At 40.5% G+C, this 1,073,844-nt stretch overlaps 5 protein-coding genes and 1 pseudogene across 26 annotated transcripts; 2 read left to right on the top strand and 4 right to left on the bottom strand.

Moving 5' to 3' along the window:
- Window positions 1-246,829: 246,829 nt before the first annotated feature.
- LOC137166070 (transmembrane emp24 domain-containing protein 11-like) lies at window positions 246,830-252,438 on the bottom strand. Its single transcript, XM_067567637.1, has 5 exons — window positions 252,309-252,438; window positions 251,584-251,684; window positions 250,568-250,693; window positions 249,165-249,311; window positions 246,830-246,979 (listed from the first exon to the last, which is right to left on the bottom strand). The coding sequence occupies exons 1-5, from the start codon at window positions 252,436-252,438 to the stop codon at window positions 246,830-246,832; spliced, it is 654 nt and encodes a 217-aa protein (XP_067423738.1).
- A 3,325-nt stretch (window positions 252,439-255,763) lies between these two features.
- SPON2 (spondin 2) lies at window positions 255,764-263,318 on the bottom strand. The gene is made up of 6 exons (XM_067567631.1): window positions 263,298-263,318; window positions 262,901-263,126; window positions 262,343-262,566; window positions 261,816-262,007; window positions 260,456-260,630; window positions 255,764-256,837 (listed from the first exon to the last, which is right to left on the bottom strand). The coding sequence occupies exons 1-6, from the start codon at window positions 263,316-263,318 to the stop codon at window positions 256,659-256,661; spliced, it is 1,017 nt and encodes a 338-aa protein (XP_067423732.1). The 3' UTR covers window positions 255,764-256,658.
- Window positions 263,319-432,455: 169,137 nt separating this feature from the next.
- CTBP1 (C-terminal binding protein 1) lies at window positions 432,456-817,864 on the bottom strand. 20 transcript variants are annotated; one of them, XM_067567714.1, is made up of 12 exons: window positions 711,888-712,051; window positions 570,553-570,601; window positions 490,056-490,146; window positions 488,351-488,567; window positions 484,272-484,426; window positions 470,333-470,477; window positions 456,907-457,113; window positions 449,633-449,847; window positions 445,192-445,322; window positions 442,766-442,893; window positions 440,083-440,200; window positions 432,456-433,697 (listed from the first exon to the last, which is right to left on the bottom strand). In XM_067567714.1, the coding sequence occupies exons 4-12, from the start codon at window positions 488,355-488,357 to the stop codon at window positions 433,511-433,513; spliced, it is 1,293 nt and encodes a 430-aa protein (XP_067423815.1). In that variant the 5' UTR covers window positions 488,358-488,567; window positions 490,056-490,146; window positions 570,553-570,601; window positions 711,888-712,051; the 3' UTR covers window positions 432,456-433,510. The 20 variants fall into 20 exon arrangements, with proteins under 20 accessions (XP_067423815.1, XP_067423816.1, XP_067423812.1 ...); XM_067567715.1 differs by lacking the exons at window positions 570,553-570,601; window positions 711,888-712,051 and adding exons at window positions 516,462-516,547; window positions 517,771-517,808; XM_067567711.1 differs by lacking the exon at window positions 488,351-488,567.
- Window positions 606,456-610,873, bottom strand: LOC137166062 (uncharacterized; annotated as a pseudogene).
- A 337-nt stretch (window positions 817,865-818,201) lies between the features above and the next one.
- MAEA (macrophage erythroblast attacher, E3 ubiquitin ligase) lies at window positions 818,202-941,475 on the top strand. Of its 3 annotated transcripts, none has more exons than XM_067567651.1 (10): window positions 818,202-818,324; window positions 843,199-843,381; window positions 861,605-861,808; window positions 908,595-908,717; window positions 909,636-909,749; window positions 911,777-911,853; window positions 930,998-931,106; window positions 938,800-938,933; window positions 939,684-939,879; window positions 940,290-941,475. In XM_067567651.1, the coding sequence occupies exons 2-10, from the start codon at window positions 843,274-843,276 to the stop codon at window positions 940,383-940,385; spliced, it is 1,161 nt and encodes a 386-aa protein (XP_067423752.1). In that variant the 5' UTR covers window positions 818,202-818,324; window positions 843,199-843,273; the 3' UTR covers window positions 940,386-941,475. The 3 variants fall into 3 exon arrangements, with proteins under 3 accessions (XP_067423752.1, XP_067423750.1, XP_067423751.1); XM_067567649.1 differs by lacking the exon at window positions 818,202-818,324 and adding an exon at window positions 818,333-818,455; XM_067567650.1 differs by lacking the exons at window positions 818,202-818,324; window positions 909,636-909,749 and adding an exon at window positions 818,333-818,455.
- A 24,582-nt stretch (window positions 941,476-966,057) lies between these two features.
- On the top strand, window positions 966,058-1,073,580 carry UVSSA (UV stimulated scaffold protein A). The gene is made up of 14 exons (XM_067567636.1): window positions 966,058-966,451; window positions 967,805-967,902; window positions 968,316-968,646; window positions 975,196-975,316; window positions 976,575-977,009; window positions 978,060-978,172; window positions 979,087-979,212; window positions 1,016,904-1,017,012; window positions 1,038,598-1,038,775; window positions 1,040,313-1,040,462; window positions 1,045,601-1,045,784; window positions 1,046,980-1,047,091; window positions 1,060,412-1,060,601; window positions 1,072,931-1,073,580. Exons 2-14 carry the CDS (start codon window positions 967,805-967,807, stop codon window positions 1,073,022-1,073,024), a joined length of 2,241 nt encoding a protein of 746 aa, XP_067423737.1. The 5' UTR covers window positions 966,058-966,451; the 3' UTR covers window positions 1,073,025-1,073,580.
- The last annotated feature ends 264 nt before the right edge of the window (window positions 1,073,581-1,073,844 follow it).

Below are 1,073,844 nucleotides of genomic sequence, written 5' to 3'. Positions count from 1 at the left end.
CTCCATGTATGTGTAGGGTATGGAGGAGCATTTATGTGTCCATGCCTTTAAATATTGGAAGTCAATGAGAGTCCCACACATGGGCCCTGTTCCCACTCCCATTGACACCTGTAGAAAGCCTCCCATTAACTGTCACTGAGAGTTAAATGAGACATGGAGTGCTTGAATGAGTGGGCCATTAACTTCTGGCTGGCCCGTCAACAGAGGACACAACAAGAATCTGTGGCCAGAGGCTGAAGCCAGACAAATTCAAATTACAAACAAGGCACACATTATTAACCATGAGGGTGATAAATCTCTGGAACAAAACTACCAAGCGACGTGGTGGATTCTTCATCTTCACCTCAAGATGCCTTTCTGCAGGCTATGCTTTAGTAAAACACAAGTTACTTGATCCATTACAGGTGTAACTGGGTGAAATTCATTGGCCCTTGTTATACAGAGAGTCGGACTAGAAGATCTAATGGTCCTTTCTGGTCTTAAAAAATCTGTGAATCCACAGCTAAGGAGGCATCCAGGAAGGAAACTGTGACTCCAATTGCTATACAGTGTTTCTCACCTAATCACCACAGACAGTTTTGTGAGAGACCCTGGCTAGCCAGCATATGGGGGCAAAACAACACCCTAATGCACATACAAGCCAGGATTCGGTTCTCTGTATGAAGGATCTTTTTATGTGCCAGGCTCACCCACACTGTTCAGCTGCAATCACAGTATCTAGCCAGCAGGTGATGGAGCGAAACAGTGCAAAGAAAGACCAGGTGCTAGAGTACAACAAGAACCACCAGTACTGGTGTCACAGCCACTGGCAGAGTGAGGAGTGGAGCATGAGAAGAGTACTTACAGCAAGAAATGGGATTTACACCAAGCAGATGGAGGCGAGAGAGGTTTTGGTTACCTTCCTCCTTAGAGCATCAGAGCACGTTGAGATGAGCAACGTTTAGCGCACCTAGTCTAGAAAAGGCCACTAGTTCTCTATTCTGGGCATGATAGGCCACATTCAGATGACACACCTCAACCCCATTGGCCCCAACTGCACATGTTTAAGTGTAGCTGGAATGTGTGACATCAGCACTTTATAGGGCATTGTTAAAGTAATAGTATTATTCCAGGGGAAATAATTTAAATTGGTGTTTTCTGCCTATGTGTACTACACATGCATTCTGAATATAGCTATATATCCATGCCTGTAGATACACACACACATTATTGACCAACAATTTCAAACTGGAATGCCTAAAGCTCAGCACTTGAATCCATATTTCAGGACTTGGATCCAGCTTCTCACAGTTATTTAGGAGCTGAACTCTGAGGAGCTGGGCCTGAGGACCCTGTTCCGTAAAGCACTTGAACACATGCTTAAATTGTAAACACGAGTCATTCCACTGCTCACATGCTTAAAACTAAGTGCATGTTTAAGTGCTTTGTTGAATCGGGGCCTTAAACAAAAGAGGCCTACTTTTCAAAGGTGCCCAGCATGCACATTTCCCATTGATTTAAACAGCTGTTAAAGGCCCTTGTTCTTTAGGCACCTAAATAAGGCTTGTGGCAAATTTGAAAATGTTGGCTTGCACGTATAGGCTATATTTTGGCCCAGCTGAAGTCAATATAGTTGCACTGATTTGCAACAGGTGTGACTAGTATATTATATGGATAGAAAGCTACATACGCAGAGTATGTGTGTGCATCTTTATCTGTATGTGCATGTAAATGTTTCTGTGTATAATACTACTAATAGTTTGCGGTTATATAGCATTTTTTTATCTGAAGAGCTCAAAGAGTTTTACAAAGTAGGTCAGCATCATTATCCCCATTTTATAGGTCAGTAAACTGAGGCACGGAGAGGGGATCTGAGCAGCCCAAGGTCACCCAGTGGCAGAACCGGGAATAGAACCCAATCATCTGTTGAACTGATTGGGTCTATTAGAATACACAATGAATGCTATAGCTCATTTTGTTTGTAATACAGTGTTATCACCATGATATAGTGATGGCAGAAAATACAGTTATGCCAGCAGCCAAGAGCAGTTGATCTTTTGTACTGTCCCATTAACACGGTTTTCCCAGAAAGGATTAGACTCCCAGTTTCTTGGGTTGAGAATCTTATTTAATATTTTTTTTCTAAAAACTTTTTTTTTTTTTTTTTTTTTAAAGTATGTGTGATATTGAGAATGGAGAATAATGCCTGATAAAACTTGCCCTTTCACTGCAAAAACTCTATTGGTTGTTTTATAGAACGGTTTATTTAAATTTTTGTTTATGTAGCCAAGTGTACGTGAGGAAAAAATGACCATACTACGCTTTTATGGAAACTACGTGTGGTTGAATGAACTTTATTTGTGTTTCTTTTAGGTTTTACACATTCTTTTGGCCTTATTGCCATTCTCCTCTTTAATTAGAATTAAACAAATCTTTTTCATGTCTCGTAATATACATGGACATTAACAACGCTACGAATTCACTTTTTTTTTTTTTTTTTTTTTCCATTTTAACTAAACAAATCCAATTTGAAGGGCATTTGGTCACTGCTTAGTTCTGAGGCAATTTAAGCCCTAGAAAAAGGAGTAATATATAACACTTTAGAAAAAGGCTTCAAAATGTCCATTTTACTTGATCTGGGTAATTAAAAAATTGAACTGCTGTTCCTGCACTTACACACAGCAAAATTACATAAAAATCACTTTCTGATGGAATTATGTGAATTACACAATTCCTCATTCTTGTGCCATAAAACATTAGACTTTCTTGCTGGAAGTCAAATAATTAGATCTTAAATGTACATAGAGTCTCTTGAGCATGCAGCATTAACATTAATATGCTGGTTAGCAATTTGGATAAATGCAGCGTCGCCCATCATGCTCAAAAGTAATTTCATATTAATCAGATCGCTATTGATGTCCTTCTTAAGTTATTCTTTTTCAAAATTATTTAAATGTGCAGTGGAGTGAGGATAAGGTGAACAATTAATGTTAAGTAAAAATGGCATTTCTTTTAACATACAATTTTTTTAATTCATGGCAAGTTTTAGTAATAAAAAGCCAATGCTTCATGGTGATCCGTCATTTTGACATTTTTATAGTGTTTTTATTACCCCTGGCTCATTTCCATACTAAAGAGAACATTTGTAACAATACTTGCTTGCTCTGTTATGATTCGAATTCTGCTTTTGCCACGTTTTGCTCGTCTGTTGCTTTGCTCAGTAATACTTTTGGCACATGTCCGCTCAGAGCCTGCAGTGTGTTTATTCAAAAGTAAGGAAAAAGAGGTGTCTACTAAAACAATAGGCTACTACTGCTTGAGTTAACATGGCCATAACTTCCTTGTTCTGCAGACTATCAGTCAGCAAAGCTGTTAAGTAAACTTGCTCCTTCCCTGTTAAAAAAAATAAATATTTATGCAACTCACAGTGGCGTTTTCATGTGTTTTGTTTTCTCTGGTTTCAAATGCTGAAGGTTTTTAAAGCCAGTGACTTAATCACAGAGATAAGAATTGAGTATTTAGGTTGCATTAGTATTGATGTTTTAATTACTGCTGCAGAGGATACATTTGAAAAGAGATATTCAGGTATTAGAGTGATGAGGCCATATAAATAGATAGAGAGAAATGTATCATTTTTATGTAAAATTGAATCATTTAGCTAAATTGTCCTTATAGGGTCTGACTCTGAGATGTACTGAACACTTACTATCAGGCGCTGAGCATCTTCAACTTCCTCTGGAACGGGTGGGAACTTAGATTGCTGACCAGCTCACATAGTAGGTCCCAGTTCCAGAGTGCTTGGATGAACCTCACAATTCTCAGTTCTGCAGCCTGTCCCTATTGAACAAAGCATGTAAGCATGTCCTTATCCTGAAGCACACACACACAGGGTTATGTCTACACTGCTGCGGCGGCAGGGATCAATGTCGTGGCATCAATTGAGCGGGTCTGTGTAGATCAGAGAGAGCTCTCTGGTTGATTCAATTAGTCCACCTCCCCGAAAGGAGTAAGGCTGCCTTGACGGGAGGACATCTACTGTCAACACAGTGCTGTGAAGACGCTGCGGTACATCAACATAGAGGGGAGATACGCAAGCTATGCTATGTAGTTTGCATGTCTCCCATCGACCACCACCACCGGTGTAGATCAGCCCTCAGTCTCATTGACTTCAAAAAGTTAAGCATGTGCTTACGTGCTTTGCTGAATGGGGGCTGATGTTTGAGGCTTTGAGAACTAAACAAACTACATTATGAATTGCAAAATTATATCAAGTTCTCATGTAATTTAAACCCATTGTCCTCGTGATGGGGCATATGTCTCACGCTGATAATTAAAGGTTAGGAAGATTCTTTGGGCCTAATTAGACCAGCAGGTTATGTCTGGGGAAGATGGGATCAGCCCCAATTTAGTATCAAGCCCAGCTAAGGAAGGGGATGAGGCTCCTTAAACGCAGGTTCAAAGCAATATAAAAGGAAGACTCTGGAGTGAAGAGGCTGTTAGAGAAGCCACGCATCCTTCGGGTTTTGTGTGAGTACACGCAGTTCCTTCTGGACAGCCATGAGTCTCCTCCACTGGGTGTGTTGTACTTAAACATGTTTCTCTTGTCATCTCGCCCTGGATCTGCTGTGTCTGTTTTTTCACTGACACAATAAGAATGAGCAAACTCACTGGAAAAAATAAGAATTGCACTGAAGTCCTTCAAGTCCCTCCTTAAAACTCCCCATAGTTGTAATGCGCATAGAAAGCTGCCAGATGGTAATGGCTAGGCAGGAGTTGAGTTGTTAACACAGTACTGCTACTGATTGGCTAAGAATTGCAGAGACATCTAGTCTGTGCAAAAACATCCTGGGACAGATCCAGTAACTCCACTGTAGCTATGCCAATTTACACCAATTTCTACCAACTCAGGATCTGGTCTCCTTCCCCACGCCTTGTTGATATCGTTCATCTGTTATGCCTCATCTTTTGGGTGCCAGCCCTGTACTGTGATCCTTATTCAGCCCCCACCAACTGCAGTGGAGCTGTGCATGGGCACAACATGTGAATCACAAGGCAGGACTGAGGCTTTACATAGTTCTTTGGGGCAAGGACTGCTATCATTATGAGCAACATTTTCAAAAGCACCTAAGTAATATAGAAACCTAAATCTCATTTTCAAATGTGATTTAGGCACTGAGGATCCAAGGCTCCTAAATTGCATGGGTGCATTTGGAAATGGGACTTAGAGTCCTAAGTTACTTAAGTAGGTGCTTTTGGAATGTTTATCCTATATATTTGTACAGAACCTAGCACAATAAAGACCTGACTGGGTTAGGCCAGTAGGCACATGTTTAGTAATAATAATAACTTCTGCCCCAAACATCAAACTGTGCCTGAAGCAAACCTGTGAAGAAGTTCAAGAAGTTTTAGAGTAAAAATTTCAAAAGTGCCCAAGTTCAATTTTCAAAAGAGGCTTCGGCACTTAAAAGTCTAAATTTCCGTGAGCCAGCAGGGTGGGCCCGTCTTCAGCAAGAAGCTTACATCACATTTTGACTTCATGGATTGCTCAGAGAGGTGATATATGTTTGGCAGGACAAGCTACATCTCTGTAAGTGGGTGGGCACTTATGGAATATCCTTCCTGATCCTGAGAGCTATGTAACCTCATTCTCCTCCTTCCAACACTTACCTTAGCTCCACTCCTGTCCGCTTTCCCCTACAACTAATATGAAATATAAATGTATGGACACTAGAGGCACAACACAGAAAAACCTCCCAAGCAGTGAATGTTGCAGAAGAATATTGCATGATATTTTCTGTTGTACGTTTCATCCTAATTGACATGGCTATGCAGTCTGCTGTGTATTAGGTTTGATGCACTATTCTCAGGAGAACATAAGGTCTGACCTGCAGTGAACTGATGCTGCAGGAAGATTAATGTCAAAGTAGCTCTCTGTTAGGGTAACTGTCCATGGTAGGTCAGAAGCAGCATATGCAGCTGGCTCTTGATGTTAGAAGAGATGCACCCTGACATTTACGTGAAACTTTCCAAATCTGGTGCAAAATAGACACATGAGGACAAGTCTGACTAGATGCCAAAGTACGATGATAAAGTACTTCTCTGCAATGGTTGTGTGAGCTAGAGCCTGATTCTCATTTACACTAAGATCCCACTCCCGTTACATCAGTAAGGGGCTTTAAAGGGACCTTAAAGTGAACATAATTATGTTTACACTGACTTTCAGGCCCCTTGACACTGCTAGAGCATCATGAAGAAGCCCTTGTGTACCAGAGACTCAGGCCCCTGGAATTTAAAGTGTCAGATACAAGAGGTTTTGGAACAAACTGATAAATTAAACAGTAATAAGACCGGACAGTATTCACCCAAAGCGTAGCAAGGCTCTGTGGCCTTCCTCAGAGCCTGGGCCCGAGGAAGGGCCGTGATGTCCCTGCTCGGCAGATCTGGGCCCTGCAAGCCAAACACCCTGGGAGCAGAGGGGCAGGGCCAGGACAGGAAGAAGCAGCACAAAAGGCCGGCCTAGCAGCAAAGTTGGGGAGAAGCTGCTGCCAGAGAAGGACGGGCCTTCCCCAAGGCTGTGGTCTGGGCCTGATCCAGGCCCCGCAGCTGTGCAGAACGAACACCCCACCGACCGGAGCCTCTGAGGCCTGCCCGGGCCGCCGGGCCCTAGCGACTGGATAGGGCCGCCAGACCCTAGTGACTGCAAAGGGCCGCCAGGTCCTAGTAGCTGGGAAGAGCTGCAAGAGACCACTGACTGGGAGAAACCCCCTGAGGCCAGCCCTGACCTAGAGGAGCTGCCCGTCGCCGGGGGCCCGCTGGAGCTTCCTGAGCCCGGTGTACCGGAGAACCCACCGGCCCCTGTGTCCTGGAGGAGCTGCCATCCACTGACGGCCCCGAGGCGTTCCCAGACCTGTCACCGGCCGACGATGAGGGACTAGTGGGACTCCCGCTAGCTGTCTACCCCAGCGACTCGGAAGAAGACCGCTGGCTCCAGGTACCCGGGTTCAGGGTGGGAGGAAGTAGCCTAGGGACAGCTAACTATAGATTGTCTGAGTCTGTGGCTGCACCAGAGTCAGCGTGTTACGGCTGAAGCCCCACTGACACAGCAGCAGAACCTCTTTGCCGCTGATAGGGCTCTGTGCTGGGAGGCAGTAGAGTTGGGTGTGCCTGTGTCCCTCTCCCCCCTTCCCTCGCCACCCCAGGAGTGCTCGTCTCCTCTGACCTGTTGCCACAGTGAATATGGAGCCTTGGAACCACAGACTATTCACCAGCCCTGCCCTGCTTGAGGGCCAGGGGCTATAGACAACTTTACCTGCCCCGCCCGCCTATGGGCCGGGGGCTACAGACTGCATTGACAGCCTGCTCCGCTTGGGGACCGGGGCTAAGGGTTCATAACCCACTAGCTTTTTCCCATAGAGCAAGGCGCTGTGGCCTTCCTCGGAGCCTGGGTCCAAGGAAGGGTCGCGATGCCCCTGCTGGGCCGTGTCGCCAGCCTACACATGGTGGAGAATGCAGGCAGCTTCACTCCCTGACAAAAGTGGGGCTGCCCGCTAGGACGATCCATTGGCCGCTAGACGCCGGTGACAGACGGGACCATGGATTTCGAGACATTCATGAAATGGTGGGCCGACCACCGACAACAACAGCAAGTGGCCCAGCTACAACAACAGCTGCTACAAACGCTGGGCACGCAACAACAACAACTCATCCGGGACCTGGGGGTCCAGCAGCAGGAGCTGCAATGGCAGTATGTGCAGCAGCTGTGTGCCTTGCTGCCCAAACCAGCAGGGCCGGATGACCCCCCCATGGTCTCAGCCCCGCTACTGCTGCGCCTCACGAAGCTGCGGCCTGACGACGACCCCAAGGCCTTTCTGACGATGTTTGAATGCATGGCCTCCTCCGCAGGTTGGGCCCTGGATCAGTGGACCATCCTTTTCGCCCCTTATCTGACGGGGATTCCCCAGGCAGCCTACTGGGCCCTCGCAGAAGATGAGGGGCGGGACTATCGGGCCATGAAGACTGCTATCCTGGACACGCTAGACATCAACCCTGAAACCTTCCGGCGCCGGTTCCAGGGGAAGGCGTACGCCCTCGGGGGCAAAAAATTGCTTATCAGCACCACCTGCCTGAAGGCCGGGAGACACAGACTACTTTGCCTGCCCCGCCTATGGTTATAGACTGTGTTGACAGTCCGCCCCACCTGAGAGCCGGGGCTAAAGACTCATAACTCACTACCTTTTTCCTGTAGAGCAAGGTGCTGTGGCCTTCCTCGGAGCCTGGGCCCGAGGAAGGGTTGCGATGCCTCTGCTGGGCCATGTCACCAGCCTACACAAGGGTTCTGAAGGAACTCAAATGAAATTGCAGAACTACTAACTGTGGTATGCACCCTATTGCTTAAATCAGCATCTGTATAAGATGGTTGGAGGGTAACTAAAGTAACACTTATTTTTTAAAAAGGCTCCCAAGGTGATCCTGGCAATTACAGGTCGGTAAGCTTATCTTCAGTAACATGTAAATTGGATGAAACTATAGTAAAGAACAAAATTATTAGACACGACGTGTTGGAAAAGAGTCAACACAGCTTGGAAATCATGCCTCAGCAATCTATTATAATTATTTGAAGTAGTCAACAAGCACCTGGACAAGGGTGATACATTTGATATAGTGTATTTAGAGTTTCAGAAAGTCTTTAACAAAGTCCCTCACCAAGGGCTCTTAAGCAGACTAAGCAGCCATGGGATAAGAAGGAAGGTCCTCTCATGCATCAGTAACTGGTTAAAAGATAGGAAATAAAGGGTAGGAATAAATAGTCAGTTTTCACAATGGAGAGAGATAACTAGTGGGGTCCCTCAAGGATCTGTACTGGGCTCAGTGCTGTTCCACATATTCATAAGTGTTCTGGAAAAGTGGATTAAACAGAGAGGTGGCAAAATTTGCAGATGATATATTACTGAAGATAGTTGTCAAAAGCTGACTGTGAAGAGTTACAAAGAGATGTCAGTAAACAAGGTGAGTGTTTGACAAAATGGCAGATAAAATTTAATGTTAATAAATGGAAAGTAATGCACATTGGAAAAAAATAATCCCAACTATATAAACAAAAGAATGGGGTCTAAATGAGCTATTACCACTCAAAAAAGAGATCCCGGTGTCATTGTGGCTAGTTCCCTGAAAAAATTCACTCAATGAGCAGCAGCGGTAAAAAAACTAACACAATGTTAGGAACCATTAGGAAAGGGATAGATAATAAGACAGAAAATATTATAATGCCATTATATAAATCCATGGTACACCCACACCTTGAATACTGCATGCATATCAGGCTGCCTCATCTCAAAAAAGATATATTAGAATTGGAAAAGGTGCAGAAAAGGACAATGAAAATTATTAGTGGTATGAAATGGCTTCCATATAAAGAGAGATTAAAAAGACTGGGATTGTTCAATTTAGAAAAAATGTGAATAAGAGGGGCTATGACAGAGGTCTATAAAATCATGAATGGTGTGGAGAAATTGCATAGGGAAGTGTTATTTACCCCTTCAAATAACACAAGAACTAGGGTATCACCTGATGAAATTAATAGGCAGCAGATTTAAAACAGTTCCAGAGGGGTAGCCGTGTTAGTCTGTATACAGCAAAAACAACGAGAGTTCTGTAGCACTTTAAAGACTAACAAATTTAATTTCAGCAAGCATAAGCCCACGAAAGCTTATGCCTGCTGAAATTAAATTTGTTAGTCTTTAAAGTGCTACAGAACTCTCATTGTTTTTTTGGTTTTTTTTGGTTTGTTTTTTTAGATTTAAAACAAAAATAAGTACTTTGTCACACCATGCACAGTCAACCTATGGAACTTGTTGCTGGGGATGTGTGAAGGCCCGAAGTTTATCTGGGTTCAAAAAAAATTTAGATAAGTTCATGGAGGATTGGTCCATTGTCGGTTATTAGCTCAGATGGTCAGGGACACAACCCCATGCTCTGTGTGTCCCTAAACCCACAACTGCCAGAAGCTGTGACTGGATGACAGGGGATGGCTCACTCAAAATTACCCTGTTCTGTTCATTCCCTCTAAAGTACCTGTCACTGGCCACTGTCAGAGATCGAATACTGGGCTAGATGGACCATTGGTCTGATTGATGGCTGGTCTTATGTTCTCATGATTTCATAGCTAAAAGAATTCCACACTTACTATCTTTACAAGCTACTATCACACCCACAAAATACAGTCTGCAGAAGTGAGGGATTCCCTCCCCCATCTGAATAAACATATGTGTATGAGAGACAGAGAAGAAAGAAATAACACTGGATGATTTATACTATCCTGACAATTGCAATCGTGTTCTGTAAGCGTCTTTTCTAGCAGGCCAATGATATTGCATGAACCCTTGCATAGCAATAACTACGTAAAACTGTATGTGAATTCCAGATAACATATTGCCAGCATTTGAATGCTTTTATGAATGAGTTTACAAACTGATAAAACTTGGGAAAAAACCATGACAACTAACAATACACATTTTGAGAATCATGAACCCAAAACATTTGGAAGAAGATTAGAGTTGCATAAAATTAAGTTTAAAAAAACAAAGGTAAGGCCCTTCAGGAATGTCAGGCAACAAATGGTGGACAGTTTTTGGCAGTAAACTGGCTGCTTCCACAGCTGCGAATGATGAATATTTCCAAGAAGCATTTTTGGATTGTTAACCTTGATGGAGTTACCTTTGTTTGTTTTTTGTTTTGTTTTGTAGTTAAGATTTGTATTTGGAAGCTGTTGAGGTCATGCAATAGAAAGAAAACTATATATGGAAGATGGAAGTATTTTTATGAGGTTTGAAATTTTCTACCGATCCTTGTTAGATTTTGGATGTTCATAAGAAAATTAAAAGTCACATCAACAAAATGCAAACAAGTTGGGGGATGGGATAGGAGGGATTTCTTATTTTCTTTATTTTGCATCATGTAACAAGGTGGATAGGCTTAACTTTGACAGGGAGAGAGTGTAACTATGTTCAGTTCAATAATATTTTGTTATGACAAGCTATACACTGGATAAGTGCAAAAAAAACAAACAAACCCAAAAAACCCAGAACATTAAGGTGTCTGCCCAGGATACAGGCTGCATTGGTGTGGATTTACCAGGATCCCTGATCTGGGAACACCTTGCCACACAGAGTGGAGCTGTCACTGCATCTTTCTTTTCTCCCAGTGTTATGCACAGGTTTTACACATTGTCTTTTAACTGAAAGACTATCCCTGAACCAAAAATTGCCATAAGTGTCCAGTTTTACTGCAGGGATTGGCAAGGTTCCCAGCACTTTAGCCATTTAATTCAGTGGAGACAGAATTGCACTTTTGTTTCTTTGCCGAGCTTCTAGCTTACCTACAAAATGGGGCTCAGCTCCCCTGAAGCAAATTGTCTATTAAGGAGGAATACATGATAACAAAGCTGTTCAGACTCTTGCTCTCTGAGTTTCAGAAGTTCCAGAAACCAAACCTACCCTGGGAGAAGGAGAGGAAGCCAGCTTGTTAAAATTTCCTCTCTTCACTTATGGAACATGGGTTAAAGTAAGGCCATTTCAACTTGCCTGCATGAATCCAGATCTATTAGTCATTTTTCATTCACCCAGCCAGTTTATTTGACCTATCAGACTTTTGGTAAACTCTGGATTAGTATGATTATGGTTTAGTTCATCATTATGCTCTGTTTTAGATACCTTTTAAGGATCCCAGAGGCCTTTGAATAGTATGCCTATAGACAAAATTGTATTATTCTATTTTTTCACAGTTACTGTGAATGCTCTGTAAGCATTGATTATTTAGTATCTGTGTTACTAGTTTTGCATGTCATTAGAAAGCAGTTTTGCTTTAGTTTAGGACATTTTTTTTTAAATGATACATTATGGGTATGTGTTATATTTATGATACTATATTTTATATGACTACGTTAATCCACAATCAGTTGGGATTTAGCTCCTTATTTGTTTAAAAGATTGTGTGACTCAGGCATTGAAAAATCATCGGATGAGACTCTAAAGGGAACTGAGAAAACTCTTAAAACACTGAGAACTGGAACAATGTGGACCGTGTAGTGTCCTAATCTATCTTTAGGAAATTAAGGGCTCAGTTTGAAAAAACTGGGGAGAGCACAGGTGCAGGTGCACCTGCACAGCAGGTGACACTAGAGCTCCCCTACCACAATGAAGCCCTCCTGGGTCACACACAACTTGTAGCAAATATTATAGTGGTGATTTAGAGATGAAAAGCTCCATGCTTCAATAGCAATCTTCTGGGCTATCAGGCCTCCCAAAGTCATTTATACCAATATGGAAATGATGCCAGTGTGCTGAAAGGATGGGATAGAGATTAATTGAAAATCAATTGATCTTATGTATGCAGGCAAAATAAGTGCAGCGCAAGTTACAAGTGTGCATATTTGGAATACATTCCATACCCCGTGTTCTGCCATTATCTCGAGCCAAGAATTATAAGCATTATAACAAGGAATTATAGTTGAGAGTTGGGGATTACAGTTTTCTCAAGGACTGTTGTTCAAAACTCCATAGTGGGTAGAGCTTAACATAGTACATGATAATAACCAAGTATCCCGTTGCCCTAAGCATAAAAATGACAGATTCTGGAGCAGGTGGGCAGCTTTAATTATATGGGCTCCAAAGGGAATAAAAACTCTGTTGGGTTTTACTGTCTATCTGATGTGAATCAGTCCACAGTAAAATTACTTATGCAGAGTTGATGAGAATAAAGCATTTGGCCCATATTTATCACAATCTCTTTCTATCTGTCTGTGGCTGTGAGAACTGAGAAAACAAGATCTGTAGAAAGCACTGAGATGTAATCCTGTCAATGACTTTTGCACATGTCACAGACAAAAAGCCAGATCAGGGAAGTGCTTCAACAGCTGGGATTGCAACAGATGTTCTCCAGACAGCTCTGCTACATGAAGATGTAGTGCAGCACATAGGTCATGTTACAAAGACAGAAAATTAAAAAGAATGATATTACATGCATGGGCGCTGACTACAAATGGGAGCTGGCAACATGAGTGACACTGAACAGAACAGGCAGCTGGGTCCCTTTTGAAGAGATCTTTATGCCCATTTCCATTGGAACCTGTGTCTGTAATATACAGAGGACTAGTATATAGCGCTAATGACATGACCTGCAGTACTGCTAACAAAAACACAAACAGTCTGCAATGGGAAATCTTCCTATCTCTGGAATTTAGGGCCCTGACTCAGTTATTCCATAGTTGTGCTTGGGGTTTTAAGCTTCCTTTGTACCCCGCCTAATTTTGGAGTTGTATAGGTGCACAACCTGTTTCTGGTGTAAATTAGAGCAGCCTCTTATATTTCTCTTATATTCCACTTCCAATGCCCACCTATTGGTCTAAGAAGTGAGAATAACCATAGTTCAAGACACTCTGGCCTCAGCCTGCTATCAGGGTCAGTGTAGAGTCCTTACGCCAACATTACACCATTTGGAGAGATTTGCCAAGGTTGTATTTTCAGGGGGACATTTTCTGTTCACTTTAATTCCCCTTTGCACTACCAGAGTGACATAAAAGGGGCAGAGGAAAACTGAGACTGTAGTCTAGATCTGGAGGCTTTGGGGAGAGCTGCCTCCCAAAACAGATTGAGATGATCTTCAGGGAATTCCTCCTCTTTCCATCTATGAAGGTATCGAAGGGTAGCTCTGCTGATTCCTCCTCCCTTCCCTCCCAGTGGGAGCACTCAAGAGTCACTTGTGGCAGGAGAGAGGACACAACATTGCTTGTCAACTATGGGCCTGATCACCCGTTCCCAAAGGAGGGGATGAAGTGAGTGGAGACTCCTGTGAGGTCTCCCTCATAGAATTTCTTCCCAAAATATTCCAAGAATGGGGGAAGTGAAAGGGATTGGCAGAGCTGGTGCTAGGCATAAGCAGACTAAGCAATTGCTTAGGGCCCCAAGCAGCTCAATGGGGACCCCTATTTGCTTTTTATTATGTGTTGTGGGGGGCAAAATATTCCTTCTTAGGGCTCCCAGTGGGCTAGCACCACCTTGGGGACCCAGGCTACCAATACTTCCCCAGATAGCAGGTTCGCTGATGCTCTCTCTGTATGGAGGGATTCCAGCTGTGGAGGGCAAACTTCATTGGGAGATGAAGCCACATCTCTGAAATTTATTCAACACTCTGTAGGATAGGAACATAGGAATTGCCATATTGGATCAGACCCGAGGTCCACCTAGTCCAGTATGCTGTCTCTGACAGTGGCTTGCCCCAGAAAATTGAGAGGATGGTGCAGGAATCCTGCAGTAGGCAGTTGCTGAATAATCTGCTCTCCACCTAGATCTCATCCTGATCTCTAATAGTTAAATATTGGTTGAATCCCTGACGCACAAGGTTTAATATGTCTTCCAAAAATTGTAGTGTCATTAATAATAACTCTAGATAGTCTTGATATCCATGTAAATATCCAATCCCTTTTTCATTCTTGTTACGTTCGTGGCCGCAACAACTTCCTGTGGCAATGAATTCTACAGTTAAATCCTACATCATATGAAAAAGTATTTCTTTTTATCAGTTTTGAATGTTGCATCTTTTAATTTAATTGAATGTCCCCCCTTCTTGTGTTATAAAGCAGGAAGAACAGAAGCTCCTAATCTTCTCTTAACCACTCACTGATTTATGTACTTTATCTTGATGCCTCATATTTGTTCTCTTTTTAAGATGAACAATCCCAATCTTTTCAATTTCCCTCCATATGAGAATTTTTCCAGTCCTTTACTTCTCATTGCTTTACTCTGAACCCCCTCCAGTTCTGCAATACACTTTTCCAGACTGGATGACCTGTACCACACACACTATTCCAGGTGAGGTCACACCATTGATTTATATAAAGTTGTTATAGTACTTTGGGTATGATTCTCTCTCCCATTCCTTATGAATCCTGATATCTCGTTAGCTGGTTTGACCCCAGCTGAGTGTTGAGCAGAGGTTTACGCCGAACTGCCTCTAACGATCCCTTTCGGGGGTTGACACAGTTACTTTAGATTTGTCAGGATAGCCGGGGAGCCTGGCAGAGGCTGGAACAGGCTGGGGCAGTCTGTCAGAACTACCTGGCAGCTTGAAATTCTCCCGACAAGGCAGCAATGTTGAGCAGACTGGACTGGCTGCTTTCATTATGGGCCTATATAGCTGCCTACGGGCCACCTGGTGAGGTCTTTGCTTCTGGATTGGCTGGGCCCTGGTTAACTGGCATGGGCCTAACATAGGACTTGCAGGCACATACCTCAGAACTGTCACCAGCTGAGGCTCAGGGATGATGGTCACAAGAACCCTACTAGGTGTGAGTGGTTTAAATTTTTCCCTCCATTGTGCATGACTTTGCATCAGTCAACATTAAATTTCATTTACCATCATGTGGCCCCTTTTCCTGTTGAGGTCTCTCTGAGGTTCCTCATGGTCCTCTCTGGTCCTGACTAACCTCAGTAACTTTTTGTGTCATGTGCAGATATTGTTGCCTCACTACTCACCCTCCTTTCAAGATAATAAATAGTGAAATTATGTTGGCTGCTCAGTTGAGCACCCCAGACCCCTCAGGAACCAGTAGTGTGCCAGATGCACCACGACTCGGAGTTCTTCAGAATTCTTGGCTGTCCCATCTGGGTCTAGTGACTTACTGCATTTTGAAATATCAGTTCGCTGCAGCACTAAGTCTTCTTCTGCCACCTTTGCCTCTGAGAGGCCCTCATCTTTGTTACCAGGAAAGAGCTGTTCTGGAGCAGGAAGCTTGTTAACAGCTTCACTGGTGAAGACTGATGCAAAGAAATCATTTTGTGTCTCAGCAGTGTCCTCATCTTCCCCATTTCCTTCTTTTAACTCTTCGTTATCCAGCAACCTCACCTATTCTTTCTTAGGCTTCCTGCTTCTGATATCCTATGAAGAATCTCTTGGTTGTTTTTGCACCTTTAGCTATTTGATCTTTGAACTCCATCTCAGACCTTCTAATTTTCCTCTTACTTAATGCCTGCTGTAATTTATGCTCTTATTTATTAGTTTCACTAGGGTCAGATTCCTAATTTTGAAGGATTTTTGTTGTCTCATATAGCTTCTTGAACCTTGCATTTAGCCATAATGGTTTCCTCCTTTTCCTTCAGCAGTATTCGTCTTCTGAGATGCTACAATTGTTTTTCTTAGGAGTATCCAATCCACTTCTAAAGATTTTACTTCCTTTACTTTGAGCTGGCGGACCATTTTAAAAATTTTTTTTATACTAATCCTCTCATTTTATTGACGTCTCCTTTTCTAAAACTTAACATCACTACTTGAACTAGCAGATGTGTGCTACTAAAGAGCAAGTCAAGAATAGCTTCTCTTCTTGTGTGCTCTAAAACTAGCTGTTCCGAAAAGCAACCACTTAAAGTGTTGAGAAATTATTTATCTAAACTTTTATCTCCTTGCATCATTGGACCAGTTTGTATGTGGATAATTGAATTCCCCCATTATTATCATTCCATTGAATTTTGCTGCATCCTTGATTTCTCTCAACATTGTGCTCTCAATTTCCTTTTCTTGATCTGGTGGTCAGCAGAATAGCCCCAGGATAGGTGAGAAAAGATGGGTGCAGCACATTACCTACCTTATAATATCCATCCATTACATTCTGCTCCTGCTATGAATACCAGTCAAGCAGTCGCTGAGTCTCTTGGCTCTTTTCCTCCATGGTTCATAGAGTAATTCACTAGCCTGCCTGTTACTGGTTCCATTTTAGCATGTTTCAACAATTTCCCCCTGTATTTGTTTAGGTTTTTTAAAGTTAAATCACACTGCATATGAGATCAGCACTATTAGGCAGTGACAAGGCAGCGCATTGGCATCTTATGTACTATTGCCAGCCTGACAAAGTAAAAAAAACCAAAACCCCTTCACCCCCGCCCCCGCAGTAGTAAATGGAAATAGACTGCCTTGGCTATTTAAGTAAACACATTAAGTAAGCTTTAAAAAAAAGGGAATTCTGTTAACTTGATGAAATGAGGTTACAGGCACATATGGAGGCCATAACAGCATTTTCATTGCAAATGGACTCCTATACATATATTCCAAACATCCCCTCTAATATGAACGAAGTGTGAACTGCCATGTCTTTGCATGATATCACTCTTCTGCTAGCATTTAAATAATTAAACTACATCAAGAGGTGATTGGAGCTGGAGACATTAAGGTTCCTAAAATAAGGGCCACATTTTGTTGTGTCTCTTGGAGTACTTCAAGTTAAGTTACCATAGCAATTTACCATTACTGAACTAACTAATGCCTGGAGTCGGTCAAATCATGAAACAGGTTCACAAATATATTCACAACTATATGGCTTGACTTCACATGACCATTGACTATTTGTGAAAGTGTTTGCAGCTCCCAAGTGATTTATATATTTTAATAAGAATAATTATTCATCTATACATTAGCCAATTCCATACTTGCAGTACAAAGCACTTGTTTAAAAGATTTCAGTCATCCAGTCAGAACAGAAACATTACCATATGCCTTAGCTAACCAATCAGACACCACAAATAACAGGAGTGGCTGCCTGTTACTGGAAAATGACAGTGAGCAAACTAAGAGATTAGTTCAGAAACAAATAAATTTGCAAAAATCAGGATTGATTCATGAATCGAAAAGAGGACAAAATGTGTTTCTGCTTTAAATTGCACAACATTTCTAGTGACTAATTCTGTTGTCTCTAGTGATTACAGTGCATTGAAACTTTATTTTTAATTTCATATAAGTATTTTAAACTCAGGTCCTATGGTCTTGATTTTTCTTACATCTAAGTAGTAAGTAAAAGGTCCTGTGTTGACAGTTCTGAGGTGTGACTGAGGAAAGATTTTTCCTGAGGGCCTGAAGTAAAGAGTACAGAGTTGGAACAGCCAGCTGGACTTTAGGGGACTCCTTAAAAATATTTCCCAACTGCCTGGTGGAAATTCTCACTGAGGGCTTAGCTGCATCAAGCTAGCCCTGGAATTTTGTTACTATTTTAATTTTTGCTGAAACAAGCTAAGCATACATTTCCTTGGGACCTAGCTGTACCCCAAAAGGACATGGTTTATCCTCTTAATGGGAAAGAATTGTTGATGTAAACAGTCATCCACAGTGGAACTTCTGCAGTTGACAATGTACACTGAGACCATATACTTTACAGAAAATAATGCTCATCATATGACACTGACTTTCAGCCACTGCTGCCCTGGGTTTAATATCTTGGGGGCATCCAATGTGTACTCAGGCATATTTGCTGAAAGCTTCTGTGGTATATTGAAGATTGTGTTGGAACTGCAAGCTGTCACTTTAAGAGTGTTTGTGGGCAGTGAGGCAGGGTGAGTTTCTTGGTCTTGCTTGCAGGCTTGTGTGCTCTGTAGGGAAGTGTGTGATCAGAGTCAGTCTGAAGAAAGCCATCATAGAAAATGGTGGGGTTAGTTGTGCCTCACTGCTTTAGGGAGCAGCCTGCTTTGTCTCTCTCTGTTTTTTGGTTTATTATATCTTATCATTCTGAATTCTAAAAAATAAAATAGTGTTACGGGGCTGCCTTCCAGAATGAATATTATATGGTTATTTTAATCTAACTTTTCTCTGTGTATGCCATGAACAAAGCAACTTCTGTTAGTGCTATGGGAACTGGAGTCTATTTTGGCTCATGCATCATTGCCAGAACAGTCAATGGAGTTCTGTTTGCAGTATCCCCTGGGCTGGCAAGGCATATGCCAAGAAGAACCCATATTCCCAGTTGAATTCTCAGGACTGGTAGTTAGAAAAGATATCATGATACTTGGAATCTGAGTAGATGAGAACAGGAGTCACTGAGGGACAAGAAACATGGAACCTCACCATGCTACTGCTACAGAGCCCTTTCACTATAAACTGCACTCCAAGGAGTCTCAATAACTTGGAATGTAGGCAGGGTTGGGTCACACAAGTGACCTTGAGGTGAAAAGGTCTACCAGTCTCCTGATCCATCTAGGCCCTGCATTTAATTATTTGAGCCTAATTAATTTATTTTGTTTAATCCAACCAAATGATTTAATATGATGCCCAGGGAACTGCTCCCATCTGAGACAATCATAAGGAACTTTCTCTCCTCTGTTTTTGATGGGAGTCGGCAGCTGTACTTTTACGGTCCCTTTGCATTGGGCATGTTAGAGATGTTTCCATGCGAATGGAAGTGAATGGAGGGTTTTTTTCTCAGTAATCCATTAGTGAGTAAAACTTACTCAGAAATAAATCACTAGGCAAGTTACCAAACGTCCCACTTCTGGTTTGTGACAAGATGCCTAGGGAATTTCTCTCATGAAGCTAACAGAATTTTTGGGGCCAGGATCTCAATGATATCATACACAAATCATCATAAATGCTGCCAGATTTTTGGGAGGCATATCTGAACTGATCCCAAACCTCTTTGTGGTTCACTCATCCCTGTAACCATCAGCAGCAGTGACTGTGCTGCCAGTATATTAACAAGAGATTCCCACAACCTCCTTAATCCAACCCGCTGCAACCTGCAGTAAATTCTGTGGGTAAGCAGGCAAGGGCTTCCAGAGAGGAGCCCAAGGGACTCAGGAATCTATTCATGTTGGCTTTTTCCCATTGAAACCAAAGTGTTTTCTCACAACTGTCACCAAGGAGGGAGGCAGCATTGCTTGGCAAAAAAACCCCAACGCATATTAATGGAAATGTTTATACTCTATTCCTGTATAAATTATTGGGTGTATTGATGATATAGCACAAAGACCAAGCTGTGCCCTTTAAAGCAGGACATGGGAGGAGAAAGGAGGAGGAGAAACTACATGCAGCTTCCCCCAGGAGATTTTCTTAAAAAAACCCAAAAACCTTCTATTGGGGCAATCTGGGGCACTTCAGTTAGAAAAGCTGCACATGAGCCAGACCCGAGCTGCTGGTGCAGACACAAAGGTAGTGTGAGATATTTGTGAGTGAAGATCTAGGGATGATTGTGATGGAAGGCCAAGGAGTGTGATAAATATGACCAGTGAAGAGGCTGTGTGTGTATAAAAGGGAGGTGAAATCATGAAAGATAAATATGAAGGCGAAGGATCCTCAGCTGGTATAAAGTGGTGGGGATCTGACCTGAAGTTTCTAAGTCTAAGAAATATTAAACTAAAGGGGAGCCAAAGAAACACTACAAAACCAGTCATTTGGAAGGTGGGGGAGGGAAAATTTGGTCAATTTTAAGTGCTTCTGACTCAACCTATGCAACAGGCTTATTTAAAACTTTCATAAAAATCCATTCTGGATGCTTTATTAAGCGTGTGAAATTGAGGGAAATATTTTGTTTTCTAATCAACTCAATGGAAACAGTCTCCACTTTAACCTGAACTATGGGGGTGTGACTACTCCCCTTCCTGAATACTGCACCTCTGTCATCTCATACTCTCTTATTTTCTAAACAGAATAGCCCAAGTCATTTAACTCTCTCCTTGAGATCTTCCTTTGGAAGAGTGGGTGGGACAAGCTACAGCAGACCAGCACGTTTTTTATGCTACCTGACAAGATAAGAGAACCAAGGAAGAAAATACAATCTAATGGGTGGAGATAAATGGCAGGTGTTTTCAGTGGTAACTTCCAGGGAAGGTAGGTATATTTTACACATTTTTTATGATGGGGACAATTGTAATAAACAACTTTGTATCTAAAGGCCAAAGTGGGTGAACAAGGCAGTATCTAATGGACAGTATAGTGTATTGAAAGAGTAAAACATCAGGTGCAGTGGAGACTGGGATAGAGTCCAACTTGAAGTTAATAGCGCATGAAAAATAAGAATGAAAGAAACATTATAAGATCATTAGGCTATATTTCTTGTGTACAAGGAACAAGAAGTCATTGCAGGGGACAGTTAGGACTGTTTAAGGAGATGAGGGTAGCTTGTGACAGTAGACATGATTGATGATGCCAGAGAGATAGAATATATTTTGCCTCAGTTTATGAAGGATTAGGGACCAATACCATGAAGAGACTAGAACATAACAGCTGCCATACTGTGTTGGACCAATGGTCCAACTAGCCCAGTCTTTGACAGGGGCCAGTACCAGAGCTTCAGGGACAGTGTACAGGAGAGGGCAATTTTGGAGTGATCAGCCCCTGTCTGCCATGCCCAGCTTTTGGCAGCCAGAGGATTAGTGTTACCCAAAGCATGTGGTTGCATCTCTGACTATCTTGACTAATAGCCATGTGACATTCTGTACCTCAAAGTAGCAGCCTTGAACCCCCATATTCACCACCGTGATATGATTATGATATGTTTTGCACAATGCATGCCTTGTGAACATGTCTTGTGAAATATGCATCTGCTGAACATTAATATCCTGTTGGATTACATGTTCTATCATTGTATGTGAAGTTATGAAGTATTGCAATATATGTTACTGAAATACGTTGTGAGATTGGGAAACGCCCACAGCCAATCTTTCAGTGGCAAAAAAGGACCAGCCAGACATGTGCTGATGGCCCATTGAAAGATAATCCACTCTCCCACTGGCCATCCCAGAGACTTCTTAGAGAGAGCACGTAGGCAATGGAGACTGCCTGACCAAGGGGGCTGCCTAACCCCCACATCATAGCAAGGATCTTTCTAGAAAGCTAGAAGGAAGTTTAAAAAGTGAGACAGTGACACGATCACTTGGCATCTCCCATCGATCCCCATCTCAACATCCAGAAGCACGTCTGGAGGCAAAGACTTTGAACTGAAGGAGTTTTGTCCCAGGCTGGAGAAAGAGTCCAATCTGTGTAATGAGGAATTGTAGCCTGCTGGTACCATCTGTGAGGGTGAGACATGGCTTGATTCAAATCCTGTAGCTTGTAGAACTTATTTTCTTAAGGTAACTAACTCTGACCTTTATGCTTACCACTTATAATCACTTAAAATCTCTCTTTCTCTGGTTAATAAACGTATTTTATATTTTATCTCAAATATATGTTTTGGCTGAAGTGCTTGGGAAATCTTAAGCTCAGGTTACAAAGGCTAGGGTGTGTCCATTCCACACTGATAGAGGGGAGAACTAATGAACTTGCACTGCCCAGGGGTGCGTTGAACAGTGTAAGATGGTACAGTCCTGGGGTGGAGGGCTGGTGGTGAGGGGAATTGGTTGGTGCCTCTCTATCGATGGTACATGAGTGACTGGAAAATCATTCATGTAACTCAGTTGGGTGTGTCCCTGTCTGTGGATGTCTGTGTAAGTACAGTGCCTGTCAGAGGTTTATAGCTTGATATCAGCATCATAGTGTCAGACGCAGCCCAGATTGGTGCGTTTGGAGGGTTCAGCAGTCCCACAGTCCAGGTTATATCCCGGGAACCCTGTCACAAGCCATTGGTGGACCTATCATCCGTGAACTTATCTTGTTCTTTTTTTAACCGTTATACTTTTGGCCCTCACAGCATCCCATGGCAATGAGTTCCACAGGTTGTGTGTTGTTTGTAAAAGCATGTCATCTTGTTTGTAATGAACCCGTGGCCTATTAATTTCATTGGGTGCCCCCCCGGGTTTTGTATTATGAGAAAGTGTAAATAACATTTTTTATTCACTTTTCCCATGCTGTTCATGATTTTACAGATCTCTATCATATCCCCCTTAGTTATCTCTTTTATAAACTGAACAGCCCTAATATATTCAATATCTCCTCATATGGAAGCTGTTCCATACCCTTGATCATCTTTGTTTCCTTCTCTGAACCTTTCCCGGTTCCACTATCTCCTTTTTGAGATGGCAGGACCAGAGCTGGACACTGTCTTCAAGGTGTGGGTGAGCTATGAATTTACATAGTGGCATTATGATATTTTCTGTCTTATTTTCTATCTCTTTCTGAATAGTTACTAACATTCTGTTAGCCTTTTTGTCTGTTGCTGTGCATTAAGCTGAAATTTTCAAAGAATAATCCATGATGACTTTAAGATCTCTTTCCTGAATGGTAACAGCTAATTTAGAACCCATCATTATACATGTATAGTTGGGATGATCTGTTCTAATGTGCCTTACTTTGCACTTATCCATGATGAATATCATCTGCCATTTTGTTGCCCATTCACTCAGATTTGTGAAATCCCCTTGTAACTCTCTGCTATCAGCTTTGGATTTAACGATTTTGAGTAATTTTGTATCATCTGCAAACTTTGCCACTTCACTGTTCACCCCCTTTTCCAAAATATTAATGAAGATTTTGAACAGCACAGGTCCCAGTACAGATCCTTGGAGGATGCTGTTATTTATCTCCCTCCATTGTGAAAACCAGCCATTTATTCCCACCCTTTGTTTTCTTTTGAGCAGTAACTGATCCACGAGAGGACCTTCCCTCTTATCCCATGACTACTCAGTTTCCTTAAGAGCCTTTGATGAGGGACCTTATCAAAGGCTTTCTGAAACTAATACACTATATCGACTGGATTACCCTTATACACATGCTTGTTGACACCCTCAAACAACTCTAATAGATTGGTGAGGCATGATTTCAGTTTACAAAAGTTGTGTTGACTCTTTCCCAACAAATCGTGTTTAGCTATGTGTCTGATAATTCTGTTCTGTACTGTAGTTTCTAGTAGTTCGTCTGGTACTGAAGTTAAGCTTGCTGGCCTGTAATTGCCAGGATCTCCACTGGAGCCCTTTTAAAAAGACAGTGTTACATCAGATACCCTGCAGTCATCTGGTTCAGAGGCTGATTTCAGCAATAGGTGACAGTTAGCAGTTCTGCAATTTCCTATTTGAGAGCTCCTTCAGAGCTCTTGGGTGATTCCCATCTGGTCCTAGTGATTTATAATTGTTTAATGGATTGATCTGTTCTACAATCTCTTCTATTGACATATCAGTGTGGGACAGTTGCCCAAGAAGAATAGTTCTGATATGGGTATCTCCCCCACATCCTCTGCAGTGAAGAATGATGCAAGGAATTCATTAAATTATATCTTAATTAATCCCTTGATAGTAGCAGGTAATGGATATTAGTACAGACATTTTTGTGAAGCAGACTCTGCTGGCACTACAAGGTTTCCATCCACTAGAGCTGCCATGTCAGTGTTATTGTGTACTTGTGTGAATGTAGTGGCTCTCCAAATAAAGTTGTCACAAATGAACAATCTCCTGCACTGTGCTTCAGTTTTCCTTTGGCCTATGGAAGTAAGGGCTGAGTTGATGTACGGTATCAGAGTGCTGGCAATGGGACGTGCACCAAAAATTTTTAGTTTGTATTTTTTATGTAGAATCAAATCTGAATTAGCAAAACAAAATGATAACGGAACTTAACATGGAACTTTCTCCTTTTTCTCCCCACCCAACAGATTGATGTGGAGAAGTGAGATGCATCAGCAGAGAGTCCTTTCTGTGTGTAGCTCGTAAGGGACACAATCATGTCCAAGGTGAGGACTGGTTTTCTTTATAAAAGCTGGACTATTGTCTCAGTTTCCCACTAACTATGGAGAAATTTGGATTTAAATCTAGATCCAAATTCCTAGTCGAGGGCTATCTCTACCAATGATTTGGAAGAAGGAAGAGTGATGAGGTAGGATGAGATAGTGATGAGATAGGATTAAAAAAACCCTGAATGCAACAGAGGAGGATTGCAATATTCAGAATGATTTTGGCTGTGCTTGAAACTTAGGCAAGGTTGACAAACCAAAATTAAACTTTCTGAATTGGGAATGTCAGAATGTTTCCTTTTGGCTGAAAATGCCACAATATTTTGTTCCAATATTTCTGAATCAAACTTTTGGTTCCTCAAAAAGTTTAATCCTGAGCAGGGATGCAAACAAATGTTGAAATATCAGAATTTCACATTGGACAGAAATTCTGTTTTTCAACCAGCTGTATTAATCTTAGGTATTTGGAATCAACCAACTAAGCATAACAGTGGTTACATCTATGAAGTTCTCTACATCTATGAAGTGCAACTTGAATAACAGCATATACTCTTTGACACATTATCTCCAACGTTGCTACAGACCAGCAAATAACATCCAGTAACCAAAACTGCAACCAAAATAAACACCCACGTTCCTTAGACAGTGAGCTCTTTGGAGCAGAGACTGTTCTTCTTGAGTGTTTGGAAAATATTGTGCACATAGTGGGTACTGCTATAAATAAATGTAATAATAATAATATGGTTTCACAGGATTTTGTGAGTAACCCTTCGTGGGGTCTTCTGCAAAATTTATCTGAAACTTAATGTCCACAGAAAATGGTATTATGAAACGTGTCACCCAAATAACCAAAACCAAACTCTACAGATTATCTTCATAGCCTCCAAGGCCAGAATGGACCATTATGATAATCTAATCTGATCTCCTGTGTAGCACAGGCCATAGACTTTCACTCAGTAATTTCTGCATCAAGCCCATAATTTGTGGTTGAGCTACAGTATATTTTTCAGATGCATAACTAACCCCAGTGTTGTGCATCCATGATGATTTTGGTTAATGCTACACTGTTGTAGGTAGCATGCCAATAAAGAGATCCAGTAGAGAATGTTTGCTTTGGGGGCTGTCATTGCTTATTGTTGTTTAATATTTATTATAGCTAGTCGTAAACTGGAATTTCTCTTCTATAGGCAATTATGACATTTTGAAATTTGTTCTGGAATAAAAAGTTGAAATTTTGAATTTTTTTGTGGAATGGAAAATCTGGATAATTTTGATCTGGAACATTGAAACATTTCATTTTGAAAATATCAGATCTTTTCATTTTGCTAAAATAAAAATATTTCATTTTGATCATTTTGAAACATTATATTAAATATAATACACTATTACATACATTAATATAATATTAAAATTAATTTAATAATATAAGTCAAAATGAAATGAAACAATAAAGTCAAAATGAAACATTTAACCTCATCTAAATAAAATGTTTAAACATCAAAATAAAATAAGGTTAAATGATTTGTTTCTATACTTTGCTATCGAAAACCTCATGAAAACTGTTTTGCTTTCAGTGAAACTGAATTTCCGACAAAAATACTGTGTTTGGTCAAATATTTTTTTACCAGCTCCAATATTAATGTTGCAGAAGTGCCCTTTGCTCTATAAATGACTACATGAGGTATAAGGCAGGACTGTTATGTATCTTATGTATGGTGGTAATTCATATATTTATTTCTGTGCTGTGGTGGAAAATAAATAACTTTTATTGACTGGTGAGAATTTGAGTGACAAAATATAGTGATGTAGGACAGCTGGAGCAGGGGAACGCATGGATCTGTGATTCCTATTCAGGCTTCTAGGTCCAGAGCCTGCACATACACAGGAGAGTAGACCCATTGAGTTCAATGAGATTACTTGCATGAGTAAAGTTATTTAACTGTGTCTCATAGACTCATAAACTTTAAGGTCAGTAGAGACCATCATGATCATCTGGTCTGACCTCCTGCACAATGCAGGCCACAGAACCAAACCCACCCACTCCTCTAATAGACCCCTAACCTCCAGCTGAGTTACTGAAGTCCTCAACTCAAATCATGATTTATAGACATCAAATTACAGACAATTTGCCATTTACACTAGTTTAAATGTAGTGTTTGACGCGTCAGGGCCTTGCTGTTGTACACTACAGTCCTGCTTCTCCTCTCCGGTACATCATTTTCTAATCAGAAGTAACTCCATTGTCTTCGGTGTGTCCTCTTACTCCTGCTTTGAAACAGGCTAGGTCAGAGGAAAATCAGGTCTTAAAAGTATGTGAGTTTGGCAAAGTATATCAGGGTTGTGACATATCCATAGTAAAATGCTGCTGGGCTGTGTGGATTTCTCCTACAAGCCTTTCCTTTGATTAACCGTTGTATAGATGGGTTTTAACAGAATTTAATTATTACTATTTGTGGCAACTTAATAAAGTTAGAGAGTTGACTAGAGTGGGACCAAACGCTATTGCAGTATGCCAGTGGACACCTTCAGTTTAACACACACGCTCAGCTGGGACAACTTCTACTTCCTTCATGGACATTTGCACATTTACTCCTGATTTTGTGCCTTTAAATTATGGTCACTGGCATGGGCGGTGGGTATAAGAGGCTTGTGGGACTGCTGCTGTTGTGTGTGCTGCTGATGCTGGAGCAACTCAGCTAGGGCCAAACAGCTGCCAGCAGAAGCTCCCGTAAGGCCTCTGCTGCCATGGCCACAGCCCCACTGCTCCTCTTCCCCCAAGACTCCCTCCCGCCGGCCTGCTGTTTGCTCCTCTCAGTCCTTCCCCCCTCCGGTCGCTGGCCCTAGCTGAGTTGCTCCAGCATCAGCAGCACACATGACAGCAGCAGTCCCCGGCCAGTGCGAGACAGAAGTTCAGAAATGCTTTTAAAAGTGCTGGGGCCTTGGCCCCCTCGTTGGGACTTTAGCTGGAACTCCTCCTCCCGCTGGGCTGACGCTGGAGCAACTTAGCTAAGAGGGGCTGGAAGAGGGGGGGCCAGGGCCCTGCCCAGATGGACTCTTCTGAATCCTCCCATTTCTCAATCCTTTCTCTTCCTCTCAAATAAGATGCATGGCTGGTGGCATTTCTGCTCCACCTCAGTGCTCCATCCAGACTCCCTGGACTGTGGAGTTCCAGTCCCACAGACCCTGCCTTAATTCACCCCTGCGACTTTTAACGATCGCTGCCCGAGCCCACCTGTTCCTTACTCTGTCCCTCCTTCAAGTAGTGAAATGGCAGTTGTCTTGCTGATGAAATCCATGTTGTTGTGAAATGCTTCAGGCCTAATGACATGTGCTTCCAATCATCAGCAAAGGAAGCAGGGACTGATAGTTTCAAGCTGGATGAGCTAATTGTCCTAATCAATCTAATCAACAAGTCCTTAAATGTGAGAGAGGCAGCTGTTTGGTGGTAGTGTAACCCAGCCATCTCACAGGAGGACAGCAGTTAGCTCACAGGAAACAAAAAACAAGAGGGAAAGGAGCTAAAGCAATAAATGGAGCAACACTGATGGTTTAAAGGGAAAGGCTTCTAGAACGCAAGGGGAAGCCAGAGGGGACTAACTCTATTAGAATTATTCTGGAGTCACTGGTATGGTGTGGAAGTGTCTCCGACTTGGGGTGAAACCCTGGCTCAGTTGAACTCAATGGCAAAACTCCATTGATTTCACTCAGGCCAGGATTTCATTCCTAGACTCTAGTCTGAGATCTTCTGCTGGACCGTAAAGCTATATCATCGTCGGCTGTTAGCACAGAGCTCACATATTTAAACATATCAGGTTTATTAAGCAGCACTAAGAGAATGTTTATTGCTCATTAACTAGTCTCTCCTCGCTTCTTCATTCGTCTTTGTTGTTCTCCACATCACGTCTTCCCTGCTTGCCCCTGTGCCCAGAAATCTCATACCAAGCACCACTACCTGCTTCCTTTTAAACTCACTTCTTTGCTCATTACAATGTCTCAGTTGTTACCAAAGAAAAAGAATTGCTGTTTTAGAATCTTTTCTTGGGTGTTCCAATGCATTTTGAGCTGCCCAGCTATTTTATTGTCATTACATGAATCACAGTAAGGGCATAGAGCCTAAAGTAGTGACTCCGCTACATTAGGCTTGTAGCCGGGAGGTATGGCCTTCCTCTGAGATTGACAAACCCCCCCCTGGGGGTGGGAACCCAAAAGGACACCACCTGACCGGAAGCAAGCCAGCTTGCTCAGTCAGAGCCTAGCGGTCGAGGGAGAAGGACACCTCTCCCTTGGGGCTCAAGCCTAGGGCCGTCCCAGACGCCCACTTGGAAGAGAAGCTGCCGGATCTACCCACGGCCCTGTGGATCTGGAGATGCTGCCTGCTGCCCGGGACCCGGAGGGAGGCCTGCCTGAGCTGCCTGCTGCCAGAGACCTGGAGAACCTGTCGGCGCTGCCCACCGCCTGGGACCCGGAGAACCTGCCGGACCTGCCCACTGCCTGGGGGCCTGAGGACTTGGAGGAACTGTCCTCCGCAGAGGACCCCGCGCAGTTTCCAGAGCTACCACCGATTGACGGTGAGGGACTTGTGGGCCTCCCACCCCAGCAACCCAGAGGGAGACGACGGACCTCAGGTACTCTAGGGAGGGGGTGGGAGGAAGAAGCCCAGAGAAGCCGACTGTGGTGTGGCTGAGCTGACCCTCGGGGTGAGTCGGCGCGTTTCGGCTGGAGCCCCGCTGACACCCCGTCACTGACAGGGCCCTGGGCTGGGACACAGTGGAGACGGGTGGGCCTGCGTCCTCCTCCCCCCTTTCCTCCTCCTGACCTGGGGTGGATGCCAGCTGAGCGCCAGAACCTGTCCCTCACTGCCTGCCCTGTCCTACCTAAGGGCCGGGCCATAGACTGCTGCTCCCCCTGCTAAGGGCTCGAGCGTGTGTGTGTTCTTCGGCCTGCCCTACCGACAGGCCAGGCCATAGACTACTGACTTACCCAGCTAAGGACTAAAGACTTACCCTCTTGAAGGGCCAGGCCATAGACTGCTGCTCGCCTGACCCAGGGCTCAAGCCTGAGCGTGTTTGCTTACCTGTCCTCCCGAGGGCTAGACAAGAGATTGCTTCCTCGCCCGGTTTGAAGGCTCGAGACTGTTCACTGGCCTGCCCTCTAAGGAGGGGGCAAGGCGGTAGACCCCTTCCACGCCCGGCTGAGGGTTGTTTCCCGTTGCAGGCCCGTCCCTGCCTGAGGGCCAGGCCATAGATTGATAGCGCCCCCCGTGGGGCAAGAGACTAGTCCCCAAAAGGAGTGACCTGAGCCCAGGCTCGCCCTACTGAAGGCCGGAGGCAGCCCCCTAAGTCGGACTCCCCAAAGCCATAGGCGCCAGGAGGTGTGGCCTCCCTCTGAGATTGACTCAGAGGGGGAGTCCCCGGCGCCGCCCCTCCAGGGGACGCTCTACAAGGTTCTATGCACAACAAAAGAGATGCCTTGCCTGAAAACATTTAGAATCCACCTGCATGCATCACATTGCAAGACTGGAGCCTAATTTTGGACAAGACACACCAAAAAGGTGTAACAATTGAAGGGAGGACGAGGCTAACAGTAGCAGGAATGGATGAGCTCTGAGCACCGCTAGGTGGGTTTGTGCCATTTATAGTGTTTATTTTGGTTGGTTTGTTTTAATAACAAGACATAAATTCAGTTGAGGCCTAATGCTTAGAACAGGGGAGACTAAAGAGCAATACTGAGCATCTGCACAGGGCAGAATTAATTCCATTCTGGAGAGATGAGGTGGGGTTATGGTGGTACCAGTCTAAGACAGAGAGGAGAGTGATTACCAATAAGAATTCCATGGACTCATTTCACTTTCTTTCTCTCTCTGTTCTCCCCTCCTTCTACCCTATTGGAATCTGATATCTGACATCTGGCCAGTTCTGCTGGGAGTTGATCTTCAGTCCCAAAAACGAGACACCCACAGTCATTGGTCACTTTTGAACATCTCTACCGCAACAAATGGCCCCAAAATTACCCATGTTGTAGCCTGCTTGACTTCAATGGAAATACAGCAGGACTGAAATTGGCTCACTGCATGAGATACAAGACAAAGCGAGGAAGTTTCTATTTTCTCATCTAAATATTAAAATTGAAGGATACACATGCATTTTAAAAAACACCTCTTAAATCCTTGCAGCTGAACTGCTCTGCTCTTGCATTGCAGCTGAGAATTTAGAAAAAAATATTTGACATAGTGAAAGAGAGCTGCTTTGCATCATTAAGAAAAGTAGGGGGGAGAAAATGTGTGACCTCCAGAAAAAACAACCCACAATGAATGCATCAAACTGTAAAAAGTTGCCAAAAAAGGAATGAATTAAAACTCTTAAGCCACACTTGAAATCACATACACCTAAAAATACATAGGGAAATTCCTTCCTATTTTTTATATACATAATTAGTCTTCAGATATGCTTGCTGGAGTGAGCACATTTGTCCCAAGCTAAGGAAACAAATGGGATGATGTAATTGGTTTCTTTCAATTCCCACTTCACTGCAACTCTACAATACCCTTGGACTTCAGAGGATTAAGTTTCTTCCTTGGCAGTGGTCCACTTACTGGTCATTGCCATTTGTCGATTATCCCAGCATTCCAGAAAACATTTTATCCCCTTCATTAACTCACAATTGACCAATCACATAAATCAGGTTAAGGAATCCTGGGCCTGACTACAAAAAAGAGAGAGATTCAAAGAAAGGACAGATTAAAGAACAGGTTGATTTTGCTTTTTTTGAAGGTCTCTGCGCTTTAAATTGCAAATAATGACCCATGCAAAAAAAAAAAAGAACATTAATTAAACCTACCAGTCTTTTATTTACTTTTCAAAGGAAGCCAAAATCATTGTTTCTTCAGCAAAAGCACCTTCTTAAAGGCACACAGGATACAGTTCATTTACATTGCATTTACATTACCTTTGGAAAATAGTTTATTTACAAATGTCTAGGTAAATAACATAAAGTAAATGTCTGCTATGGTATTTTTATATGAATTATTACATTGCTATCTGGTGCATTATAGTATTGCTATGTACAGGTGTGATGGGGTGTTTACCTCTACACAGACCCTGAAGGGGTTAATATGGGCCGGAGGGGCCAATTAGGGTACCTGGCTACACCTGGAGGCAAGCCAAGCCTAATTGAACAAGAAACTGGAGAGGAGCATGCTGGACTATAAAACCAGGAAGTTTGCAGCAGAAATGGCTGTAGGGGGAGAGTCTGCAGTCTCTCTCTGGGAGCAGAGAGGAAAAGTGAAAACCCAAGAAGAAGCCCTAGGGTTCTGGCCCTGGAAGAAGGGTCAACACCAGAGAAGTTGAGGGAAAAGGAAGCCTGAGAGGATTAGGCAGAAAGAAGCCCAGAGATACAACAGCAACAGGTTAGGATGGTGCAGACCTTGGCTGCCTCTTAAAGTGTCACTGGGGTGGAACACAGTGTAGAGGGTGGGCCTGGGTTTCACTACCAGCCACAGGGAAGTGGCACAGGAGTGTTGGAGATGCCAACCTGACAGTTGGTCCAAAGAGACCTTGTTTCCCTGGAAGGGAGGGCTATATAGTGACCTGGTTAGAAGGCTGAGTCATGAAGTGACAGTACCCTGAGTCATGAAGGGGGGATGGGTCACAGCTTGAGTAACAGAGGAAAATGGGCTGATCCCCGTCTTCCCCCTGCAGAGTAGCCACAAGGAGGAGTCACCTGCCGGGAACAGGTGCATTGGTGCTGAGCTGTACTCAGATAGGGATGTAGGTGTTATTCACTACGAGCTAGATTCTGTGCCATTCGAGTCAATGGGAATCTTGTATTTAATTTCACTGGACAATCAGGCCCTATCTAAATAACAACTTGGCATCTTTCTGGTAACTTTCTTGAGTTTTAGCTCAAACCTGTGGTCATTTTTCCTTGAGTGTTGCAAATAGCTCATTAGCTAATGCCCTGTGCTTCTCCAACCAGACTTCGGTCTGATGATTTGAGCCACGATTCCATATCCTGTCTTTCTTACATACATTACTTTGTTTGACCGCATTGTAATAGAGGTTTCACTTTAGAGCCGTAATTGGGTGATGCTGGCCCTTGCTGTTGTTATTGGTATTCTGAATAAATATATTTCTTCGTTTGACTTGGAGAAATATCTCTAAGAATGGGAGCTGGGTTTTAAATTGTACAGTGTCCTTAAGTTTTCCTCTAAGTCTGTGTGTACACGTGATCAAAATGTTTGGATCTGTGGGCAGTCCCAGTAAATACTCTGTAAAGGTTGGGGGTGATTGTTGACCCATTTGCCCACACCCTTTCCGCCAAGGTTGGGGATTGTTGTTGATTACTAAGGCATGGAAGTGTATCATTACTTTCCTTTGACGGATATATTTTTTTTAACTAGATACATAGGCGGTTATGATGTTCAAAATCTGTTCTGTGTAAATGACTGAGGCCGTATGACAAGAAAGATGGTCTTGCCATAATGCTTTCTTTATCAAGAAAGAGAAAATTAGGATTGAGAATTAGCCTAAAATTCTTGGGATTTTACTTGTTCATTGCAGAGCAGGGGGAGGTGTGAAAAAGTGGTTCCCTGATGTTAAAGAAGCTGGTCTGATCCTCAGGCACAAATCTAAGCAGCCCTGTGTCTGCTCTAAGTTGTGTTGTCTGTCACTAGCCCCCAAGTGGCTGTGTTGGCAGCGGATTGCAGGAATATAAAGATGCCCCAAACATGCTCCTGTTTCCTCCAGCATACCCTGTGCACTGGAGTGGGATGAGAGCAGAGATAAAATAGAACAACTCTGCCAGCTGAACAACACTCCGGGATTCCCTGTATGTGATGGGAATCCTCAGAGGGGGTTGGTGAAGTTGGCTTTGTGCCTGCTTTGCACCACAGGAGCAGCAGTGATGGGGCTAAGAATTTGGCCTCTGTTTTATTAGATGAACATGCAAATGATCATTTCAACAAGATGGGAATTGACAGGGCCTCATTTGCTGTAGGTTATATGTATAGTTGGGATTGTTTTCCAATGTGCATTACTTTGCATTTATCAACATTGAATTTCATCTGCCATTTTGTTGCCCAGTCACCTAGTTTTGTGAGATCCCTTTGTAACTCATTGCAGGCTGCTTTGTACTTAACTATCTTGAGCAGTTTTGTATCATCTGCAATTTTTTCCACCTCACTGTTTACCCCTTTTACCAGATCATTTATGAATATGTTGAACAGTACTGGTCCCAATACAGATCCCAGGGAACCACTATTTACCTCTTTCCATTTTGGAAACTGACCATTTATTCCCAGCCTTTGTTTCCTATCTTCTTAACCAGTTACTGATCCATGAGAGGACCTTCCCTCTTATTCCATGACCACTTACTTTGTTTAAGAGCCGGTGGTGAGGGACCTTGTGAATAGCTTTCTGAAAAGCTAAGTACACTGTTTCCACTGAAAAACCCTTGTACACATGCTTATTGACCCTGCCAAAAAATTCTAGTAAAATGGTGAGGCATGATTTCCCTTTACAAAACCAACAAATCTTCCCCAACAAATCGTATTCCTCTGTGTCTGATAATTCTGTTCTTTACTATAGTTTCAACTAATTTGCCTGGTACTGAAGTTAGGCTTACCAGCCTGTAATTGTTGGGGTCGCCTCTGGAGCCTTTATTAAAAATTGGCATCACATTAGCTATTCTCCAGTCATCTGGTACAGAAGCTAATTTAAATGATAGGTTACACACCACAGTTAGGAGTTCTGCAATTTCACATCTGAGTTCCTTCAGAACTCTCAGGTGATACCAGCTGGTCTTGGTAACTTATTACTGTTAAATTTATTAATTTGTTCCAAAACATCCTATATTGACATCTCAATCTGAGACAGTTCCTCAGACTTGTCACCTACAAAGAATGGTTCAGGTGTGGCAATCTCCCTCACATCCCCGGCAGTGAAGACCAATGCAAAGAATTCATTTAGCTTCTCACTAGCAGCCTTGTCTTCTCTGAGTGCTCCTTTAGCACCTCGATTGTCCAGTGGCCCCCACTGATTTTTTGGCAGGCTTCCATCTTCTGAGGTATTTTAAAAATGCTGTTAGTTCTTGCTAGTTGCTCTTCAAATTATTTTTTGGCCCGCCTAATTATACTTTTACACTTGGCATGCCAGAGTTTATGCTCCTTCCTCTTTTCCTCAATAGGGTTTGACTTCCAATTTTTAGAAGATGTCTTTTTGTCTCTACAGCAGTTCCAGCGCAGCATTGAGGCTATGTCTACACTGCTTGTGGTGCATGTGTAGCTACATGATGCAGTGAAAAACAGGCTGCATTCACACTGCCATGTGTAGCTACATGTGCCAGTAAAAGGCTCTAGCAAGGTGAGGCAGAGCAGAGCTATCGGAGCCTTTCCCCTCTGCTGGACTCTTTCACTGTGGCAGGGGAAAGGCTCTGGCAGCTTCTCTCAGCTGCAGCCCAAAGGCTCTGGTGGCTCCTTGGTGCAGGAGTCTCCCTGTGGTGTAGAAAAACTTCAGCAGCAGGGGATACTACACAGCTGAAAATAGCACTGCGTGGGCAAGCAGAAAGCTGTCTAGAGCACTTCCTCACAGGGTTCAGGAATGTCCTCACTCTACTTGCCTAAGCTATTCCTCACCATCTACACTGCTATTTATACCCATGTCCGGGGGCATGTAGTATATCCAACAGGCTGCTGAAAGGAGCGTGCCATTTAGACATACTTTCAGATGGAGCAGTGCTATGTAGAGCCTTGATAGAGGACCCACGGCAAGAGATGCGCTCCCCACAGAAACGAAAAGTCTCTGCCTCAGCCTCCTTTTTCCTTCACCTCACTCCAGGCTCCCTTACCTAACTGTGCCTGACAGCAGGCTTGGCCAGGGTGACTATAGGCATATTTGCTGCCAATAGCTTGTCCTCGTATTTCCCAACAGAGTCAATTGCGTTTTATTGCCTCCAAACTCAAAAATGAGCCGAATTTTAACCAAAATGCCCTAAATCATCATATAAAACTGAAATGCAAATAAGGCCTAGTTCATTCAGTCAGTTCCAGTAGATGCCTGCAGAGAGCTCCCCCGCCAGTGGAGCCCTGGCCATCTGCAGTTCTTTAGCTTCTCTGGGCTGCTCGTCTCCCATATCAACAACAGGTGACAATAGTGAGCTCTCTTTCCTCTAAAGCTTCAGGCCTGAGGGCTTACACTGACTTTACACTAAGTACTGATTTATGTTTACTTAATCAAATTTACTGATCTATATGTTATGCCTTAATTCTTGGAACACCGTGATTCTTCCCAATGAATGAATGAAGGATTTGTGCTGGAAAACCCATAAAATGTTCCCTTTTTTCCACCTAATTTCATTTCACCTCCCATTGCCATTACCTTATTTCTGTTGGTGCATAGAATGAAAACCCTTGGCGAGTTTATGGGTGAATACATCCAAGAAGCTAGAAATTCTGGCCTTTCCTCTGAAAGGCATTATGCAAGGCAGACATCCGGGATACATGTCTGCTTTTCTTCCTTTCAGTCTGGTAATCAAAAGGCAGCTTCATTTTCAGATCCAGCTTCAAGTTGTGGGATAGAAAGGCCCCAAGTATATTAAATCATAGAGGCCCACCAAATTCTACATCAGTTCTCACAACTATGTTGCAAGGGAGACATTCACCCCAGTTCAGAGGCTTATGCACTACTTAAATCCTCAAGATATGGCTCAACTGGTGCATAGGTTTGTGCTGCTGTCACTGTGCCTGGTTTGGGTCACAGCTGAGAATGCCAAATTCAGGACAGATTGTAAGAAACAGGGCAGACACACCCCAAAACTGGTGGTTTATTCTATTCTATTCTATCATTAGATGTCACCAAGCCAGTAACAAGAGTGAACTCCTGTATGCTAGTTAACTATACTATACTAGTTAACAAGGAGTCAAAACAGTCCCCTATAAGCAATCCAGCCCTGTCACCACCAGGAAAACTGGCCTTTTGTGATATAAGGTTATTGAAACCAAAAGCACAACATGTAAGGGTTTTCTGAGTTTCAAAGAACCAGCCACATACGCCAAGTCAACACATAGGTCAGATCTTCTCCAAAAACCACACTTGTAGCCAATCCTTTAGTAACTAAAGGTTTATATATATATAAGGAAGAGTTATTAAAAGGTTAAAATGAATCTTACAAATTACTGTTGATTTCAGAGTTTGTAGATTAGGATAATAGAAGTGATATGAAATCTACTAGCTTGCAAAAAATCTGTCTGGATTACCCAAAAAGATTGGGGGTCAAGACTGGGAGCTTTCACCTGGTGCTAAGGTGAACTTCTACAACTTTCTGTCTGGAAAAGGCATGCTACTGGTTTCTTTTTTATGTCCATTTGTAATAATTTTCAAATACTGTATATTCTTAACCAAGAAGTGATTATTTAATGAATGAGCCAGTGTGTGTGTGTGTGTGTGTGTGCCCTCTATTGGATAGCGCCTACTGGTCAGAGATGACACAGGCCCTATGATTCTGCCCTTACTCAAGTAGTTGGGGGCATTTCCTTTTGAAGGGGAGAATCTGTGTTGTAGTCCTATGGTCATCTGGAACTATACAGCAACCAGGATGTGCATCATAGTGATAACTGTATGTTATGTTAATAACGAGAGAGGAGCTTAATTATACTGAAGAAATAGAATGACTAGGAAGAAAAATATACCGATTACTAGTAAGAGTTATCAAGCTACTTAAATGGAAATCTTGACATTTCCACCCATTTCGCTCATGTAATAACATAACAAGAACACCCTGTTTCTGTATTAAAAAGTCCCATATATAAGGTATAAATAAAGTTAACTCCTCTCCATTGACGTAAGGCTTAGTAAAGGTCTGCCTCATCTCAGAAGTAAGGGCACTCTTATGGATCCAGTAAGTGAAAATTCACTGTCTAGCAGGACAGAGCAAAAGCTGTAATACCTCTGATTAGGGGACGGCAGCCTAGATTAAAAGAAAGATGGGAGCTTGATGTGCATTGTGAAATTGAGTGTGCCAGACTTGATTACAGCAAGAGAAACTGAATACACCGTCCACCTCTGGGTTCTGTGGCTGATGCAAAATTGAAGATCTGTGTGTTGGTCCCCTTGTGTGGGGTCCCTTTTGGAGACCGAGGATCCAGAAAGAATGTTCCTTATTAGTGGCAGCTGAAAAAATGCTGATTCTTCCCTTAGCAAAAAGCAACACCATGAATGAAGAGCAAAGAATGACATGTTGCACCTATTTCATCAAAGATTCTCAACGAGCTTTCTAAACATTAAAGAATCACGCCTCTCAGACAGAGGTAGGATCCCAGCCAAAATCCCACAGCTAAACAGCCTCATAGTTTAGGGAAGTGGGATTTGGAACCCAACAGCTGCCATACTGGATAAGACCTGTGCTCCATCTAAGATACTTGGATTCTGTGGTAATGGGGGACATGCAAGTACCTCCTAATACTCTTCTGGGGTAGGGAATTACTGTTATCTCCATTTTAAGTGGAGATCTGAGGCATAGAGAGGCTAACAGACCTGCCCAACCTCACACAGGATGTCTTTGGCCGTGTGGTGAACTGAATCGGGGTTTCCTGAACCCCTGGGTAGCACTAGGCCAACCTTCCTCTCATGTCTAATATCCTGTTTCTTCCAGTGACCATTGTCATCCAGTCCAAAGTACTGTCTTCAAAAGTGGACAGTTCCAGCATCTTCAAATTTCTTCCTGACACCTAATGGTTGGAGTTTGGGTTATGTCCCAAAGTATGAAGGTTTATATGCCCATTCCAAATTCTGGAGTTTATTTTTCTTTGGCTTAATTGTTGTTTGGTAATAGCTCCCAACATAACACCAGCACAAGAAGTGTTGTTTTCCCTTGTACCCAGACTGATGATTCAAATAAATATGCTTTGAATCGAACACGGAGGTGGGTGCATGGCAGAGCGTTCCTAGAAGGAGGTTTGAGAGAGTTGGAGGAGATTTCTCCTTCCAATGCACTTCGTGGCTTAGGCAGTGCAAAAGGCTCTTACACCACACTGTATCCTTGACAAATACTTTTGTTGTACTAAGATAGGAAGGATGGTCTTGTAGTTAAGTCAGGGGTCTGGAGTTTGTGAGATTTACGGTCACTTCCTGGCTCTGCCAAAGACTTCCTGTATGACCATGGGCAAGTCACTTGATATGTCTGTGCCTCCGTTCCCCATATATAATTATTCAGGGTAATAATAGTTTTTCTATCCTTTTGTTTATTTTAGATTGTAAGCTTTCCAGTGCAGGAACTGTCTTTTACTCTGTATGTACGATGTATAGCACAGTGGGGCCTCTAGATACTGTAAGATAAATACATACTAATATGTACATCAACCTACATTAAACTGAGGACTATTTTGCCTATAGCTTCAAGGTCTTTGCTTCTCACAAAGACAGATTTGGGGTGGGGGAGGATTATCATTAAGTTCTTCCTTTGTGTTTTTTAAAGAGATGCTTTGTGCACATTTGTTCATGTCCATCTCTCATAAAAGAAAACACACATTTCTCTTCTTTAAAGAACAGATGAAAAATACCTTTCTTCCACCCTGCATAATCTGTTTGTTCTTTTGCTCTCGTACGAAAGGGTATCATGTACTCTGTTAACGGCTAGTTTGGTTTATGTCCCTTGGCTCCTCTTCTTGAGGCAAGTGGTGTCTTGGACTCAGCTATATTCACTCCTTTGAAATTTGATTTGTCCCCTGGTCCTGTTGCCTGTTAGATAGAATGGCTGTGAGCGGTACTTTAATGTTGATATCCTAATTGGTAATCACATGTATTTCAGGACTGCACTGTAATGCAACCTATTGTTGACAGCCAGAGGTTTCTATGAAGTCCATGGCTCTGTTTCCCTCTATTGTTTACTCCTTTTTAGTGGGACATGATTACAGACATGTGTGACCAAAGTGTAAAAAGGCATTGCTGTTCCCGTACTCCACTGTAGACACTGAGCAGAAGTGAGGGACTTCTTGAAGGAGCAATTCCTCTTGCTATTCTTTGCAGGCTGTCCTTATATATCCATTATTGCCTGGTGTATTACCCAAGGGCAAAGGTTTGACCAACTTCTAAGCAGGCAGAATGCCATCATAACAGATGGGCATAAATGGGGCAGCCAAGAAGCCATGTATGTGCAACAAGTATGTTTAAGGGCTGGATTCCCAGCCGGGAATGTCGGAGCAGCTGTCCATCCTTAGTTTATGTGCCTATAGTTTAGGGGGATCTGCTATTGCTAATCCAGCTTCAGAGCTGGTTTAATTTTCAAAAATTAAAAATAGCTTCCCCTGCCGTGGAAGGAGAGTTCAGTCTTGGCCCATTTAAGTCAAGGGAGTAGGGTGCACAGAGGGGGCAGGGGTTAGTGTAAAGGAGAGGTGTTAGAGAAAAGCATCAGCCTCCACCTGTGGTTTTGTGGCTGTTCACTGTGGAATTGCATGTGGGATCCTTATGTACCCTAACCAGCCTTTGTCAGGACGAATTAGGCTGGCTCGGGATCTACCATGAGACCTTACAGAAGCTTCCATTCCACTGTGTGTGTGATTTATGATGATTTCTGTGTGTGATTTAGGTTTCTGATGCTTAGGTAGAGATTCTGCCACCCTTACTCACGTTGAGCAGTCCCTACGCAGCCCCATTGAAATTAATGATGCTATTCATGGATTCAGGTACCAGTCCATGTACATGAGGATGCTTGAACCTGGATCTTAAATCTCAAAAGCCCCTCCCCCACCCTCCTTAATTAAAACTGTCTTGTTGCTCAGTTGAGCCTCTTCCTACAGCATTTTACCACATCTTTAAGATCTAAGCATAAGGTTTGACATACTTAGAACCCTAGGAATGAAAGGCTGACAAATTTTAGCTCAGCCCCTCATACTTCAAAGAGGAGTAGTAACACCTCAGTGGCTTTGTGTATAGTTTGCTTTTGGGAACCTTTACAGTCCTTAAAAGGAACTATACATGTCAAATAATACCCCTCATCTATAAAAAGTGAAGGTGGAATTTGTATGAAAGATGTGCTACAAAAATGAAATTGTGTTCTACCTTCATTCAAAGGCCCTGTCTACAATACAACTTTAGACTGTTACAGGCGTGCTTAGCTCTAAACACAATGTATCCGCACACAACACAGTAAGTTTAGTGACTTTAACAGGTAATTGTGTCAGCGGCCTAGCCTGGCATGAGATTTTCTTTCTTGCACAAGGTTTCAACGCTTTTAGTGTATGTAGCAAAATGTGTCTGTGTAACTGGGTTGGCTAGTTCTCCTCCTCCCATCTTTCTCTGGGGTTGGACAACCCACAGAGTATTGCACCACGTGCTGCTGATGCTCTGTGTACAAATCCTCTGTACACTTTGCCTTCCTGAGGCAGTAGGACAATCGCCCAGATTTTCCCAGAAGGCACCTGAGGCAGTGCTCACTCACCATTGGAGTGCCCCCTTGTGTTGGTACAGGAAGTTGTTGCTATCTTAGCAGCAGCACTTCCTCCAGGTTGCCTGCCTGCCTGCTTCTGGCACCAGGTCTTCAGTCACCTAAGTTCAGACCCCTTCCAGGGTATTATAAACAAGTCCAAACTAAGCTGAATAATTCTTCTGCCTCTCAGGTTACTGAGTCTTCTCTTTTCTACTTAAAACCCTATCTTAGGTTTCCCTCCCACAGGAGCTGACTCTGCTCCCTGTGAGTTCTCCTCCTGTCTTCTATGCATTCTTTTTCTAGATCTTGCCCCCTTTTTCTCCAGCCAATCCTGTCCCTATGGCTTTCCATTTTGTCATTTTAGCGCCTTGCTACACTCCTATCAATCTAAGCCAAATCTACTTTTCTGCCTGACTCACCATATTCCTCAATTAATCAGTGTTCCTTTTCATGCCCAACCACTACACACCCCATGCACACCCACATTGTATAACAACAAATATATAAAGCAATGTAGATGTTCTGGAATATAATTTCTGGAAGTACCTCATCTGACAGGGTCGTTATTATTGTACACTAATAATCAGCAATGAAAAAGGGGGATATAACATGACTAATAGGTTACTGGTAACGGCCAATTTATTGGAATCCCTACAAGGTGATCTTCAAAACCATCTGTCTTTGTTTGCAAAGTTGTGGACTTTACTACTATTAATTACTTCTATTGTGGTAGTGTTTACGGACCCTGAAGATGGATTAGGGTGGTATTTTGCTAGGCATTGTACACATAAGTAACACAAAGAGTTCCCTGCCTCAGAGAGCTTGCAATCTAGAAATAGGACAATCTACAACAGGTGAGTAAGCAGACAACTAAGGGAGAGGATGAAGTGCAGTGTTAACTCTTGTGATTTTTATTATGAGCCTAGGACTATTCAGTGTTTTTCTTAACTCCTTAGCTCCTGGAGTCCAGTGATTACATGAGAACCCCGTTTTTAATAATGAAAGCTAAGTCTCTAGCACTCATGATTATGGAGATAAGCTTGAAAATGTGACCCGAGTGTGACCTGACCCTAAACACTCAGAAACCAGAAAACAAATAGAAAGAACCCAACATGTATTACTTTTTGAAAAATCTTATGATTTCTGAGCCAACTTCATGATTTTTTGAGGATTGACTGATTCTTATGAATGTTAGAGGTTGGCAATATTAGGAGTGATGAGGTAAAAGCAAAAAAATCACAGGGTTTCGGTACCCATCGGCCATCACCAGTCTTGGCATTCTGGGTACTCTTTGACTTTAAAGTCAATATGATTTCTAACTTTGTGTCTGAGGGAAAGGTTTCTGTTGTGATAACACAAAGTACACCTTGGGTTTCAGGAACTTCCTTGCATTGTCCCATTTCACAGCAATCATAATGCTCCATTGAATAGCTTACAAGCTATGTTTTGCCCGGTTCTAGGAATCCATTAACCAAAATACATGTCATGTATTTGACCTCCTAGCATTCACTGACATTTACCTCATAGCTACTATTTTCCTAATAAAGTATTTTTAAGGTTTGGTTTTTGCACTCAGATGGAAAATCCCAAGTTGTGTCATGACAAGAGTAAATACTCCTACATGTTTAGCATCTTCTGTTTTCCACTGGTCTGCTGCCAGCGTCTGGGGGTGAAGAAAAGAAACCCAAACAAGTTGAGTATGTTGAGAATGGACTAGGATAGTACTGTAGCCAGCTTGCCATGGCCTGCTGCTATGTGTTGTTACATTTATTCAGCTGTTGTCCTCAATTTATATACAAAGAATAGAAAATCAAAGCTTTCACTTCGATCAATGAACACTATTATCTCTGCCCTGATGAGCTGCTTGAAGGCCTGTTATTTTAATGTTAGAAATGTAATTGGCTTGTACAGTGCCAGATATACCACATACAGTTTAAGATGGCTTTATATCCTGCACATCTGGATACTAAGTACTTCTGAAACAAAGTAAACATTGTGCTTAAAGAATATTAGTGATCATACATCAGAATTCCCTGTTTTATTAACCATTTGATTCTAGGCTTTCATAGATCTGAACTCAGATTTGTATCTAGAGAACAATGAAAGGCTTGGGAGAAAACTATTCTGATCTCAGAGCAGTGCAAATCTGTAGTAACCTCGTTGTAGAAAGATTCTGGATGTGTGCTGGTCTAATTTAAATCAGAGTACAACCTTAGGAGTGTTTTCACTGATCATATTTCTACATTCATTTACATTTGCTTTACAGCACGGTTACACCACTGACATCAGTAGTCACTCCTGATTTGCACCATAGCAAGAGGAGACTCAGACTGTCCACATTTGGTCCTCATTTGGGTTCTGCCCTATGAACTAGAATTGTAGTTCTCTGCTCCACCAGTGGTGTGGGTGTGCCATTCCATGCTTTTCTGGAACAGACTGCAAACATCCAAGCTTTTATAATAAACACAGAGGGTGAAATCTTGGCACCATTGAAGACTATGGCAAAACTCCCATTGATTTCAATGGGGCCAGGATTTTACCCAGGATAAATACCACCCAACACACATGTATGGAAATACTAACGTAGTCCAAAACACTGACGTAATCCACATATTCATGTGGAAATGAAAATCACTTTTTAAAATCATAAAGAAAACCAAGGAGACTTGAAAGATTTGGTCAATATTTTCAAATGTGATGAGTGATTTTGGGGCTTTGGGTACCTAAGTTGAGATACTGTAAAGGGGCCTGGTTTTTTTTTGTTGTTTTTTTTTGTGGGGGTGGGAGGAGGATGGATTCTCAGCACTTTATGAAAATTGGGAGGAGGGGGGGGACCTTTCAAGGTGTCAAGTAGGGCACCCAGAAATGGAGGTATACAAAATTACTAGACCCTTATGAAAATCTTGGCCCTTGTGTCTGCCTTGGTTGTTTGTTGAGAAAACTTTGCAGGTCAATCTCCAGTTCCCCCAAAGGACCTCCTAGCCAGACCATTAACCTTTCATTTGTCTTTTAGTCTCCTGCAACTGTAGTTGTGTTTTATGTGAATTACTTCTGCTAGGAGCTGGAATTTTGAAGTATGTTAGCAGCATACGCCCATATGCCTTTGCAACAATTTTGTATTTAAAAAGTTAACAAAAAAAGAGGAAAATAAAATAAAAAATGTTCTCTGCAGGCTGCTAAGGAAAGTGGTTTTATGGGATATTTTTACAGGAGAAACAATGAGGGAGGGGCAGAAGCTGAACTGAGAGGAAAGCTACGCCCCAATTACATCAAGAAGGTCTGAGAAAGGGCTGTCTTTCAAATGATGTACTATAAGGGAACTAATATAGCAAAAGCTAGGGATGGCGGGAGGCGATGCAGCCTATCCACCTATTATATCTGTCCACCATGTAATGTGTTTCCTTCCAAGGGCTAGTCTGACTCATATTTTAATAAGTTCATAGTTGCAGAATTTCTGCCTTTGGTTGTCTATTACATAAAGACATTTCTTCTAAATTCTTTACTTAGCTTCTATTCATGAGCTTCTGTAAACAGCGTAAATGAGTGTAGGCTGCTTGACCTTATAGGAAGGGACAAATCTGTTCTGCTGACTCACCCTCCTGGCCAGATCAGGATGGGCTCACTAGTTCCATTTAGGAATGTAAAAGACTAACGGCCAAATCCTGGCCCCATTGAAGTCAATGGGAATTTTGCCATTGGAGAGACAAAGAGAATAAGTGACTTTCCCAGTGTCACACAGTGAATCAGTGGCAGAGCCAGGAAGTCAATCCAGGTCCCCAGACTCCCAGCTCTGTGCCCTAGCCAATAAACCACACTGCCTCTCTCTGAGAATGCTTTGCAAAGCAGTCCCATTAGCAAAATGTATGTGCTTTCTCACTTGGCAAACCAGAGATAATGCAATGCATTGGGGAAGAGCTTATAAGAATATCTCTTATAAGGGAACATAGAAAATGATGACTACAATTGATGATGTGATGAAGGGATTACATTTTGAGGATAATCTATATATCACTATATGGAGACTTTGCTTCAATGGAAGCTGTAAAGAATTATTGAACCAAAGTTAATAAAGGCGGGGGGGGGGGGGGGAGGGAAGGGGCGGGAAGCAAAACAGACAAATAAGAAAGGAAGCCCATTTAATAAGACCAAGCCTCACTCCACATACACACACACATTTGCCACAAGGAATTTTAATTGATAAAGAGGCTTCCATTTTAAATTCCCCCCTCCCCCCCCACTGGTTAGTTTTTCAGGAAGCACATTCAGCAACATTCAAATCAAGTCTATTTCATTACAATGCCTTAGTCTAATTCTATCCCGAACAGAGCACCCTTGGACCGGACTAGCCAAAAGGGACAGTTTAAAAACTGGATTTTGAAAAATAGCATTTCCATTTCAGAGCACTATAAAAAACATAATGACACTGTTCAATCCCCAGCTAACAATAGCCAGAATGATGTGGAACAATCTCGGTTCCTCTCCTTTTTGGCTGAATGTACTTCCTGTTCCAACTGTTCAGTTTTAGTGCTCTTTCTTTCTCAGTCTCTCCATTGGTCTCAGAGGACAGCAGTTTACTACTTCCTCTAAAAGTGCCCAAAAGGAACTGTCCAATAGAACTGAATGAATTGTTTTATTAATGATAACATCTGGGATTCTCCAAACGTGTTCTAGTGATTTAGGCGCATAAGGGCCATGACCTGACACTCTCACACGATAATATGACACCGATAATATATTATTGTTTATATTGTTGTGATGCTCAGGGGCACCAGTCAGGACTGGTCGCAGAAGATACTGTGCAGACACAAAGACAGTTCCTAGGTCAAAAGACCTTACAATTCTAAAGCTCCAATCCTGCTCCAGGCCCCCTGCCCATGTGGAAGCATTCTTATTATACAGAATCTTAATTGCCAGTGATGAGTGAGCCAGAAGGCACCCAGCTTAATTTTCAGCTCCCTGGTTGAGTTTGCTGGGCTGGCAGAAAGGAAAGGTCTCTTTTGATTTGTAAACAGAGCAACTGTGATTTGAAAACAAATAAGAGAAAACAAGCGTGGATCCCCACATGTCACTTTTAGTCATTTTTCTAATTACAGTTGCACTAAGTAGCCCAAAATATCCTGCTTTTCTAGTTATTTGAGAACTGGGGGCATAACTAATGATTTTCAAGTGACTGACCTTTTTTGTACCTGACAGAACAGACTATAGCTGCAATTGGGGTGTGGCTCACAACTGAGGAATGTTAGCCCAGCATTGAAAATTTGTCATTAAAATGGCACTGTGAGGATTTTCCAAGGTGTTCTTCATTGGCCTAACTCTGCCCCACGCAAGTTAATGGTAACAACAGCCTTTGATTTCTATGGGACAGCATTAGGCCAAGGCTAAGCACTTTTGAAACCATTTATTTCAACATACTACTTTTGTTTATCAGGCAATGATGTTAAGACCGTAATCAATATGTTCTGTAAAGGGTTACGTAGGCCTTAGAAGGGGGGTGAATTTAACCCCATTTGAACTGGTATACAATAGGCATACGAATTGTGCTTGAAAACCTGACTAGGAGAGAGGACCTCTAGCAGTGAGGGTACTTCCAATTCCATGTCCGTTCAACCATTGAATGATCTGGTGAAACTTTCACAAATTATTTTCATGCCTCTGTGTGTGTTGGGGGTGTGTGTGGGGGGGAAATCATATATATTTGTTTCTTCACTAGAAATTGAACCAAAGCCAGTCAGTCATGTCATGTTCGCCTCTAAACAGCAATCACTTGGGAGCAAAGTTTTTATTGACCAGTTACCTAGCTGAATTTGAATCAGTGACTTAGTAGGGCCAGATTCTCAGCTACTGTAAATTGGTCCAGGTCCAGTGGATCTCATAACATATTCCAGGGGCCTTCTAATTCCCAGAACTTTGATTTGCAGTGAAAAAAGCATAATGGCACTCTCCATACTTGCTTTCTGTCTCAACCAAAGATTGATACTAATTCATAGCCTTAACCCGCATAAACATTTACATTTTTCTTTTAATGTCAACATAACTCCTTTTATCCAAAGATTAATTTTTAAAATCGTCTTCTGTTTTATGGATTACTCAATAACAGAAGAAAAATGTGAGGTAGTTTTTTATAATGTTTAGGCTAACTAACATTCACTTTGATTGTTAGCCCCACATTTGTCAGCCTTTGTGCCTTGTGGTAACAACAAAATGGTGTTTGACCAATATATTTTCCAGTGTATATTTTTTGGCAGGAATGTTAACTTGACTCTCTTGCTCTTCCCCCCCCCCTCCCCTTTTTCAAGAAAGCAGAGTTATTGGACATGGAAAGGAATGTATCTGGCGTCTTGAGTCAAGAGAAATGCAGAAGGAAATCAGTATTTGAGTGAATTTTGCAAGGAAGCCAACTCTGACTATTTGTGGCTAACCTTCCATTCCAAAATTGCTAATGGTGAACTGTCCAAAATATGTCACTTACCAAAGAATTTTGGCATTGGGAGAAAACAATGAGTTATCCTTCAGTAAAGAATAACCTTGCAATATTAATCCTTCAATCTACTCCTTTGTGTGACAAGTATATTCATTTATAAATCCATTTGAAAGAATCTCTGCGCTAAATTCATCCGTAGTATAACTCCATGGAAGCCATTGGTGTTACATCAGGAACAAAGTGAGCTATGTGTTTTTCTTTAAGTACAGCACCTGTTAATATAGTATTGTAGTTATTATATTGTAGTTATTATTTGTATTACAGGAGTGTCTACAGGCCCTGGCTGAGTTTGGGGCCCCATGATGCTAGACATTGTACATATACATAGTAAGAGACAGTCCCTGTTCCAAAGACTTTACAATCTAAATAGACAAAGGGGGAAAGAAAGGAAACACTATCCCCATATTATAGATGGGAAACGAAGGCTCAGAGTGATTATGGTCCAGATTCTCAAAGATATTTAGGTACCTAACTCCTATTGATTGCATAGAATCATAGAATATTAGGGTTGGGAGGGACCTCAGGAGGTCATTTAGTCCAACCCTCTGCTCAAAACAGGACCAACCCCAACTAAATCATCCCAGCCAGAGCTTTGTCAAGATGGACCTTAATCTGTAAGGATGGAGATTCCACCACCTCCCTAGGTAACCCATTCCAGTGCTTCACCACCCTCCTAGTGAAAAAGTTTTTCCTAATATCCAATCTAGACCTCCCGCCCTGCAACTTGAGACCATTGCTCCTTGTTCTGTCATCTGCTATCACTGAGAACAGCCTAGCTCCATCCTCCCTGGAGGCCCCCCTTCAGGTAGTTAAAGGCTGCTAACCAATCCCCCTCACTCTTCTCTTGTGCAGACTAAACAAGCACAGTTCCCTCAATTTCTCCTCATAAGTCATGTGCTCCAGCCCCCTAATCATTTTTGTTGCCCTCCGCTGGACTCTTGTCCACATCCTTCCTGTAGCGGAGGGCCCAAAACTGGACACAATACTCCAAATGTGGCCTCACCAGTGCCGAATAGAGAGGAATAATCATTTCCCTCCATCTGCTGGCAATGCTCCTCCTAATGCATCCCAATATGTTGTTTGCTTTCTTAGCAATAAGGGCACATTGTTGACTTATATCCAGCTTCTTCTCCACTGTAACCCCCAGATCCTTTTCTGCAGAACTGCTGCCTAGCCAGTCGATCCCCAGTCTGTAGCAGTGCATGGGATTCTTTCTTCCTAAGTGCAGGACTCTGCATTTGTCCTTGTTGAATCTCATTAGATTTCTTTCAGTGGGAATTAGGCAACTAATTTTCAGTGGGATTTAGGCATCTAAATACTTTTGAGAATCCGGGCCTAAAGGACTTATCCATGGCCTCACAGGGAGTCTGTGGTAGAGCTGAGAACTGAACCTATATCTGCTAACTTTCACTCCAGAGCCTTAGCTACACAACCATCCTTCATCTCCCTTTTTACAGCTCTATAACCGTTTAATTTCAATTATGTTATTACTTTAAGTGTCAGATTCTGCTCTCAGTTACTCCAGATTTATACGAGTCTATCCAAAGGCAGAATTTGGCCTTAAATACATACCCTATTCATCTGTTGAAAATGGCACACTTCTCAGAATAGCCTTGTATGTAATGCAGTATCAATAGCATCTTAGTTCTTACAAGTCACAGAAGATTTTTTTCTAGGTACAAAACTTGGATCTATCGTGTTTGCAACATAACTCCATAATAAAAGGACAGTAAATTAATGCTAATTGATTGTTGTAGACCAGTGTTTTTGAACCTGTGGTCTGCAGACCCCTGGGGATCTGCAGAGTATGTCTAAGGGGTCTGCAAAAGGTGGTTACCATAAAAAAGTAGTTTTTCAAAGTGTGGTCCATGGACCCTGTGGGTCTGCAGACTGTCTAAGGTTTCCTAAAGGGTCTGCACCTCCATTTGAAATTTTTTAGGGGTCTGCAAATGAAAAAAGTTTGAAAACCACTGTTAAGTAGATGATGTACCATGAACTTCTTACCATTCTATGCCTCCTGCATCATAGAATGTCTATGAATAAGAACAATAGGATTGGTCTAACTCAGTTTGGCCAATAGTCCATCTAGCCCAGTATCCTGTCTTCCATCAGTGACCGGTGCCAGGAGCTTCATAGAGAATGAATAGAACAGGGCAATTTATAAAGTGATTCATCCTCTCCCATCCAAGCCCAGTTTCTGTCAGTTTGTGGTTTAGGGAAACCTGGAGCATGGGGTTGTGTCCCTCACCATCTTGGCTAATAGCCCTTTATGGACCTATTCTCTATGAATTTATCTAATTCTGTTTTGAATCCAGTTATAATCTTGGCCTTCACACCATCCCAGGGCAAAGAGTTCCACAGGTTGGCTGGGCATTGTGTGAAGAAGTACTTCCTTGTTTGTTTTAAACCTGTTGCTTATTAATTTTATTGGGTGACCCCCCGTCACCTGGTTCTTGTGTTATGAGAAGGGGTAAATAATACTTCCTTATTCAATTTCTCCACACCACTTATGATTATATAGAGCTCTATCATATTCCTACCTCAGTAGCCTCTTTTCCAAGCTTTTTTTGACCAAAACTGCACAGAGTATTCCAGGTGTGGGTGTACCATGGATTTCTATAAGGACATTATATTTTCTGTTTTATCATCTATCCGTTTCCTAATGATTGTTAACATTGTTCGGTTTTTTAAAGTGCTGATGCACATTGAGCAGAGAACTCTCCATGATGACTCCAAGCTCTCTATCTTGAGTGGTAACAGCTAATTTTAGACCTCATCATTTTGTGTGTTTAGATGGGATTAAATTTTCCAGTGTGCTTTACTTCGCATTCATTGTCATTGAATTTCATCTGCCATTTTGTTGCCCAGTCACCCAATTCTGTAACTCTTCTCAGTCAGGATTCATCACACCTTCTTTCAATGGGGTAAGAAACAACTCCCCACAATGCAGCTCTCCATCTATAACCTAGTGCTGGGGGCAGAGAGTGTTGGAGGTGGAGGAGCATGACTATGCCCTTCTTTGCCCAGACATCATCCCTGTGAAGCAGTGTGTGCTGTCAACATCCCCTTGAACTCACAGGTAATGGATGTCAAATTATGGCTGTTATGGATGTTTCACTGAGTTGCCCAGCAGCCTCTCTCTGTCTAGCACACCAGTACTGGGCTGCAATATTAGCCCATTGTATTAGCCCATTGTATTAGCCCATTGTGGTTTAGATAGAGAAATATCTACTGTGACAATGTGATCAAGAAAATGTCAAGGAACTCAGGAGATAGACTTCATCCTAACCATATTAAAACTCCATCTGGCAATGTTTCTGGAAAGACAGGACCTGTTAAGCTCATTGTTGGTTGAACCAAATCAAAGAAGGCAGGTTTTCTAGGCACATATACTGCACTGTATCAGTGGAAATAACCCAAATGGGTGCTTCTCTTGTAACTTTTAAAAAATGAATTGGAATACTCGGTGGATTTCTTATGGCCTCTTCAAAATAGTAAGCAGGGGTGCTTGGCCAAATGATTTATTGAAAGTCAGTGCCGATGCTATATAAAAGGGAGAAAAGGATTGTACTAATTTTTTCATGGTATGAAAGATTTATTTCAGCTATTACTATCATTTGAATTACAAGTGCACCGACACGCCGCATTCTACAAGGCACTGTAGTATGTACACATAGTAAAGGACAGTCTTCACCCCCAAACAACTTATAATCTAAGTGAACAAGATAAACAAAGGGCAGGTGAAAGACAGTATTATTATTTATTTATCACATTTTACAGATGGGGAACTATAGCATAGAGATTGTGTCTTGGCTAAGGTCACAACAGATGTCTGCTGCAGAACTAGAAATTGAACCTAGATTTGAGGCCCAGGCCCATATTTAATGTGGTTACTGTTATGGTCTCTATGCCCAAAGAATGAGAGGGGGGAAAAAAGATATTTTTAAAAAGATATATGTTTAGAGTAACAGAACAACAAAACAAGAAAGACCACCACCTTAAACACCGGTTGTGAGCTGGGCAGAAAGTCTGATCACTGACTAAAAGAAGGCTTGCACAAGTCTAGGGCATCTGTATATCACTCCCCGATTCTGCAAAGATTTACTCACATGCTTAACTTTACGATGTGAATAGCTCCACTGAAGTCAATGAGAATGCTTGTGTGTTAAAGTTAAGCATAAGTGTAAGTCTTGACAGGATTAGAAGACCCAGGGACATCCTTAAATGTTGTACATACTTATATACAGATATACATTTGCATTTAAAAAACCTTTTAATTGGATTTTAAGACCAGAAAGGACCATTATGATCATCTACTCCTGCATAACACAAACCACAGAATTTCACCCAGTGACTCCTCCATCAAGCCTCATAACAATAGACAAAGAAGTGTCAATTATCAAATGCATTTAAAACACTTTTCATTGTGAAGTAAAGGATTTCATGATAATTTCCCATGACAAACAGAATATGAATTAAATGCCAGGGTATATTTTAAAAACTAAAATGATGACTTTTGCATATTTTTGCTGTGACAAAAGCATTACTTTTCCCCATTTTCTGCCATGACAACAAGCAGTGTTAACCCTTCCATTTCCCAGTGCCTTTTTCCAACTTAGGGGGATACATACCAAGGTGGAAAACAGGACTAAATTTCACTTCTCTCAGATCAGACAGCTAACACAGAGGCCAGCTTTGCCCTTTCACTGGTAGCAACAGCTTGTTCTTTTGCCCTTGGAACTACAGCATTGCACACTGTACTGCGTAAACTATGACCTTTTTTGTTCAGCTGGATGCAAAGAATGCAAACTTGTTCACTGTTTAATAAATACAGTAAGTGTTGTTTTTTTTATGGGCCTTTTCTTTTCTGTCCAATAGCTAGAAATGGCAAGTGCTCAGAAATAGACACAGAGTTGTAAGGGAGTCCAGTTCCCATGGGCAAGCTGTCGTACACATGTACAGGAAATTGAATGCAGAAATTATTGCATGCAAGGCTGTTAAAGAAGTGACAGGGTTATAAAACAGATCTTTCAACTGCCACCCATTCTGAACATTCCAATTGTAGAGGGTCACATTTTAATACTAATCTGCTGTTCCAAATTACATTTGTCTTTTCCCGTAAACTAGAAGCTGGCAAAGTTTTTACAAGAAGGTATTGTTTCCCCTTGCCATTTTAACTCCTGTAATACCTTTCTGTATTGAAAACAAAACAAAAACAAAAAAATAGAGAAAAAGAAAAACAAAACAGTGGCTTGGGAGATTTTATGAGCTCTTAATGTTGTATGAGTGATGGGGCTTGTTTTCTGAGTTGATGAAATATTTGTAGAATTTTTTTTAAAGCACGCTTTCCACCGTCCCCCGCTCCAAAAGTGGATAACATGGCACTGCATAAATAGAACACAGAATCTCATTAAGCTTAATGTGACTGATTTATGGTGTTACCTAGCAGCTCTGTGTTCTTGGGGAACCAGGGCGCAAAACCCCAACTCTCTCTCTCTCTGGCTCACCTGAATTACCCCCCCACCAGCCCATGCTTGAACCAGAAACCAAAGGCATTTCAATATGAAAAGGCAGGGGACACAACTGAAACCCTCCCATCAAGGGTGAGACAACTCCCCATGCCTCATAAGCATCTCCGTTAGCACATGAATGAAGAACAGAAGCCTCATCTACATCAAAGATGGAACACGCACTGAACTCTGGGATTGCTGAAGCAGGGAAGCACTGCATTTTGGGAAATCTCTGCTCTGGATGTAACTGAACTCACACCTGTGCACACCCAGCTCCGCAGTTATCAGACCATTCTAGTTATTGGTATGCAAAACACTGAAACCTGGTTGCATTGTGAGCTCTCTCTCAAGAAAGGACGCCCTTCCAGGAATGATCAGCTCCTTTTGTCCAGACATTGTTTATCCATAAACAAACCTGGCATCTACAAATCCCCTATCAAAGCTCAAACCTCTGTTCTGATGCTTGGATCCAAACTGCATCAGTTCCACTGTAACCTGTCTTCTCTTCCTGACTGATCGTGTTGGGGGCTCTGCCAGACTCAAAGCCCTTCCAGACCCTGAACTGACAAGCCTGTTCCTGGGAACCTCTGAACTGCATGGAGTGGTGAGATCAACCCCCTCCTCCTTCCCCCAACACAACTGATCTCTCTCTCTCTCTTAGTCCAGGTATAACTTTCTACTTTTGTAATCAAACCTGGGATAGCTTTCTCCAATACCCCAATTGTAATTGTGTAGTATTGTAAGTGTTTGATTGTTTTTCTCTCCTTGTATGGTATTACTATTAGTATCATAAGTTTTATATACCTAGCAATAAAATAACTGTTATAATCAAGCTGGTTGCCACTTTCTCTCTCTCTCTCTCTCCAAACTTTATGTTCTTCCTTTGTGTCCTTGGTCCCTATCTTGCTCTGTAGCAACGCTTCTCTTACCTAAGCCGAAGATCCTTGGAGTGCCCAAAAATCCTATGGGGTTTGCTCATCAAGGGGGTTATTGCTAGAACAATTGTGGTGTAAACGGGCATATGAAGGGGACAGCCAGGAAGTGCTACTCTGCCTAGCCTATGGGGTCCAGGGGCAAATGAGGGTGCAGCTCAAGTGCTGTTTGACCCAGCCTGATTGATTCCAAGGGGCAATTAAGGGGAGTAGCCAAAAAGGTGCTGTTTGGACCCAGCCTGCTCTATTCTGGTGTGTTGCACAGGGACATATAAGGGTAGCCACTGAGAGTGTGGTGTCACCCCGCCTGCTGAGTTCAGGGACATATAAGGGGTCAGCTGAGAGTGCTGATAGCCCGGTCTGCTAAGTTGAGCTGAACTGTGTATGTGTGTGTGTGCGTATCTGTGAGGGGGTTGTGCTGGAGGAACCCAGCCCTGAAAACCTCTTAGGTCCTGCAGGATACCTCCATTGGGAGGGGGCTTGTAGCCCTATGAACACACAAGTAACACAAGCAGTACATTAGTAGAATCACACCCCTAGAATCACACCCCCTTCCAGGAAGGTAACCCTAATAAATGAGCATACCCCAAGGAGAAGGGCAAATCTGGTAACAATGGTACATGTTTTTCCTCCCCTAATCTGATATTCCGCGCTCTGCTATGTGCGATGATAATGGCATACACTTAAGGTGAAATGACTCGTTTCTAAATAATTGTGACAACAAACCAGTTAGATGATCGGATTCTTAGTTACTACAAGGCATTTTTAATATGCTTTCCTTGCTCCCTCTCTGCTGCTGTTCTTATTTTCAAGGCAGCAGATGAAAAGATGTCTCAAGGCCATCTGTGGAATTAGATTTGAGATTACAGGCTAAGTAGGTAGGCAGAGTAACATTTAATTTAATTAGTTTTGAAATAGGTAAAGTGAAAACAAGCTCACAGCCTCATCAAAGAAATCGTATTTCAGAGGCATGTTAATTTCTGCAATCATCTTTCCAGAATACATCTAGCTTTTCCTATCAGCAAATCAAAAGCTCTTCTTCCAAACTTAACACCAGTTCAGATCTAAATCCCTTTTTTACTTTAAACTATAAATACTTAAAAAAAAAAAAAAAAAAAATACTGCAGCCTAATTTCTATACTGGTAGTTAGTGGTTTCATCTGAATATGGTGTCCTTGTTCATTTTTCTTTGAGACTCAGTAAATGCACAGGGCAAATGTAAGAGTTTTGTCTTTAAGCCAGCAAATTTAATTATTTCCACTGTTTCATATAGCATAGTTCATACAAACATTTGAGTCCATGTAAGAGGCAGGCACTACTAATTACAATTCATACATTGCAGAGGTTTTTTTATTTTATTTTGCAGAGTACTTTTGTGTAATCGTCAATTAGAATTATGACCAGAGATCCCTATCAGCAACTGATATTGAAATACATGACTGGTACACTTGAGATTTACATTTCATTCTTCCTGGCTAGGGAGCAGTTCTCTTATAACACCATTTTCAGAGAAGACACGCTGATTTCTTGACTACAAACAGTTTAGTCAACTGAATAATAACCAGGGAATTTCAACAAAGGTTTTTTAATCCTTCCATCTACTAGAGTAATAGGAAATTCTTCCTTGCTGAGTTCAATATGAGTTTCAACAATATTATATGGCAGCAGAAATAAACGTTGAAATAAACAGTCAATAAATGAAACCAAATTATTGCACTATTGCTGAAAAAAAAGTCTTCAGACTCTCAAATGCTGTAATCAGATAGTTTTGTACAGATATAATTTTTAAAAGAATATCAAATTATAACAAAATATGAGTCAGTTGCTACTTGTTTTAAATCCATACATCACATTGATAGCTGCAATTTTTAAAACACAGTAGCTAAAAGAATTTCATATGTTAGCATTATTTTACACTTATACCCATTCACTGTGCTCCTAAGATCACATTTCACTAAGACCATTTGTCAGTATAAAATACTTTTGCTATTACTGATGATGGATATTGAATGCAAATACATTCACCAGTGCTTACAATAGCAGTAATAGCTTTATTTATAGTTAATAGAGGCTGTCATTGCCTTTCAAATACTCAATATTGACAAATATTGAATAATCAACTGAAAGTTGATTGAAGTTGATTCTCTCTGGGTTACATGTTAATGATTCATCTTTATTGTAGTTTTAAATACACAAGAGTTTAATAGTTGAGGAGGCAGCATGATCTAAACAGTTTGAACATGGTACTCGAAGTCAGAAAAACTAGTTCTGATTTTGACTTTGGAAAAATCTCTTAACTGCTCTCTCTCTGTGCCTCAGTCTCCCCATCCATAAAGTAGGGATAATACCTAACTACCTCACAGGAGTGTTTGTGACAAATAAAATATGTGATGCACTTTTATGTCTTCATGTGGGAGGCAATATAGTAAGGGTATCATTACCAGGTATCATTTGTAATTGCAATTTTCATGTCTCTTGCATGAGCATAAAAATGTAGCATGATTAATTTGCATGCCAGAAATAGCCAAACATTTCAGGTTCATTTCAGCTATATGCACGTTTGGCCATTTATCTAAATACAGTGGCCACATTCTGCTCTGTTATGTTAAAGTAAAGCTGGCATAACAGAGACAGTGAATCTGGCCCAATGTCACTGGTATACAGGAAATCAGGCCGGAAATCTTTCAAGTCTGGCTTTTCTCATAAGACTCTTCAGGCTGGGGTACTGTGAGAATTGCCTTCTCTGGAGTATTTGGGCACTTCAGCTTCAGGTGCCCTGCAGAAACCAGGGTATGCAGTCCCATGAAAATGAGTAGGTCTCTCTGTCTCTCTTGTTGGAGCTATTCAACTTTGTATAAATAATTCAACATTAATTGGGAGAGAGAGATGCTATAGCCTGGTGATCAGGGGCACTCACCTGGGATATAGGGCAGGTTCAAGTCACTGCTCCAAGGACTAATTATTTATACAAAAAGGAACAGCTTTGACAGCAGAGGTTGAGAAAGACCCAGGCCAGAATACTCAATAACCTGCTGCTTAGAGTACTGATGTGGGAGAACTTGATTCAAGTCCTTGCTCCAAATCAGGAGGAAAATTGGGCCTGAAACGTAGCTCTCTCCCAGCCCAGCTGAGTGCCCTAATCACTGGGTGTTCTGGGATACACAGGTTGGCCCCAAGAATTCCCAACCGGCTCATCCCTGGCTGTCTTCTATGTGGGTCAGTTGTGCTTTGCTGTAGGGGATGGGCCCCTACAGGTGAGATAGGCAGGGGAGGGAATGCTGAGAATCCTGCCAGGGTTCAAGCATGAATGAAAGCTACTAATAGTGGTAAATATGCCCAATGGCCTGTGATGGGATGTTAGATGGGGTGGGTTCTGAGTCACTACAGAGAATTCTTTCCCAGGTGTCTGGCTGGTGAGTCTTGCCCACATGTTCAGGGTTTAGCTGATCGCCATATTTGGGGTCGGGAAGGAATTTTCCCCCAAGGGCAGATTGGCATAGGCCCTGGGGGTTTTTCGCCTTCCTCTTCAGCAAGGGGCATGGGTCACTTGCTGGTGGATTCTCTGTACCTTGAAGTCTTTAAACCATGATTTGAGGACTTCAATAACTCCGTCATAGATTAGGGGGCCGTTACAGTTATGCATATAAGAACCATTGTGAATCTATCCCATCAAGCCTATATGTTGCCTTGTCAAAGAGCTGTGTGCATGTCTGTGAGAACAGAGAGTGCTCATGAAAAATACCAGAGCTCCAGCTCTGGAGGGTGCATCAGTCAACTACAGACTAGGCACAGTTAAAGCAACGACAGTGCAAGCTTTGCTGCCAAGATGCCTCAACGGTACAGCATTCCCCTCCTTTTACTTTGCTCATCGCACAGCCGTTGGGCAATAACCACTTTTGGTCACTACTCGCCTGAACGGCCAATCAGGCGAGCCCTTTGGAGTCAAATCTGAAAACCCTCTGCTGGAGGTGTTTTATCAAATCTCTTCAAATGGAATCATTCAGCAGCCAACCTCGCGGGCTGGTGTGACTCCAGGGCCTTCAGAAGAGGGACACCAGTTGTGAAATTGGCCCACTCAGTTAGTACCCATTTATGGTTAGCACGTTTTTCAGAGACCACTGCCAAGGGTTAAAATGTTTACATGCCCCCTGAATTTAAATGGATTGGTTGCATGTCAAATGCCAGTGAGAGAGACAGCTGGAGTATCTAAACAGAGTGCTTTGATCTTACTATCTGTAAAAAGAGGTCATTTGGTTTCCCCAAGAAGCACAGACATTTAGAAGGTCCATGTACAACTCATGCAAGTATTTTATTAGCACAATTTTCTATTCACATTTAGATAGATTGTATATAATAGTTATTAAATACATCTATCTATAGCTATACGGGTGTGGTTATATGTATGTTTACTTATACAATGTATTTGTTTGTGTATATATAGAAACATAATCTGTTATGTTCATTTACCAAAAACATTTTACAGGGGATTGAAGCTTTAAGATTATTTTGAATTTTGTGTCAACAGCAATATTGTGAAGTCATCTCCTCTGACCATATGCAAATTCTTAGGTAACACTGTGATTGTAACATTTGGTGTACAACATTTTTAAGGAGATGCGCACACGAAAATACAGACTTCATTGTACTGTAATCAGGTCTGACACTGATTCAGAAGAAGAATTCTAAAATATGATACGGCACAGGGGAAATATTTCCATTCTTTCCAGGAGAGGATTTTGTGGTTAGTCTACAGCACAATTGAAATAGCCACCAGATGTTTGTGACTTCAGGCAGTTAACTTTACTCTTTCTGACCCACTATCCTTTGCTCATTGTGTCAGAATAAATAAATGTTTTTTGGTACTAGGGAGAAAACAGTTTACTTTAAACATATTAGAGAGTGATTGTATCTGGAAATAAACAATAGCCAGTGTTCACATAGTTGTGTGACAGGTTTATGAGGAATGCCAACATTATAGTTAATAATAATAATAACCTCCAAAATGAAATAAACAGACATTTAATTAAATGTGAGACGAAGTGTACAGGAATCTTAACATTAGCATAATGACTTTTCTGAGATGCGGTATTATAAAGGAATGTGGTATTTACAAAGGCTTTCATAAACATGGCAAGAGCCTCTCTTCTCAACTGAATGATAGGGTTCTTAACATGTAATATATCTCTTACAGTGACTCACTTAGAGAAAGCTTGTTATGATTCTGTTTTAGTAATTTTCCTTGGAGTTTATTTTTCATGTTAATTTAGAAACAATACATCTTTGATTATCAGACTCGGTGAATGATAATTTATGTTTCTGTAGTCCTGTTCTTCAGCACAAAGGACTCCAATGAATTTAGCCTCATGATCTCAGTGTGAGGTGGGCAAGTATTTCTAGCTTTACATTACAGATGGGGGAACTGAGGCACAGCAAAGTTAAAATGACCTTCTCAAGACCACATAGAAAACTGTAGCAATGCTAAGGAAAGAACCCAGCTCTTCTGACTCCCAGTGCTGTCTTTTATCACAAGATCATCCTTCAGCTAGGGTTGTTACAAAGAACTAAGCACTTAAACGTAAGCTTCCAAGAACATGTGAGAGTTTATCACAACCGTGTCAAGTAGTTAAATGCGTGCCTGGACTCTGCACACAAGACTTGGGCATAAAAATATTTAAAAATGAATGTGATCAGAGATGGAAGGAGGGCATAAAGGGAGACTCGCCAAAAACTGCATGTATCTATGGAACCTATAAAGGCCTCATTTAAAGCACAGAAACAGATATTTTCTTTTATAAAACTGGTAACTGTATGCATCCCTGCTAGTTTTGAGCTCCCAAATAAAGCTCATGCTTTTCAAAGGTAGCTAGTGATTTTGGGTACTTACTTCACAATATCTTAATTTAGGTCACCATTCAAATTTTTGTGTGTCTTCAGTGATGTGTGCATTTTGGTAGACTCCCGAGGCTGAGATTTTGAAAAGTGACCTGTGATTCTGGGTGACCAATATGCTACACTTTAAAGGACCCAGCAACTAAGAGGGGAAGTACTCAGCATCTTCTGAAAAATTAGGCACCTCAAGTTTCAGACCCCCCAAAACACTAGTCATTTTTAAAAATCTTGTCCACTGAGCTGGTGCATCCAATAGCTTCACTCCTTTGGCTGGTCATCAAAATATTGGCACTTAAACCTAAATCCTCAAAGATATTTATGAGCCTAAGTCCAATAAAAATCAATGGACATTAGATGCCTAAATCCTTTGAGGATCTAGGGTCTATGTCTTTGGTTTCAAAGGAAAGGCAAAGCAGTTATTCTAATGCCTATATTAATGCTCTGTGCTTCCACCAATGACAGTGCAGTGTGTTCTTCAGTAAAATACTTCCATACAAAGCAATGATCACTGGGAAAAGTACCATAACAGCTACTGCTGGCTAACATGATGTGACACATCAAAGGCTCAAAATAGTACTTCCAAAAACAAGTTATTCATGAAATCAGTAGTGCCTGTTATTACTGTAGTCATTTTTTCGGGGGGGGCAGGCGTGCAGAAAATAGTGTTTTTCAGTTTAAAATTGATGGTGGTTCTAGGATGTGGGGAAGGCTGGGGAATCTTTTTTTTTTTTTAGCTTGTGCCTGCTAAAGTGCCATAAGAAGGGCTGAGGGGTGAGACTGACTAACAGAACAAAGAGTTGAAGGTACTCCCCAAAGAACTGGGATCCTGTATTTTATAGGATATTAGTGAGTCACATTTACTCAAATCAGGGCAGTGTTGGCATGATGTCAAGGCTTGAGCCCTGTCAGGATGGGATGTCAGATGTAATGAAAATACTTTTTCCCCTTTGCCACTAGTTCTGGCAACTGAACTTGAACTCTGAGCTGCTGAATATTCATGAGAAAGGGCTGTATCACCACTGAGAACACCAGTCTTCAACAATACTATGCAGTTAAGGAGCAGGTATTTTTTAAACCACCCTGTATCAACTTAGTATTATCTGATTGATTGTATAGTGCCCCAAAGTGGTACTATGGGGTATTTAGTCAGATGGGTCCCTGCCTCAAAGAGCTCAAACCTAATAAGACAACATACGAACAAAGAAGGAATGGGGCAGAAGGATGCACCATTCTCGTCTTACCTAGCAGTCCCAGTTACACTGCTGCCAGTGTTGACAATATTTCATATTTTTAATCTGTAACATATATTGGCCCAGAACTTCAGCTGGTGTAAAGCAACTTAGCACCATTCTCCACTTTATACTGTCTGAGGATCTGACCCTTTATTATTGCTACTCTTTGCCTCCCTTTTGCTTGTTAAGCTAATACCTGTACCCTTTTCAAGTTGTTAAGAAGGGTGACCTCTATCTTCAGTCCATTGTCTTCTTATCAGTGCAACACATTTCAGATCTGTCTCAATGAAGTCTACAGAACGCCACCTCACCCCTAGCTTTATCAGTACATTTCACTTCTATAATTAGGCTTGATTAGTTACCTTTTCATTTCCCATTCAGTTGTTCCCTTTTTATTAACACACTATAAAACCATGAACAGGCTGTAGCAATTTCCATCCTGGTAGATCATGCCATGGCCCATCTAGTCTGGTATGCTGGTTTCCACAGTGGCTTGTACCAAATGCTTCAGAGAATGTGGCCAGAAACCCCATAACAGACAATTTTGAAATAACTTGCCCACATGGCAAAAATCTCTTATTACTTGGGTCAAGTACTGGTTGGTTTGTGCTCAGAAGCATGAGACGTGTATATCCTTTATTGATATTTTATCTCGTGTTTCATTGTTCAAAACAATGTTAAAGCCTTTTATAGGCTCTTCTGACCTCCCAGCATGAGTAGTTTCTTGTGGTAATGAGTTCCGTCAGTTCATTACATGTTTTGATTTTTAAAAAATAGTATTTCCTTCTATTGTTTAGATTTTTTTTTACTTTTCAGCATCATAGAAAGTTCCCAGTTCTTGTATTGAGAGGTTAAATAGCAGCACCTGCTTTAACTTCCCGATACTCTTCATTAATTTGTATACACTATCATTCCAGTTATCTGAATTCCTTTTATCCAAAAATTCTAGTTACCAGCATCCACAGTGTGAACCCTATGTTAGTTAATCACATCCTTTTTACTCAAATGCATGGTTATCCGAAATTTTCGGACACCCCCCTGGCCATTTGGATAAAAGAGAGTATACTGTATTTCCATCATGCCCCTCTTATTCATCTTCTCTCTAAACAAAGCAATTCTAAACTTTTCCATCTCCTGATTTAAGGTCTCAATCCTGACATCACTTAAGCATTGAGGACAATGGGACCACTCGCATGGAGTAACTCGATTACTAAAGTCTTTGCAGGGTTGGGACTTGAAGCAATGATAGTTGAATGTACTCCAATCTAGCGGGCTCTAGAAGAGATTATATTTGAACCAGAACGATTTCAACCTACTAAAATTCATAGAACTCAAAGGGGGGGGGGGAGGGGGGAATCGATTAGGAAATCATATTAACTATGCTTCATCTAGGAAAGATCTGAGAAGAGAAGGTTTACTGCTGTTCATAATTTAAGGAGGCATATTACGTTTTTCTAGAAGCATGGAAAATATAACGTATTTTAATGTAAAGTAATAAATTAGTGTGGGATTGACCCTCATTTCCTAAACCTTTTTAATAAAACACAGATGCTGTGTCAGGTTGTTTGCATGACAGCAGTCGTGTTGTCCAGACACAAAGCATCCATGAGGATGAAGCCTGAGGATTACACTCACACTCAGATCTGGTATATTTGACTTGGACATGCAGTAAAACTGACTTTTAAAAGTTATTTGAGCTTTGAGTCAATGATTCCCCTTCTACTTTTAAAGCCAGTGCCTTGAAATGGGACATTAAATGTTGTTAATGGGTCTGAGGAAGCTTTGTAGGGTCAAACTCCAAGAACGTATTTGCTCCAGCTTCCCTCCAGCCCCTCCCTGCCAGAGCCCTTGCCTGTTGCTTTTAAGAACTGTGCTTGCATTGAATCCCTTTCCCTTAGATCTCTAAATCTTATTCCTGGTCCCTTCCAGTAGCCAGTTACCATTTTCTCCCCTTGCTCCCATGCTGGCATAGCTCTGCTGGCTGGTGTGTTTGGGGTGTAGCGTTCTCAAGGCTTTGCTACTCCCTCCTCACTCCTTGCCTACTTTGTTGGGTGCAGTGAAGGGCAATATGATGCGTCATGCTTGTATAATTTGATTTATAACATAGCCTTATGTGATGTTGCACAGCTCACTTAATCTCACTGTGCCTCAGTTTCCCCATTGGTAAACTGGAGTTAATGATACAGGGGTGCTGTGAAGGTCAATTCATTAATGCTTGCGAAACACTCAGATGTTACAGTGATGCATGCTATAGACATGCTGCTGAACCAATCAGTATTCTTTCCTGTTCTTAAATTGCCACAAATCCTCCTGCCTCAATTACAAATTGAAATTGGTTGCTTTATCATTTCTTTATAACACGTTTAACAGTCTTATTACCCACGAATGGATGTTTTAGGGCAGCTCTCTCTCTCTCTCTCTCTCTCTCTGGGACCCCACGCACAAATTCCACAAAAGGGTCGGCACTCCTATTGATATATAGCTAGATACAATCTTAACAGCTTGCAAAACAGGGACAGGGGCAATTTTTTTTTCCATTTGCTGTTAAACCCTGTCTGAATCCTGGCTCTGATCCTGTTGAGACAGAAAGAAATGAAGTTAAGATCAGAATCTTTATAGCAGTGGCATGCTTACTGATTTACTTTATTTAGACTTATTAAGAATCCTAATGCAAGCACTAGGCGTCTGTTAAAGATAGAACCTAAGGATAACTCTGCTTAATACAAACAACATCACTGCTCAAAGCCACTTCACTGAATACTGCACTGATATCACAAATAACACTCTAACCCTCATAGCTATATTAACAACTGCTCGCCACCCCCATTTCCCCCAACCCACCTCTTGCCAGAAAGGCCTAGAAAATAGATGGGTCTTTCACAGCAAGCCCTAAAGGGCAAAAAATCTGGACTGCTTTGGACTACGAGTGGAGAACTGAGCTCAGAGCCAGAAAATGGTCTGCCAGCAGCTGTTAAACTAGGGGCTTCTGGCTGCAGTGCCTGCACTCAAGATGGTTGCTGCGGTATCACGTGGAAAGACGGGCAGTGAATCAACTAGTCAGCTTTACTGGTCAAAACCAACCCCAAGGGAGCATCGCTGATCGCACTGCTGGCCCTTGAAGCTACCCTTGTGGTGGGTTGCCAGTGGAGATGTCTGTCATATCCCTAGTGCAAATGGCGTTTTATTTCATGCCAAAAAATGTTTCACAGGGCGGGTCTGCAGCACAGTCAGGAGGTGTGAATGCAACACATGTAGACATCCCCAAGGGTAGCTTTGATCTAGCTAGATTCAAGTTAGTACCAGTGCCAACAGCAGTCTAGCATGGCAGCAGGGCCAGCGGCACAGGCTAGCCTTCTGAATATAACCCCGCCCAGGACCCTGGGTGCGACCCTGCTATTGTTACTTGAGCTGACTTTGATCTAGCTAGATCAAAGCTAGCATGGGTATGCCAAAACATGCTGCAGTCGCACCTTCTGTTTGCTGTGTAGACATATCCGTAGATTTAATGTTATCTCATGCCAAAGGATTTGAAATGGGCACAAGAGTTTTGATCCTGAGCCGTGCTGAATACCTGCTGCAAAATACTTCACTTTGGTGGGTGATCAATGTTACACAGAATTGAGCCCATTGAGCCACCATTCCTCCTGCCCAGCCCCTCCCGCCCATTGATAAAATGGTTCTTACTCACTACTACATATATAGTTTTTCTGATCTCTTCCCCAGACACAGTAGCATGGTCCAGTGGCCAGAACATGGGAATAAAGTCAGGAGCTCTGTGTTCTAGTCCCAGCTCTGTCACTGACCTGGGACAAGACACTTCATCTCTCTATGTCCCTTCCCTCTCTGTTTAAATGTAGGCTCTTGAGGGCAGAGACTGCTTGTTACCATGTGCTACAATGGGACCCTAAATCTTACTTTGGGCCTCTAGGTGCTACTATAACACAAATAATGCTCCAATATAATCTGTTCCTTTCGTTTGTATTGCACAAAGTTTCTGGTGCTGCCCCTATCTAACTCTTCTCATTCAAAGCCACTTGCAATGGTTTTCAACAGCCATCAGACCTGTTGGCTACATTTAAATGCATTTGAAAAAAGAGAATTCATATAAAGCAAAGCAAGATCACGTTGTGGTTTATTAGTGGTGCTAGTTACATAATTTATGTTGTACTGCACTTTATGCTTGCACTATATAGCCCAGGTAACTCTGCTGTCCCGACTTTTTTGCCTCGCTGCCCAGAAATAATGATCTCAGACACATGTATGTTCACTGTCAGCTGGGCTCTTTTTGGTTCACTTGACACAGTTTTGGCAGAAAAGACAGTTAATAAGCACCTACATCTGAGGTCATTGTTGCTATAAAAATCACACATTCTGAACAATATCCAGACCACATTTTAAAGCTTTTAAAATGTTCTGTCTCATTACTGTGCTACTGTAGGGTTCAGAATAAATCCTATTTAAGCAGAATTCAAATATCTAATTGACACAGGATTTCATGCTGTTAAAGAATATTTATCTCATGTTATGCAGTTGAAAAAATGAACGTTTCTTTTTGTAAAAATTAAGCATTGTGTGTGTGTGTGAGATCTGGGCTAGGTCTTGCAGTCTTACTCAGATGAGTAGTACATTGAAATCAAGGTATGGCCCACTCTATCTTTCATATATTAGTGTTAAAGCAGTTGCAATTCTGGGGTTTGATTCCGTTCTCAATAATATCAGTAGGAAAAGGAATCAACATTGTCAACTGTCAAGATTATTGTAAAGTATGATAGAATATAACAGCCCTTCTAAAAACTGTTTAGAAGAATATCCATTTTAAAACTACACACTTTTGCACTTTTCATTACCAGATAGAATTTGTGGGAGAGGGGAAGAAGGGAGAAGAAAAATAAATAATGGGAAAGAAATATTCTCATAAAAACAATCTTTTCTATTATAATTAACTTGTAGCATATTTTTAAATTACTCTTGGATTATGTGTGTTATTTTATTTTTGATTTAATGCTATTCCACCTGACCTGCATCCTGTGGAAATTTGAGATTTTGAATCTAATGTTTCACCCCACCTGGGTAAGAAAATCCAAAATTGTGAGAAGACTATTCATTTGGGGGTACTCAAAAATGGTCCATTTAATTTTTGACCATTTTTTGCATAAAATAAAGTAGATTTTGAAATAAAAGTAATTTCAGAATGAAAAATAGAAGCTTTCAATTCCTATTTTTGGAAACTATTTTTTCCATTTTTTGTTCCAAAATGAAATTTCGTCAAAAATGTTAGTTTAGTTGAAATGGCATTTCCTGATGGAAAATTCAACCATCTGTCTTCAGAAAAGTAATCCTTGCCTTCACAGATGGGAACAGAACCCAAGAGTAAAATCCTGGCCCTGCTAAATTCAATGGCAAAACTACCAATGATTTCAGAGGGGCCACAATTTCACCTCAAGAGTCATGATTCAACTTCTCCTCTCCCGCCTCGAGCCATATCTAAGAATGGACATTAAAAGTCTGGGTTTCTATTCCTGTGAATATGAATTATTTGCATGACTAAATATTTGCATGATTGGATCAGAATCCAGTTCAAGATATCTTTATTCTTAATGGCTCTCAGCTGGATCTATAACTTTTGAAATGTGTTTTTTAGGGAAAGAACATTGACTTTAAAATGTATATTAATAGGATGATGATAAATGGAGTAACTGGAACAGCAATCACAAAGACAGCATTCACTGGGAAATTTTTAAAGAATTATCTATTGCAGGAATTATAGACCTGCTTTTCTGTCAAGTGCTATCTTTATTTGCCATGAGTATAAAAATATCTCTGAAATTTCAAAATTCTCATAAAGACAACTTTTGATAAAAAAAAAAGTTAAAAGATCAATGGACAAAATTCATATAAACCAGTTGGATACTGAGCACTGGTATAGTCACCTTAAATATCATTGAAGACCCAATTTATTCTAATGCACCAGAAATGTTTATCAAAATCCATGTTAATTGCCAAAATAGTGAGGCTGCAAACTGAAAATCTTGATCATCCCTAACAGAGTTAACATATGGTGCCCACGTTTAACATGAACATGTGAGTGCTCCTATTGAACTTGTTAAGATCACTCATGTACTAAAAGTCTTTGCAGGATCAGAACCTTAGAGCTGAGAAAATTATTTTCCCTAATAATCCACACAAAGAGAATCCAGGATAGATGAGCCTTATTTTGAACAAGATTATTAACATATACCATGCGATAAAATGCTCAGATTGCTCATCTGTATAGTTTGTATTATATTACTTACCAGATCACTCTTATCGAATACACACACACACGCGTTCATAAATTGTACATCACACTCTTTTCTTAAACTTGTTTTACGGTAAGTTAGACACTAATTCCAGTAACTTTTTTCTTTACATTCTATGTTAAATGTTACATTTATTAAAAGTAGTTCTCTCAATTCCACCATACACAGAAGCAAACATACAATTAAATAATAAATAATAATAATAATAAATCAAGGAAAGATTCATTTAAAAATTGCAAGCATCATTCTCAGCTAGTCAGTTTTCTTTTAAATTGTCTATATTTTTCAAGAAAAATACAAACACTGAAATGGACATGATATTTAAATGAATATAACAATCACTTACATCCAGACAAAGGAATGCAATTATATAAATGGTTTATGCTTTTCATGTCTGATTTCTTTTTCCTTTTAAATTTTGACACAGGATCTCATCAAAGAAATTACTAAAATATTGAACTTGCCCTTCTAAAAAAAATTGATCTTTCACGATGGATATAAAACAAATATTGTCCTCTGACTACTCTTTGGCTTTTCTGATTGGCACAGACAACTAGTTTCATAAGTGTGAGTAGAATCTGAATAAGAAAAAAAAGCTATCAGCTTCTCAATGAATATTTCTAAATGTGAGTGATTATTTTGAAAGAAACTAAAATTGAAATCTTTATTAGAAATTAGCAAGTATATTTTTGGCATAATAATGCCTTTCTGGCTTATCAAGGAAAATATTTGTTTGTCTTTCTCCTCTTTCTTTCTCTCTAAGATCAGGCCCATAGGCGGGCTAATGTTTGTGTAGGCTGGATTATCTCCAATACTGGCGCTTTGGACCAATGTTTTAGAATTTTAATTTGGTATCATTTTAAGCATGACTGGTATAAGATAAAGATCAATGTAAACAAATTCAAGGGCAAAAGTATGGGGTAGCAACATGTCCGCAAAACAAAAAATAAGACTCTACAACAGCTGTGTGGTATCAGTTTTGCTCGATGCTGCAAAGACCTGGGGCATTACGCAAGCCGACAAGAAAAGATTTGATGCATTTGATAGCAGGTGTTTAGGAGGATCTGTAATGTCAAGTGGCATCACTATGTTCGGAACATTGAGTTTCACAAGAGAACAAAAAAGAAGCATATTATTTATCTCCTAACAAGGAAATGAGACTTTAACAGACTGACCATCTAGCGAGAATGGAACAAAGAATGGACAGTGACTTATAGAATGGACTCCCTTATCTAGGCTTCCAAGTATATTCTAGGGTTGATCCAATCTCATTAAAGTCAATGGAAAGCCTCCCTATCTTCTCTTTATCTATTTTCCTAGACTGTAAGCTCTTTGGGGCAGGGGCCATCTTGGTTTTGGTCCTGTACTGTGCTGAGTACACAGCTGGCACTTAAGAAATCATGACATGAGAATCATGAAAGAGGGAGGAAAAGAAACAATGAAAAAATGAAGCTCTGTGACCCAATCCTGCAAACTCTTGCTCACCAACAGGCATGTGCATAGTGGTTTAGTAGATCAGACCCCTGGAGTTTGGTAAACATGATGTGCAGGGAAAAAGGGTAGTTAATGTCACATTAAGAGCCAAAATCTGCTCTATTAAGCCCATGTGACTCCACTGACTTCACTGAGGCGCCACAGATGTCAGCAAGAGAAAGATCTCACCAAAGTAACAATACCCTATTGTTTACTTTATCAATGTCCTCCCAGATGCAGATTTTGTGCATGAAAGATGGGGAGCATCTTTTTGAAAATTTAGCCTGAAGAGTTCAAAGTAGAAGATAATTTAAAACAGATGGATGTGAGACTGTAGAACTAGGCAATATGGACAGAGTGGACTTGTCCTAAGGAAACTGTAGCAACTGGTATGACCCTTAAAGGTGAGAAAGAGGCTGTACTAACGTATGGGCTACCTGTATGTCACATTTTTTCATGATTAAATCAAGAAAAGGAAACTTACATCTTCCAAATAGTAAATTAGAACCACATTCAAAAAGGCCTCTGTTGATTTCCCTATATCAAATTATGTCAAAAATAGTTCCCTGACCAAACGAGGATTTTGCCTTTTCCTTTATTTATTTTTAAAAACTCTTATTTCAGTTTTTTTAAGTTGTCTAACATACCTCCAGCTGGTATAATCTGTTATTGTTCTTTTCGTTTAAAAACTGGTTAGGTTTTAGTACAAATATTCAGTTACTGCAGTAAGACTTTTAAGTGAAGCAATTGAACCTTTGTTAACCACCAATTTCAATTGCTATTTCCTAGCTGGCATCTTTTTCTTTATTTTTATATGCAGAGTGCAGGACAGGCTTCCAAAACCAGACTTTCTTTGTTAAACTTTTAGTAATAAAAATATTATTTGCCTGCTGTACTGTATAGTTTACTTTAAAAAAAAATCAGTGAAGGACAAATGTGCACAATTCATCAAATCATTAAACAGAAAGTACTATAAAAATAAGAACGCTTACCCCAAAACTGTTTTAAATTCAAATGTCCTCAGCTTCGAATGTGCTCCAGAATAAATGACAATAGTCACCAAGGCAATTCAACTGGCCCATCAAACATTCAGTATTTGAAGGAGTTGAGTTCTTAGGTGCTTGTCACAAAGGAAAGATTCGTACGTGTGCTAGAAAAGAGATAAAACAGGTTTAGCAGAGTCATTGTGTGCCCAGGACCTGCGTAGTACTCACACGAGTTAGATTATTATGACAAAATTGATAAGGACATAGGAAACTCCCTTTTTGACTTTAAAAAGGACCATGTGTAATGCTCATGTGCTGTGCCTGAGTATTTATTCACAAACATAGAACAGTTAAGAAAATCTAGCATAGGTAGCTATTTTATACTTAGCAAGTCTCGCATTAGGATGGAGTGGACAATTATCCGTCTTTCACAGCCGAGATGTTGGAATGAGTTTGGCGCAGGCTGGGGAATTGAATGGAGCAACAACTTCTGAATTGCATTCTGATTGGACTCTGACAAATAAAATATTTCACTTTTGTTCAGTTGGATTGGGTATATAATAGATGAGCATATGTAACCCTAGGTAAAAGGCATTGGAAGGAACTATGTAATGTGGTTTATAGCCTCTGATGTGATTTAGTACTATATTGTACCTTCCATGTGTACCTACAGTGGAATTGTCTCTCAAATAGAGAGGAGAAAACTAGAGCAGGGATTCTCAAACCTTTTTTGCTGGGACCCCTTTTGAAAATATTTCAGGCTGTGGCGATCCCCCTTCCCAAAATTGATGACCCCTCCCCTGTGCCATGCTATCCTTACACCAGCATGCATAGGGGCTGACTGCTTGTGACACCCCCCCCCCCCCCATAATAACCTCGCAACCCCCAGAGGGGTCACGACCCCCAGTTTGAGAATCTCTGAGCTCGAGGATCCGTGTTTTCATAAAGGAGAGGCCTGATTTTGCACCATAAAGTCATTGGGACCTTTGCCATTGACTTCAGTGGATGCAGGATCAAACTGTAACTGCATCAGTAAGGCATTCTGCTGGTTAACCACTATTTGACCAGAAATTGTGAAATGTTTAGTGCATGGATAATCTTGAAAATGAAGGCCAGGATTTTCTGCTGCAAAGAGGAGATTAGGAGGCTCTCAGGGAGCCAGTTACAGCTCCCCATTTCTCTCATCCAGTTCTACACTGGCCTGGGACTTTAGAGCTACTTGGGGAATGCTCTAAATTCTGAAGTAGCTAAAGGACTATCCACCAGATTAATGTAACTAGAGGACTGCCCATTCTGATCACACTCTTTCCATGCTCTTGACACTGGATCTGTAAGGGAAGAGGGTTGGCGTAGGAGATGTCTATCTCTGCTATACGCCCACTGGGGACTCCTCACATGCCAAAAGCAGGGGAGATTCAGTCAGTTTCCATTCCCTTTGTGCTGCCTCCACTGTGCAAATGTTGCATCGTATTCTAGAAAATCTGACCGAGAGCCTTCTGATCTATCTATCATTATTTAACTTATATAGTGTCTGTGCGATAGGTGCTTTTTGCATCTACCGAGTTTAGACTTTCATAGAATATATGCACCCAGTGCTTTACATCTGGAAAGTTTAGTAACTGTTTTCCTTACTCCAAAAATAGTGGTGCTAGTTGTATTATTGTTTATTTGTATTACTGTAGCACCTAGAAGCAGTAATGCCCCAGGACTAGATGTTGTGCAAACACAGAACAAAAAGAGGGTCTCTTCCCCAATGAGCTAACCATTCAAGTATAAGACAAGATACAACAGATAGGGGAGTACAAGAAAACAATGAGACATATTGGTAAGCATGACAGACAGTGGTCTCAGAGCATCTGCAGTCTCTATGTAAGACTGACTTAACATTTTGGTGCAGAAGGTTCCGAGGTCCATTTTTTTTGTTCCTGCGTGCTCTACTTTTTACGTCTCTTATTCAGCATACGAAGATACAGTCCTGACAAAAGATCTAATTGACTGTTTTTCGCCTATAGTTATCTGACCTGTACTGGCAGTGGACATGAATTACTGAATAGTGGTGTTAATGGGAAGTGTGTTATCATGACCAGTCTGCATGTTTGACAGGGAGATGTGTGCAAGGGTCTAATTTTTGAAATTTGAATAATAAAGAAAAGGGCAAAAAAGGCATGTTTCCACTAAAATACAATAGCATATCCTCCATTGCATTTAATGTTATTTTATATAATTGAAGATATTGAATGTAGATGATATTTTGCAACAATCTCAAAACACCTGTGTTTTTCCTGCCACTTTGCCAAACTTTCTCAAAGAAGCAGCAGCACCTATCTTGGGCAGACAGATAAGATCAATTTCTGGGAAATGTCCATTAATTACAGATAATTTTGTACAGAAAGAGCATTGCAAAAATATTGTTTAGAAGTTTTTCATGGTTGTCAGGCTAATAGGGTCAGCATGGCATAGAAGCATGGGATCGGAGGCCTAGTTTTCAAATATAGGGGCACAAATGTAGGTACCCAAGTGAGATCATTTTGGCCTTAAAAATACTTGTCTCCATTTACTATGCTGCAGCTACCCGGTCAGTGCAGAGTGAAATCTCCATGGCAGTGTATTGGATCTAGTAGGGCTACTCTGGCAAAAGCAACATCATTTAAGAATGCTTCATGGTAAGAATCCATAATTACACTCTGGAATTCATGACCACTCGGGCTCAGGCAAAGGGGTTGTTTTTTATTTGTGTTCAAACATTTGGGCTGCAGCCTGGGCTCTAGTCCCTGTGAAGTGGGAGGGTCCCAGAGCTCAGGCTGCAGCGCATTCACACTGCAGTTAAACAGCCCCTATGCCCGAGTCAACTGGTACAGGTCAGCCGCGGGAGTCTAATTGCAGTATAGACATACCCATTGAGGCCAAGAATCGAGCAGGATTCAAAGAAGGAATGGACTAGAGTTGGTCAAAAATTTGCCACCTGAATATTTTTGTGTCAAGAAAACACAGTTTCATCAAAATCAAAACTTTCCATGCGAATGTGTTAATTTAAGGGGAAAAAATGGGAATTTTTTTTTTGATAAGGGGCTAAACAATTTTTCATTTTGATAATTTTATTCTGTTATAAATTATAAAAGAAAAAAGTAAACAAAATCAGAACCAAGCATTTCTGATTCAATTGCAATGGAACAATTCTGATGGATCCAAAACAAGTGAATTATTGATTGACTGAATTTTTGTTTCATGGGAAATGTTTTGGTTTTGTTCTGACCTAAAATAAAAACAAATTTTGCAAGGTCATACTTTCTCATGGAAAGGAAATCCTGACTTTTGAACAGCACTTGCACAGACATTAATAAGGCTAATAAAGAATTTGCAGAGTTATCACAGTAAATACTAAAAGTAAAATTTAAACAGTTTTGCAAGGGATTAAATCCTCTTGCTTCAGGACGTCAGTCAATTTCTAACTCTGGGAGGTAAGGAGGAGACTAATTGCCTACCATAGACTGTCCTATACCTTCCTCTGAAACAGCGAGTGCTTGCCATGGTCACTGAGAGAAAGGGTGTATCCCAGTATCCTGCCTCAGATGCAGTATGGCAATTCCTATCCTCCTTTTAAGAGGGATATGAGGACTTAGTCAATGGGCTTGGTTCACCAGTGGAGATATCCCAGATTTTTCAGCAGGCACACAGTGGCTAGAAATCTGTCCAGAAATGACATGTAGCTGTTTCAATGACCTCCAAGCCTTGGTTCTGCCAGCATTCCTGCAAGCAGAGATTGGCAGTACTGACCATGGAGGGGTGAGACCAAGACAACCCAAGAAATGGGATGTCCAGTTTATTCCCAGGACTTCTTGGCCACTAGGGGCTCCTATTGAGAAGCATTCCCCAGTGCAAACTCTTGAGGAGACCAGTTGTGCAAACAGCACCTGCCCTTGCCGGGTAGGAATCCATGTTGCTGGCACAGAGGGTTTCTAGTAGCCCCTGCTGGCACAGACAGCTTGTCATTTGCATCCCCTAGAGTCAGTGGGGATAAGTCAAGCCCAGTGTTTGTACAGCACTTTGAAGGTGTAAAGGACCAAGAGCACAGCAGAACTAGAGTGAAACTATATATGCAAGTATCGTTAACATGCAAAATATTTTTGTGTGTGAGAATCCCATGAAAAATTCCAGAAATTCTAACAAATCTATTAGTGTGTATATTTCCATCCCTGCTATGCTAATGTGAATTGGGAGTTATCCCACTGCCATTAATAGTGTTGCACTGATGAGGGAATAGAATCAGGCACATAATTCACGCAAATCATGTCTCGATTACAAACGGCTGTTTTTTCCAGCGCTAGAGGCCATTTAGAAAGCTCTGAATAGGCAAGTATCTTTTGGCACAATAATGCTAGATCTGCATTATGATCATCATGAATTTCAACAGGTGAACAGTCACCGAGGGCTCCTCTTTAAACCTCACTGCCGCCACCCCCCAAGCCTGCATAGTGGGGCTTGGTACTGGAGGCTCCTGGCAGGGGCAGTGGAGTAGTATCCGAGCAGCAGGGGGGCTGCTGCCGCTGCATTCCTGAAGCTACATCACCCGCACCACTCTGCAGTGTCCAGGTGCCCCGCTTAACATCCTCTCAAAAGCCTCCCGGCTCTTTCCCTTATCCATGCTACAAAGGGATATGGGAGTTCCCTGTGGAGGACTGTGTTCTTCGCCTGCAGGAGGTACAGCCCCATCCATAGATGGGCTGCCAAACCAGCCTTGCTCCCATCACATGTACTATACCACATGGTTTCTGTTGCACCTGGAGCTCTCTCTGGCTGTAGACGAGGAATCGCCATTTGCCCCAGGCAGAGGAAGCTGTCCTATGGGAGGCTGAAGACTGGGCAAATTCTTTTAGTCTTAAAAATGCAGATGGGCTTCTCAAAAGTCTTTAGCAGTGGCTTAATTTTGCTCCCATTGAAAAGAATGCGAGTTTTAGCATTGAGCAGCTAGTCAACGCTGAACATGATTGAGAATTCCATCCTACAAGAATATACACTGCAGGCTTCTAAAAGGGAAACCAGCCTTATTTTTCTCTTCATGGAACAACTTAGTTATGTGTTTACTCCCACTGACATCGGTGCATGACTGAGAAAAGAGAGATTTGACATAACCATATTTTCCATTTTCACGCTTCATTTCATTGACACAAAGTGGGTATCTTTCATTCTATTCTACCATAGAGCTTCACTAACCCCGGTTACACCACCACAATGGGTTTTCTTTTTGTATCAGGAATATTGTGCATGGCATGAATCTTCATTTCTTATACACAAATATCTCCTCAGAGATAACCCCCAGTATGAAAACTAGAGTCCTATGGTACTTATGAGGCCCAATTAAAATGGTATCTGAGTGTCTCACAATCTTCACCTCACAACGTCTCTGTCAGCTAGCTATTATCTGATTTTGACTCAGATCCTTGGTGTGCCAGCTAGCGCTCACATTAAAGCACTGACCGTCTCAGAATCATTTTTCACATAAACCCCAGGTGGGGTATTGCAAATTTTAATCATAATGATGTTCCTTTATAGCCATGAGCTTATAATGCAAACTGATCAGTAATGTCGCCTAATTTATGATATGGTGCACAATTACTTCATCTTGTCAGAATTGCCTTACAATGCTTTCTTCTTATTTGTAAAGGAATTGGAAATTCTGCGGAGTTCTTCAATTTTTTTCTGTACTTAATGTAAGGCCTTGGTGATAAGGATGACAAGGCAATATTTCAGTTATGTTAATATTATGGAATTTCTTGACTGCTATGGCACATGGGGAACTAGACACACTTCCCAGTATTGTTGAGGAGGATGGTTTATTATTGTCCCCATTTGCAGTCTGGAAAATGTATCCCATGTATACCTACCATAAGACCTGGCCAAATTAATCTGAGAATGAAAAAAATGACTTTAATGAAGACTTTTTGTTTCCTTTGAATTTTTGTTATTAATCTAAGCAAAAACAAACAAAATTAATAGATTGCAAGACTAGAAGGGATCATCTAGTGTGGCGTCCTGTATAACAAAGGCCATAGACCTGCCTCAAAATAATTCCTGTTTGAACCACATCATAGCTTTTAGAAAGACATCCAAGCTTGATTTAAAGATTTCCGGTAGGGACAATCCACTATGACCCTTGGTAAATTGCTCCAATGGTTAATTACTTTCAGTATTAAAAATGTATGACTTATTTCTAGTCTGAAATTGTCTAGCTTCAACTTCCAGCCATTGGATCATGTTATACCGCTGAAGAGCCCATTAGCAAATATTTGTTACCCATGTAAGTGCGGACAGACTATAACCAAGTCACCCCTTTACCTTCTCTTTGTTAAGTTAAATAGACTCAAGGAGCTCAATCTAATATATAGAGCATGTTTTCTAAGCCTTTCATCATTTTCGTTGCTCTTCTCCAAACCCCCTCCAATTTATCAGCATCCTTCTTAAATTGTGGGTACCAACAGTCGTCACACCAGTGCTAAACATGGTAATATAACCTCTCTACTCCTACTCAAGAGTCCCCTGTTTATGTATCCAAGGACTGAATTAGATTTCTTGGCCACAGTGTTGCACTGGGAATAAATGTTCAGCTGATTATCCACTACCACCCAAAATTTTCTTCAGAGTAACTGCTTCCCAGGATAGAGTTCTCCATCATGTAAGTATTCTTTGTTCTACAGTCTTTGTTTCTAGATGTATATATTTACATTTAGCCATATTAAAATTCATATTGTTTTTTTGCACCTAGTTTACCAAGTGATTTAGACCGCTCTGTATCAATGACCTGTCCTCTTCATTATCTATCACTCCCACAATTTTTTATGTCATCTGCAAACTTTCTCAGTGATGTTTATATGTTTTCGTACAGGTCATTGAGAAAATTATTAAATAGCATACGGTCAAGGACCAATCCTTGGGGGATCACACTAGAAACAACTGCTTACTGATGATCCCCATTTACAATTACATTTTGAAACTTGATAGGTGAGGTAATATCTGTTATTGGACCAGCCTCTGTTGGTGGAAGGTATAAGCTTTGTGGTTCACAGAGCTTTTACTCTGTTTTCCTTCCCCAGACCTGAAGAAGAGCTCCGTGACGCTCAAAAGCTTGTACCTGCCACCAACAGAGATTGGTCCAATAAAAGATTTTACCTCACCTATCTTGTCTCTCTGATATCCTCGAACAAACATGGCTACAACACTGCAAACATTTTGAGACATATCAGCTTTTAAATAATTTAATGTGTGCCATGTACATTTTATATTGTTCTAGTTTTTTTAATCAAAATGTTGTGTGGTACCAAGGAAAACACCTGACAGAAGTCTAATTACATTACATCAACACTATTACCTTTATCAACCACATTTCTAACCATATCAAAAAAAGATACCAAGTTTCTTACAGCGTTTTAAGCTGCTTTGTCTGCCATTTTGTTCCCTGTTATCTCAATATGCACTAGGATCCAAGCTAATGCTATGTTGATTCATTGATTCACTTCTACATACTAAGACACCCTTTTATATTGCCATAAGACACCCCCTTCCTTGTAGCTTTCTTCCACCTTTCTACTGGAATCCCTGATTCCTTTCGGGTGGGAATCCTTTGCAATCAAGGTTGGTTTAGCCCCAGACTCTCCAGCCAAAGGGCAAACCACCCTGTTACAGCTCCATAATTCACAGAGTCTCATATTATATGCCAGATTCAACTACTGTTGATGTCAAAGTTGTTGGGAAGTTATATTGGGCTAAATCTCATGTCTTTTAAAAAAAACAGCCAGCATTAAAAATTGTAGACTACAAAGGGGATCTAAATCAACACCAAATGTTTGTGCAGAAACTGTTAGTTCAAAAATTAAGTTACTATGAATAATTCTGTATTTATTTGGTCTTTGAGTCCCCCTGCAGACCGGTCTCGTTGGACAGAGAGGCAGAGACTTGGAGACACACCTGGGTTCTCTTAGTATTATTTAGCTGAGTGTAGAGGTGTGTTGAGAATGAAAATTCTGTTTGGGGAAGGATTCTGAAAGTTGTTTTCACTTCAGTTAGGAATGAAACTTGAAAACTTCATAATTCACAGTGAAAGAAATTTTAAAAACATAATTTTGGGTCAGCCAAAATGTTTCTTTTTTGTTTTGACTATTTTATTTGATATTTTTTATAATTCAACATTTAAAAAATTCTAACCGAAAAGTCACATTAAAAGGGAAAAAAATCAAAAACGCTTCATTCCAACAGTGATGAAACAAGACTTTTGATTGGTTGGAACTTCTTCCCTTTTCCCCTCCAGAATGAAATTTGAGCCAAAGAGAACTGCAATTGCCTGACAGAAAATGGTTCCGTCGACATTTTACCTGACCATGTGTAGGTTTGGGACCTACCTCTCAGGTGCTGTGGTGGATGCGATCAAGCCAGTTCATTGCTGAGAGAGTCTTTCTAACATCTTTAAGGCTAATTTGCCATCAGCTGCCATTCTCTTCAGGAGGACCAGCCAGTTCCAGTAGAGGACTGGAAGGAAACAACCCACCACAGGTAAATATGACCTGATATTCTCATTAAAAAACTAGGGAAATGTGGTCTAGATGAAATTACTATAAGATGGGTGCAACACTGCTTGAAAGAGCGTATTCAAAGAGTAGTTGTCAGTGATTCACTATCAAACTGGGGGGACGTAGCTAGTGAGATCACAAAGGGGTCTGTCCTCAGTCCAGTATGATTCAATAGTTTCATTAATGAATTGAAAAGTGGAGTGGAAAGTATATTTGCAAAGTGTGTGGATGATATCAAACTGGGAGGGACTGCAAGCATTTGGGAGGACAAGATCAGAATTCAAAATGACCTTGAAAAAATTGGAGAATTGGTCTGAAATCAACCAGATGAAATTCAGTATAGACATGTTCAAAGTACTACACTTAGAAAAATCAAATGCACAAATACAACTATCTAGGCAGTAGTACTGTAGAAAAGGATTTGGGAGTTACAGTGAATCACAAACTGAATATGAGTCAGTGTGATGCAGTTGCAAAAAAGGCATGAGTGTAGCATGTAAGACAAAGGATATAATTGTCCTACTCTACCTAGCCCTGGGGAGGCCTCAGCTGGAATATTGTGTCCAGTTTCAGACGCCATGCTTTGGGTGCCACAAATCGGAGGGAGTCCAGAAGAGAACAGCTTAAATGATAAAAGCTTTAGAAAACTTGATCTATGAAGAAAGGTTAAAAAAAAACTGGTCATATTTAGCTTTGAGAATGAAGACTAAGCAGGAGGAGGGGGTTGGGGGAGACCTGACAATCTTCAAATATGTGAAAGGCTGTTATAAAGAGGATGGGGATCAATTGTTCTCCATGTCCACTGAAGGTAGGACAAAAAGTAATCAGCTCAATCTGCAGCAGGGAGATCTAGAAAGCGTTTACTAATATTTAACCTAACTATAAGGTTAGTTAAGCACTGGAATAAGCTTCCAAAGGAGGTTGTGGATTCCCTGTCATTGGGTTGAACGGGTTAGACAAACACATGTCACGGATGGTCTAGGTATACTTTATCCTGCCTCAGTTCAGGGAGGATGGACTAGCTAACCTCTCCAGGTGCCTTCTCGCCCTACATTTCTGCGATTCTATTTGTCTATGTATGAGAGAAAAAGGTCATGTTGGGCAATGTTTTTTGGAACTAGGAGTAGAAAAGCATGTAATAATGGGGATGGAAGTCTCCAGAGCATAATGGGAAGGAAATTACTAAGGCAGGGTTGGAGTGTCCTGAGATAATCCTGTGTCGGACAAGTGGATCATACTGCAGAAGGTAAATGGGACTTTTCTATCATCCAGTCCAGCTCTGTGCCAACTGCTCCCTACTGTACACGGATATGTAGTGCTTTGTCCAGGCTAGTTCTAAATGCCTAAGTGATGGGGTTCCCGCCGTTTCTGTTGGGTCACTACTCCAAAGTGTGATCATATATCAAGGAGGGATTAGCAGGAAGGAGTATTTCTGCACTGGAGGGAGGGAAAAAGTTAGTGGGCAAGGGGTTTCTGCCTGAGGAAGGAGGCAGTGGGAGGGAGCAGAGGTGGTGGTGGTGGTGGGGGCTTCACAGTGGGAAAGCTGCTTCTGATGTGAGGAGGGAAGGAGCAGAGCGTCCATACCTGGTGAGAAGGGAGCAGGTGGAGGGGTTCTGCTCTGGGAGAGAGGCAATGAAGGAGGGAACAGGTGGAATGGCTCTGCACCGAGTGGAAGGACAGAGGGACACGTGCACGAACAGGCCTCTGATCAAGTCTCTTGTCCACAGCGGTTACTCGACTGTACCCCTTGTTCCTACACCATCTCGCCCTACTGGCTTGAAACGAAGCTATGCCAATTGCCACCCGCTGTGGGTCTGGTTTATGGTCTGATCTGTGGCTGCCCAGTTAGTATCAGAGAGGGGAGAACGTCTTGCCTAGTTTTAAAATGCCGTGCTGAAACAGGAGTCGACACGCATGACAACAGTAAAATTACTTACTTCCTACTGAGGTTAAATGGCAGGTCAGGGCTTTCAGCACCTCCCAGGATCAGGCCCTGGAATAAGGCATTATGGAGCGCTGCATAATCAGATCAGAACAGGCATTGCAATGCTGTTGTTGTTTAAAAACAAAGGTTCTTGGAGCAACTCCTGTTTCCCCACCAGCTCACAAATATTTTGTTTAACCACAGAAATTCCCTGTGAGTGACAACCATGTTGGCAGGTCACAGGACCTGCTGCTGGGTTATATCACTGTTGTGAAATTCATGCTGCTAAGGAACTTTGAGTTGTACCCCATACTGGGAGAAGGCCAAATAATCTGTGACTCAAAACATCTCTCCTCATGGATCACTGAGAACACAAGAGATTTGAGCTGGCCTGGTGGACTAAACACAAACATGTCAAGATCTCACCAGCACCAAAACATTTGTTTAAAGTATCTTGGGAGAGGAATAAAGGCCAATGACCAACATCTAGTGGGTCGGCACATTGTTTCCCAGCTGTTTCATTTCCTAATTTTATTACTAATTGAATACAAATATGGATTGCAATTGAAAATAATGGGTATGGAGAACAGTGGGCCAGACTCCGATCTCAGTCACACCCATGTAAACCCAGAATTACTCCAGTGAAGACAGTTAAATTAGTCCAGATTTGCACAGGTGCAACTGAGAGCAGAGTCTGGCCCATAAACTCACGAGATGTTTGCCCAAACGCAGCACCAACAGACATTTTCAGCCTGAATGACAGATATTATGAGAACAAATCAGAAAAGAACAAAAGGAAAATCTCTTCTCTTGCAGCCTGCAGTGAACTCCTACAGAGAGGTGAAAATACAGTGCATGTCGTGTTTCCCATTCACTGCCCTCAGATATGTTAAGTAACTTTGTTCATACCCCTCCATCTGCTAAGGCCCAAATGTGGGACAAAGACCCAAAACGAGGGACAAAGATACTTTATTTCTACAGCAGTCACAGTGCTGTGTGAATTGATTCCTTTAGTGTAAGTTACCGTTTTAATAACTGCTGTCTCATGCTTATTTATTTCTGATGGAAATTATTATCAACCGTAAAACTGAGGGGGACATACCAAATTTGGGTGGAATGTAGGTAATATTGGGACTAAAATGAGTGTTTCCCCCCCTTGAAATAAGGGGCATTTGAGAAATATGCTAATAGAACTCTCTTACGCAAACACCTGGAGATAACAGAAGGCTACAACAGCAAAGTAAGCAATGTTGAGTTTTTTTCATGGAACCACAATTAATGTAATAATTGTATAAAAGAAATTGGATTATAAATAATGAGACGCAGAGCTCCAATAACAAATGTCTTGCCCTTCAGTGCTGCAATTAATTCGGTAAAGAAACATTGCTGGACAAAATGGACAGGGCGTAGAATCTGGTTGCAGAGGGCATTGTCTTGTTTGAGGGGAAGGTACTGAATATGTGAGAGACCCAAGACTGCATTTTTTATTCCTTTAAAACCATTATGCCTAAATTAAGCAAGCCGAGTTTGTATACACATGCACACACAAAGAGGGTACATTTTACTGTAAAATGTCAGTTACTTTTTTGTGGGGAAAGAATAACATCAATAGAGATGGGCCCAAACCAAAACCTCAGCTCCAAAAATCTTAAACTAGATGTGAATTCCATGGCTAGCCCCCTCTCTTTAAGGCATTGAACTGAATGCCTGGAGCAGCACTTTGTGGGATGTTTGGGGTCTGGAGCTAAACTGTAACTCAGATCCATCTTTTACATTTGTATTTATCCAAGAATTCTCCAAGTATAGTCAGAAATAAACCACATACTTCATAGATTACGATGTCTAACGCAACTGGCAGGTTTTATGTTCTCCTTTAAGCTAATCAGATTCTCAGCCTTTCAAGCAAAAAGGCTTTGCCGTAAGTGCTTGGTAAGATTTGCCTTTGTCACTGCTCATAATGTGGGTGTGATGTGGCTAAATGGTGGACTTCATCCTTATTTTCATTAATGACATGGATAATGGAGTAGAGAGTGTGCTTATGAAATGTGAGGATTACACCAAGATAGGAGGAGTTGCAAGTACTTTGGAGGACAGGATTAGAATTGAAAAGGACCTTGACAAATTAGAGAATTGGCCTGGAATCAACAAGATAAAATTCAATAAAGACAAGTGCAAAGTACTACACTGAGGAAGGAAAAAAAAATCAAATGTACAACTACAAAATGGGTAATAGCTGGCTAGGAGGTAGTACTGCAGTAAAGGATCTGGGAGTTATAGTGGATTGCAATTGAATATGAATAAACGATGTGATGCAGCTGGGAAAAAGGCTAATATTATGGGGCATATTAACAGAAGTGTTGTATGTAAGACACAGGAGGTAATTTTCCCACTCTACTCGGCCCTGCTGAGGCCTCAGTTGAAGTACTATGTCTAATTCTGTGTGCCACACTTTAGGAAAGATGTGGACAAATTGGAGAGAGTCCAGAGCAGCACTACAAAAATGACAAGTTTTAGAAAACCTGACCTATGAGAAAAAGTTAAAAAACCCAGGTATGTTTAGTGCTGATAAAAGAGGACTGGCGGTGGGATGGTGGGTCCTGATCACAGTCTTTAAACATGTTAAAGCCTGTGATAAAGAGGATGGTGATTAGTTGTTCTCCATTTCCACTGAAGGTAGGATAAGAAGTAATCAGCTTAATCTGCAACAAGGAAAGGTCTTTCTAACTATAATGATAATTAAATACTGGAGTAGGCTTCCAGGTGCGGTTGTGGAATCTCTATCATTGCAGGTTGTTAAGAATAGGTTAGACAAATACAGGTCAGGTATGGTTTAGGTTTACCTGGTCCTGCCTTGGTGCAGGGAGCTGGACTTGGTGACTTCTCGAGGTCCCTTCCAGCCCTATATATCATACATTACATTTCTATTATTCTATCTTATAAAAATGGACAAGTAATAAACTCTGACCAGATGTAGAGAGAGGATCCTTGGGCAGCCCGTTAAGAGTCTTTACATGTGGACACTGTTAGAACAACATATGGTGTCTGGTTCATTCGCAATGTTAAGTTATCCTAAAGTGGAGCAGGTCAAATAACTGATTCACAAATATTTTTGGCCCTGTTTAAGGAAATCACCTAATTAAATGTTTAATTCCATCCTGTTTCGAGGATGACACAAGCAAATGCTTGAGTTCTGTGCTGAATCAGGGTCTTTATGAATACAACTGCTGCATTTCATTCATTATTATTTTGATGGGTCATGTTATTTGTGATTATTCAGGCATGCCATGTTTGTGAAATGTTCTCAGATTTTAGCACTAACGATTATTTGTCCAAAAATATGTACCAGGAGGGGTTTTTTGTTTTTTTTAAATGCTTGCATCCATTAAGCCTCTCGTTTTAAATGTTTTCTTCATCCAATGAGAGAACAAAAGCAACGCCATATGAGTTAACCAGTGACTAACTACAAAGAACAAATAGCTGAAAATGATTTGTCCAAATTATTTGGCAAATACTTATGAACAACCCCTTCAGTGGAACAGTTCCTTTGAGTAAAGGCTCCTCCATGAGTAACAACATTAGGATCAGGCCCTTAGTTTCTCTCTTTTTGTGTAGCAATGATACAGTCATCACAATATAAACTGACAAAAAGCTTTCTCCAGTCAAACATAATCAATAGCAAAGGCAGGTATGCAGCCTTCCTCCACCATATTCACTTCCACTAAGGAATGCACTTCCAAAATTCATTAGGGCAGAATGCTACCAAATGTGTAACCACAGTAAGTAGACAGACAAGGTAAGTGAGGTAATATCTTTTATTGGACCAACTTTTGTTGGTCAGATAAGCACAGCTACAACAACACTGCATATAGCCACAGGTATGTCCTTTTTTCTTTTAAAAAAGCAATGACATTAAATGCCTGATGACTGTTAATTCAACCTTTTCTGGATAAGAACAATATAAATGCAAATCAAATATGTTACTGTAATGGTAAGATTTTGCAGGTAGATTCACACACACAAAAAGGACATAAAATGCTAAAGTTCAGGTTCTAACAGTACCATTAACTTGGCCCCATGGCACATGGGTATCTCCCATGCCTGTTTTTCTGGATAAAGTGTAGTACTGTTTCTACCGTACACTGTGTTCCATTATGTGTGGGATGTGCAACACAGCCAAGTTAGCACTGCTGCTGGAATCTTAACTTTGGTATTTATTGCCTTTTTCGGATTTCAGCTGCACAACCTTAAGAGTGCATTAATATAATTTTGGGCATTTGACAAAAAATTGCTAAGGGACTACATATTGCAACAGAGTAATTAAGACAATTATACAGTTAATTAGCATAAGCAAACAGTCAGTAGCCAAGGCCTTTGCCATAGGTCCAGAAACCTTAATATGGGGAGGTTTCACATACTGTGTGATAGCCTGCAGAGGTCCTCACAGCGGTGACTGCAAGTAAAGTTTGTAATTCCTAGCGGACACCACATCCACCCACCCTCCAGTCTCTATGGCCTGTTCTCTAGCACAGTGGTACGGTGTCAGTTCCACTGCCTTTTTGACCCCATGGGCCCTTGGACAGAGGAAAGGATGGATCTGAGCCTTGCTCCACAGGTTACCACAGTGGTACTTTACTTTCATTACTTCCAACGGTTGTTGCCTGAGCCTGTCGTGAGGGATCATGCAAGGAATATACTTAACACATTTCCATTGAACTTTAATCCTAAAGAACACAAGTAGTAGCACAAAATGTTTTCCAAACCATTTCCTTAACTTTCTAGATACCTTGCATGTGAAACTTTGAACTTCAGTTGTAACCTCTCCAGTTTCCCTTAATCATGCAGTATTTAATTTGGATGACATCTTTTATAGTATTTATTATTTTTTGCCTCATTCCAAAACTCTCGTGTTAATGCCACAAGAATATCAGTCTCCTGCATAACATTTCAGTCTTAGAAAATACATGCAAACCCACCCCAACCCCCCAATCGCCTTCTGTATCCACTTAAACTGCATTATGATAATGCTTGTAAAAAGATCTGATCAGCAGTTTTTCAGCCTGCTCCTATTTAATATGAAAGAAATTAGTGGAAAACCTAAAGCCCAGAAGGAAATTTTCACTGCTGTGCAAAACAAGACATGAAACCTTTAACATAATATTTACATATATTATGTTAACCTTGCAGAAAGTATTTAAGATTTAGCACTGCTTGCTTTTAGAGTCTCAAGACAGAAATTTTCTGGGATTTATTTACACTTAATAAACCTGACCTTGAGGGAAAAATAGGCTTTTGTTCTGTTTTTGTTCCTTTTATTTACTCATGTTTACAGACCAGCTATGAAATTTTTAAATGTGTTCATAAAAATCTTTAGGCTTTTCAACAAATATATGATGTAATTCATGCTACAATGTATAGTATTCTCCCCTCCCCACATTATATCAGTGATGGCCCAGAATAGTGGTGGCCCTGAAGTCCTGACAGCATCTCAACATGCCAGATTTATGACATTGTGTTTTGCAAGGAGCAATGGGGTGATCAGCCCTGAAGAGGTTAAGGTGCTCAGTAGGGGCCAATTAACATATAGGCCACACCTGGGGGAAAGCCAGGGACTGAAAAGGGCTAATTGAGGATGAAGCCAAGCTAGGCAGGGGCAGACGGTACTTGTATACAGCCAGCAAGGTGAGAGCAGGAGTGGGGGCAGCAGGGGGCGAGTCTGCAGTTGCTCTCTGGACACAGAGAGTGTGTAGGAGGAAGCCCAGGAGTGAACAAAAGCCCTAGGATTCCATCCCTGATGAAAGGGGTTTACCCAGAGGAGTTGTGGGGATGCAAACCTGTGGAAGGCAGACCTGGAAGAAGCCCAGGGAAAGAGTAGTGAGGGTTGAAACTGTGCAGACCTTGGCTGCTGATTATAGTATCCCAGAGCTGGAACCTGGAGTAGCTGGTAGGCCCAGGTTCCCCGGCCACCTAATGGGGAAGTAGCACAGACTGGGAATTGACCCAGAGGACTGCCTGGGACTGCGTATGGACGGCTGTTCCAGAAGGACTTTGATATCCCAGAAGGGGAAAACTATCCAGTGACTGGCCATGGGGCTGAGTCATGAAGAGAGAGCACTCTGAGTCCTGGAGACCAAGAGGAACTACTATTTGAGGCCAGGATGGGTGGGCGGGCGCAAGAATGGGAACAAAAAAGGTGTAAAATCTCTCTGATGAAGAAAAAGGAAATATTTTAAAAATGGATGAGCTTTTTAGATTCCTGGATTCCAAGGCCAGAAGGGGCCACTGTGATCATCTAGTCTGACATCATGTATACCACGGGCCGTAGGACTTTCCCAAAACAATTTCTTTTGAACTAGAGCATATATATATTTTAAATTCAATCTTGATTTAAAAATTTCCAGTGATGGAGAATCAGTCATGACCCTTGGTAAACTGTTCCAGTGGTTAATTATTGTAATTTATGCCTTATTTCCGGTCTGAATTTGTCTAGTTTCAGCTTCCAGCCATTGGACAGTGTTATCCCTCTTAAAAGCCAATTATCAAATACTTGTTGTCCATAGAGGTATATCTAAACTAATCAAGTCATCCTTTAACCTTCTCTTTTAAGCTAAATAGATTGAGTGCCATGATTCTATCACCATACGGCATGTTTATTAATCCTTTAATCATTGTGGCTCTTCTCTGAACCCTCTCCAATTTAGCAACATCCTTCCTGAATTGTGGCCAGCAGACCTGGACACAGTATCCCAGAAGCAGTTGTACCAGCACCAAATACAGAGGTAAAACAATCTCTCTACTGCTACTCAAGAATGATACCCTGTTTAAACCTCCAAGGATCACATTATCCCTTTTGGCTATCATGTTGCACTAGGTGCTCAGGTTCAGATGATTATCCACCATGACCTCCAAATCTTTTCCAGACTCACTGCTTCCCAGGGTAGGGGCAGAGCTCAATCATGTATTCATAGATTTTAAAGTCAGATTATGATCATCTAGTCCGGCCTCCTGTATAACAGAGGTCAGAGAATTTTACCCAGTGATTCCTAAATGAAGTCCAATAACTTGTTGCTGAACTAAAACATCTCTCATGGAAAGACATTCAGTCTTGATTTAAAGATTCACAAATGATGGAGAATCCTCCACATTCCTTGGCAATCTGTCCCAATAGTCAAGGATCCTGGTGTGAAATCTTGGCCCCAGTGACGTCAATGGGAGTTTTGCGATTGACTTCCATTGGGGCAGGATTTTATCCATAGTTAGTATCATAGAATCATAGAAGATTAGGGTTGGAAGGGACCTCACGAGGTCATCTAGTCCAACCCCCTACTCAAAGCAGGACCAACTCCAACTAAATCAACCCAGCCAGGGCTTTGTCAAGCCGCACCTTAAAAACCTCTAAGGATGGAGATTCCACCACCTCCCTAAGTAACCCATTCCAATGCTTCACCACCTCCTAATTCTTTATGGACTTCACTTGGAATATTTTGGGATTATATATATACAAACAAGGAGGTGGCTTAAAATCTCCAGAAATTTCCAGAGTGTAATAGGAAGTCATGTAAGCATTTTGGGAAAACATTCCATGGTTTTTACTGAAGTCTAACATTAGGGAAGAGTGTGTGAATACCCTGCAAAGAGCTGGAGATGGGATCACTTTGCGCCTGATTCTGCATTCCTTGTGCAGCCAAAAATCCCACCGCACGCTTGCAGCATTTTGTCTGAAATATGAGAACACAGCAGGATGTTATGGCCCTGTTCTTCTGCCATTGTTCCTTGTGCAGAGCTCCCCTTGATATCAGGGGAGAGTCTTTCACAAAGCTAGCATGTAGAACCATTCTAGTGCCCACAGACCTTCTGTTTGATCATTTTCAATAGTGAACTGATTAAATATAAGTTTACAAAAAACACCACATTTTTACTCACCAAGATGTGTACTCAAACTAACCAAATCATTGCACCATCTTACTTTGGTTGTGACCTAAAATGTATAGTGTCAATTAAGTGCAGTTGTGAATGGAAAAGTGACAATCTCTCTTCTGACATGCTGCTCTCCCCTTCTGTTCAGGGATGCAACCTGTACATACATACAAAGAGATCACTTTGTTACATTGACATGGCTCTGTTGTTGGATTTGCTACACTCAAAAGCAAAGACAAAGACAGTGAGCCATGATGATCTGTCCTATGAAAAGCAGCAGTGGTGCCTGGAGCTGTATGCACATTATCCACAGGTCGGGGTGAGAAGAGCAATTTGCCTGTCCCCTCTGACTGAGAGGGCCCCCAAGCATGAGTGGCCCTCTGATCCCTCATGCTGGGTCACAACACTACTCATTGAAACGTGGTCTGATGGCACCTCCATCACGACATTTTAAGTTAAAGTGAGAGTGGTTCGGATGTGCGTACCATGTGAAAAATTTCTGGGGGCATCCCTGAAAAGCAGACACACAAAAATGTAAACAAAATTTCTGTTTATTCTGCAACAAGAAATCATTCCAAGAGAAAAATGTAGGACCACATTTATTTTTACTTGTCTTAAAAAGTGTTGCCATTCCCAAAGCAACCCTGATACGTCTCCCTTCTCTAGAAAAGAGTTGGTTAGTTCTTTCTGCAAATGTATCTCATCAGTCTCAGTTAATTCATCATTGAGATTTGACAATAATCCCTGCCTTTCGTTCTAAAGATACTCCATGTTTAAAGGCTCTGTTATGTAATGTGCAGCAAGCCAGGAATATCTTGCAAACAGTTGGAAAGGTAGCGTAGCAATGTTCTGCCAGTTTTATCTCGGCATCTAAACACCATTTTTGAAATGCCAGAGTTCTTTCAATTACTAATATTTTACAAGCACTGAGCATCAGTGTAATTTATGCCCAAGAATGATCAGGGATGGGAAATTAGAAAAACTTGTCTATATTCCAGGGGATGTCAAGTATCACTAAAAAAAGAAAAAAGACTGAGGTTTAAACATGTCCAGGCTACTTGGGAAAGGTCTCATGTGAGCGAGTTCAGAACAAATTTCCATCTCAAGAGACTGCAAGGGAAGAAAGAGAGACAGTAAAAGCTCCATTCTCCCAACAGTTTCTGTAAATAAGCAGGAAATACCCCGTCTAAGGTATCTATTATTGTTATTCATTTGTGCAAGAATCACATGACATAGAAGATGACAGTCCCTGATTTACGGAGGTTACAGTCTAACCAAAAAGACAAAACCAAATCCTCTAGAAAATTCAGAGAGGGTCAATTTTACAGCATTCCCTTTTCTCCCCACCCACTTTAATAAAACAGATGGGTGGGTTAGTGTTCGTGGGGCTGAAAATACTGAGTTTTGAGGAGGAAGGTGGAGGGAGAGAGTGGACTTCTAGTTCACTGCAACGGTGCTCCAGGCATACATGGAAGAAGGTAAGAAGATAACAGCAAGAAAAGGAAGACAAAGGGAGATCTGAAGAGGGGTTCATTATGAGGGTGAGAGGGGCAAAGGGAAAGAGTTAAGAAATGAAAGCAGGGAGAGATGGGTGAGATCAGAGTTGTGCAGAAGTTTGAAGGCAAACATCAGTTTCTCTTCAGGAATCTAGGACAGCCTGTCTTCACTCTCCATAACCTGACTTGCTGGTTTTAAATCTGAGTACCAGGAGAAGCAGCCAGACTGGGTAGAGTTTTGAGGTGTTTGGTGAGAGAGAAGTTTTTCTGATCTCTCCTTCATATCTTCAGGGAAATAGCAGGAGGCCAAGAAACAAAATGAACATTAAGGTAGACAAAGTGAGTTCAGTACAGGAGTTCAGGGAAAAGGAGGCTTAACAAAGTCTCTAATCTGGCCTAGTAACAGAGGGGACGGGGGTAGGGGGGTGACAACAGAGCAGTTATTGCACAAGTTACAGGGCTCCATACAGAGGTAACAGGGTGAAAATGAATGGCTTGCAACATACAGGTGATCAGATGAGGTGAACTAACAGTCTCTTCTGGCTTTAACTCTATTAAAAGATATCTGCTCTAATGACAAGGGGCCCAGAGCATATCTTGAAGGGGTAACCGAACGTGAATAGTGCAACCACAGTATTAGCCAGACCCACCCAGAGTGCATAGACTCGTGCAGACAGACTGTGGATCAGCAGCCAATACTTGGCTGTTTGACCAACACCAGGATTGGCCTCCCAGGATTTCACCCCACTCCTAGGTTGTAATGCTTGGGATGGAAGGTCCCCATACACAGAGAGCCAAAGACATAGGCCAGAGGGGGGGTTGGAAGGTAGTTTAACACAGCTCGTCTCTCTGCTAGGTAGCGTTTAAGAGGTCACAGAGCCGGGAGCTTAGATTTCGAAGAAGCAAGCTGGATTGTTCAGGGACACACATTTCAGCCTGGGGGAAACCCTGTCTTCCTGGCTGCTTTCCCCACTTGTCCACCTCTTAGAGTAGAGCTGCTGAGGGAGGCAGGCTGAGTGCTCTCCCCTCAGCAACCCAACACCATTCTCGCAGCAAAGTAGGGAGGAGAAAGGAGCAGAAAGACACCAGCAGCTCGGGGTGGACCTGCTCCCTCCTCCCCTTCCCATGAGCAACAGGACTGGCTCCTCTGGTCCTCCCCTTTCTCCTCCCTGCAACACTCAGCCTGGGAAGTGGGAAGAAGGGGACCTGTTGCTGCCTCCCAGACCTGAGAGACAGGCATGAAGAACCTCAGGAGCCGCAGAGGTGAGGTTGGGCAGTGGCAGAACAGATGGGGTGGGGACAGGAAAGATTTGAGGGTTGGGAAAGAATTCATAGCTGGGTCAGGGAACAGACAAATGTGGGGGTGATGAGACCCCCGCCCCCACCAACACACACACTTGTTTCAGACCACTTGAATCACTGCTGCTAGGCCGGTGTCGAGGCATTGTTTTCTATCCAGTTGCAGTGCTGTGAGCCACGTCTGGGTGAGTGTTTCCTACTAACTCTTCCTAGTGTGTATGGAGTTTCACTGTTTGCCCGTTGCCCGATAAAACTGTTTGAACATTCTTTTTGGTAGTGTCATTTCTGGGTAATTTCAGGTCTCTCCCAAGTATATAAAATAGAACAAAGTGGGTTAAATAGAGAGGGGAGATATTTAGAGTTCAAACATCTCAATACCAGAAACCTAGGGACAGTTGGCAGCACACCGCTAATGGGACTCTACACAGAGCTTTAGCCTCCCCAACAGCACCGTGCAGAAATGTCATTATGGTGAGAAAGGGTTCGACAATTCCAAAGGTTGTGGTTTGTGTCCGCCAATTTTGGGACAAAGGACAATTGTGCACCTAATTATAAACCTTTGCCCCTGCCTGTTCCTTAATGTTTAGTTTATAATAACAATTTACACGTCTATGCTGATTTCCATCCAAGAATCTAAAAGTGCTTTGCAAACATAGATGCATTTAGTGTCACAGTGCATATGGAAGTAGGTGAACTTATCCCAGTTCTAGAGAATGGGAATGCAACAGAGAGGTTAAGTCACTGAGAGTCACACAGGAATTCTGCTGGAAAGTCTGGAGTAGAACTCCGATCACCTAAATCTCAATCACTTTTGTTGTTATACTGGGGTTGGGTAGTGCATCTGATCTATGCACAGTCCCAAACTTTATTGAAGCTGGTGGGCATGAGAGTTGTCTTTCATTCAGGAAAAATGAGGGAGCAGTTAAATGCCCCTTCATCTACTGATAGCTGAAACAATAGATGCCACTGCCCAAATAATAGATCACCATGGCAAGACTGGAGTGGGAGCTGAAAAGGTTTCCCTAGGTTTTTAGTGCAAATGCGGGAGCTGGGTATTGTTTGGTGGAGGCGTGTGTGTCTGTCTGAGTCAAGAGCAGCCAGAGGAATGCAGAAAGCAGCAAAATGCTAGGCGGCAAGAGAAGCAGCCTGAGAGAAAGTGAAGAGAGCTTTATGGACAGAGAGTTGGCTGAAAAGAAGCTGGGAAATGCGTGCATGAAAACTGCCTCCTGTTTGAGTCCTACTATGTTTAGGGAAACAGAACTTTGTGTACATTCTTTGTGAATTAAACAGGATTGCATCAAAGAAATACTTAACTTCATCATCAATTTCTCCCCCTAATAGAAACCATCAACAAAGCCCTGAATATTGGCTAAGCTAGCCTGGGCTAGTGCTATTTATATTACAATAGCACCTACAGGCTTCAACCAAGATCAGTGTCCCATTGTGCTAGGACCTGTGCAAACACACAGTAAGAAACTGTCCCTACCCCAAAGAGTCTAAGCAGAGAAGGCAGGTGCACAGTGGGAAGAGAAATAAAGGCACAGAGACAAAGTGGCTGCCTCTCAAGTCAATGGGAGTGCCAGAAGTAGGACCCAGGTTTTCTGAATCCCAGTCCAGTGTTTTATTTACTGGACTATGCTGCCTCTTGACCTCTCACCTCAATATTATCTTCTTATCTTATAGAAAATCGATGAAGTATATTAAAATTGTTTGCACATTTCTTTGTATTTTGCACACGATATTGACTGTGAAAATAATAATTAAGAGGGTCATACCCAAGCACATTTTGAACGTTACGTCCCTGCACTCATTCAGATAAAATAACAGGAATAATTTGTAGTGAATTTTGTAGTGCAAACTCAATAGGAAATGTGTCTCTATGCTGGAGACAATTTGACACATAATCCACTTACCATACATGCAGGTTCAAAAGAAATCTGTTCAGAATTGTGCCAAGTTCTGAAAATATTTTTGATCAAGGTTCTTTGGAATTCTAAACAACATTAATTCCATATCCTATTCTTCAAATAGTCTGCTTTAGACAATTTATGAGCATATTTGTCAGGATATATTTAAAACCCTTTGAGATTGCCAAGTACGGGAATAACACACAAATCACTACCACCTTCCTTAACATATTATGATATAAATCATGTGAGAGAGTCAGGGTTTTCTTAACTAAGGAAAACCATTGCATTTAAAAGAGCGTTAAGAACTTATTTATCAGTGTATAACTTCTCAAATTCCTTTCTGTCAAGAACAATTTAAAGGGGATTGTTCTGAGGGGTTGAGATTAATGCTCACTTAGCACTTGGACGTTAAGTCTACGTCTTTATTCTGTCTAGTTCTCATATGTAGCCTAAAAGGGTAGGGATCTCTTGGTGTCTTGTCCAAACTACATGTAAATGTCTTAGGGGAAAAAACTGGAAAAATGATCTGAATTTATCGGCTAGCTTCTTACCTTACTCAGACATCTGTGCAATGTAGGGTTACCTTAAGATGCTTAGCCCCAAGGTATCTCAATTTTATTGGAGATGCTTCTTCATGCCTCCTGAAATGCACAGTAATCCTGCAACAAATTTCAAGTTTTCCTGATTAGCCAGGGTAGACCAAACTGAAAGGAGGGTTGCCATATAAGGTGGATGCACAACTGCTTGATCATACGCAAAGCGTCATTATCCGTGGTTCACTGTCAAATGGGGAGACTGTACCTGGTGGGTGCCTGAGAAGGGGTTCACTCTCAGCAGGTGGCACCTCCTTGTGGCTGCTCTGGGGAATCAGCTCTTGCCCAGTCTGGCACCCTCTCCTGTTGGTTACTCAGGCTGTGACCTCTCCCTCTCCCTGACTCAGCCCTCTGGCCAGGTCACTATACAGTACTCCCCTTCCAGGGTAACAAAGTCTCTCCAGACCAGCTGTCCAGTTGGCATTTCCAGCCCTCCTGTGCCACTTCCCAGTGGGTGGTAGGGGAGCCCTGCCCCCCTCCATTCCCCTACACTGGGTTCCAGCCCAGGGACTTTATATCAGACAGCCAAGATCTGCACAGTCCTACCCCTTGCTGCTGTTTCCCTGGGCTTCTTCCTACTCAGCTATCTCAGGGTTCCTTTCCCCACAACTCCTCCGGGGTTGACCCTTCTTCCAGTACTGGAATCCTGGGGCTTATTCTCCCTTTTGTTTTTTTTCCTCCTCTCCTCTCTGCTCCCAGAGAGCAACTGCAGACTCACTCCCCACATCTCCTTTCTGCTGTAGACTTCCCGGCCTTATAGTCCAGCCTGCGCCTCTCCAGCTGGGCTTCTTGTTCAGTGAGGCTTGGCTTCCTTCCAAGTGCAGCCAAGCACCCTAATTGGCCTCTTGGGCCCACATTAATCCTTCAGGGTCTGTTTGGGGTGCACACCCCATCACAGTGTCCCACCGGAGTCAGTCCTAGGTCTGGTACAATTCAGTATTTTCATTGATGGCCTGGATAATGGAGTAGAGAGTATGAGGATGACACCAAGATGGGTGGAGCTGCAAGAACTTTGGAGGACAGGATTAGAATTAAAAATGACCTTGACAAATTGGAGAATTGGTCTGAAATCAACAAGGTGAAATTCAATAAAGCTAAGCGCAAAGTACTACATTGAGGAAGGAAAAGTCAAATGCACAACAACTAAATTGGGAATAACTAACTGGCTACGTGGTAGTATTGCTGAAGAGGATCTAGAGGTTCAGTGGATCACAAATTTTATGACTGAACAATGTGATGCAATTGCTAAAAAGGCAAATATTCTGGGGTGCTTTAACAGGAGTGTTAGATGTCAGACATTGGAGGCACTTGTTCCATTTTATGCAGCACTGTTGAGGCCTCATCTGGAACAGTGTATAATTCTGGGTTCCACACTTTAGGGAAGCTGTGGACAAATTGGAGCTAGTGCAGAAGAGAGGAGCATAAGTAATAAAAGGTTTAGAAAATCTGACCTATGAGGGCAAATTTAAAATAAACCTGGCTATGTTTTGTCTTGAGAAAAGACGACTGAGCCGGAACCTGATGTTAAGAGCGTTTAATACTAGGATGGTGATCAGTTGTTCTGCGGGTCCACCCTGAGGTAGGAGAAGAAGTAATGGACGTAATCCCCAGCATGGGAGATTTTGGTTAGTTTTCAGGGAAAACTTTCTAACTATAAAGGGTAAATAGGCTTCTAAGAGAGGCTATGGAATCCCCATCCGTGGAGATTTTTAAGACTATATTAGACAAATACTTGGTCAGGGAGGGGCTAGATTTATTTGGTCCTAACTCATTGCAGGTGAATGGACTTGATGACTTCTCAAGGTCCCTTCCAGCCCTACATTTCTATGATTCCACAGTGTTATGATCTTAAGAATTTGCCCTTTGAGATGCTGAGCTGGGAGACAATGGGAGTTAAGAACACAGCATCTGAAAGGATCGGGCCTTATTAACTTTTACACGTCATCTCCAATACACAGAAAAGGGCTTACCTGTATCATTCCTTTTTTAGCTCCTTCAGTAGGTGTCTAATAGTACCATTCATAAGCAGAATATTGCAGTGCACAGAAGATGAAAATTCCAAAACAATGGAAAAATGCACAGACAGTTTAGGTTAAAGTCTGCCTTTAGTTGTGATGGTGAAGCTCAATTGACTTCCTTATTATGTCATTGGGCCAGTCTGAAATCTGGTGTAAAGCAGGTGCAACTCCAACAGAATGGAATTTGCTTCATTATCTTCAAAAGTCAACAGAGTTCAGTTCTGTGGAGACTACGCTGACCATAGCTTGTAAGTCACTACATGCATTGAGGGTGCTACATAAATGATGACCATCCTGCGCACAGCTGTGACACTGAAAAGGCAGACAAGTTCCCTTGTGCAGTGCCAGAGACACTTTAGTAGCAGTGCAGCCCCGCTCAGAAGAGAAGATTGGGCAACTGCTGGGTAAGTAGCAAGCTGGCAGAAACCTGAAGTTTGCTTACAGGGCACCAGGTAGCGTTCAAAGGGTCTTTTATCAGCTTCCTGTGCCATGATGTTTCTGTGATCCTGTAGCTCAGTTTTCCCTTTCTTATTACTAAAGAGACGGCACATCCCTATAATGGGGAACACCCTGCTATGCAGAGTAGCTTTACTGCCATGCCCGTGTCATAGTTATTGTTATAACCTTAGTTATTAAGTTAGCCTGAGAGCGTTCATACACTGATTGACGCAGAGGATAAAAGGTTGATTGCTGTTTCTCTTTTGGCTAATCATTCAAACTGCACAATTCTGACTTCAATGTTGTCATAAAAAGGAATCTAAAAAAGTGACTATGATTTCCTGGACTAAATGATAAGTACCCCTATGTCACTCTATAAAACCGTATCCTCATTCAAATTGGTTTCCTCAGGCCTGACTCACTGCCATTTCCCCAAGCAACAGTCACAGCTGGAGCCCAGTGCAATACTTCATAGTAATAATGGCATTTATTCTATCTGTCAAGGCAACTCAATGGACTTTTTTTGGAAACCCACCCTATTACCTTTGGCAGCTTGCAAAAGGCAATTTTATTTATTGAAATTGCTTGTGTGCCTGCTCTCAAAGGCCCCAGACTTACATTTTTCACTGGAAATCGCACAGTAATGGGTTGCCTTTGTTCTTCGCATCCAGGAAACCCATTTCAGTATCTGCTGTTATAAAAAGCCCTACGATTACCTGCCAAGGGCTGCAGACGTAAATTATCTTCACTCAGGTATGCAGATTGCAGAGTGAATGGAAAGAAAGGCTCCAAGGGTGCAACGAATCCCTCCTAACACAAAGCTGTCCCTACATTCCTGTGGATTCTGTGCCTCCATAATGGGGAGGAGGGAACGCAAAGCTATGATCCTGCCCTCCTCTGCACTAGCCTTTAGGGCAGCACTGTTAAGTGGGAGGGGGAGCCGGCGACATGCTATTAACAGTGCAGTGCAGTAACAGGCACACACGTCCTGAATGCCTGTGAACCCCATCAGATGTGCACCCACCCTGACTGAGAACGCCTCCGAGTGCTCACCCGGTGGTTGGGTGGCTCCATGTTTTCTCTTACCATGGGCTGTTCCCAAAAGCACAATCCAGCCCTATGTGATGTTTTGATGTAGCACCCTTCATGCCTTCAAGAGGCGCAGTATCCCCATTTTAGAGGTCCCACCTAGGGACTCTTCCACTCAATCCCCAGAGAGACTGCCTCCCGATCCAACCTTCCTGCACACGCCTTCTGGACTCTTCCTCATACCCCTACCTCTCAGTCCTCAAGAGGCTGAGAAACGGCAGAGGAGGAAGGAAAGCGTACATCATCCCTGCCAACAATTGTGCTCTCTCCAACCTGTCCCATAGGTGGAAAAATCTGTATGGCATGAATTGGATTTCTCAGTCATCTTAAGTCTCATCAGTGACTTTCCCCCGGCAGACATCATCCTCTTATCGAGGGATAACTGATGATCTCTCAGTCCAGACAGACTCTTCCTTCTCTCCAAGCTTTCTCTCCACAACTTCAGTCTCTCAAGAGTCCTCCCCATATCCCATGTCTGCTCCGTTTCCCACCGCCCTTATCTTCTGAGCATCTCCTTCCCAGACTGCACCTCTGCTTGTCACCTCTCACCCTGGGTTTGGCCAGCAAGTCCCCTGTTTTTTACTACCCGTCATGTCCTCAGCTCAGCCACCCTTCCTTAGGCTCTTCGGTCTTGCAAGGCTTCCCTCTTCTAGCTTTGGTGTGTACTGGCTGTCTATGTTCTACATCTCCCTCCCCATCCAGCTTCAGCAATCCTTGCTCTCCTGTCTCTAAGGTCCCTGAGAGAGACAATAGATATTTGCAGGCATTCAGTAGAAGCTGGCAGCAGGAGACAGTGGGGGAGTAGCGAGGCTTCTGAAAGAAGGGGCTTTCTGTGTGCAAGACTGAACCAGGAGGGGACAAGATTCCCGGAGGGTTTTTGGCTTCCTCCACTGTGGAAGTTCAGGAAGGATTTTGCCGCACATTTTCAGAGGATGATTCAGAGCTCAGCACTGCTGCCAACTTCCATGAAGGGTTTTGCCCTTGGGGCAGGAAATGGGCCTGATGTGGTGCATACCAATGCACCTAGATTCAGTTTTAATCCATCATTGGGCCACAATCCTGGATCTCTATTTTTCGTACATTATTGTTACAGTGCTTATGTAACCCACTTGTTAGTATGTGTGTGACAGTACGCAGGACCCCTGGAGTGCTGCCTGGGAGCTGGGATACCACTGAGTCCTCTGTCTGAACAGCTCGGGCTCCCTCTCACACTGTGATGCTGTGACAGGCCACAAACCCCTGGCAGGTACTGCATTTACACAGCCCTCCACCGGTAGACACCACGCCCATCCTAGCTCAATGAATGCTTTCCAGACAATCACGAACGAACAAGAGAGAAATTCCAGCTGGCTCCTCAGACCAGGACCCCAGGACCACACCAGCACATTTTCCAATTTGCTTACCATGAAAATTATGTGTGTGATATTTTGTTGGGACACCCATAGATTATGGGCCTTCTGTACATTTTATCTACTACTTGCCCCATAGCTACCGTGCCAGCAAAATAGGTCTAGCTAACATGCTGAAGGTGAACTACAAAAGCACAAAGGAATGAAAAGCAGAGAGTGCCATGCTGGGTGAGTCTGCTAAGCGGAGAAGGGCCATGTGTACAAAATAAGCTCTGAATAAACTTTCAAAAATTCTTTCCTTCTTTGTGAAAAGTCCTTTCTATTGCTGCCATATCTTCTAAGCCATGGAAATTCATAGACAACATCCCATCATATTGCAAGTCATAAAGTCGTCTTTGCATGTGCAATCTATGGTTTTTCCAGTGTCACAGTAATAGTTTCAGTGAGAAAATATCAAAAGGAATTCACAGGAGGAAAGAATTTGAAGTTAATTTATATCTTTGCAGAACATCACCCTATACACAATCTGATCATTGGTGTGTTCAAACAGATTTCTGTGCTAGCTCAAAATCAAATATGAAAATTCAGTTTAACATTAATTGCCACTGCTTAGACACCGGGGAAAGATTGGTTAGACAAAAAAATAAGTAACAGAACTACTCCACTGAAAAAAATGTACATCTCTAAAGTTCATGGGGCTACAATTTATGACTCTATTGAGGAGATGGTTAACAGGAGAAACAGAACCTTTAATAAGATACAGAGGAAGATTACACATGACTTTTGACTCTTATTTGTAAAATAAATTTGATTTGGTAAACTGTACTGGTTTAAATGAGGGATTAGCTTCACTCCTGGAAATTTTTATTTTTAAAAGAACAGAAATATGGTAATCCACTGAGTCAATAAAGACATCTCAAGACTGAGAATTGGCAACTGGCAATGTTTTTCCCCTGTAAAACGTTGCTTGGGGGAATTTAAACTGCATAATTCAAAATGACATACCTCTACATCTCATTTTTTCTTAAAAGAGGAAAAGACATTATTTCCACAGTGTACATTTTTCCTCCCCTGAGTTGGCATAATCAGAAACAGAATTCCCTCAAAAAGAAAATATATCAAATTTTTAAGATAAATATGAAAAAAAAATTAAACGCGCCATATGCTCTCATGTAGCAGTCTATTATTAAGGAAGCTTCCTGCTTCCCCAAGAGATCTGCAGATACGGGGGAGAAATTAAGTGAAAACACACAGATAGTAGAAAATACTATTAAGTTTGCTACCAGGTTATCTTCCCAGGACCACAAACATTTATCTCTTTGTAGAGTAGTGCTGGGTTGCTCATTTTGCTTGAACTTGACCATTGCAAAATATTCCAAAGCTGCACTGTTGTTCCTCTCCTTTCTGTAGCTTTAATTATTAGTATTATGGCAGTGATGGTGCTTGAGACTTACAAGGTATAGGAGAAAAGTCCCTGTCCAGCAAAGCTTAAACTAGCCAAATGCTCTGTGACTGGTCAGTTAAATGTCACTTTCAGCTAAAGCAAGCAGATTGGAAGCAGACTTAGCAGAACACACCTAGAAAAGGGTCACTTCCCCAGATGTCCCCCACCCACAATCCAATGCAGAGATGCCCCTCTAGGAGGGCCGGGGGGAGAGAACCAGGCATAGAGCTGTTAGTGTACAATTATTCTCCTCTGTGGAGGCAGTGCATATCTTGGATTGGGTTGATTTTGATAGCAGCATTATCTTATGCCCTGAGCTTGTGTTCCCTTCAGTGAGGTGTGGGTGGCCAATGGCAGTGTAACACCTAAAGGAGCCAGGCTGAAAGGGAAGCCCTAGAAGAACAGCATAAAACAGAGCAGCCCTCTGAGTGGATGCTCCGGTTTGGCTGTGGTCTCCTTTCCCCACCAATACCCAGGACCTGTGCAGTTGGATGTGATACCCCCCCACCTCCCCTGTAACCAAGTTGCCCCCCACCATGAGAAGACAATTATTTGTCAACTGCAATGGTCATCTCAGTTGTTCCTGACTCCTCTCTCCCTTTCTGTTTTTCCACAGAGGGGACCAGGGAGAACAAAATGGCCCTAAATTTGAAATGAAGGAAAAGCGATGTTGCTGTTGGCTGGTCTCAGGAGAATTCCTTCATGTCACACCCATGACCCTAATACTTTACGACAGCCTGGTCTATCATCAGCCAGAATCCAAACATATCGTATGTTTATGCGGCTTTCATTTTTGCATGTTTCTGCTCTTTTGGAGTAGATTTATGCCTCGTGCCCATTGAGATTCGAGATTTGACCCTTTTTCTTTCTTAAGATTTGGGAATCCTTTTGTGTAAGATTATTAACTGATCCGATTTAACACAAGCAGTCGCAGATGTTGCTAACTCAAACTGCTGCTGGGAATGGGCAAGCTTTCTGAGATTTGTTTCCAATGGGACATAATGCTGGAAAAGTTTACCTAAAAATTCACCATTAAACTCAATCCTAGAAGTAAATAAAAGGCTGATGCTCTATTAAATACAGTTGAAGCTGAGAGGAAGTGAGGGGGTGGAATAGGCATTGAAGTATTTTGCCTTCACTAGCTAATGCCCTTCTGACTGTCATTCCAGCCGGAATGTTACCGGCACCATATCCTTCACAGGGACACAAAAAACAACATTTAAATTTTTTTTAAGGATAACCATGACTGAAAGTTAAAGCCTTTTGGGGGGAATAAAGAAAGGACTTCAAAGTAATATAAAATGCTAAATCTAGCTATTTGTTTTTCATGGAAGTAGAAACCTGTGTAGTTTTATATTCAAAAATGTAATAAGTAGAGTTTGGTTTCTACACATGGAATTGTGCCCCCAATTTAACAAATTCCAGATTAAATGCCTGTTCCACAACTGAAGAATGCTTTCTCCAGCTGTAAAATGATAAGAATACAATAGATGCCATTATACAGTCAACAGGTACTGTTGTGATAATTGGGCCAAAAGTTTGCCCTAAGTTCAGTTATAAAAAGTATATGATCTTATATATCATAAGATGTTACAATAACCTATTCCAACAAATGCTGATGGAAAGTAGGTCAAGTTGCTTTCAATAATGAATGTTCTAAAGAGGCACAAGACTGTTAGTCCAAAGAAAAATCAGGCCATGTTCATATGATTCAAGGACTATGTTGAAATCATGCTTGGTTTTTAAAAAAAAAAGTGGAATCGGAACTTAATGTACCGAAATAGGCGTGTTGGATATTAGGCCTAACTGGTGGACAAAATAATGAGGGAATGGGCTATTTCACCCATCACCCCCTATTTGGGTCCTAAAGGAACAAACTTTGGAAGGAAAAAACAGAAGAACGATGGCTACTGGAGAGTTTCACCATTATGGCTGCCACTCGCACCACCTCCTGAGATGCTGGACCTTCTTTGTCCTAATCCTGAGGGATGCCCTGACCAAACTGGGCCAGAGAAAAGGACCCAGAGGACATTACTACCTCTACCAGCTCTAGCTGAATCCCAACCACCACGTGGGAAGAAATGGGATCAGACTTCAACAACAGCAAAAGCTCCAGACCATCTCAACCAACTTCTTTTTTATCCAAAAGGAGAGTTATCACCATCTTTGATACCATCTAATAGACTGTCAAACAAGGGGGGAGGAGGGCTTCCTTCTAAAACTCTTTCTAGCTAAAGGGAAAGAGAACAAGGAATGTTAAAATGAAAGCCTTTTTTGATGCTTTACATTTCAGCTGCTTTAACTGTTTTTTCTTCTTTTCTGTATTGTTTATAAAAGGTGAAAGATTTTAATGGTGTGTTTGCCACCAGGCTGATAAGGAGGCTGAGGTGTCTCTATACCAAACATCAAACTATTTAACATTTATTTAACAACTATTTAATGCTCTTTAATGTTGGACAGTAAGTGAGTTATTTTAACACCTTTGGCTCATTTATTTCATCTAAATGAATACAATACCCACCGTTATTTTCTACTCTAGAATAGGAAAATGTGCTAATCTGGAAGATACAATATTTGTTAACTCATCAAACGGTAACCATTTTACCTACTGGTACTTAATCTTAACATCGCCTGTTAATATTCATGAAGAGCTTTGGAGAGGAAAGCTGTTATATAAAGGCTGATTTATAATTTGATCATTCAGCTAATGGCATCGCCTGACAAAAGAAAAGAGTCTTGTGTCATTATCAGATGGTTGTAAGAATGGGTCCAAGCCTGATCTCTGGTGGTAGCCTTCCACAGGACTAATTTTCCTTAAGATGCAGCTGCCGTGGAGAATGGAAGAGGTAGTTTTAGAAGGAGCTGTCATTGCACAAGCCAAAGAGGAGGGGGAGGTTGGCATATTGCCTATCTAAATCAGGGAGAAGAAACCTCCCACTCCTTCCGCTTTTAGTTTCAACAACCATTCTGCTAAATGGATCGGTACATTAAGGAATTTGAAGCTAATGACTGGACCCTTGAACTGAACTCCAGACTGATCTGCCACCAAAGCAAAGTGCAGAGTATTGGTGCTGCATAGTCTTGTTGGTCTGCTCCACTTAGCATAGGGGCTGCTCAAACTTCTAAACTCTGGGTGACATCAGGATGAGGCTAAAGTGGCAAGAGCATGGGTTAATGTGGTTAGGTCCATATCTGAGATGAGGAGGCATAATTTCTTGACCTTCTAAAATCATCTGCTACTACCTGGTCTTCTTTGAGTAGATAAAGAGTCTCTTAGGATTGCAAGGTTTCATAGTTGAAGGCAGAAATGCCTCAGAGGCCAACGTGACAATTCTTGCCTTTTTCTTCAGATGCTTCTCCCTTTTCCTGCCGCATTCCATCTGCCTTATCCAGATGGAGCTTGAAACAGAAATTTTCCATCTAGAGTGAAGTGTTCCTGTAGATCACGGAACAGCAGGGAGCCCACTCTAGAAAAGAAGATGTAGAGCAAAATAACCTTATTTAGCTCATGGAAGCAATTTAAATATTATAATCAATTTGTTCCTGTAGAATCTTGCAAAGTGATTAGGAAGCTTATGGGTTCTGAGTAGGGCTGGCCAGAAATTAAGTCTGTTTTGAAAAAAACAATGTTTAAAAATTTGTTCTGATGCAGAACAAAAACAAAAACTTTTGAAATGTCACAAAAAGGCACGAGAGAGCAACCCACTACAGAATTGCCAATAGCCAGGTGACTAGGGAACTCACCTGGGATGCAGGAGACCCACATTCAAGTCCCTGCTCCAAGTCAGGTAGATCAGGGACTTGAATCTGGTCTCCCAGATCCCCAGGTGAGTCGTCTAATCACTGGACTATCCATTATTCTGGGGTGGTGTGTGTCATTTTGACTAGAAATTCCATCCTGGGCCTGAGATGCTTTCAACAAGATTTTTGTGGAAATAGATACATTTTTGTGCAATACTTTGGTTTTGACAGTATATCATTTTGACAGAAAAAAAGTTTCACTCACATTTTTTGCTCAACTGCAGTTCCCACAGCCCTCCACTCCCACCAAATTCAGCATCTTGCAGGAGGGCTCAACATGTTGCTTGATTTAGCCTCCAACTCTTACCCTTTAATAAAGGACTATCAAAACTGCAGTAGCTGCCAGTTTTACTTCTCTTCTCTCATGGTAATGTTTGTCCTGCATTCTTAACATGAGCTCACAACCTTCTGAGATGAAGCTTTGAGCTTCATGTGGAATTTCAGGATTCACTCTCTCTCTTACATGACATGGAATTCTTTTCATGACAACTTTTGTCTCCCTTAAATTTTCCAGAAAAATATCCATGTATCCGTCAGTGCTCAAACAATGTGTATTTAAAATCCACCTTAATCTTTTTATGGCACTGATAAAAAAAACCAAGAGCTGCTGGAAAGTGGTGGGGTTTTGTAAGTTTGCCAAGTGCTAGCAACGTCTTTGTTGGCCCACATAATCTAGGCCCCCTCTTGCTTGCTCAAATGGTGGAAAAGAGACACATAATTATCCCAATCTTGTATGGTTTATTCATGGCCAATCCCTAATCTGATTTTGCTACCATTAGGCTGGGCTCCAGTCTGACTTGGCAGCTTCTCCTGGGGATAGCCTCTCCTAGTCTATGTCCTCTCAGTTAGCTTTTGTTTGTTTTCTCCTCTCTGCGGTGGCTTAAAGTGCTGATTACAAGGAAAGGGTATCTGCTTTTCTCATGGCAAGTACTCCAGAGAAGGGAGTTCCTTGTGCTGGTTTAGAGCTGAAAGACTTGAAGGGCTACAAGAACTCTAGGAGCTATAACAATTAGATTAAGCAACAACTAATTCACCCCCAAAAAGGACTTGTTTACAAATCATTACAGTTGCAATAACACTGCAACTAAGACAGCAATCACTCCAATGTCCCACGCATGAGAATTAGTATTTAACAGCCATTCTGCTAAGTCAATCAGTCCAGTACGGGCCCTGAAGATAAGGACTGGAACCTTGAATTGAACCCAAGATTGATCAGCAGCCAACGCAGAGTATTGGGTTTGCGTGGTCTTGTTGGTCTGCTCCACTCAGCCTAGGGGCTGTTGAAATGTCTATACTGCATTGATAACCTTTGATCATTCCATGAGGCTCCTCCTTTGCCAAGCAAAGCATGCCATCCTGGCCTTGATTAACACCCTTAGTCAAAAAACTGGAGCGGTCAGGCAGAATGATCCTAGCCATGGCCCAGGGTGTGCTGATGCTTCTGGGGAGAAGCCAGTGTGTTGGCCTATGAAACTGACTTCCCAGCACTGGCAACAGGGCAATTTGCACGATTGAAGGAAATGGAGGTTTCACTGAGCATTTGACCTTTTAGAACAGCTACATTGTTCCTTTTCAGGATTTCTTTACTTTACTCCCTCGCGCTGGACAGCCTCCAAAAACAACCCTCCTGCAATGCTCTCCCACGTAAAACACACAGAGCTCCTTTTACCAACCCGTTCGCTATGCCGTGCAGAGTACAAAGAAATTAAACTAACAATGCAGCTATGAACTAACCCGTTAGAAGTGAGCTTGGATGAAGGTTTTCTCGGATTCGATCTTCAAATCTGCCACTTCTCCGCTTGTGGAGCCTCCTGAGCGCATCCGTTTCTGACCACAGGTGATGTTGATTATGCCAGTCCTTGAAGCAAGTGTTAAGTGAGCTGCAGGCACCTAAGCACGCAGAAAATTAGCTCCCAGTGGTGCAGGTCTCGCTCAGAAAAGTAACTACATAAAAGTGGTGGCTGGAATTCTGTGGCATGCCTCCTGGATAAGGGAGACAGGAGGGATGCGGACAAAGATGGCTTAAAGCTAGTGGCTGTTCATGTCACTGTAATTTACATCCCCTCCCTCTCACGCACAGTTTATAGACTACTCTGCAGTCATTATAAAGTCATAGCCAGCACTGACCTGGTCTGGCACCAGATTATCCACTGCCTCCATTTTCCCTGTGAGAAGTCACCCACAGGCTTATAGGCTGCTATGGTGCTCTTATATAGGAGCTTCAGTGCTATCCCACCATGAAGTGACTTCTTCCACCAGCTAAGCCATAGAGCTCTGCTCTTCTGGAGTCAAGAGTTCAAAGGAAACACAGAAGCAGTGTAGCATACTGGACTCTTGCCAGGCAATACTTTTCCTCCAAGGGTCTGCCCTCTTCCACAATAGCCCAGCTCTTCCCTCGGGTACTAATCAATCCTTTCTTCACTTTGTTGACAGAGATGGCTGTACTACCCCTCAAGGTGGCAGCAATGGTGGGAAACCTGGGGCTCCCTGAACTACCCGGCCCATCCCTCAGGTGGCAGATGAGGGAACCCCATACATGATATGGGTTGCTTTAAATATACTGAACAAAGAGCTGTGCATCTACAGTTATCGTGGAGCAAAACACATGGCCCTGGTCAGACAGAGGTGGAAACACTGAGTTGCCTTGTGTGTCACAAAGCAGGAAAACATCTAATCTAAGTGAAATAAACCCATTCACTACTGCAGATTCCTAGGCCCTAACTAATTAGGCTGTCCTCATTGTAGACTTAACTGCCAAGACAATTCTTCCCAGGGCCCCTTCCTCTACACTCAGCCTAGGCACAGGGTGGGCCCTAGACCAAATGGCGTCCTGGGTGAGGTGTCTTCGGCGCACTCCCCACATTTGTTAAACTTTTGAATATCTTATTTTTATTGCATTTGTAGCCTATTTCATTACTTTGAAGCATGATTTGCATGCTTGATTTATCCCTGTCATATAAGACGATCAATTTGCACGCTAGAATATGTAAATCTGTATTTATTCATGCTATAGGGCTTCGATAGATATCTCTGGTGTCTCATTAAATATGTCCTTTATTAATCATTACTTACACTCTTCAAGTCTTAAAACACAAGTACACTTTCACAATTCCACAGTAAAACAAGGTTCACAATATCACAGCTGGGCTCTCATTTCACTTCGTTCTTATATCTCACTAACCGACTGGCGATGCCCCACCGCTTATATACCTGCAGGGGCATGGCTGACAACATTCTAGGAGGTTCGAGGAAAATGTAGTTCTCAGAAAGTCTGGAAGGTTCTACCAGATTCTACAAAGGTCCAGAACATTCTAGGAGGTTAGTGAAAAATGAATCCGCATACGGAATACCTGAAACATTTTACTTCAAACATTCTATTTTCTCTTTTGTCACTAACAACAAAAACAGCACCCCAAGCCTGGTGCCCTCCAAGCCCGGCACCCCAGGCAATCACCTGGGTCACCTGCCTCTAAATCCTGCCCTGCCTAGGCCCCCTCATTGGCACTTTCCTGGTTGCTCATCCACTCTTTCACACAGTTCCTGCTCTTCCCTCCTTAGAGTCCTCTCTGAGCCATGCACAGGCCAGTCTTATAAGCCCCCAGAAGGCCTGGCTCTTAGTCACATATTCACTCCATCACACGACCTATATACTCAGTCCCTTCACCTGGGAAGTTGGGCTAACTCTGGCACAGGTGAGGCTGAGTCCCAATTCCCTTAAAGGCACAGCTCACCCTGGGACCCATCAACATCTACTAACAGTAATTGCACTTCCTTGCTGATGTGAGCATGGTGGAAACTGCAAAGCTTCAGATACCAAACTGCCGTAACTGTGGGAAATGGTAACTTTTTGCAGCCAGCCCAATGTTACATTTTTGCAGAACACAGCTGTCACGTGCATGGGCTAAATCCTATTTTTCAGGGAAGAACATTTTAAAAAGAGGTCATATCCTAGCTGGACCTGCAATGAAGGAGGAGGCAGCTGGGTTGTTTGAGACTATCGATGATGTTGCTGTGCTTCTTTGAGAAAGCAGGCGGCAACATTTTGCAAATGCTGGGGTCTGGAAACATGAGGATGCTATTGAGAGCGTTGCATTAGGCTCATTAGCCCAGCAGAAAGGGATTTGGGACAGTGACGTACATTGGCATTACTATGGAGCTGGCAGTCGAAAGACAGAAAATGTAGAAAATGGAAGAGAAGCTGAGGATCAAGAATGACACCACAGTTGCTATGGAGGACAATGACAGCAACACCAATGGGGCATAAATTCTGTTAGTGTTTAAAAAGTACATGTGTACTGGCATGCACACCCTGCAAGTACAGCAGTTGCGTCTATCTCTACTTACCAACCCCCCGCAACATTATTACTTGGGCAAGACTGTCTGACCAGGGCCCAGCACCTCACACAGCTCCAAGGGCAGGTCTGCTCTGGGATACCGGGAAGTGCCTGCTCTGTACCATCCACTAGGATGCTGCAGTTTGCCTTCCTCAGCAATCTGCCTTCTTCACTGGGGATGGGGCAGGTACCAGCATCTTCCCTGCCCTTTTGAGGTAGCTTGTACCCTTGTGAGTACTTGGGGGAGTAGTTGCTGTGATCAACAAAGTGCAGGGAGTGCAAAGGGGTCGGGCGCCTGTGCTTTCCCCTCACTTGCATCCATGCAAGGCTAGGGCCTATCTTACCCTTAGGTCTGGTTGTCTTTATAAAGATAAGGTGAGTTCTACTGCATTGTAACAACCACCGAGCATTCATAACATAATAACATATATTAAATGTATGCACGGTGCTTAATTTCCCTTATGTCAAAATCCTTTAAAAGAATAAGGGAAACAAACTAGGAATCCATTTGTAATTTAACCACAAATTCATCCATTTTTATAATGGTGTCATGTGGGCACCAGCTGGGTTAGGAGCCCAATAACAGGTTTCCTTGATGATGGACAAGTAACACCCTTCAAAAAGACCTGTTAAATTAAAGCCTACTACTGTTTAAAGAGATCCTAGCTGGTTTGAAGTCTACAGATGTTCAAACCCCAATTCATTTTCCATTCACCTACCTAGATTGATTGAAATCTGCAGGTTTGTTAGTGTTTTGTGAAGTGCTCTGATGCTAACCAGAACAAGTGTTACAAAGTCACCCGTATGAAGTCTTGTTATTGGACAGCTAGAGACTGGAAAATAAGAGGGCACCTGCATTTTGTTCCTTTGCCAGTACTGTAAAAAATTATTTATAAAAATTGCTATTTTTTATTATTCTCAATGGGATCAAAACAAATTTTACATCAAGGTCTTAGGAACAAAGGAAAATAGGAAAAATATTAGTGACCCTTGCCCTCTTTGTGCTCTAATAAAATATTTACATAGATTATTTCTGGTGCACGTGAAACAGGGTTTCTGAAGAGTATGGCATTAACTACTGAGGGGAAATATCTAAAGAAAACAAAAGAAAAAAATCCCCAAACCTGCCAGCCCTTAAACAATTTTACTTTTAAGAAATAATTTCCAGTGCTGAACTGATTAAAACCAGGCTATATGGGTTTGGTGTGATCTGAACAAAGTTTGCACATTGCTAGACACAGTGAACTATTGGGTGGCAGCACTGAACTGACTAGTGTTTATAATAGAACTGTGCAGAGAAGGATGTTCTCAATCATGAAGGATTTTGAGATTTCGAAATCTGTCTTCATTCTGAATTGGAACAAAAACTGAGTATTTTGAAATTGGCTCTGAAGGAGATTTATGACAAAATTCACTTCAGGTGAATCCAAAACATTTTGTTTGGACAAAATCCTTTTGCTTCTATTTGACCCTTTTTATATTATAATATAAATGAAATAAAATATTTAGAAAGAAAAGTTGTTTAAAAAAAAAAAAAATCAAAATATTTTGTTCCAAAAATGTCACAATGAGATGTCTTGGTATTGACAGACCTTTTTTTTCTTGAATTATTTCCAAAATGAAATTCTGGCAAAATCGACCTGATTCTGTAAAGTATTTAGATTTCCACAGAACTGCATATTCCAGTATTCCATTGTAATTTCTCTGACCAGGCCCCTTTATAATAAAAGATTAAATTATACTGTGCTTGAGATCTTTGGATGGAAAATGCTTTAGCAATTCTATGTATTATTTTTGCTAGCAAATAATGATGCAATACTTAAGCTAATTAACAATGTGGATAAGGCCGCAGTTTAGTAAGATGCTTAAACACATGCCTAAGCCCCATCAACGTTAATGGACAAACAGGACTACTTTTGAGCTCAAAATTAGCTATGTGTTAAGAACTATCCTGACCTGGGGTCTATGGTACGTCTATGCAGGAAAAGGAAACCAAACCAACAAACAACCCCGCAGCATTAAGTCTCAGCGCCTGGGTCAACTGACTCAGGCTTATGCTGCCCTGCTAAAAATAGCAGTGTAGATGTTCAGGCTCAGGCTGGAGCCCAGACTCTAGGACCCAGCAAGATGGGAGGGTCTTGGAGCCTCTGCTCCAGCTTGAACCCAAATGTCTACACTGCTCTTTTTAGCCCTGCAGCTCAATCCCGAGTCAGTTGCCCCAGGCTCTGAGAGTCACTTCCACTAGGTTTATTTTTTGCTGTGGAGACATACCCTAAGACTTCAGACTCTGACTTGAGAGAGCTGGATTGTGTTCCTGGCTCTGACCCAGACTTCTTGTGTCACTTTCCAGGTACATAGATACTATGGTGATGAGAGACATGGACAAGCCTATACTTAAAAATAATAAAAATATTTAAAATTCATTGAAAAGTGATGATGTTTAGGGGTCTGAGCACACCTATCTGCATAGGCATGTAGGTAGCTAGATATACTATAACTTCAGATATCAAGACCTTGAATCAGTTTTATGTTATTTACTGTCCCTACTGACAAGTTAATGAAAACAGAACATACACCAGAACATTTTGAAGACCCAAACAACAACACTATTGCTAAACCCTGGTTTTCTTTGCTCAGAATATATTTTTACACTGAACCCTGATTCACATTTGTAATAAAAACATCTCTGAATTTCCATGGGATTCAGTCAGCTCAGACTGTGTGCCCATAGTTCTCTTCCTCTGCTTGAGTCACATCAATCCACATAGAATCAGTCCCCACACAGTTTACATACAGTTTTATATTACTGTATAAGAAGTCAGGGGGAGCACTGTGCTGGACTCTGTGGGTAGAATCTAGACCTTAATGTTGACACCCTTCCTGTATTTGCAGATGGTTATATCAATGCCATAATAATCCTTCAGTCAAGCTATACATACAGGACCACATTGGAAAAAGTGGTTCCCTCAAGCTACAAACATGGCTTTTAAGCTTGTGCAAAAAAAAAAAAAAAATCACATATGTAATGGGAATTTCCCTGTGTCAATCAGTTACTGTCCAGTTATCTTTCCACCTGATTTGCACACATTATGTTTGCCTGGAAAAAGTTATGTGCGTAAAATTGTAGGTGCAAATTTAGAAGCTGGGTTGAGACCACATTGCAAGTGTGGGTCGTGGTCCTGCACATTCACATATATGTAAATAGTTTCAATTACTTCAGTAGAATTTTTAATGACTGGTCATCTCAGTAAGGGTTTGCAGGATTGCCCTCTTGGGCCACAATAATTAGGGATTTTACCCTTTTTTGTAATCTTATTGTAGGGCAATCCACCAAACCCTAAATCCTCTGATGCTTCTCTCTAGATCTCCTCCAATCTTTGCTGTCAGATCAATACAGCTGAGCGACATGGGGAAATTGGGCTAGCTAGGTCTAAACTTCAGTACAGAAAGAATTGTCTTGTGGTTACAGAAGTGGACTGTGACTTTGCAAATTGGGTTAGTTTCCCAGCTCGGCTACAGACTTTGGGCAAGTCATTTCGCGCAGCTCCTCAAAGATATTTAGGCACCTTCGACAAATAGCTTTAAGGATCTGGCCCTTAAGCTCTCTTTGTCTCAGTTGCCCATCTTTAAAATAAGGATAATAATATTTCCTTTCTTCTACCCTTTGTTTTATCTATCTAAATGGCACACTCTTCAGAGTAGGGACTGTCTCACTATGTGGTTGTACAGTGCCTAGCACAATGGAGCCATTACCTTGTCTTGTACGTATCATCATAACACAAATACTAAATAATGATATTAATCCAAAGTAAGTAAGTTTTCTCTGCTAACATACTGGCATGGAAAATGCTAGACAGCAGTCTCTTGATTTTGCTTATTTTGTCCTTGAGGAAAGTTCTCTTTAATTATTTTTTCTTGCTGAAAGAAAGTCAAAATGGGCCAGTTTTTCAAACATTCCTTGCTTACTATTTGAAAATGTAACCCCCAGAAACATTGCATGCAGTGCATTCTCAGTCTCTTGTACATGACATTAGACACACACCATTTTTGAAAGAGAGAAAATTCTTAATAGTAACAGACTTTTCCAAAGTAACTAATTACCTCCTGGCTAATTTTGTTCAGTGGTGTCTGGTGTAGTTTACCATTATTCATATACAGCAATCAGATCAGTTTCAGATTTATTTCATTATTCAGCTGAGTTCTCTAGCAGCATGTGTCCAAAATACAGCACTGGTTAGAAGTTCTGTCAGTCTTTCAATAGACAACAAGGCTGGCTGCCCTCTGCCCCATCTTTGAATATTGGCACTTAAGGTGCATTAGCTGAAAACTTTCATGCTTTCCCTTCAATACGTCTACATACAGGAATTTTATGTTTCTGTATGCTAAGAGAAAGAAAATGCTGTTCTTTTATTAAATAGTCAATGTGGATTTCTTTCTTCCATTTGCATCAATCACTGTAGAGGTCTCTATACCCAGAACTATGAGCCTGGGATATAATCCTCTTTTTTCCCCTACTTCAGCGAAGAGATAACAAATTAAAAACAAGAGGCCTTGCCCTTCACTGCAGTTTATCTGAAAACTTTTTTTTTTTTTAATTTAATCTTCATTCCCCAGATAGAAAATTCTCCTCTTCCGTTTTATTTTATTGATCCTGAACTGAATACATTAGAATATCTGTGCAACTGTTCAAATACGTGCAAACAATTAGAGTCTGAATATGGAATCTGCATTACATTAGGCCAGCACTGGTGAGTGGAAGTCAGCATGCCATGAACTAAGAAAACTGTTTAAAGGAAAACAAATTCCCATTCGCTTTTCATTCACAGGTTTTAAGGCCAGAAAAGACATTAGATTATCAAGTCTCACTTACTTTATAACACAGACCATACCATTTCATGCAGTTACCCCTTTACTGAACCCGCTAACTTGTTTTTCAATAATTCATATCTTCCGGAAAGGCATCTAGATAGTCTTGATTTGAAGATTTAAGAGACATTGCTTCTTGTTATGCCTTTTTTTTCTAGACTGAAAAGCCTTTTAGTACCTGATATTTACTTCCTGTAAAGGTGCTTACACTAATCCAGTCATCTTCAATCCTCGTTTTGATACACTAAACCAGTGGTTCCCAGTCTTTTTGGCTCGAGAGCCACAGTTAGCATTTTTACCCCTGGAGGGTCACCAGCCTCTACCAGCAGCCCCCCTCACGCCCACTGCAGTCAGACGGAAGAAGTCCTCGCTGATCTCCCGTCCCCCAGGCTGCAGCAGGGAAACCACACACGTCCTGTAGTCCTGTGTGCTCCACCTGGGTCCCTAGGCAGTGGCTCCCTTCTGTAGCCAGGGGGATGGGAGATCAGTGATCCCCTCCCTCTGGCTCCCGCAGGGCCCCCAGCACCTAGAGACCCAGGTGGAGCACTTTAGCGTGTTCCCTGCTACAGCCGGGGGGAGAGGAGCACTGATCTCCCTTTCCTTTGGCTGCAGCAAGGAGCCTGCCCCGATCTTGCAGCCCCACAGCAAGGCTCTCTACTTGGGTCCTTTGGCAGCACCTCCCTTCTGCAGCCAGTGGGAGAGGAGTGGCAGGCCACTTTGAAAGATCCCGTGGGCCACTTTTGGCCCCCAGGCCATGGGTTAGGAACCACTGCACTAAAGAGACTGAGTTCTTTTGCCGCAAGGCATTGTCTCCAGTCCTCAAATCATTTTTGGTCTCTCTTTTCTGTTTATTAAACATTCTTCCTAAAACGTGGACACCGGCTGGCTGCAGCATTTTAGTATTTGTCTCACCAAAACTGTAAACGTGGGTAAAAAAATTACCTCCTTATGCCTACTCTCGTTCATACAGCCAAGGATCTCATTGGCCCTTTTTCCTGCAACGTCTCTCTGGGAGCTCATGTGAAGCTGCGGTCTCCTATACAGTGCGTAGCCATCAAGCTATAGGACTGGCAATGTGTTCCAGCATACAATATTGTAGTTATATCATAGTGAAGTTACATACATTATGAATAATTGCTGGTGTGTCAGTGAAGCGGTAGTTAGTGGCTTGTAGCTGTAGTTAAATCGTTGGAGAGGTCTCAGTGCCACTGTAGTCAAAGGCTTGTCAGTATTTCCATTATAAAGTCTGAGTCTCTGGGTGTTTCAGATTACATCAAGAAGAAAAATTTAGTACTTTATTTGTCAGCCAGGACGCAAATAGCTTTAGAGTTACTAAAGTAACCTTTTGAGCCATTTTTGAATGTAAGAAACAACATTTTCCCCAGTTACAGAAACGCTGGGAAGTTTCTGCGGAATTTGTCTTACTAAAGGCTAATTGATTCTGCTGAAAGGACAGGAAGATAAGGGATCTATAGCCTTTTTTATTACTTTGAGATGAGAAGAATATTTTTGTTGTCATTTTCCTGCTTGATCAAGAATGTGAGGTCTTCTCTTCCCAACTTTTGCTGGAGATCTCCTTGGAGTTCCAGAGACCTGTAGGAAGGAGCTGTCTCATCCCTTAATTGAAAGGCCAGGATGTAAAATTTTAACAATGAGACCTCTTCTCCCAACTGTTTAAAAGGTGTTTGAGTTAAATGATTGTTAACAAATGCAAACAAAACTAATTTAAGTAAATAGCTTAGGGGGGAAATAGTGAAAAAAGAGTAACTACATTCAAAATTGCAGGGAAACAGTGTCCAAAGTCTTCATATAAACTTTAGTAAGAAATAATTTTCATACCCTCTTTATAAAGTATACAAATCATAACACCCCTTATCTTTCACCCAGAAATGTTTTGTTTTGAGTGAAAGTTAAAGTTACTAAGCCACACTCTGATAGCAGTAAGCTTTCCCAGGATGTGCACTGTTAGGCAACAGGTTGCTTGCAAGTATGTAGTGTCTCAGCTTTGTCCCTAAGTCGCACCATGCACCCAGAATATGCTTGGACTGTTGTGGCTAGTGCTATATCATGTCTCTCTCTTTGCTTGTGGCGCCTTAAATACGTACTTCTCAAAATATCCAGGGGACAGCCACTGTTAAGAGCCACTGCTCTTATTTCAGAAATACCATCATTTAGAGTCAATACACGAGGAATCAGATAAAAATACAACAGTCTTCATCCATGGGTACAGAAGGGCCAAACAGATAGGAGAGCTGGTCAGGTCAGTTCAGATGCATTACTAGGTTAGTGCTACTGTAGCTCCAGTTCAAGGACAGGAGTTAGTATTACAAAGAGGAAAAAATAAATAAAAAACCCCTAACGGTAAAATTATGGTGAAAACCATCTAGCCACGCAGCTTCCATTAGCAATGGAAATCATATGGCTAAATCCTTGCCCACCACAGTCAGAAATAAGCCCATAAAAATCAAAGTATAGAATTAGCAAAGCAGCATCACCTGTAAGTGTTCCCTTAAGCACACGTTGGACCAGATTTTCCTCTGAGACCCAGAACTTTCGTGCAGCTCAAGGGGCGCAAAGGAGGCAGATTACGGCTGTAAATGGGCAGCTGAGAACTCCTCTTACAGTGCATGTTAGCTGAGAGTTTAAAGCTGCAGAAGCTGGCTCCTGTGACAACTGCATTCCCCCGCACCCTACCGTAGGCATTGAGGAGTGGAACGATGGACTCTGCTCGGCTTTGCCGGTCCTCACCTGGTGCATAATCCTTTAGGGATGATAGGCCACTAGTGTAAATTAGAGCGGTTCCTCTGCTGCTTTAGGTTATGCCAGAATCAGGGCCAAAAGAGACCGGCACACTGAATTGGGGACCATTAAACGGCTGCTTTACCTCCCACCCCTATCCACAGCAAACACACAGATGCTTCTGGGCTCAGATGCAGGAGAAATTCTGTTTCACAGTGTAGAGGTTGTTGTGTAAGCTATATCCATACCCTACAATACCGACCCACAACAGGAAATGTTAAGGACACTGTGCCTGCTTTAACTCAGACTTTTCGTCCAGCCTGACTTTGTGCCCAATTCTGTTATTCCAGTACACTTGTACGTGCACATGCATTTGCCTCTGTATATAGAAATACATTATATACACATCAATAGTAGAGAGCCAAATTTTCAAACCCTCATGTGCAAATGTATATACGCACATCTCCTGATGGTCTGAGGGATGGAAAAAATGCCTTGCAATGAGAGACTTCAGAAGCTCAATCCGTTTATCTTATCAAGAAGGAGATCAAGAGGATAGCTGATTATAGTGTGTAACTACCTTCACAAGGAGGAAAATAGCAGGTACTAAAGACTCTAGCAGAGAAAGGCCTAAGAATCAATGGCTGGAAGTTAAAGCTAGACAGACTCACTCTAGAAATAATGTACAATTAAAAAAAAGGGAGGGTAACTAACCATTGGAGAAAACTACCCACGGGAGTGGTGGATTCTCCATCTTACCGTATTCAAATCATGGGATGCCTTTCTGGAAGGTAAGTTTAGTCCAACACCAGTTGCTAAGCTCAGTACAGGAGTAACTGGATGAAATTCTGTGGCTTGTCATACAGAAGTTCAGACTAGATGCTCTAATGGTCCTTTCTGGCCTTCAGATTTATGCACCTGCCTCTCTCAGCTCCACTGCCTCTCTGTCTTTCTTTAAATCCCTCCTCAACATCCAATCAAGGAAACTGCTGAATAAACACGGATATATTGGTTAAAAATAAAAGTACAATAAAACAAATCTTTTTGGCATTTGCATTAGACACCTAAGTGACTGCATGATCTTGCCGTCTCCTCCCAACTTCAGTCCCTCTCCCTTGTGTTTTCCTCCTCTTGTTCCTGTCTTAGTTCAGGAAGCCCTGATCCAGCAAACACCTGTGTGAGTACAAACAAAGGACTACTCTCACATGGAAACATTCACTGGGTTGGGGCCTTGGATTATAAATTTTTCAGGGCAAGGCATAATCTGTATCCATATTTATAAAGTGCCAAGCACATCCATGATGCTATGCATGTAATAAAGAATAATCACATCTTTGTGTGTTTGAGTGCATCTTCATTTTAAATGATTGAAGACAGGATTTGAACCCATTTCCCCTAGCTGCTAAGACTCCCTTGACAGAGAGTTTAGTATCTGTTGTCCTTATAAGAATGCAGCAGGCTGGCCACATGCCACAGTTCCCACAAACTTCAAATCATCTTTCACATTCCCCTGTACGCCAAACTCCCAAGTGTTAGCATCCCTCCCACTATTGATTCAGGCTATAATTTGCTCTACCCCACACTCTGACTGTTATTATTTCTATTCTTGTAGGGCCCTGTCACAGGGCAAGTTCCCATTCCTGTCCTCTCCTCTGTCTACATAGACTACTCAGAAATCTCTGCTCATTAAACACCACCATGTAGTTTATTTACATTGCTCTACACACCCACCACCTTTCTGATCCATGCACCACATTTACACCATTCTTTTCTCCTCAGCCCTCTGCCAAGGAGAGAGACAAGATTTCTCCATCCAGAGACCCTTCTCGGTTCTGGTTCCCCTAGCCTGCCTCTGTTCTCCCAGCACTTCCTTCCTGTGCATTCTTCTGCCCTCTGCATTGTTGGGCTAATTAGCTTGTTAGTTCTCCCCAGCCCGTTCTAATCTGTTAATTAGGCACAGTTAGGTCAACCCTAGGTATGTGTGGGGAATTAACTAATGTTTAAGTGATCAGCTGTTGGCTGACCCTCACTCCTGATCCTGTTTGTCATTAGTTGTCCCCCAAATTCACTTGCACCCACCCACCTCTCGGAACTCAATAGGTGTTGGCACAGTGGGGGGGTGCTATCCACACACCCCCTCCATGACCCTTAAGAACTTTCAAGAAAAGACCCCAATCATGCACTGGGGCCCACTAACACAGACCTTTGCACCACTGTGAGGGCCTCTGAACTTCATGAACAGGCACAAGAACCCTTGCTAGCAAATTCCAATGAGGGATCCAGGCCTAAGGAAACAAACACCATACGAAGGGAATCAGTCAAACACATTTCAGTCAATGTTATGTAGACTGCAGGTTCAGACTTCCTCTCATACTCAGGGTTACCTACAGCACTTGATCTGAACGGACATTCCTATTTTACATGAATCAGGAAGCTCCAAGACCACTAACAATTAGACATGTCTGCAAAATTCCATCGTGCAAAATACCCGTTGTCACTAAATAGGAGCAGGGACTAACCCGCTAGTGGGATTTTCAAAAGTGCTCCCAGTCAGCCTGACTCTGCTTCCACAGGAGTTAATGAAAGTTTTACGGGGGCAGTGCTAGGGCAGTGCTGAGTGTTTTTGAAAAATCCCATGCTTCATATCTACCATACAATAGAGCCTAGTCAGCGTGTACCTTAAAGTAAGACATCTAAGCTGCCATGCTGTATCTGGATCAGAGGTGACAGACTATCATATTGCAGTGGTTAACATTTGCCGGTACCTGGCTTTGGGAAAGTTCATATACCATTATTAGAAACTTTCCTTTCTGGTTTTCATTTACAGCATTTCCCTCCCTTTCAGATCTGTTATATTTTATTGCTTCTATTTTAAGATGGTAATAGTTTGTGTATTCTGAGTCAAACTTTTAGGATATTCTCAACTGTATTAACTGTAGGTGGAAGTACGTACTTATTTAATAGAAGAGAAGCACTGCAATTATTGATTCGGTTACAACAGAGTAATCCACAAAAGTTTGGCCTTCTGGAGAATCTGCTGTATTTTAAAAGTTATTGTTCATTCACCGTGAAAGTACAAGATAGATAAAGATGTGACAGCAAGAATATATCATTAAATTCACCAAATCAGAAAATACATTTTAACTGGACTTTCACAATGGGAAACATGCTTCCCACGTTGTTTGTTTAAAGTAACTTTCCTTGTCTTTTGATTGATTCAGTTTAAACAAGTACTTTAAGCTACATTAGGTTCCCTCCCCTCCACCCCCCAATATCATAGTCCATCTGTTTCTCTTACCTTACCTTCGGATTCAATTTTATGGCCAAATTCACCATGGCGCTAACTTCACTGATTTCAGTGTTACAAAGGGCCAGAGTCATCCCTGGTGTAACAGACTAGGATGCCTACTGAGCTCCCCCTGTTGGCCAGAGTTGGCTTTGCAGCACCCTGGCTCACTTTCCCCTCTTAAAAAAAAAACGAGAGTCCTATAGCACCTTAACGACTAACAAATTTCTGCAGCATAAGCTACCCCTCTGGAACTTTTCCCCTCTTAGACTCCCCAGTCCCTCACAACTAGCTTTTCTCTCTGTTCCATATGATCCCTTCTCAGGGTCTGATTTCATTGGCATAAAGTTCAAAATAAGCTGGGCACAGCCCCTCCTCGTTGAGGTACAGTCTCAGGATCTTCCCTGCAAGAGTCTCACTCCCAGGCCTTCCTGCCTGGAAACCTGTCTGATGTCCTAGGGTCATCCTTGTTTTAGCAGACCATTCTCAGCCCTTCCTAGCTGGAGCTACTCCCCTGGCCCTCAAGGTCTTTGCTGCACAAGCCTCTCTCATTCTCTGCAGTCTCACTACAGCTTCCACTGGCTCTGGCTTCCAGGCCTGAAAACTCTTCCACCTGATCAAGGGTTTCCTGCAAGAGCCTCAACTCACTACAGCCTCCTCTGACTCTTTGTAGGTGCGTCTACACTGCAGCCTCTACATGTGTCCAGGCACACAGATGTGCCTCCTATTGTCCACACTCTAACTCCTGGAACATACCTCTCAGGGAAAGTAGACCCCAAGCTAGCTAGCTCATCTGAGCATGTAGGTATGCTCTTGTCTTGGGTGAGCTGCGACCCAGTCCTGTACCTGCCCACTTTGCAGTGTGGATGTAGCAAGCCCCCATCAAGAAGCTATTAATGAGGCACAGGTGGGCTAGACCAGTTTCCTCCTAAAGTGCCCAAGCCACTCTATGACGCCCTTTAATGATGAATTTCTGACCTCCTAGTCACACCACATATGCTTGTCAGCATTTATGATGTAATAGGCTATGACATCATAAACAGAGGGTTATAATTTCACTACAGGAGAAAGCAGGCGGATACAGCTGATTGGAATAGTTCAGGCTGAGTGAAATTTCCTCACAATAAGGTGTTTTGTTGAAGTCAAAATATTTGACAGAGATGTATCTGTTTTGACAAGATGCTGGTTGGAAGGTTTTCAGGTCTAGGGCTCTCAGGACACTTCTGACCAGAGTGTGAGAGAGAGAAAACCTGAGCTTTTCGATCTGAAAACAGACATTCTGACAATTCTCTTTCATTCAGACATTTGAAAGGTTGTGGTGTTGTTCCAATGCAGAATGAAAGCAAGTTTCAAAACCTCAAAAATTGTCACGAAACAAAATTGTCGTCCTCTGGGCAGCTCCAATAAAGGAAGCAGGTTCATGATGGAGGGCACATCTTCAGATCAGCTTGTCCCTCTAGTGAGAAGACCCATGGGAGGAATCTTGGAGGGGAGAAAACGCAGTGAGTTTTGCCCATTGGGGCACAACTCCCCTTTCCCCATTAGAAATAATCATTCCATCCCTGTGCCATGGGATATATGAATTATTTCATAGATTTCCCTTGGAACTTGGCAAGGATGGTGTGTTTCTTTTTGCACCATTGGTCACCCATGGATCCCTGACGCTGCAGGGAGCAACAGCTAAGAGCTGAAACTAGATAGAAATAAAGGCACAATTTTGTAGTAGTGACGGTATTAATGGGAACATAAGGTATCCGATTGATTTTCCATCACTTAGTCTTTAATTAAGAGTGGAGTCTAAAAAAAAATATGCTCTAGCTCACCCACTAGATACGGATTCAGGAACTACTGGGTGAAATTTATTCCCGCTGTTATGCAGGTCAGACAAGATGGTCATAAGGGTCCCTTCTGGCCTTACGTTCTATGAAGTTCAATAGGTCATGCTAAACATAATTTAGACCGTTTTCATAATTTTCAGAGGCAAAGTGTCATTTTGCTTTTGCATAACCAGGGTTTTCATTCAGTTTTAGGCATATTTACTACTTTCTATATATGGAGGCATTTAAAGACCAATACATTTGGACTTACTGCATATAGTTCTTTATAATACCAAGAGATCCATTGTTAAAGCACTTTCTGAAATATACTCAGTGCATTAATAAGCTTTTTGTTGCAAACTGTGTTAACTCTTGAAACACCAGGAAGAAAACAATGCAGTTTTCATTTTTTTATTTAAACGCTTAGAGTGAAAAATGTTGGTTTCCCACACGTTTTCCACAGAAATGTTTTCCAGAGAAAAAGAGCAATCCTCTACTGGGATAGTGCAGCTCTGCAACACGTTCAACACAGAGCTGAGTGCAAATCACACAGTTTGCCCAGCATGTCACACATTGTTCATAAATAAAAGTCTAACTGGGATCTTGTATGCATGTTTATCAAAGGGAAAGCATTTAAAAGAACATTACACCACACTACTACAACAAAAGCATTCCCAGTAAAGTATCTGGCACTGGTGAATTGTTACAATTCATGCAGATTTCTCAGAGTGCAAGTTACTGAAGAAAACATCTGAGAAGTGAAAACAAAACTTGAGTGCACCTGTGAAAAAACAGATTCCATTAGCAACTCCTTTATGAACTCCTGTTTTGCTGGTCTGAACTCCTGGCAGTGATATTTTCTGATGATATGAGTAATGAAATGACAAACAAACTAAACCAACAGGGTCTCCATTTCATTTACAAAGCTCCTTTTTCATTATTTACCATTGCAAAGGAAACGCAAGACCAAAACATCTGGTCCTGTAGATGGGCTTACAGCCAAAGCTTTAAAGTCTGCCACTGAGCTGAAACAACAGCAGCCTAATCTCAGTATTGTCCTTAGCCCTTTTAGTGCTCATCCTCCAAAACTAGATTGAAGAAAGAAAATGTCTCTCAATGTCTTTTCTGCAGGTGTGGTGCATGACACTGCAGCTGCATTCTGAGGAGGGGGCTGTGGTAGCTTGCTCACAAACCCCCACCACTTCCTAAAGGCAAAGAAGATTCAGTCTAGGGAAGAGGGAGCCCCCATATCATGCCTCCCCCCATGCGGCTTTTTAAACATATATAGCCCTGTGCTGGCACCACACCATGGAAGTCACAGGTGTGAGGTGACAATTGATTTTAGAACATCCAAAACATTGTGAATCCAGAGCAGAAATAGAATGTGGGAAAGCCCGGAGCTCTCCCCATTGACTTTCATTAAGTTATCACTAGACCTTAAAGCTTGGAAGCTTTTCTCTTAAAAATGGTACATCAAAGGCTATCAACACTTCTGTGTCAGGGTTTTAGCCAATCTCTGAGCTGGCTTTCGTGGATTGCAGTCGAAGGTGCCCATCTCTCCCCATTCATTGGACAGACAGCCTAGGCACCCAACTCCAGGCTTTGTTATTCCTGTGATTTTTCTCGGTGTCTGAAAGCTAGGTGTTGCAATGCTCAGCGTCACATTGCCTAAGTTCCTTTGTGAATCCAGCCTTTACAGTGTAAGGGTAAGATACCAGATAGGGGAAGCACAAGGTTACGATTACTGTAATAATCAGCAGTCACAGCACACCAGCTCCATAACTATTATTCAGTGCTCTGTAGTCATCACAGTTGATGTGGGGTTTAAGGATAGATTTGAAGGTGGATAACGTAGTGGTCTTGCAGACTTTTTTTTACTGGTAGCTTCTTCCATGCATAAGAGGTAGCATGGGTGAAAGCACAAAGGTGCTTGTTGGAAATTTGACAAATGGGTAGTCAAGGCTGTAATCACTGGCACTTGTACAGTCCCTTCAGCTCCGAGAAGTGACCCGGCAAGCTCTGTCTACTAGCTTGTGAGAGCTGAATGGTTTGTTGAGCAAGATGATTTGCTCTAGGATTTAGCTTTTTATACTCGAAGCGGTTTTCCTAACTGAGCATGCCCATATTTTTCCACTCTCCAGCTGCCACAGCACCTGGAGGAGAACAGAGCGGTGGTTCCTCTGAAAGTGACTCAGTGTTACACCTCGAATTTTCTGGTAAGAACTCACTGCCACACACAAGAAGGTCCTGCCATTCTTTTTCATGCACTGAGACCACACCTAGGGCCTCATAGTCAATTGTATCTCAGGCACCTTAGTTGACACCACAGTGAGCTGCTAACCTGATCCATAACAGCCTAAAATGGTGGGGGAAGAGAGATGGTTTCTTTTCATTAAAGAAAATACACAGCTCCCTGCGAGATACAAGGATAGCCACATAATTGCTGTTTAAGTGCCAGTAGCAATTACATTATTAAATAGTTTGTGTGTGACAGCTCTGAAAGGCATTTGTTTTGTTGCTGAACAAAAGAATGACATTCTGATTTCAACACTCTCTTTTAAACAGCTCTTCCCATTCTGAGTGCTGGGGAGTATTTCTTCAATTAGGCATGCCACAGCAGATGTGGTAATCTCAGCCTCAGCTATGCTCACCTGGAAGCCATTTTGTGTAACTTCTTAGCAGACAGTCGGAAGTGCCTTTGTCCCCCCAAGACTCAAAGCTGACAAATGAAGCTGAGCACCTTGATGAGCTCAACGAAAGCTCTTTTCTTCTTCAAATAGACAAATCCCAGGCCAGCCCTTTAAAAATATATAAATATATAAAAAAAACTTGGAATGGGAAATGCACATCATCGGCAGAAAATGCATTAAAGGCCTTTGTGTTTTTCTTTGGATGACAATGCTTAAAAAGCTAAACTTGGCCTTTTCAAGAGCAGCCCCAGACTGCCAGGTCTGTTGTAAATGAGCCACATTTACGAGGCCAGTATGTCTAAAAGAAACACTTCATAAAAGCAGAAAATGAGTAAGCCGGTTCCCAGCACAAAAAAAGAATATCTCTATTACAAAGCTACTAGTATTCAGCCCCTGTATAAACACCATTATCAAAGACATATTGGTTTAAAAAAATAGCATGAAAAGGCAATAATTTTAGCCAGTTATTTATACATGTTTCCATTCTTCCCAAAAGGGAAAACCACAAAGGCTCCCTTTGCTGGATGTGGAAAGGTATTTGATAAAGAGACGTTTGAGATGCTCAGCAGCAGAACGGACATGCAGTTACTATTAATTATTAGCTTACCAAAAAGGTATAATTTTTTCCAAAGACAGGTCTTATGTGTGTGTTCTTTTGCTTCCCTCTCATAAGGGGCAAACATGGAGACCTCCAGCCTACACTGTCTATACTGTGGTTTTCTTAATGCAGAGATTTAATTTGTTTGGCTTGGCCTCTTCCTTTCAGGATATAAATTCTAGTCCATCCTAAAGTTGCCTTAAGAAAAAAAATCATAATTGAAGGCTCGGGGCTGTATATGGGAAAAGAACTTGGCCAAGATTTTAACCTGCACATCACAAAGGCATCCTTTGCTATCAGGCTATTGTCAGTATAACTTTTAGAAACAGACAAAAAAAAAAAAACCCAGGAGGGAACGTGTTATTCTTTGTGGGAAGAAAGTCCAAATCCTGTCCAAACTCCTTTTGTTTTCATCAGCTATACAGTAACATTGCTGCCAAGGACTGCAGAGAAAAGATCCACGCAGTCAGGTTTTCTTGCATAGGAGTTTCACCTGTTTCCCCAGCACTATAAGTAATAATGTCGGGCACTCAGTTTGGCCAGCTAATCCCCAAAAGGCAAAACTCATGCTTCCTCCTTATGGGAGCTCTAAATTAGATACACTATTTTATCAAGCTTCTAATTCAACAGGCCTCTCAGGGTAGGTCTACGCTGGGATAAAAGACCCGTCCATGGCACAGCCACAGCTGGCCTGGGTCAGCTGTCTCGGGCTAGCAGGGCTCAGGCTGCTCGGCTATACAATGGCAGTGCAGATGTTTGGGCTCAGCGAGACCCTCCCCCCTTGCGGGGTCCCAGAGCCCAGGCTCCTGCTTGAGCACAAATGTCTTCACTGCAATTGTATAGCCATGCAGCCCAAGCCCGAGTCAGCTGACCAAAGGAGCTGCGGGTCTTTTATTGCAGTGTAGACATACCTTCCCTGTTTCCCACGTGGGAGAATTTACTCATGGTACCTTCTTATCCTTACCTTGCCCACACCACTAGTGTTCCGGCCTGGTGTAGTTCAATAAAAGCAACTCACTGAAACCCGAGATTCCCTGCTTCAGTAAGAACACTACAATGAGAGCTCCCAGGATGAAAGGTCTCTGAGCATGGCGAAAGGAAGAAAAGGAAGGCAAACTGGAAAGCCTCAGAATCCCTCCCCATCTATAAGGGCACCAAGTAGTGTCCACGTGGTGATGGTGGCTTTTGTGATGTGGCGTTGTAATCCCTAGGAACTTGACGGAGACGGCAAACTCATTATGTACATAGTGCCTGATCCAAAGCCTATTAAATCAATGGTAGTCTTTCCAGTGACTTCAAGGGACTTTGAATCAACTGGTTGTGGAGATAATCGCCAGAGTTCTGGTTAAAGGCAACAAGAAGGGAAATTCCATTTCTTTAATTTATGTGATACTTGCACATGGTTTGTGTGATATTATTTACACTATGCTACTGGTTACATTCTGCTTTTCTATAGGGGTAGCATTTCCATGTGCGTGTTCCCTGTAAATATGGACACTGAGTAGCTGTCAGAGTATCCGTTAACATTCAGAAACATCTGTCTTTTATGTTCTGTGTTTGTACAGCACCTAGCACAATGGGATCCTTGCCCATGACTGGGCTCCTAGGCTCTGTGATAATACTAAATAGGAGGATGCTATTTATTCATTAAGATTCAGAAACAGAACAAATAGCTGCACATTATCTCTGCTGGGAAAACTGGCCCACTGAAGGACCTGTTATATTGTTATCGTTATTTTACCCGGCAGCCACAGATCTCAGCACCAATACTGTTGCGGTAGAAAAAGAATTAGTGGGTGGAATTCACTTCAGTCTCATAAATCCAGCTGTATGAGAGAGTGTGTTACTGACAGGGCATTGAAACCTTCTCCTTCCTCCCTCTACCACTACTCCAGTCTATGGGCTGAAACAGTAGCTGCAGTCCCTCTTCAGTGCTTACCAGCTGGTGGTATTAGACCCCTTGGACCCATGTAATCCCAGATCCCCTTCCTGCCTCTGGTGCTACCTTCCAATCAAACTCATGTGAGATCAGTGCAGAGATCCCCTCCAAAGCATGCCAGGGATTTGGAGCCCACTTGTATGGCCATTTCCCTGCCATCCCCTATACTCACGGAGAAAGAGCCCAGCTTAATGTTTAAGTGGCCCAAAGGGTTTTGAGCAGGCCCTTCAGACCAGGCTATTATACTCAGATACTCTGGTGATGTAACATACATACCTAAATTGAGAGAGAAATAATGAATAAGGCCCTACTTAATTCACAATATTGTGGAAATTGTGGATCCCGCAATATTAGGTTTCCACCGCAGTTTCCAGGTGCGGGGTTGACAGTGGGAACCAGCTGCCCCAGGACTGAAAGCGGGAGCGGCCAACAGCGGGAGCCCTTGCTCTCACCCGGAGATGGAGCTGTCAGCCCCAGGTGGCCGACAGCAGAAAATCACAGAAAGGTAATAACAGACCTTATTACTGCCTGTCTCCAACTCAGCTGCAATTTTTGGACAATCATCCCACGAGTCAAGTAGGGCCTTAATGATGATAACAGAGACAGATTTACTTCCAACGGAGAAATCCTTTGCTATGGACATCGTCACACCACCAAATTACTTGTAGCATAATGACTGTCTAATTGCTGGAGTACCACTCCACGGTGATGATTACCCTTTAATCACATCGAGGTATCTCTTGGTGTGAATGTGTTTGAACACTCCAGGTCGGTATTATAAACAAGACAGGCACACAAGCAAACCCTCAGATTAAATCTGATCTCCAGGGCACGGCTACAATTATTAGTACTCCTGTTTATAAGCAGGCTGCTCTAATCTTTTCCTGACAACTTTTCTCCCCCATCTGTTATCCATCAAGGCAGGGAAGTTGGGAGAAACTATGCAGACAGCTATAGGGCAACCTACATTTTACACTAAGCAGTGTTCTAATCTGCTATATATTTTGTAGTGACATAACTGTTTCTTGCAGGGTGCATGCCTTTTCTAACCTGTTCTGTCTACTACTGAAAAGTGTAGGGGTTTCTGATCTGAAATCCACAAGACAGTATTTTTCTTTGCCTCCTCCCCTTAAATATGGGCTTCCTTGTGATGACAGAGGCAACATCTAGTTCTAGTGCCAGAAGATTAAGCTTTTGTCTTATGGGTTTGATACTTGGACAGAGTCACAAAAGGAAATGAGTGCTAAGTAGCCACTGCATGCCGGGCTATATTGAAACATCCTTCTGGTAACATATGCCAATACAGTAAACAAGGGGATATTTGGGGCTTTTGCAGAAGGGAGCAGTACATCTTCATAAAACAAAACTTCCTCAGCTGCACCATAAGGCCCGACTCTTTAGAGAACTGAGACAGTTCACTGCAATTTAAAAAACAAAAGACATATAGCATCCTTCTATTCAATGGGAAGGAAAAGACAGGCAAGCAATTGTGCAGAGGTGATATCAAATAGCTAAACTGATTTGTCTGCAATGCAGTTTGGCAGTACAAAAGGACAACACAATGTTGGGCTGCGCACACAAACAGATATATCACAAAACAGGGACATAATAGGACTGTACAAGATATTCACCTAGATTCTAGGAGTGAAATCCTGGCCGTTGAAGGCAATGAAATTTTGCCATTGACTTTAATGAGGACAGGATTTAGATGTCACCAGAAATTGGGGTTTGGTGTCCGTCATAATCAATGAACCACATCCCAGGCTTGGAAAAAAGATTCCAAACCTGTCCCAATAGTTTGGACAGCCCCCAGGTTTTCCCTTACCATTCATGATGCCAGCTTCCCCAACCACATGCCATCTGGGACTGACACTAGAAAATACATTGTAGTGAAAACATATCCTTGTGAAAAATCCTCAGAGATTTTAGATAGGGGGGTAGTGGAATCTCCATCCTTAGAGTTTTTTTAAGTTGTGGCTTGACAAAGCTCTGGCTGGGATGATTTAGCTGAGGTTGGTCCTGTTCTGAGCAGGGGGGTTGGACTAGATGACCTCCTGAGGTCCCTTCCAACCCTAATCGTCTATGATTCTATGATTGAATCCTGTGTAGGCTGGTAGATGGACTACATGGCCTCACAGAGAGCGCTAGCTGGAAAACAACAAACCTGTTTTCTCAAAAATGTCAGGGGTTTGACATTTGTTTTCAATCCAATGTAGCATGCAAATGACACCTTTCAAAGCATTCTATGAAATAGTTGATGATATAGTGCAGTACTGGGCCTTTGCCTAGCATATGGGAGACCAGGTTCATGTCTCTGCTTTGCCTGCTTCAGGTCAGGGACTTGAACTGTCCCCTGGGCTATTCTGCATAATCTCTGTCCAGCAGTTCCCACCCTGGACCTCAGAAACCTCCCCAGAGTTTTGTCAAAACATTTTGGTTTCAGTGGAAGAAAGTTTTGTCAGGGAGAGGCCTGTAGGAGTGAGGCACCAACTGGCCTGAAGCACTAGAATAGCACAAGAAAGCCCAGGCTCATGAGATTTCCAGCCCAATTTAGCAGCTCTTCCGATTCCAGTAAATGTCTGAACTGAAATCTGCAACGGGGCACTCACCTCAATAATCTCTATATTGTGAGATGTACGTGTCATTTGAACAAACTATGGAACAAAAGTCCAGTTACCTTATTACTGTAAAAGAAATAACCATCTGCCTTGCGTTAAAAAAAAATCTCTCTCCCTCACCTCTCTATTATAGGTATTTCTAAAGCATCTTCATATCTATGCACTAACTTGGAAAGCCACTGACTGGTAACCATGGGTATCTGTTTGATGGATGCTATAAGACAGATCTAAACCTCACCATATCAGTTTAACGTCTGTCTGATTGATCAGTGGAACAGCCAAAGTGCAAAGCACACAAGCCAGTGCAAGAGCACTTTGTGGTCCTGCTCACATTTAGCCAGTTAGATGAATGTACTGTCTTATTGCGGAGTGGGTAAAAATAGTGATACTGTAATTAAATGCTGTGGTGATTAGTATTTTCAAAGGCAAAGCACCATTGAAATTCATAAGAAACTCAGATGTTCCTGGAAGAATGCCTTGAGGTTTGCTCTGAAGTAGGGATGTAAATCCACATGCTTTTTGAAGTGCGCTTTGTAAACTGCATTCATTTTTTAGGGAGCCATTGTTATGCTCTGCATAGAAAGCAATGAGAATAAAGCCCTTGGTATTCCTTACGCCAAAGATTTTAACAGCACACTCCTTCAAACTAAATATTTGTAAATTATTCATTTAGTATCATTGGTGTGCATGATGCCATACAGGTACACAGACAAATTCTGTCCTTTAATTACACCCCAGCAATCTCATTGAAGTCAGGGCTCTACAAGTGTGACTGGGAGGAGGTTTTGACCTACACATTTTTATGCATGTACCCATGTTACGTATATTTCACTAATAAAGAGGGATATCTTTCCCCCAGTTTCTGAGAGGCCTAATAAGTTGAGTCAAGTCTTATTTGCAAAGGGTGGTCATTATTCAAATGTTATTCACTCATATGTTGTGATTTAAGATATCTATTGTAAGGAAAGAGAGGGGTTGTCTTGTGGTTTCAGTAGTGGATTGGGACAGAAAATCTGAAATTCCTGCTTCGGTTCCAAGTTTTCTGTGCAACCTTTAGCAAGTCCCTTCATTTCTCTTTGCTTCAGTTCTGCATCTGTAAAATAGGGTTAATATTACTTCCTTTGTCTTTTGTGTCTATATAGATTGCAGATTGTTCATTTAGATATTAAGATTCTCTCTTACTGTGAGTTTGTACAGTGCTGAGAACAAAGGGGTCTAGATTAGAAATGAATGAATAATGGATTTTTTTCAGTTTGGGGGCGAAACCGAGAAATCTGAAAAAAAAAATTCAGTTTGATTTGAACTGAAATTAGTTTTTTCAAATATTTTGAAAACACAAGGTTTTTCAGTTTGAGTTGGCCATTTTTGTGTGTTTTCAGCCTTTTAAAATTGACAAATATAAAAATAAAATGCCATTTCAAAATAAAATATTTCAAAATGAAAAAACTCAAAATAAAATGTTTTGAAATGATTGAAAGAAAATGTTTCAACTCTTTCAGTCATTTTTTGGTGTTGTTTTTTGGATAAAATATTCATTGAACTCAATCTAAGTTTTCAAAGAGTGTGCGAGCTCTGAAAAACTACATTTTTGGGGAAGAAAATACATGCTGAAAAATTTTACCCAGCTCTCATTCTGATCTCAGTTTGAGCTTCTATGCCCTACCCCAATGCAAATACTGAATAAATAATTGTATTGTTACCACTTTGTAGAATACAGTCTAATTTCTATTCCCAACCTCTAGCCTTAATGCATGGAATTTACACCGAGATGTGAACAGGCTCCAGTTCTCCATAAAGATTATTTTAGATGATCTAATTTTTAGCTTCCCTGCTAGAGAAGAAATTTCATCCTCTTTCTAATGGTGCAGCCTTTATCCACCAAAAAAATTAAGATCGCCAACGTGTGAACAGGTTTTTTCTTCTATTAAACAATACACTAAAACAGAATCATGACAACTAATCCCTAACATGCACAACTCTTAGTACAAGGAGTGTCAGAATCTGAGGACATTGAACAATTACAAAAAATTGTTGGCAACAACATTATTTGTTTTGAATGAGTGAAGGGAGATCCTGAGTGCTAAATCCTTGTAATAGAAATACCTGTCACTTGGGAATTAAATTCATGTTCTTCCTTTAAACATGTACTTATTTGGTAACATGGCAAACTTTATGGAAAATAGTATTTACATGTCTGGCAATTTAGCTGCAATATTAAAGATGTGGGGAGAGAGAGCATGAAATGGGGAGGAAAGGGGTGGAATGCAAGAGGCATCATTCTGACAAATTTTAAGAAGCTCAGCACAAAAGGCTGCTTACAGAACCATCTGCCAAACTGCTAAGTTCCTAAATGTAAATAGATTTTTTTAAACACTCCCTTTAAGTATGGAGAAGGCCATAGCGATCTAGCACTGGCACAGGAAATAGAGTGAAAGACTGATCTGATGCACTTTGTGCTGAGAATTCTGTGCCTTGCACCACATGTAGTCATTTGTTCCTGTGCAAAGTGCTTCTAAAGAGCTACCAAATCAGAAAGCCCATGATAGAAGCATACCGTCTCTGCACTCACTGGCTCCAGTATGCCGCCTCAGCTCGTCATTAAAAAGCTTTTTGATTCACGAGTGAGTGAGGTACCATTGTAGTGATTCTCTCTAAGGAAAACACATATAGAGGAGGCAGCAGCTCTTTTCGAAGCTTGGGACCACTACTCAAAAGAGATTTTTCTTCTTGTACATTCCCCCCATTTTATCATAAGGCCACATTTATCCTTCATATCCATTTTGATAAATTCTGTTTTAAAACTGCATGTTAGGCCCTTAAAGCCTGAGAACCAGGATATTACAGTTTCCACTCCAGTAAGATGTCCTTAGAAACCCTGCACAGCTTTGCTACTAAGAACACCATGTCTTAGGCCCCAATTCAGCAGCTACTTAGGTATGTACCTAACTTTAGCAATTGAGTGATCCTATTCAAGTTGAATTGGGGTCTTAAATTGAAGCTAAAGGTGTGTAGGAATCCTTGAGAAATGAAGAAGTGTTTTGCAGGGTATCCAAAATGTTTCCATTCCTAAATAAAGGACTCATTTACTCTGAGTTCAGCCTCCCACCAGAACACACATATTACACAAGGTGGGAGTGTTACTTGAAGAAAACCACGACTTTTTCTTTGAAACCTATTAATTGTTAGTGTTCAGTAGAAATATTTTAAACTAAAGAGAGAGAAAAAAGCGTTTAGCTGCTATAGAACTACTTGCAGGGATTCAAAACAAACCCGAACACCCCAAAAACCCATTAAATTAAATAGATAGTATGTTAAGATCTGAGATGCGATGTATTAATCAGGAAGTTAGGAGGGGGAGATTGAAATTTGCTCTTTCCCTAGACTATTAGAACACTGGATCAAGTGTTTACTAAATTGAAGGTATAGTTTGGAGATAATACTCCTGTACTGCGTGGGAGGACGTCTGTGGGTTTTCTTTAACCCAACAAAAACATAATCCTAGTGAAACTGTATGGGAATTTGCTTTCAGTTCATAGGAATTAATGACCAAACCAGCTAAGCATGACCCCAGTGGCATCCAGGAGCCTGAGAAAGGGTTGCAGAATTACTTGGTGACAGGTTTAAAGGAACCCAGTCTTTGACAGTAGCTGAGGGGAAATGAGAGTATGACCTTTTCCGAAGGTAAGCAGGAGACATTATGTAGGGAAGGGGAGAAAAGCTCAAAAGTGAATGTCTGGCTTTGATAATGGTTCATCTGAACCTGTGGCTGGTTATAAAATGGATGCATTTGGGAGTGGGAAAGATTTGTGAAATGAAAAAGCAAAGGACTAGGTGGGCTGTGATGAGGTAAATTTGAAGTGATGTTTGTCAAAAGTTAGTGGAGGAAATGAGAATGAAATCAAGATACAGAATGTTACCAAAATACTAATAAGGGCCACCTTCTCCGCTGATTTGCATTCCCAGGTTTCTTTCTCTTCTAACTGACACCCGTGTAAATCAGGTGTAACTCCACTGAAGTCAATGGGAAGATCAGGTCTCCAAGCTTGTACCCACTCTATGTATCTCTAATGCATTCTGCACTCGATCTGTGCATGGAACTTCCAGTTAGGGCCATGCTTGTTCTATACATAATAGAAGTGCAGAAAATACAGAAGACAGCTGCAATACAGATGATAGAGAATTTTACCCTAAAGATGTATATAGCCAGGCTGAGTCTTTCTTATGTTACTTATTCAATTTTTCTCATAACAGATGGTAAGTTAGGGCCAGATTTTTGAAGGTATTTAGGTGGCATAACTCCCCTCAGTACTAAATGTGATAGCAACTAGTGTTAGACCTAGTCTTATTAAATAGCTTCACAAATCAGCTGGAAGAAGACCTATGTAAATTTGCAGATCATATTAAACCAGGAGGAATTGCAAACATCAGGGAGGACAAAAAATAACTGAAAAGGACTTTGAGAAAGTAGAAACGTCAGCAAAGTTATAAGCTTCTACTTGGTGTAATGCAAGTTAGTAGATCTGGAAGAAAACAATCTCAGTGCCACCAGGACGCCCAGCACAGAAGGTGCAACCCAAGGGAAGAGCATAAGTGGCAGATTTGGGGCTGCTCCAGGGGCTAAAACAGCCACTCCCACAAATTAGAGCCACCCCAGGCTGCTTATGAACTATAACATAGTTCTGAATTGCCTTAGCTCCATGTACTCCAGGCCTGTGCCCCCAGCTCCACACCAGCACATCTCCTACTCGGGGGCTTATAAGCAGGGCAACATTGACCCAGGGAGGCTAAGTCGGGTAGATTCTCCCTCGGGTACTTGCAGCACGTTACAGTTATTGTATGCTGCCAGAGCAGTATATAGGGGCTGGAATGGGGGAAAGTCTGTCATCTAGAGGTAACAGAGACACAGATTTGCCTTGTGTGATGGGGACTAGAGAGATTGCTAATGAAGAGTAAAGCTAGATTGTCCCATGATTGCCAATCATTCTTTCTCTCCCTGATGACTATGGTTTGACCAAGCTCTGTCACAGGGCTGCATTTCAATGATTTCAGTTCCATCTGGAGCCTAGAAGAGTGGGGATTTGCAAAACTAAAATGTACCAGAGAGAGGAAAGTAAAAAAAAATACAATTTTGAGTATGTCACAACAAATACACAGAGCTCAGGGTTTCTGTAACCCTGGAGAAGAAGATATATAGCACAGTGGCGCCACAGGAAGAAAGCAGCCTAATCAGAGTGAGACATTAGAGAGAACAATAAAAAATGAGTTCACTAAGGCAGAGCTGTAGGACTGTCTCTGAAACTGGGAGAACCAGACAGCTCCCCCACCACCTATTGGCGCTCTGTCAGGGGATTCCCTAGACAGCAGAACACCACCTTTGCTGACCATTGGGCCCAGGGAATAGAAGTGACTAAAGGCCGCTCCCTAACTGCGGCAGAATCTACTGATCCAAGCAATGCATGGGCCAAACATGGAAATTAATATTTCATTGTTCACATCAGTGAACAAAATAAAATGTGATTTTTTTCCTTCCTCTGGAAGAAACTAAGAACATAAGAATGGCCATATTGGGGCAGACCTTCCTCCATGAATTTATCTAATTCTTTTTTGAATCCAGTTATACTTTTGGCCTTCACAATATCCCGTGGCAAAGAATTCCATAGATTGACAGTGTGTTGTGTGAAGTACTTTCTTGTGTTTGTTTTAAAACTGCTGCGTATAATTTCATTGGGGAACCCCTGATTCTTGCATTATGGGAAGGGGCAAATAACACTTCCTTATTCACTTTCTCTACATCATTCATAATTTTATAGACCTCTATCACATCCCCCATCAGTTGTCTCTTTTCTAAGATGAACAGTTGCAGTCTTTTTAATCTCTCCTCATATGGAAGCTGTTTCATACCTCTAATCATTTTTGTTGCCCTTCTCTGTATTCTCCCTATTCTAATATAACTTTTTCTGAGATGGGGCAACCAGAACTGTACCCACTGTCCAAGGTGTGAAAGTACCAGGGATGTATATAGTGGTATTATGAAATTTTCTGTTTTACCTATGTCTTTCCTAATGGTTCCTAATATTGTTAGATTTTGTGACTGCTGGTGTATGTTGAGCAGATGTTTTCAGAGAACTATCCACAATGACTCCAAGATCTTTTTCTTGTGTGGTAACAGCTAATTTAGACCCCCAACATTTTGTATGTACAGTTGGGATTATGCTTGCTAATGTGCATTACTTTTTTATTAAATCAGCATTGAATTTCATCTGCAATTTTCTTGCCCAGTCACTCAGTTTTGTCAGATTACTTTGTAACTCTTCAGTCAGCTTTGGAGTTAAATATTTTGAGGAATTTTGTATCATCTACAAACTTTGCCACCTCACTTTTTACCCGTTTTTCCAGATCATTTATGAATATGTTGAACAACAATGGTCACAGTACAGATCCTTGGGGGACACCATTTACCCTTCTTCACTGTGAAAACTGACCATATACTCCTACCCTTGTTTCCTGTTTTTTAACTAGTTACTGATCAATGGGAGGGCCTTCCCTCTTACCCCATTACTGCCTATTTTGCTTAAAAACTTTTGGTGCGGGACCTTTCTGAAAATTCAAGTACATTATATCCACTTGATCACCCTTGTTCACATGTTTGTTGACACCACTTAAAGAATTCTAGTGGATTGGTGAAGCATGATTTCCCTTTACAATAGCCACATTGACTCTTCCCCATCATCTTGTGTTCATCCATGTGTCTGATCATTCTGTTCTTTATTATAGTTTCAGCCAATTGGCCTGGTACTGAAGTTAGGCTTACCAGCCTGTAATTGCTAGGATCAGCTCTGCTGATTTTTTTAAAATCAGCTTTACATTTGCTATCTGCCACTCATCTGGTACAGAGGCTGATTTAAGCAACAGGTTACATACTACAGCTAATAGTTCTGCAAGTTCATATTTGAGTTTCTTCAGTACATTGGGTGAATGGCATCTGGTCCTGGAGACTTATTACTGTATAATTTATCATTTCAGTAAATTGGGGCCACTTAAACCAGCCAAAACAAACATCACATTCAAAAAGGCTTGTCTTGTCTTACAGGGTTTTAATTCTTTTCCCTAGGTTTTTTAGATAATTTGAAAGAGGAAAAACAAATGTTGCCTCTCTGTCCCAGGCTCTCCCACACACAATGGGAATGCTATTACAACTCTGACATACCCTGGAGGGAAGTATAAAAAGCTTCATTCTACTCTTTATCTCAGTGTAGGACATCATTATCCAGTGAAATACAATACCTCTACACTTACACCTGAAACACAATCTACCCCCTCCTCTCTCTCGCTCTCTTTTACTCGAGCTGCTACTTTCTTGCTCCTTTATGTAGGATATTACTTTCACCGTCTGCAGCAGGGAAGACATCAGTTGTTATCTTCCAGCTGATAAAGATCTTTATTTGCTCCTGATGGATTGGGATTGAAGAAAAGAGTTCCTTCTATGGAAGATATGAATAGCAGTGCAAGAACACTGTTAATACCCCCAATCTAGATCAAGCTATGTATCTCCACATTAGGAAACATGAGTGTGATAGCCTCTGAGATTTTTTGGTCACCTGTCAGGAGAAATATTATCTCCAAGCTTTGCTCCAGTGAAAATATGTAATTATCACCTGTGTCACATCTTTTCTGTTCTAAGATCTGGTATCACCATTAAGTGCAGGCTTTGGGCAGAACTGTGAATAATAAAGATGAAGATATATTAACTTTGAAAACCTAGCTGTATGCCATTGTGTTTTCTCTTATGAAAATTTTTCCCCCTCCTTTCAGTAGGCCCCATCTTGCAAGGTGTCCAATACCCCGGCACGATGCTCTGCCTCCCCACATTCCCCAATGTTGTTGGAAGTTACAGGAACTCACTCATCTCTCAGAAGGCGCGCAGCACCTTGCAGAATCAGGCCCTTTAATTGACCAAATCTGACTGGTTGCTAAGTACTATAGCTCCTCCTAGCTAAGTGCTCGGAGCTAGGGGCACTGAAGTGGTGGGAGTTATGGGTACTTGGCAGATGCTCAGCCTTATCCCCTGGGAATAAAGGGCCTAATTCTGGACCCCATTCAGGAAAGCACGTAAGTATATTCTTAACTTTAAGCATGTACTTAGGCCCCATTAATTTCACAATTATTATTTGTATTATAGTAGCGTCTGAGGGCTCCAGTCATGGAGCAGGATTGCACTGTGCTGGATCCTGAACCGAGGACAAAGACTAGCCCCGTGCACAAGAGTTTATATCTAAGTTATCATGATCTTTTTCAGTCAGGAGATACAATGCACAGATTTTGACCAAATAACCTTGCATCTAATTTTCCATGAACTACCCAAGTGTGTCAAGGGAAGCTGATGTCGCTCTCCTGTCTACACTGAGGGATGTGCCATTCCCATGCTTCACGGTTTAACGGTACAGCAGTGATGCTCAATCTACAACTCAGAAACTCTGGTAGCTCTTCATAGCCCTGCGTACAGTTTTCTCCCTGGATTTGAATGAGCCAGTGGTTCTCCTATTTTTCCATAACATAGTCCCCATTTTAGCATAAAGATTAGCTCATAGCCATCTACTTTCTCATGCAGACCCATCTTCACTCCCATCATATAACGTCTCTATGGCACAACATCATTTATGTATGTGGAAAAGTAACATTAGGAAATTATTTAATATTTTTTATCTGTTTTCCTATGTTATTTAGTAGCTGCACGTAAGGCTGAGAGTTAACTCCATGAGATCAGCCCTCTCTGAGGACCACCAGCAAGGACCAAGCTTTGGGAACCACTAGATAAGGCACTGCACTATTGTCCCAGCAGCTGTTGGGTAGACACACACAGACAGATGGACATATTCACTTTGGCAGCTCTGTGTGAATCCATTCAAACATGAAGCATCTCATCTGCTGATAAAGGCTGATGTCTACAGGGTTGGAATTTCAGGGGAGTTAGACCATAGCGAAGGGGCAATATTTCCCATGGAAACATTTTTGAAACAGTGGCTTCCGCCGGTGGCCTGGACACATGAGCTTAGTTCATGCAGGCTCAGCTGGCTGCACAAGCATCCATGCACGCAGAGCGCGCGTAGGTGTTTGTGAGCACACCGAGTCCAAGCAGAGACCTCTTGGAAAACTTGACTGCAAGGCAATAAAACACTTGCCAGCTGCAGCGTTCATCACTGCTGTACTGGGCAGCCTGTGTTGTTTTTCTAAAAGATCCTACTGAAAGCTAAGCAGGCCTCACTGCTGTCGCTTGGTTGGCTGTCATGGTCACTCTGGCTGATGTTCCTCACAGGGCAGCCCCCTTTTGCTGACAGTCTGTTGGCTGACTCTAGTTGCAGTGATGGGTGATGTTGAACATTGAGCCACCCCCACCGCTGCTGGTCTGTTAGCCATCACAGCTGCACTAGGTGACTTCAGCCTGTCACTGCCAGAGCAGCTGTAGGGATGAGAGCATATTATGATCTGGATTGCATTGTATTCGACTAAGGGCTATATTCCCCTGCAAAGCAGACAGCAACACACGGACAGCTGAGCAATTACTCCAGTGGTGATAGGCTGACAGCACCCAGAAAAACCAACAGCCAGAGCAGCAGTCACTACGCTGTCCAAGCTAAACACTCTTTGTGACAAGCATGACGACTAAAATGGAAGCACAGTCCCAAGCCAACGTCCAACCATCACTTTTAAAACAAAAAAAACCCAACCTCCCAATAAGGGCCTGATTTGCTGCCCTGAGCCTCCACTTGTGTGTCTGTGCATATGCACAAAATTGAACATACACGTATAAGCTTCCACAAGTTACAACATTACAGGTGCAAACAGCTGCATGCACATGAACAATTCCAGCCTCCACACAGAAACGTAGGAGTTGTCATTGTAATAGGGTTAGATATTTCTGAAGGTGCAAATGCTCCATGTAGTGGTCTATCTAGTCTGCTCTCCGGCCTGCCTCTGAAAGTGACCAGTCCCAGATGCTTTAGAGGAAGGGACAAGAAACCCTGATGTGAACAGCTGTGGAATAATCTCCTCCTAGAGGAAGTTTTGCCTCATTCCCAAGTCATTCAGTGCTTGATTTATTCCCTTATTTTTATTTCTCATATTATGGTAGGTAAGATTTTAAAATAACTGGGGCTGTTCTTACTACTGATTAAATGGATAATCCGTGTGGCAGTGAGTTCCAGAGGCTAATACTCCATCATGTAAACACTATTTTCCACGTATCAATTTGAAAAGGGCTGTCTTTCAGTTTCACTGAATGGCCCCTTGTTACTGTGTTATGCACACGTTAGAATTTGGACCCTCTAAACTCAGTTGTCCTAATGGTTACCGCTACACGTGCAAGTCTTACACCTGTGCATTCAGGCATAGGAACTGCTCAAGGAGCTTGGCTGAAAAATTGGCTCTACAACAATACAAGATTTGGCTCTTTCCACGATTTCTTTCTGTAGAATCACATACATTTTCCTCTGGTTCCTCTGTTGCTGTCCCTCTCCCTTTTTCTCCTTTCCTTTATCTTTTTCCCTTCCACGCCCTGCCCACCCCAGTCACACTTTGGCTGGCCCTCTAAAGGTAGTTGGGTTCAGCCATACCTGAGGCCAATCAGCTACAGGCCCCGTCCCACCCCACCCGCTTCTGAGCAGCTGTGTGATTTCTTTAGCAGGGCTGAGAAAACTCCGTTTGAGGTTGGAAGCAGAGGCAGGCTGGCCCACTCCTGTGAAAGGTCCTGAAGCAGGGTCAGGAAGGAGCTTGGGAGTCAGGGGTCTATCCCAGAGTCATGGGACTGAGACTCTTTGGAGGACTCAGGGGAAGCAGCCTACGAGTCAGTCTGTCCCAGAGTGGAGAGACTTACATGGAGCCCAGATAATGGGCTGAAGAGGGACCCAAGGGGGGGATGTGTAATAACTGGCGTATAAAATCACCCTAATTGTAAGCTGACCTGTAAGCAGTGAGTATAAATTGTTATAAGCTGTTACAATAAGCTATAACAAATGCTGATGGGAAAACTGTGTAAAAGTGAGACACACTGAATTAGTCTAAACAAGGCAGCCTACTGATATAACTCAAGGACTGTGTTCAGATCATTCCTGGTAAACAAAAAAAGTGCGGGACCAGAAATCAGTGAACCAAAGTTGGTGTGTTGGAAATTAGGCCTAACTGCCACACAAAATGAGGGGATGGGCTGTTCCACTCATCCCTCCCTTTCTTGGTCCTTAACAGAAAATACTTTTTTTCAGGGGGTAGGGGGTCAACAACCACTGCAGCGTGCTTTACCATCATCACACCATACCCCATCTCCTGGGACCTCAGCATCTACCCCAGGTAGGCCTTTGTTGTCCTCATCTGAGAGATGTCCTCACCAGATCAGGCCAGACAGAGAGCACAGATGACACCAATTATTTTGGCTAAATCCCAACCACCACCTGGGATGTGAGACTGTCACCCCCACCCCCATCTACCCCATATGTCCTTTTCCTTCCCCACTTTAGTTCTTCTCTTTCCTATCCCTCTATCTAATAAGAGTCTAGCTTAGCTGGCCAAGACTACATTTTGCAACACTGCTATAAGCCTGTGATGAGAGAGGCATCTAAAAAAAACAATGCTAAGTCTGACATTGCCCAATAGCACAGTTCACAATGCAATTTTAAAGCACGGGCATCTTAGTTAAATACATAGCATTTATAAAGCACTTTCCAACAGTAAGTATCATTATCCCAATTCTACAAATGGGGAAAGTGAGGCATGGAGAGGTTAAGTGACTGGTACAAGGATGCTCTGCAGGCCATGGCAGAGCCCTGTTCCCATAGTGTGTTTTGTGCTATTTCAAGGATAGCTATTTCTATTTGCCTCACACAATCACTGTATAATAAATCATGGGACTGGGATATAATGAGTTTAGAAAACAAAATCTGGAGGACCTGAAGGAGGAGATAAACTTGTAGTGGAGGAAGTCCACATGGTTACAGGATTTTCAACAACACAAAATGGGAGCAAAGGAGTTGGATGCTGGGAATTAATCGTGATTATGGGTTAGTGAAACAGGGAAGAAGGGGCAAAAGAGTAGAGGGTGGAGTCCAGGGAGTTGCCAACACGTCAGTAGAGGAGTGAGAGAAGGGGAGTGAGACTAGGAGAGAAATAATGAAAATCAATGGGTTGGAGGGCCAACAAGGTCCAGATGGAGGGACAGGTGGGTGGCAAGAGGCAGTGGGCTGCAGTGAAAGAAAGGTGGTCGTGGCTGGAGAGAGGGAACTCGGCCATAGCAAGATCAGAGAGGGAGCAATGTCTAGGGAGGACAATTTGAATGAGTAGCAGTCGATCGGAGATTGAAAGGCAGATACATAGGTTAACAGAGGGACTAAATGTGCTAACTAGGCAATAGTGTTTGGAAGAAATATTTGTATTTACGTAGGCGTGTGGGCCTGAAGTTGACGCAGGTTTTCTCTTGAACATGGAGCTAACAGAACCACTGCAATTTGCTCAGTTTTGGTGTTCGTAGACAGAACCATGGGATTCGGAGTGAGGGCTGCAGAGCAGTAACCCTGTACTGACTTTGTGGGCATTAAGCCCCACCATCTGTACTGAAGGTGAATCCATGACTCTGTCTCACATTGCCAGATGGGGTGTTTCTCCCACCCACATCCCAGCATAGAGAGTGGGATCTCGCCAACTGACTGGCACCAGAAGTGATGGAAGGAACCAAGTGACCCGTTGGCACTCCATACTTCTAAGTAGCACCCCGAAACCCCCATATTCGCCACTATCATATAATTACGATATGTTTTGTACAAAGTATGCCTTGTGAGGTATCATTTTAAAACTCTTGATCTGTTGAACATTGCTATCCTGTTGGAGTGCATGTGCTATCGTATGTGAACTTATGAAGCATTGCTATGTGTGTCACTGAAATAGGTTGTGAGATTAGGAACACCCACAACCAGCCTTTCATGGAGTAGCCATGGATAGCCAGACAGTGTTAATGGTTCATCAACACCCATCAAGGAAGAAATCTACTATATAGAGTCTTCTCAGGTCTTGTCTACACTAGAAAAATAAGGGCTTGTCTATACTTGCGCTTATGCCGGCAAAACTTTTGTCGCTCAGGGGTGTGAAAAAAACACCCACTAAACAATGTAAATTATGCTGGCATAAGCACAAGTGTAGCTGCGTTATGGAGGCAGGAGAGTTCTCTCCCGCCGACATAAAACCCCCCACCTAAACGAGGGGCGGGAGCTAAGTCAGCGGGAGCACTCTCCCACTGACATAGCGCTGTCTACACTCACGCTTTTGCTGGTAAAAAACTTATGTCACTCAGCAGGGTGTTTTTTCATACCCCTGAGCAACAAAAGTTGGGCCGGCATAAGTGCAAGTGTAGACAAGCCTAGAGTCGACTAACATAGGTCAGCTTACAGCCACTGCAGTAACTACAGTGGTGGCTGATGTCCACACTCCCCTCCTTGGGTCAGTCGAGTGCGTCCTCACCAGGAGCACTTCCATCGACCTAAGAGGGGCAGTGTGGGCAGCTGAGAGCCCGGTCTCTCAGTTCCCTACTGGGAGCCCTGCAGACTCCCAGTGGACTTCTCCCCTCCCTATTCCCAGGGGAAGCCACCTGGGGTTTCTCACCTCTGGGGCATGGGATCCAGTCACTTGGGTTTTTCGCCCCACTCCCAGTCAGGAGCAGAGACCAGATGTGCAGCACTCTGTGTGGCTTTCTTATCAATTTCACCATTGCAGAGGAGCGGTGCAATTGACAAGAATGACAGCCCCACAGCCCATGTAAGGTGATTTTATTATGTTAGCATTGCAGGGGAGTTACATCAGTGGGAGGAGCATTTAAGTCTGTACATCTCCACTGTTTTGTAGACAAAAGCTGACTTTTGTCAACAAAACTCTCTAGTGTAGACCAGCCTCAGAGAAAACGTGTGCAATGGAGATGACTTGACCAATGGGGACTGCCTGATCTTTCCATAAAGCTGGAAAAACAGCTAAAAGAGGGGAAGTGACATATTTGGAGGACAAAGACTTTGAACTCGGGAAGGCTGGTCCCAGGCTGGGAAAGAGTCCCAGTCTGTGTATTGAGGATCTGTAACCTGCTTGTACCATCTGTCAGAGTGAGACACTGCTTGATTCAAATCCTGCTTAGTCTGTAGAATTTAGATTGTGAATTTATTTTTATTTCTTAAGTAACCAACTCCAATCTCTATGCTTGCTACTTATAATCACTTAAAAATCTATCTTTCTGTAGTTAATAAATCTGCTTTATATTTTACTTTAAACAGTGTGTTTTGGTTGAAGTGCTTGGGAAATCTCAGCTCAGTTTACAAAGCCTATTGTGTGTCCATTCCACACTGAGGGAGTGGTGAACTTAATGAACTTACACTAGACAGACTTCTGACCAGTACAAGATGGTACAGTTCTGGAGTTCAAGACTGGGAAGCTGGGGAGAATTGACTGGAGCTTCCTTATTGACTGTTCATGAGTGGCTGGGAGAGCATTCAGGTAACTCACTTGGGTGTCCCTGTCTGTGGATTGCTGTGTAAGTGTAATAACTGCCAGAGGTTTGTAACTTGCCAACAGCATCACAGTGTGAGAGGCAGCCCAGGTTGGTGGGACAGAGGGCTCAGCAGTCCCACAGTCCAGGTTGCACCCTGGGGACCCCATCACACCCATCCTTGAGGAGCTGGCTGATGTAGTCCTTATCCCCGCAGAAATGTAATCACATGGAAGGGATTCACTATTGGCTGAATATTGACCATGTGCAATGGGGGTGTGGTCAGTAAACCAAACACCAGAGTTATGAATTTGGGATAAGAAAGGGCTTATAATAGCTGGAAAGTTTGGAAGAGACTTGGGGATTGGCAACAAAGCTGAAGCAGGAGGATGAAAGAATTCCATCCTCTATCTTAACAGTATTTAATCCAACCACCACCTCATGTGTGGATTTACCCAAGCTCTCTCAGATAAAACCGATTCATCCTGCATATAGATATAATTTTTCCCATTGACTTAATTGGGAGCTCAGGCAGGTTGCATGAGCCTTATTCTACATTCCTTATCCAGGCCAAATTCCCAGTGTAACTGGGAGTTTTGCCTGAGGAAGAACTACAGATCAGATGTTGAATGCAAAAACTGCTTGCTTCTGAGACCAGGGCCTAATCATTCAGCAATGCACCTCAATCATTCCACTTAAAGAAATTAGTCAAAATGAAGTAAGATTACCCCCAAAATAACAAATGTTCTCTTATAAAGATTTAATGAAAAACAAACCACAGAAAGGCTGATTTTTGTTGCACATGCTTTCTTGACCTGTCGTGAGTCATTGTAACACAAGTGTATTGTTGCTGTAGCTGCAATATAGCAGATTTCCATTTAAATCCCCCGTCATACAAATAACCCAATGAAATATTTCTCCCTTAACAATAGCACATTACAAATAACTAAAAGAGAGGCTAGAGCACTTGTGTTGGCTCTCTTAGGGCCTGTTGCAAAGCCACTTGAAGTCAAAAAGAGTTTTTCCATTGATTTTAAACAGGCTTTGGTTCAAGCCCTTAAACCAATTTCATACCAGAATCTAGTCATTGACTTCAGTGAAGTTACTCCTGATTTATAATGATGGAAGTGAAACCAGAATCAGGTCTTTCATGTCTTTAATGCTTGGCTAGAAGAGACTGATGATACAGTTAAAATATTGTTGTAAGATAGGTGTCACTTTAGGCAGTCAAAATGGATCCTAACATAAAATGATGTTCATTTGGCTTGTTTTTATTACATAGGAGTCTGCATTACAGCTTGGTGAGCCTGCCGGCTGGAAATCTGGCAAGAGTAACTAGCCAGAAATTAGTTTCATTGCACATGATCAATCAGTTGTGCATTTTTAACTCTGGGGCCACTAGCCGCAACTCTTTTTTCCATATTTATTTTGGAAGCTGTACAAATAATTGCTAAGAAAATTACAGGAACCACAGGTCATGGAAATGAAAATGGCACCTAATAGAGTATTCATGGTCAAAACCCGTCTCTCAGATCAACTTATAAAAAGGAATCTGCAAATTGTCTTGATCCCTGGGGCAATAGGACTTTTCACCACGAAAACAAGTTAGGTACTGAACCAAACTCTCACAAGTTGCATGTTTTCATAGACCTCCCAAGTCACTGTCAGGCACATTTCAAACATTCAACTAGGCATATCAGGGGAAAGCAGAGCAAGGAAATTCTGAATCATCTGCAAATGTTTATGACTCTGGAGCGGAGTTTCTACCCATGGAAAATGCTGTTGAAGTGCAGGAATTTTGTAAATGCGATGGAGCCTATTTGCAATACTGTGACGCGCCTTGGAGGAGCTGGGGCAAAGAGTTACCATGTTACAACCTGCCTCCAGGGTGAGGGGGTCTTGCTGTTCTGGCTGGGCACTAGGGAGCTAAAACATGCAGTCTGTCACTCTCAGACACTCAAGCACCATCCTCTGGGCCACACCAGCCCTGTCTTTGCCTGGCAGGTTCACGGTAGATGCATCCGAGCCCATCAGAGCCTCCCCCCCTGTGGTATGTAGCCCCCGATCACTGGACACCCACAGCAATCCCTCTGTTCCCAGAAGAACAATGTACCCCAGTTAACCTTAGACCACAGCTCCTGTTCTACACGCAGCATGAGTTCAGTTACCAAACAAAAAGGAAATTTAAGAAAGAGCAGAGATTCACATAAAAACCAGCCAGAGAGAGGAGAACAAGTGCTTACATCTAAAACAAAGCAATAACATGCATTCCAAAGCCTAAACATAACTGACAAGTTAGCCCTCTTTAGACAGGAAGATCTCTCACCAGAGGAGTGCACAAGGGGGGGCTAGCAGGGGCACAGGCCCCCATCCCCAGTAATCAGCGGGGGCACACAGCTCCTCTGGCCCCTGGGGCTGCGGGAGGAAAGTGGGCTCCTCCAGCCAACGGGGCTGCAGCAGGAGCTGACAGCTCCTCCAGCCCCCAGGTGCCATTTAGGGAGGGCGGGGGGCACCTGCCCCCCCTCCTGAGTTTTGTACCACCGGTCTGCACACTCAGGCAGAGCTCTTCACTGCAGCGCTGGGCAGCCAGAGTCCCTCCTCCAGGTGCCCCCACCCCGCCCCCTTCTCTGCCTCCACCAATCAGCAACTGAGATTATACAGAGTGAAAATCCTCCTAACCAATAGTAGAGGGGCAGTGAGCAGAGCTTCTGGGCAGGCAAGGAAGGGGTCAGTCAAAGGAGGAGCACAGGGTCGTCAGTGGGGCTCCAGGGGGAGAGTGAGCTTTCTGGCCCCATGGCTGCAGCAGGAGCACAGAATGTGCCCCTCCAAAAGGGGTCAAATTTTGACTCCTGCGCATGGCCTTGGGAGCTACTCATGTCGCTAACTGGGTAGAGGGTTCTTGTTTTGGAGCAGAGACCAATGCTCCAATGCTGCTGAATCCTTTTGATAGTGGATATTTTAAACAACCGTCAAAAAGAGTAAAAAAAGCTAACAGAACGATGGGAACCATTAGGAAAGGGATAGAGAATAAGACAGAAAATATCATATTGCCTCTTATAAATCCATGGTACGTCCACATCTTGACTTTTACGTGCAGATCTGGTCGCCCCATCTCAAAAAAGATGTATTAGAATTGGAAAAGGTACAGAAAAGCACAACTAAAATGATTAGGGGTATGGAAAATTTTTCATATGAGGAGAGATTAATAAGACTGGGACTTTTCAACTTGGAAAAGAGATGACTAAGGGGGGACAGGATAGAGGTCTATAAAATCATGACTGGTGTGGAGAAAGTTAAAAGGAAGTGCTATTTCCTCCTTCTCATAACACAAAGACTAGGTGTCACCAAGTGAAATAAATAGGCAGCAGGTTTAAAATGAACAAAAGGAAGTATTTCTTCACATAACACACAGTCAGCTTGTGGTACTCCTTGCCAAAGGACCTTATGAAAGCCAAGACTATAAAAGGGTTCAAAAAAGAACCCTAAGTTCATGGAGGATAGATCCATCAATGGCTATTAGCCAGGATAGGCAGGGATTGCTGTTTGCCAGAGACTGGGAATGGCCAACTGGATGGATCACTTGATGATTACCTATTCTATTCATTCCCTCTGAAGCAGCTGGCACTGGCCACTGTCGGAAGATAGGATACTGGGCTAGATGAACCATTGGTCTGATCTAGTATGGCAGTTCTTATATTAAAAGACTAATATTAACTGGATGTAGACAGACAGAGTACTCCCTGGGAGTTGTGTGGATCAATTCCCAAATATCAAAATAATATTATAAGGTCAAACCCTACAGCTCTTATTTAAAAAAACCCTAGTGAAGTCAGAGATTTTGCCTGAATATAAGGTAAGAATTATATAATTTGATTAATCTTTCAGTACGGGGTGTACAGATGTAGCAGAACACCAATACTAAAAGGACTGCATTCATGTGCTTACAGGAAATGTGAAATTTGCCTTATGTGTCCTAATTATTCAGTGTCCTTCTCTGTTCACCAATGTAGGTCAGTTCATCGCTGCTTATATAACTAGTTCTTAGGATGAATCATGAACAAACCAGCAGTCTCTCTAAAGATCCCATTTTTCCTCAGTTAAACCTAGTAAAACCTTTGGGTTTTTTTTGTGACTAGCCCAATAGACTGCTTATGTTAAGAGTGCCCGATGTGACCAAAAAAACTGAAGTACTGACAATTACAATATGAATCCCAAACAATCAGTACAAACAGATTTAAAGCAATACTATGAAAATCAAAATTACTTATTTCATTAACTTACACACTGTATGCCCTGATTCAAAGTCCACTGAAGTCAATGGAAAGCCACTTAATACCAATAAAGTACTTGGGCTGTGTACCAAAAAAAATAATTCAATAATTAATAACTCATGGACCAGTTCCAAGGACCCAGCTACAGGGCATACCCCATCCCCACCCATTACCCCTATCTGTGGAGGAGGGAAAAATTGATGGGGAAAAAAAAAGGTGGAAGGTTTATAAACGATCATAAATAAAATGTGCGAAATTGGAAAAAATTTCAGGCCTGGGCCTTAAATTTTCACCTATCCTGAGATATTTCCTGCCCTGCAAAGTGAATGCTGTTGAATAGCACTGATTTCCTGTAGAAAGACGCTGCCCTTCCTGCATCAGATGTGGAATTAAGACAAATAAACTGTACGATAAACAGCTTCCAACATTTCTGGGGACTTGGTGAGCATTTCAGCCCAGATCTGCAGAGATTTAGGTGTGGCAATGCTCAGCATCACAGTGCCTAACTTTTAGGCAACTAGAAACAATGCTGCACTCCACAAAGCCTGAGGTAGGCACCTCAGCTCCGTATATAACAAAAGGGCAGAGATAATGCCGTGGGTTACAATCCACAAAAGCCAACATGCGAGGCCGGGAACCACCTAAGGTAGTCAATAGGAGATGTGGGTGAGAGGGATGAGTCCTTCTAAGCCACACACCTCACATAAAGCTAGGTGCCTCCATCCAGGCTGCAGGGAGCCACCCCCTCTGCTAGCATTCCACAACTGGGACTAGCTCTCCTGAAAACAGGTATCTTAGGTACCTAAGTCATTTCTTGTGAGAATGAGTGATGCACCTGCCTTTCTCCACACAAAGTGCCCAGAAGAAAAGGAGGTAGGGGTACCACTTGTGGCAGACTGTAGCCCATGTACATCCTTAGAGTGTGATTTGTGTATCATTCATGTTCACCCTTTTAATATAACTGTGTATTGTTTAATGTAAAGTATATGTCACGTAAGGAGTTTCTGGAATACTCATGACACACTGAACATTATTGTTATGGTAGTATGCTTCTGCAATGTCACGTGCGCAGTTATGAAACTCTGCTATATAATATTCCCAAATGTGTCTCTCTCCTGGCTTGAATAGATCCAGGCAAACACAAAGCAGAGTGAGAGTTCATGCCTTGCTGAGGGATGCATACAGGAGCAATGGACTGGCCTGAGCACCTTGTAAGGTGATGCTCATTTGACTCAAGTGGAGGAAACCATGGGCTGGACATGGCCAATCACCTGACCCCAGGGGGTGACAAGGAAACAGGTTAAAGGTGGAGGCATTTTTGGTCTCTGGAGCTCTCTCTTTGCAGTCTACCTACAAGAAAACATCAAGACTACTGAGGTGTTAAGTTTAGTTTAGAAGGTGATTTGCTTTTTTTTCCTTCATGATCAAATGACTCATATTATTATGGCTTATAATCACTTAAAAATCTTTCTATACTTAATAAACTTAGTTGTTTGTTTCCTCTAAAGCAGTGCATGTGATTTCAGTGTGTACTGAGACTTCATTTAGAGTGACAGAGCTGGTGCCTATCAATTTCATTAATAAATTGACTAACCTATGAGCTTGCAGAGTCCAATAGGTATCATTGACTGTTCCTGATCGCCTTGCTCTCTTCCAAGTGCCTCAAAATGGATTTCTTGAGGACCTGTTCCATGATTTTTCCGGGGACTGAGGTGAGGCTAATGATCTGCAATTTCCCAGTTCCTCCTCCTTCCCTTTTTTTTGAAAATGGGCACTATATTTACCTTTTTCCAATATCCAGGACCTCCCCCAATCACCACAAGTTTTCAAAGATAATGGCCAATGGCTCTGCAATCACATCAGCCAACTCTCTCACCATCCCATGGACTTGTGCATGTCCAGCCTTTCTACATAGTCCTGAACCTGTTTTTTCAGCACTGAGGGCTGCTCACCTCCTCCCCATTCTGTGCTGCCCAGTGCAGTAGTCTGGGAGCTGACCTTGTCTGTGAAGACAGAGACAAAAAAAGCATTGAGTACTTCAGTTTTCTCTACATCATCTGTCACGAGGTTGCTTCCCCTATTCTGTAAAGGGCCCACACTTTCCCTGACTTTCTTCTTGTTGCTAACATACCTGTAGAAATACTTGTTACCCTTCCTGTACCTTAGTAATTGCAACTCCAATTGTGCTTTGGCCTTCCTGATTTTACTCCTGCATGCTCAAGCAGTATTTTTATACTCCTCCCTAGTCACCTGTCCAAGCTTCCACTTCTTGTAAGCTTCTTTTTTGTGTTTAGGCTCACTGAAGATTTCTTTGTTAAGCCAAGCTGGTTGCCTGCCATATTTGCTATTCTCTCTGCACATCGGGATGGTTTGTTCCTGCGCCCTCAATAAGGTTTATTTAAAATACAGTCGGCTCTCTTGGACTCCTTTCCCCCTCATATTAGCCTCCCAGGGGATCCTGCCCATCAGCTCCCAGAGGGAGTCAAAGTCTGCTTTTCTGAAGTCCAGGATCCATATCCTGCTGTTCTCCTTTCTTCCTTTTGTCAGGATCCTGAACTCTACCATCTTATGGTCACTGCTGCCCAGGTTACCACCCACTTCTGTTTCCCCTACCAATTCTTCCCGGTTTGTGAGCAGCAGGGAGAGGGACAAGAAATGGGTGGGGGGGCAGAGGAAGAAAGTTTAACCACTAGAACACACTTCCTACAGAACCAAGAATGTAACCCATTATTTCTCAACATTCCTTCACTGTCTAGCAAATAGCTGTGCAAGTCACTGGCAACACGTGTCTCCATCCCTCTCTAGTGGCAGGTTTGCATAGAAGAGAATATTCTACTGCTACCAGTTACTCTATTAGCGCAAGTGGTAGGGGACTATGCTGTGGAGCTAAAGATCCCAACCCTGGTAAGATCCACCTGGGGAGTCAATAGGAGTCCATATGATTAAATGATTTTTTTTCAAACACAAATGATACATCCAAAAAACTACATTAAAAGGAACTTACAGGTTGCAAATACTAGCACTCAAAAGTTTGGTTGTGCAACCTTCATTTGGCCCTTTTGTATATGCATTATGATGCTATGCGATTTTGTAAATAAAAATTAGTGTAGACCTGCCCTAAGCAATCAGTGTGATTAGCAAATTGTTTGTTAGATCTCTCTCCTTCTCTCTGCAAAGTAACTGGTTATTAATAAAAGGGGTGATGCCCCTCGGGGACTATCTTAGCAGGCAATGTTCGTGGACATGGTAAATTGATACCATGGTATATTAGATTTCAGTTTCACTTTGTAGCTGCTTGAGCTAGGGAGAGCAGATGGGGAAACAGACTGGGCTCAGGCCAAAATCCTGGGCGTGACCTGAACAACTTCAAATTCTGGATCTGGATCCAGCTTTGATCTTTGTGCTTAGCTCCATTCTGAGGCTTTAGAAAGCAAAAGGAGATAACTCTGATAAAGTAAATTCTTAAACGGGAAGAAACGGGTTGATTGATGTATGTGAGAGACAACAAACTGGAGAAATTTTTAAAAAGTACAGTAAGGAGAACCAGATCTCCCCTTCTCCCTCCCCTGCTGCTGCTAGGTACATATTGTATGTCCTGAATGGTTCCTGGTACTTTTGGTCAAGCAGCTGTGATGTTTGTCTGCCCTTTTATTTAACATGCTTATTCTATGAAATCAAAGCACCTGTCAGAGAAGTGGCTTGTTTTACAGAATCAAGGCCTATTGAAATATTTTTAAGGAAAAGATTTGTTTCCTTTTTAAAGATAAAGATCTTTTCTTGGGGGCGGAGGGGGCGGGGAGAGGGGAAGAGATGGGGGAAGCTTGAAGTATTGACTTCCAGATTGGAATGCAGAGAAAGGCTTGAAATACATCCACCCACATGAACAGATTTGATTAAGATATCATTTAAACCACTGCCTTCCTATTCCTTACTTATTTTTAACTGTAAAAGAAAGAAAAATGCCCTTATGTTTGCTGTTGAACAATTAGAAGAAAGAGCTTGGCTGCTTTCATCAAGTCTAGGTTGCTTTGATGGTTGCAGTGAGAACTTTTGATCTTTTGTTGATAAAACCAAGTTTTGAGGATGTACTAATGCATGTTTACATAATGTTGCATTGCTGAAAAGCTCAACTGCTGGTGAAAAGACACAGCTGGTTTGTAGAGCGATCCACAAACATAAGAAAAAAGACGACATACAATGAGTTGTGAGGTTTCGAAGGTCATGCCCAGGTTACAGAAGGTCATGACTGGGGTACATGAAGGTTGTACTAGGTTAGAAAAAAGAGCAAATACCAACTGTAAGCTGGTGGAGTCTCCTTGTATTACCAAACAAACTAAACCCTCATTGTAAAAAAGTCAGTCATCCCCCTGGGGGTTTGGTTTTATTAACAAAACAGTAATTCAGAAATAACATTACATAAACCTCAAGTTAATTCTTCTCCCAGGCTTGGTTGCTGCTAGCTCTACTTTCCCATTGGCCCCATCCCAGACTCTAGCATCTCTCCATGGGCTATTCCCGCCTTCTTAATATTCAGGCTGGAGTCTAATGAGCCACACATGCCCCAGTGAGTCAGTAGTAATTAACCTGCAGCTCTCTGCTTGATTCCAACCTCCGCTAATACATTTTTGCCCCCCTCTTGCCCCAACATATTGGGCTATGGAATGTGATATAGTAGTATACAGAGAGTTTCTGAAGAACAGCCCTCTCTAGAAAGAAATGAGAGTGGGAGACATTTTAAGTGAACTTAGTTATACTAAAGCTTTGCATACAGTGAAATGGAGTGAAAACTCTAAATTGTTTCAAAGTACTTCATTGGACTTTCACTCCACAAATAATGAAGACGTTTGACTCCATTATAAGGACGTAGCACAGTGCTAATGCTATTAGAATGTAACAATTACCACCGACACCACTGGTGTTAATGGGAATTGCATAGCCTAGGCAACTCCGAAAATTTCAGCCGTAGCTTTTACTGTAACTAATTTCAGTTTCATAACCTGAGGGCCTGGCTACACTACAAGCAGTGCTCCGGCGCTGCAGCCACGCTGTTGTAATGTAGACACTTACTAGCATGAGTGAAGGGGTACTGCTGTCCTGAAAGACAAAATGAATTGGACTAGGGAAGGGCCTTCTGAATAGTTGGGTTTGTTGAAGGTGCTTCCTGCCTGAGGATGACTTTCTGGTCTCTCTCTGTCTGTTTTTAGCACCTGAATGTTGTCTGTATGGCCTAGGGACTGAGGATTGGATGTCAGGGACTTCTTAGTTGTATAACTAATTCCCTCATTAATTCACTGAACAGGTCACTTCACCTTCTTGTACTTCCATCTGTAAGATGGATATGAAGGCTCAGATCCACAAAGGTAATTAGATACCCAAGTCCCAGTTCTAGACTCTAGCAAGATCCACAAAACTCCCGATGAATGCTGTAGGTGTCTTACCTCACTCAGTGCCTAAATTTTCAGGGTCAAAGTTGCCTTGGCACTTAAGTTACTGCCCCATGCTAAGCATCTGGACACCTGTCTCCTGCCTCAGTGCCAGAGTGAGCCATGAACAGGACATAGGCATTCTTAAAGATTCTTTTAGGGTCATTGAGCAAGAGAGACTCCAGCACAGTGGTTAGGGCACCAAGATGGGAGACCACAGGCCCACTCCCCGTGCTCCAATCATTCTCCCCTTATTCATCCAAACTGCAATAACTTAAACAGGAGAGCATGATGATTGGAAAAAAGGCAAATATAGTGCCCATCTTTAAGAAAGTGAAGAAAGAGGATCCAGGGAACTACCGACCATTCAGCCTCACCACAATCCCTGGAAAAATCATGGAGCAGGTCCTCAAGGACTCCATTTTAAGGTACTTGGAAGGGAGGAAGGTGATCAGGAACATTCAACATGGATTCATCAAGAGCATCATGCCTGACCAACCTGACTGCCTTCTATGAAGGGGTGACTGGCTCTGTGGATGTGAGGAAAGAGGTGGATGTGATATACCTGGACTTTAGGAAAGCTTTTGATACAGTCTCCCACAATATTCTTATCAGCAAGTTAAAGTAGTATAGGTTGGATGAATGGACTATAAGATGGATAGAAAGCTGGCTAGATCATCGGGCTCAAGGGGTAGTGATCAATGGCTCGATGTGTAGCTGGCAGCTACTCACAAACGGAGTGCCCCGGGGTCGGTCCTGGGGCCGGTTTTGTTCAACATCTTCATTAATGATCTGGAGGATGGGGTAGATTGCACCCTCAGCAAGTTTGCAAATGACACTAAGCTAGGGGGAGTGGTAGATACCCTGGAAGGTAGGGAAAGGATACAGAGTGACCTAGACAAATTGGAGGATTGGGCCAAAAGAAATCTGATGAGGTTCAACCAGGACAAGTGCAGAGTCCTGCACTTGGGACTGAAGAATCCCATGCACAGCTACAGACTGGGGACCGACGAGCTAGGCAGCAGTTCTAAAGAAAAGGACAATAAGCTGGATATGAGTTAACAGCGTGTCCTTATTGCCAAGGATGGAGCAAGGCTGTTCTCAGTGGTGGTAGATGACAACTAGGAGCAATGGTCTCAAGTTGCAGTGGGAGAGGTCTAGGCTGGATATTAGGAAAAGCTTTCTCACTAGGAAGGTGGTGAAGCACTGGAATGGGTTACCTAGGGAGGTGGTGGAATCTCCCTTCTTAGAGGTTTTTAAAGTGTGGCTTGACAAAGCCCTGGCTGGGATGATTTAGCTGAGGTGAGTCCTGCTTTGAGCAGGGGGTTGGACTAGATGACCTCCTGAGATCCCTTCCAACACTAATCTTCTATGATACTAAGTGCTGCACTGATGCAGCTGCATTGCCATAGCACGTCTGAAGATGCTGTATGCCAATGGGAGAGTGCCCTCCCTTCAGCATAATTATTCCACCTCCACGACAGGCAAAAGCTACATCAGTGGGAGAGCACCTGTGGACAACGCTTAGGTCACCATAACTTACATTGGCTCAGAAGGGTGATTTTTTTTAAGTTAGATCGACTTAAGTGGTAGTGTAGACCTGCCTTAGTTTAAATATTGCTTTCCTTTCCCCTCCCTTCTTGTAAGTCCTTTGAGGCTATCGTCCTATGTGTTTGTACAGCACCTAGTACACTTTGGGTGCTATAGTGATGTAAATAATATTATAAACAGGGATGCTAAGCAGACATTGATTTGCAATATTAGGGGGAAATCCTTCCCTATGATGCAGAGGGGTGGTACAGCAAAAATACATCATTGGACCCCTACAGCTTTCCACCAGTGCATCCTCGCAATAGCCAGGCACCACCATAGCACTCTAAATAAATAAAAAGGATCCTGCTAGCAAGTGATTCTCCCAAGATAATCTGGTTTGCTAGTTTGGGCTCTGAACAATTGAAGCCCACCCCATTGCAGATGCGGTCATACGTAGTACCTGCTCGCCAGAAGGGGGGACAGCTGCTTTTGTCCAACATGTTCCTTTTGGGCCCTTCCCTGAGTCCCCCGCCTCACGCCGGCAAGGTGATTTGGGAACTTCCATTCCAACTAGCACTGCTCCTCTGCGCAGCCACATTGCATCAAGGGCAATATTTGCCCTTAGAATGGTGTAGAGAGGGGGAAGAGCTCTTGATTGTGAAGTAGATGCCAGTCAGATCAGCTGACCTGAGTAACTGCAGCACACGGTGCGTCTGGGATCTTAAAACCAAGTCTCTGTTTGCATGGATTCAGAAAGCGTGTATTTTCAGCAAATGGCATCAGACTGCAGACATTCTCTCTACTTGGATTTTGGCATAAAGGTGGGTACAGCAAAAGAAAAAGCCAAGTGTCGAGAGATTTGTTTCCATTATTATAGTGCACTGGAGAAAGGTTAGAAAAATATTTGATGTCTATGAAATCTTGTAAAAAAACAGTTCAGTACAGTGAAACATTTTACATTCTACTTACATTTAACACCTTTAAACACATTTTTAACTGGATCTGCTTGTGTGCACCCTTTTAAATTACTTGCTTCTCTGCTTGTCGGTTATGGGCAACATTATTTCTGCTAGACACGAGCCTGATCCTGCATTCCTTGAGCACTTCAGTGGGAGTTTAGACTGCTGAAGAACATAAGGATCAAGCCCAGTGCGCACGTCACAGGGAGAGGAGCAATTAATATTGTCGCACATACTGTAAACCAAAAGTCATAGGCTAAATTAATTCCTGGTGTAACTCCATTGGAATTACGCCAGGAATTAGTTTGGACCACTACAGCTCCCCTTCAAAATTAGAAGTGTTATGCCAAAGACTCCCCTTTTGGTACATTCATAGAGTTGTCAGTGTTCTGTATACTCTCTCTCACTGCCAAAAGCACTCCTTTACAGAAGCATTTTACCATATATCCTGCAGAAAATATTTTTGCAGTGTTGTAATATGTAAAATATATGAAACACTCAATCTAGAAACAGTGGGATCTATCAAAGTCAGGTCAGACAGTGACTTGTTCATTCTGCAACACATGTGTGAGCCATTGCTTTAACACTGCACAGAACAAGTCACTTTCAACTCAGTCAGCTCACCAAAAAGACAGACAAAAGCTGTCCCAGGGCCGGAGCTGAAAGGATTGGCTACCCTGGGTTTAATTTACTTGCACATCGGACAAAATGAATTCTAGGCCAGCTGGAATTGCAGGGGAAGCAAGCTGTGTAACTTCAGGGGGTGGATGATGCTACTATTCTGAAGGGCATTTTGGGTGGTAGTTTTATACCTGCTCCAGATTTGTCCTTTATATAAATGGAAACTCTACGCTTCTCCATTCTCTTGTTCCATTCTCCACCTTCCTGTCTTCTTCCATGTCACCCATTGCATATGGAAAGCCTTGCCCATCCCAGTTCACTGAACTTCCTTCCTGTCCTCACTGAATTCCCACTAAAGACTTACTCCTTCCACAATGCCCACAAGAACCAAGCTAACAAAAAAAACACCAAGAGACTCCCTCCTTCAAGATTTCCAGTGCATCCTGTCTTACAGAATCATAGAAATGTGGGGTGGGAAGGGATCTCAGGAGGTCATCAAGTCCAGCCCTTCCCACTGAGGCAGGACCAAGTATAGCTAGACCATCCCTGACAGGTGTTTGTCTAACCTCGTCTTAAAAGCTTCCAGTGAGAGGGATTCCACAACCTCCATTGGGAGCCTATTCCAAAGCTTGACTATCCCGGTACTTAGAAAGGATTCCCTAGCATACAACCTAAAACTCTCTTGCTGCACATTAAGCCCATTAGTTCTTCTCCTATCTTCAGTGGACATGGAGAACAGTTGATCACCCTCTTCTGTACAACTGCCTGTAAGATATTTGAAGACTGTTATCAGCCTCAGCCTTCTTTGTTCAAGACTAAACATGCCCAGTTTTTTTATTTTTTCCTCATAGATTGGTTTTCTAAACAGTTTATCATTTTGTTACTTTCTTCTGGACTCTAATTTGTCCGCATTTTTCTTAAAGTGTATCACCTAAAACCAGACAATACTCCAGCTAAGGCCTCACCAGTGCCAAGTACAGTGGGACACTTATCTCCCACATTGTACATACAGCACTCCTGCTCCTGTCAATGTGCCCATGGAGGGGTGCACCTCCTTGTGGCCAGGTGTAGTGTAATGGCTGGTGCCCCGTGCTGATGGTTGCTCCATTGCTGCAGTGGTCTCTTCTTCCCTCAACTTGGCCCTCTGGCTAGGTGATGCTTTAGTCCACCCCTTCTGGGATATCAGAGTCTAACCAAAATGTAGTCCAATGACCCTAGAGCAGGTGTTTTATCTATCTCTGGGTTCTGTGGTCCTTATACTCCTTACCTTAGGGGCTTTCACCCTGCCTTCGTTGGTGGTTGGAGAGAAACTCTGACCCTCCCTCTACTCCGAATTTCAGTCCAGGGATCCTGTAGCTGGCTGCTTAGGTATACTCTCTGACTCCTTACTGCCTCCCTGGCCTCCTTCCTACCTCTTCTGTCCCCCAGAGACTGACTGAGACTCTCTGCCTATAGCCCCTTTGCTTTGTCTTTGTTTTTTGGCACAACAACCTCATCACACAGAGCTCTGACTGCTGCTTTCTTCATTCATTTTTAGCCCCATCCACCTTATTTTCCCCCAAAAAGCCTTTCACTCACATTACTATCCTTAAGGAAAGGCCCTTTCTGCTACAAACCTCCTGGCTTTATAATCATCACCCAGCCACTCCCCAGCTGGGCTTCTTCAACAATTAAATCTGGCTTTCATTCTCTCACAGGCCCATGCTAACCCCTACATGGCCTGTGTGGGGTACACACCCTACAACAATACCCCATGATGATATTAGCCTTTTTAGCAATCCCTTCATATTATTGATTCGTATTCACTTTGTGGTCCACTCTAACCGCCCCATTCTTTTCAGAAGTACTACTGTCCAGCCAGTTATTCCCCCATTCGGTAGTTCTGAGTTTGATTTTTTTCTTCCCAAGACTAGTACCTTGCACTTGTCTTTATTGAACTTGATCTTATGGATTTCAGACTAATTCACCAATTCGTCAAGCTCATTTTGAGTTCTAACCCCGTCCTCTGAAGTGCATGCAACCCCTCCCAGCTTAGTGTCATCCACAAGTTTTATTAGCCAACTCTCCACTACATTTTTCAAGTCATTAATGAAAATACTGACTAGTACCGGATCCAGGACTGACCCTGCAAGACCGCACAAGATATACCCTCCCATTTGACAGCAAACCATTGATGATTACTCTGAGTGTGATCTGTCCACCAGTTTTGCATCCACCCTACAGTAATTTCATCTAGACCCCACTTCCCTTGTTTGGTTATGAGAATGTCTCTCTAAACATATAGAATACAAGGTGGGTGAAGTTATATCTTTTACCAGACCCAGCTTCTACTGGTGAAAGAGACAAGCTTTCGAGTTACGCAGAGCTCTTCTTCAGGTCTGGAAAAGGTACAAAAAGCGTCACAGCTAAATACAAATCAAACAGGTTGTTTAGCATAAGTAGTTAGCACATATTCTAAGGGACCATTCAAGGTGAAGTAGCCCATTAACACGCCTGCAATCATGGACAAAAAGGGGGTTGGTGGGTTACAGATTGTTCTAATAAGTCATAAATCCCATGTCTTTATTAAAGCCATGATTTTTAATGTCTAGCAGAGTTATGAATTTAAGCTCTCAGGCTCGTCTTTCGAAAGTCTTGTGCAGGTTTTCTTTGAGGAGGAGGACAGACAGGTCAAATATACAGAGATGGCTTTATGAAGAGTGTTGACCCACAGGTGATACAGTGTTCTGTCTTACTTTCTTACGTGAGTTCATTTGAGAGTGTCTGTGACTGTCTCGTTTCACCCACATAGTTATTGGGGAATTTAGTTCACTGGGTGAGATATACATGCCTATCACAGTATGTGGTGTAAGATTACGGGATCTATGTGTTTAGTTTTTCAGGGCATGGGCTGGCTCATTGTGGTACCTGCACAATGCCAAACACATTTTTGGAACTCCATAAATAATTAGGAGAGACAATGTGGTCTAGAGGATAAGGCATTTGAGTGGGAAGCTGGAGATGTGGGCTCTACTCCTGGCTTTGCCATTGATCTGTTATATCACCTAGAGCAAGTCATGTCATGGCTGTGTGTTTATGTTTCCCCTCACATCCTTTGTCTTGTCTATATAAAGTATAAACTCTTGTATTCTCTTACTCTGTCTTTGTACAGCACAATGGAGCCCTGATCTCCAATGGGATATCTAAACACTGTAAATACAAGTTGTAAATAATGAAGTTTTTTTTTTTTAAATGGACCTGGAGAGACCAACTTATTATCTCCTTACAACTCAGCCAGAGACCTGATGAGAAAAAAAAATAGGGGAGAGGCTCATTTACATCTGTTGTCTGCACCCACAGCCTATGTGTTTGAGAAAAATGACATCACTTGTTACATCACTCTGAAATAAATGTTCAGCTACCTTTTGGAGAACATCTAGAAATTGGAAGAAACCACTGTGTGGTCCTGAAACTGGACTACATTGAAGGCTTCCTATGTATGCCCTCTTTCCACTTTCTCTTTCAGACTCTCTATGCTAAAGAGAAAACAGCCTGGTCAAGTTCTTTAGGACCACCACTACTTTTAAAGAAGTGGCTAGAGAAGTCCTTTAATTTCCCCAAATATAGGCGAGTTACCCATAAATCTGTGCTAGAAGATAATATCTAAATGGATTCTTCGTCCAAGTTTTGCTGGAACTCTCCATGCCTGTGAAGAATTCTGATCCTTTGAAGTACTTGTAGGAGCCGTATGCATAGCCCAACAACCAGAACCTTAGTCTAGACCCATCTCAAACATCCTGTGCACTATAACAACAGAAACTGAAAGTGCCTAGCTTCCTAAAATCTCAAGAAAACTATGCAGAGAAACAGATATTCACCACAGGAAGAAATAAATGCACAAGAGAATTCTCTCCATTCACATAGGGATCTGTCTTCTGAAAAGCAGCAGCTCAGTCCTCCACAAGCTGCTACAATTCCATGCTGTAACTTTGGCCTGCCAGGACTACTTCTAGGGACAAGAAGCTTGTCAATCTTAATAACTCTGCTGGGACTGCTAATAAGAGTGTCAGCTATGGGATGTGGACAACTGTTAACTGGGAACTGATTGAGGCAACTAAGCTTATTTGCTATAAGCTACTAACCAGCTGCCAGATAGTAACAACTTTCAGTTAGTATCAGCCTGGGTTGGATTTGATTATACCCATCTTTTGTGTTATACTTAGATTTGTAAACTCCATGAGGCAGGGACCACCTTTTAGATCTGTGTTTCTATAGCACCTTGTATAATACGATATTACACTATGACTAGGGATTCTATGTACTACAGTAATACTACTAAATAAATAATGAATAATAAAACATGCGGTAATCAGTCTCCTCCTCAAATAGGTTAGCTCAGGGAAGAGCTTACAGGACTTTTTCAAGGCATCACATCCAGCAAGCTCATGGCAGAGCTGGGTGAAAAAACTCGCACAACAATTCTGAGCTCACATCCCTGCTCAGATCACCTTTTTAAAAAGTACACCTCCAAGTTATGCAACAATCCATCATGCTGGAGATTCCTGTGCTTCAGGCAGGAGAAAATTAAGGGCCAAGTCTTGGAGTCAATGGAAGTTGTAGATACTCAGCAACACTCAAGATCTGGTTCAAGGTGCATCAAAACAAATGATATACCCAATCTTCCTTGAGATAGACCAGCCTTGACCTCCACAGTGTCCAGAAAGTCATGTTGGTTTACTCATGAAATGGCATCATGCCAGTCTTGGAGGTGCCAGTGAAACTCCAGTGATTATAGAAAGTCCTCTAGGAGTGAATAGGTATAAAACCAAAAAGGAATCTTTAGAAACTATTGTAAAAACCAAGAAGATTTAATATTGGGAGTGAAATCCGTTCTAAAGGAAGTTTTAAAAATTCTATAAAAAGGAGGTCATTCTTTAATGATTAAATCTTTTCTAGAATTTAACAGTGTTAAAGCCTAGCTATGGAATTCTATAGAAAGGTTACATTGCTTGCAATTAATTTCTGTAAGTCTAACCCGTTTTTCCTTTGTTTGACCAAACAGTTATGATGGAGGTCACTAGAGGAAAAAGATGTTTGTGAAAAAAGTTAGGAGGTGACTGTGGCAGTCTGTATCCCTTTGTTCACCCTTTGAACAAGAGTAGGATACACTTTGTAACAAGTATGCCTTCTGAGGTATCATTTGAAAACCCATAATTTGCTGATCATTATTGTCCTGGTAAAATATCTGTGGCAACACTGTATGTAAAGTTATAAGATTCTACTACAGAACATTACTGAGACAGGTTCCAAGTTTAGAAAAAGAGGCAGAAACCAGTTACTCAGAGACAACAGGCAAACTGTTGCCTCATCCAGATGTCTACAAAAAAAAAAAAAAATCAAATGGACTATCACCTTGTTAAGTGGCCATCCCTTGGCAGGAAAAAGGGTGTGAGCAAGAAATTTACATTTTAGCAACAAAAGAGCTGATAGAAGGTCTGTGGGGACAGGAACTGTTTCCTGTACCTGAGCTGGAGAGGATTTTCAAAAGAAAAGGGGAACTACAAGAATAGGGAACAGACATCCCAAAATACTGCTCCCTTTCTCTCTGCCCATGACATCAACAACACCTGAAGGACAAGGAAATTAAGAAGGAACTATGGGAGGGGTCCTGACTGACAGGAATCCAGTCAGTGAGACTGCTGATGAAGCATGTGGCAAGAGAAATCTTTTGCTTTAAATTCATTTAGCTTGCCACGTTAGGTGTGAGTTGCACTTTATCTTTTATCTTCTTATAACCAATTCTTACCTTTATTCCTCATTGCTTGTAATCACTTAAAATCTTTCTTTCTGTAATTTCTAAATGTGTTTTATTGTTTTATCTAAATCAAGGTGTTTGAACTAAAGTGTTTGGGCAATTCCATTTGAGATAATAGAAAATGATATGCAAAATCTTGTTAATGAAATTACGGACTTTATACGAGCTTGTATTGTCCAGGAGGGTGCTGGGCAGTACAAGACGCACATTTCTGGAGGAAGGTCTGGGACTGGGATGTTGTTGGTGTTGCCCTGCACTGTAATTCATGAGTGTCTGGCTATAGCACTTGCACAGTATAGCTGGGCGTGATTTAAATGCTGGAGGCTGTGTGAGAGCAGACCATGAGTGGTTGCTCTCACAGAGAAGCAGTGTAAGAGGAATCCCAGGTTGGAGTATTGAGAGGACACAGCTGTTCATCTGTCCAGATTGGACCCTGGGTAATGTCACGGTGACCACCCACATGAAGATTCATTTTAGGATGCTTTGTGTCTCTAATTAGCAAGAAGGGGGAAGAGGAGGCAGGGAGAGGAAGTAATACAGCTGGTGAGTATCACATTTCTTCATTAGAACTCAACAAACAGAATAAATGACAAGTTCAGCATGATGACTGGAAACACACTGGGCATTTTTTCTTGTCATGAGGCTCTCAGACTGTGTTGATTATCACCATGTACTAATATTATTTTCAGGTGCTCTCTTCATCTAGTCTAGTTTAAGGATTTATTACCATTTTGGAATGGGTCTCTAATCTCACATCAGCAGGACATGACCTTCTACTCCTGCACACAAGGAAAACCTTTGTCTATTATGCCTTTGTTCCTTGGTCAGAATGAGTGCACTTAGGGAAAGGTAATCAGAATATTCCTAGATGCCTTTAAATACTTTGACATGGTTTTGCTCTTTATGGTTGAAGAACAAGGAAAACAGAGAGACTAAGAAAAGGACAGTGCATGTTATGAAAGGCGCATATTAAGAACAAGGGTCAGTTTTCTTTGCTTATAGAGTGCACCGGGAAATTGATCCCCAAAGCGATCACTGAGCATGACACTGGAACTAGGTATATCTATATATTAATGGAACAGCAGCTGGTGGCCCCGTACGGAAGCAAGTGCTTTCAAACAGTCTCCAGATGGCACTGATGCACCCTCTGCCAAACACATGTTTTATCAATTGCCCCAAAGAAAGTAAACCTGTCATCATTCAAGTCATTCGTACAGGGTTTCTTTTCACTGTCCTGGAATCATATGACTTCGTTTCCAATGGGTAACAGTAAGAAAGCCACCATGCAAAGAGCAACTGATTTCTATCAGCCACAGTGGAACTCCTTTACTTCAGTTCTCTTGAAACAGTGGCAAAGTGAGTGAATGGAAGAGCTGGCAGTCTGCTCAGCGTAAAGTGAAAGGTAATTTGCTGTGTCTTGCCATTCAGATAAGAACATAAGAACGGCCATACTGAGTCAGACTAATGGTCCATCTAGCCCAGTATCCTGTCTTCCGACAGTGGCCAGATGCTTCAGAGGGAACAGAGAGGGCAGTTATCAAGATAAGGATAAAAGATGAAATTCAGTCCTGGTATAAGTGCGTACAACTTCCATTGATTTAGATAAATGCATGCAATTTGGGGAGAGGTGAGAGTGAGTGCGTATATGTGTGAGTGTTTCTGAGGACTTTGGCAATACACTGCACTAAGCAGATGCTAGAGAGGTAGTGAATGTGAGTGATGGTGCTTTCTGATTTGTGAAAAGAAAAGAGACGGTAGGATTGATGGGAGACTTGAGAGGAAAGGAAGGATAGGAAACATACAGTACAAAATTATAAAGGAGTCAAAACCATTTCACCCACTAGCCATGATCTCTCTTAAGCAAAAGGAAGATATTAGTGCACAGTTCAAACTAGTAAGTAGGTAAACATGCCCTTGAATTACACAAAAGAGAGGTTTCATTCTATTTTCTTACTGAAATAATATAAAATCTTGTAGAAAATAAGAAATTCATCAACCAAGTGGCCAAGACTCAACAGTTTAGAACAGTGATAGGCTTTGTAATGTGTATAGTGAAGGTCATGAGATAATGTCCCTAGTAATAGTACTAGTTATGATAGTCACATTATTAGGGATTATTTATTTGGCTTGGGTAACATAAAAATGTCCAGTGGCCCCAATCTTGGTCAGGGTTCCACTGTGCTGGGTTCTGTACAAACACATGGTAGGACGAGGTTCCGACAATCTTACAATCTAAATAGACAAGATGGACAAAAGGTTGGTTCAGGGATAAAGGCAAAGAAGGAACTGAGGTTAAGGAAGTGGCATCAGTGTGTAAACAGAATTTATCAAGGATGAAGATTAGGAATTGTGAGGAGTGGAAGAGGCAGAGCTAGAGGTTGAGAGCAGAAAGGCAGGAGCAAGGGGCTGGTAGATATCAGCTACAGGGAGCAGGAATGGAGAGGAAAGACAAAACGTTGCTTATAGGAAAAGAATAAAATGAAAAGAGTTTAAGGGAGCAGCTGGAAGTGGCAGGAGAGGAGAAGCCTGATGCCTAACCTTGTTTCCACTGGGGATTATTTGGTGGAGGAGGGGGTAGGGTGACAGCTGCAGAGACACAATCAAGAGGGGGAAGAGTCAGGTTTCAGTGAGAGTCAGTAGATGAAGAGAGTGAGACATGAAAAGGCTGAGGATGGAGCTGGAGCAAACATTAGAATCACAGAAGATTAGGGTTGGAAGGGACCTCAGGAGGTCATCTAGGCCAACCCGCTTCTCAAAGCAGGACCAACCTGAACTAAATCATCCCAGCCATTCCAGAGGAAGGAAGAGAAGAAGAGGGGGCTGATGGGAGTAAGGATGGGATTAGTGATGTTAAAGGAAAAAGCCATTGGGACAGATCTGGCAACATTCAGGGGCTTTCAGAAAGCGTAAACACATTTATGCTCATGTCAAGGTTCCCTTACACTGCCAGAGAAGCGTAAAGGGGCCTTGGTGTAAATGAGAATCAGAGTCATAGAGTTTAATATTTAAATTCTTTCAGAGTATCCAGAATTTCTTATCTTTGGATAATTCCTCACTTAGATGGATATGATGGAAGTCAAATTGAAAACATTTCTTCCTTTTTTTAAGATTCTACCCATCTGAACGAGACATGCCACTAGAACCGGTCATAGCTCTCCAAAAATAAATAAATTCACTAGTCAAATTCACCAGTATACTATCTGCCTTGTACTGCTACAGTGATGCCATGCAGCTGAACACTGGCTTAAAAATTAAGACCAGTCAATCTGGTCACTCAAATGCACCCACTGTAGCTGTGCTGTGAAAGCTACTTCAGACCAGCTGGAGTCTCCCTACATTAGACATTATTCTCTTCTTAAACCTGTTTTACGCTGGTGTAAGTCTATTCATTTCAATGGATTTATTCTCAGTTTACATTAGTGCAAGAGGAGTGCACTATAAAGAGTATTATAAAGTTCAACTATTATTCCCTGTAAAAATTATGTTTCCATCAGAACAGCAACCTGAATACTGCATAAAAAACCATGTTCACCAGGTTAAAGTGTGCAATATAGAATGCTATGCCTCTAAATTTGAAGGAAGTGAATTGTGTGGCTCACTAGTGACTCCAATGATTGATTAAGAAAGAGGGTTGATGATGTGAATCTGTCTGGATTACAGGTGACCATTTATAATATTATTTAATACCAATATGCAAAATTGCAATAAATATCACATAGCATAAGCCATGCAAGGTACCAATGGAAAAGTCATGATTCACTAAGAGTGATAAGCACGTTTATATGTATTATCAGTTTTGTATTATGAGTTCTAAATATGTGTGGTATATTTGTATTTCAAACTTGTGCTGTGTTTCTGGATGGCAGCAGCACGAAGCCTGCTTAATGACCCATGAAGGGAACTTAAATATAAAATGAATCCAGTGAAAGAACCTAGGGGCTACACCTTATGAGTCACCAGGACATGTAAGAACATGCTTATGGACAGGGGACTCTGAGGCATTTCCATACCATATGCTGTGTTTGGGACAAAGGAAGTACAAGCCTCATGGCAGAAACTATAAAATGCAGCTGCACCATCTCCATCTTGTCTTTGTTCCTGCTTCCATCCTCCCTCTGGATCAACTATTCTACACCTGAAGCTGTAAAACAAAGGACTGAGACCCATCCAGGTACTGGATATACTCCAGAGGTACTATACAAGCCTGCAAACTCCACAATTCTGCTGAGAATCTGATATATATGGACTTTGAATTCATTTGTATGTATCTGATTGCTTTGACCATTTAACATCTTTCTTCTTGTTTGTTTCTTTCCTTTTATAATACACCTTTAGTTTTAGTTACTAAAGGACTGGCTGGTAGTGTGGTATTTTGGGTAAGATCCAAACTTATATTGATCTGACAATGTGGATGACCCTTTGGGGATCAGGAGAATATTTTGGTAAATTGAATAATAGAGTTTTAAATAATTTACCTCTTTACACGACCTCGCTGCTGATTGGAAGCTAGAGACTGAAATGCAATAAAGGGGACTGTATATTTCTTGTTGTAGCCTCTTGATAACCAGCGTGGGAAATCAGAAGCACTGTTTGTGACTGTCTGGGGAATCTAACCTCAGTGTTACCTGCCAGTTCTGGGAGAATCTGCTCTCCTTTTGCAGCCTGCCTTGACCTTGGGATTTTTAGGTTGATACCCTAGGCATGGATAGGTCACAAATGGATATTGGAGTAACATCCAGTCCTCAGCCAGGGGAAAGGAAGGCCATGATGAGTGAGCTGGATATCTGAAGGAAAAACAGTCGGCACCTCCTTACATATGGATAGCAGTTCCCATCTTGCTAAAATTGTGATTTCAGCAGCACTGGAACCTAAAGTATGCATTCAATGTCTGTTTTGCTTTGATACGTGTTTCTTCAGTAAAATAACTTTGCTTAATAATTGTTAAATATTACATTACTGTTATGGGTGCAGGATTAGTTGCACCTCTGTCCCTTTTCTTGTCTCTCTGAGTCCACCCCTTCAGGTTTTAGGCCTTGGGCCCTTACACATCCTGAGGTGGAATTCCACAATTCTCCCACTCTTATGTAGCCGCATAAAAGTGCACTCACCTCTTGGCCACCTTTTCTTGTCCCTGGTACCCCCAGGAGATTGCTGGCTGACCATAGCAGGTCTTCAGTGACATGGTTCTCCAGCCAAGCCACAAAGTCCAAATTAACCCCTTATGGGGTATTAAAAAGTGCAATAAAAAGACAGTCTATTTTCCCTCAATAGGGTCTTCAGCCCCAGCCCTGGCCCTCTAATTTCAGCCATTTGTTCAGATTCCCAAATAAGCCCTGTCCCCTTCTTGTTGTTTACTCCACTTTACCTGTGGCCAGTAGGAACCCATCCACTACTCCAGGTTCCAACCAAGGGGCCCTATAAACAGCAGCCATGTACTGCTCAACTGCAGTGCTCTGCAGCTATTTCCCTGGGCCTCTCCCTGTCAGATCCTTTTATCTCCAGCCCTATCTCAGGTCCAACTTACTCAGGTCCTTCTCTCTCTGCAATCCCAGCTATGTAAGTTCAGCCAGCCATAAACTCTGTCTAATTGTTGGGCTCCTGTGACCAGCGAGAAGCACCCTTCTTCCCTCCTCTGGTCCCAGCCAGGAATTAAACTCCTATGGTAAAGAAGCTCCTTTTATCTGGGATAGCTCTTGCTAGCCCCTCTAGCCCTTGGAGGACCAGGTCTCTATGGTTTCCCAAAATGGCTGCTCCAGAAAGTCTTTTTCAGGCAGGCAGAGAGGACCCATATTCTCTGCTAATTTCCTCTCAACTCAGTGCTTCTTGGGGTGGAGCATTAGGCTTATGGGGCCCCTGGCAGACAGCTGCAAAGGCAGAATGCACCCCATCACAATCCACCATTCTTAACCTGGAGCTCCAACCAGTTCACCACGTTCAGTTCAACTCCAACAAGTTCAGGCAACTGTGATTTTTCCCTTGGGAAGTCTGAGCCCAGAGATATATAACAAGCAGCCTTCTTAAAACAAAATGTTGTTTATTAAGCCATAGGAACAAACTGTTAGTGAAAAAAGGATTTTAAAACAAAACAGACTACAAGCATGTCTATCTTACTTAGAGTCAGACCAAACCATAATGGTGACCTGTGCAGGCCTATCTTTGCCAGCCACCCCCAGTAGATTCCTGTGTCTAAGTCTTATTTTTCCCCCATTGACTCCCTCTCCTGCTGTGACAGTGTTGTTTAAAACCTGATATGTTCTTTGTTGTCCTGTATTTGGTTGGTCTGGCCATAACCAGTTTTGTAGGTAGGTCAGAGACAGAGGCAGAATCATCAAAGCTAACGGTTCTGGCATTGTCCCATAACAACTCCAGTGTTTGCTGATATGTGGCTATCTTGAGTCATTCTTCTCCTTCCTGCCTGTATTTCAGACAGATCCTTAATGAGTTAAACCAACATATTCATACGGTAAACATCCCAATAACCAGATCAACATATAGTATCAATATATTATCACAGGACAGCTCCAAATCCATCACAGTAACATTTCAATAGTCTTTGTAATGATATGTCTAGTAATGAAATAGTTTGTTTAAATATTAAAGCTTTGTACATTTTATTTATTTAGATTTCTAAGGATAGACAAAAAAGGGGCCCATCCTGGGCTCCGGATGGCTATTTAAATATACCATCAATAAAAACCTATAGACAAAAGCCAGTAGTAACCCCAACCATGCAGCACTAAGTAATCAAAGCTTACAGCAAAGGAGAAATGAGGAAGTATGGCCCATCCTCCTAACTATTGGCCCTAAAGCAATAACTGTTTTCCTGACCCTAAAATATAAGTTTTACAGCATGACCTGAAGATCAAGAAATATTTTCTCTCTTAGACCAAGGGAAGAAGGTCCCAAATCATTGGGCCCAGCCCCTTCTTCTTTTCTTATTATTTTTTATTTATTAGCAGATCTAATAAATTGTTACAAAAGAATTTTTATAAATCTAACTTTGCAATTCCACAAATAATAGGTCTGATGCCTATACAAGTTCCAAAACATAAACTGGTCTTCAGAAATCTGTATACTAGGATGGTGGCCAATTAGTAAGGTCGCAGTTTAACCCTGTCTCCCATCCTTAGTATTCAAAGAAACTTCTGTGTTTTTGTGGTGATGAATGATTTTTTCCCAGCAAATTCCAGGTTTCTAGATAAGTATCCTGTTTCCTTTGACATTTGCTAAACAAAACATTTCAAGTTTTTCATGCAAAAATGATTTTTCATTTTGAAATTTTCTTCAATTTTATTAAATTCAAAATAAAAAAAATGTTTAACATTTAAATGGAATGTTTTGTTTTGTTTTAGGTTGACTGTAAATTTTCATTTGATTCCCCCCAAAATTTCTTTTTACTTTTCAATTTGCCAAAAATATCATTTGCAGCTTGACACAAACGATGTTTTTATTTTACAGAATTGCCAACAAATTGAAAAATCCGTTATTCCCAGAGCTCTAAACATTAATGTTTGGTAGCAGCAGCCCCCCTTTTGACAAAGTCTTTGTGGCTTGCCCCTTTTTTTTTTCATTGAGGGAGCTCTAAACTGAATACTCTCTGCCTGCTAATCTCTGCTGTGGTAGTATGGAACAAGGAGAGAGGCAGTCTCTCCAGAAGGCACATCCAAGGTCATTTAGGGATTTTACAGATCAAAACCAGCCCCTTAAATTCCATCCACAATGCAGATCACAAAGGATTGGTTATAGTAAGTGCATGACAAGATGTCCCATTTAACAAGCAGGCTGCTGCATTCTGCACCAGCTTTAATTTCTGAATAGTTCACGAATGCAGCCTCAAGAATAGTTTGTTGAATAATCTAGTCTTGAAGTGACAAAGGTGTCACAGATTCACAGGGTCTGGTCTATGCACTAGCCTGTAACTAGTCCCTTGGGAGTGACCCTTTTAGTGTGCCAGACACCAAAGATCCACATAGTTCCACAGAGGCAACTCTGTGCCCTCCATGACTCTGAAACTAAGCCTTCGAGTGCTAGCAATCCCTGTCCCTCTCCATGATTCCCTGCAGCCAGTCCCGCCAAGACTACTCCTGTGGGAGAATGGTTCTAACTCTTCAGGATGCAGTGAGTATTTGCAGCAACACCAGGCAGCCTTTTCAACACAGAGTAGCAATTTATTAATCACCTGGCATACAGAACCTGAAAGTGTTAGGTTAGCATAAAGAAGCAGAGGATTAAACATAGGTCAGGCCGACTAAAGTTCTAGGAACCATTTTTGCTTCCTCTCTCTGTCTCTGTCCCTTTTTCTGTCAGTCCCTGGCTGGTGAGCCCTGTGTCTCAGAGCTTTGCCCTCTGTCCTCCAGCCCTGGGTCTTTTATCCTGCTTCCTTGCAGAGAGGTGGGGGAAAATCTCCTCTGGGCTGTGGGTCTCCACATGTGAATGTCCCAGCAATACAGGTTTTCATTGTCTTTTCTGGAGCCTCCGTTTACATGTATGGACTTTATACAGTGTGTTAATGACTCTGGTCTCTGTGAGTCTAACAAACCCATTATTCCTTCCCTTTACGCTCAGTGCATAGCAAAGCAAAGCCCAGAGGGAAACTGAGGCATGCATAAGAATCATAAAAACATTACCATATTTCCTACATTTGTGACAAAAGGCATGAATCTCTCATGACTGAGGTTCTCATCAGAGAGAAAAGACTGCAGTCTCCTGGCATGATGACAATGAAAAGTTCTGAAAATTGACCATAATTGGGAATTAAAAAAGAATGAATGAATCTCTATAATATCTGTATCACATCTGTGGGCGTATTTGTTTTAGAAAGCGAATCTTGTATGTCATAGATACATTAAATAAAAATATCTAGTGAGCCAATTCAATGTTTTTGGTTAAGTGACAGGCTGTAATGTTCTTTCTGTGAAAACCAAGAGGCCTTTTCTGAGGATGGCATAATCCTTTCATGAACTCAGTGTCCAAAATAAAGTGTTTTCATTGTACTGAATAGCAAATTTCACCCTGAATCACATGTATAAATACATGGAAATGTATTTTTCACTTGCAAATACTCATAATGTGGTAACTTTGCACGGCTCTGCTGAGTTCCTTTCCTTTATTCTCTCGGTAACAGCTGAAATAATAATCTTGTGGAACTGGGTATAATTAACACGTCATAAAGATAATTTAAATGTGTTTCTCGCATCACCTTTTAAGACTGGAGGTGTCTGCCTATAAGTAATGATTTTGTATTTTTTACCAAGTACAGGGCTGTGCAAATGTGTTTGTACGGTAGCTACTGGACCAGTGCTGCTTTTAGCAGTGCTATGAGTCCCTTTCTCATTATTACTATATTCACCCACAAAGTCTAAAAGGCAGTAAAGTATAAAGTTCCCAGGCATACACATCATCTCAAACTAAACTCTTGACCAAGGTCAGGCATCAGGATTGGGCCCCAAATCATTATGGGACTGCTCCTGCTCCCACTGACTTCAAAGAGAGAAGGATTATGCCCCATAGGCTTGTTTTCATTGCTCCCGCCAGGGCCCCCACATGAGGGGAAAATGGGTACACTTTACCGTGGCCCGGTCGCCCTGGGGGGCCCAGCCCAGGCTGCAATCCCCATGGGTATGTGTGTGGAATGGGGCCTGCGTTACAAGTTTGTACTGGGCCCGAAAAAATTATGCTTGGGCCCTGGCCTCAGCATAAACACTAGAGACAGAGTCCTTTACATTTATAGCTTTTTATTTCTAGCTTTACTGCTGGGCTTTTATTTTTCTACATGTTGCTACAAACATTATTTTTGTGCAAGACCAAGAAAGAAATAACAGTTGAGAGCTGCTAATTCAGGAGCAGTTTGTAATCTCTAATTGTAAAACAGTCTGTCTTTTTTTCCTGGCAATAGAAAGTGTTTTGTAGTGTTGTGTGATTTTACATATCTTTGAAATATCCCAAACATATGCACAGAAGCACATCTTGTTCCATGATCCACTTTCAAATTGAGATTTCCCATAAATGTGAAGTAAACTGTTCCACACAAGCGAATAAAGCAAAAACACAATTGCAGCAATGTGTTTCTTACATTTTTTTGGCAAATTATAGAAGTCTGGTTATCAAATTTATGATGTTCTACTCCTGTAATAAATAATTCGTGAAGCCATTAAAACTCTGTTTCTCATATGTCATTTACTATGCACAGACAACACATGTGCAAACATAATCTTCTTCACAGATACAGTAGATCAAACTGCACAGCTTTAATTGTTATCTGTTTATAATATTCACCGAACCCAGGGAATTCAACAGTTTGATACATATTTGAGATTTTGAAAAAAAATTGGGTCCTCCAAGTTGATACAGTTCACCAAGTGCAAATAAGTTATCCTTTAAGCAGATTCATCTGAATTTTAACACAATACCTCTTCCCATCAGATCTGCACTTGGAGCCTGCATACCTGCTAACTAACGCCTTGTCACAAAAACAAAGAAACAAATACACACACACTAGATTTTTAATTTGCATAAAATTATATACATTTGCATAAAATGCTTCCCGTTGGTGAGGGGGCTTCCATTTTCTCCCTAAATGCCAAATAATTCGGTGCCCATCTCTCATATAAGCCCATCCCCTAACCCCACACCAGTTAATTATGCACCTCTGGCACCCTGACATCAGTGAATTAAGTACTCCTGTCACGTAACCAATTTTATATCATCTAGCTCTCACATTAACTGTGCACCCCTGTAAATAAATGAGAGAGACAAAGGATGAAAAAAAATGAGGCACAGAGAGATTAAGTGACTTTCCCAAGATTACATTGCAAGCCTGTGGTAGAGCTAGCAGTTGAAGCCAGATTGTTTGACTCCCAGTGCAGTACATAAACCATAAGACCATCCTTCTGCTCTGCAATAAATACTGATGCTTTTGCAAATATTCATTAATTCATCCAACAAGAATGTTGCTCGTTTTGCCAGCAAACACCATGTCTCGCAGCAAAAAACAGTAAAATTGCACTCTGACCAAAAATTGGCCATTTTGTCCATGCCGTATTGCTGTGTCTCTCTCTTGAAAGCTGCACTTCATCTTCAAAAAAAAAAATGTATCTTCTTCTCTTGGTCACATTACATTGTACATTTTCACTGATGAGAATATTTTTACCCAGCTCTATTTTTGATCAAGGTAGGAAGAAAGTTCTGTGGTATAAAAGCCTTCTAAAAAGCATAATGCTCACTAACTAATCCCTTGCTACATCACTCCAACTATTTTCCTTGGAGAGAAACAAACATTCTTGCAAGTACAACAGATGACATATGAAATGATAAAAGTGCCCATTGGGTAAATGAAAGATCTCCTTTCTTCAGCTTTACAACATGCAGCTTTACAAATCTAATGTGAAGCTCCGTACTATGCCAGATACATTTGGAAAACATCCCAAGTATCATTTTGAAATTCTGCCTATTTAAAAGTTTTGGCATCTTTAATAATTGATACAAAAGCTTGAGCAAAATTCCCATTTTCATGTGGCTTGCTCTGCCAGGCATTGACAAAGGCAGCCCTTTCTTTCAGTTTACATCCTCCTGTATTTAATTTAATAATATGAGCTAAATTTACAGTAATCAATATTGTTTTACCAGTATCATTATCCAATCTAAAAATAAGCAGTAGATCACTCCTGGGGTAACTCTATTGAAATCAAAAGAGTTACATCTAGTGTAAATTTGACCCAATGCCTTTTGCCCATGAAAGAAGAGAGGAAAAATCCATTCCATATACAATTAATGCAACTAACTTATGGCAAAGCTTATGAGTTTTCCAAACATATATTAAAGCTAACTGACAACTAACTACAGTTGTGGAACACGGTGAAGATAACAGGATCAAATGTTTGGGATAAGCCCAATTAATAAAAAGATCATCTGTGCTCATATCATGTTCCTACTGAATGACCCCAATATATAACAGCTAAAACAAATCAAATCAAGTCAGGGATTAAAGGCTTCCTTTCCTTAGCATCCAAAGTAAATTTAAAAGCTTTCCTCATATTTCCCCCAAAGTAAAAACTTATATCCACTGTGCAGGTACAATACAGATATGGGTCTTACAAGCTTCCTCATGTTCCCTCCTCCCCATTTGCCCCCACATGCTCCAACCCTGGTTTGTAGGGACTAACTGAAAAGTTTCATTCTCCAAGCATGTTGATTGCTGAGAATGCCAGCAAAGATGCCAGCTGTGGTGATGGCTTCTGGGGTGTATCTGTCTACCCATTAAGAACTGGACTGAGGCCACTAAAGCTATATCTACACAGGGTTAAAAAACCTGTGGCTGGCTCGGGTCAGCTGACTTGGGCTCACGAGGCAAAAAAAATCAGCCCACATTCTGTGACCCATTGAGGGGAGAGAGTCCCAGAGCTCGGACTTCAGCCCAAGCCGGAATGTCTACATAGTGGTTTTTCAGCCCCAGAAATTGTGCCCCACGAGTCTGAGTCAGCTGACCCAGGCCAGCCGCAGCTGGGCCACGGGTTTTTTATCCCCATGTAAATGTACCCTAAGTCTCTTCTCATGGGCCCAAAACAGCAACCCTTTGATCACTGTCAACCTATGACACACTGACAACAGTATTCTAGAAGTGAAAGACTTCATTTCCGGAAGCATAGCCTCTGAAACATCCTGCTACTAGGTTTTATTTTTTTTAAGTTCCTGATCCAAGGCTGCTTGTAGTGACAATTCATTCAGATAGCTTAAGTAATGATATAGTCCAGTTCAGAAACCTATTTTCAAAGCCACCTTACAAAAAAAGAGGAAAAGATAACTCCACAGCAATTAATTTCCCCCCCCATCTAAGATTCAGTCAAGGTTTTCAAGTACGGGTTGTGTGAATTTGCATAGAACAAACACCATTATCTTCCTCGACAAGGAGGTATCATAGTCAGAGTGCATGCCAGAATATTTAGGCCCAGGTGCAGTCAGTGATACAGCTGTGAAATGTTTAGGGTGTGTGGAACCACAGAAGAGTAACAGAGCTGCAGATTAAGGCAAATAATGCACGATATTTAGCAGGTGATAATGCAAACCACAGTACAGAAGAGGGGAAAATAAATTCTGTAAGATTTTATTGAACACATGTAACATTTGGAAACAGATCATTTCTGGGGGGTAGCGAGGTAAATTTCTATGGTTTCTCTTCAAACAGATAAATCATTCTCCACATTTTGAGAGTGAAATATATGTGTACAATTGATATTCCTCAACATTCAAAGACATTTTTGGCTTCACTGGTTGACTGCAGAAGTTTCTCTTTAGACATGACAGTACTTGGCTAAGAAACATATTTCAATAACATGTTAGCCCTCAGAGCAGAGTGCCTTCCAAACTCTCCTGCTTTTTACAGTTTCATATACTACTTGCTCAGAAGCGAGTTGTGATCATTTATATCTGTCTTATTGTGATCGATAGGACAGTGGGTTAACGCAATAATTTTCCATCTATGGGAACATGAGTTACGTTATTAATGTCTTAAAGCTTGTACGTATCACTAAACTGACAGAATTTTGCACAATTGATTATGACTGGCTATCTGTTATGCAAGGCCCAGAAGCAATAAGCGGGGCTGTACAGGGTTGCACAGCTAGTTTGTTTTACGACTATGGACTATCATATTAATGAATATCCTCCCAACCCAAACTCATACATTGGACCAGATTCTGTTTTATCTCTCTGCTGTAATTCTAGAGTAATTCTATGGATTTAACTGGAGTTAGTTACTCTGGATTTAGACCTTTGCTCAATGTGTAAAACAGAGCAGAATCTGCCCTACTATCTAACTCTGCCTATTTTTAATTAGACATATCTCAGCCTCTCTATATTACAAAAATATACTGTGCTTTTTGATCAAACTCTTAGAATGTCTTACTTTTTTAAAACAAGACATTCTTTCCTCGCATGCTTGATTTTTAATTGCCAGTATGTAACTAAGCTTGGATATTAATAAATGTTGCCAGTATTTTCTCCCCATTTATTGCCCAGATGCAGAAAGAGATTTAATTTGCCTTGCTTAGTTCATATTGCATTTTAACCAGTTCCATCAATGCATCACGTTCCAAGCTTAAAGAAGGTTTAGGGTTTAAATTTAAAATGCGAATGAGCACCAGAAATCACAACTTTCAATCTCAGACTTAGGCTATGTCTACACTACTGCTTATGTTGGCAAAACTTTTATTGCTCAGGGGAGTGGATATTCCACCCCCCTGAGTGACATGAGTTACACCGACATAAGCACTAGTGTGCCCAGCGCTGTGTCGGCAGGAGAGCTTCTGCCACCGACATAGCTTATGCCGTTGGCGGAGGTGGTTCTTTTATGCTGATGGGAGAACTCTTTCCCGTCAGCATAGAGTCTCTCTACCAGATGTGCTGCAGCAGTGCAACTGTTTCTGTGTATATGCGCCATTGCAGTGCTGTACGTGTAGACATGGCCTAAGATTGGTCCAAATTTTCCAGGACAACGAATATAGGAACATGGCAACTGCCATACTCCTGGCCAGAACTACTGTGATCCATCTAGTTCTGCATCCTGCCTATGATATTAGTAAACACCACCTGCTTTAGAGGAACGTGCAAGAAAACCTGCAGTAGAAGTTATGCGATAACATGTTCCAAGGGAAAGTTTCTTCCTAACCCCCAATTAATTAGCGGTTAGTTTATGCTCCAAAGTATGAATATTTATATCCTCACTGTTATAACTTGGATATTCATGTTATCCTTTTCCCTCAGGTGGTGATCTCCAGGCTCTCTGTTTTTCATATCTCCCTGAGTATTAACTGGAAGGACAAGGTGCAGCACTAGAGAGACAAGGTGGACCATTAAAAGATATTATCTCACCCACCTTGTTTCTCTAATATCCTGGGACCGACAGCATTGCATACTACAACATACAACATGCATACAGTAAGTCAGTACAATCATGTTCTTCCTCCTTGCATTGAGACAACAATTGGTCCATCTCCTGATGATCTTCTGGCACTTTTTAATTGCGTCTAATTGTACTTGTCTCTTTATTCTATTTTCCTCCAACAGACCTTGATACAGAACTTTAGTGTCTAGGCCCATCACCTTTTTTAAATGACCACACCTCAGTGACTGGGAGGGTGACTGTCAGCAGTGGCAAAGAATGGGGTCTTGTCTACACTACAAAGAGAAGTCGACCTATGCTAGGTCAACTTACAGCCATTGAATTAATTACTGTGGTGGCTGATGTCCACACTGCCCTCCTTGGGTCAGTGGAGTGCGTCCTCACCAGGAGCACTTCCACCGACCTAAGAGGGGCAGTGTGTGGAGCTTTCAGCTCTCACTTTGCTGTCAGTTCCCTGCTGGAAGCCTAGTTACCCCACAGGCGTCTGGGCTCCTGGCAGGTTTATCTCCTCCCCATTCCCCACTGGGAGCCGGGGAAAGCCTCCTGGGGCTTCTCCCCTCCCTGTTCTCCACCAGGAGCAGGGTCCAGCTGCCCAGAGCTTCTCCCCTCTCTGCCCAGGGCTTCTCAGGGTCCATCCGCTCTAGCTTCCCAGCTCTCTTGTCAATCTCACGGCTCCAGTGGCTGTAGAACTTTCGAATGCGCAAAGCCACCTTCACGGAACTGTGTGCAGAGCTGGTCCCTGCCCTGCGGCGCAAGGACACCACAATGAGAGCTGCCCTCTCAAGGGAGAAGTGCATGGCCATTGCCATGTGGAACCTTGCAAATCCAGACTGCGACCAGTCGGTTGCTAATCAATTTGGGGTGGGGAAGTCCATGTTGGCATTGTGTTATCGCAGGTATGCAGGGCCATTAATTGCATCTTGCTACGAAAGACTGTGACTCTGGGAAATGTTTGTGAAAGAGTGGATGGATTTCTGGCGATGGGATTCTCTAACTATGGCAGGGTGATAGATGGATCTAACTGGGGAGAGGTTCTGGATGGGTGGTTGCTTGGTGCATAAATGCAGGTACATAGGGACAAAATTTCAAATTGTGCCACCATTCTCCACAGGCGGGGGCTATAGAAGCCGATAGCTCACTCCTGAAACAAAACAGGGATGTTAGGGTGCATCTCCTCCATGCGAGCAGCTTCAAACTGGGTCCCTATGCTGCTTGCATATGTGCCGCTTTGGTGCCTGCACAAATTATTTCAAATTGGCATGAGAAAGTGTCCTACAATGGGGAAGAAACAGAGCCGCTCTGCCAAGGAATCTGAGGCAGAGGATTAGTGAGTACCTCCAGGAAAATTTCCTAGAGATCTCTGTGGAGGATTCCTGTGAAATCTTGGCGTACATTAACATGATTCTCAGCTGCTCTGCCTAGCTGCGCAAGGGAATGGGAAGCATAGGGAAACACAGCTACTTTTGTGCATTTCTATCTCTTGAACTACCGCTATCATTTACCAAAGCAAAGGACCTCTGTGCCTCCTGTTAACAAGCAGCATCAGCCCCAAAAAACACTTACCAGAGCTCCCCTCTCCTGCATCTTGCATGCCAGAGCTACAGGGCTGGGACTGGCTAGAACCCTCCGGGGTCGCAAAGAGATACTCACTCCCCATGTTACCAAATGACCCAGTCCACGGCTCCAGTTCCTCATCCAACTCCACCTCTTCATCAACTACTTCTTCATCAGGGTCAAGTCCGGTGTCTGCTGCCCTCGGACATGCGGAGGTATCCACAGGTGTCTTGGAGGTGGATGTGGGGTCACCACTGAAGATGGCTTCCAGCTCCTTATAGACGTGGCAGGTCTCTGGCTCTGCATCAGAGTGATGGTTTGCCTCCCTGGCCTTCTAGTAGCCCTGCCGCAGTTCCTTGATTTTTGCTTAGCACTGCAGCGTGTCCTGTTCATAACCCTTCCCTGCCATGGCACAAGACATCTAAGATAGGAATTTAGGTTCCTTCAGCTAGAGCGGAGATGGGATTGCATGGCCGACTCTCCCCAAATGCCGATGAGATCCAGAAGCTCCACTGTGCTCCAAGCAGGAAAGCGTTTGGTGCATGGAGCTGCCATGGCCAGCTGGAAAGAAGAAATGGAAGCTCTCTACACCGATCAAACAGGAAATGAAATTTTAAAAATCCCTAGGACTTTAAAGGGGGAAGGGCAGGTGGCAGTAGAGCAGCAGAGTTCAAACTGATGTCCAGTGTGGTCAGGATGGGCATTGTGGGACAGTTCCAGAGGCTGTTTACCACAACATAACTAACCATGGTGTCTAGACTGATGCTTTGTTGATTTAAGTTGGGTGAAAAAAGCTCTACCCCTCTCATCGAGGTGGTTTTATTTGGTCGAAAAAACAGGGCAGTTTTGTCAGCAGAGGGGTGGTGGTGGTGGTGCTTTCAGTGTGTACACCATTTATGTTTTGGTCGACAAAACTCTCCAGTGTAGACCAGGCCTAATACTTAAAAAAGGAAATGCATGGTACTGATAATATTGATAATAAACACTTCTCTTTGTATATAGTAATGCAAAGGTCTATTAAAATCCATTCTTCTTAATACCCTTGACACAGCTACCAAACCTATCATTTCTAACATCCACAAACAAGTAAACCTATATAGAATGAGCCTGACACAGCCTTATAATACAAAATGAGGTTTAAGCCACAGCAAGTTTGATTTAAAATACCAGTGGAAAAAACTGCTGCAATTACAGTTTGTTTAATATAGGTTATTTATTTATGTTCATTAGTTAGATCCTAACCAACATCCATATTTATCAAGCAGAGAATGACAGCTTGAACTTTAATGAACTTTCTGGGTCTGACTGGGATTTAGCCCAGTGTTAAATTGGAGTAACACAGCAGTGAATCAGCCATCATTCCATATTATGGGCCAGGCGCACAGCTTGTGTAAATCAGAGTAGCTCCAGAGACTTCACTGTAGCTATACTGATTTATGCCAGCTGAGCGCCTGGCCCTTTAGCTTTTGCTTAAATAAAGTAGACATCAGACATTGTCCCAAAGTGGACTCTGCGGTGTGATTCTTTGCTAAACGAAGGTCTAAAGGTCTTTAATTTTCAACTGGTGTTCAGTTACTCACATGCCTGATAAGCACTGGGAACTATTTCACAATAATTAAACAGCTTTTGTCCAAGAATGCAAAGTCTCCCTCACATTACGATAAGAGTACGCCTACTACAGCAAATGACATTTAATATCTCAAATGACACAGCCGTGAATACAGGGAATATAGTACATACCACATGGCTAAAGTGTGCTACTGACATGAAATTGGCCATATGTGCCAGCTTTGCAAAAAAGAACACTTTGTTTTTCCTTGGCCTTGGCACACTTTTAACCCTGGCTAATTTAACATTGAAGCTACACTGGTTGTCTCAGTTCCACATTGTTAAAGCCAGCTGGAATGCCAAAAACTGCAAAGGGAGAAAGTTTTTGCCTAAACAAATAATACTGTCACTTTACATAAGGACTTAATTTTGTTAATGAGCTTTGCTCTTGCAAGAGCTCTGCAATCTGGATAGTTAATTGAATTGCTTTGAAATTTGGTGTGCTTCAAGGGGGTGCAAGGCTGCATTTTTGACTCAAATTTGCCATCATTTGAGTAAGGAGTACCTGAGTTACAAGCTCTGCACCTCCTTCCCCCAAATGGTTTTCTTCTACTGCTTTTTATTGTCAAATTGAGAAGTGCTGGATGAATCTTGATTGCTGTAAACTCACCCTTCAATTAACATAACCAAGGAGAAATAAATCGCACAACCCCATCTAAGAGAAAAGGAGTTTTGGGCTGAGGCTATGGCTACACTACAGCATAAATCGACATAAATTATGTTGCTCAGGAGTGTGAATTAGCCACCTTCCAGAGCCGATTTAAGCATCGGTGTGGACAGCGTTATGTCAGAGGGAGAACTTCTCCCACAGACATATCTACCGCTGCTTGCAGAGGCTGGAGTAATTAAGCTAACAAGAGAGCTTTCTCCCACCAGCTTAAAGCAGCTACACTAGAGAGCTTACAGCAGCTTAGCTGCATCGGATGTTGCTACAATTCGAGAGTCATTGGTGACAATTTTATTTTGATTCAAATGTAATCGTTGTCTTTAGTGGAAAATAATTAGAGACGTGAATGCTTCCTGGGAGGACAGGAGAGAAGATGAGAGGGATATCTTAGAGGGTGGAGGTTTGGAAGGGTTTGGGGCTACAGTGAGGGGAGGCGGATGAATGGGAATGGATATAGAGGAGGTGAGCGAGGCTAGGGGCTCAGATAAGGGAGGCATGGCACACCTCAGCTCTGCCAATGCGCCCCATTCTCCAGTTCTGCCAATGCACCCCACCACCAGCATTGCCAGTGTATCCCAACAACTCTGCACCGCAACTTGCCTGCACCTCCGGGTCTGCAAGTGTACCCCAGCCTTCCTGCACCTCACCCACCCAACAGCCTCAGCTCTGCCAGTGTACCCCAACCTGCCTGTACCCCACAGCTCTGCCAGTGCATCCCAACCCCACAGCAGTTAATGCAAAATTAAGGCTGCTTGAGTTTTAACAAAACCCAAACTTCTGAAAGTCAGGAGAGGCAGAGTTCAAGTTGCCCTGACACCCTGATCTCTGCCCTCTTGTGGCAATGCCCAATACACCCCGTTAACACACTCTGCCAATCCCATAGTTGCTGAAATGCACAAGCTCTTTACCTCCTTTTACTGTGCATTCACGGTTACATACAGGATTCCATCTAATACTATTAAATTACACAAAGGGAAAAATAAAGCTTCCCTCTGTTCCCCTGGAGCTGAGAGTAGCCCATGAGACTACTTGGATACACTCCAGGTGCAGTCAGCATTAGGGATACCTACACTAAATGGTGAAGGCAGCAGTTGGGTCTGCTTGCTAAATGTGTTTGTGATATGAGAATGTGTGGATTACTTTGGGATGTGTGATAGCTATCATTATGATATAAGGAGATCTATGTTTTGCACCCTCTGAGCAAAGGAAAGACCTGAGTGTCGACCTTCAGGCTCCAATATGCAGCATTTAAAGGTGGAATTGTGCACGTTATATAATTATCAGGGCACTATGGTTTTTCAACAATGGTGCGTTAACCTGGGTATTTTTTGCCATTTCAGCTATAGTAGAGATGCATCAAGGAAACACTGGTCCAGTTTATAACAGGATTTGTTGTTTGGGTGAACCAGAACTCGGGTTCAGGCTCCATGACAACAAAATCTTGTAATCTATTCTAATGAGATTTCAACTTAAATGGTTGAAATCTTGCAAAATGAGCTGAGTTTATATGCTTTCTGCCACTTAGAACACTGCAAATCTCACAGGATCATCAGTTCTTGTATGATTTCTTCTACAGTGGGCTTCTATTGAACTGGATCTGAAAAATCATAGTCCTTATGGTTTTGGGTTTGGCCTGGATCCAGAACTGTAGTGATGAGTTAAGATGTATGGATTCAAATCCAACACTTCCTGTACAAAAGGGAAATTCTGCAAAACACAGTTTGTGGAAAAGCTCTGCTCCATCTTATTTTTAAATAGGAGACATTATGTAAAACTATCATTGAAAATGAGGTACAGAAGGTAAGTGACATTATTTCAGCTTCTTAGATCCCAATTTATACTAGCATAGCAACACAGTTTTAACCTAGACAGGTTCAATGTAGGCCCTGGTCTACACTTACCTGGTGATTCGGTGGCAGTCGACGGGAGTTACGCAAGCTACACAGAGTAGCTTGTGTAACTCCTGTCAGCTGCTGTACTTCCCTTCTGTGCGGTGTCTTCACTGCACTGCGCCAACGGGAACTGTGTTCCTGTTGACGCAGCGCAACGCCACTTGATGGGATGGTTTTACAGCGTCGACTTCTGGATCGATTGAGCGGGGGTCTTCACTGACCGCTCAATCGATCCAGAAAGGTCGATCTGACAGCAGCGACTTTGCCGCTGTCAGTGTCGATGTACCCTAGGAAACTTACTACAGAAAAGCTACTTGTTTTAATAGTATATTATTTTTTATTATTTGTATAGTACCAGCAATATTATACCTGCATACAACCTTCAAAAGATGAACCTGGGAGCTTAAATTCATAATCTTTAGTGGACTGAAAAGACACACTGGTTTTATGTCTCATTATAACAACCTGTAAGCCACTAAGCCTCCTTTGTCCTATAATTGCAGAGATGATAATTGCCCACTTCGTTTGCAATGGTCTCTTGCAAGTTGTGTTAACTCCTTATGATTAATAATCTGTTCCACCTTGTATTTAGCTGGGGCCCTCTGATTACCTTTTCCAGATCTGAAAAAGAGCTCCGTGGGACTCAAAAGCTTGTCTCTTTCACCAACAGAAGTTGGTCCAATAAAAGACGCTATCTCATCCACCTTGTCTCTTACAGACATATAAGAAGACATGGTCATATTCATTCATTTCTCTTGGATGCACATGGCCAAATTCTGCTCTTTATTTTGCTCCTTTTGAAGCCACATTCCACAACACATTTTGCCTGTCTAAGGGCTAGTCTACACTGAAAACTTACAGCGGCACAGCTGTATCAGTACAGCTGTGCCACTGTAAGAGTGCTTGTGTAGCCATGTTATGTCGATGGGAGAGAGCTCTCCCACTGACATAATAAAACCACCTAAATGAGCAGCGGTAGCTATGTCAACGGGAGACACTGTCCTGCCAAGATATCACTGTACACACAAGCACTTATGCCAGCAAAACTTTTGTCGCTCAGGGGGGTGTTTATTCAAACCCCTGAGCGAGAAAAGTTTTGCCGGCATACGTGCTAGTGTAGACAAGGTCTAAATTTCCCTCACTTTTTGGGTGAGGGATGGAAAAGAAGCGATAGAGTACGTGTGAAAGAGGTATCCACAGAGGAGAAGCGGACTTGAGGCACCCAGACTACAATTTCTGTCAGTCACCTCTCCAAATAAAATGTTTCAGTCTTAGCAAAAAAAAATTTTAAAAAGTAGCTAAAAACCAATAACTTTCTGGTTTGGGGATATTCTGTTTTTCTGGCAAAAAATAATAAAAAAAAAATCCACCAAAAACAGCCACTTTCCCCCCAAAAGTTCATTTACTCAAAAAAAGAGCACAGTTTCTGTTGAAAAACAGTTTCACCTTGCTTCCTTAGGGCACCTTTTAAATCCCTGCTCTAATTAACTTTTTTAAAGCACTACAGTTCATTTTTAAAGTAATTACTAACAACAGCCATTAAAAAAAAAAAAAAAGGAATAGTGTTATGTGGGATGTAAATATTATGACATAACAGTGTCCTAAGTAGTGTAGATAGCTGACACCCCAGGAAAGGATGTTCCACTGCTACACCTTAATCTAATTTTCTTCTAGCCTTTCTAAATCATTTTGTCAAAGTTACAGTAGGTCACTCCTTCCCCAAGTAATCAGCACCAGATTCTAAAGATATACCCAATATTACGAAAATAATATCAGACTTTTTAGAAAGCTTTCAAATGTAAGCTCCATTAGCTACCAACTCAGAAATGTTATGTTTTCTCTCTTGTTATAAGAACCCAGTTGCCAGAAAATTGGTTAATTATAAAATTATCTGGCAAGATGTATACATATATATCTTGCTAGATGCTAAATTTCACAGTGTTCTTAGATGTAACTAACACTGACTGCCATGGTTCACCCAAAAGTGACTCTACAGAATTAATGTTTTGATATTATAAAACATTTTTGTTGTTCTTTAATAAAAATAATTGTTAGAAGGAAAACATATACCCCAAGTATCTCTGCCCAAAGAGTTCACATTGAGTAAAATTCACCCTTTGCAGAAAGCCAGTATAAAGTCTATGCAGAGAGCCAGCACAAGGCCCATGCACTCTGTCCCACTTAGGGTATATCTACACTGTGCAGTGAAGTCGATTTAATTTCAGTCGACTTTCACCCGCTGAACTTATGAAGTCGGATGTGCGTGATCACACCACGCGCATTGCGTCGGGGGGTTGCATTCCCACCAGCTGCGCGTGCATCGATAATGAGAGCAGTGCACCGTAGGTAGCTATGCCACAGTGCAACTACACGCTGTGCCTTTTTGGAAGGTTGTCATCCTCCCATGATGCAACGTGTTCCCTCTCCCCGCCTCTTGTCCAAAACAGAGAGACGAACATTTTTCGTGCCATTTTTCCAAACCCATCTCTGCCGCATGCACGCCATTGCTGGAAAGGCATGGAGCCCGCTCAACTGTGCACTATCATTGTGAGCATCACAAACACCTCACAACTTATCCTGCAGTATTTTCAAGGCCGAGACAGGAGCCGCGGCGTGGAAAATTGCGATGTTACTGAAGCCTCGCTATACAAGTCATAGAACAAAACAATTCCTGTTTGCTGCTGGCTGTCAATTAACATCTTCAGTCCATGGAGCGCCGATTCTGGTCCCAGGAAACAAGCACAGACTGGTAGGATTGCATCGTTATGAAGGTGTGGGATGATGATCAGTGACTGCAGAACTTTCATATGCGAAAGGCCACTTTCATTGAACTTTGTGCAGACCTGTCCCCAGCCCTGAAGCGCATGAATACTTGCTTGAGATCTGCTCTGACAGTGGGGAAGAGAGTGGCCATCGCTCTGTGGAAGCTAGCAATCCCAGACTGCTACTGGTCACTTGGGAATTAATTCGGAGTCCACTGTGGGAGCTGCTGTGATGCAAGTGTGCTGGGCCATTAATAGACTTCTGCTAAGAAGGGTAGTAACTTTGGGAAATGTGCAGGACACAGTGGACGGGTTTGCCACAATGGGGTTCCCTGTCTTAGCATTGGACTGCCTTGCCACAGAGTACATAAACCGAAAGTGATACTTCTCAATGGTGTTGCAGGCCCTTGTGGATCACAGGGACGTTTCACCAACATCAATGTGGGGTGGTCTGGAAAGGTGCATGATGCATGAATTTTTAGGAACTTAGGTCTGTTAAAAAAGATGCAGGCGGGCACTTTCTTCCCTGACCAAAAATAAATATTGGCAATATTGAAATGCCAATAGTGATCTTGGGGGATCCTGCCTTACACCTTACTACCCCCGCTAATGCAGCCCTACACTGGGCACCTGGACAGCGAGAAGGAGCACTTCAATAATAGACTCAGCAAGTGCAGAATGGTGTTGGAACGTGCATTTGGCCTCTTAAAGGCAAGATGGTGCAGTTTTCTCACTAGGTTAGAGCTCAGTGAACGCAACATTCCCACTGTTATCTCTGCTTTCTGTGTGCTCCATAATGTGTGTGAAAAAAAGGGGGAAAATTTCCCGCAGGGTTGGGTCATGGAGGCTGATAGGCTGGCCGCCAATTTTGAGCAGCCAGATTCCAGTGCTAGGCTGAGAGTCAACTCTGGAGCGTTGCGCCTCAGGGAAGCATTGAAAACCCATTTTTGCAGTGAACCACAGTAATGTACATCTCTGTCAGTACTGTGCCTTCCCTTCCCATCCCCCCACCCACACACCATCAGTCCCCTACCCTTCTTTCCCTGCCGCCAAACCCCCAGCACCCCAAGACTGAAGAATAATGTTTTTTAAAGCAGTACAGTTGTATTGGTGACCTGTTATAGTGTGGGGAAAGGAAGATAATTTAACATTCTCATCAGGCTGCTTGGCCATGCAGAGCAAAGTGCAACTGTGCAAATGGCAAAGCACACACATTCCCAGTTCTTAAAGCGGCCGTTGCCTCCTTCTGCTCCCCTCCACCAACGTGGAGTGGAGCACGTACTGCACCCTGCTCAACCTACTCCTAGAGCACTTAGAGGTCGGCGCTGGTACGAAACAGCTTGTTGTTTGAGCATATTGGAGGGGCTGCAGATGGAATCTGTCCTGATGCTGCTCTTTCTGGAGCTCTACCAGATGCCTCAGCCTGTCAGACTGATCCCTCATAATACTCAACATCTTCTGTTGTGTTGCGTGCTCCTGCTCCTGTGCTGATTTTCAGTTTTCCATGTCCATGTTCAGTTTCTCTGACAATGACATCCTCCAGGCTAAAAGCTCTGTGTCAGCAACCACGGAGGCATTCATTAGTTCATTTAAAATGTCATCCCAAATTGGTTTTTTTGCCTTCTAATCTGGGAAAGGAACTCTGCAGGAGTAGAAGCTGGGGTGAAGGCTGAGCTGTCCAGTGTAAGGCAAGCAAAGCACAAAGTTGCCATTGTTTGCAGAAATGTTGCATTGTTAAAAGAATTGAACTGTTAGCATTGTTGAATTGTTAGCATTGTTAAAAGAAATGTTTTAATGTTAAAAGAACTCCCTTTCATATTCACAAGGCAAAGCCAGACCCACATACCAATCAGTACCTATTGCACGTATCGGCGTGGCGTTCCAGCCATGGTAAGTAAGGGGCCCTTGCATCCATTATAGGGAAGTCTCTGTAGCACTAAATTCCCCAATGCACACTTAATCAAGGAGAAAGATTATTAGGCGCCCCTTTACCATCCAAAAGACCGGTTTGGGAGGAGGTGGTGAGAAGGGATTGGAAGACGGTGTGGGTGAAGTGTCGCTGGAGAAAACATAGGGACACCCATTCCCAGACCCCTAACACTCATGCCAACAATATTATGGCTAGGAATTGTCTGTGTTGAGGCCCAGGAGACCGTTCACGGCAGGGGAATAACACGCAATGAATATACTGGTTGGGTACTATAAACTTGCACCATCTTCCCTAGGTGACCATGTGTGATATCAGTCTCCTGAGGGTAACACAGGTGGAAAGAGAAGATTTGCTATAAGCATTGGGGTACAGGCCTGGCCCTTATGTTGCTACGTTGTGTTCCACAATGATGCCTGATCATTTAATAGCAGAGTTGTGGGGAAAAGTCTCCTACCGTGGCAGAAGAAATAAGGCTGCCTCCTCCAGAAACCTTCTTCAAAGGATTGCAGAGTACCTATATGAAATTTTCCTGGAGATATCAACCAAGGATTCTTGCAGCATCCCTGTGCACATAAATAGTCTGTTCTGGAGGTAACCCTCTACTGCAGTGGACCAACACCCAGGAAGCCCATCCCCACAAAAACACAAACTCCTTTTTTCCCCACAGATAAGAAGCAGGACTGGGGACATAACCCCAGAAATGTGATTTGTTATACACACTCACCGGATGTGCCTTCCCTGGCATCTTGGTCAGTAACGCTGTCTTGTGTCTGGCTGGGCTGCTCTGGGGTAACAAACAGTTCCTGGCTCTCAGGGAGAATGGATACCCCACTCTCCTGCCCCCTTTTCTCCTCCTCTTCCTCATCCACAGAGTCCTCCTCTTTCATCCTGGACTGGGATTCTTTGGAGGTATCAATGCTGCATGGTGGCACAGTGGTGGAGTCACCGCCGAGAATCGCATGCAGCTCCTCATAAAAGCAGCATGTCTTTGGTGACAAGCCAGAACGACTGTTCGCCTCCCTAGTTTTCTGATATGCCTGCCTCAGCTCTTTGATTTTAACACGGCACTGCTGCGTGTCCCTGTCGTCGCCCTTCTCCACCATACCATGAGATATCTTCTCGTAGATATCTAAATTTCTTCTGCTGGTTCAGAGCTGAGCAGAACAGACTCTTTGCCCCACAGGCTGATGAGATCCAAGATCGCAGGTCGACTCCATGCTGTAGTGCATTTGGGGCATGCAGTCACCATCAGCAGTTCAGCTACAAAGCTCTCTCCATGCTGACCAAACAAGAAATGGAAATTCAAAATTTCCCGGGGCTTCAGGGGAGGGGCTGTTTCCTGTACACATGGCTTTGGTGCAGCAGACTGTGACTGTCCAGAGCGGTCACAACAGAGCATTATGGGATACCTCCCGGAGGCCAATGACGTTGATTTACGTTGCGCTCTGCCTACACTGACGCTCATTCAACCCATAGAATTCAACTTCAGCACTACGCCTCTTGTGGAGGTGGTTTTATTAAGTCAAATTTTACCATGATTTAGGTTGGTGGAACTGATATAACAGTGGAGACACATACTTTATGTGGTTGACATAAGCTGCATTATGTCGACCTACATTTTCAGTGTAGACCAGGCCTTAATCTCTATTTTGAGGCTTGCATGGGAATTAAGTGGTGCATATGCCTTTTGCTGGCATTTTTGCTGCCTTTTTGCTGGCCTTTTGCTGAGTAAATTTCATTCTCTAGGTGCCAGATCCTCACCTGGTATTAATTAACAAATCTCCATTGACTTTAATTCAGCTATACTAATTCACACCATCTGAGGATCTGGCTCTTAGTGTTTAATAGCACAATTTAAGTGGCTGGTCTTGTATTCTTTGCTCAGCCAAAATGTTCACTCTCTAGGGCACATGAAAAATGCAAGCCTGAGTTCTATGTAAAACTGGACAAAACACAAAAAAAATCGCAAATGATCAGTGGAGGGAAAATATATAACTAGTATGGTGATGTTTCATTAGAAGTGATCAAAGCAGTAAAATGATGTTATACATGGCATATTTAGTCAATTGAATACTGTTAAGTAATAATTTAGGTGAAGTGGAAGAATACTCATTAGTATTTCATGAAAAAAACTCAAAGTATTCTACTTAAACTTGTTTTTTATTCATGATCTTAATTAAACTTCTTGGAAATAGGCTGTATTTATGATTTTTGGAAACTAAATGAAACACAGCAGGGATCCCAGTTTATTGCCTACAAAACTATTACTCTTTTAAATGTTCTGACAGGCACAAAAATGTCTTATAAAAGCTATTTCTCTCCCTCACCACCTTTCAAACCTTCTGTTCCCATTTTAACAACCAATTTAGAAGACTTGCAATTACCTCAACAACACATTTTTAGAAGGCCAATTTTCTGACTGATTTTCCTTCAATTTATTTTCAAGAAAATAGTTACTGTGTGACTTACAGTTACAATTGGCAGACAAGTTTTCATCCTATATATTTGTACTGTTTACTTTACAGCTTACAAGTTGATGAATAATGTTAGTAAGACTGTCATCAACTATTGCGATAAGATTTTTAAGGAAAGAAATATTTTAGAAAAGAAAATTGACAAAGAGTGGCTGTGTTGTAATTTAGTGAAATGTTTGTGCATATGAGCACTAGTTATGAAGCCATCCTTTGGTCTGGTTCACAGAACATGAATGCTTAAGTGTTTTCACTACTTAAATGCTACAACAATTAGAGCTTAGAAAGCTGATTTTGAATATTGTGGAAAGAGGAGCAAAGAAGCTTTAGGCACCACGACACAGGAATGCAAAAGAGGCACCTCAGGCATGGAAATGGCATTTTGCCTTGCACACAAATCTCTGTAAAGATTGCAAAACAGCTGGTTTCCCACTGGCAAGACTGTGAACTCCTTACTCAGTAAAACCAATGGGTCTATTTGAGTCAGTAATTGCTCATCAGTATGAGGAAAGCGTTCATAGTTTGGCTCCATATTAGTATTCTAAACGGTTTGTGGCATGAGCAGAGGGTGATTGTGATCATGGGCATATCTCCTTGGCTCCTCACCCTGGAATGTAATCTCAGGTGTGCAGCAGCCATGTTGTTCGAATACTTACTCCAGAACACTTGCAGGAGCAAGTGAAGATATACACCTGCAGTGGCCGCTAATGAACAGGATGGGGATGATGAATGCCAGTTGTTCAGGAGTTTGTCTTACACAAGCATGTTCTCATATTTATCACTGAAACTGAAAATTCATGAAATATTTGAAAAACAACATTTAATTTTACTGTGCTTCTTTTTAATTCCACCTTTAATATCAATCCCTGGAAAAATCTTGGAGCAGGTCCTCAAGGAATCCATTTAAAGGCACTCAGAAGAGAGGAAGGTGATCAGGAACAGTCAACATGGATTCACCAAGGGCAAGTCATGCCTGACCAACTTGATTGCCTTCTATGAAGAGGTGATTGGCTCTGTGGATGTGGGAAAAGCAGTGGACATGATATACCTTGACTTCAGCAAAGCTTTTGATACCGTCTCCCACAGTATTCTTATCAGCAAGTTAAAAAAGTATGGGTTGGATGAGTGGACAATAAAATGGACAGAGAGCTGGCTAGATCATCAGGCTCAATAGGTAGTGATCAATGGCTCGATGTCTAGCTGGCAGCCAGTAACAAGCGGACTGCCCCAGGGGTTGGTCCTGGGGCCGGTTTTGTTCAACATCTTCATTAATGATCTGGAGGATGGGGTAGATTGCACCCTCAGCAAGTTTGCAGATGACACTAAGCTAGGGGGAGTGGTAGATACCCTGGAAGGTAGGGATAGGATACAGAAGGACCTAAACAAATTAGAGGATTGGGCCAAAAGAAATCTGATGAGGTTCAACAAGGACAAGTGCAGAGTCCTGCACTTAGGATGGAAGAATCCCATGCACCGCTACAGACTGGGGACCGACGAGCTAGGCAGCAGTTCTGCAGAAAAGGACCTGGGGGTTATAGCGGAAAGAAGCTGGATATGAGTCAGCAGTGTGCCCTGGTTGCCAAGAAGGCTAATAGCATATTGGGCTGCATTAGTAGGAGCATTGCCAACAGATCGCGGGAAGTGATTATTCCCCTCTATTCGGCATTGATGAGGCCGCATTTGGAGTATTGTGTCCAGTTTTGGGCCCCCCTCTACAACAAGGATGTGGACAAGTTGGAGAAAGTCCAGCGGAGGGCAACAAAAATGATTACGGGGCTTGAGCACAAAACTTATGAGGAGAGGCTGAGGGAACTAGGCTTGTTTAGTCTGCAGAAGAGAAGAATGAGAGGGGATTTGATAGCAGCCTTTCACTACCTAAAAGGGGGTTCTAGGGAGGATGGAGCTAGGCTGTTCTCAATGGTAGTAGATGACAGAACAAGGAGCAATGGTCTCAAGTTGCAATGAGGGAGGTCTAGGTTGGATATTAGGAAAAAGATTTTCACTAGGAGGGTGGTGAAATACTGGAATGGGTTATTTAGGGAGGTGGTGGAATCTCCATCTTTAGAGGTTTTTAAGCTGCGGCTTGACAAAGCCCTGGCTGGGATGATTTAGCTGAGGTTAGTCCTGCTTTGAGCAGGGGGTTGGACTAGATGACCTCCTGAGGTGCCTTCCAACTCTAATCTTCTATGATTCGATGATTCGATGATCAAATGTGAGGACTGCACATTATTATTTCATGTCACATTCACTGATGTGAGAATAAAAATGAGATGATAAAAGGAATAACATTAAGTATGCATGGGTCCATGTAAAAGATTTCCCTACATTTCATTCACATACTTCCTACAACAGCGCTAGAAAAAAATGAAAGCTGATAAGAGCAATTAAAATGTATATTCCATTAAAATAGATTCTCATGTTTTCTTTAAATAATTTCAGTCCAAGAGTGCTGTGCCAAAGAACGTTCATTGTTATACACTAGTAATTTAACACTGAGAATATAGTCTGAGGATTCAATATAATGTATTAGATCCATTTATCCATTTTAATTTAAAATTGCAGTTGTACCAAAAGCAGCGGATATGAAGGAAGCATACAACTGGCAGAATTGTCCCCTCCCCAAAACACACAGATAAGAAGAGAGCCTGTATCTATGAAAAATATCCAAACCAAAGCACAGGATTAAAGGCTAGAACCTTGCTAATTCACACTTTACTAACCTGCACACTGTGTAATTCACACAGACACAAAACTCATGTTGTTTTCCCACATCTCAACAAAAAATTATAAGCGTTCTGTAGTATCATATCATTACTAAGGTTTTGTTGCTTTTACAAAATATATGCATAACATTCATTAGCATGAAAGATTACCATAAATAATGAAAACTAAACTACAATTGTGAAAAAAAAATTCTACATATATTAAGAGTCATTACCCTTGCTTTTAACTCTGTCCATTTACTCAAAAATTTGCAAAATTCAGTACTTTGCAATAGGTCTTCTGGTCATTCATATTAATTAGAGAGGCTCTCCTGTTCAGGGGTATCTGGGATGATAGGGATAAGTATTCCATAACTCAAGTGACATTAGAAAGTTTGGTGTTTTCATGTAAAACTCTCTTTGAGCTACAAAAACCCAATTACATCTGCACTTGCATGAGTGCAATTCCAACTGATGTCACTTGGAGCTGCACTCAAGTAACTGAGGGCAGATTGGGTCCAGAAGTGTTCTTGTTAACATAGATCCATGACAGGACACAGGCAAACTGAAAATATCAAATAAAATAAATACTGTAGTCATCATTAAAAAGTCAACATTGCTACATATAATGGGAAATAACCACAATATCTGATACCACAGTGTGGCAACTGTTGATTTTTAAATTACAATCATAGTAAGCCTGAATGGGAAGAATTGGTACTACTGCCCTGATAAAGAGCTGGTGTGAAACCACAGAAAAATCTCTTTTCTGTGGGATGGATGAACAGTCCCACACATGGGCAGAAGAAGGGATTCAAAAATCAATGTTGTAATCCCAAAGCACATAAAAACAAAGTTCTTGGCCTATGTGGATGGCCTCCAACTCATCCCTGAATCACTGAAACCAACTTTCTTTCACCATGGGACCTAAAGGGGCCTACCATAGTCAGACAAATGTTCTATTGGATTTAGGAGTCCCTTGGAACCATAGTACTCCAGGGATGATGAGACCAAGAAGGTTGAAAGTAACCAAAGTAGAGTAAAAAATGTCACTGTCCTGAATATTATCAGCCAATATCTAGTATTCTCCTGTTGCCAAGAGGATTAAGGAAAGCCAAAATTATTTCCTGGCCTTGGACAGGGTGAATGGTGGGAGGGGATTTATTAGGACACAGCTTCTGTTTAAGTCTCTACAGGAATATGAGGCCAGGGCCAGAGGCACATAATGCTGATTTGCAGGTAGGATACTTTCAGCCCTTTTTAACTTTTATTTTATCCATGTTGGTCTGGGAAAGAAACAAAAGAGTTCTGTCACAGAAATCATGGAAAGAGTGAACTACTGAACTGCACTTCTTCAGATCAGAGGCAGATTAAATATTAGCTGAGAAAGGGAGAGTTATAGATGAATGGTGCCAAAAACTGCTGCATCCTGTTTCGTTACCCTCTCTTGTCAATCTTGTAAAGAGTTCTGACTGGCAGAACCTGAGGGTACAGAAATAAGCAGTGGCAATTTGGCATCTTAATCAGCTTGATTGTACAAAATGCTTCTTGGCAAGTGTTAGCTACTGGGTCTCTCAGACTAAACATTTGTCTGCTGCAGACTTCCCCCATATTACAAAGTAATAAATAATTGAGAAGCTGCCTTATATGGTAGGGTGTCAATTTGTGAGAAAGATAAGTGAGAAAACTACAAGGGAAACTGAAGTAACTTGTTGGCACAAGCACTGCTAACAAGAGGACACCTGTGCCACAAGCAGTAACCCCAATGACATATTAACTCATGATATGCCACTCTAGTTTGATATAAAAATAATACTTATTCTTTTGTTTACATGTATTTAAAATACCCTTGGTATATTGGAACTTTCCACCAAATGCCAATGGATAAGCACCCTCCTATTCCCTCCCAAGTGAATGGGTAAAAGGGGAGACAAACTCCATAACCTTCTTGCAGCATTTACTCCCCCATTTTTTCTGTTGGGGGAACATGGATCCGCTAGGATCACTGGGAGGTCTGGTTCCAGTCTGGCTCTGGGTCACCCCCGGTCCCACTCCCTAACAGTGCAGCTCCAATTCTGACAAGTCTCAGGCAGTTGGTCGTTGCTCCTGGGAACTGGAATCACCCTGAAAGGAAGATTCCCCAGTATAGAAGGCATGGAAAGATAACACAGCTAGCCCAGGGGCCCTATTCTTTTTGTGTGTGTCATTCTGTGGGATTGATGGGGACAGCCCAGCCTGGCCACACCCCCACCATAAATAGACTGCTATAGAAAAGAATTCTATGGATCTCTGGGTCACTAGGCCCTAAATTTGGTTTTGCTCTGAAAAGTGACCCTCTAAAACTGGCATTGTGCAGTTCTACATTTTATTGTCCGTCAGCAAGCTCCAGGTCAAATTTTCTCAGTTAACAAGTAAAAAAGATGCTTTTTCTAACAGTCAACCTTGCAAACTGTACCTGGGATCTAAAACTCAAGCAGTATTCATTTTCTGGCTTCCACATCCTCTACAGTAGTAAAAGTTCTGCACCTTGAATTTAGTTAACAATTCTACTGATGATATGGAAGGCAGAATAGATTCAAGCTCTTGTAGCTGCATGTCTAACAAGGAGAAAATGGTAAAACTATAGATTTGTCAGTAAAGAAGCAGATACAGAGTTCAGATCTGTTGATTAAGAAAAATAGGTGAGTCACCTGTAACAAGTTTTTTCAGATAAATGCTTGTACAAATCCACTTGGGTATACATGCGTTCTCCACACATTGCCAGGATTCTTCAGTAAGCTTTGGCCGTTGGGGCTGCATATATGCTTCCTCCTATGTATTATCAAATATTTGTGCCACCATTTGTTTGGATCTGAGAGTGTATAAAGAGGTGTGTCACTGTCCTGTTCCTCAGTTCCTTCCACTACCTGAAAGTTCATTGCCTAGACTGGGGGTGGAGGACAGGGAGAGGTCATGGGCTCTGCACATGAAATCAACTAAAAACCTTGAGTATTGCCTGCACATATCCCTATTTCTTTCTTTGTTTCATCCACGTTACATCTTGTCTTAAGCTAAAGGCCAGCTTTTTAAAAGTATTAAGGCCCCTAGAGAGGCATATGGATACCTAGTAGGATTTTCAACTGCACTTAGAGCCAGGTTCTCTTGAAATCAGTGGAAGTTAGGCTCCTAGGGCCAGATTTCTAGGCATCTAGCCACCATTGATTTCAATAGGACTTAGGCAACTAGGCGCTATTCAAAATCTCACTTGGTGCCTACTGCATCTTAGGTACCTAAATACCTTTAAAAAGTCTGGCCCTCAGATCTTAAACTCTTTGGGGCAGGGACTGTCTTTTACTATGCCTGTACAGTGCCTAATATAATGGGGCTATTGGTGTAACTGTACAAATAAATACAAATAATAAATATTATGCCAAGGGCACCATTTGAAGCTTTTTACCTTACTGGATCATTCCACCCTTCAAGTTTTGAAGGGAAGTGCTTGTGGCATCATCAGAGTAGAAACAGAGTAAAACACAACCAGTGGTTCAACTTTACACTCTACCCTAAACTATACCACAGTAAATATAGACAAGAAAATAAACACAGTAAGATGCGTGATTGAGAGGAAGCAGGAAGAAGCAGCTAGGCAGCTGGGGAGGTTCTGATCAGATACTCCTGCCTCTCAAAGGGACTGAAGAACAAGTTAGGGTTGTTACTTTTGAGATCCACTTGATTTACGCCTTTGTTTGAATACCTCAAATAAATATGTGAGACTTCAGGGCAATGCTCATGCAAGTCAAGCTCTTTCTTTCTTTTGAGCACTTTTTCAGGAAGAAGCTAAAATCCTAAGTGCAAGGCACAGGGAAGTGTTGGTGCCAATAGCAACACTATACAATGGTGGGTGTAAAAGAGCTTTTTTTGCAGCTAATTTATTGTTTGGCTGAGTTAATTTGCTCTTGTTTAAGCATTTGTTTTTTAAATGTTGCTGGGTATATTGTGATGTAAGCTTTACTTACATCAAAATAAATACACGCCCAAAAGGAGTTGGAGTGAGGATGGGGCCATGGCTCAGATACCTCATCCTGTATTTAGTATCAAAGGAAAGCCAGCACTGGGAGAAGTCACACCCATTTTTAAAAGAAGTAGTAGTGCCACTTCATAGTGCTCACAACTGCTGCTGGAGGTAACTGTGGCTAGTACTGTACATTTTCACACACACGCACGAAAGCACCTGACAACTGAAGCTCAAAAAGACACAATTCAGCCCTTCTGTACAATTTCTATTTACATTTTCTGTAAGTAAGGCATAAAGAGCTGAAATTCATAGAACTGTAGATAGGAAGGCCAGAAAAGAACTCTTGGGTCATTCCATTCAGTCTGACCCCCTGCATTTTTCAAGACTATACATACCACATCATTCCCACCAACATCTTATCTCATGTATTCTTGAATATCCATGGTGATGGTGCCTTGACCCTGTCCCCTCGGACTTTACTCCATTGCCAAATTACTCAAGAATGTTTCCTTATATCTAGCATAAATATTTTTCTCCTTCAAGTCACTGCTCCTTGCCCTATCAGTGTCAATAATTCTCTGCTTCCATTACTATTGTTACCTTTAAGGTATTTGTAGACTATAGATCATGCTCTCTCACAGTATTTTTTCTGAATTTAAATTTAGTTCCTTCAGGCTCTTCTTGTATGTTTTATCTTCAAAGCCTTGTGTCACGCTGGCTGAATTAGGGGGGCCATTTATTATATTTTTTAACATCAGTACGTCAAAATCATAATAATTCATATGATATATGCCATATCAGGTACCGTTAAAAAGGCTATAATGTGCTAAGTAAGACGATAATGTTTATGTTCACGTGTTATATGTGTAATGGAAGTTATGGATACGTTTGTATCTATATTTCAATTTGTACTGTGTTTCTGGGCGACACCCCAGACAGGATGGCTGCAGCACTAGCCTGCTTAATGGCCCATTAAGGAAATTCACAGGTACAATGGGCCCGGGGGAGAAGCCCCTGTAAATTTCCACAAGCAGCATGGCAAGGCCAAAGGACATAAAAGGCAGCTGCACAACATCCATTTTGTCTTCAGTCTTCAGCCTACCTCTGGATCAACTCATCTACAACTGAACTGAAGCTGTGAAACAAGGGACTGAGACCCATCCAGGTATTGGATGTATACCAGAGGGACTGTACAAGCCTGCAAACTCCACAATTCTATTAGAAATGTGATATATGGACTTTCAAATCAATTGTATGTATCTGATTGCTTTAATCCTTTAACATTTCTCTTATAGTTTGTTTCTTTCTTTTTATAATAAACTTTTAGTTTTATTTACTAAAGGATTGGCTGGTAGCGTGGTATTTTGGGTAAGATCTAAACTTATATTGATTGGTACTGTGGCTGACCCTTTGGGGTCAGGAGAAACCTTTTTGGTAAAGAGCATAGAGTTTTAAATAACTGATCTCTTTACTGGACCTAGTGGCTGACTGGGAGCCAGAGACTGAAATGCAGTAAAGGGGGCTGTGTGTATTTTTATTTTGGCTTCTTGATAACCAGTGTGGGGAATCAGAAGCGCTGTTTGTGGCTGGTTGGGAAGTCTGACTTCAGTGTCACTCACCAGTGCTGGGAGAATCTGCTCTCCTTTTACAGCCTGCCCTGACCTTGGCATTTTCAGGTGGATACCCTAGGCACAGACGGGTCACACCTTGTATCATTTTGTATAATCTTTTTTGTATGATCTCTAAACCCTGAACTGTGGGGTGCAGAACACTTCACGGCTTTTATACTAGCAAGCCATGAATTGCCTACAAACATCTGATGACTGAAGTTATTTTATTTAAAGGTAATTTAGCACCCTCTGGTGTATTGTTCCTCTATTGCAAATTTCATTTTAGACAAAGGAGAGTACAATACCATATGTTTCCATGTGAATGTTTGTGAATACAATAGTTATGGGTTATTCAGCAATTTTATTATTTACGTTTCTGCTCAGGAGCTTATGGCTCATTGGAAAATTGCTCAGGACTGCAGCATGTGGCCAAATTCTACATTCATTTACACGAGTGAAACTTCTGTTGACTTCAATAGAAGAGTGTCGTGGGGTAGACATACCCACCATAGAGTATCAGGTTGTGAGTGACAAATAAGGGGTTACAACTTAAGTGCCTCGAGTAGATAGTTTTGTCCACACCTATAAGGCCGGGCAGTGTGGTCCAGGGGCCGGAGCCCTTGGGGTTGGGTCTCACTCTCAGGGCAGCACGGCCTAAGAGCCCGAATCCTTGGAGCTGTCCTGGCTCTCAGGGAAGCACAGCCATGTGGCTCGAATCCTTGGAGCTGTCCTTGCTCTCAGGGCAGCGTAGCCTAGAGGCCAAAATTTTGGAACTATCCTTGCTCTCATGGCAGCGTGCCCTAATGGCCAAAGTCCTTAGGGCTGTGCCTCCCCCCTGCAGTGGGTGTGGGGCAGGGTAGGGGGAGCCGGAACACCCTTCTCCACTGAGTCCCAACCCAGGGCCCTGTGAAACTGGTCCACAGCTCAGCTTGGTTTCCTACTTTACCAGTCATGTTCCCTGTGTTGCTTCATACCCTGCATTCCTGCTCTGACAGTTTTCCTGGGGATGTCGGTCTTCCAGCTCACCCCCCCCTTCCGGGGCCAGCAAGTGTTTTGTCGTCGATCTCCCTGGCTCGCCTTCCGCAGTCTGTAGTTCTGGCAACTCCCTGGCAGGAGCGTGCAGCTCACATCTGCTTTCCTCCTCTGCCAGTCGAAACGGAGTTAAGCCGCTCCCTTTTATATCCTGTCTCCAGGTTGAGCATGCCCATCAGCAGCAGAGAGATGTGGCTTCCTTGGCCCAGAGAGTGCACTTAACCCCAGACAAGTCAGTGCAAGGTATGTCCACCCCATCACGGAGATGCTTAAAAATGACAGCAGTGTTTGGAGCTTCGTGTTCAGTGTATTACAAGACCTTCCTGTCTTTTTTTTTTTCTTTAAAGAAATTCCCTTTTAAATATTTTGATTGTTTTTGTGTTGTACAATTCTAAAAAAAAACCACAAATAAAAAACAACAACACGGAAGTTAACCAATTTAAGATACTTTTTTTTCCTTTGCTTAAGTCACACATGGTTTCCATTTAAAAAAATAATTTTTGCAAGCAATTAGTCTGTATTATAAAGTAGATCCACTATGTTGTTGTTGTTTTAAATTTCACATGACCTAGTCATAAGCTCTTAAGTAATGCATATACACAGTTTAAGTTCTTACCATTCTTGAGCCCATGGGCACCTATTAAGAATATTTTCCAAAATTTGCATACTCTCTGTCAATGCCATTTATTACTTTTGAATCCAACTGGATTTCCCTTTCCTCTCTCTCTAAACTCATTACGACTGCTGTAGATTTCAGGGTTGGACTGGCAGCCACCAAATGGACTAGATGATAGCTTTTGACCAAATTACAATAGTCAGTAATTTGCAGCACAACCATAAATAATATGAGCACCCCATTCTAGTCATAAACCCCTATCAACCTCAATGTTAAAAAAAAAAACAAAAAAACCCCCCCTAAAACCTTACCCCAATCAGTATTTTGATTTTGAAAAGGGAGACATGCCAGGAACTCCATGAAATCCAATACAGACTTAGCTATTGCTATTGATTTTACGTGGAAGGCACCAAGATACTTCAGGGATGGGCAGCAATATAAAACCCTAAGATAGCTACTACCTTAGTAAGGGACCCCAGGAATATTTTCTGAAAATATCCTATCCTTGCCATTTGGTGCAATATGGCATATTTCATTAAGTAAATTACTCTTCAGAAGTATTGCTAAGATCGAGGGATAAATTCAAACTCTCTGGGTGAGCATCCCCACAGAAGTTATGCTGCTGTCTGGGAAAAGGAGTGAGGGAAGAGAGGATCTCAGGCTGTCTCCTGCAGGCTGTGTGTGTTTTGGAAAGGGGAACTTCATGTTGAGCACAAAAAGTTTTGCTGCTGCCTGAGGGGAAGAGAAGGGTTACAGGACTTCCTCACCACGCAGGTATCCTGCCATACCACGCAGGCCTAAGTGGGGGCCTAAGAACTGCCCCCAGAACTGCCTTAAGGATTCACTAAAGAAAACCAGTAGGGCTGCTCCCACCCAAAAGATAGCCTAGATAACAGGGAGCCACTGGGTCGAGGCACAGTTTAGTTAGTTTACTTTTATAATGAAAAATGACTATGTAAATATACCTTCCTACTCACACAGTTTGTTCCCTGTATGTATTCAGAGTGTCACCTGCTCATTTTAATGACAGAAGTACATTTTTACTACTTTTAATTACTGTCAGCTCTGCAGAGTCGACAGTTCTAAGACTGAACTGGATTCTTTCCCGGTGTGTTCAACATCAACAAAGCTGTTAAGTTCCATTTGAAGAGCTGACTGTTCAATGCATTGTGTTCCATTCTGCCTTCAGTTAAACCCGTGCAATTCCACAGAAAGTAATAAAGTTCAACAGTTATAACAAAGGGCAGAATTTGGCTTTCAGAAGCCAGAAAGAACAGAGCTTGTCTTTCAGATCCTAGGATGAGTTTGCAGAGAGATGAGATGGTGGGTCAGAAAAACATCTTTTACTTGTGAGCTGAACAAATCTGATATGGAAATCACTGAGACTTATTTAGTATGGAAGCTTGAAATGCCATTTTTATAAACTTCACCTCTCAGAGCTATTCTAAGCAGAGTGGAAGTATGTAAATTAATTTTCATTGCAATCCTCTGTTTTTATGTTAATATCTTTCTAAATCATTCATCTTGTGGTTAAAATTCTGCCTGAAGGTGAATTATTTGGGAATCTTTTCTGCCATTTGAGTTAGAGGAATGTGGGGACAAAAAACTTTTTCTACTGTAAAATAAAATAAATAAAATAACGTAATGTTAACCACACATTTCTGAAGAGATCTGCAATAAAAACATCTCAAATGTGTAGATTGAAACTTGTTATGGACATAATCCTCAATGAAGCCTTTACTTGGCTTGAAAAATGTTTTTTTAATTGATCAGTTATGAACAGTTGAAAATTGTGTATTGAATAGAAATGGGCTGACCCAAATGTGCCTAGAGTTGGATGTTGTCAAAGTTGGAATTGAGATTTTTATTCCACCAAGGGTCACAGTTTGAATCCAGTTTTAGACTGAGCATCTGAACCAAAATGGTGGAAATCTCATAAGAACAGCTGTTCTCACAAGACCTCTATCACCCAGGCACCCTGCTGGTTTCCAGAGCCCCCATTCATTATGGCTGCATTCTATCAGGGTAGCAGACAGACCTGTAGTCTCTTCATAGGAGTGCCTGTTGGTCTTCCCCTACTTTACTGTCTAGATGGGAAGTGGGGCGTGCCAATCAAATCCAGTGGTGGACTTTGTGGAGTGTTGGATCTCTTACTTCTTCATACGCATGGACACAGCACTGCCAGCTAGAATTTAAAATCCCAGAAAACTTGTCCATTTTTCTAGTGGAAGCCAACAATGGTCTTTTGAATAGGAATCAAGATCTGGTATCTTGGATTTATATACCACCAAAGATCAAAAAGTTAGGATTTGGAGTTTTGATTTGGGACCATCTCTAATATGGAGTATGCACAGTAGTGTAGACACGCACAACCATTTAAACACATATGCACTTTGCAGCTATTCACATACATGGCTAGTTTGGCAATTCAGAGAATTTATAAGCTCTTACCAAAAGAAGAGTATTTTAAAGAAGTGCTTATTGAATATGCTGTCATGTTTAGTCTTGATGCCTGGTTACCAAAGCCTGAATATTTATGCCATAAATTTTGGTCAAAGATTTTAAGAACAGTAAAGCTTTTTTCCATTTACATTTAAAATAACTGTGGATGTTAATTAGCAATATTATTTAAGAGCACTTTCTCCAAGGTGATTATTTTGTTGTTTTATTCCAATATGACATTTTATAGAAATTACATTTACTCTCCAATAACACAAGCTAGTGGAGGGTTTTCTTCAGATGCTTATTGAACAATACAGATTGCAGACATTTGCTTATCTTTCTACTGAATGTCCTCCAAGATTAGTAGAGCCTATAATAAGTAAGATTTAAAAATACAAAGATATAAATATTTTACATAAAGCTAAAGAATTATTGCATTCACTTGTACATTTGGAAATTTATTTTGTAAGAAAAATAAGAATAAATGAACAAAAATGAAAAACCATCATAAATATTAATATAAAAAACAAAGGAAAACATGTTGCTGTGAATTTTTGGAAAGCTGTTTCTATGTATGCAAGTGCAAATATGGTAAGTGATTTTACAGGAAACATGACAATGAGTGTCTGTGTACTTGAGAGCAGGATTGAGCCCCATAGTTAGAATTAGGCTTTTAATTGTGTAAAAGAAGGTAAGGCAAGGCTCTGATCTCCGTTATACTGGTGTAAATTGAGAGCTACATTTAAGTTTCTGGATTTATACCAGTAACTGAGATCAGATCCTTGTTCCTGTAGTTGAAGCTCAAGATATCTTCCCATTATTATAAGTCCAGTTTTCTACCCAATTTTCTATCCCCCCATTTTTTCCCAAATCCATATGTCATTTCACAAGCCAGATCATAGCCCATGGCAGACATTTCTGGGGCAAATTTCATAATGCTTTTGGAAGATATGGAGGTCCAAAAATTAAGGTCAATTTAATTTCTTGGACATTTTCTTTTCTTTCTTTTTCAACTTGTCATATCTCCTAAACTGCTTGGTTTATAAATTCAAATATTTTAGTCTGTTGGTCTTGGGACAGAATGGTGCTTCTTACTAGCTTTGGGAAGGAAGATTGCACAGAGGTTTACATAAGAATGGCAGTTTGAATATATTAAAGTTTTCATGGGAGATGTGCACTTTCATGTATGAAGAATTAATCTGAGGTCCCCATGGAACTCCTATCGTGGCTAGCTTCTATGCAGCTACTCCAGCTAGCTTTATGATGTACCCAGTAGTTATTATACTAAAGTGATTCTCAGTTCCTGCTGTCACTGCTGAGTGTTTATGTGGGTGATGATGAGTGTTGGGCCCACAGGGTGTTTGAAGTTGAGGCAGGAATTCTGGCAAATGAGGATACAGTGCTGTGATAGAAATACTTGGGGAAAGTAGCAATCAAGACAACTGCTATTAAACTGTAGATTCCACAGTAAATGGCCAGGAATGTTAATATACCATAAACACACATAACTGCTATCTGTTCCTGTAGAGGGGGGTGTGGCCTCCCTCAGAGATGAACAGGGAGAAACCCTCGCCCACCCCCTCGTAGGCAGAGCCAGGACACCCACTCCTGCCCTGCTGGCAGCAGAAGGGCGGGACAGGAAGGGGAAGTATAAAAGGCACTGATGTCCAAGCCCAACTGCTGCAGTGACGAGGACTCAGAGGAGCTGCCAGAGCTGTCTGCCACCTGGGATACTGAGAAGGTGTTGGGATTGCCATTCGCTGTCTACCCTGGGGAGACAGACAATAACCCCAAAGTCCAGGTACCCCAGGGAAGAATGTAGGAGGTAGCCCAGGGAAACCAGACAGTAGTCCGGTTGTACTGTGGCCAATCATCATGCTTCGGTTGGGACCCTGCTGACCTAGAAGCAGAACCCTCCACCACTGCTATATCCTTGAGCTGAGACCGGTAGTGTAGTGTGGGCTTGGGTCCCCCTCACTCCTCCTCTGCTGCCAACTCCGTCTCTGGGGTGGCATCTACCTATTCATAGGCCAGGAGGCCTGATTGCCGGCTCTGCCCCCTGCCTGCGAGGCCCTACCCCTAGACTGGTTGGTGCTCTGTCCCCTGCCTGAAAGGCCAGAGGCCCTGGACTGCTTGCCTGCTCTGCCCTCTGCCGCAAGATCCTGAGACCACAGACTGCTGTCCCGCTCTGCCCCTGCCTGAGGGGCCAAAGCCCCTAAATGCTAATCCCCACCCCCCAGAGCTTTTATCCCCACAGAAGCACAGTAGTGAGGAGGTGTGGCGTCCCTCTCAGATGGACAGGGAGGGGCAGCCCACAAGCCTAACTTATGGATATACAGGATATGTAATTAAAATGCAATAAAATACACATTTTGTATATATAAATATAAAAAATAAAATTTGCTAATGTAGAATTTGTGTCTTTTCTTGCATCTTCTCTTCCACTTCTTTCTCTCTGTTTGGTTTCAGTCTATCCCTCATATCTGTCAGAGCTTCTTCTCTCTATTTCCTCTCTTTTCGTTCTTTGAAAAAAGCATTTCCTTTCCTCTCATTCTGTCTTTTCCTTCAGTTGCCTGTTTTGCTCAAATGATCTGTTACATTGTTCACTCCCCTTTAATTCCTTTCATCTGTTCTCTCTGTCCCCCTTACTTATTGTTTTGTACCACCTTTACTATTTTTCCACTTCTTTCTCTTCAATCCCCCCTTCTCTCCGTATTTTCTTTTTCCCCTTAATGTATTCACTTTCTCTCTCCCACCTCTGGACTCCTTTATTCCTTCTTTCTCTTACCTGCTAATTATTCTACACTATCTTTTCTGAATTCTTTCCAGTTCTCCATACTCAGTCCCAGGAGCTCCCATTCACCAGCTACTCCACTAGTTCCCCCCAGTTCCTATCCAGACCGCTACCAGTTCATTTTTTCCTCAGTCTCTTTTCCATACAGTCCTCTTCCTCCTCAGGATCTCTCTCAACCCTCTCTCTCCAGCAACATCCCATCCATCCCTCCAACTACTGCCTACAGCCCCTTCAGTTCATTACACATGCTCCCTTCAGTTTATCCCCTCCACTATTGTTCATCCATACACTAAGAGAATCTCTCTATCTAAGCCAGACATTCCTAAATTCATTGCTCCAGGTTCCCAGCGGAAACCCTCCTCTTTCTTTTCAGAGTTCCCATTCATCCTAAAATTTAATATTTTTGTCCTCCCAGATCCTCTAGCTCATCTCTTCAGATCACTCCTTCTGCCACATTTGTACCTCCACTTCACCTGGTTCATTCCTCTTCCCCACATCCTATAGAACTACTTCCAGGATACCCCCTCATGTGCTCTGTTTTCTTTCCCTACCCCTTACCACAACTGAAGCTTTGGAGGAAGGGAGGTTTCGTTGTTGCCACTGGTGATGTTGGGGAAGGGGTTGGTGAAGTTAATGGAAATGCCAGAGCACCTGCTTCTCCTTGCTGCTAGCTGGGTGCAAGCTGCTGAAGGACCAAATATAGCCCCATGTTGTCCAGCATCTGAAGCCCCAGGATCCCTAGAGGCCACGTTCATGCTGTTTATGAAAACTAAACTGCAACCAACTAGAACCACTCACTTTTGACCGTTTTTATCATCTGCATCTGCAGTTTATTGCAGAAGGCAAGGCCACCACTGCTGTGGATTTCAAGAATTTCAGTGTATGACTATACAGGAATTAAACACCTGCAGCTGACCCATGTCAGCTGACTTGGATTGTGGGGTTCAGGCTATGGGGCTGTAAAGTTGAGGTGTAGATGTTTGGGTTTGGGCTTAAGGTCAAGCTCTGGGACCCCATGACCAGGAAGGGCCCTGAATCCCAGACTCTAGCCCAAGCTCAAATGTCTATACTGCAATTTTATAACACCACAGCCCAAGCCCCATGAGCCTAAGTTAGTTGACACGGGCCAGCCACCGGTGTTTAATTTCAGGGTAGACATACATTCAAAGAACATTACATTTTTAAAAACCTCTGAGGGTATTTGCCAAACAGGTCAGTGGCATGTAATTTCTTAAAGCTTTTGCCTGGGAATAATTACAAATGTCAAGGTATTAACTAAGGAAAAAGAAGTACATTAAAGTTTCTGTAACAATAGCTTTTATCAAATTATATGGATTGCATTTTTCAGAACTGTGATTTTGCTTAAAAACAAGTGTTCAGATTACTAGATTTAAGTTTCTCTATATCTTTATTATAATATCATAAGAATTAAAACAAAAGTTATATTCTCAACTACTCTAAATATTGTATGGAAGGCTTCACATTTTGTTGATATAATACCTCAAATTTTCCAAAATTATATCTTGTGCATTGCATAATCAAGCATTTATAGTCTACCTTGAAGACTTTTCAAGACAAATAATTTAATTTTGATATTTATAGAATTTACTTGCCTACATGTTGCCTCTGTAGAAGACTGGACAGGGTGATTGGATGTCTCATTACAGATGACTGTGAGGAAGGTGGTGTACGTGCATACAACTGAGGAGTTCTGAAACCAGAAGTATCCCATATGCCTATTCTAGTACTTTGTGATCCAGATGATGAAGTGAACAAACGTTCGTTATGTGGCATTCTTAGGGGTGTTGACCTGTTAATGCAATAAGTACATTGAAAAAATCTGAGCCATTTTCTTACTTCAATAGATTAAAAAAATTCTTAAAGAAATTCTCAAAGTTAATATTCTAAAGGAAAATTGTAATATCAGTTATTGCACACTACACATATATTATTTATCAAAATGTTAGACTGTTAGGTGACATTTTTCAAACAACTGAAAGACAAGGCAAAGAGGAATACAGGGAGAAAGTGATGAAACAGAAAAAATGTCTTCTTTATATTTGTATTATGTATTTTAATATCAATCTGAAAAAGTATAACACTATTAAATTAATAGGCAGCAGGTTTAAAACAATCATAAGGAAGTAATTCCTCACACAACACACAGTCAACCTGTGGAACTCGTTGCCCAGGGTGTTGTGACGGCCAAAAGTATAACTGGGTTAAAAAAAGAATTAGATAAGTTCATGGAGGATAGGTCCATCAATGGCTAATAGCCAAGATAGTCAAGGATGCAACTCCATGCTCTAGGTGTCCCCAAGCCTCTGACCACCAGAATCTAGACTGGATGACAGGGAACAGATCACTTGATAATTGCCCTGTTCTGTTCATTTCCTATGAAGCTGGCACTAGCTATTGTTGCAAGACAAGATACTGGGCTAGATACTGGACCATTGGTCTGATCCAGGATGGCCATTCTTATGTTCTTATGATTCATAATTGTAGATGCAATTCATTTGCATTGTCTGGAGCCATATCACATTGTTCTGTAATTTCCATAGTTCATTTAAGTTAAAAAGTGAGACTTATCAATACTTGGATGAGAAACTTCTAAGCAAGACATAGGTGCTACAGGAAGCGGTTCAGGTGATTCAGTGGGTAGCGCTGTTCTCTCTGAGTAATTATGCAAACCATATCCCAAGTATAATGAATGTGATATTGTGCTGGTGGAGATGCTGGCTTTCAGATGAAACTTAAAACAAAAATTTTGGCTACTTTGTTCACATTAGAGACAGATTTTTGTGTGCAAATATCATGATTGCAGGTGAAAACAGCCATATTCGTTTAACTGCCTGTGCAAATTTTGGAATCCATAGTTTCAAAATCAAGCCCTCCTACAAGAATAAAAACATGTAAATTACTGTTAACTTGCACAATATATTTTCTTCTTTGGGAAGACAAAATACACAATACAGCCTTTACACTGCATAGATTTATTATGAGGAAAGGTAGGATTTAATTTCATATTCTTTACAAAAGCTGTAACATCTTGAAAGGCATGAGCTGTATCTAGTTACCTTAGAGATTCTGCTATGCTATTCTGACTTGCTGTTAGTCCCAATGATTGACAACCTTTATAAGAAACACTACCTAAAACAAACAAGAGGTTTAAAAAAAATATTAAAAATGAAGTACCTTTAGTAAAGAACATATCATTTTTGGAGACAAAGGTAAGAATCTTAGTTTACAACACTATGGACCAAATTCATGACAGGTTTATGCCAGAATAAACAATGCTGGAGAGTGCTGATGACAAAAAGTGAAGGATAGATGTAGGGAGGGTGTGGCTGCTGAAAATGACCACAACTAGTATGTGTATGAGGAAGGAACATAGCCTTAAAATTGTGTAGAACTGTGTGAATAACTGATTTTTCAGTTCACTAACCATACCAAAAAACCAAAACAAAAATTAATTTCAGTTGACCCAAAACAATTTAATTTTTTTTTCAACAAACAACTAAAAAACAAGGTCTTTGAAGGATTTTTCAACTGAAATAATTTGACAAATTTCAATCAATTTGTGAAATGTCTTAGTCAACCCAAACCTACATTTTTTGGCAAAAAGAGATTTTAGCTGAAAGTTTTGTGTTTCTTTTTCCTGCTTTTGTTTATTAAAATAGCATCCACCGAGCTGCTTCAATTCTCCAATTATTGTTTCTCTCTTTCACCCATCCTTTCTTAATAAGCTTTCCTTAATTTACCAAGAAATAACTTTCTGTATTAATATTCAACTTTGCAAGTACTATGCCTATTGTACCACTTTGTTCTGAACTTCTCATCGAACTTTGTCCACGGCAAGCCTTTGTTTTCTTTGTGCTGGATCCTGCAAAGTGCTAAGCATTTAATTTTATTTATGTCAGAGATGGTGCTAAACCATTGGGTGCTTTAAGCAGGAATATATTGCCCCCCCAACACATAATAAAAAGCTAATGGGGGGCCCTTTGGGCTGCTCAGGGTCCTAAGAAATTGCTTAGTGTGCTTCTGCCTAGTGTCGGCCCTGATTTACGTTTTATGCTCATTATTTAATTAATTTCATGCATTTATTTATATTTAAACATCACAACAAAATGTTTATTCAAGGCTCTCGGCATCCAGACAGCTTGAAAGGAAAAAAAAATGTAGCTTGGGAAGATCTGAACATTTAAATAAGATGTGAAATAGATGATAAAATCATTATTGGTTACTGAAAAGTAGAAAGAGAAGTACGTGTATTATAATTACAAAAGTATGTGTACTGTACACAAACTAAGGACTCAATCTGGCAAAGTGCTGAACAGTCTAGCCCTGATCCTGTGAAGCACTTAAGCATGTGCAGAACTTCAACATCTGAGGAATACCATTGCAGCACTCTGGGTCTTCGTCTTTACTCCATCTTTTTTTACATCCTGAAAATGGCTACAACAGCATAAAGGAGCCCTAAAAGTTCCATATGCAACTGGTGGAGGATTACCCCAGTTGAGGAATTGCAAAAGCTAGCAAAAAGGCTGCCTCCTGAGGACTCCCTCACAAGCTGGGGTATAAGGAAGCATGTCGGGAGTAAGGCTGAAGATGAGAGGGGTATGTTGGAGACAGGTCCACAGGAGACAACATTATGGAAGATCTGGGAAACATTGTGGCACACAGTACATTCCAGAAAGGTTGCCATAACATAGACATGCCTCCAGAGTTGTTAATTTACCTCAGGGACTACCCCAACCCCAGAACAGCCCAGTATTGGGAAAGTGCAAAGGTGACATAAAGCCACCATAGCCATTCCCCTACCTTCAAGCTATGAGAAATCAACTCTGATGAAGCTTCCAATTTGGACTGCCTTACTTTCATTACCAAGTTTCATTTTTTCCTTTTCACATCAAATGTTTACACTAAGACAATTTTCATATGTAATAACTAATAAGCCAGTATACTAATCAAGGCTGTCTAGCATGCATCACAAGTAAATCACATTTGTTTCTGAGCATGACATTAATTGTTCTGCAACTGTTAACAATAGTTGTTCAGCAAACAGCACTTTTAGTTTAAAGGAAGCCACCCAGTACCCAGTTGTTATGTTAAATCCTTGGCAAGTACTTGTATTCAGAGAGAAATCAGCACGGAACACAGAGAGATGCAAACCCATGAAAAGTCTTTATTGAATTAACACTAAAACCAGCCAGGACTGGCTGAGCTATCCCCTAATAGTCTAACTCTATTGCTATGGCAACAAGCTAAGCTCTGTTGCTATGGCAACCTCTGCAATTAGGCAAGACACAAAATACACAACACCAGTAAAGTTAAATACTGAGCAGACTAGTTCCCCACTGTTTCTTAACTACCTCCTTCTTACTCGACTGATCTCCACAATACCTTCCTTACAGCTCAGAGGAATCAATTCAGCAATCCGTCCCTATTAAACAAATCTCTCAAGCATGTATTTAACTTTACACATATGCTTAAAATTAAGCATTATAGATATATAATAAATTATGTTTAGTAGGTTACTTTAAAAAAAATCTTACCCATACGTCCATCACGAGGTGGGCTTATCAATGACAGTCTTGTTGCACCAGTCATTGTCTCAGGCTAAGAGCATGGAACGGAATTAATAATAGGGTAATACATGTGCTATTTATTAATGCACTGTAACAATTAAGGTAAAACATTTTAAATACTTTGATATTTGCTCAAATGTGAAACTACTCTTCATGCATAGTAACTTCATGCATAATGGTATGTGTATGCAACATTCATGCAGTATGAATGTAGTGCAGCACATATATATGCTGCCTTTATTTTCAAAAGGGTGTCCATACATAGTGATTTCTATTTCTCCTCCATGCCTCATTTCTATACTCGGTAGCCTCTCAGAACCTTATTCCTAGCAACCAGTACTTACAGTAATTCAAAAAAATAACTCTTTTCAACTGAGCATCAGATATTTTCATTTAACATATATGGCTGTAAAGCAAAAACTCTCAGACAAAATACTGCATTAAAATAGAGGTAGGGTTGATAGCGTATATTAGTAACTTAAGGGTAAAATAATTACAAGACTGTTCAGACCCATTGTAAAATGAGAACAAAGAAAGATTAGAGGCTAGTTCCATTAAAGCACAAAGTTAAGGTTGTCTGAGTGCTTTAACTGTGCATTTGCATCCCTGAAGATGTTGAGATGTCTTTTAAGTTTAACCTTAACTCTGAATTTCCAGCATAAGTAATGTTTATTTTGAGGTGTAGCTCGATCTATAGATTATGTATTAATTATATTGATTGCTTAAGATTTCCCAGTTATCACTTTGAGAATAGTCAGATTCTTGTCCCAAGATCAAGTCCAGTATCATTCAAATTACTATTTAGTTGGGAACCCCGATGTACACAGCCGCAACACTCACACCATAGGAACTCCTCTATACACACAAATAGTTTATTAATACATTTAGCAAAGTCACAAACACTCAGTAAGATAAATAGAGAGACTACAGAACATACATCTGAACATCCATATATTCACATCATCCATTGCAGAACAACTGGAAAAGCTAGCCATTGTCTTCCTCATCACCTTCCTCATCATCTCCAGTGGCCATCATTCCGACACCTCCCCAGGGTTATATCTCTCTTTCCTACGGCCCACAGGCGGGATGCATCTTTTATAGTATGTTACACTGACACCACTATAGCTAATACATATTCAGTGGGGGGTTTTCTCCTTTTTCTTACTTGTATTTCTTCATCCTACTAATGTTGGGGTGTTCTTCTTCTATAGGTAAGTATATTAATAAGTGTAACTACCATTTCAGCTCATGATCATATCTGACACCTCTTGCTTAAGTGGATTTGCAGTTATTGCTTCCATGTTCCTTGCGGCAGTACTTACTGGAACATTCTAACACCTACCATTGAGCAAGCTCTTCTTAGTTCCCAAAATCTAAAGGTAACTGTTAATCTATGCCAAGGGTTACAGCCTACTTAACCACATTTATGCTAATTTATGCCTCAGCTAATATCTTACAGGATACAGGCCTGTAGGTTTTCTTGCATTATGGCTGAATATAATGAAAGCAGCTGAATATAATGAAGTCAAGGCAGTGAATATAGTAAAGGCATACTAGCCCTATGAGCTACAGAGGATGATTACAACATTCTTGTAATGTTAACATGCTTGGATTCATTTCAGAACAGATTTCAAGGATTTTGCTATATGACTTGGCATGATGTGGCTACATCCCTATTTACTGAATTCAAAGGATGGTCTATTTAAAACTAACTGCTAGAATTTACCAACTAGTGCTTCAGAAAATCATCTTTGTTCAGAAAATCATATAAGCACTTAAATATGCTTAAAAATAAGCATGTACTAAGATGTTTCCTGAACCAGCGTCCATGAGTCTAATAAGAGTTGCTTTTTACAATGATTAACAGAATATAGGAAAACCCAGATTTATATACATAGAAATGAACTCACTTTTCTCATTGGGGAAGGTACAGGGTCAACCTCCATTGACTCTATCCTACTAATACAAAATAAATGTACATGTCATAATAAATGACAAATCTATTCTAATTAAAATAATATTATTGAAAATTATATGTTATAGCCTCACATTAAATTTTACTTCATGAATGACAAATAATATATTATTGCAGTATTTGTTGTACTATTTTAGTTAATATAAATAAGTTCATTTAGAGCAGCTTCATTTCTATAGACAATAATATTATTTTGAAATATGAATAACTTATTGTTTTAAACTGTATCAGTTATAAAATATGGGGGAGTTATGGCTGGGATTTTGAAAGAAGCCTAAAGGAATGAGGTGCCAAATCTCTTTGAAATTTAATAGGAATTGGGCATCTAACTCCCGTAAACTCCTTTGAAAATCCCAGTTTATATGTATAAATGAGAGGAAAGCAGATTAAAAACAGCATTAGAAACAGATATGAAAAAGATGTCCAATATTTTAAAAAGTGATTAATAATTTGGGGTTCTTAACTTCAGACACCTTAAGGGAGTCCTAATTAATTTCAGAAAGTGTTGGTCTCCCACAATCTGAAAATCAGATCTCTTTAAATCACCTCAAATGGAGCTCCAAAAATTGAATCTCTCAAAAACAAGTGACTAGACTTTTGAAAATCTTGACATGCTCTTAAAGAAATTAATGTTCATTGTATTGTCATGTACAACTTAAATATTAGAAATGAAGATACTGACATGATAGTGGTCTCTCTTGGACAAAGTTCTGCTCTGATTTATAATCTGTACAATTCCATTGAAGGCAGTGTGGGGTTTTTGCAAAAGTAAATCCATGAGGAATTTGGCCTTAAATTATTGTAGAGATTGAAATGAAAATATAGGTAGGAATTATGGTCCAAGTTTGGTACAATTTAAGTACATGCCTAACTTTAAAGATGTGAGTAGTTCCACTGAAATCAATGGAACTACTCACATGCTTAATGTTGGGCATGTGCTTTATTAAATTGCTGAACTAAGGTTTATACCAGTAATACAACAATATGTAGTGCTTAGCAGACTAAATTAATTGCCTCCTGAATTCATTGACCACTGCAAAAGGTCTGATTTCCTCTCCATAAATAGCTACCATTATCATCAACTCATTAGTCTTACCATGAGGAGAGACTAGATACTAAAATTTAAAAATATATTAATATTTGGGCTCATAGCCAACAGGACACACACTCTGCTAAAATAATGGCACAATATAAATGTACGAGATTTTGGACAAATAATAATTTTAAACTTCTCATTTTTCCTAAGGTTTTCAGTAATAATTAATGGATCTGTACCTACATTTCTGAAGTTGATGGGCGGTTGGGATGAAGTGAGTATGGAGAATATCCATTCTGTTTTGCTGAAGGAACTAAAATAATTAAACTGAATGTTAGAGTATTGTTACAATCAATGGTACATATTTCATAGTTAATGTTTTAAATTAGTACTTCTCTTACTGGAAATAGAATTTCTAACCATAGCAGAAACTGGTGGCCGAGTAGTTTGTTGGGGAGGTCTCATGCTAAATGCAAAACAAAAGGAACAATAGACATAAATTAAACAAAGAATGTGCTTGAGTTATATAATTACCACCTATTGCTCTTTTAACATGCCAAAGTTGTTCATAAAAATAAAAAACAATGCATATGATTACCTATAAAGTCTATCATATGTGTATTATGTTGTCCACACCAATCCCTCTATGCATAGCAATATCTACTTATGGTAACATCTGGCAGACTATCTTATTAAAAGGCCCAATATTAATGTACAAGTAATTGTAATTAACCCTGCAACGTTAGGTATATGAATTCCCTTAGCTTTTTTAAATAAAGTTGTCAAGAAAAAATATTGACATATGCATGTTTATTTACAATTAATTAACATATCATCATCCCTATGGGAAGCAGGAGGCTCTATTGTTTGTTTTTCAGAACTTCTAACATCCACTGGAATTTTGGTTGAACGCAGAAGTTTATGCAGAAAATGATAAGTCACTTGACAAACTTGCCAGGCCCATCAGACATTTTGCAAACATTGGTAGTTAACAAGGTGAAATTTAAAAAATTGACTTTAAAACTCCACAACATACAAAAGGTATCATTCTGATATTCCTAAATTTCCCAGTGAATTACTTCCCATAAATACCACCTATATTTGGACATGGCAAGAAGCACTAGTTTCCTGCAAAACCTTCCCAACAAACAAAACTTGAATTTTCTAAGCCTAACTATTTTTGATATATAGCTTGATTTAAAAGATAGAGAGACAAATTTTACAAAGGGACAAAACTCCTAGCAATCAAACTCTCTGGTACTTCTCAAAATTCTTGTCACTAAGATAGCTATATCTCAGGATTGGCTTGGCCAATTTCCGTGAAATTAGTGCAAAATATTATAATATACTCCCTTCCCTTATGTACTAATTTGTATTTTTTAACAAAAATCCTCCCCCTTATTTTTTAGAAAAAAGTCAGAAATTCAGTTTATAACAGAAACATGATTTCCATTATATGGAGAGATTATACACAAAAACATCAACTCTGACTTTAAAAATCTCATGCGCAGAGTCAGGACACTTCCTTTCCCTTCACTGAACCCTCAGTGTACAAGGAACTTATGACATCTTGAGATGGAGTTCAAAAAGAATTGTTGTCAAATGATCAGAATAGGAACTTTTGTTCCCAGCTCAGGAAAGGAGAATGATCTGGTGGTTACAGTATAGAACTCACCCTCATGTCAAAGGGACAGAAAAGAGAAATGGAGAAAGAAAAATAATTAACAGCAACTAAACCCCTAATTTAACTTACACTTTTTTCTGGCCCTTTGACACACACATTATATCAAATTAGACTCTCTTATACTCACTAAAAAAGTCTAAATTTGAGTATAAATGAGTCAAAGTTACTGTAAGGAAATCTATCATACAGTATGCCATTTTATACACACCCTCCTCATCTCCATTTCAGTTAGGCTGCATCCCCATTTACCACAACTTGGAAGACCTTTCCTAATTACAGATTGTCCCAGATTTCTACTAACCAGAGCAGTTCAGAGATCCTCCATACCTGGATGCAATGTTAGAGTCTGTGTATAGCTTGAGCCCAGAGAGACTGAACAATCCAAACAGCTGTTCTCACCAGGAGAATACTCTTGTGATCAATGGGGCAGCTACTGTAACACAGGCCTTATTGATACCTCCTGGTTTTAGAAAATCTTCTCTGTCATTTCCACAATATCCTGCTTCCTGTCATGGGTTAGGAAAATTTTGAATTGATCCATGACTGTATCCATGCACTCCAGTTGTCTCTGTTTGACTTAAAGAAGTTTATCTTGATCCACTGTAACTCCAGACCTGGACGGACTGTGGCATGGACTAATATTTTGATCCCTTTCAAGATGCTACCTTTGATCAGTCTACCATTCAGATAGGGAAACACAAGTACTCTCCCCTTGTGTAGTTACAGTACTTGGCCACAACCACCAAAAATTTTCTAAAGCTCTGTAAAGACAATGATAGCCCAAAAGGCAGTCACTGGAATTAGTATTGTTCTCCCTCTATTACAACCTTCCTGTTGTGGGGCCAATGGTCCTTCAGGAGAATTAGGGCCTCATTGGCCCATGATAACCCTGTGGCCTACTCCTGGGAGCAATCAGGTGCTCGATGTTGTATTCCTTAAACTAATTAGGATTAGAACAGCTGAGCTAGAAAGAGATTGCTATGACAGCATCAGAAAAAGTTGCTTAGAAGAAAGGAGGAGAAAAAATAAGAGCTCTCTCTAGCAAAATTCTACAGTTTCTGCAGGCTGGAAGGGGTCCACAGTGGGCAAAGTAGGCCTCTGTGGGGGCAAGTCCTGAATGAGGGCTTGGAGTTGATGGTGACAGCCCTAAGATAATTGCCAGCATGTTTATGCAGCATTTTGAAGTGAGCCTCCCAGGTTGAGTTGACAGACTTAAGCTAGCAGGGCTCATGGTAGTGCTCCAAAACTAGCTGTATACATAGCACTTTGAAGTTGCAGCTTTGGCTGGAGATTAGGTTCCAGCCCCAACCCCTTCTCTAGGGTTCAGTGCTCAAGCTCCACCCCAAGCAATAGTATGAGACCTGCTAACCTAACCCAGGCTGGGAGGCTTACTCCAAAATGCTGTGTAGACATACCCCTGGGTCCTTGGGGAAGGAAATAGTGCCAGAGTTTCTCTCATTATGCTGTGGGAAGAGAGCTTCCATAGGCCTCCAGACCAGAGAGTCCTACAGAAGTTGAAACTGGCTCCTGGGTAAGGAGTAAGAGAGAGAGAGATCTGGTAGAAGAAATCCATGGGGAGTACAGAAGACCCCCATGGGGGAGCCTTAAGTTAAAGCCTTCAATGGATAGAAGAAATTCATGGAGCATAAAGTAGATTTCTTTGAGGGTGAGCCCTGAGTTAGAACCTACAATGGATAGACAAAACCCATGGGGAGCAGGTTAGGCTCCCATGGGAGAAGTTCTGGGAGAGGGGTATAAGTAAGCAGGCCATTTGTCCATTTTTTAACTAGACAGTCCTGCTTTTCTAAGGTTTGTCCCCTGTGCAGTACTGAGACAAAACCAAACACGGTTTTGTCTGATAGTGGATGTGGGATGTTATTTTGAAGAGCACAGTGTTTCACTCCTGCCAGCATGACCTTTCACCCATCATGCATGCAAGGTCACACTGGCAGGGGTGTGGTGATGTACTCTTTAGAATGCTAGCTCCATGTGACATGAGTTCACACATACCATGTATATGAGGTCACGCTGGCAGAGACAGCAGTGCAGTCATGTAGGTGTGTGCAGGCCCACTCTGTTCCTGGAACTACCAGCATGTCCAATATTCTGGGAATGTGTGAGTGGCTATCCTATCTATAAGTGGGAGGAGGGATACTGCAGAGGTAAACTGCCAGAATCCCTGGGAGAGGGAGATAACATAAGGAAACCTTCTGGAGAAGAAATAATTAGTTAGGCCCAAGAGAGGCTGAAGGAGAATCATTCCTTTGGATATGTTAGGACTTTCATTTGGACTTTTTTGTTACCCTAGAAGGGGGTTTGGATTTTATGTGACTTGGCTGGAGAGCTGAGCCATAGAAGATCCACCAAGAGGCAGATGGCCAGCAAGAGGCACTACGGATGGTTAGTACCCCTCATGCACCCAGCAGGGGATGAGGACCCCTTCCAGCATCACAGGATGAGATAAGGGGGTGCTACAGACAGTGAGTACACCACCTTAGACTTCCCCTGAACATAGGACTGCAATTCTGCCGAGATGGTACATGGGCCACGAAAGGAAGCTGGGGTGGCTACTTACTTCCTCCCCTTCTCTATAGGTAGAATAGGTAGAATCTAAGCCATAAAAATTGCCTGTCACTTCTAGATGGGAAGAATACATGATTACATCAAATCCAACAAATCTGCCAGTGGTACATACACTGAGAGAGGCCTAATTTAAAAGACCATTGTTTTAATACTTTCCACAATGTTGAAAAATGCTTGTCTCCTACTACAGTAAGTAATTTTCAAACATACATCCATTCAGATCTGAGTAATTATGCGGAACAAACATAAAATATGCAGAGCAAAAAATGTTAACTTCCTAGAATACTTATTGATTTCAATGTTAAATAAAAAGCTTGTTTTCTGTCATATTATATTCATATATGAGTAGGAAGAGGTAGGATAACAGAAAACATCATTCATTCATTTCTATAAAGCTTAAATAATAAATTCATCTACTCACACAAGTATGCACCATAGAAGAGAGAGGCAAATAAGCATGATTCTTTTTTGTATTTTAATGTATATTACTTTTTGTGAAACCTGGGTATTCCAAATAGAAAGAATACTTCAAACTTATCTTTACTGTGCTAAGCCTCTTACCTTTGAATCTGATGTATCTGTTGTGTTGCCTTCTTAAGAGATTCTTCCAACTTTGCAATCTATATGATATAATCAAAAATTTAAACAAATTCTATTTGTGTGAGATAGTTTGATTGTCAAACACATAATTTTATAAAGAGTTTACTGATTGCATCACATCTATTCTTAGATATTATTGCCATGCCAAGCTATATTACTACATAGAAAGAGTCAGCATAGTAGTAGGTATTTGGCTTACAGCCAATTTTATTGTCTGTGGCTAACGGAACTTGCCAGAAACCACTTGAGGCATCCAGCCTGGAGAATACAGTAGGAAGGAAATCTTCTAGTGTTTGGAGAATACAGTAGGGAGGAAATCTTCTAGTGCTGGGAGGATATATTTTTCTCTCACTACAGCTTCATAAAGTCTTTTAAGATCCACACATATTTGTATTTTCCCATTTTTCTTTATAACAGATACTATTGGTATGCACCATGTAATTGACTCAGAGATTCTTCTCAATTATGCCATTCCTTTCCATTCTCTAACTCAGTCTCAATAAAGTAAGGGGATGGAAATTCTGTGGGGTGTATGTCTGCAGTATGGTTCAAAATTATCTCTTAAAATTATTTTTAACTACATCTCCTTTTAAAAATCCAACATCAGCAAATACTCCATCAGATTTTTCCACCTTTCTCACTAGACCCATTGTGGCAACCACACTGCGACTGAAGAGTTTTTCAGCCTCTAATCATATACACATTAAAATTAAAACTTTCATCCTTGAATGTTGTTTCTGTGCAAAATTGTCCAGTCCAGTTCAAAATACCTCCGGGATTATTTAAGACACTATCTGATGGTTTCAGCTCTGGGAAAGGTTGAAGTTGATTATAAGTCCCTTCTGATATGCCTGTTACATCTGCACCTGAATTTATTTTAAAATTAACAGTCTGTCCACAAATATTCATTTCCACCCTCCAGGCTTGCTGTGTCATTACACATGATTGATCCCAGAAAAAAAGGGATCTTGACTCTCAGTGGGCTTTTCCTGTAGTGCCTTTGAACAGCAGACCACAGCAAAATGTCCATTTTTTGTGCATTTACAGCATTTGGCTCATCTAGCTAGGCAATCATCCCTTGGACTGTAATCTCTTCTACATCTTGTGCATCTAGTCTGAAAAGTGTTATTTTGCCAGGGGCTTCTCTCACATTTCCTTTGAGGATTTATTACAATTGCTTTTTGCAGCTGTGCTATATCATCTGTCATGAGTCTGTTTGTAAGTTACTTCCTCTAGGTTTCTTTCTGGTGGCCACAGGTCTCTAATTTGACTTTTAAACATTTGCAATTGTCTTGTTATTTCTATTACTGTGTGAATGGTTAAATCTCTTTTCATTTGCAATTTCTCTAACAGTCCCTTGTCTAACGCCTGATCTACACAAGAGAGTTTGGTCGACCAAAGTCAATTTTAATTGACAAAACACTGCTGGTGTACACATTGCACTCACTGCCTCATTGATGCAATCCCCCTATTTTTTCAACAAAAATAAAACCACCTTGACAAGAAGTCTAGAGCTTTTATCGACAAATGTTTATTGACAAAGTGCCTGTGTAGACACCGCGCCAGGAAGTGTCCCACAATGCCCACTCTGACCATCAGTTTGAACTCATTTGCCTTCAGCCTCCCACCACTCCCCTTTTAAAGTTCTGGGAATTTTTGAAATTCTACTTTCTGCTTGGTTGGTGTGGAGAACTCACATCGCATCTTCCCAGCTGACCGTGGCAGCCTCACATACTAAATACTCTCCCACTTGGACCACACCAGAGCTGCTGGATCTGATTGGCTTTTGGGGAGAGTTGGCTGGGCAGGGCCAGCTCCCCTCTAGCCATAGGAACTATGATACCTACAGCCAGATTTTTTGAGCCATGGCGGAGAAGGGCTATAAATGGGACACAATGTAGTGTTGAACAAAAAGCAAGTAGCTGAGGCAGAGCTACCAGAAGGCCGGGGAGACAAACTGTTGCTCTTGTGCAGAATCAAAGAGCTGCCGCTTGTATGAGGAGCTGGAAGACATCCTAAGCAGTGATACCATCTCCACCCACAAGACACCTGTGGATACCTCTTTGGCCCTGGGGTCAATGGACACCAGAATCAACCACGATGAATAAGTGATTGACGAGAAGGTGGATTTGCAGGATATCCCGGAGACAGGGACCAGTTCGTTTGGTGAAGTGGGAAGTCAGAAGCTCTTCCTGACCCCAAAGGGTTGCAGCCAGTCCCAGACCTTCAGCTCTGGCGTGCCGGATGCAGGAAAGGAGTGCTCAGGTAAGTGGGTTTTTTTAATCAGATGCTGCTTGTGTATGTGAGATAAAACTGACCTTTGGTTTTTTTGTGTTATACAGGTGGTTCAAGGGATAGAAATGTACAACAGTAGATCCATTTGCAGTGTGGTGGAGAAGCATGTTAATGCACACTAAGATTTTGTGGAAATCCTCCAGAGAGATCTCAAGAAAACTTTCCTGGAGGTAATCCCAAATTCGCAGCTGAAGGTTCCTTGGCAGAGCAGTTTTGTTCCTTCTGCCATTGAAGGAAACTTTGCCGCACCCATTGGAAACCATTTGTGCAGGGACCAAAGCACCACACAGGCAAGCGGCACAGGGTCCCAATTTGAAGCTGCTCACATGGAGGAGATGCACCTTAGCATCCCTGCTTACTATGAGGAGTGAGATATCAGCTTCTGCCTGTGGAAAATGGTGGCACAATTTACAATTTTGTCCCTCTTGACCTGCATCGAGACCCCAAATAACCTTCCACCTGTAACCTCTTCCCCAGGTTTATGGCCCCCTCCTATCCCCCAGGAAAAACTTACCATGCCCTGCTTCATCGTGGAGCTGTGCACTTGCCAGGGGACAGTGAGGGACAGGTATATTTAATGGTAATGCATCAATGCTGTTATTGCACTCATAGTAATGCTACTGTTCATTTTGTGCTTCTACAGATGTGGCCTTGGCAGTCAAACATCCAACAACCGCCAAACTGCTGTAGCTGATAAGAAAAAGACCTTGGAGGAGCAAAGAGAAGATGTTCCAAGAATTCCTCCACTCCTTGGAGGCAGACAAGAAAGAAAAAAGGGCGTGGAGACACATGGATTGCCAGGACCGAAAGGAAAACCAGGAACGAGTGATGGCAGGTCATGAGTGCATGATAAAAGCCATGGAGGCGCAAACGGAGCTGCTAAAGTTACTAATCACAATGCAGACTGAAATCATGTGTGCTTACCCCTCCCTTGCAGCCAATATATAACTGCCATCCGTGCCTTCCACGGACTTTACCCACATGCCTGCCAAAGTCCTGGCCCATCTTGGTACCCCTTTCACTCCACCTCTTCAGACAACTTCCAAAATGTTAGCTTGACTTACACCCAATTGTGATAGCTTACACTGTCCCTCACCACTTTCTCCCCTCCAGCCCCATTTTTGTGTTTGTTGTTGGTTACTGTTATTTAATAAAGACGTAACATTTGAAGAATAAGCACTCTTCATTTATCTCTCGCACACGCTGGTTGCACCTCTCCTAGCACGCTCTTCAAAATGCCCCCCCTCATCCAAAACAGGACAACAACTTTATTGTAAAAAAGCTATGTAGATCATCTCCAGAATCTAGCACTCAGTGAAGCTGTACTGCAATACTCTTCAAACAGCACCATCTAGTGACTAAACATTAGAATGCAATTTAAGCTTTCCATCACTATCATGTCATTAAAGATTCTGTCAGAGTGCATGCATATGCATAAATGGGATGAATTAAGACTGTACAAACAAGTCTGGAGTATTTGACTTGCAACCCTAATAATGTTCTTATAACATAGTTTTTTTGTGTATAATTTCCCAGGCTTCTATGAAAGCAAACTGAAACAATCTCTGCCACTTGAGCTAATGGAGTAACTGGTAGCAATAGTAGGTTATCCTCTGTGACACCCTGTACCCCATGTGACAACCTGTACACCTTTTATATGGTTATGATATGTTTGTACAAAGTATGCCTTGTGAGGTATTGTTTGAAAACTACTAATCTGCTGAACATGATTGTCCTATTAAGATCACGTCATATAAAACATCACGTCATATGAGATATTGCTATCTGATTGTTACTGAAATATGTTGTAATTCTGGGTGATGCCCACAAACCATTTTCTTAGAGACAGAGGCACATTGGCATGCTAGCAAGGTGCTAAAGAGCCATTGCCTTTTTAATCAGACATTCACCAGCAAGAGGAGAGGTGTGACCAGAAATTTACAACTCATCTGGAAGACATCATGGAGCTAACATACACAATGGAACTGCCTGTCCCATGACCCAGCAAGGATTTTTCCAGCACAAAAGGGTTGGAGTATAAGAAGGGGGAAAATTCCTCTAGCCTCCTCTTCTCTCCACCTTATATCACTTTGATCTAACATCAATGAATATCCAAAGAACACTGAACTAAAGGGAATGGTCCTGGGCTAAAAGGAAATCCAGCTTGTGAACGGTGAACTGAGAATTGCCTACAGCATCTGATGTGATGAGAATTATGTTAGCTTCAAATTATATTTAGCTTGGTAAAGTTTAGAAAGCAGCTTGTGGATTCATTTTTTATTTCTTTTGTAACCAATTCTGACTTTTATGCCTTACCACTTAAAATCTATCCCCAAGATGCTCATCCAATCTACCTCCCCAATCTGTCTCACTATGGTGCCTTGTCCAAGTCTTTTTACCCAGCCAGTCCCACTTCTTATCTCGTGCCCATGCTCCTTTCCAGATCTACCTTTCTTTCCCCCATCTCCCATCACTTGTTGCTAGTACCTTGTAGGAAGACGCTGTGGCCTCCCACGGAGCCAGAGCCTGAGGAAGGACACCAGCACTCTGATTGGCTCAACTCATGCCCTGCCCTGGAGTCTGCCCGGCAACAAGGGACCCGGGCCATGATAGGACCACCCAGCCAGGCCAATTGGCTGCTGCGGGGCGGAGCCCCAACAGGAAGAGGAAGTACAAAAGCCTGGCCCCTGAGCTCAGTAGGGCCCAGACTGCTGCCCCCACCAGCAGAGGCCTAGGACAGAACCCAGCCGCCGACAACGAACCCTGGCCCCACCTGGGCCCGGGGATTGGATAGGGCCCTCGAGAAGCTGGACTAGGCAACCCGGCCAGGACGACTGGGCCAAGTTACCCCCACCCCGAGACCGTGCTCTGGAACCGCCGGGCTGGGCCGAGACCCCAGAGCAGCCCGAGTGGCGGGCACCCCCGGAGGCCGGGCGGGATTTGGAGGAACTGCCGGCCGCCGAGCCCCTCCCTGCAGCGGGGCAGGACTTGGAGGAGCTGCCCGAGGCCGAGCCGCTCCCAACATACAACGACCTGGAGGAGCTACCCCCTGAAGAGGAGCTTCCTGCCTTACCTCCGGTTGATGAGGAAGGACTAACAGCGCTACCCCAGGTAGACTATCTTCGTGGCACGGAGGAGGCAGGTACTAGAGTCAGTGGGGAGGAAGTAGCTCAGGGACAGCCACAGCCTGTGGCTGAAGCCGCCTTATAGTCGGTGTGTTGCGGCGGGAGCCCCGCCGACACAGTGGCAGCCGCTTCTGCCACTGTTAGGGCCCTGGGCTGGGACGCAGTGGAGACGGGTGGGCCTGCGTCCCCCTCTCCTTCCCCCTTGTCCCTAGCCACCCCAGGAGAATTGCTCTTTTGACCCCGCCTGAAGCCGTTGCCACCTCCGCTCACCCTGCCTAGGGGTTGGAGCAATAGACTCCTGTTCACTCGCCCTGCCTGAGGGCCTGAGCGATCTGCTCACCCGGCCTAGGGGTTGGAGCAATAGACTCCTTGTTCACTCGCCCCGACTGGGGGCCTGAGCGGTAGACTGAGTGCTCACCCTACATACGGGTGACTTGCCGACACTGATCACTCGCCAAACGCGAGCTATTCCCCTGTCCGTAGGAAGCCACTGTGGCCTCCCGCGGAGCCACAATGCTTACATACCTGTATCATTATCCAGCCAGTATGTCTCCCCGTAGCCTCCTCATCCAACCTCAGTGTTGTCATCAACAGACTCACAATCCCCCCATTTCTCTCATCAGCTCCCAATCCCAATTTCCTTGACCAACAGTCAAAAAGTGCCTTCCCACACCTTGGCTCCCAAACTCCTTTCCTAGCCAGTCCCAATCTCCCCAACGCCAACTCTCAGGTACAGTTTCTCTCTCTCCTGCCCTCCAGTCCCAGGCTCCTTGTCCCAGTCAACTCCTTTTCTTGTTCCTTATTCCAGCTTTTGTCTCCTCTATATTCAAATCAGATAGCTTACTTCCTGCTTGAATGCCAGCAAAAGAGTCCCTGCTTCTGATGCCTGATACCACCCTGGCCTGGAACAGATGGAAGCAGCAGTTATAGGGAAAGTCCTTCTGATTGCCCATAGCCCTAAACGCAGTCACTTTGTGGAGTTAAATGCATTCTCAGGGTATGTCTACACTGCCAAGTGAAGTCGACTTACTTAAAGTCAACTTTCAGCAGCCAATTTTTAGAAGTTGCAGCAGCATGTACACACCACGCTGTTTGCACAGGTCTCGTGCGTCCACACTAACCACACTTATTTCGACTTTCAAAGTAGTGCACTGTGGGTTGCTATCCCACAGTGCAACTAGCTGTGGTGGCTGTTGGGATGAGTGTCATCATGATGCAATGCTGCTTCCCCCTCCCTTCTTCCCCCAAACAAACAGGAAAAGTATTCTCGCACTGTTTTATTACTCTGCGCGCTCCCCATTGCTGCGTAGATATGGAGCCAGCTCAGCTCTGCACTATTATGGTGAGCATCACAAATACATCGCAGCTTATCATTGAGTATTTTCGAAGTAGAGCAAGTGAAGGGTGAGAGGTTTCCCCAGGGTTGGACTGTGGAGGCAGAAAGACTGGCTGCCAATTATGAGCAGCCAGATGCCAGCAGTACGCTGAGAGCTAACCGCGGAGCACTTTGCATTAGGGACGCTTTGAAAACCAGGTTCTGCAATGAGATGCAGGACTGATTTCTGTTTCTGTATGTTGTTTGCCTTTGCTGAACCTCCCCCCCTCCCCATCGATATCTGTACCCTCCAAATCCCTCCAGAACAAGATATGATTTAATAAAGAAACGTGTTGAAATGATGCAAACTTTTATTTATGAACATTCAAGTCATGGGGGAAGAGGGGAAGTTTTCATTCACTGTCTCAAGGGGTAGTGTGGTAACTTGCTGACCAGCTGTCAGCGTGTCTGCCACTGCTTTCTGTTCACCTCCACCAGAGTGGAGGCAAGCACATACTGCAGCCTGGCCAATCTCCTCTGAGACCTCTTGGGGGCAGGGGAGGTGCAGGGCAGCAAAGACCTCGGTTGAGGAGCATTATGGAGGGGCTGCAGTGGAACTCTATATTGCCTCCGCTCCTCCTGAAGCTCCACAAGCCGCTGGGCATGTCTGCCTGGATTCGCAGCATCTCCTGCGTGGTACTGCGATCATGCTCCCGCATTTCTCTGCGACTCTCCTTGTCCATGTCCATATTCTGGGACAAGGTCAGCCATCACTCTCTGAGCTCTGTCTCTGCGGCCACTGAGGTGTTCATGATCTCGCCAAACATGTCATCTCTTGGGGTTTTTTTTCCTCTTGCTAATCTGCGATAGTCTTTCCGCAGCATTTCTTGAGGGTGGAGCCAAGGCCGAGGTGTCTATAGAAGGAAAAAAAATTCACAAGATAGTCATTGTTAGCAGAGTGAAGAAAATGATACAACTGCAACAATGTAGACAATACTCCCCATGCAGTGCACAGGGCAAACACAGACCCTCATTCCATTCTTGACATCCCAGAAGGGTCGGCTTGCTGTGCCCTTACAGAGATGGTAAGCCAGGGGATCCGTGGACAGCGTGGGAGGGGGGCGTATATAGTCTCTGCTTAAACCAACTAAAAGTAATCAAAGTGACTTGGTAGGACAGTACAATGAGGAATACAAAGGTACAGGGCATCTGCTGTATAGCTCTGGTATTTTAAACATGCGCTGTCTTCCCTAGGTGACCATGAGCGATGTCAGTCTCCCAAGGGTCACAAGGAAAGGGAAGATTTGCTGGGCGCAGCGGGGTACCAGCTGTCTTCCACCATGACGCAGGCTCCTTTGATTGCAGTGTGGCACGGCAAAGTATCCTACTGTGGAGGGAGGAACAATGCAGCCCTCCCCAGAAAACTTTTGCAAAGGATAACAGATTACCTACATGAAAATTTCCGTGAGATATCAACTGATGATTATCAGAGCATATCTCATCACATAAATAAACTGTTCCCTTGGTAACCCCCCAGTACAGTCACCTAAATGCCTGAAATCCCCTTCCTGCCCTCTTCCCCCCCAATGTAAAAGGACAGAACTGCTAAGAAGAAAAATAACTCACCAGATGTGCCTTCCCTGGGATCATTAGTGCTGTCCTGTGTGCTGCTGGACTGCTCTGGGGTCAGGAATATGTCCTCACTTTCTGAGAGAACGGACACCCCGATCTCCTGCACCCTGCTCTCCTCAGCCTCCTCCTCCTTATCCACAGAGTTCTCATCATTGTCCATGGATTGTGACCTAGTGGAGATATCGATGCTGCGGGGCGGCACCGTGGTGGGATCGCCACCGAGAATTGCATGCACCTCATCGTAGAAGTGGTGTGTTTTGGGCGAGGAGCCAGAATGGCTGTTAGCTTCCCTGGCTTTCTGATATGACTGAAACAGTTCCTTGATCTTCATGCGGCACTGCTGTGTCCCCCTCTTGTGTCCCTTCTCCAGCATGCCCTGGGATATCTTCCCATAAATGTCCAGATTCAGTTTGCTGACTCTGAGCTGAGCCAGAACAGACTCCTCACACCACAGACTGATGAGATCTAAGACCTCTGGTCAACTCCATGCTGGAGCGCTTTTCGGCTTTGCAGTAGCCATGAGGAGTACAGCGACAAAGCTCTCTCCATGCTGGTAGCACAGGAAATGAAAATTCAAATGTTCCCGGTGCTTGAGGGGAGGGGACATTTCCAGGTAGCGTGACCACAGTACAGCACAGCGCGAATGTCCAGAGCGGTCACATGGGGGCATTGTGGGATACCTCCCAGAGGCCAATAAAGTCAATTTAAGTGAAGTTGTGTCTGCACTAACACTAAATTGAACCAATAAATTTGAATTAGGCGCTACGCCACTTGCAGAGGTCGTCTTATTAAGTCGACTTTTGCCGTGACTTAAGTTGACTTAACTGTAGTGCCAGTGTAGACGCAGGTGTTCGGAGATCGATGTAAGTGACTTTACATCGACCTCCGTCACCAGTGTAGACCAGTCTTCAGCCTTGTCACATGTGGGAGCTGTGAAGGGCTGAAGCATGTTCAGTCACACTGTGGGAATGGGGCATGTGCAATCTGGTCAGCAGTAGGAGCTGTGAGAGACTCAACCTTGCTCAGTGAGGATGGAATCTTCAGAGATTTAAACTGCTAGTAAGTGTCTAATGAGCATGTGAACACTGAGATTTTTCAAAGCCTTATAACTTGGCCAAATTTGGGCAGATTTTCAGGAGAATGACAAAATGCACATCCATGACATAAAGGGGTGTCCCCTGCCAAATTTCTAAACCCTGCTCCAAAACAAGAGGGCACTAGAGCACTTAAAAGAAAAGGTCTCAAGAATTTCTTAACAGGGAGAAAACAATGTTTTTTCTTTTAGCCTTATTCTTGGAAATTGCTGAACCATTCCAGCTGCAGTTTTTCAGAACAATTCAGTGTGAGGCAGGCACATGGCAAGGAAAATACCAGCCCATATGATTAAAGTTTCATGAAGTGATAAGCAACTGAAAGCCGAGTCTTATAATGGGAAGTGTCAGGCAACTTTAATGATAGGTAGTGCTGTGATGCTGAAAGGCCAGGTGCAAGCCCATGCAAAAGCCCCAGGCCTCACTGAATGCTTACAAATGCATAACTGAGAGTCAGGACAATTCACTTGTGTATTAGTATAGATCAGGGGTGACCAAACTGTGATTCATAACGTTCTTTTACAGTTAAAGTGCAGCTCATAGAGTCCTCTATGCACCCCCATTCTCCACCTACCAGAATGGGGTGGGGAGCTCAGAACTTCTGCCCTACAGCATGGTGGTGGGGCTAGAGGATTCTGCCCAGCGGGGAAAGAAATTTTGGGGAGTCAGTAAGTTTGGCCAACCCTAGTATAGATCAAAGTGATTGTTAAATGTATAAGAGTGTATTTTGTGTTTAAACCTCATGAAAACAAACAGGATGCTACATGCATTGTTTTTACTTATCTGTATCCTGTTATAATATAGTAGCAAGCATTTACATTGTTTATATCCCTGTAACTAAATAACTCATCAAACGAGAAAGAAGCCTTGTGGAATTCAAACGAAGAACTCTAACAGAAAAGTGTTAATTTCCAAGCAAGTGGTCATTGTGTGTGATGATCGGCGGTCAAAGACTCTAAATGCATTCCTCACTCTCCGTCATCAAAGGAAGAGCCCACATGGGTAATAACCCAATTAGCTTATTTTTTGTAAGAAGAAACTATAAGTATGGATTCAGAGAAAGATCATTCATTGGACTGTTTGGATTCTAACATGGCGGAATACCTGAACCAGAAGACAGAGGTCCCAAAAGTTATTCTGGATAGCCCTGAGAGACTTTTGGGAAACTGGCAGATTACTACATCTCTGCTATGATTTGGAATCATAGACTGCGACTCACCTGTACATATATTTCACCTGCTTTAATCTCTCAACAACACTCATTTCCTTTTCTTAGCTAGTAAACCTTTAGTTAGTTTACTATAGAATTGGATACCGGAGTTGTCTTTGATGTAAGATCTAGGGTACCAACTGATCTGGGGTAAGTGACTGGCCTCTTGGGACTGGAAGCAACCTGAATGTGGTGTGATTTCTGGTGTAAGTAACCATTTCATTAAAATGTCCAGTTTGTCTGGGTGGCAAGATAGACTAGAGAATCTAAGGGGACTGTCTATGATTCCATAGTAAGACTGGTATAATGATCCAGGAGTTCACATTTGTTACTAGCTTGGTGAAATCTAATTATAGAACATACCACCAGTTTGGGGTGCCCTGATTTCTGACAGTCTGCCCTGAGGTAGGCACTCATGGTTGTGAGCCACTCTGGACAGTGTGACAGGTGCTAACAACTCCCTTTTAATAAGGAAAGTCCAATAAAAATTGTTTTCTAAATATAAACCAAAGTAATAAAGCATACAAAGCAATCCTCCTCCCCACCCAAAGTCCAGTTTAGTTACCTTTCCTTTGTAGTAAGTTAATAAGCGTCTTCTGTGTTTTTCTTGAAATTCTGAAATCTAAAAATAAAACTTGTGTAGTAGTAATGGACAAGTTGAAATCACTTCTGCTATAGTACTTTCTACGACATCAAGGAAAAAGAAACTGAAGTGTAATGCTTAATGCAATCCCAGTTTTTTCTTTATTTTTATAAGTATTTTTTATATCATTTAGGTTCAGATCCAGTAAAAATACTGGCCAGTTACACCATGGCGGCAACTAAATTCTTGTAAAATCTATATATTATAATCTGGTGTGGCCTGTCTGGGAGCTGATGGAGTTATTTTACTGTCTGTTTTTAAGACCATGTTCAATGGGAAATGTAGTTTTCCTACACTGTTTGAAAGCCCCAAATTTATGCAGTATAGCGTTAAACACACACACAAATACAATGGCAATATAAAACGTATTATGTCTTATTGGCCTTCATTACTTGTCTTGTAAAAACATATTCTGTTCAGTACAAAAAACGTGATACATCCTGCTTAGTTGTGAGTAAAGTTTTGACTACTACTCAGTAGTGACTCAGTAGTGACTCTTGCTGAACTCTAAGAATAATTTCCAGCTACTTGGAAACAGGCATATTGTGGCAAATCTCACTAATCTGAAATAGCAGAGTATAAATTTACACACAATAGTATCAGTTTTAGTTTTACAGTGGAGTTAAACACATAATGCATTTTTCCAGGAACTGGAAAACTAGGCCACGTCTGCAATGATTTCATACTGCCTGGTATACATTGTTTTTGCTCTCAGAACTCCTTAAAAGGCAGTAAAAACCCAGCAGTGAATTTCACATTTTTTTAAATTAAAATAACATTTTATTTGGGGCTTGACAAATACAATTGTCGAATTACTAATGTGGCTAGGATGTGATCTGTAATGGTCAGTGCAGACAGCACTTCTGCTTTTAGGTAGAAATATGTCTTTATCTTAGTTTTAAGTGCTGTCTTATTTTTATATTATTTTGTTGTCATAGCTGGGGGGGGGGTCGGATAGGAGGAAGTTCAGTCATGTCTATGTGTGCTAGAATTGTTATTAGCAGTGTGCCAATAAATCATTTAGTTTCTATAAGCAGATATTACAACACTTAGTCTGCAGGGTCAAGTTCATGGTGGGAGTGTAAGAGAAACTGTTAACCATACATTTCAGCTGGGCTGGAAGAGAAATGAGTGACCCTCTATATGCTAGTTTCTTATCACTGTGTCAAAATGGCATGAGGTGTTTTGAGAGAAAAGTGCCAGGCACAGGAAAAAACAAAGGCCTCGGTGCTTGATCAAGAGGCTGAGAGTATAAAATAGAGGAGGAGCAAGAATAACCAGCCTCCGGGTGCCCCTTACAGGAGAAAAAGAAATATATTGTACAATAAAAAACAGAATTCTAATATCATCCAGATATGGGATTCCGTATCCAGGCCATGTGCCATGTCCTAATTAAGTAACAATAATCAAACAAGACTTAACACTTGATTTTCTCTTGTATGTATTTATTTAATCATGAAACTTGGATTTTGTTACATGAAACTGTTCATTTTTTGGGAAATTAAGAAAGCTAAGAGTTCATTGGAAACTATTCAACAGACCTCTGAATAATTATCTTTTGATTCTGACTGTAGTCTTGAAAATTTCTGAATGGGTTCTGATTTGTGCACATTGAAACATTTTCCATAGACCACTCATCTATACAATATCCAAATGCTCATGTGACTATATTTTATTCCCCCTCTCTGAATCATTTTTTTTGTCATAACATATGGTGACAACAGTGATTTAAAAGTCCTTGTTTAATTTCTGTTATAACTAATATTTGATAAGGTACTTTCTTTTTTGCATTGCACACATTTATGCATCACACGTAGCAGTGATAACTATTAGGAGTTTAAAAAACAAACAGTAGCCCTGATGCTTTCTTAATCACCTTGGAATTGTGGACTGAAGAAAGCAAAAGTGGAAGTTGAACTATTCATACAATTTTGCCCTTTACATTGAAGTCAATGGAAACTACTAAACCCTAAGCACTTTGAAAATCAGGCTACGAGTTGCTCAGTCCAAGAATGCCAAAAAACACAAAACAGAACAAAAACCAACCAACTAAACAAAAAACCTTCTAAGAGAAAAAGAAATTAGGAAAACTGGAACTGCTGGACCTACAACTATACTGACAAAGGAAAAGATTTGTTGGGAATGAAGATGTCAGTTTCTAAAAGAGAAGAAAAAGCACAAAAGCATCTGGATTCTGACGGACAGATGGCTATCAAATCTTGCAAGACAAGTTTCATAGGACTCACCTGTGTGATTTCTCCTGAATATTTTTTGCATAACATATCTATTCCCATAAACAGTGATTGAATTTCAGGATTTGTCTGCAGAGAAAGAGAAACTAAATGTTACCAAAATTAATATCTACAATATGGCATTGTAATTTTTAAAAAGATTACAAAATTAGTGACTGAAGAGATTAGAGTGGATATCATACTTGGGGTAAAATTTTCAAAAGTGCCTTTATGATTCAGGGACCTTACATTCCATTTTCAAAAGTGACATGCATTTAGGAGTCTAAATTACATTGATTTTTAATAGGGTACCTTTGAAAATTTTAACGTTGGTATTTAGAAAAGCTTCAAAATACAGCATTACATTAAATGTTCCATAAACTGATTGATTGAAGAGTTGTACATGAATAATAAATGCTAATGCAACAGGTTGTAGGGTGGTATCCAGTGGGAAGATACAGGCATTGAGGTTAAGTCTGGTTTCATTCAATATCTTTTTAATAATCTGGAAGTTTTAAAAAAAATGTATTTAAACACTATAGATAATATATTAAACACATGTGCTTCATACAGCTAAGGAGATTGAATATTTAAAAGTGAATATTCAGGAAATTAATATCTGAAGTGACAGTTTTCTTATACTGGTATTTTATAAGTGAGGCCCCTAATATAACACAATGATGTGCTGTTAATGTCTACATAATGGTGAAATTATTAAATATGCTGCATAATTGTGTTCCACATTGTAAGCTCTCATTCAAAAAGTAAATACCTCCTTATAGTGGCAAAGAAAAACCTTCCAAATTGGAAACTGAGTTTAAAACTTAAAAGCCTAAAACAAGAATTCTGAGGGAAGTGTGAGCTATTTTCATTCATCTGTAAAGGGTGCTGACTGAAGCCTAAGGACAAACTAATGGTCTACATAGCCATATGAATTACTGCAAAGTTGAGCATTTCAGCAGAAATTGCAATGTGACTATCTACTGTTGTTGGATTCAGTAGCATATGTTAAACATTTTGTAGTGGGACAGTTACTTGTGGAGTAACTTCTCCCCCAAATTTTAAGTCAGCTCTACCCAAAAGAAGTAGGAAAATTAGAGTTGCATCCATTCCCCAGTAAGAAAAGTCTCAGCTATCTCCTGAATACCAAAAGAAAAAAAGCCAACTCTCATAGTTACTTTGATGCCTAAATTCTCAGCTGTTCCCTACTCCATTATCAAACTTCCAGAGTTTTACCAAAAAAACTTCTACAGTGCAGTTAACTATTTTCTCTTAAGAAAATGTGGAGCATTTTAATATTTGGGGGGCAGGGGAGGTAATGTATATTAAACTGAATCTAATTTCAAAATAAATACCACAATATATGATGATCGCTTTCTCTTAAATGTTTCTGGTTCTGTGTTCAGAGACAACTAGACAGGATTTCAATTCATGGATGAATAGATGATATAAAGAAGTGGGGCTTTAAATGTATTAGCTGTTTTAACTTTTAGGAGAGGGACGAGCCTGTACAGAAACATAGTGGAATGACAAATATCAGTAGGGTAATGTAACACTTGGCTATCAAATATAAAGGAAAGACAGATTAGACTGTAGAGGCAGGTAAGTAGTGCTATTCAAGAAAGATTTAATAGGCTCAGATGAAATTTCTTTGATAACATTTTCTTTCCTGAAGCTTATGCTGTGGCAGTGCCTCTCCACATTGCCTACTAACATAATGACATAATTGACCCCACTAGTGTTTTACCATGTAAATTAGGAAGCAGTTATTTAGTTCCCAGATACCACACTGAGTGGACAGTTTGTAGACCTATATAAATATAAACTAATCCATTCTAATCCATCTTTTATTCACCAATATAAGAAAATACAATTTCATCCAGTCAGCAGCCATCATATTCATACAAGTACAGTATGCATATTTAAAATGTATTTTTATGGACAAGCTATAAAATCTATTTAAGGTTCTAGCAAAGAGAGAGGCCCTGAATTGAATTAATACTAGAAATCTATTAAAAGCAAATTAAGAACTCCACTAGGAAGAGATTTACAAATCATCAAAAAATAAGAGTTTGTAACAAATGTTTAGATTATTAATTATTGTATAAAGCTATATTGGATGTTTTTATAATATTCCAAAATAATAAACATTGAGACCTTGATTCAGCAAAGTACGTAAGCATATTCTGAATTAATGACCTGTTTGGTGACTGAAGTACAACAATAAAAGAAATGTAAAGGTGACAATCATGCACTAATTGAAAAACGTGACCCTTCAACTACTCAAATAAACAAGGTAATGAGTAGTTTTAGCACATTTATAGGGTCCTATCCTGCTTTCACAGAAGTCAGTTGGGAGTTTTGCCTTTAGTGTCAATAGGGTCAGAATCAAACCCATAAAACTCAGTAGCCATTTTTCCTCTCAGGTCTCTAAATTATAGAGCTCCATTATTTCTTTTGTAGATCCTTAATTATCATTCCTATTGATTTATCTATTAGTTAAGCAAGGCTTACTGATCACCACTAGTACCTTTTTAAATGTTACAGAAATTTGTTACCTTTCAGTCCTCCAATATAGTGGCAGATTTTAATGAAAGAGTTAACCCTTTTGTTAACAGCTCAGTCACTACATTCTTGATGTCGTCCATCCAGTCCTGGAGACGTGTTCCAATTTAAGATTAAAATCCTGGCCCTACTGACGTCAACGGCAAAACTCCCATTTATTTCAAAGGAGCCAAAATTCACCATAATTTATCAATTTGTTGACATCTCAATCTTTGACAGTGATCTACTGATGTTACCTGAAAATAGGGGGTATGGACCAGGGCATGTAACTCCCAACATCCTTTGTGGTGAAAACTGATGAAAAGAAATAATCAAACTTCTCTGAAATGATCTGTCCACTTAATTGCTCATTTACTCCCTGGTAGTCCAGCAGAACCACTGATTCTCTTGCAGGCTTCCTCCTTATGATATTTTTTTAAAATTCTTATTATTTGTTCTTATGTTTTGGATATTTGCTGTTCAAATTTTATGCTTCTTAATCTCCATTTTACGTATTACCTGCCAGAGTCTGTCTGCTTCTGCTGGTTTCAGTTGGGCTGGATTTCCATTTTTGAAAGATAACTGTTTGATTCTAATAACTTCATAGACTAGAAGGTCAGAAAGGACCATTATGATCATCTACTCTGACCTCCTGCACAATGCAGGCCACAGAACTTCACTCACCCAACTCCTGTAATAGACCCCCCACCTAAGACTGAGTTACTGAAGTTCGTAAATAATGATTTAAAGACTTCAAGGTACAGAGAATCCATCAGCAAGTGACCCATGCCCAATGCTACAGAGGAAAGCGAAAACCCCCCATGACCTATGCCAATCTGCCCTGGTGGAAAATTCCTTCCCGATCCCAAATATGGCGATCATCTAAACCCTGAGCATGTGGGCAAGACTTACCAGCCAGACACCTAGAAATAATTCTCTGCAATGACTCAGAACCCACCCCATCTAACACCCCATCACAGGCCTTTGAGCATATTTATGGCTAGAAGTCAAAGATCAGTCAATTGCCATATTAGACTATCCCGTCATACCATCTCCTCCATAAACGTATCAAGCTCATTCTTGAAGCCAGCTAGGCTTCTTGCCCCAACTGCTGCCCTTGGAAGGCTGTTCCAAAACTTCATTCTTCTGATGGTTAGAAACCTTCATTTAATTTCAAGTCTAAACCTCCTGATGACCAGTTTATATCCATTTGTTCTTGTATCCACATTGGTGCTCAACTTAAACAACTGCTCTCCCTCCTGGTATTTATCCCTGTGATGTATTTATGCAGAGCAATCATATCCCCTCAGCCTTCATTTGATTAGGCTAAACAAGCCAAGCTCTTTGAGTCTCTTCTCATAAGGCAGGCTCTCCATTGCTCAGATCATCCTTGTAGCCTCTCTCTGCACCTCTTCCAGTTTGAATTTATCTTTCTTAAACATGGGAGACCAGAACTGCAAACAGTATTCCAGATGAAGTGTGACCAACGCCTTGTATAATGGTACTAACACCTCTCTCTCTCTACTGGAAATGCCTCGCCTGATGCATCTTAGGATCGCATTAACTTTTTTCATGGCCACATAACATTGGCGGATCATAGTCGTCCTGTGATCAATATACCCAGGTCCTTCTCTTCCTCTGTCACTTCCAACTGATGCGTCCCCAGTTTATAGCCAAAGTTCTTGTGCATGATCTTGCATTTTCCATTATTAAATTTCATCCGATTTTTATTTATCCAGTTTACAAGATCATCCAGATCTTGTTGTATGGTATCGTGATCTTTCTCTATATTAGCAATACCTCCCAACTTTGTGTCATCAGCAAACTTTATTAGCACACTTCCACTTTTTGTGCCAAGGTGAGTAATAAAAAGGTTAAATAGGATTGGTCCCAAGACTGATCCTTGAGGAACTCCACTAGTAACCTCCCTCCAGCCTGACAGTTCACCTTTCAGTATGATCCATTGTAGTCTCCCCTTTAACCACTTCCTTATCCACCATTTTTGTATTAATCCCAATCTTTTCCAATTTAACTAATAATTCTCCAGGTAGAACTGTATCAAATGCCTTACTGAAATCTAGGTAAATTAGATCCAATTCATTCCCTTTGTCTAAAAATTGCTTATCTTCTCAAAAAAGGAGATCAGGTTGGTTTGGCACAATCTACCTTTTGTAAAACCATGTTGTATTTTGTCCCAATTATTGTTAACATCGATGTCCTTACCTACTTTCTCTATCAAAATGTTTTCCAACACTTTGCATACTACTGAGGTCAAACTAACAGGCCTGTAATTACCCATATCACTTTTTTCCCTTTCTTAAAAATAGGAACTATGTTAGCAATTCTCCAGTCATACGGTACAACCCCTGAGTTTACATATTAATTAAAAATCCTTGCTAATGGGCTTGCAATTTCACATGCCAGTTCCTTTAATATTCTTGGATGGAGGTTATCTGAGTCCACCGATTTAGTCTCATTAAGCAATTTGAGTTTGGCTTCTACCTCAGATGTGGTCATTTCTACCTCCATATCCTCAATCCCATTTTCTCTCCTGTCACTGTCTCTAAGATCTTTATTAGCCTCATTAAAAACCGAGGTAAAATATTTGTTTAGATATTGGGCCATGCCTAGATTATCCTTAACCTCCATCCCATCCTCAGTGCTTTTAGCAGTCCCACTTCTTTCTTTATTTTCTTCCTATTTATATGTCTATAGAACTTTTTACTACTGGTTTTAATTCCCTTTGCAAGATCCAACTCTACTTGGCTTTTGGCCTTTCTCTCTACATGTTCTGACCTCCAAGAGGTAGCTTTTCTTGCTGATCCCTCCCATCTTCCATTCCTCGTAGACTTTCTGCTTTCTCTTAAATCTGAGATGTCTGAGATGCGTGCTCATCCAGCTTGGTTTACAACTCTTGCCTATGAATTTTTTCCCCTTTTTTGGGATACGGGCTTCAGATCATTCATGCAACTTTGACTTCAAGTAATTCCAAGCCTCCTCCACCTTTAGATCCAGTCCACTTTCCTAAGTCCCTTAATTTTTTAAAGTTAGCCCTTTTGAAATCAAAGACCTTAGTCACAGATCTATTTTTGTTTATCCTTCCATTTATTTTTAACTGAATTAGCTCATGGTTGCTTAAACCAAGGTTGTCCGCTACAACTAGTTCTTCTACGAGGTGCTCACTACTCACCAATACCAAAATCCAAACTGGCATCCCCTCTTGTTGGGTTCAGCAACCACCCAGTGAAGGAATCTGTCAGCTATCACATCCAGGAAAATCTGGGCCCTATTATTATTACTAGCAGTAGTCTTCCAGTCTATATTTGGGAAATTAAAGTCTCCCATAATCACATGGTTCTCCGTAGTATTTACTTAATTAAAAACATTAAGGAGGTCTCTGTCCATATCCAAGTCAGCTCCCTGTGGTCTGTAGAACACCCCACACACTATCCAAGGGGAAGCTCTAGTAGCTTTCTTCCCCAATTTGATTTCTGCCCAGACAGAATTTGTCTTATCCATTGCATCACTTCTAATTTCTTTACTGTCTACTTCATCCTTGATATACAATGCTACTCCACCATCTTTGCTTTTATTTCTGTCTTTCCTAAACAGTACATAGCCTTCCATACCTGTACTCCTGTCATGACTACTATTCTGCCATGTTTCTGTCATCCCTGTAATATCTGGTTTCAATTCCTGCACCAGTAGCTCTAGTTCCTCCATTTTGATACCCAGGCTCCACGCATTGGTGTACAAACATCTTAATTTTTGCTGTTTGGCTTCCCTCACATTCCTTACACGATTCAGCACAGTCATTCTACTGCCAGTATCATCTAGTAGACCGGTATCTATACCACTCTTCCTCTTAATGACCATTCTCCTACGCACTGCTTATCCTTTCTTATTTCATTTTCCTCCTTCTCAATCTTAAAATCAGGCGTGGAGATTACCCAAGCATCTCCCAACCGTCTCCCACAAACTCCTACTTTAAAACTCTCTTAATCAGTTGTGCCATCTAATCATACTTTCTTTTTTTTTTTTTTTTGGTCTGTGTATGCATGCCTACTCTAATTCTATTTTGGTATGCTTAAATAGTGAACATGCGAAATCTAAGGATTTTCGTTTTTGTCTTGAGGGTCTTTCTGATTAGCTTCCTCAGTTAAACCCATTTGAAAGTTTAGTATCATGATGCTGAACTTAATTATATTGCGATCAGCTATTGTAATGAGCCTTAGTGATTCATCTATAGTTATTCCTTGGGCTGATTCTTGTGTGTTGCTTATGAATATGTCAAGAAAAGCCTCTTCTCCTGTTCTAGAGGACAGTGGTAAATCTATTATCATATATTTACATTATTTTGACTTGAATTGTATATTCATACATATTCTACTGTAGAACACTCAACACTAATACATTTTAGTTCATTAGATTTAATATTATTTTAGTTATAATGGTACTTCTCCAGCTCTACAACCTCATCTGTCCTCATTGTATGACTTATACCTTGATAATAAAGTATTCCATAGACTCTCTTTTGTTATTTCACCATGTTTCAGAAATGCCTAGGCCATAAAGATCTTCTTCACTTACCAGACAATCTAGTTTACTATTATTTGCCTTTAAGCTTTACACATTGATGTTGATATAGATATATACACTCATTTAGGGTGGGGTTTTCAAAAGCACTTAGTGTTGGCCTAATTCTGACCCACTGAAGTTAATGGGAGTTTTAGCATTGACTTCATTAGGAGGGAAGGTAGGCCAACACTGAGTATTTCTGAAAATCACACCCTTAGACTTCTTTTATTCTGGCCATGTGCCAGACTCCTTTATCTGACACCCTATTACTTTTCTGTAATGTGCTCTGTGGTTTCATCCTGTCCTTCCTCCAGTTCAGCAGTAATTTTCACCCTACACTTTACTTATAAATACAGAGTTACTTTTGTATTATTGACATACTTAGCAGATGTATGGGAACCTGTTTTTAAATACTTCTAGGAATACTACACCCTGCTTCAAGGTAATGTAACACTGATTTCTGCCCAAGTCTGCCTCTGTTCCAGGGGCAAGAATGCCATATGGGCTTGTAGGAATGATGTTTTGGACTCATTGAGTATGCTCACTGTGCCCCCCTTTTCCTCATAAGAAAGATGTGCCCATTATCTGGCTGGTAGTTAACAAGGGACAAAATATAAAGTGCCTTCACAACCCAAATATGAATTTAATTAAGGCGAAGAAGGTGCTTAGGCAGGAAGAGGAAGGATTAACTCTTCAACCCCAGCTCAGCAAAAATGGAAAATGGGGGCTGTACAGTCCTCAGGTGAGTGAGGGCAAGGACCCCCATAAATACTCCACTTCAGCTCTACCCCCACAATGGAAGGTAATACATAGGGGAGTGGATTATTAAAAAAGGGAAGGTTAGACCTAGTACCCATATGTCTAAACACTGCTGGGACTTACATGAGTTTTCCTCCAATACAAGAGCCTGAATAACTGGCGCAGGCTGCGTACCTTTTGTGGAGGGCATAAAGTTTGCACTCAGTATAGTGAACTGTAATACACAGGAGGACAGTGTTCATTTCCCTGAAGTCTGATAATGATATGGAACTTTCTAGTTTCTGACAATCACCTTCAACCTTTTACATTAGTCACCAACCTGTTTCTTGAAGAAGTTGGACTGATTTTCTGTTGACTTCTGGGCTGTACAAAGTCCAGGCTATATACAGTTGTGTCTGAAGAAATCCATAAATGTATACCCTATATATTAACAGAGCATCTATGCCTACTGTCAGAACATTAGTAAATATCCATGGTGCAGCTGACAGACAAAAGGAAAGTATATTGTAATGAAAATAACTCTACTATTAAGTGAACTATAAATTAGTATAATACAAATACTAGGAAAGCCTTAACTTACCTTTTTAGAAAGAAATATTGTACGGCAAGGAGCTCTACAAATCAAACATTCATCTTTTTTGCCTGTAAAATTAAAATGAATGTCATGAGTGTACATCATACTGTACATGCATTGTAGAACTTGATTTGATGCTTTGACCTTGTTTGTATCAAGAATCAGAGGGCTGTACAAAATTGCAAATAAAAACATATAAAGGGCTTGATTTTTCAAAGATTAAACCCACACCACAGAAGGGATACACAGATGCACAGGACAAAAATTGCAATGACTCCCATGCCTGAAGACACTTATGCATGCTCAAGAGTAGTCTCACTGAACTCAGTTTTTAATTACTTCTGTTGACTTCAATGAGACTACTCACATACTTAAATTTAAGTTCATGCTTAAACGATTTGAGGGACCAGACCTGGGTATTTAAGATATTAAGATATTTTGGGCCCAATCGTGCTCCCACTGAAGTCTTGACTTCAATAGAGCCAGAATCTCACCCTGTATGTTTTTTGTCAGTGACTTCAATAGAAGCAAGATCAGACTTAGCATAAATAATCCTGAGCATAAAAGTCATCTTTTTCTAAAATATGTCTTTATTATTTGAAAACACAATTAACTATTTTAAATAGATACACTTAATACACTTGTTATCTTCCTTGATAGTTGACTAGATATGTCTTGTGTATTAAACAATAGCTATTTGCTTATTGCCTAGTATGTTGAGTGTGAATGTTTATAATGAGATGAAGAACACTGAAAAATGTGGTATTATAACTGGTAGAAATGGTGTTTGAATCCACACCAATAAAAAACTACAGTCTATCAATTTTCTTCCCACTCACACTTTATTAAGAAAGGACATATGTGGGACATATTTTAGAGTTCTGCAAGTTATGTTCAGATACTTTGGGAACCTTCCTCTTAAACAAAGCCATTGATTGCGCTAGTTACTTCAAGAATTTTATAAATTTTTAAAACATGAATTGTTGTTTTTTCATACACCCTCAGGAAAACCAGAACTGTTGGAATGACATCACATTCTGACAAGGAAAGAGAAGGAATGCCATATTTTGTGTCTGTTTGATAATCAGTAGGGGTGGTATCCACAAAGATACTTAGGTGTCTAATGCCAGCCTTTGGTGCCTAAATCCCAATTTTGGATTCTCTATGATCCATAGGTACCGAAACTCCCTCAATACCAAAGTTTTCCAGAGTAAATGTTCTCTAGGCACCTATGTTTTAGACTGTGGACATATGCACCAGTGCCTCACTCTATCTGTCTGGCTGCCTATGTACTGCCTAAGCCCCAGAGCAATTCACTAAGCAAGGGAAAACATGGATTTAATGCCTATCTCCAAGAGAGGAGCAGGGCTTAGCACACACTCTGATTGGCATCCTCCATTGCCTAACTTAGGCAGCTCCTTGCTTCCAGTGCTGGCCTTTGTGAATCCTGTTCTGAAGTGCCTCGCTCGCCGCATGTATTGTAGAAGGAGCCTAAGCACCTAATTCAACTTTGTGGATTGCAGAGGTGCTCCTATGATTTTCTAGACACCTACACATTAGCTGCTATGACACTGAGCGTTGCAACGCCTGAATCTTTTTGTAAATCTCAATTTAGGAGCATGATATTTCCAAGAGAAATCTGCCCCCCCCATACTTCTGCCACAGCTTCTAAACATATATTGTAGGGCTTCCAAAATGTGGCTTGATAGGCCAGATGCATAATATGGTGGTCTAAAAATGTTGTCTGCACTCCCCTTTTTTTAAAAGGTCCTGCAGCTCTCAAAGAGGTACGACTTAAATGGGGAAAACTTCGTAACAATAATAGTGAGGTTTAAAATGTCTGAAACAACTAGCAAAACCTGTCTTTTGTAAATCCTATCCGTTGAAAATTCTTCTAAAATTAAAGCAAAATGAAATTGCGCTTCAGAGTGAGTGAGACAGTGCATGATATATATAGAGCAGTGCATGTGGGGGCCATATCTGTCTTGCCTCAGACTTTTTACTAAAGCCTCAGGTTTTGAGGTGCATAAGGCATATTTCCAAAGTATCAAGATTTTGAGTAATGCTATAGTCAGGCATAAGGTGTTTTTAATTACATTTTATGAAATTTTAATTTAGAAAACCTTTGTTCATATTGGTTTTAATTAATTAATTAATTAAACCTAGGGTAGGAAAGTTATGTTAGGTGATTTTTTTAAAAAAAGGAAATTGTCAGACTTTTCAATTTCAGTGGACAAATATCATGTGGCCCTATGATCATATCAAGGAGCGGCGGGAGGGGCGGGGGCACATTCTCCTCATAAAAAGGCCCAGTGGCCCTGCTGTATTTCACACTGATTAAGCTCACGATGCCCTTCAGCCACAAGTCGATTTGCCCGTGTGGCCAGTGGAAAACATTGCCCAGCTCTCGACGTGACGAAACACCACCAGACCTGATAGCAGCCCTCTGCCACCCTCTGCCCCGCCCTGAGCCCTCAGGCCAGGGACGGGCGTGGTCTGGGACAGGGCAGAGCAGGGCCCGTCTCCCCCTCGAGGCAGGCCGTTACCTTTCTGAAGACACGGCTCACAGATCACGTGGCCGCAGTTGGTGAGGCCGAACCTCGGCGTGGCCGTTCGGGGCTGGCGGAAGCACACGTTGCAGAACACTGAGGCAGCCATCTTCATGGGGAAGCTGGGGAGCGACCGTGCCCGGAGAGCCCAAGCACGATGGAGGCTGCCTCACCTCCTGGCCCTCCAGCCACTGCAGGCAGCGCTGGGCGGCTGCACCCAGCGCCCCAGTCGCCACACCTGTTCCTCCTGCCCAGGGCGGTGGCAGTTCGGGGCTGGAGCTGACTCAGCTGAGGGGCAGTTATGAGGGGAGGGAATTCCAGCTGCCAGTCACCCACCCCTCCCCCCACAGGGTGCTGACAGCCTGTGAGGGGGAGATTTCTCCCACCCCTCCCCCTCAAGAGGATGGTGAGCCTGTGAGGAGGGCTTCACCTGCTCTTCCCCTCCCCCCCCCCGCCAAGGTGGTGAGCATGTGAGGGGGGAGGAGTCACCTGCCCCACCCTTGCAAGAGGGCAGTGAGCGTGCGGGGGAGGGGAGGGATTCACCTAGCCCTTCCCCCCCCCCCCCAAAGGGCAGTGAGCATGTGTGGGGGGGATTCACCCACCCCTCGACCGTAGGAAGGTGGTGAGCGTATGAGGGGGAGGAGTCACTGGCCCCACCCTCGCAAGAGGACGGTGAGCATGTGTGGGGTTCACCCATCCCTGATCCCCAAGAGGATGGTGAGTGGGGGGGGCAAGTGGGGGCAAGGATTCACCTCCCCTCACTCCAAGATTGCAGTGAGCATGATAGAGGGGTTTTCCCTCCCTCCCAATGAGGCTGTGAGCAAATGGGGGGATTTAACTGATCTTGCCACTGAGGTGATGAGTGGGGGCAAGACAGAGATTTTCCTATTCTGCTCCAAGCCCTTCAACAGAGCAGTGAGAAGGTGAAAGGGGCAGAATTTATCCTCCCCTCTCCCCTAATAGGGCAGCGAGGGGGGACAGATTTACCTGACTCTGACTGCCTGCCAGGGTGTGTGCATAACAAGGGTGGTTTATATAGAAATATTGCCATCTGGTGGCATATCAGAACAATAGCATCCCTGATATCATTCATAATTTTGTGGATTCACTGTAAGATTGTTAATACAATTAGAATTTGGCTAAATACCTTAATACTGAAACCAAATTATTATCTAATGTTTGAAACACAACCTCAGAGCCAATTATAAAACCTCCTTCTTAGCCTTCAATTCGTAACCCTTCCTCGTCCAACCAAGTATTATAATATACACTTTAACAGTACACTTTAGAATAAACTAAAGTTTAACAATTCATGTTTAACAGCAATTACAGCTGACAATCCTAAAGTCTCTAGAATTTTAAATATAGAACACATTTCAACACTTCTCTTTATAAGACAATATTTAGAATTGTTTAACCTGGAGAATTTTTCTTTCTAGCACCTTCCTCATGTAGGCTTTATGAGTACTCACAGACACACAGCTCAGCAAATAATAGATTCTTTTGGATGGTGAGTGTGGCAGAGTAGAGGGTGACAAGCCCCTCAGTACCTCTGCCACCCCCAACCCAGCTGCCTGGGCTGGGGCAAAGTGGGTCAGTGGGGCCCTAGACTGCAAAGGAGAAAGCAACAGTTGAATGTGCTGATTAGAGCAAGCCAGAACCTTGCTCTAATGAGGAAGAGGGAACAGCTGTCTCCCTATCTGGAGGGGATATATAAACCACCTAGAGCAGAACCAAAGAGAAGCATGGCCAGTGAGGAGGACAGGAGCCCTGCTACCCGGTTTGCCTCCTGGCCAAGGAAGGGCAAGCAGCCCAAAGCCTCGGCACCCAGTGGGCCTGGTTTGGGAGTGGGGTTTGCATCCGTATGCTGCAAATAAATGAGCAGGGGTGATTGCACCAGGTGAAGCCTGAGAGTCCTTTTGTTCTGGAGGGGGAGAGACCACTCAGAGGACCCAGAAGGGCAGGGGGGCCCGTGGCAACCCGCCACAGGGAGCTGAACCGAAAGTCTGAAAAAAATGCCCCAAAACAGATTTGACTTGAACCAAAACAATTTTTCATTTATTTTCATTGAAGCAAAACACAGAAAAAATTCATTTAGAATTAACCAAAATGTTTCAAGTTACCCCAAAACAAATTTTGTTTTGTTTTTTTGTTTGTTTCAAGTTGACTGAAACATTTGGTTTACTCAATATGATTTATTTTCCCCATGTTTTTCATTTTGATTTGGCTTCTCAGGTGTTTTTTACTTCTTTGTGTGGATGTGTTGTTTTAAAACTGGCCAAATTGAAAACTAAAATGCCATTTTGAATAAAAGATTTAAAACAAAATTGACTCATTAATTGCAACTATTAATGGAATTTGACCCAAATTAATTTAAGATGGCCTTCCCAACCCAAAATGCATTTTTTTGGTGAACAATAATTCAACAAAATTTGCCCAACTTTACCCACACATGCATGCACACAACCACACTTTCATTTTCACATGCTAAAAATAAAGGATGGAACATCTCCCAGCTAATAAAACAAAACACTAAACAGAAAAACATTAAATATGATACTTAAAATTATAGAGGGGTTATAAAAACTACAGCTCTCATCGTCTTCTGGACTTTTATCATGTAGGAGCTGGAACTGCAGACAAGTTGCCAAATGGTGATATTCTACTGACAGAGTACTTCTCACAAGAAGACCAAAGGCAACAGTAGCCTGTTTATTGATGTCATAACTTCCTTTCTCTAAGCTGATCAATTTTGGAGATTCTGGCACGGGAGTCTTTCCTCAGATAGTTTGTTGATCTGAAAGTCAAGGCTTCTTGGCCAAACCTTTGATTCTTATGGTTTATAAATTTAATTCACTCACTTTTCAGTACCTCCCTTCAAGGTATGGACAAATCAAGTGTAAGGCCTACCTGGGAATCATGCAACTTGGTCCTATCAAGTCTGAATTAGGTAACAATTAGCAAACATCAACTTACCAAAGTCCTGCTTAAATCAGCAGTTTTAAAAATAGTCAGTATTTTCCATATCCCAGAGACTTAGTCTGGGCCCCTCCCAAAACATGTAAAAACATTAAGACATATAGACTGTTTATCCAGGACAACTGTCTTTAAAAGATTATATGGGACAGATTTTTAAAGGTATTTAGGCACCTAAAGATGCAGATAGTGGGATTTTCAAAAGTACCAGGGCCCCTAATTCCCACTGATTTCAGAAGGTAAAACTGTCTGACCTATAACCATTGATTTCAATGGGAGTTAGGTTATTGTGAATTAGGTTCCTTTTAGTTTATGTCAGTAAATTCTACTCTACAGCAGATACATTGAATGCTGCAGTTCACACCCCCATAGTTCACACTGCGGGGCTACGTGCACAAACCCAAAAGCGGGGTAGAGAAAAATTACTTTACAGCTGATCAGGATAAAACCCATTTGAAATCTATAACTTTAAATTTGATATATGGTCTATATGTCCTTACAAGCTATTTTCTTCACAGAAAGGAATAAGAAATAAGTTAGTAAGTAAATTGCTAGGTATTTGCTGTGATAGGAGATACATACCATCCCTCTTCTGCTCTTAAATCAAGTTCTCCATAAACTATAACTAAATAAAACCTGTCAAATTATAGAAGCAACTCTCTCAACCCATCTGTTAATTTGTTTGGAGGGAAGCTACATGATTAAGTCATATACTGCAAAGCTCCTGCTAAATCCCCTATTATCAGTACTCAAAAAGTAACATCTGTGGCCTCTTAATTATAATAAAAATAGCTTTCCAACAAAGAAACATACTGAAGAAATGAAACTGTCAGAATAATCTTACATATAACGTTGATAGTCACAAACCCAGGGATTGCCAGGAAATCTATAATCCAGTCAAATTGAGTTTATGATACTTCTCACATATGATAATTTACATAACTATTCAGGATTATTTGGGGTGGGTATGCAAAACTGCCAAAAGGCAGGATGTCCTGCCAATTGTAGGTCATTTTAATATATACATGTATGGTGCTGTTCAGATCACGATATAAAATAGGTCTTTAGGGGGAAGTAGGGGAACTATGGTTGGAATTCTGCAGAAGGAAATGGGAGGGGAGACCCAGAGTGTGAATTTGATAGGGGAGCAGGAGATGGGAGTGGTAATTATTGAGAGTGGGGACATGAGTGATGCTTGAAAAGAATATATTGCCAATTCCCCCCCTCTCCACCACCACAATTCGTGTACTTACTATATTTTCTTTTAATATTTTTCTTACCAGAGCATACTATTCAGCTACTTGAAAAATAGTTTAATTTCACCTTTTTATGTAAATAAGACATCAGAAATAATGTATGTTTCTCTATGTTGTGTTTTATTAACTTAGACATTATGCATTATATGTTGTATAATTTAGAAGTGTATTCACTTCTATCCATCTTAAACAAGCTTTTTAGCTATAAAGAAATCTTTAAGACATTTGATTTGCCAGACTCCAACTAAGATAAGGATTAATGTTTGTGCAATAGCCCACCACAGGATATTACTGTTGGTTTCTTCGCTTGTCAATCGAAAGTACTCCTCACGTTCCTGTTGAAAAGAGGGAAAAGGCATAATTATCTGATTAAAAAGAAATCTAAGTACTTGATGCTGCTACCTGCTATCAAGGCATGTGGTCTCTATCCACATACTGGAGAGAATGAACAATCATTCTATATGATGATCTTTTCTTAACTATTATCAATTTGATGAAAATAAGAGTTTGAACTTCTTATCCATATGACTACCAGAGTTGCAAAATCACAATTTGAGCACTGAACAACAGGATATGTAAGGTTGGATTTTGTGTTGCAATGAAAGTGAAAGCAAAGGTTTCATATGGTTACAGCTTGGCCTAAGAATTAGGTATAGTCCTTTTAAGCACACGAATAAGCCTGTTGAAGTCAATGGGACTAAAGCACATTCATAATGTTAAGTATATGCTTAAGTGCTGTCCTGAACAGGGATGGACTTAAGCACAGACTATTTTCCTGAATTGGAGCCACAATTAGGCACTTCGGACTGATATTTAAAGGTATTTAGGCACCTAAAGAATCAAATAGGTGTCAGGAACTAGATTCACAAGGGGGACTTTGGTGTTGCAAGACTGCAATCTGACCCTTCACTCCAAATTTCCTCCTCTGGGGCCTGCTCCTGTTGAAGATAATGACAAAACTCTCATTGATTTCAATGGCACTGGATCATACCCCAGGCCTTATTCCTGGTACTAGGTTGGAGTAACTTGCATACACCTCCACTCTCATGATTGTAGGACTGAGTTCCTCTTTCCATCCTAACAGACTGCTTTTTACCTTGTATGTACATATGCAATATTCTGCATATGTCTCACGGTGCTTCTTTAATTACTTTCTCTTCTAACTTACAGAGAATTGTTCTAGGGAGAAAAATTGGAACAAACTGCAAAAATCCAGTGCTGTTATGCTTAATGAGCTTATAGCTGGCACAGGCACAAAGATTTCAATAATATATTCAATAATATGCAATATATAGAAATAATGTTCATAATAGAATTCATTCCTCCATTGCAATCTCTGTCCAAAGAACATTTCTGCATTTAAAACATTCTTCATAGATACTGATCTGTGATCCTACAAATAGTTCATGTGTGCACAATCACACACATCTGTGTTCTTAGGATTTGGGCTTATGATGCTAAGCACCACAGTTAGTATTGTAGTTCCTATTATTAGCAAAAATTATGACTATGCATGCTAAAAACAGTATTTTTAACAGTGCAATGCACATTTATTTATTTCATTATTTTATTTATATATAACTAGATCTTGTAACTGTCCTCCTATTCCATACTATGCAGCCATATTAGGACAGTTCAAACCATGGTTCAGACATGGGCAAGGGACAACAGCTGCTCTCCTGAAACTTTCTCCCTTGCAAGCAACTGGTCCGAGAAGATGTAGAGAGAAATGGATGGGGAAGCAAGATCTCTCCACGGAGCAGGAGATAAGCAGGGGATAAAGCGACTCTCTGAATTACAGTTCTTTCATGGAGCTCTTCATGGTTCGGAAATATACCATCCCATACAAAAGGTATAATTCTTATTATCTAACCCTTATTTATTTAATTTTTGTGAAAATAATGAGAGGTCCTAGTCCTCTGTGAAGAGGAGAGAAACTAAAATTACCATTCCAGGGTTCTTTTAACCAAAAAGTATCTACAAATTACTGTTGCAGATGGAAGGATTTTACTCAGTCCTTCAAAAACAAATGTATTATTTGGTTGAGATTAAGTATTGAGAATCTCAGCCAAAATAATAATTTAGCACAAAGCTATGAGCATGTAAAAGTAGAGTTTTAATGAAAATCTGATGCACATGCAACCTTAATTATACCAGTTGTGACCAGCAAAACTAAAATTAACCAGTGATTGAAATAAGTGGAAATTACTATAGAGTAAAACTGATAATAACATAAAGATTAATTAATAATTAATTCTTACCTTTTATACTCAATGTTGCTTTACAGCTTCAAAGTGTTTTACAAACCTTAATTAATATGTATTGTTCAGTTCTAATTAATATCTTACATGCTGTGGGCCACTTTGGTTAAATACTAATAAGTACCTTTAATAACATTTAATTAATAATAATACTACAACTATTACAACAATTGTAATATATCACCCCAATATTTTACTTTACAGATCAAGAAGCTTTTGTGCTTTATTCTTTCACATTTCTATTAAGGAACAAACATACTCTGTGATAGTTTTGTTCTTTGGATATGTGATGAATTTGCTCAATTAGATGTCCGAGTCTAAAGTTAACTTCATTAACTTTGTCCTTGGCTTGAGTAATAACTTCATCAAGAAAATGCTCTCCAACTCTAATGTCCAAGTAGATACGCTGTGAACACAATAATAACAAATATTATTTCCATGGATTTATGGTGTGGGTTTAAAAAAAAATGTCTTTAGGAACAAACTGAGGCAAAAATAATATAGGCTTCCTTTTAGCCTTCTTATGGGAATGGTATTTAGCTTATATTCAGGTGTCCTTACTAAGGAGATAAGACAATTAAAATAAAAATATTTCATGTTTTTAATCTTTAATTACACAAATTTAGTCTTTGTTATTAGTATTGTATTTTATACTAATGTTATTGATTTAACCAGTATAAACATTTATTATACTGTGTGCAACAAAGGGTAAAAAATGAACATTGTTAGGGCTACCCACTCTAATTAAATATTGATACTGTTATCAACCCTTTTTTGATACTCTTTCTACCTATTCAGGTGGTAGCGGTAGCAAGGTCAGAAACTGAGATAATGTGAATCAGTCCAGTCTTCCACCTGACATAGTAGAGCACTTCCAGTAAGATATTAAATATGATTCTAAAGGCAATTTCCTCAAGTAACTTCCAAAATTTATCTTATTTTATAAAATGATATAAAGAACAATAAAAATATAATTCATTTGTGGATCTCTTCTACAGATTTTAACTCTTTAAAGTTTATAGAATTATTGTTCTAAGACACTGGAGCCACAGAAATGTAATAGCTTTCAGATAAGTAATCTTTTGCACCCATATTGTTGATCAACCCTTTCCCTTATAACATTTTGTACCAAATAGGTTGTTCATCCTATTAATCGGGACTTTGAAGCTTTACATAATCAAGGTGCTATAAAAACATTAATTAATCTGCACTGTATTAGACTGATTTATGCCTTGACTCCTTGGACATGAAAGAACAGTGTTTCATCTCTACATCTTCTGAGCTCCAGCATTATCTTTTTCAGTCACTAGGAAATGTCATACATTGGCTAAAGAGTCATCTGCTACCTCTGAGATAATTAATCAAAGCAAGATTCTTCTGGTTTCAAGCACTGGCCACAACCAAAATAATGCAAAATGTTCTGCATGGGTGGAGTTCCATTGAATTCAGGAGGTCCAAGGATCTACCTATGTGGAATTGCTTTGAAAGATCAAAAATCAACATTGAACTCATGGATCCATGAGATATTTTCATAATCCCTTCACTCTTCTTGTTAGTTATGCTCCTAGAGCTCTATACTGTATGTCCATTTGTCTTCCAAAGCCTGTGGTTTAGATAGGACAGATGTCATAGTTAAAAACAATATTCAAGAAATACTCTTACCAATTTACTTCCTCCAAATGAGATAAGCCTTGTGGAGTTAGACTGCAAACAGATATTATGCTCCCCGGGTATGTGTGATGTAAAAGAAAATGTTCCTTGTGAACCATACAATTTTGACAACAGTAGCTGTAATGTAAGTGTTAAGTATACTGGTTTTTATTTATGAACTATAGATATTAACATAAAAATTAAATGCTATGTACTATACCCCAAAATATATTTAACAGTTTAAACTTAATATAAATCATATATATATATATATATATATATACACACACACACACATACACACACAATTAACCTGAGTTTCACATTTTATTTAGGGAATAAAAACTAGAAAATACATGGTCTACACTGAAGACTAAAAACTTGCAGAGACACTAAACTAAAGCCAAAATTCTCAAAAATGGGTGTTTAAGTGTAGTTCCTAAGTCCTTACTTACTTCAACACATAAATTAGTAGCCTGACTTTCAAAAGCGTTGAACACTCAGTGAGAATGAAGGCAGATGCTGAGGATTACTTGTATATATATCCAGGTGGTTAAACTAATATTTTTGGTTTAATTTATCATCTCCTTCCTTTCTCCATATACAGCTACTGACTTTACTATGTCACTTCCGTAGTCAATACGAAATCACTTGGTTTTGTAAAATATCATTTTTTTCAACTGTATCTTCTTTGATGGCAAGCTTTTCCAATTCCAGCATTAATACAAAAAGCATTAGCCAAGATTTTAAAAAACAGATGACTAACCTCAAGGTCCTAAACCCATATTTAGATACATGAATAAATAGCCTTGTTTTCAAAAGTACTGAGCACTCTCTTGCACTTATTGACTTTAATGACAACCAATATGTGCGCTGCACTTTTGAAAAATCAGACCATTTATTCAACTTCTAAATATGGATTTAGGCACCTATTTTTTAAAATATTGTCCATTCCCCTTAGATAGTATGACCTTTCAGTGACAAGAGTCAGTACAAATGCCTACAAAAATTTGAATAATACATTTTACCTCATTAGTAGGAGTAGTAATGGTCACAAATATTCCTAAACCAGGAGCTGATTCAAGAAACACTTGTTCCTGTGTGTCCCATTGCTGTACCTTGTAATTCCCTGAGAAGACAATAGATACAAATCTGTTAATTACAACAAGTTAGTATATTAAATATCTTTCACTTTTTCATTTCACATCAAGTCACTATAAAAACCAAATCAACAACAAGATAACTTACATTTTAATAGAATTATGATTCTTTTCCAGTTCACCACATAATTAGATTATGGTGTTTTGCACCACAATGGCATGAGCAATAAGTTACAAAACAGTGACAGCAAGTAATTGTTTATGATCATTGCCTTGAGTGCTCTGGCTTGATTAGCAAGCCATGGCACATGGCAGATATTACCAAAAGTTTAGTTATCCATTAGTCAAATTACTTTTATATGATTGTCTTTCATGCAGGCCCCAGCACTTGTGAACAACAAACTATCAGCTCTTTGATGGTCCCCTTTCAGTCGTGCTTTTTTTCTACTCCATAAGGGCTTTTTAATTCCTTGCTATCTGGAAAGATTTTCATGACCCTTGTTTTGGGAGTAAAGAAGGGCTCTTTGTGCTCTCCTTACCATCACCACCACTCATTCACAGGGCTTTGGCATTATATATCAGGCTGTCAGTATTATAACTTCATAGATTAAAATATTAAACACATTGAGCATCATATACCAAAATCTACCTACCAGTAATCAAGGTATCACTTGGAATGTCTTCTATTATGCATTTCTCCTCTCTTTCCGCTGAATGAAAATATAAAGTAGGTGAGACAACAACCCAGAAGCTTAAAAGAAATCCTATTAAATGGTTCTTCATGATTTTTGTGTATTCTAATTGTACTATTTTTGGAAATGATTAGTTAGAAATGAACAGAGCTCTGTGCTCACTCCTTGTTTGCTGTTTATCAGTGTGTTTGGTGGGAACGTGAGAAAAGACATCTGGTTGTTACTTCAGTTATTTATATATGTGTATGTTCCACAGAATGAGATAGATAACAAGAAAAAGATAATTTGTAAAGTCTTTCCTAGCATGAAAGGAGCAAAATTTTGTTTTGTAGCTCAGATATATGAAGTGTTAAGTTATAATTCTTTGTGTGTGTCTGTGTGCACTGGTGTATAATGTATATGAACTACATTAGGACTGAAATTGACACATACGGAAAATGCAACACTTCATGTTTTTCTGAGTTATATGTTTTTACTGTTTGTCAGTTTTGACAGCTACTGCTGGGTTTCTGGTGCTATGCTATGGGTGTCCAACAGGTCGGCTGAGTATTCTCTGTGTGTCTGTTTAAAAATAAAATCCAGCACAAGTGCTATCATAGTCAATAAGATGGCCAGGATCACTAAGCAGTGGAATGTCCCTATCAATGGATGTTGTCATGAGAAATCAAAATTGTAGAGAGAAGGGTGGAGATAAGAAATTAAATTTCTCTCTTGCTCCTAATTTCAACAAACGAAAGAAAAATTAAAATTAAAATAAACTATTCTCTGCTTCCAATTCCAGCATCACTGCACTGTCTGGGATAGTTTCTATCTATTGAGTTGCCTTCAACATCTCAAAGTTTTGCCATGTTCTTATTTCTGTTCATATGTCAAAAGGGATCTCTGTTGTGTACGTACTATTGCATAGTGACCAAAAATGCCTTTTTCAAGGAAAGGTCTTCCTTTATGGTGCAGGATCATTCAAGAGAAATAGTATTTTCTGTGGATTATTTTGCAGTGTAATGCAGCTTTGCCTTTCTCTGGGGCCTTTCCCAGCCCAAGACAAGGCAGACATTTTTTGACAGTCCTCTTTCCCTGACTGTATGTCTCTGTGCTCATCTGAGGTCTCAGCCACCACAGGGCTCAACTCTGCCTCTGCTTCCTCAGTATGAATAGGCAGAGAGCTGGCTGCCTCGGTCACAGCTTCAGGCAGCTTGAATCAATGAGGATAGCTATTTTAGGGTTCAATTCAAAGTCCATTGAAATCAATGGAAATATTCCCATTGGTTTCAGTGGGCACTGGATTGGACCATTGAGGTCCAGAGACAGCCTGGCAGGCAAGGTATTGCTAGACAGTATGGACTAATTTAGAAGATTCCTCCCACATTCAGACACTCCAGATGTCTTCTTTTTGGTTTGTTTTCATTGTCTGGGAAGAGAACAGATTCTTGCACTGAGGGCCTCTATTCTATTCAGATTCTTATATAACATTCATCATCATAATACAAGAGCCCCTTCCAGTAGCGCATTAAGCAATGTGACTAAAATGTGTCTTGTATTTAGAGTGGAAGGTGGTGAGGTTTGTGATGGCCCTCTGTTCCTATGGGAGTTCATTCCATAGTCTTTGACCAGCCCTGGAAAGCTCTGTCTCCTGCACAGATGAGCTCTATCTTTATTGTAGAAAATTCCATTGTTCCAGAAGAGTGAAATTGTCAGCTACATTCTTGTCCCGGAGCTTTAGTCAATCTTTTAGTTACTCTGGATCCAGACAATTGAGTGCCTTGAAGTTAAAGACTGAGACCTTGTACTAAATGTGATATTCTATGATAAGACAATGTAAGGAGTGGAGGACGGGACTGATGTGTTCACAGTAGGTAGTGTTGCTAAGCAGACGTGCGCAATGTTCTGTGACTATTGCAGTTTCCTATGTGCTGAAGGCTTCATGCCCAGATATATCACATTGCTGTAGTCTAGCCAAGAGGTGACAAACATGTGAATAAATGTGGTTAGGTCATTGTTCGCCAGAATGGGACAGAACCTTCTACCCAACCAGAGATGGTACAAAGCATCACTCATGGATGCTGCTATGTGAGATCTTGAATCCAGGAACATTCCTAAGATACGGACTAAATTGGCCGATAGTGAGGGAGCACCATCAACCAAAGGAGATGCTCCACTGTGGCTGCAAACCTTTTAAAAAATGCTTTCCTCTGCCAATTAACAAAACCTCTGTCTTGCTTAGGTTCAGCTTCAACCTGTTGTTCTTTTTCCATGAGCTGATGTCGTTCAAACAGTGGGCCATCTTGGTGGTGGTGGTATCATATATTGTGAAGGACATGTGCAGCAGTGTATCATCTGCATATTGCTGGCACTTGGCATTTAACCAATTCACACTGTGCCTGCATGTAGCTTTTGAATAGGATCAAAGAGCAAGTTGATTCTTTTGGGACTCCACAAGTGAGTGGTCTAATAGTGGAGGTGCAGTTTCTTTTCACTGCTTACTGGATGTGTCCCTCCAGGAAGGACTCAAACCATTTTAGCTCGTTACCTTGGTCCTCTGCTACCTCCCTTAGATAATACAGCAGTATATTATGCCTGACAGTGTTCAAAACTGCAAAGAAGTTCAGGAGGATGAGAATGGATGTCTGTCCTCTGTGCATTGACTGCAGGAGATCATTCATCAGATCCACTGGCCTGAATCTAGATTGTGCCATAAGGTGAGGTGAGGAAAGAATAACCACTAGATATACTGTAAGCCCAGAGGAGTTTTCAGAGGCATAGGGAGTTTCCTTCCTTCATTGTTCCAGCCCTTAATCTCCAGGAAAGGACACCTATCCATAGAATTTTTGCAGTCTCTGTCACAATCTGCAGGTGACACATGTGGATGTCTTTGTGATGCCCTAGTATCACAGTGCCCTCTCCAGCTTCCACAGTCCAACTCTTCCATCTGAGTCCTATAAAAACGTGTCAGTGTTCAAGTTTTCCTGCACTTAAAGATAATGCAGTGTGCTGTGTCCCTCTCTGTGCACAATAATGGTTTTCATAGATGGCATGTTTCAAAATAAACTTGCCCCCATCCAAGATCTTTCTTGTTTTTGTATATTTTCTAGCACAGTAGTGTGCTATACAGTAGATCTATAGCCACCCAACTAGCTTTAAAGTTTTCTGTTGAACTCTTATATTTTAAAAATCCTTTCCTATGTTGTAAAAATTCTGCATAACCCATGTGCTATCTTTTTTCCAACCAATTAGCTATTTGAGTAACAACACTCACAGTCTGGAGCAGGTTTTTGATATATTATGCTTTGTGAAATCCATACATAATTCTGCTTTGAGTTATTTAAAAACACATCTATAATTTCTCATTTATGCCTCCAAAATTTGTGATTACACATAATAAATCATATTCACATATTCTTTTAAAGAAACATCGACACATTTATTTCATATATGTAGAAAATGGTATAATTTATATCTCGCTGAACAGACTTTACAATTTTTTTTTACCAGTTATTTCCCAGTCAGTTTGCTTGTGAGGGACCCACACCAAAGATCAGTCAGTTTTTAAATCTGAAAAGAGATTCAACTCAACCGAGTTCAGGAACTCTCCATTAGTAGCCAAACTTTTGAGTGCTTATATGAAGCTTGTGGTCTGAGTAGTTTTGTAGTTGGCATTTTTCCTATATTTGAGGAAAACAAACCTATTCTGCATGCACAGGATTCAAGACAAGTTACTCAGTTATTTTATTGTTCTAACCAAGTTACAATATCTGGTCACTCTGATTTATGTAAGTGTTTTCAAAAGAAGTGTACTCAATTAAACATGATTAAAAGAAGTCAACATATATGCCAATAAATTATAATAAAACATAATTTACAGCAACATAATTATCTTTATAGGTATAAATAAATAATTTTAAATCTACAAATTCTAATATTTAAGAATGTATGTGATAATCTAAATTGTATTCAAAAGATTTGTTGATATAAATGAACTGCGCAGTATGAATGAAAATTTTCTTTTCTGCCACTAGATGGTACTGCAAGAACTTACACAATATTTATAGGAAGGAATGGGTTCAGTGGATTTTGTTTTGTTTTTCCTGTAAATGATCAAGAACTGTTGTACTAAAATTAAGTAACTTAACAAAAAAAATATTGATATCAAATAATAGAATCAGCATTCAGTCTAATTAAACGTTTTCAATAAAGCATTATAACATACCTGAATTATAAGGAATAGTGACTGACATGGAGTATAGATTCAACTAAATCTAACCATTTAAATTATCTGAATTATTGTCTATTCTATATTCCACTGGAAAATAGAGTTCAGACACAATTGTCTGGTTCACATTCTGTTTCTTCATCCAGGTTTGGACAAGGAGTTCCATTATTGGCAGGTTGGAGGCGTACATAACGAGTTCTGGTTTTGGTCCCTAGCTTTCCACAGGTACCTCTGCAAAGACCCCAAGAAGACCACAGTGAAATCTCACAGTCCAATGGTGTTTCTGTAATATATATAAGAGGTGATGTGACAAAAATATGTACTTGAGACAAACAGAGTTGGCAAAACATACAAAGCTATTATCAAATTATCCTGGCTTATACAAATTTAAGGCTGATGTTTGTTTTGCTACATGAAGAATTTACTACCTGTTACATTACTGATGACATTAAAAATGATCTACTTAAATATACAGAATTAACATGATTTGAATTTTACATTCCTTTAATAAAAGCCATATGTTATCTAATTAATAAAGACATCTCCTGGAAAGGTAGATATTTTTATACTGTGAAGTAGAGGTTGTTTGAGGTACTGCATTGGGTATGGTATAATACTTATTTAGTTGAGAATTAAAAATGTTCCTATCATGGAAAACTGTTTAAAATGAGCATGCTCTGAAAATAGAATTGTATTTTACTGTTATCTCACAACTAATAACTCATTTGCTCTTCCATGACTTGCTGGATAATACCAGAATTAAGATTTTTATCAAGCTTAATTATATACTCTGGCAATATTGTTCCTATTCATTTCATTTTCCATTTAATTCCTGTTCCATTCTTCCTCATGAGTAAATAAAATATTAATTCTTTTTTGCCTAAATCGTCTTGTAGTTAGTGTTGGCAAGAAAAGATAAAGTACCTTTTACACACTAAGTCTACCCTTAGCCAATAAAATATATTGTATAACTAAAAGCTTTTTAATACCAATGTACTTCTAATTTACTACAACCAAAAAAGCCAGAAATTCTGTAAAGTAATATATATAACAGAAATGTAAGTTATAAAATCCTCAAAGAAAAAAATACTCTCTCCCCTGCGGTTGGGAGGAAATATGGCTGTGGGGCAAATCTTGTCTGAGCAAACTGATTGAGTAACGGTGTAGTGCAGAGTTCAATGGGATATCAGGGAGAAAAGGCTTGTTAGGGAATCCATGGACACTTGGTGCAGCTCTGTGGTGTGCATATGTGTGGACTTCTTGTGTAAGGTGCTGGCATCCTGCTCCCTCTTACAGTGGAACTGCACCAGTTTTGCTGTAGTCGTGGATCTCCATGGACCTGGAGTGGATGGGGAACGTAGTCTGACCTTTGGTAATCCAATCTTTCCTTATGCCTCTGGGGTAAGCTTTTTATATGGATTAAGTTACTGGTATATATACAAAGTGGGGACTTCTGACTAGGAATGGCTAATAAATGCTTTACTTAGAATTATATTGCTCTGATTCCGTGTCTGTTGCTCTTATTTTACAATATCTCCCGAATTTTACCAATATTTTGAATAGAGTGGAGACATGGACTTGTGTAGAAAGCTTAAAAGAACTAAAAGTGTACTTTGGCTAAACAATTACTATTATCTCATCAAATGTATTACAAATGTGCTACATGACCTAATGTAGTTTGTTACTATTTGCAGTATCTACTATGGGGGTGCCCAGTACTGGAACACTTGGGGAGCAGGTGAGGAGGGTTTAACCTAGATGGAACACATTAATTAACTTTGTGGGGAAATTAATATAGCATGTTGGTCTAGCTAGCACTTCCAGTTACTTACATTTATGGGGAAAAGTATATTAAATAAAAATTCTCTAAAAGTACCATATTGGCTGGCTCCTTACTCTTGGATCTTAAGCTTTCAGGACAAGACAGACGCATCTGTTTTAGGCTAGGAGCGGAGACCCAAGAGTGAGAATCCTGCATGATATCTTCAAAGTAGCATACTAAGGACCTAGTTCAGGAAGCACTTAAGCATGTTTTAAAGACCATCCTTAGTAAGGAAAGCACTTAAGTACATACTTAAGATCCTTTCCTGAGTTGGGGCCAGAGTAAGTAGTAATCACTTGTCAAACATTGTGGAGGAAAGGATATTATTCTACATGTAATTTGCGTCACCCAATTTGAATGATGGATGATCAGCTCTTGTTTACTGAGAAAATTTTTTTTTAAATTGCTATAAGCCAGTTAGAAATCTGCTCGTTTATAAATGTACAAGCCAGGTCTTACTAACCATATGGAAGGTAAGTTTTTTTATTTATTAATTGTGAGGAAATTTGTGAAGCCCACCTTATGGTCCAAACTCCTGGCACAGAGCCGAGAAATAGATTCTTCAGTCCCAATCTGAAGCAGCTGGTGTGCCCTTGGGCCATGTCTACTATTACAGGACATGCAGGGAATGTGTCCCATAGATTTCTCCTGTGCAGGATATGGGTTTCTGCATTCCTCTCTTAACAGTCCTCCCCATTCCTCTTTTCACATTCCTCTACAGAAAGCCACCAGAGGAATGCACAGAGTAAAGTTGTCTAGGACTCTCTGCCATCTGTCCTCTTTCCTCCACTCAGAGGGGATGTAGTATTTATGCTTTGAAGGTTTGAAGGTTAGAATTTGTCAGAAAGACTGGGTCAAATCAGTGCTGTGAACCTTCACTTAGGCCTGGTCTACACTAGCCACAGATTTCAGCGGCAGTCAACGGGAGATACGCAAGTTACTGTACTTAGCTTGCGTATCTCCAATCGACTTCCTAATGTCTACTTACTGCAGTGTCTCCACTGTGCTGTGCAAATGGGAAATGCCCTCCCATTGATGTGGCACTACGCTACTTGCCGGGGTGGATTTACAGAGTCGACTTCCGGGTTCGATTGAGCGAATCTTTACTGCCGCTCAGTTGAACCCGCAAAATCAAGCCTGCACTGCCGGCAGTGTTGTAGACATAGGCTCACATGAGCACTAACATTCACTGCCAGTTTAAATAAAAGAATGCAGTGATGGGATAAATATATTACTGTTTGGAATTAAATCTTGGCTTCACTTAAGCATTTCAATAAAAATGTAAAACTTTCCTCAGGTATCTTGTTCTGTTGTTATCATAATTCTATTCAAGTCAGTGCATTTTGTTTTCTTATTTCTTATCACTTACAAAATACTTCTTACCAAGGAGAATATAGTAAGTATGGTGCCTTTGCTCCATTATGTAAAAATTCAAAGGACGGAAGTACTTTCTTCAGTATTTACATAGGATTTCGGGAGATGAGAGTCTGACAGAGCATCCCTTTCACACAGGACTGGTGGCTCTGTGGAAGTTCTATGGCTTGAATAAGCCATGCTGTGGATCTAACCCAAACCTGTGGATCCCTGGCCAGACACAAAGGCTTTTTCTCCATATTTCTTTCAGTACCCTCTTATGGCATTTGGACTGATTTATTTCCTATTCTGTTGGTGTGGTCTCTGTTCTCTGTCACATAGGGCCTAATTCTGATCTCACCTACTCTTTGTTTACACTTGTGTAACTCCACTGGCTTTGGTAGAATGCCTCCCAATTTATACAGGTATAAACTATATTAGAATTGGACCCAGAGTACAGAGGAATAGCTAATGCTGTTTCACATAGAAAAGTGTTACAGAGAATTATATTGATCAGGTGTTATTTGACTGGTCATGCCCCTTTTTCTTCGCAGCACTTTTGTAAAGGGAAAAGTTGCTGCTGCCAGTAGACGGAATATTCTGCATAACCACATTTCTCTTCACATGGCCTGCCAGATTTGAAGATGTCTGAAATTTTGCTTTTCTCCTTGCTGCTCAGTGAATGGGAAGAATAGGATCTAGTTGATCAAAGTACTAACCACTTACCTGATACAGAGTCATCTATTTCATTGCCTATAGCAGTTAGGTTAGGCTGAGGACCAAGACGACCCAGTTGGCTTCTTTTAAGTTTTACAATGGTTACTCGAGCAATAGGTGGCAAACTTTTTAGCTTGGGATAATAAAATGAGTTTGCTGGGTGACTTGGAGAGGAACAAGTAATCTAGGAATTAAAAATAAAAGTTTATAGAAATAGTATTGCCATGTTAGGAAGGATAGAAATTTTAAGCACATTATCATGTCTCAATTATGCTTCTGAACAAGTAAAATTCATATGAATTGGGGATACACTGGCTTTATTCACACAAACCCCACAAAAAAAGTTGTGATTTCTTGTCATGAAGATAATCCCATTAACGCTGGTGGAAAGGATTCTGGGACTGAGATCACACAAGAAATTGTGGCTATTTCTGGGTGGAGATACTGGATGGAAGGTAGTGAGGGTGCACAATAATGCTTGGAGCAGGCTGATGTAGGAGACAAGAACTACTAGGGAGGGCATGCTAGTGGTGGCAAGGTTATTGACTGGGGCATGATGAGTGCTGTAGTAGTAGATGTGGCACTGCTATAGGGGGTCACAGAGGGGTGTGCTTCAGCTTCTCTATTCTGCTCTACGAACCTGAGAAGGAGTTGGGCTTAGTGCTGAAGTATTAAGGGATGTAGAGAGTCAAGGTACTCTGTTTCTCTCCACCTTTAAATTAACAGTTTCCTGAACCAGAGTATGGGGTAGACCAAGCATGGAATGGGCAGACAAGACTTATAGCAGGGGAAGGGCAGTAGCAGTAGAAAAATGTTTGAGTGAAGCTGCCTCTTCCTTTCCATTAGCTCATTTCCTTTAGATGTTAGCAGCTGCCAGGTTTTGACAATTCCCTCAGAAAACTTCCCCTCCCCACGCAGCCCACATGGTGGTTGCAATGCCCAGAAATTCCCGAATACAGATAAATATCTAGCCCAGACCAACTGAACATTATCTTTTCTGCATTATTTTAGTTTTATAAATTCATCTAGTTATTTAAAAAACATGAAAATCTAAAAAGAATGCATTCATGTTTTACAAAATTTTAGATGACAATACAAAATAAAAGTTTTATGATCCTAGATATAATAAACACATTTAAGCCAAATGGATTGCAAACACAGAAAATAAACTGACAGCCAAACAAATGCTAAGTGCTATTACTGTGGAGTTACCAGCTAAGTCATAAATCCAGATACTGGTCAAGATACTAAAATCATTTTGCAAAGAAAAAATGTTCATGTTGCAATTCCATAACAGTTATTTTTTAAAGAAAAATCATAATATACTGGTATGACATAACATGCATGCATACGACATACAGACACTTACTTCTGTAACAGTGTCCTGTGGAATAGTGGCAAAGTTTGGTGAGGAAAATGTGAAACCACTGTCTGTTCCAGCATCATATGGAAAAAGTTCTATTATTTCTTGTTCTTTCCAATGATCTCCTTCACATAGATTTAGGCTGTCAACACCAACAAACCAATCAGGGCTGGGCACAATTCGTACAACAAAAGAAACCTAGGAGTAAAAGAAAAACATAAACATTGACGGTTGCCTGCCAGTCTCTACAGGCTTGGGTAACAGGAACATCAGGGTCTGATTTCTAGTCTGGCAATGGGTCAATCATATTTATGATCATTTTATTTTAGAGTTTCTAAATGAACATATTCCAGTGTGCTTTTTTACTTGAGATTATGTTCATAAAGCTCTTTAAAACTGGATTATCTTAGCAATTCCTTGCATTATATTGATAGTTATCAGTGGCATTTCAAATATTATCTCCTGTTGCCTCCTGCTGGTATAAAACTAGTAAGCGACCCTTAAAATGAAAATGTAAATGTAAATGTACATACTAAAGAGTGTCTTGAATGTGCTTCTAATTCCGCGAAGGTTTGTCCTGTACCACTGGAAATGGCAGGAGCTGAGAAGATTCCATGCACACTTTGAATTTTTTCTCCAGCTGCTTCGATTTCCTTCATTAATGTCCATGCTTCGCCCTTTTCAGCAAAATCACGCACACCATTGCTGGCATATTCATCCTTTTTCCACATGTTATAGTCAGAACTATGGGTAACACCTATTTAAGGGAACACATTGCTCAATATAAAAGTCTGCTTTGGATTATCTTAAATGTCTGCACTCTCTCGGTTTTATTTCTGATGTGGAACAATTTGGGTATTAACATTTAGGATATTCTAAAACATTCAACTGATCTCTGTTTACTTCAGCTGTAGCCAATTGAAAACAGTTGCAGTATCCAAAGTACTTACAGAGTCTGCAAGTTCTATATGTCACTGTCTATCTGTCAAGATACATTTTACGAAAGCGAATTATTAATAAATTCAAATTAGAACAAAAAAAATCACTACAATAAAGAATTTTATCTTTGACACTGTGCACATTTCACTTACCTAGCAATGACGACCACTGTGCTGGAGGTCTATAAAGAGGATACTGCTTAGGGAAAGCAGCCTGACTCCATTTCCCTACAAAGACCATGCTGTACTTAGCAACTTCCTCTGCTGTGCAAACAGAATCATTACCCACAGGCAGACAGCTTGAATACCCTAAAGTTGTTATAAGCAGAGTCCAGATGACTTTACAGGAGCTGTAGCCAAAAATCAGGTTTTCCATTTTCTTACATATGGAAAGAAAAAAAAAGTGTCCATATTAGCCTTATTAGTCACTGTAGATTCAAAACAGAATAACTGTAACCCAATGAAATTTAATATAGTGTAAGTTTTGAACAAAAAGAAAATACACATTCAAAGCATTGAAAAACTTAATGCATCTAAGAACATATAGGACTTCCAGAGTGGAAGTTTCCATGCAGTATGTTACAAATCTGTAACTCTATCTAGGACAAGTGTTGCTAATGGAAAATAAAAAATATCTTAAACTTGTTCATGGTAATGAGTTTGAGGAAATATGTATATGATTTTCTTTTAAAATCTTATTAGAATCACATCTTGAATAAATTAGACCTACTAAATGTTTCTGTATAAAACATTAATGGAATATTTATTTTAAAGATAAATTATATGTTACTTTGCCATGCTTTATTTAATTAAAAAGTTCAAGCAGAATTTTTAGAACACAGATTTAATGTCAAATACAGTACAATTTAAATACATTACTTTGCTATCATATGTACTATGAATTTTTTTTTTAATTAACATAATTGCAAACATCCTTGCATCAGACTGAAAGTTGATTGTTTAAAATTCTACTTTTTAAATACTTTTGTCCTTATAAAAAGCTGCATAAACATAATAGAACCACTAATAGTTGTAATACATTAATTCATTAAAACAGTTTTGAGTACTCACTTAATATTTCCTCTGGAGCCCAGATACGGTGAGAGCACCTGCTTTTGCTGGCAGCTGAGCTGTTCTGCAAGAGAGGACAATAGGAGTCTTGCTATTTATGCCTGAAGAGAGCCCCTTTGGTCCAACAGTTACTGTAACCTTGAAACTTTCCAGTTTAACAAAATGAATTCAATACTGTTGCTTGATTTTTTTTATGTACTACCAGAATCTCTTGTATGCTAGTCGGTTCAGGTTTCTATTGGAAAACTGTGATGCTGACTAGATACAGAATATTTCTTAAAGGTACCTTAAATTATTACTAACAGCTCAGGTTTTCTGGTGACTGTGTAGTTTTCTGTACAGCTTATTAATGCTTCTAAGCTATAAAAATGAACTGATTCCAAAACTAAAACAGTTCTGGTGGAAATGATTTAAATGAGAAGCATATTTTCTTCTAAATTTTATTGTCTGACAGATGCTCCTGCCAAACATTTACGAGAGCTCTCTCACTCTCACATACCATATGTACATGTTCAAATAAGAAGGTGAAAACAGCTAAACAAATCTAGAGAAAGAAATTTACGTTATTTTATATAGTCACGCATATCCACACTGCAAACATGAATTAATTTAAAATAGTATATGTAGTGTGAGTATATATATATATCTTTGTGGTCAACATTACTATACACTGATGAAAGAGCTCTATAATATTGTGGTTTATTTGGAAGGAATGGTTTTTGGAAGCTTCCTCAGACTTTTCTTAGCTGTCTACTCTTTAAAGTAAAAATTCTAGATAACAAACTTAGTAGTAGTTAAATCATATGTATTCTGTAGTGAAGTACATAGAGTCTCATCAATAAACATATTTGTTTTATATGCAAAAAGCTATAAATACCATGTGCAATTAAATGAAACATTTAATACTCGTTTTTAATTCTTTCCCCACAGCCTTTCCAAATGCCCTTAGGGGAAGAAGGGGTTGGTAGAATCACTGGAAGGTTAACAAATCCTACTGTGACTGATCAACAAGAGAAGTAAGTGCAACAGACAGTCAAGTACACAGCATGAAAAATGCCTTTCCATGAGACCTTGCCACTGAAATTGTGGGGTATCTAGCTTGAGCATTTCCATTGATCACAAGTGTTGTAACATGGGGCAGAGGCAATCAATTTCTCAGGTAGCAAAAACTTGTGTTATGATGAGTTTATAATGTTAAACCCTGAATCTTATTGTCTGCTAGCCTCCTTGCAGATTGTCAGTTTTAGTTTAATGGCACTATTAAAACTTGGGAAAATTGTCCCTGCCATGGAAAACCCATGGGAAGTAGGGAAAACAGATTTGTGTCAAGAAGTTTGCCTAGATTATTCTGCCTGGGGAGTGTAAGTTTGTCTGCCTGGGAGTTTGTAAGGAGGTGGAGGTGTCAGCCACCAGTACACACAATTCCTGAATATATGGATAGATTTCATGAAATTCACTGGAGGCTAGGGCCATCTGTGCATGGTGTAATTCAAGGACCTCTTGATGCCAACTAGCAGAGGGCACAGAGGTGCATAAGGATTACAAGGATTCCCTGAATCTGCTATTTACATTCTAGTTCATCCAAAGGTGTCCTGTAAGTTTCTTTGAGTGACTGCAAATGTGTATTCCACCAAGGTATGCACATGCCCTGTGGACCAAAAGCCAGCGAACTTAGTTTTGCAGTACCTGTTGGGGCAGCGCACGTGTCCTTTGAACCTCATAGCCCTTCCCATGGCTACTTAAGGGCCACACCACCCCAAGGCCCCTTAGTTCTTTCTCACCACCTGTGGCTTGAGTTGAAGCATTCCATGTGGTATCTTAGCTCATGCTTTGCTATCACAGTACTTTTCCTGTGAATGCAGGTACAAGGTTAGAGTAGTACCCTTAGTATTTAGTTAGTAGTAATTTAATTAAGTAGGATTTAGCTTGGTGCAATGCCCACACCAGGTTTTAAACACTGCTTGTTGTGTGGGGTGACTATCCCTAAACACTAGGTACTTATTGTGCCTTGGAGAAGGGCACATCAAAGAAAAGTGCTCCATCTGTAGGTCATTGTAGGACCTGTGCTTGAAGCAACGCCTTATGGAGCAGGCCAGGAGGCCCACTTTGGCGCCGGGGTCTCCACAGATCATCTGGCCACTCAGAGAACTTCAGAACCAGCATGGGCTGTTGTTCCATAGCCAGAATCTGATTCCTCTTCGAGGAGAAAAAGAACTTATTTTCCATCACTGGGCCCTCCAAGGAAAAGGACTCACAAACACTCCACAGCTCATAGAGATTCCTTCTCCTGTTCTAAGAGGAGTGCAGGCTGGCACCAGGATTCCTCTGATACGTAGGACAGGGCTGAGTCATCTACGTGCTCTCTGATACCAAGACCAGAGCAATTGGACTCCATACCATCATTCTGGTATCATCTGTGGAGTGTCCATTGAGTCCAGCACTGACAACATCAGTGTCTGGTCGGCATCGAACATTTTAACTTCACAGGTGTATCAAGCAGCATCACACTTGCTCTATTTCTGATTCTCCATTAATTCAAGAGCACTCAGTCCTGGTGGTCTCTCCTGCAGCCTCAGCACCCCCTGGACTAGTTGTAGAGTATATGCTGTTGCCAGCATCATCTTTGGCACCGTGTAAATGTCAGGGAGCAGAGCTGAGATCAGCCTCTTTATTGGTGCCCAGGGGCTCATTGGGGCAGATACTGTCTTTGATAAAAACAACAATTTTGGAGTCTGCAGGATTGGTACCAGCCTTAACTTCAGTTCCGACATCTGTTTTGGTGCCAATTGTTAGTGCAACTTCCCTACTAGTACTCAAGGCTCAGGTTACCTTACCATCATCAATCCCAGCACAGCATGTCTACTGGACTTCAGATGAGTCTGGATGTTTGCATGCTCCACTAGGGATGGTTCCTTTGTTGCCATCAGACTACTTGGAATGTTCTTCACACTCAAGCTCATCTTCTGCCTCTCCATCTCTTTCCCAAGTACCATTCTCGAAAGCTTTTGAGACTTATGGGGGATCAGCATCAATACTGGGATTGGCACAGCTCTCAGAGTGAGACTTCCTACTTCCTAGCCCACTTCCTACTAGCCATCAATGCTGTAACATCTTCCTCAATGGCCTCCATGGAACTCTTGTGATGTTCCTTTATCTGCAAGGTCACAAACCTCTGCTCTGTCCAGAGCAAAAATCAATGAACCTTTCAGTAATCTTGCCTCCCAAGCCGCCCAGGCTGAAGAGACAGACTGATGTTGCTCCCTCTGAACTGGTTCAGCCTGAACCATCATTACAGGAGCAGGTATTAATGCAGGAGATCCCACTGGCTCCATACCCTTCCCCTTGCTGGATGATTCCACAGTGCTGGATTTGTCTTCTCCTGTGCCTGAGGATTTTAGGTGTTGTCATGATCTCCTGAGGCAAATGGTTACGGCCTTGGGCATTCAGGCTGAGTTTCTTCAGTAAAATAGCCATAAACTGATGTACATTATTCAACTATCAGCATCAAGGTAGCTCTCCCTATTAAAAAACCTATTTTGGAACATATAAAGACCTCGGGGCACACCCAAACTTCCTTATCTCCCATAGTGAAGCATACCGATAAGTCGTACTCATACCTCATGCAGCGGTATGATTGTTTTTAGTCCCATCTGGTCCCTAACTCTCTTGTTGTAACAGCAGCAAATGAGAGGTTGTGACTTTGTAAACTGGGATACTTTGTCCAAATTTACAGATAAATTGCCAGAATTCTCCAGGGAAGAGCTTAAGGCTTTCATTGTGGAAGATCATCAAGTTGCTAAGACCTCACTGCAATCAGCACTGGATGTGGTTGACACTTCCTACAGAATTATGGCCTCCCCAGTAACAGAGAGAAGAACTTCTTGGTTACAGAACTCTGGCATAGCTGAATTTCTTTAAGGACTCTTGAGCCACTTTATGTTCACTGGGGATTTATACCAGAAGTTAAGAGTCGTCATTATGGAGTTGAGCAAGAGCTGCAGCAATTCAATTATTCCCAGCAGTATTTAAGGCAGATGGCTTATCCTGCTAGACAGCTAAATTTCTCCATGAGGAGACACAGGTCACAAAGGAGAAGGCTCTCTGGTTCCAATTTAAACCAACCAACAGCTCATCCTCCATCAGCTTTAGATAAACTGCCAATTTGACTCTCCTCTCAAGGGCAGCATACCAGTTGTCAACTTCCTGACCATATCTCCTCCATTTGAGGACAGGCTGTCCCACTTCTACCACAGTCAAATGCATCCTAAGCACTGTGGAATCAGGTGATACCATCCAATTCCTGTCCATCCCCTCCTCTATCCCGCCCCTTTTCAGGGACCCCTTTCACAAGTCACTGCTTCATTAGCATATTAAGACTCTGCAAGATTCAGGAGCCACAGAAGAAGTTCTCCTTCAGTTTTGGGAAAAGGGATTCTACTCATATTATTCCTAATTCCCAAATCCAAGAGAGGGTTGAGGCTTATTCTCGACCACTGAGGTATCAACAAGTACAACAATAAGAAATTCTGTATGGTAACACTAGCTACAATCCTGCCTGCATTGGATCAAAATGATTTGTTTGCCAACCTCAATCTCGAGGATGCCTACTTCCACATGGTGACTTTCCCAAGCAACATGAAATTTCTTGAAGTGACAGATCAACATTATCAATACGCAGTACTCCCCTTTGGCTTGTCCTTAGCCCTGTGCATATTTACCAAGTGCATGAATGTAATGAGAGACTATCTCAGGAGAATAAGAATTCATGTCTTCCCATACTTGATTCATTATGGGTTAGTGAGGGAAAGTTTGAATACCAAGTTCTCAAACTTCAGTTCATGATGAAACTCATCAATTCGTCAGGACTTATTTTGAACAGGGGAAAGTCAACAGAAAAAATTGAGTTCATTGGGTCCCTACTAGACTCAACGAGTTTGAACGATTCAGAACAATTCATCGCTTGTGTCTGTCCCTCCAATCTCACCATTCAACTATAGCCTGTGTACATTTATTTAGCACAACCTAAAATATTGCACTTCTGTCCATTTCAAAGATGGTAGAAAATAGTCTATCTTTGGAGTTCTCAGTCATTGGATAGCTTTGTCTAGGTGCCAACAGTGATCATGGAGTCCCTAGAGTGGTGGACAGATCAAAGCAATGTATGATAGGATGTACCCTTCGCTCATCCTACACCGATCAAGTCTACAGTTATTGAGGACTCCACAATAGGTTGGGGAGTGCATCTAGAGACTTTGAAAGCCCACTCAATGCAGCTTTGTCAAGAAGCAATAAAGTTGTGGCTTTTTCAAATCAAGAAATGCATTATTCTTAGAGCCGCCCACTTACCAGGGCCCAGGATCAGTTGGCTGATTACCTCAGCAGGAATTTCTCCCAGTATCATGAGTAGCCCCTGAAGTGCAGTGTTTTGATGCCCATCTTCAGAGAATGGGGCATTCCATCTGTTGACCTGCTTGCAATAAAAAACAAGAAGTGCCATCAAAGTTTTGCTCACAAACAGGTCTCAGTCCAGGCTCTTTAACCAATACCTTTTATCTGAATAGGAGATCAGCATTGATGTATGTCTTCCCCCACAATCCACTCATACTGCAGGTTATTCTCAAACTGAAGTGAATCATTCCAAACTGATACTCATTGCGCCACCTTGGCAAAGACAATGTTGGTTCTCCGACAGCCACAGACTCTCTTCCCCTCCTTCCTGTCTCCACACCATGGTCGGACATCCAGCACTTGCGGCCTGGAATCTGCATGGTTAGATGAGGAGGAAGGTTGATATTCAGAAGCGGTTCAATGAGTCCAACTTAACCATAGAAAACTCACTACTATATCTCCCTATTCTTCCAAGTGGAAACATATTTTGGTTTGGTTTCAATCTCAGGGAATTTGGCCAATGCTAGTCTGCATTCAGAACATTTTGGATTACCAGTTGCATCTTAAATCTGCAAATCTCTCTCTCAGTTTGTTGGGGGTCCACTTAGCAGCCATCTCGGCATTCCATCCTCCGATCCAAGGAGAGTCAATTTCTTTTAACTCCTTGGCAATCCAAGTTCTAAAAAGGTATTGTCTGTCTCTTTCCACCTGTGAAAGAAGCAGTCCCTTTGTGGGACCTTAACACTGTATTAGCTGCCCTCACTGGACTTCCATTTGGGCCTCTAAAAACTTGTTCTGTCCCTCCTTTACCAAAAGTCAGCTTTTCTTATTACCATAATAGCCACAAGAAGAGTAAAGGAATGGCAAGTTCTAACAGCAGAGTCTCCATATATGCAGTTTTTTAGAAGCAAAGTGACCTTAAGGCTGCATGCAAAACTTTTATCTGAAGTGGTTCCACAGCTTCACCTTAACCAATCATTCTTACAATAAATATACGTACCTGTAGTCTTTCCTAAGCCACACTCAAATGCAGATGAACAGCGCCTTCATATATTAGATGTGTTACTATGTTTGGTATTCTGTCTGGAAAGGACTAAACCATTTTATTCACTGCCTTACCTTTTCATCTCCTCTGTAGATTGGATGAAGGATCAGGTGGTCTCTGAACAGATGATTTCCAGAAGGACCACTTCCTGTATCATGGTGGCATATGGGGTAACTTAGACCACACCTCCACAGAGATTAGTGGCTCATTCAACAAGGGCCCAATTGGCTTCCATTGCATTTCTCAGTGGTGTTTCTATACTGGACATTTGCAGGGCCACTATCTGGTCTTCTGTGCAAACTTTTACCAAACACTAGGTTATTACAACTGTACCTAAGACAGATGCAAACTTTGGAAACCAATTCCTCAATCACTGTTTAAGTAGATACCAAGCCCCACCTCCTTCTGCTACTGCTTGTGTCTCACCTAAGTGGAATGTGTGTCTGCAGTCACTTGATGAAGAAAAATCTGTTACTTATCTGATGACCTGCTCTCTCTTCCTTCTGTGTTGGAATCTCCAATTTTCACTTTTGGTGCAAAAAAATTGAGAGGGGTCAGGGTAGCATTGCCCTTAAATAGCCATTGGAGGGACTACAAGGGGCCAGAGGGTGTGAGAGTCATCCTGATGGGTACTGATAAGCAAAGTTATCTGCTTTCAGTGGGCTGGGCGTGTACACACCTGATTGGTATACACTTCTGCATTTACATCTTTAAGAACAACAGATACAGTACAAAAGTAAGTTGCTGTTTTTTCTACTGAAAGTCTATATCACTCTGGTTAATGTAATCTTTGCGACATGTATGTGCAGATAATGTGTAAGGAGATATGTATGTATATTGCAAATTATGATCTTAAGGCCTTGTAGTTAAAGGCAGGTCACCCATAAATAGCATGCCTTTAGACAAATTCCACCACACAGCATTTCCCTAGCTGACCACTGTGTATTGGGTGTCTTACAATAGAAGTCTATTAGCATATTAAATCAAATGCTAATAAAGAGATTGTAAGGATTACAGAAGGAAAAACTAATAGGAAGAGGTGAACAGCAGGAGAGATGGGAGGAACCCTGTTTTACAGGTGAAAAATAAAGGACTGGTCTAATACATGGACCCCCAGGGATCTGCAGACTATGTCTAAGATTCCCAAAGGGGTCTGCACTTCCATTAAAAAATTTTTAGATGCCCAAAAATGAAAAAAGGTTGAAAATCACTTTCAACCAGAGTGCAGAAAGATGCCCAGATGTTCTTCGTCTGAGGAGAAGAGTTGCTGATGAGCTTGTTCTCATGAAAGGAGGGTCTCAGCCATGCTGGTTGAAAACATTGTGAGAAGGACTTTGGGTAAGCAGTACCTTATTAGACAAGAGGACACCATGTTAGTTAAATTTAGTGTCTAGAACCCATTATGATATTATTTTATACGTAACCCTTTGTTTCCAATATTTCTGTTTGCTATTTGAAACTCTGTTCTTTGTTAATTAAACTTATACTTGCTTTCTCTATAAACAAATCCAAGAGCTGTGTGTGAAGCAGAGCTGTGTTCTAAGGTGTAACTAGTAAGCTGTGGTGTACTGTTCCTTTGGGAACAGCAGGTCTGGTAATTCTGTGAATGTCCAGTGGTTAAGTGGCTGCACGCCATATCAAGATACATGGAGGACTCAGGGGCTGGACTATGCTTATTGCTAGCCTACATGAGGGACAGTGGAGCCTACATGGGCTAAGAGGGGAGTGTTTGCATTGCCTGCAGCTGGGAGAGTCAGAGATCTGACCCTGGCTGGAACAGACAAGGTTTCCTCACACTAAGGACAGGTGGTAGTGAAGTGTCTCAAAATGCTGGGCAAATTAAAGGATGCAAGTTCTACTTTGATCAAAGGAAGCTGAACCTATGAAATGGAGGGCATAGTTGGACCCCTATATAATAAGGAACAGGATGACTGACTTAAGTAGTGATGATGACTCTTATTATATGATGAAAATAAGGAAAGGAGGATTAAATTAGATCTGCCATTTCTTAGGTTTGTTTGCTTGCTGATATCCAAATCAATAGAACGAGAAATCCACTTGTGATTTTTATCCACATTCCTGAACTATTGTCATATATTAAGGATTTACAACAATATCCATTTTGCTGCTAAAGAATGTGTGTGCATCCCTGAATATGCACAAGCAGTTTTAATAAACCTATAAATATCTCATGTTTCTCTTGTCTTCCAACAGAAACATAAATCTGTATTACTTAAGAGCACTTTTACACCTATACCTTCTCTTGTAGTTACCATGGATACACATACTATTACGGATACTCAACAATGCCAAAAGGTTTACATTCAATCTGAGTCTTTCAGTCGGAGCTAAGCAATAAAACCTCAATAGAAGTGAAATAAGCTGCAGAATATTTTTGTATGATAAATAGTGGTGTCACACTGGAGCCTTCTAAGAAGCACATCAGGTGAAAAGAAGATCTTGCATTATGTTGTGATGAGGGTGCCCCTTCAAGTTATGAATTCCAAACTCTTACCCCTTTCCTTGGGGTGGACAACCTTTCAACAGACTTTGGGTAGGCAGGATTAACACAGAAATCATGCCAACACTATTCTCAGCAACAAGCACTCAGCTTTATCAGCAACAATCTCCTTTGTCAATCACAAAGAGCCCCTGTGCCCCTCTAGCATCAGCCCCTTGGTCACTAATCAGGAGCCAGCTTCCCATTTGGCTCCAGCTGATCCTTACATGCAATGCTGAGCAAGCTCACCAGGACCACATTTAGGCTGCTTCCTGGGCCTATTTGCCAACCTGGATCTCAGATTTTTAGCCTTCTACATCCCCGGTAACAATAGCAATAGCAGCAGCCACTGCCACCACTACCCACACCACCCTTTCTTCCCAGGAGAGCTTACAACAGGAAGTAAGGGAGGGATTTCCTTCCATCTCTCTCCTACCAGAGCTCAGTGGGTGAGTGGAGAGGTCAGTTTCTCCCATTTGCTCATTGCGCTGCCAATCCAGGATTTATGGGCAGGCCATTTATCATAGTACTGCTGCTAATCTGTGGAGTGACTGTTCCACAGCGTTGATTCAATGAACTATAGAAAAAGAATGATCCCGCAGAACTCCAAAATAAAATGAATATTTAGATGGTTCCAAAGATGAAGGTTAAAGCTTACAGAGCTGAGTCAAGCACCTATGGGATACTATCTCTATATTTTTTAATTTGCTGTGTTTGAATGACTAGAAGAAGAGATGTGTTCTGCACAGTTCATTGAAAAAAGATTTGGACAGAATTCAGAGTGTATTGCACTGAAACCTCATTAAAGTAACTGGACAGAATACTCTCAAAATAACATACATCCACATAATGTAAAAATGTTCTAAAGATGAATACATTATTTCATGCACATTATTTCTAGGTTGGACTTGGCAAACCGCATGGTAGAAGGAAAACATATACCCATACCAATATAGTAGCTTTCTCATTCATTGAGCCAGTTAAAGAGGATATATTGTTTGGCTTTTCATCATTTTTTAAAAATTTAGTTATTTTCCTTGTTCAGTTTTTTCCCTCCACTCCCTTCTCACATTCTCATCTTGCTAATGGATTTTCCTTCTTTCTAAACCTCATATGTGGGTAAATTCACTAGCTGAATTTAAGGGCAGGAATGTCATTTCATGAGATGCATCAGAGAAAATACAAAATAATCTGGGAAAAAATGATAATTCAAAATGAGTTTGTGGTGTGAGATAACGGAAGAAAACAAGAGTAAGATTATTCATATAGAGAAAAGTTGCAGAAGTTAAGAAAACTTTTGCTTCATCTTCCAAAAACTTCTTTGTTGAAGTGGAATAAACCCCTGGTGTTAGATTTTGTACCTCCCTTTTGCTAGTAAACCTTTACTGCAGAGATAAGTAGGCATTAGATAATACTACTTATACACTAAATATGCTATTTAGTAAAAGATGCCAGTCCTTTTTTTCTTTGGCACCAGTCCACAAGACTATCAAACCTAATCTTTATTGCTAATCCACTCATTACCACAACATATTTCACGTTAGAATATCTCTTGCTGTACAGGCTAATAAAGGTTGTTACCATCACTTTTTAAAGCCAATCTTAAATAGTCTTATAGAAGAGAGAGATCAGTATTAAAAAATAAAAAATCAAATCTGAGTCTCAGAAGTCAAATAATAATACACTGTGGAAAATTAATTGACTGATTCATAGGCTCAGGTCATGCCCTCCAAGATCTGGATACAGATCTAACCCAAGCACAGAAGGAGTTATTCACCACTGAACACTGACCCTCCTGTCCCCCCCTCCAGGAATCAGGATCAATGCAGAATAAAGTGAAACTGGAGTAAGGAAGGTTAGGCTGGTAACAGGGGGAATCACACATTTTTCCCTGCTAGCTCCATGGAGATTATTCAGAAAAGGTAGTTCAGCTGTAGTTTATATTGCATTTCTCTTAAGCCCTCTCCACCCTAGGGAATGCCCCTTCAAGAGAGAGTATGGGAGTTGTCATTACCAGAGGATGGCTTGCAAGAGGGGGGTCCTGACTTAAAGAGATCAGAATATCTAAGAGACACATAAGTCTCTAGTATTATGCTTCTGGAGGATCTCAGAATCTATTTTGTCCTTGTGTGGGGGAAACCACTGCCCATTCTGTGGATATATAAATTCCATCCCCTTAGAATGGTTTGTGAGAAACCTCAGAAGGAAATCCTTGTGGAATTATCTTCACACCAGCACTCTCCCATAGGTGTTTTCATGGGAAGGGATGACCAGGGCATCTTATCAGCTTCTTTTATATTTATACTCATAAAAATTGAGAGTACCAGTAACAGTATCCTACTAGATTTTTTAGAATGGAATAGTTTGCCTGTGGAAGTCCCATCATATAAGACATTAAAACTGGACTAAACAAAGTACTAGAGCATATACTGTTATTAAAGAAAAAAGAAAAGAACAGAACCTCAGGCATCAGGCAAAGTCCAGAAATTTTGTATTTGGGAGGTTCTTGTTGGGAGTTTAGATCTGGATACTGTGTAGAAATGTTTTTGTCATCACTGCTTAACTTGGATATAAAAATGATCCAATATACATTGAGAAAAGTTAGAGCATTTGTTAACTCTGAACAGAAAAATCAGTTGAATAAGACAGTGGTGGAATTGTGTTATGTCATTATATATTCAAAAGTATAAGAAGGTCTTAGAAGTGGGTAAAAAACAGAAGCAACTACAGTATTTTGAAACAGAATATAAATATTTTTCTGACCTTAGTCCAACACCTCAAGCCTAAAACAAACAACTTGCACTTCTTCAAAAAAAATTATTGGAGAAAATGTTCCAGCTGCCCTTTGGTTCCCATCAAAACTCAGGGGACTGTTAAAGGACAAGTCATATTTTCTAGGTCATTACTTCTGCCAGGTATTTATTTATTTATTTAGATATATTTTATTGCAAAAAAAATCTGAACAATGTATCTTTCTGAAATGGAAGAAAAAGTGGACTATACGTTAAAATGATGAGCTGCATAATTCTTTGTAACTATTATTATACTATGTTCACACTGTTGTAGCTGTTCCAGAGGGGTAGCCATGTTAGTCTGTATACAGCAAAGACAACAAGAGTTCTGTGGCACTTTAAAGACTAACAGATTTAATATTTGGAGACATAAGCTTTCGAGAGGCTAGCTCTCTTCTTCAGATGCAGTAATACAAAAATAGGTAACACAGAGGTATCATATAGGAATCCATGTGCATTGAGAACAATGGGGGAGGTGGAGTCCGGTACTTAAGACCTAACGACGACCATTGAGTAGGAGGTGAGAATGGGTGGGCAAAGTAATTTACCTTCGGTAGTGAGACAGCCATTCCAAGTCTCTGTTTAAACCCAGTTTGAATGTGTCAAGTTTGCAGACCATTTCTAATTCAGCAGTTTCTCTTTGAAGTCTGTTTTTGGAGTTTTTTTGGAGAAATACAGCAACTTTCAGGTCAGAGACAGAATGCCCTGGGGAATTAAAGTGTTCTCCCATTGGTTTACGGATGTTATTATTTTTTATGTCTGATTTGTGTCCATTTATCCTTGTGCGTAGTGATAGTCCAGTTTGGCCAATGTACATGGCAGAGGGGCATTGCTAGCACATGATGGCATATATAACATTAGTGGATATGCAGGTGAATGAGCCCCTTATGGTGTGATTGATGTGGTTAGGACCAGTGATGATGTCATTAGAGACGATGTGTGGGCAGAGATGACAATGGGGTTTGTTGCAGGGATAGGTCCCTGGGTAGGATTTTTTGTAGGTTTTATGGTTGCTGGTGAGTATTTGCTTCACGTTGGGGAGGCTGTCTGTAAGCCAGGATGGGTCTGCCGCCCACTGCCTGAGTGAGAGATGGATCATCTGCTAGGATAGGTTGTAGATCTTTAATGATGTGTTGGAGAGATTTTAGCTGGGGACTGTAGGCCAGTGGGGTTCTGTTTTTTTTTTTTTGTTGGGTCTGTCCTGTAGTAGGTGACTTCTGGGTACCCATCTGGCTCTGTCAATTTGTTTCTTTACTTTTCCAGGTGGGTATTGTAGTTTTAGGAATGTTTCATAGAGATCCTGTAGGTGTTTGTCTCTGTCTAAGGGATCAGAGCAAATCAGGTTGTATCTTAAGGCTTGGCTGTAGACAATGGATCATGTAATGTGTTCAGGGTGGAAGCTGGAGGCATGAAGATATGCATTGCGGTCAGTTGGTTTTCGGTATAGGGTGGTATTAATGTGCCCATCCTTTATTTTTATTGTAGTGTCCAGGAAGTGGATTTCTTGTGTGGATTGGTCCAGGCTGAGGTTGATAGTGGGATGAAAATTATTAAAAACCTGGTGGAAATCTTCGAGGGACTCTTTCCCGTGGGTCCAGATGATGAAAATGTCATCAATGTAGCATAGGTAAAGAAGAGGTGTTAAGGGACGAGTTTTGAGGAAGCGTTGTTCTAGGTCAGTCATAAAAATGTTGGCATACTGTGGGGCCATGCGGGTGCCCATAGCTGTGCCACTGACTTGGAGGTATAGATTGGTTCCAAATCTGAAGTAGTTGTGGGTCAGGACAAAGTCAAAGTTCAGCTGTAAGGTGTGACATATGATCATCTGGGAGAGTGTTTTTGATGGCTTGAAGTCCATCTTCATGTGGAATGTTAGTATAAAGAGCTTCTACATCCATAGTGGCTAGGATGGTATTTTCTGGGAGATCACTGATGGGTTGTAGTTTTCTCAGGAAGTCAGTGGTATCACGAAGATAGCTAGGAGTGCTGGGGGCATAGGGCCTGAGGAGAGAGTCCATGTAGCCCAATAGACCTGTGGTGAGAGTGCCAATGCCTGAGATGATAGGGCGTCCAGGATTCCCAGGTTTGTGGATCTTGGGTAGCGGATAGAATAACCCTGGTTGGGGCTCGGGGTGTGTGTCTGTGTAGATTTGTTCCTGTGTTTCTTTAGGGAGTTTATTAAGTAGATGTTTTAGTTTCTTTTGGTATTCTTCAGTGGGATCGGACAGTAGTGGCTTGTAGAATGTGGTGTTTGAGAGTTGTTTGGCAGCCTCCTATTCATAATCCAGTCTACAATGGCACCTCCTTTGCTGTAGCTGTATTAGTCCAAGGATATGAGGTACACAGAGTAGGTAAGGTAATATCTTTTACTGGACCAGGTTATCTTTCCACCAAGAGAAGCTGATCCAGTAAAAGATATTACCTGGCCTACCTTATCTCGCTCATTATTGTATTATTACATATTTCTTAAGCACTAAATCTTAAATACTGACTCAATTCTCACTGATTTTAAGATGACATTGCCTGTAACAGTGAGGAAAACTGATTTTACCCAAATGGTTTATGATTAATTGTATTTTTGTCTGTGAATTATATATATTGCAAGTAGAAACTGAAGTTAATTTAAATTCCAAATTAAACTCAGAGTGCTGCAGGAATTAGTTCTGATACCTTACCAAGTGGTTCTTACTTCTGAGTCATTTCTGAATCAATATCCCAGCTGGTGCTGGGCTAGATTCTTTATTCAGTGACACTGATAAATATAGACTTACTTCAGAAGAGGTGCCCAAGGATTACACCAACGTAACTGGTGAATAGAATCTGGCTTGCTGTCTTTCATATGATATGTAAAACGAAGATCCTGACTTCTTTTGTCAGTAAAGATCCCATATCACTTTTCTGCACAGTAGACATGTTATAAATGTGTTGTCCTGGCCCCATTGTAACTTAGATAATAACATTCTACCTCTCTGAAGTCCTCCTGCAGATCAATTAAAGAGGATATTCTTCTTGACTTCCTGACTTAACCTGTTGTGTAACGTTGCTGGACACACTGTGAAACTACTATTGCATTTCACTCTAGAGGCGGCTGCAGTTCAATTGTTGGGCAACATAGTCACTACCACTTATGTCCCTAACATGCATGTTATGAAACTTAACTAACAAATGTTTGGAATGTAGCTGTAGCTGTGTCAGTACCGGGATATTAGAGAGACAAGGTGCGGGAGGTAATATCTTTTTTTGGATCAACTTCTGTTGGTGAGAGAGAGAAACTTTCAAACCACAAAGAGCTCTTCTTCAGGTCTGGGAAAGGTACTCCAAGTGTCACAACTAAATGCAAGATAGAACAGATTGTTTAGCTTAAGTAGATAGCACCTAACTCTGCTAGACACTAAAAATCATGGACTGAATAGACACACTGGATTTATGGCTTATTACAACAATCTGTAACCCACTAATCTTCCTTTCTGTCCTATAACTGCAGAGGTGTTAATGGGCCACTCTACCTTGAATGGTCCCTTAGATTCGAATACACACTAACTACTTTTGCTAAACAACCTATTCCATCTTGCATTTAGCTGTGATGCACAGAATCTCTTTCCCAGACCTGAAGAAGAGCTGTGTGTGGCTGGAAAGCTTGTCTCTCTCACCAACAGACGTTGGTAAAAGATATCTCACCCACTTTGTCTTCCTAAATGTTTGTAAAGTACTTTGAGATCCTTGAATGAAAAGGATAACTAGAAGCAAAAAGTAAAGTGTTAATATTTAATAACTGCTACTGTTGGATAGGCACAAAGGCTGGATAAAGAGACTTCAGTGATGATTCACATTGCCGTCTTCTTCAACCTCGTCCCTAGTTAGCTGTGTGGACTATAACAGACATCAAAATCTCGTGCATGTAATTGGCATACCTGTAATACTCAGATTAATGTACAGAGGTATCAGAATGCCAGCATGCTCAGACTTGAGTGCCTAGAAGACCTGAAGTTAGTCAACTAAATAAATGGCTTAATTTTCAGGGATAGTGAGCACTCAAAACTCTAACTGAAATAAATCTGGGTTTTGTGTATACATGGAACGTAAGACCAGGCACTTTGCTTTTTTTAAAAAAAAACCACTACATACAAGTAACCTAAATGGTAAATGCAATTTTCTATTTCTTAAATTGTGTAGGAGAAAACCTTCTAATTAAAAAATAAATAAACAGGAAAATTAGCTTATCTATGACACAATGTAATGTGACATGATGTGAAATTTTTTTTCCCTCTTTTTCAAGAATTCTTGAAGGCTCCTGTCTCCTTATAACGGGCCTTACTAGTCACTACCAATTGAACTGATAGTCTTCTCTCAGCATGTCCTACTTTTCACTTTGGCCATGTAGAAAACTGGGTCAAGCATTTTCTTTCGTTGTTGTTCTAATGCAGAGGTAGTCTTTAAACTATCTTAAAACAAACTTTGCCAGTTCTTGTGGCTAAAAAGCTTTCAGAGGATTAGACTAAGTCTAGAAGCACCCTGACTTTTTGCCTATTACTCTCCGAGGGAAGTGTTAGAAATACAAGGACACAAACAGTGGAATAATTTCAAAATGTATTGATTTTCCAAGCTGAACAGCATCCCCAGCAGCAACATTAATATTTCTGCACTAATAGATATTCCAGATGTTATAGAAGTAGAAGTATGTAAAAACCACGCATTTCCTTGTCTGTCAGAAGAGACCATTATGATCATCTAATCTGACCTCCTGCACAACGCAGGCCACAGAACCTCACCCATCCACTCCTGTAACAGACCCCTAAACTATGACTGAGTTATTGAAGTCCTCAAATCATGGTTTAAAGACTTCAAGGTACAGAGAATCCAACAGCAAGTGACCCATGCCCCAGCCTGCAGAGGAAGGCGAAAAACCCCCAGGGTCTCTGCCAATCCAGTAGCCCTTCCATGGTCATCAAGCACAGGAAGCTGCTTTCAATGCTACTTATAGGGAAGTGGCTGTGTTTGAGCTGATTTTTGTCACCAAAATAAAGTTAATTAACATGCCACTTATGTCTATGAAAATAATAATGTGTTAAATCCACTTGCAACTCTGCAAAGTAATTTGTGGATAAAAGTAGGTATGTTTTGCCACTAAAAGGAGTCCAATGTCACAGATGTAACTGCATAGTATTGAATTATGTACATGCTTGCTTTGTCAGGCACCTTGGCAACTCCATCAGTTTTTGGGAGTCAGACTGCCAGGGTGAATCTGAATAAACCACTCATTACCAACCATTCTGTGGGTATCAAGCCACTTCCCATCATCTCAAAACACTTGGGACCTAGCTTGAACTGGGATAAGCAGAAGGAAAGTGTTAGACATCTTTGCAGTCTCCAAAATAGCTGGCAAAGAATTTGAAGTACCAATATGGTATATCAGCATACAAGGGATCCATCAAATATAATGATTCTACAGAGCAGAAAATTGTGGCATGTTTATGGGAGCCAGGAATCTGGAACTGCATCCTCTTTTTTTGACTGTGTGAAGTCAGGCTGTCATCCATTTAAAGTTGGTGGGGAGAGAGATTGTTAGGCTCTGCATCTGTGGCTACCCAAAGACAAGGGGGCAATGTTTATATTGATGCACTGGTCCTGTAACTCATGCCTTTACTTTGGTGAAATTTTAGAAGAATTCCATGTGGGGCCTAGGGTAGCAGAGGATTTGGCCCATTACATGGCTGGAAGTCTGCATGTGGATTTGTAATGTAGAACCACTATAAACTAGTTAGGTGATGAATAGAGTGAAAGATACAATTTGTTATTTGTCTGTGGTTTTGCCTATTATGTACTAGGTTCCTTCCAGACAGGCAAAAAGGTTAAAAGTCCCTACCCCAAAAAGCTAACATTCTAAAGGAAACAAGTAGACAGAAGTTAGGGGAAATGGGAAACAACATAAGAGTATGCTATTAAATCTCGGTCTCTGTAAGGTATCATTGCTAGACAGAACAACTTGTAGAATTTACCCAGCAAAATGTCTTTTCCAGCATCCCTTACCTATTGTAACAGCTGTCCATCTCCTGCTATGGAACCCAGTGCAGGCCAAGACTGACCAAACCGGTTACAGCAAGAAGTATTTATTGGTATTCGTTACCTTTATTTTTGCAGTGGTTTAGATGTACATGGTACTTTCTAAATACATGGTCTCTTCCCCAAAAGAGCTCATAATTTAATTTGTAAGGTGTAAGGCACCTTCAAGCTCTATTGAAGGCTGAGTTCAGGGCACACAGACCCACCCAGGATTAGGGTCTGTGTTAGCCAACATACAAAATAATGGATGGATAGATGAAACAAAGTCATTTTAATATCTGTTGTTGAGGTTTGGTACACTTCTTGTAGTCACTTCTTACAGGATTTTATAAAATAATTCTCTGTCTAGTTTCAAACCTCAGTGTCCAAAGCTATACTATCTGAGTGCCTCCCACCAGGCACTCCCATAAAGGCAAAGTTGATCTCTCCTCATCTATGCAGATAAATAATTTTTTAAAATATAAAATGTGCGAGTGAGCTGGTACATGTACTATTGGAGGAAAACTCAAAGAGTTGGGTCTGAAATTTAGTTCTTAATGCAGTAGAGGTGGAGAAATAGTTTGCTCATTACAACTCTCTGGGTTAAGTCTGAGAGAAGAACCCGAGCCATTTAAGAGCATTTCTGTTCACCCTTGCAGCCTCTTCAAGGCAGAACAGGTATTTGATGAGTTCCATTGAATGAGACAGACAGTTCGAGGAGGTTGAGCTTTCATTGTGGACACAAAAGAAACAGGTGCCCTCTCTGTACTTTGCCCTGGTCTGAAACCTGATTTAGGAGAGATCCAGGATGTTGGATGCAGACGATGGTGTTGAAGAGTATTTTTAGCTAGATTTTCATTTAAATTTGCTGAGATGGTTGGAAACTGAGTGGTAGTTTGCAAGGTTGCTGGTATCAAGTGGCGATTTCTTTAATATAGGTCAGATTATTGCATGTTTTAAAATTAGAGTTAGATTTCCCTCTTCAAATGAGGTGTATGGTACAAAGGTTTGATTGTCATGAGTATGGGATGGCCACATTATTTACAAATGGCAAAGCAATAGTAAACAGCTAACCTTGGAAATTCAAGGTTTCAACTATTTTTCTCCCTTTGCAGGAGAGGGCCATCTTGCCCCATGCTAGGAAGAGAATGACAGCAAGGTTAATATAGTCCCCATATCTGGAAGCCTTCAAAAACGTAATGAAAGGATTTGTTTTAAAACATGGAAAAAATTAGATCTGCCAAACTGATTAATATTTAGGAAACGTTAGAAGATTAAACAAAGTAAAATATGAGTTTAATTATCAATTATAAAGAACGAACATGTATTTTTTTACTTTAAATAAATTTTTTATGAGATGGGACTAATGTGGAATAGCGGCTCTGAATCTTGTAAATCACATGCCAGGCTACACTAATAAGGCAGATGGAAGGTATATTAACTACTGTACTTATCCTAAAAGAATGGGTTAGGTGTTCTGTAACTTTCAGAGAATATACAACACTAAGGGGAAACAAGAATAGAATAATTTTGAAATCCCATCTCTAATTTATCTATTCAGACTAGCAGGCATTGGAAAGACTTATAATGATATCAGAAATCATTGTGGCAGTAACATCTGCATCGAGAGATTTTCCAGATTAATTTTCTGGAGTTGATGTAAACCTATCTCCCATGTTAGCCATGCCTTTTGTGCAAGTCATTATTATACTTATTCTCTCTAGAAACTGTATATTAAAATATTGGTACAGTGCCAGTAGTTTATGTTTAGCAAAAAGAAAAGTAGAAAAAGCTGTCACAGTTAAAAAAAATCTTTGCATGAAGAAACATAGCAAGATAATGCAAACTCCTAGTAATAGTTATTGGGATCATAACTGAGGGCTTTGAAATAAAAACAAGAGAAATTTGATATAAAAAGATAGAAATTATTTTTTACTTCTAAAATCCCTATAGATATTTGTATTCATATGCTGAAGACCTACACTGCATTTTCTTTTAAGTACTTCAAGCATCTGCTGTTTGTCTCCTGTATGTCTAAAATCTTGGCATGATATTCTGGTGCATGAAAAGTTTATTAGGGCACTGGTGTAAACTCTATGTTGTTTTCAGCTATACATTCTTCTGCTGAGGTCTCATGGGTAAATGCTGACACACATACATTATTTCAATATTAACCAATATGACTGAGGAAGTGGGGAATAAAAACAAAAAACTTACTGGCATTCATACAGCTGCATCAAATAGCTCAGAAGCAGATGCTTGATTTTGTCTTTACAATGTTGAGTTCATTTCATACATACAATATTATGTCTATAGATTCTGAAACAGATAAGGTGATGGTGTGATGCAACACGAGCCATTATTTAGGTTAGAAATTCTCTTCTGCTGACACAGTAACTCACATCAATGTGAGACATACCTCTTGCAAGTTGTCATTAAATTAGAATGTTGACATGAGTTAATTTGATAACATGAAATAATAATTATTTGAGGTCCTTAAGGTACTTACCCCTTTTTTTTCTGAGACAGTTTTCCTCTTTATCATCTCTGTATCTTTCAACTCATTGCATATAAGTAAGTTTGCATTTAATTTAACCTGATTCATATAAATTCCAAAACAGAACAAGAAAATATTTTAGTTTTCATTTTCTCATCAAATAAAAAACTATTTAAAAAGCAAGAGTATGAGGCAAAAATGTGGATTGAAAGCAAAAAAGTCAGAATCACTTGTTTCTCTCAAATCTGGTTCCTAGAAAACCAGAATATTTGCTATAAGACTCATTCAGTAGGACCAGATTTTCAAAGTTGGACATGTGTTTACTATTTTTGTGTTCTTTAAAGCAGACTAACATTTCTACGGAATCTGACAAATCCATTATTAAGTTAGAATGTTAAGCCTTCTCCTTTCCAGGTGTTTGGGGAGATATAGTCAACCCGTCCATATATTTCAGACCAAAAACAAAACAAAATAAAACATTGCCAGACCTTGTAAGGTGATGAGTCATCCTCAAACTCGAGCCTGATTAAGCCAGCATGAGTAATATTGATGAATCATTCATAAATTAGGCTGTAGCCAATCCACAAATCAGGAGCTGATCTGGTGACTCTCAAGGCAGGTATAAAAGCCTCACAGGAGAAACAGCAGTTCAGTATCACTCCCTGACCTGGAATCTTCCCTTCTCTGATGGTGGTAATAGTTTCCTTAGCCGGCTCCAGCATTGCTTTTGCTCCAGTCCTGGTCCAACCCTTTTCCAAACCCATACTGGGCTTCTGCTTCTGGTTCTGACCCCCCCTTGCTCCAACTACAAGACCTAACCATCCCCATCATGGTTTCTAAGAGATGTAGCTTTGTAGGCAAGGAAATGAGAACCCTTTTCCTTCTTGGAGAGTAATCCAATGTTTTAAAGAGTGGCAGAGAGGAAGGATGATTCAATAATTAGTGTTTCAGCCTCAGACTTGGGAGACTGTGGTTTGATTCTCTGTTCTATCACAAATTTAGAGCCAGATTCTCAAGGTATTTAGGCACCTAAAGATGTAGCTAGGTTCCGAGTGAAATTTTGATAAGTGCCTAAGCAGGTTGATTTAATTGATTTTAATGAGAGATGGACATTTAACCTGCTTAAATGCTTTTGAAAGTCCCATTAGGTGCCTAAATATCTTTGAGAATCTACCCCTTAAGCATTTTGGGCCTCAATTCTACACCTGTAAAATGGAGATATTATTTCCCTATTGCAGAAGCATATTGTAAGGATAAATGCATTAGAATATGAGGCTCTCAGATACCACAGTAATGAGGGACATATAAGTACCAAAGAGACAGATTATGCTTTAATAAATCATGATTAAATAAGTCCAAAGCTTAAACTCGCATGCATGATTTACTAAAGCAGTTATAATTGTTTGTGCTAATTAAGTGACCAATTGCATGTCTTTTGATAATAAATTCTGTGTCTTGCTAATCAATGGTACATCAGGTAATAAAGCCTAGAATTTCTGATTTACAGACCCTGCTAGACCAAACAGCTTCCAAAGTGTGACTGTACATTGCAAAGGACTGTCCCCTGGCTTAGATATGTATTGTCTGAACTTCTTTTTACAGATTCACAGATTTAAGGCCATAAGGGTCCAGTATGCTTAATTTAATCTAGCTCTACATAACTCCGGCCATAGAATTTCACCCAGAAATTCCTGCATTAGAGGGAATTTTTCTTCTCTGTTCCATAAGAGAATACTATCACAGTCAATTACTTCTGGTTGAGCTACAGATTAAATCAAGATTAGATGTCTTTTGAAAAGTTAAAGACTCCAAGCGATGATGAATTTGCCACTTTGTTTGGTAAGCAGTTTCAGTTATAAATTACCCTCACTGACATACATTCACAGAATCATAGCAATGGAGGGGAGAGAGGGAACATTAGAGTTCCTCTAGTCCATCCCCCTGCACTGAGGCAGGGTGAAGTGCCCCTAGACCATCCTTGATAGCTGTTTCTCTAACCTATTCTTTAAACCCCCTATGACGGGGATTCCACAACCTCCCTTGGAAGCTTATTCCAGTGCTTAACTATCTTTATAGTAGAAAGTTTTCCCTAATATCTAACCTAATTCTCCTTTCGCAGATTAAGCTGATGACTTCTTGTCCAACTGTCAGTCGAAATGGAGAACAATTGATCGTTTTCCTCTTTATAATGGTCTTTAACAGATTTAAAGACTTATCAGGTCCCTCCACAGTCTTCTTTCCTTAAGACTAAACATGCCCAGATTTTTTAGTCTTTCCTCGTAGGTCAGGTTTTCTAAAATTATCATGTGTGTTGCTCTTTCGAATTTGTCTACATCTTCCCTAAAGTGTAGCACCTAGAACTGAACACATTACTCCAGCTGAGCCCTCACCAGTGCCAGGTAAAGCAGGACAATTACCTCTCTTGTCTTATGACTCCCATTAACACACCCCACAATGTTATCATATTGTTGATTTGTATTCAATTTATGATCCACACTTATCCCAAGATCTTTTTTCAGCAGTCTACTGCCTAGCCAGTTATTCCCTATTTTGTAGTTGTGAATTTGATTTTTTCCATCCCGAAGTGTAGTACTTTGCACTTGTCTTTATTGAGTTTCATCTTGTTGATTTCAGACCTATTTTCCAATTGGTCAGGGTTATTTTGAATTCAAATTCTGTCCTCCAAAGTGCTTGCAAGACCTCTCAGCTTCGTATCATCCAGAGATTTTATAAGCATACTCTCAACTGCATCATCTTAGTCATAAAAATATTAAATACCAGACCCTGGACAGACCCCCTTTGAGATCCCACTTCATATGCCCTCATAGTTTGAAATTCCATACTAAAAAAGAGTAGTTATGTCAATCAGTTGTGTGCACCACTGTGACACATTGCACTCCCATGTGCACCCTTATGGTTTGACTGTGTATCATTCACGTTCACTCTTATAGTGTAATTGTGTACTGTTTAATGCAAAGTATGTCATGTGAGATGTTTTTGGAATGCTCATGACATGCTGAACATTATTGTTGTAATAGTATGTTTGTTGCAATGACGTGTATGGTTATGAGGCTTCATTATGTAATATTCCCAAATGTGTCTCATGGCTTGAGGCAGATTCAGGCAAACCTCTACAGAGGTGGAGGGCCATTCACACCTCACTAAGACTTGTACAGAACAACCTAGCTCAGCATTCCAAGAACAAAGGACCAGTCCAGACATTAACAAGCAAACCCACAAAGAACTTCAGTATCTCAGGAGCTGAAGAAAACCATGCAAGGACATTGTCACCTGACCCTGAAAGAGGGGGGCGAGGCCCCAGAGGTGGGGGATGAAGGAACATGTAGAAAAAGGGAGACATTTTACAATCTCCCTTTCTCTCTCTTCTTCTCCCATCTACGAACAACATCAAGCAATTGAAGTGTTGACCACAGGGGGAGGGCCTGGTTAGAAGGAGATCAGTCAACCTGTGCTGAGAATCATCTAAGACTGTAAGGTTGCTGAAAGTGTTAAGCTTAGTTTAGAATGTGATTTGCCTTTTATTTACCTTTGATCAAATATGAACGTATTTGTTTGTTTTATCTAAAACAGTGCATTTTGTTCAAGGTGTGTTAGAGACTCCATTTAAAGTGACAAAGCTGGCGCATATCAATTTCTTTGTTAAATTGACGAACTGATTATGAGCTTGCAGTGTTCAGTGGGCAACTCTGAACATTGTAAGATGGAAGTTCCTAGGGTTGCATCTGGGACTGGGGGTGTTTGCTGGGGTCATTCTATTACATAATGCCATGAGTGGCTGGCCAGAAGCACTCACTCACTGAGTCCGGGGGGTGGGGCAACTTGCTTGCTGGTGGCTGTGCGTGAGCTGCCCAGGAGTGGGGGTTCACATAGCAGAATATAGTGAGAGACTGGCTCCAAGAGTGAGGGATTGGGGTGACACAGCAATACACCAGTCCAGACTGCAGAGAGGAATGTCACACCCCACCTCATAGTAATTTCATCTAGACCACATTTCCCTAGTTTGCTTATGAAAATGTCATATGGGACAGTGTCAAAAGCCTAACTAAAATCAAAATATCACCTCTTCCGCTTTCCCCTATCCACTAGGCCAGTGACCCTGTCAAAGAAGGAAATTAGGTTGGCTTGGCATGATTTTTCTTGACAAATTCATGTTAACTATTCCTTATTATTCTCTAGGAGCTTACAAACTGATCATTTAATAATTTGTTCCAGTATCTTTCCAGATATCAACTGATCTATAATTCTTCAGATGCTTTGCATTCCCCTTTCTGAAGATAAGTACAATGTTTACCATTCTCCAATCCTCTAGGACCTCACCCATCCTCCATGAGTTCTCAAAGATAATAGTTAACGATTCTGAGATTGTTTCAGCTGTTTCTTTAAGTATCACAGGGTGCACTTTAATAGTCCATACCTACTTGAATATATCTAAATTATCTAAATATTCTTTAACCTTTTCTTTCCCTATTTTGGCTTGATTATTGTTAATATTAATTGTATTGAGTATTGGTCACAATTTATCTTTTTAGTGAAGTCTAAAGCAAAATAGGCATTAAACACCTCAGCCTCTTGAAGTTGGATAAAGACATCAGATTAACACTATTAAAGAAGTTGCATCTTGCATTTCTATTCCGATTGTTTCTAACTGCATCTTCCAGCCACTTGCTCTTGTTATGCCTTTGCCTGCAAGATTAAAAATGCCTAATATTAGAATTTAGCTTTGAGGAATAGGGGAAGGATGTGAGAGAGAATGATCACAGATGTTAGCTTAATGCTGTAGTGGGAGGTGCTCAGATAATATGATGAGGGATATATAAGAAACTATAAAGAATAGACTATCATCTTAGGTTTACCTAGTTCACTCCATTTAGCTGCATTATAGACAGAAACATTAAGTCAATTATAGTACAAGAGAAATTTAAAAATAGAAGGTTTCATAACAAAACTCAAGAATGTGCTTGCAAATATGTTCTTTTAAGTGAATTCTTCTGTGTTCTAATAAACATCACTGAAAAAATGCAAATAAATATAAATTTCATCCTGAAAACAAAGTGTGTGGTTGTCAGCTGCTTGTCTGGTTTTTGCTAACACATCATAAACTCATTCTAACAACTGGGATTCCCAGCAATTAGCCTACTGGAGTAAATACAGCTGCCAAAGCAAAATGATGTCTTGCATAGAATTCCATATACAAGAAATTAACCCATCAATGGGTGATGTGTTCGAATTAAACAAACCGTAGAAAATTAACTACATTTTTATCACAAAGCTGACTCTGAAGTAATATAAAGAATTTAAACTGTTTTCTGACAAATCCACTTACTAAAACATTTATAATTTGTATAAAAAGATGGTTTGTATAGAATATCTACTGTTTTAAAAAAATATTTCTATTTCACTGGAGGTCTGGAGATTGAACACACAGAATAGACCAAATAAGTTATTTTTCTACAGACATGTCTCAACATACAAACAACATGTGTCAGGCATAGTCCAACATTTCCTGCTCCCCCTCCAAATTGTCATTTAGGATTTAAGGATACATTCTTTTATGCAAATGAAAGAAGATTTCAGTAGATTGTGGCCTAACCCTGATTTGGTGTCTATTTTTTGTGTAGAGCGCAAGTTTACCCTAAGGGAGATAAACAGCAAGATGTTTCTTATTAGAAAAAACAGATGGTTGCTGCCACAGCTGCAACTCTGGTTTCACTCCAGAGCTACAACTCTCAAGGGGAACACTACAGAATAGTTTTAGCCAGTATGGCCCAAATCTTATCACCTCCTAAATATAAAATGCAAAATCTACACAGGAAGAAAAAGAAGTTTGATTTCTCCACTAGAAGAGAACCTTCACTTCAGCAAAATAAACAATGTTGTATAGTTGAACCACTGTTAAATAAACCAAGTTTAAAAAAAAAAAAGAAAAGAAAAGAACTTCAATATTTTGAAAATTTCTGATTTTTTCCATTCATTCCAATTGGGGGATGCATTTCCTATGTCAATCTACTTCCAAACAGGAGACCCAAGCTGATTCTGTACTATATCAGCAAAATGTTAGCTACCATTAAGAGACAGTTACAACTGTTTAATTCTTTTTAATATATAACCCATAGATAAAAAGCCCATGTATATAAACACACACACACCCCCATGGATGTGTGTACAAACACACACAGGTGATATCAATGATCCAATGATAAATACAGTTTATTATGAACTTTTAACCACCTCATTTGCACTCTGCCCACTAATCCATCTCTCCTCAGACTGCTAACAATCCAAACCTTTGAACACTTAAAGCAGCCGGGCAGCCTCCACTGGTAGGAGTCTGTGGGACCCAGACTGAAACATAAAGCTGATTTGCAGAATGATTTGTATAATTGGCTTGGGAGGTTTTGTTTTGATTTTTGAGAGGGAGGTGTTCTTCTGTTATAATAAAGAAGCCCTAAAAGGTTTCTGAAAAAACATTTCTATTTGGTTATTTTTATCTGAGAAGTTCATGTCTTATCTTTCTTGTTCTATCTGTTCTGGGATGAAGACCATAGCTGACAATGCCACTCCTCTGGCACAATTGAATTTTTTCCCATTAAGGGTAAAGTTTGTCTGTGCAGGAGATGGAGCCTCCTAAAACCATCAGAAGAGCGCTCCCATGCAAATGGTTGATGTAATGCTATAATAGACTGAAAAAGGTGGTATTAAATCTGTTATGACTAAGCACTTAGGCAGAATTTGACAGCAGGCCAGACTGTTTGTACAGCACCTAGCACAATGGAGTCCTAATTTATGAGTAGGGCTCCTAGGCTCTACAATAATAATACATTTGGATCTTTGTTTCACCTGACTTCAGTCAATCAATATACTCTGAAGTAACGCAGTTCATAATCTGGCCCAATCTTTTTGGGTGGAAAAAAGAGAATCTTCATGGAAAGTAGAACATCTGATCTTAGACTGGTTCTAATGATGCTCTCCTGGTCAAATATAATTGTGAAGTTAGTTCCAGATAGATCTGCTGTACCTTACTGCTGTAGGTGTTACATTTATTTTGAACTCAAAAACCACAGCAAAGATATCTTGAATAGCTATTTAAATATTGAAACAATATTTTAAAAGCCTGGAAAGGAAGAAACGGTGGAAAGAGAATGGAAGGGAATGGACTTGCTTGTCATATCTGTCAAAACTTTACCCTAATTGCATTCTTTAATGATGCCACTGGATTATTTTCGTTCATTTAATTGCTGCTCTACCAGTCTGTACAGCAATTTACCAGTGCATGACTTTGCAGGAAGAAATCACTGATTTCCCTCTAAATAACTACCAGCAGGTCCTTTTTCTGTAAATCCTGGTGAGCCTCCTTATGATGGCATAACTGTTAAGAGCTTTAGAAAGAGATATCAAATAGCTCTATTTTCCTGGAATATTAAAATCATGGTTGTCAGTTTTTTAATGCCTCTGATATCTTTTAATCCCCTACATGTTGTAGAAGGAGCTACGCTTTGCTTCCAGGATCCCAGCAGGATGCTCTGATACAAAGACATACATCCAATAAAACTGAGAAAAAAACGCATTAAGACATCATAACAACTCCACATTTATTGTGTCAGAAATTAACCCTTCTCCTTCATATATGCCCAGATCAAAGAGAAAACGTCACCATTACCATATAGGTTACACTGTCTGAACAAACATTTATAATCCATACTGTGTGCTTCAACCATTTATGTCAATTTTTTAAACTGATGTAATTGTAAAATATGTTCCTTTTGCAGTCTTAAATGAGAATGAAACAGATGGTGAAAGCTTAATCGAGGAGTAATTTGTCCATTAAAATGGGCTATGTTGCCAATGATTCCTCATTGTAATAGTATCTCATTACAAGGTACTTGTGATTTGGCAGAATAGAATGAAAGATAGTAGACCTTGAGGAAAAGTTTATGATCTTCCGGAATTCACTATGGAAAAGTTCAACATAGTAGGGGCCCCTCTATATTAGATTTCTGAGAAACGAAGAAAATCAAGAGAGAATTATGCTAAGATTTCTGCCTTTTCTAATTTCCCAGAGTTTCTAGACAATATTCATATACAAACAATATACACATCACACACAATAATGAATATAAAAGTGTAACTCTTTGGACAATAATCTCTGTCAACTTCTCAAATTCACTGACCCGTAACTGTTTTTCATTGGGTGATGATGGCTTTTAAAAAACCAAAACAAAAAACAAACCTTATACAGGTTTTATAAGTTACTTGTGAAAAGTGTGTTTTCTAAGAAGTGTATAAAAGTATTTTGGTTTTAGCTTTTGTATCATTCTATATTCTTAGACGTTTCAGTAAGTTTGAGCATATCTTCAACAAACGTATGGAAGTCTTCTAGTGATATAACAATGGAGATGCAAATTCTCTTTGTGTAAATATAGCCTGCAGTCCCAAACGATCTATACTTGGATTAATGTTAAAATATTCTTCATGAACTGGGGAAAAGGGATAAGCAAGGAGGAGGCAAAATGTGCAGATCACAGAACTAAAATTAAAGACTGGTGAGGAACTGCAAAAGAAATCCAGCAGAACTAGCACAATGGCAGATGAAATTCACTGCTGACAAAGGTAAAGTAATACACAATGAAAGGAATAATTTGACTTACTCATAACCTTACTGAGTTCTAAATTAAGGGTTTCAGTTCAGAGAAAAGGATTTTCATGTTATGTGGCTAGCTAAATAAACTTATGCTCAATGCAGAGTGGTAATTTAAAAAAAAAAAATCAAACCAAATATTAGGATGCCTAAAGAATGGTATAGAAAACAAGACCATTAACGACAATATATACATTTATAATATCCCCTCACCTGAAATACTGTGTTCAGATCTGATCACCACATCTCAGAATAGGAATGCCAGCCATAGGCAGGCAGTGAAAATGATAAGAAGCATGAAGACTACTGTATGATGAGAGATTAAAAGCATGAAGATTATTTCATTTGGAGAGTAGACATGATAAAACCTTGTTAAATAATTAGAGTCTAGAGTAGGTAAAACTGGTGCTCCTATTTATTGTTTCATTAATACAACAACAAGGAGGCATCCAATGAAACTGAAAGGCAGTAACTGATAAAAGCAGATACTGGAGTACTGAGTAAAAAAGTATGAAACTGGAGAAAAGCCTGTTGAGAGTTACTGGGTCAAGTTTAGAGGCGAGAGCAACTAGGGTCATGTTGTGGTGGGCATCTGCTATAGAACACCAGACCAGGAGATAGAGAGATGAGGCTTTCTTCAGACAACTAATGGAAGTTTCCAGATCACAGGCCCTGGTTCTCATGGGGACTTCAATCACCTTTATCTGCTGGGGGAGCTGTACAGCAGAGCACAGACAATCCAGGAAGATTTTGGAGAGTGGTGGGGATCACCGGGGCAGCTGTGCTCCTCTTGACCTGCTGCTCACAAACAGGGAAGAAATGGTAGGGGAAGTAGAAGTGGGTGGCAACCTGGGCAGCAGTGACCATGAGATGGTTGAGTTCAGGATCCTGACAAAAGGAAGAAAGGAGAGTAGCAGAATACGGATCCTGGATTTCAGAAAAGCAAATTTTGACTCCCTCAGGGAAGTGATGGGCAGGATCCCCTGGGAGGCTAATATGAGGGGGAAAGGAGTCCTGGAGAGCTGGCTGTGTTTTAAAGAAACCTTATTGAAGGCACAGGAATAAGCCATCCTGATGTGCAGAAAGAATAGCAAATATGGTAGGCACCCAGCTTGGCTTAACAGAGAAATCTTCAGTGAGCTTAAACACAAAAAGGAAGCTTACAAGAAATGAAGCTTGGACAGATGACTAGGGATGAGTATAAAAATATTGCTCAAGCATGCAGGGGTGAAATCAGGAAGGTCAAAGCACAACTAGAGGTGCAGCTAGCAAGGCATGTGAAGGGGAACAAGAAGGGTTTCTACAGGTATGTTGGCAACAAGGTGGTGGTCAGGGATAATGTGGGCACCTTACTGAATGTGGGAGGCAACCTAGTGACAGATGAGGTGGAGAAAGCTGAAGTACTCAGTTTTTTTTTTTTTTTTTTTTTTTTTTTTTTGCGCCTCTGTCTTCTCAGACAAGATCAGCTGCCAGACTATTGTACTGGGCAGCACAGTATGGGGAGGAGGTGAGCAGCCCTCAGTGGTGAAAGAACAGGTTCAGAGCTATTTGGAAAAGCTGGACATCCACAAGTCCATGGGGCTGGATGCAAGGCATCCGAACATACTGAGGGAGTTGGCTGATGTGATTGCAGAGACATTGGCCATTATCTTTGAAAACTCATGATGACTGGGGGAGCTCTCAGATGATTGGAAAAAGGCAAATATAGTGCCCATCTTCCAAAAAAGGGAAGAATGGGGAGCCAGCGAACTAGAGATCAGTCAGTTTCACTCCAGTTCCTGGAAAAATCATGAAGCAGGTCCTCAAGGAATCCATTTTGAAGCACTTGAAAGAGAGGAAGGTGATCAAGAACAGTCAGCAGGGAATCACCAAGAGCAAGTCATGCCTGAGCAACCTGATTGCCTTCTATGATGAGATGATGGGCTCTGTGGATGTGGGGAAAGCAGTGGATGTGATATATCTTGACTTTAGCAAAGCTTTTGTTACAGTCTCCCACAGTATTCTTATCAGCAAGTTAAAGAAGTATGGGTTGGACAAATGGACTATAAGATGGATAGAAAGCTGGCTAGATCATCAGGCTCAATGGGTAGTGATCAATGGCTCAATGTCTAGTTGGCAGCTGGTATCAAGTGAAGTACCTCAGGGATTGGTCCTGGGGCTCATTTTGTTCAACATCTTCATTAATGATCTGGAGGATGGGGTAGATTGCACCCTCAGCAAGTTTGCGGATGACACTAAGCTGGGAGGAGTGGTAGATACGCTGTAGGGTAGGGAGAGGATACAGAGTAACCTAGACAAATTGGAGGATTGGGCCAAAATAAATTTGATGAGGTTCAACAAGGACAAGTGCCGAGTCCCATGCACTGCTACAGACTGGGGATCGACTAGCTAATCAGCAGTTCCGCAGAAAAGTTACAGTGGACAAGAAGCTGGATACAAGTCAGCAGTGTGCCTTGTTGCTAAGAAGGCAAACAGTATACTGGGCTGCATTAGTAGAAGCATTGCCAGCAGATTGAGGGAAGTGATTATTCCCCTCTATTCAACCCTGGTGAGGCCATATCTGGAGTAGAATGTCCATGTTGGGGCTGCCACTACAGAAAAGATGTGGACAACTTGGAGAGAATCCAGCAGAGAGCAACAAAAATGCTTAGGGGGCTGGGGCACATGATTTAAGAGGAGAGGCTGAGAAAATAGGCTTGTTTAGTCTGCGGAAGACAAGAGTGAGCGGAGATTTAATAGCAGCCTTCGACTACTGAAGGGGGGTTCTCAAAAAGAATGGAGCTAGGCTTTTCTCAGTGGTGGCAGGTAATAGAACAACGAGCAATGGTCTCAAGTTGCAGTGGGGGAAGTCTAGATTGGATATTAGGAAAATATTTTTCACTAACAGAGTGGTGAAGCACTGGAATGGGTTACCTAGGGAGGTGGTAGAATAGCCATCCTTTGAAGTTTTTAAGGCCTGGCTTGACAAACCCCTGGCTGAGATGATTTAGTTGGGGTTGGTCCTGCTTTGAGCAGGGGGTTGGACTAGATGGCTTCCTGAGGTCCCTTCCAACCCTAATCTTCTATGATCCTACATTAATCTGCAGAATTCACTGCCACAAGATATCATAGAGGTTAAGTATTTAGCAAGATTCAGAAGAGAAGTTCCAGAGGGGTAGCCGTGTTAGTCTGTATACAGCAAAAACAACGAGAGTCCTGTAGCACCTTAAAAACTAAGAAATTTCTGCAGGCATACGCTTTCGTGGGCTGCAATTGCAGAAATTTGTTAGTCTTTAAGATGCTACAGGACTCTCATTTTTATTCAGAAGAGAATTAGACATTTATAAAAATAATGAGAGACTATCCACAATTACTTTATGTAGGGTGATATATATAAGGGCTATAAATCCTCACAACATAGGCCAGGCCCTAATTATGGAGGTTAGAGATATATTCCTCGTGCATAGGTTATTCCATAGTTGCTTATCACAGAGATCCTAGCACATTTCTCTGAAAACTGGTACGCTCTTCTGAGTCTTACCTACTTTGTCACCATTGACCATTCCACCAACCTCCCTGTCACTCCAGCCTATAATCTGGGCACCATCTCTGCCCCATTTTTGTCTCTTGACCCACATATCTAATCCAAGCTTTACTGCCCACTTCCCACCTGTTGGCACATATTACTTTTATAATGTAGACCACAGAAAAAGTACATGTATGATAGAAAAAGCTGCCAAGAAGAGATAATGAAAATTATCAAATTTATTTCAGGAGCACTGTAGACTATGAAATTCAATCTAGGCTGGACCTACTTATACAATTAAGCTACCAAATATTACTAATATGAAACAGATTGCAAAAGAACAGTGGTGGCTGGAATTCCTTTTTGAAAAGAAGTGATTGCGTCTGATTACATCACACGTTTTCTTTTTTAAGAATATCTGCTATTTCATCAGGGTAATTGCCTTTCCTATGATTAATGGCTCCTGTTGACTGACCAGCCTCCCTAATGAAATTATCTTCTATGATTAGCTTATCTATACCTCAGTAGCTCTTTATTTCTCAAGGATACCTTATGATCCTATCTTCTGATGGGTACCACCTCAGGTATTATTCAATTTTCATCTCAGCAAACCCCAACCTTCTTTTGTTAGGAAAGGGTAGAACTTTGTGACAAACAAGTGCTGGATTTTTGTTAGTACGTGCCCTCCCTATTGTTGTTTCTTACCCTTGGATGTATATATATATACCCCTATCTGTGATTTCCATTTCATGCATCTGACGAAGTGGGTTGCAGCCCACGAAAGCTATCTCCACAGGAATTTGTTAGTCTTATGGTGCTACAGGACTCTTGTAAATGCTGGATTGTTGACTTAACAAAATCCAGAAGGCGAATACCTTTTGAACTGAGCAAAAACATAGATCTTTCTCCTGTTTTTGTCTGGATCTCCTTTGTTCTCTCATGTAATTACCAAAAATCCTTTGAAAACACTGAACTTAAGAGTCTAAAGTGGGAGCAATCCCACTTGCAAATGCACTTCAATGCTGAGAAATCATTTCAGATACAGAATTGTCATCTCGCCCAGCTTTCTTCTGAGACTACAGATCCAACCTCACAGAGAAGCTGTCAAAAATTGAAACCATCGCCTCTTGTCTGCATTGGCGAGGAAAATTACTTTTGCAGCTAATATATATTAGGCTTCTGGTTTGGGGACTCATTTTAAAAGTGTAGTAATTAAAACCTGTGTGTCATTATTGAATGAGGGTTGTGTCAATTCCTGAATGCAGTAATAGCAGATCCCAGTTGGTCAGGTAACAAGCACCTGGTAACAATCTCCAAAGATAGGCCTGTCTTGTCTGAATGTTTTCAAAGAGGACGCCACTGTTCTAAGATACAACATATCTGACACTAAGAAATTTCCAAACTTCTAACTTCTTAAGGTTGCAACCCTACCTCATGCTCTTTATGTGAAGAAAAAAAGAAACTATTTAAAATGTTCCAAGATTCTCTACTCCTTCACTTTCTTTTTCTCCCTGTGAAGTTCTCCCCTTTTGCTCTGAATATTGAAAAGCTCTACTGATTTGTTCATGCATTTTTTGATAGATTAGATCATCCAGTTTGAAAATTAAAATGATACCAAATCACTACACAAATTGTATGAATGGTCACTGAAGGGAACTACAAATATTAAATATCTGAATGAATAGACTGAACAACTCACAAGTAACCTATAGGCTTATACCTATTTGCACAAAATACCTGTCAAGCAGTTAGGAATAGCAAACAGTTCTCTGATAATTCATGCAGCTGTAAACATGGTACAGTATGGGCAAGAGTGGTCTAGTGCCAAATTTACCAAGATATTTAAGCACCTAAAGATGCAACTAGGTGCTTACTGGAGTTTACAAAAATCCCCAAGCAGGTTAGGTGCCTAACTCTCATGGACTTGAGAATTGAGCACCTAACCTGCTCAGGAGTTTTTGTAAATGTAGGCATCTTCAGGTACCTAAAATAACTTTGTAAATTTGGCCCCTAGTGATTAAAGCAAGGGCCTAGGAGTCAGGACTCCTGATTCACTGTGTGATTATGAACAAGTCATTTAATATCTTGGTGCTTACAATTTACTCATCTCCTCAATGGGGATAGCTTTTAAGGCTGAAAGGAACCCCTATGATCATCTAGTCTGACCTCCTGCATAATACCGGGCATAGAATTCCACCCAGTGATACTTGCATCTAGCCCAATAACCTGTGGTAGAACTAGGACATATCTTTTAGAATACATCCAATCAGGGCCAGATTTACACCTTACGCGCCCCTAGGCATAGCATCTTCAGCGCTTCCTCTACCCCGTCTACAGCTGACCTTAGTATTTTCTGCATGGGAAGGGTGGGAATAGGGGAGAGGGGGGCTGGCCAGGCCCGCTCCGCACGGGGAGGAGGATGGGGGGGAAGGGGCTGGGATGACCTGCTTGGCCAGCTCCAGGGGCGGGGGGGGCAAGGAGGGGAACATTCTCACCCCTGGGTTCTGGCTTCTGACCTGGACAGGGGGTGGGGCCTCACAGGGAAGGAGGAGGAGCAGGGCGGCAGCGCTCTGGGAGAGAGGAGAAGCAGCAAGGGTTGGGGCCAGAGTTCCAGCGCTCATATTGGGCCCCATATTGGCTGGGGCCCCGGCACACGGACCCCATTGACCCCTGCAGAAATCCACTGTTTTGGTGCCCCTAGAATGCCAGCACCCATAGGCACATGCCCACTGTGCCTAATTGGAAATCCAGCCCTGTATCCAATCTTGATGCAAGAACTCCAAGTACTGGAGAATTTACACACACCTCTAATCACCTCCATTATCACTCCTAAACACTTGTTTTTTTATCTTTAGTTTGAACGTTGCTGCCATCAACTTCCAGCCATTGGATCTTGTTATGCCATTATCTCCTCAATTGAAAAATCCTCAATCACGTTTTCTCCCTGTGTAGTTGCTTATATACCAAGATCAATTTTTTGAAGAGAAAATTAAGAGACAACTTGAATGGATTGAGCTGTAAGGCCTTGTTTCCAGACTATGAATCATGTTTGTAGCTCTTCTCCTAATCCTCTCCAGTTTTTCAACATCTTTTCTTAACAGGGTGTATACCAGAAATGGACACATTATTCCAGTATTGGTATCACCAATACCATATAGAGAAATATCATCTCTCTACTTCTACTTTATAGTCCTCTGTTTATAGCTCAAAAGATCACACTGGCTGTTTTAGTACAGCACTGAACTGGGCATTGTTACATCGATTTAGATGGAATACATGGGCCCAAAGACTCAAAAGGTGTTGACATAATCCATTCATTGTCCACCATCAAACAGTTTTTAATAAGATTTGGTACAGAAACTACAGCCTGCTTAGTACCATGGCAAACACACCACTAGAAGTTCTTCTTAATCTTGTATTAAAGATACAGAAGAGAAAGAAAAACAGTTAAAACATTTAAAATGTAAAATATTAAGTAAGGCTTTCATTTTATAAGCATCAGGTTGTTTAGGGCATTGCTTTTAGTTGCCTCTGGTCGCACGCTTATAGCAGTGTTCTAAAATATGTAGATTTGGCCAGCTAAGACAGGCTCTTCCTCATTATTTTGTTCACCAGTTAGGCCTAATATGGGACATAATTTTGGCTATTTATTTTCAGTCCTCAACTCTTCTTGTTTACCGGGCATTACACAATACTTGAGTAATATCAGTAGGTCTTTTCATTTGGACTAATTCAGTTTGAGACCCTGTTATGCCTTTTCCTATCAACATTTGCTATTATAGGGCGTTGTGACACCTTATAAACTTTCACTTAATCATAGAATCATAAAATATTAGAGTTGGAAGGGACCTCAGGAGGTCATCTAGTCCAACCCCCTGCTCAAAGCAGGACTAACCTCAGCTACACCATCCCAGCCAGGGCTTTGTCAAGCCTCAGCTTAAAAACCTCTAAGGATGGAGATTCCACCACCTCCCTAGGTAACCCATTCCAGTGCTTCACCACCCTCCTAGTGAAAAACTTTTTCCTAATGTCCAACCTAGACCTCCCGCCCTGCAACTTGAGACCGTTGCTCCTTGTTCTGTCATCCGCCACCACCGAGAACAGCCTAGCCCCATCCTCCCTGGAACCCCCTTTCAGGTAGTTAAAGGCCGCTATCAAATCCCCCCTCATTCTTCTCTTTTGCAGACTAAACAAGCCCAGTTCCCTCAGCCTCTCATCATAAGTCCTGTGCTCCAGCCCCTTAATCATTTTTGTTGCCCTCCGCTGGACTCTCTCCAACTTGTCCACATCCTTTTTGTAGTGGGGGGCCCAAAACTGGACACAATACTCTAAATGCGGCCTCACCAATGCCGAATAGAGGGGAATAATCACTTCCCGTGACCTGCTGGCAATGCCCCTCCTAATGCAGCCCAATATGCCATTAGCCTTCTTGACAACCAGGGCACACTGCTGACTCATATCCAGCTTTTTATCCACTGTTACCCTCAGGTCCTTTTCTGCAGAGCTGCTGCCCAGCTCGTCGGTCCCCAGTCTATAGCTGTGCATGGGATTCTTCCTTCCTAAGTGGAGGACTCTGCACTTGTTCAACCTCATCAGATTTCTTTTGGCCCAATCCTCCAGTTTGTTTAGGTCACTCTGTATCCTATCCCTACCTCGCAGGGTATCTACCACTCCCCCCAGCTTAGTGTCATCCGCAAACTTGCTGAGGGTGCAATCTACCCCATCCTCCAGATCATTAATAAAGATGTTGAACAAAACCGGCCCCAGGACCGACCCTTGGGGAACTCCACTTGTGACCGGTTGCCAGCTAGACATGGAGCCATTGATCACTACTCGTTGAGCCCTATGCTCTAGCCAGTTCTCTATTCATTTTATAGTCCATTCGTCCAACCCATACTTCTTTAACTTGCTGATAAGAATACCGTGAGAGACAGTATCAAAAGTAACTTACTTGTTATATTTGAGCTCACGATTAGAGTAAATTTGTAGGCCCAATTATTATAACAGCACTCGTGTTCAATTGATTATTGCCAATGAACTCTATGTCTGCTTTTCCAGAATACAGTTCTGATTTCTGTAAGTATAACCAGTTTTAAATACGAATAGACTGGATAATTACAGACAGGTTATCCTGACAGATCCCAGGCAAAATAATGGAGCGGCTGATATGAGACTTAAGAATTAAAGACTGAAAATATAGTTAATAGCACTCAACAAGTCTCCTCAAACAAACATGTAGCATTCTTTAACACAATTGTATGTGTAGTCAGTAAAATTAACTGTTGGTGTAATATACTTAGATTTACTTCACATGGTTGTTGTGAAACTTGCTATATTAATGTCTACAAGGCACTATGAGAATCTCAGGTGAAAAGGTATCATATGCCGTAAGTACAAAGTGTTATCAGCACCGTCATCTAGCACTTTCAAAATATCCAAAGGTAATCTAATCCTCCAGCAGCCAAAACCTTGTTGTCTGATTTATTGTATTGTGTCAGAGATATCAGCCTAGATCCTTTGCTGTGGCTAAAGAGAGCTCAGCATAGTTGGTGGATAGCTGAAAAGGTGGCCTTTGAGTTCCATTGATCACAAACCCGCTCGGCCAGGCCACAAATCATTCTAAATTTCGTTGCCAGCACCCCAATTTAGTAGACACAGCAGGTGGGATCAGCAGTATGCAAGGCAATCTTACAACCTAGTTCCAGCCTTAACTATGAAAGGACTAGCACCACTCCATAATGTTGAGAAATGATGAAATAAACTGATGTTTAAAACCAAAGCTTGTTTTTCCTTGTATGAAATATTCCTGACTGCGGAACATAGCACATCAGGTCCTTCTGCTTTCTGGGGATATTTGAACATAAATCCAAGACAAGGTAGGTTCTGAAGGATGAACTGGACATACCTTCCTTTTTAATCTGTCTTGGTCTTTTCTGAAGGAGCCATGAATCTTACCTACGAGGTACTCAGCACATCTCCCACTGACCTTGGGATAGATTCATTTAATTTCAGACTTGTGTAATTTATATGTAAATTACATGCTCTGCTCTTTTCTGCATAGAGCATATAAAGGTGACATTAATGTAGTCTAATGGTGACATAGAAATGTACCATAAATGTTTTATGGAAAAAATAATGGATATCTTATAACTTTAATTGAAGTTCACTTTTCTGTACCTTACCAGGATGATTCAATGAAAACTGCCTTTCAATATTCAGAAATCTTTTACTAACTGAGAACTTTTTATCTGAAAAAAAGTTTTGTCTAGTTAAAAAGGCAGAAGCTTTTGTTTGAATATTAAAAACATAATTGTCTTTCAAAATATACGAGAAAACATCCAGGCTAATTATGACAAGTCTTTGAATGAATGACTAACTAAGCTTAGTTTAGAGTGAAAAGGTGGCTGAGGTATTAAGAGACATCTTTTTTTTACCTCAGCCACGTTGTGTCTCTAATATCCTGGGACCAACATGGCTACAACAACACTGTAAACAACATAAGCTTAGTTTAGTTACCTGATATAATTTTTTAAACCCAGAGGAACATTCCAAAGCCAAGGTTTTTCTTACCAAACTAGCCCACAGATGATACCTTAACGCATTCCACTTAAAAAAAAATGTCTTTCATTAAAACGGATGTTATAAAGATTTATGGCAATGCACAACTTGTCTAATGGAGGGAGAATTTTTGAAGAATGTACATTATGAAAGAATAAAAAGAACTAAAGTATTTCTAGAAATGTAAGGCTTTAACTAAGTGTTGGAACCTGATTGGAAAGTTTATTTTGTATTTCAGAATTCCTTTAATTCATTTCCGACCTAACCAGAAGATACTCAAAGTTTTGACATAAGGCACCAAAAGTGTAATTGTCAACACTAAAATACTCAGACCAAACCTGCCAATCACCCTGTAATTAAATATCACCACAGATGAATTAATAAACAAGTTTATATAGAACAATGAAATGGGCTTTCAAAATCTTTGTTCCAGAATTTATAGGCTATAGCTCTGCGTCCTTGACTAAAAGACTAGTTGCTAATTCCAAATGTTTAAAAAATATCTATTTTACCCATAATTTCTCATGTGGGCTTCAAGACATCAGCAGTTATTACTTTATGACCATTCCTGTTGCTGTGAAACATACATTGCTTCCAAAAAAAAAAAAAAAAATTACATAAGGTAGCCGATTGCCCCATGCTGGTCAGGAAAGAGGAAGAAAATAGAGTAAATCAATACAAACAATGCACAGAGCAGTATTCCACCAGTACTGTTTACACTAAGTGACTATGTGCAGAATATGCTCCACAAATATTTATGTAAGAAAACAATTTTCAGTTACCAGGGGCATCAAATACACCACAGGAAATTTCAATTTCTGATTGGAAACTTGACAAATATCATTAGAAAACAAAAAACATGCACATGTAATCAAGATACTTTGCATTAAACTTTGAGAGACTCGTTTGAGTTCAGATATCATCAGAAATTCTTGATTAATTTCCCAGAAAAAGGTAGCTTTTGTTCTTCAGCATACTTAGCAAAGACCTTGGAAGTCATAAAATAGTTTATTACTGAACAAGCAGAACAGTTACTGGGTTCACATTCTTTCAGTTATATTAATCTTGTGAAGGGATAATGTATTGACATCTATAGTAACGCATATTAACCACCACCAGTGTCACTTTTTTTCTTTTTGCTGCTAGATGAAGTGGCCCCCAGCACAGCATAAACCTAATAGTCACCCAGACAAAACTCTTCAATATCTTATTCTGTAGGCAGAGTGTGACCACCCACTGCACATTATTAAAGCAAAAGACAAGATGCAAGAGCCTGTATTCTATTTGCATAGGACAGGCACAATCATAGTCCTTGTGCTCACCTGCACAAAAAGACTGAGTTGGGCTAGAAGGGCCTCACCCCTTTGCAGGGAAGCCACTCAGACCTTGCCCAAACAAAAAAAAAAAAAAGGGAATTTTTAAGAGCAGGTGTGTTAGCTGGTCATATTGGCCCAGATCCGCAAACGCACTTAGACGTTGCAACAGTCAGCATTGTGGCAACTAACTTTTAGGCATCTAGAAAAATCACAGGAACAAAGACTGTAATCCACAAAGCCCGAGTTAGGTACCTAGGCTCGCTATACAATGAATAGGGAAGAGATAGGAACCTCAGAATGTGATCCACAAAAGTGCATGCACTATGTGGGAAACCATCTAAGCTAGCCAAAGGGACATGCTGATAAGAGAGGTGTTTGCTAATCCCTGCCCCTCTCTTTGTGATAACAGCCTATGTCCAGACTGCCAGGAAGCATCTATTTCTGCTTAGCAATCCACGAATAGGAACCCGGCACCTGCCTGGCTCCCCACAAAATGTCCAGAGAAGGAGTAGGTGGTGGCGGTACCTACCTTATAAAACTTTTAGTCCACTGGTTGGAGCACTCGCCTGGGATGTTCAATTCCCCACTCTGCTGGACAGGGGGGATAGGGCAGATAAACCCCACACTGACAATGAGAGGGTAAAGGAAAGCCCGTAGACCCACCTGGCCCTACCCTGCTGCACCTGCATCCAATGTCAGGCATGGAGCAGGGAGTTAAAAGGAAAAGACCTAGCCCAATTCAAGAAAGGAGAGACCTCTGGTTGCTGTCCAGAGACTGAGCTAGCTTACCAGTCAGCTAAGCCCCTGCCAGAAGGGACGACCAAGCCCTGATAGTTTGGCAGAAGCACAGTCTGTTTTGGACAACCTTGTTTTGAATTGTGAGGGTTATTTTGGTGCCAAATAATTATCCGTGGGCCTGGGCCTGGAGTCACCTCTACTTGAAAATCTAAGAGGTGACTGCCAAACAACGAGGCTTGGAATCAGCAGGCAAGAGAGGTGTCCCCCATAAAAGGGAGTTCAGTCAGGAGCAGGATGTGGGTGGTTTGATCTAGTGGTTGAAGCAGGGGTGGTAAGGCCTAGTGGTCAGAACCCAAGTCCAAGCTAGGAGTGTATGTTTCCTGGAGCAGAAAGTATATGGATGCAACACTTATAGGGAGTCATGCTTCTGGGAAAGCGTTGCCCCAATCACCTTGTTGGAAGTGTCTGCTTCAATGGTGAAGGCTTGGTGTGGGATTGGTGTGGACCTGTGCAGGGGTACAAGTGAACACGAGTTTTAGCAGTTTAATGGCCTGTTGAGCTTTGGGGGCTCAGTAGAACTTGCAGAGTCGCGAAATGAGGGGGCGACTCATTCCAAGAGCAATGAGATGAACCCATGATAGAAGTTAGCAAATCCCAGGAAATGCTGCAGGTCACGAGTGTTTGAGGCATTGCCCAATTGAGGATTGCCTTCACTTTGCGGGGGTCCATCTTAAAACTCTCTGGTGAAGAACACTTTTCCAGCTGGTGTAGAGGCCCTGCTGGCATAGCCTACTGAGGATGGCATAGACATGTATGATGTGCTGCTCTGTGTCAGTGAAAATCAGTATGTCATCTAGATTTATCACCACATAATTGATGAAATGCTGGAAATTAACAGGTGTGTTTGTCAAGTCAAATGGCATTACAAGATGCCCAGAGTAACCATACAGGTTTTAACAAAACAAAACAAAAAAGCCCAGTTTTTCCACTCATACCCCACTCTAATGACTACCAGGTTGTACAGCCCTTAGAGGTCCATCTTGTGTATACCCAGGCAGTCCTCAAACGGTCCAAGCTTGGGGATGCATGGCAGTGGAGAGCAATCCCCGATAGTGATTTGGTGCAAAGCCCAGTAACACATACACACTTCCTTCCTTCCTTTTCACGAGAAGTATTGGAATCACAGCAGATAAGTCCTTGGACAGGTTTTCATGAAGGTAAGCCCACAGGGCAGCTAGCCCAGGCTCCCACATGGCATCAATAGTGCCAAACAATCTTCATACCTAGTTGCAATTCTATGTGGCAGTCGTACTTCAAATGTGGTAGTAGAGAGTCTGCATTAAAAAAAAAAATGCAGCTTAGTTGCTGTACCGGGAAGAGAGTCAAGATTTGGGATCAATGGGCAATCTGACTAGGCTTGTGGTCCCCGGGATACAGTTGCATGCTTCCCAGTCGCAGGGGTCTGGCAGAACTCTGAGGGGAAGCTGACCTTCAGCTCATGCCACTGGATGTTTGGGTTATGGCAGACCAACCAGGAGATACCCAGGAAAGTGTGGGGAGCAGAAAATATTGAATTTCATTGTCTCATGCTACCCTAGTACAGTGCTCACTTTATATTATTTTTATTACAAATATTTGCACTGCAAAAATAAAAAAGTGTTTTTCAATTCTCCTCATACAAGTCCACTCAGTTCTACTTCTTGTTCAGCCAATTGCTATGACAAACAAGTTTACATTTACAGGAGATAATGCAGCCCACTTCTTATTTACAATGTCACCTGAAAGTGAGAACAGAAGTTCATGTGGCACTGTTGTAGCCGGTGTTGTAAGGTATTTATGTGCCAGATAAGCGAAACATTCATATGCCCCCTCATGCTTGAACTTGTAGGCTCTAAAGTTTTACATTGTTTTGTTTTTAAGTGCAGTTATGTAAAAAAATATAATTCTACGTTTGTAAATTGCCCTTTCACGATAAAGAGATTGCACTACAGTATTTGTATTCTGGCATCTCAACGCCATCTGTCTCCCCCTAACAGCAGTCTCAGTAATACTGAACTATTTGCTAGCCCTGACACAATCTAGACTTTCCAACCAGTTCAATAAGGGTCTATCTAGCAGCTGTATCTCCACATCACCCTCCCCAATTATTGGCCAAACTGTGTTTTCCCACCCTGTGATTGGAAGATTCCTAAAGGGCCTCATGCAAGTTTCTCCCTCACCCACAAATTGAGAAATCTCCTACCTTGCTTGAGACCTCAATATAGTATTAGCAGTTGAAGGATTCCCCCCTTTAGCCCCAGAGCAACCTGTTCCCTATGATATCTGTGTGGTGACCATTATATCTACTTGGGCATTTGGGGAGATTCAGGCACCCCATGACAGATTCTCCGTATCCAATGTTTTGTAAGGGAAGGATCGCTCTTAGCTTTCACCCCAAGTTTCTACCCAAAATTGTTTGAGTTCCATATAAATTAATCCATTCACCTCCCAGTTTTCTTTAATAAGCCTCATGCAACCCTGGGGGAAGCTAGGCTTGATGTAGCAAGGGCACTGTAATTTTACTTAGAACAAAAAAATTCAGGAATTTGCCCAGGCTACTCATGGCATATGCTGAAAGCGTTAAGGGCAACCTATATCAACCCCAAGGTTATCCAAATGGGTCTCTGGGTCAAAAAGTTCACATTTCCATTCTGCGTGAAATTCCAAAATTGTGGGAAAACATTCCATTTCGGAATGCAAAGCAGAAATTTTGAAATTTCCCATGAAATTTCCCAGGAGAAAAAAAAATCAGAAAATGATTTGTTACAAAATAACTGAAATGAAACATTTCAAAATGAAATGGAGACTGGAAGACAAAAGGTTCTGAGGCTTTTGGCTCAACCATGGCTCCACTTCAGACCTAACAGACTGACAGGGAACCTGGCATCCTTGGTGTGCTACAGCTCAGCCATGAGCTTTGGAGCTGGCAGCTCTGCGGCAGGGAGCCTGGAAGCCATGGGGACCCTGATCCAGGGACCATCCACATGGCAAGCTGCCTTGGAGTCCTGGACTCCGGCAGCTGCATTCCCTAGTAGCTTGCCATACAATCTGGCAGGAAACCAGCCAGGGTTCCATCAGAAGGTCATTGAAAATGACAGGTCTTCAAAAACAAAATTTCTGTTTAGACAAATAGACATTTCCTGAGAAAAAAAACCGCAACAATTTTCCTGGAAAAACTCCTGACCAGCTCTAGTCTCCAGCTGTATAAGGACATGCTGGGAATTATCCAGGGTATATACACCTAGCCATATTACTGCCCATTCCACTAGCGCTCAGGCAGCCCCCACTGCCTGTGTGAGGAATACGCCTATATGTGAAATTTGTAGAGCAGCTACATGGAGTCAATCCACAAATTTACAAGACACTGTTCCTAAGTAGTTTCCAAATGAGAGGGATGTCCTGCCATCATTATTTAGGTAGGATTCCTATTATTAACCTCTAAGCAATCAGACAACTGCTTAGTCATCACGTGGAATCTGTGTGGACAAACAACTGAAGAACAGAGAAAGTTATTATTCTATAGTAACTGGGGTTCTTCGAGATGTAGCTCATCTTGAAAGAGATCATGCATTATTGGCTCTGTTCTTTTTCTGTTTGAAGATTATCCCATGCATTTTCAAAGAAACAATAATAAACACACATTTCTAAATAACTGAAGATAAGTTGCAGGTATACCTTGAATCCATGCACACACTGATGCAAATATTTATCACAGGAAGGATAGTCTTATTCACACAACAGACCATGTTGTTGTCCTCTCTTTTTCCCACCTTGTCAGCTCAGTAATAAATGTTTCTCTCACTATTCCCCATAAAGTAGAAAGCAATTTGTGTCACTTAAGAATAACCCCTTCTGCTCATAAAGAAGCAGGGTTGACAGGCTTCGGGTGTGTGAGGGGACTTCTTCCCAAAATGATGGTAAATACAACTTAGGGGCTAAAAGGTATAAAAGCAGGGAACATTGGACTCTTCAAAGGCTCAGTATAGAGATTCAAAAAACCCAGTGGAAAAAATTAGACCATAAAGTATGCAACATTAATAAGGAATGTATTAAAATGTACACGTTGATCAATACACATGGATTTATATTCTGGTGGACAAACTTTTTAAAGGATAAGGTCCTAACAATTTAGATGCTTATTTAAGGTTATAGAAATTTATCACGAATTTGTAGATTATATAGAAAAAAGCACAACTGTGCAGAAGAGAAACAGTGATTGTAAATTAGCTCTCCCATTTCTGACATGAGGCAGGGTCTAGTTGAGGTCTGAGCTTTCTGTTATTTTGTCCTTTTTACCCCTTCCTTCATGCAGAAGTTGGCTGAGCAAGATCATTTTGGCTTATGGATACTTTTTCAGAATGCATTCACTTGGTGACAATGGAAAGATTTCAAGCTACGAAAAGTTTTCCAGTGTTTAGCAGAATGAGTCACGGAATCCAATAAATTAGAGATGGAAAAGATCTTAGTTTATCTGTTCCATCCCTTTTGGCTGCAGGATTTCTCCTTGCAATGTATGGTCAGAACCTCAGGTACTCTGTGGCTGCTTCACCCCACCAGCAACATCTGGTGACAGCACCATGATAAAAGGGGGCCAAGGATCTTCTCTTATTCCCTCTCCTAACGGCTTTGTTCAGTCAAATGTCCTATGAAGGCCAATGAGAGTTTTGCTGGAGCGATGTGAGAGAAACAACATATGTTAGAAAGTATTGTGACTTTTATTTTTTTTACCTTTCTTTTTTGCAGATCTTTACTGAACTGGGGCCAATATTAGCCAATTGTCTGCCTAACATTCAAAGAGTTCAGGAGTAAAAAATGAAAATAAAAAGCTTTTTAAAAATCCCTTTTTGTAGGATTTGAGGGAAAGCTCTCAAATGTTGTTCTTTCAATGCTGCTCTGCAGCTGTGTTCCATTTCAAACTTTGTCTACAAACATTTATTTATCTAAATTGATGTTTTTACCTAACTGGCTTGTGCTTAAAGCCACTGCAAAATAAATATTTAAAAAAACACTTAGGAAAGATATTATGAATCATTTTCATTTTTGCTAGTTCCAAAGTGTGCCATAATTTCTTTAACAGTGCAAGAATCTCTGAATTGCATCCAGATTTTTTCATATTAATATCCATGGAATCATCTGGAGTTCATCACAAATGGGTCTGTTTCTAGTATTAATGGTAACTTTCAAAACATGCTTAATACACGATCTGTGGATGCTTGATTGGAGCATTCTGTTTCTGAGCTCAGCCTCATTATCTAAACAGAACTAAATCCTAAGGGCTCCACAGTTTCCTTTAAGTCTGGTATATCCATGCAAAGTTGACCATTAACAAATATACAGTTACAGTCTTTGTACATATGAAGTGGCAGTAATATTTCATTTCTTGTGATACAGTGCTCTGCAAAAAAAGCTACTATTATCAGTGAAAAGCTAACAATAGAATGTTTGCCTCAGTGCTAGTTGGACGATTTTGTTCCGGTAATCTTACAATAAAAATGTATACAAAATATTTTGAGCCAAATCATAGCCTTGTGTGTAAAAATCCACCGTGGGGGGCAAACATTAGCATAGCATCCATGGCATCAAGGCCACTGAAGTTCCTCCTACTAATTTCATCTGTTTAGGTGGTTTAGTTGGGAAAGTGACTCTCCTAGCCTGTGGATGTCCCAGGATTAATGGGCAATTCTGCACATTTCAGGGTATCAGAAGAAGACTAGTCCATGCCTCTGTACAACTCATTCCTCTTAACAGCATGACTCCCTCTGAAGTTATGCTCCCATTGGGTCCCATGTCTAGCACAATCTCTGCTTCAGGGGACAGTTTGAGAGCATAAGACAAGAGTCCACAGAAGTTGAAGCTGATAGTATCAATATGATCTCACATAGGTTTGATGACATGATGACGACAACAATCTCACATAATCTGTCTGGGTTTGGAAAAGGAAGATGTCATAGAAAGCAGTTTTCTTGCTCAACACCAATTAAGGGAGCTTTCCCTCTTCGATTGCCAATCTGTAGCAAGGGGTTCCCATCACTGTTGTGTGATGCAGGTCTATTGAAACAGTGTTCTTAGCTCCTCCTTCAACCAGCACCATGAGAGAATCTGCCCGGAAGGTCTCTTCTCCATGTGTGGGTGACATCTTTAAGATCTTTTCTTGGCTAGCTCTAAGTGTGACCCTGTAAGACGTTCCCATGCCTTGGACACTGAAGGAAACATTCAGGGATGTTGGATGCCTTCCTTAATGTCATTTCCAAGGGTTGGATGGAACAAAATTGGACTTCACCCCAGGCAAGCAGAAAGGAGGAGCATACCAGTGGCCATATAAGCTTTACACATTACAAGTTCGAACTTCCTTCTCAAAGCAGGAAGCTGCTTCTGGGGCTGCAGATCAAAAGGTAACAAAACCCCTATGGGGTAGCACTTGCAAAAGCATCTGTGGGCTCACAGGAGCAGAATGGAATTAAAACTGTGCTTACTTAACAAGCAGCAGTGTCTGAACACATTCTTCAATAGACATCCAGTGAAAACTGCCTTCCAGGCTTTTAAGAAGCAACAGCGGTTTGCTTCAACCCACCTCAGAGACCTGGACTTTCTCTACTCCCCTTTCTGCTCATCGACTTTCATCTTCACACAGTCTGAACACTGTTAGTATGAGAGCCTTCACAGTTTTAGCCCAATTGTAACCAAACATTTTGATTTTTTGGACTAGATTCACATGGGGATTTAGGCGCCATTCACAAAACCAAGCAGCAGGTAATGTTAGTGCCTTCTTACACCAATATGGTGTAACATAGGTTAGGGAACACATACAGGGTGTGGGAGACCTAGATTCAAATCCCTGCTCTTCTCTCTCCCAGGTGAGTGTCCTAACCACCAGGTTACTGGCTATTTTAAGGTAGGTCTCTCTCTCTCTCCGGTTGAAGCAATTCCACTTTATATAACAGTCTTTCTCAGGCCCACTGACTGTTCAAGTATGACTCTACAGTTGGTGGCTAGGGGACTCACCTGTGAGGGAATACACCTGGGTTCCAGCCCCTGCGCCAGAGTGGGGATTTAAACCTGGGTCTCCAACGTCCCTGGTGAATGGTCTAAACACAGGGCTGTTGGCACTCCAAAATAGAGAAAAAGACACCCTGATGCCCAATTAAATCCCCATATGAATTTAGTCTGAATGGTTTTGTTTTGAAAGTTTCCAAATGACTAGTTCAAAACTAAAACAGAACACATTTCTGAAAGGTCAAAATGAATCATTTCAACATTTCTGATTTTTTTTTCCAGCTGAAACAATTCAACAAAATCAACACAAATTCACAAAAATTTTTGGTCAACCAAAATATGCAATTTTTGGTGAAAAAAAGGGTTGGTCAACATATTTTACCCAGCTCTACTCATAAACCTCCTGGAAGTATAATTATCTCCATTTTACATAGAGTTTATGTAACTTGCTCAAACAAGACAAGTACAAACCACAGATCTCCTAACCCTGCTTGCCAATATCCTTTGTGGGATATTCTCAAACAAAGGTACCTGCTAATCTGGATATTATTCACAGATTGGATTTTACAAACTGGAACCAGAATGTTCAGCAACATGCATATAATACATTGGAGCTGGTAAACATAATTAAAATCTCAGAAACCTTTTATAGCGCTAGCATACAAGAGGATTTGGAGGACTTGTTCAGTTTATGCCTACAGCTCAGTCTCAACCTTCTTCAAACGTTTATTGCAGGCATCCTCTAATTTCCACATGACTAGGTTCCATAAGGTATCAATCTAAATTATGTAAAGGGTCAATCCTCTGCCCCAAGATTTCTGGTAATAACCTTCTCCTTCTCCCTCTCATTTCTCCTTCATAGCTGTCACTGGGAATATCTCTTTTGTGAAATCTGGTTCTCAAAGCCTCCTTTTTAATTTTCTGCTGGAGACCTCATCATACCTGGCATGTCTCCTTCCTTACAGAAATTTCTTCAATGAGCAAATTGGGAGCTCTGTCAATGAAAGAATTATCTTCAGTTTGTCTTTCAGAAGATGGTATTTAGTTAAGCTCCTGATTTTATATACAGCCAGAAGATGAAGAGTTCCACTTGAAACAATTGCTTTTGCTCCCTTATATTTGTTTTAAGACAAAATATTGTTAGATAAAACATCCTCATATTTTGGATGTGAAAAGAGTTTTATCGTCTATCTACACTGGATCACGTAATGGAGAACATTAGATAAACATTTTTGGGACTGTTGAAGGTATGAGTGTGGTAGCACTAGTAGTAACACTGTCAATGGATCATATGAAACATACGGCAACCGTTCAAAGCATCTTTACTCATCTCGCATGTATAGAAAAACAGAATTACAACACAACTGGCACCTCCTTGCAGATACAACAAAGGAAAGCCAAGGAGTTTAATCTGGTTTAATTCACATTTGTCATCAATGGATCGGTATTTGAAAGTATGCATTAAAGAGCACCATTTACAAATGAGACCAGTATAGCTCAAATCCTACAGCAAAGGACACAGTCAGTCCAAAGAGGGCTTGAAAAGTTTGTTTCCTTCTTATTTAACTATCACCTCGTATAAACTAAACTGATTTGTGACTCAAATTTATGCTAAGAGCCATTGATTAAGAATCAGATTTGCCCAACACAGAATTCAGACAACATATTTTTCAAACATGTAACATATTTCCTTAACTTAAATGTCTGGTCATAAACCACAACTTGGCATCACTAGCTTACCATAGGCTTTGTTACCTTTTATCTCTAATTCATATTTTAAATATGAAAGATAAATCTATGAACAAAATCTCCATTGCACTTTTACTCTGACTCAATAAAAAAAATTGGAATCGACTGATTAAAGATGGAAACAGATATTCTGACCTTGAGATAATTAAAACACCCTGGAGGTTATACAGTGCAAGACTTGTTGGCTCTAGCCAGTCCTTATTAAACATATTCTGTTTTCCATAAAACTATAACTTAATTCTCTGCCTATGGTTTCAATTTGTTCAACAGTCAGTATCCATTACCAGCATTATTTTTCATTTTACATGAGGAAAATATCGTTGAATTTCATGTCATGCAAAATCATCTTTTTTTTAATTCCTTTAAATCCTTTACCCCACACTTTTTCCTTTCATGGTGCCAAGTTAGTGCCACTCCAAATACAGGCTTCTTTTTGTTACTGCTTTTATGTGCAATAGTGTCTCCTTGGCACAGCAATCCCCCCCGGCGCCATATACAAACCTTGCCCCAACGGAGAAGACATTTTAGGATTATACTTCTGCAATCTCACATGAAATCCAAGACTATAACAAAGATCAGCAGCTCTCTGGGGTCACCAGAACAAGCCATTGACTCTCCTCTTCTAAATCTCTTGATCCTGTATGGTGCCCAGCACTCTGGCCCTGAACCAGCAAAACCCTTGAGTAATTCTATTAGAGTAAACGGGACTACCCAGCTGCTGAAAATTAAGCATATGTTTAAGTGCTTTGGTGGATTATAGCCAGAGTACTCAGCACTGTACAGGATTGAGACCTGGATGATTTCCTGCTTTCCTCTATAGCAGGACTGCTGACAAGTTCCCACAAGTTCTGAAACAAAATTGGCATGAGAGGCAGGATCTCCTACCTAAAGCAGCAAATCAAGTTGAAAATATGGTCAGAGGAAATATGATCTATTTTAAAAAGTTAAATATTAAAGAAAACAACGCTGGGTGATCTTTTACTGGGTGATCTTTATCTAACTAGGGATAGGCCCACCCCACACCATTCAGGTTTAAATCCAAACTATCTCAAAATTCAAGGCGTTTAGATCTGGGCTTGGGTTTAGCCCATTTTAGGAATTAATACCAACTAGGATGTGAAAGTTCCCAAAGAATGGGGTTTGATTTGGACCCCTCAGTGTGTCTAACCCTATCATTATTTAAAAAGTTACAAATCTGGATTCCGAGTAAACACACCCTGCCTTTCCCCCAGTCAACAATCTGATTGTTCATTGTCACTGAGCTGGTTGTGAATGTGTCACCCTGTAATTTGGGGGTATATTTTCAAGGCAAGATACTAGAGGTACAAATTTAAAGCCCATTTCCCAGCAGTTGAAAAATATGTCATTTGGCCTATATATAATTAGTGATCTGAAGGAATTAACACAAGGTGAGGAAACAAACTCCTGAGTTCTAACTGACTGATATTAACTTGCTGTGTGGTTCGTCACTTTGTTTCAGTTCTCCCATCTGAGCATGGGACAAGGTCTACTTTAAAGAAACTTAATTCATTGACAAATATGGCAAGAAAATTTTTGACATACAAGTGAAAAGGCCTGATTCCACCAACATGTAGGTCCTGATTTTCCATTTCTTGCCATCTTATGTTAGCACACCTATGCAAAGTTGGTGCACTTATATTGGTTGCATTTAACACTCACTCTGCACAGATGTAAATGACCACACCAGGTGCAAGGCAGTGGAGAATCAGGTAGTATAGTTCTAGGTTTATACTTTAAGTTTGATATAAAGCATTTGAAAGTTTCCCCCATTACACTGTGAGAAACCACTTTAATGACTGAATCCGTGCTTCAGTTCTGGAATTCAGCAAAACCTTTCTGAGTTCAGAAGAAGTGGAAGAAAATTTTTAAAAGCTTAAATAGCCCCTGATGGAATGAGCACCCCTGAGAGATGTCCAGACCAGTAAATGTCCATCACTATGAAAAATATTGAATAGGTGATTCCCCCCTTCCCTTGTTTACTCACACACACCATCATCACCACCACCACTACACGGGGGAATCTGGTTTTCTAATTTTCTAGTTCTTTCTCACTATTATGCTGAGCTGTCATGCCTAACAGCATCACTTGGCAGGGACTGGATCCTATAAGGGGATGGAAAGCTAAGTCATATTTTCCAACACATTTCCAGGCTCCTGCTTTTAGAAAACTATTGAAATAGTGTGAAAAGTTGAAGCTGCTGTTTCTACAACTGGATTTGCCATTAACAGCTAACATTCACCACAAGCAGATGAATTGCCTTTCTTGGTTTTTTTTTTTTGTTTTTTTTTTGTTTTTTAAAGAAGGTAAACTGATCTTTACATAGCTCAGAGTAAGAGATTCAGAATATAATGGGACAAAAAAGTTAAAATATTCCATCTGGGGAAATTTCCTGAAACATTCTGGGCCCGACTCTCTTTTGCCTTGCACCTTGTGTAGTCACTTACACCTGTGCAAAGTGAGTTAAAATGCTACCACCATTGTTACTGGTACTTCACTGGCACTGCATTTCACTGTGATTTCCTCAGCAGTCTGACTGGGATCTGGCACCTGTGATTACCTTTCTCCAGGGCTACAACAGTCTATATCCATCACCAATCAGCCTTCACAAAGCAAAGTATATTTATATTTAGGGCAAAAACATCACAGAGTAAACATGTAAAACAATAAGCAGACCTACATACATACTAAAAACTAACTACAGGTCACCCCAACTCCAACATAGGACTCTAGTAGGTGTCAACCTTATAAACCGCTCAACCAGGTTTGCTTTTTTGATTACAAATTCATGTCAGGTTTGAGATTAAGAACAAGTATGGGGCAGTGTGATGAGGTTGCTCTACTCACCACTGGGCGGTGCCATCTCCTGGCTGTTCTAGGGATTAGCTCGGTCCAGCAGTTACAGCCTGTCAGTTTCTTCTCTGCAGGCCCTCTCTCACTCCAGGAACCACAGCATCCTCTTAGTCACCTACCCAGAAGACTGAGGCACAATTGTGGTGTCCCCTTCCAGGGAGAAGTGTATCAAGGTTCTCATTCTCCAGCAGTCTCAGGCAAAATTCCACTTCATGGCCTCACAGTACCACTTCCGTAGTGGCTAGCAGGGGCATACGGGGCCACCCCCTATTCCTGGTTCCAGCTCAGGGACCCTCTACACAGCAGCCAAAGTCCATTCCCTACACCTTGCTGCCTTTCCCTGAACCACTTTCATACCTCCTGGCCTCCCCACTCCTCTGGGTTTTCCAATCTCCTAACTCCCCCCTTGTAGGGAATAACTATAGGCTACCTGTCCCCAGAGCCTCCAAACACATCTCCTTTCTCCCAGTGAGTGACTGCAGACCAGCCCAGCTCCTTCTCCTCAGCTGGGCTCCCTCACTCAGTCAGGGGGTTACTTAGCCACCTGATTCCTCTCAGCTGTGGCCCATTAGGTTAATTAGGCCCCTTCTTAGTCTTCCTTAACCCTGTCAGGGCAAGTGTGGGGTGAACACACCGTCTCAAGCAGCTCAGCTGTTTCTTTCTCAAGTTTGGGTCTTTGATCTCTAGCCTCCTGTAACACGTAACTTAGTCAATGGCTCTTCTTCTTAGGGGTTGAACCTTCAAAAGCTGGGCTGCATAATCATTTCTGGGAAATTTGCATTAATCCTTTCCCCTCCACCCAGACTTCCCCAGGAGAGAAGTTCAGCAAACCAGGATCCTGAAAACACACATTTATTGTCACAAAAGTCCAGGATTGTCTAGTACATTTCAATCTAATAGTCTTTTGAAGACCTCACACATGCCTGCTACCACATCTCCTACAAATCACATTTTTGGCTTTGAGAAGGAGGGAAAGAAAGACATTATGAATTATGGGGGAGATTTTCAAAAGCATGAAAGGGCACTTGAATGTTCAACTTTCATTAAATATCAATAAGAATTGGGCATCTATCTCCCATTTGTGCTTTTGAAAATCTTCCCCTATCCTTAGTGGATTTACTATAAATCTTCAAATATCTAAATGGATAGTTGATCTATATGAATCAAAATCTGCTTGATTAGAATGCAAAGTGCCATATGATCTTTAATGATCAATATCGATCAAGTCAGTCTTACTCTCACTTGAAAGATAGCACTGTGACACCGTCTGGATTGGGGGACCATTTATGATATAATTTTTAACAGCCGTATTTCAAGATTTACAATAATTCATACGAGATGTGCACGGGCGAATTGGCCGTCTGGGCAGTTCTGGCAAATGCCGGAAGGGCCGGTGCACTCAAGGGCTGGCTGGCCCACCATGGAAACCTTTCATCAGGCCCTCCAGCTGGGCTTTTGCGAGTACAGTAGCCACACTTCCCCCCGGTCCTTCCCCCCACCCCTCTCCCACCACGTGGGCTCAGCAGTGCCCTGGCTAGTGAGCTTTGAATGCCAGGGCCGATTTTTAGTGATGTGCCATGTCAGGTACTGTTAGAAAAGTTATAGTTTGCTAAGTATGATGATATTGTTTATGTGCACGTGTCGTATTTGTATTGGAAGTTATGGATATGTTAGTTGTATCTGTATTTCAACTTGTGCTATGTTTTCTAAGTGACACCCCAGATAGGGTGGTAGCAGCACTAGCCTGCTTAGTAACCCATTAAGAAAACTCCCAGGTACGATGGGCCCAGGGAGAGAAGCCAGGGCTACCCCGATGAGTCACCAGGCCATACTCATGTGACCCTGGACTCCATCTTATTTCTGTAAATTTCCACAAGCAGCATGGCAAAGGAACATAAAAGGCAGTTGCACCACATCCATCTTCTCATCTCACCTTCTTATCAACTGTTGTGAATGGCCTCATCCACCCTGATTGAATTTACCTCGTTAACACTTGCCCTCCTCGCTGTGATGTAACTCACCCATCCTTGCATGTGTATATATGCTTACAATCTGAAGTTTCCACTTCGTGCACCGACAAAGTGGGTCTCTGCCCATGAAAACTTATGCCCAAATAAATTTGTTAGTCTTTAAGGTGCCACAGGACTCCCGCTGTTTTGCTAAAAACAGACTAACATGGCTACCCCTCTGAACCACATCCATAGTGTCTTTGGTCTTCAGTCAGTCGTCATTCATAACTGCTTCCTACCTCTGGATAGAACATGTACAACTGAAGCTGTGAAAATAAAGGACTGAGACCCATCCAGGTACTGGTTGTATACCAGAGGAACTATACAAGCCTGCAAATTCCACAATTCTATGGGAAACCTGATATATAAGGACTTTCAAATAATTTGTATGAATCCAATTGCTTTAATCATTTAACATTTCTCTTATAGTTTGTTTCTTTTTTTTATAATAAACCTTTAGTTTTCATTTCTAAAGGATTGGCTGACAGAGTGGTATTTTGAGTAAGATCCAAACATATTGATCTGGTAATGTGGCTGACCCTTTGGGGATCAGGAGAACCTTTTTGATAAAGTACATAGAGTTCTAAAAAAACTTCTCTCTTTACTGGACTTAGTGGCTGATTGGGAGCCTGAGACTGAAATTCAATAAGGGGGCTATGTACTTTCTGTTTTAGTTTCTTGAACAACCAGTGTGGGGAATCAGAAGCATTGTTTTGTGGCTGGGTGAGAAGTCTAACTTAAGTGTTACCTACCAGTGCTGGGATAATCCGATCTCCTTTTGCAGCCTGCCATGACCTTGGCATTTTCAGGTGGTCTAGCCTAGGCACGGACAGGTCACAGGCACTTTTAACAACAAAATGCCTCTGGCATCTAGACAGGGCATCCAAACAGATTAACCTCTGTCATTGAACAATACTGTAGAGGGAACCCTTGTTGTTATAGAAAAGGGGAACACTTAAAAGTAAAAAACCAATATCCATAAATTAGACATAATGGGCCAAATTCATCTTTTAGTGTAACTCCACTGAAATTAGAGATGAATTTGATCCAGTGTTATCGTCTTCAAGGAACTAGATAGGTGGAAAAAAAGCAATGCCAATCCTGTTGTTAACTAAACATCTATCTGTGCCTAATAATTTCTAGATATTGTTCAAAACAGTTTATCCTTGAGAATATATTCCCCCAGTAATGCTGCCAAGAACTTCCAGAGCATGGATTATCTTCTATAGATGTGGGTATAATTTATGCACCTGGAGACCCATTCCTGTACCTCCTGAGGTCAAGGGGAATTTTGTCATCGATTTTAATGAAAGTACAAGCAGGCCACATGCTTCTGTGAAGATGTATTTGGTGTATAAATTGATATTCTACAGTTATGCCAGGTGGCTTCTGTTCTTTCCCCACAGAACTGTCCCCTTTTCAAATGGCTATTACAGCCTTCAGCCATATGCTGGACAAGATTCCTACAGTGTATTAAACCAACTATATGTTCATTACTTTCATTTTCACACTGGTTGCACATGGGAGATATATAATGCATTTTCCCATTCAGTTTACAACTTGTTAATGTCCAGATCCTGTATAGAACTTTGTAAACACAAAAAATGAATGTTATTCAAATTTTGTCACTAATGACTTTCCCATCTGTTGGCTGCTGGTCAAGTGCAGCTTGAATAGTACTTTGCACAATATGTGAAGACCACAAACAACACCCATTTACTGTCTTTTGTGACTCAGACATTATATTTTTGTCAATATCTATAACCCTTCCAAAAAAGCCAGCATCTTGTGTTATCTTGTCTTTCACTGTATGTAAACAGCAAGGATTTACATGAGAATGTCTCAAAAGAAATTTAAAGAATCAAGAGCAGTTTGAAATCTTTTATGGCTCACAGATTCCACTGCATAGTAATGTATTTGTGAAACTCCCACAGAAATTACTCAAATATGACAACTGAGGTAAACGGTGTGTCACAAAATATTGAGCACAAAATTCCACAAGCCAAGGAATTTTTTTTTAGGATTTGAGCCTGCAAAATACTGAGCACCCTTGCACCAATCTAGTAAAGAACGCTCTTAGCTTTAAACAAGAGTAGTCTCGTTGATGACTACCCATGTGCTTAAAGTTAGGCACATGCTTAGGTGATTTGTTGGATTGGGTCCAGAGTGCTCAATATCTTGCAGGACCAAGTCCATAGAGGGAAACGACCAGATAAAGTCCCTGACTGGGAAGTTATTGACTATCCAGAGCCAAGAACAGATGGCTTAATGAAGTTTCCTTTTCTTCCCCTCCTACTAATCAATCACTGTGTGATATGTTTTCTATACACAATGCAAGACAGGTACATTTTGTCTTTTAAATTGCACCATCCCCACCTCCTCTTAAAGTGTTGAATATTTGACAAAACATTTTAACTTTGTACCATCCATGTGAAACACACTTCTCCCACACAGCAATGAACACGATCTCAAGGGAACAGGCCTGGAAATGTTTGTTTTGTTTTTAAGGGGGGTTTTTTTGGAGGGGGGGAGGAGGTGGGAGTTAATTAAATAGATTTTGCACCACAGGAAGCACCAAGTGGGTGAGTATATGGGTTAGCAAAGTAAAACCTGGTTTGTTTGCTTTTAGCCAATACTGAAATTGTGAATCCAGATTGTTGGTTTTTTCCTGAAACTCCGACAAGTTACAACTCATCCATGTGGCACTATGACTTTTTAAAAAAATGTTTGCTTTGACCTGAAAAGATCACTGTTTGATGGTCAGAGAGAGAAGTCAGCAGAGTTGGATTAAAGCTAAAACACCACAGATAGAAACTATATGGGATATAACCACGCCATAGTCAATGCATTCAGGTTCTTATCCAAAGCTCATTGAAGTCTATGGTCAGGTGTGGTGGCTGAGGAATGCAAGGTGATATTTTCCACTCCATAGGGGAGTTGTGTGTGTGTGTGCACTCAGAGATGTTTAGTACATACTCCCTTGTTTAGAAAGAAAATGCTGTTAGATCTACTATATGAAATGCAAGTATAAATATTTCTACCTTTTGGGTATAAATGTCAAAAATTTTAACTTCAGGAGCAAATAGAGCTGGGCCAAAAGAAGAAACCATACAAGAAACAAAGGCAAAAAATAACTTAGATAATAAAAAAGAGAGCGCAAAATATAAATATTTCAGTGTGCAAAGGAAGGAGGGAACCGTGGCATGTTTAGGTCTTGAAGGAACCTCGATAGGTTCGTCTAGTCCAGTTCCCTCCACTGAGGCAGGACTAAGTAATATCTAGAGTCTAGACCTTCCTGACAGGTGTTTGTCTAACTTGTTCTTAAAAACCTCCAATAATGGAAATGCCACAACCTCCCTAGGTAATTTGTTATAGTGCTTAACTACCCTTATAGTTAGGAAGTTTTTCCTAATGTCTAACCTAAATCTCCCTTGCTGCGATTTAAGCCTATTATTTCTTATCCTGTCCTCAGTCAATAAGGAGAATAATTTATCACTCTCCTCTTTAAAACAGCCTTTTACATACTTGAAGACTGCTATCATGTGCCCCCTCAGTCTTCTCTTCTCCAGACTAAACAAACCCAATTTTTTCAATTTTTCCTCATAGGTCATGTTTTCTAGACCTTTGATCATTTTGTTGCTCACCACTTGCCTTTCTCCAATTTGTCCACGTCTTTCCCAATATGTGGTGCTTAGAACAGGACACCAGTTGAGGCTTTACCAGTGCTGAATAGAATGGAAGAATTATTTCTTGTGTCATGCTTACAACACTCCTGCTAATACATCCCAGAATGAAGTTGGGTTTGTTTGTTTTTTGCAACAGTATTACATTGTTGACTCATATTTAGTTTGTGAGCCACTATAACCCCCAGATCCTTTCCTACAGTGCCCCATTACCATAATATCCCAAGAAATAATAAACAAAATCAAAATAAGCCAACAGTCTCCACTGTCTGTTTTCCCTCACTACTACCTCTGAAGCAGGCAAGGACCTTCGCTTTCTTCTGCTGTTGCTCTGGAAATTCCCATTTCAGTAAAAGTTTCAACAGAGATGTGTACAGTAGCTTAGATCAAGTTTGTTCAGATAAAAGCATATCATTCTAGCAGGGCTAAGCTTTAAAACACTTTTGTCTTCTCACCGCAGTCTACTTCTCCTAATGGATTAGCCAGGTTACAATCATACTTCATCTCTAGTCCTGATAGCCCACACTATTCCCGAGAATGGACCCACACTTTCTTGTAACTTTCAATCTAGATCTTTTTCCTTCTCCAAATATTACAAATACAAAATGAGCTCAAGCCATAAAACTTGGAGCATCCCTGAGTTCAGAGGTTTTCAAAGCTGCTCAGGTACCGTGGTAATACCATAGATACAAACAAATGTAGTTTTTTGTTGAGCACATCTCTAATGGGAGATACTCCGTACAACAGCATCAGTTCAACCTGAGTGACAGTCAAGCTGGAAGTGTCGGATATGGAATGCAAGTTAGTGTCAGTTCACAGTTAAGGGGTTTCCATACTTTCTGTTGCCCTTTTAATTGGTGTTCTTTTTCTGGAACTTTTGGAGACTCAATTCATGACTTTCTACAGTCAGTTTCTTTAAATGTAACACCCTTGCATAATAAGCTCTTTTTATTTTTTATTACGCTGTTTTATTTGCATCTCATGGGAAAATGCCATTTAATATTTTTAAACCACCGCTGGGAAGAGAATCTAGTGCCCGCAAAGCACCTCATTGGAGTTTGGAAGGAGAACCCAAAAGTTCCAACCCCACTCCCAGTACAACACAAAGCACTTTCTTTTATGGGGGTCCACATTGCAAAACACACACCAGGTCTGTTTGCTGGTACATTTTTAATTATCCTTTTTCTATTTTTGAGGTGTTTGTGTTGCTATTTTGCCTCTGACACCACTCTGAGGTTTCTCCATTAAAATCCAGAGGCAAAGTGGGAAGCAGGCTGGATCCATAAATATTGCAGGATTAGCTTATCCAGCACTAGCAAGCTCTTGAAACCTCACAAAGCAGTCTTCTTTTAGACAACTGTTTTTCTTTTTTTCCAGTTCTTACAGCGGCGGTCCCCAAACTTGTTAGGTTGTGCCCCACCTTACTCGTAATGGACTGTGTCCATGTCCCCCTCCCCCAGAGCCGCGAGCCGCAGCTGGAGCTGCAGTTGGGGCCGCAGCCAGGAGTGGGACTGTGGTCACGGCCAGGGCCACAATTGCAGCTGGGGGTCAAAGCTGTATCCAGAGCTGTGGCTAGGACTGGGGTCAGGGATAGGGCCGGAGCAGAGCTGAGGGCAGAATGGGGCTGGGTGGCACTCCTTCCCTGGCCCCCGTGGGGGCTGGCCCTGGCCCTACCACACCCCCCTGAATGTTTCTCCGTGCCCTTTTAGGGGGGCATGCCCCACAGTTTGGGGACCACTGTCTTCCAGTAATGGTATGTGTTTAGCATCCTACTGTCACAGTTCACTTCTCTGTGCCTGTTTCCTGTCTTATCCTTTTCCCGATTTGTCTAAATAGACTGTAAATCGTGTGTTTGTACAGAACCTAGCATAGTGGGGTCTTGATCTTGACTGGACCTTGAAGTGCTACCATAATGCAAATAATAAACAATAATGTTGCAAATTAAAGTACGTGTTCTCTTTACGAACTGACAATTTGCTGCCTGCACAAGATACTTCTGGGCCATGTGGCTCAATTTTTATTCCTATTTGTAAATTCTCCTATTAATATGGATTCATGGGAAGAAAGCTTAGACAGGGTAGCAAATACTTCACACTGTCTTCATCCAGAGAGCTGTGCTTGCAGATCCTCCTTCCCTTACCTGCATTCTTGCTGAGACCCAAGTTTAGCACAGACATGTTTGATTTGTGTGCAATAGCAGTCTGGAGAGGTGTGGTTGTGAGGATCTTTTCTTCTTTTTTTTTTTTTTAAATAAAGTCAGTAAACACCAAGTGCAGGTCCCATCACACATACAAGAAATGTAAACTCGACTAACTGGAAAATATGATTCCCACTGTATTTAAAACAGGGAAAAAATCATGTCACGATGATTCATTGCTACATGCTGACTTGACGTGAATAAACTGAGAATATGCAAATAAAAGTAATGTATCATCGATATATCACACCTGCTAAGAGCTTGCAGGTAGCATGTGCCATTCAGACGCAGCTTCTATATGCCATGCTGGCACAGGGAGGTATTCTATCCATACAGAACCTGTCTATCTTCTATTACACCCGTTGTGGGATGCAGCATTTCCCCACCCCGTCCCGTCCCGTCTGTACCTCTAGACAGCCATTTGACTAGCTTTGCTGGTCCGTGTGTAGTGGGATGAAGCCATGACCAAGTATCTCCTGGCCCCTTTGGGGCACCAAATCTCCCCAGAGAGTGAGAAGAGACTAGCCCTGTAGCCTTCCAGAGCTCAGGGCCAGGGGCACCCCCTGTGGCAGCGCTGAGGGACTGATACACCGGCCAGATGAAGCTGTTGGGCAGCCTGGCTGGCGGTTACGCAACTGTGCAAATGACAGTTGAAACCTCCTGGGTGAGGGTTCAACACACAAACAGGCAGCCTATAGCTCCGACCTGCTGGCCGAGGGCTGCGCAGTCAAACCGTCTGTGGCTCTGGCCTTCTCCGTGGGACCTGGGTGATTAAATAGTCTCTCTCTCAGACCTCCTAGCTGGAATAAACAACTATGGTCTATGGCTCCATCCTCTGGGTAGAGAGCTGGACAGTTAAACAGTCTATAGCACAAACCTCTGAGGAAAGGGTAGATTCACTCAAGTGAGCCTCAGGCAGGGTCTGACCCACAGTTGAGATTCAGATTCTTTTTTATTCATCTTTTAATTTTAAGTGAACTTTCAGTTCATGAAAAGTGCCGACTGGCAGCCATGGAGGCTTTAGGCTTGTCTACATTTGAGCTGGGAATTGTATTTCCCAATCCACCTAGAAGTAGCCATGAAAGCACTGCTTGAATTAGCACCTAAAAATAGCTGGAGTAAATGACATCAGAATCTGGCTCTAAAGATAAAAAGCTATATAATGAATCCCATTACTAACTGTCCAGAGCCAATCGGTTCTCTATTTTTCCTGCTCTTTATGATAGATGAATTTTCCTTGTTTATTTTACTTTTCAAGAAACAAATGGAGAAAACATTCTGAAACTCTTTCAAAATCTATGACAAATGAAGAGATTCATATTTAACCCTACAAAAATGGAAATAATGATGCTTTTCCTTCACTTCAGATATAAAGTTCTACATAACTACTAACCGTGGTATGCAACCTATAATTTAAAACAGCTTCTGTACCAGATGCCTGGAGGATAGCTAATGTGATGCCAATTTTTTTAAAAAGGCTCCAGAGGCAATCCCGGCAATTACAGGCCAACAAGCCTACCTTCAGTACCAGGCAAATTGGTTGAAACTATAGTAAAGAACAGAATTATCAGACACATAGATGAACACAATTTGTTGGGGAAAAGTCAACATGATTTTTGTAAAAGGAAATCATATCTCACCAGTCTACTAGAATTCTTTGAGGGGGTTAACAAGCATGTGGACAAGGGTGATCCAGTGGATATAGTGTAGTTAGATTTTCAGAAAGCCTTTGACAAGGTCCCTCACCCAAGGTTCTTAAGCAAAGTAAGTGGTCATGGGATAAGAGGGAAATTCCTCTCCTGGATCAGTAACTGGTTAAAAGGTAGGAAATGAACAGTAGGAATAAATGGTCAGTTTTCAGAATAGAGAGAGGTAAATAGCGGTGTCCTCTAGAGGTCTGTATTGGGGACAGTACTGTTCAACATATTCATAAATGATCTGGAAAAAGGGGTAAACAGTGTGGTGGCAAAATTTGCCAATGATACAAAACTACTCAAAATAGTTAAGTCCAAAGCAGACTGAGAAGAGTTACAAAGGGAGCTTACAAAACTTGGTGATTGGGCAAGAAATTGGCAGATGAAATTCAATGTTGATAAATGCAAAGTAATGCACATTGGAAAACATAAGCCCATCTATACATATAAAATCCTGGGTTCTAAATTAGCTGTTATCATCCAAGAAAGAGGTCTTGGAGTCATTGTGGATAGTTCTCTGAAAACATACATTCAATGTGCAGCAAAAGCTAACAGAATGTTGGGAATCACTAAAAGGGGATATATAAGAAGACAGAAAATATCATATTGCCTCTTTATATATCCATGGTTTGCCCACATTTTGAATACTGCGTGCATATCTAGTCTCCCTATCTGAAAAAACATATATCAGAAATGGGAAAGGTACAGAAAAGGGCAACAAAAATGATGAGGGGTATAAAAAAGTTTCCATGTGAGCAGAGATTAATAAGACTGGGACTTTTCATCTTGGAAAAGAGACTATTAAGGGGGGATATGATAGAGGTCTATAAAATCATGACTGGTTTGGAGAAAGTAAATAAGGAAGTGTTAGGGTCACCAAATGAAATTAATAAGTAGCAGGTTTAAAACAAACAAAAACGTATTTCTACACACAATGCACAGTCAACCTGTGGAACTCCTTGCTAGAGAATGTTGTGAAGGCCAAGACTATAATGGGGTTTTAAAAAGAACTAGATAAGTTCCTGGAGGACAGGTCCATCAATGACTGTTAGCCAGGATGGGCAGGGATTGCTGTTTGCCAGAAGCTGGGAATGGGTGACAGGCTAGATCACTTAACGATTACCTATTCTGTTCATTCACTGTGGAGTGCCTGGCATTGGGCACTGGCAGAAGACAGGATACAGGGCTAGATAGACCATTGGTCTGACTCAGTATGGCCGTTCTTGTGTTCTATGTTATTATAAAAAGTATAATCATTGTTATGAATCAACTACAGGGATAACACAATAAAATGAATGCATCTTATCTCTGTAATAACCATAGGTTCTAGAAATGTTTCTGTGTAATTACTGCATAGTTAACCACCAAACTCCAAGTTAGGTGTCCATCTCCCACTGAAAAAATAAATATATGAGAATAGGGTGCCTAACTCCTTTAGGCATGTCTGAAAATCACACCTTTTATATGGTATTACATAAAAGTACTGTGTAATGGACATGGTTGTGGGAGGAATAGAACTTCTCTCAATACAATAGCACACAAGAAAAATTGGTGAGAGTGCCTCACTGTCCAGATTGTGTGGTATTGGATGAAAGATTCCATATCATCAACAAATGGATTATTGAAGAATACACTTTCTGGTATTCTGCTGGAATGTATCACCTATGATACCAGCCACAGACACATCCACAGTGATCCTCACATTTGACACATCACCTCCAAGCTTGTTATTTGCAACTCTAACCCCAAAAACCTCCGAGTGGATTTAAAAAAAAAAAAAAGCAGTCTCCCATCTGTTTCAGCAACACAAGTTATGGTAAGCATCACCTCGGTGCTTCACTCTCTACACCAGCTGATCACTGAATACAGGGGCCTGGATTAAAGCCCCTGCCTTGATATTCAAGGCTGTTCTTAGATTTTACCCTAGCTACCTGAGATATCAGCTCTCCTTCCATGACCAATGCTTTCAAAGGACAGCTACATTCCATTGGAACCATGAAGCTATCAGCCACTAAGTTGAATTTCAAAGCAGAACCAGAACTTTCACAGGGACTGAACCAATCCTATGGACTGACTCCCAAAAGAGATAAGAAAGTGAATCTCACCACATTGAGAATATGCACAAACACCACTATTCAATAATGAAGCCATGTCTCCTAGAGATTGTGACAGAAGGAAGAAACTAAGCAAATAACTATGTCCATTTTTAAACACTTGGCAGGTAGTCAGTTACTATGGTGACTAAGGATATCTAGGTAGACATATAAGGCCACAATTTTCTTCTTCTGCTCAGATGTAGTAGGTGCAGGAATAAGGAGGTAGCAAAGATAGCTTTTAGACACTTGTTATGCCAGGCACCGCTGATCACAGCTGCCTGCAGGTTCTGGATACCAGGTGACGAATAAAAACACGCTGACGCCAGTTAGGTACACTTATCTTTAATCACGGCTTACGCTCCAAACAGCAGAGGGAGACCCTAACAAGCGGCTCTGCGAAGTGGGATGCAGGGGATCGGTGCCACGCAATCCAAGTGGATTCATGGCCGAGTCTCGTTGCGCAGTTTGCATTTCAAGCTTTTATACAGCATTCTCTAGGGAACAGCATGCATTGGCTAATTTACAGCACCTGACCTTGCTTATTCACTTTCCTCCCTTTTTGGCACAGAAAGCAAGCTACACAGTGGGTTGCGAAACCGGCTCTGCACCTTGTTTTCCGAACTAGGCAGCGCCCCTTATCAAACCAGTTCTGACCAGACCCGTCAAGCCCCTATCTCTATCCAACGCGTCACAAATATCTTCCGCGGCCTACAACACTTATGTTAGGCTATATTAGCACATATGTGACTAAAGTTCTAGTCATTCCCAGGGCACCAGTCTAATCTGGGGGCATTCCCCAGGGGCCAGTTTACCCATTTTAAGGCCCATTTACACCTCTAAGCATAATGAAGGGAACAGGACAGACTGAAGACTCAAACCCCACAATATCAACTTAGATGATAGCTAAAAGCATCTTAGAATACATGAATTCCTTTTATCAGCCTGTACTTAGATGGTCCATAACAAAGCTGAGCCATACTCCTTGATGTGAATTCAAAAGTTATAAAAATAGAAATCTATCATAAAAATGTCCTCTCTTCTGATTCATCTTTTTATCCTACTGTGCTGGGATTGTTTAACAATCCTTTGTGTTCAATTTGTTGCAGGCTAGTGGGCTGACAAGAACTGTGCCCCATTTATGTGAGGAAACAGCTGGCTGCAATAGATATTTCATAGGAAACTTTGTAAGCTTTCTGCCTCATAGCTTCCCCTGTCCTCACTTTCTTCTGAGGGCAGCTCTTCAGCATATTAAGCAAACACCGCAATTTGCACTAAGAGTAACTGAAAAATCTAACAGTGACTGGTAATGGGCAATGCTTCACGAAGGTCAGAAGCTTGGGGGTTTTTTTTATTAGAGTTGATTTGCATTTAATTATTCTTTTACTGTGCTGCTTAGTTGTTTTGCTTTACTTTTTCCTCTTCTGTGGTTTTGACTGTTTTTGTTGAAGCAAGAGTTTCCTTCTCTTTTCCTGTCTTCAGGATGCTGAGATGGAAGTGGTCTGATTCCAGAGAGAAGAATCCTGCATCTCCATGAGGGGCAGACAGTTTTCGGTTAAAAAAAAAAAAAAAAAAGTGTATTGGAGAGCCCCAGTTCTGACATTTGTAGTAGAAAAAGAATCTTACATTCTCAAAAAGTCAAGGGAAAAATATAAATGCCATTTTATTTGTAAAAGGATTATACTTTGTAATAGGAATAAATGCTTTAGTTAAGATGAGGGAGTGTGCAATTGTAAGTCAAAGTCAAGGCCAGCTGAGTTCTGTTTCAGCTGCTCACAGGCTTGCATAGAACAAGGGCTGGGCTGGGCTGGGTTGGGAAGTGCAGTCACTCAGCAAGTGGGCATAGTGCCAGGATCAGCTGCGCTGCTGCTGCTGCAGCGCTTGCATTTCTTTTCTACACTGCATTAATACAATGAGAGTGGGCAGAAAAGCATTGCTTAGCCTTGCTCAGAGCAAAAGCAACCCCAACACATGTGAATTGCTGCAAGAAGTTGTGTGTAGACGTGATATGTTGCAGGTTTACTAGGAGGTTAGAACAGTGCTGGAAACACCAAAATACTCTCATGTAGACAAGGCTTCACAAAACAAACTCCACTTCTGTCCAGCAGAAGAATTAAAATGGAAATCTGAGAATACTAACTCATGACTTTTTCAGTCCTTTTCATGGGTCATCTCTGCATGGGGGAATCTGGGACCCTTAAGGGACCCCCCAGAGTAAGCATCATGAAAATATTTCCAGGAGAGACCTCTGGGATAACAAAGCAGAATCTTTCTGTTGAACTACCAAGTAAAACTAAAAATTTTAACAGGAATATTTGAGAATCATAAGGAATCTCAAAACACTGTCTACATCTTATTTTAACTGTAATTTAGCATCATCTACTAATACTCGTCAACTGCAGGAGCAACTGACAATCATTTTCCAGAAGTTTAACGATCTGCAGTTTTTTCAGTTTTTAATTCAAAATATTGGCATATTTCCATTTAAGAAATATTGGCAACTGCTACAGAGGTGTGAAAGACTACACACTAGTATCTGAGATTTTAAATCTTGTAGTAACTTGACTTTGGCATTTAAAAAAAATTGTTTATGTGGTTTACTACTCCAACTAAACAACGTGGTAAAAGGTTCATACAAGTAACAGAATTTATATAATCTTATTCATCTTATTTTAGTGTTCATTTATATGATGTTCCCTTTTGTTTTTATTCAGTTGGAGTAGATGCTTTATCATCTTCAGGTTTGGTACAGAACTAAGGGGGAAATGTAAAATAATACACTTTCCAGTTGCTTCAGTATGATTTATTTTCCTTAACACAGGATAAGTTTCAAAGCATCCAAGAATTTTATTTGTTACATTATACCCCTCAAGGGTCATAACCTCTCCTTTCCTTCCACACTTCTAGCACTTCAGACAGCCTAGATGGTCTAGTGGAATGAGCACAGGACTGAAAACCAGGAAATCCTGTTTATAATCCTGCAGCTGCCTGGGACATGCTTTGTGACGTTAGATAAGTAACATTGGGCCCAGTACTGTGAGGTGTTGAAGTCCTCAGCTCCTACTGAAGAAAATGGAAACTGGTGCTCAGCAAGTTGCAGAATCAAGCCCTCAAGCTTCCCCTGTCTCAGTTTCTTCAGCTGTAAAATGGCAATAATTATACTGATTGCCTTGAAAAGCGCTTTGGGATTTATTGATGAAAATATATAGGAATAAAGTTTTATGAGTTATTAGTATCTATGAAGCGTTTTGAAGCTGTAAATGACTCATTATAATTGGCATTATAAAAATGTATTAATTAAACATCTTTAAAATGTCCCTCAGAGATGCACAGATGTTGAGAACTCTACACACATAGATTTCTCCACTCCCACACAGGAAGAAGGCTCAGTCATTGCCACAGCACCTTCCCTTCCCCGTCTGACCCTCTGGTACCTATGCTGTGAGGATTACACCCATAATCCCTTCTGCTGCCCCTGTGGAACTGAATCAGAAAAGATAATATGGCTTCAGGCTGTATCACGTCCATGGGGCTGTACCTCCCATCCCAGGGCAGCAGCTGCCAAGAAGAGTCCCTTGAAGCATGGCTCCTACCAGGGAAGGTGAGGTGTAGGGGAGTTATTGAAGGCCAGAAACGGTATGGATACACAGGCATACCATCTGGATGACCCTGGCCACCTACATATATATCTTGGGAGCTACAAGGTTTGGGGACAGAGTCTGTGGCATTTTCCACAATGAGGTAAATCCCATCCCCTGACAAGATGAAGATTTAGGGGATGCTCATAGATATTTCCTTTTCCGGAACCTCCTCAACCCCCATGGTTTTTGTTGTGGAAGGGGATGAGCTGGCCCATTCATACTAGGCCAATGTTAAAAATTCACAATGAAATTCAAAAGACTCAAAATCTGAGCTTTTTTCCACCCCTGTGCTGCTCTGCACATTTGTGGATAGGATATATTAGCCCTTGATGAAGATATACCACATCTCCACATAGGCCCTGATTTTGCAAACTTAACTTTATGCACTGTTACAAGTTCCCGATGGAACTCCTCACGGTGCATAAAGTTAAGCACGTGCATAAGTCTTTGCAAGATCACAGCACTAGTATTTAACCTTCTTGGTGTCGATACTTGACATTGGCTTGCTGTTGTGCTGGGTAGAAACTGCTGTGCAAAGACTTGCAGGGTCGGGTCTTAATTGTTATCATGAGAAAAATGTGTATCTTTTTAGTTTGTGTTATTTATTGTTAGATACAATACTGTATCTTGGAGGTAGAATATTTATTTTCTGGTTAGCCCCTTCTGGATTTGCTTGATAGATAGGGCAAGTGGTTACATAACCACTCATTGGTCTGGATCACTCCCCAGAATATGATATGTACTTTACTTTGTATTCTTTATTCAGTTTCCTACAGGGTGGATTTAACACACACAGTACCTTTTCATTGGTGCATCTTGTTCTTTTCATGAAGACAATGCAAGTCATAATCTCTGTGTTTGCATTCACTGCTGCCTATCTACTGTTAGCTGTGGACTGCATTGCGCCACTTAAGTAAATTAGTTTTCCTGAGATGGACCTTACTACAAGTCCCTTTTCCAGCTGGACACAGTAATTAGGTTGACTTACACTACCCAACAAGAAGTTTAATCCTCAATTTCTACATCTTCCATAAATCTGTTTACAGAGAGCCACTGCTAGAAATTCTTTGTAGTTTAGGTAATATCTTATAAAATCTATTGAGCCTGCCTCTAGTGTGTAACTGCTTTGACTTTTCCTAAGAACAGAGACTCTCTTGAGGGAAAATTTGAACCTTAGCATTTATCTTTCCATGCATTCAGATAGGCACTTGGGAAAGCATCTCTCACGGGAATATAATTCCAATGAGACATATTTGCTTCCTCTGGACTGACAAATATGGTAGTCAAAATATTAATGAAAACCTGCAGTGTTAGTCAGCTGGAAGGCCGTCTGCAAAAAAAGTGACAGGGCCCGGTCCTAAAGCCCTTACTCAGGCAACTGTGCCACTGAAGTAAATGTGAGGCTTGCCAGAACAGAAAAAAAGATGGGCAGCAACAAGGTGGGTGAGGTATGTATTTTATTGGACCAGTTTCTGCTTGTGAAAGAGACAAGCTTCTGAATTCCACATCAGGCCTGGGAAAGGTAACCAGAATGACAGAGCTAAATACAAGGTTGAAAAGATTAAGCATAATGAGTTACCACAGTTTGCAAGAAACCATTCAAAATGAAGTGGACAGTTAACACATCTGCAGTCATAGGACAAAGGAAAGTTAGTGCATTCCGGAATGTTGTAATGAGACATAAAACCAGTGCCTTTACTATGTTGATGATATTTGGTATCTAACAGAGTTACGAATTTAAGTTCCCAAACTCGTCTTTCGAAGGTGTTGTGCAGGTTTCCTTTGAGGATGTGGACTGACAGATCAGATATGGAGTGATCGTTCTGTGAAAAGTGTTTTCCCATGGGTGGTGGGGTGTTTGTCTGTTATTCTTCTGAGTGAGTTCATTGAAGAGCGTAATTATTGTCTAACTTCACCCATATAGTTGTTGTTGGTGCATTTGATGCACTGGATGAGGTACACCACGTTGGATCTTAAAAGGTGTCTTGTGAGGGATATTCATCATCATAGCAGTGGAGCTATTGCTTCAGGTTTTGCAGTTGTTGTTGTGGTAGGGTCTGATGCCACTTTGAGTTGGTTTGTCCTGTTCTATATTGAAACTGGTTCTCTCGGGGTATCTGGGTAGCCCGTTCCATCATGCAAACTACTTCTCTGGTGGCGTGTCCTGTTTGGTGAAAGGCAGTGTTAAGTGTGTTAAGGTGTGTGTCCTGGACTTTCTCCTTGGAGTATATCCTGTGGTATCTGAGCTCCTGGCTGTAGACAGCAGATTTCTTGCAGTGCCTGGGGTGGCTGCTGGATCTGTGAGGTAAGTGTAGTGATTAGTGGGGTTTTTGTATATGGTAATCTGTAAGATTATATTGTTGAAGCTGATCATGGTATTCTGGAAGCTGATGCTGTGTGTGAGTATCCTAGAGAATTTGATGGATGGGTGGTGATTTCTGAAATTGTGTTGGAAATCTATGAGGCTGCTTACACTGTCTGTCCAGAGGATGAAAATATCAATCTATCTCAGGCATATCACTGGTTTTGTGTTTCATTTTTCCAGAATTTATTCCTCAAGGAGGCCCATGAAGAGGTTGGCATATTCATTCTGAATGGTTTCTTGCAAAATGCGTTAATTCCTCATGCTTAGCAATCTGTTCTGTTGTGTATTTAGCTGTGACACTGATTACCTTTCCCAAAGCTGAAAAAAAAGCTCAGTGGAGCTCAAAAGCGTGTTTCTTTCACCAACCCAATAAGAGATTATCTCACCCCTCTTGTCTCTTTCACATCATGGGACCAACACAGCTACAACAACACTGCAAAAAAAGGATGAGCAGAGGAGACAACCGGTGGGATTTTCAAAAGTGCTTATGAGTACAAGTGCCATTGAAAGTCCCATTGGAAACTTCTTGTTCCGGGTCACTTAAGCACTTTGAATCCAATCTAGATCCAGACAATGGAAAAGATTTTCAATTTCAGACTAGAATTCAGAGTCAAGGGCCAAAAATGAATCAGGTGTAGGGTTCAGGCTTCCATTCAACTGCCCTGAAATCTTGCAAACTGCCACTGTAAACATTTGGCTCAAAGTGACAAAAATCTTAGGAGATCAGATGTTTTGGCACTATTTCAGCCATTTTGAGAGGGGGCTGTTCTTGTCTGCATCCAGAAAGATAGACGTGATCTCTTCTGGTTCTGTGCATATGATGGATCCAAAATCATAGGGAAAGGAGGGGTTGTTTTTTGCCAGGAAGGAGAGCGAACCAGGGGTTTAAATCCAGACCTCCCTGAAAATTGATGGATTTAATGAGATTCAAGTTACTGACCCATCTCAAGTGAATAATGATTGCAGGGTTAGATGCAGGCATTTTAGAAGGTCTGTCCCAAAACTTTAACGTTAGTTTAGCCTGAGAAAGGAATGAGTAAGAACTTTGGGATTTGGCCCTTGAAGTTCATCAATAAACAATTCTAAAGGTATTTGTGCTTAAAATGCATTAAAAGGCAAATAATGCATAAGTGCACTGACCTTTTTTGATAATCCTGAGTACACACACAGGCACAAATCAATAATTCAGCACAAAAATAATCAAAGAAAGATAACAAGGAGAATTCCCAAGGTGGGGTGGGAGTGCAGAACCCAGCCACGCAAGACTTTATCATCACCTCACAACGTACGTAAATTAAGCAACTGAGCTACAGGCTTTAAAAAATATGCAGTTTCTTTTAGAACTAAAACTTAAAAGGGCAAAACAAAAACATCATGACCTTAGTAGATAATCCCTATTCAGACTGGATCTTTCCCTTCATTCTATTAGATGGTATTGATTTCTCTAGTTCTGGTTTAGATATTTGGGTCTTTTCCAAACAGCTTTCCTTCTTATATTTTTTAATTTTACCTGCCACTGGCATTTTTTTCTTGTTAACATCAATGTTTGTATTTAAATAGGAAAATATATTGTCAAATTCATCTGAAAAATAGAACACTGTGAATCACAAAAATCGCTATAAAATATGATACCATTATTTACTCTTCAAACAGAATTCAACCTTGTTAAATAGATGCTACAAATCACCTCTTCAGATTAAAAAATAAGGTTGTTCTTCCCATAAAAAAAATGAAGCCTGATCAGGGCTACTGCATTGCACCAGGGGCCAGGTTATTTTAATTAGCAGCTCTGTTGGAAGATAGACGCTTCTTTAATCATTCCTTTAGATCTAGCATGCCTTATGGATGGATTAGTTGAATTAATTGTTCTGAAGAGAGGTTGATCGGAGCATGGCTATTTTCTCCCTCTCTGTCAATAAGAATGCAAGCCAATGCCCACTGAAATCGTTGAGAGTCTTTCCATGGATTTCAATGGGCTCTGGATTAGGCCGTAAATCAGCAGCACATATGAGTGCTGCATTTATCTGAAAGGAAGTGGATCCTAGCTATAGAGGTTGCACGTTACATTAGCTCAGGAAAAGCTCTGGAGTTCAGGGGTGCACAGTTCAGTCACCGACAGAAGTAAAAGGAAGAAGAGATCCCTCCCTTGCTTGGGTAGTCATCTATTAGCTCTTAGATATCCTATCCTATGTGCTTATATGGTCCCCATTACCACTGTATCTGAACACCTCACAACCTTTTAGCATACTTACCCTCATAACACTCCTGTGAGGTAGATTGTCCCCATTTAGCAATGGAGGAACTAAGGAAGAAAGAAAGAGACTAAAGGTCAGATTTTTAGGATGTATTTAGGCACCTAAAGAAGCAGCTAGGTGCCCAGTGGAATTTTCAGGCCCTAAGGGCCTAGCCGTATCTTTAGGTGCCTAGATATCTTTAAAAATCTGTTTTAAGTGATTTGCCCAAGGTAACATGAGTCTTCCGTGTCAGAGCAGGGTATCCCAAGTACTAGGGTAGCACCCTAACCACTGACCCAGACTCCCTTTCATGGCAATAGGAACCTTAAAACCCCATGTAGATACTTCAGTGGAAACCTATATTCAGTGGAATATATATAGGATACTTCAGTGGAACCCTATATAGTAGATACTTAAGTGGAACCCTATATTCTACTCAGCAGCCTGAAAAGGAAGAAAGGAGAGGGATTAGCTCTCAAGATGTTCTAAATCTGAAGAAGGTAGGGAACAGAACCAGTTGGGTATTCTCTCTCTGCCTCATGCCTTGTGACCACCCTGCAAAACTACAATGAATGGAGCTAGGGAGCAGCTGCGGTCCACAACAGGCACTTTTCAAGATTCCAGGGATTCCCCTCCCTGCCCCCCGAAATCCATGCAGGAAAAATCCACTCCACTGCTTCTAATTCTCATACACAGGGGATATGGGTCATCAAATCACAGCACCACCTCTGAGGGGAGGCCTAGAAACCAGCACTGTGAGGTATTTGTTAGGATAGTCTTATGGATATTGGGACACTGCGTAGCATGGGAAGATGTCCACAAGGCTGACAACCCCTTGCTCTAGGGGTTCTCTACAGATATCCATCATGCCAGTACCACAGACACTTCATTTAGTTTTTCCATTCCCATGAGGTCTTCCACAAGAAGGTCACGTAGGACCAGCCATCCATCTCACCCTGGGTACAGAAGTATTTGTTCTAATATACTGTCTAAGGCTTTGTACAGTCTGCTTTTAAATGACTCATGCAGAAGGATTACATTGTTGATAGTATCATTAAATAAATGTTCCCAGTATTCAGCTTACATTTTCCTGTTTAATTTTATTACTCTTATTTCCATTATTGCCTTTTACCAATCTAACCCTTGGTGCATACTTGTAGAATATTATGTCCTCCCACCTCATTCTTAGTTGCCATTTAGCCAAGTGTTTTTAGGCTGAGTGTACTTCTGCCAAGGGCAAGATAAGACTGGGTTGATCAACCTTTCATGCATTACTTCCTGGGACCGGCAATTATGTGAAAGTTACTTTTTTGTGAAGAGAGGCCTTGTTTAAAACTTTTAAAGAGACAGCAGATGTTCACTGAACCAGCATACTTATGCTAATGACTTTACCAAGTTGTGGTTGAATTAAGAATCCTTTTTTTTTTTTAAATGAATTCACAAGTGTCTTTTTGGAGATGGTACCTGATGACACCCACCCACAAAGAGACTGTTAGGCCATGTAACTAAATATAAAGCTTATTCATGCATTGAATGTGCTAGACACAATATTAAAAAGAGAGGTCACATATTTCCATCAGCTACTGACTCTCTTCATTGTTTTGAGTACAGGCAAGTTAAGTCAGTCAATATGGTCACCATTAGAATACAGAACGCCAGCCATCTCCAGCATTTATCATTTTAATAAATTGAATAGATAACGGTCCAAATATAAAAGTTAAATTAATAAATACTTAGGCAGCTAACTCCATACTCACAGTAGGCACCTAAATTCTGTCAAAGTGGATTGATTTTTCAAGGTGCCGAGCACTTGCAACTCCCATGGACTTCTGAAGTTCAAGTCACCTTTATTTAGGTGCATAGTTTTAGACATCCAAGAGTGAAATTTTTTATCTAATCATCCATTGCTTTAGAATATGAAGCACATGTCAGTCTCTGGCAGTACCACAGCGGTTGCAAATCTAGTCTTGATCTGCAATAAATCTGGAAGTCCAGGTATACAATTGTCCTGTTCACAGATTTAGGGTTCAATTTTCAAAAAAGACAGGCATTCAGGCACTTCGGTCCCATTGTGTTTTAATGTGACTAGGGTTCTTAAGTCTCTTTTGAAATTGGACTGAAGCACTTCCAAAAGTACATAAGAGCTTAGGTGCTGATGAAATTTTACTCCATATCTCTAGTCAGTTGTTAGGGCTAATGTTGTGTTACATATTTCATTGTGAATTGCACAGCTGGGGGCAAGAGGGTTATTGTACAGATATAATTTTTAACCATTTTTCCCCAACTGACTTTTATATCGTTTACCATGACAAACCATTTCCCAAGTTAGAATACTACTGCTCTTGGAAACTAGGGGTAATATCTGTTATGCAGATGTCCTTGCATAATCACACAGTTAAAGTTAACCAGTTTAATGCATTTATGACTGAAATTACAGTATAGTAGCCTAATACCAGATTCTAAAAGCTGAGATACCACGCTACCATATTCCGTGGAGTTCAGGGCATAATCGAATTCCCACTGAAATTATTGGAAATTTGATTTCAATAGGAATTGGATCAAGCCCTAACTGAATAAATCAACATCTCTTTACATACATTCAGTTATTTGTTTTAGCCACTCTTGATTAGAGGATTGTACTACACATCATTTACTAAGGCAATTAGACACTCTAATTGCTGTCAGCAGCAGAAATTATTAGCAGAAGCCTAATTAGAACTAGTTCTTAGCATGAAATTGTAGGCAATTTGGTCCTGATTTTTAAGCTAGAGTACAATTGAAATGAAATATGGGGGCAAAACTTCTGGTGCAATTATTTACATGCACAATTGGATGCATTTAGATGTTCAGCAGTTTGATTTGCACATGTAAATACACGGCAGTAGCCCTGATTCCAGACCATACTTTGTAACCTACAAGGAACATGGCCAAGGAGATGGTAATGATTTGTTTGTTAAAAGATGCTATTCCTTCTCTTGTCAAGGCAGTAAAGCTTCTTAAAAAGCTAAATCTGGATTTTAAGAATCAGGGGGCAAGTATGCTGTAATTTATCCAGCCAAAATGAAGATTGAGGAAGTCTTTACATTGATTTGAATGAGAAATGGATCAAGCCATAAATACAACACATACCTTCACACCGCGAATGATGAGGAGATGAAAGAATTTTTGTAACCTTAAAGAAAGCCATGCTTGATGATGCTGTGGAGCCAATTGCCTAATGAACTGAAGTCCGTACCAGGCTGAATGTTTCTATGAAACCTCTCTTTTTTAGACTATACTGTGCTTTCTGATACAGGACACATCCTTTGGAAGTGTTGATTTGTGTGTTATGTATGTTTTGCTCTCATTTTTCTTGCAACTCGGTTCAGAAACAAGAATCTTAACATTCTCTCTTTTTTAAAAAACTTTTGTTTCTCTGTTTTTAAAATGACTACTGCTTTGGGGGACATTGGAGGCTTAGAATTGGTACTTCTTGTGAAATGATGTATTGCTATTTTTGTTCCTTATTTCCTGCTGTGCTGGAGAACTTGTTTATGTACGATGATTTGTTCCTGGGCACTGGATGGGGATTTAGTCTATTGAAGGAATATTTCTCTGGAGTTGAGTGATGTTGGGAAAAGATTTTCATTTAGCCCTATCATGCTCCAGATTTCAAACTTCTGTTTTTTTACATAACTGACAGCTTTTTCAAATCTAGCTGTTGTTGATAAATGTACTATAATGTTTTATGATGCATCTTTGCTCTGCCTGATTCCCTTGTGATATGAATCTTTTATGTGCTTCCCCTTGTATCCAGGCAGGGCAGAACATTGACAAAAAGGTAAGTGGGTCTTTTGTAATACTTTATTGATTTATAGTTAGTGAGAATATAAAAATATATTCTTATAGCTGAAGACTCTGTTTTTGTCAGATACTTGCATACAAACTCACAAAATGGCAATTTACACATGCCGAGGATCTGCTCCAGGCTTTTTTTAAAGTATATGCACTAAGGATTATGCTTATTCACTATCTGACAACATGGTGTATGCATTTTAAACACATAAATAAAAACCATGGCTATGGACAAATACTAGAAAAAAATTCAAAAGCAGATAGATTAATTTTTTAAATGGCTGCTTGGCATTTTAAAACTATTTAATTATTCATTGCCTGTAGCAAAGATTTAAAAAAGGAAAAGGTATGGATGAAACTGGCTGAAAAGGTGTTGCATCATGGACTCACCATGAGTAACAGAAATACAAAAAAAGTCGGTATCTCTCTTCAATTTAACAAAACATCAAATACCTAAGTGTGAAGTAAGGACTTGTGAACAGTTCTTGCAAAAACAAAATACATAAAATTATCCTTTTCAGAAAACAAAGAATAATAATAGACATATGGACTTGGCCAGACTTTTTTAGAAGCATTATTTTAACTCTATGGTGTCCTTAGCAAAGTCAACTAATATGATCAACTGGGATACCTAATACATCCTCTGTCCAGTCCTAAATCTGATCTAGCATGAGCATAGAGAAGATGATCTAATGGGTCTTTTTCTCCTCTCTAAATACAATCATTATTATGTGAATATACTTTAAACTGTGTGTGTACATATGTGCGCAAGAGCGCATACACACATATACACACACACACTTCACTTTATTTTGTGAAGGAACTAACGTTTGGCCAGTTTTATAGACTCATAGACTTTAAGGTCAAAAGGGACCAATATAACCATCTAGTCTGACCTCCTGCACAATAGCACATATCGGAAATATCCCAAACACGTCGAACTGTGAGCTGAAGCAGGTAATGACTGAAAGATAAGGCATGCAGAGCATAGAAATGAACTAAACAAAAAGGTTATGTATGGATCTAAGCATCATTATTCTTTTTTCCCCCGACCTTTAAATAGAGTCACTAAATGATACTTCCAAATTTAGTTATATTTACAAATGACTAAAGTGCACAATTACAGAGGACGCTGGCTAGGAATGAGGGGAGAAGCACATAATTTAAACTCATATTGGTGCCAGCACAGAGAAAATTAGCTCAGCGTTCAAAATTTATTACTAGGGTGTTTTTGGTCTAGGGGAATTTTTTTCTTTCCTTAAGAGACAAGCCCATTGAAAGCATACTTTAATAACGTCCTCCAATTCTGGCATTCAAACTTTCTATAAGCAGTCAGGACAAGTAGTCCTTTCTTTTTAACATGCTAGGAAATAAGTATGCAGCTGAGTTTTGCTGGAAACTCATTTTCAAGATAGTTTGTATGGACACCTCAACTTTTAAAAACAATTAAAAAAAGAATTAGTAGGTGTGCCCTGCTAGACTCCTTAACAAAAACATCTTACGGTATGAAAAAGTTCATAATGAGGTTGTCAGTTTTTATAACTAAAATCAGGAGGAGCATTCTGTTGTTCTAGAGGTCAGGTGTCCTATTACTCTCGAAAGAGTCCTCTCATCCTGGGATTTCCAGGTTGCTTTCCGTCATCTTCAAAGTACATTGCTGTACAGCATCTGTCACATTGCATCCATCCCCCTGTATCTGGTTAGTGAACCATTGTACAACTTCGAATCTGAAAAGGCATGCCACGAAGTAGATAACCCCAAGAAAATCAGTTGGATGATTATGGTTTATGAAAACTAAAGAATTATTTTTCGCAGAAGCAAACCGAAGCCTGTGTAAAACTGATCTATGCAGTTTCAGAGAGTAACATCAGTCCAGAGAGTCATGGATGGCTTAAGACAAGCTACTGGCCTAGCAAGATTTTGATAAGAAAAAACAAAAAAAAACAGCCAGGAAGTATTGTAGATGTTGCTAGATTCTTAAAATGGATAGAGAACTGGCTAGAGCATAGGGCTCAACGAGTAGTGATAAATGGCTCCATGTCTAGCTGGCAGCTGGTCACAAGCGGAGTGCCCCAAGGGTCGGTCCTGGGACTGGTTTTGTTCAACATCTTCATTAATGATCTGGAAGATGGGGTAGATTGCACCCTCAGCAAGTTTTCAGATGACACTAAACTAGGGGGAGTGGTAAATACCTTGGAAGTTAGGGATAGGATACAGAAGGACCTAAACAAACTTGAGGATTGGGCCAAAAGAAATATGATGAGGTTCAACAAAGATAAGTGCAGAGTCCTGCACCTAGGATGGAAGAATCCGATGCACAGCTACAGATTAGGGACCGACGAGCTAGGCAGCAGTTCTGCAGAAAAGGACCTGAGGGTAACAGTGGATAAGAAGCTGGATATGAGTCAGCAGTGTGCACTGGTTGCCAAGAAGGCTAATAGCATATTGGGCTGCATTAGTAGGAGCATTGCCAGCAGTTCAAGGGAAGTGATCATTCCCCTCTATTCGGCATTGGTGAGGCCACATTTGGAGTATTGTGTCCAGTTTTGGGCCCCCCCACTACAACAAGGATGTGGAGAAGTTAGAGAGAGTCCAGCGGAGGGCAACAAAAATGATTAGGGGGCTGGAGCACAAGACTTATGAGGAGAGGCTGAAGGAACTAGGCTTATTCAGTCTACAGAAGAGGAGAATGAGAGGGGATTTGATAGCAGCCTTTAACTACCTGAAAGGGGGTTCCAGGGAGGATGGAGCTAGGCTGTTCTCAGTGGTGGCAGATGACAGAACCAAGAGCAATGGTCTCAAGTTGCAGTGGGGGAGGTCTAGGTTGGACATTAGGAAAAAGTTTTTCACTAGGAGGGTGGTGAAGCACTGGAATGGGTTACCTAAGGACGTGGTGGAATCTCCATCGTTAGAGGTTTTTAAGCTGTGGCTTGACAAAACCCTCGCTGGGATTATTTAGCTGAGGTTAGTCCTGCTCGGAGCAGGATTGGACTAGATGACCTCCTGAGGTCCCTTCCAACTCTATGATTCTATGATTCATAGGTCTGATTCTCAGTTACACTAAGGGTTTGTCTACACTGCAGTTTGGAGGTGCAATTCCAGCACATATGGGCATACCCAAGCCAGCTTTCATTGAGCTAGATAACTGAAAATAGCCATGTAGCTGTGACATCATGCATGGTGGTATGGGCAACTGTCCAAGTACAATCCTCCTACTCACGCAGCTAACCGAGGCCGCTGCCCATGCTGCCACACTGCTATTTTTAGTGAGCTAGCTCAATCAAAGCTACACATGCTGCACTCACCCCTCCCGCCTGCAGCATAGTGTTTTTTGGAATCGCATCATTTCTATGAAAAAGCTTATAGAATTCAAGTCAAACAAGTCAGAATCAAAAAGGTCAATCTGGAGGCTTGTGTGTACCTGTCATTTCTTGGTCTTTGCTTAGGAGGAAAATTCCCTACCAAATAACCTTTGGGCTCCAAAGCAGCATAGTTAGCTTAACTTTTAATGTATTTAAGGGCTAAAATAGAGGACGGAGAATCGGAATGCCTGGGTTCTTTTCTAAAGGCCGTATGTGCCCTTGGGAAAGTCACTTAAGCCAAAATATTAAATCTCAGGAGTCTGATGCTAGGGCTCTAAATCCATATTTTGGGGATTAAATAAGGGTCCTGCATTTTTCAAAGGCGCTGAGCACTCACATCTCCTATTGAAGCAACTGATGGTCTCTGATAAAATCTGCTGGAGATGTGGATGCTCAAAATCTCTAAAAATAAAGAACCCTTATGTAGGTGCCTGACTTTAGTCCCCAGTGGTTTTCTTTCTTTGGGCCTCTATTTGTATCTATAAAATGGAAATAAAACTTTAAAACTAAGTGAGGATCTACTAAGAGACAAATGTTAGGGACCTAAACCTGGGGGGGGAAAAGGCAGGGGGAAGTAAGGTGTGGAAATGCACCCAGACTTTAACTCTGCCCTGTAGGGACACCAGAGGAGGGAAATGTATGAGAGGGAGGGGAAGGCTAGTGTGTCTTTAAAAATGAGTGATATAATCTGGGACCACACACACTAAAATTTCTTAATCATAATTGTATGATTATTGCATAGTGTCACTATAGGGCAGAGTCAAGGTTGTTTGGGTGCCTTAGATGAAATTCTGACCACATGGAAGTCAGAGAGAGTTTTCAGTCAGGTCAGCATTTCACACATACATACTTTAACATGTTTGGATTTTTTTTTAAATGCAAACTTAACGCTCAATTTCCTGGGTTTGTACTACTCAGTTTGTGTATAGTTACAATGTCCCTGTAATTTCTTTAACCTGAAGTTACCGATACATACTCTAAAAATTAACTCCATTTTAAAGTTTTTTTTTTCTCTTGGATATGTGTGTATATGTATGCAAATTTCTTGATCCTGAGGGCTTAGAAATGTGTTGATTAAATGTAATCTATTTCATTTGCACATTAAAATATGGTACGTGTGAAACTTTGCTGACTGGTTAGCAGCTATCTGTCTCTTGTTTCCAGTCTTGCTTTTGTCACTATATTTCCTATATTGAGAGTTGCATATGTTTTCTTTCAACAGTTCTCTATATCTCATTATGCAGGTTGTTTTCTCCAAGATCATGAATAACTAGAAATATGATAGATGTTTTGTAACCAGTAATCAGAACTAAAAGTCACAGTGATGTCATTTGCACTATTATAGTTCAAGATTGTATCAGTGTCTCCAGTTTAAATCTCTGCTTTTAAGGATCTGTAACTCGGACACTGATTTTACATTGGTGGCAAATATTTCTGCAATTTTTCAACAAGAAAAAATATTTAATTTTTAAAGTTGAAACAGTTTCATGATTTCAGAAAAAGTCTCCCCTGTAACAAAAAATATCCCTGATTTTACACCTCTTACTGCATAATCATCCTCAGCCCAGGAAGATTAGATGAGATTCCTTTCAAAGCCCTGTAGTGCTGGTCTTATGGTAGATGAAGGAATTAACTAGAGACTGACTGAAAGCACTTCCTTTTCCCAGGAGTATAATGTGTTGCCTCCCAATAGCTCCAAGGCTTTTCCTGCTCTGAGGAACAAGAGAATCAAACCCAGATCTTTCATATTGAAGGGCATTAATGTTGGAGCCACTATTTCACATACACTGTCATCTGAAATGTACAGACCGTGGGCCAGATTCATGCCAGGGTCTTCTCCCTGCACAGATTATGGCAGAAGGCCCCAGTAGCAGAGAGCCCTCTGTTAGGAGAGACATTGGCAGTGCAGCAAAATGCCCAGCCCACTGCCAGTAACTGGAATACCAATGATCATAATTGTTGCCAAAAGCAGCTAAGCTAGTAGGCCTTCATAGCAGCCTTAGCATAACTAGACAAGCCAGGAAGAGAGGGGCTGTCCAAGAGATGTGAGCATGATCACGCTGCCTTTCTTGTTAAAGCTTTCTTTGAAACTGCTGAAGTATATCTTCGGACTGTTATTGTGTGAAAATAGAGCTGCAAGACTAATGGCTTAAAAGTGCTTACTTAATGGTTTTCCTTTGACTGACATGTTGATGTAATTGTAGCAGTCACTAACATACAAAAGTGGTAGACAGGTCTGAGAAATTTGGATTTAACCTTCTGGACATCTCTTGGCATCCCCAACAACAGGCAGATAGCTGGCCACTTGAACCTTGTTGTTTGACCACTTGAGACCCCTCCAGATCATGGGTAACTATTGTTTGGGGACACTGTAACCTTTTGCATATCTGTATGTGCTCAGATACGACATGCTGCGGCCTCCTTTGATTTGTTGCTGACTCCACCTCGCAGAGTACAGATACCCCAAGCTTTGGGTTGAGAGAACCTCAGGTAACACTCCAGGTGAGCAGGTTGCATGGGTGAAAAGCAGCAACAACTGCCATCCGCTGGGGTTTGAGCGCTAAGGGAATGGCAAGGCCTAAAAAGAAAACCTGGTAGGGTGTCTAGGAGATGTGCTGATGAAGGGCTACCCTTCAACATCTTCCACTGCAGGGATGTCTATGTAACCTAGATTGTAAATCAAAGTTGCCCTCCCAGCAAACCATCAACCAGAAAATGTTCGAATCAACATTGTCTGCCTTCCTTTGTTCCTTCTATGCCTTTAACAGGATAGATCCATGATAATTTCACTAAAAGTGGGCCTCCAAACTCCCAAGCCTTTTGTCATTTGCCTAGTAGGCTTTTTCAAATTCAGCCCGAAAGCAGCTAGACCACAGACAAAGACTAGCTTCTACCCATTCAGCTAACCCTCTCACTCTGCAATGTTGCTGGTATTTATGATCTCACCACTTAGTCTTCAGCTATTCTTAGGATGACCAGATGTCCCAATTTATAGGGACAGTCCTGATATTCAGGGCTTTTTCTTATATAGGTGCCTATTACCCCCCACTCTCATCCCGTTTTTTCACACTTGCGATCTGGTCACCCTAGCTATGCTCAACCTTTCAAAATGTCTGCTCTGCTTGGTTTTAGGCCATCCTAATTAGTTTAAAGCATCCAAAAGTTAAAATGGTTAGTAGGGCACCAGCCTGGGACTCTGGATGCATCGCTTCAATTTCCTGTTCCACCACAGACTTCCTGTAAAATGCAGATAATAGCACTGCCCTACCTCACCAGAGTGTTGTGAGGATTAAATACATTAGATTATGAGACTCTCAAATACTACTGCAATGGGGGCCATATACACATGATAGATGTAGCTCTCATCTGAAGCTTCACCCAAAACTGCATGAGCCTCTTGGGTTTGTAAAATTAGTCAGAAACCTTGTGAGAATAGGCTGTCTCCTGAGATTTCCAGCATTTGCACTTCCAGTACGAAATGTAAATACAACAACAAGACAGACTCTTGATATTTTGGCCCTTTTAGTTGTGGTCCCGTCTGGACAGGGGGTATGGGCGTACTTGTTTTTTTCCAGTCAGTTTGACCATCTCTCCCCACCACTTTAAGGAAATACTTTGTCCATAAAGCTCATATGCTTTTTATAATGGAAGTAATGATGCTGCTATGTAACATGTTAGTTTGCCAATTGAGAGTCATATTCTCTGTCAGGTTTTTTATGCACATTCCCACTGAATGCAATGACAGTTACAGCACAAATTGATCAATAGCAGAATACTGAAAATATAGATTTTCTCCAACTCTCTTTATAGCACCACTGAAGTTAACATACAGGGAACATCTACTGTGTTTTAAGTGGATGCTTCAGAACTATGTTCTCTAGAAATGCAGACACACAGAACTCAATGTGAATGGGAGTTGCAAGTATGGAATGAAAGCAGTCTATAGCCCGACAGTTGTAACATTATTAAGGTAACTGATCATTTAGAGCACTAACAAAGATGACTGATCAATGCAACTCATTTTTCTTTGCAAACTTCACATGTGAAACCCTTGTGAATGTGACCCAATCAAAACAGAGAGTTCATAAACATTTGGGGGTAGCAGATTCTATATTTTCCCTGTAGTTTATTGGTGAATTAATTGTAATGTATTCAAATTACATCATGAAGAGCGAAGACCTGATGAACAGCAGTAATTCGGAGAGGAACTGCGTGGCCCATCTCCTACTTATTTGGAAACATTATTGTTAGTTAAAAACCCTTAAACAGATTAAAGATTTTTGAGCCATAAAAATAAGTAATTTGAAGATTTTTATTATTTTCTTACAATACACATTGATTTAAAAATGTTTTAAGCTAAAGTGGATCATTTACTACCAACAGTGCTTCAGGCACATCACTGATTAATCCAAGTGTGATAAAACAACCTTATTTTTATTATTCTCTTAAAGTCTGAGTAAAATCTGCATACTTGGAAACACTGAAGCTATATCTTGGTCCAGAGCTATCTGAATATGAATTATTCAAGTCTAGTTTATTTTTTTCTTTCAAATTCTAGAATCCCCAGAATGCTTTTGTAAAATATATTATTGCAAGCTGTGTTTCTAATTATTGAAGAGGAAAAAAATCAGACGGCACTGTCTATGTGAAGGAGGTCAATGTTTTATTTGTCTTCTTTTGAGAAGAAGTATGAATCTCCTTGGAAGTCAGTTATTCAATATTTGCAGTATATTTAAAAAGTTGTGGTCAACTGAGAGAGTACAGTTTTCATAGCAGTATTCCTCAGTTCAAATCAGTTTTGAAAATAAAACTCTTCTTACATCCTGTTAGGGTGGAAATACCCAAGATATACCCATTCATGAGCAGCACTGGCCACTTACCCGAAGCCTGTGAGCCACAACTCATTTTGAAGAAATGGAGCCAACTGTCAGAGTAGAAATATTGTGTGTATGTGTTCTCTAGAACAGGGTTCATGCAGCTGAGTTAAATTAAATGCTTAACTTGATCACACAAACATTTGTAAACAGGTCCATTTCCTTAACTGTTGCAAAATGGCATAGGAATGCAATAGATGTACTTTGTATAACAGGTCAAAAAACAAACACACCCAACAATCAATTTACTCCTGGATCCTATTATTTGTACTTAATGCCTTTTCCAGCAATATCTATGTAACTTAGTGGTGCTCTCTGTCAACCCCGGGGACTGAACTGAGAAAACATGATTCAGTGGGTACAGCACTGGAAATTCAGAAAACCTGGCTTCTATTTCTGGCTTTGCCACTGAACTGCTGTGGGACTCTGGGCAAATCACTGCCTGTATTGTACTTCTGATTCCCTTTCAACCTCCTGTCTATTTAGATTGTAAGATTCTTCAAGGCAAACAATGTTTTTTACTATGTGATTGTTCTAGGCACTATGCAAGCAGACCTTACTCTTGGGTGGGATTCCACTGTAATAACAAAGATCAAATTTTTAAAAATTCATCCCTTTTGCCTGTAACCATTTCACTTCTTGCCTTTTCACTCCTTAGAGTACCCTTGTTTTCCTTCCCAATAATTTAGCACTTAATACAAGAGTGCCAAGCATTTAGTTAGAATGCTTCTAAATACATGGGGCTATGATCATACATATCAGTAAAAATATGCCACCTCTTCTGTAATAAAGGGGAAAAACATAATACGAGTTAATACTTACCAAATAGTAGACAGGGAGATGTAGAGAGCAGCAATCAATTACAAAATGGCTACTTTAGGGCTTCAGCTTCTTGCTTCTGTCAGATTTAAAGGGGCAGCCCCAGAAAGACATGCTGGAGAAAAGGCTCCTGTAAGGTGACAACTAACAGAGAAGAGCTGGTAGGGACCTGGGCACTGTAACACCTAACTTTTAGATGCCCTGAAAAATCACTGGAATCCACAAACCTTGGGTTCAGTATTTAGGCTCCTGGTACAATGCATGGAAAGAGATAGACACCTAAGAATGGGATCCACAAAAGCCAGGGCAGTAGGTGAGGAGTCACCTAAGATAGCAAATATCAACCACCACCAAAGAGGAATGTGTCCTAAGCCCAGAGGCATACATAGGGGAGAGCAAGCAGGGGCACAGGCCACCCCCCAGCCACCCCAAAAAATATCTATGTGTCCCTGCAGCCTGGGGGTAGGGTTGCCAACTTCCTAATTGCTGAAAACTAGATACTCTTGCCCCACTCCTTCCTCCCAAGGCCCCACCCCAGGTCTGCCTCTTCCCCCAGACTCCGCCCCCAGTAACTTCTCTCCCCTTCTCTCTGTCACTCTTCTCCTCACATCCCACCCCTGTGTCACTCACTCCCCCATTCCAGGACTCACCTGCCACCTGCAGAGCCAGGCTAGGAGGAGCTAACATGAAGCCTGCCTATCTTCCCAATCGGGGCATAGCAGGGCAGAGGGGAGGTTGGTCCCCAAAGCCAGGGGCTGGGGCAATCGGGGCATAGCAGGGCAGAGAGGGTTGGTCCCTGGAGAGAGGGGCTGGGGAAATTTGGGCAGAGGGGTGTGGGGTCTGTCTCCAGAGCAAGGGGCTGGGGGCAATTGGGGCACAGCAGGGCAGGGAGAAGGTCAGGCCCTGGAATGAGGAGCCAGTGAGGGGATGGGTCTGTTCCCAGAGTGAGGGGCCCAGGCAGGGAAATAGGAGCACAGCAGGGCAGAGGGGGGGTGGAGAGGATTCCTGGTCCGCTGGCACCAGTACCGACTTCTTTGCAGAGAGGCTGGAGCTGGTTCTTTCAGTCAGCAGCTAAGCAGAGCAACTCCAACAGCAGCTGCTGCTCTTCCTGCCCCCCCACACATTGCCTCTGCCTCCACCCCATGACTCACCTCAGTGGGTGCAAAGCAGGCAGCAGAACTAGGACTCCAGCAGCCTGGAAGGAGAAGCAGCAGTCTGCAGCCACAGGGGTGGCTAGAGGAGGATTTCAGCCGGCAGCTCTGCCGCTTCCTCCCTCCCCGGGCTGCAGGGACAGAGAGAGTGAGTGCTGCTGGGCATGGCCAACAGAGACAACCCAGGAAATCTGGGGGAGAAAGGAGGGTGTCACGTGAACCTTTCATTTGTCTGTGTTTAACATGCCTCTCCAAAAGCATTCAAATTTAAATTCCCAACGCACGCCCCTGCCTAAGCCCCATTCCTCTCAGCATTAGGCCAAGTCTACACTAAAAAGTTACATCGACTCAGCTACAGCACTCAGGGGTGTGAAAACATCCAACCCCCTGAGCAATATGGTTACGCCAGAGGTCCTCAAACTGTGGGGAGGAACATTAGGAGGGATGTGATGTAAGGCCTGGATGATCAAAGGACTGTACTGAACAATAGGTTAGACGAGAATGGACTCTGGGGACAATATGTGTGAAGCGGATTTCCTGTGAAGTATTGAGAAGGAGGTGAATGCAAATCCCCCTCCTGTTATGCAAAACGCAGCTTGCTGAGGCTACATGACGAGGAGTGGGTCTTCATCTGCGGATTACCTCTTACAAAAGGCCAAGCTCAAAGGCCCAACCTGTATAAAGGAAAAACTGAACTATTCAGGGTTGTTCTGGTTCTGAATCTGAGAGAGAAAGGAACTTGTAACTATGGGGAAAATGCAGTGGTGGGTTTTGAAGGATTGATACCTACCAGAGCCCTTGCTGTAGTCCGGTGGTAATCTCTCGTAAACTTTTGGGAAGATGTTTAAGTTCTTTATATTTTTAAAAATTTATTTTCCCTGTCATGCTTTTACCTTTAAAAGCAAACACATTTATTACTAAGAGCTTCGTGATTGGTGACTGCTGGCAATTACAGCTGTTCATAGCCTTTGAAGAGAAAGCGAAGCACAGGTGCTGGCCTGTTTAGGTAGTCTGGCTTGCTAGGGATATACCAGGGAATTGTGCAGCTTGGGAAAAATCCAGGTCAGGAGGGAGAGAGACACATATCTCTGACCAAAAGAAGTGATAGCTGAAGAGCCGGCAGCCGAGAGTGGGTGCCCTAGAGCAGTGTTTCTCAACCTTTTTGATATCAGGGACCAGCTTGCTGCCTTCCTAAACTGTGTCAGAGAGAGATCTCAGGGACTGGCGCCAGTCCACAGACCAGCTGCTAAAACTATGCCAATTTCCACCTACAAACTCACTTTGCCAAAACCCATTAACCTGAAATTTCACATGGGTGAACATCTCTAGGGTGTGATGTTTTGTAACACACACACGCAAAAAAAGTTTGAGATAAATCAGACCATGTGTTTGGATGATGTGGGAAGTGAGGGGGAGGGGAATCAAACAACTGAGGTTTCTCACTTCATAGACGTTTTCCAACAAAATGGCAGATGAAATTCAGTATTGATAAATGCAAAATAATGCACATTGGAAAATATAATCCCAACTATACATATGAAATGATGGGGTCTAAATTAGCTATTAATGAGATTTTGGAATCATTGTGGATAGTTCTCTGAAAAAACATTCACAGGAGCCAATGTGCAGCAGGAATAAAAAAATCTAACAGAATGCTGGGAATCATTAGGAAAGGGATAGATAATAAGACAGAAAATAATCATATTGCCTTTTTATAAATCCATGGTACACCCACATCTTGAAAACTGCATGCAGATCTGGTCACCTGCTCTCAAAGATATATTGAAATTGGAAAAGATACAGAAAATGGCAACTAAAATGATGAGGGGTATGGCAAAGCTTCTGTATGAGGAGAGATTAATAAAACTGGGACTTTTCAGTTTGGAAAAGAGATGATTAAGTGGGGGTAGGATAGAGGTCTATAAAATCATGACTGGTGTGGAGAAAGTAAATAAGGCAATGTTATTTATTCCTTCTCATAACACAGAAACCAAATGAGATTAATAGGCAGCAGGTTTAAAATGAACAAAAGGAAATATTTCTTCACACAACGCATGGTCATCCTGTGGAATTGCTTGCCAGAGGATGTTGTGAAGGCCAACACTATAACAGAGTTTAAAAAAGAACTAGATAAGTTCATGGAGGATAGGTCCACCAATGGCTATAAACCAGGGTAGGCAGGGATTGTGATTGGCAGAGGCTGGGAATAGCCAACAGGATGGATCACTTGATGATTACCTGTTTTATTCATTTGCTCTGAAGCACCTGGCACTGGCTACTGTCAGAAGACAGGATACTGGGCTAGATGGACCATTGTTCTGACTCAGTATGACCGTTCTTATGTACTTTTACTTAACTCATGAAAAATCCAAAATGGCTGGATCTAGAAAGTGCAAAAATATTGTAATCTGTTAGCGCCTTTGACTAGTATTTTGGAGCATCAGGGGAGAGTGATTTGTCATTAACAGCAGTTTCATGTATTCAATGAATTTTGCATGGTCAATTTTCACCTCATGAAGTAGGACACTGCACTTTGGCAAGGGCATGATGTGGACTTTATGACGTGCTAAATGTTGCTATCTTGTTATATTATAATAGTTTGTTAAGTTATTCTTATATTCAAATATCCAGTGGCTTAAATATATTACACAGCTCAGAATGCAATGGAGGATATGAAAGGCACCAGAGGGAAAAAACCAATCATCTGAGTATTTACAGTTATGTTCCAACACGCAGTAATATTCAGGGGTCTGAAGACCATTTTCAAGCACTTTTGTGTTTTGATGGGATTGAGTATATGATGTAAATTCAGTTTTCCTGTTGGACTACCTAAACTTCATATACAAGGGCAAAGACAAGCAAAACAAAGGCCCAACTTTTATGACCGTTCCATAGCATCTTGGGGTTAGAGTGTTTCTTCCTCTGCTTTGGGCAGTATTAAGGCAAGGACTTTTCCAGAGGATGGAATGTGAAACCATGGCTCTGAGGCATCATATGCCACTGCAATCCTTGGCCCTGCTGAACCTCTTGGCTGGAGCAACATAGAATAATGTGGGGCGAATATCCAAGGTGGAGCCAAGGGCAAGAAATGGGACACAGCAGAGGACACGCTGCTCTCTGAATTATCATTCCTGGATGACCTAATGAACATCCATCTCTGCATAATAAGCTACAGGATATGAGTCAGCCTCTGGCTATTGGGAGCTAGCAGGAAACATTACCTGGGAGCAGGATTTCCTAGTGCTGTCTATTGCAGAGTTCATTCCTTTGACTCCAAAGGAAACGGTCACTCCTGAAGACAGGACAGTGGGCTAGATGGACTATTTGTCTGCCCCTGTACAGCAGTTCCTATTTTCCGGTAATATTTGCACTTCTGTAGCATCTTTCATCCCTGGGTCTCAAAGTCTTACTTATTAAGGACAGGATTCACAGAGGTACTTAAGTGCTTAAATACCGCTTTTAGGCACCACTGAGATTCACAAAACCCCTACTCAGCTTCTGTCTATCCCTGTCAGCGCCTAAATTCACTCGGTGCCTAAGGGCCTGTGATTTTGCCTCTGGTCATGTGCGCTGCTGCCTCTCTCTAGGCATCTGGAGGTCTATCTCCCACCTAAGCCCCAGAATGAGTCACAAACCAGGGAAAGATAGGCACTAATCTTTAGATAGGCCACCTAATTCACAGGCCAGGCCCCATCTGGTAGTCATACTCAAAGTCATACCAGATTTACACGGGGTGGGGTGCAGAGGACCACTTCCTGCACAATGTTTAGCTCACTGGTTGGAGCTCCCATCCAAGATGTGAGAGACCTCCAGTTCAAGTCCCCTCTCTGCCTGATATGGAGAAGGGATTTGAAGAGGGATCTGCCATCTCTTTGGAGAATGCTCTAACTACCTGGCTATGCAGGGATGTGGCTCCTTCAATCTCTCCCACTGGAGTTGTTACACTTTAATTAACCATTAACTGGGGAAGAGAGTGAGAAAATGAGAAACTTGACAGCCCAGTGTTTAGGGCCCACATCTGAGAGGTAGCAGATCCCTGCACCTCATCAAGCAAAATGGGGGGACTTGAACCACATCCCAGCTGAGTGCTCTAATCAGTAGGCTAAAGGTTATGAGGGAGGTTCTTTTCCTCTACTCTCTTCCCTTCTGCCCACAAGTGTTTTGGATGGATGAAGCGTGCCTCTGACCACAGGCCTCAGGCCCTACAACCCAGTTAGGAGGAGCAGCACTCCATTCATGGATTGCCAAGCGGAGATAGACACCTCCCTGGAGCCCAGATATCAGCGCGTAGGTCCAAGAGAGAGGCAGGGCTTATGACACTCCCTCTCATTGGCATCTCCCAGTGGCTAACTTAAGCGACTTCCCACCTAGCATGCTGCTTTGTGGATCCCATTCTTATGCCCCTCTCTCTCCCCAGTCATTGTTCAGAGAGCCTGGGCACTTAATGCAGGCTTTGTGAATCTCAGGGCTTGTCCACACTTACCTCGGAGATTCATCGGCAGTCGACCGGAGTTACTCAAACTACGCAAAAAACTTGCATAACTCTCGTCAACTTCTGTGCTTCTTTTCTGTGCTCCATCTTCACTGCACTGCGCCACTTGAGAAGGTGGTCTTAATACGTCGATTTCTGGATCAACTGAGCGGGTCTTCACTGACCGCTCAGTTGATCCAGATAAGTCGATCTGATGGTGGCGAATTTGTGAAGACATAGCCTCAGTGTTGATCCTGTGATTTTCTAGGCACCAAAAACTTAGGCGTTATGCTCAGCGTCACACTGCCAAGTCCCTTTGTGAATCCAGCCCTACCTGTAAAGTTATTTTAGTGTTCTGTTCCAATTACTATTTCAAACAATTATTTTCTCTGATGGGTAGTGAAGCACTACAGTTTCTGAATATGTTATTATTAAACAGCAGCAAGAGACTGAATGCTGCCTGCGCCTAAGGTATATACTGAGCAGGAGCTGAAGACAGATATCCTATCGATGGATCCCATCTATACCCATCACAATGGTATGGGAATGCTGTTATCCTATGACAATGTTCTCTTCACTTATCTCGCTTCAATACTAATTCTGCTGCCCTTACTCACATTTAGTACTCAGGAAGAAGCCCTGTTGTGTAAGGGTGTCAGACTCAGACCCCTAATAAAAGGGAATATTGTCAGAAGATAATAGGACTCAGATAGAGGATAAGCCTGTTACTGTACTATGTGGGCTTTATAAAAAGATGTAAGACCTAGGAACCCTGCCATTGACTTCAATGGGTGCAGAATATGGCTCTTAATGATATGCGCTAATTTCCACAGTCCTTAACTGAGCACAACTTCCATTAAATTCAAGGGAATGTTGCTTGATTAAGGACTGCAGAAATTAACCCTGGGATCTTAAGCCAGTGCAGCCTTCTAATAAAGCAGGATATTCCCTAATACCATCTTCATTTGTTGAAACTTCATGTTATCAACTATTTTGTACAATACTTTAAAAATAATCCATATTGCTCTTGACTTAAACTGAAGATAGAGAAACCTCCATTTGTTTATTTTGTCAGTGCTTGGGTGGCCTACCAGTATATAGAAAGCAGATGGTTGATTTAAAAATAAAAATAAAAAGCAGTCCTAAGCCTGACATGGAATTGTCCCCCCCTTATTACATTAATGATTAGACCATCTCAGCTCAATTCAGAGAAGGAAGACAATTGACCATTCAGAGCCACCTCTTGATTAATCCTTTCACAAAAATCATTTAACTTTACAAATTACTAGCACTTTAACTTGTAGTCTTGAAAGGTCTCATGCAAAAATTCGGTAGCTGTTGGGTTACAAAGATTATAACTACAGGAAAGTTACTCCAGCAAGAAGGATTTTTTAATTGGAAGTGATTTAAATATAGCATTACAATCCAGGGCTACATAATCTTTCCAGCTACCATATATGAGCTAACATGACTGACTTTATCAAGTTTAAATCAGTATGACATTGATTAAGTGACCTGGCAAATTTTGTTGCTCAGCTTGAGAGAAGAAATGCTCAGTGCAATGTTTCAACAGCTGTTTTGTTGCTTGTCCATTACTTAACAAATAAACTACAGCAGTTTTTATGGTTAGGCACGATACTGTGGTAAATAGGCTTTGACTAAGGATATGAAAACAAACATTATTTTTCTCTGTAGAAGTGTTTAAGTGTTTTTGATTGGCTAGATAGTTGATTATTGTCCCCAATGAACCATGCATAAATTGGCCTGTCAACCATACAGTTAACAGCTGAAAGACAGATGTCATAAAAATGAGAGAGAAGCATAGTAGTGGATTGACAAGTTACTTAGGCTATGTTTTTCAGAGGTGATAAGCACCCACAACTACAATTGACTTCAGGCACATAGTTGACAGCTCAGAAACTCTGAAATTCAGGTCCTTAACTTCTCTGTTTGTTTCTCTATCTGTAAAATGGGGGATAAGAATTAGTAATTCATGGGGGTTTTGTGAAGATTAATTAATGTTTGTACATTCAGCTGGTTCTGCTAGCTTTGATAGTCTATTGTCTAACCATACTACTATAAAACCAGGGATCTGGTTCAGTTTCCCAATTTTCAGAGGTTTATAATTCTGGAATTAATATACTAATTCCAATGTATTTAAAGTGAACTGTTCTCATGAGAGGTATTGAATCCCCTAACTCAACAATCTGTGCAAGGCCAAACTTTCAAATGCTGATGACAAAGTTGTGATCACAAGTGCAAAATAAGAAGTTGTTTGTGCAGTCACCCATGTCAGCACATAAAGGTTGTACATATACATACATAATTATCCCAATATGTAAATAGGAAAGATGATATCACCATGTGGTGAACACTGGCAAATCTTTACTAGTTAATGATGGCTCTGAATGAGTGCACACTGAAAATTAGGCCAATGTAGGGTAGAACTAGGAGGAAATATTTTAATCAACTATGTGGAAATATGTTTAAGGGGAACATGGGGGGGTGGGAGAAGGAATCAGATTTAAGATCTTTACTCTCCTAAAATGCATTGTAATAGATTTAAAAGACAAATATTACATTAAGTTGGCTGACATTTTGAAAGCTGCCCACTCAGCACACTGCCTCAAATTTCCTGCTGAATTTAGCACTTTTTTATTCTTTGAAACACATCTATGATTCAGTGCAATAGATTTTAATACAGAGACAACACAGCAAGATGTTTCAGGGGGAAAAAACAATTCAGCAGTATGAATAATTGCTGCTTGATAGTTCTAGAACACACACTTTTTACATTATAATGAACAATAGATTTCACTCCAGATCCCTACCATCTATTCAGAATATTTCTTAATAAATACATGGAGGCAACAGAGCCTACAAAGAGCTTTCCCCCCATAACGGAGTAGCATTTTAGACTGAAATTTTGACTTACTGTAACAAAACAAAATTTCAGTCAGTGGGGGGAATTTTTGGTCACTTTAATGAGTTAAATAGAATTGGAAAAAATATATAACTTTTAGTTAGCCTGTGTTGAGATAGACACATCACATTCTGCAGAAACATCTCATTTTATTGGCTCAGTCTGGTTTGTCTGTCATAGTCTCATTCACTGAGAATAAATAATAAACTAGTTCAGTGAATAGGAAGACAATGCTACCTCCACTCTTACATAGGGCCTGGTTTGTGTCTTTATTAAATTTTCCAGAGGGATTCTCCTTTTATGTGTGTGAGTTTTTTAAATACACAAACACATGTGAATACATGCAATGAGTTGCTCTTTGTGACAGGTGTTGTGTCTCCCCTCTGCATGTGTACAGCACCTAACACAATGGGGCCACAATCCTGACATGGAGACTATTGGTGCTTCCACAGTTTAGTGATTAAATAAATAATAGGAAAGCACCTTTGGGTGATGTCATCCTTGGATATAGAAAGGCACCGAACCAGGAACTCTTTATACAACCTCTTCTCCAAATGCTGGTGGAAAGGGAGCTTTGATGAAATGGGACCCCATGTCTGAACCAACCCGCAGTTCTTGGATTTTCAAACCAAAAAAACCACAACTATCAAGAATTTCATATTTTTTTTTAAAACTACCAAGCAGCCAGTTCTTTCCACATGTTTCATGCAGGATTGTATGTAGTATGGGTCCAGTCTTGCTAACACCTCATGCAATTGCTTTGATTTCAATAGGCTTGCAACGTGTATGAGAGCAGAACTGATCCCCAAAATTGGTAACTTTTATAATGTAGTTTCGTAAATGGTGCCCAATTCATTGACAGCTCAGGCACCGGTAACAAAGTTCTGAGCTTCTTCCTCTAGTTAGTTACAAAAGAACAGCATACATATAGGTTGATCAGATATTCAGTAATCACACTCCTTTACTGGATTCACTTCTTAAGGTGGATACTGACACTCAAAAGCAATGTGAGCATGTGTAAATAATTGGAACGAGGAACGGATCCAAATAAGAGATACAAGAAACTTCACAGCTGTTTAAATGCCAAGGGCCAGCTGTGCATCACCACACCCAGGGAAGGTTCTCCTGGCCTCAGGAGAGAAACGGCTCCTCTCCAGCATCTCCCAGAGACCCAATTAGCCTTTTATCACTCTGATATATTGGGAATGTTGTATAGAAGACAGGGTAGAGAGTGGATATAGGCATTCATGGCCAAATACATTAGAATGCACAGAAGTATCTGCAGAACTCCCAGCAAACCATGACCAGTACTGCCAATTGTTCCATGCAAGCAGGCCCCTATGTTTGCAAAGAGTCCCACTGACTACAAGATTCAGAATCAGAAATAAAGATCAGCTGCAGGGAGCAGTCAAACATTCCAGGTTATATCCCTGCTCTCTGGAGAGAATCATTCACACAGAGAAGATTAGTCAAAAGGATTAGCATGTAGCAGGATTATCCACACACAGTTTAGTCAACTAATAAAACAGTATCTTCATGTGTTTGCTGCCTCTCAGTCTGTAGGTTTCTGGAATCCTGGTATTTATCCCTTTAAACACCACCACACTTTAGATTGCAGAATACACAAATGACAGAGATACATTTGCAGCTGATCGCTCACATTTGTGTCATCTCCAATCAGCCACAAGATGTCAGTGTTGCAGAACATTAGTCTTACCTGTGAAGGAGCACCTGTCTATGTTGCTGTGGGGGGGCTGTTGCTATTGGGTGGTATTTATAAGGGTCAGTGAGTATACACAGGCCATAACAGTTTGGGATAGTAAACAAGATTGTGCTGCTCAATGCAGTTTATTATTGTTCACTCATGTTAATTAAAACTTTGTATTATATTTTTAATAATGCAGCACATTGCAGCATTCTCCTAGAGGGAAGCAAAAGCTATTCTAGTCACTTTCACAACTCCTAAAACTACTCAAGGAAAACTTGAACTAGGCAGACACCTAGTGTGTAAAAACACACTGCTAAGTACGCATCAGCAGAACTTCCTAAATTACACAGGAGACCATTTATGATCAAGAAATTAGAAGATCCAAAGAAAGAAGCCATTCTGGAGCTACTGCTTCTCAGCTAATTAGCCAATACCCACAAGTTACTAGAGTTCAGCAGTAGCCACACCAAACATTAAATACCTACTTACGTATTATAGTGTCACACTGTGGAGCTCCGGTGCCCAGGGACCAAGCCTGCATTTGTGCCCCCCTCCACGCAGGACAGGAGAGGTCCTGGCACCACCCATCACCCCCCAGCTGCCCCAGAAGAAGGGGTCTGTACTTGCAGGGGGGAGGGCATGAGGCTGCGGGGGGGCACAAATGAAGGCCGGCGCCACCGCCGCCCCTCCCCCGCACTTACTTGCCACACAGAGCCCGCCTCTCATACTGGATCAGTCTGGCCGCCAGCTGCACCTCAGAGCTTCCTGCATCCCCCACCCTCTGCGCATCATGAAGGGCTGGCCCGGCGCATACCCCCACCAGCATGTTGCCTGGGGCCTGGCCCTCCTCACGGTATGCCGCTGGTGTCACATCAGGTTCTGAATATCGACTGGTTAACCTGTATGTCTGCCTACTACTTGTTTACAAATAGATTTCCATCACCAAATACCGACTTCCAGTTACCGTGTAACCATGCACTTTTACATCACTTTAGTAATTCCTGTTTGCCTGTGTAACTTCACAGATGTTCTGCATACATTTTAATATAATTTACATGTATAATTTTAGGGATATTATCTCTGCCTTCCGCTAACAAATTCATTGGAATCAAAAGTAAATGGCTGAATACGTTTTTTTTTTTTAAACGTTTTTCACAGAATGCAGCAGTACAAGATATGAGAGACTGAGAAAACAAAGTTTGGAGAATTAAGAAATCTAAATGCAGTTTGTGTGTGGCAAGGCTGGTGGAAACAATGAAATCCACAGATGGAGAAATTGACTGGAGAGTCGTAGAGGCATAACAGACCAAAACTCCATCAGTAATGAAGAATGCACGGAACTAGAATCAGTCACTTTGGTCTACCAAGGCCTGAAAAAGATGTTAAGTTTATAACTCACCGTGCATTATTGTTTGATTCCTACTCTCTATTTTAAGTTCCAATATAAGCTGAATATATGGAGCATAAGAACAGCCATACTGGGTGAGACCAATGATCCATCTAGACCAATATCCTCTCTTCCGACAGTGGCTGACGCCAGGTGCTTCAGAGAAAATGATCAGAACAAACAGAGACTAAGGACACTTCAGAGCATGGTTTTGCATTGCTGCCCATCCTGACTAATAGTCATTGAGGGACCTATCCTCCATAAACTTATCTTGTTCTATTTTTACCCCTGTTATGAACCCTGACGGTTACAATATCCTCTGGCAAAGAGTTCCACAGGTTGATTGTGTATTGTGTGAAGAAATAATTCCTTTTGTTTGTTTTAAACCTGCTGTCTATTAATTTCATTGGTGAACCCTAGTTCTTGTATTATGAGAATGTGTAAATAATGCTTCCTTATTTACTTTCTCCACACCAATCATGATTTTATATACCTCTATCATATCCCCCCTTAGTCATCTCTTTTCCAAGATGGAAAATCCCAGTTTTATTAATCTCTCCTCATATGAAAGCTATTCCATACCCCTAATTCATTTTTGTTGCCCTTTTCTTTACCTCTTCCAATTTCAGTATATCTTTGAGATGAGGAGACCAGATCTGCATGCAGTACTGAAGATGTGGGCATACCATGGATTTATAAAGAGGCAATACGATATTTTCTGTCTTATTATCTATTCCTTTCCTAATGATATTCAACATTCTGTTAGCTTTTTTGACTGCTGCTGCACATTGAGTGAATGTTTTCAGAGAACTATCCACAATGACTCCAAGGTCTTTTTTTTGAGTAGTAACAGCTAATTTAGACCCCATCGTTTTATATGTATAGTTGGAATTATGTTTTTCAATGTGCATTACTTTGCATTTATTAAGATAAATATAGATACAGATATAAACATAGACAGAGGCAATTATAAAAGTACACATACTTGTACTCACAGGGAGATGCATTGAATACATTTAATAGATCTTTTCAATCACTAACTTCTAGGAATTGATTAGAAAATAATAACCTTCTTATATTTTAGCCCATGTCAGGATCCTAACAAGGACAGTCATGACCAAGGGTCAGAACAAGGTCAAACCTGAGGCTAGGACTAGCAGAGGACTTCATAATCAGATTCCAGGCCAGGGTCAATACCAATGCTCAGAGTCCAAGTCTGGTTTCAAGATCTGTGGCAGGAGGCAAAGTCCAAATCAAACTGAGATGAAAGCCAGGAGTTCAAGAACAGGAATGGCCATAGCAGCTACAGGAAATCCACACTGTTGTCTGGATGTTTCCCAGAAAGCCCCTAGTTTTTATATAGGGCAGGGAGTCAATCAGAAGCCATGAGACTGCTGCCTGTCAAATCCCTTGAGGCAGAAATTCCCATAGTTTGTGCCCACAGCAGATCATGGAAAATAGAGCATAAACTGGTTCCGGTTGGCAGCCTGGTGATGCCAGCTGCTTGATGGCTCTGTAGGCCTGGGTTCTAGACCTGCCAGGCCTTGTAGCCCAGTGTTTCTCAATCTTTCAGGTTGGTAACCCCTGATTTAAAATAAAATTTTTTTCACAACATCCTGGTGCTACCGCCCTACGCCCCAAAAGAGAATCAGAAAGCCTGTTGAACTAAAAAAAACCAGTGAGAGTCCTGTAGCACCTTAAAGACTAACAAATTTTTGTGGGCAGGTGAGGGAGTGAACAGGGATTATTTGGTCCAGATTATGTATACATGGATGGCAAATATCAGTTTAAGAATGCATTGTCCTGTGAATGAATGGAGCTGATTCAGAAGCGATTTGAGAGAAGGGTAGCCAGGGATGGAGGGGAAAAGGATCTAGTTGTTTTGGAAAATGACTAGGACATGGATAGGATACAGATTAGGAGCACAAAACCTTAGAAGCCAGTAGAGGCCAGACATTGACCTGAGTTATACCAATGTAAAAATGAAGCAGCCCCATTAAAGTTATTATTGGTGTAACTGAGTTCAGAATCTGGCACCCAGTATTTTTCTATTTCTTAGGTCTGGACACCGTTTGGTGAGCGCTATCTTTTATTGCCCTATGGTGGGTGGTAGAAAAAGAAAAAAATCTAGTTTAGATTTTAAATTATAAAAGGGCAAACTGACTGCTTAATTCAGTTTCACATGTAATAACCTTTCAAATAGTACTTGAAAATCAAGGCAAATTTCAATATAAATGATATTGCTGGGTTAATGTTCATGTGTGAGACACTGCACTATATGTTTCACCATCATTCCCTTGATGGTGTTGAACAGTAATTTTAATAGAGTCATAAAAATCTTCAATTTCCTCTTTGTAGACTTAACCAAGGCCAAGTGCAGTACAAGAGGCATGCTTATGTCTCACTTACATGGCCTGTGATTATTTCAACATCTCACTTCTTGAAGCTCTTGTATATGCAAATTATAGGACTGTAGTGCATTGGTGGTCGTCCCTCCCCCAAGCTAGTAAATCAGAGCTCTGGCCCCCTGGGCGGGGCAGAGACAAACACAGGCCGTTCGGTCGAAAGTAAATAGGCTCCCATTCATGGCGGGGGGTGGAAGAGAGGAGTTGGCAGGAGGGGGTAAGGGGACTCAGGCCCACCCTACTCCACCGAGTCCCAGCCCAGGGCCCTGACAGTGGTGGAAGGTTCCGCCACTGGATCAGCGGGGATCCCATTGAAACATGTTGACTCATGCTCTGACAGTAAAACCAGACTAAAGTCTGGCTTCTCTGGGCTACTTCCTACCACAGTCCAGTGATAGGGCTCCATAGTCCAAGGGCCTCCGTCCCTTCAGGGTACTCAGAAGCTAAAGTCCTAGCAGCTCCCCAGGGTGTTTCTCTGGGGAGCAGGGGTCAGCGCAGCTCAGTCCCTGGTCTAGGGGCCAAGAGCAAAGCAGAGGCGTTTGACTGCTTCCCTGGCCCTGGCCCAGCTGAACTGGAGGTCCCGCCCCTTATACTTCCTATCCAACCTCTCAACTTGCAGTGCAAGGGGCAGGCCTGGCCTGGCTCCACCCATCAGGGGGCCCCTCCCCCTCAGTCTCAGAGGGCGAATCACTACAAGGACTGTTAAATGTTTTTTCAGAAATAGCTTTACTTAAATACTGCCTAAATGAGTTTTTCCTTGCTTATTTATTCAAATAAATATATCAGAATTAGGAACCATAGGTGAAAGAGAGGGGTTCTGGCAAAGATATACGTAATAATTTGACTTTAAATGAACATTTAGTGCCATGAATTAAACTAGGACCTTGGAAAGCTATTTTAATTCTTATCAGTTTGTGACACAAACTCGCCTTTGGAGAGACTTAAGTCCCAAAAGACTTTTTTGAGGAAAGCTATTAATGACTGAAAATAGGGGTTAAAGTGTGTGACGTTGGCCTCCAGGGGAGCCATGTTGAGATAGCTTAAATAGGGCAAACTTCAAAGAATGGGGTAGGCAAAGCCCTAAAAACTGGTGGTGTTTCTTCCATAAAATATGCCAAGCCAGCAACAAACAGGTTCTGATGATCTCACTGGTCATTCAGTAGACAAAACACAGTTCCCTTAAAACCATCCAGCCCCTTGACAGCCAAGTCAAATATGATGAGGATTACTGAAAATCTTTATCCATCATGTGTAAAAAAGTTCTACCAATCCCAAAGGATCGGACATATTACCAAACAGGTCAATGAATAGTTCAGATCTTACCCAAATACACACTTAAATCCAATGCTTATTAATTTAACTAACATTTATTTTAAAAAAGGAAAGAGTAATGGTTAAAAGGTCAGTATACGCACACAGATGAAAATAAAGCTGTTAGGTTAGTTTCAAAGTAGAAATGATAACTGAATTGCAAAGTTCTTAAATTGTAGTGTCTCTGAAATTAGCCAAACAGCTTGGGGTCATCAGTCCTTGTTTAGAGCTTCGTTGTCAGAAATCCAGTCCAGAGAAATGAAGATTAAATAGTCCATGTGCAGAGTTTGTTCAAATTCTCCCATGAGAATTAGCAGGATGATTCCAGGCTGGTGATGGGATCTCAGTCTTGCGATCCAAACTTTCCCTGATGAGCTTAGATAGATTTGAGATAAAAAGGATCAGTCCACTAGAGTCTTTTATAGATCCATACAGGTTGACCGATATTTTCTTGACAGCAGGTACCTCCTTGAACAATTAATAGATGTTTACTTGGGACTCTGAAGTATCATCTCCTATGTCCTGTGCACACCGGTAACTAGTTACATTAGCACAAGATAAATGGCCGTTTACAGGTGTTTACTACTTAAATTTCAAAGAGAAATAAAAACAATAGTATTGTTTCTTTCAAAGTTCCATCTAAATGTTCATATGTTCCTTTTGAACTCTTAATCAATAGAACAGTGATAGACAGGAAAGTAGTTTATCTACACTCCTAACCTCTAACAAGAGAGATGTAAACAACATCAAATAACTACCAAGAATACACTTGCATATCAAAGCTCTAGTCTACTTATGAGGAATGACCCTCACTACCATTGTATTTTCCTATAATATATCTTTAAAGGTCAGATTTGGGGCATGCAATTTGTAAAGTTGCTTGGCTTTTTCGGGCCTAGTGTCACAGTGTGAAAGTGCCATCTCAGCCTTAACCATAGTGTCACCATTTTGATGTATCAATAAAGAAAGGAATACTCTGGAACCACAATGAAGGGCAAAATGAGATGCAGAAAAGCTGGTGGAAACTAGTATCACTGGAAGGGAAATCCAAACTCAGTTAAGCAGTCTCAGTGCCAGTGGGCCTGATTCTTCGTTACCCTGCACCTTGTGTAGTTCTTTACTCCTGGGCAGAGTGTGAGTAACACTGCCATTCTGATGTGGTAGCATTTTACAGCCTCTTTGCACTCACTTTGCCCTGATGTAAATGACTACATGAGGTACAGGGCGATGGAAATCAGGCCCAAGACTTTCCCAGTTGGATGATGAGGTGGTCCCTACTCATCATACAGCAACCACTTTGACCAATTAACAAGCAGTATTGATAAGTGCTGAAGGGAATCTGTCTTACGCCAAAAATCACGAGTCTTCACTGTCTTCAGATCAAACCATAAACCGCACAAAAACACAAACTGTTCTGTAGCCCAGAGACTGAGTTTCAAAGGCATTGACATACCAGTATATTGCCATGTAAATTCTGATCCATCTGAGTGCTCAGGCTAGCTTTGGAGATAGGAGCAGGTTTCTAACTTCCTTCCTGAGCTTTCGTTTCTCACTTAAAAAAATAATTTGCAGTGACTGAAATATTTCTATGGGTGATGCATTTATTTTGTAAAAAATGGGATTTCCATTTTCTACACCTTTTTAAAATTATTCTTTGTTCCATGTACAAGCAGAGATAGTTCTACCTAGGCAGAATTGTTTTATTAAATGATTCACAAACAATTGGATTAATTTTAAAACAGCTTTCTTGTCCTAAATATATTACTGCGACATTTCTTGCCATCTGGGCAACTGTTTGGGGTATTAAATCAGCAACAAGAAATTTAGATGTTATATAGACATATGAGCCATATGCTACCCTCTGATACACATGCATAACTCCCACTGGCCTTAGTGAGAGTTAGATGAGTGCATATTTGAATTGCATATTTGGCAGAATTGAATCCGGAAACAAGCCACACCAGTTTTTAATCGCTTTATTGTGCCACACAAATACTCAACCCTTCACTGATTCCATAGATACTGCATACATTACATAGATAGTATACATTGTCCTCAAGTTGGGCCTGTGGTTTCCAAATGCCTCCTGAGGCTCCTACTTCCCTCACAAGCTTGAAGGATGAACCTCCACGCTGTCATCTCCCTGATCTTTCAGCTATTGCTTGCTCAACTACACATACCTGTTCCTGTCCCACCAACATAAGTCAACGCACCTCACTAAAAGGAGTAGCAGAGCTTAGCCTTCTTAAAAAGCATGATAACTTTACTAAGGGAAAAGAGCCATCACACTGATTGGTTGCTATTCTCCATGAAATTCAGTCTTTTTAATTCTCTGTACTGTTGCAACACCAGAGTTAAGGTTGATTTCTGAAGACAGTTAAAAGGTCTGTTTTATACACAGTGTAGATCGCTATACTTATTGTTAAAATTGCTCATTTTAGATCCTGTTTTCAGTTCCTTATAACTGCCAAATTTTAATTCTTGGAGATGAAATTTTCCATGCCAGGTGTGTGCCTCGAACTGATTTCCCTCCATCCCCAACCCCACCCTAAAAAAGCAAAAACAGTTGAGCTGTTTCCAAGAACACACCTTAGGAGAAAATATGTTGGTTTGCCCATGTTAAAAATACTCTTCCAATCATTTAACTGAGAAGCTTTATCAACTCTATGCTTTGGAGCAGGAAGTTGACATTTGGTAGGAGTGTGGCCATGGTCTGGTCAAGGATGTGCCTTTTGCTGTCCCTGTGAAAATCCACCCAAAATTTGGCCAAGTTATGAGTCTCTGAAAAATCTCAGCTTGCACACTGTCATTGGAGACATGTTAGACAGCTAAACTGTCCAGAAATTCTGCAGACACTGAGCATGTTCCAGCCTTAATCTTGGATGAATACCTTCTTGCAATCACAGTAATTATGTGACAACCATTTGTAATTTCATATATTTCTATTAGGTAATTTCAGAGATTCTCTGGTGAGTTAGAATGAGATTGGCATCTCTTTCGCTTTTCTTCAGAATAACTATTCTGAAAAGCTGAAATCCTCCTGGTGGCCCTAGGTAATTTGTTCAGTTACAAATATACCTCTTCTATAAAGAGGTGACCAAACTGAACACATAGTTCTATAATGAGGTCTAACTAGCCAATTCTTCATATACACAAGTAACAAAATTGGTTCTTCAGATTTTTATTCTGTCCCTCTTTTAGTTCATACCAGTAGTCTGTCTGCCTTCTTTATTGCAACCAAACAAGGGATGCATAGCTTTAAGGATCCTTCTACAATAACCATTACATCTCTTTCCAGGGAATTCTCTGTTTAATGTTTATTCTCTATTTTAGTTCATTGCACCTCAGTCTAATTATTTTAGTTTCTACATTCCACTGCAATTTTTGGTTTTTTTTACTTAATCTTGTGAAGGAACCACTATAGCATGCTACTCCCATTTGACATCTTACAAAACAAAGTGAAACGTAAGAGCAGACTTTGGTCATTTGGTGCGATAGTTCAGTTGACTATCTAAGTGGTTTGTGTCTTATGAAATGCCCATGTTTGCCACAGCCTCAATTAAATATTAAAATGTGGCTGGTTGTAGCAGCCAAACACCAATTTCTCCTTCACAATAAGGTTCGCTCTACAATTGGAGCCAGGGGTGGGATTCTCAGCTCACGTAGACAGTCATGCTAGCTCTAGTGCTAGTGCTCTAAAAATAGTAGGGAAGCTGCAGTAGCCGGGGCATGGGATGGCCAGCCATCCTGAGCACACACCTGCCCAGACTCCTTGGGTACATACATGGGACAGTTAGCCCATGATGCTGCCCCGGCTCATGCTTCCACAGTTATGCCATTATTTTTAGCATGCTAGCTGAAGCAGAGCTAGCGTGGGTAATTCTAAGTAGGCAGGGACTCACCCCCTCCCACCTCCAAATGTCGACACAGGCTAAGTCAGAAATATCAAGTTTCTCAAAAGTGGCTAGTGATTTGGGGTGCCTCAGTGTTTGGGTGCTCAACCTCAGGCACCTTAGAAGGTTTCCAGAAAGTGGTAAGCATCCAGCCTCTGAAAATCATGCCTCTTTAAAGTATCCCAAGTTGGGCACGCACAAGGACTAATCACTTTTGAAAACATCGGCAAAGTACACAGGAAAAAGAAATTTAGGTTGACCACCTGGCAGGGGTGGTCAAAAAAGCAAACAAGACCTTTGATTATATTAAGAAAGGTATAATAGATAATATAATGTCATTTTATTTATTACTGGCATGCCCTCACCTGGAACACTTTTTCAGCACTGGTTCTCGTCTCTCAAAAAAGGATACAGTAAAACTTGGAAGATCCAGGTAAAAGGGCATGGAAAATCAATAGCAGCCTGGAAAGTCTTCCATAGGAAGAAATATTTACCAAAAAAAAAAAAATAGGGCTTAAGTTAGGAAGGAGAAAAAGAAGTAGTGACAGGATAGAAGTATATAAAACAATGAACAGTTTAGAGAAGTTAGATTGGAATCTGCTGTTTATTTCTACAGTACAAGGGCAAAAGGACCCCAGTTAAATTAAAATGAAATAAAAAATGAGCTTCATAAATACTTTATACAATGTGTAATTAACTTGTGGAACTTGGGGCTATGAGATGTCATGAAGGCTGTAGGAAGTTGCAGTGGCCTTCCTCTGAGACAGGGCCCGAAGAAGGGTCACACCTGCAGGGTTGGCCAGAAAAAGGGCTGGCCGCCCAGTCTGCCCAGCAACCGGGAGGCCAGCTAGTGTCCCCTGCAGAGGAGCTCCCTGCCTTCCCCCTGTGGACACGGAGGAACTGGCGAGCCTGCTGAGGGCTGTCTACCCCAGTGACACTGAGGATCCCATCGATACAGGTACCTGGGGATACAGGGAGGAAGTGGCCCAGGGACAGCCATAACTGTGGCTGAGACAGAGTCAAGCCCCGTCGGCGTGTTGTGGCCACTGCTAGGGCCCTGGGCTGTGACACAGTGGAGTTGTGTGGGCCTGCGCCCTCCTCCTCTCCCCCTTATCCGTGCCACCCAGAGAGTGAGTACCATCCCCTGCTCTTCAATCCCACTGAAAGGAATGGAGAATTGAAGCCATTTTAAATGGGAGCAAGAATTCATGAGTTTGGTGCCAGGATTTATGTGATGAAGAGAAACTTTTTAAAAGTCAGCATGGCAAATGCTGTCTTGGATGAAACTGTGTATTACACTGGGGACCTCCAGAGCTAAAAGTCTGAGAGAGAGAGATGTAACACACTGACTTGGTGATTGGCTACTTCCTGTAAGCGGAGGAAACTTGTTCCAAGCTTCTGAGGTCCAAACCAGTTTGAATCCTGGACAAGCCCCCACTTCCATGACAGCCAACTTCTTACCTAAAACACCAGGGATTGAACCAAAAACATTTAGAGCCTCATACTGAACGTTATGAGAAGCATTATGAATGTGAATGGACTATGGTCTTCATACAATGGAAGGAGGCATTATGGAGCATAGTGAGCACCATGAAAAAGTTGGCATTTCCCACACTGCAATATTTGCCTACCATGTTATTTGCAATATTCCCTGTATTTAAAATGGGAAATGCTGCACATAATTTGGTAAATGTGAACTACTACAGGTGGTAAATTACAGTTTTCATTGATTCCACTGAATATGTACAAACGCACACAAAAATCACCTGGCATATAACTGGAAGTCTGGAAAAACCTAGAGTTCCATGGGTTAATCATTCATACTGTGGGGGTAGCAGAGAGGTATTTTTAAGATTGCCACAGCATATGGGAATTTCCCATGTGCATTTCCTGCAGGTTTCCAAGAAATAGCCTCTCTGTTTGGCTCAGATGATTTTGCAATTGTTTACATAAATCCCACATGAACTATCAAGGTCACATTTTTCAGCAAAGTCAAAGAATATAATTTGTCATTCTGCAGTCTGAACAAACATCAGTACAATTCCAGCATTAGCCAACTTGCTTTACTTTTTGTTTTGTTGGATATTGTAGTATATGGCAAAAAAAAATGCTAGAAACTTTGCTTGGTTAAATCCATGTGCAATTTCTTGTAGCCAACAGCCTAATACAGTGTGTCTAAGGCATGAAATACAACAGTTAACTTCATAACTTGTAAGCAGGGATTGTTTTCTACATTTTAAATTTATTTTTCTGTTATTCATATAGAATACAGCATACCCATTGAGAATTCAAGGAACCATTGCATCTGCTGTATTTATTTCTTTAACTCCATTTGCAACTTGTAATTAAAATAGCCTTTTTTTGGGAGGTGGCTTATCTCCCACTGAAGTCAATAGTGGGAGATTGTGACCAACAACAGAGTCAGTAGAAATCGAGTCCATCGTCCCATAGCCTTAAGATTCCTTAAAGGACAGATTAGTGTCTGCCAGGTAGACAGCCTGTCTTAGCAGGGAATCTCAGCCTGGTGTTGACATGTTTGAGGGACTTGCCTTCTGAGCCTGTTAATAAAATGGCATTTTACATTATGGTAACATCTGCAAGAAGGGTGAGTTCGCTGCCCATTTAATAACTGATCCTCCTTTCTCTATACTTCACTGGAGCATAGTTGTCCTGCATCTTATCCCAAATGTACATCAAAGTACTGTCTGAACTCCTCCTAAATCAGACCATTAATCTCCTGGTATTTCAGTATTTTTTCTGAAAGCTCTTTCTGACCAGGAAGATGCCAGGGCTCAGATGGCAAAAGGGCTTTGAATTTTTATTTGGATGGGACTAAATTACTGAGAAAGCTATCTTAGCTATTTAGTAGCGTTCGGAGGGACGTGTAAACTGAATGCCATTTCCACCCTGCACCCTCCAATGTAGTAGAACAGTCATACATAAATTTAATACAATAGTCCCTAAAGATGGTGTTGCACTCAAGAATTTTATTATAATAAGATTGCCACCCTTCTCTGAAAAGAATATACCTACACCACAAGTGCATACTTATCTCCATTTCTAGGGATTTGGCTCTCTTGGTAACTTTCTCCCCAAGCTTGGGAGTTCCTTAGGTTTCCCTTACATGACCTGTCTGTCCCAGATGATCGTTGTCTCTGCCCCGGAAACAGGCCCTATTCCCTCTAAGAGTTAATGAATGATTATGTCTCAGTAATATTTACACTGCACCTTCACTGCAGGTTTGAGCTCCTAATAATAGAGTGACTCAGAGGAACCCATAATCAAATGTTTAAATAATACTCTTGGAAAATTATTTTCCCTCCTCCACATTTCTCTTTCTATTGCTGTGATTTTAAAGATATTTTTACGGTTTGGAGTCTGTCCTACAATAGGTCCCCATATTACTTCAAAACCCTACCTCACCCAATATTCAGCCATTGATTTAACACTTTGTCAAATGTATTTTTCAGGCGGCAATATTCTTCTAAAAATACCTGAGATATTAATGCTGTTGTTTGTTCGGAACGCTATTAAATATTAATCCTTTTGTATCAAGTCTTGCAGACTTGAAACTGTTTGGACACATGAGCATATCAAGCACACTGCCATCATTTATAAGCCTTTTGAAGATCAAAGAGTCATTTCTAGCCTTTGAAGCTTGCCACTTTAAAACCTACCTTCAAAATTATTGAATAAGTCTTTCAAAATCTATGGTTTCCTATCAAACCTTTGTGAACCTTTCTCCCTACCCCCACAAGCCTAGTTCCTACTTTGGTGTGGCCACTCCATTTAAATGCAGTGGTTCATAGGCTTTATGGTAGATGTCTTTCTGCTCAGTCCTAGTGATCAGCCAGAGATGCTGGATACCATGGAACTGTACGGGCGCATAGCAGAGGAGGAGCCAGGAAAGGGCACGCAACACAAGGCTCCGTATGGACTGCCTTAGTATACACCTGACACAGGGCGCTGGGTGGCACCACCATCTGGTGATTCTGGGCATTAACTCCACCCAGTTCAGCCTCCCCTTTCTTCTCTTTCACCGTTGCCACTCTCTTCTCGCTCATGGAATCACTGTACGGCCATTTTGCGACTCAGCACTCCAGCCAAGTTACTCTGTGTTTCCCCCTTCCAGGGGAGTCTGTCCAAGTCCCTCTGCACCAGCAGCGCAGGATCGTCCTCATACCTGCTGCCCTGACTGTGTCACTCCTGTAGTGACTCAGGCAGTCTTCCTGTTCACTGCCCCTAGCAATACCACTCTGCAGTGGCTGGTAGGAGGGGGCTCAGGCCTGCCTTCTGCTCCAGGTTCCCTACAATGAGTAAGGACCCTACAATGAGTACTTATGGTCTGTTGCTACCCCAACCTTACTGCTTTCACCCTGCATGACTTTCTACCGTGCTTCTTCAAGCTTTTGACTTCCTAGTCAGACACCTCTCTCTTAGGCCTATTAGGTGAACCCTTCCTCAGGGAGTTCCTATCCCTCTTCCTTCTCCCTTACCTCAGGGAGAGAGACTGTAGGCTAGTTTCCCCCTGCTGCCTCCAACCCTGTTGCCAACATCCTGGCTCCATCTGTTCCCCCACAGGGGAGCTTCCTTCTAATTAGCACCTCTACACAGCCTAAATCTCCCTCATGTGCAGCATAATTGGCTACTGGATGTGCCTCGTCTAATTCAACGCTCTCAGGGCTGGTGTAGAGAGCACACCCCATCACAGTGCCTTATAGGCCCCAGTCAAAAAGGAATTGCAAGGGGATCAAAGGGTGGCGGAAGGTCTCAACACAGTTTTTAGGGAGATGTTCATTATCATTTTGGAGAGACAGCATTATACAGCCTGAAAAGGCAGTTTTTCTCCCTGCTTTTCTGCTCTATATTTAAGTCCAAATATGAATCTGATCTGAAGTTTGGTTTCCAACACTTTGGGAAATAAACCGGTCTCAGGTAGATTGATATTTGGACCCTAATACAAAGCATGGTCCTAAGTAACAGTCCTTCTCAGGCAGCAGGGAATGGTACACAATGATACAGACACACATTTAGCATTCTGCAGCTTCAGGAAATGCCAAGCCCTGGGAATCCAAAAAGTGAATTGCAATTTAAACAATAAGAAATCATAACCACAAAGTAATGACCGAAAAATACAAAACTAATGAAAAATACATTCCCCTCATATCTCATTAACTCTGCAGTGAAAAGTGCTATTAGACAATAATCCTAATTACATGTACAAACTTCTCTTTCCTTGGAACAGCACAGGGAATTCAAACCAATTTAACAATATGCCTGACAGCATGAACAAGAGAATAGTCCCATCTATTTAGATCTTGTATAAAACAGAGCTGTGCTTTACAACAGTGTTTTTGTCAGTGCCTGAACAACCGGTAAACTCTCCAGGGCTGCTTCCTTAGGAAAAGTCAGATGTATATAAATTCATCAGGGCAGACAAGCCAATAGCCAGCTAATGCAACAGCAGCACTATTATCTGTTTTCAAAAGAAGCCTTTTTTTATTCATATGATTCCATTATTAAAAAACAACTGAAAAGGCACGTGTGGCTCAGTATTATCCCATTGAGAAAACACTCGCTTATACAGAAACCCACTGCAAGGGCAAAATTCTCTCAAGCTCAGCTACAAAAGACATAGATATACAGTGACTGGATAAGCTCTTCCTCAGAACAATTAAACAACAAAGCCAGCTGTGAATAGCTCTGGGAGTCTGAGACCCCTGTTCCCATCCTTCATGGTAAATAAAGGGTAAGTAATTACCTTAGCATAAAGACAACATTACACACTACATCACAGGCTGTAAATAGGAATTATACAAACCTCTCGCTCACGGATCCACATTACAGTGCTGTACCTATGTGAGTCTGAAGGATTAAGAGAGAATAATTATTCTCTGTGATAGTTTCTCTCTGGGTTGCTTTGCTTTACGAATGATATAAGAACTGCTTGTCTCTTGATACCTGAAGTAAACTACTTGCCGCAGCCTACAATCCATTTAATCAAATAGTACAGGGCAACCAAAGAATTAAGCACTAGAGGAGGTCTTACTATGACAACAGATAATTGCTGAGCCAGGCACAACTACTGAACAGCTTTAAATGGTGCAGAGGAATTGCTTAATTTTGATTCCCCCTTCCCCTGCCACCCACGGGGATGTGGGAACAGGGTTTATGTCCCTGATGATACCTTGAGACTCAAGCCTTGTCTACACTACAAAGATAAGACCACCTATATTAGGTTGACTTGCAGCCATCACGTTAATTACCGCAGTGACTGATGTTCACACTACCCTCCTGTCACACTGTCTGAATGCGGGGGGGACCTTGGGGTGTATTCAGGAGCTCCAATTGCTCCCTTCTACACCAGTCTCGCATTGGGGGTGTTGTGCTGGTTAGATTGGTGGGGGCATTTAACATATGGGTTAACATCAATATGTCAAAATCATAATAATTCATGTGAGATATGCCATGTCAGGTACTGTTAGAAAGGTTGTAATATGCTAAATAAGATGATAATACTTATGTTCATGTGTGATATGTGAAATGGAAGTTATAGATATATTTGATATATCTATATTTCAAATGGTGCTGTCTAGGTAACGACTCAGACAGGATGGCTGCAGAACAATAGCCTGCTTAATGGCCCATTAGGATATCCTCAGGTGCAAGGGGCCCAGGGAAAGAAGCCCGAGATATGCCTGATGAGGCACCAGGATTTGCCCATGTGACTCTGAACTCCATTTTGGTTCCTGTACAACTCCATGAGCAGCATGCCTGATGAGGCACCAGGACTGGCCCATGTGGCTCTGGACTCCATTTTAGTTCCTGTAAAACTCTACAAACCGCATGGCCAGGGCCAGAGGGTATATAAGGCAGAGGCCTTGGGAATCCATTTGGTCTTCAGTCACCAGTTTTCAGCCAGGACTCAGCTTCAGGTACCAACTTACCTCTGGATCAACACATCTACAACTGAACTGAAGCTGTGAAACAAAGGACTGAGACCCACCCAGAGACTGGGTGCACACCAGAGGAACTATACAAGCCTGCAACTCCACAATTCTTCTAGAAACCTGATGTATATGGACTTTCAATCATTTGTATGTATCTGATTGCTCTAATCCTTTAACATTTCTCTTGTGGTTTATTTCTTTCTTTTTACAATAAACCTTTAGTTTTAGTTACTAAAGGATTGGCTGGCAGCATGGTATTTTAGGTAAGATACAAACTTATATTGAACTGGTACTGTGGCTGACCCTTTGGGGTCAGAGGGAACCTTTTTAGTAAAGAGCATAGAGCTTAAATAACTGGTCTCTTTACTGGACCTAGTGGCTGACTGGCAGCCAGAGGCTGAAATGCAGTAAAGGGGGCTGTGTGCATTTATATACTGGCTTCCGTAGGGATTCAGAAGTGCAGTTTGTGGCTGGTTGGGAAGTCTGGCTTTAGTGCCACCCACCAGTGCAGGGAGAATCTGCTCTCTGTTTGCAGCCTGCCCTGACCTTGGCATTCTCAAGTGGCTGCCCTGGGCATGGGACGGGTCACACCTCCTTAGGTTGGTGGAGTGTGTCCTCACCAGGAGCACTTCCTCTGACCTAAGAGGGGCAGTGTGGGGAGCTGAGAGACTGGTCTCTGAGCTCCGCTGGAGCTCCCTGCCAGGAGCCCAGATGCCCCATAGGCTACTGGGCTCCTGGTGGGCTGCCCCCCCCCCACTCCCTATTCCCCACCAGGAGCCGGGGGAAGCAGCCCAAGGCTTCTTGAACCTGGGGAGCAGGCTCCAGCTGCCCCGGCTTCTCACCCCCTGTGCCCGCTCTGCACCAGGAGCCAGGGAAAACCACCTGGGGTTTCCTGCCTCATGCCTGCTCCCTGCCCGGAGCCGGGGGAAGCTGCCCAGGGCTTCTCTCCCCTCCCCGTTCCCCGCCGGGAGCCTAGGGAAGCCTCCTGGAGCTTCTCCCCTCCCCGTTCTCAGCTAGGAGTGGGGTCCAGCTGCCCGGAGTTTCTCGTCCTGCTCCCGGCTGCGCCACTAGCAGAGCTATGAATTTGACAAGAATGGCAGCCAACAGCCGACGTGAGGAACACAGTATCAACACTGACACTGCTACGCCCTAACTACACCGACATAATAAAACCACCTCAACAAGAGGTGTAGGGCTTATGTTGGCACAGCAGGGGAGTTACATCGGTGGGAGGAGCATTTCAGTGTGTACACCTCCACTGTTTTGTCGACAGAACTCTGTAGTGTAGACCTGCCCTCAAACTCATAGACTTTAAGGCCAGAAGGGACCATCGTGATTATCTAGTCTGACCTCTCTGACTTTACCCGCATCCTTTTTAATAACCCATCCCCGAGAACGCACATCACAGCTACAATCATGTGAGACAAGAAGGACCAGCTGGCACTTCCTTTGGGGACCATTAGAATTGTCCCATTAATGGCAGGTGAGGTCATGGGTCATTATGGGCCTGAATCTTGCAATTTATTACACATATGAATAGCCCCATTGAAATCAATGCCTAGCCAGATTTGCGGCCTGTCAATTTCCGTTTCTGTGAGTTGGGGAAGCTTATGCAATCAGGGTTCCCCTCTCCTGCTTGTCCTGCGGCCCATCCCTCCAAGGCCTGCTGATATCAGAGAAAAAATCCCCTTGTGGCAATAGACTGGAATGCTAAATGGCGCTTCTGCAGCTTGTGCTATGACCATTCTCTTTAAAACACCCACTGCTGGACACTGGAGCTGGTTTGATATGTGGAACAGAAGGTGTCCCTGCACTTTCTTCTTGCTATAGGGATGCATCAGAATTGCAGATTTATTCTTTTTTCACTCCTCTGGAGTTTATTTTCCCTGACTCAGAACACAGATTGTAGAAAGTATATGGGGACTTTATTTTGTTATACATAGAGGCCTGGTCTACACTACAGGGTTAGGTCAATGAAAGCTGCCTTTCTAGCTGTGGAAGTATCTTCGCTTAAATTTGACTGTCGCTGACATAAGTGCCTCTACCCCGATTTAGAAACACCACTTCCCCGAGCGGCGTAGAGTCGAGGTCACTGTAGTTAGATTGACACAGCCTCAGTGTAGAGACTGCGTTGCTTACAGTGACTGTTACTGGCTTTTGGGAGCTATGCCCACAGTGTCCCACACTGACAATACAATCAATACAAACGCTCCTGGTGAGGACACACACCACTGACACAAGAAGCCAAGTATGTACACACAAGCAATTTAGGAAATGCAATGGTTGTAAGTTAGGTCAACTTAATTTTGTAGTGTAGACATGGCCTTAAATACTACAATAAAGGTGGTATCTGGGGAGGTTGGCAAAGGGATTACCAAGATGACTTGTGCCTTGGAAGGGTAGCTTTTGAAATATCTTAAATTAATGTGCTGAGACTCTTTAGGATGGACTAGTTTTTCTTTCTAAGATTCTAACTTAGAAAGTTACAGGGGGAGAACAAAAAGTTTAAAAAATATTTTAAAGAACTTACCTTAGAGCCACAGAAGAGTATAATCTACCAATATATTGTCAAAATACCTATCTAAAGTTCTTATGTGGCCCCTATTACTGTAGTAGCTAAACACCGAAGAATCTTTAATGTATTCATCCTCACAAACCCCCGTGAGGGAGGGCAGTACTATTATCCCTATTATACAGATAGTGTTTCTGTGCCTCAGTTCCCCAATGGTAGGTCTTCACTGCACCGTTAGCCTAGGCTTATTTACTTGGGTATTGTCTCAAGCCGGGGCCTCCTTCCATCCACACACTAAAACTTCTCACGAAAGCTTTCACACTGGGCTATCAGGCCTGGTGGGGGAGTGGATTAAAGCCTGGCTGGTAGTCTGCCCATGTTGCAGTGTTGCAGGCCAAATCACTCAAGTGCTAATACTCCTCCAGTGCCTCCCCATAATTCCCTTCCTGTGCCCAGATGGATACATAAATTCTCCCATAATTCACCGGGAAAGAATCGTACAGCAACTCAACTGACTGCAGCACAAAGAGCCATGGGATATGCCCCAGAAGTCTTAGTAACACAACAGGTGAATGCAGCACCAGTGAGGCTGCAATACCTCAGGTAGAGGTTTGCAGTGTAGTTTCTCATACTGGGGCAGGCTAACCCAGATGCCAATCACCTGGGCTACCTCTGCAAAGAAGACATATCTTAAATGACTTGTCCAAGGTCACACAGAAAGCCTGTGTCAAATCAGGGAACTAAAGCTGGCTCCATCAAGCCCTAGGTGAGTGGCATAATTTTCCCTTTAATTATAAGTATTTTATGACTTAAACCAGCATCAGAAATCTCTCATGAAAACTAATCAGCCTGGGTACAAAAATCTACTCACCCATTCTTAAAATGATAATAACGATAATTGCTGATGGTTCAGATGATTGGTCAAGAGGACAAATGGAACTGTGGAATGCTGATTTAAATGATTTTTTTTTTTAAATGATCGGGGAAGTTCGTCAGTGTTTGTCTAGGGATATTTTAGTTTTCTGCCTCTTGGAGACAATAATTCCTGTAAAGAGAATCACCTCAAGATAAGGCATATTCAGGTCTGCTTTCAACACTGACCTCTGTACACTCCTTCATGCACCTGTGGCACTTAATAAGTGCTAGACATTTGGTGATAAACGAGAATGTTTCTGATTTGGAAAGGAAGTCTTCATGGGTACTGCTAAAACTCTGAAGACTTCTCTTGAGACTAATTCAAGTACTTGGAATGATGTATTATTGTTATTTGCTACCAGTTGCTAGGCTAGAGACTGAAGTTGGATACTGACTCAAATATAATATGGGTCCTGGTTCAGGTGGATACTTAAGCACATGCCTAACTTTAAGATGTGAGCAGCCACAAAGATTTCAGTGGGTCTACTCAACTGATTAAATTTAGGCCCATGCTTAGGTTTCTTTCTAATTGGGGGCCACAGAGAGAAATATGTGGTTCACATTTTGGAATTGCTTACCGCTAAGCCCTGTGAACATAAATTGATGATTGTACCCTGGTTCTATAGCTTTCTATAAAACAGCAGTGACAAACATCAGGAGTTAGAATGACTAAGGAGTGAAATAAAAGTAACAGCCTTTCAGTACTAATGGCAAAATCCCAGCTATATGTTAAGAAAACATTTTTAAATTTAGTGTACTAGGATGATTTTTACCTAGAGAAGTAATCAAAGCTCCATCACTAGATATGGTAAAGAAAATGTTAGGTGTAACACTCAGGTAGATCTGTAATTCTCAGCATGTCCTCTGGACAGATAACCTAAACAGATGAGCTAAACAGATTTCCACCACTACTTCAACCACTACCGCCCACCCATCAAATTTTCTTTCTTATCAGCTTCCTGGACACCACAATTAGCTTCAACAATGGATCCCTACGGACAACTGTATACAAGAAACCTATGGATCAACACACTTACTTCCACAGATTCAATAACCACCCCAGACACACCAAGAAATCTGTTACTTACAACCAGGCACTCATGCTCTGAGAACAAAGTCTGGAATGCACACCTAACCACACTTAAAACTGTCTTCACCAAACAAGGACACTCCTCCAGAGAAGTAGATCATATAATGGAATGGGCCACCCAAAGAACCTGAAACAACCTGCTTCAAAACAGGAAAAAAAAAAAAGGACACCAACCACGCACTCTTAGTTGTCACTTACCACCCCACATAGGAACCCATACAAGGTATTATCAAACAATTCAAATCCCACATTCTGAACCTACTCTTCAAGCCTTCAAACAACCCCCAACCTTGCCAAGCCAATCATCAGAAGTAAGCACCCCACTGACCAGGACACACCAACTTAAAGCGCAGCCAGACCCTGCCAGAACAGCAAATACAAAACCTACAGGCACAGCTTCATGGCTATGATGGCAATGTCCCCCACAATACACCTTTCAAGATTCATGGATACTATATATGCCTATGACAACGTGACGTACCCCACCCAGAGCATCAAATGCCCCAACGACGACGATGTGGGTGAAATTAGACAGTAACTAAACTCTCAAATGGACTCAGAGAGAAAAATGATAACAGACAAAAACACTCTATTTCACATGGACAAACATGTTTCACAAACCTGTAATTCTATATCTGACTTGTGAGTCCTCGTCCTCAAAGGAAACCTGCACAAATCCTTAAACAGACAAGCCGTGGAATTTAAAATCTTAAGTCTGCTAGACACTAAATATCATGGTCTCAACAAAGACAAATTTTATGGCTCATTACAACTATGTATAACCTACTAACCCTCCTTCGTCCTATGACTTCAGAGGTGTTAATTGCCCACTTGATTTTAAGTGGTTTCTTGCAACATGAATTAACCACTGGTATGTTTAACAATCCCACCTTGTATTTAGCTGTGACACTGATTTCCTTTTACACACCTGAAGAGCTTTGTGTACCTCCAAAAAGGCTTTTTTCTTCCACCAACAGAAGTTGGTTCAATAAAAGATATTACCTCACCCACCTTGTCTCATTAAAATCAGTCAAAGTTAGGTACTTCATCTCTTTAAAAGAAAATCCCACTGGGTATCTATCTGCAGCTTGAAGTGCCTAAACACCTTTGGAAACCAGACGCTAAATCTTGATTTTATGCTCCTTGAAATCCCTGGAAAAGCACACACTGACTTTAAATGGTGCAGGATCAGGGCCTAAGATTCTGACCTTACAGATTGCTCTCTGTGGGCAGATCTTTGCGCTTACATGGAGCATCTTACAGGCTCTATGCCTAAGGCCTTATATGACTGGAATTCTCTGCCTCCTATTCAGCTGTGCTTGCTTTAATCAGGCATGGAGGTTGGGCTGCCCTATACTCCATTCTTGAGACCTTGTGTATCTGTGTGTTTATCTTCAAGCATCACGTTGTTTTTTTAAATGATTGCATTGGTTTGCATTAGAAGATGGAGGATTAATAGCTGTTCTTCAAAGCTATAAACCGGGTGGTGTATTTTCTCAGACTTTGAGCCATGAGTTACTGCTGTAATTAGAGCTAGAAGGAGAGAACATAATAACATTGTGACTTGATTTCCACTGGCAGAGCATTGATTAAAAGAGCTACATAATAAATGAAAGGCATTTTTTCAGAATTGCACTGTTGATAACTGTAATTTTTTTTATAATTAGAAAAGCCTACCAAAATTGTATATTATAATTACATGCATTATTAATCCTACTCTGTTATAATAAGAATTATTATAAGATTACAGGTTGCAGAGAGGTTTTCTGTAATTTTTTTTAAAAGGCACTGCTGTTTGGATTACAATACAAAGACTTTTTTATAGAGCAGAGAAATTGGGCCATATTTTTTTCAAACTAATGCAAACCAAAGGATCTATAAGTTGAAGATAGGAAAATTCAAAGAGGAACAAACAACGGAGGGATAATGTTTTTGCCTGGTAAATGTCTGCAGTGTAAGGAAAAGAACATTCAATTAGCCATCTTTAATATGTTGCTTCTGAACAAAAGTCTTAAATACCTAGTAGTGGAAGAAGGTAAATAAGGCATTTAATGAATTTTTTTTAAAATTTATTTTATGGTTATCTTCTTTTCAGTAAAATCACCTACGTGCATGATTTTATTCCTGAAAAAAATTCTATTATACTTGTGAGTTTAATGAATATACAATGTATTTTTTCAGCCCAATTCACTATAATCATGTATTTAGTTTAGAATATACAAAGATTCTTAGATTATTTACTGACAAAACATCCAAGAACACACATTAACTGTGATTTTTTATTAGGCCCATGTTTTCCAGGGACCATAGCAAACCTCAGGGTAAATTACAAGTTATTCGAACCACTTACTCACATTAATGGCCCGTTACTTACTCAAGTAGTCCCATTGGTGTCAATAGAATTGATTACTCTTGTGAGTAACTGGTCACCAGTGTGAACAAAGGGGTTGCAATCTGGCTTTAAGTGCTTTATCTCAGTTCTGATTTATTGCTGCTCTAATTCACTGTGGCTTGATAGAGAATATAAGAGCCAGGTTCCATCATTTTCCCCCCAATTCTCTGTCCCTGCAGTTTTAGATGAAGGGGGTCTTCTAAGTAAAATTTTAGGGGAACACTTTCAGAAGAGCTGATGCTCAGTTTTTCTTTTGCTGACACCAAAATATTTATAACAGTAAAATTAAATGCAAATGTCAGTACTTGCATCTTTAAGTACCTGAGTTTTTTTTTACCCACTCTTGAATATCAGGAACAAAAAGTTGATGGTACAAATTGCACTGGAAAAACCTTAAAAACTAGAGACTTGGTGCAGTACCTCTGCTCGAGAGGTTATATACATTTGTGAGAATTCAGGAGGATCTCACGTACTACTTTTCGTAGAATTATTATGTGAAGCCCATTTGGGTGGATTTTACTGCCTTCACTAAAGGATGATTCAGGTTTGTACTAAATGGGTAGATCAGGTTGGGACTAAGTACATAAATAGACTTGGACATGGAAATAGAGAGATTTGCGGTGTCAAAAGCACCTTGAACCCACCCAAGTGGCACCCACAAACTTCTCTCTACCACCTCCACCCCTAAATTAAATCATCAAAACCAAGCAAGAAAACACCTACTCAATCAGAGCCCCAGAGCAAAGTACCTTAATCAGGTCTAACAAAGGCAAAGCGACATTTGTTAATAGCCACAAACCCATCCAGATTTGTTAGTTATGAGAACATGAGGGTGTAGAAAGCCTGGAGGAGGAAAGGACAATCAAATGCAAACCTATAATTTTCTCATCCTATGCTATCATGCATCATAAGAATCTAGCCTCACTGGGAATGTCAATAGTGCACTAGAAACCACAGCATTAGTTCTTCCCAAAACTAACACCAACCACCCAAAACTAACTATTACCAGGAAAGCTCCAGTTTGGCTCATGCAAGTAAAACAAGGTTTATGCCTGGTAAAGATCATTCAGAGAATTGATAACAATGGCTTTTGGTAGTTCTCAATTTGTTCCAGACAGCGTGTGTTGATTCTGGCAGGAATTGACTGAGTGATGCTTGGTTCCATGCTGAGTCTATGCCTTGCAATTTGGGGTTTTGTTCCAGCTGGCTACAGATGATTTTGAATGGATACCAGCTGGTTAATGGTTTTTCTGCCTTGGTTACATTTGGATAAAGATGTTTACATCTTGGTTACAGCTAATGGAAAGTGTTTTTCTCAACACACACTAGACTGGATCATGTGTTTTCATCTTGAGAGACAAGGAATTCTGGCAAACTATAGGAGGGTTTCATAAGTTAATTGGCCATTTCCATTCTGACTCAACTCTTTACTCAACCCTATTAAAACAGATGTAAATGCCCAAGCTGGGTATACCACACTCATCTGTTGATTGCATTCTTCACCATCCCCTCCCCTGCACAGTCAGTGAACACGTTTTAAAAAAAAAAGTTTGTTTGATGCAGTTTTGTCAAACAAATTTCCTTTCTGGGACAGACCTCTCACAGTCCACAACATTTGGCCTTCACTTCTGTTCCTCTCATGTGCCTTCACCACAGCAGGTCACAAATTTTGCAATGACAAGGAAACTACTATTTCATCAAAATCAAAATTTTTTGTGGGAAAGGATGAGTTTTGAAGAAACTTTTGCTGGGAAGGCTTCTTGGTTCCAGGATGAAATTTCTGGTCAAAACCAGAGAGAGAATAAGAGAAAGCTCCAAACAGGCAACAGCTTGGTGGTTAGAGTACTTGCTGGGTCCGATTTGGAGTGGAGATTTGAACCTGGGTGTCCCACATCCCACTTGAGCACCTTAACACCAGTCTATTATCTGTTCTGGGGTGAGTGGGGCTCTGTTTTTTCATGAAAAAATTTAAAAGGTCTCAGTTTTGTCCTGATGCAGAACAGGATTTTTTTTTAAATCTCAAATATTTTCATGGGACGGGAAAACCAATTCCCACCCAGCTCTATTCTTCACTCCTAGGTGGACAATCTTCTAATCGGGGTAAGGGAACTCATTTTTAAGGTCCTGATCCGAACCTCATTGAAGTTTATGGAACGACTCCCAGTGATGTCTGTGCGCGGACTGGAATAGTCTTTAAGGTGATCATGAATCAAACATGGAGAGGGTTCTCTGGGTCTCTTCGTGTCAACTCCTTCTGATGAGTATATCTCTGTGTTCACTTTGGAGACAGAGGACAGACTGAAAGGTAATATTTTGTAATAGAAGTCAGTATATGCAAACCAAAGAAATTACAGGTGAAAAGGCCTGGTGGGAATCTTCTGCCAACTAATTCAGCATTAGAGGGTCTCTTGCAGAGACTGCAGTGCCAGTAGATGCTAATGTATCCACCTGAATTTCATCTTTTTTATTGACTTTTTCAGACTCTTGAGATCCAAGACAGCTTCACCGGACATTCCTGACAGTTTTCCTTGCTATGGAGTACAGTCCTGAGCACATTTCACCTGGAGGAAAATATTCCAGTGTCCTGAGCTCTTGCAGGTGAGAGATTCCCTTCAAAACAGTTTGATGATTCTTGTCATCCCTGAACGTTAGAAAAGGGCTGAAGAAACAATGTGCAGGAGATATCCTGTTCCCTAGGTCTAATTCTGGACTGGAAGATGGGGGTTGCATCCTTTTCTGATTTGGGTTTCTGTAGCGAAGCGGTGTGGTCTCCTCCCGAGGCCGATACCAAGGGGCCGATGCATGCCACCTGGTGGGAAGGCCAGGGTACCACACCACTTGCAAACCAGAAGTGCAGGGGCAGGACAGGAAGTATAAAAGCCAAGCCCTGCAGCTCACTCATGGGGAAGTTGCTGGAGGAGAAAAAGGTCTCCTTTACCCTCTGCCCCCCCTCCCCCTCCAGGCTGGGACTTGAGCCCAACCCCATTAAAGGGCCACTCGAGCTACCTACTGGCTGGAGCTTAGAGGGCCTGCCAGAGCCACTGGGCCCCCGTAACTGGGAAGAGCTGCTTGCTGCCTCCGATTTGCTGGAGCAGCCTGCCACCAATGACCCGGAGGAGCTATCAGATGCTAGCAACCCCAAGGGCCTGCTGGGACTGCCTCTGGCAATCCACCTGAGGAAATAGACTACGACCTGGACCACGGGCACAGGGGTGGAGGAAGTAGCCCGGGGATAGCTTGCCACAGGCCAGCTGTGTTCAAACCCAGAATTATGAAGTGTGTTTTGACTGGAACCCCGCTGATGCAGTGGCAGGATGCCCTGCCACTCTTTGGGCCCAGGGCTGGGATGCAATGGAGTCGGGTGGGCCTGTGTCCCCCTCTCCCCTTTTGCCACCCTCCTCTGGTGTGGTAACCTCACCCCGCCCTGACCGAGGGCATGGTAGACTGACTCTTTGCCTGCCTGTACTGAAGCAGCGTGCCCTCCATCCAAGGCCAATACCCTGGGTCAACCCTGATCTGTTAACAATTTCCCTTTGATTTTTCACCTCCAGGTCTTTCCCCTTGAATAAACTGAGCCTCTTCTCTGGTATCTTTATTGTCAGAAGGAATGTAAAGCACTTCTGACCTTGTCTGAGGGCCAGTAGCCCTTCCAGTACATTGCTGGAATGGGGAGTGAATTTTTTGGTTTGTCTGTGTTATCAGTCCCCACTTCACCAAGCTCCCAGAACAGGACTCCAGTGGAGAATTTTGAGGCACAGAAGATTTGCATTGCATAATTATCCAACGTTCACTTGGTTTGTACATTTGAAACTATATTCTCTACTAATGTTCCTATTGTGAAGAAGGAGACCAGGGTCACACTACACCAGAGAACGCCATCGGATCATTTCTGATTTGATATTATCCCAGGGCTTAGAGGTGTTTTAATGAAGGCCCTTGTGTGGCTTAATGGGGTGAGCTTCCAGAGTCCGGAAAGCATGCTTGGCTGATATGCTCCTGGGCATGGAAGGGCAGCCTGAATTATTTACATGTGCTTTTCCTGATAACTCGTATCTCTACTGCAGTTTGAGCCCTAAAGAATTCTCTCATTCTTAAAGTCAGGCTGTGTCTCAATTTGGACCTACAGGTGTGATTCCCAGCTAGCACAGACACACACCTGTGCTAGCTCGGCTTTAGCGAGCACACTAAAGACAGCAGTGTAGCTGCAGTAGCATCGGCAGTGGCGAGCAGCAACACAGGTTTGCTGCCCCGAGTACAAACCTGCCTGGACTCCAATGGGTATGTACTCGGCCCTGATAGCCTGTGCCACTGCCATGCTACTGCAGCTACACCATTTTTAGCACACTAGCGCAATCATGGGCAGTGGGAGTATGTCTAAATGAGCTGGAAACTGCTCTCCTACAAGAATAGGCATAGCCTTTAAATATGGTAGCAGAAGGATGTAGCTTTTGCCAGCATGCACACAAAATGGGTGAATCCACTAACAGATGATTTGCATCTTTATGGAACCCATATTACACGCCATTATAGGAGGATGTCCAATGAGATGCTCAAGACCAGGTTCTGGAGTACATAGTTCTGGTTCCAGCCATAACTAATTTGATCAAAAGCTGTACTTATTACTAGTCTGCTAGAGCAGTGCCTAAAGTGATTCATGTGACTGCAGATTGTGCAGGCAGTAAATTCATTAACACTGCAGGTGGGCAAAGGGATGGCAGATGAATTCATGTGTCTAGTGAATGCTGTGACGAGCAGCACCCACTCTAAACAAAGTCATTGTGGACCTAGCCTCTCTGTAGAAGCCAGTGTGGACGACAGGACATTTCAGCAAGCATGCCACAGTCTTCACTCCAGAGAACAGATTTGTCAAGACACTTTTCCGAACGCGCCTGTCTTGAGTGTGGATTATTTCAGTACTACCTCACACCATTAATAAACTGTTTTGCTCCTATATGCGGACATTTGTACCCTGGGGAACATGTTCCACTCTACTCACACTAGATATTAGTCAAGCTATGACAATTCTGCCTGAATTGCTTACCTAAAATGGCTTATATCATTTCTAAGATGTGCACACTGATCCATCCTAGAGCATAGCTAATAATATCCGAACTACCTTGGGAAAGGATCCTTGTGCTTAAGACACTGATGATTGTATGATATTTGCTGTATATCTGCAAATTTATGGTGAAAGCCAACATCCCTGTTCTTTGAATGAATTTTTTTCATTGCTTTAAGCCTTCAGGTTGCTAATGACTGTGGTTCTTCCACACCTGCCCCTACTATTTAAACCCCTTTCCTACTGTGACAAGCTGCGCTGAGCCTGACATATTGGGCTGTGCATCTCCATCATACAGATGGTAAAATTAAGTAGGAATCTAGATCTTCTTACTGCAGAAGCTCAGACATTTTCCTTTGTCTGTGACGTGTCCTAAATGCTACAAACCAGATAAAAGTGAACAGGAAACACATGTCGTCAGATAAATATACACAGAATTCAAGAAGGTTCTTTTGTAAGAATTTGTAAAAAGAGAATTATCAAAGGAAAAAAGGTCAAGTTAAATGTAGTGATCAGTTCAGAATGTGGGGTGGAAAGGCCTATTGCACATCAGAACGTGAAAATAGAGAATACCTTGCACCTCTACATTAGGAACAGGGCATCCATTTGCTTGAGGGACTGGACTGTGATGCTTAAAGGTTGTCCTGTCCAGTACTATACATTAGAACGGAAAAACACATCAAGAGACAGTGAATGCATATGTATTACTATATTAATATTGGACTAAATCTAGCTTGTCTTAACAGAAGACATCCCATTGACTTGTTTGAGTAAGGCAAGCAATATTTGGCCCACTCTTTGCTGTGTTGTGATGCTTTAATATATTTACAGTCTATAAGCATCTATATGGGGAAGAGACTTCAGATCATATCAGGCTCTTTAATTCAGCAAAAAAAGGCATAAAAAGAACCAAATAGTGAAGTTAGACCAATTCAGATCAGAAATAAAGCACAAATTTTTCACAGTGAGCGTAATTAATCCTTGGAATAACTTTCCAACTGGCTTAGTGAGTTCTACATCACTTGACATCCATAGATCAAGATATCACATCTTTCTCAAATATGTATTATATCTCCAACAGAAGTTACGGGCTTAATGCAGAAATGACTGGGTGAGATCTGTATTCTGTGTTATGCAGAAAGTGAGACTAGATGAGCACAATGGTTCCTTCTTGCCTTAAAAATCCATAAATCTATGAAATTACTGACCATTAGAAACTATAATTTTGGTTAATTCATACCTAGAATCATAGAATATTAGAGTTGGAAGGGACCTCAGGAGGTCATCTAGTCCAACCCCCTGCTCAAAGCAGAACTGACCTCAGCAAAATCATCCCAGCTAGGGCTTTGTCAAGCCACTGCTTAAAAACCTCTAAAGATGGAGATTCCACCACCTCCCTAGGTAACCCATTCCAGTGCTTCACCACCCTCCTAGTGAAAATGGTTTTCCTAATATCCAACCTAGACCTCCCCCACTGCAACTTGAGACCATTGCTCCTTGTTCTGTCATCTGCTACCATTAAGAACAGCCTAGCTCCATCCTCCCTGGAACTCCTCTCAGGTAGTGAAAGGCTGCAATCAAATCCCCTCTTGTTCTTCTCTTTTGCAGACTAAACAAGCCTAGTTCCCTCAGCCTCTCCTCATAAGTCTCGTGCTCCAGTCCCCTCATCATTTTTCTTGCCTTCCACCGGACTCTCTCCAACTTGTCCACATCCTTTTTGTAGTGGGGGGCCCAAAACTGGACACAATACTCCAAATGCGGCCTCACCAATGCCAAATAGAGGGGAATAATCACTTCCCTCGATCTGCTGGCAATGCCCCTACTAATGCCGCCCAATATTTTATTAGCCTTCTTGGCAATAGGGGCACACTGTTGACTCATATCCAGCTTCTTATCCACTGTAACCCCCTAGGTCCTTTTCTGCAGAACTGCTGCCTAGCTCGTCAGTCCCCAGTCTGTAACTGTGCATGGGATTCTTCCGTCCTAAGTGCAGGACTCTGCACTTGTCCTGGTTGAACCTCATCAGATTTCTTTTGGACCAATCCTCCAATTTGTCTAGGTCACTCTGTATCCTATCCCTACATTCCAGAGTATCTACTACTCCCCCTAGCTTAGTGTTATCTGCAAACTTGCTGAGGGTGCAATCTACCCCATCCTCCAGATCATTAATGAAGATGTTGAAAAAAACCAGCCCCAGGACCGATCCCTGGGGCACTCCGCTTGTGAGCAGCTGCCAGCTAGACATGGAGCCATTGATTACTGCACATTGAGTCCGATGATTTAGCCAGCTTTCTACCCATTTTATAGTCCATTCATCCAACCCATACTTCTTTAACTTGCTGATAAGAATACTATGGGAGACTATATCAAAAGCTTTGCTGAAGTCCAGGTATATCACGTCCACTGCTTTCCCCACATCCACAGAGCCAGTCACCTCTTCATAGAAGGCAGTCAGGTTGGTCAGGCATGACTTGCCCATAGTGAATCCATATCATACCTATACACACAGAAACGGTGCTAGCCTATTGCAATCCCTAAACAATTGTTTAGTCTGCTTATGTCTAGAGCTATCACTGCCTATACTGATTATATGATACTGACACCTGTAAACAATTCAACAGGGCTATCACACAATTCTTTTATTTCTGCTAAGAGAAGTTCATCATTTCATAGGGAGAAATAAGTGGTTCAATTTACCTTGCGGGTTACTACAACTTAACTCTGCTTGCAGATGAATGTATGTTTGTGTTGCCATGCTAATGAGATTATGGACTGCAAATCCTGTGATTCGCTAGAAATTCCTGGAATAAAGTGATTATTTTAGCTGAATGGTCGTGCTCTTTCCTGGTTATTGAACATAACTTCTGCATTGCTTTCTGACTAAAATGATCCCATTATGAACCTGGAGACCAGGGAAGGAGGAAAAAGAGAAACTATTGGCTTATTTAATTAGGCAGCCTGATCCCAATAATTTTACTCCAGGGCTCAGAGTTGGTATGTTAATCAAGAACCCAATGTAAATTAATTCTCCATTCAAACATTCCTATCAGAAATGATATAGACAAAGTTCCCTGAAAATCATCAGCAACAGGAGAATCTGTATAGAGATTCACAGCTCCCGAGGTTTTCTCAGATAGACACTATTTATTGAGAGAAACCCACAGCAAGCAAAGGAGTGAATGTGGCTGCTAACATCCCCAGATTACACAGGGTGCCCTTAGCAGAAATAATATTGTCAAAGAAATATAGACAGCGGCTTTCTTCTCCCATAACCTAGTCTCCAATAAGAGTCTAAAGTCTACTAATCTCCTGCCTCTCTTGGAAGTCTAGAGTATTTTAGTGGTACACAGACAAGGTTGATGAAACACCAGTTGGTAGGAGGAAGGGAGCGGAGTTCCATCGGCATGTTCTGTTGTGGATATACATAACATGCCAATATGGGCCACAATCTCAACAATGGGTTGGAGTGCCTTTTTCATCCACGGCTGGTGAGAAGGCTGTGACTGTTTCTCTGGGGTGCAGTTCCCTGCTACAACGACCCACATCATTGTCATCTCTGGGCTATAAAATGCTCTTATTGTGTGTGCCTTGGGGACAAAACATCTAGCAGCTGATGCAGAATACAAGGCCAATTTTTGATACAATACCAGTGTCGTATGCTCTGCACTGATGACCAGCTTACTTCTGGATGAAGTTCAAGGTGTTAACCATAGGCACCTTTGAAGCTCTAAGTGTTTTGGGATACAGTTATCGGACATAGCTCTTCTCCCACTATGTTCCACCACAGAAGCGGAGATCTACTGGGTCTCTCCTACACATTCTTCAGGAGCGGCCACAGGAGATTCTAAACCCTCCCATATGGAACCACCTTCCCCAAATAGCCCATTAGACCCTGATTCCAATGAGCATCAAGGCACAATTCAAGGGTTATCTGTTAAAATAAACTTTTCAGGGCTTGGCATTTATCACCAACCAGTTCAGTGTCTTTTTGTACATTGTGTACTTTTATTTTTTTGTAATAGCACCTCTCTGGTCACCAGAGGTTAAAACAATCAAGCAACAAATGTCAATACTCTCTTTGCATTGCAGAGTTCAATATACCCATCTTTATAGCTTTGCCACCAGTATATGTGGTCTTTGTCTGACTAATCCTGTCCACCCTTACTATTTGAAGTGAGAATGTAATGGAGTACAATGCTTTCACAAGCAAAGGGGTCAACCCTGGCAACCTGATACTTACAGGAGTAAAGGCTACTCACATGAGAAAACAACTACAGGGGCATGTCCTTACTTTATTCCTTTTGAACTTCTTATCGTTCAGTTACAGAAAGAAAGAGAGGAAAAAATAACAAGACAAATAAATATAGATCTACAGGCCAGTGTTCACATTCTCTTTCCTTTAATGAAGTTTACTTTCTTTTCCTAATTCAATAGTCTCTGTGGCCAGTTCCCCACTTAGTTAACTCAGCAATGGTCTGTAAATCAGATGAAAAGAAAATGATTTTTCTACATCAAACACCGGGAGGCTGATATGATTATATTTGAGCAAATATTTGTTCCTATTGTTATAGGAGGCCCAGGTATATTTCACAGAACAAAGTCTTTATGGGATGAGAAAATGCAATTCACTGAAATTTACTGGCCGTCTCCTGTGCACACCACTTTCCCTGTACTATGGAATCAGACCTGCTTGAGCATTTATGATTGTCTTGCCCTCTGGTGGTCAGTGAATCCTTATACTACTACAGTGAATGGTGTCTTCTTTAGTTCAGGTGGTAGATGCCTGACTTTTGTGGGGGGAAGAAGATCCAGAATTCTGATCTCAATATTGGGCATGGTGCGGTGTGGCTAATGTCAATAAGGTCTGATCATTTTTGCACACATGGATCACTGAATTGCATACCATATGGGATAGCACATTTAAGACATGTTTATCTAGGTACTTCTATGGCCTTCATTGCCATAGTGCCAGAATGACTGGCTTAGGTCTTTCTCTTGCAGCACATCACTTACACAATTTGAGGAAATGGACAAAACCGAGGAAATGTATTGTTTGGGACCAACTTTGAGCAGTACAGGTAAACGTCTCAAAACCACTGAATTTGGAACAACTGAGCTGCATTATCCTCATATACATCAATATGCCTATAAGAAAACAACAGGAAAAATTTCATGTTTTAAGTTTAACCTTAGTGAAACATTTAACTACGTAGACCTTGGACATGCTAGTGAGTACAGCATGCAGTACTGTGCCTGCTGTTTGGAACAGGTCCCTGGAAGCATATTGGTCCACAAACCGAGTGAGTTTTGGTGCCTACGCAGTGCCTAAACTCACTCAGGGCCTATGTTTTCAAGGTAAAAATCCCTTAGGTGCCTAAGTTTTTGCCTTTGGGCATGGGCCCTGTGACCACCCTCTAGGCATCCAGGTGTCTAAGCTACAGGAGGAAGACGGGCATTCACCAGCCTGCCTCGTGCTAGGCCTGATCCAGTAGACATGTTGAGTGGCTGCCTCTCAGACACGGTCCCATTCAAAATCTGGCAGGAGGAGGAAATGTCACAGCTGATGCCCAGCTACCTTACTTTTAAGCCAGTGGTTAGAACACTCAGCTGGAACATGGGAGATGCAGGTTCAATTTTCCCCTCTGCTTGAGAGGGAGAGAGGATTTGAACAGGGGTCTCCCCACACCTCGCAGGAGGGTGCTCTAACCATTGAGCAATGGGATATTCTGATGTGGGGACTAAAACGTCACTGGAGCAGGAGAACTGGACCCTGGGGGTCTGCCAACTCCCATGTGGGGGCCTGAATCACCAGGCTATAGAGTCACTCTCGGTCTTCGACCCAATGATTCTTTATTTATTCATAGTGGAACAGCTTCAACAGGAGAGACAGAAGGAGCTCCACATCAGAATCTCTCACGGCTCAGTGGTTAGAAACATGCTCCCCCCCTTCCTCTCAGGCAGTCTCCCATCCAGGTAAGTGCTCTAACTACTGGGCTAAAAGTTATAAGGTCACAACCACACCCCATCTTGTGTGGCATGAAGTAGGAGCCTATCTCATTCTCACAAGAAAAAGCTTAGGCGTCTAATCCATCTGACTCCAGCACAGGGATTCCCATTCATGGATTGCTAAACAGAGATAGGTGCCTATCTCTGGGAGGGGACAGGGCTTAGGAAAACACCTCTCTCAGCAATATATCCCACTGGCTAACTTTGGCAGCTGCCTAGCTACCATGCTGGCTTTTGTGGAACACATTGAAAGGCGCCTATCTCTCCCCATTAACCGTATCAAACTCAGGCTTTATGGATCGTAGCACTGGAACATCTAACTTTTAGGCACTTAACTTTTAAGTGTTGCAATACTCAGAGTTACAACATCTGAGCCCATCTGTGGATCCAACTCATTGTACCTAAGCTCAGTGATCTGCATTGGTTTCCCACTGGGCACAATTCAAGGGGTTGGTTTTGATCTCTGAAGCCTTGTATGGTTTGGGAGATGGTTAACCTGAGAAACCACCTTACTCCCGGAATAGCTAAAATCATCTAAAGTGCTCTTGCCGACAGTACAGATTTTAATGTTTGAGGCTGGGAGGTAGGATGTTCTCAATGGAAAATCTCCAGGTATGGAAATCACTGGGTCAGGCAATCTTCCAGAGCCCCGTTTGTTGGACTCCAGTCCACAGCGTGAGGCTCATCAGTTCAGCCAAGAATTTCCTCTACTGAACTAAAGTAAGTAGTGTATGATTTTTTTCCATTGGCATGGACAGTGAACAGGGTGATGAAATCTACTGCAGCCCATGGTGAGCAAATGTAGATGGATATTCTGTATCTAAAGCACCACGGCCACTATGTGACCACAGATGAATTGTGTAATTTCTCTGTGCATCAGTTCACATATCTCTAAAATTGGAATGAAAATACTTCTCCTCCCTCTCAGGGATGTTGAGAGGCTCACATTGTTAATATCTATAAAACGCTATGAGATCATTTGTTAGAAGGTGCTAGAAATGCAAAATGATGAGGATGGTAATAATAATAATAAATAGTGCAGTCAAGAATATCAAGGAAATACACATCTGAAAGCTAACAATCCATAGGATTTGGCTTTATCATGACTGCTTCCTAGATAAAGATTTACTTTATTCATTTCCCACACTGTTGAGTCAATAGTGCAGGAACTCAAGAAGCTGAAAGCACACGTTTCAAACAAAAAGACACACTAAAAGAATTAAAGTACCTGAAAGTCAAGAAAGAACAGGGAAGATTAAAGAAAAAACAACGAGAGTCCTGTAGCACCTTAAAACCTAACACATTTCTGCAGGCATAAGATTCCATGGGCTGCTTATGCCTGCAGAAATTTGTTAGTCTTTAAGGTGCTACAGAACTCTTGTTGTTTTTGCTGTATACAGACTAACACGGCTACCCCTCTGGAACTTTTCAACAGGGAAGATTATTTCCATGAATTGATGTTATTTTAAAACACTGTTTTACTGAATAAAGTTAAATTATTCTTCTTTTTCTTCTTTTCCTTTATGCCACTTTTCCTGGTGAGAGTCATGGTGGAGCATGGAGAGTAGGGAAGACATGACCTCCCTTTCTTCCACAGCAGATTCTGGCTCCTCCTGGAATTCAGCGTTCCCAGGCCAGCCAGGAGATACAATCTCTCCAGCATGTCCTGTCTTGGCCTCAGGGCATTTTCCCAGTGGGATGTGCCGGTAGAGTTCCAAAGGACGCCACAAAGGGGCATCCTTATCAGGTGCCCAAACCATCTCAGTTTACTCCTCTCGATCTGGAGGAATAATGGTTCTACTCCAAGGCTATCCTGAATAGCCGAGCCCCTCACCCTATCTCGGAGAGTCAGCCCAGCCACCTTGCATAGAAACCTCATTTCTACCGCTTGTACCTGTGACCTCGTCCTTTTGGTCATTACTCAAAGTTCATGGCCATAGGTGAGGATGTGGACATAGATTGACCTGTAAACCGAGAGCTTCATCTGAAAATTTAGCTTCTGCTTCACCACCACGGATCGGTACAGCACCCGCATACCTGCTGCTGCTACACCAATCTGCCAGTCAATCTCACACTTTCACCTACCATCACTCTTGCACAAAACCCCTACATACTTAAACTCTTCCACTAAGGGCAGCTGCTCCCCCTTCACCTGGACAGAACACTCCACTTTCTTCCAGGAAAGAACCATAACCTCTGATTTGGACATGCTGAGTCTTATCCCCGCAGCTTCACACTCGGCAGCGAAATGTTCGAGTGCACATTGGAGATCAGAGTCTGAAGAAGCAAGAAGGACATCATCATCTGCAAACAGCAGAGATTCCACCTCCAAGTCCCTATACTGGATACACTCCCCAACTCAGCTGCACCTTGATATCCTGTACCATGAACAGGAATGGAGATAGGACACACCCTTGGTGGAGTCCAACACTCAGGTTGAACGAACTCGACTTAATGCCGAGAATGTGAACAGAACTCTCACTCTGGGAATAGAGGGACTGGGTAGCATGCAGCAGCGGCATCAGCACCTCATATTCCTGAAGCATTTCCCACAGGACATCTTGGGGAATGTGGTACTAAGCCTTCTCCAGGTCTACAACACAAAGGTAGACCGAGTTAGCAAACTCTCAGGACTTCTCGAGTATCTGTGAGAGAGCAAAGAGCTGGTCCATTGTTCCATGTCCAGGATGGAAACTACATTGTTCTTCCTGAATCCAAGGTTCAACTAATGTGAGTAGCTTCTTCTCCAACACCTTGGCATAGGCTTTGCCAGGCAGTCTGAGAAGTGTGATCGTCCTGTAGTTGGAATAAATCCTCTGGTCTCCTTTCTTAAAGATCAAGACCACCACCCCAGTTTACCAATCCTGAAGTACTGCACCTGCCTTCCCTGAAACATTGAAGAGGCGCGTTAATCATGACACCCCAACTTTTGTCCAGTGATTTCAACATCTCCAGACAAATCTCATCCACCCTTGCTGCCTTACCACCACAAAGGCACTGTACCGCCACAGCAACCTCATCAATAGAAATAGATCTGAAGCCACTGGGGGTTTCCAGCACTGCCTCCTCAAAGTGTTCATTCTACTTCTCAACAATCTTCTCAGCTGTGGTCAGCATTTCACCATCCACAGCCTATGCAATGATCTGCTGAACCTTCCTGGCAAACCATTCATGGCCTCAGAACACTTTTGAGGCTGTCCAGTATTTATTCTCCATGGTCTCTTCAAACTGCTCCCCAGCCCGGGCTTTCACTTCAATGACCACCACATCAAACTTTGCAGACCAAATGCTCTAAGCTCCAATTCAGGTCTATTGAGCCAAATGCAGAAAGATGGCAAGACTGGGCTAAAATTGTGTAACAATTAACTACTGTAACAAATCTATGGCCACTGAGGAGCTGATGGTTATGACAGAACTACATGACCACAGTCAATCTGGAGTTTCATAATGACAGCAAGGATAGAGGATCTCAGTTCTGACTCAGAAAGCCAGGCCCCTACCATTAGGGATGAAAGAGAATTTCCTTCAGCTTTTAGCGGTATGGAAACTATGACACAATGGAGCAGTTCTGAGTCTGTCCTCTAAAAGGAAGTAGCAAACAACCATACATATTAGCCACTTCATCAGACTTTTAATGATAAAATTCCAAAATATTAAACTAAATGAATGGCAAAGAAATTACAATGTAACTATGGCCTGTTTTTAATACCGCACTCACCTTTAATACAAGCTCTTGGCCCAATACTGCAAACACCTGAGCATGTACTCTGCGTTAATCATGAGTAGTGCCACTGAAGTCAGATCGTCCACTCAGGTGAGCAAAGTTAAACATGTGCATTAGCATCTGCTTGAATGGAGGCTTAAACACTGATCCTGCTATTGGATCTGAATGGGCAGACCTGTGGGGCTCTGCCTTGGTGCAAATGTCCATCTACCTGAATTTGATTGTAGGATTTGTTATAATAGTTAATATTTGTAAGACAGCAATGCGAAAAATAGATTAAAAAATTATTTGTTAACATTCCGAAAACCAGCTTTAATGGAAGCTGCAAGTAAGGACATTTTCCTTGAATTTTCTTTTTTTTTTTTTGGTCTGTCTCTCTTCAGCACAACGATTTATTATAAAGGAGATTTGGTTTAGTATGCATCTGTTGCAGAGATGGTTTTAATTAACTGCCTAGCTGCAGTATTTACATCCTTTACATACAGCCATGCTGTAGACAAGGCAGGGTTCCTGGGGACTTGGCAGGAATGAGTGACTGGGGCTCTGTGAAAACTTCCTCTTCTCATTATTCAGACCTTTCAAGGCTAGTTCTCAAGCTGTTACATTTTAACCAGTGAAACAGAAGTTTCAAAAATTAATACACAGCTTTAATATTTAATTGCTAGGTCGATGGATAGATAGAGGATAATCAAAAAGTAGGATACAACAGTTTAGGGATAGAACAAGGCTATTAGATCATCCAGTCCATGCACCTACCAGTGCCGCCTACCATTCAGTACATTTTCTAGACATACTTCCAGACACCTCTCCACATTGGAGAAGTTCAGATCCAGATCTGCATTTTGCATTGCGGTAAGAGGCCAAAACCCCTGTGAGTTTTCAGAAAGTACACATCAGCATCTGGATCTAAACTATGCAGTTGAAGCTCATCACTAATATTTTCTACTGTTTTGCCCATCCTAGTTGTAAACACCTGGGGCTTCTCCTATTTCCCTTCGGAGACTCTCTCACAGTCTTTTTGATACCAGAGATCAGCTTGCTGCCTTCCTAAACTGTCAAGGAGATCGCAATGACTGGTGCCGGTCCACAGACTGGTCGCTGAGAAACACTGTTCTAGGTCATACCACATGCAAGTTTTCATTAGCAGTTAATTCGGTTTCATCACTGCTTCAGGGCAACCATCTCCGCAGGTACAACTATCTGTGCCTGCAGGGTGGAATCAGGCTCCATGTTGCTAATAAACTGTGTAGACAATTTCTGATCCATTAAAGTCAATTATGTTGTTTCTCATTCCCTGCAATGGGTGGAGACTTTTAAAAAAAAATACTATTTTAAAGTAAATTAAAGCTATAATAATGATGCATTCAAATGACATTGGGGGTCTGCCTTTCAACACCCAAAAGCATGGAAATTTAGAATCAAGACCGAATCTCTGTTCTCAATGGCCTAGGTATTGAAGGGGTTTAACCAGTGACAGAGGCTGTCTATGGAACACGACAAGTTAGAGAGAGAATTTCAATCTTATCTTAATTTTCCTTAAAATTATTTTAGTTTTAGTCTGATCTTTAATGTTATTTGAAAACAATTTAATGGTTTAATTATATGTAGCTATAATTAACCACGTGAATAGCTAGTCTCACATTTTCTGCTCTCAAGACTGGAAAGTTACAGTTACAGTCTGGGGACCAACCAGGTAGGCAGCAGTTCTGCAGAAAAAGACCTGGGGTTTACAGTGGACAAGAAGCTGGATATGAGTCAACAGTGTGCCCCTATTGCCAAGAAGGCTAATGGCATATTCGGCTGCATTAGTAGGAGCATTGTCAGCAGATCGAGGGAAGTGATTATTCCCCTCTATTCAGCACTGGTGAGGCCTCATTTGGAGTATTGTGTCCAGTTTTGGGTCCCCCACTACAGAAAGGATGTGGACAAATTGGAGAGAGTCCAAAGGAGGACAACAAAAAAGATTAGGGAGCTGTGGCACCTGACTTATGAAGAGAGACTGAGGGAACTAGACTTGTTTAGTCTACAGAAGAGAAGAATGAATGGAGATTTGATAACAGCCTTTTATTACCTGAAAGGGAGTTACAGGGAGGATGAAACTACGTTGTTTTCAGTGGGGGTAGATGACAGAACAAAGAGCAATGGTCTCAAGTTGCAGTAGGGGAGGTCTAAGTTGGATATTAGGAACCACTTTTTCAATAGGAGGGTAGTGAAGGACTGGAATAGGTTACCTAAGGAGATGATGGAATTTCCATCCTTACAGGTTTTTAAGGTGCAGCTTGACAAAACCTGGCTGGGATGATTTAGTTGGGGTTGATTCTGCTTTGAGCAGGGGGTTGGACTAGATGACCTCCTGAGGTCCCTTCCAACCCTAATTGTCTATGATTCTATGATATAGCATTTATTCAATGGCAGAGCTAGGACTGTATCTACACTTTTGAAAAAGCTATTCAAGGCTGAAAGTTAGCATATGCTTCCAAGCATACAAATCTGCCAAATGTCTGTATACCTGGTAAATACCTTGAGATATTTCCATTCTAAAGTTTTAAAATCTTTTTTTTTCTTCTCTAAAATCACATCTAGCCGCCATCAATTAGATAGTTTAAATATTTTTCCTTGTCTGCCAAGATTGCATTAATTTGCATGGGTTGTTATGATTTAGTCTGCACCTTACTGATAATGCCACATAATATTTTGAATTTACATACAAATAATACAAGTGTCAAAGGTTATCCAGGAGTTTGAAACATCTGAAATGATCACAGTGCACTGAGTAAGATCATGTGAATATTTCAGGAGCGCCAACATCATAGTCATGGGTGCCTCTAAGATCTAGAATTGTAAGTTAAAATAAAAAATACCCTGTACGGCACCAGATTTAAAGCACCTGGAGGCTGTTGTCTGGTAAGTTTGTTTAATTTATGTGCATATAGTCTTGCTTTTCCTCTCAGCTGTTCCGAAGAACTGTTGGGTCTAAGCATATATAGGTCATACTAAAACCACAGCTTTTGGTAAACAAATAAAATGTGATAACTACTTAAATAACATTTTCCCCAAAAAATCTGTAATCATGTGAGGGGAAAATGCAACATTTACACACACACACACACACACACACACACACACACCACACACACACACACAAATATTAACAATGTTTCATCAAAATTTTTATTTTTTGAAAAAAAGTCCATTTTTCAACAATACCAAAACCTTTTCATTTAAAATATGTTAACGAGCTCTATTATTAGCCCCACTTAATGTGGATTCAGGGTAGAGCACAATCCATGGCCCCAACTGCCTATCAGAGGCCACACTCTGCCTAGTATAAATTCTGGCCTCCAAAATTTCTCATCAGTTCTCTCTTGAATGCATAAGATGCAGGAGCTATGCCACATTGGCTATCTTTCCAATTCTTCTCTGATATTCATCAGGTACCTTTTCATACTCACAACCCTGCCTTCCAATGAGGTCCTGTTCAGTGCCCTATAAAGTTTCAGAGGGCTTTGCCTTGAGTACTTGGATGCATTAAGTGCCCTGAGATCTGTATTTCTAAATGCTTTAAATCTCCATTTTCTCCGTACTTTGGTGCCTATTTTCTCAGCAGTTCAGCACCTTGCCTTGGTTTTCTAGCTCCCCTTTTCTTGGTGTTTTTGCAACCCACTGGTGAATGTATGTGACAGGTCCCCCTCTGTGCTCATCAACGAACGACACAAGTTACCCAGATACCAAAACTTGATTCTTTAGCACAAGCTATAGCGGCTTATGCTTTTAGCTCTGGAAGTCCCTAGTTCATTGCCCAGTGCGTGAGCCGTGAGGGTGGCTGTCCCACTTAAATGCCTAGTATTTCAGCAACTGTTTTTGTTTGGGCTGTACTGAGCAACAAGCTATATATTTAGAGACAGGCCCAAACTGCAACATTCAGATCCAGGTCTCACACTAGAAAATTGGGGAGATTTGGATCCAGAGTATTGATTGAGCCCCATCTCTAAATATTTTTATTATAACAGATACAGCAGGATCTTGTTTGAATAGACAGGAAATTGAGAGTTAAGGCTGAAACTCTAGTCCTTGGGTAAGCATGATTAAAAGAAAACAGGTGGAGTGGTGAAAGAAAGAGAATTTCAGTCCTGATGTAGCAACGTCTTTCAAATGCTTCTTTACATCAGACATTTAAAATTATTTCTATGCAGAATTTAGACATTAATTTCCTTCATTTAAAGAAAAAAAAATCATTCACAAATGATTATAAAATATCTACATTATTGAACAGACAGATTGTAATTACTCATTCCGAACACACCATTATAGCCATACATATAGATATTAAATGGCTGAGACAAATTGTGGCTTGGGGGTTTACAAAGGTATTCTGTCAGCAATAGCAGCAGATTACAAAATTCATCCTTTTGACATCAAACACCCAATTGCCAACATCATCATCATCAGTCATGCTTTGAACAACAAAGGCGGAGTTGCTGTACATCATTTTTCATTCCTTGATAGATGGAGAATGATATGGTAATGCATGTTGCAACCAAATTCATCCTTAGCATATTCGCAATGTGCCTCAGGTGGCACGTGACCAGGACTCATCACCGAATTTGGTCCAGTCATTCATAAACAAAACATCATGTTAAACAATGAGCCTGGCAGTTGGAGTGCGAGAGCAGGGAGCTCACAAAATCTTTGCATGCAGGCACGTTATTGGTCTTTGCATGTGTGTGTGCATGCACATGCCTGGATACAGAGCATGTGATATAGGGTGTGTTTATGCAGCAAGAGTGCATGTAATATCCCCATGATAAAGCCATATTTTTGAACACTTCACAAAGTGTTGGTGGAATGGCAGACACCACTCAGTTGAAATTAACCAGATCTTACAGTCCTAGCTCTGTCTTCACTCAGGTAATTGAGTATTTTAGCAAAAGTTAACATATTGAGCAAAGCCGACTAATACAGTAATTTAAATTGAAAAAGTTAAAAGCAGCATGGGGAAGAGCGGGGAGAGAAGATTTAACAACAAAATGAAGAAAATAACCAAAATTGTCAAGGGCAGGGAATATCTTTTTTTCTGTGTTTGTACAGCACCTAGCACAACAGGGGCTAGGTCCACGCCTGGAGTTCCTAGGCACTACGGTAATACAAATAATAAAGGCCTAAACTGTAGCTATGACACAAGTACTGAGCAAGGAGCAGTGTCTAGCAGCACTGTCCCAGGAGCAGACCAGAGTGGTGAGTAAATAGCCCGGCAGAAGCTGCTGTTCTCCCTTTCTCCCTGCTACCTAGAAGATGTCAGCCTAAAGCGGTGATAGGGCACCTGGCACCAACTTGAATTCCCTGTGCAAGTGCGTTAGCTGGGCCTCAATCTGCTCCAACATGGCAGACGTTTACAACAGATTCAGAATAATGAAAACACAAAAGGAAGCAAAACAAAACATAAAAGCGGCAAATGCAGCATCAGTGCATGATAGACCCAAACATGAATTAATAGGTTAAATGAACAAAAAAGTAACAATTTAAGGATTTAAAGCCATCCACTACATAAAAAAAGACCCCAAAGCAGAGGAATTTTCATAACTGAAAACTTAAAATAATTGTGATAAGCTTTACCTCCCTGGAACATATTACATTTTCTAATTTTTTAAAAAAATAAAATGTATTTTTTACATTTACATTTATTTTAGAAATTAACTGATGATAAAAGAGAGCAGGCAGTTAAACAGTAGCAATAATTTAACGTAAACTGGCCATCAGGTAGTTTAGACTTGAAATTAGATGCAGGTTTCTAATCATCAGAGGAGTGAAGTTCTGGAACAGGCTTCCAAGGGGAGCAGTGGGGACAAAAAAACCTAGCTGGCTTCAAAACTGAGTTTGATAAATTTATGGAGGGGATGGTATGATGGGACAGCCTAGTTTGACAATTGACTGAACTTTGACTACTGGTGGTAGATATGCCAGTGGCCTGAGATGGGATGTTAGATGGGGTGGGTTCTGCGTTATTACAGGGAATTCTTTCTTGGGTGTCTGGCTGATGAGTCTTATCCACATGCTCAGAGTTTAACTGATCACCATATTTGGGGTCGGGAAGGAATTTTTCCCGAGGGCAGATTGGCAAAGGCTTTGGGGTATTTTTGCCTTACTCTGTAGCATGGGGCATGGCTCACTTGCTGGTGGATTCTCTGTACCTTAAAGTCTTTAAACCATGACCTGAGGACTTTAATAACTCAGTCATAGGTTAGGGGTCTATTACAGGAGTGGGTGGGTGAGGTTCTGAGGCCTGCATTATCCAAGAGGTCAAACTAAATGATCATATCGGTCCCTTCTGACCTGAGAGTCTATGAGTCTATAAAGGTGGGTTGCCCCCACCCCCAAGGTCAATCCCATTGCATGTGTTTAATTTATTGCAATGGAACAAAAACTGGATTAATGTGGTTCATTTTAAACAGTATTAGGTAAGATCCCCTCAGACCTGATACTGCCTATAAAAGCCCCGTCTCTGTAACTGGATTGTCTATTTGGACCCCCACACCAGTACGAAGCCCCAGTGACTCCAATGGGATTATATACAGATAGAGGGATTTGCCAACATTGATCTGATAGCATGGTTAAGACCAAAAATGGCTGAGATAAGCAGACATCTTAGTGGCTCATGAGTTAATTATTTAAAAGTTCCAATTTGGTAACAGAAAACCAAGAAATATCACAAGCTTTCATTATGAATGCACAATTTAACAACTCCAACAGCACTTTGGTTAGCTGGAAGACACCAGCAACTGTGTTGACAGTTTCCCACCATGCGTCAGATACTCATAAATGTTTCATGTAAATTACCACTCTCAGATGGTCTCTGCCCCCAAAGTGTTTACAATCTTAGATAGTAACAGCCATAACAAGCAGGTGAAAAACAGATGGCAGGGAGGAGAGGAGGGAAGCAATAATCTGAGTATATTTTTCATAATCTGCCTCAGATTGCCTTCTGCCTAGCTAGCATCAACTGAAAATAATCTGTAGGCATCACAGCATCAGTGACCTGTAAAGAAGGTATTTGTAGAACAGACGAGGGGATTTATGGATTTTTGGGGTGCAGCATGGAAAAAAAAAGGACAAAGTTGCTTGTAGGAGAAATGGACATGTGGGACATTGAGGCTCACGTCAATTGTGGAGCAAAGCAGGCTGCTGACTTGCAATAAATTAACAAAGTGGCTGGGTAGGATGGCACATATACTAGAATGCCAGACAGAGCACTTAACAGCATTGCCCTGTTTCCCATTACCTAGTCCAAACCTTGCTAACTGACGATCAAAATGAACTTTAGGTGGTTACAAAGACAGCTGAAAACTCCTTTTACTTCCGAGTGCCTATATAGAGAGATATAGATAATTCAACCTAAGTGATCATATTCCATCTCTGCATAACTGCAAGGGTCACCAAAGATACAAGATATTATGTGCTGATTCTACCACCCTTACACTGAGAAATACCTTATTCACAGTGAAACATGGCAGAATCAGGCACTTATAGATTACAGAATGCCTGTAAATTACAGAAGACAGCTACATAGGGCAAATGACATAGAATCCTAGAATTGCAGGACTAGAATGAACCTCGAGAGATCATTTAGTCCAGTCCCCTGCACTTATGGCAGGATTAAGTGTTGGTCACACCTGACAGGTGTTGGTCTAAACTGCTCTTAAAAATCTCCACTGATGGAAATTCCACAACCTCCCTACACAATTTATTTCAGTGCTTAACTACCCTGAGAGTTAGGAAGTTTTTTCTAATGTCCAACTTAAACCGCCCTTGCTGCAATTTAAGTCCATTGTTTATTGTCCTATCCTCAGAGATTAAGGAGAACAATTTTTCTGCCTCCTCCTTGTATTTGAAAACTGTTATGTCCGCCTTCAATCTTCTCTTCTCCAGACTACACAATTCCAATTATTTCAATCTTCCCTCATAGGTCATGTTTTCTAGATCTTTAATAGTTTTTGTTGCTCTTCTCTGGACTTTCTCCAATTTGTCCACGTCTTTCCTGAAGTGTGGCTCCCAGAAATGGACACAATACTCTAGTTGAGGCCTAGTCAGTACAGAGTAGAGCAGAAGAATTACTTCTCATGGCTTGTTTTAAACATTCCTACTAATATAACCCAGAATGATGTTTGCTTTTTTTGCAACAGTGTTACACTGTTGACTGTTTTTTGCTCATAAGTGAGGAAACACGCTTCATCTGAATAATGATTAAAAATAAACATGCTTCATCTGAATAATGATTAAAACAATATTGCAGGTTTATCTCATTAGCATGTAGCTTCTAATTCTCTGACACTTTTACACGAGAGTTGGGATGTTTCTGAGAGGGATGGGCCCAGTTTTGCCAGATGAGTAGTGATGTTGAAGGCCCTCATTTTTCGGTGTCAAACTTGACATAACTTTAAAATGGTCTAATCCTCAAGAGGGCTTGTGCTCAGCTCTTTTGGAAATTCAAACCCCTTTAAAGTATGTCAACGGGGGCACCCAAAATCACCAGTCACTTTTAAAAGTCTTGGCCATGGCTTGTACCTTCTACGTTAGCTTATGAGCTATAGTTAAGAAAACAAACATGTAGGTCACAAAAATTCAGACATGGCCGTGACTGCGCAGCAGCATGAGCAATGCTCAGTATGTATTCCAGTATATGCAGGGAAAATGGCATGCAAAGTAACAATGTGCAAACTGAGGTCACATTCTTGACAAACATTGGCATCTGGATTTTAAACTGTGCAATTGGAAAGGTAGCCGGGTCAAAGTTTCAAACGAGAAAGTCTGTACCCTCTGAACAATTGTGGGTGTGAAAGTTCCAGGTTAAAACTGGACTTTTCTGAACTTCCGTCTGAATTCTCCCAGAGGAAAGGGGGAATGGACAAGAAGATAACTGCGGCATCCTGACACTGCTCTGCTTGGCCTCAATGCAAATTAAGGTTGATGAGGGCAACTTTAACTTACACCATTAGCCGAATGTCCCTAATGTTTCTCTAGGTCAGATCTAAGCACTGTGGAGCACCTCGTCCACCACACCCCCTGCCTTTGACATGCACCACCCACATCTCCCTGGACCCACCCACTGTCACTCCTCTCTGCCGCTGCCACACCCCCTTATGCTGGGCAGCGCAGCTCAAGTGGCAGACGCAGGTGGGTGGCGGCACAGGCGCAGAAGACGGCAAAGCTGCTTTCTTCTGCACGAGGTGAAATGAGCAGGCCCAAGAAGCCAGCCCTTTGTGTTATATACATCCTGCCTCTTTTAGAATGGCTGGAGGTGTCAGGAGGAGGGGAAATGACTGTGTGAAAAGTGAGCCACCAGACCTACTTCCCCCCAACCCAGGTTTGCCAGGAAACATTTATATTCACACCAATAGTTCAACAAGAATACCACACCCCTGTGCAGGGGCAGGGATATGTATTGACTGCAGGTAACTTTCTTGTGAGGGAAGAAATAGAAGGAAGTCACTGGTTATGTGACTGATGTGAATGCTACAAGGGCTGTACGTACTTACCTACTTCAACACCACAAAAACAGAGAGCTTAGCTATAGTAAGAAAAAGAATGCCATGTAAATAGCAACACGATTATGCAGAAAACCTACAAATTCTTTCCTACAATGCCTTGCTGGCAGATACCTTTAATCCACCAGCACTGTCAGATTCCCCACACAGGCATGTAATCAGGGTGAGGCAGGCCGCATCACAGAAGAAAGCGTGTTTTATAAACTACAGATAAAGACCATGACTGAAAGGTTTAGATGATAGGAATAGGTGTGAGAGGTGTGAAAATTATCTCAGTTTCAAAGTATAACCCTAAAGGAGGGTTCATCTGTCTACCTGCGTTGGCTGCACACTGCCAGCTGTGGGGGTAGACATACTCTCACTTTGGACAGATTGCAGACCAGGAGTAAAATTTTCAAGCGCATCTAAGTGATTTAGGAACCTAAGTCCCAGTCTCTAAGTGACTTAGGAACTTTGGAGCCCAAATCCCGAGAGACCTAAGTAACTTATGAAAAAAGCAACTAAGGTCCTTAGGCGCGTGGGGTGGAGTGTGCATAAACTGTGATAACATGATCCAAAGGAAGAAACTTCAGGATACACAGCAGGACTGGTTCTGCCAGGCTCAGAAACATGCAGGAATGAGGGCAACGGGAATCTCTCCTTTCAGTGCTGTGATGCTGAGTCGGGAAGCTGAGCTGTACATGACCTTAGGGGCACTGAAGAAACCAGGACTGCTCCACAGCCACCAAGCCAGTCAAGACCTTTGAGAGCTGTTTCAGGGTTTATTGTGACACCCAGTATTACACTTTGTGTTGGATGGTAGGGGCAGAGTCATCTCCTCTCGGCTTTCTTTGTGGCTACAGTATATATGATTCCTCCAGGGCTATTCAGCAACCTTTGCCTGGATGCAGCTACAGCTGTGGGCTTCATTTCCCCCCCCCCGGGGATGGATTATATGTGTTGCTCCTAATTATGCAGCTTGGAATTCAGCTAACTGGCCAGCCCAGTTTGAAATGGCTCCAAAGGTTCACACACCTTTATTTTACATTTTCTATTCATGTGTTACAGTTTTTGAGCTGTAGTTTTCTATGCTGGGAAATCTTAAGGGGTTTTCCACTGGAGTACAGTTTCTCGCTCAGACCCCTCGGAAACTACCCTTTTGCATGACAGCGCAAAGTGTGCATTAGAACATGTGGCCATTCTTTATCCTGGCAAACTAAGGAGGTCAGCAGAGGTCATTCACAAACCAGGTCACTGCTGCAGCACACCTGCTAGCCAGCTGCAGCTTCTCTTTCTGAAGTGTCACGCACTGAACATGTCTCCTGAGTGCAAAGGGAAATATCCCACACTCAATACAACCGCAAAATCCATATAAAAAACCCAAACACGTACTTAATTCCATTCCCCTCCATTCCCACAGACTCACCCATGAAATTCATTTATTTTGACTGATTATTTTAATCTTATGCTTGAAGTGTAAGTGGCAGGATGCTGTGGTGGAAGTTTACACTAGAGATGCCTATAATATGAAGAGTGGGTTTCATTTTCACCGTTTTCTCTGCAGAGAGCACCTTTTGACTAATCCCAGTGCTACGGCGTATCAATATTTCATTGTTGCTGTAGCCTACTCCTCAGTGTGTATTATGCAGCCACTGCCTGTGCCTGATCCAAGAGGCGATCCCTCTGCTATAACTCCCAGAAAAGGGATTTAGCTTTGGCTCCAGAGGCTCAAACTTAAGCTCTGAAGTTGCCCAGGTTCAGTTCCCAGGGATGGCCAGCATGGCAGCTGTTATGCTTTTAATCCAGACACGTGAGCATTAAAGAGCAAAACAAAACAACCCCATGTCATTTTTTTTTAAGTGACCAAATAATGTTCTGAAGTGACGCATCCCTACAGTACCAATCAGCAGACTGAAATACTGACCCATCAGCACTTCCAGAGCCCAGGGCAGAACAGTCCCGTCCCGCCTCTTCCACCTGTGGCCCCACCCACAATCTACCCTCAGTCTGCTGCAGGACCGGCCCCTGCTCCACCCCACATCTCGCCCTCTCCCCTGCTCACAGCCGCATCCCTCCATCCCTCCTGCTTGGTCCTCCTCCTTTCTCCCTCACTCCCCCTTCCCTCAGGCGGCAAGTGACAGCTGGCGGAACTGAGCAGGGAGGAGAGGGGTGTGACGCAGCAGCATGGGGAGGGTGAGCAGGGGAGAAGGGGTGGGACTCAAGCAGCGAGTGATGGCAGAGAGGCTGAGCGGGGGAAGAGGGAAGGAGCAGCAGGGCAGGGCAGGGCCTGGGCTAGAGCAGGGGGTGGAGTGTGGGCAGAGCCACAGGCAGCAGAGGCCTGCTGAAAGCCGTAGCCCTGCGAGTCCAAGTCAGCTGACCAAGCCAGCCATGGCCATGCTGCAGGTCTTTTATCCCTGTGTAGACGAGTCCAAAGGCTCCACTATCAGGATACCCTGATGCAGGCCTGCGGCAATGTGTCTAGCACCACCACTGAATGAGCCTTCCAACTCTTGGGGCCAAATAGATGCTTGTACAGAAAGAGGAGGGATGGTACAATAGTCAGGATGCTAGCCTAGGACTTGGGAAAACGAGTTCATGTCCTTGCTCTGTGACAGATTTTGTATGTGACCTTGGGCAAGTCATTTAGTATCACTTTATCTCAGTTCCCCATCTGTAAAACGAGTGTAATAGCATTTCCCTCTCTCACAGGAGTGCTGTGAAGATAAATACATTAAAAGAATAGTGAGGTGCTCAGATACTATGGAGGGCACATAAATACCTAAGAGAGATAGACACAATATTTCCTCCCACTTAACTGTGATATATTGTATTTATCTGCATTTGATATAGAGAAATTCTAGACTTATTTCCATTAGGGAGGCTCAGAAACCCCAGCATCTGTGAATCAGGGAATTCTGGTTTCAGGACTAGTGAAATTTGGGGTATTTTTAAATTCAGGTTAGGTAAAAGGCAGAGCATTGAAGACAATGAAATGCAGATGATAACACTTACTTGACATTCAACATTCTGTATGAACATTAGCTAATTAATCAGATAGTTAATCAGTCATGCAAATATAATGCAAAGCTGGGTATAATAGTTTGAGGGACCTCCAGTGAGGTGAGGCATCAGAAAAATGATAGTCAGAGCAGGAACTTTAGGCTACTTATACCTTGAACCTGCAATTGGCTCTGTGGGCTTCACATGAACCCCTGGGTGTGCACAGATCCAATTAGAAGAATGAGGGCTAGCACTTCACTGCCTTGAAGACTGTGTTTGTTATAAAACATGTGTTAAAGGGTGTCAGCAGGGCCCCTAGGACAGAGCATCAGCCTGAGACCAGAAACCTGGGTTTGATTCCTGGCATCAGTACTGCCTTCTTGGATGACATTAGGCAAATCTTTTAGCATCTGTGTCATCAGTGAAATGGGTAAGCGTAATTAGCCCAATCTTCGTAAAGCACTTTGAGATCTGCAGATGAAATGTGATTATACACATTAAATGTTATATCTAGAAATCCTGTGTGAGGAAAAATTCTGAATATATGCAAAAAGGGAGAAATTCTAAGACTCCAAATGCATAGCGGACAATTGGAACTTACCTCTTGAGAACATTTCCGGCAAATGCAGAGGAACAATTCTGCAATGCTTTTTTTAGCCAGGGTGGTTGCCCCACAGGTATCAGTGTGTGGACTTCATATGGAAACACAACTGAGAGGTGTACTGAGCAGAATCAGTGTTTAATTGTACTTGGTAATGCCATGAAAAATCTAGACAAAAACCAAAGTTGATAGATTTCAAAACATTTTAAACAGCAAAACTCCTCGGTTCTAGACAACTAAGAAACTCATTAAGGCATTATTTGAGAAAACAAATTACCAATACAGTTTGCAAGCTGGGAAAACTTAATTGACAGGTGATAATGCTCCTTTTTGGAAAAAGCAAGGGAATATAGAACATATGAATTTCTGTAACCTTGCTGGGTGACAAGAAATCAAATAAAGACCCTATGACTGTTATGGGAGTTTGAGAGAACAGTACACCTTTTTGTAAGGCCTTTTAACTCTGACTGAAGGGAAACAAAACAGCCACAAAACAGAGCTGATACATGCCAGAGTGAGCTCTGGCATTATCAATTCTAAGCCATAGCAGAAGAAAGTCATAAAGATCAATGGGCTTAAAGATACATTACTTAGGTTGAGTTACCAGTGTCAGCATGTTATTTTCATAAATTAAATTGCACAAACAACCCACCCAGCAGTAGATTTTAGATTTGAAGTGCTAATTTGTAGAGCTGGTTGAAAAAAAAAATCAGAATGTCCATCCCATTCCAGTGGGGAATTCCAATATATCAAAATTTATTTTCATCATCAGGATGGAAAGTTCCAAAAATTTTGACTTGGAAATGTTGAAATGTTTTGTTTTGCTTGATTCAGCATTTATCTGTGGCTCCCTGAGTTACTGTGCTATGCCCTCATTCTTCTATAAGGGCCAGGTTCCCTGGTTGGACTACATCTCCTATGTACTATTGTGGTTCAAGTAGAAGGGAGATTGTGGTGCATCCTGGGAGATGTAGTCCAGGCAAGGAACTTGCCCATAAAGGAGAAAAGGGCATCAGGCACTGGAACAGCATCTCCCATGAGGCACTGCAGCAGTTCAGGAAGAAACAGATTAAGGCAAAACTGACCCAAAACAAAATGTTGCAATTCAGCTGACAAAAAATATTGTCTCAATTCAGGTCAACCGAAACAAAATATTTTGTTTTGATTTTCCTGATAGAAAATTGAATTTTTTTGGCAAAAATCACAATTTTTCAGCAGAAAAATTTGATTTTATAGAAATGGCATTTTCCAGTCAAAATGTATCTCAGCAGTAAATTCCTGAGAACTCTGCTAATTTATTTTATGTTATTCCTGTATGTATTAGCTTTGGTTTCAGGATATAAGCCATTTATTCTCTTGGGTCCAGACTAACACTCAGAAGATATACAATCCAATTTATCTCCAATATTTCTCCACTAATATTTCTATTGAATTCTGAGGTTATAGGTGTGCCAGTAGATAATGAACTGCTCAAACATACTTCCAGGACCTCCATTAATGTGCTCATAGGAATCGAGTTAGATATCAGGTGAACAAGAGGTACTGCATATTTGTAAGGCAAGTATGATCTGTAAACATTATATGCCCCAATTGAATTAAATTGGCTAAGTATTTAGATCTTTTTAAAAAATAAATATTTAGTTTAATATCTCACCTGTTTTGGTGGCATGTTATCTAATGTGACTGGAATGGGAAAGTGTCGAACCAGAATGTAGAAGAGCACTGAGTTCCTCTGCTGTTTGCTCTTCTGAGACTATTCAATTAAGATGATTTAAAAAAACCCTTTCTGAATGACATATTCCCTCTAATTATTTTGTAATATATTCTCAGTCCTTTACCCCTTGTTTGCACCTTTCTGTGTGAATTTAAATATGCAAATACATGGAAAAATCAATGACTAGTTATTGTGTTGTATTGGACTCTTACAGCTGTATTCCATTGTTAGATTAAACAACAAAGAAAGAATTGGAATAAATTAGATAATGAAATTTTAAACAGATCCACTATAACTCACAGGACATATTTGTATGAAGGATTTCTCTGTTTCAACACAACAGTGCATGCATGTGACAAAACCTTGTGCAGATGTCACATCATAACGCTTAGGCCATTCATCCCTCACCAGCTCTAATAGGACACTGTTTTGGAAGAGGTCTGTAGCACCTTCAGCATACCTATGATCTAGCAGGCAGAGTTACCCTCACCACTTGCTTTGATTCATCAAGGACTAAGCTCAGTTTCTCTCTGAATACACTAGCCAGTAACTAACCTCAGATACCAAATGCCAGGTTCTCAGTTCAGTTTCACTTAAACAGGAGTGACTATTGCCAATGTTGTAGAACTAAAGTGTACAATTAGGTAGCTAAACAGCATCTTACCATCCCAAGAATACCACTGCAGAAAGCATCACAACAGGCTGCTGTTCCATTAGCAATATGTGACGCAGCAGGCAAACAGAGATGAAGGAATCAGAACTTGATTAAACATGCTGGGAGGCCAGTACTACATGCTGAGACTCTAGTGATGGTGTAGTAATGGCCTGGCCCCAGTTTACATTCCTCAGCCCATGGAGCCTTACCAAACTAGGGCCTTCCCTGAAACCTGACCTTCTTTCTCCATTTCCACTCATCATATCACAGCTAACATTGTGCTTAAAGCTACAGAATGATGCAACGTTACGTACATGTACAAACTGGTGGAGGCTGGTTTCTCTGACTCCAGTCAGAGCAGGGCGACCAGTCCCTTTCAAACAACTAGATTGGTCCCCACTCTATGTTTATAGACCACTTCCCCCATTTACAAACAGTTGTCTGCCTTTACACAATGGTGGCTATTGTCTTGGTGTAAGGTCCAATGTATTCAGTTTCTGACATTCCTCTGTATCGTTTACAAGTCAAAACAGCCTCCTGAGTCAGGCTGTCTGTACTTAGCCTGTTAACCAGGCAGTTCAGGGTGGACGCCACCTTAAGCACAAACACCAATGGTACATTACTTATCCCAATGAACGTGCCAGGAGAATTCAAACGTGCACTAGCTGTGCAGGCACCGCACGGTCCCAGTACCATCACTGGCACCACTCTTGAACGCTGTCGGTGCCACCTGTGTCCATTACAGGTGTTTATCACATTCATTCTGTGTTCTGCAATGGAAGACTATGAATTAACGTGAACCCTGCTGCCTGCACTCACAAACACAGCTTCGGTACTCACCGGGGTCTCACTTCGGACTTTGAGTGTAGGTGTCTGGCAGGCTCACTGTGCTGTGCATGTGACAGAATGGCACTTGCACCATTCACTGTTGTCTGCAGAGGAAACTTTTTTTAATACCAACAAAAATTTGCTGCTGCCAATTAGCCAGTCATCTCAGCCACTGTGCACTCTTACCATCAGGCCGAGCACCCTGCAGGAACCTGGTCTCTTCCCAGGCCGAATGGCATGTACTAGGACCTTTCCAGCATTGTGTATGGAGGGGAAACCACTCTCTTCACCCAGGACAGGTGCTAAAACAGTTACCTCAGTATCCTTCAGAGTGAGAATTCAGATTCCTTCCTGCCAAAGTCCTTGCTAAAATCGGTAACCCCAGCTTAACAATTCCCCAAAACCAAGCAGAGATCTTTGCACCTTGGGACATTCCCATCAGAACTGTAGAATGTTCTCTGACTTTCTCTGTCCTGAGCAGATTGGCTGTTTGCTCTAACCCTCCCCCTCTCCCTCAGTCTCTTCACCCCAGCTTCCCTCCACACCTGCCCCTCTTTATCACCCTCTCTGCTGTCCTAACCGCCTCACCCCCTTCCCTTCCCTTTCTGTTTAGTGATCCCCGCCTAAGTAACCCCCCCCCCTCCCCCCCCCCACACACACAAAAAAGCTGTGGAACTACCATGCCATTTGCTGCCAGTCCATTGTTCATTCTGCTTGCATTTTCTACCCTTTCCCTTCTCCTCTCCCGTCATTTAGACAATACTGTCTCATTGTTTCCTTGTCCTCTCCCATCTATCTATAACCATCTGTTTGTTCTTGTCTTATACTTAGATTGTAAGTGTTTGGGGTCAGGGACTGTCTTTGTGTTCTGTGTTTGTACAGCTCGTACCACAACAGGGTCCCGGTCCATGACTCTTAGGTGCTATGATACCACAAATAATAGTAATAAAACAAAAATCCATTCATCTTAATTAAAAGTAGAGTTCTGGCATGTGACAGAAAAGAAAAAAGAAAAATCACAACACAAGTGATATTTATAAATACATCTGATCACTTACTATTACCAAAATGCACTAGACAGGCAGAAAATGTAGTTTACAAAGTACAACAATGTTACTTACAACGTTACTAAACTACAGCTGAACAAAGCTAGTGTGTCTCAGTCTAAATCCTGTCAGGGCTTCTTTCTGATGGTCTCAGACTTTCAGAATCTCTCTGTAAATTAAAATAGTTTTCCTTCGATGTGATGATAAAAAGGTCAGTGGTATTTCATTGTGGTATGACATCATTGTTCTCAATTAACAGTAACACAAAGCTTTTCTTCTTGTTGCCTCACTAAATTTAACTTTCCATGTAACACAAGCCCCAATCCTCCAAAGCTTTACACACATGCTTAAATTTATGCATGTCAGGAGTCCCCCAGACGTCAGCAGGGCTTCTCAAGTGCGTGAAGACAAGCACCGGCATTAGTCATGGCAGCATCTGGGCCTTATTGTTTTTGGCTGGCTTCTTTCTTCTTTTCCTGTTTCCGTTTTTTCCAAGAATATCAATTTGCATTTAGTAAAAATATTTTCCCCAAACCCACCAAAGAATCCCAACCTAAGAAAAGCCACCAGTTGTCATAAAATCATACTGAGAGACAAGGTGGGTGAGGTGATATCTTTTATTGGACTATCTTCTGTTGGTGAGAGAGATGAGCTTCAGCTCTGAAGAAGAGCTCTGTGTAAGCTCGAAAGCTTGTCTCACTCACCAACAGAAGTTCATCCAATAAAAGATATTACCTCACCCACCTTGTCTCTCTAATATCCTGGGACCAACTACAACAGCAGCTACAACAACACTGCGTTCATGAAATCACACTAATTTTGCTGATTGCCTCCAAAAGCATTTCTGAGGTAACGCTCCCTTATCATAACATAGGGCAGTACTATTCTTTAATGGGTTCACTCTTTCATCAGCAATTCCTCGATTTGAGGATGATCTCTACTATAGATTTATGTATGGGTCCTGAGGTGACTCAGGAGTTCAATCCTGGAACCACAGATCCGCCTGCAATAGGTGCAGCCATTTCCTAGAGGGTCAGCTGCCTTCTGGTAGAAAGCTCTTTCTTTTTCCTTCCTTCTCTCTCTCTTTGCAGCTTCGAGAGCAAGATGCTTGTCGTCAAAGTGGGCCACTGCCTGATGAAGGATATGGTGCCTTTGAGGCCCATTGGTGACTTGCTCCTCCCAACTTATGATGTCCACATCAGTTTTCTTAAGATATGCTTTCAGAATATCTTTGTAGTGTTCCCTCTGGCCCTCCACAAAATCTCTGACTATAGGTGAGCTGAGAGTAGACAGCTTGTTTTGGGAGGTGAAAATCTGGCATCCACACACAATGTCCAAACCAGCATAGCTGGTGCATAGGGATCATTCCTTCAATGTTGGTGACATTGGCATCAGTGAGGATGCTGGTATTAGTGTGGTGATCTTCTCACTTGATATGAAGGATCTTCCGGAGGTACCGTTAGGAATACCTGTCCAAACTCTTAAAGGGTTGTCATCAGTAGGTTATTCAGGTTTTGCATGCATAAAGGAGTGTAGGGATGACAACTGTCATATAGATCTGAATCTTGATGTCCTTCTGTAGGTCACTATCTGTGAAAACACATCAGAGCAGTTTCCCAAAGGAAGCACTTGCACACTGGATCTTGTGCTGAATGTTACTGTCAATTTTTGCATTTTGAGAGAGTTGGCTACCAAGGCAGCAACAATGCTCAACTGTCTCCAAAGTCTGTCCCTTGACAGTAATTTATGGTGGATCATGTGCAAGATCTGAGGCAGGCTGATAAAGCACTTTAAATCTTCTCGATATTAAGTGAAAGTCTTAGGCTTTGGTAGGTTTGTGCAAAAAAATCCAACGAGGACTGAAGGTCATTCTCAGCATGCGCAATGATAGCAAAATCATCAGCATACTGAAGATCAATAATGGATACCCTGAGGATTTTAGACTTCACGCAGAGGCATCAAAGATTAAAAAGCTTTTTATCCATTCTATGTCAACTCCAGTCGAGACTATCTTTAACGAGGACCTGAATGACTGCTAAATAGATGGAAAATAGGGATGGGGCAATAACACAACCTTGCTTAACCCCAGTTTTGATGACAAAAGGGTCTGTCTCCAAGCCATTACAAAAAACGGTAGCAGTCATCTGATCATGAAGACCTTAATACATTTTGGAGGACAACCGAATCTGGCCAGCACTTTCTACAAGGTTCAACGATTGACAGAGTTGAAGGCCTTCATTATATATATATAGGTCCTGATTTTGGTCCTGAGTCTTTTCCTGGATTTGGCAGGCACTGAAGATCATGTTGGTTGTCCCGTGAGATGGTCTGAAACTGCACTGAAATTCCGGTAATATTTCCTCAGGTAGGCTAGCTGTTATAGAGCATAATTTATAGACTATTATGTATTCAGCCCAGAGAGATTTCTATACCAAGTCAAATTCTCCTATCCCAGGGCCCAAGGTGAACTTCCCTCTTTATCTATTAGGGCTGATATAGTATGAGCATAACAATGTGATTGTAATGGGGGATAAAAAAAAATAATTCTACCAATTAAACATTTGGATAAACAAGGGCTGGGAATCTGGAGAGTTTATGCAAAGGAAATCTCCCCCCCCGAAGAGTATGTAAATTATGCAGACATAAGCTCTGATGAAATTCAGTGCATAATATTATTTTCACAGATAAATTGATGCACTCTAGTTAAATGCAAGGGGCCAGATAAAACTTTCACCAAACCAAGAGTTTTGATTCACTAGGTCTGGATAAACATAATTCCCTTGCACTGGTGTGGTTGTTGCCTATCTGAATTAGGGTAGCTTTCTAGCTCCCTCTCCCTACCTTATCTACACTACAAATGAAGATTATTCTTGAAAATATCCACAGGAAGTACTTTTCTGAGGGCCAAACAGCTCCGCATTAGAATACTGATTCAAATCCAAAACGTCACCCAAAATTGGAAGATTCAGTGTCAGCCCTGGATGTCTGAAATGTAGGAATTGGGTTTACATTCACCTTGAATTTTAAAGAACAACAAAACAGTCAAGCAAATTAATGCATTTCCAGCTAACCACAAGTTATTGGGTACAATGCAGGAGCTGCAGTGTGACATCCTATGTCCTGCATTATGCAGGAAGTCATAATGGCCTCTTCTGGCCTTAAAACAAAAACCAAAAAATATCTATGAATCTATGAGTACCAAGGAGACACAGGATGAAAGTTAAACACCCAGCAGACTATTCCATATAACATTTACAGTATGTTGCTGTTCAAACAAGTCAAAACACACAAAGAATTACAGGAGCACTACTGTATAAAGGAGACAGCATTAGACATTGCTGAAAATAAAACATCAAATCTGTGAGCTCTGTAGCTAAGGGAGTAAGTAAATGGAACACATGAGATGTAAGGCTGTGTCCAGACTTCTTCGCAAACAGGCTGGGAATCCCACAGTGTGAGTTCCAGATAAATGAGTGGTTTTATCGTATTTGGATCTGACAAGTGCCGTTAACTTGTGACGCCTCACTTCCAGACTATTTTAGGTACGCCTTGTGGAACCAAAGGCGCATGCAGATTGCTAGGTGCTCTGATTTTAAGCATTTTGTCAACCAATAGTGTTGCGTAGGCTGAGTTGTTACAGAAAGCCAATATACTGTGGTACAGTAATGAAAACAACTGGTGCAATAGGTGTTTTAAATTAGGTTCTCAATGTCTATTCATTAGATGTATCTCAAATATAGCAACATTTTTCAAAGACATGTCATGCTGGTCATTAAATTATATTTACTAAAGGTCAGTATGACACCAGGCCAGATGGACTTCATCTTAGACTTTTGATAGAGGTAACAGAGGATGTAGAGGAACCTTTAACAAAAGAGACTTGTCAGATCTGGCCTCTGGAAAATCCTGTTGCAAACTGGGATGCTAGAGCTTCAGCATCCTCCCTCACATAGCAAACTATTCAGAAAACAAGTATGGTATTTTCACCTGAGTTAGAGATGTGAATACTAGATTCTCCACTAGCTGATGCTTCCTGGCGGACTTCAAAGGGAGTCCAACTCATTACAGTGGCCCAGTTGTGATCTTCATCTGTCCGCGAACCTCAGCAAAAGGCAAGACTCAGGAGCTGAGATGATGCACTCCTAGAAAAGGCAGTTCCATTAATAGTCACAGACACAACTCAGGCTCTTTCAGTCCCCAATCTGACTGCACAAGGTCCCCTTAGCAGGATCCTGGAGAACACGAGGGTACAGGAAACAAAGGTGAGGACTACATCTGACTGTAACTACTCTTGGGTGAATTCTGCCCCCCCCCCCAAAAAAAAATTAAAAATTCTGTGCACAATATTTTAAAATTCTGCAAAGTTCTGCATATTTTGTTTGTCAAAATAGCACAATAGGATCACGTCTGTTTCAATGATTTTGGAAATGTATTTCAAAATACCTGTCAGCAAGTATGTCTGTAACAATAGAGACGACAAAAAGATGCAGGAAATCTTGTTATTTTGACAACCGGATTCCTTGCTAGACATACAAATACAGAACTTTGAGTAACAATTCATTTAAACTATGACACAAAAACGTATTTTCCGCACCCCTCAGAAGCAGTGCAAAGGCTTGGGGAAGTCAGGGAGAATGGAGGCGCTGAGGGAGAGGGAAGGAATTGCTGGGAAGAAGCCTGGGAGTGAACCTGGAGGGCTGTTGGGTGTGGATGGAACAGGTTTTTGGGGTGGGGGAAGGGATTGTTAGGGCCTCCCCCAGGCAGAGTCGGGCTGACCCCTAGCCTCTCTCATTCAGTCAGGCTCATCTGCCCCTGTCTCCCTGCACGCCCCACTCAGCCACCTCCTGCCCCCATCCCCATGTGTCCCTGCAGCCCCACTCAGCCACCTCCTGCCCCCGTCCCCATGTGTCCCTGCAGCCCCACTCAGCCACCTCCTGCCCCCGTCCCCATGTGTCCCTGCAGCCCCACTCAGGTATCCTTCTTCCCCTGTCCCCACTTATCCCTGCACCCACACTCAGCCACCACCTCCCATCTCCATGTGTCCCTGCACCCCACTCAGCCACCACCTCCCATCTCCATGTGTCCCTGCACCGTCAGTCAGCCACCCCTTCTCCCCGTCCCCATGTGTCCCTGAACCCCCACTAAGCCACCCACTCCTGCCATCCCCATGTGGCCCTGCACCCCATTCCCATTCAGCCCTCATCCCAGTGTGCCCCCCACTAGCCCTTCTGAACTCCAGTCTTTGATCCCCAGCAGCCCCATATGCCCCATGCTCCATCCTCCCCTCCCCCATACTTCCTCATCTGGCCCCATGGCCAGGGTACTGTGAGGAATGCAGCCTCTTTTCTTCCCTATCTGCAGAGGGCTGATCTCACCCAGGAGTGGCTGCCTTCCATTCTGGAGCCACAGCAGCAGGGCGTAACTGCAGTGCCTCTCTGGCAGAATGTATTTTCTGCGGAGAAAAAAATTTCTGCGGGGGGGACATGAATTCTGTGTGTGCGCAGCAGTGCAGAATTCCCCCAGGAGTACTGTAACCCACTGGCTACAGGTGGATGGAAGAGAAGCTTCGGGCAACTGGGAGGAGAGTGGTCTAGCCTGGTGGTCAGAGCAGGCATTGGGTCCAGTGGTTGGAGAAGGCATCAGGAAGCATGTGTTGGAACCAGGGACTAGGGTCAGAGCCAGAGTGGTAATTCAAGGTTGAAACAGATATCCGCCATCTGTAAACATCTCATACTGCTGCTACTCTGAATTTTGGGGTGTGTGCGCGCAACTGTCTTGTTTTATTCTCAAGTAACTACAGTACATTTGATATATCTTTATATGTCAACACACAACTATATTTCTTTCTTTCTTTCAAAATTCTTTACCTTTGAAATACACTTTCTTGTGGTATTTGGAACAGCATCTGATGCCAGTAAAAAGGCTACAATGTGAAACGTCTATGGACTTGCCAAGTCTGAACTAACTTCCTGCCAGGAAAGGTTCTAGGAAAGTAAATTTTATACAATGTGATCAGCTGCTGCCAAAATTCAGTTCTAATATTTCTGTCAAGAGCAATATGTTTATGTTAATTTTACTATGTCATGTCAGATTTACGTGCCCTGCCCACTACATCCTTCCTTTGGAGAATCTTGCATGATACTGACTTATTTTAACTTCTGGTCTGTGGCATATTTTTATTTCTATATTTGGCATGTTTGTAAAGAGAAAGACCTGTCTATGGCTTATGGGCATGGAGCACCCAATAAAATATTTATTTGAAAAGTTATAATGTGTATTTTATCAGTCTGTTTAATTAAGTGTCAAATACCATGTTTTCCTCCTTGTAGGCATATTTTTTTGCCTAGTTTAAAAAAAAATCATTTACATTCATCTTTACCAATTCCACTGTTATTTTTCCTTCCTCAGTAAAGTGTATATTACAAACTGTTTAACTGTGTATTTGATCTGTACTATTTAACCAGATCTATTTATCATTACAATGCATCACTATATTATAAAGCATTCAGACACATTTATCAACATGACAAAGCTTCTACCCTGTCAGTTTCCTCAATGGAAATAAAGCAACAACAAATACTTTAACGCAGCTCACTTAACAGTGCAAATATTTATAATTACAAAATCCTTAAGTGTGCTTCTTCCATAAGTGGCACGTTTTACATAAAATTGCTTTCACAATGTTTTCAGTACTTCAAATTAATTATAAAAAGGGTATATTTATAAACAGTTTATATAGAGTTAATAGATAATGAACAGCTGTTATAAACATGTTAAAGGCATGCGTAATAGTATAGATGGCTATAAGCACATCAGAAGAAAGCGTTAGAGATGGTTATAAGCAACCTATTGGACTCTAACAACCTACAACTGATTCCCCCTTTATGAACGTATAAAGTTTACACCCTTATACTGTGCCCTTCATATAAAGTATGACCACTAGTTCATGATGGTACAGTACTATTTATATTTCCCATACTGTACTGATCTTTGAAAGAAAGAAAAATGAGATATTCCATTGTCACTTCTGCAATAGCCTTTTTAATATGTTTTTAAATCCTTGGACAATCTATTGCAATCTCAGTAGTAACTTGCATTTCTATTATTACACCAACATCGAGCAATGGCTGATTTTGGAGCCTTGTGGCAGAACAATTTTCACTGTTGGAGACAAACTGATGTCATAGAAGATGGATGGGTGTAATTTATTTCCTCCATGTATGTCTTCTTATCTCTACTATGTACATGAGTCCCGTTACTCTTACACCAAGATAGACCCACTGCAGAACGGCAACTTTAGCTCAAACATTCTTAGCAACTCTCAGGAACAGCTACTTCCTTTGCTGTTCCCCAGATCTCTAATCATCCTTCCAACTGCCACGCAACCTTCCCCCTTCTTCCTGAGTTATCACTCTCTAGTCAGGAGTGGACTGGCCATGAATCCACACCATGTTCAGAATGGAATGTGACACTTACCTCTTTGGCTTCGTGCCACAATTTATAAAGAAAGATATTCCTGCAGGTCAATGGAAGAAAAGGAAACAGGGATCTTTACAGGTAGAACTGGTACAATTTTTTGTGAACTGGCCAGACCACTAGAAAATATCTGGTAGTGAACAATCTCACACCATCAAGGGAATGGGCTGGATAAACTATATGTAGTCTTATAAAAAACTGTATTCACCCACTTGCTCAGGACAAGAGATTTCTTCCATTTCATTTGGTTTTTAATTTGGTTTTGCAGATAGGGGACTGGACTAGCACTCAGGAGACCAAGATTCTATTCTGGATCTGCACTACACTGCTTTCTCATGCTGGGCTGGTCATTACCCCGCTCTGTGCCTCAGTTTCCCTCAGGCTATTAATCTGTTTTGTCATCTTAAACTGTGATATGCTCAGAGCAGGGCCCATCTCTCACTATTTATTGTACAGCGCTTAGCACAATCTTGGTTGGGGTCCCATAAACACTACTATAATACAAATAAATAACAATAAACGATCACTATGGTAAAGAGCTACCAAGTAAACTTTGTGACTGGGCTGGTAAATTTTAATGACAATCTCTCCCTAATAAATCTAAATAAATAAATCAATCTAATCTAAATAAATCTAAGAAATCTATTCTCTCTCTAACATCTCTCTGTCCCTTTACACAAAGAAGCTGAATTCCCTTGCTGAAATAATATTAGCAAGATTTTAACTCCAAGACGTGAAAGACTAGTATGTAATTAGAAATGAGAACATTTACATATATTTTAAAGGCATACACTTTGCATGCAGTACCTAAACATGCCACGGCATCTTGTAAAAATACTATTTATGGGGTAGCACAGAGTTATAGACACATCACTGCTAAATGATTGTAACGTGAGTTATAGTTTTACTACACAAAGTGCCTCTTTTGCCACCTAGTGGTTGCTATTGAGAAATCCATTTTTTTTTTCATATCTCCATCATTCTACTTCTGGACACAGATGAACACAGATAACCTGCTAAATCTGTAAGATCTTGGAGATAAGTAAAACATGAAACAGCAGTACAGCTAATGAGCAGCACAGCTAATGAGCAGCAATTAGAGAAGAGTAACAGTTAAGCTAATTGTAAAATTTAACATATACAGCACTTAAACACAGCACAGAAGTCCCTATAGAAGCATTTGCATCCTTTCCAGTGTTAGTAGTTCAGAGCCTGCATACAGCCACAAGTGAAAACAGTGGCTCATCTCTAAAGTGGGAATTCTAGAAAGCAAGGATTCTGAATTTGTACCTGTTCTAACTAGCAAAGAGCTGCCTGAAACAGAATTTAGATCATTCATCATAGTGATGCCAAAGGTTTGGTGCTGCATGCAGCCGTGGTTCAACAGGTTCAGATTTAAGGGTCTGGTTTTCATGAACACTAGCATGCATAGCCTGCTGCACCAAGAGCAAGAAACCCACCGTAACTTTCTATTTTTTGTTACTTTTTAGCACATTTAGGGTGTCAGATTTACAGCCCTGTTGACTGACATGTCCTGTCCATAGAACAGGTACAGCAAGTGCAGCAGAAACATACACTTTCCTTCCTACCACTGCCCTCAACATTGAGAGATGGGGGCCCACTTGTGGTGACGTGGACACCTGTCCACTGAGAGATGGACACAAATTAGTTCCCCATCAGCAAGTGGTTCAGAGATGTTGCATTAGGATTTCTCAAGGGCACAGCTTCATAAACACTGTCACTTTAAACCTGAACACAGCCAGCTGAGAAGCAGCTAGTCCAAACCCTTCCCCAGGGTAACAAAATGTTCAGGTATAGTCCAAAATCCTAAAGAATCAACTTATTCTCTGGGCTCTGGGTTCAACCCTTTCCTGGCATTTCACCCTGCCTTTCCCCATCTCTCGTATCAAGCACTCTCCTGCCAAACAGTTCGCCTGAGGCCTCTGGCCTCCAACCGTCTGGCGCTTCAGGTCAGCTCCCAGACTACTGCACTGTGCAGCACAGAATGGGGAGGAGGTGAACATCCCTCAGTGCTGAAAGAACAGGTTTAGGACTATTTAGAAAGATTGGACATACACAAGTCCATGGGGCCGGATGCAATGCATCCGAGGGTGCTGAGGGAGTTGGCTGATGTGATTTCAGAGCCATTGGCTATTATCTTTGAAAGCTCGTGGCAATTGGGGGAGGTCCCTGATGATTGGAAAAAGGCAAAATATAGTGCCCATCTTCAAAAGAGGGAAGAAAGAGGATCCAGGGAACTACAGACCAGTCAGCCTCACCTCAGTCTGGCTGCCTATAAGACCACTGGAGTTGGCCCAACCAAATGTCAGCAGTCCTGGCTCTGGCTTGAAGAGAATATCGCTCTGCCTCTTCTCAGGCCCAGTCAAAGTCTCTCTGCTGTGCCCCTTCCTTTACAAGCCCTGCCCCAGACCACTTTCACTGCAGGCCCACCTCAGGCACCTCAGGCAGCTCCAGTCCCTGCCCTGGCTTGGGCTATGCCACCAACCGCCGAAGCTGGCGGCTCAATCAAAACTCCAGCAGGCTCTCAGCAGCTGCTTTGGGACCCCCAGCAGCAGTCAGCAGCAGCTTCCAGCCTCGGCCACCCCACAAAAAAATGGAGTCCACACGTGCCTTTTTTTTCTGAACTCCCATGAAGAGGAAGAGTCTTTCTCCCTTTTCCCAAGGCATCATGGGAGTTTTTGTCTCCCAGAATCTTCTCAACTGAGGGTGCAATCTACCCCATCCTCCAGACCATTAATGAAGGTGTTGAACAAAACCAGCCACAGCACCGACCTCTGAGGCACACCACTTGTTATCGTCTACCAACTAGACACTGAGCCGTCGATCACTACCCGTTAAGTCCAATGATCTAGCCAGCTTTCTATCCATCCGACAGTCCATTCATCCAACTCATACTTCTTTAACTTGGTGAAAAGAATACTGTGGGAGACCATATCAAAAGCTTTGCTAAAATCAAGGTATATCACATCCACCACTTTCCCCACATCCAAAGAGGCAGTCATCTCATCATAGAAGGCAATCAGGTTGGACAGGCATGACTTGCCCTTGGTGAATCCATGATGACTGTTCCTGATCACCTTCCTCTCTTCCAAGTGCCTCAAAATGGATTCCTCAAAGACCTGCTCCATTTTTTTTCTGGGGACTGAGATGAGAATGACTTGTCTGTAGTTCCCCAGATCCTCCTCCTTCTCTTTTTTGAAGATGGGCACTATATTTGCCTTTTTCCAATTATCCAGGACCTCCCCCAATCGCCACAGGTTTTCAAAGATAATAGCCAATGGTTCTGAAATCACATCAGCCAACTCCCTCAGTACCCTCAGATGCACTGCATCTGGCCCCATGGACTTGTGCATATCCAGCCTTCCTAAATACTCCCAAACCTGTTCTTTCAGCACTGAGGGCTGCTCACCTCCTCTCATTCTGTGCTACACAGTGCAGTAATCTGGGAGCTGACCTTGTCTGTGAAGACAGAGGCAAAAAAAAGCATTGAATACTTCAGTTTTTTCCACATCATCTTTCACTAGGTTGCCTCACCCATTCTGTAAGGGTCCCAAAAATATGGTTCCTTAACATGTCTTCATTTAACAAGTCTTCATTTAAAAAGAATGATTGTACTGGCATTATAAACTAATTCTATTTCAGGTACCATATTAAAACTCAAAACGTAGGATGCAGGCAGCAAACCAAAGTGGACACAATAGGTCTCTCTGATAGAATTTCCTTATTTTTCTGTGCGGCTGTGCTCCTACTTAACACATTAGTTACTTGCCACAAAGCTGTGCCTTTATATATTGGATTTACAAGGGGTGAAATAGCCTGAAAGCCAAACGGTGTGGATCCACGTCTCTTTTCTTTTTATATCCCTGTACTCCCTCAGCCTACATTTCCTACAGCCTGTGTGGGATTCAGTGACCAACATGATTGTTCTGTAGAAAAGAGACAACTTCCCAAAACTTGAATGCTGAATTTCTCTGTTGTTTAGTTACCTTTAAATCTATTCTACTCTAGATACATTTAAAAATACACAATTTTTGCAGTTTACCTGTCTTGATTTCTTGAGCTGAGATTGTCTGACAGAATTTGAAAGAATAGGACAGATAAGTAGTTAAAGATTTTGTAAGTACCATACATTTTCAAGGGCTTGGCCTGCTCAGAAAATAATCTATATTGTCTTGGAAGTGTACCTGTACCGGTTAGTGATTCATGTATGTCAAAGCCACACTTGGAGTTTTACAAAGATTCTTCCTGAACATGAACTATTAGATGCTAAAACCAACACCCGACCTGCATCACAAGGCCTTGTGTGATTTTCTGCACATTCTTGGCCAGGAGACTAGTTGGAATTGTCTATGCTGCAGTAACATAGTATTACTTCTGTGCTTTCTTGTAAAGGGGTGGAAATGAGCTTGTATTACCACTGTAAACAGTCTCAATGAAATCCTGGCCCCACTGAATTCAAAAGCAAAACTTCCATTGACTTCACTAGGGCCAGGATTTCACATTCTGACTTTTGATTTTCTCTAATCGATATGTTTGCAGGGAATAAGGCTCCATAAATAAAACATATATGGCTTAGAAAGGTTACTTTTAAGATTTGTTTTCCAGCATTCGTGCTTCCTACAGTAGCTAAAAACAAAAAAGAATGGTTACTTACCTCGGAACTGTTGTTCTTAGAGATGTGTTGGGTCATGTCCACTCAGAATGCCGGAAATTTTTCTCCTAATGGTATCTGTAGGGCCAGCTCTAGCGCCCTCTGCAGTGGCGCGCATATGTGCTCATATATAGGGTGCTGCCAGCCCCCCTCCATCTCAGTTCCTTCTTGCCGGAACTCCGACAGAGAGGAGGAGTGTGCGTTGTGGAATGGACATGAGCAACACGTCTTGAAGAACAATAGTTACAAGGTAAATAACCATTCTTTCTTCTTCAAGTGCTTGTTCATGTCCATTCAGAATTAGGTGACTTACCAGCAGTGCCTCTGGAGGCGGGGAGGAGTTCATAGACGTGATGATTGCAGCACTGCTCTGCCAAATCCAGTGTCGTACCGCGCTTGCTGCGTGATGGCATAGTGGGACATAAATGTGTGTATGGAGGACCACGAAGCAGCTCTACACGTCTTGAATGGGCACATGTGCCAGGAAGGCCGCTGAAGACGTCTATGACCTTGTGGAATGGGAGGACAGGGAAGCTGGGGGAGTGACTCCCGCTTGCTCATAGCAGGTCTGAATACAGGCCGTAATCCAGAAGGCGATCCACTGAGACAACACCAGACATCCCTTCATCCGTTCAGCGATCGCAATGAAGAGCTGCGTGGAGCGAGGGAAGGGCCTGGTCCTGTCGATGTAAAAAGCCAAATGCTCTTCTCACATCGAGAGAGTGAAGACGCATCTCCTCATTGGATTTGTGGGGATTCAGAAAGAACACTGGCAGGAATATGTCCTGATTGACATGGAAATGGGAAATGACCTTCAGCAGAAAGGATGGGTGAGGATGAAGCTGCACCTTGTCCTTGAAAAAAACCGTGGAGGTGGCTCTGAAGTCAGGGCTTTTAACTCCAAGACCTTCCGGGGCTGAGGTGATTGCCACCAGGAATGTCACTTTCCAGGATAGATGCGCGAGGGAAAAAGAAGCCAATGGCTCAAATGGCTGTGCCATCAGTCTTGAGAGGGCGAGGTTTAGATCCCACTGAGGGACCATGTCTCGTATTGGTGGAAAAAGTCCCTCCAGGACTTTGAGGAATCCGGATGCCATCTCGTGGGAGAAAACCAACCTGCCTTGGATTGGAGGGTAAAAGCCCAAAATTGCCACCAGGTGCACCTTAATAGACGAGAAGGCCAAGCCCTCCCACTTCAGATGAAGCAGCTAGTCCAGGATTATCTGAATAGGGGATTCCATTGGAGAAATGTTTTGAGCCATCGCCCAGCAGGTAAAGCATTTCCATTTGGCTTAATAAGATGCCCTCGAAGATGGCTTCCTGCTCTCCAACAGGATCCTCTGAACTTGGGCCGAGCAGTAGCGCTCATCCCTGCTCAACCACAAAGTGGTCAGATCCGGTGCAGTAGCCGACCTCAGTCTTGAGAGAGAAGGTGTGGTCTCAGCGGAAGTGACCATGGCCTGGCCATCAAGAGCTCTGACAGCATCCCAAACCAGTGTTGCCTGGGCCATGCCAGGGCTATCAGGATGACCTGTGCTCTGTCCCGCTTGATCTTCATGAGGATTCTGTGTGTGTGTGAGAGATATCAGGGGAAAAGTATAAAACAGACCCCTTGTTCATGACCAGAGAAACGTGTCCAACAGGGAGACATCCTTTGATCCTAGGAGGGAGCAGTATTGGGCACATTTCCTGTACTCCCTGGTAGCAAATAGGTCTACTTGAGGAGTTCCCCACGTCTGGAAAATGCTGTTGGCTACCTCCTAGTGGAGGGACCACTCGTGGTGAGAGCAAAAGGTCTTGCTCAGACAATCCACCAGAGTATTTTTCAGACCAGGTAGGTGCACCACTTCCAGATGGATGTTGTGGCTCACGCAGAACCCCCAGAGATGCAAGGCCTTGCGAAAGAGTGCTGAAGATCTGGCTCCCCCCTTGCCTGTTGATATAGTACACGGTAGAAGTGTTGTACATCAGGACTCTCACCACTTTTTTGAGAGAGGTGCAGTAGGAATATCTTGCAGGCCAGGCGAGACGCCCTGAGCTCCCTGACGTTGATGTGGAGAGACGACTTCCCTGGACCAAAGACCCTGAGTTTTTAGGGCACCAAGGTGGGCACCCCAGCCCACATCTGAAGCGTCTGATACTAATAACAGGGTTGGTCTGGGGGCCACAAAAGGTAGCCCTGCCATTACATGCCGAGGTTCCAGCCACCATGACAGGGAGGTAAGTACATGGGGGGGATTGTGAGTATTCTGTCCAAAGAGTGCCTGGTTGGGAAGTAAATGGTGGCAAGCCACAATTGGAGTGGCCAAAGTCGCATCCTGGCGTGCCGGACGATGTACGTACACACTGCCATGTGCCCAAGAGACTGAGACATACTTTTACTGTGATGAGGGGGTGAACCATCAGTTAGACTCTGAGCCTTGACATTGCTAAGAATCTGTCTTTGGGCAAGAGCGCTCTGGCTTGTGTAGAGTCCAGGACTGTGCCTATGAACTCGATCTTTTGAACTGGTGTAAGTATCTATTTTTGCTCGTTTATTAGCAGGCCAGTGACCAGCAGGTGTCTCTCACAATCTCGATGTTGCGTTGGACCTGTCCCTGTGACTGACCCCAGATCAGCCAGTCGCCCAGGTAAGGAAAAACCTGCTCTCTCCTGCGCCTGAGGTGGGCCGCTACTACTGCCATGCATTTGGTGAATACACGTGGTGCAGTGGCGTGCCAAACAGGAGGACTGCAAACTGGTAGTGCTAGGTGCCCACAGTAAATCACAGGAAGATTGCTATATGAAAATAGGCGTTCTTTAAATCGAGAGCAGCGTACCAGTCCAGGATCCAGGGAGGGAATGATAGCTGCCAGGATGACCATGCGGAATTTCAGTTTTTGAGGAATTTGTTCAAAGTACGCAGGTCTAGAATGGGCTTCAGCCCTCCTTTGGCTTTTGGGATCAGAAAGCATCGGGAGTAAAAACCCCTTCCTTTCAATGCTTGAGGGACCTCTTCGACTGCTCCACATACAGCAGGGCCTCTACCTCCTCAACGAGGAGTTGCTTGTGAGAGGGGTCCCTGAAGAGGGATGGGGAGCGAAGGTGGGAAGGCAGGAGCAAAAGAAACTGGAGGGTATAGCCAAAGGCCACTGTGTTTAGTACCCAGTGATCCTACAAGCGGAGAGGAAAGATGCTAGGCGGGAAGAAAATAATCAGGAATTTGGATCCTTAATGAAGTCCGGTAGGCCGTTCTCGGGCACATCTTCAATAACCTCGCTTTCCCTTTGAGGGATGACGGCTTGGCCCTGATCTCGAGGTCAAGGCTGGTGAATTGCCCCGACCGCTTATAGTTTTTGTGCCTCCTGTAGGGAGGGCCACTCGGGCCTGACTCCTGAAGCGCTGATATTGAGAATGCCTGAAGTGCCACCATGACTAGCGAACCCAGGGATGGGTGCGTATATAAGTATTCAAACCCCTTGGCGGACACTTAATATTTCTTCTCTGACTGCTTAGATGTGGGGGGCAGGGAGTCTGCCACAATGCTTTGGTGAGCTTCAGCACCACATCGTGCACCAGGAGGGCTACACTGGACGGCATCGCAGATGGCATGACTCCAAAGAGTTCACCCACTGGCTCAGAAAGTTCCTCTATTTTGAGGCCCAAGTTAGCTGCTACCCACTTTAACAGGTCTTGGTACGCCCGGGGGTTGGGGGGGGGAGGGGGCAGGGCGTGAGAGGGGCCTGCCCCAGCCTCATCTGGCAAGGAGGCAGGAATCTGAGGGGGAGCTGGATATTTCTCCCTGGTCGGGGAAGATACTGAGGGGCTGGCTGAAAGATAGTATTCCCGATCTGACTCGATAGTCGCCTCCAGTGCCGCGGCTAGGCCCTTATATGACTGTAGTACCGAGGCGCTCGCAGACAATTGAGTGCATGGCATCGCGGCCTGAGGGAACCCACATGGGTTCCAATATTGCCATAGACCTGGCCATTGTCCTTGCGACCAACCTCCGATCTGCAGCAGCATGGGAAACCCAGTGGGTTGCTTGGGGGCTTGCCCCTTTGAGGATACAAGCACTTCTTCTTCTGACTCTAAGGAGCTAAAAACTGGTGACCAAGGGGGTGCCGAAGCCGCGTGCTTCTCTGCTCCGCTTCTTAAGTATTTGAGCTCCGGTGATGGGGGGAGGTGCTGAGAGCCCGAGCGCTGTTCATGCCTTGACCACATCTTATCCTTAAGACTTCTTATAGGGACTTTCGTGGTGCCAGGACTCCAGAGATTCCCCGCAAGGGCTTGCGAAGTGGTGCCAGGGCTTGGGGAGTGACGGCATTCTGGAGATCAGCGCCGGCATTCTTCGAATTGGTAACGATGTTCTGGTGACCGGCGCCTGACCTCCTATGACCAAAGACTTGACCCCGACCCATGTCGATGAGGCACCAGGAAGCAGTGCTGAGATTCTGGCGACATCTGTGAAACTGGCAAGGAAGAGAGAGGGTGGGGTGGAACCAGAGATGGCTTCCCTTTCAACTGGCCTCCGGCCTGGCTATCTGAGCTTCAGTACCCTGCCCCTCCTGTGGTGTAGGCGGCACCAGGAGGGCCAACAGGTCCTTCATTGCCTGAAAGGCCTCAGGTGTAGAAGGTACCAGTAGATGGCGTGGGCCTCTGCCACTCCCAAGAGTAGGCAGTGGTACCAGATTCAGGCTTAACACCCTTGCAGGTGGAGGTGTTCTCGGGGCCGAATCAGCTTTCCCTGCAGTGCCCAAGCTCTTCTGAGCCAAGTTCAGCTCCTTCTTGGCATGCGCCTTTCTCTTTTTTGGTGCCGGCAATGTTGAACGGTGCTGGTCTAAGGGCCGACTCCATGAGAAGGGCCTTGAGCCTAATGTCCCAGTCCTTCTTGGGTTGAGGGCAAAACCCTTTGCAGATCTTGCACTTCTCGCAAAGGTGGGCTTCCCCCAGGCACTTCAAACAGCTCTGGTGCAGGTTGCTCAACCTTGCTTCTTGCACAAAGCACAGAGTTTAAAACCCGGGGACTGGGGCATGCCCCAACCCTGGGTAAACTACTAACTAATCAACCACTAACTACCAGATAATAAACTCTGAAACAACAACTATGTACGCTATATAAAACAAAGAAGCACTAGGAATGCTGTAGCTGGCAGGAGCAAGAGAGTGTTCCAGCACTGTCATGGGCGGTAAGAAGGAACTGAGAGGGAGGGGGACCGGCAGTGCCCTATATACAAGCGTATATGCATGCCACTGCAGAGGGTGCTAGAGCCGGCCCTACGGATACCACTAGGGGAAGAATTTCTGGCCCAGGTGCATACGGCACGCACACACCTAATTCTGAATGGACATGAGCAAGCACTAAAAGAAGAATATACAAGGTAAGAGGACACCTGAAAACAGTATCAAAATAAATGCCAAGTGGCTTCACCCAAAATCTAACATACCTTAAAATGGCTCTGCAGTTTTGAGGGAAGAATTGTCAGGGTATTAAATCATGTCACACCATTTCATGATTACAGAGTAAAATAAATCAAACCACACAGACACTGTTTATGTAGAACTTCCACAAAAGAAGTTTATTTTGTTGCTGTTGTGCCCCCTCTGCTGTCTCAGCAGCATAATAAATATTGTTACCATACTGTAGTTGATGATGCTGGTGCACAAAACAAAGTAGTAACTCAAAAGCTATCTTAAATTTCAAACTTCATTAGAAACACAGGAAAAAGATCAATTTTATGAAATAGAAAGGGGAAAAATGGCATGGAAAGGATTTTTATTTTTGAAGCTTCCAAGAGGATATTACAAACAATGGAGAGCAAAGTAAAGCTAGAAATGAAATACTTGACAGCATCCTTTTAAAAATTACATCTAAGAAACCTAATAAAAGCTGAATAAACAGTTACTAGAAATAAAAATTTTTACACATCTGATATTTGTCTGGGATTTTTATTTCTTTAAAATAATTCATACAAATGGTTACAGTCACAAACATGATTTTAACCAAAAATATTGCTAGCCTACCACATTACCAGGAAGGAATCAATGTAGGCAATGAAATGCTGCTACTTTTCAGTAGGCTAGTGCCTTTTTCGCAAACCACCAATAATATATACTTTAACTGGTGACAAAAAGCACGATGCTTGTTTATACAAAACTTTTTTTTCCCCTCAAAATCTCTTTGCAATGTTTTCTTCATTTTGAAATAAGGGAATTCATGCCAAAATAAGGAGAAACTGTTTTTTCTTTTGTTTACTAAATTATTCTAAAAAATAAGACAAGCAGGTAGAAAAAACAATGCACTGTGTGGCGTAGAAAGAAAAATGGGAAAAATTCATTGTCCTGAGAAGTTTGCCGACTGCCTCATTTTTGGGCATGTTTTAACACATAAAAGAAAGGATTTTAATCTCAAAACTGGTTTGTTGAATGCCTCCCTTATGTGTTTTTTCCTTGTTGACAGCTAAGCAAAACAAACCCTTTTTAATGTTCTAAAAACTGTACACAGACAAGTACATTCATGATATAATTAACTACTAACTTCTCTTGCTTAACAAAGAACCCATAGGACACAGAAACAGTGAATCAGTCCACTGGACAGGGACAAACTACAATTTATACGGAGGAAAAAAAGTTTCCAAATCTTCTTTTTTTCATCTCCCACCTTTTCCTTTTATACTGTATATTGGACCAGTTTCTAAAACAATTATTGTCTCCTCCTGTAAGTTCATGGTTTTGCCTTTATTCAAAATCCAGATTTTTTCCACACGCTCTCTGAAGTTGAAATCTCCAATGTCGGGAATGCTGTTTTCTTAGGCTACAATTGGTCACTTGGGTGGTCTCTATCAGCTTCTGGTTTGACTGTTTGACCGGGGGAAGGAGCATGTGGTGGGTGGGCCACAGCAGGGAGGCCGTGTGATAGGGACATGGGATTGGGAACTATTCCTTCGACTGCCGTAGGTATGCCTGCTGGAGCCACGCTTACAACACCTGGGGGATACCTGCTAAGAGAGGAAAATAAGAATAATTAAAACCCAGAGATGGGTGATGGGAAAGCGTACCTGGCCTAGGAACTGTACTCATCTTCAGGGAGGACGGCAATGCTTTTTGTAATGCTCAGGATGACACAGTGCATCATATACAGGTCTTGTTAATTAAGGCAATCAATGCTTTACTTTAACCAAATTAGAAATGGGAATTTGCTAATTCCTTCAGATTCCTGGCTTGTTGGTTCATCTGACAGCATGAGTGACAACATATGTAACAACGATATTAACTGAAAGAGCCCTTTTGCTCTAAAGTTATGATCCTGACCCTTCATTGTCACTGGGAGTCTTACCATTGACTCCACTGGGTGAAGGGTTGGACCTTAATGCCCTATTTTCCTTCCCTTGTGGCTTTTCTGAATTTTCTGAATTTTGGGACTGAAACATACCAAAGCGTTATTTTGTAAAGTTTTGAATTAAGTTGAGTTGGTTTCAAGATACTGCGAGTCTGGAAAAATGTCCTTTCTTTTAAAATAAACTTACAACCTTAGCCAGATAGGGCCCAGTTATAAAACACAGTGGAACCATATCTTAATCCATGAATAGTCTCATTTAAACCAACAGATGGCAACAGAGGCATGCACCGGGGGAGGGGGGGGGGGGCGGCCAACCAGGGGCATGGGCCCCCCTAATAATCATCAGGAGCAGAGAACTCCTCCAGCCCCGGCGGCAGGGGAAAGCAAGCTCTTCCCAGCCGCAGTGGTGGTGGGTGGAGAGCAAGATCCTCCTGGCCCCAGGAGAGATCGTGAACTCCTGCCAGAGCCAAGATGGGGGAAGGAGAGCGAGCTCCTGCCATGGCCGGGGGGAGAGAGGGAAGAGCAAGCTGCTCCTGGGGGTGGCACAGAACATGCCCCTCCCCCCCCCCAAAAAAAAGGGGTCAAAGTTAAATTTCTGTGCACGCCCCTGGGTGGCAAAATCAGACCCTAAAATCTTGAGTTGATTTTTAAATTTCAAACTTGCTCTGGACCTAGTTCTTCAGGAGGACCAGTGCCCTTGGCATGTGGGAAGGAACGGAGGGTCACAAATAAATAACTGCATCGTTCTTCAGTTTTGTTACCTTTTTTTGGAGAAGCATCAAGGTCTACGTATTGTCAGGGTTTGGAAGGGAATAACACTTTCAATCTGGTTTTACGGAGGCGGGGATATTACCAGGGCACAGAAAATGGCAAAGCTGCTACATTCTGAGGGAGCTAATTCACACAGATATGTTATGCTGCTGCTATTTTAAACAACAGCTTCATATGTCTATCCTCTTTTGTGATGTTATCAAAAAAACTTAATTGTCAGCAAAATGGCTGCAATTCACCTTTCAGGGTTATCTCATACCAGCCACATATTTTATTCTTTAACTCTCTCCTCCACTCCACCATAGAAACGTGCACTTGCCTTTTGCTGTCTTGAACTGGTGTTTTGCTTACCCAAAGCCCTTAACAAAGTGTTTATTTAAAAAGCCTTACACTGCTCTTCACAATAGCAGTGTAATCTGCTGCCCTATTACTCACTTAGATTTAAAAGGCAGGAATTACAACTGCAGCCTATTGAAACTTTTCTAAACATCACTGAAAATTCTGCAGTTGATGTCCCAGTCATTACAGATTTCCAAACCAAATGCCGTTGAGCATTTCATGGCGCCTCTGTGTCGGACAGCTTTTCTGACATCAAACACTTTTGTGTTACTTTCCCTGAAGACTCCCTCACATGGAAAGAAAATCAGGTTGGAAACCGGCTCCCACAATCAGCAAACTCATAGAGGGAGAGAAGCAGAAGGGAAGCAGCTTTCCTACTTTATCACTTGAATCCCATGGAAGATCTCCTTCACAAACACCATGCAACTAGAGCTCTGTATAGCTTTTAGGGAGGACATGACAGGCCAGGAAGAAAACTGTTGGCCTGCTCACTCTAGTGGAGACTCCCATTGATGATACTGCTGCTCCTCGTGTTGGTATATCTGTTGATTTGAAGGATCCTGCCATCTGCAGGCCAATTAATTTAATTCCTCATCCCTCACCAACCCTCAATGGGGTATCTCCCATGGAATTTGCAAGTGTTAATTTACAGTTTCTTGTGTAACTCTGCCCCTCCAGAGAGTGTTTTTCCAGAATTAATTGGCAATTGCAAATGAAATTAGTTCCTACTTTCAGAACATCAATTTGAATCTTATTAATCAATGCCTATGAATATTTTGCAACTGGGTATTGTTTTATTTATTCAAATTTAATTTTGAAGAGGACTTCTTTGTTGTTTCGTGCAAAAATTAAAATACATGTCATGAGAGGACAATAATTCTGAAATTAAAAGACACACCCAACATAGCAGTCCTTGCAACAAAGATTCTCTAGCTTCCAACCATCAACCCCTCACAATCCGCCCATTCCTCAAATGCTCATGGAAATACCTTGTCAATGTGCCCACAGGATCAATTAATTTGGGCTCTGACAAAATAGGGAAGGAGCAAATTCCAAAGTTGTGTTTTTCTCATCAAGAATTTCCTTCCATAAAGTCTCTCCAATTTAAACGATAGAGGTTCTAAGTCAGGAGTGTCTACGAATCACAACTATGGTCTGAACTGGGGCTGTTTCAAACTCTGTGGAGAAAATTGTGCATTGCCCGCAGGATATCACCTTTAATGTTTGCACAGTAATCCCCATTAATACTAGTAATGATCTTTCTTGTAGTCCAAATTCTGACCTTTCTTCAACCCCTCTTACCAGAAAAATGTTGCCTATAAATCTACAGCAACATCCAAGTGTCATACAATTACTTTTTTGTCCTGAATCTAAATTGTGTTACACCAGCCAAAATACTGATATTATGTCTCTCTGTTGATGCCGTATCTTGCCTCACTAATACTGCTCCTGTATCCCCAATTTATTTTGCCATGATCTTTTGGTAAATTCTGTCTCGTTACTTTATTTTCCTGATTCAACTATATCAGTGTTATTCCAACTTTTTAATTAATCTTATCTTTAAACATATGCCATATAAAATTTAGCAGTCATTATATGTATACTTCTGGCATTTGCCTCCCTCTTCGCTTCACTGTTTCATTCTCTCTTACACTGTTAATCAGCAGATGCATTCCCTCCAGAACCTTTCAGTCCATCTCCCAACCCTTCACCTCTGGTATCAATAATCCAAAAACAAGCCAGGTAATTGTGTCATAAACTAATCTAATTGCCCAAGCAGAACCAAGATGTAGCTGATCTCACTTTTGTCATTCTGCTTCCCCACATATAGCACTTTATAAAAAAATCTCTATTCTTCTGACCTGGGATTAACAGTCAACTGTTTATCCCTTTTCAGTTTAATCCACTTTATCATTATTTACATTGCAGTAGCACCAAGAGGCCCCAGCCCCATTGTGCTAGGTGCTGTACAAACACATGACAAGACAATGTCACTGTCCCAAAGAGTTTACAATCTAAGTAAAAAAGTCTCTTCCAGGCAGTGTGTGAATCACTCTTTAAATATTCTTTAACATGCTATTCGTTGTATAATTTATTCCAGCATAGGTAGCAACAATAATATCTAAAGTGTGGCTATGCTATTCTTGTCTATATCTGTTTGAAGGCAGAAGGTATTTCAACATCTGTAAATTGCATGATCTCCATATCTACTGTGGGTTATGTCATCATGTCTATGTATCTGGCCATATCTTGCATTCTCAGTGTCACAGTAAGTAGGGATGTATTATTTAATAAGTAGTCCAATAATGACTACACAACAAAAGCACATGAGCAGTTTATGCATCTACTTTACCTAAGAATTCAGACTATTACAAATAGGTTCCTTCCCATTTCCTTTGCATAATTCATCAAACTTCTCAGGAACATCATTAATTTTTGCTGCTGGAAGAGTAACCACAGCCCTGTTTGCATGACCTTCTTAACAGACTGGATATCCATGTTTAGCATACAGTAAATGAGAGATTTCTTTTCTGCAGGATATTATGATTTTCAAAAGGCATTTGATCTGGATAATGTTCAGCTGGTGATTGCTGAATGTTCTTTGCTTGAGATAACAACATATTTGATTCACTTAGGAGCTCTATTCCTTATCACAATTCAAATAATGATATTTCCAGGATTAAATGTTCTTGTTAGTCTTAGTTCACAAAAGGCCTATTTGCATTTTCTACATATAAATGATCATCCAAATTCTTATCTTCTGATACAATTACATGAAGATGATATGGCTAGAAGAACATCTGAAAAATCATGCTCTTAGTGAAAGACTGCACAACTTAACTGGCTGAATGAAAGTCTCATACTGGAAACAGAAGATAAGATGGAAATATTTGTTTCAAACAATCCATTCAACTTTTGTGCTAAAGGCAGAATGGAATTTAATATTAGCAAGTACTGTTATTGAAATTAATTCTTTCATAAATCCTCCGCTTCAAATTCATATGATTTTGAATCACCACAACCAATATGGCAATGGTTCCCATTGACCTTTCTTAAAGAATATCCTACGTTGGTTTGTACAGATACAATTTATCAAGTTCTTTCAGAAATCTTCAGAAAGTTATTTCAGAAATCAAATTAAGAAATTGCACAATACTTTCTTCTCATCAATCACTCAGTAGAGTATTGCTCTCTCTACTGAATTTAGCAAATCTTAACTAAATGCAAAAGCTGTTGTATTTATGGAAATATTACAAATTTTCTTTTGAAACTGGCAAATGCAGTTATAAAAAATTTTACATTTTTACTGTGCTTTTGAACTCTCATGAACTCTCAATTTTCCGATTCCTAAAAATATTCTTGGTACAATCCGTTTTGATTACACTGAAACAAACTGTAAAAAGACATTTTGTCCTGTGCTTATATTGCTCCAATTAAATACATATTAAGGCTCTGATCCTGTAAAGTCTTATGCACATGCTTAACTATCCACTGATGCATATGGAACTACTTCGTACATAAAGTTACACCTATGCTTAACTTTCTGTTGAAGCAAGTAAAAAATAGCTTTATTCTTTGGTACGTTTTGTTCTTGTACTTCAAGCAATGGATAGGCACATTTAACGAAAATAAATAAATTATAAATTGTTCTGATCAGTGTGAATACATCAAGATTTAGAATAAGACAAGTTAACATCTTCCTTGAAGCACAGTATGCTTGCCAATATATAGATGATGGTGCCGGACCTTGAGGCCCGGATCCTGAAAGGTATTTAGGCCCAAAGCTACATTCTGATTGGTCAGTTGAATCTTTTTGCTGATGCTACAACTTTGTGCTTCACCTCATAGCAGAGGCTCATCACAGACAAACACACTCATACACACACAACATCCCTTAACTCATAATACATGAGGGGCAATGCTGATAGGGAGAACAAAGAAAATAAATAGCCCTTGGAGCACGTGTGAGGAAAGGAAGCTGGGGAAGATAAGGAAAAAAGTGAACCGAAGGAAGGAGAATCATGACAGTTTTGAAGTGTCCCTTCCCTCAAGACATTGACTTTCAGCAGCAGTTTGTGGTCTTGTAAACTACTTTTAACCCAATGTATAGTGTAAAATCTAAACTGGGAGCTGCCAGATCAGGCATCTGCTTTTGTAAAATTAAATGGCTTGAAGTTGGTTGCTGAGCCACAAACAGCCACTGGTAAAGCATGTGTGGATAGAGAGATGGAAAAAACAATCAAAACAGTCTCAGGAACTTATAAAGGAGATAAAATGACCAAACAATAGATATAATCAAAATAGCAGTGAAACGTTATTTATCAACTTCTGCCTATTTTATCTTATCGATGTACTATGAACTACTACTTTCAGTGGGAGGATATACTGACTAGTGCAAAAAAAAACGCTTTGTAAAGAACATTTTAAAAAAAAGAAAAAGAAATGTACAATTAAGATGACACTTTCCAGATTCATTTATAATAGCAATGAGCTACTCCAGAAAGTGCATTAGTGGGCTTTTTGTACACATCTTAGGTGACTGAAGGCAATGGAGAAGTGTACCAATAGCTTATTAATGTAACCCTGACATGGCTTCCAGCCATATTATTACTTTCAGCAAAATGAACATTAGCTTCCACTGAACTGATTGCTGTCAGTCAGGATTGCTTCACTTGCACATAAAATCTGCATTGTTCCAAACATTGGCATTGTTGCCCTCAGAAGGGGTAAAGAACAGAAACACACATGAAATCAGCGGTGTAATGAGTCAGTATGTAGTAATTATATAGTAATAAAGACCTATATACACAGGACTAATCCAACAACAATTTCACAAAAACCGTTTATTAAATGGAGGTTCTTTCTTTTTTTCTTTAAGCCAGAATAGTTGTCTCTGAGTTAAGGAGCTATTTCTTTTTCTACTTATGTATCCTTACCTGTATGCAGCACCATTAAGCTCTGGATGAACAACTCCTGGATCCATGCTGGCCCAGTGCGTAGCTGAAGTCAAATGATCTTTGTTAACACAGTTTTTCAGGCTGTCTGGAATACGACCTAGTGAGTGAGTAGGATATACAAAATGATATAAAACATGGATATATCATGTATACTAAATAATAAAATATAAGTATGCTGTACAGTATAAATAAAAATACATATCTAAAGATCTGTGTCATTTTTTATTACTCTCCCACATCCAGCCTCTTGCTAAATCCTGTCACTGTTTTATCTGGGTCATACTCTGGCTTTCCTTCAACTTCAATACTGCAGCCTCCTTCTCTCGGCTTCTGATCTCTTCTTCTTGCATTCTGCCCCAGTAATAGCAAATAAACACTTCTGAAAATCTGGGGTGAAATCATACTTCCTTCGCAGTCAATGGGAGTTTTGCCATGGATTTGAATGGGACCAGAATTTCACACTGACCTCTTCTTTACCCTCTTTCTTATTCAAATTCCTCCTTAACTATACATCTCTCAGTCCTCAATACACATTTTCATCTCTCAGTCCTCAAGTACTTTCAGATTTCTAAAGGAAAATTTGAATACCCGATTGCTTTCTCTCTAACTAGTATATTTGATTAGATTTCATGCAGCCTTCAAGTTACAACTGTTCGTCAGCTTTTAGAGCCGGTTGCAATGTTTACCGAGGACAATGAAAAAACTCCCAAATTATTTCAATACATGCTGTATCAGATTCTTGATCATGAGTTTTTGGGATGATCTTGGCTCCCTACTGTACCGCTATCCTCACACCTGTAAAATATATTATTCTAATCCCTCTCCCATTGAAGCAAATGGGAGTATTTCCATGGACTTTAATGAGATCTGGACTAGATCCCGTGTCCTTTTTTGGGTACCAATCCTGCGCACATCCTTCTTTTTGGGAAATCTGAGACAAAGGATTCATTTAATTTTATATATTGATCTTCTCAATCAGTACATTAGACTTGCCATTGCTTAGACATCCCACTAGCCATTTATTTATTTTTCACTTTTATTTATTTTATTTTATTTATTTTAAATGTATTTTGCAATCTCCTTTCAACTTGGGACTTTTATTCTTCTGTCTCACACTCCCTTTTTTCTACACTCATGTTTTGTATGCTTCAGGTTTTTTCCTTACCCTGGCTATTTATTTGTACTTCATTCTACAGCACAACCACACTTGGTTTTTTTATTTTATTTCTTTTTTAATCATAATGTGTTTATCTTCAGATGGCATATATATTATTGAGATGTCTTTTTCCAATTATTCACTCTCTCTTTCTCCTATGACTTTCATCTACTCGATTTCACCTCACTCTTTCTGTATCTTTTCCTACACTTGTTCCGGTGAAATTCAGTGTTTTCTAACACCATAATGTTGCCTTCACTTTAGTCTTACTACAAATCATGTGCCAAAGGTTGAAGTGACAACAGCTTCAATATAAATCAATGCTTTCTAACTCTGATATTACAACCACCCCCTCCAGAGAAAATAAGTAATTCTTATTGTGGCAGAGTCTTTCCTGTGCACGTGTGTGTGTGGGCTATTGCAGAACCTTTAATATATGACCACCTGTTCCTCTGTTCAGCTAACTGATTCACATCCCTATCCCAGGCCTAAGAACAACTCCCACCACCAATGCTATCTCACAGATGAGCCATCCTAAAAATCTAAGGTAGTTTGCACATCCTATACCAGAGATCAAGAATGTAACTCTGATGCAAAAAAAAAAACCCAACCTCCATTAATTTATGAAGCTAGAATCCCTGCCAGCAGAGTTTCCTGAATGGTACAGCAATGTGTTGGCACTCAACCACTGTGCAAGTGAAGTAGATGGGTTTTAATGTCTGCAGAGCACTCAATCTGTACTGCACAGAGACAAAAAAATACCACATTCTAAAGAACTGATTAGTGAAACATTTTCCAGCACACAGAATGCCTCCTTTTATATTGGACTCTATGGGATCCAAATCAAAGCCAAGTTGCCCTACATTTCTCCTTACTTTATCAGTATTTTGTCTTGAAGACTTGACAGATTTTTCCAATATAAACAGTTAACATTTACATGGTTTACTGTGATATTGGAGTTGTTAGGAACTCAGAGTTGAAGTGATTTTTAATCCTTGAAAATTCTCTCTTCAGATATTGAGATCCAAGACTCATTTAAATACAGACTTGGATGAACTTTGGAAGATAGAGAGGAGGCGAGAGAGAATAGAAAAAACGAAACAGCACCAATGATGGTGAGTCTCAGAGGACATCTAAGAAAGGCTACAAAAACTATCAAGGATGGCTTCAGATTTGAAGCTAAAACCATGGAAAAGGTCAGTAGATACCTCCCGCAAGAAACAAAGGGGGTGATTTCAGTCACAGTGGTACACTCGAAGTCATTTGGAAAAATAATTATTTCCTGCCTCATGACTTCTGTTTATGACTACGATGAACCAAAACAATTAGTAGCAGTGGGTAGAGTTGGTGGATATCTGCTGGTCTATTAACTCCCCCTCCTTGAAGAAGTACAGAAAACCCAATTTGGCCCATCTCAACTTCTAATTCTCCAACAAAGAAAAGAATCAATATATTTGTTAAATCAAGAAAACGTTCAGTGAAGGAACAAGTCTGAGAAGTTAGTACCTGTGATAGCCCTACGGATCTCTCGTGCTGCTTCCTCCCGCATCTCAATTGAAGCCTGTTCACTGTACCAGGCTGCATGGGGGGTACAGATCAGGTTTGGTGCATCCTTCAATGGACCCTGACTAAAGCTAAATGAAATTTTAAAACAAGATCAAATGACAAAAAAAATACCTGGGGGGGGGGGGATGGGGAATGAGGGGATTTTTGCATATCTTAGAATAAACATCTATAGCCACAAAATGAACTGTACCAATATTTCTTTGCTGGGTTTGTTTTTAATTTTACAGTTAATTTAATGTATTTCTAGTTGTGTAAATAAGTAACAATTATTCTCCTTGGACTCAAGGGGTGGAATAAAGTAGAAAGCAGCTCTAGGTTCTGTCCAGTGCATCTGTTTCTAGTCACTCCCACTCATACTCAGACAGAGAAAATGATAGGTGAGCCCAGTCCCAACGTCTGCTCAAGAAACCACTCCATTTGGGTCCATTATGACAAAATTTATCATAACTTTTACATCCCTAGCCAAAAAAGCTCTGTTTCTTTAAAGAGACACTGTTAGGCTGAAATCTAGTCAATTAAAAAAAAAAAAAGAAAGGAGTTAAAATTAGTTCCACATAATACACTTGCCTGCATCCCCCTGACAATTTTTCCTGTTTCAAATTTTCCTCTTTTAATTAGTTTCTCTCTCCTTTCGCAGTGTTAAAAACCCACATAACAATAGGAGAGATGGACTAACTGACTGACTGACTATCCAGGGGAAGTAGTGAAACTGACTATATACAAAGTGCTGTCAAACGTACAAACTAAAACTGAGAAAATAGTGACACTTTCCCCCTTCAATCTCTTCCAGTTATAATAATCTTAAAGTGTTACTTGAAACAAGAGGAGAGAAAATATTTTTAGACAGAAGTTTGCTCTCAGAGTTGGCAGCAATTCTTAAAGTGATAGACTTCATCTCTAGTTTAATAAACTTAGAATACCTGCCAAAACTTTCTCAAATACAATATTTGCACAACAGTGGTTAGTCCCTAGGGACTAAATGCTGTCTTTAGACACACACTGAAGCCCAAGGAAACTATGGCCCTTATCTTGCAATTAAATTGATGTAGATGGACCCTTGAACCTACAGGGACTTGCACTGTAGTCAATGGGGCTTCTTGTTCGGTGCAAGGATTTACTTGTGCAGACCTGATGGCAGGAGCGGGGATATTTGAAAGCAGAATTTTGCCCCATGGATATTAGACTGTGGTTTTGCTCACAGTATTGCTCTGTTGTAATGGTTACACTTAGAAGTAAACAAATGCAGGGCCATAATAAGGGGTGTTTTTTTCGGCATGGCATCCTGTGTACTACAGATGCAAAAACTCCACATAGAAGGACACTTTATTACTATTTTTAAAAGGATAATCTCAGATGATGTCTCAGACATCTGATGAGAGGAAAATCACTAATCAGATGCCTCTATGACCTGTCCTCAAGTCCTGAATCTGCTCCTCTTCAAAGAGTTATGAGAACTACGGCAGTGTAAACCATCTAATATGAAATGCAGGCTCCTTCCTGCCCGCACCCAGAAAATATACAATGATTGTCAATCCCTAGGTTTAATCCATAGCAAACCACTCTCAAACTCAGAGGTCAGGCTCAGGATTCAAGGAAAGGCTGTAATGGTATTTTCTGTGTTTAAATCATACCACCAAAGCTACTAAGTGGAGACAGTGGTACATCTGTGGCTGCAACTGTGGACTTCCTGGTGGTATTCAGCAAACTAAATATAGTGTCTCCAGCTCTACTAAGGGCAGCAAAAACATCTGAGCTCTGGTCACCCTTCTCAATTCCACAAGCTTGCCTGCTTATAATTCTCAGGTTCCCAGTGGAGAGAATCTGGGTGATGCATATGCAATCAAAGCAGTGAGGTGTCAAAGCCATGCCCATATACCTTCAAAAAAGGATCATTTTTTTCCAGAAAATCTCAGCTCCTCCCACCTTACTGAAGAGTACTTATGCCACCACTAACTTTCCTCTGGCAGGGAGAGCTGACCAGGACTTTCTCTTACAAATGACAGGAGATGAGAATGTTCCTTTCCAGGCCATGAGGTAGAAGGCCATGTCCAGTATTTGAACTCAGGTCCTTGGTGGAGGACAGTGCATTTAACTACTGGATTATCCCTATTACATTGGTTTTTAATCTTGTATTTAAACTTTGTTTTCCTGCTCCTTCCTGACTCTGTACAAAAGCTCCATCTGCATTTGCATTAATCCAGAGCTGCACAGAAGCATACTGCTTTACTAAGGAGGATTCAACTACTAGATGGAGGGAACACTTCTTTGCTTCATTGCTGTTGGATGCATCATGCACTAATACTTAAAAATAAGAAAGTGAACAAAATATAAAAAAAAAGAAAAAAAAAAAAAAAAAGGAAAAGCACCTGAATGGTTCTGACTCATGTACATCTAAGGCTGCCCCTCGTATCCTTCCTTCCTTCAGGGCCTGTGCAAGTGCTTTTTCGTCTACTAACCCACCTCGAGCTGTGTTGACCAGGAAAGCCCCTTGTCTCATCTAGGGAAAGTTAAAAACAAGGATGATGAAATAAAAATAAATGAAATAAAATCGTTGTGGCATTATTATTTACTCAAAGGAAGCATCCATTACAACAAAGGCTATTCAACAGAATTAACCTATCACCAGTTGTCTTCCCTTTCCGTTGGAAAGTACCACAAAATTTGATGCTTCAAATGTAAAATAATATTTCACAGCACTTATAACTTTTTGTTTCTTATCAGTAGGGCATCTTGTATCAGAACCAATGCTTTACATACTGTGCAGTACATGATCAGAAGATATAAGCATGCATATGAAGCTGACAGATATTGTTTTATTCCAGTTTTTTATTTCACTGTGAAATCTCATGAGACGGAAGCTACTGCACATTGCTAAACAAAATCACATTGTGTGGTTTTTAAACTTTTACACAAATGAAAGGTTAAATTAATCTTTGGAAATACAAAAGCATTGAGTTTTCTGAAAGACTTTTCTTTCTTTGACAAGAGGTAGTAGATTTATACTTTATTTACTGCTGTTACTTAAACTCATTTCCCCCTCCCCAGAAGCCTTTTCAAATCGAGATCCAGGAAATTCTTGTTTTATTCAATTAAAAGGCATTGGAATGGTGTTGGCTGGGAATGTTGTGTCTTGGACAGAGGCTGTGCACTGTGTAGGTCAGATTAGCATTATAGTCCTCCATACTCATTCGCAGCTACAAGACTTCATGCCATAATATAAGCGCAACATGAACACAAAGTGAAATGAAGGTGGGAATAAAGAACTCAGGGTCTCACTTCACTCAACACCAGTACTTAAGCATCCATAGCATGTGTCCCATACATAGGCCCCGACCCTACAAACATTCCCATGCATCACACTGAGTACCTGTAGAAATGTTTGCAGGATAGGGGTCATAAGTGAGGATGGATGCCCAACTCCCCATCTTGATTTGATCCCATCACCACAAAAACAACAACAAAAAGAAGATTTTTTTTTTGAGTAGCGAATTAACTTTAACAACTTATTCTAAATGGGCAAAGGATTTTTGCAGTATCAGCAGTTGCTCTTTTGCAACTAAACCCTGGGCTCTGAAATGCAAACTGATGCATAGTAGGGGTGTTTAAAGGAAAAGGAGCAAGGAAAGGAATCTCCTCCAAGTCTTTCGGTAGGATGGTTGGAAACAAAACAACTAAGATTTACATGTATCTGGTAAGATCATAACAGAATTAATGTACTATACTGGCCAACCCGCTCGCTTTAACCATGGTCTGACCCCTCTCTTAGCCCTGCTGGAGGACATTTATGGATTCTGGGGAAGCATACATATGCATTGCCCACTTCAGCACTCACATAAGTGACAGGAAGCATTTGGCCTTAAGTATAGTGTAGAACATTTATATATCCTCTAAAGAGCTTGGAAATGTTAATCATAGTGGACACTACTCAAATCCCTTTTCCATCTGTAATAACCCTCCTTGACTTTTCATCTCCAGTGCTATTTATAAAGCTAGTAGTAAGACAAACCAAAACAAAAGAGAATGTGGATGTATAATTGTATTCTAAAGGGAGTGAGTTACGTGAGTCACAGTAAACTGCAAGGGTAGTTGCAGATTAGGAATGATTCTTTCTGCTATTTTAATTCACCTAAATTAATCCTGTGTAATTGCTATTATTATACAAGATACATTTTATTTAACTATAATATCTCCTTTATCAATTTGTAATGTGATGAACAAGTAAAGATGATTTCTGCTTCAGGAAAAGAGTACTGAGCACTGACTGCCCTGGACTCAGTACAGCAATGATTTTTACTGTCTACCTGAGCTCCATAGGAGGTGGAAGGCCAAATGTGCTGGCTGGACAATACAACAATTGAGAGGATAAGTCAGCTTGACATGAAAAGAGAGGCTCCTTCCCCAAACTTTTCAAAGAGGTTTCAAGGATATTGAATTTAAAACATCCATTAAGTTCAGGTTGAGACCTTCCCCTTTGCACATATATAAATGAGACCTTTCCATTACATGAAGACATAATACTGGACAAAGTGGCACACTTTATCATTCAAGACATACAGGCCAACTATGGCATATGTAGGCATAAAAATGTTGGCTAATTTGATCATTTTGTCACAATAAAACCAGATAGTAGTATTGTAACTACGTAAATATTAACGGTATTGCCATAGGATTACACTAATGGAAATATTATTTTAAACAGTCATCAAATGTTAATGAAAACATAACAAAAATGTATGAAAAACATATTGTTTTATGCCTGTGTTAGTACCAGGATATTACAAAGACAAAAAGGGTAAGATAATATCTTTTATTGGACCAACTTCTGTTAGAGAGAGAAACACAAAGCTGTTATTCATGTCTAAGAAAAAGCTCATCATGTGAATGTGGGGTGTATGTCCAGTGCAGACACTCTATAAGCTCGAAAGTTTGTCTCTCTCACCAACAGAATTTGGTCCAATAAAAGATATTATCTCACTCATCTTGCCTCTCAAAAACATATTGTCTAAAATATGATAGGGACTGGAGTTCTTGTGAATTTGCAATATGAATGACTGCTATATTTAATATCAATATTATATAGTTACAGTGCATTTTATATGTTATGAATATTTTGTTTTTCAATTTATATAACACTTTTATGAATTTATACCACATCAGCTGTTAAAACAAGACTGTATAACATAACATATTCATACTCTTTACCCAACTTCCATTTTATTTGAAGCAACACATATCTAACATTTTATTTCAATTTCTATATTCTCAGAATAGAGTAATAATATAAATGCATTAGACAAAATGCCCTTTAAATTACCCATTTTCTTTTTTAATTTTAAATTTTAAATATCCTTCAGCTTAAATTTATGCTTATGTCTTTTGGTTCTGTACATAACAGACTATGCACATCTTCAAAGTAAATCCTACTTCTGTGTCTCAACACAAATGAGTCTTATTTATAAAATACGTAGGTTGGACCCAATCTCACAATTCACTGCAATGCTGGAACAGTGGTGAGCGCATGTGGCATCCAAGTGACTTTAATGGAGCTCCATGTGGGTGCAGGGTTTTGTCCACACAGCACTTCTTAACATATTAGGACCTTCCTGTCCTGTGTTATACGATTATGTAATGAAAGAATAATCATAATATATGAGTGTGGTATAAGAACCTATACTGAACAGAACAAAAGACTAGAACGTGGACGTGACAGAAGACAGATTTATTTGCTCCCTTCACACTGAATTTCCTAGCTTTCAAGAATTTTAAACCCAGACGATCTTGTACTTGGATTTTTCTACTCAGACCCAATCGTCCAATCAAGATATCTATTTTTACATCTCATTAACATTAGGGCATGATCCTATGAGATGTTGAGCATCCCCAACTCGTACTGAAGTCCCAATGAAGTCCATGGGAATAGCAGGCACTTAGTATTTCTCAGAAACCAATCAATCATCATTTTAATTCAGTAGAGATATACTTCATATAACTTTTATGTGTTGTCAAATAAATGCATACAATAAATGTATAAAGACCATCAACAATGTATAATGAATGTACATTATTTCAGAGTTCAAATTACCATTTTTACTTATATAATTGCCACACTTGTACATTTCAGAAAGCTACATCTTTTTAATATATATTCTATATACCAAAATTTGAGTTAGAAAACAGATATTTGATGCAAAAACAAAATGTTTACCTTCTGAATTTCTCAAAAATGGAACAATTGCTGCAGTTCTACATTTTGATACAGTTTGTGTTTTGTAATTTTAGAATGCTTCATCCATATGCCAAATCCATTTATATACTATTTTCCCCAAACAACCTACTACTACAGTGTGAGCAATTATCAGGGGAACATTCTGTAACCATTAGGAATGAACACAAGGGGTCGCCAGTTAGTCATGATCCCTAAATTAGACCGAAACTCAAACTGTAACTGAAGTATGAAAGCGAAGTGCTACTTTTGTAACTAATATAAAGAGGCTGTATGCACCTGAAGATACAAGTGCCTTTAAATAAATGTCAACGAATCAAGCAACTACATCTGAATAGTGTTTAGCATAACAACTATTTCCACAAAAGAGATATTAGCAAATAAAATGAATGAAAAATAACAACACTTTATAAGATATCATCTATTTCCTGACCAAATGTAAACCTTCTTAACAAACAGTGAAAAAGCAGATGGAAGAAAAAATTAATACGGATCTGAATTTGCATGTTTACATGGAGAAACTCTACAGAAAGTCAGTAATTATAAAACCAAACCTAACCTGTAGGGCGCATTTGGATAGTTACCTGTTTAATGGTGAAGTCATTAATAAGATGATGATTGTGTTCATTCAAGTTGCAGTGCAGGGTTACACAGTCACTGTGAAATAGCAGGTCCTGTAAAGTGCTCACCCGCTGCAGTCCGAGAGCACGCTCAATGCCATCTGAGAGGTACGGGTCATAAAATATAACACTAAAGCCAAAGGCTTTTGCACGTAGTGCCACGGCTTGCCCAACACGTCCTAGAATGATACAGACACACAAACAAAAGGGAATGTTGCTGGTATATTCTTTGTCTAATTAATATTACAAAACATTCATGTGGTGCATGGGATTTTTACAGAACATAAAAGGAGACACCCCAGGTCCCACTAGAAATTCTCATTACATAGCTTTATATTTAAGGGTTGTTCGTTCCATCCCCGGCCAAAACAAAACAACATGACTGCTCTATAAAAAATAAACCAAATGGAAAGTTGCAATGCCAAAAGGTGGAATGGGGTATATGGTAACCTGGATCAATTTAACAGGTGGCAAGGTTTGCTGGCCATGCTGATGACAAAGCACTGATGTTCCTGATTGTTCCCTGCAAAGTACGCACTGTAGTTGTAGCCACGTCAGTCCCAGGATATTAGAGAGACAAGGTGGGTGAGGTAATACCTGAAGAAGAGCTCTGTGGGGCTCAAAAGGCTCTCTCTCTCTCACCAACAGTTCATCCAATAAAAGATATTGCCTTACCCACCTTAACCCTGAAAGTACTCATTTTTGTCAATGTCTGACCAGCTGGCTCGAATAAAAAGTTGTGACATGAACGTTTGTCATTTGAATTAATAGGAAATAATTTCTTTAAAGTTCCCTCTCTACCTGAATTTATGACACACCACACAGCAAGCTGTGACAACATAATTGTTTCAAAAACAGTTCAACACTGAAAACATTCACATTCTTATGATCGCTGTTAGCAGATCAGTCTACACTTCCACCTTGTTTTCCGTTTCATCCAGCCTTTACAATTCTTTCAGCTCACCTGCCCCCATATGTGGAATGCACGTTCTGAGATGGTACTCTTCCCACTTTTAAATCCCTCTTGAGGATGGACCTATTCTATAGTGCCTACAAGAAACCTGCAACGGGTCTTCTATTTGTTCATTATCCATATCGCTAATACATAAACATATGGGCTCCATCATACCATGTACTAGCCCTGCTGAGTAATCGCAGCAATAATCTTGTTTAATATTTGTACTGCATAGTGCTCAGCAGACCCACTGTGATAGGCACTGTACACCCAGATATAATGAAAAGACACTCAGTCTCTGGCCTAAAAAGCCCATAATCTAACATATTGCCTTTGTTCTTCCTCATTTACCTTTTCTTACACTTTTATTACTTCATTATTAAGTCATGTTTTAAATTGGTTTGGGGAAGGGATCCCACCTTGCACATGTATCGGGAGAAGCTTATCTCACTTTTTGGCACTATTAATATAACACATAGATAAATAAGTAATACTAAATCAAGGACACGGAATTGGCACATGTTGTGTGAAGAGAGTTTGGGAATATGAATGTTCTGAAGAAATACAACTATTTGTACCGTACTGCTCTTTATATTCAGCTATCAGGCTTGTTGAGAATTTTAGACATAAGGATATTTCAAAGTACCAGAATCACTAGAGTCACCAGGAAAGGCCTGGCTCAGCTTTAAAAATATCAACTGAAAGTTTTCTTTTTTAACATTTGTGTTTATTTAAAATGCAACATAGTAAGATAGGGACATCTCATGTCTTTCAAACTCTGTTCTAAGGGATTTCTCAGAGTTCCTCAGTTCTTTTTTGAATAAACACAAGAAGACACAAAAATAGGTCTCTTCTTGATCATTTAACCTGAACACAGTAATTCTGGGGTGCCTGGTGATGGGTACACTCAGAATATGGAACAGTCAGTCAATGCAAGTGGGATTGTTTGCTTTTCCCTGGGGACATCTACTTAAGACTAAGTCTATAAAGCGTATTGAAATAAAAGACTATGTACCAGTTATTTGCTTTTGAGAATTTGTTTTTATTTTTTTATAAATGCTTAATATGCAGTAAGGGAGATTTAGGTTGGATATTAGGAAAAGAACTTTCTAATGATAAAGGTAGTTAAGCTCTGGAATAGGCTTCCAATGGGAGGTCATGGAATCAAAACCATTGGAGGATTTTCAGAACAGATTGGACAAACACCTGTCAGGGATGATCTTGTTACTGCCACAGCACAGAGGGCTGGACTTGATGACTTCTTGAGGTCCCTTCCAGCTTTACATTTCTATGACTCTATGAAAATCAGAAATCACTAGGAGCCAGAAATCACTGGGAACTCTGAAGGAAGAAACTGGCCAACAATGACTTAATGGGAGAAAAGTTTGTTTTGATGGTCCAGATTTAACCATAATTCCTGTACACAAGGAGTAGATAGCATCATGAATCTGCTATGAGTTTAAGAACATAAGAACAACCATAATGGGTCAGACCAAAGGTCCATCTAGTCCAGCATCCTATCTTCCAACAGTGGCCACTGCCAAATGCTTTAGAGAAAATTTATAAAACGGGAATTATCAAGTGATCCATCCCCTCCCATCCAATCCTAACTTCTGGCAGTCAAGGTTTAGAGACACCCAGAGCATGGGGTTGTGTCCTGACCATCTTGACTAATAGTGATTCATGGACCTATTCTCCATGAACTTATCTAATCCTTTTTTGAACCAACTTATAATTTTGGCCTTCACAAACATTCCTTGGAAATGAGTTCCACAGGCTGACTGTGCTTGTGTGAAGTACTTCCTTATGTTTGTTTTAAACCTGCTGCCTATTAATTTCCTTAGCTTTACTTTTCTAATTACTGTCAAACAACACAACATATCTCTATAACTTGTGACAGCTTTCCTTCCTATCCTGAAAACGTTTCTAATAAATAAATCTAATTTAGGGAAGGTTCCAAAAGTGTTAGTTCAAGCCTATGTCAACATTTCATTAGTAACAAAATGACAGTATGAACAGCATCACATTTACAGAGTGTAGTGTACACTGACATATATATGTAATTCCTATGACTAATAAGGGAACTTACGTGTTTGCAACAAAAGAAATGTCACATAGTCAATGTTAAAATGATCTTCCTGATTATGAAAATAAGGGAAATACACAGAGAATGAATATACAGCAAATGAATGTTTCATGCAACTGTGGAAACATGGAACAAGTTAACAAAAACTTCTTTTAGAAATTATATAAAGCTGGCACTTGAACAGAGATCTGGCAAACCCATTCCACTTCAGTACTCCCAGAGGAGTGGGAGGGGAGGCTATAAACCAGGGTTCCCTTCCTCAAGCACCTGGGGCTATTCTTTCAGTCCCATTCATCCCCTCCTCAGATGGTTTTATTACTATTTTTGTGGTCTAATTATTTGTGGTCTCATACCAGTGGAGAAGGAGGAGACCTAGTAGAGGCTCACACTGGATAATGGATTTGATCTTCTCAGTTAAGTAATGTTACCTGCTGTTTTATTTGCATTTTTAACACTTTCTTTTACTTAATTCAATGGAACTCTCTCAGTATTTAAATGCTTCTGATCTCCTTGTCCCTTGTCAGTCTGGGTATGGACCTGGCTCTGGTGCAGAGACTATACTGGTTATGTTGGTCAATGATCTTCTCTTGGCCATGGATGAAGATCAGGTGTCTGGTATCATTTTTATCAGATGCCTTCGGTATCATAGATCATGTGGCTGGTTCGCCTGAGGACCTGGGTGAAAACGGATGGGGTTGCCCTTTAGTGGCTTCATTATTTCTGCCGACAGACCAATGGCAATGGCTAACAATGGGCAATTACTCTTCTTCTTGAAGGGCTCTCAAGTGTGGTGCTGCAGGGTGCCATTCTGTCACCTCCCTTATTCATCTCTCTTGAGTATATGGGGTGAGTAGGATTGTTATTAAGGGGCGTGGTGTTTTCAGTATGTAGATAATGCTAACTGTATATTTACACCTTGTCTGACTTGACAGTGCAGCTCAGCACCTCAACCAGCATCCGGTGCACTGATGAAAGCACGTTGTCTGAAGCCGACAAGATTGAGATGATGATGATGACGATGATGATGGTAATGATGGAAAGGAGGAAACAGCCACAGGTAATATGATTCGCTTTGACTGAGAGAGTGCATCTGTTATTGATAATCAGGGTTTGCAACTTAGGGGTGATTTCAGATCTCCAGTTACTGTTAAATGATAAATATAGCAGTAACCAGACTGGCTTTCTATTAATCCAAGTACCTATATGCCTTCTTCAGGAATATCTAAATGTTTTTACAATCTGCATCTGGCCAGGCGGTGTGACCTGTTCTTTCAGATACACACCTGGCTACTATTATCATGCTTTTGTCACTTCAAGATTAGACTATTTTAATATATTCTATATGCAGCTACATCTTAACATCATTCAGAGACTGAAGCTAGTGCAGAACGCAGCAGCTCTCTTACTAAGTGGGATATCGTGTGTGTGTGTGCACCTACACGATATATTATATGACAATAAACACTAACACTTTGTCTGTTGGTCTCTACCTAAAGAAACAAGGCAACAGAGAAAGCTTGAAATAATGTGATATTATTTATGTAGCACTCAAAGGATGCTACACACTTTCTAAAGATACAAAGAAACAAAAACCCAGCCCGAAGAAACGTACAGTATAAAAAAGCAACAAGCAGATGAGGGATGGGATACAAGAGAGGTGATTGAGCAAAGCCGTGTTGCTCGGTACACTTTCTGCTTGTTTTACTTCTCTCGTTTTCATTATCGCTACAAGCTGAGGGTGGGTGGAGACTGGTTAATAGGCCTTGTGGAAGAAGTGAGTTTAAAAGAGGGATATGAAGGATGAGCAGCAGGAGGCTTAGCAGACCAAGTAAGGGGGGAGGTGCCAGAAGTAGGGGGTTTGTATGAAAGAAGGCACAGAGAAAAGAGTGGGTGAAGAAAATGAAAAAGCCAATGAGTCATGCAGCTTGACCAGACCAGCGGGTGTGGAAGTGAATGATTAGGGCTTTGAAAGGACTACGTGGAGAGCCAAAAGGTAGGCAGGAGCTAGTCTTAGAGTTCTTTGGAAGTGAGAATAAGGAAGGGAATTTCTTGTGAAGAAAGCAAGAAGAAGTCAGTAAAAGGATGTTAAGAGATGCTGGACATGGTTAATGTGGCAGATAAGTTCTATTATCCATACAGGAAAACTTTGGAAGGATTGAAGGTTGAGATATGATGATGATGGTGGAAATATATAGCAGTGGTTCAGGCCACGGATGAACATGGGACAAAAGTGGCACTGACATTTTGGAGCTGTAGAGAGAAAATTCAGCAGGATTTGGCAATGACATCAGTGAGGCATGGAAGTAGGGAAGCTGGTACTAATTTATTTTATATGTGCAGCATTTTTTTATAGCTGCCTTTTCATGATTCAGCAATTGTGATGTCAACACATTTCAGTAATAAACTGAGACAAAACCAGCCAGGATTGCAACTGTCGGCCATGGTAAGTGGCATATTCTGCAGAACACAGGGTACCCTAATGCCAATATGCTGGAGTACAAGATTGAAAATATATTTTAGTCTAAAACTAGTGATAAACCCTCTCATAGAATCATAGAAATACAAGGCTGGAAAGGACCTTGACAGGTCATCAAAGCCAGGCTTCTGCGCTGAGGCAGGACCAAGTAAACTTAAACCATCCTTGGCAGGTGTTTGTCGAACCGTTTGGTTTTTTTAACCCCAATTATGAGGATTCCACAACCTCACTTGGAAGCCTATTCCAGAACTTAACTCTCCTTATAGTTAGAAAGCTTTTCCTAATATCCAACCTGAATCTACTTTGCTACAGATTAAGCCCATTATTTCTTGTCCTACCTTCGGTAGACATGGAGAAAAATTGATCCTCTTTATAAAAGACATATTCAACATATTTGAAGGCTAAACATACCCAGTTGATTGTTTTTTTTAAACACTTCCTTGCAGATCAGACTTCCTAAACTTTTTATCATTTTTGTTGCTCTCCTCTGGACTTTTTTCAGTTTGTCCACTTCCTTCCTGAAGTGTGGTGCCCAGAACTGGACACAGCACTCCAGCTGAGACCTCACCAGTGTCAAGTAGAGCAGGATAATTCTTCTCACGGCTTACATATGATGCTTCTGTTAATACACCTTAATAATATTAACCTTTGTTGAAACTGCATCACATTGTTGACTCATATTCAATTTGTGATCCACTATAACCCCAGATCCTTTTCAGCAGTACTATAACAGTTATTTCTCATTTTGTAGTTTTGTATTTAATTTTTCCTTTCTCAGTGTAGTACTTCGCATTTGTCTTTAATGAATTTTATCTTGTTGATTTCAGAGCAATTTTCTAATTTGTCAAGGTCATTTTGAATTCTAATCCAGTCCACCAAAGAGCTTGCAACCCCTCCCAGCTTCATGTTATCTGATCATTTTATAAGCATACTCTGCATTTCATTATCCAATTCATTAATGAAAATATTTAATAGTACCACATCCAGGACTGAATCCTGTGGGACCCTTTCTGGTATGTTAAAGACAATATTGGAAGGGGTAAATACGAAAAAGTTGTTATGCTGAAATAGGCTCAAATGAAGTATTCTTCAGCAAGTTAAATAGGATTATGCAATGTAATATGACACCAAATAAAACTAATCTGATATTGGGTTAATTAGGCAGGGGCCTCATGATGAAACAGGGAAGTAATACTCCGTCTTTATGAGATTCTGCAGCATCTGTGTGTCTGAGTCTCAGATAGATGTAGACAAACAGAGAAATTCAGGGTAGAACAACAACAAAATTAGATAGGTTGTTGGATGGACTATGTGGAAATATTAATGAAGGGGAACAAGATAACCATCTATAAATACCTGTTAAAAATACCAAGGATGGAGAGATACTATTTACCATGATACAATGGAGTGTAGTTAGAAGTAATGGGATGAAATTAAGAAAAGAAAAATTGAAACTGAGTATCAAGAGAAAACGTTATTAGATTTTGAAACAGTTTTCTAAGGTAAATGAAGGAAGCCCCGTGACTTGGGGACATTATTTTTATTTAGCATAGGCATTACCTATTCAGCATACAAGCTTGGACAAAGCGAATATGATGCAAGAAACAATTCTGCACCGAAGGGAATGGATTATATAACTCATCTTTATCATCTTCAGTTTCCATAATTCTATCACACGGGGGAAAAACTGAAAACCAACTGTCTGCTCAGAGTCAACATACCTAATCCAATAATGCCCAAGGTCTCCCCTCTAATCCTGGCAGCTCCAGAAGCAACTTCCCGAATCTGCTCAACACTCTGTACTCGCGTGCCTTCTCGCAAGGCCTGGTGAAGCCAGGTGGTTCGCCTGTAAAGGTTCAAGATGTGGCACATTGTAGAATCTGCTGTCTCTTCCACTGATGCAGCTGGCACATTACATACTGCAATTCCTGAAAGTAAAAGAAGGATATACATTTGTTGAATATGTCACACTCTCTTTTTCCTTACTCAAAAGTCATCCCAGAGCTTGAGGGGTAAATTACTCTAGAGTCAAGGATATTGTAGATTTAATTTTACAATCCACAGATAATTTTCACATCCTGTGTGTCTGAACATCAAAAAGAATTCATGGCTTGAATGATAGTGGCAAGGTTTGTCAAAATACATAATTAAAGTATGCAAATAGCAGTTATTGGAATTCATCATTATTTAATATATTTTAACTTCGCAGGAGTAGTGAGTGAACAGATGCACTAAAAAAAAAATCCAAGAGGAAAATTACAAAAGGGATTTTGTCTGGCAGTTCAGTCCCCAAAACCACTATTAACAGAAACATATATATGACATTTCAAAAGTTTTCACAAAAACAAAATTTAATTTAACTTTGAATTTAAACATCTCTGTGCAAACATTGCAGCATCTGGCTGATGCATGACAGCTATGTAATCTATTTCCATTATCAAACCTAGTAAGAAGGACCAAAAAAGTGCAACATGGGTAACCAACAAAGTAAAAGAGGAGGTTAAAGGCAAAAAGGCATCCTTTAAAAATTGGAAGTTTTCCAATCCTACTGAGGAAAATAGAAAGGTGCATAAACTCTGGCAAGACAAGTGTAAAGAATGATTAGGCAGGCCAAAAAAGAATTTGAAGAGCAGCTAGCCAAAGACTCAAAAACAAATAGTAAAAAAAAAAAGTTAAGTACATCAGAAGCAGGAAACCTGCTAAACAATCAGTGGGGCTACTGGACAATCAAGGTGCTAAAGGAGAACTCAAGGAAAACATGGCCATTGCGGAGAAGCTAAATGAATTATTTGAATCAGTCTTCACTATAGAGGATGTGAGGGAGATTCCCACACCTGAGCCATTCTTTTTAGGTGACAAATCTGAGGAACTGATCCAGATTAAGATGTCGTTAGATGAGTTTTTGGAACAGTTTAATAAATTAAACAGTAATAAGTCACTAGGGTGACGATATTAACCCAAGAGTCCTGAAGGAACTCAAATATGAAACTGCAGAACTACTAACTGTGGTATATAACCTATCATTTCAATCAGCTTCTGTACCAGATGACTCGAGGATAGCTAATGTGACACCAACTTTTAAAAAAGGTTCCAGGGTCGATCCTGGCAATTACAGTCTGGTAAACTTAACTTCAGTACCAGGCAAATTGGCTGAAACTATAATAAAGAACAGAATTATCAGACACATAAATTAATACAATTTGTTGGGGCAGAGTCAACATGGCTTTTGTAAAGGGAAATCACACCTCACCAATATACAGCAGAACCTCAGAGTTATGATCACCATGGGAATGGAGGTTGTTTTTAACTCTGAAATGTTTGTAATTGAACAAAACATTTACGGTTCTTCTTTCAAAAGTTTACATGTAAACATTGACTTAGTACACTTTTGAAACTTTAGTATGCAGAAGAAGAATGCTGCTTTCCCTTTATTTTTTTAGTAGTTTACCTTAAACATATATTTAACACAGTAGTGTACTGTATTTGCTTTTTTATTTTTATTTCTTTTGGTCTCTGCTGCTGCCCAGTTGTGTACTTCTGGTTCCAAATCAGGTGTGTGGTTGACCTGTCAGTTCATAACACTGAGGTTCTACTGTATCAGATTTCTTTGAGGGGAGGTCAACAAACATGTGGACAAGGATGACTCAGTGGATTTACTGTACTTGGACTTTCAGAAAGCTTTTGACAAGGTCCCTCACCAAAGGCTCTTAAACAAAGTAGGCAGTCATGGGATAAGAGGGAAGGTCTTCTCATGGATCAGTAACTTGTTAAAAGGTAGGAAACAAAGGGTAGGAATACATGGCCAGTTTTCAGAGGAGAGAGGTAAATAGTGGTGTCCCCCAGGAATCTGTACTGGGATCAGTGCTGTTCAACATATTAATCAATGATCTAAAAAAAGGAGTAAAACAGTGGAGATGGCAAAATTTGCAGACAATACAGACAAAATTACTCAAGATAGTTAAGTCCAAAGCAGACTGCGAAGAGTTACAAAGAAGTCTCACAAAACTGGATGACTGGGCAACAAAATGGCAGATGAAATTCACTTTTGATAATTGTGAAGTAATGCACACTAGAAAACAATCCCAACTATACATACAAAGCGATGGGGTTTAACTTAACCGTTAACACTCAAGAAAGAGTTTTTAGAGTCACTGTGGATAGTTCTCTGAAAAAATCAGCTCATCGGGCAGCGGCAGTCAAAAAAAGCTAACAGAATGTCAGGAACCATTAGGAAAAAAATGGATTATAAAACAGAAAATGTCACAATGACACTATATAAAAGACGGTTACTAACCTTCTGTAACTGTTGTTTTTCAAGATGTGTTGCTCATGTTCATTCCATACTAGGTGTGTGTGTGTGCCATATGCAACAGTGCCGGAGAACTTTCTCCCTCAGTGATATCCTTAAGGGCCAGCTGTAGCGCCCTCTGCCGTGATGCTCAAATGCGCTGGTATATAGGGTGCCACCGGTCCCTCCTCCCTGTCAGTTCCTTCTTGCCAGAACTCCATCCGCGGGAAGGAGGATGGGTTGTGGAATGGACATGAGCAATGCATCTCGAAGAACAACAGTTACAGAAGTTTAGTAACGATCTTTTCTTTTTCGAGTGCTTGCTCATGTCCATTCCACACTTGGTGATTAGCTAGCAGTAGCCCCTGGAGGTGGGCCAAGAGTTCATGGATGTACTGATTGCAAGACTGCTTTGCCAAAACTTGCATCGTCCCGAGTCTGCTGTACAATCACATAGTGCGATGCGAAGGTGTGTACAGAGGACCAAGTTGCAGCCTTACAGATATCCTGAATTGGCACCTCAGCCAAGAAGGCCACTGAGGAGGCCTGGGCTCTCATTGAACACACTGTCAGAGAAGTTGGGGGCACGACCTTAGCCTGTTCATAACACATACGTATGCAGGAGATGATCCAAGATGAGATCCTCTGAGACAACACCAGCTGGCCTTTCATGTGATCAGCCACCGCCACAAAGAGCTGAGTAGACTTCCTGATGCGTTTTGTCCTTTACAGATAGAAAGCCAATGCTTGCCTTACATCATGAGTGTGCAGGAACCGCTCCTCCTGGGAGCCATGAAGCTTAGGAAAAAATACTGGAAGAAAAATGTCTTGGTTGACATGGAACTGTGAAATGACTTTAGGCAGGAACGCTAGATGGGGCCTCAATTTGTCCTTATCCTTATAAAAAACCATGTAAGGAGTCTCAGAGGTTAGAGCCTTGATCTCCGAGACTCATCTCACTGACATAATCGCCATCAGAAACGTGACCTTCCAGGACAAGTGAAGGAGGGAGCAGGAGGCCATGGGTTCAAAGGGCGGCCCCGTAAGCTTGGAGAGGACCAAATTAAGGTCACACAGGGGAACCGGGTCTCTAACATATGGGAAGAGCTTTTCTAGGCCCTTTAAGAATCTAGTTGTCATTTCGTGGGAGAAGACCTGGCTGCCTTGAACCCTTTCATGGAAAGCCAAGATCGCTGCTAAGTGCACCTTGATGGACAACAATGCCAGGCCTTGCTGTTTCAAGTCAAGTAAGTAGTCCAGGACAGCTGGCAATGGGCCCCGAGACAGGGAGAGCTCACATTCCTGCGCCTAGATGGAGAACCGCCTCTATTTTGCCAAGTAAGTGACCCTAGTAGAAGGCTTCCTACTCTGAATCCTCTGGAGCAAGATCGTTCCTCCCGGCTTAACCATGCAGCATTCACACTGTCAAGTGCAGGGAGCTTAGGTTCGGGTGCAGCAGCCGACCGTGGTCCTGAGAGATTAAGTCCGGACAGGCCGGGAGTGTTCAGGGAGAGGTCACCGACAGGCTCATGAGCATGCCAAACCAGTGCTGACGTGGCCATGCAGGAGCAATCATTATGACATGTGCTTTGTCCCTTTTGATCTTTACCAGGACTTGATGTATGAGAGGAATTGGGGAAAGAGCGCATAGGACCCCCCGACCACTGTAGAAGGAAGGTGTCGGATAGGGAATCGCTGTCTCGTTGCCTCAGGGAACAGAAGAGCAGGCACTTCCTGTTCCGCCTGGTCGCAAATAGGTTGTGAACTTGGGGAGTTCCCCACCTTTGGAAGATAGCCCTCACCACGTCTGGGTGCAGAGGCCATTCGTGGTGATAGAAGAAAGACCTGCTGAGGTGATCTGCAAGAGAGTTCTTGGTCCTTGGTAGGTGAACAGCTTCCAGAGTGATCATATTCTCTATGCAGAAACTCCACAAGCTGAATGCCTCCTGGCACAGAGCCGAAAAACATGCCCCTCCTTGCTTGTTGATGTAGCACTTTGCCGATGTGTTGTCCGTCAGCACACGTATTACCTTTCCTGCCATCTGGGGAAGGAACACCTCACAGGCGAGGCGAATTGTTCTGGGCTCCCTGATGTTCATGTGCAGATGGATTCTTTGCGGACCAGAGGCCCTGAGTTCTGTGATGGCCGAGTGAGCCTCCCAACTCAGGTCTGAAGCGTCCGATACTAAGGTAAGTGAGGGGCGAGGTGCCGCGAATAGGATCCCTTCAGTCACATTCGATGGAAGTCTCCACCAGGCTAGGAAGGTAAGTACCAGGGGTGGAAGTGTGAGGACCATGTCTATGTTGTGTCTCGATGGGAAGTAAATCAATGCCAGGTTTGAGGGGTCTGAGGCAGAGTCGAGCATGCTGCACCATATACATGCATGCGACCATATGACCCGGTTGCCTGAGGCACACCCACACCATAGTAGGCCATGACTTGGTGAACCAGGTCTGATAAGGCCTGAAATCTGGCCTTGGGTAGGAATGCTCTGACCTTTGCAGCGCTGAGGAGCGCTCCAATGAATTCTATTTTCTGCATAGGGACTAATGTGGACTTTTGTTCATTCACTAATAGACACAGATCTCTGCAGGTCACCAATAACACTGTGATGTCGTGCCAGACCCTTGATGAGCCAGTCATCGAGATATGGGAAAATCTGGATTGTAAATACTCTTGAAGCAGTTGAAAGCCCAAAGGGGAGGGCTGCAAACTGGTAGTGGCCGTTTCCCACCATGAACCTCAGGAAGCGCCTGTGGCCCTTGAAGATAGAAATATGGAAGTATGCGTCCTTTAGGTCCAGGGTGGCGTACCAATGTCCTGGATCCTGGGAGGGGATGATGGAGGCCAGGGAGACCATACGGAACTTCACTTTCTTGAGGTACCTGTTGAGGCATCTCAAGTCCAGTATGGGTCTCAAGTCTCCCTTAGCTTTTGGAACCAGAAAGTAGCGTGAGAGAACCCCTTTCCCCTCCAGTGCTGGGAAACTTCCTCCACGGCCCCTATTCACACCAGAGCTTGTACTTCCTGAAAGAGAAGTTGCTCATGAGAAGAGTCCCTGAAGAGGGACAGGACAGAGGGTTGGGAAGGAGAGATAGAAGTACACTGGTATACTCGTCACGATGGTACTTAAGACCCACTTGTCCGACATTACGGCTGATCATGCAGGCAGGAAGAAGGAAAGGCGGTTTGAAAAGAGGAGTTGTGGATCCTTTCTTGAGACTGCTACTCCGCTCCTGGGTGCACCCTCAAAAGTTTTGCCTTCCCCCTAGCAGATAGCGACTTGAGGATGAGTGAGGGACCGATGAAGACTAGCCTTGATGGTGTCTGTAATTTCTGTTTCTCTTTTTGTAGGGCTTGCTCCTGGAATAGCCTGAGAAATGGTGATGATGCTGTGGCCAGAAGTGTTTCCTGGATGCCTGAGGGGTGTACAGACCCAGGGAGCGTAATATGACCCTGGAATCCTTGAGCCCATGTAACTTGGCATCCATTTGGTCCGAGAATAAAGACGTGCCATTAAATGGGAGGTCCTGTATAGACTGCTGGACCTCAGACAACAGACTGGACTATTGGAGCCAGGACGCCCTTCTCATAGATACAGCCAACACCATTGTTCTGGCTGCTGAGTCCACAGTGTCGGAGGCTGCCTGGAAAGAGGCCCTCACTATCGTTTCCCCTTCTTCCAGGATGGCCTGAAACTCTGACCTTGACTCCTGAGGCAGGAAGTTTGCGAACGTCAACACTGAATGCCAGATATGAAACGCTTATCTCCCCAGCAGTGCCTGTTGGTTCAAAATGCAGAGCTGCAAGCATGCCATTGAATAAATCTTTCGCCCAAAGAGGTCCAGTTTCTTTGCCTCTTTATTTTTTGGGCTTGAGCCTGATTGTCCCTGCCTGTCATGCTCATTGGCAGTGGACACTACCAACAATCCAGGAGAAGGGTGGGAGTATAAGTATTCAAATCCCTTTGCCAGGACATAATACTTTTTCTCTGCCCGTTTAGAGGTTGGGAGCAGAGAGGACCTTCACCAGCTTTATGACTCCTTTATGGACAGGGAGCGCCACCCTAGAGGGGGCTATCACCGCCAAGATGTTAAACAGCGAGTCAGTAGGGTCTTTCATTTCCTCCACCTCTAGACCCAGGTTGGCTGCCACCTATTTAAGAAGTTCCTGGTGGCCCTGAAGTCGTCTTGTGGCACTGCGCTAGATGGGCTCATCACAGCCTCATCTGGAGATGAGGAGGAGGATGCTAGTAGACGGGGTTGCGGTCACTCCTCAGTGGCTTGTGCTTCTTCCAGCAAGGACCTTGGTGTCCCCTTAGTCTGGGATTCTCATCAGAATCTGAGAAAGGTTGTGCTGTTATGAGGGAGTGACACTCTGATGCCCTGGAGACCAACTAGTGCCGGGACGCAGGAGCAGTGGGAAACAGCCACAGTCCTGGCCACTGCATGGTCAGCCAGGTACCTGGTGGAACGGTGGGAGGGAACCCCGTCGTCGCAGCTGAATGCCTGCAAGTCCATGAGAAGGACCTTCCTCTGAGACCAATTCCGAAGCAGACGATCATGGCGGTGCTGTCCTCGCTTCCAGTTACTTTTGGCTCTGGGGGCGATGCTCCGGTGGTGGGGAGCAGTACTGAGGTACTGGCAAACGGGCTGCTACTCCCCAGGACAGTGCCGTGGTTTCCTATATTCCCGATCCCTTGAGTGGGACCTCGAGATTGGGGAACGGTGCTGGGAACCCGATGTTCCATGCCAACGCTCTGCCAAGCGGTGCCGTAGAGCTGGTGAGCTGCCCTCCGAGCTCTGCGCCGTGAGGGTCTCGGTGCCGTTGGTGACTGGTGCCGATGCATCTGCTACTGCACCGTGAGGGTCTCGGTGCCGTTGGTGACTGGTGCCGATGCATCGATGGGCACCATGGTGATGAGCCATATAACAGCACCAGTGACTCAACAAGGACCCCGACCAAGGGTTTTCCCCTTGAGCTGTCTCTGACCACCAGCATCTCGGCGACTGGGTCTGCCTTCTCAGGAGGTGGGCGGCACCAGAGACACAGTAGGTCTGCGGCTGCCTGGAAGGCCTCAGGTGTGGACGGGACTACTAGTTGCCAGGACCCTCTTCTACTGCCTGGTGCAGGTGAGGGATCCTGGGAAGGACTAGGGGTTCTAGGGGGTGATGCCACCACCACCCCAACTACGGAGAATACAAGCAGCCTGCCTCGGGTCTCACCTCATTGTTTGCCCCTTATCACTATGGATCATCCTGTGCTGCTTCTTTGGAGCCGGTGACGGGGAACGATGCTGGGATGAACCCGCTGCAGATGCCGGTGCCAGGGATGCATTTCTTGATGACGATGCCGTGGTCAGTGACGAGCCTGAGTGACTGGGGTCAGTCTAAGTGCTGATTCCATGAGAAGGGCCCTTAATCTGATATCTTGGTCCTTTTTAGTGCAGGGTTTGAAGTTCCTACAAATACTGAACTTTTCTTTTATATGCTCCTCATCCAGACACTTGAAGCAACTCTGGTGAGGGTCGCTCACGGGCCTCGGCTTCTTGCAGACTTCGCAAGGCTTGAAGCCTGGGGAGTGGGGCATGTCCCGACTCCCTGGCTGTCCCAAGTAAACGGACAGTCCTTAAGGGTTAAGAGTCACTAAAAACTACTAAAATTCAATAAAACTGGTAAACTTCAACTGCAGAACTATATACAATATAAAGGAGAGAAAAAACACTGAGGAGCTGCTTGCCAAGGCAAGGACGCTCCAGCACTGTCACAGGTGGTAAGGAGGAACTGAAAGGAAGTGGGGGGCCAGCGGTGCCCTATACACTGGCACATTTGAGCACCACTGCAGAGGTGCCAGAGCTGGCCCCTCTAGATACTACTGAGGGAAAAAGTTCTCTGGCACCGGTGCATGTGGCATGCACACTCACCTGGCGTGGAATGGACATGAGCAAGCACTCAAAGAAGAAATCCATGGTATGCCCACACCTGGAATACTGCATGCAGTTCGGATCACTCCATCTCAGAAAAGATATATTAGAATTGGAAATGGCACAGAGAAGGGCAACATAAACAATTAAGGGCATGGAACAGCTTGGACAAGAGACAACTAAGATGGGATATAATAGAGGTCTATAAAGTTGCAAATGATGAGGAGAAAGTGAATAACGAAGTGTTATTTATTCCTTCACATAACACAAGAATGAGGGGTCACCCAATGAAATTAATAGGCAGCAGGTTTAAAATAACCATAGGAAGTGCTTCTTCACACAGTGCACAGTCAACCTGTGGAACTTCTTGCTATTGGATCCTGTGAAGGCCAAAACTATAATGGAGTTCAAAAAATAATTAGATAAGTTCATGGAGAATAGGTCCATCTATTAGCCAGGATGGTCAGGCATGTAACCCCATGGTCTGGTATCCTTAGCCTCTAATTGCCAAAAGCTGGGAATGGATGACAGGGGATGGATCACTTGATGATTGCCTGTTCTGTGCATTCCCTTTGAAGCACCTGGCATTGGCCACTGTCAGAAGACAAAGATACTGGGCTAGCTGGACCATTGGTCTGTCCCCTTATGGCAGTTCTTATGTTCTTTTCATAATGAGAAATTTATATTAAGGCCCTGATCTTACAAACAGTTATGCCCATTGAACTCAATGGGACTAACTCATGTCTAAGTGTATACAGGACCAGGACCATATATTGATTTATGGCTTCTCACTATATTTTTGCTGGAGATATTTTATTAGCTATATTATATGCACATCATGCTGTGTGTTGATATTAGCCAACGCAATGTAAAGAAGTGCGCCCTGTATTAGTAACAAAAGAAGTGAGGTTTGTGCTGATTCTTAAACTGGATTAGTTTATCATACTTTCTTGGGCCAACCTCCAAGAAACCTGTGTTTATATAAACTAATGAAGATCTCAAACTGTTTTGCAAATACTAGTGAAAGCTCACTATACTCCGCTGGGCCAGATATGATTTTGTCCACTTTATACATGAGTAAAATAAGACACAGGAAAGAAGAATGACTTGCTCAAGGTCACACAACTAGTCAGTGGAATTGCTGTAAATACAAACAGGAGTCCTGACGCTCAAGTCCCCAAGCTAACCAGTAAAGACACATCCTACCTAAATCTTCATATAGAGGTGCTAAGTCTACTTCTACAAGGTGTTTGAAGATAATAGGAGCTTATGGCGCTAAGGATCTGGCAATAACTGGCCTGTAGTGAGCAGGACATGGGGGCAAAAAGGTGTGAGAAATTAACAGAGACACTCCTACTGACTTCAGCAGAAGTTGGATTGGGCACCAGAGATTGAATCCAAAACCCTCTGTAGTCAATGGAAGTTGCTTCCAAAAATGGAATAGAACCCAAGTGTGTTGGTTTTGCCCCCATTGGACGTTGGCCACCTTGTTATAGTTTTCTGGACAACAATTTCCTTGCAGTACTGAATGTACAGATTATAGTTAAGAAAACCTTTTTTTCTGCAATAATCCTAACAAATGTTGTTGTTTACTTTAAAAAGCTTTTGTCCTGCTTGAATGTTGCCTCTTCTCAGCTGCTTCCATGCATTGTATGCTCCCTCTCTATTTACCAGTTCTGATTCCTGACAAAGTTTGTGTTCAGACTGCTGATGATTCCTGTCACACAGAGCACACTGGATTATGTCAATGGAGACGCAAAAGAACTTTTTTCTTCAACAAACTACTAGGGCATTTTCATTGCAGATATTCGTACACAAATAAAAATTAAACAAGTCGCCTCAGCTAAAAAAGGAGGCAGCTGACAATCCATTTTGGCCTCAGGGAATAACCACAATTTAGCTTTAATATTATGAACGTCACATCTTATGAGGCAAGAGAGACAGAACAGTATTCTCTTCCATAATAGGAACAATGTCAGTAATTTGATAAATTATCATCTCAATCCTGATATATCAACAGTTTGAATCCAAATTTCTTTATTCTACTGGTTTGTACCTTTACTGCCTTTTGAGATCAATACAAAAATATGGGGAGGCTGCATAACTATTTTTCCTTTCAGTGCTGTGCAGAATCATTGTCTGCTGAGTCACTGCTTTTAGATTTACTAAAATAAAACAGCTTCCTTTGCTGGTATATCATTCTTGGCATCCAACTAACATGCACTGAAAATATGAATACCAACATTGTAAAAGGAAAAGGAAAAAGAAAAAGAAGGAAAATTAGCATCCTTGTTTGACTGGAGGGTAAAATGATGTTAAATGTATCATTTTAAATGGCTGTACTTGGTTATACAAGAAAAAAGTGCTCTTTTCATGGAACAAAATTACAGATTGCATGGGACAGTATTAAATTTCATAAACACCTATTTCAATGTCCAGCATCAACCAAACACTGCTTTATTCGGTTAGAAATGTTTCCTTATGAGTCTGGAGAAAGAAACAAGGAATTTCCACTCACCTTTCAGCTTGTTGGAGCTTTTCTTGCTCATCATACATTTGTCCCTAGAAGGCTGTGGGGAAAAGGGTCAGGTAACCTTTCTCCTAAATTCTAGAGTTTTTTTTCCCCCCCTTCTCCCATCTCTAAATAGTTTACTACATACAGGCAGCTGAAATAAGGAACCTGACCTGCAAAGTTATTACTTGCAACAGCAGGAGGAGGACAAGAGGAATGAGGAAGTGGAGAAGCACAAGACTTACCCACTTGCTAAGAAAACAGTACTATATTATTATATTATTATTATTTTGGGGGGAAATGGCTTCTGTATTTCTTCTAAGCACCTTTCCCCCGCACTGATCTCAGTGGTCTGGTCTACACACACACATCTTAGAGAGCCCAAGACCAGCTACTTCAGCCAAAACCCCAACCCTATTTGCCTTCTGTAGGCTTATTCCTACTCCCTGATTACATCCTCCTCTCTCAGGTTTTTCTTAGCATATAAGCAGTAACTCAGAAGCTGGCGGAAAACGTCAGATTTTCAAGTTTTTCCATGGGAAACTCTCAGTTCCATCTTTTTTGTGAAATACACATCAACCAAAAATGACAGCATGAAAATAATGGTACTGTAATCATATCTACCAAAATATTTTCTTCTAAAGTGAAAAAATTCTTATGTGATCTCCATTAAGTAGGCTTCTGTTAAAATACCTGGCATTTAGAAGAGAGTCTTCTGAATATTGTTGCTACTATCAGAAGACCTACTTCCACAGCACATTTCATCAGCAGATGAAAGTGTTTTACAAAGAGTAATTAACTCTCACATCACCTCTAAGAGGTCTGTATTATTTATACCAGTTCTGCAGAGGGGAAACTGAGTGAAAGGTAGGTTAAGTGATTTTGCAAGTAATGGTCAGTCAGTAGTTGAATGCTAATCCCTACCTCTGGCCACATGGAGTTTAAAGTCAGACTTCCAACTTTTATCCAGATTTTACAGATTAAAAAGTAAAACAGTCACTTCATTGGGAGTAGACAATTTTATTCATTAAAGATAGGAATGAACCAATACCCTGGATCCTAATTTCATAGCTTAAATGAGTCTAATCAAAGCCTCAGAAATGGTCAGAAATGGTCAGAAATGGTGCAATTTAGCATTTAGATCTAAATCAGAACATTCCCAGAGTCTGGGATGTCCAGGTTTGGACAGTTTGAGTTGTGAATGTGCAGTCTAGCAAGGATACCAGCCTGCATGCATGGGTTATGTTCTTGCCTGGAGTCCCATTTGCTTCAGTGGGACTCTTCACAAGTGGAACCTTTTGCAGGACTGGGGTCTTAGTTCTGAACCCAGACTTAGGGTTTGGAACTATTATTTGGCTTCAGGCCCACCTTTCTTATGTAAGCTTATGAACAAACGTGTCCGTGTTCATCACAATGCATGCGTCTAATCTTGTTAATGTTAATTGCAGTTCAAGGTAGGCATTAAAGGGAGAACAGCCCCCTAAACTTCTTCAGATCTAAACCTGCTCCTGATGCATTTGTCATACTAAAAAAAAGGCTATTGTAACTTTTGCCTGCAGTGTAAAATATAGAGGTTAAGGAAACTGGTGTTTGTTGGCTCCCCTTTATTTACTAATAAACAACTTAGTACTGCAGTCACTTATTATTTCAGCGGGACTATGCACTGCAATAAGCACTACACTCGGTAGTAAATGTTTGCAGGGCCTAGCCAAAACAGGCAGGAAAAAGAATCTTCAGATAATTTGTTCCCAGTTTATTCAGAAAAAATGAAGAAATAAGTTGGAAACTTGTACTTTGAGAATATAGCTTTGTTCCTGACTGTACTGAAGCAAATAACAGTTCAAATCAGATTGCAGCTTTTGAATAATGGGAGAGTGAAGATCTTCTGCCCAAAATTCTCCAGTGGTTTAGTTTATTTTTCATGTAATTACAATTGATTCTCTGATAAAACTGATGCGCCTGATTTGTGTACCAGGAAAAACTTCTGAACTAGATCTTACAGTCCAAACACAGGTACTAGATAACAGATAATGGTTTCATTTTAGTTTAATCAAATAAAATACTTTGCCATATTGCTGACAGAATTATACATTGTGACTGGATTACAGTGTGCAGCAGTTTAAATAAACAGACAGAAAGTCTTCTGTTTACTGTTTTTAAAAAAGGCATGCTCTTAGTCTTGAAATTTGTCTTGAATCGGCAGACTGCCATCCTGTCACAAATCCATTAATATTATCAGTTATTAACTAATTCTAATATCACCATAATGATTTTTAAACACTTTGATGACAAAAATTATATAATTTATATGTCATGTTAGGACAAATTATACAGCAAATGTTGATGCAAAGACTTAAATGCTATCACATTTCTGAAGGCAACTATAACATGTTCAAATAAAACAGTGTCTTTAATATTCATACCTAAATCCCCAGCAGATTTGATGTCAATGTTATCAAAACCACTGCCAATTCGGACAATTATTCGAAGTGCTTTGAATTTCTCCAGGTCTTCTCGTGTTAAAGTGATAGTGTGATACATCAGTGCACCCACTGCTTCATTTAGTACCTAGAATTTAAAAAAAAATAAAAAAAGAACAACAAACCTTGCTTTATGTAATCTGATTTTTTTCCCCCTTTTCATTGCATTTGGGTTTCATCATGTATTAAAATTATGCAGGTCTGTAGGACTCTGTAATAATTACAAAAATCAGTTTTATTTTTAAAAAACTCTACTTTCAAGCATTTTGGTAGACAAGTCTTTTTCACCCAGTATGTCCACTAAAGCACACTGAGCCAACCACGTAAAAGGCTTTGTGTCCTTCATTCCCATTAACTTTAATGGGAATGGAAGGAGCTTGTTACTTCACAGGAGATGCTCAATAATCTGCAAATTGGGCCTCCTGCTATTAGAGTAAAGTCATGGTTATGACTGTGTGTATAGGCACCTTAAAAGATAGCTGTAGTCATGGGAATAATCATTCATTACTAACAGCATAGTATTTTTATTTGTGTGCCAGCGGCTGTTCCAATAGCATCCAATTTTGAATGGACCAACAGAGCAATATCTCCCTCACCCCCAGTGGTACAGACATTCACTACACTGGATAAACCACTTAAACACCTGAACAGAAAACATTCTATGTATGCCACCTGTCATCAAGGAAACTAAAACCTGCCAATGAAAACTATGCATGTAAATGTCTTAGCCCTAATTTACTCATGATTCTCTACAGCACCCACTGCTGACCAGCTGGAGTGTCGTACCAATGTGAAACAATCATTTCATTAGACTGATACAACTACCCAGAATGCCAGATACTCTAAAAAAAGCAATTATGCAAAGAAAAAACAACTACAAGGAAGGACTGGTTAAAAAAAAGGGAGGCCAAATCAGTCAAAGATAAAATGACCTGAACGTAAAGTCTAAAGAAAGGAAGAATTAAGTATCTTTTTTAAAAAGAATTTTGAAGGAACAGTGTACCACTGTACCTCAACCAGGCAGCAGAAAGACTGGGGAAATGGGAGAAAAGGTGGGACACTGAGCCCTGCAGTGTCCAAATCTCTGTTGCCATGAAAATGTTGCCTCTACTTGCCGCGTATCTAGACTGGTGAATCTCAGAAAGCAGAAATCATATTTTTGCATTTCGCTTCCCTTGTTATTGATTAGTAGGGGAATTTTCAGGCAAAAGGGATTTTTTCTTCTTAGGAATTCATCTCCTGTTGCTGATCCTCACCCAACTCCCCACATAATGGCTTAATCCTTTAAAAAAAAAAAAAAAAAAAAAAAAGCCACAAGAATTATTTAAACTTCAATGCCAGATATATGTCTGCTAGTAACACTGACACTCCAATAACGCACATAATATGATAGTTCTTTTGAGGCTGCCCTAAATTCATTTTCAAGAGGCTCTGTGGTCTGGCATATGTTCAGTCTCTGTCATATGAACAATTTCTGCTTATCTGAGTGTTTCCAAGATATTGTAAGATTGCCTTTTATTTGTTTTTCTGTTTTACCTTAAAGTCAATCAATATCAATAGATTTAAACGAACTGTTTCAACGAAATGTGATCTCACAAACAAAGGATTATGAATTTATGTTAGGGATTAACACTGGAAGCAGGAAATATATATTTTTAATTAATGTGCAAATTTAGAAAAAGAATCAGGGAAGTAGAATGCAAACAAAAAATATAGCACAGAAGCAAAATCGCTTATTTGAATAATTTACAAAATATCCCTTAATATTTCAGCAGTTTTTCTTAACTCTAGTTTTATTGTGACTGCTAATGGCCTGGTGCCTGAAGCAGGATCTCAGTTAGCTGATAAAAGGAAAGAACTACTGGAATTTTAGACATTATTTAGGATTACAAAACTTGTTGCTATAAAATGGAGAGCATAAACACAGACCTGACCCTGCAAAGGGATATGCTCATTAGGAGTCCCAGTGACTTTGATGGTACAGACAGGTACTTTCAGGATCACACACCAACACAAGCACAGAATTTAAAGCCTCAAAGACCACAGGTTGGACAGCACTGTTTGGACCTGTTCAGGCTACTGTGTGGCATTAGGAAGAGATTGGCTGGGGGGCTGGGAAACAGTTTGAGACATTCTTTATGGAACATGTGACCTTATGCTTAAACCAGTGAGCTCTCTCTGTGTTTTTATTTACTGGCCATGTGGTGGTAGCATCAATGTAACAAACAGGCATGCAAGTGACCAATCTTTTTGTATTTTATTTTTAAAGTTCAGAGCTCTCCTAGAGCTATGGACAACTTGTCAGGAAAACACAGTTAGATGGTGATCTCCAGTTACTGTGCATTATTTCACACTAACTTACTTTCTTGATGATGTTAGCACTCTTTGCACCAAGTATGCCAGAAGATTAAAATAAACCATTAAAATATTCTGATTAAGGAGGAAAATACTGAACTTTCAAAAAACAAAGTAGAGAACTCTGAATTTAGACAAACTACTCCCGGGCTAATGTTAATTTTTAAAACTATTCCTGAACATTGGATTTCACCTGAATAAAGCTTATTTGAAGTGGATTACAAATAGTGCTGTTACTAATGGAAAAAGACTAGTTACTAATGGAGGCTTTATTCTTTAAAAAAAAATGTAGAAAATATATTTAATGAAGGAGCTCACCCATTAGTGAAGTTACTTAAATGCATAGAAAGATGGCTAAATGGTTGCAAATTACACTAAGAACAAGACATGTTTTTCTATTTTTGTATAGAAAAACCTGAAATTATAATACAAAATAATAGAAGGCTTTAACAAAAAATAACCAAACACAACCTTCAGAAAAATCAGCCATGCATAGAGTGGACTAATTTACTGGAGCATGTATGCTAACATATATCTGTAAAGTACCATTGGGACCATGGCAATGGGTGTATTAGAAATAAATTAGTATAGTGGAGCACACTGTAGTATAAAGTATATTTTTTTACTGTTTTTCAGCATTTCCTGTAAAGGAGTTCTTGTATGCTGTAATGTTCAGCTAAACAACATGAAGCTTATTCTAGCTACTGTAACATGCAGCACTAACAAAGACAAGATGATGTAATTTTATTACAAAAACATCAGCTAGTGTCAATTTTAGTAAGATATATACAATAGAAAGCTGGAATTTCACATCAGCTCAAATGTGGCAGGCAGAGTATTTTCTCTCTCTTGCTTTCTAACGGGCTTTTTTTTTTACTTCTTAATCTAAAAATGTGTAAAAATAGCATGGCTCCAGAAATGAAGTGGATATAAAAAAAAATGAAATGACCCAAATGGTACCAATTAGTTATATGTCCATTTGCAGTCATTCTTGCTTCCATCAGCTATTTTATCCTGCCACTGTGCTTTTCAGATAGAAAGGGTCTGTTATAAAAGATCAGGTATAGGACCTTCTGTTACCTGCCCTTCATTATAGGTCAATATTTATTTATTTGTTTGTTTATTTCCCTTTGGTGGCTGACACACCAATTTTCCTCTATTAGAAGCTATAGCAAACTGCCTGCTTCAAAGCCATCATGACATTCCTCTCTGGACTGGCTCATATGGTTTGCAATCAGAAATGGGCAACCAGGTCTTTCTGCTCCTCCTCCTCTCCAGAATGACTGCACCAGTTTCAAAATGCGCTAAATAAATCTCCGCAGGCCTTAACTGAATCTGTGCCACAGGTGTGCCGGACGTTTCTGTTTCAAAGAGCTTTCCAAATACTGTTTTGAGTGCTCACTACTTAGGGCTACAATTCCTCTTAGTTTTCCTAATTATTTGTAATTATATTTCAGCACTGAACTATCACAGCCATTCCGGGTAACATCAGCTGTTCGCCACCATAAGAGCTTTCCCTTGTAATTTTTTGGAGGGAGGTAATTCTTAATGCCTTCCATTTATGCAAAAATCAAACAGCCTTAGCATAATGAGCTAAAAGCCTCAAATAACCAGGTTGGGAGCAGCATTCAGGACATAATGTAAATCTCAGCCCTTGTTTTTCTTTTTCGGGTCCTCATATATTGCTGGATTCTGCTGAGTGGCCTGATTCAGAACCCATTATAGTCAGCAGAAAGATTCCAATTGGCTCCAGTGGACTTTGGATCAGACCCAGCATACAGAGTAAGAATACAATAAGCCAGGGATCATCAGATGACCCAGGACTTCATTTGAGCCATATTACAGAGATAAGACAAATACTGTTCTTTTCTTCTTCTTTTTTTAATGTACAGTATGCAATTTTGCAAAGTTTTTTCAAATTATTTTTTATACTCTTTGGGATATAAACTAATATTAAACATACTGTTAAAACATTACTAGGTCACAAAACTGTTAAAACATCACAATGCATTTCACTTGGCCCTATAGGCAGTGACCATGCTAAAGAAGCATTCCAAACTGATGTGATGTTCCCAGTATAGCTTTCGGTAGACATCAGGGGTTTTACATTGAAAAAAAATAGAAGAAGATTTACATTTTTAATGTGCAGAGTTCTCCAGATCTTGCCATTGTTCATTGTGGCACTCAGTATATTTATATGAAAGTTATTTGAGTTGGGTATTTGCTATTGGTATTGGCATTTAACTCAAAACTTGTAATCAGCAATCTGTAACACACAGCAAGACTGTAACAAACTTCTTGTTGCTGTATAAAAAAACCGTAATGGCCAACAGAGTGACCTCACCACCCATTAAGTGTGGGGGCTGTTTTCTGGCTTGCTGGAAAAGGTGTGTGCCTCTTTAAGAGCTAGAGAGGCAGGGAGTTACTTTCTGCTGCAGTTGCTGACCAGGTCGGTGTGGGGACACTGCAACTGCATTGACCTAGAGTCTCTCCCCCAGTGACCAGAAGAAAAGGGGTACTATATAGGTTCATGCAGCTGCAGGAAAAGCCCTCTTTTACCTGGACCAGGAAGAGCAGCATCCACCCTCCCACCCACGGAAGTAGTGAAATACCAGGTTTGGTCAAATACCAAATTTGATCCATTGTGGGCAATGTGCTAGTCGTTCCTTTCTCGGGGGCAGGAAGAAATTTTCCCCTCACCCACCAGATTGGCCAAGGAGTGGTGTGGGGGGAGGAGGGGTTTGCCTTCCCCACAGCGGGTGCGGGGGAGGGAGGCTTAGTTGGGCGAATATGAAACTGGAGTGAAGCTATGATGTCACAACTCGTTATGTAAATGTGGGACAGATGTCCAGTGCAGATACTCCATAGGGACGGGATACAGTGACGAGATAAAGTGAACTAGTAAAAGATTTAGAGGAGGTATCCTTTAAAGTAATAGAAATGGGGGGGAGGGGAGGGAGAGAGTCAGGGCTTCTATGACTGGTACAACAGGGAGCCAAACTCCCCCTCAACCCTCACTGCCCTTAACTGGGCTCGGGGTGGCGGAGGGAGAAGGGGATGATGAGGTCCCAGAGGCAGGCTGGCTGGGGACCAGAATGAGTACGGGGGAGGGCTGACACAAGCCCCCCAGATGTATATTGAAATGATTACGGAATTACCTGCACTGTACACTTTTATCTGCCAGGTACCCCAAGATATTTAAGAATAAAGTTTTGCCCTAATTAAACACATCCAGTGTCTCCTGCCCTTCTTCTAGCATAGCTGGACAATGGTGCAATAGCTCTAAATAAAACTAACATTACAAAAATTATGAAGAAGCCAGAAACCTGTTAGTTCGTGTTGCCTTTTTATGGTTGCAGTTTCCCTATAAAAAAATCAACATCTGAATGTTGATCTCAAATATAGGTCTCTGTAGTGTGTTTCACTGCCAGTAATCCACTTGCCCAATGACATAACATTATGCTGTAAGAACCCAAACTAATCCTCACCGACTTCTGTTGATTAGTGGCACTACCTTCAGCCCTAAAAACTGCTACAGTTAATTTAAACTATATGCATGTATATACCCCCACACAACATGCACTATATTATATATAACATTAAAAGAAAAACTGCCTTTATGCTCTCATGTTTACAATACAGTAAAGATTCAAACTTTCTATTTCTAAAATCCATGCACATTCTGTGGCAGCTTTTTTGGTTTTTTTAAAAAAAGTTTGCCTATAACTAAATCACTCTTACAATCCCAGTGCTAATTGACAGTACATGCTACTGCTTTATTACTGTACTCAATCAGTCTCTCAGTACACTCTTTCCTTAGTACACTTCCTCTAGTGTTTAAAATTAAAAAAAAAACTCAGTTTTTAAGGAAAGGTCTTTTCTGATTTCTATGTACAGATTCACTTTTGTTTTCTATTACTAAATCTAGAATTACTTAACATTAAAACTCAATCTATTAGAAATGCAAGATGAATTGAAACCATCTTCACTGGAAGATTCGCCATGAATGTCATTGACAATAACGTATTAACACAATGAGCATTGTCTTAAAAAATAAAAAATAAATAAATAAACGTAGAGATAAAGAAAAGAGAAACTATAATAATAATCACCAGCATTTTTTAAGCACTAGTGTGATCCATCGCTAGGCATGGTATTGAAAGGAGCCCTGAGATGCCTGCTGATAACCAACTACATTACAGAGTCTAAGCTGTCTGCATGGTTGATATACTGCTTCTTGGGCATGGCAGCACTTTAAGAGATTTTGCTTTTAACAGCATGCAGATTCTGAGGAGACACTGGCAGTCTGCCCTAGTGCACAGTGTTTCACAAGATCAGCAAAGTTATCACATGCAAATGTGACTGTGGCTGGAATCTAAGGGTCACATGCTGTTGGGATGTACCGCATAACACCTGTTTATGTAATGTGATGGCTAAGTGTTAACTATTTTACAATCATAAGACTTACTGAACTTTTTTTTACTGTTAAAAATCTTTCATTAGTGGCCTGATCCAAAGCCCACTGAAGTTAATTCAAAGGCTCCCATGAACTCCAGTGGGCTTTGGATCAGGCCCAAGATGAAAATTCACCCAGCAATATAGGTCATGAAAGATCCCCAACACAGCAAAATCAGAGGTTCAGATATGGAGACTTTGGTACAGATATGGAGACTGACTGCAAGCCCTCCCTCTGGATTGGAGGGTGGTTTTCAACTCTCTAAGCTCTTGTCTCACTCTTAAGGTGCCAAAGGGCTGAATTTCCCCTTTAAAGAGGGATTCTAACACAAAATTTTTATATATGTCAGATTTCAAAATAAATTCACTCATTCCTCTCCATTTAAAAAAAATCATTATACTTTCTTTGTTTGTTAATTTCTAAAGTATTTATGGCTTGATGAAGGGCCAACTACCACTCAGCTCATATTCTTCTAGTAGTTAATCTTGCAGTAAAATTATACTACAGAATCTGTGTCATCAAGGTAAACAACAGTGATGTTACAAATGCAAGATTATGGCCTCAGTGTAGAATCAAAGAGAAGAAGCTGAAACTGGAGTAAAATGTTTTATTCATACATAAATATAAGGGCAAATCAAAGACACAGTAGAACAATACTAGCAACATCGATATTTTGTATACTTTTAAAATGTTTGCTCCATTATGAAAGCTCTCTTTTAAGGTAATTTTAGTACAACTCATAATAAGAAACTTTGTTTTTTAAAATTTCTATATTGCAAACAATCATTATGTATCTCTGAGTCCTATAAAAATGTTACTCTTTTAAGCTTCTTGAGCTTTTAACTTAAACCAAAAATATGGAAACGTAACATTCCTATAGCTGTGATTTTATTTTGTGCTTTTTGACAGGAGCGGTGAGATTTAACAGTTGCTTTGTAACTGAATTCAGTAAGATTTTGATATTTGGATTGTATTCTATGTGCATAAATAAAAGTCACCTTTTCAAAGCAGCACTCCAGGGAGTCTTATTAACTTTACTGCAAATTAAGGCATATATTAGAAGGAAAACCAGGGGTGGATTATTTGATTTTCAGCATTATCCAGTGAGTCAAAAAATCCAAAATGTAGTGGCCTATCTACATAATAAGGCATATGATACTGCATAGTTAAGAGAAAGTGAGGAAGTCTATGCAATATGAACTGAACCCTGAACCCCAGTCCAGAATATAAACTTTGTTCTGAGGATCAGGTAAATCAATTTTTACTGCTGCTGTCCCACCCTCCCTTCTGTGGCCTGAAAATTTGTGAGAATAACTTAATTTCCTTCTCTTTTTGTTTGGTCTAGATTGTTTTTCTAGTTTCAAATCTCACATGCTCCAAAGGCTTCCCTTTGGCACTACAAAATGCATTCTGAGCTATAAAATATACTACAGTGGTTGGGAAGCCCAAGAATAGTAAGAAAGTTGAACTCAGGGAGTCCTAGGCACCACAAAAGCATCAGGGATCTGTTTGACTCTTTCTTTTAACAGGTATAAAAGAGAAACAGTGGAAGTGGATAGTAAGAGAGCGATCAGAAGTGTCCTGTAGGACAGAAAATGAGTATTAATGGCAAACAGAACTGAATGGGAAAGGGGATCTTGGAATTGGGAGAGAGGGGACAGGGTTGTCAGCCTACAGAACAGGTTGGAAGAAGTGTGTACTGCAACCGTGAAGGAAGAGGATAATGCATGAGCTTGGAACATAAGAGGGCAACCAACATAGCCTGTTGTGTATGGAAGAAGAGAGGGAACACAGGGAAGACCCCAGGGACTGAGAAAAATTGGTACGTCATAGAGATTGTGGTTGAATACAGGAGAAGCAGCATTATACTTTGTAACTTTGGGAACACTTTGGGATGATTGCATGAGAGCAGAGACTACCTAATAGACATATTTTACTGTATAAAGAAATGGAGGGAAATTAAACAATTAGTCATTGTGAATAAAAGTAATGCAAGTTCTGTTACAGATTCATTTAATAAGCAATAGCTTAAAATCATTTTACATTTGAGTGTGACTGAATTGAGTTTCCCTAATTGGATGCAGGGAATCTAGGTCCCAATTATAACACATTCCATATTACTTAGTTTGAAAAACACACTGCCTTTGGCAAAAACATGCTGCTTAACTTCACACAACCATTGTTTAGACATGACTTTGTTCTCTGTACTGGTGAGAAAACTCAACATTTACAATAAAATGCAACTCAGAAATCAATGTTTAAACATGCTGACTGCCAGTCTTCCCAACAGCAGAGATCCATGATGCTTAGTGAAAATGAGATAAAAAACTGAAACAGAAAATTCCAGTGAGCTGTTCTGCCGTATATATTAACACCCTCTGAAGAAACTTACTGAGTTTTCTAACCTCACATTGTAGTTGGTGCTGTAAAAAAGCCTTGGGACACTGTCAGTAGGCATCGCTACCTGTGGCATATTTTTTAGGAGGTGCGAAGCCCACTTCTTCACTATCCTACCTGTCCTCCAAACTAGCAACCTGAGGTTTGGTAGGCCAGCGTTTTGAACGTGAAATGAAGTACCAGGAATGCAGAGTTCTAATACTAGCTCATACACGTCTGTGGTCTTGAACAAGTCACTTAAATTCTGTACATTACTTTTGTTATCTGTAAAATGGGAATGAAAATACTTACCAACATTAGACTATGTAAAGTGATCTGTCCAAGAGAATCACTATAGAATTATTTTCAATCATCACATTTGAAAATTATTAGATCTGAAACGCTCCCTGGTTTTTCCTATATTAGTATACAGGGAGTTAGTATAAGAAGAATGAGTAAAAACTGGTAATGTTTGCCCACTGTTTATCATTAACATCCTGCTTTCCCCACATACAGGTTCTCCTCCAATCCTGTTGCTTCTCCCACACTATCTGCTCTAAAATCTTCCTCTCACACTGTTACACCACTAATCTTCATCCTGGAGTAATCTACTCCTGTTCTCCTAGCAAACCCTGTATCTCTTTTAAAAAACATGAAATATATGAAACAGAAATGTTCTGTATTTATTGAGAAAAATGCTCTTTTAAGATCAGTAAATTACTGCCTTTTCTCTGGATTTCTATCATCTCTCCCTCTTACTTCATTTCCTCTATATCCTAAAAAGGTAAATACTTAGTCAGATGACAGAAGTGAAAAATACATATTTTGAATGATACAATAATCTAGTGGTGCAGAGTGACAGTTGTAAGTATGGACAGAAATCTGCATTTAAAGAATAAAATAATTATTGAAATGTTTAGCAAATATTCATCTTGTAATTCTCTTTATTGTAAGACTGTTTTTTTAAATGGAAATACTGAAATACTGTGTTACATTTAAAATATAAACTTCATAAGCAACATTTACTCCATCCTAATATTGTGTGTTGTGTGTGAATTTAATTTTTAAACATTGTGAGACAGAAATATTTGTTGTTTGTAAAGTATCATGCACAAATAGGGTGCTATGTAAATAATAATAGTAATAATACGGATACTTTTAGTGCACGACCCTGAGGGGTTCTGAGCCCCCTCTTGTCCCACTGAAGACAATGGAAGTAAAAGACACTCAACACCTCACGCTACTGGGCTCTTCGTAAGTGAAACAATTAATTTCAGTGTTCCTATGGAGCTAGAAATTGAGATTGGTTACATAAATTCATTCAGTGACAGAGTAAATGAAAACTCAAAATGTGAACTTTGACCTTTCTATCACAGGTCACCAAAAGGTCGACATTCTTCATCAGATTTCAGTCATTCAAGTGGCTTTTTCAAGTTTTAATTTGAAACAAGTACCCCTTTCAGCTACAATTTTGAACTTCTGAATGCTCATTCCTTCTGGACCACTGATTAAAGCAAACATTTGATAGTTCTATAAAAGGTCATCAGTCTAACCATTTATATAAATTATATTAATTTCTTTTGCGGGGTGTTTTTGTTGGGTAGGAGACTTCCAATTTGGAGAAATTAAGGGCATTAGAGTTCAACAATTCTATTGATTGGATTTTAGTTAAAAAAACACTTGAAGGTATGAGTGTTGCTGGTGCCAACATAAGTAGCCACGTCCACCTGAAAGGTGGAATGCTGTTATCTAGAAATAAATCAAATCTAAAGAATATTTATGTTCTTTGCCCATCTCATCTCCTCCTAGCTCCTTATAAACTGAATCCAGCTTACCCATATTAACATTCTTCTTATGAAGATGGTTTGATGTAGGACACAAAAATGAGGAGCTTAACACAACTTTTTAAGGACAATTTAAAATAAATTTAAAGCAATATTCATTTCATTGTGCTTTAAATATGGATGTCAGGTTAAAATATTTTTTTAAATTAAGAAATAAGACGTGGCCTTATGTATATTACAATTGATATCTTAGATCCTTAAAAGTGAAATAAAAATTTAAATGAGTTTAACATTTATGATGATGTTTTATTTTCTGCATTTCTCTTAAATCATCCAAAGAAGATAGAATGGTAAATCTCACATTTGTTTCTAATAGTTTCCAATCAATTACACTTTTACGTTTTCATGCACCAGCACAATGTTGAAGCGTCTGAACTGCAAACACTACATGGAAATATTTATTTGTTTCAACTGGAATTAAAAAGAATCAAGACATTTCTGTTTGTCTTAGGTTTTTGTAAAATCTGATTATTTTTACAAAACCAAAGCTTATTACAAAACCTAAATTTTGGGACACAGTAAGGTTATTTTCCCTTAAATCACCGAGAGATTTCTTTCAAAACATCATTGATTCTGCATAAATGTAGAGAAAGAGTACTAAGGGCCTAATCCAATGACCACACAAGTAAACAGAAAAACTCCCATTGACCTTAATGGGCATTGGCTCAGGATTAAAATTTCACTAATTCTGACCTTAAATTTATCATTTATATCTTTTATTAAAAAGAAGGTCCTCCAGAAGTGTAACTTTTTAGAGAGGCTTCTACTCTGTGGGAAGAAAGGACATGCAGAAAAGTGAAATAGGGTCTACTTTCTAGAGTGAGGAATACATTTCTCTGCCTCTTTCTCTCTACATTAAGATTATTTTATATCTCAAAATAAATAAACAAAAATAAATAAATCAATGGAAACTGAGTTAGAGGAACTAAGGCAACACTGATAGTGCAAGATAACTCTTGATAATGGTTCTGACAACAATGAAGTATGGTACAATTACTTTGAAAAGCAAGACAGGAAGTCCGAGAATCGACACAGAGATATCCACAGAGGAACTATGTGCAGCCATTCTTCTGTTGAACTTTTCAATAAGGAAAAAAAGAACATTTCCCCTAAACATGATAAGAATGAGGAATACAAGTCTGCACTGTTGATAAAACAACAAAAAATCCTTTAGACATCTCTTTATATAGTAGCAAAACTGCTAGTACCACTATGTTTAAGGGTATTATCAAGCTTTCCTTTATAAATTCTAATTTTCAAGAGTTTGCAACAACAAATCATTTTTAGGATAGACATCTTGTTGCTAAAGAAATAATGAGCTCAACAGATGGTTGATTTGATTATACCAGAAAGGCACTGCATAAAATAAGAGTCATTCACTTAATAACTGAAAGGAAATGATAATTATTTGTACTTTCAAGAAGCTATCTTTAATATACAGCCATCTGAGGAAGAATTAGGTCTTTTGACATATAAAAATGCTAGCCTTTAAAAGATTTAACAGTGCTATATTTTGTAAGAATGTAGAGTAAATAAAGTTAGTAGTTCAGTTATGGTTTCAGTTTCTGTACAGCATTTGAAAAAGGATCCATTAACTGTCAGATGCCTAAATGTTACAATAATTAGAGAGGGACAAGCCCAATAACATATTTGCAGAGGATCAAGAATATTATCTCAATTCAGTACGTAGAATAAATACCCAACTTTTGGGCTATATTCAGCCACGCATAACTCCATCTGCCTCAGGAAGCAGAGCTCACTGCAGCAGACACACAGATGCTTATTTAGCTATACCTACCTGGCCTGTCCATCAAGTCAGCATGTGAGCCTGTACTAGCCTGCCACTATACCACCCCTTCTGACCTTCAGGGGGAAGGAGGGAAGACAACCTTCTGGGGTGGATCCCTAACTTCCCTCCATCTGGTTCTCCTCTGCTACCGTGCTCATTGTACACTGCACTGATTTATTGTAGCTGGAAGGCAATGTTTCCTTAGTTCCAAAGCTAGGCAATATTGGGCATTTGAGGCCCTGTTCTGTTAGTGAGCAGCAACAGTAGCAGAGTTTTTCCCATCTTGTTGCTCCTGAAATATGGAAGTGAGTTGCTGTGCTCCCCCAAAAATGCCAGGGACCTGGGGTAGGGCGCAGACCTTAGCATAACATCAGTCCCCCAAGACAGAATACAGGAACACAAGCCATCTGGCTATCCTACATAACACAGGGGAAAGGGCTATTCATCTGTCTCTTAACAAACCTGGAAGGACTCCCCTCCAAACTGAAGGGATCCAGGACTGTTTGACAGGTTCCTGAACTTTTGGGGGAGGCCAGTTACGTGGCTGATAGGGATACATGAATCAGAATAGCAGCTTATTCTCCCACACCTCATACTAACGAACCTTTTGCTAAAATTTGTTTCAGCTATTCTCTATTGCAGTGGAAGTTCTCAGTGCATGGGGCACCCACCCAAAGATTGAGGGACCCATGGCTGTGATGAGAATCTTTATTGGTTTGTAAGTTTTCAGTGTATATGCTATAATACTAATACTTCCTATATACATACTATTTCTCAGCTACTATAATTCTCCCTATGAATGAAATTCTGCTATATGTAGTAGATGAGAGCACAAAGCCAATGTCCCATCTAAGGCACAGTGGACTATATTTTACTGTGTTTGAATAATGCTATTTTTTCTCTCTGTTTGCCATCCCCATGAAGTTTGCCTAATTCCTGACCAAGCTGGGTATCTTTTCCACTGTTAACCAAAATACTGTGACTTACGTGATATGTTCTCTTGTAACTGTAAAAACACTTACATTATATTTGCCAACCAGGAGTGGGATTGAAATGTTTTACCTTTTCATGGATTTCTTGTGTGGACTGAGCATCACAAAATGCCACTGTGGCTACATCCTTCAGAATAGGCATTTCTACTGTACAATCCCTGCCATCCAGCAAAGCTACCAAAGGGCGCGGATGCATGGGCCCATTCATGATCGGGGGTCGAATGCCTACAATGAAATAGAGAAATATTATATATACTCGAGAAAATGCATTTATCAAAAAAAATTCAAGTTAATCTCTATATTTGTATGATGGCAAATAGAGATTTCAAGAGGTAAAAGCCTGTGAAGTAGAAACATATTCTCAGCAGCAAACAATAAAATAAAGAAAACAAGAAAGCGCTGGGAAGGAGTCACTGGATAGGTTTGTGTTGCTACGTTCTGAGGCCATCTAGGAAATAAAAATAATAGAGCAGGCTCAAGATCCTAGGCCCTGAACTGCAAAAGGCTGAAAACAACAAGGAAATAGTACTGTCATTTGCTAAAGGAGGCATCACTGCACTACCAAGTAGCATCTGTGACATTTTACCCAAGGTTTGTACTCTGATAGGATTCCACTACTTTGCAATCTCGAGATAGCGTGACAAAAATATTCTCCAGGCCTATGACAGTGAAGCTTATGGAATAATGTAACATAGGTCACTGAGCATTCAGTTTACATGTATACAGATAATGATGATTTGCTGAGACTAAAATCACACTGAGAAATGATTAATGCAATCGTGTGTGATTTGCTGGAGATCCATGACTCCAAAATAGTTCTTTTTTAAATTTACAAATTCCATAAAAGTCTTCTGTGAGATTTATCAAAATAAATACATTAGTACTTGTTTTTTTTCCTAAAACGAAACCAGTAGCTGCAATCAGGAACAACAACAGTATGATAACAAAGAAATACACATATTGAGTGGTGGGGGAAATAATGAGTTAAGGTTCATTTTCAAGATGCCAAGGTGCTATAAGCAATATTGAGAAAAAATATTTAAGGAACATAATGAAAATACTTTGAGAATCTTTTTAATGGCATAGAAATTATAAGTATGCAAACCTAATTGAAGGAATATTCCTATAACCTTCAATAATATTAAACCATTATATTTATAGGAAAATGACTCTCAAAGAGACAAGGAAAAATGAAGACAAGAGGAAGGGAATACTGTAGTGTTTCCCCTACAGTACATGCAGTTTGAACTACTGCAAATAGAAGCAGTCTTGAAATTCCTAAAACTTCTGATATAGTATGAATTTAATTTATGCATTTGCTAAACAATTTGCCTAAAAATTACTGCAAGAGAGCGAAGGGGCATGCAGGTCTCCGGCCCCTCCAATGTTTGCACAGGTTACTTGCTTCACAGGGCAGACTATGGGGGACAGAGCAGCCTCTGTGGGGCTGCTACTCTGTCTACCGTACAAGCGGGCAGAGCACAGGTGGAACCCTGGCTATCATCCCCCCTCCCGCCCCCCCAAAAAAAAAAAAAAAAAAAAAAGTGCTGACAAAAAACTGAGCTGCCATGGAGGGGAATCTACCATTGGCCCATACCAGTAGCAGATTACTTCCCCACTAGAGCTGAAGTGGGGAACAAGAGTGGGGGGAGCCAGTAAACAAACTATGACTCAAAGTCACAGTTCATTCTCTGGTCTGTTCTTGGGGCAGTGCTGCTATTTGTTGCCCCTTACTCCGGGCAGACTGAAAACATGCAGTCTAGTCCTATGGTAAATTAAGCCATTTACTTACTCAAACAGTTTTACTTTTGAAAGAAAAAAAGGATTAAAACAAAATCAGCAAAATTTAAATCCACTTAATACTCTTTCCAATTATTTCTCTAGTCATGCTTTTTTTTAGATGACATGTAATTCCTTGAGAGGCATCTAGAAATAACTCTTGGCTTCAATTTAAATTTAAATGCGACTAAATATTTTTGTCCCCCTTTCAATAGCAAACAGCAGCAGGATCTCTCAAATTTAGAACAGAAGTGCAATGGATTTTTACTAACCCTTTCATATCTGGTCACCACCTAAATCTGTTTGGTCCCAATGCCTTCTCAGCAAATTGGTCATGCCAATGTAGTAGCACTGTATTATTCACAGAACACGAGAGATGGTAAGGTATCTACCAGCAATGCTGCTCTGTGGATGAGATGCTCATGAAAACCCTTCTCTCTCAAGAAAGGAACAAGCATGTCAATTTTCATTATGTATTACAGTGGTAAGACAGCAGGGTTCTATTTAGTGACATTTCTGGCACATACCACCAAGAATTTCAGTGCTCATTTCAATATACAAATATTTCGAGCAGCTACAAAAATTAAGTATGATTAAAACAAAAATGTGGACCTTTTCTTTTTGGCTTTTTTTGAATCATGTATCTAGGAGAGCTTAACATAGTCATTTGCCCCATACACAAAGGACCATGTATTATCCTTGATATTAGTAGTATTTTCTTATAAGTACATCATATGCTAGTGCATGACACAATACGTGACTACCACAACGAATATATAACTTAATATTTTCACTACCCTGACAATTACTGATCCTTTTCAATGGAAACTTCCACTGTAAAGCCCCTGTTGTAAATTCACCTGGAACTCTGGCATGCCCTCAAAGTAAAGTTACTTACAGAATCACTCCTGGTATACTGATATGTAACCCTCAGTGCAATAAAGTACAATTACACTTTGAAAAGGAACCGTAAAAATAATAATTGTGGGATTCCAGGTTTATTGCCTTGCTTATCAACTGTGCTTACTTCACAAGCAAAAGATGTTTTTTCAGTCGAGCAAACCTAGTCTGAGTCTGAGAGAGAAATTGGATTCTTTTTGGCTCATGCTTCATCACCGGTAATAAAGATACTGCAACTGGAACTTTGGCACCAAAGCTACTATGATGAACCAATATATGATACAACTCAGAAGAGCTCTGTGACAGCTCGAAAGCTTGTTTCTTTCACCAAGAGAAGTAAAAGTTATTACCTCACCCACCTTGCCTCTCTAGTAGCTTTGCAACACTAATATGAAAGTAATAAAATTTATTTTTCTCATTAGAACAGCAGACATGACTCTGAATAAACACATAGAGCAAAATGGTTGAGTAAGAAAAAGCCATTTTTACAGTCACTTTCCAGACAAAACCAATCCTGGAGTTCACAAAATACTGACCTGCTAATGCAACAGAATAGCACTTCTTAAAACAAGAATTCCTCCAAAAGAGGATCATTACAAAATACACATGGGCCCTGGTCCTGCTTTCATTTATGCCAGTGTAACTCCATGGATTGTGAGTGAGGTACCCCTGTTTAACATTGGCATAAGTGATATACCAGACTCAGATCCATGATATAAAAGGAAAAGTAACACAAATAACTTGAAGTACATTTCTACTCTACAAAACTTCAAACTGGATGTAGCCAATAAAGCCCTCAGAATTTAAGTCTAACCAATTACCTTGACCAGGAAAACACAGCTAATCCTTTGTTTGCCAAAACCCACCCTAAACTTCAGGCTAAACTTCCTGTTGCACAACTTTTCAGCATGAATACCATACCACTGAACTACAGACAATAACTCAATACTTAAATGAATTTACAGTAATTTAATCTGAGTGGCAATAACTATTTAAAGTTTACATATGGAAAAACACAGTTTCACTATGAATCAGAATCTTATGAACAAAAAACCATTTCTTCCACCATTTGTTTGTACCCAAATAGATTCTGTCTATTTCTTAACTAGAAATGTTATGGTGTACCATGTTTCTGGTCTCTCTCTGCAGCAAACCCCTCCAAGTGGCAGGATAAAGCAATGTGTATTCAAGGGCAATATTTTCCATGCGTGTATTAAAATAAAACATGCAGCCCAATGCCGAAAAAGAATAACTGTAATGTGGATAAAATGGGATTCTTGAACTACAAATTCTAAACTCAGCCAATTTTGCTTGGTTGGCTTTTCCAGGTACATGGTATATCATAATACACAATAAAGGCAGAAGAACTTTAAAACCATCTATCCCCCAATCCCAGCAGCTTCACAATGCATGATTAAAAAACAAATCTCAGTTTATCCTAACTCCAAACTTTCAGGAACCCCTACCAACCTGACATTTCTTAATCTGAGCCTGATTTCCAGAGTCATGAATTCGATTTCTCAATGCTTTACAATCTTCAGTATTCTCAGGCAAAATAGCATCCTGTCACTTGATCCTCATTTCCATGTCTTTAACTTTTCTTGCAGTCTCCTGTAATCTTGAACCAAAGCTTTTAAACTTCTTATCCACTGCAACCTCTGTAGCCTGGATCGTGTTCAAATTTTTACTAAAAATTAAACACAAAAAATACATTAAAACAACATTAAGAGTCTGACTGAGACTCACCAAAGCCAGGAAATTCAAAGTTGAAGCTTCTCACTGCATCCTTACTCTTCCCCTTTTTACTGCTAGTTTTCCACCATACCTGCTGTGCATTGCTATCATCCATTAACATTCCACTGAAATCAATGGAATGTTAAGACATACATGGAACATTCACCAGCACAGCAGGTGCATTGTAAATGGACATACCTGGAATGTTCAGGGCAGTCATGTGGTAAACTTTTTGCCTAGGTGTTTTTGGTTTCTGAGGACAGTTTGTCATCTCCCAGTACCATATGGTGCTGGAAAAGCCAGGCACAGTGATGTGCATTTAAGATGGAGTGAGAAGCCTTAACTCTGAATTTGCTGGTTTTGGTGGGTATAAGACAGGCCCTTAATGTTATTTAAATGTATTTAAGAAAAAAATCCTCTGCTAGCAGCTCAAAATTCAATAGGCCTCAATCCAGCAATCACAGACACAAGTCTGTCTTGCCCATACAAAAAACCATTGAGGCTAAAGTTTCCTCACCACAACAAAGCGATTGTGTCAACAACTGTTCATATCTTACCAAAATAAAAGATCAATACTACTACAATACAATACACATACCCATGCACAGTAGCGACACACATGCAGAGTAGCTGTTACATATAGGCATATAATAGTGCCTTTGAGAACTGAATATTGGGATGGTTATTTAAAAAAAAAAAACAACGGCATATTCTAATCTAGTGTGAAGCCAGTTTTCAGTTATAGTATCTGACAAGAGAGTCAATAATGACCTGATCATCACCCACTCTGACACCAGTTTGGAGGGGAAGTCAACTTATGCCCAATTCTCTTCATTCCCCTGGTAGTTGTGCCCTACAAATCATCCGTCCGGTCCTGACATGAATCCACAGCATTTATTTTTCTTATTCTCTGGTAGCTTAACAAATGGATAAGCCACCCAACATTTGTTAAACAAAAACCTCAATACGCACACACACACAACCACCATCATTCCTGAACTAAGATTCTGTACACCAAGTTTCAGCTAAGGTCTTTTGGTGAAATAAAATGAAAGGTTGATGTAAACACTGAAGGATGCTAAAACGCAGCATTCTCTGGGTCCTTAGCAGACCCATCTGTATTTTAGTCACTGATCCTTCACTTTAAGCACTTTCTCAGCAACTAACATATTTTTAAAAAACTGTAAGTAAAGTAGTCTGATTCCACAAATAAAGGGAGAAAATGTCTAATCAGGCTGTCATTAGCAGCCATTCATTGGCATTTTAAAACACCATACCTAAATGGAAGAAAATCAGCTATTAAGATAAACAATATTATTTTTACATCTGTCTGCCATTGCTTAATGTAATACTATAAGAATCATTAACTTTTGTCAAATAAAGCATTAATGTTAAAATGAAAGGGACACTGTCAGATTTGTAGGCCCAAAATTTGACCTACCTTTCATTTTCTTATATCTGTTTGCAAAGTCCATGTAATTCTTTAAATGTGTTTTTCTTTTTTCAAAACAAATGCTTCAATTCTCTTTTTTCTGAAAAATATATCAATGCCAAAAAGCACAACACTCATGAGTAACCCTAGAATAACAAACCATTATGCAAGTGAAAAGGAGGGGGGACCCTAGGTAGGAGAGTTTTCATTTTCAAGCTTTTAAGATTATGAACAAGTATGTAAAACAATTATTTTATTATGAAAACTCCCTTGACTATGTCCTTTTAAAAGAATGTTTCCTATGACACTTCTCTTTTAAAATGTCAAATTGGTTTTAATTTTAAACAATAAAACACAAATTATTGAACCCCCTCCACCCATTAATTTAACATTTAAAAAACACCACACTATCAAGACATGCTGGATAGTCAGGTAACTCATGAGCTTGTATCTATAACACGTGCAGATAGTTCCCTGTTCCCTTTTGTTTCATCTCACTTTTCTTCATCTAAATTGTAAATTCTTAAAGGTAGGAAATGTGTCTCTTATTTTTCTGTGAAGCATCTAGAAGACTTTGGGGCATTATAATAATAAAACCCTTGGTGTCGTCATTCCTTTTCTTAATTAATCTAAAACAAGCAAACAAAAAATACATCTTATAATATGACTACAAATTTGTCATAAATTAGGTTTGCTAATACGCCACTAGTCTTAAAATTAGTAGAAAAAATACCATATTTTACAGAACTCATATGTGGTCTGGCAAGACTAACTTGTAGGAAAATTAGAAATTATGGAATTTATTTTAGGTCCACATCAGTATGTATTTGTTGGATGTGTCCTTACATGATCCTGTTGCATTCTGGTAGACCAAATTCTAACCAAGAGGTAAATGGTGATGTACTTACAAATTACACATTGACTGTAAACTGGTCAGAAAACTGGCTGTAAGTCAGAAAGAGGAAAAGTAGACTACCATGCACCATGTTAACATTCAGTGGATATGTAAAGTGAAGGTAATTTACATACCATGAAATCCTGGCCCAGTTGAAGTTAATGGCAAAACACCCATTGATTTCAGAGGGGATAGGATTTCACCCTAAGGGGCTAAAGAGGAGGTTTATCAAGGAAAGTAGCAACTAGAAATATGTAAGGGAAGACCATAGTGAGCCCTGCAATATCCACTAGCTGACAGATGAACTCTTCATTTCATTTTACTAAAAGTTCACAGATGTTATTAGTATATAGGGAGGTAAGGACCAGATACAAATCTTACTGAAATTGACAAAAAATAATTCTATTCACTTTCGTGGGGTTTGGGTCTGGCCCTAGGGATGCGGATGTAGCAAAGTACTTAAGTACTTGCTTCACTTGAGTAGTCCCCCTGAAGTCAATCGGGCTACTCACATGCTAACTGTTAAACACATGCTGAAGTGCTTTGATGGAGTAGCACCTAGGTCACGAGTAACAGTGATCTATGGGTATGAATGCACTCTGCTTTCTATTTACCAAATTTGGGGAAAATCAAATAATTTTTTTTTAAACGTAACAGACCAAAAAGTTGTGGTTTCTGGATCAGCGCCCACCTGATGATGTGCAAAGTAGTCACACACACTTGTCTTACATCCTCTCGTTAATGGTTTTGCCTGATACACATCACATTCCTTCTCCTTGGCATGTATGTTACATTCATTTTTCACACCCAGTGAATGTTACAATGGTGCAAATTACCTTATTTTACCACTTACATTCAATATACAATCAATGCCACCAAAATTTGTGTCATTGCAATATTTGGCCCAGTGATTTCCATAGGATTGGGATCCACATACACCACAGCTGGATTTTGCCCAGTCTGAGGAAGTCCCACAGCACTCAATCAGGCAATGTTATACCGTGAAGATACAAAAATCTAATGATAAGACACTATGTGACTATATGATACATTTTTCCTGTTGGACAAATCCAAACAACATGATTCAGTGGTCCTTTTTAAATAGACTACAGTTCCACACAGTTACCAGAAAACAGTAGCTGTGTCACTATGGACACAAAATCTTCAGTCAAACTTAGTCACAGGGTATATAAAAAAATTAACTCCCTCGACTGTTCAACGTATTTTGCAACCCATAAGCAGAAGTAATGGTTATGTAAATAGGAACAAAATAATGGCCTGACAAAATATTCTATTCATTAAACATTTACTTCAAACAGACACATGAAATCTGGCTGGCACCACCTGCACATCTGTCACAAAAATCACACGTTAAACGTCTCTGTGCTGTGTACACTATAATGATATGCCTAATATTAACTAGAGCTTTTCAAAACAAACCTTGAAACAATATGAATCACACTTTTGTGATGTCAAATTAATGAATGGCAATAACACAATGTGTGACTGTAGAGAATGTTTTAATTGTATATCAAGGTGAAATAACCCAACATGCTCAGAAACAATTACATGAAAGATGCCGTATCAAAAATACTAATAAAAGCTCAGTAAATCAGCTAACTACAGTGTATGCTAAGTGCCAGCATTTTAGAGTTGTCATTTTAAGATGACAGGAACTTAAGAGCAGCCTTCACAAAAACAAAACTATTTCGAAGATAGAGCTTTTCAATGGACATGTGGGTTTCAATGCCAACTCACAGTAAGAACTTTGTTAGGTTTTATTATTAAAGCAAAAAGAGAAAGTGGGAAGAGAAGGACATTAGAAACTTTTGATATTTGTTATTTTGAGAAGTTGGATATTTCCGATCATGGTAAGAAGAAGGTACTCAATTCATGAAACTGAAGCTTTCTACATTTATGGCCAGTGTCTCACTAACTACAGATTCATAGACTCCAAGGCCATAAGGGACCATTGTGATCATCTAGTCCAGTAGCTTTCCACCTTTCCAGGCTACTGTACCACTTTCAGGAGTCTGATTTGTCTGGCGTACCCCCACATTTCACCTCACTTAAAAACAACTTGCTTACAAAAATCAGACATAAAAATACAAGTATCAGAGCACACTATTACAGAAAAATTGCTTACTTTCTCATTTTTACCATATAATTATAAAGTAAATCAATTGGAATATAAATACAGTACTCATATTTCGGTGTATATTATATACAGCCGTACAAACAAGTCATTGTTTGTATGAAATTTTAGCTTGTATTGACTTTGCTAGTGCTTTTTATGCAGCCTGTAAAAGTAGGCAAATATCTAGATGAGTTGATGTGCCCCCTGGAAGATCTCTGCATACCCCTGGTTGAGAACCACTGATCTAGTCTGAGCTTCTTTGTAACACAGGCAACAGAACTTCCCCTAGATTCTAAAACTAGCAACATAAGCTACTCTACAACTGGAGGCTTTACTTCTTTAAACCCCCAAAACTTTCCAATCAACCTGATGGAAAAGCTAGAGACTTATGAAAGCACTTCCTGTTCCAGAGTCACACTAAATTTCCTCTGTATATTAAATGAATCCCACCTTCTTTCTCCCATCATGCTTTGACTTAATAAACCATTAGGATCAATAAAAAGATAGAAAACCAACTTATCTGTTCATTTTAATAATAATTATTATTATTTAGTGTTTGTTAATTGCTGACAGAGTGCTCAATTCTGTGCAAGTACCAAATATCAAGACAGAAGAACCTATCCCAGGGAGCAGATGTCAAGGGAGCTATGATAATTTACATCAGCTGAGGATCTGCTACCAAAAGGCAAGATGCACTGGAAGGCCCAAAGAAAGAGATCACTTCTGATTAGTTGTTGTCCCTACATCAGCCTAGTTGTCTTTTCATTTCTTAAGTTTCTGGGTCTGGTGGAAGAAGTGGGTCTTTGTGGCAAAGTCAGGCGGTGAAACTAGTTTTACACACTATTCCAGGATGATGTCAGATTGGCCCTAAAATTAAGAACAGCATAAAGGAGGAAAACAGACTGGAGCTGAACATGCACTGCTGTACATAGAATGGGAGAGGCAGAAGAGTACCAGGAACCCTCCACTTGCACCCCTATGCAGGGACCACTACAGTTCCTTGGAGAGCAACTACTAGCCATCTCAAAACGTGAAGTCTAGCGAGAGCAGGATCATGTCTCTGACTGACCAGAAGAAGCTGTCTGGGTACATGTGGAAGGAGGGAATGCATATTACTTCCTACCTAAAGGTGGTGGAGCTAGTTGGCGGAGCATACTCCCAGGGAATTCTAGGAGGAATTCTGGCTAAAATCTGCCAGATTTCTTACCTGGGAAACAAGCTGCAGGGTGGCTCTGCAAGACCGCCTCCTGCAAAGGTTGTGGCTTAAGTCACAATCTAATTTACAAGTAGCAGAAAACAGGGCTCAAACACATATGCAAAGTAATGAAATATAGTGCAAAATACATAGCTTAACAGTCAAAGGACTTTACATTTTGTCTTTATTTTCCTCTGTAGTCACGGTCACTTTCTAATCACTGATGACTTAAAGTGTTCCAAAATACAGAATTCAATAGTTAAATGCAAGAACATCCTGCCACATGCTGCCACGTGATCCAGAGACAGCCCTGAGAAGCACCAAATGTAAGCACTATATATCCCTTATATGAACTATTGCCACTTTCCTGTAAGATTAATACCTATGCAGTAGGCTCAGAAATGACAGTTAAATATTTTTTTAAAAATAACCCTTTATTTTAAAATATAATGTTGTTTATAGAGTACATGGTGGGAAGTGCACTTTCAGATGGTGGCACTAAGGGAAGTGGGTGTAACTTTCTTTTTAAAAGGTTAGACAACTCCTACTGACATGAAAAAGGAAAACAATCTGCTTCAACAATTGTACTAAGAGCAAAATGATTAACTCTCCTAGTCATTCCAACAACAATCTATATTATGCCAAGGTATATCAAGGCACTTTACAAAAGGAGTACTGGATGCTTCTGGGGACTTGAGACTCGAGATACGGAACATTTCAGCTCTAGGTATGTGGCTCAAACCAGATTGATGAAGCATGGCTGTGTTTCTCTATAACATCTCAGTAAAGCTCTTAGTGGCACCTGCCCATATCACAAAACAAAGAAAGTAGCACTGTTCTCTATCACACCATCACAACTGGCACCCATTGCTGACAATTCATAAAGATTGGATAGTCATGTAAAGTGAATTTAGGATGTAATGTACTCAAAGATCTTGTCTCTTGATTTGCCCAAATAAGCTTGGGCAACTGTGCAAATAAATAGTAAGTAATAAACCTCTCTCTCCCTCTAAAGGTCCTCTCCTCCAGAAAAGGAGTCAGAAACATTATGGGGGCAACATAGAGAATTTCCATTACCACTGCCTGTGCTGTAGGTATTTTGTGGCTAGAAGATGATAACTTAAAGGGCTGTCTACCAAGCAGCTTTCAAGAGAACTAATTACACGTAACATTTTAAAGACACCACTGAAGATGTACGACAACATTTCACAATCCAGTCTGTAATGATGATTATTCTCCTTTGTGCTTCTCTCATTGTATATTAGGTATTGGACAAAGATGCTGTATCAGACAGGGTAATCAAGGTGGGGCCAAACATCAAAGGCTACTCCACCTCTCATCCCAAACACTAAAAGCAATTTCTACAGCAGCACACCTGTACTTTGACCTAGAATGTTAAACTTACTTGAGGCACTCCTGTTTTTCTTATCAAAATGGTAAGGATAAACAAATATGGAGCTTCAGCAAATCAAATCAGTTTTTACAAGGTGGGAGATTAGGTTTGCTGAATACACTCACAAGACTGAAAAATAATACTGAACCGAATAATTTTGAACACTTAACTCTCTTCAATTTCTTTAATGCGTCACTTCTTAAGATTTTGTTTTTAGAAAAGCTTTTGTTGTGATTCATCTCCCCTTCAGCTAAATTCATACAGCTATTTGTGGCAATAATCCCTTCAGTGAAAAAACAATATGACTCTTGTTTGGGGATAGGGAGAAGGGAGAAAAAACAAAATCTTTCCCCAAACATTTGCAACTGAAACTTTGAAAAATCCCCAGGCATTTAAAAAGATGACTATCATTAGAAACCTCCACTCAATACAGTTTTAAGGTTTCTGTAAATGAAGACAATAAACTCTCTCAAATTACGCTGCATTATGCTTTTATGCATACCTAAACAACTCGGTCAACACTGATCCACTGCAAGGGGTTCTAATCTTTTTTAGATCCTTTAATTTTTTTCCCCTGAAGACAGTGACCTCTTTGCTCTTCTCTGTCAACATTAGGAAAACGGTTCATGATGATCACAAACCAGAGGATAGCTCAGTCTTAAAAAAAAAGAAAGAAAGAAAAAAAGAAAGAAAGAATCTGAAGGATAAAGGAATCAAAGACTCATCTTCCATCCAATATATTCCGTAGGCTAACTCATGCTAGCTGAGCCAAATCTTCAGTAAACAGGATTTTTAAAAGATATTCATTCTGAAGGTAAGCAAACAGGATGTATAAAAATGACTAGTTCACTGAAACTGGGCCAGCAACAACAGTATAACAGCCAAATAAAACATGCAGTTTAAGGCAACAGCTTGGTTTAGATTATCATGTTACATTTAATCACAATATAATAAAATCATATGATGTGAGATAACTGATCTAGTGAGTTTTTCTTCACATGCAGTTTAGCGTTTCAGTTATGAAACCGCTGGTCCCAGCATCACAGTTCAAGTTGTGCTGAAAAATACAGTTAAAATGGGGACTTATTCCCATGATTTGATAAGAGAAGCCAAATATTTCCTTCTCACACATACCACTTACTAAAGGGTTCTGGATACTATTTTTGTGCGTGTTTTAAGTGTTTCCATTGAATTGGTTAAAAGTCAGAAGCATTTAAAAATAACCTATTTTTAAATGTTTTTACTGGCTTTTTGATGTTTCTTTAGGTCCCTGTAGTTAAAAATGGTTAAAACTTAAAACCCTCCCTAATGGAACTAGTCCCATATAAAATTACTTTGACTGTATGATGGGGCCTTATAGCATAAGCATTTTAGGCATACAGATCATGTATTTACTTGTTTTTGTGAAGGGCCTAGGACATTTCTTGGTGCCAAAAAACAACAACAGTCTGGGAAAAACATGTAAAATGCGTTACAGACGGCTTGTCTACACAGTGGGGTAATGCACTCTACTGGGGAGTGAGTTCGAAAAAGCATCAGTGTGTTTCACATCACTTGGTCTATGCAGAACCTGCTGGTGCGCGCTAAAGGTCCTAGGGTGCTTTAACATAGCACTGTTTCACACAGCACTACATTAAAGTGCACCTGCAGGGTTTACATAGACCAATTAATGTGCATTACCCCATCATGTAGACAAGCCCTGAATCTACTATAAACAATTACAATCAAAGATCCATTTCTGGACAACAGGAACAATAAGCCTTTTCTATTTCTATAACCTGCATTGCTCGGTAAGTTAAAATTATAGCTATAATACTGTATATTCTTGGTGTTGAGCCAGAAATTGGTTGTATTTTAACCCTGCTGGAACATAAAAACTATCTAATTTTATTCAGGAACAATTTTGAAAGATGAATAGAAGATTACAATCCCTAACAAATGGAAGCTAAACTGTCAGCCTGTGGTATTATTCTGACACCTTCCAGTCATTTTTTATCTTAAAAAAATAAACTTATTATAGCCTCTGTGTCCACCAATCTGCAGACAAACACTTAGGAAATCTGCCCACAGCATTCATGTGCGTCATTTAAATGTCATCTCCCCCTCTCTAATTGAAATTTCTTCATCCTCGGTGACAGCCTAATACTTCTGCAGCATTAGAAAGCTTATGAAAAATGGAAGGCAAACAAAAAATGACCTTAGTAACCTCCCTTCAAAACAAAGAAGATTGGGTAGTAACTAGGTAAGATGCTAGATTGATATTATTAGTATCTTCCAAGTAATTGCAATAAAAGTAGTTTCCAAAGTAAGAAATTGTAACTTTTCTTCTGACATGTTGCTTTGAAGCCAAGAACAAAATGTGGATAGCAGGAAAAATAACAAGTACTCCAAAAGTTGTACACAAAAAATAAATAAATGAATTGGCTGTTGCATTTCTGAAAAACAAATTGCTAGAGCATGTACTCAAAAAAGTTTGGAATCTTTTGATTATCTTCCAAAAGTGACCAAATACCACCAATTTAATGCAAATAAAATAAAATCAGACTATATATATATATATATATATATTAGTGTTCAAAAAGAGCCACAGCATCAAGGAAGATTTTGGACAGCAAAATCCCTCCCATTGTAATTTCAGGAAAAAAGGGAAGGGGGAAAAAAGGCCTCCTGTTTGGCCAATACAAGTGAGTAAGTGTCAGATAATTCCCAGATACCAAGAAAGTATTATTACCGTCTTCCATAATAAACAAGAAGATGGTGAGGATAACCCTGTTGTTGAGGGCTAGGAGGAAGAACAATTTTCCACATCACGTTGGAAGTTCATCCTATGATTAAGTCTGTGAGAACAACTGAAAAGTGAAGTGAACTGGCTCAGGTGTTTCCCTGGTGGCATCTTACAAAACGGAGAGGAGAAAAAAAGCTTGAAATTCAGTTAGTACAGCAGCTTTCTAGCATTAGCTGCATGCAACAGTTTTACAAATGAGACTATCTAAGGAATCTGGAACACTTTTCTCAGAGAAATTTTTACATCTGTAAAGTAGCTTGCAGGAGAAGAGGCTCAAGGACTGCAGAAAAGGAACTGAGATGGGACACACAGAATTTACAAGGGAAAACCCTGCTAATGTGGTGGCACTGTCAAGTTGCTAAGTGCTTCCGGCAGCATATTTCACTTCACTGTTCTTACATCTTTGAAGCACCAGTTAATCTTTCCCCAGAATTAGCATTTTTGGTTGTGATAATGGATATAATGTAGTGTGAATACTGATTCTTTTTTGGCCTCCTCTCCACTGAGCTATTCCTCATTGCTAGAGTAGCAATCACTTTGTAATGGAGGGCTTTCACTAATATTCCATTTACCAAATGCACTTTCAAGTCCTGGAAGCTCACTATTATAAAAAATGATATCTTTTATGCAAATTCTAACAGGGCAACTCATTCAATTTATACAGCACTTGTGCCTAAAGACCAACCAGGTCAGAACCCCATTCTGCTAGGTACTTTACAAACATATAGAAAATGACAGTCTTGTCCCCAAAGAGCTTACAATCTAAAATATTTGGAAATATGCAAAACTTACATAAAAGACAGTAGACTTTACTAATTTGCCCCCTTAATAGAAAAATCTCTCGTCTGATAACTTTAATATTGCTTTTTATATTTATGTTTTTACACGTCTGTTCTCTGGGCAGCCTCCAGAGTTATAAACCATGCTATGTAATGTGAATCTTTTACCACATTATTATATTTAACTTACTTAAATTAAAAAGATTAAAAAATGGAACTGGGGAATAACAAGAGCAATTTTTTTTGTCAAAAGGTACTGGAGGACAAGGTGGTTAATGGCTTAGTACTTTTGGGCTTGATCCTGTATTCACTGCAGTCAATGGGAACCTTGTTATGGAATACAAGATCAGAACCTCTCTTTCAGATCTAGATCTACTTGGGTTCAAGTAAGTAACATGTTAACATTAATTTGGAGATTTTATCCTAATCTTTGGTGGACAGAAGCCCACATCATAAAATTACAACAGACTTGACATGACTGGCAGCTGCTGCTCAAAAGGAGCCCAGAAATATAAGGTGCATTTCTCATCAGACCTGAAGTGCATTGGGAGAGTTTTCTGGATAAAACATATACAGATCTTGCTTGAACCATGTATATAGATAGTGCTATCATTCCTTCCCCTTCATAAGCATTAAATCCACTGAATATAATTTTTAATTTTTTAAAATAAATATATTTAAATACATATTTTAAATATATAAAACATACAGCACATACTCCTGGATTTAGAATCTGGTGACACATTCATGGAATCTGCTTTTGTAAATAGGTGTTCAGTGCCATTCAAATATGGTCTCATCCATGCAAAAGATACACTATACGACTATGACTTCAAGATTCCTTCACCACTTCAAATTCACACCTTCACATTTTACCCCCAAAGAAGTGAAAGCTCCACCACTACAGCAACTTAAATATAAAGGAATTAAGAGAAAATGTATGGTATTGTTATTTGGTGAATGCTGACACTGTATTTTGTTCTAGACAGAACATAAAGGAAGACACAGTTCCTCTCAGGGAGTTTACAATCCTGCACGAAGATAGGAAGAGACTACACAATATGATAGATCTTTTCCATCTCTACTTTCTAAGAGTTAGAACTAGATAGAGGTTCAGGCCCAGTGCAAGATACTTCTGAGGTGGAAGGAGGGAAGTAATTTACAGCAACCAAGAAAGGGGTGCATCTTACCTGCCCCCTATACCCAGCTAGCTCCACTGCCCAATGGATTGCCAGGAAAAGGATGGAGCCATGTCCCTGACTGCTTCTCATTCTTTTCTGCTTGTCCACCTCTAACACGGGGGGGGGGGGGGAAGAGGAAGAAGAGGGGAGCAGTGGTTTGCTCTGCCTGTCTCCTGAGACACAGTCAGTCACACAGGATGTTGCAGGATCTAACTTTTTTTCACAGCCACATTAGCACTAGTGAAAATCTACATTGTAAAATGCCGTGAGAAAAAAGGGGAGGAAAAGGGGGGGGGGCGTGGTTTCTTCTGTGATTTCTGTCTTTAGCGCTAGCAAAGCCAGTTTCAAAGAACCTAGTGGAAACTCAGAAAGGCCTCAGATGAATGGTCTAGTATGAAAAAAACTCCTGTTTTTGTTCGGATGCTACTGGGTCCTAAATATTCCATATTCCTTTCAAGTTATTTAAATACAACATTAAAAACAGGTAAATTGGGGATTTGTTTTCCTCTATAGTTTTTCTGCCCCGTGGTAAGTGTAATGGTCTGACTGGAGGGGGATACGGCTAGGCAGAAATGAACCCCATGGTTGTAGTGTAATACCATGAAATTAGTAAAAACTAAATAGGGGTATAAATAATTAGTAATAATCATACATAGTGAAAACTTACAGTACTTTTATTGCAATCTGCCAAAATTCTAGATAGACATATCATGCATTAACTACTTGTGCTGAGTGGCATGAAATGCAATTTATACTAATCAGCCAGAGAGGAGGAGAGAATGAAATAAATGTGACATATACATTTTATTTTATAGTACAATAATGCTACTAAATCAGATCACCTGATCAGTTATTAAATGTGCAAATCTGAGTGGAATATCTGTATTATCCACCAAATTCCTTCATTTTCTGATCAGGATCTTTTTATGATCAGGACCTTTATGAACCTGTTACTCAAAGAATTCACTTGAAAGTTGAAATGGAGTGAGCCAGCGTGAATTCTTATTCCTATTCCAAGAAGTTAATGCAGTTCTTCAACCAGTGTCTGTGGCTTGCTCATACATTAGAATGAGGCTAAATTTAGCCACAGGGAAAGTATGTTTAACTCCACTGAAGGCAATGGAGCTGCACCTGCTTTTACTATGGCTGAATTTGTCTTTAGAAGTTTATATGATCTACTTCTAAAACAATGCCAATTCAAACAAAATGCATGAATGGCTTTTTGTCCATCTTAATCTTAATAATCTATAGATGTGAACAAATATCACTGATGTATCAATTTCTGCAGACAAATTACACCAAAAATACCGTTCCAGGCAAATTAAAGTTAAGTGGAAGGAAGTAAACTGGGTCCCACCCACTGTGGGAAGCAATGTAAATAGCTGGACTTGATTTCGGGAAATAGCTATCATCGTTATATTTGCGAGAGGAATAATCTGTTCCATATTTTCTCTGGTACTATGATTGTCTGATGGGGGAAATCTATTTGTTTTTTCTGAGAAGCAGTCACTGAAGTGTTCCACAGTCAAGTCAGAAAAGACATTGCTGCTTTAATCATCACAAAAAGGCTTTAACACAAGTTTGCTAATGGCCATAAATAAGACATTATTAGGAATACCCTTTGATTTTGCCAAGAACCTAGAATCCTATTTGGTAAAAACAACCAATAGTGATCACGATAACATACCACCTCAATAAAGTGTCTCTGAGTGGGACTCAGTAAGTCTTTGCTAGACAGGTAAATGCAGCATGGAAGTTTTTAAACCAAAAAAGTAGGAATGGTTAACATCAATAAATATACTAATAGTAATGAATTTAATTTACTATGTACTAATTTTCAGTGCAGTAGCTCTGCATAACTAGGAAGCGCCACATGCTTTCTGGGTTTAAACTAACTAAAGGAAACAAAAACCTACTCATACATCCTTCCAGTTAGTTATTCATATTAATTGTTTTTACACTGTACATTGTCTAATTAGTATAGTGATTAGTCTCTAATATTTTTGTCTTTTAAAACAAATACCATATTTTTCAAAGGTAATTTTAGATAGCACTAGAGAGCATGCGTGCATTAACAATGGGAATATGATGAATATAAATGGCTTCCATTTTCACATTCAAAAAATAACAAGTTACTACATTCATGGTAAAATGAACTCGCCTATAAAACAGCACCACAAACGAACTGTTTCCATGCCAACGGAGCACAGAAATGTATAAAAATCAACAAAAATAACTTGGAAGAACATATATATACACATTTATACACTTTTATACATTTCTATATATAAAGAAAACAACACACTGGTAATCAAAATGCTCATGATTCATAAGTATTTTACAAGAACAGTAGAGGACCTGACTACAATGCAATTTAAGGCATGAGTGGTATATGACTAATGGCACTTCCAAAGTACTTTTAAAAGTTGCCGTTCTCTAGTACAAAGGAAAATATTATATTGAACAGCTAAGCTAAAAAAAGCACAGAAGATTAATACGGACTGGACTAATTCTTACTGAGAATTTTTACTTGCTAGACACATAAGAATAAAGTTGTTACTCAATTCCCACAAAAATACCACACCCTGCATGTATTATTCATTGAAATTTTATTTTTCTACCTTACATATGGCCTTATTTCCCCCCTTATTTATGTTGAGAAGTACCTTACTCTGCAATTAGTCAATAGGGTAACTTGCTGAGTAACTGGGAAGTATTGAGGAAGTGTGGCAAAATTAGGCCTGCACAGTAAGTTGTCTAAAAACTATTAAATGACAAAACTGTACCATTTCAAAACCATAGCTTTTCTCTTTTACCCAAGGTAAGGTAAGGAAGGGAGAATGTTAAAGAATTATAACTAAAATGTGGAATTATAAAATTATTTTACATAGGTAGATGTTTTCAGTTTGCATGTCGGTAAAAATGCACTACCACTTGGTGTGTTACAAGGAAAAAATTATAATCTAAAAGTTCACTCAATTTAGAAGCACAGCACAGCGTATATAAAATAACTATAGTTATTTTGAACAATGTTAAATGGAAATGAATGTCAAAGACCTAAGAGTAGCAAATTTCATGCTAATATTGACATTTATAAGCAATACAGCCAGAAGATTCAAATGTTTGGTCTTTACAGCCCAGAGAAACAACTAAATAAAACACCACGTAAAAGATCCATAAAACTCGTATTATAAATGAACACAAAGTAAAGACAGAACATTAAATTTCTGTCTCTTATTGCCCTCTTAATTTCTTTTATCAAGTAAACAGCATAATAGCTACTTTTTTCTTTCTATTTACTTCTTGAGAACATTAAAAGACATTACATTGAAAACTGGAGAAAAATTACAGTCGTGGAACTGGCAGCTGGGATTTCCCGACATTCACCACTAATGCATTTTGCATGTATTTGTGTTTTATTTTTATGTCTGCATTTTCCATGAACATTAAATGTCAGAAAATTCCAAATGCCAGCACTAATTCAAAGTAGGTTACTATAAACACACACATGACCATACAAATACCTAGTGTGTATAAGTGTGTGTATGCACATTAAAATATACACATACACTCATATATTGCAGACGAGAATTCAAAGTTTATATAAAATGCATTTTTACATCTATTTACTACTTCAATTGGTGCACATCTATGGATAAAAGGCAGTAATTACAGTACAGAGTCCTGTCCTACCCCAAAATGTATACTTAATGAAAGATCGGGGGAGGGATTACAAATGACTTGTTTCCCCTGGCAATTTAGAATGTTGTACAACCGTGTTAGCTAGGGATGTCAACTTCGTGATATTTAAAAACCAGACGCTCCAGTAGGAGTGCCGGAACCTCTCCCACCCTGCCTCTCCCACAAGTTCCTGCTGTGCCCTTCCTTTTCCCTCCAAAGCCCTGTCCCTCCCCCGAGGGCCGGCCCCTGCCTCTCCCCCCCCCCCCAAGGCCCAGCCCTGCGTTCACTCCTCTTCCCCCATGTGCCCCATCACTTGCTGCTTTTCTCCTCTCCCCCGTCTCCCCTCTGCCTGGGTTGGGAGGGATTCACCTGTTGAGCAGAGGCTGGGAGCTGCGGCTGCCTGACGCAGGTAGGAGGCGGCTCCAGCTGAGTAAGGGGTGGCGCGGGTGATGACCCAGCTTCTTCCCGCCGCCCCATCCATAGCAACTGGATTTTGCGTGTCCAGTCAGTAGATCTGACTGGACACAGTCAGGTCCCCTTTTTGACTAGACTTTCCAGTTAGCCAATGACATTTCCTTATTTTCCCCTTACGAGCAACAGCTCTATAAAAATATTTTCATGGAAAGCGTTTGTCCATTTATGCCAACATTTCTATGTGCCAAAGACCTGATCCCCTACTGAAGTCACTAGGGGGTCTTTCCATCAACTTCAGTGGGCTCTGGATGAGGCCCCAGGTGAGTGATACATACTGTAGGTTCACGACTTGGTGTGTTTCAATGTAAGCCTTCCCCTCCCCCCTCATATTCAACTGTAAGGACAGTCCATAACCAAGTAATCAAACTCCACTGAAGGATTTGTAGCACCTGCAAAATGACAACTCAATTTGGGAAGTCACATCACCACTACTGCCTGGTTCTATAATTATGAAAACTACTAATGTGAGGTGGTACAAAGCCACTCCCTATACAATCAACAATTTGCTATCTAGGGCCCTGATCTTGCAAAGACCTCCATACGTACTGAACTGTATGCATTCTGACCAGTCCTACTGAAGTGAATGGTACTACTCACGTGGGTAAAGTTAAGCATTTGCCTAAATCTTTGCAAAATCAGGGCCTAAAATTGTAGTTCATTTGTGCAGGATTCCAAGAGTTCAATGTGAAAGGGAAAAAGGAACAACGTCATTTCTGATTTCCTATTAAACATATGAATATTTATTAAAGTGAATCTAATACTTGATATAGCTATGGAAACTCATTATTTAGTACAGAACAGGGACAGCACGGGCAGCAACTAAATAAGCCTCCACATGCTTCCTTGCCAATATGTCTCCACTGTGTTCTGAAAGGACCACCGGAAGCAGGTGAGTGAGGTGTAAAGGTAGTTCAGCTTCTCAGCAACCTCTTTCCTGAGATTGTCAACAAAGGAATCTACTGTTGTAAAGACATCTATCTACCTGGCTTTTGGCTGCCAGCACTACCAATTCATTGTACTTCAAACGCTCAGCAGATTATATTGATTTTTCACTCAGTAGCACCTTAGGCAGGATCTGAACTATTGACAGATATAAAAAGTTCCATAATATTTACATATAAATACCACATACCAAAGAAATAAGAAACAACATCAACTGTGCATTAACTTGGAAGACAAACAGCACAGTTATACGTTCAGCAATAGTTCTCAAACAACCTTTGATAGTACTATCTATTTATATAACTGAAAGAAAGAACATGGGCCAGAATATGGACGTTATCACATAGAAAAGATATTGTGGAAGCTCTCACTTCAACTGGCCAATCTCCAGATGCAGAAAGATAGAACTTTAGGTCCAATATTTTAGCCAAATGACAAATCTTCTGAGTTTTTGGTATTTTCCCATTATTTGCACTATAATTTCAGCATTAGCTATACACTAAGGACTTGATTTGGGACTTGAACCATTTGCTTCTGGCACACAAGTAACAGCATAACCAAGTGTGCTGTACTAAAATGAATTAAATGGTCTCAACCTATTACCAAAAAGACTTTATCTTTCTTCACAAAACAATTATAGCTTCTGAAAAAAACTAGTACTGGATTGGCAGTGATGATTCTGCCAGTGAAAGCAACACGTACTAGACAATCTGAGTAGTAAACAACACTCAGAGAGCCTTCCTCTTGATTTCAGCTAGCAGATACCTGTGCCATGACATGGATCTGATAAAGGGTGTGACAGAAAAGCTCCTGTTGGAAGCCTGATGTTTTGCTCTGTGTTCTGTCATGCGATCAATCAGGGGGAAGCGTGTCCTGTTATGGATCCAATTCCTAAATTGGCTTTCATGTGCCCTTCTTTAGAAAGCAAAGCACAGGAGGAAGCCAGATGCAGCAACTGTGTGAAGTGGAGATCTTAAAACTATGTCCTCCTCCCCATTTTAGACAGAAGCTATGTCTCCTGCCATTTTCCATCTGGAACTGATACAGTTGCTGTCTTTACTTAACAGTCATCTCAAAGTCTTGAATGCTCATACAATGTGCAAACTCACACTACAAGAAATTATGTTCCCTACTTCCTTTCCAGAGTTCAACTGTTAAGTAAAATTAGCTTGCAATCATGTCTCCAATTTTCTGCAACTCAGCAGGATTAAGAGTACTCAGTATTAGCAAAACATGGTTCAGCACAAGGCATATGAGCTACAGTCTGATAACATTACCATTAGTTTGTTGCTTTCCTCCCTTGCATATTTGTCTTGGCAGCTTAATTGATGAGGTACCATTTCCTGGTTTACCAAAATTTAAAGAGACGGTACTATAATGGTGCACATTTTCAATTTGCCTTTACGTACGTACGTGTGTGTGTGTGTTAATTAGAACAGAATGGTCTGTCTAGGGCATAACTTAGGTCAGATCATAGCCTCACTTTTTCCAAACTGTATGTTATACTAATTTAGATTTAAAAACAGTCATATGTAGGCTCTGAGCACCAAAACCAGATATAAATGGCAATTAGTTCACCCCCTTCTACTAAGCAGAAGTTCTAAATACAATCACCAGTCCGATTTGTTTGCCAACACAACACTCATTTTTTTGGCCAGGCCAAAAAGAAAAAAAATGTCACATTATCCACCTTCAAATCCTTCCTCAAAACTCTCTTTGGCTGTGATACCTACAAAAATCTTGACAATGGTTAGGCTGCCGGCGCACTGTGGCCACTGCCTATTGTCTCAATTTTCCTTGTACTCCTCCGTCTCCCTATATCCATCTGCTGTTTCTTGTCTCGCATTCAACTGTAAGCTCATTGGAGCACATTTGTCTTTTTGTTCAGTGTTTGTAAGCTCCTAGCACAATACCATCTGGTCCATGACTAGGGCTTCTTCTAGGTGTTATGGTAATACAAATAAATAAATAATTCCCTGAAAGTCAGCAAATGTGGCTATTTCAGACCAGGTGCAAGAGGCATTCCAGAACCCCAGAGCTCACACAGAGAACACCTTGCTAGCTCTGTACTATAGCTAGGGGAATCTACCAACACCCACTGATGTCAATTGTAGCAACATATCCACAGGGATTGAAGCTATGCTCATCTTCCCACAGTTAGACTGAGCTGGTCACATGTTGTGGCTGTTGCTGTATGGTGAACTGAAAGTGGGCAACTGTATATGAGACAGCTAAAAGAAGTGCGTCAGGGGCACACTGAAACAAAACTTGAAGCAGTGCAACATTGATGACAACAACTGGGAGTCGTGAGGACCAAACCGATCACGCTGGTGAGAAACAGTCAACAGTGGGATTATTCAGTTCAAGATTAATCACCACATGGATCTTGAGACTCAGTAAGCACAGGCTGTAATCCCTTTCTCGATACCAAGCTACGCATGCACTTAATGTGGAAAGGACTGCCACTCGTGCATGGGCCTACTTACACACAATCATACCCACAAGGCATAATATCGTCATCAGCGTCATCTTCAGTCACGAAGGACAACAACAATATCACAGAGAAAGAGGTGGTCTCAAGTAGCCCAGCCCCAGGAAACTGAAGGCCTGATTTTGGTTGAGGGGACCATAAGGTATTCAAATAAAAAAAAAGTAAAGAAATTATCACCTTAGGTCTTGCCTACACAAGAAAGATGCACCAGTTAAACTTAAAATGTGTTTTAAAACTTATTTTAGTTAGGCTAATGCAACCCCGTGTGGGTATACTTATTTTGGTTTAGCTTAGACTGATTCTTAATCAATTTAAGACAAAGTGATTTAAATCTGGTCTAAACTGAAATAAGAGAATCTACACAGGGGTTTACACTGGTTTAACTGTATCAGTTTAAAAAGCATACCTTTAATGAAATCAGTGCAATTTTCTCATGCACACAAAGCCTTAGACACAACACCTGAACACAGCTACTCACTCACTGATCACAGAAAAATAATCAGGATTTAATATTGCATTTGAAAATACTTTCTAAATGTACATTTGAGAAGAAATCAATTAGTCTAGCTTTCCTTATTTCTGTAGGAAAAAATTCATCCCAAAGGATCCAAAGTATATTTAAAACTTTACCACTACCTGTATTAGTATTGCTTAACTGTAAAAATGTTTACATTATCCACAATACAGGCAAAAGCTTTCTTTCTTGCTTCTTTCCAGTTAGTGAACAAAAGGCAGTATTGTCCCCCCCTCCAACACACAAAACACCACTTTTCCTAGCACAGCCATACAACTCAGTGTTTTCAGAAACAAACAGATTAAGAAGCTTAAAGCAGGCCAAGAGAGATGACACTCACAACATTATTAAACCAAAAGTGAAGCAGTATGATGTTTACGGTATTTTAGGCACTAATCCTTTCCAGCTGCCCATATACAATGCACAGTAATATTTACATTATTTATTCATGTCTATAAGAAAGCCAGACCAGTGGCTTAGGAGTCTCTTTATCATCCCAAATTCTATACCTGAATGAGGAAGCCAATTCCTCAGTCTACATGTAGTGGGCCAAATTCAACGCTGGTGTAATTTCAACAAAGTCAATGGAGTTACACCAGGGATAACTTTGACGTAGTGTGTCTGATCATGTGCGGAGCTGGGTGTCCTCAATTCTCAGTGACTTCATTGGGCGTTGGAGGCACTCAGCATCTCGCAGGATCAGGCTCAAAGTCTACTAGGAAAGGTGAAGAAGTGACTGCTCTTCACTACCTCACAAAGGCCAAGACCCAGGTTCGTAAAGCAGCTCTGTCAACTGAATGGACAGAGTGAGCAGCTAGGTTTACCTCTTGGATGGATGCAATGGGTTAAAAATGGTAGTGTGTGTGTGGCTGGTTTAGAAGAAGTAAATAAAATATTTGGGGTTGAAAGGAACTCCCTCTGGATATATGGGGCTCAAACATGCACCCCTTGAACAAAGAAATGGTGAGAGAAAGTCTGATCAGAGGACTGATAAGGATAAACAACATTCACCCCCAGCAGTGAATAGCAATCTATTGTGAAAGTTTAAAAAATCTTCCAATACTGTGGGAAACTAAAACTCCCCTGCAATACCCTCGTCATAGCTAATTTGTGATTTCCTGTACTCACAGTACTAACAGCACAATAGAGCCTCTATTGTGAACCTCCGCCCGCAAGCATTTAAAAAAGCAACACATTCTTTTTATCTAGACAGTGGAGTCGCAAATACATTCTGCTCTACCCCAGCTAAAAAGTTATTTTCTTAGCTGTCGTTTTTGCTCATAATAAAATCTGTCATCTAATTGCATCGTGTTCAAAGACCGCACAGGACAAGCAGCAATGCTTGTGTTTGGAGAGCCAAACTGCTGACTAGGAAGCTCAGCAAGAATAGGCTTAAAAAGCTACTTAAGTATTAGGGAAACAACAGGAAAGAGCTCTAACTGGAAAACAGTCCCAAAATTTGACACACTGAGATGAACTTCAAAACAGCAAAGCCGCTGAGGGGGGTAAAGAATAAGTGAGAGTCCTCTCATGGAACAAATGTTACAGTAATGTTAATTACGTACGTGCACAGAGGAGAGAATATGCCCTTTAGCACAGTTACTGAAAGTATCAAGATATTAGGCTTTGGGCCATTAATGTTTGTAAAATTATTTTGAATACATATGAAATATTTTTAAAAAAAATATTAGATTACAAAATAATATTTTAAGTTTCTGAAGGATCCCAAAGTACATTACAATCAAACATACAAACACAAAATTATTTCACACACCACCATCATAGCTATGGCAGTGGAACAGAGCTCACTATAAAACAGTTTAGGACAGACAGTGAAGACTACTTCAAGGGGTAATTTTAGATTGGCAGAATATAACTGCCTGAGTTAGAATTTGGCCAGGACTATAGGGCTAACAGTCCAAAATTAAACAAAAAATGCCATAGGATCTTTGGCCAAGACCTTAAAATTTCTCATCCAAAAGGCATTTTGGTAAGAGGGAGCATGATGCAGCTAGCATATTCCAACCAGTACAGGAATGCACACATGCAACATCAAACTGCTGTCAACCAGTGAAACAATTTCTTTCAATCCTGCTCATTTTATGAACAGGAAAATCAACACGAAAAAAGCTGTGATACACATTAATGCTATTCAGCAAAGTACAAGCAGCATATTAAGATGTTCAGTAGACCACAAATATGAAAATGCTCATTATCTGGGTGAAAATGAACAGTTTAACATATCTCGTACAACACATTAAAGAGAAAAAAACATTTAAGTATCAGTTTAAGAGTTTGGTGACTGACTTGTACGTATCTGTACCAAACAGCTTTGTCCTGCATGACTCTGCAAAGATTAATGCTACGTACTCAACAAGGGGCATTCATCTAATGAAACATGACTCATTTGGGAAATCTGACGAAGTGCTGCACACCAGTTTCAGGTGGGAGCCATTTTCTTTTTCATTTTGAGACTGTGGCTCTGTGAACGTATAAAGACACACAGGTATTTTTGTACCACTCATATGAAAAATATTGGGCCAATTCTGAAAGTTCGTATTCAGGTAAGACTCCGATGGAAGCCAATAGGAATTTTCCAATAGGTAACAGTGTGATTTTCAAACTAAGTAAGGACATTTGGATTTGGACAAATAGGAATGCTGCCACTGGCTGCCGCCCCTAGCTGCACCCTGTGACTCTAACAGGAGTCACAGAAAGTGCAGTCAAAGTAAACGCTACCTCAGGCAGCATTCACTTTCAACACATTCTTCTGTGGATCAGCCACAATCTGGCTGGAGAACATACTTTTTAGTGGTTCTTTTGTCCAAACTCTGGCTCAGCCATGGGCCACAGAGACATTTTGCAGAGTGAGGAAAAGAGGCAACGTGTAGCAGGGGATAGAAACATCCTACCCAGCTGCTTCTCTCCTGGGCCTGGCCCCACACTGGCTTCTTTTTTTTTAATATTATCTCCCCTGCGTGCCAGACAATGTGTGCGGTGGTTACCAAATGGGGCACCGTTTGGTTGGCTGGTTGTTGTTGTTCCCTCCCCCCCTCCCCCCTCCAATTATAAGACAAGATTGTGCACAGCCTCTGCACAAGTGTGCAATATGGGGAAGAGATTGCAAGCACCCTGGCTCCTTTGTGCCTGCTTCATATGGTGAGGCAGACTAGTGCTTACATTTAGGGATCCCATGCAGTATTAGCATAACTGTTGACACTAACCTCTTCTAAAAGAGGGGACATGTCTGAGTTGGCCTAGTGCAGAGGGTAATGGAAGGTGCACCCCCCTTCAAGGCAAGGGCAGAACAGCGATCATGCACATGTGGCCATATCCTGAATTAGGCACAATGCCTCCAGGTGTTCCTTACAGGATGGTGTACCACTCTGCACCACCACACAACAGGGCTAGCTCCAAATGCTACCATTTGCCCATAATCTTTAAATAAATATTTAGGCTCTGTTACTGTACGTCCCACAATAACAAAAACTGGATTATGAATAGGTACTTGGAATCCTGACTCGGTCAAGCAAGGAATTTTATTTCTTGCATTTCATATTTTGACACCAGAACTTCCACATAAAATATATGAAAAATTACTAATAAGTGACTATTCTCACAATAAATTCTGTGAGAGGCCCAGAGTCAGAAAGCGTGAACAACCTTCATTCCACACTTATGCAACTTTGCCAGTGGTGATATAACAAGCTGAAAATTATTTGGGTATTGAGAAGGGACACCCACTGACCTGTGCATATGGCTATTTTAAAATAATACAATCCACACCATAAAATATCTAAAACCAAGCACAATTAAAGAATCATATGACTTAACTTATACTTAAACACTAAAAAAACCATCCCTATGCCCCCTGTATTACAGAAATAAAAGTTTCCTTTGAGAAAATTCAAGTTTAAAACCATTGTAAATGTCAATGCTCTCAACCCTGAAGAGGTTTCTTGTGCTGTTCTTCAGTAAACCTTTTCTGGCTGAAACTACATTGATGGGTTCATTTAATGGAAGTTCACCAGGAGCTGGAACCGTTGAGGAAGGGAAGACTGACAAAAGGGAAAGATAGGGATCCCTGAGAATTCCCCCAAAAAAATACAAACCACTTGCAAATGGTGAAATTATGTTTGTTTAAAGAAAAATCAAACAATGCAGACACAATCTTTGCTGATTTCTTTTTTTTTTAAACCAAAAGCATTTAGACTAAGTACTGAACCCTTAATTTGTTGGGGGGGGGTTTCTGTTTTGTTTTTTTTAAGATTTCCCCTATGACTCACATCCCTAGTAATCTTGCCATTTCACAAACTTCTGAGCTTGATGCCTCACATCATAGTCACTGTCTTCCTAGATTAGGATGACTAGGTTAAGACTCCAAAGTCTATGGAGGAGAGGAGTCACAAGAGAACAAATTAGAAAATTCCACCTCCCCTGGAAGAGGCCTCACTGAATATCTTTTATTTTATGCTATAGGTTGCTCAAGGCAATAAAATTTTCCTTGTTAAGTGTCACTAATGTACATCAAAATATGGAAAGTGTTATATACAAAATTAGAACAACCAATTATATCTATTAGATGCTAACTAGATAATTAGCAAATGGAATTATACAGGAAACATGATGGTTTCAGGTAAGATACTAAAAATGTTTTATAAGGGAGACAAACGAGTTTATAGTTTGCCTCAAAAATAAATTATTGCTCTAGTAAGCAAACAAATGTATGTTTCACATACCAAAAATAATTAAACCTTTTCATTTTACATCAATTTTATTTCTTGGGAAAATGTTGTAGGTTTCTTATAAAAAGAGACTTATTTTTACATGGATTTTCATTTCTTTACCTTAGTAGCTATAGTATTTCTTTACAAGAACAGTCACCTTTTCTGCAGATGCGCCTGTTGTTGCAAAGACTTCATCACCTAGGGAAAGGTCTTGATTCAGACTCCTTATTGGTCTAGTGGCACAAAGAGGGCTGGCTCCGCCCCTTCAGAATACTCCATTTACAAGGGCTAATTTAACTGTTCAGTGCAAATTCCCACCCGGTCCATGATATATAGGGTGAGCAGGGGCAGGAAGGACTATGACCAAAGTACATTGCACTCCAGGTATTCTCTGCCAGTGTAATAGCTCATAGAGGACAGTTACAAGCCAGTGCAAATTAGAATAGCTCTGGGGCTGTTTTAAATTGTGCCGAGGATTGTGCAGTCCTCTGGCCAGGACCAGAATTAGGGAGACTCAAAAGTGGTTTAACCAAATTAAGTGCAGTGAAGTAGTGACAAAGACTCTACCCCCAAAGCTTTACAATCCCCTAAGCAAACTGGTAAACTTAAGGCTCCCTCAGAACGAGCTCTAGTCTCCAACCTGCTCGCAATCTGAGATTTCCTTAGCTTTGCTCCCACCAGATGCTGTCTTCACAGTGCTGTACATCACTTTGAGCCAGCAGACACTCAGATGGTCATGGACTCCTAATCCACTCCCTGTACATTAGTCACTCAAGAGTGTGGGAAGAGAACAGTTTGGAATGAAAACAAAATTCAGTTGAAAATGTTACTTCTAGAATTTAAAAAAAAAAAAAACAACAAAACAAAACACACAAGCAACCTAGAGTGCCCTAATGCTACTTTAAGTTGCTAATTATGTTAACAGGATATTGTTTATATTTTTATGTTTTGGCAATCTGAAAATGGCTGGTTTTCTAATGACATGTAAAGAATTTCTGCTATACTTTCCCAGTGGTATGACATACAAAAACCAGATTTTAAACTGCCATCTCTGTTTCTGAGTTTGTAAGAGAGGGGAGGATTGTGAAAGTAACCATGAGTTTTCTCATACCTCTCAATTATATATGCTCCAGACACTCTCATCTCTAAAGTATGGATTTAGTTAATTGACTCTCTGTGTGTGCGTATGGCAGGGGGGCTAAGGGCAAAGAGATCTGTCCTATAATTTTTATCCTAACCTTACATTTTAGGCCACCTTTTACTCTATGTCTCTCCGTCCCTACTTTCTCATTAAATAAATAATTACAGGGGTCTGGTTGTTAGGTAGCCTTAGATGAAACTGCAGTGTTGCTATGGGATTTGAAAGCCTGACACATGCTGTAGCCCAGAGACTCACCTCATCAATGTTCCCAGCTGGCCTGAGAAGCAAGAGTCCTAATATTACTCTTGAATCTGGGTCTCTAATATACAAGTGGCAATATACAAGCCAATCAGATTTCCTTAGAGAAACACAGCTATTACAAATTAACAGTGGGTAAGAAAGACAAAATGGAAACTAACAACTGTAGCCCAAAATAGTCAGGTGGCTTTGAATGAAAAGGGAACACTAGTATTTCATAGAAGTCAATTTAAATAAATAAATAAGTCACACCAATCCTTGTGTATATTTTCTTAAACACAACTATAGTCAATTTCTTACCATCTGCTCACTGGTCATTCGAAATATCTAATTAACAACCTAATAATATTTCATTCCCTTAACAGCCATATAAATACACATTTTAATAAAACACTGAAGTTTTCCCAAAGGGCACCATCCTGGCAAATTATCTAATTGCTGTAGATGTTCTTATCTGACAGAGATGGTTTGAAACCATGCTTAAGAAGGCTGGAATGCATTGTACAGTATCCATATGATAACACATTATGGTGTACAGCCCAATTCTAATCTCTTTTAATGAGATTTCTGAGCTAAATGCTGTGACACACTCATTCACATTGTAAATAAAATTACAACTCTAAGAAATGCAGAGATTAGTATGTTAAAGCATCAGGCATTCTGAACAGGGAGAAGCTACAATTACTCTTTGATGGTGCAAAGACCAAAGTTAAAAAAAAGGGGAGGGGGGAGAGGAAAAGAGTCAAACAAAATGACATAGGTAAGGACATTCTGAGTTTAATTTGTCACATTCCCCTTAACTCAGGTATCATAGCACATGTGACATGGAACATCTCCAACAGTTCTAAGGCTCCCTGTAAGAAACACATTTGCATACACACTGAATATTTGCATGCTGCAGTTACATATCGCAAGACTGAATTTAAAAATCCATAAAACAAAATTTATTTCAAAATAGTAAGGTCAGTAACTGAACTGCGCTAGAAGGTGTGACTATATTTTTAGGTTTAATTTTTTATCTGCTAATTCATTTATTCCAACACACATCACCTAGGCTATAGAAAAGAGTCACAGGATTTAATTAAAAGAGCTACAGACAACAGACTCCCCATACATTGGGCCAAATTATGTTTTCCATTCCACCAGTGAAAATGCAGTATAATTCTATCAGTTTTATTGGAGTGACTCCAGATTTACACCAGTATAAATTAGAGAATGTTCTGGCACTCTGATTTTATTTCTAGTATTTGTATATGGATTTTAACTTCTGCATAAATATTAGTTTGTTACTCAGAACTGGAAAAATTAGGAAAGTCTTTTTATTTTTTTAATACAGGATTAACTGCAAAGATGTAGCTTCTGGTCAAAGTAACAAATTATATAATATTTAGATTATTTTTTTAAAACATCAAGAAAATACAAATAGCTAAGTTAGCAGTTGGTGTTGCTAATTTTATGTAGATACTATGGGGAGATTTATGTTAAAGCACAAATATGCCACTGCATTAGACCAAAAAAAAAAAAAAAACAACAACAAGCAGGTATATTGTGAAAATATTCTCTCCACTGGTGTAACTTTCTCCGTATTAAGTTTATTTTACTCTGCTTTTATTATTTACTAAGTAAGCTAAGGTATTCAGCAGACTCATTTAACAAGCTGATCTTTCAATCTACAGCAGTAATTATTTACATATGACTTTTATTTTTATTAGTGTTTTCTTGTTCCTTTTCTGCAGGAATATAATAATGAGATTGAAAATATTTTAATACATTGGACCTGACTGCTTGCTAGAATGCTAGAATGCTAAATAAATATACTTACATTTTCTGAGATCCAGGGAAAGGAATCTCTGTGATGCATTAGAATCACACACATACATCCCAAATACTGTAATTCCTTTTAATTCACTGAAAAAAAAGTACACATTCACTATAGTCCTATTAAGCCCCATTAATTTAAATGAGGCTAAAAGGCTGATTACCTCGTGGCTGTTCCACCAAGGACTAAAAGCAAACATTCTGCTTAATAAGGGCAAGAGTTGTTAAAATGTACAGTGAAGTTCAATTATTTAATTTAAGCCACAACAGGTGAAATTTTTAAAAGTACTACTGGAATGTCTAAGTCTACATACAGTCTGCTTCACTATCAAGAGTACAAAGGTAGCCATCTATTTTTAAAAAATGTTTAAAATAAAGAAACACAATAGGCAATCATCTACACAGCAAATGAAGTTATTATTTGGTTCTGTAGCTCTCTCTTTGGGAATTCTGTATTAGATTCCGTATTTTGGGAATTCTGTGTTAGATTCTGTATTTTGTTGTTGCTGATTTAAGCAGCATGTAACAATTTTCAGATTAAAAAGAAGAATTTTAAGCAGGCAATTTGAGGCAAAGACTGTAACATCACCTCATGCATATTATCTGCCGTTTTACCTTCAACAGCAGCAGCAATCCATAAATGCATTTGCTAGCATTTTTTTTTAAAAGGAATTCAAATTTGCGGAGAATAGCCTTCCCTTTCAAATAAACAGTCTGCCCCAGACTTAGCAAAGTCATCTCAACATTCAGGCCTTAAACAGTTTTTACAGTAATAAAATGCTTTTAACTTCCTGTTTATTGAAAAATTGGCAGAGTTTCTTCTACATGGCATTTTATCTGCATTTTACTGCAGTTAAAAGCCAAGACATTGTTTCATCCCTGAGCCTGAGTATGGAGGAAAAAAGAATTAAAATCCTGGGCATACATTTCAGGTTATTTTAGTGCAGACTTTTTTAAAGGATGAAATATACCAGCCGCAGCCAAGTTCGAGTCCCTTCACTAGGCTTCACCGAGTCTGTTTAGATTTCTTTCTTTCTTTTTTTTTTTTAAATCTCTCTATTCCAGCAGTTCCTAGGCCAAGTTGCTCTAAAGACAATGTCTGGCCATCATTCAGCCCCTCTCCTTACAAATAACCGCATATTCGCTAACAAGTCTAGCTTACAGAAAAGCACTCACACACACAAAGCCAGCAGGCAGCGACGGGAGGGGAGGGGGAGAAGCAGAGCGAGCCTTTCTGTGCACACAGACATCGAGGTCTCTTTACAGCAGTCTCAAAGAGGAAATCGGAACAAAATAGACAGTGAAATCGTTACCTAGAGGCAAGCCCTTGTTTAGCAAATGAGAACTTCCCATTGAAATAGCTGTCCAGGCTCTCTACAGTGAGAACTCCAGTCCAATATTACCACACCAAAAAAATCCTAAGCATATGGCGGCTACTTCTATTTTTCCCCGAAGTAACACACACACACACACACACAGAGCCACACATACACACACACACAGCCCCAGCGCTGCTGTCTCTGAAAGTGGGAGAGGCACAGCAGGCGGAGCTTAGGGCAGACAAAACGAATCTCTTGTTTCCAAGCCTGGAAGTGCAGTAAAAAGGAAACGGGAGGGAGAAAGAAAAAAGAAAAAAAAAGAGCTCCCTGTCCATTTCTAAACGCAGCGATTGGGGAAGTTAACAAATCATTGCTGTGTGTTAGTAACAAAGAAAAAACACCTATTGGAAACTTGTACAGCTATAGCAAAACTGAGTTATTTTTTAGCAACTGAGCTGTTAGAAGTTTCCCAGTGTAACTGTAGGATGTGTTCTCCCTTTAGATCCACAGAACATGTTCTGATCAATGCCTTTTTATATTCTTATATTTTATGATGCAATTCAGCTGAGGATTTTTCCCCCCTTTATACCCAAAGGACAATTTTAAAATGAATCCTTTCGTATTTTCTAAGGGCCCCCCCAAAACTAATCGCAAATAAGAATAAATGTATCTTAGTTTATAGACCCCCTTTCAGTGACTCTCACTGGAAATAGTTGGGACCCAATTCTGCCTGCAGTTACATTGGGGGATGTTGACTGACTGAAATGGGAATTGCACAGTGTAACTGAGGGCAGATTTAGGACAAAACGTTTCCTGCCAAATTCTGCCATTCTTCACTGTCAAACATACTCCCATTGATTTCCATTAATTCTAAAATGGCCACTCCGTCACTGTGCTTTGCATGTTTCCCTTCTGTGCCTAATCCACACAGAAAATGGGTCTGTTACAGCTGCCATCTGGAGATCCTGGCTCTTCAGCTCAAACTGGAGAGACTCAGGCTTTATCTCCAAAAGTTCCTGGGTTAGTCACTAATGTATCAGCCAAGATGACAGCTATCACACACTGGGTCTAAACTTGCCTCACTATCACTGAATCAACTAACCTTGAAATCCATGAGAGTGGTAACCATGTTAGGGGAGGGCAGAAACGGTCCAACTGACTTCAGTGAGAATTTTGACTGAGGGCCTGATCCAAAGCTCAGTTAACACAAAAGAGGCCTTTTTTATTCCAACGGGTTATGGATCAGACCCTAATTAACTATAGACCGGATTTTACTCAAGAAGCTGGGAGCAGTTTTTGATAGCTCATTTCTTTAGTGATTCTTTGCCCTTTATAATTTTGTCACATCAAGCACTGACCTAACAAAAAACAGTTTAATCATGATATTCCCCCTCCCCTTCTCTTTCTGCAGTCCCCTGGACTGCACTCACTACACCCTTCCAGATTCCACAACAAATGAGACAGGGGTCTGACAGATAACAAGCACCTTTCCTACACAACACTGATTCAATCCAAGAGCACGGGCTTCCTGAGAAATGAATGTGGCAGGGGTCCTGTGGAAAAAATACTATGTGATCCTGTAATTAAAGACTCTATTATAATGCATATGCATATAGGGCTGCATTACGACTGCCCAGGGAATTTATTTGTTAAAATCTAAGATGACTCTACTGACCGTGTATGAAGTGCTGACACAAAGGCCATCCCCCTGACAAATGTCCTGCTACAAGGCACAGCAATGCGAGAGCTTTCCAAATAAAGGTTGTCAGAATTTTTTAACAGGGAAATATTTTGCCCTACTCTTGTGCTCAGAACCATTTTGGCTGATTTTATTTTTCTTTCAAAAAAAAAAAAAAATGCCTGAGGCAAACCCCCGGCATGTAAAATTTCAGCCCAAGTAAGTGGTTAAAGATTGGCAAAGTTGTAAACAACTGAAAACAGCGTCTTATAATGGAAAGTGTCCAGTGACTTTAATAATAATAGGTGGTGCTAGCAGCCCTGCCTTTAATAATAATGATGATAGAAGTTAGTGGGGGTTATGGGGCAGTGCAGAGGCAAAGAGTTTCTGGAAAGATTCTGGAGTATGCATAACTTGGGGGAGTCGAATGCATTGCCCAGGCCACCCCACATACACAATGAAATAATCAAGCAGAAACTTTGGTAGCTGGAACGAGCAGAATTCCAATCCCCAAATAAAGAAAGAACCCACCCGTCCATCCATGGTGAATTTGACCAATGCCCTATACATGACATCTATTACGACAACATAAAATTATGTAATATTGTCTCCAATATTTTGGATCATAAATCAATCTGATGTATGCATTTTAAATTTTCTTCCATTGTTAATTAAATATTAAAGTTTCAAGAAAATGTAAAGAACTTGCAGATACAATAATAAACTCAAAATTAAAACTGTCCAAAATATACATCATCTTCTTTACCATACAGTTGCAATCAGGCAGATTTCATAATTAAATATACCTAAAAGAGGAAAATGTCACCAACTAAGCATTATTTTCCTCTGAAAGAAGCTTAGGAGGAGGACGGAAAACTGAAGATTTTGTAAAGATCTACTGCCTGGCTGGGTCAGCTGACTTGCATAATGCAGTACACACACTAAACTGTATGTGGAAGGGATCTATGAAGAATACAATTAACTGGCATAATGGCCGTGCACTTGCAGGCCTAATCATTTACTTGGACCGGAGCTGTAACCATGGATCTATCTGAATCATAAATAGCTGCTACCTTTTTTGGAATCCTTTTAGTTTTTCTGCATACAAGTCAGAGAGTAAAGTCTATTATTTAATCATTTTACAAACTTTAATTACATTATCAATTTAGCTCAGATTTCTAAATGTTTAATGTTTCAGCCAGGAACCAATGCTAGAAACGGAAAGATTTCCTTTTAACGGAGAAGTCGAACAAATGAAAAGTGACCATGGTATCACTTTCCAAAAATAAACTACTAGGTTTGTATCTGCAGTACACAGCACTGAAAACAGGCTTGAGAAACCAGTTTCCGGAGTACTGTATTTTTTCCCTCTGACAAGTTTGCACGCACACACAAAACAGGTTGCAGATTTTACCAATTTAAGGTAACAAACTACATTTTAAGGATATGGAAGGGAAGAGGAAAGCATGACAGGATTTGACTGGATTAAAACATTGTAAGTTTACTTCTAGTGTGTGTATGTGTGCGCGCACACCCACACACGCATTTGCAATTTAGGGTCTGATACTGCTCCCACTGAAGTCAATTGCTAAATTTCCATTGGCTTCAATGGAAACAGGATCAGATCCTCAATTATCCAGGAATGTTCAACTCAGACACCGTCTTTGGGTTTCGGTGAGGAAAATTCATTCATTTAGAGGAAGTGAGTTTGTTGTACATTTATCTCTGCCTGCTGTGTTATTCCATCTCAGATGAATTAATCAAAGTTACACCATCTCCTTCGCTGTGATTTAATATTTTTGTGTGATGATCCAAGATCATTATGATTACTGCACCTTTACACCTTAGGCTCCTGTGTGATTTAAAAATGCCACTGGGAAGGGGGCAGACAATAAGATGACAGCCCTGTATGACCACCTTCAAAGCTTTGTAGTGGTTGCACTGCACTTAGATACCATGGCAATATGTATATTGGAACAACCTGAAACAAAAAGTCAGAAGTACCTATTAGATAGTTGTCGCTAGTAATTTTACTGTGGTTTTGTAATAATGGCACAACAAACCTGATGTCCAGATCAGCATTTCTCAAATGCAGCCACCATGGCCACATGAGGCTACTTTTGTGCTCCCCTTCCCCTGCGTGAGGGGCTTTTCTTGCAGCTATAGCCTCCTGGGTGATGAGGAGGAGGAGGAGGGAGGAGAAGGGGGTGGTGGAGTAAAGCAGCAGCCCCTCCCCCATGGCCACCAGCAGGAGTTGGGCCCTGCCCCCTTCTGGAGCCACAAATACTGGAGGCGCAGACTGCCCGTGTGAGTTCCCCACCTTCCTGGGGGCAGTGGGGCTCAGGTTTCTGGCTTCAGCCCTGGGATGGTGGGTCGCAGGCTCCGTCCCCTGGTCACGGGACTTCAGGCTCCAACCTGGGCTCACCCCCCATCACCTCTGACCCCCACTGCCTCCTCTAGCCCCAGGCTCCAGCTGCGTGGCAGCCGACTCTGGCCACAGGGTCACGGGCACCAGTCCCTGCACCCATACCTACATCCCCCCCATCGCTCCTGGCTCCTGCTGTGGCCTGGCTTCAGCTGCGTGCTCCATCACCTGGCCATTTGATGGCAGACACCAGGCCCCAGCTGTGGAATCCCGAGATCCGGCCGCTGGGCTAAGGACTCCAGCCCCAGGCTCACTCCCCATCACCCCTGGCCCTTGCTGACTCCCTACCCACCTCCCCATCCAGGGCTTAATTTGTTCTCTGGCTTGCCAATGCTGAGTAACTCTGCTTCAAAGTGATATTTGTATGTTTGTTAATATCACTTTTCACTGCCTCCCAGCTAGCTAGCAAGTCTGCTGCTGTGAAAAATGATATTAGAAACATACAAATATCACTTTTTCCAAAAGCAGACTTCCTAGCTAGCAAGTCTAAAAAAAATAGCAACCAAAAAAACCAAAAGAGACAACAAAGAAAGACAATAATATGCAAAGCACCTTATTTGTGCTTGTATTCTGATTAGGTCCAGTAAAGAACAGAGATAACTATACATTATTTTTATTACTGAGTCTGCAAAAAAAAAAACCCTCTACATAAATAAATTACAATGGACATGCATATATGCATATTTATTTGTTTTTTCTAAAGTTAATTAAATATTTTAGGAAAAATTGTCACAAGAGTTGGTGGCTGCACTCTGAGGCCACCAAAATTTTGTTGTGAAAACCTTTGGTCTAGATCATGCAGTCAGGGGGTTGGAAACTTTGTAAGGTTCCTTCCACAGAATTCCTTCTGCATTCTCTTGTCCCCATGGAAAACAGTGAGCGTCCAGCCTCCTAGTACTTTGGATCTCAGGAAACTTGGAAACACAAGTGAAGCACCTGGGCTTCTATAGCAGGCCTTTGTATCTCAGCCCCAACCCCCTGGTAGTTTGGCTCTGCTCAGCTTCCTCCAGGTGGCTCCTGTCTTAGGGCCTTCTCCACTAAGGAGATGAGCTCTACTAACTTTCCTCCTGCATGAGCGCTGGGCACCTGTGAAAGCTGGGCTGAAATGGCTGACATGCAGTCTCACAGCCAGGCCTACCCCCACTACTTCCCACTTTTCTATCACTAGAGCACAATGTGGGCCTGAGTTATTCCTATGGGTCTTGAAAAATCTATTTTTAGGGGTTAGCTGTTTTATTGACATTTGTGGATGTTAATAAATGGCAGAATAATGAAAATACTGAAGCAAATAAGCAAATATATATCAATTCACAGCTATAATAAATTACAAGGAAAAATATATATTATTGTTGCAACACTAAAATTACAGCATGATTAAGTAAGTACTATGCAGAAATACAAGCAGGTGTTGCCAGGCAGGTGTATTTATCAGTTACAGGTGTCTCTATGATTGTAATATGGGTATGACAAGAACTCGAGGAATGATTAATAGCACAATCAACATCAGAAATAGAATTAGAATTCAATAATATTTTTACCAGGGAAACATGAGGAAGAGATACAGCCAAGTCCATTTTCTCAGTGGGGATGCACAACTGGGCAAATGTTGTGCTAAAGTGGAACTGTTGTTTCAGGGAGAGAGGGGAGTGCGGTACACAATATTATGACAAGGGGAGTGCTCTAAGTGAGGATAAGTTGGCACGAGGAACAGATGGAGTATTCAATAACAGGAGGTTATTAATACTGCAGTTTGGTATTCTCTACACTACCTTATGAAGGGACTCATATGCTTTCTCTTTTTGTTTGTAGGCAGGCTAACAAATTGTATGGATTATAAGTAATGCTTAAGTAATTTTTCCCACAGAAAAAATGTGTCTTTTTATTTCATAGAGGAAAATGTCAGATTTCATGGGAAGACACTGAGCTGATCCTCAGCTGGGTTAAACCAACATAAATTGACTGGTTTCAATAAAGCTATGCTGATTTACACCTTTTGAGAACTGGAACCTAAATTTTGTAGACACATTTTAATGGCCAGCATTAAATAAAGAATAAGGTACTAGAAAAGCATCACGTCATATATGAAAAGAAAAACAAAGACACCTCACTCACCTTTTAAATTATTAGAGCTTTATTTTATTAATATTCATGTTTTCTCTGAGGGCTTGTGGGGAGGGAAGATCAGACGATACTTTTTTTTTTTTCTTTTTTTTTTTTTGCGCAGCTGAAACAAGAAGTCTGTCCTGCATACTAGGCCACTGAGATCAGCAGGAGAGAAGGAAAAAGACACCAGAAAATATTCAGAGAAAGGGATTTGCACAAATAGTGCAGTTTTGTTTGGGAAGGGACAAGTTCTCTTTCTCCTAGACTTCAGTGTTTCCTTTTCCCTTCTCCCTTATACTGCTCTCAGTGGTCTGGTTGCAGGCTCACTATAAGCGAACCTAAGAGCAGAGGAGCTGATTCTAACCCATGCTCTACACCTCTTACCTCCTGCACTCTCATTGATCCTTCAATCACAGCCGCATCTCTCAGACTATGATCTGCACATGCACAATATCTGAGAAACTGCCACAAAATTTAACATTTTCTGTGAAATCTTTCATGACTATGGAAATAATACTTTGCGGGAGTGCATTCTGATATGGTAATCCTATGACATTTTATTTAACAAGATTTAACACTATTTAACAAGATATTTAACTATTTTTCAACATTGAGTGGTTTTGTTTTTTCCAGGTAACCAAAATAAGTTTCTTTGCTGCTTAAAAGTGAGCTGTTCTTGCATGGTGCGTGCATGTGCTGTAGGGAGATAGTATATTGTTTAAGAGAAGTATATCTGTTAAGAGTTGTATGTTTCAATTAAGCACTTGACATTGCACAGGAATAAATCTAATCACAAGGGCATGACCTTGGGGCATTCACAAATTAGATGTATTAAGGTATTGTTTCTTTAGCAACTGTGATTTTTCAGAAGGTAGCTGAAGGAGGAATTCTATGTACTGTATTTTATCAGTGATCTAACATATTCTGTGACTAATTTTAAAATGAAGAATGGGATTCTACAAGGTTCTTAGTTTTTGTGATTGGATTTACTTCAGATATTCCTGCCGTATGTTGCACTAACATACAACTTGCCTTATTCTACTGTGGGTATCAGGGCTGCGTTTTTCACATGGGCCTCACTATAAAACTTGCACTTTCCAATGAATATTAATGTTTCAGTAATTCTAAGACCTTCACAAAATTTTGAAATCATAAAGTTTATAATTAATATTTTAATGAGATATCATAACTTTATAGGTAATAAATCATGGCAATGCCATGAGGATATCTCGTATGCAGTTCCTCCAGAAACAGAATACTGTTGGGTAAACCAGGGCTCAGATATAGACGTGTAAACTAACTAACTTAATAAATGGCTAGAAAACATAATATTAATAGAAATGATTTAAGGAGATTTTAATACATTTATTTCAAGGAATTTTAATTCAAACAGTTCCCTAACATTTAATCCCAACATTGGAAAAACTGTGCTAATGCATAAAAACAGGTTATTAATAAAAGTGAAACTGATTGGTTTATTTTCATTGTTCAATCTCAGTGAAATGCAAAAAGTAAAGTAATAGTATAAATGGTGAAAGTTAAAAATGTAATTTCAATAATCAAAGATACTATATATGCAATACAAGTAGGACAATTTTTTTTAAATTGTGTGATTTTAATATGGCCATGTCTCTTTAAAAATTACATTTTCCCTGACTAAAAAAAAGATAAAACTCTGTTTTCTTGAGATTCCCTGATCTCTAACCTAACCAATGGAATTTAATGGCTTTCAAGACCCTTCTTATTAAACCCAAAGGAAGTTAGAAGCTGTCACATGTAGGTAATGTGTGCTAACTCTAGTGACACCTAAAGAATAGAGGATAACTTCCTTTGAGGGGGGATGGTTTCAAACAGAAGGAAGTTACAATTTTCTGGTTCACATGAAAGGCGAAGGGCCACTTGGGGAAGAAACTCTGGAATGGTTCTGAGGATGAATTTGAATGGGAAAATATGAAGGAAGGATAAATTACACAAGAAGGCCACTGACTCTTAAAAAAAGATGGTGGCAATAAGAAAAAGTCAATGTAGGGGTCAGATAATATAGAGGGACATTGTAAAACAGACGATCTTTGTTATGATGTACTCCATTTGCTCTGAAATAGTAAAATGACAAAGGCACAATAAAAATTTGAACCCATTTGAAGGGACTAAAGAAATCCAGCAGGTTTGTAGATGGGCTACAATAATTCTAGACCCCTCTACCTGTTTGAATTCAGTTCAAGTTGGTAGTAGCAGAGAGAGTTACAATTTAATGGCTGTTCAGGGGCCTATGTGAAATGGGTAAGTGGCTCAATGAAGTTCCTGTTGGGGTGTGTCTACAGCTTTGTTGGTAGACTCAGCAGAAGCTGAGGATTCAGTGGACATGGTGGGCCAAATTCAGAAATGATATGTAAATGGTGTAACTTAGCTTTTCTTACATTAACACACTCAGACCTACTTATATCCACTAATGCTCTTAAGAGAGACTAGTATGGTCTATTCATGTGCCAAGGAGCCAGAAGAAGGTAAACGTTATAGCAGAGTACCAAATATATCCAACTGAAACTTCAGTTAGACTTTGAGAAGGCAGAATGTAAATCTACAATATGGAATATACATATATATGCCACTGGAGCTAACACTTCTACCCTGGTGAAAAGTACTTGGGATTCTTACTAACTACATATGATCTCCTCTGGAAGATAGCTTCTCCAACAAAATGGTGCCCTTATGACTGACAGCTTTTCCAGCACTACAGTGGTCACTGACACTAAATGGGTGCTAGCTACTGAATCACTGCATCACTTCCTGAAATACCTTGGGGGTTTTTTGGTATGCACCTTTTGAAGCACTGACTGCTCAAGCCCGACCCAGAACTGAAATGATGATTAGATCACAGAAATGATGATCAGATCAAAGCCTAAGTCTTTATGGATGCAGAATATGTCTATGACTTCACAGCTACTGTTTATTAACGCAAATATTACAGCAGACATACCAATATATGTAATTGCAGATAAGTAATATATTTGACACAGTGACATCAAAGTGTTTGGTTATTTAAAATGACAATGAAACCCCTCTAGAGATAATTACATAATTATTTAAAGTATTCGGTGAGCTACAATAGAAATGAGTACTGAAATCTGACAACACAGAAGTGCTTTCCTAATTCATATAATTTTTCTTACCTCTTTTTAAAAAACTATTTATAAAGCATTATACACAAGAGAGACCATAATATATGATAAATAAGTGAACATTCTCAATTGTCCCCAACCCCGGGCCAAAATAAATAAATAGGAAAAACACCGTGAGGCAAAAATAATTGCAAAAAGAGGCATATGATAGAAGTCAAGTCTACAGTTATAACAGAAGAGAAGAGGTTTCATATTTCACAGATATGAATATACAACTACTATTGTCTGTATACACACACATTATATAATATAACACATTATATAATGTGTGTATAGATATACCACCATAACATAAATATACAACAATATCATACACACACTCTTCCCCCCACCCCAGGTATTTATTTAGCAAGTAGTCAAGCATTCCAATGGCAGATATTTTCTTGGGTAATCCATCTTTCCTTTCCTTTTCTTTCTTTTCTAAAAACAGGAATAAATGAAAGTAGAATCTTGTGTGACTTTTTACCCACCAATCAGCACTGATTGCTGAAAAGGAAGCTAAGGGATCCTTATTGCTATGCAATGCTCCTAAGAAACAATTAAAAACTAAAAGAAAATAAATTCATACAATCATTTACAAGATGGTACTGTAACTTTGTGTCCTCCACACGTTGAAAAAGTTAGCTTTAAGTTTTTGAATAATATAATGAAAGTGTTAAATAGGCTGCTGTCCATACAAAAACAGGGCCTGACCTTGTCATTCTTATTTAGGTCAAGTAATATCTTATTATGAAAGTAGTTCCATTGCAATAGGTGATTACTGATAACAATTCATTTACTAGTAGTATTTATTGCTAAATATTCTATAGTACTTTGCGTTACACAATAAGTCAGTGCATGAAGAATATCACTGCTGTATGTTAAGATAAAAAAGTGTTACTTAATCTAAACTTTATTATTGCAAAAACTCTCTAGGGGCCTGTCTTCACAAAGCACAGAAACAGCTGCAGGGATACTTATTTCATGAAGTGATTTACTGAGTGGCTGTCCTTGCAGTGAATAGCTCATCTACACAGCAATGCCATATTTGACAGAACTGTTTTGCTGCATTCATAGACCCTGTGCCTTATAAGCGTTATTGTTCAAGTGCCTTCTGGACTTATGAAGCTGCTGTCTCATAATGCCCAGTACTGTTGGGGGGTAACAGGAACTTTGGGGCAATTTTCAAAAATTAGGCACTGCAATGTGGGATGGATTTTGAAGGGTTTGTGGAACTGGAGCAGCTATAACACTTGTTTCCTATACAATGGGGAGGGAGGGGGTAGAGAAACACTGTAGAGTGCACCACTCAGCAAGACCTAAGCTAAAGACTAGATTCCATGTGTTGCAAAACCAACATTGCAAACTGCCTGAAACAGCTATTGTTTGTGGATGCGAGGTTTTGTACAAGTGATGCAAGCTGAAAGTGTTCCAAACAATGATTTCTTATAAGTTTTCAGCTTAGTGTAGAAAGCTCTCAATAGAAATTTAACACCAGGGTTGAAATCTATTATCCAAAACATACCAAATGTCTGGCCTGCTGTAAACAAAAAGCTGTAAAATGAATACCAAAAATATTAATATAGCTTTTAAAATTAACTTAAAATCAAAGAATGGTCTTAGCTTCTAAATGCTATTTACCACTTACATTTTCTACATTTACTTCATCACAATAGACCTGATTTATTTTATCATACATGTTGTATAAAGCAATACAGTATATATTACTTTTCTGTTCCCTCACTATATGGGTGTATCCATTTGAAATGTTGCATTCCAGGTCACAAAAATACGTTATTAAAACAATTAAAATCAGTAACACTAATGCAACCTGACACAGTAGTGGGCAAGTCAGTATTTGAAAGATTTTACTTTAAACAACTTGTTCTACGGAACATCTTAGAGCTCATTAGCCTTTACCTCAATACTATTCCTGTTCTTCCTCAAATTCTGATGGCCTTATGTACTCCTCCTAAGTCCAGAAAAACTGAATATCTATTGATTTGAGAATCAATTTGTTAATTTGTATTAGTTTGTACATCAAATTGCAGGATCACAGTAAATATTTGTACAGCACCAGGGGAGCAGCAAAGTTCAGGCAACCCGACATGCATGCATAAAAAGGAAATACTAGCTTGTCTCTGTGTACAAGTTTGTAATGTTTTTTAATTTAAATGATTTGATATGCATCTTACACACTGTGAACAGTACAAGTTACATTAGAGATATAATAGTTACCTTATGGATAAGTGTAATTTGGACAATACAATCTACTGAATCATAATAATAAATAAATGTATGTAACAAACATATAAATGACAACATTAGTTCTTTCTGCAGTGCAGTAGGAGACTTGGAAACAAGTGGGAACAGTTTGAATATGGTTGTACTGTGCTGATCTCTAACTAAAGTGGCTTCTGAGACCCATGACCCAGAAAGGTTAAAGTTTATGTCTTTCCCAGAGGCTGCACCTACATGATTAACATGAGCAACCTACATCAGAAAGAACTATAACAAGAGAAGACTAAGCAATAATTCATGGAAATAAATGGTTTGTATAAGAAAAAACGATTCAGTTCAAATAGAGTAATTTGATCAATTTACCTTTTATGTTTCCTCCTCAACTCCCTTCTCAATTTTTTTAGTGGTTTGAAAAGAAAAAGGAGGATTTTTGTGTGTGTGTGTGTGCTCTTAAAATCAAAACCAGAGCTAAGCACTCTCAATCTACTCCTGAACCTCTCCTGAAAAGAGATTTCCAATTGTGCTGAAATCTATGGAGGTTTTGTAATGTGGACAGATGTCTACCAGGCACTAGGTTGAGGTCATCTAACTCATCTCATTTATGACCCAAGTCTGATTTGAGTCTAGTCTCTAGACTCAAAAGGTCTGTGCAATTACCCTCTGCATCACCTAGCTCCTTAATTTCTTTCTCTTAAAAAAAATTGGAAGGGGAAAAATACATGTAAATCATTTGCTTCATACAAAATTACCCAGAACATTTTCTAATCGACACGCACTTCTGCAACACAAGGTTAACATGATGCTTATAGAGCAGAGATATTTCTGGTCATTCATCAGAAATATTTCTCGCAATATAATTATTCTCTCTGGGCTATCCATGTAATCTGACACTTAAAAGGTAATTGTCTATTATTTTCCAAACATCTAACCACAAAGATATCAAGTATTCATACATAAAACACATTCCAAAAGCAGTTTTACTATACTAATTGGGTTAAACTGCTGAAAGTTGTACATATTTTATATAAAACCATATCCTCAATGAATATTTTTCAATTACTTATTTCTTTAATCATCCAAAGTTAGATGCCATACTGATCTGATATCATTTATACTGCTAGAGGGAAAGATAAAATTGGGTCTAACAAAGCTGGAGGCAAAATACTACAATGGATGACAAATATTCTTGGTGTATAAATGAATGGAACAACTGACTCCTAAGGGCACTGACTACACACTGCTGGGCACATAATGGCTTCAGAGGAGACTCCCTATTCCTTTGTTAGAATCAGTGCATGTAAGATCTACATTCAACCAGCACATTTTACTACCATAACTATCTGCCCTATTTTCTCCTCCCCACTTCCCTACAAAATAAAACCTGCCAAATAAGCATGAGTGAATGTTGATGTGTGTTCCACAATGTAGCTCTGTTTTTTAAAAATAGCGGATGAATCTGCTGTATTGATGTTAATACTACATTTCCTGAATCTTTTCCTTTTTGGTGTGCTGCAGGGTAGTGTAAATTTCTACATATAATCCCAATCCATTGTTATGATCAGCAATGTTTCTTTTCACCTCTAAAAAAGGATTTTGGACAGAAGCATTAGTAGCTTCCATTTGCCCTTTGGCAAATGGGGAAAATATGTCAATGTGAATTATTGTATTGTCTTCATAGATCAAGATTTCTCTTAGTACTTTTTAAAAATTCTACTAACGGGAACAATTGCTTTGAGCAGTTGCTAGTTTCTCTGGTACACTGTAAGCAACTAGGACACTAGAATGAACTAATGTTAACATGCTGTATTTCACATTAGCTTTTTTCTTACTGTGACTGGGGAAAAAAACGCACCAACAATTTTAAAGAATAAAATTACATATTACACATACATAGTATATAGATAACACTACCAGGAATCGTAAAATGTAAGGATATGCAAGCATCAAGAGATTTAGTTATCATCAAGGTAACTACAAAAAGGAATTACAAGTGGTTCATGCTATCTGAAGTCTAAAATAGAGCTTTATATTACAGTTCTGCATGGTATTTTTACACACTGAATAAGAATAAACTACAATTCTATATTCAGTTTACTGTATATACAATAGTTTACTTCCACTGTAGAAGGACTGCCTCTGCTTCACATAGGAAATAACTGCAATCACAATTTAGAATACTTCTTTTTTGAGAAAGAGAGAGTGTGTGTGTGTGGGGGGGGGGGGGGGGTGCACACAAAACACTACCAGGTAGAATTAGGAATAAACTTTCTGCATGGGCTGGTTATTCTTTAATTGCCCACTAAACTCTTTCTTGCACCTACCTCTAAAATATCCGATACTGGTCAATGTCAAAGACATAATGCTGACATAGTTGGGCCACTGGTCAGATGTGGTGTTCAAATTCCTGGTTCCCAAATTCCTTCCCTTGTAGATAAATGAAATGTAGAAATTTTTCTACATGTAGATATGTAGAAATGTAGAAAGTTGGCCTTTGTGTTCTGGTTCTGCATGAGTCCAAACAAACCCAAATATATTTTAGTATTTCATTTGTGTTTATATCTTTCAAGGACTTTTGTTGCTTCAGGAACCACTTATGGAGGTCAAAATAACATGAGAACTGATATTTGGTATTCCCACCAACAGTATTTTGAAGTAGTCAAGCCAAGAAATTATCAATGAGTGGATCACCATAGCCTGGTCTGCCTATTGGCAAGCCTCAGGTGGAAGTTCTGGTACCCATTTCATATGGATCTGTAGAAAATGAAATGGGTCCAGAAGGAATTTAGGGCCACATACTATCTTGCCATTTGGGGCACAGATGGTTCCAGTTCAGGGTGATGTTACGCTGTTAGTTAATCCTTCAAACGCCAGTATCATTGCCATTTTGTCGGGCTTTAGCTCAGCCATCTTTCTTTCATTCAGATTATCCTCCAATTTATGCACTAGGAAACACCTGGGAGCTTGTGCAACTTTTATTTGATGTTTAGAGATAGGTATTTTCCAACAATTACTGTCATTTAATTTCTGACATTGAAATTAATGGCATCTCATGACCTCTTCCTCAGGATTTGCATAAGGGTTGAATAGGACTGGGGAGATGCTGGAGCCTTGGAAAACTTTACTAGTGAAAGCTCTTGTGATGGAGATAAGATTGCTCATCAAATAGGAGGGAAAGGTAATATTATGGAATTCAGGAGATCTGTGTTCAGTTCCTGGCTTAGCCAGAGTTTTCACTGTGACTTTAGGTAAGTCATGTGAACTGTGTGCCTTGGTTCCCCACCTGTAAAATGAGAATAATATTTCCTGACCTCAAAGGGGTGTTTGTTGAGAGGATAAATCCATAGAATACTTGGGAGATGATCAGATAGGACAGTGATACAGCTCATAATACCTATATAGATTACCACTATGCTCTAGGAACTGTCTGAAAGGAAGGACTGAAGCCAGTTCAGTACACTTCTATTCATCACTGCTAGGTAGCATAGGTGAGTCAGCAGCACTTCATCACTCCTTTTTTGAAAAATGCATGCAAAGCTTGGATCTAAAGAACAGCACCTCTCCCTGGAAATAAATCTTCTACGGGTATTTGGGAGGAGCAGATTATGTAACTTGGATTGGGTTTCCTTCTTCTTCCTCCCTGTCTGGTGAATCCTTGGTAGTCCAGCAGGTCTCCCATTTATTCCATGTCTTTTATTACTGTGACGGCCCATAGATTTGCAAGCATACAGGACTACAACTGCCTTAATGGAATTCCTGTGTTTTGGAAACATCAGCTAGAGCAGCCTCATGTATCCAAAAAGTTATGGCTCTTGTAGCATACTGACTGATGAGTTCCGCATGGGTAAAATAATCTGTTTTTGTATTACAAGAATTAGTAGGTAAATCTGGGGGTAAGGGAAGCAATGTCTAAAGATGTCTAGATTTAGGACCTAAAACTTATTTTTATTGTGCCATACAAATGCTGTGGGAGGAAGAGCTTGGAAAACAAACTGAAGAGGAAACTAAATTCCTCCATGTTTGACCAGCCCCTAAAAGATTATGGAACTAATAATGTAATCATTTTGAAGCACCGGAGTGTTGAAGGTAGGTGGTAAGATCAATAGAAAATGGATTTTCCTATTAACCAGTTGCTTTATTCCCCAGAGCTAAAAAGTAAGCATGACCAATATTTGAGGATCACTTTTCAATCCAAAGAGCAAGAGTTTTCCAATATAAGCCCAAAACTCCAGGTAACTTTTATTTCCTTTCTCTGCATGTATGTATACACATATTTGCTGTATAAACAGCAAGTGCTCATGAGAACAAGGGATGTAAGGCAATGTAACACTATTTTCATGAAATGGAAATCACTAAATATGTCAGCTCCCTCTTTCTTCTCACCTTCAATGCTCTGCATAACTTCACCTCAGTTACCTCACTACTCTCACACCATAGTACACACCTCATCTTGATCCCTCCATTCCTCTGCATTCTCTTCTCACTGTGCACTTTGGCTGAGATCCTGCAAATACTTGACTTTATGCACTGTAAATGGTCTCATTGCAGTCAAGTATCGAGCCCTGTCTTTCTTCCTACTATTCTTGGGATTTTGCCACTTCATAAACTTTAAAAAGCACCCACGATTAGTACACCATGTCCCATCTCTCAGCCTCCTACAAAAACATTCCTTTCATGAATACTTATGCTGAACTGAACTCTAAAAAGGCGTCCCCACCTCAACTTCTCACAGTTGAACTGTTATTCTTCCGAATTGAATATTGGAATTTGATGATTACTTCCTGGGAGTAAGGAACTTATGTTTTTGTGATCTGCAAAGTGCTGTGTTCACTAACAGCACTGTATAATTAATGTTGTAGTTACGAGACACAGAGCAAGGCACAAGTGACAGGTTTCACAATCAATTTTATTTATTATGAAAACAGCAGTTTTCTGTGTTCTGTATTTTAGTAGGGTGTATTTTGGTAGGTTAGAGAATAAATATTTATCCTTTAAAGATCAAACTCTGAGCCCACTGCATTCAATAGTTTTGCCACTGACGACAGTGCGATCAGGGTTTGGCCTTGACACATACACTGAAAATCTACTGTGAAATTTTGAAAATACTTACTGTTTAAAATAATAATTCAAGCTAACTTCAGCTCCTCAGACCCAATTAAAAAAAATGTAAGACCGGCCTACAGAAAATAAACAAAAATCATTATTATCCAGACAGGTTTTTTTCAGTCTGCAAAAATTGAGAGACTAGAGTGATGTTAATTAAGCATCTAACAAATAGGAGTGGATAACATAAGTCTGTGTGAAGTTTAATTCATAGTTGCATTGGAAGATTGAAAGGTTTTCAGTAATAAAAATCCATATTTTATTAACATGCTTGCTATAACTCAAGGAATAAAATATAACCAATGAAAATGAAGTTTTAAATCAATGCACTGTACATTTGCTTGGTTGCTGGACTATTTTAAAATGAACAATTGCAGATAATTGCAACAATCTGATGTCATACATTGTCCAGGCTAAATTATCCCACTACAATTTAGCTCCTTGTAGGGGCAATGCAGAGGCACAGCACCTCAGCAGATGCTCCTAGGGCACAATGCTTCTAGGAGCAGTGGCAGCTGTGCATACCAAAGATTGGGAGTAGCGGACATGCAGCTTCACAGACCAGCCTAGAGGGAGGATAGAATCATAGTTCTGACCCTTTCTTATCCTCCCGGAGAAAACCACCACTAGCATAAAGAAGTCCTTTTGCTCAGGAAGTGTAATGACCCTGTGCATGGGTTTGCAATAAGGAATGGAGGCTCCTTGCACTTCTCCTACTTTGTCACGGTGGCTGAGCACAGTCAGGCCTCTTAGACTTGTTTTACATTTTACCAATTAAAATTAACCAAAAACTAGTTAAATTCACCGACTGTTAAAGAAGCTTCTAACGGAAACAATCTCAGCAGATTGATTTGGCTAATAAGTCCTTCACTGGCTGTGTTTACTCCCCATCCCACAACACATTCAGATTCCGGAGTTACTTTTAACAGTTATCCATGCTTAATACTTCAGAGATGCAAGGTTAACCACTTCTCATTATCACAAAGGTGGTACAGATGCTTTCTTGGTCTTCTCTTGACTGGAGATTGATCTAGAGATCTAACTAATATAGGATCAAACTCAAATGCGATGTACAAATTCAGTGTCTCAAAAGGAATTTGGAATGACTCAGAAGTATAGGTGTTGTACAGCACAAAGAAATCTTAAAGCTACTGTTTATTAGTGCATAATTAGATTTCTGTGCTGAATATCACTGAGTAATTACTTATGCTTTAATTTCTTAGTGATAATTAAATTGGTAGCATATTAAAACCATCTATTCTGATTTTACCATATTTATTGATGTATTGCATCTTTCTAAATATCACTTTTGTAATGAATGCTATTACTTACATTATGGACCAGATCCTAAGCGGGTGTAAATAGGAATAGCTCCATTGGAATCAATGTATTGTGTCTATTTACACTAGCTGCAGAGTTAGCCCTGTGTATTTGCATATAAGTCAAAATTGATGCCAAAGCTTCAAGGCAACTTTGGGTGGAAGTATGAAAAAGATCCCGCTCTATGCAAGTCAAAGAGAAGACCATCATCCTACTCCAGCTCATGGAACAAGTTTTCAAGACAATCCCTATAGTGGTAAAAGGAGAGACTTCCCCAAGTGAACATCTGGCAAATTGTATATGGACTGGGAGTGTGGATTTTATCTGAGGCATGATCTGGGGGGCCTACTTCAATCTCGAGCTGGTGAGTGAAGAAGACAGGAGTGGTTGAAAAGGGCAGCCTATATGCAGGTCATTGTTTTTATGAAGTGCTTATATTAGAATTAGTGTCGACGATTTACATGCCATTGATACAAGAGTACATACAGTAATCAGTAATATGCTGTGTAGTGATGCCTTAAATATATATGATTTTCAAGCCATGTTTTTCAATAAATAATCCACTATTTTTTACAAAATGTGTAATGTAACTTGTTTCCTGGATTTATATATCAGATTAAATATTATACCAAATATTTTATATCCAATTATACCAAAAATTGATTGGCCATGTGCCTAGTTCTGTCAATCACAATGAAAACTCATTTTGTTTTACTTCTTTTATTGTTAACCTCCATACATCATACCCTTTCATTTACTAAAGACCAAGTAACAATAATTTAAAAATTAGATGCTCACAGACTTTTTCACAAGCTCTGTATATCTAGCCGATTAGAAAACATGGGAAATTTTAGTCTAGTGATCTATTTCCAGATTTCATTCAGAAAATGAAAAATTTGTCACTCTAACACAGTGGTCCCCAAACTTTTCCACTCATGGCCCCCCTTTACCAATAACAGAATATGTCTGTATCTCCCTGGCCAGGAGCAGAGGCAAGGAATGGAGCATGGCCACAGCTGGGGACTGGGAGCCGCAGAGCTGAGGGCAGAGCAGGGCTGGGTGGTACTCCCTCTCTGCCCCCTTGTGGGTACTAGTCCAGGACCTATTATGCCCCCTCTTTGCCCCTTCATGGGGTCTGGTCCAGGCTCTGCCATGCCCCCCTAGGGGGGCCCACCCCACAGTTTGGAGATTACTGCTCTAACAATTTAAACATAGTTTAAACCATTCAATAGTCCTCTAAAATATAGATCAGTTTAAATTACATTAATAATCATTGATAGTAACATAGTTAACATGTTAATAGAAACCAATTTTAATCAGGTTAAATAAGAATGTAAATCATGTATTGCATTTTATTTGGCATGAAATAAAAACTGAAAACTACTACAAATGAAAAATGTGGCTGTGTGATTATCAAATGTTTTCACACAAACAATGTCTGGAAGTGTTAAAGTAGAGATAGTTAGAACTGTGATGGCACTTTCATCTAATCCCTATTTTTAGATACATTATAACTATCGTAAAAATAATGCTTTTGTATTAAGTGTGTTTGCATTTTATTATCTCAGCCCCCACAGATCAAATTGCAGTACTGTAGCCTAGAAGAGAGGATCTAGGTAGGTTCCAGTACAGAGTTCTCAATGGAACAAAGACCAGAATGGCACTAAGTCTACAACATTTTTAAATTTGCAATTAGCAGATCTATAATTTGTCAGGATGGACGGCTTTTTTATTTAAGCTTCTGCCTATTTTACATGAAGGGGATAAAAGTGCCATTTAAAATTGTAATGAAGTGCTTTTAAAGGTGTTACCTACAATCATTAGGAAAGCAAAAATGGATGCTAAAAGATATGCATGCATGATCTTTGGTTTTTCCATCCTGAACCACAATAATAAAATGATTCATTCGAAGTGGGCACCAAGATTGATATAACTTTGGAAAGATAAAATTTTACCATAAACCAATAGAAGAAAAAATATATAATTATGTTAACTTTCCACAGGACGAAGACAATAACTATCTTTAATAATAACTTTAATAATAACTTTGGGAACTTATTTTATATGTCGTTCCAAAAATAATAAGATGATCCCCGGATATACATTTAAAGTAACTTCAAAGGATAAAAATGGATTAATCAAATGCTAATATGTACTTTGACACTTATTATGAAAAGATGCACCTGGGGGAGACAAAAACATCTTCCTACTTCAAGGAACATGTCCCTCGGTTGCACTTCCGATAGGCAGGAGATGCAAGAAATCAGCTTAAATGATGGTGTTAATCAGGTAACTTTTTTATTTGAACTGTTTTTCTTTGTAATAAGCCTCAGAGTCAGCTTTGAGGGTCTTATTGTGTTAAAATACGTATGTTTCTAACTATATATTATGCTTTCTCTCCATTCTGCCATTTGCCAGTATCTCTTATTTCTTTATTTACAGCACCTGCATGTAGGTCAAAGCATTGTTACACAATTAAAACAAACACAAATCTACATAAAAACTCTACAAACTAAGGGTTAATGCACCATGCATAATGGTCTATCCATCCTCAATGTTTTATAAATATAAAACAAAAAATGTAGCACAAAACAACAATAAACCCCTCCATTCCTTTTCTAAAAGCTCAAGAAAAGAATGAGATTTAAAGCATACTCTAAAGGTTAACATGTCCAGGTTTTGTCAGACCAGGGAAAGGAACAAGTTCCAAACTCCAGGGCAGTGCCCTGTTGCTAGCTAGCTCTTTCCCCTTTCAGACCAGAGGTCTATTAGCTCACGTGGTTACAACTGCAGATATCACCAGGAAAGACAGGTAGCCCCTCATGGAAATATATCCCAAACAATTTAGGGCTTTACAGGTTAACACATATACTATTATATTTAAGATAACTGAAATAATCACTTAGGAAACCCAACTCTGCATTTCCATGCTTTCTCCTGTTCCTTTTTTAAATGTAACCTTAACTTTGAAGTGTTATCCTCAAGTGGAGAAGGCTTTAGATACATAAGCATACTCATCAAATCCACATAATCTACTGAGGACTGTTGTGCCAGCCAGAGTGACCATGGTTGATGGCATCACACCAGACATTGTAGAGTGAAGTTCCCATATCTGGCTCAATCCTGCGAATCCATAAGTAATATCAGGCAGGGTCAAAAACCGATAGGAATGAGATCGGCCTGTGGTTGCCACACTCAATGCGAGATCCTTAACCTTTGTACAGGAACACCGGTGCCATCTTTCCATGCTGTTGGTACTCTTCCTGATGCCCACACTTTTAAAAACAGTTAATGCAGGCCAATGCTCACTGGTTCCAAGGCACCCTTGAGCAGCTCAGGTGCAATGCCATCAGGTCCAGCAGCATGTTCATTTAGTATCCTTTGGATGGCCTTTCATATTTTCTCGAGTGACAGAGGCTCAGTGACTGTCCTGGGCCTGCAGCCGTACAGTTTGCCAGGTCATGTAGCTCTGGACAGTCATCAGTAGACACCTGGATCAGCAAGCTTTCATAATGTGTTTTCCATCTGTCCAGGACCTCATCCATTGATGAGCAGTGAGAGCCATCTGGTTTCACGATGGGTTCCATGATGGGAATGTTAGAAAGCTGTTTATGGCTGCCAAAGAGGCATGTGATAGCTCTGAAGGCAAGATACAGATTGTTGTGCTTTAGGCTATCCTCTGCTTTGATAGCCAGGGAATTTATGTAAATCTCATGGTCATATTTTTGCCAGCCCCAGAAAATGTCTTTCAACCATTTATGTTCTTGGACATTTTCTGCTTGCATGCTTCTGCCTTCTTTGCTAATATAGCAAAGGCCTCTTTAGAAAGTCAAGTTTTCTTGCATGACCATCTGAAGCCAATTGGTTCAACAGCAGCGTGTGATGTAGCATTACATATGCCACTCCAAGCGATCTCCGCATCATCTGACAGGGTACTGAGAGTACATATGTACTCTTTGATGACCTGTGAGTATTTCACAGCTTCAACAGGATCCTTGGAAAGATGTTGGACATTTTACTGTTGGTGGACATTTGGCTTGCAAGGAGTTGGAAGATGCAATAAGTGCTGAGTGACAATTAGTCTATGGTCTGAGTTTATTGGTGCTTCTGTGCTGCCAAAGACACAATGAGATTTCACTATGCAATGATTTCTGATGAGAATGTGGTCAATTTCTTTCCTAGCATGTCCACTGTTTGAAATCCAGGTCGACTGATGGTTATTGAGGTATCTAAACCAGGATCCTATGATAGACAAACCCTCTGCACAAGGTCAGAAATCAAGTGTCATTGTCATTTGGAGAATGCAAACCAAGGGGACTTATCATGGTTTCATACCTCACTAGATCACAGCCAGCCGCAGCATTGAAACCTCAGAGCTCTAGCAGAGTGTCATGTGGCACTGACTGGATTTTTGCTGGTAGCCGGTGATTGAATACATCCTTTTTCGCAGATGATGGATCTTGTGTCGGTGCATAGGCCACAACGACAGAGGAGTGTCTATGGCAGTGTGAAAGCTGAGCATAAAGTAAGCATGAGGAAATGGGGTTTCACGTGGTTAAGGCTTGTGCAACCGATTGTCTAATAACCAGTGCAACACCTTGAATAAGGTCTGGACCACCAGTATGGAGGAATGTTGTTCCTTCCACAGTGACTTGATCTGTGATGCTAACAGTTACCATCTTGTAGCGGGTGAGTTCTTTGACAAGGGCTGTCTTGTACCCAGAGCCATTCAGTAGTAACACATTCCACACAACACGTTCCTGAGGTCTGGTTTGGACTTCCGGTATCTTGGGCCCATCAAAGCTGTACCTTCCCTGCATGGGTTTTGTGTCATGACTATCATATGCCACTCTTAAAGCAAAATTCTCTCTCAAGCCTAGGATTACAAAAACAGAGGCACGAGTTTTATGCAAACACAAAGCCATATGAAAAAATATATCCTTAGATATCCAAGAAGACCTGGTAAGAGGTCTGATTTTGAACCAAGAAATTTCTTCATACATATGCCCATTTCATGTTGAAATTGAAGCAATCTTTGTGTTACTAATAAGAAATTAATCTCATTCAGTAAGAAGCTACTATTTACTTTTGCTTGTGGCTAAAAAATATAAGGAATGCAGATCTCCAGGAAGTAAAGGTTTTGCCTTTTATTGATCTTAGAGATTAGATTTTAAAACTTCTGACAGTCTTTTTCCGATATTACGCTATTGCTATATTATCATCAATTCATTTGTATTGCAGTCAGGCCTCAAGCCCCAATTATGGTCAAACCCATTGTTCCAGTAGTGTGATCAAACACATAAGAGGATATTGGCCCTCCCTGTCTCAAAGAAGTCACAGTTTAAAAAGCCAAAATACACACAGAGAGAGAGAGAGAGAGAGAGAGAGAGAGAGAGAGAAGACAAAACATACAAGCTAAGTGATAATCTGATAATAGACATATCTAACTAGTTCCATGGTATGGGTTTTTTAGTTTTATCATTTGTTTTATCGTAACCACTCCTTAGCTTTCTCTTCTCAGCCATTACTAGTTCCTCTTTCATTTTAAAAAAAAATACTCAGTCCCGTCTCCCTTCCCTTTTTCAAATGATCTGTCTCTTCAAGGGTATCCTAAGAAAAAGTTCCTTCTAACTTCACATCCCCTCAGCCCTTCCCTCCCGACAAACAACTGAGCGAAAAACATCCAACCTATCAAAATAATTGAAGCAAAAACTGACAGTAAAGACCTCTAGGCTTCTGCAAGTCCCACTTTAACAGGTTTCCTTGGAGAGGGTACACTAAACCCATCAACCTCCGCAGCTACTGTGTTCCCCTACGAAGTGCAGCTCCAGCATGTCCCAGGCAGTCACCCTGTCCTCCCAATGTCTTAGGAAGTATGCTGCCACAACATTACCCCCGTGGTGATGAAGGGCTACTCCATGATCCTTAGAGTCTTCATGACAACCTCTTCCATTATCCTAGATCACCTGATTCTGCTATCACATTTTCCAGGCCAAACTACCCCCACAATATCCCACATAGAATAATGCATATTAACATTATCTAAGTATTATTATTAACATTGGCTAAGTATTTGAGCTATTTATATACTTTACAGGGTTCTAAATTAACTGCAACAACTCAGGAAAGGAACTTGGGTGTTATTGTAGCCAGCTCAATTAATACTTCTGCTAAATATGCAACTATGGTCAAAAAAGCAAACATGTTAGGATTTATAAGGAATAGGATAAAGAATAATACAGAAAATATTATACAAGTTAATGGTACACGCTAATCTGGAATAAATGTGCTGTAGTGTGATCACCCCATATCAAAAAGGATATTGCAGAATTTGTAGGGGATCAGAGTTGAGTAAAAGAATGATTAGGGAAGTGGAAAAAAATCTCATATGAAGAGAAACTGAAAAGCTTGGGAATGTTTACCTTAGAAAGGTATAAGAGGGCACATGATAAAAGTATGTAAAATAATGAATGATATAAAGAAGGTAGATAGGGAGTTTCTGTTCTCCATGTCTCACAACACTAAAACGAGGACATTTGATTAAACTGAAAGGTAGTAAATTCAAAACTGATCAAAGGCAATAATTTTTCATTCAGTGCATACTCCTAGACTGTAGAACCCATCGCCACAGGATATTGTTGGGACAGATAACTTAGTAAGATTCAAAGAGCAATTAGATATTTATACAGATAACAAGAATGTCCAGAGATGTAACAGTTCATTGATTATTATTATTACTATTATTATTATTTGTATTGTGGGAGCACCTAGAAGTCGCAGTCATGAACCAGTACCCCACTGTGATAGGAGCTGTACAATCACAGCCAAAAAATAGTCCCTACCTCAAAAAATTTACAAAATAAATAGTTAGTGCATAAATAAATAAATAAATAAATAAAATTAAATAAATAGTTTTTTATGGGATAAAAACCTCATGCTTCAACCAATCTCTAGGGATTAGGATGAGACCTTCATGGGGCAGATTATTCTACATTTGCCTAATGCAGGATTTTCTGCAACTTCCTTTGAAGCAGCTGGTACTATCCACTATCGGACACTGGATACTAGATCAAATGGATCATGATTGATCCAGTCTGGCAATATCTTTGTTCCTATGTCAGCAAAAACATCTACATGCCATAGAGCATGCTTTGTGGAATAGAGAGATGCAGAACAGACATACCAATCCTGAAATTATCATTCCAAATGGAAATAACACTGCATGGGGGATAAAGTGAGATAGAAATCTACTTTTAAATAAATACAATGCATAGGTAAAAAAAAAATACAAATTCAGTGAATGCAGAGTGGCTCATCAATATCGATATTTATCATTGGCAGAGGAAGCAAAAGTATAATATTTTAATTGCTAACTATAAGCAGATAAAGCACTTTTTCTAATAACTGAAAGCACAAATGTAATGATTAAAATATACGTAATCTCACTAAGGACCAAATGCATTCAAATATACTAAAATAATTTTTATTTCTAAACTATTTACTAAAGATATTTGTAGAGGGCGGTATCTGATAATCCACACTTTAAGAATGAGAACACAACCTACAGCATACTGTATCAAAGAATAAACTAGGGAAGTAAATTGGTAAGATATACAACACGATTCTTTCTAAACAGAAATCTTCCCCTCCCCCCTCCCCCCCCCCCACACACACTTATTTCCCTTTTAATGTTACCAAAGCAAAGATTATGTTTGTTTAAAACTTCCACCAAATACAGGTACACCCTTCCAAAGATAAAATATCTAAAATCCTATAGTCATGGATAGCAGTACTTTGGTATGTCACTTGTGAGAACAACAAATACTCCATTTCTCTAAATGCTTTTGTTGAATTTTGCAGCATGACATAGACATATTCTATGACCTATGGCAGATCATAAGAACAGATGTATTGGAAGAGACCAATCGTCCGTCTAGTCCAGTATCCTGTCTTCTGAATGTGTCCAGATGCTTCAGAGGGAATGAACAGAACAGGGCAATTTTAAGTGAACCATCCCTTGTTGTCCAGTCCCAGCTTCCGGCAGTTGCAGATTAGGGACCAAGAGCAGGTTGCATCCCTGACCATTTTGGCAAAGAGCCATTTTGGAAAAGAGTCATTGATGGACTTATCCTCTTGGAACTTATCTAACTCTTTTTTGAAGCCAGTTATACTTTTGGCTTTCACAACATCCCATGGCAACAAGTTCCATAGGTTGACTGTGCACTGTGTGAAGTAGTACTTCCTTGATGGTTTTAAACCTGCTGCTTATTAATTTCATTGGGTGTCCCCTAGTTTTTGTGTTACATGAAGGGGTAAATAACAATTCCCTATTCATTTTCTTCACAGTATTCATGATTTTATAGACCTCTACCATATCCCCTCTTGGTTGGTTATTTTCTAAATTGACCAGTCCCAGTCATTTTAATCTTTCCTCATATGGAAGCTCTTCCATATCCCTAATCATTTTTGTTGTTCTTCTCTGCATCTTTCCCAATTCTAATATACCCTTTTTGAGATGGGGCAACCAGAACAGCATGCAGTATTTAAGGTATGGGTGTACCATGGATTTATATAATGGCATTATATTTTCTGTTTTATTATCTATCCTTTTCCTAATGGTTGCAAACATTCTATTAGTTTTTTTGACTGCTGGTGCAAATTGAGAATGCGTTTTCAGAGAAATATCCATGACGACTCCAGGATCTCTTTCTTGAGCAGTAACAGCTAATTTAGACCCCATCATTTTGTATATGGAGTTGGGATTATGTTTCCAATGTGCATTACTTTGTACGTATCAACACTGAACATCATATTTAAATACATTTTATACTGAAGTAAATAGATATTACATTGAAATATAATCACTGCTACTGACTAACACAAAATGCAGGTGGACAGATGAAATGTAGTTCAACTGCTTGGATACAACATAAAATATTTTAAAAGAAATTCAGAACCTCAGTCCAGACTAGCCTATATGTAGTTCCCAGTTTGTATCATTTCAAAGTAAGCTACAATAAACTTCATATTTAAACCGAGGTTGATCTAATTTTAGTCTTGAGGGTAAAGTCATTTTCTGAACCACAGAAAAAACAGTAATACAGTTATAATTAGAATACAATCAGAGTAAATCTTTTCAGAAACCAAACTACTAACTTCAGTCTGTTTTTAAAAACAAATGACCAGGATGCATATGAAACAGTAACAGATGAAACACTTCCCCTAAAATCAAATGAGGATCGAGAAGAGTTCCTAGTTCCATATCTAATCCTTGTGTGCTACCCAAATCTACAAAAATAGAGGTCACTCATCTTGTGCAGTAATTAGAGTTCTTCAAGATGCGTGTCCCAAGAGGTGCTCCAACCAGATGCATCTGCATGCTGCACCTTTGATCGGAGATATTCGGTAGCACTTCCCATTCAGCCTGTGCATGTGCTCCACACATCCCATGCCCTGCACCAAGGTTATGTGGGGCTGCATGGAAAACCACCCTCAATTCCTTCTCCATCACAAAGACCCATAAAGGAAACTCTGAAGCAAAGGGAAAGGAAGCACCCAGAGGGACACATATCTCTAAGATCTCCACTTACTGCACAAGGTGGGTAGCATCTCTGTTGGTGCTCCACTTCAAGTGACTCATGAGCAATACCCCCATTAAGGAGGTGGGAGGTTTGCAGCACAGTCCAATAGAGAATAGAAAACTGCATTGCCTACAGAAGCATTTGATCTTGCCAAAGGTACAAAAGCATAATGATTAGAAAAAGTATGAATAGATGACCAAGTTGCCGTTCTATAGATGTCTGCAATTGGTACATCCCTAAGCAAGGCTATACAAGTAGATAATGCTCTTGTGGAATGTGCTTTTACTCTTGGAGGGGGCTGAACATGGGTTTTGTCATAACCAATCTTAATACAACCAGATAACCTCTGTTTTGAAATTACTAAACCCTTGTTTCTCTTCACAATGGATACAAACAGTATCCGTTGAGTCCATAAAGAGCTTGCAACCATCAAATGGAAGGTTTTTGACTGTACTCTGAACCTCTCTTGGAAAGCCCAGTGGCTGTGACCATGATGCTCTTCTCATGATCACTGCAATAGAGACAGACAATGCTGCAGTGTCTGCTGCATCCACGGAGGCCAGAAGCAGTGTCTTTGCCAGGATCTGATTCTCTTGCATAATGAACTTAAACTGGTCCTGATGTTCTTCTGGTAAATGCTCAATAAAATAATTAAATCTGTTATAATTTAAATAATGGTATTTGGCAATGACCACCTGCTGGCTTACTAACATGAACTGAATTGTAGCTGAAGCATAGGATTTACACCAAAAAGATGGATTCTCTTTTGGTCCTTAAAATATGGGGATAGACTTTGAGTAATGTTGTCTGCCTCATTCACTAACAGCTCCCACTATTAGGGAATTCAGATCTGGGTGAGAAAATAGAAAGTCTGATTCCATAGCTGGAACATAATACTTTTAATCTGCCCTCTTGCCGTAGAAGGTGATGGAGGCATGACAGCTTCATCAGGAGAGGAGGAGGAAATATTAGTAAGAGGAACCACCTCATTACAGGCCCTTGCCTCTTGCTTCTCAAAGGCCTCTTCCTCTGGTATAGGTCATGGTAAAGGACATTGAGGAGAATGGGGTCTTCCTGTTCCCTCCAGAGTTGCAAGGATCTTGATATAAATTGTTGGCAATAGAATGCCTATAGAGCCCAGCAAGGCCACTAAAGAGATCCAAATGACGTAGGTGGAGGCAGCCATCTATGTTCCTGCCATGTGGATGCCATCTGAGATCTATGCTCCTATAATAAGTGAGTATAGGAAATATTGTGTCCTAGAGTAGGTAGGGAAACCCTGCCCTGAAATTTGAGAGTCCTCTGAGTATATGAAGACAAGTCTGCAGCTCTGAGTATCTGAACTTAATACCAAGTCTGTCTTAGATGACTGACTCCTCTTAATCTTTGCAGTACCAGCCTCACTTGAAGCCTGCATTGAACTACCCTTGGAACCTGAGGCCACTGTAGCCTTATTCTGAGACAGCGATCAAGAGCTTCTTGGAGATTTACTCCTTACCTCCTTCTGCTGAAAGGCAGATGTAGATGAAGACTTCAGTACCACAGAATACTCAGTACCACCCACTGTGATACAAAAGGGTATTTGAGGGCAGGCATGTCAGCCCTAGAATGTTAAAGGCCCTTTTCCCTTCAGGCAATTAGAGGCACCTGTGCCCAGTTAAAGGCTACTCCAGGCCTACTAAAACCCCATCTCTGCTAGAGAGGGCGGAGAGAGACACAAGCTGCCAAAAGGCTAGTGGCAGTAGGAGGAGAGACTCCCCCAACATAGGTGATAGCGCTTCTCCCCACAAGGGAAGCAGCAAAAGGAAAAACCTAGGCACCAGCGTGGGGAAGGGCTGATACCACGCTGACCCCCAGGCTGACACTACCACGATTACAGCCTCACCAAAGGAGCCAGGGAAAGGTACTCTCCCCGGGGTCAGGGCATTACAGACTTCCAGACTCATCTCACCCCCGTTGGACAGAGGGGCATTCCCTAGGCCCAAACCAAGGCCCACCCCAAACATTCCAGCAGAGAGGTGCTGAGGGGAGAAATAAAGGACTCGTCCAAGGTGGGGCAGATTTACCCCAGGCTCATCCCGCCAGAGGAGATAGCCGTTACCCAGCAAGACTGAAGGGGTGCTTTGCCACACCACCTCTCTACCAGTGTTCAGTAACTGAGATGTTTGAGATGTTGATGTGGACAGGACACTAGCTAAACTGGGAGCTCTGTGCACAGAAGGGTCCTCTGCTCCTCCATCCAAAATTGGACATAAAGCTTGCTCCGTCATTAGGAGTTTAAACTTAATTTCTCTATTTTGGGGGGGATCTATATTTGAGGGAAGGGCAGATCTTGCATATATGGGATTATGAGTATCACCCAGACGGCAGAGGCACTGGGAGTGTCTGTCACTTATTGGATAGCCTCATGATTGGAGAGGCATTTCTTGAATCCTGTGAAGCCTTGTACTCCCAAGTAAAACTAATGAAAATTTAACACCTACAAGGGGAAATCTCCTAACTACTTAACTATCTGTATGAATAAAAAGTGGTGTCAGGGGCTGTTTGTTTTTTTAAGAAAGAAAAAACAAAAGGAACAATTGTTTCAACAACTATAAGGCTATAAAGTAAGTAACTATAAGGTAACTATCTGAGAAAAAAAAGTGAACTATTAGAGAATAAGCACATAGTTGGCTCCATCTTGGACCCAGGGAAGTTTGAGAAGGAATTCAGAGCGACTCTCCTACACAGTCCCATACATTCTCAGCGTAGGGACATGAGGATGTGTGGGGCACATGCACAGGCTAGACAGGCACTGCTACCAAATGTCTTTGATCAAAGGCGCAGGCGCATCTAAAGTGGAGCTCCCACAGGGAAACTACTCAAAGAAGAACCTTTGGTATCAACTTTGTTTCTGTTATACATCTTCAGCACTACTTTTACTATTTGACTTTTAATTCATTTTAATGGTCTTTGCTGTAAGTAATCAATATACCACTAGAAGAAGTAAAATACAGCATTTCAAAGGAAAGCAGCAATCTGATTGACATCATCAACATGAGGATGAAATTTTAACAATTTAAAAAAAGGTGAGAGAGGGTGTAAGAGTGGAAAACAAGTAAAAACTAAGGGAAAGGAGAAGTAATGTCAAGAGAACGTGTAAAAAAGTGTACAAATAATGTGAGAATACAAGCTTGACTTATAAATGATTTCAAAGGCCCTCTATTAGAGAACAGAACAACATAATTCAAAGTTATAACAACATCTGCACAGTTACACCAGGTTCCTGATTGTTTTGAGATAAAGTAGCTATATGTGAAAGGAAACGATACTTCACCTGATAACAACAAGTAGGCTAGTTTATGATTTCTTTACTGTATGTAAAAACCTTCATAAGGCTTTCATGTGATGTATATTATTAATAAGTTTTCACTCTACTACTTTGTAAACAACATGTCAGAGAACAACAATTGGTCCTAGATAGCTCCAACTCAGATATCTCTTCCTAATTTGGTCCTGAAAGAAGTCTAAGGACCAATGAAGGACAAATGCTGTACCGTAACAAGCTTACAAAACTTTTTCGGGTCAAATAGATTAGCCTTCCTTGAGGTTGCTATTTTGAGGATTCATAAACAAGTATTATGTCCATCCTAGAAAATGGAGCTACAACTATGGTTTGAATACTGTAGTACAACTGAACATCCATGAGGTTCTTCCTCAAAGTTTCTGTGCTGGTACAGAAAAAAAAATCATTACGATTGCAGTACAATAATTTCGGCTGAAAGAAACATCAACATTGGGGAAAAAAACTAATGCACTATTGTAATGGGAAAATTTCCCAGAAAGTTTTGGGGTATAAGAGTCTCTGAGCAGGCAGCGTGCACCTCTTCACTTTAATTGCCCTGAAACAAGAAGAATAGTCATAAAGGAGTGACTTTGATTAATTGAAAATTAAAGATGACATCTGCTTAAAGTTTCAAAGTAATGAACTGAAAGGTGACCATCAACATGCCCTCTGCAAGCAATATCTTCATATGCGCTAACTACTTATAGCACATCACCCTCACCCTCTTTGAGGGCTGTTCCTTCTAACAATCATAGGAGATATCCTGTATTCAATAATTTTTTTTTAAATAAAAACTTAGCAAGACTGGCTATTGCCATTCTTCTTCAGGGTTTCATGGCCCATTTGACACAAGCAGGAATGGCTGTGCTGCTGAACTCCAACGTAAGTGACTTTTAAACCAAATATAAAGCTATAAAATTAAAAGAGAATAAGGACTAAGGAGCTGGACTCCTCCTCACTTGTAAAACAAAACAGATCAGCAGCTGGCGCTTAGCCACTCTCTGATGCCAGTTCTGGGGAACCCACAAAGCTAATCTTATTTATTTGTTAACATCGGCAATTACATGAACCAGTGAAACTAAATGTCCTCAACAACAAACTGAAACACAAATACTTCCAAAACACGGTTTTGACAGGTTTTTTTTTTTTACTTCCACCATCACTCTATAGTCTGTCTGTAACAATGTTTCTTTCTGTCTGATCCAGGACAATTTAGTGCAGAGATTTGCTTATCTGAGGTAAGAGATGACGAACACTTTGGACATCCTGAGCAATGAGATAATGGTCTGGGCATTAATAGTTGATTTTGTACCTGGCAAGTGTACTGGGCAAGGAGATACTATTGCTGCTATTCCATATTTTTGCCTTTTTTTTTTCCCCCCTCATCAGAAAGAACTCTAAAGAAGCTACTCTATTCTATTCACCCACTTGGCTTAGTATGACAGTTAACAAGTTCACATGGTTAGAATTGCTTCAAAGTATGCATGACCAGACCAGGAGGATGAGGTAGATGAGGCTTTCTTTACTCAACTGGGGAAAGTTTCCAGTTCACAGGGCCTGATTCTCATGGGAGACTTCAATCACCCTGATATCTGCTGGAAGAGCAATACAGCAGAGCACAAACAATCCAGGAAGTTTTTGGAGAGTGTCGCTGACAATTTCCTGGTGCAAGTGCTGGAGCAACCAACTAGGGGCCGTGCTTCTCTTGACCTGCTGCTCACAAACAGGGAAGATTTGGTAGGGGAAGTAGAAGTGGGTGGCAACCTAGGCAGCAGTGACCATGAGATGGTCGAGTTCAGGATCCTGATGAAAGGAAGAAAGGGGAACAGCAGGATACGGACCATGGACTTCAGAAAAGCGGACTTTGATTCCCTCAGGGAACTGATGGGCAGGATTCCCTGGGAGGCTAATATGAGGGGGAAAGGAACCCAAGAGAGCTGGCTGTATTTTAAGGAGACCTTATTGAGGGCACAAGAGCAAACCATCCCGATGTGCAGAAAGAATAGCAAATATGGTAGGCGTCCAGCTTGGCTTAACAAAGAAGTCTTTGGCGAACTTAAACGCAAAAAAGAAGCTTACAAGAAGTGGAAGCTTGGTCAGATGACTAGGGAGGATTATATAAACACTGCTCGAACGTGCAGGAATGAAATGAGGAAGGCCAAAGCACAATTGGAGTTGCAGCTAGCAAGGGACGTGAAGGGGAACAAAAAGGGTTTCTACAGGCATGTTGCCAACAAGAGGAAGATTCGGGAAAGTGTAGGCCCCTTAAAGAAAGAGGGAGGCGACCTAGTGACGGAGGATGTGGAGAAAGCTGAGGTACTCAATGCCTTTTTTGCCTCTGTCTTCACAGACAAGATCAGCTCCCAGACTGCTGTACTGGGTGGCACAGAATGGGAAGGAGGCGAACGTCCCGCAGTGCTGAAGGAACAGGTTCAAGACTATTTAGAAGGATTGGACATTCACAAGTCCATGGGGCCGGATGCAATGCACCCGAGGGTGCTGAGGGAGTTGGCTGAGGTGATTTCAGAGCCATTGGCTATTATCTTTGAAAGCTCGTGGCAACAGGGGAGGTCCCTGAGGACTGGAAAAAAGCAAATATAGTGCCCATCTTCAAAAAAGGGAGGAAAGAGGATCCGGGGAACTACAGACCGGTCAGCCTCACCTCAATCCCTGGAAAGATCATGGAGCAGGTCCTTAAGGAATCCATTTTAAGGCACTTGGAAGAGAGGAAGGTGATCAGGAACAGTCAACACGGATTCACCAAGGGAAAGTCATGCCTGACCAACCTGATTGCTTTCTATGATGAGGTGACTGGCTCTGTGGATGTAGGGAAGGCGGTGGATGTGATATACCTTGACTTTAGCAAAGCTTTTGATACGGTTTCTCACAGTATTCTTATCAGCAAGTTAAAGAAGTATGGGTTGGATGAAAGGACTATAAAATGGATAGTGAACTGGCTAGAGCATAGGGCTCAACGAGTAGTGATCAATGGCTCCATGTCTAGCTGGCAACCGGTCACAAGCGGAGTTCCCCAGGGGTCGGTCCTGGGGCCGGTTTTGTTCAACATCTTTATTAATGATCTGGAGGATGGGGTAGATTGCACCCTCAGCAAGCTGGGGGGAGTGGTAGATACCCTGCAAGGTAGGGATAGGATACAGAGTGACCTAAACAAACTGGAGGATTGGGCCAAAAGAAATCTAATGAGGTTCAACAAAGAAAAGTGCAGAGTCCTCCACTTAGGAAGAAAGAATCCCATGCACAGTTATAGACTGGGGACCGACGAGCTGGGCAGCAGCTCTGCAGAAAAGGACCTGGGGGTAACAGTGGATAAAAAGCTGGATATGAGTCAGCAGTGTGCCCTGGTTGGCAAGAAGGCCAATGGCATATTGGGCTGCATTAGGAGGGGCATTGCTAGCAGGTCACGGGAAGTGATTATTCCCCTCTATTCGGCATTGGTGAGGCCGCATTTAGAATATTGTGTCCAGTTTTGGGCCCCTCACTACAAAAAGGATGTGGACAAGTTGGAGAGAGTCCAGCGGAGGGCAACAAAAATGATTAGGGGGCTGGAGCACAGGACTTATGAGGAGAGGCTGAGGGAACTGGGCTTGTTTAGTCTGCAAAAGAGAAGAGTGAGGGGGGATTTGATAGCGGCCTTTAACTACCTGAAAGGGGGTTCTAGGGAGGATGGGGCTAGGCTGTTCTCGGTGGTGGCAGATGACAGAACAAGGAGCAACGGTCTCAAGTTGCAGGGAGGGAGGTCTAGGTTGGACATTAGGAAAAAGTTTTTTACTAGGAGGGTGGTGAAGCACTAGAATGGGTTACCTAGGGAGGTGGTGGAATCTCCATCCTTAGAGGTTTTTAAGCTGCGGCTTGACAAAGCCCTGGTTGGGATGATATAGCAGAGGTTAGTCCTGCTTTGAGCAGGGGGTTGGACTAGATGACCTCCTGAGGTCCCTTCCAACTCTAATATTCTATGATTCTATGATTCTATGTACTGTGAACTGTATTTGAAAATACGGTTTAACACTAATATTGATATTTCTGAGCCTCTTCTGGTAGAGGGCCATTCTGTTGAAAAATGGTATTTATGACACTAACAATATGAGTTAATTCAGCATAAATGGCTGTAGATCAATTTTTAGCCTCTTTCAATACTGTCTTAAAACAATCAGAAGGGTCATTTAAAAAGTTAGTGTGTCAAAATTTTGTTTATGTTATTCTGCTTTAAAGTCAGAATTAAAGCAGGGTGACAACTGGCTAACTATGTTTTTTGGGACAACAAACATATTTATCATTTTGGCAAATATTTTTAATAGTGCTCAGTGAAAAGTAAACAACATGTTAGAGAGAAGACATAGAATAACTACTATATTTACTATTTGTAAAAAACACAACACATCCCAGAACCTCTCTTTTCTAAGGAGGATTGCAAGACAAATCATTATCAAGATGGGTGCTTTACTAGGCAAACAGATTTTATCTCCATTTCAGCAGGATTGTGTATCACTACATTGATAAAAGGAGAAATTTATATTTTACTAGTGAGCCACAGACTAACCAGCAGTTAAACCAACATTGCTGAGGCAAGTAGATTGAAATAAGATCTACTCATTTTGTGGCTGTGGATATGTGTATCATGCAGTTTATTTTGAGCATCTGAAAGTTACTGGAATGTAAGATTCCTATGTGCAAACACAGGCTTCTCAGGTTTATATACTGTAATGTTTCACAGGAATGGAGCTTCCATGTAGTAAGAGTACTATATAAAGGTGCTTATGTCATATTCATACCTTCAAGTCAAAACAAACTTGGCAATCTGGATGTATTGCTGGCAAGTTGCCCAGCTGAGAAATAATATGTTTTAAACATTCTCCAAACAGTCTATTATTATTATTATTATTATTTGTATTTAGCAGTGACTAGAAGTTCTAGCTGTCATCAGAGCCCCACTGTGCTATACACTACAAAACACATTGTAAGCAGAAACTTCACTAATAAAATACATAAGAAAGGAAGAGGAAAGATGCACAGAGAGGTGAAGTGACTTGACTAAAATCACACAGCTGGTCAGTGGTCAAATTGAAAACAGAAGCCAGGTCTCCAGAATCCCAAACCAGTGACCAATCCACTAGACCACTCTTCCTCCGCAATCAGTGATGCTGAATGGGAATCTTGGACTCTCAGATTACAAGTCTGATGCACTAGCAGTTGAACTATCCAGGCCTTACTCTTGAACATCTGAAGTACCCTTTATCCCCCCACTTCCTGATCCTGGGAAAGATGTATTATTATAATGAAAGAGAAAGCATTAAGTGCCCGTTTAGACAGTTTAAATCATTAGTAATGGTACACAGTTCCAACAGAAAACTTTGATTAATGATAAAACAAAACCATGTTTTCCTTGGGATAAAATTCGAGGAGAAAATGCTTGTTTTGTATTTTTTGTATGTAATGTAAATGTAAAGGCCAGGTGTTTTGGGATTTTCTTCAAGGATAGAATTTTTCAAACATATTTGGAAATTACTTCTATTCCATCAGATGAAGAGCAATAACGTTTCTTTTTAATTTCTTATTCTTTACTTTTAACCACCCATGAAAATCTTTACACAATAGTTTGCAACAGTCACCCAGTCAAATGTCTGGGACATTCTGAATTGGGAGTGAGAAATACCAGAGAGAAACGTCAGACAGTTTGGGTTGGGTGTTTTAGCTAATTTTAGTTTATTGTGCTCATGAGTGGACAGTTTGGGTTTAATAGCCTTCATCTGAGAAGCACTGATTGCTGTGAGCTCAGCTCATTATATTTACAGGGCCTTTTGAGACCACATCACTGAAGTTACTGGACCTCATCTTGGAGAAGATTTGGAACTCTGCATAGCATTTAGCTGTGGAAAAGGTATTGGGATCAAAAGAGAAAATATTGTTGGCTGTGACACTGAAGTTCTTAATACCAGCTTGAAAGGTGGAGAATTTGGAACAGCATTTGCATAAGAAGCCAGCTCAGTTGACTTTCAAAGGATCTCTGCAAGTACACCTCAGAGACACTTCTGCTCAGTCCAAAAGCGTCTTTCTGCAATTCAGCACCATTCCTCTGCCTGATGGGACAATAAGTACCAATGCACGGCATATTGATGTTATTTCATAGGTACCAGGGTTCATACTTGTGGGAAGAAATAAACACTTAACTTAGTACCTTTAAAAATATACTAATGTAAAGGAGAAAAAGAGGAAGCAATGACCATTGCTTTAATCAAATACCACTAATTAAACAGCCTGACTCATACAAAATGTAAAAAAAGGATATTGGGGTATAGAAATACACAGTATATATTTAGGATATTTTTTCCTTTTATGCACCTTTTATGCCCAAACATCAGAGAAATCAGACTGTCCAGCAGCAGAGCAACTAAGAAAACTGATTGCCTTGGAAAAAGAGCCATATGACGGTAACCCTGTTTTTGCTTTTGTAATTTATGAAAGCACACACCAGCTGATGGAAAATTATAATAGCTCTGAGGAGAGCAGCAAATCTCAGCAGTGTAAGAGACCAAGGAAATCAGGTTTCATAATTTTGAACAAAAACAAGAATAGGTATACACAAATGGGAGAAAATCTATTGACTTCTGATGTGATCTCAAATATATGATAGATTTTTTTCACCCACTACATTGAACTTTCTCCATGTCATTTCCAGACAATCTACACTGGTCACCTTCATCAGTTGTTTTTCATTTTTGACATAAAAGAACATATTCATTATGTGCACGTGAGAAAAACAGAGCGAGCATCGAAGGTTGGTGAGATACTTTAAAAATGTATTAATAATCATTAATTGCTCTTAATTTATCCTATTTAATCTCATCAGAAACAAGCTCCTTTTAAAAAAAATAAAAATACTTACTGGACTCTATACAAAATGGCTCACATAAAACAGTAAATCTGCTCATAAAAACATCTAACTCACATGACTGACTCATGCAATGACTCTATGGAATAGTTACAGAATTACACTGCAAGTTTTAACACCTTTTAATTAATGGTCAAATATGTAGCAAGGGAAGGATGAAAATTAATATTCTATGTTAAGAAAAGGACATTTATAGTATATGTACACACACAGAACTAGCAAGATCTAAAAAGTAATGTGTTAAAATGACACATACACTAAATAACTGCCAATAAAGTATATACTTTGGAGTGCTTTTAAATAGTATTTCCTCGCCTGTATTTGAATGCTCTGCAAAGAACAGAAATGGACACCAGTATTGGAAAGTAGGATCTATTCTGACTAGGTAATTCTGACAACTGTATATGCCCCCTTTCTTGACTCCCTCAAATCAACCATCTCCTACAATTGTTGTGATATAGCTGGTTGGCATGCACTGTGATTAATTTAGTGGTCCACCTGACTTTTCAGCCACTCATCATAGTGGTTAGAGTCCCCTACAGGCCCTTCAAGCGCATTTTACAGCTTTCTTTGTTTGTTTGTTTGGCCAGTGACTCCCTTTTTCACCATCACCAATGATAATTCAGAGTCATGAAAAAAAGGATTAGGGTCCATCTACTATGTTCAAAGACTAAAAACAGTTATTTAATTCTTCAAACAAACTTTCAGTAAGAATTTGACCATCTAGGACTAGTATGAACTGGTTAGTGGTGGAAGCTCAGGGGGCTAAGTCATATAATAAAAAAGTAAAGCATTAACTTGGGAATCTGACAGGTTGGGGGGCATGTTTTAACTGCAAAGATGGAGTGTATTTGAGGCCAAGAAATCAAGTTGAGACCTTTTTTAAAAAGGTTAATTGTTTATCTCTTAAGACTCCCCCAAAAAGACAGCTTACAACTTTTCTTTTTATTGTTACATGTCTGAACAATAGGTTGAATAACAGTAACATTAATTAAACTTAATAAAAACAATTTTCTAGATTATAGTTGTAAGCAGATAAAAATCATACAACCTGAAAGAACTATAATAATGTTCTCTACTTGAGTTTAAAGTAGGGAAAGAACTATATCACAGGACAAAATTATCTTTACCTAGCAGAATCTGAACAGAAAAACAGATGGCATTCCCGTTTGTGTCATAGTAAGTGTGCAAAGAGAAAAAAAAATATCTGCCTTCAGATTCCTTTTTAATCAGATTGCATAGTTTCTGGTTTCATCTGAAGGGTGTGAAAGGATTTCAGATTTGACAATGTCTAGGCATGGGTGTGTTTTAAACAAAGTGTGTCAGATCTGTCCAGAGGGACTAAAACCACCTTCTGCCTTACCACTAAAACTGAGCCCTGCCTGCAGCTCTTACTAACTCCCTGCATACTGTCTCCTAATCAAGCAAAAAAGAAGATAGATTATTCAAAGGTCCCCCAGCTCTGGAAGGTGACCTGTCCAAGACAACTGTTTAAACACTCAGTGTTAATATGTCATAAAAGTTCTCAGAGGCCAGGCCATTAATGTCAAAAAGAGATTTTAAAGAGAAAATGTTTGGAGGTTAATTTTCTGAGACATTTCGATTTAATGGCAAGGATGCCTCTGAGATAAAATAGAGAGGTGACTGGGGAGAAGGTTGAAATCTTTAGATGAATTTCTGATGCATTTGAAAGGTCACATCAATGGTACTAGAACAATATTTTTAATATAATGCAAGTAAACATGGGCAAACTTATATCGTACAAAAAGTACAGTATGAAAAAACAATACCCTGAAGGACTGGATGGGTCAGTGTACCGGAAACTATATTGGTTACAGAGCCAAAGTCTGCAGTGCAAATCTGATGTAGGCAGTAGTGTACTGAAGTCATTACATTACTACAGAGGAGGGATGTTGAAGGGCCTGCATTGAATCAGCGGTTTGTATTTTTGTGGTCTCAGTTCAGTTCCTAGTTGACTGATGTCTGCATCTCTGTGTCACCATCTGCCCTGGTGTGCAGCCTTTGTGGTGTGCAGCTTTGGTTCAGAGCTCACAGCACCAGAGAATCATCCTGGCTTCCTCCAGCCTTGGTTACTTCTTGCAAGGTGACCCCAACACCCCCCAGTCCTGAATTTTCCCCAAACTGTCCTCCCTGTAGAGTCCAGCCCTCTCTTGGCACACTCACTGAAATTACGTTTGCTGCTCCTTTAAAGAGACAGTAAATAGCCGCTCATTAATTTAAATCAGCAGTTCCCAAACTCTGCCACGTTGTGCACCACCCACATAAGATGACACCACCTGTAGTGCCACCATCAATCTTTTATAAACAGATTATGAATGAAAGACGGTGGGGGCGGCTGCTGTGCTGCTTGGGGTAGGTGCGACTCCTGGCCAAGGCACTGGACCCACGGGAGAGAGGGGTGGAGGGAAGGGGTGAGCCTGGGAGCAGCCGCCATGCAACTTGGGGTTGGGGCTGGCACCGGAGCGGCTCCTGGCCAGTCGCTGTGAGTGTGTCTGCGGGGAAGGAGGGCAGAACAGCCGAGCCGCCCCAGGCACCACTGCGCTCTGCCCCTGCACAGCCGAGCACCACTAGAGGCTCCACAGCCGGTCCCCCAGCAACAGGTAGACGTGTACCATTGGGAGGTGGCCTGCGTACCACTGGTGGTACACGTGCCACAGTTTGGGAACCGCTGAAATGAAGTTTGACAAACACTCTCATTACAATCACAGAACTGTGTGGGATTATATTAAAAGTAAAGCAAGTTTATTACTGAAGAAGGCATAGATTTATGTGATACCAACTGTAAAGCATATAGAAAGGGTTACAAGAAAGTAAAACCAAAAATATGCTCCCTAAGATTAAAACCCGATTTAACAAACTGTTCTCTCTTGTTCAAAAAAGCAGTGTTTCTCTCCAAATCTCTTTTCCAGGAATGGCTGATCAGCCTTTCTGGCTAGGAAACTTTACAGAGTCCAAAGTGCTCAGTTTCTTTGTCTCTTCAGGTAAAAGGATAACTTAAGGGCTCACTCCCCTCTCTTCACAGACCAGTAAACTTTGAAATGTATTCTCGGACAAAGTTCCTTTTCTCTTGCTGACAAGAGATGCCATGCGGTCTGGTGAAGACTTGGTACTGGTTCCTCCCCCCACTGGTGATAGTTGAGTGGTTAGTTCCTTCCCTTGTTAGTTTGATGGCTTTGTTCACCTTGTATGAAAATCAGAGTGCCGCAAACTGTGGGGTATGCTCTCCTGAGCGGAGGGGCGCAGCAGGACCTGGGCCAGCTTCCACGGGGGTGGAGAGAAAGCACTAACCATCTCCGCTACAGCCCAGCCTCAGCTCCTGGCTGCAGCCCAGGGCCTCACATCCCACTCCTGGCCACAGCCTGCGCCCAGGCCCCATGTGCCGCCTCTGGCCAGTCTCGGCTCTGTTCATGGCCTTGGTTCCCAGCCCTGTGCCCTGCCGCTGCAGCTCCTGCCCCTACCTCGACCCCAGATGCAGCGTGGGCCCCGGTTCACAGCCCAACTCACAGCTTGTGACCACGGCTTTGGCCCCGCTCCTAGCCCCGGTTCCCAACTACAGCTCTTGAGGGGGCACAGACCAGGTAAGGGGGGAGCTCAACCCCAAAAGTTTGGGGACCACTGATGTAAATACATTTCCAATGTCTCTCCATTTAGCTTGGAGACACAATCAAGCAGACAAAACCATATTCCTTTCTCTAGTATGGGGTATCTTATGTCCTGGCTGGCACCACTTTAAGAACATGTCAGCATGTTTGTAATTTTGCATATTTTACCTGTACATAAACCACACACTAATATTCATGTTCAGAGAGTTACGAGTTTTCCAGTGAAACATTACATGCCACATTTTGGGTAAATATCACAACAGAGTGCAAATTGGCATTTGGAGTGCTCCGAGGGTCAGAGGGACAAAAATCACCAGCACAATTGGCTCTGTGCACCAGCTGGCAGGCTCTACAGCACTGAATGAGAATGGACACTCAACTGTCTTTCACTCTCAGTGGTCCTGGCAGATCAGGATTGAGGTGCAAGGGAGGGCAGGGGAAGTAGCTTGCATTGTTCTGTCTTGGACTGCATGTACTCCGTGGATAAGGTAAAGATTCCAGGCACTAGAGCTGGCAATCCTCAGCACTAAAGTCAATGTTCATTTTTATCAAACAATCTACCCCACACTAAGTGTTCATATCAACCCTGCTGCTGCACACTGAAAGTTCCCTCGTGCACTTTAATCTACTCCCATTTCAAAACAGGGTAGGTCAAAGTGCAGTAGGGAGCTTTCAGTGCACAGCAACAGGCTCTGCATAGACATTTAGTGTGCAGCAGACTGGTGTGGAGTAGATTTACACCCCGGCTTGCTGAGAACTAAGTGCTCATGTAGACAAGCCCTTTTTATTAAATAAAATAGTTGTCCATAGACATAAGTATTAAAAGAGAGAACAAGAAATGTGATGATCCTCAAATACCAGAGCAGCCTACCTCAGCAATGAGTCAGGAGAATACAGGTAAACAAGTGAAGGACCAGTACAGAGAAAGATCATGAATTCAAGTTACAGGTTGTTGTTATATGAAATGGTGAATTCAGGTGAGAGAAGGAAAGGACAGAGAAAATCCTGCCCACAAAAGGAGACGCAGTAGAGCTCTCCTTGCAACATTCTTCAGTCTTCTTCATGTGATTGGAGATGTTCCTTGGCTTTGCCAGACCCCTGTATCTGTTGGCCAGTTCAATACTAATGCAAAAGACATGGTAAGAATGAGCTGTTTCTGAGGGCAGAGCCACATTGGCCTTTTTGTCTGTGATGGACCACTATGTCGCAAATAAAAAATAATCCATTCCTCTATACTGGTAGTCATGGAGCACGGAAAGTATTGCAGACTTCTTTTTATTTTCTACTTTTTTTTTCTTAAAATTATCCCATTTTGGAAAAAGTGGACAGTTAATTTGGGGAAGAATGAGAAATGGGGAGAACACAGGACTATTGGTAAGTAACTGCTGTGTCACCATTTAACTAAATAATTATTTTTTTGTGAGACAGCACAAAAATAACTTTGAATATGAGGCCACATACCTACATTTTATTTGCAAATACATTTTTATTCTCAAATTCCGTGCATGTGAAATATCACTTGTGCTCCCAATAATAACGGTTATGTAGGTGATGTACATTCTTTCCAGCTTGTTTGAACCTATCAGGCTTATCATGGATGTCAGCAGTGCCACATTGGTTGACCTTTTTAAACACATATGAAAATCTTGAGAGGGGTCAGGCACTAGTGCCACTGATGTGCTGATGAAATCCTCTTCTATAACTTTTTCTCAGAGGACACAACCAAACACTGTTATGGAAATGCCCTGCCCAACGATGTATTTACTGAAGCCACTAAACGGCTCTACACTAGTGGCATATAAATCCACAGATGTTCACATTTCAAATGTTAAATATGATACGATTTGGCTTGTATATATATACCATAAATATATTACAACTTTTCCCACAAAGGTCTAACCTTAATACATGTGTCTCTAATACTTTATTTCTTTTAATTAGGGTAAGTATATCTTCCAAGTAGAGGGTCTGGGGAGACAGGCTTTCTTTTTTGTTTGTTTTTAACTAAACTACCCTCTCCACATTTTGTTTCGTGCAAAAAGAATTTCTGATCAAATATGAGAATTTTGTGGGGTAAAGGATGGTTTGTGTGGGGGTGTGTTTTCACACATTTCCCAAAATATCTGTTGATTCATTGCTTCCTGAAGCACATTGTTTAATAAATACACCTCAGACTTTTTCATATCCCTAAATAGTGTATTACAAACAGTTTTGAACTTTAAATTTAGCAACCAAGTACAGCACAGTCAACTATTTTTAAAAGTTGAAATATTTCATATTGGGGTGTTCTACTACATTAAAAAAAATAAAAGCTATGAAACTAATTATCTACAGAGGTAACAAAACTGTTAAACTGCACACAGATGTTGAGCCGCACTAAAAGGACAGTTATTTTGCCCAAAATCACTGCCAAATTAAAGTTCCTATTTGGAAACTTTCACACCCTTGTGTCTGGTGCAGCTGCAGCTGTTTAATTGCACATAAATTTTGTTTTCCCCTTTCTGATTGTTATTCAAATGACATTAAAAGCAATTACAGCACAATGACAATAACTGGCCTACTAAAAGTTCAAATTGCGAAAAAATTGTTTTAATTTAATTCAATAAAGTATTAAATGATAAAAAGTTGTATCTGTATACACAAAAATGTTCTGTCTCATTATACACATATATGTAGAGCCCTACAAATCCACAGATAACTGCTTTATTTCATGAATATCCACGGATGCGGATATCCATGGACCATTTTTGCAGATGGTGGATCTGATGCGGATCTCAAAGGTGGGGAAGCAGCTGTCTGTAGTTCATAGCATTTGAGACTGCTTCCCCACCTTTGAGATCTTGGAGTGGGGACTGGCTGCCAATCAGCTGTTCGGCGCCCACACCCCACAGGCCGGCAATCAGCTGTTCAGTGTCCCCCATAAGCAGCCAATCAGCTGTTTGGCGGGGCTCCCTCTTTTGGTCGCTGATCAGATATTCCATGGAGCCCCATCAATCAACTGTTTGGCAGCTGCCCGGAGGGGCTGGCCCCCAAACATCTGATGAGTGGCTGCGGGTGCAGTGGGGCTGGCCTCCAAACAGTTGATTGGGGGGCCCAGAGCTGCGGGTGCCAGGTGGGTGCGGATGCCATAGAAGAGATAGACTGCAGATGGCAGGTCAGATGTAAATTGATTCTCACATATGCGGATCGGATGCAGATCCACATTTTTATATCGGCGCAGGACTCTACATATATGTATGCACAGTACAATATACCTACTACATATACATTGGGGACAATTTACAAATTTTGATGACTAAATTTAGACATCTAAAAAAGGCTCTGATTTTCCAAGATGTTGATCAGACACTGATCCCACTGAGTAAATGGCAAATGCAGATGTGCAGCACCGTACCTCTGAAAACCAGGCCAATTTGATTTGCCTCACTTTAGAAACCTAATCACTCAGTCCTGCAAAGACTTAAGCATCTGAGTAATTTTACACACATAACTAGTCCTACTGGACTTGATACCCTCTTACGAAAAGGCTCCTTTACACTGCTATGGCAGTGTAAATATGTAAATTATACCAAAAATATATTGCTGTGTAAATGAGAGACAGGCCCATTGACTTCAATGGAAATACTCACAAGTGTACAATCACTCATGTCCTTAAATGTTAAGTTTAAAAATGTTGTCCTGTGCTCTCTAAACAAGTTAAAATAGTACTATAGATCATAAAACTAACGGATGTATAAGACTTTCAGCCATGTGCTGATATCAACATAAGAATATTTCAATAGAATTTTTAACACTTTGAAACGATGACATATTCATCTTTACTATATACATTTTTCACATTTATGTTTTCAGCTTTGGTTACTGGAAGTGGAACACTCATGAATGATTTCAGTATTAAAAACGATGATCATGTTATGCTTTAAAACTGTAACGTCTCACTATACAAAAAATGGAAAAGCAAGAGATATGTAATTACCTATATTCTTGAATTTAGGAAGTAAAATGATTTCTTTAAAAGAAGATTTGTTTCTAGGGACAATAATTTTAAAGCAATTACATAAGAGACGGAAGAAGGGGTTTTAAGTTCAAATTCAAGTACCAATACAACAAGTGCAAAAATTTGGGTTTATTTAATTTTAGTCGATTCTGCTATTTTCAGTATTTTATATGCAACAAGCCCAGAAGAGAGAGAGACAGTGCTGTTGCATCCGCGGGATACCCACGCATTCCCACCTTATTTGCAAGATTTTCTAAGATTACCCAGGCATTTATTATTAGTTACAAGCAGAGGACCCAATCATGCAAATGCTTACACACGAGTTGACGCATTGAACTCAAGAGGGCTGCTCCTTTGCACATATATAAGCATCAGGACTATAGTCTGAAGCATACCAAACCAACCCCCTTCCCCACCCATCCCTACTAACAAGTTTTCTAGCTCATCCACCTATATTTTCAAATACTGTAACCCTAAGCAGATATTTCTTATTTTCTTTACAGTGCAAAGTGGGGATTCCACTACATCAACTCTTTTATGGCAGAGCTACAAGCTATAACTCATTGCATATTTCCATTCCTATGGTTCTGCTTCCCAACTTCAGTTGAGACACGATATCCTTAGCCTTAAAGCTTTTACAACATAAAAAAACCACATTATTTTAGAAGTCAGCTTGGTTTGGACATCTTTCCAGTCCCTTCAGTACACAAGATTAGCCAGAGATCAGATCACAAACACAGTAAAACATAGGATCAGAGAATCTGTCATATTAGATCAGAACTTTGGTCAGTCTAGTCCACATCCTGACTCTGGAAGTGGCCAAACACATGATGTTTCAGAGGCAAGGGAATTCTAATATTCTCCAAGGAAGAAAAAAAATCACTCCTGACCCACAGGGTCAGGCTCACCCTCATGAAGCCTGAGGTTATTGATTACTTCTATTATATTAGTTTGTATAGTTATTATGTTAGTAGTCCTTAAACTATCCAGCTCTTTTTATCTGGGCACCTGTGAAGCAGTCAGATTGTAATTACAATGTACGTAGGCCCCTATTTCAAGGCCAATGTTAATGCTTCTTGGTTGAATTGGATACATACCTTACAGCAACTGGCTGTTCTAGAGGTGTTGTCCATATATATATTCCACTCTGGGTGTGTATGCGCCCTATGTGCACAAGCTCAGATTATTTTGACCTGCAGTGTCTGTTGGAGCCATATTTGCACCCAGAATGTCCTCAGGCCTCCCTCTCAAGTGCGTAAGTGGTGGGGCAATCCCAAACATCCCTCAGTTCCTTCACCAATACAGAATCCAGGTACGAAAGGACTCCATAGTAGTGGGAAAGGAGGGTGGGTCATGGACTATATATATGGACAAACCATCTTGAAGAAACACAGTTACGACAAGATAAGCAGTTGTTTCTTTGAGTGCTTGCTTATATTCACACACCACTCTTGGTGACTCATAAGCAGTAACATAGATCACAGCAGGTGAGTACTATGATTGTAAGACAGCTTTGCCAAAATGAACATCAGATCTTGCTGCCTCTACTATAGCATTGGGTAAAACTATGTATTGAATCCCATGTGCTGCCCAATACATTTCTAAGATTCAAACACTTCTCACAGAACCTTTAGAAGTTGCTTGGTGGAGTGGCCCGTAACTTGCAATGGTGGGTCTAAGCTAACTATCTCATAGTATAATTTAATGCAAATAATATATAGCTTTAGAATGACCCTTTACCCAATCTGCATGTCCTACAAATAACATAGGGGACACCCAGAAAGGCTCAGTTCTATCTAAATAGAAGGATAGCACCCTAAACACATCAAAGAGAAGAAATGTAGCTTCCCCTCTGTTGGAGTTTTGTTTGGGAAAGAAGACAGGCAAGTGTATTATTTGACTGAGTTGCAAACTAGAATCTACTTTTGGCAACAGCTTAGGGTGAGGATTCAAGGCCACACTATTTCTACGAAGTACAGTTTATGGAGCTCCCAACACGAGTGCTTGTATTTTTCTCATCTTTCTAGCAGACGTTATTGCTACTTAAAAGGCTGTTTTGATGGATAGGTGGACATTGCAGGAAGGGGGAGGTTTTCTGATTGGAGGATACACCTGCATAAGGCCTTTCAGAGTTCTAGCTACCATAGGGTGTGTGATCCTGAATTCTTGAAGGACAAGTAGTTGTCAGTATATCAGATATCTAAAGCTCAGTTGGAGATAATTGATGTTGCTGGGTCCACTTCGTAAATCTCTTCAACTTGTTAGCAAATATATGTCTAGTAGAGTCCCTTCTAATGAAGATAAACATATTCTTCACCTCTGAAGACTACATGTTGATGGATAAGAAATCAGATTGAATGTCAGTATCCCTTTCGGAACTCTGAGGCCTAGGGTAGTAACAGTGTGCCCTAGACTTCCTTTCAGAAAGATAGAAATCAAATTACCTAGACTCTGGGGAATGTGTTGTTGACATGTCACTTCCCTGCTGCTATCTAAGCCCTAGGAAAAGAAAGAATACTCCTCCTCTCCTGGTGGAGCAGTTCTAGTTGGAGTGCCATGTAAAAGCTCACAGTGAGCTCTAGCTGATACCACTGATGAACTTGGTACTGAGCTGGTGGTAACTGTAAATACAATAGAAAATTTTACCACCAGTAACAGAGGTTACTTTGGTACCACGCAGTGAAATATACCAGCACCATACCATTCTCTTGGTACCAAGAATGTTGGAACCGTGGGCAGTTCATGGAAGGCATTGGTACTGAAGACACTGGTCCTGGGATCTTCTGTACTGAAGTGTTGGCTCTGGATGATACATGAAGCTCTGAATGAGTTAATACTGGGGCATGGTGACTGGTTCCTGTGTGGGTGCCAGAAGGACCCTTGTTGGGCCTTGAGCTACCCTTTTCTGCGGCAGGGGGACAGAGTTTGTCTCTTAGAGTTAGGACCCAAGCGAGAGTGACCTGGATCCACCTGCCTGAGAGGAGCAGTGCTAGTTGTACTGGCTGAAGAGGAGGATTTCTCAAGTATATTATCCTCAGATCTACAGAAAGCTTTTTTGAAGGATCTGAAGAAGGAAATATTGATGTCTCCAGCAAAAATAACTTTAAGGGAGTGTCTCTTGTTTTTTGTGTTCTCTTTGAGAACAACTTGCAAATGGCACATTCTCACAGGAATGAGCCCCTCGCTAAGGCACAATAAACACCAGATGTGTGGGCATCATCCAGAGGCATTTCTCCTCACAAGGAGGACAGTTTTTAAATCCTGCAGACTTGTGTTTTGCGATAAGATTTCAATCTGCTACCAGGAAAGTCTCACCTACATAAATAAATAAATAAATAAATAAATAAGGAAATACTGTGAAATACACTGTGACTAAAGCCTAATTAGTAATTAAGCTACTATCAAAAGCTATTTACTACTATTTGCACAAAAAAGGAGATTGCACAGTGAGCAAGAAACTCAGACACTGCCTATGTTCTGACTGTGTGAAATGAGCAATTAGAAGGAACTAAAGGAAGGTTGGGATGACCCTGCCCTCTGTGCCCTTGGGTGGGAGACTCATGGACACCAGGGTGCAGGAGTGGCCCTAATGTATACTACTGGCCATAAGAGTCTGAACTTCAGTGCAAGGGGTACATTTGCACTAAAAGTGGAATATCTATAGATAAGCACTTGAAGAAGCATACAATTTTGAGGCTCAAATACATATTAAAATGTGACAGTACAATATACTCTGACCCATATAGAAAAATCTCATTTTGCTAAAAATATATGTTAAAATAACAATAAAATTGAGAGGTCGGGGAAGAGCTTAAGGGAAAAACAACAGAGAGCAGTGAATAGAATGGATATGGTTTTCTGGGAACTGAGTAATTTCTTGATTAAACAAGTTTTCTCATATTTCTGCAGCTTTGAGATAGTGAGTACAGAAAATACTGACAAAAGTCTGAGTAACTATGCAGGGCTACATAACTGACTGCCTAGATCTGTGGGACCTCTTCTGAAAACCTTACTGAATAGCACAAATGATCCTCTCTCTTTTGTAACATCCCAACGAGTATACACATTATGAATGCAATGGATACAATTTTCAAAAACACAAAATGGTTTGGAACTGAAGTCTCATTTTCAAAAGTGACTTAGGCACTTACGAGCATAGTCTCACAGATAGTCAGTGGAACTTTTTAGGAACTTTTGAAAATTTTACTCACTATTTACTACTATCACAAAGGTCAATTTCTTTCGGGCTCTTTTTATTATCTATCTTGGACCACAAACAAAGCTACATGCTAAAAAAACCCAACCAAGACATGTCAGAATTTCAATTACTTTTTAAAAGCCTGGTACCAGAACACTGATGGAATACATGAAGATAGAACCGAAAATAAATGTAAATCTAGGATACTATACACAATAGTAAAACTAAATTATACTAAAGTAAGATTACGCTTAAAACTGAGAAAAGGAAGAAAATTCAGAGATTTACCAGTCTATTTCAAATGTACTTTGCTGCACTGTGCTGCCAGAGTTTCATATCAATATTGTATGGTAAAGGACACCGTGGGTGAAATCCTGGCCCCTTTGGAGTCCATGGGAGCTTTGCCATTGATTTCAATTAAGCCAGAATTTCACCCTATGTAAATACTTTGTGTTCAGGAAAAGCTCTTAATTTTCCTGTTTCTTAGTAACAACCCTAAAGAATCTGTTTGTGTTCTGCTGTGGCATAAAAATACATAATCTCAACCAAAAAGGCTCAAATAAAGTTAAAATTTGCTTCCATTCCATTTTATCTAGATCTTTGCCGTGGTATTTGGAGGCGAGTGGGGCACAATGATTTTCACAAATTGCCACATTCCTTCAGATCAGTGGGTTAGTGCATCAGCCTTTCACCTACAGAGGTCACAGTCCAAAATCCTGAATTACATACAGAAATAAATGAGGTATGGACCTACTTCACTGCTGATTTATGCCCACCCCATGGAGGAGTGTGACAAGCATTTTTATAACCTTGTTGCTAAGGCAATGGATTAAGTTTAATTCCCATCTGTGCCACAGATTTCCTCTGTAACTTTTGGAAAGTCACTGAGGCCTTGTCTCTCACAAGTTTAACTGCACTGGTTTAACTAAAATTGGCTAGTTATTGAAATAATCTTCAACAATATAAACCAGATGTAAATTGATCTAAAGTGTGTCTACACATGGTTTTGAACTGGTTTAATTAAATGGATTTAAAAAATGACAGCACTTAAAATCGGGGCAAATTTTCTGTATAGACAATGACTTTGGGCCTTATTTTTTTCCCACTGAAGTCAATGGCAAAACTCGCACTGACTTCCGGGTATGCAATTAAACATCTGCAGCTGGCCCGTGACAGTGGGCTTGGGCTCGCTGGGCTCCGGCTCCAGGCTCCAGCACTGGCCTAAACAGCTACACTGCAATTAACAGCCCCGTAACCCAAGTCCTGCGAGCCAAAGTCAGCTGACACGGGTCAGCCACGGGTGTTTAACTGCGGTGTAGACATACCCTATGTGTCTTCACTGACGGCGGCAAATTCGCCACCGTCAGATCTACTTTTCTGGATCGACTGAGCAGTCAGTGAAGACCCGCTCAGTCGATCCAGAAATTGACATATTAAGACCACCTCCTCAAGTAGCATAACACTATGTTGACGGGAACACTGCAGTGCAGTGAAAACGGCATACAGAAGAGAAGCAGAGAAGTTGACGGGAGTTTACACAAGTTTTTTGCGTAGCTTGCGTAGCTCCGGTCGACTGCTGCCGAATCTCAGAGGTAAGTGAACACAAGCCCTATGTCTCTGTGACTCAGCTCTCACCTGTAAAATGGGGACTATAATATTTTCCCATCTCACAGTGGGTGTTCTGAGGGTAAAGTCACAAATATTAGGGATACAGAAGTCACATACATATACATACAGACTGTCTCTTTCGTTTCCTTTTTATACATCACTATGAGACATCCACATTGGTTTTATCCTCATTTTGGGGAAAATGGAGAAGGGGAAAACTGGTCAGCCTAAAATCAGTTTTTACAATTTAGTCATCAAATGGTGACAAACAGGGTTTATAATGGAACTATTGAGAGAAACTTATAACAAATGCAGCATTGTTAGTGAGCAACAGTATAACGGGTTTATCCAGTAATTATTCTGCTTAAGGATATACTGTAAGTTATCACAGCTTTTAACTCCAGATTTCTTCACAAATTATACATACTGTACAGCACAACGTTCAATGTGATCTTTATAACTAGTAAGTTTAAGGTATTTATAGTACCATAACATCTACCCTTCATTAAAATGGATGAATTTTTAACTTTCTATTTGTGACAAATTTTTAAGATTTTAGAACTCTAGGCAGGATATATTGGTCCTTAAAAGAAAGGAAAAAGCCTCTAAAAACAAGCACACCAACAGATAATTGCCCATTTTAATACAACTAAAGGGCATGTTAATTCTTTTACTGTAATAGGGATTATAAAAATACTATTCTATGCATTTTAATGCTACTGTTGCTGCAGCAGAACAGCACTTTCCCAGTGTTGCTCTGTATTGTTGTTTCAACCTCAGAAGACAGATGAAAAGTACTGAATCTTAGCCAAAAGCTGAATACGCCATTATCTCCTTTTGCACAGCTGCACAGACATAGCCTAGTGGTGCTTTCTACCATTTTGTTTAGGGCTACAAAAAATATCCTAAAGGCACACACAACCTGGAACTTTGCTCAAAGATGCATGAAACTAAATTCCTTTGCAAGACATATGACTACTTTATAATGCCACATTACCATACTTGTAGTTAGTAATGGATGGCTGAACTCTGAAATATTGTTGCTAGTTTTTGTTCTCTGCTTATTCCAGTCAGTTTAGCCAATACCTGAAATTGTTAATCTTCAATTTTAATTTTTTTCAAACAAAAGAAATAGATGAATAAAAATGGACATAAATTCAGGCTAAATTTGTAATGTAATTCATAGTTTTCTGCATAACTGTCTACATAATGTCATAATGAATATTATTACCATAATGGAACTAATAATCTACTACTGTACTCACTACAGTATTGGTCAGTATCAGACATTTTCAAATTGAAATAATATTAAAATATTCAGTGTATAGTTAATAAGTAACAAAATTGTCACTAGTTAAACCATCTACTTTTATTCACCAAACACTGTATTATCCTGAGTTTTTAATAGTTTATTCTTCCTGGTGTTTTTAATGTAAATAGGTTTAGTGGACTAGGCATAGGACAGGGAGTTGGGAGATATGGCTTCTATTCCCAACTATGTTTCTGACTCACTGTGTTGCCTTGGGCAAGTCCATTAACCAGTCTGTTTCAGTTTCCCCATCTGTAAAATAAGGCAATAATAGTTATCTACCTACTTCACAGGGTGGTTAATTACTTAGCATTTGTAAAGTGCTATGTGAATGCTATGTACTGTTATTAAAAAGGAGAGAAGAAATTAATATACAGTGGATGCTGATTATTAGAAATCCTCATCATCAACATTTTCCCAAGAACCAATCCCATCCCAATGACTTTTATGTTAACAGAATTTGGATATTAGCAACTGGCATGCCACTTATTTACAACTTTATTAGAAGAGAGGTTCCACTTGTAATAAAATTGCTGGCTCTGAATCCAAGGCAGGATATGAATATGCATGCACATCTCCAGGATTACAGTGCACAGACTACTGCTGTACATGCTCTATGCTTTACAGCAGTAAGAAAAGCTAACAGGAATGTTAAGAACTATTAGGAAAGGGATAACTTATAAGACAGAAAATATAATACTGCTATAGGAATCCGTGGTATACCCACAAAGACTGGGACTGCTCATCTTAGAAAAGAGACAACAAAGGGGGGATATGATAGAGGTCTATAAAATCATGACTGGTGTGGAGAAAGTGAATAGGGAAGTGTTATTTACCTCTTCACATAACACAAAAACCAAGCATCAACCAATTAAATTAATAGGCATTAGGTTTCAAACAAAAGAAAGTATTTCTCACAACACACAGTCAACCCATGGAACACATTGCCAGGGGATATTGTGAAGGCCAAAAGTATAACTGGGTTCAAAAAAGATTTAGATAAATTAATGGAGAATAAGATGGTCAGGGATGCAACCCCATGCTCTGGGTGTCCCCTAAGCCACTGTCTGCCAGAAGCAGGGACTGGATGACACAGTATCACTTGTTATTTGATCACTTGATGATTACTTGATAATTGCCCTGTTCTGTTCATTCCCTCTGAAGCATCTGGTAGTATGCCCATTTTTGTGTTCTAATGCATGTGCTTCATGTTGCATTCATAACACACTGAAGACTGTGCTTCAGCATCTTTCCTGTATGATGTGCCTTCCAAACATGTGGACCTGTCTCTTGCCAATAAAATTCGGGTTCTGGTCCCTATGTGAGCCTGGCATTAAATACAAATAGCTGAGAACTTTGGTGTCTCAAAATCTGTTGTTTTGCACAGTCTAAAGAATAGCGATGATATTCTGAAGGAGTACAAGATCAACACAAATGGAGGCTGCAAGCATCAACATGATTACAAGGAGATGGACACTGGTGAAGCCCTGTGGCTCTGGTTTCAGTATAAACTTGGCCAAAGTGGTCTTTTCTCTAGGCCTATGTTGAAACAAAAAGTGACTCATAGCTGGCAGTAGAGCAGTAGAAGAAGTTCAACCCTTCAGACACTGGCTCAGTCAACGGAAAGCCTGACCCAACACGGTTCAGCATATGGAACACAGTGGGAAACAAGATGCTGATCTTCCGACAGACTGAATGGAAGGTGGATACCCTACCTAGCAGTTCTGGATGAGTTCCATATGTGTGACATCTTCAGTGCTGACAAGACTGCTCGCACCTATTAGGGCTTTCTGGACAGAGGCCTTGGTACGCTGAGGGAAGAGTCTGCAGGAGGCAAAAAAGCTATGGACCACATTACATTGCTGTATTGTGCAAAAATGGATGGATGGAGAAATGGCTTCTTATAGTTATCTGAAAGAGCAAGAGCCCTTACTCTTTCCCTAAAGAGCACTCAAAACTGCCTGTGATCTATAGGAACTCTGCTAATACCTGGATGACTAATCATTGTTTCAAGAATGGCAGAAGAATTGGAACAGGAAGTTAAACCTACTTATTGTGCTCATCTGAATGTCTGTATCATTGCCTTTCTCGATGCTGAGCACTGGGTGTTGCAAAAATCACAACACTCCTTGATGCACTTCATCTTGCTAAGAAGTTTTGGGGCACTGTTCTCCCCCCCAGCTGTAAACAACTGCTTCAGAAAGGGAGAGTTTATTCTACCACAGACCATGCTGGGCTGGTGGATAATCCTGATAATCTGACAGCAGAGGGATTTGAGGTCATTGTTGAGTTTGATGATCATGTGGAGCTCACTGATGTGAAACTTTGAGATAGTCACAGTGGCTGATCACCCACAGGTCGAAGAGCCAGATGAGTATAGTGCTTCAGCTGAGGAACCCCAAAGTGTCTTTGCTTCAAGAACAGTTTCATGCTATCAACATTTTCTGCAAGATATACCAGAATTGTGGCTTTGAAATTGGCTACAAAACTGTGTGAAAAATTGATAGGGATTTACAGCTGGAGGTGCTCTGCTCGTTGTAAGATCAACTACAGTATATCATTGCATAATTGTAGTACTATAAAGTGTGTGTATATATATATATATATATATATATACTTCCTTTTCATTTTACACACGTCATAGAAGCAGCTGACAGGGAGGGAGAATAAGGTCGAATTTACCATATTTCAGCAATTACACAGGGTAAATTTACAATATTAAAGGAAACTAATTATTGGATGTTTGGATTTTTTGTGTTTATTTTTTAATACTGTAACAAAAATGTAATACAAACATATTTCTATGCCATGCTTCCAAAACGACAGTATATTGTTGTTCCACACTGGTACACATATACATACACTCAAAAACAGGGGCCTTTCACTTATTGGCAACTTTTGGATAATGGCAATATTTTGCTGGGAATCAAGAAGCTGCTAATAATTGGCATCCACTGTATAATGTTGTATCTGGATAAGTCAAAGAGTATCTGCTTAGATTATTGTTAAATTGTTAGAAGAAGGCCATTATATTTTAAAGATAAGGATGGAAGAAGAAAACTACAATGAGATAAAAAGAAGATGCTGTACAGTAATTTTTAACTTTTACATGTGAAGTCCTTATTCCAAGTGCTAACAGTTTACACTTCCATGGCATAGTAACTTTTGTAGGAGAGTCTCAAAGCACTTTAATAAAATCAATGAAGTAATCCTCACAAAACTCATGTGAGGTGCATATAATTTTATACTTTTTAATAGATGGGTAAACTGATGCATAGATACCTAATTTGGTGCAGCTCTTATATGGTATTTCATGGTAGCTTTAATGAGCTAATCTGTGTATTTACCAATAATTTGTACATACTCTAAACTTCAGTTAAAAATATGTTGAATTCATGCTAGTGAAAGGCAGAGGCTTGACAGTCCAGGTGAATGAAGTCCTCTGTTCATCTACAGGGTGGTAGCAGGGCAACTTTCCCACACACATGTACTGTTGGCATGTCTTACCCTGAGCTTAGGGAGGGGTGGGTGGGAAGGTCTACCTTTAAGAGAAATAGGGCTAAACTCAATCTTCCTGTCCCATACTGTCCTTAAGTCCCTTTGCAGAATCTGCCAATTTGCTCAGAGCCCATGGTGAGTTTGTGATATAGGAGCCGGAAATGAGAACCACTCAGCTCATCTCATACAGAGACCATTAAACATCCATTAGATGGGGACAACTTTTAATCCCTAATGAGGTGGGCTGGGTTCAAAATGGTGAAAGACTTTGTAACGCATTAGAAATGTTGTAAGGCAATCGGTTTCCAAATAAATATCAGATATTAGGGGGTTCTGTGTATATTACACTTGTGGCAAGTCCAAGAATAGAACCCAGGATCTCAGATCCTGTTTCTAACCACTTGATTGTACTCATGCGCTATATTTATTATGTTAAAAATACACAGATTGTTTCATTTTACAGGAGAGAATGATAAAGGGGCTTTAATGATCACAAATACTTTTTTATTTAATTTAACACATTTTTGCTCCACCTCTAACAAGGAAAAATTCCCCATAAGAGGTGCCATAGATATTTATATGCCTGTGTATGTGGCACAATCATCATAAGACACAGTGTAATGGTGGTTGACCCACTAAGTACTGGTTTTATTCATGTTTTAAATATTTTGTGGATTGTTTATTATATACCTATCACGAGCAATACTTGAGCACATTTTAAATAATGTATTATGCATGTAATATGTACTAAAATATTACCCACTTCAGTACCCATGCTTCACCAAAACTCTCCAATTAAATAACCACAAATTCCCATGCCCCAAGGACAACACATTCACCTTTCAAGATTAAATAGACTGGCTTTGCACATCAAGTTGAAGGTAACCATACTATGGGCTTTGGTAAACCACAAAAGGAAGAAAATTCCAAAGCAATTCCTAATATATTTACTTATATCTCTATGAAAAAAATTGACTCAGTACCTGCAAATTGATCATAACTAGTTTATATAAAAATGTGTTACTGTTACCCTTGTATTCCTTCTCATCCTCTCTATTTTATTTAACACTCATTGCCTCTGGTCTTAAACTAAAGCCCCAACTCTTCAAACCCTTATGATACGCTTAAGTTTACACATGAGTAGTTCAATGGAAATTAGTGGGACTATTCATCTACATCAAGTTCAGCAAGAGCAAGGTGCAATGATTTAAATCACAGCAATTTAAAATCACCCATTTTAATCATGATTTAAATCAGCAGTTTTAAGCATTTGTACTTTTCGGTTATTTTCCTAAAGAAAGACTGATTCTCATTGGTTGGGAACCATTAAAACATGGTTAAAACTAAATATAATCCTCACACTAAATTTGATGCTTCTTTTTGCTAACCAGGAGGATACACTATATCTGTACACCTTTATTTAAGGAATTGTATCGCTTAATTTAAATTTATTCAGATTCTTACATTTTTACATTTTTTATGATGTTAGAAAATGGTGAATGATGCAGTTTTTATTTACAAGATTATTACTTTTTGAGTCCCAATTTATACCAAGCTGTATCTGGATGGAAATTAAATTCAACTTAAAATGCACAAAACCAGCATTTTTATTTTATCTTATTAAATAGAAACTACTTTAAGTCTGCTAGACACGTAAGCAAAAAAAGTTTAACAAGTTTATCAAAACTTGTTTTGAATTTAAAATTAACTGACTTATTAAACAAAGGAAGTATTAACAGTAGTTAGTGAATTGAACTGATTGTTTCTGATCATTACGTCCTTCAGGATTTTAGAACTGGTAAATCTCATCCTCTGACACCATCTATTTATTCATAGTTTGGAAGAGGAAAGCAAGCTTTCTTGCTTTTTCAGCTCCCAATTGGTTTCTTAACTTTCAATGAAATAGACAGACATTGAACTGAATTAGATGAATAAACTGAAATGAAGAAAATATTCTCTGCACCTGCAGAAGAAGCTACTACAGTCAAAAGCTCATTTAGCACTTCAACGAACTGTGGCTCCAGGTGCTTAGCTAATGACTCGAGCCATTGAACTGGTGGAACTTTCTTTAAAACCTGGCAACAAACATAAAATGATTAGTATATTTTTTTTTATTTAATTTTAATAAATAAGAAGTTTGGATCTTAACATAGGTTCACAACATAGGTATTCGTAAGAAAAATCTCTTACTACTATAAATGTATTATATTAATATTCTTTATCATGTTGATATTCTCCTCTTTAGTACAGATTTTTCTACACTATACAGTACAAGAGTGAAAAACAAACTCAGGTTCATAGAGGAAAGCACTGGTTTCCACAGTGAAATAATTCTGTTTATTGTCAGGTTTTACCAACGAACAGGCCTCCAGTTATTCATGTTCAAATATACCTGCATTCAGTGGATTACATCAAAATTTCCATTCAGATATCTACAGAATAGGTTCATGGGTTATTTGAAACAATATTCCATCCATTTAAGTGGTCCCTGATGTGCTTTTACAGCTGTAGGCTAAAACAGATATTAACGTTAAACAACTGGTTCAAATTACAAAAGGAAACTTAAATAAACCCTCCCACACCTTTGTTCTCACTTCTGAGGGTAGGCTGGCTTTTATTCTAATACATGTTCTCTTTTCTGGTTATCCCCTCTGATTTGATTGAAAATGATATCACTCCATTTTAGTTAGAGAGTTTTTGTGTGTATGGTTGAAAATCTGCTGCAAAATCTATCAGTTGCCAGAAAACGGTAAGCCTTCCCTTAAGACAAAATTAGGTTTCTAACCCTAAAGTCATAAATTTTAACTATTTTGCTGCTGATCTTTTTAGCAACAACTTACGGGCTGATTTGAGACGCTTATCTGAAACCTTAAAACCTTCAATATCTTTGGCCTAGCTCCATCAGAGACCAACTCTCTATTCATGACCAATGAAGACGACAGCACTCCTCAGAGACAATATAGCTAGCGTTACTTAGGCCAAAGGTTGCAAGAGCCCAAGATATGACATTCTTGGTCAATGATCCTGGTCTATGGGAAAGGCTGACTAGAAGAGATAAGAATGACCCCAAGTCAAAACTGTTTTGGGAGCATGTTATAATACTGACCTTTATGCAGAAATCTACCTGAAATAAAGATAAGCAATTACACTAAGAGAGAGGGAGAGAGGAAGAAAAGTCTAAGCAAAAAGAGAGAAGAGCAGAGACTACTAATCTTAGTTACTGTATTGGAAGCTCAGGCATTAATGTGATCTGTGTCTCAGAAATTCCTCAGATAGAATCGATCCATGACTATCAAGGTACACTAGAAGCAGGCCAGACAACAGGGTTGAGACCTGGGCTGAAGCTAGCTGGCCGTGCTTGATGCACAGGTCTCACTGAGATATCAGTGAGAGGTTATTGTCCAAAGGGAGAACTAGGTTACATAGTCCAAGGTGCAGGCAGGTTCAGCAACTGGGTGTCAGTCTGGTGGAAGGCAATGGCAGATAAGGCACATGGACAGGCAGGTCAACATAGATAGTGGGCAGACCAAGCAACAGGCTTGACTAGACACGGTTCAGGCAGATCAGAAGACTGACTTGGGTGAGCAACAGTTTGGTCCCAAGGAGGCGGGGGGCCTAGACAGCCACAAGCCTAAGACTAGCTGCTCAGACACATAGAGTTGCAAAAAGAAAATAAAAATTATACTAAGATGTATCCAATTGGCAGTCTGTTGCTACTCAGCTGATCCTGCTGAGTCAACAGGTGTAGACCCTGTTTGCAGGGCATAAGCTGCAGTTTACAGATTTGAGCTTCCAACATGATGGCACAGAGAGTACGGCTCTCGCTTCACAATCCTATAGACCTGGACTTGAAATTCATGGCACCTGACAATTTTGGTTCAGTCCATTATACATAATGGTCCGTCTTGGGAATTCAGATCTCAGTTCTGTCTCTAATCACCCATGGCAGCTAGTATCTTCATTTACACCTATGCAAAGTATATCTAGAATAAAACTCTTCTGAGCTGGTTAGATATTACACCCATTCTGCACAGGTATGAATTACCACACAAATTGCAAGATAGTGAGAAATACCCCTGTGTTATTCTGTTTTAGTTCAGGCTCATTTCTAGTAATTTCCTCTGCCTTGCTCTCACTTTTAAAAAGAAAAATGAAGCAAAACAGTAATATACTTAAGTGGACAGGACCAGAGCAGAGATTTAAAAATAGGTCCATGTCTGACTTTACAGAAATGTTTACCAGAACTGAAAGATTTCCAGATGAAGCAACCATTTATCTGGAAGAAGATTATATGCTGAATCTGACCACAAATTTTTTTCCTGGCAGGTGGGATGGTCTGAGAGACTCAGGTTGTTTTCTGTGCAGGTTATCAGCAAGTCTTTAACCAAAGAGTGGACCTATTTTCAAACCCCTTCTCTATTTCTGAGAGCAATAATGAAGGAACTTTCTGACTTTACAAAGTGCCTTGGCCTTTCAACTAATTTCCAGAATGTTTACAGGCCACAGGGGTTCCAACCTCAATCAAATATCCTGTGCTCAGACTGATACCTTTTAGGAATATCTGTTTTGTTCTTATAATCAAATCCCTTTAAGAGATTACTGTCCTGAATACATCAACTGAGGGATTTTGGTATCTAAAGGACATTTGTATTTCTTGATTAGCTGAAAAGTAAGCTGTTGTTGAAGGAGGAAATAAATCAGACCTTTGGCGCAGAGCCTGTCCTACGATATAATATGCAGGCATAAAATTAATAGACAGTGTAGTGCTTAGGGTCATCTCAGAGTGAAATTCAGTCCTGTACGAACGACGAACACAAGCCCTATACACTTCTTAAATACCCTTAAGACATACTTTTGAGGGCTTAAGTGGTACATTTGTACTTACCCTCTCCATAGAGGAGGTTACTGTCAACCTCAGAGAGCACTTTCTAGTGGACAGAGCACACACACACAGAGGCCTCAATCTTGCAAACATTTACACGTGCATAATTTAAGTGAGAATGGCATTGATGACCCAGTGAGAATGGCATTCAGTGAGAATGGCATTGATGACCCAGACCCCTTCTACAGCAGAATTTCCCACACTTTCTGTTAACAGCTATTGCAAGGATGTCCACCTCTGGAACCTCCAGGTTAGGAAGCTATGCTGGAGAGTCCAAGATTGGAGTGCCTGCTTGTAATCTTGGGACAAATACCTTCTCAGATTGCCAGTCATGGTGGTTAGTATGCCTGTGAGGTCAGAAGCTGAACACAGATGTTCCTCACTGCTCTTTTTTCCAGGAAGCTGATGTGAAAGTGAGATTCTTGGGCAGACCATTTGCCCTGAGTGGTGCATTTCCGTAGATGAGCTCCCTACACTACAAGAGATACACCTGAAGTTATGGTGACAGCAGGAGGAATTGTGTGAAGGGGACTCCTGCACATACTTTGGACTAGTCCTTCCACCAGCTGAGTGACTCCAATACTCAAAGAGGGATCGATACCATTGTGACGGTTCTCAGGGTACCCAAGACAGAGTCACCTTGTTACACCCCCTGCCTCCAGCATGAGGGAGACTTGCTTGTTCTTAACTGAGTTTCAGCCCTTGACACAACCGGCTTGCGAGTCACCCAAGCATTCTCCTGTGGGCAATACCAGCCCTTTCTTTGCTTTGCAGGTTAACAATAGGTGCACTCCAGCCCCCAAGTCCCTCTGAAGTGTTCCCTTGTGATATCCAGCCCCTGATATTGGCTACCCATAGAATTACCAAGTTTGTTGTCCCCAAGAGACTAGTGTACACACCAGCTTGCATGATTCAACTCAGGATCAGAACCTTGCTTAACATGACAGCACTTATATATAGTGAAAAGAAGGATACATTTATTACCAAAGATTCAAGATGTAGTGAGTAAGGATGATGGAAACAAAAGATTAATACTAACATGTTTTCTAGAGATGAAACTTAACTGTTAGGTTAATCTCCTGTTTTATAAAGCTTATCTCATCCAAAGCCTTTTGCACTGTCTTCAACCAAGGCTAATTGTGACCCCACTTTAATGATTGTAAACACACTGCCTGTTTGCTTCTTAGGTGCAGGATAAAGGGGTGTCTTCTTTGCCTTCTACTTATATCCCCAAAGGTAACAGTTGGTTTTTAGAGTCGGGATAACCATCCAGGGTTTATTTTTCCTGTCTACTGACTCCCTGTTGATTTCACATCTCTTTGTTAAATTTGTATCTAAATGTCTATCCATTGTGTTAGCTTACAATGCTTAATTTACATCTCAACAGGGAGACAGGTAAATAAACATCTCATCTGATAGAAAACCTTTTTGTCAACCATGTCTTGATACAGACTTTAAAACACATTTTCAAAATATATACATAACTACTTACAGACTATCTGTACATACGTTTCACAACATTATTAAGGACTAGTGCGACCTTAGCTTTCATTTAAAATGACTTTCTCTGGTGAATCAGAATGCACATACCAGAATCAAGATATTCTAGTAGCCTGCTTCCCAGTTGGCATTAAAGATTTTTGGGTTAAAACCACCTTGTCTAAACTGTGTTTGTTCAGAGTATAAACATTCTGAGCCATTCCTGGAAGCAGTGAGGCTGACATGTTGTGTTACAAAGGTACAACTGTAAGCTTAACAGGTAGGGTAATAATCAATGGTTTGATGTCTAGCTGGCAACCGGTAACAAGCGGAGTGCCCCAGCTTTATCCAGTTTTGTTCAACATCTTCATTAATGATCTGGAGAATAGGGTGGATTGCACCCTCAGCAAGTTTGCAGATGACACTAAGATGGGGGGAGTGCTAGATACGCTGGAGGGCAGGGATAGGATACAGAGTGACCTAGACAAATTAGAGGATTGGGCAAAAAAAAGTCTGATGAGGTTCAACAAGAACAAATGAGAGTCCTGCACTTAGGATGGAAGAATCCCATGCACTGCTACAGACTGGGGACCAACTAACTGGGCAGCAGGTCGGCAGAAAAGGACCTGGGGTGTTACAGTGGACAAGAAACTGGATGAGATTCAATAGTGTGCCCTTATTGCCATGAAGGCTAATAGCATATTGGGCTGCATTAGTAGGAGCATTGCCAGCAGATGGAGAGAAGTGATTATTCCCTTCTATTCAGCACTGATGAAGCCACAGCTGGAGTATTGTGCCCAGTTTTCGGCCCCCCACTACAGAAAGGATGTGGACAAACTGGAGAGAGTCCAGCAGAAGGCAACAAAAATGATGAGGGGCCTGGAGCACGTCTTATGAAGTGAGGCTGAGGGAACTAGGCTTGTTTAGCCTGCAGAAGAGAAGAACAAGGGGGGATTTGATAGCAGCCTTTCACTACCTGAAAGGGGGTTCCAGGGAGGATGAAACTAAGCTGTTTTCAGTGGGGGTAGATGACAGAACAAGGAGCAATGGTCTCAAGTTGGAGTGGGGGAAGTCTAGGTTGGGTATTAGGAAAAACTTTTTTACTATGAAGCACTGGAATGGGTTACCTTGGGAGGTGGTGGAATCTCCATCCTTAGAGGATTTTAAGGTGTGGCTTGACAAAGACCTGGCTGGGATGATCTAGTCTGAGTAGGGGGTTGGACTAGATAACCTCCTGAGGTCCCTTCCAACAACAAGGTCACTTACCGGTAACTGATGTTCTTCGAGATGTGTTGCTCATGTCCATTCCACTATAGGTGTGTGTACACCTCCGTGCACAGCTATTGGAACTTTTTTCCCCTTAGCAGATCCCGTAAGACCGCCTCTGGCGCCCCCTGGAGTCCTTCACACATGCTGCGGTATATGAGGCGCTGCCGGCCCTATGCCCCCTCAGTCCCTTCTTTCTGCCAACTCCGGCGGCGGGGACAGGGGGTGGGTTGTGGAATGGACATGAGCAACACATCTCGAAGAACATCAGTTACTGGTAAGTAACCTTGTTTTCTTCTTCGAGTGCTTGCTCATGTCCATTCTACTATAGGTGACTAACAAGCAGTACCTTGAAGGTGGGCCGGAGTTAGCGGTGAGCTGCCTTCTCTGCTGAAGCCCACTCCTTCCTGCGCCTTGGACAGGGGTGTGGTGGGACGTGAAGATATGTACCGCCATCTTGGCAGCTGCTTTGCAGATGCCCTGCCCTCGCACTTTCGTCAGGAAGGCTGTAGATGGAGCTTGAGCTCTGTTGGGTGAGCTATGGCGTCTGGAGGTGGCACCTTCACCTGCTCGTGGCCAAACGTGATGCAGGAAATTATTCACAAGGAAATTGCACAGGGTGGGGACCGGTGAACCTTTCATCCGGTCAGATGCTGCAAGGAAGAATTGCGTCGCTCTTCAGAACGGCCTCGTACATCTGATGTAGAAGCCAGGGTCCCACTCGCGTTTTAACGAGTGCTGCCTTCTTCTCTCCTCTGAACCATGTGGTTCAGGGAAACCTTGGGAGAATATATGATTGGTCCAATGAGACTGGGCAACCACCTTGGGCCGGAAGGCCTGGTGTAGTCTCAACTGAACCTTATCTTATAGACTACAGTATAAGGAAGGAGCTCTGAGCTTGGAGACCTTCCTTGCCGAGGTAAATACCCCCAGGAAGACCACCTTCCTGGTTGAGATCCCTGGGAGGCACAGGGACCGAACTGCCAACTGACGGGAGGACCGCAATCCCCCTTCCAGCAGCTGATATGGCTGCTAGGTGGGCCTTCAGGGAGGCCACAGTCAGTCCCTGGAGCTTTAGCTGAGGCAAGTATTTCCCGGATCGCCTATACTGGCGAGAGGCCGGGCAGAGTATCTCAGGACTGCTCCCGGCAGGCAACAACCACTTCCACTTAACTTGGTACATGACCTGCGTGGAGGGCTTCCTGCTACCCATCGGTACTCACTGGGCTTGTTCTGAGAAGCTCGCTCATTGGTGACCGAGAGGCAATCTATCACTCCCTTAGGTGCCAAAGGTCCAGGTCTGGGCACCACAGGTGACCGTGATCCTTGGAGCTGGGATCGTGCTGGCTCGGAAGCTCCCGAGGCGGGCAATCGAGAAATCCAGCAGCATGCTGAACCCGTGCTGGTGTGGCCAAGCCGGAACAATCAAGATGGCGTCTGTTTAGCCCCGCCTTGTTTTGAGCAGGACTGTATGCAGGAGAGAAAAGGTGGGAAAGTGAATGTGAGGGTCTCTGACCACTACAGACGAATGGCGCTGGCGAGCGCCCCCGCCCCTTGACCATGGAGAGAGCAGCACTACGGACACCTTGTGCTGCAATTTGATACAGATGGATTCCCTTTGGGGAAAACCCCCCTCCAGACTGTCATAGATGCCCTTAGTGGGCACAGCGACCCCTCATGGTGAGGAAGAGTGACCCCTTGATGCAGGTCCGCCTTGCCGTTCCTCAGCCCCGGGAGGTGATTACCACCAGGTCCTAAGGTTACCCAAAGGTAAGCTGTCTTTATTGCAGAGAGAACTTTGTTGTAAGAGTGGCTTTTGAACAGCCAGTCACTGAGATATGGAACAACAATCATGCCCACTTGATGAAGGGGTTAATTTAAAAGGTTGATGTGCTGCCATGCTCACCAAGGAATTATGTGAAGGAGTTGCAAATAATTTAGTGTTCTTAGCTGGAACATAATACTTTTGATTGGCATATTTACATATCGATGGTACTGTCGCCAGGGACTGCTAGATGGTCTTGGCAAGTTCCATTGGAGCCTTGTTCACTGGCAAGGCCACATGAGCAAAGGTTATTGTACGTAGAGTGTCTAAGAGCTTATGATATGATTCTTGGACCTCCTTTAGGGGGATCTGGAATGAGTCAGCAATTTATTTCATTGTCTCCTGAAACTGTTTAAAGTCACCAGCCAGAGAAGGCAGTAATGCTTCCAGTCGTTGAAGTTGTTGACAAGGGAAATATTGAGCAGGAGACTATCACTTTAATGATGCCCACAAGAAAGGCTAGGAACTCTTGAAAATTGTTGATGCCAGGCAGCCAGTTGGTCCTAATATGGCCAGTGATGAGAGCTATAAGTTAGAGGAGGTGCCATCCAATGCTTCACATGCCAACAGGAAGGGGCTCGGACTTCTCACCCTTGGATCTTCTCTCTCCATAAAGGGATCAGGGGAGATGTTGCTATGTTGGTAGGTAGGACAACCTTGCACAGAGATTAGGGACCTGAAGAAAGATCCTCATCATAGCCTAAAGGAGAAGTTCTGCATGGCTAAGAAGGTACGAGAGAAGTAAATGGTTCCACGAAGAGATCCAGTTAGATTATCTTGGTACCAACAGCCATTTGGTACCCATTAACAAGGGAGATTCTGGCTAATCTGAGATAAACAAATCTCTCAAGAATCTAAATTATTGTGGCAGTGGATACATTCATCCTGAGAAAGAGCAAAGTTCTGTGGTCAGTACTGAGGGATGGCACTTGTTTTAATAGTTCCTGTCTGGTAGATGTTGTTAGTACTGAGGATGTCAATTGCTTCAGAGGTACTGAAATAGTGAGACACAGCTGTTTAGACTTTTAGTGGTACCAATATAGTTTGAGATGCTTGTTTAGGTGCCAGAGGTAATATAAAAGTTCCACAGATGGTACAGTCTTCCTTAAAGCAGAGTGGTTAGAGTCTCTGTTGCTGCAGTTGTTTCTAGACAATACTGAGGACAAACTTGGGTACTTAGGTATGCTTGGTGACCTTGGCTCCTCGAAGTTTTAGAAGCACTCTTGGCACCAGAGAAGCCAGTACCCTGTCTGGGACATAAGGTCACAAGTGCAGTTGATTTCTGAGAAGACTGAGGCTTTAGAATCATAGAATCATAGAATTCTAGTCCAATCCCCTGCACCCAAGGCAGGACTAAGTACTATCTAGACTACCCCTGACAGGTGATTGTCTAAACTGCTCTTAAAAAACTCCAATGTTGGAGATTCCACAACCTCCCTAGGCAATTTATTCCAGTGCTTAACTACCCTGACAGTTAGGAAGTATTCCTAACGTCCAACCTAAACTGCCCTTGCTGAAATTAAGCCCATTGTTTCTTATCCTATCCCCAGAGGTTAAGGAGAACAATATTTCTCCCTCCTCCTTGTAACAACCTTTTATGTACTTGTAAACTGTTATGTTTCCATAGTCTCCTCTTCTCCAGACTAAACAAACCCAGTTTTCTCAGTCTTTCCACATAGGTCATGTTTTCTAGATCTTTAATCATTTTTGTTGCTCTCCTCTGGACTTTCTCAAATTTCTCCACATCTTTCCTGAACTGCGGCACTCAGAACTGGACACAAATACTCCAGTTAAGGCCATAACAGCTCAGAGTACAGTGGAAGAATTACTTCTTGTGTCTTGCTTACAACACTCCTGCTAATATATCCCAGAATGATGTTTACTTTTTTTGCAACAGCATTACATTGTTGACTCATATTTAGCTTGTGATCCACTATGACCCCCAAATCCCTTTCTGCAGTCATTTCCCATTTTGTATGTGTGCAATTAATTATTCTTTCCTAGGTGAAGTACTTTGCATTTGTCCGTATTGAATTTCATCCTATTTACTTCAGACCTTTTCTCCAGTTTTTCTGATCATTTTGAATTTTAACTCTATCCTCCAAAGCACTTGCAACTCCTCCCAGCTTGGTATCATCCACAACATTTATAAGTTTACTCTCTGTGCCTTTATCCAAATAATTGATGAAGATATTGAACAGAACTGGCCCCAGGACTGATCCCTGCGGGACCCCACTCGATATACCCTTCCAGCTTGACTGTGAACCACTGATGATTACTTTCTGGGAACAGTTTTCCAACTAGTTATGCACCCACCTATAGTAGCTCCATCTAGGTTGTATTTCCCTAGTTTGTTTATGAGAAGGTCATTCGAGACAGTCTCAAAAGTCTTACTGAAGTCAAGATATACCACTTACCCCCATCCACAAGGCTTGTTACCCTGTTAAAGAAAGCTATTAGGTTGATTTGACATGATTTGTTCTGGACAAATCCATGCTGACTGTTACTTATCACATTATCTTCGAGATGTTTGCCAATTGATTGCTTAATTATTTGCTCCATTATCTTTGCAGGTACTGAAGTTAAGATGACTGGTCTGTAATTCCACAGATTGTCCCTTGTTATAGATTGGCACTATATTTGCCCTTTTCCAGTCCTCTGGAATTTCTCCCATCTTCAATTATATCTTTATTTCAAAGATAATCAGTCAGTTCCTTGAGTATTCTAGGATGTATTTCATCAGGCCCTGGTGACTTGAAGACATCTAAATTGTCTAAGTTATTTTTAACTCCTTCTTTCTCAATTTTAGCATCAGAGCCTACCTCATTTTCACTGGCATTCACCATGTTAGATGTCCAATCTCTACTAAACTTTTTTGGTGAAAACAAACAAAAAAGTCATTTTGCATTTCTGCCATTGCCACATTTTCTGTGGTTTTTCTCATTTCATTGAGTAATGGGCCTACCCTGTCCGTCTTCCTCTTGCTTCTAGTGTATTAGTAGAATGTTTTCTTATTACCCTTTATGTCTCTAGCTAGTTTAATCTCATTTTGTGTGTTGGCCTTTCTAATTTTATCCTTACATACTTATGTTGTTTGTTTATATTTATCCTTTGTAATTTGACCTAGTTTCCACTTTTTGTACGACTCTCTTGAGTTTCAGTTCATTGAAGATCTCCTGCTGAAGCCAGGGTGGAAACCTCCTATATTTCTTATCTTTCCTACACAGTGTGATAGTTAGTTTGCTCTTGTGCCCTTAACTTGAAAAATTGCCAACTCTCTTGAACTGTTTTTCTCCTTTAGACTTCCTTCCCATGGGATCTTATGTACTAAAGTCCCCGAGTTTTCTAAAGTCTGTTTTTTCATAATCCATTACCTCTATTGTGCTGTTTTTCCTCCTGCCATTCCTTAGACTCATGAACTCTGTCATTTCAAGATCACTTTCACCCAAGGTATCTTCGACTTTCAAATTCTCAACCAGTTCCTCCCTATTTGTCAAAATCAAATCTAGAACAGCCTCTTCTCTAGTAGCTTTTTTCACCTTCTGAAATAAAAACTTTTCTCCAATACATTCCAAGAATTTGTTGGATATCTGTGCCCTGCTGTGTTATTTTCTTAACAGATGTCTGGGGAATTGAAGTCTCCCATCACCATCAAGTCCTGTGCTTTGGATGTTTTTGTTGCTTAAAAGAAGCCTCATCCACCTCTACTTCCTGGTTAAGTGATCTGTAGTAGAATCATATCATGATATCACCCTTGTTTTCTATCCCTTTTATTCTTACCCAGAGACGTTCAACAAGTCTGTCTTCTATTTCCATCTCAACCTCAGTCCAAGTATATACATGTTTGATATATAAGGCAACAAAACACTCCCTTTTTTCCCTGCCTGTCCTTCCTGAGCAAGCTGTACCCTTCTACACCAATATTCTAGTCGTGTATTATCCCACGAAGTCTCTTTGATGCCAACTATGTCACAACTGTGTTTATTAACTAGCATTTCTAATTCTTCCTGCTTATTCCCCATTCTTCTCACATTAGTATATAGACAGCTAAGATTCTGAGATATTGAAGCAGGCTCCTCATGAACAGAACTCAACTTCTCTTCTTGGGAGCCTTCCTGGTCTCTCTGAAGTATTTTATCATGAAAACCTGGGCAAATGCAGTGTAGAGATTGACTGGTTACTGTGGTCACTTGGAGGCCAATGTACAGGGGTGGATCTTGACCTGGATCCAAGGCTGGGTGAAGGGAGCGCTCCATCCTAAGGAACCTAAATCTAAAATCCCATTTTTTCTAGCTCTGTTTTTGAAGGCTGAGCAGATGTTGCATTTGGATGTCGCATGCTTCCTCCAGACAGTGAATGTACTGGGAATGTTGTCACTGATCAGGATAGATTCCTAGAGAGGCAAGGTGGGTGAGGTAATATCTTTTTATTAGATGAACTTCTGTTGGTGAGAGAGACAACAGAAGTTGGTCCAATAAAAGATATTACTTCACCTATTTTGTCTCGCTAATATCCTGGGACTAACATGGCTGCAACTACATTGCATACAGATGAGGCAAATGAGACAGCACTTGAATCCTGGGAATCCTGGCATACCATGGTGATGCTGAGGATGTCCTCTGAGGAGAACCCCTCAAGCACGCAGGGTGGTGGAAGAAGGGTTAATAAAATCCCTTCAAACAAAAGTAAAGAAACTATAAAAATATATATAATTAAAGGAGGAAAGCTAAATAATTGCACTAAACTAAAATTAAGGAACCCTAAGGCTAAGCAACAAGCAATGCTAGAAGCAGGCATGCCATATCAGACAGAGACAGTTCAGAAAGAGCTGGGGTGGCTCTCCTGCAAAGCTCTATGTATCCTTGTTATAGGCCATGAGTAGTTCTGGAGCACATGCATGGGCCGAAAATTTCCGATCAAAACTATATGGGGACATTGAGAACCCAAAGTGGAGCACCCACAGGGATGCTAGTTGAAGAACAAACCAAATTTCTAATTTCAGCAACAAAAACATAGGCTTCAAGAAGTTTACTATTATTTGATGGTATTATTTCTCACTTTCAGTGTTTCAAGGAAGTTAATATTCTAGAATACTGTAGAATAATATAAAACTTTTCAATATCTCAACTTGGATATCCAAACTTTTCTAACTGATTTAATAATTTATATTATGTGAATTAATTGATTAGGTTATCAGACAAACAGGCTGCTGGGATACAAGCTTTGGGTATGGATATATTCCTAATTCTTCTTTTTGAAAGGGGTAACAAATACTGGTCTACCAGATTTAGAATTAACTTAGCCTTAGCTTTGTTATTCAGTTCACCCATGTCCACCAATTTTATGCAGATCATAACAACACACATAGACACATACAATATAAAGAAATCAGAATTAAACATTAATTTTAGTCTTAAATGCATCCATTTCTAAATGGTCAGTAAAACTAATGGTTGACTTTCTTTTTAAGAGCAAAATAAGCCAGTTTCTGGAAACATATTGCCCAATCTTCATATACTAAATTTACAGATTTTTTCATAACGTGTATAATTTTACACTTTGATTACCCTTACTTACATTATTCATTTTCTACTTTTAGACCACGCAAACACATTAAACAGAACAGTGTTCTAGGAAAGTGTATAAAAAAACCAGTCAAAATTAGGTTATTTAGTAAGAATACAGAATGCAGCATGTAACAGGATAACAACACAATTAGTCCTTCTTTTTCTGCAGCTTTTTTTAAAGATAGAAAGTAGGCTTGATTTAGAAGAGCATTACGATAATGCATCATACTGCATGTACAGTTTTTCTGAACACTAATTGTAAATAATGAGGAAGGCATCTATAATGAACCAAGTCTATGTGTTTTGTTTTCCCCTACACTTCTTTTATACTCACAAATGAATGTGTTGGGGGGAGGGGGTATGGAGAAGAGTAAAGAGTGGATGGATGCATACTGAAAACATTTTTATTTATTCAAAGACAAAAGTTAAATGACAATGCCAGCTTAGGTATTTTGAACTTGCCCTTAGATATAACTCATGTAATTATGATGACACTCTTTTCAAGCTTGGTTTATTTACAATGATTATACAGTTGGTGAAAAATGTTCATGGTATCTTTAACACATTTTTATAAAGAAAAAAAACCCCTACGTCTGACTTTCCAATTAACTGATATTTTTTCATTTTCACACATTCTTAAAATGTTTCCCTTGAGTTTTGGTTTTTGCTATTTGGACTTTTTTTATTTGAGAGCTCAGAGAAATGGCAATTTGCTTCAGATCTAAATGAATAATAATGCACTTAGATTCCAGGTATGAATGACAATTCATTTCTTCAAGTAAAAACAGGATATTTTCCTGGCCCCACTTCTAACCTCTGCAAATAGTTTTTCACTCCTTTAAATCATATACACAGCTGAGTATATGACTAGAGACTCAGGTTAAAACCATAAGATCTACCTTGCTTAGAGTACAAAACACTTTCATCTGAATTTTTGCCGTAACAAAATCTAAGATACGTTTAAAGGAAAATGGACAAAGTGAAGTTGTGAAGCAAGATTTTTTCTCCTGAGCTGCACTATTAATTGCTTTTGGATTTTGTAAGATGACTGAAATGGCAGAATACTAAAGATTCTTTTCTCAGTGTAATTCATGAGAAAAAATATTGTTTATTCTGACCATAGCTGTAAATGCTTTTAAACACAACGTCATCAAAAGATTCTCTGAGCAGCTCAGAAGAAATCACTTCAAACAGAACTACTACTTTTTAATATATATATCCATCCAAAACCCTGTAGGCATACCAGAGCAGTATGCTAGTCTGCTTTGACACCACAGGGCTTTTAAACATTTAAAAAAAAATTGAAAACATGGAACTTAAGCAAACTTACATTGCCTTATAGACTAAATAATCCCTTTTTTATATGAGGAGCTTGCTCATGTCAGCTTTAACAGTACTCTTACCTTTTGGTTTGGCAATGACTGCTAATGTGAAAAGTTTTTTCTATTTATATCTAACATCCATGTGCTAGATCTCCTCTCCATAAAACACTCATTTGGCTTAAACTACAGATGAAAAATTGCAATAATTGGCACTTACCAGAAAAAGCCAACTGATCCCCCAAACATTTCCATGAGTGTATAGATTTGTTACACATATGTAAGTTTATTCATGTGAAGTGTTGCCAGGATCAGATCCTTGGCTTATTCATAAGAATGGCTTAGGCAGCAATATCACAAGATTCCCTTGTGTTAAAGAGAACTCACCTTCCTTTAGAATTCAGTTGATGCTGGTGTCTGAACAGGTGACAGTGTAAACCAACATAAAGCAACCTAGCCACCCTCTTCTAGGGGGCTACAACACACTGGGCCTGACTGACTCTCAGCTGATGTAAATTTTCCAAACTTCATTAACTTCAATAGAACTAAGCTAAATTTACATCTCCTGAGGATTTTCTCTATTGCATCTTCCACAGCTTAAGAAATATCATACCTGATCAGATCAATGGACTATCTAGTCCAATATCCTGTCCCTGACAGTGGCCAGTTGCTTCAGAGGAAAGCGCACTTAGCCTCATAGTGGACTAGAATGAGCTACCCATTCAGATAGAATTTGGCTTATGGCTAGAAACATGAGGTTTTATATCTCTCTTCTCATCAAGTGAGAGATTGAGATCTGGATCTGATGTTTCACCTTCTAGAACAAAGAGCAGGCTCTAGGACACCAGGATTGCCAACCTTTCATTAGTTTTAAATTCTTTCATACATGACAGTAATCAGTTCTATTCCCATACTACATATAAGGAATGAATGTGCTACAATGTATGCATTGTAAAAATGTAATAATAAAATGCTAGAGTACAGTGTTCTCCTCTAACTGAAGAAAGGATATAATCTAACTGGTATAAGCCTTATTATAGTTTTCATTTGAAAATCTGTACTAAAAGAGTACACAAAGCACAGTGTAGTAGATGTGGTAGTAGTCTTCAGACTCAACCTGACTTGACCCCAACACTTCCCCCCAAACCTTGGTCATTGCTGCCTCATCATTGGGTCTCAGCCTGACAGGTATTTCCCACTTTCTGTGGCCACAATCAGTCTCTGGCTGCCTCCTGCCTGAGTGGTTGATGCGGCGATGGCTGTATGCCCCATTCCTGCAGGCTGCCATCTTGATGTACTACAGAGTGAGCTTTTTGATGAGACACACTACCTCTCAAACTGCTGCATACAGAACAATGAGGCAGCAGCCGGCAGGCACAGGGCGTACAGCCCCCATTGTGCTGATCCCATGGGCAGAAGGAGGTGATCAGAGACTACCCAACCCAACCTAACCCTGCGAGTATTGGGTTGTTTTCAGACCCAACTCGAACTCAACACTTATGGTTGGGTCCCCTCAGATTCAGGTCAGATTACAAGGCTCTAGTTAAGGTAACAGTATTTCAAAGATAACATACAGATAAGATAACATGACCTACTATAGGGAGCAGCATAGGGAACAAACATAGAAAATTATTAGCAGGTATGTGTTTGTACAGCACCTAGCACACTGGGGTATTTGTTATAATATTAAATAATAAAAACACTGATTTCAATAGAGTCAGGATTTCACCTTCAATGTGAGTGTTCTTGGTAACTTCAATAGGGTCAGGATTACACCCTGAATATATACTGGTAATATATACTGGTCTTTTTTTCTCTCCATTCTTAATTGAAGATGCATAATTGTTAAAATTAAGGCCTGCCCACTTAGCAATTTAGGTGGATTTCGGTGTCTGTCTACTATCACTGTTGTATCTGAACACCTGGTGATCTATAATGTATTTACAATCATAACACTCCTCTGAAGTAGGAAAGTGTTATTATCCCCATTTTACAGATAGGGAATGAAGGCAAAGAGAAACTCAGTGACTTGGCCCAACGTCACATAGGAAGTCTGTGACAGAGCAGGGAATCAAACCTGGAGTCTCAGAAGTTCCAGACAAGTGCCCTAACCACTGGACCATTCTTCCTCTCAATAAAGTGAGTGAAACAGAAAATAATAAGGGAAAAAACACATTCCAAAAGCAGCAACTGGACAAAGAAGAATCAACTGGCTAAGTAGTCACGCAAACAGAAACAAAATTAAGTGTGTCATTGGGTCATCTATAGACTAATGACCATTCATTAGTGCTCTGGGTACAAAAGCAGGCACACTCAAGATCCAGTAAGAAAATTTTCCATGCAAGAAGCAAAACCTAGTGATGAGTATAACGAGTGATAAATCCATTCCTATACTACTTATTGTGCATTAGGGTCTTTCTGTTACTGACTTGCTGCAATGCTATTGCACTTCACAGTTGGAATGATCATCTTAACACACTCTTTTACCTTAATTACTTTATGCTTCAGTTTATCAAATATACTTTGGGTTTCACTTTTGCAGTCTATTCATCAGAGCCATCTAGCATACTTCAGAGTGCAGTTTCTGGTGTAGACTTCAACAATGGACATGCAGGAAAAAATGGTAGTTTTATTCAACTAATAAGCAATTAAAGTGCTTATTTTTTGCATTTTTATTTAATTCCAATTCCGATACAAGTGCAGCTTGACACAAATCATGAGTAAAGGTTAACTATTATCTAGTAAATAAGAAATACATCATTCACCGTTTTCTAAAACATGTAGGAATTAAGAATTTGAATAAAATATACATTAAGGATAAATAAATAATAAATTGCATAAATGAGTGTGTATAGATACAGTGCATCCTTGTGGTTGGTGAAAAGAAGTGCAAATTATTTACTACTAACTTTTACAGTAATCAAATCAACATGTTCTAAGGGTTACACCAACCAATGGAAATTAACCTGTCTTTGAGAAAATAACCAAAACAGTACAAACAGAAAATATAATTAAAATTATTTAAACCCAGATTTCCTGCTTGCTGATTTCAATTAATCCATGCTGATTTCATCAGATAAAAAGTATGTTTTCTAGCACTAATCATGTAATGTAAATGTCTGGGTTTGTACCAAGAATAAAACACTGCAATAGTGTCTCTTAAAATAAGCTTTGTTTTACTTTTCATACTGCCATCCTTTATTTTTAAACGTAAGTGGCCATCCTCGCTATGTATGTGCAGAAGGAAATGATGAAATAGAGAGTTACTAGCTGTGCTTACGAAGCTATGAACTTAGGTGGGTAAATTTGCACAAAGTACTTAAGGCACCTATATGATAGGAAGAACAATACGAGTGAAGAATTAAGGCCAGCTTTCTCAAGTCCAGTTGCAGAGTTCAAGGGAGTGAATGCCAGCTTGCACAAAAAGGAGATTTTAGTATGCCTTAGGTACATGGATGGACAAGTCTATGTAGTAACATGACTACATTCACATTTTTGTTTGTGAAAAAGTGACTAGTGATTTTGAGTGCCCAACTTGAGAGATCTTAAAAGGCCTGTTTATCAGAAAGTGCTGAGTACCCATCTTCTGAAAATCACATCCCTTTAAATGGTCTCAAATTGCACGCCCAGAAGTGGAGGATTACCATTTTTCTTTAAAAATCTTGGCCCAGATGTAAATAATGCTGTTGGACTGAGTTAATAGACCATTTACTATAAAGTTATTGTAAAGAAATATTTATCATTCCACATTGATTAGTACTTTTAATGAATATTTAAAAAAAACATTTTTCTATCCTTGCAATATTTCAGTAGAGATTTTTGAAGTCACTTTATTTTATTCCAACTGACAGTAAATCTGTTGTCTCCCAACTCAAATGATTTCTACAACAAACAAACCTCTTGTCCACAATTCAGTTACAAGACACGTTCAATAAACAATTTGAAATAGCTCATTCTAGAAAAAAAACTTAATTTCTACTTAGTATAAATACTCATTTCTTATTTCAGAAAGAAGACAGGTATATAATTTAGCAAAAAATCACCACTGATTGTAAATATTGTTTCTTTCTCCTTCAAAATAATCTTGGCATTCTGAGCTACAGAGGCCGATGATTTGTCTAGTTCTAACACCTGTCATTTCAAGAAAATGAGTCTTTCTAGTAAAATAAACTTCTCCACACATATTCTACCTGATGTACAGTAGGTGTTTTTCAGGATAATCAATTCACAAGAATATATGTGTGTCCCTATTTATGCAAATTAGAAGCAAATTAGACAGAGAGAGCTAAACACACACAAAAACATTTACAAAACAGTACATTATCATTTAGATGTGCAAGCACCAGTATCTTCAATGGGAATGTGAAGCCAAATCAATAGGCACCACTTGGAAAATATAACTCACTAAGAAGCTTGAGTTATACAACTATCATATTACCTAACTGTATTTTAGATCTTTTATTTCCACATAAACTACAAAGACAAATCCTGATTATATGTGGGACTATACACTGATTATTTATTAGAACTCTGCCTCACCCTATATGAGTCGATTAGATCCCCTATTAGGTTTTATTCCTATTAGGCAAAATTAATGTATTTGGTGTAAGCCAAATAGAAAAAAATGAGACCATTTTAAAATTGCCTAAGGTCACTTCATGGGCAAAACAATGTATTTAAACTGAAGAGATGACAACATGTTTAATATGACTCTATAGAAATTGCTTCCCTGATGACAATACATTAAAATCCTCATTGAATATTCATAGAATTTTTGACAAGACTGAGTGACATATAATCCCAGCCTCGGCAAGCACTGACTTGATATTCTAACTGTTTTAGAGTAGCTGCCACACTAACCAGGTCATCTCTGCATTTCTTACAAAGCCAGCAACAACTGTACAAAACATTTCAATTTCCAGTTTTTAATATCATGTCAAGTTGACACAAACAGAATAGGAGGAAGAAAAAACACATTCAAAACTTCACTATGTATGTGGGAAGAGGGGACAGAAGGAACACATTATTTATCATAACTGTAAAATGACTGACCAGAATAGTAATAATTTATTTATAGTAGAGCAACAGATAATTAGAAAAATAGCAAAAGGATCCTTGAAATGACTTTCACTTATTGAAGTATGACCTATGCATGATAAATAGGTAAGCAGAGTTTAAATGATGTGAAATGTGTCAATTCAGAATGCATTAGGATGCCATTAAGAGACAGGAACTTAGACATAGGAAAAATATTAAGATGGATAGATCACTTAGCAAGAATAGGACAGAGAAGAATTTAGTGAAGTTACTAAAAAAACAATTGAATACTGATACCCCTGCAGATCTTGTGTGATTTTTCATTCAAGTAGAAGTCTTAGTTATTTCTTTGTCTACTTTGAGATCTATTGACTTCTCTAATTTATAATTATGTAGCTGCTTCTGACAGAAACCAATCACCTTTCTCGAGACATATTTTCCTATTATACACAATTGAAGTAAAAATCTTGTTTGATAAGCAAATAAGAAAATTAATTGCTGAGATGTCTACCTATGGTATTGTCAGAGTCTAATGTATACTCTATGCGTCAGTCACATCATACAAATTGTGTTTTGCAATTGGTGATTTTATAATATTGCAAATAGTGATTTCTAATATAGGCTTTATGTTTTCATTCCAATGTCACACAAAATGTATAATATAATTTAACAGATTTTTGGATCACCTAGGGCCATAGGAGCAAAACACTTACGTGTAAAATGACATTCTGTGCTACCCTTATTCATGCTGAGTCGTACCTTATTCCATGGATAGTCCCACTGAAATAAATAGCACAAACTTGTTCAGTAAGGCACTACGAACTGTGAATAAGGATGGCAGAATCTGACACCAAGTCTCCAAAACAACAATACATTACATAAAACCACTCATGATGGGTAGCATTTAAAATATACTGGCCTTTTGTCAAGCCTAGAAACAAACAAAATTTCAAAATAACTGAAAAAAAAAAATAAGATGGCATTACAGAATAACATATATAGGCCCAAACATCGTTGGACATTAAGTGGAAAAGAGGCAAGGTTCAAAATATCAAATTTATCTCATTATTTTGCGTGGAAGCCTTGCACTAGCATCTGATTAACAACTCTTCCCAATTTTCTCAGCCCCGTGTTTAAAGATAGACAACCGAGGACTTCTGTCAAAACTATCTATATTCTAGGACCTACTATTTACCTTATATTTTACACTGCAGCCTACTCACATCTGTTTGCCATCAAGGCACCTTATCTATGGCTACCATGCAGGAAGCTAGTAATAATCCAAAACAGCCTGGCAGAACGTATGCCAAGAGACTAGCGTGGCTAGAAATTCTCCTCAAATCCATCATTTATACAAAGCCTTGAAACATGACAGGCAACAGTCTAGAGATTATTCTTGAATCTGGGCCTCCAAGGTGCCAGCCTGCTTCAATGCCAAAGAAGCCTGCCGATCAAGAAGTATACTTAATAGTTTTCCTCATCTGAACGTCTTACAATAGAAATGTTCATTCCTTCTGAATATGGAAGTGTTTTAATCTAAACTGAAGAAACATTTGACGTTAGAGGGAATTTTGTGAAGCTAGTGCTGTGCCCCACGCATGTAGGTAATATAGTTTTGTCAAAATAGTAAAACCCCAAAAGTAACATTTAAAAAATTAATCAAGTGAGTCTTCTGGGACCAGTAAATGTCTCTGTAAAAGCTATGTATCATTTCAACATGCAAATCTGAAATGGTTCAGCATCAGAAAAATTATGGGCCAGATCAACCGGTGGTGTAGGATTGCTATCACTCCAATATGATTGACATCTGACAAAGTGGGTTACAGCCCACGAAAGCTTATGCCTGCAGAAATTAAATTTGTTAGTCTTTAAAATGCTACAGGACTCTCGTTGTTTTTACTCCAATATGAGAGACTTGACAGATAGAGCATCCTTAAAAATGACAAATGCCTATATGTATATAAATTGTATAGATTTGATTGTTTCACCCTCCCTCACTATTTGTGTGTCATTTATTCTTTCAGACAGTAAGCCCTGAGGCATGTGATTGTACTGTTCATATATCATTTGGCCCTGATCCTGATCGGTGCCCAGAGAATACTGTTATATAAACATTAAGTAAGATCAATAATAATCACTCACATAAAATATGGCACTTTAAAAATTTAAAGCACTAAACAATGCAAAGCAGCTATAACTTTGCCTCTATAATAAGTACACAGTACACTGCATTATAAATATTACCACCTTCATTACTATAATAATTCATGTCTATTCCACCCAAGTATGGTAGTCTCTGTATACAGGTTCTTATACTACACCCATCATAATTATATTTCAGCATCTGAGTGCTAAGAGCAGTTGGTTTTTTAAATATATATTTCACTATTTGCTTTTGGTATATTTTGGAAATACAAATAGGTTCATCAAATACGTAAATATCAGCCGTTAGTTTAGAATATAAAGATATTTTTTAAAAGCACTGACTAACTCTTGTATTTTACACCATCTTAAATAGCTGATATCTTTTGACCTGTCCTTGGTTAGGCTGACCTACATGAAATTTGATTCTAACAATGCATTAACATCCTGCTGAACACAGCATTGCTTTCAATAGGGAAAATCTATTTAATAAATGGACACTGACAACTCTGCTTTAGGCTTAGAACAGTTTTTAAATTAACTATGGAATTTAAATTCCAACTTGACAAGAGAAAAGACTGATTTTAATCCAATTTTGGTTTTAGAATGGATAAGTATTATTCTGTTTGGTAGAACGCACTAAAAAAACAAACCAACCTACATTTTCCTCAAACCAATAAATTGAACATTTTTTAAACATTAATTAATTCTTTTTGTAAAGCAAGCAATCCCTGCTGTCACATTACTTGTTACTTGTAAAGTTACTCATAATAATAGTTTTTGTGGCAGTGGAAGCAATAGTTAAGGCTGAGTTCCATTCTATATTATAAACTTCTATAATTCCTGGGGTTGAAATTGACCCATGATTTTATAATCAGCTGGATTCTTCCTGTTGATAAAACTTATTTTGTATTACAGGAAATGGGGAATTAATGAAGAATTTTATCACTCTAAAATTAAGACACACTGAATGAGTATGGCTTTCTGGCTATTTATGTGCTATTTATGCTAAACAATCTGTTCCACCTTCATTTTGCTGTGATGCTGAGAGTACCTTTCCCAGACCTGTGTGGCTCAAAAACTTGTCTCTCTCACCAACAGAAGTTTGTCCAATAAAAGATATTACCTACCCATTTGCTTCTCTAATATCCTGGGACTTACATGGCTGCAACTACACTCCATACTTCAAAGAAAGACAGTTGATGACCTCTTGGGGAGATGGTTCTATTAACATGCAAATTCACTTTATTCTGACCCAGGGGAATGCAAAGAAAGCTGACACCTGGGCAGGTTCAAAGAGTTTTTGAAATGCTGAAAAGAAATTGAGAAAAAAAAATCTTGATTGGATGGTGCATGTAAATATGTTTTATATTATACATATTATACAATGTCTCCCATATTGGGAAAGGGACAGAGATTGCATATTGCTTCTACATAAACAGAGTGTTATGACTAGAATATATGACTCCATAGAAAACATACAGCTATTATGGTAATGTAAGGGTCATATATATCACTTCAAAGTAACTTTAAAGATTGTTAGGAGTATAAATCAGACATGAGAGAAAAGAGGATGACACAGAAGTGGGCACATTGATTAGAGATGGGCTCTTGAGAGGCTGTGATGCTAACAGAAGGTGAATGGGAACCAACCTGAGCTTGAGGATGTAATAGTTAACATAAAAATGGCCATACTGGTTCAGACCAATGGTCCATCTAGCCCAGTATCCTGTGTTCCAACAGTGGCCAATGTCAGATGCTTCAGAGGGAACGAACAGAAGAGGTAATCATCAAGTGATCCATCCCGTCGTCTGTTTCCAGCTTCTGGCAAGTTACTAGCTAAATCTTGCCAAGGATACACATAGGTAGTTAAACCTGTAACTGCAAGACTGTACCTAATTTGGCCACACTGTTGCCCAGAGTTAGATTAGATATAATTGTATATGGTGTATTTTTTATTTAATCTGTTTTTCTCTATATTGTCTAATAAACTTTTCTTAAAGAACTGTTTGGCCTTGGATTGTTATAACGATAATTCACTGTGGTTCATCCTAATGAGAGGTAGAGGGAACTCTGAACCTAAGCAACAAGCTTGGCTTCTCAAAGGCACAGACCAGGCTCCTACTCCATAAAACGTGCTCTGGCTCCAGCTCTGGCTTCAGTCAGCCCAAAGCACAGAAAAAGCCTACAGAAGCCTATGAGAGGTGAGCTTGAGGGGCTATGGTGACAGCTTGTTCTCAACCACAAAGGTTTTTGGAAAGTGAGTAGAATCTGAAATTTTTAGTTATATGATTGAAAATAAAATGTAATACATTCTACCTAAAATTCTGTTTACCCAACTAAAAATGGCTCATCTCACAAACCTTACACTTGACCTGTTTTGTAGAACTTGCTAAAGAAGGAACGACTAGTCTAGTTTAATCTTTAGAAAACAGGGCTGAGATTTTTAAAATAATGAACATTTTCTATTTAGCCTTTCACAGGAGCTGTAACGTAGAGAATTTGGAACACACTGCACAGTCTTTAACACACAGTGAATACTTAGATGTCTATTTTCCATTATTTGCACCTGACTGTGGTTTAGTGGGTCACAGAATGCAAACAAACATACTCACTCCAAATTTAGAGCCTTTCCAACACATCTTCACTGACACATTTTTAAATTGTGAATTATATGTACCATTCTAGGCTCTTATTTATTTTTAATAAACATTAACACAATTACCTGAGACACTCGCTGATGATCCCTGCAAATCTACATTCTGTACTACAAAATAAAACTATTTTTCAAATATAAGATTGGGATTCTAATTCATAAACTGAATGAATTTAAATTCATAACTAATTAAGTGAAATTTAATTCATGATTCATTTCATTTTAATTTACAGATTCTCATTCAGAAAGAGAAAATGTGCACCTGACTCCCATATTGCAAGTTAATATTGTTAATCCCTCAGGAAATCACCACTGAAAACCTTTTCTATGCTTCAGGGACTACAGCAGCACAGCTATGGTGCCGCAGCTATGGTGCACTAACCCCATTGTGAAGACGCAGCTTACAGCAACAAAAGGAGTCTTTTTCCCCCATCACTGTAGGTAATCCACCTATCAGAGCCACGGTAGTTAGGTCGATGGAATCATTCTTCCATCGACCTAACTGCGTCTACACCGAATTAGGCTGGCATAGCTATGTCGTGCCTGTGCAATGTAGCTATGTCGATCTAAATTTTAAGCATAGAGCAGGCCTTACAGTAAAAATGTCTACACAGATTTTAGGAGTAACATTTAGGAGTAAGAGCTATGCATGTTTCCAAACGGTTGTCAATGTGCTAATTTCTTAAGAACTAAAGGAAACTGATATTCAGGAAGTTTAGTTAGTTATGCTTTTTAATGTTTCTAGCAGTAATTCCAAAGTTGTGAACTTGAAAATTTGAAACATGTAAAAAGAGACAGAAGCTGTTAAGAAAATCAGGTTTGATCCTGACTAACAAGTCTTATATCTAAAACAAGGTGGCAGATGTGTGTGTATGCAGGTGAGATGGATTTCCTTCCTTCTTCATGAATGACCTGATAAGCCATTCAAACCCTCCACTGAATGAACAGCGGTCTCAAGTAATCAGATTTGAGTTATTATAAATGGGCATTGTATGTTGTATAGACAAAATCATTTTTGCAGATTCTTATATTTAGAATACTGTCAGTAAATATTTAAAAGAAGGTTTTGGCAGCTTGTATATTCAATTATGTTATCTTGGAGAAACATTTATAATAAACTTCCCTTAAAACCATGATATTACCAGTTTCATCATACTATTCCCAAACCACGCTATACAATCAGGAAGTGGAAGCTGGGCTAGGAAAATATTTTCCAGCGATAAATCCTATGAAAACTATAATTAATTAATAATCTTTTTCACTTCTATGTCATGCACACTTTGTAAGACCATGTGAGGTACAGAAGTATTACAATTTTAATTCTAGAGATGGGGAAATTGATAATTTGAATTGCTCACAATCACAGAGGAAGTCTGTGGCAAAGCTAGGAACATAACTCAGATCTTTTGATCCACTGTTGTGCATTTTAACCAATAGATCATTTTCTCTTTCATCTCTGGCAGGAAATTAAGAAGTGACCGAGTCTGTAATTCCTATTTCCATTTTGGTTGTTCTGCCATTTCTCCCCAGGCACAAGATTGTAGAGGGAGCTGACTGGCTCTGCTCCATTTCCCCATGTCTCCAACTCACCAGGTATAGTGGCATGGGAATTCCTTTTTTTATTTTGAGATTGTACTTTATAAATATATAAAAAATCTCCACATATTTGGCACAACTTCACAAGACTGGCAGTTTCTTCTCAAGAAAGTTCTGAAACTAAGAATAGTTATTTTAGCTTCAGGCTATTATCCACAGATGAGCAGAGTGAAGAAGGTTGGACAGCATCTGCCTCGATTATACACTGATTTGAGCACAATGCCATCAAAGCAGCTCACTTTCTTCATTACCAAACCCTGAATAAAATATTTTATACAATGTTTTTACATTTGGAGAGAGTAAGCCTTGTGATTGTTTCAGAGAAGAGGGCCGGCAGCTAAGGAGACAAGATCTGCTATAACAAGATACATCGAAAAAATATTTAAACACAGACTAGCATGTCTGTTTAAAATTATTTTTGATTATTTATGAACCCACTATTGCATAGTGAAATATTTTGCTAAGTATGACAGGATTTTTTTAAATAAGATGCTCAATCTAAAAATTACAGCATTACAGGGCATTTTAGAACTTCAATAACTGAAAGTAGTGATCATTAAAGATAAAATCTCCATGCAAATAATATACCAGCAACTGTATTTCTTTCTAATTGATTAAATTTGAAAATATGGTGTCTAGAGATATCAATGCAAGTATACAAATATGTTGAAGTAGAATGTACATCATATTCACATATGCTGTTATTTTACATTTTTTGACAGATTACCATCATTTTTAAATTTCTTTAAAAGTAGGTGTTTCTTTTGATGTATTTTATGCTGCTTGATGTAGAATTATTCTGAATTTCACATATTTGGGGAGAGGAGAAATAGACAAGCTGCTATTTTTAAAATGTAGTGTATGTTCTTTGTTGTATGTAAGTTCTTTGGGAGCATGGTCTCACCTCCCTCCCCCCCAACATATACTATATATATATACACATACATACATACACACACACACACACAAAATCTTGGTTGCTCAGGCACCCCTGGTTTGAGTGAAGACTGACCATATTCACAGTACTGCCTCTGGAATCTGGAACTATGGTGCTGACGTTATTTTGGTCATACTTGTCGGTCCCAAAGAAGTTACACTACAGCTCCAGCTGCTGGGGGCAGTACCATGAATGTGGTCAGTCTTTCCTCAGCCCAAGGCTGCCTGAGCCACCCAGTTCTGATCAAAGTGTGAGAGCCACTGGCATACTTGACGAGCATGTTTTTCTTATCCACTGTCTTCTAGACACAGCGAGATGTGTGAGGGGTTTCCACCACTTCTTCATCAGCTGGTCCAAATTAGATTGCAAGAGCACAGCAATTGGGCAGCAAAAGGTATTGTCCTATAGTGGCCCTTGAAAGAACGTCATACTTCTGGGAGACGGAAGAGGCTAGCAGTGGAAAGAAAATATATGGAACTCAGTTGTGTTACTCTTTGAGAAAGGAAACTGCTCATTCTGCAACAGGTTGTTGTTATTACAGTAAATTGTTCCCCTATGATGTTTTTAAATTTTGCCTGGACAGCCTCACTACTTCTGAACTGAAGCTGAACAAGCAAACTGCCAAACCATAAAAACATATCTGATAAAGAGGCTTTGTAAATCCAGTTTTGCTTTGTTTTGTTTGGATTACACCTACATTTCATGGTTAAACTGAGAGTGCATTATGTTCATTTAAACAATCATATTCTTTCTGATGTTAGAAGCCCTCTCCATACTATACAACACGCACATAATGTTAAAAAAAGAACAATGACTGATCACCCACCAACTGACAAGTATTTTAGTTCTTCTGAGTTAAAATGAGAATGTGTGTTTCAGGCCTGTTTGCTTGATCATAATTTAAGTTGTACAACAATTTTTACCACTGCGATTCTCACCTAGGGTACAAAGAATATCCTGCTAAGTAATGTGAAATGTGTAATTACCATGAGTTAATGTTGATCTAACTTCTATTTTAATGTTCAAAGCCCCAGATTAAGTGATCTGGAAAAATAAAAAAAATAAAAAACTTCAGTGATTTGTTTCTTATTAATGGAGGAAAATTGCAACAATTCTTCACGAGTCCTTAAGCAGCTAGTAATGACTCAGTTAACTACAGCATAACATAGATGGCAAACATGGGTTGAAAAGTAATATTTCCAAATATACAATATTTGGGAAGGCTGACAGGCAAAGAAATCGCCAACACACTTTAGGAAATCTGAATCCAAGAAGGAAAAATTGAGGCATTACCTCAGTCCAGAGAACATTCTTCCCTGGAGTCTTTGTAGGGATATGCTTTCACTAGGTGAGCCGGAGCACCAAAAGAAAAACAGACTCTAAGGCCTGGTCTATACTGACAATGGAGGTCGACGTAATGCGGCTAACGTCAACCACATAAAGTATGCATCTCCACTGCCATGTCAGTTCTGCCAACCTAACTCACAGTAAAATCGACTTAATAAAACCACCTCCGCGAGTGGCGTAGCTCTAAAGTCAAATTATATGGCTCGAATGAGCATCAGTGTAGGCAGAGTGCAACATAAATCGACGCCATTGGCCTCCCAGAATGCTCTGTTGTGACCTCCCTGGACATTTGCATTCTGCTGCACCACAGCCACATGAACAGGAAAAAGCCCATCCCCCCCAAGCCCTGGGAAATTTTGAATTCTCATTTCCTGTTTGGTCAGCATCGAGAGAGCTTTGTAGCTGAACTGCTCATAGCGACTGCACGCCCCAAACGCACTCCAGCATGGAGTCGACCTGAGGTTTTCGATCTCATCAGCCTGTGGGGCGAAGAGTCTGTTCTGGCCCAGCTCTAAGCCAGCAAAAGAAATTTGAATATCTACGAGAAGATATTGCATAGTATGGTGGAGAAGGCCACAACAGCGATGTGCAGCAGTGCTGCATTAAAATTAAAGAGCTGAGGCAGGCATATCAGAAAACTAGGGAGGCGAACAGTTATTCCATGTCATCACCAAAGACATGCCGCTTTTATGAGGAGCTGCATGCAATTCTCAGCGGTGACCCCACCACTGTACCACCACGCAGCATAGATACCTCCATAGAATCCCAGTCCAGGATGAATGAGGAAGGCTCTGTGGAGGAGGAGGAGGAGGAGGAGGAGAACAGGGGGCACGCAAGCGGGGTATCCATTCTCCCTGAGAGCCAGGACCCGTTTGTTACCCCAGAGCAGCCCAGCTGGATGCAGGACAAAGTGACTGACCGAGATGCCGGGGAAGGCACATCTGGTGAGTGTGTATAGCAAACTGTATGTCTGTGGTTATAGCCCCAGTCCAGCTTCTTATTTCTGTGAAAAAAGGACTCTTTGTGTTTGTGGGGATGGGCTTCCTGGGTGCTGGTCTACTTAAGCAGAGGGTTACGCCCGGAACAGACTATGTGCACAGGGATGCTCCAAGAATCCTCGGTGGATATCTCAAGGAAACTTTCATGTACTTACTCTGCAATTCTTTGCAGAAGACTTCTGGGGAAAGCAGCTTTATTTCTTCTGCCACATTAGGACACTTTCCCCCACTACTAAATGAGCAGGCATCATTGTGGGACACAGCATAGCAGCATAAGGGCCAGGTACCAAGATGCTTGCAGCAAATATTCCCTTTCCACCTGTTTTACCCTCAGGAAACTGATATCACACATGATCACCTAGGGAAGATGGCGCAAGTTCACAGTACCCGACTAATATAGTCACTGCGTGTTATTCCCCTGGACCTCAACACTCACAATTCCTAGCCATGACATTGTTGTCCTGGGTGTTAGGAGTCCGGGAACGGGTGCCCCTATGTTTTCTCCAGTGACACTTCATCCACACCCTCCTCCAATCCCTTTGACCACCTCCTCCCAAACCAGTCTTTGGGATGGTAAAGGGGAGCCCAATGATCCTGCTCCTTCGTTAAGTGTGGATTGAGGAATTTAGTGCTATAGAGACTTCCCTATAATGGATGCAATGGCCCCTTACTTATCATGGCTGGAACGCCACTCCAACCCATGCATTACGTACAGATTGGTATGCAGATCTGGCGTTGCCTTGTGAATATGAATGGGGGTTCTTTTTACATTGTAACATTTCTTTTCATCCATGGGACCAGCTAACAATGGAAACGTTTTGCTTTGCTTGGCTTACAGTGGACGGATCAGCCTTCACCCCTGCTTCTACTCCTGCAGAGCGCCTTTCCCAGATTAGAAGGTGAAAAAAAATCCTCGGGATGACATGTTCAACGAACTAATGAATGCCTCCATGGCTGCTGACACAGAGCTCAGAGCCTGGAGGATGTCATTGTCAGAGAAACTGAACATGGACATGGAAAACAGAAAATCAGCCCAGGAGCAGGAGCATGCAACACAAGAGGAGATGTTGCGTATTATGAAGGATCAGTCTGACATGCTGAGGAGTCTGGTAGAGCTCCAGGAAGAGCAGCAGCAGGACAGACTCCCCCTTCAGACCCTGCAAAACGCTCAGCTAACAAGCTGTTTCCTAGGCTCTGCCCCCAAGTGTTCTACGAGGAGGTTGAGTAGGGTGCAGTACATGCTCCACTCCATGCCGGTGGAGGGGAGTGGAAAGAGGAGACAGCCCCTTTAAGAACTGGGAACGTGTGTGCTTTGCTGTTTGCAGTCACACTTTGCTCTGGCTGGCCAAACAGCCTTATGAGAATGTTAAATTATCTTACTTTCCCCCCACTGTAACGGATCACCAATAAAATTGTACTGCTTTAAAAAGCATTACTCTTTATTCATTGAGAGCGCGGGGATTGTCGGCAGGAGAAGAGGGGGCAGGGAACGATGGTGTGAGGGTGGGGTATGGGAAGGGAAGGGACAGCAGTAACAGAGACGTACAGTACTGAGGTTCATTGCAAAAATGGGTTTTCAATGCTTCCCTGAGGCGCAGTGCCAATATTTATTTTTTGGTCAGGAAAGAAAGTGCTCTCCTGCATCTTTTTAAACAGATCTGAGTTTCTAAAGATGTGCGCATCATGCACCTTTCCAGACCACCCCACACTGATGTCGGTGAAGCATCCTCTATGATCCACAAGGACCTACAACACCATTGAGAAGTATCCCTTTCGGTTTATGTATTCTGTGGCAAGGTGGTCCGGTGCTGAGATAGGGATGTGTGTGCCATCTATGGCCCCACCACAGTTTGGGAACCCCACTGTGGCAAACCTCTCCACTATGTCCTGTATGTTTCCCAAAGTCACTACCCTTCTTACCAGAAGTCTATTAATGGCCCTGCACACTTGTATCGCAGCAGCTCCCACAATTGATTTAGTGACTCCAAACTGATTCCCAACTGACCGGTAGCAGTCTGGGGTTGCTAGCTTCCACAGAGCGATGGCCACTCAGTTCTCCACTGTCACAGCTGCTCTCAAGCGAGTATTCATGCGTTTCAGGGCTGGGGACAGCTCTGCACAAACTTCAAGGAAAGTGGCCTTTCGCATACGAAAGATCTGCAGCCACTGCTCATCATCCCACACCTTCATAATGATACGATCCCACCAGTCAGTGCTTGTTTCCCGGGACCAGAAGCAGCGCTCCACCGATTGAAGATGGTACATGGCAGCATTCAGCAAACTGGAATTGTTTTGTTCTATGGCTTCTAGCAAGGTGGTTTCAGTAACATCGTAATTCTCTGCGCTGCGGCTCCTGTCTCGGCCTTGAAAATACTGCAGGATAAGTCATGAGGTATTTGTGATACTCACAATTATTGTGCCCAGCTGAGTGGGCTCCATGCCTCTCCGGCAATGGCGTGCATACAGCAGAAATGGGTTTGTAAAAATGGCACAAAAAAATGTTTGTCTGTTTGTTTTGGACAACAACCTTCCCAAATGGCACTGTGGGATAGCTACCCATGGTGCACTGCTTTGATTATTGAGGCAAACACGGCTCGTGGTGACGCAAACCCCTGATGCAATGCATGTGGTATGATCCCACTCCTCTGACTTCTTAAGTTTGGTGGGTGAAAGTCGACTGAAATTAAATAGGGTATGTCTACACTGCAGAGTGAAGTCTAACAGAAAAGACTGTAAATTCCAAACGTTCCAAATGGAAGGAAGGCTCATAAAAAATAAGTTTCCTTTGGATTTTATTTCAAGTGTGTTGCTGGTTGGTTTTGTTTTTGTTTGTTTTTTGGGGGTTGTATTTTTTTGCTTCTCTAACAATCGCTATTTGCCGGCCCAATGCTACGATTTCACAAGCTGTTGTAATGATTGAAGAGCAGCGTTTCGGAAGAAAAGGCTACTAGCAATAGTTGGTCATATCTCATGGACAAAGCAAAATCTGTAGCTGCAGGATATGTAGAAAGTGATCATAGAATCATAGAAGATTAGAGTTGGAAGGGACCTCAGGAGGTCATCTAGTCCAACTGCCTGCTCAAAGCAGGACTAACCTCAGCTAAATCATTCCAGCCAGGGCTTCGTCAAGCTGCAGCTTAAAAACCTCTAAAGATGGAGATTCCACCACCTCCCTAGGAAACCCATTCCAGTGCTTCACCACCCTCCTAGTGAAAAACTTTTTCCTAAATCCAACCTAGACCTCCCCCACTGCAATTTAAGACCATTGCTCCTTGTTCTGTTATCTACTACCATTGAAAACAGCCTACCTCCATCCTCTCTGGAACCCCCTTTCAGGTAGTTAAAGTCTGCTACCAAATCCTCCCTCATTCTTCTCCAATGCAGACTAAACAAGCCTAGTTCCCTCAGTCTCTCCTCATAAGTCTTGTGCTCCAGCCCCCTAATCATTTTTGTTGTCCTCCGTTGCACTCTCTCCAACTTGTCCACATCCTTTTTGTAGTGGGGGCCCAAAACTGGACACAATACTCCAAATGCAGCCTCACCAATGCCAAATGGAGGGAAATAACCACTTCCCTCGATCTGCTGGCAATGCTCCTACCAATGAAGTAAGTAAAGAGTTGTGAAGGAATGTCAAAGATTAAACCTGCACAATTAGTAACAAAGAGGGGTAACTGAAGGCCCAAAAACTTTTTTAAAACCCATGCAGAGCTTTCCATCATCTCTCAGGAGATAATTTAGTCATGAAGACTAGCTTTTCCCACTGCACTCAAGGAATAGCATTAGCATGCCTTTGCATAACAGACCCTTATTCAAGGCACAGAAGGAAAGTCAAGAACAGCTTATATACATAAAAATGTCATACTAAAACGTCTTTCTTGAAACATATGAAAGAATTATAGTGTAACAGCTGTCTCCTTCCAAAATACGAGAATTCATCAGACAGTTCATTCAACCAGCTGAAATGGAGAAATTATCCCGTGTCAACCCTCAGGGTTTCTCAGTGCACTGTATACTATAGAAACATTTGTACTGACTGAAATCTCCAGTCAGGTTTAATATTTCAGTGACAAAAGCCATCAAGATGGGAAATTCACCAACATTCAGTCATCAACCAGACACTGAAAATAATAGAATTTTTTATTTGCTTAAACCATTATATTCTATATAACAAATTATATGATTAAAGGTCAGAACATTTTTAAGATAGCTGGTGTAGCGGCCAGGGGAAGGGAGGGGAATTCTAAGAATGCTAATGGTTGCATTTCCAACCTTTAAATCATAGAACCACAGAGAACAAATGGCGAAGATTACTGATAAGGTAAGATAAAAACACCGATTAAGTTTACCATATATTGCAAACCACAATAAAAGTAGAAACAGACAAGACTGTTGATTAATTTCTTGCTTGTACTGATTCATGTTGTGTGGATATGATTTTTCATTTCCTTTATTACAATAATCTCTCTCTCGCTATGTATATGTACCTAGTCAGCAATGCCAACCCAACTCACCACTGTTTTCTTCTGTCCACAGGTGTTTCTTTTCTAGTAACAATCCTATCCTATGAGTGACTGAAATACAATTCTTAAATTAAACAGGATACCTGCAGCAAAGAAGGTCTCCCTTCCCATCTACAAGGATATTTTTTGGAGTCAAGGACTGAGCATGCCATAACGTGATGCACATAATGAAATAAAGTGTTTATAATAGTGTCTCAATTACAGCATAGCTGCATTTCTCCCCCCTTTCTGATCTTGCCCTTACCTGTCGCAGTGTGGAATTTCATGATTCTTCCATTCTTAGACTGTGCCCTAGATACACTACCTCATTCAAACCAACTACTTATCGACCTATGGGACCAACTGGATTTAGGGCATCTATGCTTCTTCCCTTCAGAAACCTGAGGTCAGTGATAAATGACCAACAGCTTTCTTTAAAAAAATAGTTTTATTTAATAGTTGGAACAAAGCACTAGAGAAAAAGGAATTTTAAGACAACAGACAACATGTGTATTTAATTCATAGACTTTAGGGCCAGAAGGGACCGTTAGATCACCTAGTCTGACCTCCCATATATCTCAGGCTATTAAATTTCACCCAGTTACTCCTGTACTGAGCCCAATACTTTGCATTTGACTAAGGTATAACTTGTGTTTGTCAAAAGTATATCTGCCAGAAAGACATCCAGTCTTGATCTAAAGACATCAAGAGTTAGAGAATCTACCACTTCCCTTAGTAGTTTTTTCCATCAGCTAATCAGCCTCACTATTAAATATTTGTACCTAATTTCTAATTTGAATTTGTCTGGCTCAATTGGTTCTAGTTATTCCACTCTGTGCTAGATTAGAGAGTACTTTATTAAAGTAACTGGTATTCTCTACCTAAAGAACCACAGTCACCAAAAGTTTTGATAGTGTGATAAGATTACCAATGATGGACATGGACTGAACATCCAGCTAGACCATCTTAAGGAACTAGCCAGAGGTTGATTGGTGTGGTGCTCAATCTGCAAGGAAGCTATGTCCCTTTGGGATTTTCCTTTTTGATGATGAGGATGATGACGACGACGACGATGGACAACGATGATGATTTTCTCCTCATGAAGATACTTATACACTGTAATCAAGTAACTTTTCAATCTTCTTTTTGATAAACTATAACAGATGGAGCTCTTTAAGTCTCTCATTGTAAAACATTTTCTTCAGCTCTCCAATCACTTGGCTCTGTTCTGCATGTTTTCCAATTCTTCAATTTCCTTTTTAATAAGTGGAAAACAGAACTGTATGCAGTATTCCTGTACCTCACCGGTGCTGCATAGAGAGGTAAAATCATCTCCCTCCTCCTATTTACTACTCCTCCGTTTATGCATCTGAGGATCACATTGGCCCTTTTTGCCACATCATCACACTGGAAGATCATGTTCAGTTGCTTGTCCACTGTGGCCCCTAAATCCTTTCCAGGATACAAGTCCACCATTCTGTAGGTATCACCTATATTCCTTGTTCTTAGACATAATTTCATTTAATCCTACACTTTCCTACAAAGTGAATTAGATAATTAAGTTACAGGAACAGAACCAACATTCTCCTAGCAAGCCCAGATCCTCCTGTGTGTGTATTTGTGGACCTCTAAGTCTGGTTCCTTTTTGTTCAAACTGGTTTGGGCCCTCCCTATGAGAGTGGATTAGAGGCATTAAGTCTACTCGCTCTGTCACGGTCTCTTAATGACTTTTAAATGTAAAATGTTAGGTGACCATTAGAAAGAGCCATTTGTCTCTTTCCCAGGGTGGATAGGCTCTGATACCCTGACAGATCCCTAAAATGAAATATCCATGCCATTTATAGTACAAACACACCATATTAGTGACAGATCCAAGTACGATATTACTAATTATTAAAGAACACCCCAACATTAGTCATAAATAGATAACCATTTTGTTCCGAACTAGAGTGCAGTCATTTTATATATGGAAGACTGCAGCTTGAAGCCTCTTAATTGACATGGTTAATTATAAAATATCACCCTATGATTAGCAAGGTTTTTTTCCAGTTAATATTTCTTTTGCCATCTCAAGGTACATTAACTGGAAAACTGGCATCATTTATTATCATTCTAACTACAGAAAATGTGCAAAGTTTAGGATATGGGTTTTCCTGGACATATATCGTCATTGACTCAGTCTACTTTTCTGCTACATGTTCAGTCTTTACAAAAAAATTCATAACTTTGAATTTTCATGCTGTTCGCAAAGACAATACAAGGAGTAAATTATTACCCACTTCTTCTATTTGAACAGAAGTGTTCCAAACAACAAACAAAATGCATGAAGATAAAACTCAGTAGACAAACAGATTTTGCAATAAGTTATATGACATCTAGCAAGTTATGATACTGCAAATGTCATCTGTCATTGGAACAAAAGTATAAAGCTGTAAGTGACTACTTCCAATTATAAAATTACAAATTTCAAAATACAGTTTGTATCATATGACTGAAGTACAACATTCATCAAAATTCTGATAATAGACAAACATCTTAGCAATTATTTTTCTTGTGTGTTTAACAAAGAAGACATTTACTTTAATAAGTGTGTATAATACAAAAGTATTTGAAAATCATTTACTTTAAAGTCAATAGCAGGGGTAGGTCAAGGGTGATTATGGAGCATTGTTTCTGCTACTGGGCCTTTTATTAAGTTTAAAAGTTTGATGGTATTTCAATACTGAAAATTTTATTGTATTTATATAGTATTGTCTAATACATTAAGGTGCCTGTGAATGGCATTGACCTGCATTTCTAGATAAATTCCCCGTGTTATATAATTTACCTATATAAAACTGAAAACCCTATAGTAGTGCACAGTACAATTTAATTTTTAAATTGACTGCTGAATTCAGGATTCTGTACTATCCCTTTGATACTGTTTGTAATCTTAGTGGACTAGAATTCAACAAAATAAGGTATGTTGGTCTGAGCTTGTACATTGTGGAACACGGTACATGGTCATGAACCCAGAAAAACTGACTTCACATACCTTCAATGGGCTTCCTTGATGCCGAAGCCAGATTAGATCACAGAATCATAGAAGATTAAGATTGGAAGGGACCTCAGGAGGTCATCTAATCCAACCCCCCTGCTCAAAGCAGAACCAACCCCAACTAAATCATCCCAGCGGCACTTGTCAAGCCAGGCATTAAAAACCTCTAAGGATGGAGATTCCACCATTTCCCTAGGTAACCTATTCCAGTGCTTCACCACCCTCCTAGTGAAATTTTTTTTCCTAATATCCAACCTAGATCTCCCCCACTGCAACTTGAGACCATTGCTCCTTGTTCTGTCATCTACCACCAATAAAAAAGCCTAGTTCCATCGTCCTAGGAACCCCCTCTAAAGGCTGCTATCAAATCCCCCTCATTCTTCTCCAATGCAGACTAAACAAGCCTAGTTCCCTCAGCCTCTCCTCATAAGTCATGTGCTCCAGCCCCCTAATCACTTGTGTTGCCCTCTACTGGACTCTCTCCAATTTGTCCACATCCTTTTTGTAGTGGGGGGTCCAAAACTAGGCACAATACTCCAGATGTGGCCTCACCAGTGTCAAATAGAGGGGAATAATCACTTCCATTGATCTGCTGGCACTGCTCCTACTAATGCAGCCCAATATACCATTATCATTCTTTGCAGCCAGGGCATAGTATTGATACATCCAGCTTCTTGTCCACTGTAACCCCCGAAGTCCTTTTCTGCAGAACTGCTGCCTAGCCAGTTGGTCCCCAGTCTGTAGCAGTGCATGGGATTCTTTCGTCTTAAGTGCTGGACTCTGCACTTATCCCTATTGAACCACATCAGATTTCTTTTGGCCCAATCCTCTCATTTGCTTAGGTCACTCTGAATCCTATCACTACCCTCCAACCCATACTTCTTTAACTTGCTGGCAAGAATACTGTGGGAGACTATATCAAAAGCTTTGCTATAATCAAGGTATATCATGTCCACCGCTTTCCCCATATTCACAGATCCAGTCATCTCATCATAGAGGGCAATCGGGTTGGTCAGGCATGACTTGCCCTTGGTGAATCCATTCTGACTGTTCCTGATCACCTTCCTCTCTTCCAAGATGTAAAAGTATCTCCTTTCCTTGTGTAAATAGCTATCTCAGAGTCATTTGTAGTTCACTGGGTAAAATCAGTTCACTGAAATGTCATGTATATTTATTTCTATACACCTAGGTGTTTTCACTTTGCCATTTCAGCAACAATGTCCAAAGCAATCACTAATGACGAGACTGCAAAACACTCCTGCGTCTGCTGCTGAATCTCTCTCAGATAATGGTAAATAGCAACAAAGCTGAAACTAATTTATATTGATTTTTGCTGCAGTAATTTTAATGTCTATATATTTTCTACAAATAAAAAAAATATTTTGCCAATATTTGATTTTAAAAAGGTAGACTAAGAAGGTCACATGGCTAAGATTTTTAAAATATATAACTGAAAATGTTTATTATTTTGAATAAATTATCTCTAATTAAAGAAATCCTGGGAATTGATAATATTAAATGAAATGAATCAGAAATGCTTGCTGATTAACCATCATAATTTGCAGTGATATCAAGGGAGACTTTTGCGCAGAGCTCCACTTATATTTAAGTCTTTTACAAATAAATAAGTAATTACTTGCTCAACTCTTATCGTGACCCAAGAATCCCTTAATACCAAACAGCAATTGGGTGACAGGAATGTCCTGATTCTGAACTACATTCTGGTTTAACAAAAAATGTCATGTGACATTTTAAATGAAAGCCAGGGTCACACTAATCATTAATATTGTTGTGAAATGTATGTACAGATATTGTAAGGAATTATGTATATATACTGAAAACACGTTCTTAGTGTCTACATCAAGCTATGAGTCACCAGCAGAGGTGAAGTAACAGGTGTTCTGTCAGACAAGATATGTTTATTCACCTGTCTCTGTTGGGATGTAAATTAAGCATTTTAAGCTAATACAATAAATGCCCAATTACAAATGAATACAATGAAGAGATGTGAAGTCAACAGGCAAGCAGCACACAGAAAAATCAAGGCCCGGGTGATTACGGTGTCTTTGAATGCAGACTATGAACTCTGGGGATATAAGTAGAAGCCAAAGATGACACCCCTACCCCCATCTTGCACCTAAAAAGTAAACAAGCAGTGCATGAACATTTGTGAAAATGGAATCTCAGCCAACTTTGACTGAAAAGCTGCAAAAGATGTTGAGTGAGATACACTTCTTTATACAGGAGGTTAACCTGTTAGTTAAGTTTATTCTCTAGAAAACATGTTATGATTTTGTTTTATATGTGACCTTTTGTCTCCAGTATCCTTATTCCCTATCAGCTGAATTTTTGATGATAAATGCATTCTTGTTTTCACTATAAATATATCTAAGTGCTATAATATTATGCAAAGTGCTGATCCAGAGCTGAATCTTGCATGCTGGTTTCTTTGGGGTATAGCAGACCCGCCATTTCTGAGAGTCGTCAGTGGATAAGACGCTGGACACTACAAGGGAACACTTCAGAAGGACTCAGGGACAGCGGTACACCTACTATTAACCTGCAAGGTAAAATAAGGGCTGGTATAGCCCAAAGGAGAGTGCTTGAGTGATCACAAAACAGACGGTGTTAAGAAGCTGACACCCAGATTAGCACAAGGAAGATTCCATCAGGATGAAGGTAGGGGGTAACAAAGTGACTCACTAGATCCACTCTCAGAAAACTTTAACAAAAGAAGTTGAGAACAACCACTGTGCCTGAGCTGGCTTAAAAAAAATAATCCCATAATATACTAGCAGAACATCTGTAGCTCATTTAGACACTGGTTTAGCAGTTGATTTTTATTCAACAAAGCATTTCAGCACTTGTTTAAGTCCTACTGAAATTAAGCATGTGCTCAAGTGGTCTTGCTGAATTATGGCCTTAGAGAATACTTCGTTTTAGGATTACCATGTATTTACATTCACTGCTCAAACATAAATAGTCACCTCTGATTAAACTATATTAATAACAGCTATATAATACACAATATTCTAAGACCTGCACACAGTTTAGCACTAACATTACTTGGTTTTCCTACCAAAAATCCCTGGTTACATTTGAATTTTAAAAATAGCATAATTTTCTGTACAGAAGTCAACTACTACACTAGGAAACAATCAGATTTAAAAAAGGAAACAAGACAAGCATGCAACAAGGTAAAGCCAGTACCTCAAGCAACTCTTTTTTATTGCAATTTAGCTGTTTGCTGTCACTACAGTCCCTAATGCCCATGGAAAGTGACAAGTACCACTTTCAAACCTTAAGGGGAATAAAAAAGAAAGCTTTCTCTTACTAGCCTTCCAAAAATGTAAATACTCTACTGTACTGCAAATAATTCTTCTCTGTGTGTATAGTTTAAACTGCATGAATACAGAAATGGTATTAAAATACAGAAATGCTACCAGGAGTCAATAAAGCTAAAGTATTTTCTTTCCCAATTCCTTTAAATTAAAACTTCTAAATGCCTCAACATTTTGTAGGAGATTTCCTTATACTCATTGGGTAGCTTTTATGTTTTTACCTTCATGTGTTACTAATTAAAGATTACAATATGATTAAGGCCGATGAAAATAGAGAAAAAGCATTATCTTTTTATTGAATATACAATTTATAAACCATAAATGCATTTACTGAATGAAGTTTAAATTTTGTGGAGAGCTATTATCCCTTAGGTTCAAAAAGTGAGCAACAACAGACTAATGACAAAAGCCACTATGAGAGACTATCACCACCCATCACAGGTAACTTTCAGTTCTAGTCAGTATCTTGTTTCCAGTTCAATTTAAATACCTATAAACTGTGATTGAAATTACCTGTTTGATGATGCTCAAAAGAGAAAAAAATCAACTTGTTGCGGCAGGTCTAAAATTCCTTAGAAGCCTAGCTTAGTACATTTCAATAATTGTGCACATTAGTGTAGCACGATTTCACATCATAACTTTACAGAACAATTTAATACCAGAAGAAGAATACATTAAAATATCCAATAAATATTGAGAAAAGCTATCAACCTGCACTCACATATTTAACAGCTGAACAAGTGCAATTATTGTATTACTATTAACCCCAAATGAAAGAAGAATGAAAAACAAGTTCAAAATCCAACACTGAGCAATGCCCCTCTTCAGCAATATAGTGACCATCTACAGTCTCAAAAATAAACATATTAATTAATTAAAATTTTCATGTGAAACAATCTCAATTTTATATCTCAGTTAGATACACTGAACTTCTCACCATGGGAGTTTTCAAAAATCAGCACTGAGCAGACTGTGAATGCAGCTTTAAAATAAAGGATGGTGGGTAGTAAGAGACTGAATAACCCATTGGGAAAAGTGTGTGTTACAAGCTCCCCACTGTGCTGATCCAGAGAGGATAGGAGTTATTACAATCCCCAGCCTCAGAGCCATGGCTCTTTAGCTCAAAGTGTAGCCACTCATGCTTTTACTTCTCGAGGTTCCTGGTTGAATCCTGGGGTGTTGACGAAGATGGCGTCCATCACATTTGCATCCTTTTACTTCTTTATGATGTATAAAGAAGGCCTGAAAACTTTTGTTTTCAATCTATTTTTTTCTTTTTGTTAATATCAGCTGTGTCTTACTTATTCTTTCCTGTTTTTGGCAGGAAAAATTCCTGGATAACTTAGATATATGGATTGGGAACTTCCTCATCCTTTAAAAGAAGGAGCTGGGATACTGAATATTTAACAAAGATTGTTTTTCCCCCTAACCAGTTGAGTTAAATAAAAATTTCAACAAAAACAAGGAAATAGCTTTGAACATTCTTACTAAAATTGACTTTCTTTGAACTAATCACGTTTCACTTGCAAGGTGTCTCTGTTGTCATAAACCTACTACTCCTTTGGTTATCCATAAAGTCTTCCAGGAAAACAGGACAAACAAAATATCAATTTCACGTATAAAAAAAGCAAACAGAATTCTTTCTTAAAACAAACGAAAACATCCAGACCACCTTTACAACCTGAAGAAAAAAAGGGCATAAACCCACTTTTTTCTCCTTTGCAGATGAACTTTTTAAAACAGACAGTCACCTCATGACAGAAAGCGTATTCTGCATAAGAATGGAATCAGCAACCTTGATTCAGCTACTTTGTGCCCACACATGATACTCTAATTTGAGGATCTAAGAACACAGTCGGCTAGCTACACAGTAACTGGACACATTTGGTTGGTACTAAGATTCTAATCTAATTACAAAGTCAAAACACCCAGGCTACATACACAATATCATACCCAGCATTGGTGGGTATCTTCTAGACAGCTATATGTGCATCAGTTTTTACTCTCATGGGGTATGGCCGCTTCATAGTGCTCTCTTGCTGGCTGAGTGTGGCTCTGCCAGCACTCCCTGCCTCGGTTTCTTCCCTGAGGTGGGTCTCCTTAGTTATTCACACACCTATCTGTGCTGAGACATGGCTTAGCCCTCTGGAGAACTCATAAACAAACCTAACCCCTTCCAGGATAGCAAAAGTCCAAAGTCACAACAAATAGAAAGGTTGCCTCTGCCCTTTGGGTTTTCTTTTAAGTTCGTCCTCTGAGCCTCACCCCTTTCTGTTGTACTTGCAAAAGTCTTTCTGTCTATGGTATGGAGCACTGGGCCACAAGGCTGGTTCCCTTGGGGTATCATTCTTTATCCCTGCTGGGCTCTGTTCCTTATCTCAATCGCTGCTCTTGTATAGAGCACTGTATCCTTAGGCTGGTTCTCCATAAGTACCCAGTCCCTCCAGACCCTGGCTCAGGGCCTTGCTTCCACAGGAGCAGACCTGCTCCCTGTGGTACTACTGGCAAACTGATTTCTCTCAACCTTATTATAAGCCCCAGTAGCTAGTAAGCTATCACCTGACTCTCTTGGCCCTGCCCCCTCAGGCTGGAAAGCGGTTAGTTATAGCATTAGTTTGATTGACCCCATCGTCCCTTAAAGGGGCCAATCACCCTATAACACATACAACATGGCTGACCTGAGAAACTGGAAGGGTCACAACTCAGTGTTCTCAGTTCACACCTCAACATTAATATTATTAGAGATACTATTGCCTGTGCTTAATTATTTTTATATACAAGGGAGATCAAGGCTGAATAAAACACAAAGATAGAAAAATTATACTGTAGCGGCCCTAGAGATGGTGGACTTCATTACTATTAATAATTACTATATAGCACCAAAAAGCGTGTTTGGTGCTTAATGTATATCAAACACAAGAATTTAGATAATTATTTTTACATATGTCCTTGAACTTTTATTCCATTTTTTTAAATGTCATATTTTGTAAATCTTGTCTCAATAGTGGTTAATAAATATATTTAATCCCAAATGCAGTTTTGCATATTGGTTTATGATTTCTTTGAAACTACATTTGATTCCATTTTAAATTTGCTCCTCCTTCCTAATCTCCAATTTTTATACAACTATACCCATGTGATTAGTATGCAGCCCAATATTCCATTAGCCTTCTTGATGCAGTAGCTAAGGTTACATACGCATTGTCTTTGCATATACCTTCTTTCAGGGGCCTGCAATTCAGGCTCACATTATTTGTTCTGGTTTGAAATTTAGCATGCAAGATCCCATCTTGAAAACCGTTTTCTTTTAGTTTTTCCTTCAAAATCAGGTTAGCTCACTTTTAAATTATAGCAGTGAAATGAGAAATGTAGCTCAGTTTAGAATGTATTTACATTATATTATGAAAAAAAGCTTTTATTAGAAAAAAACAAAAAGTGGCAATTAAATCTATTAAATGTTTCAACAACTTTGGTATTATAGGACAAAAAAGGGAAAGGTTAAGGTATTAAACTTTAAATAGTGGAAAGACAGCAACAAGGACTTTACTACCTATTTACACAATAGATAGGAGATGGCACCTTAGAAACTGGTGTATTTTATCATATTAAAATATATTTTTCAATAAAATGTGTAAACATGGACAGTATGTCCAAGGCAGATATACTAACATTTCTTGGCACCACTGAAAATATATCAGACCACCTCAATTTACTTGCATTTCCACATTTCCTCCTGTCTCTGTGCTTCCCACCATATGGACTCCTTGAACTTGCTCTTCCAGCTTCTCAGATGAAGTCTTGGTTTCTCACTAATTCACTGCTACATTGGGCCCCCTCAGATCCCTCAGGTCCCAATACTAAGATCTTCGCTTTATTCTCTATTCCATGTATTTTCATGGAATAGATTTAGTCAGATACAACATACATATATTTAAAAAAAAAACCTGCCTAAACCAAATCCTGGCCATTTAAAATTTCTTTTGCAGTGCAGAAAGGGTCTTTTTTCCCACAGGAGCTCAGTGCTTATTAAATAGAATTCACTCTGCAGGACAAGAGGAACTTTTAAGGGATTAGGAACATTAAGGAAAAAAAGTAAAGGAACTGATAACAACCATCAGTTCCACATTTTATAACAAATGAAGTATGAACTCTCTCAAGATATAAAAAAAATGTACATTTCACACTAAAGAGTTTTACCAACAGCCCAATATTAGAGCTCTGTGAGCAGACCCTTGAATTGGTGCAGAGACCCACTATAGACAGTGGAGCTTGGCATAGGTGAAAGATCCACTGTGACCCTAAGCACCCTTGTATTCATACCCCCCACACTACTGCAACTGTATTTGTACAAACTAACCCTTGTGAGGTATCATTTGGAAACTAGTAACACACTGGTCAATAAGATCATTGTGGAAAATGTAGCTTGTAGAGTTATGTATGCCCTGAGATATTATGTCTTAAAGTCTGTATTTGAACAAGTAGAAACAGGTCTGCCCAGGTTTTGAATATAAATGAAGCATGGTGACCAGTGACAATGGAATTACAATTTACATACGCAGTAAACAGAATTATCAAAGCTTACGTGGTGGGTGTGGAATCAGCATGCCTGGATCATAAAGAATTGTGTATTTGCTTGTCTACTAGCCTGGTCATCAGGCAGAGACAATGTAGGGAAATTTACATAACAGGTAAACAAAGCCATCAAGCTATTAAGGGAAGGAGGTAACTGCTCAAGTATCAGTGCGGGATGGGGATTCCTCACCCACAGGAAATCCTCCTGCTTCTTGAAGCAGGGACAAGGAACTTCAAGAGATATGCTTTTCAAAGGTTTCCTGGACTATAAAGAGAGGTGCAGTGACCCCTAAATTATGTTTCACCTAAGACGACAAGGGAAACCAACACCTTATACTTCTGTAGAAGGTCCTGACTGAGAGAAAGTCAACGATGCACAAAGAGTAATTGGTGAGCGAAACCATCTTAAACAAAGACTGTGCCTTGCTAGATTAAGTTTTAGTCTTTTAGATGCATTTTCAATTTTATCTGCTTGTAACCTTCTCTACTTTTATTTCTTTTACTTGGCATCATTTAACCTATATCCCGTTGTTAATAAAATTTTTTTATTTTAAACTAAATCAAACCAGTCCTGTGTGTGAATTGAAGTAATTGGTTAACTCCAATTAATTTGGCAAGCTGCTCGGTATTGCCTTTTTAAAGGAGAAAAGGAACCTTATTACAGCAGCAAAGCATTTTAAAGCATTCAGAGTTCAGTTTCAGGACAGGCGGTGACACAACCTTTCACTAATCTGGACTGCACCCCAAAACATGATATCCACTCTTGTGGATTCAACCGCTCGGCTGTGGCCTTATAAATATAGAAACAGTATATACTGGACACACAAATGGAATCACTTCACTCACCACTGAAGTGCTGCTACCTCAGTTCATAACAATATAAAAATCCACAATGAGACAGAAACATAGGCATAGACTGACGTCTATATTTGCTCCAGCCAGGCCAATGGGGCCATGCGTGGGGGGGAAATTCCATGCCTGTCCAAGGCTTGCCAATGCCCTCCACAAACTATACCCATGGAGAGAACACAGAAAACAATAGCCAGTATTTGACAAAAATCGGTACATTCAATTTAAAGCTTTTCTTCATCGGTTAACTAAAGGGCATAAATGGATGCATGGAGGATGCATGGAATATGGAGCATTCACTGTGATACTTCTGTCTTCTCTTTGTGTCATAAATGCAATGTTACCAATATGTATTCTTTTGTATTTGATAATAAATATTTTAAAGTTTGACTGAAATGGGGGGGAAACTGTTTAAGGGGGAGGAGGTTTGAGTTTTCCAGTTACTTAGTTTACAGCTAATCTCACATTATACTGCTGCATTTAGAATTTATTTTAAAGCTAGCGTCAATGGTGCCTAGAATATTTCTATAAATCTAAATTTTAAAAATAAGCATACGTATACAGTAAATAAAACAAAGAAGTCGACAGACAACAGTTACCATATAGTGGTATCAGGGACTGGAATATGTAGTTCTTACCTGTCAATTTATTTTCTGTAAGATCAGGAAAGGAGCGCTGGACTTTGCTCTGGAGAGAAATGACAGTCTCTCTCTATCAGGAAATAACTATGATATATCCAATGCCACAGCAAGGTGACACTGGCAAATGTTGATTTTTAATGGTAACCACTGTAACTTTTTAGTTAATGAAAATATTAAGCCACTGACTTGTGACTGCATGCCTCAGTTTCATTTGCCTTCATATTTTCTCAACTCCTGAACCTAAAATCAGAGGAGAGTAAGAGGAGTTTCATATTAGCAATGATATATACTACTCCAATCTTGCCTTTTTTGTGTCATGGAAAGTCTGTGAAGAGCTTTACTTCAGGATCTGCTTTCCTATAACACACCATTGATAAATTAATGGTTAATAGAAATCGTCTGATTCAACTTTCCCCAAGATTGTTTTAAAGAGCCATGTACAGATAGACAGTGACAAGCGTGCTAATGCAGAATGCATCTGCTTATCCAAACACCAAACTTAATAGCCACTTTGCAATTCTCAACTGGCATTTACAGATCATTCTTGTTTTATAAACACAAGACACAAAATACAATTAGGGATAGAAAAAAATCTGTCTAAAAAAATCTGGGTTTTTTTTCCGTTTTACAGCAAGTTTCCATATCTGAGTACAGTTTCTCCCTACACATGTAGCAATAGTACGGGTAACAAGATGGTCACTACTGCCCCACTTTGAAAACATAATTTAAAAAAATCCCGAATGGGGTCTCTGCCAAAGAGAAGAGAGAGGCAAAGTGCATAAAATAGCACTGCTGTATTGACTGGCGGTGAAAATGAAATAGCATCACCATAGCAACTCATTTACTACCTCCTTTCTCAAGACAACAAAAAATAGCTCACATGAGATATTTTAGGGAATCTATAAAAAGAGGAAATTGTGTTCTGTACTTTCCAGTTATTTAAAATGTGTCAGCAAAGTATGTTTTCAGGAAATGTGTGGATATCAGTTTCTTTCACAAAGTGAAAAATTATTTTATCACAATACCATACAGACTTCTGGTGAATGTCTGACATCAATCATTGTTCTGAAGTTTTAACTTCATACTTTGAAATTAGTCTTAACTACTCTCTAATACTGCTCTAGAAAATAGTAAGTTTCTGAAATTTCTGAAACCTTTTTTTAATGAGACAAAGATGACCCACTTAAAGGGATACTAAAAAATTAAAATAAAATCTATTTAAAAAAATGTGTTCTAAAGGTTCAGGTGTTATACCTGTTCCTTAGTCCCCTGACCAATTTGTGTGGTGTTTCCATATTTTCCCTTGCTGCTCTGTGTCAAACCCACACAAATAAAAGGGGAACCTGATTGTACAGAGGCAGCAGGGAAACTGACTTAACATAAAGTACGCAAACTGGGAAAAAAATAGAGATTTTAGCCAGGGTAACCCTAAATGTTTTTTTGCAAAAAGTAGTATATGTAACATCTTCAGAAATAAGTTGGGGGTTGTTGAAGTAGACCCTTTAACTAAAAATAACTAGATTTCCATTTTCAGTGGAGATTACATGTTTACACTTAAACCTCTTTTCAGGAATAGATTAAATATGAAGCTATTGAAACTGTAATGCATATTATTTTCAATGAGTTAAGGTTTCAGAATTAAAATTGCTTATTAGTTAATCCATTTATTAGAGCAAACAGAAATTCCTGTAGAAAACCTCAAAAACTATTAAACTTATTTGATTTTCATAACATCACCTCAAATCAGCTAGGAACATAACCTAAACCAGTTCCAGCTGCTTTCTGTACACTTGAATAATTATTGAAAGTTATATTTTTGACGCACCCTTGAAGGGTTCCAGTTGTATTGTAATTGTTTTTATTTTGGTTAGCAGAAGTCACTTCGCACTCACTAATTTAGTATCAGACTTTAATAATAATAAAAATAAACTCGCTAGCACATCAAACAACTCATATTGTTACATATCCCCAAGAAAGGCAATAGCTGTGGGAATCCAGTTCATCAGTTACCATCTCATGTTTTCTTCACTCTTGTCAAATTAGGGGACTGCAGTAAGAAAGCATTCTCAGCACTAACACCCATGCACCTGAAATGGGACCATTTTCCACTATTAAATATCACAGTGATTTCCTGGAATAGTAGTCAGAAGTGAACAATCACTATTCACTGTAAAAAAATGGTTAAACTATTTAGGTATAAATTCCGAAGAGAACAAACATTTTCAGGATTGATGATGAAGCTTCTTAACATTGGATACAGTAGGTTATGGAAAGAGACACCATATGTGGTGTTTGGCTACTCATTTTTCTTTTTACATCCCAAAGTTGAATATTTATTTTCACAAAACAGCCTGGTTACCTTTCACCACTCAGTGGGTATGTACGTCTTATAAGTACTAGAGAATCTCAATCTTTTATTTATTTTTATGATGTGGACACCTTTCTAGTGGTGAAATTGTCTCCAGAGCTCCTCCATTTCCTTTCATGATCGCACAGTGCACCTCCCCTCCCAACTTCCCATGATCCCATTTATATATACACATAATCTCTGTTTCCTCCGCAGACCCCCACTGGCCATGTTTCCTCTCCAGCAAAGGAGCTCTGTAGCACTGGGCAGCACTGTAGAATTTATGAGATTCCTGTATTCAAGCTCCTTTCTCTCCGCTATTCAGAAATCTTCTGACCACTTCCCACTCACCAAACACTCTCTCTCAGCTTCCTCCTCCCATTGCTCAAAACCCTTCCCCCAGCCAAGCTCCCTGCATCTGCTGCCCCAGAGACTCCTTTCTTTTCTTCTGCAGGTTGCCTAGCTCTCCTCCTCCATCATGCTCCCCTGACATGCTTCCTAGCTTCAAGTTTCCTCACCCCTCCTCGTCCCCCACTCCAAGCATCAATGACTTGACTTCTCCCACTCCCTTACTGCAAGTCACAGCCTCTGCTACCATCTTTACTATTCTCCAGCCCTTAGCCCCAGTTCTAAATACCAGATAGATGGTGGTCTCCATCCAGCTCCACCTCACCAATATCATCCAGGTTACCTTCTTTTCCCGATTTCAGCTGCCTTGCTCCAAAGCCAGACTCATTTGGCTTCTGCACACTCCCCTGCAAGGCTAGTGCTTACAGCAGGTGAGCAGGGAGCATGAAACCAGTGGGCCAGGCCACAAGGAGAAACTGGCTTTGGACAGGAACTGGATAAGGATAAAGGCGGTGAAGGATGGTTCAGAGTTATGGAGCGGGCACTGCAGAAAAGTACATTGCTGAAGTGAGGGCATAAGCTTTTGTTTGATATGGAACAAAACCCAAAACTTTCAAAATTCTCTGCAAAACAGAAATTTGAAAAAATATCAGTTTGAAAAATCAAAACATTTTGTTTTGAAAATTTCAGAACAAAGCCTTGCCAGGTGGACTCACAGGGAGCTGGGAGCGTAAAAACCTTGGCTGAGCCGGGTTGTTGGCACCACATCAATAGTACTGGGATCTCGAAGCAAAACTAGGCCAACCCAGAGAGACTGGGGACCTTGGTGCTACAATAACAATGCCAGGAGCTCAGTGCTAAATTAAATTAGCCTGGAGGGATCCAGGGATCTTGGCGTTAGGTCAACAGCACTAGGATCTCAGTGCTGGGCTCAGCCAGATAAGACCAGGGACATAGATGTTGCTTAAACCAGGCACAGATCCACTTAGACTGAAAGATATCCAAAGTTGATGCTGGATTTACACGTTGCCAGGCTTAGCAGACTGGGCCTGAAGAGACTTCCCCCGTCAGTAGGGGTGTGTGAAGCGGCCAACCTGTTTCTGTGGTCCGTCCAGACAACACCTACGTCTGATGGGTACTATTTCTTCTTTGGTCGTCTACCTAAGAAACTCTGCACTAACTGTCAATCTAACTAAAACAAAAATAGCTCCTGAAAGGGCAGAGGAAAAGGAAAAAAACAAATGAGGGAAATGTCAAGTACACTGTGAGAGATCCAAGCTCACTGTATCTTTGGCGATTATAAAGGAACTGAAGGGAAGTGGGATAACTCCCCTTTTATGTTCTTGGAATCCTTTACAAGGGGAGGAGGTGATCCCAACGGATGCTGCTTTGATTCTGCAGCTCAATACTAGGAAGCACTGATCTAGAAGTCAGACTACACAAAGGCCACATGAACAACAGGCAGGTAATATGTATTACCTAACAATATATTGAAAAAATGGCTTTTTGCAATTTTGCAAAAGACAACATTTAAGGAGATATTTTCCCCACAACACAGAATACTTTTTTTCTAAATAGGTCCATCCGGAGATTATTATCCAGAAATTTTAAATGTAACATCTGAGTGTTTTCTGTGTACATCTCCTTGTATCAAACACAAATAGTATCTTCTCCCAGCTGTCTATGCCTACTCAAAGTGAGTATCTGGATGAAGAAAAGCTGGCTAAAGCTGATCCTTGCAAGACTAAAATAATACTGGTAGGAACAAAGAAGGATTTTGAAATTTGCCTTATTTACAACAACTCCAAAGTCATCTGCCCTCAGATTGTTAAATAGGTCACACAAAACTCCAAGATTATCACAGTGGTTTGCCTTAATCTGGTATATCAATTTACTACATTTCTTTCATCAATTAGTAATACAGCAATTGACCTTTTTGAATCTGGGCCCAATTGCTTTGGGACTTGTCAGAGGCTGATGATTTAATGGACAAGGTGAGTCCCTTCCCCTCAGACCTATCAGATCATGCTGGGAGTGGAACTCAAGACAGGAGCCATCTAGTCAGGACTGGTCTGGTGCTAGGGGAGTAGGGGAAGTTCCTGAGATCTGGCTAGTGGAAGGAAAGGCCTGAGTGTGGAGTCTTTCACCTGGAAGACAGAAAGGCTCTGGATGAAGAGATTACAGAAGACCCAGTACACAATGATAAGGGTGAATGCAAGATTGACTTTATTTCCTGTTTACACAGACTCTCACCTCCTTGATCTATGCACACAAGTGATCCCTCTAAACATTCACATAACACGATATTGGGGATCCAAGCCAGGGAAGGTGAAGCCTGTGGTAGGCTGTAAGGAGTAGGGTGACCAGATAGCAAGTGTGAAAAATCAGGAGGGGGGCAGGCAGGCGAATAGGCGCCTATATAAGAAAAAGCTCTGAATATCGGGACTGTCCCTATAAAATTGGGACATCTGGTCACCCTAGTAAGGAATCAGGTAAAAAGGGCCAAAAGAAGCAGCATGAAAAGGAAGTGCAGACTAGGAATCTCAGTGGAACCCTGTTAACAACCAGAGGTAGCCAGGTCATGGTTCAACCAGGCTTGGGCCCCAGAAGTAAGCCTTCATCCATAGGAGTGTAGAAAGCACTGGCTCCAATACTGCCAATTCCAAGTGCTCAAAAATCATGAGAGTCAGGCCACCCAAAATCATGAGATCTTTTAAAAAATAAATGTTTATAACCCTTTAGGGTGAACTTGGGTCCCACAGTCAAGGTTTTCTCTACAACTATGAGAGCTAGAAACTTATTTTAACCCTCCCCCTGAGATTCTCACATAATCAGATGATTCCAGGAGCTGAGGGTTTAAGAAAAACACCATATAATTTGAAGCTTGAGATAACAATCACAAATTGGCAACCTTGAAGAGTGGGAAGCCTGGGGCATAGTTATAATTTTGTTAATAGTGCTATTCTCTAATAATATTATCTATGTGTTTTCACTTGTGTTTAATGTAATCCCTTTTATTGAATTACCCAGCATTCCCAGTAGCCCTGGCCTGATCATCTCTCTGCCAGATAGGAAGTAAAGTTCCTTGTTTGTTTTGTGACCCCTGCATGTGAATCTGATTCCTGTGTGAACCCACTGAGTGTTAGATACTCACATGGCTCTAGTAGTTGGTGCACCTTCAGTGCTTGTTTCTAGGGTTCGTGGTACTATAGATCATGGCTACTGACTCAAACCAATTTTATGTGCACCACTGTTCATGAAGGTTGCAGCTTAGGCCTATCCAAGATAAGAGGGGGTCAGTTACAGTACTTTCTGATGTTCATCATCCAGGACTTAAGAGACATCCATCAACTGGTACAGTTTACTAATTTCAGGTTTCCATTTCCAATCCGACCAATTCTCACCACTGAATGCACTCACTACTGCCTGTACTAACAGCCTGCCATAGTAAAACCTTCACTATTTAAACTGGCATCAGGTAAATAAATCATACTTGTAGAAATACTGATCTAAAAAAGTTCTTAACTTGGATTTAAAATTGTATTCAATAAAAACTAATGAAAATAAAGTGTTCCTTGCTAACTAAATGGTTTGCTGCCACTGTTTTCTTTTAAGAACATCTTGCACATTTGTTTTTCCTCCATTTGCTCCTGTTTTCTAGAGTATCCTTTCGGACTATGACCCCTGACAGCAATTCTTTGACTCCAGATTCCAATTCTTTTCCCTTCTCTGTCTGGATCAGTGAGGATAATGATTTTCTTTTCCTATCCTCAGGTTATATCAGTCCCCTTCTGATAGTAACGCTTCCTTGTCTATTTTTGTTTCCCTAGTTAGACCCAGGTCCTCTCTGAAACAATTGGCCTCCTGCTTCCAAAACAGTAGTTGAAAATCTTAGGGCAGCTGTCCCCTAGCACCAACTACTCAAAAATTCCACCCTTCTCTCTTACTCAAATGCTGCCTTTTTGAGTAACAGAAAAAGCACTAGACCAGCACACAGAATGGCCTGGAATCTCTTTCTCTCTCCATATTCATTCTGTGGTTTTTCCTTCAGGAGAGATGAAGAAGAAAACTTCCAAGGTGCCAGTCTGCCTGAGCTTGTTCCCCCTTCTTCCCTATGGAAAGTCTGCTTTTTTAAAAGGACCTTGATCCAATTCTCTGGGTGGCTACGACACTATTCACAAAGCTGTACTGACATAATCAATGGTACTGGTGCATAAACAAAGCTGTTTTGTCATTATATGGCACTGTATAAAATGAAACCATAATTGGTAAAGACAAGCATGTTAATTTCTGCTTCCTTCAAAACAGAAGGGGGGAAAAATCAATGTTTGGCAATTGCAAGAACACAAAGTTAGCCAATGAAATAACATTTTTTCAACCTTCTAAACCAGCATTACAAACAATGGGGAATAAAACTTAACTACTTAAAAAAACATTTTAGTGTTCTTTTAAGTGCTCAATTTAGACAGAATATTCAATCTAAATAATATTTAATATTATTATAATGCTCCATTGCCCTCAAAATGTATTAAGAATATTAAATATGTATGTGAAGCAGTAGCTCATGCTGGTGTGTATCCAGCATGAACTTTTTAAAATGTACTTCAATCTTTTCTACTTTAAAGAACAAACATATTAAATAAGTAGGTCAAATTTACAATCACCAACAATCATGAGAAATGCTGCAATAATTTGTTTTAACTATTTTTAAAAATAGCTTACTATTAACTTTGCCATAAAAGGTTTTCCACCTTTATAAGGAACATGTGTATGATAAAAAAATATTCCAGTGCACTGGGAGTGAGCACACAAAAAAATCAGCTAGTCGTTTGAAATACCAGCTTTCTTCCTATTCTTGGCATGCATCAGTGCTCCAACAATGCAAATACTGCCCCATAAAGGTGCCTCAAAATTATACAGCACCTGCAGAGCAGCCCAATACCCTAAAACAGAATTTAGAGAAAATCTGCCACTTCCATTTTCATGAATAATTAAGTATAAAAGTTAGACATCAAACTTTGATTGCCTACAGATAAGAGTGAAAAAAGCACACATGCCATTTCAGAATTGGGACCCATTTCAGTGTTACTATTTACTATTTGCATTTTATCACTTTTATTTAGTTTCCGTCAGAAACTATGGTCAGATAGTCCTTGAAAATTAAATGAATAGGATTATGTAATTTCTTGTCCCCTATCTATCCTTTATCAAAGGATTCCCAAAGACCACTGATGTCTCAAAGACCCCTGCTCACCTAGCCACCTAAGAAGTTAATAGGCTGGTTGTAATAGGATGTACATATTAAAGGGTGAAATCTTGTGCCTCAAAATTGAGTCAGCCCATGATCAGTTCTCCATGAATCCATTATGCTCAACTTGTTTTTCTTCATAGGATATAAATTAATCCCACTTTCTAACTACATGTAAATTGGGAACCCCAACCCTTATTAATGACCCACATTTTGACTACTTTATTTAACCCCCAGTTGTCCTTGCAAAAAAAACCAACCAACCAAACCACACCACAAAAAAACTTGCCACTACAGATTGCTGGCAAATTCCTTAGATAGCAGAATCTAGAAAAAATGAATGGATATACCGAACTGACAATGCACAGAATTAGACGGAAAGCCTCAATAACTACAAGTATAAATTCCATACTCCACTTCTCTGAAAAACTTTGAAAGCAAGACTTAAGAGAAAATGTTTGTAGCTATTTTCCGCCTTCCACAAAATTCAGGTGAGAAGCAAATGTCTGACTAGGAAAATTATAAAATGTGTTTTGATTTGTTAAGGCTTGGAGTAAGAGACAGAGAAAGTTAGGTCAAATCTTAGATAAAATCTCACAGACAAACTGCTGTTCCAAATGGGGACCTAAATGAGATCAATGACTCTAAAAAAGAACAAAAAATGTGAAGACGCACATTTGCCTTACCATGTTTAATAGAGCTTTTAACTGAGAGAACTAAAATGTTTTTAGTACTGTGACAAGCTTCTGACAGAACCCTTCTTAAAAATATGAAATAAAATCTAAAGGCAAATCGAAAAATAAAACCTTTCTTTCTTCAAGAGCACCAAAGATAAAAGACTTGAGTAAATATTGCAATAGATCTACATCAAAGTTCTCTTTACATGGTTTAACAGTGAGCGCTACTCTGTAGGAAAAAAGTGTTAGAAGTTGGGAATGTTCATTATATTCATTTATTTTAGATCGGAGTAACGGTTATGCCTTTAGGACAGAAACACACCAAATGGAAAAGGAGAAAATGGAATAACATATAGGGATTAAAATGTGCTTTGGTGCCTTAATCAATTGACTCCTGTAGGAATCTTTTCAGACTTTGAGAAAGTACAAAGCAGTCCTCTGTATCACACTTACCAAAATAACCTGTTCCTAGTAAACTCTAATAGGATTAAGTTACGTTGAGAAGTATTTTGCCACAACTTTAGTTTCCCTAGGGAAGACTGTAGTCTGATTAAGACACCAATAGTTATGACAACATGATTATATGAAAAATAATAAAAGTGCTTTGCATTTATTTAGTGCTTTACATTTTCAAAGACGGGAAACTGAGGCAGAGTGTGGTTTGTTGATTTACAAAAAGCTGCACTGTGAATCAGTGGCAGAGTAAGGTTAGAAGTCAGACATTCTTGTCTGCCAGCCCCTTACCCCATTCCCCAGACCACACTCCTTTTCAAATATACAGTAGAACTTCAGAGTTACGAACACGTCGAGAATGGAGATTGTTCGTAACTCTAAAATGTTTGTAACTCTGAACAAAATGTTATGGTTGTTTTTTCAAAAGTTTACAACTAAATATTGACTTAATACAGCTTTGAAACTTTACTATTCAGAAGAAAAACGCTGCTTTCCCCCTTTTTTTTTTTAGTAGTTTACCTTTTAACACAGTACTGTACCATATTTGCTTTTTCCCCCTCTTTAATCTCTTCTGAGTGTACTTCTGGTTCCAAACGAGGTGTGTGGTTGACTGGTCAGTTCGTAACTCTGAGGTTCTACTATATAAAAAGATTTTTATTGCAGCCTATCCAAAGTTTCTTGGATATCTGTTGAGTCAATGTCTGTTTCCTGTACTCTGTTGGATGTTTATATAAGAGACTATTGCGTTTCATCTTTATATATTTGCTTTATACGTGCCTTAAAAACATTATGAAAACTAACATTTTTCCTCACAAAATGAAACTTGGCTTATGTTGCTGATTTGTAGGTCTGTGTTACTGCAACAGAAAGGGTGGCAAAACATCATTCTTAAAGGCATAACTCTGTCCATTTAGATTCTTTAAAATCAACATAGGGATTTTGAAATTTCAGTTATCCAAAACATAACATAAATTTGTCCTTTTTGTCTTAAGCTACAAAGTTGGGAAGCAGGGTGAAAGGCATAAATTGGTAATGAAAATGTAGTAGTCCATTACAATAAGGTACAAGGAAACATTCATGCTACTGGAGTCCTAGAATAAGGAAGAACTGGTGCCTTCTAAGACCATGAAAAAATCCCTTCGCTGAAAAGATCAGGTTTTTAGTTTCCATTTTTAAATACTGAGAAACGTCTTTTGTTTTTTCTCAGTGTCAGAAATTGAACTGAAACAAAAAAACATCTTTATCTGTTAATATTATGAATCTTTCCCTTAAAGTATAAATTGCAATTCTTTTTATTGTTGTATGTAGTGTTGTTCTTGGCCAAAAGGAAATGGAAAATAATAACCAATATTCCCCAATCTTTCTTCCCCTATAGGTTCAAAGGTCTCAAAACTCTGAAAAACAACAGACTGAAATATACACCTCCAGTTTGGTTTCCTCCATCTCCACTCCACTGAAACTGCTCTCAAAATATTAAATGACCTCTTGACCTAGTGCCGGTACTACATCTTCATCCTCAAACTTTCAGTGGCTTTTGAGACCACTGACCACTCTCTACTTCTTGAAATATAGATCAACGTTCACTGTGAGCAGCTGACCACCCCTGAAAGTTTCCTACTTGGTGGGATAAATCATTCTGTGTCTCTTTGTTGTCATAATGGGCCAGGATATGCTGCTCCAACAGACTGAGCTTCCAAGAAGGATGGGCCAAATGAATCACTAGAAATTTCAAAAAGGCTTTTCTTTCTTAGAGCATGCAAGCCTTTCTCATAGTGTGTCTTCCAACAGAAAAACAGAACAGAAAATTTTGGTGGTAGTATAAGCAGCTGATGTTGGGTTATAAAATCACTGTACAGAGCATATCAAAATCCTGGATCCAGCAATTCAACACAGGACAATATGCGCCAGTAATTATGAAAGAAGAACTGCAGATATCTAGGTGCATGCTGAATCACAGCACCAGTTCAGTCCACAAAGTATCCCGACATCCTCATGATCATCTGAGACTAATCCCGCGGCTCCATTGGGGAAAAAGGCAGTAAAACCAAAAAACAAGAAAACGATCTTAGGAGAGCTTATTTAGACAACAGAATGGGTCCCTGTGGAGCTTCCTATCACTGCTATTCTTACTTTTACTGCTTATGATCCAGTGCAGTAAGTTTTGGAGAATGAGCTTTGTATACACAGAGCTTTGTGAAAATAAATGGAGGCCCTTAAAGCAGACATTCTTAAACAGTCCCTGTGGACAGTAGCCACGTCACAAGATGCTGTCTCGTCATCCTTATTTCCAGATATTAAAAATTAATTAGTACACAGGCAAAAATTCATTAAGTACTTTCCTCATAATGTACATATTAATATTCCTTGTTACCAATGTTGACATAAGGATGTTATGGGATCACCAATACAAAAGATGGTCTGCATGTTCACAAATGGGAGAGCAAGTGGACCATAAGATATTCTCTTTCATATGGACTCATGAGCCACAGAGTACAGTTAGGACAAGGGGGGGGAGCCATGTTGATTCTCAATGGCGGGAAAGATGGTCGGGATACATCAAACGACCTACCATCCACCATTAGGTTGATAGTGGGTAGTCACGTATCAGGAAAATAAGATACAATTCTCTCAAATCATAACAATACTGGTGGGACCAGAAGGGGGCAGTCAAGACATGCCCCTTGGGGTCTAATAAAACTCCCGTGGCAAGAGCGAACGGTGCTTCAGATGACCCAGACGTCGAATGTCCCTGATAGCCCACCGAAGCTTGTTAGACCGGCTTATGCTGCATGTTAGCGCGGTGATTGGGTGAGTCGTCTCTAGACGCGGTTGTTATTCCCCTTTTCCCAAAATAAAGGTTTTCTTTCTTGCATAAGTCTTTCCTGTTGAATTCCATCCTCCGGACCACAACTCACCACTACAAAAAAAGGAGGGGAACCCTTACCATAAGAAATCTGATCTCAGTCTGCCACAGCCTTGGGCAGGGTACATCACAAGTTGCTGGCCTAGTCCTGTTCAACAGAAAATCTTGTTCCACCATTCCTCTATCCATTCTAACAAAAACATAGACACAGTGCACTGGATTAGTTCTGCAATTCTAAATATATTATCTGTTCCTTTATACTCTTGTATTTCCATTTCCACTCCACTCCGACCTGGTTGGAATGGGCTAGGCCGAAGACACCATTGCGCACTCAATCTTGGCAGTCAGCAGGGGGCTCCCAATTAAACTGGCCTTCATTATTGTGCTCATCCCCAAAGCAACCAGGTTAAATTTCTGTTGTCCATCAGCCTGATCCATTATACTGAAACAGCAGGATCTGAGATAGACTAAGAAGAGGAGGGAACCTGCATGCTTTGCTCCTGGGTATTTCCTCTATCCTGATTCTCTCCACTATTTTTCTCTTTCTTTCCTTTCTTCTGTATTCTTCTCTTCTTTCTTTCTACAAAAAGAGTGATCAGATCAGGAAAACGGAGAGCTGGAAAAGGCTGAGCTGAATAGCTCCATGCTTCGACAAGTGAGGAGATAAAAAGATTGGGAATAAGGGTGGGAAGCCCTATGGTTTTTCTTTTCCATAGGTAACTGTCAGCCTTTTTTTCCCACTTGAATCATGATAAGGGACATAACTTAGAGTAAGAACTTCTGTAGGATTTGGGTAAGGCTGAAAAGGGAGTTGCATGCATCAATAATTTTTTGAAGACTGAGAAGCAAATTCTAAAAATAAATCCAAAAAACCCAACCAATGTAGACTATGGACTCTTCCCAGAAGTGAATTGTTTTATTTGAACAGACTGCATTAAATCTGCTATTTATTTTTTCACATATTAGTCAGTGTAGGGATTCCATGTGAAATTCATAAATAAAAATGTCATATATACAGTGGTGCATACCAGCTCACAGATAGGTTAGAGTATGTGATTTTATTATAAAGGGAAAAGCATTTAGCTCTGCCTCCTGAAGCATGAAAGAGAATCTGAAAGGAATAAAAGCATGACCTTAATACTCTAACTTACTGTGTTATGGATGCTCTTCTCTAAAAACGCATAGATATTCCCACTTTAAAATAAAATTAAATCAGTATTTAAATGCCAAAAAATGGACAAAATTGTGAAAAATGGACTAAGTTCTGCCATGTGTTTCAGAATTGTGTCCTCATCTGGTTCAACTAAGAAAGGCTCTTAGTAACGTATTAGGTGTGCCTTCCAATGTAGATATAGAGCTTAGGGTCTCAGATAGAGTTCTTCTTGATGCAGTGTTGGAAGCCATTTCCCTGGTATTCACACAGAAAGCACGGTGGAAGAGATTGCCAAAAACAAAACAAAAAAAAACCCTCACCACTGTTTGTAACATGTCTAGTAACCTTTTCACCTATCATTCTTGTAAAAAGCAATTCTGAAATCTGAATTGTTTAACCATCAAATTATGGCTCCTGAGATGTAACATTGCAACAGTACAAAAATGTGAATATGTTTTTAAAATAAGGTCTTCATTTTTTTCTGTTTGTTGTGACCTTGAGCAGTCAAGGCCTACATTTATTAAAAGCCTTAATTGCTGCTAACCCACAGAAGCTAAATAGGTCACATACGTGAACTTCTAACTTTCACCTTTCCCACTACCAACCAAACCTAGTAGTACATGCTTTTTAATAGTTTGTAAACTGTTACCATTTTTTGAAGGACTCTGAATTTTAAAGTCTTTCCATCCCACTAGGCTTTCAAGAGGAGCAGGGATCACTTTTATATATATATTTGATGATATGCTGAGAAAGCCATGGAAAATAAGCAGCGTATAAATAAAATTATTACTATTTGCCTGAGGTCCCTGCTTCCTAGTCAGTTGCTCCACTTTCTGTCTCCTGACAGGTTGTTGGGATTTTTAATGGATTTCCACAGTACAGTGACCTTTTTTCTGAATACACAGGCCTTCCAAGGAGCTATGATCCTGAACTTTTGGGATTGCAGTGACCAAGATGGCCATGGAAGAATCTGTACAAAATTGAGTCCTATATGTTCGGTTCAGAAAATGAATAGTGCTTTAAATAGGATAATTTAGAAAGACTGAGGAATTTTAAAATTAGTCTCTGAAAAATCTTAACGTTGGTCAGCTGGTTAAGAAAACAAAATCCCCACGCCCAACTTGTTCCATTTCAAAACATAGGTCAAGATCCTGTGTTTACAAATTAAATCTCTTAGCCAGGATATGCCACAAAGGAAATCAGGCACTTCACACCCATATGTAATACTACATTTTCTTCATTAAAAGGAAATATATGTACATATTACACACCACACACAATCTGAGAAATGAAAGGAATGCAAGCAGCCATGACAAACTGAAAATTGCTGTAATAGAAGCAAATTCTAGTGTTCCCACCAGGACAGAGACTAAACTAAGAACATAATAGACACAGAAGAACAAACCCCAATCCTCTGAATTTCAACTCTGGAGACAGACGCTGAGGAAAATACAAACAAAATGTAAGATACCAATAAAGAACCAAACTAACCTGGGTGCTAATCCAAAAAAGGAATAAAACGGTTTGAAATAAACTATAAAGTTAATCTTTGAATCAATCTTCTACTACTTTGTGAAGAGGGGAAAACAGAAGGAGTGGAAAGAACAGCAAAATGAGCAGTGATTGAGTTGAATTTATCAAACTTTTGCAATGAACTCTATTGAAGCTTTATGGCAGTGTTTCTTAACCTGGGGTTTTAGAGGGGTCGCAAGTGCAGAGCTGGTATTGGGGGTGGCAAGAAAGGCAATTGCCTGGAGCCACAGGGGCGCCATGGAACTAAGTTACATGCCTCAGCCCCATGGGGGTGGGACTCAGGCTTCAGGGGTACAGTAGTTTGGAAAGGTTAAGAACCACTGCTTTATGGGAAGCAAAATAACATTTCCATAAATCTAAACTGGGCTCTTTTATTTACAAAATTAGCTTCAAAATTATCTACAAGCCTAATTCAGCATGTTATTTCTTTAAAATCACTACAAGAAGACTCACCGCCTCCACAGTCTTTCAAAGGAGTGGAGAATTTTATATGGAAGAAAAACATTTCTAAAATTATAAAGCGAAACAACAGTTGCTAGTTAGTTGCTGTGATTCTCATAAACATGTTAAATTCTCTGATGTTCTGAAATTTGACACTTTGTAGCACTAAAAATTTATGTAAGCAAACTTTAAAAGAATATTATTGAAACAAGAAGTTATTTGCCATCTCTTCTCATTATGCAACATTAGAAGTTGGGTAGTATAGAAGATTTAACTGTATTATATACAAAAGCAGTGGCACACCAGTGAGCACTTCATTAATTAAAAGCCAGAAAAGGAAGTTTGCTAAACGAAGCAAATGTTCTTATCGCTTCTATCTATATTCATTAAAACTGACAGGAAACCAAATATCACCATCTGTCTACTTGCAATAAAGACACTAAAAACAGCTCCAGGCTAGCAGAATAACATAAAACAAAGTATAAAACTGCAGACTTTAAAGTTTCATTTGTAAATGGATAAGAGAGAAACTGACTTTGCATTGAAAAGGAGAATGAGGGGGCAAAGAGGGATTTTGTACAACACTGATAAAGGATTCAGTATTTTAGAATATGTTCCACTGCTAGTCTGAAGCTCTGCTAGGTCAAGTATGAACTAATACTTGTTTGATATTTGTCATTGAGATCAATGGTTCGGCAGAAAGACAAGCATTATATATTAGCTCATCTGCCCATTTAGAAACAACCTCTAGCAAAAACAAAAATTAAATTAGGCTATATGAACTGTAAAATTTCTCCTATCTGAATGCTAGAACAGACCTAGATAATGCAGTTTTTGTAATTTTGTTAGGTACTCACACCTTGTGTTTACAGTTACAAGGTGAGAAGGCACAATTTATGAAATTATTCATAGGTTTTTGATATCGTTGTGATTCAGCACCTCAGGAAAGAAACTGAAATATGATTTTATGTAAACAAAAGAGGATCACAAAGGTAGTGACTTAGATGAGAGAAAAATAATATGGCTCACACCAGCAGTCACAGAGGTCAACAGAAGGTCATTGTTTTAAGGTAGTTTACAGCAGTTCTACACTTCCTACATTCTAGTAATTGCCTTTTTTGGCACGTAGGAGAGGAAAGGAAAAATAAATAGATGGTAATAAGATATTTAATGAGGGAAATGAAAATAAACTACTGCTAGTATTTTAAACACTTGTGCTTCAAATACCATAGCTACATATTGTTAATTCTGACAATATCCTATCTGCATTTTCCATAGCAATGAAAATTACTTTCATTCCATCACAAATCTGCATTAAATATTATCTCTATGTACACATTTTAAATAGTAAAAATGGTTAAGGTAATGTAAAGTTGATGCATACAAAAAATGCAGGGAAATTCATTTTTAAGATTGTCATTCAGTCTTCAACTCAGCCCGTTGTGCCTAGGTATTGAAGCACATATGGTACATAGCATCACATTGTGCTCAGATTTCTGCAGTACCTACAGTTGACATAACGGACTAGGCTGGGAAAGGAAGAGTAATGGAATAAAGAGTTTTACTATTGTGTCTATCAACCCTATTATTATTTTTAATTATTTTTGCGGTTTAATTTTCTCTTACTTAACAATTAAAAAAAAAAAAAAAAAAAAAAAAGAAGAAGAAAAGGCCTTCATTAATATCCTATGAGACCAAAGGATACTTTTTAATACAATTTCAGTGGAATAATTACAATTCTTCCACTGATATTTTAACAGCACTATTAGAGCTATTAAAAGCTCAATGGAAGTATGAGGGACATTTCAAGGTGTCAGAAGTGTAATATTATGCATGTTTAGTAAAGAAACCACTAAGAAATGATAAATCATAATAAAGTCTGGGTCTATTAGCAGTAGGAACAGTAAAATTATTTCAGTGAGATTGTAACAGAGTAGGTGTACATAGGAGAATACTTTCATGTTAAGAATAGAATGTACAGACATAATACATTTATTAAGGCAGTGCCAATTAAACCATATTGGCTATTTAAAAGGAATATTTTAGTGTGGTAGGCCAACACTGGAATTTTAATCTTCAATCACAGGCACTCATACACAGAATCACTCTTGAAAAGATTCTCTACATGCTTTAAAAATGCATCCACTTTAATTATTTATTCTTTTTAAAAGGTTGAAGCTGGTGGATGTTTGTCAATTTGAAGATTCTAGAGAAGATTCCAATAAACAGAAAGGAATATTGTTATTGTAATACAAAAAAAACCAAGTATAGTGTTTTCAGTGAACTGGTTCTATCCACTTATGGCTAAGAATTTACGCAGTAAAAATAATGAACACATATTCCAGAACACTATCCCTTGAAATATTTTATTTTACTGTAATACACTTCTTTAGAGCTCAGATATTTTTAATAATTTTAATGTGAGAGAGTTGTTGTGGAAGCTGTTTTACAGAAACTCTTATTTAATCACTGCCAGAAGCCACCCATATCTCAAAAGCATTTGCAATCATGCAGTGGGAAGATTCAGGTTCTTCAGAGATGTGCAAATGCAGTGGTAAAGCTCAACTTTGTCAGATGTTAAAAACTTTCACCTTCAAGCTCAACTTTGTCAGATGCTAAAAACTTTCACCTTGAAGAAAAACTTTCACCTTGAAGAAAATTAATTTCTAGAAATTATGAGCCTAATTCATCTGCCAGCATAAAGCTACCTCAAAAGCCAGCATAGCCTGCTACAATAGGAATTCCCCACCACAGAAGAATTTTGGGGGTCATAGCCAGAGAAAAGGAGTAGGAGGAGTAAAAGAGACTAGGATTGCATAGGCCTATTCCAAACTGTCATACTGGCTCATGGGACTATTAGCAGCTGGTGTAAATTAAAGCAGCTTTTGCACTGCTCTAATTTATACTGGAAACCAGACAGAAACCAGGCAACCCCCAGATCAGAGAGCCTAAAAGTGTCTTAAAGCTACTTTTGTTCTCTCCTTTCCTACGCTGTATTGAGAATGCCTTGTCACAGCCAAGGATCAGGCCCACTGTGCTGTGGAAAGCACAATTTAATGTAATATTAACTAAGTCCCTAATCTATGTAGAGCCATGCATAGGGCAGAACCTCTGCAAGTAGAACCCAAAATGAAGGGGAATGCTCAGCTCCCTGTACACCTGTATAGAACTACCCCTCTGCCCTTGGATCCCACAGAGGATACAATTTATCTTTTATGTATGGGAAGGATTGGTGACTGTGTGGGCCAGAAGGAAGATGGACTGTCCATGGGAGGAGGGGGAATCTACATTGCTTCTCCTTTAGCCCCAGAGGTTAAGCAGAAGGGGCTGTATTGTCTATTCGCTGATTCCCCTTGCCCCTTCATGTTGTTCAGGGCCCTCAATTGCATATGGACGCATTTGGTAGTCTGGCTCCATTGGGATCCACGTGGAGCTGATGGGTGGCCAGAGAGGTGGAGGCATGGGACTTTTGGGTGACTCTAACCTGTTACAGATCCTGAGTGATCCACCAGCTTTGTAGCAGGCCCTGCAGCTTACTCCATGGAAATTCCAGGCAAAACCCTTTCCCACTTAGCCTGACGGGACATTGTGGGAAGGATCTCCCCAAGGAAACCCCTCTAGGAATCTTTGCCTCAAGGCTCCTTCCGTACCATGAGAGAGGATAATCTGAGCCTAATTTTTTCAATTAGCGAAGGCTAATTTGTAGGGGAGTAAAGTTGTCCCATAAAGTGCTTGTATTTAGTTATTTTTGTTAAGGACAGCAAATGAATGAAAAACTTCAGGAAGTCTCATGAATGTTCCTGCTGCTGCTGTCTATTAACTATTCTAAGATAGAAATGATACTGAGAATAGCAAACAAACAATGGCAAAAGACAAAAATGATCAGCTCTTCAGTATTTCAAGACATGTTAATAATACTCTTTGTCCAAGAATAATTTTACAAACATTCATCATACCCTTAGAACATATAGCAGTGTGGTCACAGTCTAGAAACATCCTCAACCAGATGCTGTTTATCTATATAATATCCTGTTGGAATAGCTACACCTCAGTTTGCTGGCTAAAATTATAATGTGTAGCTTTCATTTTCACAAGTATTTTATATATCAGAGTGGGCAAAGGAAAGTTTTGTTTTCCACACTCTTGGCATCCCACAGCAAGATATTCATATAACACTTCAGAAATCCTGCCAAGCAGTCCTGTGTTTATTTACAGCTATGATGTTGTTGTCAAAGCCTTGATCTGTAAAATAATATATTAGTAAAAAGAGAAATAATAAAATGCAGGGTGGATTGATTTAAATCAAAATAATTTAAAACATCATTATTTTAAATCAGCAAGCAGGAAACCTTAATTTAAGTTATCATTTTTAATTGTGTTTTGCATTTGTAGTTTTTAGTTATTTTCCCCAAAAAAAGGTTGATTCTCAGTGGTTGGTATAATTTGGTACTTCTTTTTGCTAACCAGAAGGCTACAGTATAGATACATAAATTTATTTAAGCAATTATATATCTTAGCATACATTTAGTCAGACGCTTGATTTTTTACATTTTTATGATGTTAGGAAATAGTGAATAACATTTCTTATCTACTAGATGATAATTAATTTTTTTACTCATGATTTGTGTCAAGCTAAGTTTGGCTGGTCACTGAAATTCACTTAAAATGCACAAAAACAGCATTTTAAAATTGTTTTTATTAGTTGGCTAAAATTACTTTAGCTTGCTGGTTACTTAAGAAAAATAAGTAATTTTATCAAAATATTTTGCATTTACAGTTAAATCATTTATTAAACAAAGCAAATATTATCTGTAGTTAGTGAAATGAACTAATTGCTTCTCGTCACTATGTCCTTCAATATTTTAGAACTAATAGATCTCATCCTCAACTCGCAATCAGTTTCTCAACTTTGAATGAACTAGTCATTGAACTGAACGAGTTGAATTAACTGAACTGAAGAAAATATTTTCTCTGCACCTACAAAAAAGGCTGCTGCTGTCAAAGCTGATTCAAGCCTTTAACAAATTCTGGTTCCAGGTACTTAGCCAATAACTTTCTCTAACATTTTGGCAGCAAATATGTACTGCTTGAATCCTTTTTTCCCCACTTAATTACAAAGTTAATAGAGTATAGTTAGTACAGAGGTTAACCCAGGTTGTCATCATTTCAAATTTAATTTTAAAATAGGTTTATTTTTAAAAAGAAAAATGTATTTGAATACAAAAAGTCCTGTTTAAATAAAAAATTCTTTTTTTTAAATTCTTTTAAAAAATTCATCAATTTTTTTCACCGTTACAAAATGATTCAGAAAAGGTTGCTTAGTAAAAAGAGTTATCCCAGTTGAAAAGTAGCATTTTGGCATTTTTTAGTGATTTAGATATTATTGTGACTTCAAAAATAAACAGGGCTAACAGTTTCACAGCCCAATAGAGAATCCTCTCATTAACAATTACATAGCACTTCACAGCTAAGGATCTCAAAGTATATCAGACACATCAAATAAGACTTATAATACTGTTTTGTACTATAATTAGTCTCATGCTAGAAATGGGTAAATTGATGCAGAGGGAGGTTAAATGACTTGCCGAAAGTCACACAGCAAGTCAATGACAGAGCTGGAATTAAACTCAAAAGTTTTTCCTTTTTTCTCGTGTTTTAGTCGCCAGACAAAACTGCCTACATATAACATACGATGATACTTCACTATTATGATGACTACATGTTGTACATAATTTTTAAGTTCGACACATCAATTAACAATAATTTGCAAATATCAATAGGAAAACTATTAGCAATAAAGCCTGCCTGTCAATTGTCAGTGGGATACTAGACTCAATATCTGAAAAGGTACATATATTTTTCCCTACATCCTTTCATCATAATATAGTGAATATGATGTTAATTTTATATCAGCTTCTAAAATCCCAAAGAAAAGATAACACATAGAGCCAAATAGTCCCATCCTTTCACTAGAGAGAACCTTGTTCTGTGAGTATCCTCCTTAATAGCACTATGAGTAAAGGTGACAAACTGTCACACAGTAACCAGTAGTAAGCACCTAGATCGAACAAAAGAAGCTAATCTGGGAAACTCTCCTCAGCGTTCAAACTGGTACCTCTCCTTCAGCTTTCCTATGCTTATTTATTATGAAAATCAGTTGCCTGTTGCTTAGGTACTATAACAGCAGCAGCAAGCGAGAGAACATAAATGAAAACAATAAGTCAATAACCATGTGTTATAAGATGTTCTGGGTTTGAGCAAAATGTTTAATTCATTATGGAATATTCACTAAAAATAATACAATATTTACTTGGATGTTTAAGCAGTCTAAAGTCAGGAAATAAAGTTAAGCCTTAATAAAGTTAAGGGGTGCAACACCACCCCTTCTGTGTATATAACATCACCTGTAATTTCATGATCACATAATATTTTTTTCAAATTACACAATGTATTGTACATATTTTTCATTCTTGAATAGTTACCTAGTATATGGACAATGTACATCAATTTAGGTTGCTTGTGCATAGCAGCAATTTTTAAATATAACCGTATATTATATTATTTAATCTGTGCTACTATTTACCATGTATAAATCACATAAATGACTTTCACGTATAGAGTAGTGCATAGTCCTACAAGATGTTACACACATTATTTTAAATATGTATGTTGCAACTGCATCCAGAGGCTTCAGTCAGGCTAAGGTTCCATGCACTATACAAACATATATGAAGAAACCATATATGGTGCCTGTCCCAAAGAGTTTACAATCTAAGACAAGTGACATATGAAGGGTGGGAGTAGAGGGATACAATCAAATATATACAATTTGTTATACATATGCACATTTACAATTTTGTAAATTATTATAAATATGTAAAATGCCAACTGCCCCATCTGCCTTAAAGCCTCGCAATCATTAAGTGGATGATTGATGATAGACACCATGCAAAAGTATGATTCTATTATCTGAATCAGGAGATGGTAATGGTCATACAGGCAGTTCCAAAGTGTGAAATTTATCTAGTTTGATGTCATTGGAACACCTGACCTTGAACAGTTTAGGAGGTCCTTAGCAGAGGTGATGTGGGGTAAGGGGCATGTGGAGTCACGTGCCCCAGCAGATTTGTTGCTTGGTTTGTACTGAGCATGCCTTCACTGAGTATGTCCTTGTACTGAGCATGTCCTTGTACTGAGCATGCCCTCACTCTGCCCTCTCACTATCAGCAGGCATGGGTCATCTCTGGTCCCTAGGAAGAAGACCTACTTCTCAGAACTCAAGGATCTGCACAATGTCAGAACAGGGCCCCTGTTCCACTGGAACTTATAGATGCAGACCTGCTAAAAGAATGTGGGAACAGGACTTCCTGCACTCCTTAGCAGGTCAGCAACTATGAGGAGAGGGCATGGGTAGGGGGAAGACGCAAGGTCAAGAGCGAGTCAGGGATCTTCTGGGGCCTGAATTTGAAACTACATTCATATTGAAAAATATATACATCCATTGCAAGAATTTGAAAATCTTTATGCATAAGATGAATAAAATTTTTCCTGCAACTTGGTTTTAATTTCGTTGGCTCCCCAAACTTCAAATCACCTCCATATATGCCAAGATATAGAGTCCTGCCATAATGCTTTTGCCATAATGCTTCTGCTTTGCAAACTAAGCAGTCACAGAGAAAAACATCCGTCCCAAAAATGTGACTCATAAATTATGACAAGAGGACTGTAAAAAATCCTTATACTCTCAGACTATATCTTTACTTACAACAAACCAAGCAGCAGAAAATTCTGCACACTGCACTTCATAATAAACTGGCAGCAAGCGACATAGGGGTTAGTGACAGCACTGATACAGTTTTACGAAATGAAATGTGAAAATCACAGATCTTTAAAAATTCTTCATCACCCTCATTTTCTGTGATCACTGAAAGTGTGTATTTAAAACAACTGCAGAAGCAACCACCGAATTAGATGACTACTTCAATGGCAAGGGTACTGTATGCTAACATTATAACCTCATATTTAAACATCTTTTTAAATTAACATTGTAACTAAGGATTAAGTTATCAATATGTGGCACAATATTACAGACAAAAACAAGTATCTCATAGAAATCGGTTAACTCCTTCCGGTCTACAGCAAGAAAACACTATATGACATGGTTTGAATTTACACACACACACACACACACACACACACACACACACACACACACACACACACACACACACACACACACACACACACACACACAATTAAGGCCTTGATCCTGCAAATACTTAAACCTGATGTGGGTAACCTGAATCATATAAGTAGTTCAGTTAGACTATTTGTAATTAAAGTTATGGATGCACTTAGGCCCTGACTGCAAGAACCTCAAAATGAGCAGACCGCTGCACCTGCATGCAACTCTTTGAAAAACCTGCTATTATCATGCTATTATACTGAAGAAAAATTACTAAAATTGTAAAATTGACTGGAATCATCATTACTTGTAATCTGTGGAAAACAAAACAAAACAAAAAACAAAAAATCCAACCACAGCAATGACCAAAAATCTTTATTCTCATGTTTGATCATTTGAAGAACTAGTTTTCAATTAATTTTTCCCTTTAGTTACTTTATACAATGAGGGGAAAAATTCCATCTCATTTGGAAAATAAAGGAAATAGTTCACTTTTAACAACAATTATAAATAAATAGATGGTTCAATAGTGGGTTGTAAGAGATCTCAGGCTGCTGCTCTTCCCCGGATCATCCAGTTCCCCTGCTGTAAATTGCACAGGGTCTACACCTAGTGCAACACATGCCAGCAGGTATGTTGTGGGAGGGAGCAAGACTCTGTCTCTTCCACTCAACTGTACTGAGGGGAAATATCATCTCTGCAGAGCCTGCATCCCTTTCCTGTGCTGCTGCCCATGATGTGGGTAACTAGTGTGTGCTGCCATAATAACCTGGTCAGTCTGGCCTAAAATGATTAGAATTCTGTCATTTTCTATAAGCATTCAAAGACCCTCAACACAGACATATAATTCCATCTAGTATTCTTCTTGCTGTTCTTCGAAGAAATTCTGAAAGGTTTACTTTATATAATTATAAAGTCAAAATCAATGCCATGTATATTAAAAATCAGTGAAAAGATTATATTTAATCTACACAGAGGTGGCCAAACTGTGGCTCATCAGCCGCATGCAGCTCTTTGACAGTTAAATTGTAGCTCACGGAGCCCCATATGCCTCCCCAGATTCATCACCTACCAACTGGGGTGGGGAGTTTGGAGCTTCTGCCCTACGGCAGAGTGGTGGGGCTAGAGGATTCTACCCAGCAGGGAGGGGAATCTGCGGGGAGGTCAGTAAGTTTGGCCACCCCTGGTCTATATAATCTTTTTAACATTTTAACTAATGAAACACAACTATATATTCTTTGAAAACATGCGATATATGCATAAATACCCAAAAGAAATGAGCGGTTCTATTAAATAAAACATTTAATTCAGAATAAAAGAGAGACTTTATATGAAACCAGCTGAATTGCAAATGTTCATGATCAGTTAGATATAATAGTCTATTAACATTTCCACTTGTGTATAAATTCAATTGGAAATAAGTAATTTCAAGCAAAATAACTGAACTTACATTATATTCACTGATGAAAGGATATTGCCCTTTCCTTTGCAGGTGTGGACAGCCCTCTTGCAGTGGAATGGGTGCACTCTGTGTTATTTATTAACAAGATTTTGAAGCCCCATACAGGAAATATGCACATTCTGGCACTGGTGTAGCAGTGCACAGCTGAGATTGGGTGATAGGCTAAGAACAGTGGATTTGCAGCAGTGCAGCAGATCCTCTGGCTATTTCCCACACGTGACTCATGGCAGGGAGCAGAAATGTGGATTCTGCTCCAGCTCTGAGGCTGGACTAACAGCCATAGAGTGGCTCCATTATTGTTCCACTGCCTTGGTGGGAGAGGAAGATGAATCCTTCCTTCCCAGCACCAGAGAAACTTTCTAGCATTCAGCCCAGGATATGGGCCAATCTCAGGTTTTAGGCCAAGAAGAAACGCTAAATAACTAAGGGTGAAATTTTCGCTACAGTGAAATCAAATGGCAAATCTCCCATTGACTTTAGTGGAGCCAGGATTGTACTCTAGATACCAGATATAACATGGACACATTAAAGGCCTGATTTTCCTGATTTCAGTGGAAGTTTTGCCTGAGAAAGATGTTCAAGCTCTGGCTCTTAGCCTGGTAAAATTAGACAATATGGTGGCTTAACATTTGCTATGATTTACCTGTGTCATATTTAAGTCAATTTGTGAATGTAATGGAACTTCACCTATTACCTAGTGCTTGGGAATCCTACTGAGTGTAGGAGTTTTGCCTGAATAAGGAATGCAGAACTGAGACTACATTTACTGAACAGAATACATTTTGAGGATACTCAGTTAGCTTACTGCAAGCTTTCACACTCTCCCAATCATGCAAGATAAAACTAAAATGCTGAAGAAATTACTATGCCATAAAATATTTGGGAGCTTGTCCATTCCTAAAAACTACCAAGATCAGAAGTAACCTCCCTAAAACGAGACATATTAGAAAGCTTAAAGGTTAAAACTTTCAATGAAAGAACATATTTATTCATCTGCAATGCATGCGGAAAACACACTATAAACAAATGCTTGCCAGTTTACCAAGCAATTCCCCGGAAAGGAATGACAAAATCAGAGACATGGTACAAAAGAAAATAAATGCAATAATTTTCCTCAAACTATGAACAAGAGTATTTGCAACAGGTCAGGAAAAAATTAGCAAACAAATATAAAAAATAACCCTACTCTCTTTTAACTTCATTTTTGTTATTTGTTTTAAATTTAAATAAAAGGTAAAGTAAAATATGTTCAGATGACAAAACACAAACAAGTTCATTACTATCCAACTATAAGTTGCTGTCTGATGTTGCAGAAGAGGTATGAAATTGTTAAACCAATTTTTAACAGTTAATGGATTTTGGTTTTCCAGGAAATAATCTGATGATGATCTAATTGATTCTAATTTATTATCTTTAAATTAAATATGCAAACCACAGTTTTTAAATGATTGGATAAATGCACAGCACTGATTAACTCAGCCTTCATAAAGTTTATTTTGGTCAATTTTCTACCACTTAATTCTATGGTAGGTATCAATAATATATAATGAGGAATATTCATAAAATTAAAATCTCACATGCAATCTCTCCACAGGACAGTAGTACAAAGCTGAACCGAATCAACTGAAAATAGTGACAATTGCAACCCAAATAAAAACAGCTTAATCAAAGCCCTGTTGCTGGCATTTCACATTTTAAGAATGTGTGCTCTGAACAAGGAGGAAGAAATCAGTTCCTCTAAAAATGATAACATAGGGCTGTCCCAGTCCTGCCCCCGAGGCAAGCTCTCTGCACAAACTTCTGCTGAACAATAGCCTTTGTATATCCTCATATGGACATTTACATAAAGGGTTTCTATTCATACAACAAAGAATCCTTTAAAAAAATCAATGCATTTCCAAACATATGAAAAATATTTATGAACTCTGATTCACAACAATGGAATAAATCAGGATGTGTCATTTTATGCTGATAAACCTGTGCCTCAGAGTTTAGAAAAGCAGAAAATAACAGCTCAATCCCAGCACAGCTTGTGCTTATTAAATATACAAGCCACCCCCTTTTCATCCTCTTATAACACACTCGCAGCAGAACTGCCCAGCGTGGGATTAGAGGCACCCCACCCAAAGCTTTTCACATCATAAAAACGAATCCAGCCTCATTATGACAGTCAAGGGAGACTATTTAATATTTGCTGCTGATTATGTAGATGAAAGAATGAAAGGAAAATGAAAGATGATACAAACCTTGCATCCCCACCTTCAGTTTTTCAACCAGAATATGCTAGTGCTTGTGAAAATATGAAGCAAAGAGGCTCAAAACCAATCAGTGTATACAGGCATTCCAAGTTAGCCAATCACAAACACCTACCATTGGATGCTAGCCAACCATATCATAGCTCATTACTCAGTCAGACAGCAAAAGGCTGGGGGAGGGGAAATAATAATAATGAAAAAACCCTTTTCAGGGATGGCTAATATATATAAACTAGTCAAGATTAAGCAATACAGGTTTGTCATTATGTTATACAGTAAGATTCCTTTTTGTCTGAGAGAAGCAGTCAGAATGCAATTTTGCATTTTCTAAAATTTAAATTATAAATTAAAACTTTAATAGGCCCTGCTGCAATTTCATTACCTCTGAACAGAAAGGGACTGATAATGAACACTGATTTCCATTTAGTGTCAGAAAAGGCAAATATATACGAGTCCAAAATGTTAGTCCAAATTTAAAAATAAAGCTTCATCCAAATAAAATACAGGATTAGAAAATAGAATAGAGTGGCTGTTTACCAACAATTTTTTCATATATCAAAATGTATATCATGCATACAGATTCTAACATCATGCATTTATATTGTGAACCCAACTTGGCCTTTTTGAAAAAAAAATTTCTAAACCACACAACTACATTTTGGCACGTTAAGATTTACATTACCTTACTATGTGGAAAATTACCTTATTTATGTGGAAAATTCTAAAGCAAATGTAAATTATCATCTTAATCCAACAACGTTAGCAAAAATAACTGCATTATCCCATCAATTCTCCTTTTCATTTTTATAAATTAGACACTAAACATTCAACATTAGATCCTTTCTCTTTAAAGCCTCATTTGCTAATATCTAGTTCTAAAAATAAACTATAGAGTACACACAGCTCACCATTGGTAAGTGTTAAAACCAGAAAGCTAGCTATCATAGAAGGATGAATAGAAAAGCTCATAATGTTTCTTTGTGCGTCACAGTCTAATGAACACAAACTTTCAGAGGTTTGGAATTAATAAAGAATGAGAAAACTGGAGTTTGTCCTTTATGATGCAACACTCTTTTCTATCTCCTCCCCCCAAAAAATCAAAATCACATTTGTTGCAAACTCTTGCTTAAACAGGCCATGTTATTCATTTGTTCATAGTGTTTTCTAAATACTGTATAATTTATGCCATTAAATGATAGAGTTGATATTAGCAGAAGTCTTGATGACAATCTACAGTAGAAAGCTTTTCTTTTGCAAATCAAGAGAGACATATTTTTAAGGTGCTCCAAAAGCCAAGAACACAGTGGTGCTAGTAACTGCTGACAGGCAACCAATAACAGTGACAAATTATACATTCATGGCATCTGCAACAATCGATAAACTGACTCACCAAATTAATAAAATATAGATCACAAAGCATACATTTTTATTAAAGAATAATTTCATGATAACCAAGTAACGTGGATGCTTCCAAGCATAAGATTTAATTACATGCTGAGCAAATCTGGCATTTTGTGATAAACTGCAAAAATAGTCTTTGCAACAGCAACTGGGAAAGAACATTGCTGACATAGTCTATAAACATGTTTTATAAAGCACAAACCAATATAAAAAAAAAAAAAAATCACTGAATGGTGGTTACAGAATCCACTACCATATCCACAACAACAATTACTTTTTAGAGTTCCCTTGTTATATAATTTCTTTATTTTTTTGCTTACATCTTGTTGATTTTTGTGTTTAAAATAATTTTTAAAATTATTACATACCTAGGGGCATTATTAGACTCCAGATAAATTCTTAACGAATCAGACTTCTTAACGGGGATCATTACTGGGACATACACTTTCTTTAGTCTAATTATAATGAGAATGCATATTTAATAAATTCATAGACTTCAAGGCCTGAAGGGACTATTGTGATCAACCAGTCTCACCTCCTTCATAACACAGGCCATAGAACTTCCTGCAAAATAATTACTACAGCATATCTCTTAGAAAAACATCTGCTCCCAGAGCACTCTAGCTCTTTCTAGAAAACTGTTGCTAGTTCCAGAAAAATGCTGGTTTTAAAGTCCAAAACACACAGCTTTGGGGCATATTAAATCTACACAAGTGAATTTGCTTCTTATCTCAACTGGCCTGCTGTCTTATATCTCTGGAGTTGCGTAGATGTTTCCCCAATCCTCATGAGATTACTGTAATTATGAAGTTAAAGAATTTCATAGAGTCCACAGACCAGAATGGACCTTTGTGATCATCTAATCTGATTTCCTATACAACACAGACCATAGCATTTGCCCCAAAATAATTCCTACAGCATATCTCTTAGAAAAACATTCAATCCTGTTTTTAAAATAGTAAGTGATGGAGAATACACCATGACCCTTGGTAAATTGCTTCAATGGTTAATTACTCTCACCATTAAAAATGTATGCCTTATTTCCAGTCTGAATTTGACTAACTTCCAGCCATTGGATCATACTAGATTAAAGAGCCCATTATTAAATATTTGTTCCCCATGTAGATACCTATTGACCAGTGGTTCTCAACCTATTTATCATTGTGGGCCACACATGCAGCTTTCTATGTGTTACGTGGACTGCAGCCACACAATATATAATAAATACTACCTGTACATCACTTAACATCACTATAAGTCTCTTAAAAACTAGCCCAATCTATTTATTGAAATAAAAGGTTTTTTTCTAACACACTGGTCTATACAGGTGTGGCTGAGTGGATGTGCATGAGTATGAGAATGAGCAGTGTGTGTAGATGAAAGTTGTGTGAAACAGACGGGAAGGTGTATGTGTGAGAGAGAGCCAGGGTGTGTGAGTCATAGGAGACAGATGGCAGAAGTGCCCATGATATATAATACTTGGGGATGGGATGAATCACTGAGGCGCTGTCAAGGCCAGAGAGGGTCACTGCTGTGGAGGGCATTAGAGACCTGTAGGAGAGATTGCATGGAGGGGGAGAGGGCTCCTCCACACTCTGCCTCCTGTGGCTGCTCAGGTGGGGCACATGTCCCTCAAAGCCTGGTCCCAGACAGTCAGGGGTAGGGGTGATCCCACCCATGGAGCCATGAGACACCCTAGCTGGGAAGCCGTCCACAGAACAAAATTTCCACCCTGCACCAGCTTTCCCCCCCAAGGGAGGCGCCTGTATGCTGTAGGCAGCCCAGGAGGACACGCTGCAGCCTGGAGCATGCTCATCCCCCCCAGAGGTGACACTTAGCTGTGGCTAGTGGGGGGGACATGTGCTCCCTCCCATTTCCCCTTAACCTTCTCTCTGTTAAACTAAATAGATTTGAGTCTCACTCTAAGGCATGTTTTCCAATCTTTCAATCATTCTTATGGCTCTTCTGTGAACCCTCTCCAAATTATCAGTGGCCTTCTTAAATTGCAGGTACCAGAACTGAACACAGAATTCCTGCAGCAGTCAACCCAGTGACAAATACAAAGCTAAAAGAACTTCTCTACTCCTTCTCAAGGGTTACTAGTTATACTTCTCAGAATTGCTTCAGCCATTTTGGCCACAGCATCACATTGGGAGTTCATGCTCAGCTGATTATCCACCACAATCCCCAAATCTTTTTCAGAGCCACTGCTTCCAAGGATAGAGTCTCTCATCCTGTAAATGTGGTCTACATTCTTTTTCCCTAGAAGTACAGATTTATATTTAGCTGTATTAAAATTCATATTGTTTGTTTGAGACCAGTTTACCAAGTGATCCAGATCTCTGCATCAGCAACTGTCCTCTTCATTATTTACCACTTCCTCAATTTTTGGGTCATCTATCAGTGATGATTTTATGTTTTCTTCCAGGTCATTCAGAAAAGTATTAAATAGCATAGGGCCGAGAACCAATTCCTGCAAGACCCCACTAAAAACACAACTGTTCGATGATGATTCCCTGTTTAAAATTACAGTTGGAGACCTATCAGTTAGCCAGTTTTTAATCCATTTAACATGGGCCATGTGAAGTTTATATCATTCTAGATTTTTAATCAAAATATTGTGCAGAACCAAGTAAAACACCCTACAAAAGTCTAAATATATGACATCAGCACTATTAGCTTTATCACCAAATGGTGGGATTACAAGTTAGTTTGACAGGATCTATTTTCCAAAAACCCATTTTGATTTGCATGAATTACATTTTAATTCTTTATTAATCAAGTCCTGTATCAACTGTTCCATTATCTTGCCCAAGATCGATGTCAGGCTGACGGGCCTATAATTACCCTTTTTAAAAATTGGCACATCATTAGCTTTCTTCCAGTCTTCTGGAACTTCCCCAGTGCTCCAAGACTTATTGAAGATCAACATTAGTGGTTGAGTTCCTCAGCCAGCTTTTTTAAAACTCTTGGATGCGAGTTATCTGGACCTGTTGATTTAAAAATGTGTAACTTTATAGCTTCTTTTAATATCCTCCAGAGAGATCAGTGGAACAGAAAATATGTTATCATCATCTGATGAGACTATATCATCTTTTTTTCCCCTCCATATACCAGAACAGCAATACTTACTGAACACTTCTGCCTTTTCTAAATTATTATTGATAATTCTATCATTTCCACCTAGTAATGAACCAATACAATTGTAACGATTTTTTTTTTTTGTTCTTCATATATTTTTTTAAATCCTTTTTTCTTAGCTGCCGGCCACAGGTTTCTTCTTATGTTCCTTTGCTTCCCTTATCAATTTTCTACAATTCCTAACTTCTGATTTCTATTCATTACTAGCAAAGTCAGTTCCGCTTTCTTTCTTCCACTTGCTACATATCATTCTTTATAGCTGCCTTCATTTCCCATTTAAACCAGATCAGTTTTTTAAACTTTTTCCTCGATTGTGGGATTGATCTAGTAACATATTCTTAAATTATTCCCAAATAACATTTTTTCTAATTAAAATCTTCCTTCCAGCTGATTTGCCTGAGAAGTGTTTTCAGCTTTGTGAAATTGGCCCTGTTGAGGCACAGAATAATTTTAGCCACTGAAATTCAACATGTAGCAACACTACCTAGTTTGGATTAGGAAACAAAGATGACAATAGCTTCAGCATCACATCTGTATGACGACAGCTATTTTGTCATCATAAACCCCCATTCACACACTCAAATAAGCAGTTATTTAATGTCTAAAATGTCTACAATGCAGACTGAAGTCTGTGAGATTTTCCAGCTACTATAATTCCTCAATATAGGCTCCGATACAGTGAACACCTATGTGTGTGTTTAATTTTAAACACATGAATAGTTCCATTAAAGTCACAATTGGGTCCTTAAACAGACTTCATCTGAAGTTAGAAATCCTCTTCTGACTTCAAATCCAAAGCAAGGAAAGTTTTTAATGCTACTGCTTATAAATATCTGAAGATTACACCCTGGGTCTGGGTGTGACAAATGGATTTTTTGTTATTGTAATACATACTATGGCCAACCAAACCGATGGTACGTCTCTTCATTAAAGGTGAAATGACCATATTTTCATAGACTTAAGTCCAGAAGGGACGCCTCTGGTCTGACCTCACATAACACAAGTCTTAGAATTTCACTTAGTAATTCCTGCATCAAGCCCACAACCTATAATGTGTACTCCAAATGTAATGGAACTCTGAAAATCCTAGTTGTCCCCTCTTAGCAACAGTATGTCACAAGTAATAAAACATTTAAAATGTTGGAACTCTTGTGGTGTGAGCATTACCAAATAAATTTACCACTTGATCTTATTGTTGTTACTCTTATTCTCTCTTCCCTAAGCCAATGTTAAAAATCAATCTACAAGTTATGCCTTTGCCTCTGATCCTGCAATGGATAGACCTCCAAATCTGCAGAGAGCCTCACTGACTTTAATAAAGCTGTGTGTGCGCATGGGTGCAGGGGTACCACATATAAAATAACTTCCAGGACTATACCCTTAAGAAATGCATACTTTGTACCCAGGCATGTATATTATGCTCATTATTGTCAGAGTTGATAAATTTATGGCAGAAACCCTGTATTTAATCATCATTAAAGCAGAATATTTATAGTGCTTTATAAGTAACAAAGTAACTCAGATGACTTTGTAAACAAAATCTAGAGTAGTGCAAACTATTTTTTCTTCTTATTTGTTTTGTGATAATGCCTAGAAACTACAATCAAGGAGTGGCACAATCGTGCTATGTTCTACATGTATATGTAACAAAAATACTGTTCCCTTTCCCCAAAGGGTCCACAGTCTAATTTTAAGGCAAAAAATTGCAGGTGGCTACAACAAATTGATGTGGGGGAGAGGAGAACAAGGTAACAGTGAGACAATCATGAGTAATGTAAGCAGCAGCAGTTATAGTCTTAATAAGCAGGGCACATGATCCCTGCTTTACAGTACTTTGAGATTGACTGCACCACACATTAAGTAGGGGGGCCATTGTCTACCTTGCTGGGGGAAGGTGTGTACCTCTCTAAGCACCAAGAGACATGGAGTGAATTTTCAGCAGCTGCAGAGTAGGTCAGCTGTGGGCACACTGACCCATCCCCCCAGGTGACCAAAAGAGAAGGGAGGTTATAAATGCTGGGCAGAAGAAGCCCTCTTTTACCTAGACCATGCAGAGCATCACCTACCCTCCCACTCATGGAATTGGTGAAATATTAGTTTGGTCAGGATCTACTGTAATACACTAGTTGCTCCTTTCCCGGGGGTCTGGGAAGGAATATTTCCCTCACAACCAGGTTAGCCAAAGCAAAGTGGGTGGGTTTTGACCCTTCCCACAGCAGGTTCAGGAGGGCTTAGCTGGGGCAAACGTGGAACTATTATATCATTATATTGACGTGGGGCAGATGTCCAGTGCAGGTACTCTGTAGGAAGGGATACAGTGAACAGATAAATGGATTGGTAAAGGATGTAAAGGAGGCATTTGTTAAAGAAGTGGAAAAAGGGGGGGTCCAAGGCTTATCGGACTGGCACAGCAGGGAGCCAACTCCTCACTCCTTTATAGCCCACCTTAACCCTCACTCGAGGGGCAGGATGGGTAAGGTCTGAGCAGTGGGTGGGCTGGGGACCACAAAGGGAAAGAGGGAGGGCTGATGTAAGCCCCCAGGTATATATTGAAATGATTATGGAATTTCCTGCACTGTACACTTATCTGCCAGGTACTCCAAGATATTTAAGAATAAAGATATGGCCTAATTAAACCACATCCAGTGTCTCCTGTCCTTTTTCTGGCATAGCCAGTCAATGAAAACATAATTGTTAAGAGAGAAAATATACTAATGTCTCTCCACTGAGATTTTAAATGGTGATAGACTTCATCGCCATACTAAATAGTCTCAAAGCCTTCTGTTTTCTCATGGGCCTGGGATCACTGTTCATAAAGTCAAAATCTATTGTAATAGGCTTTTGGATGGAAGAGGAAAAAAGATTCAAAGTGCAAGTTTTGGGTAGAGTATACTCATATATACACATCATTTTGCCAACACCAATGACATTCCTTCTCCTAGTGCCATAATCTTAAACAAAATCTGAAAATATGCAAGGTTAACATAACAGATATTTCAGGGGTACCATTTTCATATCAGGTGGGAAAAAAGACTCTCAGTAGAAATCTATCAATAAGAAAACTACTGATGTTATACTAAAGTTTAAGAAACCAGAAGTTTCATTAGAACAAGCAATTGATAAACAGAGTAACATTCTAGAAATAACAGGGGAGATATTGCTTATCTACTACTGTCTATATTTCCCTCTCTTTTCTTTCAAAAAGACATTTGTGCATTAGTTATGTTCCAATTTAAAGGTATACAATCTCATTGGGAAACAGATAGAGCCTGGTCGACAACTAGGACTCCTAGGAGCTATGATAATACCAATATTATCAGACAACTCAAATTGCACTGGGCCTCCAACAATGATGTCATTTATTTTTTCCCCCAGGACACAAGAGACAAGATGGCGGATATACAAAGGCTAGTCTATGGCATTTGGTTTTAACCCCTATTTCCGGCTAATGCCCGGAAGAAGAAAAAAAAAATAGATGTCTGCATTTTGCTTGTAACTGAAGGTAAAGACTTTTTCCCAGAGTGATACAGAAGTAAATAAATCATCATGAGATAAATTGTAAGATAAACATATGTAGCTCATAATGCCAGCAACAACAGCTTTGAATAATCTTACTTAAGCAGAAGAGCAAAAATATATATGTCCAAATTCAGCCCTATTACAAATGGGTGCAGTTCTCACAGAAGTCAATGGGAATTGCACCCAGGAACACTAAGGCTGAATTTGGCCCCTTACTTATAAAATCATGGAGCATTCCAACCCAGATCATCATAAATAACGTATTGTTAAGGTCTTTGTATTATTTTCAACTTCTGACTTTGCTGCATGGGCTCATTAATTTTCAAAGACAAGCAGTACACTATACCTCAGTTTGCTTCGGCACTTCTCTTTGATTGCTTCCTGTAGTTTATAAAGCAGATGCCTGTAATTCTCTCCAGCAGTATACAATACCTTTTAGGAAGCCTGACTTAACTCATATTTAACTCCTTAGCATTCCAGAAAATTGACAACACTTGTATCTGCTGACAGCTATCTGTAGTTTTTTTGGAACTGGATAATCTTTGTATTTCAAAGCACCAACTTGATTTAAGTAATCAGGACTTCAGTGATGAAGGTGGAAAAGGCTTAGTACTGTATACAGCACATCTGTCTTTGACACTTTATATTCCTTGAAATTCCTAAAAACCAGTTCTGTTAAAAAAAGTAAACTGGTTAAAGCATTCTTCAAAGCATTGCCTATATGAAGGCTTTAGCCATAGTGTTCTGCCTGTACCTGTCTCTCTCTTCGTAGAATGATCAAGCAGAATCTCTTTAAAGCAGTTCAAGAGAGCCCTTGAGGTTCAGGATCTAAGAACAGCAGTTCTGAGGGCAATTACAACACACTCAGTGAAAAGCATGCCTCAAGGGACAGCTCCTGGGTTTGAGTAGTCCGGTGTGGACATGTACTTATTGCCAAAAATATGGGTTTTCTAGGTAAGGATGACCAGTGACCTCAGGGTCCATGTTTAGGTCTGTCCTATAATATACTACATTTTAATTTAGAAACAATTATTGTATGGAGCGTGAATTTTAGTTCTGAAGAGTTTTGCAGGCACTAGTCTGACAGGCATAATTCAAGCCTCTCTAATGGCAAAATTAATCAATCTTCAGATTGCAGTTTTGCTCTCAAGCTGGCTGCAGAAGGGCAAGAAATTACAGTCCAAACAAAACAAACAATAAATTTTGATACTACCCAACAGAACCTGTTTGATGTACTAATATTTGTGAACTTTGTATAGTTTTGTATGTGTTGAAGTTGGAAAAGTGAAAAGACTACTGGCTAATGAAATAACTCATCAGCAAATCAGATGGCATTAGAAGCACACACATATGAAATTTTCTATCTATCTTAAAATATAAAAGAAATTATATTCAGAGTTAAAGATGTTTCATTTTCAGTTCTTGTTATGCCTAGGCAAGGAACTACCTGATACAAACAGTGGATGATATTAAACATCACTACATCAAGTACAAAACACCTGAATTCCGAATTTCTTCATTTACACCCATAAAGGTCAATACTCAACTTTCTTTTATTTATTTGTATACAGTAATGCTGAGCTACTACAATGATGCACATAGTTTAAAAACTTGAATAGAAAATAAAACATTTGAATGTTGAGGTCCTCACAAGATGCAAATAACATTATTTGTACTCAAAGTATTTTTAAATATAAATGAAAACATGTTTATTTTCTTTCCTATAAAAAGTTCTAATGAAATTAATAGACTGGGAGATCAAACCACTGCAATTAATGGCTGTGTAGTAAAGTTAATCCCAGTATGGAGAAGGGTCATGTATGCTGAGTGAGATAACACACCTAAGGTATGAGCAAACCCAGTCTGTTTCCTCTGTTACATAAGAACATAACATAGGAATGGCTATACTGGCTCAGGCCAATGGGCCTACTAGATTAGTATCCTATCTTCTGATAGTGAACAATGCCAGATGCTTCAAACGGAATGAACAGAACAAGGCAATCATCAAGTGATCCACATCCTGTAGTTCAGTCTCAGCATCTGCCAGTCAGAGGCCTAGGGACATCCAGAGTATGGGGTTGCATCCCTGACCATCTTGGCTAATAGCCATTGATGGTCCTATCGTCCATGAACTTATCTAATTCTCTTTTTTGAATCCAGTTATAGTTTTGGCCTTCACAACATCCTCTGGCAACGAATTCCACAGGTTGACTGTGCATTTCTCCAACTTCATGTTCTCCAACTGCCTGCCCAATTTGGTTCATTTCAGCCTCTGAGGATTTTAAAAGATACCTTTGCCTTTTGTTGATGATATGAGGCATTTAATCAAAGCGGTTGCATGAAGGGTCATTTTGCCTTCCTCCTCCTTCAGCCCCTTGGACATAGCTTTTAGCTTACAACTAGAATCATAGAATCAGAGTTGGAAGGGACCTCAGAAGGACATGTAGTCCAACCCCCTGCTCAAAGCAGGACTAACCTCAGCTAAATCATCCCAGCCTGGACTTTCTCAAGCCGCAGCATAAAAACCTCTAAAGATGGAGATTCCACCACCTTCCTAGGTAACCCATCCCAGTGCTTCACCACCCTTCTAATGAAAAACTTTTTCCTAATATCAAATCTAGACCTTCCCCACTGCAACTTGAGACCATTGCTCCTTGTTCTATCATCTACTACCATTGAGAACAGCCTAGCTCCATCCTCCCTGGAACCCCCTTTGAGGTAGTTAAAAGTTGCTATCAAATCCCCCCCTCATTCTTCTCTTCTGCAGACTAAACAAGCCTAGTTCCCTCAGTCTCTCCTCATAAGTCTTGTGCTCCAGCCCCCTAATCATTTTTGTTGCCCACCACCGGACTCTCTCCAACTTGTCCACATCCTTTTTGTAGTGGAGGGATCCAAAACTGGACACAATACTCCAAATGCGGCCTCACCAATGCCGAATAGAGGGGAATAATCACTTTCCTCGATCTGCTGGCAATGCTCCTACTAATGCAGCTCAATATGCTATTAGCCTTCTTGGCCACCAGGGTACACTGCTGACTCATATCCAGCTTCTTATCCACTGTAACCCCCAGGTCCTTTTCTGCAGAACTCCTGCCTAGCTCATCGGTCTGCAGTCTGTAGCTGTGCATGGGATTCTTCTGTCCTAAGTGCAGGATTCTGCACTTGTTCTTGTTGAACCTCATCAGATTTCTTTTGACGCAATCCTCCAATTTGCGTAGGTCACTCTGTATCCTATCCCTACCTTCCAGGGTATCTTAGGTATCACCAAGATATCTAAAGTATTACCAAGAGACAGTTATCATAGATTCCAAGGCAGCAGGGTCTCTGCAATCATCTGACCTCCTGCATAACACAGGTCATAAAATTTCCCTTAAATAAAACAAGGTTACTTACCAGTAACTGCTGTTCTTCAAGATGTGTTGCTCATGTCCATTCCATGACCCATCCCCCCGTCCGCGCTGCCAGAGCTGGCAGAAAGAAGGGACTGAGGGGGCGTAGGGCTGGCAGTGCCTCATATACTGCGGCATGTGCGCGGGGCTCCAGGGGGCATCGGAGTCAGCCCTATGGGATCTGCTAACAGGAAAAAAGTTCTGGTAACCATGCACAGAGGCGTGCACACACCTGCAATGGAATGGACATGAGCAACACATCTCAAAGAACAGCAGTTACTGGTAAGTAACCATGTTTTCTTCTTTGAGTGCTTGCTCATGTCCATTCCATTATAGGTGACTAACAAGCAATATCTTGGAGGTGGGCTGGAGTTAGCGATGAGCTGCCTGCAGCACAGCTCTGCCGAAGCCCACGTCTTCCTGCACCTGCTGGACAATAACATAGTGGGACGTAAAGGCATGTACTGACGACCAGGCAGCAGCTCCGCAGATATCATGCACTAGCACTCTCGCTAGAAAGGCTGTAGACGAGGCTCAACCTCTGTTTGAGTGCACTGTGATGGTTCCTGGAAGCGGTACCTTCCCCTGCTCGAAGTAGAACTTGATGCAGGAGATCATCCACGAGGGGATGCGCTGGGTGGAGACACTGGTCGGCCACTGTGATGAAGAGCTGCATTGATTTCCGGAACGGTCTCATGCGCTCGATGTAGAAAGCCAGGGCCAGTCTTATGTCTAGCGAGTGCCACCTTCTCTCCTCCTCCAAACTGTGTGGTTTGAGGAAAAACATGGGGAGGAAAATATCTTGGTTATAATGAAATTGGGCAGGAAGGCCGGGTGCAGCCTCGACTTAAACTTACCTTTATAGTACACAGTATAGGGGGATCCAAGCTCAGCCCCCTAATCTCAGAAACCATGGCCACCAGGAAAGCCACCTTCCAGGAAAGTAGGAGCAGAGGGCATGAAGTCATGGACTCAAAGGGGGGCCCCGTGAGGCATGAGAGGACCAGGTTGAGATCCCAGGGAGGCACCGAATCATGGATCTTCAGATAGAGCCTCTCCACCCCCTTCAGGAACTTAATTGTCATCGGGTGGGAGAAAGCGATTCCTCTCCAGCAGCTGATGGAAGGCTGATATAGCTGCTAGGTGGACCTTTAGGGAGGCCACATCCAGTCCCTGGAGCTTTAGCTGTAGCAAGTACTCCAGGATCACCTGTATTGGTGAGAGACTGGGCGGGATACCTCGGGACTCCGCCCAGCAGATAAAACTGCTTCCACTTGGCCCAGTACACGACCTGCGTGGAGGGCTTCCTGCTACCCAGCAGGACTCGTTGGACTTGTGCTGAACAGGCTCGCTTGAGGTCGCTCAGCCACAAAGTCTCCAAGCTGTGAGGTGTAAAGTCCAGGCCCCCAGTGTAGGGCGAACTCGGTGCCGAGTCTGTCTCTGGTGACTGGGTTCGGCACCGCCTCTGCGAACTCCTCGGTGCCATGACCGGGTTTGGCGCCGCCTTGATGCGGGCGAACCCTTCGGTGCCAGAGAGTGGGAACGGTGAGTTCTGTTTGGGGAACGGCGCCTATGGCTGACAGCGATTGGTGCAGCCTCCTGGAGTGACTTCTCCTGGTGCCAGGGATCGAGACCAGTGTCGGGAGAGTGACTTCGCTCCATGCCTCAATGCAGGTTGGTCCGGTGACCGTGACTTGGAACGACTTCTAAGCAGTGCTGCTCCACACTAGATAACCGGCCTGCCTGAGATCTTCCTCCCCATACCGGGGATCTCCTGAGCCATTCAGGGGGTCCCAACACGGGCTTCTCCTGTGACACCAGCACCTTCTCTCTTGGTAGAGGTAGGGATGGAGGTGGCATAGGCAAGGCCAGCAAGGCTCTCGCCGCCTGAAAGGCCTCCAGTGTCGATGGCACTGGTAGGTGCCCAGGGGCTCCCCCATTCCCAAGAGCTGGGGGTGGCTCCTGTGAGCGGGTCTCCGTGGTCCAACCTCGGAGTGGTTTGGCTCAACCTTGCCTGCTTATATGGTGCAGGGGAGTGTCCGCGCTCCAAGGACTTCTTCCGTCTCTTCTTCTGCACCGGAGATGTAGCGCGGTGCCAAGTCAGGGTTGGTGCCAACGGTGCACCCTGTACCAATGCCACGCTGGGTACCGAGGTAGAGTGTGTTGACTCAGAGTCAGTCAAAGTGCTGCCTCCATAAACAAGGCTTTCAGGTGGCTCTCTCTTTCTGAACTGAGGTTTGAAAGCCTTGTGGATCTTGCACTTCTCCTTACAATAGGCTTCCCCCAAGCGCTTCAGGCAGCCATTGTGGGGGTCACTTAGCAGGAAAGCCTTCCCACAAGAGGCACATGGTTTGAAGCCCGGTGACTGGGGCATATCCCACTCTCAGCAAAGTCCCAGCCGGGACTATCCTAAGCATCTAACTACCACTAATAACAGTTACTTAAGCTAACTAACTAACTAACTAACGCAAAGAACTATGCTTAAAGTTCAAAACAAGGGGAATTAAGCACTTGTGATGCAAGGACAGGCAGTTCCAGCAACCATCACAGGCAGAAAGAAGGAACTGAGGGGGCGTAGGGCCGGCAGCACCTCATATACCAGGCATGTGCGTAGGGCTCCAGGGGGCGCCAGAGCCGGCCCTACAGGATATGCTAAGGGGAAAAAAGTTCCGGTAACTGTGCACGGAGACGTGCACACACCTATAATGGAATGGGCATAAGCAAGCACTCGAAGAAGAATTTCTGTTTGTGCTGGAGCATATCTTTAAGAAAAACATCCAATTTTGATTTAAAAATTGCCAATTATGGAGAATCCTCCACGACCTTGGTAAGTTGTTCCAATGGTTAATTACCCTCACTGTTAAAAATGTACACCTTATTTCCAGCCTGAATTTGTCTAAGTTCAACTTCCACCCATTAGATCTATATCTTTCTCTGCTAGATTTATGAGCCCATTATCAAATATTTGTTCCCCACGTAGTTGCCTATAGACTGTAATCAAGTCTCCCCTTAACCTTTTCTTTGTTATGCTAAATAGATTGAGCTCCTTGAATCTGTCACCATGAGGCCTGTTTTCCATTCCTTTAATTATTCTTGTAGCTCTTCTCTAACCCTCTCCAATTTATCAACATCCTTCTTGAATTGCAGGCACCAGAATTGGAAACAGTATTCCAGTAGCAGTCACATCAGTGCCAATTACAGAAGTAAAATAACCTCCCTAGTCCTATTCAAGATTCTTGTTTATGTATTCAAGGAATGCATTAGCCTTCGGGGCCACAGTGTTGTGCTGGGAGTTTATGTTCAGCTAATTATCCATCAGGTACCCCAAGTCTTTTTCAGTGTCATTGCTTCCTAAGATAGAGTCCCTCATCCTATATTGCCTACTTTTTTTATTTTAATTCTGCTGAACCCACACCAGAGGTTTCACTAGAGCTGCTTCTATTCTTTTTCTTTTTAGATTGTAAGCTCTTTGAGACAGGCAATGTATCTTCAATACCTATATAGAACCTGGCATGTTGTGGATTCTACTTACATGTATAATGCGTAATAACTGCAGAACCTATTGAAGAGTTGGCCTGTGAGAAATGTTAGTATTTGTAAGTTAGAAAAACATCTTAGGACCATCAATTAAAAGTTTCATAGTTTTTAGCATTATGGATCCTCAATGCTCCCTATTTAATCTTGAGCAAAAAAAGGCGAAAAAAAGGGGGAGAGGGTTTTGCAATGAAATCAGGTAGGAGATGCAATAATTACTACCCATTGTACTTTGTCGGAAATCAGCAAGTCTGACCAGAAGCCTTCATATAGTGAGACTTATTTTATTACATTGAGACTTTTTGACAGGATTAATAAAATGTAGGCTAGTTCCTATGGATGCCTAGGAAATTGCAATTTAAAATTAGAATATGTTTTAAGATATCTGAAGTTTCTGTGTTCCTTTGGGGGACCACATCTGCCTGTGTCTGCAGACTCCTTAATTCTAAAAGGCCAGTGGCTCAGACATTGGCGTAGAAAAGGAGAGAAGAGCTCTTTGTGATACTATGAAGCTTCCATTCCCTTAATTGATACTTCTCTAGTTTATTATACTATTTTGGTGAAAGTAGGTTAATTTTTTAATATGTACATGTAGGGTCCAGGAATTTATTTGCTGATCCACAATCAATATATTCAATACTTCGGTTTGGTTTCTATCTGATAATTGTCCAGTGAATGTAATTTGTAGAAGCATTTGATACATGTCATGTTTCCAGCTTTTAGAAGTTGATGTTGTTAATGCTAAGTGAACTTTTATATTTATGGCAGGGTCACAGGGTGGTAGCCCTGAAGCCTAGCTGCATCTTGCATATTGGCTATGGCTGTAAAGTACCTAGCACGGTACTATTTACCTGTAAATAACATGACATTGAAATGGAGGCTTTTAGTGGAAGCAACTTTTTGTTTATTTTATGCCTATTGTCTCAATGTATAATCAGCAAAACAAAACATGTGAGTTACCAAAGGTCTACACTGCTATGTTTGTAAATAAAGTGGCTATAACTATTAGACTTTATAACTGACTTCCCCAGGGACCCTAGGGAATTTCCCCTTTTCAATCCAATAGTACAGAGCATTAGCTCTTTTGCTGCCAGATGAGAGCTAATACATTTTGTCTTGATTAAAATATTACATAATACACTATCTTCAATGTTTTAAAATTCTGTAGAGAGATCATCTATTTAAATAATTGGTGTATTAGCAACCATTATACAGTTTTGGACAAATTAAAAAATTGTACTAATATACACTAAGATCTTTAAAAATCAAATATCTGATTAACTTTAGAAAAACAGTAGGAACTATATATCTGCTACTTAGAAATAAATTTAAACAATACAGTATGAGAGGAATATAATACACACATTTGTTTATTTTTGTATTTAATTAAATTTTAAAAGTCCACTTTCTAATGTACAAGTCTAAAATGAGAATTAAAAACAAAAACAAAGAACACCTCTATAGATGTTTTGGTTACCTCACTTTCATAACAGGATAAATGGTAACAAATATTTTCAAGGCCTCTGCTCTACTCATGCTCCATTCATTTCACTCCCTCCAGTGGTGACTACTGTTACATTTTGTTCTTCCTACCAGACAAAGCACTAGAGAAAAGCATTAGTTTGATGTTTCTGTTTAAGTGATCCCCAGTTAAATACTTATGTTGATATTTACATTGTTATCATTTGGTTTCAATGTTAACAACCACTGGGATGAATAAGAACAGTTCACTTTATCTATTTGCTCAGTAAAATACCATATAAGTGTAATTCAAAAGGTTTTTTGTGTGTGTGACACTGGGTTGGAGATGTACAGTCAGAAGGGTTAGAAACCTACTTTGTAACATATACACAAAAGTTTAAATTTCTGCACACATTTTTGGGGCCAACAGGGAAGTGCTGAAATATTGTTGTGGCCCACCTCAAGTCCTCAATATTTGTACAATAGTGACAAGACACTACAAAAAATTTCCAGGATTTTGAGGACATATTTTAAAGGCCTTTAGGATAAAAGATTTCTAAATGCAATAATCCAAAAGTGTTGTTCCAAAGTCACCTTTTAGATAGCTGCCTACACACCACTCCCACTGGTTCCTACACACTTCTCTTCTCCTCTACCTGGTGAATGAAAGATCAGTGAATGAGTAAGAGCAGCCTGCACTGTCTAAAGATTCTCACAGCACTTAGAGTACTTGGATTATTTTAACAGTATGGTTAATTTTTATTTAACACGGAAGATAGGGTTGCCAATTTTGGTTGGACATATTCCTGGAGATTTCATCACGACAACCTTTAATTAAACATTAATCTTTAATTCCTGGAGATTCCAGGACAATCCTGGAGAGTTGGCAACCCTAACAGTCAACTGAGTTTAAGAAACAGTTAAGCAGTCTAACAAGCAAGAAATGATTTCTCTAGTTCTCCGAATAGATAAACAGATATCTTACAGACAATCAAACTATTTTAAAGAAATGGTCATTTCCAGATTAAACCAGTTCTAAGTAGTTTAAACTAGAGTCTCAAGGTGCAAAGTAAGTAAACAACTTTGCCCTTTCAATAACCTAGCACTTCTAGCCAAAGTAATAGAACAAACGCATTCCATTCAATACATTTCTGCAGCATCTTATGTCTGACAAGCTCAAAAGAGCTATACAAACAATTATATTTGTGACCTAAGAAACTATTTTTATTCCTATTTTACAGGTGAGGAAACTAAGGCACAGAACGATTGAATTGCCTATGGTAACACAGAAAGGTAGTGTCAGAGCCAGGATTAGAACCCAAATCTCCTGATTCTAAATCACATATATTCCATAACTAATATTATGAAGAGCACATATCTAACATCTTCCAATGACCATTTCAACACAGTAAGCTAACCACAAGTTGGAACAAGAGACAGCAAGATAAACAAGATAACCAGATAAACATAGGATTTAAAAATAAAAGGAAGAGGAAAAAAGTTAAAAGTTAGTGAAAGAAAAGGAAAGGAGGGAAAAGGGACAAGAGTAGAAATTATATGAAAGAAAAAAAATGCAAATTAACCCATAGTTGACATTACTATAGTTTTCTTTAACACCAACGAGCTACTGGTACATCAGCCAGCCTACAACTGGATGTGCTCAAGAAAGGTGGTTCTATCTCAGTCTCTTCTCTAAAGCATATAACTTATATAACTGATTTATTACTGTAATATACATTAAAAGTAGTTGAACATTACATAATTTCCATATGTAACACTGTGATATTGTCATGGGTGATTCTAGGACAGTTTATAACATAGAATTACTTTTTATTTTATTATTATGAAATGGATTTATGCAGTTATATGATATTATTGTGACATATTTTCCAAGAAAAATTTACAAGGCTAACAAAATGAAAGTAATTTAAAAAAAGGGAGGAGGAAAAAATTAAAAAATACTGCATATGCCAAGATGACTGTGCTATGAGATTTTATGGCATCATAATGCAGAAAATTTTGGTGATTAAGGAATTCTCATGAATTTTTCTGTATACTCTGAAATTAAAGCTTTGATTTCAAAAACATGTTTCCAGCCCTTCTGTTTGCAAAACTAGATTTCACGACATATATTGATGCACTCCTGTCTTGAAACTAAAGCCAAAAGACTGAGACAATAATACATCAGAGATGTAAACTTCCTGTGTTCATTAACCACTTTTCTACTAGATAGATTTGAAAATATAAAATTCCCCTTCTACATACTACTACTACTTTTGGGGGGTTTTATGGGTGTGGGAGTTGCTAGAGTTTCTTGAATGCACAATAACATTAATCAAAGGCAATAGAGAAAAAAAATTTCAAAAGCTTGAAGATTTAAATAAAGTGACTTACCGAGTGTGTACATTTTATAAAAATGGGACAGCACAGCTGAAAGTGGAACTTCCAACATTGGAGAATCAGCTGGAAGTGATGGAAAACACAGATAGAAACAAGGAGCAAGAGAACAGACAGACATAAAATACTGATGTGGAGATTTTTGAAAACGAGAGAGTGATTTTGAATTAGTTTTCTGGTACAGTTGCAATACTTGTACTATCTATTGAGAAATCATATTTAATTCACATTAATATTATTAAGAAATAGGGAATTATTGAAAAATATAATCACTGTATAATTAATGCAGGGAGTAGAAAAGAGATGGATGGATAACCTTATTGCTGATGTTTCAGGAAAAGAAACCACATGTAATATGCAAGCAAACTTCATTGTGACCTTGGTGTATGAAAAAAAAAATGGTAAATGTAGATGTAACAGATTTAACTGACTTTTGAAATGCTAAGCGACACAAGAGAAAGTTGGAAACATACTAAACTAGCGAGTTTTTTTCCAGTGTTCAAGTCCTAAAAAAAGAAGTGCTGGAAAGCACTTTCAATACTATCATAAATACAGTACTGGAAGTACCTTATTCCAGTTCCCCCCCAAAAAAAGTGCTGGAATGACAAGCTAGTCCCTCCCAAAAGTGCCAGAATTGCATTCCAGAGCATTCCAGCATGACTCAAGCCCTAGATTTTTTCCTCCCTATTAATATAACATACCATTAGCTATTGTACTTGGAAAGGGGACAGACATTGATTCACTTCTTAAGACAAAATGCAAATATTAATGATGTCTTTTTGACTACTATGGTAATGAACAAGTAGACACTCAGCCACGGAGAAGCCAGAGGGCATAACTGAGGCCTGGTCTACACTGGCAATGGAGGTTGACATAACGCCGCTTATGTCGAAACCCCTAAAGTATGCGTCTCCACTGGCATATAAGTTCCGCCAATCTAAATCATGATAAAAGTCGACCTAATAAAACCACCTCCACAAGTGGCATAGCACTGAAGTAAAATTCCATGGGTCACATTTGCATCAGTGTAGGCAAGCCTTTAGCCACTGGCCTCCGGGAGGTATCCCAGCATGCTCTGTTGCGACATTTGCGCTCTGCTGTAATGTGCCATTTAAACAGGAAATAGCTTCTCCCTTCAAGCCCCAGGAAATTTTGAATAACAATTTCAGGTTTGGACAACGTGGAGAGAGCTTTGTAGCTGAACTGCTCATGGCGACTGCATGGCCCAAACGCGCTCCAGCATGGAGTCAACCAGAGGTCTTGGATCTCATCAGTCTGTGGGGCAAAGAGTCTGGTTCTGGCTCAGCTCAGAGCCAGCAAAGAAATTTAGATATCTACGAGAAGATATCTCGTGGCATATTGAAGAAGGGGCACAACAGGGACGCGCAACACTGCCGCATTAAGATCAGAGAGCTGAGACAGACTTATCAGAAAACTAGGGAAGCTAACAGCCATTCTGTCTCTTTGCCCAAAACAGGCTGCTTTTATGAGGAGTTGCATGTGATTCTCGGCGGTGACGCACCTCTGCGCCACCACACAGGATCAATACCCCTGCAGAATCCCAGTCAAGAATGAATGAGGAGGACTCTGTGGATGATGAGGAGAACAGGGTGGGGGGTGTCCATTCTCCCTGAGAGCCAGGACCTGTTCATTACCCCAGAGCAGCCCTGCCACACACAGGACTGCGGCATTGATTGAGATGCCGGGGAAGGCACATCATTTGCCTGTGTGGCAAATCTAATTTTTGCAATTTTTGCTTCTTTAAAGGAGTTTGAGTTTTTGAGGGAATGGGCTTTGGTGTTGCCAAATTTCAGTGGAGGGTTACTCCTGGAACAGACTATTTATGTGCAAAGGTATGCTCCGAGAATCCTCTATGGATATCTCAAGGAAACTTTCATGTATGTAATCTGAAATCCTTTGCAGAAGGTTTCTGGGGCGGGCAGCCTTATTTCTTCTGCCACAGTAGGAGACTTTACCCAGCCACTCTGCTATTAAATGAGCAGGCATCATCACAGAACACAACATAGCAGCATAAGAGCCAGGCCTGTACCCCAATGCTTGCAGCAAATCTTCCCTTTCCACCTGCGTTAGCCTCAGGAGACTGATATCGCACATGATCACCTAGGGAAGATGGCACAAGTTTAAAATACCTAACCAATACAGTCACTCTGTTTTATTCCTCTGCCATGGCTGATGTTCCCTGTCGCCCCCCCAAGACAATTCCTAGTACTGGTATTGTTGCTATGGCCATTATGGGTCAGGACACTGGTTGCCCTATGTTTTCTGCTACTAGACTTCACCTGCAGTGCCCTCTAATCTGTTTTGCCCACCTCCTCCCAAACCAGTCCTTGGCATGTTACAGGGGAGCCCTGTGATCCCTCTCCTTGCTCAAGTGTGGATTGTGGATTTTAGTGCTAATTAAACCTCTCCCTAATAGATGCAAGGGCTCTTTGCTTACCACATCTGGAACAAGGGCCTGCAACACCATTGAGAAGTATCCCTTCCGATTTACGTACTCTGTGGCAAGGTGGTCAGGTGCTAAGATAGGGATATGCGTATTATCTATTGCCCCCCCACAGTTTGGGAACCCCATTGAGCAAACCTGTTCACTATGTCCTGCATGTTTCCCAAAGTCACTACCCTTCATAGCAGAAGTCTATTAATGGCCCTGCACACTTGCATCACAGCAGCTCCAACAGTGGATTTACCAACTCCGAATTGATTCCCAACTAACTGGAAGCTGTCTGGGGTTGCCAGCTTCCACCGAGCAATGGCCATTCTCTTCTCCACCGTCAGAGCTAGTCTCAAGCAAGTATTCACGTACTTCAGGCCATTACTTTGGATGGGTCGCGCCACCATGAGAGGGAAGTAACCACTGTGCATGGAAGAGTGATTTGTTTGTTTAGGTGGTCCCTCTGTGGGTCCTACAGGAGGCACAGCCACAATTGCAGGCATCACATATGAAGTTGTGCATGTGGGGTGAGGGCAGTGCATGCTGTCATGCGTCCCAGGAATGAAAGGGACTATCTGACATGTATGTGGAGACAGTGCTTCCCAGAGTGCAGAGAAACGTCTGTGAATGTGAGCTCTCTTGTAGGGATGGGAGTGGACTTCTCAGTGATACAGATGCCCAGACTGGCGAGAAGTTATTGTAAGGTTCGGATAGTGTGGAGGTGGTGTTAATGGGATGATGCAACCAGGATCAAATCATCTAGATATGGGAAGAGCAAGTGACCCAGATGTCGCACGTAGGCTGCGACCACTGCAAAAACCTTTGTGAAGACATGGGTGCAGTGGGTATGACGAACAGGAGGATCCAGAATTGGTAATGGGTATGCCCTATTGTGAAACTGAGAAACTTGCAGTGGGTGGGGTGAATCTCCACATGTAAATATGCATCCTTCATATCGAGAGCCACGGACCAGGCCCCAAGGAAAAGGGAGAGGATGATTCATTGAAGGGTGACCATCCAGAAGTGGAATTTTCAGATATATCTATTCAAGACCCTTAGATCCAAGATGGGGCAAAGGTCACCATTTTGTTTTGGTATAAGGAGATAAGGGGAGTAGAATCCTTGGCACTGAATGGTGCAGGACCTTTTCTCTGGCTCCTTTTGTGAGGAATGCATTTGTTTCCTTCTGTAGAGGATTCACTTGGTACAGATCCATAGATCTGTATCGGTGGAGGTGGCGGTGAGGGAAAGTGTGGAACTCTATGAGGTATCCATAGTGTATGATGTCTAATACCCATGACTGGTAATAATCTTGCTCCAATTGTGGGCAAATTGAGCAAGACAGCCTCCGAATGGTGTTGGGAAGGCCGAGGAAGGTGGGAGGTGAGGTTCGCAGTTCTCTGTTAAGGAGTCAAAAGGGCTGTCTTTGGGGTCATTGGTGGAAGATGGAGATGGTGGAGGAAGAGGCAGCAGAGAACTTGGGTCTCTGGGAGTGTTGGTGGTGGTGAGGTCGTTCTTGTTGTCGCGGGGGGTACAGCTGGTAGGAGGCTTGGGCAGGATATCGAGGCCTGAAAGCCTGTCCGTTTTGATATCAGTGTGATATCAAGGTCTGAAATCCGGTGTGTAAAGGTCCAGTGATCAGAGTGTGGCTCTTGAGTCCTTCAGTGAATGCAGGCTTTCATCTGTCTTGTCACTGAACTGCTAATTGTCAAAATACAAGTCCTCTAAGGTTGTTTAGACTTCCTTGGGGAACTCAGCTGTCAAGAGCCTCAAGTCTCTCCGGAGTACCACTGCTGAAGCGAGGGAGTGCACTACTGTATCTGCAGAATCCATCACTGCTTTGAGACAGACTTTAGGCACCAATTTGCCCTCTGCCTCACTACGCTGACCCTATACTCTACTTCCGACCATTGGCTGCCAATTCCAGTTCTGACCTTGGCAGGTTTCCAGGCTAATGATGCCAACTTGACTTTTGACCACTAGGCCTGACCCCCATTGCTCTGATCACTAGGCATGACTGTCTATGTCTCAGTTTCTAACTCTTTGTGACCTTTATTCTTTCACTCAGCTTCCTTTACATACAGCTCTCCTGATAATCACCTCCCTCCCTCCCTTGCAGTACCCAGCCACCCTTTGCCCTGCAAAAATGAACATCTGTCCATGAAAGAGGGACTCTGCTGACTCAAGTGGAGTCTATATGCATATTGGGCTGCATTAGTAGGAGCATTTCCAGCAGATTGAGAGAAGTGATTATTCCCCTCTATTCGGCACTGGTGAGGACTCATTTGGAATACTCTGTCCAGTGTTGGGCCCCCCAATACAAAAAGGATGTGGACAAACTGGAAATAGTCCAGAGGAGGGTAACAAAAATGATTAGGTAGTTGGAGCACATGACTTATGAGGGGAGGCTGAGGGAACTAGGCTTGTTTAGCCTGCAAAAGAGAAGAATGAGGGGTGATCTGATAGCAGCTTTCAACTACTTGAAGGGGGTTCCAGGGAGGATGGAGCTAGGCTGTTCTCAGTGGTGGCAGATGACAGAACTAGGAACAATGGTCTCACGTTGCAGGGCGGGAGGTCTAATTGTATATTAGGAAAAACTTTTTCACTAAGAGGGTGGTGAAGCACTGGGATGGGTTACCTAGGGATGTGATGGAATCTCCATCTTTAGAGGTTTTTAAGGTGAGGCTTGACAAAGCCCTCGTTGGGATGATTTAGTTGGGGTTGTTCCTGCTTTGAGCAGGGGGTTGGACCAGATGACCTCCTGAGGTCCCTTCCAACCCTAATGATTCTATGATTCCTGAGGCTGAGACATAAAGTTATCATGTTGTTCCTTCTGCCATTACCAGTTTCATCCTCCTAGGAATAGCAGGGATCTTTTCATAGGCTTCCTCTAGGAGGCTGGTGCTGGCTCCTGACACCTGTGGTGCTGAGGAATTGGGGGATCTTCGGACTCAATGTTCCAGCTAAATCTGGGCCCAGTGGAAGGGTTGGCTGACTTGTTCTACCACTGCTTGTTTCTTTTGATTCCTATCATCTCATTATTAAATCTTGAATCAACTGTTAACTCTTTAAAGATGCTTGCTAGTTTACTGAGCAATCTAGGAGACCTTTTAGATTTGGAAATATCCTTTTATTTCACATTAACTCTGATACCAAATCCTATATATTCCATTTTGAATTCAAAATTATATAATTATTTGACTACAACTGAAACTACAATTTTGGTTCATGCTTCAGCCATTTCCCATCTTGATTACTGCAATGGACTTCTTATGAGGCACATACGATCTATGAAAAAGTCCATCTTATTTTATTACTCTCCTGAAACATACATTCGCCTACTATTTATTCAATTGCACTGGTTTTCATTTAAACCAAGAATTAATTTTAATACATTATTGCCAACTTCATGTTTTAAACGCTTGAAACTTTGACACCTCTCATAATTTACATGCAGTCTCCTGCCTCTATGTTCTCCATCTTTGTCATCAGATTTCCGCTCACCAGGCACTCATCTTGTGGCCTTACTCTGTGATTTTCATTAAGCTTATACAATAAAAAAGAAAGATTACTTACCTTACAGTAGTTTTGATTCTTTGAGATGTGATGTCCACATAGATACCACTACCAATGTGCATGTAGCCCATAAGTCAGAGATCAGATTCTTTTGGTCAGCAATGTTCATTAGGACTATGTCTGCACTGTAGTGATTGCCTTGTTAGAAGAAGTGGAAGAAATTGCCATTAGAATCAGTTGACAATCCATCTCTTCCTGCTGTTCTTCTTCACTGTCACATTCCTGTTGGTGCCGATTGTGGGATTACGACAGTTGACCCTCTGGAATTTGCTTCGGCTTCTAGGGGAGGGAGATCTAACACTGATGGAGGGAGGAGTACAGGAAGGTTTCCTAGATGGTTACATACCCAAGGGAGACCAAATTGGTCAGAGTCTGGAAACTATGGGGATAGAAACCAAGAAAAATGTTTCCCACAAGATCCCTGAGGTCTGTGCCCATAAGTGCAATCCTGGAAATATTCTCCTCTAAGAGATGAGCTACCATGTCAGATGTCTTAGGGCTCTCTCAAACTCATAACTTTAATAGGAGAGCTTATCAATATCACTGTAATAGTACTAGTAATTAGTAGAGAGACAGAAATACTTAGAATGGCAGATAAAGAGAATAAATCCCTGTATGATGCGTGAGAGATTATTTGGTACAGAGAGTGTCTTGGGCACCAAGAAAGTTGGTGTCATAAACATCTGGACCACTAAGGTTGACATCGGATGAGTCAGTGAGGTTATCGGTATCTGGTGTGCCAGCGCCAACTTTGGTACGGAGGAGCAGGTACTAGGGGAAGTGTTTATGTGGATTCAGGTGGTACTGTGGGTATTCTGTGACCAGCCAGAAGAATCCCAAGGCATCAGAAGAATCCCATCTAGGCCTTTCAGCTGAGGGGCACAAGCTGATACAGAGACATGAGGGGGCTTGTATCTCATCTGACTAGACATCAGAGAGGGTGACCTTTTTCTATGATCACTCTGCGAACGATGCTTCTGTGACAAATATGGCAATTTCCTGTAATATCATTGGGAAACCTTAATGAATTAACTTTAAGTATATTTGGAGTCCATTGTATTATGTATTATTGTGGGCAGGGATTGTATGCAAACTCTCTCTAGGTAAGGAGATGGGATCTGAACTCCAGGAAGTGTTATGAACTTCAAAGGACTATACTGAACAATGTGCCAGACAAGAGTGGACTTTTGGGACAAACAATGTCAAGTGGTTTGCCTGGGGAATCTCTAAGGGTAGGTGAATGCAAATTCCTCAGCTCCTGTTATGTTAAAGCCCAGCCTTTTGAAGCTATGCCCTGAGGAAGGGACCATTGTTTGCTGACTACCTGTTCCCAGAATCTACAGATCAAAGGCACAAGCTACATAAAGGAAAAACTGAACTAGTCATGCTTGTTCTGGTTCTGAACTAAGACTGTTACGTACTCGTAACCATGGAAAGAATTTCTCAGTGGGATTTGAAGGACTGACTTCTACTGGAACCTTTCTTGGAGTTGGAGGGTGATTTCTGATAATCTTATTATAATGCATGTACATTCTTTTATTGTGTTAATGTTTCTCTGTAACGCTTTCTCCTTAAAAATAAATGTGCTTGTTTAAAAAGTGCTGTTGCGTAACTTAACGGCAGGCAAGTATGCTGTTTATCGCCTTCAAAGAGAAAGCAAAGCATAGATGCTGACCTGTTTAAATAGTCTGGCTTACTGAAAATATCACAGTGCAGGCAGGAAACTATGCAGTGTAGAAAATCCCATACCAAAGAGAGAGAGAGATGTGGTTCTTTATCCAAGAGAGGTGATGGCTGAGTGAGTGCCCTCCAGGAACCTCCAACGGGGACTACCATTGCCCAGTGCTGTGACAGCTCCTTCCTAAGCCTTTCTGATGACAGCTAGGTGTTGCAGATCTTGACTGTTCTGCTTGGCTCAGTAATCGAGGGATTCAATCTTTTTGATGAAAAATGAGCCTGGGATGTCACTGTATAGCTGCAGTTCACACAAACACAAGCTGAAAATGACTGAGCAGGCTTGGCAGTATTTTTAGCTTTGGACTCTAAAGAGACACTCACTGAGTACTATTCTTTTAAAAAAAAAAAAAAAAAAAAAAAAAAAAAAAAAAAAAAAAAAAAAAAAAGCTTGAAATGGGCTCCCCTGGCTTTTGAACATCTGTCTGAGATGTGATCCTCACTGAGGCAGAGGAGGTACCTAAAGTGTCCATTTATTGAGCAGTATAGCAACCTTGCAAGAGGGACAAATTTTAAATCCTGGGGATTTAGTCTCAGCCACAGAATCTAAGGGAAAACTTTTAATCTAATATATAAAATCCTAATCTATTATTATTAGCTAACAGGCATAAAAAACTACTAACCACAATAATTACCTAATAAACTAGACTAACTACTAATCACAGTAAACATTCACTGCAGGGGTTCTGTCTTGCTGCCACAGGTAGTAAAAAAGAACTAAGGGAAGTTTAGGCCTGCTCTGCCCTTTATGTCATAGTTGAAGGAGTAGGTGGTGAGGGCCTCTAGGGTGGGGTGGCAGCTGTAAGTGATACTCGGGACCAAGAGAGTCTGATCTCATGCTCCCGGGGCATATACACACCAGAGGTGGTATGCATGTGGAGACATCACTCACAGAACCTGTAAATTCTAAACTTAAAAATTCTTTGAGGCAGTCAAAATTCTTTGGGCGGAGGGGGTGTCAACAAACATGTGGACAAGGATGATACAGTCAATGTAGTGTACTTAGATTTCCAGAAAGTGGAGTCAAGTGATCAGGTTCCGGTATGTTTCAAACCATACAAGAACACTTCTAAGGCATATGCGCACTAAACAGCTTGCTTGCTACACCCTAATGGATGATAGAAGCCAATAGTTTTCTTGGTGCTGCAACAGAATAGGTTTCAGGAATAAAGCACTGGGGTTGGCATCCAATCAGACAAGAGACTTTTAGTGCTGAGGTAGTCTGGTGTCAGAAGTGGCTGTCATTTTTTTTTTTTTTTAACTGTTGTTCCCTGAAGCTCAGGGGATGTCAATGTGTAGTTGACTGCGCACAGATAGAAGTCTGGAGATCCAATGATCCAGCATTGGCAGATGATAGTGGAGCAGAATCCCAAAAACCATTTTATGGTTTGTCTTCATAAACAAGGCGTTAACCAGTCTTAAGGGAAGAGTAGCCTTGGATGATTTCAAAGTCAATAAGTGGTGTAGCACTGAATGAGACTCATTACATTCCAGGGCTTTGTTAATCTGCACTTGGGAATACAATTCCAAGATTCAGGGTTAAGGATGTCTCAGCACGCAAGAGCACGTAGGTTAAGGAATCTGGCTGAAGGATTTCAGGGCCAGCAAAGGCCATTCTAAGTTCATACGAAGAATCCCAGAATGGAAAAAAGTGACCAATTCTACTGATTTTGTCCAGTAGATGCCAATAAAATCAGCACTAAATCCAATACAACCCCATGGGACTTGGAAGGCTCAGCTTGCATTCAATGATGCCGGAATTTCAGGGACAAATTAGGTTGACCTGGAGGATCCGGAGACTTCAACACTGAATAGGTCAACTGAAAGAGACACAGAGACCTCAGAACTGCACTGATGAGGCCAGGACCTCTGCACCAAATTTAGGTCTATCTGGGGGAAGTGCTGGAACTTTAGTGCTAAATAAATCCAACTTGAAGACCCTGGTTCTACTTGAATAATGCTGGGACCTTGGCATCAAATTTAGATCTACCCAGGGGGATCCCAGGGACCTCGGTGTCAAATTTTGCCAATCCAGGGGCCTCAGCAGTTGTGCTTCAACAATGCTGAATTTGGCCAAATCACAGACTTCAGTGCAGCTTTGATGGTGCCAGGACCTAGGTACCCATGGGAAAACAAAAACCCTGACAGCCAAATTACGTGAAACTGAGGGGAACCGAAAGCCCTGAATGCTGAATTAGGCACATGTAGGGGAACTGAAAGTCCTACATCCTGGACTGACCTCAATAGAATTGAGCATCTGAATGTTACTTAAGCTGGGCACAGAGACACTAAGACTACCAGGTGTCCAAAATACTAGACTTACAGATTGCCAGACTGAGTTGACTAGGTCTTCAGAGCCGCCTCCATCAGCAGAGATATATGAGTAGCCATCCCACTCCTGTGGGTCATCAAGATGATACCCAGGCCTGATGGATACCATCTCTTTTTTATTTTTGTGACTGAAGAAAGCCTGTGCTGTTTAACTAAATAGAAAAAAAATAAGCCTAAAACAACAAAATAAAAAGAAAGAAGCCAATGAGGAAAGCAGTGTGGTCACTGTGTGTGATTCAAGCTTGCTGCGCCTTCAGTGGTTAAAAAGGTGATTCGAGCCACTCCTCCCTTTTATACCATCAAAATCCTCCTTGTGTAGGGGAGAACCAAATGCCAAAAAATGACACTGCTCAGTAGAAAGGTCCTCAGCTCAACACTGTAGGCACCATATTCTCCAGGTGGGAATGTGCAGAAGCCACTCAAATACAGCTTCCCTTATATCTATCCACTATGTATGTAGGTCTCATCAGTGTAATATCTGAGTGTCATCAAGTCTGCTTTCTTCTTTATTTAAGGAACTTACTGTCACAAGTGAGACAACATCAGAATTGTAGGTTGGCCTGTAATTTCCCATTAGTTAAACATTGGTGCATGTTTCCCACTGCTTCTTATGGTAAAACAGTATTTGCTTTTTAGTGGTTAACTGGTTCTTTACTCTAGGATTACTCTGTTTACATTCTGAAATTAATCTTCCAGTGAATATTTATAAAATCTTATCATTAACTGTCATATCACATTAAAAGAAGACCCTATTATCAAAATGTGAAACTCCTCTGATCCTGCACATGTACCAGAATTAACCATTTGCATAACAAAGGTTAACATTAAATTTTCTGTTTTAAACAAATTGAGATATGCAAATTATAAAACAAAACTATGCAAAGGTGAAAAATCTGAAATTTGCATTAAATCATTGGTAAGAAATTATATTAATTTCCCATATGCACAAGACTATTATAAAGAGGTAATAACCATTCTACATCTTTTATACGGTTCTTAGAATGCTTCTCAGTACCAAATATTTTCTGAAATTAAATGATCATCAACTTTCCAAGTGGGATAGCAGCAAAAACAGAATCTTAATAAACTCCGGTCTCAAACTCTTTGGAGAACGAGCTTCTCATTCTCAATGAAAAATGAGCATGTCAGTGTTCAGCACTGCTGTTAGTCTCTATAGAGGGATGGAGACTGCTCACCACATTATCGCATAAGCCTGGCTGTCCCTCTTCTGTGGCTGAAAACAACTGATTAGGGAGTTTGCATGTTCCGTTCTTCCTGATGCAACTGAATGCAGACTGGTGACATTGTAGCATGGGGAGGAGTCCAATGTGGGGAAACTTGTTAGTGATGACTAACAGGATGGGTTCTGATGTCAAAGGACAGGGAAAGAGGGCCACCAGTAAACGAAAATTAGAAAAATAAGAATAGTTCTGATGTCAGATAGCTTATTCTGAAAGAAAAAAGGGGGTGGAGCAGAAACCACAAAAAGCTACTCAGCATATAGTATATGCTACTATATGCTGAGCATAGCATAGCATAGTATGGTATATGCTACTCAGCATATAGTATATGTAAAAAAAGTATATATTTCAGAAATGCAAATATTTTAATATTTCAGGAAGGCAGTTCTGAAAATTGAAAGGACTAACTGAAATATACAACTGTGAACCACAAAAAATTACTGAGCTCAAAAAATAGTTAAATGGTTACAATCACCAAATGAAGTTTCAATTTAACTGTCATGCAGTTCAACTGCTCAATATTAAGGTGTCAAACCAGTAAAAAATTATTTTTAATCAGGGATGCATTTCTATGCTGTGGATACCAAGGCAAAACAAAAGAGTCAAGTTGAATCTATTCCACATCTCATCACCAGCCAGAGACTCCAACGGGTAGGAGCAGCTAAGAAGCAACCAAAGCAGGGACTGCTGTGCTGGAGAGGAAGGAGTAAAATGGAGTCCAGCCAGAGCTACCCATTGGATATACAACTGTGTAGGGGACACACTCCATACACATTCTGGGGAAGCTAGGACCCAAGTGGTATCCCCTCCTCCACTGCCCCCAATGTAGTCTTGGTGAAAAGTGCAGAGAGGAACCAGACAGAGATTCCAGTCCGGATTTGGCATTTCCAGTTCCGGTTTCCAGAACAAAATGGAAGATTTGGCATTTCCAGCCCCAGTCTGGCGTTGCGCCAGAAAGCACATGGAAGCGACTAATCCAAAAAGAAGTGGAAGTGGGTGCAACCAGGTGGGGAAAAAAAACGACTACCAGAATTGGGCTTGTTTCATCTCTGAGTGGCTTGTTTCCTGCAAAAGTCACAGGTCATGGGATTTGGACTTGCTTGCGGCTTCTGGCGCTGCTTTTTTTTGGCTGGTTGGCCGTTTGCTCCAATCCTCCATTTTGTTCCAGAACCAGAAATGCCAAATATGCCATCTTTGTTGCGGGTTCTAAATTGGGCTTGTTTAGGTCACATTTCCACTTTTTTCCCCAACATCATTTCTGCTTTTTTTTTTTTCCCCCCCCCGCGGGAGATGGCTTCACTTCACACCTGCCCTTCTTGTACTCTTTTCCCCTGCCATCTCCCCCTCACCCCTTTCCCTTGAATGTCCCCACTTCCCTTTGCTTTCCTTTCCATTTACCTTATGCCCTCCTAAATAAATCTACCCAGATAAATCAATATTGTGGAATTTATGTTCAGAGAAATCAGATTTTAAAAAATCCCAAAATACTCTAACAAGAATTTTATTTCTTAGAATTCCAAATGATGACACACAAAGACAAAAACGGAGAGAGATAAAGAAGGCTACTCCCTAAAACAAAGAGGTACAGCTATTACCCTACCTTATTCTAGGTGGCTGTCTACAGAGTGACTGCTGCTTGGCCCAGATTGCACACTTCCCTAAGGAGTCCCCTAGCCAGCAAGCAGGATCAGGAAAACTCTTGAAATTTATCAGTACCAGCTTGTAGTTTTTACACAGTTTCCAATATGCCACAAAACTAACACAACATCTGCTATCATCACATTGTTCACTCTGCTTGTGTATTATCCTTTTCCCTCACTCTTGCATCTATCCTGGCTATTTAGATTGTAAGCTCTTAATGGCAGGGACTATATACTACTCTGTGTTTGTACAGTGCCTGACACAATGCAGCCCCACTCTTGGTTGGTCCTTAGGCACTACAATAGTAACTGTGCTTAATAATAACCATCACAACTCTCTGTAGTCCCGCCATTATATCACAGAACAACATATTAAATCTTTTTAGGTCCCTAAAGTCACTTAACTTACCAGGTGTTTCTCCAGTACTCATTCTCCTAACTGTTCTTCAGCTTATCAGTGCAGTAGAAAAGGTTTAGGATTTAAAACACAAACAAAGCAAAGAAACAACCTATAACTGTAATGTGTTTACTTTATTTATATATATATATATATAAAGTAATGTGTCTATACCTTCATATAGACATTCAAAAAATCTGCACTCAGAGCATTCAAGCATATGTGAGGGCATACACACAACTTTGCACAGAGACAGGGTTTACAAAAAAAATATTGAGAAATAAGTGATTTTGAGGAATGGGGAATGTTTAAAAGGTTAACAATAGCCTTTTAACTTCCAGTTTTTATAGATCCATTTGTCTGCCCAAATTTTCCTATGCTCTCACGAATGTCTTCTCCCTGCAATATGATCCCCGGTTCAATACGGTACATCACCAATTACAGTATTTTAAACCTTTCCCATAGGCAACTCCACACTAATGAAACTACTGCATTGACTGTCCTGGGTTTGCAACAGTACCTCCCTTACCTGTCATCCAAATCTGCAGATATCCAGTTTAGGGATGATTTCATATGAAACATCAATTTCCAGTGTCTTAATGAAAGTATCATCACAGGAGAAATTAACTCCATCTACTAATCCCCCAATGTTAAAAAATGTGCAATCTTAGAGTGTCCTAGTAATATGGTTCATATAACCATATTAGAAAAGCATTAAAATCAACAGGGTGATATTACTATTTGTTTAGTAACAGCACTTATTTTACATCTACAGAACATTGTTACAACAAATTAAAAGCCACTTATTTCAACTTTGATTACTACTGCCTTAAAAAAGGCTTCAATGGTAAAACTGCTGTGAGAAGAAATAGTCGTGCTGCATCTTTTTATTGATGCAGTTTATAATCATCATCACAGTTAGAAACTTAGTGGTTCTATATTTAAATAAAAGGAAGGATGATATTATATAGTAATATAACCAACCCACTGTCCAAGAGAGCTGTTTAAATTACTGTACACTGACAGCATATTTGAAGTCACAGTCAGAAATGTAACAGTAATATCCTGTAGCAAACTCTCAGGGATAAAAGAATCCATGTCCTTTATGCATGATAAAATCTAGTGACACAGCAAAATATTGCTACTGCAGTGTCCTCAAGGTATGTCCTTTGAAGAGTCCTATACTGCTTGTTCACAAGTGCTGCAATAATCCATTAAGTAAAAATCATTTACATGCACAAAACAGCCTAACTGCTGAATCATGAAGCAAGCATACAATAATTACATTTTATAGCATTTTAGCATAACTGGCATTATTTTCTTTCAAATTTTCTATGTTTCATTTATTCCTTAAAACAGCAACTAGTTTCAATAGTCCCTTGAATAACCAACTATTAATTCTAAATGTTCAATAATAATTATAGCAACAGCAGCAATTATATTTTGTATATCCCTAGCACTTGTCATCCTTTTCTAAAATCATTTTATAAGCATTAATTAATTAAGTCTCAAGGTAGGAAACTATTTTCCTCATTTTATATCTGGGTCTGTAAGCACAATCAATTAATCGTGTCCAAATCTCTTGAATCCCAGTCCTATGCTCTAACCGTAGGACCATCCTTCCCCTCTATATCAGATCAGTATGGATGTGTTAACAAATACACTCACTTTCTGGGCTTCAGAGCCAGAGCTCTAGCCCGATCCCAAATGTCCACACTTGTTCTTAGTGCTGTAGCATTAGCCCTGCCATGCTGAGTCTGTAGACCCAGGCTCTGAGACTCACTGCCAAGGGTTTTAAAACAGAGTGTAGATGTACCCTTAGAAAGACAGAGCTTCGCTAGTGATGAAATATGATTGATAGTCCTTGTAGTTTTCAGATATGATTGCCATTAATCTAAAAGTGTCTAATGATTTTTCACTACCTACTAAGCTATTTGTTTACATAATATCTTGATGCAGTGAGTTCCACAAGTTAGAGGATTTAACATAAAATAATTTTAATCATCTCAAATATATTTTGCCTTTTAATATCTCCAAATGTCCCTTTGCTCTTGTATCCTGGGGGGCAGGACAGATAGGAATGCGTGACCGGTTCCCTTTGTAAAACCAGTTCTCCTTTTCAAACCATATGAGTCCTTTTCTCTTGTTTAGATTTTCTATCCATTCCCATAATTCTAATAAGGTTTAATGCCATTTCCCCTGATTTTGTTTATAGTGAACTCTCCAGAGGCCAGGATGCTGATGGACAAAAATTCTAAGTTTAATCTCCTATTATTTAATACAAGATTAATGATCTATAAAATACCAACAGTCCACAATTCAATTCAGGACAAAGCCACTAATCTTGCACATATCACTGAAACCAACCCTAAAATTTATTCACATCCTTAGTCTGAATCAGCCTGAATCTGATTACCTGCAGGGTACACTGCAAAGCTTCTCTTTTCCCCCAAGGAATATGAAAATTGGAGGTTAGAGGGAAAAGAAGGGATTTAATGGCAACATCTCAAGGAAGATTTGAGTTTTCAAATTGTCTGGCCTACAGGTGGTGGGTTATCTCGCTTGATATTGCAACACCTAGAATGTCTTTTTAAATTATCTCAAGGGTGTCTAGAATAAATGGATGGGTGCCCCTTTTAGCAAGTTCATAAATTTAAATAAATAAATAAATAAATAAATGTATGATGGCCTTCTTTGGATGTTTTCCATTTCAATCACCTTTAAATGAGCTTGCCAATAGTGAATGTGATATTATGCTGGATGACTTTTATATAATACCACTATAACATTTTTTATCCTATTTTTAATTCCGTCTAAAATTGTTCTCCATTTTACTACTACTGCATATTGAGCAGAATTCTTCATTAAGCTTACAGAAACTATGTATGACTGTACAAGCAGATGAAAATATTCCTTCCACTGTGCATTGAGTTGCATCTCTTTGGGCAGAATTTAGTTTTAAGAAGAATTTTATGCAGTACCAACTGTGTTAATGAAGCCTCTTCAGATGGCTTACAGATCTTAAAAATATCTATACCAATTGCTAAGGACATAATTTTGCCAATATCCACAGCTGCTTCCGTACATATTTTCCCCATATTACTAGCAGCCACTTAGATCCCTCAATTGTTAATATTTCTTAAGTTAACAGGGTCCTATACAAAACCAGCACCAGACAACTATAACTTCCTTATAACCTCTGTGAAGATCAAATTAGAACCATTTTGAAATATGTTGGGTGGAAATACTAACATTAAAATATAAATGATTCAATGGCTCCAATTTTGACTTAATATTAAAATACCCTCATTAGATCTTTACTGATACATACAACACATTTAAAAATATTTATATTGTAGGACCGCTACAAAACATACAGAGTTAGAAATGCTAACAAAGATGTATATTTGATGTGTCTGATACAAGGGGACTCTTTGTGCATATTCTTGGAAGTACCTGGGTTAACATCCTCGCCCTATTGAAGTCAACAGCAGAACACTCAATGGGGCCAAGATTTAATGCATGGTCTTAACAGGTTCAGGATAAATGTACATGCTACAAGTAATACTACCATTTGAGTGAGTATTCCATTTACACCAACTCCAGTTTCATTAGAAAAAAATCCCTAATGTTTGAAACTATTAGAAGTGCCTACAAACTTGATTGACTGATAAAAAAATGGAATGGTCATTACTGAAAAGCACCAAAAGCTTGATGCACAGAGTAGTAGAGAGAATAATATGCAACTAATGCCAAGAACATGTCAATGTTTTGAACTCACTCTCCTACATTGTTCTGCATTATCCTTTCTTTCCTGGCACTCTTGCGCTCACGCTCTCTCTCTCTCTCTCTCCCCCTCTCCCACCCCCCTGCCCCCAGACTTCTGTGGAGTCACTTTCCCCAAAATGTGCTATGTAATCCTGGTTTTTTAAATAAATCATTTATTTTGAAATCTGCAGTGCAAACAACTATGCAGTTTTTCATGGGTTTTGTGGGGACTATCATGTAACAAAAATAAAGATGCCAAATTGCGCAGTTAATCCAAGTGTGAATTTGCTTCCTTTTCTAACCCCCTCAAACCTCTACACACACTATTCAATGAGGTGTTCTCTTCAAAGTCAGTTTGGGACCATATAAATGCTGACATTATTAAGAATGGGCTTTGTAAGTTACTATCTACAGCAGACTCTGAACTATGTTTAAAATCTATAAAACACTAAAAGAACAAGCACTGTGGGCCTTTTATGCCATAAAAAGCCTCTGGATGCCTATAACTTCCCAATTAGACTACTGCTGAAACTATTTGATAGTGCAAAGCAAGCTCTCTTATGATATAAGATCTATGTGCAACACAAATCTAACTGCAAAAATTATACTGAATAGGACAAATGCCCAACAGAAACCCTATAACCACAGTTCTGTACACAAGTTCTGCTAAATCATTTATTTACCTATTCCACTTATCTGATGAGTGAATTACAGATCCATATGGAGGAAGACAAACATTTTTCTGGGCAGGGAGGGGACAGTATAAGGACACTGGAACTGAACTGGGTTGAACCGGAGATGGAGGGTAGGTGAGGGGAATTTAATGTGTTTAATCTAAATGAATGAATGAATGAATGAATAAAGACATGAACTATGATCACACTGATTTACTTTGCTTTAATGTTAAAGCAAAGTGATCAGTGTCTCTTTCCCCTAACTTTCACCTGCATTTGTCTTTTTAGTGAACTACCTTTACACAATAAACTGTACAAAATACCGACTCTCTTACCAAAGATAAAATTGGTGATAAAAAATTAGAAATAGAACAGAGTTACCAACGACATGAGAAACTCTGAGAGGAACAGCTATGCAATCAGTGTGACAAAAGAGATTGAAGTAGAGACATTTTCTACTCCAACATACATAGGAGTGTGAGAAAGTCTTCCTAACTCCAGGAAGAAGGAGGGGGTGGTAAAATTAGCATCAAGATATGTAGAGAATTGCCAATAAATCAGAAAAAGACTGAAGGATAGTCTAAAGGATGAATCAAACATATACAGTGAAGCTTAACTAAGGCAATTACTTCATATAATGTATCATCCTTTAACATCTGCTCTAAGAAACACCTTTTAATCTCTGCCAACACTCATATAGATTGTCATGTCACAGTTTTGAATTTTAAAACAGAATTTGTACTCTATTTAGATACAGCTTAAGCTAAACTGATTTCAGACATGTTTTGGCTGATCACTGCAGCCAGAGCCAAACGGTTTTAAAACTATTTAAAAAACGACCTTTGAGTAACACATGAAGTATAAGTATAACATAAGTATAATAATTTACACTTACATTGTATCAAGGGATTCCCAAGATCACAACAAACTACATAGTCCTAGTATAAGACCAAACCTCAGTAATGGAGGGCCTAGAGCAGATATAAGCTGTGTTTAAGGTATCATCAGAAATACATACACACTGACAGATAAATGTATGTACTTCATGTATTTACTTTTGAAAGGTGAAGAACTGAGGTAACCTTACCAATGTTTGAACCTCTGGTTCCAGGTATTCCAAAATTGATGTTTAGAAAGCTATATTATAGCCTCAGACTACCATATGGTATATTTTCACATCTAACTGTGATTTATTAAATATATATCACAATAGGATTTAACTCATACTTTCACTGGGTAAAAATGGATATTTGTCTGGTAATCTTCAAGTTATGATAAAAAGTCTTCAAAATTTGATTTGAAATGCAGAAAACAAATTTTAACACTTGATTGCATGTTTAAAAAGCAGCTTTCTTAAATAAGTATCTTTTTCATTTTTTATGTACAGCTCCTACTAGTAAATTTTGAAAGCATTTTAAAAAAGTGCAATTTATTTGTTCAAACTTCTAAAATGAGGTTTATTACGTGTGTATTTACACACACAAATCCTCATCTGGGTGTAACCCTTCTGCCAGCCGGAGTTGGCAGCAACAAGGGCTGGATTCAATATCTAGGAGTTCCTTTCAACAATACAACACAAAATCTGCTCGAGTCCCCACCCCAGTAACCTGGGACAATTACACACCACCCATTGGGTACCTCTAGAGGCAATACTTCTCCTCTCACAAACATAGAGACTGAGTGTAGAAAAGAGACTTTTAATAAAAAGGGGAAAAGTAACCCGGCATTAACATGGGAAAAAGCCGCAAGCAGGATTTACACACACAAAACCATGAAGAAAACACTCACCTCGGAGTATGTGAGGCAGTTTCCTTTTGCCTCAGGTACTTAAGTCCAGCAACAAGAAGTTCCTTTAATGTGCCCCTCCCTTCATACCACCCCACTCATAGGTGCTATCCTTTGTCAGGGCAGACCCAGAGTCTAGAGGTACAGCTAAGGAGTTCACCTCCCACCCTGGTTGGGGAGAGGTGGAAAAAAGGCAACTTGCTCGCTCCGCTGTCTGGCCACTATGCTGGCCACTTGCTGCCCGGACATCACTCTGCTGGCTGCCCTGCTGGCCACTCATGGCTCTGCAGGCCACTCTGCCAGTCACCCGCTAGCCACCCTGCCAGCAGCCTGCTAGCTGCCCTTCACCAACCGATCTGCCAGCCACTCTGCTGAACCCCATCACCGTCTGCTACCACCTGCTTCTCCACTATGACCTCTGTGGGTCGGTCTCTAGAGGTTCCACCCAGCTCTCAGTGACTGTCAGCTCTTGTGGGTGAACCTCAATGCTGAAGCTGGGCAGAAGCACACACTGTCCCACAGTAGATGAGTTCAGGTCTAGTGAGCACTTAACAAAACAAAAGACTGTTAACGGAACCTTAATTTGCTCTATCTTTGAACAGTGGGAAAAAAAGATTACACCATGCCTGAGGCTCTTCGGCAGAGCCCACACTTCCAAGCAGGAATACCTGTCCCACCCCCTATCAATCTTCACAGGGCTCTAGCATGAGAACCCCTTGCTTAGCCAGTTTGGTTCAGATGATAGTGACCCTTCAATCAGAATAACCTAAACACCGGTCTGCTGCCCTTTGCTCATACAATAAGGGGAACAACATTTCATTACATCTGCATTTAACACTAAAGTGATTTGTAACCCAATATCAGCCAAAGAGATCATTTGGACAAAACAGTCCCATCATGCTGAGCACCTAAGCTGGGTGGGTGTGTTTATGCAAATACCAGCTCGTCAGGGGAGAGTCCATTCAGATCCTGCTTACATGGGAATAGAGTTGTGTGTCTGTTTTAAGGCAAAAAGTTGAAAGACATCCAGTACCTGGAAAAATAAACATCACAGCCTGGAGTGCATCATTGTATGATAGCGTGTGTAGAGTGGTTGCACTTAAAATGTTCCTTCTGTTTTGAGTGATAATCATGCCTCCAGCGGTATTCCCATTTCAAGGAAAGAATCATTCTCAAACCAGTAAAATCTTATACTTTCACACACTTATTTTTTAAAAAGTACAATGAATTTTTAGGGAACAAGATTCTACTCTTATCAACATGCCAAGCTAAATCTGAAATAAAAAAATTAAACAGAAAACCAATGTTTAATGTAGTTATAATCTATTTACTAAGCAAGATTTTGTTATGCTAGGTGTTCTCTGTTCCTAGGCCTTTGTCTGGCTAACCAGATTTCCTGACAAAGGAGGGCAGAACACAGTCCCTTCCATAGCTAATCAATGACTGAGGATGCTCAACTGTCATGAAATATGGCCACTCTTGCTCCACCCAGTATCTAATTCAGATACCCTACACTGTGTTGTTAATAGGCTATAAGCCATTTCAGGAATTTTTATGCCTTTTTTTTTTTTTTTGCAGTGACTAAGAACAGAACATGTTTAAAAATGACATGACTAACAGCAGAAACTGGTGACATCTGAAAGCGGGTAGGCTTATTCAGAGGCTTGTACAGACTACTGAAGCACAAGGCAGACATTGCCTATCCTGCCTGCTCTAGATAAGCATTCTCTGTTATTCAGAAATTAGAAAGTATGAATCTTAAAAAGCAGAATGGGCTAGCGATATTGGGGACATTTCCAAGAACAGCAGCATTTTCCAAAAGGAGGTTCAAGCTTTTGTTGCTGCTTTTTTCACATCACAGTGTAATTCTAAAGCGTTTCTCCACTCTCCACTTATGCAGCTCTTACAAATTTTCTGATAATTCCTAATCCAAGTCTTTGTAGCAATAGTTATGTCATTTTGCAAGGAGGTGAAGAGTCCAGCATGCTGTCAGGCAGGCTGCACTATTTGCATTGGGACTGGGACTGAACCTACTGAAAGACGAGCACCAGAAACAAGGGTACATACAATAAACCAGGAAAGAGTGGTAAAGTGTTTGTACATAAATTACAGGCAAAGGGAAAATTACATTTACTGTGAGGTAACAGACAGATTCAGTTTGGGTTCACACATAGAGAGAACCACAGATAGGACAGTCCACAAAGTTAGGTGTTTGCCTCTTGATCTCGCTACCCCATATCCTGCACAGGTCAGTCCTTCCCACTGGCAGCATGTGGAACCACAGGCTGATCTGAACATAGGCCTGCATCAGTATTACTTTCATGGCATTAGTGTTTGCCCTTTTCCCAGCTAGAAGTTTATAGGACCATCGGTTTGCAAAGCACTTTGTGATCTTTTACTGAAAAGGGCTACATATATGTTAGTTAGTATAAAAACCAAAATTTGTAGTAAAATTAATGCAAAAAAAAGTAGCGTGTGATACTAAAAACACCGCTTTTTAAGAAACACATTAACCAGTGTGGGGATAAGATCATTTTTTGGTTCAGAAGAGAATAATTAGATGAAAGTGAACAAAACAAAATTTAGGCAGGATATTAGAAAAAAATCAACAGTGATAGTCAACTAGACTATGAAACAGTCATACAAGGGGAAGTGGTAGAAGCCCCGTTTGTCCATCATCAAAGAAAAATGCACAAAGCAATCAGAAACATTCCCTAGGGAATAACCCCAAAATGGCAGGGGGAAGGAGTAGAAGGCAAGAATCATAAAATATTAGAGTTGGAAGGGACCTCAGGAGGTCATCTAGGTCAACCCCCTACTCAAAGCAGGACCAACCCCAACTAAATCATCCCAGCCAGGGCTTTGTCAAGCTGAGCCTTAAAAACCTGTAAGGATTGAGACTCTACCACCTCCCTACGTAACCCATTCCAGTGCTTCACCATCCCCCAATGAAAAGGTTTTTCCTAAAATCCAAGCTAGACCTCCCCCACTACAACTTGAGACCATTGCTCTTAGTTCTGTCATCTACCACCACTGAGAACATCCTAGCTCCATCCTCCCTGGAACCCCCTTTCAGGTAGTTAAAAGCTGCTATCAAATCCACGCTCATTCTTCTCTTCTGCAGACTAAACAAGCCTAGTTCCCTCAGTCTCTCCTCATAAGTCATGTGCTCTAGCCCCCTAATCATTTTTGTTACCCTCTGCTGGACTCTTTCCAATTTGTCCACATCTTTTCTGTAGTGGGCGGCCCAAAACTGGACACAGTACACCAAATGAGGCTTCACCAGTGCCACATAGAGGGGAATAATCACTTCCCTTGATCTGCTGGCAATGCTCCTACTAATGCAGCCTAATATACCGTTAACCTTCTTGTCGACTGTAACCCCCAGGTCCTCTTCTGCAGAACTGCTGCCTAGCCAGTTGGTCCCCAGTCTGTAGCAGTGCTCGGGATTCTTCCATCCTAAGCGCAGGACTCTGCACTTGTACTTGTTGAACCTCATCAGATTTCTTTTGGACCAATCCTCTAATTTGCATAAGTCACTCTGTGTCCTATCCCTGCCCTCCAGTGTATCTACCACTGTCCCCAGCTTAGTGTCATTTGCAAACTTGCTGAGGGTGCAATCTACCCCATACTCCAGATCATTAATGAAGATGTTGAATAAAACCGACCCCTGGGACACTCCACTTGTGAGCGGCTGCAAGCTACGCATCAAGCCATTGATCACTACCCGTTGAGCCCGATGATCTAGCCAGCTCTCTATCCATTTTATAGTCCATTCATCCAACCTATACTACTTTAACTTGCTGATAAGAATATTGTGGGAGACCATATCAAAAGCTTTGCTAAAGACAAGGTATATCACATCCACCACTTTCCCCACATCCACAGAGCCAGTCACCTCTTCATAGAAGGCAATCAGGTTGAATGTCAGTTTCTATTAGTATAACACCAAAACATGACTCAGAATAAAAGATCAACTAGCAGACATAGCCAAAAAAGCTATTTTTCCATATACATTTGGCTAGAAGAGCGTGGCCATTTCTTTCTGATGGATGTTACTACCATATTCATGTCATTGTGACCTTGCTGTAATGAGCTCAGCACAGGGTGCACAAGTGTATCATTCAGGAACTCAACTATTGCAGAATACTACTGCCTGCTTGTTGATTAGCATATCAGTCAGGGAGCATATAACACAAATTGGTGCTCCCTTAATACAAATGAGAGGGAGAGGCTGGCAGGAAATCTTCGATGAGGGGGCCTCAGCTATGTCTTTTCTTACAGGCATTTTGGGGAGGATGGAGATCTATAGAACGAGGGGCTGAGACTGAAGCATGATGTGGCTGGGGATGTCTTGAGAGATTGCTGTGTATTATTATTATTTCTCTTACACTAGTACCCAGCTGATCTAATTAAGGATCAGGACCTATTATGGGAGGCACTATCATCGACACTGAACAAACTAGTAATAAGAAGAGAGTCCCTGCTCCACAGAGCTCACAATCTAGATTTATAAAAAGATGTAATAAGTGGATGAAATAGAAAAATGGAATAGGAGGTGAAGCTGAGAAGACCAGGCAATGGTAAAGCAATCATATATTGTATAATTCTGGGATGTATTAGCAGGAATGTTGTAAGGAAGACAAAAGATGTAATTCTTCCGCTCTACTCCACGTTGATTAGTCCTCAACTGGAATTTTGTATCCAGTTCTGGGTGCTACATTTCAGGAAATATGTGGACAACTGGAGAAAGTCCGGAGAAGAGCAACAAAAATGATTAACATGACCTGTGAGGGAAGCTTGAAAAAATTGGGTTAGTTTAGTCTGGAGAAGAGAAGACTGAGAAGGGACATGATAACAATTTTCAAGTAAATAAAAGGCTGTTACAAGGAAGAGGGTGAAAAATTGTTCTCCTTAACCTCTGAGGATAGGACAAGAAGCAGTGGGCTTAAATTGCAGCAAGGGCAGTTTGGGTTGGACATTAGGAAAAACTTCCTGTCAGGGTAGTTAAGCACTGGAATAAATTGCCTAGGAGCCTTGTGGAACCTCTGTCATTGGAGATTTTTAAGAGCAGGTTAGACAAACACCTGTCAGGGATGATCTAGATCAGTGGTTCTCAACTAGGGGCATGCATACCATTGGGGGTATGCAGAAGTCTTCCAGGGGGCACATCAACTCACCTAGATATTTGCCTAGTTTTACAACATGCTACATAAAAAGCACTAGCAAAGACAGTACAAACTAAAATTTCATATAACTTGTTTATATTGCTCTATATACTGAAATGTAAATACAATATTTATATTCCAATTGATTTATTTTATAATGATATGGCAAAAATTAGAAAGTAAGCAGTTTTCCAATAATAGTGTGCTGTGACACTTTTGTATTTTTATGTCTGATTTTGTAAGGAAGTAGTTTTTAAGTGAGGTGAAATTTGGGGTATGCAAGACAAATCAGACTCCTGAAAGGGGTACAGTAGTCTGGAAAGGTTGAAAGCCACTGGTCTAGATTATACTTAGTCCTGCCGTAAGTGCACAGGACTGGACTAGATGACCTCTCAAGGTCCCTTCCAGTCCTATAATTTTCTGATTCTATGTGCAATGACCTCAGGTAACCCTCCATTCTCAGGCAGCATGTTCTGTAGGCATCATAGAAGAGTTTAGAAGGTTTCTGTTTTTTTCTATTGTGAGTCTACAAATTGGTATATGTACAAGTCGAAGTTTGTATCAAAATAATTTAGCAATACATTTAAGATTTTTATTAATGTTTTTTAATGTTGGGAAGTGCCTACAGCTGTGGAGATGTGCCAGACCAACAGAATAAAATGAATAAATAAATAAAAATCCCAGCCTATCTTAAATTGACTGAATTTATAGCAGCCAATTTTGTACCATCTCCAGGAAATATCTGGAAAATTGTTTAACATACAAGTTAATAACATATCAAAATCATAAAGACTTTCCCAGAATACAGATGCTGCTAACACCTTTCACAAATTTTTCTGGGTTAGTAGATGTAAGTGAAAAATATATATGCACTTTTTTTATTTACTTTTGGGAAATTTCCACTGAAAATTGAGATAACTCCTCGAATGACAATTCAGAGGATGCAGGATTCCCATTCACAGAGGAACAATGGCAAGGTTATAGGTTTAAGTAGGATATACAAGGTGGTCTGCTATTCAATGCAGTATGCACACATCATCTTTATGTGAGCTTCTGTGATCATCTTAGAAACTCAGAGATGCCAAATAAATAAAGTAGAAAGGAAGAGGGAGAAAACAGATCATCACCTCTATAATCCAAAAACAGTAATCTATGAAAATATGCCATTTAAGTGTAAGCACTAAGTGGGTTGCTAGGTTGCCAAGAACTGCCAAGCAACAAATCACAGCATGTACAGTTTAAGTCAGTCTTACAACAGAGTGTGCTAGGCATGTTTTATTGTTAAGAAATAATCTAAATTGCCATAATCAAGTGCAAAATATAATCATATTTTCCCTGGGGGAAAAAAAAGTAGTAAATCATTATTAGTGCATTTTCAAAGTAAAATTCATACTTATTCTTCAATATGCTATAAAATCAAATGAATTGCAATATTAATGAACAAAGCCACTCACACTGCACAACATGTAATTAAAATTCCTACTACTTCTATTCGAGCTCCCGCTATTCACTGCCCCACCAAATTATTAAAACAAAGCAGTTACTATGGTAACTAATTCATTCTTTGCATTATTATACTGTTTCTAAACCTCACAGCCTCGCCATTCTGACTTACATGCCCTAAATTCCAGTTTGATATTGTGAACTTTTGTGGTGCTTGTCAGAAAAGCCTTTTAGAATCTATGCATTCATGCAGATAAGGACAGCTCGAGTGCAGCTGCTTTTGTTTATTGCAAGCAGAAATAACTGTTACTAAATTATTTGAGTTTGATAAATTGATCATGCTCACATGCAAATGCTGAACACCACTTAGGGAACAACCATGGGAGTTTGCATAGCACTAAACCAAAAGAGGCAAACATGACCATCTGCAGGTTAGATACATTGGGGGGCAGGGGGGGAGCGCAGCTGGCAGATGTTGTGGAAACTAAATAACACCTGCCTAAGTGATATTTGATATCCAGAAAACACATGGGTATGATTGATTCAATCTTCACACAAAGAGAGAGAGAGAGAGAGAGAGAGAGTCAATGGAGAATGAGAAACAGTAATAAAATTTCAGGGTAAAATATTTTATTGGTATTTTAATAAATTCCTTTATTTAAACGTATGTAAGTGGCTAAAACTAAAGATATTGATTGTCTGGCATTTTGATCAATCATGCTTACATTTATTCTTTTAAATTCATGTTAAGTGCAGTGCTGGTTTATTTGTCTTTCTATTCTCTGATCAAATATTTAAAATGTCTGCCTGAAAATATCTGGTAGATTTAGAGGAAATCAGTCTTTCCCTTTCTTCCCTCTTCTATCCACATCTGTACTATTTTGGTTGTTTAATGTGGTTAGTTAGCATGTCTCCAAGTATTCACAGAGTTACCAGTTTAACAGTCTCCAGTACTAAGGCCGCCTTTGCTGCTGTTGTAACCCATCTAAATCAGGTACTTTTGAAAAACATGCTTATGTGAAGCAGTAGCAATCACGAAATAGGGCAATTTATCTGAGCTTACTAGAAAATTTCATTTCTTCTGATAAGAAGGCCTACAATGGGTGTTCAATCTGCCTAGAACTTTGTAGCCAGAATCAGATCTATTAGTCATGAGAGAAACGGAATAACTCCTTGAGATATATAGAGAATAGGAGCTCCCCCTTTGAAGACAGTTACCGAGATGTTTCCATTTTCAGGTTCAGTGTTCTGAACAATTATTTTTAATTGTTTTTTTTAATTGTGTATATATCTACCCAACTGAAGTTTCCACTTCATGCATCTGACGAAGTAGGTTTCTGCCCACGAAAGCTTATACCCAAATAAATTTGTTAGTCTTTAAGGTGCCACAGACCTCTAATTATTTTTAAGAATTTCCTAAATAGTCCTCTCCTGTCCTTTTTTCTTGGGAACCAAAAAGACTATGGAGTACAGACCTTGTCCTACCTCTGATGGAGGGACTTTTCTACTGCCCTCTCTGCAGATGATGCTTGATAAGCCATTCTTATAAAGAGAAATAAAATGAACAGACAGCTGCTGTTTGAGGGAGAAATTTTAAAACGCTTAAAAAGTTCATTTAATTGGGTAATAAATATAAAATCTAGCTAGTCCTCTAATTACATCATAGCTGACAAAAGTTTCCCCTTTACCTACTACAAACTGGATTTTTTCCTTTAAAATAGTTAATATATTATATAATTACATAATATATACTGATAGATACACATACACATTAATTACTGTTCGTTTTTTCTTTAAAACGTTTGTAACTTAATCCAACAATCTGAATGTTTTAGTAAAAGAGAAATCTTCTCAGAATATGCAGTGTTCATTTAGTTTTTTTCCTTTAATGTTTTTCTATGTTTTCTTGTTAAAACAATACTTTTCTTTCCATTAAGGGATGCTGTTCAGCATCATTTAGGGCAAAATGGCCATTTAAGCCAATTTTCTTTTCATACTAGTAGCAGTGCAACTTGAAATAAGTTAGCAACATCGTAATAGCTTAACTATTTGCACATTCTAAATCTCTCTTTAGGTGGCACTTAATGAAGATTCAAATTACAAAACTGATTTACAGAGGCAATCTTAATTCAAAAGGATGAAGAAACCAACTTTCTCTGTGAAATCTGACTAGATACTGTAAATTAAGAACACAATAGAAGATCATGTGCTCAGGCACATAAACAGTACCATTATATTGCCTATAAAAGAGGGTGTTTTGACTGGGGAGAAAGAAAAGCGAGAGGGAAGGTAAATGCTCACTAATGAACAAACTAAAACTATGTTACCATTTTGGTCTCAGCCTACTCATTCTAATAGCATACTCATTATACTAACAATTCCAAGATAAGCTTTACCTGAGTTTACTGCTCTTTGCTGCAATCCCATTCAACTGTGCATTTTATGATTTACTTATTTTGTCTAAGTTTAATGACAGAATATTTACAGATTCTTATGAGGGAAATAAATCTAGGAAAACAGTTGGAATTGCTCCAAAGTGCTCTTAAAAGAGTGTGACATCAGAATGGAAAAAAATTTGTATTTTGAAAGTTATTCTTTTAGAATAACTTGATAACTTAACTCGAAACTGAGTTATTCATTGAAAATTCAGATTGGTTTATCTACAGAAAATTCAGATTGCCTCAAACATCTTCATTAGTTGCAGTCGAAAGATTTGATGGCTATTCTACAGGGAGAGATTTCTGCAGCTTTTACTGTGTGATTTCCAATTTAATTTGTATTGGGTTGCTGGGAGAAATGGGAATTTTTCCAGTTCAGAATTTTTACTTATTTATTAACTAAAGGCATTTAAGTTTACAGGATGACATTTTTGTGTAGGTTAATTAGTACTTCTCATGGAGGAGCAACTTTCAGTTGGAAAAAGCAAAGAGATTAGGGATCTTCTAGCTCCCTCTGCTGCCCTAATCTTTCAATAAACCTTCCCCAGTAATATCGCACAACCCAATAATTTCAGGAAAATGACATTTACTAAATATGTAATGCAAATGTGTTAAATTCACAAGACTAATATCTATAAATGTGTAATACCCTAATCTCTTTCTAGTATGAAGTTTTAATCTAACTTGAAAATTATCTACACATTTTGTTTTTCCTTTTCTTATATAATAATCTACGTGAATTTACAAACTAAAAACCTAGTCAGTAGACACATTAAATAACTATCTTGTTTTCTGTAAAACCTATTTGTGTTACACAGAATATAAAAATGTTAAAGTGATGAAAATTGATTGAAGAAAAGGTTGAAAAGGAAATGAAATAAATTATATAGTGTACTTCCTTTTTCAAAAATTTTAATGTATTTATTTTGGTATCTTACTGTACAAATTTTAACAATTCTGCTTTGCTTTGAGGTGGAGCATTTAGAAAAGGAACCCCTAAGAAATATATCTGCAGATGGACCATTATTCTTTCATTAATACATATTAATTTACACTCATTTAAGATTGGATGCTTTCTCAGATATCCACATAAATAAAGTAATTGCCATAAGCAAACATTTTCAAATTTGGATGCTCAAACTTTAGCTATTAGGTGCATAGTGGGTAAGAAAAGGTTATTCACCTTGTGCAGTAACTGAGGTTCTTTGAGATGTGTCTCCTGTAGGTGCTCCACTCCAGGTGTCTGGCATGTCCCCGAATCCCATATCAGAGATACCTGTCAGCAGTGCCCATCCAGATCACGCATGCGCAGCTTCTCTCGCGACGCCGTTGGTGCCTCAAGCTGTGCACACATGATCCCCTCTGTTCCTTCTCAACCATGAAGTAATACTGATAGACTCCAAAGTAGAGGGGAGGAAAGTGGGGTAGTGGATCACCCCAGGGGGACACATCTCAAGGAACCTCAGTTACTGCACAAGCTGAGTAACCTTCTCCTCTTCTTTGAGTGGTGCCCCTGTGGGTGCTCCACTTCAGGTGACTCTGGAGAAGTGCCCCTCATTTGGCGGAGGGGACTTCAGAGTTGTTATGATCAATGGATGACTGTACTATCAGACCTATAGCAGCATCTGATTTACAAGCCTGGTTCATGGCATAATGTTTGGTTAAGATATGTGCCGAGGACAGGTAGCTGCTCTGCATATGTCTGCTATGGGAATGTTATTAAAGAAAGCTGTGAATGTGGACATTGCTCTGGTGGAGTGTGTTTTGACCTTGAGGAGGCTGTATGTTCTTTACGTCTAACATCTAATGTGTGCAGTATTAGTAATTTTGTGCATTACTGTGTGGCTTCAGGTAGAAAATAGGTAAGTTGTTAGTTTTCTACTGTTTGGTAGTATGTTTCTGACTTGTTCTGAACATTCTAATTCTTCTTGTTGGAACCATGCAGGAGCCACGCTGTCAGGTGGAGCTTTTCCAGATGTGGGTGTAGGGTCTGGCCATTGTCCTGGTATAGGAGATCCTTGCATAGTTGGAGAGTTATTGGTGTGCACATGGAGCAGGTAAGAATACCAAATTTTCTCAGCCATATGTGTGCTATTACTCTCGCCCTGTCTGTGCGTATTTTGTGGATGACACTGAGTATCATCAGAATGGGGGGAAACGCATAGTGGAGATCTCTGTTCCAGTTGAGGAGGAACGTGTATCCCATTGATTGGGTCCCCACACCTGCTCTGGAGCAGAACTGGGAACATTCTCGGTTTTGTGGTGTCACAGAGGTTGATGGTTGGGTGATATCATAGTCAGAAAATGTCTTGCAGCACTGCGTTGTTCAATTCCCACTTGTGCTTTTGTCCAAAGTGTCTGCTGAGAGCATCTGCAGTTATGTTCTAGCATCCCAGTGGGTACGTGGCTGATACATTGATGATGTGATGGATGCACCATTTCCCAAATCTCATCATTTCTTTGCACAGAGCTTGGGATTTAAATCCTCCTTGTTGGTTTATACAGAACATGCATGTGATATTGTCTGTCATGATCTTTATCGTTTTGTTCTTTATGAGCAGGAAGAAGTGTGAGCATGCATTGTGTACCGTGTTGGGTTTCAGCAAGTTTATATGTAGACATGCTTCGGTTGGTGACCATCTGCCCTGTATAGCATGGTCTACTGGGTAGCGTGTATGGCTTGTATTTGACTGTTTGCTTTTATTAAGCAGTCGTCTAAATAGGGGAATATTATTATTCCTTGTCTGCGAAGATATGCCGTTACCTCAGCAAGTATCTTTGAGGAGACCCTTGGTGCCATGGAGAGACCGAAAGGGAGTACTCTGTATTGGTAATGATTGTCTCCAAGGATGAATCTGAGAAACTGTCTGTGTGCTGTATGGGGACATGAAAGTAGGCATCTTGCAGGTCGAGGGCTGAAAACCAGTTCCCTTGTTCCGGTGCTGGTATTATTCCAGTTAGTGTGACCATCTTGAATCTTTGTCCTTTTACAAACTTGTTCAGTCTTCTGAGATCCAAAATGAGTCTCCATACACCATTTTTCTTCTGGGTTAAAAGGTATCAGGAGTAGAAATCCTTCCCTCTGTGTCATTTTGGCACCTGTTCTACTGCGCATACAAGTAATAGATGATCTACTTCTTGCTGTAGCAGGTGCTCATGAGATGGGTCCCTGAAGAGGGATGGGGAAGAGGGTTGGGTGGTAGGTATTGTAATAAAGAGGATGGAGCATCCTGATCATATGATCTCTAAAACCCATCTGTCTGATGTAATAGATGTCCAGATGGTTTGGAATGGGCATAGATGATGGCCAAATTGGGTGGCAGGTGTTGTTAGCACTGGGTGGTGAGGGAGATGGTTCAGACCCTTGATCAAATTTTCATAATTGTTGTTTAGATGACAACGGTTGTGATGTTGACTGATGTTGCTGATTTTGTCATCTTCTCTGTGGTCTCTGTCTGTTTTGCTGTGTGTCATATTGCCTTCGCCTTTGTGAGTATTGTGGATATCTTCATTGGTATGGTTGATATCTGAATGGTCTCTTCTTGTTGCAGGAGTATATATGCCGAGTGGTCATAAGGTGGCTTGTGAGTCCTTCATTGTATGAAGAACCTCATCAGTCTTTTCCGCAAATAACTTGGCCTTGTTGAATGAAATCTTCAATTGTAGACTGAAGTTCCCTTCGTAAGACAGTTGAGTGGAGTCAGGATGCCCTTCATATTACAATTGCCACAGCCATCATTCTGGCGGCTGTATCCACTACATCAAGTGTAGCCTGCAGGGTAATTCTCTAGATGAACTGACCCTCGGTCACGAGGGATCGGAATTGTTCTTGTCTTTACTCCAGGATTCCATCAATAAAATCCATAAGTTTTGTATAATTGTTGTAGTCATAATTGGATAGAAGTGGGGTGTAGTTATAATGTGGCCAAGAAATATACCTTGCAGCTGAACAAATCCATCCTTTTCCAATCTTTGTCTTGGGGTGTGGATTTGTGATGGGATTATTTGCCCCTTTGATGAGTTGCCTCTATGACAAGGGAATTAGGAGGAGGGTGGGTAAAGAGAAACTCCATTCCCTTAGAAGAGGCATAGTATTTCTTGTCCTTTTATACATCAGTGGAATGGTGGCCCAAGTTTGCCAGATGTTATTGGCAGGCTCTATTAGCGCTTCATCCATTGGTAGAGCTATTTTGGGTGAAGTTGCGGTGTGTAAGATCTTAAGGAGCTTATGATGAGTCTCGGATACCTCCTCAAGTGGGATATCAAGGTCTTGTGCCACTCTCTTAAACAGGTCTTGGAACTGCCTGAAGTCATCCGTGGTTGTGGGTGGGGGTGGTATTATGGCTTCGCCAGCGATCAAGAGAAAGTATGTGGTGTTGGTGAAGCCTCCTGTTCTATTGTGTCTTCCACCTCTTCTGTGGATTTGGGGGGAGGTTCCAGAACTAATTGCGTTGAACAAGATGGGGAGATGGTTCTGTCTCTGTGAGAACTTGGGGGTCTGCTGTAGCCCCTTACATAGGGTGACCATGTGTCCCAATTATGGCAAGGTACCGCGTATAGCCTGGATGGTCCAAACCATGGGGGTGCATACTATGGTTATTTGTAGTGTCTGCTGTGTTCCCTACATTTTGAAGTTGTGAAAGTGAGCCTATGAGGTGAGGTGTGTTGGGGAGAGAATTCATTATCCTCATCTCCATAAGATAATGGTATTGGAGACATGGTCTCATGTGGAGGTGGAGATGTGTCTGTCCCAAATAGTGATGACTGAGGTGTAGAAATCATCCCTGTATCTTCCTGGTGGCAATGATGTGTCTTTCCTTTATGCGTTTTCCCCGGCACCGGTCTCAGTGCTGTGGAGTTACTTGGTGGCATCAGCTGGGTCACCTTGATGAAATGGTTGGCTCCAATATTGTTGGTGCAGAGGTGGGAGGGTCGGTGCCACATACGCGATCGGCGCCATTTTCACGGTCGGCACCGTGATTGTTGGTGCCAAAATTTGTCTTGTTGGTGCTATGTTGGAGAAGATCATTTTCATTTTGGACCTCAACTCTGCACCGGGTCTTTGAGTATCCTTTGGTGCCATTAATGCAGTGGTACCTGAAGGGTTTGGTGTGACCGTTGATCTAGTCGGTACACTCCTATTTTTGGTGGGATTTTGGGCAAAGTTGAAACCCTTTTCCTTGACTCTTTTTCCCTTGGTAGGGGTGAAGATTCACAGCCAGGGTCAAAGGCGGGTCTCAAAGATTTCTCCATTTAAATCAATTTGATTCTGAGGTCCCTGTCTCTCCTGGCCTTTGCCTTTAGATTTTTATGGTGGGGAGATTTTTGAGTGATATGTCCCTCACTGAGGCACCGGATACATTGGGCATGTCTATCTGATGGCAGCATGGCGCCCCTACAGGACATGCATCTTTTGAAGCCCGGGCAGCTAGGCATGGCAGTAGTCCCCTGAGGAGAACTATTCTACTTTATGGGGTCAGGGGGAAAGGCTAAATTCTGTTTTGTTTTTTTTAAAACAAGGGAGAGAGCAAATAAGTAATATAACTGACTAAACTAATACAAACTAATGCTAAATCTATACTATCTGTACACTAAAAAGAACAGCTACTTACTTGTAATTGTTGTTCTTTGAGATGTGTTCCTCATGTCCATTCCCAGAGTAGGTGTGTGTGTATGCATGCCACATGCACCTGTGCCAGACAACTTTTCCCCTCAGTAGTACCCATAGGAGCCAACGCTAGCGCCCCCTGCAACGGCGCACCTATGCACCCACATATAGGCGCTGTCGGATACCCCTCCCTCTCAGTTCCTTCTTGCTAGAACTCTGACTGAGGGGAAGATGGGCGGGTGTGGAATGAACATGAGCAACACATCTTGAACAACAACAGTTACAAGTAAGTAACCGTTCTTTCTTCGAGTGCTTGCTCATGTCCATTCCCAAAGTAGGTGACTCACCAGCAGTATCTCCAGAGGCAGGCAGGAGTTCATGGACGTGACACTTGGAGCACCACTTTACCAAAGCCAGCATCATCCCAAGCTTGTTGCGTCAAGGCATAGTGGGACACGAAGATATGTACACCGATGACCAGGTAGCTGCCCTGCAGATGTCCTTGATGGGCACATGAGCATGGAAGGCCGCAGATGAGGCTTGCACTCTCATTGAATGGGCCATCAAGGACCCTGGAGGCATGACGCCGGCCTCCTCATAACAGGTTTGGATGCAGGTCATAATCCATTTTGAGATACTCTGCGAAGAAATCAGCAGTCCCTTCATCTGGTCTGCAACAACTACAAAGAGTTGCATCGAACGATAAAAGGGTTTGGTCTTGTCAATGTAAAACGCCAGGGCCCATCTCACATCGAGAGTGTTCAGGTGTCTCTCTTTATTGAAGCTGTGAGGTTTAGGACAAAAGACAGATAGAAATATATCCTGGTTGAAGTGAAAGTGAGAAACTACCTTAGGCAAAAAGGCCAAGTGCAGGTGTAGTTGAACCTTGACCTTATAGAACACTGTGTAGGGTGGCTCTGATGTCAATGCCCTGATCTCTGAAACTCATCTGGCAGATGCAATAGTCATCAGTAAGGCGATCTTCCAGGACAAATGCATAAAGGAGCACGAGGCCATAGGTTTGAAGCGAGGATCAGTGAGTCTAGAAAGGACCAAGTTCAGGTCCCACTGGAGAGAAGGCTCCCATATTGATGGGAACAGCCTATAATCCCTTAAGGAACCCGGCCATCATTTCATATGAAAAGACTGTTCTACCTTCCACTAAGGGGTGGAAAGTAGATATGGCTGCTACATGGACCTTAACAGATGAGAAGGCCAATCCTCCCTGCTTTAGGTGGAGCAGATGTTCTAAAATTGTTGGGATTGACGCCTCTGTCAGGGACACACCGTGTTTGTCACCCATCAGGTGAAGTGCTTCCACTTAGCCCTATAGGCTGATCTAGTCGACTGTTTCCTGCTTTCTAGGATTACGCATTGGACTTGGGCTGAGCAGGCCTGCTCATCCTGACACAGCCATGGAGCATCCATGCTGTCAGATGCAGGGAGCTCAGCCCCAGGTAGAGCAGGCGACCTTGATCCTGAGACAGGAGATTTGGCCACAGTGGCAGGGTCCAATGCCTGGGTCCTGCCAATTCAGAAGCATCCCGAATCAATGTTGCCAGGGCCACGTTGGAGCTATGAGAATGACCTGTGCTCTGTCCCTCTTCACCTTCAGGAGAACTTTGTAGATCAGAGTTATTGGCGGGAAGGCATACAGGAGGTTCCCCCACCCAGGAGAGGAGAAAAGCCTGGTGGGATAGAGCCCGCACTGAGACCTTGATGGGAGCAAAAGCAAGGGCACTTCTTCTTGTCCTTGGTGGCAAAGAGGTCCACTTGGAGAGAGCCCAACCTTCAAAAGATGTGGGACTCTACCTCTGGATGGAGGGACCACTCGTGGCGAGAGCAGAAGGACCTACTGAGTCGGTCCGCCAAAGAGTTCTTGACCCCTGGGAGATGTATCGTGATTGGGTGAATGTTGTGAGTGATACATAAATCCCAGAAACTCACAGCCTCCTTGCACGGAGCCTGGGATTGGCCCTCCTCCCCTTGTCCGTTGATATAATATACGGAGGCCGTATTGTGCATGAGTATCTGCACCACCTTGTTGGCAAGATGTGGTAGGAAGACTGTACAAGTTAGATGAATTCCCTGAGCTCCCTGATATTGATATGTAGCCGTAGTTCCCCTGAGGTCCACATGCCCTGGTCTTTAGGGAACCCACGTGAGCTCACCATCCCCTGTACGAAGCATTGGAAATCAGCATTACTGACAACTAGGGCATCTCGAAAAGTATTCCAGAGAGCACCCGACACGGATCTGTCCACCACACCAGGGAGGTAAGCATTTCTGGAGGAACCATAAGTAACCTGTCCAGGTGGTGCCTAACTGGAGAATACACTGATGCCACCCACATCTGGAGGGGTATGAGGTGCAGTCTGGCATGGGGGACCACACAGGTGCAGGCTGCCATGTGGCCTAAGAGGCTGAGGCAGACCCTCACCGTTGTGAGCGGGGTGGGACGAAACGTGGGTTATAATGTCAGTCATAATCAGAAACCTTTCCTCTGGAAGGAATGCTCTGGCTTTGGATGAGTCCAGCATTGCCCCGATGAACTCTATCCTCTGTACAGGGACTAATGTCGATTTTTGCTCATTTATTAGGAGGCCTAGTGCCTGGCAGACATTTCAGGTTATTGTGATGCCAGCCTGGATCTTGACCTGTTCCTGATGAGCCAATCATCCAGGTAAGAGAACACTTGCACTCCCCTCCTTCACCACTACCAACATGCACTTGGTAAAGACTCTTGGCGCGGTTGAAAGACCAAAGGCGAGCACTGCAAACTGGTAATGGTGGTTCCCTACTGTAAACCATAAGAATCTCCTGTGGCCAGGGAAGAGTGCGATGAAAATAAGCGTCCTTTAAGTCAAGAGCAGCATACTAATTGCCGGGATCCAGAGAAGGAATGATGGTGGCTCAGGAGACCATATGGATCTTTAACTTTTTGAGGTATTTGTTGAGGCGTCTTAAGTCCAGGATAGGCCTCAGTCCTCCTTTTGCCTTTTGAATCAGGAAATAATAGGAGTAAAATCCTCGAACCTGTAGGTCCTGGGGAACCTCCTCTACTGCCCCCACCTGCACGAGGGCTCACACCTCCTGCTTGAGAAGTTGCTCGTGAGAGGGGTCCCTGAAGAGGGACATGGAGGAAGGATGGGAGGAAGGAAGTGAGGCAAACTGGAGGGTATAGTCAAGCATCACCGTACTGAGCACCCAACGGTCTGACGTAATGGTGGCCTAGACTGGGAAGAAGCGGGCCAAATGAAAAGAAAACATAAAGGGAGTTGGATTTATGGGTAAAACTGGTAGGTCACCCTCTGGTCCCCTTTCACTTTTTCCACAGGGGAGCGTCCCTACTCTGTGCAAATCTTCTTCTGCTGGCACCCGGTGCATGTGGCGCACACACACACCTACTGGACGTGCATCTACCTGGACCTGGACTGGCACTGCTGACAGAAATCTCCAATCTGGGACAAGGGGATGTGCCAGACACCAGGAGTGGAAAACCCACACAGACACCACTCGAAAAAGAACCTAAATGTGTGGTCTGTTTTTCAAAAGTGCTGACCATCTGCAGCTTCTGTAGAAGTGAGTAAGAGGTGTGAACCTCTGTAAAATCATCCCACTCTTATTAATGTACCTAATTATGTACTTAGGTGCCTAATTTTAAACTATATAGCCAATCTGAATTTTGATCATCATAGGGGCATCTCTCTGTCATTAATGTGGATAAAGATACTCGCCTAGATCCTACTTACATCTCCAGGGGTTGATTCCATTTAAACAGCTCAAATAGGCTCCATTAGTGGTCAGTTTTTAAGAGCACAATATTTGCTATTTGGCATGTTTGATGTTTATTACTCATAAGGAAGGTGCTACAGACTGTTTCTATAGACGCACAAGAAAAAAGCCTGGATAGGGAATGTCCTTAAACTTCAGGTCACTTTATATTTTAAAATTTCTTTACAAGTTGGGTAAGCGACATAAAGAGCATAATAAATAAATATACAGATATATATATATATATAAATATAAATATAAATAAAAATAAAGATTTTTAATAATAAAAACACCAATTAATGTACCCCATCTCTTACGTTTTCACTCGTCATGGAACCATGGAGGTACTGCTATCAGTGAAGATACTGGGATTCTTATAATTAAAAATAATTTATATAGCACCCTAAATTAACATGATGGTTATAAACATAGATGAAGGATGTTTTCTATCTCTCACTTCTTTAGGGGCAATACATAAATAAATTTATAAAGCACAAAATATTAATCTATTCAGAAAATTTATGCCTTTATTTATCATATACTGTAACATAAAAGTATCAAAATATACTGCCCTGTTTAGTGGAATGTGGCTACTCATCTGGCTTTAAAATTAACCTTGATAAATAATATATCATTTATTTGGTTGCATTGGCAGTAACTTTTCAAAAGGAAAGTTCCCTTTTATTAGGTCACAAGTTAGTTATTTTTATCTGAGATTTAAGATACTGATTCCATTAATTAGCACTTTCTTTTGTAATTTATGCTCCTGGTCAAATCTTCCATTAGTTTACATCAGTGGTTCTCAACCTGCAGCCCAATCAGCACACAGCTGCGGCCCAGGTGACATCCTCAGGGCCATACTGGTAGTATATACAGAAAGAGAGTTGCATAGTGGCCCACAATGGTAAATAGGTTGAGAACCACTGGTTTAAATGATAACGTAGCCCTGGATTTTTAAAAAAAAGTTCCTCCTCACAAATTTTTGTTTTTGCCATAAGTGTTGCCTCTTCTTTCACAAAACTTCATACAGTGGATCTGCAACATGTATCTCAATTTTTCTTAAAGAGGGCATAGGCCTGGAATGTAGTTTGAGAAGCTGTGCTAGATGCAAGGCAAATTTTTCTTCTTCACCATTAAAGTGTAGAACTGGGCAAACAGATATGGGGCAACTAAAGCTGACATAAAAAGAGCCTAACTTTATTTTAGGTTTAAATCTGACAAATGCTATGCCTTGTCTCTCTAATATCCCAGAATCAACACAGTTACAACAACACTATGTAAAGATTGCACAGATCACATTCTAGAGGGTGACACACCTATCCCTTAATGGATTGTGGACATAATTATGCTGAGGTCCTATATTAATAAAAACTGTGATTCCGTCCTGACAAAGAGAAACTAAAGCATATGCAGGGCAATGCAGACTTCCCTCCAGAATTATATACCCCAATATTGATCCCACTGGGACAAAACATTCTCTTGTTGGAATTACATATTCAGTACTCATTCCTAATAGTCAATAACAAACAAGATATCCCAAAGAGAAACTTTTTTGTCCCTTGCAATGACAGCACTGAATAAAGCCACATGTAAAATTTTGCTAAAGTGAAGTAAGATTTCATATATCAGTTTTTACTAGTAGTGGGTTTTAAAAAAAAGATAAAAACACAAGAAAAGTCCGTGGGAAAGGGAGATGCATCCTTCCTCCTCCCCACAAAGCCGTTGCCCTCTCCAGCTCTCCCCACTAAACCCACAGACGTTTTACGGTCTGCAGGAGCAGGGATTGGATGACAGGAGGGTTGCTGTGGGCAGCATACCTGGGAACTACTCCTTCCATCACGCTCACCAAAACAAACATAACAAGAATCCTAAGAGGGGTATTAGTCCATTACTAGATGTAAATGGTAGAATTATAAATAATAATGAAGAAAAGACAGAAGTGTTCAATAAATATTTCTGTTCTTTATTTGGGGGAAAGAAATAGATGATATAGACACATCATATGATAACACTCTTTCCATTCTACTCGTTATTCAGGAGGATGTTACACAGGAACTACTAAAGTTAGAAATATTTAAATCAGGAGGTCTGGATAACTTGAATCCAAGAGTTTTAAAAGAGCTGGATGAGGAGCTCACTGGACCATTAATGTTGATTTTCAATAAGTCTTGGAACACCAGGAAAATTCCAGAAGACTGGAAGAAAACTAATGCTGTTCCTATATCTTAAAATAATAAATGGGTTGACCCAGGTAATTATAGCCCTGTCAGTCTGACTTCGAATGTGGGCAAGATAATGGAAAGGCTGATACGTGACTCAATAAACAACAAATTAAAGGACAGTATATAATTAATGCCAGTCATCATGGGTTTATTGAAAATAAATCCTGTAAAAGTAACTTGATATCTTTTTTAGATGTGATTACAAGTTTGGTTGATAAAGGTAATAGTGTAGATGTAATACACCTTCACTTGATGGTGATACACATGGTACCACATGATATTTTGATTACAAACTAACAAGATATAAAATTAACATGGCACATACTAAATGGATTAAAAGCTGGCTAACTGAGAGGTCCCAACATGTATGCTGTGTAGCTGTAGCTGTATCGGTCCCAGGATATTAGAGAGACAAAGTGGGTGAGGTAATATCTTTTACTGAACCAACTTCCCTCACCTATCTTTTCTCTCTAGCAACCACCATTACAACTACACTGGAAGCTATCGAATTTAGCTGTCTGAAATGGAAACTCCACAACTTGAAGAAAAAGGAAGCAAAACTCAACCATGACATCTATTTCATGGGCAAATACAAGTAACAAATCATCATTCCCAGAAGTCTCATCACCTATTACCCTCAGACCACAAACCAACAGAAGCTGGTCCAATAAAAGGTATTACCTCCCCCACCAGGTCTCAACACGTAATTATAAATGGGGACTCATCACTGAATAGGTGTATTTCTACTGGGGTCCCATAAGGATCAGTTCTTGTCCTCACATTATTTAACACATTTACTAATGACCTGAAAGAAAACATAAAATCATCACTGACACAGTTTGCAAACACCACAAAAATTGGTGGAATGGTAAATAATGAAGAAGACAGGTCACTCATACACAGTGATCTGGATCTCTTCATAAAATGGGTGCAAGTGAAACAATATGCACTGTACTCTGGCTAATTATAAGCATATAAAGGTAGGAACAAAAAAAATGTAGCCATACTTACAGGATGGGGGTCTTGACCCTAGGAAGCAGTGACTTTGAAGAGAATTTGGAGGCAAAATGCATAATCTGGTGAACACAAGCTCCCAGTGAGACCATGTGACCAAAACAACTAGTGCAATTCTTGCATCTATAAACAGGAATCTCACGTAGGAGTAGAGAGGTTATTTTACCTTTGTATTTGGCTGAAATATTGTGTCCAATTCACGTGCCCACAATTCAAGAAGGATATTGATAAATTGCAGAGGGTTCAAAGAAGAGCCACAAGAATGATTAAAGGAGTGGAAAACATGCCTTTTGGTTACAGAATCAAGGAGCTCAATCTATTTAGCACAACAAAGAGAAGATTAAGGGGAGACTTGATTACAGTCTATGGGTAACTCCATGGGGAACAAATATTTAATAAAAGGGCTCTTCAATCTAGCAGAGAAAGGTATAATATGATCTAGAGGCTGGAAGATGAAATTAGACAAATTCAGACTGGAAATAAGACAAATTTCTAACAGTGAGAGTACTGAACCACTGAAACAACTTATCAAGAGTTGTGGTGGATTCTCCATCACTGACCATCTTTTAATCACGATTGGATGTTTTTCTAAAAATTATGTTCTAGGAATTGTTTTGGGGAAGTTCTGTGGCCTGTATTATACAGACTAGATGATCACAACGGTCCCTTCTTGGAATCTATCAATCTATGAACCAGGCTCCATGCAGGAGACCCAGGGACTATGGAACCCTTCTCCCAGACCCAGTCACCTGCAGTTGCCTCCCAGCATGGTGTGCAGAGTTCCCAGCAAGCTAATCATAACTTGCCAAAGCTGACATGCCATGGTGACACTCCAGCAATGGACAGTAAACTACAAAGACGATTTAGAATGTAAGCAAATATACTGCACTGTTTACAGTGTTGTTACAATATGCAGTGCAATAATAGCCTAATTAGAGCTAACTAATCTTCAAGAAGCCAAGAAACATCTTCGGATTTTCCAAATTACACAAAAATGAACATATTTTATTTTTGCACTGTGACACTCTTCCAACTGTTTTGCCAAATATATATTATTTTCAACTATTCTTTGCAGACACCAGTTTCGCAGGAGATGGGTCAAAGGACAATATAATCGGTAATCACATTCCTAAATACCCATTTATTTTCTGCGAAGAAATCACAAAATGTTACCTCACAATTTTGTAAAGTGAGTCAACATCTAAAGGTTTCCAAAAGAGGCTACTCAGACTGCACACAATTATACATGTACTGTATGTCTAAATGTCATTCATAATTACAATGCAGTAGGTGAAAGGCCAGAGTTTAACTTTAATTCTTTGGCTTTTCCCAGCTGTAGTGTTCCAGTTCTGTCATTTAGAGATATATCAATAATCTATAAAACAGCATATACATTGGAATGACCAGGTACATATTAATGCCATCACTGTTTTGAGAAGTTATTCAAGGGAACACGGCATGCCATCTTACAAATTGCGAGCATCTAATTTTGAAAATCTGGCCCACAAAATTCAATGCATTGTTGGCCCTTACCCAAAACTGAACTATTTATTGTCACAGACAACTCTACAACTAGAATACTACCATTATATCATTTTAGAGAACATTTCTTCTGTAAGTACCAGCTGACACTGATACAAAGGTACATTAAAATTGGCATCTTACAAAAACAACTTTTGAAATGCCATTAAGGTACAACAGCAATAACTGGAGACATCAACCTGCACTTAAATGGATTTGACAGTGAAAAATAAATGAGAGTTTTAAAAAAATAATGTGAAAATATCAGACATTTAGAAATAAATATAATAAAGAAAACAAATAAGCATGCTGGAACTGATAAGGAAGAAAGAGAACAGTGAAGATGAACCATCTTTAAATAGCTGCATAACTCAACAGTTTCTTTAACTCTGTAAAACATCTTACACATCTTTGCAAAATGTTAAATATTTCATTAGTTCTATAGAATGCCAGTATGTCCCTAACAAAAATGTATGTGCATGTAGCTACTAAATCTAAAACGGGCCACATATTCTTTTTCTTCTATCCCACTATTCACTATATTTAACAAAATTGCATGGATAGCAAGCAGCACATAGAACATTCAACTTGCAGAAATGATCCATTGACAAACCCCAAGGATCCATGCAGTACCTCAAGTTTTCAGAATACAACTCTGATGTTTTGAAAAGGAAAACTGGATTTCTGTAACCATAAAGCTATGGAAAACTACTTGTGCCTCTAAAAGAAGTTAGCATTTTTAATATCAAAATTCAAGCATCCCTAATCATTTTGGATTTTTCTTTGTTGATAGATATTTCATATAAAAACACAGCACAAATTTTTCTCCCAACCCATTTTGATGTGAATAAAAAAAACCACAAAACACCAATGTAGTCTCAGACATTATACAAAAATAAATTATTTGTGGCATGAGATAGACTGACTGACCCAATTTATTAAATCCTTCAAAATAACAGGCTAGCTGTTTTTTCTAGTACCCACCATTTTAAATATATTTTACATCCTGTGCTATTTGAAGAATCAGACAGTTTCTTGAATCTACTTTGGAGATTCTACTTTACAAAGAAACCTCCCTTTTAACAAGCATGTCTTAGCACACTTAAGTAAGAACTTCCTTGTAATTCACATTATAAGATCTATCCTTTTGCAAGGTTTTTTCAGAATTTACTAAAATATCAAGCTGGGCATGGACTGCCTTTAATGCACAACAATAACATTGGACCTCAAGCACTAGATTTGTCTTATATGGCTAGATCTGTTCTCATCTCAAAAGAAGAGATGTGCACAGTTATGATCTCAGCCAGTCAGTCAGTGATTGTGAGTCTATCATGAAAAGCCCTAACTCAATTAAAAAGAAATTTAATTACTTTCAGAAACACAGTTTCAACCCCCAGTAAGATAATTAATTCATAAAATTGGTTAATGCAGTCACGTTATAGATTACAGTATCTAACCTTCAAATATACGATCCAGGCGTTGCCGCTTCACTTTGTGTTTGTCCATAAGAGACATGAGAGTTGAAGTTCAGAGAACGTTCCCACGCAATTTGCTGCCAAACTCTTCAAGAATCCGCCACAAATAAAATTATTGCTGTATGTTTTTCAAAATGTCTATTCACCTGAAAAGAAAAAAGACAAACATCTGAAATTACAAAAGGCAGGTTAACATATTCAGATTTTTCATCTTATTTCAAAATTGATGACCTAAATATAAATTTAGACAGGTGAGAAAACATACTTAGATTCTTAACATACCAAGATTCTTAAAACATATTAGATAACAATATTTAAAAATAAACTCACTTTTGAAAAATGTAAAAGATTGTTAAGTGTACAAATAAAAGCTTAAAAACTCAGGCTAGGAAGGGTTCACAGAAAGACAACTCCTCTTTTCCTCACCCACCTAACACACACTTTCTGTACACATCTAGGCTACATAAATTATTTTAAAGCATTTACAGGTCACTCTAGTCAGTCAGAGGAACATATTTCCCAAACAATTAAAGAAATTACTATTTTCAATGCCCATTCCCAATACTGAAGATAGGCATTCCATGTAATAACATTTATAACAAGTGAGGACATGAACCTCTCTTGCTCTTATCTTTTAAATTTTATAATGAAAGCGTAAATCAGAGTACAATAAGTAGAGACTTAAACCAATTTTAGGGCATATTAAATAAGAGGAAATGCAGCACAATGACAATGCAGAATGCTAACTTCTGTATCAACTCAAATGGCCATTAAGTGCCAACTTTATGCATAATCAGGTAACTTGTTTGGCAGCTAGCATAACTATCCACTTTTAAAATTCTGTGTAACTGAATAAGACGTGCAAATAAGAACAACAATGTTCAGATATTTGCAGTGTTGTTGTAGCTGTATTGGTCTCAAGATATGAGAGAGACAATGAAGGTGAGGCATTATCTTTTATTGAACTAACATCTGTGTGTGGAAGGTACAAGCTTCTGAGCTACACAGAGCTCTTCTTCAGGTCTGGGGAAGGAAATTAGAGATCTCAGACATCTCTGATTTCCTTCCTCAGGCCTGAAGAAGAGCTCCGTGAAGCTCAAAAGCTTTATATCTTTCACCAGCAGAAGTTAGTCCAATAAAAGACATTACCTTACCTACCCTGTCCATCTCAATACTGAAGTAACTACATATTTCTGATTCTGAGAAATTACAACAACAATCTGCATCTTAAGCCAAATCACTCAGAACAGAAAAGACAACAGGAAAAATATCTTAACAAAATGTAATCAACATGCTACATTGCATGAAATTCATATGAATAAACAGAAAAAAAAAAAAAAAAAGCACGAGAGGCTGACTATACACAGCATGCGAACGCTATCACTTCGATTCCATTTTCAAATCCTAAAGCACACATCAAGTGCCAAGCTTCCAGAACATTGTGTCAAGAGCATAACACAGCCAATTAGTTAATGATTAGACTTTTTCCTGCTTCTTTATATTACTTACCCAACAGCTTTGAACACTGTTGGATAGCATTACAGTCATCTTGGAAATGAATGATTCTAGAAATAAATCTATCTGCTCACTGCTTTCTAAAGGTAAAACTTATTTTTAAAAGCATAAAATAATTGTGCATATTTCATCAATTCATCAATTGTATGAAGAGTTCATGAAACTGGAGACAAGGAATAAAATAAAGTGAATTACTTTAAAAGTAAGAAATTACAGTTATTTGCGTTAAAACAAGGATAGGCATTTATCCAAGATGTTCTACTGAGTACAGACTGTAACAAACCTACTTTTTTATTACTATTTTCAGTGCTTTGTTTTCACATAAAACAATTTCATGAATAAATGTGCCTATCATCTTCCTTGATCAGTTTCTATCCCCTTCTTCACATTCCTTCAGTGGTTTCCTCTTAACATTAGATTCATGTTCCTTTTCCTCTTTTGTACATATGCATAACACATTCCAATTCCAACCTGATGTGAAGTCCCATCACGTATATTATGGGTGATGTAATGTCCATGAAAAATGTTTTAGCCCAACTATAAGAATAAGTCAAGTTTTATTTCCAACATTATCCAGTGTTTTGGAAAGATATTTTTTATTTTCATTTTATATACCAAATGGAATAGAATAATATTGATTATTGCTCTTATGTACAGGATTCAGCATTCTTAAATAACAGGTATGAATGTACTAGCAGACTGCATGTCCGGGCATTATACCAAATCCGACTGAGGCTTTGAAAGAAGCAACAGCAAGAAAAGCAGCTGACATTACTCTTCTGATTAAATATTTATTTGGGCCATCAAGCACAAAATACTAAACTTTTTGGGGAAAAAATGTAGATCATATCTGATGTCAATCAATTACAGACATTTAGAAAAAACATTGAATTGTAATTGATCTCTAGGCCCAGATTCTATTCTGCAGACATTTTGTATCCCAGTGCCTGCAGAAGCAATCATAAAGCCAATATAACTGACTACGAGAGGCTCTCTCCCATGTAGAAGGATCCTCTGGTGGTGCAAAATTAGCATAAAGGCTTTTATGCCAATCCCCTTTTTCCTTCTGGCAGAAGAGACATGCCTGGGAGTTCCCTACACTCTCTGAATCCTGAGCTGCTGCATTGGTTCACTAGGGCTGTTAGTAGCTGGTGTAATTTGGCACAATTCTTAGGCTGCTATAATTTATACCAGGGTAACAAACTGACACTGCTGGGGGAGTGCAGCAGCCATCTTTGAACCCTGCCCTAAACTGAGCTGTATGCTCCACATCCTGAGATAGGGATCTAGGACACAAACTCTAAGCTTAATAAATCCACTGTAGTATCATATCCACATATACTGTGTGCATAGGATATGGAACCTGGATTTCACATGTAAAATGTGGAGTAAATAAGATATGAAACTTGAGAAAAACAAACTTTTATTATTAAAACCACTTCAACACATCTTAAAGCTTAAGGAAGATGAAACCCTAAATGAGAAAGATCGAAACATAAATGAGCTAGTATCAAAGTGTTAAGCAACGCAAAACAATCAGACTTACAAGAATTCTGTGTCTAAAGGTTTCATAGTAGGGGTTTGGAAACCTGACCCCAGCTTTGCCAGAGCTAACAGGAGCCAGGTATGCCAACCTGTAGCCAAAGCTGTGGAATATTGTGGCTGAAAGTAAGGTTGAGTTCTATTACCTGCTCCACACACCCACTCTAGGGGCACCAGTCTCCTTCCCCAAATCCTCCCCTTAGCCAAATGTGCTGTGAGAAGCAAAGAAGAAACTCCTCAGGGCAGATCCAACCCATAGGAACAGCCAGGCCTTCCCTAGGGGCAGAGAGTCAGGAAACACCTAGCTAGGTAAACTATTAACAAGAAGAAATACAATAAAGATGCAATTTTTTAACAATAAGGGTAATTAAGCATTGGAACAGTTACCAAGATAAGTGATAAATTCTCCATAACTTGGAGTTTTTAAATAAAAATTGGATGTCTTTCTAAAATATATATGCTTTGGTTCAACCACAAGTTTCTATGCTAGACAAAAATCATTGGGTGAAATTCTATGGACTGTTTTATGCAAGAGGTCAGATTAGATATCATAATGGTCCCTTCTAGACTAAAAAAAAAATCTTAGAATCTGTTTATTTTGTGAACATGTGTGCCTCTCTCACTGATCACTTTGCTTCTATGTTGTATCCCTTTCCCTTGGGCTTTGTCTTTCTTATCTATTTAGACTCTACAATCTTTGGTGCAAAGATGGAGCTCTCTTTTGTGTGTATAGTCCTAGTCTGTAATTTATTTAACTTCCTACCTTGAGCATGCATATATCCCTAGTCCGCACTGTACTCTTTGTTTTGCTTAGCTATCCACCAAAAGGTTTTTCTTCTGTAATCACTCTATGTAAGAAGTTGAATGATAATAGTAAAAACAGACATCTGTAACCAGTCATCTGCAGTTGATGATGGCTGAATGTGTTACCCATAGCTGTTTTCTGTCTTGCAGCAGTTAAAAAAAAAATGTAAGTATAAATCATCATGTTAATACTAGTACTTTTTCTTCCAAATGTAATTAAAACATACTGGCTCATTTGTTTTTACAGGTAACAAGTTGTCACAAGTTTTTAAAAAACTTTTTGATTAAAATTAAATGCTCACGTTAACAACATAGTTTTAATTCTAAACCACTGCCAGAGAATGTAAAGCATAATGAAACTAACACAGAGAGAACATGATATGGGAAACATCTGCAGGCAAAACAAAAAGTCTTATAATTAAGAAAGCATCAGTTACTGCAATTACTAAACCACAACATAAACAACTGATTTTGAGAAATTAACAAAAAAGGCAAGCCACACGGTCTACTGAATTAAGGTTCATACCACAAAACACTAAATGGTATTTAATAGTACATAGCTGTACTTCAGTATTACAAGACAAAGAGTGGATTTCAAATGACTCTGTTTACAATGAAACTGGAGGTGTAATTTCCAGCTTTGTTAGACGTACCTATATTAGCTCTCATACAGCTAGTGTACTAAAATGAAAGTGTAGACATAGCAGCATGAGCTGTGAGATGGGCTAGCCACTCCGAATACATGCCTAGGGTCTTGGATAGGATTGAACCCAGGGCAGCTAGCCCATCCCACTGCTCCTGAACAAAATGTATCAGGGTAGCTATGGAAATGCTCACTCGATCAGAGCTAGCATGGGTTTGTCTACTGGAGCTCAAAATTACACCTCCAGCTCCAGTGCAAATACACTGCAGGAAGTACATTTACAGGATTTGATACAGCAAGACATTTAGGGTTTGAGCAGGAGTGCTACAAAAAAAATTAGCCTATTTTTAATTTGCTAAATATTTCTGGAGGTTTCAAATGTGCAATGTTGAAAAACAACATTAAGAAGTTTTTCTCTCTCTCTCAGTTTAAGGAGTGATTTTGGTTTTTTAAAAATATTTTTCTAATACAGGGCACTAGGAAACACAACCTAGTGTGTCTGACAAATGACCCTCATGCTTAGACAAGGGTGTAACAACAAACCTCTGAAATCCAGAGTGTTCCTAAACCGTGCACCTTGAGTTTGGAGGAAAAAGTAAAGATTCTGAGCATGGAATCTAGCCTAATAAGGATCCGAAGTAGAGGAGAAGAACTCCAGCTACTGAACAAGGTAAGTAAGTAACCAGACCTCCTTCTTCGAGTGATGGTCCCTATGCGTATTTCACTCAAGGTGACACACAGACAGTATTCATTAAGGAAGAGGGCACAAAAAACCATGCTGCACCACAAATTAAAGGATCAGTCTGCCAATCCAAGGGAATGGAGAGATGTATGGGACACACCTGTGGATGTCAGCTCGGCTCAACTTGTAAGAAAATTAAGCTTGCCAAAGAGCTCTCCAATCACCCAAGGAACACAGACGATCTTTGTTGGAGATTCAGTATTCAGAAGCATTGAAAAAATATTCTGCAACGGACAGGTGGGCAACAGGAGAGTGTGCTGCCTTCCTGGAGCCAAGACATGAGACGTACCTCTAAGATTGGATAGGCTTCTGCAGTCAAAAGGGAAGGGTGCATAGACGATGATTCGTACTGGCACTAATGACACTGTGTAATTGGGTCTCCGACAGATAATAGATACCTTAAGGGAACTTGGAAGCGTGTTGAAGAAGAATGTCCAAGTGAATTTCTCTGAAATCCTTCTTGTCCAATGAGTGAAAGAAGACAGAAGTTTCTGGAAGAGAACCACTTGTTAGGTTGGTGGTGTAGGGGTTTAGTTTTGGGGAACACTGGTCCACCTTTTATGGAGAGACGGAGCTGGACAGTCTGGATAGGCTCCGCATCAGTAGAATGCGAACCAACCTTCTCAGGGACAGGCTGGTCAAAAGTAGTTAGGAGGGCATTAAACGAATAATAAAAAGGGAGGATGAAAAGAGGGAAGATATGCACACTCATTTACCAAAAAAACAGAGATTATGAGAACAAGCTTAATCAAGGAACCAAAGGACACGAAGAGAAGAAATTCTTGAATGACCTATACACTGAAGCTAGCAGCGCAGATAACAAACAAAAGGAACTCAATTGATCATTTATGAGCATAATTTCAATCTAGTTGGTATTACTGAAACTTTGGTAGGAAGAGTCACATGAGTGGAATGTTAAAATCAATGTTTATAACCTATTTAGGAAAGACAGAGTGTGAAAAGGGAGAGGAGGAGTGGCACGCTATGTCAATAATGGTATTACCTATTTCCGAATCACTGATAACTCAGAAGAAAATTATCCTGAATGCTTATGGATCAAGATAAAGCACAAGATGGGGTATTATTTGGTATTTGATACAGACCACCAAATTGCACTAGGAAACATGATGATTGGCACCTTACACACCAATGCAGGGATGAAAAGCTGCATGAACATGGGAGACTTCAATTTGAGTGATATATGCCAGAGGTTTCATGCTACCAGTACTAAAATATCTTTGGACTTTCTAAATATTATAGATGACCATTTCCTACCCCCAACAAAGTGTTGCAGATCTATATTAGATCTCACCATGTCAAATAAAGAAGAACTGATCACAGAACTTAAAATTAATGGTAGCTTAGGTAAAAGTGACCATGACCTGATCACATTTATAATATGCAAACAGAATAAAGTCCATGTGAGTAAACTATACACTTGGTGCTTAAAAAGGGCCAATTTCAGAAAGCTGAAGACAATTATGAGCCAATTCAGCTGGAAGGAAGAATTTAAATCGGAAAAATGTGAATAATTGGGAAATGTTTAAGAACATTATTCTATATGTCCATAAAGATACAATCTCACAGTCGAGGAAGGCAGCCATATTGGTTAAAAATGTGCTGGGAAGTGAGGCAGCTATAAAAATAATATATATAACAAATGGAAAAAGGGGAAATGGGTAGTAATGAATATAAATCAGAAGCTGGGAATTGTAGAAAATTGATAATGGATGCAAAAGGACACAAGGAGAAGTCTATGGCCAACAAAATAAAAACTCATTTTTGTTGTCTTTAAGTATATTAAGAACAAAAAGAATCCTCAGAATGGTACTGGTCCATTATTAAATAGAAATGGTAGAATTATCAATAATAATGCAGAAAAGGCAGAACTGTTTAATATATATTTCTATTCTGTATTTGGAGAGAACGGGAACATAATGTAGTCATATCAGATAACATTCTTTCCATTTCACTCGTATCTCAGGAGGATGACAAACAGCAGCTACTAATGTTAGAAATGTTTAAATCATTAGGTCCAAATAACTTGCATTCAAGAGTTTAAAAGAGCTGGCCGAGGGGCTCACTGGACCATTACTATTGATTTTCAATAACTCTTGGAACACTTGGAACACTAGTAGCTCCAGAAGACTGTAAAAAAGCTAATGTTCTGCCAATATTTTAAAAGGGTAAATAGGACCTGGTTAATTATATAGGCCTTTCATCCTGAAATTGATCCCAGGCAAGATAATGGAGCTGCTGATATGGGAATTGATTAAATAAGAATTAAAGAAAGATAATATAATTAATGCCAATCAACAAACATTTATGGAAAACAGATCCTGTCAAATTATCTTGATGTATTTTTGATGATATTACAAGTTTTGTTAATATTTCTGTAAGGCATTTGACTTGGTACTACACAACCTTTGATTAAAAAACTAAAATGATATAAAATTAACATGGCATACATTACATGGATTAAAAGATGGCTAACAGCTAGGTCTCAAATGTAATTGTAAAACGGGAATCCTCATTGAATGGGTGTGTTTCTAGCGGGGTACTGCGGAAATCAGTTCTTGGCCCTATGCCATTTAACATTTTTATCAATGACCTGGAAAAATGAAAATATAAAATCAACACTGATAAAGTTTGCAGATGACAAAATAGGAACAATAATAAATAATGAAGAGATGAGGTCCTTATACAAAGCGAACTGGATTACTTGGTAAACTGGACAAGCAAAACAAAATGAGTTTTATTATAGCTAAATGTAAAAGTATACATAAAGGAACAAAGAACGAAGGCCAACACTTATCATAGGAAGCACTGCCTCTGAAAAAGATTTAGAAGGTGCTGGGAAACCATCTGCTGAACATGAGCTCCCAGTGTAATGCTGTGCCCAAAATGGGCTAATGCAACGCTTTGCTTGTAAAAACAGGGGAATCACAAGTAGAAGTAGAGGGGATATATTTCTTCTGTATTTGGCACCAATGCAACTACTGCTAGATAGCTGTGATGTCCACAATTCAGGAAGGATGTTGATAAATTGGAGAGAGTTCAGAGAAGAGACGCAGGGGAATTTTGTGCAATATCTTGGACAAACTTTATTGAAGTAAATTTATGAATCATTGTGGGCTAGAGGAGAAGGATCACAGCCCTGGAAGACCTAAGAACTGTGGGGGGTACTTACGCAAATTCACTCAGATTGTAACACCCCCAGAAAGTTACCACCACCTGAAGGGAGGCTCACATATACCGGTTCAAACTGGACTCTCGATGGACCAGAGAGGAAAAAAAGGACTTTGGTTAAATAGCCTGAGTTAAAACTGATTCAGGACCTTTGTTCTGATCCAGCGATCCAAGGGGAGGGCTCCAATCCTTAGCGAAGGGTTGAAAGGACTGCACCAATCCATGCCCTTGCAAAGATGGGGCGGAGGACATAATCTCTGGTAGTTTTATTAGTATGCATATAGATTCTTTTATTGTTTCAAAATATGTTTTCTGTGTAATGCTTTTATCTTAAGAATAAATGTGCTTGCTTAGAAAGAGTTATGTGGTAGCATTACTGTGGGTAATTACACTGTTTATAGTCTCTGACGCAAAAAGCAGAGCAGGCCTACTTAGGCAGTCTGACTTTGCTGGGGAATTCACAGTGCAGCCAGGCAGCTGTGCAGCCTGGAAATACCCCAATCAGGAGGGAGTGATTTTGGGGTAGATTTCAGCACTAGAGGAAATGTTCTGATAAGCTCCTTCAGAAACCTTACTGTAGTTGGATAGACAAAAACTTGGCCACCAGAAAAGGAAAGGTGCTAATAGCTACCAAGTGCACTCACAAGGAACTGAGAGACACAAACATTTTCAGAGAGAGGAGTAGCCCAGAATAATAGGGATCTCAGAACCCTATTGGGGTAGTCGATGATGCTGACACCATATACAATAACTCTTCAATTTTGCTGTATAGCATTTTCTTAAGGAGTTTTTTCATTGTTGCTAAGGATGGACTATACAGCTTCTGAGCATAATTATGCTAAGCTTGTCATCCATCCAAATAGCAAGCTCCTAGATGCAAAGGATTTTGCCTCAATCCTGGGTCAATAGGTCTGGTAAGAGCTGAATTCGGACGCATGGGCGCAAGGCCATCTGGAGAATACCAATATACCAAAACTGCCTCGGCCACATGGCAGCCATGAGGACCACTGATGCTTTGCTTTGTCTGATTTTTCTCAGGATCTGTGGTAAGAGAGGAATGGGAAGGAATGTGTACATTAGTGATTCTGATCACTGTATTAGAAACTTATCCCCTCTGGAATTGCGGCCCCAAGCTGCACGGGAGCAGTAAATCAGATGTTTCTTGTTCTGGTGAGGCTCAAAGAGATCCCATGACAGGAATCCCAGTTGTTGAAACATGCACCGTACCACCAAGTTGAGCAGTTCCCACTCATGGTCTCTGAAGAAATGCCTGCTGAGGCTATCTGCCAGTCTTCTGCACTCCTGGAAGGTTTACTGCAGACAAAATAACTTGGTGGTGGATGCACCAATTGCAGAGATTGACAGCCTCTATGCAAAGCAGGGTGGACTCTGCCCCCAAAATCCCTCTTGGCTGATATATTAAACTGTTCTCATGTTGTCTGGCAGGACTTGAACATGCAGAGTTCAGATAAACAGCAGGAACCATTTGCAAGCTTCGGGCACTGCATGCAGTTCTAGCAGGTTTATGTGTAACTTTGATTCTGGTGGGGTCCAAGTACCCTGTGCTATGTGTTCAGCCAGATGGGCTCCCCAACCTGGCAGCAAGGCAACTGTAATCAATCTTTTCATGGGTGGGCAGGGGATGAAGGTAACACCTACACACACTGCCTTTATGACTTCCCACTAGATGAGTAAAATCAGAACTGTGGCTGAGGAAGACCTGCTTGTTCAGACTGGGCTAGCTTGGCATGCAGACTGACCGCAACCACACCTGTAAACTTCGTGGATGAAATCTTGCAAATCTAGGAACACGAGGCTGTCTGCTGTCTAAGGGATATCTATGTAGAAATAAGCATTCTTCAAATCGAGAATTATAAACCACTCGTTTTTGTTTAGTGAGAGAATTAGAGAGGCCAGAGTGATCATTCTGAACCTCAGGCGGCAGAAGAAGCCATTCAGTTTCTGAGATCTAGTATGGGCTTCCAGCCTCCTTTCTTCTTGGCAATGAGGAAGTATCTTGAGTAAAATCTTTTCTCCCTGTGCTGGAGTGGTACCAACTCTATGGCTCCCAGATGAGGCAGGGTGTCTATTTCCTGTCTGAGCATCCTCTCATGAGAGGGGTCCCTGAAGAAGGAGGGGAGATGGAGAAGAACTCCATTGTATAACTGGTGGTGATGTTTTCCAAACCCATCTATCTGATGTTGTAAGGTGCCATGCCAAAAAAAAAAAAATAAAATAAAAAAATATTTAGCTGGGTGGCCACCAAAAGGGGTATGGGAATCTGGTCTGGGTGGATTTGACAGCAGGACTGGTTTGTGGCATTCAAAGGTCCCATCAAAAGGATTCTTGGTGGGAGGCTGGGGCTGGAAGGAGAACAAAGGAGGAACGTTCTGATTACTATGTTGAATTCTTTGGCATTTTCTCGAAAGCTGAAAGGATTCAGGAGCTGGTACGAGCCAGTATGACAGACTCATGTTATTTTCCCCAAGAATGGAGTGTTGCCATCAAATCTTTGAGGGTATGTAATGATTCATCTGTTTTCTCACTCAATAGGTTATTTCCTTTGAAGGGAAGATCCTCCACTGTTACTTGACTTCTTTGGGAAATCTGGAGGATTGGAGTCACAGAGCCCTTCTCATGACTACAGAAATTGCCATCAAGGGGGAAGCTGCATCCTCTGCATCTACCAAAGCCTGGAGGGCAGACCTGGATAGAAGTTTATCTTCTTCAGTGATTGCTTGCAATTGAAGTCTGTGTTCTTGGGGCAGCTTTTTGATGAATTTAGAAAACTTGTTGTTAATAAAATCATACTTTGACATTACAGCCTGACAGTTTACTGTGCAGAACAGTAAATATGCAGATGTGAAGTTCTCTCTTTCTCAAAGAGACTGAGACAACTGGACTTCTTTTCTGTGAGTTGTAGATCTTTTTCCTTTCAGTGACAGCCTGCACCACTAAAGAGCTTGGAGCAAGATGTGAGAATAAGTATTCCACTCCATTAGATGGTACAAAATATTTCTTCTCCATTCCTTTTGAAGTGGGAGCACAAGTGGCTATTCCAGATGTCTTGGCTGGTTCTATGTTTACACTACAGCTGCTAGTGTAGATGCTTTCTACATCAACATAAGGTTGAATAGCGATAGAGATTAACATTACTGTTAAGTCATCAGTTTTATAATACTCTTCAACATCAGTTAAAAACACACCTAACACCAACTGAAAAATGAGAGGAAAACTAAACCACAAATAAATCCAACAAGTGGAAGAAAATAAGATGAAATAAATATGTTTTTTAAAAGCAGAGGAAAAAACCACAGATTTTATTGCTATGAAGCCTGACATGCTCCGATATGTCATAATGCCATTATATAAGTCCATGGTGCACCCATACCTTGAGTACTGGTCACCCCATATAAAAAAAAGGACATAGTGGAACTGGAAAAGGTTGAGAGAAGAACAAAAAAGATGATCAAGAATATGGAATGGCTTCCCTATCAGGAGAGACTAAAATAACTAGGGCTGTTCAGCTTAGCAAAGAGACGACTAAGGAAGGATATGACAGAGGTCTATAAAATCATGAATGGTGAGGAAAAAGTGAATAGAGAAGTGTTATTTACCCTTTCCTACAATACAAAATGAAATTAATAAGTAACAGGCTTAATACAAACAAGAAGATGTACTTTTTCACACAATGCACAATTAACCTGTGGAACTCATTGCCATAGGATGTTGTAATGGCCAAAGTTATAACTGGGTTAAAAAAGGAACTAGATAAGTTCATGGTCCATCAATGGTTATTACCCACAATGATCACGGATGCAACTGCATCTGTGGGGCGACCCTACACCTCTGACTGCCAGAAGCCAGAAGGCGATGACAGGAGTGGATCGCTTCAACTGCCCTGTTCTGTACTCTCCCTCTGAAGCTCTGGTGCTGACCACTGTCAGAGACAAAATACTAGGCTATATAGACTATTAGCCTGAGCCAATATGGTAGTTCTTATGTTTTCCTTATGTTCTTATACTAAGAGATGTCAACCTGGTGAAGCCAAAACATGTAACATGGTATTTTAAAGGTGTGAGAAAGGCAAAAATAAGATAAATAATCAGAGAATGTTTCAAAGGCCTCTATATCAGCGGTTCCCAACCTTCTCAAGTGTGCAGACCCCTTTTCAACCACCAAACATTTTGCAAACCACCACATGCTACTAGTTTTATTTGAAATTGTACATTTCCTTGGTGAGGATGTTATTATTTTTCTTTTCCACAGACCCCCTGTAGTAGCCTTGCAGACCACCAGGTGTCCACGGGCTACAGATTGGGAACCGCTGCTCTATGATAAAAATAGCTCAACAACTGTAGTTTCAAGATTCAGCATTTCGGATGTCAATAGTGGACAGTAAAACAACAGTTGTACAATATGAAATTTGTATGGAATAAAAGAACTTTGGTCTGAATGAGCAATGATGTCTCATAATGAGAGAATTCAGAGGTGTCCCTCCATAGGTCACTGAAATTATACCTGATGCATTACATTCAACAAATGTAATAGCAATCTAATATTAAAAGTAATATATTCAAATTGAAATTAATATTAAATATTGCTTTTAATATTAAAACTAACTTAATATTTTGGTGCCTGAAATATTATTTCTTAATTCTGAACATTCATGCATTTACTATAGTGTTTATTATTAGGGGTTCCAAAAGTAACAATTTTTTTAAAATCTGGTAAAACATCTCAAAATATAGGAAAACAAGGAATGTTTGTGCCATCTAAAAGCAAACAGAATTTTACTAACGTATTTCTCAAAAATGTTGTGATCCCAAAACTACTAAAACAATTTTACATTAAATATTTTGTTCTTAAATTTTCCATAAGGATCCATTTCATTACTGTAGTTTGTTTTGGAGACACCATAGTCTGTTTTCCATAGAATCAAAACAAGCCACAGTATAAAATTATCACACCGCTTATGATGTACTGAAAATTTTTCATGTAAACTTTCTGTTTTTTGAATATTTTACTTGAAAGTAAGGCATAGTGAACAGAATAAGCAACTGGTATCTGCTACCAAAGAGGAAATGTTCAAACCACACTTTTTGTAAGAAACAGCAAGGGACAAAAATATCACAATGTTGCCTTGGCCTAGAAAGCATACTGTTGGCAACACAAAATGTGTGTGTATCAAGCAGCAAAAGACATTGTAGTTAAGCAACTTTACCTTACCATTAGATGTCACTACAGTCAAAGAGAAGCTATGCAAAAGTTTCAGTAAACTTCAGGCTCAATACATTAGTTACAAACAAAATTAAAAACTACTGATATGCAGAACTGTAATATCGAAGTAGATATGTGCACATATATGGACCAAGATGTCATACCTTATAATGAGATCGTATAAACAACTACTACAATTAAGGCACAAAATAATGATCAGTGTAAACTTCCATTTTATGGTGACCACAAGCCTTTGTTTCCATGATGGATAGTAAAATGGCATTAACAACTCCAGGTTTGTCATGAGCATGATGCCATTATCTGCAACAATGAAGAAGATAGTAGTGGCAAAATGATCATGCAAAATCTAAGGGCCTTACTTAAGGCTCTTTTTCATATGAACAGTGTTAATTCTGGATTACAGGACAACACTCATCCCCTAATGTAAATTTATGGCTATAAAGACATCATACAGACAAAGCGATAGGGAAATACCAATAACTGAAACATCTAGATCACTTGGGCAAAACAACCATTTGGCCAGTTTACACATTGTTAAGTTTAAAAAGATATAGTATATATGGCAGAGAAATACTCCAGATATTCTTACCTTCACAATAAGTATTTCAGTAAATTATCTACTAGATACTGCACAACCAGTTCCAAGCAAATGGAAGGGTGAGTTGTTCCATCCTTACTGCCCCACAGACTGGATAGAACCTAAAATTTTAGGATTGAAGAAGCTAAGCCCAAGTGTTCTATTCCCAGCTCTGCAAATCACTTGCTGTTAGACCTTGGACAAGATACCCAATCCTTCCTTTTCTCATTTTATGCTCTGGTAAAAAAAAAAAAAATATGTACAATTTTGATCTATCACAAACTGATATTGTGATGGTTAATTAATGTTGTGTAAAGCACTTGAAGAGTCACAGATGAAAATCATAAAAAATGTGATAAGTGCATTACAAGAGTAGCAGCAAGAGAAGCTGAGCAAAGTGTTAACGAAATCACTTCTATATTTTTAAAGTTTGAAATACAAGAAAATGAAATTGAAATGCTGAGACCATTCTCCTTCCAATTGTTCCTGAAAATATTGAAGGAAAAAAAATGATGTTCCATCACCTCTGTAAAATTAGATCAAAATGGAAGACAGTAACTCTGTAAATGTTCTGTCATAACTGAAATCTTGGTGATCCTGGAATAAGATCCCAGAAGATAGCATTGAAATGAAACTCTCTGTTCAAAACTTCATTGAGAGAGTACGTCTGCAAGACTTGGATGATATAAATCATGAAGTTAATAGAAAAATAGATGAAAAAATTCAGAAAATATAAATGGTAACAGAAAACATTGGGAGAGCATGCTGGAGTAGACAGACTGTGTCCCTGGTTTTGGCAGGGAAAAGGTTAATGCCTTAGCTGTGAAGGACCACAACTGCTTAAACTGTTTACAGAAATACTCAGAAGGGAGTGAGACCAGAAAGAAGAAAGGGAAGATCTTCCTTAACTCTGTCTAAAGAGAACAGTTGCAAAGAAAAGTGGGAGGAAGGGAGAGAGGAAGGAGATATGTACTGGGGGAATATCCTTCTTCCTCCCAGCTGTTCTCAGTCCTTCCTCAGTATTTTTGTAAATAGTGCAAGCCGTTATGGCCCTAAGCCTAGAAAGTCCTTTTATGTTTGATGGCTTCGGGGTCCACAAAGGGCCTGGTAGTTGCCCAGGTCCCTGCCCACATGTGCCACAAGTAGGATTTAATCAATGGGTTTCCTTCATCCAAGATATTTATTCTATTCTATAGAAGTCCTTATACTGCCCTCATCACCATAGTATCTGTGCATCTTCCAGTAGTGCATTAGTGATGTGACAGACATTTGTAACATGTGGTTTGGTCTTCCTCTCAGAGTGCTCTCCCCAGGAAGAGCACTCTATGTGCAGTATAGTGTTTTGTTTATATATAGTTTTGGCTTTAATTTTATGTATTTATGTTGGCAAAGTAGACAGATTGGAGAAGTATACCTTGCACTGGGAGTGGAAGGTGTGAGGTTTGTGACGGTTCTTAATTCATGTGGGAGTTAATTTCACAGTCTTAGTCCGGCCCCTGAGAAAGCACTATCTCTCCTGCACCGATGAGCTTACCCTTTCTGCCACCAAGTTTCATTGTGCCTGATGAGTGGAGTTGATGACCATGGTCTTCATCTCAGAGCTGTAGGCAATCTTTTAGATATCTTGGGCCCAGGCAACTGAGCATCTGGAAGATAAGGACAGAGACCTTTAACTTGACAAGATGTTCTATAGGAAGCCAGTGTAGAGTGCAGAGGACAGATATGATGTGCTTGCAATAGCCTGTGTTGCTGAGGAATTGCACTGCAGCATTCTGCACTAGTTACCAGGAACTGATGGCTTCATGCCCAGGTGTAGTGAATTACTGTCGTCCAGATAGGAGGTGTGAAGGCATGTATAACTGAGGGTCTGGTCATCATCTGCCAGTATAGGACAGAATTGCCTGACCAGCCAAAGATGGAAGAAAGCATTGCTCCTGGAAGCTGGTACACGGGGGCTTTGTGACAGAGGAAACCAGGAACACTCCTAAACTATAGACTAAATGGACCAATTATGGGTGTGTGACTTGAAGGAAACCACATTATGGCTGCAATCTCTTCAAAACGCTTTTCTATTCCCACAAGTATAACCTCATCTTGCTCAGGTTCAGCTTCAACCAGCTGTTCTTCATCCGTGAGCTGAACTCATATAAGCACTGGTCCACCTTGATAGTAATGATATGGTCGTATGCGGTAAAGAATAGAACTGTGTGCCATCTGCATAGTGTAAGCATTTTAGTTCATGTCATTTCACCAACTCACCTAATTACTGCAAGTAGTTGTTGAATAGAACCAGAGATAAAATTGATCCTTGTGGGACTCCACAAATGAGGGGTCTCATGTTGGAGATGCAGTTTCTCATCACTACTTGTTGGATTCGATCCTTCAGGAAGGCTTGAAACCATTTTAATCCATTACCCCGGACACCACCACCTCTCAGACGAGACAGTGGTATTTCATGTTCAACAGTGCCAAATGCTGTAGAGGTCCAGGAGAATGAGAATGAATATCTGCCTACTAACCACTGACAAAAGATCATCCGTCAGCACCACTTAAGTTGTTTCTGTCCCATGTGCTGGCCTGAATCCTGATTGCGCTAGGTCTTAGACATTAGCTTCAATTGGATGAGCTTTTAGTTGGTCTTTGACTAGCTTCTCTACGAACTTGCTCAGCAACAGGAGATTTCATATTGGGTGGTAGTTATCTTGAACCAACATATCCAGGGTGGTTTTCTTAAATGTTGGTCAGACTATACCATGTTTGAAGGAGGATGGGAAGGTTTCTCCCATGAATGAAGAATTGGCTACATTGGTCATAAATAGCACCAGTTGCTCATGAGACTTATTCACAGTCCAGAAATAATATGGGTCAGATTCACAGGTCTTGGGTTGAAACTTTGAAGCTATTCGGTACATTGGGAAGTGAATTGGGGATGCAGATGGTCTGTTTGTTGCTTGGTAAAGGGTGAGAAGATCCATACTGCTTGAGAAGTATTCCTGAATATCCGTGATCTTTTCAGCAAAGTAGTATGATAGTTCTTGGCAGCACTTGGAGCTGGGTTCTGTTGTGGACTATAGGCACTCAGGATTCATGAAGCAGTTTACCAACCTGGATAGCAACTTATGGTGGAATCTGTTTTAAGGGATGCTGATAAGAAAGTTCTCCAGAGATGGGGTGCCAGAAGAAGGACCTGTAAAATAAAATTGTTGCTATCGGGGAAGAATCTGCTTCAGTCCACAGGCTGCCATCCTTTTCTCTTTTCTTAGAAAGAGCCACCACGCTGAAAAATAATATTGCGAGCAGAAGCAAGAACTGTCTCTGGTGAGTGGGCTGCTGAAGGGAATGCCAAAATCCTGCCAAGCACATTGGCCAAATTACTTGACTGAGCAGAGGGAATAAGCAGCAGCCCATTAGTTCCAGATGAAGCAGAAAGTAAACCATTTGAATGATACACAGCAGAATAATTAAATTTGTATGGTATTTTAAGTCCATATCTTCCAAGATTTATCCAAGTATTACTACAATGCTTCCTAGTGGGACAAGTTAATGTATTTGTTGCATAAAGGTCAGATTTTATAAAAAATGTAGCAGTTTAAATTATTAGCTCAACTGGAAGGTTAGGCTACAGTAAGAGGAAGCTAAAAATGCAGTTTTTTGGACAGATTTAATTTATTTGTTTATTCTTTGGTGGTATAACAAGCTTAGATTTAAAACTTTTTGAAGATATCATCAGACATTTTGTTTTAAGTACAAGGTACGTGTTCTCCTAGGTCACGGTTTCCCTATCACAATCACCCATAAGACTGTCAAAATACATGTGACCTCTTTATCGCTCTTATATTTTTTTATAACGATAAACTTCAAAACTACAGGTCAAATTCACAAACTAACTAAAATCAACTGCCCCAGGAGAGAGATTCTTCTCTCTACAGGGCATCCTCAATTCTTTTTGTTTTTCTTTTCCAACTGCTCTGAATATTTAGTTATTATTTTGTTGCTATCTGTAATAACGACGTGATTGGTACTTTCTACTACTAAAAAAATAAACACAATAAAAAGAAATCACCTTACTCCCTTTACTGTCTCCAGTCAGCATAAAGCAATAGTAAACAATACTATCCACCATTGAAAAAATTGGAGAAGACAGAAGAAAAGAGAAGAAAAAGAAAAGGCACTGGAATGTGCAGTTTCCTATTCATCTCAAAGGAAGAAGACTAAAGTGCTGCATTTCTGCTACTATGTGGACCCTCTGCACTTCCAAATTCCTTCAAATGATTCCAAAATGGCATCACCAAAATGTGAGCCAGTATTGCCAGTTTCTCTTGGGTCCCCTAGAGATCTGGATTGAAGAGTACAGAACACTGGAGACAATTCCATCTTTAGGAAGAGTGAAAGTATCCATATTTCTGTTTCTGCAGTGTAATGGATAAAAAGAAAGGAGCTGGTTGACCTTTCTCCCTCTTTTTGTACACATGCTAGCCTCAATGGAAGGTGTCTGATTATAATTATAAATATGGCTTCAGGTTTGTCCCGGCTGGAAAAAAAGAAGTCAAGGATAGCATGATTTTCCAATTTGTCCATGACTCACCCCATCGTGGTGGCTCTTATCCCACAGGGCTGGGCCCAGCTCCGCACTCTAAGCCTGACATGTGGAGTTGCATCGCCACTCAAGTTTGACCCAGCTCTGTCAGCCACTTAACCCCAGGGACCAGCCCTGTGGGACACAGGAGCTGCTCTGGGTGAGTGCGGGGAAGACTCTCTCTCACCCCTAGGGCCCAGCCTCAAGGGACACAGAAGCTGCTAATACCCAAGGTGAATGCAGGGTGGCCTCGCTTTCCAGCCATACCTGACTCTTCCTCCCCAAGCAGGCTAAGATTAGGGTTGCAGTGCCAGGATGGAGGGTGCTGCTGTGGGTGGTCGGTGCCCCCTCATTCGTCTGGGCTTTTTTTTTTAAATCTATATTATAGATAGATAGATATAAAACAAACAAGGAGCAGTCACTAAACCCGTGACTTTTATTAAATTTACCATGACTGCTCTGTGATTTTTTATTAAAAAGAATGTCATGACAAATCTGCAGTCCTCATTCCAAACCTTCTGAGTTAACCCCTTCAATGGCTCTCCACTTACTTGCTCACTGAATAAACATCTCCAACAAAATAATAATAGAGACTGGTCTGTTCCAGGACTGTATAAATCTTGAACAGACTGACATAAATGGAAGCTGAATAGTCTAACAGTACCCTCCCTCAGAAAACATAGGCGATCCTCCAGAGATGGCTCACCCAATATCAGAGTTCAAACTGAGAGCTTGTGGTGTATGGGGCTGCTCAACATCTGTCTCGGTTTTGTCTGCACTGATTATCCAGGAATGTACATGCAGCTTTAATAGACGTGCAAAACCAGTCTAAATACTGTATACCTTAAGGAAAACAATCCTACTGTTCCCCCTGAAAATGGAACTGGAAAGATCCAAGAGCTGCAGATTACACGATAACTTCTCCATATTTAACTCTCCTCTTTGTACAGTAGGCCACTGCCATACTACATGGAGAGAAAACGAGCCTGTCACACTGTGGAAACACATTTCACTTCAAATGAACTAGTTAGCCATTTTGTTCAGGAGAACAGAACCACAATCGCTCTTCAAAATACCATTGTTGTCTAACCTCTACAAAACCATGAACTGTCTGGCTCACTTACTGTATTCTCTGTTGTCTAGAGTTACCTGAGTGACCAGCAAATACATAAGGTCAATAGGGCCAAATGTGAACAGCATTATATCAGAACCCAGTGGCTGGCAAGCAGGCTGCAGCAGCTTTACTGAACTACACTTTCTGTGTGCAGTGCAATGAGAAGTGCAGGCTTGCAAGCAAGCCAAAACACCTTTGATGAGATTGTGAATTGAAACATGTGTAAAATAAATTCATTAGTACCATACAACGTGCAGAGTGAAAAAAGATCTAACTCAGACCTCAAAACCTGTCACCATTACAGCCAAGAAGAAGCAGCTGCTTCTACCTGTGGCAGACAGGAAACAATTTAGCAACAAGTCAGTAAGCCCCTAATATGTTGAGAATAATGTCATCAACATTTACTTTATACTCCCTTTTCCATCTGCTGCAAGAGAGGCTCAAACCAGCTTGTCCAGGCTGGCATAATGGGACATTGAAGAAACTCTCTCTCCTAATGTTCACACTTTATCTTTCACTGGCATTGAAAGGTAACATTGTAGGACCCTTAACTTTACACACTAGACAATAGGCATAAAACTCTAACCAACACAAAAGCTTTTGCAGTAACAATTAACTGAGCTGCTGAAAACTAATGTAATCAGATTTTTTTTGTGGGGCAAAATTGTGAGTGTATAACGTGTCACTCAACTAATATCTATTGGTTTTAATCCTGGGATTGTGAATTTGTCCCAACACTATTTTAGGTGTAATTCTATGCACTCTAAAAATAATTTGGTTTAATCAAATTGCATTTCACATTTGCTACTTCAATTGATATCGTAAGGATAATTGTTACACTTACATTTTTCAGTGTGAGTGCTCATATTTGAGCTTACATTCTGAAGGAGTTTTATCCTGTGTTTGCAATCCATCTGATCAAAAGTCATGTTGTAGGAGTAACATATAGGTCAAAAGAATCAAGATTTCATAGAGAGAATGTCTACATCATTGCCCTATACTGAAAAAAATTACTACAATCTCCATTTTAAAGATATAAATTAATAGTATATTATAAACCAGAATATGCTATCTTGAAAATAAACTAACTAAAGAGTTATAAAAACTGGGTGTCCCAGAAAAATATGGAAATTAAGACATTAGTGGATGTTTATACTAATTGGAAGTGTTACTGGACTTTTTTTTGCCTGATCATTGTACTTCTCCAACAATAGCTCAGAGAGTGTCCATAAAGAATAAAAACCCTGGAACCTTTCCCCAGACAGTTCTAATATTGTCTGAGAACAGCCTTCTCTATATAGAATAAATTTTGAAATAAACAAGATTAGGAGTTCGGTGTTCCAAGATTGGTGTAGACCCACTGATACCCTTATAATTCTAAAACAAAGGAAAAGTTTTGCTTAGGATTAATGAAGTCTTAAAACATCTGCTGTTTTTCATCTGGTAACGTTTTACCTGGTTTGAGGTAGTCAATCAGTTTATTTTAAGGTCCAAAGAATTAGCCTTAGATAGGGAGTAAAATACAGAATTCTCAGATAATTCAAAATTCAACACCAGATGGCCCAAAATTTTAGTGATTCAGTTATTTGATGGCATTTGGTCAGTTCTTCGCTTATTAAGGACTTTTAATTCTGACAATTTTCTTAGTAAAATTGTAGAGTCCTATTGGTACAGGAATTAGAAAATACATGGATATATAGGGTTTTATTTCATTACATGCATTCCATTTATCTGTGTAAGACTTTGAGAAGAGACTGCCAGGCTGAGAGTGTTTGTCATTCTCCTGTAGGCCCCAGTCCTAATCCCACTGATTTCAACAGAGGTAGGATGAGGCCTTTATTAAGTCAGTGCTTAATGGTGGTATGTTAGGGAGTTGAAAAAAATTCACAGGCTAAGACCTCAAAAGACATATGGGATATGATTGGGCTTTATGCCAGCAGACTGAGGCACTGCAATAAACCTGCAGGTGAAAAAAAAAAACAAACCCTGAGAATTAGCTCTTTTTGGTGTAATATTAATAGCATTTTATATTCAATCTGTATTCATTATGTCCAAGGCTACCCTAAAAGCTGGAAAGTCAACTGGAAAACAGCATTTACAATATGACAAGAGTTCTTTATTTCCTTTTTTCCCCCCTCATGTATTCTGTATGAGACAGAAAATCAACTTTTTTTTTTTAGAATTAGTGCTTTTTAAAGAAACACTTCTGTTCATGTTTCAATTTGATTTTTAATTCTGCAATAGAGAACCATCACTAGTACATTATGTAAGACAGCTGAGAAATATATTGGTCAGACCCATGATAATGTAAACTACTTTTCTTACACTTCTTCTCCCAAACTGTTGTGTAGAATAACTGCCACTTTTTGCCCCACTCTGCACTTTGGTGGCTGCACTTCAGTAACGGGACAAATGACACCCATATTATAGTAGAGCAATTGCTACAGTTTTTAAAGCTGCATAATCATTCCCATTTTACCCGTTTTCAGTTATTCAAAACTTTCTGAAAGTGACCAGTGATTTGTACCATTATTTTATTGGGTACCCAATTTAAGACAATTACAGGTACCTGATTTCCAGAAAGTACTAAGCATCCATCCTCTAAATACCTGACCTTAGTGTCTCGAGTTAGGCATATCACTGGTCACTTTTGAAAATTTAGGTCATTGAAGTCTGCCACAAAATGAATATTATGGAAAGTTTGAGCAACAAAGAAAAGGGAAAATATGCACTTTTCTTGTTATAAATCTTTTTGCAACCTCTTTTTAAAAATGTGTTCAGCTGAAATGGCTGGGTTTAGCAAGTTTTTGTTTGGTAAGAAAACAGTTCTGTTTGGGGGGCTGTGCCTATGACTGCTCTGGTAAAAATTGGCTTTGATTTAATTTAGTTATGACATGTTGAAAATCACACCTTTTGCATAAGAAGTTTACTTTAAATGAGGATTTCTCAATACGGTTGCAAAGGACATATCTGAAAAGAGCCAGACTATATGCATATCCATAGCTTATTTAATTGTGTATTGAAAACAGACAAGATGGACAATGACTGAAGGAGCCTTTGTAAAAGTATCTATGGGCATTCCACTGATGTGCTGCCAAATAATTCCAGATTATGCAATTTCTTTTTCCATTTTTACAAACTTTAACTCTGACCCTCTGGGCATATGCTTTATAATATAGTCTTTAATATGGTCTTTAATTACATGAGCATGTATTTCTCAAATACTGTTCCTAAATAATTTTTCTTACAACCTTACATACATTTAGAGCACTTTTTTTTTAAAAAATCATCATCAAGCTACTAGTGAATGGGGGAAGCAGTAGATGTGATATATCTTGATTTTGGTAAGGCTTTTGACAATCTTCTGTGACATTCTCATAAGCAAACTAGAGAAATATGCTCTAGATGAAATTATTAAATGTGGGTGCGGAAGTGGTGGAAAGACTGTACTCAAAGAGTAGTTATCAGTGAGTTCTCTGACAAGCAGGGGTCAGCCCTGGGTCTGTTACTATTCAATATGTTCATTAATGACTTGGATAATGGAGTGGAAAGTATGCTTATAAAATTTGAGGATGACCTCAAGCTGTGAGAGATTGCAAGAACTCTGGAGAACAGGATTGGAATTCAAAGTGACCTTGACAAACTACAGAATTTATCTGACATCAACAAGATGAAATTCAATAAAGGCAAGCACATAGGAAGGAAAAGTCAAATACACAACTACGAAATGGAAAATAACTGTCGAGGTGGCCATACTGTTGAAAAGGAATTGAGGAACATAGCGGATCAAAATTGAATATGAGTCAATAATGTGATACATTTGCAAAAAAAAGGTTAATATTCTAAGGTGTTTTAACAGGATCATCGTATGTAAGACATAAGATGTAATTGTTCCACCCTATTTGGCACTGGTGAGGCCCTAGGTGGAGTAATGTGTCCAGTTCTGGGCACCACACCTTAGGAAAGACATGAACAAATTGGAGTCTAGTGGAGAGCAACAAAATTTATTAAAGGTTTAGAAAACCTGACATATAAGGAAAGGTTAAAAAATTGGCATGTTTAATCTTGAAAAAAGAAGATTGAATGGGGACCTGATAACAGTCTTCCAGTATGCTAAAGGCTGTTATAAAAAGGACAATGATCAATTGTTCTCCATGTCCACTAAAAGTAGGACAAGAAGTAATGGGCTTAATCTGCAGCAAGGAAGATTTAGATTAGAAATTAGAAAGTTTTCCTTAACTGTAAGGGTAGTTAAGATCTGGAATAGGCTTTCAAGTGAGATTGTGGAATCGCCATCATTGATGGTTTCTAAGCACAGGTCATACAAACACTTGTCAGGGATGGCCTATGTCTATTTGGTCCTGCCTCAGCACAGGGGGCTGGACTTGATGGCCTCTCCAGGTTCCTTCTAGCCCTAATCTTCTATGATTTTTATTATTAATTTTGGAGACTTGCACTATTTTCATTCCCCTAATGATTTTAAACTTTTTAATAGTATGTTCTTTTCTTGCCTATGTATTTAAATAATTTAGTCAGTAACATGTATTATATACCCTTTAATATACAACCAGTCTTACTTAGATGTATTTCAAGAAAAGAAGCAGTTAACAATGAAGCTAACGCAACTGCAAACCTACATGTATACGTACAGCATCAAATTATTACTACTCTTCTATACTGTTATACAAAATCAGTAGTATGATGATTACTTACGGTTTGCTATTTATTTTTCATATAAATTACTTTGATGTATTCTGTCTGGCCTGCACAGAGTAGAGCACAGTACAACATATGCAAATCCATGCAAAAAGATTGTAGAAGAATACTACATGCAGTGTTGTTGTAGCCATGTTGGTCCCAGAATATGAGAGAGACAAGATAGATAAAGTAATATCTTTTATTCGACCAACTTCTGTTGGTGAGAAAGACAAGGCTCGAAATTAAGAAAGATGTTATGACATTGTTATTTGAAAAACAATATTTGGTCATGTAATTAAATACTACATAATAATACATATACAGAAGAATAATAATCAAGAAAATAAAACTACCAGAGTTAAACATATGTTTGGTTTCTTTCTCACAAAAACTTATAAAAATACACACTTTTGCAAACAAAATAGCTAGCAAATTTGATAATATGAAAGTAAAGAAAAAAAGAATAGGAATAGGATAGACAGTATATGTGCTAATAAATGGATGCATATAAACCTTATATGCAACTCTCAATTATGTAATCTAGGACATACTTTTCACTGCATATCCTAATGACTGAAATAGCTGTGGCATGAATTAATAATAGAAGTCTATAAAGGTTGAATTGATACTGACATCTGGCTATTACTACTGTAAATGACAGATTAATGGACAAAGGCATGAGATCCCCAAAGTCTTTTTAGATATTTAATTACAAAAGGAAGTAACTTCAATTACCAATAATCATATTAATTAGCACAGTTAAAAATCCCATAGAGCAGTAAATGATTTCACAGGAAATTTTGGCTATAACAATGACAAGTTAAGTAATAACTTACACCGCTGCTAGCATAGAATAAGTGATTTAATGATCCACAAAGAAAGTTTTATTGTACTGAGATCAATATCTGACCCTTATTATAGACTAAAAGCCATGCCTAAAACCAATTATAAGAACCATTGTTGGGAGTCTCCATTACATAGAAACTTCCTCCTAAATTGTCACTCAGTAACAATTAAATAGATAATGTAAAAAAAGTTTATTCTTTCAGTCTCCTAAGAGCATTACGACTGTTGATATTTAACATTGTTTAAATCAACAGCAAACCTTTGGTACTTGACTTTTGGGGTGATGGAGAAGAAGACCAGGCATTCTCTGGTAGAATTTCTTTCCACATTTCCTTAAAATCGTTAATATGCATACTCACTGAATCAACAATATGCGACTTCCTTTAAAATAAACATGATAATTCAACAAAAAATGTCATGAAGATATAAAACTTCTTTCCAAGCTATCTACTTCCAAAAGAGAAAGCACCTCCCCGTTTTGAAACAAACTCCACCTAATTCCATATATACACTGAAATGCAAATCAGCTAGAAGACAAAGTAGTGGTTTAATTTCCCCATTACCATTTCTCTCAAACAGCAACATTAACAGAAGTAGTAATCTAGCACTTCCAATAATCTAGCACTTCTCATCTTCCTCCAAAATTCTTGCAAAACTAGGAGTTATTACTCAAAAAGGCAGGAAGAGGAGAAAAAAATAAATCCAATCCCAACTGCAGAGGCAATTAGATGGGCCCCAGGGTGGGGAATCTGTCACAAAAATCTGACTACACATGCACCAACAAGATTGTGTGAGCTGTGTACAATGGTACCATTTCCATCATCAACAAACAAAACAGAAAGAAAGGGGGGTGGTATTGGTTATTCACCTTTTCATAACTGGTATTCTTTCAGATGGATTGTGTGTGTCCATTTATGCTGTAGGGGTAGGCATGTCATGCACTCCAGTGCCAGAGAGTTTCCCTAATGGTATCCACAGAGATGGCCCCACCCACTGCCAAGCTTCTTCTGCTCACAACTGAGGGTAGAAAGGACAGAGTCCCTCTGTCTCACCTTGAATTTCTTTGCACCACAATGAATGGTAGACTCCAATGCATCAAGGAAGAGGTGTGAGTTATGCAACACATCTCAAATAGTAGTTATGAGACGGTGAGTAACCATTTCTCTTCAAGTGCTTGCATATGCCCATTACAATACAGGTGACACACAAACTGTTACTCCAGGAGGTGGGGCATGGAGTCTTATCAGAGGAGATACTGTAGGACTGCCTTCCCTACATTTGCATCCTCTCTCAGTGCAGTGGACAGTATGTAATGTCTGGTGAATGTATGAATCGAAGACCATGTTGCTGCTCTACAGATGGCCATAATTGGGACACATGCCACAAATGATGTTGAATGTGCTTTGGTCAAGTGCACTGTAAATTTGTCTGGAGCTGTTACTCCTTTGGCAGTATAAAACATTGCAACGCAGATAATGATGCATTTTGAGAGCCTCTGCATTGTGATCATGTGGCCTCTCATATGTTCTGTATAAAAAACAGAGAGCCCAGAAGCCACCCAAAAAGGCTTTGTCTTATCCAGATAAAACGCTAATGCTTGACGAATGTCTAAGGTGTGGAGCTTCTGCTTGGGCAGATGCAGTTTTGGGAAGAAAACTGGTAGGTGGATAGACTGATTCAAGTGGAAATCAGAAACCACCTTTGAGGGGAATTTGTGGTATGGTTTCATCTGAACCTTGTCCTTATAGAGAGAACTGTGTATGGTGGATGAGTGTCCAATGCATTCAGTTCTCCCACCCTCCTGGAAAAGGTGAAGTCCACTAAGGTGGTTACCTTTTTCTGACAGGTGTATAAATGAGCACAATGCTAAAGGCTCAAAAGGAGGGGCAATAAGCGCAGACGATGCCAAACTGACAGGCAGAAAATATCTATCAAGACCTTTCTGAAACCTGGTCATGATCAGGTGAATGAAAAGAAGTCATACCATTTATGTGCGGATGAGACAGACTCCAGTCTGCCTGAAGACAGAGACCAGCGGTCCAGGGAAGGGATGGGCCCACTTTGCCCAAAGAGGTGTGGTGATTGGCCCCCATAGCCCAGAAGATAATGGCAGGGGTCACCTATATGAAGTATCATCACAAGCAGGGGTGGAGCCACAGTGTGAGGAATGGGTCACCGTGTAGTAAGAGGGTCATTCAGGGACCCCATTTGGGGTGTATGGAGGGCCCTAGATTGCCTTCGGCCAGTCCTGATGACTAGTACTGTTTATTAGAATAAATAAAGGAAGATGTAAATTGCATATTAATTTAATTAACAGATTATGCCAAATTAGGAATTACTGTAAACAATGGAGGACAGTGAAATATTCCAGAATTATCTATAGCATTTAAAGAACCAAGAAAATGTTAGTACAGAACATTGCTATGCTAATGAAGGATGATGTGCCAGAGGACCAAGAGGCTATTTTCAACCATATCATCCGGCCGTTAATGTATTTTGACAGAAGAATAGCCAGATTAGAAAGGTCCAAAGAGTGTATGCAAACAAATAAAGAAGCTGGTAGCAAAGTGGATATGGTATTTCATAGTGATTCCTCTAATTCAAAGACATAGTTCTCCCAACTGGGGTGGTAAATAAATTCATACAAGTAGCTGCAACTAGATTAATGTTAGGAATTACTCATGGAAGTCTTGATCCTTTCACAGAGAAAGGCAAAGTTGAAGACACACAAAAAATAAGGCAAATAAGATATATATCAATATCAAGTGATAAATAAAGGGGATTCTCATTTTGTTTGTGTATTTTTAACATCAGAACTGGTCATTTCCCCAGATCTGTAAATAAAGGGAATACTCAGTACACTGCTATCCTTTAGCTTATACAGAAGAGGGTTGGCCAGTTGCATTCTTGAGAGTATACCCTTCCCAATATCTATGGGACCCCAAATCTGCATATGGAGAGGAATGAGGGCAGGGCTATGGGAAAGAGCATCAGTATCTCAGAAACTTGTGCGGAACAGGCACAAATGGTAATCAAGCCCCAAGCTTTATTTACTTTTGAGTGGAGTCACTCTTTGCAGAAGATCACCTTCCTACTTTAAAAGGAAAATCTGGAGACAGTCACTGCCAGGAGAGCAGTGGCAACAAAGTTAGCAAAACCTCACTTCCCCGATGGAAGAATTAAGAAACCCCCATGAGAAAAAAAAATTGATTAATTCTATCCCTCTAGGTCCATTTCTACAGATTTTCTATGAAGTGGAGCACCTCCTCCTTTCCCCACCCACCCAAGCCATCCAGAAAACTCTATGCAAGAAAACTATTAATATGATATTAATGTTCTACAGTTAAGCAGCTAAAAGTCAGACAATATGAAAAATAAGGCTTTCCCCTTTTGGGTATACACATTGCGTTAGTTACATGATCACAGTTTACAATGGTGGCTTTGTTATTGGCCCCAAGGTGCCAGCCTTCCCCTAAACAGGTAGTCAGTTAGGTCCTGTCCCATGTAGGAAGGAGAGCAGGGTCCCAATCTGGAAAAGCCTTTCTCCCTACAGCCAATTGTTTCTTTTTCTCCTCTCTCACCAAAGGAGGGTTTGGTTTTTTTAAAAAAAGGTCTCAGGCAGCACTTATTTGGACTCAGGTGTCCCTAGTTGACCTGAGGTAACCGCTTTTCAGTTTATAGGGGAAAGGGTCTTTAATCATTTTATGGCTAATATACCTGCCTTCCACTACTCTGTCACAACTGTCCAGCCTGACTTTGCCACATCAGAAAATAGACAAGATAAGATTTAATTTCTCCATTCACATATATTCATTCAAAGAGGTGGAGGGGATGGAAGACAAGAAGGATGAGAAACCAAATCCTCTCTCTTGCATGAGATATAAATTTGGGCATTATTTTGTACATCTCAGCAAGATGTGATGCTCTGTGTAAAACTTTCAGATAATTTTTAAGCTATACTTCAAAAACAGAATTGATTCTTGGTAGTGGTTTAGAAAATTACAATCAAAACCATATGCTGAAACGTAGTCTTTTCAAGCATGTTATTAACATTAAACATGATAAACTTGATTAAGAAATATTAAAGGTAACTTTCACATTTGGAAGAGGTTAGAAATAATGAATATTACTGAAAATAAGGGTTAACCATGAAAATATAGTTACAGCACCTTAAAGAGAAACTGATACCTCACTGAAAATCTGAAAAAGTCTCCTGGAAAGCATAAGTGCTGGAACTAGCAGTGCTGGGGCTGCTGCACCCTCTGGCTTGAAGTGGTTTCCATTATATACAGGGTTTACAGTTTAGTTCAATGGCTCTCAGCAACCCCATGATAAAAATTGTTTCTGCATCCTTGTTGGAAAGGAGTCTGCATGTTTATAATTTCAGGCGAATGAGAGGAAAGCTTTCCATTTTAAAAAAATACATGCATGAAAGAAAGCCCTCTGTTGATTCTAAACTCATCATTCTTGTTGTTTATTCCAAACCTGAAATTATAATGCAGTTTGTGACTTTAAAATAACCTCTGAAGCAGCTAATTGTGAAGTTACACACAGAACATTTTGGCATCAAATTTAGCATAAAAATTAGGAGCAGGTGAATCCTTAAAGGATGAAGACATTTTCATGCAAAATTTTCCTCGTTATAAAAACAGCAGAAGAGATTTAAAATATATATATATTTAAAAGGTATATAGGATATATCAGGTACCTACCAAAATATGTAGAGCATATGTTATATATATTCATTGCTTAAGTTATAGTTAAAATTCTAAACATACACACACATTTCAATAAATTTATATTCATGACTCCTATGCAACTAGACAGTGGGCCCCCATGCACATATGTAATATTTTGTTGATGATGCTCACAAATATGTAATATATGTAATAATGTAATATATGCCATCTTGTGCCAGCAATGCCCCTCTACCATGTACATTGGCCAAACCAGACTGTCACTACGCAAAAGAACAAATCAGCGAAAAAATGAACCTCACAGCCAACAAATGAACCTTGTGCTCATCTGTGTACGTGTGGCTTTGAGAAGAACATTGGCAAATAAATTGCCTGGTTCATATGAAAATTGGAAACCACCTTTGTCAAGAATTTCTGGTGAGGAAGTAGGTGAAATTTATCCTTATGGAAAACCATGTACAAAGGTTCTTAGACAAAAACTCTCAGTCCACCAACTTTCGTTGCTGAGGTTACTGCAACCAGAAATGCAACTTTCATAGACAGGTGGGAAGGGAGCAAGTCACAAGAGGTTCAAAAGGAGGCCCCATTAACTTTGTTAGCATGAAGTTGGATCCCATGGGGGAACAGGTTGTTGATCCGGAGGGTATAATCTGTGCAGCTCTCTGTTACCCAGTGGAGGGCGGACTGATGAAATAGCTGTTAACTGTACTTTAATGGAACTAACTGTCAGGCTTTGATGCTTTAAGTGCAACAAATAATCCAAAACATAACAATGGAAGTCTGCCTTGGAGAGAAACCTCTCTGCTGAGACCAGATAGAAAAAAGTGTTTCAATTTGGCCAAGTCAGTCCACGTAGTTGAAGGTTTTCTACTATTCAAAAGCACCTCCTGAATGTTTTTTGAGCAAGTCATTTTGAGTGGTTAGCCATGAAGCATCCATGCTGTCAAGTGGAGGACCTATAGGTTAGGATGGGTGGCTGTGGTCCTGAGAAATTATGTTTGAACCTAATGAGAGAGGTAAAGGAGGCTTCACCAACAATGATAAACAGGTCAAGAATCAATGCTGGTGAGGCCATGCTTGTGCTATTAGTATGAAGCAAGCCTGATCCTGCTTGGCTTGAATAAACCTCTGGGTAGTAATGGTATTGGAGGAAATCCATACTGCAGGGAGCTTTGTCCATGACAGTAGGTGGCATTTTCTGTTGGTCTTTTTTGCAAATAGATCCACTTGGGGAATTCCCCACAGCTGGAAGATGGACTTGGCCAGGTCTGGATGCAGTGACCACTCATCATGAGCAGAGAAAGACCTGCTTATGGAATCTGCCAACATGTTCTGCTCTCCCAGGAAGTATGACATTTTGGGGTATATTGAGTTGGTTATGCAGACTCCCAGAGTAGAATTGCCTTTGGCACAACTGGAAATAAACACACTACTCCCCTGTTTATGTAAAACATAATGTTAATGGACATTACAACAACAAATGGAATTTTTTCACAGAATATGTAGGTGCAAGACCCAACAGGTTACACAGATAACACATAGTTTCCTGACATTAATATGAATCCTCAGATCCTGTGAGAATCACAGACCTTGGGTTTGTAGAGTTCCAATATATGCCGCTCAACCCAGAGATGAAACATCCATAATCAACATGTATCGGTTGCGAAGAAATGAAGAGGATTCCCACACAAACGTTCTGAGGATATGTCCACCAATCCAAGAAGGAAAAAACTACCTCTGGAATGTGAATCACTTTGTCTAGATGATGTTGGCAGGGGGCATGAGCTGACACTAGTCGTCTTTGAAGTGTCCTGAGGTGAAGTCTGGCATGCTGCAGCACATAAGTACATACTGCATTGTGTCCCAGAAGTCTGAGGCAAGTGTGCACTGCAGTGATTGGATGTGCTTTTAGATACAATAATAGGTCTCAGAGCTTTTGGAATCTTGACTAGAGCAGAAATGCTGTGGCTTGTGTAACATTCAGAAGTTCTCTGATCAATTCTAGAATTGATGCAAAGAATAGAGTTTATTTGTCTTGAGTAATAACTCCACACTGGACAGAACTTGAGACTGGGAGCAGCCCCTCACTAACCAGTCATCCAGGGCGGGGAAGACATAGATTTCCAATCTCTTTAGCTACAACTGCCATGCATTTCATGAAGACATAAGGGGCTGTTGATAGGCAGAATGGAAGTACAGTGAATTGATAATGAGTTACATTCACTATGAAACTGAGGAACTTGCAGTGGTCTGGATGGATCACTTTTGCCATAAGCTGGGAATGCACGACAAGGGATGAATCACTTGATGATTACTTGTTCTGTTCATTCCCTCTGAAGCACCTAGCATTGGCCACTGTCTGAAGACAGGATACTGGGTTAGATGGACCATTGGTCTGACCCAGTATAGCCATTCTTATGTTCTTATGTAAGTATGGATCCTTTAAGTAGAGGACAGCATACTAGTCACCCTGTTTCAGAGAAGGAATGATGGAAGCTAGGGTACCATACAGAACTTTATTTTATTCAGGTATTTGATTACCTCTCTTAGATCTAAAATAGGTTTGAGACCACCTTTTTCTTTGGGAGTAAGGAAATAATGGTAATAAAAGCTCTTCCCCCTGAGGAACAGAGAAACTTCCTCTATTGGCCCTGCTAAAAGGAGAGATTGCATATCTCCTTGAAGAAGAGTCTTGTTAGAGTAGTCTCTGGAGAGGGATGGGGAAGGGGAGTGGAAGGGGGGGCAGTATAGAAACAAATTGAAGAGAATATCCCAAATCCACCATGTTCAGGACTCAGCGATCTGATGTGATACGAGTCCAACCATGGAGGAAGTGGGATAGATGATTGGCAAAAGATATGGGTAGGAACAGACTGTTCCAGACTGCAAGTACTGGTATGCCGCCCTTGACAAGTCTGCCAAAATGTATATTTAGACTGAGATGTTGGTCAAGAACAACATGCTGCTACAGATGAGAGGAGTGGAGGTCACCTCCTGTAACTCCTGCCCCCTTTTTTGGCAGGTCATGGGGCTGAGGTACAAAAACGCTAATATCTGTGAGCCTGCTAGGGTCAGAATTGCTTCTTCTTCCTTGCCAGTGTGTAGATTTCAAGCAATTTCAGCATTGCCCTGGAATCTTTTAGAATATGCTGCCTATTATCCGTGTTTCTGAAAAAAGTGATGGGCCCTCAAGTGGTACATTCTGGATGGTCTGCTGTACTTCAACAGGGAGACCAGAAGACTGTAGTCATGAACAACTCCTCAGAGATATGGCATATGTCATGCAACAAGCTGCTGAGTCCATTGCATCTAAATGGTCATTAACAGCTGTCCTTGCCAGCAACTTATCCTCTTCTACCATGAAAAACAACTTCTCCCTAGAGTCCATCAGTAGCTGGTCCGTAAACTTCATGATGTTTTCCCACAGTGTGAAGTCATAGCAATTATAAGTGGTAGGCTTCCTGTCAAATAAAGTTTATAACCAAAAAAATCCAGCCTTTTTGATTCCCTTATTCTTCAGTATTGATGCTTCATGCCCCTGCCTCTCCTCTCCCTCTCATTAGTTGATGTCACCACCAAAGAGCATGGGGCAGGTGGGGGCAGAGGTTTTTTAAGCCCTTAGAAGGGACATAGTATCTCCTCTCTGCCCATTTTGCTTTAGGCGGGAGGGAAGAAGGGATCTGCTAAAGCATTGTAAGAATTTCCCCAGTTGCTTCTTTAACTGGAAGTGTTATTCTGGAGGTGCCACAGATGTAAAGACATCCACTACCTTGTGAGATTTCTCATGGACCTCTTCCACTTGAATATCTAAAACCAAGGCCACCCTTTTTAGGAATTCTTGGTGAGCTTTGTAATCCTCTGGCAGTGGAAAATCATTAACCATCTCTACAGAATCATCTGGTGATAAGGAAAAAGAAACACCAGGATGCTGAGGCAATGGCTGGTCTGTCTCTAGTGGAGGAGGAGCTGTCTGAGCAATTTCCAGTTGCTTGGTCCCAGTACTATGTATCAAGGAATGTTGTGTGTGGTACCGATGACCCTGGTGCCTACTCGAAGAAACCAACTCAGACAGATGAGGAGAGATCATAGTAGGGGGAGGGACACTCTGCCGTGTCCAGAATGGCCAGTGATATGGTAGTGCTGAACCCCATGGTTGTGCAGGCCATTGCCCATAACAATGTGTCCACTGCTGGAGCTATTGAGACATCCATGGACCCCATGGCTCAGATGGAGGATAAGCTTCCTATCTGGTATGGGACACAAAAGACCCAACTTTGGCATCTGATGAAGATGACTGAGTCCTGTGACAATGGTGGAGCACAACCCGTGGGAACAGGACACAGATAAGTCATACACAGAGATGGCAGTACTGGGGTTGTTAATGGTGGCTTGCCCCTGGAAAGTACCAGCCTCCTAGGCACTAGAAGTGGCATCGGTACTGCATGTTCCTGTGGGGCTGGTGTAGGGACTACAGTTGCTGCTGCAGATGAAACTCTTCCTGCACTGCCGGGGCACCAGTACAAAAAGGTTGAGTAGATCTCTGGCAGAAACGTAGGCATCTGGTGTCATCAGTACTGGAACTGGATCCTGAGTTTGGTGGATAGAAACTTCAGGGTTTGGCCTCAACATACCTGGCACAGGTTCCAGAGTCAAAAAACCCCACTTTGCTGCAGAGGAGAGCTCCAGGGAATGCTTTCCCTCAGGGGCCTTGCTTTCAGCTGGCCTTAGTACCGAATGTCTTGCTAGGTGAGATACCATGTCTTTGGCCCATCTGTGTCTCTTTTTCGGTACCATAGACGTCAAACATTGAGCCAAAGAAATCTCAGGAGGTGTATTCTGCACTGATGGTGCCCACACAGAGTGTGCTCTGAACCAAAAGCTCCAGTGGATAAGGCTTGCTGCAAGTGTTACAAGCATGTTGAGGCAATGCAGGCAATCCCATTTTCCCCAGGGCCCATGAAAGAATGGAATAAACCAGGGGGATCCATAAACCCACAGACCCCAAGGACAGAAGAGGCCACTGCAACCATCCAACCCAACCACCTACACATAGGCTGCAGAAACTCTCCCTGAAGTTGGAACAAGGAATATTATTTAGGAGGATATTTGGCCTTGTTTATCAGTCTGGTTGAACATTTTCTATTTTGTAGCAAGATGTCTTGAACTGCAGCAGCACACCTCCTTCTTGTATCTGTCATCCAGTAAGCATCCATGCTGTCAGGTGCAAGGACATAAGATTTGGGTGCAGGATCCAGCCACCATCCTGAGAGACTAGGTTGGGCAGAATGGGAAATGTGTTTGGTCTCTTTACCAACAGATTCTGTAGATCTGTCTGGCCCATGATGGTACTATCATGATGATGCAGTTGGCATCTTGCCTCAGTTTCCTCAGCACCTTGAATATAGGTGGAAAGGCACATAGAGTGGGAGCCCATAGAGTGGTGAAAATCTCAGAGAGCCCAGATTTAGCCTCTTTTGGAGAAAAAGCTCTGGCAATTTTTATAGTGACATGTCACAAACAAGTCCACTTGTGGAAACCCCTATCTGCAAAAGATGCTGTGGTGGACTGGTCTTCAGGGACCATCAGATAAGTATCTGCTGAGTCAGTCTATGAAAGTATTCTTTAGGCCAAGAAGGTGAAGGGCACCTGGTGTGACCTGATAAGAGATGACAACAATGACTCATGTTGATGTCATAAGTACATGACATATATGCAAGGTCAGACCAATGTGAGAACCACAGACATGGCTACAAGATTGCACGCTGTTGTATCCTTGCTTTGCGCTGTTCACATTTTTCATATAAGATGTTAATGTGCTTTGCTTCAAAGTGATTAAAGGCAACAAGACAAATCTGCTGCCACTGTGCTTTGCCATGGGTTGTTACTTCCCAGTTGCTAGGGTCAACCTGACATGCTTTCAAGTTTGACTTCAGCATGTCTTTATCTTGTTTGTACTGGCTATGATGAGAATGGGTGCCTTGCTTTATCTGACTATAAAATATGACCTTGGAAAGCCTCAAGTTGGCCATACGAATAAGACACCCACACCAATGCAACTGAGCTTTTATAAACTGGATTTGAATGCCAGACATCCAACAACAATTAAGATTTTTTGATATTAGGAATCTTGTTCTATCATTTGACTCTGCAAACACACTGAAGACAGTGCATATGAAACTGATCAAGTTTCCTAATATGGCAAAGATATGTTGTCTCACAACCAGATGGAAGCATTATAAGCATGACTGTCAGATAGACATTTAGCTTAGTGCTTATATTGATTTCCCTATCGTTCCACAAGTGGTATGATGGAACTCCAAAAGCAGAACAGGCCTTCACTATGTGATGAGCAATCTCTCCATCAGTTATGGCATTCTGTGACAGCATACTCCCTAGGTAGCAAAACTTCTTGAACTTGAGAGGAGTGTTGTTGATCTTAATAATTTGGCAGACTTCCACATCCCCTGGCACAGGTTGGTACAGTACTTCAGTTTTCTTTAGGCTAATCATGAAACCAAAATGACTGACTACATAAACAAAGTAATCAGTTATAAATTAAATGTCATCAAGTGAGTGAGCAACCAGTGGACAGTCATCTTCAAATAAAAGCTTCTCAATAAGTAAATCTGCCATTTTCATGTGAGCACAGAAGTACTGCAGAATGAACAACTTCTCATCTGTATGAAACTGAATACTCTGCTAGTGTCATGAAATGCATTCCTAAGTATAGCTGAAGAAAGGATGGGAAAAGGAGTATAGAAGCCAGCATGCAACCTTGTTTGGTGCCACTGGTGAGCCAAAGGGAGAAAAACTTTGCAGGACATCCAAAGATGAACAAAAGTTTCCAGAGTCTCTCACGATTTACAAAAGCAAAAGCTTTAGCTAAGTCAACAAACACCATATAAAGACCACAGTTTTGCTCCCAGCACTTTTCCTGAATCTCTAGTGCCTCATGCAGACCAAAATCCACATTGAAACTCAAGGAGAATGGTTTCAGTGGAAAGTCTATTCAATATGGCCCGTATCAGGATATTGCAACCAGCCACAGAGAGTAGGGAAATGCCGCAGTTTCCCCTATAACCCTTATGTTTATAAAGGTGGACAATGATGGCATTCTTGAAATCCTGTGGCATTGATTCTTGCTCCCAGATAATGAGGAAGAGCCATGTAAGGTGCTCTGCAGAGTGGTAGAAACCCTGCTTACAGATCTCTTCTGGAATGCCATCTGGTCCAAGTGCTTTCTCTTGACATCTGCTTAATTGCTGTTACAGTCTCATATAGGATAAGGGCTAATGAAAGTTCTATTTGTAATGGGTGTTGTGGAACAGCTTTAATTGCTTCCTCAGAAGGGTGATTAGGACGCGAACTGAAATGTTCTGCCCATCAGCCAACTATTTCTTTTTTGTCACTTAAGAGTCGATTGCCGTTCAGTGTGCATACGTGAGTTATCCTGTTGCACCTGGGGTCATACACAGCACAAGGACCAGCGAAAAAAGCTTTTGCTGTTTTGCGGTCTACTGCCAGTTGTAACTCCGCCGCTTTCCTTTCCTTCCACTGCTTTTACTTTTACCAAAGTCTCGTCTGAATCATCTGTTTTGCTTGATGATAATACAGCCCTCATAGCTGCTGAATCCTTGTCTGCGATGTAGGCTTGATGCATCGCACACAGTGATTTCAACAGCCGACATATTTTGGGATCATTCTCATCAAACCAACCCTAATGTTTTCTCTTAACAAAGCCAAGAACTTTAGCAGCCATATCATGTCATGTCTGAAAAGTGCTTCCAAGCGGTCTCAACATCCACTGAGGCTTCTGTAACTGAGGGAAATTCTTTCATGAGTTTTATTGTAATTCAGACTGTTTGTCAGTTTTCCAAGCTTGAAATATTGATTTTCTTCACTGGCTTAAGCTGCTGTTTATGTTGCCTGAGAGCAATACAGAGGGACATTTGATTTATCACAGATCTTTGATCTGACAGCAGACCCTCATGATGCGAGTCTAACATCCCTGAGATTTCTTCGCCATACAATAACATAATTTGCCTGTTTTTAATGCGGGTATAACCAGGTTGTCTTATATAGGTTGGACTGTTGAAACACTATGTTGGTGATGGCTAGGTTGTACTCGGTGCATTTGAAAATTAATAGCAATCTGTTTGAATTTGCATTACCAAATTATCACATTGCCCTACAGTGCACAGTCATGACCAATCCTGGCTTTGAAATCACCGAAAGTAATCAGGTTATCATTACATAAGACTGACCTGATAACGCTATCAAAGGGTTTGATAGAAGCCCTCCTTATCTTCATCTGGATGGATCATTCTGCACATGCTCTGATGGCAGAAGCAAAAGGATCTTTAACAAGGACGATATGGAAAAGCATAAGCCTGTTGTGACCCACGTTCGTGGGCAATTGAGGAGAAGAAAACCCCACACCAGAGCATCTGTGTTAATCCTCAGATTTGCCAGTCAGTAAAAGGTATAACCATAATCCACTTCTTCTAGCTGCAACTAGCCAGCAAGTCTTGTCTCACTGAGTGCAGCAATGTCTACACTGTACCATGCCAATATAGCAGTTCTGCATTCAGGTCCATTGCTTCTATCAAGGAGTGTGCAAACATTCCAAGTTGCAAAATGTATTTGGTTCTTCTTTATATTTAGACCACTAAAAAAGCTGGATGACCATTCAAGTGCAGCACTCTGACAGGTCTGGGTGGAGCAAGCTTTATTTAGGGATTTTTTTCCACCCCCTACCCAGTTTGAGGAGAGCAGAGCTGTCCTTATATAGGGCTGCTCTGATACCTAGTAAGGATATGAACATTGCATCTGCTCTGGCCTACTATGACTGACCATCACTCTCAAGCTGCCTCTGTGCAGATTCTAACTAAAGACTTCCAGCAGCAACCTCTGTCTGTCCCCTTTCACCACAGGACTTGAATTAAGAGGTTGCAGAGCCAGTGTTGTGTTGCTGAATCACCTGCACTGTGCCTGGATTATAGTGATAACACATACACCAATCAAAAAGATGTATGGCTTCCTGGTAGAATGGGGAGAACCTGGATCCCCCTCACCTGTTCATGCAGTGCATCACTGAGGTGCTATCTATAAGCACTTTTATTGTCAGATCCTGAATGAGGAGAAAAGTCCCACATGCCAGCCAAATAGCTCTGATTTCCAGCACATTTATGGATATTATGGTCTTCTGGGGGAACCTTTTCCCTTTAATTCCCAAGTAGTTAAAACACATTCCCCAGAGCTGCATGGAAGTGTCCATTACTAGAGTCCTTGTGTACCAGTATGTATAAACCCTCCACTGGTGACAAAAGTTAAAGATGTTGGCAGGGCTGGCTCTGTCCCTCCAGCCTTGTCAATCATGTCAGGGGTGGAGTAAGGGTGTAAAAGCAGGAAGTTCCAGAGAGTTGCTGGGCAGATCTGGGAGAAAGTGGACAGCAACTCTATAGCTCCCAAGAGAGACTCCAGGAACACTTCAGGGAAACTGCCCTCAAGAAAGTCACATGCTGATGCTACAAGAAGATAGCAGACTCCAGTATACCAGCTGGTAGGTTTGGCAAGCTCCAAGGCAAGCCATTAAGTGGTCAGTATTGCTATCCTCAGCCCATCCCAGAGTTAGGGAATCTAGATTACATTGAAAGGACTTGAGGAGTGACACCCAATAGCCCCATCCCCTTCAAACACAGTTAGACTATTCCGCTCAATTTATGCAGACTGAGGCACCTTACAAGTTTCGCAGCACTCAGACTGCAGGAGGTGCCCATCTGTAACCCAAGAACTGTGACAAATGGTGGAGAATGCAGACAAAGGATCACCCCCCCCTGAGGTAATGGGAGGTGGTGTTTTTGGGGAGGAGGGGGTTAAGTTACACTCATGGCCTAAACAAAATGGACTTGGACAAGTTAATGACTGATAGAAAGTTAACAGCAGCAAGCCACACAACAACAGTAGTTGCTACAATAATTAGCTACACAGCAGCAGCAATAGGTGGTGAAGCAGCAACAGCAACAGTTGCTAAAGGAACTAACTACATGGCAGCAGGACCAACAACAGTTTGTTCACAAATTATATTTTTTCAAGCTGGCTGAGGTGGGTGTGGGGGCACCAACAAGACTGACAAGTCTGACAATGGAAGCCCCGCCCATAGCGGGGAAGTTAATGAAAAAAGGACCTGGACAATGACCGAGTCCTTACTCATTACATTCAAACAAGTGGCTCAGGCAGCCCAGTGGCCTGCAGAATATTGGGCCCTTTTCCTCACCTGACCAGCCCAGGTGATGTACCAAGAAGTGGATGTGACGGTCACAGAGGACTACCCCAAAAGTCAAAATGGACCTACTGTTATTTAGATATTATAGAGGAAACCCACTATTAGTACTTCTGAGAGAAGTATCCCCCAGGAGCACAACCATGAGTGTTGGTTCAGGGCTTGAGAAATCATTGCTGGCATTGGTTAAAGCCAGAAGCCAGGATGGGGTACAAATAGCTGCAAGTATTGTGATGCTCACAGCCCAGGGGCCAGCTTATGCTAAAGACTCAGGCCAAGTCACTTGTAGTTAATTGTCTAAGACTGTATTTGGTCTTTAAACATCATGAAAACTATGGGATGTTACATGCATTGTTTTAACGTATCTGTATTCTGTTATAATGTAATAGCAAACATTTACTTTCTATATCCCTATGTAACTAAATAACCCACCTATAATAACCCATCAAATGAGAAAGAAACCTGGTGTCATACAAATGAAGAACTTTAGCATGAAAGTACTAATTTGTGTGCTTTTGAAGGCAAGTGGTCATTGTGTGTGATGATCTCTCTCCACCAATCAAAGAAAGAGCCCACCTGGTTGGTAACCGTGTCAGATTATTTTCTGTGACAAGAATCTATAAATATGGGTTCAGGGAAAGATCCTGCATCTCTGGACTGTTCGGACCCTTACAGCAAAGGGTACCAGATCCAAAGAGGAGCTCTCCAAAGATAATCTGGGGTACTTTGAGAAGACTTTTCGGAAACTGGCAATTTATTACTTCTCTGCCATCATTTGGAATTATAGACGGAGACTCACCTGTACGTATATTTTACCTGCTTTAACCTCTCAATAACTCATTTCCTTTTCTTAGCCAATAAACCTATAGTTGATTTACTACAGAGTTGACTAAAAGTGTTGTCTGTAGTGTGAGATCTAGAATGCAACTCAACCTGGGTGAGTGACTGGTTTCTTGGGATTGGGAGTAACCTGGAATGTTTGTTCATTTTTTGTATAAATGACTATTTAACACTAAGTGCAATTTGTCTGGGTGACAAGATAGACTGGAGAGTCTAAGGGGACTGTCTAACTCCATGGTAAGTTATGATCCAGGGGTTCACAATTGGTACTAGCTTGGTGAAATCTAATTATAGAACACACCACCAGTTTGGGGTGTCAACCCTGCTTCTGACAATCTGCCCTGAGTAGGCACTCGTGGTTGTGAGCCACTTTAGACAGTGTGACGCGTGTTGGTGGAACAGTTCAAGCACAACCTACCGCTAGGGAAAGGACCTGGATGTTAAAAAAATTTCCCAGAGATGTTAGTGGAGGGCGTCCACCTCGTGGAAAATAATACGGCTGCAGATAGCCTACTGGCGGCATCATGGAGCAAGATATAGAAAACCACAGGAGCTGAATGAACAGAACCTGGGACTGATAGGGGAGACACACCAGCTTGGCGTAGGCCCCTAGAAAAAGACTTGGTGTTGGTGAGAAACATGAGTCAATGATCTAGGATGTGGTCCAAGGTCTCCAGGAAATTACATCTAGAATGGGACTGTCTCATGCAAAACCAGTGGTCTAACAGACAAAACAGGAAGACCAACAGGAGGCTCCTAAAGGACTTCTCCAGCAAGAATTACAAACTCCTAAAACAGAGACTGGTGCCTCTGCAGCCCCAGGGGTATTCTTTTCATGTGGGTGGCTGAGACACTTCTGCCAAGGCTGCCCCTATATGGAGAGTAATTATGGGCAAATATGAACAGCCAAGGCTCAAGCTAGGAAGAAGGAGCCAGCCATGCTAGTGGTGCCCATAGACGTCAACAGGAAAAGGGTCAGTGGTCTAGTAGAAGCTGGCTGTAGGCAGATTCTGGTATGGGAATAATTAGTCAGACAGGAAGGTGAGGCTAAGTTGACAGTCATTCTCCAGTGTGTACATGGAGATGTGAAGCCCTACCTGACACAAAAATATACGACTAATATTTGGGAGTCATACAGCAAAACTTCTTGGCAGGTTAGCCCCCTCTTTGGCATCCTAGTTATATTACAGAGATTGGCAGTATTTTCAAGAAACTAGATGAGTGCGGGAGACAGCCCTGTGAGAAGACCAGTCCCTCCAGGAAGTTGGAGACAAAGACCAGGAAAGAAGAACTGCTTGGGGTAGGCAAACAACCTGGGAAAAACAGAAGCCTTACGGTCCCACTTGATCCGATATGTCCTCCAGTTATGGATACAACTTAAAGAACTGGGGGGGGGGGCGTTCGCCATAGAAAACTTGCAGGCCCAACGCAAACAAGAAACACCCTAAACTGCAGAGCTCAGTCACAAGAAATTAAGCCAGGGGATTACTGCTACCTAGCTTGGAGTCTAAATTGTTAGCCTCCTGGCAAGGGCCCTCTGAAGTCATTAGAAAGGCTGGCCTGTTGATTATGAAATCTAGCAACCAGAGAAAAGGAAAGAAATCCAAATTTATCATGTAAATCTTCTCAGGCCTGGAAGGCCAGAGCAGGACTTTTTTTCTACCCCTGCCCCCATCTGCCAAAGTAATGTTTTTTTTAAATTCTGAATATTATTATATTCAGCAGTTTCTAAATACATTTCACTATATACTGACTGTATTGTATATATACACACACAAAACAATTTGTAACTCTTCTCCTCAAGAGATCATTATACTCAGCTTGTAATTTCTGAAGTGAAATGGCAAGATATCTGGTTGTATCCCTGCAGAACGAGTTTTAGTTGTTAATTAACAGCATGATTACACAGAAAATATGCTAATGCAGTTACATCACTAGCCTTTCTGTAAAGCCAATCTTTTAAGTCCCAGGAATAAGGCTGGTTCTGTGTCAGCATGTGGGTTTCCACAATAAAATATAAAACACAAAGCCAAATAACAGTGTTAAAACAAATATTAGAAGAAATTAGTTGAAAGATTATGTTTCATCCATAAGACCTTAGTTAAAATTGCAGGGACTGGTACAGGGCGGTGTACGGTGAGTAGCTGAGCCTTATTAGGGGCGGGGCTTCCCTGATAAGGGGGCAGCTACTCAATCAGGCAGTTGCAGAGGAGCTAGCAAACAGAGCTCTAAACAGGGGAGTTGGAGTGGGAGTTAGGGGAGGGAGCGTGTGGTGTTCTGGTATTGCTGTGGTGCTCATTGGGGGGTTGTTTTGGTGGGGTGTTTGTTTTTTTTCTCTCACTGACAGGAAGTAGGTGGGAAAGCTATGACAGATACAGATGCAGCAGTGGTAGTGACCCAAGCTGTGGAAGAGACAATGAAGATGACTGGATGTGAAAGCTGTCAGATGTACATGATTCTGGGGGGGACACCTCAAAAGAGTTTCATTTGTATGAAGTGCTGCCTGATGAAAGAGCTGATGGAAGAGAAGATCCAAGGCTTGGAGATGCAGGTGGAAACTCTAATTGAGTTTAGAAGGGGGTTTGAGCAGATGATGGAGCAAAGACATGAGAAGGCTGAAGGGAAAAACCCAGATTTGCAAATGGAAGCAGGACCAAAGAAGTCTAAGGGAAGACTTTTGTGAGGAAAGTGGCCAGTGGAAGCATGGGACTACGAGAACCAAGCAGAGAAAAACACAGATGAGTGAAGGAGAAATAGAGCTCAAGAACAGATTTGTGGAGATGGAAAATGAAGAAAGAGCACAGCAGGTGGTAACTGAAGGTGGGAGGGCGAGGAAGAAGAAAAGGGCGGCTAGTCCTATACAAAGAGTGGATGAGCCAATGGAGATACCACCAAATAAAAGCCCTAGGGGGATACAGGATGGATTCTAGATGATTGTAAGGGAAAACAGAAGATGAGAGGATTTGCAGCCAGAAAGGACAGGAGAGGCCGGAGAATCGCATCATCACCAGGAAACGGCAGGTCTACGTGTCTAGAGACTCCCTACTGAGAAGAACAGACAGGCCTGTAACCGGAGCTGATCCGGAGAACAGAAGGGTGTGCTGTCTGCCAGGTGCTAAGATATGAGATGTGGACCTGAGGCTGAAGAGGATCCAGCAGGAGTGGGAAAGAATCCAGTGATTGTCCTTCATGTATGTACAAATTATATAGCTAGATTCTCACTGGAACATGTCAAGGGAGACTATGCCAGGTTGGGGAAGACTCTTAAGGAAATCAAGGCTCAGGTGATCTTCAGTGGGATTCTGCCTGTCCCTAGAGTAGGACAACAAAGACGTGACAACATGATGATCAACAGATGGCTCAGGCAGTGGTGCTATAAGGAGGGGTTTGGGATGTATGGCCACTGGGAGGCATTCATGGACAGAGGACTGTCCTCCTGGGATGGACTTCATCTGAGTAGGGAGGGAAATTGACTTCTAAAATGGAGGTTGGCACAACTGATTGAGAGCTTTAAACTAGCAATTTGGGGGAGATGGTTGGGAGATGCCTGGGTAATCTCCACACTTGATTTTAACATTGAGAGGGAGGAAAATGAAGAAAGGACACAGTAGTGGGAAGCAGAATAGACATTAGGAGGAAGGGTAATGTAGACACCAGTCTAACAGGGTATATTGGCAGTAGAATGACTGCCAAAGCGGCTAAGGAATGTGAGTGAAGCCAAATTGCAAAAATTAAGATGTTTATTCACCAATATGAGGAGCCTGGGTAACAAAATGGAGGAATTAGAGCTACTGGTGTAGAAAGTGAAAACATGTTATAGGGATAACAGAAACATGGTGGAATAGTAATCATGACTGGAGTACAGGTATTGAAGGGTATGTGCTGTTTAGGAAGGACAGAAATAAAGGCAAAGGTGGTAGAATAGCATTGTATATCAATAATGAGGTAGACTGTAAAGAAATTAGAAGTGATGCAATGGATAAGACAGAGTCTGCCTTGGCAAAAATCACATTGGGGAAGAAAGCTACCAAAGCTTCCCCTGGGAAAGTGCTTGGGGTGTGCTACAGACCACAGGGATCTGACTTGGATGTGGATAGAGACCTCTTTAATGTTTTTAATGAAGTAAATACTCCTGGGAATTGTGGGATTATGAGAGACTTTAACTTTCCAGATATAGACAGGAGGACAAGTGCTAGTAATAATTATAGGGCCCAGATTTTCCTGGACGTGATAGCTGACTGATTCCTTCACCAAATACTTGCTGAACCAGCTAGAGGCGATGCCATTTTAGATTTGGTATTGATGAATAGTGAGGACCTCATAGAAGAACTGGTTGTAGGGGACAACTGTGGTTTGAGTGACTTGAGCTAGTCAGTTCAAACTAAGTGGAAGGATAAATAAAAATAGATCTGTGACTAAGGTATTTGATTTGAAAAGGGGCTAACTTTAAAAAATTAAGGAAATTAGTTAGGGAAGTGGACTGGACTGAAGAACTCATGAATCTAAAAGTGGAGGAGGTGTGGAATTACTTGAAGTCAAAGCAGAAGAAACTTTCTGAAGCCTGCATCCCAAGGAAGGGGAAAATATTCATAGGCAAGAGTTGTAGACCAAGTTGGATGAGTAAGCACCTCAGACAGGTGATTAAGAGAAAGCAGAAAGCCTACAAGGAATGGAAGCTGGGAGGGATCAGCAAGGAAAGCTACCTCCTGTAAATCAGAACATGTAGGGATAAAGTGAGAAATTCCAAAAGCCAAGTAGAGTTGGACCTTGCAAAGGGAATTAAAACCAGTAGTAAAAGGTTCTATAGCCATATAAATAGGAAGAAAACAAAGAAAGAAGTGGGACCGCTAAGTACTTACGATGCAGTGGAGGTTAAAGATAATCTAGGCATGGCCCAATATCTAAACAAATACTTTGCCTCCATTTTTAAAGAGGCTAATGAAGAGTTTAGGGATAATGGCAGGGTGGCTAATGGGAATGAGGCTAGGGAAGTAGAAATTACCACATCTGAGGTAGAAGCCAAAGAACAGGTAATGGGACTAAATCGGATAATCTCCATCCAAAGATTATTAAAGGAACTGCTACATGAAATTGCAAACCCATTAGCAAGGATTTTTAATGAATCTGTAAACTCAGGGGTTGTACCGTATGACTGGAGAATTGCTAACATAGTTCCTATTTTTAAGAAAGGGGGGAAATGTAATATGGGTAATTACAGGCCTGTTAGTTTGACCTCAGTAGTATGCAAGGTCTTGGAAAATGTTTTGAAAAAGGAAGTAGTTAAGGACATCGAGGTTAACGGTAATTGGGACAAAATACAACATGGTTTTATAAAAGGTAGATCGTGCCAGACCAGCCTAATCTCCTTCTTTCAGAAGATAACAGATTTCTTAGACAAAGAGAATGCAGTGGATCTAATTTACCTAGATTTCAGTAAGGCATTTGATATGATTCCACATGGGGAATTAGTTAAATTGGAAAAGATGTGGATTAATATGAACACTGAAAGGTGGATAAGGAACTGGTTAAAGGGGAGACTACAACAGGTCACATTGAAAGGTGAACTGTCAGGCAGGAGGGAGGTTACTAGTGGGGTTCCTCTGGGATCGGTCTTGGGACCTATCTTATTTAACCTTTTTATTATTGACATTGGCAAAAAAAAGTGGGAATGTGCTAATAAAGTTTGCAGATGACACAAAGTTGGGAGGTATTGCTAATACAGAGAAGGACCAGGATATCATACAAGAAGACCTGGATGACCTTGTAAAATGGAGTAATAGAAATAGGATGAAATTTAATAATGGAAAGTGCAAGATCATGCATTTAGGGACTAATAACAAAAAATTTTGCTATAAACTGAGGACCCATCAGTTGGAAGTGACAAAGGAGGATAAGGACCTGGGCGTATTGGTTGATCACAGGACTAATATGAGCTGCCAGTGTGATGTGGCCATGAAAAAAAGCGGTCCTAGGATGCATCAGGCGAGGTATTTCCAGTACAGATAGGGAGGTGTTAGTACCATTATACAAGGCACTGGTGAGACCTCATCTGGAATACTGTGTGCAGTTCTGGTCCCCCATGTTTAAGAAAGATTAATTCAAACTGGAACAAGTGCAGAGAAGGACTACTAGGATGGTCCGAGGAATGGAAAATCTGTCTTATGAGAGGAGACTCAAAGAGCTTGACTTGTTTAGCTTAACGAAAAGCAGGTGGAGGGGAGCTATGATTGCTCTCTATAAATACATCAGATAAATACCAGGGAGGGAGAGAAATTATTTAAGTTCAGCACCAATATGGACACAAGAACAAATGGATATAAACTGGCCATCAGGAAGTATAGACTTGAAATTAGATAAAGGTTTCTAACTGTCAGAGGAGTGAAGTTCTGGAACAGCCTTCCAAGGGGAGCAGTGGGGCAAAAATCTAGCTGGCTTCAAGACTGAGCTTGATAAATTTATGGAGGGGATAGAATGTTGGGACAGCCTAATTTGGCAATTAACTGATCTTTGACTACTGGTGGTAAATATGCCCAGTGGCCTGTGATGGGATGTTAGATGGGTTGGGTTCTGAGTTACTACAGATAATTCTTTCTTGAGTGTCTGGCTGATAAGTCTTGCCCACATGCTCAGGGATTAGCTGATCGCCAAATTTGGGGTCAGAAAGAAATCTTCCCCCAGGGCAGATTGGCATAGGCCCTAGTGTTTTTTTGCCTTCCTCTGCAGCATGCGGCATGGGTCACTTGTGTGGGAAACAGCCTGCTTCACCCGAGTGGGTCTCGCGCTTTTGCCTCTTGTAGTGGGCCACGGAGTCGCCAGTTACCCCATCTCCCCAGGGAGAGGGGTAGGGACCCGGGCCCACCCGCTCCTCTGGGTCCCAGCCCAGGGGCCTTATGAGTAGCAACTATGTGCTGCTGGCACCGTGTTCACAGCTGCAGTCTTTTCCCCTGGGCTAGTTTCCCCCCTCTGTCCTTCTGGCTTCTTGAGCCAGCTACCTTCCTCCGCACTCCTGTCTGCTCCTCCACACAACTCTGCATTCCTGCACACAGCATGGCACTCATACTCCTCCATACTCTGTCTGTCTGGAGCAGAGGGTTTTTATGAAGCACCTGACTGGTCCTTAATTGGCCTCAGCTGCTCCTAATTGCCCCCAATGACTCTGGCTAGTCTACAGGGAATAAAGCCCAGATCATTCTGGAGCTTACATGCCTCCCTTCTACCACTCTCCTACTGCCCCCTGCCCTTGCTATATCACACTTGCTTCTATTCTATAAGTCTTTAAGCCATTATTTGAGGACTTCAGTAACTCAATCATAGGTTAGGGGTCTATTACAGGAGTGGGTGGGTGTGGTTCTGTGGCCTGTGTTGTGCAGGAAGTAAGACGAGATAATCATAATGGTCCCTTCCAAACTTAAAGTTTATGAGTCTATAAACTGGAAAAATTTCAAGACTAGCTTTAAAAAAGAAAAGTTGGACATTAAAGGAAAAAAATAAGTAAACGAAGGGAGAATGGGAAAATAAAAATAAGGTGGGAGGATAGTGTAGTGGAAGGGCAAGATAACTAAATGGATCTCAGGGTAAAGTACTCAAAGGCCAAAAAAAAAAAAAGCACACCTCAAAGATGAAAGGCATGATTTTGAGAAAATAGTGGTGTGGTAATTGTACGAGGTTTAGATGAAGCAAACCAAGAACACTGGAGGAGAAAAAAGTAGAGTAACATAAAACTCCAAATATGTAAAATACATAGACACACACAGACACCCACAAAGAAAACCCCCAATAAGTAAAACATGAGAATATCTACTCTGTAGTCTATCATTTAATATGATTACTAACCTGTTTATATAATGTAGCACTAATCAAAAGTATCAAACTGACCAAATTATCACAAGAGAGCAATAAAACAAACCAAATTAATTTTAAAAATAAGTATTAAAGAAGAAAGTTTTCAAATATGTTTTAAAACTATCACAAAAACATTACAAATAATGCTGGGTAAAAAGTTACATCAAGCTGGCTAAAGAACCCAGTCTTGCAATTCTTATTCAGGCAAGATACACAGTGACATCATACTAATGACTACAGATTCAGGTCATAGTGTGCACAGGTGCTGTATGTAGAAAGTGCATGTAGGACATAAAATATGAGAAAGATTTTATATCTGAACCAAATCCTGCCAAAAATAATAAAATTACTTTACTAATAAAAAAAGGAAAACACAAATGCAAGTTGGAGATCTGGTTAATATGTTTTCTTGCCTCCTTAAACTCAGTAAATATTAATCTGAGATTTTGATATAAAGTATTCTTCCAATTTTGTATGCTACACACTCACACAATGCAAAAGCATTTTGTTGAGTACTTTAAAACACTAAATTTAAATGTTGATAAAAATAAAGTTAGCAATGTAGCAATAATACTTCTAATGTACGTAACAGAGGAGCAGAATCACCACCAATTTAGAAGGCAAACAAAGAGATCCCACTGGATACAGTTTGTTGTAGATTGAAAGGACAATAGAGAGACTGATCTCATTTGGAAACTGGTGTTTTCAACACCTGAAAATATTTAGCACTGTCCTGAAAGTTACAGTCAACTAACATTGATGATACGTATGGCTTTGAGAACCAAAGCTAGCAAAAAAACGTAACTCATCAAAAAGCCAAAGCAACTCTCAAAGAACCAACAGCATCAATCATTATGTAAAAATCAGTTCTTCGAGCACATACTTGCAGTTAAATTATTACAAATTATATAAAAGTTTTCTTTTTAACGTTAAATTAGAGGAAAAAAAAACTGACACACATTCCACATAAAACAGACTCTAAAGGCCTACCAACTTAAACTGTAAAAGCTTCATGACTGAGACCACTCTATGTTCGCACATCACCCTGCATAATGGGACCTGGAACCAAAACCACCACCAATTCTCATCTCCTTTTTAGTCTTGACTTCTCCCCATGTGTCTGTCCTCTACAGACTTGGGTAACAGTTTTCTGGGGAGAGAAGACACCTTTCCCATGCTCTTTGACCAACACTCTGGGAGGGGGGGGGAGGGCAAAGAAAGGGGTATCTTCCAGAAACTCTTTATCCTTCATCACCTTTCCTTAGCGGTTATGGGGCTTTCCTCCCCTTGGGGATGTCTGCACGAAATTACTCATGCAACCATAATCTTAACAAAAAAGATTTACTAAAACAAAGATAAAATGGAATTATGAGAAAAGAAACAGTTTGCTTAACTAATCTAGACTAATACTTCGCATAAACTAAACTAGATAAAAGTATTCTTCTTAACTGAGTTGCAGAGACAAAACAGAAATGTGACTAGATAACCTCCCTTGCAAGCAATTCCCTCTGACTACTCTGTTTGTCAGCCTGTCAGCATAACTTAGTGTCCAGAGAGCAACTCTCTTGCTGTGTCCTGGATCCAATTTGAAGCCCCTGTGACTGGGACATCTCACATGTTCAGACATACAATTCCTGGCCAACCATGCATGCCTCATATGATAGAATCCATTAACAAGTCAGGACAAGGTTTGATTAAAATTTACACACAGGATCTTTTCTGGTTTAGGAGAAAAGCCACATGATTAGCATCTCCTAATAGCCCAGCCTTTCTGTCTCTGAGGCTAGTATGTCAAAAGACCTAGTGATTTCCATTTGTTTTGATTAAATATGGTGATCAACTTTTGATATGTACCATTATTCCTTTCTATAGGAGTTAGCTCAAACGGTCAAGCTGAATACACTCGGTCTCCATCTCTGCTGAACAGAGATAACTTTGAAGTGATCCTTTTTAAATTAATTTTCTTAATTTATCTTACCATAAAATATAAATTATTGACAAACTTTAGATCCTCTTGTCAAAGGCACCACTCCTAATTATGGCTTTTGGCATTATTACAATGACAATAGTCATTACTACTACCTGTACATTAAAGATCCCATAGCACTATTTATTTGACAACAGATTACGGCATGTCTACACTACAAACTTAAATTGACTTAAGTTATGTCGACATACAGCCACCACGGTAATTAAATCAGTGCTGTATGTCCACACTAGCTACTTCTGTTGGCGGTGCATTTCCTCACCAGGAATGCTTGCACCGGCTGTTACTGTGGGGCTAGGTGGGGCACTGACAACCAGAGTCCCATGGGTTGATAAGTGCTGCGCCTCTCATGGAGGTGGAGTTATTAAGTCAGTGTAATGGGAGCAACATTGTAGTGTAGACGCTTACAGAGTTAGATTGATGTAAGCTGTCTTACGTTGATCTAACTCTGTAGTGTAGACCAGGCCTGAGTCCTGATTTCCTTACTAAAATTTTCTATCTTGCTCCTACATTGAATGCAGTGTGATGTACATTGGCTAACAAAGTGTCTCAAAACCTCTGCTCCAAAGGAAGCTTCTGTACTGGTGGCCTGTGCACCTGAAGCAACTATCACTGTAATATCTAAGAACCAAAAGCCAAGTGAAGCAAGACCCAGGAGCCAGCAATAGAAAAGCAGCAGCCATATCAACAGTAGCATACTTTCACAGCCTCCTAGAAAACTAGTGATGTTGACAGATTCTGACTTGTTAAGTTTCAACCCTGGACTCTATTTTCTGTTTACTGATTGGCTATTTGTTATTACCTCCTCCCATCCTATAAATCCTAGCCCTCTTCTCTCTGCCTACCAAGGTCTTCACTAATCCTTCCCCCACTGGAACATGAATAGTTTTAACTTAAGATCCAATATATAATATAGATTGTAGAGCATTTTTGGAATCTTTGAGAAAGTAAGGTACCATATAAAATAAAATTATGTAATAATATAAAATCTGTTCTTTACCTCATAAAATTTCAGATATGACTTGCCTATGTTAATCACTCATGTAATTCCCCCAACTCTTCTGATTTTTAAATGTTTACTCTCTTTCTCCTTACCATCTCACATGGTAGCAATAGGAAAAAAACAAAAACAAAAAAAACAAACAAACTGTGAGATGCACATATACACTTCAATTTCTGTTGCCCAACTGCAATTAACTAAAACTTGTATTATCCGCCCTTGGGTCAGAATCACTCATGCTGGCCAAGAAAGAGAGGGGTCCTTCCCCAGGAGGGCAGAAGGTAGTGTTGCTGCTACTTTCTCAAGACTTCCACAGGGTTCAGGGGAGCAGCTTTAAGTTCTTCCAGGGTCTTCACAGGAGCTCCACTAAGAGAGAATGCTCAGGTGATATGCAGAACCAGTATATCCCATGGCTACCCTGGCCACTTTTAGGACTGAACTGGACCTTTGCACCTCCGCACAGCACCCATAATCTTGCCCAGTGAACTTTCCACACTGAAGGCACTGCAGAAGCTCTTGTATCCGAGGTCAAATCTGGCCCTGCTTAAAAGGACTGAGAGTATGTTAAGTCAATGCAAATATACTGAATGAATTTCTACTAGGATAGAAATGTTTCCATGTGCATACATCAAAAACAACAACTTAGGCTGAACATGCACCTCGATGTTTTCACCCCCTTTTTTATTAATGTATTGGCAAAAGAAGCATGAAGAAATTGATAATATCATACTATGTTTAAAATATGTATTATAAATAAATTTAAATGTCACTACAATATATTTTTAGAAAAACAAAATGTGCTTCTCTGCAGTTGGCAAGTATAAAAACATCCTTAATAAAAAGTAGTATTTATGGTTAGATCTTGCAGTCTTTAGTCTTGCACAACTCACACTGAAGGTAAGTAAGTTCTAGCTCAATAAAGACTCATGATCAGACCCTTCATCTGACCATTTGGACTCCAAGTTTGCCACATTTACATTTACTTATGGAATAAAGTATTAGTCATGACACTTATTTCAACGGGACTTTGCATAGGACTTTGATGTGAGTGGGAGTGGCAGATCTGGACCATTATTATTTGATAACTCTCTAACAGTTGTTCCCAAGAGATATAGCATTTAACAGAGATATTGTCTCATGGTCACCTCCCTTCTTATTGGCAATCATGCAAACTATGTCCTCTCCCAATTGTAATCATGTAACCTCCTTATATCCGCTACAGCTATTTCTTACATAGAAGAGTAATTGGAGGGAAGTATTTTTATAACTTTAGTGATAAGTGTTTTCTCTTTTTTGATAAAAGTTAACCACACATTACTGCTTTTCATTACAATCTCCCCTTCCCCTCTATTCTGTTTTTACCAGGTGGAAACAAAGCAGAGATCCAGCACCATGTGATAGCCAGCTGTCTGCAGACCAGTTAGGAATGGCTGTGATACAGTGTTTTTATTTCTTCTGGTCATAAACTATTGTGTAGAATTGCTGGGCACTGTTAAACAACTACTGCATTTCTCTCCAGAAATGCCTGTAGTTCAGTTCTGGAAAAGTGATTCATTTTTCTGGAGGGATGGATGGAGTTAACTCAACCTTGCAAAATAGTCATGAAAATGTATTAGCTCAAACATAAAATCTACTTGGCCTCCCCTACCATGGTGAAAAAACAAAATAATCATTTATTCTCCCTCATGAAAATACAACTATTCGCCCTAAGCAAGCAGAATTTTGTAAGATCAGCCTAGAAGTATCTGATACTTATAGGTCTCCAAGAGTGATGTTTATCTATTATGGTTAGTTCCATTAACATCAATCTTATTCACATAAGTAATGCTCACACATCTGAATCAATGTTGCAGAATCAGGGGTATAGTTTATATACACTTTGTACAACGTTTGAGAATAAATTCAGATTTTGTGGAATGACATAATTAGGATCCAAGTGATTTTAGCTATAATTCACAAGAGACCTATGTTTTTCAATTGTAGCTCCAGGTTATTGATAAAAACATAATGGCCAAAAATTATGACCCGAATCTTCAAAAGCACATATGCCTAAAATGAACTCAACCTTTGACTCACATAAGCAAGAAATACATTTTGTAGTCCACATCTGCATGTATGCATATGAAACGTGCAAGCAATTACGAAGATTCAGCCCATTTCACCTATACATTTATCTTATTGGCATCAGTTACATCAGTGTTTCCTTGAATCTTTCCAAATATATTTCCATCTCTCTGTCGCAAATTACTTTGCGCTATATTATTTACTTTAAAAGGAAAAAACTACCAAAGATATGTCAAACAACATTTGTGCTGAGAAATTTTGTCTGATTTTAGGCTAGTCCCTATCATACATGTCAGAGATAAAAAAAGACCTACTAGGTCATCCTAATACAGGACTGTTCCCTAGAGTGTATTGAGTTGTGATTCATTCCATTGTATCTGGTTTCTGGATGTAATAAAAGGGTTGTAAGCACAAGCTGCAAATATGCAATATAGCATACAAAATATATTTTGGAATTATTGGATCAAAATGTTAAGTAATGCGGTACCACAACCAGAATGCAATATAAAGTGGAGCAAAAACCTGTATATTTTTTACTCTTAGAATATACATTAAGTATACCTTTTCCCATCTTTCTTGAAGAAGTCTTTATGGATTAAATGCTAGATTTATTTCCAACATATAGCTTTATACTTGGTACTCCACAGTTACACCTCATGATCGTGTTTGTCCCACTGTGGCCAATTCTTATTTAAATTTTATATGTGGATTACCATAGTCAATATTGTAATAAAGACTATTTAAACTTATAATTCACGTGCACAAGTTTTGGTTACTGACTTTATTATTACATTTTTGTATATTAAATTACATAAATTCAGAACCTAGCACACATTTGGAGCTATATCAATAAATAACTTGTCTGCATCTACATATAAAAATATTCTGGTATTTATAAGGTGAAATCAATGTGTTTAGCAACGTATAATAGTGTTTCTAGAAAACATCAGGTGCATAATTTTTCTACAGAAAATGACAAATGTTAAAATTTACAGTTAAGTTTCTTTATTAGGAGAAAACCTAAATTTATAAAATGAAGGTGCACACAGAATATGCTGCTCTCGTACTTAAATGTATTGAAAATCTCACCATTAAAGGAAGTTAGGTGCTCAACTCTCACTAAAAGTTGATGGGACTCTACCTTATTCTCTTAGGTGCTTTTGAAAATCTTACCTAAAATTGTATTAGTAATACAAGTTTTAATATTTAGCTACATAAAAGGTGAAGGCACTCCCTCATACGTTTCTTCCTTCTCCTTCTATTAAGTTACTAAACTAAATAAACTGTGTTTGTCAAAAAAAAAAAACACAGAACAGAGGGGAGTATCATAAACCATAGTAATGGACAACCAAAGCCCACCTGTAAAAATACAGTATGGAAATATAGTATGAGAGGGTAACCAAGAACAGGATTTACATTTCTGTGCTTTGCAGTGTCTCTAAGTCCCAATATAACTGCAGTCATCACTAAACTTGCTTGGGGTTTCCTGAATAAAGTCAGTAAGAACTTTCATAACTATAAGATCAACTTCCTCCACATTCAATGGTTAGCAGTATTCTCTAAGTCCACAATTTTATTCTCTTACAGGCAGTAAACAGAACAAATACAAGTTAAATTTTATCCTGCTTTATCATCACCAAGTTTATTTGATGTAAAATGGCAAAATTGCATATTTGAAAAACAAATCATTAAGAACCTATTGTGCTGTTAAATCATTTTCTGTTTTTATGTCCTCATTGTTTATTGCTAGGCACATTAGATTATGTCATCACAAAAGGCTGTAACTTAAAGTGGAACATAATATAGCAGGTAAAAATGAATACAAGAAACAAGATAATTCTGCTTCCATGAACATATTGATAGTATGAAAAAAATGGGAAGAAAAATGCAGAAGGTATATAAGCAGACCTCCGTATATTTAGTAAATTGTCCGTGAGGCATCATTAGCTGTTTAAAGAATAAGCTATCAAAGTTTAGAAAAAAGGTCAGAAATGATAAACATTTTTCAGTTCATATTGCTGGCCCCATTTACTTTGTGCACACATTTTGTTTATCTATATTGGTTCTCAGCTGTAATCATATTATCCCCAGTCATACTGAGACACTAAATTTCTGGGCACTGCAGAAAAACATAAGACAGATAAACAAACTAGGAGAATCTAACTATTTTTGCTACTTGTGTTATTTCTGCTAGACTAGCATAGTGGATGGATTATTCAGCAGGAAATCAGTTAACAGTGTTAACTCCATAAGCATGACTTCAATGGGCTTTGGATCTTGCTCTATGGAAATATTTGTCCTGGTGTTCTTGTTAGTGTCTACAACCTCTATGAGACAGCAAAAACTACAACAACTAAACTAAACTAAACTAAACCAAACCAACCAAAAAATTGAAACATGCAATAGTTGCCATTAAAAATTAGTTATCTGCAAATGGCTATCACACAGTAGTATCTGAGATTACCAAAGTTTTCCCTTATACTTAAAAAAGAAAAGTATGTGTGGTAACTGTGCAGCAGTAATTAGCAAAGGCAGACTTTTAAAAATTGATTCTGTTTTGTTTGTTCATACATATTAAAGAGATAAGGTGGATGAGATAATATCTTTTATTGGATCAACTTCCTTTGGTGAAAGAGACAAGCTTTCGATCTTAAACAGAGCTCTGAAGAAGGTGTCAATTTTCATGAAAGCTCTGAGGACAGTAACTAACTAAAAATGGCCCTGCACACACTACAAGAGATCAAGTTGGTCCTGAGAATTTTTTTCTGCCTTTTATGTACCTGTAGCAGAAGACATGTTTAGATGGATCCTAAGCATGAAGGATGGAACCAGAGTCCTAATTAAAATAAGTGGTTTTAGTTTCTAAAACCAGTTGTGATTTTTTTTTTTTTTTTTTTTTTTTTTTTAAACTTTTACATAAAGATCACTTCCCCAAAAATTCTTATTTTACCTAAGCTTGGATTACTTGTGTGTGTAAGAAATAACATCTCAGATAAACACTTTATACTCAAATTTACCTCTGCTCTATTTAAACCCGGTCATCTTATTTTTACTTTTTTGGAATTGTATATTATTTACACATGTACATCAAGACCAAAACATTTTTAAATTTGATCACAGAGCTTACTCAAGATATTAATCCCATATAATTAAGGATTTCAGCAATATTCTAATTCCTCATTTGGAGTCTTTTTCACATTAGAGCCTCAGCAGTTTCAAAGGTATGATGAGCTTTAGTGTCAAAGGCCAGAGATTGTTTGGATTTAGAAACTGGGGAATGGTATTTCTGCCACACTATGACTTTCACTGGAGGCATTCACAAACTATCTTGTTGAACTTTTACATCATAGGTTTTAAGGGTGACCCTGAATCTTTAGAACTGTTTAGTTTTGATTTGGCTTATTTGAGTTTGACTCATCTCAGTCCTACTGCTTGTATTAAACAGCCCCCTTCCCAGTTGTGATCCAGTTTTTAATATTTTCAGGTCTGCATAACAAAGTGCTGACTACAGATGTTTAGGGCTTGATTTTCAAAACTGGACTTCCATTTTTGCAGGCAATGAATTGTCAGGAAAAAGCATGAATGAACTGCAGACAGTATTCACTAAAAGTAGTAAAACTGAAGCTGCAGTATGAAAAAAATCAAACCCATTGTGGGAAGAAGAGGGAAAAAGTTATTTTATACTAGAATCTAGAAAAGGCTGTTAAAACTTCGCAAAAGTGTTGCTAAATGGTAAAAGTTTAAGTTAATATTTCTTTCTAAATTCCTGTTTCAGGGATCCATAACTCATCTCTTAAATCACAATGGACAAAAATGTGGCAAAATGGACAGTTGATTCCAACTTGATTTTTCCAAGATGTTCAATAGCTCACTGAAAACCTCTTTTCAGGTCTCAAGCAAAAAAAATAATTGTGGGGTTTCAGATTTAAAGAGTTGATTTAAAAACTATTATTTTAGATACTTATTTAGATACTAATATTTTAGATACTTTTAGATACTTTTCATAAATGGATGTGTAAAATTAGACTGGCCACCTCCCGAAGACCTCTCTTTAGCTAGTTCATCACCAACAGCAAGTGGCAAAGAAATACCAGTTTACTAAGTAGAACTCATTAGCAATGGAATTACATTGAAAGATGTGATAGTCTTGTTTAATACTAAATTCATAATTAACGCAAACTGCTTGAAGACCATCAATAAGTCCATGACTGATATTCTTATAGTTAGTTGGGCCTATCCCCTATAAAGTAGCCCTGTCTCCTCAAAATAATGTTTCAGTGAAATTATGTCAATATCATTTAATATTTAATGGCCATAAGAACATGCTAGATTGTTTAAATGACTGGAAAATGTTACAGAGTTTTCTGTCTTCTCTGGGAGAATTGCTATTACAGATCCTTCTTTTTGATTCTTTACCTTATCTGGATAGCAAGGTTCACTTAAATATTACATGCCAGGGTGTGGATACTGGGATTGCAAAGTGGCTGCCACCTCTGTACTCCACTGCTGCCAATCCTCACACCAAAATGCAAATAAGACCACTATGTAAAAGCAGGCTCTAAACTCAGATTGATTTTCTTTAAGCAAGTGAAGAAAGCATCCCGGCCATGGTAAGAGTCACCCAGGGAGTCCAGGCTGCTGTGAGGAGCCTCAGACCCTCCACCTGCCCTGGGCGGCACACTGCTGAGGGTGGGGATACAAGCTGGGGACTGCTCTCGGGAACACCAGTCTACTGCCAAGGGCAGTTGGAGAGTCCAGAGCTCTCCACAGCAACCCGGGCTCCCGGGGCAGCTCTTACCACAGCCCAGCTCTGGCTTCTGGCATAGCCAGGGGGTGGGGTCTCAGGGGGAGAAGAGGAGTAGGGGGTGGGGCCCCATGGTAAAGGGCAGCTAAGGCCCACCTCAGTCTCCCCCCCACACTGAGAAGAGGTTGGCGCCACTAGCAGGGGCTCCGCTTCACAGCGGGTGAGCTGATCTCGCCGCAAAGCCCAGCCCCTACCGCCACTGCTCCATGCCTGCTTGAGTTCACTATGCCCATGTTAAAAAGTGGACAGGCATGACCTGCCTGCTTCTGATACCCCTGAATCCTGGGGGCCCCAATATTCTGTGTGTCCAGGGCCCCAATACATCTTAATCCACCACTGCTTCAGAGAGTTATGGAGGACAGATCCACTCAATTTTGATCTAACCTGATACAAAGATCTAATTTCCTAAAAATAAAATAAAATAAAGTGAGTCTATGATCTTCACATACATCCAGTGCTAGAATCTTCCTAAAAGTCTTTACTATAGGTCCTCCCCACTAGCTGGGGTGTCAGCTATTTTGAAAGATTCTCTTGAAGAAAAGTTGAACTATGCTATGTTGAACTATGAGGTAAAACAGGAGGAGAACAATGTCTAGGGAGCCAAGGTACATGACTAAAGTGGTAATGTACCCTACGATACAGGGCTGCTAATTATCACTGATTAAAGAGATTGATCATTCATGCTGGCATAATGTAAGGAAGTTTAATGCCTATCTGAATGTCCAAAAGCTCTTATGTATTTTGAAAAGAAATGTGTACACTTACAGCACACTATCAATAATGCTACTACTAAAGGTTTGTCCACACAGAGACTTAGTGTGCATCAAGCCAGGGTGTAAATATACAAACACTCTAGCCTACCACATACTAAGCCACCATGTGGACCCTGTTATTGCATAGGAGGGAACTTTTAGTGTGCAGTAGCAGAGTCCACATGGCCAGGTAGTGCACAGTGGATTACAGCATTATAGATTTACATTCTGGCTTGCTGCACTCTAGCTGCCTGTGTAGACAAGCCCTAATAAAGGAGGTGTGCTTCCAATACTTGCATAGCAAGTAGTAGAAGAATTGCAAATTAGTAAGCAGACTACTTATGTTTAAGTTCTGAAATTGATGTCTCTCAAACAAAAAGTAGTCAAACAAAAAACTGTACACAAAGGAAAAAACTGAATAAATAGCAAATATGAAAATTATTTTGCCTAGCCAGCATTAATATATTTTCCATTTATGTTTAAATTTACTATTTTTTCTACATATTTCTACTTGATACCACATTTATGTTATCAAACAGTATATAACAGTATTTTATAACAGTATTTTAAACCTTCTTAAAAAATCAAAAATAGTTTCATGTTAGTAAAACTCATATTACTTAAATCAACTTGCCAGCATTCATGACATACATTTTACTCTAACTATGCAACCCTTATTTGACACTGGGTAGCTCAATTACATAAGAACAGCTATACTGGTTCAGGCCAACGGTCCATCTAGCCCAGTATCCTCTTTTCCAACAGTGGCCAGTGCCAGGTGCTTCAGAGGGAATTAACAGAACAGGCAATCATCGAATGATTGATCCCTGTCATCCACTCCCAGCTTCCAGCAAACAGAGGCTAGGGACACCTGGAGCATGGTGTTGCATCCCTGACCATCCTGGCTAATAGCCATTAATTAACCTATCTTCTATGAACTTATCTAGTTCTTCTTTTACAGTTGTAACCTTCACAACATCCCCTGGCAACTAGTTCCACAGGTTGACTGTTCATTATGTGAAGAAGTTCTTCCGTTAGTTTGTTTTAAACCTACTGCCTATTTAATTCATGGGGTGACCCATAGTTCTTATGTTATGTGAAGGAGTAAGTAATATTTCATTATTCACTTTCTCCACACCAGTTAAGATTTTATAGAATTCTGTCATATCCCTTCTTAGCCATCTGTTTTCCAAGTTAAAGTCCCAGCCTTTTTAATCTCTCCTCATACAGAAGCTGTTCCATACCCTTAATCATTTTTGTCGCCCCCTTTGTACCTTTTCCAATTCTAATATATCTTTTTTGAGATGGGATGACCAGAACTGCATGCAGTATTCAAGATGTGGGCGTACCACGGACTCATATATAGGCATTATGATATTTGTGTCTTATTATCTATCCCTTTCCTAATGATTCCTAACACTCTGTTGGCTTTTTTGACTGCCACTGCACATGGAGCAGTGTTTTCTGAGAACTATTCACAATGACTCCAAGATCTCTTTCTTGAGTGGTAACAGCTAATTTAGACCCCATCATTTTGTATGTATAGTTAGTATTATAATTTTCCAATGTGCATTACTTTGCATTTATCAACATTGAATTTCATCTTCCATTTTGTTGCTCATACTTAGTAATACCACATATCACAGTTAGTAGTTCTGCAATTTCATATTTGAGTTCCTTCAGAACTTTTGGGTGAATAACATCTGGTCCTGCTGATTTATTACGGATTAATTTATCAGTTTGTTCCAAAACCACCTCTACTGACACCTCAATCTGGGACAGGTCCTCAGACTTGTCACCTAAAAAGATTGGCTCAGGTGTGGGAATCTCCTTCACTGCCTCTGCAGTGAAGACTGATGCAAAGAATTCATTTAGTTTTTCCGCAATGGCCTTATCTTCCTTGAATGCTTCGTTAGTACCTCGATCATCCAGTGGCCCCACTGATTGTTTAGCAGACATCCTGCTTCGGATATACTTTTTTTAAAAATTGCTGTTCATTTTGGAGTCTTTGGCTAGTTGCTCTTCAAATGCTTTTTTGGCCTGCCTAATTATGCTTTTACATTGACTTGCCAGAGTTTTCGGTCCTTTCTATTTTCCTCAATAGGATTTAACTTTCAATTTTTAAAACAATGCTTATTTGCCTCTAACTGCTTCTTTTGCTTTGTTGGTTAACCATGCTGGCACTTTTTTGGTCCTCTTACTATGCTTTTAAATTTGGGGTATACATTTAATTTGAGCCTCTATTATGGTGTTTTTAAAAAGTTTCCATGTAGCTTGCAGGCATTTCATTTTTGGGACTGTACCTTTTAATTTGTTTAACTAGCTTCCTCATTTTTGTGTAGTTCCCATTTCTGAAGTTAAATCTATTGTGGTGGGCTTCTTTGGTATCTTTCTCCCTCCACCAACTGGGATGATAAATTTAATTATATGATGGTCAGTATTACCAAGCAGTTCAGCTATGTTCACCTCTTGGACCAGATCCTGTGCTCCACGTAGGACTAACTCAAGAATTGCTTCTCCTCTTGTGGTTCCAGGACTAGCTGCCCCAAAAAGCAGTCATTTATGGTGTCTTGAAACAGTATCTCTGTATCCCATTCTTAGGGGACATGTACCCAGTCAATAAGGGGATAGTTGAAATCACCCATTATTACTGAGTTTTCTATTTTTTATAGCCTCCCTGATCATTTCACAGTTGCTATCACCTTCCTGATCAGGTGGTCGGTAATATATCCTTATTGCTATATTCTTATTCAAGCATGGAATTTCTATCCATAGAGATTCTATGTTACAGTTTGGTTCGTTAAAGATTTCTTACTATATTTGACTCAGCTTTTTTTCACATATAGTGCCACTCTCCCACCAGCATAACTTTTTAAAACTCTCATTTTTTAAAAAAACAATTGCTAATGTGGAAAACAAAAGATTACAGCTGATTACTGAGATAAATGAATCAATGAACATATGTCACACAACCAGTTTGAAAGAACTGGTAGCAGGCTACTTCTTGACTGCCTCGCTTCTATTTAAAAAAATTTATTTAATTTATTAACAAACAATATTTTTAATCTAATTCGGTTTGTAAGTGCATGACAACCTCTATTTCAAGGGGAAAGAAGTTTTAGCATGTTGTATCAAATATAGGTTTTATTGCATAGAAAACTTGTATTATATTACACACAAAACTAAATTAAAAGAACATTATTGTTCAAAGTCAAACACTCAAAAGCCAGGAAATAGCAAAATTAAGGTTGCCTGTGCAATCTTAATTTGGCACCCTTGTGTATATACATTATGATACATAATTAATTACATAATCACACACCATTTTTTCACAGGACCCCTGTATCAGTCAGGGTACAGGATGGATGGTACTCAGCTAAGGAACAGCTGTTCAATATTCTATATTATTCTCATTGTTCAATGTATGGCCTAGGTCTTATTTACTGCACACTATTCAAACCCTGCCTTGAAGACAGATTTATTAATATCTTATCTTTTTTATGGCACAGATCTCTATTAATATCTAAGTGCTTCACAAAATTAATTTATCTTCACAAAATCCCTGTGAGATGAGGAGGTGGTACTATCTCCCATTTTACAGATGGGGAGCTGAGGCACAGAAATTAAGGTAAAAATGATCCACTAATTGGGAGGTGCCCAATTTGAGATGCCTAGGACCCGATTTTTCCAATTACTTAATAACACTTTATATAGTCAAGCACAACTCCGACTGATTTCAGTTGCAGTTGTGAGTGCTCAACACTTCCAGAAATCAGACACCAACGTCTCAAGTTGGGCACTCAGAAAAAACGTAACACACAATTAGTGACCACCTCTAAAAAATTTGAAGTGACTTGTTTAGCATCACACCAGAATTCTGTGGCAGAGTCAGGGATAGAATCCAATTCTCCAGGACAAAATTCAAATGTCTTAACAAGGAGACCCTCCTTTCTCTTTCTTCAGTCCCCTGCCTCATTTGCTAAACAGCTTATGACTTCTGCAACAAATGAGGCAGGGGTCCAATAGACATAAGCTTCATTTACCACTCAGCTCTGATTCAGCCCCAGAGCATGTCCATCCTTATTCCGACAGAAAAAAATAGTATACAAACATGTAACTAAAGATTGTATCATAATGTATACACACAAGGTGGCTGAATTAAGGTTGCACAGGCAGTGACAAGGAGCCTTGTAAAATTTATGACAACATTTAAAAACTTAAGATTTAAACTTAATTTAAAAGTACTTACAATGTCATTGGAATGGACTATTTCCACATCTCAATTTAATTTCATGATTAAATTTTTAAACTAATTTTTTAAAAATCTCAATATATGTCTTTGAACCAACCAGAAAGAGGAGTAACCTGAGCATTTTTCATTTGTGACAGGGATGGTTCAACAGGAGGAAGGACTTAGACCACCACCATACTGACTTTAAAAATGAATCTATAAATACATTATAAAACCCAATAATTTTTTTTAAACCCACATAATTGTATGGGCAGGGAGCAGCAATGTTTCTTCATATATGAAGCAATATCCTGTGTCTGCCCCATTGTCAATAATGAGAGGAAGAATGTTCTTGTGGATATGGAACTGGAATAGGATTCAGAAAGTCTGGATTTAGAAAGCCTGGATTCTAGTCCTAGCTATGCTACAGATTTTCTATTGAACCTGGGCAAGTTACTTAATTTCTCTTTGCACAACAGCAGAATACGGATCAGAATATTTCTCTATATCTTGGCTTAGCAGAATCTGATTTGTACTTTTAGAATAATTTTCATGGATAATATCAAATGTTTATTTTTAAGCACTTTTCTTATTTTTATCTATTTAAATGGTCGGCTGTGGGAAATTATAGTGGGGGCAGACGATTATTTAATGACAGTAGATGCTGAGATTCAAAAAGTTCAAGCTTTATAACTGTTAAAACACAAACTGTGAATATCACATATTAAAACATACAGAATAAATATTCTTAAATCAAATTCCAGTAAGTAAAGCAGCATTTTTCTAACTTTGCGTATCTGTAAATTTGATTATCGATGGAATTATTTTTCATTGATTTAGGTGCGTACAGTGAAATTGACATTTTCTGATAAAAATCAAATTCTTCCAAACCTATCACCGAGATACCTAAATTGATTAATGTATACAAGATGCTAGGATACCAGAGTGATGAACACAATACAAAAGCCTAAAAATAATAGTGTCTCAACACTGACTTCAGCAGGGGCATCTGCAGGTCCATTGAGAATAATTCCTTATGAAAGTTTAAATACCTATGTAAAACATACTGAATTTAGGGAAATAAGGCGCAGTATTAGAAATCATAAACGATGGTTATTTACCTTGTAACTATTGTTTTTCAAGATGTGTTGCTCATGTTCATTCCATTCTAGGTGTGTGCGTGCCTCTGTGCATGGTTACCAGAATTTTTTTCACCTTAGCAGTATCTGTAGGGCCAGTTCTGGCACCCCTTGGCATCCCACACACATGCTGTGATGTATGAGGCGCCGCTGGCCCTACGCCCCCTCAGTTCCTTCTTGCCGACAACAACAACAGTGGGGACAGGGGCTGGGTCATTGAATGGATATGAGCAACACATCTTGAAGAACAACAGTTACAAGGTAAGTAACCGTTTTTTCTTCTTCGAGGGCTTGCTCATGTCAATTCCATTCTAGGTGATTCCCAAGTAATACCTTGGAGGTGGAATTGGAGTTAATCAGTGAGCCGTCTGCAGCACTGCCCTGTAGACACTGGTGTCATCACGTGCTTGCTGAACGATGGCGTAATGGGAGGTGAAGGTGTACACGGAGTACCCGGTAGCATCTTTGCATATGTCCTGAATGGGCACCTGTGCCAGAAATGCCACCGCTGAAGGCTGCGCCCAGATGGAATGGGATGGAATCTGTGTCTCGATGGCGGGGACCTTCTCCTCGGTGACCTGTCTTGAGGCGACACCCTCCGGGTCTCAGGAGACCAGTGCAGCCAGTGAGGGGGTCCCCACTGCACGCTTCCCCTTTGAAACTGGCACCTTAGCTATCCCTGTCGCCCACTCCTAAGCCTTCTCTGATGCTGGGGAGAGACATCAAATCCCTCACTGCATGAAGCGCCTCTGGCGTTGACGGCACCGTGAGCTGGAGGGATCCCCTTCCACTCTCTGGTGTCGAGGGTGGCTCCCTTGGAGTGCTTGGAGCCCTAAAGGGCGAGCCCTCTCTGAATGCCCCAGCACAGGTGGCTGGAATGATGCAGTGCCCTCACTCAACCCTGCATCTCTGCTCTTCTTTGGTTCAGGGGAGCGATCCTTGTCCAAGCGCTGTTTCTTCTGTCTCTTTCATGGAGGAGAAGAAGGCTGGTGCCGCGATTCTTCCGGTGCTGGCGGGTTGCTCTGCACTGATGACGTGCTCAGCACCAAGGTGGAATATGGCGTTTCTGAGGCCAGTCAATGCTGTCTCCACGAGAAGGGCTTTCAGGCGGATATCCCTTTCTTTCTGAATCCTCGGCATGAAGCCCTTGCAGATCTTACACTTTTCCTTTCAGTGTGACTCTCCCAAGCACTTCAGACAGCTCTTGGGGGGGTTGCTGAGCAGGAAGGGTTTGCCGCAAACTGTGCAGGGCTTGAAGCCTGGAGAGCGGGGCATGCCCCACTCCCAAATCGAAGTCCCTAACGGGACTAACACTTAATACTAACTAACTAACAACAGCATTTAACTAACAAAGAACTACTTAATAACCTAATTACTAATTACAATAGACATAGGGAACTGAAGTACTTGCAATCGCAAGCAAAGCAAGGTTCCAGCAACCGTCAGTGGCGGAAAGAAGGAACTGAGGGGGTGTATGGCTGGTGGCATCTCATATATCGCAGCATGTTCGCGGGCCTCCAGGGGGCACCAGAGATGGCCCTACGGGTACTGCTAAGGGAAAAAATTCAGGTAACCGTGTACAGAGGCCCACACACACACCTAGAATGGAATTGACATGAGCAAGCACTCAAAGAAGAATCTATTTTATGGTGATATAATGGACAGACGCAAATTTAAAAAAATGGAACAGAGTAAACAGACCAGCAAACAATCTATCCATGATGCATTTGACTGACTGCAAACTGCCTTTTTCCAGCAACTAATGCCTGTAAACTCCAGTATCTAAGAAGCCACTTAAAAGTGATCACAAGTGGTCTCCTGGTGGTGCCGCATACAGGGGAATGAAAAGATTTTCACTCTGCAAGCAGAGTCAGTAGGAAAGAACTTCTGCTCAGGAGTTTCACAACAATCAAAGTATTGTGAAACTACCAGCCAATTTAAAAGAACAATTCAAAAAGAGGAGACAGAGTTTAGAAACTAATAATTCCTCATCAATGTGCAGTAAGTGTGGGAGACACAAACTATAACATAAAATGAGTGCCCAAAATATAATGTTCTCCCTCTAATGGAAAATAATCACTAATTCAAGAAAAGCAATCCTGGAAAGAAAGAAAATTGTGGAGTCAATAATTGAAAAGTAAACTGAAGGCAAACATGGAAATAAATGTATGCACACCAAAGTAAAATATACTTCAAGAAAAAGCTGCTGATCCATTCAAACTAAGAATTGTATACAAAAAAGCATTCAACAGTAAGAGGTACGTGTAAGTTCAAAACATTTAACAGAAAGACAAACAGGACAGATTAAAAAATATGGGCAGCATAAAAACCAAAAAGGCCAATTTTGCTGCTGCTTCTTGTGAGAAATTCCCAATGTCACATTCCCCAGGGGTACTCAAGGTTGTGAGGCACCTCACCACTCCCTGCCATTAATGTGATGCAATCTTGTGTTGTGCCTGCAGTGAATCAGTTCCCTGAAGCTACCAGCCCCTGGCAGCAGAAGCACTACCTTCCAGGCCTCCACAAGTCTCACTCTCTCTGTACAGGTAGTGACAGGCATACACCAATCTCCAAACACTCCACACGCTCCCTGTAGTAGCCAGCCCTTATCAACTGACCACTTACATAATTACCAGGGCTGCTATTCCCAAGGGTATAGTACAAACCAGCTTGTAAGCTTCAACTCAGGACCATCATTTTGCTGACCACCACAGCACTGATATCTATTCATAGTGAAAATAAATTATCAAAGACTCAATAGTGAGTAACAATATTGAAAACAAATAGTTACATATAAAATAAAATCATAACAAGCTTTCTGAAGACTAAACTTTAACTAACAAGCTACTCTCATAAAGAGGAGCTTATCTCTTAGTTTTTAGCTTAGTTCTTTCCAGCGTTTTCAACCAGGCATGGCTGAGATCCCTTTTTCAATGAAACAAAATTGCTGCCTTTTTACTTCTTCAGTGAAGGGTGTCTTCTCTATTACCCAAATATAGTAACACAAATCTCTCAAGTGCACCTCAAGATAAGGTTCTGTCCCGCTACTGTGTTACTCTTCCTGCTGATTTCTTGCTAAAGTTTTTTCTTACAATCTCATTTGCATTCAGTTCAGACTGATAATAGGAAACCCACAGTGAATGAAACAATACTTAATTTACATGTAAACAGACATCTAAACATCTGGTTTGACAAAAAACCTGGTTTTCACCTTTGCTGGTGATCAGCCCCCATACATAGTGTGGAATCAAAGAAATAAGCATTACATTTATTAATAGAATTCTTGGCCTGAAACTGGTCATGGAAGGCCTGGCCTGAAGTTGTAGCCTGAAACTGAAATAGAAGCCCCAGGCTAAACCATTAACAGAATGCCTCAACTGAAATTAGGATAAAGATGTTAAAGTCCCACAAGAGGTCTCTGAACCACACCCGAGAGGCAAGTTCTCTGTTGAGCCTTAAGTCTTATTGAAGTCTGTGAACAGACTTCACCTGTTTGATAAGTACCAATACTTGTCCCTTTGTCTTACCGGCCCCACAGAGACTCACATCATTGTATACTCAAGTGACTCATTGGGCGTCTCTGGGAGGGCGTCTGGTGTGCCCACTATGCATTGTGATTGTCCACTTTTTTAAGTATAAACTGTTAATCCAATCCCACTATACGATCAACATGTAAATGAACCTAAGCAACCCCTATATAAGTCTTTTGTATCTGTTAACCAGTTGAAGTTCATTTGCCCAGCATCCAGACATGCTGCTTGACTTCCCTATAGCCACCTGGGTTTTCCCTATGGCTATAGTATTCCCCATAGCTATGGTTATGTGATTGTGTGTGTCACAATTAAAGCTGCACCCGATCCAACTCTAAAATGTAGCAGTGTGATTCTTTTCCACGACAATAGTCTTTAAGAACATATTTTTAGTATACATAACTCCTTACATAGTGTCTGTACATACATTTCACAATGATACCGATTAGCAATGTGATGCTGGCTTTCATTTAAGACCTCACATGACATTCTTTGGTGAACCAGAATGCACATACCAGAATCAGGAGATTCCTGTAACCCCTCTGCACCTCCTTGCCAGTTTGCATCGAGAGTTTCTTGGATCACACCCAAATACTTTAAATGATATTTTTACCCAAGAAGAAGCTGCAGAATCATCCCATAAGAAAAAAAATCAAAGTCAGAGACCAAAACAAAGACCTTATCAAAGATTATTTTAAATAAGATGGGATGTTATAACTAAAATAGAAAAGAGAGGCTATATATAATGGTAAGAGTAATGTGACAGGAGACACCTGTTTTTAAAAACAGTTAATTCTTTTTACCTCTATTTGGGAGAAGGGAGAATTTAAGGCAACCTCCATCATGGAGGAATGAAAGGTAAAAAAACAAACAAACAAACAAAAACAGGCTTTCAATGAGAGGAATGGTAAGGTTCTGGTAGAATGCAAGTATACAACAGCTATGTAGAACTAGATACTATTTATCCAGAAAAGTTGTATTTTTAAGGCAGAACAGCCATGATGGTTCTAGATCCCTGTGGGCACTGTGGCTCTTGAATATATGTCTGCAACCCAAGTAGTGTTAGCAGAAGCAGAGTGTATTAGAGCAGCAGAGGTCAGAATTTAATATTCAAAACTGGATTCAAAGAGAGTTAATGCCACAAAGCAAGTTCCTGACAAAGCTGAGGGAATACAGGCTTAGATTGTTTGGGCATGAGAAAAGAACATATAGGAAACTGGGTGTTAAAGAAGTGGAGGACAAGAGAAGGGTTGGAAGAATCAAAACTGGATGGATGGATGTTATACTAAAGAATGTGATTAGCTAGAGGGTTTCTGATGAACTGCTTCAAGACAGACTGAAATGCAGAAGAATTCAAAGAGCTGACCCATATCGATGGGACTAAGGCAATGAGAAGGTGATGAAAAGCAAATTTCTGAAAAGATTATAAAGTCAAGGTTGTGATATTCCCCGGCCTGAGTTTTTTGGGGTTTTTTTCAAATAGGGTTTTTTTTTTTAAAAATTACATATTCATGAATTTTATTAAAAGGAAACACAAAACAAAGTGATTTATATCATAATCATATTTATTCCTTCAACATAAAAACACACATCTAAAATAAAGCACTTGCAACTTTTGTGTAAAACTTTACACAAGAATGTAAACTCTTCTGTATCTGTCCTCAAAAATCAATATACTTATTAACTTATTTGCATTTTCAACACCTCGCCTATTATGAAGTCTTGAACAAACCAATCCAATTTACTAAAAACATGATTGATCAACACTGAGCTAGCTGGATAGGTTTTCAAGAAATCTTAATACATATAGCCTGCATTTTATGCTTTTATAATTTTGATACAACTAACTGCAACACAAAACCCTTCAATAAACTGGGATTTGGGGTGGAAACAGGATCTTCAATTTTAAATAGTAGAAGAGAAAAGGAACTCAGGATTATGTTTCATCAGTCATATCTCAGCCTCTTCTTCCTGTTCTGGGCTCAACATCTGACCTTTGTATTTGGAATTAGTCAAGTTGGTTAAGTAATGGAAAGGTCCCATAGTTTCTATAAATCGATTTTCAATTTGTCCTTGTGTGATTCCAATTCTTTGTTGTTAATTAGATCAACACTATTTCCATTGCTACTTTGACAGTGGCGTTACCAATTTGTAATCTGTCAAAATACCCAAAACCTCACTGAATGGCTTAAGTTTAGTACTTCTTCTTATGTTTTTGATCAAAGTCCTCCTTGTGATCAGAAAAAATTTCAATAAATGTCACGTAACTAGATGTAAATATAGAGACAATCTTCTCTAAGTGCAACTGGGAACCTGGGGCATCAATCCTTCCTTTTCAGTCAGCCAACCATGAGGCTGATAGCAGTTGTAGAGGCATTTTTGAACTTCTACAATATGCTTTAGGATTCTGTTTGATATTATTTCTTTCTCAATGAAGTTTTAATAGCATGCTCAACATCCATACTTCAGAAGTTTAGGATGAATGCATCTGAGAAGTTCCGCCATAGTGTTCCCTGAATTCTTATAATGGCACCTTCAGTAGTTTGGACATAATATTCTGTATTTTTCTTTTTCAGTGTAGAAACACTAGCATTAAATAAGGGCACATTTTCCCCCATAGGGAGGCTTGCAGACATTTTTCAATTTTTCCTTTAATTTTCTTCCATTTCTTCACTTGTGGCACCTAGTAGTCGAACTGTGAGTTTAAGCCCATCTGTAGGGGTATATCTGGGACAAAGTGCTTCCATCATTTCTTTAAATTGCTCCTTTTGTGCAATATTTTACATGATGTTAGCATAAAAGAGGTTACAACTTTCTTTTCAAATTAAAGTCTTTGCCTTTCAAGTTTTTTTAATGGCAAAATTACTGATTGATATTTACTGTTTTTTGAGTGTCGGAAAAGAAAAGAGATTGCTTCTGAATAAAGTAAATGTTGAAGAGAAACTGGAAGGCATCCAATAGGGACTTAAATTATCATGACTATGTTTTGAAAATGTCTCATTTGCACAATCAAACTCACCAATGTACTGTTCTTCCACTTTCATAGACAAAGTTTCATTCAATGGAACATTTAATCTTGAAGAATGAAAAGAAACCATTTGTGTACTTATTGAGATGAGCACATCTCTTTTCAATCTTGTTACTTAACAACTCCAGATAATGTTTACATTCTTCTTTAGTTGAATTATCTATTTTCTTTACTTTAGTACATTCAAGCACTTGTTTCCTACCACTTCATTCAACTTTCGGTATGTTAACTCAGATGAATTCATACTCTAGTGTTTGGCATTCAGTAAACACTATCGAAAAATTTGCAGTATTGACGAGCAGTTTTCAGTTGTACTATGAAGAATGAAAAACAATCACCTAGTGAATTAAATGCTGTGAAAGATGCATTATTAAGTTTTATACAGAACCACATTACTGGATGACCTTACACTTTAAAGAAGCATCTATATTCTAGCAAACCAATCCACAAACAATTCACAACTTCATCCACTCCCTTCTTCAGTACTGAACAACACTCTCTCCAATCACTGGCTTCATCCATTCCTTTCCGCTTCAGGCTTGGAGACAGTTTTATAATATTTTTATTGTCTCCTAAAAGACATAACTCATTACTTCCATAATAATATTTTAGAATTGTTATAATTATTTTAGAAACTAAATTTAGAGTCTAATGTTTCTAATATTAAAAAACTTTCAAATATACTGTGTTCATGTAAATACTTCAAAGTGACATAAAAGTTAAAAAATGAAACACGCATTTAATTGTCCTCCTCCCCCCACTTACAAAATAAATAAGTAATAGAATATAAACCAAAAAAAAAAAAAAAAAACCACCACAAACTATAACATACCACCACCATACTTGGTTTTTATAATCCTGGAGGAAGATTTAAGTACAACTGTAATTTTTTACAAGTCCAAAAGTAACAAGTTTCTAATCCTTAAAATAACAACAGAATACTAAAAGAATAGAATATTAAGCCCGGGACTTTGTATATTTTACTTTACAAGAAAAAGCTGTATTTTAGTAAGCACTTTAAGAATTTACAATGAATTCAAAAATTTTTAGGAGTGAGAGATTTTAGCTGTAGAAAGGAGAATACAATTAATACATTTGCAATGTAAGATTTAAGGTTCTGTAGTTTCCCTATAGCCATTTCCATACTGGGAATACAAACCGGTTAGGAGTCAAATTCATGAGTAATTCCAGTACTACAATGAGATTAACATCATTTTCAATTGCAACATGCAGACATTTTAAAAAATACCCACAATTCAAGAAGATTCTCTGTTCCAGCTCCCTTAAAACATTTTGTAGAGGGCACTGGCAAGACAATACAAGCTGTAATTTAAGACTCATTAAGTAACTGCACACTGGTGCTTTTATACACTGTACCAAGTTTCAATTCCAGCACAAGAATGGTAACAAAAAATGCTATGGAAGAGAAAACAATGAGATTTTCCTACCTGTAATTTAGTTTTGTTTGAAGTCACTTTATGTCAGAATGGATCAATGTGCTCTCTGGCATCTCCTTGATTCATCTATCTGCCTGGCCACCAACAGTCAAAACTCTTTCTGCAAAGTAGCACTAAGTGGATATTGTGTAAGACGGTCTCCAGACAACTTCTTCAATATATTAATTTGTTAATGAATACTGCAATGTTTGCAATTGCTAAAAACTGAAGTATTTTTCTGTGCCAAACCTCAGAGCAATGCAGATTACTATATGGCAGGGATGCCCAACCTACAGCATCTCATAAGGCCCACAGCCTGCTTCAACACAATATGCGAACGGCCAATTCATTAGCATTTTGTAATCATGTTTACATCATTTTTAGATTATACAAATGTGTAAATAGAAAATACTGTATATAGAAACAACTTATCTAAATACATACCAAACAAAAAAGCTGAACTTAAAATATAAATCAATACAAGTGACTTTAAATCTTATTAAAATATTTAGAATCATTTTGTCCACACAAGGTTGTGCTTAAATTTATGTGGCCCTCCTGTGTAATAAGGTTGGACACCACAGGTGTACGGTGTCAGAGTCCAATGCCGGAAGAGACCAATGTGAATATCAACTCACCTCCCATAAAACACAGGCCACAGAACTTCCCCAAAATAATTCCATATCTTTTAGAAAAACACCCAATCTTTATTTAAAATTTGCCAGTGATGGAGAATCTACCACAACCCTTGGTAAATTGTTCCAGTGGTCAATTAGTCTCGCTCTTCAAATATTATGCCTTATTTTCACTCTGAATTTGTCTAGCTTCAACTTCCAGCCATTGGATTGTATTGTACCTTCCTCTCCTAGACTAAAGGGCCCATTACCAAATATTTTTCCCCAGGTAGATATTTATACACTGTAATCAAGCTTAACCATCTCTTTGTTAAGCTAAATAGATTGAGCTTCTTCACTCTCTCACAATACAAGACAGGTTTTCTAACCCTTTAATCATTCTCATAGCTCCGTTCTGAACACTCTAATTTATCAACATCCTTATTGGAAGGGGCTGTGTGTGAAGTGGCTCAGGGAATAGCAGCAGCAATGGAGTTAAAGGAAGCATCATGGGGTTGCTATTTGTACGGTCCCTGGGTTGGGACCCAGAGTAGGGGGTGGGCCTGGTTCCCCCCACTGGCAAAGTGACCAAAGCCCCAAGAAGCGGACAAGTTTTGATGGGGCTGAAGACCCTGCAAAGGGACAACCATTTGTTTAACTTTGTTACCCCGGGAAGGGGACCGAATTTGAAGGAATAACCTGACTGGAGAGCTGGAGATGAGAACAACTGATAAGGCATAGAGTCTCCAGGGAGAAAGCCCTGGGGGCACTGCTCCCTACCAGGGCAGGGACAGACTTAAAGCTAACCCAGAAGGGTCTGAGAACTGAGCCCAGAGATAAGGCTGCAGATACTAACCAAGGCATAGTGATAGGCCCTGTTGGACTTTTGTTACCCCAGAAGAGGTTCATCTTTCTTAGACTATAATTGACTTAGCTGGGGGGCTGAGCCACTGAAGACCCAGCTGATGAGGGCAACATCCAACAGGGGGCACTGCAAACAGAGAGAGAGAGAAAATGCATGTGCAGGTTCACATTCAGCCAACAGGAAGTGCTCATGAGAAGTCACAATACCCTTATCATTTTTGTTGCCTTTTCCAATTCTAATATAGCATTTTTTATCTTGGATGACCAGGACTGCACACAGTATTCTAGGTGTGGGTTTACCATGAATTTATATAGTGGAATTATGATATTTTCAGTCTTTATTTATCCCTTTTCTAATGGCTCCTAACATTCTGTTAGCTTTTTTGATTGCCACTGCACATTGAACTGATGGTTTCAGAGAACTATCCACAACTCCATGATTTCTTTCTTGAGTAGTAACAGCTAATTTAGACCCCAACATTTTGTATGTATAGTTGAGATTATGTTTTCCAACGTGCATTACTTTGCATTTATCAACATTGAATTTCATCTGCCATTTTGGCCCAGTTAACCCAGTGCTAAGAGATTTCTTTGTAATGCTTCACTGTCTGCTTTGGACTTAACTATATTGAGTAATGTTGCATTGTCTGCAAATTTTGCTACCTCATTGTTTACCCCTTTTTCCAGATCATTTATGGATATGTTGAACAGCACTGGTCTTAGTACATATCCCTGAGAGACATTGCTATTTACCTCTCTCCATTCTGAAAACTGACCATGTATTCCTACCCTTTGTTTTCTGTCTTCTAGCCAGTTACTGATCCCTGAGAGTACCTTCCCTCTTATCCCACAACTGCTAACTTTGCTTAAGATGGTTTTATTCTGTTTAAAAGTACATCTTGAAATCTCTTCGAACAAACCTCTTCTCAAGGTGTTCGCCTTGGAGCATCCAGGTTGTCAGGTGGAGGGCCTTCAAGTTGGGATGGAAGAGGCAGCTGTCATCCTGAAAGATCAGGTCTTGGTCCGGTGGTAGTGTCAACAGAGCTCCATCTGAAAGGGTCATTGAGCAGAAAACCTATATTTGCTGAGGTCACGCTGGAGCTATGAGAGTGACTCAAGCATGGTGCTGCCTGATTTTCTACGAATCCTCTGGATAGGAGTAAAACTGGAGGAAGTGCATACAGAAGTCTGTCTCTCTAGGGTAACAGAAAACTCTCTGTTAGAGATCCTGGCAAAAATAAAACTGATGACACTTCCCATTGACTTCTGCTGCAAAACAGGTCTATGTAGGGGGGGGGTCCCCCACAGTTGGAAAATGAAGTTGGCTATGTCTGGGCAGAGAGAGAGACCACTTGTGATGACTAGTGAAAGATCTGTGTTACTAGTCTGCCAGATTGTTCTGAACACCAGCAGGTGAGAGGCTTTGAGGTGGATTGGGTTGGCAATACAAAATTCCCATTGCCTCCTGGCACAGCCTAGTCAATTGGGCCCCTCCTTGCCGGTTCACATAGAATGTGGTGGCTATATTGTTTGTAAGTATGAGCAGATTTCTTTCCTTGATATAGGGAAGGAAGGTCTAAACTATCTAGCCAGATGGTCCTCAATTCTGACATTTCTATGCAGAGTGAAATCCTGGACAGACCATAAAGCCTTATGTATGCAGGGTATCCAGGTGAGTGCCCCCCTCCCCCAACCTAGAGAAGTTGCATCCATAACTAGGCCAAAACTGGCTGAGGAGGAGCAAACATACCCCCTTCTCCTTACCACACAAGGTCTGTCCATCCAGTCCAGAAAAGCCAAGATCTGAGTGGGCACCCAAACCACCATGTCTAGAGGATGACGAATCAGTGAGTAAACAGATGCTAGCCACACTAGCAGTCTCCTGAGATGGAACCTGGCATGAGGAACTATGTAAGTGTAAGAGGACCTATGCCCCAGAAGCTTGAGGCAAGTTCGTACTGTCAAGCTAGGATGGGCCTTCATATCTAAAGCAATGCCAGCATTGTCTGGAATCTTATCTATGGAAGGAAGGCCTTAACTTTGGAAGAATCCAAGACCACTCCTTTTAAACCCTATCTTTCGTACAGATGACAGGACTGACTTCTCTGTGTTGATGAGTAATCCTATTGTATTGAAAGTAGACTAGATAGCACTTGAGCCTTGGACCAACCTCTAACCAACTAGTCAGCCAGGTAGGGAACACAAACTACTGATTTCTTCAGCAATATTGCCACCACTGCCATGCACTTTGTGAACAAAAGTGAGGCTGTGAACAGGCCAAATGGTAGTAATGCAAACCAGTAGTGAGATTGGTTGAAGAATTTTTTGTTGCTCTGATGTATTGCCACAGGGAAATATGCATCCTTTAAACTGAGGGCAGCATACCAGTCTCCAGAATCCAGGGAAGGGATAACAGAAGCAAGAGTAACCATGAAAACTTAATTTTCTTCAGGTATTTGTTGAGTTTTCATAGGTCTAGCATAGGTCTAAGACCTTTTTTTGATTCTGAGATTTGAAAGTAGCAAGACTAGAATTCTTTCCCCCTGAGCAATGGAGAATATCCTCTATGACTCCCAACCAGAGAAAAGATTGCACCTCATGAAAGAGAACATCCTCATGAGATTTATCCCTGAAAAGGGATAGGGAAGGAAGGTGGAATAGGGGGTAGATATAAACTGGAGGGATATCCCAATTCCATCTTGCTTAAGAACCATTGGTCTGTAGTGATGTGGGAACAAGCACTTAGCTAGTGGGATACCTGTTGGCAAACAGAGGGATAGGAGAAACTGGAACTCTGGAAATTAGTAGTCCTTGATCAACACATCAAAATATTTGCTTAAAACTCCCAAGCTGTCTGGATAAACTAGGTACTGCTGCAGAAGAAGGTGGAAATGGTCTTCTCCTCTAACTTCTGCCCTTTTTCCAATCTAGGTCCCAGTGGCGAGGTGTGAATGATGGATAGCGGTGTGGCTGTTGACGACAGAACTGCTTCTTCCGTGAGGCAGGTGTACAAATGCCCAAAGGACCTGAGAGTAGCCCTGGAGTCCTTCAAGCTATTCACCTTGTCATCTGTCTGCTCAGAGAAAATGATGACCCCTGAAAAGAAAGGTTCTGGATGATTTACTGGACTTTTTGAGGAAGAGCCAATGAATGAAGCCACAAACATCTGCATATCATTATGGCCAATGCCATTGCTCTAGCTCCAGTCTGAGCAGAATACAAACATGCTTGAAGCAAGGGTCTGGCCACTAACTTTCTCTTTTCCACCATAGCAATGAAGTCTTGCCTTGCATCCTCTCGCAATCTGTCCTAAAACTTTGAGATACTGTCCCAGAGGTTAAAATCATAGCATTCCAGAAATGTTCACTGGTTGGCAAGTCTGACTGTTGTCCAGCTGTTGAATAACGTTTTCTGCCATAGAGGAGATGAATCTTCTTTGCATCTTTTGCTTTCAGGTAGATGCTTGTTGACATTGGCACTCTCTCTCATTGTCAGCTCATAACACCAGCAACCCCAAAGCAGGGAGGGTATACAAATGTTCAAACCCCTGAGAGGGCATATAGTATCTGCACTCAGCACTTTTTGCTGTGGGAGGAAGGGAAGATCAAGGTGCTGTAGCAAACTGCGAGGGCTCCAGGATAGCACCATTAATTGGGAGCATCACTTGAGAAGATTCTACAGAAGTTAAATTTACAATCAGTCACACCTCTCTCGAACCTCTTCCACCCAAATATCCAAGGTGGAAGCAACCCTTTTAAAAAGGTCCTGATGGCTTTATAATCATCAGACGGATGTGAGGAACCTTTTAACACCACTTCCTCATCCGGTGACGAAGATATATATGTCACATATATGTCACATAAGCCAACCTCGGAGTCAGAAGATTAATCAGCTTCCTCCAACCAAAGGGGGGACGGGACTGTTCCCATCAGTGCCAGGGATCGATGTTGGAATTCTAGAGAAGACAGTATCAGAGAGAGAGTCACCAATTTGTCTGGAAGGCTATGCACTACAGGATGCATTACTCAAGTGTCCGGAGGCACCCATGATGTTGCATGCTGAGATAAAGCAGTTGGCAAGTTTTTAGGAGCAGCTGATGGTACTGGGATCTGAAACTTTTACAGATAGACTCAGCAGATCCCTCACTTGAGTGTCTGGAGGGATCCACAGTGCCTGGTGGTGTCCACAGAGCTGCATGCTGAGATGAAGCAGTGGACAAAGTTTTAACAGCTGACAGTACCTGGGCAATAGGACTCAGACTGCCAACAAAACCAGTGCCGATTCAGCCAATTCATCACTGCAGCATATGTTTCAGGAATTCATGGCACTGGGACAGCCTTTTGTTGCTGAGACAAGGAGAACTGCACAGTTCAACTAGATGGTGCCATGTCAGGGGCTAGTCTCAGTGAAGCCGGTGCCAGGGCCAGCGTCTGAGTAGATGACCGCATTGGGGAGTGAGGCTGTCTCAAGTACATTCCTCTCTCTTTCTCAGCATGTGTGGTGGAATTCAGTGCCAGGAATCTCCATCTCATAGATACTGAGTCCTTCAAACCCATCTACTGTCGCCTCTTCTTCAGGATTCACCAAAACAAGGGGTGTGTTCCTGATTGAGGCAGATGTGCTCAGTACGTACTCCAAGGGGAGGCTCTGAGGGTGTACGCAAGACTGCCTCCATCAGAAGAATTTAAGTCTGGCTTCCCTGTCTTTTTTGGCCCTTGGATCAATGTCCCTGCAAATTTGGCATTGATCCCTAAGGTGAGTCTCCCTGAGCATTTCAGGCAACTGGAATGCAGGTCACTCAACAGCACTGGTTTTGCAGGAATGACGGGGCTTGAACCCAGTGACCGAAGCAAGCCCCAGCAATGGTATGGTACCAACAATGGAAACTGTAGTATATATAAAAAACACTTTAAAAAAATTACTAAAACTACCTAATGCTAAAACTATGACTCAAAGAAAATGAGTACTAACTAAATACAAATAGAGAGTGAGGAAAACTTGTGATAGCAAGATAATACCTGAAACAGTTGTTGGAGCATGTTAAGAACAACCTGAGAGAGGTTGCGGGCATCTCAGCCTTTTATACCATTGCACAGCAGTGCAAGACAACAGAGAGTGCATGTGCTACCCTGATTAGTACTGCTGAGGGAAAAATCTTCAACAACAGTGAACTGTGAGCACACTCACCTGAAGTGGAATGGACATCTGTGATCATTTGAAGAAGAATGATATATGATGCTGAATCAAAATATAGCCAACCTAGAATTATTTAAATTACATAATTGTGATGGGGTCCCCAGAATGCAATCTGGGCTGTGGGACCGTGCAGTTCTTCAAATGCACCAGCCTGACACTGTGATGCTGATGTCAAGCTACAAATCTCTGGCAGGCACTGCTCTTACATAGACATCCACAGGCAGGGACACACCCAAATGAGTTACATGAATGATTTCCCAGTCACTCATACACCATCAACAGAGAGGCTCCAGCCAATTCCCCCCCAGCTCTCCAGCCTTGCACCCCAGAACTGTACTGTCTTGCACTGGTCAGAAGCCTGGCCAGTGTAAGCTCACTACCTAATTCACCATTCTGATAAAAGAGTAGTGGACATGCAATAGCCCTTGTTAACCTGAGCTGAGATTTCCTAAGGACTTCAACCAAAACACACTGTTTTAGGTAAAATATTAAACCAGTTTATTAACTAAAGATAGATTTTAAGTGATTATAAGTGATAGCCACAAAAATCAGGAATAGTTACCTTAAGAAAATAAAAGGTAAACACACATTCTAAATCCTAAACTTTTAGTTTAAACAAAAAGTTGAATCAAACAATGTCTCACCCTGACAGATGGTACAAACAGGTTACAGGTCCTCAATACACAGGCTGGGATTACCTTCCAACCTGGGACCACCATTCCCCGCTTCAAAGTCTTTGTCTTCCAGATGTTCTTCCAGGTGTTGAGATGGGGGAGCAGGAGAGGAAAAGTGATTATGTCACTGTCTCTCTTTATACTTTCTTCCAGCTTGCTAGAAAGATCATTGCTGTGCTGTGGGAGTTAGGCAGTCCCCATTTATCAGGCAGTCTCCATTGCCTATGTGCTCTCTCTGAGAAGTCTCTGGGATGGTTGTTGGGACAGTGGATTTCCTTTAATGGGTCATCAGCACACGTCTGGCTGGTCCTTTGTTGCAATTGAAAGGTTGGCTCTGGGCATCTTCCAACCTCACGACATATTTCAGTAACACATATTGCAATATTTCATACCTTCACATATAATGATAGCACCTACAATCCAACAGGATATGAATGTTCAGCAGATCAAGACTTTTTAAAGTGTTAAAGGTGTTTATTTTGAGGTACAGAGTGTCACAATAATACTGTAGATTTGATATCCAGCTGGCTTTGAAAATGAATAGTGAAATATAAAAGAACTAAATACGACTAAAATGAAACAGCACTGTATAGTTTCAGAACAGACAATTCAATTCCATTCACATGAAAGCATGAACTCCAGAGTTAGACACCTACTATTTAGAGGCTACAAAAGATTGAGCCCTTGAGCATGGTACTGGGGAAGTACACTGCTAGGAATTCAAATATCAACTGCTGGGAACTTGGCTTTGCACCTGGATGCTTTACTTAGTAATGGGATTCTTTATTTTAGTTTTCTTCTGGTTAATAGATGTCTGGTAAATTTTTGAAGCCCTGTATACGACGTGGTAGATGGGAGAGCGTTGATGGAAGAATGAGTTGGGGGAAAGGCTGGTGGGGATATTTTATAAGAGAGAAATGGAGTATTGAGATTTGGGGGAGGAGGGGAATGGTATGGAAATTGAAAATGACAAAACAGAGTAGGGGTGGCCAACCTGTGGCTCTTTTACAGTTAAAGTGCGGCTTGCAGAGCATTCTATACCTACCCCCGCAGTCATTCTCTGGCTACCAAACTGAGGCGAGGAGCTCAGAGCTTCTGCCCTGCATCAGGGTAGTGGGGCTAGAGGATTCTGCCCAGCAGGGAGGGGAATCTCGGGAGTCAATAAGTTTGGCCACCCCTGACAGAGCAAATTACTATATATGAGGAAACATAAGTAGGTAGGTAGAAAGTGGCATAACTTGATTAGTTTATAAGTACCTATATTGGGAACAAATACTTCATAATGGGCTTTTCTATTTAGTAGTGAAAGGTATAACATGATCCAATGGCTGGAAGTTGAAGCTAGAACAATATCTTATTTCCAGTCAGAATTTTAACAGTGAGGGAAATTAACCATTAGATTTACCAAGGGTTATGGTGGATTCTAGACCACTGGCAATTTTTAAATCAAGATCGGATGTTTTTCTAAAAGATATGCTCTAGGAATTATTTTGGGGAAGATCTATGGCCTGTGCTGTACAGGAAGTCAGACTAGATTATCACAAAGATCCCTTCTGGCCTCTGGACTCTATGAAATTCTTTAACTTCATAATTACAATAAACTCGTGAGGACTGAGGAAACATCTGCACAACTCTCTCTATATATATGAAAGCAGGCCAGTCGAAATAAGCAGCAAATGCACTAGTGTAGATTTAGCATACCCAAAAGCTGTGTTTTGGACCTTAAAACAAGCATCTCCCAAAATCTCCCATGGCGGGGAGATTTTGTAAAGCACATAAAGCATTTAAGAGCACGAATCACACTGACCTATCTACTGGTGATCCTAAATAACTTAGGTGCTTTTGAAACTCTTCCCCTACACAACTGCATACAAATATCCATGCACAGGTTTAGAAAGCAAAGACCAAGCTGAAGTGAGCATAAAAAAAAACCCATTTGATTCTTGGCAACTGACGGACCCGACTTGACAATTTACAGCTTCATGACTTTAAAGTAGTGGAATATGCAAAATGATTGTTGGCATGATAACTGCCCAAAAATACAACATATAAATACCAAGAAAGAACAACTTTGGCTAAAATGTACATCTCTGTCATTACAGGTTACAATGGAGATCACCAAGAGAATGGACATTCTTTTATACCTGGCCTACACTATGGATGACAACTGGGGCATTTTATACCATACTATTTGCAATGAAAATGGAAATCCAGGGAAAAATGACCAAGGACCAAAACAATGGAACACCAGTACATATAATGAAGAAGAAAGGCATAGAACAATATAGTGTCATAAACCAACTTTGAAGGAACATTCGGGGGATTGGCTGAAACTGTTTGTTGTTTAGACAAAAAACTTCTATCTCAAATTAAAACTCATGGATGAAAATATTAGCTAATATATTATTCTAAAGTTCTTAAAAGAGTGAAGAAATGCTTTAATTGGATGAGATCAGCAATGGCATTGCTAAAGATTTTCATCTAGGACAGCCAGGTATAAACCAGATGCTGCCCCCTCCCTCCTGAAATTATTCCAATAATCCTGCCAAACTCCATCATAAATTATTTCTTTGTGTACCATTCCCAATCTTAAAATAGTCATAATAATAGACAAAATTGAATAGAGATACAAGGTGGATGAGGTTATATCTTTTATTAGGCCAATGTCTATTGGTGAGAGAGGCAAGCTTCCAAGCCACACAGAGCTCTTCTTCAGTGGGAAAGATACTCACATTTAGCCTCACAGTTAAATGGAAGGTGAAACAGATTGCTTTGCATAAGTAGTTAGCACATATTTTAAGGGACCACTCAAGGCAGAATGGCCCGTTAACAACTCTGCTCATAGGACAAAAAGAGGGGGTTAATGGGTTACAGTTGGTTGTTGTAATAAGCAATAAATCCAGTGTCTCTGTTTAATCCAGGATTTTTAGTGTCTAGCAGAGTTATGAATTTAAATTATGAAATGAACTCACACAGAAAGATGATAAAAGACCAAAACACCCTATCACCTGTTGGTGAACACTTTTCACAAAGCCATCACTCTATAACTGATCTATCAGTCCTCATCTTCAAAGGAAACCTGCACAACACTTTCAAAAGATGAGACTAGGACCTAAAATTCATAACTCTGCTAGACACCAAAAATCATTGACTAAACAGAGACACCGGATTTATGGCTTATTACAACAATCTGTAACCCACTAACCCCCTATTTTTGTCCTATGACTGCCCAAGTGTTAACGGGCCACACTACCTTGAATGGTACCTTAGAATACATGCTAACTACTTATTAAACAATCTGTTCCATCTTGCATTTACTTTGATGCTCAGAGTGTTTTTCCCAGTCCTGAAGAAAAGCTCTGCGTGGCTCAAAAGCTTGTTTCTCTCACCAACAGAAGTTGGTCCAATGAAAGACATTACCTCACCCACTTTGTCTCTCTAATATCCTGGGAACAACACACAGCTACAACTATCCTGCATACAATCTATGAATGCTCAGTTAAAAGGGGAAGATATAGACTTAGTACTTAAACTGATTAAATCTGCTAACCAGGTATACCTAGGAGTTCACATTTCATTCTTAGCAAACATATTAACCAGAACCATTTAATAGAAAGGCATTTCTTCAATATACATTTAATTAATCTTCATTTAATTTCTCTTATGTCCACATATATTAATTATTTATATTACAGTAGGACTCAGAAGCACCTATCAAATAAAAGTTTAAAGCAGAAATATTTTTTAAAGAAACCTTTTGGTACTTATCCATCATAGACAGAAAAATAAGCACAAGTTTAATTTAAATTAAAATCAAAAACAAAAATTTACAGGTAGTTTCTAATCTGGATTAGCCAAGTTAAATGATTCTCAGCATGTCTCAACATAAAGACCCACTGCCCCCAGTTACTGTTGAAGTAAGCTGTTGTCTTTGGGCCTTTCCACCCCTCAAACAGTTATACTGTGCATCACGAACATCCTAAACAGCAAATTACTTTTTGCCTATGAGAAAACAACTCTATAGTACAGAGACCATATAATTCAGTGTAATAGCTCTGATGAAGGTCATTACTGAAAATGCATTATAGACCAAACTGCAGAAGTCACGACTATGTTGCCAAACCCACAAAATCAAGACAGTTCAGAGAGAAGACAGCTATATTGTGCCTAGGCACTCACATACAAAAGTGGCTATGGATCAAAGAAATCCACAGCACTTAAGCATTGTTTTATTTAAAATAATTGTAAACTGTAGCCAAAATGAGAATCTGTCAGAGTTTTGCTACATGTTTTTGTAAGGCAAATTTAAACCCTAGAAATCTGGATTCATGAAATAGCAGCCACACTAACTATAGCCCAACAGTCCTTTAAAGAGGATTTTTAAGTTCTCAAATATCCAAAAATATTACTGATTCATCTTAAAACAGGGATTATTCTGCTTTAAAAACCCTGACTAAAACCAGATTCTGAGATTCTCCACGATAGAGATTTCATAGTAAAAGCGCTTTGCTCACTTCTTTACCAGATCATCTGAAGAGTTATAAAGCTTACAATAGCCACATTTTTAAATCTAGACAAGGAATTGAAACTTTAATTTATTGGGTGTTTTTGAGTTATCTACATGGCATAACCCTCAACTTCAAAACCAAAAACCCCTTTTTTCCCTTCTAGGACTGGTTTCTACAAGAAAACTTAATGACTACATGCTTACATGCAAACAATTATTTTGCTTAAAAACAATTTGAGTGCCATTTGTATGACTCTCAATTTAAGTTCAGACAGCTGTAAAATTGTATAAGATGATCTATACTGAAAGCACCAACAGAAACTGAAGTGACATTGCCTCCCTTTTTGATAATTTTGCTTTCATCTTGCTTCCGGATATAAAAAGTATTGCTACAGAGCCCGTGATTAATATGGGTGAAAAATTATGTATCCCTTATATCTCCAAATGTCTAGTGAAGAGATTGGGAAGAATAGTTCAAGACCATTTATTTGGTCTCAAACCACCCAGTGGTCATCCATTGGTCTACTATGGAAAATAGTTTGGACCCTCTTATGTTTAATTAAATCTTCATGCTTGTTGGTTTGACAACACATCCCCAAGAATCAGGATCATAAGCTCTTTTATGGCTTATCTTTGCCTTTTGAGTACTAATATCAGTGATTAACAGACAATTTAAACCCACTTACATCTTCTTATGAAAGTAGAATCCCCTGCTCTGGAGAAGCAACTATTGGGAAACATGCCCACTTTCACCATAGAAGCAGCCACTGGATAACTCCTCCTCTAGAAGCCTGAACATTGCATCACAGTACCAGATAAGCAACTTCCAAAGCTAAAAGACCCACTATAAACTAGACAAGAAATAACTCAAAACATTAATATACAGGAGCAGGTAATGCCCCAGATCAAAGAATTCTATTGTTATGAGAAAATACATTAATGGTCATTTCACATTGTTTATTCTCACATAAAGTGAATCCTCTGGTCCGGGGGGGAATAGTTATTAGGCCTCAGCAAGCAGACTACCAAAGAAAGAAGTGGTAAAGAAGACCTGAAGCACATGAGGAGGCAGTCAAGGAAGACAGGCAAACTAGAGAATCCTACAGCCAAATGCAGCATCTCAAGAAGGTGTCACATACACCATGCAGTGTTAGGTGAAGGAGTATATAGATTATTAGGTGGCCACTCCGCAGATCTTTCTACAGAATGCTCTATTCATTTCTGCTTAAGAGAAATAGACAAATCTTGTTGAATGTGCACTGAAAGAAGGATAAGGCTTTCCAGTCTTCCCGTAAGACTCCAGATGGCAGACCAGACTCATCTAGGAAGTGAAGATATTGGAGGCTTAGAGAAACTTGTTTTTACCAGCAAGGAAAACAAACAAGGCAACTGATTGCCTAAAGAACTTTGCCCTATCTTTGAGAATTTGATTGTTCTGCAGGTATCCAAATGATGATGTCTGAACTTTTCAAGGTTAAGTGAAACTATTTTAGGAAGGAACTCTGAAGTCATTTCAGGTACTACCTTTTGTGGAAAAGACTACCGGAATGGGATTTTGATGTACAAAGACATTCAGGTCAGTAACTTTCCTGGCTGAAAGAAAGCAATCAAAAGAGACAATTTTAACAGAGAAAATATGAGGATGAAGTAGCTATTTGCTGAAATAGCTCATCCATCCAATGGCCAGGCACAAGGTTAAACATCACTCTGCAACAGGAATTCTAATAAGAGAAGAGTTTGTTAACTGTTAATAGGGATTAACATAAAACACTGCATTCCTTTTCTAGAAATGACTATGGAAGATCTCAAAGCTGGTCTTTGACCTTGAAGAGTAATAGAGGCTCGGTTCTTGCTGATTCTGACAAACAAAAATCAGAGATAAAATTTAGTGGAGATAGAATGTATCCTCGATCTAATCAATTTCCTCAACTTAGAAAACCATCCCAATGCAATAACAAGAACTTTTTCTGCATTGCAGCAGGACCTTCAGCAAGTAAGACAATCCAAACTATTGGTGATCTATCCTCTCACAGTTCAAGTCTTTGGGGGAATGTGTCTGGGTCTTGGCTTTGGTGTTACTATGAGCCCTGCACTAGAAGAACTGAAAGGAAATTCCTCCTTTGTAGTCAAGGGCCAGAAGAAGGCTATCAAAAACACACTCACTATCTTACAATTCACCTGATGGCTCTCAAAATATGAAGCTGCAGAGGAAAGACATACATCAGACAGGCTGATCAATCAATTTGAGTACTGATGTGACAGAGAAGGAATTTCTGTTATATTTTGTATGAATATTGTGTGAGCCTCAATTTCTTCTATATGCTGCATTGTTATCTAAGTAAAGGGAAAAGATTGTTTACTCTCTGCAGAGACACAGAGATGCAGATGTGACAGACACCTTGCTGTCTGGAGCCTGGGCTTCATGTCCATGGGGAGTCCGAGAAGACAGCAACCCCTCCAATTGCCCAGACATTTGGTACCTAGCAACTAATGACCATGCTAGCCCACCTCTCCACAGAAGCCAGCGGTGTTTGCCTGGGAACAAGAACAAAGGACTGAGGAGGGGCCAGGTGAAGAGTTGTTAGGAGTGAGCTGCTGGAAGCTTGAGAGTCTCCTGAACTGGGATAAAGAGGAGTCAGAGGGCTCTGGGCTGACCAAGATGGACCATGCTATAACTTCCTGTTCTTTATGCTAACCAAGGACTGTCTACTCTGTGTTCCAGACATCTAATAAACCCTACTGCTTTTACACTGCTGGCTGAGAGTCATTACAGATACTGAAAGTGGGGGTGCATTGCTCCCTTTGGGTGTACAAGCCTCTCTAAGATATCCAACTCACGTGCACTCACTGAAAGGAGCTCATGGCGTGAATCAGGGGTAATGAAAGCTACAAGGTTCAGTCTAAGGAGGCGGTGAAGCCAAGGGGCTTACCCTAGTGAAAGAGTGAGACTCTAAGGGACGGGGTCTGGCACACTGAAGGGGTCCTCCCAGCTACTGTTCCAGAGTTGTTTCGGAGCACTGGCCCTGTGGATCTGTTTCTACCAGTGCAAAAATTTTTGGCTTATAATAAGCATGTCTATTTAGAGAGTGACAACAGGGAAGGACCTTGGGTGACCATTATGGCCATTTCCTGCAATATCCTGGACAAACCTTATTGAATTAAGTTTAAGTATTTTAGGAGTTCATTGTATTAAAAATGTAAATGTTTATGTTTTATTGTGGAATATTATGTAATGTTTCTACGGAGAGAGACCCAACTAATGTAAACCTTGGGAAGTGTTCTGAACTTTAAAAAGATATTATATGCCCTGTCACATGAAAACTAAGGGTCAGAGGCCAAAAATTTCCCTCTGTGAGATGGCTGCATGCACTGATCACAGAACCAGCAAATTGGAGGAGGCTGGAGTGTGCCAAATCTTTATCAGTGGCTGTTTTGGTGGTGACAGTGGTCATGATTACCCAACAGTTGTTTCCGTAAACCAGCTGATTCACTGTGAGATCAACACTATTAATATGAATATAGTATCTAAATTTTCTATCACTGAAAGTACTGAAATCTTAAATCCTTTCTTGTCAGGTTAATAATAAGCATAACAGTAGACTAATGAATAGCCTTCTGACACTGACTTTTCGAGTTATCTTTATGAATTGGATTTTTCCCCAATTATACATATATATCACATACAAAGAATATTAAAATATAAAGGTTGCAAAATCAGGCACTCAGGAGTTAGGAAATGCCAAAATTGCAATCTTTATTTGTGTGTATGTTATTATGATATTGTCTTTAATTGCTTTAAATAATCCCAAACTATTTTTTCCACAAGACCCTTGACTCCAGCTACCAGTTCCACCTATAACTACTGGTGACATTGTGACACAAAGACCCATTGGTGCCAATTGGCAAAAGGTTCACTGTTCTTTACAAGCAACTCCAGTCAAACTCATTACACCTAACACACTGCTTTCAGGGTATTTAGCCATAAAGTGTAGTATGTTAGGTCTCTACTGAAAGTTTGTAACTTATCAATACCAATCATTCCAAGATGTGTATACAGGTGATATTTAAGGAATAATGTAACTATATTGAAAATTATGCCCTTGTGGTCTTGAAGTGAATGAGAGTCACCAGGAAATAATATGTCTCGTAATTGTCCAGTCAAGATGGTGGGAGTTATAACCCCTTTGTGGCTAGCTGATTATGTAATGTATTGTTCAATTGTCTACCTCTGCACCAACTCAGAAAAGTCAATGGAAAACCATCAAAGACAAACTATAAACATTGAAACCTCTTGGAAGTGAAAAGGAATTATAAAAAAACTGATCCAGATATCACAGTGTAGAAAGAAACACACTGGATCCATTCACTGAGGAGGTACCTTGATGAGTGGGATGCTTAGGAAAGATGGAGTCTTAGCAAGTGCTGTGAAAGAGTGAACTTTGGGATCAGAATCCATGTTTTTAAGATAGGAAAGGTAATTATCAATAAGTGTAAGCCCTTGCTCACGTTTTATAATTTTGCTTTATTGTAACCATTGGTTTCTATCAGTCACACTTGCTTCTACTGAATCTCTAGGCTTTCTTAAATAAATTTCCTTTTGTTTTTCTATAATTGAACTCAAGTGCTGTGTGTGATACGAGAGCAGTGGTAAGGCAAAACTGATACACTGGGGTACACTGTTCTTTTGGGAACAGTGAATCTGGAATCTCTGTGGGTATCCAGTGATCGGGGGCTAGATACCACAGTGGGATACTTACAAGGGATTTAGAATCTGGGGTGCATCCAGTATCTATTGACTACCGGCAGGGCAAAGGCAGGACTGGTATAGCCCAGAGGAGAGTGGCTTGAGTGGCTGACAGGTTGGTTGTGTTACAGAGATAACACCCAGCTGGCACATGCAAGACTTCTTCATGCTGGAAGCAGGTGGCAAAAATGTGACTCACAGTCCTGGGTACCCCAAGAAATGTGACATATCTAAAGTATTACTCAAATGCAAAGAAGTGTCTGCTGAACAGAATCACTGTTAAACTTTAGAGGCTGGTTTCAATATATGAAATGCTTAGGTACCTTCTATATTACATACTATTGCTACTACTATCAATATTGTATGCCATAGGGTTTTTCACTTTCCAAGAACCTGTATCTCCATGTATTATTTATTCTGTACCTATTACCTAATCTTTCATTTTTGCAAAATCTTTTATAAATCTTTTTTTTACCTTTTTCTCATACAAAGGCTGGCATATGCTATACCAGCAGTAAAATTCCCCACTTTTGTACAATGAAAGTAGGGCATCAGGATGCTCACTTAGTCATGTAGCCAGATGCAACATCCATTTCAAAATTAGGATTTTGCAGTAGGAAGCTGGTGAAATATATGATGTAGTTTAGAAATTTGGCTTATCTGGGCTTCAGCAAAGGGCAGAACTCTGCATCTCTCTTTTTTAAGAAGAATCAGATTAAAATTAGTTGACATTATAATATATATTTTCATTGTGCCTTTCAGTCCAAGATCCTACTTCTAATGACTGAAGGAAAAAAAAAATCAAGGGAAAATATTTTACTACATTAGAAGATGCATTCCATATTGTGTGCTAACTACTCCGGCTGATGAGTGCAAAAATAATATTCACTTTAAATATTTTACTGCATTTTGCAGTTTTATGACATGCTTTGAGTGTGCTATAAAAATGGTAAGAGTGTACATATAGATAGTGGTTGCCATTAAAGAGTCAATAGTTATCAACAGTTACTATGTAGCAGTATCCAAGAAACCACCATACTTACTCTTCTCTTCCTAGAATAGGAACTGTGCTATCTGAGATACCATTATATGCCCCTTCTTTCCAGACTAGAAGACCTTTGTGTAGCTTGAAAGTTTGTCTTTTTCACCAACAGAAGTTGGTCCAGTAAAAAGATATTACCTCACCCACCTTCTCTCAAATATCCTGGGACCAACATGGCTTCAACAACAACACTGCAAATACCACCATATAGTAACTTTGGTAGCCATAAAAAATGCACCTATTATATATGTAAAATAAATTCTTGTAGTTCTGGGTGAAATTAACTATTGCAATGGAAGGTGACAGCCATTTAACATCCACTTTTTATACATCAATCATCAATTCAGGAGAGACCATTGAAACTACACAATGAAATTATAAGTACAATAGGCAGTACGTTATTATCCAATTGGAATATGGCAAAATATGTACTCTTGAGGGGGAAAAAAGTGCTGAGATCTTCAATTACTCCCGTTACATTGAGATGATAAATGTGTGCAATTATGTGTAAATAAATGTGAAGCAATTAAAGACTAAGCAAAAGATGTGAGATATAGCATCTATCCCAATATGATTCTGATTTGAGGATTATGATTAGACAGTTTACTAGAGAAAAATACTATTTAAAAGAAATTACAAAGCCATAGGGCTGCATACTATTATCTAGGGGTGAATCCTCCTGAAGTGTACAATAGTTTGGAAGCAATAATATCAAGAAATCAATACTGCATACTACCAAATCTAAACTACCACTCCATCTCCAACCTTTTTCACTAAATCAATAAGAAGCAATGATTAGACTCAATGGCACCTCACTTCCTACAGTAAATTGGGACCTCCATACTCAGTATTCAGACCAGGCAATAGCATGGAGATGGCTTTAATATCACAGATGGCAGTGATGGGTCCTAAAACTGTGGAACAATCTGCCAAACAAAATGATAGTGAGCCCTAATCTAATACTTTACAGAGCCCAATGAAAAACAAAATCATCAGCAGAACACTATTGGGCAATAACAGACAGTGAAGGTGAGGGAGAGAAAGGAAACAGAAAGAGTTAATAAAGAAGCGATCAAATACAAGAAATACAAGAATAATCCCAAAACAAGTTTCAGCAGCCAAATCCTAGGAAGGTATAAACAGACCATTTCAAAATGTTATGCTTTTCTTAATTTTTATGTCTATCAGCTAAATACCATAGTATTTATAGTACTATAGTATATTATAGTATTTAGAGGCCTCAAAATACTTAAGATAGATATGAATGTATGCAAGAAAATCTTTAAGCATTGTCCAACAAGTTTTTCTATACAATTGTTGATTTGGTTCCATGAATGAGGACTGTGCAGTATTCTTTTTTTCAGTCAGTCACATAGGTAGCATATGACATTTTCCACACCACATAGCGTTAGCATGTCCCCAGTTGAATTTCTCCCTTTGGTCTGAAAAAAACAAAAAACAAACCAAAACCCACAACTAAGGTTAAAAAGTTTGACACACCTATGATGTTTTGAACAAACCAAATCAAAATCTTCTCCAAACAATATTCCTGGACAGGCATTTGTAATGATAGAATGAAGAAGCAGAACACAATTAGCAGGGTAAGAGAAAATGTTTCTGAAACTAATCGCCAACAGGGCAAAAGTGGTGCTCCCCAAATCTCACTACTGGGAAACAGACAAATGAACACAAAGAAGAGAGCATGACAAACAAGGAAGATGAATAGCTAGCATATTATGGCCCTAAGCACATTACAGCTAAATGCTGTGCCCGTCAATGCAATATTTATCCTACAATCTATAGCAAAAGTGTTCAAAAAGTGCTATGCACCAATCTTCTGCAGTAGCCTCTTCCCTCTCAGCCCTGGAAGTAACAAGGCCCAAGTGGTGTGTGCTCATAGATGTCTATGGGCGAAGAATTTCTGGGTATCCTATAAGCTTCCTTAATGCATTAATAAGTTACACTGTCCATCACACTAATTGGTCCTTCTATTTTAGCAGATGACGAAAGTGTTAGTTTTTCTATATTTATAAAATTCTATAATCTATTCAATAATTCAGTCAAACATTTGATAGCCTATTCAGTAATTCATACATTCATTTATTCAGAAAGAATATAACTCCTTTTACAGACTCAGTGCTCTGCAATCACAGCTAACTGATAGATAGTTGCCCTCTTACAGTTTGTTGAGTAGAATCTTAAGCCACAACCTTAGTAAATAGGTTTATGATGTTAGGGGTGAGGCTGTTATTTACAAAGTTCCTGTAAGCTCACCACATTTCTTTTGGCTGCTCTGGCCAGACAGGAGGAAGGGATGGGGAAAGGGCACTTAGCACTGTTTATTGTAAATAGCACTTCATCTGATACACACTAAGTCTGTTTTGTAGTTATTGACATAAGACTTCCAGAAGGGGCTTCTCTAACCACGAAAAGAGAGCTAAAACTGATTGCATACCCTTCCTGATTTCTCTGAAAACTGAAAAGATTTGTACTTCTATACTGCAAAATTGAGGGGTTCAAGCAATCTGATAGAAAAATTAGGCTTGTGACTCTTACTGCAGGAACATATCTATTATGCAAATGTTGACCACTTCATCTGTAAGTCTGGTGCAGAGATAAATAGCCTTGCATTCTTGAGGGCATAGCCCAACACAACCATCCATGTGTCTGGATACTATAAAGGGAAGAACCATTATTCTTAATTTAAATAAAAAATACTACCATCATCATCCTGCTGCAAATGTATCAGTGGTCAGAGCCACAAAGCCAAGCAGATCCAGTCAGAACTTCTCCAAAATAGTTACTGAGATTGAAGGAATCCTGATCCCTATTATTTAAATTACTAAAGAGGGAAATAATATTTATAGTTTTCTTTAGATAAATTTAGATACTTTCTCCACAAGTTTCTACCTCTTTGAATGTGTCATCCATTAGATGACAGCAAAAGACTCATAAGAACAAGAGTTAATATATGAGGTGTAAAAATATGTCGCACTGAGAAAGCTTTCAATTATTTTTCAAATTGATTGGATAGATATAATCAAAGGATCACAAAACAAAGTCTCTTGAGTTCTGAATTTTAAGTAAATTGCTAATATTGGGTCTGTGTAAGGAAAGATAAGAGCTTTCTAAATTTATTAGGAAGAAAAAAAAAAGTCTCAGTGTTCCTTTTTACTGAACAACTGTTTTGAATGTGAAACCTTGCACACCAATTCCATTGTATTTTGTACAATGAATTAGACAGGGAGAAACACTTTTGTTCTGTTTCCCAAAGAAAAGGGGGAACCATCCTTCCTTTACTCCTTTTTGGGGCTGGACTGGAAAGATGATGGTAATTTGGGGAGTTATAAAAGGTTAGAGAGAAACTCATTTGATTCACTTTTGAGATTCTGAAACAATCTTCACTATCTGCAATGTAACTTCCTAAGAAGTGAAATTGTCTGCAAAATCAAACTTTTTCCTATTATTAAGGGGAGTGGTAAGAAATCAAGAAAAGTTTCTAAAGACAATTTTGAATAGACGCTCTGGCACTGGAGGAAGACTAGATGGGTTTTTCCTTAGAACCTTTTGTGACGTGATTTATTTTGGGGATTGCATTGACCAATGCACTCCAATATAAACACAACACAGCCATGTGATCACTTTTCAGTGATCAGAAATTCCCTTAACCTCTTTCTTTTCTTATTTCACATTAAGAGAGATCTTTGTTCTTGCTCTCCATTTCTGTTTCTTGCAGAGGGCCTGATGAATGAGAAACTAACTGTATTAGATTAAATCCATCCCACTTAGGTTCAAGATATGGATAACCGGAACTGTCTATATGACTGATATGACTGCTGATTCCTTCTTCCCTCACTCCAGCAGTGGGAAGAGCAAGAAGAGTAGTTATTCAGAAAAGGATCAGGCAATGAAAAAGATTAGAATAATATATTGCTGTTCTGTGAGCTTCTGTTTTTCCACTCTGCTGCAGTGTAAGTATATATATATATTCATGCAATATAAAAAAAGTCTCACACAAGGAACTTTCATGCCATGTGGTTTCTTGAGTAGAAGCAGTAAACAAACTAGTAAAACAATGAAAGAAGAGATGGTGCTAACAAAAAGGCACCCAAAAAGTCATTAGCTTTCTTTTTTGTTTTTAAATTGATTTATTTTGCCACATGTTGACAACAGCAGAAGGTAGGAACACACTCGAACCTGCAACAACAACAGTCAGATCACAACATAGTGATTTATCATGACTCCATTACTTCAATGAAGAAGAAACTTTAGATGGGTTTCTTGTCTGCCAAGAGGGCAATAGAAAAGGCTATCTTAAAAAGGCAGACAAATTAATTAAGAATACAGCAGAAGTTACAAGGATTCTCAACTTGCAAGAAAATTAAGATAAACTTTACTGTCAAATAATTTAGGCTCTGAGTTTTACCCATGTAACAAAAGCTATAATACTAGGTACAAAGTGTGATCTGGATGTGAATTTTTAAAGCTAAAAGAACTCCATCACTTTCTTACTGAGAAACTTAAACAACAGCCAGTACTTATACAGAACAAATAATGCTTTTCATATTGCTGCTCAACTCAGATCAATTCCATGAGTTGTGCAGACATAACTAATATTGTTGTAAAAAAAAAAATTAACAAAATTTAGCCATGTTGGCTTGCTTGCCATAAGAAAAAAAGCTTGTCAAATGGAAAATTAGAGAGAGAAAATTATTTTCAAGCTTTTAAAAGGGTTTTTATAAACAAGTTCAGACATATATAAAAACAAAGTTACTTATAGCCTCGATTTAAATTATTTCCAATTGTTGCAAACTAACAGTGTTGCAATGATAGAAGTTTCCACCAGGGACCAAAGACTGTTTCTGCCAACAAAGATCAAGATAGTTTTGACAGATATTTGAAGCAAAGTGACACAAAAAGGAAGGAAACTATGGAATCTTTAAAAAATGTATTAAGTCTTTCAAACCATGATTTCTTAATATTTTACCATTTAGTTCTTATGTTCAACTGCTTCAGTCTGGCAAAGGGCATGTTGATTAAAATGATCAGTCCTAGGCAAGTCATAAAGAATGAGCACTGTAAACTATGGTAAATGACCATATATTAGTTTAAAACTGTACAGGCTGAGAAACCAATCTAATGCTTTTTAAGCTGTTTGGTGAATACTCTTTGAAAATAAAATTATCCTGTATACTTTTATATCCTGTCTAAGATCAATTTACATAGGACTGTATGATGTACAAAGATATATGGATGAGCACCATCCCTCTTTCTTCCCTCATTGTACTGAATCATAGATTTAAAGTGCACCTAACCTAAGGGACAGCTTTAACACTTTAGAACTTCAGTTCAGTTTGTCCGCCATACCCATTCCGTATGATCAAGTAACAGAAGGTACCAAAGAACATGCTTAAGTGTTTGCAAGTCTGAACTATAAGCATTTGAGCATACACATTGACTTTAAAGTGTTAACTATTTAAAATTAAATACATGCATAACTATTTGTGAAATCAGGGCCAAGAATCAGTAATCCAGTGTAATCAATGAGCAAAAATTGAGAATGCCAGAAGTTGTGAAATTTACAAATTTAGTTCAGGTGGTGGGGAGAGTGTTTGAGGGGGGAGAGGAGAAGGGGTTGGTTTTTTTTCCTCCTTTCTTTCTCTCTCTCTCTCTCTTTTTTTTTTATAGCCTGCAACAAATTTACTAGAGCAAGGAGCCTCAGCCAACTAATCTGAACAAATGAACTAAAAAAAATACACAAGTTTTAAATTAAAAAAAAAAAAAGAGAGAAGGCTTTATTATTACAGAGCTATTTGGAATTGAGGAATTACCCCATTTGTGCATGTTATAACTTTATTTTAAAAGCAGATTTCCAAGCACTGACTAATTATTGGATTTTTAGAGAAACTTCCAAATCCCAACCTCACAATTTCTCTCGCAAATCCAAATTTCAAAGTTAGGATTAAAAATCCTGATTGTATATACACCATCATTTTACCTGGGCTGCTTACTGATGTGTCATTAAACCACTAATGATTGGAAATTTAAATTTTGGATGCCATACCAGTTGCAAATAAAAAAAACTTTCAGATGAACCATGAACATGAAGTCACAAGAGCTCACACTAGTGAGATGCCACCAGAGCCTTTTCACCCAGTGTTGTCAATAAATAATTATAATACCTCAAAAACACATTACAAAAACACATTACAAAGTATAATTCAGGTGTGCTGGAACAATTTGTGTAGTGAGAGTACTGAGAGCCATTGAACCAAACTGTAAATCCTGTATATGATAGAAACCACCTCAAGCCAAGGGATGCAATAGCACCCCCCAGATCCAGCACCAATGGTATCATTATCCCCATTTTCAGAAACAAAAACTGAGGCACAGATACGTGATGAGATTTACCCAAGGTCACTCAACAGGCCAATGCCAGAGCAAGGAAGAGAATTCTTGCCTCCTCAATCCCAGTCTATTGCTCTGTCTACTAGGATGTACTGCCTCCCATACTTGACATATGTCAGATATGTACTTAGTATTGTAAAAAAAATAGCCTCTACACTGAACACAGCAATATAATTAAATGTGAATTGAAGGTACAAATAATTACGTATGTCGACTCATTTGTATTTGAAATTCATTTAACTCCTGGAACAAATAATCAACTTCTACATAAAATTAGCATCTTTTATGTAAAATAAAAAATGCTGTCTACAGTAAATAAATAGGACATTAAATTTAAAAATAGTACAATAGTAATGATACTATATCACCCAGGGTTCTTTTTGGTTTTGGTTTTACTCCCACCCCTCAAAAAAAAAACAAACAAACAAACAAACAAAAACAAAAAAAACACCTACAAGTTGAAAAATACTGGTTCCTAAAAACAAAGCATGTAGAGCATAATGCAACTAATGGTATTTCTTAAATATTTTCTGTGCAACTGCGTAACTGTTAAGTGTTATTTTTGTATTGTAATACATAGTTTCGGTAATGTAATGCCACTAATTTGTAAATATATTTTAATAATTCTGACACTAAATCTAAATAACTTTCCAATCTAAGAAGTTCAATTTCATGCATTTTCACTTAATGCTGTTTCATCAAAATAAAGCAGGGCTTTCTAACCACAGATTTCATAACAGATACCAGGAGCTGGGAGGGGAAAGAGTGGGATTATGTCCTGATATAGGAGACTGAGAGAGTCCCATTAATAACATTTAAGGTGCTTATAAGGGTTGCTATAGACAAAAGTCCAGGATGGACTATGCTGAACAACTAGTTCTACTGTGTACTTTAAAAAGTCAAATCTTCATTAAAAAGTATACATCTATTTTTACAAAAAATATTTGTATTTGTAGTAGTAATACTTTCCCCAAACTTTATCACAATAGCTTTAAATTTTTCTTTTAAATGTTAATACAACTCATAAGGTTTTCCCCTTAGACATCTCTTTGTGATTTTTACAGCCACAGTAGGGCTATGTGATGCCATTTAACCATAATAGAAACTAAGCCTGGCCTCCTCCTTTCTTTGCTCTCTTTCCATATTTCACATAGCTAATCAGTACCCAGTATCTCCATTTAGGCTCTCTTTTTTGTCCCATTTCTTCCAAGAGTCAGTAACTTTTCTCCAAATAAATAAGGATGATGTTCCTGTCCATATCACCCTATGACATGATCAACTTCATCAACTGAAACATTTTTCCAAAAATTTTAACATAGCACTTTAACTTCTTCTGAGTTAACGCAGGACTAGGAATATGGTCAAAATCTGTCAGGCTGTAGTCTTAATTCCCACAATAATGACTGGCCAGAATATTAAATTTCTGGTTTTATTTAAACTTCTTTCTCCAAGTAGGCCATTTTCCATTTGATATGGTTAAAATTAAAGAAAGCAATCAAAAATGTTTATAAAAGTATCATATTCATGTTTTAAAATAGGCAAGCTGTTCAAAGCTTTATTTTCAGACAAGAAAGAAAAAGTGCTTTATTTCAGAAAAAACTAACATAAAAGGTGAATGGAATGCATAGAATGACAGGCTTTACCCATGTTGTCACTTGGTAGCATTAAAAAAAAAATCTATGCCAGGTTTTTTATTTGTTTTGCTTTTGTGGGGGGAGAAAGATTCTTCATTATTATTTAACACGTAAAAGATTGATTCCATTCACTTATGTGAACACACAAAAATTAGCTGGTGATCATTTAAAACCTACAGGAAAGATCCATTTCTAGAACAACTATACACTATAACAGAACGTTTACCTCAATGGTGCCCCTACTCTAAAAAAATCTCTTCAGTGTTATTTTCCAGAGTAAGGCTACAGGTCTGCTCAAAAATTCTCAAGATTTTGTAATCCTTTTCTCTTTAATCTCCAGTCTATGAAGAGAGATGATGAGATCCACATAAGCATGGTATGCTAGGATTTAAGTAACTTTACATCCCCCATAGTTACCACATCTGATTTAGACCGTGGCTCCAGACACTGAATCATTTTGTCCTGTAAGATTTAAGATTTTATATTTGTATGTCTTGATACATTCAACAAGCTTGCAATCTTATAAGCAAATTGTTTTAATGTGGTTAATAGATAAATTACATATCAATGTAATATATGTGACATTAAGATGACATATCATCCATCTCTGCCGGTTATTTCAGGGGAGGGGGAGGAGAGAGAGAGTGTGTTTTCCAGGTTCATCAGAGGCTAAAATGTTTAAATGTGTTAATATTAATTTTGTATAAAAGATTTTTCCTACTACCACCATTCTATGAGTATTTCTAAAGCAATTCCTTGTTACTGTTTTCATTAGTCTGTTTAAACTATTCTATTATACTTTTCATGGTAACCAATTTTATTTGACTTAACAGAAGCTGTTCAAATATTTAAAGGCACTCCGTGATGGCAGGAGTTTATCTCGGAGCATACATGTTGTGTCACATATATTCCTTTCCTCGCTCTTATTTTTATCTTTTCCCCCAGAAATAGTAATAAACAAAAAGGATACTAACTGAACATATTGTATCAGGAACATGTTCGCTTCATCTGCTTATGTTAATATTCAAGTTACAATGGGCACATTTAGAAATTACAAGCTCGGTAGTTAAAACAGATGCTTCTGACGTTCCTTCATATGTACTGTGTCCCTCTGCCAATACCGTCAAGCGCAACGCAAGAACTAAAGTATAAACATCTGCAACACCTCTCTGTTTTGTTAACATTCTTTCACACATTTTACTGCTAACTCCAAAAAAGGCGGATCGACGATGTAAAAACAGTGAAATTGGAAACATCTGTGAGATAGCTACGGAAAACGGAATGAAACATAAATAAACAAAAACATGGCGAAAGTGGCCTGGGGTTGTTACACTGTCAGATCATTTTTCCAAGCCCAACATCAAGGCTTTTGTTACAACCAAAGCGGTCATTTGCATGGAGAACCAACAGGGTTTCTTCTTCTTCAGCGTTTCCCAGATCGTAACACACACTCTCTCTTTTCCATACACACACAGGCAAATCTTCCCCATTGCAAACAAACAATACAGCTAAACACACACATTTTCGCAACAGCGGAATCTAGGGATTACCAACAACACTCTGCATACTTAATAGTTGGGTGCTGAGACGTAATTTAGCTATAAAAATAACAGACAAACCTTTGGAGCGCTGCCCCAGGCGGAGTTCCTCTCCCTCTCCCTCTGCTCTGCTGTTACTGACAAGATCAGGCTGAGATTAACAAGTCCATGCTACTCCAACAACCTTACTCCTCAGGTTATTCCACGCACTTTATGTGCTTTAAATAATATAAAACTTTTCAGAAAGTTAAAAAATATTTAATTCAAAAGAAACAGAGCACAGTAATAGGAAAGCAGAAAACATTGTCCTGGTAATTATTACAGAAGCACGAAGGGCACTGCTCTATAGTTTAGCCATGTCAGCACTTTCATTCTAAACCCCTATTTTCAGGGGGTTAAAAACTAACGACAGTAAAATATTGCTCCTAGCTAAAATAGGTGATTTCTTCCTCTTTTTTTTAATATTATTAAAACATCCATTTAGACTATTCAAAAAGTTTTAGGGGCACAAAAGTACACCCATTTTAACAGCTCAGGAAGCCTTATTTGCACTTTCCCTATATATATATATATATATATATATATATATATATATATATAAAAAACATTCATTTTACAAATAAAATTTCACAGACCTTTGTTTGACAAAGTGAACCTGGCCCTTTACTTTTTATTAAAAAAGTTAATATTTGTTAATATTTGAAAATGGGTAGTCTGAATACATAGAAACTTTTAAATAACTTTTAAATGAATTTATTGCTCTTGCTGGTACTATATGGATAGTCCTGGATATATTAAATTGTCTAGTCAAAGAGCTGGTCAGCACAGACAGTGGCCCTTGCCAATGTGTGTCAACTCTAATCCTCTAAGGCAGCTTTGTAAAATTCTTCACACCACTTGCTGGAAGCAAATAATTTTTCTGACAGGCAAATAAAATGTCCTCATCATCATGGTAAGGTAGCTGAACATAATTTTTGTTTGCTCTGCAATGGCTACTTTATAATGCTGCTGTATGGGGTGACAAAGCAAGCCAGTCTGTATTCTTATTCAATTTTTGACCAATCAGAATCAGCAACTTAACTGGTGTTGGTTTTTATGGTGTGGATAATTGACTCATAATAATTGGACTAAGATGGACAACTTATTTCACATAGATGACTAAATAGCCAGCACATAGTTGCAACTGTATAGCTTTTGCTTTTAATATATATCTTTATTAGGATTCTCCATCCTATATACACACATAACCAAAGAACAACAGTAATTTCATAGTTACAAGTCAACTGCTAGCATATCAAAGCATTTAATTCTATTCAGATACTAGAACATTTTTTGTAAAACTTATACATTTATAGATTGACAGGTCAAAGTAAAAAACCATGTCAAGGAAACCAAAGTGTACACTCCATTATCCTTCAATTCAATGGAATGCATATAGACCAGTACAGCCCTCAGCTCACAAATGCAGAAACTTAGAATTTGAATGGCTTAGTGATATTCTATCTTAGTGCTTTCTACCAGCCCCTTATTTAGAAGCATTACTTTTCATTTTAGAATCCCCTTCATATCAGAAGATACATTACAGAAATAAGTATATGGCCAAAGGCTGCCAGTCCATTCCATGGGGCTCTATTCTCCTATTAATATGCAGAGTCAGTGAACTCAAATCTATTCAAACACCACTTTTAGAAGTCCAAGGAGAAGTAGGAGGGTCATTTTTTCTCCCAAATATTATTCCTCCCAACTTCCCAAAAACATAATGATTGTTTGAATATACACCAAGAAATATTTGAGATCCATGTAGTCCATCCTGCCTCTCCTCCATCACACAGAAACACTCTCTCACCACATAATTGTTGTATATAGCAAGCCACTCTAATATGGACCATGTCTCCATGTTATGTATAACACTGTTATTATTAAATTTCCACCCTAGAAAAAATAGATCTCCCATTCAGCAGAGATTAAACCAACGGGGTGGTCATAAATACACATTTAAAAGCATATAATTATTTGTAAACAGAGTAAAAGTGATGCTTCTGTTTTAGTCTACTAAGTAATGTAGGGTATTTACTCTTTTAAAATGTATAGTCAAAGTGATTAAATAGTTGGATGTGACGCTCACTAATTACAACTAATTGTTCATTCCTATTAATAAACTATTTTAAAAGAATGAATATTAATAGGCTGTGACTCAAAACCTGGAAATACAAAATATAAATTCAAAATAAAAAATTGAATCTGATATTTCTCCTTCTTTATTTCACCCAGCTGGGCGACAGGGAGAAAGAAACAATACGGGGTATATACACCCTTCTTAATACATCCCAAATTTACACTTCCTAGCTTTTGTAAGAATTAAACAACAATGATACTACTTAAGAGCTACCCATTGTATAAACAATTAGGTTTGTTTTGCATTAAGCACAACTCCCTTAAAATTAAACTTGGGCTCCATAATTTTGGAAGGGGGGGTGTTAACCAGAGGAAACTTGAAAATAAAGATTATTAATTTATCATTAAAACCAAGGGCCTATTTCTGTATATGAATTATTACGACAATATAATTGTTTTTAATTTCATCAGGAAGTTACTAACCACTCCATTTTCTTTAACATAATAGACTAAATATTTGAGAGACTAAATGATTAGTTTAGCTCTAGTCCAGACACCTTTTATACCACCATTTACACAATAAACTAATAGTTGTAAGAACCTTAAATTGAAAACATGCCAACAATGAACATATAGGCTATATAAATATTTACACATGCCACCTAGAACGTAAATTAGTTGGCATTCAACAATTAAAGCTGCCTCTCTGAAGTTGCAATATTTAAAGGTTAAAGATTAGACATGCTCCCTCTTGTGTTAAACTAAGAATGCATGCTGTTTTCTGTGACATGATGGTGGCTCAGCCATCTGTTCCCATTGAGCAAACCCCTTCAACTTCAGCTACTAATTTCTGACAAACATTCACCAATAGTTCTACAGTACAAAGGTTGACTCACTTTGCACACAACCAAATCCATACGATTACTTTACATTTATGATAATATAATTTTGAATATTGTTAAAGATCACTACTAAGCATAAAATCACATATAAAAATGATACAATTAAGATTAATTGACATTAAATATACATAGCAAAATAATTACATGTAAAGTTATATATATATATATATATCTAGTGTTCAGTAATGATATATTTCACACATGGGCCCAATAATTTACAACAAAATATCCATCCTTTTCTAATTTTTCTTTCCATGTCTTTAGTACTAATTAATGAACTACTGGACTCACAAAGTGTGGCATAAAAGTTTCTGTTTAAAGACTCTTTAAAAAATAATGTGCATGTATTTCATATCTATGTGAAGATTATAGGAAGAACATGATATTGCTATGTAAGTGTGTATGTGCATGTATGTATGTACTCACGCACTCTATGTACACACAAAGACACCAATCTTTCATCTTGACCCAGTGAAACCCCTATACCTGCATGGAGCCTCTATAAAATCAATCAAGGTCCATCCACGCAGGTCCAGTTGCAGGATACAGCCCATAGGGTATGTTTCCATTGGTAGGCAGACAATATAAATTACAGGTGTAACTAGCTAATACATTTTAACTGACATGATTTTAAACAAGATTTTGCAGCTAGTGGAGACAGGGAAATCACGTTTAAAATCCCGTTCGTTGTGGTCAATCCTAGGCTCCATCATAAGTTTAACCACAACCAGTCACACCTTTTTAATCGTCACTTGCCTTGTCTACACTAGATACAAGGTCTTGTTTAAAATCTTGTTTGTTGTGATTTATTAAGTAACATTCTAAAACATGCTGTATTTTCTAACCTTTATTGAGCAGTACTTTGAAACTAACAGTATGAAAGTAAACTGTTATTTTTCTTGTAATATTTGAGTTTTTCATTAAATACAATCCTCAAACATTTAACAGAAATAATGCAACCACAAAGCCTTAAGTAGGAAGGGTAGCAAAGTCACTGTCACTATTCATGGACATTTCATACATAGACGTCTAAACCTTGGACCCTCATATTATCAATAAGCTGCACTTCTCAAAATATAAGGATCATACAAGACCGCTTCCTGCACCATTTAAGTCAATGGGAAGTTTTGCCATTGACTTCAGTGGAGTAAGAAGCAGCTAATAATGCCTTTCCCTTCACATCCAACTTTTGGATGAGTGGTGCTATCCTCTTTTTTTCGTTCTGCAGACTAATTCTTGAGCGGAAGATTTTCTCAAGGACTCATGGGGCATCTCCCAACCCCCTAAAGTGCTCGGATACCAGTGATCAGTGTTGTGTAGGATCCTAAAAAGAATAGGCTCAGAATGTTTCATTGTGCAGAACGGTTCTCTGCTACTCCCCAGATCGCAGCTGGAGAACCACCGGTTCAGATCCTGATCCTGCAAAAAACTCCTGTGTGTGTCGGTCTACTCCCACAGGAAATCAACGGGACTAACCACAAGAAAACCTGCAGGATCCGGCCCTTTAACAGACAGGTGCTGAGAGGGGTGGGACACGGAACTATTATTCCTGGTCTAAACGAACAAGCCCATTTCCAGTCCCCGGCTGGGGCATGAGGAGGGCAGAATCTCCCTCTCTCCGGGCTTAGTGCTCCAGGCAGCTCGGAGGGGTGCGTCTCTCCCTGCCAGGCGGCCGAAGGGCTCTGCTGGCTGCGCACCCGTCTCAGCGCGGCTGCCGGCGGGAGGTTTCCGGGGCATGGAGTTGGTTAGCGTCTTTGACGACACCCCGCCAGCGCGCAGCAGGCGGCTCCCCCACAGCATTGTCCCAGCAGCCGGACGGAGGGAACGAGCGAGGACAGCCCTGCCGGCCCCTGCCACCAGCGGGGCAAGGGAGGCGAATCAGGCCTCCCGAGGGAGCTCCTCTCTCCCCCTCCCGGGCCGGCGCTCCGGCACTGAGACTTACGCAGCCCGCAGGCAGGGCGGTGCGACCGGTCCAGCCGGCTGGGGGCGGGGGAGGGGAGACAACACACACGCAGAGCGAGAACCGCCTCCCTCCCGCGTGCCAGGGCACCACACCCCCGCCCCGGACAAACAGCCGCCAACGGCTGCCCCGCCAAGGGGATGGGGACGGGTGGGGGAGGGGGTAGAGAAGGTGGGGGAGGAGGGTAGAGAAGGGGGGGGGGGGTCTGTGGAAGCTAACGAGGGTCCCCGCCGGGCTGCGGTGCCCCCCAGCGACGAGGGTAAGGCGGCAGGGGAGGAGGGAGTCCCGCTCTGGGATGCGCTAAAGGGACGAGGTCGGACTCACTTTGTCTCCGCTATTTAAACCTCTTCCCGCTGACTCCGCCTCACTCCCTCGCCTTTCCCCACTACGGAACTTACTAGCAAACTCGCCCCCCTCCCACTCTGGTCCCCACAAGCTCTGATCAGAACCGCGGCACTTCACAAGAACAACCCGCCCTTACCAGCCAGCCTCGCTTCCCATTCGCTCACCGCTCTGTCCGTCCACGGTATCTGCTGCGTGCATTGGCCCCTCTCACTGCCAATCAAAGCGCTCACACGTTTCTGCTCGGCTCTAGACTCCACTTGCGGTGCCCCCCTCCTCAGCGGACACCTTGGGGGGTAGTTAAAACCTTCGCTTTAACTCGCCATAAAAATGTACTTTTACGTCCCGCCCACCTAAACAGAAAGGAGATTCTGATTGGGCCGAATGAAAGTCTGGATGGCTTGATTGGAAAATAAATCTGTCAATCGTTAATGTAGTCCCCGCCTCCGGGAATGCGTAGCTCTCCCTGATTTGCCTCTGTCGTCAGTCGCCCGGTCTCATGTATCATCCAATCAAACACGCTTTCACAAGTTAAAGGGCGGGGCAAAGGATATAAGTGATAGATGCGAAAGGTACGCGGTGATTGGATGAATGCGCTCTCCCTCTTTCTCTTCCACCACCACTGTCCCGTGGCTCATACTACCCGGCTTTGAGAGGGGGAGAGGTATCTGTTGGTTCAGCCCGTCTTCATCAGGGACGAGAGGGGCGGGGGAAAGGAAGGAGGAGGAAGTCCTTTATTGCCCACCATGCAACGCGCGCTGTAGGTAGCTCCTTTGGGCTCTGCGCGGGGAGGGGGTGGAGGAGGTTGGTGCCCAATCCAAGATGGCGGTGCAGGAATCAGCTGCTCAGCTCTCAATGACTTTGAAGGTGCAGGAGTATCCCACTCTCAAGGTGGGTCTAGGCATCCTGGGTGCCTGTGGGGAGGGGAGGGCCAGGCAGGGGTTAGGCGAGGTTGTTAAAGCCCCGGCAGGGTAGGGCTAAAGGCAGCTGGGGTCTTGGCAAACTGGGGTCCCCCACCTCCTGCATTATAAAGCCCTCGGGTCCTAAGGTGTATAATGGGTAGGACCCCAGTTCACCAGACCCTTTTCTGCCTCCCCCCTCATCTGCTCTGACCTATACCAATAAGGGTTATTTTCTTTCTTTTGATGTGGAGGAACGTGCCTGGAATATGATGCCTTCCCTTTGCTCCATACCCTGAAGATGAAGGTGGGGTGGAGTCCCCCGAGCAACAACAAAAATGATTAAGGGAATGGAGGAGCTGATTTAGGAGAAAGAAAGAGCTGAATATGCCATGGCTAAGATGTGACTGAAGGGTGCTGTGTGGGGAGGGGTGTGACGGGAACAGACTGGAGGGTGCAGAGCAGTGAAAATGATTTAAAGGGGCTGAGAGGATTGATTATTTAGAAGGAATGTTTAAAGCTACATATCATTGTTAAGAGGTAAAGCGGGGGAGGAATGATGTAATATGGTCCCTTGGCATCTTGGTTCCCCAAAGATGGAGATGAACTACAGGGTGTCAGGGATGAAAATGATTAAAGGGCTGGAAAGCTTATAAGGAGGAAAGAGTTACATCTCTATAGTGTGATTGGATACAACTAAAGGGTGGCTGATGTATTAACTGAGTGTATTTGAAGGGTGTTAATTCCCGAAACTGGAGGTGAATTACATAGGCTGATCCATGGTGGTATAACCAGACATCACAAAAAGAGCAAAGGAAAATCTAGACTGAACATGAAGGGTAAATATTGCTGACAATAAGATCTGTTGAACTGGGGGATAGTCTCCCAGAGGAAGTGGTGGAAGGTTCATCATTTAGAATATTATTTATATGTATTAGAGGACCAATTCAACTGCAGTTGAATTTACTGTAGAGAACTAATCCTGCACTGGCTAAGTGGGGTTGAGGAGAAATGAGCCGGACTGTTTAATAGGCCTTTTCCATCCCCTCTTACATCTGATTTAACTAAAATATGTTTTTTCATATAGTGTATATGAAAAACACTATATAAAGTGAACTTTTGTGCTTAAATCATGTTTTGCTTTCATATACAGAGTGTTGTGTGATTTGGTTTGGGTTTTTTGTTTGTTTTTGTTGTAGGTTTCTGCCCATGTTCATCCTATCTATCTCTTGCTATTCCTTTCCTCCTCATTTTCCCTTCACCCTTGGGACTATCTTGACTCTCACTTTATATATGAAGATTTTTTTTCTCTGTCATCCTGAAATATTTAAGGCTTGACAGGATCTGGGTTAAATTTTAAGTTCCCTTAAAAAGGTACTGTTGGTACTTTCCTCAGCCACTAACAGTGTTAAGAAATTCATAGATAAAGAAGCCTGGTTTAATGGTTTATTTATTGACATGTCCAAATGGTATTTAGACAATCTCTCTCATATTTCTCAGTATTTACTTCTAGTTGGAGTCAATGGTTTGCTTTTTTTCCTATAATACCATTTAAGGCTATCTACTAAGTGTCACCCATTTGAAGAAGAAGGTTGTTGTCATTTTGAACTAATCTTCAGGCATTTTTAAAGTACACTATTCACTTTTGATAAAGGGATTTTTGCAACATTTTAATGAGAATGAAATAATCCTGGTAATGTCATGAAATATCATTTAAACTAAACTGCTTGAGTGAACAGCCTTGTATTAACAGTGTTAAATGTGTCATGAGGGTGATTTTTAGATGGCACTTAAAATTCTGTTTGCCTATTTTTCCCCAGTGTTCCAGAAGCTTCCTTTCTGTTTAATATTAGTACTTATTACAAAAAATCTTCAAAATAGTCACTATTTAATTACTACTTGCATTTATCTCCTTAAATTTCCTTGACTGTGGAGATTTCAAACCACCATCTATGCTAGAGAAATCAATTTTCTGGCAGAGGTGAAAAGGATAGAGTGAATTTTCATCTCTAGTTGGTTCTTAAACACTTAAAACAGTCTATGAAATACATGCATATGATTTTATTATGATCACTGTGGTGGCAGCTCAAATATTTTCTTACAGATTTGTAGACATTGGCAATTTTCTCTAACTGATGCAAGTAGACTATAAAGGAGGTCAGAACTATATTTATATCCTTCCTGTTTCCTCCCTTTAACTTGCTCATGCTCAAGTCACTAGATAATAGTAGTTGTGTAATAGCTCTACATTACAGTTTGTTCCATAAGAGTGCCTTTCATACGAAGGAGTGCTTAAGACTCTATATAGGGAAAATCCCTCTTATTGCTGAATTGTGGTAGTTTCTAGAGTGGAAGTGCATCACCATTCTGCTTCAGCAATTCTGCATGGTATTATTTTTCAAGAGAAAGTAAAGTGACTTACTCAGCTGAATCTACAGGAATAATTTAAGTGTACAGAATTTAACTACTTATGCTGTTTTCTTCCTCAGGGACATGAGGGTTACTTGCTGACTTTCCCAAAAAAGTCTCTAACTTCCACTCATAAAGAATTTTGCTTTACATCTCATTGGCATGTACAATACATGAAGCCTCCAATAGGCATTGAAAAAAGAAATTAGTGTGTTAACACTCTTAGCATGGTTCAGAGTGGATGTATTAATAAACAAGTGACATCAGAAAATAACAGTTCATTTGTGTCTATGGAAATGTAAATAACTTTTAAAAAAATGAATTATCAAGCTGAATGGAATGAGAAGAGAACCAGAAACTGATAGAGAGAAGACCTGAAAGCAGCATGATTAAAAGTCAAAATATTTTTACCTGGGCTGCTCAGTGATGAGAGGTTGGGACTCTGAGCTGTAGCTGTTAGTAAGTATCAATGAAAGTAGCTTTGTTTAGTCTGAAGGGGAGGCAGGAGCAGTGTTGGGAGGGTTTAGCCCCTTTTGAAGGCCACTAGTCAACTTCTGGCATAAGTCCCTGTCGAAAAGTAGTGGAGCTGGACGTAATGTAGCCTTCTGTGATGGAAAGTTTACCAGAGTACCTAAAGTGGGACAAAATGCATAGATATTATTACTGTATGTTGTCCCCATCTGCACTCAGACCAACTTTGACTTTCGAACAAAACCCTGTAAATAAATTAAGGCTATAATTTGGAGTTGTTGAAATGTTCAAGAGCAATATTCAAGTGACTTATGATGTTATCGGAAACTTTTGAGGGAATAGCAGCATTTTTTCAGTTGGAGGGATTTGGGGAGGGGAGAAGGAGAACAGAAGAGGCAAGGCTACCTAATCTTTAACATGTTTTTGAGATAGCATAGACAGTACAAAAACAGAGAGGATTTCCAGAGTAGGAGTATGATCCCGCTGCTATCTGCAGGTAACCCCATCCCATTTTACTAAATAGACTGTATGCTTCTCTGCACATATTTTATCATGCTACTGCTGTTTCTCTGCAGTTGACCCCTGTACAAGCATTCTCTAAATTCTGCTATAGCAACCCTTTTAAATAACTTTGATGTTGAAGAACCATTAGGCTTTGGATTCAGTAGGACCCAGTCCTTTACCACAGCAATAAAGTATATTTGTTGGAGTATAACCAAAGTAGGACAATCTACTAATGAGCACCAACATGCATAATTTTTATAAACAAGTATTAGTGTAGCTATGGACTGGAGCTTTCATTTTCTGATTTCCTGTAAACTGTTCCCTTGCAGAAAATTACTTTAAGCATGGAATTTCCAAGATACTTTGAGGATGAGGGACTCTTATTAGCATTTGCTTCAAGGACAGGGTACTAATGATGCAGTTACACTTGTAGTGTATTTGCTTGTAGCCCTCTCTCCTCCTCAGCAACACTTTGTATCACTTCTGTTTTCAGATTATTAACTCTGGCTTCCAATGTTTGTACAGTGCCTAACACATTGGGGTCTCAAGGCACTACTGTAATACTATTATATAATTGTAAAACCTTTGACTCTCAGAATTAGTGAAAGCTGCTAGAAAATAGAAGTAAATAAAACTTATCAAATTCTCTTCATTCTTGCTAAATCATGAATGAAGAGTGTTTCTGAGCTTAAGTGTCATGAGACACAGTATAAAAATACAGGCAAGCTTGCTTTGTCCTGCATTCGCTAATCAGTTTTTGTTCCCTCTCTCTACCTCATTTTCTTTTAAACCACTCCTCACAATCCTTTGCTATAATAATCCATGTATTAATCAGTATGACCCCTTATCTTTGGACCTATACGTTAGGCCAACAACTGTTTTGGCAGCCATATATTTACTGGCAGGGCATGCTAGCAAAATAATTTGATCCCTGTAAAAATAAGATGTTGCCTTCATGATATGCTTGGCCTTTCTTACCCTAGGGCCTGAAGAAATGTAGAAATACTGTATCGCATATGAATTAGTGTAGCATATTTCACAATCTGTTATTCCTTTTTGCTTAAATAAAGCAAGATGCAGGTGGCTGCTAGGATACCTGAGTGCTATTCTGAGGTCAGATGGCTTTAACTGGTCCAGACACCATGAGATAACTGCTGCATAACCTCACTACTTCAGTTATCTTACTAACTTTCAAAAACATAACCCATCTATAGAGTAGAACTTTGGTTTTTCACATATCCCAATATGAATTCCTATCACAAATATGTATAAATTACTTATTTTGTGTGAAATGCTGTTCCTTGAACTATGATAGAGTTGAAGAATCTTGTAGGATCCAATAGGAGTTGTGGCATTATTTGTTTTGTGACAAAGTCAGCCCGGATGGCTACAAGAGGGTGCTGGAAGGCCAATATGTCAGTCCTAGAATGGTAAAAGCCTTTTTCTTACAAGCTAGTAGGGGGTTACTCCAATTAGAGACACCTGAGCCCAATCAAGGACAGCTTGAGACTAGTTAAAACCCCCACTTCTGGGGGAGCATAGGGGGAGAGACTCAAGCTGTTGCAAGGTGTGTGACAGCAGGGAAGCAAACTTCTCCAACCCAGGAGACTGTGCTTCTCCCCACAAGGGAAACAACCAAACCTGGGTACTAGCTTGGGGGAAGGATTGACATCCCCCAGAGCTGCACCACTATGACTGCAGCCCCACCGAGGGGGCTAGGGAAAGATATTCCCCCTGGGGTCTGGGTGTTATAGACTTAAACTCATAGGAGCACTCCTCGGGCCCAAACCAAAGCCCACCCCGAACGCCCTAAGCCTGAGGTGCCAAGGGGAGAAGCTAAAAGAATCATCCAGGGTGAGGCAGATTTACCCCAAACCCATTTCACAAGAGGAGGGAGCCCTATCCTGGCAAGAATGAGGAAGTGCCTTGCCATAGTTTATATTACAGTAGTACCTACAAGGCTCTAACCAAGACTGTGACTCCATTGTGTTAGGCACTGTCCAAACACATATTGAAGATGGTCTCTTTCTCTGTGGAGTTTATAATCAAACTATACAAGACAGACAAAGAATTGGAGAGGGAACAGACACAGATGAAGTGACTTGGGCTTTCTCAACTATGGGATGCTGTTCCAGGAAGAGGACTGCTGGGAATAGATGGGGTCCATATGATCAAGAGGGGGAAGAGCATCTTTGGACACACTCCTCAACCTAATGAGGAGGGCATTAAACTAGGTAAAAAGGGGACAAGTGAAAATAGCCCACAGGTAGTTATTTTCTTAAAACAAAACTAAAAGATTCTTAACAGAGGGCTAGATGTTGGGTGATGGAGGAGGGTGGGAAATGGAAAGTTACATTAGGGTCATAGGAGTAATAAGAGGGAGAACAGTGGGAGACACTACATAACATCTTGATGTCTGTACACAAATATAAAGAGGTAGGGGAAATGAAGAGGAAGAACTGGAAATATTAGTATATGAGTTAAGTTATGACTTGATGTGACAAAGTGGGAACTTTCTCTAATATTTTTATGAATTATGTACATGGCAGCGACTTACTTGACTTGAGGTTAACTAGTTGATGCAGAAGGGTTAACATGACCTTGGGGCATTGTAAGTTGTTCCTCAGTGAGTGTCTGAGGTGCTATGAATGGGTCATTAAGGACTGGCTGAAACTGGCCCATATCAATAGAATATCCGGAAAGACAATGGGAACCCCAAAGACTGAGCAGTGATATCTATCCGTGGGGAAACTCAGGCAGACAGAACATGTGAACTCAGCCTGGGTCTGTAAGAGGAGCACAATGGACCACGAGGTTACATGCTTTTGTAGCAGCTCTCACCTGAGACTGACAGATCAAGATAGAGGGAGACAGACAAAATGGAATCTACAGCAGCGTGACTGGGTAGAGTCCTGAGGTTGGACAATCTGAAACCTCCATCTTTGCTTCTCTGTGCTAACCTAAGGACTTCCCAGTACTGTGTTCCAGTTGACTAATAAACCCTGTTTTGAAAAGGCTACCTGGTGTCAATGCAAATAGATGTGGAGGGCTGTTGATTCCTGAAGAGGGCAAAATGTCTGAGTGGGAGTCGATCTCCGTTGGACTGGCTGGGCAGAGCTCACTTTGTGAAATTGAAGTACTGGAAGCTAGAGGCTCAGTCTAGGTGGCATTGAGGCTGTATGGCCCACCTTTAAGAGAGTGGGATCCTGGAGGTCTGACTGATGGAGTACCTCCAAAGAATTGTTTAAAAGCTGGGGCATAGATATTGGGTACTGATCCTGTGGAACTGGCATCACTGTTGTCATGAATGAAATATTGGTATAGAGGGGAATAGCTTGTTCAAGAAAAAGGGGAGGAGGTCTTGCATTATACATCAAGAATGTATACATTTGTTCTTAGGTGAGAGACAAATGAGTTGAAAGTCTGTAAATGAAGGAAAAAGGGGGAATTACAGGGGTGATATCATGGTAAGTATCTGCTATAGACTGAAATCAAGAGGAGGTGGATGACGCATTTCTGGAACCAACAACAGAAATATCCAAAACGCAAGAACTGGTAGTGATGGGAAAGGGCAAGTGGGAGGGGAGACTTGAACGACTCAGACATTTGCTAGAAAAGTTATACAGTAAAACACAAAATCTCCAATATGGTCTTGGAATGAATTGGTGACAACTTTTTGTTCCAGAAAGTGAGAAGAGTAACAAAGGGACACCCATTTTAGACTTGATTCTGACCCACAGGGAGGATTTGTTATGAATCTGAAGCATGAGAGTAATGTGGATGAAAATGATCATGAAATGATAGATTTCATGATTCTAAGGAAAAGAGGTGAAAGTAGGACAATGGACCTCAAAAAAGCAGACTTGAACAAACACAGAAACTAATAGGGAAGGTCTCTTGGAAAGAAAATACAAAGAAAAAGGAGTTCTGGAGAACTGGCAGTTTTGCACAGACACAATTAAAGGCATAACAGCAAACTATTCTGGTTAAAGAAAAAATAGGAAGAATAGTGAGAGGCCACTATGGCTACCTCAGAAGCTCTTTAAGGATGCCACCGCCATAAATCAAAAAGGAATCCTGTGGAAAATGGAAGCATGGGCAAATTGCTAAAGGTGAATATAAAAAACAGTGCAAACATGTAGGCAAAATCAGAAAGGATAATGCACAAAATGAATTCCGTCTGGCAAAGGAATAAAAGGCAATAAGAAGAGGTCCTATAAATATGTTAAGATCAAGAAAAAGACAGAAGTCTAGGCCTTTACCTAAGGGGGAAGAGAGCTAATAATGATGACACCAAGAAGGCTGAGCTGTTTGATGCCAATTTTGCTTCAGTCTTCACTAAATTGGTTAATTGTGACCAGATGCTTAACACAGTTAATTAACAACAAGAGGGGAGGAGCATAAGCCAGAATAGGAAAAGAACAGGTTAAAGTATTGAGATAATTTAGTAGTATTCAAGTTGGTAGGCTTGATGAAATTCATTCTGGAGTATTTAAGGAAGCAATTTCTGAACAGTTAGCAATTATCTTTGAGAACTCATGGGGGATTGGTGAGGTCTGGAGAAAGGCAAACATAGTACCCATCTTTAAAAAGGGAAACAAAAAGGACCTTGGAAATTATAGATCAGTCAGCCCCACTGTGATACCTGAAAAGATTCTGGATCAAATTCTTAAATAATCAATTTGTAAGCACCGAGGATAATAGGGTGATAAGTTATAGCCAACATAGATTTGTCAAGAAGAAATCATACTAAACCAATCTACTGTTCTTTGACTCATCGTTTGTCTAGTGGGTAAGAGGAAAGCAGCAGATTTGACATAGCTTGGGTTGGGTTTTTTTTGTGGAAGGTTTTTGACAGTCCTACATGACATTCTCATAAGCTAACTAGGGAAATATGATCTAAATGAAATGAGTATAAGGTGGCTGCACAGAACTGGATGAAAGACCGTACTCAGAGTAGTTATCAATGAGGGCATATGTAGTAGGGTCCTGCAAGGGTCAGTCCTGGATCCAACACTAGTCAATGTTTTAATTAATGACTTGGATAATGGAGTGGAGAGAGATGCTTATAAAATTTATGGATAACACCAAGGTGGGAGGGGTTGTGAGCACTTTTGAAAGACAGGATTAGAATTCTAAACAAGCTTGGCAAATTGGAGAATTTGTCTGAAATCAACAAGATGAAATAATAAAAGATGAGTGCAAAGTACTACACTTAGGAAGGAGAAATCAAATGCACAACTACAAAATGGAGAATAACTGGCTAGCCCAGTTCTCCCCAAACTGTGGGGTAGGAAGGCACGGCAGAACGTTTGGGGGAGGGGGTGTGGTAGGGCCCAGGGCGGCCCCCAGGTGTTATGGGGAGGGAGCACCACCTGACCCCAGCTCAGCCCTAGCTGTGGCCCTCAGCTCCTGACCGCACTCCGGGGGCCCCAGCCAGAGGGAGAGGACCATGCCCCCGGGTGCTGGCCTGGGGGGCGGGAAGCAGCCCGGGCCCTCCCAGGTAGCCAGGGACCTCTGGGCTTTGACATCCTCGTCAGCCGCGCTGACCCCAGCTCAGGCCTTCCAGCAGCTGAGCTCCCACTGCAGGGGGAGCAAGCATCCTCCCGGACCCTCCACTCCCGCACTGGGCGCAGCTACACTGAGGACCCAGGCCAGGCAACCAACTTAACCTCGGGGCTCCAGGGCAGAGCCTGTCACTCCCCATCCACCTGCTGCCGGATGGCCCTGGGGCATCTGTCCCTGTCACTCCCATTCCCTGATGCCCCCACAGTGAGGGTAGGGGGAAGTAGGGGAGAGCTGGAAACGGGCCCGTAGACCCCCATCCCATCAGTGGGCCCCCAGGTGCCGGAGACCCACGGTACGCCACTGGCCACTAGTCCTGCTCAATGTGAAGTAGTTGCTAAAAAGGCAGTTATCGTTCTGGGATGTAAGACACAGGAGGTAATTCTCTTCCTCTGCTCAGCACTAATGGGGCCTCAGTGGGAATATTGTGTCTAATTCTGGGTGCAATACTTTAGGAAGGATGTGGACAAATCAGAGAGTCCAGAAGAGAGCAAAAAAATGGATAAAGTTTTCTAAACTTTTTATCATCAGGAAAGGTTGAAATATTGGGCATGTTTAGTCTTGAGAAAAGAAGACTACTAATAGGTCCCCCATCAGTCTTCAAATCTGTTAAGGGCTGATCTGTTGTTTCCCCTGTCCAGTGAAGATAGGACAAGAAGTGATCAGCTTAACCTGCAGCAAGGGAAATTTTAGGTTAGATATTAGGAAAACCTTTCCTACTGTAAGGATAGTTAAGAACTGGAATAGGCTTCCAAGGGAGGCTGTGGAATCCCCTTCATTGCAAGTTTTTAAGAAGAGTTTAGACCAACACCTGTTAGGGATGGGGTAGGTATACTTGGTCTTGCCTCAATACAGGGGATTTGAGGTCCCTTCTAGTCCTACGTTTTGTGAGTCTGTGACTTGCTCAAGATCACACAGCAGGTCTGTGTTTGAGCCAGGCATTCGAGTTGATTCCTGACAGCAAGATACATTTGATATTACTTTTATGTTCAAATCCTTCTGTTAAAAGAAGGAAAAAGCTTTAAAAAGTGTCTAGTGGAATTTTGCTTTTGGAAGGGGAGTCAAAGAGGGAAGCTGCAAACAAGTGTGGTGGGAGTGACCTAATGTATGGCACTACACAAACCCTAATATGGATGTCAGCTGGTTTACATAAGGAGTCAAGAGAGCATTGTATGACAGCAAAATGATCTAGCAAGATATTAGCTGAAATTTATAAATAAGAAACTTGCATAGAACTACATTGGTCACTACAGGAGATTAATGACATTTTCTTGTATAATTGTTTCTATGGAAAAGATTAATCCTGCAAAATATTTATATCTTCTTTGCTTCATTTGTACAAGTGTGTTTGTTAGATCGATACAGTCCAACTGTTATCCTAGACACTATCTGTTTGTTCTCTTGAAGTTTTGAAATAGCAGTCAAAATTCTGAGCAGTAATGAATGTAAGAATAAACTGGTAATTTTTTATATAGCAGTGTCCAGTTTACAACAGTTAAAACCCTTTTAATAAAATGGTATTAAAGTGAAATAGTAGTATCTTTCAAAGGTTATGAAATTGACATGTTTGTAACTGAGGGAAATTCATGTTTTGCACATTTTTTTTCCCCATTGAAAAATGCAAATCTAATGTTGCTACAGTTTGGAAACAATCATAAATTATGGCAAATCTCAGATCTATTACACAGTCTTAGAAAATTAAATGTACTGCATAGGAATACATTCCACTTTTGAACTTGGACTTTTAATTCTTAGATGTGAACACTTGAGAAATAAAAATGTAAACCCAGCCACTGGTCCTAGACCTCTCATCTATTTCTTTTTCCTTTTCTTTTTTCAGCCTTTGATTAAAGGTAGGCCAGCAACTGCAGGAAAAAATATTATTGCTGCAGAGGGAAATAGTGGATCATGGTTTAGTGAGCTGATCACAGGGCTGGGAATCAGGAGAATTGGGGTCTGTTAATGGTTCTCCAAATTAGGGGCAATGTAAATTACTTATCTAACCCATAGGAAAAATAGGGATAATGCCATCTTAACTCTTTGAAGTACTCTGGGGTCCACAGATAAAGAGCGACAGTATACAAATGTTGCATTAGTCCTGCACAAAAATTCTTTAATTATTGCTAGTCCAGAGAGGAATCTAGCATCATATGCAGAATAAGTTATTCTATTTGAAGAATGATAGAGTAGGAGTGCAGTGCCATTTTACATATTCTGTCCTACTGTGAGTGAGTATGTGGACCTTATTTGGTATAAAGAAAATCTCTGTTTCTCAGAGGTATGTCCTGGATGGCTTGATCTCCATTTTGACTTATGTGGTTTTTTTTTTCCTTGTGTAAGATTGAAGTATTTAAGAAGCATTACATTATCCCTTTGGTTCCGTGCCATATACCTTACTACTTGAATGCAATAGTCCTAGCTTAGCCTTTCACATTTCTGCTTTGGAGACTTTCTCATTACTGCCCCCTTTTGACTTTGTTTTTCTCTCTCTTAGTTACCCAGGAAAACTTCCCTGTCTTAATGGACAAAAAGGGTGTGGTCATGTGACTGTTTTTGTTTTTTGATTGAATTAGCTTATCTTGAATTAAAAGCTTGTAAAGATGCAGGCTAACACAGAAGCCTATGCTAAAAGATGGCCAGCTAACACAAGTTCAGACACATTAGCCTGTGTAGTTACAGTGCTTTTCATTTGTGTTAAGATAACATGATTGGAATACATTTTTTCCTCTCAAAAGGGGACCTTAGATGCAATGTTTTAGGTCTTTTTTTTTTTTTTAAATCCCCTTTGTGCTCACTACTAGACTGGTTAATGATCATGTGATTTTGCAATGGTCACGTGGTTTGTGGATCATCTTAACTTCGGTACTACTTAGTGCAATACAAACAATATTTTTTATTCTAACATCCAAGGGCCCAAACTGGGATCAAAGCTTTTTTTGTTAGGAAACACAAGAAGGCATGATGCCTGGCTCAAAGAAATTAAGATGTATCCAGGGTCCTTTTTTATACTAATTCTTTAATCACCGGATATGATGGTCAGGCTAGCTTGCTCTAAGCCGCATTTAGTAAGGGAGCATGTGAAACAGCAACTTACCAGTCCAGTTGTTTTCTCTCTACAATTTGTCCAACAGTCAGAGAATCAGACATGTGGGGCTAGATGGGACTTCAAGAGATCATCTAGCCATTCGCCCTGTGCAGAAGTAGGATTAATTATACCTATACTATCCCTGATTGGTGTTTGTCTAACCTGTTCTTAAAAATCTCCAAGATGGGGATTCCACAATCTCTGTAGGTAACCTGTTTAATGCTTAACTATCCTTATTGTTAGTTTCCCCCCTCCCCCCCAATTTCTAAGATGAATCTCCCTTCCTGCAAATTAAGCTGATTGCTTCTTGCCCTACCCTTGGTGGACTTGCAGAATTGATTGTCATCCTCTTTATAACAGTCTTTTACGTATTTGATTACTGTAATCATGTCCCCGAACAGCATTCTCTTTTATACTAATCATGCCCAATTCTTTCATCTTTTCTTCATTGGTCATATTTTCTAAAAGTCTTATTTTTGTAGCTCTCCTCTAGACACCCTCCAGTTTGTTCACATCTTTTATTAAAGTGTGATGCCCAAAACTGGGCACAATATTCCAGTTGAGGCCTCGCCAATGCTAAGTAGAACAGAAAATTACCTCCCATGTCTTATCATGCTCCTGTTAATGCATCCCAGAATTAGGTTTGCTTTTTCCCCCTCACTATCACACTGTTAACTCATATTCAACTTGTGATCCATTATAATCCCCCAGATCCTCTTCTGCTGTACTGCTGCCTAACCAGTTATTCCCAGTTTTGTATTTGTGCATTTGATTTTTCTTCTTCCCAAATGTAGAACTGTGCAATTGTTTTTATTGAATTTCATCTTTTTAATTTCAGACCAATTCTCCAAATTATTAAGATCACTTTTGAATTTTAATTCTGTCCACCACAGTGCTTGCATCTCCACTCAGTTTGGTGTCATCTGCAAGTTTTTGCAAACATACTTTCCGATCCTTTAGTCAAGACATTTAATGATGATGTTGGATAGCACTGGAGCCAAGACACTATTGTGGGACCCATACTACATTTGCCCTCTCAGTCTGACAGCTAATCATTGAGAATTACACAAGTATGATCTTTAAATCAGTTTTGCATCCATCTAATAGTAATTTCTTCTAGACCATATTTCCATAGTTTTCTTACGAGAATGTGATGTGGGACAGCGTCAAAAGCCTTAGTTATGTCCAGACACATCAGGTCGACAACTTTTCCCTTTTCCACTAAGCCAGTAGCTCCGTCAGAAAAGGACGTTAGGTTGGTTTGGCATGACCTTATTCTTGACAAATCCACGTTGGCTATAACTTATCACCCTGTTATCCTCTAGGTGCTTACAAATTGACTGTTTAATAATTTGTTTTATGATCTTTGAGTACTGAAGTTAAGATGACTGGTTTAATTCCCTGTGTCTTCCTTTATCCCTTTTTTGAAGATAAGCACTATGTTTGCCCTTCTTCAGTCCTCTGTGATCTCTCTCATCCTCAATTAGTTTTCAAAGATAGTTGCTGCTGGTTCAGAGATTGCTTGGCTAGTTCCTTAAGTACTTTAGGATGTTTCTTCAAACACAGCTGGCTTGAATAAACCTAACTTATCTATGTATTTTTAACCTATTTTTCCCAATTCTGTCCACTGATACTTCTCCCTAGTTCATATTGTGTTAAGCAACCACTTTATAAACTCACCAATACGTGTATGTCTCACTTACATGCATTTGTCTGCACACAGGCAGTTTTTTATTATTAGCATTTGGGCGTCTTCCATATCTAAAATCTTGTTCTATTTTTTTCCACTAGTAACTCTATTAATGTAAAAGAGTACACATGGGGACATCAACAAGAGTCTTATTCATCATGATGAAAGGTATTGTGTTCACATCACACTTGTCCTAGATACAAAAACAAAGGCAAGAAATTGGATATTGCACATGTATGAGCTCATGGTACTTTTTTATTTAAAGACGAAAAAGTTTCCGGAGGTTTTAATGTGGTTTTGACATTGCTATACTAGAAATTGCAGAATCAATAACTCATATGCCAAACAGCTTTATTAGCAAGGGTAGAAAAGTTCAGATATTTCTTACAAAACTACAAATGTAAGAGCAGAGTGGTTGCTTCAACTACATGTCTTGATGTTAGACCAAAGCTAGAGATTATTTAAAACACGCACATGTGTTAAAAAGAACCATAACAGAGTGTGTTCCATGTCCCCTCTGATTTGAGGTTGCATGGAGCATGCTCCCTTCCTTTATAGCTACAAAAGAACCCTGTGACAACTACTTCTTTTACATACATAGAAAAGTAGACACTTCTTATTTTTAGCTCTCTAATCTTATATTTAATTGCCATGTCTAGTCCTCTCCCATCTATTGTTTGTCTTTTCCACCCGTCAAAACAAACAAAAACCATGCTGCTTTGCCTTCTGATCCCTTTCTATTTCTCTTCATGTGCTTCCCTAGGACATCCCCCGCCCCCCTCCTCCCCCCAGCTTCCATCCGATTGACTTCTCTTTCCTCTTCTCATACATAGTAGAATCAGCCTGGTGAATTGTAAATACTAAAGTCAGCCTAACTATCTTCTACAATGAGATTTTATATGTGTAGAAGCTAATCAGCAGTAGAAAAAGGGTCAGAGCTGTCTTGTGTGATCAGCCTCCTTACGCCCAGACAACTTGTACTCCACAGGATTAGTTTGCCATACTGGAGGACGAGTACAAATGTACTTTCATATCTATTTGTGTTGTAAGAGGGTGGGGGAATGTCTCTGCTGTAGCTCCTAGCTTTCTGTAAGTAGAGCCCTGCAAATCTGCGGATGGCATATATTCCTGGACCATTTTTGCGGATTGCAGATAGGTACGGATCAAAATTTTATGTATGAAACCCTGCAAATCTGCAGATATCTGCAGATCTTTTTTGTGGATTGCGGATCGGATGCAGAAATACATTTTGTATCCGTGCAGGTCTCTCTAAGGATCACTTGAGACAAATGTATGCAATTACATGGTCTTGTCAATTTTATGTGCTCTCTGGGAAACTGTAAGCAACATCAGAGATGCTGGAGCTGTCTAACTGCAGTTTCAGACAGATAACAATGCTCCAATTCACATTTGGAATACTATCTTCAACAATAAAGGGCTAGATATGTAGATATGTTTAAAAATAAAACAAGTTTAAATGTTGCAGATACAACTCTCCCCTCCACATCCAGTCCACCAACACCAAAGAACTTTCTCCTTGCTACTCGTGAGTGGATTTTTTTAAAGCCCTTCTTAAGTGTTCCAGGATAGTTTCACAAAGAAGGGAAAAGGGGCAGTGTTTTGGTATTTTTTCTTTAAATGCTACACCCAGTGCCTAGATGAAATTGGGGCTTGGATGAAAGCTTTCTGGCTGTGACTTAATCCGGATGAGGACTGGGGGAAGAAGCTGGAAGATTTGGCTGAACTTTATATCTGTATGCCTGCTGTAGTAGGAGAGCACCATTTGTAAAACAGGTGCACAGCTTGAGGATGGTGTCAGATTCTAGTCTGCTACTAGGTGCCTGGAAGAAGGTGTAGCCAAGCACTTCTTTTCCCGTTTAGGCCTGGTAAGATGGTTGTGACTTTTCTTTCTCTGGCAAGCTTCACTTCAATTATCTATGCCTTTCTCATCTCAAGAATAGATTGTTGTAATGTGCTGCCATGGGGTTACATACACCTTTCGATCATTCAGAAGCTGAAATTAGTGAAGAATGCAGCAATTTAATTGCTGATTGGAGCTGTGTGTTAGTTTAGTGCACTGCATTGACTTCTAGTAAAATTGCCAGAGGAATTCAAGTTGGTTTCAGAGCTGATTACTTGAGAGAGCACCTCCCTCCCATAGCATGCTGCCATAGTTCAGATCAGTAGAAGCAGCTGAGCTAGATCCCACCACCACATAAATAAGGAAGCTGCTGGCAGGGTGCTCTCTTTGAGGGAGTCCTGTATTGTGGAACTTGCTTCCTTACTAGGTGTGATAGGATGACCTCCCACTCCTGTCCTCTGCTCTCTCTATGCAGCCTTGGAGAACTTCAGTTGTTAAACACCTCAGTGCCGTTTATTTACATTTGTTTATTTACATTTACATTTATTTAGCACCTTACAGATCCATATGCCATAATTATTTACACTTTTAGTTTCACCTCAGCTCTCTGCCAAGAAGAAGGAATAGATTTCTACCCAGAGATCCTTCCTGATTCTTGCGCTGCTAGCCTGCCTCACACTCCACTGCATTTCCTTCCTGTACCACCTTATACCTCCTGTGTTAATGGGACAATTTGCTGCTGAGTCATCCCCCAGCCCATTCTAATCCATTAGTTCGCTCCTTTCAGGTCTACCCTGGGAAAAACTAATCGGTGTTAAGTGACCGGAGTGCTTGCCTGTCCACCTCCAGAACTCAATAGATGTTGGTTTCCAGCACTGTAGCGGAGTATGACAGACCAAGATTTGTTAATCTTCCAAGGCATGCTGCAAAGCCCATCTCTTTTTTTGTTTCCTCCATGACTTCTGGGGAGAGTATGAGCTGAGGTGGATATAATTATCAGCAGTCTGTTTGTTAATTTTGTGTGTGTTTTAATTTATAGGATCGATGCCAGAGCAGTGAACTGGGTGCTTATAGATGTATTTGAAAAAGTCAAAGAAAGAAAAATGGGTGTGAGGAACAGATTCATACAAATGGGTGTGAGCGGTGGCTATAGAAATTAAAGGATTGTCAAATACACTCAAAACAACATATCTTTCAGTTGTAAATATATTCTTCTTCAGTTAAACTGAATCTCTAAGTTTGGAGGTGGTGACTTCAAGATGATGAGCGAGAAGCAGAATTTCTTTCCTGTTACTGGAGGTTGGGTGTCTGTGCAATTAATAATAATAATAATAACCTCATATGCCCCACTAACAGGTTCTACAACATTTTTTCAGAACTTCTTACCCTTCCATATATTCATGTCAAAATTAAGATGCAGTTTTGTAAAAGTTAACCAGCAGGACAAATTGCTACTAAAGTGTTGGATTTTTTAAAATTCAGATTCACTACTTTATCTCCAGATTCATAACTGAGGTCGTCTTAAAGCATTATTCCTGGAGTCAAGTGAGAATCTCAGCTTTTTTAATGAAAGTTCCCAGCCCTCATATATGGAGAAAAGCTTTAAAGTGTGGCCGACACTTTCTCCAAAGCACAGAAACCAGAAGGGAACTAAAAGAGTTTAACATTTATTATTTTAGAAAGATCTTTTGGGGTTTTTCTTTTTGAGGTTACTCATTTTTGAATGGTTAGATTTGGCAATAATACTTGCTTCTAAAATACTGTGCTGCAAAAAAATTCCAAACAGCATTTTATACAGTCAGGGTGTAAGTAAATTTAAAAACAATTCTGCAGAATCGTTTTGGAATTTTAAAAATAACATGATTTTTTGATGTGGTATGTGTAGGTGAGCTGCAGCTGAGTGCACAGCATGACTTGGGGGACAATGGAGGATGGATCTTTGCAAAGGAGGCTTAACACACTCTTCCAGTCCAGATCCAGCCCTGCACCCTGAGGATTGCTTTGGTTGTGGTTTCAACCCTTTAGCTGCTGGCAGCCTGTGCAGACTAATGTGCTGGGACGCCTTGGAACCAGGACACACCTTTCCTGCTGCCAGCATAGAATATGTAGCTGCCTTAGCAACCACACTCCCACTGTCCCCTGAGTTGTATTGTGCCCTCCTTAGCTATACAGCATCAAAATACACATTATTTTTAATGTACATCTTCTGAAGTACAAAAAAATTCTATAGAACATACAGATTTGTTTTAGATTTACCTGGTCATTTATGCTAGGGTGGTATAGGAAGCTGCCTCACTGGCCTTCCATTACTTATATTGGAGTGATCCACTTGCTATGTTGGCTTGAAGCCTGCTTTGGTGCAAAGTATTTCCCCTCCTTTTAGAGCAACAATTCTCTTGTCAACAAACTGCTACTTTATGCTTTGTGTAAATATTTAATGTTTGGGTTTTCAGGATAAAAACTTATTCTGTCCTGTTCCATGGACACTTCATTTTCTAATTCATCTCCACTCCTAAGAATCAAACAACTCTATTCACTTATGAGACTCCCTTTAACGGAAGCTATTTAAGTGCATCAAGGGCAGAATAGATTCCTTATTAGCAATCTGTTGATAAATATTTCATCTTTAAGTCTCTTTACAGTCCAGTGTGACATCTTAGGGTATGTCTACACTGCGGAGTGAAGTCTATTTATTTTAAATTGACTTTCACCTGTTGAATTTTAGAAGTCGCAGGAATGTGATCACACCATGCTTATTGCGTCGAGGGTCTTGCATCCCCACTAGCCACGCTTGGGTCAACAATCAAAGCATTGCACTATGGGTAGCTATCCCACAGTGCAACTAGACGCAGAGACTTTTGGGAAGGTTGTCGTCCTCCCATGATGCAACGTGCTCTCTCCCACTCCCTTCTTGTCCAAAACAAACAGCAAATGCTTTTTCACGCCATTTTTCTCTGCCATGCTATTGTCGGAGAAGCATGGAGCCCACTAAGCTCTGCACTATCATTATGAGCGTCACAAATACCCCTCAACTTATCCTGCAGGATTTTCAAGGGCGAGACAGGGAGCCTCAGTGCGGAAAATTGTGATGTTACTGAAGCCGCCCTGCTACAAGCCATAGAGCGAAAAAATTCCCGTTTGCTGCAGGCTGTCATGCACCATCTTCAGTCGGTGGGGCGTCGGTTCTGGTTTCGAGAAACAAGCACAGACTGCTAGGATCGCATTGTTATGAAGATGTGGGATGATAAGCAGTGGCTTCAGAACTTTCGTATCCAAAAGGCCACTTTCTTTTAACTTTGTGCAGGGCTGTTCCCAGCCCTGAAGTGCATGAATACTTGCTTGAGACCAGCTCTGACAGTGGAGAAGTGAGTGGCCATTGCTCTGGGGAAGCTGGCAACACCAGACTGCTACTGGTCAGCTGGGAATCAATTCAGAGTTGGTAAATCCACCATGGGAGCTGCTGTGATGCAAGTGTGCAGGGCCATTAATAGACTTCTGCAACAAAGGGTAGTGACTTTGGGAAACGTGCAGGACATAGTGGACGGGTTTGCCGCAGTGGGGTTCCAAACTGGGGAGGGCGGGGGGCAATAGACGGCATGCATATCGCTTTCCTAGCACCTGACCACCTTGCCACAGAGTAAGTAAAGCAGAAGGGATACTTCCCATTGGTGTTGCAGGCCCTTGTGGATCACAAGGGAGGTTTCACCGACATCAATGTGGGGTGGTTTGGAAAGGTGCATGACGTGCACATCTTTAGGAACTCGGGTCTGTTCAAAAAGATGCAGGCAGGCACTTTCTTTCCTGACCAAAAAATAAATATTGGGGATGTTGGAATGCCAATAGTGATCCTGGGGGACCCTGACTACCCCTTGGTCCCTGGCTAATGAAGCCCTACATTGGGTACCTGGACAGCAAGAAGGAGCGTTTCAGTAATAGACTCAGCAAGTGCAGAATGGTTGTGGAATGTGCATTGGCTGCTTAAAAGCAAGATAGAGATGTCTACTCATTAGGCATGACCTCAGTGAAAAAACATCCCAGCAGTTATCTCTGCATGCTATGTGTTCCATAATGCGTGTGAAACAAAAGGGAAAAGTTCCCCCAAGGCTGGGTTGTGGAGACTGATAGGCTGGCTGCAAATTTTGAGCAGCCAGATTCCAGTGCTAGAGCCAACCGCAGAGCGCTGCACCTCAGGGAAGCATTGAAAAATCATTTTTGGAATGAACCGCAATAGTGTGTGTGTCTCAGTGCTGTGCCTTTCTTTTCCATTCCCCACCCTCACACCATTGGCTCCCCCTCCTTCATTTCCCTCCGACAATCCTCAAACTATGAATGAATAAAGACAGCTGTTTTTTAAAGCAGTACAGTTTTATTTGTGATCTATTTTGGGGGGCGGGGAGGGAGGGAAGGGAAGATAAGTTAACATTGTCATTAGGTTGCTTGGCTATCTAGAGCAAAGTGTGACTGTGCAAACAGCAATGGTTGCATGCATTTCTTAAAGGGGCTGTCACCTCTTTCTGCTCGTCTCCACCGCCATGGAGTGGAGCATGTACTGCATCCTGCTCAACCTCCTCCTACAGCGCTTGGAGGTGGGGGCTGGTTGAGCATTTTGGAGGGCCTGCAAAGGAGAGTCTGTCTTGCCACTGCTCTTCCTGGAGCTCTACCAGATGCCTCAGGATGTCAGACTGGCCCCTTATAATACGCAACAACTCCTGTTGCGTGGCATGCTTCTCCTCCTGGGCTGATTTTCTGTGCTCCATGTCTAATTTTTCTGACAAGGACATCCTCCAGGCTCTGAGATCTGTGTCAGCAGCCTCAGAGGTGTTCATTGATTCGTTGAACATGTCACCCCGAGTGGTGTGGGTTTGTTTTTTTTCCCCTGCTTCCTAATCTGGGGAAGGCGCTCTGTGGGAGTACAAGATGGGGTGAAGGCCGAGGTGTCCACTGTAAGGCAAACAAAGCACAAAGTTGCCATTGTTAGCTGACCCCATGGAGGAAAGAAATGTTATAATGTAAAAAGAACTCCCTTTCATATTCACAAGGCGAAGCCAGACCTGCTTTCCAATCTGTATGTATCGCACTGGTCGGAGTGACATTCCAGCCATGGTAAGTAAGGGGCCCTTGCATCCATTATAGTGAGGTCTCAGTAGCACTAAATTCCCCAATCCACACTTAAGCAAGGAGAAGAATTGTTGGGCTCCCGTTTACCATCCCAAAGACTGGTTTGGGAGGAGGCAGTCAAAACGGATTAGAGGAGGCTGTGTGTGAAGTGTAGCTGGAGAAAAGATAGGGCAACCAGTTCCTGGACTCCTAATGACCATGCCAACAATATCATGACTAGGAATTGTCTGTGTAGGGGCCCAGGGACACCATCCACGGCATGGGAATAAAATGCAGTGACTATATTGGTCGGGTACTGTAAACTTATGCTATCTTCCGTAGGTGACCATGTGTGATATCAGTCTCCTGAGGGTAACACAGGCGGAAAGGGAATATTTGCTGCAGACATCTAGCTACAGGCCTGGCCCTTTTGGTGCTATGCTGTGTTCTGCGATGATGCCTGCTCATTTAATAGCAGAGTGGTGGGGAAAAGTATCCTACTGTGGCGTGCCCTCCCCAGAAACTTTTTGCAAAGGATTGCAGAGTACCTATGTGAGTTTCCTCAAGATATCCATGGAGGAGTCTGAGCATCCCTATGTACATAAATAGCTTGTTCCAGGGGTAATCCTCTGCTGAAGTTTACCAACACCCAGGAAGTCCATCCCATCAAAAACACAAACTCCTTTTTTCCCAAAAATAAGAAGCTGGACTGGGGACATAACCACAGAAATGAGAGTTGCTGTACACACTCACCGGATGTGCCTTCCCCAGCATCTCGATCAGTACTGCTGTCCTGTGTCTGGCTGGGCTGCTCTGGGGTAACAAACAGGTTCTGGCTCTTAGGGAGAATGGATACTTCGCTCTTCTTCCCTCTGTTCTCCTTCTCCTCCTCCTTGCCCACAGAGTCCTCCCCATTCATCCTAGACTGGGATTCTTCAGAGGTATCAATGCTGTGTGGTGGCACAGTGGTGGGGTCACCGCTGAGAATCGCATGCAGCTCCTCATAAAAGTGGCATGTCTTTGGTGATGAGCCACACCGACTGTTTGCCTCCCTGGTTTTCTGATATGCCTGCCTCAGCTCTTTGATTTTAACACAGTACAGATGCGCATCCCTGCTGTGGTCCTTCTCCACCATACCACGTGATATCTTCTTGTAGATATCTAAACCGCTTTTGCTTGGCTCGGAGCTAAGCCAGAACAGTCTCTTCGCCCACATGCTGATGAGATCCAAGACCTCAGGTCGACTCCAGGCTGGAGCATGTTTGGAGTATGCAGTTGCCATGAGCAGTTCAGCTACAAAATTCTCTCGATGCTGACCAAACAGGAAAAGGGAATTCAAAATTTCCCAAGGCTTGAGGGGAGGAACTATTTTCTGTTTTTGTGACTGGTGCAGCAGAGTGCGAATGTTAAGAGTGGTCACAACAAAGCATTATGGGTTACCTCCCGGAGGCCAATGACATTGATTTATGTTGTGCTCTGCCTACACTGATGCTGATTCAATCCATAGAATTTGACTTCTGTGCTACGCCACTTGCGGAGGTGGTTTTATTAAGTCTAATTTATCACGATTTAGGTTGGTGCAACTGACATAAGCAGCGTTACGTTGACCTCCATTGTCAGTGTAGACCAGGCCTTACACTATAATGATTCTCTATTTTTCCCTAGATTCCAGGTCACTTGTCAAATCCTCTAAATGGTTGTTACAGCATTTTCCTTCTCGGTAGTGCTATGCTATTCAATACACTGCTATTGCTTTGTTTTCTCATTCCAGCACATAGTTTTAGTGACTTTTCTGTGATCTTAAGAGTCAAACTTATTACCATAACTGTAGTTAACTCCTTGACTGTCTAGTTATTTCTTGTACTTTATTTTGACTTTTTATTTAATTATTAAAATACTTTCTGTAAAGTAAAGCAGGTGCCAATAACCTGCTTTCTTCTGGATGCTGTCTAAAGAATGCCAGATACAAGATGTGGCATACTTTGCACCTGGCCCAAACTCACTCACCATTGAATTTAAACTAGAGGTGCTCCACATGTGAAAATTCCATTGGAGGAGTTGAGATTTGTGCACATAGGCATTTACTGGATCAGATCCTTATTTGTAAAGTCCACATAAGGCTCTGCATGGATGAAGTTTATAAGTATGCATTAGAATTGTCACGTGTTCTAAAACTGATTCAGAATCACTAACTGTGACACAAGGACCTCTTGATGCCTACTGGCAGAGGGCACAGGGATTAATAGGGGTTCATCCAAAGGAGTTATATAATTTCTCTAAGGAAAACCTGTATCACACTGATTGTCATAATCATTGCAAAATGTATGTATGGAAAATAGGTAAGGATTTATATATATATGCTGAAAATTATGTTCTCTAGGCCTTGTAGTTTAAAGGCAGGTCAATCAAAGGTAACATGCCTTAAGACAAACTTCTCTAGAGGTGGGAGACATCATCTCTCTGGTGGACCATTGTGTATATCTCACATAGAAGTCTATTAGTGGAGTCAGTCAAATACTAATGAGCACGTGGAGACTTCAAAAGGAAATTTAACAGGAACAGGTAAACGTGTGGAGAAGGTCTTCTGTTTTCAAGTGAAGATCAAAAGGTCTGGTCTGGTATATGTGGGGGTCACAGAGATCCTCTGGCATCTCTCAGTTGGTGAGGACAAGCTGCCAGTGAAAAGGAGATCTCAGTCATCCTGGCTGAAAATGCTGGGGAAAAAAGACGCTGGGTAGGCTGTCCTGTAGAAAATAGCTATGTCCTGTGAGTTAAATTTAAAGGCTCTAGAAAGTATATTTTGTTTATATGTTTATTATTGTTCCATAATTTTGTTTTATATGCAACCATTTGTTTCTGTTAGAATGATAGACAGTAACACTATCATCTTTGATAAATATATTTTTGTTCCCACTGTGTGTGTAGTATTTATTTATATGTATGTATATGTGTATATAATATAAAATAATAATATAAATGCTATGCATTAAGCAGAGTGTTAAACCTGAATTGAATCTTGTAAGCAGGTATGTAGTGTACCTTTGGGAATAAAGGATCTATGAGTTCTGTGTGTGTTCAGTGGAATAGGGTGTGGGTCCTTCAGATTTGGGGGTTGATGTGTGCCTATTGCTAACCTGTGCAGAGAGTGAGGCCTAGAAGGTAGTGCTTGTGTTGCCACAGGCTTGTGGAGTCAGGAGGCTGATCCACAGGAGGCACAGACAAGTCTCCCTGATACTAAGGGCAGGTAGTTGTGCCTTACAACCATGGGTAACCACAGTAAGTGTCATACCAACCCTACAGCAAGAACTCAATGTGCACTCAAAATAGTAGAGAAACTCAAGGAAGGAAACAATCTCATTTTAGATAGGTTATTTTCCTGGAAATTTCCTTTAAGAAAAAAGGAAGCTACCTAATTATTACATCAAATTACATTTAATCTTAACCATTTATTCTTTGTATGTGCTAATTTCTATAGTTTCTATACTGAGTGAAATAACTTTTATTTGACATTTAGCTTTTTTTCTGCTCAGTTCACAAACATCTCTCCTCACTTTTTATCCATTATTTCAAAAATATCCTATGGACTTTCATTATAATTTTATAGTGGCTACACCAGTTGAAACTGGGGGGAGCAGCATTCTGCTAAGTACACAGTCCTTGCTTCAAAAAGTTTACATGCTGTACAGAAAAAGTGACAACGGGTGGGGGAAAAGGAACTGTAACTACCACTGTATGCATGGGGACTAAGTACAGAGATTGGAATGAAGGTTTTCAAACCAACTAGTGAATTTGAATGTCCAATTTGAGACAGCTCGAAGGGATCTAGTTTTCAGAGGGTGAATGCTCAGCACTTCCTGAAAACCCTAGGGCCCTCTAAGGTGTGTCAAGTTGCGCCCAAAAAGGCAGGCACACCATATCAGTTGATTTTTTTTAAAAAAAATTTTAAGAACAGTTTTGACCCAAATAACTTGTCCCCGATCACACTGAAATTCTCTAGCAGAGGCTTCTGTTTAAGTACATCAATTCTAAAGACATAACAATTTTTTATTTTAGGTACCATATGAAACACTGAACAAACGGTTTCGAGCTGCACAGAAAAATATTGATCGAGAGACGAGCCACGTTACTATGGTTGTTGCAGAGCTAGAGAAGACATTGAGCAGCTGTCCTGCTGTGGATTCAGTGGTTAGTCTTCTTGATGGAGTAGTTGAAAAGCTCAGTGTGCTGAAAAGAAAGGTAACTGGTATTTCTCCTATTTATTATATCTTCATTTCTCATTTCAGAAGATTACCTCTGTCACTGTGTTAAGTTACGCCACCATTTTATTCTTGTGTTCCAGAAATAAATACTAATGGCACTAGAGAGAGCCTTTAGAGCTATATTGTGAAGTGAAGAGCAGAAAGTGATTGTATCTTGCTTCAATGTGCCTTTGATATTTGAGTTGGTGTCGCATGACTTAGTATCACAAAAAATATTTCTCAAAGTAAAAAATATATATTAAAAATGAGCTCTTTTTGAAATAGACAACGCAGAAACGTTACATGCCATTTGAGACATCGTTATGGTTGGATTTTCCCTTGTTTTATCTATCTAAACCAGTGGGTGAGGCTTTTCTATATGACAGGCCTGGAGACAGAAGTTTTTTAGCCACAGAAGAGATAGCAGCAATTAAGTGAGTTGATTGCATCACTCCACTTCCCAGCACAGAGGTATCTGCATCTCATCACCACTAAAATTATATTAGTTGGCACATTCATTTACTGTCCTGGGGAAGAGGCCAAGGATGGGAACAGCATGGAAGCTGAACTACCCTCTAACGCCTAGAGGAGATTCTTGCAGATCATAGAATATTAGGGTTGGAAGGGACCGGTCATTTAGTCCAACTCCCTGCTCAAAGCAGGACCAACCCCAGCTAAATCATCCTAGCCAGGGCTTTGTCAAGCCAGGCTTAAAAACCTCTAAGGGTGGAGATTCCACCATCTCCCTAGGTAACCCATTCCAGTGCTTCATCACGCTCCTAGTGAAATTTTTTTTCCTAATATCCACCCTAGACCTCCCCCACTGCAGCTTGAGACTATTGCTCCTTTTCTGTCATCTGCCACCACTGAGAACAGCTGAGCTCCATCCTTCTTGGAATCCCCTTCAGGTAGTTGAAGGCTGCTATCAAATCTCCTCCTCTCTCCCACGCTTCTCCTCTCTAGACTAAACAAGCCCAGTTCCCTCAGCCTCTCCTCATAAGTCATGTGCTCCAGCCCCCTAGTAATTTTCGTTGCCCTCCTCTGGACTATCTCCAATTTATCCATATCCTTTTTGTAGTGGGGGTCCCAAAACTGGACACACTACTCCAAATGTGGCCTCACCAGTGCCGAATAGAAGAGAACAATCACTTCCCTCGATCTGCTGGCAGTGCTCCTACTAATGCAGCCCAATATGCTGTTAGCAGTGTACCCTTGTTGCCGAGAAGGCTGACTTATCCAGCTTCTTGTCCACTGTAACCCCCAGATCCATTTCTGCAGAACTGCTGCCTACCCAGTCAGTCCCCAGTCTGTAGCAGTGCATGCGATTTTTTTTGTCCTAAGTGCAGGGCTCTGCGCTTGTCCTTGTTGAACCTCATCAGATTTCTTTTGGCCCAATCCTCCAATTTGTCTAGATCACTCTGTATCCTATCCCTACCCTCCAACGTATCTATCACTCCCCCAGCTTAGTGTCATCCATAAACTTACTGAGGGGTGTAACTCACCCCATCCTCCAGATCATTAATGTTGAACAAAACTGGCTCTAGGACCAATGCCTAGGACACTCCACTTGATATCAACTGCCTCAAAGCTGAAGTATTTTGGCAGGGTAATGGTGAGTCTCCAGAATTGTCAATTACACACTTCTGACAAGTTTTAAATTCACAAATTGGAATGGTGCTGATAGAAATCACTAAAAGGAGTGAAAAATATATTCACTTCATTTGCTGTAGCTGTTCAGTTTTAAAATCTGTCAGAATATAGTTCAGCCTCAGCCTCTACCTCTTTTGGGTTATTGCCCTCTTAAGAAGAACAAATTGCAAATCCAAACATACAAAATATACTATATACTGAATATCTGTTTTCCATGGGACTGTTACCTCTTCAGTCTGAGACAAATCATGGGTGGTGAATATAAGAAGCTTAAACAGCTGCCGCCCAGAAGGTCCCACTCCAATTCTCCGCCCTGCTCACGCTCCACCACTGCTCTGCCACCACCTCTAAGGCCCCTCCCTACCCACCACTTGCGCCTCTTCACCTCCTCCCTGCCCGAGCGGGATTGGGGCCCAGGGTGGAACATGGGTGGAGTGTGAGTGGGGCCTCGGGAGAAATGGCAAGGCTACAGTCCAAGTGCGGATGCCCTCCCCCCCTCCCATGCCTCCCCAAAGGCAGGAGTCTTGTGCCACCCATGGACACATCAAAACACTTTTATTTCTGCCTCAGAAATAGAGCAGAAGAATGAGAATAGGTTCTTCTCCCTGTACTTTGGAGCAGCTATTCAAATGAGCATTATGGCAACAGCCATGCTTCGTTAGGGACTGGAATACATTTACAACAGACATTGCAGAGCCTTGCAAGGAGACTGCAGCAAGTAAACCTTCAAAATATTTTGGAAGTTCACAATAAAAGTAACGTTGTGGTATATGCTCAGTTTGGGTGGGGGATGTTTCATGGGAGGTGGCTTTGGTTCTCCATTTTTTTAATTTTTGTTTTTGTCCAACTGTGTATTTAAAACATGACAAGCAAAGAGGTTTTTTAACAGTTGGTTTGGCAAACCATTCCTGACTTATGATGGGCAATAGGGGTGGTGAGTTTAAAAAAAAATTCCTGATTGGAAAATACTTTCTTTCAGAAGTAGCAAGAATTTTAAATGTTGTCTTCCCTGGTTTTGCAGGAAGATTTGTGGTGGAGGCAGAAGGGCTTTGTTAGATGTATCATATAGTCTTGCAGCATAATGGATAGATGGTGGAACAGAGGTGTTGAATCTCCATGAGACATTTTTTCTTCCAAGTGGTTAAGCATTGAAGTTAAATTTGTGTAAACAGGCAAACCAAAGTTTGATTAAAGAAATTCCCCTGCTTTACTAGTTAGTTTTTACTGGTTAGCTTCTCATGATGTTACAAACTTACTAATACTCCAGTCACTATAAAGTCTTCCAAGTTTGAAATTATATGGATGTTTAAGGTAGAAATTCCCCCATTCTTTTTTAATAAGGATAAAAGGATATATGGCCTCCTTCACTTATTCTGATCTTCATAACATATATTGTGCCCTCTTTTTATGCTTCCTGTGCATGTCATCTTAAAAGTAAATTCTCCAAGCATGGAGAAGATGAGTGGGATTGCTTACTTCCCCAAAATGGTCACTTAGGTAAATGACAAGAAACATTAGAGATCATACTCAACTATTGTATGAGGAACAGGGAGGAATCTTTTCTGGAACCATTATTTTCTTTGTTTCCTATTTGAGACCAGCATTTCTGGCTCCTCTATTTAAAAAGGGATTAAAACAGAAGATGGGGAATTGCAGAGAGTGCAGAAAGTGTTTATTTTTTGGCATTCTTTCTATTATAATAACAGCTAGACACCCCAAATTGTGCTGGTTTCTGTATAAACCTAATAAAAAATGTCCTGCCCCAAGAACTTCCATGTTTTGGTTAGTTTTAAATTACCTAGGAACTAGGATAAAACTGGTAGTGAAGGCCTACTGGAAAAAATCTCTGTAAAACAACTGTTTTAGTTTAGGTCTCATTCAGTCACCTGTTCTGAAATGGCAGCCTTAGAATGCTGAGACAACTCAAGAGATTAACAAGATATTGGATCCAACTTTCTGACTTGTGCTTTCACATTTATGGCATTGAGTTTGGTGATCAGAACTCCTTTTGGCTTCATCCATGGAATATTGATAGCTACTTAAAGACCTGAAAAGTCATATTGTAAACTTGCCTGTGAATGACTCGAGTCACAGTGTGTTTCTTAAATATGTTGAGAATCCTAACCATGGTATTAGTCCATTACTAGATGGAAATGGTAGAATTATCAATAATAATGCAGAAAAAGTAAAAGTATTTAATATTTGGTTTTTATTTAGAGGGGAAAAACAGATGATGTAGTCATATCATATGATAACACACTTTTCATCCCCCTAATATCTCAGGAGAATGTTAAATAACAGCTATTAAGGTTAGAGATTCTTTTAAATCAGCAGGTCTGGAATAACTTGCATTCAAGAGTTTTAAAAGAAATGGCTGAAGAGCTGGCTGGACCGTTAATGTTGATTTTCAATAGGACTTGGAACACTGGGCATGTTCAAGAAGACTGAAAGAAAGCTAATGTTGTGCCAGTATTTAAAAAGAATAATCCAGATGACTCGGGTAATTGTATATAGGCGTGTCAACCTGACATCAGTCTCTGGCAAAATAATGGAGAGGCTGATATGGGACACCATTATTAAAGAATTAAGAGGATAAAATAGTTAATCCCAATTAACATGGTGTTGTGGGGTGTGCCTGCCTTGTAGCGCACTCTGTTGAGTTAGGATGGAGCTGCAAGTACTCCCTGCCTCAATTTCCCTTCTCAGGAAGCCAGTAATTCCATTTCTGGCATTCTTGACTCTTGATTCAATAATACCCTTCTTAGGGCTTGTTTATTACAAAATTTTTTTAAAAAAAAGGGCCATAGCAAAAAGTCCCAGATAAACAAAAGGTACTTCTGGCTTTCAGACTTCCTTTGAAGCTTGCCCTCTAAGCTCTGTTTCTAGTTCCACAGGATTCTCTTAGGGCAAATCTACACTACAAAATTAAGTTGACGTATGTTACATTGGTATACAGCCACTGCAGTAATTGAATTGGCTTTAAACGTCCATGCTATGCTCCTTGTGTCAGCAGTATACATCCTCATCAGGAGCGCTTGCACCAATTTAACTGCCAGTATGGGACAGTTTCTGAAAGGCAGCAACAGTCAATGTAAACAACAGTGTCTACACTGAAACTGGGTTGACCTAACTACATCAATTTAAGCGCCACGTCTCTTGCACAGGTGGAGTTATTAAGATGGTGTAATGGGCGAGTTACATTGGTGGGGGCTATATTTTAGTGTAGGCTGAGCACTACTGGTCTATGTGCTGTACACGACACACCAGAGTATTTCATAAGGCCCACAGCCTGCTTCAACACAATATACAAATGGCCGATTCATTAGCATTTTGTCATGTTTATATCATTTTAATTTACACAAGTGTATAATTAGTCAGTACTGTACATAGGTTGTTTCTATCTGAATACATATGAAACAAGCTGAACTTAAAATGTAAATTTAATACAGATGACTTTCTTCATATTATAATAAGATTTAATTGGTTTGGCCCACACAAGGTTGTTCTTACGTTTTTGTGGCCCTCCTGTGTAATAAGGTTGGGCATCGCTGGTGTAGACACTTAGAGTTAGGTTGACGTAAGCTGCCTTTGTCTTTAAGTCTCTCCTCATGGCAGGAATCCCAGCTCTCCCCCTGGAGCTGGGTGGCAGTTTCTCACTCAGCCAGCCCCACTTAGTCCACAGGCACAGAGGGTTTGGTAGCCATGTGTTGTCTGCTCATAGCTAAGGCCGTGGGTCTGTCACGGAAGTCATGGATTCCATGACTTTTCATGACCTCCGTGGCTTCTGCAGCGGCCCTGGGGCCAGCCGGTGGTGGCTGGCCCTCAGGACTGCCCAAATAGTGGTCCGACCGTTGGGGCAGCAGTGATCCCAGAGGTGGCCTGAGCAGCAGCGTGGGGGTGGCCCCAGAGGCCATCAGAGAGTGGTCCCTGGGGGCCTTGGAGCAGCGGGCAGCTTGAGGCAGTCAGCCGCTGGAGCAGGGGCTGGCCATCAACCCCTAGAGCCCCCCAGAGCAGTAGCGCCCCGGGAGCAGCTAAGATTTAGTCAGGGGTATTTATAGTAAAAGTCATGGACAGGTCATGGGCTGTGAATTTTTGTTTGTCTGTGACCTGTCCATGACTTTTACTAAAAATACCCATGATTAAATTTTAGCCTAACTCATAGCTAACTTAGGGCCCTGCAGAAGCTGCCTTTCTCTGCCCTTTTAGGAAGGAGGAGGCAGCTTTATTTCCCAGCTCATTCATTATTGGCTGGGTGAGAGGGAAGTCTTGTCGTAGCCTCTCGATCCCAGACCTTTAAAGATACAGTAACAGGATCTTTTCTAAATGCTACTTCTTTCTGGGGGTATGTCTACACTGTGGAGCAAAGTTGATTTAATTTAAATTGACCATTACCCGTCGAGCTGCAGAATTTGGAGGAGCATGATCACACCACGGTCATTGCATCGGGGATTGTGTCCCCACCATCTGCACTTATGTCGACAATCAAAGCAGTGCACCGTGGGTACCTATCCCACAGTGCAAGTACCGGCAGGGGTGTTTGGGAAGGTTGTTGTCCTCCCATGATGCAACGTACTCCCTCCCCCCTCCCTTCTTGTCCTAGTCCAAACAAACAGACGATCGCCTTTTTGCGCCATTTTTTTCAAACCCTTCACTCTCTGCCGTGCGCACGCCATTGCTTGAGATGAATGGAGCCCACTTAGCTCTGCACTACCATTGTGAGCATCACAAACACCTCATGACTTATTCTGCAGTGTATTCAGGTGCAAGACGAGCCATAGTGTGGAAAACTGTGATGTTACCGCAGCTGCCTTGCTACAAGCCATAGAATGAAACAATTCCTGTTTGCTGCAGGCTGTCATGCACCATCTGCAGTTGGTGGAGCACTGCTTCTGGTCCAAGGAAACAAGCAATGACTGGTGGGATGGCATAGTTATGAAGGTGTGGGATGATGAGCAGCGGCTGCAGAATTTTCATATGCAAAAAGCCACGTTCTTTGAACTTTGCGGAGAACTCTCCCCAGCCCTGAAAAGCATGAATATTCGCTTGAGACCAGCTCTGACAGTGGAGAAAGGAGTGGCCATCGCTCTGTAGAAGCTAGCAATGCCCAACTGCTACCAGGCAGTTGGGAATCAATTTGGAGTCAGTAAATCCACCGGGGGAGCTGCTGTGATACAAGTGTGCCAGGCCATTAATAGACTTCTGCAACGAAGGGTAGTGACTTTGGGAAACGTGCAGGACGTAGTGGAAGGCTTTTCCTCAATGGGGTTCCCAAACGGGGGAGGAGCCATAGATGGCACGCACATCCCTATCTTAGCCCTAGACCACCTTGCCATAGAATACATAAACCGAAAGGGATACTTCTCAATGGTGTTGCAGGCCCTTGTGGATCACAGGGGACGTTTCACCAACGTCCTTTTGGGGTGGTCTGAAAAGCAGCATGATGCGCACATCTTTAGGAACTCAGGTCTGTTTAAAAAGATGCAGGCGGGCACTTTCTTCCCTGACCAAAAAATAAATATGGCGATGTTGAAATGCCGATAATGAGCCTGGGGGACTCTGCCTACCCCATGGTCCCCTGGCTAATGACGCCAGACAACTGGACAGTGACAAGGAGCATTTTAATAATAGGCTCAGCAAGTGCAGAATGGTGGTGGAATGTGCATTTGGACGTTTGCTGGTGCAGTTTGCTCACTAGGTGAGACCTCAGTGAAAAAAACATCCCAGCAGTTGTGTGCCTGCTGTGTGCTCCATATGTGAGACAAAGGGTGAGAAGTTCCCATTGGGTTAAATTGTGGAGGCAAATAGGCTGACCACAAATTTTGAGCAGCTAGATGCCACTGCAACACTGAGAGCCAATTGCGGAGCACAGCCCCTTAGGGAAGCATTGAAAAATCACTCTTGTAATGAGACACAACTTTAATGTGCGTGGCTTATTTGTGCTGTGCTTTCACTTACCCATCCCCCACTGTTCCAGTTCTCCCCCCCACTTCTCCCTTCCCTTTACTTCCTTCTTTCTGATAAATAAACAGTAATGAATTGTAAAGCAGTACTTTTTTATTGGTGATCCTTCGCAGAGGGGAGAAAGGAAGATAATTTAACGTTCCACATGCATTGTGTGGGACCTGAGAGGGGATACAGAGCCCAGCTTGGCTGTGCACACAGGAAAGAATCACACATCCCCACTTCTTAAAGGGGCTGTTTCCTCTTTCTGCTCCCCTCAACCGGCGACGAGTGCAGCACGTACTGCAACCTGCTCAGCCTCCTCCTAGATCACTTGGGAGTGGGGGTAGGAAAGAGTGCATTAATATAGAGTTTTGCAGGGGCTACAGAGGGAGTCTCTCCTGCCGCTGACTTCCTGAAGCTCAACCAGAGGGCAATGATGTCCGTTTACATTGTGCTCTGCCTACACTGACGCTCATTTGACCCACACAATTGGATTTTAGGACAACGCCACTTGCGGAGGTGGTTTTATTAAGTCTAATTTTACCAGGATTTAGGTCAGCGGAACTGACATGCCAGTGGAGGCACATACTTTAATTGGTTGAGGGAAGCTGCATTCCAGCAACCTACATTATCAATGTAGACCAGGCCTGAGATCCCTTTCCTCTATTTCTGGAGCTCCTTGGGCTTTATGTACAGACCACTCAAGAACCATGCCAAGTGACAGGAAGGATTGACCAGTAGGTAGGACTCCTCTTAGGGGGCAGACTACCCCATCATGTATGGGTTTATGGAAAATAGATCCTGTTAGACTAACTTGATTTCCTTTTTTGATGAGATTACAAATTTGATAGATTAAAAGTAACAGTGCTGATGTAATATACTTCGACTTCTGTAAGGCCTTTGACTTGGTGACTTTGACTTCATGATATTTTTTGAAAAAAACTGGACAATAAAATTAACATGGCCCACGTTAATTGGTTTAATAGCTAGCTAATTCATAGGTCTCAAAATGTAACACTGAATAGGGAATCACTGTTACAATAGCGAGTTTCCAATGAGGTCCCCCAGGGATCTGTTCTTGGCCCTTCACTATTGAACACTTTTATCAGTCACTTAGAAGAAAACATAAAATCACTGAAAGTTTATATATGACACACAGATTGGGGCGTGGTAAGTAATGAAGAGGACATGTCACTGATACAGAGTAATCTGGACTGCTTGGTAAATTGGGTGCAAGTAAATTAATGTTTTAATACAGCTAAATATAAACGTATGCATCTAGGAACAAAGAATGTATACCAGCGGTTCGCAAACTTCATTGCCGCGTGACCCTCTTCTGACAAGAAAAATTACTACATGACTCCAGTGCCCTGTATTACTCAGAATAGTTAATATTTTAAATAAAAAATTAATTACAAGGCTGTATCTACAAAAAGTAGCCATTAAATATTTTAATTCACAATACAATCACAAGACAATCTTTATATCCAGCAGTTTAAAAAATAATAATAAATATGCATGGGAAGGGTGAGCTTGTATTGATGAACACAAATCCTAGAAGCAGGGCTCTGTGTGGCTGAGGTAAAGACAGATATCATCTTCAACAGTGAGACGACCTTGAATTTGTTTCAGTAAAGTCAGCGCTGAAAAGCTGGCTTCACACAGGTGATGGATGAAAATGGTATGAGTGCTTTCAGACCTGCAGATGACTTGTTTTAGAATGGGTGGCATTTACTTTTGTTTTGTTTTTGTTTTGCAACTAGGGCTTGCCTATGTATAATATAGTGAGTCCAAACTGCTTGTCCTGCACTGTGGTGACTAGCCAGCTGTTTCTTCCAGTCATTGCACGAGCACCGTCGCTGTAAATTTCTACAGCCCTGCCATTCCAAGCCAGAATCAGAGACAAAAGCATCCAAAAGTGCAAAGAGCTGTTCCACTATAACATTCTGTGGTAATGATCTGCAGAATAGAAATTCCTTTTGCAGTTTTCTGTCATTCTCAAATTTTATGTATGTCTGCATCTGAGCAGCACCCAACACATCTATTGTTCTGTCAAGTTGAAGGGGAGGAGGGGGGAAGGACTTTGCTTGGTTTTTGGCAATCATTTGTTCAGTCACATTGTTTGCCATACTGTGAATGCGCTTGACAATAGTGTCATTAGACACGGGAATCAAATCCGGTTGAATCACTGCACGTTGCCCCACCATAATCAAAAACACTTTCTTGGCACATGGCAGAATAATTTCTCCAGTAGTATGCAGATTCACAGTTTTAGCTATCCAGCATGACACAGCAAAAGATGCCTAAAGGGCTTTCTCTTTTAGTGTAACTGTCATTCTCAGTACTGTTTTCTGGCCCTTTAGCTCTCCCAGCTTTCGCTGAAAAAAATCCAGTGGTTTTGTTTGAAGAGAACTGTGCCATGTCTGCAAGTGCCATAACATTTTAGACAGTTTTAAGCTCTACTTTGCTGGAAATTGGCCACACACTGTGGCCATGGGTCATCCTGAAAACCAATCCATATCATCCAAAGTATTTGGAATATGGATTTATATTTGCAGTTTGTTAGATTTTTACTGCTGTTTGGATCCTCGTTGTCAGCCCTTCTTTTGCTTCATGTGGCAATTGTTTCCCCTTCATTACCCACTTTTCTTCAGAAAACATTCCATTGCTAAAATTATTTCTACAGCAACTTTTCAAACTGGTTACAACACAATATGTGATGAGTGGGTTGCCAGGAAAACACAGGTACCTGAGTGCAGGAAGTGCCACAGTACAGGAAGTGATGCGCAAGGGGTGGAAAGCAGGCAATTACATGGCCCCATGCCACAGGGGGCCCCGCCAAGTTAAATTACTAGGGCTTGAAGCTCCAACCCAGCGGTGATCCTGGCTGGGGCTTCAGACACACTGCCTTCTAGGAAGCTCTGAGCTAGGGCTTCCAGCTCCCGGCTGTCTCTAGAGCTTCAGGCTCAGGCTTCAAGCCTCCTACCCCCTGTGAAGCTTCCAGTTGTGGCTTCAGCCCATCCCTGCTGCCCCTGGAGCTCCAGGCCGGGGGTTTATGCCCTGGCAACCCCATCAAAATGAGGTCCTACGCTTTTTGACAACCACTGATGTAGACTGTATTTCCAGGATGGGACTCCACTCTATAAAGCAGTGATTCTGAAAAAGACTTTGGGAGTCATGATGGATAATCCAGCCGAACATGAGCTCCTAGAGCAATGCTGTTGCCAAAAGGAGTAACGCAGTCCTTGCCTACATACACTGGAGAATTTTGACTAGGAGTAGATAGGCTATATTCCTCTCTATTCAGCACTTGTGCAATCACTGCTGGAATACTGTGTCAATTCTGTTGTCCACAGTTGAAGAGTGTTGATAAATTGGAGAGGATTCAGAGAAGAACCATGAGAATGATTAAAGGATTAGAAAAAATGCCTTTGATTGAGCTATTTGAGTCTACCACTATATTTCACTTAACAAAGAGAATATTGAGGAGACACTTGATTAGTCTACAGGTACCTACATGGGAAACCAATATTTGATGTGCTCTTCAGTCTAGCAGATAAAAGATATAACAAGACCCAATGGCTGGAAATTAAAACTAGACAAATGCAGACTGGAAATAAGTTGTAAATTTTTTTTACCATGAGAATATTTAACTGTTGAAACAATTTACCAAAGATCATAGTGGATTCTCCATCTCTGTCCTTCAACACTTAGCTGAACAATTGGCCATAGCCATCGTTTGCCATTTGATCTGTTCCTGTGCAGCTGCAAAGGCTTGATGGGCCGAAAGTCCAATGTCTGAACAGACTTGATATACTCAAGTAATAGGGGGTCTGTCTCTGAGCCGTCTTTACCTCTTATTTGGTGGAATTTTATCCCAGATACTACAAGCTATCCGGAGAATGGCTTTTACTGGAACGTCTTGCAACATTCTGGCAACGTGTCTGAAAAATGTAAGACACTGGCTGCGGACAGTGGCCACAGTAGTCTGTAGATTGGAGCAACTATAAAAGTCTGCATTCCAAATGAAGTCATTCAATTTTATACCCATATAAGACGTTGGTATTTTGTGTGGAAAAACCTCCAGCTTTGCCCAAATTGAATGGCATGGTATCCATGTTTTACAACTGTACAGCAGTATGTACTGCTCGAATAGATCCTGAATGGGGTTGTGCCAAGATGATGATTCCATATGCATCATGAACGACCCATGGCAGATGCTGCGATGCCAGTCCGATGAAAAACCTCAGTATGAGAGTTGGAGGAACTAATGAGATTAGCAAATAGCAAAAGCTGAACACTGCTTCTACAGTTTCATTATTCAAAGCAATTGGAATTGTGGATGGACTTGATACTGGGTTTTGCAGCTTTTTCTTTGACCATAGAAACACAGAGGCTGTTCCTGGCTGACCCGTCCATTTGCTGGAGTGCCTCGTGAAACCTGTTGGGGCTCTGTACTAGAGGAACATCATCATCAGCATAGTCGAGGTCTGACAGTGAGAGATCACTGATCTTAATGCCTATGGACCTGACAGAATGCTGCATTATGAAATCCATTGTCAGACAAAAGAGTGCAGGGGCCAAGATACAGCCCTGCCTGATTTAAAAGTTGTGCTGACATCTGATTTCCCAGACCTACATGGGCAGTGGTTCCATTATGCAGCTTGCTAATCTAGTCCAGCAGAGTGGTTGGAGACACCAGCGCCCTTTAAAGTCTTCCATAGCGTGACTTTGTCAGCTGAATCAAAATGCAGCCTTAAGATCAACATACACTATGTAGAGGGGCTTCTTGAACTCACACTATATTTCTGACAAGAAGCAGAGGGCCAAAATGGTGTCTCATATGTACATGTTCCTCATAAAGCCTGACTGCTGGGGGCAATGCTTGCGATGTAGCAGGGGCTCCGAATGCACCAGCAGAACGTGCATCAACACCTTCCCTGGCACAGACAAGAGGTGATTGGCCTGTAGCTCTTACTTTCTCTGTGTGGTCCCTTGCCTTTATAAAGTGAGATCGCAATACCCTCCTTCCAGGCGGGTGGCAAGGTTCCATTTCTCCACACCAGGTGAAAGATGGCTGGAAATGATTCCCCTACAGGTCAAAAATGCATTATAGCATCTCCGAGGGGATGCTATCAGGGCCGGCTCCACATCCATGTTTCAGTTTGCAAATGGCGTGCTGGTAATTTTTAAATCGAGACTGGATATTTTTATAAACGATATGCTCTAGGAATTAATTTGAAGAAACTCTATGACCTGTTTTATGCAAGAAATCAGACTAGATCAGTGGTTCTCAAACCTGTGGGCTGCTTGTGGTCCAATCAGTGCACAGTTGCGGCCCATGTGATGTCCTCAGGGCCGTACAAGTAGTATATATATTGTGTGGATGTGGCCCACATAACCCAGAGAGAGCTGCATATGCAGCCCACAATGGTAAATAGGTTGAAAACCACTGGACTAAATGAATCACAATGGTCCCTTCTGGTCTTGGAATCAATGTATCTGTCTATGAATCTATAGTAGAGGCTGCAAAAAGAACACACTTCATTCTTGACTAAAGCACTGGGAAAGATATGTACTATCTCCTTTTCAGTTTGTACATTTATTCTGATAACTTCACAGCACGTTCTTCCCAAAAAATCTAATTTCAAAATGTACACAGGAATTTGGAATGAAATTTGAATAAGTAGTAAGGTTAGACAGGAGCCCCATGTCTCATGCTATGAAGAACCACATCATGACCACTGTTCTCTTCTATATGATAGACATTAGCCAGGCTGGAGTTTCACTTTGAGGAATAGCAACATGTATACTTCGGACCTGCTTTTCGGAGACGTCACCTTTCTCTTCCTGCCATTCTTCCACAGCTGCAACCACCAGATATGCTGTAGTTTCCTCATAAAAGAGAAGGGGCTGCTGCCAGGGCATCATCCGCAGCTGCCCCTTGACTAAAGAACTTGTAAGGACTAGCCCAAATTTGAACTTCAGATCATGCTGCAAGGCCCATCTATTCTCCCTAGCCTTTAGGCAGGGGAGGAAAGTGAAAGCTACAATTATCTGTCTTACATTCAATCTTGATTTACATTTCTCAAAATATTGTGATGGTGAATAAATCTGCCCATATTATGGAGGGTTTGTACAGGAATCCTGAGATATTACTACATCAGTAATACTGTGCCACAGGAAAATTATGAAACTCACAATATAACTCAGCTGTCAGTATCTCACCAACCCAGGATCCTTTTCTTGGCAGAGAGAGACCTTCCAAGAACCTTCTGATCCTAGGTAATGGATCAGATACTAACTATAGGTTGTTCTTCCATAGAAGGAAAAAACAACCCATTTAGTGTTGTCAATAATAAGATTTATCCATGAGATTGTAGCCTTTCCTAAATAGGGGATGGGGGATATAGTATCTTTCTCTGTCTCCATGGTAAGAATGATATAAGAACTTAGAGAGAATAGAATTTGCACCCCCACATCAAAGTCTGAGGTTTAATCATTTCATTCTGTTTGGATCTGATAAAACTTGTGTTAGAACTTCAGTTGTCTTATGCACTCTGAGGCTAGGTCACACTATAAACTTAAAAAATCCACACACCTTAGGTGACGCGGTTATAGCAACCTAACCTCGAGTGTAGACAGTATTATGTTGATGGGAGAAACCCTCCCATCAACATAGCTTATCGCCTTTTGTGGAGGTGGATTACCTATGTTGAGAGGAGATGCTCCTCCATTGGCATAGCAGCGTCTTCACTGAACCACTGCTCTGTTGCAGCATTTTAAGTGTAGACCTGCCCTCAAACCTCTGCTTGATACTGGAGATCTTCTTCCTGGCCTTACTTATCTCAGTAGCAGGAAGTGTCAGAACCGGGAGGGTCACTTTGTGCTGGTAGTCAAATGAAAACCACCTCAAACTTCAGATCTTGACTCAAGGTCTGAGAGGATTTAATCTGCTGCTTTATCCTGAACAAAAACATGCAACAAACTGTGGTATAAATTGGCGACAAAGGGCCAGATTCTCAGCTGGTGTAAACCAGTGTATCCATCAGCTCTAATAGAGCTATTCAAATTTATGGCAGCTGAGGATGTGGCCCAAAGATTGTGTAAGCATTGAAGACCTTCAGTAACAATAGCACTGCTGGCTTCTACTCTTGTGCATAGGTTTGAAACCTCTTACTGAGGTGAGTTAAAGATTGGTGTACATCAGTGGGCAGGACAGTCTGAGTAACACAAAAGCTCTTTAGTCACATTCCATATCTTCAGGGCAGGTTTATTAATGAAGAGAATTTACAAAAGGCTCAAAAAATACACAACACTTAACTAGGCCTTTTTCCACTTTCCACATCTAGGAAGGGGGAGAATACATAGCACTTTCTGGCTACTGTGAAGAGCCCTTCCTGTGTCTTTCCCTGATGGTCTCACAGCGAGAAGTCGGCAGTTGCTATTTGTAGCAGGCGCTCCTTGCAACCTGCAGTCACATGAACCATTTCATGTGCTCCCTGAACTCATTCCCTTCAGTCTGAAGGGCTGAGCCTTGGTATAGGGTGGAGGGATGTGTGCATGACAAGTGAACTCTTCTTTCTTCAGTGATGTAATGTTCTCTGATCCTACAATGGATCTTCGGGTGGCTTGCAGCTTTCACTTCACCTCCCTGTGCCTCTGTTTGTAAAATGGGGTAATGGTACTTAATTTCTTCATAAACTACTTTGACATCTATGGACGAGAACTCAGTAAATATTTTGTAGGCATAACTCAGACATCAATCACTAGCTCAAGGATACATTCTGTTTGCTTCAGAGCCTGCCAGTTTTGTTCTGCTTCTTCAGCTGCCTTAGAGCTGCAGATCCTTGGATATAAAACTTTTCAGAACTGAAACCCTGAAAGTTAACTTTCAGGTGTGATTGGACATGTCCCACTTTTGAACAGGTTTTTGGGCTAAGCCACCTAATTCCTGCTACCCGCACTACAGCCAGACATATCCTCTTGCATGCCTTGGTTGATCCTGGTATGACAGTCAAAGCATATAAGGAAAATCTGCACTTCTTCCTGGATAGTGTGCTCTGCTATATTTTGTGCTGAAGGAAGCCCTTTCACACACTTCAGCCCACCTTGGAGAAGGGCTGGCCAGGCTTCCTTTTCTCTGGTTAGCAGAAACCCATGTAGAGCTAGGGAGCATCAGCAGAGAATTGACAAATGGTACCTTCCACCTTATCCTCTCCTTACATTTACCCATGGTGAAGGTCAAGGCAAGCTGTTGCCTGAGGGCCATTCATCCAAGGTAAATAGCCAAGGCTGTCACTTGTTGCTACTTGGGTCTCCAACAATGGTCCCCTTGGCCTTTCAAGCAAGACCACGGATGAAGGACATGTTCACTGAGTCCTTGCCTGAACTACTGAAATGGTGGTAAGGGAGACTCTAGCCTGATTTACTTAGCACCCAATAGACCACATTTTTGATGTCTCTATGGGGACATCTCTCGAGTTCGTGTCCCTGGTTCTGCTGGGGAAGCCCCAGTCCTGCATTTCTCCCCTGTCTACCCGTTTAACCAGCTGACCACATTTCCCATCATTGACTCCATAAACTTACCTCAACAAAATTACCTCAGAGAGGCCCAGGAAAGTATCTGTATCCTCTCTTAACAGTTCTGACAAGGGGATCAAAGCGGCAGCAGCTCTGGTGCCAAGGTAAATTCAACCAAGGAGATGCATAAGGTGGGTTGTGCAGAGTTCAGCCTTCATGTTTTTTGTTTTAAAATAATATCAGATTCCCAGTAGTTCTTGTTTTTTCAGATCTATTTCCTCTTCAGAAATTTAATGTCAAGCCAAATTTTTTTTGGGACATCCTCCTTTGCTAAATAGGAACTTCTCACAACTTATCTACCAAGAATCTGTTTGTTGTTTTTATTTGCCTTGGACCCTACACTGAAAAATTACATAGTAAAAACAAAATACCCTAATGAGTTGGAGTTACCTCAGTTACAGTGAGATACATTTTCTGTCAAGGAGTAATGAGGATTTTTAAAGTTTTGGATTAATATAACATGTTGAACTAGAGCCAGGCTTAGTGTGGACAAGAACTAGGGAAGTTAATGCACCACAATCAAGCCCCAAGACCAGGTGTTCCAACACTGACCTTCCCATGAACAGTCTGAATTCTAGTGGATTTTCACTTGAGAGTCTGAAACTCCTCTCTTTAAGCAGGGCCTATAAAAGGGAAAGACTGGAAAGTTTAAACCAGTGCATCTTCTACCCACTGCTTTCCCATTCTTAGTAATGAGATTTAATTATAGCATATAATAGTAAATAAAACTGCTGTTGACTGCTTTCATCAAGTTTTATACATTGCCTTTTTTTTGTAGGATCTGAACTGACCTACTGGTGTAAAGGGCTGTAGTCATAAGTCCCAAGCCTCAAATTGCAAATGTGACTGTAAATAATTGCTAAGTAAAACATGCAGCATAATTAATCAGCCAGCTAATTGTGATAGGATGGGGGAGAGAAGAGTGTGATTATGTGGTAAAAATAGTTTCACTGTGGAAAGAGGCTTTCCTTGTGCTCATTCTCAGACCTAGGCATACTATAAGAGTGGCTAGGAAAAACTTGTCTTCCTGGCTTGCTTCTAGTAAAACTGATAGGTAAAAAGTTCCTCCCCATGGTTGTTCCTTACCCTTGGGGGGGGGGGTGCGTGCATGTGCGCGCGCACACCCTATCTGATTTCTGTTTCTTGCATCTGACGAAGTGGGTTGCAGCCCACGAAAGCTTATGCCTGCAGAAATTAAATTTGTTAGTCTTTAAAATGCTACAGAACTCTGGTTGTTTTTGCTGGTAGGTAAAGGTTCCACCAGTAGACCCATGTTTTCAAGAGTATTGGAGCCAGGACAGAGTCTGCAGAAGTTCTTAACAGGTGTTGGAGAATAGAGATCATTCCTGCCTATTTAACCAGGGTGCTGAGACTTGATCATAAACTGATCCTTGATTGAAAGGTGCTGTGAGGGCCAAATCTCTTACCACTTCCATTTGTGGAAATCCCAATACATAGCTCCACTGCTGACAGAGGATGAAAGAAAGCAAAAATGGAGAGGCCATACAGGTTGCTGTGCAGTAGCCCCCTGAAGAGCAGCATAGCTGCATGGGGAGGGGGAAATGAGGGCAGACTGTAGGTGCAAACCAGTGGTTCTCAACTATTCAGATCCATTGGCAACAAATTTGTATGGGACTTATGGTGGCGGGGGTGGAGGGGCTATGCATAGTAAGACATTGTGGCAGCTGCTACTATAGTAGTCACATTTAGACTTCTTCCATTTAGAAAGATCTATACTGCAGTAGCACCTAATAGTCTCAATGAGGCTGCGCCCGATTTTGAGATTTCCTGTACATAAGTAGAAAAATACAGCTAAACTGGTAAAATTATCATAATGAAAGAACCTTTTGTAACTCCTAGGCTACTAGATGGATTTTATTTATTTTTTTGTTCTGGCTAATCTTGTTTATTGGATTTGTACACATTCTGCATATTGTACAAATCGTTGCTTTTTTAGTAAAGGTTATATATTGCTTTAAAAGTCAATATTCACTACAGATGCAATTGCTTTAATTTTTAATTTGATAATTCTTTTTTAAATTTAGGCAGTTGAATCAATTCAGGCTGAAGATGAGAGTGCAAAACTTTGCAAACGCAGGATTGAGCATCTTAAAGAACATAGCAGTGACCAGCCAGCTGCTGCAAACATGTGGAAGAAAAAACGAATGGATCGCATGATGGTGGAACATCTCTTGCGCTGTGGCTACTACAATACAGCTGTAAAACTAGCCAGGCAGAGTGGTATTGAGGTTGGTACCAACTTTTTTTATATAGATTCTTGAACTGTACTAATCATCATGGTATCTGAGAATCAGTTTTGTATTATAGAGAGATCAGTGGAAACAAAGCAGTTGATATACTATCTATTTTGTGTAGTGGGGTATGCCTGTATTCTTAATATTTCAGTTAAATTAGCCTCTAAACCAATTCTGTAGAGTCTGTTCTCTCAGTATAGGTTTGCATGTTTGTGTGTTAAATAGAAATTAGAATTGGAGCCATAGTGTTGAAGTTATAGAATTTCAATTAATTCTTAAACCTAATTCAAAAACCTCACACTGTCACTTCTGGAAATTAAATTTGTCCTTACATGTATTGTTACATTTTTATTGGCGAATGACAGACTGCTGATTAAGCAGTTAGTGGAGCTTCCCATCTGTCCAGCCATGATTTCATGATTTGTGGGGTGATCAGGCTGATCACAATAACATAAGCTATCTAGAGTTCTATTGTACTATCCTACCACTAAACGTTTTTAGGGGCACTTTTGGATTATAAAATACTTCAGAATAATTCGTGTAAATAGTTGTCTCAAGGTTTTATAGCCAGTGTCTTCCTTCCCCCCATTTACAGTTTTGCTCTAAAGCAGCAATTTTGTGCATTTTGTTTACATCTTCTGATTGGTCATCTTTCACTTTATTTTATGTGTTCTCCTCCTCCTCCTTACAAGTCTCCATGAATTTGCTGAACCATGTTGCCTAACAACATTTCAGGGCTTATACGCTTCATGTTCATTTGCATGGCTTCTGTATGCAAGGTGCTGAGCCATACTGGATCCTGGAACGCTTTTGTGCTCCAGTAGCAACAGCAACTGCAACTCAGGAAAATAAAATTAATGTTGTAGGAAGAAGCTGGTTGCTATGAGAATTTGGCGTCTTTCTCCTTAGAAACTGGGTTATTTTTGGCTTTCTGAGTTGTGGGGGTAAGTGCCATTGGGACTCAGAAGTGCTCTGGATCAGTCCTATAAGCTGTATTGGCACTCTGACCTTAGAAGGACAGTGTTGACTGTTACTGTTAAAAACTTATTTCTGAGGAGGACGAAGGTGGTGGTAGTTTAGCACCATGTGTGGTTTTTTTGTTTTATTTTTTGAGGGCTGGGAGTATTTTTAAACTGGACACAGTTCAAAAAGGGGGAACTTAGTTGCTAGCCACACCAAAACTATAGCATTAATGTAATTGTTTGTTTGCTTCTAACAACTCCAGTCTATTTCTTAGTTCCATGGCTGTCTCAGCCAAACTGATCTTGTTTGGCCAGCAATATCTTCTATAAATATGAAAATGAAAGGGGGGGGAGAAGGAGAGATAAGGAAGTGGAAAAATGAGTAGAAGAATCTTGTCTAATAGAGAACATCAAATCACATTCATATGCATCTCTTCACCTGTAAGGTCATTGTCCTTGGCTAAGAAGGACCATGTTTCAAAAGGATCCCCAAAAATAAAGTAGTATTGTTCTTGGATTATGTAGCTGCAACTGCATGATCTGCAATCCCATTGGTCCTCTGCTGACAGAAAGGAGGTTTTCCCTGTTGGAGCACGAGCTGTCAATCTTCTGCTGAATCATCATGCTTCTGTATGTACCAGATATATCTACACAGAAATAAAGAGGTTAAGGAGATTACTTCCCCTCTTGAGCATTAATTAAACTAAAAAGGCATAACATTGGTGGTTCGTCAAGTGCTTGCTGATGTCAATTCCATTCTAGGTGTGTGCGTGCTCATGTGCACAGTTACTGGAATTTTTTTCCCCTTAGCGGGATCTGTAGGGCTGGCTCTGGCGCTGTCTTGTGATGCATGTGCATGCCGCAGTATATGAGGCACCACTGGCCTCACACCCCCTCAGTTCCTTCTTTCTGCCTGTGATGGTTGCTGGAACTCCCCTCTGTCTTGCAATTGTTTAGTATTGTTATTGTTAGGTAGGTTTCCTTTTACTCCTTTTGTTTTGTTTATCTAGTTGTAATAGCTATACTTAGTGTTAATAGATAATAATAAGTAGTTAGTTAAGGACACTCGCCCGCTAGCAGGACATGCCTCGATCCCCGGGGTTCAAACCCTGTGTGGCCTGCAGCAAGGGACCTGAAGGCCCTACCATGGCCTCCAACACCCGAGTCCTCGCCTTCTCCTTTTCCAGTGCGACTGATCTCAAGGGGAAAGCCCCCAGAGGGCCCTCCACAGCACTCACATCATTCTCCCATGCCATGACACTCTTCGATGTCTCCGGTACCATTCATCGAGATCCCTCTCAGGATCTCCCCCATCAGCATGTGCGCACCAGTTGGAGCAGCACCAATCGCGCTCTCAGTACCATCCATACTCAACTCCCTGGTACCGATCCCTGGTGCCTCGGCACTGGTCTAGAGAATCACGACTGTGATCCCCAGCTCCATGTTGTTCTCCTGGGTGGTGGTCATCAGTGCATGATCTACTCCGTGGCTCGAGAAACCAGTCCTCTTCCCCACGGCATCGCCCCCAGTACTGCAGCATAGTTGGGCGGCAGAATCAACAGCCCCATCTTGGTCTCTGGAGGCAGAGTCCTATTCCTTGGCATCAGAGGGAGAGATTAGTCCCGAGCCAGGCCATCACTGTCGCAAGGTTCATAAGGGCGGGATAGTACCCTCAACATTGGGCTGGCCTCAAGGTCAATGGCTGACTCACTGGTCATATTGGAACCCATGGGGTTTCCACATGGCGCTTGGTCCCTGCTTGTACCGCTCTTCAACTAAGCACTTGGCGGTACTGCCAACACAGCAGGAATCTCAGGACTTGGCATCAGACCGCAGTTCCGAGCCTCTGGCATCTACATCAGCCCAGGCTCAGGAGGAGAGGCTCCCACTGTTCCCTCTCCTCTTGCCATCATCCTCGTCATCCCCAGATGAGGTTGTGGCAGAACCCTCTGTATCTCTGGATGACTTCAGGGCTCAATTTCAATATCTGGAACTCGCTGGTTAGGTTCACTGGAGTGCTACCTCAGGACCATCCCCAGAATTTTGCCATCATATTGGAGGAGGGGAAGACGGTGGCTAGGGGGGCCCTGCAGGCATCACTGGATGCAGCTGATTTGGCAGCACGTTCCAGGGCCTCTGCTGTATCTATGCGTAGGTGCTCATGGCTGCAATTTCCCAGCCTATCACAAAAGGTGCAGCAATTGATCCAAGACCTTCCATTTGACAGCAGTGCCCTTTATTCAGATCAAATGGATACCAGGCTCCATGGATTAAGACTCCAGAACCACCTTACGCTTGTTGGGCCTCTCCGTTTCTCAGTCCTCAAGGAAACAATTTCGGCCACCGCAGCAGCAGCATCAGTTCTAAGGGCCTCCTCTCACATCCTTCTACAAGAGGATGGATAGACAGAGGTTTCAATCGCTGTCACCCAGCTCTAACCCTCTCGTCTTCACAACCCGGAACCTCATGATACCCCAGTGCCCGAAGGCAGCAGTTTTGATGGTGTGCCTGAGGATGACACCCAGTTTCTATCCAGGGTCCACTTGCCAGACCTATCCTGAACCACCTTTTTCCCTTCCATGCATGGAGCCGTATAACATGGGATCATTGGGTCCTCAGTATTATTGCAGAGGGCTACACCCTCAGTTCTTCTCAACCTTGCCCATCACCTTCCTTCCCTATCCCTCTTCAGGGACCCCTCTCACAAGCAACTTCTCATTCAGGAGGTGCAGGCCCTGCTGGAGGAAGGGGCTGTGGAAGAAATCCCTGCAAACTTGCAGGGGAAAGGTTTTTATTTTCAATATTTTCTCATTCCCAAAGCAAAAGGCAGGCTCAGACCCATCCTGGACCTGGGGCATCTCACCAAGTATCTTAAGAGACTGAAGTTCCACATGGTCTCATTAGCCTCCATTATTCCTTCCCTGGATCCATGAGACTGGTATGCCGCCCTCGACCAAAAGGATGCATATTTCTGCATCTCAGTCTTCCCTGGACACACAAGGTTCCTCAGGTTTGTGGTGGGTCACAACCACTAGCAGTTCACAGGATTACCCTTCGGCCTTTCGTCAGCTCCAAGAGTATTCACGAAATGCATGGTGGTGGTGGCTACTCATTTAAGACGTCAAGCTGGTCAAAGGCAAGACCCAGTCCCAGGTACAACGCAGTCTGGATCTTGTCATTAACACTTATCACCCATTGGGCGTCTTGATAAATGAACAAAAGTCAACGTTATCACTGGTTCAGCGAATAGAGTTTATTGGAGCGGTGTTTGATTCCACACAAGCCAAAGATTTGCTCCAATGGCCCCAGTTTTGTTCCAAGGTGACCCTCATCAGGGACATTCAAATGTTCCCCTCACCACGGCTCGTGCTTCTGGGCCACATGGCGGCTTGCACTTATGTGGTGCAGCACACTCAGTTACGACTCAGACCACTCCAGTCATCACTGGCTTTGATCTACTTTCTGAACAGACACAAATTGAACCGAGTAGTACAAGTACCATTGCATGTGTTGGCATCCCTGAATTGGTGGACCGACCCGCTGTCAGTGATGCAAGGCATGCCCTTCCTTCCATGACCCTGGTGTCTGATGCTTTGAACCTGGGATGGGGCGCTCATATCAGCAAAGGTCACAGCAGCCAAGGGACCTGGTCCTGAGCAGATCTCAGCCTTTACATAAACATCAAAGAGCTGAGGGCAATAAGACTGGCATGCCAGGTTTTCCTTCTATAGATGGAAGGCGAGGTAGTACAAGTTCTGATGAACAACACCTCTGTGATATTTTACATCAACAGACTGGGCGGAGCCCGCTCTTCGGATCTGTGTCAGGAGGCTATGCGTCTGTGGGACCTTGCCATTCAGAACAATTTCTATATCACAGCATCTCACCTGCCAGGGGTGAGGAACATGGTGGCAGACCAGCTCAGCAGGTCCTTCTTACTTTGCCACGAATGGTCACTTCATCCTCAGGTTACAGCTACACTCTTCTGGAAGTGGGGAACTCCCCAAGTGGACCTCTTTGTGTCCAGCCTAAACAGGAAATGCGAACAGTTCTGCTCCATCTGTGTCTTGATGAGGGGTCACTGTCCGACACCTTTCTCCTTTTGTGGTCAAGGACTCTAATGTAGGCTTTTCCTCCGACACTGCTGATATACAAGTTTCTATTAAAAATCGAGAGAGAAAAGGCAGATGTAATACTGATAGCACCAGTGTGGCCGAGGCAGCATTGGTTCAGCACCCTGTTAGATCTCTCGGTTTCCCCCCACCCTGCTGGAGCTACCGTGTTGACCGGACTTGCTGTTGCAGGACGGGGGCCGACTCCTACACCCAGACTTGACATCCCTACATTTGACAGCATGGAGGCTGACTGGCTGAACAAGGACGAACAGGAGTGTTCGTCTCAGGTCCAAGAGGTATTGATGGGCAGTAGGAAGCCCTCCACCAGGGCGTCTTATTTGGCCAAGTGGAGGAGGTTTTCCGATTGGGCATTAAACCATGGGTTCCCGCCTCTGCAAGCCTCGATACAGTTCATTCTGGATTACTTACTGCATCTTAAGCAGCAGGGGCTAGTGATCTCATCAATTAAAGGTCCACCTCGCAGCTATTTCAGCTTTTCACCCCCTGATACATTGGAGCTTGGTCTTCTCTCACCACATGATGATTAGGTTTCTTAAAGGATTGGAGAGGCTTTTTCCTCAGGTCCGTGACCCTCTAGCTCCCTGGGACTTGAATTTGAACTTATGGGTCCCCTATTCGAGCCTTTAGCGACATGCTCTTTATCGCTCCTCTCATGGAAAGTGGCTTTCCTAATAGTTATCACCCCGTGCATGTTCTCGCACGCACATCTAGTATGGAATGGACATGAGCAATACATCTCAAAGAACAACAGTTACTACAGATAAGCAATCATGTTTGTTTTTTTTTTTTTTTTTTTTTTTTTTAAATGAGCATGTCTAGAGTGGGACTGTTTTACAAAGCATTGCAGGAATGAACAGCACACTTTTGTGATGCCTGATGACTTTCCACTTCCATCTGCTACATGGATAATTATTAGTGGATAATATTACTAATGGATAAATATGAAAACTATTTTTGGATTAAAATATTTGAGTTCATCAGCACCTGACTGCTGCCTTCAGTTCCAAACATTTTTAATTGCATAATGTTTGAATCATTTAACTATTGAAGGAAAAACTTAATAGCAGTAGTAGAGTAGAGTGAACTGTGAAAGGCTGTGACCCTAAGAGCCACTCTGTGCCAATCGTCAAAGGGTTTACTACCTTTTACAGCAACTCCCATCAGACTTGACATTCATTACACCTAACATGTTGCTGTCGCAGTACTTGTCTGTAAAGGTCGTGTGAGGTGTCAAGTGAAAGCTTATATTTCACTGGTTATTGTAAATGTTCTGTGATGTATGTATGGTGATAATTAAGAAGTTGTATGCATGTACTAAAAATATGTTTAAATTATATGAAAAGGCAGGGTTGATAAACAAGTTTGTCCTAGACAAAGGAATGTTGATTTACCTGTCTGTCTAGGTCTCTGATGTAAATCAAGCTTTGAAAAACCCAAAACACAATGGAAGCTGCATTTTCGTGTAAGTCAAAAGGACAAATCAAGTTGACAGTGGGATGTGAAATCAGTATGGGAAGACCCTGGAGACTAAAACCGCAGGGGGGTGTCTTGTATCTAGCATCAAAACAATGAGTTTTGGGGAAATATAAGCAAAAACAAAAAGACCTTTTGTTATCCACTTCACTGAGCAACAAACACCCTTGGCAGATGGGGATGATTCATGGAAAAAATCTGGATCACGTTTTGACTGAAAATCAGCAAACTTTGCAGAAAATCTTTGAGGGTGAGAAACCATTTTAGACAAAGGAGCTAAAGTTTAGACAAACTGCTAAAGTTTCTTCCTCAAGTAGATGCAGCCATGTATTCCACTTAAGGGTGTGCACGCCCAGCACACCAGAGGTCTGTAGTGGTGACAGTCAACCCGCTGCAGGCCTAGGCGCTGGTGGTTATTCTCTCCACAGAGCCTCCGGAGTCATCCCATTCAGGTCCATCAGCCCTGAAACAGGAGGTGACTTTGGCTCAGCTAAGGACTTGTCTTCCACTTTGGATGATGCTGTGCTGCCTGGCTCATCCTTTCCTTCAGTACTGGAGGATTTTAAGATGTATCTAAACCTTTTGCAGTGTGTAGCTCCTTTCCTCAGCTCCCAGGCGGAGTTCCTGCAAGAAAACACCTACAAATTGGTGGACATCTCCATGTTAGTGCCAACGTGGGCACCAACAAATTGGTTGGGCAGATGGCTATATTAGGGGCAGATAGCTGTAAGAGTTGCTATCCTTATCAATGATATGCTCCTTGTATCGAATTAGATCCTCAGGAGCATTCTGGCTTCAGTAACACCTGTGGCTAAGTGCCTGGAAAAGCACTAATTCATTCCTGTGCAGGGTTTTGAGGAGTTTTACTCCCATCTGGCCCCAAATTCCCTAGTCATAAGAGTGGTGAACGACCATTGGGGCAGGTTTAAGTCCACCCCCAAGGATAGGGCCTCTAAACGATTGGATCTCCTGGGTAGGAAGATTTATATCTTGTCTTTCTTACAGATGTGAATTGTTAACTAGCAAGCCTTGCTGTCCATATACAATTGTCTTAACTGGACAAGTAAGTCAAAGTTTGCAGACCAGCTGCTTGAAGCCTCACGAGGAATTTTGGGCATTTGTCACATAAGGCTGCTTGGTGACTAAGATGTCCTTTCAGTCCGTGCTAGACATCACAGATAGCTCAGCCAGTGTGGTGGTTTCTGCAGTCAGCATGAGGATGGCTTCCTGGCTACAGAATTTGGGTATTGCCCCTGATGTCCAGCAAGCCGTTGAGGATTTGCCCTTGGACAGCCCAACGCTGTTCTCAGACAAAATTGATGAGACACTGCTCCTTCAAGGACTCCAGGGCTACAGGTGGTACAGAGGCACCACTACAGCATTCAGCAGTAGTATTGTCTACAGCACATGTTTGGACAGTCTTTCCCTTCCCTGAGGCAATGGGAGTACCCAAGAAATAGGGATTGAATTTACAGGAGAAAGCAGTCATGCTTGGGGTTTGGCCAGTCCACACTCCCTCCCCCAGCACCCTACAAGCGCCCATTTTGTTTCTTTGGTCCAGAGCACCATTGTAGTCATTGTTCTATCTTCGAGTGATTGCTCATATGCATTCCAATGTAGGTGTGTGCGCGCCCCGTGCACAGATTCCCGGAACTTTTTCCCTAGCAAGCCCCGCAGGGCCAGCTCAGGCGCCCCCTGGAGTGCCGCGCTCATATCGTGGTATAAAGGGCGCTGCTGGCACCGCGGGTCCCCAGTTCCTTCTTTCCGCCTGTGACGGTTGCTGGAACTATCGCCTCTTGCTGCGTGCAAGTAGCTCATTCCCTAGTGTTTTCTTACTGTTTCAGAGTTGTTGTTCATTAGTTGTTATATAGTTAGATAAGTTAGTTAGTTATAGTGATAAGGTTAGAACCCCGGACGGGGTTCCTTCTACGAGGAAGTCATGCCGGGTTCCACAGGCTTTAAGAACTGTGACTTGTGTGGTAAAGCCTTCCCGATCAGTGACCTGCATGACCGCTGTCTCCGGTGCCTTGGTGAAGAACACCGTCGAGACAAGTGCAAAATTTGTAAGTCCTTTAAGCCTCGGACTCAGAAAGAAAGGGACGCGAGGCTAAAGGCAATTCTAATGGAGTCGGCGCTCCGTCCAGCTTCCGAGCCGTCCCGGTCTCCGTCGGGACCGAGTGTGTCGTCGGTGCGGAGCGCCCCCCCACCGGCACCGCTTTCGGCACCGCCGCGGGCCTCGAAGGTGCCAAAGAAGACGGCACGGCCCCTGGCCGCACCTAAGGACTCCCCCCGGCCCACGCAGGGTGGAGGGAGTACGGAGACGCCCCAGCCAAGGGCCTTAGAGATTACTCCGGCACCGGGGTCTCCGCGCGGGCTGCCTCCCCCGACTCCTGGGGGTGGGGGAGTGCACCTGCAAGGGCCGTCGACGCCGGAGGCGTTTACTGCGGCACGAGCCCTCATGGCCTTGCCCACGCCTCCGTCCCCCCCTCGGCCGAGGGACAAGGGACCTGCGTCTCGGGGCAAACCCGCGCTGGGTGGTCCCGGTGGTTGGAGACGCTCCCAATCCAAGTCTCCTTCCAGACGGTCACGGGGGGTGGAGAGCGTCGGCTCCCCTCCGAGCTCCGACTCTAGGTCGTCGAGCGACTCGGCACCGCGGCACCGTGGGCGGTCCTGAGTCCATCGCCGGAGCCGTAGGTCCAGCTCCGATCTGAGCAGGGACCGGAATTCGGGCTCGCAATCTTCGGTGCGGAGCCCGTCCCGGCACCGATCCAGGTTGCTGTCGGCCGTCTCGAGAGGCAGCGACTCACATCTGGCGGCACCGCTGCCTGCTCCGGCACCGATGGGCCCGGCACCGCTGCCTGCTCCGGCACCGATGGGCCCGGCACCGCTGCCTGCTCCGGCACCGATGGGCCCGGCACCGGTGATGGCCCCGGCACCGACATCGGGGCGACTGGACTCCCCTCAGCGTCGCCATCGTCGGCACCGCTCTCGGTCCCGAGGGGGTAAGCGGCACCGCAAGTCCTCTCGCCGCAGGGGCAGGTCTGGTGCATCGTCGTCGTCGTCCCCGACCTCCTCGTATCGCCGGCACCGCAGACGTCGGTACCGGTCCACGTCGTCCTCGTCGGACCGCTCCACGCGCCGGCGACATAAGCGGCGCACGGGGGCTTCAGCGATAAGAAGGCGGTGCGGCTGCATCAGCCTTCCCTGCAGGCCGCTGGGTGGACCCAGGGCCCTTGGCAGTGGCCGTATTGGGGACCTTGGAATGCCCCTATGCCCCAGGGCTCGGTGTCACTACAATCGGTGGTGGCCCCCCCAGTACCCCCGGCCCCTAAGGCTCAAGAGCAGGGTTCGGAGGATTCGGACCCAGGGGAGGGACCCTCTACTGCACCCCTACCTTTCTCTTCCTCATCCTCGCCTGATGAGGCAGCAGCAAGGGACCGTAAGGGGCCCCTGTTCGATTTCAGGGCCCACCAAGACCTCCTAAAGAGGGCTGCTGAGAACTTGGGCATGGAGTTTAAGCTCATGTCCGAGGAGGAGGACTCCCTCTTTGGGCCCTCGAGCTCTCTGGGACCCTCCCGGGCGACCTTGCCAGTACATGACAATGTCATGAAGATCGCAAGGAAACTTTGGCAGACCCCCTCCTCCCTGTCTTCCACTTCCAAGGGGGTGGAATGGAAATATTATGTCCCCAAGGAACCATTTGAGTTCCTCTACAACCACCCCGCGCCAAGCTCCCTGGTGGTCGATGCGGCCAACCAGAGGGACCGTCAGGGGAACCAGGGTAGCACTCCTAAGGACAAGGAGGGCCGTAAGCTGGACTTATTCGGGAGGAAGATCTACTCTACTGCGGCGCTGCAGTTTAGAGTAGCGAACCACCAGGCCTATTTGGGAAATACAATAAGAACCTGTGGGCCTCGATGCAGAGGTTTGCCTCCCAGCTGCCCCCTGACCAGGAGGCAGATTTCTCCACTGTCCTCCAGGAGGGGGCTGCGGTGGCTACCGCTGCGCTACAAGCTGCTAGCGACGCGGCGGACACCGCCAGTAGGGCAATGGCCTCGGCGGTCGTAATGCGCCGCTGTTCGTGGCTTCAGGCCTCTGGCCTCACCCAGGAGGTTCAGCAGGCCATTCAGGACTTGCCGTTTGATGGCCTGGGTCTGTTTTCGGAGAAGACAGACGACAAACTCCACGCACTCAAGGACTCTCGGGCCACCCTGAAGTCACTTGGGTTGTATACCCCTCAGGCCTCCAGGCAGCAGTCCAGACCTCAGGCCCAGAGGCAACCACCACCCCCGCCCAGGCCGGCTCCTCGACCCGCCCAGCAGAGGAGGGGTCGTGAGCGCTACCGCGGTCCCAGCAGAGGAGGCCGCCAGGGGTCCTCTGCGGGGGCCAGCAGGGGCCTGCAAAAGGGGGTAATCAATCTAATAAACGTTTTTGACCCAGAGCAGGAGGGTAGTACTCTTCCTTCTCTCTGGGATCTTGGCCGGCCGTTTGCGGATAGGCTTCGCCCTTTCCTTATAGAATGGGAAGCCATTACTACGGACCGGTGGGTCCTGGAGGTGATTGCCAAGGGGTACACCCTCCAGCTTACAGCCTCCCCCCCAACACCCCTCCAAGGCCGTCCCCCATTGGGGATCTAGCCTCGGTCCGACTCCTAGTGCAGGAGATCGAGTCACTCCTCGTGCTGGGGGCGGTGGAGGAAGTCCCAGTGCCCGAGCAGGGCCGGGGATTTTATTCTAAATATTTCTTAATCCCCAAGGCGAAGGGAGGCCTTAGGCCCATTTTGGACCTACGTCGCCTAAATAAGTATATTAGGCGTGTTAAGTTTCGTATGGTCTCCCTCGCCACAATTATTCCAGTCCTTGACCCAGGGGATTGGTATGCCGCCCTTGACTTGAAGGATGCATACTTCCACATCTCTATTACCGGCCCATAGGCGGTTTTTGAGATTTGTGGTAGCGGGACGCCATTATCAGTTTCGGTTCCTACCCTTTGGGCTCTCCTCAGCACCCAGGGTGTTTACTAAATGTATGGCCGTGGTGGTGGCCCACCTGCGCCGTAGAGGTGTTCAAATCTTCCCCTATTTGGATGACTGGTTGATCAGGGGGAGGTCGAGTTCACATGTGCAGCATAGTCTGCTTCTCACATGCGAATTGTGTGCTAGACTGGGGTTGCTTATTAATGAGCAGAAGTCCACACTTACTCCGGTGCAATGTATAGAATTTATTGGAGCCAGGCTGGATGCGGTACAAGCCAGAGCCTTCCTCCCTCAAGCGAGGTTTGAGGCGATGGCAGCCATCATATCTGATCTCCACCTGTCCCCCATGACGACAGCCAGGCACTGCCTGCAGCTGTTGGGACATATGGCAGCTTCTACATATGTAGTAAGACTGGCACGATTGAGGCTTAGACCTCTCCAGAGCTGGTTGGCTTCGGTATACGTACCGCACAGGCATTCTCTAACTAGAATGGTCCTGGTTCCCCCACAGGTTCTGTCGTCCCTCGATTGGTGGAGGGACCCGAGGGAAGTGATGACGGGCGTTCCCTTCAGAGAGTTTACCCCATCTGTGACGCTCATCACAGACGCAACCGATCGGGGATGGGGAGCCCACATTTCTCACAACCAGGGCACCCAAGGGCTTTGGTCACCGGAGGAGAGAGCTCTGCACATCAACGTACGCGAGCTCAGAGCGGTCCGATTAGCCTGCAAGGCTTTCCTCCAATACCTGAGGGGCAGGGTAGTCCAAGTCCTCACAGACAATACGGCAGCCATGTTCTATGTGAACAGGCAGGGAGGGGCACGCTCCTCGGCACTCTGCCAGGAAGCTATTCGCTTCTGGGACTTCGCGGTGAGACACGGGTTTCATTTATCTGCCTCTCACCTCCCGGGGGTACGAAACAACGAGGCGGACCGCCTCAGCAGATCCTTTTCTCCCCGCCACGAATGGTCCTTACACCAGGACGTGGTGGCTTTCATCTTCCAGCGGTGGGGTACTCCCCGTCTGGACCTGTTCGCTACAGCGGAAAACAGAAAATGCCCGAGGTTCTGCTCGCTCAGGGGTCGCGAGCCGGGCTCTCTGTCCGATGCCTTTTTGGTTCCCTGGACAGGGGATTTAATGTATGCATTCCCCCCCGTCCCGCTCCTGCCCCAAGTTCTCCTCAAGATCAAGAGGGACAGGGCGAACATCATCCTGATCGCCCCAGCGTGGCCGAGACAGCACTGGTACAGCGTGCTGCTCGACCTCTCCACCATCGAACCGATTCCGCTACCCAGACGGTGCGACCTGATCTCCCAGGACCATGGGAGATTGTTGCACCCCGACCTGGACTCCCTCCACCTCACCGCCTGGAGACTCTGTGGCTGACGGAGGGAGAGAGAGCCTGTTCCATGCAGGTTCAACAGGTCCTCCTGGGCAGCAGGAAGCCGTCCACGCAACTCACATATAAAGCTAAGTGGCGGAGGTTTTCGGGGTGGGCGGAAGAGAGAGGGCTGCACCCAAGCCTATCCCCTATACAGGCTATCTTGGAGTACTTGCTGCAGCTTAAACTGCAGGGCCTGGCTTTGGCCTCCCTCAAGGTACACCTAGCGGCCATCTCGGCCTTCCACCAACCCATGGAGGGCCGCTCCCTATTCTCTCACCCCATGTCGGTAAGGTTCCTTAAGGGGGTGGAGAGGACTTTCCCTCAGGCGCGGGACCCGGTGCCACCCTGGGACCTGAACTTGGTCCTCAATGGGCTGATGGGCCACCCCTTCGAGCCCTTAGCTACATGCTCCCTTCTCCTTTTATCATGGAAGGTAGCCTTCCTGGTGGCTATCACCTCGGCTAGAAGGGTCTCCGAACTGAGGGCGTTAACATCGGAGCCCCCTTACACGGTTTTTTATAAGGATAAGGTCCGGCTGAGGCCTCACCCGGCTTTTATGCCTAAGGTGGTGTCTCAGTTCCACTGTAACCAGGACATTTTCCTTCCTGTGTTCTTTCCAAAACCCCATGGGTCAGAGGGGGAAAGGAGAGGACATTCGCTGGATGTCAGGCGAGACTTGGCCTTCTATCTTGAGAGGACCAAGCCTTTCCGGAAGTCGACACAGCTCTTCGTAGCGGTGGCGGACAGGATGAAGGGCTCACCTGTCTCCACCCAGCGTATCTCCAAGTGGATTACTGCCTGCATTAAGGCATGCTATGAGCAGGCAGGGGTACCCCTCCCAGGTGCGGTAAGAGCACACTCCACTAGGGCCCAGGCCTCTTCCGCAGCCTTTTTGGAGCGGGTTCCCCTGCAGGACATCTGCAGGGCAGCGACCTGGTCGTCAGTCCATACGTTCACGTCGCATTACGCCATCGTGGAACAAGCAAGGGAGGACGCAGGGTTCGGCAGAGCCGTGCTGTCAAGAGCAGGTCACCGATAACTCCTACCCTCCTCCAAGGTACGGCTACGCAATCACCTACATTGGAATGCATATGAGCAATCACTCGAAGATAGAAAACAAGGTTACTTACCAGTAACTGTTGTTCTTCGAGATGTGTTGCTCATATCCATTCCAAACCCACCCCCCGTCCCCACTGTCGGAGTTGGCAGAAAGAAGGGACTGGGGACCCGCGGTGCCAGCAGCGCCCTTTATACCGCGATATGAGCGCGGCACTCCAGGGGGTGCCTGAGCTGGCCATGCGGGGCTTGCTAGGGAAAAAGTTCCGGGAATCTGTGCACGGGGCGCGCACACACCTACATTGGAATGGATATGAGCAACACATCTCGAAGAACAACAGTTACTGGTAAGTAACCTTGTTTTCCTCCCTCCTCATCTTCCTCCCTCCCCACTTGGGGACAGGCTGGCCTGCTTTCACAATGCTTGAGGCTCAGTCACCAATGACAGCTGGGTCCTAAGCACCATCAGGTCTGGTTGTGCCATCCAGTTCCTGTGTACACCTCTCTCCCATCCTACCTTCCCAGCCCTGTTCAAGGACTCCTCTGTTGAGATATTGCTCCTTGAAGGTCCATTTTCTGCTGGCTTTGAGAGCAGTGGTGGGACAGTCTGCCGAAACACCAAGGTCACAGCTTCTATTCCCAGTGCGTCCTAGTACCCAAATCCAAAGGAGGGGTAAAACCCATCCTCAACCTTCGTGACTTCTACAAATATATCCAGTACATGAGGTTCTGAATGGGCACTTTATCAATTGTCCTCCCGGCATGTCTCAGAACGACTGGTTTGCTGCTTTGGACCTTCAGGATGCTTACTTTCATGTGGTGATTTTGCCAAACCACAGGAAGTTCCTTCAGTTTGTCATGGTAGAACGCCACTTTCCATACACTGTGCTTCCATTCAGCCTCTCCTCTGCCTCCCAGGTTTTTATCAAATGCATGATGATTGTTATGGTGTGTCTGAGAAAGAAGGGAATTCCTATTTTTCCATATCTGGATGACTGGTTATTGAGGGGCAGATCTAGAGAGGAAGTCTTGCTCACGTTGTCATCACACTGTTCAACCATCTGGGTCTTTTCCTAAATACCGCAAAGTTAACCTTGGTTCTAACAACCGTTTTTAGATAATTTGCCTCTTTTGCCTTCATCTGCAGTCTCAGCCTTCCACGACTGTTCAGACATCTGTGGCTCTTGGGTCACATGTCCACTTGCACACAGGGGTCCAATTTGCAAGATTGCGCCTTAGCCCAGTTCAGATGTGGCTCAGGATGGTCTACTGTCCTGCTATTCATTCTCTAGACAGACTGGTTCATCTCCGTCCACTGGTCCTGGACTCCTTGCTGTGGTGGATGCATCCAGAGAACATTTGCCAAGGCGTTCACTTTGTCCAGCCATTGCCAACCAAGGCAGTTACTACCAATGCCTCCCTGATAGGTTGGGGGTCACCTGGGGTCACTGAAAGTACTGGGACTGTGTTTGGAGCAGGAGGCCTCATCCCATATCAACTTGCTGTAGCTTTAGGATGTATGTCAAGCTTTTCAGCACCGTATCAGAGACTGTCATTCACATGCTTACTGACAATACCACCAAAATGTATTTTATGTGCACAAACAAGGGGGAGCACAGACTAGATTGTTCTGTTTAGAGGCAATCAGGCTGTGGCAGTTCTGGATTCAGGAGAACATTGCTCCGATAGCCGTTCACTTGCCTGGGTTCAGGATCATCTTGCGGACCATCTCAGCAGTTATTTTCCCTAAGTCACAAATGATCCCTGAAGACAAGTGTCCTCTGGGTCGTCATCTCAGCTTGGGGCATCCTGACTATCCGACTTTATTACAAGGGACAACAGGAAATGTCATCTGTTCTGCTCTCGAGGGGTCCTCAGTCCAGGCTCCTTGTCTGATGCTTTCCACCTCAGCTGGCAGTTTGTTCTCCTGTACACCTTTCCCCCAGTCCCAGTCATCCCTCAGGTCATCCTGAAGATTGAGGCAGATCGGATCAAGTTCATTCCCATGGCTGAGAAAGAACTGGTTCTCTGACCTTCTCGCTCTGTCTATTCAGCTTTCCCTACCACTTAGAATCACCTTGTATCTCATGCTCAGCTCTCTGAAATTTATAGCATGGCTGCTGCATGGTTGAAGGAGGAGGAAGAAGAGTGTTTGACAGCTGTTCAGCAAGCCCTGCTCAACAATAGAAAGTCACGTACCAGAATAGCCTATTCAATTAAATGGAAGTAGTGGGTCATTAGCGTACAGAATCCGACTGAAGCTGGCTTCTATCCAGGACATCTTGGAAAATCTGCTACAACTTCAGTTGTTGGGGTTTGCGCTTAGTTCATTGAAAGTGCATCTGGAAGTGATTTATTGGCATTTCATTCCCCCTCATCAGAAAAGATCAGTCAGGAAGCTCCAAGAGCCGGTTCCCTCGTGGGACCTAAATACAGTCCTAATGGCTCTGGTGCGTCCTCTGTTCAAGTCCCTAGCATCTTGTTCCTTTCTGCTCTTGTCAGCAAACTGCTTTCCTGGTAGTGATAACATCTGCAAGGACAGTGTGAGAGTTGTAGGCTGTGATGGCAGAGCCTCCTGATGCACAGCTTTCCAGAGACAAGGTGACATTATGACCACACCCTAAATCTTTGTCTAAAGTGATCTCTGTTTCATTTGAACCAGGCAGTATATTTACCTGTGTTTTTTCCTAAGCCACATTAATCTCTGAAGGAGCAGCCTCTCCATACTTTAGAAGTCAAGTACTAACTAGCCTTTTATCTGGACAGGACTAAACGGTTTTGTGCTTTGCCTTGTTTGGTTGGGTTATATGCAGATCACGTGAAGGGTCAGGCGGTCTCTTTGCAGACAATCTCCAAATGGATAACATCCTGCATCAAGATGGTATATGAAATAGCCTTGACTGTGCCCCCTCAGCGTGCGCAAGCTCCTTTTATGAGGGCACAAGCAATGTCCAGAGTGTTCCTCATTGATGTTTCCATATTGGACATTTGCAGGGCTGCTTATGTGGTTGATGATACATACATACATTCACAAACCATTACACCATAACATCATCTTCCCGAGCAATTGCAAGCTTTGGTAAAGCAGTCCTGCAGTCCTTGTTTAGATGGACTCCAAACCCCACTTCCTGGTGAGGGGGGTTTAGTGCTTGAGAGTCACCTAAGTGGAATACATGGCTGCATCTACTTGTAGAAGAAGAAGTTACTTACTATAACCGTGGTTCTTTGAGATGTGATGTAGATGTGTAGTCCATGGCCCACCTATGTCCTCTCTGCGTTGTAGTCTTGTTTCTGGGCATTCAGTGCAAATGAACTGGCGGGGGAGTAGCACGGTGCCTCATGTAGTCAGGGGAGGGGCCATGAGGCATGAGTGTAGCCCCTCTACAAGAACTTTTATTTATTTTTTTATTTATTTTTAGGAAAAAGATACTTTACTTACATCAATGGAAATGCAAAAAATGGAAGCATCATAATCAGCCTTGCTGTCCATTCATCAGGAAGATACCACAAATACACAATGAAACAAGTAATAAGATAAAGAACTGATTAGTAGAGAAGTAGTCTTCCAACCCATAGCTTCTGTAGCCTCTGTTTTTTTTCTCTAAATTCTTCTAATGCCTGGATTTCCTTATCAATTTTCTCCAACACTTCTACAGTCAAAGGCTTTGCCTGCCTCCATCAGGAAACGAATCCACCCATTTTTTTATTTGTGGAAATCTGGTTATTTTGGTTGCTTATAACAATCTTGTGATGGAATTCATAACTGCCGTGGGTTTGCTCCACGCATCCTGCTGTGTGTTGCCTCTGTTGGGCGCCGCTCCCGCAGGCCACTCACCTGCTCTCCCATCAAACAGTACTGCTAGGCAAATTTCTCTGGCTCTCATGCGCTGGGTGCACACACACCTAAGTGGTGATGCACATGTATATTCATCTTGAAGAACCAAAGTTATAGTAGGTAACCATTTCTTAAGATTAGTCTCTTAGAAGCACATTATACTTTTATTTGTAGCCAATTCTCTTTCAGTTATCCTTGCTCAGTATCACTTAAATCTCGTTTATAATCAATTTATTCTTGGTTTTATTATAAATTAATCTCATTTCTGTGATATTAAATGTGAATTCTCAACTGCACCAAAGAGGCTGGTGTATATATTGTCCCTTTTGGAGACAGTGAGCTAATTAATGTCTGTAAGTGTCCTCTGATAGGGGCGGGATGCTACTGGGGAATGTTCTTCAAGGAGGCTCAGGGATTGGGTGCACCTAAAGTTAACCTGCAAGCCCCATTAAAGGCCAGCAGCGTTTCTGGGGAAATGGGGTGGTTTACAGATTGACATGACAGGGAGCTGGCATTCAGTTCAGCACCAGAAAGTCAGTCTCCAGTCTCCCTGTCTCACTGAGTCAGAGGGGTAACAAAGTGACTCAGTCCTGAGGGCACTCAGGAAGCATCACACAGTCCTTTTTATTGACTTTTGTCTGTCCAAACTTTGTTAAAAGTTGAGACTGAATTGCATGGAAGCTAAATTTTGACAAAATGGGTACAGGTTCCCCATATAGACAATCTCTCATTAGAGGAAAGCGAAAACACTAATGCAAAGAGTTTCTGTCACATCTGACTGTCTTTTGAAATAGATCCATTACTATTTATAATTTTAAGAGTTTTGAACAAACTGGCTTGTCAATGAAACACAAAACCAGTGCATTCTTTAAGTGAACCAGAATTTAAATATATTCAAAGTCTTGCTCAGCGGTAATACTCTGAAACCTTTTATTGAGGTCTTTCATGTTGTGGTGCAGACTAAGGGAATGTTAATATTGAGTTGCTGCTCAGAATTTTCTGTTTTATAGAGCAGATGTGGTGGGCTTCAGATCGGTTTTTTTTTTAAATTCAGTAGCCGATAGAGGCTACTGACTCACAGAACCAAGATGATAGCTACATGGTTCTGCAGAAGTGATCCTCTCAGGATTCTAGCTGACGATTGGGAGGAAAAAATAGTGCAAAGGGAAGGGAAAAAAAAAGACTGAGCTAATTTGAACTAAAGAGGTTAACTATTTTCAGTAAAATTCCTCTGAACTGCAAATTTAAAGTAAATTGCATTCACCTGCCAAACAGCCAGCAGATGGACGTCCTTGACCCTAAAGATCTCCCTTCCCCTCTCCCCCACCCCCCCATCTTCAGTTTCTTCATATCAAAAATCAGAGTAAATTTTAATGGCTAGATTATTAAACCATTCACAAATGAAATTTATTAGAATAACTCCAATGATCGCTAGACTATAGTAGTGACCTTCTGAGGAATAAAATTTCAAAGCTTGATTCAACAGTAGTAGGGTTTTCAATAAATCCCTAATTAATAGAAGATCCTAACATATATTCTTTTCTCTGGAAGTTTCCACTTTGCCTTTTTAAAATAAGCTGAAAGGTAATGCCAAGATAAACTATACATTAATTTCCCAAGCTTTCCACTCATGGACTATTTTTGATAGCTTGCCCACACCCTTTCTTAAAATCTTGGGGAACATATATGACATACATAAAGCATTACGGGAAAATTAATGCTTTCTTTGGAATTTTGTTGATAGATGAACTAACTAGTAGGTCCTTTTCCCCTCCTTCCCCCATCCCTGTCCCAGAAACAATACATAAGCATGTTTTTAAGAGTAAGGCATGAATATAATGTATTTGATTGAGTTGTGCTGCCTCCTGCTTTGGCCTATTTTCCCTGATTAACCTTTGGAAGCTACAAATATGTTTTTCTCCTCATGGTGTTTTTCTTTAGAGAGCCCACTAATGTGGACATGTCTCCCATTGTCAAGTTACAGTAACAAGTAGGAAATAGTTGCTAGATTTTGTGTGTTCCTTCTTCTCTCCAGTATCCCTCTCTTTTTGTCCTATGGCTACCCTCTACCTTGAATGGTTCCTTAATTATGTGCTAACTACTTATGCGAAACAATTTGTTCTGTGTTGCATTTAACTGTGACCCTGGGAGTACCTTTCCCAGACCTTAGGAAGAGCTCTTTGTGGCTCAAAAGTTTGTCTCTCTCACCAACAGAAGTTGGTCCAATAAAAGATATTACCTCACCCACCTTGTCTCTCTCCTTCTCTCCAAAGCAGCGCTACTCTATCTCTAGCCTCTACCTTCTGGCTACATAAGTGTCTTAGCCACTGCCACATTGCTGCAGTCTTCAGGAAGCAGCTGCTGTGGAATAGGCCTGGTTTAATTCTATTGTAAACTACCACTACCTTGCCTCCCACCCAGATTAGTCATAGTCTCAATACAAGAGGCACCCTCACTAGGCAGGCAGTTTGACCATTGCAGGAGGCACCTGGACCAAAGCAAAGACCCGAAGAAGGGTTTACAAAGCTTGGGCAAATAAGAGCCTCTTATTTTTCTCCAGCTCAACCTCTCCTTAATCTGCGTACTTGGTTCTACCTCTGTGATGAATCCAGATGGGAGAGGGCATGCACGTCTTTTTCCCCAGGCTCCAATGTCTGGGGAAGTCATGCAAAGGTAGCTTTCTCCAATAAGCTGCCTGTTAGAAAGATGAGAATCTCATATCCCTCTCGTCTATTCCCTGTCTCGTTCAACTTCTCAGGATGCCTGACTCTGTATCAGTGTGCAGCTTGTGAATCCATGTTATGCACTTTTCAGAAGCAGTTAGCTCAGTTTTGGGCACAGTGCCTGCTCTCTGCTTTTTTAAAAAAAATCCCCATTCTCTGTACTTTTAACCTGGGCATGAAATGTCCCTATTCTGGCTCTAAAAATGGCATTCCTAGTGGTCATTCACTCAACTAGGAGAGTGAGGTAGCCAGAATCAGGCCACCAATCACCTTTTAGCTCTGTCCTTGATTTATCCAAAGAATCCGTGTGTGTGTGTGTGTGTGTGTGTGTGTGTGTGTGTGTGTGTGCGTGTGTGTGTACATTTATTTATATATTTATATATATATACACACACAGACACACCCCATATGCTCTATATCTATCTAACTATAGATATAGATAGTTTTGGCCATATAACTGTTAGCAAGTCTGAGCCTGTTTGTATTAAAAACAACTTGAGTTCTGTAGCACTTTAAAGACTAACAATTTTAATTTCAGTAGGCATAAGCTTTCGTGAGCCTCAGCTCACTTCCTCAGATGCTTTGCTGTATCATTTCTACCAACTGCATCTGAGGAAGTGAGTTGAGGCTCACGAAAGCTTATGCCTACTGAAATTAAAATTGTTAGTCTTTAAAGTCTACAGAACTCAAGTTGTTTTTGCTGTATACAGACTAACACAGCTACCCCTCTGGAACTCCTGTTTGTATTGAGTCCTTTGTAGTAGCTGAGGGTCTCTGTACGTACTTGAGACTTGCAGAACTGCTGAGCTTCCTTGCCCCCTGGCTATCAAGATAAATGCCATTTCATAGGCAAAGAGCTGCCAGTGGATAATCTGCATCTATGGATGAAATTTGTCAAATAGGAAACTGGTAATCTTAGCATACCTTCAATCAGTATTGAGCAAATGTTAATGTGGTCAGTGATGGTTTCAGATACTGCTGTGCATGTCCCATAACCATTATTAGCTGGCTCTTGCATTAAAGGCAATTGTTAGTTTGCCATGTAAATTGAGTTTCTTCATAGGAAGGTATACCCAGTTATTTATAGTTCAGATTGTGGTTCAGAAATGGCTTAATAGTAGATACTTAGAAAGCTTTGATTAGAGTTAGAGGCATACAGTTGTGGAGAAGGTGCTGGTGTGAAGAACCTAAAAAAACCTTAAGGGTGTCAGAACTATACAGAAGCTCAATATGGGGGGAGGGAAGGGGGAATAACATTCTTCTGGCATGAAAGATGTTTAAATACCATTTATCTTAAAAAATGGGAAATAAAATAACACTGAACACTTAATGTGCAGCAGCTAGGTTCCTTTCCCTTTAAAAAAACCAACCAAACAAAAAACATGAATTTTGGTTGACTTTCCCCAAGTGATATTAAAATAAAAAAGCGGACAACTGAGAACTGAAAATGTGTGTGTGTCCAAATAATGCTAATGGAAAAATCTGGACTGCTCACATTTGTTCATTTTATATAGATTGTTAGTATTTTCTGGCTCCCTCAGGAGCTGATAAATAGTTTGGTGCAGGAATAAAAGCTAGATTGTTAAGACATTTTTTATATAATGGCATATAAATGGAACACATTGGTATTAGTTTGTTAGACTGAATAATAATCTTATTTTGATTCTGTTATGACCTTGGACTGCAAAGCCAACATCAGAAATAGTTTTGCAAATTCATATATAGATCCAACTTGCTGGCAGAGGTGTCTGTTAATGTAGATGTCGTATTTCCATGTTCTGCAACATTGCATATTATAATTACATTTTTGTCATTCATCAATGGTAAAATCCAATTTTAGTGAAACAGTTTTCTAGTAAGTAATCTGTAGAACAATCAGTAGCAGTCACTTTCAGAGAAATGTGATCCTTAGTCTTTTGTGTTAAATAAAATATTTGTATAATACGTCAAGAATTGTTTTTAATAATGAAATGGTCCCTCTCCCCCCCCCTTTTTTTTTTTTTTGGATTTACAAAACTAGTGAGTACAAATGTGGAATATGCAATTTACAGTCCTATTCAGCAGTGAGATTTGTGGGTGTTGACCATAAGACTTGGTGTTTCATCTTTCATTATGCGTGAAGATTAATGCCGCTGATTCTAGAGGCACTCAAATTTTTCATTCTCTTCTGCTGATCATACTTTTCATTTTGGTTTACTCTCTTGTGTAGTGCGAATAAATGATCTTCATCTAATGCCCTTACTATGTAAAATGTACAACAGGTGGGATTTGTTCCACAAAAATAGGAACCTAAAGTTAGGCTCACCCGTTTTGGTGTACCTTCTGGATTCTGCTCCCCCTTGCCTTCACCTCCCACTATCTCAAACAACTGCACAGATTGTATCTCCTGTTGAAATACTTTCAGAATGAATACCTTCCAAAGCACCATGGGAACTAGTATAAGAAGCTGCAGTAGCAAGTGGCTGAAAATGGGGCTCACTGTACAAAAAGGATTGAAGTGCCTCATCTAGTCCAGCTTGTCCCCCTTCTCTGTTGCATCATGAGAGGATTGATTAAATTTTTCAGAAACCATTCCTAGATATATAGTAGCCTAATCCTGAATATCTCAAAAGATATCTTCTTCAAACTCTTGTGACAGTATATCCCATTGTCTAATTTTACTTAAAAATGTTTCATTCAGCCTTTTAAACTGTTTACTTACAACTGGTTTTTTAATGTTATTGATTTGTCTTAACATAATTTTACATATTTTTGGCCAATTGCCAGGTCTCTCCTATTCCACTTTCTTTCTTTAGAGGGAACATTCCCTGTGATTAACTTTTCCTCTATTTTTTATTTTTTCCATAAGTTGTTCTCAGCTCTCTTTTATTCTTTCTTATTAAATATGGTTCCCCAAAACTGAAGTCAGGCCTTTAATTGAAGGTGAAATGGAGAAGAACTAAATAGTTAACTTTGCATGAATCACATTTAAGACCCTTATTGTGTCAACCACTTTTGAAAGTCAACCTTTGCCTGAGTTGCCCTGCCACAATCCTATTGTGTATTTTCTTCCAAATGGGAGGCTCAAGACAGGTCTTGAAGTTGATTTTTTCTTCCTGTTTGAAAGAGTAAAGCCATTCCTGAATCCACAGCTGATTTCTTGAGTTAATGAAAACTGAACTGTATTTATCCTGTCCTTCAAAGTATGGTATTGATGAAACCTCTCAGTTTCGTATTCATGAATTTGATTAGGTCACTCTTGTCTCTGTTTCCAAGTCACAGTTACTATTGATGGAGCAAACATAATGAATCTACAGATCTTTGGTTTGTTTTAAGAACAGCTCAGTGTTTAATGATTCTTCTGGGCTTCCCCACTAGCTGATCTGAAGGTACATTTTCCCTGTAAATGCATAATTCACAGTATAGAGGCATATTAGAAACTATATTCAGGATAAAGTCATTCACTGATGGCTTAATGCCAACAGTTGCCAACAGACATGCTCCCTTGTAATGAATCATGTGACCTTAATTTGCCATTGTTTGCCAGAAGGAACTTGCAGATAAGATGGCACTTCTATTTTTTGAACGCTGTCTTCCACTACTTTGAGATCTTCCCCTACTGAATCTGACATACCACCATATAGAGGCACTCTGCTCATCCACAACAGATCATTAGAGGAATCAGTATGCCCAGAAACATGTATGTGCACCAAGTTTGAGTGTTATTAGTTAAGTCTGCTGAATCTTCTCCCACAAAAGTTGAAAGGCAATTCACGCTTACTCTGCATGCCTAGGGTGAGACAGGTATTTTAATCTTTGAGTTGACTGAAGTTTAAAAAATCTGCAGCCACACATCAGGATTGGGGGGTGGTGTGGGCTGACTCTGATGAATCAGGAATAATATTCTATGAAGAAAGAAGGTATTGTAATATATGGCTAGATGTAAATTTCATATTAAATGATTGCTTCAGTAGCATATTAGTACTGAATAGTTAGGAAAAGTTACCCAACTAAAAACTTAGAAAATACCTCACATTTCAGTGGGGTGGGGGTGGGGGGGGAGTGTTATATAATTCAGAACGTTACATGTTTATATGTGTAATTATTTACACACACACTCACACACATGAAGGTGTACAAACTCTTAAGGTCACATTCAGACAGAATAACCTGTAAACACACAAGTATATTTTATTAAACAAAATGTTAATATATTAAACAAACATGAAGAGAGTAGGCAAGAAGTTCATATTCAGTGCTGACATTTTCTTGAAGCCTATTTTTATATATATATTATAAAAAATAGACAAGTGCAGAACTGGCTTGCATTCTTCCCAATAACATGCAGAAACTAAGACTTTAGCGTTGCCTTTGTGGTTTTTGTCTCTAGAACCCCTTCAATCAATTACAGTATTATATTTATTATTCTTAACTTAAGGAAGACTCTACCCACAAAGCTGTTCTCTGCGGGAAACCTCCACTGATCTCCTTGCTGAATAGCTCTGTGGGGTGTGAAGCAATAATAACTTCTACTGAATATAGAAGATAAGTGTCACAAGACTCAAAAGTCCACTTTTGTCAACATATTAAATAGAAATCAAGACAAAGAATAAGCTGAACCTTGGAAATGGGATGTCCTTTCACAAAGGTTGATGTGCAAGAGAGGACCAGTCTGGCATCAGTACATGCAGTCTGCTAATTCAATATTTTCATTTTAATCAATTTCCCATTTTAATCAGTGAGCTTCTTCCCTCATCCAGTGATTGGGAGGTGTGGGGAAGGCATGGTTTTGTCTGTCTTCAGATAACGTGAGAGATGACTACCTAGTATGATGGGGGAAAAGATCTCAGAGGAAAAATGTGGGAATAACTCATGCAGTGTCTTAAACTATGTGGTCTCAGTTTATTGAGATTGATTTTTCTTTATTTTGCTCTCACTATTTCAGCTTCTCTGTGTCTTCTGTGGGGCAAGAAAGCAGGACTTTTTGATTATTTGAAGGAAAAATTGATTGTTGATCTCGCTATTGTTTTGGTGTCCTTACCAGAATGTTGCAGCTTCTTGTGCAGTGATGACTGAGTAGAATCTGTACAGTTGATAAAAAGTGAAATAGCCAAGGTCCATACAGAACTCAATTTTAACCAATACCAAACTATCCATTTTGTGTAGCTAGTTGAAGCTTTAACTATTAGCAGAATGTAAAGCAATATGATGGCATTGGAACTGATTAGCTTCATTCTTCTTTATTAAATAACTTGGGGAGACAAAATGGGTCACCTAACTGGAAATGGTATAGAGTAGCAGAAGGTGCACAAAACTTTCAAACTAGCTTGTAATTTTGATTGCAGCACTTCTGATTGAACATTTTCTCTCCACTTCCAATCAAGCCCTGGTGAAATAGCCTGGCTTAGAATTTTGTCATTTTCTTGAGGTATAATAAGAGGGAAAGGCGACTGTCAGTGTTAAAATGAGCGCAAGAGGAGTAGGTCAGGGATACCTGCTAGAAATATTGTATTTTTGGTAGATCTTTCCATTTGAATGTTTGCTATTTAAAATGAGGAAATATCATGATATTGAACCGGATGTGTGGTTTGAATGCAACTCTGGAAATGAGGAAAGAGGAGAATTGCAAATAATGATAAAGCCGATAAAAAATATAGATATGTGTATAGTAACACACTTGACCTACAAATTTGACTGAGAAACTCTCTGTCAGTTTTTGTCTTTATTCACACACCACTTCATAAGAATCTCCCGGTTTTCCCCTTGCCCTCAATAGACCTGCCTCACAGTGGGGTCGATAAGCTGTATTTGATTGGCTGCTATAAGTAAACTGGCAGTTACATTTATTATTACTATAGAGGCCGCCTTGTTCTAAGCTCTGCAAAATAAATAATTGATGGCCCATGCCCCAAAGATGGCCCATGCCCCAAAGAGCTTAAAGTCTCAATATATTAATATCTTCTCTGTCAGCCGTTTCTCCCAAATTCTCCCCCTAGCCTGGTTAGTCATTTGGCTGTTAGGGTGTAGTTGCTGGCACAGCTTTGGCAAGCAGTTGGCTAAAGTGGTGAGAAAAGTGTCCCAGCTGCCGAGCTCCTGCCAAGCCAGCACACGCATATCCTCCTATGGTAGCAGGGAGATGGCCACTAAAGAGAACAGCCAAGACAGAGTGGAGAGTAGGAAGCTGAAAACTGGGAATTAGGAAGAAGCTTGTTTCTGCCTCCTGAAGCTCTTTAATGAGCCCTATAGGCTTCATCACGCTGTGCTTGCTTGCAGGTTAGCTGTTTGCTTTTGTTACATACTACTATGTGGGGTATGGCCAGTTGCTGAACTGTGGAAGTGACTGAGTCAGGAGGAGGGCAATTTGATAAGACAAAGTGCTAATGTCTTGATTCAACATGAACTCCCAGAGCAACTCTGACATAAAAGGGCTAATGCAGTCCTTGAACATATCAGCAGAGAAGTAGGAGTAGTGTGGTGATTTTACATTTGTATATGGCATTGATGAGACAAATCCTGGATAGTTCTGTATCTGCATTTTATAAAGGCTGTTGGAAAAATTGGAGAGGGTGCGGAAAAGAGCCCAAACATAATTCAAAGCTTGGAGAAAATGCCTTACAGTGGGACTGGGACTTAAATACCTCAATCTCTTTAGTTTAGCAAAAAGAAGATTGAGATGTCTTGATTACCATGTGTTAGTTCTTTCACAGGGAGAAAATATCATGTACTAAAGGGTTCTTCAGTCTAATGCAACTGTTGCCAATCTGGGGTGTGTGACCCCCTTAGGGAGGCACCAGAGATTACAGGGAGTCTGTGAGGCTTCAGTACTATTGAGGTCAGTTAGCCCCAAGCCCTGCGCTGGCCGGGTGCAGCAGCTTTGAGCCCCATGCAGGCTGGAGCAGATGAGCATCCCACCTGATCCCTGTGCTGGCTGGAGCAGAGCAGCAACCTCCCCTCCCAAGGGAGCAGCAGCCCCAAACTCTGCTCTGGCCAGGCACAGCAACCCCGAGCTCCACGCCAGCCAGGCGCCCAGCTGGAGTGGAACAACCCCATGCCGATGGGGGCTGGAGCAGCCCCAGCCAGTCTGCCAGCGCATGCTGCTTCCATTGTCCTTCATCCATGAGGGATGGGAAGAGGTGGGGCCATGCAGGCCGTGCAGTAGCAGCTGTGCTAGGGAAGGTTTAGCGTCTTACTCAGGTAAGAGTAATTTTATTATTTATGTAACTTGTTGTTGTTATCATTATGTGTGTTTATAGAGGTTATATGTGTTTATGGCTGGTGAGGGGGCGGGTTGGGGGGATGGGGTGGGGGCACGTGTTTTAGCTAGTGTTAACCAGTGGGGCTTTCACTCAAAAAGCTTGGGACCCACTGATCTAGTGGAAAAATGCATAACAAGAACCAAGGCCTGGAAACTGACACCATGCAAATTCAAATGAGAAATTCGTCACATTTTCAACGGTAAGAGTGATTTAACCATTGGAACAAATTATTTGGGGTAGTGGTGAATTCTCCATGTCTTGATGTCTTTGAATAAAGACTGCATTCCTCTCTGGAAGACTTGCTTTAGTCAGACACAAGTTATTGGGCTCAACACACGAATAACTGGGTGACATTTTAATGGCCTGTGTCCACAGGCAGTCAGACTAGATAATTCTGGCTCCAAAATCTATGAATCTCATGTATTAATAATTTGCTAATGAACAAATAATAGCTGCACAGCCCAAAACTAATAAGTATGCATAATCTATTTGAAAATCATTTTATCCTAAAAATAAGAGTTTTCTCTGTGTATTTGCAATTTAAACAGAGGCAAAAAATGTAAATGATTACTCACTTGCAAATTATTAGACATCAAGCAAATGTTTTAATTTTTCAGCAACATTATTGGCTGATAGACAAATCTGTTCTTTCTATGTACCAAAGTGCCGATATTTTAAAATTCTGCAGTGCTGCAAAAACGGTTCTGGTCTCTTTGATCATCAGTCTGCAGTTTGTCTAGTCTATATGCTTGCTTTCAATAACTTATTGTACAGATGGCTTTGGAGCAGGACATTCATTGAGTTTATATTTTCTCAATAGTCCTTTTAATATGTAGTGTAATAGCTTAATGAACTGTAGACAGCATTGTTTCCTGAACAGAAATTGAATGAGTGAGAGGAGGAGGGCCTCTGTTGTTTAATTTGTGATTTGTTTTGACTATCCTCCTCTAACTGTGTGGCCCAATCTTGTCTTGATGTTTCCCAATCATTTCTGCCTCTGCTGTGACCTCTTCTTTGCCACAGTTCTCTTGATACCTTGTACTTCCCTTTCGCTTCAACATAGTTGGAGTTTATTATTCTCATTGTTCTTTATGAATATTATGAAGCCATCTCAAGGGAGCAATTCTTTTTCACCAGAGGGATTCTATCCCCTCCTCTCAGCTGGGCCAGCAGGAGTAGGAGTTCAAGTTGAAGTGTCTGCCTTCACAACTTCTGTGACAAAATTCCTCTCTCTCTGTATCCCTCTTCTTTCTTCCTGACACATTCCCATGGGTAATACTACTTTGGCACATGTTTGTTTTTCCTGCCTCTGCTGGCCAATTCCATTTTATTGTTTCCCTCCATGTGGGAAACAATCCACTTAACCTCTTCACTCTCTGCATATGACTCCCTTGTCCATCTTACGTCCATTTCCCTCCTACAATGTGTAGCAACTTGTGCTGGTGTAGCATTAGTCAGGGTATGCTTAGACAGTCCTTGAAATTCCCACATGAAAAGTACACGGTAAACTTAATCTGTGATATGTTTAAGTGTAAAATAGTAATGAGTTAACATTTACAAGCAAAGTTTAATGGCAAACTTAGCCTAACTGTGTAGTTTACTGCCTCATCTCCCAACTTGCACCTAATCATGCTGGGTTCCCAGTTAAAAACCAGTTGTATAGGATATGGCTGGTGATTTAAAGCTTAAAAATAAGCCCTAAAATATGTATGTTGATAAGTCATTTATCCTTATTTAAACTGTTATGGTATCACAGAATATTTGTCTCCTACATTGTATATATACTGTGTGTATTAGCTAGGGGTAGGTGAACACTTGATTTTGCTCCTGGAAATTGAAGAGCACCAGAAAAGCATTTGTACTCTCTTCTTGGTTTTAGGTTTTTGGTTTTTTTTAACCAACAGTATGTATGGTACAATGGTACACTTACATATGTAATTTATATGCCTGTTAAATATAATCAGACTTGAAAGTTACACTCCTGATGACTTACTACATACAACTCAGTGCTTACTGGCATATTTTCAGCACTTTTGCAGTGCCAGCAATCCATGCTTACTGTACCACATGCTTAATCTGTTAAGAGCCACAATAACATAAGATGCCATGTAAGTACGATTTTGATGAATGGAGCTTTTAATCCTTTCTGAATATTCTAACATGCCACAAATGAGCTGTTTCCCAACAATTAGCACGTCTCTTCTATAGAAATTAATTTTATAAACGGATCAGGAGTTTCTTGTTTATCTGTTTACAAAATCTGTTATCTCTTCCTATTTGAACTGCATATTACAGCTTTATTTTGCTGTGAAAAACTTTCTAATTTTGCACTAAGCATAATCTTTTGAGGTGAAGCAACTTGTTTTATGAAAGGCCATGGTGCACAAACTGCATTGTTATTCAAATCATCAATTAAACAGAACATATCAAAGTAAATATTGCCTGTAAAATAAACATGTGTTAAATGAAATTTAATTTGGTTTCAAGATCTTCAGTAAGGATTAGTACTTGAAATGCAAAAGAGGTACTGATTTTTTTCTCTCTCATATGTAAATACTCATGCAAATCATTTTAGGACTTTTCAGCACCAATTTTCCCCCCGGCTTTTTCAAAACTTTGTATGAGAGGAATGTAGTCCAATTGAAGCAAGGTACTTTGGGGAGGTTGTTTGACCGTATCACTGCAACTCTTAAATTACATCTTGCATTAAATCTCCCTTTTTCCTTCAGTTTTAAATTAGAACTCTAAAATCACGTGGGCCCTACAAAAAACTTAAAATCAAAAGTCTATTCTTGCTTTCTCTTATGGAGGAAATACATCTTCTGATTGATAGAATAATCTGAAACCATTCCAGGTTATTTTGAACACACTGTCCTGTTCTATCTAAGTAGTGTTGATCCCATTTTTGACTTAATCACAAGTATGATCTTGCCATTAAAAGGCATTTGATATTTAAAAGGTTGCCTGGCAATGTTTATCTTTAAACAGAAATACCTAATTTATTGCCCAATTCAAAGGGCTTTTATTAGGCCTAAAATTAGAGTAATGATAATTTTTATTTTAATAACTCAGGGCCACAGCAATCCTTTTTAATCACCAGAACATGACAACTCATTGCAGACAGTGGCACTATAGAGCCAGAAGAGCATTTTTGTTTTAAAGTTACTTGATTTAAGAGTGAGCCATTTAGCCAGTGATGGCGTTTCTTAGTGATGATGGCTTTTTCAGGATTGTAAGTGCTTCAGGATCAGGGCAGAACCTTCTTGTATATGTTGGCATATTTTGTGTGCTACATTATTATTATAATTATAGTAATGCATTTCACAATTAATGCTGAAAGCATTAACTTACAAGACCAACTTGCTTGATAGGTAGTTTCACACTAAGTACAGTTAACTCTTTTTTTAAATGACAAACTAGCTGAAATTCCCAATTAAATGAACACAAGGTACGCTAGGGTGGCCAGATGTCTCAATTTTCGGGATTTTTCTTATATAGGCACCTATTGCCTCTCATCCCGTTCCGATTTTTCACACTTGCGATCTGGTCACCCTAAGGTACACTGATGTTAAATTTCTATCCATAAATACAAGGTGAGAACTCAGAGTGAGTCCCCATGGTATTGATGATACTATCGTACTGAAAAGATGGCTTTTTAAATACAAATTATTTAAGGATAAAAAACATAGGAATATAAAATTGAGATTTCTTGACTGATGTTACTGAGTTTTGTTAAACTGCTGTATTACCCTATAAGGAGGCTGCATCTCAGTAGCAAGTGAAGTGGATATACTTGATATCTCTTGAATTAATGTAAAGAACACTTAAGAAACTTCAGGATAAAAGACACTATAAATACAAGTTACTTTTGGTTGGCTATATATATGACCATTGATTGTATGCATCATTGGAAGTTTTTGAAAATAGGGTGTACAAATACCTTTCAGGGATGGTGCAGGTTTACTTGCTCCTGCCACAGTTGAGGAAGCTGGACTTGATGACTTCTCAAGGTCCCTTCCAGCCCTATGATTCTATGATAATGCAGAAAAGCCCTTTAAACTTTTACTTGGCCTTCGTTTTTCTTGCTAATTCATTCCACATAATGCACTTGTTTACTGATTAACTCCCTTCGTTTTTCCTTCAGATTTTTTTGTTTAATTGCAAATATTATAGCACTACCATCTTTGGGCACAATACTCCAGCTGAGGCCTCACAAGTGCTGACTAGAGTGGGACAATTACCTCCCTTGTCTTACATATGACAATCATGTTAATACACCCAAGAATGACATTAGCGTTTTTTGCAGCTGCATCACATTGACTCATATTCGATATGGTGATCCACTATAAAACCCAGATCCTTTTAATCAGTACTGCCACCTAGCCAGTCATTCCCCGTTTTGTAATTGTGCATTTGACTTTTTTCCTTCCTAAGTAAAGTACTTTGCACTTGTGTTTATTGAACTTCATCTTGTTGAATTCAGATCAATTCTCCAATTTGTCAAGCTCCTTTTGAATTCTAAACCTGTCCTCCAAAATGCTCACTACCCCTCCCAGCAAGGGTTATTTGCAAATTTTATAAGCACTCCATTATCCAAGTCACTAATGAAAATATTAAATAGTACCGGACCCAAGACTGACGTGTGGGACTCCAGTAGATATGTCCCCCCAGTTTAACAGCAAACTATTGGAAACTACTCTGAGTCTGGTTTTTCAACCAGATGTGTACCCACCTTATAGTAATTTCATCTAGACCACATTTCCCTAGTTTGCTTATGAGAATATCATGTAGGACAGCGTTCAAAAACCCTTGCTAAATTTATCAAGATGCATCTACTGCTTTCCCCTCCACTAGGCCAGTAACCCTGTCAAAGAAGGAAATTAGGTTTGGCATTTTGTTCTTTATAAATCTATGCTGGCTGTTCCTAATAACCCTATTATCTTCTAGGTGCTTACAAACTGATTGTTTAAAGATAGGTACTATGTTTGCCTTTCTCCGGTCCTCTGGGTCCTCCCCACATATCTTCTATGAGTTCACAAAGATAATTGCTAATAGTTCTGAAATTGCTTCAGCTAGCTCCTTATGTACCCTAAGATGAATTTCATCAGGCCCTATAGATTTGCATATAGCTAACTTATTTAAATATTCTTCAACCTGTTTTTTCCATATTTTGGCTTACATTCCTTCCCTTGGTTGTTAATATTAATTGTAGCAAGTGTCTGGTAGCCATTAATCTTTTCAGTAAAGTGTGAAGCAAAATAGGCATCTGACATCTCAGCCTTCTTGATGGCATCAGTTATTCACTCTTCTTCCCCACTTCTCCATGTGTTTAGAGAAACAAGCAGTTGCAGAGCTGGATGTCCAGCCCCTCTTGGATTGTTTGGTAGGATTGTTTGTTCATTTAAAAAAAAATAAAAACACAAGGATGGAAAAATGAAAGGAAATTTGTCGATGGTTTAAATCTGATCATTAAATTGCACGTTACTGCATATTGTATTTGATACACACTTGAGATGTGAAAATAGCCTCAAAACACTATCAGTTGAGCTGTATTGCATTCTGTTCTATTTTAAATGAAGCTCCACTTCAAAAAGTGACTCTAAAATTGTTGTGTATTTTGTGTCTTGCCTTACCCTAGGTTGCTGTAGCAACAGAGCTTAGCTTGTTGCCATAACAATAAAGTTAGACTATTAGGGGATAGCACAGTCAGTCCTGGCAGGTTTTAGTGTTAGTTCAATAAAGACTTCTTATGGGTTTGCATCTCTCTATGTTCCATGCTGATTTCTCTCTGAATACAAGTACTTTCCAAGGATTTAACGTAACAAAAGTGGCGACTGAGCATGATGGGATCAACCTGTGCAGCACTGACAAAAAAGTAAAAGTCAGTGTAAGACAAAAGCCTTTTTTGCTGTTTTGGAGGCTGAGCTGTTTACACTGATGGTTCAAACTGAAACTAAAACAGGCTCTGCTTTGTTCTGACCGAAGTGAAGCAGACAGACTGGGAACAGTGCTAGTGATTGGAAATCACCAGCAATTGTGTGTGAATGATCCCAACACACATGAATAAAAGATACTAAGACAGAAGAGAAAGGAGAAAAAAAAAAAGAAAAGAAAAGAGGGGCAGCAATGGCTACACTTACAGGGCCCCTGGGACCTTTTGATGAAACTCTAGAGGAATGGAACTCATATATGGAGCGTTTTCAGCTTTTTGTTGTTGCAAATGAAATTACAGATGCAAAGAAGGTGCCCATTTTCTTAGGTGTTGTAGGAGCACCCTGATAAGCCTAAGACAAAATCTTAGCGACGTTGTGAAAATCCTAGAGGCACATTTCTCTCCAAAACCGCTGGTAATTGGAGAGTGATTTAGGTTCCACAAAAGCAATCAAGAAGAAGGTGAAACAATTGTGCAGTTTGTAACAGCTCTGAAGAAACTTGCTGAACACTGTGAATTTAATAATGTGTTAAATGACACCCCACGTGATAGGTTAGTGTGTGGTTTGCACAATGAAGCAATACAGAAGCGCCTATTGACAGAGACCCAGCTCACCTGGCAGAAGGCCACTCATATTGCAATCTCTATGCAGCTGGCTGCAAAGGAAGCCCAACAGCTCAGTGCATTGACCAGAGTGCATAAGTGTCACAAGAATCTACCCACAAAACCATGGGGAGCCAGGAATGTTACTGCTGTGGAAAGCCGGGTCAACATGAATCGGAATGCTGGTGTAAAAACCTAGTGTGTCGACAGTGTAGCAAAAAGGGACACATTGAGCATGCCTGCAAACAAAAGAAAGAAGAGTCAAACAGAACAGGCAAACCGGAGAAAAAGAAGCCTGCTGTCTGGCGGACCAAAAATGAAAATCTGCATGCGGTAGAGCAGACTCAGGATGATTAAAGTGGCACCCAGTCAGAAGAAGTGCCACTCCATGTCTTGTCCATGGCAGTTGGCTCACATGAATATTGGGTAACCCCGCTGTTGGAAGGTAAATCTGTATGCATGGAACTGGACACCGACACAGCAGTTTCGCTGGTCTCAGACACTGTGTATAAGGAGAAGCTAAAGCATCTGCCCCTTAAGCCGACAAATTGTTCTGAAGATGTACGCTGGAGAAGCTGCACCCATGTTGGGCACTACTGATGTTAAGGTGGAGCTCAATGGACAGACTGCTCAATTGCCACTGTTTATGGTCGAAGGCAATTACCTAGACTAAATGGGACGGTCATAGCTTAGGAAGATTCAGCTGAACTGGACAGAAGTGCACAGGATGACGAAAGAAGAAAGACGTCTGACAGCTGTATTAAAGAAACATGGTACTGTTTTTGGAGATGACTTGGGAAGTATGAAGGGAATCACTGTGAAATTGAACATTAAGCTTGACAGCCAACCAAAATGTTTGAAAGACAGAACTGTGCCATATGCCATCAGGTCAAAAGTTGAAGCAGACCTGTCTGCCTTGTCAAAAATGGAGTCCTCGTACCAGTTACCCAAAGCCAATGGGCAACCCCAATCATTCCAGTATTGAATAAAGATGGATCCATTTGGATTTGTGGGGATTTTAAGGTCACTGTTAATCTGGAGTTGTGTGCAGAGCAATACCCTCTTCTCTGCATTGATGACCTCTTCGCTGGCTTGTCTGGTGGCCAAAAGTTCAGCAAGATTGATCTGAGTCAGGCGTATTTACAGATGTATGTTGATGAGAAGTCCCAAGAGCTGTTGACTATCATGACACATAAAGGGCTGTACCGATACTGTTGCTTGCTCTTTGGAATAACGTCTGCTCCAGCTTTGTTCCAGAGGGCTATGGACCAGATCTTGAGTGGCTTGCCAGGAGTCTAATGCTATCTTAACGACATCCTGGTCACTGGTAAGAATGAAGAGGATCACCTTAAGAACTTGGAGGCTGCCCTACAAAGACTGGAAGAGTATGGCCTATGAGTCCACAAAGACAAATGTGAATTCTTCCAGCCCTCTGTTGAATATTTGGGACATATCTTGGATGCTACTGGCCTTTGTAAGGCTCCTGCAAAAGTCAAGGCTATGGTGGAAGCTCCACCTCCTCAAAACATACGCCAACATCGCTCTTTTTTAGGGCTATTGAACTATTATGGAAAGTTTATTCCACAATTATCAACATTACTAAAACCACAACACGAACTCCTTGGCCAGAACAAGGTCTGGAAGTGGACTGAAGCCTGTGATGTTGCAAGTGGACATTTGTCCATTCAAAAGCGTCTGGACACAATCTTGCTGTCCTACAGAAACACACCTCATGGTATGACCAAAGCGTCCCCAGCCTTTCTAATAATGGGACGACAGCTGTGCACTTGCTTAGATCTGCTTAAACCCGCCAAAGCATGACAAGTTGTGCAACATCAACAGCAAAACCAAGTCATCAGACGTGCACACAGAGCAAAAGACTGAATCTTTAGTCCTGGATAGCCTGTCCTAGCTCGGAACTATGCTTCTGGAGCTAAATGGGTCCCTGCTACAGTCATCGCCCAAACAGGACCGGTTTCCTACACTATCCAGACTGCAGATGATCTCACCTGGCGGTGGCATGTAGATCAGTTGTTGCCAGGTCATACATGTCCCAAGGACACATCTCCAGTTGAACTGCCTGACCTCACCATTACAGGTGAGAGATCGAGTCAAGAGTCACCCGTTCCTGACTCCCTTTCTCCATCCATCTCTGCAGCCGATACAGCCCCCTCCCCTGTTCAAGCAGATACAACATCCTCATCTGTTTGAGCTATGAGTGCTGAGCCCATTGTTAGACCCACACCAATAACACCTTACGGTGCAAGAACACCAGAAGTCCGCCTAATCCACCTAGAGAGAGAAGGCCTCCTCAATGACTGGATCTTTAGCTAGGGCAAATCCACATTACGGGCAGAATAATCCCCGAGGTTTAGCCGGGAAATGAGGCAGTCTACCCTCATTCTCTAGTTTTAGTGATTGTTCTGTTAAATGGGGGTTTTCATTAAGGGGACAGGAATATGTTGTATATTTTGTCTTGCCTTATTGTCTAGGTTGTTGTAGCAACAGAGCTTAGCTTGTTGCCATAACAATAGAGTTAGACTATTAGGGGATAGCTCAGCCAGTCCTGGCTGGTTTTAGTATAGTTCAATAAAGACTTTTCATGGATTTGCATCTCTCTGTGTTCCGTCTGATTTTTCTCTGAATACAAGTACTTTCCAAGAATTTAACATAACAAAAATGTCATGGGATTCCATACCTGTGTGTTACAAACTTACAGATCAAGTTTATTTGGCTTGCATATAAAAAGACAGTATTTCTAACTGCCAGGCCTGCAAATTTGGCCTAGAAGCTGAAAGTCAGCTGTGTTACTTTTTCAGTTTGAGTACCATTGCCATGAAAACTTCTTACTGGCCAAATTCTGCCTGCCGCACCCCCGACTCACCAGACACACACTTGGGCCCACTGGAGCAGTTTTCAGCAGGGTTCCATGAGTATAACCAAAGACAGATTTGACCCAAAATTGGGATTGAACAGCTTTGTTGCTGTGTGATCAGGAATAGTTCTGCAATCACTCTGTTTTGCAGTCTGAATTGGAGGAAAAGGTAGTAAATTATTTTTCAGAATTAGAGTATGATTCTGAAAACAATGAAAGCAGATTGATCATGATTATACAGCCTCTCTTCTGACCGGAATTGCACTTTCAAAAGTAGAATTAGGGGATTTAGGTTTACAGTGTAGTGCTTGGAGCCTGCCACCATTATGATAGTGCATACCAGAAAATATTTGCACTCATTGTCATGTCAAATAGATCAAAATGTTGCATATGTGGAGAAAAGACCACTTTACCTTGCCAAATAACTTTGCTTTTCAGCTTCTGCAGAATTGGTAATAACTAATAGTCTTGTAAATCAGCATTGTTTTGCACATTCACTCAATCTTCTGAATATAAATATGCAAAACCGAGTGATTTTATTAAATATAAGTTTTATGTGGATTTGGACATTGCTTTGCCAGAGCAGTTTGCACACCTTCCCCAGCCAACAGGTCTGCTCATATGCATAAGTTAAATACATGCATACACCTGTTGGCCCCTTGCCTTTATGTGAATGTTCTCGTTTGATTTTTTTTTTTTCATGGAATTTCTAGCAACTTCAGATATTCTGGAATGATTTCCTCTCTATATAAAAACAGAATACAAATAAACACACACAAATCTCTTTATTACATAATGATACATAAACTAATTGTTCCATTTGATTCTCTGAACTCCGCCTGCTTCCCCTTTTAAATATATTGAAATATATTTTGACATGAAGCAAGAGCAGCTTGTGCTGAGGAAGGATGGTCCAGTAGGTAGGGCATTAGTCTAGGACTTGAGAGACCTGTGTTCAAATTCCTGCACCACACGCTTCCTTTGTGACCTTGGGTAAGTCATTTAATCTCTCTGTGCTTCAGTTCCCCATCTGAAAATGGGGACACTACTTCCCTGCTGTATTGAGCATAAATATGTTAGACTGTGAAGCATTTTGAGATCTATTGATGAAAGGTGATATATAAGAGGTAGCTGGTATTATTTTCTGTCTATTAACATAGGGTGGTTGAAGTAAATAAATCTGTTTACGTCTTGTCCTTAGCACTGTGCCTAAGATGTCCATCAGTGACCTAGGAATGCATATTTTCTTATGGTTTACTACTTAATTATGTTGTCTTATTGTTCTCCTATAATGTAGAAATCTTACCTGATAATTTAATTTACATGACATCTAGTGCAGTAATTGTACTGTTCATCCCTTTGGAAATTGACTTTTTACTGCTGTAATATCTTGTTCCCTAGCATTTTATCCCGTCACTGAGCAAGACAAACTTACATTTATTGATGCAATTTAAATTTTATTTAATTTTATGTTCTGAAAGAAACCCTGTTTGATTAGATGCCACTTCTGTCCTAGATGTGTTTCCTGTCATAGATATGGCTGATACTACTTGTCAAAGAAGAAAAGGCAAAAATCTATGAAATCTTTTTTCTTTAAAAGACCATATTCAGTATGAGAAACATTTAATTCCTAAACTGGAAAAATAAATATATGGACATCTTTTTTTTTAAAAAATTATGTACTTACGAGTCTTTTGCTGGAAATATACTTTTCAACAAAGCCATAGTGTTTGTGTGTAATAATTTGTATTGCATGTAAACTGAAGAAGCGTAAACACACAGAGGGTGGTGGTGGTGAAGTCTGACTTTAAGCCTATTTTTGATTAAGCTTGATTGAGCTTTTGACAAATGAAATCTTCTTACATAGTCTGTGTCTGCAGCTGCTTTTACCCCTGACATTTCTTTTTAGGCTTGCTTTTTAAAAGAGAAGAGACACAATGTAATATGGTCCATATCTGTGGAACTTTAAGCCACCATTGATGATAGTACCTGACTACATTTTGAAAATCAACTGCTTGTTACAATTACTAAAAAATGTTTGGGAAACTGTGAAGCTGCTTTTTTTTTCTTTTTTTTCTTCTTCTTCATTCTGTAATGCCATCTCAACTTGAAATGCATCCATGGTGGTGTATGAATTGATAAGGTGCCACAAGCTTAGTACATGTTTCAAAACTTATATAAATACTGTGTATTCCATAGAGATGGTGAATGTGAGTGTGGAGATCAAGCAGGCCCCAAACTGTGGTAAGATTTGTGGTAAGTGTTGGAACAGCTTCTGATTTTTGTGGGGGCCCTTTTGTCTGGAAAAGCAGTGAACCACAGTATCCAATCAGGTACGGCAGCTGCAGGCATTAGTCATTTTTCACATTTTTTAAAGAGAGAAAAAGAATTCAATGCTTTGAAATTGAAGACTGGCTTCTGCACTCTTAGCAGTAATTAAAATGGGCAATTTTGTTGTGTTTTTGAACATTTAAGTATACAATCTGATGCAATTTATAAATGCATATGTACTGCGTTCTAACTGGATAGATAAGCTGTAGTGAAGCTTTGCTGTCACTTCACCAAAAGACAGCCTTTAAACTTTTTTTTAGAAATTTTAAAATGGGGCTATTTTGGCCTGACACTACTATACTTTAGTTTTACAGAGGGGAGATATATATGTATTCCACCTGAGTAAACAAAGAGCCTTTCTGCAAATTCTTCCATGGACAATGGGTCACCACTCTTTAAAGAGAGAACTCGAAAAGAGACCATTTCTTTGGAAGAAAACTCCATTACAGTAATAACAGGGACCAGTTGCAGAACTAACACAAGCAGTATCTTTTCTTGTTGTAGTGCCTGCAAGTGTTGCCTGGCCTTAGTAATTTTCAACACTGGTTGTGCCATCATGCATTTTCTGCTTTAAATTAGTACAAAAGATTTAATAAAAGGCATCTAGAGTCACATTTGCTAGCAGTTGAGAAAGTCTGCTAAACTGCCGCTTTCCTGATAAATATGTATAATACCAGCTATTTTTTCACCAGCGAAGCAATTTAAATTTCAAACACTAATCTTATGCTTCTTTAAGGAAGCCTAAGTTAGGGCTTATCTACACTTACCTCGGAGATTCGACAGCAGTCGACCAGAGTTATGCAAGTTTTTTGTGTAACTCCCATCGACTTCTGTGCTTCTGTTCTGCATGCTGTCTTCAACTGCACTGTGCTGATAGGAACCGTGTTCCCATCGACGCAGCGCTACGCCACTTGAGAAGGTGGTTTTAATACGTTGATTTCTGGATCGCCTGAGCGGGTCTTCACTGACCGCTCTGTTGATCCAGATAAGTCGATCTGACGGCGGCGAATTTGCCTCCGTCCGTGAAGACATAGAGTGAATGTTGTGCTGAGACTCAATTAGTGGCTATAACAAGCTGAAGGACAAGATTAAAACAAAGTGATTTTCTGTTCTGCTTAGCTTACCACAGAACTCTTTAAACATGTAAAGAAAGAAGCTACTGTGTGTACTCTACAGAAAGCAAATGGTGAACATTAAGAAAATAGCAAGCATATTTGAATCATGTGCTGCTTTTTTTGAGAATACAGTGTCCTCGTATATTTTAAGCTATATTAGATGTGCAAGACTTTTAGCTGTTTTGTAATATGATGACCAATGACACAACCTCATAGCACAATAAGCCAATTTTATTTCTACGTTCTTTCTTTCACTATTTTTTGCTTAATGGTGATCTATGTCTAAACATCATTAGTTGCACTTTGTTAGTGATTGGCTAAGGAAAAAGGACAATTATGGTATCTACATTGCAGAGGGTGGTTGTAGTGGTAACACAGGATAACCTTGAAACTATAATTCAGTAATCGTTGATCAGGATCTCTTTGTCTATTGAATATTTATTACTTTTAAAATATATATGGAATAAACATAATCAGTCTAAATATGTAAATTGTCATAATGAAACTATTATACATTTCGTTCTTCGTGTTTACTGTGCATTAGTAAAAGTACAGATACAATCGTAACAGAAATCAAATGGAGAATTTGTCATCCCATTAATTTATAATCCATTTATGTACATGCAGTACATTTTATTGCTAAGTGCTGATGACATCTGTCATATTCTGGGGTGCAGTCCTGACCACCATCACCATCTGCCCTGCAACCTTGGGTGCCTCACAATGCTTTGCCGTTGTAACTCCCTACATGGGCTGCTCACAAACAGCCTAACATCTTGCATGTCATACCCTGAGTATCTGTGTATAGATACAGCCCTGGCCCAGAAGCTCTGACTCCAGCAGCCTGTCAACAGCACTCCAGTCACACCCTGGCTTCCAGCAGCTTTGGTTACTGCCTGCAGTGTGACCCCAACACATTCCCAGTCCCAAATTTTCCCCAAACGTGTGTGTTCTGCACTATCCAGCCCACTTCTGGCCATATTAGAGGTCTGTTGCCCCTGTAAGGGGTGAATATTCAACAGTTCGCTATTTTTAAATGGAGTTACCAAGTAGTTCAGTTTAAACACAACAGTGGATTAGTTTTATATTAAAAAATAAAACAAGTTTATTTAACTACAGAGAGATTTTAAGTGAGTACGAGTATAAGGTATTAAAGTCAGAAATGGTTACAAGAGAAATAAAATGCCTTCTAGTAGTGAACACTTAACAAACTAGATTTGGTTCAAGGTAAAATCCTTACCACATGTTCCCAGCAACATTGCTGCCAAATTCCCAGGACAAAATTCCCCCAAAATCAAAGGGATGGAGTTCCTTTGTTGTCTTAGCTGAAAGAGAGAGAGATTGGGGGAGAGAGTTTAGGAGTTTTTTGCCCCCTCACTTTTATAGTCCAGTCACCCTTTGAAATGCATTTGCTTGAGGGTTTTCCCTTGATAACATTCATTCCGGCTGTGTGGACAGAGATATGGTGGTGAAAGAGGTTCCTTGTTGTTTATTAAAATGTAGATCCATCTGTACCTGCCCCTCTTTGTTACCAAAGAATGGCCACTTGACAGGTGATTACCAATCAACTTTGATAACACCTGTCTAGAGTCATCAGTTTGTCCTTTGTCTTTTGAGAAACTGGTTTATTTATTTCCCAGACTTGTCTGGTAAACACACTAGTCATAATTTCAGCTTATATTCATAACTCTTAATACACATTTCATCCAAACATTACTCAAGAATATTCATGATTAGTGTGTTAGCTTTTAAATAATACCTCATGAGGAATATTTTGCACAAAAATTATTATATTATGTAGGGCAGGGGTTCTCAACCGGTGGTACGCGTACCACCAGTGGTACGTGGAAGCCGGCTCAGTGGTACGCGAGGCAAAACCCGCCACCGATTTCGCCACCGAATCCCCCTCTCACCGCCGCCTATAAACCCTGCTGCCGCCGAATCCCCCCGCCCTTGCCACTGCCGAAAAACCCTGCAGTCGCCGTTTCCCCCCCCCGCCGCCGCTGATAAACCCCTCCTCTGCCGTTTCCTCCCCCCCTGCCGCCGCCGAATCCCCCCCCTTCCGCCGGCGAGAAACCTTGCTGCCGCCAAATGTTTTCCCCCAGCCGCCGCTCAAAAAGCTCTCTGCTGCCGAATTAAACCCCCCCCGCCGCGAAACCCATTTGCTGCTGCCGCGAAACCGCACCGCCACCGAAAGTCCCATCCTCTCTGCCGCCGAAAACTGGGAAATGGCGGCAGGGTTTCGGCGGAGAGTATCGATCCCTCCACGCAACCCCGCTATTTTACTGAGTCTTACTCGGGTCAGGTACAGTCAGGTGAAGCGGTACTTGACCTGACTGTACCTGACCCGAGTGGTACTCTGTAAAAAAAGGTTGAGAACCGCTGATGTAGGGTGTGAATATAGGGTGCTTTTGTTAACAACATGAAGTGAATAGATTTCCTTTGATAGAACTCAGTGTTGATTTTATATGGCAAAAATACTTGAGCATCAGATCATGGGTCTGGTTTTATTATGGCCAGTCTGTTCTCCCACTCTTATCCGTGTACTCTGTTGACATAAGGGTCTGCCATTAGGTCATCTTACTTCCATTCAGAGGAGTAGTGTATGCATAGTTCTTATTAGGCCACTGTCAAGGTCACTTTGAATTACCGGCAGGGATGCTGATCGCACTTACAGAACTTCATTTCATTAATAGAAATCTCCAGGTACACCCTAACTTGGCATCACTTCAGGTTTCATCAGTGTGGTGACAAAAAGGGGCTGGTTTTGATTTTATAAGGGGGAAGAAGTCAACAATACCTGATTCTGATATCACCGTGGTGTAAATCAGGAATATTTCCTGTATGTCCACGGACATCAAATAAGGGTAAGTTAGTGTGAGAGTAGAATCAGGCCTTTTAGTTTATTTCATTATACTGTAATTAATTTGATAAGTGGTAGTTGAAATTTTAAATTATGTAGTTGTATTGAAAACTTTCTCTGTGGACATTTTACAAAGTCTTTGTAAAGACTCTATAAATTAAGATCTTGTGGGAGTGGGGAAAGCTTTAGAAAAAGGTTATACTTGCTATTTCTAAGCAAATTACATGCAACTCTGTAAACAGGCCTGTGGCCATGACAACCTCAGCTGCAGTTCTGATTTATTTTTTCTGAGGTAGTGTCAGTGTTTGAAATCATAAATTTGCAAGAAAAAATCTACATGATAAATGAAATACAGCATATAAACATAAGTCGTGTATCTGTATCATTTGTATAAAATCTCAGTGTCCTCAGCAGGAACAGACTAAGACTGAGCTGGTATACTTTCAGCTGTTATGTTCTAACAGGTGAAAATGCCACATTCTACTCTGACAGTGTCTTTGTTCACTAGAGCTATTCTGAATATCTGTCATATTCAGCATATTTCAATTGTATGGTTTACAGCACATTGCCTTGGAAAGTACATACACTTAAATTTGATGGAACAAGTTCATTTTTATGTTAATACAAACATTCTTAGCACTGGATTATTGTGTTAGCAATACACTGAATTGTACTGTTCCCTACAGAGTGTTTTCTTCCTCTAAAGTATGAGCTGTCACAGCATGACATATTTATGCAGCTCAAAATAATCTCCAAGAATGCCAATTCAAAACGGATCCAGTTCATCCTAGTTTGAAAATACTCTCCTAACCCTTTCACCACAGATGCATGAGGAAATCCTTTAATAGTGTGTCTTAAAAAATAGATATATTCAGTTGCATTTGATTTTTGTCTGGTTGAATGTATAAAGCTGCTAGTGAACTACGAAGCTGACCAGTAACAGTTAAACGTTTGCCCAAAGAAGATTAACAATAGCTTGTGCTTGTCACAAGCAGTGTGTTTTCACTTCCTGTGGGATGTCTTATGTCAGTCAACAAAATGGAATTTTAATACTGTAACTTGTACTTCTTGTTTAGTCACTGGGATCATGATGTAGGATGTTACAGCCTGAATAACGATAATGCCAATGCAATTGGAAGGCAGAATTCCTAAATGTTAAGGAACTAAAAGTAAGCATATAGAAGCATCAAAACTTTACAAGCTATTGATGGAAATGCCACTAGTTGCAGGTAGCTGGTTGAAACTAGAAAGGCCCAGAGTTTCTTCCTTGTGCGTAATTCTAATAATTAAAGAGTGGGAATCAGACGAGAAAATATTAATACAAATATCTGTTACAACTGTTCACAAGTTAGTTTAATGACACATTGCAAAGCTGAATCACATTGAATGTGATTGTATACAACTGAGCAATATTACTAATATTTTGAAAAATTTACTGAAGGAAAAGGAAAATTCTTAGAAGTGTTAACACTGTACTGTGGATTAACTCCATTTCTTATCATCAGGGTCTTTTACTCAGCAAAACTGTATTCTCTCTTTCTGCAGCATGTTCTACTCTAGGTTTTTATGCATTTGCTTATGGTTGCAACCTGAAAACTCCCTCCTCTTTGTAAGTACATGGATTGTTTATAGAAAATTAATCCTTAAACTAGAATTCTCAAGTGCATATCAGTAGAAGGTTGGAGTAACTTCAAAAAAAGAGTGAGTTGAGTGCTTGCAAAAAGTGATGGTTTAATAACACTGGAATCTACAGACCTCTGTCCACAAAACAGGTGCAAACAGAGAAACTGCATTACAAACATCCCATCTCACTTTGCCCTATCAGAGTGCCTCAATCCTAGTAATGCAAAAATATTTCAGTCTTTGTGATCCTTCAGTCACTAACAACTTCAATGAGGCTGCCAAAATGGGTGCCAGTTGTGGAGATAGTTCTTCTGATGTGGGCATCAGTGGAAAATGGATTGTACCTGCCAAACTTGTTTCTCACATACTGCAAAACAGAGATTGAAATCTCACTCTCGCTCTCTCTCTTTCAGCACTCTGGCTGTGGGTTTTAAGGAAGCTTTTCCTGACGGTTCTCCATTTAAGTAAAGCTTAAGTTTAACAAATAGCTAACAGGAATAAGGCTGACTTAAGTGTAAAGCCTGAAAGCTGCTGTCCTCTATAGATGTGTTGAGGATAGTGTAGAAAATCATTTAAAAAGAGTAAATTTTACTTTTATTATGTTCTCACCTATTAAGAACATAAGAACACCCGTCCTGGGTCAGACCAATGGTCCATCTAGCCCAGTATCCCGTCTTCTGACAGTGGCCATTGCAGGTGCTTCAGAGGGAATTAATAGAACAGGGAATGATCAAGTGATCTCTCCTTTCTGCCATTCCTTTCCTTTTATCTAAAGAATGACTGAGATCCTTTGCCTCCCATTTTTTTGGGGGTATTTTGTTTGTACAAGTGTGCATGTATGTACATGCCTCCTCCTTAAGGAGGGTGTTCAATGTTGATCTAATGCAAAATCCAATCCTTGTTAGTTCCAGAGACAGGTCTGAACCTAGTAGTTTTGCTTCCACCCCTTCAGAGGGAGAAGGATCTGCTATAAAATTCAACACTGGCTTGGGATTCTGAAATCGAACTCCCTCTCTACCCTCCACCAGATGAATTTGGGCCCATCTTTTTTTTTCCATTCTTTGTTAGGCCTATGAGGTCTGTTTGGTGTGGCTTTTATTTTCTCTAAATCAGAAAGAAGAGAACAGAGTCATAACAGAAGGGAGACCTCTGAGACTGAGGCAAAGGGAGAGTTGATGGAGAAGGGTGAAGGGAAGAAGGAAAAGGGAACGTTTTTTGGATGCTCTCAGGAGCCTGTGTAGAGAAGGATGCAGGGAGAGTAGGTTGATGGGAAGAAGTTAAATGAAAAGAAAAGGGGAGAGAGAAGGATTGTTGGCACACATGTTAACTTTGAAGAGCAAGAAAGCTCATGTTAACTTGGAAGAGCAAGAAAGCAATAAACAAACTTAAGCCAAGTCAGTTTAAAATTTGCTCTCTACTTTGACAGTCATACACGAATAAATATGGAATCACAGTTTTTGAAGAGGCACTATAACTACTTTATTTTCAGAGGAGATGCTTTAAAGGGCAAGATGTTTTTAAAATTATGTAAATGTTAACATGCATTTCACAAATTAGCTTCTAGTTGTAGCTCTGAAGAATGAGATTTAGTGGAGCAACCTTGTTTTGTAAACATAGCTTTACTGATCTTGTTCTCTTTTTCTTTTTTTTTTCTTAAGGACTTGGTAAATATTGAGATGTTCTTGACTGCTAAAGAAGTGGAAGAATCTTTGGAAAGACAAGAAACTATGACTTGCTTGGCTTGGTGTCATGATAACAAATCCAGGCTCAGGAAAATGAAGGTATGGAAAATGTAATGCACAAAGCTTTAATTTAATGTATATTACCATGGTTATGTGAACTCCTTGAGTATTTGACTTAGCCAATTAAGTTTAAATTTTGGGTCTGAATGCTGACCTAATATGTACTAAACTAAAGATCCCTAAGTGCAAAATAAATCCCTTTAGTATGCCTAAATCAGGGCAGTTTTACCCACTTAGGCTAAGGTTAAACTTGACCTTGAATCTAGGTCCTTTAGATGCAAGATTTTCCTTGACAAATTACAGTGAAGTAACATAACAATATTACCTTGCTTTTTAATGTGATTTACAGAAACTTAAATGCAAAGGGGTATAATCTCATCTCGATGCATGAGGATTTATGTGCATAACTCCTTTGCATCCTGCTGAGAACATACTTTACAGGGTGTATATGAAGTTGTCTTTAAAAAGTATGGAGAGCAATTGAAATGCTAAACATATGTCCTCAAGCTTAACACAGTGGGAGAAATTTACTTTAATAAACCAGTTTTAGCCAGCTATGAAGACTTAAAGAAATGAGTGCTACTTCAAATATAAGATGCAATAATGCTAACTTAGAATGTAGTTTTCTCAAAAAAGCTGCATGTAATTTAGTATCTAGCTAAGTATATCTCTTTCCAGCCCTTGAACTCCATGAACTGAAGATAAGGAGTCACTCTGTTTATCCATATATAGTTAGTTTAAATTCCCTTGTCTTTAAAGTTGCTTTTAAAAGTATGCTGTAATCTTTTATAGGGCTTGCAGAAATCTGTTTTAACTGATATTAACCAAAACCCCTGCCTCCCTCAGAAAGGTGTTTTGTGTCTTTTTTTGTTTTTTTTAAAACTAAGCGCTTTCTTTAACCAAAAATGTCTGAGTGCACTTAATGACAAGCAAAGAGTGACGTTCTCTGTCACTCAGGGGCGCCAAAATGAGAACGAACCGAAGATGGGACGCAAAAGTAAATCGGCCTGTGATTACTCTAAAGAAAATGATGATCTTGTTATGGAAACCATTAAAGGAAAACCAGAATTGGTATGTAAACATTGCTGCATAATTTTACTGCTCAAGAAAACCTTGTATAATGTTAATATGTTAAGTAACATAAGAAATTAAATATGAAGTATTCTTAAGTTTTTTTTATCAACAATATTCAATGTAATAAAACAACTTCCACGTCCCCAAAAAATCTATTTCTGCAAGCCCTACTTTACATAAAAGCTAAGGCTGTGAGAGATCAGAGTTGGAGGAAATTACAATGCTTCTTTTTTAAACACGCAGGAATAAATTTCTATTCAGTGTAAGGCGATTTGGCTGCTTGTTAGTGTTAACTTGCTAAATCCTTGCCCACTTTCCTGTAAGTCTAACCAAAAGTTAAACTGGAGGAAAAGGGGCAGGGGAGAGGAAGATGTCCTGCAGTCCCACTGATTTACCACTCTTGTGAGTAGTGCTGTAGGATTGTGCCAAAATTAGTGCTATATTGTAATGAATCTGAAATCTACTGACTACATGGTTTTTTAAGTTCTAACAGTCTATAAAATCCAATTTAGCTATTGGCTTGCAGTTCACTGGAGGGCATCTATACTTCTGGAGGCTCTTTTTTCCAGGTATTTTAAAGGGAGGAAGTGTAGGTCTAGAATGTATTATCTGTAGGGGATTGTTGACTACTAAAGAGTGGATATTTTTTAAAAGATACAAAAAATAAACTAGTCTAAAATCCCAAATGAATGAGATAATGTGCAGAGTTAAGTAACTGGATATTTTAAAACAAAACACTTGAAAATCAGCTTCTCTGTTTTCTCTGGCTGATCCACATTTCAAGAGTTTTGCCTCTAGCAAAAGTTAAGAGTACAGGACAAGGTAGCTCTTAAAATCTTCTGGAGTCCTTGCTTCTCTCTGGACAATTAGGCTTGGTAGTTTAAAAAGAACCTATTTTCAAACAATGAGTCGTAAACAATTACACTTTAAAACTACATATTCCATCAATGTCACGTTGAGTTTAAATTTCTTTACAAGATTTCTGATTGTTAAAAAATGAATGGCTATCATAAATGTGTTGCGCTAGTCACCACAAACAGTTAACTAACCCAAATGTGGAACTGTTCAAATTCCTGCTGATGTTATTGAGGAATTTCAATATTACTGTGCAGATAAACAATAAACAAAAGGCAACCATTTATAAGAAACATGGGGAAGAAAAATGTTTGCTGAATTGAGCAGACAAATTTGAGGAATAAGTTTATTTTCAGAGATTCAGTGTTTTGTTTTGTTTTTTTTAAAAAGATGATAAAGTACTTGACTGTGCCCCTATAAAGAGGCATAATGAATTGTTCTTTTCGGGGGGAGAAATTTTTTTTAAATTCCACATGTTCAAAGTTTTCCTATAGGTTTTGGGAACCTGTGATAAATTTGATTTAAAGGGAAACTGTCAGTTTACATACCTTTTTTCAAAAGCAGGTAAAGCAACTTGGTTTTAGTGTCTGTAAGATTGTCTTTAGTATGGCTTTTAAAACGCTTTTCTGGGTTCTTTTTGGGTAGGGGAAAGGGGTTCTCAGTGAAATAAATTGTTGTGCTGCTTTCATGCTAACATGAACATTGAAATAAGAATTCAGAGACCCCTTTTGCTCCAACAATCCTGCACAATTCTATTGAGTTCCATAACTAAGAGGGTCCCTCTGCCTTCATTATAGCTTCATCTCAGAAATTTCTACAGTACCTGCTCTCTTACAGTTGGAACATAATACAAAGCAACACCACTTGTTCATTCACACCCAGGAGGATGGTGGCAACCGTCAGGACAAAGTTGATCCCTGTTAAGACAATTTAGTGTTGAAGAAGGGCGAGGAGTAGGAGGCTTTTTGTTTGCTTTTAGGGAATTTTATGCCAACATCTCACTGTCATGTAGCCAACATTAAACTATTTTATCTGCATGAATACCTAAAAACAAGCAAAGTTGTATGCCATTAACACTATTTGGTGGCATACTGAGTATTTTGAGCGCATAAGAAATGTGCAGTGCTGCTATGGCTCCGTCTAAGACCTTGTCTTGTCTTTAATCTCAGAGCTGTCTGGAGTTCAGCCTAAGGATTCAGGAGTTCATTGAACTCATTCGACAGAACAAGAGACTGGATGCTGTGAGGTATGAAATTAGGATGCTTACGAAACAATTTTCTTAATATGATAATATTACGCTTTATAAGAAACATGAGACTATTATTGCACACCCAGAAGCTCCACTGCAACGTCTTGTCAGTATTGCTATTATCAAACACTCTCTTGGGATTTAATAGACTACAGTTCATATTGGATTATTTGGAATTTTAAACACAGTAATATCATTCTAGATACATATTTAAAAGCTTTAAAATGGTTACTGATAATAAAACTTTCAGGCTTTGTGAAACTTTGGAATTCAAAAGCAATCATCAAAAATATACTTTTACACTGTTGGTCTCTTGGTGTAGACAAATGCTTATAATACACAGTTCAGTTTCAGTTACTATAGTAACCCTTAACCTTGAGTACAAAGTAAAAGAGGGTAGATGGGATTGGCTCGCTCAGCCAGACTTCTTATGTCTCAAGAAAAGAAGTTTCTCTCTTTATATGGACTGGTTGGAATCTGATTTAAATTTTAACATTTTGACCAAAAATGTTCATGTCTAGAACTAAATATAGACAGTTTCAGCTCTGAAGCCTTTTTCATTTCACAATCTTTTAAACTTGAGGATTTATTTGAAATATTTTAGTTCTTCATTAAATGGATTATATTAATACTTTGCAGTTCTGCAGTGCCTGTTATCTGAAGGTCTCTACTAAGTTACAAAAAAATAAGACTCTCCTCACTTTTGTGAGGTGTGTAAATGTTATTTTATGTAGGAAAGGACAGTTCATGCTTGCTCAAGGTCTTATGGTCAATGACAGATCTGGAAATAAAACCCAGAATTCATGACTCAGTCCCCTATTCTAACCATGAGACAACTTTCTTGTCTCTGGGTAAGTACTTATTTTATTGGGTCAGGAAATAATTTAAAATGCACAAGCTTTTGAGTCAGTGGTCTCAATCTAACGTGTTGGAATAATGTTTCAGAACAGGAAACTGATTATGTTAAAATGAATCAGATGCCTTTCCTGGGACTTTGTGGTATGCAGATAATATGTGGTAATATTGTGTTACTAAGATACAGCACAATAAGAGAGGGTGTTTAGAGAGGCACGGTTATAATTACCTTACCACTCCAATTGCATTTTGTTAACCTAGTGTTACTTTATAAAACCTTGTTGAAACTAACAGGATATTTGCAGGATACTTGCATCATTTGTTGTAACAGAAGTTTTTTATGATAGGGGTAGTGCTACAGTCATACCATATACATCACAGAAACAAATACAAATTCTCAAAGTTCCTAATCTGAACCTCAATTCTTACATACAGAACACTATTTAAATTACATCTGAATGGAATACCGTATTGTCTTCAGAAGGGAGGAAAAGTCAAAGTGGATTCTTAATTATGGGCTACCTGCCCTGCACTGTGATTTTCTAGACTGATGCCCTACAGTAACATTGTGCTGCTGTTAATGCAATTTTGTACTGTGTTAACGTCCTAAATGTGACAAATTATGCTTTCTGCATTATCCAGTTGTTGCACAGTCAGCTTGCTTTTTGCATAACAGACAGCTTCTTGTATCAGTGTGCAGCAAGCACTATAAGAGCACAAACCAATGCCTTAGGAATGTGTTTTATTAAGAATACCATAGCAATATTTCAATTAATATACCATATCTATAGTTAGTTGTGTATACTGGAGAGAACAGCATTATGTGCATCGAGCTCAGAGTATTTCTCAACACACCTCGTCCTCTAGTTCCTGTTGTACTTTCACTTGTTTAGTATTGTAAACCCCAAATTTTCAAAAATCATGCATATTTTTAAAAAATAAATGTTGTATTTTGGTGTTTGAGCCTTTGCATACAATTGGGTCGTGCTTTTAGGTATTTCTCTGCAACCATGAGGGCTAAACTTTTTTTCTTTGCATGGAAACTAAGATTTTCATAATCACTGGATTCCAGGAACTGGGCCTCTTAAAAAAACAAAATGAAACTACCAAGTAACATCAAACTCATGATAAACTAGCGAGAGTTGGCAACACTAGCTCACCCATCTCTTTGAGATGGCAGCTGTGAGACCATTACAGGAATCGGGGGTTTATTGAGACAATCTGGGGCTCTGCATGGCCTGTCGTTGGAGTGGTGGTTGGAGTGGAGCCCTGCCCGGAGGGGCAAAGACCTGGCTTTCTCTTTCCCTCTTCTTCCCCACCCTGGAGTGGTGGGAGTTCAAGGGTCCAGTGTTGGGGTTTATCTGCTTTAGTAGGTGGGCCATACCCTCTACATTCTTCTCCAGCCACACACACATCACTCTCATGGTGGTGTTGGTATTGCCCCTGAAGCAATGGCGAGTCAGTACCCCATTGAGATGCATGAAGCACTTTACACCTCTGAGTTCTTGTTTCAAGCTATTTGCGCTCTCAGACAGATTTCACTGCTTCAGCGTAGTCTACATGGGGAAATTTACCAATGTAATTATGCCAGTAAATTTTTCTGTGTAGACAAATCCTCACTTATGCTTAGGTCACTTTTTCAATCTTCTCTTTACATCTTTCAGGGCTAGGGGTGTAGAAATTTAAAAAAATGGCTGGGGGTGGTGAGCACCTAATTCCCTTAGCGTGGGATTTCCAAAGAGTGCATAGATTTTTTTTACAAAAGCTGAGGTTCTAATATAAGCATGTGACTCTAGGAGCTGGAGCTCTAGGGATGAGCCTCTGGGTGTTTGTGCCTTAATTAGGACTGGACTAGAATTAAATTTTCTAAAAGACTTTTATGGATCTCTGAAGATAAGGTTTCAAATTCAAAAGTTGTGTGATGTAGTGTTACTTAGACTTCCATAGATCTACTCATACCTACTCTACTGACAAGTAAGAATGTGTATGGTGTTGTAATTTTGTGTGTGAAGAAGCCAGAGAAAGGTACAGTGTATGCTGACCTCTAAGTTCTGTCTACCTTCTGTTTTCAGCCAGGCATGGTAGGTGGCTAGTTCCCAGGGTGCATGGGAGCTGCAGACTTCACTGCAAAGAATTTTGCCTGTATATATAGGCAGTGCCATCCCTTTATAAAGCTGAGAACTGGAAGGAGAAGGAGCTGCTCCACTAAAGGATTGCAAAAGAAGCCTTGTAAGGAATTGGATAACTGGTTTGGAAGGGTTCATGGGGGAGAGAAAAGTGGTCTGTATTGGGATTTTAAAAGCCCTAGAGTGGGGCAAAGATGGATGAAGAGACCTTGTGCAAAGAAGCAATGTGGGCTTGAGGTCTCAAGTGGATGCCTGCTTCATTCCAGGTGCCCAACACCAGACCTTGTGATAGAGGGCAGGCAGAAACTCCCCTTCACCCACCACTATATCGTATGGTGTGGGTGAGAGAGATTGGTTTAATTTTATTAGAGCTATGTTGAAGCTAATCTAGTCTCAGGTTGTTTCCAATGAGGCCAAGGTCGTTCTATCTACTACATGTGTATAATTATCATTGGTGTTCCATAATAAAGTGGTGCAGAAATCAAAGACCTGCAGCAGTTTAGACAGACTTCTTAAGTTGCAGTTGGACATAATGAAGAGGAGCCAATGGAAGAAAATGGCAATGTATGGGTATGTAAAAATTACTGCAGTATTGTGAGGACTCTTCTCAATGAGAATCTGTTGGGAGTAAACTTCAGATTCAATCTCAGTTCTTCTGTTTCCTATGCCTAGTTCCAACTTCACTCATACATGCTGCTTATTTTAAACTACCACATCATATCTTTCCTGTTCAGTCCTATCTCCCCGCAAATCTTAATCTCTCTCAACCCAACCCAACCCAACCTCGCTGTTCAACATCCTAAGAAGTAGCTTTATGTAATTTGTAGAATGATTTTGTCTTTTAAGCAGTTCTTTTAGAGAATGATGCCAGTCTTAGTAAGCATGAATATGCCATGTGCTGTCATTTAGCCACAGACACGTACAGATGCTTTGATATAGCTCTCAAATGTAAGAAATAATGTATAACTTTTGGGAGGAAGCATGAAGGGCTCTCCAATAATCTTGATCTTTCTGCTGAAGCAAATGCCCTCCAGATCTGTTGAGTATGGTGGTGTCTTTGTGCCGTGTGGCTTTATTGTCTTCTTGTATTGCTTCTGTGCCAAGCTGGTTGCCATGCATCCTGACAGTGGGTGGTCATGCTCTAAAAGTACTATTTTAATTGCTGGGAGTTATTTACGTTATTCAGAAACCAGACAGGGCAGGGGTGGGAACAAGATGTAGTGGTGATTGCCCCAGAACTGGGACAAAGTGGAGAAGGTGGCATAATGTTTTTATTCAGAGTCTGTGGACATTTCTTCTTCCTTTCCCTGCAGTGGCACTGCATTAGAAAAGCCTTTCAAGGTTACTCCAGGGCTGGTGGAAGGAAGTTACTTTAGAGATAAGATGTGTTTTGTGTCATTATTAGAGCAAAGGTTCAAGCTTAGAAAATAAACTCTGATCTTTTGCATGACGGCACAGCATATTGTCAACACTAAATAACCTAAGTCTGGTCTACACTAGAAAATAAGGTTGGTTTAACTACATCAGTCAGGTGTGTAAAAAATCCACACCTTTGAGCAGTGTTGTTAAACTGACCTAAGTCCCCATGGAGACAGTGCTAGGTCGACAGAAGAATTGGTCTGTTGACTTAGCTACTGCTTCTCAGGCAGGTGGATTACCTGCTCGGATAGGAGAACCCCTTCCGTCGGTGTAGATAGTATCTACAATGAAGCACTACAGCAGCACAGCTACATTGTGCCGCTATAGCGTTTTAAGTGTACACAAGCCCCTAGTTTGATCCATGATTTGCTGCACTGCCAAACCAAACAAGCTAAACGTAGCTGTGTCTTTAAACTACATCAAGTTGACTTTCATTTGCTTGCAATTTCAGCAGAACGTTTCATGGAGGTTAGGACTAGACCTGTTCTGAAGCCTCACTCTCTGTGCATGCTATTGCTTAGAACAAAGCAAATAAATTCTTAGCACCAAAATGCTAAAATTCTGTGCAACTTGCTAGTGAGTCCTTGCCTGGCAGAGAGGACGTTTGGGTGTGCTGAGTCAGCCCAGCCACTAAGGTGTGTAAAATCGCCCACCCAGGCATCTTTAGGTAGTGATCTATGAAAGACCCGCATTGCATCTCTCTGGGAGGAGAAGAGTGACAGCAAGGAACCACACTGACATCACAAACTGTTTCTTTTGGGCCTCTCTTGCTAGAAGGGTCTTGATTGTTTGTGTCAGTGCGGATGGTTGGCAGTAATTGGTCAGGGGAAAATGGAGTGAAACAGGAATTGATTATACTGAAACACTTCAATAAAAATACAATGCACTAACACTAAATAGGAGTACATAATGTTTGTAAGTGTGCAAAAAATTAATATTTGGCGTGTTATCTTTAAATTTCTGCACTTATATTATTAAGATATATAAAGGGTGCCTAAAGCATGTGGATTGATTCCCTTTTGTAAAACTCCTATAAAATAAATCTAAATTATTACAACATAAATGGAAAACCTTTAAAATAGGCCCCCCAAAATTCTAAACATAAGGAAAATTAGAAGAGTGCTAGGGAGGGGTAAATACATTAGATAAAATAAGTAAAAGAAAATAAAAGCTAACGGTTACAGACAGTAAGCTGTCAAAGGCAAATGACCATGAGCATGCAACTAAAATGCTAAGGCTAGAAACAATAACTATGTTTAGTGGGAAATTGGCAATGGCAAGGAATTATATAACAGACCTTCCTTCCTCCATAGAATTAATAAGACACTTGCCAGTTTACATCCTAATCACTTTGGGCCCCGATCTGCCATCTGCTCTATATTTCATTCAGACTCGGAGCAGACATGGAATAATTGAAAGAATTGGCGCTTTTGCTAGTATATTCTGTCCTTTTCTCTTTCCTCATTTTGTGCATCTTTTCTTAATTGTAAGCCCTTTGTGGCAGGGCAAAGTATGTGTGTGTGCAACACACAGCATACTTGTGGGCACCACACTAGCTTGAATAGTATCTAATAATTATAACAACTTCATTTATATATCAAGGTGCTATTTAGATATCCACCTGTCTTAAAATGAACACACAAGATTTTCACTAGTCTTTCAGAAGAATGTCCTATATTGTAAAAGGAAATGTCCAATATAGTAAAAGGGATTGTTCCCCTTTTCTAATTGCCCAACAGTTGCCTACACCTCCACCACAAAATCAGTGTATGAATTTTCACTTATTTGGATTACCTACCTGTGTGGGGTGTGATGAGGTTCTGTCCTTTATTTAAAGTAGGTTGAATTTGAATTCATATTTCCTAAGTTGTATAGTAAGTCTATAAATTGAATTACCACCTTAACTTGTTCTGCAAGTGCATATTTTAAATCATTACACTGGATTTTTAAGGGCAAAGGATATGTGTATTCCATATAAAATATTTAGTTGATCTTGAATCGCAACAGATGCAACTGGCAATTAAAACTTTTCCAGTTGTAATAGTGCTGTCTGCATTGTTTTGGGTTTTTTTCCTGCCATAAGAAAAAGGGGAACTGCAGAATGTCTTTGTCTAAGTTAATGCTTTTGACAGCCCTGATTCACTTATAGCACTGTGCATTCTGTGTTCAACATCTCACTGCTAGCCCCCAAAGAAACTTGCTTTAGAAAATACTGTTAACTAGTGAATATTTTGAATATTTCTTGTCTGGTTTGTTAACTTGAAAACAAATATTTTAATGAATAACAAAGAAAATTTGAAAACTGACATTTTGGAAGGGGTAGCATAAAAATTCGGATTTGCTTTTAGCAAGCCTCCACAACTTCTGTTTTTATTAGCTTGCTTCTGTTAAGTGCCTGCAGCAGGATTCTTTCAGTATTGTGTCCATGGTGCAATAAATAGGTCAGGCATCCATTAAAAAGCAGAGAAAGAGGCTGTTTACCAAGTAGTTTCCTGTATGAATGGAACTCGGGAGAGCTGACATTTTGTTGAAACGCAGCTGGTGTTTAAGTTTGAAAGCTTTGCTTACTGCCTGCTGAGAACCTCCAAAGTGACATATTGCTTTTAGGATACAATTGATGTGAGCTTTAAAAATATATATCTTATTTAATAACAATGTTTGAATTTCTGAAGCTTTTTAGAATATGATGTATGCACACTGAGTTGCTCCAAAGTAGTTCATCAGAGTGCTCTTGAAAGAGCAAGTTTCAAGAACATACAAAACTGTTTGTTTAATGCTAAGACTGTGACATACTCACAGATAGAAAATTCAAAGTTCAGGCTAATACTCCATCTCTAATTCATGCAGCTTTAAAAAAAAAAAAAAAAAAAAAAAAAAAAAGGTAAAACCTTTTACGAAAAAACCCCAACCTTTTACAAAATAAGTTAACTTCACACTTCCTGGCTTTTGTCAGACTTCTACACTTCTGTTGAAATTTTGCATATTTAATTGCATTCCAGGGTTTTTCAACACTGTCAGGATGTAAAAGATGTATAATGTAAGAGGGGTAATCATGAAAGGTTTGATTGAGATGCTTATAAAGACTTTTTGTACTCAACTAGATCTTAGCTGGAGGCAGGAAACCTTGGTTAAGAAATAGTGCTGTGTACAAAGGGAAACTAAACTAATTTTGGATCCATTTCTGCTATAAGACTAGGCTTGGACAGCATCTTGGTTTTCTTTGTTCTATTTTTATTTTCTGAACAGGCGGATAAGTGGAAGAATTTTATGGTGCTTTTTCAGTACAAACTTATTTGACTTCTATTAAAGGGGTTCGAGATTAAAAAAAGGTGTTCTAGCATGGTCCATTGAGCAGAATGCAGAACATGTACTCCCTGATAACACTTTACATTTTGTGTTCAGTTATTGCCACTTCTTGATTAATACATTCAATCATATAGTAGGTAGAGATCCATGTGGCTTGTATATCTTGTAAATGTGTATACTGCAGCTATACTTGGAGTAGTGACTGTGAAAATCGTGGGTTTTCGTATTCTCTGATTTCTCAGTCAAATTTGCTCTGGTTTTGTGTCAGATAAATTGTGTGTTTGTCTTTGTTTGTTTAACTTCTATGCCATCATACATAGGTCAACTTTACGGACAAATCAAATACAAATACAAGGTCCTTACCCCCAAAGTTTACAAACTCATCCTGGGATATGAGAAATCAAACTGCTCTTTCTGCCTATTACACCATTATCTGCAATGAGAATTTAGCTAGCAATTTTGGTGATGTATTGGGCAGAATAAATTTATAGCTCACTCTGTCATAGTTGTATTGACCCACCTGTGTTAATGATGGTAAAAACCTGTTTTTCGAGTGCTTGCTCATGTCCATTCCATGTCAAGTGTTTCTGTGCGCCACATTCACCAATTCTGGAGATTTTTCCCTTAGTGACCATAGGGCCAGCTCTAGCGCTCTCTGCAGTGGCATGCATATGCACCAGTATAAGGGTGCTCAACAAATATCTCAACCAGCTGAAGTATGGTCTCCCTGGCATCCAATATCCCCTCCCTGGATCTGGAGGACTGGTACATCACCCTCAACCTGAAGGACGCATACTTCCGTATTTCCATTTTCCATGGCCATAGGCAGTTCTTATGGTTCATAGTAGGAGATAACCACTACCAATTCACAGCCCTCCCAATTGGCCTATCAGCTGCGCCAAGGGTGTTCACAGAAAGTATGGCAGTAGTTGCAGCCTACCTCAGACATCAGGGAATACAAAATTACCCTAACCTCGATGACTGGCTCATTAAGGGTCTCTCAGAAGCTCAGGTCTGGCACAGTGTTACGGTACTACGGGCCACCTGCCAAGAACTGGGCCTGTTGGTAAACGAGCAGAAATCTACATTAGTACTCGTGCAAAGGATGGAATTAATTGGAGCTGTCCTCAGCTCTATCTGGGCCAGAGCATTTCTACCTCAAACCATGTCAGACCTGATCACCAAGGTCACATCTCACCCCCTCATCACAGTGAGAGTTTGCCTCAGACTGCTGGGTCATGTGGCAGCATGTACCTCCATGGTACAATACACAAGACTGCACCTCAGAACCTTTCAAATGTGGCTAGTGTCAGTTTACTCCCCGAAAAGACACAGCGTCGACATGATCCTTACGATCCCACCTCGAGTATTTGCCTTATTGGCATGGTGGACAAACCCTACACAGGTAGCAAGAGAGGTCCTCTTGGTGACCCCACTTCCAATACTTTCCTTGGTATTGGAGGCCTTGGGCCTAGGGTGGGGAGCCCACCTTGGCTCCCTCAGGAACCAAGGCCTCTGGTCCACAGAGGAGCTGACATTAAACATAAATGTCAGAGAGTTTAGGACAATCCATCTAGCCTGCTAAGTATTCCTCCCCCAGATGTTGAGTAAGGTAGTATAAGTATTGACAGACAAAACAGCATCAATGTATTATGTCAACAAGCAAGGGGGAGCAAGATCCTCAGCTCTATGCCTAGAGGCACTCAGTCTGTGGAACTTTTGCATGGAACATGTGATCCACCTCGAAGCCTCACACCTTCCGGGGGTCATGAACACATTGGGAGATCACCTCAGCATATCCGTTTCTTCTCACCTCCCTGCACCTGGAGGCAGTCAAGATTATCTTCCAGAGGTGGGGAACTCCCCAGGTGGACCTGTTTGCAACCAAACAGAACAGGAAATGTCACCATTTCTGTTCCCTGCAAGTACCTGACAACATCTCGCTTCCTGACGCTTTCCTCCTGCAGTGGTCAGGAGGCCTGATGTACGCCTTTCCACCGATCCCACTCATCCACAGGGTCCTCATAAAGATCAAGAAGGGCAAAGGGTGGGTCATAATGATCTCTCCGGCATGGTCCCATTAACACTGGTTTGGCATGTTGTTGGACCTGGCAGTGGCAGCCCCTTCGACACTCCCGGACCATTTGGACTTGATTTCACAGGATCACGATCGGCTGTTACATCCAGACCTCGCCTCTTTACATCTGACGGTGCATGCTGCATGGGTTAAGTCCTGAGGAGCAAGTTTGCTCCACTCAGGTTCAGAAAGTCTTGCTGGAAAGTCGAAAACCCTCTTGTAGAGCAACTTATCTGGGAAGTGGAAATGCTTCTCCTGCTGAGTGGCAGAAAAAAACCTCTCCCTGACCCAGGTATCATTGCACTCCATTCTGGAATGAATACTTCTCTTGAAACATCAAGCCCTGGCATTATTATCAATCAAAGTACACATGGTGGCCATCTCAGCCTTTTGCCTGCATATCCAGGGCAGATCAGTCTTCTCCTATGAGATGATGACCAGATACGTGAAAGGCTTGGAAAGGCTATTTCCGCAGGTCAGAGACCCGCTTCCCTCGTGGGACTTCAACCTAGTTTTGTATGAACTTCTGGGCCTCCCTTTGAGCCCATGGCATCCTGTTTGCTTCTTCACTTGTCCTGGAAAGTTACCTTTCTGGTGGCAATTATATCAGCAATGCGAGTCTCTGAAATCCAGGCTCCAACATTGGAACCTCCATATACTGTGTTTTACAAAGATAAGATTCAGCTGTGCCCTCCATTTCTAACAAAGGTGGTATTGCAGTTTCATGTCAACTAGGACATCTTCCTTCCAGTCTTTTTTCTGAAGCCGCATTGCACTGCATCTTTACCCCTTGGACGTCAGGTGAATGCTGGCTTTCTACATCAAAAGAACTAAGTCCTTTTGAAAATGCATGCACTTCTTCATCGCGGTAGCCAAGCAAATGAAGGGTCTGCCACTCTCATCACAGAGGATTTCCTCTTGGATTACCATGTGCATCAGAACTTGTCACGAGCAGGGCAAAAATTGCACCTCCTGCAACTCTGACAGCCCATTCGATGAGCGCACAGGCTTCAGCAGTGGCTTTCCTAGCCCAGGGTCCAATACAGGACATTTGCAGGGCCCCAGTTTGGTCTTCTGTTCGCACCTTTATATCCCACTATGCCATCATACAGTAGGCTCAGGACGATGTGGGCTTTGGCAGAGCAATATGGCAATCGGCACCTCTGTGAACTCCTGGTCCACCTCCAGAGGTACTGCTTGCAAGTCACCTGACATGGAATGGATATGAGCAACACATCTCGAAGAACAACAGTTGAAGAAGAAAAGACAGTTACTAATCTTCTGTAACTGTTGTTCTTTGAGATGTGATGCTCATGTCCATTCCATGGCCTACCCTCCTTCCCCTCTGTTGGAGTTCCGGCAAGAATGAACTGGGGGCGGGAGCTGGCAGCGCCCTTATAGTGGCACATACATGGGCCACTGCAGAGGGCACCAGAGCCAGCCCTACGAGTACCGCAGAGGGAAAAATCTCTGGCACCAGTGTGTGCGCACACACCTGACATGGAATGGACATGAGCAACACATCTCAGAGAACAACAGTTATGGTTAGTAATTGTCTTGTCCATTTGCCTGTAGTGTCTAGAATCTAAAAGAGTAGCCAGTATATAATCTTTGAGGTTTTTACAATCTTTTAAGTGCCGCGTGAAGCTCTGGCCTCATTTGAAATTAGTGGCAAAACTCCCACTGACTTCAATGAGGCCAGAATTTCACCTGGTGATGTAGTTGTCTTCTGTAACTGAAGGAATTGTTGTAGGTGAGGTGTGATATGATACGGCCTTGCCTTGAGTGGTAATTATTGATGGTACTTGGTCAGGCTGCTAAGAATAGACTTGACTAATCAAAATTACTTTCTTTTGGTTACAAGTTTAAATATTGTATAGAACCCTTCCACCATCCATACTATTAAATTATCTCTGTATGAGAATCTGTCATGTTTTTCTTCTACTCCAATGACGGTTGCAGAAATTCAGTGACTCAAATATCATACTTTGTGTTCTCATGGCATGGTAGGTGTGGGAGCATAAGAGAGGAGGCAAGACACCAATGGAAGAAAATAGACAAAGCTGATGCTGGCAGATAGCTTGGAATGTAGTGGTACAGCAAACTCATTGCCCTTCTCCCAGTGGTAATTATTGATGGTACTTGGTCAGGCTGCTAAGAATAGACTTGACTAATCAAAATTACTTTCTTTTGGTTACAAGTTTAAATATTGTATAGAACCCTTCCACCATCCATACTATTAAATTATCTCTGTATGAGAATCTGTCATGTTTTTCTTCTACTCCAATAACGGTTGCAGAACTGAGGTGCCATTTGCCCTGTGGCTCCGTAACTCATAATAATAATATATTCTAAGTTCTTCTTTGAATGCTGGTCCCTATTTATGTATCGTGTGGGTACTCATGCACTTCATGTGCCTGAGACCAGAAGATTCTTGCTAGTAGTGTCTGTTGATCCTCAGCACTCTTTCTCTCTTTGTGCTCTGATCCAAGGGTATAAGACACTGTGTGGACCTATTTCAGCTCTCCAGTTCCTTCTTACCACCATATGGTCTTAGAAGGAACCCTCCAGTGTCCACAGTCTTACCCTCCAGCATTGTTTCTGTAAATATTAAACTGTAAATAACTATTTTTATTGTAGTTTTGTTAGTTTCAGATAGTTAGATTTTGGGAGGACACTACCCTCTCCAGGCTGCCCTCCTCTTTCCTGGCATGGTACACTGATTATGCCCAGGATTCATGTCTCCTGCCACTGTTCTTTCCCAGTCACTGAGGACCACTGGGGGTGTCTCTACTGCTTAGAGAAGCTCATATCTCCACTAAGTGCAGTATCCGTCACTCCTTCGCAAATCCATCAAGTGTGGGAATTGAGGGCTCAGGAAGCAACTTATGGAACAGGCTATGAGGCTCTAGTTGTATCTGGGCTGGGCTATGAGGCTCTAGTCATATCTGTACAGTGGGCTGAGGTGTTGATGAGCATGCCACCCAGCACCATCACTTCAGATGCAGGAGCAAGCAAGGATGAAACCAAGTACTCTTAAGAACATAAGAACAGCCATACCGGGTCAGACCAATGGTCCCATCTAGCCCACTATCCTGTCTTCCGACAGTGGCCGATGCCAGGTGCTTCAGAGGGAATGAACAGAACAGGTAATCATCAAGTGAGTCATCCTGTTGCCCATTCCCAGCTTCATCTCAGACTTACCGCTAGGGTGAGAAAACCTCTCTAAAGACGAGAGAAACTTCCCACCAGATCTGCTTCTGAGAGGAGGACTGCATCCCCTACACCCTTGAGATTGGGTGTCTCATTTCTCCTGGCACCAAGAGGCTTGAAGAGCCATCAAGGTCCTGGTCCAGACAGCAGGCTTCAGTGATTAAACGTCTCCACTTCAGCACCATCAGCGGGAGCAAGCCCAGGACCATTGCTACTGAATAGAGAGTCATGAGCCTCAGTTGGAACACCTTTGGTATTGACAGACAAATGACTACCCCATACATTATCGGTGCCAACTCCAAAGGTTCGTAGAGACAGAATTTATCATGATGACAAATACACCACTTTGCAGGCATCACCATCCTGTCAAATCTGGATTCTCCCCTCTCAGCCGAACTGATTCTTCCAAAGGAGATTCTGACACCATCTATCCATGAATGTTATGGAAGAGACTGTTCTTCTATTCCCTTTACAAGCTAGTATCATTCCTCATGAACAGTTCTGACAGCAATGCCTTTGGAAATGGAGCCCACATTTTTTTTCATCAGGTGAATCTGATATTGGGGAGAGACTCTCAATATCTCCTCCAAAGGATGAGAGCCCAAAAAGAGGTTCCACTGCAACCCATGATGGATCTCTCTCCCTGGCCCTACTAAGGACTGGGGGACCTGTACATGCATTATCTTGAATCCCCCATCTGGTCCAGTTGAGAATGTCACCATCCCTCTCCTCCGAGAAACCAGCGTGAACTCTCCCCAGAGCTGATGGAGGAGGAAGACAAAGAGCCAGACCCTGAGGTATAGTCAGATACATAGTCTTCCTTTCCTGACAAGAAGGTTGCTCCAGCATCAATCTTCACCAGACAATCATAAGCAATTTCAGGAGTTATTTCGAAGGATTGATGTCTGCCACATACCCTTGGAAGAAGTCAGTCATCCCACAAACTCATTGACATTTTGCAAAGTACAGGCTGTACTAGGGTAGCACTCCAAGTTAATGAGTCTATCCTAGAGCTGGCCAAAGAGCCATGGAACACCCCAGTGACATGTGCACTCTCTTCAAAGAGAGCAGAAGAATGATACTTTGTTTCTCCCAAGGGAGCAGAATTTCTTTTCACTCATCCTGCCCAAAACTCCCTGATGGTTCAAGTTGGTACAGAGAGAAGTGGACAACCATGTGTCAGATCTTCCCCTATGGACAAAGAGGCCAGATGCTTGGATCTCCTAGGGAGGAAAAGCATTCATATCTACCAGCTTCCAGTTCCATATAGCCAACTATCAATCCACACCACTCCTTATGTTCTCTGATCAGAGCACAAGGAGAGAGAGTGCAGGCATGGATCAGCGGACACTACTTGTAAGAATCTTCCATTCTCAGCCACATGGAATTGCACGTGTACCACAGTGGAATATAGATAGGGGCCACACATCTCAAAGAACTCCACTTATGGAAGGTAGGTAAACTTTCTTTTTTTAATTAATAGCATCTTTAAAAAAGCACCCCGCTCCCTCTCCTCTCCTCCTCCTCCCCCCCCCCCCCCCGCAAAAAAAATATTTTCTGTAGGGTGTCTGGTGAAAGTGTTGAACTAGCTCTGTCACAGGTTAGATACTACTGTAACTCACTTCACAAATATATTGCTCTGTTCCTTAATTGATTGATTGTTAAAATTTCAGCTCTCGGAAAAACTTGAATCTGGGCATTCATAAGATGACTACTTTAGGACCTTTCTCAGGAAGACTCTATACAGCACACTTAAAGTATTGGCAAACCCTAGTAACTTCATGTTTCAACAGGGGTTTTTAAATGTTAATCCTCTCAAACTGTTTTTTAAAAATCACTTTTAGTTTTGCTTTGAGTAAATTATTTTGTCTTGTTCTCTAGTCTTAGTAGACAAAATCTGTTTGATACACAAGGTGGGTGAGGTAATTATTATATTTGGACCCAGAAGTGAAGGAGATAGCTTCCCCGTGTCTAATTTAAACACAGCTATCTGCTGTGGTGACTGTATTGTTCTGGCAACAAATAGAAGTGAGGCTCTGCTCTGAGTACAGAGTGCCCAACTATCCACTCTACTTTAAAATACTTGTCTGTCTGTCTGTCTACACCTATATACAGTCATTTATGGGGCTAACATAAAACACTATATAACCTAACTAAAAGTTGCGGGTGGACTACTGCAGACTTTCAAGTTGCAAGGGATGATTCTGCCTTGGAATAGCAATTCACTTGCTTAAACAATTTATAAATTCAGGTGCACTGCTGGTTTTCACACCCTCTTGGTGATGACGTGGTAACGGTAGTATGACATCCTTCTATACAAAAGGAACAATCAGTGATAAGGAATCAACTGGATCTGGTACCAGAGTTCTTTCTGACAAGTCATGGACATGAGGAGTTGTAACAGGAGAAGGTTCAATCACAGGAACAGAAAATCCTACTGGAATATCCCCGGACTTTGGTACTTGTCGAGACTGCAACTAGCCCATGTGTCCTTTCCATAAAGCACCACTGGATAGTTTTACTACAAACAACACATGTCCTGTGCATTTTACAAGTTCTTCAGGCACTCATTTCACTCCACCACCATAGCTGTGAGTCCACATTAAGTCTCCTAATTGAAAAGAACAATGGTAAGTCTCACATTTATCAATTTGCATAGCTTGGGATTAGACTATACATAAGGCAACATCAGGATGTAGCAGATCCAAACAGGTACACAAAAGATGGCTTCAAAAATGAGTTGCAGGTGATTCCTGTGTAGAGCATGTGGTGTGTTCCCGTAGACAAGCAAGAAATTATCCAGTCTCTGCTGATGATTCCAAGTAGACTTGTTAACTCTTAAGGCATGCTTAAGTGTCTGTACAAAGCACTCTGCTAGTCTGTGTGTAGCAGAATGGTATGCAACAGAACGATGTGCTGAATTCCATTTGAAGCTAAGAACCTCTTAAATTCTTCTGAACATAGTTGAGGTTTGTTGTCACTCTCCAACTGTAACGGTAGGCCATACTGGCTAAACAAGGTACAAAGATGTGCAGTGGTTTTGGTAGCTTGGTAGTAGAAGTCATTCTGAAAACTTTTGGCCATTTCAAATGGGCTCAACTATGACCAAAAACATATAAGCTTTGAATAGTCCAGCAAAATCCACCTGACTATGTGTCCAAGGAGTTTGAGGCCACAACCAAATGTGTAGACAGGCTGGGCCAGAATCATGCTGAATTTGCTGACACACAGTATAGCACTTTGCCTTTCTCTTAATATCTTTGTCAATCCCTGGCCATATGACTCTGGGCTTCAGCTTTAATCCATACAATGCCAAAATGACCCTCCTGAAGAGCTTCCAAAACATGAGATCCAAGTGATTTTGGAATGATCACTCACATGCCCTGTAAGATACAACCTTGATTCACAGATACTTTGACATGATGTGAATTGTGCAAACTGGGAGTTCTTATGATCAACACTGTACCCTGGAGTACAATTCCTTTCACAAAAGAAAGCACATGGAGATAAAACACTTTGTCTGATGTTTCATTGGGTTAGCAGAAGTTTGGACATGGCAGGTGCAACAGCCCATCAATGTTGCTGTGCTGAGTTCCTTTATGGAATTAAATAGTGTAGGAATGAGCTGAAAGTAGCAATGCCCAGCATTCCATACGAGCAGCAGCTAACGATGGAATTTCATGTTTTGGTCCAAAAAATTGAAGTTAACAGGCAGTGATCTGTCAGCAAGGTAAGATATCTGCCATGCAGATAGGTATGGAACTTCCAAATTCTGAAGATAATGCTGAGAGCTTCTTGCTGGATTTGTGTATAGTTCTTCTCAGGTGCTGTGTGTGTTTGTGAAGGGAAGGCAATTGCTTTTTCCCTGCCATCAGGAAAAATGTGGGAAAAAGAACTCAACCCACTCTATATGGTGAAGCATCATAAGCCAGTTGCAAGGCATCAAAGTGCATAAGAACTTTGGCTGATGTTGGTTTCTTTGCTTCCTTAAATGCACATTCACATTTTTTAGTCCCTTTCCTTTTTTTTCGGGCTTGTTACAGTTCATGTAAAAGTGCCAATACTGTCACCAGGTTAGTCAGAAATGTACTGTAGTAGTTAATTATTCCTCAGAATGAATATAACTGTGACGTTCTCTGGAGAATCACCTTCCTCTTTCTCTCATGATTTTCTTAAGCCCATGGCATCAATTACATATCCAGGGTATTCAGCAATATTTTGCAAATGTTTTGACTGCTTGTCAGACATAACAGCAAGCTTCAGAGATACATTGCACATTTGTTCAAGTTCTTTTTAACAATTTTTGGCATGTCTGTCCAGTATTTCTTGAGGGTTTTGACGTGCTTTCGTGATCGCCTTCATCTTGGTTCAGTTCACCTTGTGCTTCTCAGGCCCAAGTTCTCTCAAATAATGGTGGATACTTTCAACCATATACAGCTGATCTAGTTAAACTTTCACCTGGCGCATCCATTTGAAGACTAACTTTTCTGTGGTATAAGTTTTCAAAAGCATAGAGGTTTTTCCAGAGGAACTTGTGACAAAGTTTGGTGACAGGTAGATGCAGAAGCCAGTGAAACAGCAGCTCCCACGTCAAGCTCCATTCTTGTAGGAACTTCCTCAATCAGGGGTGCGACCCAGATGCCATCCTTATGCCAACTTTGATAACACATCCAGTGCTAGGTCTTGGTCATTGTCACTAGAGCTCTTGCCTTTTTCCACATTCTGAATCTCAGATTTTCATACTTTCTGTGGTTCAGTCTTCATAGGTGTCTTCTTGGTTACTCTTTGTTGCTGGTCATTGAACTGTGTGACGGATCATGGCAGTGCGTCCGTTCTGCTGGCACTTCCTGCAAATGACTTGGTGTGCCTAGCAATCCTCCTTGCACGTGTAGTTTTTGCACAGTGGCCATATGGAAATGCCTTATGTTCCTGTGTCTCTCCAGTTCAGGTGATGTACTTCTTGGTTGACACTAAATTCTTAAAGGACCCTTCCCTGTGGTTTCCATGATGATTGATACTAAACAGTCTTCTGTAATGTAAGCACTGATACAGTCAGTAACTTTTTTTGGATCTGGTCATTGCATAATCCAGAGACAAATTGGTTATACAGGGCATTGCTTAATGTTTATCCAAACTGACAATGCTCTGATTACCTTTCCCAAACTAGAAGAAGATTCTGTGTAGCTCAAAAACTTCTCCTTTTCACCAACAGAAGTTGGCTTAATGAAAGATACTGCTTCACTCTCTTATCCTGGCTGGGACCAATATGGCTACAACACTGCAAACAAAAATTTGTTTAGGCATTCCATAGTTCAGACTTTGTCTTGTTCCTCCAAATATTCAAACACTTAATCGTGTGTGTGTGAGAGTGAGAGAGCATTCATCTCCTGCATGAAGTTCTGTATTTAAAATGTTTGCTCATATATGTCTTCATGGAATAACTATTTCTATTGATGGTTTACTAATTTTATAGTATTTTACATTGACATGTAATTTGTAATATTCTTTATGAGAAGTGATTTTTTTTCCCCAAAGACACTGTAGTTCAAAACTAAATAAATGCTTTTATGATGTGCATGCTTTGTTTTCTTGATGGCTTTTGTAATTGGCTTGTCCCAGCTAGCCACATGCTGTTATTACCAATTTGGATTTTTTTACATTTTATAACATGAAATGCTTGGATCATAATTCTTTTCTCCCCTCATTCCTCTCATGCACCTGTGTGTGCAAAGCATTACACATATATCTAAACTCCCATAGAATCAAGAGGAATATAAGGAATTCCTGAGTTTGTGCAATTGATATTTATACAGTGTGATAAGTATTACTGTAATAGAATAAATGCTGCAATGAAATAAATTCAAGGGTTTTTGTTTTTTTTCATCTTTAAGATCGGGGAGCCTAGAAAGCTCTGGGATAAATTCTCTAAGATTAAAATCATTCTTGCATTCAAATCTGCAGAATGTATTTTCAAGCACATTGTTATCTCTGGATTTTGTGTACTGGATGCATAATCTACAGTTTAAGCCCCCTTTTTTTTTGAGACAATCTTTTGTACAGATTACATAAATGCATTTATCTTTCAATAAGAAATCCATTTAAATGAGTTTATATTTACCCATGTATTCTAAATTCTATATTTCAGACATGCAAGAAAGCATTTCAGTCAGGCTGAAGGAAGTCAGTTGGATGAGGTCCGACAAGTGATGGGAATGTTGGCCTTTCCTTCAGACACTCATATCTCCCCCTATAAGGTAATTTTTCTACATGTATAATAGGTTTTAAATTGCAAGGTAAGCATTGGACTTCTGTTCTTATGGAACAATGTATTGATAAACTGTACATGAAATGTTGTTTGTTAATTTTCACTGCTTAATAGCCATCATATTAAACACCCACTACAGTTCTTAATTTTAATATAATATTTGCTTGTAAAAATCAGTCCAACTAGGTTCCTTTTATTAATTGCATTTTTAAATCCATTACCTTGTGAATGGAGGGAGAAAGGTAACAAAGTATCTAAACTCATATAGTATCTGAACACATAATCTTTGTCTAATATTAAAACTAAGGGTGTAGATTTAATAATTACTGGTAGTAACCACACCCAGATTTGAGTTGACAGTTATCAATAAACTATCTGCAAATCATCATTACTTTTTCTGTAGATATTCCTATTTATAAAGAAGTTTGATTATCTCCTTTGCATGCTACCCCCCCCCCCCGTTAAATAGTATTTCTCAACATTAGAGATAAGAAAATAGAAAATGATAAAACAATTCATGTTACATAAGTGAATATAGCCATATTGTTGGCCATTTTATAGAAACCTTAGCTGAATAGGCAAAGAAAAACACTTACATTTATCTACTAACTGAAATATTAGTATTAAATTAGTAATAAAAGTTACTGTGTTGGTAACAATATTTGTAGAAGGCCCTTGTTAATTTCAAAGGCCTGAGCAAAAACTGGAGTAATAGAAATAGAATGAAATTTAATAATGGAAAGTGTAAGGTCATGCATTTAGAGACTAATAAAAAGAATTTTTGCTATAAGCTGGGGATGCATCAGTTGGCAGTGGCAGAGGAGGAGAAGGACCTGGCTGTATTGGTTGATCACAGGATGATTATGAGCCGCCAATGTGATGTGGCCGTTAAAAAAGCTAATGCAGTCCTAAGATGCATCAGACAAGGTATTTCCAGTAGAGACAGGGAGGTGTTAGTACCGTTATACAAGGTGCTGGTGAGACCTCATCTGGAATATTGTGTACAGTTCTGGTACCCCATGTTTAAGATAGATGAATTCAAACTGGAACAGGGGCAGAGAAGGGCTACTAGGATGATACGCAGAATGGAAAACCTGCCTTATGAGAGGAGACTCAAAGAGCTTGGCTTGTTTAGCCTAATTAAAAGAATTTGAAGGGAGATATGATTGCTCTCTATAAATACATCATAGGGATAAATACCAGGGAGGGAGAGGAATTATTTAAGTTCCGTGGCAATGTGAACACAAGAACAGTATAAAACTGGCCATCAGGAAGTTTAGACTTGAAATTAGATTTAGGTTTCTAACCATCAGAGGAGTGAAGTTCTTCAATAGCCTTCCAAGTGGAGCAGTGGTGACAAAAATTCCTAGCTGCCTTCAAAATTGATAAATTTAAGGGCTGATATGATGGGACAGCCTAATTTGATAATTAACTGATCTTTGACTACTAGTGGTAAATATGACAATGGCCTATGATGGGACTGTTGATGGGGTGGATTCTGAGTTACTGTGGAGAATTCTTTCTTGGGTGTCTGGCGGGTGAATTTTGCCCACATGCTCAGGGTTTAGCTAATCGCCATATTTGTGGTCAGGAAGGAATTTTCCACCAGGGCAGTTTGACAGAGAGCCTGGGGTTTTTTCGCCTTCCTTTGTAGCATGGGGCATGGTTCACTTGCTGGTGGATTCTCTGTATCTTGACGTCTTTAAACCATGATTTGAGGATTTCAATAACTCAGTCATAGGTTAGGGGTCTATTACAGGCGTGGATGGGTGAGGTTCTGTGGCCTGCATTGAGCAGGACTCTTCTGACCTTAAAGTCTGAGTCTATAAAATAGATTGGATCGTATTCCAAAAGTCTCTCTTGAGTCATAATATACGGTAAAGTCTAAAGCACTTATTTTTAAGACCACCTTTTTATATACCAGAAAGAGAATGCATGTGCATCTTCATGAGATTCTGCTTAGCAGAACAAGCAGGGAGTTTAGCGGTTCATGGATCCTGTGTTTTGCTGCAAATATCAGTTTTGGAGAAATTTGAATGAGATGTACAAGAAAAGAAGCTACTATGGTTTATACAGGGTCATTTTGTGCTATAAGAACAAACGACACTGCAAATGTTATGGCACAAGCTTTTTTCTGGAAATTATTTTTTTTTAAAAAGGGTTTTATGTGCAAATTTGTTAATGATCATTTTCATAAACTGAGAGCCACAAAGAACAGACATGCACTGAAACTCCACACATTCCAAAATTTCACCAGTTTAGCCTTCATTCTTTTAAGACTTACACATTACAGTGCTAAGGGATATATACAGAAAACAGTCTGATGAAGGATTTAGGATTCATGTCATAGGCATCTTAACATGCTATTCTGGAAGGTATACTAATCTAAATGATAAGTAGATCAACCTTTTTCTCTTTTAGTGAAATCAATTTCATATATCCTTGCCGCTCTTATTGATATTACAGGAAAATAGATTCGTCACACTATAAGGTCCTCTTTATTAGCCAAATCTCAACTTGCTTTCTAATAGTTTATGGGCATTATAGAGATGATCTAGCCAGTGTAGATTGTTTAAACTCATTGATTTACATAATGATTAAAATTGGTGATTTAAATCAAATCAGAAACCTTGCTTTAAATATGGATTTTAATTTTGTTTTTGTACTTTTTTCCTAAAGAAAAGTTGATACTCATTGGTTGGTGACCATTAAAACACGTTGATTTTCAACTAAATATAACCTTTACACTAAATTTGGTGCTTTATTTTGCTAACCAGGAGGATAGACCACATCTATACACATTTAAGCAATTATATAGAGTAACGTAGGTTTAATTTTTTACATTTTTATTAGAAAATGGTGAATGACATTATGTACTAAATTCACTTTTTCCCTGTAATTTGAATTGAGCTGCATTTGGATGGAAACTGGAATTCAATTACAAATGCCCAAAAATTTTTTATTAGTGTAATAACTTTCTTAACTGTGCTGTATACATAAATGCAAAACATGTTTTGATAAACTTATTTTTTCTTAAAACTAATTTATTAAACAATTGAAGTATCTGTACTAGTGAACTGAATTGATTGCTTCTGGTCACCAATGTCCTTCTAGTATTAAAATCTTGTAGATTTCATTCTTAGACCTTGTTTTTATTCATAATTTGGGAGAAGAAAATAAACTTCTCAACTTCGAATGAAATTAGTCATTGACTTGAATAAATTGAACTGACAAAAATATTCTCTGCAACTGCAGAAGAGGCTACTGATGTCAAAAGTTGGTTTAGCACTTTAATAAACTCTGGTTCCAGCTGTTTAGCCAGTGATTTACACCAGTTCTGTTGTTTGACTTTCTTTGAAACTTGTACTGCTTAATATTATTTTTATTTACCTTAAATAATTAATAGACTATAAGAAGTTTAGGCCTTAACATAGGTTGTCATAATTTCAACTTTAATATTAGTTTTATTTTTTTAAAAGAAAAGCTATTTAAATACAAATCCGAAATTTTTTAAATCTGCTTTTGTCCACACTGACTTTAACCAGTGCCTACATACCTTATGTATATAAGAGATGCTCTTAGCTCTAAGTGTTTGTTCAGCCAGGTCGTTGTCCTGAACCACTACTACTTCAAGTATTATATTTATATAAGGATAATGACAAATATGTTGGAAGTATTTTTTTCTTTTGCTTTTGATATAAATCTCAGTGCCTGCTCCCTACTCTGGCTCGAGCCTCTTTTGACAATTTTTCATTATAGTTGACTTTGTAAGTACCTAGAATTAAGCCTTATTAAATATCTTTGGAATTTGGCTTGTATCCAAGAAATATCATATTTTAACTCAGTAGAACATTTTCTTTAGGCTCTTTGACATCTTAAAATGCTTTTCTAAGTTATAGTCATATTGATGCAGTTGCTACACTTCAGAAAATATAAATGAAAGGATATTTAAAGAATTTAGAAAATCATTGGTCCTTTTCTGAATCCAGTATCAAAATAAAGTCAGATCATTAATCATTAAATGTCAGGTGGTGCAAGCGACATCAAATTGGGGAAGGAGGCAGGAGACTATTTTTATTTATTACTTACGTTTTCCTTAAGTAGCAGATTGCTTTAGAAATGGTTCCAGACATCACCACTGAACAGCTTCACAGCCTCCTAGTGACAACATACTAGAAGTCTCAAGTCTTCACCATTGATTTGTTGATTATGTTGACAAGGGCTACAGAGAATTATTTCTCCCTTTTTTAGCCAGTAATAAACCCCATGTACCAGGGATGTTCACAGAGAAGGAGGTATTGGGGAAAGTTATTTGGACAAAAATGCTTTCTCATAGCGATAACCAAAGAAGAGGGCAAAATCATTGGGCATGTACTTTGCTGGAAATGTTTGATCTTCCTTCCTAAAAATATTCAGGGGAGATTTTCAAAGGCACAAAGAGCATTTTCCCTATTTTAGGGGAGAGCTACAAATTGATGCCCAAACTAGACTGCAGTAGACTATCAAAAGTTTGCTAAACTATTTGGCAGAGTGTTTTGTGTATTTCATCTGCTGCCAGTATCATCCTGTATCTCTGTTCTTGGCAGAAAAATTGTAGAAAGATAAACTTTACATTAGCAGGCTGTAGTACAAAGGGAGCAGTTTTGGTATATAAACGTTGTTGCCAGCAGTTATTGTCATCACATATCCTTTAAGTTGCATATAGTAACACTTGTTCAGAGGCTGTTTAATAAAGATGGGTACAGATCTTTTTTGCCTTTTCTCCCTGTAATGGAGCTAAAAATCTTTAGTGAGTAGTTTTTTGTGTAACTGTTAAAATGGTGAAGTAATAATCTATTTCTTAAGCAATAAAAACTGTCTAGTAGCAGTGTCTCCCAGCTGGTGATGTCATCCTTACCTTAGCGTCATTTACTTCTATATTCCATTTCCATTGATACCAAATTTCTTCATTTCTAAATGAAGTGTAGTGTATATAGTTGTGATATTCATGTGCTTAGTTTATTTCTAAAATGTGACCTCTATAGAAGAGACTTCATACGACAACTCTGGTTATACACACAAAGAGAGAGAAAGGGAAGGGATTTAAAAAAAAATTTTTTAAAGGACCATAGAAGATTAACTCCTAAGCTTTGTATGACATACATGAACCTGCTGAGAGAAACTAATAAGCAAATATGTTTTCATTTTGCTGCAGAACCTTTTTAGCCAGAATCTTAAAGTACAAAATAAACTTTTATTTTTGTGTGTAATGCATAGTTCTTCAAATGCTGGTCCTTATGTGTATTCTGCTATGGGTACCATGCACTCCACGCACCTGAGAATGGCAAATTTTAGCAAATAGTGCCCCTTGGTCTGCACCTGTGACCTTGCTCTTCTTGTGCTCTGTGCCAAAGGTAAGAGGGGTGATGTGGACCAACACCTCTCCAGTTCCTTCTTACTGCCGCATGGCCTGATTCGGAATCTCCAGTGTCCAGAACTGATACTTGGACATTTTTTTCCTGAAAATATTTCAAAGTTTTTATCGTTTATTGTAAGTTTGGTTAGTAATTAGTTAGAATTCCCACTCTGGGGAATCCGGCCTGGGACTTTTCTTAAAGCCTGGGCATAATCTTTGTTTCCTGCCCCTGTATATTTTCAGTCAGCGATGATCATCACTGCTGCGTCTACTGCCTCAGGGATGCTCATATTTCTGCTAAGTGCAGTATCTGCTGCTTCTTTCCCAGCCAAACATGGCAGGCATGAGAACTCTGACTTCAGAAGCACCTAATGGAATGCACCATGAGGCTCCAGGCTGGGTAGACCTCCCTGTACATCAGTCTGAGACAGATGTGAGCCTGCTAGCTCGGTGTCTGACTCGGGAGTCAGAAGGACTGGAGCATAGGACCCTTTGTCTGGGCCTTCTTATGAGAGTAAGGGGCACTCTCATAAGCATAAAAACAGATCCCCTCCTAGATTTACTAAGATTAGGGACCTCTTCCCAAGCCCACACATTCATGAGACATCATGCCTTGGACCAAGCCTCCTCCACTGACTCATCCTTTGGGACAGCAGTTCTACAAGCAGCCATCTCCACTGAAAGTAGGACAAGAAATAATGGACTTAATCTGTGCCAAAGGAGATTTAGGTTAGATATGAGGAACATTTTTTTTTTTTTTTTTTTTAACTATAAAGGTAGTTGAGCTCTAGAATAAGTTTCCAAGGGAGGTTGTGGAATCCCCATCATTGGAGGTTTTTTAAGAACAAGTTGGACAAACACCTGTTGAGAATGGTCTAGGTTTACTTGGTCCTGTCTCAGCACAGGGGGCTGGACTTGATGTCTTCTTGAGGTCCCTTCCAGCCCTACATTTCTATGATTCTGTACTACCTGTATCCTCACACCCTCCTCTTCTGAGTACTGCTTGTCAGTCACTCATAGTGGAACATACCCAAGGACCAGCATTTGAAGAAGGAAGAGAAATTACTTATCCTTCATAACTGGAGTTCTTCGAGATGTGTGGGCCAATCTGTATTCCACTACCTGCCCTCCTTCCCCTCTGCCTCAAATAATCTCTGATTTGCAGTAAGAGGAGGAACTGGATGGGCCTCAGTTTGCACTGCTCCTTATATACCCTCAGCACAGAGCATGACTAGAGTACGTGCTCAGACCAACAAACATTACTTGCTAGAAATCTCTAGTCTCGGGCACATGGAGCACATGTGTACCCACAGTGGCATACAGATCGGGACCACACATCTCAAAAAACTCCAATTTCAAAATGTAACATCCCTTTCTTTTATTCGTGAAAATGAACTGCTTTGTAATTACCATTCTTTTCTTTATGTACTCCACAGGGTTACAATGTATTTGTATGCAGGATTCAGGGAGGGGGGAATTCTTTAACAGAAACAAACTCATACCATAAGTTTTCTCTAACCCAAAATTATGCTAAGCTTTCAAATTAACACAGGCTTTTCTCTGAAACTAAACATCCTTTCTATAGAATTTTAATGCTTAAAAAAGACTGAGCCATATGGCCTGCATTAGACTGTTTAATAACATCCATGTAGTCCTGTCTTGAAAACAAGCATCAGCAGGGTTAAGCTGACTTGAAATGGAAATGTTCATGACTTTTCGACAGACATTTGTTCAGTCATGTGGTAGTGGTTCAGTGGCTTTAAAATAGACATTCCAGAGCATTAATTTTGTTTCATAAATGGGCCAACATTCCAGAAAAATAAAACACAAACAATGTTAGCGGACATTAAAGAGCCTACAAAAACTCATGGGTTTGTACAATCCTAGAAAGGGAGATGAAAATATCTAGAACCACAGATCATTGTTTTTGGTGTGGGCAAGAACATATATATGCTGTGCGTGCATATACAAAAGCATCTTTGATAACAATCATTTTCTCAGATCTTTTCTATAAATAGATTCTAATATGTGTTCCATATAAACTACAGTATTTTCTTTTTCCAAGGTGTTACATTTATACAAGTGCATTTTATGTTTAAAGTGGAGAGCATGTTTGAGCTGACTTTTTTTTGTAAAACATTTTTATTTTTTCCTAATAGAACAGTGCTATAAGGTGCTATCCCTTTATAAATTTAGTCAAGGAGTTGTGATATGTAATTTGCCACTTCAGAACCATTTTCTGCAAGAACTATATCGAAAACACTTATAGTTGTGTTTTTTCTAACAGGATCTCTTGGACCCTGCACGATGGAGAATGCTGATTCAACAGTTTAGATATGATAATTACAGACTACATCAGCTGGGGAACAATTCTGTTTTTACTATAACACTCCAGGCAGGCCTTTCTGCTATAAAAACACCGTATCCTTTAATGCAGAATACCAATGTGGAAAGCTTTAAAAAATTTTTTTGCCTTGTAGACAAACTTTTTCAGGAATCTGTGTGAAATTTGAATACTTTCACTTTTCATTTGTTAAATTTGAGTATAAATGGGCGCATATCTGCTTTAAAAAAACTTCAGTAAAAACAAATGGAGGCAATTAATAACAAATCAAAAACTCTGAACACAACAGATGCTACATACAATGTATACACATTATACTTGGACTGCTGTCTGGTTTGGTTTAGGAATAATACATTTGCAATAGATGTTGATTAGAATCAGAATTTTAAAAGAATCCCTTTTATTATCATAAAATACACTAGGGAAAAGTGTGTGTGAATATACAAGGAAGTAAGAAATCTTTGGATTTCTCAGGCAGGCCCTTCCTCGGTGTTTTTAAAATGGGAATTCTGACCATGGCCTTCATACACACAGTAGATGATCACAGAAACCAAGATTCTTGTAGATCCCTCTCCAACAAGTTCCACCCCTATTGGGTCCCAGACACTTGCTTCTCGCACTTGTTTTGTAAAAAATGTACAAAATCAGCTACCCTCTGTGCTCATGAAGATGAAACAAAGAAACTCACAAGTCACTGAAGTTTTGTAAATTGCATTTGTACCTGACCTATACAGCGGATAACTCATCAGCCATTTTCACTATGTGCCATAACGAATTAACTCTCGACTCATTCTATGAATATTGTTCTTTGACTTGCTGTTATACAGACAGTGTTATAAAGAGGATGGCACTTCAAAAAACCCAGACTGCCCTGTGTGTAGCAAATCCCTGAACAAGCTGGCTCAGCCTCTGCCTATGGCACATTGTGCCAACTCCCGACTAGTCTGCAAGATTTCGGGGGATGTAATGAATGAAAATAATCCTCCCATGATGTTGCCAAATGGATATGTTTATGGATACAATGTAAGTGTTTCATGTAGGGACTCCTGGAAGTCTGAGCTGCTGGTGGGGTGTACTTCCTATAGTATATGAGAGCTCTTGAATTTGTCAGAAGGCAAACCTGATGCATCTTATATATTTAAAGGATGGGGTGAACTATTGCTTCTGACTAAATTATTTTAAGAAACTTTTATTTTTAACATTTGATCAGCAAACTATTAAATATGAATTTAACTATGAATCCAGATGGGATTGGGATGAATCTTTAACTCTTAAATGTGAAAAGTTAGAGCAAGGTTTTTGCAAAAGATCTCTAGACTACAAAGTAGTTTCTACAAACAGCATACATTTGTTCACTGTTTAAAACAATGTATTGTCTAGTTATGTTTACTGTTCAAAATCTGATCACTCTTTTTTCCTGGCTCTTTTTTCAGTCCCTGCTTTCTATTCGTCAAGATGACAAAGTAATTTGCCCAAGAACCAAAGAAGTCTTCAACTTCTCACAAGCTGAGAAAGTTTATATAATGTAGGTCCATAAAACACAGAATGAAGTGCCGCTGGAATTTTGACACAGAATATACCGGCGTGCCCTTAAAAGGGGGGCCTTGTGTGTGGCAAAGAAGCAAAATCTGCCACCTTGGGGATCAGACCTGTCGGTGGCATTATTGTTTCTTGCGACCAAAGATCAATGAGCAACAATACACACTCTTAAAAAGAGAAGAAATATGACTTAAGTTTGTACTTGAAAAAAAAACAAATTTTGATTGTTAGGGTTTTGTAACATAAGGTCAAAAATTGAACTCATCTCAAATATACTTTCATCTTTCAAAGGAGAATTTTCTTTAAAGATGGACATTTGCACTGGGGGAACATTACAATAGATTTGAAAGTAAATCCATTTTCCTTCCCTCCATTTTTCACAATTGTCCAAGGTCCTTTTTGTTAATTATCAAAGATTTCAGTTAATACAAATGTTCTCCTTTAAGATCCTCTTTGCCTTCTTTTCTGATCCTCTTTTTGTGAAGTGTAATAATCCTGAAATGGGTCATTGTAATTAGTTCAATAGGAAGATACTGATGTCATTGACACAAGACTGACTTCACTGGAGGATCAATGAGGGACTGATTTGAAGGAGTATGAAATCTTTTTTTTCCCCCCCAAACCCAAATAGTTTAAGGAGGTTGCATAAATATCAAGAGGAACTGAGAACATTTCAGGCAAAAATACACTGCTTGCTTGAATGTTCTTTTTCCAGTTTACCATAGTGTTAAAGTCCTTCTAAAGTTATTAGTTATGTGCATAGGGTTCAATATCAGATCATTAGTGCTACTGCCTTATTTCTTGCTTTGAGAATGTACTCACATGAAAATCAGCTGGTATCCTTAAGTGTTGGGCGAATTTTGGAAGATGCCTTGCAGGATGATTACATAATTTTAGGGTCTAAATAGCATTCATTACTGAAACTAGTAGTTCAGTTTTAATGACTACAGAACACACCCTTATGACTTTTCAAGAGAATAAACCATTGTAGTTTAAAAACAATGTATTGTAAGGTTTGTATTTAGCGCTTATTTTTGCATGTTGATGTTGATTAGCTAATAAAAGATTGTAAATGTAAAACCTGTTAATAAAAATTGTTTTCCATTTCTTAATGATACAAAATTAGAAAGCAGTTTGTATATATATATATAATGCAAACAAATTTCTTTCCCATTTTATAAGGACATCTCTTAAAATGTAAGTTCCCCTTCTTTAGCAGTCATCTTGTGCAAAAAAATTTAGAGAGACTCTTTGGTCATAACAATTTTTTTTTTCAAGCGTCTAAAACTGAGCAACCTGACCAAATCACCATCATTAGTTTAAAATTATCACTGTGTATATGATAAAGGAGCTACTACAATTCACAGCCTTATCCTAACACCATCAAGCATTTCCTAGGATTGTCTGATACTCTGGTGGTCTATTAAAATAGTTTTGGAGAATATATCAACATTATAATTACTTAAGTACTTCTGACAGAACCTCCTTCCAAGAACATGCAGTTGTGTGGCATCTGTAACATTTCACAGTTCTAGATTCTGATCCTGTATGTGGCAGTCACTGTGGAAGTGGGTAGATACAGTTGGAACCTCAAGAGAGGTGCTGCAAATGGAGTGTTTAAACACACACACACACACATGAGCTAGTGCAATTACTGTATTACATAGGTGTAAATTTGGTAGAAAATCCTATTTTCTTGCCCTCTTGTTGGAAATATCTTGAGTTTCACCCAGTGTCTGTTATAGAGTAAGTATTTCTGGAAGTAGCAGAGAAGTACATGCACTCCTGTGGGAGGCAGAAGGCAATGCAGAAAAAGGAGAGGGAAATGGACAAAAAAGGTGCTGTACAGGTTATTCACAGATCCAATATCAATATGTTAATTGGAAACTAACCTGGTCCCACGTTTCCTGGTGTAGCAAACAAGATTGCCAATTCTGAGGCACAGAAAAAACAGCTGGTCTGTGGGTGGGGCCAGACCCCAAGGCCAGGGTGGGGAGGGATTGAGCTCTTGGACAGCTATTCAAGATGTGGAGGCATTGTGGGGGGGATGACTAGGGCACCTCTTCCCCATTGGCTAGTGTCTGCCCTAGGCAAGCTGCGCACGCAGAGCAGGACCAGGCCTCAGCACACTCCCAGCCATGTAACGTGTAGTTAGTAGTTAAGATTGTGGCAGACGTGACCAGGTGTGCTCAGCTGGCCATCTGCTCAGCAAAAAATTGGCAAATTACTTCTTCTGACTGGCAACCAGCAAAGTAGTAGAAAAACCAGCCAGGCTGGTCAAAAGCCAGCCAGGTGGTAACTTGTTGAAGCAGGAGCTGATGCCCTGTGAGCTCAGTGCATTCTGCCCTTTGGAGAGTTCGCACATTACTCACTAACAATCCTCTCTAAGAGCAGCGTTGTTGAGATCTAAATAGAACTATGTTCAGTTGTCCTTGGTGACTGCTGTACTGGGCTATATGTGAGAGTGGAGGAGGAGGAAAGTTTTTAAATGGGTCAAAGGCATTTTCAGACTCCTCCTTTCCCCAAATAAATAAATGAAAAAAACCCAGAAGGGTATAGATTGAAATGGACATTAGGCACCTAACTTGCTTTGGTACTTTTGAAAATCCCCCTATGCACCTATCTGCATGTTTAGGCGCTTAAATGTTTGAGAATCTGGCCTCATGTCCTTCAAGTTTTTAGTTTTAGATCCCATCCTTTCCTGCCTGGTTCTTATTCATATATTAGAAGAGGGAAAATGAACTTTCCTGCTTTTTTTCAACTCCCCATGGGTCTGTCATCTTTGAATAAACTGGTCCAAATTAAAGAAATACTCTCTTTGCACCTGTTAACTAAATTGAAACCAAAAATCATGAATGCAAAAGCTTTTCTCCACTACAGAAACTGAAAATACTTACATTTTGGGAAATGTAAGTACCAACATTTGCTCCATTGTAAACACAGCAAATAAGAGATGCTACAGATGCAATACTTGACGTTGTGACCTATCTGTAAAGCTTGAGTTGACCTCAAAAGATAAAGATGTTTACACTGTGATTTTGTATATAATATAAAAAGCAGCACCCTTTAACTCATTACAATCTGAGGGTAGGTCACTGATGTAGCATTTTTTTTAATTTAAATGATATTTAATAGATTGCAGTAACTTAGGCCTTACTTAGGTTGTCGTAATTTCAAATTTAATATTAAACATTTTAAAACACAATTAAAGGTCCAATTTTTTTGTTTTTTAAAAACACATCCATTTGTATCCGCCTTGAATGGAGTGTCCATGAATATAAACTCCAAACTAGCGATTGTCAGTTTGTCGCAAAATGCCAATTCTTTAAACCAAAAATGTTTCACAGAAACACCTTGGGTTCAACAAACTTCCATCAAATCACAGGTTTCCTGGGGGGTTGCAGAGGATCATGGGACAAGGCAATCTACTCCTGCAAACTGCCCTGCTGCAGAGCCAGCGCCCTGGCTCCAACCCGCCCGCTAATTGTAGGATCCTAGCTCTATGTAATGAGTTGGTGTTTCCAAATCAAACGTTTTCTAGAATTTTCAATTCACAGGAAAAAAAATGTTAAAAATGGTTCTGTTCACACATTTCCCGTGTACTGGAAATTGGTGGTTTGGGCCAGCTCTATTCCAAACCTCCCCTCAAATGCTTTAGAACCCCTTCTTTTCTCCTGATTCCTAAGCTCGGTGGTGGAGAATCCCCTCTAACAGCCAGAACGCAAAGGTTTGTGTGTAGTGGGACTTGGTTTTCCCCGATGGCCCTTTGTTCATTTTTCAAGTCAGGTGGGTGCAAGAGTGGATTCTTTTTCTCTATGCTAAGATTCCCAGCTTTGTTACAAGGGGTACTTCCACCTGCTTGCGCCTTGGGGTGGAACCAGGCTGGTCAGTCATGGCAGGAGGGGCACGCACCACTTTCTGATGTTCTCTCACTTTTCTCTGCCCCAAGCAGCTGGCAGACCTCCCTGCTGCAGAGTTTTTCTGAGGGAAATTCCAAACTTTTCAAAGCTATAGACTAACACTTCAGTTTTGTAATGTCTGATTCCTAGCAGTATCCCAGGCTGAATTTAATTTTGGGGGGAACTGGTCCCCTCATCTCTACTTCCCTTTTTGAGCCATTGTTGGAGCTTTTTATGCTAGGCAGAATAGTTCCAAAGGGTTCTTCTAGGAAATCTGTAACAAGACCCCTTCTCCCTCAGATTTGTACCCCTTCCTTATCTGTCACCAGGAGCAACTACTCATGCAGCGGAATTAGTTAAATAACATTTATTGGAAGCTAACAAAGAAAAAGAGCTCAGTGGTTTAACTACATACAGGCGATAAAGCCAGGGCCCAAATAATAATCATGGGGAGTAACACAATAATCAATACATCATCATCAATGCCTTCAACACGTAAGGATCTGGATCAGGACACCAGGGGGACAGGAACAGGAATGCAAACAGGAGAGATGAGGATCAGGAATGAGTGGAACATGAGTAAGTTTTCTTCATAGCATAATCTTGGTCCGATGTCAGTTATTCCTCCTACACCCACCCAAAGGGAATTCTACCTCCACGGGGCCAGAAGACCAGCAGTCCAATTCAGAGTTAGAAAATTGAATAGTAAAATATATTTTAAAAAACCCCAAAAGATTCCCAGGCAGAGTGTCCTGACTATGGTGAAACCACCTTTATGAGGTCTGCAGCTGCCTTAGACAAGTTCTAGCTCTTCCCTTATGCACCCTGAAAAGGGGTAGGGATAAGGATTTCTGCCACAGCTAAAGGATTGGGAAAATATTGGGCTGACATTCCCACCATGCCCTGCCCTAATGTCCAGATTATTGCTCCTATCTTTGGTAGCCTGTTTTCATGCCTCACCACTTCCTACCCACAGCAGATGGCTATGGAGTTGTGAGACAGACACCAGTCCAGGTATGGAAAGAACCAGCAGGCCATAAGGCGCCTCAACCTACCGTTTGTTTATTTATTTTTATCCTGGCTTCCATTTTATAGGGCCAGAAGTGTTCTTGGTAGTGAGTCTGGATTAAATTTTGAGTGGTGCACACTGAAAATAAATGTGGCTATTTTCCCCGGTTTTTCTAATGGAGGGAGATTTTCACCTGTAAAGAGCGGTGCCCTATATGGGCCCTTCACAAGCAGCCAGCTGCTCCTGGAAGGTGTAGTCTCAGCCCCCTCCTTTAGGCATGCTAAATCTTGGAGGGCATCAGGCCAACAAAAATAAACAAATCTGAACTGTCATCTGGCACCCTAGGTGCCCTGTGTGTTTCACAAGCCATGCTCACATGGGTGGACAGTATTTCAAGTATGGTCTCACTCAACTTAAAAATCGCCTGGTCTAAGGGATTCTTCATGGAAAGAGAGAGGAAAAGAAAATGAGATTCAAATCTATTTCATCCTGGTATATGGGGCTTTGGTCCTTGGGATCAGATGCTCAGACAAAGCAGTTCCCAGCTACCCTACTGATACAATGGGAAGTGTTATGGAAAGCTGAGGTTATTCAGAATTGTCAGAAATATCAATGTACAGTCCTGACTCCTGCCACACACCACAAAGAGGAATGCAGGTTATATGGTAAATTGTAGCAGTCTGTGGAGGACAGCAGGAGAAAATACCTCTTTGTATAGCTAGAACAAGTGTAGGATCAGCAGCTGTCTTCTGTTGCCTCAGAGCTATCTTCAGGTCTCTGGATCACTCTATCTGGAATTAGACCCCCCCAACTGGTGTCAGGCTCGCATGTTGGCAGCAAAAGAACTTCAATTAAATGAGGTCACTGTCCATTGTTCTGAGGGGTTACTCGAGCTGAGCAAAAATTTCAGGAACAGCTTTGTCCCATTCCCTGTCTCCGTGACCAATGAAAGGGCCACAATGTGACTGAAATCATCCATCCATTTCTGACTGGTGCAATGCAACCCACTCCCTCTCCTGTTTTTAGCCTCTGAGAACTGGGAACAAGCAGAGCAGGGCCCTGTCTAAAACATCTAAACAAATTCCTATAGGAAACTTGTCTTCAATGCATTCCTATTTTACCATTCGTGGCAGCCTTTTTCTTTTCCGAATTTCAATCATTACCATTTGATCTCATATCTTCCCTCTCCAAGATCAGGGTAGCAATTACATTGGCTTTAGGGAAGAAGGAAATTCACTTCTCTTCCTGGATAACTTTTTTTATCATGTTTCTGTACAGCAAGGAAGTTGAAGCATACACAATATGATTCCTGGAGTATCTTGGATTCAGGACAAACGCAGACACGTGGTATCAGCAAACTCAGTCATAAGCATGGGATGAGGATGAATATTATCAGGTATAAAGTCTCATTTCAGAAGAATGTTAACAAAGATGAAGATGGCCATACTGGAAAATAAGTGGTGGAGCCAACTGGGAATTCTGATCTCATATATGGCATGCTTCAATGATCTGGAGTTCATATGATACCTATCCACTAATTCTGGGTAACCTCTCTGTATCTCACCCTATATTATCTGCTGGCAGAGATCTAGCTCCAGTTGTATAATTTGCATTCCCACAACTGGTGAATGAAGAGAATCAGAGGGTTTTTTTTTTAAAGGGATCTTCCTGATTCAGTTCAGGGAATGGGGATTAGAAAGAGAACACATCATCCATCAGCTGGAACACAGGGATCCATTGAGGTCTCAAAGCGCTGTTCCCTCCACGGATAACACCTGTTCATATGTCCATTACACCAGGTGTGTGTGCGTCTCACACACTGGTACCTCAGAGCTTTCCCTAGCAGTACTCTAGGCGCAACCATGCCTTCACCCTGGTGACCCTCATGCTCCAAGCCAAGGATATAAAGGGTGGGGGCCATCCCACCCATCTTTCAGGTCCTTCTTACCATCCATAGCCAGTGGTCAAAGAATACTGTACTTAAGATCATTCCTCTTGTGACCATGCCTTTATAGCTAGTTGTTAGCTTAGTTGTAGTTAGCAGTACTAGCTTTGGTCCCTTGGACCCCTTTTTCTTTCTTGTCAATAGTCTGCCCAGTACCGGTGGATTCTATGTCAAGGTTCCCTGGCTTCAAGCCCTGTTCCCAGTGGCACAAACAGAGGCCCATGAGTCATCCTCATTCTCTCTGTAGAAGTGCTTGGGTGAGGGTCACATCAGGGACAGGTATCTGATCTTCCAGAGCTTCAAGACTAGGACAAACAAGCAAAGAGAAGAGGATCTCGGATACATCCTCATGAAGGCAATCCTTTGCTCGGCATCAGAACTGGTTCAATTGGGTTGAGGGAGCTCCTCAGCTACTCCTTCTAGGAGTTCTCCCCCAAGCTTACCTGCAGAAAGAAGCAGAAGGATATCCCCTCTAACTGGGGCAATCCTCAAAGAAGCATAAATTCTGGGAGCACCCTTGGCCTCCAAAGCCTAAGAAGAGGACAGCTTCAACTTCCTCAAAGTCCTTGATACAGTACTCCTCATTGCAGAGATTAGCTACTCTGGTAAGCTCCACATTTAGGATGTTTGCTGAGCCCTGGCTTTTTCCTGGATGGAATAAAGTCCTTTGGGGTTTCTTCCCAACTGTTTGACTCCTACACAGAACAAATGAGAGGACCTCCTGTCACAGCACAATGGCTTTCCAAATGGATCACCAGCTGCATTGTCATGTGCTACAAGGCCTTATGCCCCCATGGAAACATACTCGGTCTCATGGTGTTAGTGGGAAACATCCCTATTGTGGACAGCTGCAGAGCGGCAATGCAGTCTTCAGTTCACATCTTTGCTAGAGGTTACGTATTAATACTGCATCAAGGAAAGATGCAAATGCAGGGAAAGCAGTCCTGCAGTCCCTCCTCTAATGAGACTCCTAAACCCACTCCATCGAAAACAGCTTGGGACTCACCTAGTGTAATGGAAGTATGCAATCACTTTGAGAAGAAGAAAGAGTTATTTGCTTCTTATAACTGTTGTTCTTTCAAGATGAGTTGTATATGTCCATTACACAACCCACCCTCCTTCCCCAGTGCATTGGAGTCTATCATCTAAGAGTCCAGTACAAAGGAACTGAAGGATGGATGGGGTGGCTCTGCCCATTATACCCGTAGCATGCAGCATGAGGGATGCCAGGGCAGAGGTGTGGCCTCCCCTATGGGTACCCGCTAGGGAAAACTCTTCAGCACCAGTGCACAAGACAAACACACCTAGTGCAATGGACATATATATGCAATACATATCGAAGAACAGCAATTACAAGAAGTGAGTAACTTTTCATGATAGTCAACATGTTTTTATAATAACTTGAAAAAATGTGATCAGCCCCTACCCCTGAGCGAAATCCTCCTGTCCTGGGCAAAGATTCCTATCTATGTGCACTGCCCACCAAGGGGGAGATGAACACGAAGACTTGCATGGCAGAAGTGGGCTTAGCAGAATGGGTGCTGCACCTAGAAATACTTTGCCCATCCTAAATCATTTTGGTGATCTGTTGACTGAAACATTTTGCATCTGGAAACACTAAAGAAAGTGCCTCAATGAACCTGCTTCCCACCCTGGAGGCCCACTGCTATGAAAATACCATGGTAATGGATCTGTGGACATCAGCAGAAAGAAGAAAAGGAAAATGTATCTGTGATTTTCTGAAAATGTCCTTTCTAATAAGATCTAGTCTCCTGGGAGACAAATGGTTCTTCCAGAATAGAGATATAAATTGACATCCAAGCATCTGGGCTTTTTGTTATTAGGTGGAATGTACCATGCTCTGAAGTAGGAGAAATTGATACTTTTATCTCAAAGTGTATTTAACACAATCTATAATTTGGGAAAGTAGGTTTGAATGATCCTGGCTGTGGAAGTTATATCAACTGGAGAGAATTTAAAGAGGCAGGGCATTCCCCTTCTGCCAATGGCTGACCGGTCTGGTTCTGCTCCCAAGTTGCAAGCAGACTGATATACTCATTGTAATGGATCTGTGGACCTTATTACTCAAAGAATGGAAATTTTCAGGTAAGCATGGATAAATTTTCCTAAAGGAAACAGACTGGGACTAATGAAATACAACATGGATACTTAGCCTGATTCATCATGATGAAATGCTAGTTAGTTTTAATGCCATTTTTCTTAAGCTTTTAGGTCTCTCTTCTGAGGGTGCATGTAAGTCATTAACAGGAAGGGGAACTGTGGGAATGTACTGAATCGAGAACGTACAATACCAATCGCAATTCTTTGTAAAAGAAATAGCCTCTTAGTAGACATACCACACGCTTTCCTATAGTGCCATCTGCTGGTTAATATGGTGAAGCGCAACTCAATCCAGTTTGAAACATTACATAGCAAGGAATTGCTGTGAAAAATACACTCAAAGAAGTCAAGGGCTCTGTAGAGTATATTTTATCCTTATACAGTATAGTCCCTCTGATTTTCCAAAGTAGTTTATCTTCCCCAAACCCTTGTGAGGTAAATAATTAATTATACTCATTTGTCCAGACAAGGTATCAGTGACATACCCAAGACCATGTAAGAACCTTTTCTGTAGCTTGAAGCTGTGAGTTTTATTTTGTCATTATTTTGATCATCCCCTGTTCCAATCATGAAGTTTCTACACTATCTCCATACATTTACCTAGTCTTGTTTTCAACTAATCCAAAAGCTCCGCCATTTCCTTGTTTAGCATAGAAGGGTGTTTCCCGGTATTCAAGCTACATCACCTCAATCTGTTGAGTACTCAGGGCCTTGCAGGACTGATCCCTTTGTCAGACGCTGTTGCACAGTCGTTCCCAGTCAGACTTGTGCACATCCCCAAAACGCTGTTTGACCACATGGTAGGATATTCTGCTGGAAATCTCTCACCTCAGATATATGCTTTAAAAATGTATGGATGATTTTTATTTTACTTTTGCATTGACAAAAGTCATTAGGTGGTGCAAAAATGGTGGTTTGTCTTTTGATACCTTAATATATTTTCTCTTTCAGAAAAGTTGATCCTTCTCTTGGGAATAGAAAACATTAAGAAGCTTTATCCTCTGGGGTCCTATTAACTGAGAGAGTCTTTTAGACCTCAGTCCCCAAGAATTCCTGAATGTCTAGAAGCTGAATTACTGATATAAGGCTGAAGAAAAGTAGTGATGCTTTACCCCTTAGAAAAGGAAAGAGGCTATTTACTGCTTTTATCAAAAATTAGTTTAAATGAAGAATATACTGATTGCATGAGTAAGATTGTGAATCTCAATTAGTGGGTAAAGGAACGTTGCTGAGCACTGTAGCTAGGGCCTAGGAATCAGAACTCCTAACCTTCATCCACTGCTCTGCCACATGCTCCTTGTATGACCTTCTGTAAGTCACTTAATCTTGCTCTATGCCTAAACATACCTATCTGTACTATAACACCTGCTTAACAAGGATGTTGAGATGTAATTACTGAAATGTTGTGAACTGCTTTGAAATTCTCTAAAATGTACATTATATATATATGAATAGTGATTCAAGAAAAATGTAATGTACTATTACTTGTATCCTTTCACACTATATAGTGTCCCCCTCTCCCTTCGAACACATCTTGGGAGACCCTAATGTAAACAGTTCATATTATATTCTTTCAGTGTTCCTTTAAGAATTACTTTTTCAGAATAATTTAAGGAAGTGGTCACTCAGGATTAATTAAGTTTAACAGGCAACTTCTACCCTATCACATACTCTCTTAACAATGTTGTTTGATGTCAGGAAGGGACATCTTGCCTTGTAATATCATCTTGTCTTGGTTTGTAGAAGAAGTTCTACCCATTATAACTAAAATCACTCTTGAATTTTTAAGAAGCTTGATCAGTCTGAGGAAATGTCAATCTTTAATTACCTTATTTTAAGACCCAGTTCTATCTTTCCACATAAATTATGGTGGATCACTAATGAAAACAAAGATAATAGCACACAGAAGATCTAGTCCATTGATCCTTTATTGTGGTCTTTTCTCCTCTCTCTCTCTCTCTCTCTCTGTATTCTTTTCAGAGGCAGAGGATGATGTGAAAAGAGACACGCTCTCTCTCTTCTCCTCAAAGCTTATTGCCCTCAGTTAAAAGTCTACCACTGATATGTAGATGCCATGGTCAAGAGAGCCATATTCGTACCTAAATCAACATTATTTTCCATTCCATTGCATCATTGTCTGCTGATAGGTTTGTGAAAAATAAATGCCATTTAAAAAAAGTCCATAAATTAATGGCTCAAGAAGTTTGCCAGCCATCTCTCCCTTACAGTTATTCCTCTTTCCCTTTTATTCTTTTGGTCACCTCACTATGCCCTCATCCCTTTGTTCCTTGACATCTATGTCTGTCTCAACTAGTCTGTAATCCTCTCAAACCAGAGATTTTCCCGTCTGATGGAAAGTGCCACACTCACCTGTATAAATAGTCTATTCTTAAACCAGGAATGATTTCCTATATGCTAAAGACGTTATTTTATGATGATAATAAAACTAGTTCATTTGATAAGCTTGTTCCCACACTCATCAGTTTCTTACCCACTGCCCTTAAAAATGACTTAAAACAGACCTGAAGGCTAATAGCACACCTGTTTTGTCCACTTTCCCAAGTGCTTAAGGATCATCCAATGTTCTGCTGTGTAAGAGTGAAGGTTCCTCTTATAACTGAATTGTTCCTTCACAGCTGCAGTCTCCCAGTCACATGATGCTGAAGCTGGGAGAGACCATTTCAAAATGGGATCACAGGAAACAATACTACTTTGGCAACATTTATATAGCTTATTATGTTAATAACGTGTAAAAAAAGACAGATCCCTTGTCTGTCAGAGGTAGGTACGAGGTGGGTAAAGTATTATCTTTTATTGGACCAGCTTCTGTTGGTGAGAGAGACAAGCTTCCGAGCTTACTTAGAACTCTTCTTCAGGTCTGGAAAATGTACTCAGAGCATCACAGTGAAATACAAGGTGCAGCAGATTGTTTAGCATAAGTAGTTAACACATATTCCAAGGGACCATTCAAAGTGAAATGGCCCCTTAACACCTCTCCTGTTATAGGGGGGAAAGGAAATGGAGTGTGTGTGTGTGATTAGTGGGTTATATATTGTTGTAATAAGCCATAAATCCAGTATCTCTATTCAGTCCATGATTTTTAATGTCTAGCAAAGTTATGAATTTAAGCTCCCAGGCACATCTTTTGAAAGCATTTTGCAGGTTTCCTTTGAGGATGAAGACTGATATGTCAGATATAGAGTGATCACTTTGTGAAAAGTGTTCACCCACAGGTGATAGGGTGTTTTTGTCTTTTATCATTTTATCATGTGAGTTCATTAGAGAGCGTACTGAGTGGTGAAGTGTCCTTGTTTAGTGAAAGCAGTTTTGAGTATGTTAAGGTGTGTATCCTGGACTTTCTCCTCGGTGCATATTTGATCTGCTTGGGACAAGACTTCACTTTACGTTTGGGATTTTATCCCCAGTGCCCAATTTTAGTATAGCATAATGGCACTGTGTAAAAAGCTTTAGTAAGTTGTCCATCCTCCTCTCATCCCCCTCTCCCCTACAGACTATATGTTTATTTATAAACCTCATTATTTTAACCTAAGGCACTAGAAGAGTCAGTAACTTCAGTGATATGAGGAGTTCTCTCCCTCTTGCATTCTTGGGAAAAGAGTAAAAATTGATGTCTTTTAGGTATCTACAGCTATATCTAAGCATGCTTGGTAGCATAGCCATGGATGGATTTAGAGGCAGGGGACCCAAGGGACCTGGGATGCTGTTTTTGTTGTAAGCGACAAAAGGGAAAATAGAATGTTTGAAGTAAAATGTTTCAGGTATTACGTATGCAGATTCATTTTTCACTAACATTCTAGAATGTTCTGGACCTTTGTGTAGACTCTCATGGAACCTTTCAGACTTTCTGAGCACTATATTTTCCTTGAACCTCCTAGAATGTTGTCAGCTATGCCCTCGCAGGTATATAAGTGAGGTGTCAACAGTCAGTCACTGAAATATAAGAATGAAGTGAAGTGCAGTGAGAGCCCAGCTGTGAACATGAAAGGAAGAAACAGTGGCATCCAGGCAAGGATCCTTGCACTGAATCCAAGAGCTTTCTTCGTGTCTTGTGGCTGCCATTCCCTCAACTTGATTGTGTCAGATGCAGCATCATCTTTTTTAGATTCAGTATCTCTCTTTGGAGTACTGAAAAGGATATACGTCCTGTTTTCTGCATCAACTATGAGGTGGAAGATCCTCAGAGACAATGTTACAAATCTGACTGTGAAGCCACTGACACTTGCTGGGAAAGCCGCATTGACAGCGTAAGGCCAGTGAGGTATCAAGTGAGGTTTACGCTGCCCTGATGGAACTGGCACAGACATGTAAATCTGAGGCCGGAATCCAACACGAGGCACAAAGCCTGGGAAAACAGATCACTGACTTCAAATTTCTGCTCTCAACTGTGGTTTGGCATGATATCCTGTTCCAAATAAATGTTGTAAGCAAGGCATTACAAACTCACTTGATGGACTTCGCAACTGCTACTACTTTGAAGAGGAGATGCCTTGATTTCATTGTGGCCTACATAGACAATGGATTTGAAGATACCATCACTGCTGCTAAAGAAATGGTGGGAAAATTAGGAGTTGGGCCTGTCTTCAAGGAAACTCATATTCATAGGAAGAAGAGACAGTTTGGTTATGAGGGATGAGATGAGGTGATAGGAAGCTAGGAAGAAAAATTCAAGAGAGAGTCTTTTTGCTTGCTCATTGACACTACTTGAGTCCATCAAAGAAAGGTTCAGACAAATTAAGCACCATAAAAAGACCTGGGATTTTTTGTATGACCTTAGTAAGATGCCAACGGACAGGAAAACGTTCTTGAACAATGGTACAGACTTTCACCAGATGTATAGTGAATGTTCAGAAATCAATTATAAAGACCTCTATATTGAATTGGACAATATCAGTCACATTTTGCCACAGCGAAAGCACTCTCCAATCCAAGTTCTCCAATTCATTCATGATGCAGAGCTGACGGACACTTTTCCTAATATATGGATCGTTTTGAGGATTCTGCCCATGCTGCCCATCACAGTTGCTAGTGATGAGCGCAGTTTTTTGAACCTCAGGCTCATTAAAACATATCTTCGATCGATGATGGCTGACGAGAGACTTACATCGCTTGCTATTTTATTGCTTGAAAATGCCATTGGCCAGTCTTTGGCTCTTTCTGGTGCTGCGCTTCATTTCGCAAGGGCAAAGGCAAGAAAAGTGACCTTCAGAATGAAAGGACTAGAGTTAACATTCTAAGGCTAGCACCTACTGTAACACTATTTAATACGGGTCCATTCAATGTTAGTGCACAGTTCAATGTCTTGATGTTAGTACATTTCAGTCATTCTTAACATTAAAAAGTTTCTATAAGCTTAAAGGAAACAATTTTTTTATTTGCTTATATATGGCATGCATAGATATATTTAAGATCCTAGCGTGCAAATGTATTGTCTTATATGACAGGGATAAATCATGCGTGCAAATTGTACATCAAAGTTGTGGAATCAATTACAAATGCAATAAAAAAATATGGTATTCAAAAGTTTAACAAATGGAGGGGGTGGGGCACTGGAGATACTCTTGGCCTGGGACGCCATTTGGTCTAGGGCTGGCCCTGTAGGTAGCTAGTTATGGCAAGAGAACTTGCAGCCACATTAAATAGTCATGCTTTGCTCCCTTAGAATAGGAAGGCTTAGTCACCATCTGTATGCATTTAAAATAAAGTCTAATATTAATCAGGGTTATACAGCTTGATAGCCAAACCAATTCATATTAATGTATTTGTAGAACTCGCAGAAATATCTTACATTGTTACCAAAAAAGCCATAGTGTTCATAAGTGTGTGAAAGTGGCTTTTCTACTGCTCTATGATTTCGCATCAGAGGTTTTTCATCAGAATTTGGACTGGATCTCCTATTACTGCTCTCCCTCCTCACAGTAGGAGGTTCTTTCTCTTTCCTCTCTCCCCACTCTGCTATGGGTTGTGTCTCCTCTTCTTTTAAAAGTTTAGGACATTTTAAATCTCTTTGTTTCTGAACCACCCAAACTGTGTCTTGCCTGAGATGCTGCAGCTAGAAAAAATACTGTATTGTAACATTATAGGCTGGGATCAGAGTTAAAATTAATTGTCTTTTGTCACATGCACACAAAGTAACTAACTTGTGTGCCTGCATTGCCCCAGCCAGAGAGAGTATAGCTGTGCATCTGGCTTATTTGGTTGACTCTCTGGTTTGTGTTGTCCTTTCTGGGAAGGGAGTGGTAACTTACCCTTGTCCATCTGGTTTAAATGTATTGGTGCTGGCTTGATGTTTTGGGAATGGAATCTATAATTATGGTTAAAAACTATTTCATAGATCGTATAGATGGGGCCTTATTGATTTGTTATGGCTATATTACAGCCATTACTATTCCAAACCATTCTATTATTTATAGGTATTTACTTAGCTAGATTGTGCAGATCCAGATTCCTTCGTCTTCACATCTGGAAAATTATAAATTGTTGTGATAAGATGAATGGTTGTCACAGCCCATGCATTTCACATAAATCAGAACAAGTTGCCAAATATCTTGGGGCTTTAAATTATTGATGGGTTAATGAACAGACTATTTTTCTATTTAAGAACATCTGTTTAAATATAGCACTTATTCCTATAGTAGTAGTTTTGAGTTTTCAAATAACTGCCATACTTTTGCTAGAATCAAACCTATGGTTAAGTATCTCTTCATCCCATACAGGAGGTCAGTATTTTCTTTGTAACCCAGCTGGCACAAACTCAGTGACAGCTTAATACCAGTATTTATCATGTTTCAGAATATGTCCAACTTGCATCTTTAACCTCTGAAACCAAGTTATTGCAATCCTAGATCATCTGCAAGGAAGTTTTCCTGTGCTTTGTACCATTTCCATTTTGGCAGGAAAGAAAGCCCTCCTTTTTAATTTCATATCATTAAAGCTGGATAAATTGATTTAAAAAAAAGTTCAACAGGATTTACTTCTGCCTAGCATGTTATAAAATGTTATTTTAAGCCGAGAAAAGATCTTATACAATGAATCATCTAATCAAATAGTGGAACTGTCTCCTACTTGGATTTTTCTTTCTTTATTGACCCTCTCATAAATTTTAATACCACATGAAAGTTTGAAATTATCCTTTCAAGATCTCTCGAAGTGCAGCTTCCTTGATCATAGATAATTGTGCATCAGCACAACTCTTGCCAGCTGACACAAGTATATGTTTTACAAGTGTTTAATAAACTAAATAATCCAGAGAATGTGTCTTGTTTCATTAAATCTGTAGTAGGAAGTCTGGCACACACGCACCTAGCTGACAACAAGTATCATTAAACATAAAACCATTTCCCTTTTTCTAATAAAGTTCCTTGTTCAGTGTTAGAAGAAAATATTCTTTTTATATTTAAAATTTTGGTGGAGTCCATTATACAGAGCAATTACAAGTGGTGCAAATTGACAAATTTTCCAACACTAGTTTATTACTGGTGTTAATCTTTAAGGCACAGGGATCCTAATCTATCAATTTTAACCCTATGTCATCAAGTTTGTCAATACTAGTTGCAGCATTAAACTTATGAAATTCTGAACTTTAACATAGTCTGATTACACTGCTGATGTTGTACTGATAAGAGAATGCAAGTAACATTTTTTTATTTGAATACCTCTCCTCTTTGTTTTGCAGCTTATTAAACATTCCAAGAAAAATGTATTGAAGAGCAATTGAAATGTAAATACTCAATAGTCCTACTCCAATAAGTTTTCAACCTCACCTAACCAATTTGAGTGCACATGGTCACCTAAAATCAGGCACAAGGGAGGGTGGGATCTTGGTCACCTCCAAGTTCACAAATACATATTTGTTTTCATTATTATTAGTTTCTTCAAGTGTTGATAATTTATTAAACATGTGCCATCTCTTTTCCTTTATCAAACCTTGGGTTAGTTTTCTAAAGGTCCATGATCCAAAGCAGGAGAAATCTGTTAAATAGAACTGGACTGTTAACAACCTGGCTCCATTTCTAAACAAACAAACAAAATCCCACCAAACTAACCTTTATGAATGAGAAGAAGAAGTCTGAAAGTCCATTTTTATTTTACATTGGTTGCTATTTTGACCGTTAAACACATTGTTTCTTTTGAATGTAATTATCATTGGCCCAATACTCTTAAATCAATGACAAAAATTCCATTGTCTTTGGGACTGGACACTGTGTTTTTCTGCCTGTGTATTTAGTCAAGAGGAAGGGTGACAGAGTAAAACTGTGAAGCATCCCACATAAGAGCTCTTGAGCCTGATGAGCAGTTGTTCAGCATTAACCTTTGGCTTAACTCAGAATAGAAAGAAAATGGAAGAGAGAAAATGTAAAGAATCAAAGAATTCTTCTCCCATCAAAGCATCTTACCTTCACTTGCATCCTCTCCAAGCCCTCTTCTTCCTTCCTTTTTCTTTAAACTCTCACTCTCTCACTCCCCATCCCAAGATCCCCGGCACCGCCTCTCAGTCTCCCACATACCAATGGGCTCCGCTATTTCGCAATGTTGACATGTACCCATAATATATTCCTGTGCAAATACTCTTCACCAACAATGGATATTAGAGATCATCGTATGAAGATTCTTTGCACGGCAGTACCCTCATGGCTCCTCCATGATACTGTAGAGTGTCACTGTGCCAACATCAAATCAAAAGTTCCTTTGGAGAGAAGATTGAAGAATGTGATTGTGCTGTTCTGTTTGTTTTCTGGACACTGCTGATCTCACAACACAGAAGCGTCAACAAACAGGGTTAGTTAATTCAAAAGACCATCACAATCTATATGACATGAAGTAGCCAAATTGCACCTCACTGAAATCACATGCAATATTAGTAGTTATCCAACAAGACTGAGATTTGGTATGCTTGGGGAAGTAGTGTTCATCCTTGCCTCAGCATATCAATCTGATAATGCCAGGTTATGTTAAAGTAACGAGAACATGTTAAATGGATGTATTAGTGAAAAATGAATAGATACTTAGTAGCAGGGACTTTTGCAGCAAAGAAAATTATGCAGGATTGTTGGTTGCTTTTCAGCCTTTTATCAGGCCTGCACAGATGAATGAAGTATGAAAATATTTGACTGGCAGGCATTTTACCCTCCTCAATTTTTCTTATTTATGTAGGTGTCTTTTTAAATGGCTCAGCTGTAGCTGGGATTTGCCCAAGGGACTACCGTGAACGAGTTACTCAGTTGAACATTTATTCATTGACTGAAGCTTTGCAAAACCTTATGGCTCCTTGTGGGGATTTCTTTAAACATTATGCACAGATATGAAATTGGTGCCTTTGTAGATGTTAACTGTGCTGCTTGCAGCTCAATTTGAAATATTGTGTATGGATAGCAAAACCAATGTTAATTCTCCAGCAGTAAACTTATAGGAAGCAGTTGTTAAGGTGTCTTCAATCAAATTAAGAAAAGACGTGTAAAAACAAGGAGGGAAATCTTGAAAGATGAAATCAATTGAGATTAATTCTGCAGCATTTTGTATACATTCCATATGGAAATCTACTACGTGGGGTGGCAATGAATGGTAAGGAGATATATCAGATTATGCAAAGCACGATGTCACTGGTTTCATGTCAAATCAGTAATAACAGAACCATCTGCAGTAATTTAATTTATATATATTATATATATATTGGGGAGGGGTGTGTGTGTGAGAGATATATTTTATTGCTTGGGAAAGGTGCTGGACAGGGAGCTCTATTTCTCCAAAAACAGTACAGGCAGCAGCAATGTAAACTTGCTTATGCTGCTCTGACAATGTGTCTCAACCCTGGCCTAGACAGAACATATTCAAGGAACGATAGTAATTTAAAATAAAATTTTCAAGAGTGACTAGCGATTTCAGGAGTCTCAATTTCACTGAGTGGGTGCTCAGCATTTTTCTGAAAATGGGGTCCCTTTAAAACATCTCAAATTGGGCACCTAAAAATTAAAGCACCCAAAATTACAAGCTTGAAAATCTTGGCCTCAGTTTCTGTGTCCCATTTGTCTACTTTAGAGTAATACCAAAGAGACCAACTGTGGTGGTCGTTCTTGTGTAGATATTAATTTGAATTATTATACTTTTCAAACCTGAAGAGCAACTCTACTCTGAAAAGTGACTCTTCTAATCAGTCACTTCTGCTGACTTTGATGGGGGGGAAACAAATTTTTGCTAGCCCTTCATGGCCAACACACCTCTTTATGAAGGAGCTGGGTTCTAATCCATCTTGTGCATCATCCACAGAATTGTTTACTAAACCACTTACACCTCTGTGACCTCCCTGGAGACTTGGGGTTGTCCAGATGTCACTGACATCATCACTTGGCCTGTATCACTTTTATGATCTGTGCTGAAGTGTGAAAGGAAAGGATGTTGCTTGACTTTCACAGGCCAGGTTGTATCTGCTGAGCGGGCAATTAAAAAAAAAATCTTCTTGTAAACTGAGCACATCTGATCTGAAAATCACTGAGAAAATCATGGAGCCCCTTGCTATCTTATAAAAAGTAGTTAATTTGAAAGATGGTGTGAAAAATCCATACAATATTTAGCTAACACTTTTAACTTGCAGCACTGACAATACTACAAAAGCAGTCTATTTATATGGAAAGGAAATGTAAATTAGAATCATGGGGGTTAAAACACTTGGGAATTTAATAATTCTGTAGTCGGAGGAGGAGTAGCGGGCAGCAGGGTATGTTACAAATTTTTGTAATGAGCTGTAAACTAGTAACTCCATTAAGTCTATGGTTTTTAGGGTCCAGCAGTGTTATGAATTTAAGCTCCTAGGCTTGTCTTTTGAAGGTCTGGTGTGGGTTTACTTTGAGGGTGAGGATTGAGAGGTCAGAAACAGAGTGATCGCTTTGTGAACACTTTGTGCCTCTGACTGACAGGATTGTAACCCTCCATTGTCCTACAACTGCAAAGTTATTAACTGCCCACTTCATTTTAAGTGGTCTCCCATAACATGTGTGAACCCCTTATGCTTAACTAGCTGTCCCCCTTGTTTTTAACTTGAACACTGGTTACCTTCTCTAGACCTGATGGAAGAGCTCTGTGGAGCTTGAAATCTTGTCCCTTTCACCAACAGTAGTTGGTCCAATAAAAGAGATTACCTAGCCTACCTTGTCTCTCTGATATCTTGGGACCAACACAGCTATAACAACACTGCAAACATAAAATTAACACGGCACATATTAAATGCTGGCTAACTGATAGGTCTCAAAATGTAGTTGTAAATGCGGCATCATCATCAAGCAGGTGTCTTTCTAGTGTGGTCCCACAGGGAACAGTTTTTGGCCCTACTCTAACATTTTTATCAATAGTCTGGAAGAAAACATAAAATCATCCTTGAGAAACTTTGCAGATGAGACAAATATTTGGGGAATGGTAAATAATGAAGAGGAAAGGTCACTGATACAGAGTGATGTGGATCGCTTGGTAATTTGGGTGCAAGTAAACACTATGCGTTTTAATATGGCTAAATGTAAATGTATACATCTAGAAATAAAGATATAGGCCACGTTCCCAGGATGGGGGACTCTATCCTGGGAAGTAGTGACACTGAAAAAAAAATTGGAAATCCTGGTGGACAATCAGCTGAATATGAGCTCTTAGTGCAATGCTATGGTCAAAATGGCTAATGCAATCCTTGGATGTGTAAAGAGAGAATGTTAGGTAGGAGTAGAGAGGCTATTTTACCTCTGTATTTGGAATTGGTGTGACTGCTGCTAGAATACAATTCTGCTGTCCAAAGGATGTTGATAAATTGCAGAGAGTTCAGAGAAGAGCGATGGGAATGCTGAAAGGATTAGAAAACATAACATTGAGAGATTCAATCTATTTAGTTTAAGAAAGAGAAGTTAAGGAATGAATTAACCACAGTACCTACAAGGGGAACAAAAATGTGATAACGGGCTCTTCAATTTAGCAGACAAAGAGATGATAATTTCCAATGGCTGGAAGTTGAAACTAGACAAATTCAGTTGAAAAATAAGGTGTGCATTTTAATAGCGAAGATATTAACCATTGGAATAATTTACCAAGGGTCAAATTAGATTCTCCATCACTGGCAACTTTTAGATCATGATTGCATGCTTTAGTTCTAGTTCAAAGGGAATTATTTTGGGGAAGTTCTATAGCCTGTGTTATACAGGTCAGGCTAGATTATCACAATGGTCACTTTTGGCCTTGGAAATCTATGAGCAGCTACCGCTATTTCTTTAGATATAACACACATCTGCCATCTATCTCTTACATAGTTGTTCTTACTTGTTTTTTGTATTAGAGTGGTGCCTATTGCCCCCCTCCCCAGCAGAACTAAGGCTTCTTTGTGCAGGGTGCTGTATGCAAATGGAGTAAAAAAGGTGGTCCCTACCTAAGGAACTTCCAATCTGCATACAGACAAGATATAATAGGTGGGTGGTGCACACATTAAAGAAACATAGAAATAGCCAGTTTTCACCATACTGCGGCTGATTTATCTATTCCAATATCCTGTCTGACAGTGGCTAGTACCAGCTGCTTCAGAGGAAGGTGCAAGAAACAGTTATGGAATAATCTGTCCATAGGGAAAGTTTATTTGTATTCCCTCAATTAGAGGTTGGTTTATACGCTGAAGTATGAATTTACATCCCTTCCAATTTTTTTATCTTAGTAAGTACCTCTGGGTGTTCTTCAAGAAGGCAAATTTAGGGTAATAATTACAGGAAACTGAGGAAATGCAGTGAGTGTTATTAGCATAATTTGCAGATTTAATTTTTTTTAATATAAATTAATTAATCTTTAACTGGCCACTAGCCATTAAGCGATTTGGTCAATAGTGGCAGTAGAATTAATGTCTTTCACTTATAGAAGAGAGAAATGTCTGATGTATTCTTGATGTGTACTGTACCTTGGATAGGTGCAACTACCTGATCACCTACTAACTGTAACTCCTGGTGACAGTCTGTGTAACAAATAAGGGGGGAAAGACAAGATTATGGAACATGTGTGGAATGAGAAGGGAGAGAGGAAAAGTAAAGCAGTTAAGTTCTATGCGAGTGTTCTGTGCAGATGTACTCACACCACAGACACCCTTAATAACCTAATTCTGGACATGTGTATTTTTTTGGAATTCTTGGTGAGACTCAATAGCTACATACAGTATGAGCTATCTAGCAGCCCTGGGCTTGCAATCTCAATAGTTTTTACACTTAGCATTGCATTTTACTGAATGGGTAACAGACACAGAAAGATCATAGGACTGGCTTTAATTCACAGAAACTAGTGCCAGAGCCAGGATTAGAATTTAAGGATTTATTTTCTCAGGCCCATGCTCAGTCCAGTACAACCCTTTTGTAAAAACAAGCAATGCAGAAAATGACTGATCACAGTGGGCTAGTGCATGGCTCTTTTGTTTGATATACAGTTCAGATGGGTAGGGTGTGCTCTAGTGCTTAGACCAGGAAGTCAAACATTCTGCCTTCCATTCCCACTCTGCCACTGATCACCTGGTGCAACCTTAGACAAATCACTTTAAATTAAAGTCCTGATTTTTAGAAGTGATAATAACTGCTGTCTCAACAGCTCCTATTGACTTGAGTTGGACTTCTGTATACTTAGACCCATTAGCCTCTCTATACCTCATTTTCATTATTTTATGAAATGGGGATGATAAACTATATCATCTGACAGGCTTACAGTAACGTTCATAGTCTTTTTAGATCTTCAGCAGAAAGGCACTATATAACAGCAGTTAAACTCAGATCTTCCTGTGAAAAATCTGTAACTGCCTTTTATAAACTCTTTCTTTTCTCCAATCAGGATACATGACTGTAGACTGTGAAATTTCAGCTAAGATGGGCCTACTTATAAAATTAAACTACCAAATTAATAAGTGCATAGTGCAGAATATGTGAAATGGTGGCTGGAGTCCCTTTTGAAAAGAGGTGGTGGTTTCTCATCGCAACACACCCATGCTATCTTTCTATTCTCAAAGTATGTTGGTATTTCATTAAGATAACTGTTTATTAATTGCCTCTCTGTCTGGACCATTTTCCCTAATGAATTTATCCTCTGGGAGTAACTCATCTATGCAGTAAACAGAAATGTGTTAAATGCAGGGCATGCTAGACCTCCATGGCTCCAGACCTCTCAAAATACCTTGTGATCAAAGCTAATGGCTGGATACCATCTCAGGTATTGCTCAATTTAATCACAACAACCCCAATACCCCTTTGTTTGACGGGTGGAACACTGAAACTAAAGAACACACCTAGGTGGCTAGCACCTTTTCACTAATTAAAGCACATGGGTCTCTCCTTCTTGTATTGTTTTCTGGAATTCCTGTGTTTACTCATGTAAATTACCAAAATGCTTTGAAAAACATTGGATTCAAGAATATAAAAGAGAAGCAATGGAAATAAGCAAGCAGGCAAGCTTCAAGAGAAGAGGAATCACTCTTGACAAGAAACTAAGAACTACCATCTTGCCCAGCTGCCTTCTGAGACCACGGATCCAGGCTCTCAGGGGAAGCTGCTAAGAAACCATCACCGCCTCTTGCCTGCATTGGTGAGGATAATTGCTTTTGCAGCTAAAATATACTGGACTTTTGGTTTGGGGGCTCATTTTATATGTTTATAAGTATAGTAATTAAAGCCTTTCTGTCATTATCGAACAAAAGTCGTGTCAATTCCTGAGCACACTAATAGCAGATCCCAGTCTGTGAGTTAACAATGACTCACTTTATATGTAAACTGTACTAGTCTCAAGGGCCTCACAGTAACCTCTTCATCACAAAAATCCTGTAATCCCAACACAGTCTTCAAACTGATGCATTAAAAGTCTCCTGGCCTATGAAACAGCTTCCCAAAGGAAGTACTAGAATCTGCACTATTGCATCCCAGAAAGCCAGACTAAGAACTAGAAGGTAAGGAAAAGCCATGAAGTGGCAGAGAGATTGACTAGATTGGATCTCATTGTTTTTTCCCCATCTCTAACCTATGAGTTGATAATAGTTCTAAACTCCATCCACCCAGCTGGCTACAGGGCCCATTTGAGACTGCCTTTCAATTTACTGGACATGCAGCATGTCTACAAGCCACATTTTTCACTATGGAGTCTGCACAAAAAAAAAGCACCTTACAATGCAAAAGTGAAATGGGGTTAGTTGTGTCAGAGCTGGTGCTAGGCATAAGCAGACTAAGCAATTGCTGAGGGCCTGAACAGCTCAAGGGGCCCCCCTATTATTTATTTGTGTGTGTGTTGGGGGGGGGAGGGAGGAGGAGATGGGACAAAATATTCCTGTTTTGGGCACCCAATGGGCTAGTGGGCTAGCTCTGGCCGGTACTGGGGTGGGTACAGAGCTGTGAACACACATTTCTGTTTTTCTCCTCCCTTGCCTCCCACTCCTCTGCATTAGCTTCCTTAGGGGGCTGGGGTTCACACCAAAGTCAGACTAGTTTACATTGCTGTGTGTCTGAAAATATTCAGCAAATGTTTAACATACAAATTACTATGCTAGGTCCCCAGAGTCAGCATTTAATATTGTTGATAGAATGGTTTCCTTCTAAATTAAATTGTGGAGCAAGATGAATCACGGCAAGGAACATCAGCCTTAGAAGATGATGTGTCAGTCCCATCATGCAGGTTGTAGATAAATGCAGAGAGATGTAAAGAGCTATGGAGCGGTATGGCACATGGTAACCGGTGCTGGGGTCCGGTGCAGCAGAAACGCATCAGACAACAGAAGGAGGAAAGATTTTCATTTCTGTAACGCTGAGGGCCTCGAAGCTTTTCAACCTGAAATCGTGCAAGAAAATCCCCCCTCCTGACCCTAGTTGCAAAGAAATTCAGCCTCTGACCCTGGCGGAATGTCCCCCCGTGAATGGATTTAGCTTCTGCTGCAGACGCTCACAGGGCCCAGCCTCGGGCAGGGAAGCACCCTCCGGCAATCACTTTCGCCTGTCGCTTGCTCTGGCCCCAGGCTGGCGGTGTCTCAACGCCCCGGCTCCTCGCACGTTTGCTGAGGGGCGCAGTCAGCTCTGCTATATCCCGTGTCCTTAGCCCACGAGCAGCTCCGTGCTCCACCTCCCCCCGGGCGCTAGCATCTCATGGGCCGCCCCCCGACGTTAGCATCGCTGCTTTCCCGGGCTCTCTCCAGCATTGCGCCGTGCTAGGCGCTGTCTCTTTTAACCGCCCCGCCCCGCCCATCTGTGCCGACAGGCCTGACCAGGAGAGCCGCCTTCACAAGCCCCAGCCCGGCTCACCCGAACATCATCAACAACAACAACAACAGCAGCAGCAGCAGCAGCTGTGATGCGCAGCGTCACCGGACCGGCGGAGGAGGCGGGCGTGTTGAAAAGCGAGGTGACGTCAGCAGCCCGCGAGGACACCACCCCGGCCCGTTTCCGGTCCGCGCACGGGAGCAGCGCCGGTACGTGCCGGGGCGGGAGGCTCTGTGTGTCGGGGGGGAGGCGCGCGGGCGCTGGGGACGGAGAGGCTGGGGGTGGGGTAGGGTTGTTTTAAAGCGCGCGCCTGGCAGTTGATAACGAAGCCCCGCGGGGTTCTGCCCAGGCCGCTCCCAGAGTCGCCGTCAGTCGAACCTCTTCCCCCCTCCCCCCCCCCGCCAAGCCGGGGAGAAGCGGTGGGCTGGACCCATCCCTTCCTGAGGGGACTACGGGGCGTCTGTTCGTGCCGGGGTCAGCTCCGCTCCGCCAACCGCCCAGGGCTTCTTCGTGGGCTGCTCCGTGGCGAAGCAGGCAGGCAGCGGCCCTCCATGGAAGGGGGGCCTCCGCCTCCTTCTCCTCACCGACTCCTGTCAGCTGCGCTCCGCGGCTGTGGTGCGGGTCTCTGTGGGGGGCGGCTTGCGCCACCGCTGGGCGCTCGTGGGGCCCGGGGGTGAGACGCACCGCGGCACTGTTCGGGGGCCGTACCTTAAAAATAAGTCGCCTTAAAATTCCAGGAGCTACCAACTCTTTGAAGTGGGCCGCATTTCCACCTGCCGGTGCCTCGTCCCCTTGCACCGTGTGAACAGGCGCCGCCTGGGTAGCGCTGGGCCGAGTGAAGGTGGGGCGAGTCTTCAATCTTTCGCTTCCATGCCATTGCCCCTCTGGAAAGCCACCTTCCCTGCTGCTCTTTCGCCGAGGCATAAGATACCCCTGGGGGAATTCTGCGCCCAAATCGACATTCTGCATATTTGAGTTGTCAAAGTAGCCCCCTATGATCACACCGGCTGCAATGATTTCGGTCATTTATTTCAGGATACCTGTCCCCTAATGTGTCTGTAACAATACAGCTGACACACAAGATTCAGGAAATGTTTTTATGACAAGCGAGTTCCTTACTAGGCATATTAATACAGAACTTTGGCTAATAATTCATTTAAACTACAATATGGACATGTATTTCCTGCACCCCTCTGAAGCAGTGCAAAGGCTTGGCAGTCAGGGGTAAAGGAAGAGCAGAGAGAGAGAGAAGTAATTGCTGGGAAGGGGCTTGGATGTGAACCTAGAGGGTTGTTGGGTGTGGGTGGGAGAAGTATGAAATGGGTTTTTTTGGGGGGGAGAGGGAGTGTTAGGGATCCTCCCCTATGCAGACCCTTGCTGACACTTAGCCTCTCTGTCAGGCACAGCTGCCTCCATCCTCCTACACCCCCTTTCCCTCTGTGTCCTGCACCCCCTCTGTCTCGTGCACCCCCACTCAGCCACCCCTGCTCCCTTGTTCCTGTGTCCACCTGCACCCCCGTGCAGTGACCCCATGTATCTCTGCATGCCTCCCCTCTATCCCTTGGCACCCCACTCAGCCACTCCCCATGTGCTCCTGCAGCCCTGTCTTCATGAACCCCTACTCCCATTCAGCCACCACCCCAGTCTGGCCTCCCCACTACCCATTCTGAACACCAATCTGTGACCTCCAGGCAGCCTTGTGCCCCATGCTACCTGTCTGCCCATATCCTGTGCCTCCTGACCTGGCCCCAGGGGCAGGGCAGTGCTTTCTTTTCTGTCCACAACTGCTGCTCTCTGTTCTGGCGCCACAGTGGCCCTTGGTGGGAGAAAGGTATAACGGCAGCATGTCCCAGGCAGAATGAATTTTCTGCAGAGAAAAAATAATTCTGCAGGGCACATCAATTCTGCAAGTGTGCAGCGTGCAGCATTTCTGAGGAGTAATAAGCCTATGCCATTTGTCACATAGGTTCTTTGAGGTTAGCTTTTGCAAGTATATCTGCTCCCAGTCTGTAATATTATAATAATATTGGCCAGGTTAAGATCAGAGTATAAGCATTGGTTCAGGTAATGTAGTGAAATACCAGATATGCTGGCCTGGCAAACATTGAATATATATAAAAATAGCTAGTCAAAATATTAATGCCAGGCAAACAGAATGTGATTGTATTTATCTTCATTTTGTGTGTTTCAACAGATGGACCAAAAGCTCTCTCAGCTGGTTGAGGACCTCACAACCTCAGGAGGTCCTCAACTGAATCCAGAGAAAATGAAAGAACTAAAGAAAATCTGCAAGTATGAAGCTTGGTTAAATTATTTAGTTGAGGAATGTACTGGCCTACGGCTGTTCTAGTTTTTATATGAAATACTGTAAGATGATAAAATGCTAAAGAACTCACAGTGACCCATTAGTCTGGCCTCTTCCAGATTCTTCTCCTTTTTGCTTAAAGTAAATCTTCGGAAATTATTATTGCCTTGGGAGTTTAGGGAAACTTGTAGGAAAACGGGTGATAGTGGGTCTCTTCCAGCCCTTTTAAAAACCTCCTGTTGGAGTTTTTGGGGGTGATTTTTTTGGGTAAATATCTTTTAATCTCATGTCAAAACAGAAAGCTTCCTTTTTTCTGTTAAACAATATTTTTAATCGTAAAAGGACAAAATTCTTGCCTCCTGGTGATCTTGTGTCTGTACTGTCTGTTACTTTTCAAAAGGTCTTCAGATGAACATATTCGTCATGCGTATCATTTATTGATGACACAGCTGAATCAAGAACATGCAGAGATACGCTTCTCAGCTTTTCAAATTGTGGATGAGCTCTTCACCCGGTCACATCAGTTTAGGACTTTAATTATTTCAAATTTTCAAGAATTCTTGGAGCTCACAGTGGAAACAGACTATGAGCAGCCTCTTCCCCCACCAAAAGAAATAGCACAAAAACTGAAAAAAACAGCTATTAAATCTGTACAAGATTGGCATGAGAAATATGGAGAGGCCTACAAGAAACTCTCCCTAGGATACCATTTCTTAAAACAGAACAAGAAGGTATTTTTAATGTTTACTTCCACATGTTTACTTCTCCATGTCTACTTGTTAGGTTCTGGCTTTAGACAGATAAGGCTGACTTCTGGAAGATGTTGATTTCTCCACTGTAAGCAAATATAAAGGGATATATGTTGAAAACAAAGTTGAGATTTCCTTTTGTAACAAATACAGTGAATACTGGTTTTTCCTGCTCACTTCTTTATTGAAATTTACATACTTGGTTAGACATTTAGCTATCTTAGTAGCCACCAACTACCTTCCCCCTACGAGAATATCCAGGTTTGCAGTGTTGTAGGTGCATTGGTCCCAGGATAATAGAGAGACAAGGTTGATGAGGTAGTATTTTTTTATTGGACCAACTTGTGTTGGTGAAAGAGACAAGCTTTTGAGCTACACAGAGCTCTTCCTCAGGTCTGAGAAGGGTACTCAGAGTGTCACAGCTAATACAAGGTGGAACAGATTGGTTTAGCATAAGTAGTTAACATGCATTCTAAGTGACCATTCAAAATGAAGTGACCCATTAACGCCTCTGCAGTTATAGGACAAAAAGAATGTTAGTGGGTTACAGCTTATTGTAATAAGCCGTAAATCCAGTGTCTTTATTAAGACCATGATTATTAGTGTCTAGCAAAGTTCTGAATTTGAGCTCCCAGGCTCAACTTTTGAAGGTGTTATGCAGGTTTCCTTTGGGGACAAAGACTGAAGAAGAGCTCTGTGTAGCTCAAAATCTTGTCTCTTCCACCAACAGAAGTTGGTCCAATAAATGATATTCCCTTACTCTCCTTGTCTCAGGAATAGCTAGGGTCAGAATAGTATATGTTTAATTTTATGAATATGAAAATAGTGTGTGCATGTGTGTAAACCACTATCCTTTAGGGCTTAAACTAACCTTGAGTTGTAGGGGGTAGGAGGAAACTTTCCTTGTAGGCGCATAATCACATAACTGCCTAGTGTAACATTTATTGTAGCATTCTCTAAAGTAGCTGGTCTTTGCCACTGTTGGAGACAGGACACTAGATCAGATGGGTCACTGGTCTGATTCACTGTGAAATTCCTGTGCTTAATGGTGATTGGCTGGCTCCTCAACCTGTGCAATATCAATATAATGCTCCTTAAACTGGGAAAAGTAACACAAATGGTTGCCTGAAGTCACTTTGACTCCATTGCATGGATGGGAGAAGCATAGCTATTGCTTGTACCATGTGCCCCCACAAGAGAAGGGTGGTCCTAGTGGACCACCACCTACATGTCTATGGGCTGGTAGAAGCACTGACCAAGAACACTTTTTCCATTGGTTCCATTTTTGTTGGTCGGATGGTTTTTCTTTCAGATGCATTTTTTACTGCAGCTACCTACATCTGTCACCTTATTATTGTGGATCAGTGCAACATCTGTGTGGGGCTACACCTGTAGCCCAGAGAAGTTCATTTAGTACAGTATGTGCCTGCATAATAATTTTGCAAGATGTCTCACTAGGAGCATGTTATGCAGATATTCTGCACTGGTTTCCAGTTTGTTTCAAGGTGGTGTTTTGACGTAATCAGCCCTATGTATCTTGAAACCTGATTACCTAGCACACTTCACTTGCACAATTCTGTGACATTTGAAAGTAATATAGGTGATTAAGATGATATCCCATGACTAAAACAAAAGGGGTCTGTTGGAAGGGGATTAGGGCTTGATGAAAAACCCATTGACTTTAATGAGCTTTGAATCAAGCCCTTACTAAGGGGGATTGGATTCTGAAATGTTTCTCCCCCTTTGTGATGCCCTACCAAAAAGGACTAGTAGAACCAATGTATTGGCCTCATAGACCTTGCAGCATGGTTTGTCTGTTCTTCCAGGTGTTGGAGGAATTCAAAATGTATAAATAGCTTGCTGCTGTCCCTCCTCAACACCACCCTCTCCCTCCAAAAAACCCCCCCAAAACTTAGTTTTCTTTTCAGCTTATTTAAACAGCAAGAATTTACCTAGACCTGTACATACGACAAAGGAAATTAAGGACCCTGCTTGGAGGCAGCTTGCAAGCTATAGCCATAACCAAAGATTTTCTGTCTTTAAAGACGGCTGATTTACAATCTGAAGCTTTAACAGAGCAATATTAACTAAATCACTGCTATGTAGATAACTTCATTAGCTGGATATAGAAGTTACATTGCTTCGTTTTGCTGCCTCACAAGCATTCATTTCCACACACATCCACTCCTCTGTAGCTGAGTATTTTTAAACATATTGATAGTGTTCCTGGTGCTAAGAACTGTACCGGATAATAATAATGATGATACCTCACCATATTCCAACATGTAACTTTTTCTGATCAGAAAAGCTTCTGACTGGTGTGGGGAAATACAGTGGCAGGGCATGTTCTGAAGGCCACAGATAGAATCACAGAAGATTAGGGTTGGAAGGGACCTCAGGAGGTCATCTAGTCCAACCCCAACTAAATCATCCAGCCAGGGCTTTGTCAAGCCACACCTTAAAAATCTCTAAGGATAGAGATTCCACCACGTCTCTAGATAACTCATTCCAGTGCTTCACCACCCTCCTAGTGAAAAAGTTTTTCCTAATATCCAACCTAGACCTCCACCATTGCTCCTCGTTCCCTTCGCCAGCCAGCCTTTAATTCTGTTTCTGACAGACACTACTTTCTGCATAAGGAAGACTCAGCAGGTCAGCACATCTTAACTGAGTAGTGGGGGGATTGTATTTGAGAGCTACAAGACTCCTATTCAGATGAAGCAGTGTCAGTGCTATCTGCACAGTAACCCCAAACCTTTTCAGTCTGAGAAGGACATGAATAGAATTATGAACTGAGCACGGGTCTTCTGTGTGTCATGAAAGAACTATTATATCTGGGCCTACACATTTACTCGGTGAGCTCAACTCTAAAAAGTACGTGAACGTGCATGAGATGTCATAATAACAGATGTTGGTTGCGGGAAAAGGTATCAAAAGGAGAAGACCGAGTAAATTAGTCTAAACAAAGGGGTCTACTGACATGGTTCAAGAACTATGATGAAATCATGGTTGGTAAAAACAGAAGATGTAGAACTGAAAATGTAATGTCGGATTACATTACAAAATTGTGTCAGATATTAGGCCTAGTTAATGAACAAAATAATGAGAAGATGGGATATTTCCCCCATCACTCCTTTTTCAGGTCCTTAAAGAAAAAATATTTTTTGGGGGAAATATTAGAACAGATGGGGCTACTGAAGCAAGCTTCACCATCATGTTTGCCCCCCACACAATCTCCTGGGATCCTGAGCCTTTGTCATCCTAATCCTGAGAGATGTCTTTACCAGTCTGGCCCAGAGAGAGGGACCCAGTTAATATCGCTACTTCTACTGGCTCTAGCCGAATCCCAAACAAAACCTGGAATAAAATGGGCTCAGACTTTAATAACAACAGCTCCAGCCCATCTGAACTAACATCTTTTTTTTCTAAAAGGATAGTTCTTACCTTCTGGGATACCCTCTAAGAGATTGTCAAACAAGGGGGTTTTCCTTCTAAAAACTGTCTCCAGCAAAGGGAACACGGGTGTTTGTTAAAATGAAAGCCTTATTTAATATTTTATATTTCAAATGTGTCAAGTGTTTTTCCTTCTTTTCTTTATCTTCAATAAAAGGTTAAAAGGATGTTTAATGTGTTTGCTATGGTACGAAGGAGGCTGAGGTCGCTGTATATCAAACCCCAGAACTTGTTTAACACTATTTAATGTTGGACAATGATTGGATTATGTTGACACCTTTTGGCCCATCTATTCTAGCTAAATTAATACAACAGAGCCCAACTTCTACATCACTGGGCTGATAGGTATACACTAATGTTATTCCCAAGATTGAAGTAAATATTTTTCTGTTGTGGGATAGATCTTTTAAAGAAAGCTATTATTTAAACTAGCCTGAACTGTGTTCATGCCTCTCCACCTCAAATCCTGGTATGTCTCTCTGACTGTAGCATAAAGGTAAAGGCTTCTACTACCAGGACCAATAGAGGCAGAAAAATTACTCAAGTGGCTGACTCTCTAAATGAGGATATCCAACATAATTTCTCAAACCCCACTGAGCTAACACAGGGTAGTTCTATTTTAGCTTTTTAGATGCTCTTTCATTTCATAATGGCGAAACTGTTCCATAAGAGGTGCCACAATCAGCACTGGATTGGGATTTAGGAAGTCTTGGGTTGTAATTCTGGCTGTGTCAGTAGCTCACTGTGCAACCTTTTCACAAGTCAGAAATCACATTTGTATGAAATGTTACCTACTAATGTTACATCACATTCATTTACTATAATTAAAGATCAGAGGGAAACTTCCTGGGCTTTATTTCCAGAAGCCCTACATTCCACTGCTGCCAATAGCTGAGTTTCTAATGACAAGGAAAGGCCAAACTACCTAGGCAAGCCACTTTAACCAGTCTATGCCTGATTACCTAACTTTCAGATAAGGATGATAACTCTACCCTAGCTTTACAGGAATGTTGTGAGTCATAAACCATCATTGTTTGTGAGTGGCTCAGCTACTACAATGATGAACTCCATAGAAATGCTTCTGTATAAATAATCATTTCCATGATAATCCCATGGGTTTATTTGCTTTTTACTTTCTGAAGTTTACACCCTTCAGGCTGACATTTTCCAAGCTTTGGTTCTCTCTGTCAAAGGATGACATACATATAATTTCCCCCTGGAAAATTTGAGCACTGGAGGATCAGCTGCTTTTAAGCGAAAGTACAGAGTGGAAATATAGTTAAACTCCAGATTATCCAAACTGCCTGAGGGACATGGATTTTATTCGGATAATTGGGAGTTTAGATAATCTAGAGGGCAGGAGCAGCAGCTCTGTTGCTGCACTGTCATGGCCTTGTGACTGCAGGGTGGCAGAGGGTTCCCTCCTGCTCCTTCATCTGCCTTTCCAATTATTGCAATCACAAGGTGGGGGCACGGGAGCAAGGTCAGCCCTAGAGCAAATGGTGCCCCAGGTGAGGAGTGTCTCCGGCACCCCACTCTCCATTTGTTAAACTTTTGAATACCTTAGTTTTTACAGTGAGTGACAAACATACATGACTGGACAACAGTGTGTGAAACCCAGGACTAGGAACATATCTGTGTTTCCTGATGCCTGGCCTGTGAAGTATAGGTGCATGTTGTAGGTGAAAGGTTCTTGAAGCAGAAGGGGATGCTTGTTTGCTACACACTTGTAGAATGATTTTAAAATGGTACAGACATTTACCTTGAACTTCAAATTTTGCTCTCCTACTTTAATTACAGTCATGTGAAAAAGGGCAGTGGTTTAAAGCACATGATCTTGAGAACCCTGTGTGGTCTTTACATCACAGTAAAATAAAATCTTAAAAACATTATTTTATTTTGAAATAGGCTTTGTTTCATGCACAGCAGTTATGACCAAGGAAAATTTCATGTGGATATTCAGAATGTGAATTTAGAATCTTGGGAGATTACATTAACTTTAATGCTATCTTACACTGTGAACTGCTATGCAAATCCATACTTAGGAACTATTGTTCTAATGGAATTTAGCAATCTAGAAGTGCTCTGTGTGGTTCAAAAGCTTCTTTCTCTCTCTCTCTCTCTCTCTCCCCAACCGAAGTTAGTCCAATAAAAGATATTCCCTCACCCACCTTCTCTCTCATTGAAGTTCATGGAAGTTGATGATACTGAGTAACTTTCAGGATGAGATGTCTCATGTAACTACAGTGAAAGATCTAAAGCAACCAAAAGTCAGTTTTTTTTACATGCCAGCTCATAAATTTGCACATCAGAATATAGTTTTTTCCAAGGAAAAGTTTTTAAATTCTCAGGCTTTATCATGAACAAATTAAAACAACAAAGCAAAAAAACCTAAAATTTAAAATTAATAGAATCAAAACAGTAGAGGGGAGCCACTGTAAGGTGTATGGCTTAAAGTGTTCTGTGTTTTAAACAAGCAGAAATAAAGTAGGAATTAAATACAAAATAAGAGTTTGAGAAAAATCAACCAAAGCCCGGAAATTTAGTGTAAAAACCAAAGTTCAGTGCTTTAACTCACTGCATGTTGCAGAGGATATAGCTGGCTCCTGGTTTGCTTTGCTTGCTTCTAAAGTTCTTGGAAAAGTGGTATGTATGTGCAAGTAGCAGTTTTGTCTTTTACTCCAAAATTCTTGAGTTATATAGGTCTAGCTAGCATTAATCTTGTATATTATCTATCTAGTTCATATGTGACCTCTCCCATTACTGTAAGTGAGGGCCTTCCAAAATTATAAACTGTACGTACAACATATATTCCTCTCTTTGGCCTCAGACAGAAGAGAGAATGTTCAGGTTTCTACGTCTTATCTCATTTTCCCTTCTTAATGCCAATGATTCTCAGCAATCACTAATAAAAGTTACCATGGTTATTGATTCTGGGAGTAGGGGCAATAAAAGGAAGTACTATGGAGACTATCACTGATTACTGATGTTAAGGATATTTCACCATAGATAGGAATCTTAGGACTGTTTCTGTATTTCTTACAATGAATGTAACACTTTTCTTCAATTCCTCCTCAGGTGGATTTTCAAGATGTAAATGTCAGAACTCCAACTGAAAGGAGAAGGGAGGAGGAGAAACAGAAACGATTAGATAACATTTACAAAGAGAAAGCCAAAAGAGCTGAAAAAGAAATGGCAGGTGAGATGTTTCAAAAACATATTTTTAAAGTTTATTAAGAAATTGTGCTGTATAAAATACGGTCTCCAAGAAAGCAGCTATCCGAGTGGTAATGGGCTGTAGAAGTGGATGAAGAAAGTAGTGCATAGTTAGACATTGCGGAGGGTAAAAAAAGCAAGTGATATAGATAGTGCCAAGAGTTCAGGTAGAATGTGGAGTGATACAAAAGAAGGTAATTAAATGTCTCGGGCCCTGATTCAATAAAATACTTCGGCATACATGTAAATTCAAGTTGAAGGGTCCAGTTGAAGCCAGTGGCTGTATTTACATGCTTAAAGTTAGGCATGTGATTTAAGTACCTTTCTGAATCAGGTCATCAAACAGGTGTTTCATGCAGAGTATCTGTGTTCCAAAAGGCATTGCTAAATGTCACTGCAGGAATACTGTACTGTACATGGTGTAGGAGGTCCAGCAAAAGTTCTATGGGTACTTTTTGAATATCTGTGCGTATTAGAGGGCTGTTTCTTTAAGTAAGGGTTTTGTAGCAAACTAATTTCTACAAAACTGAAGGGTGTGGGCGTGGGTGTGGTGGGGAGACTTACCATACAGTTTGCAGCGTCACTGAAAAATACTTTTTGCACTATGAATATTTGTGTGGGTGAGGCTGTGCACTATGAACATTTATGTGTGGGTGTGGAATTTTAAACTGACTCTTAAGTTTCCTAAAGTCATTTTCAGCTTTTACCTTGAACTTCAAATTTTGCTCTCCTACTATAATTACATAATTAAAGCGCGTCTGGCTTCTTGTTCATAGATGCACCAGTAACCAGCCATAACAGCATAACTTTCAGGACTGTAGGATTTTTACCCAGTGACATTGCTGAGAATAATAGCCTTGTCTATCCATCTGCTGTACTTCAAATTTTATTAAGCAATTAAAAAGCCATCTTTGATAAGTGCTCTGAGATTTTCAGATTTTTGGGGGATAGGAAAGAGAAAGAGAGCTGTTCTAATTTGTACCTCTAGAGACTAGAGTATCATGTGATTTTTGATGTGGGAGGCTTTTGGAGGGGAGGATGGCAGGCATGAGGGCCTGTGTGCTTAGGAATATATTACTGATTTACAGAAAATGAATTGCCCCTTTCGCAGATATACGTATGATGTAAACATTGTACTCTTCCCTCATAGTGGGGTAGGGGAAGATAGTTTGTTCCACTTCTGAGCTGTAGGCATTTTGTATCGCGTTTAGCAATATTCTAAAACAGTTATCTCCTGACAGAAATGTCCCAGGAAATCCAAGACACTCTAACAGAGATGGAGAATTGTTTCCGTCTTTTGATGCCAGATCCATTTGACTTCACTGTGAATGACGCAGCATTAGAACCTATCACAGAAAGGACTGCTAATGAGGACACACCTACTTCCTCCTTATCCATACAGATAGCAGATCGCCAGCCATTTTTGCTTGGACACATGGATGATGAACAGCCTTGTTGCAGCAAGGACCTTCCTTCTGTTTCTTCAAGTCTTATAGTTAATAGAAACAGGGACTTGAATGAAGAGTTGGGGCTGCCTGAGCAAAAGGAAATAGACAGAGGGGAATGTTCAGAAATTGAAATAACTGCTGCTGCCACTGATGACGACTCTGAAACCTTTGTTAGGAACCATGGGCTTGGTTCTCATAAATACACTCTCAACCTTGAAATCTCCACAGGTACCTCCACTGTACTATATAAATAGCTTGAGAATGTTTGTATCTGAAGTTGAGACATTAATTGCACACTTAATATTTTAAATCTCAGTACTCTCTAGAAGATCCCCTGCTACTTCTGGCAACTCATCTAGTAACCATCCTTCAATGCAGGTTGTGTTGGACGCGCTTTACAGATTTTACTAATCAACCATTTTGGTTAAGATTTAATACATGGCATTGTAAATGAATTACAGCACCTAGAATAAGATATGTTTCCTGTCATGAAATGCTTGCATTCTGTTTGCAGTATGTATATAATTATTTGGGGTGAAGGGCGCGGATGTGTTTGTGTTTTCAGTACTTTAAATTTAGTGACCTCTGTCGTGACCCTACAATAATATGCTTGTGTTGTAATGGGGAAACACTTTTTAATAAGGCAATCAAATGCTCAACACTTTGTAAAGAGTTATCATAAAAATAGTGAATAGAGTGCTGGTAGCAAATGTTTTCAAAGATGATTATACCTTCTTAATATCATTTCAAGAGGTTGAGTTATTTGTAGAAAAGTCAGATACACTTAATTCTAGATGTTTCAGAAAGTTGGGTGCCTTACTGTAAACTGTACGTGTGCATAAAATTAACTACAATTTCATATGTAAATAGCAGTAAGATATTGGCCATTTCTGCATACATCTCTGGGAATTGTGAAAGCTTAACAGGCAGTTGCATTTTTTGCACAGGTAATTGTATACCTGCCTTTTTGAAAATTGGGCTCCTGGAGTTGTTGTTTGGAGCAGGAACCAACTTTTCATTGTGTGTGTATTGTACCCGGTACAATAGGGTCCAGATCTCTGAGTGGCCCCTCTAGCATTACTGCATTACAATTATCCTGGATTCACATGGTGATCCCTAAGCGATGCTGCCCTTTTTCAGGGTTATGCAGCACAAGGAAAGCATTTCACCCACTTCCTTCTCTTTGGTCATTGGGTTAAGTATTTTTAGCATGAATGCCGAACATAGTAATATTGTAATAAAGATGTCATGCTTGTCTTTTTTCTCCATTTTCAACAGATGTGAAGGTGCGTGAGAATGAAGACAATACTGCCATAATAAACAGTATTATGGATGCGCACAAACTCATCAGAAATAAATTCTTGCCATCTGTGCAGTCCTGGATTCAGTTGAGATGACTTCTGCCAAGAAAAATTAAAAAAGCTCTTTCCCCTCTTCTGCTTGCTTTCAGCCTGTCTTCCATAAATGCTAATACCCATTATGAAACCACATAATTCTGGGACCCACGTAAAGGCCATGTTGCCAAAAATTACAAAAACCTAAAGATGGTGTGGCTGCACCAAACTCAGTTTCTGAGAGTAAACTAAAAGGCTTATGTGCACTTGTGTGCTGAATCTTTGGTCTATGTACATATGGGAAAGACAACAAGTAATAGAAGTGGCGGAGGGTAAAGTTAGAAGAAAACTAAACAGAAAGCAGATTAAACTCAGAAAAAATCATTGGTGTAGCTATGTGAGGTGGGGAGGGTGGTACTAATTGGCTAAATATAAAGCTGGGTTAGGAGCTGGCTATCAGTGCTGCATAACTTATATTTGAGTGCATTCAACATTGCTTATGCCTCCTAGCACAGTACATGAGCTTTTTATTTTTGAAGATGTCAGTTTAAATATGCCCTATATGGTTGGTTTAAAGTGAAAATTAATTTGTCTTTATGAGCTAAACTGACATTAGAAAATCACTTCTTCGTTCAGCACAATTGGTAGTGTCTGCTCAAAAGCCTGTTGCTGGGGATAGTAGGGAATTTTGTATACTGAGAGGTGCACTCGCAGAGGGAAACTTATACTGCATCTGCTTACTCTTTGTTTGACTAGCTGCTGCTATCAGCTCTTACTCCTTCAGTTAAAAGAAAGTTTGAAAGAAGTGTGGGTAAAAAGAGAGAATTGGGATTATCAGTGATTACTTAGCATTGTAGCAAACTGCTTTATTGCATTGCATGTTACAAATGGATGAAAACTGGTAATTTTTTCTTTCTTGGGGATGTGTGTAGCGGAAATAATAAGAATGTATATCTCTTGCTTTGTAGTTGTTCACCAAAGCAGGAATAAATGATGACTCTCTAAGATGTGCCATTGATTTTAAGAATAAATTAGAGACTGCTATGGAGAAACATAAGGAAATGAACATTGACTATAAAGAGAGGAAAAGAAAAGTGGTGAGTGTTTTAAATTAAACATTTCCCGAGTAGACAATTACACACTTGACTTGCCCACAGAAAAATATAAAGCTCGCAAAATATTTCTTCTTAGGCCCTAATTCTTGCAAACTCTTAAGCTTCTTCTTTGAATGATGTTCCTGTGGGTGTTCCACTGTAGGTACGGCAGTCCCTCTGTGCTTGGGATTGGAAATCTTCATCAGCAGTGCCTGTCGGACGACACAGGCACACCTCCCTCTTCTTGCACTGTGCTTGGGATGGATATATATATATACACACATAGCGCTGTGCGGTCCGACTGCGTTCCTTCTCTACTGCCTTTGATCTGGGATAGAATCTGCAGCAGAGCCTGCTTTTCCTATTCCCTCAGTAAATAGTGCCTTACCTGATAGTGTAATGTAGTTAGTTTCTTTCATTGTCTTCTCCTTTTCTCATCTATGAAAAAAAAAATATTTTATTTTGTCTCTTCCTTTACAGTTCTTTCATAGCTTAAGTTTCTGGGGTTTTTTCCCGGCTTTCCGCCCTTACCTACAGGGAAACATTTTCCTTTACCTTTATGCCCTGTTCCCCCGAGTTTGAAGTGCGTTTCTTTCAGGGCTGTCTTCCCGGTAATGGATGGCCATCTGCAGTCCATCCGCCATCTGGGAGATGGACATGACCCTCAAAAGTATTTTCACTGGCTCAACCTGAAACCTAGGGCCAGAAAAGACCAGGACATTAGATTGAAACTTCTCCTCATGGAGAAATCGCTATGAATGACATTGAACCCGGGCCTTGACTCTTCCCCATAGAGGCCCTCATGCTCTGCCAAGTCATCTGCTGATCTTCACTCTCCACGTCCTCTCAGGAGAAAGCCATCCTTTGCTCATTTGGATGACAAGAAACAGGCTTCCTCCTCACATTCTGAGGCACAGCCCACCAGAACACCGTCTCCAGTGAAGTCAATTGCCTCAGCCTCATCTGACAGGGGACATAGCTTCAGGGCTTGTCCCAGCACATCTGGTACTGGCTTGAAGAAACCGTCTAAAGACCCTAACCAGGCAGACCTACAGCCTTCGGCACTGTTTCCCAGTCTGGGAACCAAGACAAGCCATCTTCAGGAGCTATGGCACTACCGTATCTGGTACCGACGAAGCCATTGGCACTGAGTAAAACCTCGGCACCATCAAAATTGTTGGCTCCGACCATTTCATTGGCATCAGCTAAGCCTCTGACACCCTCTACTGACATCTTGGGGCCATACACCCGTTCCTCAGCACCATGTCTCTCAGGGGCCCTGATGATGCTTCTTCCTCCTCTACAAGACTTCAGATACCCAGCAGACCTGTTCATTTCTGACGCTCCCGACTCACCACTTCTACGATGTGACCTCTCTTTGCTTCCACCCTCCTCTCCAGACTCATGACACTCCTCCCTCTCTCCACTGAGAACGGCACCTTCCTTTCCCAGTGATGAGGAGGAGGAGGACAAGGGCTCCATCATTCCCTCGACATCTGGGCAACTTGCTTATCTTCACTATAGTCAGTCTACCGCCGGTCCTCAATCCTGGCAGAGAGCGCTATGGATGCAACTACATGTGCCACTCCCACCAAACTGGCCATATTGGAACTCTGGAGCCATGTACAGGGCACAGTTCAGGAACCCTCCCAGAGAGCAAAGCCACAGACCTACACCTCTGCCTTCCCCATTCCACCACACGGCTCTGTTCCCAGATCTCAACCCGAACGTCTCCAGCTTCTCGGTCACATGGCAGCAGCCACATTTGTGATCAGGCACACAAGACTCCACGTGTGATGCCGTCAAGTGTGGCATTGTATAGGATATCTTTCTCATGAACACAGCCTCCACAAGTTTTTATCCATGCTGATGCGAGTCAGGGACTCCCTGCTGTTGTGGACACAGCCCAACAATGTCCGTGTCAGAGTTCCTTTCCTACAACCACCACTGACTATGATCCTAACCACCGATGCCTCCCTAATTGGTTGGGGAGTGCATCTACATGGGCACACAGTGCATGGCAGATGGTCCCCCACAGAATCCACCTTACATATCACTCTTCTAGAGCTTTGAGAGGTCCGCAATGCCTGCCCACATTTCCTACCTCTTCTCAAACATCATATGATAAAAATGATGATGGACAATATCGCCTGCATGTATTACATCAACAAGCAGGGTGAAGCAAGGTTCCACTCTTTATACTCAGAGGCACTCAAAATGTGGAACTGGTGTATCCAAAACAACATCTCCATTTCAGCAGCGTGCCTCCCTAGACACCAGAACACCACCACGGACGCCTTGAGCAGGATGTTCTCCCACGATCAGGAATGGGAGTGGGATATGCGAGCACTTCAACCCATATTCAACTGATGGTGCCGTCCCACCATAGATTTCTTTGCCTCTCCACACAATGCTTACTGCCCTCAATTCTGTTTCAGAGCAGAACTGGGACACGGATCGCTGGGAGATGCGTTCCTCATAACATGGGATGCATCACTCCTTTATGATTTTCTTCCCTTTCCCTTCCTGTTCCGAGTACCTCACAAAATACAGGAGGACTGAGCTCATGTCATACTTAATAGCTCCAGTATGGTCTTGACAGACAATAATTGCTCTGACTACTGTTGTATTGCCTAGTAAGTGCACAAGACAGACCCAAAGAGGGGATGAATTTAAGATCACATTGTTGACATGTTGACACCTGCTCATGAGATGATTTTTACTAACCTCCTCCACGTATTGCTGTGTTGACCAATCTATCCAGGGAACATCCTGGCTCCTATCGCAGGACACATGACGCATTCTCCATCCCAATTCTCAGATGCTCCACCTCAAAGTGTGGCTCCTCCATAGTTCTGGGATTCAGAAATAACCTGTTTGGACGCAGTCAAACAGATACTTTTGAATAGCAGGTGTGGCATACACCAGACCACTTACGTTCACAAATGGACTAGATTTCACTGATGGTGTGCCTCCTGTCAAGTTGACACAACACACTTTTTACTACCACTTATTCTTGACTAAATGTACACCTTAAACAGTCAGGATTAGCCACCAGCTCCGTACACTTGGTGGCAATCATTACTTTTCATCCCCTTATGGACAGGCATTCCATCTTCGCACACCTGCTCATGAGACGATTTTTGAGGATTATACAAAACCTTTTATCCCCATCTATGAGACCTGACCCCTGCCTGGGACCCCAGCCTAGTCGTACACTCCCTGACTAGACCCACATTTAAACACTAATAACCTGTTCTTATTTACATATATCCATGAAAATGGCCTTCCTTGTCATCACCACCTCTGCTCAACTGGTTGGCGAAATCATGGCCCTTATGGCATATCCACTGTGCACATTATTTTATAAAGACAAAGTCACGCTATGCCCACACCCAAGATTTTTACCTAAGGTCTCAACATCTTTTCATCCCAGTCAACCAATAAACCTTCCGGGCTCCTTACCGAAACCTCATAGCAACCAACAGGAAGCGATTATCTACACACTGTAGACGTGAGGCGGGCATTAGCCTTTTACTGAGACCAGACTAACCCCTTCCGGAAATCACCATAATTATTCTTCTCCACCATCGAAAGATCCAAAGACAACACCTCTCTAAGTGGATCTCAGAATATATGTTTATTTTATGAATTCCACGATAGACAACCTCCAATTTCAATCAGAACACGCTCCACACATTCATTATCTACCTTGACACTTTTGTCCAGCACTACGCTATTGTGTGCGATGCCAAAGTGGACACTGTCCTAGGGCATGCTGTTCCCTCCTCAGCAGTACATGTCGCTCTGAAGCTCCAGCCTTCCAACTAGGGGCACTGCTTTATAGTCACCAACAGTGGAGCACCCATAGAGATACCACTCGAAGAAGAAAAGGTTACTCACCCTGTGCAGTAACTGAGCTTCTTCTAGATGTTTCCCTATGGGTTCTCTACTACTCGCCCTGCTCCCCTCTGCTTCAGAGCTGAAAACATAAGCTCTGCAGCAGAGAAGGAATGGGGGCTGATCGATCGCACAGCGCTATAATTTCGTGCACAGCACGAGACTGGGGAGGTTCGCATGTGCAGTCTGACGGGCACTGCTGATGAGGATCTGGGATCCCAGGTGCAGAGAGCACTGCCGCACGTACACTGGAGCACCCATAGGGACACACATCTCAAAGAACCTCAGTTACTGCACAAGGTGAGTCATCTTCCCAGGTGGTTAACATTATATATTTGAGAAATCCAGTTATCTTCAGTAGGACTACTTACATGAGCCAAGTTTAGTATATGCATAAATGTTTGCAGAGCCGGGACCTTCGTTATTAGGTAGGACATTAACACTGGCTGTTTTAATTTTTTTTAATATAGTGAGTTAGTTAAATTTTAGAATTCTTTTTAGTCCCAGTTTCTTCATGTATAAGTTGTATTCTGTTCTTGGTCTTTCTTGTGTTGGTGTTTATGCCTTCTCTCATTAACAATACATATTATTACTATTTCAATATTTTGAAACATGCTAAAGTATGCTATCACCTCACAATTCAGAAAAAAAGATGTGGTCCTGACCTACAGTGCTTATAATCTACAATGGTTATGTGACAGACTTGGAGGCAACCCATAATAATTAGCTATCATATGGTGCTTTAATGCTCAGAATATTTCACAAAGGTTATTCCCACTGATAATTTTGTGAGATAAATAGGTTTTAATATCCTTATTTTACTGTGCCACAGAAGAGGTCAGTTAGAACTAACTATTATTTTACTATGTGAGGAAACTGAGGCAGAGAGATTAGATGATTTTTCCAAAGCCACAGAAAAAGTCAGTGGCCCCATCTAGACATCTAAAATAACAAAGTTTACGAAGAGTTGTTAAATTTGTTTGTGGTCAAATAGCGCTTGTTATATGGTTTGATTATAAATGGCTAAACCAAATGTTTTAAAAACTAATTACTTTAGGTCAGAGAGTCCAGGAGTAAAACATGGCTTTTAACTGGATTATAAAACAGTTCATCTTTGTCACCACAAACTAGACCAAATTGTTTTGGTCTGATTCAGCCACAATGAAGTTCATCAACTGTTGTTAAACTCAGTTGTTTTGGCTGTACAGACCAGGCCTGATTGGGATTTTTGAATTTCTGGCTCTCAGTATGTCTCCCTTGCACAGAAGGATCCTATGTATACTACTCCAGTTACAAACGCCAACTCTGAATGAAAGGTAATATTTCAGAAGATTCTCTTGCCACTGCTTTCCCTTCAATGGGATGTGCACATAACCTGCTATGGATGAATGAGCATACTTGCCGTCATCTCTGTTGTCTTTTTTTATGGGGAAGGCTGCACATGTTGGCCCTTTGCCCAGAACAGTGGTTACTACCTTTTTTGTAAGATTTGAAAGACATTCAAGTCTTTATTCTATGAGTAATGTAAAATAGTGCTGTTACCGTTCTTGGAGGTCAATCAGCATTGTTGGTATCAGGTTCAAACCTTGTAGAGAGTACAGCTAGAAAAAGGGAAATATTTAATAATTTGCTTATTTTGAATGCAATATTATTTGACAACTTAATAGAATTTGTCATGAAACTTGTTAAGAGATATTGGAAAATAAATGAATAGTAATTCTTCCATTTCTTTCATGGCAAAATGCCCAAATTTGTTCTTAATTAGGGCTGAGCTACTTAAATTTAAGCTGTGAAAGAAGAGGATAATGAGCTGCAGAGGCATTTTCATAAAAAGCCTGTGGTTTCTCTACTGTGTTGGATTGTTTAGTTGAAACTTTTAGAAGGAAATTGACAACATTTTAAAAAATATATAAAGATCCAAGTCCAAAGACCCAAAACGCAGCAAAACTGTCAGACAAAGATTATTGTGCCCTGGTTCCACCAGGACTTACACCCATGCTTAACTTCATACACTGTGAGTATTTGCATTGGCACTACTCAAGTTCATGAAGGTCAGCCCATGTGTAAATCTTTATAGAATTGGAGCCTTAGTCCTTATCATAAGAAAGTCTTGCTGTCTTTTGGTGGTGGTCTCTGTATGCCTGGAGCTAAGAGAAATGTATTGTTATCCTGATCTCTGAGCTTTGATTTACATACAGCATTGCAGAGATCAGATGTTAGCAGATTTTGCAATCAGCAAATGGCACATTAGGGAGTGTAGGTATGTACCATGAGCAGAAATAAGAGGGAGGAGAGACCATGCAAGAACTGGAGAGGAGGAATAAGCAAGTAGGAAGGTTAGGATGGAAAAGATCACTTGTACATTTCAGTTTGCTGTAGATCTGACATAAGCTGTGTGTTATGATAGTTGATATCAAGTCATTGTTATGTACCAGGGAGCAATTGCAATCTGCAATGTAAATTGTGTTTAGATGAAGATTGTCACACTTGGTACAGGAGAATTGTTTTCCTATCTGCTTATCTCCTTAAGTGTTGTCAAGATTCTCTGTTAAAGCCATGTCTGTATCTTTCAGGGAGACTATATTTTATGTTAGTGGCAACACCAAAGTGGCAAAATGTAAAACAGAAAGTTAGGGACTTGGAAAATTTGCCCTGGTAACTGCTGCATTGGCAACACTGGAGGATTAGCACTATTTTTATGAAAAAGAGGAGACTGTGGTGACCCTATTCTTTAATAGACCAGCAAGAATGGAGGCTCCATTAAGCATTGCAGCCTGGCTACTCAGATCAAAATGGGTTTGTGGCCTTAGCTACCCATGCTTTTGTATGAAAGATGAAAGCAGTTGCTCATAGTTCTATGTAGTTTGCACTTGGAATGCATTTATAAGTATCCCTTTGCTAGAGACATAAATGTACTTTGCTGGTTATATGGTCGAGATGTTAACAGAACTGATCCTTAACTGTTTGTTACCAATGTTCGTCTCTTACCCTCATTACCTATAGATTTGTTACTGTGGGTGGGCATTTGTTCAGTGCACCCAAGACCAGAAGATTTTTCAATATCAGTGGCCATTGGTACACACCTGCCCTTGCTGTGCTCCAAACCAAGGGCATGTGGGTCAGCACAGACTGCCCGCCTCTCCTGTTCCTTTCTACTGCTCATGGTCTGAGATGGAATTCTGACAGTGTCCACAGCTTCGTGGCATTCCTTGAGGTTTTGTACATAGTTCTTTATATAGTTAGAACTAACTTCCACTGTTAAAACTGAGGCTAGGGGGTCTGTCCCTCTCTCCCCTGTCACCCCAACTGTTCAGGGCACCTGTTGTGTCCAAGATCCCCGGCTTTATCCTGTGTGGCCTGTCTCTGATCTTCCTGGTTAGCCTCCCCCAAACCTCTTGCCTCTACTGCCTTGAGGAGTCACACATCCCATCCATGTGCCAGATTTGTCATTCATTAATATCTCATACCTGACAATCTGGTGAATTTCAACTTAGGAGGCACCTGATGGAGCTCTTCATGAGACCACCTCCTAGTACAGAGTCCTCTGACCCCCGTGTACATTGGCAAAATCTGCTTGCTAACATCCCTCCAAACTCTGCTTTCACAGTTCCAAATCATTGGAACCAAGGGCTAAAGACTGTGATAAATAGGGTCATAATGAAGGTAAGAGAAAGCGCCCTCATAAAAATCAGACGAGGTCGCCATCTGAATCCTCTAAAAGAGGTTGGCTTTCTCTTCCTCTGCCAAATCAGGTGAGACTCTTGTCTGGTACAGCTGGATCTAGAACTCCTGGAAGCAAAGATGCCCCAATATCGATGGTACCAAGAACCAGGGATGTCCAAAGAATGCCACCAATGCAAGAGGCAGGTCCAACCCCCACCACCAGTGAAAGAGGAGAGAGCAATCACCCTCTGCACTGGCGGCTCCACATATTAAGAGGAAGGAGTACTTACCAGTACCATTACTTACCACCTTTCCAAGCGCATACTCTCAGATCCACCTCCCAAGTCCCTCTCACTCTAGTTGGTCTGGTCTGCACTGTTCTTGAGGACTTAGCAATCGATAGTGACTGAGTCACCCCTGCTCTCCATTCCAGTGATCTCCAACGTGTAGTGCTTACACCATTGGTATATTATTCCCTGATCACTTCCGCCAGCTGTGGGATTGAGCTGTTGGTTCTGACTAGGCACTGCTCACTGTGATTCCATCTACTAGCTTTCTGGAATCACTGTACACATGGTACTGACGGCTTTGCCTGTAGACTCTGATTCCTGTTCCTTCAGTGAAATTGATACCAATTCACTGATCATTACTCAGGTTCCAACACGTGACAGTAGCCCTGACAAGGATTCCAGAGCTTCCTGGGCTTCTGCTTATCCCCATAAGAGACACTGTTGGGCTCATCACCTGTGGTACCCTTCTCAGTGGGGACCTGCCTCTTCTGCCCTCATCTTGAAGCACCAGGGGGTGCAGGTGTAGACCTATCGACACTACTAGTGAAGAATCTTTTGGTCTCGGGCATATGAGCACATGCTCACCGCACAGTGAATCCCCTAGGGATCATACATCTCAAAGAACTCCAGTTACTGTAAGGTAATAACCGTGCTGTTCTAGTCAGAAGCTCTACACTGAAACTGGAGTTTCTATAAAGATAGTAATATTTTCCTTATTCTAATAAAGTTCTTAATTCAGTGTTAGAAGAAAGCAGCGTCTGGAATTCTTTACCATTGTCATGTTTGGTGTCCATTGGTGGATTTGGAATAGGGCTACAGGTGCATATGGCTGAGCTGAAAGCAGGAGAAAAGATAAGATTGGACCAGTGCTTGCTACCTGACATTGCATTGCTGTATGCATGAGCTACTAACAGGACCAGATACATTTGGGGTTATATCAGTAGCAGGGAAGAAAGGTGGACAGCTCCCACCCATAAAAGCAGAGATTGTTTGTGGTTCAGGGTGGTATAGATTGAAGTTCATGAAGCTTTCACCACCCCCACTGCTTCTTTCTGCTGCCCATTGGGGCTTGCCTCCCATCTCCAGGTTAGGAAACGCTGGTCTGCAGCATAACACGTTTATGAAATCTGAGGAGGAAAAAGATTAATATGGGAAGTCCTTTCCACAATTTACTTGCATTTATTATTAATGAAAAGCAGTTACATGGCTTTATAGATTACTGGGAAACTTCTGTTACGTTTAAATAGCACCCCTGATCTTAAAGCACTTTACTGAAAGCACAAAATTTTATATGGTGGAACCCTTTCATAGTGAACTCAGCTACAGTGAAACTCTGTTTATAATGAAGTGGGATGATAGCTCTGTCTTGTTTCAGTGCACTCTAGGGATTTCCATTCCAATTGTAAAGGAGAGCTCAATTTATAATTCAAGTTTTCAGTGAGTTAAAGTGGTTCCTAGCTAAATGTAGCACTTACCTTTGCCATATAGGAGGCTAACAATGTCTTCTCTTAGAGCTGACAAAATTTTTTTGTCCAAAACATATTTTTAACCAAAAAACACAGATTTGGGTCGACCAAAATATGTCATGAATTCATATTGATTTTGACAAATTGTTTCAGTTGAAATAAAAAATGAAAAATGTTGTGTCAAAATGAAATTATCAAAATAAATTGTTTCAGTTTTTCAGGCTGCATTCACAACATCAAAGAGGAGGAGGGGTATTGTCCTTATTCTCAATAGTCCAGTAATCCCCACTCTGGAGTAGGGACTTGATCTCAGATCATCTCCCTCCCAGATGAGTGCCAAACCACCTAGAGCAGTGTTTCTCAATTATATTTCGCCATAGTTAAATTCAGATCATCAGTTATTATTCTTGGATTGATTTTATTGTTTATGTCTCTTAAGAAGGGTGTTATATTTTGAAAGTATATAAGAGAGTTTAAAAGCACTCTGCCTGCGAATCTAAATGATTGAAAAGGGGGATGGGGCAAGAGGAAAGGGGTCTCCTCTTTCATAGCACTTGCATGACTGGACATGTTACATTATTTTCTCTCTTTTTGTTAAAACTGATCAGAATAATCTCAGTGCCCAGTAGAGGGAGTGCATACTGCATGCTGGACATTTTCCTCTGCACTTCCTTTACCCATAGCAGGTCATGATTTTGTGTGTACGTGTTTTCATGTAAACTTATTACAGCTGTACTATGTCAGAACTACTGTAGTAAGTTAGTTCTCAGCTCTATTTGGGTGAATTATTGTAGTGGCACAGTTCTAATTATTGGCTGAGATTGGTATTTATAATAGAAACACCTATTTTCAGTGGTTTAATGCTGTTTTAAAATAAATTGCTTATGGCTGAAACTTTGCAAAAAATATTTCCAAACAGGGAGTAATTATTTTTATTTTTATCAAGTTGCTGTGCATGTCTTTTGTTTGTTTGTTTGTTTCTTTTTAAATTAGATGTTTGGATTTTTAAGATATTTTTTCTTTACATACCAAATTTTGAAGATGTTTATACCTGAATTGTTTTTCAGTTTTAAAAGTTATAAAAGAAAAAGCCATATATTACATCTTAAAAATCATGCATAGTATGATCAGCATTTACATAGAGACTAATGATAATACTTAACACTTCAATAACATCTCTATTGACAGCATAGCATGTTCTCGTGACTATTAATCTTTTTCACATGTATTTATAACCACCAATAAATTATATTTAAAAATATATGAAATATACATATGTAAAACTAGTCTAAAACGAGTGTCTGAAACAAGAGCCAGGAAACTTAGAGTTTTACTCTATCTCCATTATGTATGCTCTACAGGCCAAAACACTTGTTTTCTCCTACATATATAGGTTTTGTTAGTTTAGAGATTTATTTAAAACTGTGTTTTGGCTTGTCTTAAAACCATCTTCCTAAAATGGACTAAACAGTTCTTTGCACCATTATGAGTTTTATTCTGAAATAGTTGACTGCAGTATGATTTTATTTGTGGTTGAAGAAGAGGACACACAATTGCATATGGTTTGTTGACGATACGTTGTTGTGGTGTGGAGCCTGCAATAAGGGGAAGAAAGGACTATTGATACTAGAGCAAATCCACTTAAAAATAACAGATGACCAAGTCTTTTAGAGTGCATTAATATTGATAGACTGGCTGTGTTTTAATGCAGCAGAATAATGTAGATTTGAGTGACAGAAAGAATTTGGTAAAGCCATACAATTGTGACATGTTAGCAAGCTTTTGGGATGATTTGAGTTGGCTGCAAATGAAATTAGATAGGTGGAGTTATGCCAGGAGTCTTCTAATTGCTTCTTAAAGACAGAACACTCTTACCTCCCATGAGGTTGTATGTTCAGCAATCCTAGAACATGCATTTTATTTTGCCTTGTTAAACATTCACATTTAACCTGCCTAAATGCTTTTAAATTGTTTCAATAAGACTCTATTCCTCAAATAATCTTACTTTTGAATAAAGTTCTAATTCTTCAGTAATTTCTACTGTTTGGTTGTGGGTGGGGGATTACTGCATTGTAGATTTCAGCATAATTCTATATTGCAGTGTAGTTGAGATAGAATCATAGAAATGTAGGGCTGACAGGACTTTGAGAAGTCCTCTAATCCATCTGCCCTCCCACTCCCCCATGCTGAGGAAAGACCAAATATGCTTAGATCATCCCTGACAGGTTTGTCTAACTTGTTTATAAAAACCTCCAAAGATGGGATTCTTCAGGCTCTGAAGTGGGATCCTGTGTCCCAGCCAAGCAGGTCGCACCATCAGGAATATAACACGTGCCTACCCTAGTTTCAGCCTCCGTATCAACAAGGTCTTACTGAAAGGACTCTTGGGCCATGCACAGTTGTGGACCAGGGCCATACCAGTGGCCCATTTGGAACCCATTTCCTCCCCCAATCTAGAGCATCCCCACATCCACCTCAGCTGGTTCTATCTACTGGCTGTCATCGACACTGCAAGCACCCTAGCATTGGTACCAAGTCCAGCATTGAGAAAATTCAGGACCCCTCTCACCAGCATTTACGAGAGGAGCAGGAACTGGACCAGCCCTCAGTACCATTTCCGTCCTCTTCCTCCTCCCCTTATGAGGCAATTATGGCAGAATCTATTTCTCTGCCTAATGATAATAAGATACATCAGGTGTTGTTGAGGAGGATGGCTCTGGCCCTGGACATCCACCTGGAGGAGCTCTAGGAAAACTCCCACAAGTTGGTGTACATCTTGGCACCTACAGCCCTGGCTAGAATTGCTCTGTCTATTAGTGATGCTATTTTAGAGCCTACCAAGGTTCTTTGGCAGACCCTGCGAAAAAAGTAGAGAAGAGGTTCTATGGTCCCTCTCAGGGGTTCGAGCACTGCTATAATCATCCCTCTTGGGGCTCTCTGATAGTGCCGGCAGCAAGAGAGAAAGAGAGAGAGTCATCAGATATCAACTCCAAAAGAGGCAAAGAAGCTGGACTTGTTTGGAAGGAAGCCTGATGGCTGTAAGATTTTTAAAGGGCTTAAACAGACCTTTTTCTGCACGTACAGAACCTTATTCCACCGTGGAGCCTGAATCTAGTCTTAACAAAGCTGATGGGTTCCCCCCCCTGCCCAGTTGAGTCTTTAGCAACATGCTTTCTGTTGCACCTATTGATGAAGGTTGCATTGTTAGTAGCCATTACAACAACCAGGTAAGTATGGCAGTTGAGGATTCTAGTATCAGATACTCGTTATATGGTTTCTATGCAACAAAGTCTACCTTCATCCTCACCCAAGTTTTCTTATGAGAACAGTCTCTACTTTTCAGGTTAACAGAGCAATTTTCTTACTGACCTTCATCCCAAAGCCTCAAGATAATAAGGGGAGGATAGACTACATGCTGTGGATGTTAGAAGAGCTTTAGGATTTTATGTGGAATGAACTAAATTTTCAGTCTTCGTTTTCATTGTTTATTGTCTTTACAGACAGAATGAACAGCAGTTGTGTTTCCACATAAAAGATTTAGTCATGGATATCCACCTGTGTTGCCAGTTGGCTAATGTCAATCTCTGGATAGAGTGTTAGGTCATTTAAGTAGGTTCCAAGCAACCTCTGCAGATTTTCTGTCTGATGTTCCCATATTGAACATTTGCAAATCTGCAACCTGGTCATCATGTCACATGTTTGCTTCTCACTAAACTATCTCTCAGCAATCTAGAGATGATGCTAAATTTGAACAAGTAGTCTTCTAGTTGGGACTGCTTGTGAGTCACCTACAGTGGAATAGACATGTGCAGTCACTCGAAGAAGAAGAAAGGGTTACTAACCTTTCTGTAACTGTTGTTCTTTGAGATGTAATATACCTGTCCATTCTGCAATTTGTGCTCCTTTCCCTCTCTAATAGTCTTCTGGTAGGAAGGAACTGAGGGGGTTGGAGGCAGCTTCCCCCTTTATGCTTGTGCTCTGTGCACTAGGCACCAGAGGGTGCTCATGCCACCCTGACAAGGAGCGCTAAGGGCAATAACTCTCTGACAACTGTGCACTGAAGCATGCACACTCTTACAGTGGAATGGACATGTGCAACACGTCTTAAAGAACAACAATTATGGAAAGGTTAGTAACTGTCTTTCTTAAGCTTTCCTCATAGGTCAGGTCAACTTTTTTTTTCATTTTTGTAGTTCTTGTCTGGATTATCTCCAATTTATTCACATCTTTCTTAGTGTGGCACCCAAAACTGCTTCACCAGTGCTGAACAGAGTGGAATAGTTACCTCCCATGTCTTACATACAAGATTCTTGTTAATACACCTCAGAATGATATTAGCCGTTTTTGTTACTGCATCACATTGTTGGCTGTTGTTCTATTTGAGATCCACTAACAATTCCCACATCCTTTTCTGCAGAACTACTGTCTAGTCAGTTACTCCCCATTTTGTAGTTGTACATTTGATTTTTCCTTCCTCTTACACTTGTTTGTATTGAATTTCATCTTGTTGATTTCAGACCAATTTTCCAATTTATCAAGATCATTTTGAATTCTGATCCCATCTTCCAAAGTTCTTGTAACCCCTCCAAGTTTGGTGTCAACCACAAATTTTATATGCATACTCTCCACTCTATTATCCAAATAGTTAATGAAAATACTGAATAGTACCGGACCCAGGACAGACCCCTGTGGGATCCCACTAGGTACATCCTTCCGGTTTGACAGTGAACCACAGATAACTACTTTGAGTATGATCTTTCAGCCAGTTGTACCCACATTATAATATTTTCACATAGACTACATTTCCTTAGTTTGCTGCATGTTATGTGAAACTTAAATCATTAAATCACTAAAATCATTTTTACAGCTTCCTGCCAGCCACTAAGCCAGTAACCCTATTAAAGAAGGAAATTAGTTTGGATTGGCATGATTTGTTCTTGACAACTCCATGCTGGCTATTTCTTGATAACCCTGTTATCCTTTTGGTGCTTACAAATTGCTTGTTTAATAATTTGTTCCAGTATCTTTCCAGGTATTTAAGTTAGTCTGATTGATCTGAGTCCTCTTTGTTCTCCTTTTTAAACATAGGTACTATGCTCGCCCTTCTCCAGTCTTCTGGGATCTTACCCATCCTCTGAGTTCTTGAAGATAAGTGCTTATGGTTCTGAGATTGCTTCAGTTAGTTCCTTAAGTACTTTAGGATGAATTTCATCAGGCCCGTCAATTTGACTACATCTAACTAATCTAAATATTCTGTAACCTGTTATTTCCCTGTTCTCACCTGTGTTACTTCCCCCTTGTTGTTACTATTTAATTGTGTTAAGCATCTGGTCACAAATAAAGTAAAATAACCATTAATCCTTCTTGATGTTGTCTGTTATTAGCCATCATTCCCTACCAGGTAGTAGACCTAGACTTTCCTTTGTCTTTCTCTTGATCCTAATGTATTTTATAGAATCACTTTTTATTGCCTTTTCTTCCCTTTCCAGGTGTTACTCATTTTGTGCTTTAGCCTTTCTGATTTTTGTCCCAGTACATTCATGCTATTCTTTTGTACTCATCCTTAGCAATTTGTCCATGTTTCTTCTTTTTGTAGAATTTCTTTTTTCTTTTTGAAGTCCATTGCCCTTAACACCATATGTTAAATGCGTTGGCAAATACCATTTGGAAACATGTTCCCCTAATGTAGAAGAAATTAGTGTACATGATACAAAAAAAAACTGAGGGGGAAAAGTGATTGCTGCTTCTAAGGTTCATTTTATGTGCTGTCCAGTTTGGCCTTACAGCAGTGTGTAAAGTCCTATCTATGGTATAATACTTTAGGGACATACCATGTGCCATGAGAAAATAAAACTAAGGGCATATGGAATATATCTCTAAGTGCCTTATGCTAATTCCAGCAGAGCATTCTCATATTATTGATGTTATGCAGAAAAACAATAGACAAGGTGAAATGTTTCCTATTTATGGCGTCTTGTAGAAGTCCCTGGACAAAAATGCTAAGAGGGAGTGCTCTAGAGGACCAAAAATAATTTTGACAACTCTTTATATCACTTAAACATCTCTACTCCTTATATAGAGCCATGTCTTTAGCAAGATGGACAACAGGATTTCAACACCTCTCCAAAAGTCTCAAAATGTTAGCCCTTTGCCATATGGGCACAGCCTTTTTAAATGGTGTACCTCATCTGACAACTGAGAACATGATCTCTAATAAAGTTACCAAAAGAGCCTTGTGGCTCTTTTCCTAGACAGCAGAATTCTCTTCTAAAGTAATACAGATTTAATAGCTTTTAAGGCCCGAAAGGAACCACTGTGATAATCTAGTCTGACCTTCTGCATCATGCAGCCATAGAACTTCACTCAGTAAATCCTGTATTACCCTTCTCCTTTTAGAGGTGGAGTGTGTGTGTCTGTCTGTGTAAGAGAGGGAGAGACTTTTATTTTAAGGTCAGATGGAACAAACAATGAAGGAAATAGCAGTAAATTCTTACCAGCCGCATGTTGTCTTCCACTAGTCCTGTTTTAGAGATGTGCTAATGAAATTTGCTGATGATACAAAGCTAGGAGGCATCACTAATACAGAGGAGGATCAGAACATTACACCGGAAGATCTGGATAACCTTAAAGACTGGAGTGATAGAAATGAGATGAAATTCAGTAGTACAAAGTGCAAGGTCATGCACTTAGGATCTTATAATAAGAATTTCTGCCACAAGCTGGGTGCTCATCAGTTGAAAGGACAGAGGAGAATAGAGACCTATCTGTATGGATTGATCACAGGATGACTCTGAGCCACCAATGTGATGTGGCTGTGAAAAAGATAAATGCAGTCCGAGGATGTATTAGGCGAGACAACATTTCCATTAGAGATAGAAAAGTATAAATGGCATTATATAAGGCATTATATAAGGCATAATACTCATTTGGAATACTATGTGCAATTCTGGTCACCTCTTTCAAGATAGATGAATTTAAACTGAAACATTTGTGGAGAAGAGCTACTAAGCTGATCATGGGAATGGTGGACCTATCCTATGAGGATATAGGAAGAGCTTGTTTTATTTAGTCTCGCAAATAAAAAAGAAGGCTAAAAGGTGATAAATAGATGAGGGGGTAAATACCAGGAAAGATGAAGAGCTATTTAAGCTAAAGGGTAATGTTGGCACAAGAACAAAGGGATATAAACGGGCCATGAACAAATTCAGGCTGGAAATTAGAAGAAAAGGTTTCTAGCCATCAGAGAGGTGAAGTTCTGGAAGAGCTTCCCAATAGGAGTTGTGGGGGCAAACAACTAGTTTTATGAGCGAGCTGGACAAATTTATAAATGCAATTGTATGACAGGGTTGTTTGTGATGGTAAGGAGCTGGGCTCAGCAGCCCAGGGCCCACCTCCAGTTTCTTAGTTCCTAAAGCTTATGCTTCAGGGTTTCAGCTGGGCACCAGCAGAGTTCAGGAAGCAATTCTCCCATCCCAGCCCCACAACCAAAGTATTCTGGGAGGGGCTTTTTTATTTCCTTCCTCTGTAGCATCAGGGATTGCTATGACTGGAAATAGGACATTGGAGAGGTGGGGCTGGACTCTGAGGTGGCACTGAGCATTCTTTCTTTCAGGTGCTTGGCTGGCTAGTTTTTGTTCATGTTCAGGGTCTAACTGATCACCATATGTGGGGTCCAGAAGGAATTTTTCACCAGGTCAGATTGGCTGTGATCTAACGGGTTTTTTTTCACCTTGCGGCTCACTTGCCAGGATTAACTAGGTATATCTCTCTTAATCATTGCCCTGCCATTATGAGTGCCTCAAGCACTGGAGCACCTTGGACCCTTTTATTTTCTGCCTATGGCATATAGTCTATCCCTGTGGGATGTAATACATTGGTCTAACTCCAGTTGTTGGGTTTAGTGTGCTGGTACTGGTGGTTTGTGATATACAGGAGTTCAGACTAAATGATCTAGTGATCCCTTCTGGCCTTAAACCCAGTGATTCTATGATGTTTTAATAGAAAAGGAGAAAGGTAAGAGATAAGAACATGATTGAAGGGATAAGAATGAATATAAAGTGGTACCAAATAAGAGAACACTAGAGGAGAAAAAAGATGCTAATAAGAGAGAGAGATAATCAGAACAGACCATACATTCCTTTGCGAGATTAATGATGGATGGTCTTGTGGAGAAGGTAGAAGAAGTGGAAACAAAAAAGATAAAAATATTAAATATTACAATAGCAAAACAGGTCTGATGGAAAACAGACCAAATAGACCACGGAAAGGAGACAGATACAGAAGGAAATGAATATATGAAGGTATAAATGCCAAAGAGCATGAGGAAATAATTAATGTGACTATAATTAATTCATATGACTATAGGTAGGGTAGTGGAATAGAACTAACAAAGTGGAAATTTAGTCTTGGTATCCAAAAGAAAAGCTTCATGACAAGTGAGCCAAATTAATCTGTTGGGTACTCTCTGGGAAGTAGGAGGAGGGCTGAGCATTTGGGATATCTAGAACTAGACTGGACAGGAAGTGCTAGATAATATAGTATGGGAAACATCCGGTTCATTCCTCTATCAGAACAGGGCTAACTTAATAGACCTACTTCAACTCCTATGAGTCCATGAAAGAGGAATAAAATAGATAACCGAAAGGCTGGAAGATACCTAGCAAATTATTTTTATCATTGTTATCTTTAGTGTTACCTTGTGCTCCCAACCTCTTTGTAATCCCGTTGTCTCTTCATATACTTAGACCCTGATTTGTGCACATATTTTTAAGACTGTGAATAATCCTATTGATTTTAATAATAATACAAAACTATATACATTTGTACATCATTTATCACAACATTTTAATGTCATATTTTTAAAAAAATTATTGTTCTTACTTACATTGCAGTAGGCATGAGAGCCCAAATCCAGGATCAAAGCCCCATTATGCCAGTACTGTATATACACACTCTCACTCACATTGAAAAGACAAAGGCTCAATCCTGGAAGATTGATAAAGTCAATGAGATTACTGTCTTTGCAGGATCAGGCTTTAGACTGTAAGGTCTTTGGAGCAGCAGGTTCTGCCTTTTCTTTAGGTTTGAGTGCCTAGATCTACTGCAACATAAATAATATTTTCTAAAAATGTGATGCCAAAATGTTGTGATAAATAAAGGTACAAAATAAGTATTGTGTATAACTTAAATTTAATAGCATGACACATTCATTGGTCATAATCTTGTGACTTATATTTTAAAAGAGAAAAGTTAAAACATCCTTATAAACCTTGACCTGCTTATAAACCATGAAGTTTGCCTGTTATCTGGCCAGAAGAATACTTGTTTGTTTGTTTGTTTTTTCATGTGTTTGACAGCATATGAAGCCATAGTTATTAGAAAGAATTGCCAATTTAGGGTATTATTTCTGTTACCCACTTTGTAGCCCCATCATCAGTCCTCTTTTCCAACATGTTTGTTTGCTAGTGATGGTAATTACTTTTGTTTCCAAAAGTACAGCATATGAGTACTGCTCCTTGGTCAAAGCCTGCCTGTTTCTTCTTTCTGCATCCTTTCTTACCACTAGAAAAACCAGTGCAATTTCACAGCTTTTGCCCTCTCTGTCTCACAGAGCTTCTTGCACCGACTTTTTGCTCTTTAAGGAGCTGGTTTCAGTGGCAGAACACTCCCCCTAGTGTGATTCCACCTTGCCAAAACCCAAATCTGATGGAATTCATTTAGATCAAGGAACAAGACACAACTTTTTGATGGAGACATCCCCCAGGGATGATGTAAATAAATAACTTAAAACAAAAAAAAAAAAACGCCTTTCTGACTAATTAGGAGGGTTCATCTTCCCTTGTCTGGGGGAATCAAGAGGAAAAATATTTTTTTGTTATGAGCTTCTTTTTGTTCCTTAATTCTTTTCAGTTCTTAGATTCCACATTGTCGCAGAAAAACCACAGATATACTCTGTGCTTTTGTTCTACTTGGAACTCATAAAACCTGAATGCCTGCTGAGATGATTAACAAATTCAACCCTTATGCATTCCATACCATTATAGGGTGGAACCTCTATTAGTCAGATAGGAAAAATGGGATCTAACCTCCTTTTATGAACCAGTTCACCTTCTTGTATCTTATTGCTTAAAAATATTACATTGTGAATGTCTCTTGTAAAGAAAAAAAAAATTGTTGTAAGCACAATCAAGATACATTTTTAATGTAAAATATGGTTTAAAGGAATCTTGTAAAGCTTTTATGGAGTTGCATTATTCTGGATCTTCCTCCTCCTCCCCCACCTGCTCCCATCCTCTAAATTTAACTGTGCCTGCTGTGAATGGATCTGATGTTTGCCTACTTGATTTACATGTTGCCAATCTCAACCAATCTTATTATGATGAGTATGGTGGCACTTCATGCTCCACTATATTTAACATGAGTGAACAAAGCAGACTTTGTTTTGCACGGAAACTGGGAAAACAATTTGGTAAGAGAGAAGTGAGCAAGATGGTGTTTAACAAATGTTTTGAAAACCCTCTGAAAATGTAAAGTGTTATATAAACTATTATCTTATGAACTCTAAAAGGGGCCTGGGGTAGTGTAGCCATAGCCTAATGATAATATGTTTGTCAACAGTAGTCATTCCATAAAAAATTAATCATTGCAGCTTCCAAATAAAATGTTCAGTGCGAAAAGAAGTGACGTGTTCATGCTTTATTCAGCACCTTGAGATTAGATTACTACAATGTGCATTACACAGGGCTGTTGAAGACCACTCGAAAACTGTTGCTTCTCAGAATAAGCATATCATGCCCACGTTCCAGAGACCACACTGGTTTCCAGTGTGTTTCTGGGTGCAGTTTAAAGTATAGAGTTTGCCCTGTGGTTTAGACAATGTTTATCTCAGATACTACCCTTCTCCTTATATTCTGCCCAACTGTAGAGATCAGATGGGGTACTCAAATGCACAGTCCCTAAATTTGTATGTGTGAGGCTGAGAAGATGGGCAGGACATTTTCACTGGAAGGCTTTGTGATTCCCTCCCTCCCCTTAGCGCAAGAGAGAAAGCTCTGACGTTTGTTCCAAGACTTGTACATTTACTTAGGCTTTTCCTGAGGTATGGGTTGAGTGGACAGGCTTTTAATTTTTCTCTACTGTGGGAATAGTGGAGAAGTTTTAGTGGTATGATTGACATAGGTCAACAGATTATTGTAGTACGTGTCTTGAAAATTTTAATGGAAATTAAGAAATATTTGATGGGCACACTATAAATAGAATTACAAATGAAATGTTTCATCCTCTAACAGGTTATCTGTGTCATTAACACATTGTGTGGTTTGGATTAAATAAATAGGATGATGTAAAATATGCATTATATTTTACATTTTTTGACAATTTTTTTGACAAATATATAATAGACAGAACATCTAATCTAGACCTCCATAATTCCAAAAATGGAAACAGAAAATAATCTTTAATAGTAGATAGTTCCTATATAAAAACAAGAACTCCTTTCCCTCTCAGTTTTAACCTTTGTGTAATGATTTATATATGTGATGCCTTCATATTTTTTCTTCGTTCTCAGTTTTCAAAAAGACCATTTTTCTCTTGGCATCACTGATACTTAAAAATAAAAGTGATGTAAAACTGTGTAGTCCTCTAAACAGGGCTTCCTTGTCTAATCTTCTTTGGATAGTTTCATTTTTTTATCTTTCAGATCTGAATATTCTTATGCATATATATTATGCCTTGTATTGGATATAATTCTGTCTGCCTGCTATTGAGTTTATTTTTTTTTAAATCTTGTTATGCAAATCTAATCGTGGATTCTTACAAGTTGCCATTGTGATGACCTCTAATCCTCCTGATCAGCTGGCCGCACAATGCAATTTGGTGGATCTTTTTAATAGAGTGTAAAATAAAATAGGTTCTCTCTGTCACTGAGTTAATCCTTATGTTAAGTATTTAAGTTTAACAGGGCTAAGGTGTCGTCTCTCTGGATTTCTTTCTGAATATCAAGTAGTGTGCTCCAAAGGTGGTGTATATGATTTTGCTCTCCACCTGTGTCGTATACTATTGCTGATATTTTAAATAACGTGCTCTCTGAAAGGTAGGATGATATCGTGCATAAAATGTATTTACAGAGATCAGTACTGTTCATGAGCTATGAGCATATTTACAAAAATTGAAAAGAGCAAATTATGCAGGCTTTCAATAGCAGTAAGAGAAGTTATGATAAAAACTAATAGTTAAATACAGTATATATAGGAACACCAAAGTAAAATATATTTAATTCTAAATAATAACTATGTTCTTATCCATGGCCCTGATTCAGAAAAGCCCTTAAATACATGTTTAAGAAGTATTGACTTCAATAGGGTGCTTTCCTGAATTGGGGCCTATAATAATAAATCTAGGTTTACTTATCCCACCCCTTTCTTAATAATTGGAAATACTATCTTTCTTTGTAGCCTCCACAGTCAAATCTACAGCCTCACCTATTCACCTATCCATTCTTTTGGAGGGATGACTGAACCTTTAATCCAGTCATACTCAGACCTCAGTGGTTCAGGAGCCAAATTAGCGATCAGTATTACCCAAAAGAGCCACAGTAGTGTGAATTCATTGCTTCATTTTCTATAGTACTATATATTCATATTTAAATAGTATGACAGGAAATATTTAGTTTATATAGATATATAATTATTCACACAGCGAAATGACTGACCAAGTATTATGTTATCCACTACAGTTGGTTAATAACATAGTAAAAGAATCATGATAGGTTAATAACTTAGATTGGTTAATAATTAAATCACACAGTGTTTTAATAACATGTGCTGCAAAGAGCCTCAGGAGAAACATTAAAGAGTCACTTGCGGCTCTGGAGCCTCAGTCTACGTAGCACTGCTTTAATCTGAACACTCAGTCCTTTAGTCCACTCACCAGACAGGCCTGAAACTTTGCTTCTACTGCAGGCCATACCTCTTTGCAGGATGACATTTTTATTCCTATTACAAACTTTCTAGAATGTGTGTCCAGAGTCGCAGCTTGCAGCTGTTGAAACCAATGACAAAGCTTCCATTGACTTCAGTGGACAGGATTAGCTTCTCTGTGGTTTCCTTGTTAACTGGCAGGTGGCTAGTCTTATATTTTTCCAAGACATGCCCATTAAACCTCCCAGGTACTGGTTTGTGGAACCCCAGTACAATGTACATTTCCTGGTATAGTAGATTGATTCTTACAATTAAACACTAACAATAAATTATACTTTTAGAACATCAGCCCCAGTATTAATAAATTGACTTTTTCGTTTATAGGCATCCAGTCATATAGATGACAGTAGTAACGAATGTAACGGTTTAAATATGTTAAAAAATTGGAATCTGTAGTTGCAAAATATGTGCATAAATAAGTATATAACAAGTTACTGGTTATTTATAAACACAGACATATGTATGTGGTGTATGGTTATAAAAAGGTTTTAATGACATGAGTCTAGAATAATCTAAGCATTGGGTAAGTAGAACCAAACAATTGCTAGCAAGATCTTACATAACATTCAACACCATTAAGCATTGTGTTTTATATCCCGTTTTAGATAAGGTATTAGAAATTGGGGTCTTCCAAAAAAAAAATGTCTATTGGTGCGTTCTTTTCTTTTTCTCAGCTTGTAAAGCTAAGTTTCTTTATATCATAGTTAAGCCTCTGAGTAACACAGGAATGAGAATAAATATTAAAAACCTTATAAATATCAACTTTAAAAAAAAAAAAAACTTTGGGGGGCGGGTCATGAAAATTTGGTTCAGTATTGCTAAAACAACCAGGGCTATTTAACCAGTGCTGCATGGTTCTGGAAAGCCTAGGAGCTTCTCCAGTAGGGAAAAATGGGTATTTTTATTCCTGGTTGGCTTTATCAGACCTAAAAGAGCTTCTTGGACTAGGAGTGAATATAGCCAGCTTTAGACCTCATCCCACTGTAAGTTTAAATATCTTTATTTAATATTTATTTAATATTAATGCTGTTGTATGATGCAGACTGAGAGGCAAACATGAAAATGTTTTTGGAGCTATTTAAGAATGGCAGCTATTGGGAATATTAAAGTGTAGTCATAGCAAAATATGACTGTAGAAATGGCACCACCTTACTCTTGCTCCCTACATATTGAGTCAGGTCTGCTGACTGACTTTATGGGAAACGTCTCAGGACTGTACTATGGGGTAGACATACACCATTCAGAGCAATGGGGCCTGTAAAAGCTGCATGATTAGCTTGCTCTCTAGCTCTTCAAGGATTTCAGACTAAACACCTCACTGTGCAAGGTTGCAAATGTTTCCTCTTACAGTGGGAGAACACAGTAGAACCTGCAAGGAGAACTTTATGGTGTTTCCTTATATGATTGTGCATAAGCCAGCCTGACTTTCAAATTCCAGGTTGAGTTTGCAAGACTAGCAAATTAAAAAACAAAAACAAAAAACACTTTGTTAAGTTGACCCCATCTGCTCGGGAGTTATAGAGAAACATTAAACGTGGAACCCCACCGTGCTTCCTAAAGAGTCATTAGCTGACAGAATGCAGACCTTTTATGGAGGTGAGTTGTTTGGATGGGCCAGAGTTGCTGTACTTGTTGGAGACCATTAGCAAGGCATCATGGATTTGTCAATAACAAATCATGTCAAACCAACCTAGTGTTCTTTGAGAGGGTAACAATCCTTTTGGATAGGGGGAAGCAGTAGATGTGGTATATCTTGACTTTAGTAAGGCTTCTGATACTGTCTTACATGGCCTTCTCCCAAACAAACTAGAAAAATATAACCTAGGTGGAGCTACTATAAGGTGGGTGCATAACTGGTTGGGAAGCTGTTCCCAGAGAGTAATCATCAGTTGTTCACAGTCAAACTGGAAGGGCATATTGAGTAGGGTCCTGCAGGCTTAAGTTCTGGTTCCAGTTCTGTTCAATATCTTCATCAATGATTTAGATAATGGCATAGAGAGTACATTTATAAAGTTTACAGATGAAACTAAGCTGGGAGGGGTTGCAAGCGCTTTTGGAGGATAGAATTAAAATTCAAAATGATTTGGACAAACTGGAGAAATGGTCTGAAATAAATAGGATGAAATTTAATTAGGACAAATGCAAAGTACTCCACTTAGAAAGGAACAATCAATTGCACACACACAAAATGAGAAATGGCTGCCTAGGAAGGAGTACTGTGGAAAGAGATCTGGGGGTCATAGTGGATCACAAGTTAAAAATGAGTCAACAGTGTAACACAGTTGCAAAAAATCCCCAAACATCATTTTGGGCTGTATTAGCAGGAGTGTTGTAAGCAAGACACAGAAGTAATTCTTCCACTCTACTCTGTGCTGATTAGGTCTCAACTGGAGTATTGTGTCCAGTTTTGGGTGCCACAGTTCAGGAAAGATGTGGACAAATTGGAGGAAGTCCAGAGAAGAGCAACATAAATGATTGAAGATCTAGAAAACATGACTTGAGGGAAGACTGAAAAAACTGGGTTTATTTAGAGAAGACTGAAGGGGTGACATGCTAACAGTTTTCAAGTCCATAAAAGGTTGTTATAAGGAGGAGGGAGAAAAATTGTTTTTGTTAACCTCTGAGGATAGGACAAGAGACAATGGGTTTAAATTGTATCAAGGATGGTTTAGGATGGACATTAGGTAGTTAAGCCCTGGAATAAATTGCCTAGGAAAGTTGTAAAATCTCCATCATTGGAGACTTTTAAGAATAGGCTGGACAGACACCTATCATGGATGGTCTAGATAATGCTTAGTCCTGCCTTGAGTGCAGTGGACTGGACTAGATGACCTCTCAAGGTCCCTTCCAGTCCTATTATTCTATGAATAGCAGAGAAGCAACACACAGTTTTACTTTGTGAAGACTCTCTGCAGTTGACATGGCTAGATGTGTTTTGTTTTTTCCCAATGTAAGGATAAAATATCTTGGAAAATACTGTGCGTGCGTGCGTGCGAGAGGTGACGAGCCTGATATATGTTATGTATATACATACATAAATCCTATTGTAGTGAATGAGAGTCTCCTATGCATCTAAGGACTCAAGATCAATATGTACTGATTTCCCTACCATTTTTGATCTTGTTCAGTTTCTATGTTTAATTTGTATATAATTTGACAGTAGGGATTTTGTAGTGGCCAAAACAAGTTACTTTTTTACTTTTAATATTACAAGGTACCTGAAGTTAGCAGACTTTGCGACCTGGTCTAAACTGATAATTTAGGTATGACAGAATGCTGCTTCCACTGACCACATAAAGTATGCATCTCCACTGGCATGTTGTGGTAAAATTCGACTTCATAAAACCACCTCCACAAGTGGCGTAGCGCTGAATTTGAATTGAATGGGTCGAATGAGCATCAGTGTAGGCACAGCGCAATGTAAATCAACATCATTGCCTCCGGGAGATATCCCATAATGCTCTGTTGTGACCGCTCTGGACATTCGCACTCTGCTGCCCCGTGGCCATGTACATAGGAAACAGCCCCTCCCCTTAAACCCCGGTAAATGTTGAATTCCCATTTCTTGTTTGGTCATAGACTTATAGACTATAAGGTCAAAAGGGACCGTTATGATCATCTAGTCTGACCTCCTGCACAACACAGGCCACAGAACTTCACCCACCCACTCCTGTAATAGACCCCTACCCTAAGACTGAGTTATTGAAGTCATCAGATAATGATTTAAAGACTTCAAGGTACAGAGAATCCACCAGCAAGTGCCCCATGCTATAGAGGAAGGTGAAAACCCCCCCAGGGCCTATGCCAATCTGCCCTGGGGAAAATTCCTTCCCGACCCCAAATATGGTGATCAGTTAAACCCTGAGCATATGGGCAAGACTCATCAGCCAGACACGCAGAAAGAATTCTCTGTAGTAACTCTGAACCCATCCCATCTAGCATCCCTTCATAGGCCATTGGGCTATTTACCACTAGTAATCTAAGATCAGTCATTTGCCAAATTAGGCTGTCCCATCATACCATTCCTTCCATAAACTTATCAAGCTCAGTCTTGAAGCCAGCTAGGTTTCTTGCCCCCACTGCTCCCCTTGGAAGGCTGTTCTGGAAGTTCACTCCCCTGATGGTTAGAAACTTTGTCTAATTTCAAGTCTACACTTCCTGATGATCAGCGTGGAGAGAGCTTTGTAGCTGAATTGCTCACGGTGACTGCACGCCCCAAATGCACTCCAGCATAGAGTCAACCTGAAGTTTTCAATCTCATCAGCCTGTGAGGTGAAGTCTGTTCTGGCTAAGCTCTGAGCCAGCAAAAGAAATTTGGATATCTACAAGCAGATATTGCGTGGTATGGTGGAGAAGGGCCACAACAGGGATGCACAGCAGTGCTGCATTACAATCAAAGAGCTGAGGCAGGCATATCAGGAAACTAGGGAGACTAACTGTCGTTCTGGCTCGTCACCAAAGACATGCTGCTTTTATGAGGAGCTGCATACGATTCTCGGCAGTGATCCCACCACCATACCACCATGCAGCATAGATTCCTCCATAGAATCCCAGTCCAGGATGAATGAGGAAGACTCTTGGACAAGACGGATGAGGAAAACGGGGGGCAGGCAAGCAGGGTATCCATTTTCCCTGAGAGCCAGGACCTGTTTGTTATCCCAGAGCAGCCCAGCCGGATGCAGGACAATGTGACACACCGACATGCCAGGGAAGGCACATCTGGTGAGTGTGTATAGCAAATTGTATTTCTGCGGTTATAGCCCCAGACCAGCTTCTTATTTCTGCGAAAAAAGAAGTCTGTGTGTTTGTGGGGATGGGCTTCCTGAGTCTTGGTCCACTTAAGAAGAGGATAACCCCCGGAACAGACTATTTATGTGCACAGGGATGATCTGAGAATCCTCCATGGATATCTCGAGGAAACTTTCATGTACATACTCTGAAATCCTTCACAGAAGGTTTCTGGGGAGGGCAGCCTTATTTCTTCTGCCATGGTAGGACACTTTTCCCCACCACTCTGCTATTAAATGAGGAGGCATCATTGCAGAACACAGCATAGCAGCATGCGGCCAGGCCTGTACCCAGATGCTTGCAGCGAATCTTCCCTTTCCTCCTGTCTTACCTCAGGAGACTGATATCATACATGGTCACCTAGGGAAGATGGTGCAAGTTTACTGTCCCCGACCAATATAGTCACTGCGTGTTATTCCCCTGCCATGGACGGTGTCCTGGGCCCCAAGACAAACAATTCTTATCCATAATGTTGTCATGGGTGTTAGGGGTCCAGAACCGGATGCCCCTATGTTTTCTCCAGAGACACGTCACCGACACCATCCTCCAATCCCTTTGGACCACCTCCTCTCAAACCAGTCTTTGGGATGATAAAGGGGAGCCCAAGTGATCCTGCTCCTTGATTAAGTGTGGATTGGGGAATTTAGTGCTAAAGAGACCTCCCTATAATGGATGCAAGGGCCCCTTACTTACATTGGCTGGAATGCCACTCTGACTCGTGCAATATGTACAGATTGGTATGCAGGTCTGCCGTTGCCTTGTGAATATGAAGGGGAGTTTTTTTCACATTGTAGCATTGCTTTTCGTCTATAGGATCAGCTAACAATGGAAACTTTGTGCTTTGCTTGCCTTACAGTGGACAGCTCAGCCTTCATCCCAGCTTCTACTCCTGCAGAGCGCCTTTTCTAGATTAGAAGGTGGAAAAAAACAACTTGGGATGACATGTTCAGTGAACTAATGAATGTCTCTGTGGCTGCTGACAGAGACCTCAGAACCTGGAGGATGTCATTGTCAGAAAAACTGGATATGGACATGGAAAACAGAAAATCAGCCCAGAAGCAGGAGCATGCAACACAAGAAGAGATGTTACATATTATGAGGGATCAATCTGACATGCTGAGGAGTCTAGTAGAGCTCCAGGAAGAGCAGCAGCAGGACAGACTCCCTCTTCAGACCCTGCAAAAAGCTCAGCTAACAAACTGTTTCTTAGGCCCTGCCCCCAAGCATTCTAGGAGGACGTTGAGTAGGGTGCAGTTCGTGCTCCACTCCACGTTGGTGGAGGAGAGCAGAAAGAGGCAACGGCCCCTTTAAGAACTGGGAATGTGCATGCTTTGCTGTTTGTACAGTCACACTTCACTCTGGATCCCCTAACAGCCTTATGAGAATGTTAATTTATCTTCCTTTCACCAATAAAATTGTACTGCTTTTAAAAAAAATTACTCTTTATTCATTGAAAGCTTGGGGATTGTGGGTTGGGGAAGAGGGAGAGGGAAACGATGGTGCAAGGGTGAGGGATGGGAAGGGAAGGCACAGCAGTTATAGAGATGTACATTACTGTGGCTCATTGCAAAAATGGGTTTTCAATGCTTCCCTGAGGTGCAGCGCTCCGTGGCTGGCTCTTAGCGTTGCACTGGTATTTGGCTGCTCAAAATTTGCGGCCAGCCTATCAACCTCCGTGATCCAACCCATCCGGAACTTTTTCCCCTTTGTTTCACACACATTTGGAGTGCACAGCAGGCAGAGATAACAGTTGGGATGTTGCATTCACTGAGGCATAATCTAGTGAGCAAACTGCACCATTGTCCCTTTAAGCAGCCCAATGCACATTCCACCACCATTCTGCACTTGCTAGCCTATTATTGAAACTCTCCTTCTTGCTGGCCAGGTGCCCGGTGTAGGGCTGCATTAGCCAAGGGAGCAAGGGGTAGGCAGGATTCCCCAGGATCACTATTGGCATTTCAACATTGCCAATATTTATTTTTTGGTCAGGGAAGAAAGTGCCCTCCTACATTTTTTTGGACAGACCTGAGTTCCTTAAGATGCATGTGTCATGCACCTTTCCAGACCATCCCACACTGATGTCGGACTAGCATCTCCTGTGATCCACAAGGGCCTACAATATCATTGAGAAGTATCCCTTTCAGTTTATGTACTCTGTAGCAAGGTGGTCCGGTGCTAAGATAGGGATATGTGTGCCATCTATCGCCCCACCACAGTTTGGGAACTCCATTGCGGCAAATTGGTCCACTATGTCCTGCACGTTTCCCAATTGGTGGCCCTGCACACTTGGATCACAGTAGCTCCCACGGTGGATTTACCGACTTCTAATTGATTCCCAACTGACTGGTAGCAGCATGGGGTTGCTAGCTTCCACGAGAGATGGCCACTTGCTTCTCCACTGTCACAGCATTTCAGGGCTGCAGACAGCTCTGCACAAAGTTCAAGGAAAGTGGCCCTTTGCATACGAAAGTTCTGCAGCCACTGCTCATCATCCCACACCTTCATTACGATGCGGTCCCACCAGTCTATGCTTGTTTCCTGCGATCAGAAGCGGTGCTCCACGGACTGAAGATGGTGCGTGACAGCCTGCAACAAATAGGAATTGTTTCATTCTATGGCTTGTAGCAGGGCGGCTTCAGAAACATCGCAATTGCGGCTGCCTTGAAAATACTGCAGCATAAATCGTGAGGTATATTTGATGTTCACAATGATAGGGCACAGTTGAGCGGACTCCATGCCTCTCTGGCAATTGTGTGCATACAGCAGAGATGGGTTTGGAAAAATGGTGTGAAAAAACGTTTGTCTGCTTGTTTTGAACAAGAGGGGGAGAGGGGGAAGGAGCACGTTGCATCATGGGAGGATGTCAACCTTCCCAAAAGGCACTACGTGTAATTGCACTTTGGGATAGCTACCTAGGCTGCACTGCTTTGATTATCGATGCAAGCATGGCTGGTGGGGATGCAAACCCCCAACACAATGTTCATGGTGTGATCACGCTCCTCTGACTTCATAAATTCAGTGGATGAAAGTCGACTGAAATTAAATCAACTTCACTCCGCAGTGTAGACAAACCCTACGTAGCTGCAATTCTCTGGGTGAAAGGAAAGATAAGTTATTAGATTCTGAGACCTTAGGTTGTGCTAACTAAGGAACTGTTACAGACACGAATGTGATGTCAGCTTTATGAAAAGTGCAGGTTACACAAATGATAACTTTGCCTTTTTTTTCCAATGTGTATCATTTAAAATACTAAGTGTTTAAAAAGTGACTACCTCCAGGACCACTACTCTAGACATACTGAACTCTGTCAGTGTATAGCATTTTCCTAAAATAACTGTTTTGTCACAACCATCAACATTCCTGATTCTGTATTTGCTGACCAAGCAGGCACAGTAAATGAATATAGTAACACTATCTGAAAACTTAATTCATCTGAATCATGCATAACTAAGATGTAAGATAAAAAAACAAAAGACAAAAAAACACTTAGACTACTGTACTTTACCAGAAAGAAAAAAGAAAAAACACATCCTAATGGAGTCAGTTGTGTTGTGGTGTGCATTAACAATATAATGTATAGACTCACCAGCACTGTACTTTTTCCTTTACTCGGTCTGAAGTGTATCCCCATAAACATCCATTTCCAACTCTAGAGCAATTCAAAATAATATGAAAAGGACTTTCCTGAACAATTCTGTATCAAGTTGCCCAGGTTTGCTTGCTTGCTGTTGAGCAAATTCAAATGTAAAAGGAATGAGCAGGGATGCTTCTCCTGATAAGCACAAAATGAGGTGTTTGGCTAGGCTACAGATCTAATTTGCAGTCATTTGAATGTGTTCAAACCTTGGTGGTATTTTTCCCCACCCTCATAAATGTAGCTTTTCTAACAGCTTATATTTCTCTAGCACTGCAGTCATTAGAGGAAAAATCAAACATGATTTTGAAATGACAGAATTTCAGCACTGATATTTCTTTTTCAACATGTTTTAGAGGATACAAAGGGATGGGTATATAAATGAAGTTGAAAAAGATTTTTCTAATAAAATGTGTGATGCTTCTGTTTCCTTGTCAATTATTTAAAAAAGGTTTTTATTTAGTTACTAATGATTGTGTATTTGTTACACAAAACATCCCTGTCCCTCATTTAAGATGTCTTAATTATATTTTATGTTGTGATTGAATACAAAATATGTTCCCTTAAGTTGCCCCTTCTAACGGATTCCACTATGGTAAGTATTATAGTTCCTTGACCAAAACCTTCTGACCTCTAGAAAAAACGGGTAGTTGGCTGTGAGTAGATGCACATGAGATATTGGCAGGGTGGAATAATTTGCAAGATCTTCAGTGAGAGTATTAGCATATTAATAGCAGATGCAATGACGACCATCACAGCTGAGTACATTTAATTTTTAGTTTATAAGATAGAATGGGTTTTTAAATGCATAGCCATCAAGCCTGCTGAAAGACAAATGAAGTTTAGAGTTCACTTGTCTGAGGATGCCTTACATCATTTTTTTTAAAAAAAAGGGAAACAGAGACACATAAAACAGATCACAAGTGATTTCTAGGGTGAAAAGTAATTGAGATTGCAAACCAAGTTAATTAGACCATACAAAATTTATTTAATGGTCCCAGCTGTAGTTTGCAAGCAGTGTTGTAGTAAGTAGATACAGCTTCTTTGTGTTATCTTTTTTTTCCCCTTCCTGTCTAAAATAATTAGTAATTCCTCTACATCTAGTTTTATATACTGATTGCATTATATATTTAGACATTGTATTGCTTGTTTAACTATGAATGCAGAGACTTGATTTTCTAAATGCTCTTAATAGAATGTAGGGATCAATGTGTATACAGTTGAGAAAAGTACTAAAGGCTTCATATCTTGAAAAGTATGTTGTTGCAGGTTTTTTGTATTTGTGTAGTATGTTAGCATTTAAAGTAAAAGAGCAATGTGTGTAACTGGACGTGTGGTTAGAATAAGATACATTGACACATGGGATGCACTGTAGGGCATAGGCTCAAAAGTAGAGAGTCATCGTAATGAGATTTCTGCCAGCACACTATATCTTATTTTGGTTCTTATTTTATAAAACACTCCTCAGGAAGGAAGCATCTGATTATTTTTTCCCTGCTAGAGAAGGTCTAAATATACTTAGCTAACTAACTACAGCACTGCTTTAACCTACTGCCATTGGACATGTAGTAGAATTGACAAGGCGTCCATTTTTCTATCACTTTCCTAACATTCTGAACAGATACAATATAGGAAATATTTTGCATATATGTGCAGTCATTACTTTTTGCTCCATTTCCATCATAAAAATAAGTCTGTGGCCTATGAACTTGGAAGTTGGCCTCACTAAAACCAACACTATTCTTGCAGGGAGTGTCTGTTCAGGAATTCTTCCATTTCAGAAAAATGTTACTTTATCATTTCAGGTTGGATATTTTTTATTTTAAATTTAAATTAATTTAGTGCTCACAAAAGATAGATTGACAACACTAGCTTGAAATAATTTATTTATCCACAGAACGTGTATATCACGAGCAATGACAGTACAACTGCCTCTTAGACATATGTTAGCTCTATATTTGAGGGACTATCCTCTAGTGTAAGAGAAGGTAGTTTACTCTCCATTACCCTTCAGATATGGCTACTATGTTGATACTGCCAACAAGGATGCCAGTTGAGATGATGGCTTTTATGATGTTTCTGAACTTACGACTAGACTGAGAACACAAATAGTTTACCTAATCCATTGAATGAACTGGCTGGTAACCACTTTTGGTGACTGCTGATGTTAGTGGAATTTAATTCTGTGGCCTAGAAGAGAAAAGCTTTATATTCCAGTATCCATCATCTGAGCTTATGTTATATTTTTATTTAGATATTGAGGAGCACAAGAGGTAGAACACAGATTTCTGATCTGCATGCATCAACACTTGGTAATTTATCAGTCTTTATCATATACATTATGTTTTAGGGGTTTTTTAAGTGTCAATTCCAAAAGGCACCTATTTCAGTGAATTGCACCATTTTAAATGTTAATTTAAATGTGTAGCCTTGTAAGCTAATTGGATTGTCGTTAGTTTGAGGCTGCCATTGTTAAGAAATTAATCCACTTTAAAACTGGTTGCCAACGTTTACATTTCTTATTACAAAAAAAGTGGAGAAGCAACGTTAAGGTGCTTCACATTTCATAAAGCATTCATTCTGTTCAGTCTGAGAGCAGCAAAAAGTCCGTATGAAATAAATGCTCTTAGCTGGTGCTGTGGGAAGTGGAATTTATATCAGTGACTTCTCTGACTAGAGTAATGTTGCTGGGGAGTTTTCATCTGACTGAGTCAATTGTAGTGGAAAGGAAGGAGAACGAGATTGCATAAAGGGGTTGATATAGATGCAGTTAATTTTCTTCATTCCACTGATGTTTTAAGAAGAAACTAGTCCATCTCACAACTTTTGAATTTCTAAAAGCGATTAACCTCACTACATATTTGTGACTCAGAAGGAAGATAGAGTTGCTTGGTTAAAATGATATAAAAATAAACATTCTGTTAAGAGGGAAAAGGAGGCTTAATTCCTGATAGTTAGCTAAACCGTTAAATATTTTACAGGAAATCTAAATTTAATAAAAGTCCCCAGTGAAATTCAAGGGTGCAAACAATAAGCATAATATTTTATGAAAATGACCCCCATATTTAAAATCTGGCATTATATGTTATGCATTGTAGCACCAAGTCCACATCTACCTTTTAGAAAATTAAAACACATAAATTCTGTTTAGTGTTTGATATGCATTGCACTAGCTGAAAGCCATAATGCCCCTAAAACCTTGGGTTGCTTTTCACCTTTCATAAATTCCTGGGTAGATTCTATACAAAAAATAATTTTCAGCTCCGTGGCTCATTGTTATTCAAACTTGATTGATCGTCGTCATTTACTCAGTGAGGAAGTTAAGTGCTCCTGTCATTTCCGAAGAGTATAATTGGGACGTTTCACAGGTCAGCGGTAGTGACAGGTTTCCCTTTTGATTAGTGTTAGACTGATAACAAAAATTACAGTTTCCTATGATTAATGTTTCCTATAGTACCTAAATACGCAGCTCATTGATTGTACCTAAACAAAGTGAATTTGCATCTGATTATGCCTTTTCACATCAGGGCTTCTTGTGTGCTTCAAAGTTTTTGAGACCAACCAGGTATACAAAGATGTTGCTCCTGGTTCAGTTTTTCAGTTAGCCTCATGTAATAAGCAGGTTGTTTGGTGAAACCTCTTCATAGCTAAGTTTCTCAAGCAGTCTAGAGGGTATGAAACAAACGAAGCAGGGAAAATTTAAAGTTAAGACAAGTACTATGTCCTGAACTCTTGCCCAGGTTTTGTGGTATATGTAATGTATGTAAGTATTTGAACTAAAACCTTTCCAATATCCTAGGCACAATGTAGCGGATTTAGGCTAGACTATCAGCCTTCACTTAGTTTTCTTTACCTTCTATTAGTTTGTCATTATTTCCCTCTTCCTGAAACTTCTTGCTTCTCTTACAGCCTTTATGTACTTTTTGCACTGTCCAGTTTTAATCAGAAGCACAAAAGTCCTCTGAAATTACTTTTCCCTACACTCCTAGAACATAACAATTAAATAAATCTGTGGTAGTTCCAATTTTATTGTTGATGTTTCACATTTTGCACAAATTCTAGACTGAGACCATCCTTAAGTTTTAGTTTAGTGTAATTTGTTTTATAGCTGAGTTTGAAATAGGAACTGAGAGTAGAAAGTTTGACACAATTATATCTCTAAAAAGGACAAAGGGGCAGCTCTAACTAGTTAGAAGAGAGCTAATTTGCTCTCATTTCCTAAATTGCCTTTAACAAGTAGAAAAGAAAAAAAATAGAACTTTGAAGCCGCAATGCTAACAGAGTAGTTCCTTTCCAATCTTCCAACCACTCTTGTGCTGAAAGTAAAACCCTACAATATTTCTCTTTCTAAAAGCCAGCTGGAAGGTCTTCTAAAAGCTTGAAGTTTAAAAATTGATGTGCCTCTTTGGTAGTTGACTAACCCAGTCTCTTGGCATGTGTTTGTGATTAGCTATGGAGTATTTGACCCTTTCTGTGTTGGAACTATAGTTTGACTTCCAATCTGGACCATGAGAGGACAGATGCAGCATATGTCTGTCTTGGCCATACCAGAACTACTTTTTTCCTTCAGATGAGGAGGAATGTTTGCAGTGGGAAGTGAAAAGTAACTTAGAATGCAGAGCTCTCCGGCATGGCGTAGAGCATGGCAACTCTTTATCTGTTGATTAGAGGTAGTGATAGTTGGCCATTGGGATGCCCATGGTTGTAGCTACTTCAGGGCTGGTTTCAAATAAGGGTGTTCTGGGAATTAATATTAAACCCAAAAAATAATTAGGGGAAGAAAAGTTACTGTTCGGTAATGCTGCACTGATAAATTGACTGTCCTTTAAGACAATGTGATTTAGTTTACTTTTTAAAATTTAGGACTACAGTGTTCTGTAGAAAGAGTCAATTAAGAAACAAAGCAAATCATCCTGTAAATTTCACTTAATGAAGGGTAAATTGCAGTGTCAACAGCAACTGAATGTTTTGTGTTAGAAATGAGCTTCAAAGTAGTTTATAAGCAATGCAGATCAAGAAGTTTTGCTAAATTTGTTCAGTTTTAATATACTCAATAGGTTAAGGTTTGGTTTCCAGGTTTTTTTGGCTTTAAAATCTCAATATGATTTAGAGGAACTCAAGTGTGCAGCTGTGACACACGATTAGATTAGTGAATTACATTGGTAAAATTCTGCTGCAGGGGAAAATTGCTTCTTCCTCTTGTGCTTCCTACATCTAGTAGTTGATATGAATACCTGCATAAGAGAGGTAAATGCAATGGGAAGGAAATTAAAAGGGATAATCCATGATGTGGGGGGACGATGATAAAGGTCATGTAGTCACCTTCTTGTCTGTTGCTTTTGTTTACTTCAGGGAACTTGAATAAGTGTGATTGTGAGTTCTATGGTGAGACTGTTCTTCTAATGGATGGATCTTACGCATTGTTTCCCAAACCCATAAAAGCACATTACACAACTACAATTACTCATTCATTCTGTGAGGTGTAAATCTTTTAAAATCTCCCCAAATTGGGCAATAGAAATCAAGTAAAATACTAGTGATTGGCAGCATTGCTGTCTTTTTAAGGGACTACCAGGATTTGGGGATTTTATAAATTGGCCGTACAAATTCTTATTTAAGGGGACACAGATGGTTTTTTCCCGGATAATAATTTTTTGAGGAAAATGTATTGGTAGAGGTGTGTGAAAGAAAGGGGCATCAGGGGAAGGTTGTAGAGTCTCATTGGCATACTCAGGGCAACAATTAGCCAAAATAAAATTTAGGAAGCTGCTAGCTTCTAATGTGGGTTAGTTGCTTTGGTTAATTGATAGGAACTATATTTTTATTTTTCAACTATTCATAAATATTCCATCCTATATATAATATGGGCTACACACATACATTTTAAAAATCCCAATAATTTCAGTTCCTTGGATTCTGCATAGTAAGGTTTGCAACATAATGATGTAATTGCTTATGGTTTTTCAAATCAGATAAGATATTTATGTATTACAGGTACTTTTTGACAGCAGCTTTAAAATAAAAAAATAAGTACAGTAGAATCCCTTTAAATTGAATCCCACTTAATCAAGCCTTAGTGATATGTCCCAGAACTTATGTCCCATATCTACTGCAGACTTCACAGCAGTCTGGGTTCCCAGCCTGGTATGCAGTGAGGGCCTTTGGCCTGCTGAAAAGAATTGTGCCTCATGTTGGCTGAATTCTGAATGCAAGCAGATCCCCAAAACAAATTGATTCAGAAACACACCAGCTAACTTTTCAGAATGACTTGCTTTAATGGGGTAGTAATGGTTTGAGCATGACTCTTTTAAAATTGTCTGGTCTGGCCAGTATCCTCTAAACTAGGGAAACCATCCTGAATATGGATGCCATCTACAAACAAAGGGGTGTACTATAATAATTATTTTTAGATCCAGGGACTGTTTAAAAATGTATTTGTGTGTGTGTAGTGTGTGTATATTATATATATAAGCTTGAATGTTCTTGCTTTATCAGAGGCTGCCAGCCCATCCTTTACTCATCCTATTTGGCCTGCTGTACATGTTGGGGAGGCATAGACAGTGGGTGATCTTACATAACATGCTATAAAATACAGCGAAACAACCGAATGAGCTGAACCAACAAACCAAGGAAAGGCAGTGATAAGGCTCTCTGTCACTTGCTCATTAAGTCAAGATCTTAATGTTGTTTTAACATTTTTTTATTTTTTATTTTATTTTATGGTTTCACACTTCACCAACTGTGGGTCGTCTAATGGATAAGAGAACTTATAAAGATACCTCTTAGGGATTGAAGATGGCTTTATAGATGAAATGTAAAACAAGGGCTCTAATCTTTGATGATGATTAAATACATAATTAGGGAAATACTTTTGGCACAGAAGAGCCTTAGTGGTTGGGTGTCTTGCTGTCTGCTAATATTTTCAATATAAAGGGGAGAAAAAATAGTCTAATTATCTGTATTTTTCTTCCTGTAGATGAAAGTCTCCAACGATGAAGATGATGATGATGAAGATGAATTTGTGGAGGTCCCTGAGAAGGAAGGTTATGAGCCCCACATTCCAGACCACCTGCGTAAGGAATATGGTGAGTTTGCCCAGCTGTGAAAAGCTTTATCCCTGCATGTTACTGCTGCAGCAAAGTAAATAAACAGCCATTATGAAGTAATAAAGTGATCAGTGGTGTGGGTAATCTCTCTGACTGCTGTGAGGAAGTCATTACATAGATAGGGGAGCAGCGATAGGCTCTAGATAAACAAATACTTTCTACGAGGAGAAGCAACTGAGACCAGGAGCTTATTTCATTCAGCCATGTTCCACTATAGTTTAGAGATAGAAGATGCTCTGTATGTTTGTGTGCATGTGTGCTAAAAAAGGATATTTATTTACTCAGAATAGGATGGTGGGAGAATATAATTGTGAACAACCATGGCTTAGCAATACTGAGGATGGTTTGGTGAAACAGAATAGGATTTTGTGGTGCTCGCTGCAATTATAGCATCTGCAGGCACACACAGCCACGTAACACCCAGAGGATGGTTAAATGTGGCCCACAACCTAGCTTCTCCCTCCAGTGTGTGTGTCATTGTAACAAAAGGTTAAGTGGAGCTCAACCTCTCAGTACTTTGTGGTAGTGTCACAAACAAAATATAATCATGTTCTTTTCAGTTTCATTTAAATTTAGCAGTCCTCTTTTTCAAACATGTTCTAAAGCTTTTTGAAATAGATGTGTACTTATATAGTGTATCTGTAAAGTTGACAGGTGAGTTACTGGAAAAAATAGATCTGAAACAATTAAACTCCAGTGCACTACTTCTTGTCTTTCCCACATGTTGCTTATTAAGTGTCTGGAGTTTTCCTTCTCTGTAACATTGTGCATTTTTAAAGCTCAGAAGCTTTTGGTATAGAAGGAAATGCTGCCATCAAGTAAAAGTTAAAAATACTTGACATTGTAATAAGTTTTTTTTTCTTGCCTCACATTGCTACTGATTGTCAGACTGACTAAAAATGGTGCTGTGTTATCCTAAAACATGTTGTGGTTTTTTTTTTTTAACATTCCTCTTCATGTCATTTTTTTAAACTTCTGTGTAATTTGAGCTGTAGGGAAGTCAGGCTGCAACTTTTTAATATAGAAAGCCAAATCTCTTTCTCTTTGGTAATATTAAGGTATGTATGTGTATAAATCTAGATAGTGGCAGTTAGTGACCTTCTATTTTTGACTGTCTCATACCACGTAGGCTGACTACAGTGTGTGGGAGGCCTGCAGTAGCCTGCTCGTCTGCAGTAGTTCACACCGTCAGCTCAAGGAAACCTCTCAATATTGAGTCATGCTAGTGCCTCAAAACCAAGTGATTATTACTATTTATTATTTATATTTCAGTAGTACCCAGAGCCCTCAAACAGGACGGAATCCCCATTGTGCTAGGTAAACATATATGAAACTGCAGCCCCTACCCTGAAGAGCTTACCATCCTAAAACCAGCAATATAGGAAGAATAGGTAAGAGGGAGATAATCAAATATTTACAATACTTTTTAAATATATGATATACGTTTTTATAAATGTTGATGTAATTACATCAATCAATAAATAGTCACTTGCCCCTACTGTCTCTCAACCTAGTTATATAAAGTATCGGCTCATTCCGAGTAGGCATAGTACTTGTGGGTCTTGACAATGGATATGAAGGAGAGGATTTGCATTAGGCATGATGGGGAGTCTGCTGTATTTTGCCTTGAAAGCACTGGAATTTGGCTTCTATGTGTGGTTTAACAGCAGCCTAAAGATTCTTAGCATAACATATAAAAAGTCATTTTAATCCTGTCACTGGTTTGCTGGTCTCTGTGGATAGACTGAGCCCTGGACTGGAGCAGGTGAATCTAATCCAGCTAATTAAAGAGAGCTGGGCTACAGCTGGTCTAGAAAGGGAGAAAGGGCTGCTAGTAGGCAGCTGAGAACCTGAGAGGAGGAGGACTGTGGCAGGATGAGCCCTGGTGACCAATTCTTACTACCATGCAAAGTGCATCTCAGTCTTGCCTCCTCCTAACATAAACACACAGCAGTTTTTTCACTGAAGCCCACAAAACAATGCCCTATTGAAACAAAACATATAGTTGCACACACAATTCTCCCTGTGGGGAGAGGATAACGGAATAAACAAACCACACGTGACCAATGTTAGCCACATCATTTATTGCACTACTGGAAGGTGCTGAGAAACGACATTGATGAGAACCTGTATAGACTAGAATAATGAATTCCCTATTTCTATAAATAATGTAGCTAATGAGAAGATAAATTCTTCTACTTTTTTTTACTGAAGAAGCAAAATGCCAGTTTCCCCCCAGCTCACATTGATATTTGACATGCATATAAATCTGGGTAGGAGCTAGGGGACAGGCACAATATGAACTTCATAGAAATTTATTTGATTTATTTTAGAAGTTTATTCCTAGCAATTAATATTTCTGTTGTGTTCTTGAGACAATATGGACTCCTTCTCTGATGGGTAAAGTACTGCTTTAAGGACCCAATTCAAGAAAGAATCCTTATTCAGAAAAGCTCTAAAGCACATGGGAATGGATGAAAACATATACCTAAGTGCATTTGTAAACTACTGGGCCAAATTCTGCTCTGTTTCCAAAGTGTTATTCCATTGACTTCAGTGGAATTACTCTGAATTTACACCAGTGTAACTGAAAACTGCATCTGCTCCACTGTGTTCAAATCTTGTTGGGCTTATATTTTTAATCAAAATATTTTTAAAAATTAAATCTCCCTGTGACAGTTCACTTTTCTAAATCAGAAAAGATCTGATGAGAAACAATTTACATGCATGGAAGGGCCAAGCTTAGTGTAGCCCAGATTTTGAAAGTTATTTAGGCATTGCTGTGCTCAGCGTTGCAACACCTAACTGACTTTAGTAGCCTGTCTCATTTTCAAAAGAGATTTAGGCACCTAAGAGCCAAAATCCCATTGACAGTCAATAGGATTTAAACTCCTAAGTGCCTAAATCACTTTTGAAAATGCAACATAGACTTCTAAATCAGTTAGGTGTTGCAATGCTGAGTGAATCAGGGCCTAAATACCTTTAAAAATCTGGGCCTAAAAGAAAAAAATCACATGCATAGTAAAGATGTGATGTGATAGCAGGAGAATCAACTGTGTTGAAGGGTTAGATATTTAACTAAATATAGCTATTTGTTTTTTCCAGATACAAAAGGGTCAGAATAATCCCTGGTGAACTCTATTGAAAGCAATTGAATTATTCCAGCTTTATAGAGCTGAAGTGTTATTTTAGTAACTTTGTTTTTAATTCATGTGAAATGCTTTGCCTATAGGAAACAGTGAAATTTTACATCTCAGTTCAGAAGTCTAATATAACTGGAATCTCTTAACTGCAGCATATCATACCTTCAAGTTTCAGTACACTTTTGCTGTTCTTTAGAAAGTTTGAATAATGTAAAGGTCCCTTTCCCCCCTCCCCCCCACACCTGAATAAATAATGAAAGTTGAACAGCTCTTCAAATAAGCATTTTGTGTTATGTAATAAAACAAAGACATAAGACACAATCACTGAAATTTATAAAATGGTAATCTAAATGTCACATTTCAGAAAGTCAGTTTGAATTGCAAGTTCAAATACCGTTTTTGGATACAAATGCATATTTGTTGTTCCACTGAGATCTAAAAAGTTTGTGCCAAGGGAAAATGGATTTGAAGAGAGCATATAGATATAAATGTTGCAGCCCCCCTCCCCCCCAAGCATATAGATATAAATGTTGCAACCCCAAAAAATTACAGTGTTATTCAATGGCTACCATAAGGAGCTGAGTTTTATCATGGAACTATAGGATGGGTGGAGAATTAGACAAGTCAATTTGAATCTTCATGTGTAAGATGAAATGTAAATTTGTTAAAAGAATTTAGGTGATTAGGTAACTGAAGTGTGAAGATATAACCCATTAGGGGTGTCATGCTAAATTAGCATTACCAGACTTTTAATGACCACCCATTTGTATAATCCCTATTTACACTTGCACCTGATGTCTGTAGTGGGACAAGGGGCCAGCCATTTTGCAATATCACAGTCATTCTCAGTGCACAGTTATTAAAAGAAAAATGTCAGATACTTATATAATAAGACACCCCAGACTATGTGTTCATCTTGAAAACACACACAAGTTCAAATGAAAAGAAATTAATACAGAATGTTACCAGTAAAACTTTAGTAGAATTGGATTTTGATACTTTGTATTTAAAATACTATCACTGCTATTGACTGACACTTCTTCTTCCAATGACTGCTATACTGCTGGAGTGCTGCTAACAAAGTGAAAGTTGGGGCTTTATTCATTTAAAAGCAAGTCTGGTCTCCTAGTTTACATAATATGATGTTACTGGAACAAACTAAGGCCGTGTCTACATTACAAAATTATGTCGATCTAAGTTACGTCAGTGTACAGCCACTGCAGTTATTAAATTGCTTGTGTGTGTGTAAACTTGGCTCCTTGTGTTAGTGCTGTATGTCCTTACCAGTAGCCCTTGTATTGATGCAGAATGCAGTGTGCCATGGATAGGTATCCCACTGTGCAACTCATCACCTTCCAGTGTAAGGTCTTTTGGAAAGTTCTTGCAGTGCCTAATGGGGTCGAAACAAGTAGCGCAGGGGTGGCTGGGAGCATGAGATCAACTTCCCATGATACAGTATTCTCCATCCCATAACTTCATCTTCAGCCCAAAATATTTTGTGCTTTTTTTTCAAAATTCCACAAACTTGCATGGCCCTCCTGACTGTCCACCACCTCTGACAGAAATGTAGAGCCTGCTCAGCTCTGCACTATTGTCATGCACGTTGCAAGCACAGGGCACCTGATCTTGCAGTATTTGCAGCGCTGCAAGAGGAGCCACGGTGAACAAGTTGATTCCTTGGAGACTAGTTTTCTGTGGGACTCAGAAAGAAACCATTCAAGGTCCTGCCCAAACAGCTGATCGGTGGCCAGCAGGGGGAGCCCCCTTCCAAAGATCTCAAAGACGGGGAAGCAACGTCAAAGGCTATGAATTGCAGACAGCTACTTCCCTGCCTTTGATATCCACACTCTATCTGCTAGGTGAACTGGGATAAGGGAACACTCTTTCCACCTCCTTTTTCAGGCTTTGACTTAGGAAAGCACATGCTTTAGTTTCCTTCCGATAGGAATGCTTTCCTGAATCAGGACCTCAGTCACCAAAGGATTGTACATTCTCCATGTAACTCAGTAGGTTTCTTTAGCTAATATTGTTGCTCTGACATGTGGATCTTGAGTTTCCTTTTTGGGATCTGGACGTCATAAATTCTAAGTCTTATTTTTCTTCAGTTGAAAAGAGTTGCACACTTGATGAGATAGATCCAGAACACAACACCCTCCTACCCAGGCTCAATTGTCCGGCTTTATGTACCTCAGGAGCTGCACAGGAGAGGTCTCAGTGCCCCTCAGGTGCTGTGCAGTCCTTCTTCAGAAACTCAGAGAAGAAGACCAAAGAAAACAAATGGAAAAACAATAGATTCATAGTAGAGTTCTCAGAATTTAAACAGAGAACCAAAAGTGTGATAGAGCTGCAACATTAGCACTAGACCAAGCAGTCCATTAGGTTACGTGGGAGATTTACAGGTACTTATTGACTTCTATAGGGAAAAAACCCAAAATAGTTATTGAAAAGGGAGTAAGAACAGAATTACCCCTTGCTTTCCATACCCTGCAGAACTTAGGAGCCTCTTCCCCCATATCAGAAGACAACATTATTGACACACAATTCATTATCTTCATTCAGGAGATATAATACCTCTTATTAAACAAGCATATTTTCTCTTTTTAAAAAAGGAAGTATAAAATAAGAGCTTTTGTTTAATTAAAATTAAGGTTGCTATTATAAAAAATGCTTCAAAATTGAGGAAATGAAAGTTAAGGTTATTGACTATATAAGTGAAATAATACTGCACTTAATAAATGATTTTATCAGAAATCTGCCTAGAGGTGATAGTCAGTATTCAAATTACAACTTTAAATGTTGATACACTACATACAAAAAAACTTAAACTGGTTTTCCTCAGTGCATACCACTATTAGAAATATTTTAATTATTAATTTAAAAGTAAAATTGCAACATTACATTAACCTGTTAATGTAATCATATTCAGACACAAATATGCTTTTTACAGCAATCCATAAAGATAAATAATGCATATTTAAGTCATTATAAAATATCGCTAAAGAATTTAATATAAAGATAGCTTTGCACATTTACAGAAAAGCACATGATTAAAATGTTTTTACTTCCAGTAAAATGTTACAATTGTTTATCTATCTCATACATACAAAGGACTGGATTATGAAAATCCTTCCTCACTTCTGTGCACGGGTCCTTCTTGTAATTAAGGTCCTCCTGAAATCTGTAGATCCTTCTTCAAGTTGGTGACTACATTCATCTCCCACCGAAGTTCATAGAAGTTGAAAGTGCTGAACACTGCACAACACAATCAGCATCTCATAGGTTTGTCCACGGGATTAATTTCACAAGGGGACTGCCCACCTGCACATTAATAGGGCTGCAGATTTGTCATAGAGCAGTCATGGTAAATTTAATAAAAGTTGTAGGTTCTGGTGGATATAGTGTGTAAAGTCACAGGAGTGGCCTTGTCCTAGACTAGATTTTAAATTGGGCAGAGATAAGGTTATAATGAGAGTTAGTTGTAATTGTTAGCATGTCTATAATTGTTTTTTCAAACCACATAAGATGTATAACTTAATTTCTGTAGTTAATGACCTTAACTATTAATTATCTTTTTATTGCTTAGGATTTTTAAAGCACAGTTATAGCAACTTGAATGAAAATTTGTTTGTGAACACGTATGCATTATAGGGGGAGTTGGTAGTGACCTTTATATTTAGGTTGCCTTGCACTTTCCATTATAAAAGATTCTTACATCTTTTTTTCAGAAAACTCTATATATGCAGTAGCATTATCCATGTGATGCATTGTTTTTATTGAGCATCTGACTACCCCACTTGCACTCTATGAAAACATCTACATTTGCCATAATTATATCTAACATTTCAAACCTCCTAGCAACTTCAGACAGCTGCTTTTGGGTTTTTTTTGTTTTGTTGGCTTTGTCAGATACCTCATGTACCTATGGGACTAGATATGAATGCTGTTGGAAATGGAAGATTCTGAGCTTCCCAATGCAATGTACAATACTTACTTGCAACCCTGGAAGGTTCCAAGATACAGTTAAATCATTTTAGATATTAGAAAAGAAAAAGCTGTTTTTAAAAGTTTTTAAAACCTTTTAGTTTTTTCTTTACCTCAGAGGTCTGTATAGCTGAAGTCATATTACCTAAGGATCCTGCCTTTAGAGGTGGAGGGATAAGAGAGACGATCCCAGTAAAGTGGTTTAAAAAAACCAAACTCTAAAACACTTCTTAAATGAATGTCTGAAAAATACATGATTCTATGTGATAAGAAAAGATTGGAGCACATGTTGGGAATGATCTGCAGAACTCACTCAAGGTTTCATCCCTTGTGAGTAATGGAACCCTCACAAATAATGGAACCTATGTGTTAATTTGTTTACACACACTGGTTATATACATACATAGATATTATAGGCTGGATTCTGAACCATTAAAAACAATGGAAACTTCAAGCTCTGTGTGGGTATACTTCTATATGTACATATAAAACATGCTTTGCAAAATTCTGTTCACCTAGCAGAATAACTTACTGCATTTGGTGAGTAAAATATCTTTAGCTTTTTCATTATCATGATGGTGGAGAGTAAGTGGGTAAATATTGTACCAAAGCTGGTAAACTTGCATGACAGTTCTGCTAACTCGCGTGTATATTAATATAAATTACACATACTTGGCATGGGTAGGACTCCATAAAATGTGAAACAGAAATTAAATATTATATTGCTCCAGGAAAGTTGCAGTCCATAATACTTGTTTATATTCTGTCTCCGTCTTTTCAATTAAACGTAGGTGAATCTGAAGTAGTTAGGTTTAGTTTAAATCCACACAGCTGAGGAAACCTGTGCTCTTTCTTTCTCATTTCTTTCTCTGAATTTTGACTGAGGGGCTTTTATCTCCTACTAATCCCACCATTTCTGTCAGGACATAATCTCTTTCTCAAATTTACATTTTAATTACAAGGCCAGCTGAACTAGCTAAAATCAATAATGTCAGCATTCAGCAGCCTAACTTTCAGTTGAAACCCCAGCCTCTCTATTTCCTACTATCGATTTATTTCTTGAACACTGTCTACTTTATTGCTTCAGGCAAATAGGTGCCATTTGGTCAATTTAAACAAAAAAGGGGATTTGGACATTTTTATGATTCTTTCTAAAAGCAACTGTTGGCACAAATTTGAACTGAGGTACTGTACTTTTGGTAGACGAAATACAGGGAATAGCTGAATTCTATAGAGGAATTTTATTTTTAAAATCACTTTGTGTCTTGTTTTTATAACTGAAATATAGAAGTTTCATCTGTCCAATGAATTCAATCTGTTTTGGGGGATTTTTGCTTTATCTTGTCACCAAAACTAATTTTTATAAACAGATGTTAAAATATGTAAAATATAATTGTATTTGTTAATGCTGTAATAATGTATTTACTGTTCACATGTTTAGCCATTTTTCTTTTAAAGGTTTAAAATAAAAAATCAACAAAAATATTTTATTATTGTAACCCTTCAGAATTCCTGTATTGATCTTTTGGTTGTGATTGTATATATCTGAATGTTACATTGTTCATTTCTCTCTCTTGTCTTTCCTCTGTGTTTGTGTCCACTTAGCTCAGGGGTTCTCAAACGTTTTTTTTCCAGGACCCCTTTGAAAATATTTCAGGCTGTGATGACCCCCCCAAAAAAGTGATGACCCCTCCAGGCCATGCCACCCCTACTTCTATGCTGCTGCTAGGGGTGGGGGTCTTCAGAGCACCCAGCCAGCAGCCACTGCTCTCAGGCCAGCCAGCTCTGAAGGGCTCTGGCTGTCAGCCATGCACGAGGTTGACAGTTGCAGTCACGGCATGTTTAGGGGCTGACAGCTCTTGACTCCTTTCCCCCCTCCCCCACTCCCTCCCAAAGTATCCTCACGACCCCTTGAGGGGTTCTGACCTCCAGTTTGAGAACCCCTGATCTAGCTCAGTATGATTAATGCGTGATTACACTTTACATATACAGTGTAGGAATTCAGGATTATAACTAAAGTCTTGGAAGAAAGTTAGGTTGGTTTGTTTTGCTTGTTTTGTTTGCTTTTTTGAATGGGTCTATTTTCCCCTCGAGAGTATAGAACTGTTAAACATTTTTTTAATATTAGCAGTGACTGCTATATAATGCAAATAGAAGTGTTGTCATATTGTGACTAAATGGTGCTTTCTAAAAAGGTATTTTTGTCCTCATCCCCATCTGTTTTTTTAATCCAGTCAAAAATTGTTCTGTCCTACATTCAAGTCATCACAAATTCTTCTGGGCTAATCTTGTTCATATCAAAGGGTTTGTATATTATGACTAGTTGTATACTGTGAAGGAAGTTTAGCTAGAGCTGTCAAGATTTGGGGAAGAAAATTACCCTTATAACTGGGGGGATGTCTACACTACAAGTGCCGCAATGGCACACCTTCAGCGCTGCAGCTATGCCACTGTAGTGTAGACACTTATTACATCGATGGAAAGGTTTTTTCCATTGCTATAGTAAATCCATATCACAAGAAGCAATAGCTTGGACAACAGAAGAATTCTTTCATTGACCTATCTGGGTCTATCGTGGGGGTTAGGTCAATGTAACTATGCTGCACAAGGTGTGAAATTTTTCACAGCCCTGAGCAATGTAGCTAGATTGACCTAAATTTTAGGTGCAGACCAGACCATGTTTTATAATGGGATTGGTTTGGTTTGGTTATTTGTTGGCAAGTTTCCTTCAATCATTACAGTTGATTATGATAGAAGTTAGAGATGGGAAAGCACCTGTTATTTCCTCTTCTAAACCCTTCTACTCCTGGATAGTTTCTTTCAATGTAATATTAAGTGCTATTTTTAAAAGACTTCAATGATGGTCTCCACAATCTTCCTTGACAGACTACTCTGCAATCTAATCTAATGTTAAGATTCCACCCCCTCTCAATATTTAGCCTATATTTTCCTCTGCTCAGTTTCATCCCATTACTCTTAATGATCATTGCCCTTATCTAGATGGCTTTCAGGACATTTTGCAGTGCTCAAATCAAAGCCAATTTGAATGAATTTTTACATAGGGTTTTTAGACAGTGTGTCAGACACAGTCACCTGCCCAATGTTCAAGTTAAGACGTGGAAGTGAAAGTAATGCACAAGCATGCTATATTCAGTGTTGCCAGTTAAAAAATGAAGGATGGGATAGAAGATGGGAAAGAGTAAGAGAGTGCTACCAATGCTTTTCTCCCTTTCCAACCTTTGTGTTTGCTGTATTTTGGGTGTGTGTCATTTTGGTAGAGTGGATATTTTAAGTTTCAGTGAAGGGCGGGGCTTGTTTGAGAAGTGCTTTATGTTTCTGGTAATTATTACATATGAAGAGGAAGAGAAGACATTCTTTATTTGCTTAAACACCAATGCTAGGAACCTGTGAAACAAACTAGAGGAATGGGAATTGGCAATTTATGAGAATAAATTTGATCTAGTTGGTATTACTGAAACCCAGTGAGTTGAGTCCCATGACTGGAATGTTAAAATCAATGCTTATAATCTATTTAGGAAGTATTGAGTAGGCAAAAAGGGAGTCAGAGTGGCAGTTTATGTGTATATTTAAAAAAACGTTATTACCTGTTTCCAAGTCATTGATAACTCGGAAAAAAATCACTTTGAATGCTTATGAATCAATTTCCTAACAGATAAAGTACAAAATGGGGTGTTAGTTGCTGTCTGCTACAGACCATCCAATCACACTTGTGAACAAGATGGCTGGCTCCTTATGCTCCTTTCTGTAATCTGTAGGGAAAAAAGCTGCATGATCCTGTGGAACTTCAGTTTGAGTGACATATGCTGGAGTCTCATGCTGCCAGTATTAAAACATCCTGGGAATTTCTAAATCTGATAGATAATATCCTGACTTAAAAAATGTTGCATCTAACATATGGGAATTCTTTATTATATCTAGTCTTGACAGATAAAGAGAAACTGATCTCAGAAGTAAAAATTAATGGTAATTTAGGTATGTGATCATGATTTAATCCAATAATGTGCAAACAGAATGAAGTCCATACCAGTAATATATATACTTGATGCTTTAAAGAGGGTCCAGCTTCACAAAGCTGAAAACAATTATGTGCCAAATCAGCTGGGAGAAAGAATTTAATCAGAAAAAATGTGAATGATAATTGGGAATTGTTTAAGAACACTTTATTAGGTGCCAAAAAAGCCATAATCGAGAGAGAAGGCAATATTGGTTAAAAAATCAACATGGTTTAGATCAGTGGTTCTTAACCTTTCCAAACTACTGTACCCCTGAAGCCTGAGTCCCACCCCCACGGGGCTGAGGCATGTAACTTAGTTTCATGGCGCCCCTGTGGCTCCAGGCAATTGCCTTTCTTGCCACCCCCAATACCAGATCTGCACTTGCGACCCCTCTAAACCCCCAGGTTAAGAAACACTGGTTTAGATGAAAAGTGAAAGAAACTAAGAAATATATTAAAAAACAATGGAACAAAGGGGAAGTTGATAAAAATTAATATAAATCAGAAGCTAGGAAGAGAAGCAAAGGGACATGGCTAGCATAGTTAAGGACAATAAGAGGGAGTTTTTTAAGTATATTAGGAACAAAAAGAATCCTGACAGTGGTATAATTAATAGACGGAAATAATAGAATTATCAACAATTATGCAAAAAAGTCAGAAATAAACATTTCTGTTCTGTATTTGGGGTTAAAAAACATAGGATGTAGTTGTTTTCATATGATAACACTCTTTCCATTCCACTGGTATCTCTGGTGTTAAACAGCAGCTACTAAAGTAAGGGATTTTTAAATCAGCAAGTGCAGATGACTTGTATTCAAGTCTTTTAAAAGAGTTGGCTGAGGAGTTTGCTGCACCATTAATGTTAGTTTTCAGTAATTCTTGGAGCATCTTGGAAGTTCCAGGAGACTGGAATAAAGCTTATGTTGTGCCAATATTTAAAAAGGATAAATGAGATGACGCAGGTAATTATAGGCCTGTCAATCTGACATGGATCCTGGGCAAGATAATGGAGCAGCTGATACAGGACTCGATTAATAAAGAATTAAAGGAGGGAAATATAATTAATGTCAATCAACATGAGTTCATGGAGCATAGACCTTGTCAAACTAACTTGATATCTTTTGTTGATGAGATCACAAGTTTGGATGACAAAGAGAAGTGTTGATCCTTTGACTTTCATAGGCATTTGACTCAGTATCACATTTTATTTTGATTTAAAAAACTAGAAAAAAATTAAATTAATGTCACACACATTAAGTGGATTAGAAGCTGGCTAACTGATGTAGATCTCAAAATGTAATTGTAAACGGTGAATCATCATTAAGCGTGTGTGTTTCTAGTGGGGTCCTGTAGGGATTGGTTCATGGCTATACAATATTTATGACACAAAAATTGGGGAAGTGGTAAATAAAGAAATGGAAAGGTCACTGATACAAAGCAATGTGGATCGTTTGGTAAGCTGGCTCCAAGCAAACAATATGCATTTCAGTATGGCTAAATATAAATGTATGCACTTAGAAACAAAGATTATAGGCCATGCTTCCATGATGGGGGACTCTATCCTGAGGAGCAGTGACTCTGACAGAGATGTGGGGGTCATGGTGGATAATCAGCTGAACATGAGCTCCCAGTACAAGACGGTGGCCAAAAGGGCTAATGCAATCCTTGGATGCATAAATGGGAATCTTGCTTAAGAGTAGAGAGGGTATTTTATCTCTGTTTCCAGCAAAGCACTGCTGGAATATTATCTCCAGTCCTGATGTCCAGAATTCAAGAAGGATGTTGATGAATTGGAGAGGATTCAGAAAAGATCCACAAGAATGACTAAAAGATTAGGAAACATGCCTCAAGGAGCTCAATCTATTTAGATTAACAAAGAGAAGGTTAAGAGGTGACTTGATTATAGTCTATAACAGCAGTTCTCAACCCGCAAGCCACTTGCAGCCCAGTCAGCACATAGCTGCAACCTGTCTTCAGGGCCATACAGGTAGTATATATTATATATTGTGTGGATGTGGCCTCCGTAACACACACAGAGCTGCATATGTGGCCCACAATTGCAAATAGCTTGAGAACTACTGGTCTGTACGGTACCTCCATGGCAAACAAATATTTAATAATGAGCTCGTCAAACTAGCCGAGAAAAGTGTAACAGCATCCAATGGCTGGAAGTTGAAGTTAAACAAAGTCAGACTGGAAATGAGGCATTCACTTTTAACAGCGATGATAATTAATCATTGGAACAATTTATCAAGGGTCATAGTGGATTCTCCATCCCCAATAATTTTTAAATTGAGATTGGTTATTTTTCTAAAAACTTGCTCCAATAATAATTTTGGGAATATTCTATGGCCTGTATTTTACAGAAGGTCAAAGTAGATGACCATAATGGGTCCCTTGTGACCTTGGAATCTATGAATCTGAGTGCCATGGTCACTTGAAAATAAGTACACAGTAAGCTTTATTTACTTTTTCACCCTTATTGTGGAAAACCTTTGCCCAACCTTGTGAAGGCAAATGTACAGAGTAGGATTAGTGCTGGGTACAGATTCAAAGCCTTCTAGAAGTGGGCAAGAGACTGAAACCCCTTAACCAGATCATTGGAGAAAGAATTCAAGCAAACTGAGTTGTTTTCCAGAAGAACGCTGCAAAGGCTTGCTCAAAGTTTCATTCCCCTGGAATGATAGTTTTTGTTATTTTTTCTTAACAGTTTGTACTTGGGTTCACATCTCTTATAAAGATGATTACTTGTGTTTTAAATGTGAAAATGTAAGCTATTGGATAAATGCATGTGATCAGGCCTCACTGTAGTGGCTGGTCCTTATGGAGAATCAGAGCCTATTACTATTACTCTAATGGAGCTGCTGTTTTAGTTCAACAGGTAGAGCTTTATGCCAGGCGTACTCAATAGGAGGACCATGGGCCAAATCCAGACCACCAGATGCTTTTGAACCAGGGTGGATAAAAATGAATGATTTTTTTTAAAAAATCAATAAAATTGAATTTTATTTAAATCAGATTTTTTTTATTTTTTTAAAGCATCAATAAAATACTAATTTTCTCTCTCATTTAAAAAATAAGTTACAATTAAATCTCATCACAAACATGCTAAACCTACACTTACAGTCTCATAAAAATGAATTAATGGCTCTAGTCTGTCCAGCCTAACTACCAACTCTTGCTTCTTGAAAGTTCTGGGGTTTCAGTTTCTGTTTCTCAGCAGACTAAAGTCATATGTGCAAAGAAAGACTGCATAGGATTGTTGTTTGTTCTGTGCTTATGTGGTGGTGGAGCTGGGCGAAGCAAGGCAAAGGAGTTAGTTAATACACTGTCTTAAAGACAGAGAAAGGACGGAGGCAGAGTAGAAAGGAACAGTGGAGTGGACTGGAAAGAAAAAGAGAAGACATTATTCAGTACACACACAGCTTCCTATATTCCCCTACACTTTTGCCACAGAAAAACTGTCATGGCTCTGGGCGTAAGAGAGGCCCTATCTGGGAACATTTTGAAGAGATTCCTTCCATGGGTAAAAAAGGAAAACGTGTCAAGTGTAAGCAGTTCAAGAAGGAGATGCAGGACCTAGCTGCAAGAATGAAACATCATAATTAAAACTGCTTATTGGGAGAAAATGATGTGGATGAAGATGTGGATATGCCTGAAGAACAATGTGAATCAACTGGTTAGTAACTTAAATAATTCACTTTGCAATGCATCATTCTTCAAGACTTTCTCTATGCCTTTTAGTATAAGTATGATTTAACTAGTAAATTCCCAAGCTGTTTGCTATGTTGGATGTTGCTAGAAAAAAAAATTAGCTTAGCTAATCCTTATGGCTTGTTTAATTAGTTAACTAGGTTTAGAATCTATCGCCCAAGTATACGGTACAGAAAACTGCAGTAAGAGAAATCTAGAGTTGCCAGTTGCCACTGGGTGCCATTTTCTTATTTTATATTACATAATACGTGCCCCTTATTTTTGAGCATCACGGCCACAGACCATAATGGTGATGCCATAAGTCTATTCCCTATTTTACTTCAGCATAACTCAGTTTTCCCAAGGGAACCCCATCCTATACTTGTTTTCTCAAAAAACAGAAGTGCCAGTGAGTTCTATGGGGCTTACTCCAAAATTAAGTGCACTCTAAGTGCAGTCAGTCTTAGCTTTTTTGATAATTTGGAATCGGATCTGCATCCTTGCTGAAAAAAATGTAAATGATTTACTGAATAATAGAGTGAAAAGAATGACTATTCAAAATTATTTTTGAATTTTGTTTCAGGATCCCATTTAAGCATAAGTGACTTTGACTGTGACTGTCTACCTGCAACTACTTCAGAGTCATCCGTTGGTACTGTAGTGCTGCAACTAAACATATTTCAGACAACAAAGTATCAGTAGCAAGCAAAAGATTTCAATCTTCCAGTAAAATCACCACCATGGATGGATTTGTAGTAAGGACCAGCGAATACCAACAAGACACCGTAGATTAAAAGATTACTCGGTTCATTTGTGCCACAAATTCTCCTTTTCACATAGTTAACAATAAACACTTCTTTGATATGGCTGAGTCCTTATGACCACCTGGTAGAGCAGACATTGATGGAAGGTTGCTAGATACAGTGTATGAGAAGGAACTTGAACAGTGTGCAAGAAATACTGAGGGAAAATTTGCCAGTTTAAGCCTTGATAGGTGGAGCAATGTTCACAATGATCCAGTAATATGTGCCTGTGTGACAACAGAAGATGGGGTTGCATATCTTTCAGAAACAATAGATACAGTGGGAAATGCCCACAGAATAAATATTTAAAAGAAATGGCAGTGAAAGCTGTAATAAACTGTGAACAAAAATTCACTGTCATGCATGCAGTTTTGTCACAGACCATGTTGCAAATGTGGCAAAGATGAGAAAATACTTAGAAGAAGAAACGGAAGGATGCTCCTTAATAACATATGGCTGCAGTGCTCATTTAATGCATCTTTTAGCCAAAGACTTAAGTACATCTTCTCCAGAAATAAAAGAAAATGTGGTTGAAGTTGCAAAATACTTCTGTAACAACCATTTTGCTTCAGCTTCACTGAAGAGAGCAGGAGGATCCAAACTAATTCTCCCTCAAGATGTTCGATGGAATTCTGTGGTCGATCATTTTGAACAATTTATTAAGAACTGGCCTATTCTCATAAAACTTTGTGAAGAAAACTGTGATAAAATAGATGGAAGTATCTCATCCAAAGTATCTAACATTGGATTAAAGAGGAATGTAGAGGATATGCTCAGTACACTGAAGCCTATATTCATAGCCTTAAACAAACTTCAGAGAAATTGTTGCTGCATTGCTGATGTTGTTGAAATTTGGAAGACACTTCAAGAGACATTGAAGAAAGAAATACCTCACCAGAAAGTTAAACTGCAATCAGTAAAGAAGCGAATGGATGAAGCACCAACTCCACCTCATTTTCTTGTGAACATTCTCGACCCCAGATATAAAAGTAGATGCCTAACTTCTGAAGAAGATGATGCCGCCATGGCATGGCAGCCACTCCTCAGTTATGCCAGTCATAATAAACTGCAGGCCTGGAGCAGAACCATTTAAACAGTACATGTTTACTGATGATGTTTTGAACGAAGTCAGTCCCCTCAGTTGGTGGAAATCATTAGCCAGACACCTTGAAATGGAGTTCCTTCAGTTGCTAAGCCAACTTTTCACATCAGTAGCTTCCTCTGCAGGCACAGAGAGAATATTTTCATTGTTTGGTATTATTCACTCAAACCGAAGAAATCGACTGGGAGTTGAAAAAGCTGGAAAACTTGTATTTCTCGTTCAGTCTGTGAATAAAAATGACAGTGGGAATGGGGAAGATGAAAGCTAGTTGTAGACATTTTAAGGACAGTGTATGTTTAGTGTTGTGATGACTTGTCTGTTAGAGTTCATAAAATTTGAAAAAAAAAAAAGTTTAAGGTCAACAGTCAGTCGGCAACTCAGGAGACTGCTGCAATTGCAAATGTGAAACATTTATGTTAAGATTTAGTTTAACAAAATATAAGTGCTATTGTGTTTATGATTTAGTACTTACCATTCCTAATGTACTGCTGCTGTGTCTGCAGCTTGACACAGGTAATGAGTATTATGTACTATTTCCTAAATTAATAAAAATCAAGTTATCTAAAAAATTACACAAAGTATACCCTCCTAGATGTTGTAAAATGCTGTACTGAGTTGTAAATTAACATGTTTTAGTGATCAAATTTGCACCATTGTTTAAGAAATATGTGAAGAAGTATCAGTGGGAAACTTGATTTAAATCATGATTTTCTCTTGGTGATTTAAATCAATCCATCCTGTCTTGAACGGACCCTGAAATCTTTATTTACTTATTTTAATCATTATTGGGTTTTTTAATTATTTTCTCTGGAGTCTGGACCTCGTCTACTCCTTGACCAAGAAATTTGGATCTTGATGAAGAATAATTGACTACCCCTGGTCTATGCTTTCTATCTGTCCGATCTAATCTAGCTTTCTCTAATCTTAATTTACTGTCTGTCTGTGTAAAACAATTATATTGCCCCCATCACTGTAGTATCTGAGCTTTTGGTGCTGAAGATCTTGCAGTGGGTTTGTTCCTCAATCATATCCACTTGTCATAAGGATGCTGTTTTGGTGGGCATGCTCTATGCTTCTGCAGGCACTTAGGTAGATGTTTTATCTTTGAAAGTAAAGAGTGCTCTTTTTTCTGAAAGTTATCTATGAAAAAAGATTCCTGTAGATTGCATCTGTTTGAGAATATACTAAAGGATCAAAACTCTTTACATTGTCAGTGGAACTGCATCTCTCTTAGCAAATCACTAAGGAAAAGAGATCACGTGTACAGCTCTTTTAAAGGCTGTTCTATATATCTGAAGAGACAATATGGCAATTGGGAATCACTGGTTTGGAGGAAAAGCACCTCTTTCCCACTAGCCAGGCTCTGTAATCAGCCATGGTGGTGGTAGGGTGGAGGTTGGTGTTGGACCCTTCTATGGATCTCTCTACATTAGAATTATCCCTCTGTGCCTGACTGTGTCAAGTTGAGGTCTGCTGTGTACAAAGTAGTCACAGCACAGGGGAATCTATAGCTATTAAGTCTGTTTTCTTTATTCTCCTGCTCTGCAACTTTTATTTATTTATTTATTTTGTATACATGTATTACATGGGGAACTTATCTTTAGCATCACTCATAGATATAATGTTAATAGTTCCTTCCGCTTACTACTCTGCCTTGGTTTAGCAGTGAGGATGGTATGGAATCTTAGAGGGCTGATGTGAGACTGTTACCAGCAACAATCAGTCAAAAAACAATATAGCAATTTGGACATCTTCTTTTTGTTGTTTAACTTTTTTTTTCTTGGTGGGATATAAGTTCATTGTTCATACTGTACAGTGTCAAAATTAGGTTTTACTGTTGATATTGTTACCTGCACACTCTAGAGCACTCCACCTTTACCTGTCTGTGGGCTCAAGGCATAAACCAGTTAATTTAGGTTCCCACCTGTACCCAGTTCCTAGGACGCACAGCATAATTTTCTGCGGGTTTGCGCGGCCTTTTACCAGTCAAAGTGCCTTATGTAGTAATATCCTTATCTTCTATGCTTTAATAGTTACCAAAACAGAATACACAGGCTAAGCATACAATGCTCACCACTCCCAGTAACGTGATGTACTTTTCCTGGTGCTCAGTCAGGATCAGGTCATCCAGGGCTCCAGCTTCTGCACGATATGGTTGGCAGGATGTAGAGGTCTGTCAGCTTTGATCTTGGGCTGCATCCTAGAGTTAGGTTCCAAAGAACTTCTTTTTGGACTCCAATTTATATAGTTAAACTTGAGTCCTGCTTAGCTATACCTTAACCAATCCTTTTAAATGAAAGTACTACAAAACAGTATCTTTCATCAATTACGAAACAATTCTTTAACCAATCATACCCCACCACCTTAATTGATTTAAATCTTGCAAAATTAGTTATGCAACAGACAGAAACAATCAAAGAATCAGACCGAAACAGATAAACAATAGAAAAGTAGGGATCATAAAGGCAAAACAATAAAGAAGTATAGATTCTTCTTCGAGTGCTTGCTCATTTTGATTCCAATTAGGTGGGCGTGTGCTGCGTGCACAGTCACTGGAAGGATTTTCCCCCAGTTGTACCCATAGAGTCTGGAGTTGCACCTTCATAGTGCCCTATATAGGGCCCTGCTAACCCTTCTCCCCTTCAGTTCCTTTTTACTGCCTATGATGATCGGCTGGAATTCATTGCCTCTTGCTTTTCAAGGGTTTCCTTCCCAGTGGGTGTCCAACCTTTGTTCTGTAAATAGTTAAAATAGAGTGAAGTAGGTGTTAAGTGTAGTAAGAGTACTATAGACCCCCTTAAGGGACTCTTCCCTCCCTCCCTTCCTCTGGCTGGGGTATGCGTTGGTCCCCCAGATTCAAACCTTATGGGGCTTGCAAGAAGCCCATGCCCAAGAGTGACCCGCACTCCTTGTGTCTCAAGTGCCTTGGGGAAACCCACCTAAGGGACTGCTGCAAAATTTACAGAGACTTTTATCCTCGGACACAAAAGGATGGGTGTCAACGCCTAAAATTTCTACTCATGGAGGCAGTTGTACAACCATCCCTGAGCCAATTGGAGCCGGTGCCAGGTGTGTCGTCCTTGGTACGGAGTGCACTGGCTTCCGTACAGGAATCAGCACCGAGGAAAGACTGCCCCAAGAGACCCTTGGCATCGTAAGGAATCCCCGGCACCGGGGGACACATTGAGAGCACGGCACTGCTCACACTTCCCTGTACCAAGAAAGAAACAGAAGACGGACAGGGGTCACTCACCTTCGCCCAAGCCATCAGGACGTAAGAGCACTACTGGGGTGCGACCTGTGCCGGGCCACTCAGGCACCACTTTGGCAGCGGCACCGTTGACTCTGGCTCTAGTCAAGGATGTGTTGAGTCTGGTACCAATAAGCTCCCCCACGGAGGAATTCAAGGAGGAACTCCAACTCCCCTCTACACTGGAGACATTTGAGGCAGGTAGGGAGTTTATAGAGATCTCGGCACTGCCTCAGCAGACCCATGAGAGGGCATCTGAGGCAGAGGCCATGGTACCAAGGCACATGGTGCTGTCCAGAAAGAAGCTTGCGTTGATACCACGACAGCCATCGTCAAGGCACCCATCACCAGCACTGTGCCACCCTGCTCTCCCAGGAGTGAGGAGTCAGGCTCCGACTCAGACGCTGTGTCCTTTACATCCAAGAGGAGCAGGCCCTGGGAAAGGGGAAGATACAGGAGCCAGGAGGTCACGCTTCACTTCTCCATGCCTTGGCTACCTCAGTGGGAGATCCCAGCTCAATGGTTGTTCTGGACCCCATGAGTCTTCCATCAAGCTCAGGGCCCTCAGTCGGGACAGTCCTTGTCAGTGACCTCAGAAAGCAGGCATCTTCAGTGGTCAGAGCCGGTCGTATGGTCTGACAAGGGCACCAGCTATTACGTCAACCCCGCTTTCGGCACCGAATACGGTACTGAGCCCGGTACTGAGATTGGCACTGGGGATCAAGGCACCGAATTGGAACAACCGGTGCCATGAGACCCCCTGAGTGTGGAGAGACAAGAGACCATCCCGGTGAGAGAGTCATTATCATCTTCAACAGATGAGGCGGTTGCTGGCTCCACACCTGCAGTGGAAGATACTAGGGCCCTCCAGGATCTCCTTCGCCACGTTGCCCAAAACCTGGGGCTTCAGGTTGAGGAACTCTCCAATTGTGGGGGCGGATCCAATGACACATACTAGCTCCAGCGGGTCCAGCCAGGGTAGCGCTATCACTGTTTAAAACGATCCAGCAAAACGCAAAGTAATTGTGGCAGACACCAGCTTCAATTCCCCCAAATGCAAAGAGGATAGAACGGAAATACTTTGTTCCTGCCAAGAACTATGAACTTGTTCACCCACCCCCATCCAGAGTCTTTGGCAGCAAATGAAAGAGAGAGACAGGGTAGCCAAGGTACCTTCTTAACAGCCTGATATTACATTGTTCTGATGCAATTTAAATGTAATGTGAGGATGTGGTTCTCTGCTTCTTAGCTCATGGCTCCTGCTGTCCTACTGTGGTTGCTGCTGCTTAGTGCAGAAAAAGGCCTCAGACCTTTCAATATGGTAATAATACTTGTTTGTACCAAAATAATAATAATTTCCCCATAGTAAAAATAGTACTCTGTGTGCTGGCTTGTATCAGTAAAATGCTGGTTGATGCCATTGCAATGGAAAATAGTCAGTGGCATAGCTACAACCTATCCACTCCTTTGCTAGCATTACCAAACACTCTGAACTTGGTGTAGTTGTAAGACTTTTTTGTTTTTAAAGGCTTTTTTTGCCACCACCTAAAAAAGCTTTTTTTTTTTTTTTTTTGCAGGGTTGGAGCCGCAATCACCTCCAAAAGCATTAGGAAAAGGAACAATAGTGAGGCCAGCTTTGCTGAGCTACCAATCCCGGCCAGAAAGGAATGAAGAGGAACTTGATCCAACCTGTGCTGCTGCAACGTTGAAACTTATCCGAGATAAACTACCTAAGTTACCACCCCTAAACACCAGGTCATGATCATTTTATTTGTTTTAGAAACGTCACTGTGATGTTTCTTGGCTCTGTTAGATACTGCCCCGGACAGTACACCCAGAAATGAGGAAATCTAGAAGAAATTAGGCTATAAAATATTACTTATTTGTATTTTAAATAATAATTCTTTATATCCGATCTTAACACATGCATGATTAAAAATCTAGGTTTTGCTAATTGTTTTTTGGAAATTCTTTAGAAAATCTTTTACTAAGAACTTTTCATAGGGATCCTATCCAAAAAAGGTTCTGTTTCCTGGAGGGATGTTTTGATTTGCTGCTGAGCAGGTAATAATCCTAATGCTAGGTTAGTAAATAAATAGTTTCAAAAGCCTTGGATTTCCTAGTGACTTACTATGTCATAAATGATAGCTTTTGAGGCCTGTCATGCTGATTTCAAAGAACTATCTTTTGTCAATCCTGTTCAAAGTTTGCTGAAATTTCAGTTGTGCCTATGAATTACAAGTAGATTGATATGCCATGCTTGCAAGTCTGTGAGGGTGGACCTTAGTATTACCTCTAACTGGAGTAACCTGCTAATGGCATGGCATCTCCCAAAATGACACTTGTACAGTGTAAAAAAGCTAGCAGAGGTTGAAGTACAATCTTGCAAAGGCAAAATACTATACTCCATTAGTTTTCTGGAGGGTTTAATCAATATGGCAATAACAAACTTTAAAATGTAGATTTCTAAGTTGAAAAAAGACTAATGTGTGTGTTTTAATAATGTAAGTTACTAAGTTACTATGTAAGTTACTAATAATTTGGGCTACTAAAGTGCTTAGGCTCTGCATGGTAATACTTCATGTTTTGGGTTTAGTGAATTGTTATCTAACATTGCATAACTAGTATAGTGGCATTTACTAGTCAAATAGAGGAATATCAAACATGGGAGTTGCTCGTCCCTTTATTTGCTAATGATGCACCTTGTACAAACCCCTTTATACCAATATACTTAGAGGTACTGTGTTTGGGTACAGCGGACAACTTCACCTGCCTCTCTTCGTTATGCACTTTTGTCCTTTAACACCATACTTCTGCTAAGGGAAAGGCTCAGTTGGTGGTATTGCTGAAAACTCCAGTGGTACAAGTCTGGGAGATGGAATGTTGTGAACACAAAACAAGGATGTTGCAATCTATGTAATTATAGTACAAACATGGACATAAATCTATAGAAGCAAGACAGTTCTGAATTAGGTTTGCAATACCACCCTCACTGTGACTTCTGTTGTACTACATTGTGTTTGATTCATTATTACATCACACCTTGAGGGTCCCACAAGGATGGGAAAAATCTTTTTAAGCAGCATGAGCTGAATGTTCAGATAAGCTTAACTATATATTGTGCCCTGCTTGTCTGACAGTCTATATCCTAAAGAACAAACCAAGTAAAGTAGGTAGTAGAAGTCCTAGTGTATCTAAGGTAATGTGAGTGTTAGTGGAAAAGGTTATCAAAAGCAGGGGACTAGTTATGATCATCATTGTTCTCTATTGACTTTTTATTATCTTTCTCCAGTGCATCTGCAAATCCTGAGTCAGCAACTTCAGGAGAGCCTGACAGTGAAACAAGAAAACTAGAAGAAAGAGCTAAAGCTCCTGTCATACCTTTTGGATTAGATCTTTACTACTGGGGACAGGACCAGCCAACTGCTGGCAAGGTTCTCAAGTAAATACACTGATTTTTCTTTTAAGAAACAAAAAGATTGGTTTAGGCTGAAAGACTGTGCAGTGAAATGAACCCTACTGTTTTTGATAATTACTTTTCTCTTTTCCCTTACAAGAAGTGATCCATAAATGTTCTTAGTAACTCTAACTTAAAATTATGTTATTTTGAAAGGATAGGATTTGAATTAAGTATTTTAGTCTTTAAAACTATATTCTTCTGTTCTTTTTATGGGTTGTTTATTTTTTATCTGTATTATGGTAGCACCTAATCCAATTGAGATAGGGGTCCCATGTGCTAGGTGCCATACAAACACAATACAATACAGACCCAGACCTGAAGTGTGTGCAATCTAAATAAATTATACATACCAAGGGTGGAAAAAGGAAGGATTATTATTCCCATTTTTTTAGATGGGGAACTGCGGCACAGAGAGATCAAGTCATTTGCCCAAGGTCACACAAGAAAACTCTGGCAGAGCTGGGAACTTCACCTAGATCTCCTGAGCCCCAGCTAACTGTCTTAACAATACCATTATTCTTCCTTGTTTGGGAAGGTGCTGTGCTTTCTTGTACACAAAGTGATGCCAGCTTTGTGGTAGGACCAGTAACACGATGACAGTTGATAGCTGCACCTCAGAGATTTGTTTCTAACTGACATTTTTAAACTGTCATAGCCAGGGCATTTTTATTAATAAGCTGGTATTCAAAGTCATTCTTCCATTTTTGGCTTACATTTTAGCTCACAGGTATGTAACTTGCTCTCTCCAAACAGGAGGAGAGTTCCATTTCCCTGCCAAAGAATGTATCAATATCTGTTGCAGAAATTGGAATTGAAGCACCACAAAACTGTAGGGCATATAAATCCCACACTTGGTTAGAACAAGTAAAAGACTATGTGTGTGTCTGGGTTGCTAGTTAAAAAGGTAAACTCTTGTGGCCTCAGTGGTATTACTTTGAGTTTGTTTTCTTATCAAATCAAAAAAAGCTTAATCACAATTGGCTTGTGTGGATATCTGTAGTAATAATGCTGTACAAACAAACCATAAATGCTGCTGCAGCGTGAAGCCTGGTGGAATATCATCATCAACGTTTCCACATTTGTGCACAAATGTAGAACATCACTTTTCCTGGCACACGGTCTTTTGTTCTGCCTTATGTTACAGATGATGGTGCTAACACATTTTTTCTTTAATATTGCACTTTTCAGAAGAACAGCAAACTTTATGTTCTGCTATTCTTCCCTAACTTGTTGATTTCTAATGCCTTCTTGGGCAGAAACTCAAGTGGTAATGGATTTATTGTTTTTTGTCACAATTCACCCAATTTGATTTAACTCACAGAGGTAACATTTGCAGAAAATATCAACAGGAATGGCAGTGTTTCTGTGCCCCAACTCATGTAAAACAATGTACAGGCTTTATGTTATTGAGAGGCAATGAGGAATCACTACAGGGAGTGAAATTTGACACAGCATGATGTGTTAACACACTGATTTCCAAGTCTGTCCTGTCCTATGAGGGGAGTTCTTTAAGCCTAAAATGGTAAAGGTTTTCAATAAAGCCTTAAGGAGCATTTCTCTGTGATACTCCCCAAACTGTGGAAAGGTTTTATTTTACATTGCAAATGAGTTATTCAAGTCATAAGTGAAATCAAAAGCATATTTCACTGCCTGTCTGCCTAGTACCTGTACAGTTTTATTTTAATGCTTCCCAATAAAGTAGAGGGCACACTTCTAAACCTTATAGCCTATAACTACAGATATGACAATCTAACCAAAGATCATTTAAGTAACTGCACACACATGATACCATTGACACCTGGATAGAATACACTTATTGAAAAATTAGGCCAGCTCCTTTTTTATGTGCGGTAGAAATAAATATCCTACAAGATGCTTTGAAAAATAGAGGAGGTGATATATACAGCATTTATGTAGACTTGAAGATTTTTAAATCAGAGGTAGAAAATCTTCAACCTTTAACTGTTTCACTCTGTTCCTTGTTAATAATACCATTTGTGGGAATCAAAGTTTTGAGAGTTTCTGTAGGGAGACTGTGATTATTAGGAAGCTAATTTTTAATGAGTGTTTAATTTAGTCAGCAGCTGATGTACATTTTCTCAAAGAGATCATTACAGTGGATTCTACAGAGGTTGGATCAAACTTTATTTTCAATAAGTATCAGTGATGTTTAGCCCAATAACAATTGCTCATTAAGCTGTTATAAGAACACTTAAGTTCAGTATGTTCTTTCCATATAGCTGCTTCCATTCCACCCCACTGCCTTAGAAAGTGTTACATGTCACATGCATCCACTTTCAAGCAGTTACACTTATATTCTGTGCCTGCTTGGGTTGTTCCACAGAAAATGAAGGCTGCAATCTAACAAAGCACTTAAGTATGTGCTAAATTTCATGGACATGAGTAATCCCAGTGAAATCAGTGGGATTATTCACATGCTTAAATGCTTTGTTAGACTGAGGCCTAGTTCTTCTCATCAGTTTTGTTGCTTATCATATAAATCTAGCTATGATCAAACTTGCTGGCAACATCAAAATTGGGAGGGTAGCAAAAACACAGGCAGATAGAACCAAAACTGCCAAGTAACTTTGAGAGGTGGGAGCTGATGGGGAGGCATGTAGTGAGGAGAGATTTGTTATTAATAATTTTTAAGTCCAGCTCCCTAAAAGAGAGGCAGTAAATAGCACAACTATAAACTGAGATGGGAGTGAACATCAAGTGGCTGTCCCCTTTGCACTGCGATGAGTTTATTTAATCTTGTCTCTTTAACAGTCTAGTAATATTAGTTATTCACGTAACTGAGCATTTGCAGAGATGATGGGCAATTGGAATTGGGTATCCAGGTAGTCCATTGTTCTAGCCAATAAAGTTGTACACAATCAGTGTACAACATAGGGAACATGCATCTAAACAAAATAACTCTGATGTTCAGCATTGCTTTGCTTTTTTATCACTTGCCTGCAAATATAGTTTTGAAAGAGTTTGGGGTGGGAGGGGGAATGGTTTATAAGGGCATAGTAAATGGAAGTACTTATGACTATACAGATGTCAGTCCATTTTTTAAGTTCAACTCCCTAACACGTACCAGCCATCTTAAGGAAAGCTACAAAGAGGAGGGCAACAGTTTTATTACATTGAAATACACTGGACACACATGTTAAAATATCAAATGGGATTGTGTCTCATCCCATTAGGGAAAGTTGGCATGTATGCCTATCAGGAGTATCTCTTCACTCTAGTATGAATACAAATATTTGATAGTTTTAGGGAAAAAATCAGACCACCAGAGGGCATTAGAATTTTGCTGAGAGATTATGTGAGACTACATAGTGCATAGCAGTATAAAATATTAGTGTGCGGCTTTTTTTTTTTTAGGGATGCTATTACTTCATTATGCTTTTGTAAGACTATTGGTACAGAGCTTGAAGTCAGTCCCATTTTAGGGAATTAAAAAAAAAAAAAAAAAAACCAGCAGGATGAATCAGACTTCTGTTTTATCCTCCATTACTTTCCACCACCACCACTATCATTTGTAAAGCTAAAAAATATTTTATTGTTCAAGAGTTTCACTAAAACATTTATGTATATATTGTAAGGTTCTTTTCTTGGAGTGTTTTTTTAACAGTGAAAGTATAAAGACATTATTGTCATTGTAAATTATGAGATGCACTAGTCTTACTACAGTGAATATTGAAGCTAGTCTTGCATTATAAAACCAATTTTGACTTCATCCCCCGAATTTTGCCACAATTCAACTAATCCCATTGTTATATGCCAGGATAGAATGTTTCTGAAACATGAGGCAATTTGTGAGACAGGAAGATTTAAAAATGAGGTTTCATCACAACTCTCAAATAGTTTTTAGCCTAGAAATTCTGAGCCTGTTTCTAATCTCACGCTAGTGTACTATAACCAAGAGAGTTGAAAGCTGGTGTCAGATCAGCTTCGTGTCCTCCAAATTTGTTTTAATGTTTGTTAGTGAGGAGTTGGACTCATTTAGAGCCCATTTCAAGAAAACACTTAAGCACATTAACTTCAGTGGAACTTAGCACATGCCTAAGTATCTTTCTGAATTGAGACCTTCGTTGTTAATACAAGTGTCTTCTGCATATATTAGGCTATGGAGTCTACAAAGTGCAGAGGGCTTCATTGCTGTGGGAGTAAAGATAGGGAATCACGTGAGTGGGAGAAATAGGATGGAGGGGGACACAGCCAGCCAGAGGCCAATATGGGAGTGATTGGGAAGGAGAGAACTATGTGGAGGTGGCTACAAGCACACAAATAAAGTGGATGTAAAATGTCCTTGACTGCCCACTGTATACTTAAAATCCTTATCAAGACCTCCTTCATTCAAATCTGTATTTTGTATGCAAGGTGTGATGGATGTGGGAGTTGGGAGAAGAGTGAAGATTCTTTGGGATCATTTAACTCCACATTTCTGTCCTTTTAAGACATAGAATTAGCATTCTTTCCAGACTTTCTAAATTTTTTTTGAGAATACTATATCATTCAGTAGTTAGGTTCCCTCCCACTTCCCGCCCCCCGCCCTCCCCCCAAGTAACAGACATTTACTGCCTTTGCTCTAGGGTAATGAATTTTTTTTGAGGGGGGGGGCTTGATATGGTTCTGCTTTTTATAAAATGACTATATTTTTAGTGAGATCTTTCCAGTTTTAAAATAATTTTTCAGTATGTTGCTTTTCATTTTCTGAAGAAACATCCTGTAAGTACTTGAGAGCTGATAGCAGTGTCAAAAAAAAAAAAAAAGTTCACTATTGAACCTAGAAGAAAAATTGCTACAAGGCTCAGTTCCTTGGTTCTATTACTTCAGTATATTGCAGCCTATACTGACTTCAGCCCCTGCTCCTTTGCTACTACTAAAGAAGCAGAACAAACAGGTATAAAAGCATACACTGAAGTATCTTAACTGTTTGTCTTACTTTATTTTACATCATCTGGGAGAAATTGTTGTTAAAGGCTAATATGCAAGTTTTTTAAGTCTTCTTCTACCTACTGAGCCCACTTTTTACCCAGCTGACACCAGTGGGGTTCTGTAGGTTCACGGTAAGTTCAGAACTTGGTTTATGGGCAAAAAGATATCTGTGTTCTTTGTTTTACTAGATTTTCTTCTCAACATCGATTTTGGGCACCCAATGAAATGGAGGAAGAGGTGGAAAACAAAGAAGTAGCCGAAATGTTAAATAGTAGATGTATAACTTTTTCTGGCAAGTTTGAACCGATTAAACATAAATGTCGAGCACTGATGCCTGATGGGACACTATGTGAAAGACAGGATAGGTTTAAGGTGCGCATCTAATATCATAATTTCCAGATTGTGCCATATGTAAGAAGGTCTCATCAAAACATTTGTTGAGGTGTTTACATCTCATAGCGAACAAGACTAAAGGGAGTGAAAAATCATGTTCAAGGAAATCTCCACTTGGTTAGCCCAGCCAGGCATCTTTATCTTCTTGCATGTGGGAAGCACTTCTTTCTAGGAGAAAACTAAATGGTATTTTAAAATGAGTTTTTAAGTATATTTGTGCTGCATTTGCTTGTATCCACAATGTTGCTACCATGTGACTTCATTTATGACGAACGTCTCTGAGTCCAATGTCATAAACCACAACAAGTGTCTCATTAATAATTTAGCAATTAGAGAAAGTATGTTTATGTACAGGGGCACTTAGTTTGAAAATTAAATATTTAATACATAGGTTCCTTATCTCTGTTACAAATAATACATTATTTTAAAAAGTGGAAATTGAGTTTTAAAACTCCCTTACTCTTCACATTTTCTCCTATTAGCTTACTGTTTTGCATTACTGTGTGGGATCTGAGCACCTGACAAGGAAACAGAGCTAGTTTTTGCTAAGTGATTCTTCCTTCTCCTCATTCAGTGCAGAAGTGTATTTGATATTAATTGGTTTTTCAAAACATTATAATCCTTATTGTTGAGGGGAAAAGCAAAGAAATGGGCTTTTATGAGAGATTAGGTTTTTATACAAACTTAATTTTACAAAATTTAAATTATTGACCTAATTTGAACAATGTTTCCTTAACATTAAACATTTTGTTTGAATATTCCAGTTCTTATTGTGTATGTCATGATTAAAGGTTGTGAATATGTTGAAATACTTAAAATGGAATTCCTTCATGTTAAGGGATTTAGCTTTAAAAATATGAATCTGAATTAAAACTCTGGTTCCAGAGGTGACAGGGCAGCATTCCCCTTGGTTAATGGGGTGTTATTTAATGCCATTATACTGGGAGATCATTTCCTTGAGGGCTTAATCCTGTGAGAATCTGTGTACCCTCAACTCCCACTGAAGTCTGTTTGTGGTTTCGGTGGTAATTGAGGGCTCTCAGCACCTCATGAGAGGTGCTCATAATCAGGTCCGATATGCCAGTACAAAGTGTATCATTTAATTCCAAGAACTGACTATTAGCAACATGGGATTACATGGAAAAAATTTTTTCACTTTTTTTTCCTCCTGAAGTGCCCTTTCCATGGGAAAATAATCCCTCGGGATGAATCTGGGAATCCTGTTAATCCAGAGGACAAAATAAGAGAAGAAAAGAAGAGATTTGAGAAACAGGCAGAACAACCAGGTTTGTGTGTGATTAATTGGAAAGGTTTCATAAAATATTTGAGGGAGCTGTGAGGTTCACTGTGAACATAAGCCTAGATATTAGAGGTGCTTTTTTACTGTACCTATTCACTGAAGTAATCTTTATAGTCAGAACTTGATACTGTAACAGACAATGAATTAGAAGAAAACGATGCAATATTAAGATAGGTCTACAGACAGTGCTGTGATATCATGATCAGTGTGGCCCATAATTCACTGAACAACAAAATTGTTACCGGGCCACTGTGTTAGCTAAGTAATGCTGAATTGATGCTAGAAAACAAGGATAAAAGGTAAGGTTTTGGCTGTCACATTTCTTCAGGTTATAGAAGCATTGTCCTAAGACTGTTAAAAGCAAATGTGATTTTTGGCTGCCCAACTTGAGACAGAAAGTGCTTGGGCACCTGTCATCTGATAATCAGGTCCCTTGAGGATGTCTCAAATTGGGCACCCAAAATAACTAATCACGTTTGAAATAGGATGGGGAGCACATCTACTGAACCACATCATACAGGGCAGATGGACAATGACCGAAACATGCCTACACATAAACTTACTAGAATTCTGCGTGGTACGCAATGCATGCTCCCACTTCCTTCCATTTATAAAGAACAGAACAATAAAACAGACCAATAAAATCATGTCCGACAACATCGCATGCATGTTCTATATAAACAGACGAGGAGGAGCGCATTCCCACTTTCTATGCACTGAGGTGGTAAAACTATGGAACTTGTGCATACAACACAATATCAACATAACAGCTTCATTTGCCAGGTTGCCAGAACACAACCGGAAACGCTCTCAGCAAACAATTTGGATTCAAACACGAGTGGGAACTCAATGACACAATCCTGCAAAATATTTTCCAACAATGGGGTTACCTAACCTTAGACCTCCTCACCACATCACAGAACCTCAAATCGGGGATGCATTCTTCCTAAAATGGAATGCAGATCCCCTTTACACATTCCCACCTATCCCTCTGATACCCAGAGTCATCCACAAGATACGAATTGACAGAGCGAGAGTAATAATGATTTCCAGAGGGGTAGCTGTGTTGGTCTGTATACAGCAAAAACAACGAGAGTTCTGTAGAACTTTAAAGACTAACAAATTTAATTTCAGCAGACATAAGCTTTCGTGGGCTTCAGCCCACTTCCTCAGATGCAGTTGGTAGAAATAATACAGCAAATATTGGCAACATATATATCTATATATATATAGGCAACATGTTGCCTCCTATATATGTTGCCAATATTTGCTGTATTATTTCTACCAACTGCATCTGAGAAAGTGGGTTGAAGCCCACGAAAGCTTATGTCTGCTGAAATTAAATTTGTTAGTCTTTAAAGTGCTACAGAACTCTCGTTGATTTTGCAGTAATAATGATAGCGCCCTCATGGCCAAGACAAGCTTAGTACCCTTACCTTCTTCAGATGTCTGTGTGCACATGTATGCAATCCTTCCATTGCACAGTTTTGCTACATGGTTTCTACAACACGAGCTAGCCTATTCAGAACAAGTTGAACACATTACTGAATAGCAGAAAACCAACCTGTAAAACTTACCTCCAAAAATGGCATAGATTCACCATATGGTGCAAAGACAAACACATTCCTGCAATATCCGCATCGATTCCATCTATCCTGGACTATATCCTAGAATTGAAAGAGTCCGGTCTATCACTGAGCTCCATTATGGCCATCACTGTTTTCCACTAGAAAACGATGACACAACAGTGTTTGCACACCCAACAGTGAAACGCTTCATCACCAGGATCCTGGACATATGCACTTCCACGACACCATGGGATCTAAACCTAATGTTGCACATTATCACTCAATTAATCTTTTCACATAAATCAACTGATCCACTTACCTGAGTTCTGCCCAAAACCGCACAGTTCTGCACAAGATGCAATCTTGCACACACTTGATGTCAGACGTGCAAATAACCTTTTACAGAACTAAACCTTTCAGAAAGACCTCAAAACTCTTCGTGTTCATAGCAGAATGGTCAAAAGCAGCAGCCATCTCTACTCAGAGAGTATCAGAGTGGTTATCGGGATGCATCTATTTTTGTTACAATCTAAAAGACGAACCAGTCCCTCAAGTGATTAAAACACATTTTACCAGGGCAATAGCCACATCCATAGCATTCTTCAATAACATCCCCATAATAGATATGTGTAGGGCAACTACCTGGGCATTGGCACATACCTTTAGAAAACACTACGCCATTGATCAGGTGTCCAGATTAGATGCCTCAATAGGTTTGACAGTGCTATTTATTTATTAAGCCTACCAACTCCAAAATCCCTCTGTCCTGGGAGGGGCACTTCTCTAGAGTCACCTAGAGTAGAGCACCCACAGGGACACCACTCGAAGAAGAAGAGGTTACTCATCTCATGCAATAACTGAGGTTCTTCAAGATGTGTGTCCCTGTGGGTGCTCCACTACCCACCCCCTCCTCTCTTCTTCGGAGTCTACACATATGGCTCCATGGTAGAGAAGGAACGGAGGGGGTCGGGTCGCGTGCACACACAGGTGCGCATGCACGACCCAGAGGGATGTTGCTGACAGAAATCTTCAATCCAGGATGCAAGGACGCCCCACACACCTAGAGTGGAGCACCCAGAGGGGGACACATCTCAAAGAACCTCAGTTACTGCACAAGGTGAGTAACCTTTTCTTCTGGTATTTCCATACTTTGATTGCAAGCACAATATTCTCTTAATGTAGTTTTTGTATGAAACATATAACTAAATAAGTACATTTCATTTTATTGTTAGTGTATGGTGTCCACTCTAAAAGAAGTATTTTTAATGTTCATCTTCTCACTCTGTATGTGATTATATTTGTTTATTGCTTATACCCAGTCGCACTCACAATGTACTAAGCACTTTCTAAATAAATAAGGTTCAGCCTTTCAGAGGAGCTCACATTTTAAATACAGTTACACCAGTTTCCTGGGAAATATTTGATGGCCACTTTTCCTATATTTCTGACTAAAGCCAGTTAACATTCCGACTGGAAACATTACTGATCCGTAGCAGGTGCTACATATATGTACCATCCTGGTTAGGTGGTATCACTATAGCATCTAGGCCACTGTGGTGCACTGAATAATGGTTCTGTGTTTTCATTGCCTTAGTGCAGGAATTTGGTATTTTTCCCATGACCTCACATTTTTATTTACCCTCCTCAAGAGGAGAGTTGCAAGGAATTAACCTTCAGTATAGTTAATCTTCTGTTTCTGCTTAGTATTGCCAGAAAGAGCACTTCTGAAACTGGAAAAGATTCTTCATCTTGTCCATATGTATTCCTGATATATAGTGGCATCTTATTTGAAGCTAGTCTGGAATCCAATGGTTCTGTAATTGTTAAATATTATAAGTTAAGCCACTAGCCTCCCCTGGAAATCTCTATTCAAAATATAAATAACAGTAGTTGGCCATCATGACCTACTATTCAAAAATTGCTACACAGTGTAAAGGTGCATTTAAATATTAACCGATAGGCTGGAGATATGTATACCAAGAATGTGGTTATTTTGTTTTAAAAAAAAAGAATTTTGACTTTTATTTTAATTCTGGCAAAATCTACATATAGAGAGATGGAGTTAAACTAGTAGCTACTCTCGAGAGGCTAGTTTCAAACTAGAAACAGAACCTAAAGCCAGCTCTTCACTCAAAAGTTAAGTCAACCCAGCTACGTTGCTCAGGGATGTGAAAAATCCACACTCCTGAGCGACATAATTAAGATGACCTAACCCCAGTGTAGACAGCACAAGGTTGATGGAATAATTCTTCTGTCAGCCTAGCTACTCTCTCTTGAGGAGATGGATTAATTACGCCAATGGGAGAACCCTTCCCATCGGTGTAGGTAGTGTCTATACCAAAGTGCTGCAGCTTTGCTGCCCTAGCATAGACAAGCCCTAATGCTCTGGTGTAAAAAAATCACTCAAACTGAACACTATTGATTTTTTTCTGTGAAATTGACATTCCTCTAGGCTAGACATAATACTTATTTTTTTTACAGTGTCAGTGTGCTGCTGTTGGTAACACGCTGACCTTTGGCCTAAAAAGATGTGTGCTTTTCTCCCACACCAGTGTTGACGTTATTGTGCTGCCCTATTGAATGCCATTTTTAGGCTGAAATGTCAAACAGAGCTTCATTCTGCCCACCATTCTCTGCCTGTCTAGTGGGAAGCTAAAGAAACTGTGGCACTTTCCTGGTCAAAACTTCCATTCATTTAATTTAAAGAAAGGTCTCTGTAGTAACTATTATTGAGCATATTTGCTCATTGGTCTTAGTATTTGGTTCATTAATTTTTTTCCATAGCTAAGTACTTTTAAATTGTTAAGATATGTGTTGTTGTAACCAGTAAGTCATGTCTTTTCTGCAAGTGACTTGTAACACCATTACCAAGCAGGTCAGTGCAACCATGAGGAATGTGCATATGTTCACAATACAAGGCAATTAAGAGACTAACCCACCTGATACTACACATGCTTTGTTCTTACAGTTGGCACCTTGATTCCATACATTAATGACCACATGCTGCAAAATACAAACACTGAAATGTGAGGATCAATCATGGTCAAGAGTGCAGTTCAGTCACTGCACAAAGACGCTGAGTGTTGGGTGTTTTGGTTCTATACAACAACATTTTGTGGGGGAAAGAGGAATAGCACACACTTATACCACCTTCTCCAATAACCCTGTCTATTTTCTAACTAGTCTTGTCTGTTGTAACTAGGCTTGTAAGGCTGAAAGAACAGGGCATTTCAACAATGAATGGCAGGTGTGTAGAGATGACAGTAAATAAGATTTTATTCTTTTTGGGCCAAAGAAAAGTGCCTTTATTATTCTAATAAACATCTGCATTCCTTTGCCAAATTAAACTGTTTTTATTTTACTCGTAAGTACAAAATTTGTCCTTTTACAAGTAATTTCTAATACAACTTTGCATGCCAAAATGTAAAAATTCTTCTTTGAGTAGTTCCCCTTTGGGTGCTCCACTCTAGGTCTTGGTGTGTCCTCATGTCCTTGATTGGAGATTTTTACCAGCAGTGTTTGTCCGGGTCACGCATGTGCAATCTGCATCTCGCGGATACTGAGGTATCAATGGCCTGTAAAGTAGCGAAACCCGCCACTAGCTCGGCACCAACAAAAACCCCTGTCACTGACAAATACTACAGCACCTATATGCGCCAGCACCAGTGCATCGGTTCCAATAACATCTACGGCACCATCAGCCTTGACAACATCTGTGGCACCAACAACATCTATGGAAACGTCTGCACCATCAACTGTGGCAGCAACGCCCCTCAACACAGACCCAGTTCCGGCGCGGTGTGGTTGTCACTGCTGGTTACCACAAATAGTAGACTATCTACTTCTCATAGGCATAGGAACAGATCTCCTGCAAGATCCATTCCCACAGGTAATCAACTTCAACCTTCGGAAAACGCTGCACAGCAGGTCACTATACCACTTCTTCTCCACATGAGACCATAATCCCTCCACACCCCACGACTGCCGATGATGTCAAGCAATTCAGGACCTCTTTGAGAGAGGAGCTGACAACCTTGACATCCCTCTCCAAGAGGTCCCAAAATCACAGCACAAACTACTCAAAAATCTACAGCCCTCGACTTCTTCGAAGATCACCGTTCCCATGGATGACGCCCTCATGGAACTGGCCAATAACATATGGCAAACTCTAGCCACCATTCCCCCCATGTGCAGAAGGGCTGACAAGAAATATTATATCCCAGCCAAGGGCACAGAATTTCTTTTCACCCACTCACCGCCGAATTCCCTGGTCGTGGAGGCAGCCAACCATAGATCTAAACAACCCCATAATAAGTCAGCTCCCCAGGACAAAGATGATAAATGAAAGGACTTGCTGGGCAGAAAGGCCTACACCTTTGCTACTCTACAATTAAGAGTGGCTAATTATGCGGCCCTATTGTCCAATTATGATCACGACAACTACACAAGGACGGGCAAATATATTGAACATATCCCAGAGAATGAAAAGGAGCAATTTCAATCATGCATAAAGGAGGTTCAGTTAGCTGCTAGGACGGCATTACAGGCCTCCCTCGACATTGCCGATACTGTGACCAGGACAATCACAACTGTGGTTGTCATGCGCTGATCATCATGGCTTCATTCTGCACCGTTACCTAAGCAATTCCAATCCACGATTGAAGATCTGCCATTTGACAAAGTGAAACTTTTCGCTGAGAAAACAGATGAGGTGATGCCTACAATGAAAGATTCTCGGGCCATACTTCATACCCTCGGGATATACACACCTAGAACAAAAAGAAAACCATTTAGGTACCAACCTTACAATTCCAGATCAGTCACAGTACAGACGATATGATCCATCACGTAATAGACAAAGACCCCACTGATGCAGACAATCAAATCAGCAGCCGTCAACATCTCAGGCTGCTCCATAGAAGCTTCAATTTTGAAGTTTTGGTCGAGGGTCTGTTCGACCTCTTTCAATTTCCAGAGCTGGAAATTATACCAAATACCACTTTTCGACCATCGATTACGCCCATTCTATCATACTTGGGAAAACATCACCACAGACAGATGAGTCTTGGAGATTATCCACTCGGGATATACTATCCCCTTCATCTCCAAACCTACTACCCAAGCCTCCTCCCCATTCCTCTTTAGGGACCCATCTCACGAGCATCTATTAGAACAGGAAGTCGATCATCTGTTGCAGATTGGTGCCATACAACACGTCCCACCTCAGCATGAGGCCAGAGGATTTTATTCTCATTATTTCCTGACCCAAAAGAAGAACGGAGGTTGGAGACCGATTTTAGACCTCAGGAGGTTGAACAAGTTCATACAGGTTGTGACAGGGTCAGACCAGATGGCTACCGGAGAGTGCTAGAAGGCTGATATATCAGCCCCAGGATCAGTAAGTCCCTTTTCTCATGGTAGCTGAGCAGGGGTTACTTCCAGTTAATTAATACGCCTGGACCCAGTCCAGGCACTGCCCAGAACTTGTTAAAAAGCCTCTCCTCCAGAGAAAGGGGGTGGCTGGAGTTGTGGGAGCAAGCTACCAGAGAGTGTGAGAGCAGGCAAGACGCTGTCAAGAGCCAGGAGGGTTTGGGAGAAGGAGCAGAATGCTGGCAGGAGAGAACCGTGCAGGTACAAAGCCTGGGATAGGGAAAACCCTGCCCGAAGAGGGCAAAAGGACCTTTCCCAGGCCTGGAGGCCTAAGGGAAGAGACCCTGCCAGAAGGGAAAGATTGAACTGGACATTTGGTTTGGGCACTACCACGCCCATGGGACTGTCAGAGATCAAGAACCTTCCCTGGCAAGGAAACCAGGAAGGACCCCTGTCTGAGCAGGGTATGGACATTAAGTCAAGGGGCACAGGGAAGTAACCCAGAGAAGCTAGCAGCTTTCCTGAAGCCACAGCGTGAGGCTGCAGCTTGTAGGGTCCCTGTATTGAGGCCTGGAGTCGAGGGTGGGATTACGTGTCCCACACCCCTACTCACTGGAGGGACAAGAGCCCCAACGAAGAGGCAAGGGCCTGTGAGAACCAGAGACAGGACCGGGAGCCAGCAGGGAGCAGCTATTGTAGAGTGGCTGCATTACCCTCACCCACCACTAGAGGGTGGAAGAAACATTAAGGGGTGAAGAAATTCCCTGACCTATCACTAGAAGGACGCGCTGGACACACCGAAGTAGAGGAAGAGCTTTGTTACAGGGTACAAAAATTCAGGATGGTCTCTTTGGCTACCATAATACCAGCATTGGAAAAGGAGGACTGGTTTGCAGCCCTCAACCTCCAAGACACATATTTTCACATTGCTAGTCATCCAGCACATTGCAGATTCCTCAGGTTCACATTAGGAACCAACCATTATCAATATGCAGTACTACTTTTCGGCCTATCCACTGCCCCAAGAGTGTTTTCCAAAGTACTCGCGGTCGTACTGGCGTATCTACGCAGACAGGGCATAACCATATTCCCATATTTGAATGATTGCCTCATAAGGGCACGCACCCAACCTCAGGCCGTTCACACGGTTCAGATTACAAGAACACTTTTGAAAACTGATATTAAACAACTGAAAATCCACCTAATTCCTGTGCAACAGATCGAATTCATAGGGGCATATCTGGATTCCCACACAGCCAGGGCATCGCTACCAGGTCACAGGATCGATGCCATAGTAAACCTGCAAGCCATAATAGAAAACAACCCGACTGTAACTGTCCACACGTCTCCAAATGCTTGGACACATGGCGGCCACCACTTTTGTAGTGCAAAATACATGACTACACATACGAGCCCTACAACTGTGGCTCTCAACAGTCTACAGACTGCAAAAGCACTCAGTTCACAGAACGCTAATGGTGCCAAACAAAGTCAAACAATCACTAGGATGGTGGACACAATGCGTGAACCTGACATCAGGAGTCCCATTCACATGAGAATCACCTTCAATTATGATAACTACGGACGCATCCCTGCTAGGCTGGGGAGAACATCTGCAAGAACATACCGTACAGGGCAGGTGGTCCACAGAGGAAACAAGTCTCCACATAAATTTACTGGAACTATGTGCAGTCCGCAACACATGTTCCCACTTCCTTCCTATAATAAGAAACAAATCCATAAAAATCATGATGGACAATATCATGTTTCATGTTCTACATCAATCGACAGGGAGGAGCAAGATCCAACTCTCTGTGCACAGAAGCAATAGAACTGTGGAATTGGTGTATACACCACAACATAGATATATCAACCACCTACTTACCCAGAGTTCAGAATACCACCATAGACATCCTAAGCAGGCACTTCGGCAGCAGCCACAAATGGGAGTTGCACAAGGGAGTCCTGAGAGAAGTATTCCAACAATAGGGTTATCCCAAAATCGACAAATGCCATCAGTACTGCTCAAGCGTGGGATTAGGGAAAGCATCAATGGGAGACGCATTCCCACCCATACCGCTGATACCCAGAACTCTGCACAAAATACGCAAGGACAAAGCAAGAGTAATTCTGATAGCTCCACTGTGGCCCAGGCAAACATGGTTCACACCTGATCCAAATGTCAGCATCCAAATCTATCTCCCTTCCACTCCTCAGGGATCTCCTATCTCAGGACAACGGCCACATTCTTCGTCCAGACTTAAAGAAACCACATCTGACAGCCTGGCTCCTAGTTGGTTCCGACACACAGAACTACAATGTTCAGAGCCAGTAAAACACATACTGTTAAATAGTAGGAAACCTGCCACGAGGAAGACTTACCTGCAAAAATGGCACAGGTTCACCACATGGTGCCGAACGAAACAGATCTCTGCCATCGATGCACCTACCCCAGCTATTCACTATCTTCTCAACCTGAAAGAGACAGGTCTATTGATCAGTTCTCTTAAGGGACACCTGGCAACCATCAGTACTTTTCACAACCAAGTAGACAACAAATCAATCTTTACACACTCTATAGTGAAATGTTTTATGACAGGTATGCTGAACGTATACCCAGACATTCGCCCTCCCACAGTACCATGGGATCTCAACCTAGTGCTTAATACCATCATTTAACCACCTTTCGAGCTACTGGCGACTTGCTCCCTACTACATATGTCTATGAAGGTGTCATTTCTAGTCGCCATTGCATCAGCACGATGTGTAGGGAAACTTGGAGCACTTATGGCACATCCGTCATATACAATCTTTCACAAAGTGTCCCTTAGATCCCACCCAAAGTTTATTCCCAAGGTTGCATCATCTTTCCATATAAATCAGTCTATTCACCTACCCACATTTTATCCAAAACCTCAAAACAGTGCTCAGGAAGCGGCCCTCCACACATTGGACATTAGAGGAGCTATAGCTTTCTATTTAGAAAGAACAAAGGCATTTAGGAAATCACCCAAATTGTTTATTTCCCTGGCAGAATGTTCCAAAGGGAAAGCTATCTCCACACAAAGATTGTCTAAGTGGATTTTAGAATGCATTCACTCCTGTTACATACAAACAGGCGAATCACCACTGCAGCGAGTCAGAACACATTCCACCAGGGTGGTCGCCACATCCATAGCCTTTTTGCACAATGTTCCAGTTGGAGAAGTATGTAAAGCAGCCACCTGGGCATCAGCTCACACATTCACAAAGCATTACATTATCAACCAAGCATCAAGGGCTGATGCAGCAGTTGGAATATCGGTATTCTCTTCTATTCAACCTAAGAACTCCGAAGCTCCCTCCTCCGAATGAGGGCACTGCTTGAGAGTCACCTAGAGTGGAACACCCACAGGGACACTACTCAAAGAAGAAGAAGAGACAGTTACTCACCTTGTGCAGTAACTGAGGTTCGTCAAGATGTGTGTCCCTGTGGGTGCTCCACTACCCACCCTCTTCCCCATTACTTTGGAGTCTATACATATGGCTTCATGGTAGAGAAGGAACAGAGGGAGTTGGGTTGCACACACTGAAAAAGTCATCAATAGCGCTGCGAGACACAGATTGCGCATGTGTGACCTGGACGAACACTGCTGGTAAAAATCTCCGATCAAGGACGTGCCAAATCCTAAGAGTGGAGCACCCACAGGGACACACATTTTGAAGAGCCTTAGTTACTGCACAAGGTGAGTAACCGTCTCTTTCCCGAGGGAACTAACCTCGTTCCTTTTATTTAAATGTATATAGATTTTAATTTTAGCTGCTTCTGATTTTAAATGCGTGAATTTATAATGGGTACTCCCAAGAGGTCTCTACTTACCACAAACTTTAGACTAGCTAAAATCACTTCTTTTCTGTCCTCTTCACTCTACTGGAAGGTAGATTAATTTTTATTCCCAAATGATTCAATGGAAAAACCATTATGTAAAAGTAATGTAGTTCATGTGATAATGACCAGTGTGTGTCTTGGCAGTACTGTCACTACTAAGATCTCACTTCAATAATGATCAAGCCTCGCTTTTTTAATTTAATACTGAGCTTAAAATATTAGAGTCTAGCCATATGTTCACAAAACGGTGCTTTCAGCTCTCTGGCCCTGAAACAATGAATCATGAGGGATTACACTGACCCCCTAATCTGCAGTGTTCATCCTTTTCCAATAGTTCGCACACAGGAGCAAATTAAGTGCCTATTTTTTGTGTCAACCCTGAAGAGTATCTAGTTTTTCAACCCTTAGTGACTTGTTAACAAACAGGTATCAGGACAAGCTGGTGAAGGCAGGCCGCTGGCCAGTCAGATGTGAAATAGCATCTCTTTACTAACTACAGTATTGATTCCCGCCTACCCTTGCAAACTGTGTAATTTTCTTTTCCCTGCTGCTAAACTCAGTAACAATGTATGAAGAGCTTTAGGGGCCCATCAATGCTCAAAAAGGCTGCTCTTCCCTGGCATTCTATTGATTTTTCTCAAAGGCTTTTAAATTGCTCCTTCATTTTACTCAAATGCTCATTTCATCTCTACTGGATGCCAGCATTTTTTCGTTGTGTTTAAACAATTGCTCCATTCACTGGGTTCCTAAACTGTGACGCCTTCTTATTACTGGGAGATAAACTGTTTAGACAGTTTTCCTTAATCTTGGATTAATCGTTCCTGTATCTGAATTGTGCTGCTCGGTATTCCTTCACTTAAAAAAAAAAAAAAAAAAAACTCCTCTGTGAAGTCTTCTGATCTATCAAGTGTGTGGGTTCTATTTTCTCCCTCTATACTTCCTTTTCTCAATTACTACACAGCTGTGCTTTCCTCATCCTTTTGTTTGTGCATAATTTTAATCTTGCTCTGATTTTCTGGGCATAAAAATAATACCTTACATCTATCCATAGATGTGTTAATACTCCTGAGCATCGTTTTAATGCTGCTAAATGCAATATGTTGTCTCTGACCTACTTGCAACATCACAACCTATATTTCTGTCATAATCCATGACCACTTTAGGTATACAAATGAAATTATAAGATTCTTTATTAATAATATTTAATACCTTTGATTTTTTCAAAGCTCTGTACAGATGTTAAGTAAACGTGATGTATCTTTGTGCTATTACTATCCCCATTTCACAGATGGAGATATTGACCAAGAAAGGTTAGGTGACATGTCCAAGATTATTTGACAAGTTATTGGCAGAGTGAGAATTAGAACTCTAGAGTCCTGGGTTCTAGCACTTTAGTCAGTCTGCTGCCTTTCAAAGTTATAGTTGCACTTGTTTTTTTCCAATCTGTGCTTTATTTAAAAATGTTTTCGGTTTTCTTATATTACATTTTTTATATATTTAAATTCCTGATTTTTCTATTTTAAGGTTAATTTTTCCCATGAATTATCTTCAAATGTAAGCTACTATTTCCCTTTTGCCCTGACAACCAACTTAATCCTACCTATTTATATTACAGTAATACCTATTGCCCCAGTCAAAGGCCCCATTATGCTAGGCACTGTACCAAAAAGGAATGATGGTCCCTTCCCCAAAGAGTTTACTTACAGTCTAGGTTACTTTTTCCCATTGTGACACTTTTATATTAGTAGTATTAACGGTTATTCCAGCTCTGAAACTTACGGCTTGGATAAAATTATCGACAGAAGTTTTTGACAGTGCTAAATTGACTCTAGTGCTGTTGTAGGGAGAAGAAAGATTTAGAAAAAGATTAAGACTATTTAAATTTGGAAGGGTGCGGTATTTCACAAGTGAAGGCTTTTCCAGATTCAGTATTGGGAAGATGGGAACAAAGTTATATTACTTTTCATTAGAGTGTGCTATATAGCCTGTCAGAAATTAGCTATGTATTTTCAAGCAAGTTTAATTCCTGACTGTGGAAATGCTATTGCATATATAAACATTCCCTCTTCCCCAGTTATGAAATATCCTGGCCACAATTTATTTTAATTAATTTTTCCAAAATTTACATGTTAAACTCCTGAGTCAGACTGTTGGCTTCTTGTTCACTAAAATAATAATAACCTCAATGTTTAGGCTACTTCTCCCATGTGAAGTGCATTCCCTGGCATTCTGCTGTTGCTGTCTTACAAGAAGTTGACTTAGGCCTTGCACACAGAAGAGTACTAGTTACAGCAGTTAGCAGTTGATATTAGGAGATATCCCCAACTATCTTGGCCAGGATTTCTTTCCAGAGATCTGTGCTATACACTAGTCCCATTGCGCCTATTAGTCTATATAACATAGTTTTCAGACTAAAATTCTTGCCCTCCTTGTGAACAGGCTGTAATACTTTAAATGGAATTGTGTGAGTTTTAAAATGTTTGTTTTTCTCTTTAAACAGAATGGCAAGATCCAGAATTCATGAGAGAGGTTGAAGCAGCTACTGGAGTGGATCTTGGATCCTCTAGGTACAGTGGGAAAGGAAAAGGAGGGAAGAACAAAGGGAAGAAGAGGAAATACCCAAATCTGACAGACTTGAAACAGGAGGCTAACACTTCTCGTTCACGGCTAGCGAAGAAAGTCTTCAATAAGTAAGATATTTACCTTTATCTGAAGTTCCCAAGCCCCGCTTCATTGCCTTTTCTTTTTTCCTTCATTTTAGTTGGTTTCCATCTGAACAAGTACCAAGGAAAAAGCCCTCACAGCTTGCTGCAGAAAAGCAGTGCTTTCTGTCCACCAGAGAGTAGGGGCACAGGGCAACAATATGTTAATGAACAGGGGTTGCCTCACCACTGGCATTTATAAAAGTGTATAAAGGACATTTATTGGTCTCCTTCTTGCTGTCCTTGAGCCTCCTGCTATGTGGAATTGTCCTTCCTCTCTAGAATGTACTTATTAATCTGTCAAGGCCTGTGTCTGTGCAAGACAGACAGGATTTGAGAGAAAGGAAGAGTTTCAAATGACATGGGATAAGTTTCTATAGCCACAGTTTCATGATCCAGAATTTGTGTTGTATCTCTATAGTAATGGCACAATATTTCTTTATAATTCAGTAGTTTGGATGTAATGTAAGTCTGAAAATAAGGCATGTCCTTCTTCATACAAACAATTCAGAGGTGTGCTCAGGAGTAAGAATGAACAGCATTGACCAATAAAAGGGCCTGTATTGAAGGTGTTTGACTTTTGCACATAGTGGAATCATGGTGCTGGTTACTAGGTTGATCTCCCCAGACCTCTGACCACTTGCTGGGCTTCTGGACAGCCATGTCTCCTCTCTCGCCTCCCTGGTTTGCATTCCCCACACATCCTTGATCTTAGAGTTGAACTTCGGGCCTAGCTGTACCTTAGCTGGGCATAGATATAACACCTCCCAGTTACAGAGGGGTAGCCGTGTTAGTCTGTATACAGCAAAAACAGGAATTCTGTGGCACTTTAAAGACTAACAAATTTAATTTCAGCAGGCATAAGCTTTGGTGAGCCTCAGCTCACTTCCTCAGATGCAGTAGGTAGAAATGATACAGCAAAAGGGTAACATATAGGAGGTATCATATACATATACAAGCGCATAGAGAACAATGGGGTAGGTGGATAAAAGCCAGGTACTTGAGGTCTAATGACAGCCATTGAGTAGGAGGTGAGAATGGGTGAGCAAAGCAATTTACCTCATGTAATGAGAGAGCCATTCCAAATCTCTGTTTAAACCCTGGATTGCTTTGCTCACCCATTCTCACCTCCTACTCAATGGTTGTCATTAGACCTTAAGTACCCGGCTTTTATCCTCCTACCCCATTGTTCTCTATGAGCTTGTATATGTATATGATGCCTCTTATATGTTACCCTTTTGCTGTATCATTTCTACCTACTGCATCTGAGGAAGTAAGCTGAGGCTCACCAAAGCTTATGCCTGCTGAAATTAAATTTGTTAGTCTTTAAAGTGCCACAGAACTCTCGTTGTTCTTACCTCCCAATTAAACATTTGTGATCTGAAACACACCAGATCCTAGAGCATACAACCAGACTTTGTATTTTCCTAGACTTTGTTCCTTCTCAGAGCAGTAGTTTAACTGGGAAGGGTTGTGCAGGGGCCTAAAGTCAACTAGGCCCTGATATCATCTACAAAATACAGAAGGAAGGTGTAGTCTACACACCTATTAGGTATCTTAGGCTGCACAAAATGGTCAGTAGGCTGGGTAAATGGTGAAGTAGAACACTGATAGAGAAGAAAGGCGAAGTATAGAATATAATAGGAAGTAAAAGAATAAGGGAAATGCCTCTCAAATGGTCATCAATTTATCTACCAGTTTTATCAAGGAGGGGGGAAAGTGGGTCACACTCTGTGCTCCTTCCTTTGTTCCTTATGGCAGGCTGCCTCACTGCTTTACTGTTGCATTTTTTTCACAGTGAAGAATTAGGCATTGGGGTCCACTAAGTCTATGGTAAACCAGTTAGGAAAATAAAATAAGCAATTAAAGATAATTAAAGCTGTACAAATCTATGCAGTAAACTTAAACCTGTGCCTGTGTCACATGATAAATAAGAATTGTAGTCCAAAGCAGCCAAGGCTAGGAGGAAAGATTGGTTACTGCTCTTTTCCCCTAAACTCCTAGCTGACTAGAGACATGATGGGAATTCAGGCACCCAGAATAAAATATGGGAAACTACAAGTAGCCCTTGTTAATTCTTATGCACTAGTATTCAGCTAATGTCAGGCTCAGTATCTCTCCATTGTAACTGAAATGTCATTATAGTCCAAAAAGTACTTGATAAAAATAGAGCATTTCTTAACAGATCTAATCCCAGCATGTATTTAGGGTTCTAGCTGCCTATTTCCCTGACAAAAATAAATATACTAGTGTTTATTCTTGTTAGCTGTAATAAGCCATTTCAGCTGTGGGAGAGGGAATGGAGCCTTCTCTGTTTTATATATCAACAGAATCATACTCTGAATGCCGGTTCCAGAATCTTTATTAGTGGTGATGATACAGTTCCAGAGAGAACCCAGCTTGACTTTCAAATCACCTTTCAAAAGACCTTGTGTTTGCAGGGCTGGCAAAAACTTTTAAATTGGACAATTAGGATTTGAAAGTCACCAGCAAACATGAAACCTCTTGATTTTTTTACCATCACTTTTCACGGGTTACGGCTTGGCTGGATTTTCCCCCTAAAGTATACCTTCTAAAAATATTACTCTGTTGCTGGTTTGCTTTTGAAACTTACAGCTAGGTTTTCCACTGTCACCCAAACTTCCTCCCCCCAAAATCTTTCTTCAGTTTTGTAGGCAGAAGTCCCATCTTCTTACCTTAGTAGCACCACAAGCAACATGAAGGGAGCTAAAGCATTGTAAACTGTGCTGCTACTGCTCTCATCTCAATTCCCTGTTCAGGGACATGGGGAGAAGAAGCACTGCTGCCATGCAAACCAGATGAAAAGCTGGTGCAGGAGAGTAGCATACAGCTGGAGAGTTCACTACCAACTGGCAAGCAGTGACGCTGAGCCTCCATCCCCAACCCAAATTCCTGTAATCCCCCTGTGTGCCTTTATTAGTGCTTCTATGAGGGGAAGCTGCTGTGTCTCTCTACCTCTTCTGAAGAAGTGAGAGTTGGAGGGTTTGAATCCCCTGTTGAGAGAGAGTCCTGGAGAGTAATTCACAATACAGTTTCCATTCCTCTCCCTTTTCCTCCAAACCCTTGCATTCAGGCAGTCACTGCTGCCCCCTGGTGCTGCTGGGGCCACTTTTGCCAACTGCATAGGAAACTGCCGGACAAGGGAATATGGGCTGGCACATTTCTGTTTAAAGAGAGCAAATTAGTCAGGGATCCCAAAATAAGTAATGTGTGCATGGTTGTGTGCTCATATATATTTAAAAAACAGGATTGGCCTTTGTGTACTATCACCTTCACTTACTGTCTGCATCTGCTGCTCTTACATTTTCTCCTCAGGCTTGTCTTCACTGTAGTGTTAGCTTGAGGTATAAGTTGTATTGTTCCTAATCTGACTTCTTTCCACTCATACAAACCTCTAGCTGGAGTTTGGTGCTTTAAACTCAAGCTAGCTGGCCTGTCAGGGAGTGTGGTTTGAAGCTCAAATGCTGCTGATGCTCAAGCTAGTAATGCAGTGGGGAGTCAGCTATGCTGTTCTACTAGTATAATTATTCTGTGTTATTCAAGACCAGTGTGACTGCTCTCATTCAAGCTAGGCTAACTTGAGAGACGTTAACTTGAGTGTAGGTAACTTGAGCTAACACTGCAGTGAAGACATGCCCACAGAGAAGGAAGGTCTCTCTGCTGTCGTAGGCTTTCAGCTAAAGGCTGCTTTCCATCATCCTGGGTTACAGATCTGTTTACTTAGTGTTAGTCTTGTTAAGGAGGAAATTAGACCTCTATCTTTTTACAGAGATTATTCTCTTGTGAGGCACTCTGATACTGTGATGATGGATACCATATAAGAACTCAGATAGAGAAGAGCAGTTGTATGTGCCAAGAAACTTTCAAACACTGATTAGTGTGACCACTGCAAGTGAAACAGAGTAATGAAGTTATCAAATCAAGAGGCAAAATACTCTCTGTTCCTTACAAAACCACTGATGCTGGAATATTTTGTCCTGAACATCAGACTGTGTTAGTTAAACAGCATCCATGGGATAGTATTTCTTTTAAAATTCTGTAAAAGAAACCTAATAATTCACATCGCTTTTCTGGCTTTTGGTCAAAAAATGGCACATTTTCTGTGAAATTCTCATATTATCTGGTCTTAGTCAAAGGAGTCAATAAGCCATAAAGTTCTACTAATCAGAATTTCACAAATTCTTTACAAAATAAATTTACAGCCTTTACAAAATAAATTTAAAAAGCTGTTTTTAGTTTACTGTGCTTTGTGCTAATGATTTTGAGTGTGTGTTTGTGGCAGGCGTGGGGAATCAAACCTGTCATGTTTTAATAGGTTTCATGGTTTGCAGCACTAAACAAGATGATAACCTTGGCTCTTTATAACAACCCCAAATTACTTGAAATGTACAGGTGATAAACCCAGGCTCTAGTCTGCCAATAAAGTTAAGTGAAATTGCACACAGATCATCGGAGTGGGATCTCATTTCATTTACAGTATCGCACAACCCAGTGGTGCTAATGTAAAACCTACATGACATGAAAGTGTCAAGGCCACTGTGCAGTGCTAAAGACTCACTTTTCTCCTACCAACTAGATAATATTTGAAGTGCAAAACTATGACCAGAGTTTCCTTATTTCTAACAAGACCAGAGATACCATCCTTGTTAACTTTGCTGGCAGAGTTTTGTTAAAGGGACGCTACTTTCAAGGTGTTTATTTCAGAATATTGATGTCTGTTACAACAGCTGCCAAGAAAATCTTTAACATATCCATTTAAAAGCATTTTTAAGAAGTTTCTTCTGTTTTCAGAGGTTTCAAAATGGTTTTCAGGGTGAAGCATTTAGAGAACAGAATAATACTAAGCGCTTGATTTTGCAAGATGTTGGGTGTTCTCTACTCATTGACTTCAGTGAGCACCGTGCAGACTTGGCCCCGCTTCTACAAAACATCCTGAAGTCACCACTCATCTTTTATTATTATTTGTATTACTGTAGCACTAGGGGCACTAATCCTGGCTTTGAGATAGAAATACTGTCTGGGGAGAGTACGGATCCTAGCATGCAGTACATGACTGTAACAGGTTTCAAGGCACCCAAGACTGCAAATCACCATGTTAGACTCTGTCACGCTGGAGGCAGGGGTTTTCTTGTGATAGTTGGTATCAGCTCCCTAACATCACCAGCCTTTCAGTCACTTAAGCACTGTTCTCTGGGCTTTTCCAGCCCTAACTTCACCTTGCAGGTCAACAGTAGGTATACCCCATTCCCTGAGACCCTTTGAATCATTCCCCTGTAATATCCAGCCCCTGACACTGGCAACTCATAGAAATCCAGATCCTCTGCACCCAGAGGTGCAGTGTCCCCTGGTTTACCAGTTTTGCCTTAAACCACCACTCATGTAAACCACACTGCACTTGATGACATCTGGTAAAACAAAAGTAGATTTCTTTAAAAATAATAGAAATTTATCTAGAAACAGAAGAGGGTGGCAGAGAAGGAGACTTCATGTGCACAGCAGGCACCACTCAAAGCATGAAAGATTAGTCCTGGCCACCAGCAGTCATTAAAGATCCCATTCTGCTTCTTACAAGTATAGGGGTGTTAGCTCTGCTGTCCTGGCTGAGAGTTTGTGGATAATTATCCATCCTGCCTACATGAATTTACCTTGCTAGATACCATGCTTGCACATGTCCATTCCACTGCGGATGTGTGTGCACCTCGTGCACAGTTGTCAGATAATTCGTTTCCCTCAGAGGTACCTGTTGGGATGGCTTGAGCGCCCTCTGTCACCACATGCCACTGCATGCTGGTGTAAGAGGGTGGAGCTGCCCCCAACCCCTTTAGTTTCTTCTTAGTGCCATTGATGGCTATCAAAGCGATCTCAAACTTGTCAAAAGTGCTTCCCTCACTCCTGTGTGTATATATCCTGCTATTGTTAGGAATTAGTTAAATTTAAGTTAATTTTAGCAATAGATTTTACTTTTAGGTCTTTTTGGACCAGCTTTTCATCTTTCGGTACCAGGATTGGTACCAGAACGATGCCACACTCACCAGATTTTAAGTCCTGAAGGATTTGTGCTAAACCTATCGGTCAGTGAAAAATGTTTGGGAGAATCCCACATAAATGACAAATGTCACATTTGTAAGGGATTTAAACTCCACTCAAAGAAAGATAGAGTGGCGAGCCTCAAATGATTACTCCTGGATGTAGCACTTCACCCTCCATCAGACTTCTCTCACTTGGAAAGCACCCCAAGTACTTCGGTTTTGGTATGGAGTGCATCTGCAGCTCCTTGGTCCCATTCATCGGTACCAAAGAACCAACTTAGACCTTCCTTTAGGCTCGGTACCTCACTTGGGTGTGTCAGTGTCCAAGCCAAATAGAGGCAGACTCTGAGACATTTGAGTGAGAGTCAGTTGCTGGAGCATTCTTCAGCTAAAAAGGTATCACTACTTCCAGAGCTTGTCCCAGGTCTGTTGAGGGTGTCCCCTGAAAAATCTCTGTGGCAGAGCCATCAATCATTGCCACTCCCAACCACCCACAAGGGACCTGCTTAGCCTCTCAATACCAGTATCTCTGGCAGTACAAGAAGGTTTACAGTCAGTAGCAATGCCTGCAGCGCCTGCCTCACAGCATCAGGAACCCACAGTACCATTATCTGCCAAGCTTCCCCAAAGGCCAGTGCAGCCAAAAGGTAATCCTCCAATGATATGCCTTATATTGCCATCCCCGGCTTGGGGCTACCTATCCCCAGTCCCAGTTGGTTCAGCCCTCGCCCCATTCCCCTCTGTTGTCAGACATTTTGGATTCTTTCTCTTCGGACTCAGAGATGCATTCGTCTGTGCCTCATCCAAGACAGAAGTCATGCCCTCCATCAGAGACTTGGGTACCATGGGTCATGCAACAGTCGCAATACTGACCTTCCCTTAAGAGGCAATCATCCAGTCAAGGATGGGTCCCAGGCCTTTATTGGTGGCTGTTCTAGACACCGTGGGGCCTCCCTTCTCCCACTATGGCCTCCCTGCAACCATCTTGTTCCTTGTCATCAAGACCACCCCAGGGGCATCGGCACCGAGAGCAGCATTCTCCAGTACTTGGTATTGATCTCAGTACCGAGCAGCCAGAAGTCACTTGGTTGGCTTCCCCACCACAAGTCATGGAGCTGTCACCACCTCAGAATCCTGTGGTGTCCTCTTCCTCGTTGCCAGCCAAGGCTATTGAGGTGGCAAGTGATTCACAAATGCCAAAGGACTACAGAGCTCATCAGGATCTATTGAGAAGGATGGCCACTGTTTTTGACATTCAGGCAGAGGAGGTACATGAAAGCTCTTACAAGTTGGTGGACGTTCTGGTATTGGCAGCTTCTGCCGGGATGGCTCTGCTGATTAACAAAGGCATGGTGGAGCCACGTAAGGTGCTGTGGCAGACACAATCCTTTTTTCCCCCACAGCAAAGCAAGCTGAAAGGAGGTACTACATCCCCTCTAAGAAACATGAGTATTTGTACTCTCACCCTTCCCCAGGTTCCGTGGCAGTGGTGGCTGCTAATGAACGGGAGAGACAAGGACACCAAGCATCTACACCAAAAGGCAAAGATTCAAAGAGGCTGGACTTGTTTGGATGCAAATTTTATTCTACAGGGAGTCTGCAACTCAGTTTTGCAAACCAACAGGCACTCATAAGCCACTATGATTTCAGCCTCTTGGAAAACGTAAAATTTAAACACAAGTTACCAGAGGACTATAGGCAGGAATTTCCAGTAGTGACAGATGAAGGCAAGCTAGTTGCCAGAACTGATATGCAGAATGGTTTAGATGGCACAGACATGGCAGCTTGAACCATGGCATCAGCCATTTCTGTCAGATGTTTGTGGTTGCAGTCATCTGGGCTCCCCCCCAGAAGTTGACAGACCATCCAGGACCTCCCTTTCAAAGGTGGTCCCTCTTTGTTTTCAGATAAAACTGACAATAGGCTGCATAGCTTAAAAGATTTCATGACAGGATTAATATCTCTTGGAGTCTGTACTCCAGCGACAGAAAACAGTTGCCTCCTTATCTGCCATGCAGACACCCAGTCTCAAGATCTGCTGAGAAGAAGAGGCAGAGGTTATAGGAGACGACATCCACAGCCCTGCTCTTTAGCATCAGTGGGCACATCCTGTCCAGCTACCTCGTCCACACTGACATTTCTGTGCATTGGTGGAGAGTAGTGTACCAGTTATTGTAGTTCCATCTATTGTCAGATTTTATTTACAAATCGCTTTTTCCATTTCCTAAGTGCTTGGGCCCATGTAACATCAAATCAGTGGGTCTTAAGCACAGTGGAACTGGGATATTCCCTCCAGTTCATTTCTATCCCTTCTTTCCACCCCTTTTCTCCGTCCCTCCTCAGGGACCATTCTCACAGGACTATCCATCAACAGGAAGTCCAGGTGGTTCTTCAGGCAGGGGCCATAGAGGAAGTCCTGTTTTGGCCTAAAAGGAAAAGGCTTCTGTTCCCACAACTTCTTTATCCCCAAAACAAAAGAAGGTGGTCTCACTGAACAAATTCCTGAAGAAAATAAAATTCTACATAGTTACTCTGGCATTGATTATTCCCTTCCTGGGACAGGGGAACTGGTGCGCTGTCTTTGACTTAAAGGACACTTATTCTGTGTTGCGTTATGACACAACCATCAGAAGCTTCTCAGATTTGTGGCAAATGGGTCCTATTATCAGTTCATGTTCTTCCATTTGGTCTCTCATCTGCTCATGCACCTGGATGACTGGTTGATCAGAGATCAGTCCGAGGTCCGGTATTATCCAGTATATGCACCATCCTGTCCACATTCGATGAACGAGTGCTCCTAGTAAATTGGGACAAATCAATTCTAAAACCGGTCAGAGGATAGAGTTTATTGGAGCATCTTAAACTCCACAAAGTCCAAGGTCTTGCTATCACAATCCAGGTTTGAAACACTACAGGGCTTGGTACTGTGACTGAAGCATATCCTCTCACCCTGGCACGCAGCTGCCTCAGTCTCCTGGGTCACATGGCAGTGTGTATCTATTGTTGTCAGTTGGCTTGCATGTGTGTGTTCTTTCAGTGTGCTGTCCAGGTCTGCACAGATAGCTGGTTCAGTAGACCTCAGTAGTACTACCCAGTACTGAAGGCTGGAATGTCATTACCTCAATAATGCTGTTTAGTCATCTCTTTTCCAAGCTGAAAAGTTCCAGTCTTTTTAATCTCTCCTCATATGAAAGCTATTCCATACCCCTAATCATTTTTGACCCTGTTGACCTTGTCAGTTAAGCCTCTGCTATCTCTTCCACCGGTTCCAGATATATCATCTCAGGACCACGGCCACCTGCTCCATCCCAACCTACAAGCCCTCCACATAATGATGTAGATGCTTCATGATTAATACCTTTGGAGAGATCCTATTCTAAAGGTGCTGCTGAATGGAAGAATACCCTCAACTAGGGGCTCTTACCTGGCTTAAATGGAAGCGCCTTTCTATTTTGTCTTGTCAAAAAGACACATTCCCAGAGCATGCACCTTTGAACCTCGTACTGGACTATCTTCTATATCGAAAACATCAGAGTTTGGCAATTAGTTCTTTAAGTGTACATCTGCTAGCTATCTCAGCCTTTCACACCTTGGTGGTTAGTAGATCCCTTTTCTCCAACCCTATAGTTACCAGATTCCTAAAGGACTTAGTCAGATTGTACCCACACATACAAGATCCTAACCTTCCTTGGGATCTGAACTTGGTCCAAGCAAAGTTGATGGGACCACCCTTTGAACCTCTAGCAACTTGTTCTCTGTTTCATCTCTCTATGAAGATAGCAGTTTTAGTTGCTATTGGCTCAGCTTGAAGGGTAGATGAGTTGAGAGCCCTAGTATCAGAGCCTCCCTAAACAGTTTTCATAAGAATAAAGTTTATATCCATCTTTGTTACCCAGGATTCCTCGACCCAGTAACTTTAGTCTTTGTGAGTCGGTATCAGGAAATAAACCAAAGGAAACGCAGTACCTCCACCTGCTATATGGCTGGCACAGACAAGTCAAAACCAAGTGCTCTTACCTAAAGCGTTACTTTATTGGTCTCCAGCAATTCCCAATGGAATTACCTTTACCGGAAATCTCCACTTATTAGTCTTAAGCACATACATATAAAATAGGTGGTTAGACTATCCCAAAACTTGATAGTTACCCTACAAGTCTAAGGCAGTCTTTGTGTAAATCAGTAACAGATTTCTGGATGGCCAGTCCTTCAGTCTGTGCCTGGAGATCTTTTCAATGTGTCCACAAAGCGATCCATATGATTTAGACTCGCTACCTCCCGCTTATAATCCAAAGAATGTTGCATAGCTGACTAAAAAAATCAATAACTGGGCAGAAGCAGGAATTACAAAAACATGTCACTAAAAAAATTGTTAAGCAAGTAGTCATAAGCTATAAGTCTAGCAATAATTTCCTCATAGCTGAAGTCCTAAAATATATCCAGGCTTCCTGTTTCTCACAGATATTTGCCCTCGCATATTCAGAGAGAGAGAACACACAGAGTTAGGCTCACTTCACGTGTTCATTATTTACCTCCCTCCCCCTTCTGAGTTTGCCTAGTTATGCTAAGTTCTTGCAGAGGTCTAAAAGCAGCAAGCAGAATAATTGGTAGTCCATCCCAATAATTCGCAGTGTTGTAGATATCTGGTTGGTTGCTAAAATGCCCCTGTACACCCTCTAATTTTCATATTAACCAGGCAATCTACATGCCAACATCCTTCCCAAAACCCTATGCTCATAGAGATGAGGAGAAATTTCATTCGCTGGATCTGAGAAGGACTTTAGCTTTCTTCCTGGAGCGTACTTAGTCCTTTAGATCCTTGCGGTTGGTTGTTGTGATTGCAGACAGATCTAAAGGCCAACCAGTTTCCACTCAGAGAATCTTATCTTGGATCTCTTCATGCATTCATTTATGCTAATATAACCCCACCAGCTAGAGTACTGACAAGTTGTATGAGAGCGCAAGCAACTTCGGCAGCTTTCTTGGACTACGTGCTGATTACAGACATTTGTAAAGCAGCAACTTGGTCATCAATGCACACTTTCGCTTCAAATTATGCCATTTCCCATCAGTCCACGGACGGTGCCAGTTTTGGACGGGTTGTCTTATAATCACTGTTCAGGTAGACTTATGATCCTACCTCCATGTTTGTCTGCTTGTGTGGCACTTATAGTGGAATGGACACGTCCAAGCACTCAAAGAGGAAGAAACCATTACCTACCTTTCTGTAATTGATGGATTTTGAGATGTTGCACATGTCCATTCCATGACCCACCCTTCTTCCTCTCTCTGTTGGAGTTTATTCAGTACGAAGGAAATGAGGGGGGTCAGGGTGGCTTTGTGGTCTCACACCAGCCATTGAGAGAAAAAGTTCTCCAACAACTGTGCACAAGGTGCACACCCGCCCACAGTGAAATGGACATGTGCAGCACATCTCAAAGAATAGTTAGAGGTAGGTAACCGTTATTTATTTATAAGGTATCCTCCACTTTTTTTCTAAGGTATTGTAGTGTTTGTGTGAGTTAAATAGCTTCCATATTTCATCCCAGAAATGGGATAAGAGGAGATGTGAAGGGATTCTTATTCTTTACATAGTGGTAACACTTTTGGGGAATCTTTGAGAGGAAGGTTGCTATAAAGTGTGTTTTTATAATATTAATTGAACAGCAAGCCCTTTAAGAGGCATCTCTAAATAATAAGATATATTCACCTCGTTTTGAGTTCCGGGGTATTTATTTTAGAGTAAATGTTATTTTTTGGTGAGAAAAATTGCTCTATGAAAGTTCTTTGCAATAAAACTTGTTGATTCAGCATTGCGTAGTCTCTCCCTTTTATAAAAGCGCACACTCTAGCATTTCAAAGGTGCAATTTTCCAAAAGTGCCTTTGGAGCACAAGTGTGATTGAAAGCCAGTGAGACTTGTACTCCTGATCCATTTAAATGCTTTTGAAGATCCCACTTCAAGTGTTTGTCTACCAAGGATGGTGCTGTAATGAGGGTGGAGTATACTACCATTAAACCGAAAGACTTCAATTTGTTTACTCCTGTTAGTAAAGCCACTGTTGAATTTAAACTATTTTCATTGCTGCAGCTAATTTGGTTAACATGACAGATTTGTTCTGCCTCAGCAGTGCAGTGCTCAGAGGTCTGATTAGTGATTAATCACTCCATTTTTTTTTGCTAACATTAATAAACATTTCCCATGACTCTGCATATAGACTCAACTTAGCTCTTGACTTGTTTTCATCCACTTCTTGCTTATTTCTTACAGAGGAGCCGTGAAACGGGTGGTTAAAGCAATGAATCGAATGGACCAGAAGAAGCATGAGAAGTTTGCAAACCAGTTTAACTATGCATTGAATTAAGTTGCAATAAAACGGAGGACCAAAGAGGAAAATTAACAAGACTTCAACTATACAGAACATTTCTCAAAGGCCTTTATATTCAAACTAAAATATTGTGCTATATATTCTTACTAGGGCTATTTTTTAATTAGTGTCAACTTCCTCTGGTAACTTATTAATATTTGATAATGAACATGGATTTTAGCAAAAACATGGCTGTACATAATTGAATCTAGTTGACAATTTGATAACTAATTGGAATTTACATTGTGGAGCAAGCTTTATGGCTTGTACTTCTAATTAAAATGCTCAGAGATTTTCTTTTCCTAGTGGACTGATGTAATTTTTACACTTTGGTGCCAGCAAAAGAGGCTTTTTAAGGTTTGGTGTGACTGTATCCTGCTTTCAGAAAGGATTTCTCCTAAGCAGTTAGATTTATGCAAGAGATCACTGTACAATTGCTCAACCTGTGGCACTTGAGCCTAGTCTGAACTTGAAAAGTTTACCGTTCTAAGAACAATCCTATCCCTAGAGTGCTTGTAAAAACCCCATCCCCACATACAAAAGGATTCCAAACAGTTTTCATGCATTCAGAAACCAAAGGGGGGAGACTTGTTTTCAACAGGTCTAAGAACCACTTAGTCTGAATAGTTTTAGTACCAATGTGGATTAGCTGAAATGACTCAGTTAATCCTCCTACTATCCTACTATCATCCTGTGGCTTTTTCAGATCTTCCAGACCAACTGCTCTAGGAGTTGTGCCATGAACTATGGGACAGGTACCCAGAATGCATTGCAATTGAAATGGTTTAGAAGAGCACTACTATGGAGCAAAAGCGTA

This window comes from Emydura macquarii, unplaced genomic scaffold (assembly GCF_026122565.2).
Source record: "Emydura macquarii macquarii isolate MOO-44397 ecotype Brisbane River unplaced genomic scaffold, CSIRO-AGI_Emac_v2 contig_2795, whole genome shotgun sequence".
In the NCBI taxonomy this organism is placed as follows: Eukaryota; Metazoa; Chordata; order Testudines; family Chelidae; genus Emydura; species Emydura macquarii.
Note: the sequence above shows the minus strand (reverse complement) of the source record. Positions and strands in the feature narration are given on the sequence as shown.

Coding starts and splice junctions, on each gene's coding strand:
- LOC137166070 (XM_067567637.1), bottom strand. CDS start 252,438: ATGAAGAACCATTTAATAGGATTTCTTTTAAGCTTCTGGGTTGTTGTC. Junction 251,685..252,308: donor AAGTGATACCTTGATTACTG/GTAGGTAGATTT, acceptor TTGTCTTCTCAG/GGAATTACAAGGTACAGCAA. Junction 250,694..251,583: donor TTACTACTCCTACTAATGAG/GTAAAATGTATT, acceptor CTTACATTACAG/CTACTGTTGTCAAAATTGTA.
- SPON2 (XM_067567631.1), bottom strand. CDS start 263,318: ATGGAAACTTCCACTCTGGAA. Junction 262,567..262,900: donor ACAGTGGTCGTCATTGCTAG/GTAAGTGAAATG, acceptor TCCCTTAAATAG/GTGTTACCCATAGTTCTGAC. Junction 256,838..260,455: donor AATAGATGACTCTGTATCAG/GTAAGTGGTTAG, acceptor TATATATTACAG/AAACACCATTGGACTGTGAG.
- CTBP1 (XM_067567700.1), bottom strand. CDS start 711,945: ATGTCTCTTATGGACAAACACAAAGTGAAGCGGCAACGCCTGGATCGT. Junction 470,478..484,271: donor CACAAGAAATCCATGAAAAG/GTAAAACATTTC, acceptor TTTAAATTCTAG/GTACTAAATGAAGCAGTGGG. Junction 433,698..440,082: donor CTTAATGGTGCTGCATACAG/GTAAGGATACAT, acceptor TTCCTCTCTTAG/CAGGTATCCCCCAGGTGTTG.
- MAEA (XM_067567649.1), top strand. CDS start 818,387: ATGGCGGTGCAGGAATCAGCTGCTCAGCTCTCAATGACTTTGAAGGTG. Junction 861,809..908,594: donor CCAGGCAGAGTGGTATTGAG/GTTGGTACCAAC, acceptor TTTTTTCTTAAG/GACTTGGTAAATATTGAGAT. Junction 939,880..940,289: donor GATATGTTTATGGATACAAT/GTAAGTGTTTCA, acceptor CTCTTTTTTCAG/TCCCTGCTTTCTATTCGTCA.
- UVSSA (XM_067567636.1), top strand. CDS start 967,805: ATGGACCAAAAGCTCTCTCAGCTGGTTGAGGACCTCACAACCTCAGGA. Junction 975,317..976,574: donor AGCTGAAAAAGAAATGGCAG/GTGAGATGTTTC, acceptor ATCTCCTGACAG/AAATGTCCCAGGAAATCCAA. Junction 1,017,013..1,038,597: donor CCACCTGCGTAAGGAATATG/GTGAGTTTGCCC, acceptor TTTTTTTTGCAG/GGTTGGAGCCGCAATCACCT.